The sequence below is a fragment of the Lineus longissimus genome, chromosome 14 (assembly GCF_910592395.1).
Source record: "Lineus longissimus chromosome 14, tnLinLong1.2, whole genome shotgun sequence".
Classification (NCBI taxonomy): Eukaryota; Metazoa; Nemertea; class Pilidiophora; order Heteronemertea; family Lineidae; genus Lineus; species Lineus longissimus.
Genome location: NC_088321.1, coordinates 13,553,644 through 14,646,574, shown reverse-complemented (window position 1 = coordinate 14,646,574; position 1,092,931 = coordinate 13,553,644). Strand labels below are relative to the sequence as shown.

Below are 1,092,931 nucleotides of genomic sequence, written 5' to 3'. Positions count from 1 at the left end.
TTATATGTACAAAATGATTCTTTCAATAAAACGTTTTATATTAGTATATGGAATACAAAACAATCACAATTTTCTAACAGTAACATGAATATATCCTGCAAATTTCAGCTCAGAATTTCAAGTCGTTCATGATATTTTGACTGATTTCCAAACAAGACCCTGATAGACACTGAAGCCACTATGGATATTCCAGCTGGCAGAGGGACAATTACAAGTAAACTTTTGAGATGCCATAAATCCAAAAGTCGTGATCCTATTTGACTAAAACTTACAGGATACATTTGTCTTGACGTCTCATACTTGCATAGCAATTTGGTGGTGATCCGATCATTTTGACTTTTAGGTGATACTAGTATTTGGGCGACGCCCCTTTTTTGTTTAAAATTGCCATAATTTTTGTTCTGATGAAAAATTAAATTTTTTTCTCTCCAGATCCTCATAAGGTACATTAATAAGCATTCACAAACCAAATTTCAAATCATTCGGAGAAAAAAAGTGTTTTTGCGCTTTTTGGATAGCTGAACTATTTTTAGCTCAGCTGACAAAGTCAGCTGAGCTTGTCAAACAAGCTGCTCAGTGGCGTCCGTCTGTCAGTCCGTCCGTCCGTCCGTCCGTCCGTCCGTCCGTTAAACCCATGGTGCACATTTTGTAACCGTAAGACCTAGAGACTTCAATTTTGCATTTCTGGATACTTCTGGTCAAACTCTACTTTCAAAACAAAATTTGTCGCCATTCGACCTACTTCCTGCGAGCGAGAGCGCATGAAGGAAACTGGCCTATATCGGCCTAGGAGCAGCAGAATTAGTCGAAATATGCTTTAATATTAAGATAAAATTCTTGAAAAACTATTTTATTGAGAAAAAGTTCAAAATTTTAACAGGAGAGGGCGCTACCTGCCTTTTAATTATTTCTGCTGATTCAAATTCCCGCCCGATGACGTCAGCCATCAATGAAGTCTCCTATTTGCCAGTTCTCAAAACATGGCAGCTACACAAAAAAGCAGCAGTAGCTCCAGGAATAAATCACTGTTCACTTCAGCTTCGTAATCGATTGTACCCCCACTTTATTGTGTTTTGTGTGGTGTTCCTATTCAATCAACGATGTGAGGCCTTATTATGTTGGTTTTAATTGAGAAGGTGCATTTTAGCGGCCTACGAAATACCGAAGCGGAGACAAAATGGCGGCATGTTGTTTACTCGATCCATGTGCAATAATCTTGGAGCTCAATGACACTCAGCTAGCTCGATGACGATGGTAGTCTGGTAGGCGATATTATCATCAGTTCGTTTCAGTGGTAGTCGTAAGGTCTTTAGGGACTACTTTCAGAAATTAGTTCTTGAAAATTTGGCCACATTTCTGTGAAAACGATATCGGAAGTGCATGCTCTGTTATTCGCGATGACATCGCCGATGTATTTTGAAGTGGAGAATTCCCACAGTATGTGCAGTGAATCGGCATGATTCTGTTCGCCTATTAAGTTTTAGTTCTACGATTCTTTCATGAGTAAAAAGTAGACATTCTAAGCAATACAATAATGTCACTCCCATAAAAATTGATTGGAAATTGAGGGAGCTACGGCACTCTCTTCGGCAACTGACAGCGCTGAAAAAATACATTGCATACTGTACAATACCAAATAGCGTAGGGAATCACCAGAAATGACGTCATCGCTGGTCTAAATAGAAAACTACGGTGGCGCAGTAGAGCACAAGAAAAGGTTTAGCATTAACTTCGTCATGCAAGCTTCAGCAACAAAACGATTTCTCATGAATGATTTACTTGATCATCATCAGCTTGTTTCCCCTGATAGATAAAAAAAATGATTTACAATTTCCACCAAAGTTTTCTATTTTGTGTATAGTCACATGTTATTTAACTGGCAAGGAGCCAAGCAGACAATCAAAACTTACTATTGTTCAATAAAACATAATTTTCTTAACTCTGTCATATTTTTCACTTTCATACTAAACAACGCAGGTTTCCCTTCATGACCCAAGAATAATTCTTTAGACATTTTTAATGACTCGGAATCCATGCACTCTGATTCTCCATAAATGGATGTATGGTTTGACCAATTCTTGCATGACATGTCCACCAAACAAAATGTGAATGCAGTCCGGCAAAGAGGAACAACCAACCATTCACTTCTACTTTTAAAGGCTACATGGTTCCAAGAAAATACATTTATACTACCAAGTAAAAGGTTCATCCTACATTTTCGTTCATATGTAGTCTAGCATTTACTTGTTTTGGTAGCAACTACTGATTTCTAAAAATCCTTTGCTTTCACAAGAACTAAACTATTCCAATTTTTGAAGCATACTAAATACTTCAAAATCTGGAGTAAAAGCTTATGCTAGTTTTTATTCATATGGCCCATCAACAGGTGCATACCATAAACCATGAGAATGTTCCAACAGTGGCATAATTATGTCAACCAAAAACATTGGTACCGTAGTGAACGCAAAAGGATATCAAATACCATGGAGCATGCCATTTTCATGCATAATGAACTAAACACCGGGAAGATATTAATGATATTAACTCAGCTGAGCGCCAGGCCCTTGGGCCTCTTGTTTATTTTATTATTATTTTTTATTTATATTATTATTTTTTGCACTTTTTCGCCGACTTTCTTGAAATAGCCTCAAATTTGGTTTGTAAATGCATATAAATGTACCGTATGAGGATCCGGGAAAAAAATTTGAATTCGATGATCAAAACAAAATCTAGACATTTTTCTCTGAAGGGGGCGTCGCCCGAAATCACCTAAAAGTCAAAATGATCAGATCACTACTAGATTCGCTATGCGAGTATATGATGTCAATACAAATGTATCCTGTAAGTTTCAGTTAAATAGGAACACGACTTTTGGATTAATGGCATCTCAAAAGTTTACTTGTAATTTTCCCTCTGCCAGCTGGAATATCCATAGTGGCTTCAGTGTTGACCTATCAGGGTCTTGTTTGGAAATCAGTCAAAATATCATGAACGACTTGAAATTCTGAGCTGAAATTTGCAGGATATATTCATGTTACTGTTAGAAAATTGTAAACAAAATTTTGTCGAGATCAGATAATTTTGAAATTTAGGTGATGATATTTGGGCAACGCCCCTTTTTAAAAAAAATTGCCATAATTTTTTAACATCAATAAGCATTCACAAACCAAATTTCAAATCATCCCATAAAAAAAGTGTGTTTACACTTTCGACTTGTTGCCTTCAAGGGGTGTGTGTCTTGCTGTCTCTCTGATGTGAGGTTGTGACTTGGAATGTGGATCACTCTCTGTGTGATGGAAACTTTGCCCATCAATTGAAGTTTAAAAGAACATTCCTTCTTCATAGACCTGGAGCACTGAAGCAAATGGAGGAAGAATGTCCTGGTTCTAAGGAGGAGGATGCTGTTTCACTCAATACAGCATTCCTTGACAGACAGTATAGTAGAGACCACCAGCCCAGATGGGGTTAATATCGCCATAAAAGTTAAGTACTCTCCCAAACAATGAAAATTCCATCAAAAAAATATTCCCACGCCAAACGGGGTATAGTAGGGTGGGGTAAGACAGACAGAGATATGTTGTGACCATGTCTTTGTTGACTTAAAGACTTGTTTCTGAGACATCCTGTACTGTCTTGCCCAGCCCTTATATCATTTACCAGGGAAATCTCATTCGAAATAATGATATATGATTGAAATTGTAAACTGACTGCATTATAAATTTCTTTGATGAAGTGGATGATGATTCCAATTGATAGTTTTCAATTGTAAGATACCGTTAGGAAGATAAAGCTGCAAGAAGATCATTGAAAGATGGAAATGCAAACCAAAAGAGGGATACACTTCAGTTTGTATAAATACTAAGAAAGTTTCCATTTCTAGACCTGCTCCATTTCGGCTTCTCGGCCTATTGGCTAAGATTCGGTTTGGAAAGCTTGGTTCAGAAGTCCTGTTCCATCTTGGTTTCTCGGCCTATTGGCTAAGATTCTGTTTGGACATCATGGATTTGTCATCTCAGCTGCTTTCTCGGCCTATTGGCTAAGATTCAGCTGGGATAGAATTCTTCCTGTGGCCCCAAGGTCTGTGGAAGCTGAAAACATTTTATCATCAGCTGCGTATTTCCTGCATAAATAATGTGTTGGAGAGGAAGAATAAAAGTTGTGGAATGGAGCAATTGTACAGGAATTTTTTATTGAAAAATACTATGGATCTCGACAATTTTTTAAAGGTGAAGGGACGCCTCTTGGATATTCCATGTAGCAAAATTAATGAGTTTATCACCAGAATCACACTTGCTAACTTGATATGTCACTTATTGAGGCCTAACTGCATAAGAATGTGTACCTTTTTACTGAAAAACAGTATGGATCTTGACAACTTTTCTAAAATGAAAGGGGCACCTCTTGGATATTCCATGTAGCAAAATTTCATGAGTTTATCACCAGAATCTCACTTTTAATTGCTAACTTGATATGTCACTAATTGAGACCCGACTGCATAAGAATGTGTAACATGATGTACCGCATCCTTTCCACTATAGGAGACATCTGTATCTCATCTATTAAAGGAGATGAAGCTGCAAAAAGATGATGGAAAATTGAGAAATCAACACCAGGGGAATAATGAATTGCTGCGGTTACTTCGTAAAGTTCGCTGCGGTGGGTAAGGGTAAGGGTGGGGTGTCAGCTACTAACGTTCTTAAATGTCTCTGAAATGCTACCAAAAAGGATAATTTTTTGGGTTTTTTGATGATTTTGATAGAATAATAGACTAACATAAGTATAATTTTCTTAAAAAGGAGTGTTTTTTGGGATTCTTAAAAAGAGTGTCGTGGATTCGCCTTGAAACTATGCCAAGGTATCTGATCAGACCGCCAGGGGAAACACACCCACAAAAGACAAAAAGCAAAAGCCTTTGTCTTCTGTACAGATCTGAAAATAGTATACCTCGGCCTTCTCGGCCGTTATAACCGATCAACCTAACACAAAGTGCCACTTTTACTTATTCATTTGGGTTTTTTTCTTTCGCGTGGTTTAGGTTTATCCTCAAGTAGGTTTCTTTTTGCATCTTCATCATCTCAACGATGACACATAATGAAGTTTTATTCAATGGAAACATCTTCTATTTGATAATTTATAGTTCTTATGCAGTCATTTTAATAAAAAATCTGAGATATCCATATCTACAAGAGGCTTTTATTCAATTTGCTGATAAAGAAGAAATCATCATATTATAATGTATTTGATCTTTATAGGATTAAAATATCATATCAAACTGTATGTCAGCAGCAACAGGGATCATCCAAAAAGGAATTCCGATGGCTTCATCAGGAGCAGGAGAATACTACCCAGCGGCAGTCTGCTCATAGTATCCAGTATCTTCTTCTTCCCCATGGTTTTCAAAGCAGCTTCCACATCTTGTCGGCATCTCCGTCGGCTCTAACACGCCATGCTATCAAAAGTTGACAGGAGGAAATAACACCAACAACACAGATGTTAATTCTAATGTTCTTTAATTTATCCTGACAATCTCAATATCACATCATATTGATATATGTGTATCATCAGACAAATAAGAAAATTACAATGAACCATAAAAGATCTGTTTTTTGATAGAGATTTAATTGCTTTTAGTTTCCAAGTTCTAGCCAAAATGGTGGTACCTTATGCCAACTAATGCTGGTATGAACTTAACTCTGCACCATTGCCTTCAGTCAATAATAATAATAATAATAATAATAATAATAATGATAATAATAATCATGAGACTTCTATAGCGCTCAATCCAACTTGTTTCAGTCAGTCGAGCTTTACATTATTACCCCTAGCTATTGGCCTGTGCATTCGTGGTTCAAGCTCAACTCTCTGGGAGTATTACAGGTTCGAGCTGCAGCTATACAGCGCTCAGGACTATAGAGTGCCATCTCTGCCAGCTAGCCCATTTACTCCTGCGTTGAAAGAAGCAAGTAGGGTCAAGTGCCTTGCTCACAGACACAAAGACGAAACAGTGGCAACTCCTCCAAGTTTAGAGGGCGCCCCAAGTGCACAAACAGTTTGTTGATATCGGTGCCCATCTTCTTAGATCAAAATCTTAACCTCTCTATTATCTCGAGATACAACGTTTGCCATAACCGCATGCATATTTACAGACGTTGTAATTATTCTACATATTGCATCCAGGGCGGAGAAATTATCATTATTGTAAGAGGAAACCAGGTGTGAAGCATTTCTTAGTCACAGAACCTAATACTAAGCCAGACAGTTAAAGGCAGTACAAAATAAGTTTCGAATAACTACGAAAATATGTAGTTACCATGGCAACAACATACCATAGCAACCAAATATTGCACCTTGGTTACCAAGGTGCAAGACATCAACATACAACATCTCGGAATCCTTCTACCAATTTGGCTATATCCTTTAATACATTTTCTCGACTTTCTACATTTCTACTTCTTCAAGATCAATCTCCAACACATTTCATTTTTCTAATCAACAACTTATACAATACATCATCTTCATGATCATGATCATTTTAGAAAACAATTTTCGTCAAAGATGGCACAATTTTGCACAAATAGTCCCATTTTCACAGTACTGCAGAAATCCTCTACTGGCCACCAGCAAACCTACAGCTACATGGTGTTGGCTGTCAGTAGGACATTACAGAAAGGCCTTATCGCCTCAAAAATATCGACGTAACAATGGCAGGCGCCTGTGACGTCCATTAAACCATCCTACCATAATGACAGCCAACACCGCCTAGCGGATGCCGATATCATAGCCTTAGCAACATTTCATTTCCATAGCAACAGTCTGTTTCCGTAGCTAAATTTTCCTAACAACAGTTCCTTAGCAACCGTCAGTTTCCATTGTTACTATTTACAGCATGTTACGAATCATGTAGTTAAGAATGCCACCGTTCCTGAAGTATTCCAGTTCCACTTCGGTGTCGAATCGGGCGAGAACTTTGAAGCTCCGTCCATCGTTCACCTAAAAATAAAGAATATTTAGTTCATATAGTTATCATTTTAAGTGTCTGATGAGTCTTCTAAACTTGTGATGTAAGGTTGTTTCAGCCGCAATCTTTTTATCACTCATTGCAGCTATATTGCGCATCAAAGTGACAATTATTGCAAGCCACTGTGATAAAAATTGTCTGCGTGGTTTCGTGCCATGTTCCAAGAAGGGATCCTGAAGACCAATTTGTGAAACACTTAAAAGAGCTTGGTATTGAACAGACATATATTTTTCAGTTATTCCAAGGCCCAGTTGTTCAAAGCAAATTTTGTCACTAACCCCGACGTTAACTTTACTTGGCATCAAGTCTAAGGGCTTAGCTGAAGGAGATAACGCTTTGTTGACGCCAGCGTTAGGGACATAATTTGTTTTGAACAACCGGGCCCTGGCCTTTGATGCTGCCTTATGGCATACATGTGTCGGCAACGTATGACCAGGATGGATTTCGCCACTCGGAAGAATACCAACCTTGACTTCGTATATCTGGGTAGGTTTCAACTCGTCTGGCAGCGTTATCGAGAACTGCTCCTTGCCGGTGAGTCCGTGCGTCTCCGCGGTCTCTCCCTCGAGGTACTGCAGCGGCATAATGCCCATTCCGACCAGGTTGGACCTGTGGATACGTTCGTAGCTCTCCGCGATGACAGCGCGGATATTCTGTAAGAAAGGAAGCAAGGTTTGAAACGTATGATATGATATAGATGCTGTCTCACCCGACAGATACTGCTGTTGCATGAAACTTATCCTAATATCCTGGGTTAACCACAGTCAATGTAAACCCATTACAACAATGACAGCCTATAATTTTTTTACTGAGGAAAGACCGACTAAAATAAGACCAAAAAAATCCTCACTAGCATCCATGGTCCTTTGGCTGCCCAATCTCTCGACGATCCTGAACCATACTCCTTTCCAGCCAATATTATGACCTGTTTTTCTTCACTGCGGTACCGCTCTGCTGCGTCAAAGATGTCCATCTGAAGATGAAAATACACCTTGAGTTACAATCATGCCGAGGCAAGTTACAGAGTTTTGCTTGGGGGTGGATTTTGGGTTTGGTTAGGGTGCCAATGGGTGATAGGAAAGAAGGCTGTCATTTGCTGGTAGAAACTGCACCTGAAGAGTCCCAGTTTTTTACTCTAAACTTATCCCTGGGACTGTTCAATATAAAGTCATGGGAACATGGAAAGGTTTGTCCCTGGAATGCACACAAAAACCAGATTTTTTTAGTTTTCCAAAGATTTTTCCAAAAGAAGTTATAAGTGGTACTTTTCTTTATTGAAAACACCACTGAAATCAACAGAAATACCATATCCAGAGAAGCCCCTTCAAAGTTTTGAATTTTCTTCTTCAAAGTTCGCTCAGCGCTTGGATGGGTTATTCTCCAAAGGGTATTACTCCTCCAAGGTGGGATGAGCCTTTTACGTGCCACTACGCTTTTGTCCAATTGGGTCAATAGGCCTAGTGACTCCGTCTTCAGCAAAACAAATCCTGAAAGATACACGATCTTACCTGTTCTCCAGATGGAATGTGAACAGTCTTGGCACCAGCTTTCCCGATGAATTTGTTAACAAGTCGAATATTCGCAAAGGTTCCTCGCGCCATGACATCATCGTTCCCACGGCGTGAGCCGTACGAGTTGAATTCACGGGGTGTCAAACTGGAAAGGAATACCAGGGATAAACACACTGACCACACTTGTGTCCTTGGCCAATACACTTTACTTTTCCTGGCTAAGAAATGAACTGAGAAAGTGTGCTTTAGACTTCTTCTTCTTCCTCTTCAGAGTTTGCGCCGCATTTGCAAACGGCGCTATTTACCAGGGAGGAATGAGCATTGTCATTTCTAATCGGGTTTACTGACAGAGTAACTCCACACTCAGCCAATGAGAGGAATCCACGTGATCTTCTGTATGGGCACAGGCAACAGAAGGGACTTTTGTTTGAGCACCTCGACAGAGGGATGAAGCAATTTATGGTAAAGTGTCATGCTTATGGACACACAACAGCAGTGATCCTTCTGAGAGTCGAACCCATAAGCTCCTGATTATGAGACCGGCGCGCAATCACTATGCAACTAATCTCTTTCACTCCTTAGACGGAGATCATCTATTTTGAAACTACTGCTCAAACTTACCCTCTATTTGCAAGGTAACGGGCAGCAGGACTGGTACGCGAGATACTGCCAGCGGGGGATATGTGGTCTGTCGTAACCGAGTCGCCAAGATTGAGCAACACGTAGGCATCTTCAACACCTTTACTTCCTGGCACCTCACGAGTCTGAAAAAAAGATTTAAAAGACATTATCGGGTGTCGTGGATCCTGATCTTGCCGTGGTGGACCTTATGTGTGTCGCGGTGACCCTAAGGCACCTATTCCATAGAGCTATACCCTATACTATACTATACGCGAACAATAGTTTCATGGTCATGCACCCTTTGTGAAGCCATTGTTCGCGTATAGTGTAGTATACCGTATACCTCTATGGGGAAGGTGCCTCAGAGCTACGCCTGTGGGAGTCTTGGAGCAGTAGGCCCAACCATGCCAGACAGATTTTAGGCTAGGGTCCAATCCAAAGTTGGATCCGAGCGATGGTGATGACACTTGAAGGAGGTACCCCTCCACAGTTACTAGGCGGCTATGGGCCAACAATTCAATCTGTCGCGACTATGTGGCTGCAACTATGGCAGGTTCATCACGGTCGGTCCCTCACTCATGTGATAGAGGGCGACTCTTCAGCAGTGTAGGCTTCCTCCGGGGTCTCCAGTTTCCTCCTACTCTAACATTACAAATCACACAACTTTGTTTAAAGAGCTAATGTCCTTATTGACACTACCTCGATATATTTTTTTCAGAAATTATACACATTCGCTTACCATTTCCACGAAAAATGGCGGCGATTTGATATAGGTTGACGCAACGTCCCACGGATACAGCAAACTCTCTGGAGCCTCTAGCGCGTTCCAACGCTCATTCCCAAACTGAATCTTTGAATAAACCTCCTTAAACATCGAAGGGATCACAAATTTTCGTTCGACTTCTTGGATTTCTTCCCGCGTTGGCCAGATGTCGCGTAGGAACACTGGTTTGCCATCTTTGTTCGTTCCGATCGGTTCCGTTTCAAAGTCGATGAGGACTGTCCCCGCCAAGGCGTAGGCAATGACGAGAGGCGGAGAGGCAAGGTAGTTGGCTCGTGTCAGGGGATGGATGCGGCCCTCGAAGTTTCGGTTGCCAGAGAGGACACCACATGTGACCAGGTCTCCCTGAAATACGGATAGAATTTACTAAAATAAATAAACTGATTTTTCTTGACCACTCAACTTAAAGCGAGGAGGAACGGACCTCATTCTGCCAATACTGATACAAATATACAAATTTACATCATCTTTACCGTTTCGATTGCCTCTGTGACTGGCTCCGCTAGCGGGCCACTGTTCCCTATACAGGTCATGCATCCGTAACCTACGATGGAGAAACCTAGCTCGTCTAGGTACGGGACGACGCCCGACTCTGTGAGGTAGTACGTGACAACACCACTACCAGGTGATAGACTAGTTTTGACGTAAGGTGGCACGGTTAGTCCGGCTTCGACGGCTTTCTTGGCAACCAGGCCTAAAATGTGAGAAGAATGGATATGAACAGACCTAAAATGTCAGAGGAATGGATCAAGCGCATGGATACCTTACTAAATGTCTAGTACTCTGGTAAAAGTCAAAGGACCATGGTTTTGATTTTATGCAATCTGAAATATTTTAGTATCAAAAACTCATTCCTGTAACAAGATGAAGGAGAAACATTACCTTTCATCGAGAATTGTCAACATGATGGATATTCTTATACAAAATAAACAAGAATATCCCTATTGGAAGAATTTTTTTCTGTGGGTGTGAATTTCCGACATATGGAGTACACTTTCAATCATCCAGGCATTTGTATAATAACACCATGAAGTCAATCGGTTCACTGGATTCGAATTTACTGAGACTGTCTACAGTTTCACAATTGTCCATAATCACTTCTTCAGGACTGTGTTGTTCAGGTACGATCTCGCAACTTTCTGTGAGCAGTTATGGGATTGTAGTCACGGCCCGGTCCAACGTGAGTGACAAATTGAAACGCAAGCCAACATGTCGGTTGAGGGGAGGGGGATCTCATCGTTTGGCAATCACTTGTCTTATCCCTCTCTGAAATGCTATCAGTCTTCTCAGGGGAAATTGCGAGATAAGCAGACGACATCCGCAATCATTCAAACTCCAACCCAAGCAGACAACATGCACTACCAACATTTTCTCCAAAGTTACCCCGATTTTCTCAAAAACCATGCCACGAATATGAAACCTTTTGAACAAAAGATGATCATAATGACAGTCTCAATAAAGTTTGTTCAAATTTTTTCCTGTCCGATCTCCCCGACTGAAACAACAACAACAACAACATACCTGCACCGAGCATCACAGACGGGTTACTTGTATTCGTGCAACTGGTAATGGCCGCAATGACGACGTCACCATGCTTCAACATGAAGTCCTTCCCGTCAAATATCATTGGCACCTTGATTGAACGCTTGTCCTCTGGGATCGCGAATCCCTTGAAGCCGACTCTGGCCTCAAGGCAGCGCTTGAAGTCCTCCTTCATGTCGGTAACAGCCACTTTGTCATGGGGGCGTTTGGGGCCGGAGCAGCATGGCACGACAGTGCTGAGATCGAGCTCAATCACCTGAATGGAAGGAAAAAGGAAATTATTGATGCGGACTCAAAACTTTCCCAAAAATGCCCCGTGATGGAGAGATTTTTTTTAGTCACTGTGATCTGTCCCATGATAGTTGCTTGATTACAGGGGTATTAACAACCATTTTGGAAAGAAAAGGATGTTTTCCCAAACATTTTGGGCTGCGAAAATAAAGAGATTTACAGTATTTATCAAACTCAAGGTCACAAACTTCACCACTTCCCTCACCTCAGAAAATATCGGGTCGTTGCTCTCATTCATATAATCTCGAAACATCTTCGTCGCACGGAGATACGATTCGACAAACGCAATCTTATTTTCGTCACGGCCCGTCTGCCGGAGGTAGAGCATACTGATGTTGTCGACGGGGAAGTACCCAACAGTGGCGCCATACTCTGGACACATGTTGGAAATCGTCGCGCGGTCGGCGATGGAGAGCGTTGCGACACCTGGTCCAAAGAATTCGACGAATTTTCCCACGACGCCGACTTGCCGTAGATGCTGAAAGTAGGATGAAACAGGAGATGTTTGCATTTCTGTTTTAGTATTGAGACAAAAGAAGCAATATACATTTAGTTCCTGTCATGTTCATGGGGAATAAGGTGGCCCAGCAGGAGAACCTTGCTTGGGTGGAATGGTCACTTCACCGTTATTTTGCCTCAAAACTGGGCTGCCATCTCGCTTCGGCCTATATTTTAGCTCGGCCCTTGCAGTGTTTTGTAAGACAACTTAAACCTCCTCAGCTAAGATATGAAATACGACAGGCAGGGGAGGATCGAGGAGCCAGAAAGAGGTGGCCTGCACTGCAATTCACATCAAAATACCGAAATTTCATGGTCAATTTAGTAGTTTTTCATAAAATAGGGCAAGGACGTGCGTCTGATGCGTCCCTCCTTGGATAGGTGCCAGACAGGTAGGAGAAATCCTTCCCTACTGGTACCTAAGTGACCAAAATGGCCAGAAGTGAAAAGGGTTATGACCTCGAATATGTACCTTAGTGATGGTCAAAACAACATCTGTGGAAGTGACAAGAGAGCTGAGAATCCCTGTGATCTTGTAGCCCACGACCTTGGGAAGCACCATCGAGATAGACTGCCCCAGCATCACGGCCTCAGCCTCGATACCACCAACACCTGGAGAACATGGTCAAATCGAAAGTTATTGTTTATTCATTTATTAATCAAGGTTTCAAAGTTAATTAATTTAACACCATTTTGTTGAAGTTATCAAGATGATTCTGAAATCTGAGCAGTCAAGACCGGAAAAACGGTGCTCCGTCAGATGAAAATATCTTCTCCCAGACTACTTTCAATCTGGCAACACAGAATCACAAAGCTGCAAACCCTGAATTAATTCCAGTCCATATTTTGGTCTCACTTGGTTGATTTGCCCGCAAATTTTCACATGCTGCAAGTCCAACAGTAGCCAGGTAATTGGTAAGCTGACCCTCACAAAGCCATTTAATTTTTCACAATTTTTATTTCGCGATGGTTTTCGCAAGCATGACCAGAAGGTCATATTTAGGGGGGTCAAGAGTGTAAAAAGACTGTGGACGTTCCGTAACGGTTGGCAGCTATGCAGTCAAGACGCTTTGCTCACAGATGGACAGCAAATCGACTCACCCCATCCAACCACGCCGAGCCCATTGATCATGGTCGTGTGGCTATCCGTCCCAACCACACTGTCAGGGAACAACAGGTTGTTCTCGCTGAAGACGACCCTCGCAAGATGTTCGAGGTTCACCTGGTGGACGATTCCGGAACCGGGAGGGACGATCAGCATGTTCTTGAAGGCCTTGGCCCCCCACTGAAAAAAAGGGTGGAAAATATTGTAAAAGGCTTTTCTGATTAGGGCCATCAGATGAATATCTCGGGCGGTCATGAAAAAGAAGGAACTTTTTGCAATTTGTATTTTTATTTCCAATTAAAAGTACAGTGGAACCTCCCTTAGCGGACACCTCTCTTAAGGACAACCTCTCTATTAAGGACAACCTCTCTTCTAAGGACACTAGTTTTGGCCCCAAACTGGTTTTTTCCAATCGATTTGACCTCTCTATTCAGGACACCTCTATTAAGGACAGCACTTGTCGTCCCGAGGGTGTCCTTAACTGAGAGGTTCTACAGTACCTTAATGTCTCATCCAACAGATATAACAAGCTCGGTTTTTTTAGCTCATATTGTCGGGGATTAAGACGGGAACTGCCCCTTGCTAGGCACACGCGATAACCTTTCAACCATCGCGGCTCTAAACTGACAATCAGCACTGATAATCTATAAGCTCTTTGTCAGCCTCTGCATAGGACGCCAGTCAGCTTAATTAGTCGAGCTATTTATTGATCGAGTATCACACAGGTACAATACGAATGTACAAGGGGTGAAAATTGTCAACTATCACTGCAACTTCCTAGTGCCTTCTCAATAGAATCGTTGCATTGATCTTGCTCATTAGGAGCCAGCCTGTTAAATATTGCAGTCTGCTAATTGATGTGAGTGTTCGATGGTGACGAAATACTAAGGCGACTTTGTAGCAAAAATCAGTGTTTTTTATAACAGGTTGAGAGTTGAGTGTTAATGAGGACATTATTAGCTCCATAAACAATATTGGACGATATGTAATTCAAAGTAGGAGGAAACTGGAGACCCCGGAGGAAACCTATGCTGTTGAAGAAAGGTCACCCTCTCAACACATGAGGTGATCTAACTTGGAATCGAACCCACCACCACGCACTCATGCAGATTTCCGACATCGCTCCTTCAACAGGGCCACTCTGAGAGCCTGTCAGTTTGTATGAATATGATGGCAAAAGTGGAACTCCGTCCCGGGGGTGCGATTCTTTGGTAAATTTAAACTTTTTACTTTGACAAATGGTTTAGCCCTGCAGTCTTTAAAATTATGAAGCGTTTGTAATCGTTAATCTGGAAACACTACTCCAAAGTTTAAATTTCATAAACCGCGAACTAAAAATCGCCAGAAGCATTTCCGAGTTTACAGTATGACTGCCCAATGAGCACATTGGCCAACTAACCTTAAGGAAGTTGAACCTTTCCTTGTTTCGTTCAAATTCAAGTTCCTGGTTCTTCACAAGGGCGTCAGCTCTGTAAATGAAAAAAATAGCATCATTCGTCGAATAATCCATTGGATGATACTAACTTCACCAAGGCAAATCTATGATCGCCGGTCCACTGCACCTACCATTAGAACTTCAAGGTCCTCGCCTCTCTGTACTAGTGTGTGACACCATTTTGAGAGTCACACAGTGCAGAAGGTTGGGGAACTTCGAAAGCACAATCAAGAAAGTCGGGGCACTTTGATAGCTCTGTTTGTAGAGCAGTGGACCAGCACTCCAAGGATCTGCGGTTCCGATTCCAGTCAAGGCAACTAGATGTCTCATTACTAATTTCCTCCTTTCTTTACATGAGCAGCATAAGCAACCTATATTAAGCTTAATCTAGCCGTGGTTAATACCATACAGTGTTCTCCATTGAATCGACTCCCCAAAGCAATTACATCTGCTGAGACTCTCACCCAATTCAAATCCCTTCTTAAAACACACTTGTTTAATCTTCACTTCAAAAAATAGAGGAGGCAGCGCTTTGAGCAGGGTGACCTGGAAAGGCGCTTTACAAATTTTATATTTATATTTATTTATTTATTGCTTGTGCGACCCAGTTGGCATGGGAATGTCAAGTTGCAGGAGTGAGAAGACCAGTCCATTGCTATTGTTAGTCCAGTCGGCAACAAGACCAACAATAATTAAGAGACGAAAAAACCTAACCAACAGATGTTTTCGTAATTTGGCATCAATTTTAAAGCTGAAAAGCGAAATGATCATTCAAAATAAACCTTTTTTGACCAACAGAGCAAATATTTTTGTCGTTGTACAACAAAATTGGCCTCTGTGAGAAAACTTCATGAATGCCCGGGAGCACTGGGGAAAATACTGCTATATCACACCACATGGATAACCCCAAATTATTCACATGTGACTAACGACCCATTTTGGTGTGATGGGTGATATTTTACAACATGCACTAAGCAGAAAAGAGGGGGAACCACCAAACCTCTACAAGGATGAGAGAGGGAGAGCAAGAGAGGCACAGAGAGATAAGTGCAAGCAGGCAAGGAATTGGTTTGGTGTTGGGAGTGCTATCAGCAAAACAAGCTTATTATGACTTGCCCAAAAGCAGTACACATCCATTTTTAGCAATAAATACCCAAATTTTGATAAAAAGTTGACTTTTCAATTTGAACATCCGCAATACTTGTACCATTTCCAATACAAATTGCCCAGCCCCGAAATGAAAATGATTGTCGAAATAATTTAACAAGAAAAACACATAAAAAGAAGTGAAAGTGCCGAAAGATTTCTGGAATCAATTAGTTAGACGTAGTCTGCATAGTGGACTGCATTTGTTTTGAAATCGTCTACACCCAAAGCTAATATCATAATCAGGTACTAATTAACCCATTACTGTCTTGTTGCATTTTTGATACACCCAGTATTGTAAGCATTTTATTTCAAATTAACTGAATTCGTTAAAAAAGACGCACCCTTGTGTCGGCTTGTGGTGGAATGGGCAAACTTCTTCAAAACTTGGCGGACTCGAGTTGGGACACGAAGAACACGATTTAGACTTGGTGCAGGTTGCGCCACCACCAGGATTTGGCGAGAATTGCAGACGACTGGAAAGACAATTCGAAATCTAGCGTCAGCGATTTTAAAGCAAAGGGTGAGAAGCACTTTGAATTGATTCTAATGCTCACCTGTTTACTACTAGTGAACTTTTTGTGGGATTGACAAACTTTACATGCTGTGCAATTCAGGATTCCACACGTCTCCCGAAATATATAGAGGGTATTCCAGCGGCAAAAAAGGGTTTTTTGAGGGACAATTTTACCTAAAACTCGTCTATCCACACAAATATTTTTAGAAAATATGATCCGTTTCAAGTAAGAGCCACGTCCTATGCTGCCCTACCCCCACCCTACCCTACAGGGGCACAGCGATCTAACGGTTGATCTTGGCTGAAACACCCATGAAACTTAACCCTATGTCTAATGCAAAAAAAAAACGGAAAAAAGTCTCAAGTTTTAGCTACAAATTCATGTCTATTAAAATTTAGGAAGTGACTACTTGGCAAGCCTGGCTTACCAAACAGCGACTTTTTCTTGTCCTGAATGGAGAGCCGAACTCATTAATATTAAAGTAAAGTCTCCAGCTCGCCAAACAGGGTAGATTTTTTACCTGTTTGGCGAGCCCGGCTGGCCGAACAGGGTGGCTTTTTAGTGCTGTTTGGCAAGTGGCTCTCCAAACAGGACAAAAAAAGATGCCTGTTCGGCGAGCGGCTTGCCAAATAGACCCGGCCTAAAATTTAAGGGTATCTGAGGGTTTCTTTATGGAATATCACAGGATTTAAGGATTTAAGGGCAACCTTTTTTGAAGGTTTCTAATGTTTTAAAGGAGGCTAGGAACCCTGGCGGTCGTCAGACATAAAGCTTTCGCAACAACTTCTAAAGGCAGGCGCTTTGCCAAACAACTTTCTAAGCACAAGCAGCACTCTTTATCATGCACTATCAGAGTAGAGGGTAAGTTGGTACGATCTGCTAGATGGTAAGTTGGTACGATCTGCTAGATGGTAAGTTGGGTACGATCTGCTAGATGGTAAGTTGGTACGATCTGCAAGATGGTAAGTAGGGTACGATCTGCTAGATGGTAAGTTGGTACGATCTGCAAGATGGTAAGTAGGGTACGATCTGCTAGATGGTAAGTTGGTACGATCTGCTAGATGGTAAGTTGGTAAGATCTGCATACCCTCAATGAAGATTAGGGTACGGATACATGTAAAATTTGAGCAAAAAAAATTGCTTTTTTTGCATTTTTGACCTAGAAATGTGTTTTAAAACGAGATTATATTTACACACTTGGACGTAGAAATGTAAATAGGTGTCACGCAGAAATCAGTGGCAATTAAAAAATCAGACAGACGTTTTTACTCTGGCACATGAGTGGAATGCATTGAGAGAGAGAGAGGGTTAATTTAGGATCATTTCACTCAAGGTCAATGTGAAGTGACTGTCCCATGTCACATCACCTGAGTAACACACTGACCTTAGAAATGGACTTTGAAATTAATTGAATGAGAACGTCTCACAACACTGTGTAATAACAATACCTAATGTCTTATCATGCTCAAAACTAGAACAAATCATCAAAGTGTGCCAGTTACAGATTTCTAGTATTTGTCAAGGATTATTTATAACCTTTCCGCTTCGAGCTGGGAACACCACAGAGAGGAAAATGTTAGCAAATTAAGTTGTTAATTGATACTTGAAATAACACAGTGAGTTTTGTTGGAATCAGTGGTCTAGTGTTGTCAACTCTAAGTTGCAGATGACACAGTATGAAAAAACAAAACATTCATTTTTCTATGATAAAGGCTTTTAAAAACTCTCGGACAAGATCTCACAGATATTTTTCCGACGCGCACCTAGTTTTAGTCTCTGCTTTTTAACAAATAAATACCAGAGGATTGACAATCCTATGAATTATACGTTGCATTTTCATTAGCAATTTTCAAACATCTGTCAACATGCCACAACACCTGTTGTTTATATCACGCCAGAAGATGATCTAAGCTGGAGAGAACTACCCCTGGACCAATGAACATTCCCAGGTGCATACATCTGTTGTACCTTAAAGGGGTATGCTGTTCGTAATTACTGGTGGTCCAGTAAAATGGAAATGCCGTTTATTATGCAATGCCATAGTGCATTTATAATGCATACCAAGTTTCTGAAACTTATGTCTAGTATTGTGCGTCTGTTTTCACCACGGCATTGTTGAAATTTATTTGCAGGATGAATTTAGACAATTTGAAATTTTCAAATTCAATTACATATTTCAAATGTTTAGTGGATGGAGCAGGCCTTTAATCAGGGATGCCGATGAGATAAGGCAAAAAATAATTTTTATTTTATAATTTTGTCATTTGATCAGCACTCAATCGCACAAAAATACCTCTAAAATGCTCATTTTTGGTCAGATTTTGGAAAATCAAAAATCTACAGAGAGCCGAAACAGAGATATTTTCATTCTAGCCATCAAATTTAGCATTTAGTAAGCGGAAAGTCAAAATAATCCGGTGGATATCTTTGTTTATAAAATGACGTCCTTTGGGCAACTGTATTAAAAAAAATCTGCTTGAAATTCACAGATTTTGGCTTGACATTTCGAAAAAAGATCTCGGCCAGTACATGCAGCTGCAATTTATTTAAACAAAATTTTACCTCCTCGCGACATCGACTTGTACTGAATGGTCTATTACAAGATCGACAGGACAGATTGGGTTTATTTTTTCTGGGTCACCGTTGAGCGATTTGACAGCATCTCGCATGGCAGCAAAATCCACGACGGCAGGGACACCACTGGAAACAAATGAGAAAAGGCATAAAATTACAGACACACTCAGGACTGACAAGTGCCGTCCATAATAGAGAGGCATTCTGATTAGAGAGGTGTCCTGATTAGTGAGGTGTCCTGATTAGTGAGGTGTCCTGATTAGTGAGGTGTCCTGATTAGTGAGGTGTCCTGATTAGTGAGGTGTCCTGATTAGTGAGGTGTCCTGATTAGTGAGGTGTCCTGATTAGTGAGGTCAAATTGATTATTGAATGCAAACAATCGATCTCGGTCCAAAACTAGTCTCCGTGATAGAGATGTTGTCCTTGATAGAGAGGTGTCCTTAATAGAGAGGTGTCCTTAATAGAGAGGGCGTCCCTAATAGAGAGTTGTCTGCTGAGAGAGGTTCCACTATTACATCAAAACCTACGTAAAATCTTGTAGGATGACTCGTGATGGCTTGAAGGGTATCTCAACACTTTTGTCTTGGTTCTCCGTCCAGTTCAATATCTTTTCAACGTCCGTCTTCCTGATGTGAAACTCGTCACAATTACGAACTGCCGACTCCAGCAGAACTCGAATTGAGAAAGGAAGTTTTTCTGAAAAGAACAAGGATGTTTGTGTTTTTCATTTTGACTCAGGAGGACAAGAGGTGACATCTTTAGCAAAGCGGATATAGAAATTGTTACCAAAAAATTGACTACTAGTACTACTATTGAATACTCATTTGGGAGAAATAGTTAAAGGCTCTGTGTTTGTACGTCATGAAGTTTTATGGAAAATGTGGCGTTGTCATATTTTTGACAGAGCATCAGCAGGATGAACATGTCACAAATCTAATGAGGTTTAAAGTTCCTTGCCTGAGGTCACAAGCAAGGCCAACTTACCATAGCGTTCGTCATTGAGGGCGGTCAGGTTGAAGAACTTGAAGTCCTGGCCAGAGATGGCCAGGGACTCCAGGAGACCAGAGTAGGGGTTGCCTGCTGAAAAGAGAAACTAGAAGTTAGACTAGAGCATACAGTGGAGGACAGGGAGAAAAGTTACAATAGCAATTTACATTACCGGCAAGCTCGCATTCAGGTTGACACAATGCAAAGTTCAGATGTACCGTAGAGGGGCTACTTGACCCCAATTACCCAACTCCGCCTTGCCCACACCCTGGCCCCGGGATTCGGCCTCGTGGCCAAAACCAGGATGTGGAGCGTGGGCCAAATGCAACATCACAGTATCCAGACGGATAATAACAACATCAGTGAAAACACCCCAACCCAACACCGAGTGTCAGTGTCCTCGACACAACCCACCACAAGTTCAGTCATGTACATCATGTACATCATGTACATCATGTACATACATGACATAACCATGTACATCTTGTACAGGAACAGTGTAAAATGTACAGCAAGAATAGGGACAATCATAACAGGGTTTCAAAAGCACTTTTAGGGACGACCCAACCAAAATTTTACACTGTCACACAACTCGAGATATAAAGTAATCTTTTGGATGAGTAATTTATTTTCCGAAATATGTCACAATCATCACATTCTACATTTATTGTGGGGAATCTAATATCCAACCTGAAATAGTCGCCATCACGGTCTTTGGACTTGTCACGAGCACTTTGCTTGCCTTGGCCACTTGTAAAGACCATTTTCATTGGTTAAAAAACTTTGTAAATATAGCTAATTCTCTAAGAGACATTAGAAACTTGTGTCATTGATAATAGTAAGTTAGCATATATTACAATAAATAACTCTTTCGAATTCAGTTGATTTTATTGAGGTTTTAATTTATTTTATGTCAATGCAGCAAATATATTTTCTCCGATAAGATTGACCTATTTTTTTAACCAATCAGAAAAGGGGTTACAACCGTAGTAAACAGTGATGGCTTCCTGTGGAAAACTATAAATGGTGACATAATACATGTAATAAACCACAAAATTGAAGGTCAAAATTACATAAATTGATCAAGTGAAGTTAATGAGAACCAGCATGAATAGAAGAGGTAGCTATTGAAACTAATGTCTTGCTCATTTAGTGGTCGAATAGGGTTGAAATTGACAATTATTCTGATTAAATTTGACAATTTCAGAATAGTGAAAGTGTCACTGTCAAGTGATCAGCCTAACACAGTCCCTGACGAAGTGATATTTGAATTGTTTTTAAGTTGTGACCATTTATGATTTTCCTTTTTAGCATAAAACAAATTATGATGACATAGAGATTAGTTTGGAGATCCAGCAAAGACAATTCGCAGAAGGAAACAACAATGTTGAGGATGCAAGATTCACAGGTAGACAAGATGGAATCAAGCAAGAAAATCACGATTATTGAGTTCGAGATGATGGATAAGAGAAAGTTTTTCCCACTGACAGTGCTGAGTGGATTCTCCATCCGTTGCATTCTGTACCCAGTTACGTTGGTAAAGACGCGCCTTCAGATGCAACGAGGGACAGAACTGTACACAGGAACGTTTAACGCGCTGTCGAAAATCCTCAAATCCGAAGGCGCAATGGGTTTATATCGGGGGTTTCTAATCAGCACATTACAAATTGCTCCGCAGGTGTGTTATATTTCGACGTACGAGGGTGTCAGGACCTGTCTCGAAAAATATGGCGGTGTCACGAACACGAAAGTGAAATCAATGATCGGTGGAATGTGTGCGTCAGTTGTCGGACAAACGTTTGTCGTCCCGGTTGATGTCGTATCTCAATACCTCATGGTGCTATCCAAATCTACAGGACATATGCCAGAACATATTCGACGTAGTTTTCCTTTAAGTGTTGACAATATGGCCTACTACTCTCGCTGGGGATTCACGAAGGCGTTATGCAAGGCGCTGTATAAGAGGGACGGTATTGCAGGATTCTATCGAGGGTACCTGGCGTCGCTGGCCGTGTTTGCTCCCAACAGTGCCATGTGGTGGTATTTCTACGACACTTACTGTGGTAAGGCCAGGTCTTTTCAACTTCTTTCAGAAATCGTCATCATATTTTTCAAAAAGCAGGATAAGATTGAAATACGGTACAAATATTTGCAGTATGAAATGTCATCATTGGTGCAAACTAAGGACTGCAGTGGTACGCACTGCATGCACAAATACAAGTGGTGAGAAAACAGTAAATGATGTTAAACTGCACCTTCTAGCGGTTGTCCATCGCAGTTGCTGGCGACTTGAAGAATCAGCTTTCACAATGACCTGCAGTCGATTTCAAACCAACAGACATGAGAGTTTCTATCGCAGGTCACTGCAATTTAACTTGCTTGTTTGCACTGCACTTTAAATGCAAACTAAAGCACCGATTACAAGAAACGTCATTGAATTTCTTTTCTTTCCAGATGTTCTCTCCGGCGTAGCGCCTGTCTGGGTCCCACGACTCGCCCTGCAGTGTATATCCGCGCCACTAGGTGGCATAACAGTTTCTGTGATAACAAACCCATTAGACACTATTAGGACAAGAATACAGGTAAGCTATATGAGATATCCATATCTCAGCTTTCTTGCCAATATTTTGGTGGTTGGTGGTTTTCGAATGAGAAACATCAATGTTGGTTCCATGACTTGAGTATGAATTTTTTCCAATGAGAAACATCAATGTTGGTCCCATGACTTGAGTATGAATGTTACTCTCCAGATGTGTTTGAGGCTGTTCAGTCCCATCTGTAACACACAGGTACCAGTCGAGACAAAGCTCTGGGGACAAAGGGAGGAGGAAGAGATGACAGCCAAGTTTATTAGAGACATAGTGTGGCCTACCCCCTCCAACACTATGAGAAGTGTTTCTATTGTGTCGTTAACCAATACCATTAACCAAAACCTTAACATCATGGACACTGTCGACACCTTCCCTGTCATTTCATAAACGCAGCGTATACTGGAGTTCTGTTCATATACTGGGTGATATGAATAAAGACTAGTAAATGCTTTTACTTCAGTTTTGTACAGAAAGGCCTAGTGTAAATGTACATGGGGTTTTCAGTAAAAGCAATTGCTAGTCTTTATTCATATCGCCCAATGGACCCAGGAATCGAGGTCGGATAAAAAAACAATTTCTTTTGTTTTTCCAGGTTGAGGGAAAAACCTTCTCGAGAACAGTCAGGACTCTGTGGGCTGAGGAGCAAATGGGAATGTTTATGAAAGGACTCTCCGCACGCATGATACAATCTGTAACTTTTTCCTTCTTCATAATACTCGGCTACGAGAGTATAAAGAGGGTGAGCTTGTTAGAGGAGCATAAGGACAAAGTTCGATGGTAGTTGCAGGAGCGAGGAGATTATGATTGAATTCTATTGAAGCACAGCAGTGTATTGGTGGCAGGTGCATGGGTTAAAGAATCACAGTCGTGAGGCCTAAGCCGTTCCAAAAGATTTGAAATTTGTAATTGAATTTGAAAATTTCCAATTGGTGATCGAAGTGTATGTTTGGCAAAAGAGGGTAGAAATAAGTGTACATATTCTGGTTTGGTTAATTTATAATAATCAGGAGCATCAAAAATATAGAAGGTTCGCATATACATTTGTGGTAGCATGATTTAGATCACTGCTATTAGCGGGTATACGATTTGACAGTTCTTGTTGAACTGGTAGCATCTGGATGTGTCCATAGACAGTTGGGAGTTGTGATTTCTGATGCATATTTTAGTACTAAAATGATGTTGATCGAAAGTCTCGGTTATTTTCAATCGACCTCAAGACAGGTCAGAGCCTAGTTGGCAGTTAGTGTGACTGTGATAGATCTCGGGAAAATGTACATGAAGTGGTGATTGATGTACAAAGGCGGTGCTTGTACATTGCATGTACACACAATAATAACTGATTGAATCAATTTGATCGATTAATAAAATAGTTTTAAAATGTTTCTATCCTTGACTTCTTCAGTGTGGGATTACTCATCGGTTTGTTTTGTCTTGCCATTTTGACTGTCCGATTGGCTCAGTGGAAACATCAACACCTGTCATCTCTAAGGTCCCGGATTCAACACTGTCGGAGTAGGCCACACCCAAGAGTGAAGGATCGATATTCAACTTTGCCACCGTTGGGTTAGATTTCCAGATGGAGCTGATCCTGATGTGTTGTAGATTGTGACTCTTGGACAGAGAGGTTGCCTAGAGGTCTCCGATTTCCTCGAGATGTCCTAACGATGCTCTTGTCTCCACTCAATACATTGATGCTGTGACAATCAAATGCAACTGGTCATTGTAAAATCCTTCAGTGCAGCAAAATAATCAAATAACTCGGGAAGGCATCTGTGCTCATTTTAGTTTATTCATTATAAAATCTCACATAACTCCTTGTGCATTATGTGTAGTCATATTCTGCTATGATTGTACATAAGATTTAGCATTCCCAACAAAAATATTTAATTTAGCTAAGGTAAAGGGGTACAATTAAGGCCCCAACAGTGTATAAAACAACTGGCAGCACACTTCAATGCACACAGAGGCTATATATTTGTATCGGGGCTTTAATTGTATCATTTTATCTCAAATACAGGCCAGTTTCTGAGCAAAAAGGTGCCATTCAGAATGAAGAATTCTCACAACATGGGCAGAGGCTGTAAGTGTAATTGTACTGGTGCTATAAGTGTATCATTTTACCTTAAATACAGGCCAGTTTCTGAGCATAGCATACAGGTGCCATTCAGAGTGAAGATCGCTTACAGTACAATAATGGACACAGAGGCGGTAATTCTACTGGTGCCATAATTTTACCATTTTACCGTACATTCAGCCTGGTTTCTGAGCCTACAGGTGCCGTTCAGAGTGAATTTCCCTCACAACATTTGTGGCTTTCAGAATATCCGTTTGAGCTATAATCATACAACGTTGCTTGCTCTTTCTATATCGGACAACATCAACTTGGCACTTGCAACAAAAATAGACCATATCTGTCGAGTCATTTATCAAAAATCTCTTGATTGAAATGTCCAAAGAAAACTGGTTACCACAATAAGCAGAATTTGAAGTACAACTTGTGGGCTAAAAAGCTGATAAATACCTTTAAGCAGGGCCCACAAAGCCCATTGAAAGTGTGAAAGCTGGCCGGAATAGCATAAATACGTCGCAAAATTCAAATCTATTTTCTATCATTGGAAGGGAACTATCTGCTATCTACCTTAGACAATTTAGCTTGGGTATTTGTAAGTTGTGCATATGAGGGACAGTATTTGCCCATCCGTTCAATGGCACCACACATCTATGCTGGCTGGTCAGCTACAAGTGTGTGTGGTGCCTGGGGAAGGCTGGGCAAATACTGCCCCATCACATACACACAGCTCTTAAAATGCACGCAGCATGAACAAAATCGATATTACACCTTCTCAGTGGGTTGGCTAAGTGAAATACAGGTCCATGATATTGGATGAAACAATCACTGTACCAAGGGGCAATGAGTACGATATATTAAACAATATATCTTTTGTATTTTATGCAACTCATTCCAAGGTAGGTGCAGTGGCAAATGTTTCGTAGATACGCCAAGGGAATTATGAGAGTGGTTTCCTGGACGTGTTGTCCACGATGTCAAGTCCAGTATGGTGCGCAGTCGACAGAACCAAGAGGTCCCATCGAAGTCTTCCAGCCTCGGCATGTCCTCAACTCCTCCTTGGCGAACAAACCACGTCAACACCTGGGACATCACGACCACGGGTAATGTCCCAAGGGATAACCGACATCTCTCCATCAAGGTGGAGGCGTCAGGACATTAGGATGCTCCAGTACTAGTAGACACTTGGCCTTATATATCACATTATCCTTAATATAATATAACATCAAATATCTTAATAAATAAATACTGTGAATTTCAACATATATATAATTCCTGAGTATACATCTAAGACAAAAATGCTGTAGTCCAGTTTAGTATGGTATAATTGTAAACCGTAATTTTATGACCACGTCCTCCTGATTATGAGTGCTCTTACCACTACTCCACTGATCTCCGCATCACTTGAAGCAATGGTTGTGCGTGACTAGTTGCAAAAGTTCTGCCAAGATGCCTAGCTCGTGGCTCCTGGTAAGAAGAGTGACACAAATTTTAGTACATTTTCTGAAGCACAACATTTTTAGCCCAACTTTAACCAAAAAGCCACCTATTCAAGAACACAGATTAAAAGCAATTATCATGTCAATCATAAAACTAATATATCAATCAATTAAGCAAATTAATTAACAGTTTGCTAAATGCTCTATCCTCAGATTGGGGGACCAAAATGTCACAATTGTAAATTTGTGAAAATAACCTAACCTACCTCACATTGGGTATCATTTTGGGGAAGTTTTTCACAAGCTGTCTAATGTTACAATTAGTTTTGTTATTGGGTACAATTTTTTTGGCAACCCCCAGTTTGCAAGGTTGAAGCTGTTGGCACGGATGGATTGACAAAAATACTGAAGCACTCCTCTTTACTACGGTAGATATGTTATCGGAAATACTTCTGGCAAAGAAAAATAAGCACAGATAAAGCAAGCCAAGATCTACAACATTCTGCAGTTGCCATGGTTATATCCTTAACTGGTTTTGTGGAATTGGCTCTACTTTCCCATCCAGACCATGTGGGGAGTGATGATCTTTACGTAAATACTAGGTCTACTACCTTTGCGACAAAAGTTTAGAATACTTATGCCCACAACTAAGGCAAGTTTTAGTCATAAATTGCAAACAGAATAGTTTGAAAGCATCGATACTGGTCCAGTAATCCATTTCATGAGAAAAAGCACTTGAATATTTAGCAATTTCACCCAGAAAACCTATCAGTTTCATAATTTTTCACAAATAGCTCATACAAACAATTATCACCTTCAACAAAATAGCTTCATTTACAGGGTGTCTCTAAAAACCTTACAACTTCCATTTATTTTCTTGCAGAAACATAATCAGGTGACTGTCCGCCCATGACCGCATAGGTGAACTCGCACATTTCTATACGCACTAGGCAAACTGGCAAACGCCTTCCGCCTAAAAACATTGAAATTTGTTGAATTGAATACGTGCCGAATACAAATTTCAATAGTGCCGTTGTGTGCACAGATATACAAATACTATACACACCAAGTTTCATCAAATTTGTATGCATGATAACTGTTCTATGGCATTGTGTATAACTGCATTTCTATTTTCCTGGACCACCAGTAATGACGAACGGCGTACCCCTTTAACTGACAATCATAACCAGGCATAACCATGAACAAAATAGTCCTTTTTCTTTTTCAGACATGATCATATAGCGACAAATTAAACCGTGGAGACATCCCGTAGAAAATACTACAATTTTCTTCAACAAAATATCACATTTATTTCAGGCAAAGTTAGATCTAGAGCAGGCAAAAATCATTTTCTTTTTCTAAAAGATGTTTCAAAATCACCGTTGAATACAGACACATGTATACAAATACTATACATACCAAGTTTCAGCAAATTTGCATGCATAATAACTAGACCACGGCATTGTGCATAACTGCATTTCTATTTTCTTGACCCAGGATAAGATACGGTGTAACCCTTTAAGAAAATGATTTCCGCGCTGCACAGAGTCACCTAGTGGTCATATTCAGTAACATTTATCACAGCATTAGAATAGTCCAGAACGATCTTGTCTAACCAAGTAACGCTCTGTGGCATTATCCAATTCTTCTCTTGACCCTCGAAGAATCCAAGATGGCCGCCATGCTTTGTGACGACGAACAGCGATTTGTCATGGGTGTCTGTAAAGAGGAGAAGAGTTTGATTTTTTTAATTATTTTACTAACGAGGAGTTTTTTCTTTCTGAAATCATTCAATTCAGTGACTAAAGGGATGATGCCTCAATGTAGGGCATGCAAGTCCATTGACCCAACTCTGGAGAGCGCTGATGTTTATTTCGAAAACAGGTCTCACCACTGCGCTATGCAGACTTGGGTGATTCTACAATCGGGTAACTATTTACAACACTTGTTCACTTACAGGCATGATTCAGTGGGATGTCAAACACCACATCTGGGACGATGACATCATCGTGTGCGTTCAATATAAGCATCGGGATGTCGATCTGAAAATTGTGAATATTCACATTAGTGAATTAGGCCGAGGATACCGTCAAACGCCAGATTCTAACAGATGTTTTATTTTTCACAGACTTCACAAGCGACCTCCCTTAGCGGACACCTCTCGATTAAGGACATGCATCCGGTCCCAAATTTTTCATTTCCGTTGAAATTAACCTCTGTAATCCGGATACTTCTTAGACAAGGACACCATAGTAAGGCTACTTTTTCTGGCTACTGGATCCGTGCCTGGACCACAAGGTGTCCGCAAAAGAGAAGTCCTCACTAAAAAGATACAGTGGAACCTCCCTTAGCGGACACCTCTCTATTAAGGACAATAGTTTTGGTCCCAAATTGGTTGTTTCCATTAAATTTGACCCCTGTAATCAGGACACCTCTGTATTAAGGACAGCACTTGTCAGTCTCCGAGGGTGTCCTTAATAAAGTGGTCGGCGATCAAGATACTTACTTTAGGTAAATAACTTGCACTGCTTGACCACTTATAATACTCTTCTAAATTGTCGAAACCCGCTCGCCGTCGAGAATAAACTTCGTCGAGGTAATGGAGGGACGTGCTCGCATATATCTTATCGAGGTCAAGGTCATATTTTTTCAAGGCCTTTTCGCTGAAGAGGACATCGGCATGTTGCTTCATGACTCGAATTTGGTTCAAGGTCATCATAAATATATAGAAACGACGTAGGTGTTCCCATTTGAGAAGATACGGCCAAACCCTGGAGGGAAAATTGGAAATTAAAAACGGAACATTTTTCAAAATGCGAAGGAATCCCTAAAATCTTCACTGCTCATTACGTTTTAATTCGTAATTGAATTTGAAAGTTTCAAATTGTGTGAATACGTTTAAAAAAATTGATTTGTAATTTAATTCGAAAGTTTCAAATTCTGTGAATACGCACGGACTATAAATTTCAACAATGCCCATGTATAGCCAGATATATAAATTCTATAGATACCAAGTTTCAGCCAATTTGCATGCATAATAATTGCACGATTGCATTGAGTTAAATTGCATTTCTATTATCCTGTCCCATCAGAAAACACGGTGTACGCCGACTTTAGCAGTTCCAACAGTAGGCCCTATGGACTTGGTCATGTAAGAAAACATTTCATTTTCAGATTAAAGAGACAATAGATGTTAAAATGGTGGCATATGTTAAATTAAATGTTCAGGCAACAGATTTTTTCAAACATCGGTCGACAAAACGATCTAGCCATACAGGTCCAACAGTAGGCCCTATGGACTTGCTCATGTAAGCAAACATTTCATTTCCAGATTAAAGAGACAATAGATGTTAAAATGGTGGCATATGTTAAATTAAATGTTCAGGCAACAGATTTTTTCAAACATCGGTCACCAAAACAATCGAGTCATACAATTTGTTTTAACCACCACCTGTTATTAAAGAGAAAAGGCAGCACGATTGAAAACACTGATGGACCGTAACGTGGGGTGAAGTTGGCCCTGGGGTTGAAATAGCCCCAGGTCTAAAAATGTTATTTGGGTTAAACTATGATACGTTTAGCCCACTTTGTTATCATATAAGATCTTTTTGTAGAGTGAGACAGTTGAAATAGAAGATTTCTCATGCATGGTTCAAGCTGTAGAGTGGAAAAATGTATGTGGGTTAGTTTTACCCCACCTTGGGTTATTGTCACCCCACCTTATGGTACACAATGCACAATGGGTGGGCACATATGATGGCCATTGAAAAAAGACAACAGTCACAGTTACTATAGATAGGAAATCGACACCACAAACAACATTAGCAGTAACTACACTATAAGCCGTGAAATTTTTGAAGTGTTTTATTTTTTTCTCGCAATTTATGGGCATGCTATATTAAATGCAAACTCAGAAACTCAACAAGCTCGGCAACAAATTTCTCCAGCAAACCAAATATTAAGTCAATGAAAATGATTTTTGTTTTGCGAAAATTTTATGCTTTACAGAAGACTACAACAGCAACATAATCAAAAGCGACGTCTGAATTGAGCTGAAGTCGAGACGATGTTGTTTAATCGAAATGCACCTGCAGATCCAAGAAATTTCATTAGTAGCTTAGCCACACATGCTAGTGGTGGGAGTTGGGGGGGAGGGGGGCTACAAAAATGGAAAGGGTAAAGGAAATAGAGTTCGTTGGTTACACACCAGGAGTCAGGGGTCTCATGAATTTTTTGTGAATTGTGAAAATCATCACACCCGTAGCTAGCTTTATGGTTATGGGGGAAAATTTCTTTTTTTGTCTTGCGTCAGTCTCTCACCATATGGCTAAAGGCCTTAAATTTAGCGTACAATTTGGTGACTTTTACTGCGATGACGTCACCAGCACAGCCTCACAACTACAGCTACTCATTCTCGAAAAAAAAATTCTCATAAAATCTGAGAACACTAAACAATAGTATTAGTAACTAATCAGTCAGGGAAAGATCCTCAATCGACCAATCGTAGCCCGATTAAGCTATCACCTGCCAATCAGCCTGCATCAGTCACTACTCTCTACTCTTGTCAACAAGAACAGCTTGGTTGACATGTACTGTGAACGGGAAAGTTTTAACACCTCTTAAGTTCCATGATTTGTGAAAATTTCCAAGAAATTGAAAATTTTCACGATCTTCATTTTGAAAAATTTTGAAAATTTTTTTCCAATCGAAATATCTTTTGTGCGAGTAAAGATTGGCAAATTTAATTGCGATAGAACATGTTTTTTAAAATAAGCACAGAATCAAGCTGCCGTGGAAAGAAACGCCACAAGCTGATTGAGCCAGTATTAAATACAATGAAATCGCTTCCTTGTCTACCACGGGTCGATTGAGGAAACCTTCCCTGACTACTAAACATGCAGCAGACAATGATATAAAATACTGGCCTCTGGTAAAGATATTTAGAACTCATATCCTGACTGTAGATATCTGTGGCTTGGTTTTGGTAAACACAACTGAAGGGAAGTCAAAGACATAATAAACATTGCATATCAACACCGTGGGAAATACCGCATTTCTGTGGGAAATACCGCATTTCCGTGAGAAATACCGCTTTTCCGTCCGGAAATATCGCTTTTCCATGGGAAATATTGATTTTTCCGTGGGAAATATCGCATTTCCATGGGAAATACCGCACTTCTGTGGGAAATATCGCATTTCCGTGGGAAATATCGCATTTCCATGGGAAATATTGCATTTCCGTGGGAAATACCGCATTTCCGTGTGAAACATCGCATTTCCGTGGGAAATATCGCATTTCCGTGGGAAATACCACATTTCCGTGGGAAATATCGCATTTCCGTGGGAAATATCGCATCTCCGTGGGAAATACCGCATTTCCGTGGGAAATATCAAAGTTTCAACAAAAGGTGTGAGCCTTTAAGTGTTGCGTGTGTCCAGGGTGAAGTCAAACCCATCATTTACATTCGTCGTGGCCTAACCGCTGTGCACATAAGGACATTGCAGGGAAAGCAAAGGTTGCAATTTGAATCAAATTAATCTTCACCTTCCAACACCCGAGTGAGAGGAAAATACTTGGTTATGTACAACCTACCTATTCCACGGTGGCCGCAATGCTCTGGAAATCGTTTTTATTATTTGAAACTTTCGAAACTTAATTTTTGAAAATGAGATGCTCTCAGAGGCATTTTGCAAGTCTCTGAGAGACAAAGCCAACCACTGCAGAAACTTCCTTGCAAACATCCTCCCCAACATTCTCCAAGTCAATGCGGAGAATAACGACCTATCTTTTTTCAGCGGACATGGAAAAATAGAGGGCGGACCAGGCTTTGAACCGGCCCAACTTGTATCATTTCATGTGTGTTGAATAGCAGAGTCACAACACCACAAATGTTTAAAAACCGGCCTGGACCAAACACCACAAGGTTTGAAGATAGCTGGACATCGAGATGCAGCCCATATCACATGAGATACATTAAATGAAATCCACGCTCCACCCTGACCTTGAAATGTACACACACTTTGAAGATACAGATGGCGCCACACACAAGAAGAAACCTTCAGCAGCTAGCGCCCCCTATGGGACATCACTAGACCTACCTGTTGACGTCATATCCCTGACATAGCGACATGGCACAAATGAAAAAGTCTTGATTTTTCTTGTCCATGCCAAGATATTTTGTGAGGATGTTTGCACCCATGCTGCAGCCGACACCCACTAGTTTTGAATCTGGATACGTCTCCCGTACATAGTGGACCATCATTTCATACTCTTCTGTTCCACCTGAAAAATTGATTTGTAATTGAGTTACATGTGCAGTGGACACCTCTTTATTATGGACACCTCTCTATTACGGACAACCTCTCTGTTAAGGACACCCTCTCTGTTAAGGACACCCTCTCTATTAAGGACACCCTCTCTATTATTAAGGACACCCTCTCTATTAAGGACACCCTCTCTATTAAGGACACCCCATCTATTATGGACACCCCCTTTATGAACTCTAGCATATGTATTCAAAGTATGTTTAAACTCCCCACCCTCTCTATTAAGGACACTGCCTTTGGTCCCAAATTGGCAGTTTCCATTGAATTCAAACCTCTGTAATCAGGACACCTCTTAATCAAGGAGAGCATGTATCAGTCCCAGGGGTGTCCTTAATTGCGAGGTTGTACTCTAATCTTTTTAGAGACAAGAGGACATGGGAAGTTATGCATGAAGTTGGCCTTCAACAATGGTTTTAATCATCAAGTCCACGATCAGGCTCCTCCACATGGTTTTCTCAAAGTCATGAAAGTGGGGTGTTACCCTTGATATTTGAGCAGTTGTGCTAGTTTACAACAGGTAGGGTAGCCAGAAATTTAAGGTTGGGTGGCCTAATAGACACCCTTTACAAAACACTAGAGCAAGGAAGGGTGGCACTTTTAAGGTAGGGTGGTACGCTGCCAGGGATGAGTGGGCCGCCCTGATAAATGGCCTTGTGGGACACATGTTGATGGCTTACCATAGGTGTATATCCGCGGCGCCGTCAGTGGGACATCTTTCAGCGCCCCCAAGTGGTTGAGGACGGAAACACGGAAGCCGTTATTTTGAGCGTAATCGACCATGGTCCGGATGTACAGGCTTTCACTGCTGTTGGCGATGCCGGGACAGATCAGCATCGTGTAATCGCCTGGAACAAAAACGGAACCACCCTTAGCGGACACCTCTTTATTAAGTACAACCTCTCTATTAAGGACACTAGTTATAGTCCTAAAGTAGTTGTTTCCATTCACTTCGACCTCTCTAATCAGGACACCTCTATATTAAGGACACTAGTTATGGTCCTAAATTAGTTGTTTCCATTCAATTCGACCTCTCTAATCAGGACACCTCTCTATAAAGGACGGCAAAGGTCAGTCCCAAGGGTGTCCTGAATAGAGAGGTTCTACTGTATACCGTTTGACTTTGTCTTGCATTTACAAGGTTTGAAATTAATACCCATGTCGTGGAATCAAGTTCCTCCGTCAAATACGCATGATTTCATTTGAGCAAAATTGACCATGATTTAAATCGCTTGCGATGATAATCGCTCATCTGCAGGGGTCGCCACAGGTGCCTACGACAAGAATTGGTGATCGTAGTGACCGGCAATCAATTCCAACCCAGTGATTACCGATTATTATCACAGGTGGCAGCGATTTTAATCGATCGTTTGCGGGGGGGAGTTTAAGTGCGGGAAAGTACATCACAAATAGTAAAGGGTTAAAGTCTTCCAATCCAAAGGACGTTATAATTAGCAATCATAACAACTATGAGAAATTGGCATATGGCATTTGACAGCTCTCCAAGTTCTCAACAATCGTGGCCTACATTTTAGGCCACTTTTTACACTGCCGCACATCATTAAATCATTATTTATTATTAATTTTTTTCATAAGAGTACATGTAAGTATTTTCATATCTTATATCTAATGTGCACTGATCCGGCAGACAAGACCACAGAAAATCAAAACTTTACCGGATAAGGTTCAAATTCTTCCAAAATCATGGAAAGTGAACCTGGGACAGTCTTTTCCAAAAACAGAAAGTCCCCGATTCTCTTTATTAACATTCCTGGGTGCATTTTTTTAGTGATAAATGTGCAAAAATGCATTGACGAAAAGTTGCATGACCTATGAGGGTGCCAGTGATCTGCAAATCCTACCCAAAGATTCTCAGACTTCGATGAGAAGTTGAGTCCAGGCAAGCTACTCATCTTTCTCACTTGGTGGGGTCTTTAATCTGCCCTGCTATAGACACCAGATACAAGGAACCCCAGTTCTAAGGCTCATTCGAAGGACTGTGAAGAGCAAGGAATTTTAGTTCCTTGGAAGCCACGCCGGTTCATCCAGAAATACAATCCTGGGTTCTCCCCGGGATTAACCCTGAGCCCTGTAACCAACCACACAGCGCTAATCAGCTTATATCACCTCATACATAAATGATATCAAATTATCAATATCAAAATAATGATGCATTACGATCAACAGTGCGATTTCTAGTATGCACAATAACAAGAATTTATTGATTTGAGAACAAGACTGGTAACCTAGTGCACCTGATATTGCTCAAGATTCACCATCATAAGGTCAGTGACAGTGCATTCATGGCATACGCAATACTCTGCATGCTTACTATTTGGACTTTGAATTACAAGTCATTGGCCTTAAATTGCATGTTATCTTAAAGGCCCGAGTTCTCAGCTGAAAATTACCCTCTTTCCCAAAGAAAACATTGATTTTCGAACTTTGCCTGTGATAAATAACAGAAACTTTGGACTTTGATGAACCTATCTTGAAAGTCAAGACAGACAAACCTTTTGAGATATCACTTGACACTCAGTTAAGACAAATATGCCTAGTATTACAAGTATTTGGACTTTGAATATCCAGTCATTGGTCTTACGCATGTAGTCTTTTAAAGGTCATTGCAGTTTGTGTATATTGTTTTCGTCTGTGGCACAAGTAAATAGAAGTGAATATTTCAGTGGTACAATAACCAGACATGCAAACGTCATGGTAATTGGCATTTAGAGTATAATCTATATTTGTGTACAAATATTAAGTGTGTATTCATATAATTGAATAATCTCCAATTCAATTTCATATTTTGAATGAATGGTGTATTCTTTTATCAAAGCAGAACTTAATATGACCCCTGACCCCAAGAAAAGTGGAATGTGCTCGCAGCCACGAAGGTATATGACTGGGGGGGGGGGGGTTGACACGCATGTAATTGTAAAAGCAAATTACACTGGCCGATACAGGACAAATAAATTTCCACAAGATGACATGGCACATACATTGTTAGTACAATTTATAAAGTTAATAACAGGCATATTCGACAAAAAAAGAAAATAAAGTGATAAATTCTATTCTAGAGATACAAAATAAAATTACAGAATGAAAAGTACGTTTAAACAATCGATGTCAATCAGTGTATGAAACAAAAAATATTTAGAATTGAGAAAATCTGAGGAAATTGTGTATCTCACTACTTCTGGATCAGTTCATCCCATTGGCACCATGGAGAGTCAGCACCACATTTCTCGAGGGTATCCCAGAGATCGAGGTAGAATTTCTTAGGGTCATCCCTTTCCCTCATCTTGTTCACCCACAAAAAACGCTGACCTTGTGCATCAAAATCATAATTGAATGGCTTGGATATGACTTCTGTTTGGTTATCCCAGAGGTACGCGTTGACAATTCCGGGCACTCCAACCTCGATTTGAGCACTACCCTCGGGAAATGTGGTGCTGTTTCACCAGGGTGATTGGTCAATGATGAAAAAACGGGTTCCTTTTGAGCAGGCCGATTTATTGGCGATGTTTGTAAGTCTTCCTTCATGTTTACTCTGAGATGAACTGAATGATTTGGTGCATCACAAAACAAAATGTATTTGAAAGTGAATTTCAGAAACCTTAACATCAATGTAAGCAGATTCTGCAAAATAAATTCTGCATCAAATATCGTATATGTGACTCATCACACTAAAATCAGTAGATAGTCGTCAGGCCAAAAGTCCTCTGGGCTGTCCGACTAGCGCAGTTAAACATCAGCAAATGTCACCTCTGAGGTCCCAGGTTTGATTCTCAGTGGGTCCCCAGTATCCTTATGACTATGCAAGATAAAAATAGAGTTTCAGGGTCTCCGGTTTCCTCCTACTTTATATTACAAATCCCCATATTGTGGCTATGTCTAGGTTACCAATTTTCCTAGAAAAATCAGAATTGATTGCACCTCTCAAATACAAAATCTCAGCTCAGATCAAAATCCTGGAATCATCTCGGATTTTTCACATACCACATCGAACCACTCACCTTTTGTAGGATGTTCAGCAAGACATTCATAAACGTCGAAAGTGACGGTGGCGCCATCAGGCATCGGAAGGGCTATCCGATCCCCCTTCGGTAATGGTGGTTGGACTCTCCCGAGTTTGGCATATAGGATGGTTTGGAGGTGTCCACTCTTTCCCCAAAGGAAAGGTGGGTGGTATCTACAAACAATAACAATGAAAATTGTTTGAAAACTAGACATAACGCGATTTGTGTGAATCGCAATGTATGCCCCCGCTGAGTGGGCATATTTTTAATGTTGGGGAGGTTGAAGGAAACGAATTTAAGTGCTTATACTGGTAGTAATCTGCTTACTGTATTTATGCGCATTTTAGCGCACTGCACGCGCTAATTGAGGGTGCAGTTAAATTCAATTATAAGCGCAGTTTAAGCGCAGTGCGCTAATAATTGGACAAAAATGTTCTTGATGTGCGTGTTGATTGGTGGCAGGAGAGGGGTCATTCCACCTGGAATGAACAGCAGTTGTGTGTTTTGCTGCTTAAATGTCTTTCTCTTTGTCTTTCATGTGGCAGTGCGCGGTATTCAGAGTTAACATGCTAGAGTACTAGCGGGGTTAAACATGGAAGCATGCAGCACGGGACTGTGACAGTTTGTTCACGTATTCTTCCAGCATGTTATTAGAAGTCATGCAGCCTCCCTTCGATGCAGTGACGATGACGTCTCCGAAAAAATTAGCACATGCGTTTATAATCAGGCAAAGTGAAGGCTGAAAATATACCCTAAAACAAGCGATTTAGAACATAATGCCCCCAAGAACATAATGCCCCCATCTCAACTTCGTTGAGCGGGGGCATAATTAGCTTGAAAATAACCACTCCCACACAGGAAAATGCTTTTGCTCAATGTTGCTGACGGAGATAATTCTGTCCTAGATAATGCTCTCAACTCAATATTTCTAACTTGAAAATGCTTGGCAACCTATTATCAAATACAAATGTACCATGGTGCCACCAGTAATAAATCAACTGTTCATACTTCACATTGTGATTCGTTTATCGAATAAGCAAAGACGTCCCAAAGGAGTAATTCATGAGTCATCATCCCCCACAAGTTGGCACAACAGCAATGTGGAGAACTACTCTCCAATTCTGATCACGTCCATTCAAAACGAAATTGAAACAGAGGCAACTGATGACTCATTCAGAGGTATCGATCAGTGCAACCAAGTGATGGTGAGGTTGACACTTTCGCCATGCCATGCCCCTTTTCTTGTTGTTGCAAGCTTTTCACCTAGCAGAGAACTATCAAGTCAATTCAATGTCTTTGAGAAACCTGACCTGGTTAGCCGAAGCATCAGAGGGCAGGTCAAAATTGGACGCAACTAGAGTGTTTCCACAGCCAGCCATGTTGCAGGGAGGGTAGAATTGTCATGCCCGACTTAACAGAATCAAATGCTGTAATTGTTAATGTTACAGCCTACAGCATTAGATATCTTTTCTGTCCCTCCAGCAAGCACACAACCGGTGATGATGTCATGTGAAACAGTCTGTAGGGGCCTACTAGGGTAGCTATGACAAGTGTGATAAGTACAATAACCGTACCAGTATTGCGGTGAATGTAACCCGAGTTGTCAGTGACAGTGCTGGAGATCGTTGGCGTTGTCAAAGCAACGTCATATGATCACTGATCTGTCGTCGACTGTCGTCATGAAAGTCATGACAATTGACATTATTCAATCGATCCACAGACTGACAGAGAAATCATTCTGGCCTATTGATGCAAGCTGATCACACCACTGATCTATTTTTAGCAAGGAGCAGCACCATCCATGATCATGATCGATTTGTAGCTTCTCGGTACACAAGCACTCAGCGCCGATAGCAGTTCACCAAATGCATTGCGCAATGCATGAATGGCCAGGCAAAATCAATCAATCAGAGCTTCATCCAAGCAAAACGTCAAAATACTCACGGTTGCGTCAGCAGTGAGCATGCATTGATAATGCGTTGGACAAATTCGGAGTTTTTGTGATACAATTCTGGTTTCGTTTCTTCGCTGGCAAAATGCAGAACCCGGAATAACACGAAACAAAATGCAGCCAAACCACAAACAAGCAGAAAGTCTGCCATGTTTTTTTATTTTCCAATTATTGACAGTCTCGCGCAGTGGAATTTTGCCCCGGCGAAAAATTCCTGGCTGTTTTCCAGGAAGCGAAATTGAATCTGATTGGGGGTTGTGCGAGACTTCATCATCGGCTGATTTTTGTATGGGGTGTCTAAAAAAAGTTGCTTCAGCAAATTGGGTTATTTCTCCAAAAAGTGCCTATCGGCATCAGATCATTTCCACAGACAGGGGGAGAATTCATCTGTTATTGAAACGGGAATAGTTCATTAACTGAGTTATGCTTTGTCATATTTGCCAACTTACGAGATGCTTTTTCATGCTCCGATGACAGTGAAATTCAAGATGTCAATTGTCATTGCCATATATTCATCATCTCTGCCTGGAGCATGACTCAAGAGCACACTGGACAGCAAAACTGGTCCATTGCAGCAAAAATGGCAAAGAAAAAGTTGTTTTGCCGTGATAGTTTTTTTGGGACACCCTTTCCAGACCAATAACAGGAAAATCAAGGTTTTGGCCTAATGCCAAGTGAAGTTTTGAAACACCCAACTTCCTGGCGACCAAATGATAAAAAGATTATGTTAACGAGGCCATATCATGGCGGAAAATTTGAAAGGAGAAATTTTTTTCAACTGACCAACTCGTCTAACACTTTGCCATGAAGTGCCCCGCAAACGGGGGATATTTGCTGCAGCGACAGCATCTTATATCAAACAACGCAACATATAAATATAAATCGTTTATTCTTTGTGTACAAAGTAAAACATGAATAAAACCAATGTGTATAGGCAGGCATACAAGGATTCAATATGATAGCCCTGTTCTGTTCATTATTGGATTCCCTGAACCAGCCCTCATCCGACAAACATTGTATTCTTAATCCATCTAAGTATGAATTCATTCCCAACAATACCTAAAACAATAGTCATCTCTTATACAGAACAGGGCTTTTCATTTTTGAAATCCTGACAAAATACGACACAAACTTGTACAAAATATAAAAACATTCCGGTTATATTTACAAGTAAAACGACCAAGTTGCAAGAGAGCTGGGCATGTCTTTTTCAGAGAAGTATATTTGTCAACTCCCAGCCTCTGTCCCCGTATTGTCAACTTGGCCATCATGCAGTAAGGAAAATGTGGCCAGCTCTGGCAAAGTCGACACTTGTCTTATTTGGAAAAAGTAAAGAATATTTTTTCTTCAGGAAGTTATTATGAACTTCTGAGTTATTTCAAAGCTGCCTTGAGTCCATTTTAATCGAATAAAATATCAGATAAGGTTGTTTCTTATGGTTTTCTTATCGAGGCACTAATCTTAAGATGGGTTTTTCTCAAAATATAAACTCGAACGAATGGTGTGTTCTAAAGTCGATATCTCAATCAATCTCATTTAACAGGTAATTCCGTGCAGAATCAGCTCATGCCAATACTCATGACTTTTTTTTATCCCAGGTGACAGCTTCTGCCAGAGCAGGTCACAGGCCCAAGCAGTCTGAACCTCAAAGGTGTTGCTATTTACCGATTAGTATGTTTAGTCTATGTACAACAGAAATAATTAGGATGATAGGAATATATCACAAGCGTTCTTTGTATCTAAATGCAGTTTAAATATAATGACAGACGATGCACTATGTTTCAAACTTTTAAATGTTGACTTCTGACACGAGGCTGAAACGTCAAAGATTTTACATCGGGCTCAAGATCAACCCCTTCCACAAGTGCATGTTTTCTCATCCGTCTGTTCTTCAAAACTTGGAACACAAGATATCTATTGCAATGAAAAAGGAAAATGCTTGGCACTAGAACTAACTAAGAAGATACATAAGTCTAAAGGGCTGTAGCTAGTGGAAAAAATCAACAGAAAAAGTGATTTTGATTGAAAAATGAGTGTAATTTTGCCCCCCTCCCAGAGAGCCTTGTGCCCCCCAGGACCAAAAAACTGGCTACGCCCCTGGTCTGGCCAATCAGATCATCAACTGGCCCAGCTTAAAAATACTAGAACACAATCCTATTTGAAATCAAAAGAATTTGTCAACACAACAAATAAATCTGCGACTCATAATTAAGAAAGGAAAAAACGTATCATCTGCAAGACTTCAAATATTAAAGCCGCCTGTCCATGATTTGAATAAGTTCCTTAGCAAGATGTTTACAAATTTCCACTTTGCACGCCAGATCGTGAGATTGCATGTTCTTTGTTTGCGATTCCACATTTACAGAATTCGAGAGAGGCGGTTTTCTTTGGTTCCGAATTAGCGGATATTGCCTGTGGAGTTTCTCTATCTAGACCCTGCTAGGTCTTGCCCGCCTGAAAGATAGAAGAGACAAAATAATGAATGAATAAGAAGTTTTATTTTCATCACTTTTTTTACTTTAAGTAGGTTTTTGGCTCACCGTAGGGGAGTCTATACAACACCGCAGTGTCCGTCGTCCGTCGTCGTCCGTCGTCGTCCGTCGTCGTCGTATCCTGTTTCAAAAACAGTGGCACGTTTCTTAACCGCTAAGCCTATGAACTTGTAACTTTGTACACAGGACTCCCTTGGTCAGATGACCTGTGACACTAAATTTCGGTCCGATCTGATTCTTAATTTGGCCACCAGGGGGCCGAATGTAGATATCTAAAAAGTGTGATATCTCGCTTATTAATAACTTGTTTGGAATGAAATTTTTGTGGTAGGTACTCATAGCAAGGGTACATCATATATCATACGGGTTTTTAATTTGACCTACTTTTCAAGGTCACAGAGGTCAAATGGCGTAAATTGGCTGTTTCAGTGCAACTATGGCACGTTTTTCAACCTCCACAGCTATGAACTTGAAACTTAGTACATATAACCCCCTATACCAGATAACCTCTGGTGCTGAATTTCGGTCTGATCTGATTCTCAACTTGGCCACCAGGGGGCCGAATGTGGATACCTAAAAAGTGTGATAATTCGCTTATCAATAACTTGTTTTCAATAAAACTTTCGTGGTGGGTACTAATAGCAAGGATACATCATATATCGTACGGGTTTTTAATTTGACCTACTTTTCAAGGTTGCAGAGGTCAAATGGCATAAATTGGCTGTTTCAGTGTAACTATGGCACGTTTCTCAACCGCCACAGCTATGAACTTGAAACTTGGTACATATAACCCCCTATATCAGATAACGTCTTGTGCTGAATATCGGTCCGATCTGATTCTCAATTTGGCCACCAGGGGGTCGAATGTGGATATCTAAAAAGTGTGATATCTCGCTTGATGACTTGTTTTCGATAAAACTTTTGTGGTAGGTACTCATAGCAAGGATACATCATATATCATATGGGTTTTTAATTTGACCTACTTGTCAAGGTCACAGAGGTCACAACGCAGACACAGATATGGCCGAAATTGCATGTTTCGTGTTTTTCGTGTTGTGGCAATCCAAAGGTCGTGAGTTCAAACCCCGGTCAAGGACGGCCAAAAATATTTTTTTTATTTTATTATTTTTTTTATCTTTTCACTTTTGTCTTTTCTGACTTGTACCTTACATTTTCTTGATTTTTTATTTATTTGGTGCCATATCATTAGGTGGCTATCTTGGAAATCATTTTTTGTCATTTTGTAGCCTATTGTTGTCACTAGAGTGATGAAATTGTTGGTGGATGTGTATACATATCACCCTGGTTTATCATTTGACCTATCAATCAGGGATCACTGAGGTCAAAGTTAAAAATTCACCATTGTCATCAAGTGGCACGTTCTTCACTATTATTTTGACCTAGACTGTACATGCAAGCTTGGTACCGCAAGTCTCGGATTCACCACTTGGCCAGGGCCAGTTCTGAACAGATCACAGATGCATGTGTGAATAAGGAGAGGCCTACATGATCATAGGAAAAAAGGCAGTTGTCTGATTTGTCATACCTTACAGAAATATTAGAACAGCTCATAGATCATTCCAAATTTAGGCCCCACAGGCCAAAGTGGCAGCTGCAAGTACCGCACATCAAATTATGCTTATGATTAACCCACCACAATCGGGTGGGAAACTTGTACCATGTGACCATTACTTCTTGGATTTTATTGAAAATTATTTCAAAGATGCCACTAAATTTGTGCACGAAAGGCGCCCTATAAGTATAGTTGGAGACCATACATAAATATGCTGTACTACTACTATTGTTTCAATTCAGTTAGGAGGAAAGGATTTCTATGTAGGGTCTGCTGTATTTAGGTTCTGCATCACTGAAACTGAAAAAAATACATATTTGAAAAATATCAGAGAATAATTTATTCAGTAAAGGCGCTCCATACATTGACCACTTCCTGTTTCTCATCTTGCAAGAGACTGCACATGTGCTTGATTTCAGGATTTTCAAAGTGTTATTAGTGCATTATTGGTAAGTTAAATGCAACATTTGGGACATGAGGTTTGATTAAAATGTACATTGGACCTACACTCATTGTATTTTCTAGTATTAGTAGGTCTGAGGTGTGTTTTTGGAAGTTTGGTCATGATGCTCGTGCTCAACTACATGCAATACACACAGCATGCATGCAATGATGCATGTCGTCTACACTACATTATTGTATAGGCCTACACATTGTTTGTTTACAAAACATGTACTGGTCGTGCTGGCCACTGTATACTAGTACATTGGGTCAATTGTACACAAAATGTACTGACTGTCCCTGCCATACCAGATTCTGCAGTCAACCCAGTTTGCAAAATTCAGCTGGCCACAACAAACTAGCAGAAAACTAGCATCTGTTCTTTTGTTCATTGTGCCTCTTAAAAGGTTTGTTGTGGATGGCGTGGCAGTGACTTCCTCCGGCTGGTGTGATGTTATCTCTTACAGCTAAGAAAGGTCGATCAAACGTTCTTGACACTTTCTGTCAGGCTGTGGTTGGGCTTATAATAATAGGCTCGATAATAATATGCTAGTACATGTATTTCATTTACTTTTTTAGGTTGTTGCTATTTCTATGAGTCATTGAGTGTATTGCTGATGCAGATCAAGCTTATTTAGGGCTACTGCGGTAAGTCTTACATCACCTGGTGTAATATGACGATGTTGTCGGAATATTGTCTGTGATATCGCCACCTTTATTGGGAATCAACGCCATGACGATATACAGTATACACACAGTGATAACTGAATATTACATTGATTAGTACGACATCGTCTGTGTATATGTATGATGTACATGACATAATAATTTTGTGCCCCGCCATGGCAAAACCAGTCGCATGGTGCACAGAAGATGACGTATGTTGTACATGACAACTGTTTTAGAAAACTTTTTCTCTGTCTCTTTTCAAGATTGACACACTTAAGCAAGGTTGTGTGCTATTGACACCAAAGTGGTGGTGGGGTTGTTGGAGGTTTTGATAATGTAAGTACACTGACATAATTGGATCACCAAGTACGCATACTTTCAAGGCATTATTTTATCAATGTATCTATTAGGAATTGGTGGACACTTCGCGATGGTAGTTCAACCCATGGCTGAACTGAAAGTTTTGTGGTGTGATCTCCTATGGTAGAGGAAATTCCCTATTGATTTTAGGCCCAAACCAAAGTCCCAGATGTCCACCAGGCCACCAACTTGTTTTCTTTTTGACAGACCTGAAACGTATGTGGGTCATGACCTACATGTAGTGAAAGGGAGATTCTCTACTAGTTCCAGACCCTATTCAAAATCAAACATGGCCGCCACATGGCTACTATCTTTGCTTTTCAAAACCACTTTAGTGGACGTCAGGCCTTTGGACTCTGGTGTCCATGGAGCAAGGGCATGCATTGCGATTCGCCTGCTTTCACATTGCAGGTAATTTGATAAACCTTTTGTTCTTTCCCAAAACTTTCTAATTTAACCTGTTTCTCCTTCTTGTTTCAGCTAACGCAGATTTGGCTTGCACTAGCCACGACGACCTTCCACTGCTGACAATTGACCAAGTGTCCTTTGTACGCCTGCCCTCCGAGTGATATTGGCTGTGCCTGCCATATAACTCTGGCATTGGTGTTTATTGCCTCTCACCAAGGCCCTCTCACATTGGTGAGAACATAGTTCAAGTGTCAGCGTACACTTGAACTTAATCGCAGGTGTCAGCGTGCACCTGTGCCTGCCGGGTAACTCTGGCATTGGTAACTGTGCAAGTGTTCATCACACTTGCGTTTGCCTCTAACCAAGGCCCTCTCACATTGGTGAGAACAAAGTTCAAGTGTCAGCGTGTACTTGAACTTAATCGCAGGTGTCAGCGTGCACCTGTGCCTGCCGGGTAACTCTGGCATAATTTTCCATTGATGAATTTTCATCTCGAGAATTCTCATTTGGAAAATTTTGCGTAACGCTGCTGGCGCTTTCTGAAGTTGTCTGCCCTGCTTGAGACAGCGTGCAACTTTCCACAGGTTGCACAGTCCAGGCTCTCTCACGAGAACCCATAGCAGCACAGCAGGCTGCACGCCTGTTATATAAGCATAAGCAAACGAAGAACATAAGCATAAGCAAACAAACAACCAGCAAAGCAAACTATATAATCAGAAACAAAGAAAGCAAGCAAACCAGACCTACGAAGCAAAACCAAGTGAAGCGCTATCAAAGTTATGTGAAGAAGAAAAAGATACTTCTCAAGATTGACCAGCAGAACAGTCCATTAAAGCCTGAAGGAAAAAGGTTGATACTCATTTCCCATCGACTCCATTTTATAGGTGCATCTTGTAGGACCAGCTACTCTTCATCATCGTTCCGACTATTTTACTGTATCCACCGTCATTCTGTACTATGTCTTTGTTATAATATAAGTATATTTTTTCTTCATAAATAAACTCTTACTTGTATATTATAGTAGACTTTGGTTCCTATCTATAGATAGACAGAGACATAGCTACAAAGGAACTGTTCCTGTAATATTGTTCATCACCAAAAGTGCACAGCTAATTGTGACAATTTGGACAACCGGTCAAGACTCAATAAAATTCATCGGAAGGTCGAGTGTAACCCTCTGATTGTTCAGTTCTTCAATATATTTACTACCCGTACTGATAATATATTTCCTACTTCTACCTGCAACAACGTGTTACTCCTGTTGATATTGAACCTAAGATTGTGACGATCATATTGGCCACAGAAAGGGTACGACATTATTGTCGCTGATTATGACTATTGGGGATAGACCGATCAAGAGTGTGAAGTACAATACTTCTGAAAGACAAGTACATATGAACTGAATCAACTTCTTGAAATATTGCACTATCGAATTATTTAGGGAAAAAAAGCGTGTCGCGCTTGTAGTAAGTTGTGTCAATCGTATTGTGTAATTTAATCCGTGGAATAGATAAAAGTAAGCATGATATCTGTTGAACAATACCGTTCAGCTGTGGGCTGTTTCTATAGTAGAGCAACATCCAGCAAACATAAGGACATTGGTCAGTGTGGATGCACCAAAATCTTCATACCACACAGAGATAACTCGAAAGGCTACAGTCTGTCTGAACTGTATAGCTACAACATTAGGTTTGACGAAATTACCAAGAAAAACAATGACCAGGTAGAAAATGTAAGAGCGGCTGCCCATTACTCCTCATTACAAAGCACTTGTGAATACTATTTTTCATGCTGCCTGCTGGAACATCTACTTTTATGTCGTTCATATAACTTCGATAAATTGAAATTAAGTGGTGATGTAGAAAGTAATCCTGGACCAATGGATAATCCACAAATAAGTCGAGTTGTCCAAGGCCATTTCCACCAAGGAGATCACCACTTCTTCTCTACCGACTCAGTTGGTAAGCAATGTGTTGCAAATGCAGTGACCGCACTGATGTATTCACTTGTCATTTCACCTTTGCATTGGGCATCAAATGATTTGAATGACATCTTGATGAATGGCGACATGTTGTATAGGAGTTTCAACAGTATTAGTTACCTTGCAGTTGACGAATTGCCTCCATTAATCAAATGTTTCAATGAACATTTCAAATTGAAACGGCTTGGCTCGACAGTAAATGTGATTTTACATGAAACAACAGTGGAATTGCCAAACTTGTCCCTTCAAACTGCTGTTGATCACATCACAACTTGCACTGGAGCAATCTTGATTATTGGATACGATGCATTTGCAGTGATGTTTCATGAAAATGCTTATTATCTCTTTGACTCTCATAGCAGAGACAAGCATGGTAACCAAGTTCCTGATGGAACATCAGTATTGTTAAGCTTTGGTGATGACTCTCAACTTCAGTGTTATATAAACAAATACGCCAATGATTTGCATCAACTTATTTTTGAAGTGACTTTCTTCAAAGTTAGTATCCTCACACCAAAAGCCTTTCGATTAGCACTGAATAGACAACATGATCCACTCCATTTAAGCTTACCGGTACGCACCAGAAATATCACTGAACCTTCATCAACCACTGTTCCAAAAAAGATTAGAAAAAAAGATGAAAAAATTAACCATTCTGATGATAAGAAAATAACCCAACCAAATATTTTGAAGACACCTGCACATACAGCAATTTCAGAAAATGAATGCATGTCTGAGACAATAGTCTATCCGAATGACAGCACGACTCCCTCCATAAATGCTTCGCATAGTGCCACTTCAACCAAAGAAAGATTATCATCAAATTGTCAGAAACCACTGTTAGATCATCTTGCGACATATTTCATGGATCAGAACGAAAAACATGAAAGGAAGAAAGCGAAAATGAGGGCCTACATACGTCAGAAACGTACTAATCCAGATTATAAAGCCAAGGAAGTCAAAAGTAAGCAACTGGTTCGTGCTGATCCAGATTATAAAGCCAAGGAGGTCAAAAGTAAGCAACAAGTTCGTGCTGATCCAGATTATAAAGCCAAAGAGGTCAAAAGTAAGCGACGAGATCGTGCCGACCCAGACTATCGAATTAGGGAAAATGAAAGAGGAACATCAAGCAAACAGAAACTGCGAGCTGATCCAAACTATAAAGCCAAGGAGGTCAAAAGTAAGCGACGAGATCGTGCTGATCCAGATTATAAAGCCAAGGAGGTCAAAAATAAGCAGCGGGTTCGTGCTGATCCAGACTATAAAATTAGGGAAAATAAAAGAGGAACACCAAGCAAACGGAAACTGCGCACTGATCCAGATTATAAAATCAAAGAATTAAAAAGTAAGCAACATGTTCGGCAAAATCATGAAGTAAAAGTCAAAGAACGAAGAAACAAACAAAAAAGTCGTAGCGATCCAAGAATATATTCCATTGAACAAAATAATGATTTATCGAGAAAAAAGAAATACAGATGTGCTGAGGAATTCCAAGAAATTGAAAGAGAAAGAAAACGATTTAAGCGGTCAAGTGATCGAGAATATAGGCACCAAGAAATGCTATCCAATAGAATGCAGAAAAAGATATCTAGAGCAAACGCCAATTACCAGTCTGTAGAAAAAACATTACGACAAAAAAATGAGTATGGTTCCAACCTTGACAAATGCATAGACAAATTTCATCAAAAAATTAAAATTGGTCCCCTTTATGTTTGCACGTGTTGTCATCAAACGTGGTTTAAAGATTCTGTCATTGATATCAAAAGAGCTAGTGTATCAACGGCACAACAAGATTTGTTGGCACAATGTAAGACTGAATATATATCTGTTGACAACAAAGAATGGATCTGCCGAACTTGCCGAGATTCCGTCAGTAAAGGGAAAATCCCAAAATTGTCAATTGCAAACAATGTTGGCTTCAAAGTAAAAGACAAACCACAAGAACTGGAATTGTACCAGTTGGAAGAAAGACTTATATCATTACGCATTCCGTTCATGCAAATGAGAGAACTTCCAGTTGGTGGTCAGAAGATGGTGAGAGGCAATGTGGTCAATGTCCCAGTAGATGTGTCAAAAACAGTTAGGTCTCTACCTAGAAATTTATCCGATATGGAAACCGTGCCAGTAAAACTCAAAAGGCGAATGCAATACAAAACCAATGAATTTATTGAAAATATCAGACCTACTAAAGTACTTAACGCTCTGAAGTGGTTAAAAGACAATGGTCCTCTTTACAAAGATATCACTATCAATGACCACAACACTTGGAAGGAATCTTTACACCAGCAACACTCTGGAGCCATGTCAGAATTTGTTGACACAGCAGGATCAGAGCCTCGCCCAAGCACTTCACAGTTATTGAAACAGGATGAAGATGGTATTGTCAATTTTGAGATGATCACGGAAAACGGCAAAGATATATTTTTTAGTGCTGACCCAACAGCTTCTTCACCTGTGCCAAGCACGTCCCAACTGAAAAGAAACCGTCAAAATAGTACACCTCATTTTGACATTCACATTGCCTCAAATACAGAGGATAAAACTAATGATAATGACACCGATGATGATAGCGATCATTTCAGTGAAGTCGACGAAACAGAAAAAACATCTGGCAACATGGACACAATGCTCGATGCTCCGGAAGTTGCTGAACCTCAGGAATTCATATTTGCCCCTGGAGAAGGCCAAAGACCACTAAGCATATTTCAAGATAGTAATGCAGAATACCTTTCATTCCCAACAATATTTTGTGGAAATGGTAGATCTGAAAATGACATACCAGTGCACTATAGTGATATCAGCAAATATGAATTGAGATCCGTAGATCGCCGAGTTTCCCAGAATATTCCTAATCTTTTCTTTAAATTGAAGAAAATACAAATCAAACAAATATCTGATAAAGTGAAGTTAGCTGTACGGCATTGCAAAAGCAAAGGAAAAGCTTACACAGCCGAAGATGTGTTAAACAGCAATGTTCGAGATAATATTGTTCGCTTGGATGAGGGCTATTATATATTCAGAACCATACGGAATTCCCCACCCTACCTCGAAAACAAGAAAAAAGAAGTTTTTGCTATGATACGACAACTCGGAATACCAACTCTGTTCATGTCTTTGTCAGCTGCTGATACAAGATGGTCACCACTCCTTAAGACACTCGGCTTGTTGATTGACAAAGTAGAATATACTGATGAACAAATAGAGCAGTTTAACTGGCAAACAAGAAGCCGACTGCTTAGTGCTGATCCTGTAACCTGTGCTAGATATTTCGATCATAGATTTCAGCAATTCATGAAAATTGTTTTGAAAGGACCACATTACCCACTGGGCGGTGAAATTAATGATAGCTTTTATAGGGTGGAATTTCAGAATAGAGGTAGTCCACATGTACATATTGCTCTATGGATAGAAGGTGCACCAAAGTATGGCTCAGCCTCTGAAGAAGAAGTTGTGAACTACATTGATTCTGTAATTAGCGTATCAGCAAATGTCAGTGAATCTGATAAACCATTCCTTGCATTGCAATATCACAAACATTCAAAGACATGCAGAAAAGGTAAGCATCCAGTGTGCAGATTTGGATATCCAATGCCACCAATGAGAAGGACAAGAATTCTGGAACAACTTGATCCAGATATCGATGAAGAACTTCTGAAAAAATACAAGGCAAATTTCACCAGAATTAATGAGACTTTGAATGAAATGGGTGACGGAAAAGATGTCGTCCTCACGTTTGATGAATTTCTTGCACAGTTAGACATGTCAGAAGATGAGTACATCAAAAGCATTCGGTCATCCCTAAAATGTCCAAAAGTATTCCTAAAAAGAGAACCTTCAGAAATCCGTATTAATCCATACATGAAGCACTTACTTGGTGCCTGGCAAGCTAACCATGACATTCAATTCATTCTTGATGGATATGCTGTGGCAGTCTACATCATTGCATACACCTGCAAATCCCAGAAAGGAATGAGTGCTCTTCTTGACACCGCATCCAAAGAAGCAAAGGCAGACAAGATGGAACTCCGACAAGCTGTTCGCCACATGGGAAACAAATTTCTCAATTCTGTTGAAACGGGAGCACAAGAGGCAGCATATCTTGTACTACAAATGCCAATGACGCGCTGTTCACGAGATGTGGTCTTCATAAATACCAATACCCCTGAGGAACGGCCATTTATATTAAAAGACCGAGACAAATTAGAGAAATTGTCACCACAATCAACTGATGTACAGACTCTTGGAAACATCGGCCTCTATGCTAAAAGACCATTTTGTCTTCGAAAATATTGCCTTGCTGATTATGTGGCATGCTTCACCATTACATATCCAAAAACTGAACATGATGATGATCTCTTTCAAGACAATGTAGATGATTACCCTTCTGATGATTCCAGTGAGCTTGATGACCAAATGACTTCAAAACATGTTCACAACATAGATGAGGACCATGATTTTAACGTAGAAAAATCCTACGTCACAAAGAGTGGCATGAAGATAACGAAGAGAAATAAACCTAAGGTCATCAGATATGTCAAATTCAATAAAGACAACGATTCTGAAGCTTATTATAGGGAGAGAATATTACTGTTTCACCCTTGGATGACATCTGAAAAAAACTTGCTGGGGGATTTTGAAACCTATGAACAGCATTACAACTACCTGAAAACAACTACACCTATTGAAGCCAAACGAAGACAGTATGAACAGAACATTGACGAGTTACAAGAGGCTATTGCCCAAGCAGAAGAAGGCGATATCATTGAGCAAGATGAAATTGATCACACTATCCAAAGTAGCGAATGCTTATTCTTTGACCCTGAGCGTGCAAATAATCAGAAGACTTATGACATTGGCCAAGACATTGGTATTTCTGTTCGTCCACCTGGTCAAGAAGTTGAATTGATTGGTAAAAGATTGCCAGATGATCAGTACAAAGATTTGCTTCGAACTTTGAACCATAAACAAAGAGAGTTCTTCACACATATCGTACAAAGATTGAAGACCAGTGATGATCAACTGTGTACTTTCCTAACAGGCGGGGCAGGAGTTGGCAAATCGCAAGTTGTTAAAGCCCTATATCAATTCATGCTAAGACACTTATGTTCCGAAGAAGGTCAGAATCCAGAGGATCTACGAATACAAATAATAGCCCCCAGTGGATATGCAGCATATGTTGTCGAAGGCTCTACAATACACTCAGCATTTAGTATACCATTCAAAAAGAATTTCAAAGCTGACTACATACCCCTGGTACAAGAAAAACGAAATACACTACGAGCTAAATATAGGCACTTAAAAGTCCTTATCATCGACGAGATATCTATGGTTGGCTGTGGTATGTTCTCCTTCATTCACCAGAGACTAACGGACATTTTAGACAACAAGAACCTATTTGGAGGAATACATGTCCTTGCCATTGGTGATATGTATCAACTGCAACCATGTTTTGACAGTTATGTGTTTGAAGATTCAAATGCAACGAATGCCTACTTGGCAGGTAATTTTTGGCAAGAATACTTCTTTGTGTACGAACTTGATCAAATAATGAGGCAACAAGGTGACATGACATTCGCCAACATCCTAAATAGATTAAGAACAGGAAAACAAACCCAAGATGACTTGACTCAATTAAAAAGTCGTATGATTACCCAAAATGATCCAAATTATCCTGAAGATGTACCTCACATATTCTTGCTTAATAGATTAGTCGATGCTCATAACAACAAACTTTTCGATAAAGCAACTATGACAAAAGTAACAATTGATGCTCATGATGTTCTCATAACAAATGTTTCGGAAAAACAAAAACAAAAGATATATGACAGCCTAAAAACAATAGACACGTACAAAGCCTCTGCAAACCTCCAAAGGACACTCAACATTGCTGTTTCCCTCACATATTCAACAACAATTAACTCCGATATAGAAGACGGCATAGTAAATGGCTCATCCTGCATTGTAAAATATATTGAATTTAAAGACATTGTTAAAAATCCGTCCATTATATGGGTTCAATTCGAAGAAACAAAGATTGGACAACAAAGAAGAGCAACCAATCGCTCCCTTTACTCAGACCACATCGACAAATCATGGACACCTATATTTGCTGTCAAACGTCAGTTCTTATGGGGAAAACATCATACCATTATGAGAAGTCAATTTCCCTTGAAACCCAGCAATGCAAGAACTGTCCACTCTGCACAAGGGGGCACATTCAAAAAGCTTGTGGTTAACATGAACACTAACCAAGTACTGCAAACAACACCAACAAATTTAATGAAACATTCACATTATGTTGCTTTAAGTCGAGTCCGATCCATCGATGATCTGTACATCCTTGACCTCAATGAAAGTGCCATTTCGCAATCAGCCAAAGTGATCAAGTACATGAGATTAATGAAGCAGAAAAACAAACTCTCCTTGTGCTACACACCTGTCTACCAGGGAAAAGAACTTGCCATTGTCTTCAATGATGCTACATCAGTGTATGATCATTTTGATGAGATTAAAAAAAATCAAACCATCACAACAGCGTCCGTCATTGCACTTGCAAATTCTCGGTTGAAACAATCTGATCACACTGAAACATATGCCTTACCAAATTTCAGACTTGTACGTAATGATCACCAACCGACAGACAATATCATGAGACCAATGCATGGACTGATGCTATACATAAAAAAAGACATTACTGTCTTGGAAACAACAACCGATCGAACAGACACTTTTGAAACAATCCTCCTGCACTTACAGCCTCCGCAATCTATCTCGTGTAAACAATACTATGTCCTTTTCATAAACGTGTATCCAAATTCCACTTGGTCAAAACTAATCAATAATTTCCATACTTGCCTTTTGCCCTACCAACAATTAGAGAGATTCTTCATCATTGGAAATTTCAATAACATTGACAAGCCAGTACTAGCTAATGATCCAGATTCAGCGAAAGCAAACAAGATAATGGTCAACATGTACCAGAACGACTTGGAAACCATCATGATGCAGAGATATCAATTTGAACAATATATTGGAGAACCAACCACAAAAGGTCTGCCAAAACATTCCAAAAGGGATGAACATCTGTTTACACAATCAGATAATGGTATGTTCACCGCCTATCAATCAAATGAAGAAACAAGCACGAAAAAAAAGAAAAAAGTTTACAAGTGTCCACATGCAGAATTAGATTTAGTGTTCACCAATCAATTGAATACCCAGTACATCCACTCACTGCACATAGCTGACCAGAGTTGGTCAAATCATCAAATAATACAAACTGCCCTGTCTTACCAGCCATCAAATCTACTGAAAATTGTCTACCACAATGCTAGATCTGTCTACGCACACTTTAGTGATTTAAAACCGGATCCAAACATAACCGCTGCATCTATTGTTGCATTAGCAGAAACACGTTTAAAACGATCTGATACCGACAAGAACTATTCTATCACTGATTTCCAGCTTGTGCGCAATGACCAAAATACTGCCAACCCTGTGCAAAGACCACCTCATGGTCTAATGATTTATGTGAAAAATGATATAAGAATAATGGAGAAACGATTTATTACCACCAGTAACTTCGAATCTATATCTCTTTGCATCCATCCAAAAGACTCCAACACAGTCATTCATGTCATTGCAATCTACACAGCACCAACTTGCACATTTCAAAACCTGGTCTATAGACTACAAGAGTGCCTCTCAACATATGAACCAACTGAAAGGTACCTCATCATGGGCGATTTCAACATGAAGTCAATAGCTAATACTGAAAACTACAATGCTAAATTAGAAACCTATATGTTGCAAGGATTTGATTTCACACAGCACATGACAAAAAACACCACAGATTTTGACTCAACGTTAGACCTAGTCTTCACCAACACTGCTTTATCACATGATATTGAACTTGTCGATGTCATTGACAATTATTGGTCTGATCATAAACTAATATATACCACCCTGTCCTATTACTAGCCATTCCATATATATGTATGAGTACGCCTACCAGGGTACCTATCACCTATTCACATATCGCACATAATTAACAGTACTAGATTGCTTTCTACGGTGAGCACAATGGCCCCTGGCCGTTTCATTTTTAATCAGTAACTGGTCTGGCGTTATTTCCCATGCAAACTCTCTGATCGAGACGAATAATGGAGAGGTTAAGATGAAATATCGACTCCGACTCACATTTGAAACAGAATTACAGTCATTTGATAATATTTTCAAATTAACTAAACCGAAATTTTCAAAGTAATGAACGAAATCATTATCCGCAGGAATACTTCAAATCCAGGTCCAGACCCTTGGCGTAAGGCAGAGATAATGAAGTCATACTTCAATTGGGGGACCGCTGCTTCCGCCTCAGAATATGACTTCCATTATTGACAGCAAGTTGGGGACCGCTGCTCCCTCAGAAGATGATTTTCATTATCGGCTGCCTAGGCACACAAGCAGAGCAAGGTCGTGAGCCAACTTACTTCATATAGCCATGGCCCTCAATGGCCACATTGCAACGTTCGTCCGTGTCTGTCCAGTCACCACTGGCCACCTCCGGTTTATCATAGTAGCCCCGCTTTCGCTTGTCACCGGGCGAGATCTGTTTTAAGGTTTCGACATCTTTGAAGACGACCTGCGTACCACCTCCAGCTGTGGGAAGAACGTCACCCTGAAACAGAAAAAAAGTAAAGCTGAGTTTCATGATGGACAATAGTTTTAGCAGGGCGTAGCACCCTGTCTTTTTTTCTGTCATCCGGCCGTTTTTCAAAAGTGGCCAAGACATTTCCAGTTAAGCATTTAACCCTGCCGTTTTCAGAGAGCGCCCTTTTCAGATTTACAACTGAAACACAATACATCGTTTGGTTTCTGTTTGTTTGCTAATAGCCAGGTGTGCCGTCAAAGTACCTATAGTCTCTTGTCGATTACAGAAAATCATAATCGTCTCCGTGAAAAAGTTAAGAATGTCAAAACCTAACAACTTGAACATTTGTTGGAAATTGTCCCAATAGTTAGGAAATGTCCACATGAAAACCTAGGATAATCACCAATCTTTGGAAAGCACGTTCTGGGCCCAGGCGTTCAAACAAGTTTTTTAACTGATGCTGGGGTTGACTTGACGTTGTCTCCTTTAGTAAAGCCAATACTTGACTTGCCAAACTCAGAAATGCAGCGCCACTCGCGGACAAAGATAGAACAACTCGACATTTTTTTCACCGGTTTTCGCTGCGCATGCAAATTCACACAGGTAAACTGGTTATAACTGTGGTACGTCTGTTTCTTAACACGTAATAGTTATCAGATTGCTAAATTATCTTAAATCGTGAGCCTTAAAGAACTTTTTGAACTCTCAAAAACTTACACAAAACAAGTTCAGATTGCCGCCGTTATTAGTTTCCGGATGGCTGGTACGCATTTGCAGCGAAAACCGGTGAAAAAAATGTCGAGTTGTTCTATCTTTGTCCGCGAGTGGCGCTGCATTTCTGAGTTTGGCAAGTCAAGTATAGGACTGTTTAGAACAACTATTAGTCTGCCAAGTAGTTTTTGTCATTATTTTGGCAAAATGAGATAATTTCTTTCATACTCATAATGCTCAAGTCTCTAAAAGGCTAAAAGAATTGCGACCAGCACCACTGTGGAGATGAAAACATGCAAAACCAGGGACCAACCAACGAGGGTATGATAAACAATCTTAGGCCACATCGTAGCTGAGTGTGCGGAGACAGAAATGGAATGATGATGTCATGCATGTCATATTTGTTTCCAAACGGGACAGATGAGGTATGAGATGGCGCACGAACCTGATCTACGCATTCTGGGGCGTGGGTGCTGGTCTGTGAAGAAAGCGTCAGAAAAGAAGAAAGCTTTTCATATAAAGATATTCAACCCAGGGATATGACAGTGCCCAGAACAAAATGACTGAAAACGCGTCCTTTAAAATGCGTAACTTGCAAAATTTGCCTTGAAAAACGTTATTTTTTGTCCGATTTCCAAATTTTAAAGCTCTACGGAGTGCTGAGACATAGATCTTTTCATTTCTGGATTCAAATTTAGTCAATTTTTGGAGGGAAAAAATTAAAATTCTCCCCAAGTCGCAAAAATGTCTCAACCTTGTTGTATAGCAACCTAACTACAGTGGTGATTTTGTCTCTAATCTCAGTTATATGTCTCACTCAAGCCACCTGCACAAGAACGACAAAATGATGGTGAAAACGGAACAGATTTCAGAATGTTTTTGGCTTTCGTCTCCCGCACTTATGACAAATCGCCACAAAACATTGTTTTCCGCTATTTTGCCCGTCATGTGAGCGTAGCTTTAGGGTGTACGTACCTTGATAAGCTTGGTGACAATCTCGTCATTCGAGTCTTGCTCCTGATGCGTCAGGCAGTACTTGTCGGCCTCCATGGTGTCCTTCACATTCAGTTTCGTGACGGATTTCTTCTTCTTCATTTTGGGTTGGAGGACGGTGGAGAGTTCGAGTGTCTCGGCAGGCTTGTGGTCCAGCCATCGGTCGGCACCGGCCGAACGAGATCGGCGGTGGGCACGACGGTTGGAGATGGGAATGGTGCTTGTCTGAAAAATAACAACCAATGACCTATTTTATTCTTTTTACCCTTTTGGTACACGATCGAATAGGGCATCCCCATTGTGTAGTCACATTAAGGGTTGACCATATGGCTAGAAATTGAAATCTTAAAGCAATTAAAACTCTTTCAAAACAAGGTGAATACCAATTTCAAGATGGCAGTCAGTTCTTTTTACCAGGCAACAGACTCCTACCATTGAAATTGGCGTCTACCTCATTTTGAAGGGAGTTCTGATTGCTTTAGGATTTCAAGTTGTAGCCAAGGGGCAGTGCCTATGGTCAACCCTTCAGCCCTTTTCAGGAGGTGAAAAAACAGAACTCTTCCAAAAATCATAAATTCTCATTCCTGAGCCAAGGACTTTTCTTCTGTTCAACTGAGAATTTCGTCCACTTTTCAAAGTAGTAAAACTTACGGAGCCACTGGAAGGTGTCGTCGGGGGTGTCTTCGTCTTTTTCAGCGTGCTAACCGTCGACTTTGCTGAGTAGTACGCTGTACTTGAAGACGAAGTCCCAGCCGTACTAATCGACGTATCAGAATTAGCCGTTTTCATTCTGGTAGTGCGTGGTTTTGGGGCCACTGGTGGTGGGACTTTGATCTTTGTCTCGGAGCTACTTGAACTGGCTTGATCTCCGTTGATGATGTGCCTGACCATTTTCAATTTTCGGTCTTTGTCCCAGATTTGTGCACCGCACTCCAGTTCCATCTTCTGGCGTTCTTGATCCTGTTCAGAGAAAAAATTAGAAAAAATTTACAAGGGAAACGTAGTAAAACCTCGAGCAATAAGTGTTTCCTGTGATCCTGTGACAGGGAAAATCGAGGCCTAATGAGCTGCGAAAACAAGCAATTCAAACCAGAGCTACTTGTGATTATAATCACTGCAATGTTAGAAAAATAATCTCTCATCTGCGGGTAAAACTGGTAATCACAAGGTTCTATATTGACTCGCAGATCGTTGCTTGATAGTGCTGTTATGAGCAGCAATGAGACTGAATAATCTTAGAATTAAAAACAAAAGATCTTTTCCTGAACAATTTACCTTGATGCAGTTGGGCCCTTCTTTTAATTGAATGATTCCATTGCCTAAAAAGTCCTCTTAAAACTTCCCCTTCAAAAAACATAAAAATTTGACAATCTTTTTCAAAATTTGACGGAACCCTCCTCAAAGAAATAAACATACCAGAGCTTTCTCCCACTGGTGATTATTCAACATCAGCTTATTCTCAAAGTCGTGTCGTATCCGGTTCTTATCGGTCCGTTCCTTTTTCACCGCCTGTTCTTTATCCTCGATCTCATGTTTTAGTTCCTTGATGTCATGATCGTACATCGAGACCGTCCGCTGCAAGTCGCGATTCTGATTTTCCAAGCTGCGGATTTTACGCTCGAGTTTGGTCGATTCCGTTTCTTTAGTGCGGACGACCGTTTCTAAATTGCTGAACCTGCAGCGTAGTTCCGAATTCTCATTGTCGATGTCGAGAAGCCTGGTACGGAATAAATCCTCTGAAATTAAACAATACGTTTTGAATATCTCATCCTTTTATTCAGCAGACAATAGGTGATATGAATAAAGACTAGCAAATGCTTTTATCTAAAACTCCATGTACATTTACACCAGGCCTTTCTGTACAAAATTGAAGTAAAAGCATTTGCTAGTCTTTATTCATATCACCCAATGAAATGCAACTTAACAGCGTTGGCCCAGGTTTAACTGTGGCTTCGGAAACAGTTATGACCCAGTGGTTATGTTTTCCATGAGATTGAGACAGTGTTGTCTTCATAAACCCTAGCGTAAACCGTGAACACAAGGAGATAACTGCATATCACAATGTTGCCTCACATTCACAACCTCTCCCGCAAATAAACACGCCAACACAGGGCGATTGAGTGTTGTATGACTTTGTGACGCCTCATCGACTTGAAGGCATCATTCAACGGCAATTCAAAATTGTTTTTGTGGCGGATTTTTCCAACTGATTTCACCGACGATAGATTGAGAAATGGTACCTAGTTGCCGATACGTTATGCTGCTTAAGTGCGGCAAGCCTCCACAAACTTTTAAATTGGCAAAACAAGATGGCAGACACACAAAGCGGAGGGTCTTGATTGAGTTACCAAACCCCTTGCACTCAGAAAGAGGCCAACACATTTCCTCTCTGAATGAGTGACTTGGTATACAAAAGTATTGAGAAAAGATGTTAAACTCACGTTTTCTGAGGAGGTCAGTCATGAAATTCTGGCGGCGGACGTCGCGCTCTTGTAGGTAATGTGTGAGGGTCGTAAGGGTGACGGTATCTGATGGATCATTCAACTAAAATTGAGAACAAGTGTAAAGGAAAATGGGGTGGAATTTGCCCAAAGTGGGGTGAAACCTCTATATTAAGGAAGGACAACCTCTCTATTAAGGACACTAGTTTTGATCCCCAATTGGCTGTTTCCATTCAATTTGACCTCTCAAATCAGGACACCTCTCTATAAGGACAGCATTTGTCAGTCCTGAGGGTGTCCTTAATTAAGAGGTTCTACTGTTATTTCCTTTTTGCTAAGGTTTTTTCGTGCCCGCAAGTTTCAACCCAGTTAGAAAATAGAACACAAAAAGTCACTTAAAACAAACCTCAAACATTGGGAAAGGTGGTCCTATATCGTACAACCGAACTGAAGTCGCGACACTGGGGACCTCCTGCTCGTGCATGTGGTTGAGCTGGTCTTTGTATTGTTGGTTCATCTTTCGACGGCCAGGCGTGTAACCAAGATCGAACCGGACTGTTGATGGACGGGCCACTTGGACTTCTTGGGTTAGTTCGGCGAACCGCATCACTTGCTGCAAAGGAATTATAAAGATGACTTTTTTTGATACATCGAACTTTTTTCATCCGAATTTAGGGGATTCCAGGGTTCTAAAGCACTCGTTTTTCAATTCTTTTTGACATTTTTAGAGTGCCCGTTTTCATGGTAATCCTTACCAATCATGACACTTAATCAAGGTGGTCTGGTTTTCAAAAAATACTTCCTAAGCTGACCAATCCAGCTTGCTCACCTAAAACACGCAAAGTCTTTGCACATTTTGCGGACACTGTATAGAGGGAGTGAGTGTACATAGGAAAAAAGACTGTCAAAGTTCTACAGAGAGAGATGAGGCATACTTTTTTCTGTTCCCGGTCTCAATTAAAACTTTCCGAAGAGGAAAAAGATAAAAATCCAGCAGGCCTATGGTGCAAAACTCTCCCAACTTCAAAAGCTTGACTTTGACTTCGTCTGCGTGAAAAAAGTATACATACCACTGTCTCGTCGTATTCATCCGCCTTTGGATTCACGCACACAATCATTTTAACCTTGCCCTCGCCGTCAAAGTAGTTCTTGAAGAGGTGAGTGAGACGAGAGTCGCGGAATGGCACCATCTTGTTACCACTGTTCTTCTGATTCTCGCGGAGACATTCAATACAAGTTCGCAGCACCATGAGAGTTTGATTGATGTTACCTGATAGAAAAACAAGTTTTAGGATACTGTAAATCGTGCAATTTTTGGCGACGCTAAAATTAGCGAATTTGCCCATTTTTCATTTGGCGTTAGACTGATATTGCGTTTGCTGCCAAAACTTGATGGTTATTTCAATGGAGTTAAAATGTTGGCACTTTTTAAGTTTGCGTTTGATGCTCAGCCAGTGTCACCTGTTTTAAGCTGGCCTAAAAAGCCAACTGTAGTGCGATATACGAGTTCATTCCTTGGCTTCTACAGAAAGATATCTGGACTACACAAAATGATAAATGTAAAGCGCTTTGAGATAGTACTTTGCACAGTTTAAAGCGCTATACAAGACCATGTAAAGCGCTTTGAGATAGTACTTTGCAGTTTAAAGCGCTATACAAGACCTTCCATTTCATTTCAATTTTTTACATGAATGAATCAGTGCACAACAACCTACCAGCTTCCCGGAGCCTCTCCCCATGATTCTTGGTCCTATTCGTGCGCTCACTCCCAGCCAAATCCACCAGGGACAGCTGACTAACGCATATCTTCTCCTTGTCTTGAACCACCTCCTCCCCGATCGGATCCAGCGGGGCCTGGACCAGGCGGATGTTAAAGACACTATGGCTACGACTTGATGAAGCATTCAGCGCGGTGTGTGCCACCTTCCTTCTCTTCTGACCTGGAAATAATTCTTTTCATCAGAGACATGGAACTCTTTAACATTCTAAAACACCTTGGTTGCACTCTTGAATTATGCATGTAGCACTGCTCACAATGTATAAAGCACCGTGCCTCATTTTCGTGGAAGCGGTTATGGTAAGTAGTTACAGGTAAGGCAACAAAAATCTCTTTTGGTTGGTGCAAAATTATGAACCATTCAAAATCACATTGCAGTGTTTAATTTGAGGTATTCTAGAGTAGAAATGGATGCCTCACTGTTGGTATTGGTTTTCTCATCAAACACTACCAGGGTTCGAACATAGCACTGTTCACAGTGTATAAACAACTGTACCAGTACCTATTTTATGACAGTGGTTATGGTTAGCGGTTTCAGTAAGCTAATCATAACTGCTTTTGTTTTGGGCAAAAAAGCCGTCAAAATCACACTTCAGTGTTTCAAATGTGTTAGAATAAACAGTGACATCCCAATATCACTTTTGGTTATCTCACCAAACACTGCAAGGATTCGAGCCGCCATTTTGACCAAACACTGCTAGTGCATGGTGAGGCAACCAATGCCTCAAGTTCGGATTCAATTCCTTAACGGTAAGTCAACCGTACCTTTCGTGAAGACATCAAATGCCTCTTCGGTATTTTTCACCTCGATCTCTACGCCATTGTGGACGTACATGTTGTGGTCCCGGTCCTCTCTCAGCACCTTGGACTGTGGTGGCCTAAAAAGACATTGATTTAGAATTTTTCTTTAATATGCGAGGTGTGGGACCTCTGTCTTTTTAAGCTCTGTTAGACGGCTGGTGAGGTGCATGTTTTTGAGTCAGAGGTGCAGTGATAAGAAAGACAGAGGACCGGGGTCAGAGATGGGAAAGACAGATTAAGGAAGACAATAGACTGGAATGATCTCAGGGTCTAATCTCAGGAATGGGACCTCGGTCTTTTAAATCTCGGTTAGACGACTGGTGAGGTGTGTTTTTGAGTCAGTGCAGTGATAAGAAAGACAGAGGACCAGGGTCAGGGATTGGAAAGACATATTGAAGAAGACAACAGATTGGAATGATCTCAGGGTCTAATCTGAGGATTGGGACCTCTGTCCATTTAAGCTCTGTTAAGAGTGCTGGTGGGGTGCGTTTTTTTGAGTCAGAGGTGCAGTAATAAGAAAGACAGAGGACCAGGGTCAGAGATTGGAAAGACACATTGAAAAAGACAAATAACGGTCTAAAGCTGGCATAGAGAGGTCGTTGTCATTAACGAACAAAAATTAAATTGACCTACTTGTATCCAGTGATAGGATCATATGGTAAGTCTTCTAACAGATCATAGACAAAGTTATTGTAGATTTCGATATACGAGACAAATACGGCGTAGTTAGTGTCCTCGTCCAAACCGCCGATAGCCGATTGCTCCTTGATTCGTGGTGCGTCATCATTTCTGTCATTCCTGAAAACAAACTGCAGAGTTGAAGACAATATTGACTTTAGGTCCGTTTTTTCAACTTTTTGATGATAAGTTAGAAAAGAAATACATGAACATGTACACAATTTCTTGGTTAATGGAGTTACCTTTGTTGCCTTTTCCATGTATCACAGTTCAAAGCACTTTTGGATACTACATAATTATTACCCCGGTCTCCACCAAAATCAATCAGGGGTTTCAAGGAGCAACCGTAAGGCGCTCACTTGAACTCGACCAGTAAGGGAACTAAGCAGTGACTCGGCCGGGAGTCGAACCCACGACCTCCTGATCATGAAGCGCACTCTCTGCCACTGCGCTACTGCTGCCCCAAGTACGAACACCACCACCGAGAATAAAGGCTGATCAATCTGACTAGGATATTTCATGCCAAAACAAAGCTACCGTGCATGCCTTCGAGGGGTGCCAGGGGTTTTCGGCGTCATTAGTTTGGGGAGGATGTCTTTACGCTGTCGGTCAACCATTGCGTCTGCCTCGCATTGGACGTCAAAGGCGTTCTGCCTATCTGGGATGAAAACCTGAAGAAATATTATGAATGATTAGTAGATATTTCATCCAAGCATGTGTTTGTTTTTTCCCTTCTGATGAACCAACCACTAATCACAACCTAAGCATGTGCAGGCTCATTGGTTTGGCATCACCGAGCTCAGGTTGAGCCTAACCATGTAACAGACACTGAAGATAGCAGGGACCTGGATTCTGAACTCAGTGCAGGTCCAGTCAAACCGTCAGGTTGCTAAAAAACTGCATCAGTCACTGCGAGTGGACCAAGAGCCTCATCATTTCTTCCCAATGAGTAGGCATTTAAACATGCATCCTTACATATTTCTTGGCCTGTAATTCCTGAATGCTGTTAAAGATGACATCACAACATCTCGGTAGGATTCCCTGTTCCTGTGGCGTGCCGGTCATTGTGTGTGTTTTACCGGACGATGTAATGCCGTACGTAAAAAGGAGGCCATTCTTCCCATGCAAGAGGTCTTCTACTAGCGGCATGGCCACATGGTCATAGATCGCCTTTTGTGACGTCGTCTCCTCAAATACAAATCTGTATGAATATTGTGACTGAAAAGAAGAATAAAACATGGAAATAAATAACTTTTTATTTGGGATATTTTATTTAGAGTTCGAAAGGGGAGCTAGGCTTCAATCAAGATACACCTGTTATAGACAATATCTCAAGAGACCTATAAAAGTAAAGAATTGAAAACAAGGATGCTGGGCCCAGTTTCATGCCATCTTTCTGGCCAAAGATGGGAATCACCAGGCAAAGAAACCCAATTGGTGCCTAACCGTATTCGGGAAAGAAGCAACCCCTCGCAGGCATATCCAGAAGATTCTACACACCTCCGTATAATTTCCATTTTTGTAAGCCTGAGAATGCTCAGGTGGAGTCAACTGAACTGTGACTGGGCCAACCACAGACACACATTTGTCATAATTGTCGTCAATTGGGCGGATCCGACAAAATACTTCGACTGGATCGGTGTCTTCTTTGTTCTTCTGTGGCGCTCTTCTTTTTCTGAAAAATAGGATTCCTTATTAAATTTAGAACAGTATATAAATGATAAACCAATGACAATTGACATGCACACAGAGAACACTTCGTCTTCAAAAGGCTCAAGCCAGCTTCAGACAATGCAATAAGCAACTGCAACCAGGTGAAACACACAACAGGTCAGCGCCCTGCCCCAAACAAAAAGGTCCATAGAGGTTCTCACACCAGACAGAGGAAGCCACTGAAGTGAAGGCCACAATAAACAAGCAGCAAACAAAAGACCGCATGGTCGCACACTACATGATCTTTTGTTTGCTGCTTGTTTGTTGTGGCCCTCAGTGGCTTCCTCCGCCTGGTGCGAGGGCCTCCTTTGTACTAGGCAGAAGACTAGGCAGAAGACAATTTTCTCTGGTTGAAACGATTTTCTAACATCCCACGTCACAATATTATTGAATGGAAGCCCAAGAAACCACAGTAACCTGCACAACAAGCCAGTTGTCTTTACACAGGCCTGACAAGAGGGTGTCGTTGTGATGTCACACTTCACAGTCACACTCAAGACTGGCCTACATCTATGCAAAGTGCACTGCTGCATTTCCTGTATGAAAGTTCGGCACTTTTATTTACATTTGCACAGCAGACAAAAAAGACCCTCAAATTTTCTGTTGTTATGAACAGTTGATAGCTATAATTTCTGCATCTTTCTTTGTTATGTAGTACAATCGTTAAAATCTGACTTTAAGGTACACGTACTGGTTCCTCATTTTGCTGATATTTTATCACAGAAACATAAAGAAAAGTTGAAGAAATTCGGAGTGCATTCAAAAACGGTGCTTATTTTTGACCAATCAACGGTTAGTGTCGGCCCTCTATTGGGCATACGTTTAACCATTTACCTAACGTGCATTGTGGGTGAATTTGCAAACAATGTGCTATTTTGTCTTGTGTTATACATGATTGCTGTTAATTCTTCTCAAAACATGTCAAATCGGACTTGAAAATCTCAAAACTGTTGCAATAATTGAAATTTCACGTGATATAGAGAGTATTATTGGAACGTCATACTCTCTAAACCAGGTGTTTAAATCAATCAATCAAAACTGAATAAAACTAAAAATTCGTATATTTTGTGTTATTTTATATTTGACTGAATCATATGTATTACACTAGATAACTTTTAAAAAAGCTTTTGATACAAGAAAACGAGGAAGATAAAAACTTTGACCTTGACCTCTGTTTGACCCCAGATGTAAACATGGCGGGTAGAGGGAGAGGAAGAGGTGGCCTCAAAGCAACTTTATTGGGGCAGTCCTCGGCCGGTCAGTTGCGTAAACCTGGCGAAAATACTCCAAAAGTAAAGAAACTTTCACAAGCTTTCGAATAAGACATATTTCATGAGAATCGATCATGTATTCGCTTCTTAAAAACACTTTTTACAACTGATATTTTGAACAGCTGACCATGTTTTGTGTGTGTATTCTGTATAGGTAGGATGTACTGCAGCAATGCACTGAACATAAAAATGTGAAAGGTATAGGCTAAAAAAAGAACTGTTCACATTGCAGTGGAATGAAGTGAAAGTGAGACCTATGGTAACTCACGATGACTATCGTGCGCCATTCCCATTTGACATGTTATGTTTTTTGCTCTTCTATGTAATCGACCCGACTCCATGACTTCATTGTCATCGACTGTGAGTGTGAACATATCAAATGAATGTCAACAGAGTGTTTGGCATACCACAGTTGTTGAATTCCATCCGTATGCGACCATGCAGTTTTTTGTCTGCTACTGGTTTGTTCTTGTGTCTTGTGCGATGATAAATTTTGTTTCCTGCTCTTTTCCGTTGCTCATTGACTTGGATGAATCGGACTAGTTCTGACCTAAGAACGCTTTTTCATCTTACAGATAACTGTTAAAGACACACCTAAAGAACCACCAAAGCGTGATTTAGCCGATGAATTATCTAACAAAATTAAGACTTTGGCCTTGGAACCCAAACCTGCAGATTTAGACGAACTTCAGAGAATAAGTAAAGAATATTCCACTGACCGTAAAAAGATTGAAGAGATAGCCCAGGTGAGTATTGATTATTCACCCAGAGTGAAGAGACCATGATCATGATCCTGCATCCTGCCCCAAAAAGTCCAAGAGTTTTAGAAACCATGGACGGATAAACCACTCAAAAAGATTCAGGGCCGGGGAGGTAATCATTGCTGTTGGAAGTTTATACCAGCCTGCCAGTGTGCTGAGGTAAAAGAAGGATTATATGCACCAATTTTGCAGAAGGGACTGCCTGATAGTGATGCCTGATCAAAGAGTACAAGGGTCTGTCAAGGCCAGTCAAAGCAGCACAAAAGATCATACGTGTTGGCTTTTAAATATTGTTACTTTTCTATAACTGGCTAATACAAGTATTTATAAAATGTATTAAAAAACTCGACTTTTAATATTTCATTCCATTTTAGATTATTTATGACCGCTGTTTAGGGGATGCGGAATTCTCAGTGACAGGAGCAGATCTGTGCCAAAAGTTAACGGAAATCGAGGCTGATCAAGTCAAGTTTAGAAGTTGCATTTTAAAGTTGATTCAAAGGGATTTTAAAGGTTAGTTATGAATGAAAACATACCTGTGTTTCTGACACAATCGATTTGGTTCGAGGGAGACCTGTTGCAAAGTGAATGTGAATGCAGTCCCAGTGATCATAATCTGGTTGTGGTTGCGATTGTGACCAGAGTGACACTCAGAAATGCCCACCTCGCATTGGTGAGAGAATTATTCTGGAGAAAATGTTCTCAAGTGCAAAGCAAATGCTGAAGAAGAAGATATTCTTTAAGAAGTCCATTCTATGATATGATTAACCCATCTTTGCTATTATCTTTCAGAAAAGGAAAACATACAAAAAGAATCGAAGTCGAAGTTTATATGTTTCACGTCGATCTTGTGCCAGTTATTCGGTCATATAAAAATCAACGATGTACCGATGGTGCCGCTAGTTGTACCTGTCTTCGACTGTTTAGATATGCTACTGGAAGGTGGAGGAGATGAGATCGAAAGTTTTAATATGCAGGTGAGAAAAACACGTTTTTTTCGCTTGGTTTTCTCTTAAGTCATGGAAGCAGCTGCTGCAGGATTATGTTGCTTCTGCTTGGTCGGCTGCATCAACTGAGTGGTGTGATAAATGAAATGAAATGTCTGATCAGGTAGACAATGCAGCTATGCCGATCTGCAGCTATAGGCCAGATAAGTACTGCAGCTATAGGCCTGATAAGTACTGCAGCTATAGGTCAGGTAAGTACTGCAGCTATAGGTCAGGTTAGTACTGCAGCTATAGGCCAGGTAAGTACTGCAGCTATAGGTCAGATAAGTACTGCAGCTATAGGCCAGATAAGTACTGCAGCTATAGGTCAGGTAAGTACTGCAGCTATAGGTCAGATAAGTACTGCAGCTATAGGCCAGGTAAGTACTGCAGCTATAGGCCAGGTAAGTACTGCAGCTATAGGTCAGGTAAGTACTGCAGCTATAGGCCAGGTAAGTACTGCAGCTATAGGCCAGACAAGTACTGCAGCTATAGGTCAGGTAAGTACTGCAGCTATAGGCCAGATAAGTACTGCAGCTATAGGTCAGGTAAGTACTGCAGCTATAGGTCAGGTAAGTACTGCAGCTATAGGCCAGACAAGTACTGCAGCTATAGGTCAGGTAAGTACTGCAGCTATAGGCCAGGTAAGTACTGCAGCTATAGGCCAGACAAGTACTGCAGCTATAGGTCAGGTAAGTACTGCAGCTATAGGCCAGGTAAGTACTGCAGCTATAGGCCAGATAAGTACTGCAGCTATAGGTCAGGTAAGTACTGCAGCTGTAGGCCAGGTAAGTACTGTAGCTATAGGACAGGTAAGTACTGCAGCTATAGAGCAGGTAAGTACTGCAGCTATAGGTCAGATAAGAACTGCAGCTATAGGCCAGATAAGTACTGCAGCTATAGGTCAGGTAAGTACTGCAGCTATAGGTCAGATAAGTACTGCAGCTATAGGTCAGGTAAGTACTGCAGCTATAGGTCAGATAAGTACTGCAGCTATAGGTCAGATAAGAACTGCAGCTATAGGCCAGGTAAGTACTGCAGCTATAGGCCAGACAAGTACTGCAGCTATAGGTCAGGTAAGTACTGCAGCTATAGGTCAGGTAAGTACTGCAGCTATAGGCCAGACAAGTACTGCAGCTATAGGTCAGGTAAGTACTGCAGCTATAGGTCAGATAAGAACTGCAGCTATAGGCCAGACAAGTACTGCAACTATAGGTCAGGTAAGTACTGCAGCTATAGGTCAGATAAGAACTGCAGCTATAGGCCAGATAAGTACTGCAGCTATAGGCCAGGTACTGCAACTATAGGCCAGGTAAGTACTGCAACTAATGCATTGCTGACAACAATTGTAAAAAAAGTTTTATCATGATTACTGACCGTCTATTTCAGATTCAAAGTATTGGTATCTTACTTGAGAAGTATAATCCAGCTAGGATGAAGAATACTCTACAGACTCTCAGGACAAAGGTCATTAGTTCAAGGTAGGGAAAAAAAGGCCTACGATTTTGTAAGGGGGCTCATAGCCAAGTGGTTATCAGCTGGGTACCACTCCTTAGGGCCCAGGTTCAATCGCGAGACCACCTATTATTGTATTTTGGGATGTCTTGGCTTTCAAAGAAGTGGAATTCATGGCTCTTCACAACAAGTTCGAGGCTCAATATGAGTTGAATTAATGAGGGTGGTTATGATGGGACCCCGAGTGTCTATGCCAGGGCTAGTAAATCATCCCACATGGGAGGACAGTAGCCTTTAGTGGACTCCATACATAGGTTGTTTGGTTGTTTCGATCAAATCTTCATCCCCCTGCATTTGTTTTTCAGTTCGTCTGCCAGACAGCGATGTTTATTATTGGAGGTGTTAGAACTCCAGGGACGAGGTTGGCGTGATCATGATCCTGAGGTTGCTCGGTTTTACACCGATCTGTTGATGGACTTACAAGCTACTGAAGTGTTAGAGTAGATAACGTGACTGTTCAGCAATTATGAATGAGGTATTGGAAACCTTAAAGATGGCGCTGGTCATCAACACGGTCAAATAAATGTTTGCAGAAATGTGCTGGGTAGACAACACAGAATGACACAAATGCGACAGTTTGAGAAATGTTAAAAGACTGATGGGCTATTTGACCGAGTTGAAAATCAGCGCCATCTTTAGTTTACTTTGGCTGGCAAATTAAGGTAATTTGAGCAAACTCTAGAATGGCAGGAATGAAAGTTGGGTATCTCAAGATCTGTTTCTGCTATGGGGCTGCTGTGAAAAACATGGACTCTGCATTGTAAAAGTTGTTTTGACCATTTCTGTTTTTTAAGAGCTTTTCAAAAACTACCTCTAATCAACTGGGGCCAAATTCATGAAGGGCGTTTAAGGGTTAGACATGTGTAACTTCTCCCTAATCAGTTTCAGGGCCTATTCATATTCTGTGAAGATTTACATGAAGGACCTGAATCTGTCTATTCAGTAGTTAAACGCTGTTTTAAGCTAAACGCCCTTTATGAATTTGGCCCCTGGTGTACAAGGTTGGAAACCGAGATGTTTTTTTACATTTTACTTTGCAATCATGATTTAAGAAAAAATGTACTTGTGTTCATGTGTCAGCAAGGGTCAGAAGGTTTCAGTATTTGAAAATCACAAATTCAATCAACAAATTCATGAAATGATGTTTATAAATTGTGTTCCAATGTAATTGATAACAAAACAGTCAAGAATTTTGGTTGTATAATGTAACATTTCTTACAAGTCGATAAAAATCTTTCAAAAGAGAAAAACGAGCATTTTTGTTGTCTCTTCCTTGATCCCTGGGGCTCCGTGGTACCATGCTCTGAGGCTTCTAGTATGCGAACGGGCATCCCCTATGGACAATTCCTGAGGGTACACAGGATATGCTCTAGATTAGAGGACTTTGAACACCAAGCCCTCATTGTAGCCAGACATTTCGTCAGGAGAGGCTACCCTAAGCCACTTTTAGCGGAGTCGTTGATCAAAGCTGAGAGGCAAGACCGATCTCTTCCATCACCGACCAACCGGACACACAGGCCAACACAGGTACAACCAAATCCAGACTGAACCGTACAGGATCATCAGCAAAAGTCCGAGCCAAACTTAACACTAGCACCAGGCAAATGTGTACTGTCATCATGTGTGCCCTCTCTCTACAAATGAAGCATTCCTTTAGTCGTTCAGGTGTGCCAAATTCTTCACTGCACATGGATTGGGCCTGTCACTGGGACCCCGGCAGGGTGATGCCAGAGTCTGTATGGTCTCCTGAATTGTCTAACCATCATGAACAGTAGGCTGGAAGTCAGTTTAAAGGGCGAATACAGGCAGGAGGAAGGTTGGATTCTGTGATACAACCCTGGTCCTTGTATAGAGGTGTCTGTTTGGCAGAGGTGTCCGCAAGGGGAGGTTCTACTGTACATCCTTACATCTTGAGGATTCCTTGTGCCAAAACATGGTACATATTTGTTAAAAGGAAATAAGATGCCATATTAAATCAGATTTATCTCTATTTATTTTTACTTATAAATAACAATAATCTATGCACACATCTCAAGTCAAATTCATCACTTAGTGAAAGTACTCTCTTAAACTGTATGGTATGTGTACCCCTGTCCCACCCCCACTGGCAGAAATCCTGCCTTCATGAAAAAAAGACAAATAAATTTCTGGAGGTTTTCGAGACGCGTCCTAACTCTGAGCATTCCCACTTGAAAATTTGCATTCTAGCACTTTCCATAGAAATCACCAAATGTCTCAACACAGTGAGAGTCTTAAGTTCATTTTGTCTGTTATTAACGTTCCATAGATGTCCTGACGTAGTTGTATCCCTTGACTGAGTATATCTGGACCGTTTCTGGAGCAGCAAGGAGAGCCGAAAACGTTTTTTGTACCCCTGAAAGTAAACATGGGAGGATTTTAATAAATTGCTGGTCAGACAGAATTCTAGATGAAACTAGGCCTAGTAAACAGTAGAACTTCCTTGCATAGCACCTCTGTAAACAGGACACCTCCACTAAAGCGGATATTCATCAGATCCAGGGGTGTCTAAAGCTAGAGAGGCTACTGTAACTATGTACAGTGGAACCTCCCTTAGCAGGTACCCCTCTATTAAGGACAACCTCTCTATCAAGGACACTAGTTTTGGTCCCAAATTGGTTGTTTCCATTCAATTTGAGCCCTCCAATCAGGACACCTCTCTATTAAGGACAGCACTTGTCAGTCCTGAGGATGTCCTTTATAGAGAGGTTCTACTGTATTTCAACTTACCGAAATTCCAAGATGTGGCAACGGATGTTCGAACATCAGCCCTTTCTTTCAGCTGAAAAGGAAAGTATAAGTTTTAAGAATTTGCAATATTGAATTAATGACTTCTGATTTGAATATTCTACATTTACTTATATAATAATTGCAGATTCACAATGACTTCCAACTAGTTTTCAAAACAATGTTGGATTAATCCTACAGGGTTTGAATTTTTAGCCATTTTTAGCCACTTTTTAGCCATTTCTGTAATTATGATAAGAACCAAAATGAGCACCAAATTTACACTTTGAAAATTCTATTTGAACCTAACCTCTACTCTAATCTTGAAAACAATTGTAACCATAAACCAACAAAATCTGTCAATATCAAACAAAATGGAATCACTCCAATTGTCACACACAGATTCATCAGGGCATTTTAGAAATGAATTAAAATAGCGACAGAAATATATTTGGTTAGTTTTGAAAGAAAAGCAGTTAAGGAATGTTGACGGACAGTTTGAGAGACTTCACAACCAAATGCAGGAGAATAGTTTACAAAAGGGGACCAGCAAAACTAGGGCCGCCACTTTGTGGCCCTTGCCGACTTTCTGGCGGTGAATACCAGGCCTACGTTCTCCTCCTTTGAGAGATGGATACACGCACAACGACAGTGGATCAACATGTTAGTGGTCTGGACTGTCACCAGGGTATTGAATTGTTGTGAGACGGAGATGTGACATGAATTTTGTTAAAGTTTTTGACAACGTTTTGATGAAAACCCAAGCGAAAATCAGTGCCGCGTATTGGGATGCTGATACTCTATTAGGGATCAAAAGAAGATAATTCTCACCATTCCATTCTGAAAATAGCAGAGTGGAGGATTAAATATAGCAAGCCAAGAGCTGAAGCATGAAAAAGCAAAGGGGGTAGAAACTTGTGTAACAAAATAAACAAAAACATAAACAAAATAGATCTAAAATCCAGGACAGGTTCTTGGATTCTCCCTGTAATGGTATTCAAACCGGGAATAAGAACACCTCTTCAGTGCAAATGCATCTCTGATGTTTTGAATGTGGTGCCTTCAAGGCGTTTTCAGCATTCGCATTAGTAATTTTTACTTTACAGTGGAACATCCCTTAGAGGACGCCTCTATGGACATCCTCTCTATAAGGACACTAGTTTTGGTACCAAATTGGGTGTTTCCTTTCAATTTGACCTCTCTAATCAGGACAGCACTTATCAGTCCCGAGGGTGTCTATAGTAGAGAGGTTCTAGTGTACTTCTGTTCTGAAGACCTTGCAGGCCTGCAGGCAATGGTAAACACTGTCAGTTCTGCACCTTTAGGATAAGTTGTGTCACTAATTAGGATAAGTTGGGGTACTGCTTCTTGACAATGAGCATAAAAAAATGCGACTGTTCGCGTCATTTCTGATGTTATCCTTACTTTCTCAAAATATTCTGCTGCCGTGGGAATCACGTTAGTCCGTACTGTCGCAAGTGCTTTGGAGCCTTGATTACTTGAACTCCATACGCCTTCTTCTAAAGTTACGTAAACTGCACCCCCACCAATAGCGCATTTAGTAGCAAATCTGAAAGAAAAGGAAAAACGCTGGAATGGATTTGTTCTTAGTCCTCTTCTTCTTTTCTTCTTATTACAATTACCAGTAAGTGCTTGACCTCATTAACTGAGAACAGCGGCACTGGTGACGAAAATGTTCTGTGCATGCGTCATGAAAACTCAAGGATCAAGAACCAAAAAATAATAAAAGCTTTGTTGAAAAGAGTGTGGATTAAAAAGTACTCCGTCTTTGTACTATGGATAAGTGTCTTGCAGATGTGACAAAGGACATTGGTAGACATTTTTTTAATGATGAATAGAATAGGGGTAACTTAAACTTGTATTTCATAGACTGAACATAAATAGAGCTGCACTGACATGACTGACTGAATGTTTTGAAAGTTATCTGCACTCTTTTGGCCGGCCATCTTGATTTGAGAATTGACTGAATGTTTTGAAAGTTATCTACCCTCTTGATTTGACAAGGATTATGAATAGGCCTAAATCAAATGAATAAATAAATAAATTTCAACCAATAAATTTTGTAAGAATAAATATATAAAATGAACAGACGTCTCACACCTGCTATGCATAGACATAACTAGAAAATGGTACCAGTATAAGGCTATGTTTACTGCATGTTGATATGTCACGTCATGAATGATGAAGTATGGTTGCATCAACGACAACATCAGACATAGTTCATACTCGTTACGAGTCAATCAGTCATACAAACTTGTATAAACCAACCAGTTGAAACTAAACTGACCCAAATCAGTACTCTAGATGGCCGTAAACCATGGTTTTTTACATTCTGTATAAGTTCACTTTTCAATTGCACACAAAATTTATTAATTATAATCATGCGTTTTGGAGAAAATAGGAGATAAATTGATGTAAAATTTCATTACTTGAGAAGTGACGCCATTTTGAAAATTTATTCTGCGCCGCTCTTTGGTGAAAATATGAACTAAACGAAAAGTGAAGACAGAAAGTCCCATTCTCCAAAGCGTCGTCAATGGTGATCATCGTAGCTAAGCCTCACTCGACCTACTGTCTCTGCCACAGTTGGCTCGCCAGTTACCTCTTAACAACAGACTATGTGACAATTTCAGCGGGTGCATGTTAATCGGACATTGGCCCGGCGCCCGGGAGATTGAGAAAGTCCAGCAGACCCTCAAAGGACAAAAAGTCACCTGTCTCACAACGTGTCCCTCATCATAACTGTTAATTTTCACCCTCATGATACCGAACCTCATGCTACAATTTACCTTTTTCCATTACAATTAATATTTTTCAATTCAGGTTATTATTTTTTTTGGGATACAAATTTTCAATACTAATTCGCAAATTACAAAATTGAGCTATGCTGGCTGTGTCCAGACAAATATGGTTTGATAGTACTTTCTAGAACTTGGAATTTATTTGAAAAGACTTGTAATATACTTCATAACTCATGTTTGGACAGAGTACTTTTGCCACACCTACACAGATTTGCAGTTGAATATCAGGTCTCACTGTTGTCTCTGATGGTTGTGACATTCGAGGTCTCTGTGTCTTCTGGTGTGCGAGAAAGCGCTGGTTGTGACTTTTTTCTTCATTATTTCTACACTCCGGACGCAGTGGACCGGCCACGTCAAATTAGGATGAAGCGATGGGCTGCCCAGGGAGTCTACTTTATTTCCTTCATCTGACAGCCAGGCCGAATCAGTCCTGGCTGCTCCACGGCCGTGTTGACAACATGATGAGAGAGGTGAGGAAGTCACAGCCAGGCCGAATCAATCCTGGCTGCTCCACCGTGCTGACAACATGATGAGAGTGATGAGACAGTCACAGCCAGGCTGCATCAATCTTCGCCGCACTGCCTAGTTGTTATTATGGCGAGAGAGATGAGACAGTCACAGTCAGGCCGAATCAGTTCCGGCTGCTCCACCGTGTTGACAATGATTATGGTGAGAGAGATGAGACAGTCACAGCCAGGCCAAATCAGTCTTGGCTGCTCTGCCAAGGTGTAAACATGGTGAGAGAGATAAGGAAGTCACAGCCAGGCCGAATCAATCCTGGCTGCTCCACCGTGTTGACAACATGATGAGCGTGATGAGACAGTCAGAGCTAGGCTGCATCAGTCTTCGCTGCACTGCCTAGTTGTTAATATGGTGAGAGAGATGAGACAGTCACAGCCAGGCCAAATCAGTCCTGGCTGCCCTGCCAAGTTGTCTACATGGTGAGAGAGATGAGGCAGTCTCAGGTATTAATGAATCACTTATATCCCGGACACATGATGTGGTCCGATCTAATTGTGACATTGGCTGATATGAATAAAGTCTATGCTTTTACTTCAATTTGTACAGAAAGGCCCAGTGTAAAAAATGTACATGGAGTTTATTCATATCGTCCATTGTCTCTGCTGGTCATGGAATGTTTGTCTTCTTGTTGTGGCCGTTTTTTGTCTTGGAGGTTGTGACAGTCCTACATGGTCTGGTTGTGCTAGGCCAAAAAGTAGCCTAGATTATCCAGGTAGACAGCCTCCTTATTGTAGGATTGGGCTGAAGCCTACGAAGTAGACATGACAGGACATTCTGTTTCACCATCCTGAGGAAATCAGTGGTTAATGTTCGCTTCTCCGGCCCTGCACTCACAGGTATGTCGAGAGATAAAAATTGTCCACAAGGAGAGCACCATATTCACTCTTTGAGGGTTGAATAAGTGGACTTGTACCATTGAGTGAACTTGTCAGTGCAAGATGCCAGTCTCGGGTGCTCCGGTCATCAGAAAGTGTCAGGCTACTGGTTTCCAAGACAAGCATACCAACCTATGGTGACCGGGCATTTTCGGTGGCTGGACCAATGTTGTGGAACCAGCTACCTACGGAACTGACATAATGGGTGATATGAATAAAGAGTAGTAAATGCTTTTAACTAAAACTCCATGTACATTTACACTTGGCCTTTCTGTACAAAATTGAAGTAAAAGCATTTGCTAGCCTTTATTCATATCACCCCTTGTACTGACCTAACTACGTTCAAGGCCCTCCTGAAGACTCATCTGTTTGGGAGGGTATTTGGTGTCTGATCTTTGATCAGTTTCTCTATTATTGTAAAGCGCTTTTAGCGGAGATCGCATATCTGGATACAGCGCTATATAAATTTCATTATGTATGTATGTATGTATTTGACCTTGGAAATTCAGACACGAGTGCACTTCCATCTCATTCGTCATGAAAGTGAAGGAATGAACAACAATGAAGTATACATGCAAATTGTATTATTTTTCGTTCTTTCCTTCTTAACAATTACTAGAAAATGTTCTCCTTGACAATAACACTGTTAAAAGGGTACAGCGTTTGTAACTGGTGGCTCGGGGAAATGGTGATGCAGTCATACACATGCTCCGTGAAGCTATCATTATGCATGCATATTGGCTGAAGCAATAATTGTTCATGGTACATATATTTGTATATTTGTCTACACAATAGTGATGTTGAAATTCATGTTTGATAAATAGAACTTTTGAATTTTATATGACGCACTCTGAATATATGCGACCAAAGGACCTCATATTTAGTACATATGTAATTGGAAATTCAAATGCAACTGGAAATTCAAATTCAATTGCAAATTTCAACTAACAGCGGAGTCCTTTAACCCGTGTTGTGTCAAGATATTGTCAATGTTCTTATCAATTTTTTGACAAGCATTATCAAAAGTAGCCCATTTCATATTGAGTTTATCTAATTAAAATCCAGTATATACCGCCTAAATGTCAGGACCGGATTTATGTTTTTGTGGTACAATGAAGTACTTCGAGTGCCCCCCATGAATTTACGACTTGATAATTGTAGGTGCAATCATAAAATTGTGACTGTAGTATTTGCAGTCCGCTGGTGGGTTCATTGGCACTGTTTCCGTTGTAATACTTTCAGCTTTGAAACCGGCCTCCTCAAGGTGCTTCATCTGTGTCTCCTGAAAATGGAAGGACTCCGTTAACAGCGCCTCAAATGAATGTAGGTGTCACGAAAAAGTAAGACAAAAGACAGGGTTTTTCTTCTAGAGTGAAGACGGGGTGGGGGACATTTCCCCCCTTAAATTATTGAAGGATAGAATATCCCGCCCCCCTTTAGTTCGAGGACAGAAATTCGTCTTCTGTGATTTTACATGAGTGTAACGCACTTATGTTACTAGGGGTACCCCCCCCCCCCCCCCCCGGATAGGGTTCTGGTCTATCGCAGGTCAAATGAAAAGTATGGTCTTCATACATACTAGGAGTACACTCCCCCCCCCCCCCCCCCTGGGTAGGGTGCTGGTCCATCGCAGGTCAAATGAAATGTATGGTCTTCATACATACTAGGAGTACACTCCCCCCCCCCCCCCATGGGTAGGGTGCTGGTCCATCGCAGGTCAAATGAAATGTATTGTCTTCATACATACTTGCAAGTAGATGTACATGTACATGTATATGGATTGAAGAACATATACTTGATACTTTTGGTACAAGGCATGCTGTCTGTAAATTCTCACCTTAAACATTGTCTCTATGTCCGAATAATCTTTTTTCATGTATTCACCCCATGATGTAAGATTGCAGTAAGTAAGCACACCCCCTGGCTTCAAAAGACGGGACGCGTGATTCTTGATGAAATCAAACTGATGTGTGTGCCATTCATTCTCGCTAAGGGGGTATGTGTCGTATAATATACCTGAAAATAAAAACAAAACGGGAAATTTTAGGAATAACTCAAAGAATTCCATCTCCTGAGCTCTCTGATGCTTTCTCATAGGATTTATTGAAAAGGGAGTCAGGATTTGGTAAAGTGGAACCTCCCTTAGCAGACACCTCTGCTAAACAGAACTGGTGCTCCTTTGGACTGAAGAACTGAAGAGTGTTTTGACTGGAACTGGTGCACCCTTCGACTGAACTTTCAACTTGAACTGGTGGTTTTTTGAACTGAAGAACTGAACGGACTTTCAACTTGAACTGGTGTTCCTTTTGACTGAAGAGGGTTTCAACTTGATTTGGTGCTCTGGACTGAAGAGCTGAAGAGGGTTTGGACTGGAACTGGTGCACCCTTGGACTGAACTTTCAACTTGAACTGGTGGTTTTTTGAACTGACGAACTGAATGGACTTTCAACTTGAACTGGTGTTCCTTTTGATTGAAGGGCATTTAAACTGTAACTAGTACTGGTATTAGAACAGTGGAACCTCCGTCAGTGGACACCTCTATAATTATGACACTATCTCTTTAGGGACAGTGACAACTGACATTGGCACCAAATACATCATTTCTGTACAATTTGACCTATGTAATCAGGACACCCCTATATTACGAACAGCATTTGTCAGTCTGAACTTACCATCAAATGATTCGTCTTTTAAAGTGGGCACAACATCTTCCCAGAGACCCTTCAAGGGTGTGACCTGTAGGTATGCAAATGAGAACATTACATTACATTACATGTACGTTACATTACCTTTTTTTGAATTTCTTCCATGGCAAAACTGCCCATCTTTGCTGTGAGGTTTTGTCCTCACCTTATATGTATATCAATATCTTTATTCATGTACCAATATTATCACATTACAACACCACCAAAAGTGCAGGTAGGCCTAGCAATGCTTTGTGCTGGCTGTTAAGTGACCTTATTTTAGGACTATCTAATAAAATTCCTGGCCATAGATTTGTCATATGCTTAGGCCTATGCCCAAGGTCTGTACATTGGCCTTCAGTGCAAGCTGGGTTCAAAAGTTTGAAAAAGCTGCAAATAAAATCACCATTTACTCATAAAATATTGGTGATTTTTCATCAAAATGCTCTCATAATTAATAGGAAGATTTGTGAACCTGAAAGACTGTTTCATATATTCAATATTTGTTACTGACCCCAAATACATCTTTGATATAAGTTAGCAAGCAACATTCTTTATTTCATTTCATGTTTAAGGTTTCGGACTTGTAAAAATTTCAGAAAAATTCACCCAGGATCTACTTTAGTAGGATACCTTATTTTTTTGTTCTTTGGCCCATTTCTCCAAGCGTGTGAAGACTCCATCGTTACATTCAACAATGACGTGTTCTTCCAGGTCGGATTGCTCTACTTTTGAAGCTGCAATTGCCATGCCAAACCCTAGTTCCAGAACTCGCCCACCTAAAATTTAAAAAGATTGAAATAAATAAGGAAATGGCCAATTTTATTTAGGAAAAAAAACATGGATCATGGAACAACAGAATTTCTTTTCAAAAACCTATAAATCAAAACGATAGATAGAGCCCATCCTTAGGCAATGTTTGGAGGTTGTCACTTTTCTTACCATGCAAGGTCTTATGGCAGAGCAGACGGTTAAATAGCTCTACCTCGTCTGCATCCAAGTTGCAATCCACAGCCAAGCCCTGTAGCATTACACCACCGCCCGACATTCCTGAAGACGAGGGTGCCCAACCCATCAACAGTGACTCCGTGAAAGGTTTCGCTCGACACGCGGTTTTATAAAGTAATCACAACTGAAAACAGGCGATTTTATACACCAGTCATGAATCATAACTCGAACGGGTATAAAGTTAATGAAAAAGTGATTGATGTGACCCATAAAGCAGCCGAAACGCTGTCCATTATTTGAGAAAATTACAGAAATCTGGAGCACCAACCTACCTTTCGACGAGGCGATTTCGGCCAATTTGTGCATGAATGGAGTTTCCCATCTTTCCATGACCGGTTTCCCTAAAATCTGCAAATGTTCATCCGTTTCATCGTAACCTGCCTCAGCATCTTTCCACCCTGGTTTACACACTTCACCACTGTCGAAAATTGGATCCGATTTGGCATCTTTTTCGGCCGATTCATGGGAGTTTTTTTGGGACGATGACATTTTTACGCACGCACACACCGACGATCAAGTCAACAATGAGTTTTCACGCACTTGATATTCATGGTAGGCCTATGTTATAGCGTTACGTCACGACTTCCTCATGAATATTCATTTGAGGTCATTCACCTGTTACCTTTTTATGTGCAATTTGTTGATGGAAACTTCAGTAGAACCTCTCTATTAAGGACACCCTCGGGACTGACAAGTGATTTTCCTTTATAAAAAGGTGTCCTGATTAGAGAGGTCAGATTTAATGAAAACAAGCAATTTGGAACCAAACCTAGTGTCCTTAGCTCAGTTGTCCTTAATACTAATAGAGAGGTGTCCACTAAGAGAGGTTCTACTCCAGAACAACTGCAGGTTGTACATATAGAATAGCACCAGTAGCTGACAGGCCTGGCCAGCCGACATGGGCCCATGCATGACTGCTCTGGGGGACACCTTCTGACAGGCTAGTGAAAGAGCTAAACAACTCGAAATCACATATGAAAAGAGTCAGTCATTAGCCAAAAACTGTCAGGTTGGCGAACCTAAAATATCATCTTGACCTAGTCTCCAGGCAGACATATTTGTGTCAAGGGTTGAACAAAAAATGTAACAAACTGATAACCTTATAATTGATATCTAGACATGTCAGAACCAATAAAACACTGCCAATGTAGTTGTTGATGTCGTACAGATGCTGCATACAAAAATCAGCTCAAAATTCCAACCAAATATTGATGCTAAGTGAAATATCGATATAAATGCTAATTAACCATTTATTCTTCCAAATATCACGAAATAACAACTTGGACATGTTCTCAAAATATCAAGAATTTTTGAAAATGTTTTCTTGATGACATGGAAGACAATGTCAGTCTCAGTACTGAACCATGATTTGGGGTAAAAAAACATCAAAGTCTAAAGTGAAATATCGATTTTAATGCTAATTAACCATTTATTCTTCCAAATATCACGAAATGACAACTTCGACATGTTCTCAAAATATCAACGTTTTAAAATTCTATAAAGGTGCTGACATCTGAGATGCACTAAATGAACTAATCTGATCTGATACTATCTGGGCGTTAAAACCGCCCACGAGCCGTCCCGACCTTCTGGAAATGTTCTGCAGGCTATATTATACCAGCGCTTACGCGCTAACGCCGGTGTGAAAGTAGAAAATATCCCCCTTTAAAAAGGGCCCGGCCCTATTGTACAATCTGACGGATTATGATAACGGTTCTAAAGAGGCACTGACCGTCATTGACCAGCATTCATTCATTCCTTTAACATTTTAAATTTCTTCACCGGTGTAAAGGCCTCTCTAGCTGTAAAGTGTATGAAGTATGGGGAACAACAAAAAAGGGGCTCAAAAAGTAAACGAATCCTTATAGTTCCCAGACTCTCTATCCTCTAAGAAAGATTTCCCTATACTAACACTGATTTCAAGGGTGCCCTAAAGTTGTCCTTTCAAATCCCCACTCAAGCTCACATCTCAATTACAATAATGCCCCACGTGCGATATGAAAATTTACGAGGGGGCGGGACTTGGTGATAAAAGATTTCGCGGCTGGTCTAGTCATCACAACCAACGGTTTTCATCGAAGGAAAGCAGTGCTCTGAGACAGGGACAACTCCACATCTAATCAGCTTTTTTATCCGGTGAGTAACCGCTTTGATATTTCGATGGATGTCTGGTCATCAATTCTCATACGGTAGTCTATTTTGTCTCTGACTTTCTTTTTACTTTTGAGTACCTTTTATCAGGTTTGACCAGGGACAACGTGATCATACGACATCGTTGTATCTCGCTTTCTCTTTTCACTGTTTTTATATACGGTTGTGTTCTTTTGTCTTTCTTTTTGCCCCGGCTTTTTACCAGCAATTGTCGATATGTAAATGAAATCCGATGATATATATGTATAAAGGATAAACATTTTCATTCCGATACCCAGAAAAAACGACTCTGTTCAGCATTATTATATGATTCATGGATTTTATCAAGGTGACCTCTCTCTGTCCTCAGCAACGCACGTGCTCACATATTTCGCCGGCTAATTTGCATAATCAATATCAGTATTTTCAAAGGATTAGCAAGTTCTACGGAATTTTACCGAGGTAAGGTTCTGTAAACGTTTACGGCAAAATCGCATCGAAAATTTTGTACTCGTTGTTATGATTTTAATACCTTTCTAGTCCAGTTTTTCAAAGCAGACGACTGACGTCGCCTTGAATAAATTGGCGGCACGCCAGTTCATTTCCATATTTGGAATTTCTTAACGGTTTTCTGAAAAGGCGCGAATATTGAATTTGTGTCAAGTACATGTATGTGAAATACCTTATGGCGAATCATGTAAAAATAATATATGGTTCTTTGTAAAGAAAACCCGGGAAAACCTCTCTAGATATTTTGGCGGGAATTTATAGCCAATTTTGATTTATGATCGTTGCTGGGAAACGAACACCATGTTCGTGATACGATACACACACACACACATATATATAAAGGGTTATGAGAGCCGCGTTTATCATAAAGGTGTTTATTCAGCCAAAATCGATATTCCCACCGCAGACGAGTAGGAGACGAGTATTTTCCGGTCTGAAATGTACAATATCGAACAACCTCGCCATTCGCCATCAGCGACACATGATAATATTATCGAAGGGGAGTGGTTCCAATCAATCATTCCCAGATGTGATCAACACAATTTTCATTTATTTTTTCATTCATGATTGGATGTGTTTTGACTACGGTAACGATTTTTGATGACCTATCAAGAGATGCGACAATTTCTTAAAGGGACAACATGGGTATGAGATGTACAATTGAAAAATTATCAAACTGCAATAAACAATGCACGGGATGTAACCAATTCGCAAGCCATGTCTAATAAGTAACGAAATCAGCGCCTCTAGTGTCAAGATTGGCACACTATCCTGAGGGAAGCAGGGGTTATAAATGTAGTTCGCTGTATGGCCAGAGAAGCTAGGGAAAGGCCCTGAAGCTCAGGATGGCTCTCGGCTGGCGAGATCGTCTTCGGCGAAAACGTACGTTACTATTCTCAACTTACTTTATAGTCCCTTTAATAAAATGCGTTGTTTACATATCAATATCAATCTCCGTGTGGTAACCTTGGAAACACATGATGACGTCACAAAAGGCCTGACCAAGTTGTTACACGAGGTAGCAGCTGTTCTACCGCACAACTCTATTTTTAGAATCAATTTTATTTCTGGAGTAAACAGGTCTATAAATCATCCTCAGTCTGTTTATAACTAATCCATGTTTTCATATGGTCATTCTTGTCAGTCACGGACTGAACTAGTTCAATACATCTTAAAATGGGCCAAATTCCACTAGTGTTTGTCGCCGCCACGCGTTGCTTATTAGGATTTAGCCTCCATTTTAATGTTACGTTTTCAAATGTTTTTAACTGTCTTAGCGACTGGATGTGGCGAATAGGGTACGTCAACTTAAACATATGATTACAAAACGTCTCCACTTCATTTCACGACCGCCGCATCCTTTGTTTTGACTACACCCTGTATGAAAAATACAACATACTTTTTTGGGTGTTTTTTTATGCAGCCGATCTATTTCAATAGAATGATGAAGTGCTATTGCATGTATCAAACCAGAAAATTAAAACGAAGAAGAGCTGGCTTTCAATCCAGAGTTTTGAGAAGTTGGTTTAATTGCTGAAAGCTACAAGTATCTGAAATCAAGTTGCTACATTGAATACTGATGTCGCCTATTTATAGAATTGCTACTGATTCCATTCGCCTTCGCGCTAATACTATTGCAGCTTTGTAGGTCTACAAGTGCAAATAAATTTGAAAAATCTCTTTGATTCGAGTGGCGCAGTTTCCATGGAAACTAGGCTGCGTAAATGTCGTCTGTCGACAGTTGATATAGATAATAACGCCAGGTTTTACATCAAAGGCATTCATATGCCAGTCTCCAAATACCAGAGCAACCCTCGGATGATCGCCAAAAATCGCTGATGTCAGCATTTTTTATTGTTGGATGAATTTTCACAGCAAAGGCCACATCTTTCGTCAGACATGGGAAAAAAATTACATGTTGATTGTTGACAATTTGCATTGCAGATGCGTGAAAGTGTGTGAATTTGGCAATCACCGTCGCCTTGAACCTCCGTCGCCGACAGGCTAATCACTTCTTGTCCCCATGGAAATCGTCGTAAACAGTTTAATGACATTTACCGTAGTTAAATTAAACATTGGGAACGATGTTGAATGTTGATAATTTGCATTGCAAACACGTGAGAATGTTATTGATTTCGGCAGAACCATAGTCATTGTGAATATTATAAGCTCGTGTGCCTCAGTTATCTATATGCCATTCATAGCAACCCTCTAATCAATTTTTCCCGACGGAGACGCTGGCAAGGAGGCAGCTGATTATTAGTGCCGCCCGGGGGCAGTCTTGGCGGATTGGCTAATAAACAGTATTCTCCTCTTAGTCTCAAGACTAAGCGGTGCAACAGAGGAGAGTGTCACAGGGACAGAGATTTTTTTATGCGCTTTTAATTTCGGGAGGACATGAGTCTCCATAGAAACATGACTGAGAGGGTCACCATTGATAGGGGAGGGCACTTTTTCAGGGGGACATACATGACAAGCCCGTGGGATGGTTCAAAGGCGCTATCTTGACATTGCTCAGCTTCCAGACGACGCGATAAACCGGCCTCGTCCTGCCGCCCGGGATGACGAAATGCACTGCATAGGAGTGTACTCCCAGGCTGCAGAACATTGGAATGGTAACAGGATATTTTTAGTAAGGTAACCTTCGGATACCTTGTCTGAAGGCACACTTGACCTCGGTAAACGTACTCCCTGATATAAATATACAGCACACGACCTTGTCTTAGGTTAGGGCGTCATTCATCTCATGTTTACCTGTATGTTGACATTTTACAGGTAATAAATAAAACCTTATGAAAGAACAATTATACGTTTCTTCAGCCATGTCAGTGTTAGTTATTTGGCTCGTTGAATACTGATAGACTGGCTGTCAGACCTAAAAAAATGTTGGTTTTGACGTAAAAATATCTCTTTGAACGATTGGCGCCGGAAGGCTTGTATGACTGATTGGTGTTAGATTTGTTTGACTCCTATCTTTGCCCGTTATGACAGTCCAGTTTTCGACTGGCGATACCTTTTCAAGATGGTTGCTGCGGCGGCCATTTTGAATTACGAATAGGTCTACAGTGGCTCCTCGTAAAAGCCAGCCGCGAGTTTTGCTCTTGGGGTCGAAACTGCTGGTTGGAAAACGGGGTGCGGAGGCGGCCATTTGAATTAGTGCTATACATTGGCTCTTTATGCGTTGCTGGGATCAGTCTCGGCATTGTAATACTATAGAGGACTTGGTCATGTAGAAAATGGGGAATGGGTTAAATGGACAGAGGTGACCTTCGCCGGCTGAGCCCGCCTGGCTCATACAGTACCAATCCTAGCAGCTCTATCGACTAGACTTCCGTATCGATTCCTGATTACAAGAATCACTCTGATAGTAATTTCCATCCCCAAGAGTCATGACCAGGTTTTTGCGTTACTGACAGGAGCAATCCATCTCAATGATTCACGGTAATGGCTACGGTGAGCAAAGATTTGGAGAGTAATGCCACATTTTGTCGTTTTGTTGGCTAATACGCTAGGTGGCACTACGTAGATCGTCTGCTTTAAAGGCCGCCATGTTAATTTTTCGCACTTCCGGTTTCCAGCAGGGTAACACGCGTATAGTTGCTCTTGGCTTCTTTCCACTGTGATTCTGTGTCAGTTATCGCTTTAATAGCTCATATAAGACGCCCGTTTTCGCGTTGCCGAACGAAAGAACCGCACCTCTTGTCAAATGGACCTAATGACTCATACTAATGACTGTCCAAACAACATTTCGTGACCGGAATTAGCTGGGGACTGATGTTGTCATGGTCATATAGTTCCGCAGCCCGAAGCTGTCCTTGGCGGTACATCCGCCGTGAAGGAAAACATGACTATTTTGTGGTCGCCTGCTATTACCTATTGCCATTGCCGCGAAGGAAACGGGGCAGTTCTGTTGTCAAGTGGCATGCGCAGCCGTCTGCTGGGTGGAAGGTTCAACAATGCTTCTACCCAGTCTAGTCGCACTCTGGACCAGCCTCGTCCCTCGAGACAGTATGAAGACGACGAAATGGACTGCCCCGGGAGTCAAAAAAGCGCAGCGAGCTTTATAAATCCGTCGGAATACAATAGGGTCGGACACTTTTTCCAGGGGGACATTTCTAGTTCTACACCGTTGTATAACACTTCGGATGATTTCGTCTAGAGCGTTTCCCTCATGTTTTATTGGAAACGCTGAATGACAGAGTGATGGCTTTTTCTTTAGTTCCTCCTATGAAATTCATGGGTCTCTCTCTTCGGAGGAACAAACAAGAACTTTACACTAAGATTTTTTATTCAAGTAATTGGAACATGCCTTAATCTGATGTAGGGTCCGACATGTCCTTCTCATAAGCCTATTTACAGGACTGATAGCAAGCCTAGTATTTGACATGTGTCTATTTATAAGTGATTGATATTTTGTTGTCAAAATTAGCTGGTCCTTCAACTTTGCTCACCAGGGCAGTACTTGTTCCAGAGTCAAGAAGTACAAGCGTTGTTTGATATTTGACATTATTTCTGAGTAATTCACCTGATTTACAAGTCATACATCAATCTTTTGTAAATATTTGTGTTATCACTCCGCTCCAGATCTTTCAATTGCCCGCGTGACATGATAGTGCAGGATGATAATCATGGGGAAAAAGACAAAGTTCATCTGCCATGTCTGGGCAACAAGTGAGAGAAGAAAAAAAGAAGTCTGGTTTTCCCAAGTCGTGTGACTTCCTTGTCTGGCCAATCAAAAGCTCCCTGACCTGCTTTATCGAGCCATTCTCCAAGCGTCGTCAATGGTGATCATCGTTGCCAAGTCTCACTCGTCCCACTGTGGACTGACGATTTCAACGGGTGTATGTAAATTGGGGAGGGGGGGGGGGGGGGTTATGGAGCACTTAATTTCATGTACCTGTGCTCACACTTTACTCCCTTGGATGGGGTTGTCGATCTACTCAATCAGGATCAGTGTCTGGTCTAAGATCTATTGCAAACAAAAAACAACGGTACATAATTGATTGGTAATGGAGATGGATCAAACTGCGTGGTCTAGATCTCAATTACCAAGGACAGCAGATCAACCGCACTTACACGTATCCATAGCAACATTGGTTTGATATGCCGAAGACGTCTGACCAAACAACTTCCGTTTCACGATGTTATTTCCGTTGCTTTGTCGTCGTGTTGTTTGTCGACGGTGTGAAAGGCATTTTAGACCCCAGGAGAGAAAGTCCGAGGAATGAATAACAATGGTAAGACCGGTATCTTAAGCCATCCAGGTGCTTCTTGTCAAAGGCAAACACTGTGTTTTTGATCAGTTGGGCGCGCGTATGGATATCCGTACCCATTTACTGGTATGGAAATCCTTCCCCTTCTAGACATTAGGATGAGACCTGATCATGTGACAAGTGAAGCAGCAGATGACATGCTGTTGTTGTCAGGGCCGGAAGCTGACTGTTGACTGACATCCGGGCGTTCAAAACAGCAGCTCTGTGAGAACAGGATACACCAAAGCTGACAGTATAGGACCGCCTCATCACACATTGATACTCGCTGCGTGGAGTATAAACAGATCAAGACCATGATGTGCAAGATCACTTTTTATCCGGCCCATTTTAGATGTCCTGGAATCCCGTATGGAATTCATAAGAAAATGACGAATATATTTAATTAGGATGTTGGTTCGTGTGGCCTAAATTCCTATTTTCCTATTTGTTTAACTCTTTATGTGTCGTATGCATTCTTCCTGGTCCTTTGCAGGATCGTGTGATTTTCATTATAAGATGAAGATTGCTACTTCAAAACCTGGTGTCCACCCGCATTGGGAACTGACAAGTGCTGTCCTTAGAGAGGTGTCCTGAATGAAGAGGTCAAATTGAATGGAAAAATCCAATTTAGGACCAAAACTAGTGACCTTAATAGAGAGGGTGTCCTTAATAGAGAGGTGTCCGCTAAGGGAGGTTCTACTGTACATGCATAGAATCAGTTTGAGGTAATGGCCATAACTAAACTGACCGCAAAAGGCATATTATAAATACAATTTAATATTCTTACATGGCTCTCCTCAAAATAGGCCCTTTGAATTACTTGTACAATATTCATTCACGAAATGAACAGAAGAAAACACGCGGATGCATTTACCAAATATAGCAATAGCAACAACTCCATTCATGTTTGAAGGAGAAATGCGTTGGCGTTCTAAAAATACTTAAAATAAATGCATTTCGCATGACGCAGTTTGGGGAATCCCAAGTACCGTCCGCTGATTGGTCGTGATGTCGATCAAGAATTCCCTGAGCTCCAAACACAACACCAAAATGCCAACTCCGCATGCGCAAGTATTGATCTTTGAGTAGCTTTGCTCACGCTGTGTGGAGACTGTGTCCTTGTCAAGGGCAAAATAACGCTCAAATAGAGTAGGATGGGCACATTTGCGCCAGATAAGATTTTCGCGCCGAACACGAAACACGTGCTCCAAGTTAAAGCAGACGATTCACATATTTTTGGTAGGTTTTGTGCCTTTGTGGTGGATTTATTGTCTCGTTTGGAAGGGATTGTCTTCAGGTGACATTTCAGTCATGATCTTAGGGACTTTTGCTTGATTCTGTGCTTATTTTTGACTCATAGGCCCTACTTTCGATTTCGATGGGATGCGATCCCCGCAGCCCGGGTTGCCGGGTGGCACAGGAATGACAGGCGATTTGGCTTGATTCAGTGGCCTGTGTTTCAGTTGAGGGGAAGTGATGAAACAGGATAGGGGCTAAAAGGTATTATCCTTTTTGTGTGTTTCCCTCCCATTATTGACCATTTTTCCCTTTCTCATTTCAGACGGACATATAAAACCAAACTAACACGATGACGAACAGGGTTGACTCAGTAGGAAATCAAATAGCCAAGATGAAGACTTTCGGATTCGGCCTGAAAGCATTCAGAAAATACTGGGAGGTAAGCCTCATGTTTTCTTTACAGTTTAAGCCCTCCCCCCCCCCCCCCCCCCCCAGCTCTTAGGGCCGGGGGGGGGGGGGGCATAGTTAGCGTGCCCCATTATTCGCCAAAAATTACTAAATCTAATATATTGACCGTGATTTTGGTGACAAATGGTCATTTTGCCCCCCCCCCAGCCACGCTACCCCCTGCCTTATTTGTCTTATTTTCTTAGTTTTGATGCATTCTTACTTGTCTCTTCCAAGATCCAATGTCATGGTGTACTCCACCTATCATCCTCTGCCAAATCCACCAGTCAAGGTCTATCATTTTTATTATTGTTGGTCAAAAAGAGTAACTCCAAAAGTGTACTTGTTGACAGTCTCAGACCCCATGCCCAAACATTAATCACAGAGATTCTTAGCAATCAACCCCAGTTTTGCCACAGGCCTAACACTGCCGGAGACAATACATGCTCCATGCATGTTTCCATCTGCTTACAGTACACTCGTAACACTGGAAAGGTTCAGACTGGTTCAGAGCACTTCAAAGTCTGGAACAAAATTGGCTCGATGTGACACTTTACTGCCATGTGACAGCTGTCTGTGGGCGCGGAGGTGGGCCACGTCAAGAGTAATGGGTGGGTAGGGGGATGGTGGTGGGGGCAACCTTCTTAGTAAAAGCTTACTCTAAAGTAAAAGTCAAGAGTAAGAGCGAATAGTATATAAATGCGTCCTTTAAGTAAATGCCAAGAGTAAAAGCTTGCTCTTAAGTAAAAACCAATAGTAAAAGCTTCTTCCATAGTAAAAGCAAGGAGTAAAAAAGTCCTTGCATGTCCAGTATGGCAGTATCCTGGTAGTTACCTGGGACATAAACCCAGGTCAATAAAGAGGTTACCCACCAATCTGCTGAAGAATATTAAGGACACATTTCTGAGCCTCCTTGTCCTATATCTGACTAATCGGTGGTGCCAAGTTATTGCCATATTTATCAGGAAAGTAATAAATTATCTCAAGGCTGCCTGGAATTTCACGTGATCTGAATATTCTATTTATATCTGGTTTTTATGGCCACCTTTGGCCTAAAAAATTATAAAAGGGGGTCGACTCGCCTTGAGTTAAAAGAAAGTAGGGCCTATGCATATTTTTTTGATAACTGCACAAGGGCATGTGAGCTTCAGCATAGTAATTAGGATTGGGTCACAAAGTAAAGAAGAGCTGGTCAGTCAGCCCAATTTTCTTTTTGCCGATGACCTGCTGAGGTCCATCTTCACCACCAAGGTTTTTGCATCTTATCCAGTTATACCCTACCTTAAAAGGGAGTATATAAGACCGTGAGATACAAGATCATTGAGGTCCTCCACAAGCAAGATAAACCTACCTTCTAATGGAAAGAAAAATGTTACCAATGTGAAAGCAGATGAAATGGGCTTGGCAACTATGTGCAATAGAACCTCTCTATTAAGGACACCCTCAGGACTGACAAATGTTAATAGAGAGGTGTCCTGATTAGAGAGGTCAAATCGAATGAAAACAACCAATTTGGGACCATAACTTGTGTCCTTAATAGAGAGGTTGTCCTTAATAGACAGGTGTCCGCTAAAGGAGGTTCCACTGTATTGAGTTTCTGCTTCACAGTATGGCTCATGCTTCCTGGTTTATTGCCCATTAATTGGTCCATGCTCCACTCGTAAATCAGGGAGTAGGCTGGCACAGGAAAAAAGTTTGTTTGGCAGCAGTAGCCAGTATGAGTCATAAGTAGTTACCAGCGTCTAGGGTGGCCCATGTCTGTGAGGAAAGGGGGACACATCTTGGGAAGGTGAACCTTGGGCAAAGATAGGAGGGGGACTATAGGCAGGATGGTGAATTTTAAACTATTTCGGGGGTCCAACTTCCTAACATTTGGTACTGTTTTGTGGTACAATTACAAAAGTTCCCTATTCGCACTCTTATTTTTCAGGTTTTTAGTCGATTTCTGTATCATAAATCAATGAATCGAATGTTTACATATATCTAAGCTTAACTTCCGCATCTTGAACAAGTTTTCCTGTTTATTTTCCAGTTGGTACCCCTTGGGGTAATCATTGGTACGGCCTGCGTGGGAGTTGCATCCTTTAGCGTGTACGCTGCTGTGTGTAAGAATGATGTTGTGTAAGTATAAAAAAAGCTACCAAAGATTTGCTGTTTGCCTAGCCATCTCTTACTGGAAAGCTCTCGATGAGCACTTTCTGATGGTACCATTTCGAAAGCTATTGACATGACCATTCATTGGAAAGCTCTCGATGAGCACTTTCTGATGGTACCATTCACAAACCTATTGACATGACCATTCATTGGAAAGCTTTTGATGAGCACTTTCTGATGGTACCATTTGTGTCAAGATTTTATTCCAATTTTAGGGTAAAATGATATATTTTCACAAAAATATTCGAAAAAAAGCCCAGTCCTTTTAAGTTCAAATTCATCTTTCAGCATCAACAAGAGGAACGACATCCCACCATGGGAAAGGAGCCACCCTGAAAAGCCATCAAAACTCATTACGATTAACCAGAAATACGAAAAAATCCCAGAATTAGAGAAATTACGAAAAGAAATCGGAAGCTATCGATACTAAACCAAAGAAAACTAACGAAATCCAAACTTTTATTTTTTTGTAATTGTGCGCCATGGATCTGTAGCAGGTGCGAGGCTGCCAGGCCCTGCCCAATTTTGTCGAGTTCCTCAAGTCAACTTCCTAATCTTTCGACCTTGAGTCTCTACTCAAATTTCGCTAAACTCAACCTAATGTGTTGAGTCGGTTCTTTCGTTGGACCGACTCAATTTCGGACCAGCCAAGGTTTCAGTGGACCTGAAATCAATGGAAAAGACAAGAAATCGATCCTTTTGCTCGGTTTGGACAACTCAGCCAAATCTGGGCTTGGATTGGAAGACGAAAGTTGCCTCCAGTGAGTTTTAGTGGAGTGGAGTGGAGAGGAGAACAGTACTGCCATCTGGGGACTTGTGTAGACACTACATGTAGCACTAATCAGCAGGTCCTCGCAAATCTTGGGTACCAAGTACCAAAAGTCAATGTTTGTTTTTCTGAGGATGACAAACCCTTTATGCTACAACAAAAACAGTGAGTTTCTAACAAGGTCTCAAAGAACTTAACGAAAAAATCTGCGTAAAAAACGTTTTTTAAAGAAATGACTTTGCCAAAACGTAAGCTCTATGTGATGCCTCCTAAGCCAAATTCTCATCTGTCAACCAGGGTCATGTGCTGCCACCTAGTGACGTTTCCTATATCGTCAAATGGTGGCAGCACTGGCAAACATCTGTAAATATTCAGCGTCATTATTCTGTACTCAAGAATGTAAAAATTAGAGAACTGTGACCAACTTCGGAATGTTTTATGGTTTTATGCGACACAATTTCACCATAAGAAAGCGACGATTTGGTTTCTCATTTACTCACCAGGGGTAACAAGACAATTGCTCATCACATCGCCAACTATACTATTATGTGACGTTGGGACTACATGTAGTTTTACGTCAGATGAAATACATGTATGCCGCTGTGGGATTCCCCGATTGTCTTGTCCCCCTATTGAGTGATCTGAAACCAATATAACCATATTATTCTTCATCGAGAGTGTAAAATCTGAGAATGAGCCGAACTTTGAAATGTTAGTTGTGTAGTAAATTATAAACCAACAAAAAGTCGTTTTCTGGAATAACATTGACATGTTTGGGTGTCACTAGTCAACTGTTCAACATATCAGTCCTAAAGAACCCTTTAAGCAGATTTCCGTAAAATCCACTTATTTCAAATTTATCAAACAAAACGATTTGTCGACTTTTACATATAAATTTATAACAAATGTTGGTTTTTATCACTAGGTGGTGTACTCAGTCGCTAACAGCTAGCGGTAAAACTCTCTCCAACCGCTTTGTCAGAGGACCCATGCGGTGCATGAGGCTATGCTGTGATGTCATTTGGGACGTTAGTCCATGTCCTTGACATCACCGTCTTGCTCGACGTTGCCAGTAGTCATTGGGACAAGTATTCGGAACTGCCATGCAAGATTCACAATTGATCTCATCTGTAGAAGTTATCCAATTTATAGATTGGTACTATAACTACATGTAGTTCCTAATAAGAATTAGCAAGAACTTTAATAAAGACTTTTCTTTGTCATTTCTTGGTATTAGCAAGAATTCTTGGTTTTAGCCAGTAACCAATCATTTATGATTATAAACTTTACAATTGATTGAAATATTGAAAAATCTGATGAATCTTTTAATTTGTTTTTCTTCTTAATTTTTTTTTTTTTGAAAACTGGTATTTAACAGATCAAGGTCTGTGTTGTAATTAAAAATAGTTTTTTTCTTCAGTAACCACGATTTTTTTGAAACTGCGTGGAAATTAAAAATCAGGATCTGTGTTGTAATTAAATTAACCGATCAAGATAAAAAATACATAGTCCTGGAGATTTAGTTTTGCAATTTCAAGCAGATTATGTAACAATTGGAAATTATTTAAAAATCGGTGACATTCTTTGGGAAAAAACTTGTGGAAACTTGTCAAAATTCTTTCCACAGTTCATTTGTGCCGCATACCTGTAGTTTGCTAGTAATTACTTAGCATACATGTCTAATTTATTTTCAATATAAGTCATATATCATTGTAATAGTAATTTATTCTCAGACATTTCTTACCAATAAAACCCTTAACAAACGGTGAGGGAAGTGATCCTTTTTGACGGGATGTGTCAAAAAAATCTGTATTATTCAAAACGGAACAAAATTGAAAAAAGAGTGGCACATGTACTCTAAAAAAATCAACATGTATATTCCTTCTCAATCAGTGCCATATAGCTTTTGTAATTTTTGACGATTTATTAAGTTTTCTTGTTAAGTCCCTCAAAGGGTCTCTGGTATTTGAATTTTCTGCAACCGTACCTATCTTAGTTGAAGTATTTCGCATAAACCATTGCCAAATACAACTACTTTTGAAAGCAAACCAATACTTCGTAAAAAATCTTCTCATCAATGATGTGATTTTGTTAAATGTTAGTTTAGTAATCGTCCATAGCACAACATTTTGCGGCTGCTGGAAATTTGAATATTTTCCTCTCCAGATATTCCATGCGTTCACCTTCTGGTGTTATCACACGCAGGTATAAATTATTGTTTTTGTTTAAAATAAATTCGGCATTTTGTATAAGAAGGTCTTCGTTTAATTTTTTGTGAGAGATATTCTGTTTCAGTGGCAGGCTGGGTGGTTCAATGCCATCATTTCTTGGGTAAGAATACAGGAAGAAAACGAATAAAATTCATTTTATGTGACTTATTACCTTGAATATGCATATATATACAGATGAGAGAGACTATGTACAAGTTTGAACAGTGTGCACGAGATGGCCTGTAGAGAATTTACAACCTCACGAAAAAAAAATTATGATCACGACAAGGTGTCCCAAGAAATATTTGACAAGCGAGTGCAACTAATAAAATAAAATAAAGCCTGCCTTTCATGTTCTAAATTTTTCACCCGTTCTCTGAATATACTGATTCAGGTCCTACACGGACGGTTCCCGCTCGAATAATTAACAGATATGGCAAAATTCTTTCCTCAAATAAATATTTCAGAAGGGCGTGATGCACTCCTTTTGCCACTAAATTTCACCAGTCATAAAATACTGGGCCAACCTTTTGATACCGGAAATCCATTTCCCTTTACAGTACGGTCAATCGCTTGGGCACTGTTTTACAGAAGAGTCAATATTTTCAAATCCTATGCCGTTTTCTCACAGAAATATGAATCCTAACGATTCTCCATTTCACAACCAATGCAATAAGTAATTGTGATATGTTGAGTTAAATCAATTTTATATTATAAATATTATGAATCTAATATTGCTTTTAGTATGTTAGTTTGACCTATCCCCAGTGCCGCTAAGTCATCTAGTAAAGTGTTTGTTAAAATTTAAAAGGGCCAGGCAGGCAAGGGCTTCAAAACCCTGCTTCAGAAGGAAATGCATAGGCACAGTGCTGCCATCTGTAGTTTGAATGGTCAACCAAAATATATTTGACCATGGCCAGACCCCTCGCACTGCACAGCAGTTTAATGTGAGGGTTTGGGCAACGATAGTAACACCAAATTGACTGTTGACCATATCCTGACAAAATTCTCAGAACCTACCTTATCTAAGGACAAGTTCTGGCCATCCTGAACCTGCATCAAGGCCCAGTTACAGTGACCAGGAGGAACTGAGACAGATGACAGCATTCGTCACCAGAACTGACCTGTAACTGAGACAGATGACAGCATTCTTCATCAGAACTGGCCTGTAACTGAGACAGATGACAGCATTCTTCACCAGAACTGGCCTGTAACTGAGACAGATGACATCATTCATCACCAGAACTGGCCTGTAACTGAGACAGATGACAGCATTCATCACCAGAACTGGCCTGTAACTGAGACAGATGACAGCATTCTTTACCAGAACTGACCTGTAACTGAGACAGATGACAGCATTCATCACCAGAACTGGCCTGTAACTGAGACAGATGACATCATTCATCACCAGAACTGGCCTGTAACTGAGACAGATGACAGCATTCATCACCAGAACTGGCCTGTAACTGAGACAGATGACAGCATTCTTTACCAGAACTGTAACTGAGACAGATGACAGCATTCATCACCAGAACTGGCCTGTAACTGAGACAGATGACAGCATTTGTCACCAGAACTGGCCTGTAACTGAGACAGATGACAGCATTCTTTACCAGAACTGGCCTGTAACTGAGACAGATGACAGCATTCTTCATCAGAACTGGCCTGTAACTGAGACAGATGACAGCATTCTTCACCAGAACTGGCCTGTAACTGAGACAGATGACAGCATTCTTCACCAGAACAGGACTGTCCGAATAAGTTTGAGAATGAGGAGAAGAAAAAGGAAGAATCAGCACAATTCTTTAGAGAAGGTATTCAGGTATGAGAGTGGTTCTGGCAACTCTACTGTGGCCTATAAGAAACATAGGCTCATACTCCCACCCCTTAATACACAAACATACAGACAATGTCACCCAGGCAAAATGCCCGGCAAAACATGGACAAGAAATAGATTGATATTTAACATAAATATGCATTAAATTTGTACAGCTCTGATCACAACATAAAAAAATATCACAAGGAAGGAAGAACCATAAAAAAATTGATTGTGAGAATTACATTTTAAAGGGTAACTCGTGTCAAATTTCACCACATATTGTTTTAGCTGTTTTTGACAAATGACTACGTCACTTTCTCATAAATTGGTAAGGTTTTCGAATCGAAATGCACATTTTCTAGAAATTGATGGTTTAATCCCGCCCGGATGGCTCGCTTCGATGCCGTTTTCGTTGATGACGTCACAATATGAACATTTTCGCGGTCGCGGTGGTTTACATTCAGCGATTTTATAATAAATCTAATCAAAAATGGAAAATTTGAGCTTAACATTTGTGATCAACAATTAAAAACGGACGTATTTCCGCAAAGTTGTAAATCACATCATAGTATCACTTTAAATTGGAGAATGTCTTAAGTTCTATTGAGGCCAAATGTGTGACTTGATTGTAAAATGCATTTCCAAAATTAGAATTACACTTTTCTAGTCTGCTAATTACTTTTGTATGGCACCATGTGGCAGATTTTCCAGATTCTACAATGAAAGCCCAGGCATGTGATGATAAGATCTCAACAGCCCCCCCCCAAATCAACGGACAAACACACCCTTACTGACAACACACACAGACTACTTTGTACTATCATTTCATGAGTGTTGTTGGAAAGGTGGTCTTTTGTCAATTAAAGGGGGAGGGGGGGGGCTACATAGCTCATATTTTCTCGTGCCTGCGAGTTCACGTCGCAAGAATTTCAGAGTTAATTTCAGAATTTTTCAGGTGATAAGGACAAGTTCGTGGTGACAGGACCTAAGGATGATGGTGTCCCATATGGAGCGAAACCACTCTTTTTTGGAACTTCCTGGGACGGACAATGTTGTCCCCATTCGAGAGGTGTCCTGATTACAGATGTCACATTGCATAGAAACCAACCATTTGGGACCGGAATCACTGTTGGGAACTTTTGGCTTCGCGAACATTACCCAGTCTTAAGTTGCGCCCCCAAACACTTCAGGTAATGGAGGCAGTTGATAAAATATTGCGACTGTTTTTGATGCAATTGTGACCTATCAGCTGTAGAAGTGATAAAACTAATCATTCTTTCAAACATATTCCTTTACCGAAAGACTTTTCTCCAAGACTTTTCTCTAAGGAAACTATAACCAGAGGGGTACCTTTCCAAGCTTTCAAAATTAATCAGAGTTTAAGTTTAAATTTGGACTTGAATCATTCCTGTTGAGATACAAGCTTGGAAACCTTTTTCAACAAAATTACATGGTTGCTAGGGACAACACAAGTTCTTGAATCATTCCTGTTAAGATACAAGCTTGGAAACCTTTTTCAACAAAATTACATGGTTGCTAGGGACAACACAAGTTCTTGAATCATTCCTGTTGAGATACAAGCTTGGAAACCTTTTTCAACAAAATTACATGGTTGCTAGGGACAACACAAGTTGCTATAGCAATTTCAACACAAAGATGACGGAACAGAAGTTTGAACAAACAATTTTCCTTCAAGGAAAATTTTCAATCTTAAACAAAATTACCTAACAGTTAAGGACAAGCCATTTTCATGGCTAATACCACTTGCTATGGTAGCAGAAAACAACAAAGACTCATCACCAAGGTGTGAGGCAATTTCCTTAAAGGATAACTTTAATCTTTAACAAAATTTATGTTGTTGCCATAGACAACGCAAGTTGCTTAGGAACCATCTGTTGCCATAGTTACTGCTACGTTGACAAGGTAAACAGCTGAATTCTATCAGGATTAAAATACAGATTTGACGAGTGATACACAAGAGACCAGACATATGGAATGAAAAATTCCTCGGGTGAGTCTTCCTCGACGTATTTGAACTTCAATTCTGGGAATTTCTTCAACCGATCTTTTCGAAATTGGCGTATACCTTGATCGATGACTTCCTTGACTTGGTCGACTGACAGGTTTTTCTCCTGTTGTTCGACTCTGCTTGTGAAGTAGGACAGAACCTGAAAAGTACGAAGATGTGAGATTAAGATGAACAAGTTCCCACAACAGGCCTAAGTATCGGTCCAATCAGACCATCCCTTATTGGTACAGTTATCCCTGGATACCACGAATGGATAAGACAATCTTGACCATCAAGTTATGGATCCACTCCGCCGACCCGGACTCTGTTACACCAATGAGTGGAGGTTACGGATGGAGTACATGATGGTTCAGAACGGGATGAGACAGGAGTTGATGACTCCCAGACGCGAGCAGACGACAACTGGTTGCCATGTTTTTGCAAAAACGACGGAGTTGGTGAGGAAATATTTCAAGAAAACTTCATTGCACTGACAATCCGAACAAAATTTCTTCAATTTGTAACAAATTAATTCATTAACTTTAGCAAACAAAACTGTCTAAAATCCAAGATGGCTACGCTTTGGCTGAATTCTTTTTGTGTCAACCTACCGTATCAATGTTTTGGATGATATCTTGAAACGTTGGATGAGTTCTGAAGTGGTGGAACAGCTCCTTCTTATAGAGGAGAGTATAGACTAGGTTCGGGTTGTGATGTAACGAATGAGACAAACAGGAGTTGATGATTTCAAGAACCATACGGATGACTTCTTCCAAAACGGACAAATCTTGCACCTGGAAAAACAAAGAATGATAATAGTGATTTTCTCACCTCATTCCGGACACTGCATAATGTCTGCCCAGGCACATAAGCACTAGGGGTCAAAGAGGGATATTGATTATTGCCATGAGCTTTTAGCACAAAAAAGTACCTTTAAAATGATATAAGACATTGGCTGATATTTATAAAAGACTAGTAAATGCTTTTACTTTAAACTTCATGTACATTTACACTAGCTATCTGTAGAAAACTGTAGTAAAAGCATTTACTAGTCTTTATAAATATTAGCCATTGGGTGATATGAATAAAGGCTAGCAAATGCTTTTACTTCAATTTTGTACAGAAAGGCCAAGTGTAAATGTACATGGAGTTTTAGATAAAAGCATTTACTACTCTTTATTCATATCACCCATTGTCTGTTGCTAGAGAACTGATTGAGACATAAACTTAAGCACACTTCATTCAACTTTTTACTTTGACGCACGGTTTATATGTCAGATATTTAAGAGTACAAAAATATATACATGTAATAAGAGGATGGCTAACAATGTACAATGAAATTGGCAACTTAGATGAAGATTCTCTTCTCGGTTAAAAAATTTGCGAAATAGAATGACTATATGTCGTCACAGATCAGAAATTTCACCAGTGCTATAGGTACAAAACCACCACGAAAGTTGAAGAAAACCAAGATGCCAATGACCCGACGCCAAAAGTTTACAGGCAAAGAATAAGCATAGGAAGCAAAGACCTTATTGCCAGGGTTCTCCACACTTCACTACGCAAACACAAGGGTACCAGCAAAACTCCGCCGGCAGACTCTGGCTGGCTGCAGAATTGTTGGAACAGAGACACTACAATAGCATTCTAGGACGGACAACCTCAAATTTCCAACACCAATCTTGACGAAATTGTGCCGTTTCCAAAACAAACGTTTGGTCGCCCCGAAATCAGGAAATTTAAATCTACTCTGTCCGTCCAATAAAATCAGCTGAAAAATGAAATATTCCAGGCCCCATACACTTATAGTTAGATGCACCTTTAGACCGACCAGCTTGGGATTTCAACAGCAAATTGCATAGAGGAGAGCATCTTTAACCATGATACATGCTTCAGATCTGTTCCCTAATGAAGAATAGAGAGGAATACTGGCCCAAGTACACCACCCTGACCACAATGCTCTGGGGCTCTGTGGCTTCAGACCTGTTCCCTAATGAAGAATAGAGTGGAATGCACGCCAAAGGACACCACCCTGACCACAAAGTTTTTGGGCTTCAGACCTGCTCCCTAATGAAGATAGAGAGGAATACTGGCCAAAGGACACCACCCTGACCACAAAGCTCTGGGGCTCTGTGGCTTCAGATCTGCTCCCTAATGAAGAATAGAGTGGAATACTGGCCAAAGGACTCCACCCTGACCACAAAGCTCTGGGGCTCTGTGGCTTCAGACCTGCTCCCTAATGAAGATAGTGAGGAATACTGGCCAAAGGACACCACCCTGACCACAAAGCTCTGTGGCATAACTCTCTAGGACACATGACTTCGTTACCGAGAACAGCCCGACTGTCTAGCGTGCTTCTCAAAAATTCCGAACGCAGAAGAAGAACCATAACGTGTTGCAGCATGCGATATCGAGCGACAATTTGAGACACGTGGACATTAATGCTAATCTCAAACGGAATAAAGAATGCATAACATCTCGCCGTATACCTTTCTGATAGCATTTATACTTTACAGAGTTTCATAATGCCTGGAAATCACAATTTGCTGTTGATGACCGTGGCCGGATTCAGGTGCACCTGAGGTAGTATAACAAACTTACAAGATAATCAGGGTCAGACACATAGGTAAAGGCCGACAGGGCAGAGTTCATTTTAACCTGAGTCGAAAGAATGGTAAAAATGTCAAAATACCTCCAACCAAAATAAACAGAACAAAATCTCAAAAATATCCCGGACAAAATCTACCACGTCCATGAATATGATTGCTGAGTCATAAAACAAAATTGGCTATCGTTTACAGAGGGTGGGGACTTTATTATCTTTTTGATATTATTTACACTTTACAAAGTTTCATAATGCCTATTATCAAGTTTGAGTCAATATTTTGTATGACTGCTTGACTTTTCATGTAGTATTTCATTTCCATTTCTCTCACGTTTGAAATTCGTTTTCTTCCCATGACTATCACCAGAAACAAGACTAACTCGAGAAGGAAGAGTGATCAACAGCTCTCCATGAAGCAAATTTACAGAAGTGATGGCAATGAGGAACTGGCGCGATTTATCCGCCGCGTGGCGCTGCAATCGATCATACCAAAACTCTCCATTTCCAATGCATTATCATGTTATTTCTGAGCCCGAAAACGATCGCTTATGTTCGACCGATTTCGGCGACGTTTGCATCTTCCTGTTTTAAATCTATTGAGCTATCAGTTTCTTAAGATAATTTTGCGGAAAATATGCGCGATGCCAGTTATTGGGCACGTTTTCTGTTGTTGAAATCCTGTGCAAAAATGTACGCAATGGTTTCCCGTGATTGACCTCATGCGACGTCAACAGACCAGAAAATGACGTCATGGCATCAGAAGGTACGATCGATTGTGGCGCCGCCACTGGCATTTATCTTAACGCCGGTTCCTCATTGGGGAGTGATCACCCCCCAGTCTAATGAAAGCCTGATCACCCCCCCCCCAGTCTAATGAAAGCCTGAAGGTCTTAAATTCTACCATGACTGGCATGCCTCTAAGAATTTGGATGTAAAAAGTGCAAAAGGATAAGGGAATAAGTACCCAACTGACATACCAGTGAATCATTTTTCATTCCACCCAAATCAGGAATGGTAGATTTAGCCCCGGGATACCTATACCTTCAAATAAAGCTCCAACATTCGAGAACAATAACTTACAAAGTCATCGTACGTATATGACGAAGGGGTTGAATCGTCCGAACATTGCGAGGCCTGATTGGTTTTTACAATTAGTTATAATTAGCATGATTAGTAAATTAACTTGATGAATTGAAGAGTGTTTGTGTTAAGATTCCTGAGATACAGACAGGTAATGGAACCATAACCAGTAACAAGTGGCAGGGCTGTATCTGGAATTTTGGTCATACGGCCGGTGGTGACTGTCAGGTACACCGTGTTGCTGGACACCATGGGGACGGGAACCGATTGTCACAATCTGGTCAGAGTCAAATGGGGCAAACATTAGTCGCTAGGGCTTGGAAAATCTACCCCCCCAATGAACTGAAGCCGCTGGGTGGCTGGAGAGGGGGGGGGGGGGTAATTCGTGAATACAACTCTGCAAGGAACAAGTAGTTTTTACAGAAAGTGTTAAGTATATCATTATTTAGGACAGACTTTGCAACTTACATGTTCATTTTCATTCATGTGTTGGACAAGCTAAAAAATAAGGCCAAAAATATGATATGTTTGTTTTGAATTTCTTTGGTTCGTTTTGTCTCAGAACATTCTCTCAGGCCGCGATCAAACAGAGCACACATTTTCACAAGTAACCTGTCGCTGTTTATTTTTTATGCAAACGAGTCAATCCCAAACAGCGGGCTACCGTGATTCACGATGACACTTTTAAATCACCCTCATGTTGTATTAGGCAGAGTCAGTTAACTAATGACTCATAACTCAGTTAACTCAAGTCTTAACTAACAACTGACAACGTGAATCCTGGCCTAAAGGGTTGAGGAAGGACAGATACTCGGGGACAAGTTCGAATTCTCACACCAAAAATTCGTAAGGATCAATTAAGCAATTTTGAATTTGTAAAAATTTGAAGCAAAAAATTTGAGTTAAAAATCTACACTCCACCTGTTGGTCGATTATGGCATAACCTCCCTATTAAGGACACCTCTCTATTAAGGACACCTGGGCCCAGTCCCATGGGTGTCCGCAATAGAGAGGTTGTACTGTACATGAAACTCAAACCATGCTGAATAAAATTGCACCCGGTGACAAGCTGGGTATCTGGTGTAACACAGTTGGTATAAAAGCGATGGGTTAATTTCAATATAAAACGAAGAAAAAAATGAAATATTCTGGAAAAATACTCCTCAGTTCATAAAACAAGCATACGTACCAAATCTTGATCATAATCCGTCTCTGATCCAGACTCCTGATTCTTGTGGAACTCGGCAGCCGCGTTTCGAATCTGGTCGACAAGACGCGTGTGTTTCTTACAGAGCTGCGCAAATAAACTGAAAAGACAGGAAAAATTTAGCGCAAAGAAACAGATGACATGTGAGTAGAATTGTATTGGGAATTTTGGGAGTTGTTCGGAAAAGATATTTCCATACCAAGCAACTACAGTGAATAAGACATGCCAAAATCCAGCTCCCATGGTGTTCCAGTAGTCAGTTCCAATGGTATTCAGGTAGCCATGGCTTACCAGTAGCCAGTTCTCATGGCATTCCGGTGGGCAGTCCCGATGGCATTCCAGTAGCAATACCCCTTGGCATTCAAGTTGCCACTACCCATGGCATTCCAGTAGCCATACTCCTTGGCATTCAAGTTGCCAGTGCCCATGGCATTCCAGTAGCCATACCCCTTGGCATTCAAGTTGCCACTGCCCATGGTATTCCAGTAGCCATACTCCTTGGCATTCAAGTTGCCACTGCCCATGGCATTCCAGTAGCCATACTCCTTGGCATTCAAGTTGCCATACCCCTTGGCATTCCAGTAGCCAGTTCTCATGGCATTCCGGTGGGCAGTCCCCTTGGCATTCAAGTTGCCAGTGCCCATGGTATTCCAGTAGCCATGGTATTCCAGTAGCCATGGCATTCCAGTAGCCATGGTATTCCAGTAGCCATGGTATTCCAGTAGCCATGGTTTTCCAGTAGCCATGGTATTCCAGTAGCCATGGCATTCCAGTAGTCATGGTATTCCAGTAGCCATGGTATTCCAGTAGCCATGGTATTCCAGTAGCCATGGTATTCCAGTAGCCATGGCATTCCAGTAGCCATGGTATTCCAGTAGCCATGGCATTCCAGTAGCCATGGCATTCCAGTAGCCATGGCATTCCAGTAGCCATGGCATTCCAGTAGCCTTTGCCAGTATTCCAGAAACATAAAACAACAACAAGTACTTACTTCACAATACGCTGTGTTACATATGGATGGAGTTCACTGAACTGGGACGACATATTCGCTAACGCTGCGAGACAATTCGTGTGAAGATATTTATCCCGCATTCTCGTCATGTTGTATTGTATCGTTCGAATCACGACGAGAACTAACAAACCGCCGAGCGTTATTTCTGAGATCTGCCGTTCTTTGAACCACATGACATTTTTCAGCATCTAAAAATAAAATAAAAAGTTTTATTGCATAAGTTAAAGGGTAACTCCAGTCAAATTTCACCATATAATGTTTTAGCTGTTTTTGACAAATGACTACGTCACTTTCTCATAAATCGGTAAGGTTTTCGAATCGAAATGCACATTTTCTAGAAATTGATGGTTTAATCCGGCCCGGACGACTCGCTTCGATGCCGTTTTCGTTGATGACGTCACAACATGCACATTTTCGCGGTCGCGGTGGTTTACACTCAGCGATTTTATAATAAATCTAATCAAAAATGGAAAATTAGAGCTTAACATTTGTGATTAACAATTAAAAAACGGACGTATTTCCGCAAAGTTGTAAATCACATCATAGTATCACTTTAAATAAAGTACACGTACATGTATATTGTATCATTCACCTTCACAGTTCGAAACAACTCGGATGGGATTTGAACCCATGACCTCTTGGTCAGGAATACAGCACTTGAACCACTGCACCACTTCCCACATCTTACCGTTTCATGTATTCCCTTGTTGAACACATCATCCTCGCTGAGTACAAGGATAATGATCAGCGCCATGTAGATATGATGAGAATTCTTCTCCTGCGCGTGATACAGAATCCTTAATATCGGCATCACCTGAAAGATTTAAACAAGTTTAGAGCTTTTTTCTAACTACAGCAGAACCTCTCTGTTAAGGACACCCTCGGGACTGACAAGTGCTGTCCTCAATGAAGAGGTGTCCTGATTACAGAGGTCAAATAGAATGGAAATAATAAACGATAATATATACACACCAACATGTCGCTGTTCGTTCGTGATAATATGAATGATTTCATCGACGTATTTCTATGTAATAATAAATACAAGAGTAACGTGGTCTGGTCATCTTTAAGCGTTTTGCACATGGCCTCGTATAACTTGGGAAAGTCCATCTCGAATGGTGCGTCTGCTGCACGTGGAGTGTCGTCTGCTGGCACTTCTGAAATCGAACAGAAAATCTTAATAACGACGAACGAAAATCTTCACAGAAGCAACGACACCTTTTGGTTTGAAAATGGACGCTTCCATTCACGTCGTGCTTATTACCATTTCTTTCAAAAGTTAAGCTGTAGTTAATGTTTTGAGCTGATTTTGGTCCTAAATTGAACATTTCAATTCAATTTGACCTCTCTTATAATCAATCACACCTGTCTAGTATTTAGGCCTGTATTGTCAGCCCCAGGGGTTTCCTTATCAGAAAGGTTCTGCTGTACATATAAGGCCTTGCAGTTTGCTTTCTGTGAACGGGGAGCCAAAGATTCCATCCAAAGGAGAAATGATAGTAACCTGTGATAAACTCTGTCTCCCATGTCGATTACAGAGTCATTACATGTAGGTCAATTAGTCCAGCTATTGTCAATTGCAACAAATCTCACAGGAGTAAACACAGATGATAAGGAAATGTCTTCCATTTCCCAAACTCACCTTGAGCATTTGTGAAAGAAAACAACGCCTGACGATATGGATTGTGTAAACTCTGCTCGCTCGTGCAGTGATTGGTCAGAATCAATATCAAGAGGAGACTCTGATTGGCTATTAATGTATCTGCGACTTCCTCATGTGGTTCCGTCTTGTTCGCCAGGCCTAAGGTCAAGGCCGTCCAAAGACCAGCTGGAATGTAAAACGAAGACGTTACTATGACTTAAAGGGACAATATAGGCGGCAGCTCGGCACGCAAGATAAAGTTACACAAAGCCGCCAATAGGGGTCTCTCACATCTCACAGTAGGTCGAAATGATTCACGCTTGTACGAGGGAGATATCTAGTGCCAAGTCTGACATGACCCAGGGCCCTTACTGTGCATACTAGTCACCTGAAGATGGCCAAATTAGGCCCTCTCCTCCTGCCTATAGTCCCCCTTTAACATCAGTCACTGACTAAAGTAGAATCATGCCAGTCTACATATTTGAGACAAGTCGCTTACATTACTTGACAAAACCATCATACCTTAGTTGCAGCCAGCACCGTCTAGTGGGATGCTGGTAACATACACTAGACCCTCTCTACTAAGGAACCCTTCGGACTTACCAGTACTGTCCTTAATACAGAGGTGTCCTGATTACAGAGGTCCCTTTCAATGAAAATTACAGGTTTGGGAACACTGTGTTTCATAGAGAGGGTGTCCTTAATAGGTGTCATCTAAGAGAGGTTTTACGGTATTTTACTTACAGGCTACAGCTGCCGTTATACCATAGAGCACGCCACCTCCTGCCTGATTCTTAATTAATTCTTGCGGACATTTCTCCTGTTTTATATAATTCAATAGCAGCGTCTTCATTAGTGCACTAGCATGACTTGAACTGAAAAGAAGATTTCAAAAGAAAATAGCATTTATTGATGATATTTTATAAAAGGGCAGCAGTCCAAGAGCAAATTAGAGAAGGTTTCTTTGCTTTAAAGGTATAGGAATAATGGGGAAACACCCTTTGCTTTAAGGACCATTCAGATTTATTAAGGACATAGACCTTTTCGACAAAGACGAACCAGGGCCTAAACAAAACAAATGCACACACTAAGAACACACTAAGAGACTAAGAACACACTAAGAGACTAAGAACACACTAAGAGACTTAGAACACACTAAGTGACTTAGAACACACTAAGTGACTAAGAACACACTAAGTGACTTAGAACACACTAAGTGACTTAGAACACACTAAGTGACTTAGAACACACTAAGTGACTTAGAACACACTAAGTGACTTAGAACACACTAAGTGACTAAGAACACACTAAGTGACTTAGAACACACTAAGTGACTAAGAATACACTAAGTGACTAAGAACACGTCAGAGGTCTAGGCAAACTTTGGACAATGGCATTATCCACTGTGACGCTTTGTTCCAGGTGAGATGCATGACTGGTCAACACCCAAACAAACTTCTTCGAAAACGTCCAGTGTTACCAAGCTGTCCGCTGCCAAGTCACCTCTACTGTACAGTAATCGTCCCCGGCGATGATCAACCACAACAATGGAAAAATTCAAAATCTGATTGACTAATCACGCTAATCCGATTTAAATCCCAGCTGCACCCTGCGTGCAGTGATTATCTTTTCACTTTTATGACCACAATGGAAATAACATCGCATCCTAATCGACCTCTATTACGTTTTCGATTCGACAAATTGTGACATCGTAACTTTGAGACTTAGACTTGACGAATGCTGTACCTTTTGCCCTTCATAATGTATTGGTAAATATGTAAATGACTAGCCGTCTGCGTTGTGAACATCTGTACGGACAGAAGGACAAGGACCGTGCTGATAGCTTCAAGGTGAAGGGCGTACGTGAAATTTCTGAAAGCGAATAGGAATTTCATTAAAAACAAAAACACTGTGTTTTGAGCAGATTGAATTATCCTTTGCTTATTTGGAAATATGTTATACACCGTTTATTGTTTTTTGGTTCTGGTTGGTGCCCAATCATTTTGAATTGCTGAACTGCAAGAAGAGAGCTCTCATTCTCTTCATTGAGGATTTCTGTCAGATTTTATCAGATGAAGAGCCTGGTGGATACCAATGCTGGCTGCCACTAGTGCCAGGAAATAGGGCCCGGGTTTGATCGCAGGGAGAACCGAGTACTCATTGTACTTACCGAGTACTTATTGTTTTTTTGGTGGTGCCCAACCATTTTGAATTGCTGAACTGCAAGAAGAGAGCTCTCATTCTCTTCATTGAGGATTTCTGTCAGATTTTAACAGGTGACGAGCCTGGTGGTTACCAATGCTGGCTGCCAGGAAATAGGGCCCGGGTTTGATCCCAGGGAGAACCGAGTACTCATTGTACTTACCGAGTACTTATAGTTTTTTTGGTTGTGCCCAACCATTTTGAATTGCTGAACTGCAGGAAGAGAGCTCTCATTCTCTTCATTGAGCATTTCTGTCAGATTTTAACAGGTGACGAGCCTGGTGGTTACCAATGCTGGCTGCCAGGAAATAGGGCCCGGGTTTGATCGCAGGGAGAATCAGGTACTCACGTAATTGGCACATCCACCATCACCTCCATGAGAGAACTCATAAACTCATCAATCAAGTCTGTGTCGGTCTCTAACTCCGCCTCGCCATTTTCCATCTTCGGTTTCGTATCAAACTCCTGCTTTACGACTTCTTCAGACAGATTCTCCAGGAAATATTTACAGATGTTTCGGATGATAAAGAGGGCATTGTATGTTTGCCAGGTGAACATGTTGCTAAAGAGACAAAAAGACAATGTTTTTCGGTTTAAAACTCAAACATTTTTTGTAACGTTTCTGTAAAATCTACGCCGCCTAAAAATAGATTGATCATGACACAAATGAATCTATCAGAAAGTGACCGTCAAGACCTTTTCAATGAAATGGTACACCTTCGAATGGATCGTCATGTTAACATGCTTACTTAATAGTGTACCATTAGAAGTGCTCATCAAGAGGTTTTCAACGAATGGTCATGTTATTGTTAACAGGACAAATGGTACCATCATAAATTGCACATTAAGAAGTTTTCAAAGAATGGTCATTTCAGTAGGTTTACTAATGGTACCATCAGACATTGCTCATCAAGAGCTCTTCAATGAACGGTCATGTCAATACATTTACTAATGGTACCATCAGACATTGCCCATCAAGAGCGCTTCAATGAACAGTCATGTCAATACATTTACTAATGATACCATCAGACATTGCCCATCAAGAGCTCTTCAATGAATGGTCATGTTAATATGTTTACTAATGGTACCATCAGACATTGCTCATCAAGAGCTCTTCAATGAATGGTCATGTCAATACGTTTACTAATGGTTCCATCAGAAAGTGCACATTGGGAGTTTTTCAAACGAACGGTAATGTCAGCAGATATACCAACAGCACTTAGTTTACATAGCAAATGTTTTACAAATGGGGCCGACACCTGGGGCCAAGGATGACCTGCAATAAAAGCATTGAAACCCTGTCCCCATACTCACTCAGAAGTCTGCACCGAGGCTTTCAACTCTGCGGCCCGTCTTAGATACACTCTGACCAGGGCACCAAAGTTTCCTGTCCGACAGTTGTTTATTGCTAACGTTTTACAAATGGATAGAGTAGATTCTTCCAGGAGACGATTATCAGACCTGGAAATGAAAAACAATGCCTATATCGAGCGTCCATTCCGGCTGGTAACATTCGGGGCAAGGGCATTCTCAGTGCATGCCCCTCGAATGTGGAACTCACTAGGCCATGACCTGAGGAAAGAAACTGACTCCATCACCTTCCAAAAAAACCTTGAAAACTTTCCTCTTCCGCGAGCATTTTGGAGTGTGAGCGCTTTTGAACATTGTATTCAGTGGGAAAGGCGCTATACAAAAGATAATTTCATTCATTCATTCATTCACTATCCTGAATGTATCCTTCCAAGGATGTCCCACCAATGTTTTTTTTCTCAGACTGTGATCAAAACGCGTCAGACCTTCCAATATTTATCAAGTTTTTTCAGGACGCTAATTTTGTTTAGTGTGCCAAGTGGGCAACGACGCAATATTTTCAGAAACTTGACAATTTTATTATTTCATATTTAGTTTAAATCATTATGACTGAAATGTTCTCAAGAACAGCAACCCAATCACCAGCAAACTAAATGACCAAAATAACAAGTCGAAATTTGAACTTGATAGATATGAATAAAAAATCCGAATTTACCTTGACCAAGCCATCCCTGTGTTTCTGTAAGAATTATTTGAGCCTTAATGATATTGAATAATGTAATCCTGTTTGCACTTGTAAAGCACCTGTAGAGGAGACTAGCTTTTTTACTCCATGATGTTTATAAATGAGTTTTAGTTATTATTGCTACAAGACACAAAAACATTTTAACTTACACATTATGCTGCTGTTGGAATGTAAACGACAACAGCTGATTCCAGAAAGGATCATTGGCCGATATCGAATCTGTCCCACTCAATCTCTGTAGGTAGACGTTTTCCGTCAACTCGCTTATACTGCTGCTGTTAGCACCCATCTTGTTGTTGTTTCTATAGCAACGATGTCAACATCAGTGCATCAAATGGTTGCAGGACCAGCTGAAAAGATTAAGCTTTCAAGATACTCTTTTGAATAAAATTGGAACATGTTGAAGAAAGGCCTAAGTCTTCTATTACAATACAGATGGTGTGGAAAACTAAATACAGCTGTTTTGTTATCATCCTTCAGGCAAGTGGGGTTTACCATGAATTAAAGTAACTATAGAAAAACTAATTCAAACTTGAAATTTACTTGAAATTATTCATTGCGTCTATCTATGATGAGATTTTGATCATTTTTGACCTCAAATTTGCAAGTCAAGTCTCAAGCATCTGTGATGAAACGTGTGGGTGATATGAATAAAGACTAGCAAATGCTTTTACTCCGGTTTTGTACAGGAAGGTCTAGTGTAAATGTACATGGAAATTTAGATAAAAAAGCATTTGCTAATCTTTATTCATATCACCCAATGTGTGTGTATGTACGAGACAATGCCCAATGGCACCTTGAGGACAGAGCCATTGAGCCACTGGGCGCAGTGGCACAAACAAGTCTAGACAAGTCCTACGCACCGATGGCCTGGTGATGCCAAAAATGGCAGTCCCTCTTTGAGCTTGGGCTTTCCCATGGACTGGATGGATGGGATATAATTTCACTTTTCATGGGAATTATATTGCTGTTTCGATGCCAACAAAACGAAGGGTCAGCAAAATAAGGGGCTGGGGCATTTTCCACACTCCAAAGTTTCCTCAAGCAGCATGACACTACATGGCCCTGTACATTATGTACAGGCAAACATCAAAAACAAATTGGTCGCACCGTTTAGGGTCAATTTGCTCTACATTTACAAAAGATATATACATGAACTATACATTTCTAGATTGCTTATTACTCAAGGATATTATACCAGTGACGTACTTTCGTATATTTCGTTCTATTTTAGAATAATCAAGGATTTTGTCAGAATTTCTTCTGCAAAATTTGAGGAAAAGCTTCCACGTCGGACGCATGCGCAATGAAAATTTCGATTGGGTGGCCAAAATTGTGGAATCCATTGGAGTAATCTCCCGGGCGACGGGCCGAATATCCAATTTACATGCACCCGCTGAAATTGTCGGGGTGTGTTCCAATCTCGCGGGTGCCGGGCCGCGAAATTTTTTTCTGCAGGATACTTCTGCCATAGTGTACATCTGACAGCCAATCAGAATTCAAGGCAAGCACGTGTCTTTGTTGACATCATCTTTCCACATGGCGCAATAATGTCAACAATGCCACGTGTTCTGATAATCTTGGAAAGAACAAGTTAGCAAATGGTTAGAGGAGTATATTAGCTAAAATATATTTATTTGCAGTATCTTAACATGTATTTTCATTGTCGAGTGGACTGTATTTATTGGACTTGTCTGTTAAAGGCACACTGTGCTCGGCAAAATAGCCGAGGTTGAATGTTTATCTGTCAACCGTGTAACTAGTTCTGCTGTATATGCATAGGTGGCGCCACCATTCAATTTATTTTGTTTGCTTGTCAAAATGTGTTTTATACAATGGCCCTTCAACAATGTTCAAACTACCAAAATAGGCCTGATACCTTCAACAGCAGACATCGGATACACTGTCCCTTTAATAATTATCAACATTGGCAACACTGTCAGTGTCACTGCCCCTTAAAATTTCACAAATCGCGAGACATCGGATACACTGTCCCTTTAATAATTATCAACATTGGCAACACTGTCAGTGTCACTGCCCCTTAAAATTTCACAAATCAATGCATGCACTGCAATGTAGCGATCAGATCAGCTGATGCCTCTTTTGTACGCATAATATCATCAATTTTACAATGAATCTGTGCAATTCATTCCTAAACACTACGACACAAACCTTGAGTTGAGCATAATTGGGGTCAGACAATGAACTATTGTCACATTCACAGTTGAAGTGGCACTCGGCATGCGACTCGGTATCGTCCATTGTATTTGCATTATCATGCATAAACAGTGTGACGTCAAAGATCGCGCCAATTGTGATTGGCTGTCAGATGTACACAGTGGCAGAAGTATCCTGCAGAAAAAAATTTCGCGGCCGGGCCAAATGTCCTTTTACATGCACATTTTTACGGTGGCTGGGAAAGGACATCGAAAAAAAAAAATTCCCGGCGGGACGACTTATTAGGTGGGGGGGACGACTTATTATCCGGGGGGACGACTTAGTAAGTCGGGGGGACGACTTAGTAAGTCGGGGGGACGACTTATTAGGTCGGGGGGGGGGGGGGACTTATTAAGTCGGGGGGACGACTTATTAAGTCGGGGGACGACTTATGAAAGCGAGGGCGAGGCCTGGCTGTGACTGTCTCATCTCTCTCACCATGTAGACAACTTGGCAAAGCAGCCAAGACTGATTTGGCCTGGCTGTGACTGTCTCATCTCTCTCGCCATATTAATAACTAGGCAGTGCGGCGAAGACTGATGCAGCCTGGCTGTGACTGTCTCATCACTCTCATCATGTTGTCAACACGGTGGAGCAGCCAAGACTGATTCGGCCTGGCTGTGACTTCCTAATATCTCTCAACATGTTGTCAACACGGTGGAGCAGCCAGGACTGATTTGGCCTGGCTGTGACTGTCTCATCTCTCTCACTGTAATTATTGTCAACTACGTTGTAAACATTATGCTCAAAATTGATTCATGAAAAAGGCAGTAGGGCAATATTATTATTAAGTTGTCAACATGGTGAGAGAGATGAGGAAGTCACAGCCAGGCCGAATCAGTCCTGGCTGCTCCACCGTGTTGACAACATGATGAGAGTGATGAGACAGTCACAGCCAGGCCGCATCAGTCTTCGCCGCACTGCCTAGTTATTAATATGGCGAGAGAGATGAGACAGTCACAGCCAGGCCAAATCAGTCTTGGCTGCTTTGCCAAGTTGTCTACATGGTGAGAGAGATGAGACAGTCACAGCCAGGCCAAATCAGTCTTGGCTGCTCTGCCAAGTTGTCTACATGGTGAGAGAGATGAGGCAATCACAGCCAGGCCTTGCCCTCGCTTTCATAAGTCGTCCCCCCGACTTAATAAGTCGTCCCCCCGACGAAAAAAAATTGCCATGTGTGAATACTACTGGCTATAAATTTCAACAATCATGTTACGTCACGTAGACGTGTTTGAAAATACCACAAAAGCCAAGTTTCCGCGAAGTTATGTCACTTGTTGTCCGAGTTCCTGTTCATCCGACCGTGGACTCAGTATTTGACCAATCAGCTTTATATCGTGAGCATTTTTGTGTATGGGTCAATGAATTTGATTGAAATCACAATTTGAATAGATGAGTGGTTTGGTAACCTCTCTGACGTAACGTACTCAATGCGCGGCGTTGAATTTGGCTGTGCTCCTGGTATGACAGACCGGTTTTGGGAACACAAGCGTTCAGTGGTGTCGACGCCAAGTCGAAGCACTGGTTCAACATTGGTGAGTTCAGCCTGATTTCTCCACAACTTTTTCTCCCCAAATTTTGCCACTATTGTCTGATACAATGTACAATCTTATCTTATCTTATCTTTTCATTTTCATTTCTTGCAGACGCCAGACACGTTGTCCTGTCTAGCACACCCAATGCTGCCCAACTGGTTTATCACAAGATACGACGTGAACACCACCATGGTGAGTTATTTTTCTCTATCGAAACTTCCTTGATCGCAAATACATGTGTTCTTTTGAAACTTCTCATCTCTGCAGCAGTGGCGGATCCAGAAATTTGGGAAAGAAGTGGGGGGGGGGGCGCTGCCCCACCAATGAGAACTCATGATAGAGCCGAAGGTGCAATCCTGAAAATGAGGGGAGGGTTCTTGAGGAGAGGTGCCCTAAAATATCAAAGAGGGATGACTCATGCGACCCCTAAATCCGCCACTGCTGTTCTGAATATTTCCACACTCGGCTCAGCTGACCTTTGAAAGGAGGACACTGTTGGCCCATACCCTATCTTTCTGGCAGCAAGAAAATGAGACGATCGGTCATGTCTGCCATGTTTTATGACGTCACATGCCATGTGTTTGGCGCAATGTGTCACGTGCTCATAACACATGCTATCTCTGAACCAATCAGCCCTTGATACTGTGACATGTGATATGTATGATGAGGACCTTGACCGGATCAGAAAGATAAGGCATACAATCGAAGTAGTTCAGAGACATTAACATGAAGACATGGCAGAAATTACCGATCGTCTCATTATACCTCTGTGCTGCCATGTGTGCAACGATCGAGGATCAATCGGAGATCAGCATCCCAGAGTTTTGATAAATCCTGCCAGTTGTTCCCAGGCTTGTGTTATGGAATGACAATGGTTTAGTGATAGGTCTATACCCCCTCTTGTACTCAGTGGTATTAAACGGACAACTGTGGCGATATGGTGGTTTTTCCTACAAAAATGGCTTCCAGTAGAACCGTGACTTCTCAGTCCAAACAGGAAAATTTAAATACATCATTGAACTGCAATAAACAGTGCACAAAGCTGGGTGTAACCTTAGGCCTGCCTAAATTTCACAGGTCATGTCCAAAACTGCCTCGTACACTGGCGAAAATCGTTATTTGAGATAAGTGGCGGCGCATGGTGACAAGCAGAGGTATTATCCTCCTGGCCAGGGAAATCCCACGCCCAGGTTGTCCCTTTAAAGCTGACATGCATTCATAAAACCCTAACGGCCAAATTAGAAAAGACGGAAAGGATGAAGTGGCGAGGAGGGTTCCGAGTTCGAACCCGCTCGAGGAATATTTTTTATTTTTTTATTTCTCTGTGACCTGTCTCGTCAATGAACTTGTGTTTGTGCAGTCAAATGAGACCTGTCGCTGGGTGTCTTATCATGTTTCAAGTGCAGTTGGTCGTTTTGTGGTCGGGTGTTTGTGTTTTCTATCTTTGTCGTTTGGGTTTTTATGCATGCATGTCAGCTTTAAGTATGTTTTGGCGTGGTCACGAAGATGATAAATGTGAATAATGACACCAATGCATAGGCCCTGCGGTCACGTGGTGGCTTTCAAAGATATCCTTATGCCGCCGTAGGAAGCCGTAAAAGCTGCAGCAAACCAGCAGCAAACAAAAGACTTAGGCTACGTAAAATTTCTTTCGGGAGCAGTTATAATGTGGTCACCATTGAGTTTTACCTATGGCCCCTATACAAGTATAAAGATGGCGTGCGAAGATAAATTTGCCATTTTGTTACCATTTAAATATCTAACTGTATACGCCTGCTTAACCGCCCGCGAATTGTTTTTCCTGAACCTTTCGGGCAGTACAGTGTACATTTGGTTCTCAGCCAGGTTCTCAGCCAATCAGAATCCGATAAATCTGTGTCGTCATCATGAAACTGAGAAGTAAGCTTGTATTGGTTTGTGCTTGTTAATCAAATTTGAAGCATACAGTATTATACTGGAGGAAGACCATACACACGAGGCAGTATCGAAAGACAAGTCTCATTGCAGAGAAACATGTTGTAACTGGAGGAAGACCATTCACATGAGACAAGTCTCATTGTATATTCATACTCAATATGATATCTGAAGGACTATCCCTTGGATCTTGGAGATGGGGTATTGTTATTGTCCTTTCTGTAGGTATGTTGCAGGCAGCAAAAATAACTCAAATATCTAAAATCTAAATAACAAGGGAAAAGAAACGCGTTATAAAAATAAAATAAAAGAATAAAAAAGAAAAAGAAAAATGTTGTCCACGACCGGGTTCGAACTCACGACCTTTGGATCGAACATCGTTTTCTGCCATTTCTGACGACCAACTGCTCTAAAGTTTCTAAGACTTCTGACGTCATGTATTTGTCGAAATCTGATTGGCTGAAAGTCCCTGTACAAATGTACACTATAGTGCCCCAAAGGTTCAGGAAAAAAATTTCGCTACCCGCCCTTTTCAGATAGAGAGTTAGCCCATCTGTCACTTCGATCTATCTACCGTAGCTGTCATGGCCAATACTTTTTCTTTCAGAAGCCCCGATGTCCTTTGAACTTTCAAGAAATGGTTGGGTTTGGTCAAGGGACTGGTATTGGATCTGATATATTATCATTATTGTCACACCTTTTCGCTAAATATGAGGTCTTAAAAATGCTTGGTATTGCTCCTTGTGAGGTGTTACCCAACGTTAATGACGCCTGTCTGTATAAGTGGTACATACTTGACACCTATGGCGAAGGATGAGCCAGTTATTTTCGAGTTTGTACTTTGGGTGCATCTCGTTCCTCGGGTTGCATTGCGCCCGCGACCCCATAGGAGTTCCTGGTCTTGTCTCTTCGCCCCCAACCCCGATAAACTCTGTGTGCCGTGAACGAATGCTCATCAGGTCGACAGTTATTTGACGACGTAAATCCATCCATATTAACTGGCGCTGCGGCTGCGCTCAATAGACTCCGTTGGGGAGTCTGAGCCTGATAGGGTGTACCAGTCCAGCCGGTTATACACGGTTGGTACGCTCTATGATATGGATCTCCAGCCACCTGTCAGCTAGGGGCAGACCCCAGTGTCTCAACCCTGGGTCTCAGAGGCGGTAACTTCTAGTCAGGCAGCGCGCTAGTAGTGTATGGGCTACTTGGGGAAAATTATGAACTTTTGACCTAGTGACCTACTGACCTACTGACCTACTTTGTGTATGAGAAGTTTGAAAGTTGACCTGACCTAGTGACCTAGTTTGGATGACCTAGTGACCTACTGACCTACTGACCTACTTTGTGTATGAGAAGTTTGAAAGTTGACCTAGTGACCTAGTTTGGATATGGTGTAAAATCTCCAGAGTGGGTCATGGCCTAGTAACCTACTTTGGACCTGACCTAGTGACCTAGTTTGGATATGGTGTAAAATCTCCAGAATGGGAAAGTTATGAACTTTTGACCTAGTGACCTGTTGACCTGTTGACCTACTTTCTGTGTGAGAAGTTTTCAAAGTTGACCTGACCTAGTGACCTAGTGACCTAGTTTTGATATGGTGTAAAATCTCCAGAGTGGGTCATGGCCCACTGACCTACTGACATACTTGAGATATCCGAAGTTTAGACGACCTTGACTTGGTAAACCAGTTTGTGGATATTGTGAAAAATAACCAATTTGGGTTATAGCCTAGTGACATGGTGACATAGTAGACCTAACTTGAAGATACTGAAAAGAATAAGAGTGAGTCAGCACATATAATACTAAGGGTGTTGTAAAATATCTAAGAATACCACGTCAAGTTCATGTACAGCATTCCAAAGCAGCTTTGATAAGGAACAACTATAGCATTACAAACATAGATGAAGTATTTATATATTATGCTAACCACAAGGAGGAAGACTTCATATGGCAATTGGCCACTCTGTTCTCTTTGAACAAAAAGCGTTATTACATGGTACACCTATCACCATTCATAAGGAACAACTGTAGCATGACATGCATAGATGAAGTATTTACATATTACACCAACCACAAGAGGGCAGACTTCATACTGCAATTGACCAATCTGTTCTCTTTGAAACATGAAGCGTTATCATAAGGTACCCCAAGCAACAGCTTTGATAAGGAACAACTACAGTATGACAGACATAGATGAACTATTTATATATTACATCAACCTCAAGGAGGAAGACTTCATATTACAATTGGCCACTCTTTTTCCCTTTGGACCAAAAAGCGTTAGTACATGGTATGCCATTCAATATTTTTCTATTTCATGCAACAGAGTCTGCTAAAACAATATTCAGAAAAATATCACATTCAAAGTTACACCAACTCTGTACAGACTAAAGTCAACTGCCTAGAACTTTTCACAAAGCACTCTACTAAAATGCATGTATGACATTATGCAAATGATGATTGGTGCAATTCACCAAATGGTAGTTTGGGTATTATGTATAATTTTTTGTAATTTTTGTCCTAATCAGGTCATAAACGATGGAACAACATAATTGTGATGATCGACCTAAATGCTGCTACCGTTTTATTTAATGACCCTAATTTGACCATAAGTACTGGTAATTATTTTTTTCCCTTTGTTACATACAGATATTTTTCAACAACTTGTGTGATTCTTGTTTAAGATCAGGATTATATTATTGTTTAATCATTCTGTTACTCATAGTCTTTTGAGACGGATGTCTATTGTGTTGTGGCTTTGGTGATATCAGGAGAATCTCATACCCAGAAACTTCACGGATATTAAACTAAGGTAAGAATTTTTGATCTATTATTCCTTATTGTAGGCCTACAATGAGATTTATTTTTGGAGGTATATTTGGCCCTGAAAGGACCGTTTTTCCTGATGCCCCTGGGTGAAAAGTTTATGATGATGGTGTCAAACTTCTATGGTATATGATTGAAGCTTCCTCCAAGTCTAGGAATTCCCTCTCTTCATCAATTGTTCCACATGTACATAAACATGGACATGAATGTGCACACATATGGTTATTCAAAATTAGGTCCTTTTGAACATTTTTCATGAAGCAGTGTGTACATCTCTTTGCTTCACAGTTTGTACACTTGATGTGGTAGTTTTGGAAATGGTGATCTCCCAGCATACAGTCATCACACACACTGCCGTGCATAATTTCCAATCTTGTGCCAAATATAACTACGTTTGGTAGTTGTAGTGCTTTCCGCACACTTGCTTGCAGTTGTTCATATGTAGACATTGTGGTGCACTAATCTCAAATGAACTCTGATAGATGCTGTCCATTCTTTATCTACTATGTGATATTTGTGAGTGAATCTGATTGGATATGAGTGTGTGATTATGAGAGGTCACATGCTAAAGAACAACGACAAACTTGACCTTGAGCAAACTTCATTTGAATTTATCCTCAAAACACACCAAACACATTTTGGTTATCCATTTGGACCGAGATCGTCAACATGGAAGGACCGCTCCCCAAAACTGTGCTTGCCACTCTGAATTTCTGTCTGCATCAGGCATTCTATCCTGAAGGAAAGGATCCTGTTCATGGAGTTTTTGTAGTTGGGGAGAAGCTCTTTGATGAGCTGCTTGAGGGAAATGAAGAAAGAAAAATAATTTCTCATGGAAATGTCATGATAAATGATAATCTCTATGTACTTAATCGTACTATTCCAGCGAGGCAAAAATATGGCCCTTTTACCATGGATGAAATATTCAAGATGGAGAGAACTAATGTGTTCACCGCTCCAGAATGTTTAGAGATACTTGCTAAATACAAATCAATTCATGTGTTATCAAACAGCAATGGCTGGAAGTTGTGTCCAAATGGCGAGATTGTATCAAACATGCATCCTCCTGAATATGTGAGAAGATCATTTCAGTTCACTTTTTCAACATACATCCCAGAATTAAAGAACTGTGAAGGTGTTATAATTGTTCCAAGTACAATTTCACGAGAGCAAGTACAGGATCCGAGAATCACAGTGATAAAAAGGGACACATTTCACATAACAAAAGTAGAAACTGCTCCTGGAAAATGGTTCATTTTGCAAAGCTGCCGTACAGCTTATTATGAAAATGACCCCTGTTTTTATTTAGCATTTAATGACTCAATCTACTGATACCACGATAGGCATTGCATTTGCTCTCAACACATATGAAAAGGTTTGTGTTTTGGTTGTGCGCAATCTGATAATTTTTCGCCAAACTTGCCAAAGTCACAACTCTTTTGGCTCCTGTCATTGAAATGGAGTCGTATTTCTATTTGCTATACAATGAGTCAGAATCATTACCTGTATGCAGCAATGACATGCATTCATTTAGCAACTCTTTCTATGACATGAACTCGTCAAACACAAAACTTCGCAACAAACACTTCTCTATTCCTGTATATTACTTATTTTCAGTTATAATAATGGAAAAGAAGACAATGGAACGGTCATGTGCAGCAGCAGCTGCTGTTAGTAATAAAAAATTGACATATGCCAATGTGGTTGCTGGAAAAAAGCCTCTTCCTATTCTTGGTAAGTTTTTCTTTCTTATTCTTCTTCATGCTTTATTTTTTAATGCTATAACAAAAAAGAACCCAACTTTACGAAGTTAATGTAATTTCATAATAGAGTACTGTCTTTTTTCTTTTCAGACGGACCTGATTCCGAGGAGGAGTTCACTTCTAAACCACATGAATGGGTAAAAGTGGAAAGGAAGAGGCCTAAAGAGGCAAAGAAAGGTGTGTAGTAAATAAATAAATTTGTAAATGTCTTGATATATGCCCCAAAAAAACCATATATATATATATATATATATATATATTTATGCTTAATTTATTGAATGTGTATGATCTAATGATTACACCTTTTTTTTTCTTCACAGGCCATTTGAAGCTCTATCTAAAAAAGAGGTCATTTAAAACTCAACTGTCAACTCCAAGAATGACAACAAAAAAAACGAGTAAGTGTGTTCATAACTGTTCGAGATCCTGATTTGTAATTTTTTTTTCTAATTTTACATTGTCTTAAAATGAAAAAAAAATTATCTTGTTATCTAAATCACAGCAATAACATGATCTACACTATTGATAATAGCAACAACAACAACAACAACTGAGAAGGATGTTTGATATAAACTTTTTTACATTGTCCTGAATTGAAACAAAACTTTTTTTATTTAGAAGTTACAAAAACGCCACCAGAAGAACCAACACCCTCACCACCATCACCATCAAGAACAACAACAACCCCTGGAAATGATGAAGAAAGAAAAGTTGGAAGAATATCCCCGCCACTCCCACCACCTGTAACGCAGTCAACAACAACAACAATGGGCGAAAGAACGTACAGTGATTTTATAGACATTTTAAACGATTGGGTTTTGAAGAGAGCAGGTGTTGGGAAGATGTACCTCCCAAAATATTATGAAGGGAAGGAACGTAAGGAATTTCTTGAGGTAATGATGCCTTATTTAAATCCTACACTCTTTTTTTTACCATCGTCATCTGATGCTGGTTGTCAGGAAAATGTTGTGCAGGAAACGCCTCCTTCACCACCTCATCAATCTGTCATAGTGGTGACTGATCAGCCGCATACGGTACGGGATAGTCCTCATTTAAGGGATCTGCTGCAACGATCCAGCAATATCGATTTGGATCATGAGGAAGAAAAAATACCTCCTTCGCAAATTTATCGTCCCGATGGTAAAGACCTGAATGAGGTGTTTTTTGTTCCTGAATTTCATCAGTGTGTTGCTGGAGATCAGGAGGCGTTGGAACAAGAACATCTGACAACTGAAATGCCTCAACCATCTGATGAGGATGTTGTTCTTGTTCCAGACTCTCCTGATCTAGTGAAACAGATGCCTGTCCGGGAAGATAGCAAAGAAAAAATACCTCCCCTAAACAGAGAATTGGAGGGGGTGCCGTGCACACCAGAGGATCTTGCTTTGCTAGACTTCTCGGACTTGCTATATTATGAAGAAAATAGGAAGTGCCATTCAAAAAGAGACAAATTACCAAACGGATTGCCTATGACAGAAAATTCGTCAGATGGGGACGTCCTGAAATATCTTTCAGGATCGTTTCCAGATAATGAATCAAATGTAACAGGCAACCAATCAGAATCACCACTCTGTACACCAATTGTAAACGTGGATTCTGATTCTCCTCTTCGAGGTCAAATAGTTCATAATCTCTTTGATGAGATTACGAATGGGAAAGTGCAACTTGAGGGGTTGCAATCATCACAACTTGGGCAGGATGTCCAACTCCAGCAGTTTCTGGAGTCGAACATCCTCACCAAGGCTGAGGAGCGTTCATCACTTACAACTAACAAGTTGCAAGAGGTGAATGAACCTCATACCTCTCAAGTTGCATCGACATCCTCCGCTTATATCAGGTCTGATCCTACTAAGCGGAAGCTTGACCTCGATGGGGGGAATTCAAAGAAGCGACAGAGGAGGCAGGACAGGGACCCTGTCTTGAGATCACTTTTGAAAAGTCCCAATGAAAGGAGACCTCCTAATGCAATTGGTGTTCTACCGGGTGGTAATGTTGGAAATGGTGTACCCCATAAAGACAATCCCAACATCCGGGCAATTTTAAGTGGCACACATTCTGTGGTACACCCTTTCCATGATACCAAGATGGCGACGTCTTTTTTAGGGCTTCGTCAAAAGACGACAAAAAAAACGTAGCCAATACTCAGATTGGTGGTCACCAGGTCATCAACCAAAATGGCCCTTCTTCTTTTTCTTCTTCTTCTCCTTCCGATGATGATGATGATGATGATGATGATGATGATGATGATGATGAAAATGTTGACGAGTCGGACAATGAGATACATGGGCAAGCACATAACCATCCTCATGCACAGCCTGTTTTTCAAATTATCTCGCTCAAGGACATTAAAATAAGAAAATATGGCACGATGGGTCAAGATTTGAAAATCAAAGTAACTGGAATGGAGCGAGGTACCTCTTTCAATGATATCTTATTTCACATATCAAATGTTTTCGGAGAACTTTTAAATCGTCTCCTTCAGGATGTGCAGCCCCAAGACAGAGTCCGACTTGTCATATCTGGTCAAGGACTTAGACATATCAGTATTCCATTCATTTCACCAGATCAACTCACAGTCGAAAAGATCATGAGTGAAATCGAGAGAGTTACTCAATCAAATGACTCATGGCTTTTCGAGGGCGAGTTTTTCGTCAATTTCATACACGCCCCTCTTCCCATTGGCGGTTTGTATGCAAGAGGGATTGCCTCTCTTCATCAAAAAGTCCGCGAAAAGTCATGCTTCATCGAAATTCAAAACAAAGATGACGAATTATGTTTAGCCAGAGCCATCATCGTTAGTAAAACTCGTATAGATAACCATCCACAACACCAGTCAATCAGACATCCCAATAGTAAAAAACAAGGTGAAATGGCGGCCGAGCTTCATGAAAATGCGGGTGTTCCAAAATCCAAATGCACCCTCAAAGACGTCGCTAAATTTCAAGCACACCTTTCACCCGATTATCAGCTCGTGGTATATTCTAGTTTATATTTCAACTGCATGTGTTACAGAGGACCCCCTGCACCGCACCGCATAAATCTGTACCACTATGATGAGCATTTTGCTCCAATCATGTCTATGACAGGGTTCTTTGAGAGGTCTTATTATTGTCCGCACTGCGACAAAGGTTACCAAAACGATAAAACCCATGTCTGCGAAGCTACGTGTGCATGTTGTAAAACAGACACCGGTTGTGATATAGTTAAATGGACAAACTGTCCCAAATGTAGACGTCTTTTCAAAAGTCAAGCGTGCTATGAAAGACACCTTGTAAAAAATGATGCCGCTCATTCCGTTTGTGAACTTTTCATAAAATGCTTGAAATGTGATAAATCATATGATAAACGAAACAAACACCAATGTTTTACAACGTATTGCCATATTTGTGGTATGAATAAACCACATGACCACAGATGTTTCATCAAAAAACCAAAGCAGAAGAAGAAGGGTGCAATGAGAGATTTTATGAAATTTGTATTTTACGACTTTGAATCCACCCAAGAAAAAATTCTAGAAAATGGTGAACGAGAGCACATTCCAAACTTGTGTATTGCACATCGTTGCTGCCTCTTTTGTGGAATAGAGGAAAGTGCTAAGAATGATGATGAATTAAAATGTATTTTGTGTGGTGATGAACGAGAAGAGAAAGTATTCCGTGGGGAAAATACTGTCGTAGATTTTTGCGAGTGGCTATTCAACGGTTCAAATATAGGTAAAGTGGCAGTGGCACACAACAACAGGGGTTACGATGCCTTTTTCATTATTCAATACCTTCATAGTGTAGGGATCAAACCAACAGATGTTATTCAAGTTGGCCAGAAAATTCTTTCATTCGAAGCAGCTGGAGTGAAATTTCTCGATTCTCTTAGTTTTCTGAACATGCCTCTTAGCAACTTTCCCAAAACCTTTAATTTCACTGAGATGAAAAAAGGCTACTTTCCACACCATTTCAATACAAAAGCAAATGAAAAATATATCGGAGAAATCCCCGACATTAAATATTTCGACCCCGACAGTATGACCGTGGAAGGGAGAAAAAAGTTTCTTCTGTGGTATAATGGCCAACTTGGAAAACCCTATGATTTACAAGAGGAACTGGAATCCTATTGTCAGAGTGACGTCACCATTTTGAGAAGGTGTTGTGTTCGCTTTGTGGACTCATTCGAATGCTTGCTAAAGGTGAATCCTTTTAAAGAAAGCGTAACTATAGCATCAGCTTGTAGTAGAGTGTTTCGACAAAACTTCATGACCCCCTCTTCGATTGCTGTTCTGCCACCTCATGGTTACACATTTGACAAGCAGTCCAACATTGGAATAAAGTGGTTGGAATGGTTGATGTTCAAAGATAAAGATATCAACATATGTCATGCCGGCAATGGGGGTGAAAAATCCATTGCCAATTACAAAGTGGATGGTTTCGACGAACAGAATAATGTCATTTATGAATTTGATGGTTGTTTCTGGCATGGATGTGAAAAATGCTTTCCGCACAAGGACACTATGAACCCCCGCATTGGTACAACTATGGGAGAACTTCGTGAAACCACAACGTTTCGGCGAAATTTCCTGAAAGGTTGTGGTTTCACAGTCATTACGAAGTGTGAATGCGATTTTAGAGAAGACATTAAAAACGACCCCCAACTTGCTCAATTTACAAAAGACATCATCATCAGCGAGCCCTTGAACCCCAGAGAAGCTTTTTTTGGCGGTCGCACAAATGCTGTCAAACTTCATCACAAATGTACAGAAAACGAAAGTATAAAATATGTAGATTTCACATCTCTTTATCCTTGGGTCAACAAATACCAACACTATCCACTAGATCACCCCAAAGTTTTTAGAGGTGAAAATATTCGGAAAATAGACCCAATGAAATGCGAAGGCCTCATAAAGTGCAAAATATTACCGCCAAAGAAACTCTATTTCCCTGTATTGCCTATGCGTAGAGACAAGAAATTGAAATTCTCTCTTTGTGCCAAATGCGCTCTTGAATCCTCCAAAATATGCAACCATTCTGATGAAGACCGAGCACTTGTGGGTACTTGGGTTATTTTTGAAGTAAAAAAGGCCATTGAAAAAGGCTATAAACTTCTAGAGACTTTTGAAATTTGGCATTTCGAAAAAACAACCAAGTATGATAAGGTTGAGAAGGAGGGGGGTATATTTGCGGGTTACATCAATCATTTCTTGAAGCAAAAGCAGGAGGCAAGCGGGTGGCCAGAATGGTGTCGTACAGAGGAGGATAAAAACAAATACATTGACGATTATGAGAAAAACGAGGGAATCCAATTGGACAGGGGGTTAATTGGTGTTAATCCAGGGCTACGAAGTATCGCTAAAATCTGTTTGAATTCGCTCTGGGGAAAATTTGGGCAGAGATCTAACTTCACAAAGACATTATATACAGATAATCCAGAAGAGTATGTCAAAAAGTTGACTGACGACAGTGTTGAAGTAACTGATGTTCAACTTGTGAACGAAGAGTTTGTTCTGATGAAATTCAGAGAGAAGGATGACTTCATCGAACCATGTCCATACACGAATTGTGTTATTGCTGCATATACCACTGCTCATGCACGCTTAAAACTGTACTCTGAATTAGAGAAGCTGGAGCGACAGGTATTATATTTTGATACGGATAGCATTATATATGTCGTTGATGAAACAAACGAACAACATTACAATCCACCCTTGGGTGACTACCTTGGTGACTTTAAAGATGAATTAGAGGGTAAAACTATAGAAGAATTCATATCCGGCGGTCCCAAAAACTACGGTTACAGAATTAAAGGTAGTGGAGAGACTGTCTGTAAAGTCCGGGGATTTACCTTGAACTATGCAAATAGTCAAAACATAAATTTTGACTCCATGAAGAAACTTGTGGAAGCATTGAACTTTTCGGACAAGATTACGATCACAAATCCTTTCAAAATCAAAAGGCGAAAGGACTTCAAAATTGTAACGGTACAAGAGGAAAAGAAATATGGCTTGGTTTATGACAAACGTTACCTCGTTGATGATTTTTACACCCTCCCATTTGGATATTGATTCTTCACCTCTTTGTTATAATAATAAGATAAATTTTGTTGTACCTATATTCTTGAAAACGACACTGATATCAACCATAGATTGATTTGAATTAAAATTTGCAAGGGCATATATCTGTGATAAAATGTTTATACTGGCATATTTTATGGTGATAAAACAATGTGATATTTATTTCATTCTGTGCATTGAAACTGTAAATATATTGATGATAATAATAATAATAATAATAATAATAATAATAATATGAATATGAATATGAATATGAATATGAATATGAATAATAACATTAACAACTGTAATAATGTTGATATTTTATGAGTTTAATCTTCGTCATTACATCATCAGCATCATCATCATCATCATCATCATCATCATCATCATCATCATCATCATCATCCTGATTGACAAATAGCTTTTTCTTTCTCTAATCGAATCTCAAGAAATTCCATCCCACCTGCTCTCTCAAAGAAAAATTGTATGATATTTAAATATTTTTGCATATAAATGTATATTAATCTGTGTACGCGTATAGATGATGTATATATTTTGTAAATTTTCAATTAATTCATTCAAAGGATTGCTGTTTATGTTTGTGAGTATTGATGTATATGTTTGTAAATATTCGATTAATCAATTGGTTAATTAATTGCAAGGATCACCATTATGATATTTATTAAACTCGGTATAAAATCTCATTTTGTTCTTGTGTCAATCATTGTGTTCTGATGTTTCAACATGGATATTTCAAGCGATGACCTTCTTTTGAAGCATCCATTCACATGTCTTGTGGCTGGTCCAACGATGTGTGGAAAGTCTTTCTTTGTACAAAAACTTATTTCCTATGCAAGAGATATTATCCATCCACCCCCTCAAAGAGTTGTGTGGTGTTATGGAGGCGAATGGCAGGAGTCATTTGCAAATTTTCCAAATGTTGAATTTATCTCTGGACTACAGTTCACAGATAATTCATCAGGTGCACATACCCTACTCATTATAGATGACTTAATGTGTGAAACAGATGAAAAGGTTACCAAAATATTCACAAGGGGTTGTCATCATCAAAATATGAGTGTAGTCTATATAATCCAGAATTTATTTCACCAAGGCAGAGAACAACGCACCATTAGCTTGAACTCGAATTATCTTGTTATCTTTAAAAATCCAAGAGATGTTTCTCAGATAGCACATTTGGCAAAGCAAATTTCTCCCGGCAACACCAAAGCCCTAAATGAGGCATTTAAAGATGCGACAAAGCCTCCTTTTGGTTACTTATTTTTAGATTTTAAACCTTCAACTTCGGAAGATTTACGATTGAGGACTAATATCTTTCCAGATGAAAACCGAATTGTATACTTAAACAAATGAAATACGAATATGACATCAGTTGTTGAATATTCACAGACACAGCCACATCACATAGAAATGGCAAAATATCACATAAAAAATTATGTCCACCAGCTTAAAAAGCTGAAAACTGCTCGAGCTAAAAATAGGAGAAAGATTTTAGAATCAGCTGATAATGGCCTGTTCAAAGCAGTTGGTGAGTCTGCAAAGAACTGTTTAAAAGGCAATGTCGCCCTGAATAAGAAACAGTTCAGCTGTTTGAGGAAACACAGACACTCTATTCGCAAGCTGGCCAACAAGAAAACATCGTTTAAGGAACGTAAAAGAATCATACAGCGAGGTGGATTTCTTGGTGCACTGCTAGGTCCAGTCATAAAAGCCATAGGGAGTATATTCGGTGTTTGATATTCAAAAGCAGACAGACAGTCTTATTCCAAAGATGAGTCAAATAAGGAAAATGTCTCTAATTCCTCATGAAATGGTGGACAAATATTTGTCTCAACAACGATACAAAGAGGACACAAAACCAGTGGCAACCCATGCAATGAGTATTGACAGAGAAATGCAGGAAGTGCTATCGAGGAAGGATATGAATGAGTATGACAAAGCTTTAGCATATTCACAGTTACTTCGAAAGTATTTAGGAGCAATTCACTCAGAAGGCTCAGATTTAACTAAACCTATTCCCACTAGTGTTCGCGCGACAACAGCCACAGCTGCAAACCAACCTGTTGTACAAGAAAGAGAGCCAGAGGCGGTTGTTGCAAGTGGAACCACACCACCTGCAACCTCTCCACTTAATCAGAAAACAATAGTCAACAATATACCGAACTACTCCAAAGCAAAGGCAAAAAAACTAGTCAATGCATTAATGAATGATCCTAAATTCCAGTGGGATGGAAAAGGTGAAATTTCAATAAACGGTGAGCCCATCAAAGGGAGCAATATAAGAACTATTGTTCAGAATGCCTCATCCAACAAGAGGCAGTCCTTTGCACCGGTTGGAATAGAACCTGTCCTGTCCTATTTGAACAAAACAGGTGGCATATCGGCTGATATGGTAACGAATAGGCAATGGAAAAAAGAACTCGGGGTGGGTGAAATGCCAAAATCAGTGAATAAAACGCCCAGGGCAAGAACCAGAAGTCCATTGGCCTTCTGGAATTCGAATTCACCTGTCTCTTCTCCGGGTTTTACCACACCAAGGAGACATGGTAAAAGCAATGACGAGTGGGAAGACTGGTAGTAAGAAATCGAATGAGTTATTGAAAAGAATATATTATGAACCAAATCATAGTGCTAGTTTTGGCGGGATAAATGCTTTAAAGAGAGCAGTTGGTAAGAGGATATCAACTTCTAACATAAAAAAATGGCTCCAGTCTCAAGACACATACACACTTCACAAACCAGTTAGGCACCACTTTATACGAAGACGTATCGTGGTTTCTGATATTGACGAACAATGGGAGGCCGATCTTGTTGATTTATCGAAAATTGTCAGGTATAATAAACCCTTTAAATATCTTCTCACTGTAATTGATACCCTGTCAAAATATGCCTGGGTTGTGGGTCTAAAATCAAAAAAAGGTGACGAACAGGTGACTGCATTTAAAAAGATAATTTCTTCCTCTAAGAGAAAGCCTAAGAATCTGAGAACTGATAAAGGGGGTGAGTTTGTGAACAAAAAATTTCAAGCCTATCTGAAAAAAGAAAATATTCACTTCTTTACCTCGAATAATGAAGTTAAAGCGGCAATAGTTGAACGATTTAATAGGACCCTTAAAAGTAAAATGTGGAAATATTTCACAGAGAGAAATACTCTCTCATACGTGCCTGTTCTCCAAAAACTTGTGCACTCGTATAACAACACATGGCATCGGAGTATTAAGATGAAACCAAGTGAAGTGAACGAAGACAATGCTTCAGATGTTTGGCACACTCTCTACTCAAAAGAAAACCTGTCTCTGAAGAACATCAAATTCAAATTTCAAATTGGTGAAAAAGTGAGAATAAGCAAGGTCAAGATGACATTTGAGAAATCTTATCTACCCAACTGGACCATGGAAATATTCACCGTAAAAAAACAAATAAAAAGTAGGCCCCCTTTGTACGTGATTGAAGACGATGACGGAGACACCATTCAAGGGAGTTTCTATGAAACAGAATTACAGAAAGTACGCATAAGCCCAGATAAAACCTATAAAATAGAAAGAATACTTGCAGAAAGAGGACGTGGTAAGAGAAAGGAATACTTTGTTAAATGGGAGGGTTATCCATCAAAATTCAACAGTTGGGTTAGTCACTCGGACGTTGAACGTCGATGAAGATATCTTGCCTAAAAAAATGTCAATTGAACTTTCCGATGGAAATATAGAAAGAAATACACCTCTGTCTGAAGTAGAAAGAGAAGACGAAGTAGACAAGGGTGAAGATCGACAATCGGTGACTTCACGGCACAAAAACTGGATTATTTTTGGGCATAATGTTCCAAAACCAGAAATAATATTCTTTACTCAAGTTGTGATCATTTATATCGTTGTCATCACAGCTCTTTTTAACATTGCATTTGCAAATGGTGAGAGTAACCTGTGGATATCTCTTCTATGCAGCTGTCTAGGCTATCTGTTACCAAACCCGTCGTTTCCTACTGAAAATAATCATCATCCTCTGCAAAGGAATACCTTTTCCAATTGAAATAACATGGCAGCTTTTACGAATGACCACTTCTATGTTTCATTACCCTGCAATAGTTCGTTAAAGTATTTCCCTGATAATACAATTGGACACTACACTACAAAGCTGAGCACTGCTATACGATTAGATTCAACTGAAAATTGGGAAGTAGGATTAGCCGAGTTTCAATATCCACACACGTGGAGTAATATCAACCTTTCCAACAACAATTTTCGTATTTACATCCCTTCCAGTGACGATCCTGACCCCAAGACTGGAAAAATACCCATGACATGGAAAACATTAACAGTTCCAATCAAATACTATAATGACATCAACAAATTGGTAATGGAAATGAATCTCAAAATTCAAAGTGCACTCACTAGCGTTCAACAAGATACACATTTTTTTCTCAACTATGACAGGGTTGCAAAAAAAGTTAGTTTTGTACTCCCAGAAGGTAGACTGATACTATTACCATCACCACTGTCTCATATGTTAGGGTTTCATCAAGACAATATTGCCCTTAACGAGAACACAACCGCTCCCTATCAAGCAGATATACTCAGACATTTTCATGATATGTACGTGTATAGCGATGTATTACAATATCAACTGGTGGGAGATGTATTGACACCTTTACTCAGAACTGTATGTGCTGAAGGTAAAGAGGATGAGAGTATTCGCAAGTCATATAAAAATATTCATTATTTCTCTGTCAGCAAGTCTACATTTGAGACAATCGAAATAGATATAAGGAGTGACACAGGTGACTCCATACCATTTGAGAAAGGCAGAGTTGATGTTCTACTTCACTTCAGGCGCAAACAAAAAATATGAGAAAGGTTTATATTTGTGACCCTCATTGTTATGATGCACATTACACCCAAAAAGGTAGTGGTGGATTCCCTGTGTTTATGGGTGCCCCTGTACAGCGAGGACATGGCATAGGGGGTTTATTCTCAGGTCTGGCAAAAATGGCCATACCAATGCTTAAATCAGCTGCCAAATCGGCAGGAAAATCTCTCCTTCAGTCAGGTGCACAGTTTGCCGGAGATCTGCTAAAGGGTCGAAACCTAAAACAGGCTGCAAAACAGAGAGCAATTGAAGCTGGGAAGAATATAGGTCGAAATGTACTTTCCTCGGTTCAGGAAATGTCTCAGGGTAATACAAAGGCTTCTAATAAAAAGAGGAAAGCAAAGACTTCTGCATCCAGTCTGAGACAGGCGAAGCGACGGAGAAGATCAACAAAATCGTCGGCAGACATATTTGAATAAGACTGTCAAAATGATCAGTGTTGGATCCTGTGAGTGCACAAAATCCGAACTGGAACTATTTTCCCTCCCACCAACGCTGACTAGCATTGAAAAAGCGCAGCATGTTGAATATCTACCTTTGGGGTCATTAGATGATGATACGCCAATAGAATTTTTCATCTCTAATCGTGGTGATGAGTACATCGATTTGGCTAAAACGTACCTTTATCTGGAGGTGAAAGTCACCAAAAGCGATGGCACTAACTTGGATGAAAATGAAAAGGTTGGACCAGTCAACTATTTTTTTCATTCCTTATTTAGTCAGATTGACCTGTCATTAAATGGTCAATTAGTCACGTCCTCTAACAACACTTACCCATACAGAGCCTACATAGAAACCTTATTATCGTACGGTCTAGAGGCAAAGAGGAGTCAGCTACAATCGGCACTTTGGTTTGCCGATGACCCTGGCAAATTTGAGAAAAACGACCCAGCCGGAGCAGACACTAATGGCGGTTTCAAAACAAGAGCAAAATTTATAGCGAAAAGCAGACAGTTAGACATGTTTGGAAGGTTACACCTTGATTTATGTCATCAGAGTCGTTACTTGCTGAATGGTGTAGATTTGAAATTAAGATTGAATCGTACAAAGAATAATTTCAACCTCATGTCTGATGTAGGCACTGAAGTGACAAAAATAAAGAAAGCTGTTCTTCTTGTTCAACAAGTCAAGCCTAACCCTGCTGTATTAACCGCCCATGCAAAAGCTCTTAATACCAGTAATGCTAAGTACCCCATTAGAAGAGTTGAGGTGAAAACATTCTCAGTTAATGCGGGCACGCAAACTGTGACTCGAGATAACGTATATTTAGGTCAAGTACCAAGGCGAGTAATTGTTTTCATGACAGATAATGCTGCATTGGTGGGTGCAAAGAATAAAAATCCATTCAATCTTAAACACAATAATCTTAATTTCATAAGCGTTGAAGCAAATAGTCGCACATATCCTGCACAACCATTGACACCATCTTTTGGAACAAATAATAGATACATCAGATCATACATGACATTGTTTACAGATACTGGAAAGGTTCACGACGATATTGGCAACGATATTACAAGAGAAAGTTTCAGAAAAGGGTACAGTCTTTGGGTTTTTGACTTGTCACCAGATAAAGAGGATGGTGATCATGTTCATCTAGTAAAAGAGGGAAACCTTCGACTAGATCTGAAATTTGAGGAGGCTTTGACAGAAACTACATCCGTTTATGTCTATGCCGAATTCGATAACGTAATAGAAATTGATCGTGCAAGAAATATCATCAAGGATTTCCAATGAATACTTTAGATTTGATTAAAGTAGCAAAATTACACCCGAAATTGCGAAAATATTTCAAAGGTGTGTATGCCCTAGATCAGATACCTACATTTGTTGATATTTATCCTTCAGCATACATAATTAATACACATCCAATGAGAAAAGAAGGTGAACACTGGTTAGCTATATGGTTCGATGGTAAGTGCAAGGCAACATTCTTTGATTCGTATGGTTTACCGCCAAGAAGTAAACTCATCGTTAAATTTTTAAAGAGAAATACTTCCTGGTGGACATACTCCAGCAAAGTTTTACAATATCCTTTCTCATTGCTTTGCGGTCAATACTGTCTGTACTTCTTGGTGAAAAAATCACTAGGTTACTCTCTAAAGAACATCTTATCCGGATTTCGAAATGATCTTGAAATTAATGATAAAAAGGTTGTAAGGTTTCTAAAGAGAACATTTGCATAATTCTGTTATCAACAACCAATCAAAGCAAAGAAATGCTTATGAAAATTATATAAAATGAATATGTCTGTTGATAGTTGGATATTAGGCACTAGGTCATGGCACAAGCTCAGTTAACTTGGAACGATAAACGCTCAGTTGAAGTGATGATGGAGGAAGAACAACATAATGATGGGAAAAAGAAACAGAAAGCTGAGGCCAGGTCTAAACAGAAGTCCGCAAGTATGGTTTTGTACTTAACACCGAAGATCATCCTCGCAATTTGGAAGGAAAAGGAGCAAATAAGGATTCAGATCGATGATGGTGAAAAAAAGATAAACATACCACCTGAAGTTTGGAGGATTCTTCATTTATCGGCAGAAGCCATAACATTGCTTCTAAGTTTTGTAGAAGGACAAGGTGGAATTGCTGAATATTATGATTCGTATTACAGGACATGTCAACAAGGACAAAACCCTGATCATAAAATCTCCTCAGAACTTAGGAATCAGTTATCGATTGCAACTAGTGTGAAATAGTTTCAAGGTCAAGGACTTATATGAATGAGGTCAATCTTTGTTCTACTGACCTCATTAACAGCAACCAATCACAATTCGTTACCCGAATGACGTCGACCAATCACAATCACTCTTTCATCAGTCACGTGCAATATATAAGGACAAAACGCCATGAGTGCTCACATTCACTTCAAAACCTGCAAGTGCCAGAGAATGGAGAACCAAACTACCAACAAAAACCACAAAAACAACGCTGAAATGGATAAAGTAACGTCCACCCAGACCAAGTCACCTGCGAAGAATGAAACAATCATGGAAACTCCGAAAGTAACCAGGCGAAGAGGGGTACGGTCTACAGTCCTCGATCTCTCAAACGCTCCTAGTGCACCAAAGAAGGCAAGGAAAGCTGCAGCGCGTACTCCGTTCAATGAGAGGGAAAAAGAAATGCTGCCACAATGCTCGAGTCGTGTAGAACAAGAGACTGAATTGCGGATCCGATCCGATGAAAGAGGTGTTACATTCTCCTATGGTACAAAATGGATCCGTCTCAGTAAAACGGGTTTCCTGAATCTGAAGAATCTCGTGGATACCATCGATAAAAGGATCGTCGAAAGTCATGAGGAACGTTGGACTCTGGAGGACCACATATTTGTTCAAACGAGGTTCTTTAACAATAAAATGAATGTTGACATTCGCCGTTTTTTCATCAGCAATGACAACGATCCTGAGAAAGATTCCGAAAAATCGCAAGCAACTCTTTTCAGGCCGACTAAATGTGGTGTGTTCCTGAGCGTCCCTCAATGGAGGGAAATGTCGAGCAAGTTTAAAGAACACACATGTGAGGATTCATTGAAAATAACTCCACTCGGTCGACTCACTATTCAGGTACTAGGGCTGTACCTTTCAAAGATCGGTCAAGGTTTCGTGGATCTTGAGTGTGATGGATGCCTGAATGATTGGCCTAGTCAAACAGATCATGTTTGCTGCATGCAGGAAGACTTTGCTGAATGTCAGAAACAGATTCGAAGGAATCATCTAGACAACCTGAAAAAGAGCACCAGTATTCTTTATTTCACCCTTCGCCTGGCAGAAACCGCACTGGGGTTGGGCATTGAAATAAACCGCACGCCAAGATATCTGTTGAATAGAGCTTTTAACGATTGGACTGATGAACTTATCGCTGAAATTAAGTCGATTGAAAAGGCTGACGATGACGATGATGGTATTGTTGCTGATGAGGAGGAGGAGGAAGGAGAAGAAGACAAAGAGAATGCCATTGTTGCATCGGGAGGATTTAAAACGGACCACATTCAGTAAGACTATATATGGATATGTGCGTATGAAACATTCAAAAAGGTGTACAGTACTGTTTTTTCAACATAAAGGATTGCAGAGTGAAATTTGTTAGCACTTCATACAGACTTGCATGGGATTACTTAGACTATCATGTAAATATTTACCTGTGGACAATGCCTACACAATGCATTTGGAAGACTATTTAGCTCTTGATCATATATGGACTAGTATCGGAATATTATTAATATCACTTTTGTGCATGATAGGAAAAGAGAAGCAAGTTGGAATATACTTTTCCTCTTTTTGGTTTGTATAATATGTTTAAAATATGCATGCTGTGCTATAGTTATTTGTTTTTACTAATGCCATTTTTATTGTTTTATATCATGTACAATGCTTTAACAAAAAATAAAAAACAGTAGCATGGGCTACTTGGGGAAGAATTGTGAACGATTGAACTAGTTGCAACACTGATCTTCAAACTCTACTTTGATGATGTGACCATGACCTCTACATACCCTATTTTGGATATTTTAACGTTACTCCAATATGGGCCATGGTCATAACCCACTTAGGATATTTAACTATATCCAAAGTAGGTTACTAGGCCATGACCCACTCTGGAGATTTTACACCATATCCAAACTAGGTCACTAGGTCAGGTCAACTTTCAAACTTCTCATACACAAAGTAGGTCAGTAGGTCAGTAGGTCACTAGGTCAAAAGTTCATAATTTTCCCCAAGTAGCCCATATACTACTCGCGCTATGTCTGGTTAGGCGACATGGGTTACCAGGGCATCCACAGCCAAAATGGTTTGCACATGGAGGTCATCGCGACCGACTTGTGAGGGGGAAGAAGTGATGTCCATGGCGGTTTCAAATTGATCTGACGACCCCCGCGTCTTTGGACTGGAGGGGTTCATGTGGCCAAATCCTGTCAGCTAAATCCTATCGTTAGCATCGTTCGCGGTACATGGAAACCAAGGGCATGGAACCCTTTTTTGTCTTGGTTTAATTTCTCTGAGGATTTCAATGATGATATATATATTTAGATCCACAGGTATAGTCGGTACATGTGGCGACTCGCCATATGAACATTTTAAAAGTTTTTTTTCGAGCATTGTAAAAAGTTATGAGAATAAATTTCCTCTTTGGACGTGTTTTATTTTTACCAGAATGACAATCAAAAAGTTTGTCACTGGAGAATTCCTCATCCCCACCCCAGCCCTAGAACAATATACAGACTAAATAGTATCTTTGGACTGTACTGGTAATATAGGTCAGTCACGAAAAGTAAAATATATATTGGACTGTACTGGTAATATAGGTCAGTCACGAAGAATAGAATGTACATTGGACTGTACTGGTAATATCGGTCAGTCACGAAAAATGAAATATATATTGGACTGTACTGGTAATATAGGTAGTCACGAAGAATAGAATGATATTGGACTGTACTGGTAATAGAGGTCAGTCAAAAAAATAGAAATATATATTGGACTGTACTGGTAATATAGGTCAGTCACGAAAATATCTGAAAGTCTGTGCCCCATTGTTGACGAATATAATATCGTGAGGACTTTATCAATAGTCACGGTCCCTGGCCCCTCCCACATAAAAATCATTAGCAAGGTCACTGCAGGCAATAGCTTCAGCATTGTTATTGTATAAACATGTCTTAAACATTATAAACGGCCCTATTTGTGGGGTTACATTGGGTTCTTGCTGGGGTAATGATGTCCATGTCCGATTCTGCGTTTTGTGGACTTGTAAATCAGTCCAGCAGTGACATTGCGTTTTGTGGACATGTAAGTCTGTCCCGCAGTACCAAGTTTCACCCCAGCAATAACCAATAAGACCTGCATGTGACCTCAAAGTAAATAGCTATGCAAGTGTGGTCGAGACAAAACGCGATGTATGCATTGGAAGAAGGAAATCTGCGAAGAGTAGCTGGAACTGTCTGTCCAGCTCTCGTTTATGAAACAATGGGCGATTTGAAAGACGTCTCCTGAACAGATCGCACATTGTTCACTGAAGCAGCATTCGAATTGTCTCCAATTTTTTCAGGTGGATTGCTCCATCTCGTGTGGTTTAAATTCGCTGTCCCGTCCCAAAAATCGAGCCAACGCGACCGAGGCCACTTCTGAGAGATAAATATTCAGGATGCCAGATTTGTGGAACACAATTGAGGTAAATGAGATAAAATTCGATAAGCTGGCTACAGTTGATGAAATGAGGCTTCAGGTCCGTCATCATGTGACTGATATTGGGACAACCCGAGGCAGGTTGACCACCATTGCCTGACAATTCAATTTAATTGATTCATCTTATTAGTGCCAATGAGGCTGTCACAGACATAAACATGTGTATAGACATATTACTGATATGCTATAATAAAAAAAACTTCATGGAAAATGATCTAATACTTCAATTTCTTAAATTGTATATTTCAATGTTTCTTGGTATCTAAATCTTCCCTTTCTATTCCAGGCCAGTAGTCAAGAGCCATGATCAGGGAACAGCAGTTACCAACGGAATTGACCCTTTTCTTGTTGTAATTCATGCTGTTGGCTCAGAATGGGTTCACACTCACCTGTTTTCGACCCTGAAAATGAAACATCGAACATAGTTACTCTTTGTTAAAAGTGAGCCTTGCAAAATATGTGCTTATTCCTGCAATCAATAGCACTTCATGTATGTACTCGCTGATCCAGAATATTGCTATTTCTTGTTCCGTTTTCAATGTGGCAATCCATTTACCGTATCTGAGCTATTTCACAGCACAAGAAGTGCAACATTACAACAATGGAGCTATTTCTTGATCACAGCAAAAAATGTGTTTCTACATTGTTTTACACAAATGATGCATTGATGAGCCTTATTGACATATTTGTTTTCAAGAGGAATTGGTTGTAGGTTTTCTTTCTTTTTTCTTAAGGCAGGCCTAATTTAACAGAAGGCCTATATTTTAGGTAGGATCTTATTTATACTAAGGCCCATATCAGTTTTGAGATCAATTTCCTCTTGAAGACAATAAACGTCAATCGAGTCTCTGCACCATTTTGATTGGGCGGTTTTGGGCTAAAATACAGTACAAGAGAATGCTCCATTGGTGTTAACAGAATATGTCATTGTTTTGGTCAGCAATCAGTTCTTACCACCTTGAAAGCGGTCTCGGTTACTGACGACTTGTACATTGTTCAATTGTTATTATGCTATTGTCATTTGCCTTTGCCCCCCCACCCAATTGCACCTTCCTCCCAATTGCACCTTCCTCCCAATTGCACCTTCCTCCCAATTGCACCTTCCTCCCAATTGCACCTTCCTCACCAAAATACCTCACGCCTGCGGACAGGGACGAAATAGCCCAGAGCCTGTACCGTAACTTAATTTGCATCCCGTTTCAATCCAGAATGACATATCATCAGCCTTTGTCTCTTGTCCTTCGGTCTCTCAGCGTGGGGGACACTCTCGAAAAGTGAGATTTATGCACCTTCTTCACCAAAAATACCTCACGCCTGCGAAATAGCCCAGAGTCTGTACCGTAACTTAATTTGCATCCCGTTTCAACCCCGAATGAGATAGCCAACTTGTATGTTAGCAGTTGACGATCGAGAAGAAGAGACAGTTTTTCCAAGCCTTGCGGAGACCAACGTGTGTGTATGACGACAGTTCTGAAGAGCTCTGTCTGGTTCCTATATCTGTATAGTCCTCATGGTATCATGGTAGAGCCGATTTACGAATATCGCGTAACTGAACTTAAGCAGGATTTCATGACACCACAGACCATCTTTCATACATCTTCGCTCGTGAGGGCTTGCGAAATCTGCCTAGATAAAAATTTTTACTAACAAAGTCCCATTTCTCCACCACTCACGGAAAATAACTGGCGCTCAATGTGTGTATCTATGTGTCCCTGGAGTTCGAAGGATGTGACATTACAGAGCGTCCTATTTAGTCTCGTCAAGAGACGCGAATTATTTCAGGACATTCAAACTTGTGTTGTATCCTATCCTTACGATGTATGGTTATCCCTACAAAGGTGCTAAAAGCCCCGTCTCTTTAGTATTGGATGAGGCATCCTGCAGACAGTCCGCTGTACGCTCTTGAAAGACACACTGACACCCCATCTCTGCCCAGAGTAACCCGTGCTTAGAGTAACTGGTAAACCGCAATCGGCACTTGAAGACAAAGCATTTGCTGGTGTTAATTCATATCATCTCCTCAAACACTACTCGAGTACTTCTTGGGTGGTACCTGATACGAGACAACTAACTGAGCTATAACTAACCTGAAGTGCTATTTGATAAGGGCACATGACTAGCTGTGTCCCTTTAGTTCGAAGGATGTGACGCCTCACAGTGTCCAATGCAGCTCCTTGAGAGAAAAAGACACTAATACATTCACAGGACTTTCAAACTGCTGGGAGCGTCCCTACAGAAGTATGGGCAGTGAAGCGGACAACCCTGTTCCTCCAGTGTTGGTCTTGGAGGTAACTGATTTGGCATTACCTGGTATGGGCAACTCGTCTTGCGAGGGTGCAGATCGTGTGTCCCTTGTACTTCGAAGGTTGTGACATACGACAGAGTGTCCAAAATGCCCTGAACTAGCAGCCATGAGGGAGGAGTTTTCAGTTACATTGAGTACTCCAATAACAATAAAGGACTGGTTGTGAGTGATCTCTACCACAACAGCAACATCTGCTTGAGAGCAAAATAATAGCTGCAACTATGATTGTTTTCAGTGCAACTGGAGCTGAGAGCCAATACAACAATACACGAGACCTTGCGATGGAGGCTCTCAAGACGGCGCAGGATACATACACCGAGTCTCTAAAGATCTACACGGACGCCGACTTGTAAGTAAAGAACTTCTGGCTGCGCGAGACTACTGTGATAAAAATGACCATTGCAGAGACTCTGTGACGAAGGCATATTGAACTACATACCTTCCAAGTATCACTTTACATAAATAGGTCGGCAATTCTGAAAGAGGTAGGTTGTGAAAATGTCTCCATGTCAGTCATTTGAGGCAACACTCCTTCTTTTCTGAGACAGTAAGGTTGCGACAGTACCGAACAATTGTGGCCGAGTAAGATTGTTACAATGTCTTCCTCTCTTGTCCTTCGTTTAATAGGGCTGCGTATTTATATATTTATATATCTTTTCGCCTGGTTTTGATGTGATGACTTTAAAAGATATCATGAAACAATCCCTGAGTAGGCCTATGCACCGCACTACCCCGACCCCGCTTGACAACCCCTAGATGCAGATGTTCTTTCTGGATGTGCTATAAACAATGGCGCCGTGACGGCTCCTATCCCATTTTATGGCTTTTCCATCTGCTGCCGAAGGAAAGCCAATACGGCTTCTATCCCATTTTATAGCTTTCGCATCTGCAACGGAAAGGGAAAATGGACCCGCCCAGTAGCCAAGAGTGGACTGAGACAAGACCACTAATGAATATTCATAGGTTGGAGGGTCCAGGCCTATCTATTAGACGAGTGCATGTTTTTTACTCTCAAGTACATATTTGGAGAGGTATTGAAAAAATATTTGTTGTGGCAAGTCTACAGATATAAAGAAATTATTTGATGAAAAAATTAATTTCGAATTTTGCTAATTGGGTAATAGGGGGCGTGTTTTGAGTTTTTTCTGCCAGTTGGCTGAAAAGAGTGGAAATATCAAAGTCTGTCTAATTTGTCGATTAAAAAAAAATTTCCGTGGTCAATCACCATTTTATTTTTCACCATTTACTTGCCCGACTGTCCGGAATAACATAATCTAAATTTCAGATTCACAACACCACGCGTTCTTTGATGCGTCGCGGTCAAACATTGACAATTTAACTGCTAAAAGGCTTAAAAAATCAATTGTGGTCTTGTCTCGACTTCATACCAAGTGTCTTGTCTTCGGCGGTCGATAGTCACGGCCGTCGCGGAAGAAAAGTTGTGTGGTTAGATAGAGAATGTGAAACGACGTGTAAACTGACAAGTATAGTTGTTGTGATTCGGAATAAAAGTTAAATTTTGGGTAAGTTCGGCCTCGTTGATTTTATTAACGATCGCCTAAGCTGTTAGGGAGAACTGATTCGTTGCATAAGGCAAAAGTGTCCATGCATGGATCTATGAATGATGGTGATTAAATATTCATGCATGCATGGATCTCCCTGGAAGTGGAACGTCCATGGGCCATCCATTCGCCATTGATGATGATGATAATGTCATGATGATGATAACAAAAATACAAAAAAGGCTTTCGTTATGACAGCGCATTTTATTATACAGACATTAATAATTCCAGTGGTATCTAGTAGCTAATATGTAAAGTCAAGGACTTAGTGAGCCCCCCTTTAGGTCGGGGGAGCTCCCCCGAACCCCCCTACGAGCATATGTTAAGTGCAAGCTCTAACAACTACAGCTGTTACAATGGGGGGACACCCCCCAAACCCCCCTCCGTCGACATAGGTTTTTACCAGTGCGTTGGGGGGAAGCTCCCCCCAAACCCCCCCGGTGGACAGTCAACTAGCCCTTCTGTGTCATACAGCTGGAGGGGGGGGGGGTGCGATGGGACCATCCATATAGTTCCTTCCGACACATTTTTGTTTTGGTAATGTAATACATTGTGATTGTCCTTATTCACGGGAATCGGGCGTTTCCAGTGATATACGACACTTAAATGGATTGTCCTCCTGCATTCACTTTGGAAACGCATTTTAAAATAGATGTCACGTCCTGTTAATGGGGCACGTCATCATCGCGTACATTTGGGAAAAACTCCCTAACGAGACCGGAGCAGACGGCTGAAAGTAGTTTATTTATTAGCCGCTAGGGTACAGAATGTACGTCGCTCACCCGAAATTTTCACGCAACTATAGCTAAATAGAGCTAGTTCTAGTTTGTGATTCATTTTGATACTTCAGATTTGGGCAGTAGACCAATATAACTTAGTCGTCAGTGTGGTTTTAAGCTGGAAAAACGTATTTATTTTTCTTAAAGTGCCTTTTTTGGACGGGTGTGTGCGATTGTTTTGTTTTTATGTCACGTGACCTCGACCATGTCGACACAAAATTGAAATAAACCACCCTTTTCTGTCATTATTTAGGACGGATATTTCTCTAATAAAAATATCAATATAATTGGCCAATTTCTTAGGCATATGATGTAGCGAATTCCCATGAAGATTTAAATTTAATTTAACTTAATTTCAACCAATGGGATAGCAACCACCACCGGAAGATCGCGGAGAAATCGGTAAACTCAACGGAGTTAATTCAGAAAAATACCAAAAAAAATTGTTTGTAGGATATACAATTGTTACTCTCTTTATTTCTAATCATTCACTATATACTCCCGCACACACGTGTATCTTAAGAGCCCCTCCTAAGAGGGGGGCTTATAACAGAACACTTCTCCAGACTTGTAACCCTGGTAACGGGACACAAACCGACTCTTAAACCTGGGTGGAACCCTCAACTAAGGGACACTTACGACCTTGAAGTCAGGTACGACTCTCTGGGGGTAATGGATTTACTGTCTTGACTGTTGAGTAGTACATCATGTAATGGGTTTACATTGACTGTGGTTAACCCAGGATATTCGGATAGGTTTCATGCAACAACAGTATCTTGTCGGGTGAGACAGCATCTATATCATATCGTACGTTTCAATCCTTGCTTTCTTTCTTACAGAATATTCGCGGAGAGCTACGAACGTATCCACAGGTCCAACCTGGTCGGAATGGGCATTATGCCGCTGCAGTACCTCGAGGGCGACCGTGGAGACGCACGGACTCACCGGCAAGGAGCAGTTCTCGATAACCCTGCCAGACAAGTTGAAACCTACCCAGATATACAGAGTTGAGGTTGGTATTCTTCCGAGTGGCGAAATTAGACTTGATGCCAAGTAAAGTTAACGTCAGGGTTAGTGACAAAATTGGCTTTGAACAACTGGGCCTTGGAATAACTGAAAAATATATGTCTGTTCAATACCAAGTTCTTTTAAGTGTTTCACAAATTGGTCTTCAGGATCCCTTATTTGAACATGGCACGAAACCATGAAGTCAATTTTTATCACAGTGGCTTGCAATAATTGTCACTTTGATGCGCAATATAGCTGCAATGAGTGATAAAAAGATTGTGGCTGAAACAACCTTACATCACAAGTTTAGAAGACTCACCAGACACTTAAATTGATAACTATATGAACTAAATATTCTTTATTTTAGGTGAACGATGGACGGACCTTCAGAGATCTCGTCCGATTCGACACCAAAGTGGAACTGGAATACTTCAGGAACGGTGGCATTCTTAACTACATGATTCGTAACATGCTGTAAATAATTGCCATGGAAACCTACGGTTGCTAAGGAACTGTTTAAGGAAAATTTTGCTATGGAAACAAACTGTTGCTATGGAAATGAAATGTAAGGCTATGATATTGGCATCTGCTAGGCGGTGTTGGCTGTCACTATGGTACGATGGTTTGATGGACGTCACAGGCGCCTGCCATTGTTACGTCGATATTTTTGAGGCGATAAGGCCTCCTTGTAATGTCCTACTGACAGCCAACACCACGTAGCTGTAGTCATAGGTTTGCTGGTGGCCAATAGATTTCTGCAGTACTGTGAAAATGGGAGTATATGGGCACTGATATCAACAAACTGTTTGTGCACTTGGGGCGCCCTCTAAACTCGGGAGGAGTTGCCACTGTTTCGTCTTTGTGTATGTGAGCAAGGCACTTGACCCTACTAACCTCTTAACGCAAGAGTGAATGGGTTAGTTGGCAGAAATTATAATGTAATACTCCCAGAGTGTAGAGCTTGAACCACGAATGCACAGGCCAATAGCTAGGGGTAATAATGTAAAGTTCGAACAACTGAAACAAGTTGGATTGAGCACTATAGAAGTCTCATGATTATTATTACCAGTATCATTATTATTATTATTAACTGAAGGAGATGGTGTAGAGTTACGTTAATACCAGCATTAGTTGGCATAAAGTCCAATGGACACGAGGGTTGGCTATAGGTACCACCATTTTGGCTAGAACTTGAATCTAAAAGCATGATGTGATACTGAGATTGTCAAAATAAATTAAAGAACATCAGAATTAGCATTTGTCCCGTTGATATTTCCTCCTGTCAACTTTTGATAGCATGGCGTGTTAGAGCTGACAGAGATGCCGACAAGATGTGGAAGCTGCTTTGAAAACCATGAGGAAGAAGAAGATACTGGATACTATGAGCAGACTGCTGCTGGGTAGTATTCTCCTGCTCCTGATGAAGCCATCGGAATTCCTTTTTGAATGACCCCTGTTGCTGCTGACATACAGTTTGATATGATATTTAAATCCTATAAAGATCAAATACATTATAATATGATGGTTTCTTCTTTATCAGCAAATTGAATAAAAGCCTCATATAGAAATGGATATCTCAAATTTTTTATTAAAATGACTGCATAAGAACTATTAATGATCAAATAGAAGATGTTTCCATTGAATAAAACTTCATTATGTGTCATCGTTGAGATGATGAAGATGCAAAAAGAAACCACATCGTTGAGAAGCTAAACCACACGAAAGACACAATACCAAATAAATAAGTTGGAGTGGCACCTTGTGTTAGGTTGATCGGTTATAACAGCCGAGAAGGCCGAGGTATACTTGTTCAGATCTGTACAGAAGACTAAGGCTTTTGCTTTTTGTCTTTTGTGGGTGTGTTTCCCCAGGCGGTCTGATAAGATACCTTGGCATAGTTTCAAGGCGAATCCACGACACTCTTTTTAAGAAACCCAAAAAACACTCCTTTTTAAGAAAATTATACTTATGTTAGTCTATTATTCTATCAAAATCATCAAAAAACCCAAAAAATTATCCTTTTTGGTAGCATTTCGGAGGCGTTTTAGAACATTAGTAGCTGACACCCCACCCTTACCCTTACCCACCGCAGCGAACTTTATGAAGTAACCGCAGCAATTCATTATTCCCCTGGTGTTGATTTCTCAATTTTTCATCATCTTTTTGCAGCTTCATCTCCTTTAATAGATGAGATACAGATGTCTCCTATAGTGGAAGGATGCGGTACATCATGTTACACATTCTTATGCAGTCGGATCTCAATTAGTGACATAACAAGTGAGATTCTGGTGATAAACTCATGAAATTTTGCTACATGGACTATCCAAGAGGTGCCCCTTAACTTTTAGAAGTTGTCAAGATCCATACTGTTTATCAGTAAAAAAGGTACTCATTCTTATGCAGTCAGGTCTCAATCATTGACATATCAAGTGAGCAAGTGAGATTCTGCAATGGTGATAAACTCATTAAAATTTGCTACATGGAACATCCAAGAGGTGTCCCTTTAATCCATACTGTTTTTCAATAAAAAATTCCTGTACTGCTCCATTTCCACAACTTATGCTGGAAATACACAGCTGATGATGAAATGTTTTCAGCTTCAACAGACCTTTGGTCCACAGGAAGAATTCTATCCCAGACAAATCTTAGCCAATAGGCCGAGAATGCAGCTGAGATGACAAATCCATGATGTCCCAACAGAATCTTAGCCAATAGGCCGAGAAACCAAGATGGAACAGGACTTCTGAACCAAGCTTTCCAAACTGAATCTTTTTTTTTTTTTTTTTTGCAGCATAAACCCGCAGTGGGTATCTTTTATTTCACGTATCCAAACGGGCATATACAATTATTCATTTACAATTACTGTATACAGGGGTTTTACAAAAGATGTATCTATTTGTTTAAAATTTTTCATTATTTTACTGTGAGCCCGTCCGGTGCCGTCCCGACGCCCGTGCTGAAAGCCCTATTGGCGAGACAGCACTCGGCGTCGCGACGGCCCCGTCGATCCCACAGTACTCCATATGGAATTGGGGGACTACTGCGAAGCCGCCCCCGAACCGTCCCGATGCCCAGACCGACGTCATACTTTGTGTCGCCGACCCCGGCACCGAAACGGCCCGTTGCCGTCCTCACAGTACTCCCCTTACGCTCTCTGTGAACCCAGACTTAGTATTTACAAAACATACATACATATACGCCTTCCAAATAATGTCCATTGAAACTAATTTTCACTTTATAATCTTAACTGTTTACTTTTTTTGTTTTAGCACCAATGGAAGAATTAATTAACATGTGAGCACCAAGTATATACGTGTACGGAATATTCAAAACTATTGGCACCACTTATTGCATTTTGATATTTAACATTTTATTATTTTTGTTGTAGCACCAATAGAAACGGAACATTTAATTATCTGATTAAATCAATGTGGATAAAACGTGCCAGTGTAAATTGAAGGCATACTAACATAAAATAATAACATAATAACATAAAACATAAAGGTTTAAAACATAAATTAATAACATAATTCATAACTCATGTTTAAAACAATGTGCCTATAGTGCTCAATGGCAAGTATATACATATGTGCGCCCAGTGCAAGGGGTCGAGACCATCCATCTGGTCTCATTCTGACCCCTGCTTGGGAACTGGGCTAATCTAAGTCGCCAAAAAATTTTATACTATGTTTTAAAATTCACATTTCTGTGCGTGCGTTCAATTAATACCCTATATACATATATTTACAATATTTACAACTAACTATGCAAGATGTAAAATGCAAAAAGAATGAAGGAAAAAGAAAACAAGAGGGAAAAAAATATATTTTTGAAGGAAATTGAACAGTGGAATATGGCAGGTTCGAACCCGGGACCTCCCGCGTCCGAATCATGCACGTTCCCGACAGGCTAGCAAGCCGATACGCTAACGACGTGAATTTTTAAAATCGTATACCATTCCCACATTGTGGGGAATCCCCTTACAGTCTGTTTTGAACTCTGTTGTCGAATTCGTTTTGCTCATTTCGATTTTTCCCCTGCCAAAGACTGGCTCTCCCTGTCCAAATCGTGTGAATATAAATCCCCAAAACCCCCACTATTTTATCTACCCCTTTGCTATTTGCAAAAACCGGACATGTGATATTTTCCCAGGTTGGCGCTGGCCATCCTTGTATTCTTGACAAATTTGACAACGAGTTCAAAACAGGCTGTATCGTAGCGCAATCATAAAAAGCATGTTTCATGGATTCCGTCTGCATTTTACACCTCGCACAGTTCTTCTGGATATTTGGCAAATATTTAAACAAGGATTTTACAGGTAATGCTCTGTGTACAAATTTATAAAATAGTTCTTTCTCATTATTATATAAAATTTTGTTGTGCCATATGTTTTTCCATATCTTTTTCCAGTTGATATTATACATTTTGGTACACACGGTATGTGGGATTTGAACCCCATTTTTCATAATTTTCTCATATAAAGCAGCAGCTGTGATTTTAACCCATTGTGACCTACCCATACCCAACTTTGCCGCTTTACACTGGTATAAAACCTCTTCCCACACACCGTGTCTACCAATAACTCTGTGCATATAAGTATTTTTGGCAATTTCGGGGCAGTGATGCCGCAGTGTTATGCCCGCTTTGTAAATGCCGTACCCTATCCATGGCTGTGTGACCCCCTCGTCTTGTACGTGGTAGAGTCTTTTTAACCTTTCCATGAACAGGGCCCGACATTTACTGGCTACATGCGGCATCCCTACCCCTCCATCTTCAATTGCCTGCACCATAGTGCTTCTTTTAATCAATTCCATTTTGTTTGACCATAAAAATTTAAACAATAATTTCACAAACCCGGTACAATATTTCATTGGCAATTTCATAATTCTCGCTCCGTACCATAATTTAGAAACGAGGACGGTTTTTATCACCAAAACTTTCCCTATAAAGGACAGGTGTCTATTTTCCCATAACTTTATTGTTTTCCCCACTTTTTCCATGATTTTCTTCCAATATGTCTTCCCACAAGGCCCTGCCTTGTTCCAGGGTATCCCCAAAATGTTTGAAATTTTCACTATATATTTCCTGTACTCTATAGGGATGTTTTGGTGCGAAAAACCGCCTAACAATAATATTTCTGTCTTTGATATATTTATATCAGACCCCGAGGCTTGGCCGAAATCATTGTATATGGAGAATAGAGCTCGTATACAGGGTGCTGCAATCGGGTGCGTGGCATCATCCGCAAAGGCAATGTTTTTAACCTCTTGTTTTACGTTAGGCAGCTTAATGCCCCGCACCCGTTCGTCGGAGCGCACGGCGCAGGCGAGCGGCTCCTGGCAGAGTACAAACAGCAGCGGGGACAGACTGCAGCCCTGTCTAACTGATCTGCCCACCCTGAATGTCCCTGACAGGAATCCATTCACCAGCACCCTACTCTCCGGCGCATCATACAGCACCCTCATCCATCTCATAAAATTTCGGCCAAACCTCATGGTCTCTAAACATTGAAATAGCCATTCATGAGATACTAAATCGAAGGCTTTTCGGAGGTCAACGGCCACCAGTGCACCCCCGGAGTCCGCCGCATGTTCGATGACGGTTTGAATATTGAACAGTTGATCATTGATTGATCTTTTGGGGACTCCGCATGCCTGATCAGGGTGCACTAGGTCGCCCATGACCCCCGACAGTCTCGACTTTAAAACTTTGGTGATAATCTTATAATCTACCGTTAGCAAACTTACAGGTCTATAATTTTTAATATCCCTCGGATCCCCTTTTTTGAACAAAATAGATATCACTGCCGTTTTCATCGTTCCCCCCAGTTTTTCCCGTAAAAATACATTATTTATAGTCTCTACCAAATCGTCCCCCAATAGCTCCCAGTAATACAAATAAAACTCTTTTCCTAACCCATCAATCCCCGGTGATTTTCCCGCCTTCATATTTTTTAATTCCCTCAAAACCTCCCCTGTAGATAACAAACCCTCCAATTTATTTTGTTGTTCCCCAGTTAGTTTCTTATGGATTTTTGATGCGAACCTGTCCCTAGCCACCTTTACCGTATCACCTTTCCTATATAAATTCTCGTAAAACCTTTGTACCTCTTTTAAAATTTCATCTTGTTCTTCTAAAACCTTTCCATTTTCATCCTTTAACTGATCAATAACTGTCTTTGTCCTCACTTCTACCTTGAAAAAATCAGTGGTCGGTGCTTCCCTCTCCTCTATGAATTTTGCCCCCGCCCTCACTTTTGCCCCCTCCAAATCTGCCATTTCCAATTTGCTCAATTCCCCTCTTACTTCCCCCCACCGCCTTGTAATGTCCACCCCTCTGTCCCTCTCCTTCCCCAAAAAGTCCAACTCCCTCTCCAAAGCTAAAATACCTTCCCCTCTCTCCCTGTTCACCCTCTTACCATTCCTTTTGAAGATCCCCTGTAACTTTTGTTTCCCCTTCTCCCACCACTCTATTGGACACCCAAAATTTCCCTTCCTTTTTTGCCAACCCTTCCAAAACTGTGTTACCTCCCTTACTGTCCCCTCTTCCCCTAATAGGCTATTATTAATTTTCCAAAATCCCTTTCCCATTTTCTTCTTCCCTGTACTTTCTACCGCACCCAACACACCGTAATGGTCTGTAAAAACCAGTGGGACATGATCTACCTTACCTACCTTTAAATTCGTATAAATACGGTCAATTCTGGACCTAGTTTGGCCTCTATAAAAAGTGAAACTATCTACCGTGGGATTTAAATCCCTAAATGCATCTTTAATATTTAATAAATCTATAATCTCCTGCCAAAGCTTTTTATACAAGATGTCCCCTGGTAACAAAGTCCCCGTCCCTCTATCGTTCCTTCCCGAAGCAAAATTAAAGTCCCCCCCTAAAATCCACTGTTCCCCCCTAAATTTCCTCACATACTCTTTTAGCTTTTGACAGAAGATTATAGCTTTATCGTGGTTTTTAATTGGATTCTGTGTGGGCATGTATACAGAGAGAACATGCGTGCCGGACCCCAGGCGCACATGGCATATTCTCCCCTCTAACCCCCCTGGAACTACAAACTCCCTTTCTACAGCAGTTCTGGTAATGATGGCCGCGCCTGCGTGGGCCTGGCTACTGCTATAGAAATGAAGTCCGTAGTTCCGATTAATCCATGGTCCCAAATTGTCCGGCACCACATGCACTTCCTGTATACATGCCACATCACACTTTAACCTTACTATTTTATTTAAAACACTCGTCCTTTTTTCATATAACCCGTTCACATTCATTGAGACCACAGTTACCGCCATTAATATACAGATGAAAATAAAGAGAGGATCCATTAAATTAATGTTTGAAGGGTTTTGCAGGCACATTCCGACCCCTCCCTGGCGGGCTACGCCTCGGGCGTGGTGGCACCCCCAAGTTGGGCTTTTTGACCACCGGTGTAGTTTGATCTTTAACAGATCGGTCTTCTGGGCTTTTTTCTACCCTATCATTGCCCCTCTTGGCAGTGCCCTCACGCCGCTCTGCATCCCCGTCGGGAGTAGTCGGCCTGCTACCCGCAAAACCCTTCAAAATTCTTTCCACATTCGTTGGTGAATCTAAATCGATGCTTAGGGGTCTCGATAAGTCCCTTACTTCATTGTCACTGTCTTCTAACACTTCTTTTGCTGTTCTCAACCTATCTTGCACTTCTGTGGGCGTATCCCACACCGACTCTTCCCCTCTCCTCCTATTCTTCACCACTTTCTTCCATTCTCCCGGTTTCACGACATTCGTTTCTCCCGCGCCTCCATTTCCTTCCCCGTCACCCTTCTCCGTCTCGCCATCTTCGACACACACTCCCAACTCCTCAGACCTGCCAGCTACGTTCTCTTCTTTCCCGTCAATCGACTCCTTCTCGTTGTTCACCATGCTTCTCTCTCCTTCCTTTTCCACACTCCTCACCACACTTTTCACCCGTCTCTCTTCCTTCTCACTCTGCTCCTCTCCTACTCCTAACAGTTCTGTACATTCATATCGATAGTGCCCCTTTCTCCTACATCTATAACACGTGGATTCACCCCTTAGCTCATCTTCTTGTCCCCTGTACCATGTTCGGAATCGGTTTCCTTTGATGTATATCACCTTGGGGACCTTTGCCCCCACATTCATTATAGCCGTCACAGTTCCACTTTCAACCGTCCCGTATTCTCTTAACATCTCCCTCTTTACTGCCTTCACCAGTCCGTATTTTTGCAACCCTTCCCTCACCCATTCTACATCACACTCTCCCGGATAGTTATGGATTTTTACATAGCGACTAGTGTGGAATCTCTTAACCTCAAAGTCAATGGCCTTTTCCATCCATAACCCTACCCCGTCTACTTCTAGCACTGCAGGGGCTTCCTCCATTTGGGGGTCCCCCTTCTCGAATCTCACACTAAAGTGCCCTTGGCTTACTTTCATCACTGTTTTTATACTTTCTATGGGGATTCCCCTTTCTACCAATGCCTTCACAATCTTGTACTGTTTAATTTCACCATCGTCCTTATTAGTTCTATAGTCAACCGACCTATCGCTTCTATTAATGACTTCAATAACTTCTGCCTCATAGGCCCCATCTTGATATGCCACGGCGCCGGCATACGTCGACGCCATGACTTAAAACGTTATTTACAGTGTATGTACAGTGTATGTACACCCTAGGCGTTGGCAAGTTAAAATAATTGGTGCAGAAACACAAAGGCTTAAAACTCGGTCCACACAAAGGCTCCAGCCAACTGAATAAAACGAATTGTTCACAAAAGGTCCAACTAAAACGGAATCGGTGCTGTAAAACGTCACATAGTGCTAAACGAAATCAACGAAATCAACGAAATAAATAAACGAATATGGCACGTGCTGCTCCCCGACCTGACTTGGAGTAAACTTGGAGTAAACAGATAAGAACAGATACTACACTTTGATCTTAGCCAATAGGCCGAGAGACCGAAATGGAACTGGTCCAGACAAGGAAACTTTCTTAGTACTTATACAAGCTTAAGTGTGTCTCTCTTTTGGTTTGTGTTTCCATCTTTTAATGATCTTCTTGCAGCTTTATCTTCCCCAAAGTATCTTACAGTTGGAAACTCTCAATTGGAATCATCATCTACGTTACCAAAAAAATTTATAATGCAGTCAGTTTACAATATCAATCATATATCAATATTTCAAATGAGATTTTCCTTGTAAATGATGTAAAGGCCAGGCAAGACAGTACAGGAGTCTTTAAGGCAGTGGTCTCTACTATACTGTCCATTAAGAAATGCTGTATTGAGTGAAAGCATCCCATTCGCTATGCGAGTATCTGATGTCAATACAAATATATCCTGTAAGTTTTAGTCAAATAGGAACACGACTTTTGGATTTATGGCATCTCAAAAGTTTACTTGTAATTTTCCCTCTGCCAACTGGAATATCCATAGTGGCTTCTGGGTCTTTTATCCGCGCTGTCATTGCAGAGAGCCATAAGAGGATACATGTATGTTTTTCGAAAGAGATTTAATTGCTTTTATATTGTAAACTGACTGCATTATAAATTTCTTTGGTGAAGTGGATGATGTTTCTAACTAAGAGTTTTCAATTGTATGATACCGTTAGGAAGATAAAGCTGCAAGAAGATCATTGAAAGATGGAAACGCAAACCAAAAGAGAGATACACTTAAGTTTGTATGAATACTAAGAAAGTTTCCAGTTCTGGACCTGCTCCATTTCGACTTCTCGGCCTATTGGCTAAGATTCGGATTGGAAAGCTTGGTTCAGAAGTCCTGTTCCATCTTGGTTTCTCGGCCTATTGGCTAAGATTCTGTTTGGACATCATGGATTTGTCATCTCAGCTGCATTCTCGGCCTATTGGCTAAGATTCGTCTGGGATAGACCTCTTCCTGTGGACCAAAGGTCTGCTGAAGCTGAAAACATTTCATCATCAGCTGTGTATTTCCAGCATAAGTTGTGGAAATGGAGCAGTACAGGAATTTTTTATTGAAAAACAGTATGGAGTAAAGGGACACCTCTTGGATGTTCCATGTAGCAAATTTTAACGAGTTTATCACCATTGCAGAATCTCACTTGCTTACTTGATATGTCACTGATTGAGACCTGACTGCATAAGAATGAGTACCTTTTTTACTGATAAACAGTATGGATCTTGACAACTTCTAAAAGTTAAGGGGCACCTCTTGAATATTCCATGTAGCAAAATTTCATGAGTTTATCACCAGAATCTCACTTGTTATGTCACTAATTGAGATCCGACTGCATAAGAATGTGTAACATGATGTACCGCATCCTTTCCACTATAGGAGACATCTGTATCCTATCTATTAGAGGAGATGAAGCTGCAAAAAGATGATGGAAAAATGAGAAATCAACACCAGGGGAATAATGAATTGCTGCGGTTACTTCGTAAAGTTCGCTACTAACGTTCTTAAACGTTCTTAAACGTCTCCGAAATGCTACCAAAAAGGATAATTTTTTGGGTTTTTTGATGATTTTTATAGAATAATAGACTAACATAAGTATAATTTTCTTAAAAAGGAGTGTTTTGGGGATTCTTAAAAAGAGTGTCGTGGATTCGCCTTGAAACTATGCCAAGGTATCTTATCAGACCGCCCGGGGAAACACACCCACAAAAGACAAAAAGCAAAAGCCTTAGTCTTCTGTACAGATCTGAACAAGTATACCTCGGCCTTCTCGGCTGTTATAACCGATCAACCTAACACAAGGTGCCACTCTAACTTATTTATTTGGTATTGTGTCTTTCGTGTGGTTTAGCTTCTCAACGATGTGGTTTCTTTTTGCATCTTCATCATCTTAACGATGACACATAATGAAGTTTTATTCAATGGAAACATCTTCTATTTGATCATTAATAGTTCTTATGCAGTCATTTTAATAAAAAACTTGAGCTATTAATTTCTACATGAGGCTTAGAGTTTCAATTGTATGATACTTTGGGGAAGATAAAGCTGCAAGAAGATCATTGAAAGATGGAAGCACCAACCACAAGAGAGATACACTTAAAGTGATACTATGGTGTGATTAACAACTTTGCAGAAATACGTCCGTTATTAATTGTTGATCACAAATGTAAAGCTCAAGTTTTCCATTTTTGATTAGATTTATTATAAAATCGCCGAATGTAAACCACCGCGACCGCGAAAATGTTCATGTTGTGACGTCATCAACGAAAATGGCATCGAAGCGAGCCGTCCGGATGCCTTACCAATGTATGAGAAAGTGACGTAGTCATTTGTCAAAAGCAGCTAAAACATTATATGGTGAAATTTGACACGAGTTACCCTTTAAGCTTGTATAAGAACTAAGAAAGTTTCCATTTCAAGACCTTTTCCATTTCGGTTCTCGGCCTATTGGCTAAGATACGGTTTGGAAAGCTTGGTTCAGAAGTCCTGTTCCATCTTGGTTTCTCGGCCTATTGGCTAAGATTCAGTTTGGATATCATGGATTTGTCATCTCAGCTGTATTCTCGGCCTATTGGCTAAGATTAAGATGGGATAGAATTCTTCCTGTGGCCCCAAGCTCTGTTAAAGCAGAAATCGTTTTATCATCAGCTGCGTATTTCCTGCATAGATAATGTGTTGGATTGGAAGAATAATAGTTGTGGAAGGTAATCAGTTGGGCAGGGATCTCAATTGGCAAGATGTAAACGAAGAAAGCCTCCAGCAGTCTACCGAGTCAAATCAGCTGACGGTAGGAAGGATTCTAGCAAAATAGCAAAAGTCAACAATTTGTTGTTTTTTCTACATGATATCACTTTATTATATATAAAGAACAAAGAATGAATAAAAATATTCCTACTCAACTAATCTTAGCCATCAAAACAGTTGAAATTGTTGCCAAGGCAGCCATTTAGAATTGTCAGAGCAACCATGTTGCTATAGTAACCACGTTCTCATAGCAACCGTGACAGGTAAAGCAGAATAATGATGAAAAGCCATTTTGAGTGAAAGAGTTTTTACTCTGTTGTATATACAGACTCTATGGACCCTCTGAAAAGACAGTGAAGTTCTGCTTGCCCATTATATACAGAAGTGCATAGTGGGCTGGCCAGCCAATAGAAATCAGGTTCAAAAGATCAGACACTTTTCAGATTGAGAAATAGATAAATCAATTTTTCTAGGTATCTTTTCACCCAATATTGCAAGCACTTCAACGACACAAAAAACTCAATATTCAGGTTTAAATTCAAAGCTTTTTCACGAAAAACAAATAGAGTTAAACGAAGCATTTCGACAAATTCTGCTACACAAAGATCCATCAACCATTAAACACAAAAACAAAATTCATCGCCAGAGTTACTGTACTTTAAATGCACAATGCCAGAAATCCCAATAAGGACTCACAAAATGCCCAATTATTTCCATCAAAATCAGGTGAAAAGATGCCTAAATCAAACAAATTGTTATCATTTCTACTTCTCAGAAAGTTCTTCCTCATTTTTACTTTTTGCTGTTCATATTTCAAACTCGTGTTTATAGAATGCAGTATCAAAAAATTTTTATACCTGGTGATCACTTGTAATTTTTAAAGTCAAACTTGGTCTTTTAAGTAGACTGATTTTCCTATACACTATTTCTTGAGAACATCAAGACCACAAACCAAGACTTGTGAACTATTGGCAACCGAAACGAGAATGACATCTATTGCATTCGTGTAAGGGGAATCGCAGAATTTGAATACTAAGATCAGGAAACGCCCCCTAGTGGCAGGACTGAAACTATTTCAGTCATTTTATGTGCCATTAAATGGCGACCAATAGATAATTGGAAAGTTGGAAAAGTAGCCAAAGAGGGCGTTATATCACACTTGCTGAGGTTTTTCTCGTGATTGTGTATGGTCCAATTTATATACACATTAGTGCAACAATGACATCATCATATTCTACTGTTAACATCACCGCATTTTGTCGGTGACATCATCGGTTTATGTATGACACCACAAAATGGCCACCTCAGCCAAAAGGCATTTGAGCAAAACCCAATTGCACACAGAAGAGTCAAGTCCACTCCAACAAAAGTTAGCTGCTGCAGTTTTGGTTAACCCTCTAGGACTCAAGGTTCAGGAACAAAGATGCCCGCTAAAGTGACAAAGTAAACACCCACTGGCATGACCATCCAATGGAGAGGTCTTGATGAATACTTTTTGAGGATTCCAATTTGCCTCATGATTTACCATTCTATTTATGGGTCAACTTTTAAAGAACCCCACAGTCCATAGAGTTTTAATCCAAAATGCTCAAATGATTCAGCTATCTTATGTTGTTACATTTGTTCGTTTATCGGTGGTGGCAAGAGTTTTTGATATGTCGACTACAAAGCATTTCCATAGCAACAGTTAGCCGGTCTCCATAGCAACGATGCATCACCATAGCAATGGTATATCTCCATAGAAATGGAGGAAATAATCAGCACACAATCCTCCAAATTTGTACATCTTGTTACGGAGCCAAAATATACAGAATAGTCAAAGTCAAATCAATGATAAAATGCATCTCTATAGCAACAATGGCATCACCCTGGATATCATTATAAACAAATGGTTGCCATGCAACAACCTACGATAACCTGTTGCTATGGCAACAAATATTATAAATTCATCAAACTTTACAGATTTTGAAGTTAGGAGCAAAAAATCACGCATTATATTTCTGGTTAGCAAAGCACAAATAAGCTACCAAATCCCAACACCCCTATCATGACACAGAATGGACTCTTCTGTACAGAGGATGAAAAGCGTTCACTAATTTCTAAGGGGTGATGGGCACACAAAGGAAAACCGTTGCCATAGAAATGATCACTGATACCAACTTACAATTTTTAGACAAACGTACCCACAATACGAATCATTCAGAAAATTCTCAAAAACTTTAGTTATTTTATATGTAAATGTCAAAAGTCACATATTTTACATAATTTATGCAATTTTTAGTCAATTGTATCTAAAGTACTTTGCATAATTATGCTCAATTTACAAAATGTTGCATAAAGTTATGCAAATATGTCAAAACCTTGCATAAATTATGCAAATGCTATAGAAAAGTGGGGGGTACATACATGGGCACGAATATTCATTACTACAAGATCGAAGAGAGAAAGTTATACTCAAAACAAAATAAATTTTGCACACAAAATAATGAACTGTAGTTGAGACGACGTAAATGCAATACAACTCAAAAAAGTTTACATAACGACCAAGGTGTTGCCACGACGACTATGGTATTATCATGGTAACCATGGTATTTCCATAGCAACCATCTGATTTGACAACAGTTACAATAGGGAAGTACTGGAACCTCCGGATTGACTACCATAACCATGGCAACCAATGAATTACCATAGCAACCATGGCATGACACCACAGCAACCCAATATTGAATAGAAAACATTTATGCTCAATGCATGAAGAGGACATCAAATTGAAAGTCTTGCGTACAAGTCAACAAACTTGGAGCCAAGATGGCAAACAGGATCAGTTTTGCCAAAATATGACATTTTACGCCTAAATTTGGTCGTATGGACTCACATATTATGCAAATTAAATTCACTATTGCCCGATGAATATTCATGAATACGAGAAAAGAACCGGTAGTCATTTTCCACCTCCAGGTTACCGTAGTAACATGGAAACATTCTATATCTGAAATACCCAAATAAAAGACACAGTGATAATTCGTATATATGATTTAAAATTGCAAAACCTTTTTCACAAAACAATGTAATTTGATTTGAAAAATCTGCCAAACCTGTATTAGCTCCACTTATTTGCATAAATTTACATAATATTGTCATGTGATCCCTACAGGGAACTGGATTTTACACAATCTCATTTTTTCGACAAAACCTGGTGCAATCTGATGGAAAAGTTTCCAAACAAATTAAATTTTCAAATTCAAATTCAAATACAAAAGCTCAACATAAATCTCTGAGCTAGTCTATGTAAAATAAACCATTCACTGAGATATTGAAATATCAAATTAAATTCATTTTTCGGCCCACATATCATTTTCTTATAACCATAGCAAATTGACATTACCATAGCAACACACTGTTCACCATAGTAACCGCAGTACTTGCCATAGCAACAACAAAGTTGCCCTTATAAATTATGTTTGTGCCAAAAGTTGGGATTTTATTGAATAAATAAATTGGATGCACTAAATGGATAACAAAGCGTGAATCTTTCAATTCAGTATTTCAATATACAGATGAACCATTACCAATTTTTGTTATAATTTTCAATATTTCAGCCAAATAATGTCTACAATTTTCCATAATTAAGTCAAACTGTGATCCACTGAGAAACCCAAATAATTATATGATAACTAGTTTAATATTTTTCAACAGATACGCAATTCACTATCACCACAAGAGTATTGTAATTTTAAACCAGATGAACCATAATATGCTACTAAGGGGCAGCTGTATGCAGATTTGGGGAAGTCCTATGCTAATTTGGACAAGGGAAATTAGCCACTGAATGAAACAGCAGAGCACAACCATGTTGAAGACATATATCATTAGTGATTCTATAACTGGACTTGGAGTTGCCAAGGATTTTAAACCATTTCACATAAATTATGCTAATCAACCAACTTATTGCGTGCATTATGCAAATTAGCCTACATCTAAAGATATACCTAAAAGCTAAAAGCTACATCACAAATTAAGTACATGGTGCATAACCTCCTTCAATCCAGATTAATATTGAGTATCCTGGATAAAAGATCAACAAATAAACACAAATTTGCATAAATTATGCAAATTTGTTAGACTTGCATAAATTATGCAAATTCTGTGGACACCAGGCTCTAAATAAAGATTATACAAAACTAAATAACACAAACATCTCCATACCCTGTTAAGTCAAAACACAAATGCAAAAAAAAAGAAGAAAGAAAGTAATCGCGGCTAGTTCCTAGGCAATATTTCTACGTTCCATAGCAACGCTCTGACTGTTGCCGTGGTGATTGTCAACCACAGCAACCAGTGTTTACCTTGGTTACCAATGCAAGTTGACATGGTTATGCCAAATCAGCTGCAGGCAGTTAGAAAATATTCAAATTTGTTTCGGTGGGATCAACTGAGACATGCTAAAAAACAGTTTTGATCAGTGAAATTACTCAACAACTCATCCATAAAATTTGATTAACTGAAGTTGTAATAAGTCAATTAGTGCAGTTTCAAGTTGTTTTTTTTACTTTGAAGTGCATCCTACCTACATTAACATCAATTCCTAAGATTGTCACAATTTTGAGATTTTCATACAAACGAGTGCTATCTATTTAAAGCTGAATCTGACTGAAATATGAATATGCAAATGATCTGCATAAATTCTGTTAAATACCCTAAGCTGGGTGACGATAAAGATTGACAAAATCCGATGAGTGATTATTAAAACCTTGATGCGGGTCTTCAACACGAACATGCTCTGCTGTTTCAAAGATTGCGAAATCTGAGGAATGAAACTGGGGTCCAGGGGTCAATGCAGCGGACAAATGCTTCCCTGGTTTCAAACTCTGAATTAATGATTCAGATAATTCCCCCCTTTGCTGGATTTGTCCCCAACACAACCAGGAATCTTAAGCTATTATCATAACATATTCAGGGCATTACATGGGTTGTCTGTCACAGACAACATATAATCATATATACACACACAGAAGCCAATAATCAAAGATTTGCACAAATTATGGAAACAAGTCACAAATTTGCATAAATTATGCAAATTCGTAAAAATTTGAGCATAAATTATGCAAATTAGCTACATTGATTAATCGGCTTCTAATAGAAATGAGAACATTTTATACCAAAGCTCATAAAAAGTTTACACGTTACAAATTCCCTGGCAAAAGACATTGAATGTACATGCATTTAATTCAGGATACAGACACCAGGTGGCATTTGAAAACACATCCAAGGACCTTAGCAATAAAATTCACTGGATCGAGATTCAAAAATCTCAAAACAGACAAATAAATTGAAGCAAAATCGTCTGTGTGCATTTCTATAATGACTATTCCATTTCACGAATTTATAATCAACATTTGATTTCACAAATTAGAGTATATGTGTCCGAGATATTTTTTAAGTTGCCACCTGGTGAACATACTCTGAGCCGAGCACGGATGGATTTTTTTGTTGCATACTGGTTTCACCGACTCAGACCAAATCTTGGAGCATTTCTGCGACCGTGGATAGATGTCACTCTGAACACACGACTGACAACTGTAGTATCAGGACAAGTTCGCAGAGACACTGCATGAACACTTTACGCTAATATGGAAACTGCTGAATCAGTTTCTGGATCATATGGTGAGTTCAGAGTGACACCTGTTGGCCAAATTTTAAGTCAAAATTTGAAAAAAACGTGTCATGGTTTACCACTCTCTCTCGAAGGCATTTCGTGAATCAATCGCAAGAAATGCTCCAGGCGCAAACAGTTCCCATCATGCACTTTGATAGTAACCATAGCAACGGCGATCTGGGTCGGTGTAAAATCTGGCACGAGTATCACACGTAAGAAGAAACGAAAAAATCCGACATTTTCACCGAAAAAATCATCATGATATGTATGTAACAGGAGAATAAGTTAAAGGCAAACTAAATTGAGTTCTCAAGGTCATGTAAAGGTCAAGGTTGGAGAAATGTCAAGGTCATGACTATATTTGAAAGGTTAATTCGGTGCCTTTTTAATAAGTGCATTTTTAGATCTAGGGCTGATTGCATCGACAGTTTAACTCTCGGCGACTTTCTCCGACCTTGACCTCATTTGCATATGACCTTTTACCTCGGGTGAACTACCAATAAATGTCCAAAGCATGTGAGTGTATTGCTTAACAAATTGTGTCTTTTGCGCGAAATCTGCGCAATATCGACAAGTGATACGATAATTTTATATAATATTTGCTGTTACAGAACTAATATGTATACACATTTTCTTTTTTCACTAATTATGATTTGGAATGTTTTTAATTCATGAATAATAATATATGCAAATGAGTGGAGTTTTGAAGTATGTAGCGATGTTGTCATAAAACTGGGCACTCGAGGTCAAACAGGTGTTCTGAGATCAGACCCATTTCTCAAAAGCCAAGGCAGAAAAAGATGGACGTTATTTGCTCGTTTCGCTAATTTATGATTAGTTTTGATGACAAAGATGTAGTCAATAAAACTGGTCAGTAGATAAAGTCAAACACACACATTCATCACATAGGCCTACCCAGTCCCAGTGTGTCGGAGAGTGAACATTTCTTATAGGCCTAGTACCTGCTGCACAAACTGAAAATCATAATTTACAAATTTGCTACACACTTCAAAATCCACCAGCCCAGCCACAAGTGTTCTACATATTCCGTAATTGCAAGCGGACAAAATATTGACTCTGAACCGGACAAACATGCAAGTATGGGTACTACACTTGAGGATCGCATCTAATAATTTGCATATACAATATAACATCATCAGTAATTGCTAAGCGCAAAGTGATGACATCATCAAGCAATGTTGCAATGGCTCAGAAATGACTCTGCACATTTGATGTCATATAATTTTGTTGCAGGATTTGATGACATCTACATGTTTTGATGACATCAGCACACATTTTGATGACATCACGAGGGGAATTAGCATAGTTGTGTATACAAACAAAAGCAAACAACAATGCCATATCTTAAATACGGCCGCAAAGAAAAATCGAAAAGCGCAGCACTTTGGAATGAAGTAGAGTTATAGACATGACAACCTTACACCCCTAGAAGTGCACAATGGACCAATCAATTCTCTTTAAATTGGATCTGTCGATTGTGGATATCAGCCTTTTTAGGGGTGTCAGGTAGTGAGATGCTGAGAGTGCAGGTGCAGATTCAACGGGACCCGACATTTCTTGCTAATTTTGAAAATATTTCATATACTTTTGTGCAGTGGCGCCACCTATGGACGAAATGTGTAACTAAATGTTACATTCAAATTTAAACTATCCACGAAATGTGACACAATTCTCATAAGCAGATTTGAACGCCCATATTTGGGCTGAGTATCATTGTACAGGTCACACAATTTTACCAAAATATGCAAATGAGCCAGATAGAGCAGGAATTATGCTAATTTGCTCATCACTCATTGAAATTAGAACACTGCATATCTGAGTCTTTCAGGACAAAAATCTCAATGACATTATTTCGTTGCCCACGACGATAAAATGTTTACGATATAAAACTGTGCACTTTTTACAACTGAGATTTGAATCTGGACGTTTTCATTTTGCTTATTTACGATTTGATGTGACTTGTGGCAAGTTCTGGCAGTCAAAGGTCAAGGTCATAACCCAAGGTCACAGACGCAAGACCAAAAGTCAAGGTCACTCAAAATCATTCATACACATTTTCATGATATCACAGTTTTTTCCGCTTGCATTGTAATTCCACCTTCTAGACACAACACTACGCAACGTTGCAGTTGGAATGGTACAAGATGAGTCCAGATTTTAGCACAAACCGGACTCGTCTAAATTGTGGAATGGCACAGTTAGACGTGACTTGCATATTGCACGATCGCTTGTGGTGCGTGCCATAGCGATGCAGAAATATTTTGCGTGTACAAAGTCAGAAAAAAACCTATCAAGGTACTAGAATTAAGATTGAGGTGAGAGGTGGTAGTGCTTTGAGAGTAGGCGACCAAACCATGGAAAAAAACCTTCTTCGCAAATTTAATCACGTATAGAAAATAGTGTTGTTAGTGAGAATAGGTGGAGTGAGGGGAGGTTGCCCTTAGTACTCTGTCTGACCACTAGGTGGCTCTTTCAAAAGACTGAATTCAAATTTGCATGTGCTTGGTAACGTCAGGCGAACAAGCTACCCTTACCACTCCAGCAATCAACAAAAGATGGAAAAGTCAGTAGACATTCTATCTGGACTTATTCAATTCCAAACACACAGTGCCACCTAGTGCAATCAAAGAGTACTATCTCGGGCTTAGCATTGAAGTAGATGCTCTATCATTAGTGTGCACACTGACATATATTTAGCTTTCCTGCATGCATCCCAGGCGTCCCTGAATCGGCAACAAATCTCCGCCAAAAAAAATCAATTCGCAAAAAACGAAATTTGATCTCCTTAACGTTTCTTTCGTTAAGTTGACAATTCTCAAAAGGAAAGAAATTTATACCTCTATTTGATCATTCTACTATTCCTCGTAAGCCATTTAAAGCACGTCTTTCGCAAGTAAAAGATAGTCATGGTAAAAAAACTGCAATATTTGTTCGACTGCCCAACCTAGAGGCAAGAACTGGAACGAGTATATCCCAGGGTTGTGGTCGTTGTTCACAATAAACTACTATACACCAATTCCAGGCAAGTCAATTAAGTCTCCATCAAGATAGAACTATATATTTCAATCAATCAATGTCCATAAATAATTATGTCAATGCCACAAATAATTTGTTTGAATTAGAATGTCAAAATTAGCGGAGATTTATCGCTGAGTCACATATCTATATCACTACGCTGAACAATATTTCGACAACTACGCAAAATTACTACGCATGAAAATTTGACGAAAAGAAAACAAACAGGAGACATTCCTATTGGTTACCACGGCAATCTAAAGCAAGATTGAAAGTCAGAAATTCCGACAATTAAATTCATCAAACCTATTGAGACTCTTTTCAAATGTACAAATTTCCGAGATCAATTAGAAGTCATATTCAAAATCAACAATACTTCTCCGAATAATTTTGTTCAAAATTTTCCAAAAACTAGAGTGGCCTCTTTCACCATATCAGATCTATTGCAGAATTGAACTAATCAGATCTGTCCTTACATCAGGTTCAACCAATCAGATTCCATGTTACAAGCACTAAACAATTAGAGTATTCGAAGAGTCGTCTCAATGTGTTCAGCTTACATCCCTCATAATTCGACAATGGACTGACCGATAGCAGAACCAGTTCAATCCATTCTGAATATTAGGGGTGTCAGGTGCAAATATGCTTACAAATTATAACGTGAATATTCATATTCTAGATCACATAAATGCAATATTGTCATATTCAAGACCTCTGCTAATGTTTGAATTAAATTCAAATTGCCAACACTTGCATAAATTATGCAAATAATGCATCATTTTCTGCATAAGTTATGCAAATGACATTCACAAATATGTAGATGAGGTCAGATTTAATTGGACGAAAAGACATCACGATATTAACCCCATGATTCCTGAATCAGGCTGAAAAAAACATTGGATGCGGAAAAGAAAATCTCAAACGCCAGCAAGTTGTGGACAAAAATTCCTCCAATTTAGTTCATGTCTTGAATACCAGGTGGCACCACAGTGTGGACTATAAGAGCAGCCCGTGTTTGTGGCGACTCTTGGCATAACGGTGGCCATTTTGACCTATGTACGTAACCATGGAAACAGTACAACAGAATGGACGAAATTATTTTACTTCCTCAGCCAGAGACACAGTTTCTCAATGAATTTATTATGCAAATGATGCATAATTTATGCTAATGAGTAACAGATATACAACACTTTGCTGACATGAAGCCACGGAACTTGCGGACAACAGAAATTTTCAAATCCATACATTGAAAATTAACCCGTGGTTTGACACAATGATAATACCCCACAATCCCAAGCTTTGAAATTGCGCTCTAACTGCACCCCTCACAAAAATGGACTGCCCTTATATTCAAACAGAGCCAAACATTCATTGAACCAAGGGGTGCATGGTGTGCAACCACCCTCGTCAGAAATGGATAAACCCAACTTCAAATTGAGAATCTTTAAACTGACAGGCCCACTTTCGGAAAACAAGGGGTGCAAGTTTGAAATAATAATCAATAATCTGCACCACATTTGCATAGGGATTTATGCTCAGAGAATCTTACCCAAACACCCCCTGTTTGAAAATGAACTCGCTCAAATTCTAATAGAAAATCTTTACACAGATGAGTCGATTTTCAAACCAAGGGGGTGCAGGTTGTAGTTAATGAGATATGCCTCCAAATTGGACGGAAATAGACCGTTATTTCCAAAAACACATAGTAATCGCACACAGAAAATACAAAACAATATAACGTCGCTGGCCGCCATTTTCTGGCGTGCCAACAATACAAAAACAAAACATTGATATCGTAAAGATTCCCTTGAGACCCGGTCCTCTTAAATCAGCGACGCCCTCTAAACGCCATAATTACAAACACGGCTATAACTACTCTACAATATACAAACAAGTATTCAAATTCAATTTCTAACGGCGAGTCGTCGATTTCCAGAAAAGAATTCATCGCAATTCCGAATAAATTTTACACAAGTTTCAAATCAAACAATTCATAATTTCGTTTACAAATTTTCTTCGAGAAATCGACTTAGTCACCGCTAAAAACGTTATATGGTCGGCTTCATTGATATCATTTTCATGATACGCGATACCTTCAACATAGGAAAAGTAAAACTTCCGAATTTTATCAAAAATTGTGTCGAAATTTCAACACCTGCCAAAAATGTCAAATTCCTTAGAATATTCCGCACAGTTCAGCAAAAAATATTCTGCACAACCAAAGTCAGTTCAGGAAATGTTGATTCGTGTACAATACAAAATGGCGGAGATCCTGTAAATTTTTCCGGATATTTTCGTAAGTTGAAGGTCTCGTTTATTGCTTCTGTCGTCATGGTTACGCCCTAAAATGCCGTCTGAGCCAATGGTGGGGAGTGTCCAGTTCCGTTTTCTTCTTTACGGATTGGCTGCAAGAAGAAGACGGAAAAGTTAGCGAAGTTGAAATGAAGAAATCTTTCATAGCAATGTAGCTTGGACACCCGCGTCCATTCTGTTCGAGTGATGACACCGCCAAATTAAATTACCATATTTAAAAAAAATTACCATATGAGTGATGACACCGCCAAAGGTAGGTTAATATCCGCATGTACCGAAATCGTCTTCTGGGGTACAAGATAAAGATGCTAGAATCATTGACAAGGAGCGTCAACAACCCCATTTCTGAATGTTACCCCAACACCAGACCTGCATTTTTGAATTTCTTTTAGGTATTTATAAGCAAAAGTATGGGATCCCCATCCCGATTATAATCCACATTGCAGATTTCCTAGGTTCGGGGGATGGTGATATATGGATGTTAGGATAGCCAGTGCCGTGCAGTGACATCTTATACAATGTGAGAAGTGCTGCCATCTGTAGTCAAGAAAGACAAATACGCACTAATTACTGACTTCAAATTTTTAAAATTAATTCTAAATATTTTTCTTAAATTCAATTTTTGGTGTTTTCAACAGGAATTTTTCACATGGTATAATTGAACATTTCTCCTTCCAATTTCTACTCCAGATGACACAACGTGCTTCAAATTTTGATAAAAAGCGCCCGGCACTGACTTACTCAAGTGACCTACCTCCCCCATTTTATTTTTTGCATACTCTATCCTCATGCCACCCCGCGACTGGTCTGACGACAACAAAAAACGACCTTGGAGGGCAGACATGGCTTCTGTAGCGCTAACTACATCCTGGAAGAGACAGAAAAATGACGTGAAAAAATTGGAAAATTATGCGCAAGTTGAAGTTCAATCGAAAGCAATTCTGTCAAAATCTTTTAAATTCAATCAACAACGGGAAACATTTCATCAATATCTTGACTTACTGTAAACCCAGAAATATTCACGTGCCTTTTATTACCATTACAAATAATCGCGAAAAATATACAGCCGAGAATTTGAAAATCTAATTGAAGTTACGATTGCGACGTTGTCAAAACGCCAAATTATAGGTAGGCAAAAGTTGCAATTTCACAAAACTCCGAAATAAAATGGCCGTGAAAATTACAGAGTTTACAGTAATCAAAACACTGAGGTCATTTTTGATACTGAATCAGGCAGTTCAGCTTTAAGGCTTTAGATTTAAAGCTGAACAGAGAATGATTTGGCCACACAAATGTGATTACTGCACAAAACTTTACCTAATTCATTTCTGGACAAGTCACCAACTGCACTTTATGAGACACAGTTCAGCTTTAATATAAACAAACTTAAAGCTGAACTGAATCAACTTTTCAACCATTCAAATATTTCCTGCAAGAACCACACTCTTCAGTCCAATACAAAAGGTACAACAAAACTTATCACCACTTGACACAAGTCAAATGTAATAGGACTTCAAAAACCTCAAATCCTACAATATTTCTGAAAAGATGCCTACAATAAAAACCTAAACCTAATTGATCTGAACCTTATAATCAAAATCATCGCTCATTATGAAATTTCGACAGTTGTGGCATGAGTGCTGGGATCGACATTAAGCAGGGGGTGCGGAAAGGTAGTCTGCTGAGTGATAAATAGGTGGCACCAGGGGTTGCACACAATCCAATTTTCTTTGAACGCCGCAGATCTTTACCCAAAATTATTTTTCATTGAATCGACCATTCCCAATAAATAATGAATAAATTTGTTTTGTGAACAGTATCTCGATTGTCCAACAGGGGGCAGTTAGATCAGATTCAATGGAAAAGGTATTAACGGATAAAAATGCCACAACACTTAGAAAATTGGACGGTAGTGAGGTTTGGACACTAAATTGTGGTGTATTCTGCTTGGTGCAGATTCGTGAGGTTAGGAATAAAATGCTGCACCAGTCGTGGTTTTATATGCACCCATCACCCTGCTGAAGCCGATTCCGCAATTTATATACACCACCTACTTTCGGGTCTTGAAAGGAGTAATCACTATATAGATATATTTTCCTTGCCCAACATATCATTTGCTGGTCCTTGGGACATATCTGCCGCAAGGCTTTTGTTTGGCTGATATTATGATTCGAATAAAACTACTGGCCACGGCTAAACACGTCATCACAGGGGAATATTTTATCTGGCGCTATGAGACGAACATTATTCCATCCAGGATTGGAGATAATCTTTCCACAGCGCTAATCGGACGATTCACAGCGACATCTATAGGCAAAACCATCACAATGACGACAGAAAAGGCCGAATCATGCTGATAGAATGAACGTAACGCTGTAGCATGCTGCCCTCTATGAACCATGCACGGAACAAATTTACAAGGGACGTAAATGTTGCCGACACCGAAAGGGCAGTGCATCCCATGCGAACTAACGTCTGCTAACTTGTAGGTCTGAATTTTATGTCTCGGAACAATCCCCGTAAAAACAAGCCGTATCTTCTTTATTTCTTTTGGAATTTTGCCCAATATTTTTTTGCAAGTTTTCCAGATTAATACACCGATATTTCAATCAAACTGTTCCATTCAGCGCCCCCTATATTCAGCATGAATAGCAAGACGTCTGCTTAAATCTGACCACAAAAGTAGTCCTTCTATCTTTAAACTTGCCCGAATTTTGCCGAATTTTTTAGTACATGTTCCCAGATTATATATGCCGATATTTCAATCAAGTTTCCCTCTGAGCGCCCCCTGTCTTCAGCGTAACTTACCGTGAATTCTACAAAGGCTACCGGTGGTCCCCCCTTGTTGTGCATACGAATTCTATTAAAGCCCATAAACCTGGGGAAAAAGAAAAACAAGTCTCAACATAATGAACGGTGCAGCAAGCCGGCTGCCGAGAGTTGTAGTTTGAGGACCAGTCACCAGGCGGCGCTATTTCAAATAGGTAGAGCTATTTTGGTACGTTGCCAAAGGCGGAGAGGCGAGTTGCTATTTTCCTGGTGATGGGACGAAATTTACGCTAACAATGCGGCACACAGCTGTATTCCATTTCGTCCTGATTTCGTCCAGATTTTGTCTTTTTTTATGTTTTCTCAGGTGAACTTGGGACGCCTACTCGATTAGGTCATCAAAGACAGATCACATCCATTTTTTAAACCACAAAAACATCCAACAAGGGAGCAGCGTCACTGGTTCCAATTCTGGTGTATCACCCATCCTTGGGTTGCCTTCCCTTGTATCAGAAATCTGTCGTCTGCTGCTTTCATGGGTTGTGGGTATGTAAACATCACTGAGACAACCTAAAAGCGCTTTCTACCACTCAACGAAACATCTCGAGTCCGGTAGACCGCAAAATCCATTCCAAACATCTCATCCAAACACAGTCTATCACCAGGCAAAACTTCCCCAGACGAAAACCACGAAACATCGTAAATAACGCTTTCTCAACATCCCTGTTTGCTAATTCTCCTCTCACAACATACAGCTGCACCGTCTTCTGAATGTTCGAACATCATTGCAAGACATGTTCTGCCTGATCCTTCTTTGAGACAATTCCCTTGATTGACACCTTGCCTTGCCTTAACACCAGGAGAGTAATGGCTCTTTGGCACTCTCTCCTCAAGCATCTCAAGTAGATCTGTGATTGTACTTTGCTTGGCCCCCTCTGTGATCTTGCCTTGCCTTGAACACCGGGAGAGTAACAATTCTGGCAGGAGCCTTGGTACTCTCCCCTCTAGCATCTCAATGCATGACCTGGCCCATCAGTAGTTGTGTTGTAATCTCCTTCGCAGTAGATCTCTGATGACCCTGCCCATCAGTGACACTGTGATCTTGTGCTTCTTCAACTTTGAGCCAAAACATGATAAGCTGTGAAATGGCTGATCCTCCTTGTTCCTGGTCCCCTGCGGCAAAACGTGATATACTGTGCACTGGCTGTGCCTGATCAGCATTCCTCCAAGTGTGATATGCTGTGCAGCTTGCTGTGCCCCACATTCATGTTAGCGTGAAAACGTCGACCCAATCACCGGTAAATAAAAGCCACATGCTACCACCCAACTTCCACCCTAAGCAAAGTCCAAAACTGCACCTTTGTTAAGCAGATCTAAAATCGCTTGTTTACAAAGCAACAAAAAAAATGCAAATCACTTTGAAGTCTGATTTTCCTCAAAATTTGTAGCATCAGGAAACTTGAGCAGTGGCCCAAGACCCCCAAACTTCTCGGCTGTGTTCTAGTCAAAGATGCCAGAACAACAAAGCGTCAGTTTGTTTTCAACTGGGTCCAATTATGGCCCACTTATCCCACTTCTGATGTGATTTAAAACGCTCTGCCACCGCGTTTACTGCCCCCCCTGGTGGCTAGTTCTCAAACTACAAGTGCGAGTGTATACAAAGACACGGACGAAGGGTTTAAGGCAACTAAAATGATTGTAAAGTTCATTTCATGCGAAGAGGGTCGAAGCAACATGTACAGTCTTGATAACAAGGCGTAACTCCACCTTATTTGTAATAATAGCTGCTCGTTTCACCAGCTCTGTAGTGGTTCCTGATAGACTCAAAAGAGGGCCAACACGATGACCGGTTTTGCCAAACATTTTTGTAATAGTGCACAGCGTTGTAACAGCTCATCACAGAGATAATTGTCAAAGGTGTCAGCGATTTGTAGCGTTTATTTGCGGGGAACTTGATAGCACAGACACACCGCAGCGCCCCATCGATAAATCGTTTGGCAAAACCGATCAACTCGTATCAATCTTCTAAGATGACCAGGAACCAAATACAATATTACAAAATAAAGGTGTCAATTAATGTGTGATCAAGACTGTACATGCAGTCTCGAGCAACTCCACATGAAGTGAATGTATATGATGCATTGTGTACATGCGAGAGAGGATCCTGTGCTGATTACCCCGGGCGCATCCAACCGTGAAAATATTCGACAAAATTTTCTGATTTTTTTCCCAGCAAAAAGTTTAGGCCCAGGATTGATTATGCCATGTTTACAGAAACTCCAGAGCGTTTCAAATCAAGATTTTATCAAATAGAAATAACACTGCTACAGTGCAGTTATTATGCAAGCAAATTTGCTGAAATTTGGCATCTATAGCCTTTGTATATCAGTTTACACAACGGCATTGTTGAAATTATATTCAGTTCATATACACATGATTAGAAATTCTCAAATTCAAGTTTAATTTCAAATTTTTGAATGAACGTGAGCAGGCCTTTAAGGCTTGATCATTCAATCAAGTCATCACTGCGGTACCATATTGGTCAACGATATTTAGACTTGGCTATTTCCTAAGTTTAGGCCCCATACCCACACACATGATTTCCGGTGGTAGCACTGGTGCACAAGGCCTTTATTGGTGGGAAGTTGTGCGTCTTCACGATGCGACAAGCATATTACCATTTTAATCACACTTCCTGGAGGCCCTAGCCTGGTCACAGATACATTCCATCTCAATAGCTTTGCACAACATCCATCTCAAGGAATCATTTCAATCATTTCGAAATCGATGAAATAGCCCATAAAATAGTGTCGAATATTTTGGCGGTTGGACTGTGTCACTGTGCAAAGGGGTGTAGGCTTGGAAAGATATTACAAGTGAGGCCACATTCCACTGTCCTAAATACTTTCGGATAAATTTTTGAAATATCTATGAAATACCATTTAACTTCAACAAAACCAATGGACGTCTAAATATCATATTTGTATATTTTTTCTAGTTGTGTTATTGTCATAAAGGGATGTTGTATGAAATATCGCAAAATGGACGAGCTGAAAAAAACAACAACTTCCTGAAAAAGATGTAGAATGAGATAGACCTGTGGATATTTCCGATTCCAAATGCAACTGTCAACAGGCTCTGTAAATAACCATGCAGACATCATGCCTAAATAATTCCGCTTTAACAGCAATTCGAACAGTTGTGGATTCCATAAATCATCTCGAACTTTTATTCCCAAGAATAAAACAGCAGCTTTATAAAACAGCAGCTTTACAAAACAGCAGCTTTATAAAACAGCAGCTTTATAAAACAGCAGCTTTACAAAACAGCAGCTTTATAAAACAACAGCTTTATAAAACAGCAGCTTTATAAAACAGCAGCTTTATAAAACAGCAGCTTTATAAAACAGCAACGTTTATTTCCAAGAATAAAACAGCAGCTCGGCTTTTGCCACTTGTCCGATTTCAAATATTTTCAGGCCACACCCTTTTGACTATCAACATTTGTACACAGTGGACCATTTTGACACATGGTTGCCTTCTTGTTCAAGACAAACCAAATTTTTTCGTAATACCCTGTATACATAGTAAATACCACAACTGACCAAACTACTGCAAAATGTCAAATTCCCTGAAAAAAAGTGACGTCAAAATAACGAATGACAAAAAAAATCGCACTCACCGATGAAATATCTCCTTCAATTCAGTCTCCGTGCAGTTCTGGCCGAGGTTGGCGATAAATAGCGTTGAGCACGGAGAGTTGCTGGAGGTATTATTGTTTATTGGGCTAGCCATTAGGGGGCTCGATATCTGATGTGGCATGGTGGCGTGGCCTGGGGCCATGTGATGGGCTACGAGGGGCGAATGCATCTGCTGTAAGGAGAATTAAGAGTATGATCAGAACAAATTTCAAGTTTTTCAGTAAAGTTGAGAAAATTTTCAAAAACGTTTCAACAATTTGTTTTCAGTATGACTTTATAAACGACCCTTCTTGAGATGTTTTTTCAAATTTTTATCCGTTTGGCCAGGGAATTTGAAATAATGTGTCATCTGCTAAAAATTATGATCATTTGCATATTGTCTGCAGAGCCAATTGATGGGCCAAGAGGGTGTGGAGAATTGAGAGTTTGATCAGCATACATTCATTTTAATCAATACTGTTTTACTTTTAACAATAAATTCACCAGGGGTGGCCCTGAGGAGGTACATATCATTACACCCACTTAATCAACCAGAAAACTTAACAGGAACCTAATCGTATTCGTGAATATATTTTTGGTGAATTGACAAATATTGCGAAGTGTTGTGAGTTGTGTCGGAGACAGAGCATTTTTCATGCAACTCTCCAGTTTGTGTTAGACAGTATGTTTTTTGTAACATTGTCACTTGGGTGCAACAGTTATGACTGGTATAGACACTGGATTTAAAATAATTTGAATAGGTATAAGGTATTTTTTCATAGGCATGTTGCAAGAAAATGTGTGGCTTGCGAACTACCTGCATGACATTGTTTTTGTTCTTGTGCTGATGCATTTGACCTTCTTAACAAATCCCACCATCATGGTATAAACCAACAAAATTGTAAATAATTTCGAATCTTTCATTGTGTACACTCACACCAAAAGCTAGAGACCATCACACACACACAACAAAAACACTGGCATGACACTTCAAATCACAGGGCTATCTGAGGATATAGGAATATTAGTTAGAGGAGTTAGTGTAAAGTGTCTAAAAGGGTGGATGATTGAATCATCCTGACAGGAAAATTTAGTTTGGATAGAACTATAGAACTAAACTACTTCTGCACACTGCAATCACACACTAACTCAAATAGTTAAGACTAAAATTTACTCAGTGCACAAACAGGAGTCAAGGTGTTTCTAATTGCGAACATTCCCCGATGGCTTTTAAATTAAGTTAACTCCCTTTCTCCAAACCCTAATGCAGCCTCTGATTGCAGTTCACTAATCAAAATTCTGCAGCAACTACAATTTATCATCATCATCGTCATCATCATCGACATCATCATCATCATCATCATCATCATCATCATCATCATCATCATCATCGACATTATCATCATCATCATCATCATCATCATCGACATTATCATCATCATCGACATCATCATCATCATCATCATCATCATCATCATCATCATCATCATCATCATCGACATCATCATCATCATCGACATCACCATCATCATCGACATCATCATCATCATCATCATCATCGACATCATCATCATCATCGACATCATCATCATCATCGACATCATCATCATCATCGACATCATCATCATCATCGACATCATCATCATCATCGACATCATCATCATCATCGACATCATCATCATCATCGACATCACCATCATCATCGACATCATCATCATCATCATCGACATCATCATCATCATCGACATCATCATCATCATCGACATCATCATCATCATCGACATCATCATCATCATCGACATCATCATTATCATCATCATCATTGACATCATCATCATCATCGACATCATCATCATCATCACCATCACAGTGAAAGTTGATTGAAACCCTTTTGGGTCTTCAACTTCACCTAACCCAACATATCAAGGTCCCTAAAGCAAATCCCTTTACCTAAAGCTCCCCGCAAACCAGCAGTATAAATCACTGTGACCTACAGTCATAATCACATCCGACAAAAATTGCTCCTCTGCAGTGTTTATCCCAGGTGCTTGCAATGTGATCACAGCGATATGCGATCATCATCAAATCCAGCAATACCAGTTTTACCAGCAGACGAGAGATTTTTGACGCACAGAGCAGCGATTATAATCATAGGATCCAGCGATATAAATCGCTCATTCGCACAGCATTTTAGCAGCAAACACACAACAAAGTCAATCACCAAGACAGTGCAAGCTACTCTCAGTGCAACCCCTGCCCTATCAAAACCCCATGCAAATATCTTCTGCCCAATTGTGTGCAGGTGTTTGAACTCCACAAGGACTGATTGGACCAAATTAAATATATCATCACAGAATTTGCCAGTGTTTTTTTCCTCATTTTTTCCCAGGTGAAAAGTCATTTAAGAAATTTACAAGTTATGGAGAAGATTTTGGGTGCAGTTTCAGTGACATTGCCAAATTATGGACAAGTTTTTGGTGCAGTTTCAGTGACATTGCCAAACTATGGACAAGTTTTTGGTGCAGTTTCAGTGACATTGCCAAATTATGGACAAGTTTTTGGTGCAGTTTCAGTGACATTGCAAAATTATGGACAAGTTTTTGGTGCAGTTTCAGTGTCATTGCCAACTATGGACAAGTTTTTGGTGCAGTTTCAGTGTCATTGCAAAATTATGGACAAGTTTTTGGTGCAGTTTCAGTGTCATTGCCAACTATGGACAAGTTTTTGGTGCAGTTTCAGTGACATTGCAAAATTTCAGAGACGTTTCTGGTGCAGTTTCGGTGAATTTGCCAAAGGAATATTTTATCGAATCCACCGCCTGATGGTATGGTCCAAGTTCAGCCTGGCAAATGGAGCATGACCCTTTCAATTTAAGATGCACAATCGGCCCATGCAGAGTAGCAAAACCACAGTCATCAGTCATACAGAACATAATATTGGAGGATTTTTGAAAATGTCTGGGTTAACAGCGAATCAAAGAATAACCAAGGCAAAGATGCCAGATCTGTTTGTGTTCGGTATGACTGACCGCCATGGCGGGAATGCTACGGATAGCGGTTTGTGAAGGTGTTACTGAGCCTTTTGGACAGGAAATATCAGCACTTTGAGTAGACTCCCTCCCCCACGACACTAACAACCCAGTACAGCCAATCCACAGAATTAGCTCAAAGAATCAGGTACAAACACTGCAAGACTATCTCTCCACAAGTGAACATAGTTATGTAATATCTTTAAATTCTGTGCTGAAATTTCCCGCCAAAGTGCTGATGAATGGATGGGTTAGCAGCTAAATTAGGTGTTGGAACGGCTACTGCACAAAGTCGCAAAAATCTAATAATAAAAGTGTGAACACAACTGTTCGCTAACCTTGTTAAATGGCATGTGGCCAGTAAATTGGTCCTGTGACAATTAAAAATATATCATTAATGAGCTGATCAATATTCATGAGCTGATTTACACATTCAGTACCACATTAACATAATTTATTACAATGTGAAATTGATCCAGTGCATCTCAAAGTCTCAGGAATAGAAATAAACAGAGCACCATTTCTTTGTCAAAATATTGACCTCTTGATCATTAAACCAATCTGATTAACATATTCATATCTCATTAGCATAAATTCGCATATTTAGTACTCAGAAACAGGACTGTTTCTGGATTCAAAAGTAGACCAACACAATCTATAAGCTAGGACGATAATACTGAAAGGAAAACACTGCATGGATTAAGACAGACGGGAACAAGGTCAAGGTCAAACACTTTTTTTTTTGAGATTTATCTCAGAGATGCACTTGGAACAACAGTTTGAGTGATCTGGGCGATTTATTATTTAAAGTGATACTATGATGTGATTTACAACTTTGCGGTAATACGTCCGTTTTTAATTGTTGATCACAAATGTAAAGCTCAAATTTTCCATTTTTGATTAGATTTATTATAAAATCGCTGAATGTAAACCATCGCGACCGCGAAAATGTTCATGTTGTGACGTCATCAACGAAAAACGGCATCAAAGCGAGCCGTCCGGGCGGGATTAAACCATCAATCTCTAGAAAATGTGCATTTCGATTCGAAAACCTTACCGATTTATGAGAAAGTGACATAGTCATTTGTCAAAAACAGCTAAAACATTACATGGTGAAATTTGACACGAGTTACCCTTTAAAAGGCACATATTCATTCACTTCTTTCTTGTTAGGGGAAAACAAAGACCTGACCTAACCCTGTCTGTCTCAAACCGTACACAACACACAATGTTATTTAACAAGGCCTAAACCATTGAACACTGGGCCAAATAAACCACTCTAAAAATATTGGATTGGAAAAAAATAGTGCAAAATTTGAAACTGTAAAATTCTGTGAAATATAAGTGTTTGAAGTGGGAATTACACAGCAAATGGTGAATTCAGTGAACATAACACTTTTTTTGTGATTTTGATAGTGTTCATTTGTTGACTTTGTGTGACTGATGTTGTGTCTCGTGAAAATATTATTGATTTGTGTGACAAAGTTTTGCACTCGATTTTGAATTTACTTTCCTTGTTGTGACGGTGTTAAATGGTTTGCATGGTGACATATAGGTGGACCGTAAAATTGTCGAGAAATATGACAATCTTGTGACGGTTACTGTTAGCTTTCTGGTGATTTGTTCAGAAGATGGTTTCTGTCCATTCATAACAAGAGGCCCAAGGGCCTAACACTCAGCTTGAAAACAGGATCAGCTGACAATTACTAGTATGCTGCCTGTTGCCATTCATTCATAACAAGAGGCCAACGGACCGGACACTCAGCTTGGAAACAGGAACATAGGTCCTCAGCTGATAACTATTCTGTTTCTTAACATACATTGAAGGGACTGTCGTACTGTAGACTTTATTAATCATTTAGGTTGTGTTCAGTTGGGTGAAGCTAGTGACTCAGAGTGTGGGGGTTTTCAGTTGTGAAAGTGTCTTCCCAAACACAATGGGTGTGTGTTGCCAGTGTTTTTTTCCACATTTTTCCCAGGTGAAAAGTCAGTTCAAAAATTTACAAGTTATGGAGAAGATTTTGGGTACAGTTTTAGTGTCATTGCCAAACTATGGACAAGTTTTTGGTGCAGTTTCAGTGTCAGTGCCGAATTATGGACAAGTTTTTGGTGCAGTTTCAGTGTCATTGCCAAATTATGGACAAGTTTTTGGTGCAGTTTCAGTGACATTGCCAAATTTCAGAGACGTTTCTGGTGCAGTTTCGGTGAATTTACCATATCTGCATCTGTGTGTCATAGTTGTGAATAGGGATGAGCTCTCGGGGTCGCATGGGTCATGTTCAATATTGGGCTCTGAATTGGCGATAGATGGCGCTGCTGCATTGAAAAGGAGGAGTGTTGGTGGAGGTGACATTTTCATACGATTGTTTGTTGTTCGTATGTGCGGGGATTGCCATAGCTTAGGGGGGGCAGTGTATGGGTGGGGTCCGTCCCTCCAGTTTTTGGTAGATTTTTTTCGTGGAAAAGTGTCCCTCTTTTTTATATCTTATTCTGATCTAAAAGTCATTATGTTGATGAACCAACACATGACAAAATAAGTCCAATTTGATCATCATAATAACATTTCATCTCAGTCAAAATATTGATTTCTCAAATTGAAGGTCACACATGCAAAGCCAATTCTCACTAAAAATCAAAATTTCTATAATATTTTTAACGTTACACAATGTGGAAGTTTTGAATTCAATTTCAAAACTACAAACCATACTCATGGTACCTTTTCTCATACCATTTATTCCAGCAGACGATTTTCTTACAAATTCAAATTCTTTCAAATGTTTATCTTCTCAAAGTCATCACGCGAGCATTAACGTCAGCGGTCACTCTAGAACCATTGCCATTTTCAAATTCAATTTCAAAATTTGAATCGCACCAAGTATCAATTTCTCAACATTTCTAGGCTATTTTCTAATCACACTTCTGAGAACACCAAACAAAACGACATAATTTCACTGAAATACCAGCTTTATGGCATTATGGTCCAAATTATCTACTTCTTGATGAAGACAGGTGTCTCAGGAGTAGATTGGAACCAAATTGTTCTAATTTTTTTAAAGATAATATTTCATATCTTTTTACGATTTTTGAAATGGACGGAATTCATCTTCTTGACAAGAAGGAAATAAGTTATAAGTTATTTTTCTTATTTTTTAAATGGTGGAAATTCATCTTCTTGACAAGAAGGAAATAAGTTAAAACAGATTTTTTTCTCGATTTTTCAAATGGTGGGAAACCATGGCGACTGCTGACGCTAACACGCTACAAAAACGTATCGGGGATGGGTACCTGTGCCAGAGGATGCTGCAGAAGTGCTGCGTGATGGTGGAGTGCGGTCGGGCTCGTCAGCTCTGCATAGGCCGCCGCCGCTAGCGGGTGGTGTGACCACGCCTCCGTCCCGGGGAAAAAGGCGGCAGCACCTAGGTCTTCTGAAATGTGAGGAGAGAACACGCCACGGATCAAACGCTAGTCGTTTTACGATCAACGGATATTAGTGTTTCAGCCAATCACAGACACTGTTACAATTCAATTTTGAAAATTGTCTAATCATAGAAAGCTTTACAGTTCCACTTTTGTCTTAATTTGGACAATTTTTCTTAACTTTTAGTGAGCAGTAACCCGTTCCCCAATCTTGAAAGGATTACCCAACTTTTGTGTGGATTTGACTCAACTTTCAGTGGAATTACTGCAGAAGGAGATTTCTCACAGACTTAGACCATTTCATACAAATTAAATGGCAAATTTCTGTGGTAACCATGGAGACTGACTGTTGGTCACTGTATGTTACCATTAGCTACAACATTCCTCAGATCTTTTTAACTAATCAGTGGGCTTTGCATGAATCATTTTGTAACAGTGTCTGCCATTGGCTCAGCATGCAACATGACAATGTCAGAAGTCCAGTGATTGGATGAAGGGAATCACATGACCGTAGTTAGTTACAAAATCTAGCGACAGGTGGCACTATGTATAATCACATGACACAAACAGAATGAAAATGCCTATTTAGTTGCATAATCTGCTGGATAGTGATTGTGGCTTATTAACCCTTTAGAAATTAAAGGCAGAAAAAAATCAAAATCTTCAAACTCACATGACATGGGTACTCATTTTAAAGCTATCGAGACAAGTGTTCCAATGATCCAATAACCAGTAAGTTTGCTTCTAGGAGTGATTTTACAATTTTAGGTTGTTTAAAATATGTCCCAGTTTTTAAAGGGTTAATCTATTAGACATGCTTTGCATTGTTTCAACTCAACACAACTCAACGTGTACATGGTCATTGTGTTCAGAAAAAACCCTGAAAATATTTGTCAGTTATTCAAGTTATCCAAAATAAACATTTTTCAGATTTTTCAGATTTCATGCATCAATTATAGGTCATGCACGCCTTCTCACCTAATTTTGTTCAGTGGTACAACCCAACACAGTCATTAGGTCGACCCATTTTCAGACAAAAGGGGTGTCATAATCAGACATGCTTTAAAAATTCTTGGCACATTTTTAGCTCCATTTACAAAACTTGGCATGCTTGGAATTGCTCTACTTCATTAGTTCACTGCAAGCCTACGGAAAGTAATTAGGGGAATAATTATGAAAAGCTATGCTAAAGCGCTCAACAAACAAGTGATTTAAATCGCTGCAACAAAAATTGTTTGTTTGCCATGGTCATCGCCTACGACAAGAATCGGTGATCGCAGCGACTTGCGATCAATACCAAACACAACAATTACCAGCTTTACCCGCAGACAAGAAATCTTTTGTCTTTTTAGCTAGGAAGACATTTTTCAAAGTCCGTGTGGCCAGTATTGAGGGCAACACTTAACAACACAGAGACATGGTTGCTAAGGATCACATCCGGCAACCTGGTTGCCTGGCAACAGTCATTTACATCAAGCAGGCTGCTAAGCAACCATCTATGTAGCAACTAATACATATATGTATCAACAATCGGGTTATAGGCATGGGAGGAAAGAGATTTTTCATCATACACAAAATGATGTCATTCTTATTGTTAGCTTGGAATCCAAATTCAAATAAAGTTAGAGGAACACCATCCACACAATAAAGGGTTGCCACACAACCACCAACTAACTGGTTGCTAGGCAACTGTAAACAAAACAGGGATGTGGTTGCTTAGCAATCAAACAAAACAGGTCAATAATGATGACACACAATCAAGGTTGCTCGGTTACTTTGTCATTACAAACTGGTTGCTTAGCAACCACGTCAACAAAATATTGGCATTCAAGGAGACCAAATGGGATACAGGTACAGAAAGGAGAGGGAGATGTTTAATGATGAATGAAGAGTTTCATGTAGGCTTGCATTGAACTAAATAAAGAAGAAGCATTTCATAATGTTCACTCTACCCTTGGTCGGCTGAAATCAACATTACATTTTTCACAAGAATCTGCAGACTCGGTCCAAAGCTTTTTTGGTAATAATGACTTTGCCTCAAACGAAAATATCATTGTAAAATTTATATGTTTTACTTTATAATTAACAGAGCAGCAAATCTTCATCGGAAACCAGTATCTGTGCAGCACCAAATTAGGAGGTCAAGGTCAAATGTTTGAACTGTCAAAATATATCAATGATAAAAGTTTGAAGATCCTACAGTGAGAAATTTTTCAAAATAGCGCACATAGGTTTTCATTGCATTTGCTAAGACTAGTGTCATGACTTGCCAACAGGGGGTATATTTAAAGCATCGAGTCCACAGAATTTGCACAAATGTATGAAAGTTTCCCCACCAACATTGGGTAAAATGACCGTTATTAGTTGCATACAGTTAAATGGGTACATGCCTGGTGGGAGGATCCAGTTTTGTTGTTCGTGAGGCATATCTAGAGGTTCGAAAAAGTTGATTAGAATATGAATATGCATGATATGCAAATGATGTTATTATGTATGCAAAGGACTTGCACTGTTGCATAAATTATCTTTCAAAAGTCGGTCTGAGCCATTTGATGCCCTTTGGAATTGGATAAGCAAAATTAAAGGGATTGCATGTTAAAACTTGACATTATCTTGTAATTGATTCTCCAGGGGGAGTACAACAACAACAAGAAGACCATATATCGAACAGCAAAAACATCAAATCTACCAAACTTAAAACAATGGAACTATTTTTACATCGGTAGAGAATCATCAAGGCCGACTTCGATTTCAACCATTTTTTTCAAATCTTGATGCCCGGTGATTGGCGGACATACTCGAGGAAGATGTGCTGCCCCCATTGGGTCCACACCAGAACTACCTTTCAGTCTAGATTGCAATATCAAGCAAAGAAAGTTTCAAATTTGGTAGATTTAGGCAGTGTGACGGCCTCGTGCCTAACGTCTTGCCCTTTGGCACAGTTGCGGACCGCTGGCCTTGGGAGCGAGAGGTCATCGGTTAGAATCTCAGCATGGTCACAACATGTCAGACAAACAAACCACTGCCACTTACTGACGAACCTCTTAATTAAACTCACATGTTCTTTATTTTGAAAGTGAAAATGTGATGTGAAAAAAATCTTTTGAAAAGTTCTTATCGTGAAAAATAACACTGTTCTTTTGAAAAGTGTTTGACATTTTGTGAAGAAGGAAAAAAACGTTTTGTATCAATTTGAAGATTGAAGATTTTTCATCCCTACTGGTAGAAAGAACTAATGTCTCGGAGACTAAAATTATTTTGCAATGACAGGTTGTTGATTTTGAAGAGTTTCGTCATGACCAGACAAACAACACAAGCTGACATACACTCATCAGTTCTGATACTTTTTTAAAGTAATACATCCATGCACTACACCATGCAGATGCAACCTCATACCTATGGATAACTAGAGATAGGTATGAGGTTTCTACATTATCAACAACGGAAACTTCTAAATTTTAACATCAGACAAGCACAACACCAAAACCACAATGGTTATGGTCGTGACTCTACGAAAGACGAGATGCACAACAAATGTTAATCCATGGCCTGCCTCAAAAAAGAGTCAGGCCACAAAACACTAATTTCTATATTAGATCCAAGAAGACATGATGCACAAAATGCATGAATTTAGACCTCTGTCATTGTTCCAAGGGCAAAATTGTCTTTCAATAGTTTGGATTTTCCTATATTTTTATTGGTTGCATAAATTGCTATGGTGGCTATGGATGGGACCTGGTCACTATGGATAGCAACTGGTTGCTAAGTTATGCACCTTGTCGCTATGGGTTTCCAATGGTTACAACTTATCGCTAATGGTAACAGGTGGTTGCTTAGAGACAGCATTGGTTACTATGCAAGTTTTTGGCAATACAAACACCATACTTTCAATGATGTTAAACTTGCGATAGAATCCCCTATATCAACGACAAATGACCCTTTAGAACAAGAACAGATGGTCACATAACATTAGTTAGTATCAAAATGGTCAACCAATATCTGCGGGCATTTTTGAACAAAGTTAAACACCAAAATAATAAGTGATGATTCCAACATATTGGGAGTGAAATAGTACTTGTTCGACATAAAAAGTGATCAGTCAAAAAAATAGTGAAATCTTCGCTCGTGGTTCGGAGGGATTGAAGTGTACGATCTTAAAGGGGTTAAAGCTAAAAAGTGGCATTGGGTAGATGCTATAATGTGGCATGGCCTGGTAGCAGCCTCATGCTCTATAACGTGATCTCAACTTAAGGGTGATGGGTGATTTAGGTGACTAGTGAATTCTGAATACCAGTTCTCATTTTCTACAGACCCAGGTACCAATACGTCTGCTAGTTGAAATCCTACTTCTGTACCATACCGCTAACATCATGAATTCATCAGTGGAAGAAATATTTGTGCAACGAAGTTTGAAATACTGTATGAATAGAATACAATGGAACAAATATTGCCATAGACCAAACTTTGGTAATGAGCCAGAATTCTGTCACTGAAGACAAAATTTTGCGGGAAAAAAATATTATTTTGGCCAAAATTCTAAGTCCCTGGTATGCCTACTCTTTGGATGATGTCAGTGCAACTTCCCTCTGGGTTTAATCTTTATTTCAAGAGTACACGTTTTTAAAAAGATATCGCATCTTTTTTCATCCATCACAATAACAAAATCTTTCAAATAGTGCCAATTTAAAAGAAAATTCAGTGAAAATAATAGTAATTTCTTTCAGAAAATTTTTCAAAATTCTCTACGATCATTTCAAACTTCGATGCAACAAATTTCGGCTAATCATATCAAAGTGTTTATGGCATCGCCATGGTAACTTACGCCCGGTGAGCATGAAGGTCGTGGGATGAGTCGCGGCCGGCTGGGGGGACTGTTGCTTCGGCTTGGTGACCTTCGTATTGGACTTTGCGAATTCTAACCTAAGCGTTTGTGGCAGGTCGGGGTCGAAGCGGACACCCTGGAAAGCAAAAAAAGAATTAAGTTAATGTGGATTATTGTAAACTGAAAAATATTTGTCTGGCTATTTTGGAAAAATTTCAGAAAACATAAGATTTTCAAAAAAATACTTTTTTCTCCTGATCTGGATGAAATAGCATTCCGCGAAGATGACGTCACTGCAGCTGCTGCCCTCTATTTCCCCATCGCTGAATTACCGGCAATGTCGGACAAACATGCGGTTTCGTAATGGATTCAGGCTTTCTAACTAGGGCAGTTAGATTCAATCTGGCACATGTCCGAGTGTTGGAAATACTACATAATTGTTCTGAATATTTCTCTCTCTGACTCTATGGTTATCATTCATGCTAAAAACAATGCAGGGGTCAAAGATAATTGACTTTGAAATAAGCTCAAATGCGTAGAAATAAGTGTCGATGTCCGACTGTCACGTGACTAAAACGTCATCAATATCTTATGCAAATGACCTTGTGAGCTATAAATAGTAACTTCGCGGAATGCTATTAAACCTATGCACAACTTCGTATTAAGAATGAAAATATCTCTTCATTCACCTGCGGAAAAAGTTCGGGGCATACAGTATATTCTTGGCAGCCATCCTCATGAAAATAGCTCGTTCTGACATCTGTTATAGATTTCCGATCGAAAGAATCCCGATAAAATAGGGTGGGACCAAATCGCATGTTGGAACAACCACACCCAATATTGTGTGGGCCTTCACCTCAGGCTACAATATTTTCAGCCATTATAAACTATTTCTTGTTTTTCGAAACTATTTTTGTCTTCATTTTTTTGGATTGAATTCTAATTTTGTTTTGACAAATTGGTGGAGACTTTGACATCACTCAAAAACATTTTTGTTCTTCTTTTCATTTAAAGTTTGGTTCAAATTATCGAAATCAGATGGCAGCATCGCATCAGAACAAAAATCGGCCACTTGGAAATTTATCATCCTTATCATCGTCATGACAGCAAGAAGATAAACATCGATACCAGAGACGAGGTGTTACTAGTTCAGTTCATAACAAATCCACCAGATGGCAGCGTCAATTACCAAGTATCGTAAAATAGAAGAAGACGTTTACTTTTCGGAATCTGATTCACAGGCTTATCTTTCGGCACTTAGATAAAATCTTCCAACTCTGATATCAAAGGCAACGTGTTACAAGTTTAATTCCAAAAATATCCACCAGATGGCAGGGATCAATTTCAAAGTATCGTGAAAATAATCTGGAGAAAATGCTATGTTTCTGAGTTGGGTTTTTAGAAGTGTTCACTTAAAACGTCAAGTTGTAAGCAGATTACGATGACATCGGTAATCAGGTGTAACAAGTTTAGTTATGAATGTAAACACTAGATGTCAGCGCTAGGATTTATCGAATTCTGGATGAGATACCAGAAGAGTTTCTTCAGAAAAATATTCTGGAATAATTTCCAGGGAAATTTAGGAGGTTCGTTTACGTGGTTAAACGAACATGAAAGCTTTAGTCGCCAACTCGTATTCTGAAATTACTGATTTTTGACCATCTTTCCCCCCCCCGGCCCTCTACAGTTTGAATGTTGACTCTCCCATTCACAGCTTCTGAAGATTTTGGCCAAACTAGTTGGACGGCGCTGGAGTGTTGATATAAATGACAATTTTGTCAAGAAGCCCAGAAAGTTAGATTACGGGATCTTGGATCAGACACCCCAAGATTGTTGAAATTTCACATCCTCTGGAGACGCGATAATCTTAGTTGAATAAACTGCCACCAGGCAGCAGCACTTACCTGTAGATCCTGTTTCGCCGACTCAGCAGCGACTCGTGAGCTAAATGTGACAAAACCAACCGGCTGTAACAAAGAGATGAAACAGAAAAATTATTACATCTTTCGTTACATTCGATTATCAATCATTATACATTTTTATGATGAAAATGACAGAATTATGAAATTTTATGAAATTTCATAAAATTCATGAAATAATGATTATTATGATGAGACCAGGATCAACATTTATGCACTCACAAGGTAAAGGAAAATTATTTTTTTTCGAGTTTTTTCGAAGTGAGTTTTTTAATACAAGTTTTAGTCGTTTAAGCTGAAAATAGGATTAAGTAGGCCTACAAAATACAGCATGGATTAAACTTTAAAATTTTCAAATGTTTGTTTTAACTGTTTAGTTGCATATAAAACAACCTTATCTAAATAAACCCATTAGGCCAACTTAACAATTAATATCAATTATTCAAAACTCAATAAATTAAGCAATATCGATTATTATCTATACTTTTATGAGAAAATTCAGGGTCTTCAATAAGAATATGGAGGAACTTGCGTCAACATTTTAAATCACCCAAAAAATCCAATATCCAAGAAATTATTTTTTTAAATACTAAGTTTATTTTGAATCTTTATGCCCTCATCTTTTCTAAATGGTAAAAAAAAAGAATTGGACAAGGTGTTTATTTTCATGATGAATATATCTAAATATGCCCAGCCCTATTTGTTCACAAAAATGTTTAAAGGCACCTCGTTAAAAAAATCTAAATTTGTAACTGAATTTGAAAATTTCAAATTGCGTTAATAACTACTAAATATAAATGTCAACACTGCCATTGTATAGACTGATATACAAATACTATACATACCAAGTTTCAACAGAGTTGCATGCATGTTAACTTCACTAGGGCATTGTGTATAACTGCTTTTCTATTTTCCCAATTTACCAGTATATACAAACGGCAAACCCCCTTTAACATTCATATAATACAAAACTTCTCACATTTGAAAATTGTGAAAAAAATTTTCCAATATGTAAATATCATGCACAGACATGGCAACCGTTGAACCTATTGAAAACGGATATTTTGTCCTAAAAATAAACTCACAATTCGATTTCTATAAATTTTTCTATATTTATTGTTATTTCTATTTTTCATCCCTACTTGTTTATGACATTTATGTGAAAGACAAAGTTAACTGCTTCATTATCAGAATGTTCATATCTATTGTTTCAATTGGTCTGGGAGACATTTTAAATTAGTTCAAATACTTCAGACAGTTATGCGCAAAAGACGCAGTTTGGAACACCTACTAGTATTCACCATTTTTCCATAATTCGACAAAAACTCTCAGTAAAATTAGGATTTGATGCAAAATTTAACCTAAAGACAACAAATTTGATAATTATTTCAGAGATTTTTTGTTAATTTTTAAAGTTGACAACTGATAAAGTAATCTCCATGTTTCTTTAAAAGAGCATTTTTACAATTCTCAATTTAGACACTTACTAACACTCTGATTTAAGACAAAGACGGACATTGTTACCTCATGAAAGTTTACCGAGAAAATATCGCTGAAACTCGAATAGACTACGAAAAGAAATTGAAAATGTTAGTTCCAATTTTCGCAACGCAGCAAAGCATTTTAAGACACAAACTCAGGAATCAGCATTAGTACGAAATAATTCGCGACGAGATTACTGGGTAAAAATATCGGCATTTAATCGTAAATAAAAATGTTGTGCCGTGATTTTTGGTGTCGGGCACATTGTGTCGTGTTTTTACGGCATGCTGGCATTAATGATGATGAAAATTAAACTCGACAAATTTACGAAGCGTTTGCCGCAGTTTCGTTGAAGAATTTCAAACCTTGTATCCAGGGGCGTTTCAGATTAAGCATACATTTGATAACTCATAACGAAAAACCCTGTTCATAACCTGGGAACAAGGTTTATATGAGATGAAATAAAGTCACCTCGTCCCCAGGATTCGCTGTCTACACATCTGAATACATTCCATACACACACTTGTTACCTGGATACAAGGTTCGATAAATCTTAAAACGAAAACTACTGCAGTGCAATATATCGTAACCTCCACCGATTTGGTTTAAACGACAGCGAAACACGTGGAATTTTTGTGTTTTTCAAGAGTGGGTGACTTTTATCGATTTACGCGCACTTTCTCACGGCTTTTTGGAGAAATAGCGACTCATCTGAAAGGGAATGGGTGAAAATGTGAAGTCGGCAGTGACAGTGAAATTCATTTCACGTTTTTGTGAATTGGGGTGAAAAAAGTTTTACGTGATTTACTCGATTTGGGAAGGGGCCAAAAAAGGAGGGATGATACACAGGGAACAGCCATTTCTTTTTTTCAGCAGATTTGCTAAAGTTTATACCTCAGAAGTAGTAAGCATAGTAGCATTGTCAGATATGAGATTCTCCGTTCAAATTCTGATACCAAAGGATGGATGTGCGTCCCATTGCAGCCATCATTTAACAAACTCGTAAAATTGCTGGCACTGACATCTGAAAATGGGAGGCCAAGGGACTACAATTATTCTGTAGATGTCGTTCTGGTGTTCTCACATGACCATCATATTACACTTGCTGAGAGTTTCAAATGACAAGTAAGGCAGCCTGGAGGGGCCCATGAAGTTTTGATGCAAAACATGTTTCAGATTATATTCCATTATAATATGCTCGACGAGAGTTTTATTATAGGTAGATCTCAAACTAGGGTGTGAGGAACTGGATATTTTGAAACAATTGAAATGGGTGGGATATGGGGGTGGCTTCTTCAATCATGTTTTTGGCATTTAACTCAAAATAAAGTCACAAATTATGTCCCATCACAATACTCAAGTCCAGAGCTTTCCATAGACATATCACAAGGTGGGGTTCCAAAAAAACGGAAAATTATCAGAAATTTGAATATTTCCCGCACGACTTTGCATTTTCGCCCATCACCTTGGCAACGGTTCTACTTACACTGGTGCTCTTTCCATTTTTACCAGTCACTTTAAGTAGCGAACCTTCGTATCCCTGAAATTCGAATAAAATTTAACGAGGTGATTTGTGATCGGGTGCGTTTTACGACATTTGGTGGGCATGCGTCCATTAACACGGAGAGCGTGCGGAGTGACCTTCGACCTCTGAGGTGTCCTTACTCACAGCGTTATTTTTGCCAGCTTTCGCCATTACTTTTAGTAACGACGACTCGTAGCCCTGTAAGAGAGAAATTCTAGAGAACGTTAATACACCAACGCTAGCATAGTAGTGAAGCGTGAGGATAATCCGCTTATCTTACCGATTTCGATTTTTTGGTATTTTTGAAAAATCTTTTGAAAAAGCAAAAATTCCATTTTTACGAGATTCATCAGAAATTATAATTTTCATGAAAATCAGTATACATCTATAATTAAATTTTTTTCTTCAAAAAATCTTTTAAAAATTTAAATTTTAAACAAAATTTTCTTTAAAAAAGTGTTTCCAATTTTCATGCAAATAATAATTTTTTTCAAAATTTCTAAAAATACCCTTTCCTAATCGGTAAGAATTCAGGGTGAATTTCTGCCGTGCATGTGATAGCAAAAATCTTAAAAAGTGCCCAATTTTTTGTCCAACTAAGTGTTCTCGAACGTGTGACAAAAAATGTGTTTTTACCCTCCCGTGATAAGAAAACAATCCTAGTGAAAAATTAAGTGTTTTGATGCGAGGACAATTTTGCAAGTCAGAAGAACTGAATTCTTGCAAACAATGTTTTCTCTTGTGAGAATGGAGTGTACCAATTACCCAAGTGGACATAGAATGAGGGTGACCCGATGACATTGTTATGGATATCACCTCCAGTGGAGGAGTTTTTCAAAAGTAATTCTGTCTGACACTTTTGTTTACACTTCAAAGAATAACAGTGAAAAATCTTTTGAAATAAAATCTTCGAAAATAGTGTTTGGTATAGCTTCTGAGGAGTAAATAGATTGCACATTAGAACAAACATCAATGTTTTCACCCCAAAGAGCCTGACAACAGAAAGAAATAGATTTTGCAGAATTTTCACTTTATAATTTTTTTTTATCATTGTTCGGACAGAGCTTGGCACCACCTACCTCGCATAAATCGATTTGATGTTAAGATTCAGTCTTCTTGTACAATATGTGATATTTCTCCAAAATTAGCATTTAAAGCTTGGTGTTGGCAAAATTTTAATGATGACCATTTTTTGAAAAACACCCAGTCGCAAGTTTAAAAGCCGTTTGCAACATGATATTTCGAAGACTTTTTTACCCCCTTGGACATGGGCGGAACCCCTTAAATTTCATTTTCGTGAAGTCAATTGAGTTGCAGATATTGTTACCAAAACCTTTGACAACCTCATTCCAGGGGAATTTAACAGGTTCCAGGTCGAGTAAAAATCAGTACATTATCTTCAGTGTAAATCAGAGACTTGGAACGAGGTTGAAACAAGTGCGTAGCAAAGCAAAAAATGCTGACAACTAAACAACGTGATGTAAAGAGTGGTGTCCGGATATTCGTTTGCTTGAGTGCTGCCACCTATTGTTGCATTTGTGAAGCTCCGGTGGGAACTGGTGGCTGAAAACGTGAGGGTGACTTTCCTGCAAAAAGAAATTGGTGGTCTTAGCGAATGAAAAAGTATGGTGATTTGAAAAGTGACATCTATTGGCAGAGTAAAGAATCGAATGAATTGCAGAAGATTGTCTCGAGAAGCAAAGAATGTATAATTACGTTCACTAATCAATAATCGAAAGTGTAAAATTTGTTTCAAGATCTATGCAGCCAGAAATCAAGCGAAAGGGTTTTTCAAATTTCTTGAAGAAAATGCACAAAATGACAAATTTTGTTCAATCAAATATTTCATTATCGCGAAAAACTTTGCATCTATAAATTTTCATTTATCAATAAGACAACGTTAGGGAAATCAAAACGAACTATTTTTTCCGAAAAAATGTTCACAAAACATTATCATCAAAATGTTCTTTTATGAATAATGTTGGGAGAGGCACGTTGTTTTAAACCTCGACAGAGAATCTTCTGCAAAAATTGAAACAGTTGTCTATGAAGACATAGCAGGATATCCAGGAAATTTTCTGCGATTTTCACATCATGCAGGGGGAGGAGGCACACTGATTGTAACAGCCAGGATTGACTTTAAATAATTCCAAAAATATCCAAAATTACAACAACGATAATTATGTGAAATTCGGATTACTTCGTCACAAAACCGAATTTTTGATAAAAGGGTCCAAGTTATTTTTTGTTAAAATTAGAATTCAAACAATTTAATGTCTCCTCAAAATCTGCCGAGAAAGACCCAGCTCTTGCCCTGCCTCGAGGTTATGACCAATACAACACATACTATGGGGGCAAACAAAAGCCAGAACAGTCCAATCACCAATATCAGTGGGGGACAAACCAATCTCTGGAATACCTAATTAATCAAGTTTTACCACCTATTATTTTCCCCTGACATATCCTTTCAAGACCATCCCAAGATTATTTCATTCCGATAATAAACTTTCGTCTAAATAACCCTCCGCGGCCAAATTAACTCACCAAACGAGATCTCATATGCAAAATAACGTCGCTATTACCGGCAGGGAGGCGTCAGTCATTTTCACCTCCACGGTAGGAGAGCTACAGGTGACACTTCATCAAGGCAGAGGTTTCAACATATTATCTGATTGCAAATGAAAATGCAGAATTCGTTTCGGGCTCGTAATGTTGTTCTTGCTATCATTAACATGAGCAAAAATTGACAAAGTTTTCAAAATCCCCCTCCACATATTTCAAAGAATCTCTCTATCTTTCTATCTTTTTCATTTGATTTGAGCTACAAAGGACTCAAGTGATTGGAGCACACTTTTCATGCCTAAGATGAAAACGGGGTGTTTTCACAAACACGCCTTGTGGCGCCCCCTAACTTACCTTATAGGCCCTAAATAGTAGATATAATTCCCTAGGCTTGGCGTCCATGGGAAGACCACTCACAAACAGTGTTCTGACCTGCAAGAATAAAACAAATTCAAATTCAATTACAAATTTCAAAGCTGTTACGGACGCAGAGCCTTTGAAACACGAATTCCATCCAAAACCGTCCATAGATAACTGTGAAAACCAGTAAACCTGAAATTTCAAACCTGGGTGAAGAAGCAACATAGAGTAAAGTGTCTTGCTCTAGGACATCAAAACGCCGCAAAATCTCATTTTATCAACCAGATCATATTTTCATCAAATTTCCACGGCTGCTCACAACCGATGACCCGCCTGTCATCATGAAGTACCAGAACATGTTACATGTCAATGATTGGCAATGGTACATCATGAAAATATCGATCGATTCTCGAACATCATCCATCGATGACAGCTCAAAGAATGTTCCTGTCTTCAGTGCGGGCGACCATTGATTTTGGGTTGGAAGGCGGAATCCCTCATTACAAATTAATGGTTGCAACGAAAATATGTTCATAGTCGTTGGTAACATTTTCAATTTTCCCCCAGGGGGGTGAGCTATTACTGATATTTACTTAGATTCTATGGATACACGACCTTAACCCTTTAGCGACTGAAGCCGATTAGACATTTGCGCAACTAAGTTTCGTGTACCATGCTTTATATCTAATTATGTCACTGAAGAAGTCCAATCTCGTCTCTTATGATTTCGTTCGAATATCAGCCTTGATCTCGCAAGTACAAAGCAGTTTGTCAAAATCCATGTGAGTGTTTAGGGCTATTTGACCCGCTATTACAGTAAGTCGTGAAAACTGTGCGACCTTTGTTATGATAGACTCTGATAAAAAGATACTGATTCGTGAAAACTAGTCCATAACAAGCTTATAACATGAAAAAGTACAAATGAGGCAAGCTAACGTGATGGAATTCGGGTTTCCGCAAATCAACTGAGTTATATGGGGCCCCTTTAACAAACAGGTATGAAAATATGGGAACAGGCAGAACTGTGTACAGTTCCTTAAAGCATAGATACTTTTAAATAGACCTCCAGACGCGTTACGCCTCATTTATTTTGCATCGCCTAGGCTCATCAGTGGGCTTACGATGTGAATTGTAGGATGGTTTTTGTTCAAGTGACAGGTCTGACGGCGCTGGCTACTGTGCTTGTTGTGGCGACGTTACGTTGGTTGTGACGCATTGCTACACTGTTGATAACTCCGGTGTCACCAAGCTGGCCTCGGGTGTTTTCGGAAGCATTCGTGATGTACACAGTGCCGCCTGTTCCCATACCCCTTTAACAAATAGCTCAATATAAACACCTAGAAGTACACACATCGACCAATTCTGGCACAACACATATAAAATAGACACCTTTGGCCCTCGATGTCAACATGTACCATAACTGAACAGAAAAATAGTCAGATAAACAAAAGCCATGTGAAGTTCATTAACAACTGCGAGTTGATGTTACCATGGTAACCAATGTACGCTAATTCTGTGCAACGAGATCAATATGACTGACCATGCGCTAAGGTAGCATGAGCTAGGTACGCGGAGGGTATCGATAGCCGTTAGCATAACGTACAGTGGCGCCTTGATGCAGGGACGAGGACTCATTCAAATTCGAGACTGCACTTGATGTAGTAGCAACATGGTGTACAATCAAATCTGCAACATCAGTGTCTATAGTAACAGGAGACACTTCAGTTGAACCTCTCTATTAAGGACACCCTCGGGAATGACAAGTGCTGTCCTTAACAGAGAGGTGTCCTGATTAGAGAGGTCAAATTGAATGTAAATAACCAATTTGGGACCAAAACTACTGTCCTTAGTAGAGAGGGTGTCCTTAATAGAGAGGTGCTCGCTAAGGGAGGTTCCACTGTAATTTCGAAAGAGCTAGTTATTGATACCAATTAGCTAGTTGCTATACTATAAAGTGGCGACAGGATCATACGCAGCGAGCGATTCGATATCAAGTTAACGACTAGTTCGTTTCTCGCCGGGACAAATCTCCATGTTGCACCGCAAAAACGAGTGATTAAAATTGCAGATACATGCAATCAAAATATTCTGCTCAATGAAAGGATCTCTGGTCTGCAGGTAAAGCAGGCAATCGCTGGGTTTCATGCTTGCTTGTGGGTCACTGCTGATCTAATTGAAGTTATAGTGTTTGTTGTCAAAATGCCAAAAGTAAACAAAAGTTGCAATTTCACAAAACCGCAAAATAAAATCAAAGCGAATAGAACTGAGTTTCCAGTATCACAAATTCATTCAGTACCATGGGTACAAGTCTGTTGCTTATCATGAGCTTTCAAAAGATTGTCAGAAATTTCAAGACTTTTCGGGCATTTTCACCAAAAGGTTAAAATCGACCGATATTGCACCACAACAAAGGGTGCCACCGAGATCATAATCTAGAAACAATGTGCTGTCCCACGCACCCGATTAAATCTGAACTCTCTGCTAACGTCCTTTGTCTAATCAACTTAATGAATGACCCAATCGCCAGACGCGGAGACGATTTTTGCCGGCGCGTACAAAGAGATTGGAGCCCCTGCTACGATTCGTCGAATAACTATCGGAGATATGGATCTCAGCTGATTCAGCAATGTTGAGCCATGTCAGAAGAATTGTCGATATTATTGGCAGGGACTCTTCTCCTCATTAGGAGGTATGAGGTCATCGTAAGTTGACTGGTGATGGCCTTCCTCAATTAGCAACCACCAAATCAAACTGTTGAAGAAATATTGCTCTGTTTGTGTTTAAGAACATATTTTATTGAAATGTTCTCTTCACAGGGCCAAACTAAGCACAAAAGCAACAGATTTCAACGTATTGAATATTCTGATTGCAAAAAATACAACTATTGACACACTTCAAGATTCAGTAGAAAAAGATCTCACGAAAAATGACTTTTTTTTGTTGATTTTTTGCCGCTGCCAAACACAGATGTTCTTTCAATACAAGGCATTATCTTTTTCTACCACAAAGCTAAAATTAATCAATCTTCCTTCACTTTGTTCATTTCTTGCCGACTTACGCAACGAGATTTTTTGTCAGCAGACAATCTGTTTTGATCTTTTTCTCCAAAACAGGTAAAGCTTAGAAAAAGTGAAGCAGATTTGTTCTAATGAAGGAATGAAACCTTACATCTTCAATACAAGACTTGGAAGTTTAAGGACATCAGGACAATAACTTTTGATTGCCATGAAACTTTTTGAAGAAAATGTCTTCAGACAATGTATATAAACAACTTTCATTCAGATATTTTCAAAAATATTTCCCAAAATTGAAGAAATCACATGTAAATTGGTTGTTATGATGTCTGGTGGCGTGAGATTTGATCTGCAGAGATCATCAGGACATTACCTCCACAAGAATGCGCCCATCAACCTCTGGTTAATTCTCGTCATACCGATCACCGCCATGCCATTACCGAATCAGCTTGACTTCATTATTCACTGCGGAACACCTGTGTTGTCCGGCTTATCGTGCAGATCGTGACGCTGTCGGCCAAATGGGCGAAATAATTGGAAATGAAAAGTGTCGTTGCGGTGAAAGTGATAGTCGTCCAATTGCTTTCATTTATACAGATATGACTTTCGTCTGGTCAGCAACAATCTTTCTGATTGACAACCTATTTCTCCACGCTTACCAATATTCTGAAAATCGTCAAATTTTTACGGGCATTTAATTTTTGCAGATTTCACAAATAACATTGTCTCCAGAAAAGAAATAATCGGAAAAAAAATTAATCGAAAAAACCTGAGAAGTCACCAAAAAAAATTAATCGAATTTTTTGAATTTTTTTTTCAAGAAAATTTCGCACATTGCAAAAATGAAGAGGCACTAACATTTGTCAGTTTGATCAAAACAGATCTGTTCTTTTCTGCATAAAAAGGCCCTGGCCACCTGTAGCATGATGCTTCGATTCATTTCATCCGAACCCCGCCTTTTGTAAGTCGAACAGGTGCTACCGACAGTCGTCAAATACACTTGTATATCCCAGAATGCACTGTCATTAATCGTGTATACGAAACCGCTATCCCATGATGCAGTATGATTGATCGGCGCACCTTGATGATATTGTCGCGTTTGTATTATTGCGCGTCTTGTCAAGAACGATATCTTGTTTGGTTTTGTGTCTTCGAAACTTGTAGTTTGAAATGAAATCTGACAATGGATTATGAACGAAATGAAACTAGATGAAGCTTTATGATTTGCCTCAAGATTTATGAGCGTGCAAAATATCTTCATTTGGGTATCTTGAGACGGACATCACTGTCCTGAATAGAGAGGTGCCCTGATTACAGAGGTAAAATAGCATAATGGCAAATTTGGGAAAAGAGCAATTGTCCTTAATACAGGCGGTGTCCTTAGTAGAAAAGTGTCCACTAATGAAGTTTTGAAAGTTAGCATTATGTGGCGGGAAGACCCCAGAGCCAAAATATTTTCTACAGACCTTTTTTCATCACGGAGAAAGAAACACTGATGGAGTTTCTATGTTCTGTATACATACGCAGTATGTTGTTATGATCATTGATTGGTTTACCGGTATTTTTTTCCCCATCATATTTTCTCCTTATTCGGTGATCACATCAGATCGGAAACATAACGTTGGGTGGAATAGCTGCAACGATCTGAATGTTGAGGAGGCCGTACAGCAAATTCTGTGAAAAAACTTCAAAAATGTTGCTCTCAAGGACTAGAAAGAAATATTTCATTGTACAAGGTCGAAACAAACCGACCTTGATCAGAGGACTAGTCTAAGTGATCCCCTGGTACTTAATCTCCACTGTCAAACTGCAGCGAAAACGTGAATTCAATCCGCACTAACTAACAAATTGATTCTGATTCGCTGACAGCATTTCACGATCAATTTAACGCGAACGAGGTTCCGATTATTCGTGATGGCAGTTCGAGTCGTTCCACGTTTTACGAATGGTGAACAATCTGCGATGATGACAGCTGACATGCGCCAACCGGCCGGGAAATAGCGTCTCAGCGATTCGCGTAATTGTCGGCCATTAGTGTCCAATGGATACACAGAAAATACATTTAACGTAAGAATGGGTCATGAGAAAAAGAGGAATTGACATGTGCCTCGCTGATGGGTCGTTGGAAAAAGTGGAATCGTGCGCCACTTGGGAATTACTTTGTTCATTGAATCAAGAGTCTGAAAGTGACAGCCGGATATGAACTGACAGCCTGATCGGCCGACGAATTCAAACTACAACACAATCATACAGGTCATGGTACACGAAATTATAGTCTAGACGCAACCGTAGAATACTTCTGTCAGGTTGGTGAGATCATGGCCGATGTGAACAATGGTATTACTAGAGTGGAACATAAGAATGAACTGCAGACCTAATCCATGGCGTTCCATTGGATTCCTTGTTTTCGAGATTCCTCAAAATTGTAATGGGCCGCTATCCTCCAGTGAATTTCAACGAACTGAGAAAGCCAATTTCTAAAATGAGAATTTCGCACTTCGACTCTCTGAAGACAGAACCAATTTCTTAACAGGCACCTGTGCTCGGCAAATTGACAATGCAACACCATGAAATTGCTTAAAAAGATTAAAATGCTCTCAGAGACTTTTGTTGTCCTTCCTCTTGGGGACTGGATCCCAGCTGTATGGAGTTCCTGCGCAATTTGTCCAAAGCAGGCCCTAAAACCAGACCTGTTCGAAAGTTCTCAGAGTTTTCTGTCCCTCTTCTCAAGCAACAGCACAGCTGGACGAACTTCCACGCAAGTTCTGCCAGCTCTTTGACCAAGATTGACCAAGCATGGCATCTTGACACACAAGACTGAGAGATCCGTCAAGTGACTTCTTGGAAGTCAACCTGATTGGTGACCTACATCAAAACGACTGTTGTGCAGTTGTATGGCAAACAGCGACTTGGCACTAGTTTATTCCCTACTAGTTTTAAACTAAAGTATGGATGTACACCAATAGAGGCTTCACTAAAATGTCCATCTTGCAGCAACAGGCCAATTTCATCCTAACCTTTTCTTACAAATTTTAGACTGAAGGCATGAATTGGCATAAACTGCTCTACGCAAGTTTTACTTTCACATGATTAGGAAAAAGTCTGGAGGTGGAGCAATGAAATGGTTAAGAGTAAATGGAGTGATTACACCCAGAGAGCCAAGCAGTAGGACTCAAGACAAGAGACATCAGCCAATCTACGATAATCCCACGAACATGTAAAGATAATGACGAGTCCCGACAGAAGAAATTAAGAATACCGTTAGATTTTTTTTCCGCCAAAGATTCATTGTCGTGAGCTTCTATTAGCCGAAGAGGATAGCGCCAAGAATAATAGACATCAGCAGATCTGTGATTATCCATGATAATCATCAACGATAACTAGCAACGACGTTAAGACGACACAAGGAATGAATTCCGCCAGAGTATTTTTTATACGAAGTTTATCGTTGTGCCCAACTTCGGGCGAGGATGATGACCCCCTCGCCAAAGATGATTACCCCCTCGCCAAAGATGATGACCCCCCTCGCCAAAGATGATGACCCCCTCGCCAAAGATGATGACCCCCTCGCCAAAGATGACGACTCCCCTCGCCAAAGATGATGACCCCCTCGCCAAAGGTGATGACCCCCCTCGCCAAAGATAACTTCCCCCTCCCCAAACCCTTGCACTTGAGACATCACTTTCAGAATTTCTTCATTGAATTCAAGGTTTTTATCAAAATGTAAATATCTAATGGTTAATTTCAAAGATTTTTCTGGAATTAGATGGTGGGGGTCAGCATCACCCCTTGGGTACTTGTCAGATAAGTGCAACTATGGTAATTCATCAAAATAACAACACATGCCTATAACGACAACACAAGACCGAAATTCGTCACTATGACCTGCAATCATAATCGCATGAGACAAAAATCTCTTGTTGCAGTGGTCTCTTGTGACAAGGAATTATAACCACAGCAACCTACTATCAATTCCATACCAAGCGAATGCAAGTTTTACCCACAGACAAGCAATCCTCTTATTGCTCATCGCAGCAATAACGCAGGTTGCAATAACAGAAATCACCCGTTGCAACAACAGAAATCACCCGTCTGCGAGGTGCTTTAGACAACGAATACCAAGAGTTTTTTGCGGATAAGTTTTATCGTCATTAGCTACTATCAGCTGAAGAGGATTATCCCGGAGCAACAAGCACTAATTCCATCCTCGGAAGACATCGACGCGCCAACAACTCGGCGAGCTCAGGTGGCGCACGGTAATGAAACGACAAAATCGTCCATTTACTGCGATCTCATCAGCCTAAGCGGCTAATTACTAGCCTAGCATTGCTGCGTGCTATCGCTAATAACCATGGTAACGCACATCTCAAATATCATAATAGTGACATTACAAAGTGTGAACTAGGTCATAGCAGATTTTTTAGGTTTTTCTGACGACATCTCCCTGGAGGTGAGGTAGGTTTTTATCCATGTAGATAAAGAAATGATCAGAAATCATTGACAAAAGTCAAAAGCTCTGACATTATTTGGTCCCCAATTTTAACCAAACTGACCTTTTCCAATCCAAACATCACCAATCAATATCATCGTCATTATGGCGGCTTTCAGTGGTTTATAAAGCGGACCACGGATCTCAATTCCCACTCACACTCAGTGTCAACGTTGACGGACCGATCATTCACAAAGTCATTATCACCTTCTGGTCACTAATACTGTCTCATTATGATGGACAATGTCTGGTAGCTTGCGTTAGGCCGGGGTAGGTTATAGCTGGACCAGAGGCTGTACCTTAACCCTGTGGCAAAACAGTACAGACGAACCTCCCTTAGAAGACACATCTGTTATCAAGTGGTTGTACCCAGAAAAATATGGGGTAAACAGTTTCTATGCAGTTCATTCAGACACGTTATTATCAGCAACTCATTTCATGGGTTACAAACGCCTGCCATACATTGTAGTCATTCATAAGCAATGCAGACAAAAACGGCGCGTTATTTCACGCTGGAAAAATATTTGGTCATTCGTCGTTATAACATAAACTGCACTTGAGGACCTCGTTGAGGTGATTAATAATTTAGCGGTTGCAACTGCAGCGGTGGGCATTCTGGGAAGGACTCAATAGAGACAAGGACTCTTGAATCACGTATCGGTGTAAAAGCGTGTTTGGGCGTCCAGCAATAACTCATTAAATAGCTGGATGAATATTAATGACTGACTCGTCTGTTCAAAACATGCATCTCGAGAACAGTTTGTAGCCAAGTCGTTGGCAAATTTAAGAAAGATAACAAGCCCAAAATGATCGGGGAAATGTTGTCAGTTATTTGCTTTGAATGGTCCATTTTTGGTCATGCCTGTCCGCTTCTGGTTTCTTCCCTTTTCTCGTGAAATATAGTATAATATTGCCACTTTTTTACGATGCACTATTGTATTGTACGCGCCGGTCACCGATCCGAAGGTTGACCGCGCTCAACATTGCTTAACTTCCACTCTGGGGCCAACGCGCCAACCACTGGGCCATAAAGGAATTCCCTCATGGCCGGCGGGTTAAGCCGTGCCATATACCTGGGGGTACTATACAACTATCACCCCCCCCCCCCCCCCACTGATCACAGTTTTCGAATGCTGACATTGAAAGCAATACTGCCCCCATTCTGTCATAGATTCTATGAAGGTAAAGTTTTGCCTGTGTCGGCTTGGCACCATAACTATGACGAACATTTTGCAATTAGAACCTGTCTTTCATATGATCATCTATCTAATCAGGAAAGGTTTTTTCGATAATCTCTCCAAACAGACATTGAAATAAACAGCAACACCCCCCCCCAATTCTGGTCGGTTGGTAACACAAATGCAAACATTTAGCATCAAAATCCACCATTTCATATCGCCACCTATTCAACCTGTTCACCAAGCGCAAAACAAAGTCGTCAAACATTCATCCAACTATTGCTACCACAATATAAAACATTATCGCAGATTTCATCAGTTTCCTGGTTACTCTTGCACGCCCAATGAAAACCATCCATCCATTCATGATCACCTTTATGACCGTTCCGCTCAGATTTTACACCATCAAGCACGAACATGGCGCTACATTCATCCACATCATGTGACTTATGGCGCTGAAAGCCAACGCTGGACACGCTAACCGACCACTGTATGATATTACATTACTGCATCACCACATGCTTAATTTCCTCAGAGCTAATTCTCCGATTTTCTATAGCTAGATTGTCACTCCATCAGATTGGCTTGATAGTCAATCGCAGCTGTTCTCACTGACGGTTGCATATGACCTTGCAAAAGGTCAGTACAAGTTACTGAAGGTCGTTGCATAAGGTCACACTTAAAGGGAACTGAAACCGTCAAGCCAGTTCGTATGACCTCGTTTTCATTTCCCGCGTATCGGGTGATCAGAACGAGGCATGAATGAAACATGGCGCCTAGCTGTCAATCATTGAGTGACGTCACTACTATGGAATTTACAACGAAAACTCATGAATGAAAGATCGCATGACTCACGTGATTCTCACATGATTCTCAATAATAACAAATTGAACTGCGCATGCTCGGGCACTGGGGGCGGAGCTACAAAATCTGAACTCGAATAGGAAGTTGGAAGTTTGACTTTCTCGGGCGGTGAAAGTCGAAAAGTTGAATAAATCGCTCGGCGGTTCCAGTTCCCTTTAAAGCAGACCTCATTTGCGGGGCACTTCATAATCCCAGATATGCCCCTGCATCATTAACACACAAAGGATAATAGAATCCTGTCAGTGATTTGTCATTGGACATTGTTGCATTGACGGTACCGATATTATCCCAATAACCCTGAGAGGAGATCATAGATGATCTCGACCATTATCACCATAATAGCAGACTAGCTATTGAACACTGCTGGGCAGTCAGAGAGTGTCAGAATAGCATGGATTCTGGATAAATGGTTGGATACAGACAGGGGGCTGACACAATGTTTAGCTATAAATACTGTTGACACAATATCTCGATGACAATATTGTGTCTTGCAACTCACCCCATACTCTCTCATACACCCCTCGCCTTGTGTTAGAGCTGCATCCACTAACTTTGATCAAGGGGTCAGGTCCTTATTTGGATCAACCTGTCTGGTCCCATTCAGGCCTGCTGGCTCCGTCAATGGGCATACACCCCCTGCCTTGTGATAGAGCTGCATCCACTAACTTCGATCAAGGGGCAGCTCCTTATTTGGATCCACCTGTCTGGTCTCATTCAGGCCTACTGGCTTGGTCAATGGGCATACACCCCCTGCCTTGTGCTAGAGCTGCATCCACGAGCTTTGATCAAGGGGCAGCTCCTTATTTGCATCCACCTGTCTGGTCCAATTTCAGGCCTACTGGCTCTGTCAATGGGCATAAACCCCCTGCCTTGTGCTAGAGCTCTATCACTGCCAAAGAGAGGACGTGTGCATGGATGTCCGTTTTCTCGTCCCCACCATATGGGCAGCCTAACTCCGATTTCAGTAAAAGACAAACCCTTAAATTCAACAATTCAGAGTCAACACCCTTTGGTTCCTTGCTCTACCACGAAATAACTGAATGTGCAAAAGTGATTGACATACACACTCACCCAAACTGCCACCACCTCTCATAAATCATTTGTGGCAAGGGCATTCTCAGTGCATGCCCCTCGAATGTGGAACGCGCTAGCTCATGACTTGAGGAAAGAAATTGACTCGAACACTTTCAAAAAGAACTTGAAAACTGTCCTATTCCAAGAACATTTTGGAGTGTGATGAGCGCTTTTGAACATTGTATGCACTGTGCCAACAATGGCCGAAAGTTGGAAAGTTTTAGCAGACGCCCCAAAAAGTGAGCAACCAATAACAAAAGCAATTGAATGAGTGATTTTTATCACCAATTCTTTTCGGGTCGGGGCCAATTGAAAAAGCACACTTTATAGTTAGACTATTCAATCATAACATTGGGTATTAATATTGAAAATCTTTCATTATCCTATACTTTTGAAGTGAAGTGAACTCAATGGATAAATGGAAAAAAAAAAGTTAATTTCATTCATTCATTCATAAATCCAGATGTTTTCATAACAATGAAATGTCTGTGGTGCAACCGAATTGGAGCTAATCACTGATGCTATTCAACAAAACTTTCCCATTGTCACATCCCTATCACAAATTCCCGTCACGTCCCTACAATTGAAAGCGAACTCTTGGAACATCGTCGAAACATTGATAGTTCGGTTGAGAGAAACCAAAAGCTATTGATTTTGCTGAAGTCAGGTTTTGCCCGATTTTCAAAAGACTCTAGCGGAATTTCTCAAGTTCTCTGGTGTTAACCAGACCTGCCATCAACCCGATTTTCAAAGATTCTTGCCATCATCCCGATTTTCAAAGATTCTTGCCATCATCCCGATTTTCAAAGATTCTTGCCATCATTCCGATTTTCAAAGATTCTTGCAGATAAGTTCTTTGGTGTCCACTAGACCTGCAATAAATGATTTTGGCAATAGATGCCCTGATTTTATACCCAGGCGATCCCCAGATCTCAATTTCTTGTTGTTCATACTGTGCGTCCTTAAAGGCCAACGCCGTTCATGAAAAATTTGAAATTAATAATTTAATTAAAAAGTTTTCTAATTGTGTAATATGTACTGGACATAAATTTCAACATTGCAGTTGTGTAGACTGATATACAAATACTATGAATACCAAGTTTCAGCAAAGTTGCATGCATGATAACTGCACAACGGCACTGCATAACTGCATTTCTATGTACCTGAGCCACCAGTAGAAACAAACTGCGTGGCCCTTTAAACTAGGATATGACTGTGCGCCCTTCAAACTTCTGGTTTCTGCTCTTTTCTCGTGAAATAGAGTATAATATTGCCACTTTTTTATGATGCACTATCACCCCCATACTGTACATACCAAGTTTCAGCAAATTTGCATGCACGATAACTGCACAACGTCACTGTATAACTGTATTTCTATGTACGTGAGCCACCAGTAGAAACAAACTGCGTGGCCCTTTAAACTAGGATATGACTGTGAGCCTTTCAAACTTCCCCTGCTACGAGGACTTGTGCCCGCAGGTGCACACCAGAACTGCCACAAATGAGTTAGGCGACAGTAGTCCCAGATTTCATACCCAGACATTCCCCAGGGCCTCCTTTCCATGTTGTTGTGTATATTAGTCTGTAATGACTGGATGATAAATGATGTACCACACACAACATTTGACTAATGATCTACCATATCTAGTATTAAGCCGAGTGCTGTAAATTATTTAGCGTGATGAGGAGAGTGACTTGTTAATGAGGGAATGGGTTAACCCAGTGTCAGTCGGTCAAAAGCAATTTCTGCCTCAAAATGCAAATCATTTGAAAGCTCTCGATCTGATCGATCTAATTGTACCATTTGTAAACCTATTGACATGACCATTCATTTGAAAGCTCTTGATCAGATCGATCTAATGGTACCATTTGTAAACCTATTGACATAACCATTCATTGGAAAGCTCTCGATCAGATCGATCTAATAGTACCATTTGTAAACCTATTGACATAACCATTCATTGGAAAGCTCTCGATCAGATCGATCTAATAGTACCATTTGTAAACCTATTGACATAACCATTCATTTCAAAGCTCTCGATCAGATCGATCTAATAGTACCATTTGTAAACCTATTGACATAACCATTCATTGGAAAGCTCTCGATCAGATCGATCTAATAGTACCATTTGTAAACCTATTGACATAACCATTCATTTGAAAGCTCTCGATCAGATCGATCTAATAGTACCATTTGTAAACCTATTGACATAACCATTCATTGGAAAGCTCTCGATCAGATCGATCTAATAGTACCATTTGTAAACCTATTGACATAACCATTCATTGGAAACTCTCAATCAACACTTTCAACTCGTGCACTTTCTGATGGTAACATTAATTGCCTGCTAACCCATGTAACAATCACGGTTGCTTACTTTTATGGTAACATCACAATTTATTTCACAATATTTTCTCAGATTGATATCTGTTCTTAAAGAGTTATCATGACAGGTTTATAAGAGACATAGGCCTTGGACTTAGTACAGCCACAAAGAAAATCGGACCCTGAGAAAAGGAAGGGTTAAAGATCATGAGAGAAACTGGCTCTTCATTGTCGGAAATCAAAGACAGCCGGGGACCGCTAATGGCATCTGGAATTTGTGTAATATTAACGAAGGAGACATTATCGGAACGGGTTGCAGGAAATGCTTGGACGTTCAAAGGTGGTCTCGGGGGTTCCGAGCCAGGACAGATATTTCCACTCCAATATCACTCTTATTTGGTTTCCTTATCATCCCCTGACTTAACCTGGCATGTTGGGGTAAGGCCAGTGTTACTGATGAAATTTGTTTCGAACAACTTGGACCCTGGATTTTCTTCATCTGTTAAGTTTTCTACGGTACCCTTAGGAAAAAGAAGATTCCAACAGTTCAGCAACGTGAGTTATTCTTATCGATCGACCAAACACTGACCGTCACCAGCACTCGATCAGAATAAAACCATCGAGGCTGCTATTCGATGTTGCCACGATGCGGCAGGTGATCCCAGGTCAAGAGGGACAGGTCAGAGAAGAGATCAGTTTATCACAAGGATGTATTGAGGAAATTGGTATACTCTGGCCAATTTCTCTCAGAGCTGTTGCTCTTTCTTTGAACTTAAATTGTATGTGTGCATTGGTTCAGATCAAAACCATCGAGGCAGCCATTGAATTGAGGATGGAGGCAGGAGATCCCTGGTCCAGAGGGAATGGTCTGAGTAGAGATCAGTTCATCACAAGGATGTAGAGAGGAAATTCAGTATACTCCTGGCGCTCTTGCCAATTTCTTATAGAGTTGTTGCTCTTTCTTTGAAGTTGAATTGTATGCGAGACAAGACCACTAATGAATATTCATAGGTTGGAGGGTCCAGGCCTATCTATTAGACGAGTGCATGTTTTTTACTCTCAAGTACATATTTGGAGAGGTATTGACAAAATATTTGTTGTGGCAAGTCTACAGATATAAAGAAATTATTTGATGAAAAAATTTAATTTCGAATTTTGCTAATTGGGTAATAGGGGGCGTGTTTTGAGTTTTTTCTGCCAGTTGGCTGAAAAGAGTGGAAATATCAAAGTCTGTCTAATTTGTCGATTAAAAAAAAATTTCCGTGGTCAATCACCATTTTATTTTTCACCATTTACTTGCCCGACTGTCCGGAATAACATAATCTAAATTTCAGATTCACAACACCACGCGTTCTTTGATGCGTCGCGGTCAAACATTGACAATTTAACTGCTAAAAGGCTTAAAAAATCAATTGTGGTCTTGTCTCTATTTACACTACATTTTGGGTCAATATAGTGAAAAATTTGAATGTGCTCAAATCACTCTAATTCATTTAGAATATTGTATTGCTGATGATTTAAGGTCAAAACAAGCTAAAATAATGAGAAAAAAACTTAATTTGACCCAAATAAGAGTCAACCTAACCCCGGTCTAAGTTCGGTTTCATTTTTACAAGTCTTGTTGTGTTGCCATTCATTTTGTAATTTCTTTGAAACTACTTAGGCCTTGATTCTGAAAGTTGTGCCCTAAGCAGCAAAGATATTCCTAAATCACATCCTAAAGTTTCAGCTGCATAGCTTGCTTATTCTGGCCAGGGCAGGTCTTTGAATTTGGTGCTGTTGGGTGCAAAATCATGACTTTTTGTCGATTTTGTCCTCTTTCGTCGCTTTGGCACAGTTGTACCACTCTTTGAAATGTCTCTCATTTCTCCAAAAATGTCCAGATATGACTTTCCTTTGTTGGAGAGTTGTGGGATGTCATGTACATTAGTTTGAAAAAAATCTCAAAATGTTAACCCCTGAAATGTACCTTCATTGAGACAAGACCACTAATGAATATTCATAGGTTGGAGGGTCCAGGCCTATCTATTAGACGAGTGCATGTTTTTTACTCTCAAGTACATATTTGGAGAGGTATTGACAAAATATTTGTTGTGGCAAGTCTACAGATATAAAGAAATTATTTGATGAAAAAATTAATTTCGAATTTTGCTAATTGGGTAATAGGGGGCGTGTTTTGAGTTTTTTCTGCCAGTTGGCTGAAAAGAGTGGAAATATCAAAGTCTGTCTAATTTGTCGATTAAAAAAAAATTTCCGTGGTCAATCACCATTTTATTTTTCACCATTTACTTGCCCGACTGTCCGGAATAACATAATCTAAATTTCAGATTCACAACACCACGCGTTCTTTGATGCGTCGCGGTCAAACATTGACAATTTAACTGCTAAAAGGCTTAAAAAATCAATTGTGGTCTTGTCTCATGCGTATCAAAACCACCGGGGCAGCCATTGAATTGAGGAAAGGGCCGGTGATCCCACGTCCAGGAAAAAAAACCAAGGTCCTGCCAGGATTGAATCCAGGACCTCTGACATACACGGCATCACCCTACCAACTGAGCTCAAGGGAATTTCCACCTAGCCTGGGCTTGTTGGAATGATGCCACCACAACTCACCCAACCTTATCTATTCTGTCTTCCTCCATACGAACGACCCTAACACCAGGAGAGAAATCAGCATGTGAAGCCAAAAAAAATGGCATTCGCTGCCAACTCTTCAGCCCGACAGAGCCAAACCCTCCACCACTCAAACATAATCCGACAACATCGACAGGATTTGCTTCGCTCCCATCTGCTCTCCTTCTGACGGAGGATAAAACAAACTTAACCACATTAAACTTCCCGATAAATAATCAATCGACGCGAATCTGCAGGAAATAATGGATGTGAGTGACCGCAAATGGGTTCAGATTAGCAGACGGATTTGTCAGACGATAAATTATCACAACAAATTGCTTTTTCTTGCCTGTTTCTTGTTCTGTAGGAAGATGTTTGAAGAAAACATGTTCACTTTTTTCACCTGAGGAGAGTTTCTTCAAATGTTTAAAGATCTGGGGAAAAGGAGAGGCAGATTAGTTTTGATTGACCGCAAATTGTTTCAGATTAGCAGACGGATGGTCAGACGATAAATTTTCACAACAAATTGCTTTTTCTTGCCCGTTTCTTGTTTTGTATGAAGACGTTTGAAGAGAATATGATTGCTTCTATCACCTGAGGAGAGTTTCTTCAAATCTTCCGAGGTTGGAGGCATGGCTGCAGCAATTGTCAGACAATAAATTTTAGGTTTATCAGGTGATGAAATTCATTGAGGTTGTGCATGGAGAAATGACGTTCGAAAGGTAAATCACAGCCTCAGTACAATTATAGCCTCTGTGTGCATTATTGTGCAGTGCCTGCTGTTTTCTACACTGTAGGAGCTATAATTGTACCAGGGCCATAACTGTACCATCCTACCTTTAGTTCCAGTACAAAATAGCATTGACGTATATTATTGTGTATTTCTTTTATAATTCATATCAACTCCGGGACGCCAGCAAAAGCCACACGACTTCCCACAGGCATGAACAAACTTCTCACAAGCGTGAAAAATCATTTCTTTCCATCAAACTCAATTTCATACATCAAAAGGCACTGTAGCCAAACCAGCAGGCGGCCATCTTGTTTATGTTCCTGTCACCGTGGCGACCAGACTGGCAATGAATATTGACCAATCAGACGGATGATTTGCCGTTAGTGTGAGAATGCTTTCCATTTTCACCAGTCACGGTTGAGAGGAGATTCAGAGTGGAGATGAAAATTAAGCAGACAGTCAACCACCCCTGTTCTTGACGGCAGATGATTCATTCCCAGGCACCAGGTTCTACATTTGCACCAAAATGTATCTTTCTGGAAGGAAAATTGATTGAAGATTTGACACTCACAGCGCCATCCCAACTTTGAAACATGCATCAAATATTTAGAAACCATTTAACTGCACAAGCCGTTGCAATAACGCACATTTTTAAACAGCCGAAATTATTCATCGAGCAAATCAGTGCCTGGGAATGAGGTTATGAATGCATTTGTCCTTTAAAACCTGGTTCCCACTGCGCAAATAAAATAAACAGTTCAAAATATCTTGACATATCGTCCTCTTGAAATGAGGTTATTAACCCATTTGTTCTTTAAAACCTGGTGCCCACTGAGCAAATACAGTAACCAATGCACACAGGTATATTCATTCGAATCAACAAGTCCAGAATAAAGACCCTGGGTGTGCGCACTTCCCCCAACAGCCCCAGCATGCATCAATACATCCCATCATGTCCTGGGCGCTATTCTTCACGCATGAGCGCCACCTACAGAGACAAGCAATTTCATCACCATTCATCACGCTATGATCGCTGATTGATAGAAGCTGCCCATTTTCGAAGTGATCACAATTGGCGCGTTCAACACTTATGCATGTTTCATTGAAAGTGAGGACGATTTTGAATAATCTGAACCACAAACTGGTGCTAAGGCCAAGTAAAATTTCAAAAGTGATTCTCGCCCATGCTTATTCTCAAACTCCAGGAGGGGCACTTTTGTTTTTATCTTTTTCAATTGACGTTTGACGTTAGACTTGAAAGATTCCAAGGGAAAATACAGTAGAACCCCTCTATTAATGACACCCTTGGGACTGACAAGTGCTGTCCTTAATAGAGAGGTGTCCTGATAGGAGAGGTCAAATTGAATAGCAACAAACAATTTGGATCCAAAACTGGTGTCCTTAATAGAGAGGTGTCTGCCAAGGGTGGTTCCACCTGCGTCTGTACCATAATCATTTTGAGATGGTCCCTTTAATGGCCTGGCGTACATACTCAATTCACTGTCAATGTGGCCATTAACAGGGCGGTCAGACAAGTGCACTTCCTGCAAACATCCTTTATCAAACAATCTTGATAGGCTGACAAGATATCAATATTTGCACACCGTCTTGGAACCTGAGAACCAGGTTAACCCTCTTTGAAATCCCTTGAAACCCTGTCCCCAGCTTAAAGAAGTCAACAGTTGCATACATCTTGAGAGATGGGAATAAGGTTTAACCTCTTTAAACCTGTCCAAAACCTGGTCCACATACTCAAGAATTCCCGAATACTGATATTCTTAACGAATCATAGGGTCCAGGTTGACCTACTCATTAATCAAATATAACCTCGTCCATGGACACCAATAAATCCACCTAATAGTTTACGTAATTATGAAATTATTCGATTACTTCAATATTTGTTAATGGTCCACAGAACTGTTTATACAACGGCTGAAGATTGTTGATTCGTGATAACGATTTATTTGGGTTTGTCCAGTCTTGATTGACAGCTGATAAGGGGTGGGCGGGGCGTCGCGACCGAGGAATTCCACTTGACGAGAGAAAGATTCCAGGTTCCTGATTGGAAATATAGGTGGAAGCACTCACAACCCTGGACCCCTCGTCTTAAGGAGATAGGGCCATATATACATACTAGAGGCCTTCCTTTAGCCCGTCATCTATATATGTACATGCACGAAGCCTACAAGCCAAGCAGGCCGGCTCAGGACTGCGATTTTATTTGAAGAGCGGAGTTAGAGGGGAAGCATGCAATGGTTAGGATAGCGGCAGAATTAGGCCTACAACCTGTAAAGAGAATGTATCAGAAGAGAACCAAGTTCGGAGTAACCTTATAGGCCCTGATTAGTCAAAGTCGGCGTAGCTAACTAGGGCCACTATACCACTGATCTTCCACCGACAACTCCATTTTAAAACTTAGTTTTCATCCAATATTATACGAAGCGCAAACAGCTGGAAATAATACTTAAGAGATCATCTAAGTTTTTAAAGCAATCGCTCATCGAATAATCTATCTCTCTGAATGAAAACATTCAGTTGCCTCCCACAGCTCAAGACGCCATCCACGTTTTCACCCTCATACCTGTTGTGTATGGATCACACGGTTTTTCCGTTAAAGGAAGTTTTCACGTCACTTATTCATCTCAGGAAAGATTATGACGTCTTTCACATATTTTCACACTTCAATAACTTCTGATCATTTTCAATTCCGTCGGAGAAATTATTCGAGAAAAAGTTAATTCCACCTTTTATGAAATCGTCACGAGTGAAAAATGTTGTGCTTCATCGCAGTAGGAAAGCATGGCCCTCGCAAACCCCTGAATCAAAACTCTTACACTAAAATCACTTTCAATTTTGTCAGAGAATAGAATTTATGCAATTCAGACAAAAATCCATTCTTTTTTGGTAAAACCCCATAATCCTAAAATGTATGCTGTAGCACAACAGGGAACTATGGGTAATCTACGGCCAAATATATTTCCGCATTTTTGGACAAAAACTTTCAATTCATCATTAATAGATTTTTTTTACAAAAACTTCATGATCCCAATATGAATGTTCTAAAAAATATTATCCATGACCAAAACTTCCCATCAAAATTTCTGAAAATCACACCAAAAATCAGGAAAATAAATTAAAATCTAAACCGAATTCTGCCGATTCTTTATCTCACACCCGTACCTAAGAACAACACCCAGGGTGCGAATTAACGATACTATTTCTGGGTTCGGTGATAACCACAAAAGCAGATTGAATCGGAATCTTCAATTTTGACGGAAATGAAAGAGTGTGGTTTGTGAATTATTTAGTGTGTGAGGGGATTTGGAGTAAATAGTTTAATTTTGTTTGGAATTTCAATGGTTTAATGTCAGGATTGACGATTATTTTGGCCATTGGTTGAAATGTGTAACAGCACATGTTTGATAACAACTGAAATGGGTTTCCATCCACTTAAACTCTTGATGAATACTTTCTGATGGTACCATCAGCAAATCAACAGACACAGCCATTCTTCGGAAAGCACTCGATGAGCACTTTATGGTACCATTAGTGAACCTTTTGACATGGCCATTCATTGAAAAGCTGCTGATGAGGAATTTTGGACGGTACCATTAGTACACCTATTGACATGACAATCAATTAGAAAGGTCCTGATGAGCACTTTAATATGGCACCATTAGAAAACCTATTGGCATGACCATTCATTGGAAAGCTCTTGATGAGCACTTTCATATGGCACCATTAGAAAACCTATTGGCATGACCATTCATTGGAAAGCTCTTGATGAACACTTTCATATGGCACCATTAAAAAACCTATTTGCATGACCATTCATTGGAAAGCTATTGATGAATACTTTCTAGTGGTAAGCTTACTATCTATGTCATTATTGTTAATATCTTCAACATATCATACTTCTCAGATGTCAGTTCCAAATGGTCAAAGTATATATACATATGGGTGAATGTTCCACCATTGACATTTGGGATAATGAGTTTTTATGGGTTGGAATAAGGATCAACAGAGTACCTGGCGCAATAATTCCAATAAATTATTCAAGACAATGGACTATATTCTATTCCAAATGCAGAGCGCATTTTGGCAAATTGAGCGCACACTCGCGACTACAGTGGCAATTAGTTTGCAACTGGTTTAACATCAATACATGACCATCACAGATGAATTTTTAAGTAATTAGTAATTTAGTAATTAACCAACTTGAACTTTGAAATACAATGCTGATTTTGAAGCGATCTCAACACAAAATGGCAACTACTAATTTGAACTTGGAAAAAATTACTGATTCGAAGCAATTAGAGCACAAAATGGCAACCCTACATTAACTCGCTTGTGTGCAACAGACTAATCAAATAAACTGAAATAATCAATTACAAATTCCAACATTGATTGATTGATTGAAAACCCACCTCATCTAATTCTCCACCTTTCTCCATCTCTCCAACTTCGCAAACAATTTTCTCCATTTTTGAAAAATTTACGGGACAAAATCACAACTTGGTTTATACGCCACAAGAATCGAACTGAAAATGATCTGCACAGCAAATTCCGACCTGATATGCAATAATCCGACGACAGCAAAAGTTGATCACAATTCGTATAAAGACTGTTTCTCACACTTGCGATTAATGACAATGAACCAGAATTGAATGTCAGATGAACCACACTGGAATTGTCAAAAGATGGGCAGGAATGAAAAAATTCTCTGCCAGTACAAGTTTATCACAAGTTTGCCTCAGGTGAACTACAATGCAATTGTCAAAAAGATATGCAGAACTGAAAAAGTTCTCCACCAGCAGAAGTTTATCACAACTTTTCAACAGTCCGATGTGTACCTCGCACAAATAAGGCACGCTTTACAAATACGGTGTTTGCAATCACGAGTCCCTGTACATCCAGGCCGAGTAGACCCTACTTTCTGTTGTTGATGACGGCTGATGATGTCTTTGTTGTTAATGTTCGTCTCCTGCAGATGTTTTTAGCAACTGTGTCACAATACTGCGCTAATAAGTTTTTCACACCTCCGACTGAGGTGTGGTGTGGTCCTGAGCAGGGGTCTGGGATCAGAGTGACGTATGTGTGTGTGGTCAAGGGTTTGACTCCAATAGTGTGGAACTGTAACTATAGGCCTGATCATAGGCCTACCAAGTATACATACATAATCTGGTGTATAATATAAGTGGACATAACAAGTGACATCAATTAAATTACCTTTGCATTGTTTCAATCTGCCCCTACAATACAGGGCTGCCCAGAAAAATGCCCCACGACAAAAAGGAGCAAAATGGCTGGGTGGACAAGGGTTCAATTCCAACGGTACAGAACTGTAACAATACTAGTATACACCTTTCAAAAATGGGGCGTTTAGTGTCCGAAATAGTGAAGGGGAAACTAGGCCTTATGGTGGAGGGACAAAGGAGATAGTCATGGCTGACCAACACACTTGAATGCCTTTAATGACGGACAAGAGGGAAAAAGTTAGTTCCAACCTACGCCACCAATTTCGGGAAGCATGTATAGTAGTTGGTCTGAACATAGGCCTTAACAGATGAGAATGCTTTTCATAAACTGGACTTTGCAAAGGCACGTAACGTACAGGAAGGTCCAGAAAAAAATGTCCCCACAAAAGGCACATCATAATTTGCCTTTGTTCACAAGACTCTAAAGGCCAGAAATTCTTTGTTAGGGGCATGTGCACTTGAAGGGGTTAACAAAGACCCATATTCTAAGCTCTACATCAGGTGTACTAATTAGAGCTCATTATTTCATGGTCATAAAATATTGAATCTTTGATATTATTTGCAGAGCACAGCCAAGCCTGTCATGGTTATATATAAACAATTTATGCTCGTAAATAAACTATTATGGGGAGTCTATATAATATTATTACATCAGAGTATATTATCATTAATTAATAAATGCATATTTAATCAATGTGTGGACCTTACATATGAATTGTTCTAAATTTGTCTGGTATTTTTCATAATTTGACCACGAGTTCGTCAAACGACCTGACAATAGGGTGGTTTTGAAAATTACACAAATTACAAATTACGAATTGTTATGCGCTTGTCGCGTCACATGTGGAGAAACGGGTGAAAAACGACAAGAAAAAACTTTCTCAAAAGATTTTTCTCGTGGAAAATGACTTTGTAAATCTTATAAAATTCCATTGAACAAACTATCTTTAATGCTGATTCTCATTCACACCTCCGAGACCACAAAGAATACAGACACTTTCCAACACCCCACTCCAAATGCACTCAGCCAAAAAACACTGACAATGCACACTAACATCTCAAGACAAACAACCCATTTCTTTCCCAATTCCCGCAAGAGATCCAAAGCATAATTTCAGAGTCCCGCAGCAGATGTTGCACTTGCCACTATTCGCATTCCGAGCACATTTGCGGGTGTACTTTGCGAGGCATTAATTATCTTCTTCTTTGAAGTATCGTGGATAATGTCAGGGAAAGGCGCCGTTATTGGCAGAGAGGTTGCGGTTTTGGACAAGAAGGATGGCACGGTGACTGATGACCATACGTCGCGTGAGACAATATGCTTTTTTACAACATGGAGTTGGTCATCCTTGTTAGTTTATCGCAGTTGTTGCCCGACTACTTTTTAAGATTTGTTTAGGGTGATGAAATGCATCGTGTGAGAAGACTACAAGTCATGTAAAAAGTTACTTTGTGGGTCATCTATGTGGTCACTGCCTCCATTATCAAAATTTTTTGGGCGGATGAAATGTCTATGTGGTCGTTTAATTTTTTATGTCTTATGGATAAGAACTTGTTTTTAACATGGTCCTATCTTTGAAATAAAGTTGTAAATCGCCAAGCACTTTGCCAAGGACTTACTGATCACTACGGTAACCAAGAATAAACAAACTCAGCTGCCAAGACAAGAAAGATGAATTCATAAGAACATGAGCAAAATAAGGTGTTTTTCTTCTTGCATCGCAGCATGAGCTACCTTAATACTAAGTTCTAAAATCATAGATACGTGCATGAATTACTTTGAACTCAATGCCCCCTACTGACAAGGAGAAGTACTACATGCCTATGTATCCATTACGATCCAAAACCAAAAGACGTGAAAACGATGTCAGAACAATGTTTACTCCGATCAGCGTTTCCGATGCATACAAGATTTCGTTTACCTGGCCATCTCGCACAGCTTGATTCCATGTTTTAGAATCAACCCCAGCGTCAGTCCCCATTTTAGTATTTACAAAAGAAAGCACGCATTATTTGTACCCGATGGGTGGTGCATCTAAAACAATGACCCCCACTGCTCCTATTAAAGTGGAGACGAGGAACAAAATGCTTGAGCAAACTTGAAACCTAGTCCCCATGAGGCATCAAAGGTAACCTCGTACTTAAGTTTTTTCTTACTGTGAAATAATCGTAAGATCAAAACGTCTGAAGTTCTAAGGAGATTTCTAGAGAGAAAATAAGATTTTCAAAGATGGCCACCTAGAGCCAAGAAAGTAGGTGAAATTACCATGATATTTTTGTGTCAATCTTGTCCACTGCTTCAAGGTCGCATCATGCATGTCACAGCAATAAGCTCCGATGGCTGAGGGAGTTTGTTAAGATCATGTGATAACATCAATTCGCTAATAAGTGCATGCGACATCATCATAAAAATGGCGGTCAAAACCAATTGCCTCATCAATCCCGTGTGCTGCCACCTGGTGAGAACAACAGGTAACATAATTTTATGCGATATTTCATCCGATTCTGTCTCCAACTGTCGCTTTTTTCACCGCTGTCCATTTTTCTGTGGACACCAAATACCCATTACCCATCACTCCTTTCACCTTCAATCTCCATCCCAGCACGACCAAAAACTTCCCACATAACCACTCCGGCTATACTTTTGTGTCCACTCTTCGCGTTAATCAACTTAGAAACATGCATAATTTAACATGCGGTTCCCTGCGATCATTCCAACCGAGTTAGACCCAATTTATCGAGCTTACCATACCACCTGAGCGGTGTAATAACACCACATTTGTTCGTCAATAAAAGCTGGTTCTCCTGCCACTAAAATTTTGATGAGCCACGCTCCAAATCTTAAGAAGTTTGTGTGAAGTATGTGCCCAAGCATTTTTTTGTACTTTTGTATAACTATCAAGCTGAGAATGTCCTCATGGATGATAACTAGCACTCTCAAATTCCAGGAAAAACATTTTTAACCCGTTTCAAGTTTTTCTGGGGAATTGAGGACCCTGAAATGAGGCTATTAAGTAAATTTCATGCTCTTGATTAAGTTTTATAGATATTTTCAAGGTAATAATATAATGATATAGAGTTCTCATATAGCGCTTTTCCAGGTTTCCCTTTTCAAAGCTCTTTTGGGATATCATATTATTACCCCGGTCTCTCAATCAGGGGTTTCAAGGAGCAACCAGAAGGCGCTCACTTGAACTCGACCAGTAGGGGAACCAAGCAGCGACTCGGTCGGGAGTCGAACCTACGACCTCCTGATCATGAGGCCGACTCTCTTCCACTGCGCTACCGCTGCCCCTATTAGCCTTTGGGAAACCATATCATTATCCCGGTCTCCACAGAAATCAATCAGGGGTTTCAAGGAGCAACCAGAAGGCGCTCACTTGAAATCGACCAGCAGGGGAACCGAGCAGTGACTCAGTCGGGAGTCGAACCTACGACCTCTCGATGATGAGGCCGACTCTCGTTCCACTACGCTACCACTGCTCCTTGCAGGTAAAAGACGTCATGTCCTCATACCCCTCCCACAAGTGAAACTGATGATGCAAAGAACAAGCTTTGGTTCTACCTCTGCGGGTACTTCAAAATGACCCATAGTCCCACCGTTGATAAAATACAGTAGAACCTCTCTATCAAGGACACCCATGGGACTGACAAGTGCTGTCCTTAATAGACACGTGTCCTGATTAGAGAGGTCAAATTGAATGGAAACAACCAATTTGGGACCAAAACTAGTGTCCTTAATAGAGAGGTTGTCCTTAATAGAGAGGTGTCCACTAAGAGAGGTTCTACTGTATGTATCCTAACGGAGACATAACCATCGCCAAAGAACAGTTAATCCACTTACAAAGGAGACACCAACGTAATAAACTGCAGCACTGGTGACCAGAAGCATGCGGAAAACTGCCAACATATTAAGCGCTACGCTACGAGATGTCATCAGCCGCAATGTCTTATGCCTCGGGGGAGAATACAGTCGGTGGGTTACCTCAAGGTTAGCACAATCTACCACTCTCGGACAAACTCGACGGACAGACGCGAGGAGAAAATGTTTAAAGGGAGAGTACATCCGATTATAATTCATCCATCCAGGGTTTGCAAACTATAAAACCGCCCCTCAAGCTCTTATATGGATTTATATGTTTGTAAGACACTCGCCTCCTCCTCTTGTATTTACCGTCGCCCCGAGCCAAACGCAAATTATCTTCAATAATGAGGCTGCTATTGGAATTACTGTAGAAATGGCACGCTGACATTTTATCAACGCCGGTCATGAATTCCTTTTGAACTGAGATGACGGCTGCTAGAAATCGAGAAGTCATTTGAAATTGTTCGACATCTTGAGGGGGTCAGGGATGAATTTAGAAATCTTGGATGTTGAATTTAGTTGGCAATCTGGCATAAGAAGGGGGAGCAGTTCAGACAGTGTTTTAAAAGCTCACAAACGAGAAATCTCTCTCACTGTAACGTACGACATAACCGTGACAACATGACGATTGACTGCAATTTAACCAATAGGCATGGACATCAATCACTCGTTTTCGGAGCATTTTAAAAAGTAACTGATTTTTAGGGGCGAGGCCCCATCATCATGATCATCCTAGGAACAGGGCCTTTGCCAGCATACAACAGGTACAAAATGCGTTTAAACTCATACTGTCTGTACCACAAATGCATTTTAATTTGCACAACAACTTGTTTTGGCTTTCAAATCATAAACTCAGGCTGCTATATATCTCCTGTATCTTCGTAAACATCAAACACTACTTGAAATTTTCTCCGCTCGCATACCTGGATGTGAAACCCACGAGATCACATACAGCCCACTGATGGTGAAACATGTCTCGATCATCACGAAAACCAGTTGCATCACGTATCACAATCTCTCAATCATCGCGAGACAAAGATGAAATCGTGACCGGAAAATTGCTAACTTTTCATTTTGAAGTTTCTCACGTTTCCTTGGAAACAGAAGGCAATAATAACCAGGTATATGAAGCGACTTGAAGACCACACCCTGGCACAACTACATACTGAGTTCAGTCCAATGAGGCGATCACAGCGCATTAAAGGGACAACATACATATGCCTTATTTTCATACGAAAATTTTTTTTTTACATTTCTGCATCTAAAGGGACAATACCTATGTACAAAGTCTGAAGTCTCTTTTTTAGTTTCCACGTAAAAAAACTTGATAAAACATGGGAAGGGCTGACACTTTCAGATCAAAAGCCAGGGAAGTCACTGTGCCAAAAAGGCTGAGCCCTATTTCTCAGAGTGAGCCCAGGTTTCGGTGTATGAACGGTCAAAGATTCAATCGCTCTCAATATTAGTGCAAATCTCTCCATCGCACATTATAAATAATTCCCATTGTACCACACCCAGAAGAAGGACTAGCAATACAATCAAACACAATAGCAACATGCTACAATGCATCGATTTAGCGGCTAGCGGCTAATCCCGTTCATATTCTGCATATTGTTTTAGACGCGCCCGCTCAAATCCACGATCCGTGGAATTAATCACCAAAGTGGAATGAAATTAATTGACGAATTTTCAATTCAGTCGCGTTGACGAGCGATGAAAGCCAGCATTATGAATTTGCTGAAACCTATTGTTGATCTCGGCGCACGATCGCGATTATTTTATGAGACGGAAAATGGCGCATAAGTCGGAGTTGATTAGTCGAGCGTGTTGGCAACGTGGACTGACATGTTTATACAGGGCAGGCCAAAAAAGCCACAGAAACGTTAATCTCAGAATTCCCTATATTCATTTCACATACCATCTTCAGGACTGGTCAGGGAGTTTTTTAGGTGCTATTATTCGACAATCCTGTGTCGTTTATGAAGAGTAACGGCTGAGTAATGGTCTTTTCAATACAATTTGACCTCTGTAGACAGGACACCTCTCTATTAAGGACAGTGTTTGTCAGTTCCGAGGGTTTCCGCGACGGAAAGGTTCTACTGTATATCAGTTCTTCAATACACATTAACCACATAAATGAAAAGAAAATCTTGAAGCAGTCTTATGTTAGAGTGTTTACGTCCTCTCGATGGTTGGACAGACGGACAGACAGTGCGGTATGGCCGAGGGGTTAAAACAAGATTGCCTTCTCACGACTTATGTGTACAACATTAAAATAATCTTTCGAAAAATCGAGGCCTAATTTAGATACTCGAATGGTAGAGCAGTGGACAGGCAATCCAAAGATCTGTGGTTCGAATCCCAGGCAAGGCAACTTGATTTTTCTGTACAAATTTCCTTCTTATTCGTCATAAAGAGACTGCCAGGCTTGTTGCCCATGTGGAGCCCCGCGCTAACACATGTACACTAAGTGTATAACACCACTCAAGCTAATGGTACATCTGTAGCGAGATGGCCTGATAAAGATATCCGCGGCTACAAACAGCTGACTTGACGGAAACGAGAATCCCCTACTGAAATGTCACAGAGCTTTGAGCAGCTGAGCCGGTTAGCCTAACGATAATGTCTTTGTTGTAATGGTTCCAGAAGACACATACTTCAAAGCGATTTCTCGTTTTGGCTGCGGAAAATGAAGTGTCTTCAATTGGTGATAATTTTGTCCCCTGCCACCCTCATCTTCACCAACCATGAAATTGAGATCTCTCTCTTTCAGATTCTTGCTACCAAACTCCCCCATTGACCATGACTTTTCAACCCAAAATTGTTTTCTCCAACTCGCCAAAAAGTCTCAGGCAACCCCTCCAATTCCCTGCTCATGGTTTAAGCCATACCTCTGACATGCTCTGTGCAAGACTCGTTGTGGATCTTGTCCTGCGCTTACACTGATGTGCGCTATGTTTTATGTTTCTTTTTTTACTTGTGCACGCATTTTGAGGCAGACCTTTGGACAGGATGAAAGACCAGAGAAGGCCTTTAACCTAGTAGAGCTACTCCTGTACACAAGTTCTTCCTCGAAGATCCCCAGTTCCACAGCAAGTAACCATATTACCTGTGGGGTCCCCCTGAGGTGACGCGAAAGTGATAAGACCTAATAACTTCTCACCTGTTGGCTCTTGAGGAGCCCCACAGGATTTGTTAAGGTGATCCATGCTTCCGAGAAGATTGCCTTTTTTTGCGTGACAGACTGTAAACCCATTTATTGACTTGCTGCTTCTCATGGAATTGGAATTATGAGGTTGGTGAGGACAGCAATGCGAGTCTGAATCTGGAGTTGACCAAACAACATGGTTTCTTTTATCCATAACTGGCATCAACTAGATACTGCAATGACAAGTATGATGACATAAGCACATCTCCTTGCATGCCGGACCAAACTTCCAAGCCCATTAGGAGCCTCATCACTTTCCTCTAAAAATTGGGTTACTGGTGTCATCAGATTTTTAGGTCGGAAATATTGTCAAAAATAGCGGAAATTATGCGGGGTTTTCCCAGAGCCTAAACACTGGAGCAATTAATCGAAGCTAATAAGATCGGCGATGAAATTAACGTAGCCATCCCAGCATTCAATTGGATCAAAGTGTGGAGACACGGCACGACAAAGACGGGAGCTCTCCAGGTAATGAAGGTACGAAACTTGATAATAGGGTCAGTCCTCCCGAGACTGGTTGACGCGCCGAAGGATCAGGTCCTAAAACAAAGGCATCAAGAACGGTACAGAGCTTTGTTGGCAGAATTTCTTAAGTGGGAAATGATTGTCGAAACATTGAGTAGGAAAACTGAGAAATATCCTGAACGTTTTAATTTCGCATACTTTGCGACCAGCAGAATGTAAGTAGGGGGAAACCGGAGACCCTGGAGGACACCTACGCTGTCGAAGAGAGTCGCCCTCTCCATTACACGATTGTACCGAATACTGACAGGGAATCGAATCTCGGACCTCTCAGGTGACAGGTTCTGATGTATCCACTGCGCCAATCCAACAGCTCAAAGATGCATTTTTTAAATCCTCCCCAGAAGAATATCAAAACATCGTGTCATTTCATGGAAGCAAATCAGTAAAAGATTTTTGAAGCAGGTGGCCAGCCACGGGGAAGTCAACCTCTATCCCAGGAGTTCTTAATACATTGGGTTCTTTAACATCTCCTGGGAGTACAATAACCTGGGGACTAATTCGAAACTAAATCTCATCTTTTTGTCAACCTCATCCCAGTGGCCCCACATGCATTAGTTTCGTTAAGATGTGATGAATATTAGTGACCTTGGGACAAGTTTGGCAACCTGGCTTGTCATAGTGTCATAAAGGACTGTGTCCCATGAGAATCTGGATGTCACCCCTACTGTTTATACCCTCGGGCTGGGCACTTTTAAAATTTGACGATAATCTGGATTGAGAGGGAGACAGTCCCTAGAGATAATCATTTGAACTGGAGATAAATCTAGCATCACAAAATGCGCCACACGTCACTAAAACTGAAATATTGGATTTTTTGCGAGTGTTGCGACACATCATGTTACAACACCTCTGACGCTGTTTTCCCTGCGCTGACTATGGCAAACAAGCGAATTTGTCACTTGTGATTAAGGACGGTCACTGACAAAAATTGCTAGTTTGCGGGGCACTCTCAGAAGAGCCAAGAGCACCTCTTTCAGTTCTTCCACAGTTTCAAAACTATTGCTACAGATCTGTCACTCCACATGCTCAAGATTACCTCTACCTGAGTTTTACATTTGGAAACACGGCTTGAATTACGCCAAATCACCTCAGTGACTGACAGCTCAATGTGAGCACGATCAGGGGAGTAAAGCGTGTTCTGAAATAGTATGCCAATCTTCTTTGCCAATTTACAAAGATGCAAGTGGAAAGTTGCCTTGGTTCATCGAGAAACAGTGGAAGTTAAGCTAGCTAAGGTTTCAGAAGCGAGGATTGTATTGAAACCGATCACCTCAATGACTGACAGCTCAATCTGGGCCCGATCTGGGAGTACATCACATTCTGAAAGAGTTTGCCAATGTTGCTGATTTATGCAGATGCAAGTGGAAGTTGACTTGGTACTGGACGACCCTGCAGAGAAGAGATCTTTTGTCGCAGATAGCAGCGATTATAATCGCAGTAGCAGCAATATAAATCACGCATTTGAACAGCGCTTGAAGAATATGATTAAGCCATTTAGAAACATGCCAGTTGACTTTAGAGGTAAATTTCAGACTTAGAATTTATCGATTAGAAGTCTGCCAATTGTGCCACCGAATCACGAAGGTGAATCTTTTTTGCTCTATTCTTGAATTCCAAAATCTTTCCTAAAATCAAAAGTGTCGCCTAAGCAACGTCACCAGAAAATAGACTATTTCAATTCACCGAATTACCCGATCACTTTTTGCGACAAGGCTGAACTCAATAAATCGAGAAAATCTCATGAATTCATTTCACTCGTTTCCTCCGGGGAAATTTAACGCACAACGAAAATGCTTTTTTAGAAATCGGTCTGTGTAACTCAATAAAAATTTCTGTTGCAGTCAGTAATGCTGAACAGCTGAGGTAGGTAGAATTGATATGTGATCTACTCTGGCAAAAGGATGCCTGTTTGGGTCACTTTTTTGGCAAAATTCAGGGTCAATTATATCAATTATAGATAATTAGTTATTGGCACATTCTGCAAAAAATAGGAAATCTCTGGTTGCCAAGGTGACGGCCAAACACTTACCTGTAAAGACAAAGTGGAAAAAAACATAAAAACGTATAAAATTTACCACCTTTTATATCCAGCACAAAATGACATATTTGAAAATCTTGGTAATTTTGTAATTTTTGTAATTTTTGTAATTTTTGTAATTTTTGTAATTTTTGTAATTTTTGTAATTTTTGTAATTTTTGTAATTTTTGTAATTTTTGTAATTTTTGTAATTTTTGTAATTTTTGTAATTTTTGTAATTTTTGTAATTTTTGTAATTTTTGTAATTTTTGTAATTTTTGTAATTTTTGTAATTTTTGTAATTTTTGTAATTTTTGTAATTTTTGTAATTTTTGTAATTTTTGTAATTTTTGTAATTTTTGGTAATTTTGGTTGTCGTGGTAAATTATCAACAAATTTCTGAAAAGTAAAACTTGGGTTTGCAACTAAACATAAAATAGGAAAGCAGTAAAGAAACCTGTCCAAGAACACAAGTTCTCGCTAAAAACACATCAAAACCAAAAATGAACGCATCCATAACTTCTCCTGTCCAAAAACACAATCCTTCCACATGACACCGTATAAACAACAACAATAGCAACGACATCGGATCATGTATCAAACTTCCGCCCAAATCTCCCTTCACTTCCTGTCTCCTCCAACTGGAGAGCTCGCATGACGAGTAATTTCCCGTCGTTGCTATTATCAGCGCTGCACATCGCGGATTGTGATCGTGGAGATGACAAACAGGGATGTAAGAAAACACAGGGTATTTTTCGCCAGCATTTTTAACAGCGTGTCATTTGGAAATGAATATCAACAGATATTTTTCATGGGCTTCTGTCTGCCCCGAATTCAAGAACAAGCGGAAACCAAAACCACAAAACCACAAACCTGAGCATCCATGAAACATGGCGATCCCTCCATCATATCAGGCAGCGCCATGCCCGGTGACGGCACCATGCTGGCAGAAGGCGCCACACCTGAAGACGGCGTAGGCCCATATGAGACGGGCGAAGGCGCAATCTCAAACTGACCTTGCAGTGGAACAGACCCGACAGGGTATGACCCAAATTTTGGTACAAATGGGGCGGCATTCTGCGAAAGGTTGACTTGAGGACAGGGATTCGAATGTGCCATTTCACCGATAGATCCACGAACAATGGAAGAAGACTTTTGATTTGATTCAATCTGTTCTGCTCTTTTTGTCTGGAGGAGTTGTAACAGGTGACTGGTGGCAGCTGCGTAAAATGGCAAAAGTCGAATAATCTTCAGGATTTTCATACATACAGAGTTTGGCAAAAGTAAACATCCCCAAATGTATTCCCTAGTATTTCAATGCTATCAGATAAATCGATTGTTTGATGAAGCAGCCAAATGATGGTTTGATTGTTTTGTAAATAACGCGTCCCCACAATGGTGTATTGATTTGGGAACGGTTTGAAATATTGGGAAAAAATACACATTTACCAATTTCAGGTGGCAATTTACTTTTGTGCCAGCCTGTACACTGAAGACACAACTGAATGCATAGTATTTAGTCCTCCACATTTATTATTCATGATTGAATAGTTTTGTTAACAGAGCAGAAAATAGGGTCAAATTTGTATAGAGGACAGGTGGCTGGTCAATTAGATAGGAGGAGTATGTGGACCCTTGGTCATGAAGATGCCACATAATCATTACAATGGGCAGTGGACAAGAAAGGGTTGAAATGATTTCAAATAGGCTAGTATTTCAATCACTCTCATGAAAACCTGTTGCAGTGCTTCAGCTGTTATTCAATTGCCCGTGGTGAAATCCACATTACGCCAGCTGCAGGTCCAACAATATTCGAGATTCACAGCAGACTTTGAGGGCTAGAACTCATTTCTAGGCTTAATTGTCTGCCATTCATTTGAGAGAGAGGATGAGAAAATAGCCACTGAAACCAAACCCAATTCTGAAGTTTTGCCCCAAGGGCCATTTATAAGACACGTCACTGGCACAGACCTTCAAGGAATGAAGCCCAATGGAGTTGTCTCAATAGTATTGGGCCACGATGGCTTAATTACAGGAAAGGAACATTTAAAGGCAATCAATGATGGTGTGATGAAAGTATCGAGAGGGAAACTGTCAATATTTGGATTGTGAGCCAGTTTTGAAAACAGCGGTGGACAGTATTGGTGTTGGTTGATATCAATCATATCATATCGAATGACCTAGGATGACCTTTGTATTCTTTCAGGTCATTTGGAACAGAACGAGTTGAAACTGATGATCAATAACAGCGATTGGATCTCGGGGACGAGGAAAGTGAGATTGAGCTAAGAATACGTACGTCTGCACAAGACAAGGTGTGACCACGAATTGATGAAGTTGTTTGAGCAGGGTCTGTTCACTGCATGTGTTTGTTGAAGAGCTGGCGCCAGTCTGTTATGACGTCTTGTTGGGATGTGACTTGGTTGTGACGTCTTGTTGGGATGTGACTTGGTTGTGATGTCTTGTTTGGATGTGACTTGGTTGTGACGGCTTTTTGGGATGTGACTTGGTTGTGACATCTTGTTGGGATGTGACTTGATTGTGACGTCTTGTTGGGATGTGACTTGGTTGCGACATCTTGTTGGGATGTGACTTGGTTGTGACGTCTTTTTGGGATGTGACTTGGTTGTGACGTCTTTTTGGGATGTGACTTGGTTGTGACGTCTTGTTAGGATGTGACGTCTTGTTGGAATATGACTTGGTTGTGACGTCTTGTAGGGATGTGACTTGGTTGTGATGTCACTAGGATGTGACGTGTCATCCTGCCACTTAGTGGCGCTACGACTATTGAAAGCTAAGTGTACAACCTCAACTTGAAATTGGTCAGCGGGAAGATGACAGTACTCACACAATATCAACATGTGATTTCCCCAGGGCATCTTCTGAACTGAACCTTACGACCAGGTCCCAGAACAGGTCCCGTAAACTGGGTAATGTTCACGACCGTTTCATTTTCAGGATTAGATAAGCAAACGCAAACATTAAACTACACGAAAACATAAACCATCAACTCTTTGGCAGAAGCAATTTATTCAACAGCAAAATGAAAATGATCTCAAATCTCCAACTCTTAGCTTTATAAAAACTCCAGAATTTTCAATTGATTCCATGCTTCTCCATGGTTATGAACCATGCATCAATAGGTGCAGTTTCACAAACACACCACACTTCAAACTTTCAACGTGTGTGTAATTAAAGTCGAACAGCCACCATAAATCTACGAATCAAATGCTGAAATGACTTCCCTTCAACATGGCAATTTCCACGCAATATTTCATTTTGAAAGCCATTAAACTCCACGTAGCTCTCTTCAATAAAAATTAAACAAAGGTAGGAAGGTGCTCCCCGCTCCTGTTATCACCGTTATACATTATATTACGACTCCTAAAGGATCATGGGATAGGTCCACGGGGCGACAGCATATTTCGTGGCAAGGTAAATCAACAGAAAAACTCAGAGAGATTTTGTGGGATTAAAATTTGAAAATTAAGAGGACTGTAGTGGTTTAGTCATTTCGTACTGCATACCCCTCTCTCGCCATTATTAACAGCACTAGGTCTGCTTATGAAGTAATAATTACATAGCCATAAGTAAATCACCCACAAAATGGTGCCTGACAAGCCTAAGATAACTCCAGGTTATTTACAGTGATGCGTGTCAAGGTCCCTTTAGTTTCAGCCAGGAGAGGACTTCTTTATATCAGGGACAAGACGCCTGTATTCCGAGACCCAAATAAGCTCAGCGTAAGTCATTTAACCTGAGGCTATTGCGATGACCAATGTAACTTCAAATCGTATTCGATCAAAGGTTATAAGTGGCCTTGTCACTGGCAATAGTGGCAGAGTTGCCCGCAGGGTTACGTATGTATTTGAGGTTGATCAACCGTTTTATATAGCTGGCGCAGTTACACACTATATTGCACTTGCGGAGCCAAACTAAGGAACCTACCCCGCACTTGGCACACCCGCAATTTCTATATATACAACTTGGCATGTGCTCTGTCCCAATAGCTGCAGAAATCCACAAATCTTACAGTAAATGCCGACTAATTGCTCCAAACGAAGGGTAGGATTACTCAAGCACCTGTTCCACTCAAACGGAACCCTACAACATAAAATATTGTTTTTATTCCATGCAGCTACTATTTCGTCGGGCTGTATAGCATTTTCAATGTCTTAGTGTTGTCTGACAAGCTAATTTTTGTCACACTTTAGCATAGGTATATTCACATTCTCCAAAGCTGACACAATAATTCTCACTGCAAGTATTATCTTCCATGTTGTTTTTGTCAGTGTACATTAAAAATTGCAATCGCACAGTAAGATCGGACTGAATATGGCCGTGACCACAGATTTGTTCTCACTAATGAGGTAAAAATTACAAAATACAGAAGAAACTCTCTATTAAGGACACCCTCGGGACTGACAAGTGCTGTCCTAATAATAGAGAGGTGTCCTGATTAGAGAGGTCAAACTGAATGGAAACAACCAATTTGGGACCAAAACTAGTGTCCTTAATAGAGAGGTTGTCCTTAATAGAGAGGTGTCCGCTAACAGAAGTTCCATTGTAATGTCGTTTAACAAAATTTCAATCAAAATGTTTTAATGTATTCAATAGTTTACAGCAAATTCCCGAACTCCTAGTCATCTACTCCATTTCACCAATATTGTTGCAAAAACGGCGGACAGCAAACACTATATCCGCCTCTCACAAATCCTCGATTTCCCATCCTTGCAGCCACCAATCCCAGATAATCTCCTGATGCAAATCCACTCTTGATGAGTGCCCACATAATATCAATAACTCTCCTCACGTCTTCTCGACTTCACAGAAACGCACTGCCAATAACAGAGGACCACATACGATTCAAAGACAATGGCTGATATTTATAAAAGACTAGTAAATGCTTTTACTTTAAACTTCATGTACATTTACACTAGCTATCTCCGTAGAAAACTGTAGTAAAAGCATTTACTAGTCTTTATAAATATTAGCCAATGATTAACTGGCTTCCTAGGCACAACAAGCTTTATAATTTTGCCAATTAAAAACTATCAATATTGGTAAAGTGCCTTGCCAATGGTGACAGGTGAGGTGAAAGGTGATGAATATCATCAAGTTGACTTTCTGCACTAGTCTGACACCTGACATTAGACCCAACCGGCCCCTCTGTAACAAAATTCCAACAATCCACACAACTCTTGATCCCTCCAGCTACAAACCTCATCTAAGGAGCAAATCCTCATTTGAACCATCTGAAGTTCGACACCTGAATCATTGGACCCAACAGCCCATCAAAACAAAGTCCCAACAATCTACTCTGATCCCTCCAGCTACAAACCTCATCTAAGGAGCAAATCCTCATTTGAACCATCTGAAGTTCGACACCTGAATCATCGGACCCAACAGCCCATCAAAACAAAGTCCCAACAATCTACTCTGATCCCTCCAGCTTCAAACCTCATCTCAGGAGCAAATCCTCATTTGAACCATCTGAAGTTCGAAACCTGAATCATTGGACCCAACAGCCCATCAAAACAAAGTCCCAACAATCTACTCTGATCCCTCCAGCTACAAACCTCATCTAAGGAGCAAATCTACATCTGATGAATTCACAGATAATATCCATAATTCTGCCCTTGTCTTAATGACTTCAGAGAAAGGGGCTCTCAATAACAAAATGACCACAACAGCCCAAATTGCGATCTGATTTCTGCACATGTGCCCAACCGCCCCTCTAAACAAAGTCCCAGCAATCTACCCCACAACTGACCCATCCTGCCGGTGAATTCTCTGATGATGTCAACAATTCCGCTCTAGTCTTCATGACCTCAGCCCCTCTAAAACAAAGTCACAACAATCTACTCAAATCCTGATCCCTCCAGCTACAAAACCCCATCTTAATGAGCAAATCAACATCTGATGAATTCCCCGATAATACTTGCTCTTGTCTTAATGACTTCAGAGGATGGGGCTCTCAATACAAAATGACCACATCAGAACCAACTAAGGTAAGCTTTCTGTTCATGAGCGCAAGTTGGGCACCTGAGCCATAGGACCCAACCATAACAAAATCATATCAATATGCCGTATTCCTCATCCCTTTAGCCAGAAACCCAGGATCAGGAATCAGATCCTTTTGAGATGTCTCAGAAAAACCAGCTGAAAGCTATGATATACGGCCCCTAAAGACCTGTCAATACCACGTCAGGCAGCCATCACAAATCATTCACCATACATTGTGCTATGATGGATGCACTGGTTGTTCACGGCGACAGATCTGTTGCCGTCGGCGACCCGGCGTTGCCCACAGCAATTATACAACATGTTTGTTACGTTGTGATATTCTGGGGGATTCTAAATATTCACAGAGTGAGCCGTCACGCTGTGCCTTTGTAGGTGGGGTATATTTTGTGGAAATGTCATGTAGAGTTATTTTCTCGTTATTTGGCCGTATTTGTCATGTGTTTTTTCAAGCATCTGCAAAAATAGATGCTGGATATCAATAAAAACAGATTCGTTTTCAGTGGTTTATAAATGCACATGCTCAAAAATACAATGCCTGTGATGGTACATAAAATTACAAAGCAGTATCGATTTTTGTCAGAGGATGACAACAAGTTTAACCACAGCTAACTCGTTAGACGTTACTCCAAACTTTCCTCTTAAATGACACATCAATGTGTGACTATTTCTTGAGTGGTGATAAGCATTTCAAGGGCACCAAGGCAATAGGGACAAGGAAACAAAGGCAAAAGGACCGGGCACAAAAGCAATCACTTCCTTCTCCGCCATGAAATTCTAGTCCCGTGCTTTGGTGCCATCACTTCAACCAGCCGCAACAGAAGCAACGCCTTGCCGTTACTCGTATTCTAAAGTGCGTCCCTTCTCCCATCGGAACCCAGCGCAATATTCACTCAATCAAGCTCCCTAATGAAAACATGGCCACACACGCAACCCAAATGACTTCAGAGACTTCATGTAGCCGGCTTTTACCTCCGTAATTGTATAATGGTCGCGATCGGGTAGCATGCTATGTCTGATGTGGTTAGGGACGAATTGAGTAAAAAAATATTTTTCTCGAAAATGCCGCAAATGTTATTTGTCTTTCAAGCTTTCTGAACAGTTTATAAAGCTTTGCAAATGTGGTTTTCGTCGTTGAGACCTGCAATAATTATCACTGCAATGAGCAACAAATGATCTTTTGTCTGCAGGTATAACTATTCATCAGAGGATGCAATAAAATTTGATTTGATTTTATATTTACACAGGTTGTAATAACGACAGATTCTGCCATCACCACAAATGAGATTTTTGTTGCATGCTATTATCATTCCGCAGTTGCCGAGATTGATATGCGACAAGAGGCCCAAGTGCCAGGCGCTTAGCTGAAATTTTGTCAATACCAGACATGGAACCACTAACCAATGGACAATTTTTCCATACCAGACATGGGACCACTAACCAATGGACAAGATTGTGGCCAAACTTTGAGACAGTGCAACATGCCAAGAAGCAACATCATCTGTGGCATTTGGATCATAAGGGTCATTGCACTACATGACTTTCGTCAGCTGAGCTAATAAAACCAGGTCCTGAATCCAAAAATTTGCGGCAAGGTGACAAAGTCACATCACAGAGTGACACAAAACGAAAAGGAAATCGCCAACGACACTCCACATTCGAATCATTTCAAAGCGTGCTTTTCGGCTATCAGCTGCCATCGCAATATGCCTTATGTCATCTGTACGATTTATTTCGCCAGGCAATAATTTTTACAGCGCGTTGATCGACACGAAAGGACGCCAGCCTCGGCTTCTGTCCGCCGATATAAAGCGGCCGATGGATTACAATCAGCGACACGAACCTGAAATTGTCGCTGATGGAAATATACGTCACGGTTTATTATGATCTGGCCACGAGAGTTGGCGGTAACAGTGGACAGGAAATTGATTATCCTGACTTAATTTTTGAGTGGGGACGGCCCGCACGCTTGGACATATTGCCGACAGTCGCAAATTGTTTGAGGAATTGATACCGAACTGGTGGCATTGGTTGTCTCACCGAATACCACGAGGGTGGAGCTGAAATGTGGACCAAAATTGTGATGGTAGATGAGATTTTGGACAAATGTGACCCGTCACAGCAAAACCAGGCGCTTGTCGCTCTGAGCTTGACAGGTTGAGACGGACTATTTATTCATTTATATATTGTCTGCCTGTTGTGAAATATGAGCACATCAATTTCTTCTATTATCTCCTGGCGTCATTTAGGCTCATCTTCTGTGCGACATGCGCCTGGTTTTGCTGAGACGGGTCACAAATGACAGCTCGGGCCGAGCGTTTTTTGGTGAGACAACCAAAACAAACAGTGAGGTATCAAATTGTATTTGACTTTTTGTGAGTTGAATGATAAACCAAGAACAGTAGAACCTCTCTATTAGGGACAACCTCGGGACTGACAAGTGCTGTCTTTGATAGAGAGGTGTCCTGATTCGAGAGGTCAAATTGAAAGGAAACATCCAATTTGGGACCAAAACAAGTGACCTTAATAGAGAGGGTGTCCTTAATAGAGAGGTGTTCGCTAAGAGAGGTTTTACTGTACAGTATTTCATGATCAATCCAATTTAAAACCCAAACATTTATGACAATGCAACATCAGTCAAGCAAAGGTACATTCATTAATCAAATTGTTCCTCAAATTCGTTTCATTATTCAAATCAAATTCAGCAATTTAGTCAATGAAATTGAGCGAGTGAATTACCATAAATGGTTGAATAATGCCGAGATTCATCAATAGTTGGCTGAATGGATGAGAGTATTGCAATGAAACAAGATATTAAAGGGTAACTCGTGTCAAATTTCATCATATAATATTTTAGCTGTTTTTGACAAATGACTACGTCACTTTCTCATAAACCGGTAAGGTTTTCGAATCGAAATGCACATTTTCTAGAAATTGATGGTTTAATCCCGCCCGGATGACTCGCTTCGATGCCGTTTTCGTTGATGACGTCACAACATGAACATTTTCGCGGTCGCGGTGGTTTACATTCAGCGATTTTATAATAAATCTAATCAAAAATGGAAAATTTGAGCTTTACATTTGTGATCAACAATTAAAAACGGACGTATTTCCGCAAAGTTGTAAATCACATCATAGTGTCACTTTAAACTAAATTCTGACTATGAGTGGTGTACGTTTTTAAAATTTTATACCAAACTTCAGCTATTTGTTGTCTCACCAAAACAAACACAGTTTTTGTTTCAAATTCTAAAATGCCTGGATTTAGAATGAACCGCACCATACAGTATAAATGGACTGTGTGCCAACGAAGCCTCATTTTGAATTCAGTGGAACCGCTAGGGTTGGTGCAAAATGTGGAAGCTGCCGAAAAGCAGAAAAGCAAGATGGCTCCAATCTGAAGAAAACTTGTTCATTTGCTGACACATGCTAGGTGGCATCACACATCAAAACAAATATAAATCTCACTTATCGCCATCATTCTATCATCGGGAAATCTAAACCTCGAGTCACTCCAAGTGAAGTGTATGTCAAGTATGTGAAGTGGGTTTGAGTAAACTTGAGGAGTGGATGTGTCATATCTCATATCAATGAAGATATCCTATTAGTGAGCAACAAATGAGCTATCTTTTGTAAAGCTAGGGAATATCTGTGGCATAGTGGTTAGAGCACCGGTCCTCATAATAAGGAGGTCGTGGGTTCGATTCTCAGAAGGGTCACCGCTGTTTCCTCTTGGCGTCCTTGAGCAAGGCACTTGACTCTACGTGCTTCTCTCCAACCAGGAGCAAATGGGTACCTAGCTGGCAGAGTTGGCACACTATGAATGTTAGTCCTGAGCGCTGTATAGCTGCAGCTCGGACCTGTAATACTCCCAGGGAGTCGAGCTTGAATCACGAATGTAAGAGTAAATAGCTAGGGGTAATAATGTGAAGCACCTTGAGCGACTGAAACTTTAGTTGATTATTATTATTCAGCAGCCCATACTAGAAAGAATACAATGATATTTTGAGAAGAGGGGCAATAGGAGACTCAAGGATATCTTAATTTTCAGCGAATGAGATTATTTCATTGCAAATAGTTTAAACTGCCAAACAATTGTGAGCGTTTTATTTCAAGTTCAATTTGCAGAGAAAAAAAAATCGGAAAAATATTTTTTACTGGAAAAACAAGATTTGTAATCTGCTAAAACAAAAATTGGTTCAAATTTCGCAAATTGCGAAAATAAATTGGTTCAAATATTTTCAGCTTAACAGTTCTATATACTTCTTTCTTTGCAAATAGAACAAAGAAATTCAATTTAAGGAATAAGTTTCATCTTGAGATCTTTTTGCAGTGAAAAAACATCTGTAATATATCTATAGCAGATCTACAAAGGTTTTGAAGATGTTCTCGAGTTTTTCTCAATGGGTCGCCACGGCAAAGACTCGGAGATATAAGTGTTATGAAGCGATCTCAAGAGATGGAGATTGGTTGCAGTATTCTTGATTTCAGTAAAGTGGTTGGGATCGAGAAATTATCATCTTATGAGAATATTACATTGATAAATTTGATATTGTAAACCACCAAATATTCGTTTCCCTTAATTTCGGTAGTTGATAAAGTATGGAATTAGTGAAACCTTGGAAACACTGATAAACCTTGGAATATTCAATGTAAACCATGGAATCACTGTGCAAATAGCGCGGGAAATCGGGTGCGTTCCTTCCACGATTTATACCCTCCCAACTGACAGTCTCGTCCCAGCTGACTTTATTGATAGCAATTTGCCAGTTAGTTCAGAAGCCAACATTTTTAATGTGGAGGATGACGTCATCAATTGGCAATGCGCTGTGGTCGTTAAAATATTTTATTTCTCTTCAATGGAAGCAAAAATTAGTTTTTATGATTGTTTTGTATTCCATAGACGATAAAGTATTATGCTCGGTACTAGATGCACGAGATCATAGGACAAACACACACGTGAATAAAAAAACCGCTTAGAACTGGTGACGTCACAAAGATCTCTGCATCCCTCGATGCGTACTGGAAGATGTAAGAAATCGCTCACGGCGAAGGAAATTTTCATCCGCAAATAATAAACATACATGACTAGGCTTCTTTTATTCATCGTTTGTTATAAAATATCAGTCAATCATAGACAATTAAGCCTAGACATAGTCGTCAACCTTATCCATGCATAATGCATGACAGGCCCCCAATTTTCTCTGTATCACCCTGTATGAACAGACCGATCCGTAATTCAAATAGGCCCCGCGTGGTGGTGGCGTATTTATAAGCGGAGCGCTATTGGTTCATATTATGGGTGTGTGGTGGGCGTGTCTTCCCATATTTGGGAGATCAGTACTGTACACTGGAGGCGAGGTACAACTCGGTTGTTCTTAAATATAGACTATTGAATCGGATATGCGACAGATTTCTAAATTACCATAAAATTCCGATCTGATCATGTAAGAATAAGCTCCAAATGTTGATTCGTAACCACGTTAGGTTCGAATGGCATTATTTCATGTTTTTATGCATTTTTAGGACTGATTCCAAGGTTTATCACTGGTTCCAAGGTTTCACTGATTCCAAGCTTTATCAACTACCCTTAATTTCTGTGATTCCCGAGAAAATTTTTTCACATTTTCAGTTTATTTCCTTGTCAGTTAACAAAATTTCCTTTGCTTTTCCGATAAAGACATTTCATTTCAAAATCGCAAAGCTAGGTAATTCGCAAAAATAAAACGCCTCTGAGAATTTGGAAAATTTGGAACTCAACTACAAATTTCAAAGTTCAAAGTTTCAATGTTTCAAAGTTTCAATGTTTCAATGTTTCAAAGTTTCAATGTTTCAAAGTTTCAATGGACAGCGTAGGCCTTTAAAGGGTTAATTCTAACCTCATTTGCTATTTATCGAATTCAAATTAAACAAAAGATCAGTCGTGATATGGAGTGAGACAATAACACGTGTCCAGGCTTTGTGCTGCCTCAAGTCGGCACAAAAACTATCAACATACCCTTCGGCATATTTCAAATAAATTCAAAAATCCATAATTTGCCTCAAAACTTGCAACAGCCTATCCCATACCTATTATCATATAAACTATGTATTGTAGCAGTTTAAACAAAACCTTTGTTATGCGTTTAATGAAGTATAATAAGTTCTAAAGTTATTATATTTTTTCGTGAATTGCTGAGTCATTTATATCGATTCTATCGAGATGAAAATAGTGATTTAGACAAACATGTTGTTGTTAAAACTGATAGTAATGTCAGCAGTTTATAAACTTGCTGGTTACGTGCATAGGCGAGAGAAACAAAGGGATGTTAACCCTTTCAGTGTGGCAGCCATTTTTTGACTGGCACCACCTTCTGCTGACATTAGATACCAATACTGAACAGTCGAGATTACTTTTATCTGAACAGTCAAAACTAGAACAACAGTCCTGCCATCGTACTATTCGGATGAAACATATGATCCCAGAGTGCGTTTGGTTTGAGAGGGTGCAACCAAGAGATGGTTGATTAAAATTTAAGTGGGTCGTGGCGTGCTTGGGCGTGTCAGGGATGTCATGGGGCCATGTTCATGATATGCTACGCACGACATCCACAACGAACGGCTTCAATGAGCTGGCCTCAGCTGCCAGTCTTATCCAATTCAAGACCATCTAAAGAAAGCTACAGAATTCCATACAGGATCCCCAATGGTACGTCAACAATGATATAAACGTCAAATCTACAAATATTATCGAATGCGAAAATGCGTCGACCGTAATAACAATATTGAAAATTGATAGAGCTCCAATTCTGTCCTGGTGTATTTCCCTATCGTGCTGCGTTAGCTACAGTCAGTGTCGTGTTACCATGGTATCTCGTGTAAACACTGTGGAATGGAAATTTCACACCTCCAAGATTGGAGAGTGCTGATATATTGATATGCAATCGGTTGACACCTGTGCTCTCGGATTCGTGGAGTGCTTTTCAGGCATCTTGAATATTTTCTTGGTATCAGGAATTTAATGGAATGCAGCAGTTATGAATAGCATCGACTTTCTGACTTATTTCGGCGAAAAAAGCGCCACGAGGCCAAAACCCAACTGGCACCCACCTGTTGTGGCACTGAAAACACTGAAGAAGCCTTTTTGACAATTCGCCTCTTTCCAAACAGCGCCCCTGGTGGTAGAGTTGCAAAAATTCAGAGTTTGACGACTCCACTGCTTGGAACAAATTTCTCTTTCACTCATTCACTCAGGGGATCCACTTTTTGAAACTTGCCAACTTTTAAACTTCTGTGAACAGCCAAGGAGCTACAGGCAGTACACGAGAAGGGCGGCCTAAAAAAATATCCAAGGATGCAGGCAACACAACTTTACCCATCACCCATGTCTTGTCACGTTACTGCCAGTCATTAAAACCCCATCAAGCGTCCTAATTTGTATGAATGAGGCAAGACCAAACTACCAATGTCACTTCACTATTTGTTCACGTCTCTGTGTATTGATTCTCCGCAGAGATTCGTCAACTTCCTGACAGATTAGTATCGCAAGTGTGACACAGGCGTCAACAATTTATAACAATCTTTGCACGAGAATTAGGGAAATAGGTGCTACGTGTTGATTTTGACAATCGTTAAATAAGCCGGTGTTTGGCTGATTCTGATTGATGGGCGACTCGTCTCGTATGAGGAAATCACCACTTGGCCAGGTTGTGCTGCAGGGGCAGGTTTTCTGGTTCAAATCTCTGCAGAGGCGTTTGCACTTGGGGTCACATCAAAATAATGAGATGGGAGACCGACTGAAGATGGCGTCACTAAGCTGATATAAACTCAATCTGGGACCAACAATTGTGGCACCCAACAAACGCTCACTGACTGTGATTGCAAAGAAGATGACCATCAAGTTCTCTCCACTCGGTTTTGCCCCGATTCACGACAACCATGACATCCTTCAAAATCTTCCCCTCAAGGTCATTTTAAGAAGTCGACCTCACCCCTTTTCGACACTAATCACAGCTTAGAAGATATTTTCAAACCGAAAAATAAATCTCAGACATAAAGACTAAAAATAAGCGCGCAAAGACTGATATGATCCAGGATAATCACTCAGATGTATTTTTAAAACCTCTGCCTCAAGGTTGAAAAAGTGTCGACTCGTCAAATGTGTTACGGTCGCCATAGTAACTGTTACTTAGCCTTGTTATTTCAAATCAGTCAACCCTCGGAAGATCTGTCTGTTTTTCTGATGAGATTGGAAGTCTTTATTATTTCATGACGGGTGTCGAGCAAAAAGTGTTCACAGATTTGTCATTTAACTCTTTTAAAACAGAGGATGACGAAACCTTCGACATCTCTGTGCGGGGGATGCGTTTAGGGGTTTCAACTCTTTGCTTGAGGATTCAACCCACGCCGTGCTCTAAGATGAGGTCTCAAGAACCAAATCAGGATAAAAGCAATCCTAACTTTGCAAACTATTTCACTCAAACGAAGCACAAGTGTCAATTTCATTTGGCAGAACCAGACCTTCAGCTCTCAAAGGGTTAATCTACAGACGATAAACGGTTTCGACACATTCAAAATCTGATTATTTCGATACCGTGTACAAACAACATATTTGTTGTTACACAGATTACACATATTGCTTGGGGCTATTTTTCTATTTTGAGGCCCGATGATGAACTTATTGTGATAAGCAGTTTGTCATTGAGTGGAACACACTTGATAAAGCCTTGATATGTATTGGTAAAGCTTTTTTAATGATCTGTCTGCTGTACTTGCATTTTCGCATGCAACTTTTGTACGATGCTTGTAATTGGTCCACTGTCTCTGACTGCCATCAGGAAGAGACCATCACAACCTACTCTTGCTTATTACGAGGTATTTTGCCCAACCCTGCATGGCAAAAGCAAAACTTCCAATCGCTACTTTATGTCATCATACGGTTTTGCAATTAAAAGTAAAGTAAAGTGACTTGCCAAAGGCCGCAAGCAATGTGTTAGTGTCGAGAAATGAACCCAAGACATTAAGCTAACGATAACACTGCCACTCAAGTACCTGTCAAGCGGGCAATTTGAATCCCCGCAACATACAATCATGATCACTGTTATTCAAGGTTTTGTAAGGTCACAAGGTCAAGGTCAATATTCACTCCTCTAAAGACTGTTTCAATCTCAATCAATTAGTCAACGCGTCACCACGGATATCCAAAACGACAGATTCCGCTACATGCCGTCTGCCGCCATTTACAAGAAGGTGACGAAATTGCCGGCAGTCCTTGATCAAAGGCTGCAGCTATAAAGAGGATTAGGCAAAAAACAAAGCATTAGCATTTAGCAAGTACCGTTTGAAGTATCAGGCATACTCTGTGTAAGACAGCTTGAAGATGTTCCCAATTAACGCAAGTATGGATGCAAATTCTCGCACAGAAAAACGACATAGTAATATTGTTAACCTTTGTGTGCTATTTAACCCTTTGTAGTCGGAACAAAATGCTGAAAATGTGATATTTGACGGTTGCAATTGCTGCGGCTGATGTCTCGCTGCAATGTGCGACAAAAATATCTCTCATCTGCAAGTAAAACAAGTAAAACAAGTAATCGCTGGGTTTGATATCTAACTAAATACAGTGGAACCTCCCTTAGTGGACACCACTCTATTAAGGACAACCTCTCTATTAAGGACAACCTCTCTATTAAGGAGTAACTAGTTTTGGTCCCAAATTGGTAGTTTCTATTCAATTTGACCTCTCAAATCAGGACACCTCTCTATTAAGGACAGCACTTACCAGTCCTGAAGGTGTCCTTAATAGAGAGGTCCTACTGTACTGAAAAGTGATTCTAACAGCATTTTGACCACTTCCATGTTTTGTACCTACCGAAGCAGTCATGGTGGTGACACCAAACCCCGCCGGCAAAAATTAGATGCAGTGAAATAATGCAAAGAAAAAAGGCACTTAATAGCAACCAAGGTGTTTTGCTTCGAGCAATTGACTTTCTCACCTCTTATATTCAATTTATATGCAAGGTCTATTTTCTTCGACACTATGACCTTAAAATCCAATCGAGGTCAATTCAATTCATATATTCCATTGTCAGTTAACTTTATGGGCCGAGCAAAATACGCCCTAAAGACTCGGTTTGAAATTCAAATTCATCGTTTATTTGTTGATGTGTGATCTGTATCAGAAATCAAATAAATTGAATTATGCAAAGAAAACGTGTCAAGCTTTGGAGACTGGTGATCCACTAAAAGAAGGAAAAAATTTGTAGACTTTTTTTGAAGATATTGCAAATAGCTTGGATTCACCAAAATTTAAAATCGTGAAAAAAATTCTGAATGGAAAAAAAATCTAACTCTTAATTGTGAAAACGTCATTTTTAAAGAAATTTTCGAATGCTTAAAATTGTCAAGATTATGCCAATCACTCGTTTCACCTTTCTCAAATTTCTATATTAGAAACTATGGCAAAACTTCACCAAGGGCCTCAATCTGCTGCCACCTAGTGGCAAATTTTGTCAAGACGACCCCCTACACTGATGCCAGGTTATTGGGTACAGCCACCTGATCACATCTTGATCTCCAGAATCCCGATATCGATCGATCGTGTAACCGTTGCTAGGGGTGATGCCGTTTCTATGGCAGTCATCGATATCTCACGATGTAACACATCTCCACGCTATCATAACAGAGATGTAGCATATTGTGTATTGAAGAAATTTCGCTAAATGCGCAATTTGTTCGGATTGGTCCAAATGCCCACCAGAAACTGTTCAATTGGAACTCAGTAAGTAAGTAAATAAATAGTGTACATTGGAACTTCCTTAGCGGACACCTCTCTATTAAGGACACCCTCTCTATCAAGGACAACCTCTATTAAGGACAACCTCTCTATTAAAGACACTAGCTTTAGTTCAAAATTGGTTTGTTTCCATTCAACTTGACCTCTCTCATCAGGACACCTCTCTCTATTAAGGACAGCACTTGTCAGTACCGAAGGTGTCCTTAATAGAGAGGTTCTACTATGGTTTCCAGGGTATTGCGCAAAGTGCATTACTATCCCTGGAGTACAAAACTTGATGATGATATACGGACAAGTAAGTCTTTTAAGATCCCAGCATCAGCCCCCAGTCATCATCAGGCATCCCAGCCCCAGAATGATTAATCCCCGCAGTGTCACATCCTTGTACAGCCGTCAACGCAGCCAATTTATGTAACCATTAAGCCGTTTAGGGGCCAATTGTTTATGTTCGGTGACATATAAAATCTGAATCAGCATTGTTCATGGCAATCTGGCCTACGCTAAGGGATAGTTTTCTCTGAGTGTACAGACCTGAACTGCTGTTGCATCATTCAGGGTAATTTCACACACCAGCGTCTCAGCCAACTTTTTTACAGTTTCACTGCCCGTGAAAATGTACCTTCTCAATTCCTGTTTAAAACTCCAGCACAGACCAGTTAGCTGGATTCTGCCACCTGAACATGTGGACAATAGGTTCCATTCAGAAACTTGTCAATGGGTATTCCATAGTAGGACTCAATGCTTACGATGTACAGGCTACCGTCCACCTACGAATGATTTTTTACTTGCATAGACACTCAGGGAGAAGAGACCACGTCCCTTCTGACAGACCCTCAAATATATTCATATATTGTGTTGTGAAGAGCAAGAACTCAAACTCTTTGAAAGCCAGGCCGGTTCATCCATACAAACAATCCCAGGTCTCCCCGGATCGAACCGGGACCCTATGGTGTGGTAGCCAGAGGTGTTAACCACTATGAGGTTCTTAGTGACTAGCGTCCTTAGTACAGAGGTGTCCCTTTTGGGAGGTTCCACTGCCAGCATGATCAGCTCGAGCATCGAAATAGAGCAACAACTTATATCAAACAAACTGTTAAGAAATTTTGCACGAAAGTGACAAAGCCCAACGAAACCTTTCAAGGACACACAATCAACCAATCATTATCTTCATATCATATTTCCTCGCCTCAGCGACCAGTCACATTGTCGTTAATTGCCATCATCATCGTCATGACGATGCAACGCTTGAATTAATCTGCCATTAGGAAAGGGACACGCCTACTGACTTTGAATAATTCACAAGTGGTAGAATTACCTGAGTTGCACTTCCCTTTGCCATGTACATTGCGGTATTGCATTAACACGTTAAAGGTCTACAACGTTTGTTAGAAATTTGAAATTTGTATTTGAATTTGAAAATGTCCAATTGTGTTAATACAAACTAAATATCAATTTTAGCTCTGCCGTTGTGAAGACAGATATACAGATGCTATCCATACCAAGTTTCAGCTAAGTTGCATGCATGACAACTGCACCATGTCATTTTGTATAACTGCATTTTTAATTTTTATGTGACCATCCGTAATTGCAAATGGTGTGCCACTTTAACACGTTACGGTTTCAGGACACACTTATAGATTAAGATTGCCATTCCAGTTTAGTATTTGCTTATGCTAATTGACCAGTACCTTTTCTTCCAACTTCGAATAATAACGCCAAGCAACATTTGTGTTTCTCTTTTGCGTGGTACATCATAATATTACATAAACACACAAGCTCAGGACACTTTCACAGATTTAGATGGCCAGTTGATAATGGCTGATATATACAAAGACTAGTAAATGCTTTTACTTTAAACTTCATGTACATTTACACTAGCCATCTCTGTAGAAAACTGTAGTAAAAGCATTTACTAGTCTTCATAAATATTAGCCACTGTATTGGTTTTAGGCTTTGCTTATATTTTCTTCTGACTTTGAATAATTACACCAGGCAAAATTTGTATTTCTCTCGGTGAATTACGCCACATAGCCTACTGCACACGCGTGTTATATGACGATACTCGTACAGGTTTAATTCAGATAGCCAGTCAAGCTGATATTGTTTGGTCTTAGAAGATGCTTATACCACACAACAGAAATTTTCGCGAGGTGCTAAAATAAAGATTGCGTGAAAACGGGGTGGTAAACAGTACCTTGACCAGTAGGCCTACACCACCATGTCAATAGGAGTCACACAAATCGTAAGTTAAGCTATTCAAACGAAATCAGCCTTGTCAGGTCTTTAGCAAGAGCTAACAACCACCGCAGATGCATGCCAATCGGAAAATTAGCGAGAATGACAGGATAGCCCTGAAATGACTCCGCTAATCCAACACAGATGCGGCCTGCGGGATGGAAGCTATAGACTATTAGCGTCTTACGACTTTGACCTTGGGGGCTGCCAAGGTCGCTAAGTTCCGCTTTATAACCGCATTTGACGAAAGCGGTTTAAAGTAGAATCCCTAAATTGTTCGGGGATGAACAAATTGCCTTGGGAGACACGCCTGATGGGGAGGACTGCTGCTTAGCACAATCGCATTGGAAGTGCATTTCATACTCAGTTCAAACTCAGACTCAGTTCAGACTTGGACTCAGTTCAGACTCAGACTTATATATCAAAATCAGACTTAGTTCAAACTTAGACTCACTTCAGACTGGGACTAAGTTCAGACTCGGACTTAGTTCCAACTCAGACTTAGTTCAAACTTAAACTCACCTCAGAGTCAGACTCAGTTCAGAGTCAGACTACGTTCAAACTCAGACTCAGTTCAGACTCAGACTTATATATCAAAATCAGACTTAGTTCAAACTTAGACTCACCTCAGAGTCAGACTCACTTCAGAGTCAGACTACGTTCAAACTCAGACTTAGTTCAGACTCAGACTCAGTTCAAACTCAGACTCAGTTCAGACTCAGACTTAGTTCAAAAGTGTCCTTAATAAAGAGGTTCTCCGACCGAAGATGAAAATGTCACTTTTGCTTGGTACATAATCGTAAACGTCAATATCTCGAACAGGCAACTCAGGAGTTAGGCGACCACACCCAAGCGTTATTCCACGCTATCACTATAAACGGCAGAACGTCAGATTTTTTCGAGAAAATCCATCGCCGGCAGCAACGGGTATACAAACGATCCGTTATCAGGATGGCTTGCGGCGATAAAGTATTTGCCGGGCTTCCAATTTCAAACGTCGACCTACGCTGCAACTCTGTGTGAAGTTTTAAAATACAGTATGACTTCTGTTAAGCAAGGTCTAGGGTAAGCCGGTATTGAGCTACCCATGCTTGTTGTGCTGATGAAAATTGAAAGACGGCGTGGTTTAGGAAGTCATGCACAGCCGCTAGCTGATCGAGCTGGAGTTGATCGAGTTGTATCATAATTCGATCACGATTATCGAAACCCTAGTATTATTGTATCAGCGTGTTGTGACATGCCTGTGGGCTGTTTTGGAATGGGTGGTTCTCAAACTGTGCCCCGCCCAAAACAAACGGGGTCTAAACTCAAAGCGGCCTTGGTACAGACGAATGAATCACGATTTGTTCGACATAATTCTTAATTTAGAAGTCATCGCTGAAAATGTTTTAATAGCTAAGGTTAAAAGTGTTAAGTTTTAGCAACCCGCGCATCCTAACCTCATCGCATATGGTCGAAGAACTCATCTTACAACTACCCTTTCATGTCATTTCATTTCCCATTCTGTCGCAGATTCACCAAAGCAAATCGAAATAATCAGCAAAAATTTCACCCTTTTGTATTCGCAACATCTAAACTTCCAATTCTTTTCCAACTGGTATTTCTGCGCTTGTTATCCACGTTCATTAATCAAGATGGCGGCTCCTGATGACGGCGGTAATCCGCGGAATATAACGGATTAGCCGGATGCGTTTAATGCGCAGCGTAATGATTATTTGAGCGTCTCTGACAAATGTTACGTCTCTTGAGTATTTACGCCATATTTATTGGCATCGGAATTTAGCATTTGAGGCAAACGAAGGAAGGAAGACCAGTTAATAACGATAAAGAAATTAAAGCAATCTCCAGTGATGTACTGGTCAGGAGTAATGTCCCTTGTGAACTGATAAACGAACTGACATTATTACTCCGTCAATATGTTTGTTCTTCTACTATTTAAGTAGACAGTTAAGTTTCTGACACTTCGGCAAAATTATTGCAATTTTTGATATTTTTTTTGGCTATTTTTGACTATTTCTTTGGCTATTTTTTTGGCTATTTCTTGGGCTATTTTTTGGGCTATTTCTTTGGCTATTTGTTTTGCTATTTGTTTTGCTATTTGTTTTGCTATTTGTTTTGCTATTTGTTTTGCTATTTGTTTTGCTATTTGTTTTGCTATTTGTTTTGCTATTTGTTTTGCTATTTGTTTGTCTATTTGTTTGGCTATTTGTTTGGCAATTTTTGCAATTTTTGCAATTTTTTCTATTTTTGCTAATTTCATTATCTTTCAACATCTTTTTGTACATATTGCTGTTAAAAAAGAAGATCTTCATCAATGGTTCAAGCTGTAGGGTGGCAAGTACATTATTGTAAGTACTATTTTTGCTATTTTTGCTGTTTTTTTGCTGTTTTTGCTGTTTTTGCTGTTTTTGCTGTTTTTGCTGTTTTTGCTGTTTTTGCTGTTTTTGCTGTTTTTGCTGTAGGGTGGCAAGTACATGGACAATTTTACCAAACTTTGGTTCAGATGTCACCCCATCTTACAGTAGTCCAGCTCCTCAACACTATATTGTACTGTACAAAGACTGCTCCTGCCCAGTCTTTCATCGCAAGAGCACCAGCGAGTTTAATTAACTTCCCGCGCTGGCTCTTGTATCCGAATTGCAAGGTGGCAAAGCTTGTCAATTCCCTCACGGCGAGCAGATGACAGAGGTAGGAAGTCATTTCCGACCGGAATCCTCACAGCAGAAGGCGTTCAGAGGAGCGGTTGCTGGACATCAACAGAGTGCACTGAGGGTAAAGGATGGTCGGGGAGATCATGGGGAGGCGGACAGGTGATAGCAAACAAAATCCCGCTCTAAAACTATTCCGCGCAATACCCATAGTCAGTCGACTGGGTTCAAGAGAACTACCACAGGTTACAAGTATAAAGTTACTCCTGACATCAGTAACTGTAGCAACCTACATGATATGAGCCTGACAGCTCCGATACCCATTTTAATTAGCGGAGCCCGTTTATCCATAAACAGAGCGCGCTAAGCACAATGGCTTGATGAGCTATTACACTAATTGACCGTACCCGTATGACTAATCAATTAAAGGAGGAAAAACGATACGTTTTCATAAGTTACGCTAGTGTCTTGTTCCGGGCCTTTAATTGTGTAGAGGATTTCAGATTTATCCTACAGTAGTACCACATTTTGTTTTATCAACTGCCTTGCAGCTTTTAAGGGCGATAATATATATTTCCTGATCTTTCAGAAACAACCTCAATGTAGCATTGCCTGATTTCATGAGACGAGAAAATTTAACGTCACTGCATACCGGACATTAAAGAGCCACTGTTTCATTCCACCCTGACAACAGCCAACGCAATAAAAAATATACGTTGTCAAATGTCACCTCGTTCTCATTCTGAGACAAGACCACAATTGATTTTTTAAGCCTTTTAGCAGTTAAATTGTCAATGTTTGACTGTGACGCATCAAAGAATGCGTCAACTAGTGAAACTGAAATTCGGATATGATATACGGGTTAGTCTTGCGAGTAACTGGTGCGATTTAAATTGGTGATTGACCACGGAAATTTTTTTTTTTAAATTGACAAGTTTGACACAAGTGGACATTTTTACCCATATCGTCCATTTTCACTCCAAATTTGAACCACCCCCCCCCCCCTATGGTCAGGTTGTCGAAATTCAAAATTATTTTTTTTACCAAACAATTTATTTATATCTGTAGACTTGCCACATCAAATATTTTTTCAATACCTCTCCAAATATGTACTTGAGAGTAAAAAACATGCACTCGTCTAATTGATAGGCCTCGACCCTCCAACCTATGAATATTCATTAGTGGTCTTGTCTCTTCTCGGATGAGAATCTAAACCTCTCAAATAATCAGTACAGCTTTGTTTCCAAGCAATCTTTCAAAACATCAGAAACAATACCTGCACTCCTACATGCACCCAATATGAGGTTGTTCAACTCTTAAACCACCATTACATGCAATTTCTAATCATTCTGTATTTCCTGAACACCGGCGATAAAAATATGGTAAGCTTTTGTCTAACACGCACGCTAATATGGCAAGAGTGTGCTATTTCAGATTATCCCGCACTTACAATATTACCCATAATTCCTAGATATTGCATGCAGCAATGAGCTGACGATGAAGAAAAAAATATCTGAAGCACAGGCAATATTGGATCAAGATACAAACAATAAAAAACTCGGCACAAATTATCTAAGAAGAAAGACAAAATACCACACGTTTGGAAACTTTTATGTCGTTCCGAACTTGATTATTACCCACAATTCCTGATAATGTCCCCAATAAAGAGGAAACACAGCATTGAGTTCAATGCAAAACTTCGTTCAGAAAGCAAAAATAATGCAAATTTCGGGAAACATTATTCTACACTGAATTTATTACCCACAATGCCAAGTAATGCACGCAGTAAAGAGGAAACACAGCATTGAGTCCAATACAAAACTTTCACCAGACGATTACCAATCAAGAAAGCCAAAATATTACAAATGTCTGAAACAATTCGGCACTTTATTCATTATTCGCCAATCGGAGATTGCACGACTTGAACACAATGCCGTGTTTTCAGCTGTCAATGCAGCATCACTCCAACAATCAGCAAGCGGAAGTTGGTATCGCTAAGAGCGACACAATACGCAATTTTTCTGGCGTTTTTGTACGAAATTAGCTGTCACACAATCTATGGAGGGAAAAAGACTTGAGCGCCTTTTACACTTGATTAACTACAGTAACAATAGGCTCCACAGCACAGCTACTGCAAAAACATTTTGCAACGAATTAATACACGCTAGTTCCCTACTGTGAAATAAAATTTCTGTATCTCTATATTTGAGATTTGGTTGATGGAGTAATGGCACTGGTTGGTGGATTAGCCCTCTTCCCTCATGTTGAGAGACTTGCCGCTGCTCACTTCTTGTTGCGGGGTCTTACGCCGCTGCTGGCCAAAGCCCGACTAGGACTGGGCGGAACCCCAAACTCTTGACAATGGCCCCAAAGGTCATTTTCGGTGCACACACACCTCTGCATTTATTAACCAGTTGAGCAGCACTGCTGAAAAAATGTGTCCAGGCGTGGATCGAACTCACGCACTACAACTGATTGTCAATTTGAGCTTATTGTGGGAGGCTATTCACCAACTGTAACAGCTACATCAAATAAGTGGGAGGCAGTTCAATTGATATGATCACTTCATTACAACTTGTTAATCTTTAATTCAAACAGAATCAAAGTAAATTAAATTCACGCAAACGTCAAGTCACGTCCAAATGTCAGTTCACAGGCATGCCTTTAAAAAATTCATCGAATGACAAAGGTGAACTCTTCGTGGCATGGAGGTTGTAAAGTTCCAATTTAAATTGTAACTGTCACATTGACAATACTGCTGACATTTTTTAACCCTTCAAATTCTGTTGTGGCTTATAACGTAGCTTTTAAATTCAAATTTAAAACGCTCAACTTAGGCGTAAATCTTCCCCAGATAATGGTGGCATAATTTCATTTAGTTCTCAATTGAACTATTTACCAATATTGCTATGTGCAACTAAGCCATCAGCATCTCCTAAAGCCCTTTTTACAATACAACCTGTCATCATTTTATACCAACTGAACCAAGTTCGTACTTTTAAAAGCACTGCTCACAAACCAACATACATATTCAGGGTAAAAACAAAGCTCCTCCGAGATGTCGCCAGTTCTTCCTAATTCCCTCTTTTACATAATCCCATCGCCATTTCACCTGCGCACTATTTCCCCCGACGATCGTAACTAAACTTCTGCGCTTTTCTGCCATATGCCATAACCTTTCACATCGCAATTAACGCACTAATTATCGTTAAGAACAGAAGCGTGTGGCTCCGAAGCGAAAATTCATTTTTATTTGTTCCCTGAGGTCTGCTTTGCCAATTTCGACATTGGTAACCATTTCCGTAGTCTCAGCTGGGTAATTTCGGCGCCATGTTCATTTCTGCAAAGAAGTGCGACGGGTCCCAAGATAAGCATATATGCCATGCAGGGTCCCCAATCTTCATTTGAGTAGAATGAGGTTTCTTAACCCTTGCAGGTAGATTTTTCAGAAAAAAGTTCAAAACATGAAATTGAACCCAAACTGAAATCAATAAGGGCGAAAATTCATAGTATGATCATCAACTTTCCTAAGAACAGTCATGTCAATCTTTTTGCTGGAACATGCGACCTCAGACCACTGTTGTCGAAAGTGAAAATTCCATTTTCCTTGATATTTAATCCTGAGTCACCAACAAAGGGTTAATTTACTTATTTCATATGCCAATCAAACCAGCACAACGAGCCGAGATCTCGTTAAGACACATACAATGCGCGACCCCCAGGTATCCCATAATGCCACATGATTTCACTGCAAGACTCAATCACGTTGCACCCTAATCAAGTCTCGATATGAAAGAAGTCGACCCGCTGCAGCAAACTTTCATTCATTCAGTTATGGGCATTCAAATTCTGGGTGCTGTTCCAAGCAACAACCACACCAGTCGGGTGACTGGATGGCCTTAAAGTCCTACAAAAATGACATGGACATTCGGAGGCAAAGGCGGCCGATTCATGGAGGGACGGAACCACGTCATCGAAAGCAGACATCCCGTCCTGTGCAAGGAGTATCTGCAAGAGATTGCTTGTCAATAACATTGACTCCTCATCAACAACAAACTCACTGGTGACAAAACTTTTTTCATTTTTTTCGCAGACGTTCAATAATCTTTTAATCTCATAATTCTGCTATTCTCATCAATAAGATAAAAAGATGACACAACACAAGATGACAGGTAATGCATGATAAAAACTAAACCGATACACTTCCCGTTATTCTTACATTTTTTAAACGACAAAACGACAAAAATCTCCCTAAAGCTTGTGGAAGTCTCAGGTTTCCGCGGCATATTAACCCCTTGATTCCTTAACCACCAATACATAACCATGGACCCTTCTTGTCAGATCTTCGCATTTGAACAAGCGCCCGAGACAAAATGTTTGAGATAGAGCTGTAGTGAGGGCCACCTTCCCCGATTGAATTCCCAGTGAGATTTTATAACGCATAGCAACTCAATACCTTGAGTGGTAATCCGTATTGTATCAATTTCAGCCGTTGATTGAAACGTCAGGATGGACCCTTGTTGATTTCACCGTTGTCTGCCCAAAGAAAGAATAGTGGTGGCAGGGGACCTAAGTAACAGACATACCTTTATTATCCCTTGTGTTGCCATGGTTACAGATGTAATTGATACGAATTCAGAGCTTAGGGATTTTAAGGAGTTTTCGATGTGGTTGGGTTTGTCGATTTCGGGCCCACTGGGTACCATTGAGGGTGAGGTTGACATAACCTGGTAAATGTTTCGATGTTTGTGGGTATTCAGTTGAGGTACTTAGTCACCTGTCAAGTAAATGGTCACAACTTTTTTCATGTAAGGAACGTAACATAACTGGCACTTAAGAGAAACTGCACTGATATGCACCGCAGCAGCCCAACAAAGACAATAACTGCATAATGATCCAGAATCCATCATATGGTCAACATTTATCCATGCAAGACTGATTTATTAGACCGCTGCAGCATTTTACGTCGCAATAAAATTAAATTCATTGTCCAACATTGTATTTATTATGCAGGACAGATGTATCAATAATTCAGGATATGATCGTCACATCTTGTGTTTAAGATTCATAAAACGTACAATGTTACCTTGACGATGACTCCCTGACCTGTTGCCGTGACGATGAGTCACCCACCTTGACAACCAATACAGGTGGACCATTGAGAACTTATTTCAGGTAGTACTTTGAAACAAATATTGAGTTTAGAGCCGAGTGTCAACTAGTTCGATATCAGCTCTAAAAACAATATTGGGTGATTGTAATGAAAGTAGGAGGAAACCAGAGACCCCGGAGGAAACCTACGCTGTTAAAGAGAGTTGCCCTCTATCACATGAGTGTAACGGGACCGACCAAGAATCGAACCCGGGACCTTAGAGGTGACAGGGGCTGAAGTTACCACTACACCACTCCGACAGCCTGATCGCACTTCATTACCAGGGTAAGATATGATGACAGTTTGTTTCGTTTGTTGATCAAAAGAAGAGAAGGATACAGGAATCGTTCCAAAATGTTGATAGCGTTAACCGCTCGCCTGACACTACCCTGTCCCAGAAACACACCAATGACGACACCCGGCCTAAAATAGGGTCTAACATTTTTTTCCATATCAAACCATATGAAACACAATACTCTATTGTCGTTCGAAATTACGTGCAAGGTCACTGATAATAGCGTACAATGTATCATTTTCTGATATTGCGATATATAGATTATATCGTGGCCGCCTTTGTACGATTTTCCCAATAAACTGAACCCAACCCTCAGGGCCAAAAATGATATCTCGTGGAAAACCCTCCTTTAGCTTTTGGAAAAAAGTATGCCGCAAGCGTTGTTACTATCGAACGGCGCATAATCCATAATCGGTGATATAACTGTCGATGTATGATTCAGCCATCTTGGCAAATAGGCGTTGTGGCTTGAAAATTGATGAATTAATTTCACGTTCTGACAAAAAATTTATTTCTGCTGGAGTAGAAATAATGATTCACCGATTTCAGGACCGGATTTGGTGAAAAATTGATTAGCTACTGAAGAGTAAAAAGTTCTGCGAACATTATTGCGATATATGGTTGGCATCAAAACGTACTATGATGCCCGAAGTAAAGTTGCATAGAGTACTGGTCAAAAGTAACATCACTCGCAGCGTGAACTGTTGAATTACAAATGCAGCACCCAAAATGCTTTTAACACGACTGGCACACAAAAAAATGGCTGCAAGACCAAGATACGTTGAACAGACGAACTTTCCTTTTCGAGTTGTCACTGGTATTACCCCCCCCCCCCCCAATATACAAAATGTGTCGCAGGCTTGGTAGAAATGCAGAGGGTTTTATAGAACGAAACATAACTTGATGCTATGTACAACATACATAGCACCACCAATCAACAGTGCAATATACTCTGGTTTAACCGATGTAAGACCAGGTGATACATTTCTACGAAATCGAAACAAAGGCCAAACCAGAATATGACGTTGTGATCATCGGACAACTTGATGTCTAACTTAGTGTCGCGAACCAATTGTCTAACCAAATTGAACATGCTGAATGGCATCTAACGACCATGTATATGATAATAGCTTAGATAGAATATTCAGAACAGGTCTCCTATCGGAGATTCTAGAGTACACAGCACCACTTAACAGAACTAGACATTTTAAAAACTCAACATCGTAATAATCGAATGCCAATACTTCAAGCTATCAGTTCACCGATGACATTTCGAGAACAAAAGGTGATCCACTCATTGGGAATACGGTCTCGGAATGGCTATATTGAAACTGGAAATGGAGCCAAAAAGAACAGTATGGGCATGATGGGTTTGTTTCATGTGGCGTAGTGCTTTTCAGAAAGATCGGGCCAAGGGTAGTTGGCTGACTTATTGCCACTGAACTGTAATAGGCTATGATGTCACTGATGACGTCACAAGGATGCCATGACGTCATCTTGATGTCGTGACGTCGGGTCAACAATCACAGCTGTCAGACAGTCCCTGAATGATCTCTTCATTCAGTTTCGGTCATGCAGGCGCAGTGGACACCAAATTGCCACGTCAACATCATTTGAACTGTAATAGTGCGATCACAATAGTAATATTGAACAGCACAAAATCAGTCTCACGCACAAAAATTGGTCTTTAGCTGCATAATTGAAAACACGAGAAACCTTGATTAAGATCAACAGCAGAGCATCCGCGCTCAAACTAATCCTGTTGTCTTTAAATACGGCCGTCGACCGACTGTATGAAAGTCACATTCTTGCTCAAGATCTGAGATACATTAGCGCGTAATCGTCTTAACCTTGTCCCAAGGGGCCAATGCGTTAGATGAAATGTACATAATTTATATTATAATCCCTGTCCCCAGGGTGATGTTTTGACAGGAATGCGGCATGATTCGCAGTAAAGTGAGGCATTATGGGAAGGCTGCACCTGGGTCTCGAGATCATAAAATTGACGCTATATTTGGCAGGACGCGCTTTCTCGTTAAAGAACTGGGATCTTGCTGGTTCGAGTTGAGAAATGAAGAGATCGAGTCCGGCCTGAATATTCTTGTTAGGACACCGGACACCAGACACGCTGCTGATGCCCTTGGGCACGGCACTTCGCTCACCTCATCGTCACAAATCGTATCTTCGGTTAGAGCCAGGGTAACTAACCACAAAGGCATTTGAAAGTAACAAAACTGCATCGACATCAACCTTCTGTGGCGAGAACCAGGCTTTGGTGCATTTGATACTCAGCACAGAATTGCTACTGTACATGTACAAGGCTATGCACATATTAGCTTAGCTGATAGACTGCGATTATAGTTCATTCATCAGGGATTTGAAGGTCAACACACCTACTCTATCAATTTCAAAAATGTGTTTGAAAGTTGCGAATACCCGCCAACTGCATCACACAGTTCAGTGTGGCAGTCTTGTTTTTTGGCTAAATGACAAATGCTTTTTTAGACGGCACCACAATCTTTCATGTCAAATGATCAGAACGCCCTCTATGTATACCCTAATTGATCATTCCCATTTTCCCACCAACAAGTCACACGACAGACAAAGTTCACGGAGCCCAATGCCTTTCTGACAACATTTCCAAAACTGCTCCAACCAAGCACACACACGTCTCAGAAGACATGCGATCATTACCGACGCCCCCTGTGGTGAATTTTGGATTCGCAAAATCATCTTTGTCTTGTTGTAATCACTAGAAAAAGGCACAGAGGACGTCTTCTTTCAGAGGGATTGCGTTTTTGTACCCATCTCTTGGATGATATTACCTGGTTAAAAATAGCATGACGCCCGGAGTTCATAATAATTACGATCACATGACAATTATGATCGTTATTCTATGAGGTTTTTGTCCACAGAAATCTGTACTGACCTTTGGTTTGTGTCATAGCAAGTCGAGTGGCCGTGATACAGACTGGTTTGCACTCCCTCTGACAGGTGATGAGGCCATTCCAGTTGATATCAACCCCTATGATCATGATGTTTTTCACAAATTTCCTCACTCAATCTATAAGCCAGTCATCACACCCGCTAACCCTAAGTCGTATAAGCCCGCACTAATTTCCACGCCAACCCAAAGTCTGATTAGCCCGTGCTAATTTCCGCACAGACGCTCATATTCCAGGCCGCAATCTGGCAACTAGCACACCATACTATGTCGCAACAATAAAGCCAATATCGAGGAAAAAATCTTACGATTCATAAAAACGACCACCCCGCGAAAGAATTTGCCTGTCCTTATGCACTCACGTGACTCAGGTGATTGCAAGATCTTAGTCTGTCCTATTCATCCGAAGGCTCTGTGATGTCAGTTTTGGATATCAAATGATGAATCTGGCTCCACTTTTTGCAACATTTGGCTGTCCTGCACTCACAAGACCCAGGTGATGGCAAGGTCAGGTACAAAACCTGTCGCTAAAATAAAGCCAGTATTGAGAGCTTTGGTAGATACGCTAGCTAGTGCGGGATTACGATTACCTGGACTTATTGTCCTTGATGTTAAGACCGAGCGGTGACAGAGCACTCGATGGAAAGCTATGGTGACAAAAGAAATATCTACCCCAGTAGTAGACTTCAATCTTGACAGGATTCGGTGACCGCTGCTTCTCATCATGTGGTCCCCGGTTGTGGAATGCCCTACCGGAGCACATCAGGGGGGCGGACGCGCTGCTTGCTTTTAAACGACTCCTAAAATCCTGGCTGTTAGAGGAAGCATTTTTTGGTGGGGAGGTAGCGCCTTGAGCAGGTTTACCTGGAGTTTGGCGCTCTATAAGACATTGTTGATTGATTGATTGATCTTGGAAGAACCATGTGCCGTGTCAACACAAAATCCTCATCCCCACCACGTGGACTAAGATGACCACCATATCATAGCAAAATCCGTCTATGCCTACAAGCACGCCCCTTGGAGTTAATTAAATAGCTTTTTGATGCCTATGCTAAGGATGAGAAGAATTTCACTGGTCATTGCATATGATTTTCATCACCGTACCCGGAAGATGGCCATATTACGGCCGATTCTACCCACCAGCGCCCGAGCGATGATTAACACCAACCATACCTGTAGCGTCTTAATCTCCAATCACTCGGCATTCACTGCGAAGCTACTCTCCTATTCGGGAGGTAATTAATGACGGTCACCTAATCTCGCTAAGAGGGTCTGCAACGTGTGATGTTCGGCGATAAGCTAGTTGGCCGTAGCATTGGTATGACCGGCGCCGACCTTTGCTAATCCCTTTGGAGGTCATGCATCTGGAAAGTTAAGGTTCTGGAGCATACTAGGGCATTTTTCAAAAGTGGTCATCACCTAACTTTTGGCCAATACCAAGCTTTAGATGGTCATTTTGAAGAAAAGTGATATATTTTGAAGAAAAGTGATAATTTTTGAAGAAAAGTGTCTTTGATATCAACAGTTGACTGCTGGTGTTATAAATTAACTCTCAGGGGGTTAGTGAGAAGCACTGGCAGAACTTTCTACAATATGTGGCCATCGAATGGTACAAGAACGTCATTGCCATGAAGTGACAAGCCGCCTTACAGCAATACAGGTGGTGAGAGATTCTAATAAGCTCCAAAGGGGATGTGGCCACCATATGGCCATCTGTGGCACTGGTCCTTGGCTTTGTGATACGCATTCTCCAGAGAGTGGCCACGGAATCAATTCAGTGCCAGGAAGTTTTAGAACTTTTCTGACTATTTATATTGTTGACACCTTTGTATTTGAGAGAGAGAATTGAAGGAGAACCAGAAATGCACCTGTCCTAGCGGCCACCTCTCTAAGCAGGACAACCTCATCATTGGGGACAGTGATTTTGGTCTCAAATGGGTCATTTCTTTACAGCTTTACCGCTGTTAAACGACACCTCCTAACTGGGAACAGCATTTTTCAGTCCCAAGGGTGTCCTTTATGGTGAGGTATCATTATTCCCATGCAATTCAAGGTACAGTAGACCCTCCCCTTAGCAGGCACCTCTCTACCAGGGACACTCTATTGAGGACACTAGTTGTGGTCCAAAATTGGTTGTTTCCATTCAAATTGACCTCTCTAACCAGGACACCTCTCTATTAAGGACAGCACGTCAGTCCCGAGGGTGTCCTTGATAGTGAGGTTCTACTGTATATTTCATTTCGACTTGCCCGCTTCATGGGTAATTTGCTAGTCTCATTCAATGCTCGGAGCATGAAGTTCTGTATAGCTGATACAGCTATGGACAGCAGGTGTACTGAGACCATGTCGGACAAGTTCGAAAATGTCTCAATCTGTCATGAAATTCTCTGACAATTCTCAAATATCGAAAAACACACGAAATGCCGTTCAAAACAGCCTATATGGCTATATGCACAGCAGGTGTACTCAAAGACCATGCACAACCTGTAGGAATATGTCATGGTTGAAAACCTGTCACTCAATTATGACAAATGGCAAATAGGTCAACCATGTCGCGACAATACACAGGAGACAACCGACGAACCGACGAACCAATAGAATTTTTTAATCATTAATAACCACGCTTTGATCAGTAATAACTTGTCTTTCCTACGCGGTTGATATATAGCTATTCGTGTAGACACCGTATATTGCGACAATTCACAAAGGATTATGGGTATAACTGGCCGATAATGAGCTTAATGGGTTGCCTCGAAGACATTCGTCCTTTGATAGCGAGATTTATTGGATTTTCATGAGAATTGAGGAACATGAGTTTTATTGTCATCCTGTAGTACGTTTTGGCTAATCACAATGATAAATCTGTCCCCAACGACCTGCTCTTAAAGCCTATCGGTCCATTATGACTTATATGACACCTATGTTAGCGCTGTGATTTAAACTAGTGTAGCAAAAACCAGGAAAAAAGAGGAAAAGCTCAGAACAAGAGCAGTTTGGCAAATCACCAGTTTTCATAATTTTTGCCGCAATTTGCACAAACAACATGTTTTACGGTGACACCTGGGGGGCAGTTGTACCCGATACCGCTTCTTTCATAGCCCTAATGACCGACTGCAAACTCATTTTCTGACCCCATCAAGACATCCCCAAACTGTATGCAATGCCGACAAGTTCAAGTCGGCAGACAACCAAGGAAGTCAGTTGTGTAATGCCGTCACCAATGCCTAGCATGGATCGAAAACCAAGGCAGCCAATTGTGCGATGCCATCACCAATGCCTAGCATGGATCGAAAACCAAGGCAGCCAGTTGTGCGATGCCATCCCCAATGCCTGACATGGATCAAAAATGAAGGCAGCCAGTTGTGTGATGCCATCACCTATGCCTGACATGGATTGAAAATGAAGGCAGCCAGTTGTGTAATGCCGTCAGAAATGCCAAGATCGAAAACCAAGGCAGCCAGTGGTGTGATGCCAACAGCAACGCCAAACATGGATCAAAAACCAAGGCAACCAGTTGTGTGATGCTGTCACCTATGCCTGACATGGATTGAAAATGAAGGCAGCCAGTTGTGTGATGCCGTCAGAAATGCCTAGATCGAAAACGAAGGAAGCCAGCAGAGTGATGCCAACACCAATGCCTAACATGGATCAAAAACCAAGGCAGCCAGTGGTGTGATGCCATCACCAATGCCTAACATGGATCAAAAACCAAGGCAGCCAGTGGTGTGATGCCGTCAGAAATGTCTAGATCGAAAACCAAGGCAGCCAGTTGTGTGATGCCATCCCCAATGCCTAACATGGATTGAAAATAAAGGCAGCCAGTGGTGTGATGCCGTCAGAAATGCCTAGATCGAAAAACCAAGGCAGCCAGTTGTGTGATGCCATCACCAATGCCTAACATGGATTGAAAATAAAGGCAGCCAGTGGTGTGATGCCGTCAGAAATGCCAAGATCGAAAACCAAGGCAGCCAGTTGTGTGATGCCATCACCAATGCCTAACATGGATTGAAAATAAAGGCAGCCAGTGGTGTGATGCCGTCAGAAATGCCAAGATCGAAAACCAAGGCAGCCAGTTGTGTGATGCCATCACCAATGCCAAACCTAGATCACGCACCCAATAACTGCATCAAGTACTTCATCATATCTCACAAGGCGTTCTTGTTCTTGCTACAAGAATACATGCTCCATCACAAACCTGACCCCCTGGGGTCAATTTCCACACAAGCCGTTCTGTAACTGTAAAAGTTTTTATGCAGATATTCAATAACGTGTTCGGAATCGTACAAATTTAACCTCCCTGTGTGCATTCATGCCATTACAATATCACACCACGGGATACCCACCGTTTCAGATTGGCGGTGACAATTTCGTACCTATAATTATACAATTCTCCCACAATGCATTGCCATGGTGGGTGTAAATATTATGCCCGGTGACGTGGAACCAAATCTGAACTACTTTTTTCCTAAGTTTTTTAGGATATGGTTGTGATGAAATAAGGCTGTTCACGATAGTTTGGAATCGCTTAAAATTACTACACCCTGGGTCCAAGGTGTGAATTCCAAAACAGTATACTAGTCAATAGCTAAATTTCACCGGAATGCTTGCTTTCTCTGCCCCTTTTTCACGCATTGATAAGGTCTTTGGCAGAGAAAAACAAGCGAGTTAGTTTTTTTCTTGCAACAAAAATTTCCTTTGTTTCTGATAAGGAAGAGACTGTTTCAAACTTTAACATTGTGGTATAGTATGGCCAGAATCTGTCACTCATATTTCATTCAAAATATCAAATCTATCCCACCTATCCCATCTAAAACAGTCATTAATTGATCGGTTTGAGTAGGCCTACTGAAGTAGCTATTAGGTTTATTTATGTTCTCATTGTGGTGACACTAATGTCACAACATGTAAACTATCAACACTCATTATCACCGATTAAACACCGGGCCACCATTCAAATCACATTCCAGAGGATAGGTCATCAGCAAATAAAACTTTCACCACGAAGTATAAAAGTTGTTTTTTATCATTCAATCACCTATTATTTCACATTAATTTTCAAATGTTATCTTCAAATACTTATCATGAAGTAGCTGGGATTGCCCAGGTCGGTTGGATCCATTCCTGCCTTTCTGACCTATCACCACCTCATAAAAACGGTTCTGTTTTAGCTACATGAATCATGTTTGCGGGACGCTTTAATAAGAACAGAAAATCTATCCACTACAGAAATACGAATCGTTTTAAAAATTACTTCTTTCGACTTAGAGATGTGATATTGACCCATCAAGATGACACACGTAGAGACACCGTCACAGAGGACATCACAATTGGTACACGACCTCGAACAAAGCGCTTTACAACTAAACAAGAACCAACTCCGCACTGACTAATAATGGACAGATTCTTTTTAGAACGCCATTCAGACTACGATAAACTAAGTATTCACGATTGTTCGACTGATTCCCAGCACATCGAAATCTGCATTGAAACTATTACAATTGTCCCCACTTAAGAATTTTGACACCAGTGCAGACTGGCACATCATGACATGAATGGACGGTACACCTCCCCCACAATGGGGGGCGCTGTACCGAAGTATTTCATATCCGTCAAGCGTTTAACATTTTATTTAGCTTGAGCGGTTATTAGGGACAAATTTCTGTTCAATCGCATAATAATCAGCAACACTGATTTTGAATAGAAATGATAGTTTAGACGCGTCCAGACTGACTTGGTCTAAATTGGACAGTTCGAAAGACATGTTAAGTACTAAGGTCCATAGGTGCTCACTGTGACAACTTCCACAAAAGCAGTATTTTCTGCAAGTTTTGTTGTTAGAGAGATGGCTTACCCTTTTTTCATATCATAGATAACTAAAATTACTCTTTTGAACCTAAATAATGCACAGAGTTAATGCTTTTCGCAAACACATGTACAGCCAATAGGAGAATTGATAACCAGCTGGAAGAGTTATTCATATGTCCAGCTGAAAGTTTTTTTAACTCTGCAAACATGAAGTTCAACAGTTTCTGTTAGTACAATTTCTCCTGCAGGCTAGCGATCGTTTTATCACAGACTGCAGCAACAAATATTGCCTGTTCACGCGAAAATCTGCCTTGCGGAAGATTCAGACATTTCCATCATTAAAAGATCATCGTGCATTTTCCGTCATCAAATAAACGCTACAAAGCAATATACTTGATACATCCTCATCAAATGATACGATACATCTCGCGCGCATCAAAAGCGCTATCAACACTGCAACACCGGCATCATGTTTACCAGCATCATTCTAGTGTTTACATGAACCCGCCGCTAAGTGGATCTTCACCATCGAAGATGCCGCCATTTTAATTGGAGTTAATATCGGATATGACAAATTAAAATCCTTTCAATTAATTTTTTTTGGGCTAATACTGCTATGGTGAAGGTTTCGAGTGGCTTGAGAAGGAAGGGGGGAACTTCAATGGATATCTTCAGTATGGCGCAAAACAAGAGCACTGACACGACGGGAAGAAAGCTGTCGGAAATCTGAATCAGCGGGAAGTGGAGTTTATCTGTTACTGACAGCGTTTGGTGGAAGAGTACGACATCTGTTCAGTATTGAGGCTGTTGTCGCTGAAATTTAGGTGTCGACATTTTTTCCTTGTTATATTTGCTGAGATCACCGATTCTTGTTGCAGGAATCTGCAATGTTCAAGGCAAACGAGTGCTTACCATCGCAAGCGATTTATATCTCCTGTAGCACTGATTTCCATTTGTCCTACCTTAACCTTGACCCAACCAAGGTCACCACAACTTCGACCTTGACCTTTAAAATGAAATAAATAACAAGTCACCGACTTGAGCTCTACTGCATTAACCACTTAATTTTGGAAACAAATGCGATGTATTATCTATCGCCAAGAGAAAATGAGAAAATTTGCCAAATTTCAGCATCACAGAAATTTCATGGTTTAGTTATTGCCTACATTCGATACCCTCCCTGGTCCCCCTTCATGATCTACTGAATATGCCAGCCTTGACCCTAGAGTTGATCCTCTCTTTCCTGCCTTTTTTTGTAAGAATTACTCAAGGATAATCAGTGCATCAAATCGATGGCATGGGCATGGACATCAAAGCATGACCATAATTAGCACAGCTGAAACATCTGCAGATTCAACACAACTAAAGAAACATAGATATGCCTCCTCACGGCAATCATATGATGCATCTGTCAGCCTTGGCCTTCAGCCATCATCATCGCATGTCATCAATGCCATTCGATGGATAAGATGCATCTGTGATACGCCTTTGTGTCCGGAACATTCATCGGAGATCAATGTTATGTTACATAGATCAACATGGCATAGCAATGTCAGCTTGTTTAGCAGATCTCGCTGTTGGTATGCCTCTGGGTCAGAATCAACGATGTGTAGATCGGCCTCAGCCTGGTCATCACCACTACACGTCCCTGATGCCACTGACGGACGATGGTAGAACATGCCATACCCCCCTGAGAGAATCAATCATCAAAGATCAATGCTATTATACATAGATCAACACAGGGTAGAACCTAGCATATAGCAGAGGAGATGTGTACTCAGCACTGGTGGTTTGGGCAGAATCGTTTTCATGCCACGTTTCATTTTGATAAACTTGGACATCAAGACAAGACGCACTGCTGATACTCTCGTCATTTCAAAATCATTCATCGAAGATCAATGTTACGTTACAATAGTTCAACATAACAGCTAGCATAGAATAGCGGTGAAACAGAGATCTTCTGGCTGAGGACTTCAGACTGCTGGTTTGGGTCAGCAGAACTATTGGAACGAGTTTACAATCCCCGATCACACCCCAAAAAAAGGTCATCGGTTGACTAACGAAGCACCACTGTTCAATGGATTTATAGTTGAATGTGATCAAACTAAGTCATTTCCGATCGGGGATTGTAAATTTTAACCGAACTATTTCATCGCTACATGACCCTGTTGCGATTTGGTAGACCTTGACATGAAGACAAGATGCATACCGAAACACTCCTGTTGTCATTTCGGAAACGTTCATCGTAGATCAATGTAACAGCACAAAAGAGGGTTGACAGACACTGTTACCTCTCGTCACATCAACATAGCATAGCATAGCGCTGTGACCTAGCAAAGCAGTGATATCAGTAGATATATGGTAGATGACATTATATTGCTGCTAGCTGTCATGAGACTGATCACAGGTCATCATTGCATGTCCCCCAAATGTTACCTCACCTCAGATCAACACAGCATAGCATAGCGCTATCAGTTAGCATAGCAGTGATATCAGTAGATATTTGGTAGATGACATTATATTGCTGCTAGCTGTCATGAGACTGATCACAGGTCATCATTGCATGTCCCCCAAATGTTACCTCACCTCAGATCAACATAGCATAGCATAGCGCTATCAGTTAGCATAGCAGTGATATCAGCAGATACAGGGGTCCTTGAAACTGCACTGCTGCTTGCCGTCATGAGAATGGTCACAGGTCATCATGTCACCTCGCTGATGACACTGACACACAATGACAGAGATAACATGCAAAACCAATACTCCCTTGTCAAAATCATTCATCCACGATCAATGTAATAGGAGAAAGATCAACATAGCACAGCATAGCTCAGCATAGCGTAGCAGAATCAGCTAACATAGCGTAGTGCTGACGTCTACGATTCTGGTTGCTGTCATGAAATATGGTGGTGTCAGTTAGCAGCAGCATATCAGTGACATTTGCAAATCTGTTTCTTTTGTACAATGTCACATCAATCTTTTTCTTCTTCTGTTAAGATTTTTGAGACGCATGCAAGCTAGTCAGACTGTTTTTGGTAACAGAGTTCCACCACAGGGCTCATCATGAGCCGCAGCGGAACCGTCCCATCGAATGAGGTAGTGGGGGACCACCCCACTGCAGTTCTGAGACTCCTTGTATGGTAGTCTCGTGGCGGCCAAAGCCGCATGGGTATTGATGAACTGATTAATGGACATCAGCGACACCATAACAGTGCTACCTCACCCACATGAAGGATAGGCCCCTCATCAATATTTCTTTCCGCGATGCTGCATGAGACAGATCTAAGGTACTCAATCAACGAGCTTGACCACAACCTGTCACTGCAGCGTCATTAAAGGGGTATGCCGTTTGTTAAAAATTATAAATTTATAATTGAATTAAAAAATTTCCAATTGCGAAAAAACGTACTAAATATCAATTCAGCACTACTGTTGTGTAGACAAACATGCACACACTACCAGTTCCAAGTTTCAACAAATTCGTATGCATAATAACAGCACGACTGTATGACACCATTCCGATTTTCCTGGCTAACCTGTAATAACGAATGGCGTACCACTTTAAGAACTCGTACGATTAACTGATGGTATGAGTGGCACCGAAGCCCATCAGCATCATATCAACGATGAACGATTTCTCAACGACGCGACCAAGATGATGCTTGTCGTCCTTATTTCTTTCAACGTTATCAAACCAAGATTGGTCCGCAGTATCCAACCAATATATCTTGACCGTAACATCAACACGGACGATGAGATTGCCACGTCCTGGTAACATAGGCAGTTTAAACCTCATGATGTTTCAGTTTTCGGTTTCGGGCCATCGGCATTCTGTCAACAAAGCAATTTCTCAACGACACAACCAAGCTGGCCCATGTTGCCGACGTTTTTTCCAGCAGCACTAGGTCATTTTATCTTGACCGCAACATCATCAGGGAGAGTTATATCATCCGGTGCTGGTCAGGTAGCAGAACCTCATGATGTTTTCGTTTTTTGTTTTGGCATTGGCATTCTATCAACGAAGCGCCATTTCTCAACAACATAACCAAGCCGGCAAATATCATCCATATCTTGTAATGATTATGCACCAGAGAGATCAGCAGCAGCAGTACTCAGTCATTTTATCTTGACCAGAACATCATCAGGGACAGTGAGATCATCGGGGGTACTTCAGGTAGCCAGAACCTCATATTTGGTTTGCGTTTTCGCCCATTAGCATTCTATCAACGAAGAGCAATTTCTCAACGACATAACCTAGCTGGTGCATATCATCCATATCAGATCACCAGAAATAATCAATTTGAGCTTGACCGCTGCATGTCATCGGGGTTTGGAAAGATGCGCCATTGGTCAGAGCGGAGACCTTAAACCAACGGCACGATAGTTGTGGTTTTCAATGGTGATTCATGGAATCACTTATACTGGGATTGTCACCAGAACGTAACTGTAATATGGTGAGTGACCCTGCCATACCAAGATAGGGAGAACTAAACCTACCAGGGATATCTTGGACTCAGGTGACTAAATGACACCAATTAGTTTCTGTTTTCTAGATGATGTTTCACAACAGCCAGTCAGGACCGAGAGACTCTCCTGAGCACAGCTGGGACCAAAACTAATACCAATAGTTGCCTTGTGATGAGACAGTCTGCTTGACTGAATCGAGGGTCCCAGGAATGAAACGAACTGAAAATATCGGGGACATATTGGTCTCGGGTGACCAAAGGACATGAAAAGCATTCAGTATTCTAGATGATGCTTCATCACAGCCAGTCACTTCAGGACTGACCAAGGAACTCTCCTGATCCCAGCTGTGGCCAAAACTAATACCAAATGTTGCATTGGGAAGAGAGAGTCTGCTTGACTGAGTGAGGGACCTGCTATGACGAGATAGAGGTGGAATGAATCAAACTTATCCAGGTTATCTTGGGTCTTAGATGGTCAAAAGGCATCAGGATGATTCATCAGTATGAAGATTCTCCTTAATCCGAGAGAGTGGTGGGGGAGGGTGATCCTCTGTTGATATAAGGATTCATAAATCGCAAAGAATGATGGAGTAATCATTTGATGATATCAGAGAAAGTTCTTGAACCAATAAGGATATTCTGAGCTCGATGCTGGATATTGGGTCTCGCTTCGTGAAGGACTGGCAGTGTCAAGATTATGCATTGTCGTCGAAGATTGCGACTGATCGGTGGGGTCAGTGGAATGCCAGTGAAGAGGTCTCAGAACATGTAGAAGAGAGAAAAGGGAGCAAATATCCTTAGGATATCGATCTTTGTCAATATCAGACAAGGCCAGAGACTTATCAGCCAGATAAAATACATTACTTCTGTTGGTGACATACATTACTACTGATGGTAAAATACATCACTTCTGATGGTAAAATACATCACTTCTGATGGTAAAATACATCAGTTCTGATGGTGAAATACATCAGTTCTGATGGTGAAATACATCACTTCTGATGGTGAAATACATCAGTTCTGATGGTGAAATACATCACTTCTGATGGTAAAATACATCACTTCTGATGGTGAAATACATCACTTCTGATGGTGAAATACATCAGTTCTGATGGTGAAATATGTCAATTCTGATGGTAAAAGACATCACTTCTGATGGTGAAATATATCACTTCTGATGGTGAAATACATCAGTTCTGATGGTGAAATACATCAGTTCTGATGGTGAAATACATCACTTCTGATGGTAAAATACATCAGTTCTGATGGTAAAAGACATCACTTCTGATGGTGAAATACATCACTTCTGATGGTAAAATACATCAGTTCTGATGGTGAAATATGTCAATTCTGATGGTAAAAGACATCACTTCTGATGGTGAAATATATCACTTCTGATGGTGAAATACATCACTTCTGATGGTGAAATACATCAGTTCTGATGGTGAAATACATCAATTCTGATGGTAAAATACATCAGTTCTGATGGTGAAATATATCGATTCTGATGGTAAAATACATCACTTCTGATGGTGAAATACAACACTTCTGATGGTAAAAGATGGTGAAATCAGTTCTGATGGTGAAATACATCAGTTCTGATGGTAAAATACATCAGTTCTGATGGTGAAATATATCGATTCTGATGGTAAAAGACATCAGTTTGGTGAAATACATCAGTTATGATGGTAAAATACATCAGTTCTGATGGTGAAATATGTCAATTCTGATGGTAAAAGACATCACTTCTGATGGTGAAATATATCACTTCTGATGGTGAAATACATCAGTTCTGATGGTGAAATATATCACTTCTGATGGTGAAATACATCACTTCTGATGGTGAAATACATCAGTTCTGATGGTGAAATACATCAATTCTGATGGTAAAATACATCAGTTCTGATAGTGAAATATATCGATTCTGATGGTAAAATACATCACTTCTGATGGTGAAATACAACACTTCTGATGGTAAAAGACATCACTTCTGGTGGTGAAATACATCAGTTCTGATGGTGAAATACATCAGTTCTGATGGTGAAATATATCAGTTCTGATGGTAAAAGACATCACTTCTGATGGTGAAATACATCAGTTCTGATGGTGAAATATATCAGTTCTGATGGTAAAAGACATCACTTCTGATGGTAAAATACATCACTTCTGATGGTGAAATACATCAGTTCTGATGGTGAAATATATCAGTTCTGATGGTGAAATACATCAGTTCTGATGGTGAAATACATCAATTCTGATGGTAAAATACATAAGTTCTGAAGGTGAAATGCATCACTTGTAGAAAAAAATCCGCAACGAAATCCCTTATTACACGAGATGTATTTTTGGATGATAAATTCTGGTAATTTGACACAACCAAGGGTTAAAACATTACAAGAAACCCAAGGCAACACCTCAATATAGGCCAAGTCACATGACACTGAGAGGCAGATCCGAGTCGCAAATTAGAAATAGACGTTAATTAGTGCTTGATTTAGATGAGGTACCGGTGCACACGTAATTGTCATCAGATACTGTACAGGTTGGATACAAAATGTGGAACGCAAAGACAAAGACGACAGAATAATCGATGCGTTGATTCAATCAATTGATTGATTTTCGAGTGTATTATTACCGAGCGATACTCGCCATGTAATTAACGGTGCCAACATTGTAGCGTTCGGCGCCACTGGCTTGTAATCTGAGGCGAGGGGTTTGCGGAGTTGGCAGTGCCGGTAGTGTTGATGGCGAGCCGTAATGACTTGAAAGACACATTGGGTGATATGAATAAAGACTAGCAAATGCTTTTACTCCGGTTTTCTACAGGAAGGCCTAGTGTAAATGTACATGGAGATTTAGATAAAAGCATTTCCTAGTCTTTATTCATATCACCCATTACCTGATCACGTCATGTCTACAGATCTGGCTTGCTACTGCTGTGTTCCTGTGTCAAAATCCAGGGTCTAGAGCTGGTTGTGACACGGTATTACTGGTGGCTGATGACTCGCGATGTCAGACAACAAGTTTATGGGTTATCAGGGATGACGGTGAACCGTAATGATTTGAAAGGTACATGACTTGTTGATAGATCTTCCTTGCTTTCAGGTGTTGCTATGTTACAACTCAGGGTCCAGGGTCGGTGATTACACAACACTACTGGGTGCAAGTCACTCGTTATGTCTAGCAACAGGTTTAAGGTTGATGGCAAACCATAATGATTCAGAAGGAACATGACTTGCTTTAAGATCTGGCCTACCATTGCGGTGTTGCCGTGCTCAAACTACCGGCAGTTCAACTGCTGATGACACGGCACTACTGGGAGCCAATGACTCGTAAAACATGACATCATAGCAGTTTCCATTCTGAACCATCAGAGGTACCCCATCCGTAACCTCCACTCATTGGTGTCCAGGTCGGCGGAGCAGACTTGCAGGTCAAAACGGCAGTTTCTGATACCATTGTAGTTCCTTTCTTGGCGATATGGCAGGTCAGAATCAATGAGACATATAAATCTCAAGTTTTTACGGGGCTTTCGCTAACCAGGCGCCCTTTTGTACCGGGTGCTAGGTATTCTTAGCCGTATCATGGCGACATCAACCTGTCTTTAATCCATCACAACCCGACACGGCGAAGAACCATCGAATTTATATCAAATGTGAACGTCAAGACTAATCATTTGGAATCAAGTATCGGGTATCGAAGATCTCGAGCGTGTGTGACGCGTTCTCGTAAAGGCGTAAGACATCTCGGATTCCAACATGTTTTCAAATCATATCGATTGAGAAATTAACTCTTTAATAGATTCAATAGCTGGCAAGATCAGTGCGAGGAAGCTCCTGGTTTGCTGATCAGATTCTTGAGACCCGAGAGTGTCTCCACAACATCAAACCTTTAAAAGGACAACTTGGAATGAGATGTGTTGGTTTTTCACACAAAAATGACTTCCAGCAGGACACGTGACCGTGAAAAATCTTTGAACTTCAATAAACAAAGCACTTAAACTGGGTGCACCAAAGGCCTGCCCGAATTTCACAAGCCATGTCCAAAGTGCCTCACAACGCTAGCGAAAATCATTATCAGAAACCAGCATAACTGTGATGCCACAATTGGCAGGGCATGGTGGCATGCAGGGTGATTAGCCTCCTGGCCAGGTAAATCCTACGCCGAAGTTGTCCCAATCCCTACTTACAGACCTCAGAAAGTCATAAAATTTCATAAGCATCATACCGGACACCTCACAGGATGGTTAAAAGAAAATTTTAAAAGAGCCCGTTTAACCAATGTCCAAGTTCTTTTGGCAAGCCAGCAGTGATACTTGAGATATTGCCTTGGCTTACTGGTCAAGAAGATCAAGGGCTTCGTCTGCCGTTTATACCACAAAAACAACAAAAACAATTGGTAACCGATCACGTGTAACCATGACAACTAAAGATGGCTTCTTTTGCGCATTGTCATCATCTTGTCCCCTGACTTGAGGTATCAAGTCATTTGCTATTGATAAGTGTGTATTAGAAGGTTGTTACGGTTCGTTTCCTGTGATTTCATTTTCGGGGGCTATCTACTCGAGACAACGAAATCAACTTGTAAGAGCATAAGACACACTTTCTCGAAGATGAAATAGAGGACATTCAGAAAATGTTGTCACAGCAAGACACATCACTTCGGTTGTCAAATTTACATCAGGGAATAGGGCACGCTTTGTGGTATGAAAGGCCTATGTGACCCTGATTGCCCAGGGGCATGTAAGTTTGCAAAACCGGGGGTGATGAAGGGCTGATCTTGCATAAAGCAGTCACAGGGGCCCAGGTGCATGTAAGTTTGCAAAACCGGGGGTGATGAAGGGCTGATCTTGCATAAAGCAGTCACAGGGGCCCAGGGGCATGTAAGTTTGCAAAACCGAGGGTGATGAAGGGTTGATCTTGCATAAAGCAATCACAGGGGCCCAGGGGCATGTAAGTTTGCAAAACCAAGGGTGATGAAGGGCTGATCTTGCATAAAGCAGTCACAGGGGGTTACTTGCTCAGTCCAGCTTTAACCAACACCTGTACGTCACAGTACGGGTACAGTACCTCACTTTTTTGACTCTGCAGATTTTTCAATCTTTATCAGACACCGATTCTTATAGGTTTACAAAAGCACACTAGAACATGTTGCACTCTGTCATTTTCACAAAAGATACCCTCATACAAATATCTTCTTCAGATCATTTTGAGCGAAAATAAATAATAGGGAACTAGATGATTTGTTTATCGAGATGATCGATTCTCTCGATATCGATCAAGCCATGAAAATCTCATCAAGACTACAATGATTTACTACCTGGGTGTGTATCTTCCTCACGTTTCTGTGATGAGACATTTATTTGTCAGGTCTCAGATGTATTCGAACATTCGTCATCGCAAAATTCATGTTTATCACCCACCTTCCTATTTGTCATCAGCTGTAATCGTAAGATCGTGTTGGCGATGATTTATTGTGTGAAATATATTGCGACATACAGTGTTACCTCTCTTAGCAGACACCTCTGTAAACAAGCTCCCTCCCTATTGAGGACACTGATTTTGGTCCCAATATGATTTATTTTATACAATTTCACCTCTCTAATCAGGACACCTCTCTATCAAGGACAGCAATTCTCCCTCCCAAGGGTGTCCTGAATAGAGAGGTTCTTCTGTTCCATCATGTCCCAGATTTGTTTGGTAGATAAGAACATTTGTCATCGCGAAACTTATGTTCATTGCCCACGTTACGATTTATCACGGGCGGTGTATTTGTCATTTTAAAACGGTGCGGGTGGTGTGATTATTTTTGTAAAAACGTATTAAGACATACTTTATGTTGTTGGATGTCTCATTACATCATTTCGAAAAATCTCGTATGAGCTTTGAGGGAAATTAGCATGATCAGACGCGGAAGAACACAGTCTCAATTCTTAAAGGGGGACAAGAGGCAGGCGGAGAGGGCCCAATTTGGCCATCTTCAAGTGACTAGTATACACAGTACCATCTACCGGTATACCTGCGACAAGAATCGGTTATCGCAGTGGCCAGCGGCAAAGATCGGCCCCAGTGGTTACCAGTTTTACCCGCAGACAAGAAATATTTTTGTCGCACATTGCAGCGATTATTAACACAGGTCGCAGCGAATCAAATTGATTCAAATTAATCTGGGATTCGACTCAATCTTGCAGCTTCGTTGATTGTGGTATAGATTGAAGGGGTTAACTATAAATCATGAGCCAAATTAAACGGAACTCATTGAATGACTTCAGCCAGCTCTGAAGTTCTATCACACAATACAATATTCTTCAACACAAGCCGCATTGTTTTCAACACAACACACATCGCTTCTTCTGCCATCACAATGGATATTATCTTCTCATCAAGATCCTTGCGATACCACTCGGATATTATTGAGAGGACGTTTCCGTCCAATTCGCCTCATGAGACCAAGGTATCGTCTTTGTGATGGCATTCTTTGTATCGTTATACAGAAGAACCTCTCTATTAAGGACACCCTCTGGACTGACAAGTGCTGTCGTTAATAGAGAGGTGTCCTGATTCGAGAGGTCACATCGAATGGAAACAACCAATTTTGGACCAAAACTAGTGTCCTTAATAGAGAGGTGTCTGCTAAGGGAGGTTCCACTGTACATTTCTCTCATTAGGGACAGGCGGCTGACGTCAATAATATTTCAAAGAAAAGAGCTATTTTGACTGAGAAAGTTGATGAAAATGTTGACAACAACATCTTTCAATGGCCACCCCTTTTCAAAAAGAAAATCAAGGTTTTTTCAATGACGAAAGATGAAATTGAGAGAAAGCCCACATAATTTCCTAAAAGTTGCTGACGAGAAGCTTTCAATCATATTTCATTTGCCTGATTGGGAAATTTTTCTGTCCTGTTTACACCAGAAAGCTCATTAACATTTCATACACAGACAATTAAAACACAAATACTATAGATTGAAACAATGCAGAGGTAATTTAATTGATGTCACATGGCGTGTCCAATCAATCAAATGAGATTATGATTGGCAGGTGGGATGGTCCACTCTCCTTTGGCAGATGGTTCACAATGGCCGCTTTTAAAAGTTGTACGATGTATCAATTAGAATGACGGATCCATAATTTATTACAACACCCCACCGCCATCCTGCATGCAATTCCCTCATATACTAATGGCAATTATTCATGAAGTACCACGACAACATTCTCCATATTTCATGATGTCCCTGGTCCGATGGTTTTAAAAGAGCCATTTGGAGACTTACGGTCACGCCACAACCGAGGTAATCATGAAATTAAAGGATTATTTATTCTGACATACAATCTGCCAACATATGTTTCTCCAAAAGCATCGTGGATGAGGATCCATCAACACGTAAATCTGAAATTGCATGCGATTTAGCAGCGGCTATCAAGGAATTTCTTCCTTAGCATTGCGTTTTTGAATGTTGCGCGACTGTGAGAGCTTCTTCAAACAAGCTGATAATCACCTGTTACCCTGACTATGAGTCTGCACTCCAACGTCAACAGGAAACATTCCGAAAACTAACTGAATCGTGACACGTGAAGTCATACTTGAAGCATGACACGTGAAGTCACACGAGAATCATGAGATGTGAAGTCACACTTAAAGCATGCGACGTGAAGTCACACTTAAAGCATGACACGTGAAGTCACACATGAATCATAACACATGAAGTCACACTTAAAGCATGACACGTGAAGTCACACATGAATCGTAACACGTGAAGTCACACTTAAAGCATGATACGTGAAGTCACACTTAAAGCATGATACGTGAAATCATGGGAAAATCATGACATGTGAAGTCACACATGAATCGTAACACGTGAAGCATGATATAATCTCCCAATGATACTTGATATCCATACTTCTTCTAGCATAAACCCAAAGACCTCGTCGCGAATGAGTTAACATCAAACTATTCGCTATCACGAGAGCGCAAGAAAGCATCATCGCTTGTCAGAAAGATTCACATTGTTACCCGACTTGATACGCTATAATTGACGGCCAAATCAGGTTATCAGATGGAGAAATTCTCCAGCATTAAATCAGGACATGTTTATCTAAATACTGAATTGTCCGATAATGACAGATAAGGACATCCTGTGGGAAGAAGTCTAGTAAGATTGCGATGTTTTTTTATCATTATTATTATTTCCTTCATAATACCGCAAACTCCTTTTTTTCGCAAGCGTGATATTTTTGTGATTTTTGCAACGGCAGGTGCATTCCATAACTTTAAGGGCATGAACATGTTTTAACAAGTGGTAAACACCGCTGGCTCAGAAAAAAGAACTTAGAGAGCATAAATTTCTCACTGCCTTATCTCAAAAGTGCCAACTCATCACTTTATCAAAACATCAATGACAAGTCTACATGTATACTTCATCACAGTGCAAATTTGTTTAATCGGTTATCAGAAAATCTCGGAAAACCCCAGTGCCGTGCGGACAGTCCAATTTTGCTGTTTAGTTATGCCATTGCGCCAATCATAGGACAGATTTTGGACGGTTATGGACACCAATATCCGAATATTGGGAAAATACCTGAAAAAAGATGTCAGCAAAAGCATACCGATCAGTAATACAGGGTGTCGCAAAAAACAGGTGACAAATTTGGACCGCTTTTCTTTGGTCTGTTATCAATTATGCTTCAACCAACCACATACATATCTAATAAATGATATAATACATGTATCAAGATACTTGTCATTTTACTAAATTTTTGCTTCTAGTAATAACGTACTCAAATTTGACAAAACATTTTTTAAACACCCAGTATATACATCACCGATCAAAATTAGCAATAGAAACGTCAACATAAGACTGGGAAAAAATACCAATAAATATCGAGGATCCCCAGTGGAGAAAAAATGTTGAGGATGACAGAAGCTCGATGTTTAGAAGGCTAGACAGGAGGTAATGGTATAGATTTATAGTAAACGGGAGCATAGACACTGACCGGGAATCGAGTAGCCTAGGCTAAGATACTAAACACTCTGACGAGTCACAAGGGCTATTTCGATAACGTCTCGTCTTACCAGTTTTGAGTATTTTTTGTGCTAATTGAAGAATTTGCCAGATTAAACCTATGCAGTGGCACAGGCCAACTCTGGCACAGAAGCAATGGCAGCTCTCAGAAGTGCCAAGTTCAATTCTTTTCACAACTTTATACTGAGCAGTTTTGAGTATTTTTGGTAGTGAATGAAGAATTCGATAGGTTTTCATGGCAGACTCCAGCCTATAACGGCAGGGACAACACTGGCAATACATAAGGGTTCATAGCTCTCAGAAGTGTCATTTCAAAGTTTTCCACTCGGCTCTAACTTTAGCAATACCGTAGCCACTCTCTCTCAGTGAACCAGTACATTTCCTCTTGGACTCTGGTTCCTTCAGACATTCTCCTGGCTCGGCACATTACATGATTTAATAACGTCCATGTCGACGTCATTTTCAATTCAATGCCTTCGCCAGGAAGGAAAGTCCATTACGCCAAAGAAATAACGTCCCCTTAAAATATCGTCTGACGCTAATTTACATAAACCAATATGATTGAACTTGAGAAAAGTTCGTAATCTTCGCATCGCTTGTTTCGCAACCAGGCAACCAATAATATGCTGGTCCGATATTAACAATGCATGCCTGATCAGGTTTGTATACCACATGGACTGGCGCAGACAATGTGCCATAAAAGCATATTTTTATGTAAAGGGGTGCCTTGGTGATGAGGCAATTGTACTAAGTATTTATGAGCGTCGTGACAACAAGAGTAGATTGGAAATGAAAGTGGTCCATTGCAGATTTCCCAATGGTTGCAAAAAGTAACCTGCATGGATTTAAAATTCAACCATGCCACAAATGGTACCACTGAGAGCTGTTTACCAATAGCATCACAAGAAAGAGATCGCTGAGAGCTTTCCAATGAATGGTCATGTCAGTAGGTTTACAAATGATACCACTAGAAAGTGCTAACTGAGAGCTGTTCACAGGTGGTATCATCAAAAAGAGATTGCGGAGAGCTTTCCAATGAATGGTCATGTCAGTAGGTTCACAAATGATACCACTAGAAAGTGCTAACTGAGAGCTGTTCACAGGTGGTATCATCAGAAAGAGATTGCGGAGAGCTTTCCAATGAATGGTCATGTCAGTAGGTTTACAAATGGTACCATCAGAAAGTGCTCATTGGGAGCTTTCCATGAAATGTCTTGTCAAAATGCTCACAACTGGTACCATTAGAAATTCTTTGTCAAGAGCTTCCCAATGTGTGATCACGTCAACAGCTTCACCAATCATACCATTCGAAACTGTTCAACGAGTGCTCATTTCATGACAGACCGGGGTTAAAGTGTAAAGATGGATGATAGCCGAGAAATCGTAGTTGATATCAGACTACAACCCTAAATATAAACAAAGTACATCCTATTAAGAGCAATCACTGGACTAAATTTTTAATATTTCACATTCCCAACCGAACCCACTCAGGCTTGAACGTTCTGCCAAGATGAACACAACTAACGCCCAATCAGTTGAAAGGATACTTGTCTGCAATGAAATAGTGAAACAAGCTCAAACAACCCCCATTACTGCAAAATACACAAGTACAGTCAGATTCTGAAGTACTCGGTGTGTCCTAATGGGCTTTGTCGCGATGAGCGGTGTCCATACTTGAAGGGGATTTCACCTGACCACTGTCTCGGCCAACTTTTCGCATTTTCTCGGGTGGTGAAAATGAACCTTCTCATTTCTTGTTTATAAGTCAGTTGCAGATCGATAAGCCAGACTTGGCCTGATGAACAGGTGGACAATAGGGCCTGCTATAGGGCTCCATCCAGAAAGTCCCGTATGACTTGATGATGCATCAGTTGCTTTGATGCCGACTGAGGCGTGGGAAGGGCATTGTTTTGCTCTTACGAAGTTCTCTTCAAGTCTGTGACACAGGGGAGATAGACTCAAAAAGAGTATAATGTTGTGATTTAAAATGAAATGGTCCAGGGACATTGCAGTGGATATGGGGAGAGCAGTTTCAGGCTAGTTTCATTAGTTTTGATTCAAATGAATAATAGTCTTCTTCTCGGCTCAATGGCACAAAAGAAAATTACCGGTACCACCTAAGTATATCATTTTGGTTATGAAGTTGACTGAATTTCAGGGTTATTGAAGAGTGCACATGTCACATGGAAATTGAAAAAGACCACCAAACACAGTTGTGACATTTTTTGGGTCAACTCTCGCAAGTTTCAATATCATGAAGATATTCATCTGTGGCACAGTCCATGTCCATCCACCTGAACTCACAACGTGTCCATGGTGATGATGTCCTTTATTGATAGCCACTCATTACCATGGCAACGAGGATACTATACCCACCTAGTCGTGTGTCTTTATTAAGACTAATTACGTGCGAGTCATTAATAATGCTAGCTGGGGGTTGTTTCGATTTTATCTCAATATCTCGTTGTTCTGATTAGGACCTGCCCAGTTCAGATCACACGAATTATTTTTCCCCATCTTTTATTGTTCTGGCAATTTGCAAATATTTCTCAGTTTTTCAAATTTATTGTGTTTATTTTTATGCACAGAAAGTATTCTTAAGACGAGTTCTACACACTGAAAACATCAATATAAAAAATGTTGCTTGATTTTATGTTCTTGCCAATATATATATTCAAAGCTGGTTTGATTTTCATCACATCAAAAAGTTTGGGAAAGTGACACCATAGTGAATGTGATCTAACACAAATGCTGCACATGGCAAGGGATGTTTCCTTTGACTAGAACTGCAGTGAATTTAGGGTGAGATTTCCCACATACTTGTGTAATGAGAATACATGCATAACGAGAAAAGTCTTTCTGTGAAAAGGGTTAATAAATCAGCGCAGTCAGCATCTCTTGGTTTCATCAGCCACAGATTCACAGGGTCTAAATATTGACACCCCTCAGGTAAAAGGACACCTCCAAACATACCCTGCAACAATGCGACAACAATGCGACAACAATAGCCCCTTATCTATTGCAATCAGACAATGCATTTCCAACCCTACTCCCTCTTTAGTGTTGCACACAGAATCCATCCACCTCCAGGCAGATTTCGCAAAGGTCCTTTGACCATTGTTATAATTTGAATCCTACCTGGTTTCCAAGGTTACAAATGTGACCTTGTCAAGTATATTTCATTGAAATTAGTTATGATTTTGATTAATACCATTTGCACCTCTTCTTTGGCGAAAATGTTCTATCAAATTCGGCAGATTATGAAATTGGGGATTTGATCAATATTTTGAGATCAAGTCAAGCCATACCCAAACAGAGGGTTAATGTTCTGGTTGTAAGTAACAAACTTCGACACACCGAACACTTTACTTTAGAAAAAAAAATTTTCAACTGAAATGTCAACGCACAATACAGCCAAAGTAGCAATCCACATGAAACCCCAAGGAAAATGAAAAAGTTATCAGACATAAAGTGTCAAGTTTTATTTTGAAATATTAGTTCAAGTGCCTGTTGACTATATTCGACAGGCCTCAACTCTCAAGAATGCTCCCCTTTTGACCTCATCAAGGACCTCCTCGATACGTATATATGATAATCATATTCTGGCTCGGGAAACTCCCAGAAGATATGTTATACAATTCTGGCAGTGTTACGGATGTTCAACCGAACAAACAAGGGAAAATTGTTGAGATAGGCAACATTAGTCGTGGTTAGTTCGGCGAGAATGGTACAGACACAGTGTTGTAGCTCGTCTGAAGGCTTTATGCCTTTGTAAATCCAGGGGTACAGCGAAGAGGGGGTTGTACTCTTATGGGTCCAGTCAGAACTGATGCCAGCCACAATTAAGGAGGAACCTAACTGGATAATCACGAAGATATGTTATACAATTCTGGCAGTGTTACGGATGTTCAACCGAACAAACAAGGGAAAATTGTTGAGATAGGCAACATTAGTCGTGGTTAGTTCGGCGAGAATGGTACAGACACAGTGTTGTAGCTCGTCTGAAGGCTTTATGCCTTTGTAAATCCAGGGGTACAGCGAAGAGGGGGTTGTACTCTTATGGGTCCAGTCAGAACTGATGCCAGCCACAATTAAGGAGGAACCTAACTGGATAATCACGAAAAGTGGCTTGTCAGAAGGCTTTATGCCTTTGTTAACCAGGGGTACAGGGGGGAGGGGGTTGTACTCTTATGGGTCCAGTCAGAACTGATGCCAGCCACAATTAAGGAGGAACCTAACTGGATAATCACGAAAAGTGGCTTTTCTGAAGGTTTTATACCTTTGTTAACCAGGGGTACAGGGGAGAGGGGGTTGTACTCTTATGGGTCCAGTCAGAACTGATGCCAGCCACAATTAAGGAGGAACCTAACTGGATAATAACGAAAAGTGGCTTGTCTGAAGGCTTTATACCTTTGTTAACCAGGGGTACAGGGGAGAGGGGGTTGTACTCTTATGGGTCCAGTCAGAACCGATGCCAGCCTCAATTAAGGAGGAACCTGACTTGATAATCACTGAGTAACCACCACTCAAACACGCATCGCCAAATCAAGCGAGAAACAGAACGCCCGAAAGTGAAAAGCGGTCATCAAATATCACGATTTCTGCTAATAATCAACCAAGGGTACATCGAGTACTTTTATACAATTATTTCGCTGGCGATTTCCCAACCCACCGGGAACTAATAGTCGAGACAATGGTAGACAATGGCCGCCTATTGCTGCGGGTTATAATCCCTAGGGCGTGGTCTCTTGTATCATGTTGTATGGCATCGGTAGAAATGATACGTTTCGGCGTAAGTTGATAGGTTTTTCTAGTGCACGGTTGTGTGGATTTGTACGTGAATGTAAGGTGGATCTGTGGAAATGAAAGGTGAGGTTGTAGAAGAGCGCCACAATAAACAAAGTTACAAACCTATTGACGCCTTAACTGAAATTTAAGACTCCTCGACCAAGTTAGATCTGAATTTCTCAATGTCAAATATTTTTTCCTCCCAACTGTCATTCAAGACTCGTAGACCGATGTAAACCTGAGTTTCTCAATGTCAAATTCTATGTGAAATTTGATTTTCTATTTCGACTTTGATTTCAAACAAATACTTTACACTCAATTTTGAGTACAAACATGTCGACTTCATCATATTATTTGCATTCAAAAGAAAATATAGATGTAACATACATTTTGATTTTATACTTCTCCGATTTTAATTTCAAACCGCTCAATTTCACAAGGTAGTTCAAACAGATTAATTTCAAATACATTTTTTGATTTTTTGATTTCAAGACAAAAAGTAATATGATATGCATTGAATATGGCTAATAAACGGTTTTGTTGCAGTAGTATTGGGTTACGAAAACACTTTAAAGTGTTTGTGTGAATTCATATACAATTATATACAATACCAAACTTTACTGTGTGCAATGCACTCACTGTGCCTCCTCATGACTGCAGTGGTCTGAAGGATAGGCAACCATAACTAATTGGTTTGGTCTAAAATATCATCATATTTTAAATTAACAGTAGCGTTTTGACAACTCTGTAACAGTTAAATGTGTATTTCTACATTTTCCCTTCAGCAGCCACATATTTTCGCGATTTATCTGTATATGCGAAAAGAATTAAACATGAAAAAGTCACACAACATTTTCTGGCTTAAATACAGTCAACCAGAATTCCAGATTGGCTGAGAAAAATATTTTTCTTCAATCACATAATCGGATTTATACCGACTGGAACTATTTCTGAGACGATTCGTATTTTTGCCGACTCAGCATCTTTTTGTCGGCTTGGCATTGTAAGGTTGAAGGAAGAAGAAACTGGAAAGATTAAAATTTCAGTGCCATGGTAAGAATAAGAGGATTACGCTGTTTATTTTCATATTATTATACATGTATTGTAAGGGAATTCTGTTAACCCTTTTAAAGACTTGAACTATTTTGAGCAGAAAACAAGATTGTGTCAATACTAAGCTTTCCACGAATACATTGTGAGAATTTTATTCTTTCAACAATTTTTGGACAGTAGGGTTGGGCAAAGCTACCACCGGCACTGCTCAAAGCTGTGACTGTCACTACTGTATTGCATTCTACATTGATGCAACAGAGATTCGTCAATTCGTCAATTTTGTCGGAGTTTTGAAGTCATTTCGAATCCGCCTAGAGACACACAAGTACCTCATTACTGTGTCTTGACTTGCCGGTTCACATCGCTACAATGCGCACCAATACAAGAGGCGGGCCATGTTTTTTACATTCTTGGCTGCCCAAACTTTTTTAAAGCCAAAAGCCATTGTGCTCACTGTGTAGATATTTGGTGGTTAGGTATTTATCCTGGTTAAGAAACATGCTACATGTAAAGTATAAAGGCGGCGATGACGACGACGACGAACAATGGACGATGATGACGGACGATGGACACTGCGGTATTGTATAGACTCACCTAGATGGTGATTGGACTGAAATTCATGGTCAGAGGTCACCTGACCTAAGGGGTCCTGTGTACAAAGTTTTAAGTTCATAGCCCTAGCGATTAAGAAACGTGCCACTGTTTTTAAAATAGGTTACGACGACAACGACGACGACGGACGACGGACACTGCAGTATTGTGTAGACTCACCTAGACGGTGAGCCAATAAGCACAGATCTAACCAAAATAGGCCCAAACATCTTCGGAAAATCAAAATATAATTTCAAGTTCATAGCTTTAGGGGTTAGGAAACGTGCCATAGTTACACTCAAACGTCTAATTTACACCATTTGACCTCTGTGACCTTGAAAACTAGGTCAAATCAAAAACCCGTATGATATATATTTGATGTATCCTTGCTAGGAGTACCTACCTTAAAAATGTTATCGAAAACGGGTCGCTCGTAAGAGAGATATAAAAAATTTTAGGTTTCCACTTCTGGCCCCCTGGTGGCCAAATTAAGAATCAGATCGGACTGAAATTCATTGTCAGAGGTCGCCTGACCTAAGGGGTCCTGTGTACAAAGTTTTAAGTTCATAGCCCTAGTGATTAAGAAACGTGCCACTGTTTTTGAAATAGGATACGACGACGACGGACACTGCGGTATTGTATAGACTCACCTAGACGGTGAGCCAAAAAGCACAGATCTACCAAAATAGGCCCAAACATCTTCGGAAAATCTAAATGGACACTGTGGTATTGTATAGACTCACCTAGACGGTGAGCCAAAAAGCACAGATCTAACCAAAATAGGTCCAAACATCTTCGGAAAATCTAAATGGACACTGTGGTATTGTATAGACTCACCTAGACGGTGAGCCAAAAAGCACACATCTAACCAAAATAGGCCCAAACATCTTCAGAAAATCTAAATGGACACTGCGGTATTGAAAAGACTCACCTAGACGGTGAGCCAAAAAGCACACATCTAACCAAAATAGGCCCAAACATCTTCGGAAAATCTAAATACAATTTTTAAGATACATACAAGCACAATTTCTTTATACTCTCTCCATTGTTCCCAGGAGCCATACTAGTATTTTGTTGTAAAGACACAAAGCAAGTACTATTGACACAAACCCTAATAAAATCATCTTGTAAGTCTCAAAGAAATTCCTGGAGAGGTAACTTGGCTAATTGTCTAATGCAGTTGACATGCTGACCTAATTCGAAATACTATTCAAATTGACTTAAGGAATATCAAGTTAATATAAGATGTATACATTTCTACTTCAGTTCGGACATTAAAAGCTTGGTTTTTGGTTAACCCATTAGAGACCATGGCTGAATAATGATTCAACCTATCAAATGAACCAAACTTCGCAGACGCACTGCCCCAAAAAGCACCAAAATGAAGCCAATGGGCAGGATATAGGCCTAAAATGACACATTTGAAACAGTTGAAAAACAGACACGCACCAAAAAAACCCAGTTACACGCATCCTGCCTGTTTTACGAGCAGTAACACTTGTAGTAGCATTTGCCTCTTCGCTTCATTGAAAGAACAGGAATTAGCTCTCCAAGCCACGCTCAATTCATTAGCGAGACATCCTGATACAGCTGTTTTTCCCAACCGCCAGGTGAGGAGAGAAATCTTCATCTGGTTGTAACTTTCCGATTCAAAGTGCCGGGGGGGGGGTTTAGTCAGTTGTCTTTGTTCGATATCCAAGAAGTGTTGAGGCCACACAAGGGAGGCACCTTTTCTCTTTGACGTTACAATTTTACAACGATGTTAGTTGATTAGAAGTGCACTGCTTTTCATTACTGCAGTCACAGTAGTCTCTCAGGTAATAGTCTGCATTTCAAACAATCCCAAGTACAACCTACTGAATCATTACAATACAACTTTCACCCACTTACATCTCAGAACTCCTGCCATTGTATGTGCCTGGACGATCGTTGAGGTCTGAAGACAAATGTATTCTCAGGATCCCCAGATTTCGCCTTCGGACATATGGTGGCAGGAGCTTCACAGTCCAAGCATGCAGGCTGTGGAATAGCCTCAGTCCTGATCTGCAGAATGCAGTTAGTGAGCAAATCTTCAGACGGGGTCTTAAAACGCACCTTTTTCTAACTTGTTTTGGACCACATTAGAGCAATTCTAAATTGGATTTTGCGGGTATAAATGTTAATTTTTAAAAATTTTTTTTAACTTCTCTCATGGTAAGGACACTGCTTTTGATCCCTAATTCGTCTTCTCTACAATTCAGCTACATTTGTACTAAATTTCCCTACCTAGTCTTGCAAGCTGACATTCTCGGCACCATCACCAGAACTAAGCCATATCACTTTCAACTTACCTAAAAGCAGAAAAAGAAGAAGAATTTAATTCATTGTAACACAAAATTAGCAAGTTAACATTTCGAACACTTTGAAATAAGAGGATAAGACACAATAAGTTGTAACGAACAACTGGCAAAGGCTTCAAAATGCCCGACAGAGGACAGTAAATTATGGCAAATTTTTTTGAGACACCCAGTATAACCAATTAAAAAGATTATGGCCAAGAGTGAAGACCACGATATAACATGTTGCAACAGTGGTAAGTTGAAACAAGTTGTAAGTAAAGTTGTTGGGAACCTGACCAAAGCTACAAAATGCCTGAGAGAGGACAGTAAATTAAGGCAAGTTTTTTTGATACACCCAGTATATATAACCAATTTCAAATATTTTGGAAAAGAGTATTGACAACAAACACTGGTGAGACAGCTGAACAATGCACACATGTTGGAGACCAAGGGTTAGCAAATTAGGAGCGAAGGGCACAAAGGGACAAAGGGGGCCAATAACAAGCTGTTCGGGGTAACAAGACCCGACATTCGGGTACACGATTGTGTACAAAGTTTGCATACTTGGTTACCTTTGGTCAAAATGGTGCACGTGGACAAGGACTGAATTCAGTGCACATTCCTACAGTATACAGTACACATTATCTGCTCAAGTTACGTTGGTGGTACTAAGGTCACAGATGGACAAAACTTAGTAATTTCACCTCAGTTGGCCCAGGATGATGGATTAGATTTGTAGTACACTATTACAGATGTTTGATCTCAGGTTGGACTGGAAAGAGTTTGGACTTTTTAAGGACAGCACTGGACCCTGAAGTGAAAGGGGCCAAGGGTACAATTTAGGACCATGGATGGGGTCATTCCTTTGATTGAAAGGAGATTGAAATGTTACAGTGATTTGTGTAATGATGGTAATGTTCACCTGGGTTTTTTTTGTAATATTGAAGTGTTTTGAAACTACTTATGGGTGGTTTTTTCAATGTTGATCCTGGGAGATTAGCAAGTGGAGTTTTTTTAATTCATGCAAAGTATTTGTACCAAAATCTAAGTTCAGCCACCTGCCTGCAAAATGTTTACGTGGTTAAGAACTGGTTACAAGGCATACACTAACAATTTGCTTTGCCAAAATAACACATCAAATCATGAAAACTTTCAAATCAACAAATATCACATCATCAAAATTATCATAACATGTAATTCCATTGACTTGATTTGTACAAAGTTTGTTCGTACAACTTTGTCAAATCCCAAAATCAATCGCTAATAATCCATGTTATTTTCATAGCCAACAATCAAATATTAACTTACAGGGCCTATAGTGTACAACATGTGTAACTTAGCCTACGGTGCGAGACTTTTACGGATCTAACAAGGCCTAATACGAGAACAAACGTCTCTGTAAAACGTCTAAACATTAGGCAACCAGGACGGGAAAATAATGTTTCTTTTTGTAGATTAGGGAAATCGAGCGTATAAGTGAATTAAACCCCTCTCGGCTAGGCGGTTTAGGCCTTCTATTGACATGTTAGGGACTGGTTGATTAAGGCATTTAACACGGCGAGAGTCTAGTACTAGTACCATGCTAAACTTTATCAAACATGACTGTAGCCCTATGGGAGTGCGTCAGAATTAAGCGAGGACTTTCTGGAGTCACCTCTTCTTGTTCGGTTCATCCCCATTTCGCCTATTCACCATTTCGCCTAATCACCATCTGTCCAGCAAATGCAGCTACAGATGAAAACAATAGGTAAATGGTGAATAGACAAAATGGGTGTAGGCAAAATGATGAATAGGCGAATTGATGAATAGGCAAAACGATGAATAGGCGAAATGATGAACAGACGAAATGATGAATAGGCGAAATGGTGAATAGACGAAATGGGTGTAAACGAAATGATGAATAGGCGAAATGGTGAATAGACGAATAGGCGAAATGATGAATAGACAAAATGGGTGGCGAAATGGTGAATAGGCGAAATGGGTGTAGGCGAAATGGGGGCACACCTCTTGTTCAGCATTTGCTCTGCACTTAGAGGTGTTATTCTCCAGGCTGAGGGAGTATTCCTCCTCATCCAAGGCGAGATGAGTGTTCTACATGCCACTACAGTTAGGCGCCAATTGAGTTTATTGGCCAAGTGACTCCAAGTCACCTCAACATTGCTGTTGGATACATGCCACATCTTGGACCAGATTCTAAAGGGGGGCAACCAGTCAACGGAACAGCTGCTAATTATTTTTCTTTGTCTTTAATAATTAATCTAATGGAGAAACACAGGCAATGACTCATCAAATGTTATGACAGAGTTTGCGTGTTGACAATCTCATCAACTTGAAGATGGCTGCACGCAGAATAGCCAAGAAGTCAAGGAGGGGGTGAAACAACTGTTGGAAGAGTGGCTAATCACGTTACACCCATTACAATCCCATCTTGGTTATGGATCGTTGCATGGTTGTATCGGACAATCATGCAGCATCTCTACACGTTAAATTGCAGTTGATAATGTTTGGCAACTTGGCAGTGGATGCTGGCGGAATTGTCAAGACGTCGGGATGGGGGTGAACCACCTGTTGGAAAAGCAGCTAATCCCATCTATGTTAATTGTATTCGGGAGTTTCAAAAAATATCCTAATGTTCAACTGATGCTTGATAAAACTTCACTAACTTGGTGATGGACACAAGCAGAAAAGATGTGGGGATTGTTGTAAACTAACTGTTGGAAGACCGGCTACCCCATCACTACGACCAACCAACTTCGACATCAAACCTCATCTGCAGGCTGCAATATGACAATGCTTCACACCTAAATTATCCAAATCCATCTTTAAATCTCTTAATTAGCACCCCCTACGTCACCGAGCTGTAAATTGACGTTGTTCGGCAGAGGAAACACCTGCCGTCATGATGTAATGGGCCACAGGGACCCGCAGGTGGTTGAGCGGAGGATGGGACACTCAGCGCGCTCATAAATTTTGTCTACACGATATTTCTTAGCGTGTGTACTTGTCGAATGTATGATGAGAGTGGTTGGGCAATGCAGATCGGTAGTGATTTCTATGAAGTAGGCCTACTGAACCAAATTTTACGATTGAGACAGACTTTGATTGAGACAGATTTCTGTTGAACTATGAAAGACCTGTTCACTGTCTGACAAAAACAACTAATTATGCTTAATACCGCAGAGGTTTAGACTGCCCCCCTGTTGGGGAAGTCTAGCCTAAACTTCGTGTTAGTTTTGCGTAACAAGGGAGAGAAACATTGGAATATGGGCGCTGACTAGTTACATCAGGATTGACTGTCGGTGGGATGAGCACTTTTACGTGCCGCTAGAGTTGGTGACTATGTCTTCAAGTACAGAGGTAGAGTCCACGCAAGTGATTCCGTCATTGGCCAAAGGTAGAGTCCAAGCAAGCGACTCATGTGTCTGACTTAGTGGGGCCTTTTCTTGCCCTGGCATAGACACCAGATACAAGGAACCTCAGTTCCAAGTCTCATGCCAAGGACTATGAACAGCCGGGAATTGTAGTTCCGGAAAACTTCAGTTCACACAGAGATGTACAAGTGTGTGTTCTCCGCAGGATCAAACAGCCCTACTGTGGCTGAAAGGGTGGATGTCGTCCTGGGTGCCGACAAATGGTACCCAGGTTCTAGATCGACTGGACAATAAGCACCCTGGGTGCCATTACACTAGACAAATAGCACCCAGCTTCTTCTTCTACACTTTTTCCCTAAGATCCGTAAGCCAGGCAAAAAGAAGCTGGGTGCTGTTTGTCTAGTGTAATGGCACCCAGGGTGCTTATTGTCCAGTCGATCTCGAACCTGGGTACCATTTGTCGGCACCCAGGACAACATCCACCCTTTCAGCCCTACTGTGTGGGAGCAGGTAGCGATAACCGCTAGGCTATGAGGCTACAGAAGTCAGTGCAGATCGATATTGAACAATATGGATGTCTTTCTCCAAAAGGATTTGCCTGGAACAATTCTAACTACAATTACGACCAATTTACTTATTTTGACCATGGCTTGTTGGGCCCCCTGGTGGGCTTGTCTAGCCACAGTTGACATGAATCCGTCGAATGTGACACGAACCTAGGATTATTTGAGACTAACATGTGTAACCGAGAGGTCAACCAGAGCGGTCACTTTTGGTCATTTTTTTTCACACAATAATTTCAATGCAGAAAGTCATATGTCTCATATGTGGTGAATTATACAATCCAGTGCAACAGCCATTGAACTTTTGAACGTGAAACACTAGATCAGAATATTTCCACTGTTTTGACAAGTTTTGAATGGACACAAATATCCAAAATATAAAATTTGCCCACATCATTTTAATTTGGTGTACTTACAGCTGCAAATATTTATCACTAAGGCTCATCACGCCCAAGGGTTTTGACCAGGCTATTCTGAATTAACAGCACTGATTGTGAAAATCTATTTTGTTCAGAAAAGGTGCAAAAGAATTTGTGGTTTACAGTAAAATCTGATCATTCGGTAACATCATATACCAATATCGGCAGGCTACAGCCTTCATGAACATTTGTTGACTTTTATCAATAATTTTTCATCAGAGGCTTCGTTGAGTCCTTTAATCTGTTGAATTCCGTAGCGACTGGCAATGTACGAGGAATAACGTTTGACTTTTAAAAGATTACGCCTTCTTGCTGTATGCCATTTCAGTCTGCTGCTCTGGTGAAATGAATCAGAGGATGCAGGGCCTATAGTATGCAGTTAAGAGTCAATGGGAAGAATGTCCACAGGAAAGGATCCCAAGGGGAGGGAAAATGGTCTCTTTTGGTCAAAGCATGAAGGGCTGATATTCACTGCAGGGATTGGGTTGGAAAACCTAAACTCAGTGGGATTTTGGACAGATATGCATGATAAGTAGAAAACGGACGAGTTTTGTTCTTCCGAGATAGCAAGACAGGTACATCTCCCCCACCCCCCATGTGAGGTTTGCCTCTTCAGGTATTTTTCAAAATCTGCTTGTTGTCAAATTACTCTACAAAACTATATAAACACGCCTAATGAAATGATCGGATAGTTCCAGAGGTCAAAATAACCAGCGAAAAGCAAAATACCAGTACAACACATGATCATGCATCCCCACACCGAGCCATGCTGATGGACTATCGACCGCGGGATGCTCCCGGTTGCGTAATAAGTTAGCCATTTGGAGCCCCCTGGGTTTGTTTACGTAACCCCCTTACAACATCACCAACACGATCTTCTACGATTCTTTTGTGAGGATCCCCAGCTTGGGCATGGAGTCACAGATTCCATAATATTCTGTCTGGTTTTTCAAAATCAAATTTGTCAAACAAAATGGCAGAGGGTGTGTTACGTAATCACAGTCTGTTTGGAGATCGTGATAATGATAACACATTCGACTACGGGAGGGCTGTCAAGTTTTTTTATGGCAGCTGTACAAAATGGTTCGGTGGCCAGGGGGACTATTTGAAGGAGTTGTCACCCTTTCCAGATCAGATGTCAGATGATGCCAAGAAACGAGGAAGCCACCAACATTTATCATCGTTTAAAGCCCGCTACACACGAGGGATTTCTCACCAACTTAGTTGGTTTTAAAATTAAGAACAGGTGCACAGGTGACTGGAAGTTGAGAGTCGTTCATCCACTCACACGAAAGACATAATCCCAGCAATATTTAGGTCCTGCACTATATTTAGTCTATAGAGATAAAGAGTCAAAATATGGCCCAACTATGTTGTTGACTGAATCACACGGGGAAATTTCTACCCCACACTCCTTATATAAACAAAAAAATCCTTATATAAACAAAAGATGTCGTCGAGAAATAGAACAAGTCGGTAGTGCAGCCGGCAACTTCAACCAATCGGGCAAAGTATCAGTTACCTGGTCTGGATACCTGTTATGAATTAAAATTCCAACTAAGTTGGTGAGAAGTCCCTCGTGTGTAACGGGCTTAAAGTGCTGCACAACCGAGCAACTGTAGTTGCTGTGACTGACCCATGACATACTGACATGGGTCTATCACTTCACTGCACAACCGAGCAACTGTAGTTGCTTTGACTGACCCGTGACATACTGACATGGGTCTATCACTTCACTGCACAACCGAGCAACTGTAGTTGCTGTGACTGACCCATGACATATTGACATGGGTCTATCACTTCACTGCACAACCGAGCAACTGTAGTTGCTGTGACTGACCCATGACATACTGACATGGGTCTATCACTTCACTGCACAACCGAGCAACTGTAGTTGCTGTGACTGACCCATGACATATTGACATGGGTCTATCACTTCACTGCACAACCGAGCAACTGTAGTTGCTGTGACTGACCCATGACATACTGACATGGGTCTATCACTTCACTGCACAACCAAGCAACTGTAGTTGCTGTGACTGACCCATGACATACTGACATGCGGCTATCACTTCACTTTTAGAAACACTTTGCAAATGAGTAATATATGTCGCTGCGAGATTCGAGTGAGCCATGACAACATGACGATTTAACCAATCAGTGGCCACTTTAAAATCAAAATTGCTATGTTGCTGTGGCCAGGTGAAAGGCAACATTAAATTTTCAGGTAGTGTAACTAATAATATTGTTTGATTGAAAGCGGCCCCCACTGTTCCAGAGGTGGCCACAGGTTGACCTATACCTTAGTTGAATTTCAAAGTCGGCTGGGGACCAGTCACATGGGTGTAATTTCAAACCGAGTCAACATTCTGGAATGTCATTGTTCTACTTTATTCATAATATTGACATTTAACCACTTAACCCCTGGTTATAATCTTGAAAATGCCCTGCTCTTACCAATTGATGCTGTTCAGCAGGGCATCCTAAAATTTCTACCATTTCCTCTTCGAGATGAAAGACAAGTTGTTCAAGGACAACAAATCCAGTAGCAACAACTGGCAAAATAAAACTGGTCAAAAAAGGCTTCCTCCACTGACAGAGATATTAATGCAAATAAATCGCAGAGTTTATCATCACAAGTTCAAGGCAGACAACAATTCTCTTCTCCAATCAACACAGGTCAGCAGGGATCGTAAGATTTCTACCATTTCCTCGTCGAGATCAAAGACAAGTTGTTCAAGGACAACAAATCCAGTAGCAACAACTGGCATAATAAAACTGGTCAAAAAATGCTTCCTCCACTGAGAGAGGTATTAAAACAAATAAACCACGGAGTTTATCATCACAAGTTCAAGGCAGACAACAATTCTCTTCTCCAATCAACACAGGTCAGCAGGGATTCTAAGATTTCTACCATGTATCCTCCTCGAGATGAAAGACTAGTTTTTCAAGGACAGCAAATTCTGCAGCAACAACTGGCAAATAAAAGGGGCCAAAAAACTACTTTCTCCTCCTAAAATTTCTACCATATCCTCCTCGAGATGAAGGACTAGTTTTTCAAGGACAACAAATTCTGCAGCAACAACTGGCAAATAAAAGGGGCCGAAAAACTACGTTCTGCTCTGAGTAGGTTTTCACACAATTTAACCACGCAGTTGTATTATTACCATTTCAAAGCACAGATCACAAACGACTAAAACAATGTAACCAATAATCGCAAAATAATTCCGCTCGTAGTAGCAAATGGTTCCAAACGCCGTAAAAATGACATCAAACGAAACGTTTTGCGGCATTTATAACAACGTCGTCGAATAATTACGAAGCACGACTTTGATGCGGTATTATTTCCAAAGCGGTGATTTTCTGCCAGATACTGCTGAGCTGGATTCCGCATTTTATGTGCAACCACACGTTTTGCACCAATTTGGGATGATATCGTATTTCATGCGTTGCGTAGTTCTTATAACCATCGTTCGGTAATCTGTGTTTATTCGGACAAATGATCCTAGCGGGATTTCCAACAACATCTCTGAGACAGAAAATGTCATGAAGAATTTGTCAACACAGTTTTTTATTGCACTTGGCAGTGGTGGGGTACGATTGTTTGCCGGTAGGCTGCCATGTACAGTAGAACCTCCCTTAGTGGACACCTCTCTATTAGGGACAACCTCTCTATCAAGGACACTAGTTTTGGTCCCAAATTGGTCATTTCCATTCAATTTGACCTCTCTAATCAGGACACCTCTCTATCATGGACAGCACTAGTCAGTCCCAAAGGTGTCCTTTATAGAGAGGTTCTACTATATTTCCAAAGAGCGAGCTACATACGATTCAATATCTTACTCTTAAACCTCACGTCATGTTTTTACGTCCGAGTCAAATAAAGGGGACTTTGCGCCACCAACTTACTTCGGCCTACTTCTTACATTTTCTCCGGCGGTGAAAATGAACCTTCTGATTCCCTGTAAATAAGTTCGGTGCAGATCGGTCAGCCAGACTCGGCCTGATAACTCGTGGACAATAGGGCTCCATTCGGAAACCCGCGTATGACTTGTTGATGCATCACCTGGTTGATATGACTGAGCAGCAGTAAGGGCATTGTATCGCTCGTACGAAGTTCGTTTGAACTCTCGACGAGTGACAACGTGAATCCGATATAACCAACGTGAATCCTATACAACTCCAGCCTTACAAAGATGGTGCTTTTAACTTCGAACAGAACAGAGTTGGTTAAAACGTCCTCTAAGTATACTACAGTCGAACCTCTCTATTAAGGACACCCTCGGGACTGACAAGTGCTGTTCTTAATAGAGAGGTGTCCTGATTAGAGAGGTCAAATTGAATGGAAATAACCAATTTGGGACCAAAACTAGTGTCCTTAATAGAGAGGTTGTCCTTATTAGAGAGGTGTCGGCTAAGAGAGGTTCTACTGTATGTTCTGATGTACAATACCACAACAAACACATTAACTGTTGTATAGTTGTTCGGTTTTCCCCCCAGAGACGGATACCACCTACTATTGAACGTGGCTCGAATACCCGCTACATCATCGCCGATTAGCCTAATAAAATTCTCAATGTGGTAGTCGTTGTCTCTCGGAGATGCCGCTGCGAGAAATTCAATTGGTGTTTTGATTTATCTACGAGGTCAGCCGAGCAAGATTCTGTGCGATCTGTGGAGTGGTGAACTCAACGCAAACAGCTTTGACCAAACTACAGTAGAACCTCTCTATTAAGGACACCCTTTGGACTGACTAGTGCTGTCCATAATAGAGAGGTGTCCCGATTAGAGAGGTCAAATTGAATGGAAATGACCAATTTGGGACCAAAACTAGTGTCCTTGATAGAGAGGTTGTCCCTAATAAAGAGGTGTCCACTAAGGGAGGTTCTACTGTATAAGCCACCCGTCACTATACGTGAAGTAACTGAAAACCATTGACGGATCAAAAAAAGTTTCACAGGGACAGATCCAGTGGTACTGTATATGCATCCGGCTTTTTCAGTTCTGTAGTTGACCAAACTCAATGGTAGAACCTCTCTTAGCGGACACCTCTCTAATAAGGACAACCTTTCTATTAAGGACACTAGTTTTGGTCCCAAATTGGTTATTTCCATTCAATTTGACCTCTCTAATCAGGACACCTCTTTATTAAGGACAGCACTTGTCAGTCCCGAGGGTGTCCTTAATAGAGAGGTTCTACTGAATACCTAGCTACCTATAAATTCCTGAACACCAGAACGACAGACCCAAAAAAGAGTGTCACAGACTGGATAAGGGAGTTTTTTATGACTAAACTATCGCTGCGAATGCCACGAGAAGGCCCTGATACCTGAAATTGACAGCTCCCAAACAGTGTCACAGGGATGAAGTAACCAACAGCGCATCAAGTACAAGGTTCTCCTTCTTACTTACAAGTGTCTTCACCAACTTGCTCCCCAATATCTTTCAGAACTTCTCACCGTTCATACCGTTTCTCGAACTCTGCGCTCTTCATCGGCCGTTCTTCTGTCTATCCCAAAGACCAATGTCATGTCAGTCGGTGGTAGAGCATTTTCAATTGGAGCCCCTCAGCTGTGGAACAAACTTCCTTCAACTGTTAGGAACTGCAGCTCTCTTATCTTTCAAGGGACAACTGAAACATTAGCTTTTTAAAGAGGCCTATCAAGCGCTTTGAGCGGCCAGTTAATGGTTGGATACTGCGCTATATAAGACTCGTACTATTATTATTATATCAAATAACGAAAACTCTGGCCAGAGGTGACTTTTATAATATTGTACAGAGATATTCCCAACAGAGAGGGAGGAAGAAACATGTACCCCCAGTGGACCTCTCAGAAGTTAATTCTGCAAAGTCAATACTTTTAAGAGATGTCCATAGCTCCGAGAGCAATCGGGCAAATGGTTAATAAAATTGCAACACGAGAATCCCAGAGTCCATAATTGGCTCCAAGGGGACAGGGTTGGTAGCCCGAGATGGAGCTTTAGCGATTGGATGGATTTTTCATTTAGGAGAGACAGGTTCTCTTCCGTCCATAGGGACGTTTTTATATGACAAGTTTACTTGGAAAGGTGTGTACATATTTAAACCATGTTATAGTCACTGAAGCGGTCGCAAACGAGGGACATTTATTGCTGTGACCTGCAACATTGATGCTACGGTGGAAATTCTGCCTGAGTAGGCAGCCAAGAGTGAACATGCTCTTACCCCTTGCAGTCAAAATCCAATTTTAATTTTCCATTTGAAAATCTGGCAGGTTTCGTATTCAACCAATATGTCACCACTGCCATGGAGTCAGTGCCCTCAAAAATTGCTTTGTGCCCACTCTGGTCGCCTTTTAGATTTTCCAATGCCAAAGGCCAAACTGGCTCCGATAACTTTCAAATTCGCACGCCAGAAAATTTGCATCTGCGACAGAAAATTTCAGAATTTGTCCAGCATGGAACAAATGAAACCTAATAGAGTGTACATGAAGTGACGCTACGCATGTATTATGCATGAGCTAGGTAAAAATCCATAGCACACACCACGTACACACTACACTGCACACTCATAGCTAATGCTATGTTTGAGCCTACAGTTAAATCATTAGCTATTGTACCCTAGCAGCCTCTAGCTAGTAGTATCACAAAGAATTGAATATCGGCTCGGCTAGTAATAGGTAAAATATCTGGGAAATGAGTTTTAACAATTGTGTAAGTTTGAGGACAGTTTTTGCCCAGATTATGCTGTCATCAAGAAAGTAAGCAAGCTCATACACCTGATCCACTTATCAATTACACCCCACCCAAGCTAGCCATAGGTCCTAGAAGGTATCACCAGCTTATGCATAAATGCTTAATTTTTGGCCAAAGACATTTTGATTGTCTCACCAAAACCGCTCGGGAGGAGCTGAAATGTTAGCCAAAACCTCATAGCATTGAGAGGAAAGGTTGGCTTCATGACAGAAGCACCGACACCTAAATCGATTTATCAATTGCACCCCACCCAAGCTAGCCATAGGTCCTAGAAGGTATCATTAGCTAATGCATAAATGCTTAATTTCTGGCCAAAGACATTTTGATTGTCTCACCAAAACCGCCCGGGTGGAGCTGAAATGTTAGCAAAAACCTCATTGCATTGAGAGGAAAGGTTGGCTTCATGACCGAAGCACCGACACCTAAATCGATTTATCAATTGTACCCCACCCAAGCTAGCCATAGGTCCTAGTAGGTATCATTCGCTAATGCATAAATGCTTAATTTCTGGCCAAAGATATTTTGATTGTCTCACCAAAACCGCCCGGGTGGAGCTGAAATGTTGGCCAAAACCTCATAGCATTGAGAGGAAAGGTTGGCTTCATGACCGAAGCACCGACACCTAAATCGATTTATCAATTGCACCCCACCCAAGCTAGCCATAGGTCCTAGAAGGTATCATCAGCTAATGCATAAATGCTTAATTTTTGGCCACAGACATTTTGATTGTCTCACCAAAACCGCTCGGGAGGAGCTGAAATGTTGGCCAAAACCTCATGGCATTGAGAGGAAAGGTTGGCTTCATGACCGAAGCAAGATTCATGCAAATCCCTGCTTATGGTCAAAGTCATCCGACCACCTTGCCTGTACGCTTATAGTACAGCCACCAGATGAACTCTGTATCCAAGGAAGACGGGTGGACGCTTGGTCCTCAGAGACGCAGGTTGATCGATCCTAGCTTACTCCTGTCCAATGCTTCGCCAACTCGGGCATTAGACAGTGTCAATCTTCTAATCATCTGCAGGAATAGCAGACGTTTAACCCTTAAAGGCTCATATCGTTCATTAAAAATTCGTAATTGAATTTGAAAATGTCCAAATGTGTCAATACAAAATGTATGTACATGTACCAAATATCAACATTGCTGTTGTAGAGACAGATAATCAAACACAATAAATACCATGTTTCAGCAAATTTGCATGAATGATAACTGCCCTACGGCATTGTGTATAACTGCACTTTCTATTTTCCTGTGCCACCAATAAAAACAAACGGTGTGACCCTTTAAGAACAAACTCTCTTACGAAAACTACAGAATACATTACAGCTTCACCATGACATTTCTTCTCTGACAATATTTTTTGCTGTCAGAGGTCGTTGCCAAAAGAGAGTGGAAAGCGACTGCGTTCTCTATTCAAAATACAGTAGAACCTCCCTTAGCGGACACCTCTCTATTAAGGACAACCTCTCTATTAAGGACAACCTCTCTATTAAGGACAACCTCTCCATTAAGGACACTAGTTTTGGCCCAAATTGGTTGTTTCCTTTCACTTTGACCTCTATAATCAGGACACCTCTCTATTAAGGACAGCACTTGTCAGTCCCGAGGGCCTCCATAATAGAGAGTTTCAACTGTAAATTCAAACTGCAGCCAAATATATACGAACGATGCATCCCTTTTAGGACAAACTCCCTCAAGAAAACCACTGAATACGTAACTTTATCACACTGAGCTCGCCAACAACGTTTCTTCTTGGCCAATATTTTCTGCTATCAGTGGTGGTCCCCAAAAGGGTAGAGAATGGATAAAACTCTGTTCTCTCTGCAGCAAAATAGCACATGCAAATTGTCTCCAGCAATTTTTCAACTCCGATCTAAATAATTAAAATGTTTAATTGACGCGAAACGCGACAGCTCAGTCCTTGTATTCCACAGGCAGCGAACGTGTGCCGAGAATACGAAATGAGTAGTGTTTTTGTTTGTATTAAATTACGACACTTAAGTCTGTGGTGGGGACGCACAGACACAGAATGCTAAATGCGGGGAAATGTGAGTCAAGAAAGATCGAAACCGTTTACGGCACTTGACGATAAAAACATAGTTTTAACCGTTTTGAGGGGATGACGTTTTTAAAGGCAGAGTATTGCCAAACGTACTGACTGTCCGGGGAGCATATCAAAAATTCCTAAGACAGAAGAAGAAATGTCTGAATATTGTTAGTTACAGTCGATAATTTTGTAAACTCTCTAATATCCAAAGTCACAATTTTCATCACAACTTTTTTCACATGGCTGGCACAGAATACCGCATTATCACAAATTATGCCTAATCACGCCAGAAAATGTGTACAACGCAATCAATTATTCATGAAAATTGGCTTTGAAATTGAATAAAACAATTAAGGGGAACGGTACGGGCGCTTCATCCATCCCACCGCTTCATTCATTTTTAAAAAAAAGACAAACCTAACTTAAAGCGAACTGGAACCGCCGAGCGATTTATTCAACTTTTCGACTTTCACCGCCCGAGAAAGTCGAGTTCAGATTTGTAGCTCCGCCCCCAGTGCCCGAGCATGCGCAGTTCAATTTGTTATTATTGAGAATCATGTGAGAATCACGTGAGTCATGCGATCTTTCATTCATGAATGTTCGTAGTAAATTCCATAGTAGTGACGTCACTGAATGATTGACAGCTAGGCGCCATGTTTCATTCATGCCTCGTTCTGATCACCCGATACGCGGGAAATGAAAACGAGGTCATACGAACTGGCTTGGCGGTTCCAGTTCGCTTTAACAGACGACACAGCCATTCAGCAAACACGAATCCTTTGTGAATTTTGTGCAATACAAGAGATGTGATGGTAATACTTGATGAACAATTGATTGCAGATACTAAAACTACTTGACTTTATTCTATATCAGCGAATTTTTAATTCAAAATACAGTAGAACCTCTCTATTAAGGACACCCTCGGGACTGACAAGTGCTGTCCTTAATAAAGAGGTGTCCTGATTAGAGAGGTCAAATTGAATGGAAATAACCAATTTGGGACCCAAACTAGTGTCCTTATTAGAGAGGTAAGTAACCAAATCTATTTCGAACAAAAAAATCACCTTCAACCTGTCTCTATCAAACATTGGACAACATTAAACCGTCATCTGCAATAAAAATGTTTTGGTAATTAATAGCCAATTACATTAGTGAACTCTCTAATCACAGTGCGTACAGACGGCATATTATTTACTCTTTTATTATGTAATACGATCGCATAATTGTCATTGAAAGTGCTGCAGTGGCACACACAGCATATGGTGTGTGCTACAGGGTGTCCCAGTGTTAGACCTATCAAATTAGTAGTTTAGGTTGTCAGCCAAGGGTTAAAGTTTATAAAAAGTTTAGTCAAGATTTTCAGTCCCTCTTCGGAAATGACACGGTTTGATTGCATCCCACTATAAATCCATTGAACAATGGCACTTATTACTTGAATTGATGACATTTCTTTGGGGTATGATTGAGATTGTAAACTCATTCCAGAATATTGGCTAATCAGGTGACAGTGATGAATACTGTCGCTAAAATACTGCCGATCACATGCAATTACCTTCACATATGCATAGTTCTGATGCATGGAGTCATGGCACAGATGTTCTATAAATTATATCAAACACTTGACAGATGACAATTCAAACAAATTCTGATTGAATGATTGAAAATAACTGAGAGCACATGTGATACATTCAGGTGCATATGTGAGTTACATCAGATGAGTATTTTGCACACATATGATATTTTAACCATCACAGTAGAACCTCTCTTAGTGGACACCTCTCTAATAAGGACAACAACGTCTCTATTAAGGACACTAGTTTTGGTCCCAAATTGGTTATTTCCATTCAATTTGACCTCTCTAATCAGGACACCTCTCTATTAAGGACAGCTCTTGTCAGTCCCGAGGAGAGGTTCTACTGTACTTTCACTATACAGAGGTTCCTAAATTATCTTGCCTCAACTGCAGTTCCATATTGGCCAGCAATGGAAAATAAATCTACAAGCAAAGGAGCCCGGTGGCACAACATATCTTGGGGTCAGCCTTGTGTGATTGAGTGGTCCCAGGTTCGTTACCAGGCCGGTACCACTTTGCAACACGCAACAGACCAGAAATGTCCTTGTTTGCGCTAGATTGCGGCAACCCTTGGTTCCAAAAGCACAGGCGCGCAGTGGCACAACGTAGGTGGGTCGGCCTTGTGATCGGGAGGTCCCAGGTTCGTTACCAGGCCGGTGCCATTTTGCAACACGCAACAGACCAGAAATGCCCTTGCCTGCGCCAGATTGTGGCTGCCCTTGGTTCTCCAGGAAGTTTTCTGGATAGGCTGGTAAATATGTTTGCGATGTAAAGCACTTTGAGATATCAGAGGGTAGGTGATACAGTGAAAATCGCTATGTTAGAACTCACTACTATACAATCTTGACAGTGCAGTTTTCTCTCTATGTGATGGAAATGATGCTTGAAGAAATTTATTTAACAGACCAACACAACAAACAGTAGAACCTCTCTATTAAGGACACCCATGGGAATGACAAGAGCTGTCTTTAATAGAAGGCGTCCTGATAAGAGAGGTCAAACTGAATGGAAACATCCAATTTTGGACCAAAACAAGTGTCGCTAATAGAGGTTGTCCTTAATAGAGAGGTTGTCCTTAATAGAGAGGTGTCCACTAAGGGAGGTTCCACTGTAATTTCTTTTGAAGACTCCAACAACACAGTTGATGACATTACTTCTGACCAGTATACTTCATTAGTTCTTGGTTCTTTCTGAATTTCAAGAGAATGTGTATTGTATTATATTGAAAGCCTCGAATCAAACCAGTTTATTCACCAACTAACTTAATTACGCTTTATGCGTTGTGCCCACAACTGTAATGGCATAGAAATTTACAAGAACAATGTCTGTTCAGATATTCAAATATACAGTAGAACCTCTCTATTAAGGACACCCTCGAGACTGACAAGTGCTGTCCTTAATAAAGAGGTGTCCTGATTAGAGAGGTCAAATTGAATGGAAATAACCAATTTGGGACCAAAACTAGTGTCCTTATTAGAGAGGTTGTCCATATTAGAGAGGTGTCCGCTAAGAGAGGTTCTACTGAACATGTATTCTCAGCACAAGAAATTATCATTAGTACTACTCAAGCCTTCTTAAAGGCCTATGTTCGTCATAAATTCTGGAATTTGAACTTGTACTGAGGTTTTACGAACTGAATATAGATTTCAACAATCCTGTTTTGTGGACAGATACTTCAGATACCAAGTTTCAGGAACTTTGCATGCATAACTACAGCACGAGATCATTGTGCATGTCACCGCACTTCTATTTTCCAAAGCCCACCGCTAAATACCAACGGTTTACCCCTTTAACCCCTTATGATTTAAAAATTCATGTGGGAGAGCACAACCATACCAAAGTATGGGAATATACGGATAACAGACAAAAACTATTTTTGGCGCACCAAGACACACTGCTATGCTGAGATAAAATTTTCAATACTGATTATTCAACAATACATTCATAATTAGTCCCCTTCTCATTTTAATAATTCAGTTTTAAACCGAAACTCGCAAATACTAGACAGCATATACATGTAGACCACGGACGGTTTAGGACCCCAAGGCTTTAAATCAACAATAGTATTTCAATAATCTTCTTAGAGACCCAGAGAAAGCGGATTATGAACAATATACCAAATGTTAGTCCCCGGAAAATCTTGTTTCTAAACGAGGTATGAATGTATTTCTTGCGGATAAACATAGGCCTAAATTCTACATACATTGTAGTATTTTTTATGTTGTATTCAGAATCTTGTCCTTTTTACTGTGTAACAGTACTGGTACTCGGAAAAACTTGAGTTGGAGCACTTTTTGTCTCACAGCGCTGCAGTCAAATTCTCATCCTGCCACTGACAAAAAGTCAACAATACCTGTAGAATATCAAGTGCTACATGCAACAATGCATGTTATATTTGGCCAGTACAGTTCAGAACCGCAACAGCACGTGTTGGACCAGCCAACCACTGAAGCACCAGAGGGCCACAACTTCCTCCTTTGCGCTCTGCCCCTTGTGAAGAACTCCATCCCAAAGGAGGCCGGGGACAATAGCAACGCAGGAAGTGCCAAATTATCTTCAACTAAACACAACTGAAAACAGGTATTTCTGACAGCGATATTTCTTCAAAAGAAATATTTGTTGTGGAGGACCAGGAATATCACATTCTGGGAGACAAGGTACCACAAACTATGCCGAGTATTTTGATATTATCACCAGCAGTTTTTAATGATTCAACTGCTTCTTTTGTGATGAATTTGGTAGAACATGTGGAGGCGGAGGTCAGAGAGAGCCCTGAAGGGAATGGAAGGACAATAGAAAATACCGAATTCACAGCTATTGCTAAACATCACATGGAATTGCATCAAGGAATAGGCCACTTTTCATGTTGTCACACATTGAAATTATGGGTCGCTTTTTGCCTACCCAGTGCTTGGGCATTTCCAAATGCTCAACACCAATGGACATTTTATCGGTAAAACCCAAAAGTGCCTTTCAAATTCAGAAAGACACCAATTTCAACAGACAGCTAATACTACGGTCAATTTCCTAATCAATGCCAAGGCTAATTATCCTATTAGCAACTTCTAGACTTTGACTTCCAACTGATTATAACTATGGGCATGCCTCTGGATGTATACAGTAGAGCCTCTCTATTAAGGACACCCTCGAGACTGACAAGTGCTGTCCTTAATAAAGAGGTGTGCTGATTAGAGAGGTCGAATTGAATGGAACAACCAATTTGGGACAAAACATAGTGTCCTTAATTGAGAGGTTGTTCTTAATATAGAGGTGTCCGCTAAGGGAGGTTCCACCGTACTTGCAAATGACAGGAAAGGTTATATGCAAAGTATACTGTTCTAAAAAGGTTACCCACTTTTATTAGGACTTACAGTGGAACCCCCCCTAAGCGGACACCTCTCTATTAAGGACAACCTCTCAATTGAAGACAACCTCTCAATTAAGGACACTAGTTTTGGTCCCAAATTGTGTGTATCCATTCAATTTGACCTCTCTAATCAGGAAACCTCTCTATTAAGGACAGCACTGCAGTCCCAAGGGTGTCCTTAATAGAGAGGTTCTACTGTACTTGCAAATGACAGGAAAGGTATATGCATAGTATACTGGTCTAAAAAGGTTACTCGCTTTTATCAGGACTTACATTACAGTCCGCATTTTTCCCTGCTTAAGATTTGATGGCGTTTCTTGTTTGTGAAAAGAGGACTATGGTCAGCCTCCAAACTTTTACAAAGCTGACTCCTTCTTCGTTCACCACAAGGTCCGTATTTTTCCCCACTAGCGAAAATGGTCACTTCAATTTGATAGCATCTACAGTACCTTCACAAGGCCATTATTACAAGCTATGAAATCTTAGTGCATCCCATATTAACTAAAAGCTGCCTTCAGCACCAGTTGTGAAGGTAAACTAAGATCTCGAACCACCTGTCCCAGTTAGTCAGTTGTCAACCCTGTACAAGATGTACACAATATACACACATAGAAGCCAGTAACTAAACCAATATAACCTGGCCTCCTGTAGCCCAAGACTAAATATAAGAAGTCTGACATGTTCCACTTGAAAATATCATTCTTGGTCTAAAATATTAAGTTTAAGGACTTTATACTCTGAGAAGGACACAGGAATGAAGTGGACCATTTTTGCGTTCATTCCATTACATTACACCTTGCAGGTAAGCTAAAGAAAAGCACATGGCGCGTCGCCTTGATTGCAAAGTGTCACCGGTTCAAAGAGCGTTTTATCCAAAACTACAAAACCCACAACAATTTTGAAAATATCTATTGAAAATTCAGATTATAACGATTTAGAAGCTGGTACCGTTTTGTTCGTAACCCAAACCAATTTCGCGTACGAAGACACCGAATTTGGCATACCCCGTCACAAAATCGAATAACCGACAACTACATGTACCAACTAACCGGATACATTGTATAGCGTTACTGTATGTATACACACACAAGAACTCGCGCTATGTGTATTGAAACTAGTAAGCAGCAAATGCAAAAAATGACACAAAAAGTGGATTTTTTAAAATGTTAGTTACCTCTTCTTCCGAAACTGCATTTACAGAATCCATGCTTTGGGAGAGAGTCATCGCCGCTTCCGTATTAAGCCCAGATTGGACCTGGTTATTGAGGGTCGTCATCTTCAAAATTCTAGATTGTCAAATCCCACGTGGTCAAAAATCCTTACTCCTGAAAGGACTGTACGCAGTCCTTGGGTATAATATCAAAAAGTCCTTGGAAAAGTATATAGCTAAATAAATGATCCTCGAAATTAACTAGTAAATTTTGCTCCTAGCCGCATGTGTGAACGCGCTGAGTGCGAAATGCAGAATGTGCGAGACTCCACTGTATTTCTCACTACAGTGGTCGCCTTTTGTTATTCTAACATTGCGACTGTGACGTCACATAGAAGAGGGACTCTTGTCATGCGTGACACTTCGCGACCCCTGACCTCAAGCTATTGTTGTGCTAATTTGAATAATAGTGTTATAGAGTGTTCCAAAATATATTGATGAATTGTGTAGTGAAGACTGAGGAATGGTATACCTGTGGTGAAATGGCTTCCGTTGTCATAGGCAACCAGAGTTTGATAGATTGCTTGTCATTGCGTGGAAAAACATTTCAACACCAGTATGAGTTTGTTTAATTACTTTCTCTCGAGAATAGAAAAGTTCACTTAATTATTGCATCCGTTTTTAAATACAACATTTAACTGATAATCATATTCCCAAAATTCAAGTCAAGTTTGTTTGGAACGAACAGAGTTGCCACATCTTTAATGATCAAGGCATCTTGACCACCAACGTTTTTGCATCTTATCAAGATTATACTCCCAGGGCAGTCCATTGCGTCATCCTAATAGGATCTCCTTATGGTGAGGGACGAAGCCGGTCCACTGCGTCCGGAGTGTAATCAAGATACCCAAGCTGGGTTTAAGGGAGACCACGAGGTTCAGGATGCGTCAAGGGGTAACATTCAAGAATTGATATGTTTTTTTTCAATGAGCCATTTCAACATATCAATTTTGAAGAAAAACATCATAATATCTTCATTTTTCTCCAGAAGAAACTTGGAATAAGTGAACGAACGGAGCGAGCGTTTCCTTTTTCTAAACAGATTATAAGCCGTTTAATTTTTTTGTCCTCACGCATTTGTTATTGATTTTTGCCTCTCAATCCAAGAGCAATTTTTTAATATCTTCGCAGCGCCGTCTAGAAGTTGCGAGTTGAACTAAGGACTGAGCCCCGGGAATGAAGTGAAGCGCGCTCAGCCCGGACAACACTCCGGACACAGTGGTAACGGAAATTTGCCGCGCCCGACAGCAGAACTATTGAGTAAGGTGTTCTGCACCCTTGCGAACATTAAAGTACTGGTCAGAATTAACGTCCCGCTTCAAAAGCTGCCACTCTTGATTATCAGTGTCATTACGGAGTATATAAACATGTTTATATAATCATAAGTCCGCGATGTCATCAATCAACAATGTTGAGAATATACATCGTAATTTTGGGCCTCTACGTTTTTTTACTAGTCCTCCGAACTTTTTCAGTTTGGCCTGACCTTAGCTGTCATTGACAAGTTATAAGGTTAATCACAATCATGCGCGTTCTCGCTGGATACAAACTTTGATTTCGGAAACTCTAATTCCAAAATCATTGGAAAATCTTATCCAAAATCAAAACCTATGTACATGTACATGTATTTCCTTTCCTATATGCGAATACATACACTGTATACTGGAATAATATCAATTCAAGAATTAATTTAATTGGCATTACATGACGCGTCAATCAAGTTGACAAGGCAGATGTCACGCAAAGAGAGAACACATTTTCTTTCACCAAATGAAACATTTTCTTCGGAGATAAAAGCACCTTTGATGCTCGAATTCTTTGTTGAAAATGTTGGGTTCTGCGTGCAAAAGTCGAAGTATTGAGAGATATTTGCAAAGATATCGGGTTATTCGGTGCGGGCACGGGTCATTTGAAAGAGCCATACACCTGGCCTGTCTTTACTTGACTATGACATGCGAATGACCATCCAATCGGCACTATCGACCAAGCTTATGGTGAAAGACCTTCCTCGGGCGACAAGACGAGGCCGGTGTAACAGTAACAAATGCCCCCCTGGAAAAAGTGACCGGCCCTATTGTATTCTGCAATATGGTTCTATAGAGACCCTGACCGTCAATAGCTCAGAGATTGAAGCGCATAATAATATCCTGTGTTTCTTCCCGGGCATTCTATCCTAGGACATTTTAAACTTCTACACCGATCCACTGCGTCCGGAATGTATCCAGGGCAGGCGTTCCCCGATAAGATTCTCGGCAATCTTAGGAATTGATGCACGTCCTGCGCAATTCCGTGCCATCTGTCATGCCATCAGGGTACTAAAATCAATTATTAATTGGTGTTCGTGTTTCGTTCAACATTTTTATTCTTTCTTTTATTTGGTGAAATGTTCAAAGCTCCGATCTGCGCCTGGCCAACATGTTAACCAGATTGCAAATCCACATTTTATGACCACCCAGCTAATTAAATTAGTGGACCACAGTGTTGCACGCGAGGTCATACATAATTAACTGTAAGCGAATTATCTCAGGTGATGGACGCTGACTTCTGATGGAAAGGATGAAATATTAAGGGAGACGATGGCCGGAGTCCGAAAAGTAAGACAATTACCGCAGATTGTTGCATGAACTTGGATAATTACCATCAGCTCGGCGCCATGACTGCAAACCTTGTATGTGAACTTGAACGCGAATAAAGATAGGTCACTGTGGGAGAACGAACTGCAGTAGAACCTCTCTATTGAGGCCACCCTCGGGACTGACAAGTGCTGTCCTCAATATTGAGAGGTGTCCTGATTAGAGAGGTCAAATTGAATGGAAATAACCAATTTGGGACCAAACCTAGTGTCCTTAATTGAGAGGCTGTCCTTAATAGAGAGATGTCCGCTAAGGGAGGTTCCACTGTACATGTATTTAGGGGGACGCAATGGCGGGGTGTCGAATGTTCTTTAGGATCGGACTCTTCTCATGCTGTACCTTTCATTCCCGGATAAGCGATAATTTAGGGAGGTTTGTTTGTGCAAGGGGAGGGTCATACAAGTGACCTTGATGGTCGGAATGAGTGTGATGAAGATCCTGTAAAGTTTATTCTCTCGTCTTCCAAGCATGACTCATTCCAGGAGTACACAACCACGGTTGTCGAGGATCAGCTAGAATGACCTGGTTTATTTTTTAACGACAACAACGCATTTCCAATGCCTTCCATTATGACGTCATACTCCACAAAACGGTGGATTCTGGAACTACTGGCATCATCAGCTGGGACGAGATTGGCACAGTGATTCCACGGTTTAGTACTGACTATTCCCAGGTTTATCACTGGTTCCAAGGTTTCACTGTTTCCAAGCTTTATCACCTACCCTGATTCTCTTGTCTTCCAAGCGTAACTTTTGAGTACAAAATGATAAAACTTCGGGTTCATCACAATATTGTCAATTTATTCATTCTTAGAAGAATAAAACAAACTAAGACATCCTACCACACCCAATTTAAAATGTAATCTTCCATTTCTTTTGCTTTTACATGGTAGTGGATTGTACCACTGTGAACCAGAGGGGTGGTATCAGGTTTAAGACAAAACAACTTTTGACAGTAAAAGGGACAACACGGGCATATAAATAATCATATAATTACGCAATACAGAAGCCACTGGGATGGTCTCTAGACACTGTCTTGCTATCATCGTTCCTGAATTATGATTGTCCAGCCCACAAGGCCGTAACCTATGATCTCCCTTTAAATAATTCAACTTAAATTCCATTTGATTTTTCACACTGGAAATTAAATATAACAATTTTGACGAATACACTTTGTAATAACAAGACCAGCATGAAATTTCTAATTCAGTAGAACCTCCTTAGTGGACACCTCTCTATTAAGGACACTTGTTTTGGTCCCAAATTGGTTGTTTCCATTCAATTTGACCTCTCTAATCAGGACACCTCTCTATCAAGGACAGCGCTTGTCAGTCCCGAGGGTGTCCTTAATAGAGAGGTTTTACTGTATATCATCCCAATACATCCTTTTCATGTAAAAATCATTTGATAACAAGCTTACCGACATAAAACTTCATTTATGAATACAGAAAATGGGCAACTTGAATAAACCCCCCCCCCCCCCCCCCCGTTGCTTGAAATCCTGGACTACATAGTTATTTTGCCCCTAATACCTCACAGTTAAAATGAAAGGGTCAGGGGCCATTGTGCTCACCAACTAGATATTTGTTGGTTAGGAATTCATCCTGGTTAAGACACATTCTACATGTGATGTATAGTATATAGGTCAAACCAAAGTCGGTATGACATGTGATGTATTGTTGCTTGGAGTACCTTTTTAGCTTTGGATCCTCACGATAAAAGACGCCAGACGATGGCTAGAGAGAAGTAGGGCCTATTCTTCTAAGGAATGATGAATACTGCCTTTAATTCACTGCTGCTGCTATGTGAAGAGAATGTAAAATACATCAATAAACTAACTCACCTATTTGTTAGCATAATCAGCCTCTCAGAGTGGTATCAAGAATTTTGCTAAATAATCCAAAATTTGAGTGCTAAATGATCCAAATTTGAGGAGGCCCTGAAGACACTCATTTTTACACACACTTCAGCCCAGTGCAATGCATGGACTGACCCCCAAAACTGTTGGGAGCTAATTGCTCAATTAAGTGTCAGAGTCAAGTGGCCCAAGCTCCCCACTCAATTTCATACACATTATATAATCAGGGTCTTTCAATTTATATTGAAAGACTGCTATAATCCGGTGCAATGAATGGACTAAGCCCCTAAACAGTTGGAGTTAATTGATCAATTAAGTGTCATGACACCAAAGCTCCCTACTTCATACATAGTAATATTGTCAATCATACAGGCAATTGTTAGTTATCAGAAACCACCACAGGCACATACCAAATGCTTTGGTATATAGCATAGATATCAGGATACCCATCAGAAAAGTGCCATAGTTACACTCAAACGGCCAATTTACGCCACTTGACCTTTGTGACCTTGAAAATTAGGTGAAATCAAAAACCCACATGATATGTGATGTATCCTTGCTAGGAGAACCTACCACAGAAGATCTTGCTTAGGGGTACACACACACAAGTATGAACCTTCTAGGTCAAGTGGAAGAAACGTACCACTCTTTTCTCAAAAGACGGTTGACACGGTATCGTATAAGCTCCCCTGAACGGTGAGCTAAAAATTCAGGCCGAGCCAATTACACGGTATTGTTTTCAAACAAAGCTTGCTCACACCCTGGCCTAAATTCTTTTGGTTCTACTGTCTTATTTAAGAATGAAACATGAAACAACTTCGTAGGGTCATTAGGCCTAAAACCAACAAGGGCAAATAAATAATGTTTCCCTTCTTCTCATTGATACTTTTTCGACCTGGAAACGTAATCAAATATGGGCAAATTCAATAACTTTCAGCATCACAATTTTCAGTATTCAACCAGATACTGGTAAATTTTGCCAATTAAAGTGATACTATGATGTGATTTACAACTTTGCAGAAATACGTCCGTTTTTAATTGTTGATCACAAATGTAAAGCTCAAATTTTCCATTTTTGATTAGATTTATTATAAAATCGCTAAATGTAAACCACCGCGACCGCGAAAAATGTTCATGTTGTGACGTCATCAACGAAAACGGCATCGAAGCGAGCCGTCCGGGCGGGATTAAACCATAAATTTCTAGAAAATGTGCATTTCGATTCGAAAACCTTACCGATTTATTAGAAAGTGACGTAGTCATTTGTCAAAAACAGCTAAAACATTATATGGTGAAATTTGACACGAATTACCCTTTAAATATAATTTCTTGACAAGACAATAATAGGATAGACAGGGGAAGTTACAGAATAAGGAGGAGGGGATATTCAAGTCACCCGAAAAACTCAAACTTGTACCCAACACCATAGCAACTATGAAAAGTACGTCACGGACGACCAATAAAATAATCCTCCAGCCGAGTAGTTTGAAAATAGTTTCGACGCAGAAATCAGAAAAGATAAAGGAAATACCAGTAAGACTTTAGTTTCTTCATGGTGAACTTCTTGTTGAAATATCCAAGTTGACAGAACGCTGTTTCAAGGGACAGCTCAAAAATACGAAATTTGACAACAGCACATTTTTGATTTTGAAATTATCTCGCAACATATCAGCAAAACTTGCTATCTATTTTGATAAAATATGAATCAATGAAAAGCTGAATTCAATTTGACGACATGCATTTGACTTTTACTCAGAGAGAAAGGTAGGCCTATATTTACATCATATATTTTATAGGCTTTCTAATTCTTGAAAGACAGGTACCGCAATTGACTTGCCCTGTAAGCACATTTAAAGGACTAGTGGCATTATGAAAAAGAAATTGTCCCAAAAGTTCATAAATGTTAAAACCTAATGACATGACCATTTACTGAAAAACTCTTGATCAGCTCTTTCTGATCATACCAATTCTGTTACGACAGAATCTTTTTTCACAAACATGACATAACCTTTTCAGACAGCAGACGAAGTCCTTTTCTGCGCTTTTAGCATTGATTGCACAAGACCAGGAATTCAGGAAGTAGAAAAATATAATTCACACATGGAATGTTTTCACATGGAACAAGAATACAACATCTAGTGCTTAAAGGGGCTATAGTGTCACTAAAGGGACTATTTTGTCATGATTAAAGGGATTATAGTGTCGCTTGACATCTGTTGTGTAACAATTATACTTGGCCATGCTGGAGCCATCTGCACAGCCTTAAGAAGCAACAATTATAATAGTTTACTTTGTACCAGCAGAGGAACCGCAGAGAGCCACAACAAACCAGCATGAACAAAAGATTGCACAGTTGCATACCACATATTAGTCGTACTTCCACCTATCAAATCCCAGTGTCTTTTGCGCTTACACCTATGAATTGCCGTGTCTAAATAGACCCGTGTGTCAAATCCCCGTGTCTATTAGCCCCATCGAGCTCGATGGGGCTAATCGGGGGCTAATTTAGACCCCTGTTCCACACGGGTTTTTTGATAGGTGGAATCTGAATAGACACGGCAATTGCAAGTTCCAAGATCCGGCGACAGATGGCGCGGTGTAGTTGCCTCGGTATTGCGCATGCAAAATTCCCCTCCAACGGGAAAGAAACACAGGAGAGCTCCCTACCTACAGCGCACCTGTCGCCGGGGCTATTAACCATTATCTAACACCATTGATAGGTGCAAGTGCGCCCCAGGTTTTTTGACACACGGCGAAGACACGGGTCTTGAAAAAACACGGGGTTTTATGATAGGTGGAACTACGACTATTATTTTGTCCATTGTGCATACATTTTGGTTTTGACTCTGAACACCCACTTCTGACAAGTACAATGTCAACTGTAATGTAAACTCGGAAATATTCGCAACCATTTTTTATTGTTTCGTGAAATTGCAAACTTTGTGGACCTTTGATTTAGCATTTTGACAACCGTAATTTTAGTTACGTTTTCATTTTCTCGGCCATATTTTCGCGATAATGCGCAAAAGCAAAAAATGTGAAAAATAAAGAGCACGCGAATAGTGCTGAATTTACAGTATAGCATGCACAGAGACAGTATAGCAGTGAAGTAACATTTACATAATTTTAATAGACAACGTCAAAGACTAGCTCATACATTGTGTTTGATTGCCGTCAACAAATCAACGGAACAACGCAATTCCTCAAACTCTACTGTGACTTATAATGGTTTACGTATCAAATGAAAACTTCCTAGTTGAGACATTATGCTATTCCCAGTCACACTGACATTTACTTTTCACTCATCTGTATTATTTATTTTGATTTTTGAATTTCTTACATCATGCATCTTTAATTATAAATGGATACTTTAACCAAGACTCCTCCTGGTGGCGTTACGACGAACTAACAAACAAAATATCTCGGAGCTAAAAATTGCCGACTATGCAAAAAGTTCAAAATTGAAACTAGTTGTATTTTCCACAGCTTGTTTACCATTAAAGCCCTAATGTGGCAAACGGCTCGAGCTTTCTCACCGTTTAGAAATGCTACACAGATTTACAAAAAAACTCTGGTGTAGAAGAATGTTTTTGCCAACTTTTCGGCAAAATGAAACAAGCATTTTCTATTTGGACCGGGTGGTCCGAGCCCAGGCCTTTCAATTACATGGAGACCTCTACACCCTGTATTTTTTTAGCCTATTTTGGGAACATGTTTTTTTTTTGCTTTTTAGCTTAATTTGGGGACATTTCGTCGTGCCAATTTGCCTGAACATCGACGTCCTTATTGACTGACATTGTCACATGTACCTGAAAACTCATAATTTTAGGATGAAAAGTATCAAATTAGGCCATTTAGGATGAGATTTGGTCATTTAAGGTGTCAAAAACCCTTCAGGGTGTCAAATTACCCCTTAAAAAAAAGGGCCTAATCTGGGGACATGCCAAATTTCCTACACCGTATAGCGGTGTGAAAATGATGTAATTGAAAGGCCTGTCCGAGCCAAATTATTACAAGCAACAGAAAACACAACCAGTCCCCTGATTGACTAAGATGGTAAAACAAAAATAAACGCACAATTTCTTATATTTTTAAACCAATTATTCACTAATAGAACTTTTTCGCTGCCGCTTCCTTATTGCCTCTGAAAATAGAAGAGCGATATGGTTAGAAAGGTTATTTAAAATGTTCATTGTGTTGAACCACAATCTTGGCCACCGCAATTTGAAATACCAACAAAATTGACAATCGGTCAAAGATCAAATTGCTTCATAAGAGGAAAACTGTGAAGTAGCGGATCCAAAATGGCGGCCTGTGCTGGCATAAACATAACGATGAGGTTACCCGATTGCACAGGAGTTTAGTTCCAGCCATGATGCATAACATAACATAACATAACATAATAACATAACAGATTTGCAAGTGCTGCCACCTGGCATTAGATCCACCAACTGGTACAGTGTCCAAAAACCCCAGTTATGTCAACATTCGCACTTCTTTTTGGATATGGCACCGGTAACCGAACCAAGCAAGTTATGCCATGGCAGGTATGGACCAAAAAATCTTGTCCCTACTTACTAATAAACTCAATATCCTATGAAAAAAACTGCTTAAGCCACGATTAAAATCATCGAAAAACGTTGTCCCAATGTTGTTAGTCGTCCGACACTTTTCGGGAATAAGACTAAGGGTACCAGGTTGTACCTCTTTATTAACCAATAAAACCTCGTGCCTACTTACTTATAAACTAAATATCCTATAAATAAAAGAGTTTGAGCAGCGATAATAACTAGGAAGAACGTAGTCCCGATACAATTGGTCGTCGGACACTCTTGCGGGATAGCACCCTGAAGAAAATGAAACACTTTTTAAGTTTGCGAAAAGATGCACCATGATTTTGCACAATATTGAGATAAAATTTAAAACTCGGCCCGATTCCATCGAGCAGAACTACTTACAGAGCAGAGTCTGTCACGTGAATCTTCAAACTACTTGTTCACGTGTTCACCTTTCACGTGTTGGATCTTTTACTTGCCCTGGCAATGACACTCAGGTACACAGGATCACAGCATTTAGTCTCCTCCGACAGACACTCGAATATTCACATGTTGTAGTGTGAAAAGCCAGGAATATATTTTATTCAACCGCTGTGTTTTCTCTGTGAAATCCCCCAAAATTGTGTCTCTGCCGTTTTCTCGTAAACTGGACTATAGGCCATGGCCACAGCCAGAGCCACAGGCCCCTGAATCAAGGGGTAAGGGGTTAAAACAAGGTAAAATATCTATGAAGGGTTAAGGTGGAAGGAGAATGAATTAAAGAGGTTGAATAGCGCCTCCAGAAGCAAGCAACAGCGCCACCCGTAGCAGAAATAAGAACTGCTTAGTGACGTCATGGTTTCCATATACGGCATCTCATTTGCATATTTTTACAACCTTATTTACTACGAGTTATAAATATGCCAGTAGCACGTGGATCATGCCGGGCGGCGCTGTCAGGTGTTTCCACTATGGGTTACATAATCGGCTACAAAGAGGCCAGTGTTCTAGTAAATGAAGTTAGCAATGATAGCGAAAGAATGTTAGTGTATGTTACGCAGTCAATAGCGATAGTAGTGAGTTGGAGAGAGGAGAAAATGGAAAATGGAGAGAATAGTAGTATGGATTTCGAGTCCCAAGAAGAAACTTAGCAAAGTTTTCATCAAACTGATAATCATATTCCTTCCTTCTCTGTCTCCAACAATTAAAAGTTGCTGCCGTCAACCTGATGCTTTTATCCGCGAGCGAATCGACGAGACGAAGCATTTTTCAAGCATCCGAATGGTACCTTACAGATCCGCAAGGGGCGCGTTACCGAAAATGTTGCAAAAATCAATAACGTGATCGTAAAGATTGTCATATTTTTCAAAATGAGAGTATGTAAATGATACGCAGACGGTAAACCAATGAAAGGCCAGTATCCATTGAACCTTACAAGTGATTTGGGGGCCTTGAAACTCCTTATATTTATCAATGAAACCTTATTCCCGCCTAAGGTTTTGACCGGGCCGTCCAAAACTCCCCATTTTTTGGCGGGCCATTCCCTTTAATAGAGGTAAGAAACTTCAGAATTGTTATTACTTCACAAGTTTGCCCCTGTACATACATGTACTACACAATGTACAACAGGAAAACTTGTGACGAGGAAGTTTCCAGCCATTTGTTTTCTTTGAAACTGCTGTGAACTTCTTGCTCCCTCTGCCCCTTTACAACCCCTTGATCACCCCCGATTTAGTGGCCTGTGCAAGAGCACAATGAGAGCAAAGCAGAAGTTTAGCTTCTTACCCCAGGTGGTTTATTCAATATTTTGGCGACGTCTGCTTTGACATTGTTAAGGCTATCGCGTAACTCGTGGCTAAGAAGGGACATATCCATACCAGCGCCACCCCCGCCGCTGACAACTTTGGACTGAACAGCCTCTACTGTGTTCCTGAAATGAAGAGAGAATGGCGTATTGGCCAAATGAATCTACTAGGAGTATTAAACCTCGGGCCTCGACTGCTTGCCAGACGACTTCTCCACGTCAAAAGCTGGCTGACCACTATTTTTTTTACATGTGGACCATTACCAGGAGTATTAACCCTCGGACCACGACTGCCTGCCTGATGACATCTCCACGTCAAAAGCTTGCTGACCACTATTTTATTTACATGTGGACCGTTAGCATTATAACAGGCCTGGAACCCCAGGCCTGTTCATATCATTATGTCATATCGCAATTTTTTTTAATTTTGCTGTCTGAAAGCCACGTTTCAAAGCAATGTGTTGTGTCTAACTTATACTTCTATCACAAACAAATCTAATTTACAGACATTTCTTATCCATTTGCCTGAAGAAGCATCAACTAGAGACAACAAGGTTTCTCAGGCCAAGCCAAATTAAAACTCTAACAAAGACCCAAATGTCACAGATTTGAGTCACGTCGGAGTCACATTTCATTAACTATGATTGTGTATACCATGATAAAGTAGTCCCTACTTACTTTATTCCACTGATCTGCGAATGCGTATCCCGTATGTTACGCAACACCTCATCGACCTCGTGGCGTTTGATGGTATCCACGGCAACACCGCCTCCGCCTCCACCACCACCACCTCCGCCTCCCGATACTGATCCAAGCTGAGATAGGGTGCGCTCCTGCTGCCCGATGATCATATCAAGTTTGCGATTAAGGTCCTTCAAGGTCATGTGCATGACATTTTGACCTTGGTATATATTTTTGAGTTCTCGTTCTTTTTGGTCTTCGAACTGAAATTGGAAGAAAAGTCATCATTTTACGAATCACATGCGTATCAAAATGTTTTTATTCTTTCTAAAATCGTTACTTTTGCATGAAATTCCTGACATTTTGATGATTTAAGAAAGAAATATTGTTGTGAATATAACACATCGTCTGCTGGAGTTTCCATTCATTATTATTGTAAAATATGTTACATTTCTTCAAAATGATTTCAGTTGAAGTCATAATAATAGTATATGTATTATCAATAATAATCTTTTATAGCGCCTTTCACTGTATAATCTACTGTCTCAAAGCGCTTTACAATCGCAAACATTATTACCCAGCCTATCCAGAAAGCTTTTTTGGAGAACCAAGGGCAGCCATAATCTAGCACAAACAAGGAGATTTCAGGCCAGTCGAGAGAACTTTACTAAGTGGCACCGGCCGAGTATTGAATCCGGGATCCCAATCACAAGGCCGACGCCCAACCTTTGAGCCACCAGAGCTCTCCAAGTAACAGCGCTTTGAATTGCTCGTTTGCATAATCAGATTAGACATACCCATTTGTCGTCCTCGTCATAATCAGACTCCTTCTTTTTGTCGGGATGTTCCTTACGATATCTAGAAGAAAAAAACATCAATGTGAGATATTTTGCGAGCGACTGTGACACCTTGCACAACTTACCGCAACCACTACCCCGGACAACGTCATTATTTAATTCAGACTTTGGCAAGTACTGCCAGTAGCTTATCAGATGCAGTAAACATCTCCATATAACTGCAGATGTATGGGTGATAGGTCAGTTGCATACTGCATCTAACAAACTGCTGGTACTACTCTTAAACATTTTTAAAACACCGTTATTCAGACTTACTCCTCTTTGGCTTTCTGTAGCTTTTCCCAATAATCGTCAAATTCTTTTTCAAGTTTCTTTTTTTCGTCTTCCGTCACTTTGCTTCCCGAGGGCTGCTCGGTATCTGGGGGCACCGTCAGACTGTGGGTCAGGACAGAAATGACATCGTGATCATCTAAAAATAAAATGAAATCAGAATAGTCAATTTAAAGGAAAAGCAGGCTGATTCAATTTGTCATTAAAGGACTAGCAGGCTAATGGACTCTGTCACTTGCGGGCTGCAGCAGTGACAGAGAAACAAGCACTCTTTGGTAAGTTTGACATTGTCTGCCCAGAAACACAGTTCTTTAATAGTCATACAAGAGGCCCCCGGGCCTGCACTCAGCTGACACTGGTCATAGTTTTGCAATTTTTATCTAACAAGATATGTAAGCCTTACCAGCGAGTCCACCCGTAGCAGCACTGACACCAAAGAAACCGTCTTTTGGAAGCTCAACATTGTCCGCTCTCATACAGAGCTCATAGTCTTCATCGCTTGCCGACATACCAGCGTGGAAGTAGATCTGAAGAAAAGTTTATAAAAGATTAGGGAAAATGTTGATTTTCAGGTTATGACTTTTGATTTTGACAATCTTGGCTAATTCTTCTCTAAAGCCCCCCCCCCCCCCCCCCCGCAGAGTAGCAATTCAAATCACAGCTGCAATGCGTGACAAAAGGATCTCTTCTCTGCAGCTAAAACGGGTAAATGTTGAGTTTGATATTGACTCGCACGTCTGCCTGCGATGAGCACCGCAAAAAAGCGATTATCGTTTTATGTGATTTAAATTGCAGGTCGCACTGGTTTGTGGATATATAAACCAACAACAACAGCAAAGCGACAAACCAACATGCGTCATGTTGTCCATCTGGGATGAATCTCGAATTATTTTCTAAGTTACCTGCAGCACATTCTGGTAATACTCGATCTTGGCTTTGACTGGGAACGGTTTGTTTCTAAAATCTCGCAAACAACCTCCAAGTTGTTGATGAGAGCCATCACTGGAATGGAGGAAGCGAAGTAAACCTATTCACTACTTTTTTCATTCAAACAAAATTACGACCCAAGATCCACAATACAGCCGAAGACAACTTTATTTTCACCGTCGTTATTGTCCGCCAAATTATATTTTCAGATTTTACTTCCATACACAAGTTCAAAATGTTAACTCCACATCTAAAATTTGCATTGGCCTTGTAAAAATCTAGAAAATATCCAACTGTGATGGCTCGATCATTTAAAAATGCTTTGAGTTTGAGAACAGGACAGCTGATAAATGACATGTATAATCTTGACCAATATGTAACTTCTACATCGTTCAAACTACATGCACATTTTACCACTAACAGTAATCCAGGCTGCATTTCATACATGGTATAGGCCCTACTGAAGATGACGTGTACTGAATAGATAATTTTCTAATTATCATTGTATTATTATTATTTATATTCACAGAGATCAAAATGACTGGTCGAATTGAATACAAAATAGCCAGCAGCTGAGCATGTTAAATATACATTCGCTTTGTGATAAGGAAGTTTTAAACAGACACCAATGAGAAACCTGCAGAACTAAAAATCCAGATGTCAGCACCAGTACTAAAAGGTACACTTCCAGTGCATTTTCCATTAAACTTAAGTTTTGTTTATTTTCTACCTAAAACTCATCAAAATAGTATCAAGATCCAATAAAACAACATTTTCGGTGCTATTTCCTCATGCAGAGTAGTTAAGGGATGAAATTTTCAGCAAACGTTGACCCGGGAAATGGCTTTCTCATTTCAGCCACGGTCCACTTGCCTGCAGGGCCCCCTATTGGCAGGTTTTGTTGTGCAGGTTCCTCATTGTAGGGCAAAAGGAGAGGTTCTAGGCACTACAAGAACCTGTCAAAAAAGTTTACATTTCAACAACAACTTACCTGTTATGGTCATATTTCTTTGTGCCATCGTTGTTCATCAACAACAACTTACCTGTTATGGTCGTATTTCTTTGTGCCATCGTTGTTCATCAACAACAACTTACCTGTTATGGTCGTATTTCTTTGTGCCGTCGTTGTTCATCGCCATGATGTAAGGGTTGTTATGTTGTGCGTCATTATCGAAAGAGTCGAAAAAAACAGCCAAGCCTTTCCATTGGTCAATGTTGCCGAAGACGGGACCGTCCTTTCCTCGTTCGTCTGTGTACCAGAAAGCCTGAAAAATTTTTTTCCCGGTTTTAGACAGATTTCCAATCAGATTTAATCTGAGAGACCCAGAAACCCTTATTGACGTCATTTTAAGTACAGTAGAACCTCTCTATTAAAGACACCCTCAGGACTGACAAGTACTGTCCTTGATAGAGAGGTGTCCTGATTAGAGAGGTCAAATTGAATGGAAATAACCAATTTGGGACCAAAACTAGTGTCCTTATTAGAGAGGTTGTCCTTATTAGAGAGGTGTCCGCTAAGAGAGGTTCTACTGTATATCTTCTGCATCAACATGTTTTGAAATAAACAATGTCATGATTTCATCAACTGCAACAGATGGTGACAATATCTCAATCAAAAACATAATCAAAACACAATTTCTATGATTTCCTGCAACCAAAACAGATGATTGATAAACAAATTGTCACAAATATCATAATAGTTTTCATTTCGATGTAACATTATCCCTAAACAATCTAACATGGTCAATAAATGCAACAGCTGTCAAGCTGAGTAGCCTCTTACATGAATTGAACACACCCAATCTGTCGCACCTGCAGCCAAGATTGAGAAAACTAAACAGAACTCTGCCCCATTTGCCGGGATTTCATTTCCACAGACCTTAACAAGCACAATGATAATATTCAATTCAATGATGAATCTACCCAGCCTTCATTTACGTTAATTCAAGGGAGAGTGTCCCGTTACTACAACAGCTAATGGAAGCCAATTTAATCAGTGAATACCGAATAGCATACTGGTGGAATATTCAAATCAGGTGTTTGATCATATGAATATTCGACGAGGAATATACTAGAAATAGGCAGATTAAGGCATACACAAGTATTCAATACAAGGGAGGGCGTCCAATAATTTCAAAAGCCAATAAAATCCCATTCAGTAAATGATAATCAATAATTACTGGTGACAGCTTGTGGAGTTGTAAATCAAGTGGTTTTTCTGACTGGTCCTCTGCAAATTCACCTGGAGAATTAAGACTGCTCGGATTCCCCAGACGAATTTGCGGGGACGAATATTCCGGGGACGGATTTTCCTGAGCCGTCCCAGCCCTAGCAAAACTATGTCTGGCCCAGCGGTTACTTGGTAATTTCAATTACCCGCTGGTTACCAAATTACCGAATCACAAATAATCACTGGGGCTGAACGCAATTTTCCTGTGGCACTACTGCAGTGGAGAAAGATTGTGGAAACCGGAGACCTTTGCTGTCAAGGGGAGATGCCTTCTCTCTCACATCGATGTATGACGACTGACCAGAAGTCTAACTCGAGACGTCAGAGACAGAGGGGACAGGTGTAGATGTTTCCACATCCGCACTCGGACAACCCTGGGCAACTGGATTTTAAAAATACGTACCAGACCATCAGCACCGATACGCCCTCTGCCAGTCACGCGGAACTTCAGCTCGACTTCCCAAAAGTTATTCGTATTTTTAATTTTATTCCACACAGCACCTTTTTTACTCCTCAACGAGGGCGTAACTCTGATTGACTCATCACTAGCAATCGCATCTGAAAAGAAAAGAACATTATTTTGAGGCTCATCTTTGCTATTTCGTATCTTGAATTCATTGTGTCCTTGGGCAAGACACCTGACTCTGATTGACTCATCGCTGGCAATCGCGTCTGAAAAGAAAATTGGAGGCTCATCTTTGCTATTTTGTGTCTTGACTTCATTGTGTCCTTGGACAAGACACCTGACTCTGATTGACTCATCGCTTGCAATCGCGTCTGAAAATAAAATAAAATTTGAGGCTCATCTTTGCTATTTTGTGTCTTGAATTCATTGTGTCCTTGGACAAGACACCGGACTCTACTAAATGTACTAGCTTTACTTCACTAGTAACTGTCTACCACAGGTACACGGTAATAGGTTGAAGGCTTCATTGCCCCTAATGTTCACTGTGCAAAGCACAATTGAGCAGAACCTAAAGCTAACAAAATATTTGGAAAGGTCGATATTTCTTTTTGCACATAAAGGGCATATCTGAACTAGGCCTATTCTTTCCAGGGAAAATATTTTGAATTGTATTCAGATCACTAATCAAACACCCTCAATCATACATTTTAAATGTGGTATCTTATGTGTCTACAAAATGACCCAACCATGATAGCAATGTCAGCATTCACATGCCACTTGTGCAGTAAGTTTATCGTGAACACCTTCACAAAAAAAAACATATTTGTCTACTACTTTTTACTTGCACAATTTTTAATTCATGACTACTGGAGTGCTAGGGACCAGTGATAACTGAACTTCTACTCCAACTAGATTTCCTTGTAGAATGTTAGATTCAAATTGGTTCAAAATCTTGAAATGTTTCATGTGACTGTCACTGGGTACAACAGATCACTAAACATCTGTGCCCACAGGTCTGTTCAAAGCAGATGTGAATCTGCAAATCAATACTCACTGTTAGTGTTATAAGTAGGACAGATGAAGCAATGAAACTGTTGTATTCCACTTGGTGGCTAACTTAGTGGATTGCCCTTGCGCTAAACTTTAGAATCCCCGATCGGAAATGACGTAGTTTGATCGCATTCAACTATAAATCCATTGAACAGTGGTGCTTGGTTAGTCAACCGATGACCTTTTTTTGGGGTGTGATCGGGGATTCTAAATTCGTTCCTGCCCTTGTCACCAAATGACTGATTGAGGTGTCTGTAGGCTACTCGAGCTTCATCAGCTAGCTCTTGATAGACGAATTTGAAGAAGTTTGTTTTGGCACTGACCAGTCATGCGTTTCACCTTGAACAAAGGATCGCCGTGTCTGTAGACATTGTCCGAAGTCGGCTTAGGCCTTCCGACGTGTTCTGAGTGTGTGCATTTGATTTGTTTTGGCGCTGATTCGGCTTCTTCGAAAAGGCCTAGGCTATTGAGACAAGTTGAGTTGGGGAGAGAAATGTGCTCTTTTGAAGATGGATAGATACAAACAACTGTCTATCAAACAATATAAAGTCAAAGATACTACCTAGGCCTACCATGTACCAACAACGTGGAAACTGATACAATACACCTTTAATTAGGCTATAAACAGTTAGGATCCACATGCAATGTATTATTGTATACATATACACCATACATGTACAACATGCACAGGCAGCATATGGAACCGAACTCCATGAAAACCACTCACGTCCAGTGTGTTCCCAAAAGGGTACCGTCCCATCCTTCGACACTAAGTGAGGTCCTTTAAAACTGTGCTTATATTCGAATTTTCTATGCGGCAACTTGTAAGGATTTGCAGAAATCGTGAAAAATATAGCGAGCACTGCAAGTGCTAAATTCGCATGGTCCGCCATGTTGAATTGATCTCGCCTCCAGGCAATGAAGACCTACCACGAAAAAAATGTACATTCGATACTGTGTATTTTTTAAAATTTTTTCTCACTCTTCCTGGAGGCAAGGTTAGGACACGTCTTCCTGTTTCCACTAAATGGGGCTATTAAAGGGACAGTACAGCTGTACGTTCAATGGGGCATTTGAAATTTAAGATACTGTGGAGTTAATTCAATTGGAAATTGAAGAAATTTCTATAGGTTGTTAAGCATATAACTAGAAGATTTGTTCGTTCATTTTTCTCTGAATAGAAAGCTTTTGTCTTTGTGTTTATCAAGTGTGAGCAAGTAGCTATCTGGCTCATCTCAATTGGTTACTTTCCAAAGCGGGAAATTCAAATACACATTTTGCGCAAAGTGCATTTACACTGTACATGCCGATCTAATCATTTTCACCTTTATTTCATGCTGAGTGCCGTTTTCCACCGGCTATTAGACCCTGTCTTTACTACAGGTAACTGAGTTAGCTTATTACCCACAGGCTAAATTGAGCCCTTGTCCCACCCCATGCCAACTGCCGATACCCAGGCTTAACTGAATTAGCTCTCATCGTTATCCCAGGATAAATGACTTTCCCCAAGCTAAACTGAATTAGCTCTCATCGTTGCCCCAGGCCAGGCTAAATGATTTAGCTATTACCCCAGGCTAAACAAAATAGCTCTTACCCAAGGCCAACTGACTTTGCTTTAACCCCAAGCTAACTGAGTTAGTCTGTACCCCAGGCTAACTGACCTGTGTGCAGGGCCAGGGCAGGAGCATCCGGAGATCAGGTGTTTCTTTTACTCCTGTGTTGTTTCGAGAGGCGAAGTATACCGAAAACAACTGGTGCTAGGATGGGGCTGGCAGTATCTAAAATGTGGGTATGTGGGTATGTGGTATGTGGTATGTGGTTTTAGATACTGCCGGATGGGGCTACACTCTGGAAGGACCAAATTAGGATGACGCAATTGGCTGCCCAGGGAGTCTAGAGCGATCATTGAACCCCCGAATTTCTCAAGCTGCCGTTAGCCATCTCTAAATCATGTTTACTATTGACCAATCAACCCCTTCAAGTGCTAATATTCGATTGTCCGAGATCTAAGATAGATAGATATGAGTTCAAACTAATTACTTTATGGATTGACGATATACAGAGGTCTCGTGTCCCCGTGTTCAATCAAATTACATGTACAAGTACATGTATGTACATGCATAAGGAAGTTGTCTCAACTCTGTCAGATGATTGTCAGATGTCACTTTTAATTATGGAGTAGGGATTTTCGATTTATAAAAATTTCTGTTACCTCTTTACAATATTTTCAAGCCGGAATCTGGCACTGTTTTGATACCCAGCTGGAGGAGTCAGGTGTCAACCGCGGATAACCAGTTGGAGTAGTAACCCACGTCCTTCGCCGAAACCTTCTACGAGCTAATGTATCTCGGATTACCGATAGCCAGCTGGAGGAGTAGGCTCAGATTATCAGTTCTCCTTACCCTTTCCCGTTGTTTATCAGAGTTAACTTTTGTGTCAGAGGGTACCGAAGCACCATGACGGAGGGCGCGCCTGGTGACAGCCCATACCTTACAAAGACGCCCTCTGGCGGGGAAACGACATACTTACTAGTGTCGCCCCCTGGTGGCACACTGAAGAAAGATTATTACGTCATACCAGAAAAGGTAAGTTGTCTCTAAATTACTGACCTAGTTTCGTTTCAATTCAAAGGTCTACTGGTGCCGTTGTCAACCCCAGCTGTCAACCCTAGGCACGTTGACAGGTCGCTAGAGACCCCCCCCCCCCCGACCACTGCTCTTTCTTGCCGCCATGATTAGTTGGAAATGAAAAAAACAATAAAGTGACCATTAGCCTAAATTAACTAGGGACATAAATACTAAAATTCGTGAATTGTATGTTTGCATATACATGTTATCTAGTCATAAATGAAGAATATACATGTTATCTAGTCATAAATGAAGCAAAATAATATATCGCCTTTTTCTACACTGAATGATCACCGACCTTATCTTATCATTGCGTCAGTGTCAAAAAATGTCTGCGAAAATTTAAAGGTGCAGTATCGTGGTAAAAACGAAACACGTGCGAACACGAACTAAAAAAACTATTGAGATGATAAGACACTGTACCTTTAATACTAATATCGCGTCGTATCTTATCATGATTTCGTCAATTCACAAAATTGTTCATACAAAGTTTATATTCAAATACGTATTTTATGCATTTTATCAGATCAAGTTCAATTCTGACGTCTTAGGGTTGTACAGATAACAGGATAACATGACTCGATGACTAGGGACCTTGAGAAAGACACTTTACTTTGACAAGCCGGTAATTTTACAGAATCATGTTATCCCATCTGCGTTATATCTATGCTAGCAAACAGTACGATGACTTATACTTTCCTTAAGGAAGCTATAGGCAGGGGCTAGGTAGGTTAGATTAAGTTTCACGAATCATCGATAGGGGTCTCTCCTTTCTCACAGAACCGAAACTGTTTGCGATTGCATGAGGGACACAATGGTTTTTCGCCGATACGAAAGCGCGGTTTCTGAGCGCCGCCACGCGGAATGCGTTAAAACTATAGCTCAAGACTAGTGCGCTCCGTCATTATTGACAGACGACTGTGTCATTTGCGGTGGTTTCAGAAATTTGGGGGGGGGGGGCAGTTATTTTTATTCGGAGGAGGCCTTGAGGCGGAAAACTTTGAATTTGACTTTGCCCAATACCAGTAGATATTAACAAGTCAACCGGGAACCAGAATGACGCGCAAAAACATCCGCACGCAGGTCATTTTTGCTCGGATAAATACCAGGTTGCGCTACACAGCAGCCACGTAAATTAGGTCTCGGCAAACAGAGTACGTAAGCCGACTGAGCTGCATCATCGAATATCAAAGTCAGTCGTATGCTCCTCCTCTCGAACACGTTACTGAGTTCGGTCATTAGTGCCGAGTGTTGCACTGAAGTTCATCGTGATTGAGCTGTTGCTTTGAAATACATTTCAGGTACAAAGGAGGTTAGCAATCTCAAATAATGGCAATACCTCACCCACCTGTATTCCACAATAGACTTGTCTTACTAGAAGTGTCCCCATATTTGCATATGCAAATGAACAAGACTATCGCGTCCTTTAGGTATATATCTGATATCACTCGCGAGATATAGGTGACTTATTCACCTCAAACACAAACATAGCAAACATTCCATCAGAGGTGGACGAAAAATCTTTGTTGTGAGAAACGAGGATAACAGGATTTTTTAGACTCACGGTTTTGACTAGTTATCGCAAACTTCATCGGACGGGCTTCCTTTTCCCGTATTTCCAATTGCTTACGGACCTCTTTTTTGTCGGATATTGTGAAAAGTAAAACAAGTTGCGACTTGAATTGTGACTGGTGGAACGGCGTCCTATAATAGACGTTTTAATTACTAACAATTAGTTTCTCTAATTAGAGTTTCTACACTCGTATGAAAACCCACTCGTGTGACTGCAGGAAAATATTCTCGTCGGATTCTCAGACTTTTCAATTTCACATAACACCAATGTGCGACATCACCGCGTGACTGAATAGCCAAGGAAATTCCCGCCAAACAATAAACTTTTGTTTCAGCAACAAGGAAGTCTTCGCAACTCTCTGAAACCCGTCGATTTCGTTGACTGCAAAACAACTCTGATATTTCAATCTCGAGGGGAATATCTTTTGTTCAATTCAGACAGCCATTTTGGGCGAGCACAACAATTCTTATCTACATGTGGTTGATTCACACGGCAAACAGTGTTTGTATCAAACATTACTTGTGTGTTACGTCATCAGATATCGCGGTTTACGTAACATAAATTCGGGTAAATTCTGACCACTCCCAACACATTTATATTGACCTATTGGATTTTTTGTTTGGAATTTTCGAATAGAGATAGATAGTTGTAACTCAACTGTGACGTTCCTTTCTTGTGACTATTTTAACACCCAGAACGTTAACCCAATAACATGGCGACAGAAAACGGTGGAATATCCTACTCAAGTAATCAGGTGAGAAGAGGCAAGACTTGGCATGACTAGGCAGATTTGGCATGACGCCATTTTGATTTGTGTTGTTGTTGTTGTTGTTGTTGTTGTTGTTGTTGTTGTTGTTGACGCAATAACTTTGACGTTGACGTGTTTTTCAATAAATTTAAAGTTCCATTGCATGGAACACTTTAAAGAAGCTTTCCCTGACATGTTATCCTTGTACTGGCAAAGAATTAAAATCTGTACTTTCTACCCGACAATAAGTTTGAGTGCGTTCCGAACACAAACTTTAATTTTAACCAGACCATCTACTCTATTCCTCTACAGGTGGCGCTCGATGGTATCAGCGGAAGTGACGTAGGGAAAGAGAGCCCATCATGCGGCAGACGATTTTTGCGCGGGCTGAAGAAAAATCTCCTCCTTTTATTGATGATTCTGGGAATTGCTGCTGGTATCGGCATGGGTGCTGGAATTCGTATGGTGGATCCCCCGTTCACGGAAAAGCAAGTGATGTACTTCCGGTTCCCTGGAGACATTCTCATGCGCATGCTCAAGATGTTGATACTTCCGTTGATCGTCTCCACCCTGATTGCAGGGTTAGCCAGTTTGGATGCGCGTGCTTCCGGAAGGATGGGACTAAGAGCTGTGATCTATTACTTCTCCACAACAATAATTGCAGTGGCAAGTACCCCCTTTCAGAGAAATATTGTATATATTGTTGTCCCCTTTAAGAAAACTGCCGGAGTTGTTGAGTTCGATATCAAGAGAACTATTTGAGGTGTTACATATGTAGTTGTTGTCCCCTTTACGAGAGCTGCTTGATTTGGTGATTCCCCTTTAAGAGAATTGGAGGGCGTGCGCCGGCAATTACTTTGAAGACAACTGTGGGATTGTGATGTCTCCTTAAAAGCATTGCACTTAATTATTGACAGTCGTGCAATCATGAAATATTACGAAAGGAAGCTAACCCGTCTGTCATTCGCGACCCGATATTTTGCTGCCGCTGGGCATCCGATGCGCGTGCTGATTTGGAATTCGAAACTGAGACTACGTGAGCAAGGTTATCCATCCTATCCAGCGGCCATACCTGTTTATCTAGGGTTTGGTCGAAATGAACATGGTATGTAAAGCCAGAAGAGGTGGCAGCGACACCACCGTACGTTCATTGCCCTTGTACGATAGTTATATATATTTACATGGTCAACTGTTCGACCAAGATGGCAGCCACTGTGGCCGTTCTAATTTTCGCACACTCTCTTCTACCTTTCAGATAATAGGCATGATTCTGGTATCTGTGATTCAACCAGGTGCTCAGTCTACAGTTACGGTGACTGGTGGTGAGGCGAAAGTTGTGGACACCGCGGATGCTTTCCTTGATCTCATTAGGTGAGTGAGCGGATACAGTTTAACACTGTATTCATACGCCACGCAAGCGGGTTGACAGAATATATTTATGAAAAAGTAAATTTCTCATTACGTGCCAACATATCAGACCAAAAGAAACCAAGCTATTTGTATCAGTAACATGCAGGGGAGGGGCGTGTGCATGAAACTGGAACGTTTGGATGCTGCTAATACTGAAGTTGAAACACATGCGTCATGTGACATACACAATGTATCATTTTAAAGTTCCCAATATTTAAACCGTGATGCAAGGGCGAAAATCTGGGCCATGAATCCTGTATGATAACGATGATTTCTTTCTGTCAGGAACTGTTTCCCCGACAATATAGTGGTGGCGACCTTCAAGCAGTCCACCACGGCGCAAGTACCGAGGGTGGTCCAGCGGAATGTCACGATAAACCCTGAAGGAAACAGTACGGCAGCGCCGTATAACACCACCATTGACGTCACAGGTAAGTCGTAAAGGGGTGATGTCCCAAAAAGATTATTGTACACACGAGCCAGTTAAACAACAGGGAAGTACTACTTGTAAATAAGACTTGCTACTGTTTTCCAAGAATTACGCAATGTCCTTTTCGATTGTTAAGAATTATTATAACAAACACCATGGCTAGACAAATGAACGCTGCCGCCCTTTTGAGAATGGGCGCTTTTGCCACCACATGAAACAGCCGCTTTAAAGTTGAACTGTCACCAAATGACGGGCCTCCAATAATGACGTCATCTAACCACGTGGCCTCACTTTCAGAGTATGACGCAGTGCCGGGCATGGGTGACGGCATGAACGTGTTGGGTCTTGTAGTCTTCTCTATTGCGTTGGGTCTCGTGATCAGCAAGATGGGGAAACAAGGAGAAATCCTGACACAGTTTTTCGAGGCGTTGGGTGAGGCGACGATGAGACTGGTAGCTGTAGTGATTTGGTAAGATTTTATATTGCAGTTCCTTCTTCATTTTGAAATGACGATCTCAACCATTGCCGCCACCTTTTCCACATACATCCCCTTCCTCTTACTCTGCCGACACGTAGGAATCATTTGCTTATCGGCAAGTATCATTCTCCAAGCAGATTGAAGGATATTCTCTCTGACAACAGAGATACCAAAACCAAACAGTCAATGAGCGGTCGGAAACACACGGACATGAAATTACTAGATATATTGTTTGACATAATTGATTAGATTATCGTTGGCAGATGTACATAGCTCTGCTTCACCGATATAGTTTTTCTGTTCGTCCAATGTGATGCACTGAATTCTGCATCATCGGAGTTGTGATTGGGAAGGAGCCAATCAAACTGGTTGGGTATAATTTTTATGAACCTGAAGGATTCTGGGAATCCCGGTTTGGTGACTTCCTTCTTTTTGAGGGATTTCACATCAGTATTCCTATGTTCCACATCTTTCATTTTTCAATTGACCCCAATTCCAAATTCCCACAATTCTCCAATGACGCCATTCTTCTTTCCAGGTATTCCCCCGTCGGTATCATGTTCCTCGTCGCCGCGGAAATCATCAAAATGCCGGATCCTGCTGAAGTTCTCCGACAACTTGGCCTTTATATGGCCACAGTCCTCGCCGGGCTCGCCATCCACAGCATAATAGTCCTGCCTCTTATATATTTCGTCTGCGTGAGGAAGAACCCGTTCAAATATATTGCTGGCGTTGTACAGGCCATGATCACTGCGTTTGGTACATCTTCAAGGTGAGCTGCGGCAGACGACAATTTCGACCAATCAGAATTGGCGAAGTTCTGCATCATCGGTACTGTCCTTAGAAATGAGCCAATCGAAAGCATATTTTGGTGAGACTAGCTTCCCGTTATCATATCCAATCAGAGATGCTTACATAGGGATTTGATTTTGATGCCAAGCAGATGGTTGGCGATGTTGGATGAAATGATCAATTTGTTTATCTAAAAAAAGCTTTGACTTCACAAAATTTCGCGTTCTCATTTTCAGTTCCGCTACCCTTCCAGTCACGTACCACTGCCTCGAAGACAAAAATGGCGTAGACCGCCGTGTGACAAGGTTTGTCCTCCCCGTAGGAGCAACAATCAACATGGACGGTACTGCTCTCTATGAAGCGGTCGCGGCAGTTTTCATCGCTCAGTTGAATAATGTTCCCTTGGACGTCGGGAAAATTATCACCATCAGGTAAAGATATTTTCGTATTCATTCAACAAATCGAAAGGCAAACCTTAGTTTCAATTATTCGTTTTGGTCAATTGAATTCGCTCACGAATCACGCTAAACGTCACAATGATATTCCAGTTCGGCCTCCTCCTTCTCCAAACAAGTTCCCGTTCTCTTACTCATTCTCCAAAGCAGACGTAATGTTCAAGCTTGACCGCCTCACCACCCTTCTATCATTGTGCCGGAGTATGTGTCTTTTTCTTCTCCGGCAGAGTTTCAGTTCGTTTTCGCATCGCCTCATTAGAGACGTTTAGCTTTTGATCCGGGAACGAGAACGAAAATTAGGTGATTTTTTTGTCTTGGTGACGTCGACAAGTCAAGTAGGTGCGACGACTTTCTAACCTAACCTCAGGGTGACTACGGGAAATACCCTTAGTTTTATTGATCACACGAATTATTCATCTTCCAGTGTCACAGCGACCGTCGCCTCTATCGGGGCTGCAGGTGTCCCCCAGGCCGGACTCGTGACCATGCTCATCGTCCTCACGGCTGTCGGACTCCCCACTGAAGACGTCACGAAAATACTCGCAGTTGATTGGCTGTTGTAAGTATATGTACATGTATAACTATTTTGGCGATCTCCCAATGAAAAAACTCATTTCCAGGGGCAGTCCATTAAGTCATCCTCTATGCATACTGTCTCATGTTAGGCCGAGGGTGATGGACGAGGCAAGGTTCAGCAGTGTAACGAAACTATGTCTACGGTGAGGTTTCTTTGCTCATTCTCCAAGAACACTATACTATTCAGGCCTTCTGGGAGTAGATATTTTAATGCTTTTGCGAGTCACATTTACATCCAGCTTGACCCGTCCACAGTAACTTGGATGGCTCGCCGTCCTCATTAAAGATTCCCCGGTCACTCCAATCATTACATTCCGACATTTTGTTTAGGGACCGATTCCGCACGACGATCAACGTCATGGGAGACGCCATCGGCGCAGGAGTGGTCGAACACCTCTCAAGGCGGGAACTGAAGAAGCTGGACAGACTGGACGCCGCAACAGATGCTGAGAAACAAGATGAAGAAGAGCACACGACAAAACAGAATGGCGGATTTGAAAACAAGGCATTCACGTCAAACGAAACGACAACGTTTTGAAAGTTCCGAAATATAAAAACCTTTGAAAATTTCCGATTTTGGGGGATCAGATCTTAGGATGTTTCGGGGACTTCCGAAAAATTTCCGGACCGTCCAGAAAACGTCATTGCTTCGCTTTAAGAATGTGAGAACAATGCAAAGTGTAAAATATTTGTAAATATTATTAGGAATCGTGGTCTTGGGTGGAAACACTTTGAAAATTATAATTGGTTGTGGTGGCGGTTCTACTGTAGTGTAAGCTGTCATCGGTAGAGTAGGTTAGACGCGAGACGTCGTGAATTTGAAACCTCTCTAGTTTTGGTGGCAAGGTCAATGAACGGTTTAGAAATATATAGCCAACTACCTCATTAAAAGATCCAGCGTCTGTGTTATTCGTTTTCTTCAGTCAACACAGCCATTCTTTGGGCCAGGGTCCCGAACAAGCCTTGCGGCGACAGGGCCCACAATGTGTCTTTATCATGGGAAAGCAACACGTTTTGCGTCAATACGGTACACAATTCTTCTGAGATTGAATCGGCATAGCAATCAGGGACATGGGGACAGGGTCCAGGCATGCTAGGGCCGGGAACCACCACGGCACCAGACTATCCTATAAGCATTGCGAAAAATCCTCACGCAACCATTCACAAACTTCCTCCACTTCGTTCAACTTGATTTTTTAATCTATATTTTAGTGCGCACGATTGTGAAATTCATTTATCATGCTTAAAGGAAATAGCAGTGTTATCACTAGGGTCCAGAATGGTGAAGAAACAAGCCTTGTGGTGTCGGGGTTCACAAGGTTACTGCATCATGGTAAGGGGACAAGCTTTAAGATAACATGCAGCTAGAAGGGTACTCAATGGATCCACCATGGTCCATCACAGAAGCTCTGACAGAGATCTGCTGTAAAACGTCGTTTGTGATTATCACCATAGATTCCAACACTGGCCCATCAATGGTTTTATGATGGAAACCTTTAGCTGTGTACGGTCATAAAAACAACAACAACAACCAATCTATATTGAATATAAAGTTATTTTATTGTCTGGTTAATATAATGTACAAATACACCGCTAATTTTACCGACATCCACAGGATGCATTTTTGTGTAGGATATAAACTGTCTTCTGATTCGCTGGAGTTCCCCCAAGGTCAAATGTCGTACCAGGTCAATTTTCTCACTTGTACCAGGGATGAGGATCTTGTCTCCTGGCATGCTGGTCTTTTGAGCCGACAGAATGGCCTGAAATATATTTTTTAAATGAACATAAATGTTGTGGGCCAGTTTTCAAATGTCAAACAAGGCATGTGAAGTTACCAGTATCAATTTAAACAAGAGGTCGATGGGCCCGTCACTCAGCTGATAACATAAATGTATTTGCCTCAACAGACACGAAAAACTGACATGAACTGGTGTCTGGTTCATGCTGCCATCGAAACTAAGATCAGGGAAGGATGTCAACTGTGTGTTGAAAGAACAACTAGGTCAAATAATTCAAAAAAAAGTCATAGCAGGTCTTCCTTACAGTAACTGTCTCCTGAGTTAACTTGTCCAGCTCGTACAGAAAATTTGTTGAAGACAATGGTTGCTGGAAATAAAAAGTTGATTTAGATTCAATGGATTCAAGAAGAAAAGTAAACAAGAGGCCTGTGGACCAGTCACTCAGCTGATATATTTGAAGAAGTGCTGACTGATGGTGCATCTTTGGAGACAAAGCTCTGGGGATCAACGGAAGGGACAAGAGATGACAGCCAGGTTTATTAGAGACATAGGACTGGTTCTGTAGTACAGCCATAAAGAAAGCTGAATGTGATGTGATTACTGAATCAGGGTTGTCCACTGCATCACAAACTGCAACATGTATGGAAATCCATACCTAAGTATGGGAAGACATACTTTGAAGGGATGATACAGTATTTCCATAGGATGAAATATATCTGGTATGGTATGGAAATCTATCCCCTTCCAGACTGGTTACTGAAGCAAAAATACTTACAGATTGTGTTGACTGATTAGGAGGTGGAGCTTTCCGCCGAAACAATGCATCACAAATCTGTTGGCATGGCAACTCATCATCTTGTTGAACTGTAAACAATGGAGAATCCCATCGGTTTCTTGAGTCTGGGGGCTCGTAACGCATTACCAACTCCTTGAACCTTAAGAAAAAGTAACATACAATTAATTTAAGCACAATCTTAATCGATTAAGATTTAAAGGTAAAAGTTTGCCAGTTCAAAATTTGAAATTGATTTCAATGTTTTCAAATCATTTAGATACACATTGAGGATTAAACGTTGATGTGAAGACTGATATAGAAAGATGCCAATTTTCATCAAACTGGCATGTATACTTACACACTTTCTGCATATTTATCTGCATCTGGGCGAGAGTTATTCCATTCATTTGCCGTGTCAACGTTGATATCACAGAAGATAACACAGCTGGGAGTTTGGGCTGACTTTGTTACACAGAATAACTCATATCTATAGCCTGGAAGTAGGATATTTTTTCTTTAAATTCCCACAAAGATAAATGGGTATACTGAGGGCAGTTATTATATTATTATAGTACAAAATTTCCCTACTAGGAGGCAGAACACACTCCTTCAGCCCTGACACCTAGGAGGTAATTTATGAACTAAAATAGTTGGGTCTATCAATTCATGTTTCTGTGCGGCAAGCACTTCTACTCATACTCTGGCCCAAAGACGAAGTGCCCTACACTACATTCAAAAATGACTTGAATTTTTTAAATGCCTACTATATTCTCGATACAGTGGTTATATAAAAACAACAGGGTTATATAAAAACAAAAAAAAGATGGAAATATAAGAAAAAGATAAGCGCCCAACGTGGGGCTCGAACCCACGACCCTGGGATTAAGAGTCCCATGCTCTACCGACTGAGCTAGCCGGGCAGCTGTTGCATGCAATGTTTCCAGACGTGATTTGAAATCTTTCATTGACATTTACCTTTGATGTAATTTAGCGAATCAAGAATGACAACATCTTCTTTTGATATTTTCCTGAAAAGAACAAAGGATTAATAAGCTCGCGTTAATCAGTTAATTATCCATCAATCATAATTGACTGACAGGGAAAATAACAGGAACCAAATTCACGACGCGATCATAGCGTACCTTTGTACTGCCGCTTTTAGACCACTTCTAACATCTTTTTCCTTCCGAGATTCTGAAATATCAGGAATAGAACGTTAGTCAACAACCTTGAGCCCACATCATTGAAATCGGAACCTAAAATCGAGGGATATTTATTGCGCATGTGGCAGATAAAAATCGAAATCGGAAAATTTGACCGGAAATATTCTCAATCACTGTTTGTGTTTTTACCTGCATAAACGTCGTTTTTGTTGCATCCTACACTTTCATCGTTGATCAAATGAACTGTCCGCTCCGTCTGATCAGTCAGATACTTTTTGAGTTGTTCTGTTCGTGTGGTTTTGCCGCTGCAAGGCAATCCAGTGATCACGACGAACGGCATTTTGCCGAGAAATTTCAGCTGGGGATTTTCTCCAGGGTTTTTAATTTTTCGAAAATTTCCTAGAAATGAGACCCCTTGGGAAAATGAAGAAACATCACCTCCGAATCATACTATTTCTTTTGGAAAATTTGTCAGTTCAAGACTTATGATGCACTTTACAAGTTACAACTCTTCATATTTCAGTGTTGGAATGATTTGCACAATATGTCATTAGTTCTTGCCACTTCCATACGACGCCTCAACTCCATTTGCTTTCGTGTCTCCAACCACTTGCCAATAATTTGGCGGGAATTTAAGAAAATGGACAAGGAAACTAACACGGAAAAGATCTTGGAGCCTGCCGGAAAGAAAGCAAAAATTATGCCTTCCGAAACATCACTCAATTCCTCAAATACGGAGAATGGTCACAGTAAACATAATGATCGTGTCCTGATGTTCCACAAACTGTCTGAGTTTGCTACAACCCCATCAAGAGGATCAGATCATGCAGTTGGGTTTGATTTGTACAGGTCTGTGTGGCTTCACTGTACATTATACATGCGCAGGCCTACGGGGTACCCCAGAAGTAATGAATCTGCTGAAAAAGTGAAAAGGTGTTGACAAGGCCATGATGTTATATGTTCATTGTTGTTGTACGAGGTGACGGTAAAGTAGTTCTCAATGAAATTGATGACAATTCTTTTGAGGTTGAATCGGCATTGCAAACGGGGACATTGCCTGGGACAGGGTGGGGTCCAGGGTAATCGCGCTATCGTTCACAAACTTCCTCCACTTCAACTTGATTTTCTAATCTATATTTCAGTGCGCATGATTGTGAAATTCCTGCTCAAGGCAAGGCTATTGTTGCCACAGATATCCAGATAATGTTGCCCGAGGGCTGTTATGGGAGAGTAGGTAAGTGTTCAAGATCAGGTAATTACCTGTGAAGATCAGATAATTACCTGTGAAGATCAGTTAATTACCTGTGAAGATCAGGTAATAACCCGCTTACAAGTAATTTCCCTTGAACTGAAGATGGTTACTAGGCCTACCTGTGACTGAATTGTATGAGACTAAGAGTGAGACCTTTCCTGGCAGACACCTCTGCTTGCATTGCAGAGCAACCTCTCTGAGATTGAGAACTAGTAAAAAGGATGTTGGTTCCAAATTGGTAATTTGCATCAGGATACCTCTCTAAAGTCTACAGACAGCAGTCACAATTGGTGTCTCTGCAAAACTTTGAATTTCTTGTGTTTCTTCAAAGACTCTTTCTCTTCACAGCGCCCCGGTCTGGCTTAGCTGCCAAGAGTCACATTGACGTCGGCGCTGGAGTGATTGACCGCGATTATCGAGGACCAGTTGGGGTCGTCCTTTTCAACCATGCACAGCAAATATTCACAGGTGAGCAGTATAAGAGGTGGCCTTGTGATGTATTCATTAGCCCAGTTCACACCAAACTCAGGAAGGACTAGATAGAGGTGATGTTATTCTTGATATGACATCAAGAACTGGTAAGTTTCATCCGTGACCCCAAGCCATCAAGGGTGAAGTGAGGATGAAGTCATCGCACTGGAGAAACAACAAGGTTGCTTGGGCTGACCCTTGTCGTCACAAAATGTGACCATGTTCACAAATTTCCGTTACAATCTTTCTTCATTCATTTTCAGTGAAACGAGGTGATCGGGTTGCACAGTTGATATGCGAAAAGGCTTTCATTCCCGAGATAGTCGAGTCTACAGATGTTTTGCCGGGAACGAAGCGGGGAGAGGCCGGATTTGGCTCAACCGGGGGACACAAGTCTGTCGAAAAAGATGCCACAGTGGAAATTAAAAAAGATGTTGGAGCATCTGGTGATTGTAAACAAACGGAAGTGAAAGCTGACTGACATAGCTTGAACTGATACGTATGCTGCACAACATGATCAGTGCAACAGCCATACATGTACAAAGAACATCGCCATACTTGCATTTGTTATCAAAATGGAGGAAAAAATAGCTTTCATTCCATGTCATATCCATGTACTTGGACATACACATTGTGTGTTCTCATAATAGGGAGGTTCCGCACCGCCTACGATTACGAATACGATTACGATTACGATTTCGGAAAACGTAATCGTAATCGTAATCGCGTCGAGAAGCAGCTAAATTCAGTTCCGCAAAAATACTCTTGATGTCATTCAAGAAACCCACGGCTCACGAACAGAGCGAATTTGCATTCCAATTTCATTGCAGTCATGACGGTCTAAAACAGCTTTGGCCATGAAATTTGCAGGTCCTACGTCTGGAGTGCATAGTCAAAATATATTGTTTGTGAAAAACGTGACCCAGGATACTTTGGAAGTGCATGAAATTGACGTTCTCGATGATCGTTTATCACTTACGAAGATTAGCCGCCATCGTCGTAGAAACGAACCGAATATGCCGCAGACGATTTCAGGGCTGATGACGTTGCTGCAAAAATTAATGACGTCATACACAAATCGTAATCGTAATCGTAGGCGGTGCAGAACCTCCCTAATCATGTGTCTTAAATACCCAATGCGTTCCTTTCTTTCGTGAAATTATAAGACATCAAGTCAGTTGTCCCACTTTGTGCTAGCATCTTTCCCTGTTGACAAAATATACCTTATTTTCCTATGTATGACTCTGTTCATTTATTGCTCGAGTTTTTATCAATGCTTTGTCTTGTTAGTGAAGTATTAATTCACTGCAAGCTGTCATGGAAAGACAAGAACATACCTACAACTTAGACTTGCATGTAAAACTAGCTGATGGTTCATATTTTAGCAGTTGTGCCGTTATCCAAGTTCACTCAATTTCAGGGTGGGCAACCTCCGAGTTGTGAAGTTGCCCTACCAGCAACTAGATAGTACACCTTTGGAGGACTACTGGGTTGTGAAGGACAACTAGCTCAACTTGGTTGGTTGTGGGATTGGCAACTTGACCTATAGAATTGGCCGACTGTAGGATGTCCCAATTTTAATCCAAAAAGTTGCCTTCAAGAGAAGTGCCACTCTCCCTTACATCTGGTCAGCTTGGCTGTCGGAGAACGGGATGGACAAGATTTGGGGACACATTTTCAAATGAATCTGTCCTTGCATTTCGTCAGTTTGTCTTGGCATAAAAGAAGAGATGAGATTTGGGGACACATTTTGAGACAAATCTATGTCCTTGCATTTGGTCATTTTCGTTGGCATAAAGAGACAAGATTTGGGGAAACATTTTCAAACAAATCTATCCTTGCATTTCCAGTTTGCTCCAATACTTCAGATTACAAAACGCTGGATCAAAACAAATCACACGAGAAAGTATACCGTGTACATAAAATGGACATTTATTCTCTTTCAACACCCTGAAAATCACATTAAAATGTGCATCAAATGTTTTGTGCAAGAAAACACGATAACATTTCCTTTAGAAGCTAATGGCAGTGCGTGGATATGATAGTCAACCCTTAAAGAGTTCATATTTGTAAGGGACCAAGTCTCAAAAGGGGACAAGTCTCAAAACAGGGTATCCCACAAGAATAATGGGCTCCTATTCCTTTGTTTTGATTCCATGTAAATCTTCGAGTGCAGGATCCAAAAAACTATTCTGGGCCCCACTTCATGCTTGTGCTGGTTATCGTCGAGTGACAGGGTGTCCCAGAAAACAATGCTGGTAACCCATTCTTCAATGTGCTGGTTATTAGCTTAAACTTTCCTTACCGTACCTGAGGCCAGGATCCATGGGGACAATTCTATTCTACAATGACGTTTATATAATGAGGCTTTTTATTGTTATTCCTGGACTGGCATGAGCAATTGATGGGGCTCCAAAGGCAACGTCTTTCCCAGTTTCAAAGACAGTTTTAAATTCATTTATGAGGTTTATGTTTAGCAGCCAAGGGTCAATCATTTACAGTCGGACAAACTGAGGAATACGACCCAGCATTCTTTTCACTCAATTCAGGACAGTGAAATGCAATGGAGACGATAGTGTCCACTTCCGAGGCAAAGCATTGTTGATCAACTTAATTATTATGCTCAATTGTTCCTCTGCTCTGGTGAGATTTCATAAAAGTTGTTCACAATTTGTTCAAAAGTCCTGTGTCTGGATATTTCTCCTTCACGAGTGCCTGAACGGCTTTGAAGTCTGAATGGTCCTTGTCTCCAAGAAGTTGGAATAGGATTGATTCGCTCGTTGTGACAGTTGCACCAATGTGGCGTAATCTCTGAAAGGGATCAAGCAAACGGAAGTCAGTAAGTGGGTGTAGCAACATGTATATGAAACACAGAGAATATCTTATAGGGAGACTACAAGCAGGTGCCAGTTAGGACATGATGTCTCATCACGATGAAAGGTAGTGGGGTTTCATCCTTTACAGCAGGTAGGAAAAGGCACCGTCTTCACACCCGTACAGTGCAGTCCTACAAGAGCACTGCACCTATACCTATTTTGTTCCCCAGTCTCAGTCTGCACGAAGCTATCCCAAGTGAGCGGGTCTAATATTTACAATAACAGTAGAACCTCTCCACTGAGGACACACTTGAGACTGTCAATGTTTAATAGGAAAGTATCCTGATTACAGAGGTCAAATTGCATAGAAAAAGGCAATTTTGGACCAAATTCACTGACCCTAATAGAAATGGTGTCCTGTAAACAGAGATGTCCACTAAGGTAGGTTGCACTGTATACAGGTTTATGTATCAACACCACTGATTGATTCCTGGGACAAGCGGTGGTTAAATGTTGACTTACTTCTAATGCATACAGTCTGTCGTGTTGAAATCTTGACGAGACGGCGTCAGCGATGATGTATACCTGGATACCACGCTTCAGGAGGTCAATGGCTGTTTGTTGGATGCAAACGTGTGTCTGAAATACAAATGTGCATGATCAACTTGAAAATGATTTCATTATAGCCTAATGGTTATGACTTTGTCCTTAAAGAACAATTTAGGGCAATGGAAAATGATAGTTCAATGTCACAGAATCTCTCTCTCCATACAACACGGTCTTTACAAGGATGCTCCGTTGACTTATGAGTTTCTGTGAAAGCTGCGGAATGTTGAACTCTGCGCTTGAGCAAAACGATTTCCACTTGCGAGATCCTGGCTACGCTTTGCCTATGCTACATTAATGGTAGTACAAACCTCTATTCCAAACAGCACCACGTGCTTGACGTTGCCTCCACATAATGTTCCCAACCTTTCCTCCACTGCTGGGATCAGCATACTAAACTTCGTCTTGGGGTACACTCCCACTGCATTACTTGTGTCGAGCTCCGAAACTGTATTACCGAGTGCTTTTGGATACTGAAACAGAGAACCAAATGAAATAGGTCCATCAGCTTGGTTTGATATACAGTGGAACCTTCCATAGCGAACACCTCTCTATTAAGGACACTAGTCCTGGTCCCAATTGGTTGTTTCCCTTCAACTTGACCTCTCTAATCAGGACACCTCCCTACTAAGGACAGCATTTATCAGTCCTGAGGGTGTCCTTAATCGAGAGCAGCAAACAAACGACCGCATGGTCGCACTCCACATATTCTGATTGTGCCTATATTCACAATTCAGGTTGGTTTTGGCTAGCAGTGACTTCCACCACCTGGTGTGAAAGTGACTGTGGAATCCAGACCCGCCCTCAATACATGAACTTGACGCGGTAACCAAAACCCACCTGTTCTGTAACCACAAGAGGAATGTTCAGTATATTTGATGTTGAGACCTGCAAGTAGATTGTAGAAGTGGAATGATGAAAGCATTTAAGAAGTTATATAGGACAGGACAGATGGGATTGAAAAACCTCTTCGTTTACTTTGTCTTTAGGGTGAACGAGGCCTTTGTAGTTCATGTTCTGCCTTGGCCTAGGCCTCTATTCAATACAGCTAGCTACATGTATAATGCATGTTATGTACATACTCAATGCACGAATGTCTGAAAAACCTAAAAAACGCAAAAACATATGGTTATTTACCAGTCTACTACATATCTGGACAATGCCTTCAAAATATTCTATACTCGGTCTGAATCTTTCTTGCATGTCACACATGAAAAAGACGGTTTTATTCGTCTCAATATCACCGAAATTTTTAATCATGGGGACTGCCATTTTGTCCAAAGTTGGTGTCACATGATTAAAATTCAAGATGGCAGCGCCCAGTTCCAAAGAAAATTTTTTGCCCTCTCGAGAAAATTGCATTTATACGAGCTGTTACTGGTAAATATTGCATAAACATTGACTCACAGTAAAGCTAATGATGATCCTCACATTATGCACATCAATGTTTTTAAAGAATATATCCCAAAGATTGCCAAAAATTGCATTTTATTTTCGTCAAAATAATGTACAGGGAAATACACAGAGAAATGTACAAGGAAGTAAAAGTTGACAGCTGGTTACCATCTGTGACATATGTCACAAAATTTAAACCATAGGCATAAAAAGCAACTTCTCGTGTCATAATCCATATCGTAATCTGTGTCAGAAGTGTCACGTCTGTTCGTATGTTGTGATTTTGCTGTCTTGTGTTTGTAAACGGCTTGGTCCATGTAAACAACAGAGGTCTTTACGCTGCCTACTAAGTGAGAGATTCAGGGAAAAGAATACTGATCCAGTTGTGATTATATACAGGGTAGTTGTCAAGAAACTCACAAAAATGCCGTTATTAATAGTGCTGGTTGTTTAGAGGAACAAAGAAATTATCGCGAAACTTATTTCATTGACCTATTTTGTTTTCTTTTAAGCGAAGAGAATATCTGGCTACTGTGTGATCACATCAGGAAGACTCATCCAGAGGAGTTGTGTAACTGCTATGCAGTGTTTGTTTCAAATGACGAAAAAAAGGTACAGTCTAGAATAGAATCCACATGCTTGGCTGATCTTGGGCAAGTCACTTTATGTTGATGGCTTCTTCTCATATGACATAAAACAGATTCCTTGCATGTGGTCATGATCAAATGTTGCAGCGATTAACATTGCTTGTTTGCCAGGCACTTTAGTTTAAACCTATGCCTCCTCTAAGTTCTTATCTGATATTTCAGATTCCGATCTGGAGACAGCAGGCCTGTCTCGAGCCAGAGAACCCAATCGTATGGGACTACCATGTGATATTCGTGCGCTGCAGAGATTGCGGGAGCGAACTTTATGATTTAGATACGCAACTACCATTTCCTTGTGAACTCAATAAATATGTTGAAGAGGCGCTGTGTTATGATGATAAACTGGAGGCAAAATATCGAAGGTATGTCTCCTTTATATGTTTCCCTTCAATGCCTGCACCCTGTTGTTTACATCTGTGGTTGTTTCCGTGAAAGTGACTCACATCGCTGCTATGCTGGCACTGAATTATTGATTGTCAAATTGCTATAAAATTTGTTTTTGTTAAAAGACTTTTTATTTTGCAGGTCATTTAGAGTTATACCTGCTGTGCTCTACCTTGAAAAGTTTGCCTCTGACCGGTCGCACATGCTCGACGACGACGGAATATTCCGCACTGACCCACCGACCTATCCCTGCATCACTACACCTGGTGAGTGTTTTTAGGCTGGTTCCTGGCCGATTGCTTTCTTTCATCGCCACAGTTATTTGACCTGGGTGGTCGATTTTGATGTGAGTTCTCCCCTGTTTGACATCATCAAATTAGTCCCCAACCTCTGTGTTTGAAGCTTCATCTTTACCGCACAACTGAAAATTTGCTCAGCAATGTAAATTTGTTTTTTTCAGAAATACAGAACAATCTCGAAGACTTCATAAATATGGACCCTGCAGTTGGCTATGGAGAGATCGTGACGTTACGCAAATTCGTATCAAAATTTAACTCAGCAAAGACGAAAAATAGATAATCTTGGATATCATAACTTTTAGGACCAATTCGGATGATTTGCGGCTTGCTGTATTGTTACGCGAACTTTATGACTATGTGAGCAGTACCGGAACAGATTGGGAATACATAACGTGGAATAATACGTGAACTAAAATATATCTTATCTACCGGAGACAATGTTTCGTCAGGAACCTTACAGCTAGCTGCAAATTGTGGTAAACTCATTAATATAAGGTTTCCCTTAGTCCAAAGACAGCAGTTTTAGATTTACTTGTGTTTTTATTATTTATTTCATTTGAGGAATTGACACCAAACTCGAAGCACTACCACCAAACACTGCAAGGCTGTAGCTAAAATGTTGGCAAAATGAACCGACAGCCAAGGTTCTATGTACTTTGGCAGGTAGCACCATAACATGAGGCCACCCTTCCCTTGCCAGATCCAGGTTGCCAGCATACATGCCCAGATTGGTTGAGTGACCCCTCGGCTGGAAGCAATGGCAATTTCAATGCAGTGTACTCTTCTATTTGGCTTGTTATGTGTCATATGTTTCCTTGTTATTTACGTCAACCCTATTGAAGACTTCTTTGTAGTCGGTGCTATATTAGGGCTGAAACTAAAATGTCAGAAGAATGTTTTTGGTGCATGTTTTTGTCAAGTAGTGAAATGTCAAATGTGATATTGTGTTTTTCTTCTTGAAAAGTATGATATTGTTGTGTTTGATGATGTAAAAGATGCGACGAATGTTCACCATTAGGGATGAAGTGTTGTGCTTCTGATCAAGGTGATATATCGACTTTTACAGTATCAAATGAAATTAGGGTAATTAATTGAATAATTGAAGCTTGTTTTGTAGTAAATGTCAGCCTCTAATAAATTATATAGGCAGTATATTGTGGTCTTCTTTGTTTGATACTTGTTGGGCATCCTGAGGAAATCAGGAGTTGATAGAGAGACATAAAACCGAGGTTCCTTTTGTCTGGTGTCTACACCAGGCCAAATAAAGGGTGGCCCAACCAAATGAAAAACATGCAGCCTGCATGGACTCTGGATCTGGGAAAAGACAAGAGTCGCAAGGCCAGTAAGCCCAATGGTGCCTAACTGTAGTGGCACGTGAAAGGAGATGATGCCCAGGGCAAAAATCGATTTTCAAAACGGAAGAAACAAAATAAAATAAAATGAACGTTTCTGTAGAACAACCCACAAAGTCTACATGATTATTATCAATGGCCAAGTACTCATGTGCTCTGCTATAGTGACCACCTACCCTGTTATATTAACTAGGTAAGTCCACATGCTCGAGCTCGAAGTACAGTGATTCCCTTCTACAGAGATATATCAACATGTACATGAAATGCTTATAAAAATATAAGTACAGCTCAATAATATTCTGTCTCAAACTTTCCAAAATTGCATACGTAGTCAGTCTTGAATTGTCCTTTTCAACTTTATCACATTACGGGTATATACTCCACGGCTAAAACTACATCCTTTTCATCGTAACTCTTTACTTTCCTGTCCCAAGATGCATTAGTTTCCTTGCCAAGTCTGGGCCGGCCCAGCGTCCGCTGCAAAAGAGAAGGTCAAGGTCAATACTCAAGGTTAATTACCAGGTGGCGTACATCAGTCACATCACGCCAGTTTTCAACATTGTGTGACTCCGTCATGGCCGCAAAATTCCTCTCTTCAGTTTTACAAACAGAATTTCTTCATCATTGGATTTTAACCCTTTCTTCAGTAGACACAGTTATGAAATCTTCACAAATCAGTTAATGATAAGTAAAGTAAATTTTTCAAATTCAACTGCAAATTTCCATTTTCAACCCTTACTTCAAAAGCATCTTCCAATAGACTTCAGGCATCACATCCTTCTTCAAGTGATACATAGTTGTCCGCTCCACGCCTTGGTCGATCGGGAACGTTTCAAGGGGTTGGCCGTCGAAATCAAATTCTGCTAGGATGCAGGTGGACCGGCTTGTGATCAGGGGACAGGAAGTGTAGCCATTGTACTGAAAAATTCGAGACAATGCTTATTTCTTATTCTTGGAGGTTCCTAATTCGCTCATAGTGAATTTGTAGACAAAAGGGCACTCTGGCCCTTTTTTCAAACATCAAGCTCAAGAATACAAAATTATGTCTCAAAAGCTATTATGACTAAACAGATGTTAGTCAGAAAGTCAGAAAAGAAATGGCGAAAAAGTCACTGATGTGTCCTCCAGGGTTCTTGTTTTTGCTTGCGACAAATATTTCACGATATTTTGCAAAACTTACATTGCCAGTGGGCTTCTGTCCATTCATCACTGCTTTGAAGCTATTGGCAAGAATTGCATTCTGGGAAGCTGAAAGTATCAATATAGTTGTCAAGAGTAGGAAGTAGGAACCACAAATAGACAGACAGCGTTGCAAAGAAGGACAGTGTAGCTTATCAAGTACATTTTCATCGGCACCAACGAGCAGGCCATTACAATAATCCTTCACTTACCTATGGCCGCTGCAGTTTTAGCTGTCGGGATATCTGTACAGTCTCCGAGCCCGAAAACATTTGGGTACTTGGTGTGTTGCATGTTTAATTTGTTGACGGTAACGAATCCAGCTTCGTTCACCAGAGGGCTCTGCTGTAGCACGTCTGGTGTCGACATTGGTGGAGTCACGTGTATCATTTCGTACTGGATCAAATGAAGGATAAAATGCAATACAGAATGCAATACAGACTGAACCTGTTTATATTGAGCAAAATTTTGAATTCTATTCAACAAGGATGGCACAGTGCCTAGAGCATAAGACAGAAATATTTTTATGTTGAATTTTTTCTGAAATCGTTTGGCCAAAATGGAACTTTGTCCAGCATTTAGTTAAACTTTGTCCAGCATTTAGTTAAACTTCGTCAAGCATTTAGTTAAACTTTGTTGAGCGTTTAGTTGAAAAGCAATCGACAAAAATAGGCTAAATGAAATGAACACATCTTACCGGGTATGTCACTTTCTCTTTTGACTCGGAATCCAACTTCTCGAAAACCGCCTCCTTCTTGTCGGCTCGAATTTCAACCAAGTTTTGTTTCAGATTGATGTCGATTCCACGTTTTTCAACCACCTTCCATAATGCGTCGGCGTATTTCTTGACGCCGAATAAAACACCTAATGGCGAGTTGAACATTATTTTCGATTTGTCTCGCTTTCCACTCTGAAAAGAATTGGCAAAACTGAGTTGAAAGATTTCCAGATTATCTTCCATCACATATACATGCTTCCCGAAATTGGTGGCTTGCATTGGAACTTACTTTTTCCCCCTTGTCCGTCATTAAAGGCATTCAAGTGTGTTGGTCAACCATGACTATCTCCTTTGTCCCTCCACCATAAGGCCTAGTTTCCCCTTATGACATCACTATTTCGGACACTCAGCACCCCATTTCTGGAAAGGTGTATATCTGTTGACTCATCTGCCAAATTTTGATAATGATGTTGTGGCTTGGATAGCCAAGGCCAACCGAGCATTGGTACGCTGAAGCCAATCTAGCAGTCAAGGATACTCAGTACCAGAGCCACAGTACAATCGAACATGAACGTACTGCTCATCTATGGAAGGAGAATATTGGAGGGAGACCAGCTGCCTGACTCAACGCCTCGACACCTTTAGGAACAAATTAAAGAATCTGCAGGAACTTTTGGCCCAACAGGATCAGTATTGGTAGACCTACTCCAACAGGGTGCACACCAATCGTCAATATGGTTCAAAGACGACGCTGGAATTAGCTGGGACATGTGTGCTGAATGCCAGGCTCACTCCGAAGGGCAGCACTCCAATGGATAGCCAAAGGGAAAAAGACACCATGGCCGTCGAAAAGAGACCTGGGGTAATACGGGAAGGAGATGAAACAGCTTAGTCTGACCTGGGGAAACATCCACAGGCTGCTGACCGAACAGGGTGGAGACTGATGACTGAAGCTTCATGCGCCCTCCAGGCACAAAGAGGACTCAGCAATTGAGTAAGTATGACGATGAATGACATTAAAGGGAACTGGAACCGCCGAGCGATTTATTCAACTTTTCGACTTTCACCGCCCGAGAAAGTCAAACTTCCAACTTCCTATTCGAGTTCAGATTTGTAGCTCCGCCCCCAGTGCTCGAGCATGCGCAGTTCAATTTGTTATTATTGAGAATCATGTGAGAATCACGTGAGTCATGCGATCTTTCATTCATGAGTTTTCGTAGTAAATTCCATATTAGTGACGTCACTCAATGATTGACAGCTAGGCGCCATGTTTCATTCATGCCTCGTTCTGATCACCCGATACGCGGGAAATGAAAATGAGGTCATACGAACTGGCTTGGCGGTTCCAGTTCCCTTTAAAGGAAGTACATCCTCTGGCTCAAGTCTCGTCAAATCTCACAGACCCTCTAACGTCTAGGGAGATTTAGGGGCAGCTAAGGCTTCATGACTTGTTTACCTACCGTTCTCAAATACTCCTCTGTCAAGTACATAATCTTCTGTGGTGCTCCAGCGCATTTTATCGGTGTGTTCGGGAATGTAAAGATGGCGTTGCCTTCTTTAAATGACCTCATGGCATTATACGTCTTATTTACGTACATCGGCGAATAATTTGAGGCGACCATCGGGTCTGATGCAAGCGCCTCCTCAAGTCCTTTGATTTTATTGTAGTTTAACTGCAGGCCTACAGAAACCACAAGATAGTCATAATTTATCTGAAAAGATAAACAGGTTTTGGTAAAGGGCATCAGAGGCAAATATGCAGGTGAAAATCAAAAGGACGAATTGTCTTTGGGTGGAATGTACCCAAGAGGTGATTCAAATGGTGAATCAGTTTCACCCTGGACACCGTGGACATGCCATCTCTCCGTGGAGATAACGATCTGATTTGCGTGGAAAACCTACAAAGCAGAGGAAAAGTTGATACAGTGGAACCTCTCTTAGCGGACACCTCTCTAAGAACAACCCCTCTATCAGGGACACTAGGTTTGGTCCCAAATTGGTTGTTTCCATCCAACTTGACCTCTCTAATCAGGACACCTCCTGTCAGTCCCGAGGATGTCCTTACTAGAGAGGTTTTACTGTACCTTATGTCCATCTTGTGTTGTCACAGTATTATTTTCAGGATCAAATGCCGTCACTTTGTCTTTCACCCAATCGCAATTGGAGGGCAGCACTTCACTCATTGGGTGTTGAGTATTTTCAAGCTTCTTGATGCCACTGCCAACCAGCGTGAACATTGGCTGATAATAATGGTACTGCAAAAAAGAATGTTCGTTAAAAGTATTTTCTGTAAGTGGTGGTGACTTTGTCCACTGGGGGAGGGGGGCACTGACACTTTTGAACATCTTCGGGCAAAATCAAAGTCCACTCAAGGGGGGTAAAAGGCTCTTGGGGGATATGACACTTTTTGAACATTTTCTGGCAAAATCAATGTCCACTCAAGGGGGATATGACACTTTTTGAACATTTTCTGGCAAAATCAATGTCCACTCAAGGGGGATATGACACTTTTTGAACATTTTCTGGCAAAATCAATGTCCACTCAAGGGGGGTATGACACTTTTTAAACATTTTCTGGCAAAATCAAAGTCCACTCAAGGGAGATATGACACTTTTTGAACATTTTCTGGCAAAATCAATGTCCACTCAAGGGGGATATGACACTTTTTGAACATTTTCTGGCAAAATCAATGTCCACTCAAGGGGGATATGACACTTTTTGAACATTTTCGGGCCAAATCAATGTCTACTCAAGGGGGATATGACACTTTTTGAACATTTTCTGGCCAAATCAATGTTCACTCAAGGGGGATATGACACTTTTTGAACATTTTCTGGCAAAATCAATGTTCACTCAAGGGGGATATGACACTTTTTGAACATTTTCTGGCCAAATCAATGTTCACTCAAGGGGGATATGACACTTTTTGAACATTTTCTGGCAAAATCAATGTTCACTCAAGGGGGATATGACACTTTTTGAACATTTTCTGGCCAAATCAATGTCCACTCAAGGGGGATATGACACTTTTTGAACATTTTCTGGCCAAATCAATGTCCACTCAAGGGGGATATGACACTTTTTGAACATTTTCTGGCCAAATCAATGTCCACTCAAGGGGGATATGACACTTTTTGAACATTTTCTGGCAAAATCAATGTCCACTCAAAAGGGGTAAAAGGCTCTTGGGGTGGGGGGGGGGGGTTGGGGGGGATATGACACTTTTTGAACATTTTCTGGCAAAATCAATGTCCACTCGAGGGGGATATGACACTTTTTGAACATTTTCTGGCCAAATCAATGTCCACTCAAGGGGGATATGACACTTTTTGAACATTTTCTGGCCAAATCAATGTCCACTCAAGGGGGATATGACACTTTTTGAACATTTTCTGGCAAGAGGGGCTAGTTATACCCTCTCTTGATCAACCCTACCTAGGAGGACAGTAAGTGCTGTACTTGTTCTGCCTCATTAGGGGGTGGCTTTTTATACCAAAAAGTGAGGTGAACAATGAGAGTGAAACCAGTTATGTGTTGTGAGATCTCTGCCATTGTTGGGACATCATAATCACTGTGTTAGCTGATAGGCCCCAAGTTAATTGAGTTGTGCACGATCTATGCGGTTAAAATCCCGGACAAGGAAAATATCACTATCTATGTTCAGAATGACACAATTATAGATTACATTGTTGACAAAAACGGTAAGAGATTATAGCCAATGTAATATATTTACCGAACTATGACCAGGAACCAAGACTAGACACATTCTGACTAATGTTGAGGTATTATTAAAGAATTAAAGGAGTACGCCGTTCGTAGTTATTTGTGTCTAGTTCAATAGAAATCCACTAATACACAATGCCGTAGTGCAGTTATTATGAATACAAATTTCTTGAACCTTGGTATTTATAGAATTTTTATATAGGTCATGTAGGTCTACACAATGGCAAAGCTGAAATTTATAATTTGTGTGTATTTATAATGCAATTGAAAGTATTCTAATTCAATTACAAATTCAAATTTTTAAATGAATGGCGTAGGCCTTTAAAGACGCACATCGTTTTTTTTCAAATTGTGTAAATTTGCACAATACAAACTACCATAAACATCAAGTTCCAGCAAATTTGTGTAGGCATAACAGCACAATGTTTTTCCTAACCATTGCCAATCTGGGACACATCCCCCCCAATACAATAATGAAAATGATGTGAGTATTGCCTAGTGCATTCCACTGTATTATCTACTGTCTAAAAGCGCTTTACAATCGCAAACATCATTACCCAGCTCAGCGTGGTAACCTTTCTGGAGAACCAAGGGCAATCACAATCTGGCAGACACAAGACCATTTCAGGCCAGGATGTGCCATATGGTCACAGGGTCCATGCAGCATGGGCACGTTACTCTCTCATGCATCAAAACATGCTGGAATATGCCTCAGGAGGGTAAAAAGTTTTTGTAATTTTCTATCCCCCCCGGGATGGTGTGTGTCCCCCTCCCCCCCCCACAATTTGGGCACACACACCATCCGGGATGGGGGGGGGGACATTACTTTTCATTTGATATCTGCATGAAAAAGACGTCTTGTCTGGAGGGGCAGTGGCTCTCTGGGCGCATGCACCTCCACAATGTATGCCACCAGCCCACTGACCAAGAACTTGTTCGGGGCATTCTCCACAGATAGAGACGACAGGGGCAGGATCAGAGACATAGGCCTATGTCAAAAAGAGGTACAGCGCTCTGCAAACGAGCGACTTCTATCCCTCCGATCATGGAGGTATTGATCAGCGACAAGCTACTTTGTAAAGTGGCAAAAACACTAAGCACAGCAGACCACGCGGGGGGAGGGCCTTTGATACTTACATCAGCTGGTTCAATCACAGCCACATTTCCCTTTCCAACTTGTCTACACAATCTCGCTGCTGTGGAGCATCCCCCTGCTCCCCCTCCTACCACCACCACCTTGTACCCCTTCTGGGGACTCCCAACGGGGGTATGTGCCCCTCGAAACTGGCCAATTTGACATCCCAAGGGCCTGAGGACACCGAATTTGAGGAGACAATTTGACAACATCTCTACGTCGCGTCCGTTCTATTTTTAGAATGGCACATGTTTTGCAGCTGCTGCCTGAGCGACACCACACGGGGTCTAATGGTATTAGGCTAGGTGTTTTCAGTGCTGCCCTCTGTACTAACTTGGTGTTACTAAACGTCTGATGAGGACAGATTACCATCAGCGGCAGGATCTAGGGTTCATTGCGCACGCGTATGTTATGAACGGACGTCTGTACGGATGGGGGATCATCTCATACAGCATACTTGATAACATAGTCAATAGTATTATGTTTAAAAAAACACTTTTTCTTAAATCTTTTTAATAAATCTTATTTATCTTTGGGATGAACCCTATCTAATAGATAAAAGACTTCACCTTGACAACTTCTTTATTTCTTTGCACCAACCTTCTAATAGATCCTATATCATCCATACATGTTAGTCATGTTTATTTTTAATAATTCTTATTCATCTTTGGATTGAACCCTATCTTATCGATGCTGGAGCATCCGTAAGGCAGTTCCCCTGATAATTTCTTTTTATTTCTTTGCCCCAACCATCTAAAATATCCTCTATCATCCATTTTCTTAATCATGTATATTTTTAATAAATCTTATTTATCTTTGTCGTGAACCCTATCTAATAGATGCTGGAGCATCCATAAGAATTCACCTTGACAATTTCTTTATTTCTTTGCGCCATATGGCCCGGAAGAGATTTTTTTTCTGAACCTTTGGGACACTACAGTGTACATTTGTACAGGGACTTTCAGCCAATCAGATTTCGACAAATAAATGTCTTAGAAACTTAGAGCGCTCGTCATAAATAGTAGAATACGATGTTCGATCTAAAGGTCGCGAGTTCGAATCCGGTTGTGGACAACATTTTTTCTTTCTATTAAATAGAAAGAAAAAAAAGAAAAAATGAAATTTAAATTTTTATAATGCGTTTCTTTACCCTTGTTATTTAGATTTTAGATATTTGAGTTATGCTACCTGCAACATACCTACAGAACGGACAATAACAATAGCCCATCTCCAAGATCCAAGGGATAGTCCTTCAGATATCATATTGAGTATGAATATACAATGAGACTTGTCTCATGTGAATGGTCTTCCTCCAGTATAAATACGTTTCTCTGCAATGAGACTTGTCTTTCGATACTGCCTCATGTGTGTGGTCTCCCTCCAGTATATTTTGATACTGTATGCTGAGAACAGCGTTATTTAAAGCATCATTTTACAGAAATATCATATCACTTCTAAGTTTCATGATGACGCACCGATGACGACACAGATTTATCGGATTCTGATTCAGGAAAAAAGTTCGCGGCCCGGGAAACGAACCAAGGAAATTCTCCCTCGTTGGACTTGGACAAACCTCACCCCGCGGCTTGCACGTATGTTCGTGTATGAGGCCCAACAGACGGTGGTGACTTGGTCCCAAACTCATAGAAGATGGCCTCATAAATAACGAAGCATCCTCTGTATATGCAAACTAAGATCACGATGTAAATAGTATTTGGAACAGGACAAGCCTAGTCATATCCATGGAAACCGCGTGCGTCTGAAGAACTATATTTTTGGGGGAGGACCAAACGGACCTCGTACCCACTGGCTAGTGAGACCAAAGACAAATTCGGCCTTCTTCATAAGGACGTATGCAAAAGGCCATTTTGACAATAATGCCTATGATTGTATGAGCAATGTGTTCGGGGACACCATCGAAACAGAAATTGAACAAGACATGTTGATGTATTTTGTACAGACATGTCTAGTTCATTTTCTGTTTTATAGGTGGCTCTCCTCATATTTTAAGAAGTGCACGACTGCTCATTCTACTTGTCCTCCAAGTATGTGGGGGGGGGGGGGTGGTTTGAACAAAAACGATGAAAGACGGTTTTACTATATATATAATAGGATTTAATCAAGATTTATTCTATTTTTATGTAAGTGCCTGCGTGTGCAGAATAAAATTATACATCATACAATTATGGGCCTGTGTTACTAGGCAACTGTTTCTATAGCAACCTATCAACCAATCAAAAAGTGGTACTGGTAGTGAAGCCAAATGTATGTACAATGTGCACCACTTGAAATATCTGAATCATGATCTTTAAAACCATGCATTTTAAATCGTATCCATGTAATCTGAAGAGAAAATCGAGGGGGGTTAAACGAGGAAAATAGATGTGGTTGAAATAGGACTTTTTAAGACTCACCAAATCATCTGCAACAAATTAAGGACTGCTTTTGAAAGAGAAACTGTATATAACAGGATTGGTCGTCATGGTATTGACTGGTCACCGTGGCAACAGACACCAAATGATTGATCACCATGGTAATATCCAGTCACTATGGCAACATCTGGTTGCTATGGTAATAGGGCTGGTTGCCATGGTTACATTCACAATGGTCGCCACGTTATTAAATGATCACAACACAATACAACATGATATTCACAGTAAAGATTTACCATCGATTAAGACGATTTACTTCATTTGTCAAATCGTATAGTTCCACAACAAAATATTTCAGTCTATAAGGGTGCGTAGTTACCATGTGTATCACGCGGGGGCGTTGAAAACCATCTGCCAATTAAAAATAGTTTTGCTCGTTTATAAAAATAGAGTTCTCTTATCAAAATGTCTTACAAAAAGTTACTATTATTACCAATAAAGTACCATCGAGAAAACAACCCGAACACCCCTTGAATACATAATGAGACATACCCATTTACCTTACATGATATAGGGAGCAGTTCATTTGCGTACCATGTAGAGGGGTGTTAGGGTCATCGAATGTATATCCCAACACACTATAGTATATAGTAACCACCAAAGAATGAAAAAATGACATCATCACTGTCACCATGACGACCACTCCATTTCCATAGAAACAGTTGCTAGGGAAAAACAGTTTGCTCTCAGAGAAGTTCTGACACTTGTGAAAGTTGGATTAAGTTTAAAGGTATCCGTCAAAAGTCTGACCATTATTTTGCCGATTGAAGCAAAAATCTGGAGACAAAATTCCATGCTGATTGAATAACTCTCTCACATGCCAGAAGAGCTAAATGTGGCGGTATTATAACTGGTCATGGTGACTGCAACTCCTAGTGGCCGAATGCACAAAATGCACTCCAAACCAGATTAATATTATCTCACAAACACATCCCATACAAGACGTGAAACCAGGACAAAAACAGCCGTATAATTCATTCAGTTCCTCACCCGGCCACGAGGAGGTGCTTATTGCCACTTTGACCCAAAAATTGTAAAAGCAGGAAAGCCAGGCCTAACTAAGCTAAACGCTTTCAACCTAATCACTAGGTATATAAATATGCTATCTTTAGTGAGAAAAGGTTAGGTAATAATGAAATGACCTAGGTTCTAGGTTATAATATGCTCTGAGATTACACGTCTATATTACAAGCGTCGTTATTCAAAAACGTGACTTTATATCAAATGTATATCTTTCTGAATACTACATCAAAAAGGAACCATAGCGAAAACAAAACAGTCGATAGGGGCGGCCCCTATTGTTGTAATAAGTCATGTAAAAAACTCCCATAGAAAGTAATTAGATCTATAAAGATTTGTTCGCGTGAAATTTCAACAAACGTAAATATGGTAACACAGGTAACCATAGCAACCATGGTAACTGGAATTGAGTTACCATGACAACTAGAGTAACTACGGTAACACAGGGATAACACATCATTGAACCACAACTTTTAGTCATGGTGTTTTATGTAAACTCTGTATAAACGGTTAACCCTTTATCCTTGAACACGGCCAAGGTCGAATTCTGTGACCTTGACCTTTATGTGCTGCTACGACCTGTGCATAATAATAACAAATGTTTGAGCTTTTGTCAGTTTAGTTACCATGACAATAGATGCACAAATGTTCACAATACCACCATGGAATCTATACATAGTACAATACATGCCCTTGAATTTATCCAAGTGAAGGTAATTTGTTACCTTGACAAGTGAATAGGTCATGAACACAGTGTATGTCATAGACATAACTATGAAAGGCTGACGACCTTTTGGAGGTCACCTTTAACTTGTTCTCCTTTGTATCATGAAGGTCATTACCATGACCTTGACCTTAGAAGGTTGCAATATATTGGACTGTGCATCTCCATGGCAGCAGGATACAACAGTTAAACACCTAGATTATTAATGCTCGAGACCGAAAAATGTAAATTTTTGTTTTGTGGACCGATTCTTTTAGAATGATCTGAACCCTTGGAGGACTTGGTGTAACCATGGTAACTATCACATGATATATTGGCTCATATTAAAAATTCATCAAAACCTTAAAACAATGGATATTGATTCGGGCTACTTTTCCCCAAGCTTTCAAATGGAGACATCAGATTTGAGTTGGGTAACTGTACATGAGTGGAAAATATCGTTTAAAAAAATCCTCCGGGCAAAACTTTGCATGATCATTTCTAAAAAGAATGGCCGTGATTTGAGGAACATTGATACCATACATTGAAAAACTCATTACACTTTAAAGATATTAAAGAATCAAATAAAGAAGATACACAATCAACCCAGAAATACCTGTGGTGGCCACTTTGAATGTCAAATACATTCTCTGCAAAATTTTCAGGTAGGAAATAATTTTCGACAAGTGCTACTCAAATAGAACAGTCTCTACTACTTTTCTCAATCTTCGTAATTTTTTTTATAATGGTTGCCACAGGTATTCAAGGGTTAATTTGAATGTCATTCAATCACTTTTCCATAAGTTTTCCTGAGGTATTGAAATTGTTGATAATCACAAACTCATATAGGATAGAAACAGCCCTGTTGCTAGGGTAAACATGGAAGTGTCACCATAGCAACAGTGCATATCGACCATGGCACAAATCAGAGCATCCATGGTAACCATTCTTTTGAAATAAATGTGAAGATTTATACAATCTATTGACAAAACAACAGCCATGGAAATTATTTTAATCATTTGGTTAGGTTATTACTATTTTGTTAATTGATTTGTTAATTAATCAAGTAGCTAATTTTTACTTTACCTAATAATCAAAGTCGTTTTAACTTACACTTGTGGCATTGAACTTTCTCCCATTGAACACGGCCTGTCAATTAATTGATAACCTTAATAATCTAATTGAATCCAATTAAATTAATTGTATAACACAATTCCCATGATGTAGGCTTCAAAAAAATAAACATGACAATTATTGAACTAAACTCGCCCCAATTTTAATTTCAGAGTGACCCAACTGTTGAGCTGATGATATAAACGACACTGTTGCTAGGCAACGGTCTTGACACGAAGTGTCACGATACCAACCATGGTACACAATAGGGCCGTTTAGACGACGCGAAAAAATCCGGATGCGTCCCGAATCCGGATTAATTTTTCGTCGTGTAAACGCAAAAAGATCCGGATCAATGTGGTTGCATCCGGACTAAAAAGGTACCATCGCCTTGGGTGGTTTTAATCCGGATTCATCCAGATTCGATCCGAATGCGGTCTTTTCGCCTGTCGTCTAAACGGCCCTATTATGGCTTTCTTCAGTTCAAGTCAATTTGACGTTGATTTAGACTTCAGTTGCTCATAGTGTTCTCTATCAAATGCACTGCGACTCACTCCCAAATTAAAATGAACTAGACTCTAGATCATATCAGAAACTACTAAAAATTTCATCATAAAACTATCATTTATTCATGTCTATTTTTTATTTCTATTTTCTTTCTTTGGTAAGAGTTATCTACAGAGTTACATATTGCCCTAGTGGTAAATAGAATTCAACTATAAAAGGACTGATTGCGGAGTTTCTGAGAGAAAAAATTGTTGCCTGGCAACTATGTCCATGGCAACTGTTGCTACCCCCAGTCCTTTGCAATAGTGTAGCGTGCAGAATAAGAGAGGATACATGTCAATGTAATAAATAAGAGAAAAGAGAATAAATACACCTCTAAAGCCAGGAAAATTTTAAGAACACTTTAAATGTTGAAATTTCTCACATTTTCGCATTTCCCAAAAGTTTCCGAACTCAAAAAGATGAAATGAATGACTTGGTCACCAAATGTACATAGTTTTTAAATAAATAAGTTATAACTAGAATATAATGCAGCTATATAATTTACAGTGTATTGTACAGTGCATGCTGTGTATTTCAATATCAGTTGTGCCTTTTAAAAGCAGATTTTGACATTTGAAAAAGTCAGAAATCATCATATTTGCTATGAATCCCAACTATGACCAAAAATGATGCAAATATTTTATCTACTTCACACTTATGGAAACAGTAATTTAATAAGAAAATGTTCCCCATTTAATTTTTTCCTCTGCAAAGATTTTCTCACGTTTTCTGAAACACACAGTATGAACCATAGTAAACATCGTATCATAAAATACAGTGTTCTCAAAAGCATTTTAACTACCTTCTAAAATTTGAGAGATATATATCAAAGAAAAAATATTGCACTTGTTGTTTTTGAGAATTCAACAGGAAACCATGGTAACGGTTACCATGGTTTTGCGGCAGTACTTTCAACTTACATATTCTAGCACTAAAACACTCTTACTCAATCTTTTTCATTTAAATCATTGTCACAATTGATGTTCCAAGAGTTTGTTTGATTCATAACACTTGAAAAATTTTGAAAATTTGATTTTGGGCAAAAATTGTTTTTCGAATGGCAGCTAACACTGTTTGATTAAACTACTAGAGTAAAGAGATCTACAAACAAAACAACTGTGTAAAATTCTAATTCTCTAAATCGTTGCTAGATAAATTATGCTATTGCACATAGGAACTGAACACAATTCGGTAAAGAATTACCAATCTGCAAAAACTGCACTTCGGTAAGGGAATGCCATTGTGCAGGTACCCTTTTATGGCATCAAAAAACCTAAAGATAAATGCATTTTCTCTCAATAGATGTCACCACAGGCTTAAACAGTGACACTTGACTGATTTACTCTTCAAGTACTGCAGACAACTAATTAGGGCTCTTAAACTGCTCTGACTCTATCATAGTCCAGTCAATTTATGAACAAATGGCTCAATATTTGTGGTAGGGTTGTGTGTTCCAAACCAAATGTCTACAAAGTCAGACTTCAGGAAAGTCCAAAGTGTTGTTCTCACTTTTGGGCAAAATTGACTGGACTATGGTTTACAAATTTTAAAAGAAAATTTCCGCTCAGAAAGTCTAAAGTCCTTGAAGAGTAAACATCACTAGTCACTGCTTGATCGGGCTATGATCGGTCGATTGGGGATCTTTTCCAGACTGATCACCAGTTTCATTTGTGAGACCAAGTAAACCATAAATGCAATTAGTTCCCCAAATAAAGCAGTGAAAGGAATTCGTAATATTCATGTGCTACACTCATGATACGACAAAAAACATAAATAAACAAAAGACAAAAGAGAAACATGTTGAACCTCTCCACCCCCACTACCACAAATAGATTACTCTAATGCATTTACTAGAATAGTCCATGCAGGAAAGTGGGGGTGAACAGGTTGAGATACACGAGGTAAAGCTGTAGATGACCAAGGGTTAACTAAGTGAGGAAGTTCACGAAGAACTTGTTTAGAAGGTTCATTCTTTCTAAGTTCAAGAAAGTTTTTTCTGATCTTAGAAAGTTTATTGAGGTCTTCAGGAGAAGTTCAGTGTAACCTTTTAAGGAGGGTATCTTCATATTCTGAAAGTCCACAAATTCGCCTCAATTATCAGAAACTTTTTGAAGTGATTTCTGTATAAGTTTGCCGAGTTTATACAAGTTCAGAAGGTTTTCAGAGTTTCCTTAACACCCTACGGTCTGAATACATGACTGCATTGAAGGAGGGATCATAACAGTAAATCATAACTATGGATAACATGTCATTAGAATGTACAATTGCAAGGTCAAAGGTCAAGGTCAGCTGTCAAAGGTCATCCTAAAAATAGCATCCCATATTTGATTTCTAAGCGTATCTTATAGACACATAAAGTCCATTTAACACCAAGCTGCCTGGGTAAAACAGCTGAATATATGACAGAAATAGCCCTGTCGCTAAGGTAAAGTTTCAATTTGAAATGTCACCATAGCAACAGTAACCATGGTAATCATAAATGTACAGTGTCCCCAGCATGCCTAGCATGAAATGAACTCAATCTAACACTGATACAATATAGATTAGATTGTCTTCGTAATCTTGGGAAATTTTCAAAAATATCCCGTTTATTTGAAAAACATCAACTTCGACAACACTGAACTCGCAACGTCAACACAACAAACCTTGATCCTTGACCTTTATTATTTGAGTAAGTGACCTTGACCTAATGTCATAGGTTGTAAGTTGACCTTGACCTCATGTCAAAGGTCAAGGTCGCGCTGTGCTCAATTTTATCAATGTACAAAAAAGTGAAGCCAGTTATATATTGTTTTTTATAGTTAAAACTACTAAATCTCACCTTCAAACGTAATTAGTTATAAAGGGCTAGAAAATAGCCAATGATATGTATTTTAAGTACTAATATATGCAAATATATGCAGATTTATGCAACTATATGCAAATATAATGCAAATATATGCAAATTCATGCATGTAATAAAGATAACTAGATAAATGCGATTAATCGTAAACAATGTCATGGTAGTGTCGTAATATACCATATCAGGAAACATTCGAAGCAATGAAAATGGCATCTCAGTTGGCCCCAACCCCCCCTCTCTCTGGACACTCCCTTGACCCACCCAAGGCCTGTCAAAGGCCTTGTTTTTTAAGAGTATGTCTTCTGATGTCTTTTCGCCGTGGTTTATGCGAGTTTACCACCCCCTTGTCATCCCAGTTGACTATTCCGTCTCAAAGACAATAACTAACGATAGATGGATCCATTAGAACAAAACGGGTGTCACATAAATTCTTAAAGTGCAGCGCATGTGCTGATTATAGATAGGTTATATAGTAATTTAGTATATAATTATAATTTAGTATTTTTATATTTCTTTCATGCTGCAAGGAAAGCAAATGCTTGCGCCTGCAATGTACCTTTCTGCCTGTGAAGTGGAATGTGTTCTAAATCTCCAATGAATAAAAATAAATATAAATAAATAATAGAGTGATTTCATACGAAATCACAACTTATTTGTGATATGATGCAATATGGAATGCAAACGTATGGAATGTTAAGATAAACATAAATCTAATCACATAAAACAAAGCTGTTTATAGATATGTTAAACTTCCCTTACTACTGGTTATGACTGGCTATATATCTGATCATCAGTAGCATGTGGAATGGCTTAGTTATATACAGTTATTTCTTCAGTTTGACATAATTTGGAATGAAACGATTGAAAGTGAAACTCACATCATAATAAGACTCATATCATGATAAAACTCGCATCATAATAAAACTCGCATCATTTTGGAAAACGCTGGGTAACAAACCAGTGTACACAAGCAGATTCCAAAATTCCATGGGCGCAAAAAGACATACAGAAAGACATACCCGAATCATACCCCAACATTTTTGACGGCCACCGTGTCCGAGTTCCGTTATTCCACCCAGCATTTGACAAGTCATAAACACTCTCAACTTAGAGAATGTATTATATGCTCGTAGCTGGAGTTTTGTAAATTTACACCCTTCAAATATCTGGCTGAGTCAATGGCAAGTTTAAGAAAGCGAGACATTTACCACTAAAACTTGAAAACCGTCACCATTTGTTGTAATACATCCAGTGTCATATTTTTTTTCTCAAAATTGTACGTTTTTCACCCATTGGATTGAAGGCTTAGATTATTATAGCACAAAATTTTGCGATGTAATAATCAGGTACAAAAGCATTCGATTTTTCAGTCCAGAGTTGCTTCATCAGCATTAGAGACAAACCCAGCATTATCTCAAGTATCTTCATCACTAACTCTCCTTTACAATAAGCATAAGGATTTAACACCAAGGTTACTTCTAATGCCATTTGAGCAACCTGGCCGAGGAATGTACAAAGCATACCGTCCTGTAGATGACCTTTAACCAATTTTGTTCCTTTTTCTAATGAAATTTTAGATACTTTTTGGAAAAACTTTCATCTGACACTGTATGTTTTAACCCTTTTAATTCCAAGTATTCAGTTTTTCTAACAAACAATCGATACTCATGAAACTTATATAGCACTTAATCCAACCAGTTTCAGTCACTCACTTTGAATGTTTGTAGAGTTAGGCAGACGATTTTTCTGAGGAAAAGCTTGGAACTGAAAGGGTTAATCGAAAAAAATTAAAATTGACAGCTTTTGACCAGAGGTCCTGTCCAGTCAAATTTCCAGCAAAACACAGAAGTCCACTGCAGCATAACCTTGCCAGAACACACATGTTTACATTTTGATATGTACAGCATATTTAGCCAACTAACACTGCAATGGACAGTTCACAAGGACATCTACCCAAATCATTCAAAACAATCAATTAAAATCATTCAATATAAAATAGACTGTTAGAAGTACAAAAAATAAACATGATAGGTCACTATGGTAATCCTGGTATCCAAGAAACAGTTGTCATAACAACTGGTTGCTAACATGATTATTTCTTGTACTTTTGATTGACAGTTTATTATGACTAGATTTTTAACATGTCAACATGGCACCATTGTCTTGTCAGCCGTGTCCCCAAGAGCCACTTGCAGTACATCAAGTAATGACAGTATGCATTAAAATGGCTCCTGGGAACAAGGCTGTGTTTGTGGAATGCTTTGATTAACATTCAAGAACACCCTGAATTAAAATGGACTATTCCGAGTACAGTTAGTTATACAAAGCCATGCAAAGCATGTTGGGTGAACCATGTCCAGCCAAGGGGTGTCAGCTACTGGTTCCGCCAACACAACAGGTACCATAAAAGTAATGATTACCAGACCTGCCCGTCTAAAAAATATATTCCATCAAAAATTTTAAACATGTTTTGTTTAAAATTTGGGTGGAAAATATGTCATGTGCTTTGTCAACAACCTTGAAAATTGGACCTCAGTTACCACGGCAAACAAAGTTTTAACAAATTCGGAAATATGTTTTGATTTGTCTCACAAGAGGTGTGGAACTTTTCTTCAAGGACATTAACATGACGAGCAGGTCGACAGCTGGACACAGTGCCCCCTTTTAGCGACATTCCACAACATTAACCCAACCACATAGCATTCCTAAAACTTGCCATCGACTCGACCAAAGGACAATATTAAATCTTACCACCCCTGTCTTCAGAATGAACCAATCTATCTCAAGGGCTACAAGTTGGGACAGATGGTTCCATTTCAAGATCAGGGGGTGACAGGTAATGTACTGTCCAGTACAACATGCACAATGACGTGCTTCATTGAATGAATTAGCATAAATTATCAATAATTATATCTTTTCTACCTACACATAAGCAACCTTTATAAGTGAATATAAGAGATCTTTCTATATGATATTATAACTTTGGCGATATATGATTCAAATATATTATATAGAGTATACAGAATGGATAATCATCCATAATAGTTACAACATTGAAGCTACAGTAGTCTACACATAGTTTAAGCTATTACGACATCGATATAAGTATACAGGGGGTCCTCAGGGTGAAAAGTGCCAAATTTACAAAATAAAAACATCTGATATTTTGATATCATAACCATTTAGCCCATAAAGGGGTGAGAGGACATCGACGAAGCTCCAGAAGGACAACACCCTAATAAATATTTAAAATTTCAACAATGCCATCAAAAGTTTATGATACGCACCAAATATTGAAATTCAATAGAAAATTTAAGTTTGATTATGTCACTTTTAGTTTTCTTATTTTTTATTTTTGGTTGCTAAGCAACAGTTGCCCTTGTTAACTGTGTTGTCCTTGACAACAGTAGTCACCCTCAACCCTTAATAGGTTAACACTGATGCACAACAGTGGTTCTTGTGTTACATTTACATCTCTGGTGGTCGGTTGAAAATCACTAAAATCTTGTGACAAAGTATTTTCACTGTTTCGTTCATTTTTCGTGTTACCAGAAATAAACCAACAGTGAAATGACATTGACCTTGTCGTCATGACAACAGTTATTCAATTCACAACAAACAAAGGTGTTGTTGGGTAACTAGTGTGCACCTCACGAACTCTGCTCAGACCAAATGAACTGGCCAATTGTAAACACATATAACACTCACACAAAAACCAGTTGCCATAGTATCGGTTACTATGGTAACTATGATGAGCAAGGCTTGATACATTGAAATCCAAAGTACTTTTAAACAAGGTTTTCTCCATACAATCATTAAATCAGCACCAAAGTTTATCTTCGAAAATATGTGAACATCATCGACCACATCTGACAAACATCCATGGACCAAGAGTAATTTTGGAATTTTCGAAGTTTAGAAAATTGAAATTGAAGACATTCAGGATTCATCTGAATAGTACAACATGACATTCATTTTGAAGCTCTAAAGTTCATTTTTTTGCAAGATTGGTATGTTTCAAATTGCAGTTTAATTTTTTTAAACAACTCAGTCCTTTATTAAAGGGCAAATTACCAATAATTCATTGGTTATAATGCCATTTCTACTACACAAACCACAAAAAAGTACAACAAGTCTTCTATAGACTGTGATTCAAATTCAAATTTCATATCTCAAATTGTTGTCTATCGCTAAATCATCGTACGGTTACAGTGAAGACAATACCGTTACCAACGGTTACCAACAAAACAAAGTTCACGTTGCATATTGGTGGTAAAAAAACATGAAGTGCACCACTTTTGAAAGGCTTGTATCCATAGTAACAAGAACTGATTAAAATACTTGTACTTGGTGCGCTAAGGCCAACTGATGCATCTTAAGTACAAGTGCACTTAAAATCAGTACAACTGCACCTCAAGTTCCAATGCACCAATGCAGGACATCAAGTGCCTAGTACTTGTCATGTTATTGCACCTAGTAAGCTAGACTCACCAGTTGAAATGGGACCTCAAGGCACCCAGTACTTCGAGCACCGAGTATCACCGTTTTTCTTATAAAACCTTGCCCCAGGCCAATCTGAACACTCCAACCCATAAGCTCTGTGTATTTTGTATTATAAAACCTTGTTCCCAGGTCCGCACGTGTTTACATCAATGCAAATGTACATCCATCAATAATAGTTTCCCAGCGAAATCAAAACCATCCAACTCACGAAATAAGGCACTTTTCACCAAAACCGAGGACAACATGTCACCTAACTACTCAATTATTCATTTATTATTCTCTAAACTAAGCAAGTAATATTTCTTCGATTAATGATAAAAATCATGATTTTATACTTTTTTTTGTGAAGCTTTAATAAATATGTGCAAGTCATTGCAATATTTCTATGTACACGTCATGCATTGTCTACTGTTGCCGTTTGCAACCGAAAGGTTGCTATGCGACGGTCATCACCGTGGCAACAAGTAGTACTCATAATGCATTGTATGTATGTATAATCCAATGCATTATGAGTACACAGTGCATTTCTATTTATAGCACATCATCCATACGTAATGTAATGTTTTACATACATTGTATTACCTATAGATAACCGAGGAATGATCATTCTACAATTTATCAACAAATTTTTCAATTTAAAATATTCGATAGCATAATAAACAAGTCGTCACTTTCTAAAAATAGCATTGTGACTCGGTGGGCAAAAGATGCGTGCGAAAAAAGTTGCTAAATACATCCTTAAAATTCTAGCATAATCTATTAATTAGTTAATATTGTTCAATTAAGACTAATTACCTAATTACATCAATTAGTTCTGACACTAATTGATGATTTGATATGTATGCTACTTCAGGATGTGATTACCTCCACTCGTAACTAGGCAACCAGAAAACAACAATCATAGTTGACATGGCAACCAAAAGGTTGCCAGGCAACACACCATCACCACGGCAACCATAACTCAAAATGGCTCTCTCGTCTGTGCTTCTCGTTATCAAACGAACAATTTTACGACTGTTATCTTCTGAGGTCTATCTTGTTTGATTCCGTGACGTAGCAACCAGTGTGGTTGACATAGCAACCAGAGGTTGTCGTAGCAACCGTTTTGGTCATTTTGACTCTTGCACCGTTTTCTTTAGATTTCCAGCCCTGAAAATAGACAAACATGACATATATGGCATTTGTCTGTTAATGTAAGGATAACAATTCGTTAAATTTTTGATGGAACAAGGACATTGGTCTTCAGCACCCGAGCAAAAAGACTGAAATGGAAATTTAGTTAATGGTTATATCCTAGCTATTTCAAAATTCACCAACTCTTTCTTTGTTTTTGTGGCCATATTTAGTTCTCTTTTCAGACTTATATATAACTATTTCAAATAATTCCATAATTTTTCTGATTTATTTGTACATTTTTATTCTGCATGATATCCTACTGTTTTGACAATAGTTTTAAATCTCATGTACGTGTGGCATATCATTAAGATATTCTTTTTTTCTTTTACTTTTATTTTGACACAGTCTAAAGAGATACATGAAACACGTGGAAACAAATGACAGAGTGGACCATTAAGAAGGACCCCCTTCACCAAACAAATGGCCGGGACCCTTAAACCCTGATGTTTCTTCATAGAAATGGACCAATTTCATTGCCAATTTCTACTTCACAGTCATGCTTGGTCAATCGAGCATGATATCTCGATTTCTTTCGGCAAATATCATATTTTGTAGTCGCATTTCATTTCATTAGAAAAACATCTTCCATTTCATTTTTCAATCATTAAACTTCACAACAGAAAGCACCCCCTATACACAAATCTCTGTCCATCCACTACTATCCTAATTCAAAACACCGTGCCTGGCTTGACGATAAACACCAATTGAATACGACTATACATCGACCATGATGATTTACATATCCGACCAAAGGTCATGACCCTTGACAAACCAATCACGACAGAGTAGAGGAGAAAGACTGAGGTTACCATGGTGACGAAAAGACCAGGATGTAAAACATGAAGAGAGAGAAAATACACAGAACATTCTGACCGTAACATGTACATTGGATATCTAGATCGACAGTAAAAATACGACTTGACTTGAGCAGAAAATCATTTTGCAGAGGAAAAACATCTTCCAGGAAAAAAGCAAAATACATACGGAGGTGACACCCTTTTATACTTATTCCCTAACACAGAGGTTTTTTAAAGTTGAAGCGTCTGTTTTTAACGATCAACTCAGAATTAAACCTGAACCATCACTTTTTGTATATCGACATTGTATTAAAGCTGAACTACTTTCACACCAAAACTGGTTAAAGTGGCTAACACGTTTTCTATTCAAATTCCCCATGATCTCAGTTTAGACACATTATGTTGTATTTGTAGGAAAAATCTTACACCCAGGTAGATATATCGGCCAGCTAAGTGATTAGCCCAGTAGTACACACATGAGCAGAACTTATATTTTTTTGTAGAAAATATGTTACACCCAGGTAGATATATAGGCCAGCTAAGTGATTTCCCCAGTAGCACACACATAAGCAGAACTTATATTTTTTTGTAGAAAATATGTTACACCCAGGTAGATATATAGGCCAGCTAAGTGATTAGCCCAGTAGCACACACATAAGCAGAACTTATATTTTTTTGTAGAAAATATGTTACACCCAGATAGATATATAGGCCAGCTAAGTGATTAGCCCAGTAGCACACACATAAGCAGAACTTATATTTTTTTGTAGATAATATGTTACACCCAGGTAGATATATAGGCCAGCTAAGTGATTTTCCCAGGAGCACACACATAAGCAGAACTTATATTTTTTTGTAGAAAATATGTTACACCCAGGTAGATATATAGGCCAGCTAAGTGATTTCCCCAGTAGCACACACATAGGCAGAACTTATATTTTTTTGTAGGAAATATGTTACACCCAGGTAGATATATAGGCCAGCTAAGTGATTTGCCCAGGAGCACACACATAAGCAGAACTTATATTTTTTTGTAGGAAATATGTTACGCCCAGGTAGATATATAGGCCAGCTAAGTGATTTGCCCAGGAGCACACACACAAGCAGAACTTATTCAGGTACAAGGGAAAGAGAGACATAACACTGAAGATGACACAGATTAAGGTGGGACAAGTTTAGTTTTGATAACACACAATATTGTTGCTAGGACACCAAAATATTCCCCAGCCAAACATTGAAAAAAAATTGCGAAAAAAACAAGAAAAAAGACCTTGTGCCAAAATTAAAGAATTCGTAATTTTGAATATGAAATTGAAACACTATTCAAGCTGACAGGAAACACCTCCAACATTGTTGACATTGTTGCCATGACGACACTATATAACAACACTTCCATCGATCTACAACTTACGCCATCTGGTGACTGCCACCATTTTGGAGAATGGTTGTCATGGCAACCAAGTTGAGCAAAATGCGCTCGTCATGTTCATATCACCGTCGATTTTTGGAAGACTGGAGTTTCCGCAGGAAGTGGAGGAAGAAAAATGAATTCTGGGTAAAGGATCGGAATTTTTAGAATTATACAGAAGAGGAGGGTGTTGAACTTTGGGGTTTAGGAATTTTTTAGAATTGAAAGAAATTGAAATTAATTTGTTTAAATCAAATAACGGAAGTCTGAGGAACTGGCATGCATAAGTTTGACCTTGCCCTTGATTATTGACCTTGACCTTCACTTCTTGCCCAAAAATCATTGACCTTGAATTTTGATTTACTTTACCCATCCAATCAGACCTATGTACCAGGACTAAAATCTTGCATTGACCGGCAATGTACCTTGACAAAATCAAAGTGTTCAAGAGAATTTCACGTTCCATATGGTCCAGTAGATTCAAAGAATTTTCCTTTCCATATAATCTGGTGAATTTAGAAAAAAAATTAAATGTCCACATCGTCGAGGAAATTTAGGGAATTTCACTTTCAACATAATCCAGTCAAATTAGTTTAATTTCCACTAGTATTCAACTCTTTAATTCCTTTTACAGGTTTGCCAAGCTCCCATGACCACATGTCATTTGAACTGACCAGCCAGACAAGTTTGAAGCCATCATCCTGAGCGTAAATGTGAACACAACCATGAATGATTGCATTTAAGACCTTTTTATTCCATATCCAGAAATATTTTTAACTTCTCTTTATTTCTGTGACCAATTAAACTAATTTCTGCTAATGCAGTTATTTATTGGCGTTATTTATCTGCACTAATACAAGCAAATATTTTCTGATAGTTGCCAGGCAACTATCGTTGCCAGGCAAATATTGTCAGAGAACTGTGGTTGCCGGGCAACTGTTATCAGGGAACCACTGTTGCTAGGCAACTGCTTAGTTAGTCAGGATCAACAAGGACAAGACTGGGACATACAGACAGAAAAAATAAAATGAACTAAAAATAAACATTTTGCGCAAACAAATCAATTGCGGAAAAAGAGCATCTGATTAGTTTGTCAAACGGAAATAAATCAAAATTTCAAAATGGCCAGGTTTTGTTAAAATTGACTCAAAATGAATTTAACCGAAAAGAACTATGATTTAAAGCTGTTCTCGACATTTGACCTTCAAAATGTAATAAATCTGAGGAACTACTGGCAGCCGTTTTTGATTAACACAAATAGATGTCACAAAGAGAAAACCGACTTTTTCTCGTGTGGGCATACTCTTCAGATATTGTCGTCGACGATGCCGCTTAAAGTTTACACATTTCTGGATTCACCACGGGGATGATGAGATTGTAACCTGTTTTTAACATTGCATTTCTTTTCTCTTCAAAGAATAAGAAATTACAAAGTAAATTGTAAAGTAAGGTGGAATCATTTTAGGTATGGTACAATCATAGCCTCTGTGTGCATCATTGCACTGCAAATTGTTTCCTTCAATGTAATAGCTATAACTGTACCATAATTGTACAACCTTACCCTACATATTACTAAAGTTATCCCAAAACATCTCATGCCCCTCCCCTGTCCACTACAAATGATCTTAAAAATTTCAAATTTTCTGCCCTGAAGTTTCTACAAAATGAACTCGACTCACCAATTTGTGATTTTAATAGGGCCTGTTGGCGTCCTTGGGTCTCTTTAACTGGACTTTCAAGCGCTTCATCCCGATCTGGAATCCGTTCATTGCCTGGATGGCCGCCTGAGCACTTGTAGGGTTGTCAAAACTCACAAAGCCTGCAAAGGAACATGATACACAGATTAGCAAACAAGGATTAGTTTAGACAGCTTGTAACTTCTTTGTATGCCTTTTGTGTTAGATCATGGGTGGATCCAGTCCAGTCAAATGAGGGGACCTGCATTGCATTTCTCATCAAAATTCTTGGCGGGTTCCAGAATTTTGTGGTCAATTTCAAAGAGTTTTCATGAAAGAGCAAGGCATGCGTCTGGTGCCCCCCCCTTGAGCTGAGCCTGTATATGTCTGCCTCTTAACCAGTACACAGCCCTTTGAGAAGCTTAAAGGACCAATGGCATTATTATCAAGCTGTCGGCTGCCTAGTCACCTTCCGCTCTACAGCTGTTACAGACAAAATGGAAAAATTCTAAACCTAACTGAAAGGATGCCTACAAATTTGATGGACATCGAAAAGGAGGTCCCAGGGTCTAAGAATTTCACTTACCGAAACATTTGCTTTGGTTCGTTGCGCGGTCGACGTAGACCTTTGCGCTGATCACATTCCCGAACGGCAGGAACATCTGAGCAAGTTCTGAATCGCCGAATTCTTGAGGCAGATGATAAATGAACAGATTGCAGCCTTCAGGTCCTGGAAAGGTAAAGGTAAAGGTTAAGTTGAGATCAAGGTCATTGGGAAGGTTAACATTCAAGGTCAAATAGCTACTGGTTTTATTGAACTAATCTTTGAATTGAGTTTTATGTTGAGTTAAGTTAATTTGAAGGCCTTGTTTATGATTAAGGTCATGGTTGAATGGAATCGAATGACCTCGTTCTTTTTTCTTCTCGAACTTTGATGGGATTTTTTGTAAACTTCCAAAGAATTGAAACAGGAGATTCTGGGTCATTGTGGGAAAAACTATACTAGACATTGTAGGAAAAACTACAATTCTTGCAGACGATCAGATGACGACACAGGTTTTAAAACCTCGATCCGAGGTGAGTTTTTCCTCTCTTATGCGGGGCTAATGGCAGATCTGCTTTTGTTCATTTCGCAATGAAGTATAAAGTGGACATTAAGGAGGCTCCTATAAGGCAAAGTTATAGTACAATTATAGCCCCCAGTACAATTATAACCTTTCTATGCATCGATGCGTGATGCCAACTGTTTTCTAAACTGTAGGAAATATAATTGAACTGTGGCTTTAATTGCACCACTTTACCTTACACATAACTACATATATTATTGTATCGTGTTGAGGCAAGCTTTTTTCTGTAGTTCAAATCATCGAAACTCACAACACAAAACTAGGACCACCACAAAATCATCGACAGACAAAATAATAAAATTAACCCATTTCCAAATTCGCTGCTTTAATTTCAAGGTTTGAAAGTTCATTATTGTATGAAGAATACAGTGACTGTAAAACACACAATTTTTGCGCCCGGTGAAAATTTCAGAAAAAAAGGACATTTTGATCATTTTTTTGGTGGATTACGAAATTTTGTTCCATTTTTCAAATGAAAACAAAAATTCAGCAATTTTTATTCTGGAAATTGAGATTATTTCCGAAATCCACTAAGATAAAATACTCGCAAAAATTTGGCGTTTTACAGGACTAATATGTTTTTATGCTACAGTTGGATTTCCAACTTTCTTTCTTTTTATTGTCAGTCATCATTATTTGCTCAAGTAAGGTCTGAAGACTGCTACAACCTCGACTGATTCTATGGGGATTCCAATTCAATTCAAAGGGCTTCGCCACTGTTGTAACTTTTCATCACTCTGCTTGTTGACTATTTCATCCAAAATGGACGCATTTTGACCAAGTGCTATTAGAGTATTAGAAGAAAGATTCTGTGATCCGAAAGACAAGTAAAGCAGACGACACTGAACAAACTATAACAATAACAACAAGCGAAGCTTAGGACAATAACAACAAGCGAAGCATCATCACAACACAGAACAATGCTATGCGAACATTGAGAAAACCGGTATAAAATTTATAGATTTCTTCAAACACGTGATTGATTATTATCAATACTGGTTCCCCCCTGTAATTTAGACATCCGATGCTAGGTGTAAGTTTTGATATTATATCTCTTTTGTCCCTCCTTACTGCTGTTCACCAAATGAGGGTTCCCAACTTTGATTGATACGGTCCCCACAGTTAAGGTTACTGAATTTAGTGCCTTAAACCTATGCCCCCCCCCCTAGCTAGGCCTCCGGCATGACATTATTCCCTTTTCAAATATGTTACCCTATTTAGTCTTAAATTATGAGCTGAAATTAGCCTGTCCCTGAGCTGAGTCCCAGAATGAAGGTGTCCCAGAATGGTGTATACCAGAATGGATGTATGGCAGAACTAAGTATCCAAGAATGGAAGTATCCCAGAACTGAGTATCCCAGAATTAAGTGTTCCAGCATGGAGGTATCGCAGATTAAGTATCCCAGAATGGAGGTATCCCACAACTGAGTATCCCAGATTGGATGTATCGCAAAACTAAGTATCCAAGAATGGAAGTATCCCAGAACTGAATATCCGAGATTGGAGATATCCCAGAATTAAGTGTTCCAGAATGGAGGTATCACAAACTGAGTATCCCAGAATGGTGGTATCCTAGAACTGAGTGTCCCAGAATGAAGTTCACCCTATATGAGTGTCCCACAATGGCCCAGAATTGAATATCCCAAAACTGCTGACCCCTAATTGAGCGTTTGAGCGGACATAACAACATTTTATTCTAGAAATAACTCTTTTTCATTGTTTATACCTTGTATGGTGTTACCCCCCTGTGAGAGAGACTCCTGGGGCAAGCAATAGTAATTAACACCGTCATGACCTGAAAAAGATGAATTAAGCTATAGACCATGTCAAATGTCAGTTAGTGCCTTGGTCGAGGTCGGATCCAAAATATGCTTTTTTGGACTAATTGGAAAATCAAAAAGCTATAAAAAGTCGTAGAATTGAGTTTCTCTCATCGACTGCTTCAAAATGAGTACCCATGATATGGAGGTCCGAGGATCTCTACAAATTGATTTCCACTTGAGTGCTTTGACCGAGGACTTATCCAAAATGTGTCCTATCTGGCAACTGGTGATTCAAAACTCTAATATTGAGGCAATTTGGAACTTTCCTCATCAAGAGATTTCAAAAGGCTACCCACAATATGGGTAACGGTAAAATTTTAACAAAATGTTCACTTAAGATTTAGCAAATTTGGCACATTTGAATTTCTGCACATTTTGCAAGATTTTGATTTCGATTCCTGGAATAATTTTGATAACTGACATGGAGAAAATGGTACATTATTATAGACTGGACGACATTTAGCATTTAAGTATACAGAGAAATGCATTATGAACATTGCAATATCAGTAAAAATCAGTCAATAAAAAAAAGAGTCAAAACGTCTCCTATATTACATAAATTATCGCTTTCATCAAGAATTACATATTACTGGAATTTCCACATTTTCAACTGAAATAAAGCTTGTGCCTTGACTGGGATAATTTGGAGCTCGGAATCAGAATTAGAATTGGCCACTGAAATACGCTATTCTAATCTACGTGATATGACAAGCTGTCGTTATCATAATTATTCAGAAATCGTAAAAAAACTAGGAAAAAAACTGTCGAAATTTGACATGATCTATACAAGACTTGTAACACTAACAAACCTTGTCCCTAAGGGATAGAATCCCCTGGGAACGAGGTTGACTGACAAACAAATTAAACAACCAATGTTCATGAAATCACCAATCTAAAATAATTAAAGGTGAACTGTCTTTAATCAGTATAAGCTTAAAGCTGAACTGCATGTCAACAACACCTCATTTCAAATTTTGCATTTGCATATAAACCATTCCATAGTGAACGCAATACCAGGTTTATTACATTGCCAACCACCAGGGGCATGATATTTCTTCCAAACTTTATCTCCATAATGAATTTCTTCATTCTTTCATTCTTTCATTTTTTTTTTTTTTTTCTTCTTCATTTTATCAAAGTTGATATTTTTTCAATTATTGCAACATCTGACCAGTTTAAGGCAAAAAATCTATGATGATACTAGTAGCGCCACCAGGCATGTTTTAATGTAACTAACCATTGCGTTTCATGAACTATGGTTCATCGCAACGGGGCATGAAAACCTCAAGACTCGCACATGGACACAAGGAAAGGTCAAGGCCATCAATTGTGATATGAGGGTGGTGCTTAACATGCAAATACAAAAGAAGTGACAACTAGGAAAAAGTCAAGGTCACAATTAAAAGGTCAAGGTCACAATCAAAAGGTCACGGTGAGGACTATTCTATTACTTTCAAAGGCCAATATATTATAGAACATTAAAACTCATCAAGGACTGAGGATAATCAGTTGAAAAGTGCGCAAAAAATCTGTGAAATTTTTATCTAATCATTTTCTCTTTCAAAAAAATTAAAAGAGTAGGAAGATAGAAAGTTCAATCAAATACCATCACATTGTTATCAATTCAAAACCCCATTTTCCAGATAAAAAAATTTTTTGAAAATGTTTCTGTTGACTCCAGTCCTCTCTGAGTGAATTAGTTACACGGAAACCCATACAAAACCATTCTGATGCAAAGAAACCGTTAAAACATGCTAACACAAAGGAACAGGGGGAGGAGTCCCCTCGAGGACTGATTTGCCACTACGGTTGACATAGCGACCATCATGGTTGTCATAGCAACCACTGTGGTTGATATGGCAACCAATGGTTGTGATGGCAACCATTGCTGTTGACATGGTTTTCGAGTCTTCAAGGGTAAGATCATAAACACACCATCACAACAAGGGACAGAGATTCAGTACAGGAATTTGCAGTTGAGTGTGTTTCCAAAAGCAATTGTAGCGCCAAAATCCTAAATGAAACGTTGAACTCTTTATTGAAAATCACTTCTTTTAAATAATTTACAAAAAGTACTTCAATCTCTGCCCGTTCTAAAAATATAAGTAAATAATACTAATTCAACAGAACATATGTTGCTATGGTTTTGCATGGGTCATACACAAAACAATGTTTCGTCCTGAGTAACGGGCTAGACTTCACGTACAACTCTAATAAGCATAACCAATCCAAACATAGGCCATAGCTGCGTATCAAAGCTGACTAAATCCAAACTCAGTTTTACAGACGCTGGATTTGTTGTAGCCATATTTGCTTTATCAGCTAATGATAGGCATGGAGATAGATGGCATGGGCGGCCATTTTGTCTATAGGCGACATGCATATGTAGTTAGCAACACTGGACAGCATGCACATGGCCATGAGCAGCAAATGATCACGTGACGTGGCGTAAACTCTATGCACTGTTACGTCATCATTTTGTCTGGTATAATCACGTGTTTCCTGTCTAACATAGCAGTACTGCATGTCATGGTCGGACAGCTAGATACACGCAGATGCAGATGGAGGAAAAGGGTAAACCTATCACAAATAGCAGCCCATCCCGATCGAGAGCCCTGGAACCGACATTAGTTTTAGCGAGTCCAGTCTAGCCCGCACCAAAGGTAACGGAAGAACCTCAAACTCCCGCACTGCTCCAGACTTACCGATAAGTGGCTTTCCTTCCTTCTGTATCGCCGGGATCATCGCGGCGTGTTGAGCAAGATGCTGAAAGTTTCCCGCGTACGCTGCTGGATAGCCTGCTGAAAGGAAAACGCGGGAATTAGATGTTGGGATATGCGGCGTCGATAAACGAAGTACACAATGTACAACGAATGTTTAACAGCTATTGCAGCATGCAGGATGAGGTGCTCTGAGGCTCGGTTCACATAGAGCTGTGTCACAAATCCTATGTAAACCTCGGTTTACATGGAGTTGAACTGCAGTTTACGTAGTGGTGTGTTGCAAATCCTATGTAAACCTATGTTTACATAGAGTTGAACCGCATTTTACGTAGTGGTGTGTCGCAAATCCTATATAAACCTCGCCTCCGCGGTGGCAGATATACGAAGGAGATGACACGCAGTGTTAAAAGAACTTTTTTTTACAGACAAGACCCTTTTTACAAAGCTGCCTTTTCTCTGAGTTATCATAAACAGCCAAAACACAAGTTCTTACCCTCCTGAAAAACAATTAATAAATATTCCCGCTGAAATTTTGCAAAGGATTTTTCAGCATCTTAATTTTACAGAACCCATTGGAATTTAGATTTCATTTTTCAGAATTCTGTTCAAAATGATTTTTGTCTAGATTCAATGGGAATATTGAACAGGCTCATTTTCAAAACCACTCAACAGTGTTGCTACATGTATTTTAAAACATTCTTATCTCTGATAAAATTCTCAAGTGCCAGTGGTAAAATACGATTCTGCAATTAAAAGTGCTCACATCTGCAATCATTCCTGAAGCACCAAATAGTGTCTGCAGGAAACCTTTTAAATGACTATGTTGCAATCTGGTTGCCAAATCACCGAGGGATTTAAATACACCCCTCTTTTTGCACAGCTCGAAGCAAGGAATTCTGTCTGATGTGATACTATCATCAAGCAATATTTCGCTAGGCCAAGGGAATAGCATGCTCTATCAGGCAGGAAATTGGGAAATTGGGATGTGTTTTTACTAATTGGGTTGCTTAGCAACCATATTCGGTTGCTAGGAAACTGTCATTGTTACCAGGTAACAACTGAGTAGGTTAAACTCTGTCAAAATACGTATATTAGGTACAGCATGCAGGTGTTTATGTCACCTCAAACTTTTTTCATCAATGAAGTGTTTACCACATATGCTACTTGGTTACCATAGCAACAAAAGATGCTAGGTAACCATGGAAACTAGGTAAAAGCTATATAAGCGGGGCGTCGGGATGCATGGAAGCCTTCTACAATCCGATCCGTCATAACCCTACAAGGACTGGCAGCAAATGAATACGTTTGGACGTCAAGATAATCAGAATTTTTAAAGAACTCCAAAAGTCTCAAATTGTCAGAGTCACTATTAACTTGTTTTGTATAGCAACTGCCCTCATCCAAGTTTGCATAGTCTAGTAACACGCGTTGTATAATCTTCTCTCCCCTTGGCAGATAAGCTTTTTTTTACAAGTTTCTCTCAGATGTGTATATCACGCTCTTTTTTTACGCAGTCCAGCAGTAAAGTGTCTTGCTGAAGGACTCGGAGTTACTGGCAGTTGCATTAAAAAAAATCTTCGCCCACACTCAGCTATTAGTTTTTAAACTGCTATTAACTCCTGGCGCCACCTATGCTGCAGTCCTTTAAGAGTTATTTATAAGAAAAGCGGGATTACCGAAGTTTGCTATCCAGGCCTTTCCTTCTAGGTCTTGGGAGAACTCTGTAGGAAGAGACAATGTTAATAGTAAGACAGAGGCAAGGGGCGTAAGAGTCAAAATATCTGACGAAAAATATTTCCAAAAATGTTCCGAATCAGAAAAATGATGGTACGACGATGTTTTTGACCACCACGGGATGCAAAACGAATACCAATGTCTGGGGCTTTGTTCGAATTTTAGAAAATCATGTTACGTAGGAATATGTTGTCGTAGTTCAGAAAACCATTCAGTCATTTGGGGGAGGCAGTACATAATTGATACTACAGGAAGACACTTGAAGAGGGTAGAAGATTTGGGGGATTGGGCCGGTGGCTCTCAGTTGTGGTCTCGATGAAATCTGGCGAAAGGCACAAAACATCATCATCGCAAGGAACTTTAAGTGCCATGGACAGCTCCAAATGGCATATCATCCACTATGAAATGTGGGAGGAGATAGGTAACCATGTTGGCTATTCTGCTTGTTGATGTCAACGGGGAAGATGTGTGTATGTCGTATGCGGTGTGTGTGTATATAGTTCTTGTAATGGCTGGTTCCACAATTCTTGACCCACCCCTGAAAACATGATTTCAAACAACGTTTGTCACTAAATGCGAATAAAATCCACCCCATCCCTGAAATTTATAGTCGTAATTTGAATTTGAAAATGAGCCTGTCAATTTTTAAAAAGGATAAAAAAACTAACAAAGACAAAACGACTTAACGAAACAACAGAACACCGAACATTAAACTAACGAGAAGAAGTGGTTACTAAAATGTTTGGGGGAAGACTGTACATTTACAAGACTTAACACACACAAAAGACAATGCGTGGCAAAATTACATAGTCACATTTTTTTTCTCGAATGAGGGGGTTTTTGGCAAAAGACGGCAGCCAAAACTTCAAAATTTGATGATGTTTTTTTTAAAGTTCTGTTCAGACATCTTGGAAACCAAAGACACCAAGTTTTTAGCAAATTCAAATCAGTCTATTTTAACTAAAATCATGGCTTCACGTCTTGGTTAGCTCATGAAGGGTTTTGGCGAAGAAAAATCATTTTCCAGAAACATGGTGAAAGCCTAATAGAAAGTGAACATGTATAATATCAAATTAAATTTCATGCAGTAAAATAGGATAAAATAAGAAGGGCTAAACAGCTAAAGTGGCTCAGACTTAATTTGGCTCTGATTAATTCAAAAGTGGCTCAGAATAATTTGGTGCTGTTTAATTCAAAAGTGGCTAAGACTTAATTTGGCTCTGATTAATTCAAAAGTGGCTCAGACTTAATTTGGCTCTGATTAATTCAAAAGTGGCTCTGGTTGATTTTAAAGCAGCTCAATCAAAATTTGGAAGTGAACAATTCTGATTTAATCAATTTTAAAGCGGCTCAGTCTAAATTTGGCTTTGGATAATTCTAAATTGGCTCAGTATAAATATGGCTCTGATTATTTTTGAAGTGGCTCAGTCTAAAGTTTACTCTGATAAACTCTAAAGTGGCCAAGTCTAAATTTGGCTAATGTTAAAGTAACTAAATTAAAACTCGGATGTAATCAATTTCAAAGCTGCTCAGTTGAATATGGTATAATTTCAAAAGTGACCCGGTCCAAATTTAGCTAAGATTGATTTTAAAGTGGCTCAGATGCTAAATTCACCTCAGATTGATTTTTTCAGTGGCCCAGTCTAAATTTGGCTCTGGTTGATGCAACAGTGACTCAGTCAAAATTCGTATCTGAATTGATTTTAAAGTGGCTCTCTAAATTTGGCTCTCATTAACTTTAAAGTGGCTCAGTTGAAATTTGGCTCTGATTAATTATTTCAAATTGGTTTAGTCGAAATTTGGCTAACACTTATGATATAAAGCAGCTCAGTCGGCATTGCCCCCTTCCAGTTTTCAGCATAAGCCAATTTTATTCATAGCATTATATCACATTTCTATTCTGATGTATTGACTTTAATTTTTCACGTTAGCAGACCCCATAGCGATTTTGATAAGTGTTGGTGAAAGCGACTTGCATTTTGAGAAAACTGACAAGAAATCGACATACCTATCCCAGAGTACTGCTGCATCCCCTGATAAGCCTGCTGTAAGGGATCGCCATTTATCGCCTGCGGGTATTGTGGGATACCGTTGGCGTATATCTCCGCGCCGGTTTGCCCGTTTGCTTGTGGTACGACAACGCTGGGAACGGTTGGCGACAACATGTTAGGTGGCGCTCCGTTTATGGCTGTCGTGCCTGTGGCTGAAACGGAATCATAGATAAGATAAGAAAGGAGAAAATCTGATCAAAAATCATGTCATACAAATCAAATGAGCGGCATAAAGGGTTAAATTGGAACTATAGAGAGAGAGTCTGCTTCAGAACCCCCCCCCCCCCGCCCGTCAGATACGTCAGGGGAACGCGTGCGCTGAAAACTAGGGTGACACTGACAGGAGAGGTCGGGGCACTGCTGAGAGCCTTTTTGACAGAAAACAACATTTAATGCACCCTCCTGGTCCCTTTAAAACTGCAGTTTAAAGAAACCAGGCTGATCTCTGCTTCCAAACCAGCATTTTTTGTTATGATGCCAAATTTTATTAAATAATTTATTTATACAGTCCACTAGAGCAGTGAATTATTAAAAAGAAAAAAAATTTAAACCAATTTAATTGAACGCACCTGTGGTAGGCGTGAGTGAAGACGTCGACATACCGTTAGGCGCCACCTGGTGTATATTCTGAACCTGCGACGCAGCGAGCGCAGCCATCGGGTTGATGTACCCGGCGCCCGATTGTGCGGCGGAGGCAGCCATCAATGTCATCTGTTGCTGAACCTGTTGAGATGGAGTTGGAGACTGGAATGTAATAGACACTGGTTGTAGACATTTAGACATGTAGATACATTTAGAAAGAGAGAAATGGGTATTAGTGTAGCACGACCCTTATATGACGGAGAAACCTAATAGAAATGTTAGAAATTCCCAACACTTTGTCAAAAATGTCAGAAATCTAACAAAATAACACTAGAAATAGATTGGTCATTGAAAGGTACCCCAAAATGATCCCCTATGTTGGGGGGGGGGGGGTACACATTTTCTAGGACCGCCAAAATCCAAATTTAGGGTGTCGATTTCAAAGTCTTTTAGATACCTCCATCACATAAGGGTCCAAAATATGAAGCTAACTACGGAAATATTCACCTGCCTTCTGTTTCGTGTTTTTTTTGTATTTACAGATAGTCGTGAAAATAATTGTCCACAAGAACGAAAATCTAATTGTGATAATTTCTGTTATAGGGTTATCAAAACGATAAACTGATGGTTATGTCAAAATTGCTATTTCATAACACTGAGGCAGCCGCAAATATTTCCGGGATCAGAGTGTATAACAGCGAGGGTTCGAAGTAGGGTAAAGGCATGCAGGGGGTGCTTGAAAGGGACAATGGTATTGAGGAAGGAAAAAAGAACCACAACTAACTTCAAAATTAGGACATATCGCCACGTTGTCAGGACAATGTGTATTATCGCCAAATATTTCATTGGAAATAACATCTTGATATAAATGGCAATATATGCACTACGTGGCGATAATATGTCTTCTGATGTTAGAATCTGAAAATGAAATTGTTAAAATGGGCCTTCCAGGTTAGTATGATTAAAAGCCAAGTGTCACTGTTAAAGGCCTGGCTCCACATCAACGTTTTCCAATGCAATTGCCTCCACGGCAAAATAACGCTCGGCTCCAGCGTGTAATTTGTGATACATTGAACATTCAAAAGGAGGCATGTCTCGCGATAATTCCATGCTGGCACCAACGAACTTTACAGAGCTCCTGTGCAAATGGCGCTAAAATGGACAAAAACCGTTTCGAGAAATTTCTAGAACATTCTGTACATTAGACAACTGCCCTCTATACATGACCCCGCAAACTCCATTAGTGCTTGCTTTTCATTATCTCGAAACACTCCTCCTTTAAGCCACTAAATATACTACTCCTTTAACATTAACCCTTTCAGTGAGGCATAAAACATATTCATTTTTCGCTGTAGGTCTTGTCATAAGGGGCCGGCACCTCAATGTTTGTGCTATATTCCCTTACACATACTGGCTATACTCCCTTGTACAGAATATACCCCTTTTATGTACAGGATATATTCCCTTATACATAGGCCTACTGGCTATATTCCCATATACTTAAAGTCTATACTTCCTTATATGTATAAGGTATATTATCTTGCATGTACAGGCTATATTCCCATACACATACAGGCTGTATATATTCTCTTATACTTCAGAATAAGGGCATTTCACATTGAGGCCCTTTTTGTACGATTTTCCAAATTTTAAGTCTCAAACTCACATCTTTGAAACTGAATCACAGTCACCTGGTGACATCTTTGACCTCACTAATTTGAACAAGAATTTCAAATCAATGAAACAAATCCTTATCCACGAGAATTTTGAAACCGTAATGCAACCTGTGCATGAAGGGAAAATAACGACGTCAGAGGCCTCCGTTCCCGACTAGGAATACAACTTTATTTCACTCTCATGCACAGTTCAAATTCAAATGTTTGCATATTCTTTAACAAGGTAAACATTAATCATCAATGTGAAACTGAAAGCGTTCTTGCACTTAGTTGATTAGAAGATGTCACCAGATCAACGTAATTGAGTCGCCAAGGTGAGTCAGGGTTGTAAAGTTCATCTCAACCTCACTACTGAATGACTATGAATGACAGCTTCCAGAGTGCAGTTCCATCAATTTGTGATAGATGACACCACTGGTAAAATGTTCATAACGATTTTAGGCTTAGCATTACGAACACCGATTCATTTCACCAGCTCACTATATTGATTCACACAACCACAACTAGGGGGCAGTAATGAATATGCAGAATGACTCACGACGGAACTGTCAAGCGGCTTTAGTTCGTCATTTTACTGGCAGGGGGCAGAATGTCATGAATTTCCATTGGCAGATTTTGAGATTACATAATTTATCATTTCTAAATAAATATTATATTTTAGGAATAGCTTTTTATTGCTGGACTCTTTTTTTTATTTGTAAAGGTCTCACTCATGTACCAGAAAAGGCATCGTCAAAACTATGCAATCTCAAAATTTGGCCGTTTTTTTCTTGAAAAGAAAAATAACTTACTTGCAAATTGTCCCTCGGAACTGCAGAGCACTGAAAGGGTTAATCAGGGAACGTGTCAATTTAGTACAAACAAATATTAAGGGGGGGGGGGCGTTATTTTCTCTAGAAAGTGGTCAAATCGAAAAAATAATGGCACCATGAGAAAGCTCAGTACGATGGGATTCAAATTAATTGTTACGATAAAGCCTGTCGACTCCTGTGAGAAAAAAGTAAACTATGAAATGAATTTATTCGGAACCCCAAAACATTTGTATCTAATCTGGGATACCTTTTCACAAGGCTTTTTACTGGTACCATTCTTTTTCAGATTGAGACCATGTGCAGGAAACCCTTATTTGACGATTACTAAAGTTTCTATACTGCAAGCACACCGGACTTCACACAAAGGGACTGCTTAGAAGTCTTACACCAATACATTTAGAGTAAGAAATTCTAAACATGCATCAAAAGCAACAAGTGCATGAGGTTTTACTTAAGCAGAGATAAAATTCACAAAGGACAGTTTAATAGTCACTTAGAAAATTCACTGAGGTCACTTTGAACACCACAGAAATTAAGCTTGTTTGTGTAAAAATGTTATTTTTCTCAAATGCATGAAGGATGAAAATTGAAATGTACATGAAAACATGGATGAACTACTCAACTTGAAATGTACATGTAAACATGGATGAACTACTCAACTTGAAATGTACATGGAAACATGGATGGACTACTCAACTTGAAATGATTTGCAATGCATTGCATTTGCGGAAGTAAAATTAATCAAAAGTGTTATATCCTCACAGGTGAGTTGAAATCGCAGCGATTACCGCATGTCTTATCCTCAAAAAAGGTATCTTTTTGATGCAAATAGCAGTGACAACAGTCGCGGGCCGCAGCGATTAATATATTTTGTTTGCGTGGCGCTTCAGGAGTAGATTGCATAGCTCATAATCTAAAGTTTGGTATCAAGATCGAATGATTTATGTACGGCAACTGTTGACATCATGACTAATAGTCTTACGACATATCTCAACAAATCTAATCATTTCTCGATCAATCCTGCAGCCGGCCACTGACTGACCAATGACCGGACTACTTTCCTGCCCCGAGTCACCAACCGGATGATATACCCTATGACTCACAGCACACCATTCCATCCATCATTGATGCATTAAAGAGGTACGCAATTCGTATTCATTTTATCTACTGGTGGCTCAGGAAAATAGAAATACAGATGGGAAGTGCAGATATTGTATGCAAATTTGCGGGAACTTGGTTTTTGTAATATTTGTATGTCTATCCGCCACGCTACAGCATCGTTGAAATTTACATTCAGCGCGTATTTACTCAATCAGAAATTTTCAAATTCGATTTCAATTTTCAAATTTTAGAACGAGGGGAGTAGGCCTATAACAGCCAAATCAGAAATTTTCAAACTCGATTTCAATTTTCAAATTTTAGAACAAGGGGAGTAGACCTTTAACAGCCAAATCATGCACATAAATGACGCTGCTTTTGCATACAAAGTTCCGGCCAGCCATTGCCGTATATCAACAACCATCCGCCAAAGATTAACGGCCAGGAAATGCATAATGGCTGCCATAAAAATGTCGGTAGGACGACGGGTTAGTTGTAGTTGCAACCTCGTCCAAGGCATGGTAACTCGAAAGATCAATCCGATCTTCACCAAACCAAGGGATGTAAATACATGTTCTATGTCTACATTTTGTCCACTTCCATAAGGTGCACAATCATATACATACAAATGCGATGATCAAACAGCCCCTAGGGCGAGGTTGAATGGTCGTCGGATATTGCCGGCAATGAAACCATAGACAAAGCTGCAGTAATAGTCTTAGAGCAATGCAAAGATTTGTGATACGACGGCCTGGGACGACCGCAGATGTTATTGCCCAGACGCAAGTTGAGATTTTGTTCTTGTTAGGTTGGGAAAAGACGTGTCTCAGATTGAAATCGAGATTAATAGAAATCTAATGCAAAATGTCCAGTTTCCAGACGTCTGCTAAGTACATGTATTTCAAATTCTACTCTCCAATCTGAGGAGGAGAGAAATGAGGATTATGGTCATATTCCTATTCCTACATTGCATGTCGCAGCGAGAGAAATCACTTATTTGCAAAGCGCTTGTCTCAGTAACATATGGGAGTAATTTTTTCCTGAAGAAACAAATGATAAATATTTCTATAAAAGCAATACTTAACACATAACTTTTTGGCAGAAAAGGAATAATATAATCGGATACTTCTAAACGTTTACATTGCCGTTCAATATGCTAATTACGTTGTTTCAGAAGATATCATTGTTCCTTCTTTATGCAGATTAGCCGCCATCCTGAGATGGTTTATTCAACGAACAAGGTTTATATGACAATGTTATCTGGGGCAGAAATCCCGCAGACCAGTACGACATCTTGGCCTTGTTTTTACTGAATACAGATATATGGAAATAGCTGTCTTATCGCAACATCAACGATCTCCGCAGAGATGTGTTGCATTATGGGAGATTCTGAAGACTTTGTTTAGCATTGTGCGTAACAATGCCCGACAAATTGACATTTGTAATCTGGTTACTGATTGGTTGTTGAGTCGACTGCGATTTGATTGGTTTTTAAATAGATTAGGATTAATTCTTCGGGTTTCAGCCTAAACTGATCAGGAAATGCTAGTTAGGACATCTTTTAAAAAACTTTCAATTCTTTTCTCATCGGTGATCAGAAAAAGTTTCAAGTCGAACAAAAAATTCTGCTGAATTGAAAGAAAATTTCTTTATCTGTGTTGACAGTACGATCGCAATTGCAAAAAGATTCCAACCTGTGTCTCCACTTTTTATGTCAGGAGTGGCAACTGCTTCATTGAGAAATACGGGGGATGCATTCTTGAAATGTGTGGGAGCTCAATGGCTAACTAATCACGCTGAAGAGGATGACCCCTTGATTGCTCGGAACCCCTGTTTTCCTATTACAACACTATTTGTCCCTAGCTGACGCATGCCACCAATTTAATGTCCTCATTTTTGAGACAGCTGTTTTCATAGTCTCCAAAGGGTTAATAATTAATATCGCAGGACATTGTGCGTCAAAACTCAAGATAAGACCCACATCTCCCAGCAGCGCCTTCCCGTGACCCCTCAAGGTCGCAAGATCAGTATTATCAGCGTCATTATTCCGGCATTCGTTTTCTTTCAAGAGATAAGTTCCTATCTCGAGGAGTGCGGGTCGTTGGGGAAATCATCCAGTTGGCGTTTTGTCGCAGTCTTTTATGAGCGCGCAGCCTCTTTTGAAAGTTTTGTAGCGAATAATTGATGGTTTGGACCATTTTGAAGAATAGCTATAGTGTTTTGGCGAGATAGACAGTGACAAAGAAATCTAAGGAGCGCTAGCTGGCTTTGCAAGAAAATTGCAAAAAGTCGTTTCGTCCTAACTTATCTAAATGTCGATAAGGCACTGTGTGCGATAGCTTGGCAACGTCCTTAATCATTCGGCTTGGTAAGTTTCTTGCTAGGATTCTGTCATCTTGAAGTTTTGGCACTATCACGAAGAAATTATAATGAAACGTAGTGCTAGCACAGAAGTTTCTACATAGCTAAACATCATTTTGCTAGTTTCAGGAGAAACTTTTTGGCTGAACAGAGAAAAAATGTGATAAGGTCCCATATTCAGGTCAACAAAAACACCCCTTCTCATCCCAAACAGCACGGGACACATGTTTTCGGTTTGTAGCTCTTTTATTTACTAAATACGTGCCTGCACAACGAACGAGTTATGGACCCCAGTCTTTCTCATTGGTCTCGTTTACCCGAGGGTTAAATCAATTTGTCTGACTATAATTTATAATTGACAGATTACGTCCAACATCGTCTAATAAAAAGACAAAATTGCATATTGACACACAGCTGTTGGAAGATAACGCAAACTCTGCATGGACTATCGCAGGATGAATACTATTACACTTGCAGATGCTTTTCTTTTGTCTCGGCTTCTGTCGATTTCAATAAAGGTTCTTAGCATCATTTGCCTGCACGCATCTGTACGAAAAGGACATAGGGCCAGGTGCATCTGTAGAGTAGGACATATGATAAGGCTAGGTAAAAGTAAAAAATTAGATTCTTGTCCGAACTGTTTTCTTGAAATTAGTGCAGAGGGGTGAGATTTTTATTTTTCTATTGATGGCAGACATCAAGAGTATCTTTTGGGTGGGCGGGGACAAGAATCGATCTTTCAAATTTACCTGGCCTAACCAGGGTGAATCTCGCTGAAACAGTGTCTTTTGTGATTGTTTTAGATCTACACGGGATGACGACCTCAGGGAGATTCACTTATCAAGCGCAGCACGACAAGGCTGACAATTTACATAAGATTCTGACTCAATTAGAATTGTACTTGAGATCGGGCCGCTTTTAAAATCTATCATTTTTCTGGCGGGAGTGATGTCAATGTCAGGAACAGATACTGTTCAAATGCTCTTTTGTCGCGAGATAAAAGGGTGGTACTGGCGTTGTGTCTGGCGTATCGCCAGAACGTGAACCTTCATTCCGATTGAAGAATTTTAAGAAATTTCGAGGCTGGTTTAAAGTTCCATTAGGATGTCTTCAAGGACACTATAATGCTGGTTGCCGGTGACACGGAAGAAACATCTTGAAATGCATGTCACCAAAATGAAATGCGCTTGAAGAAATGTGATGTGTGTGTTCATTGAACTTAACGGTGGCTTTTTTCAGGCAGATTTGCAGACTGATTGAGTTCCCCTAATGACCAAATGGGCCTGATGTATGATACCGGGGCCGTTCGAATTCCCCACTTATAAGCGCTTGGTGAAAAATTCTCATTAAAGTCAGTGAAAAGTTGACCTCACGGCCTAAAGGGTTAACTGAGAATCCTCAATCCTGAAATGTGATTACTCTCCATCGCTTTAAACCTGCTTTGTGAGGTAAATTGATAACGGTTCGATCGATCTTAGCGGCTTAATGGCATCGATTGGAGCGAAATGTGAGAAATGCGCCTCGTTAAGATTACTCCTTAATCTCGGATTAGCAGGAGGCGGTAGGATTGCCACACCCTAGATTTGATATCCAGCAGTGGACAGACATACCCTGCTTTAAAGACAGGAACAGTTCAATGGTTACGACCTTTATTTTTTTAGGGTGGACAAGTGCATATTTTGATGCATTTGGTTTGATATTCAGCTGTGGATTGGAGACGGAAAGATTGCTGACAGGCCCTTCACAGACATACCCAGCTATACAGCCACAAAGAATAGTCCGATGGTTAATTTCCAGTCTGTGTGAAGATCACTCCTAAAACTAATTTCCTTGTATGCCATCCTTTAGGGGTCAGCTTGCAAGTCGGTTGGCTTTAGATCCAACGCGGGTCTCATCAGCTTATAACATATAGAATGACCATAAATCTGCCTAGCTTCTCAAGTTCCTAGGGCGGGTGGAGCTGTGCTTCTCATAATCTAAGATTATGCAGCACAGCAATCATTGAGCCACTGGCTGTTGCCGGAGCCAGCAGTTTATGAAAGGCAGTAGTCTATCACCCAAACATTCTCATGAATCATGAATCAGCACCACAGTCACCTGAAGTTCTAACAAATAGCCAGATTTCGGATTCCGCAGGTTACGCATGCATATAAATAAGCGTTGTCTATCAAACGGAACATCATGAATGACATGGAAAGACCATGCGCATAGTATCAACCGTTTCTTGACTATTAAGAAACGATCTTAGATCGGCGAATCTAGAGTACTTAAGCAAGCAGTGGCAGTACCTTTCCTAGTTCTATTTTTGTTGCCCATCAGATTCCTCGATGAATGCAAATTTATAGTACCTTTCAATACCCGTTTTGTAACTATCGACCGACTTTCCGAGTCCACCTGTTCATGCTTTTGCCACCCACAGATAAGCCATAGACCGAGGCAGCTATATTTCTCTTTTTATCAATAACTGCTTATCTCCTACTGATGCAGGTTATGGCGTGATTATGCCACACCCTGGCTAGGAATAGGCGATACATTGGACAGCATCATCATCACATATTATTCGGATTGTTGGCTGAGATTGGTCAACTGAACAGTTGCATTGGTCAACTTTGGTCACATGACCAATGGGTTTTGGGGTAAGTGGGTGGCTAATAGCTAATCAAATAATGTTTTAGTTCTTTTAAAAAGAAAGGAACAATTATCACAGAACCGCAACAATATGGGTGCAGGCGCATAATGTAACAGCCTCATTTCTAGACCATCTATTAAGACAAAAATAACTAATTACTTTATAATAAGCTTAGAAAGTTCCATGGTGTGTTTAATAAGATTGTATTGATCTGGCGAAATATGATTTATCATACCATTGATTTCTTTACAGTTATAAAGAGAAGAAAGAAATGCATCAAATATAGCTTTAACCCATTATGCCGAAGGGACATTTTCTGTAAAGCCAAAATAATATTTCTGTTGATTGACATTGCATAATTGTCACAACCTCTGGTATCGTATGGCGGCAATCGAGACATCTGGATCAACGAATGACGCCATGCCTCACGCCAACTCATCACTTGACCATATTAAAGCATTCCTATTTCCTGCTAGGCGACTGGTGAGTAATTGGTTATGCCTCAAGAATATCAACGAAAGGCTTGACACTGGACGGGAGAGGCTTGGTACACTCGCCACTCAATGATGTGGCATGATGGTATACGAGGTAGTAATCGACATATCTTGAATATCGGTGCTTGGCTGAGTTTTTCAGGTGTAGGGGCTGGACTTGCCTTATGGCAGCACTTTATTAGACGCAGTATTCATCTCCCTACACCTGCTGATTTGCCTTGAGCAGCACTGCCTACTTAATCAGATATTCTATTCATAAACCCCCCTCAGCTGATATCTGACATTTCATCCAAGCCCATGACTAATTCCACCCCAAGTAATCAAACCCAGCCAAGCACCATGTTGGCTAAACCAATCTTAAAGCCAATGATCTTTAGGCTTCTGCTTCATAACATCAGAGCTGCTATGACCTACCATGCCCATGTTCACCACTGCCCCACCCCAATCACCACCAATAGCCATCAGTCCAGCATCAACCTGGCCAACACAGTCTTTTCCATCAAATTTTACCATTTGGTAGGATGCGGTAGCAGTAGGTTGTACTGTGGCCTTCGGGAAGACAAACGTAGCAACACTTCTTGCCTTTGAAAGAATAGCTTCCTCTTCCCAAAGGCAAAGCTGCAGCAACCTTTTTGTCCAAGCCCATGACTAACCCACCCAAAACAACCTCAGCAGCCAGTTCCAACCCAGCATCAGCTTGGCTAACACGATCTCTTCAATCAAGTTTGACCTTTTACAGATCAGGGAACAAGAGGTTGCACTGTGGCCCTTGTGATGACGAAAGTATCAAGTTTCCTTGCCTTTGAAACACTAGCTTCCTATCCCAAAATGCAAAGCGGCAAAACATTTTTTGTCCTCCCATGACTAACCCTACCTAATCATCACAAACAGCCAGTTCTAGGCGAGCGCCGAGTTGGCTTAATCTCTATTATCTTAAGGCTTAATGCCAGCTTCATAGCGTCAGGGGTGCAATGACCGTCCATGCCCTTGTCCACCCCAATCACCATCAACAGCCATTTTCAACTTGGCGACACTGCAATCTTTTTCCATCAAATTTACCTCTTAGTAAGGTCCGGTAGTAATTGGTTGCACTGTGGCCATGCATGGGGATGACAATTGTAGCAGCTCTTCTTGCCTTTGAAAGACTAGCTGCTAAGCTGCCGCAACCTTTCTGTCCTTGCCAATGACTAACCGCACCCAATCATTACCAACAGCCATTTCAAGCCCAGCATCAACTCGGCCAACACAGAAATTTTTTCCGTCAAATATTAACTTTTAGCCGGCACCAGGAAACCCATTACTCTGGTTATATTTGCGTTTCCTTTGGTTACCGTGGAAATGGAGTCTCGACGATTTGACGAGTGCTCGGGTGACTTACAGATGACTGTGGTGGGCCATACATTGATTTGGTTTGCCAGATCAAACGGGGTGGAAAGTCGACTTGGGTCCATGGGATGTCTTGAGTTAAAGGTGAATTGCCTTTGATAGACGGGAATGAATAAAGCTGATGTACTTCAAAGTGCCAACCACAGAGGCGAGGATGTCTCATTGTGGTTAGGGCCCTGCTGCTTGCCTTTAAAATGAGCAACCTGATCTGAAGCTTGTAGAATAATTGCACCCACCCCATTCACCAAAGAGTAGTTGTCAACCTTCTCTGAAGGCTGCATGTTAATATACTGTTCACTTGCAGCGGTTTTTTCCTTGTTCCGTGTGAACATTTAGCTTCTTGGACGTTTCAATTGGTTATACCAGGAACATGCTGCAGAGACAATGGAAACATCGCCTCGAGCCCACAAGTTCAGGAGGAAACACAGCCTTAAAGGGAATTAAGTGGGGCCTCTCCTGCACAGACCAAGGCCCACTTGGAGACCATAGCAAGAATGTCACCCAACGAAACGTGAAGGCTCTGGATTCAGGTTGAGAGAACTGCCCTGGACAGGAGGAAGAGTGGGGAAATTGTATGCGACCTGTCTTCGACTGGGAGTAACAGGGTTGAGGTCAAAGTAAGTCTACCCCACATACCGAGGTACCAATCCTTCCACAAATCTTTCGTAGATGTTAAGTTTGCTTGACATTGAAGCAGACAGATGACCGATGCTCTAGGCTTCGTCCTTACAGAAAAACATGTTGCAACGACCTCACTAGACTCCTTCCCTAACTCTCCTGGGTGGTCAAACAAGGCGGCGCGGATCCAAGGTTGACACAACAAAAGCCCCCCCCCCAAAAAAAAAATTCATGAAAATCTTTGAATTCGACCATGAAATGTTGGAACACATCAGAAATTTGAATGAGACATGCAGTGCACGCCCCCTCTTTCTCCGGCTCCTTGATCGGCCACTGAATAACACGACCACGACATATTTTTCCTCCCATCTTCGTGACAAAGCATTGCCAACCCACACACTGCCACATCATGTTTTATAGCCCAGAAATGGCTATTTTATGGCCGATGACGGCATGTCTTCTGGAAATGACCAGCAGAGTCTTAATATATTTCTTGGCTCAGGATCAGAGCAAGCAGTGGGTAGAGATTGTGTACAGAGGATTCCGAACAGAATCACTTAAACCCTGACATCTTGCTGAGAAATTGCTTTTTCAATACCCATTGATGACATATCTAGAGAAATGGCCCAGAGAAATGGCTAGACAAGTCATGTTTGGCTTGGCTGAAAAACAGAGCAAGCAGGGGCTGGAACAGAGTAGAGATTGAACATGTTAAAGGCACTGACTAGAATAGAGTAGAACGTGAAAGGAGACGGTTTGATTCGGATAGTCAGATGAAAACACCAAGTTGCATAGTCACACTTGGACTGTCCAATGTAGCAAAGGTTTTAGATTTAAGCGTGAAAGGAAACGGCCTGGATGGTGTTTACACAACAAACTAGAGCAAAACCCCAATTTGGATATCGAGTTTACAAAAATGCCGCAACCAGGATACCGAGTTGGCAAACGAAACTGGAACAAAAACCCAATTTGGATAGAACAACACATTAACTATTTTCTTCCGATACACCACGATGAGAACAGTTACATCCAATATCGTCCCATCTTGGATGCTGTTATACAGATAGCCAACATGGCCCCGGTAATTCAATATCTGGAATCGATGGACTGGTAATAATGTTGATTTTTGTTATGACTGAGCCTGGGACAATGGCAGAAGTTGTTTAGGTTTGGGTTTGTACCAAGACTGTTTCTACTTGTGCAACTTCTACACAGAGAGATCAGTGGCAGAAAGTAAGGCTCATAACTACGGGCTCAAGAGTTTGACTTTTGGCACAACTCTATGCAGAGACATCGGTGACAGAGTTGTTAGAAAGCGAGGCTCATAACTAGGGGCTCAAGAGTTTGACTTTTGGCGCAACTTCTTTGCATATACATTGGTGGCAGAGTTGTTAGAGAGCGAGGCTCATAACTACGGGCTCAGGAGTTTGACTTTTGGCACAACTCTTTGCAGAGACATTGGTGACAGAGTTGTTAGAAAGCGAGGCTCATAACTAGGGGCTCAAGAGTTTGACTTTTGGCACAACTCTTTGCAGAGACATTGGTGGCAGAGTTGTTAGAAAGCGAGGCTCATAACTAGGGGCTCAAGAGTTTGACTTTTGGCACAACTCTATGCAGAGACATCGGTGACAGAGTTGTTAGAAAGCGAGGCTCATAGCTACGGGCTCAAGAGTTTGACTTTTGGCACAACTCTATGCAGAGACATCGGTGACAGAGTTGTTAGAAAGCGAGGCTCATAACTTGGGGCTCAAGAGTTTGACTTTTGGCACAACTCTTTGCAGAGACATTGGTGGCTAAGTTGTAAGAGTGGTATAGTTACTTCTGAATCAAACACGACACAGTGCCCTCACTGTGCATATTAGTCACCTGAAGACAATCAATTTAACCCCCTGCTCCTGCCTAAAGTCCCCCTTTAAGTAAACAATTAATCTACATGGCCTACAATTGCTTCATGGGCCCTCAAACATATCGAGTTACCACTAAAACCAGACCCGTGGTGTCGGGAATAATCACTTGTCCACCGAATAATCTTGTGTTCACCATCTTAGTATGAGAGGCGGGCCGAACAGACAAACATTATTAGCGCGTCGTTATCCGGCAATATCAGGTTACCGAGGCCATGTTCGCAATCTTAATCTCGTACGGGACATTGTTCGGTTTTGTCTTAGCACAACAGATCTGCCTCTCTGGTAAACTTGGGCAGAAAAGAACACAAGAATCTGCACAACAACCAAGACATATGTTGTTATTATTCAACCATATTTAGTCACAGAGGCCATGTTCGCAATCTTAATCTTGTGCTGGACATTGTAAGGTTTCGTCTTTTAAACACAACAGTTCAGACTCTCTGTTAAACTCAGGCCGAAAAGGTCGGAAGCATCTCAACCGAACCTACATGTATGTTGTGATCATTCACCCAAATCGAGTTACAAACGGCATGTTCCCAATCTTATCCTCGGGAGGGAAATTTGTCTTTTAACTGAGTAGCTCTTCTACTACAATACTGACACCAACTCGATGCTCTTAAAGGATTTTGCTGTTCGATAAAATTTGAAATTCGTGATTGAATTTGAAAATTTCCAACTACGTAAATACGTACTCAATATAAATTTTAACAGAGCTGTTGTGTAGACAGATATACAAATACTGTAAGTGCCAAGTTTCATCAAATTTGTCTGCATAATAACTACACTACGGCTATGTGTACAACTGCATTTCTATTTTCCTGATCCACCAAAAAAAAGGGCACGTTTCCTACACAAATGATGCAGAAAAATGTAACCGATGACTTCATCTTGATCGTGATTTATTCCACTCCAACGGGAAGATATAAATCACAGAACCTTTTTCCAAGTTGAACGACTTCCTATGTCAGGTCCCAAGAGAGATTCAAAATTTATCAAAGACACGAAAGAGATACGCTGGAGCAGCCATCTTGGGACGGGAACGATTGGCCGATGGAAGACGATCATGGCCTGTGATTCATTCTGGTAATCTACGCCATTAGTTCAATTGCCTGTGTCATAGTGTCGTGATCTGGGTGAGATTAGTGTTGACTTTCATTTTTTTGGTGTTTTTTAGTCGGAGATTCAGACAGGTTCGAATGTGCAGTGTAAACAAATCGATTGAGCTCTTCTGATATTACTATGAATCAGACACAGTCATAATAAGTAGGAGGATGGTCGTTTTTGGACGCCGTTGTAGTAGTAGAAAACATCCCCCTGGAAAAAGTGTCCGGTTCAATTGTATTCCGAGGGATTATGGTATATGGTTCTGTAAAGGCCTCAGTAATTAAAAGCTTGTTATAGAATTTATGTCAAGCAATGGATTGCATCAAAATTTGTCCAAAACACTCAGGAATAGCCACAGGCATATCAAATAATGTGGCAACAGGACATGATATTGCTGGCAAGCTGAAGGTCACTTTACAAAGAAAAGAAGAGGCCCAAGGGCCTGGCGCTCAGCTGAGCTAAAAACGAGCCAATAAAGGTCACATGAAGTTATGTACGAGCCTTCTCCATGAGCTCAAAATAGCATTTTTTTTAAATTAAGAAATGCCAATAGCTCTTACGTAATTTTTCCCTCCAAATGAACCGGACGTCCAAACCCTCATCACAGAGCTAATTACCTCTTAATTGATACAGAAATCGTTCCTAACGAGGATCAGTTAATTACTCCTTAATTAAAGTCATCCGAGACGCTGCTATTCGCAATAGTGCTCACCCGATTGAGCGGCCACATTGATTCGCCGCACAATACTGTATAGAATTCTTACTTATTGGTCCAATGGAGCGGGGGATTGAAATGGCGCATCGACTCGGCTTCTGGGATAGGCGTATAGATGGGAATGGTATTCGATAATATAGTAAGAAATGGGATGCGTCTAGATATGGGATCTTCGAGAATCCACTTGACTATGATATTATGCTGAGAGGCGGCCTTTTGTAGGGTGTATTATACCCAAAGTATCAAGTATAACAGACATCTCACCAACCATTTTGTGGAAGAATTTCCTTTATGGAATTGTGGTCAGTACGATCCACCCCATCACCAAAGTTAATGGTCAAGAGGCTAGCGTATCTACATGTACCGTCACCAAAGTTAAGCAATGCCGAGAGCGGTTAGCGGTTAATCAGTGGATATCCGTGGATGTATGATCAGAAAAATGTAACACAGCACTCCCGACAATAAGAATAGGGAACTTGAATACATGTACACATTTTATAACACCTGAGGGCAAAATCAAGTAACTTTTTCAAATTTTGCAATATGTAACACCAACGGGGAGAACTTTTGAAATTGACTGTTGAGTACTTCATCCTATCTTTACATATAAAATTTCAAGAACTGTCGCAAAATAATTTGATGCTAAGAAAGCTAGTGAGATCATCTTCATGATCAAAGAAACTGTTGGTTTTGATTGACACCTAATTAGATTTCTTGACAAGAAAAGACTACGAGACCTCTTCATTTTCAAACCAAAGGCAACAGCAGTGTTAAATTCATCAGAGACTTTCAGAATATCGTCCTGTTTTCTGCAAATTCGCAGAAAATCTTCCTTAAAGGGGGATAGGCACGAACTAGGCGGTCAAATTGGTCATCTTCAGGTGACCAATAGGCACCGTTAGGGGACTGGGCCAGGTTTGATTCATCATTAAACTTATTTCTTATACAGGTGTCATTGTAATTTCAGATGGGCGAGACCCATATTAGCGACTTTGTGTAACTCAATCGGACCAACCTGGCTCCTGCCTATAGACACCCTGCAATAATCCGATATGTGAGAACCTGCAAGAAGTGGACAACCAAATATTCTTCAGCTTCAAAAAGTTTTGCGACAGGCCCCGACACCAATTTGTAATTTAGAATGAGCTTTGACTAACCTGGGCATACGCGCCGTACGCGTTTAGCTGAGACAACGCGAACGGGTTGAGGAAACCGAGTGGGCCCGCCATTTGTTGTATTCTTCTGAGCTGACGTTCTTTTTCTGTATCGGCGAATTTCACGACTAAACTAGAAGAGGCTCCCTGAAATTATAAAACAGTCTCATGAGATTGATAGCAAAATGGGTTTGTAGTAATTTTAAAGAAATGAAATAAAATTGAATTAAAGGAAATAAACTCCATGTTAAGTTTTATAACAGTTTCTTAAGTCGGATTGACCTGAAATAAGAATAGTCCCATTAGATTGATAGCCTAATAATTAAGAACCTATTCAACAATTAAAACCATTGTCAGCCCGGGAGATAAAGTTTCTGAAAGAATGAAATTCTAATATATTACAAATTTTTTACTCTCAATTAATCAATATTGTGGAAAAGAAAACGTTCAAAATTGCTATAAATGACTTATCTGTTATTGATTGAAACATTGGAAAAAGAATGACTCCATTTGGAACGAAACGACGTTTGAAGCACGCCAGACAGTCATAAAACTCAGGATCACCAGATACACTAGTTTCACTGATATAAGACCGGTCTGAATTATGGTCATTTGATGCCATTTTACATATTTCGTTTGGATTGACAATGGGTTGGCTACGCCATGTTGACGTCATGTTCCCGTTCGGCCATGGTTTCAATTTTATACTTATCAATCAACGGGTCTTACAGCAGTGAAACGAGAGTATATATATATCATAATATAGTCGCCATAATTACTAATTCAAATGTTGCGTTTATATACCAACATGTTGCGCGTATAATGGATGAGTATTGCATCCCCGTGGGATGCAACCAACCATCATATACGCAAATTCGTAATGGATCGTCAAACAATCGTGATTAATAAATATATCATTTCTGGTGTTTTCGACGAATTGTGGGTTGACATGTTTATCGTGGATATTACTGCGGGGAGCATGGGACAGACAAGTTACGATTTTATCAACATAATAGTGTCAGCGATCAATTTGAATAGTAGCAAAATTTGATGACTCAGGAGGGCCTTTCTTTCTGTGAAAATTATTTTTTTTTGGTTTTAATTCAAAATTCGTCAATCTATCTGGTTTGATGTGATGATGGAAATATACCTTGTACAAATAAAGACGTTGAGATAGGGGAGACAACTATTGCAACTGCATGAAACTTAATCTCGCCCACAAGGTTCCGGACTAAAGCCTCCCTTTAAGATTTTTCAAATCTATTTCATTAGAAAGCTCTCTATTTCATTCGAAAGCTCTCAATGGGTCATTTCTGATGGGACCATTTGTGAACCTATTGACATGACCATTCATTGGAAAGCTATCAACGTACACTTTCTTGTGGTACCATTTGTAAACCTATTGACATGACCATTCATTGGAAAGCTATCAATGCACACTTTCTAATGGTACCATCCTATTGACAGGACCATTCATTGGAAAGCTATCAACGAGCACTTTCTTATGGTACCATTTGCAAACCTATTGACATGACCATTCATTGGAAAGCTATCAATGCACACTTTCTAATTGTACCATCCTATTGACAGGACCATTCATTGGAAAGCTATCAACGAGCACTTTCTTATGGTACCATTTGTATACCTATTGACATGACCATTCATTGGAAAGCTATCAATGCACACTTTCTAATGGTACCATCCTATTGACAGGACCATTCATTGGAAAGCTATCAACGAGCACTTTCTTATAGTACCATTTGTAAACCTATTGACATGACCATTCATTGGAAAGCTATCAACGCACACTTTCTTATGGTACCATTTGTAAACCTATTGACATGACCATTCATTGGAAGGTTTTCAATCAGCACTTCCTAATGGTAACATTTATATTCACGATTGATATTTAACTAACAACAACTTTCAGACACTATCTAAAAATAGTCCCGATACGTTAAGTCCTGGCTACTGAAGGTAAACACAAACACATCTAATTGCAAAGGCACTAATGGGTGACTGTAAACCTTGTCAAATGAATTAATTATTTGCGAGGATGTTGGCTCCATGGTTATCAATCACAGGGTATTGTTTAAAATCCTTTGAATTGGACCGGATTGGTTGTGGACAGTTCCAGTTCCCCGGCGCCACATCCTGGTCAGTGTCATTTGGCACATTTTATGATTTAACAGGTTTTATTGTCTACGGGACTACAAGTGCTGTCCTTAATAGAGAGGTGTCCTGATTAGAGAGGTCAAATTGAATTTTTTCGTGAAATGGATTCTAGCCATCTCAAACTGCCCACTGAATGGTAGTTTGCTCCCCCAATGCAAACCGTGATCACAGCTTTATTCAAAGGATTCAAAAACAATGACTGTAATCACAATCACCTGGGGATGTCTCGCTCAATGAAATATTGATGCCAGTATGTAACTGAGATGGAACGAGCTATTGTATCCCATAATTATCATGGCTGGCGTGAGTGAGTGAAAAAACATGTCTAATGGACATAACCGATGACTCATGGATACCACAAAGAGGTGTTTTATATTACTGGGTACTGGATTAAATATCTAGAAACTTCTTGCTAAACTAACAAATGTGTTGAATCTGACAGTCAATATACAGTTTCAGGGCCTACAGGTGTGTCTACACATAAAGTATGTAGGCCCTGAACTATACTTTTTAATCAGTGAACAGTGGTTCATTGAATATACTGGTTCAGGGCCTGTATGCAAAGCTTCACTCGTTGACATTAGAACCTGAATCAGTATTTTCACAGTGACATCGTCTATGACAATGACATCTGTCATGTCTGTGTCCAAATCAACACGTTATTGTTCTTGATCACTCACAATTTTTTGCAACATGAATAAATGATCAGGTGTAGTACAGAGTCAGACGGGGTGACAATTCATTAAACCCTATTGTTGTCTTTTTCCCATTGTTGGAGTGTCTCTTTGTCCATCTGGGTAACAAAGATATTCTCTGGGTGTGACACTCAACTGAAAATAAGCTTAATTGCTGTGGCAGTGCGCCTGTTACGGAAAGATAAGCTGTTTCAAACCCAGCTAAAGACCAGCCCAACAGGAGGAACTTTTAAGGTTGACCATATTTCCACTTGAACTTGAGATCCAAAAGCTATTCTTCAAAATGAATTGAACGCCCATTTAAAACCTGGGCGGCTGTTCTCTGAAAAAACAAAGAACTGACGCCTTAAAATTGGCATTCACTGCGTTTTGAATGACTTCTAATTGTTTTGGTTTCAAGTTCTGGCCCCTAAAAGTGCCCCAGAAACAAGTTACTTTTGACTTCAGCGACCAGCACTATTTATTGCTGCACTGAGCAATGCAAGTAATCCGGCCTTCACTTCTGAGAATAATTCACAACCTGAGAATGATCGTAAAAAATATTTCATAAACCTGTTTACCGTTTGACTAGATGTGGCTGCTGCAGATGTTGTTGTTGTCGTTGTTGTCGATGTGCTGGTAACCGTTGTGGACATTTCTACATTGGACCAGGATGAGGAGGTCACTGAGCACAGGTAAAGGTCAAGGCCAAATTCAATGTCAAGGTCACTCCAAGGTCAAACTTGTAAAATCCAAGAAATATTGACCAAGATTCAAAAATTTTGAAACTTGTTGGAACGTTGCTTCAGTTCTGTGATATTCCAAGTCTTTGCAGGATTTCGAATCCAAATTTTGAATTTACACACAGATTTGGGTCAGCTTCTAAAAGGTTGCTCCTTATCTCCTCAGATTTGATTTGATTTGTATCCTTGCCTGCGCAACGACCTCAAAATTGTTATCTCCGTATTCAATTCAGGATAAATCGCAAACAAAAGTGTCACGTTTTACTCCGCAGCTGTCGCCAAGAGTGTCGCAAATGGAACAAAATACGTTTTTGTCGAACGTTGTAACAAATCGTATCACAATGCAGCAGTCAATATCCAATACACGAAATATCAACAGATGCACTCTGGGTAAAAAATATCCGCTAACAAAATTGTGCAATTGAACGAGGGAACGGAACGGTTTCAACGAATATATAAAAGTTACGAAATTGCAAATTTTTATCACAGTTTTTTCGAATCCACAGTAATACTATGTGCGACACCTATTTTATGAAATGCTGTAGAAAAAGAAGTATTGAAATCGGAATTCGGAATTTGGAATAGGCCCATCTTTTCATGATGCACGCAAAGACTCTAAACCAGACTGGACAAGACTCCTTTGGATTGACAGAAGTTGGAAGAAAATTTCCATATTTTTCACCCGGTAACACATGTGCAGGAATATGAATACAATGAAACCTTTCATGCGCATGTGTAACAGGATACAAAAGCTGATTCGAAGTCCTGAAAGGAGTATCCACAACTCCTGGGGTCAGTGTATGAAGGAGTGAACCTCGAAGAAGTCGATAACAGTTTAAAAAAATCATTGACGTACTCAGCCCCGTCACCAAAGACAAGCAACGCTCTCGGCTGAAATCGGTGAACGGGTACCCCGAGACACCTTTCGAAGACAAGGCCTTCATAACAGAATAGTCGTGAAGTGGAGAAAACGTAGCAACCTGGGTACTTAATTAGTCATTTTTCATGAAATAGAACTGAAGGTCGAAATTCTAAACAACAGGAACTGCCCCCTGACACACGGTGGAGCCAACATGCACAAATGAATTTAGAAATACAAAATAATAGAGAAGATCGTTATCTAGTCCTACATATCACCAATAGCAAAGGTAGATAACTGAGGAACCACAAGATGTATGAATGAATGGATTGTACCTTAAAGTGATGAAACACTCCAATCTAACACGGCACTGCTGACTGCACAGAATTGAAGTCAGACTCCGATAGTATAATTGAGTCCGATGAAACATCTACATGGAACTCCATCAGTCGAAGACAGACGCATGTATCTCTAGCAGACAAGAACTTGAATAGCCTTTCGACTTATACAATGCAACAAGACACAGAATCACATGTAGCACGCCCCACGCCCTAGAAGCTATTGTCACAGATTGAAAATAATGAGAGGATGGGAATGATTGGAATCGTTGAAGAATTCAACAGAACACCTATACGACAATTCAGAAGTCCAGCAAAATGAGCGCATGTGCATGACAACTTGGTCGAAAGTACCTTTTGCTTTCTACCTTACACCAGGAACACATCATCACATGTATTTCACCTCTATCCGTAAAACCATTGTTAAACATTGAAAATAATGAATCAATCAACAAGATTGGAATCCTTGAAGAATTCAATTAAACACCTAGATTAAGAACTCCAGCAAAATGAGATGCATGTCAAACCTGGACGAAAATAACATTTTGCCTCCTACCACACAACAAGAACACACCATCACATGTATCCCAAGTCACTCCGTAGTAGACAGTGTTACGGATCCACAATCACAATTCGATTAAACCAATACTAATCCACGAACCAATCGTTATACTCCGTGTATAATCACCGTATCTCCGTGGCGATGACTGACCAGCAGCACAGGACGAACAGACGACGCTCGGCGTGTTTCTCGTTTTATATAGCGAGCGCACGGTGATTATTACGCGGATGACGACTGCTCGTTAAGATCCTGGAGTTCGTTATGACGTTTGTGGATTAATTACTAATACGAATGTAATTAGATTTTTAGAGAAATGAGCCGGGGTTGTCTGTGCGTCCTAGGAGGCTAGCGTCGGATGAATGATCGGGCGGGATGTTGAAAAGTTTAAGTCTGGTCTCAACACCTCAGTAACTGAGTTAGTCAGACTTGAGTATGATATACTCGACCGGTTAACTAGCTCTCAGAGAAATAAACAAGCTGTCGTTTATGTAGTGTCCCAATATTGGGTGGATGGCTGGGAAAGTTGAATGTAACACAGCCTAAATCTGGTGTCAACAACCCAAAATTGATTCTGCCAGATGTGCAAGCTAACCACTCCGCTAACGCGTGATATAAATCACTGCGACCTGCAATTGTGATCACGAGTTAGTAGTGGTCATTATAGTCACTGGTTTTACAAACAGAAAATAATTTTTTTGTCGGCCAGAGCAGTGACTATAATCGTACGCTGCAGCAAGTCGCTCATTCGCGGAAAGCTCGCGACAACACGGTATATTGTTAATGTTATGTTGAAGCGGGAAATTGTCAAGACAATACTAATGGCCTTTGCCAAAACATCGACAGAATTTTCTGCAAAGGCCGAGACCTTAATCATGTCAGTCAAGATGCTACAACATGATGAATGCCCAACCAACTAGATCACATTCATTAGTTTGTCATAGTTTATCCTATTGAAACTCATGTAATAAGACATCACTTTTATTGCAAAAACCATTAGATTCACGGTAGAAAAGTGGCCTTTGCCCCAAAAGACCTAAAGTGGATCTGAGCTCTCCAAATGTAACAACTGTTACCAATGTGCAGCATCGCCAACCATGAAATTTGTTAATTCTTTTACCTTTCTCTACAACGCATGTAAGAACGCCACGACGAAACCAATGTTATCAACAAAACGTAAGATTTATGCAGACTTGCAGCTTCGTTGACCGTGAAATTATCTAATTCATCCGCCTTTGTCAGCCATAACTCTGACAGAATTGGCCAAACATCTGTTGTGAACTGCATGAGGTATTGTTCCAGAAGGTTACGAACTATCGCAACCTATTGCCATGGCCATTTATAGAAAGGTTCTTCACAAGCACTTTCTGATGTTACCATTTGTAAACCTATCGACATGACCATTCACTGGAAATCTCTCGATGAGCCCTTTCTGATGGTATCATTTGTAAACCTATCGACATGACCATTCACTGGAAAGCTCTCGATGAGCCCTTTCTGATGGTATCATCTGTAAACCTATCGACATGACCATTCACTGGAAAGCTCTCGATGAGCCCTTTCTGAAAGTATCATTTGTAAACCTATCGACATGACCATTCACTGGAAAGCTCTCGATGAGCCCTTTCTGATGGTATCATCTGTAAACCTATCGACATGACAATTCACTGGAAAGCTCTCGATGAGCCCTTTCTGAAAGTATCATTTGTAAACCTATCGACATGACCATTCACTGGAAAGCTCTCGATGAGCCCTTTCTGATGGTACCATTTGTAAACCTATCAACATGACCATTCACTGGAAAGCTCTCAATGAGAAATTTCTAATGGTGCAATCTGTGTTAAAATGAAACTAGCCCGTCAAGGGACATAGGAAAGTTCCGAAAGGTTCCGAAAAGTTATGAATAGAGATGTGAATGACCAAAATGTACTGACATGACTATTCATTGGAAATCTCTTGATACGCACTTTCTAAAGGTACCACTTTTGTCACAGTAGAATCTGGCAAGTATTCTGTGGAAAGGAGATTTCGCGAAGATAGCGACAAGAAACATGAAACCATACCCCAGCTTCACTGAGAGCAGAGACAGATGTATAATGTCACAGGGTTTACAATAACGCATATCTTCTGTGGGACATATTACACGCCCGACTAAACCGCATTCGTCAGAATGTCCCATTATGTTAATACAAGATTTGTGAATTGCGCAATGAAGCGATGAAAGATTTGATTTATTTGGGCGATGGAGACAACATCATGCAATGACGCAGAGACTTAATGTTGCATTTGGGATTGAACAACGATTTAGCAGCATGCTGCACAGAGTTTTTTTTGTAGGCTAATATATTTCATTCATTCTACGGGCCAGACATACGCAAACTTGCACTTGGTCTTCGACAGAATTAATCCGTGCACCACATTCAATAAGTAAAACCCTGCAATTCTAAAACCCACACTCCTGCAGCCGTGTTACAGAAAAGTGCCACAAAACGACTCAAAAAGTGGATTTTTCATTAGGTGGAGCAACACAACAGCCCAACAAATCCAGTTTTACTTAACAGGCAAAGTGTCCATCCAAAGGATAGATGTAGAGAATCCCCGTCATAGATCCATGGATGGAGCACATCTACGTACCAACCATGGCGCCATCATTGATCTATGGATGAAATCCATTATAATTTTTTTACGGGCCATCAAAGGATTTATGTTAGAATTAGTGAACTAGACTTATTTTCCAGAATTCTGTAGACTGTTACTAAAATAAGTTTGTATTTACTGCATACATTCATTTTTATGGGACCGACCGGCAGTGAGCCTATGATGAAACTCCCATCCATGGAACGTTTTGGGCCATCAGTGGATCTACTATGGGCCATCATAGAATCGATGATGGGATCTAAGTGTAAAACATGGTTTGTGATAATCTTCATAGATCCATCCATTGGCCCATCAATGATCCATGCATGTACACTTGTTTGATTCTTTCTGTGTTTGATTCTTTCATCAGGACATCCAAGTGGACACTCAGTTGAACTCTACAACCCCTGCAAGTGTTGTGTGATTTCAGACAAGTAAAGTATTCAAACTTGTATCTATTCATGTAATGCAGATGTGCAAACGGAAGGCGGCCCATTGTCGCGGATTGTAAATTTGTAGTCTTATTAGACCGCGTTCATATTAAGGATACTGTCTGCCGAGATTCAAATATTACATTTTCAATGTTGAAATTGTTTGATTAGCCATATTAATTACTCCAGCTGAACAGGTGTCGCATATTCATTGCAACTTGGCAGGCAGGACAAAATTTGACATCTAATCATCTAAATGTCATCTAATCATCTAACGGATGTTGTGATTGTGAAAAGAATGCTGTACATTTGAACGAACTGAAAGGTCCAGTGCTTGTGCTTAACTCCATCCTGATATAAAATGACAGATAAAGTAAGGTGGTACAATTCAGGTTTTATTTGAACTGCAGTGAATGAAGTAGTTGAGGGGTTCTTTTGTCACATCCGCTCTTCAATACCTTCAGTGTCTTTGCTCCAACTGTGTTTAAGCAGGACAGCGCAAAACTGCTCTTTCAATACATTTAGTTTGATACCATTAACGCGACTGCCTTCCTCTAACGGTGTTCAAAATAGCCTCAGCATGCATTCACATGCGCAGGCAGTTGTTTTCTACACTAAAGTGGCTATAATTGTACAACACTGCCTTATATTGGGTAAATGGAGCGGTGAAATTTTTGCAAGAATTTTAGGAGTTTTGCAAACTCACTGGCACAAACGTATCAAATGTAATGCATTAACAATTAAATCGGACTGGCATCGAGTGTACATTTAGTGAGGTAAAATAAGATATAGATAAAAGATTGAGAGAAAAACCCTTATTATTTTCTTGTTTCACTCAGAAACAGTTCGATGACTGCTCTATTCATTAATCAGTGAGATATTCAAAAGATCTCGCGATAACAAAGAATATGCAAGTCTAATTATGCCGCGTCGTACTATCGTATTTTACTGCTGATTCTCACGATGTTTAATTCATCAAATGCAGATGATGGGATATATCACGCCAGCATCAGGCGTCATTCTGCGTCATATCCTCATGTGAGAGACACCACACCTTAAGAATCGGCTCCCCGCATTATCTTTTGCTCAGGTTCTTTTTCAGTCCACCACAGTGTAGTACAGTTCCATGAGATATGATACGTCTCTTCATGGAGGCATTCAAAGCCACAACTCCCGAACTCTGGAGTCATGACCCATCCAGGTAGCCTCTAGTACACAATACCATAATGCAAGGCATGTGTACTATGAGAACCTCCCGCTGCGGTGTAAAAGCAGCAAATGATATGGTGACCAGTTTACCTCAACTTTTTTGCCGCAGCTAAAGTCTCTATAACATCTATGAAATTTTGAACTCGCTCTTAAACGTAAGTCCGGTAGCACCGGTGTGACTGAGACCACAATTGGTGCCCACCTGTAGTGGCACCTCACAAATGCTCACAGGAGCAGAGTATGAAACATAAGTCTCAGCAGCTTTTCCGATCTCATCAGAGCCAGAACTGATCTCGCCAGCCCCCTCCTGAGCAGTCACACAAAGAAACAGATGGCTAAGTTGCAAATTTGATTTGTAGATGTCTCCCAGTATGAATTAACTCTTTGAGAGCTAATTACACAAACATTTGGTCGTGGTTATTACAGATTGGCCATATTGAATTCTCTACTCAGAGGCAGAAGTCACATGACATCCCGCAGCTGCAATCAGGCCTTCACACTGTTTTTGGCCACCTGACCAATATGGTATAGTGGAACAATTATAGCCCAGATATAAATATAGTGTCGTGGACACTGACATGTACACGACTATATTTGTATCTTTAGTTTCGTGTACACTGTATTGTCCTGTAGAGTGTAGTGCACACATTAATGCACACTGAGGCTATAATTATACCAGGGCTATATTTCAACCACCTTACTTTACTTGATACTATACACCTTTCCAGAAATGGGGCGGTCAGTGTCCGAAATAGTGATGTCATAAGGGGAAACTAAGCCTTATGGTGGAGGGACAAAGGAGATAGTCATGGTTGACGAACAAACTTGAATGCCTTTAATGACGGACAGGGGGGAAAAGTTAGTTCCAATGCAAGCCACCAATTTCGGGAAGCATGTATAGGAGGCATCTTTTTCACTTAAACCTGCTTCATTGATTGTCAACGATATGGACAATTGCCAGGAAGCTGAACCAGACAGCAGAAAGAAAATATTATTGGTAAAATCGTATTATCATTATGTATGAAAGATTAGGTCACAGAGTTGAAGGGGGGCCAATCTGTCTCTGTCATGTCATTCAGGGCATCATGCAGGGGGAGATTCGGTCTTGGTTCACCAGTTTTTCTTGCCAATGAACCTCCCATCCACCTCCAGGAAGACAATCACTTCACCTGCCGCAGCATTGGACAGTGGAACCTCCCTTCGCCGACATCTCTCTCAGCAGGATACCCCCTCAGAGTTGAAGGGGGCCAATAAGACTCCTTGATGTCATTCAGGGCAAATGATACCCCTAAACTGCAGCAGTTTAGGTCCCAAATGGGTATTTTCTATACAATTTCATTTGTAATCAAGACACCTCTCTATAAGGGACATCATGTGTCATTCCATAGAGTGTCTTTATTCGATAGTTGAACTAATACTAGTGCTATTTCTTTGGTGAATTTAGACGACTTGCTAACTGAGACAATTGCTTTTTTTTCCCAGCCACTTACGCTTTCATTGAAGAGCTTCAATGACAAAAGTGTTGAAATATCGGCTAGTGATGATTGTATTTCAGAACTGTCCTAATTACTTCTATAATTAACAAGATAATACTTCTAGGTATAAGAGTTGCAATGAAATTGCTCATGAACCATAATCAAACAGAACTGCAATCAGCCATGAACTCAATTACTAACCACCACCAGAGCACTGCCAAGAAGCCATAAATCTTTCAGTCCATGTCACGATGTCATCGCCTCCACACTTCCCCGGTCCTTTCAAAATCTCTGACTCTGAAGCGCTAGACAAACACGCTAAACCTAAACTGTAATCCAGCGATAGCACAATCCCGAGTCCCGAGCTCCTAGTACACAACTATACACGGTCCATTAGCCGTCCCATGGAGACTAGCGTACATTGACGTTCGTTTGCTGTTGCCATTGCAGCCGTGTTCTCGGTCAGTGGAAAGTCCCGAGCGTGATGTCGGAGTAGTATGATATGTGGACTCCTGGAGACGGTTTGTCGTTTTTCTGATATGTGACGTTTGACTGCACCATGCGGTATAGATCAGGAAGACTCATAAGTCCCCAGTAGCTGTGATCAGAGCAGCAGAGAATGGTGTCAGTGGATAGTCCCTGGCGTCATGTCAGAGTATGTGGACTCGGGAGATAGTTTGTCGTTTTTCTGAAATGTGACTTTGGGCTGCAGTGTTCTATCATATAGGTACTGTTCCTAGCTACATAATGCGACTAACTAGGAATGGACTTGTCGCGGCATTTGTAAAGCATAGGCATATGCAGGTAACAAACGAAGAATTGAAGGAACGGCTCTACGACAGGGCTTGGGGCTCCGTCCAACAGTGTTTGTAGGCCCAGTGTGACGAATCAAAGACCAGGGGGACACGGACACATCAACCCCAAGAAGCTGTAACCAGTGCAGCTGTGAGCCTGGTTGGAAGACAGTCCCTGGTGATCTGTCGGAGGAGTATTCTATGTGGATTTTGGAGACAGTTCGTTGTACTTATGAGATTGGAAAGATTCCAATGTAGCATAGATCAGGAAGACACACCAGTCCCCTGTAGCTATAACCAGAGCAGCCGTGATCTTGGTCAGAGGACAGTCCCTGGTGACTTGCCAGTAGAGTAAGAAATATAGACTTTGGAGACAGTTTGCTGTTCTTATGACATGGAAAAGTTCCAATCGTGCAGCGTAGATAAGGAAGACACATCAGTCATTGGTAGCTATAACCAGGGCAGATGGTGTCTGAGGATAGGTCATGGCGGTCTGTCACAGGATTATTATATACTGTATATAGACTCTTGGGACAGTTTGCTTTTTTCTACTACATAGAAAACTTAGGAAGACACACTGCAGGGCCGAGGGTATGGAGAGATGTCAGCAGGGGGCGAATGCCCTCCAAAGGTCACCAAAGACATTATTTCAATGCAGATTTTGGCCAACTTTCAGACTGCCTACCAAGACCAGGGACCACCAAATAACACACCACCACCACTACCAACACCACCACCTCCAAAAGAGATTGTTTTTCAAAAGCAGACCCGCAACAAAAAGAGAAAACTGCAAGCAACACTTGTTCGAATGAATCCTGCAAAATATCACAAAATATGGAGTGGATTTCGATGAAATGGACACCATCCAATGGCAGACATGTAACATACAAGAGCTATCAGGGTTATTGACCGAGTGTTACATTGAAATGACAGAGCATATGGCTATCTTAATTAAATCATGACTAATTTAAAACGTGGAGACAAAACTGTCAACTTCAAAGTAGAAACTAGAATCCAACATCTGGAGAAGTTTGTGGATGAAAGATGGTGGACAGTACTTTATATTTGAATGCGGGAGGATTACAAGAATGACCATCTACACTAAATTGACTAATTCGAAATTGGAAATGAAACAGATGATTCGAAATAGAATCCAATGTTGCAATGATCCCAACTTGAAACACGTCGACACAACTCCAAGCACAAGAAGAAATGGGTGACGCTAATAAGTATCCCGGCTGGCTATAACAAGTATCCTGTACCAGTCTCGGAACCAAATCCAACTCCACTAGAATGATGAAATGTATCACAAATGGACGATAGTTTCCTGCTAACGAACAAACACACTATCTACCCGCCCAGACTTCTGTAGTTACCACGGCGATAGAGCTTTGAAATCACGTCGTAAACTTCGTACCCCGAGACTCAGTCGACGGCTATCCAATAAATACGCACAAATCGACGATGTTAGCGTTGCACTCCAACGTTGTATTGATAGCGCCTGATTGGTTGACGATGGGACGGGTTGCGCTAAAATGAGGCTTGGGCTGTGTTGAGGCAGTTTAATGCGGTAAGACATGGTTAGGAATATATATTTTGCAGCGAAGGAGTTTTTGTTGATGTAGAAGATGGATGAAATCCAGCACCGCTTTTCTGAATAGAGAATTTGAACTGGTTTATGCCAGTTGGCAAGTTACATTGTCACTGATATGCAAAAAGGTGTTGGCAAGAGTTGCTAAATTGAAAAATATTCACAGGTGGTTCAATGGGATTTTCTAACCATCGGAGAGCACACAGAATTTATCCCCCAGAAGCTGTGGGTGCAGGTGCGGATCCAGGAAGCCGAAAAGGAAGGCTGGCCTTCACGAAGAGAAGGTGTCCGGGTGACTTTGAGAGTAAACTTATCAGAATTCATGGCCAATTTCGGAGTTTTTTTCTTCAATTTGGAGAGCATCCGCCCATCTGCACCTCCTCCAGTATCTACCCCAGGCTTGGTTGATATTGAAACCTCGAGAGGTATTTGTGGCCCATCTATCCGACAACTAGTAGTAAATTCATGGATCTACCCCAGGCTTGGTCAATATTGAGACCAGGAAGGGGACCGGCCAACTGGTCCACCAACTACTGGTAAAATAAGGAGCTTACATCTCATTGACTCCCCCAGATCTCGCAATCCGTCAGCTGGTGTGGGTAATGAGAAAACAACGACTCTGACCAGGTACCTCGGTACCTGGACTTGCAAATGCAATGAGCTCGGCGAAATTGGAAGGAAAGATGGGATCTGTGACGGACCATTTGAGAATGGTAGAACAACAGCAGGTCAGTATAAACTGCGAAAGGGGAGAGCCACACGACCAAAGCAACAATGTATATCACTTCTGCATCTACTTTGCGCAAATTATGGCACAGAGATTGCGTCTTCAGTTGTACTGAAGTTTAAGTATAGAATTTTCATTGCAATTTTAGCGTCCTAAAGTACATGGCTGGTAGGCTTTGAATTTGTTTCCATTTCATGCGCCACAATAGGAATCCAAGCAATTGATGCATAGAGTCATAACTATGGCATTCCGTACGCAAGTTTCTGAACGAAACCGTATTGTAATCTGCACCATTTTTAAACAGGAAATGAGAAGGTACATTTCTCGGCGGTGAAAATGTAAACTATGGCTAATATGCTGACCGTGCAAAATCCCCTTAAGACATGGCGCCACGCACGTTAGCAAAATAGCTTTTTTTGTTCAACCGAGCTTCTCATATGGTATTATGAAGATGTTCGGATCGAAACGACTTGGGGAAAATCGTCGATTGATCATAGATTCAAACAGTTTAATTCCGGAGTAATTAACGCGAGGATTAGCGCGCAGTAATTAAAGATTTGCAGAAATCGGGGGATTGGGTGGTACTGCCTCACGCTGATACCGTGATTGAATTGAATGGTCATGTGACCATGCTGCGGTCGTACACTTAAATACGTTCCTTAAAAATTTGAAAATTGTAATTGAATTTGAAAATTTCCCATTGCTTATACACGTACTGAATATCAATGCTGTTGTGTAGACACATATACACATACTATACATACCAAGTTTCAGCAAATTTGCATGCATAACAATTGCATATGGCATTGTATATAACAAGTGACCACATATAACAATTTATGAGAGTAACCAGGCCTTTTACGCAGGCTCCGCTGTGTAGACAGATCTGTATATTTTCCGGCTGCGAAAATTTATGATTACAATTTTATTGGTTGGACTGCTTGTTTTTGGCTGAGTGGCCAGTCGGCTGTCATCGTCTAACATGTTTAAGAGATAAAATATCGCCCCATCAAAACTTTTCAGGAAAAAAAGTCTAGAAAAAACAGAAAAAACATTATTTGCAGAAATCAGAATTTTGGGAATATATTTTACAAAGTGATTTTGTCTGCAACTCAAGTTTTGAGGGTTCAAATCAGTAGCAGGTTACTTCAGTGGTCTTAACCCCCGTGCAGGGTCTTTTTACCAGGCATTGCACAAAGGGTACTAATACAAGAATCCTGGGCGTTAACCCAGTTCTGCTGACTTTAGCCCTTCATCAACGCTATCAACTGATCTCTTATGCGTTTATCTCGGCCACTCACGATAATTGTCCAATGATCAGGAGTTAGGCCCCGTAAGATTGGCCGCCAGATCTCTGGTGCCGTGCAAAGCTTGGTGGTCAACATATTTCTAATGTGATCTCGCGACATTGATAGATTGGTCTCAGAAGATTGATATGAACCACTCATAGTAAGTCGGAAAATAAGGCCTTGAACATATTTCGAAGCATGTAGTTCTTTTTTTGCTCATTTTGTAACGCTAGCCATATTGTGCATATTTTCAAAATTTCGAGGGACCTTTGTTCTAAAAGACGAAAAGGGTTAATATTCCGTCACATTCTGAACAAAGAGCATCGTTAATTGGTGTAACGATCTCCTCAAGACGGCTTAATTATTAGTTCAATCACACCGAGTGAATTAGTACACTATTGTTTACATAGTTACCATGGCGATGGTTACCATGACGACGGCACAAATAGTGGCTGAGCGTCGTAATGTGAGATGGAAGAGTTGGGTGTGGTCAGATTGACGTGAGGAGAGAGTATTGAGCAGATTTGTCGTAAACCATTTGGACATATTCAAACCGAGCACTTTTTTAATCACAATGTTTTTAGATGAATACAGGTATTGCCATCTGTGAAGGAGGTGAGTACCACAAAGGTTTGGGAGCAATCAGTCATCGCTGCCTTGTGAAAGAAAATCAAGCTAGTTTGATGATTATTGCAGGCTGCGGCGATAAACGATTCTAATTGCAGCGACCCGCTATACCCAGCAGTCTGGTAGTTTTGTCAGCAGTGCAGAGCTGCGCATGTATGACAACCCATCACCTCTGTGATTCCCCGTGGATTCCAACTGGATTACCATTGGATTACCACAGGATTGCCACTGGTTATAAATTCCCCCATTTGGTCACTCCATGAAATTTCTGTCTAAATTCCCCTGCGGTTGTCTTGATAACACCACCCATGATATATCACACCCTGATAAAATATTCTAATTTTGTATCCGACGATTATATTTGCAAGGAGACGGCATAATTATTACGTCGGACCAAATTAGCGCGAAGATTCATCATCGCGATTATAAATATTCCGTCTTGTTGGTGTTGGCGGGTGGATGAGACATAGTCGCGTTACCGCGGCGATGGGGAACATCATGGGCTGCTTAAACCCCCAGGGATTTTTAATTTGTGGTTTTTGTTACAATTTTTTTCATAATCTCAGAATGAACCACAAGTCACTGCGTGCCCAGAAATGCTCTCGTTAGGGTAAAGCTCCCTCTTAATCTACAAACCCTGCTGAAATTGGCCGCAAATGTAGCCGTTAGTACCCGCTATTACGATAAGCACCGCAATCAACCAAATAAACTCAGGACTCCGCCATCATACTCCGAAACAGGCCACAAAGTCCACAACAACGATTCTGAAGATTTTTTACTCATCTGAGTTCATTTAGCAGGAGATTTTGGGCATCATCCATCACCCTGGCGATATGGTTATTGACATTTGGGATGAGTGCAAGAGTCCCTCCTATCACTAACAAATCCCTCGAGATTTATTGCGAAAATTGCGGGGATTTTCTCGGTTTTAGTTTTGATCAATGATCGATATTCAATGTCATTGGTTGCGGTGATTGATGCCAGAGGTCGAAGGTCAACGTCATCTTGACAGCTGACATCTTGTGTGAGTTTTTAGAACAAAGCAGAGACAAAATAAGAGACTTTTGCGAAGTTTTTGTAAATCACGCATTTTAGCGACCGCAGTGGGACCTATTCAAGGTATGCTTGGCCAATGGGATTATTCAATTCAAAAGTCAAGGGTCATAGAAATGCGGATAGATCTTTCTGAGGTTAGATACAATACAAGAACTTTTCCTTCAGATCCGATTATGTCTGAAGGTCAGGTCAAGGTCATTTCAATGTCCTGAAGTGGCATGCTCAACTACTTAGGACTTCTTGACTTCATTACCAGATACTTTAAATGTGGTAACGTGCCGACTTTCCCCGTTAAAAACAGATCGAGAAGCCGCCAAGACAATTACGTCGATGTCTCCTGTCATCAACAGCCATCATTGAAGATTAAAGCGGTTTGGAATTGTTCTCAATTTGGTTGAAACTTTCAAGGTCATAAATTCCACGATGGAGAATAAAGACCCCGAATCTCCGGCATTACTTGCATGTCGAAAATGAAAATAATATAACGTCAAAATACTTTGAAGTACATGTAATACGTTTTGGGTGAAATCCAAAAACTTACAAACTTTCAATCTTGGCTCTCACAAGAACAATGACCCAACTATGTCAGATAGATACATTTGATGCTAAGATTGCATTCTTTAAGTTTCTATTCAATACACTTTTAAAATACGTTACATTTTTTAAAAATCAACATTTACAAGCTAGTAGCCTAGTTGTTGGCCAAATTCTGATGAAAATTTTTGAAAACTACCATCCTACAGATAAATGTTTATGTCTCGCTTATCATGAAGCGCTCGTGACTCAATAAGCCCTAGGACACTCTTCTATCATCAGTTGCGATACAACAGAGGTCAACCCAGAGGTCAGGTGACCATAGCAACCGAAACCGAGAGATAATGCCTCACGCCAAACATCACGCTTGTTGACACTTGGCGTAATCGAATATTTGCAGATTTCTAGCGATCCCGGACCACGCGAAATGGACGCTGTATGTTTACGCGGCGATATTCATGAAATGCATGATGGGATACTGTAGATCTTTACTGGGGTTTGTTTACCGAGTTGGTGGCCACATTTGCGAGTGTAATTGTTGTTTGCAGATGCTGACATGTCGTGTCACTTTGCTGCATGTAATTTGTCAGATATCTGACCGCGTTTTTTTCAGTATCTGTGTTGTCGGGTCGTTACGCAAAATGGCGGGGAGTGTCGATGGTTTTAGCGAGTCAGGATATTTTGCACCAGAAATCTTGCTAAACCTATTCTCATTTCACAAAAAATTACTTTGATATTTTGTAATTTCACGCAGAAATATTTTGACAAATGCTATATTTCATCAGAAACTTCAAAGCCCAAAGCAAAATCTAGAAAAATAGTCACTTTGTCAGAATCGGACAAAGCATGGCCAATAACGAGCCATCTGAAGCAAAACACTGACGAATTCTCCAAGGCATTTTAAGGTTTTTACCCTATGATCTTGCTGGCAGGCACGCAGCATCTGCCAGTGCAGCATCATGCACACCACTTGCCAAGCAGACATCCAAAAGAAATGTCTCACATCTTGGCAAGGCTAAACCATTGGGACACTACATAGACAATAGCAATGTCCACCACTAGATTGCAACTGTCAAAAGTGACTTATGACCCCATTCGGCCAGGACAGATACAATGTCATATTGCAAGGGAAAAAAGATGTGTCCAACATCGCAATAGAAGCGTAGGATTAGTTGGCCCACCGGGACGGGACCGGCAATTTAGTGACTTTGTTGCAGTTTTATAAAAGAGACGTTTAGATATGAAGATTATTAGTACGATTAGTGGGACTCCTGTCACTTCCGAGTCTTGTGCCACATCGCTGTCTTTATTCGTTCTTAGACATTTCCAAGCCTGTGGGGTCCTTGACCATAGATATTAGGATGAACAAGACATGAGTCTGTGCAGAGAAGATTTCCCCAGTCAGATATCAGACAGTGGTGGGTTTGAAATGCCTACTTTGTAACAGTATTTTGTACAGTAGAACCTCTCTATTGAGGACACCTTTGGGGCTGACAAATCCTGTCCTTGATAGGGATGTGTCCTGATTACTGAGGTCAAATTGTAAAGCATTGGTTAACTTGGGACTAAAATGACTTCTCCTTATAGAGGTATCCGCTATGGGAGGTTTTGATGTATCTTGGAGTCAGATTTAATATAGCAACAAGGGAGGATGGGGGGGGGGGGTGGGTAGGATGGGGGTATCCCCAAAAAACAAACAAAGAAATGCATTAAAGCTGCATCCCTATACAATGCGAAAAGGATACAGCTAATAAATTACATGTAAATCAAAGTGAGAAAGGTCAGAATAAAAATAACGATATCAAAGCAAGATTTCAAAAGTCTCTGAAAAAAAGAAGTTTCTGAAGGATTATTTCATGTTGGACTCCTCATTTTAAAGCTGCTTTTATAACGACAATGATGATCTTGTACTTCTTACAAAACTAAATCAGTACAACAAGCAGAACTATAGTCCCGTTCAGGTGATTTTGTCCTGGCTCGTTGCCAAAATTGTGACTTAAGATGCATGCTGAACTCTGAAGGTCATTAAGTGACCTTTAAAGGCTAAAATGCCGCATGACTTACTATAATGAAGAAGATTATGAAGTCGAAAAACACAATTGACCTTGACCTTTGAAGTTGACCTTCCTGTGAACCATATCTGCTTGACCTTGACATCATCAATTGACAAAGGACTGACATACTGACCTTGACTTTTGAATGTGACCTTTCTGTGAAAATATCTCTACTTGACCTTGACCTTTCTCAATGACCTTGAGTTTCAATCTGACCTTGGCATGCAAAATAATGCAGCGGTCATTGATTTGGAGGTTTTCTCTGTCAACTTGGTAAACGTCGACTTTTCAAATATATAGCTACAAGAATTTCAAACAAAGGTATCTTCCATCACAAATTTGGCACTTTGCCAAGGACAAGTCACACTGAACTAGACTTTATATACAATATTTGGGAATGGACGTACAACTCTGCAACAACTTAAAACTCTTTACGACATCCTGACTAAATGATTCCAAAACCATTTTATCGAAATACAATGTATACCCATAACTCGTTACTAGGGTCAATGAGTGCACAAACAACATTAAACTAAGCATGTACTAGACGTTTTCAAAATCGCGTGAATTTTTTCAGGGATGAATTTTTGAAAAAAAATTAAAAAATTTAATTGTGATTTTTTTACGGGAAAATTGTGATTTCAAATTAATTTCGAATCGAGTGTAATGCAAATGGACTAAAAATACACAACACGTAATTTGAGGACAGACTATATTTTGAACAAAAACCACCCAAAAGCGCAAGATTTTTAAGCCACTGGAACCCGACAACATGGGTATTCATTTTGAAGCTTTTTAAACAAGCTTTCCAATGGAACCAATATTTTTCAAATTCGTTCAAATTTTTCAATTTCAAATTTTGATATTTTTCGAAACGAACAACATTAAGATTTGTTAATAGACTTACGACTAATGGAATCAAAGAATCAGGATGTCCATTCTTAAATTAGAAAGAAGAAACAGTATAATTTTCAATTAGAGACCCGCCTCGGATACGAAATATTCAGTAAGGCAGTAGGTCATCAACAATTTGTGAAACTCACAAATTTGAGACTTGTTTTGATTCATGTTTTTTTGTCAGATCGATCAAGTAAAGAAGTTTAAACTAACACAAAATTCAACTTTGAAATAAAAAAATTCTAAAACCACTAAAGTTGCCAAGACACACATCTTATCGCACTCTAAAGAGAAAACACTTTCATTGGAATATCTGAAATTTCATGAAAACACTTTGCACAAAATATTTAAAAAAACATATGAATTGTTCCTCATACTAATGCCCCTCGTGCAAAAAGAGATGGAGAAAACAAAACTTCAGCTGTAAATCTTTTTAAAACTTTCTGAAAGATTTCGCTCAAACTCTTCTGTTGTGACCATTCATTAAAGAGAGCATGACGAACTCATTCTGATGGCAACATATTTGTCACGATAATATCTTATAGGAGGCACTTCTTAATCCTTATAATTCTAATCTAGATGTTCAAATTTGTGTCATAAATGTATCTCGACTTACGGGCATGGTCTGACTCCCATGAAGTGCGTTGATTGCTGCCTGCGCTTCGTTGTGTGAACTAAACTTTACAAATGCACAGCCTGGAAAGAAATTGAATTTGAATTTGATTAGAAAGTGGCAAAAGTGACATCTGGTGGCAAAAATAAAACAAGTTAGTGTCAAAACTTGTTTTAAACAACCAGGTCAAGATTTTCGTCTTCTTCACGGGGCCCAGTTGTTCAAAACACATTTTGTCACTAACCCTGGAGTAAAGGTGAACAGACTTAACATGTGGAGATAACGCCAGGTTAAGTTGTTTTAACAGGTAAAGTTCTCGGTCTTTTTCACTCACGAACCACAACAGTTCGGCAACAGGCCACATGTGGGGCAAGGGAAGCACAACCGCGATAAACTTGTGCTCCATGTGAGGAATTCTGCCGAGCTCTCCTCTTCTTAACATTGCTGGTGTCTCCAGCCAAACCAACTACAACTTGGGTTTCCAAGGATCGAAAACAGTTCAAACAATATTGCCTGGATGAAATATGATGGTCCAGCCGTCAGTTCACCAACTAGGCAAACATGAGCTGTGGCCGCATCTAGCGGGCCGTGTGAGGCTGGTTATAGGTCAGTCAAGGAGATGTAATATTGACCCTCAGAACCAGTATTAATGTTATTGGGAATGTGAAAGAGGTCTTGTGACACTTTTGTCGGGTTATTAACGAGTTATTGGTCAACGTCAGCTTCAGTCTCGGGTTTAATCCGGCACGCCCTAAGTCCATCGATAGAGAGGCAGACTAGGACGGCATTTCAACATTTTCAAAGCGACTACGAGGATCATAGCACAGTAAGAGATGCAAGAGTCCAGATGATCGTAGAGGGAGGGGGAAATGGACGATTTCAGCCAATCACAGACGAGATGTTGATCATGTGATTCACTAGCTGGATCGAGTGGCCAATCATTTGCTCGGCAATGCTAGCATTTGTTTCATAGTCTGGGCGTCCAACCCAAACAGAAGGAAACTCTGTGTTTGGTGATGTTTGCAAACAAATGTTTAGAGAACTTCGCCAGTGTAGACCAGGGTTTTGACAACTATGCAAAACTTGATGAATGTTTGCACCAAAAGCCCCCAACTATAACATAACATAAACAATCACTTCTAAAAAACACACTTTTCAACAGTTGTCGAATGATTACATCAAATGGATACCATAATTATCTCAGCGCTGGCCATATGATACGAGACTCGTTTAATTTTCGGCAAACAACGCGGGTTAATTAACAAATAAATCATTGGTAGATTATGACAGGCTTCGGCCACCGACAATTACTAATCCCGTCCCATCCAGGGTTATGGTTACCATGGCGATATATCTTGATCTAGTAACGAGTGTAATCACTAACGATAATTAGACTGTCGTAATTGCGAGCATAGGCTCAGCGAGAATGAGACAAAACGTGATCGCATCGTTAGGAGAGATGATGTATTTTTGTGAATAGACAAACACAATCTTTAGAATTCAAGCTGTCTCCTGAGTTGGCCATAGTCCATGCGGAGATTATAAGATGTCCCCAATAAAAATAAGATGATTGGTTTGTTTGGCCCATAGGGCTACTAGGCAGTTTGAACAAGTAAACGCCGATAGGGGATATCATTATGTGGGTGAAGCATTATTACATACAGGTTGTAACAAAAAAAACCTCTCTACTTTGAACAGTTGCAAATTTTGGCCCAGATAGCGCGAAAGATATTGATGATATTGAAGATAGCATGAGTCAGCGCAGAGACTATTGTATAGGATGTCCCAAAAAAGTTCCAATGGTTTGTTTGCTTGGACGAACAGGCAGACCGAGCGAGCAAGCGCTGATAGGAAATCATATTGTTGGTGCAGCATCGTCATATACAGGTTGTAACAAAAAAAAATTAAGAATTGGAACAGTTGCAAACTCTGGCACAGATAGCATGAGATATTTTAGGTTCGGGGGGGGGGGTAGCATTAGAAACCCATGACATGATTTTGAGGTCAGGGAGATAGTCTATTTCGAACATTAGGAAAGACTAAAGAGACTGTGGACGTCATCATTGCCATATTGGACGGCAAAACAATGTCTTAACATCAGCAACATCACCTCGACTGTCTCATCAGCATAATAACATTTGCCTCATTAACATAATATGCAAATGACCTACCTTTACTGTTTCCGTTCTGGTCTCGTAATATTGTGCACTCTTCAATCGTACCAAAAGGATCGAAAAGACGTCTTACATCATCTTCAGTTTGTTGTTTATTGAGCATGCCAACAAAAAGCTTCCTGTCCTCTGGAAGTAGAAAATTGAGGGAAACATAAGTTTGTGTTAAATGTAGGGCAGTTAAGGGCAGTTAAAAAAAAAAAAAAAAAAAAAAAGGGCGAGGCCGGGATTCTCCGCATTTAGTGACGGTGTTGTTGACTCGCTGAGGACACTCCTCTTTGACCCGAACTTTGGCAATAGGTATGGCCGGGAGATGGAAATGGTCAAGCACCTTACGCGATTTTAACTTGTTAATAATGACTGTGTGATACTGTGATATTATATACTTATATGTTTTGTACTTGTAAATTTTATTCTCCCATATGGGAGGTTAATAAATAAATAATAAAAAATAATAATACAATAAGGGTATATTTTCATAAAGATGCTAAATGTAGGGCGGTGCGTGTATATGCACATTTGCCAAAAAGCTTCAAGTCCTCGGCAAGAAGAAATCAGAGAGAAAATATCAGCTGTTTTTGATCAGTGATTGCAGGTAACAACGATTTTGGGGGAATACATGGTGTTTTGGGGCTTAATCTGCTGATTCACACCAGGTTGCCAAATTTCTGGTTTTTGACTTATGAGTAATACCGCTGAGGGTAAAACAAACATTTATGGCTAAAAGTCTAAATAATTTCTAAATAAATCCATTATAAAAATTCAATAAAACAACCAGAAGTATATTAATTCGAGACGCATTTTGTATATTTATTATATTTCGATCAATTAGGCACAACTCATGGGAGATAATGGGATGAATTCACTTGATTCAATTATAGTTGTCCACATGTAATGCTGGTTAACACATCGATGGCCAAACAAAACATTCAGAAAATTTTAAAAGTCTATTCTAAATGTTTCTCAATCTTTGAAACAATGTTATCAATACCGAGCTTGTCAAAACGTACCATGAAATGACTTTTTATATCTTGGCATACACAGTATTCTCAGTTTTCTCTCCAAAATTCAAAGCAAACTTTTTTAGAACAAAACACAACACTTTTAGAAAATTTATTAATAATATCTAAAATATATTCTGAAGGTTGCTAAATCTTTGAAACAATGGTACCAATACCGAGCTTGAAAAAAGTGACCATAAAATGACTTTTATATCTTGGCATACACAGTGTTCTCTCTAATATTAGAATGGTCATCATCAACATAATCATTGGAGGTGTTCATTTTGTGTTCATCAAGCAATTTTAGTGGCTGCAGCCTGCCTCACAGCCATGAAAACATACTGTACTGCGGCCGCCAATTAGTTGAATTGCAATCAATCTTAATTGTCATGGCTATGTCACTGGTTGAAGTGACTAGAATCACTGGTTTGCACGGTGCTTGAATGATATCACTACATAAAGCACACGGGTATTCATTTTGAAGGTCCCAACACAAACTTTCAAGTGCCATCAACATTTCAGAAATGACTTAATCTTTTTTCGAGATATCTGATTTTTTCACATTTAGCCTTCGTACTAAACCCATTAACTGCGCTTAACCCATTAACATGGGTATTCATTTTGAAGCTCCCGACACAAGCTTTCCAATGTTTTAGAAGTTGCTCCATCAGCTTCTTAGAAATTTCCATTTTACATTTTGTCGTCCTAAAGGGTTAATCTGGTTCATTCCTTGAACTAATATCCTGTTCTCATCATGGAAGTCAGATTTGTTTGAGCAAGCTTGTCTTACCTCATTTCCGCCATTTATAGAGTGGAGACATAAGTCTTGGCAGAACCTTAAAGCTGAACTGACAATTGTATGAGTCCTTCAGCAAGACACTTAACCCTAGAGTTGCTTTTCTAAACCCCAGGTGAATGAATTGGTATAATTTGAAGGCTCCCTTTGAAGGCTGTTTTAGCAGCTCCCTGGTTCCCCTAAAAGGCCAATGCTGTTTGTTAAAAAAATTGGTAATTGAATCTGAAAATGTCCAATTGCGTAGATATATACAAAATGTTAATTTCAACATTGCCGTTGTGCAGACAGATAAACAAATACTATAAATACCAAGTTTCATCAAATTCATATGCAAAATAATTGTACTACGCCATTATGTATATCTGCATTTTCTTTTATCCCATCTCCTCTCTCCTAACCCAGCCAAAGTCTATTTTCGCCTCCGTCACACCATGCACAACACCTGCCAATACACTCCGTGCATTGATTATCAATTATCAATCACATACCTGGTTGACCCGTTGCCGGGCTCTGACAGCCTTCATAATACAACTTCCTCTGCTTTGAAAACTAGCTGTCCGATTTGCATATTAATAGATGTTTAGCCAATAAGCCGCTTTTTTAACGAACTGATTGATTATTGGGAAATATGATGTCTATATATGATGGTAAAGTGTCATCTTTTTAGAAATGACACAACGATTTTGCTAACATCTCAGAAGATTTTTCTCTTTGTATACTATCTCTGCATGAACACAAAATGATTTTTCCTAAGAATTCGGTCGTTTGACTAACATTAATTGATATTTGATAATTACCTCATTCAGGAGTTATAAGCGACTAATTAAAGTGCGTTTGAATCAATAGAAACGTCAGAAATCTTAGGGACCCTGAACCGTTTGGCCAATAAAGAACTACTGATCTTCATTCAAAGCAGCCTAGATAGCATTCCGCGAAGATGGGGTCACTGCAGCTGCTGCCCTCTATTTCCCCATCGCTGAATTACTGGCAATGTCGGACAAACATGCGGTTTCGTAATGGATTCAGGCTTTCTAACTGGGGCAGTTAGATTCAATCTGGCACATGTCCGAGTGTTGGAAATACTACATAATTGTTCTGAATATTTCTCTCTATGACTCCATGGTATCATGCATGCTAAAAACAATGCAGGGTCAAAGAAAATTGACTTTGAAATAAGCTCAAATGCGTAGAAATAAGTGTCGATGTCCGACTGTCATGTGACTAAAACGTCATCAACATCTTATGCAAATGACCTTGTGAGCTATAAATAGTAACTTCGCGGAATGCTATCAGGACATTCTGTGTGAGTAACCCTTTTCTGTAAGTGACGTAAACAGCACGTCGTGCCACATGCCCCATCAGGTGCGGACGACGTGCATAGCACGTCATACCCTGATACTATTTTAATCTATCAGCACTGGGCTGGAGCAAACCTCGGGAAAGATTAATTAGGATCCAAATACCATATGATGGGGGCACTTTTGAATATCAGCTGTGGTCATGGATAGATGTCACCATTGTTCAGCAGGGTTTCCACTGCTCAGCAAGGTTTCTGGCTAGTTTCACCAGTTTTGATTCCATTGAATAATATTATTCTTCTCGGCTCAATGGCACAAAAGAAAATTACCGGTACCCTTTAAGTATAGCATTTTGGTTATAAAGTTGACTGAATTTCAGGGTTATTGAAGAGTGTACATGTCACATGGAAATTGGTTGACATCTGTTCAACAGTTTAGGAGTAATAGGACTTCGTTGGATTTCCAAGATGGCGGCCTGGCGGCCATATTTGTCATGGGATTTGACTTAAAATTATTGATATTGATAAGAGTACATAGATACATAATCACATTACGTTTGGTTGCAATCCGATCATTAGTTTCGGAGTAATAGGACTTTGTTTAATTTTCAAAATGGCTAAAAAGAGCGCCTCAAACTAGAGTTCAGACAACATCATCAGTTATGAAAACTTAAATTGCGGCTTCATGAACCAATAATAACATTATATCACTTCACGATCCTCAAGTGGCGTAAGCATGGTAATACTCTCCCCTCCACGTCTAGAAGATCTGCGCAATCACGCGATTAGCTCCATGAATCTTCGACGGTTCATTTGCATATGATGACTCAGGATAGTTCAATGATAAATCTTTGGTAACGGCCGTCCTGACGTTTTGCCCCGGGGTGAAGAATGTACGAATGATTAGTCGTTTCTAATGTAAAGAAGAAGATACTTTTAACCCTTTGGGTACACATGAATTTAAAATTTCAGCAACAACTTTATTGGACCAATAGTTGAGATATCACACAAGAAAGCCCAGACGGGTGTGGTTTGTACATGTAGCTTTCTTTTTAGAAAAAATTCACAGCCCACCAGTGAGGTAACATCCCAAGAATGGGCTTATACACTGGAACCTCCCTTGGCGGACACCTCTGCTGGCAGGACACCATCTCTACTAAGGACACTGACTTTGGTCCGAAATCGGTAAAATCCACCCGATTTCCCCTTTCTAATCAATAAACCTTTCTATCGAAGACAGCATTTGACGAGAGGTTCTACGTCTATTTCACAAAAAATGGCACTCTGATTTTTGGTGATTTTTCACAGAAAATGAAATATTTAACAAGATGTTATATTTCATCGGAAACTGTGAACACCAAAGTATTTAAAAATAGTTACTTTACCAGAATAAGACAAAGCATGACCGAGAAAGAGCCCAGTGAGCTGAAATACGGACAAATTTTCCCGGCCATTTTGGGGGCGCGTTTTCCGTGCATTGCCATTTTTTCATGAAAAGGACTAAAGGATACATGGACCGGTAACCAGCAATGATAGGTTTTTCTCATTGAGGAAATTGAGGTCATTAAAACTACGACATATTTCCGCTGAAAATAAAGGTCAAGGCCATTCAGATTCATTTGATTAGGGATTTTCGTGATGTGTCCTCATCCCCGCGCTACTTTGCGTCCGTTCGTCATCAAAGCGGGCCAGCAAATATTACATTACGAGCGATGCGATTCGTTAACATGATGTGACAGACGCAGCACTACGCGGATAGGACATTAACATCGTAATTAACTCATCACTATCACTTGTCTAGACCCGGAAATGAAAATTGTATAATATTTATATCATTTTATAACCAGCCTCGATCTCCTTGCGCCGATTTGAACCATCCTACGGCAGAGCCCGCCTAGAACGCCAGGTATCAGTGTGTACTTGAAGTTGTATTGTTTAGGGATCATGTCCATCAATCTCATCCCCAAGTAGACCAACCAACGTTTAGATTGCCTAACTATGCACATATTTTCCTGTAGGAACGAGGTAATTATGATAAGATCTCAGTAGAACCACTTAAAAAAACAAAAGTCGAGCTGCAGAAAATCGTTCACTTTTTAACCACATTTGTTTCCCCACACAATTTTTCTTTTTCTCATCCTTATAAATTCAACATGTAAGGTAAAGTGGTACAATCATAGCCTCAGTGTTCATCACTATAAGGTAAAGTGGTACATTCATAGCCTCAGTGTGCATCACTATGTACTGACAGATATATTCATATAAATACTTTATATGCTACAATTGTACTGTAGCTACCTACTCATATCATAATTGATTATTCATCTCCTAGGACTCACAAACCATATGAAAAACATAACATATAACAAAGCAAATCATATCCTCTAATGGAAAAAAAATTAAAATAATATCTAAACATTATGAATCTTTTAAACAAAACTGTAAAAGTTCATGTTTATATAATAAATCGTTTGAAAATCCACTGTTGTGTTGTTTTTCAGTTATTAGTCATAATCCTCCAGAGGACTACATAACAATCAACACTACCCAAGTTAAAAAGTTATGATTTCTCCTGTTACAATATTACACTTGTTTCAATTATTCATGGACCTTTTTTCAGTACAGTCAGCGTATGAATATGTAATGAGATGAGGCTGTGCAACTGAGAGGGTGAACTCCAACCGCTAAAGTGATATCGACCTGGCCTTTAGGTTGTGACTTCGTCCCTCAAAACGATGCACAAACGAGATTTAAATCACAGCTACCTGTGATTATAATTGCTGCTCTGTGCGACAAGAAGAAATCTCTCGTCTGCAGGTAAAACTAGAAATTGAATGGTTTGATATAGAGTCGCTGGTCCATGTGACCTGCAATGGCCACCGCAAACAAGCAATTGTCGTTGCATGCGATTTAAAGTGGAGGTCGTAGCTATTTAAATAGCCTGTAAGCTATGTGCAGGTAAAACAGGTAATGGTAGCGTTTGATATCGATTGCAGGTCGCTTCGATCACAGATTCTTCAGGTGCCTGTGATGAGCACCTCAAACGAGGGGTTATTGTCGTATGTGATTAAAATCGCAGGTCGGAGCGATTTGAGCAGCATTTTCAGGCGCTTTAGGCTTCAAGCTTCATTTTTACATATTTAGTGCGACTGGTGATTGCACAGTTGACATATAAATGTCACACAGTGCATGCAATTGAAATGTCGCACAATTGACATAGAAATGTCAAGTTGGTGGAGTGAGTGACGGTGACGGCAATTCTACTGCGGCTGAGAAGTCAAGATTAAAGGAACAGTAGCATAACATATGGTCTCACAATGGGCTCCAATCAAAACAATTTCCCTTTCATCTTACTAAATCAGCAGAAACAATCTAAATTGTAGGGTCAATATTTTCGCCCGTAAACTAATATAATTATAGTAATTCAGCTGGTCTTTCTCAGGGGCTTGTGGTATTCGACTCGATGACTCGACGACGCGATGGCTCGATGACGCGATCGTTGCTATGGATTTTGCTAAAATACGGAATCCCATGATCCTGGTCTCCGGGCTACCGCTGCAACAGCAGAGGTTTTAGCTCGGCCTTTCCCATACCCAGCTACGGTATGTGGAAGGATGTGCCCCTCCCCCCCCCCCCCCCAGCCATGGCCACTGAAGATTGGTCCCCGCGATTGATTTTGATATTTAAAGGACTCGCGGAAGTTTCATAGCATGCAAAATGACCGGAGATTTAATTGACAAACAAGCTTCTAGTGGCCAATGTCAGATGTCATGTGGTAGTCTGTCAACAATCGGAATTTCGCATATGTGCAGTTTTTTAGACTCAGTCACTCAGTCCCTCTTCCGTCCCTTGACATCTGCCCCCCCCCCCATACATCAGCCCCTCTACATGCTTTCCGAAATTGGTGGCTTGCATTGGAACTAGCCTAACTTTTTCCCCCTTGTCCGTCATTAAAGGCATTCAAGTGTGTTGGTCAACCATGACTATCTCCTTTGTCCCTCCACCACAGGCCTCGTTTCCCCTTATGACATCACTATTTCGGACACTCAGCGCCCCATTTCTGGAAAGGTGTATAGGACATTTAATATTGCCGTGCTGAACGGATATCCAGAGCCAACCTTGTCTCCAGGAACTCGCGTGTCATTTTAACATTGGAATTTCTGCTCGTAAAGAACCTGGGTAGGAGGTTGATCTGAACCAGCTATATTTAGGTGTATTTAGCTGTATTGACGGTAAAGATACCAGTGGCTTGCATAGCAACATGGCGCATGGTTTTATCAAAAATGCGAACTTGTAGGAAACGAAAAATGGTCGGATTAGATACGGTGAAAACAGCTGGAAAGGGGTTGGTAATGATCGGTTCTTTTTTATTTTCCTCCACTTATGATTCTATGTATAAATTACAGTCCAAGCAGTGATATTCTTTAAAAAGATTCCAACTTGATCGCGTCATCGAGTCATCGCGTCGTCGAGTCATCGAGTCGAATACCACAAGCCTTTCTCAGGTGTGCAGGAGCATATGGTGTAGGTATCGTCAAATATTTATCAATTACATGTGTATATTGATGCTTTTTCATTTTGCAATGAAGTCACACTAATATACAGTACTGAACCCTTCTATTAAGGACATCTTGGAGACTGACAAATGCTGTCCTTGATGGGGAGGTGTTCTGATAACAGAGGTAAAAATGTCTACAGATCAAGGGAGATTCCATCGTAAGTGTAGCCAAAAGGGGCAAATGCCAAAATTGATGAGTTGAAGTTCAATATCCAATTCTTTTTTTAATTTCTCGATGGAACCCTGAAAATCTGTCCATTTGGAATTTAAAAACAAATTTTCACGATAATTTAGGGCCGCACAAAGAAAGGAGGTGACAGTATTTTATGCAGACCCATTAAAACCCCCTCCCTCCGACGGTAATTGCCCCAATCTTTGGTCACAATAAAGTGACAGATGTCCCACCTAAAACATCCAAGGGTTAATTTATGACAGCGTCACACTTGATGGGTTAAACCTCCGGGGGCCAATAGACATATACAATGTATCCCCATACAAAAAACTCCGAACACAATGGCAGATTTTCGCCGGACCCCAGCGCAGTGTATTCGTACAATGGGCGTGTGTTCTGTGCGTGTATCAAGACAGAGGCTGCGTGGGATGCATGTAGTATGAAATATCATATTACATGTGGATAAAATGCGCCAGTACATTTACTATTTATGAGTTCCAAGAAATAGGAACTATGTGTTTAGAGTCGGATGTGTTTGCACTCTTGTCCTCATAGCTTCTGAAGTAAAGGGTTCGCCTATTGGTCGAGTGAGCGCCTTCTGCTTGCTCCTTGAAACCCCTGATTGATTTCTGTAGAGACTGGGGTAATAATATGATATCCCAAAAGCGCTTTGAACAGGGAAACCTGTAAAAGTGCTATATGAGAACTTAATATTATCATTATTATTATTATTAAGGTCTCCATTACTCTGTTCTGTCAAGTCGTTTTTTCCCAGGACAATGGTCTCTGCATCGTCAGCAAAATACACACAGATTTGACGCCTCGTTAAACCTAGCTCATTAATTATAATGGGCAAACATTTTCATTTGATATTATTCTAAACAATGGAAATATATGGAATATTATTTGTTTTGTGGCTACAATTGTGACAATGGCCCAGTGCAGCATTAACTAAATACACAGACTTAATGCATCATTAAATTTGCTTCATAAATTTTTTACTTATTTAAGTTGATCTGAGAGGCACGGGCGATATTATTTAAAACAATTAGCCAGCAATAGCATTAATTTGGCTGAAAGTCTTTCACATTTTGCAGTGCATCGAAATCAGTCACGCTTACAAAAAGAAGTATCGTTTATTCTAGTGTCACCCCTAATGAAAGGGCCAGCAAGCTTTGGCCTATCTCAATGCCAGGCGCCGGCGAGAAGGCAGTATGTACCCTATATTTAACAAGCTACGGTCTAACAAATGGGTTGCATCGGAAAGAGGTTACCAGTGATCCTTGAACCTTAGACCTTCCGTTCAAGAAGCAGACACCTAATCAGGAGGCCATTGAGATCTTGTGCGATGAATATATGTTGTGCCGAATCAAACACAACACAGTCTCCACACCCTCCCGAAAATGACATGTTGACCCCCTTACCACCTGCCTAAAGTACCCCTTAAACAATCTTCAAAGCATCTCTAAATGGACATATGCATTGTCCAAAACAAATGTAACATTGATATCAGTCGCTTCCATGATTGTGACAGCACAGGCTCTCATTACTTTGTCTAGTGGGAGAGACAAAGGTCTCCAACATCAAACGTCAAATACACATTGAGGACCTTATGCTACGTATCAATTTGATAGGATATGGGAGTTGTTTTGCTTTTATCTTAAACAGAAAACGTTTCGAAACAGCACTTTAGTCTTACTAAGTTGGATGAACTGGTAGTTCTCTTAACTGTGTGTCCCTGGGAAATGTGACACATGGGATCTTTGTCTCTCACCACCGACAATGACAGGACATGTCACCAAGAGTTCAACAAATAGCACAGGACAAAGAACAATCCCTGCATAATTTCAGACACCAGATATTTCCCAGATGCACCTTTATAAGTAATATCTTCCCAGCAGAAGGAAGATGGACAATCAAGTTAGTTTCACAACTGTGTTTTTTAAGGGTTGTCGATAGACACCATATTGGCCAGAACTTGAAATCCTTAAGCAAAAGAACTCTTTAAAATGTGAATGCCAATTCAAAACCTGGGAGGCTATTCTGTGGAAAACAAAGATTGAATGAATGAATGAATGAATGAAATTATCTTTTGTATAGCGCCTTTCCCACTGAATACAATGTTCAAAAGCGCTCACACTCCAAAATGCTCGCGGAAGAGGAAAGTTTTCAAGTTTTTTTTGAAGGTGATGGAGTCAGTTTCTTTCTTCAGGTCATGGAGTCAGTTTCTTTCTTCAGGTCATGGCCTAGTGAGTTCCACATTCGAGGGGCATGCACTGAGAATGCCCTTGCCCCGAATGTTACCAGCAGAATGGACGCTCGATAAGAAGATGCTGTGCCTCAGAACGGATTACATACCCACCCTTGAAATTGGCATTAATTATGTTTTGAAATACTTTTTATTGCTTTGGGATTTCAAGTTCAAGTTGAAATGGAAGCGCCTATAGTCAACTCTTGAGTAGTTTGTTCGCACATTTCTCTTGCGTTGAAGATATAATTTGATATCTTGAGGAACTGGTTTGCTCTTAATTAGTTTGTTCGCACATTTCTCTTGCGTTGAAGATATAATTTGATGTCTTGAGGAACTGGTTTGCACTGTCGCAAGCTGTCAATACTAATTATGAAATAATGATTATGAATTATAATGATTAGCAGTTGTCACAACATACATACATCATGTATTAGAGAGACACTGTAGCATAATCACATTGTAACATGATACAATGCAGTGTACGAAACTGATTCATGTATCAGAATATCAGATTAAGAAGAAGATGTGTGAACCAAAATTGATACAGCGCCAAAATAAACCTTGACGATGAAGAAATAATGGCCAATAAAATCAATTAACTATCTTTATCACAGCCTCCTTATCAGAAATCACGGATTTATGTTAATGAGGATAACAATGTCAATGTGTATAAATAAAGACATGTCATTGTTCGAAAATGAAATTGACAATATGATTCATAATGTTGGCATCACAAAAAAGGACTTTAACAACCCCAAACCCCATAAAAAATCTATAAACTGACTCACCTTGAAGATGCATGATGTATAGTTACTAAGTATAGCCTGATCAATAACAAAAGAAAACGAATAACTTCAACTTCAACAGTAGGGTTAAAATCCCTGATTGCACCTTGGTAGAATTTCGGAGAAAAACGATGATAAAATCCAAAACGACGAAAAAACGAGACGACACGACACTAACTTGATCGAAGGAGCACCAAACGAATTTTGACACTAAAATGAAGTTTCAGTGCCTGATATACCCCATGCCCATATTTGGAAGTTGTCATCTATTGTTCCCGCCACGTGCCCTTTGTTTGGCCGCATTTGCAGCTTCATTCAGATGCATTAGAGTGTGTTATGTTTTGTGTCAGGTTTACTTGGCTAAAACACATGTGTACTTGCATCCATTAGATGTATAAATACATAGGGGACACTGTCCAACTCAAATTGGATTCTATTTGTAAAAGTGTTAAGGCGATTTTCACGCTTACCAAACTTTTTTACATGTATATTAGCGTACATTTACCTGTTTGATATGCGGTCAATTAGCACTGGAACCAAATCTGGTCCTTTCATTGAAAACCATTACAGTTGCACCCATTGAATCCAACCTAACCTAAACAAACAAGTGCACACACAATACATGCTTTAATGAAATTGCATACGCGCTACTCAACTCAACCCAGCATGAAACCAAAATAATCTTTTGTCTCCTTTTCTCCTGTGGACCAGCTGTCCTCTTTTCAGTCTCTGTTCACACCTTTCGTTCTTTGTCCAACAACAAGGAAATCTCTTGGCACTTCGGGACCGAGGGAAGTCACGAAGACTAGATCAGCTGCCCAAGGATGGCCTTGTCCCAGAAGCAATCTCTTTACAGTTTATCAGACCTTTATCTGTTCTTGTGATAGATGTTTTTAAACAAATGTTATTTTTTGTTCAGATTTTGGACGTTTTTGAAAGCAAACCTTTGAACTTCAATCTATTTCAATCAAACAATGTTGACAATGGCTGAGAAGGGATTTATGCGTATAGCGAAGACTTGAAATAAATTATATGCAAACATTAATTCTGACTAAATTTGACTAAAATCAGAATTTTGATAAGTTTTTTACAACGAAATGTGAATCACTGCTTATTTGCAGTTTAGCAGTCATCGAAATAGTTGATTTACATACAAAGGAAAAATTAATAAACATTTTATGGGTATATTGACACGGATTTTATCAAATCAGTTGTCATGTCAAATGCCTAAAATTGCCATAAAAGTAGTTAATATTTTAATTCTAATGGCAGAGAAAAGTAGTCAGTATTTTCATTCAAATGGCTAGTAAAAGTAATTTGTATTTTGCTTCAAATGGCTGAGAAAAGTAGTCAGTATTTTCATTCAAATGGCCGGGAAAAGTTGTCAGTATTTTGCTTCAAATGACTGGGAAAAGTAGTCAGTATTTCACTTCAAATGGCTCGTTTTTGGTCATGCTTTATCTGATTCTGGCAAAGCAAGGATTTTTGGATAGCTGCAGACATTTTTTTTGAGAAATAACCAAAATTAAGTACCTTTTTTGCGTGAAATAGACTATAGGTCACTTCCAAGAGCCATGTTCAAAATTAAACTGCGATTGAAAGATACTGCAATTTCCAGCAAATCTCGGAAATTTATCAAAATGTCATTTATCCAGTTCGGTCACCAAAGATATCAGCTGTCATTCCGCAGCTGTAAACTAGAGATTTTCATCATGATTATTTAATTGGCTGGTGAAATCAGAGAGTTGATCTTAATTGATGGTTATGAATCATACATTGGTTGTTATTACTGTGCAGTTGTCAGTTTACGAATATCATGAATATGAAATATTTTGTAAAATGAAAATCTTGGCCCTAAGCGAGATAAATTCAAGGGATATTGGTTGTGTATATATTACAGTAATGTTCAACAGAAACATTAACTCAATTCGGTAAACATTATTTAACCTACTGCATACGGAGCAAAATCACATCCTTACATAGCCATTATTCAATTTTCCCGCACTTTCAAAATGAAAATGCAACTTGATTTTGATTGTGTTTACAGTACTGGTCAAAACTAACATAATTGTGTATGAAATCTGAGACAATCTAAAGTGATCGATGAGAATTATAAATGGTTATTTGAGTTGTCACTGTATGATAAATATCAAATATTGAATATGCAAATGCAATCTGGAATTAATCTGGTTTTGTGTTTATAATGCTGGTCAAAACTAACATCATCACAACTGAGTTTGACACGATCTTAACTGATTGATTTGTATTCATAATCAGTGATCAGTTTACTGTCAATTGACAATTTCGCTGTTTAGAGTCAAAATCACTTTGAAAGAGAATTTGACAGCAATAAAGATCGCAAAGCTTATCACAATGACAGAGTTCACTAAATACAATTGCCCAGTTCATTCAGTCGCTGGCTCTGCAAATGTCAGGGCAAGACAAGACCAAAAGCAGCAACTCTACCCAGACTGGACAGCAACAAGAGAAAAGTTCGAGTATTACCTATCGTTTCATACCAGAATCATTCATTTATGTCAAAAAATAAATGTTTCACACATTTTTGACCATTCTGGTGTCTCTTCTTCCAGGATCGCGAGGAGGGGATTACACTCGTGCCAGGGACCGCAGGGTTCAAAGGGTTAAACAGCTGCAGTAGGACACTGGCGAGCATCAAGAATAAAACTCCAAGAGAGACGACAATGCACTACAAACACAATACATGCATATATCAAGATATCACTCGTGTGCCCACACTTCTGAAACGTGTATCAAAATGTCAAAATCTAAATTCAATTGTCAGAATTCTTCTGACCGAGTTTGATTATAGCGGACAATAGGGTCCCACCTTGGGCGCAGGTGAGGAACGAGACCAACTTCATCCCTGGACGCATCCTGAGCTTAAAATAAACGCCAAGACATTTCAGAGGTGCCGTGTACCACGTATCAAAATTTTTCGGATGTTCAATACAATGAATGATTTTCAATGCAACGATCGGACCTCGTTTTACCTAAATGCACGATTCTAAATTCAATTCAGGATTTGTCCTGTTTTGAAAGTTCTGACAATAGGTTTGAAAGCACAGGAGAGAAGACTGGATGACTGTATCATCTTTACTGGATGTCTCGAAAATGGTCCTATGCTTTAAATGAATGAGCCGGAAAATACCTGAAGGGATACGATTCATGTATCATGGTGAGGAGCCTCAGAGCCTTGTGGTTGCATCGCTGGCTACCTCGTAGTAGGGCCCGGGTTCGATACCGGGGAAACCCAGGATTGTATTTCTGGATGAACGAGTGTGTGGTTTTCAAGGAACTAAAATCAATCCCTGGCTCTTCACAACACGTACAAAGTATGAATGTAAGAGATTCTGTCGGATGAGAATGAAAGCTGTGGTCCCTTGAACCGGAGTGTCTATGCCAGGGCCAGTAAAAGATTCCACATCGGTGGCCGACAGCCAGTGGACTTCATACATCAGGCAAAAATCCAATAGGGTTATGATGCTCATAATGATATGATATGATATAATGATGACGAGGATGGAATTATCAGCTCTGTATGATGAAACAAGCAACTTCCAAAATTCCTACATCTTTATTGTTACCATTATCTGACCTCATTTGGCGAAGCAGAGCTTCTGGGGACAAAAGAGTTCCGACAGGCCAGGTGCGATTATCACGGCTTGGACTCCTCTTCAAACCCATTAACAAGAGAACTGTTATGATTTTATGCATTCCTGCAGATGGTACTGTTTGAAGGACGCTTAGAACTAACATGAATTAAACTATTTTAACGTTTGATATGGGGACTCCTTTGTGGTGGGGTGAGGGGGACATCGGCACTTAACTTGAAAGAAACGAGGGCTTGACTTGAGGCAATACATCAAATCTGGCAAAATCTTATGCCCAGTTTCCTGTGTAAATGTTTAGATTTATCAAGCGATTTATTTTAGCCTGCATGAGCACTTATTCAACATGAAACAAATTAAGGCTATAATGCGTTTTGAGAAAATAGATTTCCAGTGGTCTTTGCATCCAATGCAAGAGTGTTATTTCCTTTTCCTTTTCCGGAGATGACCATAAATTGAGGACATACTTAAAAAGCTGACATATATAAATTCCCGAGTAGCTAGGCCTTGCATTTTACGTGTACCCTGCAGTGTCTGCAGAGAATGCCTCCTTTCCGAGTTGTGCACTGCGGTAATGGGTATATTCAGTAGAGATCCGAATGCACATCACGAACATTCCCAAGTGCTCAGCTTCGGCCTTACTCGATAACATATATTTGACCTGTCCGCTTTAACCTGCCAATTTGCTGTACGTGACCACTGTCGAATGATACCTTTCAACGCATTCCGACCAAGGTTGCCGCTGAATGACATAGGATACGGCCAGGGGCATGACCACCAGTTGGCAGGAAGCGGATGAATGAATGGGGGAGGGTCCTGCCTTGTGTTCTACAAAACCAGACAATCAGGCGTTTGAAGTTTGGTCTGCCGAGATACCACAGCGCCCTCCCTGTCAAGGTATCCACTGCTCGAGGTTTTACGCTGCCACTATCCAATCATTCCTTACAAATGTCACCAGACTAACGTTGTCCCCTCGCTGTCTTAGGACCGTGAGCACGACCGCCAGTTGGCAGCAAAATTACAAAAGGCCGGAGGATTTTGCCTCAGGTCCTGTGAGACTGCAGAATGCACGTTTGAAGTTGTTTGCAGTGAGGATACAACCATTTCCTCCACGTAAAGGTGTCCATAGTTTTACCTTAATACTGCCTGATGATACCATCAAACGACCTCTGTTCGTCACCCCCCGATGACATCTGGCCATGAGCATGTTCGCCAGTTGGCAGGAAACGGCCCGGCAGATCAATGGGCGGAGGTCTGTCTTATGTTCCGAGCCCAGATGATCTCGGCGTTTGAAGTCGCAGGCTGTGGGGATGGCTGAATCAGTACCCGTGTGTGTGGCCAGGGAGGCTCACATTCAATAATCCTGATTATGGAAGCCATATATGATAGGGAAGAACTGGACCCAAAATGAGGGAACTGCCCAGGAGAGTGGAAAAATCTTGTCATCAACCTATGCTCCAAATTGAGTAACAGGGTTTAAGTAAGTTAGGTAAGAAGCCATATAATGAGGAACATATTTTCCTTTGAGCTGGATTGATTACTTAAGGCCACAACTGTCATGACTATAGGCCTGCCTCTCCTCGTAATCACGTCTTGGACCATTCTTTAGTTAGATTACTTAAGGCAATAACTGTATGCCCGCCTCGCTAACAGTCAGTTTTTATACCATTTCAGATAGATTACTTGAGACCATAACTGTAGGCCGCCTCACCACGCAATCACTTCTTGGATAATGTTTCAGCTAGATTACTTCAGGCCACAACTGTAAGCCCGCCGCTCAAATCACTGGTATCAGAACCCAATTTGCCAACAACATCATCAACAATCTAAACCACCACCTCTGCCTGTTGAAAAATATCCCTGTCCGCTAATTCCATCCATTACGGGCGATTTATCCCGATCGCATGTTAACAACCAATCAGAATCAAATCGGGATTACCCATAATTCATGAATAACGCATGAACCAATCACATTTGAATCTCACCGAGGTTTGCGGGGCGATCGAGATAAAATCTGCACATCGGCGGAGTCAAAATGGCATTTTCTTATGCTGGTAGGCTCCAAGTTACATGTAGATATTGCAATTAGCTTTTTTGAGGCTGTGTGTCCGTGATTTGGGTAAAGGACTTAATTGGTTACCATTTGAATATCGCAGACACTGAAAGTGATTGAGATAAAATCTGCATTTGGGTCCAGAAAAAGCCAGCCCCCCCTCCGATGCCTTTGAAACATTAACAATTTATTGTCATGCAGTCTACATTTGTATCAATCTTTTTTATAACTTGGTTTTGAAAAAGAATGTTTCAATATTGCTGGAACCCTAGCATCATTAAGGGTCTAAAATGGCCACGGATTCCTCCCCAAACCCGGACAGGTGCCCAACAGCTGTCCCCACCAAGAAGTCACAGCCAACCCCAGGATGTCAACAATATGTTTGTTTGTCCTTTTGTCCCCTGATGACCCAAGCTGTGAAGTGCGCCAAGGGTTTTCTGGCCAGAGGGGGTCAAAAGGTGTTTTTTACTGTTGTCCTGAATACAAAAGAAGTGTGCCAGTGGCATATGCTCTGGTCGAGCCTCAGGCCAGGGGGTCACACTTCTGACCACAGAGGCAGCAAGAAAGATTTGATCCCCATTGTTCGGTTTGAACAAAAGAAGTGTGCCAGTGGTCATCTCTCAAAACTTTTACTTTTCAGGTGACGATTGTTATTTTTCCCCTTTGCTGTTAAAAATACCCCCTGCATCTAAAAGTGTGTCCAGTTCAGCTATTCAAGTCGTTATGTCAATCAGTATAATTTGTTTATGTTTCTTTGTTGTGAATATAATGGAAGTGTTGCCTGGGGTCATTCTTTGATCAACCAGACAAAACCACTCTTGTGGGAAATTTGCCAGAGGTCAATTCTATATCATCACCCAGGAGATCAGTTCCCCAACTGACCAAGGCCACTTATAAGACCTTGTGTATTCAAGGAAGGCATTTCAACTTACTGAAGTTGCAGCAACTCAAATCGCTTGTTTGCGGGGAACTTAAGCGACCAACTCTTAAGTTTATTTCAGACGTACACAAACACAAATTGCGACTGTTCACTATGGAATTATGGCATAATCTGAACCAAATAATTTTCACACAAGTGTTGCTCTTTTGAGGTACTTAGATAAGATGAGATAAGATAAACTGTATTTTCATCGGTATGAGATACATATAAAAACGTGAGCTATGGATGGCTCTCTAGTTAACCGATATCTAACATAAAATATAGAAGAACAATAAATAATAATACATACAGGTTATCACATATATTCATTAAAGGGTAAGACAATGTAGATATATGGTACTAGAATACTACTATATTTTAAAAATGAGATTTAAAAAGAGCACATGGCACATTTATCTCACGTCCCCTGCACTATTTTCAATACAATGTTACAATCTTGAAACAAATTCTCCTACTCTGGATCCGCCCAAATTTATCCAAGACAAAGTCGGCCTCCTGTCAGGCCTTCTGTTCAGTCACCCATACCCACATTAACCCACTGTTAACTTGACTACTTACCGCCCATTTGCACCCATTATCTATCCAAGCAGCCATTGTCCCGTTGTTTATTATGTATATACATTGTTGTCATTTGCTTAAACAAGATTATGTGTTAACAAGTTGAGGTTTGTTAACCAGTTATGCAACTTGTTAGTGTAATATTGCGTGCTTGTGGGTAGGTTATTGTTTATATTTATTGGGTACGCTGCTGACACGCTCCGGGTGATTTTCTAACATAAAGTGGAACCTCCCATAGCAGACACCTCTCTAACAAGGATAGCCTCTCTATTAAGGGCACTAGTTTTGGTCCTAAGTCGGTTATTTCCATTAAATTTGACCTCTCCAATCAGGAAACCTCTCCATTAAGGACACTACTTGCAAGTCCCAAGGGTGTCCTTAATAGAGAGGTTCTACTGTATTGTCTGACTAACTGGGTTTGGTAAGCGTTAACACGGGAGGGCACACTTATTGCAGCAGTTTGATGGTGGAACGTCGACCTTGTGATCAGGAGGTCCCGGTGTAACATCTGTGGTTGTTTCCCATGTGTGAGTGTTTCCAAACAATAGGCAGCTAGAGAGACCATGACTTTTCAATAGGGGGAAACACAGAAAAACTTGTCAATCTATCTTTTAGCGTTCCCAAACAATGAGGGGAAACACTCAAAAATAGAAACACTCAAAAACATTACACCGGGTTCGATACCTGGCCTGTGCCACTTCGTAACTCTCAACTCTGAACTAGTCTGAAATATCATTGTGTGCGCTAGATTGTGGCCGCCCTTGCTCCTCCAGAAATGTTTCTAGATACTTGCTTAGATGGATAGGGAAATATTACTCATAACACAACCAGACGGAAATTCTGGGGTGTTCTATAACAAACATATACTAGTCAAAACTAATCACACTTCCGGGAATATATAGGCAAGTTCCACGGTCTCTTCCGTCATGCAATATCATATTTTGGCGAGAAAGTTGATGTTCAATAATGGGGAGATCGTCTGATAAACATCAGACATTAAGTGGTGATATCTTCTTTGAGACGGTTCTTGATAATTTTGTAACTCCAGGGGCCCTGTTGTTCATCAAGAATTAAGAAAGACTAGTCTTTATTTGTTCTTGATATTGCAAAAGTATCAATGTCAGACGACATATTATCGCCACGTCTTCAAAAAGTTATGCGTATAATCGCCACTTTTTGTATTGGGAATTAACGTCAGGATGTAAATAGTGATAATATGCACGATGTGACGATATTATATCGACTATCGTCTGACTTTATTAGTCGAAAAACTACTTTAAAAATATGCAAATTTGATGTTTCAAAATCAAGGATATCCTAAATGTACTTTTGTCTGTACTGTTAAAGGCATACGCCGTTCGTTAAAAAATTGAAATTTGTTATTGAATTTGAAAATTTGTACTTCCATATGTACTGAATATAAATGTCAACATTGCCGTTGTGTAGACTGACATACAAATACTATACATACCAACTTTCAGCGAAGTTGCATGCTTAATAACTGCACTACGGCATTGTGTATAACTGCTTTTCCATTTTCCGGACCAACGATTGAATACGAACGGCGTAATCCCTTAACGACACAGTCAAGAAGGCATGGTTTTGTTCTCGTCTGACGCTAGACGTGCCACGCTATCATGACAAGCGTTAATTCATCATAAACCCAGCTTGCATTATTCATTTGGTGAAGCCGTCGGCCGTTTCCCGCGAATAACACATGAAACTTAACATTATCTTTATAACTGTATTCCCCTCACATAGCGGATGCAATATATATGGGTTTTGTATTGGTCAGGGTACTGGATTAAGACACTGAAATATTGAGGCTATAGGGTGTCACAGGAGAGGAAGATTCCAAAATTTGTATTGAAATTGTGGTCATAGTCAAAGTATTGTATACATGTGTATACTGTTTCAGGGCCTAAACATGTACACACTGCTTAATAAATGGTATACAGGTCCAGAACGAGTATTTTCAATAAAGTGGATTATAGGATTTACCTGAAATTTGCTCATATGTCATGCTGAATCCCGGATGGGATGTGTTTCCTTAGCGATGATGATGATGTTGATGATGATGATGACGTAGACGAGGGTGATGATGATGATGATGATGATGAATCCACAAACTGGCACTAATATCTCATCTCCAGCCCTGGCCAGCCACACACGCACCTTACCCCGACAAAATTCGAATTATTACTAAACGATCACAGTTGTATTTTGAATAAAACCTGATCAGGACATTGTTTAGAGTTTGTGATCAGGTGTTGGGCGTAGAATGGCGGCCATTGATTAAGTTGATGCTGGTACGGAGGTGTTGCCGTACAAAGGGCGCGGTAACTTTGTAGTTCATGAGTTATTATGATATCACATCGAGGTGCGATGGTATAAAAGCTTATAATAGACTAGAGTAACTTCATTTAACATCCGTAAGATAATATCAAGTTTCACGGTAGTTGGTAAAAGCTGGAGGCAGATTTTGGATTATGGACCCGGGGTTTTGAATCATTGGATTGCGCCCCCTATTGGGATGTTGATACCCTACTGCAAAGGGAACACAAAGTCCATATGACCAGCTCTACCTAAGGCCAATCCTTTGATCTGTCATCCTTTGTACCACAAGTGTAGAGAATCCCTACTCCAACCATTGAGCGACTCCCAGCAAGGAACTGCTGGTTGTTAGAGACGGAACATATTCAGCCAAGTCTTGGCATGGCCTTTTTGCTTCAGACTACTACAGATGACGATGACGAAGACAAGGGTGATGATGATGATAATGAATCCACAAACTGGCACTAATATCTCATCTCCAGCCCTGGCCAGCCACACACGCACCTTACCCCGACAAAATTCGAATTATTACTAAACGATCCGACTACTCAGTCTACATGTAGTCCTATAAGTAGGCCAAGACCACTCAAACGACTGCCCTACCAATCCCCTACCAATTCCACAGAGAAGTTCTACACAAAGTCCTACCTACCATGGCTACAATCAAGGCTCTACCCTAAGCATCCTCTTTGATCAGCCATTCTGTGTAACACAAACCTGAGAACCTAGACTAGAACCATCTAAATGACCCGCAGTAAGATGCTTACGGTCTTCAGAGGCTGTTTGAGACTTAGCAGGCAAAGTTTTGCTCCGGACTTGAATAGCTGCTTCAGACTACAAGTAGGCCAACTACCTTACTCATCCCCGTACCAATTCCGTACGGAACATTTCAACAGTCCACACAAAGTTGCGTCTACGCTGGCTACAAACACGGCTCTACCCCAGGCAACTCCTATGATCAGCCAGCCTTTGTACCACAAACCTGACAACCTCGACTCGAACCATATGAACGACTCTCAGCACGATACCACTGGTCTCCTGTTTGAGCCGCACCAACCCCCGAGGGTACCCTGCCTCTACGCAGTCGTCCCAGAGATCTAACGATACTGAGATGCTGGTCATATTTCTATACACCTAGCACCATATATTTTGTGAAATATTCTCAAATTTATTTCACTGGCAAGCAATAAGGCAAAGCAAACTTAATAATTTCAAGTAAAATTTCCATAATTAGGGCAAGCCAAACATTTCTTTTTCCTCAAAGAACATAAAACTTTTGTGCTGTGAATAGGCAGATCAGCAGCATATAAACTTTTACAGCTCTGCTAACAGTTAAGTTATCGAGGGTGTTTTATTTTTGTAGATTTTGCAAATAACCTTGATCCACAAAAACAAAAGGGTGTTTTATTTTCGTAGATTTTGCAAATAACCTTGATCCACAAAAACAAAAATTTTGAAAAAAATTGATTCCTTCACTGAAACAACATGGTTGGAATTACACATGATTAGAAAAAGAACAAAATTTCGTATTCTACAAAAAAAAAGTTATGAAAGTGTTTTTTTTACAAAAGCGAAGAAGCACAAACATTTGGCAGTTTATATGTGAGATGAAACACTGGTTTCTTTTTGCTTGCCCTTGCAGCTTCAGGGTGACATGACAACGTGTTATAGTTACACTACAAACTCCGCCAATAATTAGCAAACTATTATCGTCGATAATTATACCATTGTGTCGCCGTGGTAACAAGATATGGCTGCCTTATATTTTACCGGACAATTATGCAAGAAGAGCAACCACATGAGTTTTTTTGATTGGGTGACGGTCTTTGATGGCTGTGTTTTTTGAGAGCACACTTGGTGGAAGGTACAGTAACATCTTATTTTCTGAATTCTCCATCTGAATAATAACCTCTGCGGGGGGGGGGGGGGGTGGCCTCTTATGCCCTGGTAGGCAGAAATGCGGTCAGAAATGCAAAGATTATAGCGCTGGTTGAGCAGCTCATCTGGGGTCTACTGAAAGGTTTCAGGACAGACCGGGGTTAAACTGAAAGTCGGATGATTATCTATATCGTAGTTGATATCACACTATAAACCCTAAACTTTAACTTTAACTTTAGGCAGCACTCTAGGAGAAGGCAAACTCTGATATAAAACCTGGGCAGTAAATGTCTGTACAAGTCCACTGAAATCGGCAGGGTCAGCCCTTTTAGCGTGGCTAAAAATCGGGACCCTGCGCACATATGACAAAGTGGTTAACATTTCTGCTAAAAAGGGGGAATGGTCTTTTTCAGGAGGTTGGAAGTGCCCTGAAATGACTTTCAGGATTCGGGAGAGAGGAAAACTTTGGCGGGAAAATCAGGATGGATGTCCAGTGAGGGAAATGGGATGTGCAAAATATGACATACGACATATGGGATTGGAGTTTTCCTTTTAACAACCGCGATCACGTAAAAACTTCCGTAATACGTATGTAATGAGTAGAGTATTTGACTCAACCTATAATACTTATAAGGACTTTAACCACTTTTGCGACACCCCACCACAAACAGACAACAATGACGCACAGTAATGTACTCCCAATGCATTGTAATGCATTGGCAAAATGCATTGTAGACAATGTCATGAGTGCGGAGTAGGCATTTGGTCACGTCATCAAAATAATGGAACATGGATGGAATTCACTTGAGTACAAGGTTGAAATAAGCTTGGCCGAGGTTGAAAACAGCAATTATCTTTCGATTGTCACAAAGAGTCCAAAATTGACACTGCAGTCCCACGCAAGGCATTGCCTCCACCCCTGGGACCAAGGTTGAACACGGGTCAAATAAACAACCAAGAATCGAATTCGATGATTGATGAATGTATCTAATGAGCGAGACATAATCAGATATCAACCCATTGTTTCCACAGTGATAACTAACGTTACCATGGCAACGTCTATTGTTTTCGAGGAGCTCACTGGTCATTTCCATTATTAAGCCTGCAAAAGATCATTTGGACAATATTATGAAAACTTATCGGATTTAGACACGGAATTGGGTTGATTGATCCAAAATTGACGTGTTGCTATAAAATGCTGAATGGAGAAAAGAGCAACACTTTTATGTTCTTTTAAACCCTTTGCTACAAGTGACGTGTATAGCACGTCGTGTACATAGCCGGATGACGTGCGGGTGACGTGCCCAGAACGTCATGCCTACAATTTTGATTCAATAGCAATTGATCACAGCCTCCCTAAACATGCCAAACCACTCAGGATCATTAGTTTATTCAATAGTCTAAATGATGACACAATGGAATAGTCTACACCGTTCAGGTTAAAGTCAGCTCGACTGTTCAGTATTGGTATCCATTCTCAGCACAAGATGGCGCCGGCCAAATAATGGCTACTGCAGCAAAAGGGTTCTTTGCACGTTAAAAGAGCAAGTCATTGGCTATTTTTACCAGATGAACACTACGTTACTTCGCTGGAAGTTCTAGAGTGGAAGAGGCAAAACCACAGTTATTCAAACATTGTTGAATACCTTTTCTACATTCGTTGACAGGCCAGTTCGGCAAGTTGGGATGCCTTAGTATTCTGACTCAAGCCATGTCAAACCATCCAACACAAAACGGCCTTCACCCCAAACAATTTCTCAGTCTAGAGCCGAACTAATCTGGAACGAACCGCCTGCCATCTGCCTCTATCATAGCGGCTCTCCGACTATCGCCAACGCTTGACGCTTTAAGCCACGTTTAAATTACTATTTTATATCGGGCCGCATTGGAAGCAACAACAATAAAGACGGCGCAATATCGGCCGTGGGTTCGTAAGACGAGTTTAATTGAGGTCACGTAACTTATTAATCCAGTGGGTTTGGAATGGAATGGTGGAATGTCCGTGAATTGGAAAATAAAAGAACAACGAAAAGCGCCCAAACTCGGGATGAATACTCCTTTGCCTGGTTTCTTGATGGGAAGATTTGGCTGTTTTTGTAGCATAAAATGCGAACCACGTAAAGTGTGGTGATGAGGTATTTTAGACTTCTTAGTACATCTCTTTCACTCATCTTTTTTGCCAATCTTCAAAAGACTGAATGAAGCACCGAATAAACCCATTGCCCATATTCTATCACGCTACAAGTACTTTTTTGTCTGCAATTTCCCTTTTAGAATATGGCCTTTGGGATTTAAGAATTGCCCCAGCAAAATGTGGCATTTCAGGTAATCTTTTCGACGCATCTTTTTTGCCAATATCATCGCCAAAAGGTTGAATACTGCTACAAACAAAGCCGCAGTCCATATATCATGTTGCTACTAATTAGAAGAATGCTGTAGCATTAATTATGAATCGCTCGTTATCTCTCTATAGTTGGTGATAAGAAACCATATATGCACAACTGTGGCAGCTTCTGTGGAGGTTGTACGTTTTTCTGACCAGGAAATTGCGCAGTACCACAGCCACTATTATGGGATGTCTTCTGTATACATTATTAAAGCGAACTTTGTATGAGTAATACTATGCCCTTAACGCACATCAGTCGGTATCAAAGCAATTGATGCATTATCAAGTCATACGCGGGTTTCTGAATGGAACCCTATTGCAGGCCCTATTGTCCACATGATCATGAGGCCGACCTAGCTTACTAATTTGCGCCGGACTTATAAACGGGAAATGAGAAGGTTCATTTTCACCACCAGAGAAAATGTAAAAAGTAGGCCGAAACGTTGGTCGTATGAAATCCCCTTCAAGTGCTGTGTAAACAAGCAGCAGCAACCTAATATTGCAATTGCTGCTATGTGCGACAAAAATATCTCTTGTCTGCAGGTAATATTGGTAATCGCTGTGTTTGATATTAATCACTATCACTTTTTTTTGTCGCAGACTGCCGCAAACAAGCATTTTTTGTTGCATAAGATTATGTTCACAGGTTGCTCAATAGGTGAAAACACACAGTTTGCATTATGAGTATACCAGGTCAAATCCTGGGACCCCTGTTTTGGTGAGTCAAACCATTGAAAGCATTCAAAATCCTGACATAAGGGGCCCTTTAACGAGATATCATCAAATTCTCTCATCATCAGATACCCTGCTTAATGACTGAGAAAGATCGCAGCGGAGATGAACTTCACGGAATGCAATTTGAATTTGCATCGCTTGGTTGCTCAATGCATGCCGTTTGGCAGTAATTAAGGTTATAATGGCTCAACGAGCTTTTGCAGACAAGCCTGAGATCAATTCGCCTTAAAAATGCTCAAGATGAAAAATTCAGCTATTTTTTTTCAACAGCATTTTCTTGTTGAAACATCACAATAATCCCATTTCCTATTTCTGTGCTATATATCATGTTTGGATCCAGAATATTCTGTACACGATGGCCACTGGTATTGAAGATGGTGGCAGTGCCAAAAGTGGGAGGGTTGTAAAACACTATTACACTACAATGCATGTAAACTGGCTGTTCCAGAGGAGGGAGGGAGGGTTCCAAACACGGTCCTCGAATGAGAGTGCAAGATATCAGGCTAAGAATTTAGATGATTTTGGAAAAACAGGGAAGACATGACGGATATGAGTAGACAGACTGATCTGTTTATATCTGCAAATGCAAGGCTCTTCCAAGACGTCCCAGAGTTGAACGAATCTATACCCAACATCAGGTCAGGCATAAACGTGCAAAAGAGCAATATTCACAAACCAACTCCAAGGAAATAGGAAATTGGATACAAACAGGATTAGAACAAAACAAAGCCACACCCATTGCAAGCAGAGACACCTATCACCAAAGCGAAGCACTAACTTACAGAATTCGTCTGGTTTCGATCCGCAATATAATTATTGACAAAAGCCAGAATCCATCATAACGTTATGTTTACTGCCTGCAATTCATCATCTAGAAATAATAGATCGAACTTTTCTCTTAAATCACCCGATCGACGCGATAACCCAGCCGGTTGCTACGGAAACCTGGACCCCATCGCCGAGGAATCAATGTGACTCATTCAGATGCTTTATTGGCGAGATTCGTTAATCCGATATTGCGGCGGGGGTGGATGAAGCTGGACCAGTTCCATCTCTGAGGGGCAAGTAGAACTAGATGCTGGTCAGTTGTGTAACATCTAAGGCGTTGAACGTCACAGTCTAAGGGGGAACTCCCATCATATTTCTCTTATAAGATTCGGCTTATGAGATGCTCTTTTCTTCTATCTCTAATTTGATGCCAGGCGCCAGGCGAGGAGACATATTTTACCCTATACTTAACTAGCTGGTGGTTAACCAACCGGCGGCATCAGAACGAGCCACCCGTGGACCATCAAACCTTCAACCTTTCATTTCCAAGATGAACCCCTAAACCACTTTGGCCATCCGGAACAATTTTATTTGGACAACCATCAGAACGCAAAGCCATGGGGACAGGGTTGCCTTATGAACATCTGCGAAATACGGTTCTAAGCGATGACAAGGGCCCATAGACTTGAAATAGATTTTTTACCAAAAAATCTGAATATCCACAACTCAATATGTCTGGTACTCATAGGGAACGTAACGAAACAAGGTTTTCAATGGTAGCATTGACAATCATGTTGACTTAACTCCTTGGAAGATAATTCAATTTTGTGAAAGCATCACAAAATATTTTGCGCATGATTTTCACACCTACCTTCTTAGTCGAAGATGAAAATTTAATATGAAAAGAAAGAATGGGGAGAAGGACGTTAAATTACAATTTCAAAACATATTTGACTAGCTTGGTGGGTGCCACAAAAACGCTGAAAAATCCTTAACAAACTGAGCCACTGGAGAAAGGTAGGGGTATTTTGAAGGAATGGCTCTTCCAGAGGTGGGAGGCAGGGTTCCAAACTACAAAACCAATGACCATGGATCAGGTTGTTGGCCCCGATCTATTTTTCGAAAGTTTTTTTCTTCATTTCCATGAAAAATCTATAGGGGTGCATATTTGCGTAGGCTGAAAAATCCCAAAGGAGTTTTCAAAAGCTCAAAAACCTATAAAAGAACATTCACAACACTTTAAAAGTTCATAGATGCCAAAGTCAGAAGTCCAAATACAATCTTCACAATCGTCATTGAATTGAATTGAACTAATTCACAATCTGATGGACGATATCTGACCTCTGATAATCAGTTTGGGCGATGCTGGCTCCAGGAACAAATCTCATTGTCTCGTCTTAATCCAATAAATCATGGCAATGTTTCTGTAATTAATCGGCAACCTGAGCTTGGTTCGTGTGGAGAATAAAAGATGGAGACACTAGAATCTCTCTTCTGTTGTAATTGGTCTGTAATTAAATCTCATGGTTGATTCTATAGTCCATTTCATTAGCAGTAGTCGGAGGTTAGTGTAGTCAACTCTTGGATACTCATAACCCATAACCGGAGCAGTGACGGTGTAATGGCTTGGGTCCTCACATCCTGCAGAAATTGAAATATTCCTCGACCAGGTTTCATCAGGCCATTGAAATTGAGACTGATAATGCCGCAATACCCATCACCATCAAAGACTGTTCTGATTTTTCAAATCACATTGTATAGATAAGAGGTCATTCGTACAAGTCGAGAATAAGAATCATTTGTGACAACTTATACATTTTATCCGCATTTCATGAGAGCAATGCATCAAATTTTATGTCAAATTCTCTATTATTTGAGTCATTAGTCGACGATAAAGTCATTTTAATTCAAATTGATGTGTTGCTTGGCGAAACTACAACGAAATCAGAAACTGCTTTTGAAATTTTTTAGAGTTGAGGATTTTTAAAGTTTTGATTTAATGTCCAACGCAATCAATGAATTGTAAATTTTGTAATAATTTTATGAATGCAATTAATTTCCCACGATAAATTGATTTCTTTAAAATGTAATGGCGACATTTACAACTTACTCTTTTACATGTTTAAGAAGAAGGGTTCTTGCGTAAAACATTGCGAAAACAAGTTTCAACAATAGTAGGACATCATTTCAAGCCGGTTCTTGTGGGGTAAGCGCAACATGCTTTTCGACATCCCGACAACCACTCCCTTCAACTGAGACTCAGAGCGATACACATTCACATTATTCGGTTTACACGTTCACATGATGCAGTTTACACTTTCTGGCGATTCAGTTTACACTTTAACAGGATTCAGTTTACACTTTAACGTCATTCAGTTTACACTTTCACATGACGTAGTCTACACTATCACATGATTCAGTTTACACTTTAACAGGATTCAGTTTACACTTTAACGTCATTCAGTTTACACTTTCACATGATGTAGTCTACACTATCATATGATTCAGCTTACACTTTAACAGGATTCAGTTTACACTTTAACAGGATGAGAACCAAAGGAGCTCAAAATAAGTTGCCTTCAACCCACGACTTGACGTCAGAAGTGTCTAATATCCAAAGTTTATCACTCCTATATATCATTATATATCGTCTTGAACCCATAAACTGTCAAGGTGAGTCACTTTCCCAAAGAATTACAGCCCCCTTGGTCGCCGAAGGTGTTGCGCACGACCCATAACCAACAATCCTGACAAAATAAATCCAAGCTCCATCCCTGGGGTCCCATAATCATGAACCGCTACCGTTATTACCCATAATACCCCTCTCCCGACGCATCGCCAATGAAGGTGTTTGCACAGGCGAACATTTACGACAAATTGCACTGGTTGTCATGGCAACAGCTTCCTAATTGGTTTAGGTGACTTTGCGCAGTGTCTAGATTCAAGTGTTCTTGATGTCGGTCCTTGAAAAGGCGGTAAAAACACAGCCGGGCGGAAAACAATCGTTCGGGCGAGATCGCTAGCGGAAAAACAAAATCTTGTTAGACGAGTTACTTGTTGCTATTGATATTAATTTGACTTGCTGACGAAACTGGATAAAAAGTGTGATATTTATTGCGTATGCTGCTACGTCTTGGACAGACGATGTAGCAAACGACATGGCATTTTGTATGCGACCAAATGTTAGTATTACACAGGTTCAGATCCCACAAGAAGGCTGCAGACAGGTGTTTTTATCAGAGCGATGTAAGACATTTATCATGGGATATTACTATGAGACAAAAAATTGCGTATCTGCATAGATCATCGCAGGTGTCTGTTAGAAGAATTTGTCATCACTGAGACATGCAATAGATATCAAACTTGTTTGATTTTGTTTGAGCCGCAGTGATCTAGTGGCTTGAACTCTCAGATTGCGATCAAGAGGTCGCTGGTTTGAACTCCACAGCCAGCGTGACACACAAGGCAGGTCTCCTAGTGGAACTTGGCATACTCAACCCAGAAGTGTAAAATAGGTACCGGTCAGAAATACTAAGGTTGTATAGCGCTGATAGAGCAGCTAATCTGAGTTCCACTGAAAGGTTTCAGGATTGACTGGGGTTACAGTGTAAAGTCGGATGACAACCTCTACCGTCGTTGAAATCAGACTATAAACTAATATATTTAACTCATGTGTTACACACCCTACTCACATTGACAGCAGCACCACAGAATGCTAAGAATCTAACATTTCTTTTACTAATGTCTGAACCAAAATCCAATAACAGGATGGGAAACCGCGGAAAGAAGCACATGCAGTCTCTTTTTTCTACGTAACCACCTTCAATTCGAGGTATTCGGCCGAGTTTTTAAGATGGATGACCCGCCGCGCCAATGTGGAAATTAGCTCTGATGAGGGAAGGAAGAATGGCGCGGAAATGGAATTATGGGATACGTGGCAATTTGCGGCCCAAACGTGGTCTACATTCCATTTAGGTGATTAGGGTTGCGGGACGGTGATAATATGAGACGAAGGTTCGTTACCTTATTCTAGGTGAAATAGATTTGGCTGAGTCTGGTTAGTTATTACTTGGCACGTGGTGGGCATGAAATTTATTTCTTCTCCATTGTGAACAGAGAGGAACCCCAAACTGCCCCTAATACAAGATTTCTCATGCACCATTAGGCAAAACAAGGCTGGGACAGCATCACATCAGCCAACTGTTGAGAAGAAGTTGATGTCAATGATTCATGTCAACATGGGTATCAAATTAAAGGTCTATGCGAGTACTTCAACATGGCACAGTTTTTGGCCCCTGACTTTCCCCAGGTCCCCAAGGAGTAAATAGGGCGAACGTGGTACCATTTACCCCCTCCCACGAACTTCATGGTCACCACAGGTGGGCAAAACAAATGGTTACATGGCCTTGTCACTGAACTCGAGAGACACCAACGGACAGTCCTCTAAATGCATTCGAAGTTCAGCTATTCAGCAACATCAGTCATCGTCCAAGCCGGGAGTCCAAACTCGAAGCTATGGTCAATGAGATGTTATAACTTATCCAGGACACCATCTGGTCCCAGCTATTTCCCAAGATGGCCATTACCATTTCTAAGCGATAACGTCCAGATATTAGCCCGCTCAAGTGTGAGTGTTGTGTATTGCCACTGGGATATGAGAGACAGATGGAATTGACTGATTACTAGTATGTCGCTTTGTCCTGACTTGTGGAAGAGAGGTAACCAGGAGCTGGTCATGCGGAGGAAGTGAAACTGGCTCGGCCACACCCTAAGAAAGACTAGGGACAACATGACCAGGCATGCACTTAGGTGGAATCCGCAAAGGCATGCACTTAGGTGGAATCCGCAAGGCAGACGGCGTCCAGGCTGGCCAAGGACTTCATGGCGATGATAAACAAAACACGAGGCTAGGATGATAGAGACGAATTGGAGAACAGCCGAGGACAGGAGGAAGTGGGAATATCTTGTTGGCGACCTATGCTCTACTTGGAGTAACAGGGTTTAAGTCATGTAAGTCAAGGCGCTTTGTCCAGGAGCAAGCTAACGAAGAGAAGATGAACAAAATACTCTTAACTAAATTATGTTTTCAAATATGGTATACATTGATTAACAGTGATAGTCAGGACTGGCGGTAGCAGATTTGAATCCAGCTTGATGCTTTCCCCTCTTCCTCCTCCTCATTATAAAGACCTTTTAACCCTATTGTATTTTTGCTGGAGGTATGGAGGCCATTAAGGCTATTGTCCATCTATGTGGGATCTTTTACTTGCCCTAGGATAGACACTCAGATACAAGGGACCTCATATTTCAGTCTCATCTGACAGACTCTTGAATATTCCTTCCCCTTGTCATTTTTCAAATCTTTCCTTCAGCTATGGTGGATAACATTGCTCTCCCCAGCTACCGGCAGACATAGCCCCATGCCCACAGCACACTTCAACCCACTTGTGCTAATGTTCTCCTGTTAGTCAAGTTATTGCATTTCACACTTAGTCATATAGTCGATAAAGCCGGACGATATTGAAAGCATTAGCTGCTTTTCTTGGGCAACGACAACTCAGGAAGTTGGCCAGTCGATGTGCCATTTTAACAGCTTGTTGTTACATGTCATCCGGTTTTTTCTAGGCAATGATGTAGCAGGAACTGGAATGACATGGTGACATTTTCACAGTTAGTCCCCAATGTCATCATTAGACATTTCTTCATGCAAGTTCAAATGAGATTGTTCTTCCTGGCAACTAAACGCAAGAAGTACAGTGATTAAGCAAATATTAACAGCTGTATGTGCCACAGACTTACTTATGCAATTGTTAAAAAAAGTTGAAGAGATGGCCATTATTGCATGGTATGGCTTTTACTTCTGCTCGAAGTTCTGGCTGATAACCTCCTTGTCAGTGTAGAAACCCTCACCCCCACCCCAGGAAGAGCCAAAGATATTCCATCCTCATCAAAAAGCCGTTCCCTTCTGTCAACATCCCCACTTCACTCTGAACAACTCAATAATCTCGCACCAATCTGTTCCTCAAACACTCCACCCCGACAACGCATACAACTGTAGTTCATTTGTATGCAATGTCTGCAACACTCAGATGAAACGCGGCCGCAGAAGGTGTATCATTCACAATACAGACAAGTAATGGTCTGTCGATTGCAGCTAGAAAGCAAATATAAAACAGATATGGTAATTTCTTTCAAGATGGTGTATTACTTAGAATGAAACACTCATTTGTATGCGCTGGGTGTTACAATCGGTGATGAACAAGGTGTATGGCATTGTTTATGGTGGACATTAACTGACTCTTTATCATGGCTATATGGAGAAAAAACGAAATGTATGGTAATTTCTTTTCTCTAACACGTCTAAGTAACAGCGGGCTTGAAGTCATTTTAAGAGTGTGCCCTGGCCCCACTTGGCTCATTCTCATCGTTTCAACTGTCATCTACTGCTGCAGTATTGGTTGATGAAGATTACTTCTAATTAACTATACTGCTGGTATTGAATTGCACAGAATTTGTCATCCTGGTGAAGTAGGGTGCAAAACTCTACAAAAAACTTGACAAGACTTCCAATATTTTCTTCCTTTTGTGCCCTGCACACAAATGCACTTCGTTCCACTCATAAACCTCTCAGACATGTCTATTCTGACCTTAGCATGATTGTTGATTTCTTTATATTCATATCCACTCTAAGAATTTTTCAACCTTTTCTTCCAAACAATGCCAATACGTTTCGTGCAACTCTCACCCTCTCAAACGCGTTGCTCTTGAACCGAAGCATTACTATGAATCATTATAGAATGATATACTCTCATTACTAATGCATCGAGTCCTACTTAAAGCGCTAGTTAGCAAGGCCAGAATGGGAATAGGAGAACGAAAGTAGGAGGAAGAAGTATGGTACTGAACACCGGGCAGTTCTCATGGTGCAATATACAGTGGAGAAAAAGATGAAAGAAATATGTCTTAGATCGGCTTCAATGAGTGTTCTGTGATATAGGTGTCATCCGACTTCATACTTTAACCCGGTCTATCCTGAAACCTTTCAGACAAACTCAGATGTGCTGCTCAAGAATCAATACCTAATTCATTTTATGTGACAGGCCGTCAGAACTGATTGGGCCGCTGTCATAAACATGCCATGTTTCCGGTGAATTTGCTCAAGTATTCCTGTGGAATAATGGAAGTAGCCTGAGCTATGCTGTGAGCACTTGATTCGGTCGCAGACCCATTACCTTCGGTCGTTATGTGAACCATCAATTTGTGGTCTACCCGACCTATCTAAGATTTGACCATAGGCACCACCATTTTGTCTAGAACTTGAAATCCTCAAGCAACTAGAACTCTTCCAAAACGTAGTGAATGCCAATTTCAAGGGCGGGAATCTGTTGTATGTTTTCCAGTGAACAGCCTCCAGGGTTTTAAATGGGCATCCACTTCATTTTGAAGGAGTTCTGATTTTAAGTTCTAGCCAAAATGAAGGTGCAAATGGTCAACCCGTAAAGCACTATTCTTTTGGTAGAGTTATGTCTTGAACACACAAGTGGCTTCGATCTCCATGAGCCAATTGTGTCCTGCTCCGAACGCCTGAAATCAGTCTCCACTTTGCATTGAAGGGGACCAGGTCCATCAATCTCATCCCCAAGTAGAACTTCTAACATTTAGGTTGCCTCACTTATGCACTTAACTTAACCTAGTAACGAGTTGGTAGGATCTCCGTAGAACCACTTTACCAACCAAACAGGAGACTGAGACTGGATGATCATGGTGGCCTCTGAACCAGGGACCAGCCAGGTCAGGGCTAAATTAAACAAAAGTAAAGTAACTAGTGTCTCGTAAAGCACCAATTCCAAGTGTCCTGCTCACAGGCGCTTTCACAAAAGTACTCTTTAAAGAGCAGGGTCTTCAGCCCTCTCTTGAAACTGGCCACAGAACCACTCTCACGCACTGAAGAGTCAAGCGAGTTCCACATCAGTAGGCCGAGGACTAGTTACCATCCTAATTGACAGAATACCATCCATCTGCCCCTCCCCTGTCAAGGTCAAGATTACCAACCTTCAACTCTCAAGGTCTAGATTTGGACATTTTTCACTTACCTGCAGATGTGAAGGTCAATCATGAAGGTCACATGAAAAGAAAGTAAGAGGAGAATACATTAGACACAATGTCTTAAGTGGCGTCAATACTACTATGTTCCACTTCACAGAAAAAGGCATTCTGATTTTTGTTGATTTTGTTCCAAAAATGAAACACAGAAAGAGGAGAACTTTAGACACGATGAATGAAGTTGTAACAATACTACAACACTCCATTTCACCAAAAATGGGTCTCAGTCAGGCCAGTCTTTCTAATCAAAACTCCTTATACAACTAATGACAAAATGGATTATAAACTTGGCCACATTTTCCCTAAAAAAGCAATGAATTCTAAAAGAAGATAATATCAAATTATTTCTAGTTACACAAAGCTACAGAATATTTATAATCATCATGTAATGTTCTAAACTTGACTTCATATGTCCAGAAGACCTTGAAATACAATAATCAATACATGTACCATAATCAGTTCCAGTGAATACGATCTCTCTATAAAATCAACCATCGAGCATTCCCAATATTCTAAAATTAACTTGATTTGTTTCTGCATAACACTGACCGTGCCCCAAGGTCATATCACTCCGACATCTTTATACGCAAGATGACAGATCCACTGTCTCTTGGGACGACTTGACGGCGTATCTGATCAGGCTAAATGAGCGATGTTTTTCATGTTTTATGCATTGGATCGAGCGTTTAGCAATATCGGAGGGGCTGTCAAGTGTGTCGATGTCTGTAGCTCATGGAGTAGAACAGGTTATGTTTGTAAAAGATGACCTACGATATAACTGTATAGCCGCTGAAAGTTCTACAGTCGACTCGACTGGGTATCTGACCTGCTAAAAGGAGGGATGGTTTTCATGTTTTATGCATTGGATCGAGCGTTTCACAATATCGGAGAGGCTGTCAAGTGTGTCGATGTCTGTAGCTCACAGAGTATATCCAGTTAAAGGGACAATATAGGCAGCAGCTAGCCAGCCGAGTTAAAGTTACACAAAGTCGCCAATAGGGTTCTCTCACATCTCACAGCATATCGAAATGATCAACGCTTGTACGAGGAATATATTTAGTGCTGAATCTGACATGACCAGGGCCCTTACTGTGTATATTAGTCACCTGAAGATGGCCAAATTAGCCCCTCTGCTCATGCCTATAGTCCCCCTGTAATGTATGAAGAAGACGACATTACATTTGACGACTGATGTTTCCAGCATCGATTTGACCTTATCAGCCTCAATGAGGAATGGTTAACATGGTGTTTGCATGGGATCGGGCATTAAGCAATATCACAGCGGTTGTCAAGTGCGTCGGTGTCAGTAGTGCGTCGGTGTCAGTAATGTAGATCAGGTCAAAATCGTATTTCTTCTGGCTCATGTACCAAATCTCGGATCAAACGATGTGAGCCTCTTATCAGAGCGAGTGTTTAGCTATCGTGGAGTGATTGTCAAGTGGCAGGGTCTGAAGCTGACACGGCTAAGGATGATTAAATGAAGCTGTGTTTGCCGCTGCTTTGGCTTAGCTTATGTTCTATTGTAAATGACAGCTTATTTGTCAACATGGAAAAAGGTCAACAGTTGACTACGCCATTCGTTAACAATTTGAAATTTGTGATTGAATTTGAGGAACGAGTTTACAATCCCCGATCACACCCCAAAAAAAGGTCATCGGTTGACTAACCAAGCACCACTGTTCAATGGATTTATAGTTGAATGCGATCAAACTACGTCATTTCCGATCGGGGATTCTAAAGTTTAGCCGAATTTGAAACTTTCCCTTTGGGGGTAATATGCAGTGATCATCCACAATCAAATACAAATGGCATACCCCCTTAAACTATCAATTCACCTTTGTCAGCAAAATGTCACCTCTGCTAGCGCGGAAATTATCATAGAGGTCTGAGCCATATTTGGATTTTCTATTGACCTCTTTGACCTTTTATCGGGTATTCAAAATCACTGCCACCCCTGAAATATCACTTTGGCATATTCATAACCTTACTGATGCAATTTAATTTAATGCAAATTTTAATCAGAAATTATCAGAAACATCCTTACCATCTGAACTATCAAATAAGTGTTGGGACCTATGTTTGGCACAAAAATGACCTCTGCGACCTTCAATGGGAGGCCTCGACCTTGAGATCCACCTGGCCCAAGCTATATCATTGTCGTCTTTGATGATAAATGTTATTAACAGTGAAACACAATTGTATTATTTGACTATGATAACACAATGATAGCTTGGCTGTGATCCCCTTGTTACATTGTTACACTGTTTAAATAATGGTTCGGTTTGGGACAGCTGAGATTTAAAATCAGTGGAACCGGCTTTGGACTTCACCCGGTTGTGGGCGCATAAAACTTCCTATCATCAGCGGTCAACCACTGGATATAACAACTCCACCACGAGTGTTCCAAATTTGGCTCAGCGATTATTCCACGGGATCGGCTGTGCCAACTGCCCCATCAAAGTTCAAGCAGAGGGCGCGTGCATAAGAATTCCTTCCTCCATTGATGGAGAGTGTGTACGTCATTTTTGTAAAGTTCAAAGAGGTCATACGCGTGCCGGATTCCTTGCCAGATTTGTCTGTGACGGTTGGAGCCCTGCAGGGTAGTTATTGAACAATGGCACAGGTTTCTGGCTGCGGTCCTTTTGGGGTACGGCATTGTGAGTTTAGCAAGGGCAGATGAGGTCTGTTTATTTGATACGGGTAGTTACGTTTGAAATATTGAAGTTGCAAAAGCTGCATTTAGGAAGTGCGTTGACACAGAGGAAGAGCATCCAAATTGTGATATCAGACGGTTGCGACTTCGAAATCATGTTTTGGATACGTTTGAACCATTGAACTATAGAAACTACTACTATTTATTTGGACCCTTGAAATAAAGATTATGAATATGATGAAGTGTATCAATTAGATACGGTGGTCATGTCTGATGCCGATAAAGCCTTACTACATTAAAGAGGCAAATAAGTTTTTAAATACTTTTGAACAATTGAAGCCATAGAAACTACATTATTTCTATTTCGATCTTACAGAAGTGAAAGAAAGCTGATACACTATTTGATACAGAAGGCAAATCATAGATACCACTGCTGCCATCTAAAACAGATGGGGTAACTAAGATAAGACAGTTTAGAATACAAATTGATCCTTTAAATGTTTCTTTGATACATAATAACCTCATTGTGTGCGAATCTCCGTGGAAACCCCTCCCAACAATGCCAGAGATACTCGACAAACCTTTTTAATCAATTGTTGATGTTCAAGCTAACTTGGGCTCAGTTCGTGTACATGTTGTAGTGTGTGATGTACACTAGTTCGGGCCAAAGTTAATTGGATTAACCGCAGCCCGCTCTCGACTCTATTTGTGTACATGGTGTAGTCCATCATGTACACGATTTCTAGTTCAATTCAAGTTGTATTCAACGAGCATAGCCCAAAGATAACACGTGCCATGACAAAACAAAGCAAGTGTCAACACAATGCTTACAACAATGACAATCTGGAACAACAATAGTCTACAACAATGACTATTTCTTTGGAACAATACGGAGCAGGTTTCACCTAAACCGTAAGCGCATCTGGTGTACTTTGTAGACTGATGAATATAACAAGAGTGTCGCATTAAGTGTACGCAGGCCAAAAAAGTTACCCAGACGACCCCAACTGCTTCAAATGCACCAATCATCAGTCGGCATTTTGACCCTCAATGTATTGACATTGTTAATAACGCGCGTCCAGTATGGGCGGAGGCAACGGACGCAATACCACTGGCAGTTTGATCATCTGTCGATATCAAATTTCGTATTGTTGGGCATTTTTTGATTCAAGATACCACATGGGTGCAATGTGGGTGTTTACAAAAGTAACCAAGGTTGCTGCCTCTGGAAATTCTCCTAATTATGACTCTACATGAAGTAGTACAATGTCTGTTTATTCATTCAAATAATAAATTTGAAAGGCTTGAATCGGGTACAATTATAGTAACATTACAAATCTTTGCAATGCAAATGATCATAAAAATTAGGTACCGTTAAACGGGGTGAAATTGGCGCAAATTGGGGTGAAATTATTGACCCATACATTTTCAGGCCTACAACTTGAAGCATAGATGGAAGATGTAAATCCTCTATCGATTTAAACTGAATCACTGTACAAATAGATATTAAAAGATAACTTGGTATCATATTTTAGCCCAAATACGATTTTTAGAGTTGGGGGGCCGGCAATTTAACCCCACAGGGCCAATTTAATAACCCCACTCTACAGCACCTTCGGCATGAATTATTGGGGGCAACATTAGAATGCACATTAGAATGTCCTGATCAACCTCAAAAGTTTTCTGAAATTATGGAGGGGGATTGGCCCCTTGGATCATGTCTGGCAACCAAGATTCTCAACTCTAAGATAAAGACAAATAATTGATGGGACTGCCTCTATCGATGGAGAACCTAGACATCTTTCCCCTAATGATCTATCTTCTAGGTAGACGGACACGACATCATATGATGCTCTCAGCTGTGCGGGGAGATAAAGTGATATATGAGTGATGGTTTATTTCTGTGAGGGAGATATTGCAATGGATGACTTCCATAGTCATGCAAATCAAGATAAGAACAGCAATTGGGACATTGCTCAAGCCTCGGGAAGATCAATGAGTGGATGCATTGATCTTCATCTTGTAGATAGAGGGATTGCATGGGTGAGTACGGTTTCCAGCAGATCATGGAACTTCTCTTCAAGCTCAGGACAGGCCATAGGAATGAATCTAGCAATTCCTAAGGTGCACACAATGTACCAGTTCCAACACTTAAGAACTGCCCACTCGAGGACCCCGAGAAACTGGTCACAGGGCCGAAGAGTGCATCAGTGGAGACAAAGCCCTGGGCATCAAGAGAGGAACAAAAGATGACAGCCAGTTTATAAGAGACATACATGCTTGCATGTTTCTGTAGTACAGCCATAGAAGTGAAGCAAACGCTAACAAGACAAAGGTGTTGACGAATGTCTTGGTTCTGGGACTATGGCCGACTTCTTGATTTTCGTACAGCACAGATTTGGCTCCAAGAGAATCGACTCGAACTTTAATGCAAATCCGCCATTGCTGACATCATTGGTGCCACAAACTTTATCTTTATGTAAATTTTCTAATAGCGTCAAGACTGTGCCAAAATCTCCCAGCCAATCTACTACAGGACAGGACAGAAAAACTGTCGTTCCACAATGATACCATCAGATACTGTACAACTTCTCTAATCGACTTCAGCAACCTACATGAAATACATTCCTTTCCAATCTTCGTCCTTTCTGCTTCAAGTGACAGAACTTGTCATTCTAACAGGATCAGCGAGATGGATTTTGTTTATCTCTCGGAGCACCACTGCAGTGGCAATAGATCGCTGGTTTGACCCCTGTAGGAGGTCGGATGGAAGAACTGAAAGGGTGTAAATTTCCGCTTGATTTGCCTGTCTTTATGGAGGCTAAGACTGAGAGGTTTTGGACCATGGCTTACCCTTTAATTCTGTGCATATCTAGTCACGGAATCACTACAGTTTCATATCATCAATATGACGGAGCAGTTCAGAGGGAAACGTTTAAGAAAGGAAGAGAGGCTTTAACAATCTGCATCAATTGCCTCCTTGTCTCCTATAGACAGAGATAAATTGTATTTTTATCCAATAGCTTAGACACGAAGTTGGCCAATGAGATTATTTTTGACTGGAAAAGAGGAACGCCAGTAGTATTCGTAGGTCAGGAAAATAGAAATGCAGTATACACAATGCTGTAGTGCAGTTATCATGCATGCAACTTCGCTGAAACTTGGCATTCATATAATTTTTATATCTGTCTTCATAAAGGTAATGTTAAAATCAAGATTACCATGAAACAATCATCGCCATGGTTACAACAAAAATAGCCTGAAACTATAACTTACATGTCAAGACACAAGTTTCTTTCCCTGAACATCACATAATTATTTTGTCTTGGACGAGTTGAAGAAGAATTGTTTCCCAATTAAGATGGCCGCTATCTTGTTGAAACCATAGCAATCATAAAGATGGCCGACAATCACAATTTGGGAAGCATGTCATGTAGGAAATGATGGAGGACTTTCCAGTAAAATGCTTCTTAAAGATGACATGGCTGATAATGAAATGGTTTATTGTCTGTGGTGGAGATTGTCTACGATTGATGGGTCTATTTCATGAAGATGGGAGCTGGACTGATAAAACTGTCTAGCACAGAAGTGCATCATTTGGAAAGAGAGATTACAGAAAGCAAATGAAATTGGAGGTGACGAAATCACCTTGACCTTTTTTGAATTTGTAGACTGTGGAGATGGGCGCATGGCTAATAAGGATGTTCCACAGAGAAGTGCAATGTTCGGAGAAAGGGATACTAAAGGCTGTGATCAGTGGATTGATGATGTAATAGGAGGCAATAAGTCACCTTGGCCTTTATTAAACTTGCACTTGAGGAGTTGGGTGCTTGCCGTGTATTTCATTGAGATGAACGTTTGACTGATAAAACAGCCCTGCACAGATTGGCATTGTTAGGAAAGAGAGAGAGAGAGCCAGCGACTATCGGTATGATCAATGGATTAATGAGGAAGCAAAATAGAATTGGATAAAATTGATTCATCTTGACCTTTGATGAGCTTGAACTTTCTTGAACTCGTATTTCATTGAGATGGGTGCTTGGTTGCATGGAAACGCATCTTTAGAAAGAGTGATGATCAAATGACTGATGAAGAGTAAGAACATGCACATGAAATCCAAAGCAAAGCATTAAGGCAATTTGACCTTGAACCTGATGAGAAAGCAGAATGGAATAGGAAACAATAAAGTCACCTTGACCTTTAATGACCTTGACCTTCATTGAACTTGTATGTCATCGAGATGTGTGACTTGGGTTGATTAAAATGTCCAACATGGAAACGAATTGTTTGGAAAGAGCAATGTCAGTGGACTTTGAAGAGCCTCATAGCTGCTTCATTCTTCAAACCATCTCTTGTTTCCTTGGGATGGGAGGAAGGGCAGCAGTATTTACTGTTGATCTACACTCTGAAGAAGCAAATATTTGCAGATGTTAAGGGTCCTTGTAATAGAAGTTTGCAATCAAGGTGAAGACGGTGTCTGGATATTCCATCAGACAATCTTAGAGATTCATTGCACGCTTAGCTATCTCGCCCGGTAAACACCTCCTAATGAAAGGAAATGGCGATGTTGTGACTTGCATCTTATTAGGAAGATTGGTCCTACTTTGAGGTATTACAGCGAGACGGACGAATTCTTCTTCTTCTTCTTCTTCTTCAGCGTTCGCCTCGCACTCGGATGTGTTATTCTCCAGGGAGTATTTCTCCTCCAAGTCGGGAAGAGCCTTTTTACGTGCCACTACGGTTGGTGCCAGATGGGTTTATTGGCCTAGAGATTCCATCTTCAGCAAGAGGCAGAGTCCAAGGCAAGCCACTCATGTTCCTACCGATGGGTATTTTGCTTGCCCTACATATACACCAGACACAAAGAACCTCGGTTTAAAGTCTTTTTCAAAGGACTGTGAAGAGCCAGGAATTTTCTTGCTTTGGCAGCCATGCCGATTAATCCAGAATGACAATCCAGGGTTCTCCCCGGGATCGATCATGGCCCATATAGCGAAGAAGCCAGCACGGTCAACCACGTTAACCACTAGGCTATGAGGCTCCTACACCCCAGACACAATAGACTGCATGGGAGTCTATAAGGCTCCATGAAAAATGAATATTTATCATAAAAAACTTCCATCAAAGGGTGCTCTTAAAGCTTTTGTAAGGAATCATATCTCTGCATATGTTTGAAAACTGATCCCAATCCCAAACTCAGGCAACTGAATCTACAAGTGTGGACAAGTTCGAATATGTCAAAAGCCGAGTGCAATTCAAACCAGCCTGAAGCCAAAAGTCAGTCATGTCCTTGGAACAATGTCAGAACCACCCAGGTGCTCATCCTTGCATTTTAACCTCACAAAGACCACGAATACTAAACTCACAAATCAGCAATGTATATTCCATTACATGCTGAATGTACTTCCTAATACGAGACCCCCAACGTGGGAAAACCTTTTTAAACGTAAACCGATCGATTCCCATTTCCTAACTCTTTCAACGGATTAATGACATTTCTTATAAGTGGTTGCAGTGATTTTATTATTGATATTATCATACTACTGTGCGCTCTGTGGCACTGATTCGTTCTACTTTGGTTGCAAGCTTTAAATCTTTTTTTCCTTCAGCTTTTGCTCTGTGTAGCCCATGCTTCCATTTGGCATGGCGTTTTCCAAATCCTGCAGATTGAGTTCAAATAAAGCAGTAAAATACCAAAACACATTTTCACTTTTCGCCAATCTTTTGAACCTCATGGTCTTATTCTCCCTTTAAACAAAGCCAGGGTATTTAAATATTGAGAAGATGCAAAAAAGTCGTTGGTCAAGATGATCTTTCCATGAATCGCTAAATTACAAACGTACTACCTACAGGGTGTCACATAATTTTCATCAGTGAGATGACACATATGATTAACCAACATGTCTAGTCGAAAGCAAAATTACCATATTTACAACCAAATCTTACTTGAATATCAAGATTGAAATGCACATCAGGTTGTAAAAGGTAATTATGGCAATGAATTTGTGAAAATTCGTAAAGATTCCTGTCACAGTTCTCAATAAGGCACACTTTCCCTCTCTCATAAACCAGTCAACCTCGTTATAGAAATTTAAATTTGTTCAAATTACAACTAGAGTTGACAAGACAGTGGATTCTCTACATCCCAAGCACACATATTTTGGTCCTCATAAACATGATAAAGTTGGAAAAGGCTTGACGAAGATCTTTGCTCAGGGCTGACTGTGTACCGACTGTTTCAACATTAATTTATTAAACATTCAAGACAAGAATGTTTTAATGGTTTTGTGAAGATTTGTCGCCAAAAGATGTTGATACAGCTTTAGCTCTTGAAGGTTGAGTGTCAGGTGAGTAAAATATGATTGGGCCATACCTTGGCGAGGAATATTAGTCTCAGTGCAAACCCGGGGTAAGTGAGTGACTAGATTGTTTTCATTGGAGGGAGAGACATGGGTAAGACTTGGGGTGCTTATTTAACATTATTCAAGACGTTTTCGTAAGTTGTTGTTGATACAGCTACAGCCCTTGAAGGCGAGTGTCAGCTGAATAAAATCTGAGTGGGCAGTACCTCGGCGAAGGATCTTATTTAGTCTCAGTGAAACCCTGGGTAAGTGAGTGACCAGATTGTTTTCATTGGATGGAGAGACATGGGTTAAACTTTGGGTTTTTCAAAGCAGAAGTTGTTCATTGGAAATTTCTCAAGCTTGTTGATGCAGCTTTATCGTTTGAAGGCGAGTGCCAGGGGAATTATCTGACGGCTGGGCAATGGCGTCCAATACAACAATCACAGTGCCATGCCAGCTTGGGGAGTGACCAGATTGCTGTCATTGGATTAAAAGGCATGGATTATACCTAGGGTTCTTCAAATCAAAACTTACTCTTTTGAAATTACTCAAGATGTTTTTGAAAATGGCTGTTGATGCAGCTTAACCTCTTGAAGGCGATTGTCAGGTGGGCGATACCAATGTCGTCCAATGCCATTCAGTCTCAGTGCCACCCTTGCTAGCTGAGCAAGCAGATTTCTTTCTTTCTACAAAACAGCAATGCTGAAATCTATTTTCTGTTTGTATTTATGCGATAGGAAATTTTCAAATTCAAACAAAAATTTTAGATATTCAACAAATGGCCTAGGCCTTTTAATATGTTAAACAACAGGCACGTGCCAGTTTGCTAAACGATATTGATAACAAAACAAATGTATGTTGTGGTAGCTTTAGGGCAATGAAAAGCTAAAGGGAACACATTTCAAAATTGTCAAAAAGCTTTTTTTAATTGTGCAGTTGCTTGGCGGACGACCTATATTTAAATCCAATATTGAATATTTGGTTTTGAAATACAGTGCTCCAGGCAGTGGAAAAACAATCAATGGCGTTTTTGATTAATTTTTTTCTCTTGCATGGCACGTGAGGCAGCTTTAAACCCATTGGTTACTCAAGTCTTTGTCTTGTGGCAAGTAAAGCATATCTATTGTTCTGGCCCCAAAGGATATCAATAATTTATTGGATATTTTTTTAAAATACACAAAGGATAAATATCTTTAAAGTGCTTTTTATACTGCATCTAACCATCGAACTCTGACAGAAAAGAATAAAGAGGCTCGGAAGGGATTTAAACCCCTGACCTCTCGGTATGAAATCCTTCCCTCTTACCAGTATGCCATCTAGGTTTCAGACAAACACATGTTGCCCATCCCTGGAGACTTTTTTCCCAGGCAGAGACGTAAGGTAGTTTAGGTCATCGCCCCACCTTAGCAAATCAGACAGGTCACTGCCGCGTCACCCCTAGCAACCGACACAAACTTGACATCTGACTAATGAAGAGGCAATTATGATGTATGAAGTATGACAGTACTGTAACCAAAAAAATCCTGTCGTTTTATTAGTTGCCATTCATGCAAGAAACCCAAGGGTTACGAAATTTCCTTTTGTTTTCCTTGGCAATTTGCAATTCTGTAATTTGATTAATTCAACTTGATTATTAATTTCTGTAACATCCTGAAACAACACTGGTGCTCATCTTCTGTTTTGGATCCAAAACCGCACGACACCAACGATTTTGATTGAAATAAAAGCTGTTATGACAGGTGGGTCAGTATTCAAACAACGATGATATGAGTGTATATTTGATAAGAGAAACGATGGCCACCAAAAATGAAATTTGATGAGAAGTGACACTTAATAACATTTGTAATTGTTTCGATTAAAGATTGGGTCGCAAACCATACGACATCAACAGTTTTTGTCAAATTTAAAACTTTTATGACAAGTGAACTGGTACTTGAACAAAGATGATAAGGGTGTAATAAGTCTACCATAAAATGGGGCGTGGGGTTTCACCATATATCATGTATATTGTAAGTGTTCTATTTCAACTAAAGCATCGTACAAAAAGTATGTTAAAAGATAACTAAGTGAGAATAAATTGTCATAGTCTGGCCCACATTTTGGGCGGTGAGCCACTTGGGCCCTTAAGCATAAAACACGAAAAAGAAATGACTGCAAACAGGTTCTTGACGATAATTGAAAACCAATAACATTTGTATTGATTTTGAATCCCGTACGAGTCCTAAACCAAATGCCACCATAATTTTTCAGATTCGGTGAACATTTAAGTGTACAAACAACAACAAGGATAAAGACATACCAACATCCAACATTTGTATATTATCCACTCTGCGCGAATAAAACGTCCGAGAACTGACTCAATCCCGGCACATGACAAACTGTGACTTCGCTATTACGACTGGCACTATAGTGATACAATGTAGCCGTGTAGCGCTAGCGGATGCTGGCCCATTGTATGAATCACTCGGTTTCGATCGGTTATGTGTGTGTACGGTCGGATGACTGTTATTGTGCTATTAATCAGAATGTGAAAGAATATCTGCTCGAAATGAATCAGTCCTAGTAAACACAGAAGTGATTTTGTATAATTAGTGGATGCAGTTGTATGAGTGCTGCAGACAATATCGTTTTACTATTGTCCGGATCACGCAGCTTCTAAAACTACAGTAGAACCTCTCTTATGTGGTGTCATTTGGCACATTTTATGATTTAACAGGTTTTATTGTCTACAGGACCTATTATTACTGTAGAACCTCTCTATTAAGGTCACCCTAGTGAGTGAGAAGTGCTGTCCTTCATAGAGAGGTGTCCTGATAAGAGAGGTCAAATTGAATGGAAACACCCAATTTGGTATCAAAAGTAGTGTCATTGGTAGAGCGTTGTCCTGTGTCCGCTGAAGGAGGTTCTGCTGTAAAACGATTCTGCCAAACGAATCCCAAAATAATTGATCAGTTGGTTATAAAAAAGTTTCAATGCAATCAGAGAGTTATTGGGTTGCATGAGTCCTGGAGACAATGACGTAAATGGTCTAGTTATTTCACTATTGTTTTCGGCATGCTAGTATAAAAAGAGATAATGAACGCTCGTCTCGAATGAATTGGTCCAAAATGAATCCGGATCAGCAAAAAATAATCAGATTTTTTACAATATTGAAATGAGTTGTGTAAAATTTCAGGGCGTCATGGTAAATTGTTTGCTATGGGTCTGGGTATTGTTAGGTATTTATTTGAAAATAAGGATATTTGCTGATTGGTCCAAAACAACAGCTGTCAGATTAACTAACTGTTCACAAGCTCGGACAGCCCTGCATAATCATTCACCTTACCTATCTCATGGGTCCTCCTCTCCCCAGTCTGAAACCCAAGGGGCCTCACGAAGGATGCTAAATCAGGCCACTGACATCAGAACTGTAGCACTTTGGAACCAAGTTCAATTCGTAGTTTGCTGATGTTGCTTCCCCATTTTACAGATATGACACTGAATATTTCAATAAAATGGTTGACTCTTATAGACAGCAGCATTATTTTGGCTAGAAATTGAAATTCTAAAAACAATTTGAACTCTTTCAAAAATAAGTGAACGCCCATTTAAAACATGGGAGGCTGTTCTCTGCAAAACAAAGACGCACACACCCTTGAATTTGCCATTTACTCCGTTTTGAAGAGTTCTGAGTAGTAGTGATTTAGGATTTCGAGCTCAGGCCGAAATTGTGGTGCCTGTGGTCAACCCACAACCTTGTCTAGACTAAGACCTCGCTTGCACCCGGTTGTGACGTTGCCAATGAAAATTGATCCACGTCGCCGGTGAAAGTGGATTAAACAGCTCTGACGCATCATACACACTCAACAGGTTTATACAACGAGATGACTCAACTGTCGAGGTTCATTGTTCATCACAAGCTTCCTAATCAATGCAAATCCGGTTGGCTTTAAGCAAGTACAGTAGAACCTCTCTTAAAGGATACTGGGACTGACAAATGCTGTTCTTGATTGAGAGGTGACCTGATTACAGAGGCCAATTTCAATGGAAATGACCAGCATGGGACCAAATGCAATGACCTCAAGAAAGAAGGTGTCCTTGATAGAGAGGTGTCCGCTGAGGGAGGTTCTACTGTATTTGAGGATGGCAATGCCCAAATGATGACTGATCTGTCCTTAAAATTATAGGGTATTCTGGCCAACAATAAAACTAAAACGTCTCCAAAATCTGAAGAATTCCACATGAAAAACACTTTTTTCAGTCAACCATACCATGGCATAATCGATACAATGACTGATCTGTCCTAAGAATTCTAGAGCATTCTGGCCAACAGTTAAACTTCTATGGCGAAAAAACGCAACAAAATTCCCAATGCATTTTCTGTTAAATTCCAAATTTTTATGCCATTTTCTCAAAATTGCCAAATTGCAAAAACGGATACATCTTGTTTTGTGATGAATCTCATCATTTGTTACTTACATGCAGCGTGTTTTGAATAATCAGTACCAGTAACAGTATTGGCAGCTCAGTATCGCTGGCGTCGTAACCCTATTTGATTTTTGTCAGGTAAGTCCACTAGAGGCTACTGTCCACCAGTGTGGGATCTTTAACTTGCCCTGGCATGGACACTCGGGTACAGGAGACCATGGCTTCAAGTTTCAGTCAATAGAACCTCATTAGTTTATCTCACGTTGAGCCTCAAACTTGTTGTGAAGAGCAAGGAATTTTAGTTCCGTGAAAGCCACGCCGGTTCATCCAGCAATACGATCCTGGGTTCTCCCCGGGATCGAAATCGTGCAATAGGACTTAGAGCAAAGTCCATTAGTCAACATTTTGGGAAACAGTTTGCTAATAACTTACTATTACTACTAGACGTGAATCTCACTTACATTCCCAAAGGAGGGATACATCACTGGGTTGTGACTGTCTTATATACACATTGCCTTCGGTTGCACTTTTATCCACGATGTCTTTGACTGTGCTTGTAGGGGATGAGCATCTCCTAGGACAGTTAATCAGTCTACCGAAGAACCAATTTCGAAATTAAAACCAAATCATAGTGATGGGTTTTCAGGTTCGGTGGTTTAAACTGTACATTGACTAAAGCCCCAACCATAACTATGAGAATCCCTACGGCAGAGAATTGCAGAGTTTGCGACCAAATCTATTTAGAAATTGAACTTGCAATATTATTGATGGGTTACCGGAAGGCTATCAGAGCTGGTTCTATTAAAGTCAATTTAAGTAATATCTTTTCCTAGATATATCCGATCGGGCAAGCTAAAAGTTTGGCATTAAAATACGGTAACGTTTTTACAAGTAGACTTTTCTCACAGAACTTCCAGTGTCCAAGAGTGAAACGACCACCAAAGTAGAAAAATATAAATCAGCAAAGGGAACCACCCAAAGAGCTTTTTCATAACCTCAAAAACCATTAGTATAGGTTTTTTTCTTCAATTTACCAAAAGAACTTCATATTTGTGTTGGCCAAATCCATTAAAAATTCTTCAAAAGCTCAAAAACCATTAGTATAGGTTTTTTTCTTCAATTTACCAAAAGAACTTAATATTTGTGTTGGCCAAATCCATTAAAAGTTCTTCAAAAGCTCAAAAACCATTAGTATTAGGTTTTTTTCTTCCCTTTACCAAAAGAACTTAATATTTGTGTTGGCCAAATCCATTAAAAGTTCTTCAAAAGCTCAAAAACCTTTAGTATTAGGTTTTTTTCTTCAATTTACCAAAAGAACTTTATATTTGTGTTGGCCAAATCCATTAAAAGTTCTTCAAAAGCTCAAAAATCTGTATTTCTAAGAGTGCGCTGTCTATCAAAAGTGAAAATTTTGAATGGCTTTGAACAAGCAGGTGCATATTATCTCCTATTTCTTCAAGAACCAGTCTCATGTCGGTGACACTAGAGTAACTCATGGCAACAGTGCTACAAGCACATGTTCTTCCTACCATGACATGTCGCCTTCTCTGAATAAGACATGTAAATTAGCCCAAGTAAATATAACGAAAATGTTCCGAAACCACTCAGAAGTTTTGAAGTGGCTGTTTGCTGGTTAAATATATGCACGGCATGTAGTTGTGTTTGCACTGCATACTTTGTACATTTCAAGTTACACTATTGCAAATTCATCCAGTGCACAGTGACGGTTAGAAAAGTAAAATGTTAGATGGTATTATTCAAGCTAAGTGAGATCCCCAAAGTCATGGGAAGATGATGTTTTGGACTGCATACTTTGTAGAGGTTAACATGAGCACATGAAGATTGACCATCTCCATTATCAGTTCTTTTACACACCTCATCTTCTTCAAACATTTTGTAACACCTCCGCCGATATCAAGACCAGGCAGCCTCGCTGGGAACATTTTAGCTTCCCCATCGCTTCTTGACCCATCTCAAATCATACAGCCATGCTGGAAGCATTTTATTTTCCCTATCTCTTCTTGACACATATAGACAAGGCCAAGGTCGAATGAAGACCGACCTTCACCTAGATTAATTCTACACACCTAATCTTATTCAAACATCTTGTGACATGTCGACCCATCTCGAAACAACGCAGCCACACTGAGAACATTTTAGCTTCCCCATCGCTTCTTGACCCATCTCAAATCATACAGCCATGCTGGAAGCATTTTAATTTCCCTATCTCTTCTTGACACATATAGACAAGGCCAAGGTCGAATGAAGACCGACCTTCACCTAAATTAATTCTACACACCTAATCTTCTTCAAACATCTTGTGACATGTCGACCTATCTCAAGACAACGCAGCCACACTGAGAACATTTAAACTTTCCCATCGCTTCTTGACCCATCTCGTCAACATGCAGCCTCGCTGGAAACCATTTTAATTTCCCCATCACTTCTTGTCACATAGAGACAAGGCCAAGGTCGCATGAAGACCGACCTTCACCTCGATCAATTCTGCAGCCACTTCTTGACTTGTTTGTATAGGAAATGGATCAATTCGGCGATCAATCATCGGAAGGCAATGCGGCGTATTCTGAGCACATTCGGCCACATTCGGGTTGCCTGAATATTCGACCTGCGTTCATGACCTCGGCCTCCATGGACCTGTACAGGTTTTTGTGGGGACGGCCACCGAAACATAATCCGACACCAAATATTTATGATCAACCTGATACAGTATTGAAAGTAGAGCATCAAAATAATGCTATGAATGTGAAGATTGACTCACTTGACAGGGGCAATCTTATCTTGACGTGGTTAGGCCAGCGGATTTTGAGATAGAAATCAGTGGATACAACAGACTGACTACTTTATTCGAGATGTTTTCAAACGAAAACAAGATATTTTGGTTCTTAGAAAATGTCATTTAAAATCCTCTTTTAATTGGTTTTTGAACTTCAGACTGGATTAAAACATGTCAGATGTCTCCATGCATGATACAACAATGCTGATAAGATGCTGCCAAACAAATTAAAACCAAATTTCAGAGCTCTGTACCTCGAATCTGATATGACTAAGAGGCTGCAGCCAGACCATTTTCAAATTTTAAGCGTTCATCTTTATCAACTGCATATTAGATGCAAGTCGTAACACAAATAAAGACAGCACGTCATGTACATGGCCCCACGTCATGCCCGACTAAAACTTTAATTCACCAGCTCTTGGTATCTCTAAACATGCTAAATGCACTTCGAGAACATCAGGAACATCCTAGTAATAAATATGGTTACAATTTTGACAGTTGAGATTAAAATTAGCCGAACTGTTCAATATTGGTACCAACTGTCAGCAAAGATGGCCACAGCTGAAAAATGGCCGCTGCAATGAAAGGGTTAATACAGGAAAGGAAGTGAAAGGACAACAAATGGGTTATCATCTAAATCTTAAGAGGTAAACTTTTATTTGTTGTAACATACCGTGTTATCAAATGTTATCAAAGGAATGACAAACCCAGCGCTACGATCCTTAAATTTTCAACAGCATCGACTATTCTGCACAAAACCACTGCAGACTATGACACACATTCATCACTCCTATCAGATTATCGTCCCCAACTCTGTGCGATACTGTACTATCTCGGTCCCATGAGACTTGAGAACATCCAAGTTCAGCATGTTAAACTTATCACCGAGCGCCCATGACTTTGCGTCAAATTTGTGGAAATATCTTTGATTTTGGGCAGCGACCATAAAATCGATAGGCAATGCACAGAGCCCCTTATGCGCTCTTCGGCACTGAAGAGGCTAAAGAAAGTAGGTAGAACCCCAAACCACTGAACAAAATATTCAAGCTTTTCAGCACAAATCGCTTGCATTTCTTCTAAGTCATCATCGCGATATAATAGCAGGGTTAAATTATCTCAAATCCCATCTCTTCACCCGTGACACCAGATTCATCCATCCGCCCGTGACACTTAATCAATCTTTGTGAATGATCGTTTAGGACGCTGCGTTGGTTCTAGTTCGGTGCTTAGACACCAGCTGGAGTGGTGCTCGATACCGGTGTCGGTACACTCTCGAGTCGTTGGCTATGTCAGGTACTGAGCAGTGGATAGTCTCTGGACAGACTCAGCGCTCAGCATCTAAGAGCAAAAATCAATAGAATGAAATTAGGTTTTTGCATCCTTTGCTGTAGTGTCATTGCATTAGGAGGCATGTGTTTAAAACAAAATGAGGTTTTGTCATCCTTTGCTATGCTATGGCAAGCAACATTCTCTCACCAAAACATAAGTCGCTTGCAATGGACTTCCTTTTCTCAGCCAAAGGCCCGTGGCATAATGGTCAGTGTGATGACTCTGCTTAAGGGTTGACCATAGGCACTAGAACTTGAATTCCTGAAGCAATTAGAACTCTTTGAAAACAAAGTGAATGCCAATTTCAAAAGTGGGAGTCTGTTCTTTGTGTTCCAGAGAACAGCTCTCGGTTTTAAATAGGCTTTCACTTAATTTTGAAGGAGTTCTTATTGCTTTAGGATTTAAATTTCTCGCCAAAATGGTGGTGCCTGTGTAGGAAGGCGAAACGGATTAAAGTTCTCGCCAAAATCGTGGTGTTTTTTTTCTTATGTGTAGGAAGGCGAAACGGAATCATCCCGTAGTAGGAGTACAATTGCAATATCGACACCACTGCGCATGCAAACATTTCAACAATCTGATCATGAGCATTGAAAATTGAAAATTGAAGTTGACAAGCTAAATCCAATACTTCTCACACCAAGGGAAATAAAATCTGCAATTCCACATAGTTTATCCTGAGAATTTCGATCTTAATGCAAACACAGACACATTTACAGCAAAAACCTATTTTCGATGGTGATGGGGAGAAATTCAACCTAAACCTAGAAAATGATTCTTAAATACTTCGGAATCTCCAATTTTTTTTTCAGAGAAAAATCCATTGGCCACGTTCCGACTCCACACGATCTTAACAACTCAACCAAGACCCTCCTGGGTTATGATAAATACTCTATTCAAATAGAAGGCATCTTAAAACTGAAATTGAACACCACCCGATGCGTGTCACATGCACACCAAGGTGATATTTAAAAGAAATGATTTCTCAATCAAGTTTATATTTCTGACAATGTGTACATGCATGATATCCAGAAAAACCTTTCAATAATACTCTACTGGTTATAAGTGAGACCTTAATGCATGGAACATGTGTCACGCAGAAAAGATTTTTACATGTTGACTGGATAATGGACATTTTGTGTTATGTCAGACACGCTGCAATTAGTAATTAAACAAGGAATATCTCAGAGTTAGTCTAATGGGTTGGAGAAAGTAGCAAACATGTGTTCGACACGACAGGCTGAGCAAATTACATGCTATTACACCATGGGTGCCCTCATGCTCAACCATTCGGTGCCCAAGGATGCAGATCACGTCTAACAACCCAACTGTTCGGTGTCACACGGCGTAGATCTACGTCTATCACGCCAAACCGTTTGGTGTCACGAAGTAGATCTACGTCTATCACGCCTAACCGTTTGGTGCCACGACGTAGATCTACGTCTATCACGCCCAACCGTTTGGTGCCACGACGTAGATCTACGTCTATCATGGCCAACCGTTTGGTGTCACGACGTAGATCTACGTCTATCATGGCCAACCGTTTAGTGCCACGACGTAGATCTACGTCTATCACGCCCAACCGTTTGGTGCCACGACGTAGATCTACGTCTATCATGCCCAAACGTTTGGTGCCACGACGTAGATCAAAGTCAGAGAAGTTTTTGAAGAGAGTATCAATCGAAACTCACCGATAATTATCGTGCAGACCATATTATTTTATTAGCCACTTTTGGTGCATCCGTTTTGCATAGGCCTATTACACCTCAGGCATTTGTCTACAAATTCACATGTAGGTGCCCTAAAAACCAGCTAAATAGCGTCCAGGCAGTATATAGAGAACACATAAAGTCTTTGTTTCAATTGAAAGGTGGTTGCGTGGGAAGCCTAATGAAGAAATACTTGATATCAATCATTGAAATTCTTTGTTTCTGGCAAATACAGGCAGAATGGCACTTCACCAGAGACAATCACTAAGCACTCACATTTCCCCTGACCCTGGGATTGTCACAACAACTTCACCCAGAAAGGAAGCCTAAATAACTAAAAAAAAACACCAAATATCCTTGTTCCACTTTCGAACACATGGTCATTCCCATCCCAGCCTAATTATCCAAAGAACGTTTCTCATCACAATCGACATGAGACAAGTTGCGGAAAAACACTCAGAAAATGCTGCCTTTGATGTGAAAAAAACACAAAGTATGTCAGCTGGGGGAATTTTATACGTTTTTGTAGTTAGATACCATAAATGTATTTACCATAAAGTAGCTTATCCTGTGAGGTCTAAAATAGGATCTTTCCCATGTTAAATGAAATGGCCAGGGCCATTGTGCTCACCTCATGTGGAGGAAAGATGGATAAAGAGCATGGTATTGTGTCATGTAGTGTTAGGTTTGATGTAGGTCCGAGCAATTACAATTTCCCCAAAATGGCCAATTTACAGTACATTCGACCTCTGTGACCTTGAAAAGTAGGTCAAATCAAAGAAGACCCGGGTGACACATTGAATGGTTGTTAGAATTAGATGTACCTATGATATAAAATTGGTGCCAATCAGGCAAGTCATTACTAGGAATAATGGCATTTTCAAGAATTTAGGATTTGGCCCCCTCCCTGGAGGCCAAACGGCAAATCAGATTGCACCAAACTTCGGTACCTGAGATCACCTGACCAAGGGGTACATGTGTAATTAATTTGTGATCAATAGTCATTGTAGTTAAGAAACGTGCCATAGTTACCGCCTGACGGCGAATTTACACCATTTGACCTCTGTGACCTTGACAAGAAGGTCAAATTAAAAACCTGTGTGACATATACTGTATGGTGGTTAGATGTACCCATGTTATCAAATTGGTGGCAATCGGGCAAGAAGTTAAGGAATAATCACATTTTTAAGGTTTTTGGATTTTGCCCCCTGGTGGTCAAGTGGTGAATCATATTGGACCAAACTTCGGTCCCTGAGATCACCTGACTAAGGGGTAAATGTGTACCAAATTTGGTATCAATAGTCATTGCAGTTTAGAAACGTGCCATCGTTACATCCCAACGGCCAATTTACACCATTTGACCTCTGTGACCTTGAAAAGGAGGTCAAATCAAAAACCCGGAGGATATATGATGCACCTTTGCTAGAAGTACCTACCATATTTTTTTCAAAATTTCCCGACTACTATTAAGGGAGATATTGCATATTTTCACTTTTAACGTTTGGCCCCCTGGTGGCCAAACCATGAAACGAATCGGACCGAAACATGGTCTCCAAGGTGTCATTACATAAGGGTACATGTGTCCCAAGTTTCAACTCAATAGCTCTAACAGTTACGAAACGTGCCCTGCTAACGGACGACGGACGACGACGGACGACGACGACGACGACGACGACGACGACGACGACGACGACGACGACGACGGACGACGGACGCCACGGTATGGGATAAGCTCACCTCTGCTAAGAGGCGAGCTAAAAATGATTGATTTGGACATTTCTGCAATCGAGACATTGGTACTCAGTCACCCGTGACCACAGACCAGCAATGTTAGAGTTAAAAGAAAGCTTAATTGTAGCTCCTACTTTCTACTCTTTGCTTTAGTTTTTTCATGAACTGTATACTTTTGGAATTATGGCAATGTTTTGGCCGGTTTCGTTTTTTAAGGTTCGCCCTGTATATCTGATATGTAAGGTATTATACCATTCGGCTTGGTGCGAGGTTGACGCTGTTTTCCTTGTTGGCTACTCACAGTCCAAATTGAGTGAGGACAGCGATAGTTTAGAGGATCATTCCACGTAACCTCGCCCATGTTGATCAGGGCAAAACGAACACGAACGCAAATAAATTATCGTTGATAAACATGCTAAAGGGGTCAAAGGACATTTCTTTCAGGAAACAGGCGACGATTTTCCCACGCAAATTGCCTGGAAGAGCCCTCATCCACCTCAACCAACCAGAAGAGAAAAAAAACTCATAAAAACCCTCCATCCTTTGATGTTTGCCCCAAGTCTCTAGGCAATGGAAAAAAGTCCCTCACGCCTCTTTACACCAAAAAACAGATTCGCCTCAGTAATTTGTAGTGGGTCTCCTTTTTTTCTGATGTTTTTTTTGCTGATCTGAAACGTAGAGGAGTTTAAAGAATGGCCGTTACGTTAAAATGAAGAGAACACAACGCCGCAAAGTTTGGCCACTCCACCAAGTCAGGTGTGTGGCGAAGTGCTTACCTGTTTCTGACGAAATTACGGTATTTTAGAATGAAATAAATGTTTTTACATACCTGTTTCAATTGTTGAGGAGAGGAGAGTTTCATGAAAAGAGAAGAAGAGGAAAATACATTAGGTAATTGTAAAGAAAATTATTCCGAAAGTAAAAAGATGACATATCACCACTGTTTAGTGGAAAGTTTCTGCATTTTTTAATTTTTGTAACTTGCGTTATGGTGTCATCCAGGTTGTCGATTTTTAGTGCCTGTCTTCCTCTTCTGACATGTCTGACGAAGAAAATGGCGGATTCTGAGGAATTTTTGATGCACACATGAATGAATAACCTCTGACGTCGCACGGCATTTGTCGCCACGTCATCAGAGCAAACAGAACAGAAGTTCGAAGATTTGAGACCCGCTGGTAGCCTCCCTCTAGGCTATAAACTGCATTCTTGCCAGGTGCCTGGCATTAGAGATGGGAGTTTGGAAGTAAAGAGTGTCTCATGAGCCAAAGCTGGCTGGCCCTTTCATTAGGAGTGACACAATAATAAACGAACTTTATTTTTATATCTGACATTATAACATGTGTAAACCATACATCGCAAACGAAACAAATTCCAACCAGTCACAGACTACAAATGTGACTCGCTCTACCAAAACTAGGCGCTTGTCGCATCTGAACTCGACAGGTTGATACAGATTTGTTGTTCATTTCCCTATTGTAGACCTTTTGTGAAATCTATTACAAACTGATTTGGTCACATTTCACAAAAGGTCTACAATAGGGAAATGAACAACAAGTCCGTATCAACTTGTCAAGTTCAGATGCGACAAACGCCTAGTTTTGGTAGAGCGGGTCACAAATGTGTACATCAAAGTTTGCAGCAGATAAAATATCTTGTTGTGTCCTTATGACTATGACTCAGTTGATGCAAGTGTAACCAAAACCTCATCGCTATACGGACTACATCATTCCAATTCCATAACATATGTAGACTTTCCCATCCTTGTTGGTCATCGAGTTCAGACAGTTGTGCCGAATCAATAAGAATTACCCTGCAAGAAATCCTTGAAGCAAAAAATGCCAAAAAAATATTCGGCTGATCATATTGGTCGTCGCGATGGGAATATGGAATTATATTGGATGCTGGCGGGATTATCAGCGATGATAAATATCTATGATATTTGTTTTCAATAACATGGATTCAAATAACTTGTTGTTGGCTGTACAATGTCTGATTTTTTTTCATCATCATCATCGGTGTCGGTATGGAGTAACCTGCCCCTCTTCTCCAGAATAATTCAATCAATATTCTCAATTGTTGGACCCCTATCATCGCATTTAATCAAACTGACATTTGAAACTTTTTCTTTTTCTTTCAAAGGGATTTTAGAATGACACCAAAAAGTTCAGAAGTAAAAACTCGAAATGACTTTCTCCCAACAAACGACTCAAACAATGCCAATTGCCCAGAGACAGCAATCCGTAATTGTCATCAAAATCTTGAAGGTCCTTTGATCAGTTTTTTTCTTTGTTACCTAATATTACTTCTTCAACTGCTCTTTACCTTTTAACAGCAAATTGGGCTGTAATTGGAAACGAAAATGCGGCCAAATTTGACATCAAGAGACAAAGGATGCCTACTTGAGTCACTGTGCTCCTTCTCCATGCGTATGATCAGACCTCTATTCATCGAGGATGCTGTTCCGTCCCTGCTTGAATTAGTTGCCATTGCCAAATGGGGTCAACTGGGCCACTTCATTATTATAAGGCTTTTAGTGCCTCTCCTCATGCGAAGGTTTGCTACTTTGTTTAAATAACACATAAAACTTATTGGTTGCCAATACTCTGTCAACCAATTAGGCAGCCCACAAAGGATGGACACTCTTAATGAGCTGAAAATAGAAGTCTAGTCTTGATGATCTAAAAGAGAAGTCATGACTCAACACTTCAAAAGTGTGGCAGTGGCATCCCTTTATGGGCAATGAAAGATATATGAAAATATTGCAGACACTTTTGGAAGAATTGACTAACCCAAACATCAAAACCCCCACAGCGTCCTTCAATCGACTTATAATTCTTGTCATAAAACAGAACAAAGGGCGATCCCGGCGTGTACATTCCACCGCGATAAAGTAAGACGGAAGGATGAGTCAGCGTTTTAGAATGACCCATCGTCCTTTGTCTCCGCAAATAAGGTTTCGCCCCAGCATCTCGAGATCAATAAATACGTCGTTTAGCGCTATTTTATGATCTCGGTTGCACATGGATTTCCCGCAAGCATCGTCACGTCCGATAGTGATCGCAGACCGATGTGGCATTGGCGAATTTTATGTTACTCGAGGGTACTTTTTTTAACACAAAGAGATTTGGAGGAGAAATAAATGGATATCAAATGCGTAACGCCGAGATTTTGCATTCTGTCTTTGTGTTTTTGCAACTGATAGACGCACTGTCATCGATGCTATTGCAGGCCTAAAGTGTTGACCACATATTTTACGTCACACAAGGGTAATATTTTAAGAGGAAGGAGCTTTCGAAGAGAAATAAATGAATATCAAATGCGTAACGCCGAGATTTTGCAATCTGTCTATGTGTTATTGCAACTATAGAAGCATTGTCATCGATGCTATTGCAGGCTGAAAATGTTGACCACATATTTAACGTCACACAAGGGGAATCTTTAAGATGAAAGAGATTATGAGGAGAACAAAATGAATATCAGAGGTGGAACGCCGAGATTTTGCGTATTGTCCGTGTGCTATTTCAACTGGTAACATCATTGTCATCCATGCTATTTCAGACTAAAAGTGTTGGCCATATTATTTTATGTTACTCAAGGGCAATATTTTAAGAAACGAAGAAATTTGGCAGAGAAATCACGCACCACCAGCAATACTAAACTTATTGGCTCATTTTGACAGCTGTGACAATACTAGATGCCATTGCACACCCTTTAACGTCCCGGTTGGTGTTTTATACCAACCCTTGTCACATATAATGACATACCATTAGATAGATTGTGTTTTGTTACATGCCCGCTTCGTTCATTCATTTTACCTCCAAGAGGAACATGAAACAATGACCATGGCATAATCAATGCTCCCTCACAATCCCAGCACCGTATGTCACCCCTTGACCTTCAAATCCGGCTCGCCTCAGGCGGACACGCAATATCACCCAACCTCACCGCGTCTCTTCACCCTGATCATGGTGGCTGCCCCTTTCTCCTATATTGCGGATGTAATTATTGGCAATAAGCGTGTCATTGGAGTATTGTACTAATTGGTGCCTTGGAGGTTCTGGGTCCACTGTCACTTCAAAGAAGAGCTTAAAGGGGTATGCCGTTCGTAATTACTAGTGCTCAACGAATAAGATATGCAATTATCACAATTCCGTAATGCAGTTGATGTGCATGCGAATTTGATGAAACTTGGTATTTATAGTATTTGTATATCTGTCTACACATTAACGGGATTGCTGAAATTTTTATCTATAGTGCGTATTTAATTACAAATTTCAATTTTTTAACGGATCTCGTAAAGCTTTTAAATGTGTAGCACTTGAAGCACTTTTCCGGAGACAAATTCATCACCTTCAAACTCAAAAGAAAGCTTGGACCATCGGACCCTGTTGCTCACAATTTCAAGTGCTTAAACTCTATCAAAGCCCCACTTATCAGTGTCACTGCTAAGATTTTTAGCTTCAACAGATAGCAAACAACTTCCTTTAGCTCATTTAAAAATTTAATGGCTAAGCTTAGAAGGGTTTCCATGTTAGCAATGAGGAGTTGGCCATTCTCTTGCTTCTGATAATCAATGTCCATTTCTAATAGCTTCTAAGTTTGAGTACCTGACAATCCATCTCCGCCACAGGACTGGAGTTATAGTTTTAGGCAGGTTAAACGCCGAAGAAGAAGAATCACGTTCCATTGCCATCAGCCTCAGGTCTGCGAAGAACAGCTCAACCACTAAGCGCACCATCTCATCCCGACCCGCCATCATTGTATCGACAATCTATCACGGAGCTGCCAATCCACGGAGGCCATTTAAAGTGGCAGCCTTCCTATGGCCGCACGTCACTTTGGAGTATTTGCTGACTACTTGGTAGACATTCATGTCAAACCTTCAACGTTCTTGACTTAGTTCATTATGTTCAGAAGGATTATAGTTTGTAGTTTGTCTGAAATACCATTCTCGTGCACTACACGCCTTGAAAGTGCGCCGGTTATGCTAAGTTTGAACATGACATTAGGGTCTGCCTAATGCGCTGGTCAAGTACTTTTGAATAATTGACAACATCCATGTCGAACCTGCAGTAGTTGTTGACATAGTTCATTACTTTGAGAAGGCTTAGACGGATTGCAGTTTGTCTGAGATACCAATCTCTCAATTATATGGTTTACCTGCCTAAATGGCAGGCCAGGGACATCCATGTCGAAACTGTAGCAGTTGTTGACACCCCTCTAGTCTAATATTTGCCCTGTTTCTTGCGGAGAGTGGTGCTAGAAAGGTTGTCTGGCTAATCTGTCCTTCTAGCCTGCTGCCATGAAGCATCTAAAAGTATTACTGATATTGTTAAGTTTGGGAAGCTCATTGCGCTGACTTTTACCTCATCCAGCACAAAATCATGTCAAGGGCAATATACACCTCTGCAATCACAAATGCTATTTACCTAGCAGTAATATACATAATAGACCAATATTTATCCAATTTCTTGCAAGCGGTGCTTGAAGGTTTGTCTGGCTAATGCGTCCCTTTAAACTTCTACCAAGAAAACTTTCTGAAAGTAATGCAGCCCCAGGGTTAGCACAGAATAAATTGCAACAAAAGGTTTCTTGGTACCATTTTGTTCGTGGCAGGTCATGTTCTGCAACATATCCAAATTCACTGATTTTCGTGCCAGGGGAAGGACCTAATTTGCATCAATTCAAAATGGGCAAATTACTGATATTTGGAAGATCAATGGCATATGGCTTTAACCTCATTCGGCACCAGTTCTATGTCAAGGGCAATGATGCCAGCACAAACAAGACGGCTATTGGTTTTCCAGTATTATGCCATTACACTCGATCCAGACCAATATTTGCCCAGCTTCCTGTAAACAGAACTTCAATGTTTGCCTGGCTAATGTAATGTTCTCTCCTTCGATATTGCTAGGAAACTCAATGATATTATCAGCAGCAAATCTATTTAAGGTATTTTAGAGGGACAACAGAGTACTCTTAGCAGACAAGTTGTCGCCAGTTTTTATCACGGAATATACCGACAAATTTTCATTTCTTGTATTTCTTTGGAAGCTCTTATGCTGTCCAAAGGAGAAAATCTATGCAAAATGCTAATTTTTTTGTACTCTGATCACATACCACAGGCTAGAGGCAACTTTTTGCATATCATTCTGTATCTGTAATTCGATCTACATTTTAATATTTAATGCTAACGATAAGACGGCCGTGATTTGAGTATTAAACATCTTGGATTCCTCATATTTCGGTTCGATTTGCATAATTCACTGCGCCGGTATTGGGAAGAGTTGCTCCCAAAGGAAGTTGATGGTTTTGGGTGTGAATATTTATGGGGGAAACGAAATCTGGTTTCGTAGAAAATACGATTACGTATCCAAATGCCAAAAAGGGAGGTAGGGTTTCCCGTAGAGGGTACATTTTATACGCTGCCTCAAAGAAGTTGAGCAAAAATGTCTTTCTGCATATGGAACAAGAAATGTCTTAACAAGATGATGTATATCCATTCAGACAAAGACATTAGAATTCTAGTCAATCTTTGTGATGAAAATAACTAAAAAACCAAGCATATATATATGTAGGTTACAAAAGATGATTCTTTTTGAAAAATGTCTTTTGGTGTTTCTAACACGGTTCCTACCCCATTTCGACCAACATTAGCTTCCCCACTACCTCGGCTACGAGACTCCCGGGATGCATAAATGAGTTCTACCTGGCAATCAATAAGGCTTCGTGGTAACGGTCCAAGTCCCATCTTTAGAATATTCCAGGAGATAACGTTGGCATACTTTGTTACAGTCATGGATTAGTTAAGAAGGACATTGGTTTAGTATGGTTAAGTAGGACATTTGTTGGGCGCTGGCACAGTTCCTACCCCTGATCCGCAAACAATTCTTCCTTCTACCCGAGCTACGAGACCCTTAGGATGCATAAGATAATTCTACCTGGCCAATCCACAAGGCTGTGTGGAAACAATCCAATTCCCATATTATGAATGTTTCAGAAGATAGCGTTGACAGACTTTGTTGTACATGTTATAGTCTTGGTTAAGTAGAGTTTCCGTGGAGCTCTGGAAGTGGTCTTTCTAACACACTTCCTACCCCAGTTCAACCAGCATTAGTTTCCCCACTACCTACCCGAGCTACGAGGCCCTCGGGATGCATAAGATAGTTCTACCTGGCCAATCAATAAGGTTTCGTGGGAGTGGCATAGATGTCTGATCTCACCTCATCACGAGATAGAAACGCAGACTGTGTGACCGTCGCGTGGTAGAGTGAGACATTGGTTGTTTGGGTGTTGCGAGGTTAGAGCACATGGTCAGAATCTATGAGAAAAAGTGCTTAGGTGGCTCATTAACATGGCTTTGTTGTAGTGGTAACTGTTTGATTCTGAATCTCGTCAGGCTTTCATGAGATTGAAAGGTAGACTGTGTCGTAGTTGTGGTAGAGAAGGACATCGGTCGGTTGGGTGCAGACTGCGTGAAAGTCATGGTTAGGAAGACTTTTATTGGGGCTCTGGAAGTGGTCTGTCTTAAAGTGTTTCCTACCCATTTCCGCCAGCATTAGCTTCCCAGCTACCCGAGCTACAAGACCCTTGGGATGCATGCGATAGTTCTACCTGGTCAATCAATGGCTTCGTGGCAGTGGTATGAATGTCTGATCACACCTTATCAAATTTTCATGAGATAGAAAAGCGGATTGTGTTATAGTCGTGATAGAGAAGGCCGCCGATGAGTTGGGAGTTGTGAGGTTTGAGAAATTCTGTTAGCGCATCGAGACAAAGCGCCAAGCTGGCTTATCAAAAGTGCTTTGTCGGAGTTGCAACTGTTTGATTCTCAATCTCATCAAGCTTTCATGACACAGAAAGACGGATTGTTGTGAGATTGTGGCCGAGAATGACACAGATGAGTCGGGTGTTGTGATGTGAGCTTACATGATCAAATTCGGTGAGATATTGCTACCTGGGCATAATCAACATGGCGTTGTGGGAGCGTCTGATTCTCATCTCAAGAAGCTTTTATGATCGAGATAGAAGGGGAATTGTGTGATATAGTCGTGGCAAAGAAGGACATCGATGAGTTTGGTGTCGAGGTTTAACCCATGGTGAGCTTAAATATTGCTACCTGGGAAATCCACATTGCTTCGTGGGGAGTGGTATAGATGTCTGATCGTATCTCATCTAGCTTTCATGAGATAAAAAGGTGGACTATGCGATAATCGTGGCCAAGAAGGACATCGATCACTTTGGGGTTGAGGTTGAGCCTATGGTAAGCTTAGACTAAGAGCAGCGTATTAACATGGCTTTGTTCTGGATGTCTGACATCAGCTCATAAAGGTTGATGAGAAAGAAACACAGGTTTTGTGACAGTCGAGACAAAGATGGACACCGGTTAGTTTGGTGCTGAGGTCGAGCCAATGGTAAGCTTAGATAAAGCCCCAACCTGACATGAAGTAGGTTTCATAGGTATTTTATTAGGCCAATTTAATACAGATAATTAACTCCATGGGCAAGAAAAAGTGACAAGTAACGTCCAGGGACGCAGCAAAGTCAACAGTTTAATAGATCGCTAATGGCTATGCCCCTCGTATGCTCTCCATCTTTGGAGTGAGGCATAAAAATATGTCATACAACATTATTAGTTGCCCTAACAACCTCTTCACACTGTGTCTAGCATTGGAACACATATTGCGAAACATATTAGGAGAAATCAATTATTCTGTTTTTAGGCTCATAAAGAACTCAAATAAGTGTGATTTTACCATCTTCTTGAGAACAAGAGGTGTAATTTGAAAGCAATAAAATGGTTTTGTAATGATGCGTTGCCTCGCAGGTGGAAACTTAAATACCTGATCTGAAGTGCATCATCAAACACCGCTAACAGACCTTTGCTTTAGAAAATATCATAGGAAAACTAGACAAAAAACCTCTTCATTACCCAATGTGATTGGATACTGTAATAGACATATCGTCATATCCAGAAATGTTGCATCATAAACCTTGCATATAGATGTCAAATTAATGTGACTTTATCATCATCTTGAGAACAAGAGGTGGTTACTACGATGCAATAAATTGGTTTTATAATGAGGCTTTGTCTCGCAGGTGTCAACATCATTGCTTGAACAGAACTTTTTTACATATCGAGTAGAAATAGCATGATAGCAGGATATGGGATCGGGCCCTTTTTGTAATGGGATTTCGGAACATTACCCCTAACCCTTTATTAATATGATGCTCAGAAGTTGCATTGAAACATAATTCCTTCTGTTACTGAGCAATCATGTAATACCCAAACAAGAAATGACTGGATTGCGCAGCCTTGTTTACAGTGATGATGTGCTAGCGATAAGAGACATTATCACCTCTTAGAGGAGATGCAGAAGGTGCAATATGACTATTATGAAGTACATTGTAAGGCATAGGCATGAGATGATGGCTGTTTTTGAGAATACATGTACAAGAGTTTGCGGTTCAGACTAGTCTTTATTATCACATTCTGAATGCCTGAATGTACTGGTTGAACAAGGAGTGCCAGCTCTGTGGTTGATTTAGGGAGAGGGAGGGGAGGAAGTCCACAGTCCACGTTCCACTTGGCCACCTATGAGTGGAATGATGAACTAAAATAACTGGCCTCAGAGTGACCTGTGTGCAAAGATGGTGATTATTGCATAATTATGATAATGCATTCTGCACGCTATGCACAGGAAATGCACAAAACTCGTTCAAGCATTTAATGGAACAATAAGTTTGTGTCCCCATCATGCTATATGATTTTCCATATTACGATCAATGGTCTTATCGTACTTTATTCTCACATGTTACAAGTTTAGGTCCAGTGGGCATAAATTAAGGGGTTGACTGGAGAACCTATTGAAATGGAACATCAACTTCAATGTGACACAAATATAATTCAATGCTGAAGACCACAACACGCAATTATGATGTAGTGACAGAATGACAGAATTGAGAAGCTTGCAACAGCAGCAACAGCATTTTTAACCCCTTTCGCTGCGGAAATCATTTTTCGGCCTGCGCAACCCAGTCCATGCGCAGCAATGCATACCAATGCTGTACAGCAGAACTCTATTCATTGATGACATCATTCCATTCCTACCTGCATTGGCCGCCATTGCCACCAAATTGCCTCGATTTTAGGCCATTTACACGTATCATCATGAGACTTTTAGGGCCAAGTTTGTGACATGGCTCAAATAAGACATTAAAACATTTTGGTTGAACCTGCTTTATTTCAAACATAATTTATTTATTGTCCTTCCATCCCCAAAGTGAACATGAATCAATAAACGATCCTTTTTTCAGTCCGATAACACTGCACGATCGCAATGTATAATGCATATAGATGTCAAATTAACGTGACTTATACATGCTTCCCGAAATTGGTGGTTTGCATTGGAACTAACTTTTTCCCCCTTGTCCGTCATTAAAGGCATTCAAGTGTGTTGGTCAACCATGACTATCTCCTTTGTCCCTCCACCATAAGGCCTAGTTTCCCGTTATGACATCACTATTTCGGACACTCAGCGCCCCATTTCTGGAAAGGTGTATACGACATGGACGCTAAAATGCCTGCAGAGAGAAATATGCTTGAACGTCATGTCTGCTTTGGAGATTGGGGTCATAGATGCTGCATGCCAGTAACACACCAATAATCCCATGTCCAGGAAGGAGCCCATTGAATCATCAGCAGATGGTAACAGAATAGGGCGCAATAGAGAAATGTAGCATTCCCATTATCATGTCCACAATTAATTACAATTCCATTAAATCTCGTCTGCTCAAGTTGATTTTGCCCTCAAGGACGCTAATGCACTTACAGTTCCTGTTTCAATGAAACACACTTTATAGTTCAGTTGAGGTAATTGTTTTTATGGCGAAATGATAGTGAATTTGACAAAGTGTATCACGGAGACAAATATTACAGATACAGCTATTGGATTTTGGTTTGAAAACGATATTGATTGTATCAACATCTACTTGAGCCCTGAATCAGCATAGTTAAGAGACAAGCCAGTGCCTCCAGTGCTTATCTCTTGACTTTGCTGATTCAGGGCATTTATGTATTTGCTTTTATTGACACCATACCCTCTTTGACACCAATCGGCAGAAAATTGACAATACTGGTTCGGGGCCTGTATACTTCAAGTGAACACCTCTGTACAGGCCCTGAACCATTCATTCCATATATATATCCCTGATTTACTTGCTGTTAACCAATGGGTACCTGATGATGACTGAAAGTCTCATGACACTCGTCATCTAACATTGGATAGTACATAAATTGACAATACTCGCTCAGGGCCTGTGTACTCTCGATTGAACACCTGTGTACAGGCCCTGAACCATTCATTCAATATGTATCGCTAATTTAATTGCCTTTAATCAATGGAAACCTGATGACTGAAAATGTCATGACAATCAATGAATATAAAATCGTTTCAACTAAGCTGTCACAAGGTGACAAAAGATTAGTACAGAACAGAAGAAAACTCGCAATTAAAAAGGCTTAAGATCTATTTTTAGAAAATTCCCAACAAAGACGATTTGACATGGAAGTGAAGCTGAGTGATGATTGGTTTTTAATTGCATTTTCTGCTTTCTGTACATTGTGTATCACGCACCTTGAAAAGATTTAAAGGAATTGTAAGTCCTTAGCCAAAATGTGACTCGCTCTACCAAAACTAGGCACTTGTCGCATCTGAACTCGACAGGTTGATACGGACTTGTTGTTCATTTCCCTATTGTAGACCTTTTGTGAAATCTATTACAAACTGATTTGGTCACATTTCACAAAAGGTCTACAATAGGGAAATGAACAACAAGTCCGTATCAACCTGTCAATTTCAGATACGACAAGCGCCTAGTTTTGATAGAGCGGGTCACAAATGTGTACATCAAAGTTTGCAGCAGAATGACAAGTTTTTTTATGCGGTATAGTAGCAGAGGTAATACTGGAGTTCCAATTTCAAAGTTATTTTTGTATATCACAATATCTTTGCAAGAGCACCAATTTGAGTTTTGCTTAACTGGATGCAGTGCTCTCATAATGTAAGAATTACAAACTAGCAAAATGGGGAAATGCCAAAATGACTCACGGAAATGCCAAAATGAAAAATGACTTGATGAAATGCCAAAATGCATTCTTGAAGAAATGCCAAAATGCCTTGGGGAAATGCCAAAATACCTTGGTGAATTGCCAAAATGCCATAAGAAAATGCCAAAAATGTCTAGGGGAAATGTCGGAATGCCAAAATGACTTTAAGAAATGCCAAAATGAAACATTCTATCGTAATCAAGCCAAAGATTGGAGACTGGTAGTTTACATCTGCTCACAACATCACCCATGTCACCTGCATTCAAAATGAATCTACCTGTCACTTTCACCAACACCATTTCATTAGAGTAATCACCGTTTATCATGCGACATATGTCCTATCAAGAATTATTCCAATATCGCGAATAAGTCGTCCTGCGTGATTAGTTTCTGGCGCGACATGTCAGAGAGAGGCTGTGGGGTCAAGATAAGACGAGGCCAGAGAGTTTGATACGATCAACGTCCATTCATCGCGCTGACATCTGGAGTGATGTCTGAACAAAGCGAGTTTGATTAATTTCGTGAATTATTACTGTAATCATTAGTGGTTCCAAGTGGCAGAGTTTATCATGGAATGATTCGTCCGTAACTCGCGACATGTGTGTTATCATGAAATCGTAGATCCAAACAGGCCCAATCGGGTATTTGGCTGCACCCAGAGCAAAGTCTGGCAAAGACTTGCAAGGGAAGGGTTACCTATCTGGAACCCCCTTTCAAAAGAGTATACATCCCAACTCTGGATTTATACTAGTTCTGCTGAATCCCTATGCAATATCAGAATTCTGTCAACATTGGGGTGTCAATTCTGAATCCCAACATTGATATTCAGCCTGTCCTCTCAAAGAATTCACCTGGCAATGTTGAGTCTGTCAGAAACAGGACTTGTTTGCGTGGTGCTTTAGCCGAAAGCGGGTACCTTCAATCTGTAGATGAGCCGTGTACTGTGACTGCTCACATTCCCTTCCTCTGATATCTTTTGTACCCAGTCCAATCCCCTCCATGCTTAAGCTGTTCTACCAACGAACTCTACGATTTAATCGACATTATTTGTCAATTCTAGGACATTTACCCCAGACATTTTCTCCTACCACTGTCCAGTGGGATGGGAGAATGTGCTACAGGGTCAAGTTTAGGAGGAGATGGGCTGGGGGGGGGGGGGGGGGCTAATATCCAGGTGATGAACTTGTCCTCATACCTTAGCTGCACTGGGTCACATCAAACCAGTGTGATTGCACATTTTCACTTTCATCCAAATCCTTTTGTACCCAATCCATTACCCACCTTGCATATGCCGCTGCGCCAATGCAAACAACTGCAAAGATTCATTGGAAGCAAACTCCAAGTCCTCTGTTCCACCTTTGAACGCGATATATTACCCTCCATGCATATGCCGCTGCGCCAATGCTAACAAACGCTCCGATTTAATCCCACCAATCGCATTAGTCCCCCACCTAGTCCATCATAAGCCGCGGCCACATGGGACTCGGAGCTCAGCTGCACGACTGGTGCTCTGAAATATTGATATGGTTACTGTGATGGGCCTGACAGTCAGATTGGGCGCGTGTACGATGGGTTCGGTTAATTTGGTGAAAGCATTCACGTACTGGCATAGTCGGATTGTTTCAGTCTATGGTCTTGTACGATGTGTTTGGTTAATTTGGTGATGCATTCACGTACCGGGGTGGTCAGAGGATTCGGGACTTGGTCTAGCTGAGCATTGGACGTCCGTAAGATACATTATGTGAGGTTGGTGGACACTTCCAGCAATCTGCAGAAACGGTCAAAAGATCTGGTGCTATGAGTTGATGTTCGTAGATCGAGGAGCATGTTTTCGCAGAGTGACCAAATTCGTTATCTAGCAAAGGGACATGGTCCTGCGATTTGATAATAATCTCCTCGATTTGGTCTTTGTTTGGGAAAAAAACCCATAGTGGTTAACTACAAGTACCAGGACTGGTAGTCGACTCGATTCTACCGATCTTGATGGCCTGAGTTGCTACATCTCACTCAAATTCAAAGCCCGGTACCCCCTGGGACAGACTGGTGGCTTTCTGGTGCCCCTTGGATCAGCTTACTGCCCCAACAGACTGTTTATATCAGTTGAAAAACCCTCCAAGGTCTTTCCTTAACAGCCTTCACTACTAATCCAGACTTTCCAACAACCCCTGAGACGCCCCTTCATCTCTTTATCCCCACTCCTCCACAGAGCCCCATCGCAGAAAATTGAATATTATTGAACGCCCGTGTCAAAGATTATTCGATTTCACTCGACAAATCTCGCAATTGAGTCGGCAGAATTACACAGGGTTGTACGGCTTCGAACGCACAAACGTCTATGCATCACGGAATTGTGTTTCGCATGAAACGAACGAACGGAAGACTTTCCAGCAAAATTGATTGGAAGCAATTGCAGCGTTCTTTCGCGACGTGTAATAATATAGATTGGACGTTCGCGCTACAACACCGACACCCAATTTACATATTCGTCTCATCAATCTTACCCATGATGCCGTGCAGTGAATGCGGGGTCAGGGATGTTAGGCTGTGCTGGTTGGAGGCTTATGGGATTGATCGTTGTGGATTTTGTGAGCACTTGAGATCAGGAAAAGACCAGCTCTGAGTAAACAAGAAAAGCGACTAGACGTCACAACAAATACAGCCATCACGAAATCGAGAAATCATTTCAGACTATCGCATTATAGACTTTTAGCCTTTACTATTTCACAGAGTGTATCTGCATCACCTCTTTAGGCCTAAAATCATTCAATACAAACTTAGCTCCTAAACTGTTCTATTGTGTTAAAAGCGTGAGCTTGCAGCACACTGGACCCCAACTCCGACGTTCGATCGACCGGAAGTCTATATTTGATTGGGTTGTTCCGTCCCTGCAGGATTAGGCCGCCATTGCCCCTAGAGCGGCCTGGGCTGGGCCATTTCATTTTCATACAACTTTAAGGCCCCCTAGTCACCCGAAAGTCTGTGACATGGTTAAAATGTAACATTGAAAGATTTAAGTTGACCTAATTTTATGTAAAACGACACACATTTTTGTATTTTATCCCCAAAGTGAGTGCGAATCTGTAGTCGCAGCCATTTTCAGTCTGATTACACTACGCAATCGCAATGTCTGCCTTGGAGAATGGAGTTAATGTTGTCAGAATGTCTTGGAGCTGTTTGCCAAGCATTTAACACTCGACTAGCCATCGCTAAAGTCAATCAATCTGCTGTATCCAGGAAACATTGCGTATTAATTGCGTTGACGGCAAGCGTGATTCTTGGCGACTTCGTATAAAAACATGATTCGATGCAATAGCCTGTTTCTAATGAGGCTGATAATAGTGATTGTGGGTGTTAAATGAGGGTATAACAGTGACCGCTATTGTCTGTTTCTGCTTGGAGTGTGTTTTTGGTCTTTTGTCAATGAAACCAGCTCAGTGCCATCATCACCATCATCATCATCATACTGTCTCGCAGCGATGGGGCCACTGGAGCGACCCTGAGCTATCAACGATGTGGCTCCATACAGTTCTATCATCAGCAAGGTGGATCAGGTCTCTGGTGGCGGTGGCATAGCGGCCGCTAAGCTTAACGGAGTGAATTTGGCGGCCTGCTAAGATAACGGTGGTTTAGCGGCCGCCAAACCAGATAGCAGAGCTTTGAACAACCTGGCCCTGGTGTCCTTGCCCGGCATACTTCTAAAGTTACCCGCCTCCACACACAAGACTACTCCACAGAGTTTTTCTTAAAACACATCAACACCATACCTGGTACCATTCGTTACCATGACAACGCAACTCTACGACTTCTGAGGACCTGGTTTCGTATAAAATGCAAATTCTGATAAATGAGACTGGCTCGCCATGAATGAGCGAGTCCGGAAGATTGATCCGCGCGAGAGGGAACGCCGCTTTTAACAAGGTTGCGTGGAGAAAGATGTGACAGAACAGATTTAATTAAACGCAATTTTGATAATGTTGATTGGGTCACGTTTTGCATTTCAGGAAAAAAGTTTTTGATTCCGAGATTTGACAAACAGCTTATCAAGAGAATGCACAGAAAAACGTTTACTTTCTACTTTAGACGTGTCAGATTAAAGGTGAAGTTCATTATTGTACAAAAAACCTTTACTTTCTACTTTAGACGTGTTACATTAAAGATGTAGTTCATTATTGTACAAAAAACCCTTTGTTTTCTACTAAAGACACGTTAAATCAAAAGTGTAGTTCATTATTGTACAATGTTTTCATATGTCACCCTGATAGTCATTAGGAATAAACATACCCATAGTGCAGTTATCATCATCATTATCATCATCATTTCCGGCGTCTTAACCCTATTAGATGTTTGCAAGATGTATGGTGTGGATCCATTGTCAACCCATTGGGGATTTTTTACTTGCCCAGCCATTGACACTCGGGTACAAGTGACGACGGCTTTTGGTCTCATCCGACAGACCCTCGAATATATCCATACAGTACTTACTATCATTAAAGTTCGCATTTCTGGTGTTAGTTGACCAAAAACTGCCTTTTAAGATGAAATTTAGAACAACTCCGTCATAATTGGTACCATTAGAGAACTGCAGTAACTGTCCATCTGATCACAAAGAAGAAATAGGACCCTGGTATTTAATTTCCTTTGACCTCTGTTTGAGCAGAACTGTGCAACTTTAAACAAAAATCTCAGTGCGTTCGACTTAAATTTTATCTGCAGTTTGTTGCTCTAAAATTTCTAAAACCAGTTTCAATCTTCCACATCAAAATTACAATTAATTAATTCCGATTTCACGACCCTATTTATCATCCTCGTTAAATATGTCACGTTTGTTTAATTGAAGGTGCTCCCTTGGCGCACATCAATCGCAGGATCGAGAGAATTTACGACACATCGTTAAGAAACTTAGTAACCCTTTCTCTGCTGATATCATTTTTGGCCGGCGTGATCTTGTGCTGACAGTGAATACCAATAATGAACAGAAGAGCTTACTTTTATCTGAACGGTAGAAACTATTAAAAAGTGTCACCATCGATACTATTTATCCTTGAGCGTGTTTGGCATGTTTAGAGGGACCAAGTGCTGGTAAATTCAGATTTTAGAAAGTTATGACGTGCTACGCACGTCACAGGCACGTCATGGGGCCATGCATAAGACGTGCTGTACATGTCATCCGCTATGAAAGGAATAAACCGAGGGATGGCATCTTTGTTTTTGGCTGAAGTATAAAATGTGAAATATCTAAAGAGGAAGAAGAAAAAGAAGAAGATGCAGGACGTACGTTTTATGCCCAAAAGGGTTATTTGATCTCATCTAATTAATTAATGGACTCTTTATCTTTTCCTTATTGTCTCAGTGCCATCTTCATAACAAGGTGCAAATGGTTACCACGGTAACAAGAGAAATGCTTAATGTGCCGTGTATGCGTCCGTTTAGGTGAACTTCCTTTATGTCTAGCGTGTGGACGTAATGGTTTGAAATAATGAGAATTTATGGACCCTAGTCTGACAATGTCAGGCATTGGACTAATGCACTAAATTAGCCAACAACACGCTAATGTAGCATTGTTACTGCTAACAAGGATTGATGTCCATGGAAAAAGTTTGAGGAAGGGCAAAAGTCACAGAATGTTGAAATAATGGTACCATGAGAAAGCTTCTTGAAAGGAACCACAAAATCACTGCCAATGTCATGGAATTAGAAGAATTTAGTGATAATAATGGTACCAACTGAAAATTGGTACCACGAGAAAGCATGATGAAAGGTACCATAAACTGACTTCCGATGTCATGGGGTTTGGATGATTTTCAAACCTTATTCTGCTGAAAATTGTTCTACAGATGCTGTCACTTGTTTCCAATATGTTCAGCGTCTTGATGTAATGGTTTGAAATAATTAGAATTTATGGACCCTAGTCTGACAATGTCAGGCATTGGACTAATGCACTAAATTAGCAAATGCATTGTTTACTGGTGACAAGGATTTATGTCGATGGAGAAAAAGTTTTGAGGAAATGCAAAAGTCACAGACTCTGGAAAATGACGGTACCATGAGAAAGCTTCTTGATAGGTTCCACAAAAGTCACAGACTCTGGAAAATGACGGTACCATGAGAAAGCTTCTTGAAAGGTTCCACAAAAGTCACAGACTCTAGAAAATGACGGTACCATGAGAAAGCTTGTTGAAAGGTCCCACAAAATCACTCCAAATACTATGGCGTTATACTCGATTTCGTAAAAAAAATGGTACCATGATTTTTTGCAAAAAATGGAGTCCCATCTGAAACCTCAAAGTCCAAGTATCAAAAACACTTACTATGCCAGAATCGGACAAAGCATGACGAGGAACTAGCCATTTGAAGCAAATAACTGACAAATGTTCCAACCTTTTTGGGCTAGTTTTACGAGCAGAGCCCAATTTTTCATGTAATTGACTTTAAAACCTATTTGTTTATGTGGACATGACGGTTAGAAATAATGAGAATTGATGACAATGTCAGGCACTAGACTTATGCAAAAAATTAGACAACAACATGAACATAGCGCTAATTAGCATTCTTACTGCTAACAAGAACTGATGTCAACGGGGAAAACTATTATGGGGTTAGGTTGATTTTGAAACCTTTACCCTGTATGTCTCCGTGGACATAATGTTCAGAAATAATGACAATTTACAGACCCTAGTCAGACAATGTCAGGTACCGGACTTATCCACGAGATTAGTCAACAATGCGCTAATAGGCATTGTCGCTGCTAATAGCGATTGATGTTGATAGGAAAGAGGTTTAGAAGACCATGGGTCTTAGCTTTCTTTGTGTGTAAGGGCGAAGCTAGCTTTTTGGTCTTTGGTTCGTGTGGGGGGGGGGGGGGCAAAGGAACCTTTTTGAACCTTTTCTCCACCAGCTTCGCCAATGGTGAGGGCTACCAATGTCACCAGTACCGCAAGAGTTAAATCATTTTAGCGGTGAGTGCATATTGACCGCCGTGGGATCGATGTGACCTCATCCCACAAAGCGGGTTTACTCGTCAAGAGTAGGAGACGGAAACTGATTTAATGGATTAACCCTTTAGATCAATGTCTTACAGTGAAGTAGGTTTGCTAGACGAGACACATCACTCAGACATTTAGATTGCAACAGGCTTTAAGGGCTGACCGTAGGTCCTAAAGCAATTCAAACTATTCCCAGAAGAAGTGAAGGCCACTAGGGGAAATAAAAAGACACTAGCTAGTTCTGATCCCAAATTGGCCTCCCTAATCAAGGCACCTCTCTATTAAGGACAGCACTTGTCAGTCTCGAGGGTGTCCTTAATATAGAGGTTCTACAGTATCATCTTCATGTGGCTCATTTCTGAAACCAGGCCCAATAATTTCCTTTACAACACTCCACAACACACATCACATGCTCCAAGCACCTCAAGAAAAAACGCCATGGCAACCAAGATCGTTACACTCGACAACCTGTCATTTCTTGAGATGTTTGACGAGAACATTGATTTTACGTTCAGATCAGCATGCGTAGGATATGCATTGCCACGGTTACGGCACTCGGCCATTGTTTGATTTTAATATGAAAGAGTTTAATCTTCGAGGCCAAGATGCTCATTAAAGATGGAAGTTTGTAACATTTGAACAGTCATATTCTGATTTTTCTTCTTCTTCTTCTTCAGCGTTCGCTCTGCACTTGGAGGGGTCATTCTCCTTGGAGTAATCCTCCTCCAAGACGGGATGAGCGTATCCTGCGTGCCACTACGGTTAGGCGCCAATTGGATTTATTGGCCTAGTGGTCCGACTTTGGCGAGAGAGATAGAGTCCACGCAAGCTACTCATGTTTCTCACTTGGTGGGGTCTTAGCTTGCCCTGGCATAGACACCAGGTACAAGGAACCTCGGTTTTGAGTCTCATTCGAAGGACTGTGAAGAGCCAGGAATTTTAGTTCCTTGAAAGCCACGCCGGTTCATCCAGACATACGATCATGGGTTCTCCCCGGGATCGAACCCGGGCCCTTTTGCGTGGTGGCCAGCAGTGTAAACCACTAGGCCATGAGGCTCCGCGTATTCTGATTTTAAAGGGGCACGTTGTTCATATTTACTGGTGGTTAAGGAAAATAGAATGCAATGATACACAATGCCTTGTTGATATATTCGGGTGCCGCAATGGATATATGCAGGTTATTTCACCTTAAACGGCTCAGGTGGCACTATCATTTTGTCCAAAACTTCTACTCAGTGCCACAGCTTTGGCCTTTTTTTAGCTCCACCTTCGCTGTGTTTCGTGAGACAACCAATATCCTGTTCGGTACTAATTTCTTAATAAAGGCCACTGCACATAAGTCCTGGGATGACCTCAGCAAAAATGTACCAACACATAGACACAATGCGATTATAATTAGCTTGAAGAATTAGCTTGAAGAAGGCCGAAAGATATCCCCCAGGTACTGCAAATACATGAAATATCTCAAAACGAAGATGACACTATAAATGAAATAAATCCTACCGTCACATATGTCCATCTGATTTACGCAAGGGTTAGGCTGAATTCCAAACATACTGAATACTGTAAATCCCTTTCAAAAAACTTATATTAACTAAATATTCCTGTCAAAGCTTAGTAAACTCTGGAAAATAAACCCTTTTCAAAAGTTTGCGAATCCTGACGCTGGTCCCAGTCCCTCCTTTTCTAACCCTTCCTGAGTGATAAGTGAGCAAAGCCAACCGCTGTCACTATTGAAAGTTGTCAAAGGAAGCAACACCATCGCAGGTGACCCGTTATGCCACAGGCGGAGCATTTAACACCTGCAGCCGAATGTCATGGTAACCATAACATGATTTTCCCCAACGTGATCAAACGTACTTTTTGAATCAGTCAGCAAGGGTCCCCCCCATTGGAGTAAGTGTTTCTAAAACCCTTGGAATGATAACGTAAGTCATTGGGAAAGGCTGAGTGTGAGCAATGCCTAAGCAGATGACCTGTCATATTACGGGCGAAACATTCAACACTTCGAGACGGATACTGGGCCCATTTGTTCAAAAAGTCACTAAGGCTGGCAATAACTTTACTCAGCCTTAAGTCCAAGGGCTAAACTGAAGGAGATAACGCCAAATAACGCCCGCGTTGGCAACTCTGTTTTGAACAACTTGGCTCTGGTGTTAACTGAAATAAAGTTAACACCAAGTTCAGTGACTAGTTTTAAACAGCCGGTGTAACAGTAACAAATGCCCCCCCCCCCCTGGAAAAAGTGTCCGGCCCTATTGTATTCTGCGATATGGTTCTATAGAGACCCTGACCGTCAATAGCTCAGAGATTGAAGCGCATAATAGAATCCTTTGTGTCCCGGGCATTCTATCCTAGGACATTTTATACTTCTACACAGGCGCTGTTTTCACTTGTTACGGACTGACTTTGGTCAACTCATCCCCATCCTGATAGAATGATGACACTCAATACTACATACACCTGAAGAATTAACAACTTCTTCCTTTTCTTATACTTAGTTGTTTTCAATCAAGTGTACATATCTGTAAGCGTTACTGTTAGAACCAAACAAAAGTAATACCATACTGTACAAAATTCTAACTATTGCTACCATAGCGGGCAAATGCTAGCTCAGTTATCGATAGCCTCAACATGCTAAACCTCCCCGAACTGATAGCTAGTGACTTTACCAAGTCACACCAGCATTATTGTTAGAACCAATCAAAGGTTATACAATGTATCCCGCTATACCGAACACAAATATTATGGATTAATAATGTAAAGGGAAACAATGTTGACGGTCTATTGTTACCAGCCATAACATTTAATTACTTAACACTTTCACTCCTATGTACCACGAAAATGGCAAATCGCAGTCAATATCGAACTTGGTATTCTGCCATATGGCATTTGCGAAGAGCTACCTGTAACACTTTCACTTCTGTGTACGACTGGCTTATTACAGTCAATATCAAACGTGGGTATCTTGCCATATGGCATTTTCGAAGGGATACCTGTAACATTTTCATTCCAATCTACAAAGAAAATGAAAAATTGCAGTCAATACCACACCTTGGTATTCTTCCATTTGGCATTTTCAAAGGGATATCTGTAATACTTTCACTCCTGGACAACGAAAATGACACAAATTACAGTCAACAGCAAACCTGGGTGTTTCGCCAGCATAAGGACAACCGTAAAATTGGCACAATATCATACCATTTTGGTCTTACTAACTTTTTTGGCGGAAGAATGCTGAGATTTCCGTAGTTGAGTCGAAATAGCATAGTGGTCAATCAAATTAGCTTGGATCGATGCACAGTGAGTTGCGTACTTTTTTGATTATTTTTTTCACAACAAATTAGATGAAAAGATGATGGCTGCAAAGGCAATCACATCTCGCGAGTGAAATTGGCCTACAATGTATAGTTGATGAGATATAACACCCACAGAACACACTACGGATGTACAACACCTTGTGATAAAATACACAAGAAAACACCATTAGTGAGCCAAAACACCATGAGTGAATAAAAGACAATGAACACCATTAGTGAGCCAAAACACTAAACACTATTAGTGAGCCAAACACACCGACAAGTAAAACAGTGAGACGGACACAACCAAGCCAAGTAAAGGGGCTTTATGAGACATGATGATATTATAATCGAAGGACAAGGTGCCCATTTGTTGGGTCGAGGTACAATGTATGAGAGGTTCTGTGTTCACCCTTCTTGGTGAAAAGGGTCCCCCAGAGATGTGCCTAAAGAGTGTGTATTTCCCCTCTATACGATGCAGTGTCTCTATGATGTTACTGATGAGGCAGAGTCTATAATTGAGACAATCATCTGATGTTCCAGTCAGTGATGCACAGCAGTGTATTCCATTTTGAGATAGCATGGGGCCTTAGTATGAAGGCATCAAGCAGGCAGGAACCTTTAGGGCCGCAGTAGGCAAGCGCTGTGCATTGGGCCCCCGTAGACAAGAACTGTGCATAGAACTTCAGCAGGCAGGCAAAATACAAGGGGCTTCAGCAGGCAGGCACTGTGCATGGGGCCTCGGTAGGCAGGCACTTCGCATGGGGCCTCAGTAGGCAGGGCAAATACATGGCGCCTCAGCAGGCAGGCATTGTAGGCAGGCATTGTGCGTGGGGCCTCAGTATAGGATATCAGTAGGCAAGTAGAATACATGGGGCCTCAAAAGGCAGGCACTCGGCTTGGGAACTCAAAAGACAGGCACAATGCGTGGGGACACTTGCGGCACTAACATCTTCCCAGTTCAAGGCGTATGTCCAAGGAGTGAAAGAGACAATGCGGTGCCCAAAATCACGGCAGGACGCCCAACCAGGGGGCCTCAGGACAGTGACAAGCCCACAGTAAACAACAAGCCTAAGAGGACAACCAGACCCACGCAACATATATTTCACAACGAGCTGAGTTTTAGAGTTTGTGATGATTTTCATTGGTGGCCGTGGTGCGGGTCGGGGTGGGTCATTTCAAATTTCTAAGGACACTTCACGAAAGGTGTCAGAAATATCAACAAATGTTTACAAGGTTGAGGACTGGCGTAAAATTTGTTTTCTTACCAAAATCAAACAATCGAACCCCCTCTCCCCATTCCCCAGGAACTTTATATCTAAATGTACCTCGTACTAGTCCCAAAATAGGCAACATTAAGTTTTTTTTTGTTATGGGGGGGGGGGGGGGGGTCATGAGTTCAACCTGAGTTGAACTCAAAAATGTACTAAATGACACACAAAACGTGCTTAACATAAGCTCAGCTTGACGTGAACTATAGGCACGAACAATACATCGGCTACAACAGCATCGTTACCGGCGTTGTAGTCCGTGGGTCGTGGCGAATAATCCATGGAGATCCAATCAGAATATCCATATCCGGATAATCCAGAGATTAAGAGATTAAGCCTAATCCTAAGCAGAAATCGACAGTGTTGACTTCGGTATCCAAGATATTTGAACGCGCATCCGAGATTTTCGAACACAATATGACTATTACTCCACTGATCACAGCACCAGAATGTTCCGAAAATTAGCACAATAGGACGGACTCGGTTTTGAAATCAGACAATAGAGGAAACACTCCAAATCTCATCTCGCATCAGCTCTAAACAATATCAGGTGCATGACACGCGACCAACTTTGAAAATTTGAACGGTAAATACCGATGTTGATATTATTGTCTTGTAAGGGAATGAAACCGTTTGAAATATTTTGATTTTGATCTGATTAGAATTTTGTGAATCTGATACTAGATTACATCTCTAACTGTCAGAACGCAAAATGTACACCAGTAACTTTAGTAGCTGTCAAAATTTTGACAAATTGGATGAAAATTGGATGTGAAATATTAAGTTGAGAGAATGTTGAATTGGAGGCTAGAAATCGGTTGGTTTAATGCATTGATCCGACCTGTCAACAGTGTCATCAATGGACTTTTAACACCAGCACAAGATTAATGAAAACGGCAATAATTCCGGACGAATTTCAATTTCAAATTCAAAATTACAAACCTCCACAAGCATCCCTATGCACCATTTCTATAGCTTGAATGTGTTCAGTAGCCAGCGTGCAATCGTCACGGAAACCGTTTAAGGAATATTGGCAAGTCTGACGAATCGTACTATCACACTCACACAGACTCTGTCCAGGGCGACAATGCTGACAACGTGAGCGAGTCAACGAGTCTCGCTACTATTGCACGATGCAAGGTGATTCAATCAATAAGTCTCGCACAACCAAGGTATCTTAGAGAAACCAGACTCTAAGGCTACATCAATAATGCTGTACGTCAACGTATTCGGTCCTAGTCTTGATCAATACGGCTATAATGACTCAATGAGGTGTTCGGTAATTGGATTTAGTATTTCACAACGCGGTGGTCACAAGGTCAAAATGTTCCTTTGTCTTCAGACAGCAAATTTAAAGAGAGATGCCTCCTTTGTCTTGTCAGAGGGGAGATATCACTCTCTGTTTCTTTGTCTAAGATGCTCTAAGATATCTCCCCCATTATTAACCCTTCTACAGCGATTTCCATGATTTCACAAATTTCTACAGAACTGTTGGGAAGGGATATTTTCATATACTTTATTACGAAAATGCAAAATTTTATAGATTGTGTGCAAAATATGACATATCTGTATAACAGGTGCCACATTTCTATTTACCAGTAATTCATTTATAGGGTCTAAAACCAACAACAAACGTTCAGCAACAGCAGCAAACATTTACTTGACTAGCAACTGTAGCCGAAACACATTCTAAATCCGTGAGTAGGTTTTAGATGTTAGCAACCTGCAGACAATACAAGCAAATCTAAATCTCAGTCAGAGCAAAATATATCGTGTCAAATATGAGCTTGGTGTAATAAACTGTATCAAACACTGAGTTATAAACTATACTTCGCAAAAGATGTAGACGGAGCAAAAACATATTCTCTGTCGGCGAATTTGATGCAGAATCAATCCTTGTGCGATAGTGGTGTTGAGATTGCTCGACTAGCACTAGCGATAGTTTCTGTACGTGTATGCATTTGCTAGCGCTGATTTCCATGCTAGGATAAAGTGCTATAGTGCTAACAAAGACTGCATGGACCACTAGCAAAATCAATAGGGGAAATGGGTTCAGGCTACAGTGAGGTAATGCAATTAGCCATTAGACATATTAGACAACGAAGTCGATTTACAGAAAATGTGTTTTTGATGTTAGAATGTAACGGATCTTTGAACTATTGGTACCATTAGAAAGTCCATTTCAACACCTACGAAATGAGTATCCATGTTGTGGGGTTCCGATAGACGGAACAAAATAAGTTGAGTTGGGTATCAGTATGTTTTTTGAACATGCTGGAGAAAAAAGTTCACCAAAACCACAATTTCTTTGGCACAGAATGGTAATGCTAAAACAGAGTCTGTAATGGCTCGTAGCCCATGGAAATTAGCAATAGCAGAAAAACAAACGAAACGCTTTATGTTTAATTTATGAAATATTAATTCTGGGCCTTCACCGACTACGTGTTTCGACTTGACATCCCCATATTATTTCCCTCCACTCTCATTAACATTGATTACGTGAGGGCAACCTCACCATGCCGCAAAAATCCAACCCGGTAAACACACTTAGTTTACAAACCTTAGAAATAAAACGTAGTCTGTGCAGCCATTGAGTACGTGTTGAGAATTGGTAAAACCAAAAACTGAAGTTATCGTTCTCCCATTTCCCTCATTAGCATTGATCCCGGATGTGAAAGCAAACTTGGCAATCCCATCATCAAGATTAATACCGTTAACCCACGAGCGATTGTTATCAAAAAGTTCAGGAATTGGGGAGTGTCGGTCAATAAAGAGATTGCCTTGTGAGCCAAAGTTCCCGGGGACAAACACTGGCTGGATCTGGGTGTTTTCTCTGCTACAAAATTGATAAAACTAGAACAGAACTTGTCATAATTTGATGGCACAGAAAAGTCGGTTTTTCATGAGGGCCAAACAATGATATACTGCCTCACATTCAATTCAAAAGTAAACATGAACCTCCGATAATGAGTGTATCTTCCATTCTTAAACAATTTGCTCTAACTTTCAAATAACTTCCTCATTTTCGGCTATTCAGAACTTGAACAATGGCAACACTTTCTGAGGCGCTTTCTAAATGTAATTAAGGAAGCTGGCAAAATGAAGGGCTTGAAGGGGTATGCCGTTTGTATTTACTGGCGGGTCAGGAAAAAAGAAATGTTGTTATATACAATGCTGTAGTGCAGTTATCGTGCATGAAGCTTTGCTAAAACTTGGGTTAAGGTTATTTTTCTCTTTTGGGACCAAACGGCCCAGATTGACTAGCATATGCTCCAAAGATTTCAGAATCAGATAAGCTAGAGTGCGTAGGCCTGTCTGCCATCTAGAGATCTTAGATTTTAGAAGCTATTGTAGAGGGTAAGACCATGTAATGAACGAGAGTTTCAACTGCCAACCTAGTGACCAGATTGACTGGCATATGTTCCAAAGATATCATAAACAGATAGAGAGTAAAAGCTAGTAGGCCTATCTATTATGCAGGTATCTTGGATTTTATATACTCAAGGTGTGGACCATATAATGAATGAGAACTTCAACTTCATTAGGCTAACCTTAACAACAATGGCCATTAACTAATGCTAACCTAGTGACCAGATTGACTGGCATATGCTCCAAAAATTTCAGAAAAAGATATGCAATGGTTGAACATGTGTCTCTGATCTCTGGTGATGGGAAGGTAGATGTACAGGATTAGCAACTGCCCGACTCCAAGTATAAGGTGATTCTCTTTTACATTCTTCATCATCAAATACAAATAGAAGGTTTTTCCAGAAATTCGTAGTTCTGCATCAAATCGCAAGCGCTCTCCCACTACAAATTTTACTTTCTCATCCTTGATTCACAGTGGTGACGTAGCTAACTACTCGAAGTGAACATTCAAACGCGATTCGTACTCGGAGTTTGTTGGCTGCTTATCCTGTTTAATGCTTTCAAGAAAGGAAAACAAGGAATCCGAGAGGCATACTTTACGTCAATTTCCACAAAGTCATGGTCAACTGCAATGAATTTTCTAAAATAGTGAGGGCACCCGTTGTGTCGACAGGGATAAAATTACATAAACCCAAAGGTCTAGCAAATTTCCACGCACTATAGCATTGTGTATAACTTCATTTCCATTCTCCTGACCCACCAGTGAATACGAACGGCGTACCCCTTTAAGGCTGTGTTATGTCTATTGCCTGACTATCATCACTGCACCTCTTTTGTCTGCGGCCATATTGTCACCATAATGGCGGTTTACGACCACAGGTTAATGGTCTGTCGTGCGAGCTACCCTTCTCATGTGGTTATGACCCCAGTATCTTAATCTGGTAAACAAGACATGTGAGTTAGTGCTTCTGTCATCATTCCATCCCTAATGAATGTGGACAACATTATATCACCTACATTATCTGGCAATATTGTCAAGATTAGAGATAGTCACGACCATAGGTACACTCAAATAAAGGTCTTGGACCTTTGGAAAATCGTTTAGGGTTTTTCGACCAATACAAATAAGCGCACGGAAAAGGTTTTTCAAGGATTTAGAAAACCATTTGAGGTTTTCAAAAGCTCAGAAATCTTTATGGGTGTTTATTGATCTTTCAAACCACTAGGGGCGCGTAATTTTTAAGAGTGTTTATTTTTGTGTCACCCCTCTTTACATCCGTATCACTAATGCCAGGCACCTGACGAGAAGTTGTTGTTGTTTATTTTTTCAACTAGCTGGTGGCCAACCAATCAGCCGCATGGGAACAGGATACTGCAGGCCTCGAACCTGCAACCCTCCCCCCCAAAAATCGCTGATCTCTTGCGAATGGTGGGAGATCGCAACTCTTGCACCATCCCACAAAACTAGCACTGACTAGTACCGACTCGGCAATGATAGCATCTTCTTCAACACCACGTCTCAGCACCAGACAAAGAGTCATCATTCCAAACACGAGATTATCTATTAACAAACATGACAAGACGAAATCACAACCTATCTGATGTTCCCGACAGAATAATGATGACGTACGACTCCGGCATGCTAAGGGTCGCTGTCAGCAGGCTGTTGTTATGCGGACACCACGCTACATTATTACGGCGGGGCAAGATGTCGGCCGTGCCGGTGTAAGGGTCGCTGTTGGAACCTGTTATTATGGCAGGGAGGTGCGATGTCCTTTGTCTGAAGGTGGTAGTTTCGAAGCTGGTGCTGATGGGCAATTTCAGCGGGCTCAGGTGTGATACCAGTCATTAGGACGGACAAATGGCTAATTTGCCTCAAAGAGTGATGGTGGGTCATTACTATTATGCCAGGGGTCCTGATTTGAAATTTAACTTCGGCGTGACCACCAGGGTCCAGTTGTTCAAAATAAGTCATTACGTTCACAGTTACCACCGTACTCCTAAAATTAAGGGTTTTTGAACTTTTCAAAAAGTGTTCGGGATTTTTCAGTAAACAAAAATCGTCAGAGGTTTTTCAGGGAAATGCAACTCAGCAACTCTTAAAAGTCACAGGTTGCGTCAGCTAGGACAAAATCAGAGACCTGCATGCCGCCTCGATATTAATCAAGTCTCACATCACGTCATCGCCAAGCAGCCATAGAAATCGCAAAGCCTTAGAACTGCCCAGCCGAGATGTGAGGCAGAATTTCTAATCGCAGCTTTAATGTTTCAGTCGCATGATAAGGCGACGCGGCAAGGCTCAAGGAGCCATCTTAGGAGGGAGAATCTTGAATGTAGGCAACGGCAGCTTAAAGGGGTGCATCATTGGTGTTCACTGTATTTACTGGTGGATCAGGAAATGAAATGGCCAGGGCCATTGTGCTCACCTCATGTGGAGGAAAGATGGATAAAGAGCATGGTATTGTGTCATGTAGTGTTAGGTTTGATGTAGGTCCAAGCAATTACAATTTCCCCAAAATGGCCAATTTACATAACATTCGACCTCTGTGACCTTGAAAAGTAGGTCAAATCAAAGAAGACCCGGGTGACACATTGAATGGTTGTTAGAATTAGATGTACCTATGATATAAAATTGGTGCCAATCGGGCAAGTCATTACTAGGAATAATGGCATTTTGAAGAATTTAGGATTTGGCCCCCTCCCTGGAGGCCAAACGGCAAATCAGATCGCACCAAACTTCGGTACCTGAGATCACCTGACCAAGGGGTACATGTGTACTTAATTTGTGATCAATAGTCATTGCAGTTAAGAAACGTGCCATAGTTACGGCCTGACGGCGAATTTACGCCATTTGATCTCTGTGACCTTGACAAGAAGGTCAAATTAAAAACATGTGTCACATATACTGTATGGTGGTTAGATGTACCCATGATATCAAATTGGTGGCAATCGGGCAAGAAGTTAAGGAATAATCACATTTTTAAGGTTTTTGGATTTTGCCCCCTGGTGGTCAAGTGGTGAATCATATTGGACCAAACTTCGGTCCCTGAGATCACCTGACTAAGGGGTAAATGTGTACCAAATTTGGTATCAATAGTCATTGCAGTTTAGAAACGTGCCATCGTTACATCCTAACGGCCAATTTACAACATTTGACCTCTGTGACCTTGAAAAGGAGGTCAAATCAAAAACCCGGAGGATATATGATGCACCTTTGCTAGAAGTACCTACCATATTTTTTTCAAAATTTCCCGACTACTATTAAGGGAGATATTGCATATTTTCACTTTTAACGTTTGGCCCCCTGGTGGCCAAACCATGAAACGAATCGGACCGAAACTTGGTCTCCAAGGTGTCATTACATAAGGGTACATGTGTACCAAGTTTCAACTCAATAGCTCTAACAGTTACGAAACGTGCCCTGCTAACGGACGACGGACGACGACGACGACGACGACGACGACGACGACGACGACGGACGACGGACGCCACGGTATGGGATAAGCTCACCTCTGCTAAGAGGTGAGCTAAAAAGCAATACACATGCAATAGTACAGCTATTATGCAAACAGAATTCTGAAAGTTGGGATTTAAATAGCATTTATATATCTGTCTACTTACTTACTTGCTTAAGCCTCTTCGGAGCCATATTGGCGCATAAGGTAGCCACTCGAGCTCGCCATCTCCCCCTATCCTAGGCTGTCTGTCCACACACCAGCGTTATCGAAATTTATATTCAGTACGATTTTACGCAATTCGAAATTTTCGAATTCAATTGCAAATTTTTAATTGAACAGCTTACACCTTCTTCACTAATACTATGATGAAAAGCCTCAAAGCAGGAACAGACCTGCTTTAAAGGCCTACGCCATTCGTGAAAGAATTTTGATTTGTAATTGAATTTGAAAATATACATCTGCGTAAATACGTACCAGATATAAATTCAGCATTGCCGTTGTGTAGACTGATATACAAATACCATAAATACCAAGTTTCAGCAAATTTGCACGTACGATAACTGCACTACGGCATTTTGTATTACTGAATATTCCTGGACCACCAGTAATTACGAACGGCGTACCCCTTTAATAATTCAGACAGCATATATTTTAGTCTCGATGAGCATGAAAGCATCCCTTGATTATTTCAAACATGCCCAAATCTCGGGACTTCTATAACCCGTCCAGAAAAAGTTCCGAATATATAGTGATTTTACAGTGCTTCTTTTTATCTTGGTAGCCATAAAAGGGAATTGGACGGCTAAAAGAATTCACACAAGATTTATATTTCTCGCTTTTTCTGTCTCTGAAAGCCATAAACGTGAAACAGAACGACCATAAGAATAACAAATAGCCAATACTTTCAGCATTCTATTGAAAGTTTGGCTATTCGCGTTTCGCTACTTTACGTGCTGAGGTAAAAAGAATTGCCAATCCTGCGAAAAAATGCCTCATTGGTGGTCTTGTCTCATACATTCATGTTATTGGTCTCGGCACCTAGTCGTTTTTTTCCGCGAGTCAAATTTTCTCGGACGGCTATAAGCCGTGGTATCAGCATCTAAGAGAATGCTTTATTAGGTGCGGCTGGGCCAATCGCATTTTTAGTTGCGCGTGATCAGTTTTCTATCTCAAGATATAGAATAAATATTTTGCCTATTCATCTCAAGCCCCTTAGTCTTAAAACACTAAAGTTTCTGCATCCGCTGCAAAACTCGGGATTTTTTTAGTTGGGAACTTGCCAGCATTGCAGACTGTTTACCATTTGCAACAGTCAAAACTGGCCACAAAGTAGGTCTGGCAGTAGGCATTTACTGGACTCCCTTTCAACGACCCAGCATATCACTTCAATCAATGGTGTCTGGTTCAACAGTCTTTTTTTTACAAAGAGTTTATTCGGTTTATATTGTAAATGTATTTTACAGTTAAAAGCCGAAGGCTTAAACTACTGCAAAATATAAATATACACAAATAGTTACATAAGTTTATAAAGATACGAATAGTTACATAAGTTTTTTAAAGATAATTTGAAGAGATATACAAAATATATAATTGAAAAACATGTGAAGTTGACATGTAGTAAATTTCGTAAAAATGAGAAAAAAAGGATATATAGTTTGGAAAGTGCAGGGGGACGGGGGTGCAAGAATTAGGAATGATCATACGAGTTTGGGCTTTGCGGAAACGGAGAAGAGTCTTTCCAACACAGCAAGGCAGTACTGGTGTATGCGTTCAGTCATCAAGGCATTCAGTTGCGAGATCGGACATGAACAACCTCAGTCCGGAAGAAGCCATTTTGGACTATGGTGAAACTGTTGACAATCTCAAATAATAGTGAGTCCAGATAATAGATTGAACGCCATAGTGTTATTTTGAAGCATGGGAGCTTAACAACATTTTGTCATCTTTCCTACTATCTATCATTCAAAGGGTTTTTAAAAGATTTATATTCAAGGAACATGACGAGACAGCGCTTCAGCAGTTTTGTTACTGAGGAGCGCGTTATATATCAAAGACTTCATTATTATTACTAAGCACAAAGTTCCGCATAAGCATTCCAGTCGTATTACTGAATTTCTAATGATAGAAATTACCATCTTCCCCAACCATATAAAGTAATCAAACAGATTCAATAAGTAATGATGGGAGAGAGTAAAATCTATCTATCCTTCTGCATCCGAGGAATCCTGTGTCGGCAACTAAAACTCTAAATTTGGAACAGCGTATATCGTCCTCTCTCCCTACCTGTTACGACCACTGAGAGACTAATGTGTCAGACACAGATGGGTGGGCAGAATGTAGGTTATACCAGATAGAGACCCCAAACTTGACAATGTATGGGTTCCCGAACCTGAACAACTAGGAAAGAAATCACTTCTTCTACATCCGAGGAATCCTGTGTCTGCAAATAAAACTCTAAATTTTGAACAGTGTATATCGTCCTCTCTCTACCTGTCACGACCACCGAGGGACTAATGTGTCAGACGCGGCGATGGTGTGCAGAATTGAAATTAGACAATCCCGTCTGAGAAATATTCATGAGGCTCTTCTGCGGGAAGGCAGCGTGTGTCTGTCACCATCATGGTTTAGGTGGTGGTTAATCCGAGCTGCGAAAGTCACTACAGTGTGATGAGAATTCCGTTACAGATTCTATACCAGTAATCTAAGGTCCCATAACGGTGCATGTAAACATCAAGTACAAATGGACCAGAGTAACGTTTTTCAGAATTCTGGAACACAAGACTAGTTCATCGATTCCAATATAATTTTTCATGGCCTGTCAAAAATTCCATAACAGATATTGTCAGAGAATCAATGATGAGCCCAATGGAATTTTGTGATTTCATCAATGATATTATGATGGAGATTCCCCATGGTAGAATCATTGATGGCCCATGGTAGAATCATTGATTCCCCATGGTAGAATCATTGATGGCCAATGGTAGATCCATTGATGGCCAATGGTAGATCCATTGATGGCCAATGGTAGCTAGATCCATTGATTCCCCATGGTAGAATCATTGATGGTCAATGGTAGATCCATTGATGGCCAATGGTAGATCCATTGAATCCCCATGGTAGAATCATTGATGGCCCATGGTAGAATCATTGACGGCCCATGGTAGAATCTATAATGGTTAATTTCCGCCATAGATTATATGGCGGTAAGTTTTGCCGGCCTCTCAATCCTGATTACAGAGAGCACGCACTGTCAATTTGTCTGACGGTCTGGGGGGGGGGGGGGGGGTTTTATTAGTATACATGTACATTGGTAGAGTGAAAACTTAAAGTGACACTGCCCCTTGTGGATTTCTGCGTTCAATCAACCTGGCCACACACAACATGTGTCCTCGGATGTCATAAACGATGTCACTATGACATAAATCATTCAATGATCAAATCCTTAGAGATTTTTATGATAGGCCATTCTGCTCATCTTGGCATCAATGATTGTGAGCAGAGTTGAACAGATGACCTTGCAGGCCCGCGAGATGTTCCATTCAACCTGTCAACCACCAACATAACACAGTCAATTTTATGATAATTTGTTTACTCATCTTGGCATATGCGAACTGAATCAACTATCGATCGCATCAAATATTAAATCCACCTGACTTGGAATTTGATTTTGAGCAGGGTCAGGCAGCTGATCTTGCGGCCCCCGAGATATTCCACTCAACCACTAACAAAAAACTAACTACTGCCTGAATTAAAGGCCTTTGTAATTTGTGATTGAATTTGAAAATTTCCAAATGCGTTGATACAAACTAAATTTAAATTTCAACAATGCTTTTGTAGAGTCAGATGTACAAATACAATAAAGACCAAGTTTCGGCAAATTTGTATGCATGATAACTGCACTACGGCATCCAGGACCATTAGTTAATTACGAACGGCGTATCTCTTTAAAGATTAAACACACCTGACTTGGAATTTGATTTGAGGCCTAATTCGTAGGCAAGGCAGAATTGGTGTATTTCCTTCGGGAAGATATCCAAGGTTAGGTAAATTTTAAGGGGTATGAAATATAAATGAAGGTTGAATCTCGAGGGTTCTTTTGCAACAGAAAATCCTTGCGATTTTATGATTTATAGAGCTGGTTTACCCATTTAAACATTTTGGATCGTACAGTACTATCGTTGGCATTAAAGATTAAATACACCTGGTTTGGAATTCGATTTGAGGCTTAATTCGTTGCAAGGCAGAACTGGTGTATGTCCTTTGGGAAAGAGGTCAAGGTTAGGACGATGCAAACACGTATTTTGTCAATCCGTCAGGGACAGATCATCATTTCACAAGGGTCTCTCATCTTCCTCTTCTTTGGTTTCTAAAGTTTTTGAGAGAGATACACCTAGCGGCGAAGTAAATTCAAAGCTATCCTCAAAGATCTTAAAGGGAAACAGACAGGAGCCAGGTCAGTCACATAAGGTTACAAGAAGTTACCCATAGGTGTCTCTCTTATCTCACAGTACATTCAAAACTATTCCCACTTGTATGAGGAATATATAATTGGCTGGATCCAGTGCAATCTACAACCACACTAACTTTGCATATCAAATACGCAAGACCATTAACTTGGCCCCCAGCTCATGCATATAGTCCCCCTTTAAAGAATAAATGATAATGGCAAAGCCAGAACAGAACACTGACCATAATATGCACAGTCATGGACTATGTGGATAACGATCATTCTGGACATGCCCTGATATAACATTGTCATATCATTCATTATTAACAGCCTTGGATAATGCGAGGGACAGGTATCTTAAAGGTGTATGCTGTTTGTAAGTAATTACTGGCGTCCAGGAAAATAGAAATGCAGTTATACACAATGCTGTAGTGCAATTATCATGCATAGAAATTTGCTGAAAGTTTAAGTATTTGTATGTCTGTCTACACTATGGCAATGCTGAAAATTATATACAATACACATTTACACAATTGGAAATTTTCAAATTCAAATACAAATTTCATATTTTTAACGAACGGTGTTGACCTTTAATTACGCACTGTTCCATTACGTCCATAATTGACTAGAATGGCTTTTACTAATGCAAGGGTCATGGCATGGACTAGCATAACGTTTTTAGTGGCTGGAGACGTCTTAGTATTGGAGTCGTGTGCTAAATTGTCATTCGATTTATTATTCATTATCATAGAAAATACATTAGAGCAGGTACCTCAATCGACCTTTGATCCACTCTTAGCAAACCCATCCTGAGGAGATCGGGGGTCAATGTTCACTTCTTCAGCCCTGCACACAAACCACGGAGACATTACCCCTCATTGGCTGAAATTCTAGCGCAAACGCAGTTGTGCCCAATCAGAGCGTCACTTGCATTTGAGTCTAAATCAACGCTGTCACAATAATATGCAAACTCGGATGTTACGTATATCTTGCCGACGGAAAAGAAACCACTTTCTTCGCTGAGGTGCGCACTACAATCTCGACCGTAAGATTTCCGAGTGCCATTTCTGTTCATGCAACTTATTAGAAGTACGGTACTGCAGCCGAGGATGACATTTTAGTATCAGATGCTGACAGAAAAGAGATGTACGTCAGTACTTCATCAAATGAGGGCGTGTCTCAGGGGTTTGTGTGCAGGGCTGGAGAAGCGAACATTAACCCCTGATGTAGTAAAACTGACTGTATTCAACATAACAGGGCTAATTATTTTTCTTCTTCTGCGTTTGCAATTTTTCCCGATGCACAGTAGCTGGACAGTTAGTCCGTTTTCAGGTAACAAAGTCTACTGTCCTAGAGAGTTTCCCCACAGAGCCCCAGAGCTTTGTGGTCAGGGTGGTGTCCTTTGGCCAGTCCTCCTCTCTATTATTCATTAGGAAGCAGGTCTGAAGCCACAGACCCCCAGAGCTTTGTGGTCAGGGTTGAATCCTTTGGCCAGTAATCTTACAGGGCGCATACGTTCGAAAGAGCATCGAATAAAAAACATTCCAATTCCAATTTCCAATTTCACACCAGGTACAGCGAACTGCGACAACCTAAAGTGTTCAGTCAACAACCGAACCTCATCGCTTTTCAATTAGAATCTTTATTTGTACATCTGACACGCGGCATCGCCAAATACGCCTGTCTAAAAGGACTCGTACCTGCTTCATTGTTTGAACTAATCCTGCCTCTATGTTTATTTTCCCAATCTTCTGATTGGGTTTTCGGTTCAACAAATAAAACGAATGGAATTCTGCAACTCTTGTTGGCGAGGGTTGTGTACTTTTGTGACAGGTTTTCATGGTTGAAGGACAAATTTGATGGGAATAGGTTTTTTTTTCAAGACAAACATTCATCTTTCAGCAGGAAAATTCCAGAGGGGCAAAAAGTTGCAACTGGATCCAATATTTATGATGGGGCTGCTCTTGCAAAGGGACGTCGGGGCAGAAAGGCGCATGTACCCCCTTTCCCCTGACAGAGAAAAATTGGTATAAGGCCAGGTAACGAATAAATAGTTAGAACAGCATCCCTCTAATCATAGTATTTGTCTTTCTCTCTACACGATGGCAGAGTTGAAATTCATACTCAGTACGTCAATAATTAGTTCATGTTTTGACAATATAGCAAGAAAACTAAATTTTTGTTTAAATTTTTTGGGGGATATTTCGAAATTATGGGGAAACTACATTTAACTGGGATTTATGCTGCGTTAATCAAGAGCTTCCCTCTCTATAATCAATCTCCAACTGGGCAATGACGGGCAGCCAATAAATCTTCTGTAAAGTAAAGGGTCATTGCTAAGGACCTACACCAACCTAGATAGTGATGGGTTAATCGCGAGCTTCTGTCTCTAATCAATCTCCACCTGAGTGACGACGGCTGGCAGACAAATCCTGATTATTCTCCATAACTAATCCGCTCAATCAATTATCGGACAATCAGCTAGTGATTAGAGATCAATAAACATTGTATAGGTCGCAAATACAGATTGCAATTGATCAGGTCTCTAGGTGGATGAGACGGGAGGATGAAATCGATCAGCCACGATTTTCAGGGCTGTGGTTTAAACATAAAAGAGATGCCTTTTTCACCAAAAGAGGCTGGAGGGGGGTAGAGCAGGCTGCAAATGAACAGTTTTTTTGTGCAAAACACCATGTGCGCCATATGTAACATGAGTCAGTTGGATGAAATCGATCCGCCACGATTTTTCTGGACTGTTGTATTGTCAGTAAAAGGATGTCTTTTTTTTAACCGAAAGAGGCTGGAAGAGGGGTGGCGTATTCAAATATTTGAAAGAGAAATGTTTACATACCTGTATTGTTTTCAAGTTGATAGAAGCCATCATATGAAAAGAAAGACAAGACATTCACATTAGGCTTAAAATGATAACTCACTGGGCAAGGGTGCTGATTGATATGATAAAAGGCGCCGAGATACATCCGACGTGAATGACGCTCTTTTCCTCGCAGCTCATGCTGGAAGACGGAAGAATTGCGTAATTTAAACTGCGACCATTTTACTGGCGACCATTTCAATTTTTTGCGTTCCCCGGACAACTTCAATTTGCAAAAAGAAACCCGCAAAAAGTAATTTTCATATTTTTATTTTCATCTCATAGAATACCTCACCTAGGGGAACATACACACTAAATGCCAGATCAAAAGTTATTCAGTTAAGAAACATGCAATAGATACTGAGCCAAACAGTCAATTTACGACTTTTGATCTCTGTGACCTTGAATAGTAGGCTAAATACAAAACTCATGCAACTTGTACAATACGTAATGTATGCGTGCTTGAAGGACATACCATAAAGGCTTGTTAGCAAACAAATCATCCCTCATACATAAAAGCGAGATAATAAACATTTTGGCCCCCTAGTGGCCGAGTCAAGAATCACATCTGACAAAACATTGGTTTACAGACCTAGGGTGTCATGCATACAATGTTTTAAACCAATATCGTTTAGAAAAGTGCCACAGTTGCGCTCATGACGGCCAGTTTACTCCATTTATTCTCTTTCTTTTGACCTCGTGGTTTTGGTAAGACAACCAATACCTTCAGTACTGTATCAATTCCATAAACATCAGTGACCTTGAAAAGTACATGTACATTATATCTAAAACCTGTACAATATGTAATTCATCGACATGACATAAGCATGCCTGCCAGCTAGTAAAGCATGTTAGCCGCTAGTGAATCACGCCTCATTAACTCTATTCACAAACAAATCTCATCAGGGTATTAATTCTCATTAAAAGCACTGAATCACTAATCGGCTTTGTCAACGCAAGGGCAGAGAGATTCAAAGAGCGACAAAAATAGGCCAGGGCTTTGATTTAAGGAATTAACACCAAGTTGATAGTCTTTGGTTGCCTAATCAAGGCCGCTCGGGCAGACTGAAAATGGAGTCGAAAACCTGAGGCGCGAGCTGAGGGATTCGGTCATCATTTGAGGTCTAGAACGGTCTTGAGAAGACATACAAAGGACATACAGCGAGGTATTAATTTTATTCTAAAAGCGGTCTTGGCGAAGATCTGCCATCAAGTTAGATTACAGTGGGACCTTCCTTAGCAGACACCTCTCTACAAAGGACACCATTTCTATTAATGACACTGGTTTAGTCCCAAATGTGTCATTTGCACTCAATTTGACCTCTGTAGTCAGGACACCTCTCAAATAGAACAGCATTAGTCAGTCCCAATAGAGAGGTTCTACCATAAAGCGATCCTTGGTAGCGACATAAAGGACCATTTCGTCCCATTCTCCCCCTCAATGATGACTAGGTCAGACCAAGACTAATCGCCACAAGCAAAAAAGGTGGAGGGAAGACAGGACACCAGTGCTGCCCCCATGCAAGAGTCTTTTCAACTGAGTGAAGAAGTGCTCCCAAAACTGAATAGAGGCAGAGTCGTTATTAGTTTTTATTGAAAGCATTTCTCTAATCGGCTTTCCCACAACCAAGCTACTGGCGAAAGGTCACACCATTGGTTTTGGCTTATGGTTAAGCTGGGGCAACGCGAAGCCATCCTGAGCTTCTTGGCCTTTCACTCAGGACTCTATACCAAGTATGACCTGAGTAAACCAACTAGCGTTCAGCGAGATCGCCGGCTGTTCTCTAAAGTCTCAGCACACCGGCCCCATTAGGAGACAGATATATACCAAGTTTTGTCTCAACAACCATTTCAAATAAATACAAACCTCTTTCGAGTTACTAATGAAGTTTTGTTTCCATTCCTTGCCTAAAACATGCATTTAAACTGTTGTTCTGTGGTGTTTAGCAATGATCTGATCACGAGGGGGGGGGGGGGGTAAACATTTCTTACAGGATCTTAAAAGTGACACAGTGTTTGAACCTAAGCCAAAGAGAAACCCTAAATGACTTAAATAGCTCATTTGCGAGGCGCTTAATTAAACTTCAAAGCAAATTAAAGCAGAGTAGTAAATACAACCAATGCCTTTTTGGACTACCCTGTATGTCAAAATCTACCCGACACCCTCTTTCCCTGCCGTACGCCACGACCTGTCATAAGACAGCAGGTGTACACACACAATGAAGGGACACGTGACACCGGATCACGCTAATTACACTTTGTGGAAACTGAACCCTTAGGGGACAACATGAGAAATCTGCCTCAGGCGTTATCGACCCAGCGCAGGTGATTTGCCCGAAACCGTCTGCACTTTTTCAATAATTGTGTTTTTTCGACGGCTTTGATATATAGCGTATTCTGGATAATTAGAGATAGTATGTTAACGATAGACTATCTGTAGGAGCCAGGCAGGTCAGATTAATTGACACAAAGTCTCCGATAGGGGTCTCTTTTGCCTCACAAGTACATCAAAACTGAGGAATATACATGTACATGTTGCCGTATCAAATGCCCCTAACCCAAGCCCCTAAAAACTCTGCATTATCAGTTGTCATGGTCAGCATAGAAATACAATTTTTATCATAACTATTACCATTCTATCGGCTTCATGGGCCGTTTTTGGATCTTTGTCATGTACTTTAGTCCGCATCCGGCCACAATTTAACCCAAGTGTATGGGTTCTTTAGTCTGCCGTGGCATAGGCACTCAGGTGCAGAAAAAAGCAATTCATGAAAAACATTGAAATTTAAGAAAACGCCAGGATTTTCGTGAGAAATGCAGTCTTTTTCTTGCTCCTGGAACTGCCCCTGATTCTGGGTGCTTCCCAGAATCGAACCCAGTCCCTTTTGCATGGGAGCCAGCAGTGGTTTAAACCACTAGGCTATGAGGCTCCGCATGACGCAATATTTAGTCAGAAGACAAAATCATTGAACTTCCCATAACACGTTCACAACCCAGAGCCCGTCCCTCTCGTCTCTGTCAATCCACTCATACTAATACCCTGCCATTTCCATCCTCAAAGCTATCTCAAGAATCTCTCTAATAATTCCACTAATGTGCTTGAATTATGCCGCATCTTAATCAAAGACTTCAAACAAGGGAATAAGAATGTCATAACCAATACATCCTGGACACACGCAGTCTGGGAAGATACTCAACTCTGCCCTGGAGAATCGTTCCCCAGCTTGCCGAGAATTCGGCAGGTGTTCCAACTTGCCGAGCTGGCCTGTCCTGGGAAAGGAGAAAGATTTTCAATAAAGTGTTGGAAAAACTGTGTAGTAAGAGTCTTTAAATGAAAACAATTTGTGCTCATGCAACACACAGAGGAAAATGCACGGCTGGTTTGTCCAGTGGAGAGCAAACAAAGCGCAAAGTATGAATGGACAGATTTTGCCTGTGTTCTACAAATGAAGCCGATGGTTAATTTACCACAGAATTTAATGCATATGATACTCAATTGTAGTAGCTGCCAGATTGACACTGGTCATTTTGGTAAATTTACCATGAGTGCCCATTTTGGTTGTTTTTCTTGTCATGCACACATTTTCCCAGTCCTCTTCCTCAGTAAGTTCGAAAGCGTGCGTGAAAACACAACATTCAGATGAAATTCTCGGTCAGCTGGGGGACTGATTCTCCAGATGAATTAATAAGGGAATTTCACTAAATTGCCAGGCGTAAAAAAGTGCAATTTTCTCAGATAGCGTCTTGCTTGGTCTAATTTTAAAAGATAATGCTATTTGATTCTGCTTTCATGTTCCATTAGGAGTCGTCTTATTTGCGCAGCAATGAAATTAATTTCAGCACCGTCTTGCGAATTATTATGAGATATTACGTCTGAGTAAATGCCTTAAAAGTGTTTCATTTTGCTTGAAAATTGCTATTTGCCGTTAAAGGAGGTATAAGAAAGGGAGCACCTCAAATAGGCTGAAAGCTAAAAAGACATCTCCTTCACATCGACGGTCACTGAACTTGTTTCAAGAAGCCTGTCTTGTGAATAATGATCAGATATTTAGTTTGAGTAAATGCCATGAAAATGTTTTATTTTGCTTGACGAGTGCTTTTTGCTATTAAAAGGAGGTATCATTATAGGAGCACTTCAGAATAGGTTGAAAGTTAAAGAGACATATCTTGTTCTTCATTCATCGGTCACTGAACTTGTTTAAAGTTGACAGTTCTACCACTGCCATAAGTGAGGCGAGTTTTTGTTGTTTTTTGTTGTTTTTGTTTTTGTTTTTTGTTGTTTTTTTTACTATTGTGACAAGTTCTGACTGACTTGGTTCGGTCTCAAATCATTATAATAGCGATAATGGCAGTGATATCAGGTGAACGAGGCGCCAGATGTTGGTCACTGCCAGTGAGGCGAGTTTTTGTTGTTTTTTGTTGTTTTTGTTTTTGTTTTTTGTTGTTTTTTTTTACTATTGTGACAAGTTCTGACTGACTTGGTTCGGTCTCAAATCATTATAATAGCGATAATGGCAGTGATATCAGGTGAACGAGGCGCCAGATGTTGGTCACTGCCAGCAAAACCACCATGACACCAGCGTCCTTTTAAGAATGGGACACTATTGTCCACATGTTCAGTGGCAAATCTTCATAAGTGCTCTTTTCAAATTTGAATTAAATTTTAATCTTTTGAACAAACAGTGTACTGTACTTTAAATTATCAACAAATGCAATGCAACTATTGGCCCTCTGAGGGCAATGCTACTAATTTTGTTGTGCCTTTATCATGTTGATTGAGAAATTTTATACTCCTTTTAACATCATAAAAACAGGCAACTTCTGTATGAATAGTAAACAACCACATGACACACCACATTGAGGATGAACACCATATCTTTAATGACCGACAAATTAGGTGCAACGTTCGCACTTCCGATAAACTGGCGACAAATTACTCGATCGCGTTTCACATCAACAGTCATCTTTTTAAGCGGATGTGATGAGGAGTACGTGCATTAGCGCTGAAGCGGTTTATGTTTGCACGGTTTTTAGTCAGACGCTTTTTTTCCGCAGTTAATTTGAAGTGACAACACACTATAGTATATCTTGCCAGAAACAACATTCTTGATAACTTATTGATATGGTTCTGGTAGAAGCTTTGTGAATGTGAGTGCATTAGGTGTGCCAAAAGACAAAGCTATCGAAGAAAGGTTGAAATATATAATTATCAAATATTTACATGCAATACAAAAGTTTCATTTTGTAAACTCTTAACAATTGTCTGACTTTGTTTTTTATAGCGGCTTTCAGTTTCTGAACAGAATCCCGCCAAATTTTACACGACCAAAATTCCCCTCGTTTTTGGTGGTGCTTTGAACGCTGAGCTTCAACTATTGGTGTTCGCCCTATCGTACTCTTTCTGGCCGGGTAACTGAAAAGCGTGACCTTTTCAAGATTTTGGAAGAAACGCACTGCATAATGTCGCAGAGAAAAAGGTTTAGACCTGCCATATATAAATGATTGGAATGATGTCTGATGTCTGATGTAAACTATTTTCAAATGTTTTGCCGAACAAAAAAACAACAAATTAATCAAATCAAAACAAACTCATGAATCATTAATGAGCTCATTTAGAATTCATTATTCACGTTATTTGCAAGTTTCAAGTTGGTGAGTTGGCCTCTTGAAAATATTGTGGGTTACTTAGTTTATTTTCAAACACAGACTAAGCGAAGGGAAAAAAATATGAATTGACTTGGAAATAAGCAATATTTTTTGTCTGGATGAGACAGCACTACTGTGACTGTCAGATTGGAATCAAACCAGGGGCATAGCTAGAAAAGGGGGCCAGGATACACAAACAAGTATGTTTCTGACTATGATTTTGGGCGAATTTTCTTTATTTCCCCAACCCCGCAACCAAAAAGCTAGCTACGGGCCTTCAGACTTTCCTAAAGTTGAAGTTAATAAGTTTTCAAGAATTCCATCTTAGTGACTTGATGCATTAATTGCTTTAACTTGACTGAGGCACAGAAAGTGGAAGAGCATCGTATTGCTTTTGCGAAAGTCATTTTTATTGCCACCCCCTCACCCGGCAAAGGTCTTCCGTCTCTTCCAAACTTCTCACCAGTGACCTTACTCTAAATTCGCCGATGTCAGATCCATTCTTAAATATCAAATTGCAGCTTGATGTTATGCACAAGGTCGTTTGATGACACGCAACATGTTCCACCTGGGTTGACACGGATTGATGACTTGGCCAATTTGCCATTGGTTTCTTTTTCGCAGTACTTTACCAACGTCGTAGATCGGTGAGACTGGATAAGGTAGCTTTGAAACTTCACATGCACAACATAAAAGCATTCCTCTTTCCCTTGGTTGACCTTGCATCCAATCTCATTTTTACGAGATGTCTCCTTCTAACGAAGTCAACGGTGGTTATTCGAGATCAGTCTCCCATGAGCAGACAAAACAAATATCGCTACCCTGGTAAAAACACAATAAGGTTCTCTCATCCGTAATTCGATTTCCCGCCATCTTGCGCGGCTGTGATGAGATTAATGATTGGTATACATTGGGGATGTCTGTGGGGAGGGCAGCCCGCATAGAGTGACTGGGAACGCAATTAGATTTCAATATGGTGCCAGTGAAAGCATTTGAAGAGGCTTGAGTTGTCCTTGTGCTACAGGGTGGCCCAGAAAACTTTCCCCTTGCGCGATAGAATTCTATTGCGTATCCATTGTGTGAGGGAAACGTTTTCTGGGCCACCCTGTAGTTTTTTTACTATGGCGAGTGCTTAGTAGTCGCTCTGTCTTCTTCTTTTTCTTTGTGGTCGACTGGTCAAACATTCATATTGTTGGGTCTTCTAGAACTTGGCAGTGTGATGCAACACCTGTCTCTGGTCCCCATAGCTTTTCTTTGAGAGATGTGGACTCCGGCCAGGCCTTCCCTTGGTTGGTAATCATCAAGAGGACATTCCTCCAGGTTGTGTTCCGGCATCTACTTAGATAAACCACATTTACGGACGGCAGAGTCACACAGGCCCAGTTTTCTTAGAACTTTTTTTAGGCGGCAGTGTCCAGTTCTGAGACAGAAGATGGCAACTTGTTGTACTCTCTCCAGTTTGTTGATGTTGTCTGACTTGGAGTTGCAGCCACCATTTCTTGCTTCCCACTGGGTGTGAAATTTTCTTTTCAGTGTCACTTTGTCTTCATAGTGTCCCTTCAGAGGGGATTTTCTTAAGTAATCTTCCTTAACAATAGCCTAGGGGCATTTCCAATAGTAATCCAGTGTATGAAACAGATCGAATAAAGCACGTAAAATCATAAATTTATCTACCTTGACAATAACTACTGTACAGCAATATACAACCAAATTAAATACAGTTTTGATAATAAATTAATTCATTTGTATAAAATTGAAATGGAATATCACGTCCTTATCGCATCGTTCAATGACCATAAATAAAGAGAAATGCGGCAAATAAAAGTAATGGCTCAGCAGAGCGAAAATGAAACATTACACTCAATAAAATAAGAAACACTATTGTTGGCAACATAATGCATAAATAAGTACACTGTGCAGTCATAATGTTTGAAATAAGATATTTTCATTGATTAATGTACTTTGGGCAGAATCGCTGAATAATAATTTTTTCTGTTGTTGTTGATTTTTCTACTTTGATAATAGTCTGTAGTGACACCTGGTAGATTTATTGGAAACTATTCTAGTATCCTTGTTGTATGCTGAATTTGAGGTGTTACAATTCCGCAGTACTGCATTTAAGGTTGACTTTAGGCACCCCAATTTGGCTCAAGCTTGGAATCCCAGGGCAATTAGAATTCCTTCTAAATAATCTGAATGACCATTTAGAACCTGTGAGGCTTTTTTCAGGAAAACAAAGAACAGACTCCCACCTTGAAATTGACATTCACTTTATTTTGAAAGTTAGAGTTCTAATTGCTTTATGACTTCAAGTCCTAGCCAAAAGGTGGCACGATCAACATTAAACTTCACAAAGACAGTTTAGTCCCTTTATCACAGAGCAACAAAGGATTCAACAACGGTATAGCCATTTCAAAGATTATATTCTGATCCAAGTATTGAACATATTGAATGTCTTTTGTGCAGTTATAAGGGCCACACCCAAGTGTGTTTCTATGTTCAATACGGATGAATCTGTGTCAAAGCGAAGACATCGACTTTAGAACAAATCAAAGCAAAAAATTGACTTTGAAATGGAAACTGATGAAGCCTCACCAATTTAATACCTTAAAGGCCTAAGCCGTTTGTTAAAAATTTGAAATTTGTTATTGAATTTGAAAAGTATCCACTGTGTTAATACGCACTAAATATAAATATCAGCATTGTGCTCTTGTGTTATATACAGATACTATAAATACCAAGTTTCAGCAAATTTGTAAGCATAATAACTGCACTACAGCATCATGTATAACTGCATTTCTATTTACCGGGACCACCAGTTATTACGATCAACGTGCCATTTTGAATAGGTTACCTAAGCGTTCATCGTACGACATTTTAGGCTGATGGCCCCAACATGTAAAAACGTACCCGGCTAACATTCGACACGTGATTATAAAATGTCGCTAAGCTAAAACATGAATCATAACTGTCCATGCCCATATTCCTCAGGTGCTATCGGCAGAATCAGCTGATGAATAATTCGTCGCATCAAAGTGACGTCTTTTTCTTCCTCCATTTAGTCGGATTAGCGGCAGGTGGGCCGTCAATTTACGCTGGAGTAAGTACCGCTAATGCAGTCATGTTAACCCATTCAGTGTCATGGAGAGGACCCCTACTTTTGACACCGAAGGGGGGGGGGGTTGATATCAAAGTATTTTGGTTGCTCACCGGGGCAAGGGCGAAAAGCTTAAGGGCACACATGCACCCGTAGTTCCATATTTTGACCACATACCCGTGCTCCCATCGTCCCGAGGACGCTATTTACAAAGAGTATGATACTTTTACAACAACACAATGAAGTTAAATCTGTCCACCGGATTGAAATTTACTTGAGATATTGGATCCGCGCCTGAAGACCGATGGCACTGTCCTCATGGCCGGGTCCCCTGGGTTCAATAAGCGACCATGTATTTTCAGGGAAGGCAATTCACGTCTCTCGTAGATCGCTTCCCGTATCCTTCCCTGAAAGAAGACCCGCTGTCTGCAGGTGAGAGTAGACAGCTAATCAATTCAAATTCTACATTATCAGCAACCTTCAGCATTCCACGACATCTTGTGAAATGAATGAATTCAAATTCAACACATGATTCAACATAAACTAAAAGTAATTTCTTGAATAAACTAATTAAAGTAACTCATTGAGGGAATGATAGGTTTTCTACAATCTTAAGACCGATAATACGTGCAGAATGACAAGTATGGTAGATTTTGTAGACTTTTTGTAATGGTTTTATTACCAAAAGAAATTAATTGAGTATAATTGCATACCCCTATTGAGAGAGCATAATAAGTACATGTATTGCAATTGATTCCTGGAGATAAGACCATTTCTTGAATAAATCTACCAACTACACGTAGGACATCCTCTACCTAAATTCCTAATCTTGTCTCTTTCAGGCTTGTGAATTTTTACATTTTTGAGAGTTATTCAAAATCGAAAGTTTATGCTTTTTTTTGTGCTACCTAGTATAAATTCTCATTACCAGTCTAGCACTCTCCACCTCACTAATGAGCCGTAATAAAGCTAATTCATACTTTTTGTTCAATTTGAATTGCAGAAATGACATGAATTTCCAATGCAATTTAGTTCAATACAGACACATTTACTATTTACTTTAGGCATCTTCATTAATCAACTCCAACTTCATTTAAAGTTGCCCAATTCTGTATTTCATTAGATGCTCCATTAGAATACTTCCCAATTGAAGCATTTTCTTTCTGTTTAATCCAAGCAGAGACCGGTCTTATGCAAAGTGGCACAATCCTTAATTTCGTAGTCGTTAGTCTACAGTAATCAAGGGAATTGAATGCATTGAATTAACCCCTCGATATTACAGTCAGTGAAGTCATTTCATTCAGCGCTCGCTTGATTGAATTGACATTATTAGCTCAGTCAGGGAAGCCAGACACCTCCCCCGGTCGGTACCTCCTTTTGCGACGATAGTTGGAGGACATTTTAGAAATATCGTTTACAAAGACTCGTAAAACACTTAAGTTGATAAAGTCTATAACGTGATATATATTACCCTATAACGTGATAAAACTGTCTATAACAAAATAAGTTTTACCACTTAGGTTCTGCCTACGGTCACCTTGGTGATGAGGTTACCTTGGAAACGATACACAGCAACACTAACATCTATAATAGAAACTGCCACCTTAACCTGAACTATCTCAATTTCTTTAACAGGAGGAATTCACGAAAAGTGTCCAATGCAATTAACCTCACGCGCAGGATTGTGTCTCACCTAGATACCAGGTTGCCGTGGCAATACCTGGCAGCATCTCCGCGGTGACTAACCGACAACAGTGATTAATTCCGCCGGGAAGTAAACCGCCTCGCCTCGCTCGATCCGTCACCGTGACAACCTGAAGTTGACAGATCCTGATGAAAACAAATTAGGATTCGTGTAACCATGGTAACAGCCCCTTGAAAGATTTAGTGGATTGTCGCCGGAAGATCTACCCACTCAATCCAGTTGCTTTTTAAACAGGCTTTGTTTCTATTACATTCCTTGATTTCAGAACAATCGCTATCACCCTCGAGAATCAATTTCCTTACCCGTCGTAAGTCACGCAGGCCTGCAAAGTTTCAACAAACTGTTTATATCTATTAACCTGAGTAACAAAGAATACGATGAACACATGCCTTTCAAGTATTGGACCTTAACCGAGCTTCGATCTTCTTGCGCCGATTCTAACCACCCTACGGAGTGGCCCGCCTCAACGCCTACAATTATTGACTACTTCAGTGTGTGCTGTTCTTGTTCAGAGGTGGGTTGTTCAAAACAATTTGTGTCACTGTCTAAATGGCTTAACTAAAAGAGATAACGCTAAGTTAAGTCAATGCCAGCGTAAATTTCTCTTGTTTTTGTCAAATCTGCAGATACGTTTTGTGGTGTTTTTACTCTCCAGATTCAGAGTCTTTTGAAAAAATTCCATCTGGGCCCGGTTGTTGAAAACAAGTTTTGTCAGTAACGCTGGCGTTAACTTAACATGGCGTTAAGTCTAAGGGCTTAACTGAAGGAGATAACCCCAAGTTGAGAAAATGCCAGCGTTAGTGACAAAATTTGCTATGAACAGCCAGGCCCTGAAGACTACGTCCATCAATTTTGACCCAAGGAGAATCTCTCAAGTTTATATTCCCTCATTTATACACTCATCTCTTCCAAAGGAACATGGTAACTCTGGAAACATCTCAGCAGAACCACTTTACAAGGCAAACAAAAGACTGACACTGGCTGATATCCTGTTAACCTCTGAACCAGGGATGGGCCACCTTGACCCGCCCTCAATGTGTTGACATGATCAGCTTCCAGAGGCCAAGTCATAGCTGTCCCTTACTTCCAGACAAGTACCATATTTTGTCATCGATCATATCACCGCCAATACAGTCAAAACTTTTTCTATTTCCTTTAACTTCACTCATGGGAAGGTGATATTGCAATATCGGCAAGTGCGGGTCATTAATTTTAATCCCCCAATAAGTATTCAGACTTTTCAATTATCGAGTCGAAGTAGAGGAAGTCGGTCATTGGTTTCAAGTATGGACACGCAACTTAATCTTAGTGTTTGAAGTTTCTTCAAGAGGATTCAAAGTGAACTGAATGCCCATTTCAAGGGTGGGAGTATGTTCTTTGTTTTCCAGAGAACAGCCTCCAAGGTTTTGAATAGACATTCATCTCATTTTGGAGTCATTCTAATTCCTTTAGCATTTCACGTTCCAGCCAAAATGATGGTGCGTATGGACAACCCTAAACAACATGGATGCTGTACTGGCAGAGGGAATATGCCTGAATATTATGTCTGCTTGGAGAATGGAGGATATCAAGATAAGCGTACTCTTTGTAATGACAGCAACAAAAATATTAAACAATCCGTAAATGACCATGAAAACCAGCTCGTATCATAAAACTTACACTGTCATTGTACCAGCCCCACGTTACCGCTATCCAATTTGTGGTGTTAGCATTAACGAGGCCACCAGGGAGCGCGTCTCCTACTTATTTGAATTCAAAATTGATCTGATTTATTCAGCGCCCCCTGGGGACAGAGAGGAAATCAACGCTGTCGTTAATCAGTGCATAGACGAAGGAATACAAGGTCGGTATAATGCGGGATATTGCGTTGGCAGTCGGGCAGACTTAGTGCTTATTCGGTGATAGGGTTGATAATGTTGGCGTAGATCATGCTGGAAAAGGCACATTAACTGTGCAAGTTCAACCGCAAAGGGTAAAGTTGCAGATATCACAGGAACCTTTTTTACAGGTACAAGGTAGTTTTTTTAGAGAATACTACGGGTACACTTCCCGTTGCCTGAAATGGTACAGACATATTTTTCGTAAAGAAGTAATTTAAAGTTTGCTTAATATAGTGTTATCTCTTCTGAAAGGGTCACCGCGACTTGGCACTCTTCATTTATAAAATCTTCTCAATAAGAGAAGGCAGTAGTGTGTACCTTACATTTATCTAGCTGGCAAATAACCAACAACTGCATATGAAAGAGCTTAGCAACAGGGCTCGAATCTTCGACCTTGAGTTCACGACACTTAACCACGTGGCTGTGGGGATTTGTCGCATGGAACCAACGAGACAACCAAGAGCACTCCTTGAGTGGAAGCCAGATCTAGAACGTGGAAGGAGAAGACAAGGTAGGAGATTGGAGGAGCACTTTCTTCAACCTGAACAGGTAGGGACATGTCTGTCCTTGGAACCATCACAACGACCAAGAGCAATCCTAGAATGGAGGCCACTTGATAATCAGTCGCTTTCTTAATCTCTCAACACATTCAGAAAACAACAGCTACTAAAAGAAGGAACCAGCGTCCTGTAACTAAAATCGTATTACCTCTGCTTTTTGGAACTCATTTTCTCTATTGATGAAGCGACGTTGACATCATATTGTCATGCCATATCCAGGCACTAGCATTGTGGCATGATAATCACTGACTGTCGATCACTTTCTACAAACTTGTTTTCTTTCGAAAGGGCAGTTATTAGGAGAAGGAGCAACACACAATCATGTGACTTAATAATGCATCTTCATCTTGGCCTTTTGGAATCAACTTTGCTTGTTGATGAAGCGACAATGACATCAGGTTGCCATGCCGTACCCGCATGATAATCAGTGGCTTTGTTTTTTTCTCTACACTTATTTAGAAACGGCAGCTATTAAGAGAAGGAGCAAATGCGTGACTAAATGAATCTTGACCTTAAGTTTCAGGAGGCAATGTTTCCTATGATAGTGGGAAAGTGTCAGTGGATTGTCATGCCATGATCAGCACACACGAAAAGTTGCATGATAATCAGTGGCTTTCTCACGTTTACCCTTATCAAGAAAGAGCGACTATTTAGAGAACCAATGGATCTAACGATGCTGATGACACATGTACATGTCAGGGACTTGATTGTCACGCAATGCTGTCTATGTTGAAATTGGTACATCGTGGGCAAAAGCCGTGATGATAGTGAGTTTCCACATTGCTCACAAATTTCGATTTATAAAGTCAATTTCCTTTTTGGGATCCAGGATGGGTTGAAATTCATTGCAATTTGGGGAAAAATCCCTTTTTTAGCTGAATCTGGACGAGAAGTAGATTACGTTGGGAGTTGTCAATAAATCGTTAATTTTTTCAACGAGATACAAGATAAGGTCTTTTTATTTACGAAATGTTGGGACGGGTACTATACCCCCTTCCTTCCTCTATACATCCCAGGTGGCATCATCAACAAGTCCATATACTGTCATGATATTTCCATTATAGCCTCAACTTCGAGCCACAACACACACTTTAGCTTTGAAGACAGTCAGTTAAATAATTGCGCCCAAGGTGAATATATATTGAACGATTTCCAAACAAAATAACTCGTTTCAATGCATTTTTAGCACACAGAAAGTTTAAAGCAACTCTAAAAGTTGAGAACTCCATTACATGTCGACAAACAAACATTTTGTGTGCCATCAAGTCCCTTTTCAATCTACGAATCGCTTCAATCTCCAGCCGCAACGAAAATTTCAGCTTTGAAGTCAAACGGTAACACAACCACGCCCTAGGCGCTGCCAGTGTCAATTTAATGTGCCACGACTCCATTTTTGAAGGTGTCGATTTCAAAGGACGTGTTTCAGTGTTTCGGAATCGCTTCAAGGGAATTGTGAGTTAACATTCGTGATTAGTTATTGATCTAAAGTCATACCCCAGGCATTATATTTGTTACATCACTGTGGCATGTAATTTGGTGGATGAAATGATTCTGCACTACTCGCTGAAATAAAAGTTATTTTCGTTGCAGTTTCTGCAGTACAACCTTCTACTTCTTCTTCAGCATTCGCTCTGCACTTGGAGGTGATTTCTCCAGGGGGTGTTCCTCCTCCAAGACAGGATGAGTATTTCTTTGTGCCAATTGGGTCTATTGGCCCTTAATATGTTATTCAACACAAAAAATCAAAGGAGAAAGACCGATCGATCACAATGTCAATAGAAACGTATACGTTTTTTAGGACATGAATGATTGACGATTTCTCGATGATGGAAAATAACTCGATTGGCTCCTTAAGCAATTCACCATGCATTCCTGTCAGTGTCCTGAAGTTGTTTTATATAAAAAATTATCGCCTGTTGCAAATAAAATCGTCCTCTTACCTCTGAAACTTTCAAGTTGTTCCTAGTTTGTATCGACTATGTTCCATCAACAAACAAACACGGTTAAAAGGAAAAAAATAACAAATTTGTAGTTTCAGTGCATCTTTCGGTAAAATATCTGTTTTTCCAGTTGCAGTAATCAGGCATAGAAAGAAGTCTGATTTCCCTGTTTTATCTTGAAAAAAATATCACCTGTAGCAAATCAAATTGTCCTCTTGCATCGATAACTGCGGAGTTGTTCCTATTTTTTATCCACTATGTTCCATTAACCAACAGGGTTAAAGGAGAAAAAAGTATAAATTTGTAGTTTGCTGTAAAATATCAGTTTTTCAGGTTCAGTAATTGGAAACGGTCAATGACAAAGAACACATTGTGCTCAGAGTGATCCATCACTCAATCGATTCTGATTCTGCAATTGCCTGGGAACGGTTTTAACATTTTTACGCAGCCCCTCATCTTGGTCGATCATGCAAAACAATTTTCACATAACTTATTATATTAAGGCTGATGATTTGAACAAGATAGGCCAGGGATCACTATAGCCATAATATTTTTTTTATCACACCAATGTGAGAAGTAATGTCATGTCCATAGCACCTTATAATGGCCAATGAAAGTTATCAGCCGAAAGTTATTATGATTGGTCCAGTGAATTCGCTCCTGATCGGAGTGTTAAACGAACCAGTTTAGTCGCGAGGAAGATGACGGGACATAACCAGCACATAAAGATAAATTGCATTTCTTTCGGTTCAGAGGTCAGTGGTGCACGACAATAAAGATGGGAGATTAACTAAACAGAAAAATCTATCAGCTGTGAGAATACCCCAAAGGTGGGAAATTTACTAAACAGAAAAGTCTATATCAGCTGTGAGAATACCACTGGCAACTACAGGAGGGTCAGGCGCTACAAACAAACCCCCTTTGGAAAAAGTTTTTAATTTTGAAGGGGTCTAGCTAGCTTTTTCATCTTAGGGGTACAAAAGGGTCGCTGGTGGTAGGGGCTAAATGACACTTTTTGATTTTTTCAGCCAATAGCATGGTAAAATCGTTTTTGTGCATTCTAGGGGGAAGGGGCATCTCCCCTCCCCTTCGCCCCCTCCCGCCTGCTGCCCCAACCCCCCACTTGTTACGTCCCTGTAGTTGCCCCTGCATTTTCAAAAAGCAACTCCTTCCCTTTAGAAATCCTGGCGTCGCCCATATTATATCATCACGTGTTAAAGAATATACTTATAACTTCATCTCAAGTCAAGTTAAATTGATTATGCCAATAATTTTAATACATGAGGATATTGAATATATCCATGGATTCAAATTACGAATTACCTGAAGCATAGATTATCAAATAAAATAGGTGAGCATGTTCCTTGAAGCATACGACATTAGGCTAACGCTAAAGACATTGAAGTCATATCGCGATGTGATTTATAGAGCCTGCGGTTGAATTGCTTCAGTGCCTTTTCGACTGTATCTTCTTTCTTCCTCTGCGTTCTCAAACTTAGATGGACAGTCCCCTTCTGGCAATGAAGCTGTTGTCTGTCTAAATTCGTCCTGGTCACCATAAGGCTGGTCATTGATGCAGGTTCAGGATGGCCACAATTCCTACCTGACAAGCCACATTTTTTGCTGCGGTTACCACACTTCCCAATGACCGCTAAAATGAAAGTTAGTTCTGCAACCACCTTCTAGGGACATACCCACTGCCGGTCACCAAACATTCCCATCATCAGTAATTGGACATGTAGTCCCCAATGCTACAAGGTTGATTTGACAAGCCAGGAGCTCAAGATCAGCATGTCCTACCCAATTATGACTGACAACATGGCCATTTCTGATGAAAAGTCCTGACAACATGCCTTTTGGTAATCAAGTTATTCAGCAAAAATAAGGAATTGTTGATGGTTTAGCTACTGGACCTGGTTGTTCGAAACGAGTTTTGTCTGCACTAACACTGGCGTTAACTTGGCGTTATCTACTTCAGTTAAGATATCAGTGTTGAAGCCAAGTTAAGGTTAACGCCATTGTACGGATAAAACTTGCTTCAACCAACCCGGCCCTGGTCTCATTCTTGCATGTGGTGATGTCAGGCTGAAGCACCAGGTCAATGGCCATCGTTGCTTACATTATCAAAGCAATAAAGATATTGGTAACTTTGTCATGCGTGGTTGAAGTAACCGAACTGATTTCTTGGGATGATAGAGGAGGCAGCTCATGCATGGCAATCCAGCCTGGGCAATGACCACAATGATACCTGGATGGTGACCACATATGATGAGTGGAGTCAAGATTTCGGCTGACGACATTCGGGCGAAAGGCATTTTTGACACTAGCCCACGAATGTGGAATGCTCTGTCAATAAGCATAAGAACTGCCAATGATATCGACAGTTTCAAGACGTTACTCAGTACATTCCTCTTTAAACGACCCTTTGTTTGGTGATGTGGCTTTTTGAGCAAGCGCTTTTGAATATTGATAAATTTTCAGTGGAAAGGGCACTAAATCAAGTGGTGTCATTAGTATCATTAATAATGATGATCACTCCCGATGTCAATACTTTTATAGGTGATCATGACAATATTGACATGCGTAATTTTGAGGCAACAGGACTGACCTATCACTTGGATAGACATCAGAAGGGGGAGAGAAGTCCTTGAATGATGTTGACACAAGAAAGCCATACTTTCAAATGTCAAAACCTTCACCAACACACTTAAAACCTTAGGGAAGCATAGAAGAAGTATGGAAGCCATAAATCTACAGCTAAGTACATGGATGGATTAGATCTATATTCCGATATATCAATGTGAAACCCTTCACCTTTCCAAAAGTATCATTCGCATTGCCATTCAGATACCCTAAAAGCTTCAAAGTAACCCTTACAACTGCTACTTATCAAGCTCTACTTTTAGAAATACCCCTAGGAAACAGTCTGAAGTTAAAATGTTGGCGTGACCTATAACGGAGAGCAAATACCAGCACCATAACCATGGGTGATATGAATAAAGACTAGCAAATGCTTTTACCTAAATCTCCATGTACATTTACACTAGGCCTTCCTGTACAAAACCGGAGTAAAAGCATTTGCTAGTCTTTATTCATATCACCCAATGTTAGAATCAAGCCTAAATCTACAGCTAAGGGTTAGCCAAAGGCATCACCCTTTTGGCTAGAACTTGAAATCCTAAAGCAATTAGAACTCCTTTAACATGTTCAAATTGAAGTGAATGCCCATTTGAAATAAGGGAGGCTGTTCTCTTAAAAGAACAGACTCCCACCCTTGAAATTGACATTTACTTTGTTTTGAAAGAGTTGTTATGACTTTTGTATTTCACGTTCTAGTCAAAATGGTGCCTATGGCCAACCCTTAAACTAATGAATTCAACTCCAAACGATTTCCATTCTCGTCACCATGACCATTCGATGGGGAAGCAATATTAGTGTCAAGCAGAAATCTATGGTTAAAAGAAAGCACTCAACTCTAAGCAAACTCTATTTTCAGGCCATTGTCATTCCTTATTGGGACACCAAGAATGTAAATTTCAAACCTAAATCTATGGTTAAAAGAAAGCATTCAACTCCAAGCAAACTCCATTCTAAAGCCGTTACCATTTGCCGGGAAAACTATGTTAGTGTCCAGCCACTACCATTCCTTGGAAAACTATGTTAGTGTCAAGCCGAAATCTATGGTTAAAAGAAAGCATCTCCAAGTAAACTCCTTTCTCAAGCCATTGCCTTTCCTTGGAAAGCAATGTTACACTCTTAGAAATATAGGTTTTTTAGCTTTTGAAAAACATATTTTGACCTACACAAACATATGCACCGTGTAAAGGTTTTTCAGTGAGAGGAAACTCCCTCAGAGGTTTTTCACAACCTCAAAAAACATTTGCCTAAAACCCTCTACGGGGTGCATATCTATGTTGGGCGAAAAAACCTTTCAAGGTGTTTAAGAGGCTCAAAAACCGTTATTTCTAAGAGCATTCTCAAGCCACTACCATTCCTTGGAAAGCAACGCTGATGTCAAGCCAAATTCTATGGTTAAAAGAAAGCATTCACCTCTAAGTAAACTCCATTACCAAACCAATACCATTCCTTGGGAAGCAAAGCCCTCAACCAAAAACTAAGAAACATACCTGACAAATTTATAAATCTCCTGAAACTAAAAGAAGATGAGTTTAAAGATAGGCTACAGTGGCACCTCCCTAAGAGGACATCTTTGTTAGGACACACCCTCTCTCTAAAGGACAGCGATTTTAGTCCCAAATGGGCTGTTGTTATACAAGTCAACCTCTATAATCAGGTCACCTCCCTATCATTGCAGGGCAAGAAAAGTCTGTTTTTAACTCAAGCCAATAAAATGAGACATATTTCATTATAACGAGGGACGTGATAGTCCTCAGAGGAAAAAAATAACTTGGAAATGTCGTCCTCAGAATTGTCCTCACTTGCAAAAATATGCCTCTAAAATGCTTATTTTAAGTTCGAAAATTAATAATCAGAAAGAGAGCCGAGGCATGTTTTTTTTCCGTTTCTTTGCGATAATAAACCCTTTATAGGAGAACGAGAAACAGGGACGGGAAATCATTCAACAATTTTAAATGTCACATTCCTGCAAAAGTTTTTAAACACAAACTTATTACTCTCAAGGACCTTCTTGACCAATTTCCCTGTTTTGTTCCAAACGTTCATTAGTGTGCAGCAGACGACAGATTGCTCAAAAGTGGTCAGATAATCCAATTTCCACCAATCACAACGCAGTATTTATCAACTGCCTCATTCGCTCATTTCTGTCTTTCTGTTCCTGACGTTCATCACTCTAATAAGTAGGGTTCTAAATTGGTCAAAAGCCAAGGGTAAATAATTGAATTTTCCACCAATCAGAGTGCAGTATTTATTCACTCCCTTGTTAGATCAAAAGCAGTCGTATAACCTAATCCAATTTTCCACCAATCAGAACAAGGGATTTATTAACTGCCTTATGTGTCTATATTTACTAACTCCTTTAACTTTCATCCGGTCACCTTGACGATTGGTGTGTTTACATTCAGGTGAAGCCACGACAACTGATCCTATTGCCACGGCGACCAATCTGATTGTCACGACGACGCTGTAGCATGACTTGATTGGATCAAGGGGAACAAACCAACTTTGATTAGAACATACTGAGGTGTTTGTTGACCCTCGGGGTTGCTTGTAAGTTCTGGACACGGAATGATGTGACCATATCATGTCGGAAACATTAGGTGTAAACCCAAGGTGGGGAAGGGATCACCTGCTCAACCTCAAACTATTTTTGGCCTGAAATGGGATCTGAAAGGAACTGGATGAAATATTTTGTTCCCATCCTCCCTCCTATAAAAGGGTGTGCCTTGTTGCAGTGTGTGTGCACATTGTCATACATCCCGTGTTCCAATTTACTCAGGTAAATGGGGCCATTTTGAGTTGAAAACTTGCATGTTAAACTCCTGAGACACTGAATAACTCTTGCATCTTTTCAAAAGTGGTGTATTTTTATTTAGGTGTGACAAGTTAAAGTAGTTTCTTTCCTCGATAACAGCATTCCTACTGCAACGTTGGTGTGTTAAAGGGGAAAGAAGGCTAGGTAAGGCTGGGTTTTTTCATAAAAAATTACTTCTAGCAGAACCATTACATATTACACAGTACACAAGATAGAGGTTCAAAGTTTAGTTTACACTTCTTGACATAGGATTGGATGGGTACAGCACTAGCCCTCTTAAAATCGTAAGTGAGTGGCCGGGCATACCCCATATTGAATTTGCTTGATCTTGGATACCGGTACCTGCCAAATGGTTTTGAATAATTAGCCCCAGAGAACACTTCTCCGACTCTGACATCTTAGAGACTTCCGTCCTTGATCACATCAAAAGTCATTAAAAACACTGCTAAAAGCACCTTCTCAAGCCGCTATGCTTTTAGTACTGATTAAAAATGTAACATTTGAAGTTAAGGGATAGGATTCCTTAGCTCAAATAAATTATTCAGGAGATGTCGGGTTTGGTTTGAATTATTAATGTTCGTCTGACGGTTGAAAAGTTATAGGTGAGTTTTTGGCTGCTGGAAGAATACACAGACAGACCAATACGGTAGCCAGAGTTTTGCAACACAAACATCATTACGAAGTGAATGGCAGTTTGAAGGGGTGGAGGGCTGTTCTTTGTTTTCCAGAGAACAGTCTCACCGCTTTTAAATGGGCATTAACTTCATTTTGAGGAGTTCTAATTGTATCATGATTTAAAGTTCTAGCCAAAATGGTCAACGCTGCATATTATAGTCCAGTTAAACACCTTAAACATGGCGATGACCATGGTTCACTGATTATGTTACTTATCTTTAGGTGAGTTTTTCTCAAGAGAAAACTTGAATTATGTGTTCCTTCTCAAGCGACTGACAAGTGTGATATATCACTTTGAAAATAACTTTGTGCGCAATCAGCCTTTACCAATAACTCAATATCTGCCTTCGCGGCCAACTGCCCACATTTGCCAGAACGGGCCACATCTTGAGTGACAATTTCACCTATTTCACCTATTTCCTCTCACTAACCTCAGTCAGGTGAAACCTTTGACTGCATTTCCAGCGACATTCCATTCATTTTCCAATCCACCAAACACCACAACCAATCTCCATCCGCAGACAAAACCTTAAAAATATCACCAAACCGCAAGTCATCTAAAAAAGACGTAACAACGTTAATTACGAGACCCACTCAGGCAAAATGAAACCTCCCTTTGGTGTTGTACTGTTTGGTGCAGTCGATGCTCCCCTCTTCTTTTCCAGTTTTTTCCGAGATGCACTTTCCCGCGATCTGCAGACTTGGACCTGATGACATTACAGCCGCTTTTAGGACATTGCGCCTTGACATTTAAAGGCTTTAAGGCTTATGCTGTTAGTTAAAAATGTTGAAATTCGTAACTGAATTAGAAAATTTACAATAGGGTAACTATGTACTAAACGTTTACGAACTAAACATTTTCTGAAATGTTCTTAAAGGGACAACTTTTGGGTGGTAGTTACCTGGCCAAGAGGATAATGACTCTGCTTGCCACCATGCGCCGCAACCAGTAGTATCACACAGATGCTGAATTCTAATAATGGTTTTGGACGGTGTTGCGAGGCAGTTTTGGACACATCAAGTGATTATCAAGACAAATTTACTACATTCCAACTTCACATGTTTTTCAATTATATATTTTATATATCTCTTCAAATTATCTTTAAAAAACTTATGTCACTATTCGTATCTTTATAAACTTATGTAACTATTTGTATATATTTATATTTTGCAGTAGTTTAAGCCTTCGGCTTTTAACTGTAAAATACATGTACAATATAAACCGAATAAACTTTTTGTAAAAAAATAATAATATTAAGACAGGCCTATGGTTATTGCCCGTTCTAGTGCATTGTTAATTGCAGTTCAATGACTTTTCAATTATCCGGTTTGGAGAAGTCATCCTGTAACAGCATCGCCCTTTGACAAGCTCTATTTGAATCTTCCATCACGAGCTCTAACTACAGAACATATCAGATACTTTGTCGATATCGTCTATAAAACAATTGCTGATCCTCACATGTAACTCACAATTGAATCGCTCAAGAACCCGATTGCAATATTGAGTGATTGAATCTGCGCTGAATGTAAAACACGGATTACGCCGATAAATTTCTCGTCACACGAGATTGAAATAATCGGCTTAATAATAATCGGATCGGAGGAGGAGAAAATATATGGCGGGGAAATCGGGACAAGGAACGAATGGTGATTGTCATGTGAGATGGTGTAGAATGGTGGAGGGGGGGGGGATAGGGTAGAAAATAGTGGGAGGACTAAATTAACCCGTTGATTCACCTAGAAGTGATAAAATCTAACCAAATCGATTTTGCATAATCGATTTTTCGGGAGCTCTCCTGTGAATCGGACATTTTAATCGGTTTGGCGACAGAGGACGTGATGGTATCAATCCCTAGAGGGGTTCGCTGTTCGTAATTATTGGTGGTCCAGGAAAAGAGAAAAGCACTATACCCAATACAGTGCCGTTATTCATACGAATTTGCTGAAACTTGGTATCGTGTATTTGTCTACACAATGGAAATGTATATTTAGAACGTATTTACGCAATTAGAAAGTTTCAAATTCAATTACAAATTAAAATGTTTTAACGAAAAGTGTTGCCCATTAAGGCAAAGACGACAAAGAAATTGCTCAGCGTTCGAGATGCGGAATTAATCAAATTAGGTAGAGATATTAATGCAACTTCACCGCTTTTATGACTTCTTCGACGCATGCATGATCCCTGTCATAAAATCCATTTTGGCCCCTGGTATTATGATGGCGTTAGTGCCTGCTGGTCGCTGGAGACAAGGTTCAGTTCACCGAGTTAATGTACTCTTATCAGGAATAGATTTATAAGTGAAAGTAATGTCAATGATGATGAGGAGGGGGGGGGGGGGGCTGCGAAGAGTAGGAAGATCAATGGTGTTAAAAGTACAAACATACCGCACTAAGTGCAATTGACACTACTTAACGGGGCAGCGGTAGCGCAGTGGAAGAGAGTCGGCCTCATGATCAGGAGGTCGTGGGTTCGACTCCCGGCCGAGTCACTGCTTAGTTCCCTACTGGTCGAGTTCAGGTGAGCGCCTTGTGGTTGCTCCTTGAAACCCCTGATTGATTTCTGTGGAGACCGGGGTAATAATATGATATCCCAAAGCGCTTTGAGCGAGAACTATAGTGTCACGGAATTGCGCTATATAAAAGAATCATTATTATTATTTATATTATATATATACTTTGCCCCAGGACTAAAGCGCCACCGAAGTGATTTGAAATGCCGCGAACTGTGATTTATATCGCTTTTTTGCGGTAGTAATCGCAGGCCGCAGCGACTTTGGCTGTAGACTTTATTGATACATGGAGTTTTATAAGGAGCCACTGCAACAAGATGACAATGACCCTCCTCGCATGCTGGTGGCCAAGGGGTAAAAAAGGGCCTGAGCACTGGAGCAACGCCACAGCAACCCGGCCCCCCACAGCTATACCGACGACGCACAAGTTCCACAAAGTAACTTAGCTAATTGCATTCAAGCTAACCATTCCGGTAGCTCGCAATGAATCTCAGCGGTGCCCCGCAACATACGCAAAATTCACCGCCATACCCTTGTAATTAGCGACAATGAGTACATGTCGTTGCTTATTTGCGCGTTCTTAGACTGGTTCTCAGGCCCACTTTGAAGTCGATGGAACGTTCCCCAAGGAACAGAATCCATCAGCACACTTCCTGTTGACTGCCCGCGGTGGGAGACGCCAACGTCTTATGTCGAAATTGTCGTAAAAGCAGGTTTTGCGACAAAAATGCCCGAGAGTGGTAGTTTCACGTGAAATGGATATAAATTGCAGAGGAAAATAACATTTTTGACATTTCGGTGGTAAAATACCCCGAAGCTTTTCTGTAACGATTGGGTAGTGTGAACCCTTTTAAACATGAGGGTATTTTCATCTTGAATCCTTCTCAAAGTTAAGTCTTCACTACTTTCTGGGGAAATGCAACAGGTGGAGATAATACCAAAAGAGCGAGATGGACTTTTTGGATTTCCCTCCCGTACGTAGCGCCAAACACATCACATGCCCAATGTGCCGTTACACAATTTGCATATTTATTTTTTTTAAATGAAGAGACATTAATCTGTTTTGTTATGGAGCAATTAACAGTTTCCTTTTAATTTTGTATAAATGTGATCACTTGATTATACATGGTAATCATCCAACCCAAACCGCAAACACAAAAATTCCTTGGACTCAAGTAATTTTGGAGCTAACTCTTTATAGACGAACCTTGCATTCCTGCCAGTCAATTTTTTGCATTCGATTTTCTTGTACGAGTCGTTATTCACAAACATTGACTCGGATGATCACGATTCCACTTCGTATCATCATCATCGTGGACACATGATCTGAATCAATCAATCAGATTCAAGGATCAGTTTCCACGGCAACGACAGGTATTTGCCACATCTTATGTTTGTCATGATCGCTGGCCTGTACGGCTTGTCTCGAGTTACCATGGTAACACTCAAGATAAACAACAGAGGATATGATAGGTATAGAGTTTAGTGTCCATGAAGAAAGCAATTTTTCTCGCATCGTATTCAATGACCTTGAAGAATTGACAAGGTCAGACATATATTTACCTCCCCATAACCCAAAAGAATATTGGAGGAAATGAGAATAAAATATTAAGTCTTTCAGCAGCGGATCGAGGATTATGAGAAGGGTGGGGGGGGGGGGGGGCTGAGCTTAGGGCACAGCTTGTCCACTATAGACCACCGTATTTAAGCCCTCCTCTCACTAGAAAACCTCTTCTTTTCAGGTTGGCAGAAAATGGGGTGGGTGAGGGGGGGGGGTCGGTCCCCCTTGGATACGCCCCAGTCTGAAAATTTTCGGCATATCCCTCTATGCAAATAAGTGACACTAAGAAATGAGTTGTCAATAATCTTTTTTGTAAATGGTCATCTGTATAGTTTTTCTACACGTTAGGTTGGACTATTTAAGCTTATTTGGTTATGGCTGTCTGCAGTCTTTCATCCACCAAGGTTTAGCAATGGCCAGACATATACATCATCCAAATAAATATATGGTCATTAGTGGTCAGGTGTTTGTGTCACCCTACTGATCATAAATACGACCGGAGTGCCCATTTAACGGCGATGCTTTATCCAGCCTTAGCTGGGTCTAATTGATGGATTCTGGAGTAACCAAATTTATCACCTGAAAGGGACCCAGACAGAGTATCTACCAAATTAGTTTATCGTCCTACAAGGTATATCAATATGCCTAAATGTCTTTGTGTGGATTATCATGTGATAGTATTGTGGAAATGAGACAGGAATGAAAGCATGAACGATGATGGGAAGGTCTTTTTGATAAACTCAGGAGTAACTGGATTTGGTGACCCAGACCAAGTAATTTTACCAAATGAGTTTATCATCCTGCAAGGTACATATGCCTCAATGTCCATTTTTGCTTTTTGTGGAGAATTGAATAATAGAACCATGAAAATGTAAAGGGAATGAAAGCATGAAAGATGGGGAGGGCATTTTCGATAAACACAGAAGTTACTGGATTTCGCGAGGACTGTTGTCTGACAGAAAATATTTCTGGATGACAACCATAGTATCAAGAATATATAACACTGAAATGTCCAACATGCACCGTGCAGACTTACCAGCACCTATTTAGTGCACATTTCTGAACATAGGGGACTCTCATCATCAACCTCTTTTTATGATTTTGAAATAAAACTGGTAGACTGCCGCATGAGAGATGAACAACTTTCATAATACACATTCTGGGGGTGATTTTCATAAATTCGCTGAGAAAAATGACAGGCAGAACTGAGCGACGAAATGCGGAGGGTAAAAAATGATACCTACCTGCCCTACTTTCACTGTCTGCCGGCTTCACTTGCATTGGACGGTTCATCTGGAAATAGAATATAAGAGAAGTTTAGATACTGTTAACTCTTTTAGCTGCCCCACCCATTTTTCAGCAAGCGCCATCTTGTCCTAACAGAGATACCTGTACTAACCAGTAGCGCTTACAGGCAAAAGTATTCAAAAGTTTGGTCCCCATGCTATGGTGTAGAGATGACACTAATGTTCCCCCAAGTGCATTTGGCATGTTTAGAGAGGCATTTAGGACATTAAAGCTGAACTGCATGCACAAAACCAGAGCGCCCCATGCGGCAATAGTAAGAAATTCAAACGACGGAAAGGCCCTTCTGAATACGTGCTGAAACATGATAGACATCCAATGCTTCGATGCGCTTGATTTCACAAACCAGCAAACCGTGGGACGATGCGGACCTTCGCAGAGAATTCTGGAAGGAAAAAAATGAAAAAGGTCCTCTCATCGGGACTCGAACTCAACATATCTGGTTTTATTTGCCAACACTCTTATCCTCAAGGCCACTGGGCTGCTTGAAATTCCTTGTCGTTTTATACGCCTTAATAGAATGTGCAAACATTTGTGTGTAATCTTTGTTCAACATCTTTGAGCGGCTTCCAGTGGGCAACTGCAGGAAGAAAGTCATTTTTTCTTTGCTGTGCGTGATTATGTGTGAGAAGTCTACGTTTTCTCTTAGCAATGTTCACCTTTGTCTTGGTATCTTCTTCTATAACATCCACTTGAGAAAATTTCTGCTTCATCTCTCAAAAAAAAGAAGCATAATCGCCATTCATATAAGATATATTTGCTGGCAGCAATACAAGAAAGCCCCTAGCTCAGACGGTTGGAGCGTTCGTATTCTGAGCCCGAGTTCCCGGGTTCGAATCCCTGGAGAAGACTTCAATTTTTTTTCTCTTCCATAATTCTCCGAGACTGTCCGCATCGTCCTGTGGTTGTGAAATCAAGCGCATCGACGCATTGGAGGTCTATCATATTTCAGGCCGTATTTTTGAAGGACCTTTCGATCGTTTGCATTTCTTACTATTGCCGCATGGGACGCTCTGGTTTTGTGCATGCAGTTCAGCTTTACTTAGCCTTTCTTACATAATGTAGGGCCTACAGTGCTTCAGAGCATGTTGTTACGTGGATAAAAGCACTATAAAATATGGTATAGTAGTGTTATTATTAGCTACAAACAATATTGGGCGATTGTAATGTAATGTAGGGGATAACTGGAGAACCCAGAGGAAATCTAAGCTGTCAGATATATAGTCGCCTTCTCTATCACATGAGCATGTGCCCGAAGTGGGACCGCACACATAACCGCAGAGGCAGCAGGTACTGATGTCAATTTCGATCATCAGTCTTATCGCTGTGCCACTCAGACATCCCGCTTTATCGCAAGTCGTATCGCTGACTGATTCTTGTCGCAGGCTCCCAGCAACCAACCAACAAACAAAAACATATCATCCAGTTGCCTAGGGAACGAAAGAATAAATACATCATCGACGGATCGCAGAAAATCGGGATTCACCAAAAAACAGGATAATTGATAAATTCTCTCCAGGGTGCATGGCAGGAATCCTCGTTGCACAAAAACAGTGCTTTTTTTACGGCTCATAGCAGGATCGGCATGTGCTATTTTTTGTTCTATCTGTGCTTCTTAGTAGGCCTCAAACGAGATATTTCTATCACTATATTAATTATTGCTACTTTGAGTGACAAAAAGATTGCTTGTCTGCAAATAAACGACAATGTCGGTTTGATATGTATCACAGGTCGCAGCATTGACCCACTCTTGTTGCAGAGATATGTTACCAATGATCAGGTTAATGAGCTACTTTTCCTGGAGAGAAACCGGAGAAACTCATCCTTAATCAGAAAGTCACAACCTGTAAACAAGACATCACTCACAACCTCTTAATAAAGGTCTTCGTACCCGATACCGGCTATTATAGCATCGCACAAACCAGAATTCGGCCGACATGCCATCAAAATGATCAAAGTATCAGCTATTTTGCTACTTTTCTGATGAAAAATCTGAGAAATTCATCTTGAATCAGAAAGTCACAGATTGTAAACAATAAGCTAAACACCCAAACTCTCAATGTTATCAGCTAATTGATTCTACCTTCTTGATGAGAAACTTGAGTAATTTATCATAAATCTGGAAGTCACGATTTGTCAACAATGAGATGAGATGGTGACAGGATATTACTTTGGTGAAATGGACAAGTACAGATAGACTCTGACGTAACTCATAACATAACCCAACACTTCATTTGTCACGTGACGGAGAGGATTTTTTTATACGAGCGTTGCTGTCAGGTCTTGAACAAAAGTAGTTGAGACTGACAATTGATGTCATTAATACATGCTTCCCGAAATTGGTGGCTTGCATTGGAACTAACTTTTTCCCCCTTGTCCGTCATTGAAGGCATTCAAGTGTGTTGGTCAACCATGACTATCTCCTTTGTCCCTCCACCAAAAGGCCTAGTTTCCCCTTATGACGTCACTATTTCGGACACTCAGCGCCCCATTTCTGGGAAGGTGTATAGGAGGTGGCCAGAGTTTGGACTGTATAGAAACAACCAATTTGGGACCAAAATCACTATCCTTGATAAAGAAGGTGTCATGCGAGCAGAGGTGCCCCATAAGGGAGGTTCCACTGAACATGCTAGCATGCTATCTCAAAAGCATCATTTTCAAGCTAGCATTAAGATCCAAGGACAAGTCCCCCAAAACAGTAGTATCCTACTACTATCCTCCTAAATTGATTGACCAAACCATGACAATGGAATGACAGTTCTATAGCATGTGCAAACACCACCATCATCAACCGATGCTAATGTCTAATGCATTGCCATATGAATAACGAATACACGCTAGCATGCTACCATCCTAGCATAAATTACATTGAAATCAAAGAAACCCTCCCAGAAAGGTATAACAACAATCCGTAAAAGACTATCTTGTCTAAACCATGTGCTAAAGACACTGCTAACATTAACACATGCTAATGTCGTATACAGTGCCACATGAATAGCCATATCAATGCTGGCATGCTATCACATTAGCATAAATGTCAGGCTAGCATTAGCATTCGGGTCCAAGGTCAAGCCTTTTCATATAGGGTATGAAAAGATCCCAAGGACTATCTCGCTTGACTGACAGACCAGACCATGTGCTAAAGCTACTGCTAACACCAACACATGCTAATGTACACCACAACCATATACATGCTATATATGTAGCATGCTATCCTGTTAGCATAATTTCCCAGTATCGAGCTACATGAATCACGGACACTACAAATGAGTCAAATGATTGATTTTTTGTCGCGGTCCCCATCTCAGCAAAAAAAAACGTCCGCAAATTTCGTAACCTTACCTTTCCTACGATTTTCGGTGATTCCTATACAACAGCAATGACAACACGCAATGAGCAAATACATTTATGAGGGTCAAGGTCACATGAGCCTCAGTTTGGTTTGACGATATTAGCGAGTATCTGGCAGTGAGGCTGCAGTGAGTTGGTATGAAGTGTAAACCGGTGTTGAGAAGATGGTAGCTCTGAATAAAAATATCGATGTGCCGAAGCAATGTTGATGATGTGGTACTGGCGCGTGAGATCAATACTCAGTTTTAAAGGTCCACTATGCAGTTGTTCGACATAGTGACCCATTATCAATAACAATGAAGAGGTTCACATGCTTGTTTTATACTTGTGCAGTCAATTCTTCTTCTTAAGCGTTCGCTCTACACTTGGAAGGGTTATCCCCTCGGGAGTTTTCCTCCTCCAAGGCGGGATGAGCGTTTTAACATGCCACTACATTTTGGTCCAAATTGGGTTTATTGTGGTCTATTATCACCGACCTTGGCCAGTTGTCCAGCCAACGTTTTTTTGTGAACATAGGACTATTAACTCATGGTATGGAGCTATTCTCTAATTCTACAAGACATATAATGATTTACCAAAGTTTAGAGTTGGCCCCATAGATTGCAAATGAGATGTAGACCAAATTGATAAGAGTGTTGACATTTCTTCGAAGAGGTGGACTGACACTAGGCAATATTCAGACAATGTTATTTAAATTTATATTTTAAAGTTTGACAATATAACACTGGAACACTGTACCTCTCTTGGATAATATTTTATGAACGTTCAAGCCCCCCCCCCCCCCCATTTAAGGATATGGAAATAATAGTTGTTGTCTTAAAGTGGGAATTTGAAGTTTCTGACGATTATGGGCATGACCCCCGGCCACAAGGTTCGTCGTCGCTGGCCGTCAAAGCTACTAATATGATTAGTGTTACAACACCAACATCGTTAGCACCTCACACCATGCTAGTCATTAGCGGCAACCTATCACAATACATCAGAACCAATTAGCATCAAACGCCGCGATAAGTCAGGACTAAGCTGCCATAGCGTGAACATGTGTTTGATTTTTATCGGCGATGTAATCAATCTGGATTAATAGCGGATTAATCCCGGATTATTGATCGTTAGCTTTGTAGCAGTTGTCTTATGTAGCACGATGAAGCGTCATGTATTTTCATGTTCGGTACCTTCGGATGGACGATACTCTTATTTCATCGATCATGCGACTGCTTCATTAGTTACGAAATAACGACACCAATAGCAAGCTGGAACATGACGTCATGCAGTCAAATGAATTAGTATCGCCAACCTATTCTCTAGCCTCACAACACCTCAACTTATCAGGAAGGCTAAAAACCAATATTGTTGGGCACACATCACTTCTACAAGATGGTGTACTGCAATTCATATCTTAGGTCATGGGTCGGAGTATTAGTAATAATAGAGGTAACCCAGTGTCTATAACCAAATTTAACGTTTTCAATGTGATTATACGACCGTGTGGATAATATCATCCATTTCTTGTAGATTCAGAAACGAGTCGTAGATTTGGCAGTTTAGTACTTCAAGCGGCATTGGGGACGAGAGTAGCCGCTTTACTTGGCATTTCATGTTGTTCAGATTTCATTGAATGAAGATTTTTCAATTATTTTCATTTTTTTGGCAGATTATAAATAATCTGTTTAGATTTTTCGAATTAAAAAATATTTTTTTCGCTATATATACATATTTTTTTGTTGATCTAGGTATTTCTGATATTTGCAAAAATTAACACTTGGAGAAAATGTGGGTGTTTATTTTTTTAAAGTTGCTTAAAGGAGGCAACAAATAGCTGCATTGTGATTGCACTGTATATACAACCAGCAGTGGATAAGAGGCAGTACAACAATGTATACATCTTCCTATATCTGCTGCCATGTATCCTTATGGGCAGCAAGATTAGAGCATTAATAAATCTGTCTCTGTATGGCCAGCTCCAGATAAAGACAGGTGTTCTTGAGGCGGCAGGTACAGTAGATGGATACTGCTTCTAATCTACTGCTGGTACAACCAAAGGCTGACAATCGGCCAACTTCCGCTAAATTTGCCTAATTACGACACCATGCGAGCGGTTTCTCTCACCTTTATATTGTAAGGTAATACATGACCGTAACCATGGTGACGGCATAATCAAACCTGAAGATTGGCACGATTCACTTCCGCAAGTAATCATTAAGTGTGTTCATGATTGACACGCATCTCCTTTAACCATTTCCAGGCAACAAATATTTCTGGAAAATGAGTCGTTTAGAAAGAATAGAAAATCGTTGTGTTGAATTTAGTTAAAGTGTTCGTTGAGACCTTAGCTTTGCAAGGAACGGTCATGTCAATAGGTTTACAAATTGTACCATGAACCATTTTCCACCAAAAGCTTTCCAAAGAATGATAAAGTCAACAGGTTTAAATATGGTACCCTAAAAAAGTGTCGACCAAAAGCTTTTTTTAAAGAATGGTCATGTCAATAGGTTTAAAAATGGTACCATCACGAAGTGCTCACCAAGAGAATAAGAAATAATGGTCATGTCAATGGCATTACAAATGGTACCATCAGAAAGTGACATCACAAATCAAGTTTGTCGCACTATCATGCCGAAACTGGACCTGTTTTTTGGCACGAAAGACTGATGTCGTGCGCGAGTGTGATGAAATCATGGTAAAATAAGTCGAAATAGGAAAAGCAGGGTGTGCCCAATGTTTCGTAACTCACATAGGGCTGTTAATTGCAAAGAGGACACGAGACCTCCACTGTTACAAATAAAGGGTCACTACCATTTGTAAATACATTATTGACATCAACACAATCATGCAACTCAAAGTTACTTGTCAAATGCACAATACAAGATTCACCTTCAGACAATAACCACAACCTTATCCAATGTCAACCTTTTCTCCCCGGCGACCCCACGCCTTATTGCCGCGGCAACCAATACACCATTGTTATTCCATAAGCAGATATTACTAATCCAGGATTAGGATCAATACGCTTGGATTTAATTGGTCCGTCCGTGTTGTCAACAATCGGATGAGAGTCGATCTTGTTTGTCTCGTATCAATCGAAGCGGGAATTATTGACAACTTGCTGCGAGTTGATGAGATTCTTTGGATGCAAGTGGACAGTTTCTGAGCTTGATTATTGTGACTCTTTAAAGGAGAACTCCATTCGTAGTTACTAGTGGCCCAGGCAAATAGGAATGCAGTTATACACAATTCCGTAGTACAGTTATTAAGGGAAATTTGGTATCTATAGTATTTATAAATCTGTCTACCAATGCAGAAATTTATATTAAGTACATTTTAATGCATTTGGAAATTTCAAAGTCCACTACAAATTTAAAATCTTTAAGGAATGGCTGAGGCCTTTAAAGACCCCTTTAGTGTGAATGCAATCGGTACATATCTGAGGTGCTTGGTATCAGAGATACATGTACGCTGGTTTGCTTTTTAGTGGTGACCCAAAAGTAAGCGTTCATGTGTAAATTTAACCTTGACCCCTCAATTTTCAAACATAACTGCGCTGTCATCATCCATCGTAAAAACTGATATCATCATTTAATAATATTTCTAGGAAGACACCAATCTTTTTAATAAGACGATGGATGAAAAAGAGCCACCACCATTCTCTCGGCGACAGCCAATTCATCAGCATTTGTTGACATTCTTGATTCTCCCTAATCTGACCGCAGCAGGCCATGTTTGTTTTGTCAAAACTGCTGACTCATCATAATTGATTATCGATCGTTCGATAACTTTCTGTTTATTCAATTTTGATTTTCTTGACGAAAGAAGAACTAAAATAAAGAGTGGATTATGGCGCAAGTTGTTATTTTAGCATCTTAAAGAATCCATCCTGATCGAGATACAGGCCATTCGGACCAGGGGGAGTAATCGGTATATTCAGTTGAAGATCCAAATGCACATCACAAAATTTCCTTGGTGCTCGGCTTCGGCCTTACTCGGGAATGCATATTTGACCCGTCAACTTTAAGGACAAAATTGGGACTGACTAATGGATTAACAGAATTGGTCAAGTCAGGACCAAAATCAGTGTCCCCGATAGAGAGAATGTCCTGCTAACAAAAGTGTCCGCTAAGGGAAGTTCCATTGACTTCTTAACAGAAGGAATCTAGCAAGCAGAAAGCCACCTATAAATCATCGAGTTCTATACGTCAGCCCAAGTTGAACAGTAGCACAATTTAATTGCAGTCATATGGCATCTGCGATAATACAATGTAGGTTGTAACCGTGACAACGATTCAAGATCGCAACATCAATCGAAAAGTTGATGACAATTTAATTTTCAGAGCTCATTAGATTTGGGCGGAAATCGAGGCAGACTTTGTTCAAATGAGATATGTCCTTAAAGACGTTATCGGTTTTTAAATGACATTACTGGCAGACAAGTTTAAGATAAAAGAAGGGCAGAAGAGGGCCTTGGGGAGAAGTAGGGGGGGGGGGAAGATATGGAACGCATCTCTCCCTCAAGTTTAAAGTTGATAACACACCTTATCGAAAGATAATCAACTTTGTATGAAAAGAATTAGAAGGTGCTCTTTATTTGCTGACAAAAGGCTTTAGTGGTCGCTGAACACTTCTAGACATAGTTAAATTACTCAGGAAAATCATAAAATAATATTTTAAAGAAGACTTTTATCTCACTTTTCCCTTTTCTCCCTCTCCCGAGATGGAGATGATGATGATGATGATGATGACGACGACGACGGCTACTCACGAGATCTCCAATCCTGAAGACAATCTTGAGTTGAGTCTCGAGCGCGAAATGTTGACCAAATGTAAAATTAGCGCCAAGGCGTGAGCATTGTTAAATTCCACCTTCAATGTTGTCATTTATTACCACATTCATACCATCATTAAACTATCCAGTTTTTGTTAACTTTTTCTTCTTGTTTTACTCTTTCTATTGCGTCTTCCGAAACCAGATATACTTCGCTTGCCGTCAAATTCAATTTTGTAGTATAATGGGTTCCGCGAATTGCATGAATTCATAGCATGTCTAGAATTAGTAAATTGCAAGAAGAGATGAAATTATATATCTCGTGCTACAGGGCTGAATGGCAGCAAGGGTGATGGATAATGTTGCCATCAACTGGATCAGGTTACGACGGGTATTCGAAAAAGGTGGATCACTGGACTGCTGGACTAACTGGGTCTCATTTTACTGTTTGTTTATTTCAATCATGAAAAACATGGATAAACAGTAAAATGAGACACTGTTTTTTAAAATTTATCTTAAAACTTTGTTTATCAGATTTATCTTGTCTACCAATCATAGTATCACATGTCATGAACAGCACATGACATGCGTTGTGAGATTGTGGCAATTTTAACATGGGGAAGTTGAAATCCCTCGGGGGCATGAATCAAATGTCATATCACTGCTCTAATAATGACTTAATATGCAGCTAAATCTGTAATGTCCTTCATGTGATGACTCATTCATGTATTTCGACCATGACCGTGAGCAGAAGGTCAAGGTCAAATTGCCTTGTCATCTTCAGGTGACATCTGGGCTGGATGTATCATCACAGGGTTTTTTACCTTGATGTTACCGATTATGTTACACATGGTGAAACAGGGGCTTAGAGCGTATAGCCAGAGCACTTTTGACAAAGTCAAGGTCACTGCTTAGTGTCGCATGATGCAACTATGTGGAAAATTTGGTTAAGCAGGAAGGAAAGACAGACTTGTATGCTGAGAAATTTGATATCAAATCTCGAAAAAGGGCTCCAATAAAACTGTAAACCAACAATTTTTGCGAGAATGTTCTTGTTGGAAAACTGAAACGAATTTCTTAATCTGTCAAAATAAAACCGAGACTTGGGGCAAAGTTTTCGTGATTTACAGTAGCAGAAACTGATGATTCACGAGACCCAAACATCACCATGTAGAATGAGAGGACATCAACTTAATGGCGTACCAATTTGAAATTCGGTATCAGAAAGATGTCTACAATTAATTCTGTTACACATAACTGATGAAATAAACAATAGAGGACAACACGTTATCAAAGAAAATCAGAGAACGACATAAAGATTTCGCCACCGCTACATCTTAACTTACAACAATAGGTATCATCTTCGAGAGATATCCGCTGAATCCGCGCTATAAATAGATCCTTTCGTGTAGGATATCCCGTGAACGTCGACCAATTTGCAAATAATCAATTTGGGTTATCTTCCTTGAAAGTTCGATGGGAATTGTTTTGAGATTGTCAAGGTAACCACTGTGAAATATAGGAATTTATCGTGATCCCGTGTGTTTGCGAATTACTTGATTTTTGTAACACGTGTCGAGACCAGCTCGAGATATAAATACCAAATGACTATGTGTTTTCTTATAAAGACTGATTGAAAAGTGTCGTGTAATTCACCGTGAAGGGTAAACTACAGCCGAAAGAAAAACTACAATCCAAATTAGTGGTAGCAAGGATGAAGAAATTAACAGCCAAGTGGTAATTCAAAGCCCACAATAGGTAAACTACAGTCCAATCCACAGCCCAAAAACGATAAACTACAGCCCAGATTTGTGATAGCAATTTGCAGACGTTACGACACTCGCACGAACAACGACTGAAGTTTAAAAGTGACCACACCTTTTGTATCTCCAGTGATTAGAGTGTTCAGCGTAGATTATCTGCGATGTCATTGGTGTGTACATCGGCACAATTTATTGCTGTGCACACGTGCGTGATGTGATACGCCATCGTCGGTTCTCCTTAGGCGATTGGCGATAAATCAATACATGATTGCTACCTGCTTATATGATACATTTCGACTTTATCGATGGTGTAGTGTTACAGCGTTTGCTTAATGTATGGGGTTCAACCCTACCTCCCTGTTTTATATGATGGTCTGATTGCCAAGTACAATGTGTAGGATTCAATATTTTATATATGATACATATGGATTATACCTTAGAGCTCTCTCTTGTGTAGTGCTTCAGCACTTGCTAAAGCTTTGGGGTTCACCTCGCTACTGTTTTACACCATCGATGTAGAGTCTCAGAATGCTTAGTTGTGTAGCGTTTCAGTACTTGCTTGGAGTATGGGGATCAAACAAATGCAACTGTTTCATGCAATACATGCCGAGCCGGAGAGCTTTTTGTGGTGTTGTGTATCAGGGCTTGCTGGGGGTATGGGGTTCAACCCTCGCTGCTGTGGGTGGTAAGGTTTGGAGATGCTGAGAGTTTTCCAATCAACTTCAAGCTTATATCAAATCAAAAGGCAACACAACACATCATTCAATATTTGAAATATGGCCACTGCTTAAAATTATAACTTTCCAATTGTATTCTATTATGTTTGCAAATCAACTTTGCTTTATTCTTGAAGTAAGCCTGGATACATTTTAGATGAATATGGCCATCTAATAATCATTTTTGTTATTTCAAAACCACTTTTGATCTCAAGAATATCGATATCAATGGCTGAAATGAGGCAATTGCTTGAAGTTAGAATTTTCCTATTTTATCCTATCATGTTTGTTTTCCTATTATGTTCGTTTCATTCCTAACTAAGGCTTTTTCCTTTTAGATAAATATGGCAAACTATTAATTAGTAATTGATTATTGATGACATTTTGAAATCACTTTTGATGTCAACAACATTGTCGAGATCAAATGCTGAAATGACCAAAAGTGTTACAAACAAATACGTCTAGGCAAAAGGCAGAAGAAACTTACTCCGATAAATGAACACAAACCAATAATTTGTAACAATAGCATGATTTAAACGAGTCGTTTTGTTAATCGATCTTTCAAAATCACGATTGATAGTGATATCAATAGGATAAAATGGCCAACAAAGGTGAGATCAGTTAAAGGCACAGCTCTTTCATTCAATATTTGAACAAATTATATTTGAGAATTGTCGAGTTTCAAAAATTTAAATTGAAAAAACACTTTCGTTTAAAAACTACAACTACAACTACAACTACAATCAAAAGGATGAAATGGCCAACAAAGGTGAGATCAGTTAAAGGCACAGCTCTCTCATTCAATATTTGAACAAATTATATTTGAGAATTGTCGAGTTTCAAAAATTCAAATTGAAAAAACACTTTCGTTTAAAAACTACAATGAATAACTAAGCAACATCTGTTCAACTGGAATCTTTGGACATGGTGTCTGGTATAGGTATTGGGGGGATGCTAAATAACAGAACAGACATCAGTGTTTAACCCAATAAAGTCTGACATCAGAAGTAGTTTTTGTATTGGTTAGAAATAAATATTTGACCAAAAACTTACAAACTTTTCAACATATTTAGCACAAGAGCAATCCACCACCTCTCTTAGATGAATAATATTGTAAATATATGTTCAGACAAAAAGGCAGAATGGATTCCCTCGATAAAACAAGAACTATCAATTTGTAATAATAGAAACTACTGGATTTTTTTCCTCTGATATGAAAGTCAATGTTTTTATGACTTCTATATTTGTCCAACTTCAAATTGATTTCAGTTTATAGTGTCTGTTTTCTGTAGCTTTTTGTTGTTGGTTCAATAAAGTGTACACGTTGCATGCTTAAACTTTGAAGTATAAACAAGATGGCATTATACAGAGTGTGTCAATAAAAAGGATATCATTTTAAAATTCTAGTTTTTGGAACACGCAGTAAATTTTGCAATGGCTTTCAATGACGTTACCCTCAGGGCAGCTGCAGCTATAAGGAATCAATCATCTGTGATCATTTTCAGATGAACAGGCGTTTTCGGAAATGGTGCATTTTGGCTACAAGTTGAAAGTTGAAAATTCAACAGACACCCATTTCTCCTTTTTTCAAATGCCTCTGAAAGAACACCATGATGCTGCCTGGTACGGAATCTGACAACTGTATAGTATTAGAGCTATGGCAAACGCTACAACACCAAAATATCAAAGATTGACAACACAGTAGTCTTTAAATCCTGATCACAGCTCATTGTGAAATGAACCCTTATTTGCACAGAAAACCAAGTTTTCATAATCTTTTAGCCTGAGGTCATCAGTTCCTCTTGTCAGATAGAATATAGATGTTTGAGATTTACATTTATTTGATGTACAATCGAGTCATTCTGCTTGGTTCAGATATCTGACGACCGTAGATGAGGTTGATGCGATAACGCCGATAAAATCAAAGATTGCTAAGTAATCCATGGATGTGATTGGTGGCCACACCCTAGCGTTGCGTCTTTATTGATGATACCCGACTCTTTATCATACATGTTATAGGCAGCGTTAAATATGATGTATGTGGTTTATCAACTAGGATCGTAGTGTGTGAGATTTTGCAACAACAATTAACCGTGCACCTATGATTCGCGATGTCACTTTTCACCCTCACGTTGTGTTTACAAGCCGAGGTCAGTCAACTCGTGACAAAACTGAAACATGACACGTGACAATGTGAATCCTGTATAACTCCGGCCTTTGAGTTTTTTTCAGCAAGATGAATATCTCCGAAGGTTTTTGCAAAGTAATGAGGAACTCAAAAGTATGAAACACGCTGAAAGACAGATATTGGTCAGTACCATAGTGGACAGAGGTTTTTCTGGATGAGTACATACAGGAAACACGGAGATACCGTCACAGAAATCTATCTGGCACTTGGAAGATTTTTCTAAAGATGTCATAGCGGTTCTGTCAGAAACACTGCTGATTGGAGGGAAATGAGAAAACGTCGACCGTAGAATCCTATTACGGCCACAAAGGAAGGATTTTGATGGCTCTGACAGTTTTTGTCAAGACGTCGAACCAAAACTGGATGTGATTTATGGTGTATTCTGGTGAGTTTCTGCGGAAATTCTGATTCAGAAGTGCCTTTTTGGTCCCATTGCCTGGAATCTGGCTTTGCCATGATGCACCTGCCTGTGTGTGTTTCCAGAGCAGGGTCTTCAGCCCTGTCTTGAAACTGGCCACAGAACCCATGATTAACAGACACAGCCCTCAACACAAAATTTAACACAACGACTTTCACAGACGTCCCTGAAGTAACTTTTCACCAAATAACATTACAAGATATGAAATTCTTTCCTCAAGCCTAACAAATACCTAATTGGATTGATTACTGTCAATCATATCAAACTCTAACCTGCTGAAGCGGCAAAATATATTTTGTAATTGAATTTGCGTTTGTTATGTAGAGTATGGGAGATTGCTTAGGGCGATTACAATAAAGCTAGTGGTACCACCTAGGGTAAACCGACAAAAGTCTTTGGGATTTTTTGGCGGAATTTGTGAAAAGCTGAGTCATGAAAACAAAATTGCGCAAAGATATTTTTGGGTTGGAAAAAAAACAAAAAATGCCTTTTCTGTGGTACACCCAGTATTATTGCCAATTAAGGGCAAAAAGAGGTGAACAAGCACGTTAAAATGGTACACGTGTAACAGAGGAAAAACATCAAGGTCCAACCGGGGATTGAACCCGGGACCTCTCGCTTATAAGGCCATCACTCTACCGACTGAGCTAAAGGGAATTTCCCTTTTCACAAATGCCACCACAACATATGGGGGCTCAATCATTCCTACTAGCCCAGGCTGAGAGAAATTCCCTTTAGCTCAGTCGGTAGAGTGATGGCCTTATAAGCGAGAGGTCCCGGGTTCAATCCCGGTTGGACCTTGATGTTTTTCCTCTGTTACACACGAGTCAGCCTGAACCTCCCAATCCAGCACTTAAAAACAATTTCCGAATAATTTTACTTTACATTAGAATATCAAGCATATGAACAAATATCAGAAATAACAACCTAACTGTATTCCATCATTTTGGAAATGAATATTTGACACAAAAATATTTCTAATTGTGCATACTCTCAACCATGATAATCTAGCTTCTAACTCAATAGTAGTTTCGAGTCCATTCCTTCCTATCTAAATGTTATCTCGGTCGTATATATGATCGAATTCTTTTTCGCCAGGCGAACATTCTCAGGGCCGACCCGATAGGGAGAAAATTACATGTCTGGTCATATTGACCCGTTCTCCAAAGAAAATATGACACTCATTTTTTTCTCTCGGCCAGTATTAGCGTGAAGCCATCTCTGAAAGGGTAACTTATTCCAAAATTGGTAAGTACCAATTTAAGGTTCGTCAACTGCTAATGACCAAACTCACTCTTCATCAGACATTGTGATTCCGCAGTGTGATCGGACTGAAAATGGCTGCGGCTACATATTTGTACTTTCTCTGGGAATGAAATTACAAAAACATAGGTCGTTTAAAATAAAACAGTTTCAAGCAAACCATTTTTAAATGCCTAACTTTAGCCATGTCACAAACTTGCTTGTGTGTGGAGGGGGTACAGGGTTTTCATTGACCGCTGCATGAGAAGGGAGGGCTGGTCAAGGTTCCAGACAGCTGCATGATAAGGGACAAGACCACAACGTCAGCCTAACATGCATAGACAATGACCCTTGAAATGACCTGACCTGCTCCAAATGATGACAAGGTTTCCGATGAGCTATTTCATGGTCCAGCATCAGGACATTCATCACCACCCAGCTGAAGTCAGACTTTGCAATATTTAACGCCACAATGACCATTTATCATTTAGTTAACTCTTTAGTATACAGCTTCATCTTAAGAAGTGTGTAATTCACTCAAAGATGATAACAACACACAAAAGCCACAAGCTGACAAAAAGCATTTTATAGAAGCGTGTCAAAAGTCAAATGGCGGCTTTAGGGTCCCCCCTTTTGTTGCCGATGTACGATTCTTCAGTACGGCTAGCCACAGGAAACATTAGAACGACTAGTAATTTTAGCCCTTGGATGCCAGGAAAACACATTTGGAAAGTCCCTATTTTTTTCTGAGGGAGGTTCTCATTTCCTACACCTCCAACTTCAAGCAGATACTGCAAGTCTTTGTTGAAATTACAAAACTGAACAAAAACAGTTCTCCTATGAGGCCAGTACAGGCTCTTTTAGAGGGGCTGCACCCCATTTCCCATTTTCTGCATGTACCAGTATCAGCCGCAACTGTTTCCCAAAATAATGGCTCACCTCGGCTCAGAGATTGTGATAAAGTCCTCCGGCCCAATCAAGAATCATTTCAAATCTTCCTGGGATCCTATGAAACCATATCAAACAAGCTGCGCCAGATGGCCAAATAACAATCGTACATAAAAACCTGCCCCTTTTTGATTTGTCGCCAAATACGTATTGCTTAGTGACCTGAAAATTTCTATCAACACAGTCAAGCCTAACTCGAGCATATTGATAGCCAGGCTAATACAGCCACAAGATTGGTGATCCAAGACGGCGCAATTATACGGGCCAATGACTCCATGAGTGATCTCGATATGGCTAATATTATAGATAATATCATAAACTAATATAAGGACTGTCATGTAGAGACAGCGGTGGCTTGGCAGAAAGTGCTCATCTGGAGCTCTCCAGTGAATGGTAATATCACTAGACCTATCGACATGACCATTTATTAGAAAGCTCTCGGTCAGCCCTTTCTGATGAAAACATTAGTAAACATATTGGCATCACCATTCACTGGAAAGCTCTCGATTAGCTCTTTCTGATGGTACCATTTGTAAACATATTGGCTTCACCATTCACTGGAAAGATCTCGATTAGCTCTTTCTGATGGTACCATTTGTAAACATATTGGCTTCACCATTCACTGGAAAGCTCTCGATTAGCTCTTTCTGATGGTACCATTTGTAAACATATTGGCTTCACCATTCACTGGAAAGCTCTCGATTAGCTCTTTCTGATGGTACCATTTGTAAACATATTGGCTTCACCATTCACTGGAAAGCTCTCGATTAGCTCTTTCTGATGGTACCATTTGTAAACCTTCTGACATGACCGTTCACTGAAGCTCTCGGTGAGCACTTTCTGGTTTTACCATAGGTAAATTATTGATCTGACCTGCAAGACAGCAAGGGATGATGACTGAGGGATGGGATGTTTATAAATGTGAATATTTATTGATGGGAATATCAGTGTATAGCCATAAGATTGGTGATCCAAGACGGGCTAATTAACTGCATCAGTAGCTCGATGAGAGACTACAACATGGGAAGTACCATTACTAATATACATGTATCGACGTGCTGCTTGGTATTAAAAAATTACCAAAACCTATTAACATGACCATTCATTAGAAAGTCCTTGATGAGCACTTTTAATGACACAGCCTTGGAAACTTCTTACTTTCTAATGCTTCCATGTGTAAACCTTTGAAATGGCCATTCATTGGAAAGTTCATGGTGAGCACTTTCTGATGGAGCCACTTTGGTGGGAAAAGTACTATGAGGGAAAGTCAGTCGCCTGCCAGAGACTGCCAACATACATTGGGAGTTTGTGCGATCTAAAACCCTTAAATTTTAAAATGTTCTATCACATTTAATTTGTCTGGTCTAGAAGTTATAGTAAAATCCCATGACTGGTAATTATTGGTACGGTCTGCCACCATATAAGAGGAGCTTGCGCAAGCTAAAGCCCATAAAACTGAAAATACTCTATCTCAACTTTGACTTGCCTAGAAGTTTAAGTTAACGTCCATTACAAATTGGTATAGCCTAATTCCTGTCAGAGAGGAAAAAAGAGGAGTCAGCTCCTGCAAAACTGATTAGAGATCACTCTTAATAGGAACCTAACAACCCCAGCCTAGGGACCTTACATAAGGGTCGACAATTTAGAGGCATGTGTATGGAAATGTCCTAGGTACCAGGTTGATCTAACGCTAAAGGGAACAGCAAAATTGTGCGCATCATTACGGGTATAGACGTGACAACAAAGAAGTTGATTACATCCCCTCGCACGCACTGACAGCACTCGGTAAATGGATGTAATTTAGGGTTGCCATGGTAACACATCATCAAGGTAGAGGCGAGTGGCCATCTTCAAGGTTCCACTCTCCAATGCTGGATAAGAGGTGGAGATTTCAACACTGGACAGTATTTTTATTAAGCTTAATCCTTGTTTTCAGAATGCCAGGATAGACCTCTTTCGGCCACCGTCAGTCTGACATTTGTCAAAATTTGCATGAAAAATACCTTGTTTGGTGACCCTTTGGGGAAATATCCCTCTCTACTAGCTGCGGCTCTGATATCCCCCACTCACCATGCTTCATGCTTAACACTATTTTATCAGTTGAGGACTTGTGTGGGTTTCAACAACTCTCGAATATGAAGATGATGATGATGTTGATGATAATCTTGTGTTACTGTACCCATATCTCAGGGATATGTTATAGAAACACTGTATCGGAATCTTCAAAATCTTCCTATCTGGCCAAACACAAGCGCTTCCATCTAGAAACAGGTCACTGAACTGAACTTCATCCAACGAACGAGGTGAGCATATTTCACAGTATGGCCATCTATACTGGTAAATCGACACGCCCATCCCGTCACTCCTATTTCAATGGGCTATCTATGCTAGTTGCATCAAGGTCCATAGAAATCAGTCACACACATGTGGTGTAATTTTGACCTAAGTCCCTCAACAGCAAAAAGCTCATTACTGGACAAGTTCATATTTACAGAATAATGAATCAATCGACTGACCCCCAGTAACTTTAAAGGTTTGTACCTTGCAAAAAAGTATGAAACTAGCAGAACAGTTACCCAGCTCGAGCAGTCAAGTTGAGAAGTATACAGTGTCTCCATCTGATGATCATATCTGATTTCGCTGAAGCTGGAGAAGGAAATCAGTTCTACCCACAGTTAAGAGATGACAGCACATGATCTCAAAGCTAACTTTACTCCCTGCAAAGTCCTCAATCCTCCCAACTTCCTTAGGAATGTTCTTTTTCAATCCAGACGACATCATTTTTCAGTCAAGTGATTTTTATACCGATGATCAAAGACGAGGATGAAATGAAGGAACGTGACAAGTTGTAAGGGACAGGCAGGCTCTTATCAATTAGTGAGAATGACCGGCAAACTATCAACTACACGGAGACAGTCAATTCTGAAAAGAATTTCTGAAAACTTGCTGGATTGAAGACATTATTGAAGAAACAAACCTATGTTCTTGCACTATGGACAAGAAAGTTATTAGCTCTGTACACGTAATTGGGTAATTGTAATCATCCAAGAAGGCGGCAACCGGAGACCCCGGAGATTTTCCCTCTCTATCACATGAGTGTGCTGGGACCAACCGGGAATCGTACCCGGGACCTCAGAGGTTCCATGACATACAGAATTGCCCCAGCACATGGTACAGCTCTAAACAACACTGAAGTGTCTTCATCTAAAAAAATCATCCGAAGTCAGGTCTCCCAAGTCAGTCTCCAACCATCACAAAACCCATATCCTCCACACTCCTGATACACTTGTTACAAAAATAACAGCTCACTACAAAGATGAAGTGAGCGTGCTGCACTGAATAGAGAGACTTTCCTTCAATGGCGACTCCAGAGGATATCGTCTCTGTGTGACTAATTACTTCACCTTGATATCTTCGCTCATTCAGGATGGGGGGTTGGGGGGGGGGGAGGGGGGGGGGGTTGATTCAAGAATATCCTAACCAACAACTTACGAATCAATGAATAGATCTTGTGGTTTTGTCAATAAGCTTTTGTACTGAAAGCTTGTCTTGGGTCTTCAGACCAAAAAGTTGTTGACCTTAATTAAGAAGTGTTTTTTATTATCTTAATGTCACTTACTATGATACACATTCTTTTTTTAAAGTCAGGCCTATCTAACACTTTCGACTGATAAAAAGGTTTAAGTTTTAACCCAACAACCTAAGCACTAGGGCGATCAGATTTCAAATTGGATTTTAGCTCTGAAATCATCAAAAGTACGCCTCGTGGTAAAACAAGCTTTTGGATCTACATGTAGTAGTATGAAGCACAGGCGTAATAGTAAAACAAATAATGGTTAAAATGAGGGCTTAACCTAACTTCATCCAGGGCGATTGTATCATAAACATCGTCCTTTACCGTGATTATTATAACCAGATTGTACAAAACCAGCTTTCCCATCAAAGAGTAACTTTTCTTAGATTTTGCTAAAATATTACTTTTCTTCAGAAGTCGTATTTTTTAAGCTCACTTAAAGAGAAGCCTCTGAAGTGCTAAGGAGCATTTTTCTTGACCTCAGCAGCATCCCGTATCCCGGCATCAAAAACTATCCCTGCAACTTTGATTCACCTAATTTGCATATTCAAATGAGGTAGACTTCAATGCCAACTCCACCAGGTGAGTGCTGTAGCCGTCGTCATGACAACGGGAGACAAAACTGGTACATCTCCCGTGTTCTACACAATTTCGTCAAACCACCTGCATCTGACGTCTAGTGATGTTTGGTTGGCATAGTAACCTGGGATTAGGGTGACACGCTAGATGCCGATGGGAGAAAGATCGGGATACCGTCCGCCATCGCTGATGTTATGTATTTTGGAACAAGATTGAAAACTGAACAGATAATATTTTTGGTTGGATGATTTCGTTAGGATGTATGAGTAACGCTGTGAGAAAATTTAATATGTTTTGAATTTGATTTTAGTAAGGTAATGTGGTACAGGTATATTGCTCGTATAATAATAGCATTTTTATTCAATAACCGAACTCCTCATGAACCCTCATTGTTCTAATTTCATAAGTTTACTTTACCTTACAATTGTACAATGGCTAAACTTGTACCACTTTACCTTACTTGCCAAATGCGAAGTTACTGTAACTATATTAGTATTTTTTATCAGTTCCCCATGCGACCAAGTTGTTTTGGTGGTGACCATCCCCCTCATGAAAGAGGAAGCCAAATAACTTAAACATCTCCTCTTAAATGGAGAAGCCATACAGGTTGCAAAGAAAACATCGACATCAGCATCTTTCGTAAGTGCGGTCAACAGCAAGGCTAATACTGTAAAACCGGCACATTTTTTTTATCTGAAAATTTCCAATTGCGTAAATGCGTAATAAATATGAACTGCAGTATTGTCATCGTGTTGACAGATATACAAATACGATAAATGCCAAGTTTCAGCAAATTTGCCCGCATGTGTAACTGCACTATTACGTCATTGTGTAAAACTGCAATATCTATTTCCCTGGACCATCAGTAATTACGAACGGTGTACCCCTTTAAGTAATTGTCTAAGGATTAAGGATAAGAAGCTTCAGGCTGGTATCTGAATACTATCATTGATCAGCACACCTGGACAATTAGTTCCACTCCCTAAACCATGGTGGCAGCACTGGCAAATTACTCCACTGAAACGGAGATGAAATTGTTCTTTATCAACCGTCTGAATACAATTCGATGCGGTTTATGTAAAGATCAAAAGGAACAAAATAATGTGGAGCTGCATTAACCTTTTTAGGACCGAGCTTATTTTAAGATGTTTTCAGAAAATGCACTATTTACATGTAAGGTAAAAACAGGGTACAATAGCCCCACTACAATTAAAGCTTCTATAGGGTTGAAGAGAGTTGGCAGATCACATCAAGGCTGACTGAGGAAATAATTGTAGCAAGTTACTTTACTACAAAATCACTCGAAAGAAGAATTGTTCCATAAGAGAATACTGGTTGAGATGTTAACGCTGAGTTTCACCAGGATTCGGAAAAATTCTTAACCACTTTTGCTACCGAACGTTTTTAGATGTTACTGATAATAATTGGAAAAACTAAAGAAGTTTTGTAATCCGGCAAAATAAGAATGAAAGCTCTCAGGTTTACAGCATGCATTCAGATAACCAGACAACAGAGTGTTGGATGAAGGCTTGATAGAAAGTATGTTAGCTTATGGCATCGTGCTAACACGACACTACATGTAAATAACATAACAACATCGCATTCTCAACGTGATGATATGAGCTGACATGCTCGCTAACAACTGGGCCCAGAGAGGTGGAGGGATCTGATACCCCTGTGAAAGAAGATCCTACCCGTTGTGATAAAGTAAAAGGCAACGGAAGACAACAAAGCTGATACCCTTGTGAGGACAATACCACTGCAGGAAATTCCATCAAAACATCCGTACATACTATCAAACTTGATACTGTTATGATATTGGTATAACACGGTTGACTGAGAAACAGGATAACAGCGAAATGAAGAGTTGCTTTTGAGGATGCTCAGGTGGAGGTGGACGTATCTTTTGGTTCTCCCGAGTAAAATGATGCTGTGATACACTTGAACGTATGATTGGATGGGGACAGAGGGGGCCGGGCGAAAGATGAGACCATTGTTAAGGGATACCGCAGGTGGAACGCCTTTATAATTGGCAAAGAAAGCTTGGTGAGTTAAAGGAGTCGGTCTAGTTGATTCCCGAATGACGTCAGGAACGCCGTAGCGTCAAACTGGCAGGTGAAAGGTGGGGTGGGGTTTGGGGCCTATTTCAAATTTTCCTTCTTATCCCTCCCCTGTGAGGCATCATAACCTGAAGAATCCGAGCCCTTGCACACCAGCATGGAGATTTTGCCACCAAAGTCAAGTGTTGTTTCAATGACCTTATCTTGCCAAACTCCGTCTTCTACCTATCCCTGCCCTGGCGAGGTAGCTTGCCATGAGGCATCCAAGCTCTGTATACACCAGCATCAAGACTTCTGCCACCGCAGTCAAGAGTTGTTTAAATGACCTTCTCCTTTGTAAAACGCCACATCCTTCCTACCAGGCAGCATGACCTGCCATATCCAAGTTCTGGCACACCGGCATAGACCTTCTACCTCCAGAGTCAAGAGTTATTTTCATGACCTTCTCTCTTCCCAAACTCCCTCTCTTCTTATCTCTCCCCTGCAAGGCAACGTGCCCTGCCATATCCAAGCAGTACCCAAGCTCTGGCACACCAGCACGGAGACTTCTGTCACCAGAGTTAAGTGTTGTTTTAATGATCTTCGCCACGCTGGCAGCATTCCATTGCAAACTACACCGTGCTAATCAGCCACGATCTGCTACTCAATGCATAGCTGTGACATTCCTCATCATTTCTGGTGATGTTCCATCTTGTTCAATGAGTTGGGCATTAACATGACAGAAACACATCCTCTACTCTGTGCATAACTCTTCAACATGCATTACTTCTTGATCATTCTACCCCTGTCTTCATTATCTACCATAATCTATCAGTCAGTGTGATAGATTGTCCCGACCGCGCCAGGGTCAATAATGGTAGTTCATTACCACCAGCACCTTACAGCAATAAGGGAACTAATGACCTTGCACAAGACATGTGTAACACAGACCTTAAAGGTGATTCTTACAAATATACAAGCAGGACCACGTCACCAGCTGCAGCACGCAAATATTGGAATGTGATGGGTCATCATCAACCATCATCTTTACACCAATGCGCCTTTCTCTATCAGCTACTATGATCTATCAGTCAGTCTGATTGATTGTCCCGACTGCTCCGTGGTCAGTCATGGCAGATCATTACCACTAGCACCTTATAGCAATAACGAAACAAATGCCCTAGCGCAGGACATGTGTAACACATTCATTGCATGAGCATGTGATCACTCGCTGCATTATATCTGCCATTATGGTTTGACCAATTGGCACCACCATTTTCGCAAGACTTTGTGATCTTACAGTAATTAGAACTCATTCAAAAAGATGTGAATGCTCTCTTTAAACATTGGAGGCTGCTCGCGGTAAAACAACGAACAGACTCCCACCCTTGAAATGGGCATTAATTTCGTTCTGAAGGAGTTTTCGTTCTTTAGGATTTCAAGTATCGACCAAAATGGAGGCACCTATGGTCAAACCTGAAACCATTATTCATCAGGTAGTGTAATCGATTGTCACACCACCAGTTCTGGGTCAATGACAGCAGTTCATTATCTCTAGCACCTCACAGCAATAAGGTAACAAATGCCTTGTGTAACACATTCATTGCATCGGTATGTGATCACTCATCACATTGTATCCGCTATTGAACCATATATCATCATCCAATCTGATGGATTGTCGAATATAAACAGGCAAGGTACAGTGTTGGCTGTTCATTATCCTTGACACCCATTAGGAAACCAATGTCCTTCAGCAGGACATGGTAACAATACACTGCAGCAATTTTGAATAGTCTGAATCATGCTAAAACGCAGCACCTTTTAGCATTCACTCCATCGGAATGTGATGCTTCATCACCTATCATCTCTTTACCATGAGGCGCCTGTCTCACTCAGCTAATCATAGTCCATCAGCTTGAGTAATGAATTGCCTCATAACTGAACCAGGGTCAATCAAGGCTGTTCATTACTGGCACCTTAGAGCAATGACGATACTGTGAAGTGTGGTAAAAAAGGCACCACCGGTCGTTGTGAGTCTTGGCCACCATCTGAAGGAGTCGCCAGAAATTGGTCCTTTCCCTCCAGTTTCTGCCGGTATCAAACTCCTCAAAGGAGTATTCCGTGCTGCTTTGGATGGTGGTTGATTGGCATGGTCAGTATCACACATCATCTACCCCGCGAGTGTTCATCACTTGACATGTTTGTCATGCCTCAATCCATAATTGACAAAGACTTGCTCCAAACAATCACTTCACTCTGGTACACATTTTGTAAGGTAAGGTGGTACAACTAATGCCACGGTACAATTATACCCTCTATTGATATTTGCTCTCAGTTGTTTACAACAATGAAGATGCTGTAGTCGTACCAATTTACCGTTGTGGTTTCGGACAAGACTACTCATAACTGTTAAGCATCACCAACAGCAAAAAAGTTCTCACAAAAAAACGGAGTCATCCTCTCCAACTTCCCACATAAACAAAGCCACAGCATAGCTTTACGTAACACTCCATGCATCATTTTGCTACTCCTGAGTACATCGGAGTGTGTTTGCTCATTAGTACTCATCATCTCGTCCCACCTGCCTCTCAAACAATCCTGATTTGCTGCAATAATTTGTCTTGCAGCGATAGCCTCACTACGTGATTGGGGGCTCATTATACATCTAACGGCTTGTAACGTTCTGGCGCTATGCCCCAGTAGAGGAAATGCAAAGCAGAGGTTGTTCCGAATTTTCAGTGTGAATCACTATTGCATCATCAGTTCAATCTGTATTGTAGGCTGATTTCCCTTTTTTAGATTGCCATGCAGTATCCAAGGCCGGTCAAGAAACTGACTCTGCCATCTTTGATCATTATTTGCATCATTATTGCACTTTCTTAAGGGCAATTGCTGGCAAAATCGTCCAGCAATCGACAGGTATAACACATTCTCCAACTCTCCGTATGTGCTTCGTTTTTAACTCCATATCAATGTCGGCCTGTCTTCATCGCATAATAATCATCTATCAGTGGCATAATGGATGTATCATATCATTGTCAATCACTACGGTTCATTATGGCACTTTCCTGAGAGCCATTGCTGGCAAATGGCCCAGTGCTTGACAGTTCCACTCTTGGTAGTGCTGCCTTCTTATCTCTGCATCAATGTCTTCCTCTCTTCATCGAATTATCATCTATAAGGCGCATGACAGACTGATGTAGCCATGGCATAGTCAATCACCACAGTTCATCATGGCATTTTCCAAAGAGCAAATGCTTGCAAAATGGTCCAGTTCCTGATTGTCGTAACACATTCTCCCACTCCTGGTATGTGCTGCCTTCTTATCGCCATATCAATGTTGGTCTGTCTTCATTACATAATCTCCTATCAAATACATAACTGATTGTCATGTAGATCATCGCAGTTCATTATCTCTGGCATCTCACAGCAAGTGTTAGAGAAATGACAGTGTGCATGGCTGATAAAACAAAAACAAACCAGTACGAATGCACCAGATTGCTAGCTCAATCTCTGCAGTGGTATGAGATGGTTTATCATGTCTATATCAATGTTGGCCTGTCTCTATCAGATAATCTCCTACCAGGGACATAATAGATTGCCATGTAGTCATGGCAGAGCCAATCGCCCAGTTCATTACTGACTTTCTCCAGAGCAACTGCTGATGAAATGGCAAACTGCATGTCAGAAAGAACAAGTTCTTTCATTCTTGGGCATGTACCATCACTTGCTCTATATCAATGATGGCCTGTCTTCATCAGGTAATCTTCTATCAGGGTCATAATAGATTGCCATGTAGTCAATCACCACAGTTCATTATTGACTTTCTACAGAGCAACTGATAGCGAAATAGTCTATGGCAGGCATGACAGGTATAGCACATTTTCCAAACTTGGTATGTGCTGCCTTTTATCTCTATATCACTGTTGGCCTGTCTCATCAGATAATCATAAGTCAGCAGCTCCATAGATTGTCATGCAGTCATGGCACAGTCAATCACAATACGTGTAGTTCATTATCACTGGCATCTTACAGCTAGGGAAGCAACAATACAGATTTGGGAAAGAAAAATTCATCATTCCCGAGACTCATGACACCTGGCGAAGCAAAGCATCATCAGAACTCATCAGAGCATCAGCACTTCAACAATTTAGGAGATCGGTGGCTTAGTACTTAAAGCGCCGGGCTAATAATCAGAAAGCCATGTGTTCAAGTCTCGGAAGACTGATTTGTATTTTTATCCTAGAGCTAGGCACTTGACCCTACTTGCTTCCCTCCATACAGGAATAAATGGGTGCCTGCTGGCAGAGGTGGCAAAATATAAATGTTAGTCACGACTGCAGAAGAGCTGCCGCTTGGACCTGAAATACTCCCAATAAACACTAGTACTGTGCAGAGAATTTTTCCACTTTCCCTTTCCCCTCTATCTCTATACAAGCGCCCTCTTTTGCCAAAGCAGGCCATGTATGGTATATCTCACAACAGGTTACCCATCATGAACTACTGAGTCACCTCAGTACGCCCCACGTCCCTAAATACCCATTTTGAAAGATACCTGCTAAGCTTCAGGTAGCCTTTCAAAAGATTTAATTTAAGCCGTTGCCATGGCAACCGGGAATTAATGTTCAATTTCATTTTCAATAAGATCATATTGTGAGATGCGTCTTCCGAGGACAACGACAACAACGACGTCAATCTGATCGGATGAATATGGATAGTGAAGTGTATTGACAGTGTATCATTTGGGTCTCTAAAATATCACCCATTTTGGGAGAAGGGCTCGAATGAAGTTGCAGGAGGGTTGCCTATTCTGTTAAATATCAGTGATTGAGGAGGAAATAAGGCAACCTTTAATCGTCAGTCTCAGTGCCAAAGCTCTGTCAATATCTAACAGAAGGCGTGGAAGATTGAGACACGAACTATCAAAACTGGCCTCCGGATGACGATTAGTCGCTTGGCAAAAAACATCAAAGGTAACCAGAAACATCAAAGACACAAAACGTCATGTTATTATGTCATAACATAACGTTTTAGTGCAAATGTTCATGAATATACTTACCTGCTTATGCAATGAGTAAATATGAAAAGAAAAAAGCACAGAGAAATTCGTTAGCATTATATAGAAACGAATAATATAGTGAGATGACACCGAGATCTTCATCTCCGAGGAAGTAAAATGTTGGGGTCTTCACGACACAACATATGAATTTCGAGGGTCTGTCGGATGAGACTAAAAGCCACAGTACCTGAGTGTCCATGCCAGGGCAAGTAAAAGATCCCACATAGGTTGTCAGTAGCCTATAGTGGACTACATACCGCCGGTAAAGATCAAATAGGCTTATGCAGGTTTTGATGATGATGATGATTAAGTCGTCAAGGCTTCAGACAGCCCAACGTCATCAGGATCCTAGCATCATATTTAACAGAAGAAGTCAAAGAAAAGTTGTCAAGATCATAATTTTTTCCACATTTTTAAACAAACCCCATTCCTTATTACTTTTACTCCAGTTGAAAAATGGGAAACCCGCGTGTGAGCAATTTATCTGATTAAAAACGGTGGCGTACAATCTATGATAGTGCCATTTGACAACAATATAATGGAAATATTAAACAAAATATGAAAAACATGGATGATTTAAGTAATATGACGGAATTGGCAATAATTGCTTACACTGTCATAGCAGCAATTATTGTCGATGAAAAATTTCATGTGATACATGTATGTTGTTATCATGAAACGGGGGAAATAATGCTTTTCCCTCTGTTTTTTTACATCGTTCTGCATGCCCTGCTACTGGTTTGAAAAAAGTGTTTTTACATTTGTTAATGATGTTCGCTTAAAGGCCTCTTCCCATTGTTGAAAAATAGGAAAACTGAACACGATTTTTTTAAATTTCTGATGGCATAATTGCATATGACTAATCACCTGTTTGCAGTGGTCATTCAGACAAGAACGGATGATTGCAGCAACATATGAGAGATCTTTTTGTACCACATTGCAAAGATTATAATCGCGGGCCCCGGTGTGGCGGGGATAGTAGTCCTAGGGCTGATAGTCCGTGTAACAATAGCCCGCATTGCTAAATGTTTTGGTTAGGGTTAGCGGTACAATAGATCATGCTGCTTAATTGGTCAAATACAATGCTACCGGACTATGACTCCAGGGGGACTATATCCGCTGTCACACCGGCAACAAAAACTACTTGTCAGCGCATTGCTTAAGCAAGTGCGAGGAAGAAGCTGAAAGTTCAACAGGACAATTTCAAGACGTCATCTTTGCCGTCATCATGGAACATCTCCGTAGCATTTCCTTACATGAGAGGATACAACAGTAAAAATCGAACCTGACAAAACTCATAACCTCTGCTACGAAGAGTGTCAACTGGACCTTTGAGTTTCAATCCATTAGTGCAGAACAGTGACGCGGCATATTTACTAGAACATACACCTTAAGCTATTTCAGGAATGTCTTTGTCAAGCTGTGTTGGCCTCAAAACTTTGCAATTAACGCAACACGAAACGTTCCACCAAAACAGGAAGTTACTGTCAGCTAGTCCCGCATGCCACTCACGTCATGTGACACCTTAAAATCCAAAATGGCCGCTGACAGAGCAACCGATGTTTGTAATGAATAACGTGATGGTTTGAAAGACTCAGATCAAGTGACGATGAAAGAACATGAAGTTTCATTGAAGGGGTTCTTGTTACGCTAAAAGGCATTAAGGTTGTATAGTTCAACTTGAGAAAGCTTTCGCGATGATTTTAAGATTTTAATGACATCTTGAGAGATACGGCGGATGTCTTAGTGATGCTGGAGAGATATCCATAGCGATGATTATAAGGCTGTTTCTGACACTTCAAAGGGCGAAAGTTGTCCGGAGGAGTTTGGAGTTGTTTTGATTTTGGAGGCTTTGAAATAACTCTTGGGGGATAATGTACCGGTACAGCTCTTTAAAAAAATTAAACCCTTTCCCTGTGGCTTGCAAGCATCATTAGCCCAACCTAATCTCTCTCTTTATGGGGAACATAAGTGGAAACATAAGCGGCTGTCACCTCGGAGGTCAGGGGATTGATTTCCGGTTAGTACCGGTGTAACATCTGTGGTTGTTCCCCATGTTTCAGTGTTTCCAAACAATAGGCAGCTAGAGAGACCATGACTTTTCAATAGGGGGGATACACAGAAAAACTCGTCAATCTATTTTTGAGCGTTCCCAAACAATGAGGGGAAACACTCAAAAACAGAAACACTCAAAAACATTACACGGTACAGGCCAGCTTTTTATTGGTGCCAATTTCTTGTCATTTATAAGTTGTTGTGTTTTTTTTGGGGGGGGGGGGGACGGGGACTATCCTATAACATCTGTAACATAGGTATTTATTCAATCAGTACTCAAACCAGCTTTGTATTGATGCCAACTGCATTGGTGCCAACGCATGCTATTCCATATAATTCCTCTATATTTTTGGGGAAAATACCATTTTTACACACTAACAGAAATATTAATTTTTTTGCAAGGGTTAACACAAACCATTAAGATTATTGAGAGCATCACTCATACGAGCTTGGCCCTGGGCGAAAGATGGATTTTTGACATAAATCCACTCGGTTTCCATGGCGATGGCCGAATATCACTAACCAAAATGAAAAGTTTCAATATTTCTGAATATTTGGCAAAGAGGTTGGAACAATCGTGATCGTATTGGACACGTCTTAACCAGGTGAAATAATGGTGAATGCGCTATTGGCATAGTATTCCGCCGGTCACAATGACGGTATTATCTTGATCGAGTCGGGCAGTTTCCTCGTGGATTCATTAGTTAAAAGGCAAGAAGTGTTTAGCTGGGATAACATTTTTCTGATTAGCATTTGAAGACAGCATCAAATTGATATGACGGACCATACTTGACTAGCCTTTTTTAATTTTCAAATTTTGAATTTGACTAAATATTGCATTTGCTGCCGACCTTCATGATCTTGCATTTGCTGCAATTTCACATCAGGCTCTTCGAATGAGTGCATTAGAATACATCTAAGTGCATTGCTCAAGGTCCAAGCTAATCTATGCCGACAAGAGGATTGCAAAGCACCAAATATGCCCCATAAAAAATCAACAAAGAACGTCATAGACACACTCTTTTGTAAACTCTCGAACCTTAAAAGACTTTGAGAAATATATTTTTGGAACACGATAAGAAAATCCAGAAATCCAGAAACATCAGGATGAGCTATAACTAAGATGACCTCCCCTTCACATACCCTCTGAAGTGTTTTCGTAAGGCCACTGCATGGATTCCAAACTGCTTTATAAATGATAAAATAACCGATCCACTGACTTAGGACATGGCGCATGGCACGATATTGACAGGAAGCCGTCATAATCGATAAGGCACGTCACTGGCCTTGTCGCACCAACGCCTCCGTACAAAACAACACAAACTCTAATTCCTCGCAGACTCTCTATCTCTCCAATAGAGATTATCATAGCACCATCCGGCCAGAAACACCATATTTTCTTTACCTTTTTTCCGCGGACAAAAGACACAACTCGTTGCCGGAGGTGTGATATTGAGAGGCCATATTGACGATTGTAAAGACTGCAGGCTTTCTGCTGGCGGATGGTCTCATCCATTTGGTTGAGTGGTTCTTTTGTGAAGGGTTCGGGCAGGTCGAGTCACGTCGGATGCTGGGTTATGGTAGCAGTTGACCCCAAATTGACATCGGCCGGAGAATCGGAGTTCTGTGCAGCGAAAGTTTAATTGAGTCGGGCGCTTCATTTCATTTCTCTGATGCTGCAAAAGCAGCTAGGCCATCGCGCAGCTATAAATACCAGCTGATTTCACATCGACAGCAAATATAGGACCACAGAGACCCATCGCGGTCTTTGCTTTTCTTTTGATTTGTGACCTGTATTGTAAATGGCCATTTTTGCCAATCTTTTTAGGATTCACATTTTATGAAACAAATAAAACTTGTAAACATTTGTAAAGCTAATACCAACATGACCATTCCTTAGAAAGGTCTCTATGAGCATTTTGTGATGATACCATTGTAAACCTAGTGACAGTACCACTTATTGATAAGGTCTCAACAGGCATTCTCTGATGGTACCATCTCTAACCTATCGACATGACCATTCTTTAAAATTCTCCCGACAAGCACATTCTGATGGTACCATTTGTAAACCAACTGACATGACCATTCTTTGGTAAGCTACTGATGACAACTACTATCTGTTAGCCTATTGACATGACCATTCTTTGAAATGCCCTGAATGAGCAGGTACCATTTGTAAACCTACTATGACCATTCTTTTGTAAGCTATCGATGGGTACTTTCTAATGGTACAAACTATCTTGTGATTTAGTTTGTTCAGGGCAAGTCTAAAATTTTCTGAAATTTTCTCAAATTATTTACAGTACTAAAAGGGTTAAGTCTGTTTCTGCTCTTAATGATACAATATCCATCTGCTCTCCAGGCCCTGTAATGATATCTCCGGCAGAACACGGCAGTCGGCGACATCACGCTAGTCATAGAGTGTTACTTCACACCTCCGATCCCTGGAGAGTCCGGCGTTGTAAAGGAGATAGTTCCAGCTAAGTAAGGATAATGACAGAACTATCAGTTTCAAACTGAGCCCATCTTTTCTTCTTTTATTGTGTTACTGAGAGTCACATGCTCTTTCCACGTACTGGAGAAATACGACTATGACAAAGATTGAAGGGCTACGCTGTTCGTTAAAATATTCAACTTTGGAATTGAATTTGAGAATATCCAGTTGCATAAGACGAACTGAATATAACTTTCAACACTGCCGATATGTAGACAGATATACAAATACTATACTTAGTTTCAGGCAAGTTGCTTGCATGATAACTGCACTACGGCATTGTGTATAACTGCATTTCTATTTTCCTGGACCAGTATTGATTACAAACGGTGTACCTCTTTAATGGTTGACCAAAGGCACCACCACGTTGGATAGAATTTGAAATCTTAAAAGCAATTAGAACTACTTTAAAATGAATTTTGAGGGTGAGAGTCTGGAAAACAAAGAACTAACGCCCACCTTTCAAATTGGCATTCCCTCTGTTTTGAAATAGTTCTTAATGGCGGTTATACTTTAAGTTCTAGCCAAAATTATGGTGCCTATGGTCAAAACTTTACCATCAGAAATTCTACCATGGGTTTTTTCCATGATTCTCTGATGGAGATATAATGTTTTAAGCCCGCTGCTTGCTAATAAGCATAAAATCAAATTACTGTAAGGTATTCTGAGGACACTGCCCCCTCGTCAACCTCAAAAACCACGGTGACCAAAACCACAAGGTGATGAATCACGTTACCATGGCAACGTGTGTTTAATCTCATTCCTGCGGCGATCATTATTACATCATATGCTCCGGGAATCAAAGACAGAGATGTCGCTGGTTACCGACGGTTAGGCATGGAATTTCACGAGAAAATTAGCGTCAATTGGCGTCGTTACATTCCGCTAGCGGAACCTTGAGGCAGCCATTGAAATATTCTCACTAAAGAATACGAGTCTCGCATAAGAGTGCTAAACGATGTCAAGCTTTTGAAATTGAGATGGTGTAATTACCGTGACGACCGTTGACCAATGAAAATATACTCTTCTTCCCTGGAGGAGAATATGTTTACTTCTTGAGAGTAAGGTTGCAAGGAGGATCAATTTGACCTCGTGTTTCCCGCAAGTCGCCACAGATACTGTATCTCAAACTGATTTATCGCATATGCCTGCAGACAAGCAATTTTGTAACATGCAATTAAAAATCGTATGTCCTTATGTGTAGTGTGCTTTATAACCAGGATTGAAATTTTTTGGTACCTTTTGACAATCTTTCTATTGATTCAGTTTGGAATGAACAATTCATCTTTGGAAATTGCCTAAACTTGTCACTGGCCAATAGAATGGGTGGATTTGCAGTTTCTGTTGTCCATAATGCTGAAAAACTATGTTACAGAAGGTGTTTAATTGATCCCCTGGTATTGATAGGTGCAGTCAAACTCACAACTCACATCACCAAATACCAATGAAATATTCCACTTACGGAATGTGTGTAATTCAAGGACTGTGCCATCATTGGTATCGACAGAACTGTCATCGTTGCGGAGACGGAATTGCTCGATATCAATAATCTTGACATAAGATGATGACGCTAAGTGCTTGAAAATCTACGCTAATTCCATTCCGTGAGGAGAGGTGAAAATATTACAGATCGTGCTTTTCATAGGCGAATACAGGTTTCAGTAAAATGCTGAGGTCACATTGGCGCGTTTAAACCATATTGCTACTGACTTACTGAGTCCTCTTCAGGCCTTGAGGTCACATGAGGCTTCAGTCGTCAGTTTTCACCCGGTTCGATTGGCAGCCTGTCTATGGATGTTCCCCAGACCAGACCAAGCTGCTTGGTCTCCTTCTCTACCGAACGGCGCCAGGTCTAAACTAAATTTAATGCGTGTTAAAGGTTTAATGCGTATACGTATCGGGGTGCTACATATATATAATTGTTTATTGTCACATTATGACCATAGCCAGCCTTTCACAGACCTATGAGACAATAGTTCCAGTAGGCTGTAAGGCCAGGATATGGGATTCATAAGATCTCACAAGAGAAATTATATATCGTAGTTGATATCAGACGATAACTCTAAAACATTAATTGTAACTTTATGTCAATAAAAAATAGTACTTGACAATTTGTCAATGTTTTTCAGACAGGTTTCTTTCTCGTCAATAAAACGATCTATATGAATGAAAGGGTTACCTTAAAGTCGCCAATGCTAACAGGCGAGTAATTGGCTAACATCTCAACATCTAGCGTAACCAGCTGTGTCTAGTTTTGCAGCGTTAGAACCGAGCCCTTTAGCCCACTCTAAGGCCTCCTACATGCAAATGACCGACAGCGCATCAAAGTTGCACATCTGTCACAGAGATACATTTAGAGAGTTTCAATGCAAAATGCAATAGGTGCCAAATCCAACATTTTGTACTCAACCACACTGTGGCGATACCCGTATAATGGACTGATCTGTCCCCCGACTTTCAGAATCTCGACCACAGTTTCACCTGCGACTTACAGCACAAGTGGCGTGTTACGGTAAATGCCAGACTGGAATATCTTTAGAGTAGTCACTAGTGACTAACTGAACTCGACATTAATTGCTGCCTATCCAAAGAACCTTCATCCTTAGTTATTGCCCCCTGGCTAGGAAAACCTGATATCTTGGTATAACTGAGGTCAGGTGGCAATCGATTCCATTTGCATACCACATTCAACACTCTCAACCACAACCCGACCGTCCTGAATATGATACAGCAGCTCTCACATTCAAGGTTAACTGGATGAATGTCACAGTCATTCAAGATCTGTAGAAATTAGTATTATTCAATATACATGTAGCAGCAATATATCGTCAGTTGTTTATCAGATGCATATTCTCATATTCTTCATATATACGCCTACGCCTTTTGTTAAATATTTGAAATTTGTAATTGAATTTGAAACTCTGTAAATACGTACTGAATATACAAATGATATTGATACCGAGTTTCAGCAAATTTGCATGCATGACAAATACACAACAGCTTTGTGTATAACAGCAATTATATTTTCCTGGACCACCAGTAATTACGAACGACGTACCCCTTAAGACAGTTCAACATTCCACTATAGCTAGAGGCCTGTCAGCCAGGCATGTTTTGCTTAAACAGAGTAGGTTTATCTTGGCACTAGCCAACAAGGGTACATCAGCTAAGTACCAGACACATTGCGCACTAACCTATCCCTTCTGCTTGATTGCTGACCAGCGCCAGGTCTCCAAGATGTCCGGACCGGACAAATCCATTTGGCAATTAGAAAAAGTTTTGATGTGGAAGAAAAAGTTACCAAGTCTTTGAAGGGATTATTATACAGAATAATATCTCTGGGCGAAAGGACATCCCATTGTCGACCATCTTTAAAAGAGTTTGCAGACTAGACGGTGTAATGAATAAGACTTCTTCTTTCTCCAAAGCGGAAAGTATAATGGTAATTTTGAATACAAGAGTTCGTTGACGGTATATGTTTATAACTGCGGAGTATTAGGACAGATTTACATGTACAGTAGAACCTCTCTATTGGACACACTTGGGATTGCAGTTACTGTCCTTAATTCAGAGGTGTCCTGATTAGAGAGGTCAAATTGAATGGCAACAAACAATTATGAACCAAAGCTAGTGTCCTTAATAGAGAGAGACAGGTTGTCCTTGTAAGAGAGTTGTCTGCCCAGGGAGGTTCCACTGTACATAATTTCTTCTTTTCTGACAGAAACAGACAGACTGTATATTTTTATATTTCCTAATACCAAAGGTTAAGGTCCGCTATCTTAGCTGGGTATCAAATCAATCTATTATGTTATGCAATTATTGGTAAAGCAAAAATACTCTTCGCCATCTTTAGAGTTCAGACAACAAAACAAACTGTATATTAGACAGCTATTCATACCTTTTTCTTTTTTCAGAATAGACGGGTATGTCAAATGTTTGCAACATAATTTTCTTCATCTCGATATGAGGATTTTGAGTGTGAAATATTTTGTTTGTGAGGTACTTAACAGTGGCCTGTTAAAGGTTTAAAGGTCAACCCCCCTTTTTTGAAGAAATAAATTGAAAATAGAACTTGAACATTTCTAATTGCGTAACAGTGCCTTTGTGTAGGCAGATATACAAATACTGTAAATACTAAGTTTCAGCAAATTTGCATGCATGGTAACTGCACTAGGGCATTGTCTATTTCATTCACCTGAGCCAGCGGTTTATACAATATCATAACATGACTTTTCCATCTTAGCCAGGAAAACTGCCATCATTATCATATTTCCTGCCATTTACCATTGCGCCGAGTTCGTCATTTCCACGGAATCATCTGCCCCGGCATTCCCGCGAAACACACCTAGTTGTACCTAAACAGTAATTGGGGCCAAAGTCGCAACAATAAGATCGCTAATTTCATGTATTAGAAATTTATACTGGCAATTATTTGCCATGATACGAACGCAGATCGGCCACGATTTCATCTAACTTTGATTGGATGGCGCATTACTGTCTTGCGTTTCCTTAGTACTGGTGAATCGGAGAAACGACAGGAACGCCCTGGGCTACGTCGAGGTAAAATTACGTCTTTTTGATTTAATGATGGTACAGGCATGTCGTATTGCGTTTTTTCTACAATACTGGATAGACACAGATACAACTGTGGTTTTTCATGAAAAAAAAACTATGTGGAAAGTTCCCCGAGGGAAGAAAACAGACAAGGTCATAGCCTCTCAGCTGTTTCTGAGGTGTCAAAACCAATGGAGAAGGTCGATTCAGGTATTTTTGATTTTCCGGAACAATGGAACGACATGGGTTTCATAAATTGGCATGATTTCCGAGGAGGGGGTATGATTTATTACTGAAAGAAGTTTCGTAATCCACCGAAATGAAAATTGTGAAAAAATTTATTTGTTTCAGATATTTTTACCAATTACAAAAATGAAATGGCGGTTAAAGTACATTTTATGTGTCAACTGAGCCAACTCAACAGATACATAGGTACACTGCAATTCATATGCAGAGAAGCGACAGGAACATGCCTGAGACAAGAGCTGAATTCCATCTCATGATAGCCAGCCATTATTACTTTCCTATTACGGTTCTAAGACAGTTGTTGACAAAGACACGACAAGAAGACTGAAGTCCATTTTCACGAGAAAATTGCACTGCATGCAAAAAGAAGACAACCATGGCTTGGAAAGTTTGTGAGTTTTTTTGCTTCAAATGGACATACCTTGCTCAGCTGCGTACTTGCTTACTACGAATCCATAACATTACTCAACTTCATGTTCGAACTACTCGATTGCTGACCAATACTAATTGAAAAAAAACACATTCTCAGCAGCACATTATGCCAATGTTGTGGTAAAATAATCAATATTCTAATGGATCCTTATTGTAACTACCCAATAACGAGCTTAGAAGTAAGGAACACAATTTTAGGCTTTTGTCGATTTCAGCGCAATTACCAATGAATTTGGAGAGCAGCATCCCCAAAACTTTTAAGTCCATTACATTTTAACATCCATAATGCACCATTACAGTGCCTTATGCATTCTGGACCAAATTGACAATTGAACCTAAAAGCTTCCTAAATGCTCTAACTAATTTTACAAAGGATTGTGTTTTTTCAGAAAGTATCTTTGATGCGCAGATCTATAGTCTATTTCACAAGAAAATGGCACCCTAATGTCCGAAGTAAATGTAGATGCTGTGGCAAGAAAGGAAAGTCAAGGTCACCTGAGGTCACCAGGAACCAGGTGTAAAATGTTGCCTTTTGTATTCTCAAGTTCTGGAGCATAATCTGTATTGAACACATGCCAACTTTGAAGCGCCCACTAGAAATAAGTTAAAGTCCACTTCAAAATGCATGAAACCCCTGCACGTCAACCTCGGCACTTCACATGGACACCAAAAAGACACCATGACAACAAAGGGAGGTTAAGGTCACCTGAGGTCACAAGGAATTCGGGGTCAAATATAGCCTTTGAAATTTTAACTTCTGGTGCATCTGTATTGAACACATGTCAACTTTGAAACCGCCAACAAGCAATAAGTTTAAGAAGACCAATGGTTCACTAAAAAAAAAACACCAAGTCAACATCAGCCTCACGTCAAATGGACATCAAACAAAATACGCCATGACAACAAAGGAAGTCAAGGTCACCTCAGGTCACATGGCACAAGGGGTCAAATATAGTCTTTGATGCCCTAATGAGGTAATTAGCTGTGAGTGCTAATTGAATGCACTACTGATAACATGACCAGTTGAGCGGAAAATTGTCGCGGATGCTGGTCTTCTCTTAAAGCTGAACTGCCCTCTTTTATGAGCTGTATGAAATGAAAGGAAATGTTAGCTTTTGGGATTTGTATTGTGCAAGTGCTTTCTTAAAGCGCTTTTAATTGATCCCAAAGGTATTGTAGCCAACCTGAACTTATAAAAATAGTAATAGCTGTTGGTCTTCTCTAAAGCTGAACTGACTGTTATATTTCCCAAAAGACCATAAGTGTATTTGCCTATTTTAAAGCTGAACTGACAAACATGACAAAAACGAAAAAAACCAGATGTGTCCATTTCGCTAATACGAAACCACCATTTTAAGAGAGCAGCATAAATGTGGAACTGCTGTATGGCACACTGTAGGAAATAATTCGCATCACCTTATTCCTGCAGATCGTTTGATTTTCTATATATAAATGATGAAGCTGATATCGTGATGATATTTGCGCATTCTCAACCCAGGTCACAAAAATAAGAAATAATGTGCCAATAAAGATTTTTGCAGTACATCGAGCTGAAGTTAGTCACCTGTACCAAGGACACCAAGAGCTTAACCGGAGAAAAACAATGGATATAGCGAAAACACCAGAAAAATGTGCCATTTTGCTAATACGAGACGACCAGTTAATCAGTAAAGTAGCCAATGTAATAAAAGAAACAGCAAAAATGATCATAGAATAATACGATGTAACACAATATGTTTAATATCTGATAATACAGTGCTATTTCAGCGCGATGTTCTCCTGTTCTGGCATTGTTAACAGTGATGTCCGAGCGGGAAAAAATCGGAGGATTATACGGCGTAGGATGCATTAGTTGATCATGATACTGAGAGCAGGATTAGGTGAAAAATTTAGGATTGACACTTTACAGACCAGGGCTGAGCAAATCATGATAGATTGAAATCTTGATACAAGAAACAAATGCTGCCACCTCATCGAGAGCTTTCGAATGAATGGTCATGTCAATAGGTTTCCAAATGATGTGAATAGAAAGTGCCCATCAAGAGCTTTCGAAGTAATGGTCATGTCAATAGGTTTCCAAATGATGTGAATAGAAAGTGCTCATCAAGAGCTTTCGAAGAATGGTCATGTCAATATGTTTCCAAAGGATGCGAATAGAAAGTGCTCATCGAGAGCTTTCGAACGAATGGTCATGTCAATAGGTTTACAAATGATGCTATTAGAAAGTGCTCATCGAGAGCTTTCGAATGAATGGTCAGGTCAATAGGTTTACAAATGATGCTATTAGAAAGTGCTCATCGAGAGCTTTCGAATGAATGGTCATGTCAATAGGTTTACAAATGATGCTATTAGAAAGTGCTCATCGCAGGCTTCCCATCGAATTGTCATGTCATGTCAATAGGTGTACGCACGGTACTATTAGAAAGTGATCATCAATAGCTTTACAATGAATGGTCACGTTTGTCAAAATCATTAGACAATTTCTAAATAAACACATTTGGTAACATTTACTGATTGTGAAAAAAGCGGGCAAAGCACCTCCTTCCAGGAAATCAAAAACATGCTGAGTGAACAGAGAATAAAATCAGAGCGCAGCACTGCAGAAGCCGATATTGAACAACTGCAATGCGAAAAGAAGCCGGTCACCAGCCCTAAGCAGTTCCTTTAATGACACTGAAGAATGAGTAAGGTGACTTTCAGACAATGAGACACAAAGACGTTCTCTATTTAGCTCCCCCTTGGCAAGTCGTTATGCGTTTAAATAGGGACTGAGTTTCAAGGTTGCACGGTGGGACGCTCTAGCGCTACAGAGGCAGGAGTTTGATCGCAGATTGTATGATGGAAGATGACCATCAAAGAATCTGTGATGGTGAATCTAGATTATATGATGGAGAATTATGACGGAGAGAATTTCCATCATAGAATCTATTATGATAGATCATGATAGATTCTATGATGGCCTGAATGGAACATTGAAATCGTATCTACCATGGGCCCATAATAGAATTTAAAATTGGCTCTGTTACAGAATTTATGATGGGCCATCACAGAAAATATTTGGTTGGCCATAAAACACGTTTACTACTCATAGAAGGTCCTGGGGACATTGAGCTCACATGCGGGAAACAAAAGATTAGAGGGAATGAATGAACGGTCCTCACTATCATGGCTTAAACCCTGTTACTCCAAGTGGAGCATTGGTCGCCAACAAGATTTTTCCACTTCCTCCCCTAACTGTCATAGTCAGTATCAATAGCTGTGGGCTCGGTTTCGGCCTACATTTTAGCTTCACCCTCGTGAAGTTTGTTGAGACAACCTATGCCTCATAGTCGGTATCAATCGCTGTGGGCTCGGTGTTGGCCTACATTTCAGCTTTACCCTGTGAAGTTTGTAGAGACAACCTATGCCTCCAGTTTGCTACAATTCCTTAAATCACAACCACTCCCACCACAACGAGGCACAGTACATTATACAGTGTAAACAGCGCCACATTGAACCAAGGTGTTTATTATTGGCAACAAGAAAACTGCTCTGTTAACCACACAAAATCGCCGGAACAAAACCTGACATTCAATGCATCCCAAGACATTGTTTTGCACCTTTCACACACCATCGTGGAATAAACGTCATTATCCATTTAATCGAATGTGAAGGTTTCAATCTGCGGCAAATTAGAATCGAAATGTCTCTTTCCGCCACAACTGCCACGATCATTTGGATGAAGAAATTTTGAAAAGAATTGTTCCATTTAAATTCTAATTCAGTGTGTGTTTTTTGTTGGGAGTCTGTAGACTGGATGCAGGTGAATTTAAAGGCCGACCTCATCTTTATTTGTCCTTTTTGTTGTACATGGCAGTTATACATGAAACGTTGCTGCAACTTGGCCGAGTGTTTGTATATGTATATCAGTACTCGCAATCGCATTGTTGAGATTTATATTTTATTTGTATTTTCTCAATTAGAACTTTCCAAATTTAAGCACGCTTTCAAATTAACAAATGGAGAAGGCCTTAAGATACATTAGTGAGTCTGCATTTAGTACACAACTGGAACTTTTCAAATTAAAAGTTCAATTTTCAAATGAATAGAGAAGGTCCATGAGGTCTTTGATAATGTAAAATGCTGAGTGCCTGTTATAACTGTCACTTTCCATTGATCAATTTGACACTTAATATAGTAAAAAATAATTTCATTTCTGTGGCTGGTGCTCAAACAATTGCCTTTACATTAGTTCAACCACTTCTCAAAAGGAATTATTTCTTTCCGAAGTAGTGAGTCGAGGTCAATGTCATAATATGAACCATTTGCCACCAACTGCGACTGTGGTTGAACAAGGCCTTGTGTCACCGAATACCAACTGCAACCGCTGTCGTTTGGGGAAATGACTGGACGACAGTGCTTAATGTTTGTTGCTAATTTTAGCAGATGGTGTAGTAGCGCATGAAGGTATCTATCGATAGAAATGTGGTTCTAGTACATATTGTTCTCATTTTTGAGGAGAAAATTTCGTTTTGAAGACACATAATATCATATTCTTCTACCTCAAGAGGCAGACTATGATCTTTGATATGACCCCTCATCCAAGATGGCCGCCATAACAAAGCTGAATCCATCCTTTAATGCATAGAAACCACGGCTACAGGGGGATTACAGACCCAGCTTTGATCATCCCAACGGAGATGGAGACAACACAAAACAACTCTTCTCAATACATCGTTTGATGCTGCGCACCTTTTGTCCGAAACCCATATCATGATTTTTCCACATTCGTCTAAGTATATCAGAGAGGGTACCGCATTGTTTGACGAAATCTATAGGGCTTTTTGACTCTGGTGCTTAATGCCAGAGGTAGCTCTGCTTCTCCCTGGTTCTGGTATATACAGTGGAACCTTCCTTAGTAGATGCCTCTCTCTATTAAGGACTTCTAGTTTTGGTCCCAAAGTGGTTGTTTTCCTTCAATTTGACCTCTATCATCAGGACACCTCTCTATTAAAAGGACAGCAAACTTCGATTTTATATCTCATTCAAAGGATTGCAAAGAGCCAAGAATTTAGTTCTTGAATTCCTTTTCAAAACTGCCCATGAACTGCCCACATTGTCCTTGACAACGACCCTCGCTCTGCTGAACGTGACAACACCTATGATACATGTTGTCTCATGAAATATTTCAATGTTCCTCTATCTATATCAGCGCTTTGTTTTTAGTGAAATCTCCAGTGCGCTGTGACTTCAGTGTTTAATACCAAAGGTGATGCAGCCATTGTGAGAATCGACTCCAGCAACTGGGAGCGGAGCTAAGCCCTTTTCTCTCACAGGAAAGCCAATAATTTTCCGTTGTCGAAGTACATCACAGAATACATGGCTTTGTTTGACAAACTTTGCGGGTCTTTTGGACTTTGTGAACATTGTGTTTAATGCCAGGGGTGACGGCGCAAGGAGAATGGGAAACGACAAGAGAGAAATTTGGATAGAACGAAAGTTTTCTACAAATGAACAATTTCAATCGCTGTGTACTGCGATAATGATCACATTACACAAACATCGTCACAAAAATCAGTAATCACAGGGACCTGCTGTTGATATCAAACTGGGCGGTTTTACCCACAGATGAGAGGTATTTCTGTCGCAAATAGCAATGTATAAACGCAGCTTGCAGCAACTTATACAGCTTGTTTACGCAGTGTTTCAGGATGATATTCATTCTTTTTTGAACAAAATGAATTCCGTTGCAGAGAGTAGAATTTCTTAAAATAATCTGTTCTAGAAAAGGTAATATTGTTTGGTTTAAGGAATTGAACCTGACGAGTCATATATTGTCACAATTATCTGTAAACGAAAATAAAATTCACACGAACATCTCCAGGTTTACAGTAATCTGAACACCAAAAAAATGAAATTAGTCTGGCCTTAGCAGCACAGGGTGATCAAACGCTAATCCCTTGTTATCACAGCATCAGCAATCAAGTTAATGACTCATTAACTGATTAATCGGGCTGATGTTAATTGATTCATATCGTTAGACGAGGACTAATTAATTGGTGGAGATTTGTCACAAACCTGATAACAGGACATGAAAGTGAAAAAGTATATGCAGAGCTCAGTCAGTGGATGACTGGACTCGGACAGGACACTCTCTAAAGCAGAGGTTGTGACACTCTTGTCAGGTTTGATATTAACAGTTGTAACCGCTCCTGTACAGAAGATGGCTCTGCCATATTTAAATCCTATCTCTATGTACTCATACTACTTCCGAAACAAACCAAGTACGTTTTCATCGAAAATAAAAATTTGGTCTAAAAGGCTTTTGTGCTTATGTATCATTATGTAACACCGAAATTATCATATAACACTGGGATTTTGAATGAACCGCAGTGTACAGTGTACATGCACTATGCCTACAAAGCCTCGTTCTGAATTCAGCGGTTGTGGTAGGTAACCAAACCGCTTAGGTTGGTGCAAAATATGGAAATGAAGTTGTTTAATGGGATTTACTGAATGAGATAACATCTTGTTTAAGGATACTTAACCTAAACATCAGGAATAACAGAACATGTGTGCTTTTAAATAACATATTCGTCATCAATTCCTTAAACAAATGTTAAACCTCAACATCACGTGTGACTCTACATAACATATGTGATTTAAAACATGCTCCCTCAAGCAGACACATGTCCCGCCCCTTAAATCTCAGACAACACATTCTTCATCCTCCCACTGCAATTAATCATCATTTGTATACGAACGTCGCCTGTCTGACAACTGCGACAAATATAGCGCCATATTGTATCGATCATGCGCCAATAAACAGCCAGTGTTATAAACGTATAATTATTACGCCTCAGCAGCCTTGGCGTGGGTCTGCATTGTTAATGCGGATGTAATTGAATGATCATTAACTACATAAAAAATATCACAACAATGTGGTAATAAATGGTTTGGATTGTTAAAGGGGTATGCTGTTTATTTTGATGGTGGTCCTGAAAATAGTAACCCGGTTATACACAGTGCCGCAGTGCAGTTAATATGTATGCGAATTTGTTGAAATTTGGAATTTGTAGTATTTTTCTATCTGTTTACACATGGCATTGTTGAATTCATATTCAGTACGTATTTATACAATTGGAATGTTCTTAAATTCAATTACAAATTTTCAAATTCTCAACGAACGATAAAGGCCTTTAATGTAAACGTAGATGTAATTGAATGATCATTAACGGCATAAAAAATATCACACCAATGTGCAGTGGTATTACATGTGATTGGTTCGGATTGTTGCGGGAATATTATTGATGAGGGCGTGTTTGAGGAGAGGGGATGGTCCTTTTAAGGAAGCTGAAGCGGCTGACAAACACCATTGGGTTGTATTTTTTCGTTTTGTTAAAAGGTCTTCTTTCCATTTTTCATCCATGAACGTTTATCAGGCGCGGATTCGAATTAGATTCAAACCCTGGCGAATCTTATATCGTTTTTTTTAAAAGCTTTCTTTCTACTTTCATCCATGAACGTTTATCAGGCGCGTATCCAAGGGGTTGCACCAGAGGCACGCCCCCTAATTGATATAGAATCTTTGAAATTGACCATGAAATTTTGGAACACACCTGTAGTGCAGCAATTTTGATGAGAAATGCAGTGCACGCTGACAAACACCACAAACAACATTCAGACACAAAGGTTTTGCATCTCATTAAGACCCTTCGTTTAAAGGTAGTATAAGAGGATTAATGTTATAAAAAATAACACCACTAGATTTGTTTTTAAATTGAGCATATTCAAGGAACATTCCCTACAACCATGTCTTTAGCTTTGGTTCCATATAAAGGGAACAGCATATTTTGAAAGTGCATTTTAGTTACCTTTATTTTGTATCTGCACTTCTGGCTAAAAGGAACACTGATTAACAATACACATAGCTGGGCCACCAGACACACTAATGGTATGGGATCACCACAATCAGCAACCATTTAGGTGAATGGAGGAAACGTCCTTGGGCATTATTGAGCAACAAAGCCGACTAGTCTGGCTCACTAATGGAAGCATTTATTGAAAATTGGCATTTCGCATACTGGTACGTTATGTATTGACTTTAAAGACAGGAAAATGTGGTTTACCTTTTAGTTATATTTCAAATTCAGTCGTAAACAAGGAAATTTTAGCGATCGTTTTAATTGTGCAAGTTTTGGCGATCAGCATTGTTATCATCTCATCTCAGTCCACCTAGTATATCTCTGCAATCATACCAAGAGCTACTAACTGATGGTATACCTCTCTCGATGCAGCAGAGCCATCTGCCTACCAGGTCTCTAGTTCATCTACTCTTTTTGCTCAAAGAAGTATAATCTTCAACAAACCCCCATTGTCAACCCTATCTCAGTCCCCTCATCTCCGTCTACGGCAGTATAACTCCACTATCGCAGCACGAGCTACTAATTGATTTTTATCTATGACGCTCATCAAAGCGATCGCGATGACAACAAAATGGCGGACTTCCTGGATTTACGTGCGTCCATTAGGGTTTGGATCGAGAGAAAATGGGGATCTTCTTCAAGCTAATGGGGAAGCGATAGGCTTTTTCCTGTTCAGTGATATGAGACCGTAGACTGAAAATACTGTGTCGACGCTATTAAACCGTGTATGTTACATGTAAAATGAGCTATATGTAGAGGGCTCCTTCAACCAGCGCAATTGCGTTGACACATTAAATTGACGTCTTAGAGAGGATGATGACAGACAGGGAAGCGACAATCCATATCCAACACAAACTTTCAGTATGTATGTTGGCGTTAGAAAATGCTAGATGTCTCCTACGCGTCTCCTTAGAAATGGGCATTTCCCAGTGGAACCTCCCTTAGTGGACACCTCTCTTTCAAAGACAACCTCTCTATTAAGAACACTACTTTTGGTCCAAAACTGGTGGTCTCCATTCAATTTTACCTCTCTAATCATGACACCTCTTTATAAAGGGTAGCACTTGTCAGTCCCGAGGGTGACCTCAATGGAGATGTTCTACTGTACAAGGCATTGTACACTCCCCGGCTTATCCTGCTCACCTAATGAGGCCTCCCTCCAGCCTCTTTTAGTCAATTTCCTGCTGCATTGGTACCAGCTGCAAGTCTCGACTCATCGGCGACAGCGGTAATGTCGGGAAGGGTTGACACCTGCCGGCGTTCAGAAATCGCAATCAATGTACGTGTACATGGATCATGCTACACAATTTAGATTTAGTTCGTAAAATTTCGAGATTTATTTTAAGTGGGTTTCGATTACTGTGAAGAATTCTTTAAGATGGTTGGATTTCAATCTTTTTTACATGGTAGTGTCAAATTGTGTTTCTTTTCAACAATAATTCCATCTCTATTTTTCTTTAGCCCCCATTTCTGAAGCAATATTGTGAAAAAAGGAAGTAGAACCTCCATAAGCGGACACCAGTCCTCTCAATTAGGGACAGCCTCTCTCTTAAATACCCTAGTTTTGGACCCAAATTAGATGTTTCCATTCAATATGACCTCTCTAGTCAGGACACCTCTCTATCAAGGATAGCACTTATCAGTCCCGAGGATGTCCTTAATAGAGAGGTTCCACTGTATTCGAAATTACAAATACAACTATAACACTTGCAGGCTCAAGTTAAAGTTTGCTGAGCTCCGAATGGCTTATCAGGCCGGAGCTTTTATTTCCTACCATTTTGTGGTAACACCATTCAGCAAGATCAGATTCACTGTAATCTAGAAGCAATTTGCCACATATTTCGTCCAATAATCGAAGTGAAATGAAGCTAAAAAATATCAGCAACTATATCACATACCACTCAACAAAAATGCACCCTTGCACAAAAACCATCAGCATGGAAGGCTGGAGTTACGCCATTTCTTTTTGATATCGGCAGCTGAGAGATCATTGGCCGCGGAGAAAAAAAATGCTGAGATCAGCGGAATGACTGACACGCTATTACGCTAATCTGTGATGCATACCAATCAAAACTCACCACCAGGGATAGTACGATTCGTAGGTACGATCTGAATTAACAAACTCATAAGGAATCGTATTGTAATTTCTGATCTGGAATAGCATCAGATAATTATTTTCACAGACTGATCACAATCCAAGAACGGTCCATCTATTTGCATTTGTTTTAGCCAATGATTTGTTGTCACACAGATTGCAGAGTATCCAAGGTCAACTTGTAATAACCACGTTGGCCAATGTTCGTCTGAAACCCACCGTACGGTTCTGATCCCCAATACTAGGACCAAGGTCGGCAAACCAGCACATCAAAAATGTCTGCTTGCGGATCGATAACAATCCGAAGAGTGTCCCGCTACTTTCATTGGTTGATGATTTGCCGTCATGGCCTGGCGCGCAAGATCGACTTGTCATAAACACGTCGGCATACTTTGATTGATCGATTCAGTTCATGACGATTGGTCCAAAAATATGTACGTCTCACACTTTGGCGAATTGATAGTCTATCTTTTGTCAATTACAGTCATTGACTGGTTGTTGGGTAAGTCAGGGTGCCCCGTGACAGGGCCCATGCTTTCTTGCTCCCCACTCGGTGGGAAGTTACATTGTAGTGCTGTTATTCTAGGCAGGGAGTGTCCTCCTCTAAGGTGGGATGAAGATTTTTGTGCCACAGCAGTTAGACATCAATTCAGTTTGTTGCCGGCTTGTTACCCAATACTCAATTTTGCGAATAACATCCATATGCAAAAACAAAAAACATTGTTTTATTTGAAAAATGGAAATAAACTTCATAATCCATTTAAACAACAAAAATTGTGGAAATCATGCCGTTCAAACGACATTTTCATGAAAAATAAAAAAGGAACAAATATTTTGCAGTTGACAGTATTCAATATCCATCGAAATCATATCACAATATATGCCAACCATGCCTTTATGCGGCTTCATTGAAACTCACCAAGCAGAAATGTTTGATATCTGCCAATCGGTGAAATTTGAAAGGTGCAGTGAACCGTGAGACGTTTGGTATTGATCGAAATCTAGAGGTTGTGAAATATTTAGATACAGTAGAAATTTTCGTAACGTTAAAATTTGGCGAATTTGTTCATTTTCACTTGGCGATAGACTAAATATTGTGTTTAAGGTTCACACTGACTGCTGAATTTAGCCCTAGTTAAAGTTAAAAATTCAAAGTCGGCTGGACTATTGCACGAGCCACGAACGGCTCATCAAGCCGGAACTTATCCCTGAGGCACTAGGGCACTAGGAGTGTTACTCCCCATGGATAACATGCTCGTCTATCGCAGGTTAACTTCCCAGAGAAGCCTGTTACCCATTTAGTCCAGAGCGGAGAGAAGCAAGTAGGGTACGTGTCTTGCCCAAAGACTCACAAATGAAACATTTCTGCAGATCCTGCACAACCTCACTGCCTCTGATCCCCTGCTTTATCCCAAAGGGCAGAAATATTTTCAGAAAATAGATACCAAGAAAGGGCAGTAATTTTAATGGTTCATAGACCTGAATGCATTTGCTAATATTCATCAATTGATATTTGAACATTTCTGCAACAGTGAGTTCAGGGTGAACCCATACAATATCAACATATCAACGTCCACATTGAAATGGATGTAAGTATGATTTTGATGAATTTTATATCTGGTGGGCGAAAACAGTAAAATTTCTTTCTGATATAAGTTGCGTCAGCTCTGGCAAAAGAGGCTACACTATATATTCTGTTTCACGAAAGAACGGCACTGCACGCAAAAAAGCCTTAAATGACTGGAATTAGTTGTCAGTATTTCACTTCAAATCGTCCATTCTTGGTCATGCTTTGTCCAATTCTAGCAAAGTACGTGTTTTAGATACTTTCAACTTTGAATTTAATGAAATATAGCATAACTACTGGGGCATTTTCTGGATGAAATCACCCGGAAAGTCTTACCTCCATTTTCCTTCGTGAAATGGACTATCCCAAACAGACCTAAAAATCACGAAAATCTGAGTACTTGTTTTCCGTATATATGGACTAGGACTGAGCAGAGGTTAGACCAAACAAAGCCAAAAATCTGAGTCCTTTTTTTGGTGACGTGGACAATAAATAAAACAGAACTGAGCTTTAATATAAGACATACATGTAACAACCACTGCATTTAAATTTCTATCAACATCTTGCAATATTTTCATCGCATCTCTAAGAGAACATCATTTCCTGTCTTCACAGACAAATGCTACAAGACAAAAGAAAGATATTGCTTTCACTCTTCCTGACCTTGAGGTCGCGACATCTGACTGATGTATGAGTCACACTATATGATTGTAAGACTGTAAGCAGCTTTCGTGGACAGGTGTTTCATCAGGCCGTATCACATTTGGAGGAGACTTCTATGAAGATAAAGTGCGAGGGCTCTCAGTAGTTTAACCCTTATGAGGGGGCACGGGGGTATTTGGGATGAAATATACTGTATATAACTTGCCAAATCACAAAAATAACTGGCAGAAGGCTTGCACAATAGTACTCCGAATCGAATACCCGTTTTATAATATTCAGCCCTTTCTATCAATCTCGACAAATCATTACCCTTATTTGCCCTTGCCGGTTTAGTCCTGTCGAACCCCCATGGACACTGTTTCATGGGGGTCGATGTTTTCAAGATGACCCTTTGATGAGACTATAGAACAATGGAAGTATAGGGCTTACCCTATTCACACACGTGTACAAGTAAGCTCAGTTACATTTTCGTTGTTTTTTGAAAAAAAAGCTTTAAAACTTAATTCTTTTCAGATTACAGCAAATGAAAACAATTATTGTATTGCCTTTGATGAGACTATAGAACAATGGAAGTTTAGGGCTTACCCTATTCACACACGTGTACAAGTAATCTCAGTTACATTTTCGTTGTTTTTTGAAAAAAAGCTTTAAAACACAAATTCTTTTCAGATTACAGCAAATGAAAACAATTATTGTATTGCCTTTGATGAGACTATAGAACAATGGAAGTTTAGGGCTTACCCTATTCACACACGTGTACAAGTAATCTCAGTTACATTTTCGTTGTTTTTTGAAAAAAAAGCTTTAAAACACAAATTCTTTTCAGATTACAGCAAATGAAAACAATTATTGTATTGCCCTGAAAGATGTGTCCTTGAAGTACGCTATACGCTAACGACATATTGAAAATCGTCCACCCACTCCACTAATCAGCTGACTCAGCAAGAAATCTGACAAGGTGACATTGAGCAAGGTCAGAGAGGTCGCTGAAGACAGGTGCGAACGAGAGGTGACAGTACCTTTGTTACCGACGTGAGCAATGACTCAAAGGATGATCTCTCGTGGGGGGAATGACTCAAGTTTATTCTTACATGTCAAAGTGACGTTTTCGCTACACCAGACTATGTTTTATATGTGATAACAGCTTCTGCCTGGATCTGAAGATGCGAGAGTCACCCTGGAAAAGCAATTCCCCAATCTGGCAGTCACTCTAATTTGCTGAGCTGGCCTGTACTGGGAAAGTAGGAAGAGTTTCAATTATGTTGGAAAAATTGTGTTGTTGGAGTCTTCCAATGAAACCAACATGTGATCAATGCTGCTGCCATGATCTGAGAATGCCAGAGAGTCACCCTCGAGAATCGATTCCCCAGTTTGCTGAGAATTCGATAGGCATTCCAGCGTGTCTAGAGTAAGCCATGTGATAAGTACAACACCTCTAGGGCCTCCACTAACGCAATACTATGTGGCATGGTCAGAATAAAGCATTTTTCTTTTTTAGCAAAACTCCTCTGCTTAAAAAGAGGTATTCATTAGAGTTATCCACTTGAGCCAGTTCAACACTCCCGAGTCTCAGTACAATTATGAAAAAGTATCATGTAAAATGTACTGTAACATAGGCAACATGGAAGCCATAATGGCAGAGAGAATATTGCTAAATATCATGTCTGCTTGGAGAGTGTTAGTCATATGATGCCTGTTTTCTCCATACAAAGATTGAATCCATACGGATGCGACAGGTGCTTCCCATTCTGCGACAATTAGCGCTAGACACCCACGGGATATCAACAAACGTTTTTTTTTGGATGATCCATGATATGAGGCCATGTCTATGCAAGTATCAATTCGTATCTTGTACCCCCCCCCCCTCCTCAAGGGTACGACACCTTATCACCCTATAATGACATCTTAAGGCTCAAGCATCACCCTTTTTTCACCAATGCTACTTTTTCTTTCGTCAAGACATCACCATCAACAATATATCAGTTGTCACCATCATATAAAGTAACCGGACTAATTTTACTGGGTAAGGCTGTATGTTCGACAAGACATCGACACATTAGCATCCTTATTCTTTCGTGCTTCGCCAAATTTTCACTAAAGGAAATATAAACACTACTCAAGCATCGGCAAAGATTAGTGGTGATAGCTTAACAACCCTTGAGGAGGGGGGTACAAGAAACGAATTGATACTTGCACTAGTGTAAGGTTAACTGAGGACGCTGGGGAACTCATCTTCAGATGGGCAATTGTGCTGGGCTCATCCCAATACAGGCCAATATGGATGGAAACTCTCCCACATTGATGCTGCCAATACAGATATTTCTTTTTTTTGACAATAATAACACGAAGAAAGTTGTCCAAACAGTCTAAACTTAAACAATATCAGTTCATTCATTTATTTATTTGTATCATTCATGAATAATGTCAATAATCAAATGAACTATAACGCAATAGGGCAATTGCAGTAGAATGATGTTGCAGTAGGATGTGTATTTACATGTTTTTGGTCTGAATATTACTTTGGAAAGGTGTTACATATCCTGGGAGATTCGGGGATATGCCGCATGCTCCAAAAGTACATCACCTAAGGTGCTACCAGTATTGCTGTGCAAAACAGTACACGGAGGTGAAATTATTTGCAATATTCCTCAGACGACTCAGAAAAAAATTATACCAAATTGACTGCCAGTCACAAAACTCTTAACTGCGATCACGCATCGGATTTATCTAAATCTCATTCTCAGATTTAACAATTCATTTCATTGGTTTAATAAGCATGTCTCCGTATACCGTAATTGAAAACGACATCATTAAAATTGAATTTTAATCCGTCGTTGACGTAGTGGGGCGTGCATGCTTCATTACGGAGGTAAGACACGCATAGTTTGAGTAGTGAATTTGTATTTGATAGTCCACGACAGGAAAATGGAGGCTGTTACTGTCCAGAAACATCCAAGCGAACAACTAGACTTAATCATATTCCACAAAAATGAAAGGAACTTGAGTTACTTGTACTTAACGGATTGATACCAAACTGGAGGCATTGGTTGCACTGCAATTTTATAGCGAAAATACCGATCAACCCGAGCAGTATTTGCTGAGACAGCCAATTCCAAAAGTTAGGTATCAACTTCCTTCTAAAACAACTCATATCAAACAATGAAAAGTGATTTTGGGAACTCTGCGGGTTCCTTCTCCTTCTTCTTTAACCCTTCATGGAAATTTTACAGTCTTTACAGTTACTGTTACAGTACTTAGTTCTATTTCTACTAATTGAGAAAGACACCAGACGAAATCATGACGTTCTTCTGCAAAACATCAGGGCTGTCATTGCATTTGATAGCACTACAAAGACGACAATAACATCAAAGTGATTTAAAATGTGATTTTAATGATCCTGCTTTCAAACGCTAGCTTAAGTCGACTCCACTTCTTAAATCTCCGCGACGGAACACTGTCGGATTAACGACTGTCAGTTGTCTGTACATGGTTGGATTCAGTATTGAATTTTCATGTCTCGTTTTAATGATGTTGTCATCAAATAGTCGCTTTGGTCGTTAGAATTGTAGAAATCGTAGAAACAGATTGATCAAAGATGGAGTCAAATTCTATGTATGGATCCTCCTATCATTAAAGAGATCCAGCCGTAGCACAAGTCTTTATTTCGACTAGCTGAACGGGTAAAAATAACTAAATTGGTGATTATTTCTTATGCATTTTATTGGCTACATAACCAACTACTTGAGGGAAACTCGAAACTGCTAACCTTTATCAATGGAACAGATTTACAGATACTATAAATACCAAATTTCAGCAAATTTGCATGTATGATAACTTCACTACAGAATTGTACATAACAGTATTTCTATTTTCCTCGGCCACCAGGAATTACGAACGGTGTACCCCTTTAATGATGTTGTCACTAAATATTCGCTTTGGTTATTAGTATCGCAGAAATCGAAGACAAATTGATCAAAGGTGGAGTGGAATTATATGTATGACTCCTCTTTTCATTAAACATGTAATTAAAGCCGTAAGTTGAAATTTCAGTTTGACCGCGAGTCTCACGTCAACTACAGGGTTTGAACTGCGGACCTGTTAACTGCTCGCCACGAGTCTGAGCCACTAGTCCACAGAAGCTTCTGTAGAGGGTTCAAATCGCCGACCTCGTCACCGCAGGCCAAACTTCGGAGCCACTAGTCATACCGGCTCCTGTTGTTGAAAAGGGCCAAAACGCCCAGGTCTGTAAACCAGAAAGCTGATCAGTGTGTACCGCCATTTCAAACCCTGCAACTATCAGATTTCCACAGCACATCGAAAGAACCTGACCAGCTAGCCATTGTCATACAGCTACAAATGATTCACTCCACCTTTATTAGCCGTGATATCCCCCGAGTTCTATCGGTGTGGCCACTTCCGCTGGCTATATGAGACAGCTTTGATGCCCAGTCACCTATTCAAGTGGACATGTTATCAGCTGCGCCAGTTTCCTTATGTGACGCCTTGTGACGTAGGGGTGGTCACAAATTACTTGCAATGTTCTAGAGTTTTCTGAAGTTCGTCAGTCCAAACAAGCTTCTTTGGTTGGCTGACTTGGGTTTTTCGGCCCAGTTGTGTGACCCATATAGGGGTGGTTACAAACATGACAAAATTCTCGAGTTTTTCCGAGGTTTATATCAGTCCAAACAAGCAGTGGTGATCGCATTTACATTATTGACAACATTGTTCAGTTTAGTTCATTTACATGTATTGTCGGTTACATTGTGTAGTTCCCTGAAATCCATACAGAGTCTCTCAGTTCTATCGGTGTAGCTACGTCGGTAGGCTATAATTATGAACAAACAGCGCTGCTTCACTGGCTGCATGGGAAAAAAATAAATAATATTTTTATCATTTTCCCCCAAAGAAGTTTTTATTTCGATTTTGACTTCAAAAACCATACATTTCTAGTTACAACATGAAAAGGCCATCCATCAAAGATCTCAGGTATACTCCAGACAAACAGATCAATGGTCTAATCTTCCCTGGGCATGTAATCGTATCGATTATTATGTCCACGATATTAGCGCCAGGTGATCACAGAGCCAATCAGAAGAAAGGCTATTGACGTGAATTGCCATCATATCAAGGGGCGACGCAACCACAAATACAATATCATATTGACCATGGCATGGGACGTATGTTAGGTGTGGTCCTTTTAAAACTGCAGTCTTCTTCTTCTTTTTCTGCATTCGTAGTTTTTGAGATACACACAAGACAGTCAGTCCGCTTTCAGTAATGAAATCGGTTGTTCTACATTAGACACCACCATAGAGCCTCAGAGCTTCGTGACCACGAGTGATCTTTTCTGCTGCAATGATGATTGCTGACACCAAGAATCTCTCGTTTTGTATTGGTAATCACTCGCTTGGGGAGTGCCCAACATAGAATTGGTAGACTTTGTATTTTAGCTCACTTTGGAGGCAAACTGATATCGCACACTGCCAAATGTGGGCGTTTCATTTCGTGAATAACCAAGATTCCTGAAACTAAAATTGCCACATATTGTCTTACTGGAAAACTCCAAAGGAATGGCTTAAAATAAGCCAAAATGATAATTCAGAAAAGGTAATTTTAGAAGATTTATTTTAGAGAATTACTCAAATGAATACATGTATGTGTGAACATTTCAGGCTTGTACATAGTATAGGCTATCTAATACATCATAGTGCATTCAGTAGAAACAATAATGCTACATATTACATGATAAATGAGAATGCAATATCAATGCCTGCCTGCCTTTTGAAGCAATCAACCAATATAGCCACAAACGTCATAAGAGTGACGAAACTATCCGCAAAGGGCTACAGACATGCATGAAATGTCACAGCCACCCACCCGTAAAACGCTGACTCAACAACTTTGTCTCTGTAATCGCCGTCAAGGAAGTTTTGTCGGCGTTGATTGGTTTGATATCGACCGAGCGGATGATCACCTTGTCGTTAATACGCAATTACATGAGATGGAAATATCACGGCATTGATTGGTCTGTAGTGTGCGTTGACCATTTTTGCGGTTATCATCGATCACTATCACAGACCGAAGAGACTGGAGACTTGGGCGTTAATGAGAAGGGTGTTAAGTTGGCTGGGGTCTCTGCATTGGCCGATTTACAGATGGAATATTCATTGGACATTAATGGGGTTGATCACCTTGTCACGGTCCTTCCGGAACCTAGGCACCCGATGCACGAAAAAGCAACATTTCTCATGCCCAAGTTGTCCCTTTAATAACATATCATCAGTATTACCAACGTGGTAACCCAATTGGAAATTTTCCCGGAGGTCGCTGGGGAGTCCACTATAGGCTATTGTCCACCTATGTGGGATCGTTTACTCCCCCTGGCATAGACACTCGGATACAAGGGGTGATGGCTTTTCCTTTGACCGGATAGACCCACATTGATTTATCTCATATTGAGCCTAAAAGTTGTTTTGTAGAGCCAGGAATTTTAGTTCCCTGAAAGCCTTGCTGGTTCATACAGAAATGCAATCCTCGTTTCTCTCCAGGCTGTGTTGCGTGGTAGCCAGCGGTCTAACCGGAAGGCTTTGATGCTCCTCCTAATCCGTCGGTCTCCACTTCCCAATACATACACCAAGTTCATAGATCACCTGGATTGTACCTTTTTGCTTGCAGTGAACGAGACCACGGACGCTAACGTGACGAGTCTGTGCGTCACTAATCATCTTCGGAATGACAGCCATCAATCAATCAATTAGTAATCGCCGACGGCGCTTGATTAAGTGCGATGAAAAAACCTCATGATCCTTGAACTGCCCATACTGAATGATATGTGGTACATCATGAAAGGGTTGATTGGCTATGTAGTACCTCGTGATGATTTATTCACGAGTATGTTTAGTTGTCTATACGGTTCGTAGAGCGCCATGTGTTTTGGTCCGACAGTTCTATCAGTGATCAGAATTTTCATAGCAGAGGCGCCAAGCTTGTGAAATAAATATGTAGGGAATCATGGAGAGATGAACGAAATGAGTTACGAAATCATGGCGTTAAAAGTTTTGAGAGCGTGACAATTTTTTTACAGAGGTATATAGCATTTCAAAGTTGCCAATTAGTAATGATGCTCATTGAGGACTTGGAAACGAGGAGGGTCTTGGGCCCTCCCACACTTTTAAAAAAATGTCAGTGTCAAATAAGTGTTTTCTGTGAATCTGAGTGTTAAAATAAGCAGTCGTTCTTTTCTTGTTGCTTGGGAAGAAGCGCCCTGAACAGCTGTAGCGTTATCCAATAAAGCAGATGCGTAGCTTATGTGCCTCTCTTAGAAGCCTTAAAAATTAGCAGACCCACGGGCCCCCCATACTCCCCCCCACATATCCCTGCCTCCTGTCTGATACGCCGCCTATGTAGATCAGCGTTCTCGTCAAAACCAGTCCAACAGACAAGACATTAATGCTGAGTAGGCCCAAGGTCCCCCCTCCCTCCCATCCATACCGTACCACACCCCCCCCCCCCCCGTCTGCTACACCGCACATCCACATAAAGACCGTCAATCAGGAGCATCATCTGACGTCGAAATCACTCCCATAATGCACCAATAACTGAGCCGGAAATGAGGCTGATTGTACAGGATTATTTTGTCCATAATTGAATGAGAGTTTTCTATTTCCTCTGTAGAGATGAGTGCCTTATTTTGTCAATGATGAGTAAGGTTGTACTTTCCATGCTTTTTCTGACTCGAAGAAAAGTTAGCCCTTATACATTGAAGGGGTACGCCATTCATATTTACTGGCGGGTCAGGAAAATCGGAATGCAGTTATAAACAATGCTGCAGTGCAGTTTAATGCATGCAACTTTGCTGAATCATGGTATTAAGTGTTTATACATCTGTCCTCTCAACGGCAATGTTGAAATTTCGGTAGATATTTACGCAGTTGGATATTTTAAAATGCAATTACAAATTTCAATTTTTTGGAAAATGGTGTAGGCCAATAGGCAACTTGGCCTGGCCGACCCCAAGGATTCAAGCCTCACATCATCCCGAAAGGAAAACTTGATGTGATAGACAGGGTATCCGGTTGATGATGGATATGAGCGCGGAGCTGGGTTAGCTCACCGTCTGCACGGGTTAGCATGCTATGCTAACTATAAAATGGAAGCTGGAGTAATGACGTTCACACTTGGTCGGGTAATGGATGAATTGCTTTCGGGGAAAGATGTAATTTCCCCAAATAAAGTTGCATTTAACCCCATTTTAATTTGTTTTGATGCAATAAAGTTTGGCGACACACATAAACGCTGACCAGCCTTAGCTAGACTGTGTGCAGGCTAGCACTCTACGCGAACTTGAGTATTTGAGTTTATACTCGGATGAGCCTGAGGACAAACTGCTTCGGGGAATAAGTTTCTTTCCAAAAAAAGTTACATTTAACCCTCGTGCTATCCAACTTAGAGGTAGAGTTATGGAGATTGAACTTGCAAATTGCTTCGGGTAAAAATGTTTTTTCACTACGCACGGATTCACAACTTATGACAACCGTTTCTCTAACACAACATTTCATGTGGGGTCTCTAGGTGTACTGAATTGACTGTAGTGAATTGACTTTGTGTTTGCAAAACGATATAGATTTTATTTTTTGCAAGATTGTTAAACAAACCTTCGTAAGATAATTTCGTTTGGTTTCCTCCCCTGGTGACGCATATATTACTTGGGGGAGCGCTGACTAATTTCATATGAATCCTTTGCAATAACGCAAATAAGGACGGTGTATGCATGCATGATATAAACCACACGGGTACATGCACCAACTCAATACAATCAAATTACAATCAATTTCGAATTATATTGCAACATTTTCTGAGCATCGCCCCGAACCTGCACAAAAGGTAGAGATAAACGGAGGCAATATCAATAAAATCGTGCTATTGTTCAAAATGAACTGAACCGGTATCTCAATATCAGCTCGTAATAAAAAGGTTTTATAAAGTGTGCAGGGAATCTTACGGGAGCTTGATGCGATTGACAGGGTTAACAGACATATGTTCGGAGGATAATTTAGTCAACGGGTTCAAGGTCAAAGGAATTTTGCATAGATTATCGCAATGGGTTTTTTTAAATGTGAATCATTTTTATTGACACACTCTGTATAAGATATATGGCCTTTCTGCACTCCATCTCCAGGTGGTATCACACCCTAAAGCTAATTTTGTCACAATATGAATGGGCACGTTTCTGTCGTTTTGGAGATTACTGTCCAATTAGTATGTTTACTGAGAACGATATTTCTACCTGGGCGGTTGAGTTACTCTATACTCACCAAAATAAGACCGGTTGATTCTTCACTACGAAATCGTAAGAAAGGCCAAGTTGGTGTCATAAAACAACTTTGTGTCGCAAGCCACGCTGAATGGCATCGAACAACCTTGTTCATATCATCGGGCCCCAACCATGTATATTCAGAACCGGTCTTAGATTGGTGAAACATGAGTATACAGTCTTTGAAATGAAGGTTTTCACCCCCCTTCACACAAAGTTTCAAGGCCATATCAACCTGCTGCAGTTTATTAAACTGATCCCCTACTCTAACTGTTGCAATATTATCAACTGCATTTTGTGTACAATAATAAATCCTAGACACCAGGGTAGCACACTCCCCATCCAATCTAACTGCAAACACGACATCACAACAGTATATGTTGTATCCAAATCAGAAACATCACCCGACAGCAACCAGATTGGCTAAAATGGTTCAATTTACGCCCAGGAAATGGCGAAAAGGGTTGAAATGTTCGACCCAATCTTTGCTATTAGCGGGTCATCTTGCAAATGGCTGCCACATTTTTATCATCGCAACGTTCTGCAGACTTATAGCAATGCTTTTTCGGTCGCTATCAAGATTAGCCCGACATAATAGCAGGATGAAATAAGCTGGGCTGATTGTTCCATTTTCTTATGGCAGTGGTTTCATCCTAAGTTTTTATAACAGGGAAAAGAATGACCTCGATGCAGCTCACATTTTCCTCCCGATAAAAGACAATGGCAAGGTGACTATAACAAGACATGGCAGTCATTGGTTGGTTATTAAAACTTGGTCTTTTAGGATGATATTGATATAAACTCGGCATCATCCATTCAAATCGAATGTCATTGCATTATTTCTCTACTAAGGATTCATGCTAAATTAAAGTTCTCACAAATGCGTTGTTTTAAAAACTTTCACTCAATCCAAAGAACTTAAGCACCAGCGATCTCTGATGGAATAATGTTCTACTAATTCAGTCAAATAGCATCTAATCTTAGGATGCCTTTTAATTAGTCATGAGTTCAAGACACATTAGTTTAATTCTTCAAACAGGGGAGTAATGGGATGGTAGCAAAACGAGGAATGCATTAAAGGAGTTCGCCAACTGTAACAAGGAAACTCGAAATATAGTTGTACTGTGATGATGCCGTAGTACGGTTATTATGGATGCAACGTTGCTGAAACTTGGTTAGTATAGCAGCTGTTTTTATGTCTACACATTGCTTAAATTTATAATCTATTATATTTACGCAATTGGTAATTTTCAAATTCAATTACACATTTCAATAAATATTTCAAAATGAACAGCGCAGGCCTTTAATAATTGCTGTTAGCCAATCAAAGTTCAAAACGAAGGATTGTGTTCGAATATGACACTCTATGGCATTAAAGGCAAGATTTGGGCCCTTTTGAGATGAAAAGTGGTGTTTTTGCTCTGCCCACCACTGTCAAAGATTTTTGACAAATCCTTTGACCTTTCACCTTGACACCCCTTTGAGAATTAAGTTCTTATCCACAAGCCAAACAACAAAATGCCTTGATGAGGTCACCAACTGGACATGTACATACACGCCCAGCCTGACATCATAAGCTCACCGCTGCTAATACCTTGCCGGTAGCGAGAACGGCCATTACACACCTGAGCGAATATTTCGTTCATTTCTTTGATCTTTGCGGAGATCGATACAGAAACAGATGAAATTGGCGGAGCTTCTGGTTACCAGGATAAACTGCAGACCAGAGCGGGTTGCCGGGTAATCTGCAGACCATATGCTCCTGGCAGGTGAGGAATTCGACAAAACACATTTGTTGTAAATCATTCTGGCGGATGGAGAAATGCCGATAGTTGTTTTTTTTATTGTTTAAGATTTAGGGACAAGAATATATGATATTAGAGCATTTTTGCCAAGCTGTTGGCTTCCCACTCAGCCTCAGCTCTTCACGAAATATCCAAAATCGGACTGAATTTTCATGCTATTTCAGCCTTGACGCAGTGATCATCTCTGTGTGATGAGAGATCGATGCACTGTCAACACACTGTGCAGAGGCCAGGAATGGCATCATGACGTCATTGAGTCGTTCTCGATAACCCCGTTAAGACAACATGCAATGATGTCAGCTTCGTGCTACAGGGTGACGTAAAGTTTGACTTCGGCGCATGCATTTTATACAAGATTGTGTCAGTATATTACACTTTGTAGGGCGCAATTACCGCTTAAACTTTGTGCATCATGCTTCTAAGAAAACATGCCAATGCATCAATTTTTCTCGACACTGACTCATTATAAACATCATCATATCAATTAATCTGCGGCAAATTCTCATAATTATTATTTGATAATGACATTGGCTACGTACGTGTGTTTGCATTAGTTGTCTGCTCGGCGAGTCAATGTTACATTTAATTAAACCACAAAATACCTGATCATTGTGAGAGAAAATTAATTAACACTGCGAACATGAGTTGGGATGTTTTTTCAACTCTAATTATCGTTGTCTGTATACTGACGATTCAAAAAATGTTTTAAGAAGTTTTGTGACATCTTGTCTTATTCCTTTAACTTCACGTCTGTACATTCTTTGGGAAAGGAATACTTTGGGAAAAGTGCATTGTAAAAAATGTGTCGATAGCAGATGTCAATCTTTGAGGTAAGTAAAACATGCTTATCGAAATAAAACAACATGATTGTGAGTTGAAAGTTGAGCGAGTGTCCATAAAAGCGTTAGACATTTTCAAACCTGAGGATAGGTAACGTTCTTTAAAAAGTTATCTTTCTTTCGACATGATAAGACTTTCTATTTTCCTCAAAGATCAACTCTTGCTATTGGCAAATTGTCTACAATGTACATTACCGATGTATTACAATGCATTTTTGCACAAGAACCAGTGAAGTGTTGCATGGATGACGGAAGTTTGGAATTGCTTTGAATGGTCAAAAAATGCCTTACAGCTGCCATGTGATATTTTGACCTGAAAGGGTTAAATGTTCCACAGGAAGTCGAACTGAAACCATTCCTTATCTGTTCCACTTAGGAAGAAAGCTTGAACGTTATAGAGGTTTCACCATACCCTCGACCGACTCAAAATGTCAGATTTAAAGACGCTAAATGAATTTAAACATAAAATGACAAACTGACATCGCGTCCAACCGATATCAAAGCGCCGCAATCTCGTTTCATAACTGCCGCTTCATTTTGTCAAGAAGCACCTGAAATCCTGTTCGGTTTCCATGGTGATGATACGACACAATAAGCCATTGTTTTCAAAGAAAAATACTGCATGTACACAATATACGCATCATACTTTCATCACTTTGTACTTAGCCTTTGATCTTTAACGGTGCATTTTTTCCGTTATTTTCCTCTGCGGATTATATCCGACGAGGAACGAAGCCGGGTTCCTATAAAATGTGGAAGCATTGTTAGCGTCGCTTTTCTTCTGGCCTGTAGATAGATTGAATAAGGCAACGTTCCCCTTCTTAACTTTTTAGGGGAACTTGAAACTGCTGTGCGACGGTGCGCTTGAAACTGCATCAAATGTCTCTAGTTCTCAAAGGAGCGTATTATAATTTTTTTACAAAATATCGTCTTTTGGGGAAAAAAATGTTGCGAGTTTTTGTAAAAGCTTTTGACGACGAGTAGATGAGATGGAGTACATTGTATCATTTTATTAGGAGAGGGCAAACAAGATGTAATGTCATCTTTAAAATACAAACAAACTTTAATCAATCGATGCAAAGATTCTTGAAATTACTTGACATTTTAAAAACGTTAATATTGACTGAAGATGAGCTTCATTTCCTTCTTCTATGTACTCCATTTACTTTGCCTCAGTGATGTTACAGGCTATTTTAGTATTTTTATTCGAAAAGCTATTAGACATTGAGTTTTGTTCTCGAAATCATTTCACATAGATAAACATATTATGGAAGATGCGATCCATTTCCTTTTTCTATGTATACACCATCAGATTTGCCTTTAAAGAGGTACGCCGTTCGTACTGGTGGTCCATGAAAATAGAAATGCAGTTATACACAAGGTTGTAGTAGATGGAAATTGGACGAAACTATGTATTTAGAGTATTTTTGTATGTGTCTACACAACGGCATTGTCAACATATATATTGGGTCTGTATTTACACAGTTTGAAATTTTCAAATTCGATTAAAAATTTCAAATTTAGAACGAACGGCGTAGGCCTTTAACTTGGCAAAGGCAAATATAATCCAAAACACAATCTCATCCAAAACACAACTCTTCTCTTCAATCAGTTTTAACTCAAAGAAATATAACATTTCTTTTGCCGACTGTAATGTTCTCTCAAAGAAGTATCGTCTTTAGAAAGCTTCTTTGAGTCAAACAAACAGAAGATGACGCCAACTAACATTGTCTTTGAAAACATATCGAGTGTACGTCTGCAAGCTATTTGACAGAAAACTTGTAGAATTAAAAACATCAATCGGCGGTTATTATTATTATTATTATTATTATTATTATAATCGGCGGTTTGGCGAATCTGATGATTTTATTAGAATTAGAATCTGTACTGAATTTGATTTGAAATTGTGTTGAAAGTGACAGAAGCTAAATAGGTTGATACCGGTACTTAAAGGCCGACGCTGTTCGTTTAAAAAATTTAAATTTGTAATTGAATTTGAAAATGGCCAATTGCGTATTGTACGTTTGAGATATAAATGTCAGCGTCCCCGTTGTGAAGACAGATATAGAGATATGACAGATAACAAGTTTCAGCAAATTCGCTTGCATATTGACTGCACTACGGCGTTGTGTATAACTGCATTTTGTATTTTCCAAGAAATTACCAACCCCTTTAGCTTGTTTTTGGAGGCACTGGTCGCCATCCTCCCTGTCCCCAACTGACCAGAACTCAAAAACACAATCCTCTCCGCCCGTACAGGACAATCATGAAAGGTGATATCTAGGGGACCAGGTTTATGACATACCGATGTCAGAAATAGTTAATCTGCTCAAACAACCTGATACGCCATCCCTTAAACCCTAGGGGACCAGGTTGATGCACGGTATTTATATCTGACGCATAAGCAATCAGACACCATGGAACGAAGTTTGCTCAAAATACCTTAGAAACTCTGTCCAGCTAATTTTCAATGAGATGAGACACCACTGGGACGAGGTTGAACCTTTTTAACCCGATATGCTGCTACAATATCAGATTGCGACGTTCTCTGATTCTCAGGCAAGGCAGAGCAGGGATCAGATATCATCTGCTTAAGACTCTGTATCAGACTAGGGTAGAGTTCGCTATGGAATGGCAGGGTCCCCCCCCGAGCCGCATGCATCATGGTAAGAAGCTAATGTAGACTTCTACACAGATGCATAACAACCTTGTTACAGCTAACACCGACCGCCATTTTGAATCTGCAACTGCTGAGATTCGTTAGGTAGATCACAGATTCCTAGGACACCCTCGGGACTGATAAGTGCTGTCTTTGATACAGAGGTGTCCTGATTGAATGGAAACACTAAATTCGGGACCAAAAACATGCCCTTTGCCCTTAATAGAGAGGGTGGCCTTGATAGACAGGTGACCGCAAAGGGAGGTTCCACTGTAGTTTAGAACAACATGTAATCAAATGTGGCATATTGCTGATGCTCTGCAGACCGGGGGGGGGGGGGGGGGGGGGGTAATTGTATCCCTTTAATGTAGATCGACATGGTTCGGCCTTCAAGTTATCAAGTTAAATACACTGTACACTAAGCAATAGGTTGAATCTGGCCCTTCTACGAGTCTTGGTACCCTTAGGGTATTTATCCTCCCGTGCTATCCTGAGAGTTGATATGAGCGTTCAATACAAACAGCTGATTGGCCGAGATGGTATTATCTAAATGGTGGAATATGATGTGTAAGCGGAGTCAATATGCCGTACATCTGATGGGTGGTCTCTAAATGATTCTGGTGGTTGCAATTTGCAAGAATGACTAGTATTTTCAAAGAAGCCGCATTTCAAGGCGACCTATTACTGACTTCTAATAATAAATCCGGTCCACTTTCAACTCGAACTGCTTAACCCTTTAACAACTCTAACCAAATGACTGCAGTGAAAATTCTTGAAATGGCTTGAAATCTAGATATAACATTTTTGAGAAGGTCCCTTAATATCAGCGATAAATTACAAGCTATAATGACAGCGATTAGTTCGGATACTGGTTGACCATTTTTTAACTTTGATAAAATTACTCTTGCGGAAACCACTAAAATGGCACATCAGAAGCAAAATCATGCCACAACACATGATAACATTCTTGAGAAGGTCCCCTCGCATGCCACGTACCAGTAGTCGCCAAAACAAACCACAATGACAACAATTACATCGAATTGACTCAAGAGTAAAACCCTGAAATTGTCCCCCACAAGCAAAAACCTTGCAAAACCCACAACAATCTTTTCCCCCAAATCCGATAACTAACAAGCCACAATGCCGGCAAAGATTGCATCCTGATTAATCCTTAACAACATTGGTCAAATGACGCACGCGAAAACTCCCGAAATGGTCCCCCCAGCAAAAACCTGGCCACCATCGATATTATTCGTGAGAAATTTCCCCGATATACAATAACTTACAAGAAACAATGGCAATGATAACTCGTCCAATAGATATTAGCTGATTGTTTCTTAACAACATTGACCAAATGACTAAAGCGAAAACTCCTGAAATGGTCCCCAAAGTCAAAACCTTGTAAAAGCAACAATGATCTTGTTCTTGAGAAAGGCCCCTAATACCACATGTCATCTTCCAATCATGAAAATGGGACGCAGAAAAAACAAACAGCCGTTGAATATGAAAACAACAAAAGACGACAACCAGAGATAGGCGGCCATTCTTTTCTGATTCCAAAAAGAGGCTCCGAAGTAATCACGAGATGCGACAACAGGTGATTTGAAAAAAAATCACAAAAATTAGAAGACCTCGAAGCAGAAAATATGGTTTCTGTGTTAAGCGCAGTGTTATAATTTCATTTGTGGGTTTAAGATTTGGTCATGCTCAGCAAACTCTGTTCTGAAGTATATGTAGTTTATAGGTTACGAACACCTTGGCTATCTGCAGTGTCGGTAAACTCTAGAACAGTGAAATAAATTATAAACAGCTGTCTACACAAATATAGATAGCTGTCGTTAGCAAACTGGAGATAGCTGTCTTAGCAAACCCGAGACAGCTTTCTTTAGCAAACTGGGGATAGCCGTCTTAGCAAACTCTAGATAGCTGTTCTGAAAAACTCTTAAACAACTCAAGATAGCTGTCTTAGCGAACTTTAGATAGCTGTTTTAGAAAAATCTAGATCACTATCTCAGGAAACTTTAGATAGCAGTCTTAGCAAACTCTATATAACTGTCTTCAGCAGACTCAAGATAGCCGGATTCAGCAAATTTGTCGCTGTCTTAGCAAACTATAGAGAGCTGTAATATAGTAGAAAGTACATGAGTATCTGGCATTTTATTCCAACAAATAGATCTATAAGCCCCTTGATATTTTTTAACAGACTTCGTATGATGATCAACTGAAATAACTGTTCATATCTTGTGCATGGAAAGTACACTGTAGATATCAGCGCCAATCCATAATATGTTTAAGCTGAGATAGACCAAACAGATTGTACCTAGTATTTCAAACAGATTTCCTTTCCAAATGTCACAATTCAAAGCATCTTCCTCTTTCATCTTTGCTAACAGTACTCTAAATATACTATGTGTCATAATATCAAACAGGCGAATCCATAACTTTCAATCTATGAAAAAGATTAGCCTGTTTTGAAAATATCACTTCGGTTTTGTCAGATTTTATCTCTAATTAAGCGTGCTTGTCTTTTGTGTATTCAGTTCTTTGATATCTTCTTGTGCTTTTGACAGGACAATGCAACATTCGAAAATTTGACTTGATTCAAAAGAGAATGACTCGAACTTTATACAAATCTGCCCTTGATGACATCACTGGCACTTCTTTGAATTCTATTCTAAAAACTTCTTCAAAAGTCAATTCAAACGTTAAAATCAGCTACAAATATTCTTCATCAAAGCACTGAGCTAAATCAGTTAGATAATATAGAGAATAGACTGCACAAATATCGAAATGTAAGATAATTTTCGGGTGAACTATTTAGGATGATTCACTCCGCTCCCTGGGCCATCTCGCCGCAGACGTCATGTGTTGGTAGTCCAGTCCATTAGAAGCTGCACCCCACGCTAAGAGGTGGAATGTACTTTTTGAACCAAAATAACATGTTTCTGTGAAAAGATAAACATTTTTCATTAAAATAAGTTTCTTCGCCACATCGAACCGCGCATTAGAAATTTTATAACCAAGAAGATGTCAACAATAACTAGCAAACAGCCTGCCCTGTTTGATCTTTCGTTAATGGATTTCTATTTATACAAACTCGTTGCATTTCAATAATATGAGAAGATGATGAAGATATCTCTCTATTCTGAGACTGCAAAGCAGCCTCAAATCCTGGTGGTTAACACAGCTGCCCCCATAGAATAAGGCCTGGGTTCGATCCCGAGGGAACTCCGGATTGCATTCTTGATAAACCTCAAGGAACTGAATGTGATGGACCTTAAGGAACTAAAATTCTCGATTCTTCACACAGTCCTACGAAAGAGACTTAAAACCTTGATTCCTTATATCTGGTTTTATGCCAGAAATACCAAAAGACCTCACCAAGTGAGAAAGAAGAGTAGCTTGAGATGGACTTACTAAGTAAAAAAACATCGTGTCTGAATAAGTCAATTTGGATTTTTTCTCTTGATTTCCCAGAGAACAACCCCCGCAGCAGAGCTACTCATCTACCAGGCCTCCAGTTTTGTCACCTCGGATGTGACTTTAGAACAGTTATTCTTGCTAGTTTTCAGGCATTACTCAATTCTTGTCAGAAAGGTACGGTACAAGAGTTCAAACTTATTCAATATCATCTGGGTGACAAGAGCAACCTCAGAGTCGAAAACAAAGTTAGAATCCTCCCCATACATGTACCTCCGTAGCCACACCAGAGCCTTCATATATCCACCGGGCTTCTAGTTTCGCCCCTCGGTGACTTTGAGTAATGGTAGTTAACAAAAATTAAAGCTTTTTGGTTTATAATCTGATATCAACTACGATATAGGTTATCAGCCTACTTCACACTTTATTCATATTAGCAGCAGTGCCGGTATTAGTCATTCTTCCAGGCGACATTCACTTTCGGTCGGCAACGAAGGTACATTAGTTTAAAGTTACTCAGTATCAGTTTAAAGTGTCAGGGGGACAAAAGACGCCTCAGACATTTTGTCAGAAATCAGAAAAAGAAAGTAAAAATCCTCTCACATATCCCAACAGCCACAGCAAACTGAGTCAAGCTTGTGTCCGCCAGGCCTTTGTCACAAATAATACTGCTCAGGTGTCCAAATCTAAGGAACATTGGTTTAAAGTTTCGTATGATGTGTCAATAGGACAAAAGAAGTGGAAGCCTCAAACAGACTTAACATTGGTATAAGAAACAATAATGCGTTGGGGAAACGGAATTCCTTACACTAGTATCTTAATAATGATCTCCCAATTAAAAACTGCCAAATCTGACTCCTTGATAGAGCGATGTTCCCATCGCCATGGTAACAAGTGTACATCCTTTGTGATCGTATTTGTTAAAATAACAATTGGATGTATTTGTCCTCCCATCGTCATGGCGATGTGACTTGTCCTCTGTCGTCAACGGCGATGAAACATGAGAATGTTGAAGAGTCTCCAACGTTTTGTTACCAAACTCGCCCCCAGTTGAAAAAGAAACTAATCCCTCATATATTGCATATCTCAAGAATATTATTTTTCCAACCTGCGCCAAGGTTTGAAAGTGACATTATTCCAAGAGCGAAGTAACGCGATATTTTGCAACAAAGTGCCCATCTTGACTCTCTGTGAAGAAATGCATCTAATGTTCGCTGAGCTGTTAGATTTTATTTGTTCAGAAAGCTTGGATATATTGTTACAAAGTAGCCAGGTATTGTCTCCTGTTATTAACCCTTGGGGGTGTTAATCTTACAGAGCCAAGGACTTGTCACAACTCAAAGCAATCGAAATATGCTACATGTATCATGTTTTCTGTCTGTAATGTTGGTACTTTTGACTGTAGGAAGCTGATATAGTTTATTACCTTATCATGCAGCTTTTATGTTTAGATGCGACCAGGGGTTGATAAGTGTATCAGAAGTGTGGGGAGCACAAGTGATGACCCCTAAGAAAAGAGGTTGAGCAAAAGCTTATGCGTTCATTTTACATTTAACTGCCCGAGATAATGTGCATCTCATTGTTTGTTGAAAAGAACATAAAATACTGATCTTTCAAGAGTTACTGTATGAGACAGGATGAGAAATTCAATTTTTTTGTCATCAAACCGGTTGTTGAATCAAAGTATCATACAACATATGCGCAAACAGCAACCAAAAGGTCCCTCACCAAGACTATTTCAACCAAGAGCTAAAAAGAAGACATGGAATGATTAGACTAACGGAAAAAACTTAGCAATCATTCAGGGATGATAACATCTCTTTTGACAAAGGTTCACAAGAAACGAGATGTCGAAAAAATCGTGAAGTTCTATACAAAGCTGGAGTTTCGTCGAACGCAACATCCTCTGCATCTGACAGTTTCTGATCCGTTTGCACTGTCGATACTTTGATGTTTTACCATAATGTTGACAAAGGCACCACCAACGAAGAAACAAAATTCAAGTGGAAATACTGAGTCTATCAAGTCTTTTCCGATTAGATTCAATCACGCGGTAGTCAAAAGAGAAGTCAGAGAAGTGTCAGAGTTGGGAATCGTCTAGGCATGCCAAGGTTCCATTGAACAAGTAGCATGAGAAAGAGGATGTTTAAGAATCATAAAGTTCTCTACGAAAGAGGAATTTGTGTTTATCTGAGCATCCAGTCTGCAGCTGACAGTCTCCTATGAGTGTGCTTTGTCACTGCTTTGAACTTTGTAACCAAAAACGGACTGACTGTCTTGGGTTGATCTCAGAATTCCATACGCAAAGGAAGAAATGCTTTGAAGTTTTGAGCATCAAAGGGACACTCGACATACAGAAAAACACAATGGAGACAAACTTTTTGATTGTCTCATTATATCCTCCCTTTTGTTCATGGGATTACAACAAACTGTCAGTGTAGGATATCCCATCAACACTATAGGGTGTAGCTAAAAATGTAGGCAAAATCATCTTCACCTTAAGAAACGACTGTAGCCCTGTAGCCCGAAGCTGCGCCACAACCATGCCAAAATCAAAACTCTCACTGTTATAACAAATCATCACATTAAATCAGCGAGGCTTTAGAAAAATGTGTTAAACTGTCGGATCACAAAATGATACTGCTGTTCTTGACAGCGATGTCCTCCCATCATCGGAAGTAGCAGTTTTAACTCTATCCCCACTATTTGGTAGGCCGTCCAAAGGCTGCAACACAATTGCACCTAAATCAAAACTATCACTGCTATACTAAATCATCACATTAAATCAGCGAGGCTTTAGAAAAATGTGTTAAACTGACGGATCACTAAATGATAGTGCTGATCTTGACACTGATGGAGATTATAAATCCCAGAGGGACTGTAGTGGCTCATAACGGATTAAGTAGCTTATGATAGTGGATCGCTGGACTATTTATTTATTACCCTCGGGACGTGCTGTCGTACTAGATGTGAGTTGTTGGGGAATTTGCAGTGCTAATACAATGTTCAGCGTCCCAAAAATATTTCTTATCACCAAACATTTGAGGTTGAATTTTACTGATTTTTTTTTGGGGGGGGGTAATATTGATATAATAGTAGATTGATTGACTATTTATTTACCCTATACATGCTCTTGGTGTTATACAGGATGTATTTGAGGGTAATTTTCAACACTTATACAGTGTTCTTCAGTCGAAAAATAGATTTATTGTCACCAACCAGTTTTTGGGGAAGGGGGAGATCTATTGATATGATAGAGGATCATTGGACTACTGGCGAACGCATATACTTACCTGTTAGTGGTTACATCAAGACAAGGAGGATATGAAAAGAAAGAGAGGAAAGCCATTAATATTGCATTTAAGATAAGCAGTAGCATCAAAAGGAAACTCGGGATGCAAAATATATTACTGCTGATAGCCTGAAAGAAGACTGCAACGGGTAGCCCCTGGATGTATCTAAAAAACTTGTTTTTCATGCAAGTTTATGATGAAAAGTGGTGTTCTGCCTCCCGCCTCACCCCTCCAAATTGTTGCCCCTCCCCGGCAGGACAAAATAATGCTTGCTGCCCTGAAACCCATTGCTACTACATACATTACATACATACATAATAAAATTTGTGTGGGGCGTCTTTCTACCGAACAAATCGTGCTCAAGGCGCTGCCCCCTCAAAGTGCCTCGCGTACAGCCAGGTCTTTAACTGACATTTGAATTTAAGGACATCTGAAGCATCCTGAATATGAGATGGGAGTTGATTCCAAAGAGATGGAGCGCAGGCAGAGAAAGCCCTGTCGCCAAACGAGGTCCTAGTTCGTTTTGGCAGCAACTTGACAGAGGATACTGACGACCTCCTGTGCCACTGTCATCTCTGTTGCCCCAATGTCACATCTGGTGTTCTGAAGACATTATTACAAGCCTAATAATGTCATGATTTGTGGTAATAATTCTCAACGGTGCATAAGGCACCACTATTTTTGCTGGAACTTGTAATCCTGAAGCAACTGTAGAACTTCTTCAAAATGAAGTGAAGGCCCATTTAAAACCTAAGAGGCTATTTTCTGGAAAACAAAGAACAGACTCCAAACCCTGAAATTGGCATTCGCTTCATTATGATGAAGCTCTGATTGTTTTAGGATTTCAAGCAGTAGCCAAAATTGTGGTACCAAATGGGTAACCCTTAACGCAACTAATCACTGATCTGACTGACACCAGAGCCACGTTGTGTCATCAGGATATAACATATACTGCCTCGATACAAAGACAGCATACCAAATGGTGTTAACTTTACTTGGCGTTAGCTTACTCTGTTAAGCCCTTAAACTTAACCCGAACATAAGTTATCATCAACGTTAGTGACAAAACTTGTTTTTAAACAACCGGACTTTGGTCCATAAGTGCTGTCCACCAGAAAATCACGATCCAACCTGCTACTGCGACGACTGTTGCCCTGATGTCGCATCTGGCATTTTGTGCCACCATTACAACCACAATGGTGCTATAATTCGTGGCAATAACTCTCAACGCAACCGGGCGGTTAAGTGCCACTTCGTATCAACAGCGCCATTCAAATGGTTTAACCATAAGGCTAGCATTACGGCAAATCTATCATTATTAGTGGCAGTTAAGATTTATGAATTGTTCTTGATTCTTAGATAAGAGTAGAATGAGAGCTCAAGTGCCAGGTTGATTTAAATTGAATTCCAGTTCAGGTTTGGTGTTGTTCTTGTTTTATCTGCACTACAAAGCAGGGGCGTAGCTAGCCTTGGTCTGGGGTGGGGGTGGGGGGGGGGGGATAACACTTCCTGAAATCTTTCGCCCAAAATCGCAGTAAAAACACATTCCTTGGTGACTCTATCCGAATAGAGGACGAGAATTACGAAATTACTGAGTGAAAACCATAGTTTCTGCATCAATTTTGATTTACAGTTAGGTCAGATGTATTTCTTGTATCATTTACACTAATTGGTAAGGTGGATTTTTTGGGGTGGAATTGCCCCAGCTTATCCGATCAACTTGGTGCTCATCCACCTCAAAGAGTTTTGAGAATAAAAAGTACGGACTGAAAACCATCAAAGTATAAGGCATCAAATTGCAGCATTAGTCAGCAAGTACATTAACGTGATGCAAAGCCCCCCCCCCCCCCCCCCACACACACAGACTGTAATAGCGTCCATGAAAACAACTGAACTAGGGGAAAAAACCGGGAACATCAAATTCTGGTAAAGACATTATAAGTCAGAACCATGGCAGCTGAATCATCCCCGGCACTGTCACGGAATCTTTGCGATGCGCAGAGGCCCCCGGGTCACTCACCGTCAGACAGAGGGAGGAAGCAAAACACGTGGAGTGGAAATACGAGGATTTTAGCAGTGCAGAACGCATCTCCCTTGATGCCCATGTTTTTTTAATGCAAAAAGTATTCGGTCTGATTCACACCGTCGGCAGCTTTGGCTCGGTTCAGCACAGTGCCGAATGCAAAACGAGCATCTCATTCGATGCCCTCGTGTTGTTTATGCAAACATTTTGGTCTGATTTTCACCGTTGGGGTGTTGACTAGGTTAAGCACGGTGTCAAATGCAGAATGACTCTCCCTCGATGCCAAAGAGTTGTTTATACAAACATTTTGGTCTGATTCTCACCATTGGGGGTGTTGACTCGGTTAAGCACGGTGCCAAATGCAGAATGAGTCTCCCTCGATGCCAAAGTGTTGTTTATGCAAACATTTTGGTCTGATTCTCACCATTGGGGGTGTTGACTCGATTAAGCACGGTGCCAAATGTAGAATGAGTCTCCCTCGATGCCAAAGTGTTGTTTATGCAAACATTTTGGTCTGATTCTCACCATTGGGGGTGTTGACTCGGTTAAGCACGGTGCCAAATGCAGAATTAGGCTCCTTCGATGCCAAAGTGTTTCTTATGCAAAAAGGTTTCGATCTGATTCTCACCATTGGGGGTGTTGACTCGGTTAAGCACGGTGCCAAATGCAGAATGAGTCTCCCTCGATGCCAAAGTGTTGTTTATGCAAACATTTTGGTCTGATTCTCACCATTGGGGGTGTTGACTCGGTTAAGCACGGTGCCAAATGTAGAATGAGTCTCCCTCGATGCCAAAGTGTTGTTTATGCAAACATTTTGGTCTGATTCTCACCATTGGGGGTGTTGACTCGGTTAAGCACGGTGCCAAATGCAGAATTAGGCTCCTTCGATGCCAAAGTGTTTCTTATGCAAAAAGGTTTCGGTCTGATTCTCACCATTGGGGGTGTTGACTCGGTTAAGCACGGTGCCAAATGCAGAATGAGTCTCCCTCGATGCCAAAGTGTTGTTTATGCAAACATTTTGGTCCGATTCTCACCATTGGGGGTGTTGACTCGGTTAAGCACGGTGCCAAATGCAGAATGAGTCTCCCTCGATGTCAAAGAGTTGTTTATGCAAACATTTTGGTCTGATTCTCACCATTGGGGGTGTTGACTCGGTTATGCACGGTGCCAAATTCAGAATTAGGCTCCTTCGATGCCAAAGTGTTTCTTATGCAAAAAGGTTTCGGTCTGATTCTAACCATCTGCAGTTGAGCCTCAGTCAAGTACAGTACCATATGCAGAGAAATCTCTCTCGATGCCCGATATGCAAAAGGGTTCCTCTCTGATTCTCACTGTCGGCAATGCTGCCTCGGGTTCAGCGTAGTGCCCACCAGCCTGGCAAAGAAGTTTAGAACTGTAAACCAAGAAACTAGCAGCCTAGATGATACATTCGCCTTCCAAAATTTCTTTAGTTTTTCCAACCAAAAAATTGCTGACGTTTTTTTCCAGAGTCGGTGTTTTTCTCCGTGAAAATAAAAAGCCCATGGAAAATTGACAAGTTACAGTTCAATCCATGTTCCATCTCCATGACCTGTTTCCGCATTCCCGATGCTCCGCTCCAAATTCAATCACTCGATTGGAAATAACATGCTGAATCGAATCTGCATAACTCGGTTGAAATTGGCGCATTTACTTTTCCAATTTCGGTGAGTAATTTCATTTTATCAGACGCTGTCCGGTATACGTGATGCAGTGATTCTGAATCACTGAGTTTTAGTCACGCGAGGTCAACGCACTCGGGAATAAAGTTGTGTCGGGATTGCATGTACAGGAATTCGACGATATATTTTTTTTCAATAGAAAGTTGTTTTCTCCAAGGGTTACTTTGCTCTGGTCATGTGGCCAAACCACCTCAGCTTCTTTTTTAGTCACAGTCAGCAGGCTGTCATGGCGTCCAATGTGCTGGATAACCAGCTCTCTGACATTGATGTTAGTGTCGAGAAGCTACGCAACATACGAAAGTTTTTGCCGCCAACAGGCTGGTGTCAAACCTGAACCGCCCGGTCATGAGGCAATTACACAATGCATTAAACTGAATTTGAAACTTTCAAATTGCATAGAAATATACCGAATAGAAATTTCAACAAGGGCGTTGTGAAGACAGACATGCGAATACCATGAATATCAAGTTTCAGATGTTCACATAATAACTGCACTAAGGCATTGTTTATAACAGCATGTTTACTATCCTCGACCACCCGAAACTACGAACGCCGAACCCCTTTAACGAAGAGGCCAATCCAACAAAATGAGCATCTTCCATCTCAAACCTTCGTGCACTTACTTGCCTTGACAACATTTCAAACGTTAGTGCATGGCCACACCACTGTCCTTTGATAATTTGAAACGCTGACATTACTTTGTGGAGTAACATTTCAAAGTCAAGAGTTAGGCTAATTCTTGCCCTTTGGAACTCTCCAGGCTTAATCTGCATGGCCTTTGACATACTGATATCACCAGCCGGTTCTTGCTTGTGTCACGAACGTGTCAAGTTCGGGAAGGGGTTTTCAGACATAGGAAGTATCCCCAAACTTCAGTCTTGTCATATGCGAACAATGTATGCCCAACCTGGGTGTCTAACTTGTTTTGCTTTATGATTAGATGACTAATATTTTGCTCAGTCTTGTTACATTGAGGATGGGTGTTAAGCTTATTTTTATGAGTAATATTTCAAAGGCTAGAGTTAGGCTAATTTTTGCCCTTTGGTACTATCCGGAGTTAATCTGTCTGGTCTTTGACACACTGATATCACCAGACCAGCGCTATATCATAGACGTGTCAAGTTTGGGAAAGGGTTTAAGGAATTGATACCGAACTGGAGGAGTTGGCTGTCTCTGTGTTCTATCCTGCATATTTTGTTTCTGACCAGTGTTTTATCCAGTATCTCGTGTTTATGGCCAGTGTTTTATCAAGCAATTTTTGTTTATGGTCAGTGTTTTATCTGGCCAGTGTTTTATCCAGCAATTTTTGTTTATGGTTAGTGTTTTATCTGGCCAGTGTTTTATCGAACATCTCTTGTCTACAGCCAGTGTTTTATCGAACATCTCTCTTGTCTACAGCCAGTGTTTCATCCAGCATCTCTTGTTTATGGTCAGTGTTTTATCTGGCCAGTGTTTTATCGAACATCTCTTGTCTACAGCCAGTGTTTTATCCAACATGTTCTGCTTATGGTCAGTATTTTATCCAGCAGATCTTGTCTATAGCCAGTGTTTTATCCAACATCTCTTGTTTATGGCAAATGTTTTCTCCAGATAGCTCCCACGACAAGAGCATTATTGAGACACAATCATTGCCCACTCATCAAATACTCGTGGTCTGTCTGTTTATGGCCATAAAATCACTAAGGGACGGTGAGTAGGACAGTTTTTTTCATGCTTATCTATTGGTTAGTGGGTAGACAGCATAGCATTTACTGCTCAGTTTTTCATGGCAGCAAAGCTTTATTTGCCAAGTTTCTGAAACAGCTACAAATGTAGTCCTAACTTTGAGTTATGATGGCTTCGCTCTAAACTCTAGAATCCCTCACTAGAGGTTAATATCCAGTGTTTTTATCCAGCATCTCTTGTTTATTGCCAATGTTTTCTCCAGATAGCTCCTACGACATGAGCAGTAATTGAGATCAACCAATGCCCACTCATTAAATACTCGTGGTCTGTCTGTTTATCCACTCCTAGACATTAAGATGGCCATAAAATCACTCGAGGTTCTGACAATTCTTGATCGTTAATGCTCTATTGGTTAGGCTGAAGACAAGTGCTTCTCTTCATATGATATCATCTTACAACTCCTTCATTTAGTACACGCAAAAAGGCAGGGCATTAGTAAATGTCCTTACTGTTGTGGGGTATGAGGTGAACTTTTTTTTTATTTGTCGTAACATGTCAACATCAACAAGATGAGACGCTCATGAAAGAATTTATAACAGTACAAGGACATAAACATCGCCTATCTCCACTAAGATCGCTGCAACCCCCCTCCCCTCCCCCTACTGATGTAGTTCATATGTAGCTATTGGCCATCTTTAACCAACACACGAACAATAATACTTTTTGATCCATTGCTCCTCTATCCCTAAATGTGTTTTTGACACCCTTGACCCTGAGATCACCAGCCCCTGATCCTTCCTCCTATATGACTCCGAGACTCTTAGGACTTCCAGATATCAGTAAACCTATTTGCCACCATAGACAAGGTCATCGAGAGTATCTACTTATTTTAGATCCCCTGCCCCTTCTTCCTTCGATGTAATTCTGAAACCCTTGCTCCTTAGACCCCAACCTCTCCTTCCTTCTATACCAGTACACTCTAAGACTCTTAGGACTTCCAGAAATCAGTTAACCTATTTGCCACCTTAAACCAGGACATCAACAGTACCAAGCATTCATTATACACAAAATGTCAAAAGATCACACATCTCCGATTCAGTCCCAAAGCGGAAAAATCAGCTAATTCCCGCCATATGTAACATTACTCGCCATCGCCGGCCCGCCATTCAGGTGCGTTTGCCATGTTTTTCCGTCCGTGCTTGGAGCGATCCTCTCTGGATAACTCGAGAAGCCTAATCCGGCAGCTTCCCTTTATCCTCGAGCAGAAAGTTTTTGTCGGAAATAACGAAAACTGATGATGTATTACACATGATACCTCTGTCTGCTTTGCACATCAGCTCATTTTTTATAATGAGCATAAAAGTTTAAAAAGTCATGCAAAGTAGATACTTTGAGCGTTCTCAGGGTTATTTACAAGGGATAATTTTCTCTGAATGATGCACAGTTATCAAGATATACTACTTGGAACTGCACACAGAATTCAATATCGGGTGTTTACCATGAAGCATCACCAATAAACTGATAACGTTAAAGAATGACAATTATATTAAATATATGCCCTTTTCACTAGAAATAACAATATAACATTGAAATCCGAGAAGACTATGTTGTTTGTTGTTGTTGTTGTTGTCGTTGTCGTTGTCGTTGTCGTGGTCGTGGTCGTGGTCGTCGTTAGCGTCATCATTAGCTTTAACATGTTTATATACCTTTACTTTCATGACCGTGATATAAAATTCCTAATCTGATGTAGCTTCTCATTTTCTGTTACGATAGCGGAATAGAATTACTCTATAACGCATGATTTGACGAAAGTGGAACGGAACAACTACATCAATAAATAGAGTTCTGATCCTATGCAAGAGTGATGGGATGCTGCTAATATAAAATGAATGTAACAGTAATTAGGTGAAGGCATTGTGGAGGAACCCTACACAAGGAAGAACAGATGATTCGCAATTTGCCCTTCATACATCGGCTCATGTACATCGTGAGGTCCTCTTAACTTCTTAGCTGCTTCCCAAGACCCATATGCTGGCTAAACATAAAGAGGTGGGCCCTTTGTGCTATTCATCTCTGCAACTGTATTCATTGAAGTCCAAATCTGCTCTATAGGGAATCCAGACAAGTGCCATCTCATTCTACGTCCATCAGTCTAAGTGTCTTGTAATCAAATCATAGCAAAAGAAGAAGAAACATGGATATGCTACCAATACAAAAGGGAGCTACTTGTAATATGATGTCGATGTCCAAGGGAAGTGGGGAGGGATGGTATTGTTGTCATGGTTATTAAGGGGTCGTCCATTAACATCAATGTGTTTCACAATCCTAACTACATTGGGATTGAGTTTGACCTGTTTGGATCCCACACCTCGAGTCCTAACATTAGAGCTTTTGTCCTTTAATATTTCTAAGGAGTCCAAGTCTGATATCCCAGTGTCACTGACCATAACGACCACTGATTCCAACCTCCATCACCATACCAGTTCACCTGACATCACCGAAGCCCCACCCAGTATGCCCAGTGAAACAAGTCACCAAATCCAACCCAGCTCCAACCCACGACATTCCATCAACCAATAATGAGAGAGAGGATTTTCTGATTGCAGAACAGGATTCGCGGACAAAACACACTCCTTGCTCGTGTTCGGATATTGATTTTGTTCCCACCTGATGTCCTGGTATCTCAAGACATCTCAAGACATCGGCAAGCTGCTTTTCTCTGCTAACCCTTTTAGGTGCAGGGGTCTTGGGAGTTGCATGCCAAACTTGACGCTCACCGCTGGTAAGCTGGCATTCTATGCAACACGAATTGATGGTGCTACGACGATAAAGTATTTGCCAAAACTTCTGTATTTGCTTTGAGAGTGCGCCAGAGGGGAGGGGGGGGGGGGTACCGACAATTTACATTGCATCATAAACCCTTGGTGCTTTGCCATATCTTTAACAAACAAAACATCTGTTCTCATTGCTGAGTTCTTGCATCGTCTTCTGTTTTCTGTTTTCTTGTACACTGGAGTTGGCAGTGTGGCCTCTCCAACTAAATACCAGAAGTCAAGCACTCTCCTTTGCATTAAATCCTTTGGGGACTCAGAACAGGTAGTATGTCCTGTATCTGTATATCCTGCACAAGGGAATCTGTTACGGGCAGCAACCTATTGGAAGACAAGGCTGGGGACGTGAATCACGATATAGCACATCACTGGGTCATGTTCCTTTATTGACTTTTGGTCCTCGGATCAGGTGACATTGCCTGCTAAGAAAAGAACATCTTGCTTCATGGTGCTGAAACGTTCCTCTGTTACAACACGGAATTGTTATAGTTGTCCGCCTAGATTTCGAAGAGACAAAAAAGAAAAGCATCTGATCTTCCATTATCCAGTAGCATCGTCAATCTACTTTCCCATGGTAAATCCTTTTAGCTTAAGGGCTCTGGGGGTTTCAAGGACTACTATTATGCTGGAAGCTAACAAGGTCAGAGAAACATAATTCACCAACAAATTACTTCTCAATCTTCTTTTTTGGTATGTTGTCCGAATAAAATAAATACACTTATTGGCCGAGTCAACCTCCTTCATAAAAATGTTCAGTAATTATATCGAAATAATAAATTCTACTGTGTGTGATATGTCCGTAGCTTTCTCCATCTTAGCATCCTGTAGCCCTGCAAATGGTGCTCATAAAGGAATTGTATAGGCCAGATCTCGTAAACGCACATCTTCGAGAAAAAGTTCCCTACTCAAGTTTCTTTATCGGATATATCTGTGCTCGCTCTTCCTATATCTGGTTTCATCATTAATCCACCATTCCTGGTGGACTAAGGCATATTTTTTTCCGTACGCAGCTCTAGGTTTCTGGTGACAAGGAACATGCTTTAACCAATACCTGGCTTCTTGTGACAAGTGCTGACCTGGTGACAAGGGACCAAGCCAACAGGAACAACTGGTGACATTTCATTTGAATTCTGTTCGTGACAATAGAGATCAGCAGCCATGCGACTCCCGACTGCGAGGTGACTCCCTTTTTGCGTTCTACATCATCAACTGCACCGGGGTTTTCCACAAGTTCACTCATTATTACTCGTTAAGCACATTATAATACTGCATCTACTTGTAGTCATCACCCCTCCCCCACTACACATATCTCTTTTCTCACCTTAGATTAGGGTATTTCCTCATTGTTTCTGAATCAATAGCATATCTGCTAAACACTAATGGCCACTGGGGTACTTGTGATTTCAAGAACAGCAAGTCTTTAGACAGAATTATCCTGATATGGGCCAGCAGGTTCCAAAGAAAGGGACCAAGCGCAGAAAAACTTCTTAATTCGTTAAGATCTCCCTCCTACATGGTCTTCCAGTGATATTCTTCGAACAACACCAGATTCTTGCTAAGCTCTGTATGATATTCAGATTCAGAGACGAAGCTTATTCTGCTCCTACATTGACGTATCGATCTTCCACCTGGCTTCTGGCAGTACGAATATCTTATTACAAGAAGATAGGCTCATGAAATGTCTTCTTATTCATTCCCAATGGTCTAGCATCAAGTAACATCAGTTGCTTGCTTGTACGGAAAGGAAACGGGGCATCTTGCTACTGTATAGTCTGTTCCATGTCCTGATTTTCACCCTTAAACGTCCAAAGAGTTATGCTTACCAGAAGATTGGCTGGCATGAGGAAGGCTACCCCTGTTTAGAACTAAGCCACAGTACTGGTGTGGTCACTTGTTCTGGTCGCCTTGTAGTAGGAGATGTTGCCTGGTGTGTAATGTGCTCTGTATTTCTTCCTTGAATCTATTGCTTCCATCTGGCTTCCAACCGTACCTGTATCTGTTTACAGGAGACAAACTCACGAAAGGTTTAAATGTTCATTTCAATGCTATGAAATTAAATGACATTGGTTGCTTTACTGCTTGAAATCTCCACTTGTTCTTGTGAAATCACTACATGGCTAGATATCCTCCCAAATGGCAGAACATCTTACATCGTGATGCTCCAAGCTGATAAACAATATCACCTTTGCAAGTACACCAGTCCCTCCACTATTTACTTTATGCCCACTCATCATTGCCATGGCCTCTTTAAGCCACATAAGTCATCCAAATCCACATTTCTACGCCAACCATCTCGACCTGATCATTTGGTATTAACATCACAAAATGACAGACAATCGCGCTCCAATCCGTTCGATCGATCCACGATATTTGTCATAGTTGCGTTTGGCATTTGTGTAGATCCCGAAAGCTGGGTAATGATTGGATGATTGATTTTAGGGTCGGCAGGTCGTGTTGATATTATAGTCGTCCTGATCGAGTGGGGAGTTTGAAGTATGCTGGTGACAGTCACCCTTTGATGCATGGGTCATATCATCGCATGATTTAGCTGAAAATGTGGTTGGTGCAGTCAAAGCAGTATAGGGCACTTTGTAGTGATATGCCACTTGATATACAAACTAGGCCTGGTGTTTTTAAGCACAAAATGTACATTATCTCTAACCATTTGCAAATGGTTATGTTAAGTAGCCCTAAAGATATTATCTCTTTCAGTTAATCCCATCAGAAATTTTCAAGATAAGACATGATGACTCCGATAAAGCTAAGCGTGGTTTTGAACAACCCAGCCTGGGCCCGGTTGCTCAAAAGCACCAAAGTCATGTTTTCCCAAACGGTTACATCAAAGCATCCCTAAATATGCTATCTCCTTCAGTTAATTCCATTAACATTTTGTGTGTTCAGACTTAAGGACTCCGGTAAAGCTAAACGTGTTTAAAAGAAAAAAAATCCAGCCCTGGTGTAATGTTGATTGTGATGACCACGTTAAATAGTAGTTGAGCACACATTGTGCGTGCAGAAACGATCGCTCCAAAGAGACAGTGATAAATCCAAGTCAACATGACCAAGCTCAGGTCATGTTAAGAAACGATGAAACAAATACAGAACATATCAAGTTGTCCAGATTCGGATTCAAATCAGAGATCTTTGGATTGGCGGTGTCTACTGCTCTTCCCGTTGAGCTAGCTAGGTTCCGTGTTTTTCTGAACTGTGTAACTTTTTTGAGTGCCCACAGAGATTTTAGCAGAAGATCATAGTAGCTCCAAAGTTAGTTACACTACCGTCTTCAGCGCACTGCATCACTTGAGAATGTAAAAACAATCACACACTGATGAAATTAAGCTTAATCTATTTTCCAATTATTGAAAGAGAAGAAAAAACATCATTCTCAGTTGATAGGTTTTTAATAAGATTACCAGGCTCCCAAAGGAATTTGTATACTAATACCTTGGTCACAAGACATGCATCATTTAGAATGTAACTGCCAGAGCTTATTCACCAAAATATTTGAACCATGATGATTATGAGACCTTGTACTTTGGAACACATCAGAAGTTTTAATGAGAAATGCAGTGCACACCCCCTGTCCTTCCGGGTCCTGGAACCGCTCCTGACTACTGGATATCAATTACTAAACCAAAAACAAAAACAAACAAAACGTAAGAATCAAAGAGCAACGGTTGGAGCAATTGCTCAACTGACTATAGTTAAAAAATATCAAATTTGCATTTAATGATGTCAAAAACAGGTTGTTGATGTGATTACTGTGATTATCGACATGTAAACCAATATCTGTACATAGACACAGGAAACATTTAGGAATGTAAGAACCAGAAACATTGTTAAGCTTTTTTCCAATTATTATTTCCCAGGTATATGGCTTGTAAATACTTAATGAGGGCAAAAAACCCCAAGAGAATGCGGTTTTCATATGATTACCGATCCTGAGGGAATTCGTATATATACCCAATTCGTTGAGCTAAACTCAAATGCAGTGTCTAAGAATATAATAGAGCCACAAATACTCTGATCTGAAACCTTTTTTACCTCCAAAAATGTAATATTACCAACTGAGGCCACAAAAACTAGTAGTAATAGCTTTTTAATATGATTACGGAGCCCGAGGGAATACTGTACACCAATACCTTGAACTTAATAAAGCGACAGCAAAGAGGAACAAGAAGATAATATCTCGCATGCAATATATATGCAAATGGGTTGCTCGTAATGAGGTTTGATGATGTCATGGCTCGCGGCGACAACTTTGGATCGTCGGTTGGCAAATTGAAACAAGCTGATGAGATGTTGGCTGATATCTGTCGATTACGGCGTCTGATGATCGTGTAGACATCTGGCTTTGTTGGACTTGCGGAAAAGAGGGATATTTAGAAAGAGATTATTTGCATCAAAATGTCTAAGGGGCAATGGTAAGATGTGTGGCTTTTTCATATATTTGAACAATCCTTCATTTGAGACAGGACTCAAAGTCATTTTCCTACTTCAGTTCAAGTTGTAGCTATTGTATTGTCATGTAACACTGGTATAAGGTAAAATGTGTTTGTTTTGATTGTCTACCTTACTAAAGGGCCAGCCAGAGTTGTCTTCACTTCCAAACTACCTCACAATGCCACGTACCATGAATCAGAAGGAATTACCAACAGGTCTTGAACCTTTGACCTCCAAGGCACACGGCAGCCGCTTAAACCACTCGACTATCACCATTAGGATCAATTAAGACAAATGGTAATGCGTTACGAAGCAAGCAGGCCAATAGATAATCCTACATATACAATACTATAATATTTCTTTCTGTAGTTTATGGCAAAAGATCAGGAACTCATTACTGTATCAACTACAATTTTGTACTACCCTGTATAATGCAAAATCCTAACGTGTTCAATCATAACTAAGCTGGATTTGATATACTGTCTTTACCAAAGGCATCACGTTTTTCATCAATCCATTAATGTGGCAGTGCCAGTAAGCCTTTTTTCATTAGTGTATTAATCTGACGGGACCAGTACCTTTCCTGCCAATCATTCGAAGGGACAATCCACTGTTCGTTTAACTGATCATTCATGACATGGGAATGTGCATTGTTCAGTGATGAAAAATAATCTCACACAGCCTTGACTCTGTGGATAGGAAATGCACTCGTAACTATGTATACTATTCTTAAGACCATCCTATCCACAAATATGCCTCCTTGCCAGCTTATCGATTCCTTTCCAACTATTCCCCATCAGTCTCCCAGCTGTAATGGTATCTCGCTCCCAGGTGTTTTTTGGCCTCCCTGTTTCTTTTCCCTTGTGGATTCCAAGTCAAGGCTTGTTTTCATGCTTGAGATGGGCACCCTTAGACTGTTGCCAATCCACCTCCATTACTGCACCGATCTACCAACTACCACTGACTGGTCCCCCGCAGCCCAATCAACACTCTGATACACTCTGTTCATTTCCACATCACAGGTGGTTAATAGGCTCTGCGTCATCAACTCCTGATGTAAACAAATCGACATGGCACACAATTGCAATCCGAGCTTTGTAAGGATTTTTCCAGGTGTAAACAACTTGAAGTTAACAAATTGACAGAGCTACAAATTTGGAAAGGTAAAACAATTTGTATGTGTCCAGATTTAGTTTTCTACAGTCAAAACAGAATCGTAGTGCTATGTCATTACATTGCTTGCCTTGTTGAAGATTTCCACCAATCATTTCTATACATTACAGCACTGATCTACCAATAATCACTGACTGGTCCCCCGCAGCCCAATCAACCCACCGATCGGCTCCGTTCACTCCACATCACAGGTGGTTAAAAGGCTCTGCGTCATCAACTCTTCTGATGTAAACAAATCGACCCGGCGTAGAAATCTGGTAGTAGAGGTGTTGTGATGATAACCATCAGTGTATTGGGAGATCAAGGCCATGACCATTGATGAGTGTTACATCTTTGTGGCAATATGAGGATTATCAAATTGTAACCAAAACTGCAAATGTCTAAGGAGTAGTCAGTATTTCTTGGGCAGAGTAACTTTTCATCCACTTTATCCAGTACTGCTCACAGATAATCATTTAAGGGTTGGTCACAGGCACCATAATTCTGACAAGTACTTGAAATCCTAAATAAATTAGAACTCTTTCAAAACGAAGTGAATACCAATTTCAAGGTTGGGAGTCTGTTCTTTGTTTCTCCACAGATCAGCCTCCCAGGTTTTATTGGTATTCACTTCATTGTGAAGGTGTTCTATATTGCTTTAGGATTTCAAGTTCTAGCAAAAATGATGGTGCCTATGGTCAACTTTTAATGGACCACGACTGCTAGCCTTGAAGTGAAAATTCCTCCTGCAACAGACTGCAAGTTAATTCTCTGATGGGAAGGGTGAACTGATTCCATGTCCACAGTGCTTGTCTTAATGCATATATTCCTCATGCAACCAACTGCAAGTTATTGTTTTTGTGATCCTGTGAGGGAAATATTAAACTCTAAATGATTCCGAGTCCATGGTGCTAGTCTTGAAGCTATCAATCCTCCTGCAACCGACTTGTTCGACAGGAGGGAGGGTAAAACTTTAAATGATTCCGAGTTCACACAGCTTAGATTCCTCCTGCGACCAACAGCAAGTTAATCCTGGGATAAGAAGTGTTAAAATTCAAAATGATTCTGTGTCCACATCGCTGCTAGCTGGTCTTGATGATTATACTCCTCCTACAACCAAATGCAAGTTAATCCTCTGACAAGGAGGTCTAAAGTCTAAATGAATCCGTGTCCGCATAGCTAGTTTTGAAGCTAACATTCTTCCTAAAACCAACTGCAAGTTATGGTTTCCGATGAGGTGGATTAAACTCTTAATGATTCCGAGTTTACACAGCAAGTCTTGAAGCTTGAATTCCCCCTGCAACCAACTGCAGATTAATCCTCTGATGGAGGGGGTTAACCTTTAAATGATTGTGAGTCCACACATTCAGTCTTGAAGCTTATTTCCTTCTTGCCACCAACCTCGTGTTAATCAATATCATTATGATTCCATAACACCGCATTAATTGTCAGCTGTTTGTCTCCCCATTTTCGACGATGATTGATCCGACCAAGGAATGGCGGGTCGTCCGGAATCCGCTGTGTTCTCGAGCGATAGTTGGTGTCAGTTCAAATACAGGCAATTTTAACCCCTAGTTTTGGTTGGCATGCTCGTGGAATTCTTACTACATTATGCTGAGATGGTTGTTTTTCGTCATCTGTGCTTCTTGAGGCTACTTCCAAGGAATCTCCCTCGGATGTGGTTGATTACAAGAACAGAGGCAGACTTTCTTTGACGAGCGAAGATATGAAGCTGCACAAGTCCACAACCTCTCTTTTACCATTCCATCACAACATACTTCACATGCATCTCCAGCATCTTGAGAAATCTATTACCCGGTACCAATATTATCATCGACCCATTCCTGAGAACCTTACCACTTGTTATTGACACATGGTTCAATAAGCATTGAAGTGTTGTGTGCAGACACTTGACCATTGCTCTTGTGGTTAGGGTTACAGGAAGTACACAATGCGATATATAACATGAGTTGTAATTGGCTTATAGGACAAAATATAACTTCTTTTATAATATATCGACCAATGGATACCCATGTTTCAACGGTGTTGTATTCACACTTGACCATTGCTTTTGTGGTTAGGTTTACAGAAAGTACACAAACTGATATGAAACAGTATTTGTAATTGATCTATCCGACAAAATACGACTTCTTAGCACAAATGTGGCCAATGGATAACCATGTCTCAATTGTGAGGGATGCACACACTTCACTTATGCCCTTTTCGCTAGAGCTACAGGATGATATGTAACGGGACTTGTAATTGGCCAATAAGACAAACTATAGCCTCTTTATTGAACGATTTTACTAGTGCTTCCTTACGTATCAGTGTTGGATACATACAGTTGATCATTGTTCTCCTGGCTAAAGTAAAAGCACTAAGAGGAGGCAACATAATGTTAGCTTCGTGGTAACATGTGAAATGGGCCTTGTAATTGGTCTACCACAAAATAGCCGGTTTCTTTGCTGACCATTTGACCAATGTCTGCTCATGTTTCAATTTGTGTTGCATGGACTGTTTCAGAATGATCGACCAATAGGCCTATCCAATGTTTAGGTCCCAAGTAATACCAATTCTACCTTACATTATGCTTGTCGTTGTGTAGACCAACTCGTCTTATTTAACAAGATACACAGGCAGCTAGTGTACATTTCTGATAGTATCATGACTGCCTCTTAAGCTTCCCTGATATGACCATTTTACACCAGTAAACTCCCTACAATTATTCCAAAGCGATAATCCACCCTCGCAGGATAGACTTCCTGTGCAGCACTGGCGTTCATTGTCACTGTGTTAACCTAATTGGTCATGTGACCCAATCAGAAGTGATCTCGATGGGTATTAACCACTCGTCACGGCGATGATTTAATTGTAGGACCTCCAGGTGCTGGTGGTGTGGTATGTGTACAAGAATTGAACGGGCGGTAATGATGATTTCTGCAATTCTGTACGGACTATAACAAACTCAATCAAGACACAGTGCGAGATGAAAGGAAAATCCCTACAGGTTGAAAATATCGGCTGGCTAATAAAAGCTCTATGCTAAACGCAAAGAAATCTGAACATGTCGATTGTAGTGCAACTTGAGTACAAAGAACAATCCTTTCTATTGATGGAAAAGTTGTGAAGAAACGAAACACAACCAGTGAAGGCCATTAGCGGTATCAAATGCTATCAACAGACTGTTTAAATTGTGAATGAACCATTTCTCAAGTATTTGCATATTTCATTGGGAAAGAGTTAATCGTGGTGAAAATGATCATTGATCGCTCCCTAAGGCAACGACAAATACAGCTGGGTCTTACCGCTAGCTCAAATCCAATACGCATAGCAAACTGATATGCTAAGGCCGGCTACCTTGGATTGAGCGGGCTAGTCGCAGAATATCCCTTGTACTGTAAACCAACGATTATTTGCGACCATTTTTTTCATTACTTTTATTTGCCATACCTGACACCTAGGGAGGAATATCCCAAGAACTCACCAGAGAATTGTGCTTTTGACCGTAATTTTGGCCCACAAATTTTAAAAAGTGTCACTTTGCCCCGCAAAGAGCCTTTTGTCCCCCTCCAGACAAAAAAAGTTACCTATGCCCCAGTTCCCCTCAACATAACTTGTTTTTTAATGCGTAAAACCTGTACATCGACCTCAAGATACAATTTGTATTCATGAATTTACTGATGAAAAATTAAGTAGGTCCCGAGGCATCAATTGTTTGGTCGAGAATAACATATTCTTGGGACGATAATGGGAGCCTAAGCATCAGGACTGCCTCAACCAGTTTATGTTAACCGGTATTTTCTGTAAAGACCCTTGACATTTCGTCAAAATCAGGAGAGTTCGAAATGAATTTTAGACCATTCAATATTTCATAATTCTCTTGATGGATAAGGAAGCATTGTATTGTCGCCACAAAGTTCATCAGCAAAAGCGCTCCACCGTCTTTCAAAATTAAGGTGGCGCCGCATTTCCTACGAGATTTTTGCCTATTGCAGATAATCAATTACCTTGTGATGGAGAAAGCAGGTGTTTCTGGCAGGACAAACTAAGTGATGTGAGAAGTACAAACTAACCAATCAATCAAAAAATCTTAAAGGTCTATGCTGTTTGTTAAATATTTGAAATTTGAAATTTGCTGTTTCTTCAATATTTCAAATTTTAAATTGAAAAAATTCCGAATGCGTAAAAACGTTCTAAATATAAATGACGATTTTAACAGGACCGTTACGTAGACATATATGCAAATACTATAATATGCAAGCTTGTCAGCAAATTCCCATGCATGATGACTGCACTACGGCAATGTGTGTAACAGTTTTCTACTTCCTGAGCCATACGAACGGTATACCCCTTAATAGGCCACAGCCCTATGAACCGTTCATTCTCCACGAGGACTTTTAACACGAAACCGAATTCACATGGTGACACATTTTCACAGCACAGGTGCTATGTAATTTTGGAGATTGACAAAATCTCATTACGTGAGGAGAAAGTGTATTGATCAAAGTGTTTGTAGACAATGGGTGGAGGGCATCAGAGATGTAAGGGACCTGGGCAGGGAGTAGCAAGGGAAAGGGATGACCGAACTATTGTTACAGATTTACTTCACCACATCATTCCAAGGTGAGAAAATAACGGTCACCACATACAGAACATGTGCTATGTAGTTTGGAAGATCGACAAAGTCTCATTATAAGAGGAGCGATTGTATCGACTAATGGGTTTGTAGACAGTGGATAAAGGGAATCAGTGTAAGGTAAGCAGATACGGAGCTGCCAAGGAAAGGGCTGACCACTGCAGTGTTACATATTTACTTTACCAAATCATTCTGAGATGAGGAAATAATCTACACGTGACCACAGAACAGGTGCTACGTAATTTGGTAGAATGACAAAATTGCATTACGAGAGGAGCGATTGTATCGATCAGTGTGTTTGTAGACAATGTATGAAGGCATCAGAAATGTATGGTAGCTGGTCAGAGAGCAGCCAATGACGGGGATGGAATCACCTCATCTTTTTGTAATACGTTTCCAACACTGTATATTTCTGCCTGGTGTACAACTAATGTATTTCTCCGACACTCAAAAAGTCATTAAATTGTCATTTTGAAACCTGGCATGCCCGAGTCAATGTTGAGATTAAACCACATGCTACCTCTCTGGTTCCGAGTAATCATCTGGCAGTACATTTCAACATTCCTAGTTTCTCTCGGCACTACTGAGGTATTCCCCGACGCGCGAGACGCCTTTAGATTATAGTGAGATGCCGACCACATCCAACATCACTCTGGTCTGGAGTAATCTACCTGCAGTACACTTTAACAATAGATGCTTCTCGCGGCACAACTAAGGTATTCCCCGACGCTCGCGACATCATTAAACTTTCACGATTATAAGATGCAGGGATGGGTCGACGATGCTGTAGAAGTGCAGCTGTTCCGGAGACAGGCAAGACTACTCCATCTGGGCCGGGTGGAAAGGCACAACTGAGCAATCAGGTTGAGGCCAAAGCAAGAATGCAATTTTTGGCAATCAACAATGCAGATGTGGTATAGGCTTTTTAGTTATTCTTACCTGCATCATTTTGGACTCTGCAGTGCAAACTACTGGTCAGATGTCTTTGAAGTTTGATCTTCCACGATGAAGTAGAATTTCGGTAGTGTTGGTGTAACAACATCATTACCTCTGACATTGGTTGGAGCCATGGGCCTTGATAGAATCGGCTCGGTTCATTTCAAATTCCTATTTCAGACTCTCAGTTCCGAATTTAACTCCCATGAAAATGTTTGTATGATCATGAACAAACAATCATTATATTAGCTTCAAAATGAAATGTGTGCTACTGATGGACGACAACGACGGACGACTGACACCAAGATATCGTTTCAGCTTCCCGCAGATGAGCTTAAAGTATTGTCACTTAAGACAAAAATTTGTGCGTGTGTAGGGACAAGAATGTGTAAGTGACTACTTCTTCAAATTTCAGTTGCAGCAATAAACGTTCTTCACCAACACTAACATCTTTAAAAAACAAATGTTTATGCCTTTCAAACAAATCCCAGACACTACGATGCTAAAACACCATTAAATTTTCATGGACGACTCGGCAGAGAATGTTCCCAGATTACCAGAGCAGATGGAATTACAGTTCAGCTGGAAAGATGAGACTGTATGGTTTCGTGTTTAGCAATATTCATGCATTCACCAATAAATCAAATGCACATTCATTGGAGAGCTCCCTATGAGCACGTTATCATGGTAGCATTTGTAAACCTATTGTCACCCCAATTATTGAAAGATCTCGATGAGCAATTTTCAGTGGTAGCATGTGTGACCCTACTTACAGACCATGCTTTCGAAAGCTCTCAATGAGCACTTTTTGGTGGTAGCATTGCAAACCTATTCATTGGTATCAAGCTCTCGGTGAGCTAAACCTATTGACAAGACCATTCGTTGGAAGGCTCTCGATGAGCACTTTCTAATGGTACAATTGGCAAATCTATTGTCACCCCCATGCTTTTGATGAGTTATTTTTCAGGGTACAATTTGTAGACCTATTGTCATCCTCATTCGAGGGAAAGCTCTCGATGAGCAATTTTTCATGGTATGAATTGAAAACCCATTAAAATGACCATTCGTTGGAATGCTCTTGATGAGCAATTTTTCGTGGTATGACTTGAAAACCCATTAAAATGAACATTCGTTGGAAAGCTCTTGATAAGCAATTTTTCATGGTATGACTTGAAAACCCATTAAAATGACCATTCGTTGGAAAGCTCTCAATGAGCAATTTTTCACGGTATGACTTGAAAACCCATTGAAATGACTATTCGTTGGAAAACTCTCGATGAGCAATTTTTCATGGTATGACTTGAAAACCCATTGAAATGACCATTCGTTGGAAAGCTCTCGATGAGCAATTTGTCATGGTATGACTTGAAAACTCATTAAAATGACCATTCGTTGGAAAGCTCTCGATGAGCATTTCCTAATGGTACAATTGGTTAAACATATTGACAATTGCCATTCATTGGAAAGCTCTTGATGAGAACTTTCTGATCAGTCCCCACTTGTGTTATAATTCAAGGAAATATTTACAAATTAGCCACAGCCCTTAAAGGGTTCATGACTAGATATCGAACAGCCTAATGATGCAGCTTCATCTCTCTAATTAGTTTACAAAGCTAATTAGGTGACGATTATTGCCTTCAAGCGCTAATTACGATTTCTTGTTGGAATCTGATTGGTGCCTTGAGCGAGGGTTTTGATTGGATGTTTTAGGACTTCAAAGTATTTTGCGAATAGAATTCTTAGTAGGTCACTGATGTTATCATGCTTTTTCAGTATGTTTGTATATAAACATATGAGATTAAGATTATCAACTTCCTAAGTTTGAAAAAAGAACATCACTTTGCTCGCCGTGCTTGACAGATGTTGTCATACGGTTATTATATTAAGGAAAAGATATCGCTGCGAAACGACTCTATTTAGAATAGGCAAAACTCTGCATTAAAACCAAAACGTTCTCCCTATTATAAGAATCTTTGGTCACCCTATCCATTCGAGATAACGGACCAGCAATCAGGGACTTATTGAGAATGCGCGACCACAGGGATTTTGCTATTCTACAAAGAGTAGAGGTAGAACAGTTGATAAATGTATTATGCACAGAGTGACTCGTTTTTTAACTGTAATTATACAATAATCATGTTCTTGTTATAAAGCCTGTGACTTCACACATGCACATGTCCATGCACGCTATTAACCCATTGTTTATTGTACTTCGTACGAAACAAATAAATAAATGAATAAATAGTTCTTACAGTAGGCTAAACTATTTTTCACCAGTCTGTATAATTGTCACCTCATTCCAAAAATTACTTACCTATTGACATCGGGATAATTTAATATGAAAAGAGAAAGAAAAGAAAATACTGTTGATACCGCTGCAAGGATTTGCCAAAGAATAATTGTTGTTTTATAATGGGTGATAACTGAAAAAGTGGCGTCTATCAAAAAAATACCAGTCTGTTTTCTGATTCGAAATATCATACAGGAGGTAATGATGTTTTGGCCAGAAAAAAACAAAATCGCATGTCAAGCTGTTTTCCACAGTGTCGGATCAAAGACAAAATTATTTCTTTCCTGCGAGATATCGCTCATGCACAAGTTTTAGTTGTTGTATTCGCAGTTAATCTGGCAAATGAAAGGGGTGACGTGTGATTACATAATACCCTGTTACCCCCGCTGCCTGCCTGAACTGCAAATGAATCACCACGATTAGTTATGGAGAGCGAAATCACGTACGAATAAAATACCTTTTTCTTTGATCAGAGACCGTGGTATCCGGAGGCTAAGACAGCCACTAGCCCCGGTAGCAGAACTATCCGGCTACAAGAGATTCCGTTATGTAATGCACCTTCGGTTTTCAAGGACTTTATGTGACATTCCACGTCGTGGCATTCGGCGATGGCATTTAGCAGTCAGATCACGATAGCCGACAACTATCCACCAATCAGCATTGATGGGAACCATCGATGACTTCGTATCACCCATCGATTAATTCTCTGCGATCCACTTTAACAATTCATCGCATGTCGTTGACGATCTGACGACAAATTGATGAACAAGACAGTTTTGTGTTGGCGATGATTGGTTATTCTGAACAAACTTGTGAACCTTTCATTACAATCCATCGGGAATATTTTCGTAACAAACTGAGGTATGCTAGGACTATATATTTATTCTATCGTTGTTAACTTCTATGATAGCACCTTGTTCTTTCTGATGATTGGTTATTCTGAACAACTTGTGAACCTTTCATCCAAAGCCATCGGGAATATCTTTATTATGTTTGAACAAACTGAGGTATACTTGGAATGTGTACACTGACTATACTATTTCATTGTCATTGACTATATATTATTATAGTGCATTGTACTTTGTGAGGGGTTTCCCCAAGGGCTTTGGGGAAATACCTTTATGAACCATTGTTTACAAAGCATCATTTATAGTGCTTAAATCTACCAGGAAGTGCTTTACAACAACTGACATGTGTACAAAATTACTCAGGTGCTCTGTGGTATCCATGACCTGCTCATTCAGCCCTCGATTAAAGTGGTGGAAAACATTGACGTTAGGGTTTAAACGATATCTTACGGCGAGGTTCCCAATGAGCATACACCATGATGACCATTGAAAATGGGGCCATGTTACTACATGACTTGATATTATCATGAGCCCCCCCCCCCACCCCCTTCCAACCCCAGTCCCTCATGTGAGCGTTCAATATAAGAACAAGGTTTCGACTATATTCAAGGGCTGAAACTCGGCTACGCCCTCTGTTTTGCAGTTAAATACCTGTTTTGACCACCGAGACCAAACCCTGCAATAACTTCAACACTGCCACTACTGTTCTAACAATACAACCGATCATGACAGATCGCATGGATCCCAAAACGTTTTTCTTAGTGCTCTTTTATGAATTCATTTCTATCGTTGCAGATGCATCAAAATTCCACCGAATCAATTCTCGAAGAAATATCTGCACTGCTAATACAACTACTGTTCTGACAATAGAAGATTACTGAACAAATGACAGATCGCATGGATCCCAAAACATTTTTCTCGGTAATTTTTTAAGAATTCATTTCTATCGTTGCAAATGCATCAAAAGCCCACCTTGTCAACTCTAGAGGAAATTTCCACACTACCATATGACTACCAACACAACTGCTGTTTTGACAATAGAACAAAATGACATATCGCATGGATCAAAAATGAATTTTCTCAGTCACTTTTGACTTATTTTTTCTGTCGTTCCAGAGGCATCGAAAGCCCACCATATCAACTATTGATGAGAAATGTGACACTGCCTACCACTGCTGTGACCTTGGACCGTAATGAACGGATGACGTCATTGATTTCGCAGCACGCGGCTGGTATTGTTATGCGGGAGATTAGATGCGAATTCTAAATTAAGAATCGATAGTTCCATCTTGAGGTGGTGTACTGTCTAATGGGTTAGTAACCCTCGCAGGTTTGGACGGGTCTATTGAAATAAAAGGGTTTTTGCTTCAGTCCTTTGCTGTTTTTTTTCTTCTTCAAAACGTCAACCGAATGTCATGCTACCAGAGTTTAAGTTTAACATCTTTAATCAGATCCAATTTACAAAACTCACGTATACTACCAAAAAGCCAGGCCTCTTAATATCATCATTTGGGACACACCCTACTTTTCTTACCTTCGCTTATCTATGATTTCACATTCATTCTGTCAAAAATCAGTCTTTTTTGGCTTAATCATGATAGAATTCTCCAGTAACGATAAGTTAATTTGTAAACGATGTGATTTGAAAACAGACATACCCTCACCTTTTCGTAAAGCAGCTGAAACTTATTCGTAGAATCAACCAAATCCTAAATCAAAGTTCACTTTCATGATAATCAAACAGATAAGGGAAAACTTGAAAGTGAAGATAGTTTAAAGGACGAAAGAAACAAGAGAGATGAAAACAAGACGTTCCAAAAAAACTTCTTGCTTTTTGCGCCGTAATAAACTGATCACAAAAAGTAAATCTCCATCAATTTCAAAGCATTAAAATCAGCAAAAAGTATTACAGATATTCAAGCTTTGTGCGTTTTAAGCTGAGCCATTAACGGACCTTTTGAACTTTAAAATCCTGTTAAATGGCTTACAAATGGTTTGATCTCTAGGTTGGTAATATGTTCTATATCTCTCTATGTTAAAAGGACAAGATAAGACTTTTAGCTTTCCTTAGAGGTCCCCCTTTAAAACCGGGATTATAATGTCACCATTAATCGACTGGCTTTTCCAATAGTTGTAATATAGTTCAAACATTACACTCGTTACAGAAAGGTTTGGCTGATAGATTTTTTTGTGCCAGACCCTCCATCCTAACCCATGAAATGTTGTCTTTACTAGTTTAATATTGCATATATTTTGCAATGATTATTCACAAAATCTGCCAAAGATTAGCGGTATTCAGTGATATCTGCAATATGACTCTAATGTAATGGAATATGACTGTAAAGTAATGAAATATGTCTGTAATGTAATGCAATATGTCTGTAATGTAATGCATCTCGGGTTATATGTTCACAGTCTCTTTGCCGAATTGCAATACGTCTGTAATGTATCTCGTCACTTTTTTTACAGAAGCCATACGTGATCACAAACTGACAGGAATACAAACTAATCTAACGTTTTCTGCCAGCAGAAAAGCTACAATTAGTCGGTTCTAGTGACATAAAACGTGATGGTTTCTTTGCAGTATGATATTGTGAATAAAGGCTTGGCTTTCATGTGGCACTGGCATTTAAACATTGTCAGTGATGGAGTCTGCAGGCTTCTAACATATTGACAATATCAGGATCTATGTACCATCATTGTAAATATGTTTACGAATCAGTAGTTAAAGATGTAGCCATCCGCAGACTAATCTATCACTGAGTTTCCCTTAATGTCATTTACAGCTGTTTAGGAGCGTATTTGACCATTTGAACCTCCAGAAAACAATTCAGGACAGTAAAAAAACACAATCAAATTTTGACTACTGTAATTTGGGCGCACACGCCGTCGGTCTCTAATGTGACTGAGAGGTCTACATGTTGAAAGACATTGAATAAGGATGTACCTGCATATTCAGAAATAGTCTTAAGTTAGTGAAACTAGAGTAACTGAATAGGCAAAGCCCTTTACGCCACGTTATCAAGACTTTGCATGAGGTGCAACGAAGGTCTTACCGCAAACTTCGTACAAGCAATGCAATGCCGTTACTGAGCCTCAGCCGGCATCAAAGCAATCTATTGTACGTCAATCTCATCTCTCGCTTGACAAAAGTTGTTCTCTTGAGGGAATGACATTCAAATGACAGCCTGTCTCTGACCTGCTAAGTAGGTACTGCTGAATCTTTAAAAGAGCTGTCCTGCTTTTTTTCGAGGCTGAGTAAGCATCCGGCTCCATTGAATCCAAATAAGACAGAAAGTTTGTCATTGGTTAAATAAACCCTACGGGAAACTCTTTTACTGCCATTCCCCTCAAGCAAACAAAGTTAACAATAGAAAAAACATATCACAGGGAATCTGGTATTTGAAGAACTAGAAGCAGAGGCTTTGCGATTTTTCTCTCCTTCCTGGAGGCAAAGCATGCGTACTGAGTAAATATTCTGGTCTTCAGAAGACATAGAACTGCACCACTGTTTAAACTAAAGAGACATGATTTCGAACCCCTTCTGCCCCTTAGGCCTGATGACAATCATAAGTACATTTAGCAGGTAAATTTAGAAATCAAGAACAGATGGACTGTGGTCTTTTTATGTTTTTTTTGTCCGGTGGCGAGCCTGTACGTTTGCACCAAGTAGATATCCCATGGAGATTTAAAAGCCATTGTAACGTGGTACTGTTTAAAGAGAATTGAGACAGACCTCCTGCTCTTAAATTTTCTTTCCTGAGGAACCACATGGATGGGTCTATGGAGACACTCACTCATAGATCCATGGATGGACACTTTTACCTGTGTAGTAATCCAAAATTCAAATGAATTCATTACTTCAACCGACAAAATCACTCCAAGACTTAAATAACTTGATTTGTCTTAAATGATAATTTTTTGGGAATCAACCACATGTCATTACACGCTAATTTACTGTCACAACCACCATTACAACCCGACAGAAATTCATCCGAAAATCCAGCGATTATATGACGTCATAAAAAACGAATCAGGGGACAAAAAATATCCGACAAACCACTTTACGCTTGTGTATCGATTTGGGTAAAGATACACGACGAAAACACAGAGCACGACATCATCGGGATGTATCGTCATGCGTTAGGACCAGCTGCTTTCTTAGCAATCAACCCCCATGATGCACCAGTACAGACACTGTTGTCGTCTATACAAATATTTTCAAACGGTCTCATGTCGATCTCGAAACAAGTGTTATTTCCCATGGTGCATCTTTATTTGAACGACGTATGTTCTCCAGTACGAGGCATGCTTGGGGACTTTCTAAAACTATAGTTGTAACAAGGGGTCCTCAGGGTGCATTGCGATTACGCTGTGGCATTTTGTAAACCTAAAGAGTACATGGGTTCCCAAAACACTTTCCAGAGTCAATTCTTTAAATACGTAGAATTTCCCATGATGCATTGCTAATCACTCAACGCATGTAGCAGACAGTACCGTCTCACAACAAGAGAGACGGTAATTAAGCTTGAAATGGAAGTTTTTCATTCGCCAAGCTGAAAATAAACTGAATTTGAGAGTAAACCCATTATAGAGGAACAGTCTTAAGAATTCTGGAAAATGAGATTAGTTCATTATTATTTGATGGCCGTCAAAAATTGATATATGAAATTCCATCAAATTCTAAGTGGTCATTGTTGGTATCACAGGCAAAAGTCACTACCCATGGATTTATTAAAAGGTTGATATTACCCATGCCCACAACATCTTACGCAGAACAATTAGGCTATTTGTTGGGGTAGGCTGTGGTAAAGAGACCACTTCATTTGATCAATGTTCAAAAGCGCTGAATAAAGCCATGAAAAGATTATGGCACAGGTATTTTGCATGCATCATATATTTGGGAAAACGTCTTTTGAATAGGAACCACTTAAGCTGTTTTTTGAATGTCTCTTATGATTCAGGAGTTCGAAGATCTTGCGGCAGGGAGTGCCATAGTTTTGGTGCAGCGTTTCTGAAATGTTATTAGATGTTACCAAGTCCCTTGGAAGAGCTCAACAGTCAAGAACCTCTTTAAATGTGTAAACAAAAACGTTCATCAAGTATCACTTCTTCGACATCAGAAATCATGTCTCCTGATGCCACGTCCCGCTACCTGATCCAGTCTCAGACAGTGATTTCATCATCATGTCGCAGATAATCTCATCGCAAATCTCTAAATCACTACGGATTAGTGTTAATCCCTCGATCTTTTAGCTGGCTTTGTGGAGCTTTACAAGAGTCAACACATGATGTTAACTGCAGAGTTTGCCAAATCAATATTTTCATTATTTGAAATGACAAAGACATTACTGGCACCAAAGACCCGAGTATTTGTCTTACTTGGGCGGGGGGGGGGGGGGGGGGGGGGGGGGGGGCTGAAAGGCCATGACACAAAATGTTGCTGTCTTGGAAGGGTATCGATTTTTTGAAAGAAATACTGACCACAACTATTTTTGCATGAACTGCCCTAAAAGGCTGTATAATATTGACTTGTTATCCTTCTCCTCTCCATCTATTTTATTCGGTTTCATCTCAACATCCTTTCCTGTTGCCCCCCCCCCCCCCCCGCTATTCTCACCAGTACCCGATATTCGAAGGTTACGGAAATGAAAAGCAACATATTGTTATCTCTACAAAATAGAGACAACCAATCAGAATAAAAAAAAATATGTCGCTAACATCCAATTTGGGTCTGTTAAGATCTTTTACAGTTCCACCTGCGCCAAAATTACCCATGATTCACCAGGAACGCGTTATTAATTTTTCATCGCGAAGACACCACTTTTTCACCGGGATCAAAATCTCGCGTGCATGGAACATACGCCGGTAAGAACGTCGTCGTTAAATGCTTGGGTCGGATCGATATGGAGCGCTGGGTAATCCTATCCCCGATACACAAGGGGGATTATGGGTAAGCCGGCAGGTGAAAATGGAGATTAACCCCATGGAGCATGGGGTGACCTCTTTTGTTGAGGAATGAACTGAGGCTTAGCTGTGAAAGGCCACAGCACAAGATAAGTTGTAAAATGACGTCATTATTGTCATATCAACCTAAAATCCAAAGAAACTCATTTAATGTCTTTTCTTCATTCTTTCAAGGACACAGCTAGTGAAAAGGTTGTGCATCTTACGACTCGCAAGCCTACTTTAACTTTGAGAGTTGTTTTTGTTGATGGAAATCTCAGACACATGATAAATCATGCGTTACGAATGTCAACTTGCAAAGACCAATATCATTCACCGCCTCAGGTCAATACAACTTGACGATATGGTCACCGTCATTATTGAATGGCGGAACTTTGATGTACTAGACACTAGAAGACCAATGCAATTGGCTTTGAAGCAGTAAGAGGGGGAACCAGGGTATCTTAATCCTTCGCAGTGTAATATTTTACTTTGCTCCGCGTTGATGGATGAAATAAGGAGCATTTATCATCGAATCTAAAAAGTGGTGGTGAATTACTCAGTCAAGCGGAAAATACTTCCAGATAGCCTTCCAACAAGTCCATCAAGCATGTCAAGTGATCGTGAGCATTTTCCACTTTTTACAATTTCTTTGCTCTACACTTTGCCACATAATCAGTCCACAAAAAATCATGGAAACTCAGTATTGACTGATACAGGTCAGTAAACTTCAGCGGTGTCTGCGGGACGCATTTAGCTGTAATCAGGGTACCTCCCTCATGACCTTGACAGTTTTTCTATTTCAGGCAGTAATATACGTCTACAAAAAATAATGGAAACACTGTTGGGACAGAGGGGTGGGCTCAGTGAAATGTGACTGTGTCTGCAAGGTGCCCTCAGCCGGCAAACATCACTAAAGCATCATCAAAGGCCTTACACTTCCCAGACTTTGAGGCCCTGGTTAAGGAGCGGCTTATGAGTCTTTTTTTCTTACTGTTTACAGCATGTTGAGGAAGCAGTTTTTCCATTTTGTGCAATAAGTCTACAAAAAGTTATGGAAAGACTGTCCTTGGGCAAGAGAAGGCAAGGTCAGTCAAGTGCACCCTGAACTTTTGGCCAACACTTGACACAAATGTACGAGCTTTGTAACATAACGTCTGCGAGGTGAGGAGCACACGACTGATGACTCTGCTGGTTTTCAAGGATGGTGACAGCATCATCAACTGTTTTTTTTTAATCGAAAGGCCATACATTTCTCTGACTTTGAGGCCTTGGTTAAGAAGCGGCTTATGAGCCATTCCTTTTTTACCAGAGGCTTGTTGGTTTACCGCAAACTGAGGTTTTAGCATTTCTTCTGTTTCGTGTAATAAGTCTACGAAAAGTTAGGGAAACACTGTCGTTGGGCCTGGTTGTTCAAAACAAATGTTGTCACTAACGCTGGCGTTAACTTGTTTTGAACAACTGGTCCCAGATCGGATTTTTTCAAAAGACTCTGAATCTGAAGAGTAAAAACACCACAAAACGTATCTGCAGATTTGACAAAAACAAGAGAAATTCACTAATTTGCCAAAATAGAAATCGAGAAAATTTGAAAACTTTTCGGGATTTGAGGCTTTTCGCAAAATTCATGAAATCAACCAGGTTTTAAGTTTTATGGTCTACAGTATTGGTGACATAGTCATATCTCAGACAAACGGCTGTCCGTTAAGTGTTACTTTTGATGTTCCTCATCCAACATCAAGTCTCCACCACCCCGAGGGGGAAACCTCTCTGTCCTTCTCACGTGGCATCGCTGGGCTCAGTAGCTATCACCATGGCAACGGGTGGAAACAGTACAAAAGGGAAAGTCGAGGGAACGTTTGTGAGGCTGGTGGAGGTATAGTGGTGAGAGACGTGTAGTGGATGCAGGGAGAAAGATTTCACGAGTGTGGAGTACTCGGGCAAAAGACATTTTGGGCATCTGGGCCGTAATTAGATGGAAGGGGGGGGGGCGAGGGGGCCTCCTAAGAGATGTCCAAAAACCTGTTTTTCACGCAAATTTGGTGTTCAATGCTGCACCCCCCCCCCCCCCCGACTAAAAAGCTGAAAACGACCCTGTTCACTTCCAAGCTTCTTTATTTTCACCACATTTTACGTAAAGGACCATTCCAAATGATGTTTTTGAAGGTGCCATACTGATCTACCCTATATTACTCTTGCATCAGATTAGTCCACTATCAGTGTTAGACATTCCGCACGCACCTCTGCACACGCCAATCAAGTGAACATTTTAGATGTGATGAACCCAGCCTGGATGACACATTAGTGTGACTATCTGAGTGGGACCCGCACTTGCTTTGACAGTCAGCCAGTACATTTTAATGCAGTTTTGGTTTTAAAAACGCTGCATATAAACTTCAACCTTGTATTGTTAGGTACCAAATGTTTGCCCCTCCTTTGTTACATCGTATTCCGTGCATTCTCTTGATTCGACGAGGCAACTAAAATAGGCAAACAATGACAATTGTAATAATCATTGGAAATGGCCTTGTAAACACGCTTACAAAGAACAAAAGCTCATCCCAGTGACAATTTTTTGCCTCATTTGCATTGGCCTTCGCCTGTCCTCGAAAGGCCACATGTTATTTTTTAATTTCTTGGTTTACCGACTTGTTTACACAGGATTTTGGAAATTGAAATTTATAAGATAATCAGAAACTGGTGCGCAGGGCAATTGATACCGACAGTCTCAACAGTTTCAACATGTCTGACAAGCGCTTCTTCATTGTAGAGACTTGAGAAGTTAATCATTGCGAACGATAAGACATCCTGCAGTATCTGCAGGCAAAATCGCTTGTTCAGCAACATTAAAATCAAAGAAATCAACTTGGTTGGCTACACTAAGTTTTTCAAAGGTAATATCGTTATGTTTTCGCTTGGTCTTTCTTTCGTTACAGTGATGGATAAACCATTCTTATATCGGTGAAACTAGAGTATATATAGGAAACAGCCATTCCCAGTCACATCATTTCTATATAAACGTGTGCGTGATGACTGGTACTCTGTGATAACAAACACCTTTTGACACGGCGAGTGTGCGTGCATATGATCATTATTGTAGCTATGAATACGTGATAGGGTACTAACACTTTTAAATCACACAGAGAAGAAAATCATAAACGCTGTCCTTTAAAGGGGTACACTGTTTGTAATTACTGGTGGTCCAGGAAAACAAAATGCAGTTAGACACAATGCCGTAGTGAAGTTATTATGCATACTTATTTGCTGAAACCTGGCATTATAGTATTTTTATTTGTCTACACAACAGCAATGCTGAAATTTGTATGTGACATGTATTCAGGCAATTGGAAATTTTCAAGTTCAGTAACTAAGTTGTTGGCAGGGGTTAAGCCAGCGATCTTTAAAAGTGACCATTAGATATCAAAGTTTTGAAAAAAATCCTTTGATTTAGACCCATTTAAGTCTATAAAGTGAGGGCAAAGCGTCTCTTTATCTAAGTTTTGGAACCATAACTACCAAGAGTCTGAAAAGGGAGGTTGACTTGGTGCCTTTTTCTCCAGAACGTTCTGACTTTTTCGCCCGTTTCTCCATTATTGCCACAAGCGGCTACTTTTGCCAGAGCAGTTCACATCACCTGACATCCAGTTTCCATGGATACCTAGGCTTTTCTTCATCTAGACAAATATCAGAGGTTAGTTGCTTTGGAAACAAAGGCCCTTTGCCACAATATCTAAAACGCGCATCTGTCCTGAGGACAATGAGATCATCTCAGAGACGTTATTTGTCCTATTGTCAAATATCAGCAAAGGTGTTTCAGAGACATCACCGACCATTTCTTCAGAACATACGTCATTTCACGAGAAAAAATGCCTTCTTATTTTTGGTGAGTTCGAACAGAAAATAAGCCATTTTAACATAATGTTACACTCTTTCTAAAATATCTAAAACTACTTAATTTGCCGGAATGTGACAAGCATATAACGGAGAATGGGCCACTTGAAGTGAAATACTGACAGCTTTTCCCAGCCATAAAGGCCTGCGCTGTTCGTTAAGAAATTGTAATTTAATTTGAAAGTTTCAAATTGGCCAAAGTATGTACAAAATATAAATGTCTGCATCGTCTTTGTGCTGACAGATATACACATAATGTAGATATCAAGTTTCAGCAACTTTGTATGCATAATAACTGCACTATAACATTTTGTATGACTGCATTTCTATTTTCCCGGACCACAAGTAATTATGGTGTATCCCTTCAATCTGAATCACCACCAAAGTTTAATTCAAGGATCTGCTCAAGTTGAACATGTTGAAAGGGTTAACATTTTCGTCATCAGTCATAGCTACCGCCGTTCGCAAACCATATCCTTGGGCTATCACAATGCACCACAGCCTCTTTTGTCATGATATACCCAACCCGCTATTGTTTCCGATATTTAGGCCCTACCAGCAACATCATGCCATTGTTGAAACAAGTGCGTCACCATGGTGGCGCAAACTCATTTTGATCTTCTGTATAGGCTTAGTATAATTGCCGCTGGGATGAAAGGTTGTCATGGTAACGAAGCTTAGGCTTAGCTAACAAAGGATCCCGCTGGGCCCGAGGGCTCGGTTATAAATTATGCAGAACTCTATTTGAGAATATGGATCCACCTCCTATTTCTACAGCAACAGCCATATATAGCGCTATACACTGTAGGCCTTAGATTCAATACGTCACATATGAAGAGGGTGATGTACGCTTTATCCAATATTTTCAATATGATGTATGATCCATCCTTTAACTTTCAGGGCATTATGCCAACAGTAAAACTTATATGATGACGAACATTTTTAAATGAATTCCAAACGATGACGCCATCTTTCTTGACCCGGACAATGGGTGATATGAATAAAGACTAGCAAATGCTTTTATCTAAAACTCCATGTACATTTACACTAGGCCTTTCTGTACAAAATGGAAGTGAAAGCATTTGCTAGTCTTTATTCATATCGCCCAATGCGTGCACATGGGTTGGGCGTTGCAGATATGCTAACTGTAGATTTTAAATTTCTCTGTGCCTGTTTTTTTTTTTTTTTAGTCCAATATTGATTGATTTTTATCATTATATGTATCAATTTTTAGAGGACCCCCTATTATGGGTCTATGATCCCTCTGCGTGTTCCTATTGAGTGCCATCATTGTGTTCCTTCGTTTGTTTGTATTTTTATTGTTTATGTTCTGTACTCTTGTATAATTGGTGCTCAATAAACTCATGTTAAATTAATATTAAATTAAATTGAAAATTGTACATCTCGTTTTGTGATGAAACTCTATTTCCAACGATCTAAGACCACGAGCAATTAGAACTCTTTCAAAACGAAGTGAATGCCAATTCCAAGGTTGGAGTCTGTTCTTTGTTTTCCAGTGAACAGCCTCCAAGGTTTTAACTCAAGGACATCTCACCGTGCACATTGAAAATACAGCGAGGAGTCATATACCGGCTTCAAACCAAAGGGTTAAATCATAGGAGCCAATATCAGACTTTGCAAAGATTTACGATCATCTGGGTCCATGATTGAAATAACCTGTCAATTATCACACATTTAACACAAAGTCTTATGAACTCCTAACGCATTATTGAGTATATCAAGGAATGATGCAATTATGGGTCTTGACAGTGATTGATGTGTCCGATGGGACTTTCAAATCTCACTACGTTCAATTTCTAATCGAGTGCAGTAAACCACGGCGTATTTTAGCCACCATGAAGTATCGTTGAGCAATTGGTGTCAGGCCGAGCTAACTGTACCATCATTCATGGACAGGGATAATTTGATATGTCCCTCAATTGATCGTGTACTTTCAAAGTTCTCTCACTGAGTCCATTTTTAACTTGTGTGTGAACATGGAATAATTGGTGTCCGATCGAGTAGGCAGGGGTTGTACAAAATATACACTTGAATGTAGAGAAGGGTTCTGATCACTTTCTGATATAATTGTAAAAAACTGTCCTTGGTTCACCGTCCGTGACTTTGGAAGAATTTGAATGAACCTTTCGTGTTGAAATTTTGGTTTTGGGGGGGGGGGGTTGTCTACCGGATCAATGCACTCAGGGTACAGGTGATAAAATGCGTCCCTTCGTTTTTGATCTCATACCTTCCTGTTTTACTACACGTAAAAAGGTTGACCATAGGCACCAGGATTTTGAGCAGAACTTGAAATCCTAAAGCAATTAGAATTCCTTCAAAATGAAGTGAATGAGTATGATCTTCGTTTTACACAGAACAGCCCTCATTTATTTCATTTTGAAGGAATTCTAATTGTCTAAGGACGTTAAGTTCTAGTGAAAATGGTGTTGCCTACTGCCAACCCTTAAGTTTAGTAAGCTAGAATATACAGTTATTGGCATAAACACTGGATGTGAGAGTTGGCTGACGGAACCATCACTCATGGTAGCCCTTCAGAGAGTGTGAAGAATGCCTTCATTTACCACTAACATGCATTCCCTTTGGTCTTACTTGACATCTTGTTAGGAAGACGGTGGCCCTGCACAGGCCATCCCATCCGTTACTGTACAAAAAACTTCCCTTATAACACAGTTTTTGGTACAAGAATGCTCCAAGTCCTTGGGAGTGCATCCATGAAAAGCGCCACGACCATTCTCCCCCAAACACTCAACAACTTATGCTCCAAAATGTCCAAAGCGGCATAATCTCATATCCGTGCATTACACCTCATGATATCGACGCCGCCCGTCACCAACGCGTAACAACCAACATTGATCGGCGCGGATCCCTTGACCCCAAAATCTCAATATGGAGTAATAAGATTGTTGTAGCATTGCGAGTGTTTGTACAGGCACCCATCATGTAGGCTTTAACCCTTCAAGAAGTAGTAGGCCTATGTGATAATTTTGAAACACCTATATTTTTTCTCAAAATTCATTGACCATGACATGAATGGTACCATTAGAAAGAGCTCATCAAGAGCTTTCAAATAAATGGTCATATCAATGTTCAAGAGCTCTCTAAAGAATGGATATGTCAATTAACAGTACCATTAGAAAGAGCTATCCAATGAATGCTTATGTCAATAGGTTTGGATTGTTGCCAACTCTTTGGGGCAATCTATCGTTCTCGAGTATGATATTTCAGGGATTTTACCCCAACAGGTCTAATCCCGACCCTGCATGCAGAAATTGTTAGCGTGTGTCAAAGCCCAGAGCTACTTTTCCTCACTGACTATCCCTCACACGGTGACATTCAGATCTGGGTCAGTCACATGATAAGACTTTTGGCCCGCTGGCATAGTTGTCCAGAGATGAAAAAAGGCAAGAGCTACCTTCCACCACTTCCCCCAACATCCCGAGAATTAGATCAGGGTCAGTCCCGGAGTGAGACCTTGGGCCCGCTGGCACAGTAGTCCTGAGGTGAACCGACCAATACATGCAGTCTCCTCAAAGACGCAAATCAGATTTTCTCCAGGAAAACCACTCGATGTGTGTTTGAAGATGTCACTACATTGGCATGTTGAGGCGAAGATCTATGGGGAATTTAATTACCATTGACTGAAACCGCTAACATGCAAATGTACGGACTGCCAAGAGATGGAAGGAGATGTGTAAAGAGGGCCGCCATCTCCAAGACCAAGTTCGATAAAAACCGACTAGAGATGCTTCCATTTGTAGTGCAGTAGAATTTCTCTATTTTATAAGGACTCCCTTGGGACGAACAAGTGCTGTCATTGTGCAGGTTATAGAGAGGTGTCCTGATTACCGAGGTAAAATTGAATGGAAACAACCAATTTGCGATCAAAAGTAGTGCCCTTGATTGAGAGCATGTCCTTAATAGGGAGGTGTCCGCTAAAAGAGGTCCGCTGTAAGTGTTTTGAGGATGCGAAAGTGACACAAATCTTAGAATCAAATTACTAAAAAGAAAACGCCATTATGCAAATGTATGGACTCTTAAGTGATGAACTGTTGTGCCAAGAAGGCAAAAACCTCGACGGTTCATCCAGACATACGATCCTGGGTTCTCCCCGGGATCGAACCCGGGCCCTATTGCGTGGTGGCCAGCAGTGTAAACCACTATGCCATGAGGCTCCTTACTTTGGCATATGTTTGACAGCACTTTGATAGTGTGGCATCGCCTCGACTAATTTTAGACAAAGAAATGAGTTAACCTGAGAATTTAAAAGAGAAACACTTGAAAGGCGAAATGTGACTGGGTTTGTACTAGATGCATGGTCACATGTTTGAAAATTTGATCAAATAAAAAAATGTTCACTCACCCCAGGCAGTGTCTTCTGTTCATGTAATGCTTGTTGAGCCTTTATTGCTGAATCACGGAGACAATATGTCAAAAACGCACATCCTGGAACAAAAGAAAAAGAGACAGGGTTTGGATATGTCAAGGGCAGTTTTCCATTTCAACAGACTAAAATCGGATAAGGCAAGGTTAAGATGCAGAAAACGTATAATCGCAATGAAGAGGATCTAGTGTCTGGAACTCTGCTGGCTAGTGGAACGTAGATGTGAAGTTTCATGGAGTATTTGGAAAGATATCAGTGAGGACAAAAAATACATCACTGGTCCACATTTACATGTCTCACTCTCATAAATAAATGTTTTTTTCAGCTTATGAAAAAGTATCGTTTTTCGGTCAACCGAAAAATGCACCTCGTAGAGGTTTTTTACAATGATTGGGTTTTTATTTTACCAAAAAAAATCTATGGGGTGCATATTTGTGTTGGTCGAAAAAAACCTATATTGAATATATGTTTATTCGTACACTTAAGGTACAGTTAGTGCAGGGATACATTACAAAGACTAGTGCATCACAATGTTCTTAAATGTACAAATAAATATCACGTCCTTACAACTTTACGCTCCTTAATGGTTTTTCAGAAGTTCAAACCCCTTTCTTTCTAAGTGTGTACTTGGTTAATTTGTTTTCTGTTTTTTTTAATTTTCGAATAACAGCCTTGTTCATTGAAGTGCTAAATATATATTTCAGTATAGAATCAATCTAAGCGTTATTTAATTCAGAAATCTTCATTACAGTAAATATTTATCAAATAATGGTTAAGACGTTATCGGATACGAGCTATAAATGTCAGATTATTAGTTTCATCAATACCACGAGACTAACGCATCCAATTATATTATAGTAGTGTCTGCACTCTGATTGGTCGAGATTTTGAGCTGGAATTAGGCATGTAGTCATTTAGGGAAGACCTTTAAGTCCGACGTGACCAAGGGATGAGGTGAAACAGAAAAATATGCCGACAATAACAATATGGCCGGCAGGTGTGGTTTTTCTGAGATCTGCAGAATGAAGATAAATCTCGAAACAGTTAAAAAAATGCGCATCAGCACGTTCCTGATCTTTCAATGTTCACTCCGTACTTGGAGGCATTAGTGTCCAGGGTGTATTCCTCCTCCAAGGCTGGATGCGTATTTATACTGTTAGGCACCAACCATGTTTTATTGACTTCGGCGAGAAGTTGAGTCCACGCAAATTGCTCATGTTTCTCACTTAGTGGGATCCTTTGCTTGCCCTGGTATAGACACCAGACACAAGGAACCTCGGTTTTAGAAGGATGGTGAAGAGCCAGGATTTGTTTGTGGATCCCCTTGATTCTCCAGAAACGTTTCTTGATATGCTGGATAGGCTAGGTAATCATGTTTGTGAGTAAAAAGCGGTTCGAGAAAGTAGATAATACAGTGAAAAACGCTATATTATAACTCATTTTAATATCATTATTATCATGATAATGGGCTGATGGCATTCCGCTAGGTGGCGCTGGCTGTCACTAGGGTATGATGGCTTTGTCAAGTGTGGGAAAAGACTTGTCTCAACAGTTAACGAGGTATGAATCAAATCGAGCTACTTTTACTGGACTGGTTTTCTTGGGCCAATTTAGCTCCAAGACCATGCATACCCTTTCACTCCCAACCTAGGTTGTGAGCTTCGCTAAATTCAATGTAGCTATTCTGACTATGAAGTACCATACGCTTGAAGCTGAAACGATTGCATGAAGTACCACGCTAGTATACACCGCAGTGACTTTAACATGCTGCAGTTTTGTCAAGTTCATCCGTCAATATTGACAAATATTGCGAGTGCACAGAGTGGTCTCGCATTATTCAACCTCGCAGCCAGTGTCAGTTTGAACGAATGAAATCTATGCACGAATGATTACTGTCGAATGGTAATTTAGCCCTCCTACAATGAGATTGGTTCAGACCTTGATAATAAGTAGAATAAATAGTTTGAAAATAAATTTTTCATGCACACAATAGGGAAGAAAACCCATTAGAACGAGTTTGATGAGCAGGTCAACACTCTCACACTCTTTTAAGAGTTTTAGAATTGAGCGACAAACTCTTAAGGCCTACGGTACCCCATTTGTTAAAAAAAAATTGAAATTGAAAAAAGTTGAGGGGCTTCTAGGCATTTAATGGTTAAATACCTCAAATGACTTTCTACCATCATTTTCAGGGAGGCATGTGTGTCCCTGTGTCCTATGTCTTCAGCTCCTGCCTGAAGGGATCCCATTTATGAATCAATGAATAATTTGTGCTAAAGGAACCGCTGATGAAATTCCTAGTGTATTTCTCGCTCTGTATATTCAACATCTTATTGCATACCGAATAAGAAGTCGGAGCTTGCATAAAGTGATGGTTATTTGCTAAATATTATATTAGGTGCACAGATATCTTACAACACTCGAAATTGGTCAGGGAACAAGTCAAGGACATTGTCTGGTATTGTATCGATAGTCTCGGCACGAAGTAATGTGGTGATTCAAAATATTTTGAGGAGTTTTTACATGTTATATGTATTCTGATTTACAGCATCGTTTTTTTCCCAATCCCCGACAGAATTTTATCCGAGTTACCGTCTCAAGTATACTATTGATGCTAGCAGTATTTTAAAACTGTAACCACATTCGCAACGCCCAGGCTCGGGTAAAGTTAACATTCGAATGTCTTGACATAACCACACACGTTCAGTCCTTCCGTCGAATGTTTGCTCTTATCCTGAGGCTGATATGGAGTACGTCAGGATAGTTATCCAGGAATCGGGATAGGTAAGGACTGTTTCTAATTGAGCAAAGACATGCCAGGGACGAATTCTTTCTACATCTGATTGCTTCCACACAGCATTTCATCCAGAATTAGTGTCCAGTCCTCAAGTTAAATGTTTACTCTCATCTTGAAGTTGCTCTTATCTTGAGGCTGATATGGAGTACGTCAGGATAGTTATCCAGGAATCGGGATAGGTACGGACTGTTTCTAATTGAGCAAAGGCATGCCGGGGACGAATTCTTTCTACATCTGAATGCTTCCACACAGCATTTCATCCAGAATCAGTGTCCAGTCCTCAAGTTAAATGTTTACTCTCATCTTGAAGTTGCTCTTATCTTGAGGCTGATATGGAGTACGTCAGGATAGTTATCCAGGAATCGGGATAGGTACGGACTGTTTCTAATTGAGCAAAGACATGCCGGGGACGAATTCTTTCTACATCTGATTGCTTCCACACAGCATTTCATCCAGAATCAGTGTCCAGTCCTCAAGTTAAATGTTTACTCTCATCTTGAAGTTGACATTGAATATTTCAGAAGTTTTCTTCAGGACTCGGGAAAGGATTGGTACCGACAGTTACCACATGAAAGCTTCCCGGGCACAGGTGCTCTTCCAATCTAAGTGCTTCCACACATTACACTTCGAGTTAACATCCAGTTCTAGAGTCAAATGTTTGCTCTTATCCTGAAGTTGACATGGAGTATGACAGAATTTTTCTTGAGGAATTAGAACAGGTTTCGAATGTTCTTCACGAGTCGGAATAGACTGACTCCCATTCAAACCAATCATTGCTTTAAGATAGCTTTTAGTGCTTTCTAGCTGAAAAGTGTTATCAGGGCCAAGCGCCCTGCCTTTTCTCTATGTTTTCTATTTTCCCTCCCTTTTTCACAAGTGGATGATGTAATTTCATCTAGAGCTGAGTGCTGTGCCCTGCCTATTTTAGATAGCGCCCCTTTCTGCCCTGCATTTTCAGACTTCTAGTTGAAACACAAGCTTTTCTAGTAGTATTTAAATGGTCAGGAAATCAGATTACAGCTGATGTAAACATCACATTCAGTATCATAACTGCATACACGATACATTCGACAAAACAATTTATTCATTATTAAACTATGCTGAACTAAAAATCAACATTTTGTATGGCATTCTGTGCTCATGAGGGTACACATAGTTTTTCAGACTTTTTGATTCCTAAAACAACCATTCAGATTTCAATGCACACATGACAGCCTGTCCTTGCATCCAATCACAAAATATGTTATATAATAGGTGATATTACAGAACATGGTACCCCCATGTCAGTTCACGTTATGCTTGAAGCATTGAGCGATATATGATAAACCATGAGTTTCACTGCAGGACAACAAAACAATCATGCGTATACTTATGTATATATGACCAGTCTGACCAGAGAGCACAAGCATTTGGTAAACTGTCATAAGGCAACTGCCCAGTCGTTTTCAGGGACATGTCCACTGGTGGCCATTGGTGACACTATAGCGCAATAGCCATGTATGCCAATTGACAAATTGGCCTCATTTCTGCATTGCTGGTGATTCGATCATGACGTATATTGTATTATTGGTCAGACCACAGAACGCCGTACCCCCAGTTCATGTTATTGCTTGAAGCATCGAGCGATACGTGATACACGGGAACTGTCACCGCAGCACGATATGATTACCCGCTGTCTGGGAGATTTAATAATGAGAGAAGATTTCATTACTGTCCCAGTAGCAGAAGCAAGGACGATAAGCAGTGTCAGAAATTTCATCAATTTTTGTACGGCATGGCTGTACACTGCTATGTCCACAGAGACCGAACATCAGATTTGGAAGATGACGTGAGTCAAGTTCAATATCGCCGAGAGAGAGAGAGAGAGAGAGTCGGTAGGACAAGCACCATCAGATAGTCATACTTTTTTTTGGTTGGGGAAAGGGTGACTTCACTAACATACGAGCTGAAATTAACAGCAATCACTTGTATGGGTTGACCAAGATGCACCGCCAATTTGGCTAGAACTTGAACTCCTAAAGGTATTAGAACTCTTTCAAAACAAAGCGAATGTCCATCTAAATCATAGGAGGCTGTTCTCTGCAAAATAAGAAACAGACTCCCACCCTTGAAATTGATGTAAGGGCAGTTACAGTCATCACTTGAACCATGACAACATCTTCTAGACATTAGACACGTCTCCGGCACTTTTTTTGGTTACAGACTGTAGACAAATTGCGCAAGTTCACTGACAGTCATCGCTACCAGATCACATCAAGATGCACCATTACCATCGGCAGATGATGTACCAGCATTGCTAAGGATTCAATCAGCGCGATTTCATTATCAGTAGCGAGCCAGCAGCAGCAGCAGCATCAGCAGCCGTATCCGCAATAATTGAAGCAGTGATTCAAGGTGATATGGAAACAGACAGTCCCCAGTCATTGAAGCACTCGGTTTCATTTCAAGGTCACTGCGGGTGTGAAATTGGGTGACTCTAGTCTATACCATAGCGAGTAAAGCAGAGATGGCTTGAGAGGACATCAATTCTCTCAAAGCTCGTCATATTATACACCCTTTCAGCATACCACGCACCGATTAAACGGGGCACCAGATTTTCACGCATATGCATTGCGAAAATCCTCACGCAACCATTCGATGCGTTGTCTTCTTAAAGTTCCTGCGCTTCGTTCGACGCTGGTCAATTGGCGCCATTTTGCATCGCCATGGAATTTTCCAACACAATGACGGAGCCTGTGGTCAACGCTTAATACAGACAGATCAACTGGCAGTATGTAGCGGCTAAAATACACATTGACCAAAAGAGAAGGACAAAGTCATTCTAAAATTAATACAAAGCATATCTGATGAGGCAGGGTACAAGTCATACTCCTACAGAAAAAGGACCACTTTCGATGATATCAACACCTCACTGCAACAAAAATTGCATTGTTTCTTTTGACTTGACCGAACCGTTCTCTTGGGCTTATAGAAGATCCTCTGAATATGATGTCATTTATATTGATTACACGAAGCACTATTAAAGGAAACCATTATAGGCTCGGCAGGTGCATCTTGTAAATTCTCCAAGACATGACAATAAGGTTTTTTGGAGGTTTTTTTTCACAATGCCATAATCGCCTTACAGTACAATCTACTCTAAAACGAGAGGTTCTAGGCAAAATAGTTAATATTATTTCCTCACTCAAAACCGGAAGATATATCCCAGGTTATAAAGAGGAGTCCGCTTGAAGCGGTTCCAGTGTAATTGAGATCTGCAAATGCTAATGATATTCTGAGACGCTCTCTCCATAATCTGATTTTCAGTAACCTCGAACTCTGCATTACACTTTTTTGCTCAAACTAGAACAGCATAACTTTACTTCTCCTCCATCAAGAACACACAAATCCCAGCTCTATATTGGGTGAAACCGATGACGCATCCCCGCTATAATTAAACCAATTAAAATTGTCATCATCCTAGCAAAAATTTAATCCCAAGCTGTGCAACACGAGTATGTTGGGTGCAAATCTCGTTATAATTTTAGTTTCAGTGGATGATGTGGTGCAGTAGGAAGGATATGTCAGCTTAAGCGCCGCATGGAGGAACAAGCGACTTAAATCGCAGCTACCTGCGAATATAATCGCAGCGATGTGTGAGGAAAGGAGCTTGTCTACAAGAACAGGAAATCCTGATTGTGGGTTGGATATTAACTCAACTTGCATTATTATCAAAAACCACTAAGGGTTGAATTTTGACTAGAACTTGAAATCATAAAGCAATTACAACTTCTTCAAAATAAGGCGAATACCGATTTCAAACCTGGGAGGCGGTTCTTTGGAAAACAAACCTTGAAATAGGCAGTCACTTTGTTTTGAAGGAGTTCTAATTGCTTTGAGGTTTTCAAGATCTAGCCAAAATGGCGTTGCCTTTTGTCAACGCATAAATTTCAGTTGTAAGTTACTCAGTCTCAAATGTAATAAGCAACTTCACCAACTTTTAGGTTAAGGAACATCAGCATGCAGCAGCATCAATGTCACTAAACCAGTTTTTTTACAAACTTTTCATCATTTTAATCTTAAATGCGGTGCCATGGTGAAATTCAAGAGGTCCAATCCGATTTATAATCATATCATTTCTAACTCCAGGCAAAGAAGAATTGATCCCTGATCAGCGCTCAGGTGTAATCCCGTAAGAAACAGCTGTCATCGTGACCTTGGCTCAATAATTGTCGACAAGACCCTCTTCACTCAGAACGAGGCGACAAGGAGTTGAAGGACCCCTATCTCAGAACGAGGGGATTGAATTTTCCCTTTGACACAATTGGGGACACCAAGGTATTTTTGAATAATTTACCATATATGCAATCAATTGAACTAACAACCTCTTACTTTAAAAAAAATCAGAACTGCCAGGTTTCAAAGCTCAGGGCAAAACAACTGAAAAAAACCCACATTCCTCCTAATGATAATCAATCCCCCAGTACATCAATGAAGAAGAGCCATTTTGCCAACAGACAAATTCATCATCATATCAATGAAGAGCCAATTTGCCATTGTCTCCACGGCTACCGATCTATATTGTCATACATTATAAAACACGGAGACAAAGGATGACTATTTACAGATTAAAAGGAAATAAAACAAGCGATGTGAGATCTTTCAACAACAGAACGACATATTGATTGATAGGTCGATATATCATGTATATTGAGCGGTTGATTTAGGCCTAGACCGAAGAAGATGCCTATGACTATGAGCTAATCAATGAATCAGCACATAGCATACATTAGTTCTTATCAGGCAAAAGTTTCTGTCATAGAATCTTTGACGGAGATTAAGCATCATAGATTCTACCATGGGCCATCAGTGATTCTACCATGGGATATCAATGATTCTACCATGGGCCATCAATGATTCTACCATGGGCCCCAATGATTCTACCAAGGGCCCCAAATATTCTACCATGGGGCATAAATGATTCTACCAAGGGCCCCAAATATTCTACCATGGGCCATCAATGATTCTACCAAGGGCCCCAATGATTCTATCAAGGGCCCCAATGATTCTATCAAGGGCCCCAATGATTCTACCATGGGCCATCAATGATTCTACCATGGGCCATCAATGATTCTACCATGGGCCATCAATGATTCTACCAAGGGCCCCAAAGATTCTACCATGGACCATAAATGATTCTACCATGGGCCATCAATGATTCTACCATGGGCCATCAATGATTCAACCATGGGCCATCAATGATTCTACCATGGGCCATCAATGATTCTACCAAGGGCCCCAAAGATTCTACCATGGGCCATAAATGATTCTACCAAGGGCCCCAAAGATTCTACCATGGGCCATCAATGATTCTACCATGGGCCATCAATGATTCTACGATGGATAACCTCCATCATAGATTCATTGATGGCAGCACATGGTGAAATCTACCACGGGCCATCAGTGATTCGTTGATGAAGAATCCTCATCATGGAAAATGCATCATATAACAAAAAGTTAAAAGCGTGAATATTTCTACTCCTATATATTTGCACCATTAAATTTCGGCAGCGAATGCAATATGTATTATATATTTCGTCTATCGTCAAGTGATAATTAGCAAATTCACCAAATTTAAGCGCCACGAAGTTTACAGTATATGGCAGGTAAAAAAGGGCATTTTTATCTATCACTTGGCCTGCTATCTAAGTTAAATAATATTTCAATCAGTCGTTTTCTCTGCACGAACAAAATATCTCCCAGACAGGCTGTAATCAATTGTTACGCATATTTTAAGTACCTTGATGTTGTCTGTTCAAAGGGAACAACGCCCCAAGCGATGTCTGTGACATCATTGAACAATTATGACTAAAGATACCATAAACGTTCGAGGCACTCTCTTTGAATTTCATGTTTATTCACCACTCGAACACAGTCGATAGATCCCCAATTTATATACTGCACCATACACCATTGGCACTCGGTAAAACACCTTTAGGTTTTACATCCTTTTCCCAAAATCCAATATCAAACGTATTTTTCCAAAGAACTTCCTCAAAAGAGATTGGGCATGACCTTTCTTGTGGCCCTTCGGGCCTTCAAAATTGAGATGATTGCCCATTAGTTTCAGAGGGAGACCTTGCATCGTAAATGTCCCATACTTACACACTTCACTTCAAATTTAAAGGTATCACACTTTGGGCCTATAAACCCCCATGAAAGCTTTTTTCGGGGGGGGGAGGGGTTATGTGATCATGATATGCCTGATTTATTTTAACAGTGAGATGAGAGGCAAAATAATGTATTGCATAAACAAGAATATTGGGCCATGAAAAACGGATTAAAAATTCTGGCCTCTGAAACTTGAATATAAACATGTTCGATTGGATTCCAGATAATGATCACATAATTAGACCTCATATAAAAGTGTCAAGAACTCCTACAAATTATTTTCTGCGATATTTTTGGACTGATTGAGGCTACTTTGAGGTAGAGAAGGTTTCGTTTAGCGTAAAGGAAACGTTCGAATCAACCCCTGACCTATGATTAAAGAATGTGCAGTCAAATGTCTCACTCGCGTGCTAAAGCATATGAAACTGGGAGTAATTTGGCGACTACAACTCTGAGAAGGTGCGACAGATTGATGGCTCAACTAGTCGGGGAAAATCTTTTAAAGAGCCCACGCAACCTTTATTTCAAGCATACGCGAGACTTTGCAGCCTATGCCTGGAGTCGTGAAGAAACCAGTTTTGGTTTCTGTGGGATTTAAAGGGTTGTTAATTATTTCGACCCGCTGAATTCATCACCGAATATCACTTCTCAAAAACTGCAGCAATGGTAGAAATCATTTTGAGATATTTCTGCATTTTTCATTTGCAACACCAGCCTCTTGGTAGAAATATCCATCAATGGTTATGACCACGCACCAATGCAATATGCTTCGAAATCGCATCTTAACATCTGTTCCGAAAATGTGTGGTTATGCTGTGGCTTCCTACACCCAGGACTGGCCTCATCAGTATATAATTATTGTCCCTGTTACTTCACTTCGAAAACTTGACCTTAGTGGCCAAACTTTAGTATATGCACATTTTTCTGATTTTCAGGACCCCTTTACTCCCTGTACGCAAAAATGGTAAAATGTACAAGCAAACATACAGTGTGTGCACTAACGGCCCAAATTCTTGCCCCCCCCCCCCCCCCTCCCCTTAAATGAGGCAGCTTGGTCTGACCTGGGGAACCATCCACTGAAAGGCTGCCAACCGACCAGGGTGGAGACCGAGGATTGAAGCCTTGCCCACTGGGCAGAAAGAGGATTAAGTTAGTGAGCCTCAACCTCAGATGTAATTTGTACATACTCTTATCAGTATCATCCCTTAGGAAAGGTTACGAGTGACTGTACCCTGAAAACAGACCGATATGATATTTACGATTGGCCTGGTTAGGCCGATGTTCGTTTGAGGATCTAAAGGGTCGATAAAAGATAATAATTCTTCCGACCCACTGAACTCCGACACCGACTCTCACTTTTCAAAACTGCTGCAATGTTGGAAATTATCGTGAGATATTTTTGTCTCTTTTGATGATATGAGATCTTTGATATCGAAAACAGCAGTTTTTGCAACGTCAGCCTGGGGGAGAAAATAACTATGAATGGTTATGACCACGATGAGATCAATGCATTGGAGATGTTCAAAGCGGTGAATGCTTTTGAAAATGTTTTGAAAGTGTATGGCGTGATTGTTAGTATGAGGCGCCAGTCGTCCAAGACCAGTCACCAACCCAGTTTAATAGGTACGCCATTCATGACCACTGGTGGTCGAGGAAAAGAGAAATGCACGTATACACAATGCCCTTTGTAATTATGCATAAGAATTAGCTAAAACTCGGTATTCATGGTATATTTCGTTGGCAGAGGTCATTGCAGGGTTCTGCAACATGACTCAGTGGTTACTGCGACTTCCCACCTGCAATCAAAATCAAAATGTGCCAAATACCAGTTTAAACTGCAGACAAGTGATCCTTTTATCACTCATTGCAGCAATATTTGTCGCAGGTTGCAGCGATTGAAATCACTCTTTGCGGGCTCTTTAGCTTGATCATTATACAATGTAGAAGACTTCAAGTACAGTTGGATCATAGGAAGCTTCGAGCTTGCTAACCAGCTACAATCAATCTCCTTGCTTCTGATCAATCTTTCATGTGGACACGGTGTGTTGGTCTTCGATGGGGAAAACAACAGCCACCTTATGATGGAGGATGCAGGGTTTGAGGTATAGTTCTATACAAGATGCTGAAGAGCAGATCATGTCTATTAACCCCTCTGGTGTAGTTGCATTTCCAGTTTCCTAAACCTTTGCTGCTGATGTCTTAGAAATGGTCATAACAGGGAAACATGCAGCGAGGACATGACTTGCTGGTAAGGTTTGGTGTGGAACTGAGCTAGACAAAGGAGCCAAGTGCACTTCCGTCCACAAGAAGACTCGACATAGCCTGACGGAGCATGTCAAAGTACACTGGCACAGGATAACCGAAGGCTACGAGCTACTTACACGACACAATCAATCTCTTTCATCCTGATCAATCTTTCATGGGGACATGGTCTGTTGGTCTTGGAAGGGAAACATGACAGCCACCATCTGGTAGACGATGGAGGGTAAATGGGTATGTTTGAAGGTTGAGGTGAGCTGCAGTTGAGGTGTGGGTTGCTTTTCCAAGCAGGTTTGCAGGTATAGGACGATGAATACTACTTCTGATTAACTGCTGCTATGGTATATTGAACAGGGTTGGGAGTTGGGCGCTGGACCCAGTTTTGGGTCTATCATGGAAAACGTATTGAATGTTGTTCTTGATATTGGCTAAAACATCTTGAGTACCCTCAGAGTACCCTACGCACAGTATATGATGGAATGTTGTGAGCTATCAAAGAGTCATCACAATTCAAGCAGTTCCTCATCAGAATATACTCTCTCATTGATAGTATTCTGAACTACATAATAGATAGCGAGACGTATATCAACACCATATCACACAATTTGTCGCAATTCTTCGACAACAGTGAATGACACTTGCTTCCTCTTGGAATTGTGAATCATGAGCCCGTCCTCGCGTCCACGGTCATGTAATTACATCGTTGGAATTCAAAGCGTTCTGACGGCTACCTATCGCTCGGCGGTCATATCTAGTGTCTGCAGTTAGAGATAAATGCTGTAACTGAATGGATCAGAAGTTCTAAATCTCTGCAATCTGGACCCAGTTTTAGGTATGTAATTGAGAACCAAGCCTTTCTCATTAAATCATTGAATATATGATGTAGTTGGCCACGAGGTAACCACAATGCGGTAGATAGCATGTCGTTCCTCGATGATCTGGGCTGCACTTAGCTATGACGCCAATGGAAAGTTACCGAGACCAGAATAACTAGTATTGACCAGCAAAGGGTTGACGCTTCGTTTAGCTACAAATGCTAGTGTTACTTTGAAGGTAAAACTCAGCCTCTCTGCGCTGGACTGGAAGTCTATATTTGATAACGCTCCGCTGAAAAACCTCTATGGGGTGTCGGCAAAAAATATACAGAGGTTTTATTTCTTTATCTTATCACAGAACTAAGCTCACTTCCTATGGAACCAGCTCCCCCCTGAAATCTGTGGCTATTCCGTGGAGCTTTTTGAGGAGTAGCGCCTTGAACACGTTTTTTCACGGTGGTAAGGCGCTCTATATAAATTTTACATTACATTTCATTACACTGCAGGATGATCAGCAGCGGTCATCACATCAACTGAACACTACCATTGCAGTTTCAGTGGTAATTGTGCGATTTAAATGTCACATTGTAATAATATAGACACAATATATCGGAGCAAGGTGTCCGGATTTCAGACGTAGAACTTCTGGTCCATTCAGTTACATTTATCTCTAACCGCAGACACTAGAGATGACCGCAGAGTGATAAGTAGCCGTCAGAACGCATTGAATTCCAACGATGTAATTACATGACCGTGGACGCGAGGACGGGCTCATGATTCACAACTCCAAGAAGAAGCAAGTGTCATTCACTGTTGTCGAAGAGATGCGACAAATTGTGTGATACGGTGTTGGTATACGTCTCTCTGTCTGTTATGTAGTTCAGAATACTGTCAATTAGACAGTATATTCTGATGAGGAACTGCTTGAATTGTGATGACTCTTTGATAGCTCACAACATTCCATCACATTCGTACAGAGGGCACAACTCCATATTTGTTTAGCAGATATCAAGAAAAAATAGTTATATTCAAAATGTTCAATTTGGATAGACAACGATTTGCCTTACGGTTATGATGTCAGTTTCTGCACTGGTTCTTACTTCAACTTGTAGTAATCAATGATGCAGTATTATATAAGTGAGACTAAAGTATGTCATGAGGAGTTTGTACACTGAACATCCCGGTACTTAAAAATCATACCGGACCCCTTCAAAATGGGACCAGGCACCCCCTTCCCACCATCAAGTACATGTAGGCGCACCCGGTCCACCTGTTCATATGATATTTCGACGTGACATTCACCATCACTTCGTGTACATTTCACAGTAGCACTGTGAGCACACTGAGCAAAATACTCAATAATCTTCAACTAAAAGTTTCATGATGGGGACAGATTTATTATTAATGGGTCTAACTAATTCAGAACTAATGATAAGTACTTGGCTATGCTGTAAAGTATGTTAGTGTATTTCATGTTCCGTCGACTGCGAACTTTATTCGAGTTGTATAGATCCATACATTGTACTTGGGGACAACATTTACATAAATTTGGCCACTCTTTGGTGATTATCTTGTCTTTCCGATGGTCCCCTCGATGAAGTTTACCAAAAGCGTATGTGATTCTGCTACCATCATGTTATGACTTCATTTTGAATGCATACATGTGAGCTCACAAAATGTACGGTCAACTGTTGTTACATCAAATTAACGCAACTCTGCCGTTGGAAAATTTCACTGCCTTCGGCTCATATGAGGGCCCATAAAGTTAAATAATTGTTAAGTGATCCTAACTGGAGTATTTTCGCATGAACAAACAAAATATCATGGCATACTTCCCGAAAGACCGACACCGTTTAAAAATTTGAAATTGTAATTGAATTTCCTAATTTCCAATCGCCAAAATACGTACTAAAAATATATTTCTGCATTGTTGTTGTATAGACAGATACACAAATACTTTAAATACCAAGTTTCAGCAAATCATAAGCATAATAACTGCACTACTGCATTGTGTATATTTATCCGATATCTTCCCTGACCACCAATAACAGCATACCTCTTTAATACGGAAGTAGTCTCTATTAGCCATTTCAAGCCTGCTACTCCACCTCACCATGCACGCATCGCAGGGTCGTCACGACAGATTGATGTGCGCTACTCTATGATATGATGCACCTCCTTTGCTAACACGCTACCGTTGACAACGGCGGATTAGCTGCCATATTGATTTATGAGCCAAACATATGCTGCGTCTTTCTCGCAATTGAAGAAAGATTGACTAATGAATAGGCCTCGGGGGACATGAAGAGGGAAATTAAAGGGGACAGAGGGAGATGACTGGGGTGTTGGGTGAAGGGGGAATTGAGGGCTAGATTTGTATATGTTTTAGCAAGTATATCCATACCTGGTTTTAGTCCAGAGCAGTGACGAGAAACATTGGAGACAAAACTTAAGATTTTGGCCTCCACCAGAAAGAAATTGAAGGAGAATGAGGGAAATTGCTGAGGTATTTGGTGAAGGGGGAATTGACAGGCTAGAGAGGTCTAGCGTTTTGTCTAAAGGAGCGAGGTGGAACAGATGAAGGCTGACTGATGAATAGGTCTTGGCGGGTGCAGGAGAAAAATTGAACGGGAATGAGGGAGATGGAAGGGGTGTTGGGTGAAGGGGGAATTGAGGGTATAGAGGATAGGTTTTAGTCTAGCGGGGCAAGGTGAATCAGGGGAATACAGACTTATAAATAAGCCATGCGTCTCACATCTTGCGCCAAAATAAATAAAAAAATCAGTGTTCTCTTGAATGAGTGATTGTTAAAAAAAAATCCAAAACATTATCACGCAAAAGACAGCCTTTGTTAAATCGTGAACACAACAGAACAAGATATAAAACGATTTGAAGCAATTGCCGAGAGACAAGTAGAAATCCCATAATGCCAAAGTAAGATGACATGATCATTTATCATGTTTATGGACGGGAATCGGGAGATAGCTGCTGGAGACCGGAGAGTGTTGGCCGAGGAGATATGTGCCAAGAGGACGAATGATGCAATCACAACTTATTCAAAGGGGAACGCTCTTAGCCCACATGTATTTACTGTTGGTCCAACTAAACCTACTTCCTACTTCTAATGCCAGGCGACGCCAAAAGTCAGTCATAATGCATGAACGTAGACTTTTATTTTTGAGTTCTGTCAAAAAGCAATTAATTTTAGTGCCCTGAATTTTTCACTGTTTTCTCAGTTGGGTGATAATCCTTGATTTTGCAAATTTCGTGAAAAAATGCTAAAAACTCAAACGACACATCAAAACCCTGTTTGTGAAAACACCAATTTATTTTTCAAATTCTGTGTGTGAAAAGGCAACTTCAGTAACAATTTCTTTTTCACGGCAATCACATTTACCTTAAAAACGTCAAATAGAGTACAAAAATAAATGGCATCTGAACAGTTTCGGATTTACAGTACAGGTACATGGAAACTAAATTGTTCATCCTGTGAAATTAGCGGGCCAATCTAGGTGTAGATACATTTCAAGACCATTTTTCCTGCAATTGACAACCACCGTGCCAATTCCTGAATCATCTGTGGACACAATCTGAACACATTGGCCGAGTCTGCTGCCGTTTCTTACACCAATTACTCGCTGTTGAACAATCCCACAATTCCCTCTGTCCTCATTACCTGGTGCAGTCTATCCACGCGGGACGATTGATGTTCTGGTGAACAAAGTAAGGCGCCGACTTTGATGAGATTCGCACTCGATCATTTTGGGTTTTAACCCTTTTTGGGAAAACTCCAAGAAATACATTATTTCTGCAATGGAGGAATATCTTAGTCTGAGTGGCTCAGTGGAAACATCAACGCCTGTCACCTCTGAGGTCCTGGGTTCAGTTCCCGGTACACTCATCTGATAGAGATGGCAACTCTTTTTGACAGCCTAAGTTTCCTTCAGGGCCTCCGGTTTCCTCCTACTTTACATTACAAACATCTCAATACAGTTTATATATCTAAAAATGACCTAGCTGACAATCAGCTCTCAGCTAAATATTTTTTATCGAAATGAAAACAATTGGGACAGTGGTCTGTATGGAACCAATGTGTCTACCGAGAGCAAACAATCTCCCGAATGTAGCTAATAATATCCTAGCTCATCCTCAGTTCTCACCTGAATATTTCCTATCTATCAGTAAACAAGTGGTAACCAGTCTGATGGAACCAGCAGGACTACCAAGAGCAATCCTGGAGTGAATCCACAGCAGGCTGGTGGAAGGAGAAGGGGAGAAAAACTCTCATGAGACAGGAGGATGCCGTTGCGAGGGGAATTGAGGGTAATGCCTGCTCCCATTTCAAACTAACCGGTTTGGTCCGCTTTGGTCGTATGGAACCAGCAGGACTACCAAGAGCAATCCTGGAGTGAATCCACAGCAGGCTGGTGGAAGGAGAAGGGGAGAAAAACTCTCATGAGACAGGAGGAGTCTGTTGCGATGGACTTTGAGGGTAATGTCTGCTCCCATTTCAAACTAACCGGTTTGGTCCGCTTTGGTCGTATGGAACCAGCCGGACTACCAAGAGCAATCCTGGAGTGAATCCACAGCAAGTTGGTGGAAGGAGAAGGGGAGGAAAACTCTCATGAGACAGGAGGAGTCTATTGCGAGGGTCTTTGAGGGTAATACTTGCTCCCATTTCAAACTAACCTCAGTCCGGATTGGTCGTGAGGAACCGGTAAGACTACCAAGAGCAATCCTAAAGTGGAAGCCCAAACGTTGGCGGAAGGACAAGGAGAGGAAGACACCTCGAAGAGAACGACATTGAGTTGAGGGTAATGGTATTAATGATAATATCCATGCCATCCAAACTGACCCAGTGTAAACCGCTTGAGATTCATATAGTTATCACTGGAGGCAACATACATGTATACTCTTAGAAATAACTGTTTTTGAGCTTTGGGTAAAGGTATTTCGACCAACACAAATATATATGCAATGAAAAACCCCTAATGTTTTTTGAGATGAAACCTCCATTGGCATTGAAAGAAGTTTCCGAGAAGGAACAAAGTCTTTTATGGACAGCCGAAAAAAAGTTGCAGTACGATATTTTGTTCATGGCCCATGGGTATCAGAAGCAAAACTTAAAGGGGGACTGCAGGCAGGGGCTACTGGATCAAATAGGTGGTCTTTATGCGGCTAATATGCACAGTCAGGGGAGTGAGTCATGGTCAATTTAGCGATGAATACATTCCTGTTGAAAGCATGACCAGTTTCGTTCTCTTGTGAGATAGGAGAGACCCTATTGATGATTGTGTGTAAATTTATCTTGCCAACCTGCCTGCTGCATATACACTCCCTTTAAGATTGGAATATACAGGCCTAACAGAAATACAAGAGGTCAAAGATAATTGTGTAGAAACGAAACCGGCAATAATGTCAGTGTTATATATATATGTGTGTGTAGCAATTGTTGCCGATACTATCCTGACACAGTGATAAATTTGGAGGGAAACAATGTCGTCCCACGTGCAGTACACACACGGAGCGCCGCCAAACGTGCGCCGCAAAAACCAAATCTGTCACCAACCGAACTTTGACCCGACCATGTAAACCGTTAACGCCATGGAAACGAAACACGTGGCACATTGAAAAAACATGAAATAGGCGCTAACTAACCTTTATGCATCCCTGTGAAGCGATCCTTGAGTACAGTGAGCTCGTATATCTGACCAAATTCCTCGAAAATCGGACGCAGATCCTTCTCCTCCAAATTCCGGGGAATCTGCCCAACGAACAATTTGATCGCGTCGTGATCCTTCATCGGTATCCCTCCCATACTTTGCTGTAGTCCGGCGTTCATCTGGGCGTTCATGCCTCCCAGCATCCCCGGGTGCTCGTGAACGCCAAGACCCCCGTTCACCATATTTAATTGAGACACTGTAGCCATTTTTCGCACCAAGTTTAGTCCACCAACTAGTATCCACCAACAACGTGCTGTCAGAAATGATGGGAACCGCGTGGTGCGTATTGATGTATGCTCGTCCCTAGCTGTAAGCAGACGCTGAATCTCATAGGCGTTCGGTCTGAACTCGAGTCAATATCGATTAAAATACCTCGTGTCCAAGGTTTAATGCCGCATATGCATTCCGTATTGATCTACTGTAAAGTTTTCTGGTGACGCGGTTAAGCTTAAGCGGAAAGATTAACTCGAACGCGCCAGAGGCTAAATTCATACCTCGTGCCTCGAATAGCCGCATAAATAATGATGCATCAACATGATCAATATGAAGATACAATGTATCATTCGCTCATTATTTATTCAGGATTTTGTATCTTTGAAGCGGATTTTTGCACGACACGTATTAATCTATAGGTTAGTTACCTTAAACGTGTTTTAAGTCTATTGGTTAGCTGTCCTGGGAAAATAGTTTTTGTTCTCATGAATAAGCATTTCTATACACTCAAGACGCAGTGGACCGGTCTCGTCCTGTTGCTCAGAAAGGGCATAATAATATCCAATTACGATGACGCAATTGAGTGCCCCGGGAGTCTACATTTCTCGGGCAATACATATTCAATGTTTTATTGAAGGTAACAATATTCGCACTTAGCCTGAGGTCCAATTCAAAGATAGAAATAAATAAATCTAAATTTCTTTCATCAGAACATTTACAGAGTCGGAAAAGACTTATGTCGCCGTGACGGTCATAGGCTGCTTCGGTCAAGGTCTACTTCACAATAAAATTTCGTTGCCCAAAAACTGTATATAATATTGAATTTAGGTCCAAATACTTTTAAATGTCAGAGTGCACATCAACTTTAAATCGATGTGTTCACAAACATGATGATACTTCGCGTTCATGTGGATATTGATAAACTATATTTAAACAGACAGGCCTTTTGGAATAGGCGTATGAATAGGCCTTTTCACAGATAGACCCATTGCGAGATGCGCATTAGGCATCTTAAAGAGTAAATGTAGTGGCAAGAAACCGTTCTTAAATATGTGATTGACAAAGGCGTAGCTAGAGAAGGGGAGATAGACTTGGTGCATTGGCAGCAAAGCACAAACAAACCACCAGATGAGGTCTACTTCTCAAAGTACTGCTTTTGACAGCAGGCCATGGCCTATCAGATTCTTATTCCCAAATGCCAGAATGCATTTTGCCCGTGTTTATTTTTAGAAAGTTCCTGGGGGGAAGGTCCCAGACAACTTTTAATACAAAGGATTAATTCCCTAAATTTGCAGTGTCAGTTTACAATTTGCTCCAAGTTGTTCCAATTTCAAGAAATTACGAGCAGTAGCCTAAGATAGGCCAACAAAAGAAGCAGGCTTTTCTATCACCGCAGTTCCCTGAGCCTCTTGGTATAAAAATTTGCCCACACATTGTTAATTAATCGTCTTGGTATTATCTTGTAGGGTCTCATGTTATGGGTCTCAGGCCGGGGCCTCAACCATGCTGAAAGAAACCAGCAGACTGGGTGGGGTAGGAGGACCAGACGCAAAAGAGAATCCGAAAAAAATGCTTTCTGTCATTCTCCCGTTGGCACTGACCATGATGAGACTTAAATCAGGCAATAATAATAAAATTATTAAAATATTCCTACTTCGACATATCACGATTGCCACGCCATCTCTAAGGAAATTGAGGAACTGAAAGCCTTTCGCGAAACGAGGGCACTTCTTTCAGTTATGTGGCTAACCTGGAGATGGCGTGTCGAACGAAAATCAATATTTTGGCGATCATATTTTTAATTCACAGGGTGCACCGGGTGCACCGGGTGCTTTAGTTTACATTATTTTACAAAGCTGCTTCACGGAACTGTACGTGTCCTTCATCATGCAGAGTTCCATTTGGCCGACATCATTCTGATATCCTTCACGAAAATGTCAGTTTGATATCCACAATATTGCAAAATTACCTCCCACATGCAAAATGAATGAAAAGATGACGTCGAATGGTCAAAACGAAACAACAAAAATAGTGCCAAGGGCACTGTGCCCGCTTGGCAGTAGGAAGTCGGGGGGGGGATGTTTTGAAATTCGATAAAATCAAAAACTTGTATTTAATATATGATGTACCTTTAGCAGCTGCACCTGCAGTAGAAATATGGGCATCTTAGCTCAAAGGATATGGGAGCTAGCCCAGTTTTAAGTTTTTCAGAAAAACACACCTAGTGGGCAAACTAAGAATTACAACGCACCCAAAATCTAATTTACCCTAGATTTTAGGGTCATATACATACATATACACACATGAAAAATGAGAAGGATCCGTCAAAAACTGAAGACGCTAGAGCGCGGACAAGGGCACCAATAAACAATCGGTAATTTTCCGCCATTTGACCTGTTTTTCGCTTAAAACAAGGCCAGATCGAAAACCCGTATTAAACATGATGTATCCTCAACAGATGTACCTGTGATTAAAAATGGAGCACCCTAGCTCAAAGCATGAGTAACAAACAGCCATTTTTAGTTTTTTCCAAAGAGGAATCGAATTACACTCAAATCGAACTTGGCCTAGATTTTGGGCCTATATATGCACATATGGAAGTTAAAAATGATCCGTAAAAAATGAAGACAGAAAAGCGCTGACAAGGCAAAAAGTTTACGGACGGACGGACGCACGACAGACCAAGACTAACCACCCCGAGCACAGCATAAGCCTTATTGGTCTATGACCAAGCAGGCTAAGAACTTCTTGCGAAATGTTGGTTATTGTAGTATTATTTTCCCTTACAGGTAAATGTTCTCTCAATGAACAATCTGAAATGGATCTATCAGGCCATTTCGTATTCTGGAATTAACATCACCAACCCCGGTTCATGAAGTGAAACGGAACAATAAACGATTATTGCGGAAACAGCTTGCAAAATATTGGTGATTAAATGGAAATCTCTAATTTCCTTTTATTTTGACGACCAATCTGAGAGACGCTATCAGTCCTTTTCTTCTGCTGTTACCTAATTAACTCAGTCGATCATTTTAACAGTCCTGGTATATTTGTGATGCAAATGAAAACAATAATAAAGAATTTGTCGCCGACGTATTGGTGCTTTCTCCACATAAACTATAATCTCGGCGATTCACGCTCTGCCTACAGGTATTGCATGCGAACTCGCACAGTGCCGAAATAAAAAACTCAGACACTGAAATTGCCGCCATCTTGGATATCGGCATCCTGAGATTCAGGTGTTAGATAATCCTACGTCATATATACTGTACTGTGTGTGTCACCAGTTCAGACAGTAAATCTTATTCAGGCCACTTCTTATTTAGTGCCACTTTCTCTCATGAAACGTTTTAATTTATCAATAAATAGCAAAATATGATATTTATGAATAAAACCTGACACTTTCTGGTGGGTTTCAAGGTGATTTTATGGAGAACTATAAATGCAGCGGAGGGCAGCAATCATTTTCGCGGGCTTCGTGGTGATGGAATAGCCTCTTTGCAAATCGAAAAATGCTTTCCTTTTCTATATCTGCCGTACTATTTTTCAAGATGGTGGCAACTTACTAGTACCAGAGGCGTCGTAGGGAACAAAATCAGCGCCTCTAGTGTCACGATTGGGCCAGGCGAACACGCCTTATCACAGAAATGGGTCTGAGACTAGCACTGGCATTGATACCCGCTATATGCCAAAGAGCATTTATCATGCATAGGACTTTGCTGAAACTTTGGGAATGCATTGTATTTGTAACACTTTCTTCACAACGGCGTTGTTGAAATGTACATGCAGTACGTATTTGAAACTTCTATAACTAATTCTATAACTAATTACTCATATAATAGACGGCGTAGTCAACGCATGAACCAAGAAAGCTCTGTCCCAACGCGGGTCTTTCGAAATGGGCGGTGGCTTTGATGTTAAAACCTTACATTTCCTGGTTGCCTGACTCTGTATTTGAAATACTCCGGTATAATATACAACGAAGACTCGAAATTGCGATAATCAAACCTTTTCGTCTTATGATAACTCGTAAAGCGATTGTTATCTTTTTAATTATTTCGCTCCTTTACTATAAGATATCTGGAAATGTCTCAACCAGCCATTTCCCCTCAAAACAGTTTACCTTTGACGCCACCTACGCCATATTTTTAGGCTTAAAGTTATTCGAAATATTACTAGAAAAAACGGGTAAGTAAACTTCTTCTTCACTTCTTCTGCTAATGCTTGAGGTCCGCCCGTCACGTGACCAATACTTGCAGCACACGTTTACAATTTATTAGTAAAAACAAATCATGTGGTAGTTGCTATTGTACAAACTGTGAACCAACCACTAATTAGTTGTTCCAACTAAAAAAAGTAGTGAAAACTACCATTAAAATGCTTAATTACTATATTGATAGTTAAAACAACTACTTTCACAGTCGTTGCAATGGCAACTACCAGAGCAGTAAAAACTGACGATTAAATAGTTATTTTTATTATTTAATTTTGAGAGTGGAGTTGTCTGGAATTCTGAGAAGATAGCTAGCATTAGCCCCGTAGCAAAAGTATGTACGCGTAGTGCAGTACGGTGCTTGTATCAATAAGCAATCGTTACAAATGGCGAGACGTGGAGATCTTGATGTCAGGGCTGGTCCGAGGCCAGCCTCCTTGCGCAGGGCCGGAAGTCTATATTCAATGACGTGGTTTCGTCCCTGCTAGAATTGGCCGCCATTGCACCCGAGTGGCATAGGCTATAGGCCATTGCATGTTTATACAACTTTATGGCCCTCCAGTCACCCGAAATTTGTGACATGGTTGAATTGATACATTAAACGATTTTAGTTTTCAAAATCGTATTTCAAACTACACGCACTCTTGTGTAATTCCATCCCCAAAGTTAGTACGAATCTTCAGTGGTCGCGGCCATTTTCCGTCTGATAAATACGACGCAATTGCAAAGTATAATGTACAGTGACGCCGCATCATTCGCCTGTGTACCGAGACCATACATGATAAAGATGACGATGACGATGACGATGATGATAACGATGACATTCTTTGAATAGTGTTCTGTCTCTTTATTCGCAGTTTCATCATGCTCGCCAAGGTGTTTGGCCTTCAGCTCTTCCTCATCTTCGCGACGTCATCCTTGGCACAGAATGCGCCATGTCAGTGCGGGACAATATGTAACAATGAGTTCACGACAAAATGCGACCGCGAAGACGAGATACCCAATGTTCTGATTAACTGGCAATGCTCCTTCGCCGACACGCCTTGCACTTGCGCAGATGATTACGCTCGAATGGGCGGCTATGCCAGTTATTTTTGCAGGTGAGTGTCGCAACCACATCCAAGAAAAGAACGGTCCGAACCTCAGGAGAAAACCCACTGGTGATCCCATGAGCTCCAAAGCCAACATGAAAATGGCTATTGGTGTACTCTTTGGCGCCAAAAAACTATATGAAAACTGCAATTGATGAGCTAATTGGCGCCGAAAACTACATGGAAACCGCCATTAATGAGCCCTTGGTGCCAAAGACTACATGCTTCGTTGAATTTGAAAACCCACTGATTTCATTCTTTATCAAGTCACTGAGTTGTACCTTCATAATATATTGAGAAAACGTGTAGTATACAATTTAATTCGAGGAGAATTATTTTTAGCCAATTTGCTCTTCCATCTGTGCGACCTCATCACAATTTTCATCTGGTGACGACACAGACTGTTTTCTTGATATGGCGATGTCGAATTGAATTGTAATTTGTACTTGTCCGGTAAATCGCCATTGAGGAATCAGGTCCGGCCGTCATGCGACTGATATTTGGAGAGACCTGAGGCACTCCGACTGCGATTACTTGTTTAACAGAGTTGTACACATGTGCATCTCCTTGCACACGCATAGTGATACGTCAAATAGATCCTAAAAAGGTTCTGCTAAAATGATTGTGCCATTTTAATGCAGGTATTTGAATCAACAACACTTTATTTGTGAAGACAGAAACACAACTCTTTAGAACAATATGATACGATGGGTCATGGTGTAGTCAAGGGGCAAGAGAATGCGACCCCTTTTTCTGGAAAAAATCTTTGAATTAAACCGTAAATATCCCTAGTGCTGAACATCTTTAAGCGTTTTTCTCACAGGATCGTCTTTGCTAAAACGCCGCTAATGGTTCTAAAACCCAAAATTGCTGTGATAATATATCAGTTAAAAAAATATATTTTGATAATTTCGAAAATGCGTTTACTTTCAGCTGTAGTGATAGAGCGAATGATGGAGCCAATCACGGCGGTACTCATCCGTACTGCATGAAAGAGATCTAATGAACACTTGGTGAGAAAGCCGTCAGTAAACTTGGGATAATGTGGTGGTCAACAGCAATGAGAACCCTGGCACGTCATTACGTTTTTGCCTTTTTTGGCAGAGAAACTGAGATGTCACATCCCGTAGCCGCTAATTTATAGCACCCTAATCGGGCATTAGACCTCCTCTACCAGCTAGGCTAGCCCCAAAATCATTATATTGTAATTCCATCCAAACTTGGTAGTATTAGATGTCAGTATCATACAATTGTCTTCTTTTTAACAATGCGGCATTTACGACAAAGGTCAGTCCGGGGCTCACCTTTTAGAGAAAGACCGTGACGACTCGTGAGGTTTCCTCAAGAATGCTACCAATGGTCAAGACATACACTCCACCTTTCAGATCATGCACATGATGACGTCACGACCACAACCAAAACCGACCACGACAACGAATCAGAAAAAGTTGGCCTATTTGGTTCAAACACTGCACCTTATATATGTTCGTCATGCCAACGGTATACATTTGTGAAGATATAATCAAAAGTCGACTTAACATGCGTGAGTTTGCCCAGAGCAACTGATTTATCTGTACCATGTTCTAAGTAATCTGAACGGAATAAAACCCAGTAGACCCACCATTGGTGATGTTCGTTCTTTTTTTCTGCACATCAGCACCATCCTGGATAGAGCACACCATCAATTATATGGCCTGTGATATCGTTTGACAGCTCTGATTGGTGAGGGACAGCATCCTTTCTTAGGTCTTGCATTCGCCGCTTGAGGTCGTCTACTATATCCGGTTTTAGAGTGGCCAGATCATACCGCTCCTCGGGATCTTTAACGACATCGAACAACATTGTGTCAGCAAGTTGATAGTCACATCTGTGATTTCTTCTATGAGGATATGAATTTCCGAACCAGCAGTTAGGATCAGAAGAATGATCTCTGGTCCATTGCTCCTGGTATATTCCGCAAACTGGCGGCCCAACCATCAGTTTGAACCGCCCGTAGCGGTACACGTATGTCCCGTCTATCTCATCGAAAACATAAACGATGTCTTTTCGTGTTGTTCCATTTCTGTTCTCCACGAGGCCATCCCATTGATTCAGTCCGTCCATTGTAAATCGCGCTGTCGGTTGTGAATTCATCTGAGAGTCCACCGCCCCAAGAATTGTGGGCACCCAATCAACTGCGTGAAAAAGCCCGTTAAATTCCCGTCCAGGATATTTCACCATTGGGCTGTTTATGAACGTCACCGCTCTTGTGCCGCCCTCCCACTGGGTGAATTTTCCGCCACGCAGCGGGGCATTGTTTCCCCATGTTTGTACAGCACCACCATTGTCACTCGTAAAAACTAACAGAGTATTTTTCATCATACCAGACGTTTCCAGAGCATTTACTACCCTACCGACAGCCATATCTAATGCCAGAAGCATTCGGCTGACTGTCGCTCTCCTGTCGAAGCCCGGCTGGTCCTTAATAAGCGTTGACATGTACCGTGTCGGGGGTGGGTTAAGTGGACCGTGAATGGATGTAAATGCCAGGTAGATAAAAAGAGGATCAGCCCGTGTTGCAGAATGACCCCGAATCAAGTCAACTGCAATATCAGCGAATGTATCGGTTGAATACACGTTTTCATGGTTATAGTCCGGTGTAGTATCATTCCAATAATCGTGCACACCACTACACAGATGTGTGTAGTAATTCCCCGAAGACAGTAAGTAACCGAAATGGGAATCGAAACCACGTTTCGTCGGAGTGTATTTCCAGTTACAATTCCCAAGGTGCCATTTGCCTACAGCGCGAGTGACGTATCCTCGCGATTTCAGCTCTTCAGCCAATGTTGGGATGCTGAGAGGGATGAACTTTGCCTGCTTCATGCCGATTGTCCGGTGCTGCAGACCCATCTTGTGTGGGTAATATCCCGTCAGAAAGGCCGCACGCGACGGAGAACACGTAGACGCAACATATGATTGGTTCAAAATAACGCCTTCTCTTGCAAGTCTGTCCAAATTCGGCGTGAGTAAATATTTATTTCGAAAACCGACATCACTCCAACCTAAATCATCAGCAACAATGAAAATCACATTCATTGGGCCTGGTGGGTCATTGCCAAGAAGAAATCTCCGCGCGTGCGCAAACAAGGTGCTTGAGACCGCCCGCTTTGTTTGCATACTGTAAACAGTACGTCCGCCATGCCTGATCGCTCCTCCAACCGTGAAGAAAAAAACGACTATGGAAATAGACACAATGATGTTGACCCATCGTCTGCGGTGACATATGCTCCTCATTTTCTGCCGCACTCTCCCGTAAATCTCCGCCAGCGCTAATCGACTCCACGCCTGCCACCCTTCTTCCTCGGGACAGGCCCTAGAATCATTTCGAGGTAGTGCCAGGAAGGCGTTGTCGCTCATCGGTTCAAAATTAGCCATTGGGTTAACCACTTCGTGCTTTTTATTCGTCTTCTTTGTCCTTCTTTCTATCGTTCTTTTGTTTACTTACACGCAGCCTGAAAGAAAACAGAGAAATATTTCCTAAATTCCTGCACATAATAAATTAGCGATTGCCTTTTTCGATAGATCAGGCGCTATGACAAGATACTACTAAACAAGCATTCCCATTCAAGTTGTCTATAGACAACCTGCAAAAATAAATGTCGGCCATTTTGAAAAGGCCTTTTCACATGCAACGTTTCTTTACCATGGCATACAAGTAACACTAGACAATAAGCTTATTCAAGCAATATATATTTGAATTTGTCCACGTCTTCCAATGTTATTATATTTTGAATGCTTTTGGTGATGATTTGGTTCAAAACATGACTTTTATGTCGTGGTAAACTTACGCTGCCTATGAACTACGTTTTCAAAATGGCCGAAATTTATTTTCATAAAACCGTCTATTGAAGGGAAGAGATACTGGGCGAATTTTTACAAGTCTGAAACCCAATTCATGAAGTAAAATGAAAACTGCTGTTTGCTAACTTATATCAAGTATCAATTTGGGGTCAGTAAACAATGTTGAAGGTATGAGACAGTCTTTCTGGTTCACAAATCTTCCTAACTATGAGAAACAAAGGATTTTGTTTGGTGCAAGGAATAAGCTAACCTGTTGTTTTTCCTCTGCCAAAAACCTTGTCAAAGCGTGAATAAGGGTCACTGCTAGGGCAAGCAAGCATTTTGAAGAACAAACCACCTATAGTTTATGAGTAAATGGTGATTTTATTTACAGTTTTTTTCAATTTCTTCCATGACAAAACTGCCCGTCCTCACGGTGGATAACGGTAGCGGTTTAGCGACTAAATGTACGGTTCAACGAACTACCGCTTGTGCACTCTAGCAGATTACGTCAGTATATGAAATAAAATATGTAAGATATGAATAATTTTTTGCGATGTAGCGGCCTGGGCTCGTGCCAGATACAATTTACTATCCTTCAGCTCATAACGCGATGGTTTTTGTCGTTAATAAGGCTATTTAATTACAATTTCCAACAAGTTTAGTATGGTACATGTAATGGCTGTCTGGTCAACGGTAGGCTGTCGGTAGGGTACCGAAAACGAGGCTGCTTCAAAATGTTGGCTCGAAAAATTTCGCACGTTTAAATCCACAAAACCACACCTGAGGGCTTGATTTCCTCGGCAAACCAATGTCGAAGTGATGAATAAGTAACCCAAGATCTATGAAATCCACCATTCTTCCCGTTAATTGTACGTATTGTGTGTTTTTTCTGGGATGAATTGGAGTCGTTGAAGAGCCGCAACTCAAACGAGCGAAACGTAAACAAAGATGGCGTCACTGTGGAACACGTTTTTGGGAAGCAGCCCTGCTGCTCGTGGTAAATCGCCCAGTGTTGACTGTACAAATGACAATTCACCCTCTGAAGTTGTTAGTATGAACATTGATATGGACTTAAATGTCTCCGCTCATACATACGTTGATAATGCCCACTCAGTCTCAAGGGCAGACGCCCGGCCGTCGCATGCTGTTGATGAGGAGGCGGATCTGTCTAGGGCTAGGCCTCCGCACCAGGTCCAGGTCCAGCTGAGGAAAAGCCCAACGGCCTTGATGATGATGTCAAGGACACTATCGACCAAATCGAGAGTGTGAAAAAGGCGGAGATGATTGCTGATGAACCCGGTATAGCCAGGTCGTACATGGAGGTTGATGTTGATGGTGCTTGTGCAAAGAATGGTGACGACGATGCAAGAGGAGGCTGCGGTATGTTCTGGGGCCCTGCTCACCCTTGGAATGCTGCCACCGTTCTCCCAACTACCGATTTGCAGAAAGCGACAAACCAGCGTGCTGAACTGTTTGCTGCTATTGTTGCCCTTAAACACGCTCTTACATTCCCTATCATTAGACAATTAAAGATACATTCCGATTCTGAGTATCTCAAGAATGGTATGACGAAGCTCATGTCGAACTGGAAAGCGAAGGGTTGGAAAGGGAGCCGGAAAACTCCAATCGCGAACCCAGACCTCTGGATGTCACTTGATTCACTGGTGTCTAAAGATATCAAGGTTCTCTGGGCATGGAAAAAAGGTCACGCAGGAGATTCTGGAAACGAGGGAGCTGATCGTCTTGCTCGCTGTGCAACTGCAGTCAACTTCAATAAGGACAATGATGCTCAGTCGAACGTTGATTCTGTTACCAGTAGTTCCTCTCTTGGTAATCTTGGTGCTCACGTCACTTCCTGTACCCTTACTACTACTAGTGTTAGCACAGATTCATGTAGATCGTGTGGTCGTAACGATATTTCCAATCCGATGATTCGCTGCGCTGAATGTAAACAGTGGACCCATTACTCGTGCTCTGAACTACCTCGATATATGCTCTTCTCTCTGCAGTCATCGCGCCGACAATTCATATGCTTGTCCTGTTCAAAAATGCCGCCTGAATTTGGTGTTGAGTTTATCACCAAGCATATTTCATCAGTCCAAACTGCTGAATGTCAGACAGACACCATCACCAATTCACTCAACCCGAACCTTTCGGGGATCCGCGACATATTTAAAGACGAGCTACACAAACTAGAATCTGCCATTGTGGCCTCGCTAGACAAACTCTGTACCTCTGCTTCAGGTGGTAATGTTGACAATACATGTACTAGCGTCCATGTCAAAACTTTGGAGACAGCCTGCTCAAATTGCCCCATTGTTTCGAAAAAATGCGACCAGTTACAATGTGAACTAGAAAAATGCAAAGCAGAAGTTTCAAATGCTAAGAAAAAGCTGGCAGAATCCAATTTCCATTCTGAAATGGAATTAGCAAAAGCAAAGGAATCGATCTCCGTCAAACTCAAAGCTGTGCAAAATACCAATGCTAATCTTATGGATACGCATAGACATCTGCAGATGGAGGTGACCACCTTAGGCGAACGAGTCGCAGAAAAAGACAAGCTGATTGATGCTCAAAATCAGAACATTGCGCAAAGTTCCGCTGAGCTTGCCGTCGCCAAAGCCGAGATCTTCTCATTCAAACAACACAACCAGAGAGCTGACGAATCCTTACAGCAGTTGGATATGTTGCAGACCCAGTTGAAAACTGTCCAAGATGACACTTCTGAACTGCTTGCCTGCTGGGGCGATTATGGTAGCCCCAGGGTGATCGAAACCCTTCAAGACCAGTTGAAAAGTTCTCAAGACGCTAATTCGCAGCTACTGACCAGCCTGAGGGAGAAGGACAAACTGATTGAATCTCTAAGTGTGTCAATAAACGAGATAAAATCAAGCGCAGTTTCTCACCCTCCAACCCCTGCAAAGAAAAAAACTGTCCTGTTACTTGGCTCTTCTCAAACGAAGAGTATCAACCCGGATTGGATATCGAAGGACTTTCTAACAAAAAAGCCCGAACCCGCTTACACCATTGAGGATGCCACTCGTATCCTAAATGAAACCGAATCTGCACCAGACGCTCTGTTATTACACGTAATCACAAATGATGTGAAAAAGAAATCCGGTAGCGATGTGGCAAATGATGTGAAAACTTTTGTTAACGCAGTCCGCACAAAATTTCCCCCCGCCAAAGTCATCATTTCACTGGCTCCCCCTCGTTCAGACAACTCAACCCATGAGTTACGAGGACAGGTGACAAATGCAATTCTAGCTGAACATTACGAAACGGATACAAATGTCATCACGAGTTGCAATAAGAACCTGGGTGATTCAGAAGGCCCAATTGAGCATTTCTACGCCAGTGATCATCTTCACCTCTCTGAGGAGGGCACCAAAGTGTTGGTGTCCAACATGAAAAAATCGATCATGAAAGCACTCAATATTCGGTCTGCACCTCCGTCCTCCCCCAAGCAAACTGAGCAATCGAAGGGCAAGAGCAAGTCAGCCGAAAAATTTCTAGGCTCTCCAAAACGGCAGGAGAAACGGGAAAAGCGTAGGAAATCTGTGGTGGCAATGGTCAAGCTTGACCAAAACAAGAACACGAATGGTTCAAATAGCAGGAACTATCCCAATGAAAATGCGAACAATTCTAGTGGTAAGAACTATGCTTATGACAATCCATACTATCCCACCACAAGTGCCAATCATTACCGCTATAATAGTGACAGTGACAATAACAATCGTTCCCAATCGCAGTATAGCCAGTATGCCAATCAATCTGTCAGTTTCAAGCAAAACAGGAACCGTGATCACATGTACAACTACGGTTGCAATGGTAACTGGTAGTGCAGTATGACTCGCTTTTACCTGATACTACATGTATTTGGTGGTAGACTTCAGTATATCTAAACCAAGTAGTGGGTTTTGTATGCAAGCTACTCGATTGATGCATTTTATTAATACTTGGTATTACTTTTATGTACACATTTATTAGTAGTTTTATCAAATTTTTACCCTGTCAATTTGTAGTATACAGGCCTCCTCTCCTGACTTAGCTGATAGCATAGTTGTAGAACTATACATCAATCAACCCCACAGAGTTCATAAACTACATGTATGTAGCAGTTCAACTATCAAGGCCTTACTGTTGATGTCACCTTGGTGCCCTGTATACTACCATGTTCATGTACTTAAAATATTTTTAGGCATGTGTTTATTTGTATTTCATAACTCGGGTATCATATTATATATGTGAGTGTTTTTATTCAAGCCCTCGGGCGGTGTGTTTAGAAAAACAACAGCACAAAATTGGTGCTCAAGCCCTCAGGCGGTGTGGTTTTCTTTTAAAAAATTTTAATTGGTATTTTAAGTAGTGCTTCTTGTGTTTATATTCGGATACTTTGAAATACATGTAACTTATGGTTTTAAACCAGAAATCGATCTCTAAAGTCTCTACTAAACGGGGTCTTTCCATTGGATGCTGGAATGTCAATGGCCTACAATCTAAGAATTATGATAAATTGAAGGACCCCTCATTCTTAAAAACCTTTACTAGCGTTGACATCTGTGGTCTTCTCGAGACTCACACAAACTCTGAATCAGCTGTTGACTTGCCTGGCTATATTCACCAGCATGTCTTTAGGAAAAGGGCTGCAAAAGCCACCAGAGATCATGGTGGAATAATTGTTTATGTTAGGAATGGATGTCAAAACGGTGTCACCTTTTTGAAAAACACGAATCCAAACTTTCAATGGGTCCTCCTTGACAAAAGGTTTTTCAATTTGGGAGAGGACACTTTTGTCTGCTTCATTCATAACCCTCCTGCATCAACTTCATACTCACTTGGGTTAAATTACGATATATTACAGCTCATTCAAAACGATTGCTGTAGTTTTTCCAAAAGAGGACACATTCTGTTGAAAGGTGATATCAATGCACGAACAAATATTGAACTTGATTTTATATTGGATGATGATCTGGCTCATGTCCCAGTTGATGATCTAAATTATGTGGCTGACAATGCTGATTTACCAAAACGGTGGTCAGAGGACTTACACAAGTCCTGTAGTAGGGGTAAACTTCTATTGGACTTCTGTATTTCCTCGCAACTTAGGATTCTTAATGGCCGAACTCTTGGAGACTATCAGGGTAAATTCACCTATCATGGCCCCTTGGGCAGTAGTGTTATTGATTATGCCATTTGTTCTGAGGAGTTGCTGCAGTCTGTTCTATATTTTTCAGTAATGGACTTTTCAAGTGTCAATTCTGATCATTGTATGATTGTTTCAAGAATCGTTGCTAACTGGTCAGTGGAGCTCCCTGTAGACTCTGTGAAAACTTATAAATCTGCAAAACCCGGGTTCAAGTTTAGTAATGCTTGTATTGCAAATTACGCATCGCATTTCAATCACCCCTTAATAAAAGACAAAATTCAAAACTTTTTGAGCTCTGATCAGAGTTCTGATTGCTCTGCTGACCAGGTGGAGTCCCTCGCTTCGCAAACTAGTGATATCTTGATAAAAACAGCCGACCTGTGTTTGAAAAGGAAAGGGTCTTCATCTGGTAAAAAGCAAGGTAAATCTTGGTACAATGCTTCTTTAATGGTGCAGAGGGAACGTATTGACGAGCTAAGCTCCGCGTTTGCCCTCTCTCCAAAAAACCATAGGTTGCGCTGCTTATTGTTTAAATCTATGAGAGACTACAAAACAGCTATCAAAAAACAAAAACGGTCTCACTACAATAAACTTATGTCGCAACTTGATAACCTATTTGAAAATAACCCTTCTCAGTATTGGGGTCTTCTTAATAAACTGAAGGGCGAAAGTGAGAATGGCGGGGAAGGCAAAAATAAAATGTCAAAAATTCCTCTAAATGAATGGGAAGATTATCTCCGTAAATTGAATGAAGTACCAGCTGACCTTATTAATCTAAATAAGTCCTTAGCTGACAAACTATCACTTCTCAAGTCGAATCCTGATACTGGAAGTGATATTCTGGACAAGGAAATCGGCACTGATGAAATTCTGTCCTGCCTAAAGTCTCTCAAAAACAATAAAGCTCACGGTCTGGACTGTATCTCCAACGAAATGCTAAAGCATAGCGCGACAAACATGTTACCTTGCTATCAGAAAATCTTTAACTTAGTTTTCTCTAGCTCTCACTACCCAAAACAATGGGGTGAAGGATATATTACTGCAATTCATAAGAGTGGAAGTGTAGTAGACCCCTCTAATTTTAGAGGGATTACTGTTATGAATACCTTAGGAAAAATGTATAACACCATATTAAATAATAGGCTAACAGAATTCTTGTCTGTAAATAGAATTATAAACCCAGCTCAAATTGGCTTCTCCAAGAAGTCGCGTACTTCTGACCATATGTTTGTGTTAAAAACCCTGATTGAGAAGTATACTAATTCTAACAAGGGTAAACTATACACCTGTTTCGTCGATTTTAAACAAGCTTTTGACTCTGTTCTCCATCCGGCACTTTTCTTAAAACTAAAGTAAAGTGGGGTAAATGGTAAATTTTATGATAGCATAAAATCAATGTATAAAAAAGTCAATCTGTGTGCCAAATCCTCAAACAAGTTATCTAACTCTTTCCCTTCTGCTATAGGGGTACACCAAGGAGATGTCCTTAGTCCAAATCTTTTTAAGATTTTCATAAATGACCTAGAAAGTCTACTTGATGACTCTAGTGATCCTGTCTCCTTAAAAGATCTCAAGCTGCACTGCCTTATGTATGCTGACGATATTGTTATACTCTCAGAAACTGCCAGCGGTCTCCAAAAAGCTTTGAATGGCTTGAATAATTTCTGCTCCTCTTGGGGTATGACTATAAATGTTAAGAAGACAAAAGTTCTCATATTTAATAAGGCAGGAAGAATTGATAAATCTGTCTTCATGATTGGTCAACACCAGCTGGAAAATGTTGGTAAATACAAATATCTTGGTATTACTTTTCAAGCCTCCGGCGTTTTTGCTGAGGCAAAGCGTGATCTTCATAACAAAGCCCTTAAAGCTTTTTTTAAATTAAGGCGTATCTTTAGCTCTCAGCTTCCAAATGTCTCAACCTTACTCCATATATTTGACCACACTATACAGCCAATACTTTTATATGGCAGTGATATTTGGGGATGTTTTAACCCTATGTCCTCAAAAGTTAAAAGAGAGAGAGAATTTAAGATTGATAAGGGATTCGAAAATCTCCCCTGTGAGAACCTTCACATGAAGTTCTGTAAATATGTACTGGGTGTTAACACAAATGCCACAAATCTGGCCGTGTATGGCGAGTTGGGCAGACATCCACTGTATTTAATGATAGCCAAATCTATGTTCTCTTTCTGGCTAAGGCTTGAATCCTTGTCTCTCAACACAGTGGATGGGGAAATTAGTTCGAAGTCTATTTTAACCAGTGCCTTACAAGTTAGTAAGGATCTAGACAACAAAGGAAAACAGTCTTGGTTTTCTTGTATAAAATTTATTTGTGGTTGTCTGAATCTGGATGCAAACAATGCTGAAAGTGTTTCAACCTCCAGTCTTGTTCATAAATTAGGTGAAGAATTTTACAGAAAGTGGAAGCTAGAAATTTGGGATGATTCTCGGAATCCAAATGCTAAAAACAAATTACGCACTTATAGGTCCTTCAAAACGCAACTCTGCTGTGAGAAATATCTGACTTCAATTTCAAGTTTTTCTTTAAGAAGATCCCTTTGTTGTTTCCGCATTAGCTGTCACGATCTAGCCATTGAAAGAGGTAGATACAAAAAACTTAAAGTTGAAGAGAGGGTGTGTTCTTGTGATGGGACTTCAATAGAAGACGAGGTTCACTTTCTAACTGCCTGCCCAAAATATGATGCTTCAAGGAACGATTTTTTCTCAGTTATCAATGAGAACAACATCAACTTTTCAGGTCTCTCACCAGGAAATAAGTTTATCTGGCTTCTTTCAAATGAGGACCCTGGAATTTGTCAGAAGCTATCATCATTTTTACAGAAATGCTTTTCTGATCGCATAAAATAAGGACCTCCTCTCTCCCACCTACTAGTATCTACTCCAGGTTTGACCCCGGTAGTAGACTTTATATTGTTACTTTTGTCATGTATCCTTTGTATGTCTTATGTACTTTCAATCAAAATCATTGTATTTCTATTGTACCATGTGTACCTTTGCCCTCCGGGCCTTTTGATTAATAAACTAATTTGAATTAATTTGAATTTGTCACATTCCCTTCGAAGCTACGGAGTCAACCTCTGGGTGTGTGTTCCGTGGTATTTCATTCGAAATTCTGCACTTTTCTTAGCAAAACGGAAGTTTGCTGAACCGTCCTTATTGGTCGCTAAACCGCTACGGTTATCCACCGTGGTCTTTGCTGTGAGGTTTTGTGACCACCTTTCACTACCAAAAATGCTGGTAGGCCTCATTAGCTGTACAAGTGTCATAAAGCTTTGCAAACCATCGATGAACATGTCGACTTATCGACGATGAATATCAGTCCTAAAGTCTCCTCCTTTCACCGCCGATAACTCCCGCCAGGTAATCTGTCGGACGCACCATCATAAACGGGTGGCCAATTAAATTGCTTGACACAAAGTAATTAAATGACGGCCTGAATTGATAGTGCCAACCTCAGGATGAGGTTACCCTTCTTTTATACAAAATGCACTGTGCAATTGGGTCAGGTCAGCATCCCTGGAACCGTTACTCATTGAATACCTGGTCTTCAATTATGATGGCTTTTAGTGCGTCTCTCGTGTGCGACAACCACGAGTGAGTGTAAGGTCAGTGTTGTCGCGAAGGGAGTGCAGGTAGACTAACGATAAAAGCGAGGATTAGCACCATTCCAACTCCCATTCCGACTGAGACTCGGAGAGCGAATAGCAGCAACCAATGGACAACCGCGATTTAAATGATTTGATTGATGGTTTCCAAAAAACAATCAGCGTCTTTAATCTACTTTGCTCTTATGTCATGAATATTGAGGTCTTATTCCTATTCGTAAGAAATCGGCACGAATAGGAATACGACCTCGATATTTGCTCTTTATGCGCACAATCGATTTAAGACGCCAAATCCTTCCTCGCATTATGACAGTGTTTCATCAATGGCTAGCTTCCATCAAATCATTTAAATCACAAGTATCCGTAAGTAGCTACGATTCGCTCTCGGAGTTTCAGTCGGAGTTGGAATCGGACTTGTGCTTATCCTTGGTAATGTAATAGCACTTCTGATGGCCGATCACTGTTTCTTGCTATGCTGGCTGTAAAGTCACCATACTTTAGAATTATCTAATAAAATTCCTGGAAGGCCATAGATTTGTCATATGCTTAGCATACAAATCTGTAGGCCTATGCCCATGTCTGCAGATTTAGAGGTGGGTTCAAAACTGGTTCCTTTCAAAACATCATGATAAAGCCCATTGGAAAAGTTTGAAAGAGCTGCAAATAAAATCACAATTTTCTCATAAACTATAGGTGATTTTTTTCTTTAAAATGCTAGCTTGCCCTTCCTGTAGCAATGACCCTTATTCACGCATTGATGAGTTTTTGGCAAATCAGCAGGTTTGCTTATTCCTTGCACCACAAAAAGTCATTTGTTTCTTATTATTAGGATGATTTGTGAACTTGAAAGACTGTTTCAATTATTCAATATTTGTTACTGACCCCAAATATATCTTTGATATCAGTAAGCAAGCAACATTCTTTATTTTATGTTTTAGGTTGACATTCAGCGATCCCTGGAACGAATGTTCTGTGCACATAGTTGTTGAGTATTAGTGATACCAGCAGTGTATCACTGCTGGTGACAGTAGATATTCCGAAATTACTCTTTGGAACAAAACTGTACTGCTTAATGACCTAACGTATGCAAAACGAATGAAGGTCGAAATTCGACTTACCTTCTACTTAATCAAATGCCTTTCAATGTTAGTCGTATCAAAATAAATTATGTTTTGTCCAGTGTCACCCAGGCAGAGTTCTGAACTCTCTGTAGAGTCCGCCGCAGCACAGTCAAGTCACCAAAGTTCGAATGTCGAATTCTAACAAGCTGTTGACTTGATAAAAAAGGCCTTGCTATGCGACATGCATCAAAGTAAATTGTGTTTTGTCCACTGCCATTAATCCCATTGTAAGTTCTAGGCCTATCCCTTGCAATTCAGACTGCATTATGCATGCCATGAAACTGGAACATGTACAGCCAACCATATACTGTAAAATATGTGATAAGCGAACGGCCCACAAAACTGTTCGAGAGGAAATCATTGCGTATACATGTTCAGGTCCTTTGAAATAGGCCTAGACGCAAGGGCCCAACGCGCCGCGTAGCGGCAAAAAAGCGAAGCTGGCGAAACATTTATAACGGGTCACCGTCACTTATTATTGGACTTATAGCGCATTTACGGGGTTGCAACTATTTTGCTTTATAGTGTCACCAGGAAAGAAAAGCATGCGACCTAACGCCGATCTATTTGTATAAAGTGATAATTGGAAGGTATATAGTAGGAAATATCAATAAAATAATCATTCCATGTCGTCTTTTGAGGGCATTTTTGATTGTAAAAAATATATGTGTACGTCACCGTAGTCTCTGCAATGATAATTTTATCAGAGCAGTCTCGCGCAAGTAGAAGTTCTTTACCTATTAGTTCTTCACTTATTAGTCTCAACGTCTGGCGCAAAGCCAGACGTTTTCCATTACAATTTCACTACGATGTTTGACAAGAAGGAGCAGTGCGCGAGATATGCTAATGAGCAGACTTCCCTCGCTTGAGTTTCTGAAGAATGTTCCATATCGCGCTAAGCTCATCACTGCTGATTATGACAGGCGTTCAACGGTAGGTATCTGCTCCCCAACTTCCACCCTAATACGGTACAATAAGTTACCATTTGATGGGAATGGGACAATGCCCTCACTGTGTATGGAGTCATAGGGATAAGAAGACATTATTCATTAGTGTTGGTACAAGTGATTTTGCCCAAAAAGCATGCGCATTCAAAAAACAAAATGCAAGGTATCACGTACATGACCATGACGACGTGCAGAAAGTGCACTGGCCAGTGCATACCCGATGGCTATGTACTAGTAAACATGGTAAACATGAACAACATCATTATTCATCGGCAGTTCATTTTACTCCGAGCTTCTCCTGAAACATATAGCCATGATGATTAGGCCTACCATGTACCATGACCAATAACAGCACTAGTAGATCATGTAGGCCTAGATGTCAACAAGTTCACATGAACCGTATAATCCCGCATGGCGCATGTGGGGCATGCGTCTAAACCAAAGCCCCAAAATCACTTGTTTTGGTCTATTTCACTTGTGTTTCCCCCGTCTCCCAGTCCATAATACATTTACAGTTTACAATCCCCGATCATGGCCCAACAAAAGGTCATCGGTTGACTAAAGGAACACAACTGTTCAATGGATTTATAGTTGAATGCGATCAAACTACGTCTTTTCAATCGTGGATTGTAAATTTAACCCCATGGGCCTAGGGAAGGCCCTATAACAATACTTTCGACACAGTTATTATCTCCGCTGCCTCCACCATGTTACACACAGTGCTCACTGCTGATTCTAAAATGCGCCACCTAGTCAAAACAGGACATATGTTCTTCTAGGAATAGATCTCTTTCCAATATTTCGTCATTCCACTATCGTCATCACCTCATCATACTTTCATTGACATTACAGGCACACATCCACAGAGCACTCTTCAAATCATCTACACAGTGGTTATCCAACTAGGATTATAAAGGTAATTTCTTAGCCCCGCACAGTGGGTTTCAGTCTTGATAAAGGGGCACTATTGCTAGCAGCTAGGTAGGCAAGATAAAGTTAGCCGAAGTAGCCGATAGGGGTCTCTCACCCCATGGGCCTAGGGAAGCACAACTATTCAAGCTTGTACAAGGAATACATGCAGCGCTGACTCTAACAAGACCCAATGGGAATGTCGCACAGTCATCTGTCAAAAACAAGACCTATGTTGTAGTATGATCTCTTGCCAATATTTAATAACTAGCATTGTACCCGTGGCGCAGGCAGGTTCAAATGGGCTATACCTTGAATAGATTGAATTGCAATGAAAATATAATGCAATATCAAAGGAGCAATATCGAAGAGACAAATTAAACCAACCATTTGTCCACAGACTCGGACCCTGTGGCGTGCTGTATGCGTGCATATAAAAGTAAATCAATTGGTCCGAATGAGATGATGAGGCAATGTGAATATACCTCGTTCCTTAGTCAGCAATATGCCCCTTTTTATACGGAGATGAAGGAGAACCCAGATAGGCCTTCACATGTCGGCCTCCAAATGGCTCGGACCAATTGCACTATCACTACTAAAACTTTAAAATGCGTGCTCCTCCTACATGTAGCAATGTCTCGGGCAAGGCACTTAGTCGACAGGCAAGCTAGAAGTTCAGCACCGTGAGCAGCTCCTTGATAAGGCCATGCCAAGTTCAGAGTGCCTCTTCAGATACATCAAGTTTTGAAAGCTGTGGTGAGCACATAAACATACCATTGTAACCTTAATTTGAAAATCCCTTCATAATCAAGGGCTAGCTCTGGCTAATACAGTACCAATATACAATAGACCATCAATTTGACCCCAGCTCCTTACTGCGGGAAAACCCAAGTCCAGCAACCAAAAGAATCAAAATACATTTTTGTTTACATTTGAACTGCACACATGCGTTTGTTTACAATTTCTTTCCCGCTAAATCTCGAAGATCAGGTGACATACAATCGTGGATTGAAAATAACATTAACCTTGGTTCAGCAGGTCAACACGTGTACAGGCTGTTCCAATCATCCCCCTACAGCCAGCCGTGCAACAGGTAGTGTTAGTCACCCCACAGGGAGTGCAGGTGATTCATTAATCCCCTGCATAACTGAACAGCAATGGCTTGGCTCCGTGAGTGATAAGGAGAATTGACCGTGTCCGATTAAAAATCCCTCATTACTGCTCCGCTGAAGTAAATTTCCGAAAATAAACATGACGTTGCATCAGGATAACATATCACCTGCAAACGTGCAAAATTTCGAGACGAAACACGACCCCCAAATGGCACTTTAGCGAGCCGCCTTATAGTATTATGATATAGATTGCACTATCGTCATCACCTCATCATACTTCATTGACATTACAGGCACACATTGACATAGACCACTGTTGCAATCAACGACACAGTCGCTATCCAAGTAGCATTATAGAGGTAATTATCATTATCATACCTCATTAGCATGTGAACCAATCGCGTCGCGTCCTTTGCGATCACGGCAAAGCCTCATGGAATAATGTCTTTCATCGTTGAATAATTTTTCATATTCCATGCCTACAACTTCAATTTCTTCATATTCCATGGCTAGAAGTTCAATACTAATATAATATCCAAGATAAAGTACAAGAAGTAGTCAATAGGGGTCTCTCACCTCTCACTGTATGTCCACACTATTCACGCTTGTACGAGGAATACATTCAATGCTGAATCTAACAACACCCAGTGCCCTTACTCTGTATATTAGTCACTGGAAGATGGCCCATTTCACTCCTTGCTTCTACTTCACCTATAGTCTCATTGCAAACGCCTCAGTTCTATGATATCACATTCACTTTCAGCTGTCATGCAACGCAACAACTGTGCTATCTGCCATCGCACATCAACGAAGAAGTGCAGCCGCCCATATTCCACCTCACGTCTGTCCGACCAGCTGCAATCCTCGAGGACGCCCCACTGTACCACGATTTCACTACGATGTTTGACAAGAAGGAGCAGTGCGCGAGATAGGCTAATGAGCAGACTTCCCTCGCTTGAGTTTCGGAAGAATGTTCCATATCGCGCTAAGCTGACCACTGCTGACCATGACAGGCGTGCATTGGACTGGTACAGGTTGGAACTGAACATTGAATATGCTGGTGGTGACGCTTTCTGATGAGAAATTGGTCGTGACTGATGCAGTATCCTTGGACTTGTCCACAGCATCGTTCAATCATTGCTCTCTGAGCTGCCTTGATTCTGTACTTACCCAAATACTAAGACCAAATGCCTGTTGACTGTGCTTTAAGAGAGACTGGCGCCATGCCTAGAGATATGACTGACCCCTTTTGGCAAATTTGTATGACTTTATCTTGCCTACCTAGCTGCTGCCTATAGTCTCCCTTTAACTGCGGAACACTTGAAAGTCGATAAAATGCCATGTTCCACCTTTTAATGTGTTCAGACCGCCATTTTCAAAATAATCAAGTCAGGACACTGCCTTCTAGTCTCATAATAAATTTTGCTTTCCTCAATAATAACATTTCTTCTTCTTCAATGCTTTCATCATTCCAAACTTCTCCTCCTCTCACTTTTACAGGGGTACAGTGATGGCAATCAAAACCCAAATACTAAGACCAAATGCCTGTTGACTGTGCTTTAAGAGAGACTGGCGCCATGCCTAGTCTCTCTTAAAGCACAGTCAACAGACACCAACCCCCTCAGACTCAGAAACCACAAACGCCCAACCCTTCCTGCTACCTTAATACTTCTGGATGACGCTGATGACAAGTGTCGTTTTCATGTGGTTATAGCCTAGGTGTTATTGGTGGTAGACTTCTACCCCGTTCGTGCAAAAGTACTTGGGCTCATTCAGTTGAATTGGATGAAAAGAAAGACAAACAGGATGTGATGATTAATACTGGGTTTAAGTCAATTCTTCCTCCAAATCTACAAATTCTAGACCATTGTCTTCGATTTCAATGTTATCAAAATCAATAATGTCTTGATCAACGTGATCTGGCATTGGCTCATCTCCTTGAAGCAGTCCGCACGCACGCCAGGCCGTATGGATTGCCTCTTCCGTTGTAGGGCCCCAGGAGTCGCTGATAATGCGCAAAAGCGTATCCCTAGTAATTGGCTCACAACGACCATGTTCATCATTACTTTGGATCTTCCAGGCCTTGCACATTTTACGCATGTTAATTTTGAAGGAACGGATGACAGTTTTATCAAATGGCTGGACCAAAGAAGTACATCTTCCTGGAACCAACTGGATAAAACCAGGCGCATCTTCAATGTGATGCTGAACCTGGGCATTTCTATGGGCTGGGAACATGTCCCATATCAACAAAAATGGAAAGGCATCACCTACAAAAGGGAGAAGACTGTCATTAACCTACGATAGTAGTGTCTGCCAGTTTGCCCAACCCGTTTCAGACCCGGTTACTCGGACATTGTCGGGTGCATTTTCCCTCAAATCCTGGATTACTTCCCCGTCAGCCCTCAGTCCTCTGAGTATCACACTCGCAGGAATCTTTCTCCCATCCCTTGGAATCCCTAAAGTTACTGTACATCCTAGTTTCGGATTCCCTCGGGACGTGCGAAGATCAATTTGTTTTGCCCCCTTTTCATTGTATTGTATCGCATCGCATCGCATCGCATCGCATCGTTTTGTATTGTATTGTGGCGCCATGTCAAAAAGAGCAAACGTTTCATTCATGTTTATCACAAGTTCAATCCCATTTTCATCAACCGTCTGGGTAACATTTTGCTGAAAATTGGCCACAAGTTCATCCGCGTTTTCGGGAATAGCCGTAACATTTTTACATTGTTTCCTAAAACTAATACCGTTCCTAGAGAGAAAACCAGTTAGCCACCCTCTGGACGCCCTGAAGTTTGTTAATTGTGGCCGATGCTGCCGGTATTCCTGTTGCTGCTGTTCGGGGAGCACTGCCCACCACGTTCGGAAAGACTGTTCAGCTTTAATCATCATGTCGTCACCCGAGACAGGTACCCCATGTTGTCGCCTTGTTGCCATCCATTCACGAACTGACCTGTCAACCTCTGGCCATAAGGCTGAAAAAAATGTGGACTTTAGAAAAGAACAATTTCAAATTTAAAGTTCCAGGTTCTCATGGACATCAAATTTGAGAAGAAAATGACATGGAAGATGGCGTTAATTTTCTGTTAAAAGTACAATACAGCACTCACCAATGCCCCTTCGTCTTTGTGTGCGCCTGTTGACCTGCCTGCTCGTAGTTTCGCGATGTCTCTCTCGGAGGTCATCCTCTTCGCGGAGCCATCGGCGCATAGTCCCGGAGGGGATGTTATACTCCCTGGCAAACTGGGGCGATGAAATCCCATGAGGCTGCCTGATGTCTTCGTTTTCATAGACATCGAGCAGACGGATTTTCTCCGCCAGTGAATACGATCGGTGACGCCGAGCAGGAGGTTGTAAGGCATCGACATTTTCATCAACATTATTGATGTCGCCATTATCCATTGGATGAACGAAATCAGAAAACATTATCAAAATGCCAAAAAAGACAGTGCACATCATTTTGGTTTCTTGCTGACGCTTGCGATTGACAATCTTAAATGCACGAGGAGGCCAGCGTTAAATCGGTTATTCAATATCATCTAAATTCAAAGTGATATCAGACATGGATTTTGTGGTACATGTACATGCTCAATAAATCGTGTAATTAGCGTCATCTAGGCCTATTTCAAAGGACCTGCACATGTATACGCAATGATTTCCTCTCGACCAGTTGTGTGGGCCGTTCGCTTATCGCATATTTTACAGTAAATGGAATACAAATTCCTCCTTTAAGATTAGGATTATTGTATTAGATCTATGGAGGGTTTACCATAATACCACCATTTTGGCTAGAACTTGTTTCAAAACAGGATGAATACCAATTTCAAGGGTGGGAATCAGTTCTTTGTTTACCAGGGAACAGACTCCCACCATTGAAATTGGCGTTTACTTCATTTTGAAGGCGTTCTAATTGCTTTAGGATTTCAAGTTGTATCCAAAATGGCGGTGCCTATGGTCAACCCTTAACGTGAGACAAGACCACTAATGAATATTCATAGGTTGGAGGGTCGAGGCCTATCAATTAGACGAGTGCATGTTTTTAACTCTCAAGTACATATTTGGAGAGGTATTGAAAAAATATTTGTTGTGGCAAGTCTACAGATATAAAGAAATTATTTGATGAAAAAATATATTTGGAATTTTGCTAATTTGGTAATAGGGGGCGTGTTTTGAGATTTTTCTGCCAGTTGGCTGAAAAGAGTGGAAATATCAATGTCTGTCTAATTTGTCGATTATCAAAAAATTTCCGTGGTCAACTACCAGTTTATTTTTCACCATTTACTTGCCCGACTATCCGGAATATCATATCAAAATTTCAGATTTACAACCCCACGCAGTATTTGATGCGTCGCGGTCAAACATTGACAATTTAATTGCTAAAAGGCTTAAAAAATAAATTGTGGTCTTGTCTTACGTCAGCAGCTCAGAGATTAAATTGCGTCATAGAATCATTTGTTTCTCGGACAGCCCAACAGGCTGTGTATAGGATGACGTCATCTCGTTTGTTCATTTGTTCACATGCGCAGTAATGCATGATTTACACATTGTATCCTCGTCAATGTCGGTGCCATTTTGGTAACGATTCCTAGTGATACTTGCACCGTGTACGAGCGTACGTTTGGCTTATTCCGGGAGGAAATGAAGCGCAGTCCTCTCATTGGGAGATTGGTATCTTCGTACTTAGACACTGAAAAGGAACATTCCATACACAGAATACACCTCATATGAGGTATAGCACCCTTGAGAATCAGTCCCCAAGATTGTCGAGAATCAATCTGCCCTTCCAACACACCGAGCGAATTTCCCTCATAGTACCGCTCGGGCCCTTGCTTCGCAGGAAAAAACACCCAAAATGTGCGCCAATTGCTTAATGTTCCAAAATAAACTGTGTCAATCTCGGTAGTGACTCCTCAATGGACCAATAAGCTACGAATGCAGGATTGCGTGATTGTATTTCGCCCGAATCGTAGGTCGGTCGGCATTCGTCATTTCTGTCCACGCCCCAGACCATTGAAAAAGGTTCCGAACGGCTGTTTATCGAGCATGTGTGAGACCTCGAAAAAGGCCAGGAATTCCAGCCGAACACAATTTAGCCCACTGCGCAGACGGAGGGCCCCGCCCTGTAATATATTTACTATGTAACACCCGTGCGTGGAGAGGTTTTTCAGGATATAGCTGTTTGGCCGGACTTTCACCAGCACTATTTTTAGTGATGACCAGCCAATTGCCAGGTGTATCCATTTTCGAATCGGCCAATCACTGTGCCTATGCTTACTTATGACGCCAGGCGTCATCTCGAACTAGTTAATGTGATAAAGTTGTTTACTTTCGGCCGAGCGAGTGAAAGGCCACCATTCGAGGTCAAATCCCGTCCCTCTTGCAGTGGGATAGGTCAGTCCGGTTCGCCAATATCCATGGTCACCCATCTGTTGTATCCCAAAAAGCTGTCCTTTTTTAGTCTCATATGAGGCTGTTTCCATCTATTATAACACATGGTATGGATTTGTGGCGTAATTATATGATCGTACCGTATGAATGGTATATGTTTCGACACTTTCCAGGCAGCCAGTTGTGCGCTTCTGGCCCTAAAACCCAAAAATATCAAGTTCAATGCTGCTACATTACTATATTATATTATGATCACAAAATATACCTCACATAACTACAAATTCTATATATAAACATATAAACCCCTGCTGTATCATACGATACGAATCTATGCACTATACATGTATATCTGGTCCCCATCTGTCAGTGTTACTTGGTTTTATTTCTCGCTGCGAGACGGCGCCCTGCTCGATTCTCCGGGAGCGTGGTAAATGAAGTGTGCTTTTCACTTTCTCCATAGATGGATTGCAATCAACGCCTTGAGGTGTCTTACAATGCAGCATGCTTGTCCACAGAGTGGCGCTGTGATTGGTCTCATACAATCCATTGTGTCTTTTTTTGGATAATAGGTAAACGGCATCAGAATAAAGCAGGGCACTATGTATTTCTTGTTTAATATCTCTCACGTTAACCAATCATGAGCAGACCTGGGGAGGATTCCTCGTCACTTTGTCCCGTTGGAATCAGGTGTCAAATTCTGCAACTCCAAAGAAGTCATCTCAAGAAATGAACAAATAACATGGTGTTATTACAGAAGTATTCTATGACACGTTTAGTGGTATCTGCGATGGTGATACGTTTACTATCCTAACATGCTACGACACGTCACTTTGTTATTGAGACAGATAAGCAACCACGTGATTTTCTCGGCGTTTCACTGCAATCACGTCATTTCCATGGCGTGTACACGGCAATCACGTAAGTTCCTGGCGTGTCCACAACAAACACGTAGTTCCCATGGCGTTTCTATTGCAAAATTATGAATTTTAACGTAAGAGTATTTCCGCCAGTTTCCAATGTTATGTCCAAACGACTACTGCCATTCTATGTTCCGATTGCAATCACACGAAATTTCCCTAGTTGTCTGCGAGCAACCACGCGGTGTCCAGGGCGGTGCTTGGACGACAATGTTTCGAACTGAGCGTGTTGAATTGGCTAAGTGCACCCCTAGGGGGCCCTGCAGACGTTGGTGAAAGAACCTGTGCAAACCATCCCATCGCTGCAACAATCCGTGTCATTATTGCAGAGATACCCGTGGGGGGCGCAGCACTGTTTTTGTTTCAGGTTACAGAATTTTGTTAGGCACTTCTTGTTTTCGTCACAGTAAGTTCCGAGCGATTCGAGATTCCGCTGGCGGACCCTTTCAATCCATGTGTGGTCATCCTTTAAGGCTCTTTTGGCCATTTCTGCAAAAAATTGTTGAGACGAGTTACAGAAAGAGCATAACAACAAGTCTTCACTGATGCTTTGGAGTTACTGGGCATGTCTTTACGACGTATACCCATTTCCCAGGAGGACTCCCCAGAAATGGACTGCTGTGATAGGTCCATTTCTTAACGCTCCCTCAGTAAAGCAGGATAGGATTGGGTGTATCTGATTGGACGACACGACGGGAGCCAGGCTGCATTGGAGATTTTCAGAGTGATTTGGTAAGCTTCATCCGAGTAATACCAGTAGCCGTTGGAAGTTTGGTACACGTGTCGAATGTATGTGCCCCTCCTTCCTCTCATTTGTATCATAAAACTCTCAAACATTCCCTCACCCTGCGAGGATTCTAGCTACCGACACAGTAATATATATCTTATTCTAGTCAGGCTTATAGTCTTCGAGTCGGAAGAAAATGAGTTTTTGGCCAGCTGCCATCTTCTGGCCAGTAAACCTGTTTTGAATTCATATTCGCAGTAGTGTGCGATTTAGGATTTAACGGGTTAATATACAGTTAATTGGTCATTAAGGGCCTTAACGAAAGAACTTTAGATGTTTTTTGACTAGTATATACATGTATTCGATATTTTCACTTGGCCCGAACATTTTTTAACCGTGCATATATCTAGAAATCATTGACTACACTGGACCATCTGCAAGCTGAATGCTGGGCACAACAAAAATTACCATCTTCACCCAATGTACCGAATTCCTCTTCATCGTCCTCTTCCGCGCGTGCGCAGTTACACCAAATGGATAACATAACCATGACAGCCAGAGTAAACATCAGCAGCTTCGTGCTCGACGCCATTATCAAATCATTTGGAAGTACGGATTAGAAACTGAAAATAAAGAAGTGAAGACGTGTTGATTCTGTCATGAAACTGGATGACGTTTAGAAAATACCGAACACGCCTAAGGCTGCTAACTAAATAATTTTGAATTCTCAGCAAGGGCGTAAAGCCAACATTTTCGTCTTGGCGGGCGGGGGGGGGGGGTCAAAATTACCCCTTTTAAAACTTTTCAGGCCAAAATCACGGTCAAAAACACATGTTTTCGGTTATACTACCCCCTGACCCCCCCCCCCCGCTAGTTGCGCTCCTGCTCAGACCGATGTAACGGTCCTAGGATAGAATGTTCGGGGAAATTGGTTCTATTTTGCTATTATGAACCTCTGATCTCTGAGGTATTGAGTTTGACGACCTCTAGAACCCAAACCATAATCCGTCAGAATACAATATCACCGGACACTTTCTCCAGGGGGACATTGTCTACTTCTACACCGGCCACCTTCGGCCTGCCAAATCCAAGATCACCATAGCATTGCTGGTTTGTCATTAAGCATGAAGTTCGAACACAGCTTAATATAGAGACAACTCAACTCACCTGACTGCAGAATAACATTCTTAATACGGGTAGTTCAAATAGGCGACCGAAGATACCATCAATAATAATTTCCGGAATATTGATTTAAGTGTCATCAATGCTTGCAATGTGTTCTAGCTACTCTGAGTACAAATGTGCGTACATGACTTTAGCATAGCTGTCTTCAATTATCTAATGTACACGGCCGGTGCAGAAGGTTGAAATGTCCTAGGATAGAATGTCCGGGGACTGTCCAAATGATTCTAGATATGCTTTAATGTTTAACATGTCTAAGCTAAGCTACCTTAGACATGTCAGAGTAACCAGCTTCAAGCATGTTAAGCTACCTACTCTAAGAAGCTGCTGAGGGCCATGGCCCGCGATTTTTGATAAAACCAAACATGGTAGAGTCTAATCAACTGACCACTTGCATCTTCAGGTAGGCACATAGGAACATGCTATTCGAAAACGTATCATGGCCCTGGGATCTCGGCGGGAAAGATAGGAAGCAATTCAATTGACGATGATTGATAGGCCGACATTCCTGAGATTTGAAATTTTCTTTACACACAGTGCATAGCAGAGAGCTTTCAAAACAAAAGTATATGTACTATCAAATCGTTGAACTGTCAATTGTAAATGGATACGCACATTAGGAGCGAGTGGGCTTTGCACTGACAATATACCGTGTACCGTGTTTGAACAAGGCCTAAATTATTTTGATTACGAGGTAAGGGGCAAAACAACATAATGTTCCTGCGCGAACTTTCTTAAAATGTCTCGATTTCAATTTTAAAATGTCGAATTTAGAACAAATGAACTTGTACAAGGATGAACAGTGATACACACTGCGAGCTAGTACGAACACACATAGGACTCGCTGAACTTAAGTGCCGACGATCAATTTAGAAAACCATCCACCATTTTGGACAGAGTTATTGATTGTGATATTGCTTTCGGCTGATTTTACGAGTGTTTGCTTGTAGGTTGGTCAAAAATTGGAAACTTGCAAAATGTCCATAGTTGTTGCATCATAGGACCGTTTACACGGTACCAAATCGATCTAGATAGATCCGGATTAGTCTAGACTGCCCTGCCGTGTAAATACGCACCAATGTGATCTGGCCTGGATTGGTCCAGATCGATGTACATCCTCATGTCATTACGAGACTTATGTCATTCATGACGTCGTGAGCGAAGTGATCTGATCCTGTCTGTTCTGATCTGGCCTTGTTTGGTCCGGATCGATGTACATCCTCATGTCATTACGAGACTTACGTCATTCATGACGTCGTGAGCGAAGTGATCTGATCCTGTCTGTTCTGATCTGGCCTTGTTTGGTCCGGATCGATGTACATCCTCATGTCATTACGAGACTTACGTCATTGATGACGTCGTGAGCGATGGGATCTGATCCTGTCTGTTCTGATCCGGTCTGGTCTGGTTTGGTTTGGGTGCCGTGTAAACGGCGTAAATTAACAAGATGGCCACATACATGACATTGCCTATTTCTAGCTCCGTACGTATTGAACATGGATGAGGATTTTGGAGACTAATAGGATTTATGGGTCAAGGAATCCTTCAAACCAGTTAGGAGTTTATGCATATTTGCCCATTTATAGTAACAAAGAAGTTACTGGCCGTTAATCAGCTGATATTACTTGGAGCTGACAACAGAGGTCAGACAGTTATTATTATAAATTGGCGCTACTTTGGGTAGAGAACTGATTAATTCCTTTAGTGGTCTGTTAAGGTGTAGCGCTGTAGCAAACGACGCATCAACATGCCCACAGCTTCGAGGTGAACATGATGAAAGAGCAGTCAAGGGTCGTGGAGTAGATGAAGTTTCAGGTAGCAGCATATAAGTGCGCGTAGGCGGGTGTCGCTTTTGTGCAAGACTGATATTTGCAATGTCATGTTGCACTTCACAACTTTTTCTCAGTATATTAATACGTAGTCTGTTTTAATATTTAATTCCATTCGTGTCACATCCGCAGTATTGATCCGACCCATTCCCCAATTCTATGCTCTACTTTAGTAATTGCAAGTAACGCACTGAATATATTAACTCTAAGGACAATTAAGACAGCGATATATCATGTTAGGAGCGCAATCATATAATTGGGTTGCGAGTGAGCAGTGTAATCTGCTCGAAATATGTTTTTCTAATAGCATCTTCCACCCGGGGCTAGGGGAATGCGAGTAAATTACTGGATCGAATAAATGAAGTCGCCTTGAACAGAAAGAATGCCGATCTACTTAGTCAATGATGATGTACCACAAAAAGCAGGTTTGACCGCCCCTGAGGTTACCTTTGGAAACCTAACTGTCAATGTTGACAACATTCATGCCAGTTTCAATGCGTTGGCATGATGGAATACTGCATCAAAGCCATGTTCATTATCAGCGAGCTACATGTTAGCTATGTAAATGCACATGAACAAACTTTAAATTACCGCTGCCATATCTTGATTTCATGACCAAGAACAGCCAGTTAGCGATCCAGCGATTGATATTGAGTTGCCATGGAAACGCCAGTGATTGAAGATAATATGGTCACCACAGGGAGCAGCATGGCTCAAACCATGTCGCGAAAATTAGGAGCAAAGAATAGGAACATGAGGCAGGGATAGACGAGAGTTAGCGTTTTAGCGTTATTCACGTATCGCTAATCCGACGACCAGGCCAGACCAGATGGGGCGGGGGGGGGGGGGGGGGGGAGTCCTAGAACCGAGTGAGCACGTGTAAATCAGCCTAAGTCTGTTAGCAAGTTTGCTTATGCTAATTTCAGAATGATAAAACGTTTCTTGACACCCCAACATAATCTCAATCACTAATGATAAATCCCTCATTTTGCCATCTATGCATTTAGAAACCCTAACAACGACAAACACATGCTAAATAAACACTCCACCAGAGTCTCAATCCATTACAAAGATAAAAGCCCCCAATCTTCAATCGACATATCCTAAAACCCTAAACTAAACGAATTAATTATCCATCCCAAACAGCCCTTCAGCCTGAAGATCGCAATCCTTATCTACCAACTGACCAAATCATCGCGGCCTATCCTGCACTCGCGATATTTCAGTAACCATGGCAATAAGGGCAATTCTATTTCTTTGAAAACTCTCCCATCTAAGGCATTAGTATCAAGAAGAACATAGCTTACCTGTGTTTTTCGTATAACTGTCACATCATGTGGCTAGATCCTTCGGTGATGTAAAATTCTTCAAACCGTTTGAATCCGCAACATCGTAGACTATATCGGTAGAGTGATTACTGCGATCTCGACTCTATCATCACGTTAGGAATAGGCGTACACTTCGCATTGCCACTGTCTGGAGCTTCGATCGTTCGATTAATCGAAATAACACAAACCTCATCCCTAGGTGCAGTAGTCTGGGGATGAGGACGTCATCAAGTATTGAAAGATGAGCTCGAATGCATAAACGGATCATACATTCAATCATGGCAACCTGAACCAAGGCTCACGAGGTGCCATCTAAAGGGTAAATTGTGATCTACACTGGCAAGACTAATTGTACCGTTCCAAGTTTCAACGACGTCACCATATTATGGTGACGTTGAAACTTGGAATTGCTATATTATAGCAATTCCCAGGGGCGAAAAGAAGCCGGAAGAAGAGGTGGCGTCCGCGGGAGAGGGGGGGGGGGGGGGGGAGCACAGCATCGGCACGTGACGAACTAGGGGAATCCCGGCGGGGAATCCCAAGTTTCCTTTCTTCAGCAGATTAAAAGATGCTAAGATCACCAAATTGTGCCACCAATTTGACCAGATATTTCTCGAAGGTCAGTGTGGATATAATATATTCTCAAAATTTACGATAAGGATACCACCAGGTAAGGCATACTTCACTTCCATAGTTCCATCAGACCGGTGTTAGTGTACAGATTAAGACACTACACGTTACATGCATAGCTTCACTATAGCAGCACTATGGGCGGTTATTACCGCAAATAAAGACAAACCAAAGCAAAGACACTTGTGTAGCATATCAAGGACACGTAGATTGATACTCCTGGGTGGTTATTACCGCAAATAAAGACAAACCAAAGCAAAGACACTTGTGTAGCATATCAAGGACACGTAGATTGATACTCCTGGGCGGTTATTACCGCAAATAAAGACAAACCAAAGCAAAGACACTTGTGTAGCATATCAAGGACACGTAGAATGATACTCCTATGTGTGCCACATCAAAGACATCTGGACCATACATCACGTCAAAGATAACGATGCGAAGTCAACAGGCGGCGCCACCGTCTTGGGAATCGACATCTTCAGGTTTTTGTTGATTTAAGCGACCAGCGGGAAAATGCACGTGTTGTTTTATGTCACTATTGCAACTGTCGTATTTTGACATCCCCTTTCTTTTCAACATAATCAAACAAACATACTAGTATATCACAACCATGGATAGAGATAAGTTAGAAAACTGTGTTAACCTCCTTCAACAAGTTGTTGGAATAATGGGGAGAGAGGTGGCGAATAACATTAACAACAACGTCAACAGGCATGATAATGCCAACATTGTAAATGTCATTGACACTGCTGCTGACCAGGCTCGTGCAACTGACACTGTGGCAGCTATGACAGGTGCTGTGAACTCCATGACGGGGAGTCTCGATGCTGCTGCCCGACCTCCGCTTGCTGCTAGGCCTAGGCCTAGGGTTCCAACGGCTGCTGCTGGCAGTTCTACCCAGACTACCGGCACGACGACGAGGCCTACAACAGCTGGTCTAGGAGCTGGGATAGGTAAGAGAGGCTTTGAATATAGGCCTGGGGCCCCGTGGTCTCATGGCATATAGGGGACCTAGGTCTACCTACAGTTTACCTATAGCTATTGCCAGGCCTAGGGTCAGTATAGTACAGTACAATAACGCACTCTGTCTCAAAATAGATGGCCGTATAATAATGCCAAGACTTGGACAGAAATCATATGTCAGTCACCACAGGGCAAATCACGGAGACGTATTGCCCCAGAAGTAGACAGGCCGGCCTAGGTCTATATAACCTAGGCATTTTCATCCATCACTAAAATAGGCTAGGCCTAGGTCTGCTATGACCTACCATATTACCATACAGGGGCTATTGCCAAGGCCTAAAATGTGATAGTGAGGATGCAGTAGAATGTTCTTATCAGCCACAAATTGATTTCCTCTAAGATGATAGTCATATTACCAGCAGTATAGCATGTTAGTATGCATGCCTTTTAACCCACAATTCAATATTTGTTTAAAAGAAAGTTAATTTCCACTTTCAGGATCCTACGCCAGTGTAATGGCAGAACACAGAAATCTGTTTCGCCCCTATCAGAGGCCTTCATCTCGAAGAAATGTACGTATTGGCTTTCTCTTCAAAACATTCATGTCTTCTAATGTAGGGCCTAGTCCTGTGGGAATGTTCATGCCACATATATTACATATATCCAATGAAATCCTTCTTACAATTTCTATCAAACAGCAGTAAATAAGGCCGATGACAAAATACTGACTGAAGAAACAAATTATGATTTAACTGGTACAAGCTTTTCAATGTTTTTTTCCGTTGTTGACACTCTAGGTAAATGCCCAGTCTTCTGCAGCAGCAAGAGGGAGCAGGCAGTTCAGCAAGGGGTCAGGTTTGTAGGCAGTCTTCTTCAGAATTTGTCTGCTTGAAGTTTTCAGCCAGGCTTCTCATTTATACCACATGATGTGAATGTAAAACTAGATGGCAGGATGATTCAATTAGAACAGTGACACCTTCTCCTACTATAAATGATACATTTCTAGATCTCACCTCTTGTTAATAGTAATACATGTACATGAACACAATGTCGAGGGCTTTTTAAGTTTCTTAAGATTCACTAAGACATGAAGGTGCAAGCCCTTTTTCAAATTATATGTACTTTTTTGTCTCTTTCAGAGAGGTATTATACGGTGACACGCACTTTTGTGTGTTTGTCATCACCAGACAATGAAGCAGTGCCTTCTTCTTCCACCAAATCCCGCTTATATGACATGGGTTTGGGGGAGAAGAAGATTGCATTCCATACTACGGATGATGTTGCAGATGTTAAGAGGAAGATCTTTAGGTTTGTCAAGCTAATATAATGATCATAATAGCACAAGTCTTTTACAAGAGTGCTATCCATGGATTAAAGTCTCATGAAAATGTCAATAGTCTCTGCCTAACGGATGTGAACCCGCAAATGGTTACTCAACCTTGTGCCACACACAGCAAAGCTGTGGTCCCCAAAACCACTCTTCGCCCTTTTCACAAGTTCTGGAAAACTGTAGGATCTACTTGTATTGGTGGGAGGAAGGGGCGGGGGGGGGGGGACTTCTGAAATTAGAACCTGATATTGTCATTATTTCTAAATGAAGAATTATTGGGAGCTACATGTAATCTTTAGGCAGAATTTAAATAATTAGGGCTGAAGCAGTGAAATGGTGTTATAATTTTTTTAATGCTGACAATTTCTTCTTTCCAGTGTATTTCCCCTCCTAGAAAGTGGCGGTGGTTTTGAAGTGTTGAAACCCCGTGAAGGAAGTAGGACCATATTAGAAGTCATTCATACTGGTTCATTCTCCATTCAAAAAATGACGGCCATGGCAGCGAGTACCAATAGCCGGTTGTACCTGCGACCAATGCAGGAGGAGATTAGTTTTCTCCACGAGGCCGAGCAACATGAAGAAGACCAGGAAATCTGTCGAACATGTGGCGTATTGGTCAATGTTACTGCCATACGTGACCACATGATTTCATGCACGGTGAGAATCAAATCTCTTGGTGTTGGGACTCTTGACTTTTAGGCTGCATTTAAAGAATCATTTGTGAACAATCATTTGTGAACAATTGAAGATTCCCTCAGTAGGTTACATAATAATGAACTCAATTATTAGCGTTATTATCAACTCAAAGCTCTTTTATAATTTTACTTGGTGGAAGCTAGCTTGCTGACTGTTTCTTGTCTTATTTGCTTAAAAACATTCTGATAATAGGTGTATTGGAGATTATTACACTATTTTACTATTTATTTAGGACTTTGATGACATGAACACTGACCCCACCCCACCATTGAATACCCCCGAGGAGACTGAGATTGAAAGTGTGCCTGATGTACCCGAAGAATGGTCAGTGAAGACCATCATAGATGGCATGTAAGTGAACAATAAATAATTCAGCAAAATGTATGACAATTAAACGTGGGTGGGGGGGGGGGGGGATGATAGCAGTGTGTAGGGGTAAAGAAATTTCTTCATTCCTACATAATCATTGACTTTTTATACTTCAGTGAAGCTTCAGAAAATAAGGAAACTATCCTTGAAATGTTCAGGGACAAGTTTATTGTTGGTAGACCCCTCGATGTTGATGAGGACAGGACAATGGCCATGGACGGAGAGGTGTTGGACATTTTTGTCTCGAGGAATGATGTCATGAAGTCGGCCTACGATGAGTTGATGGATTCCAAGATTAATCGTCGCCTACCAATGAAAGTAAACTTCATATCTGAGTTAGCTGCAGATCTCGGAGGTCCACGGCGGGAATTTTTGACCCTTCTCCTCCAGGGCATCAAGCTCGTAATCTTTGGTTCAGGGGAGAGCCTGGTTATTAACGAGCTGTTCTTAGAACAAAGCAAATACAAATTCGCTGGAATTGCAGCAGGTGAGAGTCATCGATCTTCCATCATTTCACTGCAGTCTTTGCCCATCAAACAGTATATAGTACCAGGCTAGCTAAATAGTGCTATACCTCTGTAACCATGGGCTTGATCATCACAAAATCTTCATCATAGATACATTTAATGATGATACATGACATATCACTAAGTGTTTTTTGATTTGACCTGCTTGTCAAGGTAACATAGGTCAAATAGCATAAATCGGCTTATGTTTTGACTGACATCTTGGTTGAATTTGACCTTATATTGACCAGTTATACTCCCTTTGCATGCCACTATTGGCATTAATTGGTTAGATAGTACTGGAAGATAGCTAGCCATTTCCGATCTATCTTTTCTAATAACCTGTCTTTGGGAGATGTGAGTACAATGACACTGCCCAACCGTCGACCAAATATACAGTATTTTCATTTCTTTTCTTCAGCTCTTTCACTTCTGCAGGGTGGGCCACCTCCTGCATTCTTCTCAGATGAAGAAATAGAGAAAATGAAGGGAATCGGAGAAATTGGCCCAGAACTACAGCAGTTCTTGGAAGGCTTTGACCTATATGGTCTGAAGCAGGTATGTATATGGTGAATAATTCTGAAGTTTCTTACCATTAGTACTGTACCCAATGCAAGGCAGGGCTCCAGCTAGGCCTGTTTACGGAGCCAATGGCTACAAAACATTGGCTGCGATAAATATGGCATTGGCTAAAAATTTCTCAGTTTTTTATCTGCCTCATAAAAGTATTACTATTGTCAAAAACATCCAAACTGGCTACAGTTCTTTAACCGTCAAGTCGGAGCCCTGCAGGAGTAACATGAAAACTGGAAAATTGGCACCTGGAAAGTTTGTACCCAAACAATTGGTACCTAGGTCATACTCAGTATTAAATACCGGGTATTATATTTATGAAGAATCATTTCTAGGACGTTTTATCATGAATTTTTGTCTTCTTGATTAGTGAAGTTTCCTGAATTGCATTGAGCCAGGTGATTGCTGTACAGTGCATGTCATCTTTGTCTTTGCAGTTGATGGATGCAAAGCCTGTTGTGGCAAATTTCCTCAGCACCAAAGTTTCTCCACCAAAACTGAAAGTGGCCACATTCATTGATATATTTCGTCCAATATATTCGGAGGAAGGGACGAACATGAAAACAAGAGAAGTAGCAACATTTGCTACCTTTGTAAAATACTTGAGGGATGTGGCGGGTTAGTGTCCACAATATTTCTTCTAATATTTTGTTTTTAAATTGACAATCATTCCATGTCTTTGAATGTTGAAATAACGTAAGTTTGTTTAACAGAGGTTGTCACCTTTTAAACACTATGTGCCATGTGCCACCTACGATATCTGACCTGGGAGTATTGATTCCTGCGAACAAAATGGACGTTACTCAATCATGGAGAAGAGTGTTTAAATGAAAGAGAAGAGGAAATGGAAATCATTATAAAGCTTTGATCTTTACTTTCAGCTGGAGAAAGAAGGCCAATCACGTTAGAGAGAATTCTTCAGTACACAACGGGTTGCCCACAGATGCCTGTGTTTGGATTTGCTCCAACACCATCGATTGTGTTTGTCAATTCTAATTCAATGCTGTGCACATCTTCAACATGTGCAAATATCCTCAAGCTGCCAATTCCAAGGGCCACTGACCTAACTGTCAGGAATTATGAAGACATGGCTCAGCTCTTTGACTTGAGCTTTGTGTCTGACACTTTTATTCAAGATTAACTACCAGGGTTTAGTGATGTGGACAAAATATCTTGAAAAAAATATCATAATTTCAAAAATACCATGAAGAACCTGTAACTATTCAATGACTAGACTACATCCCAAAATTATCTGTCGCAAAAGTTTTGGCCTCTGCTGTCAAAACTACTAGGCCAATTTCATTGAAGTTTGAATTTTATTCACCTATAAAACCTGGCCAATTATGATGCTGAGTTTCAGCAGCGTAGATAAAGTATTCACAGATCTGTCTCAGTAACTTTCAGTAAAAATTCCCACTCCGTTGAGCCAGTTTGTATGCATTGAATGTACACAAAATTGCTGCCGGGATGGGAATTTTTACTGAAAGTTACTTGGCCAAGTAGTTTTGACAGCAGAAGCCGAAACGTTTGCGACAGATAATTTTGGGATGTAGTATAATCCTAAGAGCTCCTGTTGTGAAACAGTACTGTAAATAAGCTTTTTGGCCACCTGTTTTAGTTTTGAGTCCTCAAATAATTATCAATTCAATAATTCAACATGTTCAGTTAGATACCTTACTTTGCAGAGCTACTGCTGCCTAGGGATCACTTTATCCATGCAAAGTAAGGTTTCTTTCTTTCTTTAATATGAGAGTACTTAGTTGGTGGACTCAAAATTTAAACTTGTATTTCTGACCTGATGACTTCAGTCAGTCATCTGGCCAAGAAACTTTTTTCCAGGTCTGTATATGATAGCCTTTATACCATTGAAATTCCAACCAAATTTCGAAATTGTGATATTTTTGACATCACTGAATTTCTGTATACATCATCTTATTCATTTACGGGTAGTAGAGTTCAAATTTTATCAGTACCGGTAGACTTGTTAGTGAAGTGGTGACTGTTGCACCGGTAGTACTTCTGTTCTGTCTACCGGTACTTGGCTTTTATATATTTTTGATAAAAGTATTGTTGTTCATGTGTTCAAATTATATATTCATTGTCGGGCTGATAGTCAAGTTCGAATTTCATATGTAGTCTATTTTCTCAATTTTATTTGTGTGTACATGTAAGCTCACCTCAGAGGAGGCGAGTATATCTTATACCGAAGCATCTGTCATCGTCATAATAGTCTGTTAGCAGGGCACGTTTCGTAGCCTACTGGTACTGTGGACCTGAAAATTGGTACATTAACACTTGGGATACCAAATTTAGGTCCGGTATAAAACTAAGAGCAGAAAAAGTGCTACAGAACAACATCACCAAGCTTTATCATCAGTTACATCTAATAATGATACATGACATATCACACAGTTATGTTTTTGATTTGATCAACTTTTCAAGGTCACAGTTTCTCTTTAATATGAGAGGTGAGCACAATGGCCCTGGCCATTTCGTTTTAGGTTATAACTTTAGAGGGAACTTTAGAAAGTGTAAAGTAGATGCTTTTCCACCAATGTATAGGATTAGAAGGGAAAAAAACTCAAACAATGACAAAACTGAAACATAGATATCAGAGACATAAGCCTATCTGGAATATCTTTAAAATGTGTATCATCAGGAGTAGATAAGTACTCCTTGTATCATGTACGTGTCTGCAAAACAATGTTCACTCTCCAGTGGATAAGTGATGTGTAACATGCATCTTTAAATGATGGTATGTGTCAATACCACATGAATCATGCGGATCCAGAGGATCAAACAGTTCCTGAAGTCCCGTCCTCTCTTCGTCAGAAAGTGGCAAATCCACCGCATCAACATGAACTGCATTTGATACGTCATCCTCAGGCTCAGTTGGAATAGGTGCATTCATATCCAATCCATAGTGGGGGATAGATTCCTGTAAGGAAAAAGCACAGTACATCAATGTATGACATCATCAAAAATAGATAAGCTCGCTCGCCTTATCTATTTTTGACTACATATAATAGATATTTATCTATTTTTGATAGGCACTTTACAAGTATCTATTAATTTGATCAAGGAATAGCATCAATACTAATTTTTCATTGCAACTTACCTGATCAAGGGTTTCAAAGTACTCCTTTGCAATGTGGTACCGATCACCACGAATATTTGTGAGGCCTCTGATGAACAGTTGCCTGGGTGTTCGGTTCTCTGCAGTCCTTATCTTGTGGTTATTCCAAACATCTTGAAACCTTTCTAATGTTCGATTTATTCTAGGCAGAAACACAAAGTGCAGGCAAAACATGTCAATTCTATTGTCAGGACAAAGCAAACCAAGGTCCTCCAAATGATGAAATAGGTTGTAGAACAATGAAACCACCGTTGCATACACATCCCTCCACAATCTTTCTATCCTGCTGTTATGGACACTTCTGCCAGAAATGAAAGATCCACGATTAGGGCCTCTCAGTGGGTGGGAAAGCATGCAGAAGGCAACATCCCGATTTTCAACACCCTTGTCTGCTCGTACTCGGGATGGTAATCCCCACCTTTCCACTGCCTCTTCAAAGACTTTGAGAACACTTGCAGATTTGTTGTCAGTGTGGCATCTCAAATACACGATTAGGCGACTGTACCCATCAATGCCTCCATGAATGACAAACTTCCATCTGAAATAAGAAAAGGAATGACTGGGGTATGTTTATTTCTTATAAGGTACTCATCTTCTGTATTACATGTACCAGTACATTATCTTTAATATCTTACCGAATGAGCTTGTGATGTCCATCTATATGCCACAAAGACAGCGGTGCTTTGACACTGTATTTTCTCCTTCGAATGTTGCGTATTCTACGTACAGTACCACCATTGGGATCTACCCTCCACATCGATGCACGCAGACGGTATTGCTGCACTCGAATGCCTTGCCTTCGAAGGTCCCCTTCAACGGTTCGGTAACCTGATGTAACATAAATAAATAAACATTTTAATACTCTATAATCTTACTGCACCTTCTTCTTTTAAATCATTTCATTACTTCATTGTTACATGTACATGTAACAGGATAACTATGGCCAAATTACTATTGAATAGATTTGTCTACACACGTCCTAGTGAGCGTAGCCAGTTGAGCAGGAAATAGAATACATGTAGGTCCTAAATAGCCTATGATGAATGCAATTTCAAGGGGAAGCATGAAAGTTACCTGCATTTGGAAAGAGTGACAACACTGAAAAAACCTTTGTATCAAGAAGGTCATCATCTATGTCTGTGTACTGGGACCGAACGGAAAGGCCATATTCATTCATTCGATATTCAATTGTGCGCTTTGATGTGTTTAGCATTGTTGCTACATCCCCAACTTTGAAGCCCTCATCTGGAAGTGAAAAATAGAAAACTGTATGCTGCATTCATGTAGGATTTTTTATTATAAAATAGTAATTATTTCTGTAGGCCTACTTGTATATAAGATAATACGCGTTTGGGACTCTTAAAACATAGATACCGCACCAATACTGTTTGCTGGTAGGTCAAGACACCTACAATTGTAATAGTACCAGACTGTGACTGTCCCATCGCATACTCTAAAGGTTGATTCTAGCACCTCCATGGTGCTAGGGCTACAAGTCAAGTCTGGGAACGTCTCACTAGATCGAAGGTTCATTAGGCTGAAGGTTCACTAGACCGAAGGTTCAATAAGGTTCACTAGTCAAGTCCAAATGTTCGTAGCGAAGCTAGAAATAAATGAAATAGCTTTTTTTCTTTCTTGAACGACCTGTAAGGGTTAGGGTTAGGGTTAAGGTTAGAGTTAGGCTTAGCCTTGAAACGTATTGGTATTGAATCGTATCAGACTAGTGAACATTCGGACTAGTGGACCTCCAGACTAGTGAACCCTAACCAACCTTCGGACTAGGCTAGTGAACAGTTCTCACAAGTAGGGCCTAATCATGCCAATGTTTGGTTTCGAACATTAGGTGCCTAACACAAACAGGGCTTGAATGACAGACTGGAATGACAGACGACTTACTCAAAAGATACTCTATCTGTTCCCGTGGAAGGTCAAACCGCGGTCTTCCACGCCCACGGTTGTTGCAAGGCAGAACACCAGGACCATTCTTCTCCAATTCACCATTAATTTCTTGTTGATTATCAACCACAGCCCGAATTTCCTGCAGCGCACTAGCTAGAAGGGTTGATATCCTTTCTACCGACTCATCACCGATACAAATATCTATGCTGTCACGTAATAGGCTTTCTAGTTGAAAAACCACCGATTCTTCAACAGCACAGTCCTGTTCTAGAGACATCCTGACCTCACCTAGGGCTCTAGCAACGCGATCGCCCAGAAATAATGCTACCTCCTCCATCCCAAATCTATATGACTAGGCCTAAAGCCCAGTTATATCATCACTATCAGATTCCAAAATAGCCTTATTATGCCCTATTCGCTTTTACAATTTATAAACAAATTCATCAGGTTCATTTCTATTTTCATGTAAAACACGTTGCTTACAACAATGAAAATAAGTGCGTTGTTTTGTCGTTGAAGATAAACTTTATTGATCTAACAGCAATTACAGTGGCGCCGCCTGTTGACTTCGCATCGTTATCTTTGACGTGATGTATGGTCCAGATGTCTTTGATGTGGCACACATAGGAGTATCATTCTACGTGTCCTTGATATGCTACACAAGTGTCTTTGCTTTGGTTTGTCTTTATTTGCGGTAATAACCGCCCAGGAGTATCAATCTACGTGTCCTTGATATGCTACACAAGTGTCTTTGCTTTGGTTTGTCTTTATTTGCGGTAATAACCACCCAGGAGTATCAATCTACGTGTCCTTGATATGCTACACAAGTGTCTTTGCTTTGGTTTGTCTTTATTTGCGGTAATAACCGCCCATACAGCACCTAAGAGGAAACATAAGTGACTTGGCCGTTAGAATCGACTGGTGGTGCATTTCAAAAGTGAATTATTCTGGGGCGAAATCGAGCAGCATGGCCATCTACGCCTTTGATGCAAAATGGTGCAAAATCATTCAAAACTTGGCACACTGTATTGTTTTTGAGTAAAAGGCAAAGCTTTTGTTTAGGGCTATACATTCTAAAGTGGATGATTGTGGGTTGCAAAAGAGCATTATGAAGGTACACCCAGGCATAAACTTACCTAATTTCGCACACAGCCGCAGGTAAAGGAATATTGAATTTTAACACAAGGCGGCCATTTAGTTTCTGACAAAAGTATTTTTCAGACTTAAAAGGCAATATAATATAAAGGCAAATTCCAATATTTTATTACAAAAACTTGTCCTGGTCCAGTCATATAATTTTTAGGTCGACAAACATGATAAAACTATGGCTGGTTTCTATGGCTGCTGTGCAAAAACGTACAGAACTATCTCGCCGACTATTGACCTAAATTCGCATTCCATAACCTACGAGTACTGCTGTTGTTGGGCACATGGAAGGGTGGCATATGATGTATAAGGCGGACACAGACTGCACACTGTTCAAAGTTCTAGGTCACCAAGTATTGAAGGCAGATGTGGCCAAGTTGGTCAAGTATCTAAACAGTGCACAGACTAACATCTAACTCTCTATTTTAATTGAATCCATGCATCTGCGGTGTGCTACCCAAGAATAAAATCCCCTTGACCTTGATGGTTCTGGAGGGAAAATACAAAGATGGCTACTGTTGATATGCTGACAGTGCTTGTCCAGAGGAAGAGGAGTGCAATTTTGATTTTATTTAGGGATTTGATATGCTTGTTCTTGTATTCTTTTGACGTGACATCCAATATCCCTGGTCGATCCTGTACCAGCTTTATGAATTTGAAGGTTTCCGCCGTCAATATGTTACAAGTATCTGCCAGAGCTCTTCTTCTATTCAGGATACAGGATACTACTGACCAAATGCCCACTACACAGATCTCCAGCATCTTCAGACACAGGAATGCAATCTGGTGTCACTCAAAACACCAGATTGCATTCCTGTGTCCGACTGAAGATGCTTTGTAGTGGGCATTTGGTCAGTAGTATCCTGTATACTGAATAGAAGAAGTGTCAAACAGATGCATGATAAAGATATAAAACAATAAATGGCACAGTCACGGGCGCCCAGTGTTCCTGTGATCTGTGATCAGGTGACAGCACGACTGATCATGGCACCATTTCACCTCACTTCAAACAGGATTTGTGTATTTATGCAGGTTTCTCGCATGAATCTATTATGTCCGGCATCGGACCTTCCTCGGCGTCACTAAGGCAATGAAAACCCTCTTTTTGATTTGTTTTTTGTTTTATGAATGGATCGTATTCTGGCAAAATTCAAGGAAAAAAAACGTATCGCGAGACCCGGTCCACCATTTTGAAAAAATAGAACGCGCAATGATATTGCGCGCATACGTTTTCAACCTTAGATACGTCCCATTATATGACCATTGTTCCCATTGTTGAGAGGTAACTGGAGAGCCAACTGTGGCAGAGACAGTATAGATCGAGTAAGACTTGGCAACGATGATCCCGATGATCAGATGGGCGAAATGTATAGAAAGACACTAATCTATCATAACCCAGGAGGGTCTTGGTTGAGTTAGTCAAACACTCTCTGCACGCATGAATAGGGTTTGGTATTGTAATTTGTGACACCAAGGTATTTTAGAATCAGTGGCACTGATGAGCGATGTTTTGGTTTTCAGTTTGAAATTGTCAATTTCTACACGTGTATGAGTACAAGACTCATCGGCTGCAGAGACCACAAACGAGATGGAGACCGAAACGAAAGGTAGGTTGATCTAGTAGTGACAGTGTTAACAGTAATGTTGCCTAGCCAGGTTTCGAGATCCTCTTGGCAAAAGCTGGCCAATCTATACAATACAGTTGACCATACGCATTGAACATATTGAAAGTAAGGGGTAAAACCTTGATGGAATCAATCTACAAGGTTACTTTAAGTGCAAGAACAACATAACCCGGAATTTCAAATGTCGAGTTTGGAATGAGCCTTCTGGGCGTTCGTAACATTGGCGAACACGCATGAATCAGCCACAGAGAGTCATAGTTGGTCCTGTGATGATTTCAGCGTGATTTCAAATCATTTCCTCGGATTGAAGCGTAAAGTTGTAGCAAATTGTTAGAACCCTTTCACCAAAGTGATTTCATTTATATTCAGATGTGTGACTTGGCATGCAAATATTTGGGACGCATTCCACGAACTATTGAAAATGAGCATGAGGTCGGCTGGCTTCAGCCACAAGTAAACCAATGCCTTTTAACAGTGACAGAAATTCATTTTCTTTTGCACTGCTTGTATTTCAGCCAAAATAACACAGCTACACAACATGCTGGGATTAGCTCTCCGCACACAAGTAACATCCGATGAGCTAAAGCAGCTACTGCAATATTTCCATGGGTGCGGGGTTGGAAGACGAGAGCAAGAGAATATAGTGGACTTCTTGACCCTCTGGCAAAAACTCGAGACGTAAGTTTGATGTTAACATATAGCTCGACGATGTCAAATATTTGTGGTGTTGCTGCTACTTGTATTTCTTTTCCTTGGAAGTTTTGCTGATGGTGTGGTGCAGCTGTTAGTATCTGCGCGACCCGGGAAAACTCGTTCCGTGCATATACAGTAAGGAGAAGGAAAAACTCCTAATTTCCTTCGGAAGGTATTTGCGTGGCTAGTGATGGTACAGGTGTGGTGGTGGTGGTGGTGGTGGTGGTGGTGTCTTGTGGATTTAGTAAATGTGGTGGCATGAATCAACCTCCTTGCGTATGACAAGAACTATCTATATCGACGTCGCTCCATTCCTGCTTGAAATGGCCGCCGTGGTTAAACACCACACCTCCGAAACTACAAGACTTTGTGGGTTTTTTAATTCCAAAAATTGAAAAAAGGCTGTCATATTGCATTTCAAGTATTTGTCTGTTTTGGTAGCGTATAGAAAATTGCTGTATGATCATATTTGTTTGTGCAGACGATGGTTTGAAGCGCGGTGAGTTTGGCCCTTGAACAGTTTTAATTGTAGGCTCTTTCACCAGTCTCCTCCATTCACTCATTACGGAGACTGGCACTTGACGGCATTACACTCGTCATGAACTAGATTAGGGGCCGTCGGCTTAAGGTGTCCCGTTAGGTGTTTCTCACTAAGATGGGTAACCTCAAGCCAAGGAATACCAGAGCGTTTGGTATTGACAGTGCATCCACTGTACGCACTATGGCTCGCCTCGGGTTAATCAACGAGGCCTCCTCGACCCTCCGCTGCGCGGCGGATAGAGTCGAGGTTACCAGGACTACCACTGGTCCTGCCACATTCAAGGTTTTGAAGTCTCTTTGACAGTTGAGACATTGACAACAAGTTCAAAAGCACATGCAGTCAACAGTGCCGCCTTTTTGAAATACGAGGAACTGAAATATGATGATGTTTTGAAGATAGACTCTTTCATCAGTCTCTTCCATTCACTCATTACGGAGACTAGCACTTGAAGGCATTTCACTCGTCATGAACTAGATCTTGGGGCGTTGGCTCATAATGGAAATGAATAATCACTTTAGTAATATCAAACAGGGTTATATTACAGAAGACTCGGACATCTTTAGTGAATTGCCACAATTACGGCATTTTGTTCCGAGTATTCTTGCCGCCTACTTGTGTACATTATACTGTACATTCAATACACGTATGCCCTATCGAGATGCCCTATCGAGAACATTTAATACACGTATGCCCTATCAAGAACGTATATTTCATCAACTGGACAGGCTACAGAGGCAACAACCTCAGCGTGATGAAGATTGGTGACAGGAGCTGGCGCGACAGTACTGGTGACTGCGACCACATTCTTGTCAGGGCATGGCTAGAGGAGGAAGGCTTCACGACCATCATTGCCACAGACGGCTCCGTGAGGGGCAACACCACTGCTTGGAATGGATCTGTCTGGAGGGACAATAAGCTACACTTCGAGTGGTCCACTGCCAGGGAGGGACGTTCCAGCAGCTATCGATCGGAGTGTGAGGCATTCGGTGATGCGCTCGTATGGCTGAAGCGCAACTCTACTCCTGGTGAGAAGGTTGCGATCTTCACCGACTCCCTGAGCCTGGTCAGCCGCGTGGAAAAGGGCCAGGTACAAGTCGAATGGAAGGACTGCCTGGACACCATCTCTGCTGCGATTACGGTAACCTACATCCCAGGTCACGCTGGAATCAAGTATAACGAGAGGGCCGACAAGCTCGCAGGGATGGCAGAAACCTTCGGCGAACTAACGCGGACACCGGCGGACGTCATCGCCACCGTCGAATCGCTCCTCATTGAGGAAGAGATAGCTGAAGCCACCACCTACTGGTCGACAGAGCGACTCGTCGAGAGAGGAGGGACGTATGGAGACGGACGGAGGAGACACGAAAGAGGACGGGACAAGTGGTTATTTAACCAACGTGAGCTAGGCATCCTAACCGCAGGAACTTTGAGAGGCATCATAGAGGGAGGAGGGCCCGAGCAGCAGCCAGCGCCGTTTATTCCTCTGTTAGCGGAAACAGAAACAGAAACAGAAACAATACACGTGCAATGGAATCCTATACTGGCAGGATAATATGCTTGAGTGTTATCGTTGCTTTGGAGAATGGGCATGAATGGTGTACGTTGCTTTTGTGGTACTGGTGCTGGTGGACCATGATGATAAAAAATAGAGGTTGCAAATCCGCTACGGGTGTTTATTAGTCTTCACGAGTCAAGTGTTTGATAAAACCGTGAGCCTATAATAACAAAACTTTTAGATGGAATTATTTCTATTCCAGAAAAAAGATCATTGAACAGCGCAAATATAGTATACTCGAAGATGCTTTCAGAGGAATCAAGGCACCTGCACACATAAGCGTTATCAAAGAGTTTGAAGAAAAAATGAAAAGTGAAGGTAAGATTGTATGTCACGTTTTGCTGTCAATTCTAAAACACCTGGATTTAGAATGAACCTCACTAATGCATTATGCGCCAACGAAGCCTCGTTTTGAATTCAGCAGTTTTTGTGAGCTGACCATAACCGCTTGGGTTAGTGCAAATTGTGGAAGTAGTCAAAAATCATGTTAAACCACATAATTCGTTTTTTGATTTTTCAAATGTTTTAGAATAGAACTTGGTACCTGATGATCACTGTCGGTATTGGTTGTCTCACCAGAACCGTTCGGGCGGGGCTAAAATGTTGGGCTTGCATTTCATTATTTTATGGAACAACATAAAAGATCTGGAAGTGTCGTAGACAAAAGCATGAAATATGCAAGACCTTAATCTTGATGTGAATATACAGATAAACGCGCATCAACCGTAGATTTATTCGGGTCACCAGTTGCAATAACAAGTTCATTAAATTTGTTTAAAAATGTGTCAATCACGCAGGGACAAAACATTTTTCAGACGGCCTGTACAATGATTGGGTTATCGATAACAAGACCGTAGAAAGCGTAGAAGAGCTAAAAGATTTGATAAGGAAGTATGAGCCGTTACTGCAAATCCGTCGCGGAGTCGTACTCAACAATGCAGTTTTTTGTCGTATCACAAATGATGGTAAGATAGATGTTCACATGAACCACTGTTAATTATTTATTTATTTAAAGTTAATATAAAGTCTGTGATCATGCCTACCAAGTTTCTCGAGGTGTAATTATGAACTCAGATGTATCAAAGTATGCGAATATATGCCAAAATCACCAGAATCTTTCAACAGATCGTTTAAAAAGAGTTGGCGACAGTAATTGAAATATATTTGAAGTTTTCTGTCAGCAATGAATGTTTTTTGTTTTTGCGGTGTTTGAAGTGACAGGAGGAAACACTTTTATAAACCGAATCCAGTCTCTATCTGACGCTGGTTGGCTCCCTGTTGTACATAATCAACCAACTTTGACTCAGACGCAAAATAATCAATGTAATAATGAAACGATAACGATGAAATAACTAAATAAACCCTAAACTTATCTTTGAGTGCAGGTGGACAAATGCAGCTGCGAAACGGCACAGCAAAGCTCCAAGTTCCTCTGAATGCAATGGTAGCAAATGCAGATGTCGTGTTTTGGATCTTCCGTGTACCAGCGGAAAAAAAAAGACATCTACGAATAACAAATCCTCGTTCCTTACGCATCGTGCAATGCTCCCTTCCGTTCCAATTTGGCCCGCCAGGGCTTGTCTTTAGGAACCAAGTAATTCTCACACTCAAGGACCTTAGTTTGGCAAGGTCTGTTTCACCCGAACCCATGTTGATCTGCAGAAAGAAAGACGGGGGGAAAAAGTGGACGAAATTGGGATCCTGTTTCTGTGATGTAAGAAATCAGACTGCCACTGCTCAGGTCAAGAAGTTCTCTAGCTACGTGCTCGGGCGACCAGCGACAGATCACACACATCTCTTGAATGTGCACGTGCTGGTAGAGTTCAGAGTTGCAGTAGACGAAGACGATAGTGCCTTCTATATATATTTTCTGATGAATGACTACAGTTACGTCTCGGTAAGTTGAACCGCATGCGACCGATTGAATTCCAAAGAACATACTGATTACATAAGATGGTGCCCTAATTGGCGTGCTCTCTTCCCTTTCCAGGAGTTTGTTCAGAAACAGCAAATATGCGTTATCATAGAGGCGTGTCTGTACCTGGACCCACAGAATGATGTGAATGTCAGCGTGATATATGCCAATGGATGTAAACATAATACTGAGGTATTTATGGAACATTTGTGGGGTGTGGGAGGGGGGGGGGGGAGTCTGCCAATAAGGAACCGCCACACTATCTTTGATTTACAAATGCCAGGACAGCAACACCGCATGCCATGGTCTTTAAGTTAACGCTGACATCTACACCGGTAATAATTCATCGTAGCTAGTATAGAATAATCCATACTTGATTGTAGGACGTACGAGATGACGCATTGCAAGGTCTTGCAGAATTTCCTGTTCAGATTCCCTTACCAAGCTCTATCGTGCACGGTGATATCGAGGCACTGACTCTGATGCAAGATGGTAACATTCTGCTTCGTCTTCCTATTGGAACAACTAAAGAAAGGCCAGGCGCATCGGATACTCGAACTGTAAGTTGCATACCGTAAGATTAAGATTCACAGAAATAAAATGCATGTGAAACGATTTTACCAGGCATTACGAACACTAGCATATACCCATGGAGCGGGCAAAGTTGAAATGTAATATACATTAGTTAAATGGGCACGATGATTGAGCTACATTAAATTTCTAACGTTACTGAAGTTTTATTAAAGGTTAAACACGAAATTAACTGCATTTAGGGACTTATTGCTGCTATCTACATGCAACCCCTAATAGATTGATTGGAGTACGCTATTTTGCACAATGCATTGAGACCAGTGACAGCAGGTCCTGTTCCAAATAAGGCCCTCACATATTAGGCATATCACCTACCCACTCCCGTACCCAATGCCACTGTCGGACCAAAGCCAGGCGCATGGAGAGATGCAGAACGCAATTCAAACTGACAACATCAGTCAGTAAAGAATAAATCAAAGAGCAAGCGCTGGCCACTGTACATATTTTGTCCATCCTGGCATAACTGTTTATTGATACCCTGACTGCATGTTCCGGTAGGCCACTCTGCAGAATTTGCCTTATCACTCAGGTCAGTGTTTCTCGAATGGAACTAAAATAGAACAGGCTAATCATTAATCTCCCTGCTAATACCCTGCACCATGGACCAGGTTGTATAGCACTACATACGTGCTGGAAGCTAATACTGATGTGGCAGGGAGAATATGCGTGAAGTTTGTGTATGCTTTTGAGAATGAGCGGAGCTCTCCAGTCGACGTGCTCTCTGAAAAGTTGTTATTTATTCTAAAACCACGAAGATATTCGACGTATGACACCCTCAGTGACACTCCTACGTATGATCCAGACCTACGAAGCCAAAGGTTGCAAGAATTCGATGTATTTCCAAGGCCCAATTTTGAAACAAAAATTACCTCCTAAACAGCGGCCACAACGCGCATTATAGTATACTAGCATATACCCATGGAGCGGGCAAAGTTGAAATGTAATATACATTAGTTAAATGGGCACGATGATTGAGCTACATTAAATTTCTAACGTTACTGAAGTTTTATTAAAGGTTAAACACGAAATTAACTGCATTTAGGGACTTATTGCTGCTATCTACATGCAACCCCCAATAGATTGATTGGAGTACGCTATTTTGCACAATGCATTGAGACCAGTGATAGCAGGTCCTGTTCCAAATAAGACCCTCACATATTAGGCATATCACCTACCCACTCCCGTACCCAATGCCACTGTCGGACCAAAGCCAGGCGCATGGAGAGATGCAGAACGCAATTCAAACTGACAACATCAGTCAGTAAAGAATAAAACAAAGAGCAAGCGCTGGGCACTGTACATATTTTGTCCATACTGGCATAACTGTTTATTGATACCCTGACTGCATGTTCCGGTAGGCCACTCTGCAGAATTTGCCTTATCACTCAGGTCAGTGTTTCTCGAATAGAACTAAAATAGAACAGGCTAATCATTAATCTCCCTGCTAATACCCTGCACCATGGACCAGGTTGTATAGCACTACATACGTGCTGGAAGCTAATACTGATGTGGCAGGGAGAATATGCGTGAAGTTTGTGTATGCTTTTGAGAATGAGCGGAGCTCTCCAGTCGACGTGCTCTCTGAAAAGTTGTTATTTATTTCAAAACCACCTAGATATTCGACGTATGACACCCTCAGTGACACTCTTACTTATGATCCACACCTACGAAACCAAAAGTTGCAAGAATTCGACGCATTTTCGAGGCCCAATTTTGAAACAAAAATCGCCTCCTATTTAGCGGCCACAACGCGCATTATAGTATAGATAGATGTTTGGGGTTCTACTGCAAGCACTTTGACAAGCGGCGATCCTCTGAACTAATGCTTACTTTACCACATTTACATGCAGATTCAATTACTTTCGTCGCGCAGATATACTCTTTTCAAAAATTTATTTCAATACCTTTTTGGCTAATGGTCGGTGAATCAGAGATAGGCCCATTACCAATTGTAAACCGAGGCTTTTTACGGCATTAATTTGTCAATACCAATTTAATGGAATGCATTTTTAGAAAAAAACGGATCGTTAGCACCTGCACGCACCATGCCTCAGTGTGATAGTACAAACCTGAATGCGATATGTCGCATCGTGAAGTGTGTAGGATTGCTCAAAACTCAAATAATGACCTCTTATTAAAAACTAATTAATTAAGTCTATTCAAATAGGTACAAATTTATATTTTTAAAGCTAATGGGAAGATAAAAGTTGGAAATAAAACGTACACTTAAATAAATAGATACCCTTTTGTGAGTAATATGCTATAGATATTTTTGTTGGAAGCGCACACTTGTAAACCCTAGCCTGATATCGAGATTTTTTACAGAAGATTTAAATTAGAATAATCTCAAAATCAATGTCATATCAAGAATTATATTCTGACAGTAAACAATTAAGATGTCGACATCGAGGGTATTAGTGAGCTCGACCCTCCTTCAATATTGTTCCTGATAACCTATTGTTTGTTTTGTGCTCTCTTGTGTTCGTACGTAGTTATCCTATGAGGGAGGCTTCGGTGTTTCCGAGAAATATCTAAAAACAAAACATATAAATGCGACTTCTCAATTTTCGATTTCGAAATTTATATGTCATTCTGAATTTATAAAATTACGAAGCCATGTGGCCATGAGCTTCTCCCGAATCCATTTATTTAGGGCAATTTGTGAGCAGACTTATGCATCATGAAATCTCTGACAAATTAAAACGCCATACCTTTCTTTCCGCAGGACTCCCTACGAACAGACATGACAGAGAAAATAACCGAATCAAAGGATTTGGCAACGGACCTCCAGTCACGGAGCCAACATTCTGAGGAGGCAATGGTATGCGAGGATACGGACGTGGACTATGGATTGGGAAAAGGAAGGGCTGAAACAGAATGTGCTGCTGTTTCCGACTGTGCTGATAAGAGTGTCTATAAGGCCTCAAAATCGGGTAAAGAAATGAGTAAGTTCTATTTTCTTTGTCGGCAAAGCTCTAATTTTTGTAGGTTGATTGAAAGATGCGTTTTGCTTTGGCGCTAAAGAGGTTAACGGGGACTACAACGAAAAATAAGATAACCAGTATAGTCAGTTTTCCGTCACATAATACAAAACACGGGAAAGTGTATTGGCCCGGAAACCCATGTCATCCACAAGATTAAATGCGAAAATCAATTTCCTTAGCAATACCTTTCAATTTCAGCCATGTGCGCACTGCATAAAAGGCTAGCGCTAGATCTCGAAATGCAGCTGTCATCAGAGGACATTAAGAGATTGAAGCATCAATTCATAAAGTTTGGAATTACTTCAGAAAGTGATATGGATAGCGTTTCTGATGACATCTTAGATCTTTTGCCCCTGTTAGAACGGTAAGTAACCACATGAAGTGTTATGTGAAGTCAATGTAGGTAGCAGTGTGACGTGATTAGAATCAACGCCCCGAGTATTGTTGTATGGGCAAACTAAGGTTGTCCAAAAAGTAGTTTAAGGGCATGTGCTCTCTAGCTATTAATCCCAGAACACCCATGGAACAACATTAGGGAAGAACGAATGTGAGAATTTGCCTGAGATGCGCTAGTGATTATCTCTAGCTACCGTATGGTGATTGTCAATATTGAGCTCTGGAGATAACTGTGTGGCGGGAAAACCAGTTTCACTTCAAAATGTCCGATTGCAGGGAAAAGATCATTGAGATTGGCAATTACAGTAAATTAAAAGACGCTCTGAGAGCGATTGGTGAAACGGATTGCGTTCATGCCATAGAAGACTTTGAAAGATGTGTGAAACATGAAGGTAAAGGTAAGCATATCTTCAACGCCTTATATGCTGCCGATCTCGCTTATTTGCTTGTTCTATTGAACTTTAAAATCGTATCATATAAAGACCAGTCTAATTGCACTGAGTCAGACTCGCTGCACTCTATTCATGTCAGGAAATCAGAGGAATTCGAGAGGAAACAAAGCCAATCATAATCGGCTTCAAAAGGAAATATCATTGTCCTTTTGTGCATGCTGTGCGTCCAAAAACCACTCGGCAGAGTTCTTTAAAAAAAATTTCTTTTAGTCAAATTTTTGGACCCCAGAGGATGTTCAACTTTCAGTAACCATGGTTACGAAATTAAGATTTTGTGTGAATTCGTGTACATCAGAGTCTTTTAATATTTGAAAGACTCTTTGTACATTAACGCAGTACATTGATTTTGGCATTTTCTCCTCTGTACTGCTTTTATTTCCCAATGGATTTTGATGAAATCTTCGGGTTATTGTTTTTCCATGTATACTGTCAGATATGCTCAATTCGATTTTAGAATATTTATTTGAAAAATTAGCCCTCGTCAAGACCAACATGGTGAAAGGGTTCCAATGAAGAAATATTTATTTGACTTGATTAGCAAATCACTTACCTGAACATTGATTTCCAAATTTAGATTGAAGAAAAACCTAAATTTGAAGAAATCGTCCCAGTATTTTTTGTACAGCAGCCAAAGCCGAACGGGCAGTGATGTTAACTAATGAAAAAAAACTAATTAGGCAGAAACACATAGAAAAATTCTATAACTGCTGCATCTGTCTACTGCTGCCATTAAGTATTTCGTTAAACAGTAAAATCCCGTGAAATTCAGTTTCTTTCTCACAATGCTTACATTTCAGTCATCATACCACCCCATAAAAAGCTGGCGTCAGCTCTGGAATTGCACTTGACGTCACAGGCCGTTAAGAGATTGAAGCGTTACTTCATAAAACGCCGAATTACTTCACAAAGTGATATGGATAGCGTTCCTGATGACATCTTAGCTCTTTTGCCCCTGTTAGAACGGTAAGTAACCGCATGAAGTTTTATGTGAAGTCAATGTAGGTAGCAGTGTGACGTGATTAGAATCAACGCACCAAGTATTGTTGTATGGGCAAACGAAGGTTGTCCAAAAAGTAGTTTAAGGGCATGTGCTCTCTAGCTATTAATCCCAGAACACCCATGGAACATAAGGGAAGAGCGAATGTGAGAATTTGCCTGAGATGCGGTAGAGATTATATCTAGCTAGCGTATGGTGATTGTCAATGTTGAGCTGTGGAGATAAATGAGTGGCGGGAAAACCAATTTCACTTCAAAATGTCCGATTGCAGGGAAAAGATCATTGAGCTTGGCAATTACAGTAAATTAAAAGACGCTCTGAGAGCGATTGGTGAAACGGATTGCGTCATTGCCATAGAGGACTTTGAAAGATGTGTGAAACATGAAGGTAAAGGTAAGCATAAGTTCAACACCTTATATGCTGCCGATCTCGCTTATTTGCTTCTTCTATTGAACTTTATAATCGTATCATATAAAGACCAGTATAATTGCACTGAGTCAGACTCGCTGCACTCTATTCATGTCAGGAAATCAGAGGAATACGAGAGGAAACAAAGCCAATTATCATCGGCTTCAAAACGAAATATCATTGTCCTTTTGTGCATGCTGTGCGTACAAAAACCACTGGGCCGATTTCTTCAAAGTTTTTTTTTTAGTCAAATTTTCGGACCCGAGGATGTTCAACTTTCAGTAACCATGGTTACGAAATAAAGATTTTGTGTGAATTCGTGTACATCAGAGTCTTTCAATATTTGAAACACTCTGTGTACATTAACGCAGTACATTGATTTTGGCATTTTCTCCTCTGTACTGCTTTTATTTCCCAATGGATATTGATGAAATCTTCGGGTTATTGTTTTTCAATGTATACCGTCAGATATGCTAAATTCGATTTCATTTGAAAAAAATTAGCTCTCGTCCAGACCAACATGGTGAAAGGGCTCCAATGAAGAAATATTTCTTTGACTTGATTAGCAAATCACTTACCTGAACAGTGTGCTGATTTCCAAAATTAGATTTAAGAAAAACTTAAATTTGAAGAAATCGGCCCAGTATTTTTTGTACAGCAGCCAAAGCCGAACGGGCAGTGATGTTAACTAAGGAAAAAAAACTAATTAGGCAGAAACATCTAGAACAATTCTATAACTGCTGCGTCTGTCAACTGCTGCCATTAAGTATTTCGTTGAACAGTAAAATCCCGTCAAATTCAGTTTCTTTTTCACAATGCTTACATTTCAGTCATCATACCACCCCATAAAAAGCTGGCATCAGTTCTGGAAATGCACTTGACTTCACAGGATGTTAAGAGATTGAAGCATTACTTCATACATATTCAAATTACTTCAGAAAGTGATATGGAGTGCGTTTCTGATGACATCTTAGATCTTTTGCCCCTGTTAGAAAGGTAAGTAACCACATGAAGTTTTATGTGAAGTCAATGCATGTAGTAGTGTGACGTGTTTAGAATCAACGCCCCAAGTATTGTTGTATGGGCAAACGAAGGTTGTCCAAAAAGTAGTTTAAGAGCAAGTGCTCTCTAGCTATTAATCCCAGAACACCATGGAACATAAGGGAAGAACGAATGTGAGAATCGGCCTGAGATGCGGTAGTGATTATCTCTAGCGACCGTATGGTGATTGTCAATATTTAGCTGTGGAGATAACTGTGTGGCGGGAAAACCAGTTTCACTTCAAAATGTCCGATTGCAGGAAAAAGATCATTGAGCTTGGCAATTACAGTATATTAAAAGACGCTCTGAGAGCGATTGGTGAAATGGATTGTGTCCATGCCATAGAGGACTTTGAGGAAGGAATGAAATACAAAGGTAAGAGGGATTTTTAAGGCCGTTTTTGATGTAGTTTATCTGCTACATCTACTGAACTTTTATATAATATGCAACACGGTACGCGTCTGTTGTGATTCCCACAGTGGGAGGAGCAAAGTGAACAGTCAGTTGTTAGTCAACTTATTTAACTTATTCCGTCAATATGAATACCCTTTATATTCTGTTTTACCTTTTTTTAAGAGAAAATCTCCTTAATTTGAGCGCAACTTTTAATTTGATTGGAAACTCCAATGCAGATGCTGTCAGCCCTCTGTGAGGATCTTTGCCCCCTTAAAGAGAAGTGTCCATGCAACAGGAAAATTCCCCTTAAAAGTCAATAGGCCGATGAAACTCCTTTGAGGAGCTGTATACAAAGACTGCCCCCCACCCCCCACCCAAATGAAGGTTTTGACAGCAATTGCAGGTCCACCCCCCCCCCTTTGTTCCGCCGCCTCATCACACATATATCACATGCAATGTGCTGAACAACTAAGAAGACCTCATCCATCTACTCATTATCTACTTGCAGAACATGGAGAGGACACACCGACAGCTGGTCCATCGAAATCATACGTTAGGGCCAGTGATGAGAGGAAAGTGCCTCAAAGTGCTGAATCAAAAGCACAATAATGTTACTGAACTGAAAATGCGCTCTGTCATGTCTGTTGCGCCAATAACAAATACAGTAGATGACCACAATGAACTGAGGAATAGCTTTGGAAGAAACAGACTCATAAGTTTTTTCTACTTGGACCCGCTTGAAAAATGAGGAAATCGAAAAGAATGACATAGAAATGAAAGCAAATCCTAATCGATTTAAGGTGAAACTATAGTGACTCGAGCTCCATTTGCCAACGTATGGAAGACTACATGTAGAAGTGAACTCTTTCAATCACCAAATATTAGACAAGATATTTTTTGGAGGCCATGCAGACAAAGGTGACAATATCCCCCTAGTTATACTTTTTTTTACAATTTTGTGGATTTTGGATGGGTTCTGATGCTTGTTTGATTGGAAAAATGGAGTCTCTATAGTTTTAGCTTCAAGACGAATGCTGAATGTTGTTAAATCCGAGCCTATCTATCGAAGTGTTAAGTCTGCCAGTGCAACCACTGTTTTGTTGTTCTCTCTGACGGTTTGCATGGTTTGGGAAAGTTTTTCGTCGTGCACTGATCTTCCAAATAATGTCAAAGCATGGCTTGTTCCGCTGGTCTAATTAAGGCTCATGATCGAGGGGATCGAATCATTGGTAAATGGGCCTTTTCCAAAAGTGCCCATCACCCAAATAAAGCCAACAGCAAGCTTTCAAACATGTTAAATGCTAATTTTGATGAAATTGCACATTTTACACATTCATTCACAGAAAGTTAAAGTATAGTATAGTATATATTTTATTCAAGTGTCATCTGTTTCACGATACAGCCAGCCTTATTTAGGCGTATAAGCTTACATAGTAGTTTACGGACCAAAATTTATTTTAAATTTGCTTCTACCTACAATATATTATATATTTCTTATCGCAAGCGCTTTGATACCATAGTTCGCAACGTATTTCATTACGTCTGGATTACTCAGCATAGCATAACGTTTATTTTACTATAGTTGAAATCATTTCGTACATTTTTGTACGTTGTGTACAATATGCGGGGCAGTGGCACAGGAAATGCACCTCATCTTCTACTTTATCATTATCACATTTTGAACACGTCCTTTGCTCTACCGGAAATCCGCGGTATCGTCCAAGTTCCAAGTTGATTGGGAAAGTTCCATTGCGCAGTTTAACTAAAGTTGACCGTTCAGCACTGAGTTAAGACATTGGGGTATGTTCTATTGTATAATGTAGTATTCCTTTGATCAGTAGCTATACTAGACACAATTTTCTAATATTTCAGTTGAACAGAATTTCACTGCATGTAGATTTAATTCACTGAAGTGTAAAATAAAAGTGGCAGCCGGGAATCAACTCTGAAGGGTTCCTGGTGTTTCATACCATTTCCGAGTTAATGACATTATTACAATTCCTTCAAGATGATAATCTTCATGAAGTGAATACCCGTTTGAAACGGTAGACGGTAATAAAGGCACTGGAAAAAAAGGCACTGGAAAAAAAGGTACGGAAAAAAAGGCACTAGGTAAAAAAGGCACTGGAAAAAAAGGCACTGGAAAAAAGGCACCAGGAAAAAAGGCACTGGGTAAAAAAGGCACTGGAAAAAAAGGCACTGGAAAAAAAGGCACCAGGAAATCACTATACTAGGTAAAAAAGGTACTGGAAAAAAAGGCACCAGGAAAGCTCTAGGTAAAAAATTCACCTAGGCCCAAAATTCATATGGGGTGCCCCCCGTGCATTTCTATATGTGTATGTGTTTTTTTGTTAGTTTTTTTCTCTAGGTAAAAACCTGCAAACCTGCCCCAACTCGTTTTAGTTCACATGGGTGAGCTCCGGGGGTGATTTCATGTCATCATGTCTCAGCGTCGTCGCATAAGAGTGTCAAAAAGTATTGTATCTTGTAGAAATAGATTATTGGTGAGGGAACCCTGAATCTAATTTGATTAAACTACTCGACCAAATCAAATGATCTTTGTATCATTTTTTATAAGGATTCCCTGCCTATCCAAGCTAGTTTTTCTGGTCGGAGGGTACTGAAAATAGGCTATTCCGTTTTTTTTCTGGTGCCATTTTTCCTGGTGCCTTTTTTTCCAGTGCCTTTTTTACCCAGTGCCTTTTTTTCCCGGTGCCTTTTTTTCCAGTGCCTTTTTTCCAGTGATTTTTTTCCTAGTGCCTTTTTTTCCTAGTGCCTTTTTTTCCAGTGCCTTTTTTTCCAGTGCCTTTTTTACCTAGTGCCTTTTTTTCCATACCTTTTTTTCCAGTGCCTTTTTTTCCAGTGCCTTTATTACCTACATTCGTTTGAAACATGGGAGGCTGTTCTCTGGAAAACGAAGAGCAGACTCCAACTCTCGAGATGGACATCACTTTGTTTTGAAAGAGTTCTAATTGCTGTTGGATGATCAACCCATGAATCATACCATTATCAACTTTAATTGGTTCCTGGCATTTTACATCATTTCCGTTTTATATCATATTATTAACTTTGATTGGTCCCAGGCGTTTTACGTCATTTCCTTCCTTATCTTGTCAATTTTGATTAGTCCATAGTGTTTTACATCATTTCCGTTATTATCTTAAACACTTTAATGGCTTCCTGGTGTTGTTTCTTCGGATATGTTCCAGTGGTTATTAAATAAGCATCGTCAGTTATCGTAAAGACAAAAGCATCTTCAATTTTGGTAAGACTAGGGCAATCCTTGGATATATAGTCGGAGCAGTTAGGAATTGAAATTGAATTGAATACATAGTAGTATTCATTTCTTCTGTTCGCTGTTTTTTTCATCATAGAAAACGCAACGATTCTATTCAAAAACTTGTCAAACCTCGCAAAAAACGCTGTAAACAATTTCGAGCTAAGCAGAACCTTTCCTTTAATGATGTACTTGTTCTCCTCGAGCTGAAATCGGTACAGCCAAACCCCCTTACCTGTCATCCCATTTTGTAACAAATAAAACAATTTGTGTTCATTTGAGTTCACAATAATCAGATTACCATGGGAAATGTCACTTTTAAACGTCAATATTTGTTTGCCTCTTGATACAAGAGCCGAGCCATTTACACATCTCAATCCATACAAATATACATCGATTGTTTGAGGTTCTCGAGATGATTTTCGACTGAGTCGATTAGTATAGTATACGACTATAACATACTCTCTCCCACAAAAGTCCTCCACATTGTTATTTCTTCTTCTATGCTGACCGTACTTCGTAAAATTGCGGCCCTGCTGTCTCATTTCGATACGGCCACCCCGCTTACCATGATATTGAACACGGCCACGCGGTTTCAACGAACGGCCGCTCCGAGCTGCAAAGCCGCTACTTTTCTCAAGCATATACAGATCTTCTGCATTATATCCAGCTCTACACGGCCTTCCTTCCAGGCAGAAACGACCTAGATTTGCTACGAATTTCCCATCTGAATTATAAACTTTCCAGCTGCCATCTGAATACATAACCAATATATCCCCATCAACTTTAACACAAGTGGCATAGGAATTTCTTATAAGAATACATTTCGATATTTCATAATGCGTATATAGGCCCTTTTCAACTTGATTATATCTAATCATTTGCACGTATGGCTTCATGTCATAAGACACTAGGAATGATCCAGTGTCACTGAAACGGTACACCTTGCCAGAAGCCTTCTTTCGTTTGCCCCTTCGCCAGGGTTCAATGTTTGGCAGAGTAAAATCAAAACTTAGAGATCCAGCTGTAACAGAAATAAGCATTTAGCGGGTCTTCGTATAAATATCTATGCGTTATTTCACTTTGAAGGAATCAATATATCGCTTTCTGTTCGTGAGCCTTAAAAATAGCGATGGGATAGTTTGGCTATCCTCCAAATAGCTATCCTAAAAAACAGCTCCACATGCACGGGCATTGAACAAGGCAAAGTACTCTGCAGCCGGGACGCGAAATTTTTTTCTGCAGGATACTTCTGCCATAGTGTACATCTGACAGCCAATCAGAATTCAAGGCAAGCACGTGTCTTTGTTGACATCATCTTTCCACATGGCGCAATAATGTCAACAATGCCACGTGTTCTGATAATCTTGGAAAGAACAAGTTAGCAAATGGTTAGAGGAGTATATTAGCTAAAATATATTTATTTGCAGTATCTTAACATGTATTTTCATTGTCGAGTGGACTGTATTTATTGGACTTGTCTGTTAAAGGCGCACTGTGCTCGGCAAAATAGCCGAGGTTGAATGTTTATCTGTCAACCGTGTAACTAGTTCTGCTGTATATGCATAGGTGGCGCCACCATTCAATTTATTTTGTTTGCTTGTCAAAATGTGTTTTATACAATGGCCCTTCAACAATGTTCAAACTACCAAAATCAACAGCAGACATCGGATACACTGTCCCTTTAATAATTATCAACATTGGCAACACTGTCAGTGTCACTGCCCCTTAAAATTTCACAAATCGCGAGACATCGGATACACTGTCCCTTTAATAATTATCAACATTGGCAACACTGTCAGTGTCACTGCCCCTTAAAATTTCACAAATCAATGCATGCACTGCAATGTAGCGATCAGATCAGCTGATGCCTCTTTTGTACGCATAATATCATCAATTTTACAATGAATCTGTGCAATTCATTCCTAAACACTACGACACAAACCTTGAGTTGAGCATAATTGGGGTCAGACAATGAACTATTGTCACATTCACAGTTGAAGTGGCACTCGGCATGCGACTCGGTATCGTCCATTGTATTTGCATTATCATGCATAAATAAACAGTGTGACGTCAAAGATCGCGCCAATTGTGATTGGCTGTCAGATGTACACTGTGGCAGAAGTATCCTGCAGAAAAAAATTTCGCAGCCGGGACATCCGTTTGTGCAGAAGCCTACATTTTATTGTGGCTGGAATGTCAGCCGTGTTTCGAGGGCGCGAGCTGACGTATTGATTTTGTCATCTTAGTTTCGTAAGCTTTGTATGATACTAGCAAAGGCCATCAGGCTATAATTAAGAGAATGAACATGACCAAGTAAGGAGCGAATCATGATCAGACAACCACTGAAAAAAGCCATCATCCCCTACTTACTCCTACTTACTTTTGAGGTTCTGAAATGAAAAATCACTGGAGGTGATAAGAGAAAAGTGTTTCTTAAAGAGATCCAGTCGTGGCACTAAATTGGTAATTACCTCGTACGCAGATCATTGACTGGAGTCAGTAATGTTATGCATCGTTATACAATGTTAACCAGATGCCCAGCTAACATAATCAACTACATTAGGGGAACTAGAAACTGCTAAGATTTATCAATGGAAGCTTATTCCCGCCTTAGATTTTAACCGGGCCGTTCAAAACTCCCCATTTTAAAAAGCGTTTCGGGATAGATTTACTTCAATACCGGTGAAATAATTTCAATTTACATGTTCAAAAGACTACATGTAACCCGCCCCATGTTCGCCATTGACTGGGTTCGAATTCGAATTCAATTTTAGTGGCAACGAAATAATACACGGCATGTGACAAGCCTAACATTGTTCTAGTTGACGACCTACACGAGGAATAGAAATCCGACTGGAAAAGATGTAGCAGTTTCAACGTATCCCCTGGAAAAGGTGTCCCATTGTCAGGTGACGGCTTAAAGTATGGCTTCATAGAGACCCAAGACATCCAATACCTCATATATCAAAAGTGAATGAGTGAACCATATCAGGGACAATACATCCTAGGACAGAATCTCGCACTACACCTGTGTCAAAAGTTCAATGTTGCAGTAAACATTTTGGCATCATTAAAATAGTTTTTACCTTTTTTCATAAATTAAAAAAAAGATTTTACCTTTAATGGAATAAGAACTAAAACCATACCTTTTTCTCATCATAATCATGATATGGATATTTGTAAGAACCTTCAGTTATTGTCCCACAACCACTGTGGTGGGAAGATCAATGGGAAGGAGGATTTCCATTGGCCTCAAAGAACCACACTTCGATACATCACCATACAACGCCATACACCAGGGAATGACTATTTTTCAGGGGACATCCTAAACTGCTACACCGGCCATACCGTTTTAGTCATTAGCCTACAAGCTCTTGGGAAGTCTGTCCTTTGAGTCTCTTTACAAGATGCATACGAAACTGTCCGATGAAGCCTACATCTCAGAGAGAAACAGTAAATAAAGCCCTGAGAATTCCACAACGACGACAGTAATGCACATGCTAGAAGGGACCGACGGAAGGTGGCGACACCATAACGTATTTCCCGATACTCAGTTGCAAGCGTTCGCCGCTCATAGAAGACGTTTATTTCATCAAGGATGAACTCACAGGGAAGATTCCCATGAGCTTCATCAATGGATACTGTTTTATTTTGGCAAATCAACATTTTAGGTTTGCAATTTCAGAATAGACAAAGGTCTTTGTTCCATTTTACCAACTAAATAACTTGATTGAAAATTGTTAGTAGCATAAGCAGGCGAAGGTGTACCACATTGACCATTGTAATGTAAGTTTGTAAGTTTTGTAATAAAATAGTATCGAGGATATATGATCAGTGCAGCCTAAAACAAATTTCAAGTGGCGTTCTCTTCTCATCTGTGGATCGGATGTCCCTGCATTTTATTCTCCTCTTGCAAATGACACCTGCGTCGATAGATGGAAGCACTTGTTTCCCAGTAACACATGCGTCTATGGATGGAAGCAAGGGTTTCCCGGTAATGTGAAGCGCTTCCCTGTCGTAGCTATTCAAGCTATGCCAGGTTTTGAGATTAGGGTTCGGAACCACTAAGAGCAAGACGAAGAAGGGACACAACATCATTTTTGCAACATCACTTAAAGGCCAATGCCGTCTATTAAAAAAACTGAAATTATTATAATTTTAAAATTTCCAACCACGTAAATACGTACTAAGCAGACATTTCAGCATGCCGTTGTGTAGACATATATATGCAAAATACTATAAATACCAAATTTCAGTTTTTGATCGGAAGCCAATTGTGGGCCCTATTGTTCACATGTTCATCAGGGCGGATCAGGATAGTTGATTTGCGCCGGACGTATAAACAGGAAATGAGAATGTGCATCTTCACTGCCCGAGAACGTGTAGAAAGCGCTGGGCGTGCGAACTGGCTATCTGTTCGTGATCCTTAAAAATAGCGCTGGGATAGTCTGGCTATCCTCCAAGCAGCTATCCTAAAAAAACAGTTCCACACGCACAGGCATCAAACGTAGCAAAATACACTACAGCCGGGACATCCGTCTGCGCAGAAGACTAAATTTCATCAAGGCTGGAATGTCGGCCGTGATTTGAGGGCGCGAGCTGACGTATTAATTGCGACCCCATTTCGATCGTCGGCCTCTGCGGACTAGACAGGCCACTCCATGGGACAGTTCGAATTGGCGCATCAAGATCTAAGCTACATGTTATAATGTTAGCAACCTGACGACAGCCGCTGACAAAATCACCGCATTCACATCCGGGTATCTGCGTCAATGGGTCATCTTAATTTAACTCCGTCCAAGTATAAGTTTCGTCAGCTCCGTGTGGTACAAGTAAAGGCAGATATATCGAGAATTAACATGGCCATGTGAGGAGAAAACCATGACGACCATGCCAAGGACCCCAAGACAAATTCAGTCACTAACTTAAGAGTAATCTCTTTCACTCAAACTAAAGGCTAAGAAGGATTTAACCCCAAGTTAGGAACTAAATTGTCTACAGACCTTCATCTGTAAGCGGGGTGGTCCACAAGATCATGAGGTGACATCCTAAGAAAATGTTTTGAATGAGATGTTGCTTTTCTTCGTTTGTGATTCTAACCACAGAAAGCAGCACCTCCGTTGCAGGGCGATCTTAACGGAAAAGGGACGATCAAGAATATTATCATGATCAGTCGTGCTGTCACCTGATCACGCCTTCACGGATCACAGCAACACTGCGCCGATCACTGTTGAAATATCAATTTCAGCATTGCCGTTGTGTAGACAGACAAATACTAAAAATACCAAGTTTCAACAATTTGCATGCTTAATAACTGCACTACGGCATTGTCGATTGTTAATTACTGCGTCATTTCCTGGATCACCAATAATTACGACCGGTGTACCCCCTTAAATCGCTGATCTACGTCGGACTGGCTCAGCTTTTTACATGCACAGGCGGACAAAAATGGAAGCCACAATCTATCCACTATGAAAAATGAATAATGTGTTTGGTATAAGTTGGAAAGCCTTAAAACTAAGGGGAAATACTTTTTTAGACAGTGCTCTCAGAAAGTGAAGATACGAGGTTGATCTTCCATCCTCCATTGAGATATCTTTCCTGAAATCCGTTTGCACAGAACCTCGAGAGATCTCGCACAAAAGCTGCATTGCATGCCTGTCGTAATTTTGCAGATTGCAGTAGTGTGGCTGGAAATGCTAAAGCATGTGCATGTGCTACAACTGCTTTTCAAACCAGTTGTGTATTCCTATCGCGATGGCCAACACAGCAGTCAAGCGGCTCTTTAACGGAAGGTCGAAGGCCCCGAGCACCGAAGTTTGCTCTTTTCGATGCGGCTGGTTGGTTGGAGGCCAGGGTACAAACTGCCTTCTCTCCAGGCGCCTGGTGAAACAGATAGAAGCCTGGAATTAGAAGAGGTTCTCATTGGGCAAACCTGGCTAATCCTGCCATCAAAGGTTACACTATAGACAGACTTCACTTTTTAAACTTGGAATTAGAAGATGTTCTCAATGGCCAAACCTGGCTAACCCTGCCATCAAAGGTGACACTATAGACAGACTTCACTTTTTAAACTTACATGTTTATCTCCAACTATGAAGTTTCCATTTTCTCTATCCCCAGTATGACAATAAAACACCCGACAAAAGAATGATGAAAGCATAACAAATGTTTTCTCTATAGTGCCTCGGGCTCACAATTAAAAAGGCCAAGCAGCGGGAAATTGATATAAATTGTCACTACTGTATTGTCAAAATATATCTACTTGATTTGATTATCGGAGATTGATATGAATGAAGAATGATCTTGTATATTTCATTTGATTTGCAAATGGTTGATTTTTTTACATCTCAATTTGGGTTTAGTGTTGGCTACGCTTTGAAGCTGACAAATTTTCTTCAGAAAATGCCAAGTGGGTAAGAAAATAAAATAACGCAGTTATAAGGTATAATCCATTGATTAGTTCCACACACCTCCGCTGGGGGATGTTTGGACCTAATTAATCGTCCTAGCGGATGGATTGAGAACTACAGTTATATATGTATTTTATTCTTGGTCCTTAACCTATACATAATGAAAGTAAGTGGTATCATGGTCATACATAAGGCAGAACAAGCAATTTACATTGTAATTGATATCAAGAACGGACGACATTCATTGTGGCCGTATTATTCACCTCTTGCTAGATCAACTGTAGATTGCCTATAGGTGGCACTGCCACTACTTGAAACTGATTAAGGAATAGGAACTGCGCCCCTTTTGTAACAGTACCTACCAAATGGCGCTGCACGTAAGCCGATCACTGTCACTGAATGCTGTAATCCTCCGTCCTATACGAAGTGTTTCTTTTGATAAAGTGGCACACGTATAGCCCCATTAAGCCCCTAAAACAACTGACAGTAACATGATTGGTGAACACAGATCGAGACTATATGGCCCTTTAATTTACCACCTCATACCTTATTCCGTGTTTTATCACATCCTGCTGAAAGAACTTTCGAATGACTTGGTCAAGAGGCAAGTATTACTTGTATTCTATAATCCGACCATCAATCTTCGAAAAACACCTTTTGGGCAGTGCAATTAATGCACGCTGAAACTGGTTTTCATTCAAAACCTTTTTTTTGCAATCCAATATATCAGTTCATGTTTATTTACATCCACTACAATTTCAATAATCTAAATACTAAAACCCTCTGCCTTCATAACGTCATAGCACTGGTCGAGGAGTTTTTCCTGAAATACTTCTCGCTATTCTTTCCACTGTTGTAGGTTTTGAGTTTTCGCCCAATTCGGCACGTACGGAAAAGAGCAATACGGAATCCCTTGCGAAAATTTGCCGACAACAACGCATACAAAATTGGATTGATGCAACTGTTCGCATAGGCGAACACCTGAGCAAAGACTTGTAGAAACAACCACTGAATGCTGACGGGCCTGTTTTCTAGAAATTCTATAATGAATAAGATCTCTGCCGGCAGCCAACATAGCATAAAAGTTAAAACTACCGTGATCACCATTCGCGCCGCCCGCCATTTTGATGTAGTACTGCGCAACGACCCCGCCCCTAGTTCACCTGCTTTCATTAACGTCCTGAGTATAAGTCCGTATAAAACGAAGATAAGGGTCAAGGGGACGAGGTACCCAATAACGAAAAATACGGCCAGGATATTCCTTTCATCGTTCGTGCAGACGTTTGAGATACATACGAGCCTTTCGTCACCGTAGCCGTGGTAAAGCTCAACATGGAAGATACCTAGGACGGGGACGTTCGCACCGAAAATAACAAGCGCGGTTACTGCTAAGACTATGTACGCGTTTCTATTGGTCCTAAAGTTAATGGATGCCAACGGGCACGAGATTGCGAGATACCGGATGATGGACATCCATACAAGGATATAAATGCTTATATAAGCCAATGCGAAAGTTAGAAACTGCACAATTTTACACATGGCGTCACCTAGTGGCCAATTTAAAGTGAAGTATGGAATTGTCCGCATAGAAATACACGTGATTAAAAAGCACAAATCAGCGAGTGCCAGACCCGTTATGAGAATATTTGTCACATTGCGCATGCTCTTATTTGAGGCCACGACATAAATAACGAGGCTATTTCCCACAATTCCTATGATAATTATGATACCAAAAAATGGCGGCACAATATAGGCGGCCAGATGTTCGAATTTGAAAATTGTTGCCAAGGTGACGTTGTCAAGGACTGTCCTTGTAAACTTTCCGAGGCAGGTCTCGTTTTCGAAATCCATTATTTCTTATGTTGCCTTTTCACTAAATCCTGATGAAATTATTTATAGTATTCCTGCACTAAGGCATCGAATTTCCAACTAGACATTTAATTCGATTCCTTCGTTACATTCCCTTGTAAGCTTATTTCACTCCAGTTGCAAAGTCTTGATGACTCAATGATGCTAAATATATTATTGGAAAGCACTTCGAATCTAATCGGCTTCTTGTAGTTTTACTATCCAAACCATGCAATCAACTACAATATACTACATATCACTACATTCTTTTGAAAACGTATCCTAACCAACGTATGGGTACTCTTCTCCACGTATGCGTATCCTAATCTACGTATACGTACTCTAGTCGACGTATTCGTATCCTAACCCACGTACGTATACTACAATCCACGCATGAGTATCCTAATCCACATATACATATCCTAATCTACGTATACTGAGTAGACTAATTCACGTACTACGCGTATCCTAATTCACGCATTTGTCTTCCATTTAATTGAATATTCTCTTTAGTAAGATAGCTATGTCTTATCACCTACCTAGATTCCAATTCAGATGAAAATATTTCCAAATCGTAAAATTTTAAGCTTGAATGCTTGAATGATGCACAAGTAAAACCTCTTTCTCTCTGTAATCTGTGGACGTCGTGATGTACTTGTTTCGGAAGTCTTTGTCACACCGTATCTGATGTTGTCTCTGTTTCTATCTTCAAGGTGGGGCTAGCTCTGTTTGCTTTCAAAATGGCGTTATCAAGTAACTGCCCATTCTTTTCTCATATCTGTAAATATAACATGGAAACTTGTTTTAGCTGAAAGTGGCCTCAGCCATAAACTGTAAAGGCCACTCTCATTCGATCAGTACTGAGATGGGAGTTCACTACACAGTCGAAAGAGAAAATATTTTTGAGATTTTCAAAAATCTTAAAAGGATTTTCGGCCAACGCAAACATGCACCCTGTGATGTTTAACGACAAAATGAAAAACACTTATGGTTAAAGCATATTTCCTACGACAAGAACAATGCCCTTCCACTCGCCTCAGTAGATATAAAAGACAAAGCATCACACGTAAGTTACAGAATGGAACCCTATTGCAGACCCTATTGTCCACATGTTCAACAGGCCTAATCTAGCTAGCTGTTCTGAGCCAGACTTATGAATAGAAATGAGACGGTTCATTTTCGATCACCGCCCGAGAAAATGTAAAAAGTAGGCTGAATCGTTGGTGTGCGAAATTTCCCTTTGAGATTCCCCTTTTGCTAAAAAACCTCCAGGGGCTGCATATCTGTACTTGCCAAAAAAACATTAAAAAAGTTTTTTTTTAAAGCTTAGAAAGCTTCTTATATTAATGTACCCACTGGGCAGAAAGGAGTTGCAATCAACTCAGTCGACCACTTTAGTGTAAACGTCAAAACCCCTCATCATTTTAAACATCTATGACGGAAATGAACCACTCTGACCGGCACCTCCGGATTGAACAGCGCAACTCCCCCACGTTGCGTCCAACGATCCAGTCCTTCAAGAACTTGTGATTAAGGACAGAAATGGGAGTAACTTAAGTGGTACACAATGCAACCAGCTGCCCACCGGCCACAGCAGCTGCAATCAATGACTAGTGGCCTTCAAGTTCATGCACAAATGAACGTTTACAATAATTTGTAGTGGCGAGTTAGATGGACCATTTCACGACCCTAGAATATTCAGAGCGTATGGATTATTCACGATGAAATGATTCTGTCGTGGGAATTAGTCCATGTAAGATAAGACTGATGAGATGGACATGATTGATAAAATTATAATCGCTGCACAATGGTGCCGTTGTGATTGTCCACTTGTTGCAAACCTTCGGTCATTTTTCTGCGACTTGATATAGATAAGTGTAAAACTTCACCACCCAGTTAAGTTAATAAATTATATTTTCAGTTCAAGTACATTGCATAGCAAACATCCATATGGGCCTTTTTAAAACTCGTGCAAGGTAAAATGTTATGTGTACAGCAGTAAACTAGCGTCCGCTAGCTAAGCCAGCTGGACAGGCAAGATGTCACGATACGAATTATCAACATTATCACTTTAGGAGATAAATGAGTAAGATATAGTGCAGAAAAAAACTCTATAAATTCTCTCCATGTTAAAGTTCTATGACGGATCTGACCACTGGAACCTTTGGATGGAACAGCGCAACTCCCCTACTTTATGTGCACCGTCGTTAAGGCCAGCCACTGCATTTACCATATTTTTCAGAACAGTTTGTAACTTAGTTTTGCCCACTAGCAATATATCATGAGGGTTTTTTATTGTCATGGTTTATGACCAGAAATAAATAGAACTTGCATTGACATTTGATGCTCACAAGTGTAATACACGGATATAAATAACCAAGAACACAACAACATCCATAGTGAACCAACTGTGTGCCGTAGCGAAGGCCAGCCTACCTGTGTGTTTTTTCTTTCCGAAAACTTTGTTTTGTGGCTAAGCCAACTAAGCAAGGAATATGCTATGGGTTTTTTATCATAATTTTCATGAATGAAAGATTAGACGTGTTGGAAAATGACCAGAATAAATCACTAATGCATTGATATTATGATGCAGATTACAAGCCAAGGGCAATTCATGGCGATAAATCAATGCACGGAAAGAAAATAAAACTATCCAGAGTGTTACCAATGTGTGCCGTAGCTAAGGCAAGCCTCTTCAATTATCTGACTTTTCACAACATCTGTATTGTAGCTAAGTCTACCAACAAGCAATATGTCACAGTGTCTTTTTTATTTTCATCATTACTATACTATGATGATAATAAATCACCGTTACGTTGATATTTGATGCTTATGATGAATACACTACAAAGAGATAGATTCCATTATAAATATTAAATGAAATGGCCAGGGCCATTGTGCTCACCTCATGTGGTGGAAAGATGGATAAAGAGCATTGTATTGTGTCATGTAGTGTTAGGTTTGATGTAGGTCCAAGCAATTACAATTTCCCCAAAATGGCCAATTTACAGTACATTCGACCTCTGTGACCTTGAAAAGTAGGTCAAATCAAAGAAGACCCGGGTGACACATTGAATGGTTGTTAGAATTAGATGTACCTATGATATAAAATTGGTGCCAATCGGGCAAGTCATTACTAGGAATAATGGCATTTTGAAGAATTTAGGATTTGGCCCCCTCCCTGGAGGCCAAACGGCAAATCAGATCGCACCAAACTTCGGTACCTGAGATCACCTGACCAAGGGGTACATGTGTACTTAATTTGTGATCAATAGTCATTGCAGTTAAGAAACGTGCCATAGTTACGGCCTGACGGCGAATTTACGCCATTTGACCTCTGTGACCTTGACAAGAAGGTCAAATTAAAAACCTGTGTGACATATACTGTATGGTGGTTAGATGTACCCATGATATCAAATTGGTGGCAATCGGGCAAGAAGTTAAGGAATAATCACATTTTTAAGGTTTTTGGATTTTGCCCCCTGGTGGTCAAGTGGTGAATCATATTGGACCAAACTTCAGTCCCTGAATTTGGTATCAATAGTCATTGCAGTTTAGAAACGTGCCATCGTTACATCCTAACGGCCAATTTACACCATTTGACCTCTGTGACCTTGAAAAGGAGGTCAAATCAAAAACCCGGAGGATATATGATGCACCTTTGCTAGAAGTACCTACCATATTTTTTTCAAAATTTCCCGACTACTATTAAGGGAGATATTGCATATTTTCACTTTTAATGTTTGGCCCCCTGGTGGCCAAACCATGAAACGAATCGGACCGAAACTTGGTCTCCAAGGTGTCATTACATAAGGGTACATGTGTACCAAGTTTCAACTCAATAGCTCTAACAGTTACGAAACGTGCCCTGCTAACGGACGACGGACGACGACGACGACGACGACGACGACGACGGACGACGGACGCCACGGTATGGGATAAGCTCACCTCTGCTAAGAGGTGAGCTAAAAATAGTGCACCTTTGCTTCTCAACATACTTCATTTACCTGGTTTGTAAAAGATCATATATTGCCACACAGCCAGGTGGACAGGTGAAATGTCATGAGCTCTACGGCCAAGGCTACGAATCTCCTTTCCAGTATTTATGATCATTTAATGTTTATGACAAGGTCAACGAACGGAAGCAAGGTGCATTAATCTAAATACTATCCACAGTGGATCAAATGCAATGCTGAATCTAAGGCCAGCCACTTCATTTTAGATTCATCTATGTTTTAAATGTGCAGGTTTAAGTAAACATGTATATTTCTCTTTGGGTATCTTAATTGACCATTCGGCGCTCTCTTTTGAGCACCTATTTCATATACTCTGACTATGTTTTATTGTGTTATTATTGTTTGGTGCTCAAAAAAACTTTGAAATTAAAATTAAAATTAACCTGTCTTTTCAGAGAACCATTAACGAGGGACTTTATTGCCAAATGGTTGTAGTAAAGTTATAAGTATTAAGTATTAAGTATTAAAGTCAGTGGTCCAAAACAAGACAGAACATTTTGTCTTGTGGATGAAATAGTCGTGAGCTTGACATTGGCCAAAAATCTATTGTATACTAACTGCCGTCTACCGGTAATACATTTTCTCACCAGACACGCCATATATCACGAGGCATTTTTTATTGTTATCTTTATCACTGGCCCGAAGAAACCACTCTTGCACCGATAGACTTAAATGCATGACAAGGGTAACACAATGGAGACATATTGCACAGATTTCACAGATTGATTAGCTTATGGCGGCTACTTCGCCTTTTTTTACTAAAAGGAATCGTTATGCAGAAGTATTAAGTCAGAGCAAATTGTTCATAAAAGAACTTATATCGTATAAACGAATTGCCGTTGATTCAGATGGGACCAATGAACTCCAGATATTATGTAAATGGTGACCGCAGCAGTGCACTAATGATGAAATAGAATATAAGCAGCGGAGATATCAGGTTTGCCCGATATTCATAACAAGTAAGTTCTCCGTGCAGGGATCATATTTGTGCGGATTGATACATTGGCGACGTGCTGCGCGGCGGTGGTTAGGCACATCATGGCGTCATTGAGTTGCTCTCGATAACTCCGCAGCTATGCGGACACTGGTAATGGCAATAGCGTCGTTAAGGGGAAAACAGGGAAAAGATTGATAACCACTTTTAAAAAAGTACTTATAAGACAGGAAAAAAACAATCATATAGAAGGGATAATCCACCTACTCCTTTAAGTCTACTCTTAATGATTCATTTTGACCGACTTACCATATCAACCCCTTTTTCGTCATTGGCATGCGCTCATAACTCCCATGTGTACAGATTAGCCATCACAATAGTTCTAACAACACAAATACCGGTCCCAGCAACCAATAAATATGACCGGAAATTGATTTCACCGAATGAATTGAAATGTAATTGGTATCCTCTGTACGAATCCAGGCTGCGGTATCACGATACATTTGGCAAACATGGTACACGAGATACTGTATAGTGTGACAATTTGAACGTGATACCAGAATGGCGCCATTAGTTTTCCCACCAATGCAAACACGTACCGCGAAGGTAGAGCGATAATGTAGGCTAAAACCGAAGCGCCTTGACGGGGTTTTGTACACACTTCCACTCTCTCTACCAACCACTGCGTCGAGCGTTGAATGGGATTACAATGCTTGGAGGCAATTTAACTGTCATCAAAGTTAGCTTTTCTTCAGACAATCTTACGTCTCGTAGGGTAAGTCATCAAGGATCTTATCAGCGTTGATTTGCATCTCGCTTCAAAGCGTTGTGACCTTAATTGATACTAGAGAAATAACGCTAAGCAAAGTTAAGTCTTGTTAATTTTTCCTTTGTGTTCAATAGCGCTGATATAAACTTCCTCTGGCGTTATCCTGTTATAGTTAAAGCCATTTCGACAAAACGTTATGGTAAGTTCGGTTAACACCATCATAAGTGACACAACTAGGTTTGAACAACTGAGTCCTGAAGGTAAAATGACAATTGACATCAAAGACGCATTTCTGCCTGAAGTAGAAAATTTCGCCAGGAGAAGAAGTTTAAAGAGACATATTACTGCACGCAGAAACGATTTACAATGGCAGCAACCAACAGTAATTTGTGAGTCGAAAGTGTTTTGAGGCAAGATATGGCTTCAATTGATTTTTGCCTCTGTGTTCTCGGGCAACAGGTTGATTAAGAAAATGGGTGCAGATGTAACTTTGCAGCCAGACACATTTTTTGATCAAACTATCATCTCCTTTGAAGAACAAGTCATCCAAATTTGCGTCTGTTCCTTGCGTAAAGAAAAATGTACAAGGACCAGAAAATACTATTTCACGGTAGAAACTGTTCCACTAATAGCAACTGAGACAGCAGAGACCTTTGAATAGAAAGCACCACTGCGCGCCAACAACCCAGAAATGGTTCACAATAGCAGCAATCAACAGCAAATTGTGTGTTCAAAGTGTGTTGAGGAAAGGCTTCAATCGATTGTTCGCGTGTGGCCTTTGGGCAACAGGTTGATTAAGAACCAAGAAAGAACGCTACTATGACGAAAATCTACAGGGAGTTCTTTATACTATATATGACGTCTTAGTTTGTGTCTTTTTCGACCATACAAAATACGAAATCTTCAGTTCTTTTGTTTAATTCTTTCATTTTTGTTTCAAATGATAGACATTAAGCAGAGTAGCCATGCAGTCTAACACCATGATTAGCTGTTAGACAAAGGTCTTTCTAGCTATGAATCCCTATACGATTAGTGAGCAATAAGGTAGGACTATTGTAATAAGCTGATTAAATCTACCTTATCATTATGATGAAAGTAGGCCAGAAATGCAATAAAAATAACAAATTTAGTATAATCAATATGACAGATAAAATGTATTTCAATATAAATCATTTTCAACCCTCTCTACTTCGATGCGAACCAAAAGTCTTCAGAGCATGACAGTAATTCTGTCACACCCTTTAACGATTTAATAATTGGCTTGAAAAGTGATAGATCTAGATCTTTAATTAAAATGTCAAGTCTATTGCTACCGTCTGTATATCAATCAAAATTAGAAAATGAGCGATGCAGTATTATTGCTTGAAGTTGATGTGTACAGTAAACATGGTAAACTGCAAAATTTTCGTTCACCCTCCAGCTAATGATAATTTTATTTGTTAACTCATCTATACTATAATGCGCGTTGTGGCCGCTATTGAGGAGGTAATTTTTGTTTCAAAATTGGGCCTTGGAAATGCGTCGAATTCTTGCAACCTTTGGCTTCGATGGTCTGGATCATACGTAAGAGTGTCACTGAGGGTGTCATACGTCGAATATCTTCGTGGTTTTAGAATAAATAACAACTTTTCAGAGAGCACGTCGACTGGAGAGCTCCGCTCATTCTCAAAAGCATACACAAACTTCACGCATATTCTCCCTGCCACATCAGTATTAGCTTCCAGCACGTATGTAGTGCTATACAACCTGGTCCATGGTGCAGGGTATTAGCAGGGAGATTAATGATTAGCCTGTTCTATTTTAGTTCTATTCGAGAAACACTGACCTGAGTGATAAGGCAAATTCTGCAGAGTGGCCTACCGGAACATGCAGTCAGGGTATCAATAAACAGTTATGCCAGGATGGACAAAATATGTACAGTGGCCAGCGCTTGCTCTTTGTTTTATTCGTTACTGACTGATGTTGTCAGTTTGAATTGCGTTCTGCATCACTCCATGCGCCTGGCTTTGGTCCGACAGTGGCATTGGGTACGGGAGTGGGTAGGTGATATGCCTAATATGTGAGGGCCTTATTTGGAACAGGACCTGCTGTCACTGGTCTCAATGCATTGTGCAAAATAGCGTACTCCAATCAATCTATTGGGGGTTGCATGTAGATAGCAGCAATAAGTCCCTAAATGCAGTTAATTTCGTGTTTAACCTTTAATAAAACTTCAGTAACGTTAGAAATTTAATGTAGCTCAATCATCGTGCCCATTTAACTAATGCATATTACATTTCAACTTTGCCCGCTCCATGGGTATATGCTAGTATGATCAATGGCAACGAGCACACAAAGCTTGAGGGGGGACATTTTTGGAAATCCCTGTTCTGCAATCGAGGTGCCATTAAACATGTAAAAAAACACCATTAGTTGTACAAAAAAAACGACCTAAAAACCACCAGTGTTCACATGAAGCCTAGCTTGCCAAATACATGTACAAGGATATTTGCTTACTGCACATACAGTTAAATTAGAATGTCGATCTGGCCAACCTCTTCAAAGCCAAAGTCAAAAGTTGGTCAATTGGTCCACCAGCCACCAGTCGTTAAAGGACATGATGGGCGATGTTACTTGGCCATAAGTGTTTCCCTGCCTTATCGTACAGACTATTAATTATTGAATATGGTAAAAGCGCTCTGAGGCGAGATATTAGTGGGCTATAAGACTGTCAAGCATTACATGTCATCGGGGAGACGACCATGATATACTTCAGGTTTCTCACTATGTTATCACTGCCAGGATCAGCCTCGTCAAAGGTCATTGTGCCTTCGCGGTGGATTACTCAAACTTTCTATAATTAACGTAATGATATGAACATGTAAAACCAGCCAAATACCTCTTTGCGTGTCGCAGATTGTTTAATCTAGTTTAGCCCCTATATGTGATTCATTTACCTGGTGTCCACCCTTTAACCTGTACGTCAGCCATCATGTATAATTACTGTAAGGTTTTTCTTCTCTGTACTTAAAAGTGGAGAATAAATTGAATTGAATTGGATTGAATTGGAATAAATTCTCACAATACCATAATCACAGTACCGTAGAACCTCTCCACTAAAGGGGTACGCCATTCGTAATTAATGGTGGTCGAGGAAAATGCTAATTCAGTTCTTATGCTTACGAAGTTGCTTAAACTTGGTACACGTATTCATAGTATCTGTCTACACGACGGCATTGTTGAAATCTATATTCAGTTGGTATTTACCAAAATGAAAGTTTCAAATTCGATTACGAATTACAAATATTCATCGAACGGCGTAGGCCTTTAAGGACATCCTCGCGGCTGAAAACTGCTGTCCTTATAGAGATATGTCCTGATTACAGAGGTCAAATTGTGGAGAAACAACCTACTGGGGACCAAAACCGCTGTCCCGACGCGACTAGAGGGTGACCTGGTAACACAGGTGACAGCTAAGGGTGACACAGAACGGGTCGAGACTTAAATCATTTATCCAACACCAGACGTATTCAAACTTTTGTTTATAATTGCAATCTACAGCAATTACGCCACTGTAATTACATCACTTTGACAAAATTTACTTCTTTATTGACAAGTTTCAACGAGTTTTAATTGAATAGCAAGGCGACCAATTAAGTTTTTAACTGTGAATTAGGCAATTTGTAAATTACTTTCAATCTTAGTTTGTAGAGTATCTGGTTAAAAATTATTTGGCAAAAGGAAGTAAGGAATATGTGGTGCTTAGGTATGTAAGGTATGAGGCTAATGGAAAGGCATTAGTACAGTCAAGTTCAATGCTACACACCGACTTATTTGCCATTTCAGCCATTAATGTATTGATACAAGACCTGGATAACATAAGATTCTATCACTCACTGCAACACATGTCCACAAAAATGGCACTTGGCTACGATTTTGCTTAAACTTTTTCAATCTAAGTTGTCACTAATTACTAGAAGCTTCAATCATGGCAGAAGTTAAAGTTATTTAAGTGTGAAGATTAATTCCCCAATGTTGTGCAACTTTGTTAAGTTTCAACATGTTCAATGAATAAATGAATAGTAAATCGCCTCGCGAATGTTTTAATTACCAATAGTGACTCTGACCTTCGGTGTAATTGTTGTTGAAGATGGACGTCGCTGTTCCAACAACTATATCATGCCACTAACACATAAACTGAGCGCCTGCATGTGCTGCCATTAAAACAGCTCACGCATAGTGGAGTTTCATTTCTACGGAAAATGGTTCACAAAATATACATGACATAGAAGCAATATAGAATATTTCAATGAATCGAAAAAAAATACGACAGATTCACAAAACGAATTCGAAAATGTTTGAGAAGGAAATGGATCAAAGCCGTTATTTCATATTTCCTATTGCCATAAATCGATCGTTGATACGCTCTCTAATCACCATTAGTACGCAAGCGAATGAAACCACTTTGCAGTTTCATGTGTAGCTGTTAAAGAAGGAAAAATGCACACGGTTAAAAAAACAAAGGTTGCAATCTCCCATGCTCGGATCAAGGAACCAATGGCTGATGAGAATAAAGTCTAGCAAATGCTTTTACTTCAATTTTGTACAGAAAGGCCTAGTGTAAATGAACAAGGAGTTTTATATAAAAGCATTTGCTGGTCTTTATTTATATCACCCAATGTTCTGAATGAATACCTTTCTGGGGTTTTGCTATAATTCCGTTACCGAAGATTTGTGATACCCCTATTTGTGATATTTGTGATGAAATATTCCAGGACGATCGAGTCCACAATATTCTATTTGGTGGTCAGGTGGCACCAAAATGCCTTCAGATCATATTTGAATGATTGTACTGACATTCGTACTACCTCTCCCTACGATGGATCAAGCATGGGAGATGAAATTACACGCACTGCCAACATCTAAGAGATTACACTGGGGATCAAAATCTTAGTGATTTTTATCTCTTCGCGAATCAAGCTTATTAATTTGCAAATCCACTAAACTAATCAAACGCCGGCGAAAATTTAATGATTTACAGCCGAGTACTGTGTAAGCGGCATCACCTTTACAGTTCACAAAATGGAATATCAAGATAATTTTGTGAGTGGAGTAACAACTATTTAGTGAATGCAATTGTAGTCTCGTCCCTTTTTCAAAAGATTGCCTGAGAAAACGGCAGTAGTTTTTATTTTCTACCAGCTCGGTACGGAAAAAGTGAATGCACACCAAGTACTTTAAGAAACAAGATGTCGCTGAAGTAAATTATGAGACAAGCTCCCTAACATGAGGGTTTAAACGAACAACGCCAGTTTCGTTACACGAATTTCTCTCTAGATTTTTCAATTGATGAGCGCAACAAGGGTTGAAAGGCTCGTAAGAATTTTATCACAACTTCTTAGTCACGATCCCGTTCAGATAAGAAGTAATGGAAAATGACAATTAAAGTAACAAGTTGCACAATCAAAATCTACATCAAGATGTTTGAGGCATCTAATCTTCCAGTAGCATAAAACGCAATACACCATGCCCCACTGATCTGACAGTAACGACGACGCACAGAAATTACAACCCATCAATTTTCCAAACGAGCTTACATGTTCAACTCCGAGCATTTATATGCATCGTCGTTTTCCGTCACTAACCATAGATCAGTCATGACCCGATCCGTGCTGTCAAGATTCCAATGGCAACACGTTGTTTTCGTTGCTCATGACTCGTTGACATGCTTTATAACTTCCTGCGTTTTTATGTTCAACTATCTGCATTTATGCTTCTTATGCTTGGTTGTTCCCCGTCTCTAACCATCTTAAGCCATAATTTTGTGGTTTCCTTTGGCGGTCCAAAGATCTTCGATCCGATTAGTTAACTCTGTCAAGATTCCAAAGGCAACATGTTGTTTTATTTCCGTTGCAAACGACTCTCGTTGACATGATTGAGAATTTTCTACGCTTTGATGAATTGAATTTTACTTTATTGATGTTCCTATGTGAAGCGGATTTGAGTATAATGTTTCTCTGGTTTTGAACAACTATTTCCGTGGTGATGATTTACAATTGATCATACAATCATAAATCCGCGCACTCATGGAAAACATTTGAATTCCATTGTTTAAGATGATTTACGAGAAACATTTCAGATCAACAACCAAATACCCTCACCCCCACCCTAAACCCACCTACCTACCAAACCACCCATTCAAAGGTTTTATCTCTAAATGATGGACTGTTTTCGAAACCGTTTTGGCATTGAACTAATTTATTTTCCATTTGTTGCAACTACCTCGAGGAAAAGGAAATGTTCATGAGTCTCATGACAATATTTAGAGAATTTTCCGCCTTATTCCCTGAATGATGATTTTCGAGAGAAATTGGTTATCACAGACCTATAAACCGCCCCCCATGAGGAAGATACCATCGCTATAAATAATTGGTTGTTTTCAAACCATTTCGGCATTTAATAGTTTTTTTTCTCACTTGTTCGTGCTACAATTGCCTTGTCAAAAATGCTGTTTTAAGGAATGTTTTAGAGAGCATTTATGTGGTTGAGGGCGTTTCAAGGGCCAACATCTCGCTACGTGTCCCCTACACAATGTTTACAACGTTTTATCTATTAAGAGAATCTTTGTTTTACAGTTTAAGTAAAATGGTTTCAGAAAACTCAAACTAAAAAACCTGTAAGAATATTTGCTGGCAAACACGCACAGCAAACATTTGGCGAATTCATGTCGCATTGAAACGGCGCTAAATCCTGTAACTCACTACAGCAATGATTGGCATTGGATGTCTTGATCTGTTTGCAGAATCTTGACATGGACACCTCGGTCCCACCAGAAGTGAGACCAGCCGAGTTGCTAACACTTGGCTGGATAAATAATGTATTGTAATTGACACATAGAGTGGTGTTCAAAGCGATAGTTACCGAGATACATCTAGGAATCTTCGGAGTTGAAACGACCAAGGTTTAAATCCGTTTGGGGACTGTGCTAAAGATACGTGCGTGAGCTGGGACCATAAGATCAGAGGTAAATGACTATAGGACTGTGTATCTTTTTTTTGGGGGGGGGGGTTCTTTTAAATATTCATTTCCAGATAACCGAACGTTTTTTCTTATGGCATTGTGTCGTCAAAGACCTAGACGACTCATGGCGCACATTTTGGATGTTTTTTGCATGTATAAATATCATACACGATGAACTTCCATTTGGGTATAAAATTTCAAACATCTATTGAATAAAAGGTGATTGAATACAAAATGGATATGGGATTTCACGGATGGACAGCACCGTTTGTTAAAATTTTGAAATTTGTAATTTGTAATTGAATTCAAAGAGTTCCAGTTGCGCAAATACGTATTGAATATTGATCATAACATTGCCGTTGTTTATAATATATAAATACGCAATATACCTAATTCAATGTTGCATACACATCAACCGCACTACGGCCATGTGTATAAGTGCATTTCTATTTTCCTGACCAACCACGGCATACCCGTTTTCATACACCAATAACTGCATGATGGATCCAGCCGACACGAATGCTGTGAAATAAACAAAATCAAGCTGCACCATGCCTTTTAGAATACGTACATGCCATACCAAAAAAGGCGATAAATAAAATTGGGCGCACTACATTCACGCCGATCTACGCGTATTGTCCATGGGGAGACTTTAAGATTGATGTCTACCGCCAGCAAGTCGGCATGTACTATATTACACCTCGGCACTAGACTAATAAATAATTTGAAATTGGATATTTTGGAGTACTCGGCACAACATTAGCACGCATTATAAAGTCAGTCCAGGAGATTCCTTCCTGAATTATGAATGTCCAGTGCTGTCCATACTTTATTTTTCAGCTTTTTGCTCCCGGTAGAACATTAGAATGTCTGTTATTTATAAGTTAAATAACTTTTAATGCTTAACGCAGGGGCCTTTCAAGTTTGTATTTTTTTAATGATATATTGGCCTTATTCGAAATGTTTGACTGATAACAAGATATTTGTTGTTTGATGCACGCAGAACTGACAAAATCAAATATTGATAATAAATCTCGATAAAAGTATACATGATTAATGAGCCTAACAATCTCATAGGTGGTAGTATCTTGAAATCATGTGAATGTTCGAAATCAAATGAAATCCTATGTTTTTTTAGACACTCTGATGTTTTCCGGTGTGCAAGGGATAGTAGTCCTAGGGCTGATAGTCCGTGTAACAATAGCCCGCATTGCTAAATGTTTTGGTTAGGGTTAGCGGTACAATAGATCATGCTGCTTAATTGATCAAATACAATGCTACCGGACTATGACTCCAGGGGGACTATATCCGCTGTCACACTGGTCCAATCAGGAAATAATAATTCCTACCAAATTAACTGGAATTAACTTGTAGTATCTGTCAAAATGATGTAATTTTTGGCAAGAGTGACGTCATGATTTGCGGTTCAAATTCCGATTTTTAACCCGAAGATCCGGTAACTCAATCAATGGCACTGAATTAAACATGAACCAGCCATAGTCTCCTTTGGGCGACGGTTTGCGCCAACCTTTTTGGAAGTCATACATTTGATGAATAATATAAAATAAAGACATGATATTTGGCAAAAACAAGAAAACAAAGGGGCATCGGAATCTGCTTTAGGTTTCCTTTGGGTACATCAACGCTCATATAATATGCAAGTGTGCATCATTTACTGATAAAAACATATACCATAATACGTTGTTATAACAGTATTCGCAGTTATGTGGCACTTTCGGTGTAAATTATTCAAAATGTCCGCAAAGATTGCGATACGGCGACAAGCAAAAAATTTCGATGGCCTTTCTAAAACACTGGCTGCGACAGAATTTAAGTTATATTACCAACGTTTAATTGGTAGAGACTCTGGGGCCAGGTGTATGACATGGTTTCCACCTCAATGAGTGATGGATTTTTCTATCTCGGCAAGTAATATCCAGTCAGGCACGGATCCCCCCAAGGCGAGTTGTAAGCCAATTAAGCTATTGCCCAGGGTTTCAATTATTTCAGTCTCTACTCGGCTTTTATGGTACCGCACAACTGACGGGTATGAGGTATATGGAAAAAGAAAACTCCGAGATTCTTGTGTGCGAGGTCAAACCAGATTCTGACGAGCCTTTTGCTCTTATTGTGTGCTATAATCCACCGGATAATGTCGATGAGCAGATGGCGTTCCTGGGGGACCTCAGGGACGTTCTCAAAAGTTGTGAAGGAGAATTCAGCAATATTTGTCTCTCAGGCGACCTAAACATTCCGAGCATCAATTGGGACACTGTGTCTAGTGTCAATGGCTCTCATGTGTCTGGGGAGTTTTGTAATATCGTGAACGATTTCTCGTTAACACAGCTCGTCCTCAACCCTACTCATAAGCATGGAAACATACTCGACTTAATCCTGACAAATCAACCAGAGCGATTCAGTGACACGGAAACATGGCCAGGAATGTACGATTCTGATCATTTTCCCGTAGTGTCGAATTTCCGTACTAGAATGCCCCGTCGTGTTGGAATTTCGCGCGTTGTTTATGACTTTACGCGTGCGGACTACACAGGTCTAAGGTCATTCCTTTGTGACGAGCTTGGTCCCAACTCTGATTTCTGTTTGCAAAATGGCCAGGACGGCATTGACAATTTGTGGTCAGAGTGGCTAGGTGTGTATAACACTGGATTAGACCGCTTTATTCCGCGGAAAACTATTCGTGACAAAAGCTATCCGCCATGGATTGACCGCGAAGTGAGACGCATGTCAACAAAAGTGAATGCTGCCCGCAGCTGCGCAAAAAACAGGAACAGTGACTCTTGTTGGAGGAAATACCGGCGCCTGCGCAATGAACTCAGAAATTTGACCCGTGACAAATACAAAGCGAATGTAAACAATCTTGGATCAGAAGTGCGTAGAAACCCAAAACGTTTTTGGAACTTCTATCACGCAAAAACCAAATCAAACTCTGTACCAGAGACAGCGAAGCTGGGCAATGAGTCTTTTGTGACTCCTCTGCGCAAGGCAAAAGCCTTCAATGGTTATTTTTATTCCAATTTTTCTCATCACAACGACTTGAGAAAACCTGATGTTACCATGTATGATAATTATAACCTTGATTCTGTTAACTTTACAGCAGTTGAGGTGAAATCGGTATTAAACAGGCTGGACAAGACTAAGGCCTGTGGGCCTGATAGGGTCTCTAATCGTGTTCTGAGGGAGTGTGCCTCTACACTGTGTTCTTCACTCGCATTTTTATTCAACGTTTCAATGCAGACAGGTGTTTTACCAAACGATTGGAAAATCGCTAACGTTGTGCCAGTGTACAAGAAGGGAGACAAGCATTTGATTTCAAATTATACATACATACATACAAATAGCATTTATATAGCGCAAAATCCAATTAGAAAAATTGCTCAGCTGCGCTTAACAAAAACACTGTTCAAATAGTTTGGTTTTTAATCTTCTTTTGAACTCGCTGACGGTGGAGCTGTTGCGGGTGTTAGTGTCCAGCGAGTTCCATAATTTGCTGGCATAAACTGTAAAGCTTCTGCCCGTGTCTCTCCTATCTGTGGTTTCTAAAGTAATGGAACGTTGCATTTATAACAGTATCTATCCAGTCTTAAGTCTGTCAGTCTATAAAGGCCAGCATGGCTTCTGTAACAGGCGGTCAACGGCCACTCAGCTTGTTCAGTTCCAGCATAGACTGGGCCAGGTCTTAGATAGTGGGGGTCAAACTGATGTTATATATTTGGATTTTGCTAAAGCTTTCGATTCCGTTCCCCATTGCCTCTTATTACATAAGATTCGTTCCTTTGGAATCTGTGGACGTCTTCTGAGTTGGTTAACGTCGTATCTTACAAATAGGAAGCAGAGAGTTGTGATTAATGGCTCGGAGTCATCACTTTTAGATGTACTGTCTGGTGTGCCGCAAGGGTCAATTTTAGGCCCTCTTTTATTCTTATTGTACGTAAATGATATTGCTGAGGTCGTTAGTGACGGTACTGCCATGGATCTTTTTGCTGATGATTCCAAAATGTGTAGGGAGATAGAGTCTGTAACCGACTGTCTGCTACTTCAGACCGACCTTGATAAATTGTACGCTTGGAGTAAACGGTGGGGCATGACATTTAGCCCAAGCAAATGCATGGTCATGAGTGTTACTAGGAAGTTAAATCCGACACACTTCTTTTACAATATCAATGGTTTTGCATTGTGTCGGGTTGATAAATTCAAGGATCTTGGTATTGTCTTTTCTTCGGACCTGTCATGGTCATCTCATGTCAATGGTATTGCAGGCGGTGCAGGTAGAATGTGGGGTATGATCAGGCGTGTATGCGGGCGTACTGCAGACGTTAATTTGAATATCATGTTGTATAAATCACTTGTGCGTAGTCGCCTTGAATATGGTACGGTGGTATTCGACACACATGTGCGACGTGATCTTGAAACTTTAGAGCGTGTCCAGCGGAGGGTGACTCGTCACATTTTAGGCCCTGATATGCCATATGTGGAGCGTCTGCGAGCGTTGTCTCTGCTGCCCCTGTCGTACTGTCGGGAAATCAAGGATCTAGTTTTTATGCACGATTCTTATTATAATGTCCTGGATTTTAATGCACGTTTTTATATAACCCCGGCTGTAAGGGGCGACGGTTTACGACTGGCGCAGCCGAGATTCCACTCGGAGACGTTCGGTGCCTCATACGTGGGTGAGGACACCGAAGCTGTGGAACAGCCTCCCGGTCCAATTAAATAATTTGAAAAAAATGCATTTTAAATCGTCCCTTAATGTTTATTATTTTGACAGGTTGGATCGTTTGGATGTCGACGACATGTGCACTTTCGTCACTTTCTGCCGTTGTGCAAACTGTCGGCCCACTTAGTGCGCATGTCGCCGGCACCCCGACGACACAACCCATATTATCTGGTGCCATATAATAGGTCTCGACCTACATGGTTACCAGTGTAATGCATGTACGTTTTATTTTGTTCATAATCCAATGTCTTGTCATGTTATATCAAATATTGTACATGTATTTTACACGAATAAATAAATAAAAAAAAAAAAAAATATGGCTTTGGTATAACCGTGCCGGTGAAGATGTAGAAAATGTCCCACTGGAAAAAGTGTCCGGTTCAATTGTGTTCTAAGGGATCGGTGTTTATAGTTCTGTAGGTGCCATGACTATCACTAGCCCAGAGAGTAAAGCGCATGATAGAATATATTTTTACCCAGAACATTCTATCCTAGTACATTTCAAACTACAACATCGGCACGTGGCCAGATATAAAAATATACAGCATTTCGCATGCGCGAACCTCGCTAACTCCGACCGATGTTGACAACAATAATACTAACGAGTTCTTATCTAGCGCTTTTCTATGTCTCACTGTTCAAAACGCTTCTTGGATACCATATTATTACCCGGATGTTCACAAGAATTTACACCAATTGATAAAGCAAACGCGAAAATCACGGTCATTAGGAATAACGTGCGCAGGTGTTGGCTCTTTTGCGCAAGACTATTATCTATTAGGAATGACAACTCAAATACCGAAAATGCATCACGTTTGAAAAATTAAAATGTGGCAATCAAATACAACATGAATTATGAACCACTGTCATTCCATTAAAGCAGTTAAACAAAGGATTCAAAACCAAATTCTCCATGGCCTGATTGTTTGGCTGCATTGCCGTTTGGAGAATGTTGGTTTGTGAATTATTAAGGCCGATCGGCAGTGTGCAGGCCATTCAGTCAAACAAACACAAAATATTGAAAAGTACTCTATGGTTTCTTTGGCAACCCCGCAAATGACAGACTAAAGGAAAACAAAACTTCCATCAGATTTTATACCATTCTTCAAGAACCAATGATGTATACTAAACATTCTCCTAGACATCAATTATGCTAACGGTACTGTTACGTCAAATACAAAGCCAACACAAAGGGCGAACCTTTGTTCTCATCCATAAAGTACTGTGAATGATAGGCTGGGAATCAATGAAGAAATTACACTCATTTCAATATGAATGTAAAAGTTCTCGTCGGGCCGATAAGTCTCATTTAGCTCAGCAATACATGAATGTCTGACCCATTTTTGAACAGCATACATACTTGTCACGCAACATAGTCATACAACCACTTGTATGATAGTACTGTCTTGTAGTTACATGCACTGCATTAATTATATATGTTATACTAAAAATGTACATGGCTTGCAGAGTGTTGTTGTACGATGGGGAATTCCAAGTGGCGATATTGCCATACATGTATATGTAAAAGATTCCATGATGTGATCAAGACACATTGCTTAACACGGAAGCACCGACCGAGTAGACCCCTACTGGATATCACTTGCAAAGGTCTGTCAGGACTATTACGCCGTGCTGGTTCATCAGTGTTTTTGAAGTGCACTCTGTGTTGGATTTAGATACAAAATGTGAATTTTTACTCATCTCAACATAGCGAATCACTTTGTGATCAGCGTGGATGGGGCCTAACACCGAGACCTGCAGGAGCCATGACAATCATGGTTTACCTTGTTTCGCTGGCCGCATGATTGTTGTTTCTTAAACCAGCCCCGACAGCAGATGACGATATCATCCAAAAGCGCACCAAGCGGATAAGTCAAGCGGATACGTCACTCCAGCTGAGTGGACCTTTCAAAGCAAGGCTGATGGACATTGCCGCAGAGATCAATGCTAACAAAATCACTATGAAGGGAGACTCCCTTCTGCATATGTTGGTCAGGGACTACGGTGCTCATGCTGTCAAGGCTGCAGACCCCGCAGGAAACCTCATGATACAAAGTTCAGAAGACTAGGGCCTCAACTGGAGCCGATATTCTCAAGTGCCGGGGTCTTATAGCTTTTTTAGTAGGTTTTTAAAACGTCACGCAAATATTGAAATATAGCCGGTTGCCCCCTCCCTAGAATGATGTTTAAGATGTAGGATACCTCTTCTGGAATATCGTCTAACCTCTATGCTTAAAATTGTGTCGACAGGCGCACAGATGTGTTATTGTATTTATGTCAATAGTATTCATCAGCATGTGTGACGAAGTGTATTCAATTTTGGAACTTGCTAATAGGAGCCTTCCGTTGAACTACGACGTGTCTTCTGAGTCGTGAGAAGCAGTCCGGATTCGAAACTTCTACTAATGTCCACGACTGCACAAATAGTTACAAGCACTGGCGATATAAGGAAATATGATCAGAGAAATACACCCATTAAAACGAGGTAGATGTCACTAAATTGCAAGTAAGGGAATTCAGAACTGGGTGGTACTAACATAGCCTGTGGGGAGGTAAGCGGCCGAAATATGAAAAATTAAAATCCAATTTCATTTTACAATTTCTACGTATTTGGAAATAATAAACTTTTATTAAAACAATTAGAATTTTCACAGTTCATTTCGGTTCCCTGCATTCTGGGTATCATCAGCAGCAGTTAGCCTGTAGTCATTTGTATCTAGAATGATTGCGTTACTGACAAATGGGTAACTGGAGCTTAAATATGCATAGACTTCAAATAAGATCGATTCCCATGAGCATACCATGATTCAATATGGAAATTAGGCCAAACCTGAATTACAGACTAGATTCAACTTGTCACACGGAAACGAAAGACATGAAAAACACCTTTGTTTCCTGTCATCATTTGATTCAAAAAGACGAATATAATTGGAGCATAAATATTCCTACTTCACTAACAAGGACGCGCTTGGAAATATTAAAGTTAGTTGACAGGCCAATTATACCCCGTTTGATAGCTATGTTCGAGTCGAAGATATTCAAATTGTGTTCATCATTCTGGGGTCTTGAGATGGTAATTTGAAAAACTTCGTTGAAATAGCGAATCAAGCAGTTCATTTTCATGTTCGTTTCACCACCTTGTGCTTTATTATAATCGCTTTATTACAAATCATTCAAAAGATGACGAACTGGACAAAAACTGCCCACTGACATTGCAATATTCCAACGATTTCCTAAATGAAAAACTAAAGAAGAAACACCACCTAGCAATAAATAGTTCCAACAATTTCCTCCAACGTAGATAATGATGGAGCCATTTTTGCAACGCAATGCCGAGAGAACAGTTCACTGAATTCCAGCTTCCTTGGTCGAAATATTTAGCGACGATCCAGTGCACGTATTAAAAAGAAAACATTTCAAAACATTTTAAAAATCCAACTAAAGAACCTACTTCATTCTTTGAACTTGTTTCAGAGTTCAACTGAAAACAATGAGGTGAAGAAATTGTCCAACTTTTAACGGCCACGACTGAAAATCTGTAAATATCACAAGGATGTTCCCCGACGACACCCATTACTTCCGCATGCTTTCGCTTTTGCTTAGAAACCGACGTTTTTCATTCGTCATTGCTGTGAAACGAGTGCGTACATCTTCGGAAGTCCTTCTAAACAGCAAAAGCCATTACGTTTCCTTGTTAAATAATGAATTGAAACACATGTCTTTCTACAGGCCATTCAGAATTCGAGAAAATGTCATTAGCGACATTAACGGGTATATATCAGAGACGTAGGAATCAGACGAAGAAGTGACCTTTTCGAGAAGGCAGACTGTTGAGCGGATGTTATTATGTTTTCTTTGGCAAATATATACCTTCATGTTCCAAGACACCATCAACATGAGAGAGTTGGCAAACAATTACTAATAGGCATTTCAAATACAGACTAAGAGAGAAAGCAATCGAGTTTCTTGTAATGGTTGGGGTTTTCTAAACTTTTTTCAAAGACCACCATCAAAAGGACTAGACAGTAAAAGGTGCCAGGACACACAACCAGACAGCGACATGGATTTCTTTTGTGAAGTTCGTGAGCTCTGAACAAGATGTGACATTTTGATTATGCACTGTTGAGCGGATGTCCTTTTTTGTCATTTGGCAATGATTCATCTTCATGTTCCAAGACACAATCTAATCGAAATGAAAGAGTTGGCAACGATAACCAATTGGCATTTCAATTACAGAATACGGAAAGCAAACTAGTTTCTTCATGATGGCGATCATCAGGGCTTTTTCCAAGACCACCGTCAAAAGAGTAAAGGGTGATATACAGGAACGCAACCAGACAGAAGCAATGACTATTGTGATTTGGTGAGCGATATCAGCTTTGTTCACAGGCTGCATATACGCGGCCCGGCCGTGTAATCTTAGCTTTTAATGTCACTTGCGGATGTGAGAAAATGCCATTTTGTTTCATGTCACAAGCAGCCCGGTATGAAAACAATAACCTGGAAAGTGCAAAGTTGGAAACAAGGACCACTGGTAAGAGTCATTGTCAAAATTGTTGTCCCCACTGGCATTACGCGTTGAGAGAGATGCTGATGAAGACAATGACTAATACTTCGCCCTTTCGAGAAAGCCTTTCAGACTTGGGCCCGGTTGTTCGAAACAAGTTTGGTCCCTAATGCTCGCGTTAACTTACTTGGCGTTAAGTTCAAGGCTTAACTGAAGGAGATAAAATGCTATGATAAGTTAACGCCAAGGTTAGGCTCTGTCTGAAATTCTAACCAGAAAATGTATAAGATGAGACATGAGAGTATTTGTAACAGTTGTCAACATTTGATCACACTACAGATGCTCAAGAAATAAAGACAATGCATTATACTTCGCCCTTTCGAGAAAGTTTTCGACGAGTCTAAAAGCATTAGCCTTATAAGAAAAAGCCAAAAACTATGCCTAATGGAGTATTCGTTATCAACAACTGTCTACATTGTCTCAGTTTGATACATTTATCACAAGTTTAGGTACTTGACGATGAGGACAATACCTTATACCTTGCCCTTTCGAAAAAGTTTTCGACGAGTCTAAAAAGCATTGGCCTTTCAGGAAAAAGCCTAGGATAAGGCATAATGGATGCGACCACAGGTATCACATGCTCAGTGAGTCCATGATGAAGGGAACGTCTAACAATTCGCCCTTTCAGGAAGCCAATTGCCGCATAATGTAAACACATCAGTATTGATCAACATCAACTGAATTGTTGCATCGCAGCTTTGCAGCCGATACGATAACCACTAAGATTAAGCCTTGTCGGCCTCATCAGGCGAACGGGTATTATATATGGAGCTGCTTGCCAATTCTTAAAGTTGGCCGTTTCAAGTTGGACTAGAACTAGCCTGAAGAAATAAAATGTGAGAGGGTATAACTGTCGACAGTGTCGTGTTGCCAGTATATAACCATGCGAAAGCCAGATCCAAAAACCAATGACAACGAATCGTCATCTTGTTATGGCTCCGTCACAGGTCGCAACAACAAAAATCAGTCATTTGCGTCATGCATTAAAAATAAGGCATTACGTTATCAGGTTTCATGGACATAAACGGCGTATTCCCATTTAATAGTGTCATGGTATCGAGACAAGAATTCCAAACGCTAAAGCAACGAGCAATACTAATGAGATCGTATTTTAAATTCGTTTCCTGTCATCTTCGGGAATTAATGATGCTTCGTAGACACTAGAACAATGGTTATTCATCACAGCTAGTTTTGTTGGCATCTATCTTTGTTCTATTTCTGACACATTTTTCGTACAAAATTCAGATAAGAGCATAGACAGGCGTTTTATACCAAGCATATTCATTTTATAAAAGCAAGTTTGCTTGCTTAATGTGATGTTAAATGTAATTTGTCTGTAATCTCATTGGGAAGGTTTAACATTTTCTAGATTTGAACAGCGCCTTCAAAAAACATCTTAAAACTCACCCTTTTTATTGAACACTTCGAAACCAGCACCTAAATGTTTTAATCTCTATGAATGTTTTAATCTCTATGTACAATTTCTCTTTTACTATCTGTTGTTTTTTAAATTGTACAGTGCTTTGCAAATGATTTTCATTCAAAAGCACTTTTAATATAATAAATTATTGTTATTATTATTATTATTATTATTATTATTATAACAGCACTGAAGTGACCGTCCTGTAAAAGCAGACTCGTTTTTGGAATGTCTTTTAGAATCCCTTCATCTGCGCTCCTCATTTGAAGTAAACAAAACTGAATACGTTGCGGCTGCACTCCAGGATGAATGACCCAGATTTAACACAGCATCCTAAACCATGGTTTGTATTTATAGGAACTTCCCTAATCCGTTTTCGGACAAATTTATGACAAAAGTTTTAGTTAATTTGTCTGTGCAAAATGACTCCAAACAACTTGTGTCTACATAACTGAACCAGCAAAACCCAAATTCGACACTCAAGGTAGCCGCATAAGCCGCAAATTTGTATCTAAAACATAGCCACATGAAATCCAGAACCTCGCTGATCGTTTTTCAGACAAATTTACGACAAAAGGTTCAGTAAATGTCAGTACAAAATGACTCCAAACAACTTGTGTCTCCCTGATCGAACCAGCAAAAAGCCACATAAGCCGCAAACAAGCTGAAAGTCGTTTTGAAAAATTTATGGTCCAAAGATGTTTATCATTGGCAGTGCAAATACAAATTAAATTGTCCATAATCTCGTCTGCGAATCTCATTGCACCCTAGGGAACGGCCATTACTTACGATTTATGAATATTAAATCTACGATACACAGTTTATTTGAATTTCAATTGCATAAAAAGTCACCCTTCTTCAAAGTAACGCTGGTGGGACATTGTGTTTTTTGTACAACAGTGATCGGCGTTGCTGAGAAAAAAGCCATTCCGGAAAATTGATATAACTATGGTAAAATCCAGTGGACCCTGGATATAAATTTGATATCAAAAATAATTAAATCAAGTAATAACAAGCCACTTCAAAAAAAGCATTATTACTCGAAGAAATATGAACTAAATTTATTCGCTTTGGAGTTTAAGCACCGATTTTGTTTTTAGCAGTATATCTTCTGTTCAAATCATTTAGTGGTCTTGTCTTAATGTAAAGACTGTGAACATGTTTTTCACCCGAACACGAGGAAGATGGCCTGGTACACCAAGGTCTATATTATCTAATTTTCACCAATCTATGACCGAATCTGAAAACCACAAAGAAACTGGCGAAATTATGCACAAAGTATGGTCGTTCGACTCAACCCAAAATGTACAATTCGGATTGACAGTGGGTTAATTTGGGGACACAAAGTCGTCCGGTGGCAATGCTATCTGGCTCAGGCTGAGCATTTTTGAAGATTTTTAAGTAATTCATAACGGGATTTTAGATCAGTAAAACTAGAATACTAATATATGAGTGTATTGGCTACGCATGCACAGTTCAATGCATGGGCATCAAGCACTTTTCACTTCACAAACATTTCAACAATATTAAACTCATTTGAAATTCAGATCTTTTCCTTCATTTACCTACCATGTCTTCAGAGACCACTAGTTTCAAAATAAATGGGTTAACATTACTTATTGCAGCTCCATGACGTGGGATGCTCTGCTGGATATTGCATCAACGATGAGACCATTAACAATTTGAAATTAGAAATTGTGAAATTGAAAATTTCTACTGGGTTCTAAATACGTACTAAACATAGATTTCAGCACTGCCATTGTGTAGAAAGATATACAAATACTCTCAGTACCAAGTTTCAGCAAATTCTTTTGCATAATAACTGCGCTAGGCATGGTGTATAACTGCATTCAAGTTCTATCTTCTTGGCCCACCAGCAATTACGATCAGCATACCCCATTAAGTTATATATTCAGAGAATCATTTGCGTCCAAACTAGTAATAAATGCTTGCATATTATAATTGCGAAACGACAGACGTCCGACTCCTTTGGTTAGATAATTGTCTCAATGCTAAAAAAAAACATGAAAGACAGTGTACTTCTTCTAACATCAAACGAAATCAGGATATATAATACAAGTTGAGGTACGTATACCCGAGTACAAATTTTACTGGCTGCGATATATGATGGACGCAAAACTTCCATTTGCCTTCCATACTCACAATTTCGCATCAACTCATTTGAAATTCAATCCGCTTCATCCGTTTGCCTAACATTTAAAGACGAGAGACCATTAAAGTTATATATTTGAGGAATAATTTCCTTTGAAACGGAATGGCATTAAGATAATATTGATTAAAGAAGTGTTACTCCCTTGGGTAGATACTCAGTAATGGTCCTGAATTCGTAAACAAGGCCGACATATCCCATGAGATGTTTCAATTCAACAGTATTAAGACGCCTTGCATCAAGTTCCCCGTTTCCATCAATCAGATTAATGATTTCTCTTGGCGCATTGAGAGCCCATTTAAAAATCATATATATTAGGGTTCACCATGTTTACAGATACAGCGGCATTAGCCCGCGACAAAGATTATGTACAGGGGTTAGCCTAGTACATCTTCAACGTCTAGGAATCGCCGTAAAGCAAATAAGAAGCGATACAACGCCTTCCCACGCCTTAGTCGGTATCTAAGCAATTAAAGCATTATCATCAAGTCATACGCGCGTTTCTGAATGTAACCCTATTGCGGGCCCTGACCTGTTGTCCATTGGTTCATCAGGGCGATTCTAGCAAACTGATCTGCGGCGAACTTCGAAACAGGAATCGTGATTGGGAGGACAGGCGGTAGAAATGTAAAATAATTTAAATTTATCTCTCGTAGAGGGTACGACTTGAGAGTTTTTCCTGGCTTCTTATATGACTATGAATTGTACTTCACACTGACGTCTGAGTGAGTACTGAGAACACATGAATCGTTAGCAGCCTTTCTTTATAGCTTGTATCATTGGTATTTGCCACACAGCGCGAGTGACTGGCAATTCAAATAAACAATCTCCTAGAAAGATACAAAATGGTTCCTACTTGCACTCCGTGCACTGTGAAAAACAATTCTGGAGTGGAAAATGTGGGTTTTTGTTCGTCTACGTTTTCAAGAAATGCTATCACTAGGCTTAACTCCTGCAGTGCAAGAGCATTTCAGAAAGCAGGGCTTCTATCAATAATGATAGGGAAGTTTTGACACGGTCAAACAGCGAAGCCCATTAGACTAAACGCCAAAGTTAGTCAACTCAAAGTCAGAGACTTACTCCTTCTGAACAACTGGCATCAGCTACACTATCCCAGGCCACAGCTACTGCATGGTAATTGAAAATGCCTCACCACGCCGCACAAAATGTTACAAACAACGTATTTGTCATTGAACATGTTGAATGATCTGTCATGTCCTGACATCTTCCATCTTGGACATATCTATCACTCCTATCTATGACACTGCCACATCACACTACCATAGGAAGCGGACCAAACCTGATGATATCGCAACTGTTCAACGATGATGATATCACAACTGTTCAACGAATTCAGAGAGAACTCGATTCGATCACGAATATATCCGTGATTCGATCGATAGATAAACTTGCCTCACAATACCACTCGGGCCAGATTCACAAATTGTTTCCGATTTAGGAGGCTGAAACCAAAATGTCAATGTCGACCCGTACTTTCATTAAGCAGGGGCGAATTCTTCTAAGAACTTAGTCTCTAACCTGACATTACCTTAACTTGGCGTTTGAATGACCATATGCACCACTTAAAACCCTTAGAAATCCTTCAAAACGAAGGGAGTGCCTATTTCGAGGGGAGGGGATCTAGGTCTGGTCTCTGGAAAGCAAGAACCGACTCCCATCCTTGAAATTGGCATTCACTTCGCTTGAAAGAGTTTTAATTGCTTTAGGATTTAAAGTTCTAGCAAAAATGGTGTCGCCTATATGGTGAACAATTAAGTCTAATGTGCTTAGCTGAAGGAGATACAGCAGATGAAGTTAGCGCTAACTTAGCGACATAATTGGTTTTGAACATCCACACCCAGATGAGATATGGAGGGAACGTACCAAAAGAGCCAGGTTGAGGAAGAAACGACCTGGTATAGTTCCTGTGAAAGAAACAGATTCTGTAACGAACACTGCATTTGCGTTGTATCGTGTGCAGCAAGTTATCTTCTCGACTTTGGTCAAGTATGTTCAGATAACAACAGTATAAGCTGGGTCTTATCGACCCCCAGCTTGCAATGCCACTCAATCAGCTTTACCGGGCAGGAAAAACTTCCAAGATACATAACCTAAACGGATACTTCCAATGGTCATAAGGGAAGATAACACCGACCACCATGAAACACGTTTCGCGGGGGTCATCAGGCCTAAGCCAGCAATGGCAAATGATGTTAATTAGAGCACGTGCCAGAGATAAAGATGACCTGGCAATATCGATCATGCTGGTTTCCTATCAACGGAACAGATGGTGGACATCGCATCTGCACATGTTGAACAATTGCAGTTTAGCAATAAAGTGATATGAGCGGATATAATCGGATATGATCGACACGCTTCGTTCGTTTCCAATCAATCACAATGACACCTTGACAATTATCAAACTCGGGTTAAGTTAAAGCGACAACATAGGCATGGGATATGTTGGTGTTCGGGCAAAACTGTCTTCCAGCATGACCGCGACTTCTCCACACAATCACTGATCTGTGACAAACACCGCACTAGAATGGGGTGCAACTATTGGCCTGCATAAAATTACAAGTAACATGTCATATCCGAAACTGCCTCGCAACTGGCAAAAATTATTTGTTGAAGTCAGCATTAATGAGACACTACAAGTGGCGGCGTATGGTGGCAGGCAGGGGTATTATCTTCCTGGCCAGACAAATTCCACGCCCGAGTTGCCCCTTTAAAGCACAATCCATCAACACCAGTTAGTTACGGAATGAAAAAAACAGACAACAATGTCATGTATCTGTGCCAAGTACGACAACAATTTACAAAGAAAAAATTCCTGGTGTACCATATTTACGTTTTTCAATTGACGCTCCATCCATATTTACAAAGGACAACTGAACTGGACGCTGATTTTGCATTCATAGCACGAACATTTATTCATATCACGGACATCACGCGATATAGAGCCGAAATAAAAATCTACGTTCAATCTTGGAAATTCTGCATCCTGGACCAATCTGATAAGTTCCGTTCACATCAATGAATAATATCGGCAGCTGCAGCACCGATAAAATCTTGCTCATTACAATTATTTTGCAAATTAAAACTGTGCGTGATATGCAGATAACCTTGCTGCACCACAATGCCCTTGAATGACAAGCCTTCCTTGAGCCCAAGTCAGTGACTATCAAAACTGTGGCATATTTCATGGGCGTCCATCTATCATGTTTAAATGACATTTAAACAAATTGATAGAAAAAATTAACAGATCCATCTGTTATTTACACAAAGTCTGTTCCGTTTGTGTAATAATTTCCAGGGAACATATTTACATTATATGAAGATGAGCTCAGCATCGAGTTTTAAGACAAATATTGGTAAAATATCCAGTCATGATGAACAAATGGACCATAAACAACATGACCATATGTCGTAAAAAATTTCCTGATCAACTGCGTTTTATTCAAGACAACAATACGACCAGTTCTATGTTTTCTTCAGCCATTAATACGATTTTAAACCATGTGATGATGAGGCAGTAACATCAGCTGTTAAAAAAAAATCAAAGTTACACACCAGCCCGCCAGCTCAGGCACGTCTCTCCTGGAATTTACTAAAGAGCGATTTTTTTTGTTTATTGCTTTCCTGCAGAGGTTCCTTTAACATCTTATGATAGGGCAACTTGAAATCACCCCCCCCCCCCCCTGATTGGTTCAATACTGATCACTATGCCGATGAAGCGGTATTGAGTACTTTTCATTGGAGAAAAATAACTTAATTTCTCCACCTGAAAAGACACGGCTTATGCAGGATTGGTCAATAAGATAGCAAATCCCTTCAAGTGCTATATTCGGTACGGAACATTCTGATCAGAAAGGACATCTACATCTGCTATTTGGTATGCAACTCTCTATCAGAAAAACTTCATCCACTTCTGTTGAGGCGGGAGTAAATTTCCACACAATCGGAAACTCGACACTAGAACTAACGTACCTTGGGGCTTCTCAACATCGCTATGACATCTTGCTGGCTCCCAGGGACAACGAACGAGAGCATAGTGTGAAAGAAACAGTACGTGGAAGTTAACTTTTGTGTAAAAGAAAAGACATGCGTTTAAAAGATGCTTCTTATTTGCTGTCGACTAGAATTTTAGTTGTTAAGTTTTTACCAACGCCAACATTGCCAAATTATCAGCTAGAACGGTCTCCTGAGTATGCAGTCAGACTCTTGAGTATTCGCCAACAATGAAGCCTTGCAATAATTGGGATTTCTTCGTGTCGACACCGTGTACTTATCCACTAGCCCCAAGGGATCAAACTAGCTGGTGGTGTTAAAGAAAAAAGTTTAATTTCATTTCGGTGTCCTTTGTCTAATACTTAATAATGCTCTGTACGTGATGACGTATTCACTGGCCCCAATGGACAAAACTCACGTATGGTGTCAAAAACAAGTTGACGCTTATTTCGGTGATGTTTGCCTAAGATAGATTATTGATGGTAGTTCCCATGTGCAAATACTACAAATTTTGTCTATCAAACTGGCGTCGACCAATTGCTGTGAACTAAGTTGTAACCTGTTGGAGCACAAGTTAATAGGCCTACTAATTGCGTTCTTCATTCAATGTTTGCGGCATTAAATGAACAAACTATGTAATTAAGGTTCCGTGAATTTAAATTGAAGATGATTGCGCCAGAAGACCATGAAGGTGACCACTTTTTAAAACAAAAATTGAGTTAGTGACATATCTTCGACAACAGCTTTCTCAATGGTCTGGTTTGAGTGAAATTAAGGTTAAAGGCCTAATATTTCTGTTAAAATTCGAAATTTGTCATTGAATTTAAAACGCCGATTACTATTTTTGTTCCCAAATGTGGAGAAAAGCGCCAGCTGCTTGGCAGTGTCTCAAAAGCTCATCAACCTGTGATCATCGTTCTCCAGACATAAGCGAGGCTCGGAATCTAAATGATGCAATAACCCAGCCAATAGGTTGTATTTGGTAATTCCTAGCCATGTAAAAAATTACTTTCTTGCCAATAAAGGAGATTGATGATGTTGTGTATTATCACGAACAAAAATGTTGTTATTGTTAGGGTTTTGATGTAGACCACCGGGTAGTATTTCTGGACATTCCCTACGACAATAAACGACTTGGACGAAAAGGTCATAGGACCAAATGGGGTGAAATTGGGGCCTGGAGGGGGACCTTCCTACCAAAATCTCATTTGGGTCAGACTATGACAACTTTAGCCTACTGAGTTATTTTTTAACATATTGTTGTTAAATGATTCGGTTGATATAGAAGATTTACAATATCTGGTTCAAAGCTGTAAGGTGGGAAATATGGAACACTTTCACCTAACTTTCGGTCAATGCCACCCCGTCTTACAAGTCATGTAGACGTCAGTCTCACAACACACCATCAAGCAACTTCTTTCAGATAAACAGGCAAGGCAAAAAGGTCGTTCAAAAGAGACCTGGCGCCATACAGCAGTAGGTTTGGATTTGGGACTTGCGTGGAATGATGCTGATAGAGTTTTATGCTTTTAGTAATGAATCTCAAATCAATAATCAACGGTAAGTTACAATCTATGGAATAAAATGGGTTGAGTTTTTAAGGTTTTTCTGTCAACGCAATATGCACCGCTGGAGGTTTTTAAGCAACGTGATAAACCCAATAGAGGTTGTTTCAGAGTGTGAAAAAAACATGATCTCATATTTTCGTCGAACTACCAAAGAGAAATATCTGAACAAAAATTATCTTCTTTTCTTACCCAATCTAGTCTAGAGTGACAGTGATGAATCTATTGGCAGTGTGAAATTGACAGCCTGACGTCAGCTCCTCTCAACATAGCCATAAGATGTCAACATCAATATGAATATCTCCCGGACAAACTGGCGCTTACTACTATTCCGGCAACAGTTGTCGTATCCATACGTTTCTAACAGTCCTTAACAAAGAATACCGCAAACTCCTCAGACGGACGATTAATTTTCCAATCGTTTCACCTGGCAAAACATATGAACCGGTCACACAGCGCCCAATTACCAAAGAGTTGCCTAGCGCCGTAATGAATTGAGGTAAACTCAATCCACAAAACTACTTGTTTAAAAGTTCTCAACAATCTTTTCAACGAATTCCTTGAAAATGGATGGACAATTTGCTTTCCATGCAAACCAGACCGGCAGCTAAAGAGAATGAAAACAACTCTAACACGGCCAAAGCACCATCGAGTTATAAAGCGCCATGCTTAGATTCAAGAAAATACGACTCCACCAAACAGTTTTCTCAACAAGTTCTAATCTCTCCAGTGAAATCCTTGAACAGGGACACACAATTTATTTTCCACGCATCCCACCAAGCAGCTCAACAGAACTGAAACTGGTCTCACAGCGTCCAATCACCATCGAGAAATCAATAGTCACACATGGCTTAAAGCTGAATTGAACAAACAGTTGTACCCACGCACTGTCAAAAACCTGTTATATCCGTTGAAATCGTACGACCAACTCACCAACCATTTCACCCGACAGCTCAGCTGGCAATGAAGCCTGTCAAAGTGCATATCCATGCGCCGCACTAAGTTTTAAGGTAAACTGAATCCACAAGACAGATGATTTTGTGTTTTTAGATGCTCCTTCGCTGTTGATCAGTATCCACACGTTTGCCAGAGGATGCATTCCGTGGATTGCTCATTTCCATGCACCCAACCCGGCGACGAGCGGCGCTGCAGCCGATGTCCAATCACCCTGACTCAGGAAGCGAGAATTCTATTCCTTTGAAAGCTGAACTAAATGTGGTACCTACGTGTTAGCAAAGTTGCAACTACGGTAAAATTTTAGAATAATTTTAGGTGAGAAATACAACAGTAAACAAAATCAATTTTGGACAAAGTGAAGTCAGTATTACTAACGTCCAATAGCTAAACTAAAGTTCGTCGCAGCTGAATTTGAATAACAAAAGCACGCTGGCAGAGCCCTTCTGCTCAATCGGCATGCGAGACAAAACGCTAGCGTTAGCTAAACTAAGCATCATGTCCTTCAGTAGTAGGGCTACGCCAACGTTACTATGAATGCCGATTGAAAAAAAACAGGAGCAAGGTATTTTGTTGAATTCCAAGAAAACTCCACCAACAAGTGAACTTCGAGTACTAAATGCTTTCTTGACCCATCAAAGTCTGTACCAGCATTGAAATCCGCCAGCCCACACACTTTTTTATGTATTCAACTTGGCTGTAATGAAACCAGTCTAAATCCTACTCTTAGTTAACAAGAAATGCTTCTATGAATTCCCGGCACCGCTTAATTTCACTGCGTCCTGGTCGTCGACTGAACCGCAATATGAAACCCCAGCCAGACTGGAACGAAATCAGCGCTCTGACTTGCATCTCTAAACAGTCCTGCTGATCAGGGCAGTTGGTTGCAAGGCTTCCTCGGTGAGATAGCATTGTATCGAGTCTCACAGCAGGATCCACTCGTTGCAGAGTGATACATCGGAGAATGCCTATGTTTCAGATATTTTATGGTGATACAAAGTGTCTATGAAATTCTGATATTTTTTCATTAGACCAAATTGTTAGTGTCTATATAGCTCCGGCTTGGGTTTCTCCAGTAGTGAGTTGGTTTGGCTTTCCACTGCAGTAAGTTGGTTTGGGCTTCCCCGGCCGGCAGTAATTTGGTTTGGGCGACCCTGCAGGAGAGTCTTATAGTGCCTGTGGTTACTTGGTGTGGTAACTATGTTTGGGATTCTCCCTCAGTAACTCGGTTTGGGCTTCCCCTGCAGTAACTTAGTTTGTCCTTCCCTTAGTAACTTGGTTGGGCTTCCCCTGTGGTAACTTGGTCTGTGCTTCACCAAACCGCACTCGCTTGACTGATCTATTTGGTAGAATAACAAATAGAGTCGTCCAACGTTTCTTGACTGATTAATTGGCCATAGCCATTGGGACGGTGCTATCCTTGTGTTTAATTGAATGCTTAACCCCAAACGTTTGCACTGGAGGGGACGACCACACTACTATTATACCCAGATGGCCACGCTGAAGCCATGCAGAATACAGAATAACAACCCAAATTTGCCAGAGTTTAATTGCCGAGATACCAGGGCTGTGATCATTATCGCTGCATCTTTACAATGCTAAATGGTCTTCGAGCTAACGAAGTTAATATCGTGCGGTTTCTTATGAGGCAATTGTGGCCGTCGGTTGCTCTATAAGGGTAAGCCGTGACTTGGAATAGTTACTCTGTATTTAAGAAACCATTCCCATGAATTGAGAGTTCAGGCTCAGCTGCAGAAGCCACTAAATCCACTTCAGGTCTTTTGACCTGGGCATTTTCTGCTGTAACTTTATGGTTTTTGCACAGAAGTGACGCCGTATCACACGTATATCTAATGGATTTTGCCGGTGCGCACGCCATAACATTAGTTTGCCCCTGAACCAACAGTTAAACGAATTCAGGCCTTGCCCAATACACGGTCTATTGTCTTTAAACAAAGCCCACTCGCCCATGACCTAAATTTTTATTGTTCTACTACCTTATCAAAGGGTTATCAGGGCAAATCTCGAAACATGGACTCTCACGAAGCAGCTTTCGTGGGGGTCGATGGGTCTAAATCGGCAAGAGTAAATAGACGTAATGATTTCGTGGAGCATAAAAACCCTTTCGGTTTTTTCAATAAAACAAATTGGTATTCGCGGTTTATATTTCCGTAAAAAACGTTATTCGATCCTCGGTAGTTTGGTGGTTGGAAAAGACTATTAGAGGCCATGGCCACCTGCAACCGTTTCCCAGCAGCCATTGGCCCAATTTGTCTTTTTTTTCGATACAGACTTCTGCCGGTGTCACTGAGGCATCGAAGGCAGCCCACAGGGAACGGAACATATACAAGCTCGGCCAAGACGGTGGACTGGACCAGTAAGCTATATATGGCTTAGACAAGTTGCCAATACCATGAGTATAGCATAGGGCAATCCACAGGCAGTCAGCTCAAATAAACACCACCAGACCAAATCAGTGGTAACGCAGCGGGTATTGATTCCCGTCTTTGTTGCCAAGCCTCGCAAACAACAACCGTGTTTGGCCGAGTCGCCTAATCAAAGATATCAAGGAACAACCATAATCCTGTCAAGGGTTGAAGGCAAACACCGAGGAAGGGTTGCTTTTGAGTGATAACATCTCGTTGCTGAGTGATTACTAGAAACAACAGCATCCTGCAGCAAAGCAACTTTTACTGTAACTAGTGATGAAGGTGTCCTTTCCTTTTTTGCGCACAGCAATCTGTAGCCGTGTTTGGTCAATTCTATTGAAGTTGGTTGTTGTGCTACATTTGCCTCTCATCAAAAGGTCGAAAACCAATACGACGGAAAAAAACTCCAGGATCAAAATATAACATGAGTGTTCTATCATTCATGACAGCCAATGTGTAATTTGAGGCTGGTGTGCACTCCTACATTTTATTTTCTACGATAGTGAGCAGTCTGCAGTGTTTTCCTGGTCATACCCATATGACAGGCTTCGATAGTCATATGATCGTTGCGACAAATGCTCCCTTAGGTTGGTTGTAGCACATCCCATCACAAGTCCAATACCCCATAATTATTCTACCGCTATGTCAAAGGAACCTGCCTAGCATTTTTATGCACGACGCCTTGCAATCAAATTCTCTCTGTCTCAAGATGGTGCCAAATTTAGTGTGCATCTCATCATTTAACCTGCCAATCATTGCCATCCGTTCTTCTGCCTATCAGAACCCTGTTCTTTCATCTGACAATACTTAAGAGGGCTTGGATATTTCAACATAAACCAAAATGCTGACGGTTCAATTTCAATGCTAAAATTTCTCCTAAGAACACGTGAGAAGTGAATATTATTTCATAACCCGGTAGGGTCTTTGTTGAGTTACCAAGACCTTCTGCATTCAGAACGCGGCTGATAGATTTTCTCTATGAATCGATCGTTGGAGATACAAATACCGAGGTACTGTAGAATATGACCCTTTGATGCCTTTCACTCATACATGATTAATCTCTCGTCCAGAGATGCAAAAGGAGAATACAGTGGAACCCCGGTCGGCGACCACCTCAGTAACGCGACCACCCCGCGAACACGACCAAAATTCTCCGGTCCCGAATGGTTTTCTCTCGAATTCCCATTAACTGGCCCTCGCTAACACGACCACCCCGGTACCCAAACCGCGACCACCAGCTTGGTCGGTCCCAAACTGCAAATTAACCCCGCTAACGCGACCATGAGGCCTAATTGCCGTAATCAACCATGACCGCATCGTATCAATTGGCACCTTCTCGCAAATCCGTGTTGATAGTTAGCACCTCGAACACAATGACCATGGGAATCCATATGAAAATAAATGATGTGTGAGTGAGTTTGATCAAATGTAAGCGCAAATAAAATGAAGAATAAACTTTCTTTTCGACTCACGGTTTGTTTTCATCATTTAGTATTAAATGATGTCAAGAGGCATGCGCACGTAGTTTTTAGGACAAATAAATTATGTTGATTAGTAAGAGTACCAATACTCAAAGTAAAGAATGCTTACTACGTCGTAATATTGATAAAATACGTTTTTAAAAAGATGATTTAATCAGTACCAGTTCAAATTGGCTGAAGTTAAAGCAGGAAGACATCAGGAAGAATTCTCAACATCTTCTCACATCACCTCTCTCAATGTTAGCGGGAATATTAGCTTGACATCAAGAAGGGCAGCTGCCGATGGTGTGAATAACATGCTTGCTCTAATTAGCATGCTCAAGTTTTAATGTAATGTTTGGTCTAATTAGCTCTCGTCAGTTTATTTACTCATTTACATAAGTTGTAAATTAAACGCAAAACACTCAAGAAAATGATTTTTTATTCGTAATATACACACAAAATTATCGAATCACCCGGTGGCGTAGTCATTAATGCATGTCAATGTACACACAGCATATCTGCCAGGATGTTTTGGCGGGAAAACCTACTTATCATTCTTAAATTCACTAACACGACCACCCCGGTAACACGACCACTTCGGCTTAGTCCCTTGGGTGGTCGTGTTACCGGGGTTCCACTGTACGTCATTATTTCTTACGAGATTTGACAAAATTAGACAAATGACAACTGGGAGACAAGTCTGTCTGGCTTCATCTTAAAGGGGTACACCCTTTGTAATTACTGGCGGTCCAGGAAAATAGAAATGCCGTGTCAGTTATGTTTCTGAATTCGCTGAAATTTGGCATTTGCAGTATTTGTTTATTGGTCTACACAACGGCATGGTTAAGACACCAGAAATATTTAATAACCGCATCCACATTGCGATAAATCAATTAAGTTCTTTTTTCTGTGATATCTCTGCAACAAATCAAGAAGAATATTTTGTTTCTCCGTTTAAAGGGGGCGGTATTACCCCGTTCCCTTTGATTGGTTAAGTCTAGCTCGGCTTTATGCCATAGACAGATAATTATCCTATCTGCAAGTCGGGAGATCACGTCCCAAGTCACATTTGGCATAAGAAGTAGTAATTGCAGTGGAGCCGATGGCGACATAAAGTCTACCAGGGGATTCAGTTATCTGATGGCGGGTGGTTAAAGTAAATGTTCAGGATGGCCTTAAGCTGGCTGAAGGTTCACACCTTCGAAATAACGCTAGAAAGAGAGGTCAATTCTAACAGGCGATCGTGTTTGGAAAAGCTGGCTGTACAGAAACCTAAATAAACGCTTCTCGAAAGGGGGCTTTACCCAACTTTGCCCAACACCAAGTTTTCAATTGCTAATTTTAGAGAAATGTAACATATTTTACAATAAAATACATGTAATGAATAGAAACTTAAAGTATACATTCGTAACATAAATTCATCTATTGCTCTTGTGAGAATACTGCTTTGACGGAGGGACATTTCGTGAAAAATTCTAATTTCCTTTAACTGATCACTTTAAAGATATCTTAGTCGTGATTTCCTGTGCCCCATCCTTCGCGAGGGATAGGGCATATTGGAGACACACGCCCCAAGGTCCGTGTCCGCTCGGGATACAATTACACACTCTCTGAGCATTTGCACTATGTCCACTAGCATTACATGGTAAATACAGGTCGTTAGCTATGTAAATGGATTGACTACCTTGGTCGTATCACTGATAAAGTGATAATGGTGTGGTCATTGTGGGGTCAGTCGGAAATGAACTGGCTCATGTAAAACCTTACAAGACAGCCTAATGGATTGCTGAAGGAAAGGCGGGAAAACAAACATGTTCAGCTCATGACTGTGTGAATGACTATTCTTCAGTCTATTCTATACTTGGAGGCGGCCATTGAGACGCCCTTCGGACAAGGGGAGGGTGGGCGGGTGGGGGGAGTCCATCGGATGGTTCTTATATTTTTCGCTTGCTGGGGTCAATGCTTGCCCTGTCATAGACACCAGATAAAGGAACCTTGGTTTTACGTCTCATTTTCAAGGAATGTGAAGAACCCAAAGTTTTACCTCCTTGAAAGCCAGACTGGTCCACCCAGATCGAACCAGGGTCCAATTGTACGAAGCCAAGCAATGTTAACCACTAGGATAGCTCAATGATGGCATAAAGAAGTGTTACAATGTATTGTCAATATCATATTTTGGTACAATTCTTCTCCTTAACAGAATATTCAAAATGCTAGGACGTCTTGACTATCATAACCCGAGCGCTGTTTGACAGGTACCCCCTGAAGCACTCAATAAAGCTAACGATGAGAAAAATATCCTTGCAAACTACATGTATTGTAATTCTAGTAGAATCCGATAAGTTTTTCTCCATTTGTTTTCCGATCCATGGACATTCCTTTAGAAAAAGATGAAAGAAATAGAGAAAGATTTACACAGGCTGGTTTTCAGGTCAGAGTATAAAATTCGCTTTGTAAGGCTGGCTAGATGATTGATCATTCTTATTGGTCTGCAAAGGGCATATTTTGTGGTTAGGTTCAGAGATCCGCATTAGCATTCTGAAAAGCCAAACCCAAAAGGTAAAAGGTTGTCATTCATCTTTGTAAACCCAGTGTCTTATTCGTGATCCGAGTGGCAAGAGAGGAATCAAGAAGAGGAAGAATTGGTAACATGACTATGGACATTGAGAATTAAAGCCAAATGGCGCACGGACAGAAATGTAGCCAACCAAGATATGACTTGGAGAAAAAAAACACTGTCAAAACACTATGTGTTGTTCATGACTTTTCAGTACAGGACAGCAGCAAAATACAAGCATTTGACTTTGGAGCTCTGAGCGCTGGGCCTTGTGTTTAGTGAACAAGAGTGATATGTCGAATATTGATGTTGGTTGTGATATCCCTCTTAGGCTTGACTAGCTTGAGAAGAATCAAGAACGCATATATTAACAATGGAAATGACCTTGCAAACGAAGGATAGCTTTGGAACGTTTGTTCAATCTGCTTTTGTTTGGTGCTAGAAACGCTGCAAAGATCAACAGAAGATGGTAGGTGTGGTGAGGTGAAATTGATACAAAGTCTCATCAGAAGCCTCCGGCCGCTGCGAAGATAACCGATGTCTATTCCGTGATATGCCGATCTTGGCTTGAGGGTAATCAAGAAGAATGTTAACGCGGAATTATCTTCATAACAAAAGCAGGCTTTGGTAAGCCTGTTCCACGCGGCAGGGCGGGCTGCAAAGAAGGAACAGAAGAGCAGAAGTGTGGAAAATCGATATTGATAAAACCAAATAGAGCTGAGAGATTTGCTACTAGCATGACAAAGGATTGTGAAGCCATCTTGAAAACAAACACCATGAGTGACATTTCAGTCAAAGCTTATTTGTTACAATTCTGCTGGAGAGGAACAATAGCAAAAAGGAAGGTAACACGCTTTGATCAGGAGCACGCGCTTGGGAAACGCCGATGTTTTTCATCATCACTGAATAGTAAAGGCCATTCTTTAGAAATAATGTTCGCAATAATATATAGATATGATAATCAGCTAATTGATCATAGAAAGCGATATCAGCATACAATGTACGTGCGATTGTGCCCTCAGCCGAGAAAATTTCGCGAAGCTAATTCTTCTGAATCTGATATCATTTTCAATTATTGGCTATAGACTCATGCTGCCAAAAGTTAATGGTAAGTGCAGTTCAGCTAAAATATTGCGCGCTTTTTTTCGAAAAGCTAATAGTTGGCGAATCTGATATCATTTTCTATTGGCGACAGACTCAATGTTCTGACATAAGTTAATGGTAAGTGCAGTACAGTTGAAATAATGCGCGCTTTTTAAGTACGCCTTTGGCTGTAGTCGCAAAATAGCCAACATTTAAACGCTCGCGAAAATATCATCGTGCAACGTCCGTGGACATAAGGCCCCAACGGCCACAACGGCCACAATATGTTAGCTGAACTCAAAGTAATTCGTAAAAATGCGTGGTCAATAAAAGAGAGCACCATTTTCACCTTAAGAATGGCTCGTTGCATTTGTTGGGCCAAAGAAGTGACGTGAATGTGCACGCTTGCACATCAGTGGTAACCACTATAAAAACTACTATCATCACGAAGACTGCATCTAAAGCGATAATTGGGCCATAATCTCTACTCATCGGGGTTTTTCTGGCACGGCCATCTGAAGAAATTGCCATGTCCATTTAATTTTATGGCGCCAAGGAATTTGGTAGAAAGAAGAAATTCTTTTTTCGCTTTTACAGCTTGGGAATAACAATATCACTTGAAAGCAACTATGGCTTCTCTTCTACACGACCTTAATGTGGAACTGCGTGGTCCAGGGCCAATTATGGTGCTTTTAATGTGCTCCTTGTAATGCCAGAGGCCTCTGGCTGATAGTATTGAGCAGTGACCTTATAAAAAAGGAATCGCCTTTACCATTAATAATGACGTCACTGTTTTTGCCAATATTGGCTAAAAAGCTCAGAGCCAAAACGATCTGTTTTGAAAAAGTAGCAGAAACGGCATTAACAAATAGGTTGTTTATGCTCTGAAATGGTTATTCGTCCTCTTAGCCAAACCACATGATAATATGGCTAATTGCTTTCACTAAACAAATAAGTTGAACGTTAATTTTGCTACGCCGCGTAACCAAAGCGATATTCTGCCAATAACGTTTTTGCCCATAGATGTATAGGTCGTTTTGACTCCCAGTCATTCATGATTAAAATCGCCCCATCTAGATGGTTACAAAGATAAACCAGCTGCATCCATCATGCCGAAAAATCAGCTCAATTCATACACTTTGATGCATCACTTCCAAAAGACCTATCTAGCACATCCTGGCTGGTTCTTTTAGCTCTTCCCCGTCGTATATGATCTTTGGAAACAACAGAGCACAGTTGATGTGAAAAGTTATAGAAAGCAAAAACACAGAATGCGATAAGAAATACTCGTTTGTATGCCTTAGCCTAACCAATTAATCAACAAAATCAAAAAAGTAAGAACGGGGAAATACAAGCTACCCACTTTTACTAATGCAGTCAGCTGAATTCTTCTTCTTTTTTAATCAGTGCCCAAACATGTCCATTCTCATGAACGCCAAAAGCGCAAGGCAGATGACGAAAGGAAGAGACATTACATCAACAATACGTTATATTTCAACCCTTGCCCATCAATATTATGTTAACATTACGTTATATTTGCCCTTGGCGATCAACATTACACTTACATTACGTTACATTTGCCCTTGGCGATCAACATTACACTAACATTACGTTATATATTTGCCCTTGGCGATCAACATTACACTTACATTACGCTATTTTTGCCCTTGGCGATCAACATTACACTTACATTACGTTATATTTGTCCTTGGCGATCAACATTACACTTACATTACGTTATATTTGTCCTTGGCGGTTTAGAAGTTTTAATATAGAAATGCTTAAACTCATCATGACGGAAACTGGAAAGTACGGTCGGTGTAGAAGTTTGAAATGTCCTACGATATAATGTCCGGGGAACAATGGATTTCTACTTCTACATACATCGGGCAACAGTTTCACAACTCCAAAACGGACCTATGGGAAAGTAGGCAAAATGGGAAAATATCATTGGAATATACGGATTCTATCAAAACCTACCTGAATCCCCCAGCACTTATTCCTGCCATGTCGACTCTCCGTCGGAATTACAAAGCGATTCGTGATCTAATTTGTCTTTTCTATGACCAGGAATATTGCTATGGGCAAAAAGTCGGCCATTGGGCGAGTTGGACAGAGATAAAATGACCCAGTGCATAACCCCTATTAGTGTCATCTGCAATTAACCTTTTGGATGAGTGCGCAGTGTCAATATTAGTTAGGCGGCAAACTTCTTAACCAGAAGGCGATTCATACAGGGTGTTGCAAAGTGGCTTCATAGTTTCGAAGTTTGATATTCTCATTCAAAATGATTTTTTTGAATGTATTTTTGCATAAAAAACCAAGAAGCGCTATGATTTATTATGGATGTCATTATAGTCATTGCTTACAAGGTAGGTTACCCTGAAAAAGGCGGCGGAAAAGGGGAGGCAAGTAGATTTTCATCATCATTTCAGGTGAGAATTGAAAGTATGGCAATAATGTTTGTTTCTCATCTGATTTGTAGGAATCCTCACCCACACAGTAAATTCGAAGTAGTGTCCCCATGGTCACTTTCCAATTGATAAACAATAGCAACTTTATATTTAGTAATGCAACAGTTTCATGGCATAGTTTGCCCAATTTTGCAATTGGACAGGTTTAACATGAAGTGCTTACTGCTGGACAATTCAGTCTTTGAGAAATGCCATGTCTTTTTGATTGAGCGGGTGAATGGCTGGATCTACTTGAAAGAGGATTTAACCAAAGAAAATCCTATCGCTACCAAGATTCCATTTCAGGGAAATGCGTCGAGAAGCACTGCTTTCTGCTGACGACTTTATTTAATCTTCAAACCCCCAAGATTATTTTTTAACACCCGGTATTTCAATGGCGCGCCTGCGAGGCCTTGGCTGATGGTTATGAGAACTTGGCGAAGCCGACAGTTGGAGTGGCGCGACAGGATCCGGAAGAGCTCATTCCTTTGAGGCATCAACGGTCCCAGATCGCCTAAAGCCTTCATAAGGGGGACCACCTCCCAGATCAAGGGACACAGGATATCGTATTCGATGTCATTTGAAGGCTGGACTAGGAGACTAGGCGTTCTCTGGGCGCCTCTGACCGAATTTACAGGAGTAGGCTGGGGGGGGGTCGCTTTGTCGAAACTTGGAATTAACAAGATTGACGGAAGAGGTCAGCAAAAAAATATAGGTCTCAGGATATTGAATTTGATAGCATGTCACTTGAAGGCATATGGCATTCTCTGGCTGAAGGCATTCTCTGAGCGCCTCAGACCGCAAATAGAGGCGTCGGGGGGGGGGGGGGTACATACGGCGATGTTGGAAGCCAGAAAAAAAGCTGTGATCCTGTCGCTGTTGGTCCTGGGCGTCAGAGCGCTTCCCAAGCCATAGTTACAAGGGCAGAAGTCGATCACCTACGCCAATGAACTTTCCGATTTATCGGAAGGAATAGTCTTTCTGACGCACAACACCCATAAATCGACATGGCAATGAACTAATCATGTATATGGAAAAAACATTGGACACGATTATTATGAGCTGCTTTTCGCAGGCCATCATTGCGCCAGGACGGTCGGTTACCAACGTTTTATAGGAAGCGGGAAGCAATAAACTTTGCGACCCGGGTTGGCTCAGTCTGTGAGACTGGGTTCCTGTCCAACGTGGAACATCCCAGGTCAATGCGGCGACGGTGATGGCAGCCAACCTTCCGCCGGACAGAAATCGGAAGGAAATGAGCTCGGCGACTGGTCAAGGTATTTGACTCTGGCAAGTCTGTGAAATTGAGTTCCTATGTCTTGTTTCACCGATGGGAAATCGCATGCCATGATGTCTGATCAATTCCGAGTATCTCTACCCTCATCAGCACTATCCATCTAAAGCCAATATGGGAGGCACAAATAAATCAGGAGTGTTTAAGACATTGCCCCCATGGAAAGGTCGAAGGTTTGAGATGCAGACGAACTGCGAATATTTATACGGCTGTACATGTAGCGGCCACGAGTCAAGGAAATTACCTCACCGTCCATTTATCATTGGCATATACGGTTCATCGAACTCTGGCTTCTCATAAATGTTATCCGACTGAGGTAATTACGGATTACTTGGACAGGTCCTCATCAGCATAATATCTACTTTGGTCCATGATAGATGACTGAGTATTGGCAACATCGCTTAGAGTTCAGTTCGGTGACAGAGATAAAATTGGAGAAACTGTCCCATTGCTTTAGCACATCGACACCAGATACATCGTATGCAAAAAAGCGACCGGGTTCACTGCTATATTTAGGGTACAGGGCGTTGTAGTCTAAAACAGATCTTGTCACCTTCGCTGGCGGTAACTTAACTTGGTGTTAACTCCATTAGATTTAGGTTGACACAATCGTTAGTGACAAACTTTGATTCGGACAACATGGCTCATGATCACCCATTCATTCTACCGATTTAGGTTGACACAATCGTTAGTGACAAACTTTGATTCGGACAACAGGGCTCATGATCACCCATTCATTCTACCGATTTAGGTTGACACAATCGTTAGTGACAAACTTTGATTCGGACAACAGGGCTCATGATCGCCCATTCATTCTACCGATTTAGGTTGACACAATCGTTAGTGACAAACTTTGATTCGGACAACAGGGCTCATGATCACCCATTCATTCTACCGATTTAGGTTGACACAATCGTTAGTGACAAACTTTGATTCGGACAACAGGGCTCATGATCGCCCATTCATTCCACCGATTTTGTCTGAAGCATCGTCTCTCGTCTCAAGACTGAAGTTTTTTAGTCAGCCTCTTTGAAATGGCAAAAGAACTGACCAGAGGCAACCCTGAACATGAGAAGATTTCAGCATGGTGTGGTAATTCATTCTATACTCACAAAGATGCTGCTCCTGCGGCTGATTGCGGGTTGTCTGAGGGTAAATCTTGTGCTTGTGACATCCTCGAAGATAGCAGAAGTGTAGTCACATTCAGTGCATACTAACATCATGTTAACCTGTAGTGTGAAAGAGTAAAGTTATCATCCCAGAAATGTCAGTATCGGTGATTTTCTCGCACGATAATCTTTTTCTAGGCATAAAACGAATCTCGGGGAATATAAAACGGTACTAATCGCGTGTGCATACTGCATTTTGTTACATTCTTCGATACATTTTCGACAGTATTAGTGTCGTATGGAGTCATTGGGAAGAAATAAAGCAAAATGAGAGAGTTCCCAAATTTGCAGTCGGTTGGGCCATAAGCTGCAAACTGTTGCAATAATCATCTCATTCAAGACAAGAAGCAACCATGCCGAACTGGACAATGTACATGTACAGGCAACCAACTATACCCTACACTCTGCCTCCTCAGTGAGTGCTCTGGGTAGCCAAAGTGTAACTGATATCCAAAGTGACCCAGTTGCTGGCAGATTATAGCCTCGGTTTAGTATACCTGGTTAGCATAAACTTGGCCGCCCACTGACATAGATTCATGCATAATATGTCCTAGTTTACCTATATTAGGAATGTAAACAATAATAGTGCCATGCATGGAAAGTGGAGTTTGTCCATCTGAAATGTGCATTGAATTCACTATTGCAGTACAATAAATAAAATCACCCTCTCAACATCCCTAATCCATTGAATCAAGAATATCCAAATATCCAAACAATTATTTCATTCCATATTCCTTTTTTGGTCGAAAAATATAAATCAAAGTAAGGGTCACTGAATGAATATAGGCCTACAAAGGTGAAACATTGATAATCCAAAAGAAGTAAGAATATAATCCACCAAAGGAACAACAAAATAAGTTTAACCTGTTCAGAAGAACTGGAACCAGGAAAGATGTAACAAAATTGACAATGCAGGAAGCACTTGATCTTCACCACCACGTGTTTCATCATGGTTACTGTGGTCAATATGCTAATGAGCGGCTGATAATGAGCTGGACAAGCAACATAAAAAATGTGATAGCCACTTCGTTGATGACCAGAAAGGGTGTAAATTGTACTCATTCACTACAGTAAGACATGGTCAACACCATGGAATTGACCTTCTGCACTTGAAGTATCAGAAACAAAATCTATCCCTATTACAAGATCAAAGGAATATGCCGCCTTGCAAACAAGCAGCCTGCTGAGTTTGAGAGATTATTGCAGACAAGTGTATAAACAAATTAACCCAAATGTGTGTAATTAATCAAGCAGAAAGGTCCCTGTACCAGGCTGTATCATGATACCATACACAAGTTGACCACCAAGAATGTTATTGACAGTTTAGTTGAGGGGGAGGGGGCTGTGCTGGGTGGACTCCAGCCATTCATAAGCCTCATACATCAAGGGGTGTGCATATTCATTGAGAAAAGTGGTTGAATTCCAAAGCCAAGATGTCAATCAAAGGTCTCCCATCAATGGTCTCTTGTTTTAGACATAGAAACTTTTTCTATCCCAATTAGAAGTTGGGGGTGGGGTGTGTGTTGGACAGTACTCACAATGAAATGCATTTTATGCTCTCAAAAGTGCTTAAATGGAATACATGTTGCATTAGGATTGTAGTGTGGTATGTATCTAACAATATTAAGCATGTTTATTGAGGTAAAAAAAGATTTGGGCTGTGTCAGAGTCATTTCAAATAATGACCCCAGCTATCAAAGCACTATCTGAGATCATAGTGCATTGAAACTGGAATGCACTAGATAGTACACAAACTAGGTCAATCCAGAACGAGGCTGACTTTGGCCTATTTTGTATAAGTTTTGACCCAGGTTGTACACTGCCTATATCATCAAATATAATACTTCATGCAGCACTTTATGCATGTCAAGCACTTTATGCAGCACGTTTAGGCAAGTGCTTCTCGTCACAAAGGCCTACTCTGGACTACAACCTAAAGGACACAGTACAGGTCACAATCTCCACAACCTAGGGAGATATTAGTGCATATACATGTAGGTACCCTGAATTAGCCATTGGCCTAACATAGATACGACTTGATATACCAATTTATGGCAACCTCATCAATATCAACCTACTAAAAAGGATTGATGTTCTAAAACAGATTGATGTTCTTAAGTTACTATCGAGAAAAACCTACCAGCAAATCCTCATCTGGTTTTATCCAGCGAAAGATATTCTCTGTTGAAGCTGTCGATATGCTTCCGAAAGTTCGGTGTTTTTCTCCTAACGAAAGTGATAACATAGCTGTCGGGCACTAATCCCATTAGTTTTTGTCGCGCAAAAATCATCTGGCCAATTAGTGTAACTATTAGGTTGTCGTATTTTATCATCTGTTGTACCTATGCTGTATTAGTTTATAAAAAAATCATCATAGCACTTTCATTTTGTATTTCAGCCCTTTATAAATGTTTACTGAGTAGTATGATAATAAAAATCATGTAAAATTGTGTTGCCGTTTATTTTATAAAGAGCAATGAACGATTAGATAGATTTGTTATTGAGCATTCCGGGACCTGATTGTTGGAAACAATGAAAAAAGGCTAGGGGCAATTGTGCTCACCGTATAGATATTTGGTGGTTAGGAATTCATACCGATGCATGTATAGTATACACATGTAACTCTTCACGCGTGACGCCTGACGCCTCATCATTCACTCCTCACTTTTCATTCCCCATTTTCCCAATGTTACACAGGTTTTACGTTTTACTCCTTCATTTGTCACTTGGCATTTCACGGGTGCGGCCATGGACTCCTCAGAGAACTAAATGCTTGCTATGTTGCTGTTTTTGAACAACGGACGAAAACGGAAGCGGAGGCAAACTTTCTTTGTTGTCGTCCATCCTGACCCTGAAAAATTCAAATAAATTACTTAAGACTATGTGCTTTGTATTCATCTTGTTTATCACCTCATTTCAATGGAAGTACTATCGGATTAATACGGCAAATGGTTATATGTGCCTAAATAATTCGAGAAAACTTTCACAAGACAAAAATACTCACAGCAGTTGGAGGAAATCTTACCTTAAAAGTCAAAATACGTCCTGCCTCTGGTCCGGTTCACTTCACAAAGAATGAACATGTCCATTCTTTGATTCACGCATAAACCTGATGACCTCTTGGGTTCACCAATGATCGACCCGTGAATAATGAGGCGTGAGGAGTGAAAAGTGAACGTCTATGTAACGTCTGCCCAATAAACGAGATATTGAACTTTTACCTTTTCAGTTTTGGCCCCCTGGTGGCCAAGTCGAGAATCATATTGGACCGAAATTCGGTGTCAGAAGTTATCTGACCTAGAGGGTCCTGAGTACCAAGTTTCAAGTTGTTAGCTTTAGTTGTTAAGAAACATGCCATTGTTACACTCAAACGGCCATAGCCAATTGACCTCTGTAACCCTGAAAAGTAGGTCAAATCAAAAACCCGTAGAATATTTGATGTATCTTTGCTCGGAGTACCTACCATCAAAATATCATCGAAAACAAGTCACTAATAAGCGAGATATTGCAGTTTTTCTTTTTTGTTCAATCATATGGGACCGAAATTCGGTGTCAGATGTTATATGGCGTATGGAGTTATATGTACCAAATTTCAAATTCATGGCTTTAGCCATAGTTACACTCAAACGCCCAATTTACGCCATTTGACCTTTGTGACCTTGAAAACTAGGTCAAATCAAAAATCCGTATGACATGTGATGTATCCTTGCCTACCGAAAATGAGTCACTTATGAGAGAGATATCACACTTTTTAGGTTTCGACTTTTGGCCCCCTAGTGGCCAAGTTGAGAATCATATTGGACCGAAATTCGGTGTCAGAAGTTATCTGACCTAAAGGGCCCTGAGTACCAAATTTCAAGTTGTTAGCTTTAGCGGTTAAGAAACATGCCATTGTTACTCTCAAACGGCGATAGCCAATTGACCTCTTTAACCTTAAAAAGTAGGTCAAATCAAAACCCGTAGGATATTTGATGTTTCTTTGCTCGGAGTACCTACCATCAAAATATCATCGAAAACAAGTCACTAATAAGCGAGATATTGCAGTTTTTCTTTTTTTGTTCAATCATATGGGACCGAAATTCGGTGTCAGGTGTTATGGCGTAGGGAGTTGTGCACCAAATGTGTACCAAATTTCAAATTCATGGCTTTAGCCATAGTTACACTCAAACGGCCAATTTACGCCATTTGACCTTTGCGACCTTGAAAATTAGGTCAAATCAAAAACCCGAATGACATGTGATGTATCCTTGCTTACCGAAAACGAGTCACTTATGAGAGAGATATCACACTTTTTAGGTTTCGACTTTTGGCCCCCCGAGGGCCAAGTAAAAAATCGGACTGTAATTCAGTGACAGAGGTCACCTGACGCAGGGGTTTTGGTTTTCTTGAAACAAGATACAGACGACGGACTACGACTGACACTACGGTATTGTATAGACTCCCCTACGGCGAGCCAAAAAGTCAAGTAACTTTAAATAACTGGCGTTAACTTCAACTTGGCGTTAACACTCTCAATTAGGCCCAGTAAAATATTAACATTATGTTTCTAGATAATTGATCTTTATTGAAGGACAAAGCAATTTCTTACTTTGAAGTTTCAGATCTTAATGCCTTAAAGTGGATTAAAAGAAAGTTTGACAGGGGAAACATTTTAAAATGGCAAAGAAATCGTATTTTTATCACTTTTATTTGGAAGACTCCAGATACCCACATTAGCCTTTAATATTTGCTTAAAATAAATGTTTGCCAATCTTAAATTTCACAAATTTTCCCTTTTTCATTTTGGGGTTATGATTTAATTTTTTTGAAAGTTTCTCTTTGAAGTCTAATATCAATTGTGTGATGGGTTGTATCATTATTCCCCCTTTGGTGTCAAAATGTCACAGTTTTAACTGTGACATTGCTTAAAAGATAATGTTTGCCGTCTTAAAGTTGAAGAATTTCACTCTTTTTCATTTTTGGGTTATGATTTGATTTCTTTAAAGTTTTTTTCTTTGAAGTCTAATATCACTTGTGATGGGATGTACACGTATCATTTTCCTCGTTTGGTGTCAATTTATTAGTTAATGCTTTAAATGGACAACTTGGGCATGAGATATGTTGGTTTTCCATTCAAAAATGGCTTCCAGCAGGACCGTAACGTCACAAAACAGGATCATTGAAAAATCGTTGAACTGCAATAAACAATGCACTAGATCGGAATGTAACCATAGGCCAGCCTGAAATTCACAAGCCATGTCCGAAACTGCCTCGAAACACTGGCAAAAATCATTATAAGAGATCAGCATTAGCGTGATACTACGAGTGGCGGCGCATGGTGTCAAGTAGTGGTATTATCCTTCTGGCTAGGTAAATCCCGCGCCCAAGTTGTCCCTTTAAATGATTGATATTTTCGTGAGTGTAATGTTCGCACTTGCCTCCTGTCCTCAGGCGCAAAGATTCGCGGGAAAAAGCGGCCGTATGCGGAATACAAGGCAACATGAATAGACGAACAAATTGTTAGTTTTGCCTGAAATAAATAAGTGCGAGGGGTTACGTGCTACATCATCACGGTGGGTAAAGGTATAGGTTTACCTTTGTATTACAATAGAAACAAGGCCCTCCCAAAACAGTGCTGGAGGGGTACACTCGGATTAAAATAAAAATTGCGGGCCTTAACGCCCCTCAAAATGAACTAATCTGTTGTCTGTTTCTTCCTCTTGCCGGTACGCATGTTTTTTTTTCTTTTGCAAACCGATACCTTTACCCACCGTGATCATAATATGCATATAAAATCATTTTAATCGTCTCCAACAAGAGGCGGGAAACCAGGGATCACTGTGCTCATCGAAACTGACTGCGGTCAACGGATGACAATGACGACGACCACGGTTGCAGACACTGTGCTACCGCGGGAAACCAGGGACCACTGTGCTCACCGAAACTAACTTCGGTCAACGGACGACAATGACGACGACCACGGTTGCGGACACTGTGCTACCGCGGGAAACCAGGGACCACTGTGCTCACCGAAACTGGCTTCGGTCGACGGACGACAATGACGACGACCACGGTTGCGGACACTTGCAGTCACACCCTATCAGTGAACCAAAAAGTGACAAATATCAATTTCCATGGTTACAAAATGGTTATGTGCAGCAAATCAATATCTGTTCTTTCCAATTTGTTTATCTTTCTAGAGAGGACAACGTTGCTGAAGCGTTCTATTTTGATCCCCCCCCCCGCCCACCTCCTTATATGAAAACAGTTCACTTCTTATATCGTACAAGTCGGAAAGAACAGACCCTCAGGGTGTTACTTATTGTTAGCAAATGAAGGTCCAAATGACACGGTAACAAAAGTACTAACATTTTACCAATCTCACGTAAAGATCCTTTTCAGTAGGGAGTGGGGTTCCAAATTAAATATGAGTTAGAACTATTTCGACAATCAAAAAATAATTCAATCACTAATTTACATGCAGTTGTAATTAGTATTGAATGATTTTTGATAATATTCGAAATCGCTCCATTTTGCAGTTTTCATTACAACACCACAAATACAATACCAGCAAGTAAGATTGGTAAATGGAAGTATTTTTACGCCTACGTGGTATTAAATTGCCATGTCATTTTGTGAGATTAAAATCACTGTGCCTGGTTCTTGTCTTAAGAAGGCGCCTGAAATCCGTCCTCTTTTAAACAATCGTAGTACTTGATGCTGAATGTCGTTCTTCTGACACGAGTAGTCCATGCTACTAGCTGAAGTCCGTCCTTTTTTTCACATTGTCGTAGTCCCTGCTACTGAATTCCGACTTTTTTAACACATTGCATTATTGTAGTCCATTCTACTTGTTGAATTCCGCCCTTTTTTACAGGTGTAGTCGTTGCTACCTAATTCCATCCACTTTGACACATGTAGTCCAAGCTACTGAATTCGATCCATTTGTTTAAACACATTAGTAGTGCATGCCACTAGCTGAATTCGTTCCTCCATTTTTTACACAATATTCCGTGCTACTGAATGCCATTCGATTCGTTCACATTCTTAGTCCACACTAATGATTTCCATCCATTTTAACACACTTTATTTTGTAGTACATGCTATTGATTTCCATCAATTTTTACAAATTCGTAGTCCTTGCTACTGAATTCCATCCATTTTTACGCATTTTGTAGTCCTTTCCACCGACTTCCTTCCATCGTAAGCCCCATTCGAAGTCCTTGCAACAACTTATATATCAGTTCCATGACCTAATCGAAAGAGACAGAAGAAATACGAGTTGCAACAGATGTTTTGTGAGGTTTTTTTAAACGAGTTATTATCATTTTTTATCATTATTGGCTTAATCACTTTATTTCAGAATATATCTTTGCAGGGGCCTTATGCACGTTCAGTAATTGGTGGTTACTAATAGCCTCAGCATTTGATACTACAAATTACATTAAAAAACTGCTAACTTGGTTAACAGAACGTTTTCGATCAAATATTTGTTCGAGTTCAAAGCCAAAAATAAAACACACAAGAAGTGACTGATCACGAGTTTTAAAACGCCTCCGCCCACCCTTACGTCCTTCTCGATGAAACCGTCTTATCTTTTGTGACTTCGATGTATTTTGAGATGTCTCCTTATCCCATTTTCTTGTAGAGCTCCTCTCACGATGAGGACGGAAGAACACAGCCAGCGCGTGTATGAAAAAATGTTACATGACAAATACTATGGAATGTTTCACACCAGCCGGGATTAATTGGTGGTGCTATTCATTGGAGGGGATAAAAATAAATTTGAAATCTGTGTACAAGTTTCCTATAAGATGTTGGTGTAGGGCATTATGGCTTGAAATAATGGCGCACTTGTTATGCAAGTATGAATAAGTACATATGTATGTTTGGAAAAGCGCATCAAACGTTAACCAGGAATGACCAACCACAAGAGATTAATTTTGACAGGAATTTGCCTCAGGAACAAAAATCTTGTTGTTATCGTCGTTCACAGTTAACTCATCTTAACTTTTTTGGTAAGAGCTGTAGGAAACGTAGCCACCGTTGGCAGTATTGGCTGTTTAAAGTGTTTAAAAGATCGTCTATTAAATATGGCTGGCACGAGTCCATGGCATGACCGAACCCAAGAAAGATGAATAGGCGCGGAGGGTTCAAGAAAACTAGTTTACGTCTAACAGATGACAGACGCGGGACCAAATCATTCGGATGACCATACCCGGTAGAAGAACACGATTGAACATTCCTTGGGGAAAAGAATTGCAAGTCTTAGGCTGGAGCTAAGTGTTAGCTAGGTTCCGCAATCCTTAAGAATGTAGTGTGCGGAGCACAAAATTATGTGGCATCAAATCATCTAATAACTCACTGATGAGACACTCGTAAATAATACGTTATACTTTATGTGTACCAGGAGGAATTGGAATTGAGAATTCGTCATTCGTATACAAGTTCGTGAGGCTTGCGAAATTTACCTATTCCCCAGCCCCATTGGGTGGAAGTCTCGTGGAAACTCCGCTGCTTCGTTTTCTTAAGTTATGAAGACTGCATCTGTGCAGTGGGATTGGGGAATCTGGTTGGTCAAAACAATAGCAAGTCTCTAAAAAAGCTAATCTGTCAAATATGTCTGGTAAAAATTCCTCCATGACATGAACAAACCACAGAAAGATGAATGAATCTGCAGGGCATGAAAACTAGGTCACACATTCCCAACTAAAAACGGATGACCATTAAGGGGATATACAAGGACTGAATATGGTCTTTATAGCCTAGCGAAAACACCAATAGCGCTGAAGCGAAGCAGTGCCACTTTATCAGCATTTTAAAAGAGGAAGAGTGTGTTTCTTTCCGGACGCAAGGACAGACGAAAAATAGGCCGGGTATGTCGGGACAGCCATCATCGCGGGATTCGGGAATATTCGGGAGGTCCAGAAGACCGCGTTGAGATTGGCCGAAGTTGCCAGACGGGTAGGGGATGATGCCTTTTTTACAATGGAGTTAGGATAGTCCCTCTCCCTCTCCCTCTCCCGATTTAACTGCATTATTGATTCGATTCAAAAGTCTTGATCAGAACCGGTAATAAGGCATGGGTTGCTAATTTCTCGTCCGAAACGGACTCGAAAAAGCGCTGCTTCTTGTGAAAGTGATCCCATCAACGGAAATCGTGAAGCACTGACAGCTCTTTCAATTACTTGAACTAAATCTTAGAGCACACTACAGACGTACCGGTAACTCGCTAAAGCTAGTGGTAGACGACAAATAATGCAAATGACGAAAATAGATTTCGATTTAGAAAGAGGAATTTAAAGACCTCTGCTGCATCATCTCACAAACATTTATCTCTGTGTGCTTCTAGCTTCCAATACATGGAAGGCTTTACTGACAACAAAAAACAAATTTCATTATTCAGCTCACTCTGAAGTTTTAAACCAATTGTTAGATCACTCTCTCTCTGACAATAATTGCACTAGACTCGAACAGTCACGCACGCTCTAATGGTAGGAAAGTGATCAGCACTTTTTTCTCAGCCGTACTAACGATATCTTTACTGCGCTGGGTATGTCGTGGCTTTAGAGTTATGCTGATTTTTAAAACAAATACATCAAGGTTTGGACAAGGCTGAGTCTCCTGGCAGCCATTACACATTGACAAAAACCCTGCATGCAATACCTTTTTTTCTCAACCCCACTAACGATTTCACCGAGCTGAGTACAACATGCCATTAGACTAAAGCTAATTAAAAAAGATAGATCAAGTTTTGGACAAGGCTGACAGTGGTAGCCTACTGCTAGTATACAGTGTCAGCAACCCAGCAATACCTAAACTGTACAGTGGCCATAATTCGCAAACTACGAACACCAAATTCTCTCTTTTCTACATCGCGTTTATTGTTATGCATGTCACGGGCCATCGGCAGGCGATGCTATCACGTCGTTGGTGGATAACAACGACTAATGTGTGATTGTTTCGTTCATGATCTCCCGTTTGGGATTTGTCTGTTTTCGTTGGCTTCCCTTGGCGCTATTACTCCGATGTAATGTATTCACCACGCCATTACTACACACACTAATGTTCGAACTTAATTTTACAGTGCCCATTGGTAGTATGTAAATGTTGAAACGAGCCAAATGAAACAAGCCAAACTAAACGAGCCAAATAAACGTTTTAAACCTGAACTTAAAGATCAAGTTTACATTTAATATTCATTGCAGGATTTGGTCAAGTATGTTTATGGCATAGAACATCATATTATTCATAGTTCATTCAATTTGGTTCATTTTAAGTTTTGCAAGGTGCACCATGGGACGTTTCATTCAGTCGTTTATTTTTGCATCGTTTTGTTTGGCTTGTTTCATTTGGCTCGTTTCAATATTTACATCCTACCGTGCGCATTACGTGTATTTAACCTTGGCGCAGTTGAGGCCTCTCAACCCCTCTCTAAAATCAGTTTGGGTGAAGATTCGGGCGAGTCCATATTGTGTCTCGTAACCATGCAGAAAGTTTTACCAGATCAAGCCGACTAAGCAACTTAGGCACATTTTCTTCCAGAGTCCGGTTGTTCAAAAGAAGAAATACATTTTTAAAGATAACTTAACGTTAAAATTCCTGACTTGGCGTTAAGATAACGTCAAGTTTTATTTTGAGTTGTTCAAACAATATTAGCCTTACATTGGCGTTATCTTTAACGTTAGATTTAACTTACCTAAAACCCTAAGTTAAATCTAACGTTATCTTTAACTTGATTACCTATACCTACCATGGCAACTAACATCAGTGAACCAAGATGCAATATTTGCTAACATTAGCGTTAGTTTACCCTAACGTTGTTTTGAACAACCCAAATTTAACGCCAAGTTAGCTAACGCCAAGTTAAGGAATTTAACGTTGATATTTAACTTAACATCAATGAAATTTAACTTCTTTTGAACAACCGGGCCCTGGTCATCAAAATGTCTCTTGAAGACTTTGTCCGCCAGTTGGTCTCCCCCTCTACATATCAGAGTTCGACTACCTCAAGAATGTGTCCTCCTCAAGTAGACTTCACCTTTGCTTACATCTATCGCATAGAATGCAGGTCAATTTTATGCAACGTCCTGATATCAGCCCGATCTCTTATAACTGCATGGTTTTCTCGGAGTCTTTCTGGTCTATTGAATCATGATTCCAGGCCGAGATTTGCAATGGGGTGATGCACATTTGATGTAATGGCCAAGATATCTCACCAAATTGACCAATTTCAGCAGGGCTTTGACTGAGCGTATACAATACAACAGCGTTCTCAAGGGGAATGGCTCGTCACTAGGTCCTCGGTAGTATCAAAGTAGAATCAAAATTGCCAAGATATCTGACCAAATCTAGCCAATTTCAGCAGGGCTTTGACTGAGCGTATTTCAAAGATAGATATAAAGGCCTGTTGTGAGAGGCTCGGGTAATCAGTGGCAATGAATGAATAAACAGCAAGCCTCCACGGCTACGTTGATTAGAAAGCTTGTCTCTCGGGTTATAAAGCAATCTCAAGGTAAAGATAATGTCATTAAATCTACCCTGGCAGACATTGGGCGAGGATAGAGGCATTCAGCTAAATGTCACGGGTGATGACGGTAATTAACCCTGCCTGATGGGGCTGTACTTCTCTGAAGGAAACCAACCAAGGAACGTACTAGTATGATGATCGACCCGTCGAAATTATCATATCAGTATCAATCTTTCCGATATAAGGGAGGTTGAGAACAGCAACTTAACCATCATTATACGTACTATACCAAGTAGCCATGCCGATCCACCGTCGTTGTACGTATATCCATCCTTCACCGCCGATAACTCCCCCCTGATCGGTCGTCAGAAGGCCTGATACTTTATCGGTAGTCTCCCTGCATTCCCTTCCATCCCACACGTCCTCTGTCCCGACAACACTAACATTACACTTACTCGTGGTTGTCGCACGAGACACGCGCCAAAAGCCATCATAATTGAAGACCAGGTGTTCAATGAGTAACGGTTCCAGGGATGCTGACCTGACCCAAATGCACAGTGCATGTTGTATAGAAGAAGGGTAACCTGATCCGGAGGTTGGCACTATCAATTCAGGCCGTCATTCAATTACTTTGTGTCGAGCAATTTGATTGGCCACCCGTTTATGATGGTGCGTCCGACAGATTACCTGGCGGGAGTTATCGGCGGTGAAAGGAGGAGAGACTTTAGGACTGATATTCACCGCCGATAAGTCGGCATGCCAAGAAGCGTGCGTATTTCTAATCGTATACGTATAAGGATCCGTGAAAAGTCCCCGATCTCAACCTCCCTATTGATGAGAGCTTTAGAACGAATGACCGTGGGCATTTTTCAATGAAGTCAATATGGATGGACGGATGGCACACAGCACGGCTCTTAAAAATTAAGAATTAGTAACATGTTTTGAGCTTTTGAAAAACATCTCAGGGTTTTTCAACCAACACAATGCATTCCCTACAGGTGTTTCAGCTCAATCTTGGGGGTTCTTCACTTCCACGAAAAAACTTTAGAGTTGGCATTGGCCAAATAAATGACCTCAAGAAGCACACTAGAAAATGTCCCCTGGAAAAAGTGTCCGGTCCTGTTGATATAGTATGGTTCTATAGAGGCCATGACTGCCAATAGCTCAGAGATCAAAGCAAATAAGAATCCTTTGTTGCCCGGATATCCTATCCTAGACATTTCAACCTTCTACACCGGCCACCTAAAACCTACAGTACCCTGCGGGTCCCTTTGAATGTCCCTTTAAGTGATGGTTCTCGCCAATAAAATGAGATGATGGTAATTCCCAAGACAAATATCACGGCTATTGTAGCTACATGTAGAACTGAGCAAATACGCGTGATGAATGAAAAACGCCATCAACAGCGCTGTTATTGTTTGTAAACAAACACGGATGCCTACAATGAAGATTAATTTGGTACTTTATGGATCAATGCAAATACATTGCGATAGCCAGTGTACCACACACTACTCTCCATTGCTATGAGTCGCAAACAACAGCTCCTTCGCTTCGTTTGTTGGGAAAAAATCCTGATATGATGGACACAGATGTTCCAAATGCTTCGCCCCAATCAAAACCACGCCCTGCCTGACACACTTAATTAGGTAAATCGTACTTATTGTGAACATTCTGGAAAAATATCTGACAACTCCATCCCAGGACAGCGGCAAGGCATGGTTACCTCCAACGACCTCCCCTCGTCCACTCTACGAATCAACATCGAGTCCAAGCCCCCACATGAAACTAAACCAATAGAATTGACATGGAGCACTACTTAACGGAAAAAAATCAGCATCTGATCCGGACAATCAAGCCGGCAAACTACTGTTAACCCCCCCCCCCCCCCCCCCCGCCTTAACATTGTGTACAACAGAATCAAAGCAGTCAAAACACGTCTCAATTCATCCGTGGTGTTAGCTTTACTAGCCTTTGCATTCAAGCTGCGCCCCACGGTGTACACCACTGGACCATCTGGGCGACAGGAAACATATTGTTATTCTGTCCCTCATCCGCAAATCTTTGGGCTATTCGTTTAGGCCATTTGCTACCGCCATGGGAGGCCTTTGAGGTGTATGATTGATGTTGTGATTGTCGGGGTAAGCATGGAAGGTCAAAATGGCGCGAATACGCCGTTAAAGGGCCAGCTATCTACGTGCACTAATATTTGGGATGTTAACCATGAGCGGTAAGTGTGTGGAACGAGGCAAGGGGACACAACGACCCAGCTACGACAGGTCTGGCCGAGTGGATGAGCGGTTATAATTGACACCACGAGACTCCAAGCTGTACAAGAGGGAAAAATCTATAAATCTCAGAGTGGGAAGACACGTGACAGACTACACATTCTTGGATGTTTCGCCAAAGCATAACATCAAGCGGAAGAGCTTACAATGCATAGGCTATCACATCAATTTACACACTGCCCAAAGCTGCGGGCTCAAACGATCGTTTTCATAGGTGTTTTTTCTCGACCATACGCCTGTGTTCCATAAACCATTTCGCCATTGACCAATGATGTCACCAACTGATTCTGACGATCCCTAATGCGCATAAACGAACCCAAACCAGCTAATATCTTCTGAGGTCATCTGCTATGAAGGTAACCAATAATGTCAAGGTTAATAGAGCTATTCTAAATTAATTGCCGCCGCGGCATGAGAGGGCGACGACTTCGTCATAATGTTGGCAGTGATTTGACCCCGACATCGGTCTCTGGGTACGCTGTACATCGAGCCGTTGTGTCCTCCGAAAACATTTCTCCGACATTCTCCGACCTTCCCTGACTTTGTGCAAAGGGTCGGATTTCCATTAAACCTGTGAAAATAACTTGGTCTTCCCAAAGTAAGCCTCAAACTAGTGTCGAGGGACAACTTGGTCGTGGGATTTAGGATAACACTCCTGCTAAACAAAGTCCGCCGCCACCAGTATCATGCTGATCTGTGATATTGATTTTCGCCAGTGTTACGAGGCAGCTTTGGGCATGCCTCGGGAATTTTAGGCAGGATTTTGTTTACACCCAGCACTGTTTGCAGTTCAATGATTTATCAATATTATCTTGTTTAGAGAAGTCACAGTCTTGCTGGAAACAATTTTTGAATGAAAAACAAATTCATGCCCAAGTTGTCCCTTTAATACGAAGTCGATGATTGATCACATCCAATGCTATTGACAGAGTCACATCGCAAAAGCAATTTCTGTTTCAGCAAACAATGATAATTACGAAGCACCTCTTGTTTTATAGCCAATTGCATGCGATGTTGCTCACTTCATTCGGATTTCTTTGATGTGTCCCTGCGTGCTCCGGATATCCGGTTGGTTTTTCTTTCTATGTCCGCTATCGATGTTGTGTCGGCAATATTATCAACCTATTATTAATCACACCAGGACCCTGGTGCGATTTATTTGAGACAAAAGATGAAATGTCCTATGCATTAAAAATAAGATCGGCGAATAAAAAGAGGTGGTGGCTGGAATGCGTTCATTGGTCTCAGTAAATGAACGCAATGGCGCGATCTAATTTTGCGAAGGTACGTCATCTAGCCGCAGACTCCTCTGCAGCCCGTTTCGTAATCATGATCGTCTGTAAAAATCGTCCTTCCTCTCTGGCGGCGGCAAGGCGATGCCGATCCACTGCTTTCGGAGTGTATCTAGCTGCTGCCCCGCTTATTTGTCGCAATGTTGGGGTTTATGTTGGCGAATCAGTCATGGCAGTACATCGTTCCTTTTAGATGAATTAGATGGATGGATGAATGGTGGAGTATAAGATGGAGTAGGCCTCATACGCAAGATGTCCAGGAAGGACTCACACAGGGTCTCATCACTGAGGTCTCATCTGGGGACGGGGTTTATTGAAGGAGGGAGAGGGGTCCAGTCCCCTCCATCGCATTGAGCAAAACATGTTGGATGACTTATGGAGATTACCATCAAGGGGAGTCCAGGGGGTCCAGTCCCTCCATCCCACAGAGTAAAACACGTGGAAGGCCTTATGAGGGTTTCAATCGGGGGAGGGGGGGGGGGGGGTTCCTATACATGCTACTTGGTAAAACGTGCCAGAAAGTCTTATGGAGGGTCTTACGGAGGGGAGGGCTCTCTCATGGTAACAGTCGTGTAAGTTCATTAGACTTTGCACTTTACCTGCATGGAATCGGGGAGGGCTCATATACGAGGGTAGGCCCTAGGCATGTACCCCCCTACAAGACTACTAGAGTACAGCCTGTAACAGACATAATACCGAGACATAATGCCACTTCCAACACGAAGGTCGGTGCTGGAGTGACATGCGTGCTTCGTCTATATCTCCGCACCGAAGACTGCCGAGGATGTGACAATTATTTTGACACATTCCACTTCTGCCGGGAATCGCATTGCTGAAATTTCGTGCCATCAAAATATTAGAAGTACCAAAATAAAAATAAAATTTATTGGCGATTTTATCAAATAAATGTCAATCGTCGGTGCCCAGAAGCTCTATAAGTACGTGGTCGATTGGTTACTTGTTACAGATGTTTATAGGAATATGTAACTGCTAAACTGGATCCAATCGATTGCGAAATGATAGAGATAATTGATAAGATGCTAGCCATTTTCCTAAAGAGTACGTGTGCAAAATGTACAGTGAAGTCATGTACATCGATTTACACTTACAGACAAGATTTTCAGGATGTCCACAGTTTTGATGGTACTGTTCCAGGTGTCATGTGCATGTGATGGAGCTCTTACATCATCATGTCGAACAACAAAATAATACCAGTTTGTTCAAATGACAACCTTCGGCAATGTTATAAGCCACTGTCAAACTCGCTGTCTGCGACCCTTTGTTCCAGGTGACAAGCATGACTCAATTGACAGGACAGTGGTCAGCACCCAAACAAACTTATTCGAAATTGTCCAAACTGGCCCTCGTACTACTGATATGCTGAATACACCAGTTTTGACCATACCCTTGTTTACAAACAGAGGCTCATCTTCAACGCAAGAACATGATAAAGTCTGGACCTCTTTACTTATATTTGATGGAGAATGTACGGTAGGCCTCTGTGCACAATATTTTAGATAATGACAACTAATTCATATTCGATATTCTTAGTTTCAGGGCAGGCATGAGTGTCCTTGGCCATGAATCCTTTGAAGAATGAAAATGATTTCGTGCCACTCCATTGTGAGTAATATCTAGGCTAGTAGCAGTTGCCATGGAAGTGGAAAAATTTGCAGCCCTCACAGGACTATCGAAATCAGGTATGCAAGCATAGGAAGATTTGTGAGGTGTCGAAGCATTTTCGTTTGCTGGTACGAACATCTGTTATTCGTAGAACATGTAAAGGATAGTTGTCATGTTCAAAGTTAAAGATGTAATCAAACAGACATAGACAAGTTCATACCAGAATGAACTTGTAGATCCCCAAACACGTAGTCCGCAAAGTCCAGTCAAAATCACAGTCCCTTCTTGTGTGGAGCATTGTTAACAGTTGCAAACAGTTTTTAGTCTGACAAGCTTTGCCTGAAAGAAGTTAAAATCCCCTCAAAAATTCTCTTAGAGTACCATATCCACACCTTTGGATAATATTCTTCTTGAGAAAGTTAATTTATTTCATTTCATTTCAGGTCAACAAGGTCCAGAAACACGAAGTGATGTGATTGTGAATGAAGACAAGATGTCAGCAGTGGGCACAGAAGGTGCTTGTAAATCGAACTCCAAGGCTGCTGGAAATGATACCTCAGAAAGTTTCGGAGATAACGCTGATGTGAGGAAAGGGACAGAATGTCATGAAGATAGAAGGCGCTCTCATCAAAATGAAACATTGGAAACCGCTGAGTCTGAACAATCTTCATCTGACTCTGAATCTATGGTTGATGAACTGTCACCAAAACCAACCCCATCAGTCGTAGATGTGCATGAACAAAATAGTTGCTCTGATAGTGATTTTAGTGAGGCGAGTCGTAATCCGGAGAACAGTGATTCTGAGCAAGTAGGCTGGTGTGCAAACCCTAAGGATCGACTAAGCCCTGGTGTCGATAACCTGAATTTAGCTACCTTGACTGACGAGGACAATACACAGGTAAGTGAGGACAATATACAGGCGCGTGACGACAGTACACAGGCACATGAAGATGGTACACAGACAGGCAAGGACGAGCATTCAGAGGATAGACAGGGGAAGAAATGCCAAACTGTTTCCATTTCCCCGAATAAATCTATGAGTTGTCGAAAATGTGAAGAAAAATTTTCAAAACCTTCTCTGTTAGATTTGCATTATAAAGATGTTCATGGTATGGATGCACCGTACCAGTGCTGGAGGTGTTCTTTCCAGACAGCAGAGTATCTCGCCATGGAGCGTCATATGGATGCATGCACTGAGCCACTTCACTGCGTGGAGTGTGGAGACATGTTTGATAACGCACAGATGCTTTTAGAGCATAAGATTGAGGAGCATTCGAAAGATCCGATTCTGAAGATCAAGATTCCAAAAGTGAAGTTATTGGATGGGAGACGGAAGAGGGTCAGAGGACAGCGCTCCAGTTCGAGGCTGGAGAATGCTACAGCAAAGCGGGTGACGTACCTAGAGGAAGATATTGAAGAGGAGGAAGAGGGCGAAGAGCATGAGATTGTTCCACCACTAAAGCTCAGGACACCAAAGGTTCAGAAAACAAGGTCTAAAAAGAGAAGGGGGAAAACAAAATCGGTACCGGATCTAGCTGAGCCGAAACACGAAGATAGTACTTCTGGAACTCTTTACCTGTGTCCGCGGACCGACACAGATTGTTCTTTTCAGACAATGAATATGAATAACTTGATGAGTCATTTACGTTGCCACGAGGACGGGACAGTTTATGCGTGTCCGTACAAAGATGGGGGGTGTACGTATCAAACCGAAAAACGAGGAAACCTGCGATCGCATTTGAAGACGCACTTACGCGTTGATGAAGACCGTTATAAATGTGAGGCAGAGTCTTGTGACTTTAAATGCAATAAGAACTACTTGTTAGTCCGCCATAAAAAAAGTGTTCATGGATTCCAAGAAAAACGTGACTTCGAGTGTGAAATTTGCAATAAGAAATTCACACGAAATCAGCGATTGCAAATGCATCTCCGCATTCATGCAAATGAATCGCCCTACATTTGCGACCAATGTGGAAAAACATTTGCCTCAAAACAGTGGTTGAACGTCCATTTGAAAATCCACCACGGGACGGAAAAATACATTTGCGAGACATGCTCGAAATCATTCCCTGCGAAAACTTACTTGGCCAAGCATCGCAAAACACATGAAGAGGCGAAAAAGTTTTTGTGTGACGTTTGCCCCAAGGCTTTCAAGCGTTCAGATCATCTTCAGTGCCATAAAAGAATGCACACAGGTGAAAAACCTTTCCTGTGCAACCAGTGCGGAAAGACATTCAAGCAAATTTGCGGACTTCAAGCGCACAAAAAAGTCCACTCAGGCGAGAAACCATATGTTTGCACTGTGTGTGCAAAGGCCTTCACGTATAATAGTAGTTTGAGGGGTGGGTTGTGTAACTTTTGTCGTTCGGCTGGGGCAAAGGCCAAAGCGGACATCTTAAATGACGCAACTATTGCGACTGTGACAAAGTTTTCTGAGTCCAGGCATTCGAAAGGTGACACAAGGTTTGTAAACGTGCCAATATTTGCTGAAGCTGGCCATTTGAAGGATGAGGATGTGTTTACAACTGCTCCAAAGTTTACTACACCAAATGTTTTGAAAGGTGATGCTAATTTTTCAAATTCTCAGAGGTTTGGTGCCAGACAGGAGACTACAAAAGGTGGCACTATGATTGAAACTGCTCCTAAATTTAGGAGACCAACCTTTATGAGAGCTGACAAGTGTGCTGATCAAGATGATTTCAGAAATGAACCTACATTTACAACCGGTCAAAAGTTTGCCAATCAGGGGACATCAAAAGGTGGTACCACATTTCTAACAGCTCCCAAGTTTGAAAACACAATGAACTTTGATTATTTACCTGGCGCAACTGTGAAAAATTTAGCAGCACCACCCAAGTATGACACTGGTCCAAATTTCCCACACCCCAACTATCAAATGGGACCTAATCCAATGCAGTTGGCAGCTGCTGCCGCTGCTAACTTCATGCCACCGAACATGCAATATCAATGAGAAAACGGTGAGAAAGATGGTGCTACGAACTGAGATGCTAAATGAAGAGGGAGGAAGAATGGTCTCTTTGGATGTCGGGATGTACCAAATATGGCCTGGATTTTTGGTATAGACATCATTCGTTTAGCAGGATTTGAGAATTGCCAATTTAACCTCTTGAATCCCAGTGACCAACCAGTCGGTCATTTTGAAATAAAGTTTTTTCCCAATGGCTGACAGGTCGGTGTCGGTGATATTTTATTCCCTTGATCTGCAACGCTATTTTATTGCTTGTTTTAGCGTGTTTGATGTACAGTAGGGTCAGTTAGAGCATGCCTGGGTAGATGGCGCCTCGGTACCGGACTTTGGCGGTTGTATGCAGACGCTATACATCGTGAAAGTCAGACCCAATTTCGCAACCACGTGACCACCCTGGGATCCCGGGATTTTCAAGTTTTGGGATTAAAGAGGTTTAAAAATGTCGAGTTTGCCTATTTTGATTCAACGCTATCATTAGAACATTTTGACAGGACACTGAAAACCAATCATTGGAGATCACTGCTAGTTTAATTCGATGCTTGCTAAAAATAGCAGGTTATTGTGGTTGATGTAATCAATGATTTTTATTTACATATATGTATGTATCTATGTTTTCTAAATAAACTTTGAAAAGAGTGTGCCAGCCATCAAGGGAGAATACAGGGAGGATTCGGTGAGCCAGATTTATGAATTTTAGGAATATGCCAGTAGGCATCTCCACTACAAAGGTCACCTTGATGGAGACCATCAATTTGACCTGCTTTCAGCTCCCGCCTCTAGGCTCCATTTGACCTGAATATTTTAGTGTTTACTAGCGTTTTTAAAAGGAAAATCTTTACAAAAATGTGTAGGTTTGCCAAAGGGCTACGCAGAAGGTTTCCTTTGTACATGTACAACATTGCAGAAACATGGATTATATATAGGCGAGCATAAATGAAGTAGTGCAGCTGTCAATGTGAACCTTGTACTCCCTCCCTCAGGCAATCGCCACCTAGTTTTAACCTTGAAGTTTGCTCCAGGGTCAGGATTTGACACTTATTCACTTGGGACTTTAGATGAAATCATCAGGGTTTCACAACATATTCTTTATATCATTTTCCAATAGTTCTAAATGATTAATGGAGGGGGGGGGGTATACATTCAGGGTATCCATTGACTGCTGCAAAACATTTGGTGAAATTCATGTAATGATTTATCTGTATTTATCTGTAAATATAGTCAAGGACGAAGCTTGATGAAGTTATACATAATTGGTAGTCGGTCTTCGATTTTAAGAGTACTGTAAAACCAGTCGTGAGCAGGCAGGACTTGGCTTTTGAAATGGTCATGATTCCATTGAAAGGCTGGTAGTGCTACCTTAAAAATTGTGACGAATCCCGCCTCAACCGTGTATCATACTCATAGAGTAGGAGAGATTTAGTTGGATGTGAATTCCAAGTGCAGTAAATTGTCACAACCTTGATCCTATGCCAAAAGAAAGACATTGTCATATCCAACTTCTCATCGATACAATGGCATTTGAATCAGCTACTTTAGACTAGCTCAGACTTGTTCCTCATCAAGTTTGGGTTCTCTGTTTTATGGAGTTTCAGGGGCCAATCAATCAAATTCGGTTGGATACTGGATATGTTGGTAAAAGATCTGTGACCTTGCCACACGTGGGAAAATTTTGTCCCAGCAACAGATGTATCTGTGATGTTACAGAGGATTAGGATACGAATCTCAAAAACGACAAAGAAAGGATGCATTTGGTTGCTGTTCTTAATTTTAGGTTGTGAAATTGTCTTTGCTACTACTAACACCTGAACCATTTTTAGCTTGCGATAGCTTTTGATCACAGACCCTCAGGACATTACAACCGGAGCAGAACGTGGCTAGCATGTAGCCAACCGCCGAGCTATGTCGTAGGGCATATTTGGACCATTTCACTTCATCTTAGATCCCCCCCCCCCCCCCCCACTATGAACGAAATTTAAGTTGTCATGCTCAAAATGAGTTCCTGTTCTACAATATAGCCCTTCAGCTGATTAACTCCAAGGAAACTCTTTCAAAACTGGTTCCTGTGTGCCTTGAAAAGTGCCAGGATACTGAAAGAAAAAACTTACTGTTGCAATGGTCAGCCCAGTAGTTTTCTCTGGCTGTCTGTAGACGACACTCTCCGCTCAACCTTTTGGTGCAGCTGTCTTTTGCTCCAATCAACTCTGCTAGTGTGGTGCTGAAAAATTTGATGTCCGCGTGGTAAGGAATTTGTCCTTCGGTACAGAAGGAGTGGGAAAGTCTGGTGATGCTTATTTGACTAGGGCACACTGGCATAAACCAGCCAGGTTCATGTTCAAGACAATGGGTGATAAGAATAAAGACTAGCAAATGCTTTTATCTAAAACTCCATGTACAATTACACTAGGCCTTTCTGTACAAAATTGAAGTAAAAGCATTTGCTAGTCTTTATTCATATCACCCATTGACTTATCTGCTGGTTGTGATCTGCCCGAGAAGTATAGGATTTCAAGGGCAAAGACACAAAGCATTTTGTAGCCTCTTTGACTCAGGGGGGGGGCATTTCAATGTACACTCCAAAGGCAGTGGACCAGTCCTGTCCTGTCGCCTGGTACTATAGTGGAAAGACGACCAGGGTGACGAAATGGACTGCAAAGGAGTCCAATTTCAATGCTGTCCTTCATTGACGGGTGTCTTGATTGTTCAATGCAGAAATTACAAACTTGGGACCAAAATTTCTGTCCTAGGACAGATTGTGCACTTGAGTGGTTCCAACGTGTTCCCATGTTTGATGTGGCCTTGCTTCACTTCTGCCACTGATGTGCCCACGACTGAGCGGCACCTAGTTCAAGAACATCAATTTGACGTCAAATATGTCATCTCTTGCTGTGAAGACTTCGTCTGCACGTTCTCTTTGTCCCATTTCAAAATGCCCGGAGGGAGTTCAAGACAATACTAGAGATAAGTTATGATTGTGATATTGGTGTGGGCTATACAAAACCAGCATGCATAACTTGGAATTAGTGCAGTGTCTCAAGAAAATGCCTGGCCAACAAGATTACAGAGTTCCACAAAAACTTTTAGAATTCAAACTTTTTATGAGCTGGACTGTATATCAAAGCAGCGTCATCTCAACAGGAACTCAGTGACGCCAAGAATTGATAAAGACTTGTCTTTATTGATTTTTGGTAACGCACATAAGAGCCAGCCAGGCACTTCAGAGGTTGCACAATCTTTCCTGCTCCTACTCTTGACTTCAACCTTGGAAGTGAATTACAAGTTGTATTCTGACAACTTTGGTTCAACTGAACTGACATGAGTTTTCACATTGATGTGTACCTGCCCAATAATACTGGGTAGACACAATTCAGCTAGTTTTGGTGCATCTGTTTCACATAGTCTTATTACTTGTAATAAAAGCCTTGTTTTGTAAAGGCGCCATTTAACTGCCTCAACAGCGTCGACACAGCATTTAAAATTTTTGGACCTGTGCAAAGGCAGATATAATGGCCTACGACATGGATAACAACTTCAGGCCACCTGCTTATGCACAGGTCCAATTTAGAATTTGAAGTACTATTGTGAAGATCCAGGTGGAATATCAACATGAAAACGTTTGTCAATCTAATCAAACCGAAAAAATATATACCACTTATAACTGTAATTCAACCTTGAAATGATGTTGGTTTTGGAGTCAGTAGGGTGCTGAACCTCTCTATATTCTCAAGACCCTGCTCATAACAGTGAACTTCATACTCATGCAAGAACGAAGCAACAATGGGTGTCAGGCAAAAGGGATTAGAAAATTAGAAGTACACAACTTCAATTTTCTGCATGCAAGAGGAAAGGAAAAGCAAAATAATATGAAATAAAAGCATTTATTATCATTTGCCATTAACTTGGGAGTTTCCCTTTCAACTCATATCTTGAGGAAGGGAAACAAGGTGATCGTTACATAAAACATATACATGTACTGTACATGTACTGTACATGAACTGTCTTAGTGTTGTCAACGAATAGAAAGCAATACACAGTACTTACAAACAATTTCGCTGGATTTTTTGTTCGAAATATGAACACTTTCCCCTTAAACAAAAGCACGCAATGTTAGAAACATACATGTGGCTAGTGCCAGAAAATTCACATCTCATGGACTGTTCACCACTTTGCTACAAGACGTAATAGCCTTATTGCCGAATGACCCTAATCGCATTAAACTGTGAGTGAACTGAAAAAATTTACGGCGATCACTCAGTGAGTGATTAGGTCGGACCATAAAGACTGCAAAATTAAAACCTGCATGAATATTTTCTTGGTTACAGTATTCGTAAATGTAAATCATCAATCGAGGCTGAACATTGCATTAGGTAGTGATAAAATGAATCAATCTCCGCCTGGATGACGGCAGATCGCTTCTCATCAGATGTCACAACATTTTTAGGTTGGACACCCGAAGCTGCCACTAGTTTCTCTGGCTTGGGCTGGCCATCCGTGGCAGAAGCCGATTCCAAATTTCCGACTGACTGGAAGACTGTCTCACTTTTTTCCTCCGGGCTTGCTTCACTTTAGACATTCCAGCATTTTCAGGCTGGACATCTGAAGTTGAAGCTGCATTCAATTTCTCTGGCTCGCACTCTGAAGACTGCCTCGCTTTCTCTCATTCTTCTTCCCCGCAGTCTCACTGCCCCCTTTGCGCCTTTCACTCTGCGGCACATATTTATCCCAGACGCCCATCTCTTCCAACTCCTTATTCAGAACCAAATGCCGTTTTTCAACTTTTCGGTAACATTTGCCTTACAAATATACCAACGCAGGCATTTCCTACTCCTGTACATGAACCCCTCTTCGAGTAAACCCCCACTTGTAATGCACCACCTATCATTACATGTGTTCTCCAACTCCTGCTTCGAGAACCCACAACAGAACACGTACTCAGTCGTAAATTGTTTCAAGACCTCATCTAAGACAACCAAATCAACGCCCTCGCTTCTATTTGCATGGCGATCTAAAAATGTGCCCTCCATACCTTCAAGCCACAACTATACTGTCCCAGCATTACTGTCATACACAACTTTGCGAGAGTAGCAGGGCCACCATTTTCAAAAGATAGATCCGATTTGTATCGTGTTATCTCGATTACGCAGAATTCGTTCGAGCGCCCCCAAACCAGCTGGCGAGTCTGTAAATAGCGGTATTTGGCCCTGATGTGTGATTCAACTGACTTGCATCTGAGGCAGATCTCGAGCCTGGGTTCATTCCGCATTGCCACTAAAGCTGGGTTAGTCGAAAGTGCCTGCAATGATAAAAAAGGAAGAAAATCATCAAACGTGAAAAATAAGAATATATATAGGATCATGAACTGTGGTAAGATTAGGCCATCACTGCATCTAGACACACGTCAGTCTGATGTTTACACTACCGTCTGACATATTGACATACACTAGCAGATGACAATAGATAAGGCCTAACAGTTTGCTTTTTTAACAGCTATGAAGTCATGGTGTTCAAATATTAATTTGTTTTCAAATTAGAAACATCTCTTCCACCAGTAACAGACTAGGCTACAGAGCTATAGAGAGCTTCTCTTTTTAGCTGCTCTCCAAAAAGAAGGCCTATGCCCCCACTCCCCACGAACAAAAATTGTTCATGGGCTTGCTTGAAGAAAACCAATGTTTTGTTCACTGAAACCTCCAATCCAGATATTTCGTTCAGGCCAGAAATTAGATTGAAAGTAGGCCTACACTTCGAAGAAATGTGTAAGCCTGCAGCTGATAAAAGGATACTAAAAAGACACTAACTGAAGCATCTTCTCCTACCTTTGAGAGATTGCATCATTCGACAGCAGGCACCTTGCCAAGTCGTCTTCCACCTTTATTTAAAGTCATCTATGAGGGTCATCTGCACCGTGGTTGCTGTTAGTGGGTGGCTCTCTCTTTATTTTTGATCTGCTGGTTCCGCCCTCCATAGCTTGGTCTTCGAAGTCCATACACTGGTCACTTTCTGCAATGACATCAGGCTCCATCTTCAGCAGGACTGCCTCCATCTTTACAATGGTAGGCCTAATCAATGGGTGTCGTTATCTGGTTTACTGGCTGCAGTTTTCTAAAATACAAAGAGTAAATATTCAAGCATTCAGTTCATCAACAGTCCTATATGCCACTTTCCTTAAGCAGAAATCATGATGGACTTCCTGTCAGGTGACAGGATTTTTGACCAATTGAAACCCCTGTATGTGATCATGGTCGTGCTCTCTATCTGAGCCGAACAAGCATGATAGCTCTCTTCTGATTAGTCAATACCTGCAAGTCTAGTGTCAGAAAGTCCCGGACCTTCTCATGAATATACCGTATTTATGCGTATTTAGGCGCATGTGCATACAAACGAAAACTGCTTGTTTTCACCCGTGTTTTACCTGGTCAAATTTGCCGTTCTCAAGCGCATGCGCCTATAAATTTTGTTGGGTCAATTCTATACTATACTCGTTCCTATACTGCGTGGTGCGCATGTGACTGCATATGTAGTGTCCCAGAAGTGTGGGATTCTTGTATGGCCGATGCAACAATGCTTTACCTCGCACTGTGCAGTCCCCGCCAGGTTGTGACAGCAGATATTAGATTAAATATTTAAAACCAGCATTCGTGTACTTTGAAAAAACAAACAACATAGGATGTGTATGTTACAAATGATGTTGACGTGGCAATTTGGTGTCCAATGCGCCTGGATTTGTATGTTACCTTCGCTTTTTTTCTCATTGTTAAGCGCATGCGCTAATATTCGGGAGATAAGCGCACCCTGAATATAAGCGCAGTGTGCCTAAATATGCCTGAATACGGTGGTACTCTTCCCTTCTTATAGTAGGGTCTACTCATTCTTTCCTGGTTGCGCTTATCCCATTCTGTGATTCACTGGTTTATAATCCCGCCAAGTCTCTAGTATTAGGCTTCGGCCTTCAGGGGCCTGTGCATGTGCTCTATGGCTGTGCTTAGACTAATCATGTCCTCTTACCAATACAAAACTACCTTGATTATATTAGGTACAGAATGTGAACTAAAATTATTCGGATCAACGAATGACGAGCACGTGCTCGCCATTCAATTCTCCCCACAGAGTCGCGTTTCCTGTCAAATCTGTCGGTATTGACAGATTCATTTGGGCTTATAATCATCAAATAACATTTATTTAGATTCCAAATCAGAAAACTATCTTTTAAACCTACCGAACTTGCATATTTATTGCACAAAACGTGCCTAAACTCTTTTAAAAGCGGCAAATAATTTCGTGGCGCGTTACGCGACTGTAGTATTTATTTTATTTGACGTATACTCTAGGTGATTTCTTCCTGATAAACCGTTACTGGTGCCGAGGTATGTCGATGTGCCGAGATAGCAGTCATCAGTCAGAGCTACCCCTTCATAATATTTAAAGAGCAAACTCTAGTGAACTCACACAACTGTTTGACATGGGAGAGCCCCCCCCCCCGTCCTTCTGACATATTTAGCCAGTACATGGGGGATGAGTCCCCCAAACCCCCTCCCCCATTCTCTGAAAGTGACAGGTTTTAGCCATTACATTGGGGGAAGGCCCCCTAACCTCCCCCATTGGACTCTAAAAATAGAATTCCTTGGAGACGCTGAACCATAAGGCCCCATAAAGAAATAGTCCCCGCCCGCATACTAATGCTGACTTTATTATAGCCTACCTTTTAACAGTTTAAGGCACTCTGGCAAACTTCCATCTCATCAACGCGGTATGTTGGATCAAACACACACACAGGGTCTCCTAATTATCATGATCATTATACATTAATATGTAAAGTCAAGAACTTAGTGAGCCCCCCTTTAGGTCGGGGGAGCTCCCCCGAACCCCCCTACGAGCATATGTTAAGTGCAAGCTCTAACAACTACAGCTGTTACAATGGGGGGACACCCCCCAAACCCCCCTCCGTCGACATAGGTTTTTACCAGTGCGTTGGGGGGAAGCTCCCCCCAAACCCCCCCGGTGGACAGTCAACTAGCCCTTCTGTGTCATACTGCTGGAGGGGGGGGGGGTGCGATGGGACCATCCATATAGTTCCTTCCGACACATTTTTGTTTTGGTAATGTAATACATTGTGATTGACCTTATTCACGGGAATCGGGCGTTTCCAGTGATATACGACACAAATGGGTTGTCCTCATGCATTCACTTTCGAAACGCATTTTAAAATAGATGTTACGTCCTGTTAATGGGGCACGTCATCATCGCGTACATTTGGGAAAAACTCCCTAACGAGACCGGAGCAGACGGCTGAAAGTAGTTTAATTATTGGCCGCTAGGGTACAGAATGTACGTCGCTCACCCGAATTTTTCACGCAACTATAGCTAAATAGAGCTAGTTCTAGTTTGTGATTCAATTTGATACTTCAGATTTGGGCAGTAGACCAATATAACTTAGTCGTCAGTGTGGTTTTAAGCTGGAAAAACGTATTTGTTTTTCTTAAAGTGCCTTTTTTGGACGGGTGTGTGCGATTGTTTTGTTTTTATGTCACGTGACCTCGATCATGTCGACACAAAATTGAAATAAACCACCCTTTTCTGTCATTATTTAGGACGGATATTTCTCTAATAAAAATATTAATATAATTGGCCAATTTCTTAGGCATATGATGTAGCGAATTCCCATGAAGATTTAAATTGATTTAAATTAATTTCAACAAATGGGATAGCAACCACCACCGGAAGATCGCGGAGAAATCGGTAAACTCAACGGAGTTAATTCAGAAATATACCAAAAAAAATTGTTTGTAGGATATACAATAGTTACTCTCTTTATTTCTCATCAAATCAGTATATACTCCCACACACACGTGTATCTTAAGAGCCCCTCCTAAAGGGGGGCTTAATAACATGTCGCCTTCTTTTCGGTGAAACCGAGACTGAATTATTCACATTGTGTTCAACTGTGTTCAATTCGCAGTAAATTCATTAGTTGCCAATGTAGGCCTATGCCTTAGAGGGGGCAGAATGGTACTGTTTAGACAAGAAGCCTCTCCAACAGCCTCAAAGAATATTGGATCGAACGTCACTGTCTTGAAGTAATAATGAAAGGTTTAAATGTTTTAAATACTGAAGCTTGTCAAGTGCATGTGGTGTAGGCCTATACTAGTGCATGTATATGGTCTATGTTTTGGTGATATTCTAAAACTTAATAACTTTCGACAAGCAATACTTGTACTTTTGACAAGCAATACCTCTAGTGAAGTATCAATTATTCCATTCAGAATTGTAAACAAAGGCACGTGTGAAAGATACCCATATAAGGACAGTGATGTCACTCGAAATCTGATTGGTTAAGAATGTACACAATGCTTTGCTGAAAAGGTGGGAGGCCCGAGGATGTCGACGGTCTGGTCGAATTTATAATGCAATAATCTTGAAAGTACATTGGTCTCAATGTTTATTTCGCCGTTTCCATGACAAAGCCCTACCGTGAAACCTGAAACCACTCGTCAGCAACACAAGTCATTTCAATTTTCCGTAAAAAAGCGCATGCGCACTAACTCAAACGCGCGCGCTACCCTCAGGTCTCGTTAGAGAGTTTTTCCCGAATGTACGCGATGATGACGCGCCCCATTAACAGGACGTAACATCCATTTTAAAACGCGTTTCCAAAGTGATTGCATGAGGACAACCCATTTGTGTCGTATATCACTGGAAACGCCCAATTCCCCTGATTCTGCAGGATGTTAAATTGGGCATTTTATTTCTTTCAATAAATCATATGCGTCGCATTTGCTCCTAGCTCCAGGGCTTCGCACCCATACGTAATTAACGTATTTGGTACGCATTGTGATGTCTGAATACGCAAGTACGTAATTGTAAGAATTTGTACGCATTTCATTTCATTAATTAAGTACGCAAATATTTTTCAAAATACGCATTGATGTTTGTTAAAATTGTACGTTATTTCATGTGCTTTGTACGTTTTCTTTAACAACCCCCAACGATTTCAAACCCCGCCCCGGTCCGCCGCCCCCGGTCCAACGAAAGCTTCCCGATTCCCGCCTGCCAGTTCCCGCCCTAGAAGAAGTTAGTAGTGGCGCCTATCAGCAGACAATCGAACCAATCCAGTCTCGCTCGCTGTACTCGAAAGGCTGTGTATGTGTGCGGTGTATCTGGAGGTTTGGTTTGCTTGAGGCGTTGCTTGAGATCTTAAAATGCAATGCATTCCGATTTTGACAGCGGAATGTGTATGGAATCTGGAATGTGGCAATCTTTCCTAGGGTACTATATGTTTTGATAAAAGTGATTAAGATGCTGCTGTATGATTATTTTAGGCATGGTTTGCCTGTGATTAAATTTTTTCTAGTCTTGTGTAGCAGTTCTACTGTTCCTTTTGACCAAAAGCTACCGGTAGTGTAGAAAATTTGATCCAACACTCATCCATTGTGGAGCAATTCAAGACATTTAGGCAGCATAATTGCTATGCAATACCTCTTATTTCAAGCCTTGGTGATTATTTTATTTCTTCCAACATTAAATTAAATTTAATGATTGGCTGCTGCTGGAACATTTTGAAAAGGCCACTCAGTGATTTTTTTTACTTTTATGTATACCTCAAAGCACTTAAACGTGCCTGTAAGATTTGAATTTTGTGTATGTGTGTGTCTGAAAAGTGAAAGTTGCAGTCAAAGCGCCAAGTGTGCATCCATTTAATGAAAGGTATTAGGTTGTATAGCTGTGTCGACAAATCAGCAATGTTTTGGTGTGAAAAACCATTCAAAAAGTGGGTTTCGTTCGCTCATTGTATTTTCTGTGTTCAATATTGCATTAAAATAATTGAAAATAGAGGTGTTTTTATGGATACTCATTTATTGCAAATAATACTCATTTCTTTCATTCAAAATATCAAAAATACTCAATTAAGAGGAAAAATACTCAATTCTGGGGGTCACAATACACACAAAAAAAATCTGGGGTGAGCAGCCCTGTAGCTCTGTTCACCATCCCAAATGGCAATATTGCCAATTCGACCGGACAATCACGGAAAATCCCAAATATTATACATTTCTTCCTAAATAATTCTTACAGTGACCATTCTCCCATGAAAGACAGTTGCTTACTCTACACAAAAATCAAAGAAAAATCGAGGGTCAACCATTGAACTTTTGAGATATGTTGAATTTTGCACAAATCAGCGAAAAACGCACCAACTGACACTGGACGGCATTTCAACACGGGGCCGACGCACATCCCAAGTTCATTGTACACATACGTCGGCAACAACAGTAAAATGCGCAGTTTCTTGTTAGCCTCCTATTGAGTAGCGCTCTAGGTTTCAGAAACTCCAAAAACATGTCATTGCCAAAACAACTGCTAAAACAACACTGGTATACTGTGAGGACCAAGAAATCAATGATTTTTTAGGAACTACGGTTAGGGCTTGGCCGCACATGAATACAAAAAAAAATCCCTAATGAGACCTCAAAGTATTCACGCTTGTTAGACAAATCCTACACTTGGGTCTTGGGATCATTATGCTTATCTCCGGGCGCAAGTACCTATTCTTCTTCTGCTGTGTTTAGTTTCCTCCCTACATTCTTCCCACCTATTTTCTATACTGCGTCAGCGTCTATCGGGTCAACTGCCATGATGGCATCATCCTAACTACCCCCCCCCCCCCCCACCACCATCTACTCTCCATCATTGACATTGTGTGCTAGCCAACTGCTTCTTCGGTCAACTGCCATGATGGCATCATCCTAACTATACCCCCCCCCCCCCCTCTCCCCACCACCATCTACTCTCCATCATTGACATTGTGTGCTAGCCAACTGCTTCTTCGGTCAACTGCCATGATGGCATCATCCTAACTATACCCCCCCCCCCCCCCCCCCTCTCCCCACCACCATCTACTCTCCATCATTGACATTGTGTGCTAGCCAACTGCTTCTTCGGTCAACTGCCATGATGGCAGCATCCTAACTATATACCCTTTTAACTGTTGGATCCGGTGAATAGCCTACCAGAATATAAGACAGGAAGTCCAACACGTGATTTCTACTTGAGGAAAGTGGCGAATGAGGACGTTTCTCTGTAATAGTGTGAACGGACAGGCTGGGATTATGTAAGGCGATGTATCAGTGCTTGGAGAAGCAAAAAACCAGAACAAGAATATGCTGCATACGCTTTATTAGAATACCCGCGCCTACTCACGCCGAATCGGTAGATGTCGTCCTGGGTATACATAAACATTACCCAGGACCAACCTGGGTAATCCTAAAAGTTACCCAGGATCGTCCTGGGTACCTTTTAGGACACTAAACATTGCCCAGTTTGAAATTCGGACACTTTTTCCAGGGGGACATTTTCTACTTCTACACCTGTCCTCCAGGATCGTGTGAAATGTGCTCACGACCTTCTAGGACGGCTGCCTCATGCTTTCATCTCTTCAGCCAGCCTCTGCAGCGATACGTAGGTCTCCTTGGCCGTGGCCAGGATCTGGTCCGCAGGGAGAATGAATCCGTATCTTCCAGTATCCCTGAGTTCGTAAGTGTACGCGTATTTGATGCCGACAAACTTGGCCCAGTCGGCAGAGGTGCCTGCAGCATCGTCTGTGAAATAGAGGCAGGGAATTAGAAAGGGTAAACGCGAGGCAGGTAAAACTATTAGCCAGACAGAAGAGATAGCGTCCAGCGTCCAGAGTCCAAAATCTGAGTCCAGTTTTTACCAACTACTTCAGAAGGGAGCTGTTTTTTTTCGATTGGCCGGGACTCTCTGTAACACCGTTTCATACTCACAAAGAAGGGCGGGGGTGGCTCCCACTCGGTAGACGGTCCCGAACATCGATCCAAGCTCATCACGGGCGGCTTTAGCTGCACGTTCCTACAGAGAATATAAACTTCAGTAAAAGAAGAGTTGGTTACAAAATCATCTTAACCCTCAATGTACTCATACTGCTCAGGTTCCACACAACACGTGGATGCTACGGAGGCAATACCGCTGGGAGTTCAGTATGTAACAAAATGTGCTTTGACGCCTTTTCAATTCAGATCGCGGAGCATTGCTACCAATCTAGTGACAGCCGGTGAGACAATGACCACGTGTGCCACAAACTTGGCCGGACACATTTTCAGGAGAACAGATGTTGTCCTTTTTTTCTTATACATTCACTCCGCTTTCTGTAGCCAGGGCCAATCCACCTCCAAAGGTGGGATGAGCGTTCCAACGTGCCACGTACTTCGGCGAGGAGTTAAAAGGTCAGGGTTCAATGGCCGAGTGACTTCGTCTTCGGCTAGATGTAGAACTTATACTGGCCATCGCGAGCTACTCCTGTTTCTCACTCGGTGGGGGTCTTTTGCTTACCCTGTCATGGGCACCAGGTACACGTAACCACAGTTGCACGTCTCATTCGAAATACGAAGCAACGTAATAAAAAATATCCTAGGTCGTAAAGACAAAATAATACCGATGAATCAACAGTGACCCCAACCTTCCAAGCGTCTAACCCACGACCACCTGGTTACGAGCCCAGGTGGTCGACCAACTGGCACCCTAACCACTATGCAATTGATCTTCTTTTTCTCAGTCAGTCCTATGGGTGTTCCTCATGGCGACTATCTGTGTCACCACCACAGAGTCGGGGGTGTCTGATGATATACTTACCAGTTCATTGTAGTCTGCAGGGATGGCTGGTGCCACACCATATGGCAGCAGGATCAACTGCGAGTACGAATGGATGGATACGTAGGCCCTCAGGCTTGGTTTCACACTATTGATGAAATCCCTCATGGCCGTAGTCTCGGCCTCTGAGAAGGCCTTCGTTCCGGCATAGGTGTAGGAGCAGGGGTTGCTGCTGGCACCGGCCACTGAAAGGTGAAGACTTGCAGGATGATTTCAAGTACGGGATTGGACTGATTTCTTTTCAAAGAAAATCATTGCTGCTAATGACAATCAATCACTCAGAACTCATTACGTGGGTCTTTGGGGCAAAAGTCACAAGTGAAAACTGAAATTATGGGGCCTTCACGGTCAGGCGATATCTTTACTTAGAGAGTAGAACAAAGTATATCGAGGACAAGTTATTCAATGCGAAACTGTGGTGTAACCTAGCGGTCACCTCTGTAACTCAGCAAGCCATCCTCGTCACTAATAAGGTAACTGGATCTTGCTTCACCTGTAAAGAGTTTCTTGACTCTTCCCATTGTACCAACCCAATGTTGTTAAAACGTGTATTGATCTGCATGCTTGGCAATGATTGAATTTTTAGTCTTTTACATCAATTCTGGATTGGCGTTAGTTCCGCCCAACGTAAGAGCCTCTGGAGTAAGGTGATCCGGGCCCGGAACATGCATATCAAAGAAACGCAATGCATTGTGCAGTATAAAAGCATACCCATCCATTGGTAGTCCCAGTTCCTGTTCGGGTCAGTCCCCATGCATGAGCTTCCGGAGTTCGGTGACCTCGTCTTGCGCCACATGCGGTCATCATCCCACGTGAATTCGTACCCGTCAGGGTTGGCTGAGGGAAGGAAGTACCAATCGTACTGGTTGAGGACAGCTGTGGCCCTGGTGTATCCTCGGGAAAAGTCGTCAATCATCTGAATTCAATTAAATAGTTCAACTCTTAACGGAAAGACGCGCGACAGCCCTAAACTTACAGAAGCCTGGCGCCCCTTCGTTCAGCGTGGCGCCCCATTAATGTGCTGCACGAGTAGTTGGAAAGCCCTGCCAACGAGCGAAACCGGCTCAGATCAAAAGGTGAGGTCAAAATATGAAGACCGTTAATTAAACTTGAACTTGATGCCGGTACCTGGACATTTCTCGTCGAAATCTTACCCCCTTGTTTATTAGAATGAGCTTTATTCCTTTTTCTTCCTGACAACATAAATTTCCGAATATATGCTGGCATTTTCCGATACACTTACCCTGTATATCGTGTAAACGCATGTAGCTGGTGAGATCCATTCCCGGGCGTGAATGCCACAGTCGATCCAGATTCCTGGCTTGGTGGAATTGCCATTTGAGTTGGCGCCAATCTTGATGATTTTCATATCACGACTCTCGTGGGATTGGCCAATGGTTTGGACATTGCAGCTGAGGCCTGGTGGGCACTTGGTCGCGATATCCTCCATCCACATGTTAATCTGAAAACATTACGGCAAATTTGCGACCATTACGGCAAATCTGTCCTAGGGAAACTTTCAGCAATAAATTTCCGATGTCCATCTTACTGAGTACTGCTTATAATCTTCATTACATTGATAATCAGGGGGAACTTGTAGCAATCTTACGTAATCTATACCTTTGGTCTTGGAGTGAGAGACCTTGTTACCTGCTGTGATGGTACTGCCAAGGTGACATTATATCCCTGTGTCAAACCTCATGCTGAAAACTGAGCCCAGAAACATTTTCCTCACGGAATAAGTGGAAATGTGTAGGATCTCGGCTGGTAATAATAGTTTTAACTCTGTAGCGCAAATTTGCCGTAGTGAAGATAGATACGGAAATTTATCATGCAAAACGTTCTTATTGTTTAAATAACCACGGAAAGGAAATTACTACTCTCACGGCAAATGGAAAAACACTTAAATTCAGAAAAATAGTCCGAAATATCAGTTGCTCCACAATAGCTATATAAAAGGGATTTGATATATGAGGTGGGTAGATGATTTTTGCGACTTTCGTTGTGAGGAAGAACTCCAAAACAAGAAATATGAGGCAGATACACCCGACTCCTTACATCAGCAATTCTGTGGTACTTGTTGAATTTCAAACTGCTTCCGGCGCGTAACCTTCCTTGGTTATTCTCGTTGCGCTCCTTAGCGATGGCCCTGCAAAATCAAAATCAAATGCTATACATGTAAGTATAAAAAATCATCACATTGCAAAAAAATGCAGCACACTGGCCGCCAGTTCCGACGTCCAGGAGGAGTTTGCACGACTATCGCCGCATGATAGTTGGCGGCAGCTGAGAGGATCTCAGTGAGAGCACACTACCTGCGTAGACATTGCGCAGTTGACTTCATCAGTAATTGCACACTGTGGATTTTTCTGGTGTTTAGGCATTATCGGCAGAAAAGTCCTGGACACCGGACGGCCAATGTGCTGCAAGCTTTATGTCTATTTTAGTGAATATCGAGGTCGACGGTTGAGCAGTCAAATACCTACTTCCCAAGGTCGTCGATGACGACTTCCAACTTCATCCCCGTTGCGACCAAAGCCTTCGTTACATCACTCAAGGACTTCGGCTCGACTTGTAAGTCGCACTTTGCGTGAAGATCTTTGGGTGCATTCCAAAATACAGCCTGGAATCAAAATGAAGCAATCAGACAAATGATATACAAACAACTTAGGCGCAGCCTGGATTTCATGTGAGGGGGCCATAAATGGTCAATTTTGAAAATGAAAACAAAATTGCTCAATGGATTTTCCTGGTCAATTTCCAAAATTTTCCTTCAAAGAGTGTCGTTCAGACCACCCCTTCCCATGGCATAGCGCGCCTATGAACAAGGATTCATTAAGCTGATCGTGATGCCAAGAAGAGGATAGGTCTCCACTGGAAATGGCCCGAGTGCGAATAATCACCGGACATTTTATCGGCTAGATCCGAACACTGCATCCCACCTACTGGATTGCTTTCGTAAATACTCAAATGCATTTAGGCTTTAAACAGCCGTTTTTCGTATTTTCTTCTTTTACCTCAACTACTCACCCCAATTCTTCCGACAGAATACCAAGTCTGCAAGAACTGCAGCTGGTTTTGGTTCGTTGGCGTGAGACGGAAAATCTTGTAACTTAAAATAAAAATAAAGTTTCATTTCTTTTGTAGCACTCACTGTGGAGTCGTCTCAAAGAGCTTTACATTGGTGGCATTCCCCAGCCTAACAAACCTTTTTCTAAAAAGCAATTGGAACTCAGCCCAGGACTGGTCTCTATTGTGCTGTTGTTTTGTGTTGCGCGGCTGATACGCGTTTCTACCCCTCTTTTATAGGCTAACCAGGACGACCGAAATTAAAATCTTCGGACACGGTCAAAAAATGATTTACTTACCCGTCATAGCTAACTGGTTGATGTTTCGAGGGCTTGGCCAGGGCCGTCCCAACTAGAACCAACAGGACTGCAACTCCGAACCTCATTCTCAGCGGTCACGATGTAAAATACATCCATAGAAATGTGGTGTGAAAGTTATCATCTGGCCTAACGTGCCTAACCTTGACGTTATGCAATTGTGATCACGAATTAAAAGGGAAGTTATGAGATTTAAATCTTATCAGATAATATGGGCTCATGTCATGGAGGTGTGATTAAAAAGTATATGATTGAGCGTGTATCCCCTCCACTTTTAGTCAGCTGCTGCACTTGATATGGTACTAAATTCATAAACACACAAGGGACAGTGTACTGGTATATTTTGTGCGATTCGCAAATATTTCTGATAAAAACGAAATTTTTACGATTTTTATTTTGGTGGACTACGAAATTTCTTTCAATATTTTTTTGAATAAAGATTTACGGAAAAGTTAATATATTTTCGAGAGTGGTGGCTTTACGCAATTCGCGAAAATAAACACACGTGAGTTTTGCGATATGCTGATTACGCACTGATACCAATCTGTTAAAAATCCAGACAAGGCCTTCCGATTAGAAACAACACGGCATTTCCGCCGATAGTATCTTGAAGGAATTTCGCGATGATGCAGCTGATCGTCGTTTTGTTCTTCGCCTTCCTGGGATGTGCCCTCGCCGGGGGCCCGAACGTTGGGAAGCGCACTTATGGCGGGTACATTTTCCGAAATTGGAATTTAACTCATATTTGCCGAATTTAACTCGAGAAGGCTCCATTGACGAGTGTGTATTAAGAATACAGTAGAACCTCCCTTCGTTGGCGGACACATCCGTTAGCAGGACACCTCTCTAATAAGGACACTCATTAGACTCTGGATTGGTTATTTCTACATTTGACTTCTGTAATTAGGACACCTTTCCATAGTGGGCAAAATTTCTCAGTCCCAAGGGTGTCCTGTATAGAGAGCTCTAACTATTGTTCGCCCTCCCAGACACACCAAAGATCAATTACTGTAAATTGTACGTATGTTAGAGCGTATATTGGGACTAGCAACCATCACCCTAGCATTTTTTATTACCCTCATTACTTCAGACCTATTCGTAATCTTACTCTCCTTGGTGTTTCAGTTACCAAGTCTTTCGACTGAAGCCAGGAAACCAGAAAGGATTAGATCTTCTTGTGGATTGGTTCAAGAATGAAAGAGATGGGGTAAGCTTTCGTTAGTCAGCTTTTCGTTGCAGATACTTGATTGTCTTATAATACGTATATGATGGCGTCTATATCAATGAGAGTTTTTGAAAAGTTCGAACATTTCTTTTCCCAATTATTACTTTTTCAAAAAGGTCACCTTGAGTAAATTCTGGGGCCTGAACTATGATAACCTTTTCGACCCAGACACACCAGAGCCCACTCAGAACACGTCAGAAGGCCCTGAGTCTTTCTTGAAAGATCCTGGAATTCTTCGGGCAATGCCATAAGCCACCGTGGCCATTTGTTTCAGGTGAAACGGAAAAACTTGTCAGCGCTAAAACAATCTTCTTCGAAATCATTCATTAGATTAAGAAGAAATCTACCCAGTATTTTTTTTCTGGACACTCAGTCAATCATTCTTTTGCGGCGACCGATATGAGTTATACAGAACACGCGTAAATCTCTTGAAGTAATGATCTTAATTGGTATGGAAAATCTAACCATGATACCATATAACCGATTGTTTTCTGTTTCAGATAGATTTTTGGAGACCACCAAAAAGTCTTGAGGATTCAGTTGATATTCAGGTTGAGCCGGATTTCCTTGATACGGTCAAGAAGGAACTTGCTTCTGCCAATATCAAGGTGAAACTGCTGTTCGGCGATCTCGGAAAGTAAGTATTTCTAGACACTTAAGGATATAGTATGCTGGGCTATTGCCCGAAACCTGAACGGCTGACCAGGCTAGCGCTTATTCAGATTCCGTCGCATTAGGCATGTTAGGCGACTATTAGGAGTATCATTCCCCGTGATAGGATACTGGGCCATCGCAGGTTAACTTCCAAGGCGAGCCCGCACCCATTTTGTACTCCTGGGTGGAGGAATGCAAGGCTAGGTTAGCTGTCTTCCTCAAGGACACGGACATAAACAGCAGTGATTCTTCCTTGAGTCAAACCCACGATCTCTTGAATAACCCTGCGTGCTAACTCTGCCCACTTTCATCGCCGATTATTAAATTTACCATGAAATTTGTCAAATGTTTGTCGAACCTGTCTCTTATATAATCAGACACACCATCCTGCCTACTTCGCACGGGTATTTTTGTAGTGTGATAATGTCAAAAGACCATATTATATTGCTTTAAGGCAACGAGATAACCCTGTCTGTAATCGCTAATTAATCCTAATTTCGATCGATGACCTTCAATGTAGCCTACTGTTGAAATGTAAAACATAGGCCTATGCCTTGGCACGCGCTTCCATTTTGAATCGATACACAGCTTTTGATTTTCTAATTTTGAGATCCCCTTTTGTTGCAGAACAATCGAAAAAGAGCGCCAAGAGAATTCTAAGCAATGGAAGTCAGGTCTCAGCACGTTTAAATATCAGGCATATCATCGTCTCACCGAGGTGAATATGTCCACATCAACACTGGTAAAATCAAGACAAAACAGGCAGGAGGAATGCTGTGGCACTTTCTGATACTTATGTCTTGATAAAAGGAGAGAAAATGGGTGATATGAATAAAGACTAGCAAATGCTTTCATCTATTGAAGTAAAAGCATTTGCTAGACTTTATTCATATCAGCCATTATCCAACAGAGACTTAACTCAGCTCATCAATCGTGCTGATAAAACTCACGTTGCTGCATGGACATATGTATATATAAGTTATATATTTCTTCCTTCCTTTCTTAGTCTTTCGTTCTTCTTCTTTCACTTTTGTTTTTCTTCTTTTCCTCCTTCTGAAAGTTGAATATTAATAGATGTGCAATTGGGACCAATTTATAACTTCTATCTTCTTAGATTCAAACATGGTTGGACGACATCGCGGCAACGTGCCCTTCCAATCTGAACTGCGACGTCACAAGCATCGGCAAGACGTATGAACAGAGAGAAATGAAGATGATCAGAATCGGTGAAGTTGGACTCTCGAATAAACCAGCAATCTGGATCGACTGCGGTATTCACGCCAGGGAATGGATTTCTCCAGCTACGTGCGTTTATACCATCTATAGGGTAAGCTTCTCGAGATAAGAAATATCAGTGACTTTATCATAGAAAATGAACCAATCGAATTTTGGCGTGTAAGAAAAGCTCGAAATTTAAGATCGGCGAAGAATGGATATATCCACGCCAAGATTGGGTTCCAAATGCACACTTCACTTCATATGCTGAGAAATATCTCCTCAAGGCTTATAGCCCAACTGTACGACTTTATTGCATGTCATTCTTTTTGGACTGAAATTCTGGCGCTTGAATACATAATAGAACTTCAAGTGAGAATTGGTTAACTTCCCATGTTTTTTTTTGTTTTTCAAAAATATCATTTGGATATTTTCCAATGTTTTCAGTTTATCACGGACTTCACTCGCGGGTACTCCCGCGTGACGTCACTTCTCCGCAAGTTCGACTTTTATATCATGCCAAATGCTAACCCGGATGGTTATGAATATTCATGGAATATGAACCGGATGTGGCGTAAAACGGTAACCCCACAATACGACTTGGGCTCACCATGCATTGGAGTTGACCCGAATAGGAACTGGGATTATCAGTGGATGGGTAGGTTTTACAGTGTGTGATGCACTATTGCACTTCATTATTCATTGTTCTGGGCATTAGATAAGATGTATCGCAATGCGACATAAAACAGGTGTTCTACATGTAACTTAAGCTTATCGTAGAGCAAATGTGATTTAAAGATTCCGTCTGGAGTGAATGCCGTAATGTAAATCAATATTGAATCTCTGGAAACACACATTAAACGAGACAAACCTCCGTGATACGAGAATGCAAAAGGTTTCTCTTACGGTTACGGCGGCATGACTTCCTTTTACAAGTCTTCCCCAGGCCAGGACCCGGTTTCAGAAAGAAAGTGCGTTTTGATGACTTAAGTCTAAGAATTTCCTAAGTTTTTGCTTAAGTTGATTTACAAAGAATCTCAAGTCACTGGAAAACTGTACATGATTAGCTAGGCACTAACGCAAACCTCTAAACTCATTTTTTAGCGGCAGGAGCGAGCAGCAACCCGTGCTCGGATGGCTACGGCGGCAGGTCCGCCTTCTCAGAAGTCGAGACCCAGGCGATGTCTAACTTCGTATACGCAAACCGCGCGACTATCAAAGCATTCATCTCCCTGCACTCGTATGGACAGATGTTCCTGACGCCGTGGGGTGTAGGGTCTGCATTGCCAGCAGATTATACGGAACTGGTAAGAATGCATTTGCTTTTGACATTTTGAGATAGTTGGTTATGATAGTTTGAGATATGGGGAGCAACCAAACACATTTTGAGATCGATAACATTATAGTTGGTTAAGATAGTTAGATTTACGGGGCCCTCAAAAAACTTTATTTCTAGGAGTGTACCAAAGACGTCTCCAAATTCATCCCTCAGAAAATATTGCCCTTAGAAACAAAGAGGCGATTTCATTAAGATAAACTGTTCTTTATCATAGGTATTAGAAATTCCAGTTGTACTGTCCAAAAATGAATACAGTCTGTTAATTTTCCGTATTATCATAATCAATGTACACGTTATTTATTGTTTTGCAGTATCGTGTCGCTAGTGCTGCAGCTACCGAACTGAAAGCGATGTACGGCACAACCTATCGCATTGGCTCCATCACTACCCTGCTATGTAAGAGTTGGGTTCATTTGCCCCTGGCGATTTAGGCCTATCGACTCTATGAATGCTGTTTCCTGGGGGTCGATGTTATCAAGATTTGCCCTGATAAGCCTTTGATAAAACAGTAAAACAATGGGAATTTAGATCAAGATGTGAGCGGGGCTTTGTTTAAAGACAATAAACGTGTATTGGGGCAAGGCCTGAATTCTTTCCACTGCGAGGCAAGGGGCAAAATAATGCAATGATTCGGATGTGAAGGTATAATTTACGCGCCTTCCCCTATCAAGCAATCAAAAATAGCTTGCTTTTAATGCGGAACTTTGACCATCCAAAACATCACAAAGTCTGAATGTCCAAGGAAAAAAATAAGAATCGAATTGCAGTAGGAGCAGTGCAGAAAAACCTAAAAAAAACCCATCAAAGTTTTTCAAAACCTTAAGGACTTCCATTTCTCAGAGTGTTTATTTAAAATCTTTGGTTTCAGATGATGCAGCGGGCGGCTCAATCGACTGGACAAAGGCAGTAGCTGGTATCAAGTACTCCATGGCCTACGAGCTGAGAGACACGGGCACTTACGGCTTCATGCTACCCGCGAGTCAGATACTTTCCACAGCTAAGGAGACGTACGCTTCCCTGCAACGGTTGGCAGAAGAGATCCAAGTTTAGTTTCAGGCTACTATACCCTCAGTAAATATTCTTCTTGTTGAAAAAATCATCTTAATTAAAGTGGTTTTAAATCTCTATTGTTTTATCAATTGTTTAATCGGGTGGCCAATTAACTTTTCCAAACTGTTTGCTCCTTTCAGAATTTTTTAAAATTTTTGACTTGCTGATTTCATTTGCGGCAACATGGTTTCACGTGACGTCATCATCTGCCTTGTTTTAGGGACAAACAAATGAAAGAAAGTCCAAATGACCATGACAGCATTTGATTCAGTAACTGATAAGTCAGGCACGGGAAATCATTGTTCTGCCCTCCAATATGGCTGACCGTGAAAACACTCTATTCTACAAAGGACAACAGTTTCTTTCACATCCTTGCAGCCGGGCACATATAAAACGCATACTTACGACCAATTCCTGTTCCGACGTCCAATCGTTCTGCTTTGTCCCGCCGGCGTAGATGTAAATAATGTTACTTCCTAGTTGTTTTTGAGATGTAGAGCGCACACTACGTATGTTGACATTATGCTGCACTGAACGAACACGTGCATGTGTGCACGAGCAGCTCTGCATACATGTTACAATAACAAGGAATTTGCACCCCTTGGTATTGCGTCATGTACATGTATTCCACAGTGCTTGGCATTCAGTCGCAGGATTACAATTACGCGTGCCTTGTGAAGGGTCATCGTAATTGTCTTGAGAAAGAGGGGAAATAGATAGGACAGTCAACTCTAGAAGAGGTGAAATTGACAACACCTCATTATCAGCTGTACTTGGCGCAATTTTGTTCCTGAAGCCGCCTCCAGGTTTTCTTCTGCAAACTGGAAGAAGAAGGAGAAAAATAAGAAGAAGAAGGAGGATTTTTCAGAAAGGTTACCGTACTGAGTAAACAGCAAGCCGTTCTTAGGAACGAAATCAGGAAAGAAAAACAAGACATCAAATTTCATTTAGACTTCACTTTATTCACATCCCCTCTTCTTCTTATCACAGAGTTACGGTGCTACCAAAGTTAACTGGACATTTGCTTTTCAAACTACGAGTAAATAACACAATAGAGAGGTTTAGCAACGCAACGATATACGTGTCCAATTTCCACATGATTCGATAATGTGTCATTCGATGTGGTCAAAACTTGGCTCCACTCGCTCTCAGTGAAAGTGGTCAAATGGCCCCATTCAATTCCTTTTATTTTTTTTCATTTTGGGATGGGGCTTCCAAGATTAGATGTATGGTAGTCACAAACTTTAAGTGCCATCTGATACGGAATAATTTATCAATTTGACGTCGTCGCCCTTATCATTCATTTTAAAAACGTACACGCACATCGGGCTTTTGCTAAATCTCTCTATTTATTTGGTGCATGAAAGAGTAATTCAGGTATCAACGAGTGTTCTAAGTAGATTACTTTGCGAACATGTATCAGAAAAACAAGGAATACGCATCAATATTAATTTGGTTGAATTATTGGCGACCGTCGTCTTAGTGTACTTCCTTTGCCTGGTATGATAATGGTTTTAGGATAACCCATCGCCGGTTCCGATTAAGATAGGCCTTTCATAGTCCGTAACGCTTTAGCACGATCTTTTTCTGGAACTTTTTGAAGTATCACTGCGCTTGTGAAAAGGCGCGCTAGTTAAATCACTGTGTGAGGATTGAAGGCAGCCTGCGTCACAGCACCAAGTATCTAAACACGAGAGGGACGACATGGGGCCACTTCGGGATGCGATGCATGGGGGTCACGATGGGGATGCACTAAGCACTTGGTACTCGTGGAAGCGTTTCGATCCACGAAACACGAACGACGTAATTTGCACCAACTCGAATTCACTTCTCTTCTAAATTTGAGATGGAATGATGATCGAGTCTTGCATTGTATCTATACGCATTGCATTGGAAGATATCGGAGAAGTAGGGCTTTGTTTGCATGCAGAAAGAAAACATTTTAGACAAGATACATTTTTGCGTACCAGGACCCGGCTATCCAACACTGGTAAGTCACTAATTTGGCGTTAACTTTATAAACTTGAATGAAGGAGATAACGCCAAGTTAAAGATAACGCCGAGTTATTGACTGTACATATTTTGAATAACCAGGGCCAGCCACGCAAGATAAAGTTAGCTCTACTTGTGTACATAACTCAGGCCAATCTCCTTGTCTCGCCGTTGGTAACGGTTGCTCAGTGATACAGCGTACATTTGGCCTCTTCCGGTTGGTCACTTCCGGGCAGCAAATGGAACCTTGTCCTCTCATTGGGAGATTGGAATCAGGCCACATCAAATTAGTAGTTGGCAATCAATCAAGTTTTTTTGTAAAGGCTGATTTTACTTTAAACTGCAAGAAGTGAATTAGAATTTCGGAGCAGCATTAAATATAGCTAAATGTCGGTCTAAATAAATTGCTAACATGTCGGTTATGGTGGGTTGCCCAATTTGTTGATGTGACCTTCAGAGTTAGAATAATGACATGTTATTCGAGAAATTAATCCGCCAAATTATAACGGTCACGAAAATTTTGCGACTAACAGTATCCTGTAATAAAAATATGGTTGACAATTGTATTTGGCAGTACACTATTGATCGTAAAATCTGCAATTTGCTGACGATTGTAATCCATTGACACCAGTTTAGTTTGTCTCATAGCGACATCATACGGTAATCCCTGGAACTGTGTGACAGGAAATGTCTTGCAATGAAAACATGGCTGACTGTTTAAGTGACAATATTATACTCCTTTTACCAGGAAAGGTACACTTCGTAATCCACATTATTTCAGCTTGTTCCAAAGCGACATCTAACGGTAATATCGGAAACTTCTGACTAACCTGTAAAGCGACACCTAACGTTAATCCAGAAAACTTTGGACGTAACTTGTAAGAGCTTGAACATTGCACACAGACCGAGATAAAAATATTTCCAAAATACACACTATTTACATTTCGTTCCCTTCGTTCCACGTTTTCACGTAAATTGTAATCCACGGGTCTACTCAACTGATTTCCGGTCCCGTCACCATCGTAGTCATGTGACTTCCGGTACCGGGTCACGTGACACAAAGATGGTGGCATCACATTGATCTGAAAAATAAGATAAAGGGATATTAGTCCAAATCATATAATTCCGTCCTACCAAAAACAAGTTACAGGTTCGTTCGTGAATTTTGCACGTGTCTCACTTGTTACAAGAAATTCACAGACTGGGAAGCAGCAGCTAACATTCCAATGCGATAAAAAATCCTATGTATAGTGCGTAAACAATGAAGTTATTACAAAGGTTTATCAAAGGAATCTGGCTTTTATTTGTGAACGTAACACCAATGATCAACATGACGCTTTCCAATCTTTTTCACCAGAAACCTTTCATCATCTTGAAGCCCCGGCTATTCTTTTCGTATTATTGACTGGTGGACTGTCAAGGGTTAAAATTCACGCAGTTCTGATGATTTACCATCCTAGAAATGAGCATTTCAATTCGAGAATCTCAACCTTTGATGATTCAAGATGCCTCTGATAGACAATACCGCTTTTCGATAGTTCCATCACGAACGACTATTATTAAAAATATAAGTCGAGCTTATTTATTTTTGCTAGTATGTATGGACATGGATATAGACGTTCGTGGTTCCATCGACTTATTCAAGATGGCGTTTAGGTGAATTAGCAAAATAATTGTTCGGATATTACAAGTCATCCTAATCGCAAATGACCAAATTTAAGATACGTTGCTAATTTAAGATACGATACCTAGCTTCAATTGTAATTGTCATATGACAATTGAAGCTGGGCAATATTTCGATTGAGAAAGAAGTACCTTTGGCGTAAAAAAATACGTTAATCACAAACCCTTCGAAACAATAGCAGTTGGTAGGCAACTCTGCTTAGACCGATATATTGATCAGTTTGGGCCGTTCACTGCAGCTTTATTGATGGGCATGGCCTTCCGCAAAGCCTCCAACAAGTCCACGTGAAGTCTATCCCACTGTTCGTTATCATGAGGTCAAACAATGAGGTAGGCGCTCACGTTGGCGTTTCGAGGCATTTGCGAAAACTCCCTAATGAATCAGCATGAGATCAGCTGACACTTCAGATCTTCGTGTTTCGTACTTTGCCATAGAAGTACGTACGGATTGCGTAACCTGCCTAATGCAATAAAACGCTTACCAGTGACACATGGCCTTGCATCCAAGGAAATTCAGCGTTTTTCGCTGCAGACATCTCACAATGCATTCCCGCACACCTCGCTTCTGTGGTAGCTGAATCGAACTGTCCGGTGGTCGAGGGCCGTCCATATTTTTGTTTAATTGTAGTAACTGGTTTATTCGTTGGAGTCGGTTTTTCATGAGGTTGAATGCATTATGCTCGTATGGATCTGCAAAGACAAGAAACTTGGAGAGATAAGCGCTATTGCACAAATATGCATTCACATTTTCGACACTTTTGCAGCCGAGGAAGTGGTAGAGTGTCGCCAATAGAACTCTCACTTAATGGTCGGGGGGGGGGTGATTCAACTTTGAGCCGAAAGTTTGCTCCCATGATTTCAGGTCAACTATGATTACCATGATACACCTACTACAGAACTTCCAAGGAAGAAGAAGAAACAGAATCATAAACAGAAATTGAAGAAGGAAAAGGAGAGGGAAGAGAAGAGAAGAACAAGAGGAGGAAAACGAAGACGTGCAGTTTGATATTGGAAATCTCGCAAAAAGACCTTGATACTTAAAGCTAAAAATCTGACACTCGCCGTGAGACAGATCTTGCACGCTGCACGCTACACGCTGCATGTAAAACGACAAATCAGAGCTTGACTGTGCCATAATTACAAGACATTGCTGCACAAAACGATCCACCCTCAAGCCATGTTCATAGGCTGAGTGAATTGCTCACTCAATTGTCTACGAATTATTCCAGGAGAAATTGCTATTATTATGTCTCAATGTATTTTCTTATAAAAGGATGAGTGTCAATGATAACCGGAACGCATTTACAAGGTAACTCATGTAAATACAGTTGATGATTGGCGTTTTCTTATCTAGGATGTTGAGTGACACATGCTCAGGTGTTTAACCTGGTGCACCTTCCAGACTTGGCCATGTTCATCCTCTTCAAGTCTTCAGTGGCCTGATCCCCATAGCTCTGTCTTGATTGATGCACTGCTCGGCCATGTGGCCCAACTCTTGGCGTCCCAGCGTTGGCAGTTCTGGAGCACATGCTCCTATGGCTAAGTTATTTTTTAAAAAACCTAGTTTCATGGAAGAAAACCTGGTTTTCTTCAATAAAACATAGTTTTCTTCAAGAAAACCATGTTTTCTTGTTAAAAAACTTAGTTTCATTGAAAAAAACTAGGTTTTCTTGAAGAAAACTATGTTTTTTAAGAAGAAAACCAGGTTTTCTTCAATAAAACTAGGTTTTCTTAATTATTGGACGAACGGCTTGCCATATGCTCCGATGACTGATCTGGAGCGTGCATTTGCAACTTTCACAAGCTGGTGATGAGTGTGTAGTAGGACGTGACAATATTATCTTATGGGATTGATCGCTTGGTCAATGATAATATTGACTGGCAAGGTATACAACTAGTGATTGGTATGTTCTTTCCCAGAAAAAAAATATGTACATATGTAGGTGGTGCTGACGTCACTTTGATCTGCAAATAGGGAAATCAAAGGAAAAAACCTCGGGGGAAAATGCAACATGACATGTATGATAATTGCCATTTTTTTACACAAATCATCAATAATTTACAACAACTAGTCAAATCTTTTTCTGAAAATTTTCCCTTTGGTAGGACATGCACAGACGACACAGATATTTGATTTGATAAGTTTGCATCAATTCTGGTCCCTAGTGTTACATTTCATTGCACTGCACAGTGTAATGATCTAACGATATCAAACACTTGGAACGATATTGAATCCTGACAATTTACGTCTGCACTCAGATGTGGTCGTGTGTAAAATGGAAAATTGCACGCCATAAAAAACGGCCATTCGAAACTCACTTGCAACACGACGATTGATATCTGAAAATGAGTTTTCAAGCATATTATTTGTTCATTAAAGCGTATTTTCCCATTTGGCGACAGGAAGTACACAGTAGTACCAGGAGTGTATAAAAAGTGGCAGGCACGCGATAAAGACATTGAGATACCGATACGAGATTGCCTTGTCCTGTTCGGTGTGTCTGGTCCGGAAAAGAAGGCTCCAAATTTGAAGAATGCGTTTATATTGCCATTTTATTAGCTTCTCAAGGTTGCGGCGTTAATAATTCTATTTGTTTTTGTTCCTGTAACTTAATTGTGAATTGGCAGGTTTCATGGGTTTCGAAAACCTAACGAATAGCTACGGACGACTAAGTACGAAGAAGTCAAACGTAGGTTATCAGAGACTTATTTAAAAGTTTTCCTGATTCCGCGTAATAGTCAGTAATAATCGGCAGAATTTCCCATATAGCGGAAACTTCTCTATTAAGGACAGTAGTTTTGGTCCCAAATTGTTAGTTTCCATTCAATTTTACCTCTATAATCTGGAAACCTCTCTATTAAGGACGGCACTTGTCAGTTCTAGGTTGTCCTAAATAGAGAGGTTTTATTGTATAAGTCTTTTATGAGTACATGTAAATATATAAGTGTGGCAAGAAAAGGATAAAACTGTTTGCCGCTTTTCGTGTACTTGAGGCTATTAGCTATGAAAGGAGACAATCTGTTCAAGTAGACGGCGCTGCCAAAACAGACCTAGGTACAGGCAGATGACTGCTGCCTCTAATCTACTGCTGTTGCCAGGAATGGTTTGATCAAGTTCAGATGAAGACAAATGCCCTTTCCTAAGATGTTGCAGCCGCAATAAGAGCAACACTATCCGAGTAGGAAAAAAATCCGGCTCGCTGTTTGTTATGTGGGATTGAAGGGTAAATTTTTGTATTGTGCATCTTTTTTTATCTTAGCTTCATGTTTTGCCAAAAAGAATTGGCAGTTACATTTGTGATAACATTTTCCGATGGCTTAGAATGATATTAACCGACAGGGAATGATCGCAAATGGGGAGTTTCCGTAAAGCCCCCGAAACGCCAACGCGAACGCCTATTCCATTGTTTGAGCTCCTGATGACAATGACAGCCTCCGAGTTCGCTTTTCGGGGAATTTTTAAAACAACGCTTGAAGCGCCAACTTTACGCGACCGCCTGCCTCATCTTTTGATCTCCTGATCTGGATGTCGAAAAGGGTTATGGACGTTCAGGTATCCGGGATCGAAGCTTTGTGCGAAGACATGTGATATCGGAGCAAATTACGGAACTTTGATATATCAAAGACATAAGAAACCGCGTCATCGCTAAAATGGTTAATACGATAATTTGCTGGCGTAACAAATATACATTTGATGACAACGTGTACGTAGGTTGATTATTAATGACATTAATTAGTGTTCTACGAAACAGGGTAATTACATGAGGCAGCATCAGACAGTGTCCCTAGGGGTTCTCGAGATCAATCATGAGCTGGGACCTTCTCGGAACATGCGCCCTCGTCGGCTTTTAAGAGGGGTACACCGATCGTAATTACAGGTGGTCCAGGAAAATAGAAATGCACCTATACACAATGCGGTAATGCAGCTATTACGAGCAGGAATTTGCTGGAACTTGGTTTTTGTAATACATAAATTTGTATATCTTTCTACAAAACGCCACTGCTGAAATTTATATTTATATCTGATACGTATTTACGCAATTGGAAAATTTCAAATTCAATTACAAATTACAAATTTTCAACGAACGGCGCAGGCCTTTAACCCAGTAAGAACTGGGCAAGGCGTTATTTTGAAAACGTTTTGACACAAAAAACAAATGGCCAGGAGTACATTTTACTCAGTGTGCATTGAACTGAGAGACACAATTACACCCCAGTTTATCTACGCATCAACTATATCATACTTAAGCCTTTTCCATTTTTATTTAACTATATTCGGACTCAGGACATCAAACACAACACTGAAAATTTCACCCCGAGGACCTGACAGCAATTCCAAGAAATTACTAATATATTAATGGCGCTATAATTGGCAATGCATTAAACGATGCATTGTGCACATATAATGTAGCCTCGGGGTTGGAGACTGATGGCATGAAAAAGGAAAAATATGCGAATATCAGAATGAAACCATTACGTTGAGCGAGCATCGTAAAGGCCCATACGCTGTTTGTGATATTGCATTTGTGGCTCATGAAAAGGGGAAACAAAATTTCTGTTCGTATGCATGCTAATTCAATGAAACTTGCCCTAAATGTATTTCTATACCAGTTTATGGCTAATACAATGAAACTTGCCATAAAAGTATTTCTATACCGGTTTATGGCTAATACAATGAAACTTGCCATAAAAGTATTTCTAATACCAGTTTATGGCATTGTTAAAGTTATATTCAGTGGATATGAGTTTGAAATAGAAAACATTTTTAGTTATTGAACAAACTAAGTGGGGCCTTTAAAGTGGTACGCCGATCGTTTCTAATCGTAGGTCAAGAAAATAGAAATGCAGTTATACACAATGCCGTCGAGCATTTATCATGCATGCAACTTCGCTGAAACTTGGTATGGATAGCATATGTATATCTTTCTGCACAACGGCAGTGTTGAAGTTAATATTAAAATCGTATCAATACGCAATTGGACATCTCAATTGAATTACAAATTTCAAATTTTTCACGGATGGTGTAGGCCTTTAAGATTACGAAGCTAAATGTAACAACTAAGGGGAGTGTTTAATCATATTCTGTAACTGATCATCAATTATTTAATCATAACATTGATACCGAAATAGCATAATTTTGACATTTATAGGATTTTAAATGTACACTTACAATTAAGTTCTGCAAACATCATAAATGTTTTCAAATGCGATATAATCATCAATTTTATTGTAACCTTGGTTATAAATTAATGCAACGATATATTGCACCCACATGAGGTCTGTTTTATTTTCCAGTCAATCAACTATTTCTATCGCCTCATGTTTAATGAACTGAAAGCCATTTCCAACCCAGATCTGGCTTGTTTAGAATACACCGATGTAAAACTTACAGGCGAATTAAAGGAACCACCGTTGTTATTTCTTGAGCGTGGTTGTTCTTATTTTCCTCTAGAAGTAAATCGCGTGACGCATTTTGGATACGACGCAAAGGCATTGCTAGGGTTTCAGGGACGGCCGGGTTGTTCACAGCTTGGTAAGTTTAGTGACCGAAAAGTTTAAAAGACCGCTACTTGTCATGACGAACCCATTAAGTTCCGCTAAAACTTGGTGGAGCCCTTGAGGCTGCGATGGAATAGCGGCAGCTATGCCTTATGGACTACTTAGTACTGTAAACAGTGCTAGAGGGGGAGGGGGGGGGGGGGGCTGACTCCAACCACTGAGACCTGTGTCGTCGAAGTATTGGAGTAATCAAGAACATTACTACGCAACGCTGCTGTCCCTCGTGACTTGGTAGCGGACAACTTGGGAATTATACCCTAACCTGATTACTCCGTTAGTCCTTTAATTAAGCAACGATTCGATATGATCAAAAGTTTTATTCATGCGTACTCCGATATGTCATGAGGAGAAATTGTTTAATGAATAATATCGGCAACTCTATTGAGTAGTATTAAATTCATAGTTTTAAATAGCGTGTTGTTATTGATGAATGATATTTCAATCTAAAATACGCTGATCCAGCATTGTATAGCAGTCTGTAAAAGCAACTGGCATCGATTGTAATATCTATAAAATGTAAGTAAAGTAACTTTTGTTTCTTATAGTGTCACCCTTATGAACTGGCCAGTCAGCTTTGGCTTTTGTGAAACTTTTACTTCCGAACTACCATCACTAAGAAATGCCAGGAGCTTGGCGAGAATGCAGTTTGTACCCTTAAGATTTAAAGGAAAGGAACTTAGGATATTCACATTCATATATTCAATGTTTGGCTGTGAAAATATACCATACTAGTAGTTTTTACTTCTCTTTTAAAGATAGGCCTAATTGACCAATGTTTTAATGGGAAGACATAACAAATTATCCTTATCACTGCTGGGTTCAACGTAAAGAGATTCCGGGTTGTCTAATTATAATGTCCATTTGTCCCAAAGTGGTCTTTTGAGGACAAAGTAACAACTATCAATGCTGGATTTAACGTGGTTTAGTTATAATTTCCATTTGTACAAAAGTTGTGTTTTGAGAACTAAGTAACAACTATCAATGCTGGATTTAACGTGGTTTGGTTATAATTTCCATTTGTACAAAAGTTGTCTTATGAGGACAAAGTAACAACTATCAATGCTGAATTTAACGTGGTTTGGTTATAATTTCCATTTGTACAAAAGTTGTCTTTTGAGGACAAAGTCACAACTATCAATGCTGGATTTAACGTGGTTTAGTTATAATTTCCATTTGTACAAAAGTTGTCTTTTGAAGACAAAGTAACAACTATCAATGCTGGATTTAACGTGGTTTGGTTATAATTTCCATTTGTACAAAAGTTGTCTTTTGAGGACAAAGTAACAACTATCAATGCTGGATTTAACGTGGTTTGGTTATAATTTCCATTTGTACAAAAGTTGTCTTTTGAGGACAAAGTCACAACTATCAATGCTGGATTTAACGTGGTTTGGTTATAATTTCCATTCCTACAAAAATAACAACTATCAATACTGGATTTCACGGTAAGAGATTCAGTGGTATTTAAGAAAAATCATTTCAGTCCCGAATCGGCCATTTGAAGACATCATCATAATCAGAACAAATGCAAGGATAAGTTAACTTCCATACTCTCCAGACCTGAGGAAGGACACATCATGTACCAAACAATTACGGACAATATGGCGCCAAACTGAGGGAACATGACTTTCCTGCATTGCCTCAAACTAATATCGACATATATCAATGGTTCCGACGACCTAATTGCACGATGTCCGCCAGATGGACATGTTTGCTAAACGTAATTACCGATTCTCACGCAAGGCCGTCTGTTTACGGAGACATTAGAAGGATAAGTGACTTGTAACTGGTTCTTCGAAATACCTTGAGAGCGTTATAATCTAAAACAATAGAGGCGCCAAATCATCCATGAAAAGACAGATCAGAATAGATACGTGATTGTATAGGTGTGGAAAAAACTTCAAAAAGTTTATTTGCCCCGACCAGTTTAGGACTAATGATCCCCATGGAAGCTGTTTCGTGGGGGTCGATGTTATCAAGACTTGCCATGATAACCCTTGGATAAGTCAGTCGAACAAAGCGACCTCAGGCCTAGGTGTGAGTGGGTTTTGTTTAAAGACACTAGACCATGTATTGGGCTAGGCCTGACGAATTTAACTACGAGGTAAGGGGAAACACGTCATGATTCACTTTGCAGATAACAGCTTTTGGCATTCATTGATGTGACCTTGGCTAACGAATGGTCTACTGAGGCACGATACACAATTTTTTTAAAAGTTGCCTGGCCGTGATCTCTTGCTCGCGCACATGTGCAAGAAAGATATCGCGTTATTTTTGGCCATGGCCGGTGTAAAAGTAAAAAGTGTCCCCCTAGAAAAAGTGTCCGGGCCTATTGTATTCTGACAGATTATGGCATATGGTTCTATAGAGGCAATGACCGTCAATAGCTCAGCGCATAATAGAATCCTTTGTTCCCGGACATTTTATCCTAGGACATTTTAAACTTCTACACCGGCATGAACGCAAATTGTCTGACGAAGAGAATGCGATAGATGCCATTTGATGTCAGACACTGAAAAACACTTAACGAGTCTTCTATGATAATAGCATTAAGTTTACCACCTTCGACAGTATGAACAAAAAGACTCGTTATAGGAAACTTTAAATCAAATTTTCGCATTAATCGAATTCTCCACCACGGCGAAGGATGCATTTGATTACTGTGTGCCACTGAAACAGACTGTGACTATGTCAACGCCATCAACCGTCAGATAATCACCAAAGACAACAGTCAGCTAAATCTCCACTTCTGTTCCTGAAACAAATCAGCCCTGTTTTTGAAACACACTGTATAAAGCATCACCTTCGTATACAATTTACTGCTAGAAATAATCACTCATTCTTTTACTGAACTCTGTTTGCTGGGCGTCTGCTATTTTTCCGAAAAAAGGAAAAGGCGAACGATCTGTTTTGTAAAAAATCTTAGTCACAACTGACTTTTATCACTAAAATCCAACATCTATAAGCTGTACACGATTACATAAACAATTACAAACACACCAAGCATGTAAGCACCTTATATATATATAGGTCTAATATATAGAGTATATGTCTAACTCATTGTAAAGCTTAAAAGGGACATTTATGATTCCCAAATACATTCAATCAAATCGCGTCTGCCTTCACCCATTAAAACCTCTTCACAATCATTATCAGCCCAGACATCCGTCAGCTAAATCTTCATTTCAGTATTAAAAATAAATCAACCCTGTTTTTGAAACATACTGTATAAAAATCACCATCTCCAATACGATTTCAATTGGAAAAAGTCACTCATTCAATCAAACAGCCTCTGCCTTTATCCATTAAAACCTCTTCACGATAATCAGCGGAGGCTGCCGTCAGCTTAATCTCCATTTCAGCACTCGAAACCAAAGAGCGCGACGATCGAAGTTAGAACCACACCATCGGCATGTGAGAATCATATGGGTTTTGAGCTGAGCAAAAAGTCCGGAAGCATTATTGTTTAAAAAAGCCAATTTAAGATGACAAAATTACGATGTGGAGTGATTTTCCACTTGAAATGAGAGGCAATCAGACGTACATGGAATGACTCGGCGGAAATGACGACATACTTGAAATACTGCTGATCGGAAGAGATCGGCAAAATGACGCCATCTTTTGGAGTTGGATCTGACTGACAGACATGATCGATGAGCAGCGGGACAGAAGTGCTTGGGGACCGAGCAATAATCTCGCCCTTTCCATGTCGAAAATTCCGAAATTCCGATATGATGCTTACTTAAAAATCGCAACTAAGATTCGTACACGACTCTTATAAAGATTTTACAGGTACATGTACATGTACATGCACTTGTACACGAGTACATGTACTGGTACATGTAACCAAATATTAAAAAATATTGAGAGAAAAAAATTTTGATTAAAATGTTATCACGTTTTTTCGACAATATGAAAAAAGAAATGCTTGCTCACTGACAACACCTGGGGTGACCATTTTGCACCAAAGGTCTAAGCCCCCCCCCCCCTCCCGCCCTAAAATCAGTCATCCGACGAGAAAAGTAGAATGGGTAGTCAGGTGTTCGGAAATGAGCCACTTCTCGGGCATGTGGCAAGATCTAATGCATCAATTCATTTTGTAATCATGTTGAGTTTTTCCTGAAACCGTCATAAACTCGATGAACCAGGCAGCAGTCGCAGCGTAATTTTATTGAGAGTGCCGAGAACGCTGGTTTAAGTAATTGATACCAAACTGGAGGTAACGGTTGTACCAAACACCGCGAGGATGGATAACTAGGCATTGCATTTATTCACCCTTGACGATTTAGGCCTATCGATCCCAATGAAGGCTGTTTCGTGGGGGTCGATGTTATCAAGATTTGTCCTAAAGCCCGCAGCACACTAGCCGCCAACTTCTGCGTTCACAGGCGTTTTTTGCCGCAAGAGTCCTGAACGCCTAAAAAAAAATCCCTATTCTGCTACGAAAGGCGTCGGCGAACGCGACTCGACGCGACTTATATCTAACATGTTTGATTTTTGACGCGTGTCGCCGCGTTTGAACGCAAGAAGAAGCCAGGTGTGCTACGGATGGCCGCCTGACTTGGCGTCGGGGGCGAGGGTATGGCAAATCAGCTTGCGTCTTGATGTCACCTGACTTCAAAATGGCAGCCTAAAGTGCCGGAAAAGACGCTAATGGACGCCGATTCTGGGCAGGTGTGCTCTGACCGAGATCCACTGGTGCGAACGGGCGTTGTTCAAAGACAATATACTGCGTATTGGCCTAGGCCTCAATTCTTTCCACTGCGAGATGAGGGGCAAAATGTCGTAATGAGCCAAAAGGAAGGCCAAACCGCGGCGGAAGGTCGTGGCCGAAATGACTTCTGAAACATTATTCAGAAACGAAGATGTCACACCCAAAATAAGATTAGTTGTAAAAAGATCTATGACTTCTGATGAAGTAACCAATCTTATGCAAGAATTATAAAACATATTTTAAAGGCCGAGATCAGTCGTTAGAAATTAGAAATTTTTGATTGAATTAGAAAATTTCAAAATGCGTTAATACGTACCGAATATAAATGTTAGCATTGCCATTGTGTAGACAGATATACAAATACAATGTACTATACAAACCAAATTTCAGCATTTTGGTCTGTATAATAGCATCACTTTACAGCATTGTGTATAACTGCATTTCGAATTTCCTGGACTACGAGTAATTGCTTACTGCTTACACCTTCATGAAATCTGTGCATTCTGTACGACTGAATCTGAAAATGTTTTGATGAGTCTATTTCAGCAACACCTTCTTACTCGAGAGTAAACCAAATGGGAATAGGAGAGCTAAATTAAGTGATCCACGTATTGGCTTTTAATGAACTCCCTGTCAGATCAATGACATGTGATAAATTGTGCAGATTACATCTCCGGGGAAACCGCACTCAGCATTTAACGATTAGGTTGACTGTCGAGGTGTCATCAATTACTTATCGTGGTTCAATTACGGGAAAACGTCCCTCCTGTCGAAGGTTACGTCCTTGCTTTTCTTAAAGATCAGTGAAAGGAGCAGCAATTGGAATAAGGCTTTTTACGAGGCAAAAAGAGCTAAAATTAGAGGTCAAGCAGTGTTTATTTATGAATATAATGAAAAGTATGAAAGGCGCAAACTTGCTTGGTTAACATTACCTTTACCCTTTCTTATGCAATATCTTTCTTTAACCATCCTAACTGCCTCAAAACAGAAATGACGATAATGTACTGACTGCACAGGACTCTTTCACATACTATAATCGGTTAATATCCTCTCTCTGAATGTTTACAGGTATGAGGCAGTTTAAGGAATTGATATCAAACTAGGCGTACTTGATTCAGAGAAAGACATTGCCATCCCAGCTTTTTATCAACGATATATGCACCAGTAACTGCCCACACATATTAAATCTAAAGGAATATTTTTCCTCAAATAAAGGCTCAACCACTCGGCCCTAAAACATATGGGGCAAGCTTCCGTTGTCTAAAGTTAAATCTTGCTTACCGGTCTTACTTGACGACGCGACGTATCTTTTCCTCTGTATTGTTAAGCAGGAAACACGTGACATTCGATCATGTGACCTTCATGTGACAAGCGCGTGACTTAAGCTGTTTATTTTCAGTAAAAATGCTAATAACAGTGGAAGAATTTTTAATTCAACAAAATCATGTTTGTCTGGTGATGTTCTTAATTATGGCACAGGTGTCTAATAGGTGACAAGGGACTGACAACAGTTCTAAAAGAGCACAAACCCATATCGAATTAGCCTTTTAAGTAAGGGCTCGACTCTAAATGAATGGTTAATTTGGATAATGGGGGCTCGCTATATAATTGCTATTTCGGAATTCCAAATCTTTACTTACGGGATTGAAGGACGAATGTCTAAAACATATCATCGATAACCTGCGTAGAAGTTTGATAGAATGTCTCTTTGCTAGGCAATACCTTTGAGCTTTGAGGTTATTGCTTTGAAATCTATGCAATACACAACTTGTACCTTGCTTGCAAATATCCTTTTCAATACTTAAAATAAATTTCAATACTTGTTGTTTTTCGAGACAAAAAAGACATTTCCTATGAAAACTAGAAGAGATATGATTTGTTACAAATGCCACTAGTACTGATTCACCTAATTGGGCTGCATCACTGACACTTTCTGTTGTGAAAAGGGTAGCAAATCCTGGCCAAGCCGGTTTTCTTCTTTTTTGGGGTAAGTGTAGAAGTTTAAAATGTCCAAAGACAGATTGTCTGGAGAACAAAGGATTCTATCATGCCCTTTTATCTCTGAGCTTTTGGTGGTCATGGCGTTTCATGGAGAACCACATACCATAAGGCCAGACACTTATGTCGACTTATGCCGACCTTGTCGGATAAATGACATTTATTTATCCGACAATGTCGCCTGAACCTAAATGGTTAAGCGATGTATCACTTATTCGCGTGTCGCGTCTGACAACCAAGATGATGTACAGGAAGTCTTCCACAGCTTGTCAAGGCTGACAGGAAACAGATAATACTATTTTGAGGAGTGAGCAAGACTGATCGACTCCCGTCAAAGAACTAAGTGGTGAAATCAATTGAAGTCAGCGGTGCTACGAGTGCGGCAAGTAAAATGACACGTGCTACTGGAAGTGAGCGATATTGCTTAGGAAGCTGGCGGGACAAAAGGACTCGTGACCTACATTCAAAGATTCCAAGTCAATCTCTCCTCCATTGTCTTCCTTTTGGTATGGAAAGGTTGTTTTAGCCCCAAAGTGATTGTTTCCTTTCAATTTGTGACCTCTTTAATCAGGACACCTCTCCAATGATTAAGCACAGCATTTGTTAGTTTCGAGGGTGTCCTTAATAGAGAGGTGCAACTTTATTGCTGATGCTCACCTCACAACAAAGTCATGGTACAATCATACGTTTCCTACGGCACCAGTTAATTTGGTTCATATCATTTTCCGTGTGTTAACCACTTCATTATTGCCGCTCCGGGGTTACATGAATATTCTCAAGATACTTGATATAAACGTATGGCTGTTGTAAGGCGAGAGGCAATTTGTGCGGACATTTGGCCCGGGGGTTGGAATTAAGTGGTATTCTCTGATAACGTCCTCTTATTGACTCGATGAGCTATGGACGTCAAAATTTCAAACCCAAAAACGAAAATGTATCAGGCCATTTTAATTTCTGCTCTGGATCAGTGCACGAAACACACCCTTTCTTTATCACGTTTTAGTTTTACTGTTTTTTTGTTGGTTTTTTTGTTGTTTTTTTTTCTGTTTTACTGCAGACCTCTTTTGATTAATTTTCATGTACAAAAGACCCCACACCCGATGACATTTAAAACTGCACTATCCCCACAAGTGTTACATCTCTAGTTATTATTTCCATATTTCAGTGTTTCAATGCAATAGACTGAAACAATGGTATTTCGATAAAAAAAAGCTTTTGTCAATCTATCTTTCAGCGTGGCCAAAAAAATAAGGGGAAACACTGAGAAACGGAAACACTCAAAACACGTTACACCGCAAACCTTAATCTTAAATGATGGTTTATGAAAGGAGCCATGACCAGTGTTTAGGCCTTGTCGGCAACACACCTATTCAACAATAAGAACTGACAACGTAGGCGTAGCAAACATGAGACGTATTCAAGGGAAGACTCTACAAATTGGATAACCTGCGGTAAATGTCTTTACAATTGTTTAAAAGTTGTTGAGCAACTTGCTGAGTAACTTTATGTCCATAAGCCAACATTTAAGACGCTTTAGATTCCAATACTAACATGACTGACGGATTACAGTGCTTTTCATTAGCTAATGGTTGCATGGTTGTCTTGAAATGATTTTGAAAATGTTAGATTGTGTAGAGACGCATAAGAATATAATTTTATCAATACCGTTGTGTTGACTGATATAGTATAAGTGTTCAGTTCCTGCAAATTTGCGTGCATAATAACCGCACAATGGCAATGTCTATCATAAATTTTCTCTTTCCATTAGCCACAAGACAATATAATGAACACGATTTAGCGGCGAAGGCCTTTCGCTTTTTGTTACTTAAAAACTTATGTAGCTTTTCATACTACAGGAAATCTTACCACAGGTAAGGTAAGGGAACGCGTTGAAGCTAATGGATTCCTTTGAATTGAGAACCAGTCATGGCCTACTTCCATGAATCTGGTGTTGCCTTCTGAAAAACCCAGAAAGAAATTAAAGATAGGTAGAAGAAGAAACTTGATACCGCTCATCGCAGCGATGACTGCGCAAGCAGCAGCGGCAAAAATTGTTCGTTTGCGGAGCGCGTTAATTAAAGGAAAAATTATTACAGAAAGATTACAGAATGTGTGACATGCCAATCAAGTAATCAGCTCCGATGACGTTTACTCAATGGTGTAGCGTCAAAAACCTAGATGTAACAATTACTTGAAGTCTTACTTACATTTTCGTTTATTTACAGAAATAAATGCATTTTCTAAACACTATACTTTGGCGGTGTCGTATCGACTAAAATGTTCCATTTGCAACAAACAATGTGAAATTGTGGACATAATGCAACTGCCCTTAACAGTATATGCAGCGGATATTACAGTAATGTTATTACATGTATATGACAGGACGCATCTTTCGCAACATCCTTTGGCCAATATTGGCGGTGTTGCGGCGACTTTGTGATGCACAATTGAATTCCGGTGTACATTTACTGAAGATCAAATCAGCGGGTGATAGGTCAACATGGTTATGAAATTAGCTAGTTTTTGTGACATCCGTTAGTATTTGCAACATTAGGTTGTGATGCCATTCGAATGATACAAAGAGGTGATCAGGTCACGAAATAATGAAATACATGGAGCATGATGATGAATTGTATCGCAGTTTTTTTCTACAACAAAGTGAGGAAAAATTCTAAGTACACTTTAAGGAAATGATACCGAACGAGATCCACAACGCATGAATTGCAGTTACCCCTAAAGTTACCATCTAGAAACCACGTATGAAGTCGAATTTCAGTGCAAAGCCGTTTCCGTCCCAGTACCTATTGTTAAGCAGACTTAAAAACGCGGCAGAGTCAGGAAGTTCTGAAGTCTCTCCAGGCTTTGCCAGGGCCGGAGACGTATCGTGGAAGTTTCGTTCTCCAACCATTTTTACAGAGGATTCTGAAAGCATGCAGGCCTAGTCTTAATGTTGGCTCTCTTCTCATCCCACTTGAACATTTTGCACTTAAGGTTGTGTACAGCACGCATGCAACGTTTTCACAAACATATTTTTCCGAATATGTCGCATTGGCCGTGTAACATTGCTTGTCATAACATGAATATATACTGCCACTTTATGCACATGTTGACACAACGCAGCCATGGCACTTTTTTCCGCAACATCTTTTTGACAGTGTAGCGGCGACTTTGTCATCCGCAGTCGAAATCTGCTCGCCTATTGACTGAGGAAATGGAGGTAAAATGCCAACGTGTCAACAAATACCAAGACTTTTTCTGATGCCGTCTCAATTTTTGCAACATTAGTATCAACGCCTCGGGCAGTGTCGCGGAAAAAATACCGAGTCATAAATGTAAGATGTTTTCGCTTAATGCATTCACAAGCAAAAACACCGAAAGTATCTCGTTTCGTTTTGTTAGAAAGCCTGGGCTGGCTGATCTTTTCTGCAACGCTTTTATAACTTAAGGCGATATGCAATCGAATTCGTTGACAAATAAATTGTATAAACAAGGGCGATATTGTTTGTCCAAAAACTGCAGCAGCAATTGACTTTAATAACTAAGACAAGTCTTTGGGATGAAAGGCAACAGTGTTTTAACATGACAGATTCGGCAGATCGTCGCTTTGTTCTCCTCGGTGGAGAACAATGGATGAATCTCTGAAGATCTAAAGACACTCAATTCGATCGTCAGATCCTACGCACGAAAGTCTCGCACCCATGCACACCAAGCCAAACCAATCAATAAAAATGCACCAAGTCGCGGAGCTGGATTCGTCAATAAAAGCAGACAAAACAAGAAGAAGAGATAAAATCGCCAGATGAAATGTTGCAGAAAAACTAAATGGTTCACTTAGGGGTAGAAATAAAGCCAGATCTTGCATGAGAACATCGCGATATCAACCCGAAACCTACCCTAAAGGATAGAATCACCCAGTCGAAACAACAACTGGAAGTTCTAGATTGCTGTGGTGTCTGATGTTGTTCAAAGATTTCAAAACCACTCGATCCCTGCATTGATTTGCCGTGCTACAAGACAATGGGTATGTATACTAGTAAATGCTTCTACTTTAGCTTAGTACAGGTAGCTATAAGCCAAGTGTAGAATAGTGCACATGATTTTTTTTAGTAAAAGCATCTGCAAGTCAATTTCCATATCACCCAGGCAGCAAGGCCAAGTGTGAATGCTCATCAATTATGTAGTAAAAGCATCTGCAAGTCAGTTTTCATATCACCCTGGCGGCAAGGCTAAGTGTAAATGCACATGAAAGTTTTAGAAAAAGCATCTGCAAGTCAGTTTTCATATCACCCAGGCAGCAATGCCAAGCGTGAATGCTCATCAATTTTGTAGTAAAAGCATCTGCAAGTCAGTTTTCATATCACCCAGGCAGCAAGGCCAAGTGTAAATGCACATCAATTTTGTAGTAAAAGCATCTGCAAGTCAGTTTTCATATTACCCAGGCAGCAAGGCTAAGTGTAAATGCACATGAAAGTTTTAGAAAAAGCATCTGCAAGTCAGTTTTCATATCACCCAGGCAAATGAACCTTTCAGGGCATTGGTAACACTGTTATTTTTGTCAAAAGCAGCCCACGGATGTGTCAAATATACAGTGAATATAAGCATATATTCGCTTTTAGGAGAAAAAGGGTCCCCTGTGTGTCACACTATTTGCTTTTAAATGGCATATCATCTTTCCACGTTACTTCAGGTCTAAGGTTACACAGGGCAGAGCTGATACGTAATATGGCACAAGAGAAATCTCTTGGGTGAGGTTGGCACTCTCGCGCGTTTGAAATACCTATTTGTAAGACGATCGTTGCATATATGGTCCATTTAAACTGCCTAATGTGAAATTGAAGTGCATAATTCGACGTTTTAATATCTATTTTGGCACAGGTGACATGGGTGGGGAGGTTTCGGAAGACTAAAAGTGCCATTTTTCAGAAAACTAAAAGTTTTTTTGACCTGGTCCGAATCTTCCAACCGACGCGATTAAAGTCAACATTTAAACAATAATTTGTTTTGATGACAAGAGCCTGACGTTTGAGTACACGTTTCAGGCACGTCCTTGCCAAGCAAAGAATCATACCGGTCCACAGAGGTATGTTATTGCAGAAAGGCAGCAGAAGGGCAACGTCTTAAAATCATTAGCACTATAGTGGCTGATAACTAGCGATGATGACAGACCACGATTTTTTGACCTGGTCCGAATCTTCCAACCGACGCGATTAAAGTCAACATTTAAACAATAATTTGTTTTGATGACAAGAGCCTGACGTTTGAGTACACGTTTCAGGCACGTCCTTGCCAAGCAAAGAATCATACCGGTCCACAGAGGTATGTTATTGCAGAAAGGCAGCAGAAGGGCAACGTCTTAAAATCATTAGCACTATAGTGGCTGATAACTAGCGATGATGACAGACCACGATGGGCGACAGGCCATACCAGAGAGTCCACCAAGTTAAACACATTGCCTGTTTTTTTCATCCAATAGGAAGTGAAATATGGCAAACTAAAAGGCTTGTCTAACCGATCTTAACGAGATGACGACAATATATACAACTAAAAGCCGTCGAAAAGGGCCTAAAAGCACGATACTGATGTTGTAGTTAGTAGCCGATGATATTCCGGTAATCAGCTCCCTATGCAATGTAATCGATTGACAGAAATACACTTCATCAATGCCCCTATTCAGCCAATCACATTCAATGAGACATGAACGGAAATGATCAGCCAATAGAATTGATCAAATTATCTCGATAAAGGAGACAATGATCGTTCTGATTGGTTAATCAGAGACGGCGATGGCCTCAAGATGGCCGCCGAGCATCCTGGCATATGTTGAATTTTCTTCAGAAGGAGAGTATTATGGCGAGACCTGAATGAAGTGAGATAGAGTAATGTAGTTGGGATTTACCTATGGAATGTTTGAACTTTTAGTAAACCAAAGGATTTAATAAGTCGCTATAGAGATATCAAGCACTGTGTCCTAAGCTAGTTGAAGCTTGCAGCACGCCGGCGACAACTCCGGCGTCCAGAGGAGTTCGATTTCATTTTTTTTGGACGCCATAGTTGGCGGCCACTACGAAGCATAAGAGTGGCTGCACCTGACTGCAACTGTCAATATCCGTCTTCCCCTGACGTACTCCTCAGTATTTCGTATCTCAAACTTGCATGATAGCACGAACTGATAAAGACTTATAATGTGGAAGCAGTCCCGTGGCATGTTATCTGACACTGTAGGTACCAAATGACAGGGAGCATTGCAAGGATGAGTACAGCTCCTAAGGACCATCGATCCTTGAGCCTGATTGTTGCTTGAATTTCGTCACAATTCGATATTCGTCAGCGTTTATGACTCGCATACATTTCCTTTTGAACTTTTGGCTTTAATATATCCTTTAATATCAATCATCATTAATCTTTAGGAGTTTAGAGATAAATGAAGTATGATATTGTTCTCTTTATTTGGTTTCATGAAAATTATTATCTGCGCTTAGAAAACCATGGGTGTGGCCTTTTTAGGATACAAGTTTTTTTTGCAAATCTGAAATTCCAAATTCGTGGAGACATGCTTTGTTTTCTTGATAACTGAAAAACACAAATTTAACAATATCCTGCAGTTAATTGTGTTTCCCTGCCCATCCAATAGCTGGAGGTAAAGGTAAGAATGATGTTGAAAAATATCCCATTGATGTCATGGCGTGTTTGTTGGATTCCTACATTGTGTACTAAGATAAAAGAAGGGATCCATTAGCCAGATGCAGAAACAGAACAAATACGAAAACAAAAATAAAAATAAAATAGGAAAGAATTAGTTTCCATTTAGCTTAACAGTAACTTTGTTCCGATACGAAACAAGGTATAGTGGTGGAACCGGCCTGTTAAAAATGTGCATGCGCAATGCGCAGGACTATCCTTTTCAATTCAAAAATGTCACCAGAGGAACTCTTATTATAATGAATTTATCAATTACTGAGAAGGGCTATAGTTTTGGGATAGGCAAAATACTGAGAGGGAAATGAGACTGGAAATGCGTTAGGAGAATAATACGGATGGTCGAGGGGCGGAGAGCAAACTCGACCGTGAACAACGCCATTTGTTGGGAAATGTCACCATGCCACCAACACCCGGGGCGAGAATAATTTTCTGAGAATTCGAGAACATGATCGAGACAAATGAATAACAGTATGGTACATTTATAAAGCGCCTTTTGTAATGAATGCTTCCTCTTGGCTTATTTCTTGTAAGTCTACTGAAAGAACTAGAGGCGAAAGACATTATAACATATCACATCATGGACAATGCCTAATTGTGGATTGCTTCCGGAGTTTGGCTCGGGAATGCCAGAAGTTTTACTTTTACTTCATGATTTCTATATCTGACCACGTAAAACGAGACAAAGGGTTACATGAAAGATGAGAGAAAGCTATCTTGGCGAGTCAAAAGAAATGTGCATTACCTGAAGAAATATATAGAAAAACACCATTTATGTTATATTTATTTAACTCTTGTATCTAAATGTCGTGGTATCTCTCGCTTTGTATTGTTTGGAAACACTGAAATATGGGGAACACCCACAAGTATTACAGGGCAACGAAGACAATTTAAGTCGGTGGAACCGAACTAGAACTGAGGCATTTCTTCCGGTGCCAGCAAAATGTCACACATTTCACGAGACGGACTTTTGTTCCACCCCGGCTTTTTCTTTCTGGTATTTTGTTGAGGAAATCGCACGATAACTGAATATCATAGGGAACTTTTAGCAGGACCAAAAAAAGGAGCTTGCTTTGTCAGCCCAAAGTATTGTATACAGGACGCACCCATTAAAGGCTCGATGGTAGACGTCCACAAAAAAGTGTCGCGTCAGGCAATTTTGTAAGAAAAACCAAAAAGGGTATTCCCTAATCCGTATTCCGTTTATCGCATTTTTCTTGGTGCGGGAATTTTTTGGGCCAGCCGTACGGGCCAGAGGTCGTACTTTACCTCATTCCGATATAAGACTTTTAAAATCCTAATAGACCCCCTGCTTGTCGCAATATCGAAATTGGACTTAAAATGCAGACAGATAGTTCCAACATCGATCTTAAAAATATTATCTAGTTCCGATATGGCGTTAATGAAACTTCAAAGGGGAAGGCCTTTCGTATAGAAATTCAGTAATAGACAATGCTGTGGAGCAGTTAATATGCATACGAATTTGGTGAAACTTGTTATTTAGAGTATTTGTATATCTGTCTACACAAAGGCTATGGTGAAATTTATATCTGGTACATTTGATATGAAAATGTCAAATGCATTTGTAAATTAAAAAAAAATTAACGAACGGCGTAGGTCTTTATGAATGCAGTCCTCTCATACAGATCCTGCAAATGCAACGCCACGTCTTAATTATTGCACATCCGTCTGCGGCATCGATCGAAGATCATGATTAAAAACTTAATAAGAGACGAAGAAGAAGAACATGAACATGAAGAACGAAATATTGGAGAAGACGAAGACGACGAAGAGAAAGAAGAAGAAGGAGAAGAGAGAAGAGAGAGAAAAGAGAATATTAACATATCAGTATATAATACTATTTAGACTGTCTTGTGCAGTCAATACATTATCGTCATTTCCGTTTTGGGTTAGTCTGGAAGGTTAAAGTGAGAAAGAAACAAAGAAAGAAACAAAGAAAGAAAGAAAGTTGCTCATCTAGTCGAGATAACACTAATTCATGATTTCGTAATTACTACCCATGATCAACACCACAATCTCCGATCAGAGAGACGGGATAGGTCATGATGCTGCCTGCGTAAGTGGTTGGTGTCAATAAAATTAGATTAAGATGGACATGTTTGCACTACATCGTTAACCCTGGTGACATGACACCAATATCATTATTCATGTTATTAGACAGCCGCTACTGAGAGCGGAATTGGGATGATACGAGTAACCTTTTCGGCTGAGGGCGTGGAGACAAGGAAATAATTAAGAAAGTGGACCATCAGAAATTTAATTCCTAAAAATGATATTATGGTTGGGAACAATTAGAACTTGATTGGACCAGGTGTAACTCTGAGGCAGAATTAAAAGGGGCTACGCATAATGATTGACTGGGTCGCGCCCATCCGGATATGAGCCGAAACGGATTGAAACTATCCAATATCGATGGACCAACACGGATATTTCGCTTACCTTCGTGTTAGTTTCTTCAAAACACTTTAAACGTCACTCAATGCCCTTTTCATGATTTATTTATATCATATTCCATTGATAACTTTACCCATCCTTTGAGCCATATCGCAATATATATGGCCATAGGCAGCTGTTATAGTACCCTAATATAGGTCAATGTGAGTATCGGTGTCCGATCATGCATGTTTGGGTTTCCTAACACTGTAAGAAAGGTGTTTATTCTTCTGAGAAACCATTTAAGCTTTTTCGGCAAACAAAAATATGTAAAGGTTTTTTTGTGAAATGAAGCACCCAAAATGGTTTTTGAGATTTTGAAAAAAACATCTGAGGGTTTTTCAGTTTGCTCTAAAACCTCTAAGGAGTGGTGCATATTTTGTTGGCCGAAAAACCAATACAGTTTTTCTGAAGCTGAAGAAAATTTAAATCTAAGAGTGTTGACCCTTTCATCAGTTTTAAAATAGTTTCTGATGATCACAAACAAGCAAACATAACTTATTTGTGGTGCATTGCTCAGAAAGATTACAGATCAGATTAGTCACAACTCACAACACCCACATTAGCACGATCCATATTGGAGACATTCCATTCGTACCGGTGTGCAAGGGATAGTAGTCCTAGGGCTGATCAAATACAATGCTACCGGACTATGACTCCAGGGGGACTATATCCGCTGTCACACCGGCGCATATCTCGACGAGTGCGATACATGTTAGGAGACAGAATACATTTTCCGTTAAACTTTATGCTTTCGTGAAGAACGTAAATAAAATACAATCATGAATTAGTATAGTGTTTTTTCAGGTAGATCTGGTCAAAAATACTTGGCTGACTCTTGTCTCCGTAATAGTGTGATCACAAATAGTAATGTTACACTGCCTTGGGCAACCGGTGTCATAGTTGACACTGTAAAAGACCATTGGTTAGGCCTAGCATAAAGATAATCTAGCCTAGTGTCATACGACTATCTCTTGGTCAATGTGATCTGGTCACATATTCTTGAGTTCAACTAATACCTTTGGTCAGAACGATATAAAAACACTATAAAAAGCTTCATTAAGCCTTCGTTCACAGAGTCACCCATCCATCTTTCACCCACGCACATTTTATTCAATTATACGCATAAAGTTCAAGACAAATTCAATTAACGGCTTTTACTTACAGGAAAATTTATTAAAAAAAAATTAACAGACAAATTGGTGGAAATCGACAAAACTTTTGATCCTTCTTAATAATATCCGTAGCGTAATGGAATTTTAACAGGTTTGCATGATAATCATGATGATGACGTAAAACTAGATCTTAATTTCCGGGTACAACCTTCGACATCTTTAGCACAAAAACATTATTAAGATCAGCATCTTTGCAGAAAAAAATCTTCTCCTCCACCTTATGATGTCTTTGATGGTGTCGACAGTGCTACTAATTTCCGGGGAAGTCTACATCTTGAGAATCTTTGCCCCACTCTACTTGGAGTTATTTGCATGGTCCCCATACTATTATTTCACTGACGTTGCCAGTCTTAGGAATGTTACGATGTGACGTATGCAGGTTTTGTTGTCGTAGATATTTAGGAGTGTGTTCTTTTTTAGGCGATTTCAAGGAAATCTTGACTGCCAAGGTTTTTGCATCTCATCAAGACATACCCCGGCTACGTTTGATGGGAGTACAACACTATGAGGCTAAGGATGTGTCAGAGATGACGTCAACACTTCCTTTATTTCAGGCATCGTCAACTTTACATACATTCCTTCGCATGTATGTTATTAAGTTGGGCTTAACTGAAGGATATGCAGTGCCAGCACCAAAACTTGTGGTGAAAAAAATTGTTGACAATGATATATTCGTGGTAATAACATTTTATTTAGTTTCGTTTATGTATACAAGTAGTACACATACGATCTTTATAAGATTAGCTAATGCCATAACTAAGAATATTAATATTATAACGAATGAACATAAACTTGAAGATCTTAACTATTAGAACTTGTGAGAATTTGATCTGGAATTTCGACCTGGAAGAGTGCAATCAAAAGCGTCTCGTTTTAGCCTCTGTCGATGACTCATCCTCCGTTTTCGTCCAAGCCAACTAGCAATGAGCCGAACCGCCCAGATGTCCAAATAGATTTTCTTTAAACTAGCAGTAAGAGCAACGAAGACGTGAGGTGGATTTCTATCTGCCTCAAATGTTTGACTTCCGAGCAGAAATCAATTTCTATTCCTGGTCTCGAGGTTAATTTCTTTTGCATCTTTGCCAAAATTCGGCAGGGAATTGGTTGATCATGCCTTGACATGGGCACGTGAAGATCAAACGCCAGCCCTTTGACAAAACTCGATCATCGCTTATTTGATGAGTGTTGTCAGTTGGCCTTGCGTTTTGATCGTCATGCCCCTGTGGTTTGCTAAGGCAGATTAAACGTTCGGATTAGATCGAGCGCGAATTTTCCATTTTTTCATCCATGGTTAATCATATTCAAGGCGAAAATTCTCAGCAAGAGACCGAACGTGATTTGGTTGACGGTAAAGCGCAAAATTTTCGCGTCGTTTGCCATTTGCGAACATTTCTAAAAATCACTTTACACTTTATTTTTGTGGAATACGAAATTCTCCGGTTTTTCCTATCAAAAAACGTTTTTCTCCAATTTTTTCGCAATTCTAGATTATTCTCGAAATCCGCAAAAATAAAGGTCCGAGAAAATTTAGCCATTTACGGTATAGTTTCTTCATATCAGCTCCCCCCTCCCACCACCACCACTTAAAAAGCTTTTATAAGGGTCGATAGTTTTAAACCGGGAAGGGTAGATACACGTCATGTATATTTCAATATTCCATATAGATATCTTTTTAACTTTTTAAGTACATTGGAATCTGCCTTAGCAGACACTTCTCTTTTTAAGGACTACCGCTCCATCAAGGACACTTATTTTGATCCAAAATTAGTTGTTTCCATTCAATTTGACCTCTTTAATCAGGACAAAACTTTTCAGTCCAGAGGGTGTCCTTAATAGAGAGGTTATACTGTAAGTCAGTATCAGGTAATGGGCCAAGCAGTCCATCGGCAGTCGTGTCATATCCAGACGAGCCATGCGACATGAGGGACAGAACTCGCGTTAATGGGATCATGAAAATGCAATTAATTTACCCATCGACTCCGTTAAACAATTATCCCGAGTCCGTTAAACAATTATCCTTGGCGTCAAAGGTTCGGGTGATTTGGGGTTTTGTGCTGAAGGTAGGTTAGTGCAGGGATTTAATACCAGTCGAAACGTCATCAAGTCAACACGTCCCCGAGTCAGAGAACTTGCAGATTTTTGCAGATTTGAGAAGATTGAAACAGTACAACTGCGTACCCTGTAGTATTCCATGATGACAAACCCAGTGCACAAATCACCAAATTATCATGCAGCGATCGGGAAATCCAATACACCATTTGTATACAGATGTATACAGCGTTATGGCTGACTATTTGAGTGCTTGGCGTTAAAAATATGAAATAGGTACGAACTCCTTTAACAATCACACCCGTAACATAACAACACTCACTCGTGACTTTAAGCAGCCATTACCTCAACGAATTTCCAATCAAATTGTCGAGAAAAGTCGCACACGGGCTTTTACTGACAGTTAATTGAAGTAAGAGATTTCTTTCAGGCTAATAAGCTTAATTAATGATGCGTGTAAAGGGGAATCTTTCTAGTGACGGCGAACCGAAAGAAAACTTCAAAGGAGATTTTAAACGGATTTTATTTGCGAGGAGAAAGACGATGAATTTTGTCTTGTTGCTGACACCTCCCTATCACGCCATGGAGGCGGGGCGTAGAGAGAGGTGGTTACATTAGCTTATGTTTAAATGTGAAATACGATTTAACGACACCGTTTATATTCACTGGTGGGCCAGGAAAATAGAAATGCAGTTATACACAATGCCATAGTGCAATCACTGTGCCGACATATTCGACCCACCACAGCAAAATGAGTCGCATGTCGCTTCGAGCTTGACAGGTTGAGACGGACTGGTTGCTCATTTCACTATTGTCTGCCTTTTGTGAAATGTGAGTGTATCAATTTGTTCTATCATGTCCTGGTGTCATTTTAGGCTCATCTTCTGTGCGACATGCGACCCATTTTGCTGTACGTGGTGGGTCACAAATTTGCTGCAACCAGTTTTTTATAGTAGTTGTATGTCTGTCTACATAGTGGCATTGTCGAAATCTATATTCAGTAGGCCTATGTAAATACACTTTTCAAATTCAACTACAAGTTTAAAATGTTGTAACGAACGAAGGCCTTTAACTGATCAAATTGTGGTGTACATGGGAAATCTAACCTAAAATGTAGTTGCTGTGTTGGCAAAAGGATAGATGTGAAACAAAATATTTTTTCGGGCGACCTGAATTGGGGCGGGCAGGCGTTGTCGAGGAAAGAGTTTTTTTACTTTTACCTGGCCTGATCTCTTACTTTTTTCTTGTCTTGTTAATCATATTTCAAGGGCATTTCTCCTGACTCTTGACGGTTTTCCTTAGTGTAAGCAAGAGGCGAGAGACGCCACCCGATACTACAATCTACATTGCACGACACGAGCCAGGCCCTGGACAAAGTTGATATTGATATATGTCGCTCGATGTTCTTTGTCTACACGAGGTATCTCCTTAGCAATGCTAAACGCTTTGAAGAAACGATCCTAGTATCTACGTAACCCAGAACCTTCCCAACTAAATACCGTTATTTTTTGTTCTCTCACATCAACTGTTTATTGGCGTTCGCACACTCCTGGCCGGGATGAGTGTGGTGTTTGTTTTAATGCCATGTTATACAGCGCTCAATGCAATAAGTTAATAAGCCACTCATAAAAAATGATTTGCCCTTTGCCAGTGTGCTGCAGAGGAGACGTACAGCCTGAGGAAATCAGGGATTACAGCTCACTTCTCCGGCCCTGCACACTCAGGGGTGTGTGCAGGGCCGGAGAAGGGCACATGAGTCCCTGATTTTCTCAGGATGCGAGATGATACTACTGGAAGTTCTATCACAGTATCATCTTTCGCAAAAGCAGGAACAAAAATGGCAAAGTTATCTCCTAACGCCTGGATAACTAGGCATCTGATCTTTTATATAGATATATATATATCAACGGTTTGAAACACTACTAACATTAGAGTATTTATCCTCAGAGTATTTCTGACAAACATCAATAAAGAATGTCACGAAATGTCTATATTCGTCCCTGGAACATATATTGTTCGTGAGGGTAAATAAGGCGTATCATATGGTTCTAAGGTAAAGACAACACCTCGATGTTGCGTTTGTTTGTCTAAGCATTCTGAGGACGTATGCATCACCAATAAAAAAGACATGCCTGCATGCATATTTGGTACGAATGGGCATATGACTCTTAGAACAACTGATTTTAGCAGAATGATACGGGTTTTTTCATGAGCTGTTGCTTAGGCCGTTTTCGCAAGTCTTGCGAAGAACTATGAACGACTTATTAAAATGCATGTAATCGTGTATCGAATATTTGTTGCGGAAAACTTCCGTAATTGCTTGTGTGTACAACTAAGTACAAGATGGTTTATAATTACTAGTGTCAGTTGCGTGATATGTTTTCAGTGTGGCCTTAAACACATTTTGGTGTGGCATTTGCCTCGAAAATGGCTGAGAGATATCTGATACGGGTATCACTACCTTAGAGATCAAAAATAAGTTCTTCGTAACAACTTCGAGACAAGATCGAGTATCTTTTGTAGCGCTTATAGTACTTTGTAGCATATGTGATTTGTTCATATGGTTATGCCAATTCCGGAAGGACAGCTACCCTACCAAGGAAGCACTCTAGACATTTCAGGAAACTATTTCGTATAGATGATTCCCTGGGGAATCAACCAGTAGAGAAAGGACCCCCGCTCTTAATACTAAGGCCGTGAGTCCAACTCTCGATAGACTATGATAGAAACAACAAACTTGTTCATTTTCCTAGAGCAAGTCATGTTAGTACAATGGAAGCCGGCGGGAAGAGGTTGAGACTATTGTACAAACTTTCCGGGATATGCGAGATTTTTTCGTCCATATTCCGGTGGGACAGCGGATATAGTCCCCCTGGAGTCACAGTCCGGTAGCATTGTATTTGATCAATTAAGCAGCATGATCTATTGTACCGCTAACCCTAACCAAAACATTTAGCAATGCGGGCTATTGTTACACGGACTATCAGCCCTAGGACTACTATCCCTTGCACACCGGCATTTTGCAGATCGAAATTTTCCGGAAACAAACTACATGACAGTCCGCCAGGAGTCATTCTCTTACCTTATATTTGGAGAGCTTGTGACAAAATGGAAGTGCAGAGCCTATTCGACCAGCAATCTTTCGTTCTAAGTACATGTACGCACAACTTGTTCCAAAGTAAGACTGGTATTTGCTAGGTGTTATACTGTTGGGGACAGCAAACTTCACGACGTTATCAGCCAGAAGTCATTTCTTACCTCTCACTTCCAGGCACGAGAAATGGCATGCTCAACTTTTCCAGCATTTTCTGGTATTTGTTTAGCCTTATACATCGTTGGAGATAACAAACTTCCTGACTTTATCAGCCAGTAGACACTTTATCTTTCTAAGCACATGTGACAAAATGACAGGTACATTTTCACTTTGATTCGCGAACCTTTTTTTCTGAGCATACAGAACTTCTTCTAAGCTACTGGGATTTGGTGGATCTTATTGTTAGAATCTTACATTGTTGTGGACATCGAACGAACTGACACAAACAGCCATAAGTCATTTCTTACAAAGAAGTTTTACATACAAGATATGGCAGAATCGCAAACAAACAAATATTAATGATGATGGGGAAATGTCCCATTGCCCAAAGAAATATAGGCCTACACAATAAAGGTTGGAGAGAAAGAGTCTGACTTCTTATCGACTATATATAAATGTCAAGCTTGCAACCATTTGAAGGAAAGGTGCGCCTTACAAGGCTTACCAATGGCGTTTACACTTTAAAAAGTTGTTGGTGCAGAAGCAGAAAATGCCCCCTGGAAAAAGTGTCCGGCTCTATTATATGCTGACGGATTATGGCATTTGGTTCTTTATAGAGACCATGACCGTCAATTTCGTACGAGCATTCCAATGCCCTTTCCGCACCTCAGCCGGTATCAGAGAAATTGATCAAACCATATTCCGCGTGTTGATCAGGCCAAATCCAGCTAACTTTTTAAACAGGAAATGCGAAGGAACATTTTCACTGCCCGAGAAAATGTAAGATGGCTAATGAAGTCGTTGATCGTACGAAATCCCCTTAAAGAACTTAATAGAAGTGCAATGTTGTGTTACCAGTATATTTTATATAGCGTGAACTGTTTTGTCATCATTTCACTTGCCTTTGATAGGAAGAGTTGGTTAAACAGGATGTGAAAAGATATACCAGTATATTTTATATAGCATGAACAGTTCTGTCATTTTTGATCATCATTTCACTTACCTTTAATAGGAATAGTTGGTTAAACAGGATATGAAAAGAAGAAAAAGAGAGATGGTATGGTTAGCATGATTAGTAAAATATGTGTTTTTTTAATATCTAATTCTATGACGACTATAAGGCTTGGGGCCGGGGTGTTTAGAAAATGAGGAAGGAGCAAGTACGTTAGGAGTATTGGCTTATATTGTGTAGTCTGAGTCACAGTCAGAGTTTGGTATGAAACCAGTTCTGGTGCTATCTCACCAAAACAGCACGCCTTCACTGCCCTCAGAAATCGAAATTCTGTAACGGAATGGAGAGGCGTATGACATATTAAAGCATGATGGAATATATTCTCTGATTTCTCCTGGCGTTGTTCTGATTCCAGGGGTCTGTATGCCATAGGTAAGTTATGAGATCGACCGGTAGGTGTCATCCCAATCTACTAGCGTTGTGCGTCGGTATCCCTCCTCCACCGCCGACCAGCTCCAGTCCCTAAGAAGAAGGATTGACGCACACCGCCGGGAAGTCATGGCAGGTGTAGATGCAGCCTAACTTAAGTAAAATTCTTCGTTGACTGCGTCATAGTTATAAATGTTTCACCATCACATTGGATATATCGGACATAATATTATGCATATAATGATTACTCTTCTTACTACCCGTCCGCCAGTTGAATAGTACACCCCTGTATCATACATCGTTCTTACGAAGAAAACACGAGCTAACTACCCTTGACAGAAGCCTGAAGCTTCTATTATCTGCAACCCGGCGAATGGAAAAGAAGTCAATACAAGGAAAACTCTTGGCTGCACAGTAGCGGAGAAACAGTTGCCTCAGGACGGCAAACAGCGCTGTTATTTATTTGTTTTTTAACGATGTTTTTGTTTGCGTATGACTTGCACATTTGCTTCTCATCATGGGCTCTTGTCGCGTCAAGAAAGTTGGCATCAATCTCTCGTAGCGGGATCGCGCACATGTGATCCGTCACAGCAAAACCAGGCGCATGTCGCTCTGAGCTAATTGATGAAAACCTGGTATCGGCCATGATACTCTTGGCTCTCTCACCGTCTGATACCAATTCAATTTCCATCCTGTTCCTTATGTTCTCACAAGTCTTTCCGTAGAAAGCATTATTCATTAAGTTAAAGTAATCTTTCTCAAAATCAGTCTTAGAGTCCATCCTCCTTTTAGTGTTAAAGTCAATATTCTTAGTGATTTTGCTCCAACTATTGCCGAAATATTATGTCCTAGGTTCCTACCAGCGCCTTTCCCTATTACTGTTTTGATTTTAACAACAATCTGAAGCATAAGTTCTTCCAAACAAACTTTAAAGTGTTTTGTTGACTTGATTAAGAAATCTGCACTGAAATTCCCTTTGTGCACGATGCATGTATATCTGTCTGTGTATAAGTACGCATATTTCATATACATGTGGCCCACTTAAAACAGCCAAGTACTGACAAACTATTCTAAACCTCGAGGACATCGCGCTGCCCTGTGATGTCAGGCGGACTGTATGTCCCTAAAAGCCTCCTCTGTGAAGTCCGCATGCTGCCTCTGGTCATACTTTGTTTTAGGAGGAGCACTCAGTTCTAGTTATATTTCAAGACGTCTGATCACTGTCATGGACAGTGGGAAGGCCGGGGGACTGTATCATGGTCTCGCTCAAGGGCATGTCAAGGTCTTGTGTGCCGAAACTCTCACGCGGCAAGCACTACCAGCACTGCTGTGCTTCGTTAAGGGGTTGGGTGGTATGAGGTGGAGGTTGTTGGTCCCGCCAAAAGGGTCACTCTGACTGTTTGTCTCGCACCTCATTAATCCCATTGAAAATAGGCCTTTGATCTTTATTGCCCTATTTTGGGAAGCCCTGGTATTTTTCACAGTTTTTTTAAAACTACGACTTTTCAGGAAAAGGTCGGACAATGTCGGACCTTTGTCGGATAAATCAGGAAAAAGTTAGTGAAATTGTTAAAAAGTCGGTAAAAGCCTCCTACTGATCTCTGCTTTCGTCCCTTCTTCAGCGTAACAATACACTGTCAATTGTTTTTAAACGAAGCCCGCTCGCACCAAGGCCCAATTTTCTGTTATTCAACTGTCTTATCACAGGGTTTACTTGCAAGGCCAGTAAACTCAATGATGTAGTAGGCCTACATTAAAGCTCAATCTCAACACTTTGTCGATCTCATGAAGAGTTACAAAACCCGCATATTTTCTCTTACAGGTTAATTTTAAAGCACTGGCGATAATCGAAAACAAGCAAATCGAAACCATCTAATACTTTGATGCAGCCAAAAACGCCACGATAGTCCACATCGTTACATGGCCCAAGGCAAACATCACCTTTTTGATATCACAAGCAATTAGACATCGGGATATGTTATAGATGAACCTTTCCGAATGTATCAATATACCTCATATTCACCACATCTCCACCTAACAATGCCTAATGTTGTTTTGATTACATAGTTTTGATGTCTAGTTCAAGTTACAGCTCTATAAAATCAATGTAGGATACAGGCATGGTGAGAAGAAAAGAAAAACAATAAAATTACAACATATTACATGTATTATCAATGCGATCGAGAATATATTGAATCAGTATTTTTCTTTGAGAAGAAAATGGATACTCATGGTATGATTGGACCCGCCCTAGTACACACAATATCCGTTCTAACCTCAGACGAATGGACAACGTGTCCTTTAAATTTCTTAAAGGAGTAGCACACTAATTGTTTATGCCTACTGGTTTACGGTGTAGAAGTTTGAAATATCCCAGTATTGAATTTTTGGGAAGAAAGGATTATATCATATCTGAGGTTAATAAAAGTCATGGTGTCTACAGAGCCATATACCAAACTCAGTCGTACAATTAGGAACATACATTTTTCCAGGGGACCAGTTCCACTTCTACAACGGCCCCCGAAGTGGCTTCTCTAGTCCTCACCACACCTCAATCAATATATAGGACCCTTCATCAATCTTCTCTCTTATTACACCTATAATTACTGATATGTGATAGACTAATTTTTGCTACACACAGAACATCAAATCATATTATTCAGAATGCAACTACCGTCATTCATCAATTCTCTCTATTTCCTATTCACTTGGAACAGATCTATAAATGACCTGTTATGACGTCATGCGGGATGTTTGCGTAATTTTAGAAAGGGTTGGATATTGTCTACTAATTGATTATTGTCTCAGCTGTTCCCTTTGTAAATATCTTTCATCGGCAAAGGGCAGGGAGTGCCTAGATTAAGGGAAAGCGTTGTTACCCATTCTCCCAAATGGCTAAAAATGCATTGCCAACTGCAACAAACAATGCACGAGAACGGCTTGTGACCGTAAGCCTGCCTGTCGAAATTCAAACGCCATGTCCAAAACTGCCTTACAACCCTAAACATCATTACTATTGGCAAGCATAAGTGTGATATACAAGTTGCGGAGCGTGGTGGCAAGCAAGGGTATTATCCTCCTGGGCAGGTACATCCCACGCCCAAGTTGTTCCTTAAAGGCACTGCGCCCGCTTTGATAACAAAATCTTCCATAGAAATTTCGCGCCATGACGGAATGTCGTAACGACGAAAGCACCTGCCACACATGTACACGTGTAAATAGTGCCGGTGTAATGTTTTTGAGTGTTTCTGTTTTTGAGTGTTTCCCCTCATTGTTTGGGAACGCTCAAAAATAGATTGACAAGTTTTTCTGTGTATCCCCCCAATTGAAAAGTCGTGGTCTCTCTAGCTGCCTATTGTTTGGAAACACTGACACATGGGGAACAACCACAGATGTTACACCGGTGTACTGTGAGCGAGCAGAGACACCAACTGCTGATGTTCAATGACTTGATTTTGCCCACCTGGCTTCTGTCCATAGTATCCAATTTAAAGGCTATATCTCATGGCACATCCTGACATGTAATTTCTAAATATTCAAATGTGCTGTTCCAGATGGTAACATTTACGTTTTTGGTAAATATATACACCTTTCCAGGTCCCTGATCAAAGCATCCCCCAGCGATGATAGGGTTCCCACACTAAAAGGTTAATCCTCCCGGTTAACCCCAAAACAACCGTGATCGACCTCATACTATCCCAGATGAGCAATAATAGTCCAAATCGCATTTCTATAAATAATTGATGACACTGTGATTTAGCAAGTCATGAATCTGTCATGCCTGCATATTATATACACACATTGTCATAAACTGCGACTGAGCTAAGAATTTTGAGTAGATTTTGATATCCTGATCTCAAGTCATTGACTGAAGTTGATCATGAGTGCCACGGTCGAGCCTGTGGACGTCGACGATATGTCCAATAACAAAAGTTCAATCATCTTCGTAGGCGGTCCTGTACCCAGGTAGTACGCCAGACACATGCCGATATTCGAATGTTGTGCGTATCCTTCCTTCAAAGGAGGATAGCTTAAGACTGATGTTCACCGCCATAAATCAGGATGATCAAACATAAACGGACGGTTTTGCTTCTGGAGATTTCGATTTTTTTCAGCAGGCTTTAGAGGTCATATGCGATGGATGATATCCCTTGTTCCTTAACCGGCGAAGACCAATGAACGTCAATGTGAACGTGGTCGTAAATTACGGGCAAAGCATTCTCTAAATTTCTTTCGTCCTCTTTTTTTCGAGTTTTCTTCACAATACCATTACGTTATTTTGCCCATTAAACATAGCAATGCTTTCCTGCGTTTTAGCCGAAATGTCGGAGTTATTGGGAATGGTTCCATCAAATAGAAAATAACTTGGCTCATGATAGAAAAATGTCAATATGTACGGATATGTACAATTATATTTTTTCTCAAACAACTAAAAGCTTCATTGCCATTGGTCGTTTCGACCGAAAAAAAACCCAAAAGATAACTTGACAAAAATTTTCGATTACGGGCTTGACTGGCGTTGGAAGGTTAACTTCGTTAACGGATTCTATATTTTTGTGTTTAGTTGGTCTTTGGTTCGCGCACAAACGTTTCCTAAACGGAATAGGCCAAATGAACGCTGGTAATTTATGCTAGATCACTTAACAACCGTTACCAATGGCACGAGGCTAGGAGATTGAAATTGGGCTCGAGCAATTTTGGTCGATGTACAGACTAGTAAACCCAAACAGGGCCTAAAGGGTAACATCAAAGTTACTACTAGCCTTACATCATCGTAAAAAAAAATATTGGATTTTATCAGACTGTTAGCCGGATGTTACAGACGCCGAAGGAAATATGACCGGAAATCGATACCGGTTAAAAGGTCAGCCAGATATCACGAGTCGTCGATAGTATCCACGAGAATGAGTATAATGTAGTAGCCGCTGTAACAGGACGCAAAATTACTTCTCGTGGAGTTATTATTGTCATTAGTGTGTGCATCATATTGCGATCCAAACCATACACAAATTGCCAATGATACATCGCACAATTACACCTTTCTTCCGAACTGCGTTTTTCATTCCGAAGACATGACTAATTATTATCGGCTAACTCTCTTCCTCTCGCTGTTAAAATAACGCGATTACAGATCGACGGCTGTCTTTTACAGGCTACCTTTTTGCATGGCATCAAAGCGGTTAATTATCATCGGCTGGCTTTTTTCATTTTCTCCGCCGTGAATTGCTGTGGCGGATTAAGGTGCAAATTGATAATTCTCTGCCTCGCATAATAAACTGCTATAGGCTCTCTGTTAACCAGGACCCAGAGATATTTGCTGTGCAGATAGAAAATTTTGTTTCGTGTTGAACTGAGTGTACGGCAGCATTTGTTGAAGGTACAAGCATGGTGTAGGCTATGGTCACGCCCCTGTGATCAACTTCTAAGTCACTTCGAGTTAAATCGGCAAAACTACACACTCATAACTTTTTCTATCCGAAACGTACCAAGGAAGGAACACGTTCATGGCCAACCATATCTAACATATCTATCCACGCCTGCCTAGCCATGAATTTTTCGATATACGTTACTAGTGATGACTCCAAGATTTGGAGATATAAAAAATGTGCTTTTTTCAATGCTTTTCACCAACATTGACAAGATATAGGGCTATACTTCTGCAAAGTTTGATGAAAATCCCAACAACGAAATCGTTTTTAATATCACGACGAAAATGTATGTACAATATGTACACGGACCCTATAGCAGATTTAATTGTGTACTGAGCACTGTGGTGTGTCGAGGCAAAACGTCACGTAGAAATAATTAGCTGTCTCGTAATTTCATAATCTGAATTTGATCCAAGTATCTTTGTATTTAGCTCGACTGATGTAAATGTGGGGGAAATTTGATGTAGATAGTTCATATTGCGGTTTATTTAAAATCAGTATTTGAGACTGATATGTGCGTATTTCCAGTGACGCCAAGTAAACATTTCAGTGCATCAGATATATAGTCCGGGAGCACGGAAATACGGTGATTTTGAGTGCGGGAAAACTACGCTTAAAATCATTGTATATCCTGCAGGTTTTTGAGCTGCTGATGAAATGTTTGGAACACAGCATGACCTAGAAACGGCAAGCCACTCTCCGTCACAGGACTGAGATTATAGTTCAGAAAGGTTGAACGCAGAAGAAGAAAAAGAAGAAACTGGTGAAAAATCTTTTAGAGTTTTTCAGCCAACACAAATATCTGCTTGATCCTCTATCGCAGAGTGAGAAATGACAAACATCTAAAGGTGTTTGAGTTTGTGAATATAACCTCGAAGAGCTGGTAATCAAGTGATTTACTAGCTGGATCAAATGGCCAATCAATTGCTCGGCAATGTTAGCTTTGTTTTTATGTGGACGTTCAGCCAAACCAGAAGCAAACTCTGTGAGTGTTGATGTGTGCAAACATATTTTAAAGAAGTTTGCTATAAGTGCAGACCAGGCTAATAATCGGGAGGGTGTAGCAGATCTATACTGCCACAACTACAGGGGCAACAGAGCAGCATCGCTGACATATTTTGCAATTATTTTGCTCAGCAGCTCTTTGGTTCAATTGGCTGCTTTTCTTTGGTTCGTTTTCCTTGCGGGTGAACATCGCTTGTTAAGCAGTAATCAGGCAGAAGGCGTCATAAGATTGGCGGCGCGTGTATTCATCCGTGAGCACTAGGTATTTTCATATCTGAAATTTCTTTGGATGGCTTTGAGATTTTTTAATGAAGGCTCACCGACTTGGTCTCATGGCTGCTGACTTCATCATGTCAATAGACTGGTTTTGCACACCTAACGAAGGGGCAACTAACGACGAAGTACAAAGTATAATGCATTCACTCGAAGATTTGTTTTTAAGTTCCCCGATTCGTCTTAAACCTATGTATGTTATGATTAACGAGTTTCGTGCAAATGAATTGCAAAAAACAGTCTGGCGTCTTACATACGGTAGTATTTGTTACAAAAGATTTCATTATAATATCACTAGTCACTTTCTTTCTTCTGGTAGGACCTCTTTCACACAGTGGAGTGTCTTTGTTGTACTAGACAGCTAGAGCGACCATTTATTCGTCAATAGAGGAACAGAGAAAAACGTGTTAAAGGACTCAAAATCCATTAGTATTTAGTACAACAGTAATCCCATTGCCATGCTATCAACACCATTAAAACCATAATCTTCAGACAGTCGATTTGGAAATCCATCTGTGACTAATCACATATCCCCAATGTGCATCCAAGTTATATTCACCTCGGAGTGAAGAGTACGCTCGTACAAACCGATCAAATCATAAAGTTGCAACGGTTACCAAGATTGAGGCCTGGAGATTGTGCAGAAGGCGGATAGGAAATGGTCAGCGTGGTTTCAAGATAATATTCAAGCTAATTTTGGTACCAATGCACATTTCAAGAGTAGTTTTAGTCGCTTAATTGTTCGTGCACTTCCGACTGTTTTTGACCCAAAATAACATAGATTTTTGAAGAGGAAAACTAATTGCCATCTGAGGAATTCGGAAAGATTTTCGCAATCTGATGCCCACCGGAAGTAGATCTGGCTGCACTCATACCAGAACCGGAAGTAACAAGCGACTACCAGATATCTAAATAACTTGATGAAAAAATTAACAATATTGCCAAAGGTATTCAAAAATTCGAGACGAGAGCATGTGAGCACGAATCTGGCTCACTACTGGCTCTTTAAACAACATTTTAGGCAGGATTTTGCAGGAGGAAACCAGGGCTACCAGGGAAATGCGATAGTAGAGAGTCGTTATCTGACTAAAATGTGCATTACCGGTGTAATATCTGTCGGTCAGTGTTTCTAATACTTCAGTGTTCCCTATAGTCCCCTATTTTTAATAGGTGTAACGTTTTTGAGTGTTCAATTCGTCTAATAGTGTTCCCCTCATCGTTTGGGAACGCTGAAAGATAGATTAGCCCGCTTTTCTTTGTTTTCTCTTATTGAAAAGTCATGGTCTCTCTAGCTGGGAAACAACCAAAGATGTTGCACCAGACTAACAACTATTCGAGGATTAGTGTGTTACAGGCGAAACCCTGACAAAAAGAATTACTACGCCAGGACCTCAGAGGTGACGGGAGCTGATGTTTTAACTGTGCGCGATTCCGACAGCCCGAAAGAAATACATTTGAAGAAGCGCGAGGATTAAATGAATTGGAACGGTCTAAGCATCTGACGTTCTTTTTATCTGCGATTATGACTAACTGGAATACGGTTTTAATTCAATGCCATTAAAGTCTCTTTAGCGAGAGCTGCTGATGCGCGATAGAGTCGAATGCTCTTCAAACATACTAAATCAGGAAAAAAAAGTGTAATTTTCTCCTTCGAATTCTTGAAGCTTTTCCCGACTGTGTCAATAGCGTCTTCGAACTCATCATCTGTAAGTGAATGCCTTGGTGCGAGTGGGGTTTTTTAAAGGCAATAGACAGTGTATTGGTTTGGCCGGAATTCTTCATGATAGCCACATTAAAACGAAAGAAGAAAAACAATCGGTTCCGATATGAAAGCGTGTTTCGTTTTGTCAGAAGAATCCAGGATTGGTTGGCAATGGCAAGCCTCATCATATCCTAATATGCTATGAGAAAATTTATTAACCCTTTAACCGGTGAATTTATTTGGCTGATCACAGATCAAAATTATAATGTGCAGAATATTGGCTGTAACTCAATAAATTGAAGTATTAACTGTGTATAACTTTCCCTTTTTTATAAAGGTCTTTGTACAGGCTATCAGTAGCTAGAATTTGTTTTCAATTTTCTGAAGGTCAAAAATAGGCTGTGACCTTGACCTTGACCTTTTTGAAATGAAATAGTGAGGCAATGATCACACAACAACGACAAGCAAAAATGACAGGAAGAAGAAGAGGAGAGCCGAAAATGACAAGTATTTATAGTTGAAAGCACAACAAACAGCCTCGAAGTGTTGGTTTTAGCACCATAGCCCATTATGTGTTATGTGAAAAGGAAACAAGTTAATCTTTTGGAAGGCAAAACACGGAGGTACCATACACAAAGACTAGTTAATGTATTAAGGAGTTATTACAAAGCTAAGAAAGTAAAAAAGCATAAAACTTACTAAGCATTTTAAGAAAAGAAAAAAGTGTTTTGTGATATCATATTGGCCAATATATTTTTTTAGTTGTTGCTCTCGGCGAATTCTGATTAGTTTGCTAACGGCCAAGGACCTTTTTATAAAAAAACCGACAAGAAACACAGAATGACAGCAGTTAAGGTTTAAGGCCGTACACCAACCGGGTAAACTAAAGTAGCATGCAGCAATAATTTCTGCACCAGTCTATTCTCTCTTAGATGAAATGACATTTATTTTGTCATCACCAAGAGGTATTTGCGGCCTATTCGGCGCTAATGCCCGAACCACCTATGAGTAAAATGAAATATGGTACCGTAGGGATGGAGAAAGAAAGTGGATTGGATGCCGGAAATGGTAAACAGTGGCACAAGATAACTTAAAAGAAATAGAGAGTTTTTTGTCTTTTAGTTGGTCTGCCTGAATGAGGCAAAATGGCACTATTTTAGGCTTGCGCTGATCGAGGAAGGCCTCGGGCGATTATATTGACTGCTAGGACAGCATCCGGATTCATGAGAGAGTTTTTGCTGTCACGATAGAAAAAATGACTTACACGAACTTTTAAGACTTACTAATGTTATCAATCTACACAATGGGCACACATAACAAGCACAAACCAACAAACACGCAAAAATAACACAACAAAAGGGCGTGGAAAACCGGAAATATTAGTATGCCCTTTTTTCGTGGTGTGAAGATGGATCAAAATGACAAAGGAAATGATGAGATGATGTATCACATCGGGGAGAATCATAGCACTGTAACAAAAGATGAAAGAAACTGCCTATGTGTCAGAAACTGGCTGGAAATCTGGGATGTACACGTACCCATAGGGCATTTTTGGCACAACCAAGACCCATCACCGTCTTTTCGGCAGGCACTTATGAATTAACTTATGGTGTCACAGTAATAAAGAGGCAGGGGAACTGGAAATAGCAAGCGGAGGCCCTAAAGAAAACTAATCTTATTCTTATATTATATGATAGCTGCATGGTCTGCTCGGACCACAAAGAAAGCTCGTTTGTTCTTGCTTTATTGCGAAGAATCACGAAAAGTGTTACAGTGACAAAAGAAAACTGCCTAGATGAGAGCAAGTGGGAAGAATTCGGATGTAAATTTTTTGGGATTGTCTAGTGATGTTTACATCACGCATACTGGCGAGATGCGATCTGGTTTAGAAACTATTTGCCAGCGGCGGTTATTGACATTATCATTGTGCTTCAACTTTTCGTAACGAATTCAAACTTTATAAGTTGATATTAGTATTACAATGTACCATTGTGATGACATTTCAGATTAATGCGTTTACCCTTTCTTACGGAAACATCACACCAAGTAGAACAAAAGAGTCTATACTCTGAATATCAACAGTTTTCAATCTTTTAACAACATGTTCATATTGGTTTGTCTGGTCTACAGATGGCATTTCAGACATGAATATCATAGTTTACAGTCCGCACTTCGACAGGAGATCTTGAAACCATGAAAAAAATATACCAGAAATAAAATTGTCAATATTCGCATCAAATAGCTCGCTCTTGGTCATGCTTTGTCCGATTCCTGAAAAGTAAGTATTGTTAGATACTTTGAACTTTGAGGTTTTAGATGACAGTTTGTTTAATGTTTAAATGTTTCATTTTCTGCTCGAAATCACAGCACCAAAAATCATAGTGCCATTTTTTCGCGGAATGGAGAATAATTCTTTCTTTCGGTTTTTAAATGACATTTGGTTCCACCAAGTCGTCATTGCTGCCCATTTGGCGCGAATGCCCCTAGCTACTGATGAATAAGATGTAAATATAGTAGCAATGTGGAAAGAAGAAGCAAAAGTTTTAGAAATGGCAAACGGTGGTACAAAATAACTGAAAGACACTTCGAGTTTCTGTCTCATTTGGTCTACTCCAATCATTAGCCAAAACAAATGTCTTCCCAAAAATATTCGTGTCAGAATGGTTCATTTCTGGTATTAGTTTTGGAATTGTCTTTGTACCAGTGAAATAAAATATTCTGAGCATTTAAACAACAAGAAAGGTGTTAGTTTCCTTGTTTGTGATCAAGAGTAAACTATTAGAAAACTAATTACAGCCTGTTTCTTCCAGCAACAGGCCGGGGATGAAACATTTTCAAGTATAAAATCCATGGTGAGGGTTGACCTACATATCGGAAACGACCGAGGAAAACCGTATTACTGTTTCAAATAGTCCTTTTGTTTCTCTCCAATCTGACAAATCTAGTTCCTCTCGTTGGAACTAATTTATCTCGTTCTATGAAAGTGCCAATTTATCATACTTTCCATCCTATCTACTTAATAAGAAAATATTTGACAGCAATTTGATAATTGGCTGTCTAAGATGTAGTAGGTATACATGATAATTAACTTCCTTATCTTATAGTGGCCTACCTTTTGTAGTCTAGTCTCTTTCCCTAATTTCATTATCGCATAAATCAGTCAATGGCCTCTTTATGGTAGGAGAGCATCTCGGGGATATATACTTCGACCGAATTGTAGACAAAGCAATCCAACCTTCGATGGTCATCATGACTGAATAACATATATGAATTTTCTAGATTTGAGCATGAGTGCAGACCAATCAAGGCTAAATGAAACTACACATATTTATGACACATTGCAAATATAAAGAAGACAGATCAAATTTTCCAAAGACTGAATAACATAAATGAATTTGAAGATTTCAACATGTGTGTAGTTGCTTGGAAAACTTATTTCTCTCTTAGGTTCATATTGATGGGGTAAGCAGTTCAACCCCATCAATCGATAAATTGTTAGATGAACCTGAAGATATACTAAATCTTGCAGTTGTAAAAAGGAGAAGGACACAAATAAAAAACATAAAAGAAATACTTGAAAATCTACAGAGAGACTATATAAATTCTGCAGAAGAAGTCGAAGATGTTATAACAGAAATAAAAAGTGAAGCTAATAGTTTAGCTTATTCGGTTTTTATAAAATTGGCAAACTTTCAAATCGACATATTTTCAATACTCCATTTTTGGTTCTTCGCGTATTACCTAAACACATTTCACAACACCCCGTCCAGTATCTGTTTCAAAACTAATTTGTATTCGAGACGCCGCTTCCTGCGTGGCATTCTCCTATATCCAATTGGATGAGCCACACAGTCACAGCCACTGCGAATGGTCTTATTGAATTAATAATATGATAACAACAGAAAATCACATATGTGTGCATGGCCAATAAGTTAACACTACCCCTCTGATATTACTATAATCTCATTCACAAGAAAGTGGGTAGCGAATGGTACATCATTTGAGGTAAGGGTTGACCATAATGGCAAGTCAGTTCTTTGTTTTTCAGAAAACAGACCCTTTAAATTGGCATTGGCTTCCTTTTGAAGGAGTTCTAATTTTGTATTTTAAGTTATCGCCAAAATTGTGGTGCTTTTAGCCAACCCTTAAATGGCTCGCTTTGCTTTGTCCAATTGAGGCAAATAATGTATTTTTAGATACTTCTAGACTTCGAAGATTCAGATGATAAAATAACATTTTCTTCATGCGCCTGATTTGCCCTAATCCTTTGATAAGACAGTAGAACAAAGGGAATGTAGGTCTAGGAGCGAGCAGGCCTTGTTTAAAGACAATAGACAGTGTATTACTGAACCAAAGGGCCAAAAATGTGATGGTCAAAATTCTTAGAGGTTGCATCGAGGGAGCTCTAATATTGGTGTTGGACCTTAATACCAGTAGAAGGCCTTTTACGACTTTTTAACGGTTTCTCTAACTTTTTCATTATTTATCCAACAAAATTCCGACATTTTTTTCCCAGAAAGGTCGGATTTCAATTCTCGAAATTTACTAGAAATCCGACCTTTCAGGGAAAAGTCGGAAAATGTCGGATTTTGTCGGATAAATCAGGAAAAGTAAGAGAAACCGCTAAGAAGTCGGAAAAAGTCTCCAGCTAGTGTAGATGGCGCTTGTTTCCTTATTATTTGCCATATTTTCTTCTTTACTCCACCACTGAGAGTTGTCCGTCTGTTGCAATATGATCGGATGAGTGGGCATTGTTAATAAGACAGAGCAAATTGACCAGATATCATCATCTGGCACCCCGAACAGAAGGATAATAACATAATGTGCCACTGACACAATCATCTTCTAGGTTTACCTGATTAACCCTGCGCAAGGAAATGCTAACCCGGCCATAAGGACTCCAGGCCTTTCTCGAAATCTCCTAATCACAGCTACATTAGGAATGCTGACCGATAAGGACTTAAGGCCTTGCTTGAAATCATCCCATCATCACACCTTCATTGGGGAATGTTGACCCATAAAGACTCAAGGCCTTGCTTGAAATCTCCTCATCACACCTACATTGGGCGATGTTGACCACTAATTCAGAACTCCAGGCCTTGCTCGAAATCATGCGCTTTGGGTTAAAGGAATTCAGCCCAATACACGATCTATTTTCATCCTATTCTTTTGCCAGTAAGAAGTTCCAGAAATTGTCGACAAGTCTGATTATTCTTTTTGTAGCTATAGGCGTGGACGTCGAATCTTCTACGTTAAGTACTCGTGAAGAATGGAATCGGGTAGGAATATAAAACACTAAATTTAATATAAAACATAACTACTAAAAGAAGTTGGGTATTTCCATTGGACATCGCTTAGATATTACACATGGTGGCCAAAGCGATATTTAGAAAATTCATCGAGACAAACCTTCAAGCAGTCTGGTCGATTCATCATAGTTTTGCCATCGTAGCAAAGAAAATATCAACTAATTGCACCGTTTAATTGTTTTATCCTAATTGATGCATCAATTTAATGACAGCATGACGTCATTAGCATTACTAAAATACCGTGACTAAATCTGACAGTTTGTCATTTATGATGAAAAATTGATCTAAATTTAGCTGCTTAGATTTGGTATGTGCACTGAGATATCTACCAAAATGCACTGCCCAGTTTAGTTAGTTATTCCATAACTACAGGGTGTCCAAGAAAACATGCAACACTTGGGATGTTTTTCAATATTACCATCACGTCATTTTGCACCTCACTCCGAGGTTCAAAGAATTCAGGCCTTGCCCAAAACACGTTATATTCTTCAAACAAAGGCTGCCCGCGATTTCAAGAAAGCGTCAAAAACATGAAGACGTAGCAAGAGGGCTTAAAACTATCTCACGTTTAGGATCACGCTTTGATGAGATGACCGATAGCCCTAGCGGTCAATAGGAGAACTAACACACTTTATCGGAGTGCTTGAGTGGTCATGAAACAAACCGATATATCTAACATCCCAAGCAAATTTTTGTTATGTTATATTATTTTCATTATGTGTACTACTTAACCTAAAGCTTATGAAACTGTACTCCAACAGCTTATGGCCATACCAGGGATTTTTGTCCACTTTCCTAAAATGTAATATTCGGTATTTTCCAGAGACGTTTTTACTCAATGTCATTGCCTTGCTATATACATAATCCCAGTACTAATGCATAACATAACAACAATCCTTGGATGTGTCCTTTGAAATGCAATATGTACACAGATTACCAGGCCACTTTGCCCGCTTAGAAAATATAAAATAGATACTACAAACAAAAAGACGGTATTTGCAACAAAGGAAGCATCAATGGGTGTGTCAGAATGGCATTGTTGTCTCTATTGAAAAGTGACCTCGGGAAGAAACAATAATGCGTATAGTGCCTAGATGTCGAGCGAGCTGCTATCACGTCACAAAAAGAAGCGAAGTTCGTACGAGGAATGCGATGCCCCTCCGCGCCTCACAGTTGGTATATCAAAGCGATAGCTGCATCGTCAGGTCATACGTAAGCCTCTGAATGGAACCATATTGCGGGCCTTTTCGCCCACATGTTCTTACACCGAATCTAACTAATCTGCGCCAAACTTCTACACAAGAAAATAATGAGAAGGTACATTTTTTCGCGCGTTGAAAATGGAAAAAAGTAGGCAAAATGCCCTAATACGATTTTTCTTGAAAATATTCCCGATTTGTCATACGGTAAATACGATGATTTATGAGTGTTGCGTGTTAAGTAAATAAGCATAGTCCTAGATCAGATGATAAGACAGACCTTCGTAGTTCGTACTACGTCATCGTTCGGATTGCAAAACCTGCCTAATGCCTCTAGATCTGTTTTTGATTGAGAACTCGAGTCTTGACCTTTACTCTACCTTCCCACGAAAGCGTACTGCACAAACGAGAAAAAGTACAGAACATATCTCGACATCGGACACGGTTGACATTCAAAAGTACAGTTCTAATAACTGGATAAACTGACACGCGTATATTTGATAGCATAAAGAGGTAGGATTTCGCGTCAAAATGTGAAGGTAAAAAGTGAAAAACGTCAAAGAGAGATTCGAAAGCGATGAATCTTTTTGTGTATTCTCGTGTGAACTTTGTTGAAGTTGTGATATAAGAATACATTGAGAAAAAATACCTGACGTCTCCACCATATATCCTGATTAAACAGTATTTTTACCCCCTCCCCCATATTGTCCCCGGAAAAAGTTGCCGCCCCATTTATATCTTGAAGGATTAGGCTTCGGTTCCAAAGAGACCCATTACAGTCATTGCATGATAGATTCCTTTATCCAAAGACGCCCTATACTAGGACATCTAAAACGGTTACAACTCTCCGTAAAAGGTCAAAAAATAATTTATTATTTTTTTTTAGTGCAATTTGTCGTCGTCGTCGTCGTCGTCGTCGTTGTTGTTGTAAATATAACTAGTTGTTTTGTAATCATCTAGCGAGGAGGAAATAAAGAAATATATATATATATTTGTTTTATCGTCTAAGATTTTGTTTTGTAAATCGACCGGCGAGGTTTCGATGACCACGATGTATCGATCAGGAGAAAACCAATCCACATGGAAATGATGAATAATTCATTGTGACTAACAGATTAATGACTTATGGACAGTTCAAAATGATCTCATTGCAAATTGCCTGGTAAGGTGCATGTATGAGTCACAGCCGAAAGTGACCCCCAGCCCCTCACCAAAGTTACAAATTGTCAGCATAACCCATTGGAGTAGACATAAGCATTCGTCAGAAATCTCTCTTACAGCGCTTGTTGATGGTAGCGCGCTCTTGCAAACCTATTTTCATGACTGGACGTTGGAAAGTATTTTATCAGCACAGTCTGTTTAACTATTGACACGACATTAAACCCTTTGAGGTCCGGACACTAATTATCCCCGTCATTGAGGCCACTTTAGAGTTTTTTTCATAGGTTTTAGAAAGACTTCAAGTACACTATTATGCTTGTTAAATTCCACACTTTCCGAAGTTCCAAAAGGAATCCCAATCCCCGTACATATACTCATAATTATGTTTTATCGTCTGGTTGTTGCATATATATCGATCAATGTGTATCGAATAGTACTAAAACAACTGCTACATGAAAAAGTCAACGTGACTATTTGATCGATCAGAGAGAATAAAGTTAATGTGGGATGTATCGACATTCCATGGTTAGTGTATCACAGTTCTTAGTACATGCAAGTTAACGCAAAATACGAGGTATCAAAGAGCTTTGTCTATTGATGACTAAATGTAAAGCGAAAACTTTTCAACCTTTTAAAACAGACTGCTTTGATGTACGGGAATGTTCAGTACATGTATATTTCCATGGCCATAGCGATATTTGCATTGATGTAATCGGCGATATGAAAAAAGACTAGTAAATGCTTTTACTTAAAGCTTGATGTCCATTTACACTAAGCCATTCTGTACCAAACTAAGGTAAAAGCAAATACTTGTCTATTATATCAACCAATGGAAACTGAACTTGCTGACGTACCGCAACTGCTGATCAATACCTTAAAGGCCTACATCGGTCGTTAAATATTTGAAATTTGTAATTGTATTTCAAAATTTCAAAATGTGCAAATACGAACTGAATATAAACTTCAATAATGCCGTTATGTAGACAGATATACATATACTATAAACACCAAGTCGTAAGCATAATTACTAGTGCATTTCTATTTTCCTGGACAAGCGGTAATTACGAACGGCGTACTCCTTTATAAAGTCTTACACTGTACACTTTCACAACCCAACACCTAACGACAACATTTGCAGCTTTTCAACACTTTTTGCACATGAGGATTATCTTATCTTTAGTAACAGCCTTCTCTGCATTTGACACGGACTGTGTCAGCTTAATTTCTGAGAAAAAAATGTGGTGCGACGCAAACATAAATGGAGTGTGAGATTAAACCATCGATACAGAAATATCAGAGGCGTACATCAAGCAAATGTATTTACATGGAATGTTAGGTCGTCCTCAAGAACACACCGAACAGTGAATTGCAGCGTTCAGTGTGCATCGCAATTGACTGACATAGGTTAGAGACTAATGCAACACTAAAAGACGCTTTTGCAGTATTCTTTGGGTACATATCAAACGAAAGGTGATCCTTCCAGAAATTCAAAAGGGTACGCCGTTCGAATTAAACCGTCCGTCAGGAGGGAAAAAATGCAGTCACAGAATGCCGTAGTGCAGTTATCATGCATGCACCATTACTGAAACTTGTCTATAGTATTTGTATATCTACCTACACAACGGCAATGCTGAAATTTATATTAAGTACGAACATGCGCTTTTTTGGAATTTTCAAGTTCGATTACAAATGTCAAATGTTTAACCAATGGCGTAGGCCTTAAGGTTAAGAGCACTTATCAATTTCATTTGGCAAAATAACAATGAATAACGGTCATTTTTGCCACGACAGTGTACATGTACCTTAAGAAGCAAGGAGGAGCTCCAGTGAAATGCACGTCACCATGTTATACATATCCCTCGCCGCCATTCAAGAAGTATCTTATTATTGCAAGGTTTCTTTACCCATCAGGTTCCCGTCAACTCATCAGCCATTAGCGGGATTGTATATCCTGTACAAATCGATCCGCTGTCCCATCAGAGTCGGCGCCCACTGGCCCATAACAATAAACACAACCTAATAACACGGGGCAACCAGGATTCCGCACGTCCGAGTCCGTGCTCTGTCATCTCGCTGCATCATTTGAACCCCGAGACCCGAAGGATGTATGGGGCAATCAGACATTAACATGAGCTAAATCAGATAATCTCCGGCTTCAGTCTCACGGGACGTTTTTACGTTTACGTTGAATTCATTGTTAAAAACACACCTCCGCTCAAACCGCTGACTGTCAAAGGGACAACTTGGGTGTAGGATTTAGCGAGCCAGGAGGATAATACCCCTGCTTGCCATCATGTGGCACCACTTGTAGTATCATACTTATGCTGATTACTGTTAATGATTTTCGCCAATGTTGCGAGGCAGTTTTTGACATGGCTTGCGAATTCTAGGCAAGCCTAGACTACAGCCCGTTCTAGTGGATTGTTTATTGCAGTTAGAAGAGTTTCCAATTATCCTGTTTGGAGAAGTTGCGGTGCTGCTGGAAGCCGGGTTTGTATGGAAAACCAACATGTATTTTGCTTTGAAAATTTCGCAACAACTGCAAACTGTGGAGGTTTCCCACTACCGTAGAATCAGACTTTGTTTTAAACTACAGTTCTGGTATCTCGTTTTGCTTCTACCATTACGATAGGCCTAAACCCCAATCAACGTTATAAGACCTTATTCAAGTGAACGGCGAGTATGTATACTTCATCTATACGTCATCTAAATTCCTTCCTATTTATTCATACTTTCGACCAGTTGAAGCATCACATATTCATAATCAAGTAGTCATTTAAGATCAAAGGCACAAGTAAACGCCGCAGGCTGGGTGTGGCCAAGACATGAGAAAACACAGGAGGTATCCTTTGATAGCATCTGAGGGAGGCCACCTAGGGGCATCGCGCCTTTATATCATTATGTATAGGACTGTGCTGTCTGTCTAGATAGGAGAGTACAGGACGTCAGTACGCGATTTCTTAATTCATAGAAATATTTTCACTTAATATGTAAATTACCACTAATTAGTTTGGAAAGTGGTATTTGTGACAACCTCTCTAGTCGACCTCAGGCACTTTAACTTTTAATCTGGCTACTACCCATCGGCCAGCAATCTTCGTAAAGACGAGCAGTTGTCCCGATCCATTCCGGATATAAAACACACGAAGGTGAACGAATGGTCTCTTATTGGTTTCAATTGTTGTGTCGCTCAAAAAATAAACCGCCCCAAGGAGAAAAAATTTTTTTGCCCCGTCGCCATACTCGTTAATATAAACGCCTTGGGACCATACTGGATTTACCTGAAATCCAAGATGGCTGCCGAAATGGTTGCGAATTGACTCCAACAAATATATCAGAATCCTGATTGTATCATATGTGCATCCCCAATTCTGACAGAACCTCATTCCCATCAAAATCAATTAACTTACACATATAAATCGGATAAAATTTCACCCAACAAATTCGGTATTAATGATTTATTGGTAACGCCCCTGATTTTAACGATTTAGACGTCAATAAATGGTATTTCAGCGGCAAGGCTCCATTAACCTGAGTCGATATATGACAAAACATCTTCAGATCTTTCGAGGTTTACAAACATAACACTATTGAAATACAATACCAGTGAACAGTATTTGAGACTGTATCCTCGGAAATTCCATTAATCAGGTTTTTAAGCCTTAGATATGATGTAGAGCACTAAGAGTATTTCTCGAAAGCTCTTTTCCTAAACATTCCCATACAACCTTGTCGAAATACAATACCATTGAAGAGTATCGACCCAAAACCTTAAAAATTTGCACTCACTTTAGTTGAAGCCTGAGGCGTGAAGCCTAGCATATTTTAAATTGGCAAAATATGAACAAAATATATATAAGAATTTTGACATATCGAATATAAATCTTAAGTGGTGACAGGGTTTGTACAAATGTTGATAAGGGCAATACATACAATGCTGGTAAATGGAGGGAGCTGGTGTAGTAGAAAATATCGCCCTGAAAAAAGTGTTCGACCCTATTGTTTTCTGACGTATTATGGTATTTGGTTCTATGCGTGCCACGATAGTATGTAGCTTAGCTGAGCGCATAATATAATCATTGCTCCCGGACATTCCTTCATAGGACAATTCAAACTTTTACACCTGATCTCAAAGAAAATATACTTTAAATCAGTATTCGCGCCAAATTTTGAAGAAAAAAAATCACATTTTCACGATTTTACTTCAGCTGATAGCCTTATCTATTTCAGTTTTCTTTCTGAAGAAAAAATGTCTCCTCGCGATTTTAGTTTCATGAAACGATAATAGGGGGTTTTGCAAATCCCCCGAAACGCCAACGTGAACCCCTATCATTGTTCAACCTCATGATAACGATGTCGAGCAATGAGATAGGCGTTCATATCCTCGCCATCTCATGAATACAATGTGGTCTGAGCAGAATCGAAACCACTACCACAGTCCATAAGCTACCGACGCCGAAATCAACTTCAAAATTGATCTTTTCAATTGGGTTTTTGTGATCGTGCTGAGGGTGTTCGAATGAAGATAACAAATGTCTTATGGAATACCATATCCATTTAGGTGTTCGATATATGTGATCATGATACTTTCACTTTAATCCTATTATGGCTGTATATGATGCTTTTACTGCTTCAATAGGTTCAGACGGTAAAGACATTTGGAGATTTGGCATTGTTATAAATCAAACCACATCTGACTGGGTTCTTTAACAAATTGAAACTTGCAAAACCATTCATTTAACTGACGTGTCTTCTGGGCGGTTGGATCTTGAACAAAATCCAGGCTAAGATTGGATCAACGCCATTTCAACATATCTAGTTAATAGAGACATAACTTAAAGTAAGATATGTTGGGTTCATATTGATATCAACTACATGTACATAACGCTGTAGGTTATCCTCCGACATTACACTTAACCAGCTTTATCTTGAAACCTTTCTCGTTTATATATTAACCCTAAACACCCATCTTGACACCCATCTTGACCCATCAAGTATTACCATTCTCAAATCGATCTGCTCTTCAAGTGAGAGCAAGAGGTGGATGTGACCGGAGACATTGACCAAGTAGTCCAAAGCCCGATATGATTACAGTGTAAAAACGTTTAAGCTCTGGATGACGATTATCACGAATCACAGCAGCAACACCAGGTATTTCTTTGTCAGAGTCAGTTTTACGTGAACTAGCACATATGAAGCTGTCCTTCCCAAAGTAACCACAAGACATGGCATATAAATCTTGGTATTGATCCTTACCCATTGACACCAATAGTATAGTACGATGGGTGTCATCAAAAATACAACCCAGTCAGTTGCATCGACATCTTGTCGTTCAGCTTGTCTGAGTTATTATCTGATCCAACTTTTTACACACGTACATTCTTGGCGTTATGCTTGTATGGTGATCGAAGCAGTATTGCATATGCTAGATACACATTCTTATAGCTATTATTATGGTTATTGGTCTGAGTAGTGCAGAACTGCCTACCATTGAGTCCAGCAATGTGGAAAATCCTTGGTAAAAAAGTGTAAATCAGCAATGGAAAGTGTAATTCCTGGATTTTCTGATGATTTTGGCACAATTTTTAAGAAATTTAAGTGTAAAATGGCCCTAACAAAGTTTAAACAAGCCTGTCAATGTGTAAAATTTACCCCAAATGTGTAAGGGTAGGCAGACCTTGTCGTGTCGAAATGTGATATTCTGGTCGTTCTCATTTATTAGTAATCATTAGTTTATAATTCTAAAACATCTAGATTCATAATGAACGACAATTCACAGTGTAAATGCACTATACGCTTTAATACTGTGCCTCGTTGTTTGAAAAATATAAGTTTATATGTAAAAAACCAATATTCTTTCCTCATTAAATAATTTTTTTCCATAAACCTATATTTTATGATAAAAATACTGGTTTTTCAACACAAAACCAGTATTTTATCACCTAAAATGTAAGTTTTCGCATCGAAATGGCCACTTATTCCATAAAACCTGGTTTATTAGGAGAAAATATAGGTTGTTTAAAAAAATGTATATTTCTTTCAAATAAACTTAGTTTCTCAGCCATAAAACCAAATTTTATTGAAGAAATATAGGTTGTTTGAATAACTGGACACTCCGCTTGCCATACCCATGCCGTTTGTCCAGTTATTACAAAAACCTATATTTTTACAATAAAACTAGGGTTTTTACCCTTACAATTTTTCTAAAAAAGTTTCTCCACCATCAATAATAATTGTCCAGTTATTGCTAAAAACCACTATTTTTTCATAAAAACCAAGTTTATTACCGATGGGTGAAAAACTTATATTTTGGGGCATAACGCCTGGTTTCTTTCCGAAACTTCACTTTTATGGATATAAACCTAGTTTATTAGGAAAGAATATAAGTTTTATCAAAACAATCTGGTTTATTAGAGAAAATATAGGTTGTTTAAAAAAATGTATATTTCTTTCAAACAAACTTAGTTTATCAGCCATAAAACCAAGTTTTATTGAAGAATATAGGTTGTTTGAATAACTGGACACTCCGCTTGCCATAGGCGTAGGGTTTCAAAGTAATTGACGTGGGCGCTGAATTAGTCACAAACCATCAAAAAAGGTTCACCTCCCATGGCTAGCTTGAGCATCAAATTAGACAGCGACCTAAAAAAGCATCGGGGGCGACCCGGACTAACAGCTAAAAATCGATTTCTGTCATGTCTGTCGCATCTAACTACTTTTATTCAGTGTAATGGTACCAATGAAACCACTCTAAACGTCACATTTGGAGTCATAGAAAAATGGCATAACTATAGCATAACTATCAATTAACCGACCATGCATACATCCGTCCATGGCTTATTTGGCTGACATCCGATGCTAATTTGTGCCGTGGGATTTTACCATAATGAGTAAAGCATACATCGAACAGCAAATAGGCTATTAAAACGACTGCGACATTGACGTGTATGTTGTACGTCGACTATTCTGAATTGATCTGTTTATCAAAATGAGTGTAACATGAGGGCCACTTTGAAAAAGAGGAAAAAGAGGAGAGAACGGACTGGGCTGAAGTCATTTGAGAGGTTATCTTAGCGTATTCATTGTCAAACATGTATTACAATGCCAGCAGATATGCTGTAGTGTCCTACTTTTGAAATTTTCCAAATTACTATTTGTCTCAATAATTGGTCTGCAACAGGAAGATGATTCCCAATATTTGTTATGATCAGGAAATCACGGATATCAGATGCAGACCGATCCCTTGTCTATCGGCTGGGTCACAACCACGTCTGCTTTAACGGAGTTGTTCAGTCTTAACGTGAAAAGTTTAATGGGTTTAACTGAAAGAACGTCCTTAAGGATAATTAACATAAGCGTTATAGAGATAACGTGACTTTTGTGATTTTGAACAACCGGGCCCTGGTCTAACAGGAGATTCCGTTGACATGAAAGCAGGTCTGTGGACTGTTCGTTATACTGCGCCTATTTTCTGTCCTGGCGTTCATGAACACTGGTGAAAGAAGGTTCACGTTGATGCCATTGATTTAACACTGAAAGATTACTACAATATAATATCAACCAGCCTTGACAATATGCCAAGTGTTATCAACAAAGGCTAATAGTATGCTGTGCGACCTTAACGCATTTGATAATTGACTCTCTTCAGGGTTGACCATAGGTACCGCCATTTTGGCAGGGACTAGAAATCAGAAACCAAATCAGAAATCCTTCAAAATGAAGAGAATGCCGTTTTCAAGGGTGGGAGGCTGTTCTCTGGAAAACAAAGAGCTGACTCCACCCTTGAAATTGGCATTCACTTCGTTTTGAAGGATTTCTAATTGCTTTAGGATTTCAAGTTCTAGCCAAAATGGTTGTGGCTGGGCACTTGAATGTTAAGAAGGATCCCGATGACTTTATTTATTGTAAGAAACGGGCCTTTGTTCACCTTTCGTGATTTTGGAAGAATTTGAATTAACCTTTCGTGTTGAATTTAGGTTTGCTGTGTTTTTGTCTACCGGATCAATGCACTTAATAGGGTATGATAAAACCCGTGTTGCAATCAGAGAGCATGAGGTTACATCACATTGATACTAATGAGCCCACAACCTATGAATAGTTCCTTTGATGTTGGCCACGCTTGAAAATATGATAAATGTCATAGATTAGTCAATGGGATGAATGGAAGCGTGATCAATAAAAGCCACTAGGGATTAGAAAAATAAATGCCCATGGATGATTAAGTTACAAAGGCCACGTGCCATTCCATAGTATGGATAGCTCTTTCCATATAGTATGGATTGCCTCTCCATGACTGTTATATAAAAGCATATTGGTGTGCTTTTGTGGCTACGTTCTGAACAGCTTTATGCATGACTGTCTTAATTAATTAACCCCATACTGTAACCTGTTTTATTATTTCACTTCTGATTATTCTATAACAGAAGAAGTATCCATTTCTACTAATGGTTCAATTAGTGTACTTTGGAAATATCCATCCCTGGTGATTTCAGTAAATCAATCAATATACTTTTTTTAAAGATTGTTAACCGCCATGTTGCTTTAAATTGAGGCGTGGGCAGGGCATTTTATATGTTCTATGGCTTGTACAAAATTCGCTTTAATGTGTCCATGTCAACATGGTCATTGTCAATAGTTCTAGGTGTTCCCGAGTTAAAACCAATAAAGCCAATGTATCGGCAAAGCTAATCTATTGTATCTCGTTTGGACATTGCACAATCATGCATTTTGAATTGACCAGCATTGCACAATCATGCATTTTGAATTGATCAGCGCCCCCTCAGTCCAACATCATGATTAAATCAAAGACTAAAGGAAAATCTTTGATTAACCCTTTGAAACTGATTATCTCACCACGCAATCAATAATTCTTTTGATGGAAGTTATCATGATTGCACATGAATTCATTTTGATTGACTGACGCCCCCGCAGTCAACCAACATCATGATAAACTATTAAAGGACCATTTGCATTATTAAGGGTATTATTTATCAAGCTGATGGCTTCCCTGTCACCTTCAACGATATTTCGATTTTTTTCCCCCGAGTGAGCCCTCCGTGTAGCGATCCTTTCTGTGCGGATCGATCCACTGACTCTGAAAATAGCTTACTAGAAGAACAGGAGGATAACAAACATATTTTAAGACAAAATTATGTGATAACTCATTTAGCTTAAAGACACCTGATGCCTAGTAAAACAATTATTGACTTAAAACACTAAAATAAAGTCATTGAACTCTCTACAGAATCTCTAAAACACCTTTTACGACTTATCCTATTATACAAGGTTGTAATCTGCTCTCACTCTAAGAGCCTTATTTCTAACTACACTTGGCATAAGTTTCGAATCCCATTAATTTCAAAAGATATTGTTTTTGATCTTGACTGACTTGTCTAAGTGTCAAGAACTTTCAGAAAAAAAATATTACAATTTTATACTCTGAATGTTGTTAATATCTAGAATTAACAGGAACATCAAGTAACAGAACCATCAGTTATTACAATTGATATCTTATAACGGACTACCGTGTGGCTTCGGACAATGCATGGTCTCTTCTGTCCTAACCCAGGTTGAGAAAATTCTGTTTCGAATAGATGTATCGTGAATTATTCTTGACTGTACCATTTTTACAATATTCTTGTACAAAGATTCTTTAGATATTTTAAAGAAGATGCATGTTCATGAAACGCAGCTGAACACATTCATCTTATTGAGATTTAATTATAATCATGAGTAGGCCCTAGGCCTCATTTTGGTTTGTATCTACCCCTTAACGATATACTGTTCAGTTTATATAATTGCAGAAGTCATCTGGGAAACCTGCTCCCCGCACAACCCGATCAGGTGCTTTCTCGGAGCTGGTGGTTCCTAGAACCAAGACTTCTTTTGGGGATCGTAGTTTCAAGTGTTATGGACCGCGTCTATGGAATACTCTTCCATGCCACATTCGGGACACTGTGGACACTGAAAAATTCAAGGGAGCGATAAAGACCTGGCTGTTTGTGCGAGCTTTTGGAGAGGGAGCGCTGTGAGCAAGGACTCTGTCCATGGAATAGCGCCATAAAAGAGACTATTATTATTATTATTATTATTATCTCTCATCAGTATACTGGTATAAGACCTACTGGAAATGCGATTCGTGAATTAGAAAAAATACCGGCGGATTATGAAGTTTCTTGAAGTTATTCCAATCACAAAAATATTCAGATTATCATTTTCTTTCGCGAAATCTGGAAAATAAAACGCTATCTAAAATCGAGCGCTGATAACAGAACGCTCATCTTTTTTAAAAGGTGGTGGGGGACCCGATCTTTAAGTTGATGCCTTAAACGAAATCCATAGAATAGTCGTTGTTTTTGTTGTTGTTGTTGTTGCTAAATATATAACGAACGCCCCCATACTGTGAGGTATAAAACCACTCCTCCAGACCTATCCGCATATATCTTGATTCACTCCCCCATGACTAACAATGCCTCAGAAAACAGATCGTTTTGTTTGTGGATCCAATTGCAACCTTTTGGGGCCTCATCGAATTGGCGGAACGGAACGGTATGAACGGAATATGACGGAACATTATGAAATCATACTTAAAACAGTCAGAAACTTTTTTTCCACTTCAAACATGTCAAATGGGGGGGGGGGGGAGAGACAATGAAATGGTTTTGGTGGATAGGGCAGCAGAGATATTATATCTATGTCTCGTGTCGGCCAGGCCACTCCCTCGAGTTGAATAAACCTTTGGCGTTCACGTTCCATCTGATTCCGTTCTTTCCGTTCATTCCGTCAATTCAATGAGGCCCCTTTTGGGTGAGCATTGAATTACCAAGCCCACAACAGATCAAGGAAGAAAGATTGTAGTCGACACCCAGGGGTCTTTATATGATGCTCAATACTCTGAGAACGAATCGATGGCTTATGATACAATGTACCTTCACTATGCACTTGAAATGTCAATTGTACTATGACCACCCACCTGGCACGTTTGTGATATAAATGTGTCAAAGAAGGCGTCTACTGCAAATGGAGGAAAGGGGAGAAGGAAGAAAAAGTATCATTTTTAAAAAGTTGTTTTCTTCTGGAAAACGGTCACATAAGTCCTATGAACTTTCTATGTTTCTTCTCTTGGGGTTATCATAGTCGAGTATAACATCGGACAAGGTCGTTATGTTATCTATAAACAGTTTTCTTATTGCGAAACTAATATTTACGCCTTTAGGTGAGTTTTTGTTCTAAAAGAAATACGTGACAAATGATCTGTTTATATCTTAGTCAGTTATCAATACAAGTGTCTAACATGATTTGGTCGTGTTTGACTGATCAACATCTGAAAGGGGCCGTCGCAGAGGTAATAACTACAGTTGAAAGTGAGATCTTTTTTTAAAGTCTTTTCAAATTTTTTTTTTCTATGAATGATATTGGGACCGTTACCGAATAAGCATAGTGAAAACAAAACGCCTTTGAGTTACATTTGTAGGACATGGTTTTCTTGAAAATATTTGAGTTTGAAAAGTTTTATATCATTTTACCTTTTTTGAAATTCACGAAAAAATAGAACTTTACTTCAGATAATCGCAACCACCTCAAATAGTGTAAAACACTATCAAAATGTATCAAAAGTGTTCTTAAAATGTTTTGAAACAAAATTGTGAATATTTAAGGAGATATTGCAGAATTTGTTAGTGTTAATGTTTTCTTTTGACCGTGACTGTACTTTTTAGCACATCATTTTAACATCTTAATTATGGATCGTATAAGACTCTAATCGAGATTTTCGAACTTGGTATGGGAAGTGCCCAGTTAACATTTTGCTCCTATTTCACTTCCAAGAAATAGTTGGGTTTACAGCTGTGACCTGATGTAAAACGAATGATTATATTTTTATAAGTTCGACCTATCTACACAGGGATGCAGGTTTTCTGCTCTTAAAATAATATGTAAATAATAAATCACACTTCAAGATTGGTTCAAATCGTGAAAAATGTACATTACGGCTAATCTTCGCTAGAGAAACTTTCAGCAATAATAAAACATCACTGGCTTTTGTTCATATTCCGTGTTATCTTGATAACTTGGGGAGGCCTGTTCTAGTAATCTTACGTAGGTCTGATCTACCTTTGGTCTGGGATTGTGAGACCTTGCTGTCTGCTGTGCTGGCCCTACCAAGATGTTGTTATCTACCTGAATCAACATACCACATGGTGACAAGTGGTAGAGTGAGCCGAGAATTATTTCATCACAGAATAAGAGGAAATATGTAGGATCTGAGGAGGGAATTTTTCAGTCACTAGCGCAGATTTGCCGTAATGTAAAAAGAAATTAATTTGAAATTTCATACCTTCCTGGATGAAGGCTTTTGCAATAACCATTACACGTAGCATTGTTTGTCATAATTGATCCGCAATATTGTTCATAACACGAAAGAAACTAGTCAAATATTTTCCGAATGTTGTGATAAATTATTAACAGATTATTGATGAAGATGTCGATAGCATAATTTAACAATTAATGGGAAAAATGTTGAAAACGTTCGTTTGGAGATGGAAGTCACTAGTTTTTACCACTTCGCAAAACATGGTGACTGAAGCGAACTCAGTGTTCCAGTCGAAAAAAAACCCAAATAAATGCGAAGGACTTCGGTTCCTTACGAAGGAAAGAATTCGAATACTTCGGAAGAAACATAATTCGAAGTCACAATCAATTTTGTAAATTCATCAAAACTAATGGTGGACTTTTGCTTCAAGCATTTTTCTTATTACTTTAAGTGAGAAAGCTGGCCAAAAACTGTCACTTTTTAACATCATCATGTATTCACTCTGAAAATAAAACGCTGTAATTAATTATTTTTTTTCTTATTACTTTAAGTGAGAAAGCTGGCCAAAAACTGTCACTTTTTAACATCATCATGTATTCACTCTGAAAACAAAACGCTGCAATTAATTATTTAAAATTCTATCGAAATTCAAAATTGAAAATGACGAGATCTTATTTTCGATTCAAAGAACCATTGGATTGGATTACTTACATTGAAGAACAAACCACTTTAAGGATATATTGTCTTATACAGGGGACGTGTTTACAAAAACATAGCACAGCTACAAGGATTGCCATCTTATACACCTTACCAGAAATGGGGCGCTGAGTGACCGAAATAGTGATGTCATAAGGGGAAACTAGGCATTATGGTGGAGGGACAAAGGAGATAGTCATGGTTTACCAATTACTTGAATGCCTTTTATGACGGACAAGGGGAAAAAGTTAGTTCCAATGCAAGCCACCAATTTCGGGAAGCATGTATACTAAATTATGAGTTTTCGCAAATCCCCGAAACGCCAACGCGAACGCATATCGCATTGTTCAACCTCATTAACCCCTCTTCAACATAGGCCTTTGGTCGTTAATGCCCTATTTTACGTAGCCCTGGTATTTTTTACAGGTTTTCAGGAAAAAGTTTGGCAATGTCGTCGGATAAATCAGGGAAAAGTCGGACAACGTCGGACCTTTGTCGGATAAATCAGGAAAAAGTAAGAGAAACTGCTAAGAAGTCGGAAAAGCTTCCTACCAGTGGAATATGATATGAAAACAGTTTGATTTGGGATTTTATCGAAAAGCAGTGGTGCAGAGTGTAAGAGATTTCTTTGTCTTCCAGCATTATCGATGTTCCTGATGCAACAATCTCTGAGATTAACAACATCGAATTTCTAGAATCTTCCATTATTTCAAAATAGTATTACTATCTAAAATGCCAAATTCCGATACAAATAATGCCATTCCTCAATATTGATCTCATGTACTGGGTGTCTTATGAAATAAATCACTCTTTCGATCTTTAAAAGCACTCTTTCGCATTAACAAAACCGAACGAATTATTATTTATTCAGGATGCAATGTCTAATCCATTCCCATGTATCCAGCTATGGGTTAAACACCAGAAGAAATCTGGTAAGATATCAGTAAGTCACAAACTGATTTAGGTAGAACTGATAGAAGAAAGTAAGAAATGTTTTATTGGACACTCAGTACATGTAAATCATCAAGGCGAAATCATTAAGTGTGGGGTATATGATAAGATTCTGTCTTCCCGAAAAATCTATAGAATACGTAATGATGTGATTATGAAGAAATATCACTATCCTACATCTTCAAACAAATGCTCTTTATCTCGTGTTTGCATCTAAAAATGTTGTATTGTAATAACTCGAGTGTTTCCACACAATACTGAATAATAGTTCAATTAATGATAGAAGACGTGGTTAAAAGGCTAATGCGATCAATAATGGGGATGGTGATTAGGGCAGAGACACGTATTCATTAACGACCGGAAGTCACATAGAGCTTATTAAAATATCAAGTAACGGTAAATACATGGTTGGGATGGATCAAAATGGAATGAATTCTTAATCTGTGGTTGATTCTAAATCTACAGAGTCAGGCCATCACAGAAATATGCTTTTTGATAATATATTTAAGAAAATGTGGTCTCTTGTACTTTGACAGGGCCATATCAATGCGCCAGTGACGTTTTGATCGATATGGTGTACGGAAATCTCTTTTTCTCAGGCAATCGGTATAGGAATGTTTTTAAACTTTATTATGCTATTGGCAAAGGGTTCTTCTTGACACATATAAAATTTTGTGCAGATTGATTGGTCCAATGTGTACTTTTTTTACCAAAACTTATGCACAACAATGTACATGTAATGTACACAGGTTTTAATAGAGGTCTCTGGCCTAAATATATGGCTGGGATGGATCAAAATGGAATGAATTCTTAATCTGTGGTTGATTTTAGATCTAAATCAGAGTCAGGCCATCACAGAATTATGCTTTTAGACAATATATTTAAGAAAATGTGGTCTCACTGGTCAGTTTAGATCTCGTGTTTTGACAGGGTCATATCAATGCGCGAGTGACGACTTGATGGATATGCTGTATGCAAAGAAGTCATTTTTCTCAGGCATTTTGTATCGGAATGTTGTAAAATTTTATCAAGATATTGTTAAAGGGTTCTTCTCAACACATATACAATTTTGTGAGGATTGATTGACCCTAGGGGTACTTTTGTACCAAAATCTATGAACAGTAATGTACTCTGGCCATTAGACTTAAACCTTATCCCTCGAAGTGGAGCCTTGGGTCGTCAAAAAAACGATATCATATAGGTTTGATTTAGACAACTTCAATAACACTTGTATTGTCTCGTGATACACTAGCTGGATAGAATATTTAGCAAGTTAGCAATGAAGTTCAATGTGATGCTTTTAGTTGAACCCCACGCCTATTTTAATGTCCTCAAGCTAAATGATAGTTGTGAAAGAAGAGTTGCTGGCGTTTATCTACGAAGATACCACATGTGCGTTGCTTATTTACATATTTTCTATCTCCGAATTAAAAGGTTTTGGAAGCAAGTTTGCAGCGAATCGCCAAAAGGTCGGTATTTGCAGAAAAGGCAATCTTATATTCAAGATCCGGCTCCAAGTTCGTGTAAATCTTTTTCAATTCAAGACAGCATCTCGGAAAACAATTTAAATAAAAGGACGATAGGACCTTACGGCTATTATTCAAGCACGCATTTGGCAATATAGGAAAATATATGACTCTGCCCACAGTCGAGAAGATTTAGTCACTCATGTTATGTGGGGAGCTGAAATATTGCCTTATTTGGCCGTTTTCGCAAGGAACTATACTGCCCGTGGCGGCATAGATATTTTGGCTAACAATTGAATCCTTCAGGACCTCGAGCCTGTTATCTCACTTTGGCATTAGCTGACATTTCCAAATAATGAAGCATGATGCTAAGACTGGAGGTATTGGTTGTCTCACCAAAACCGTGAGGGTGAAGCTAAAATGTCTGCTGAGGTTTTGACCAACATTTCAGCTCTATCCAAGCGGTTTTGGTAAGGCAATCAATACCAATGGCGAGATATCAATTTCTATTTTAAAATATCTCAAATTAAACAACAAAAAGTGTTTTTTTAATGCTTTTTGATAGCTACCACATTTTGAACCAACCCAAGAGGTTATGGTTGCCCGGCCATAACAGTTGAATTCAAAACGAGGCTTCGTTTGCGTATAGTGCATTTACACTGCAAAGTTCGTTCTAAATCCAGGTATTTTAGAATAGGCAGCAACCATCGGTCCTGGAATAGAAATTAACATTAAAGCCTCAAGAAAAGTTAAAATTGAGGTTTATAGTCAACTGCGGCAGAGATGTCATGAATTCACATTTAGTCCCCGGCCTATGCTGAATCCTTTCAGTAGGTTGACTATTTCCACCCCAAACGGGAAGACAAAAGCTGAAGTTAACTGTCTCTGTGCCAATCAGCTTCAGCCATTCTTGGTTAACAACAACAACTGTTGACCATTTCCACCCAAACCGGGAAGACAACCTTAGTTTACTGTCTCTGTGCCAACCAGCTTCAGCCATTCTTGGTTAACAACAACAACTGTTGACCATTTCCACCAAAACCGGGAAGACAACCTAAGTTTACTGTCTCTGTGCCAACCAGCTTCAGCCATTCTGTCTTGACCATGCAACAATTAGCAGCACTTATTGAATTCTCTTAGTTATCGGCAGCCTATAAAGCAGCATGATTGACTATTATTATGTTTACAAACGAGCCATTCATGAGTCGACAAGGCATTGATTAGCGGAGGTGGTCACTAGAAATAATTATACAGTACGTGGTGTATTTAAGAAAGCTCAGTGTATGGAACAGAAGACGTTACAGTGTTCTGGTTAACAGCTGAATTACTAATGTGATTTCATCCCTGGTTGGAGATCGATCACGTTGAAATGCTTATGCATCATGTCTACACTCCCTTACGATATCCAATGCTCCCCATCAAATGCCTGTACACCCTAGGCCGGAGTTACATGCACCAAGTACTTGTATAGGATTCACGTTGTCACTTCTCGTGTTTCACTTGTCATGAGTTAGAGAATACGATGTGAGGGTGAAATGTGACATCGTGAATCGTAAGTAGCTCGCTCTTTGGAATGACTTGTTCGTTCTTCAAGTCACGCATGAAAAGTGAATTAACAGTGACACGTAACATGTGAAAACGTTAACTCTATTAATCGCGGCCTCAGGCTGACGTTACATAGGCCTCATTCGTTCACTTCCCACATGTCACGTTCCAGCTTTACTTAACGTTCCTCGGTGAATGCACGGCCTTGTGGCATGCATTCAGTGAGGAACGAACGCATTAAGGGGAAGTGACATGTGGGAAGTGAACGAATGAGGCCTATGTAACGTCAGCCTCAGAGGCGGGTTTTTTCAAGCCTGCATCAGACATTTCTGGTGTAGGTATTTATCCTTTATAGAGTATTGGCAGTATTAGATGATCGATGACAAATTACACCGCATGGGATTTCACAAAAGGTAGACAAATGTTCCCCAAGCAAACTGTAAGCATGGTTTGATTCTCGGTTGCCAATGAGCTCCGGCAAAAGTCTCAATTGTTTTATCAGCACTCACACTGGTGAAAAGTCTGAACATTCAAAAGGCCTCAGAGACCTAGACGCAAGGGCCCAAAGCGCCGCGTAGCGGCAAAAAAGCGAAGCTGGCGAAACATTTATAACGGGTCACCGTCACTTATTATTGGACTTATAGCGCATTTACGGGGTTGCAACTATTTTGCTTTATAGTGTCACCAGGAAAGAAAAGCATGCGACCTAACGCCGATCTATTTGTATAAAGTGATAATTGGAAGGTATATAGTAGGAAATATCAATAAAATAATCATTGCATGTCGTCTTTTGAGGGCATTTTTAATCGTAAAAAATATATGTGTACGTCACCGGAGTCTCTGCAATGATAATTTTATCACAGCAGTCTCGCGCAAGTAGAAGTTCTTTACCTATTAGTTCTTCACTTATTAGTCTCAACGTCTGGCGCAAAGCCAGACGTTTTCCATTACGATTTCACTACGATGTTTGACCAGAAGGAGCAGTGCGCGAGATATGCTAATGAGCAGACCTCCATCGCTTGAGTTTCGGAAGAATGTTCCATATCGCGCTAAGCTGACCATGACAGGCGTGCATTGGACTGGTACAGGTTGGAACTGAAAATTGAATATGCTGGTGGTGACGCTTTCTGATGAGAAGTTGGTCGTGACTGATGCAGTATCCTTGGACTTGTCCACAGCATCGTTCAATCATTGCTCTCTGAGCTGCCTTGATTCTGTACTTACCCAAATACTGACACCAAATGCCTGTTGACTGTGCTTTAAGAGAGACTGGCGCCATGCCTAGTCTCTCTTAAAGCACAGTCAACAGACACCAAGCCCCTCAGACTCAGAAACCACAAACGCCCAACCCTTCCTGCTACCTTAATACTTCTGGATTAAGCATTTAGTGAGAGAAAATTAAGTCTGAAACCCGCCCAAAAATAGTAACTTGGCATCCCTGCCAGATTTAGCTAAGGCGGTTTATCACTGCACTCGTCGATGCGAGGCAAATTTAAAATTCCCAAGAGGTGTCTTATCACCCATATCATTCATACACACTTCACAGAGTCTCGGCAGCATTGATGCAGAATGAATTGCACAGAAAGGAATAGATAGACCACTACGAAAATATTGGCTGAGAATAGGTGCGTCACAAAACGATACATTTTTGCCATTTTTAGAAAAAGACTTGGAAGTTGTTTTTTATGGGTTGGAAGTTACGTGTATCTTTTTTATTGTTAACTAGAATGCTCCAAAACTTTGAAGAGAACAAAGATTTGGACAATGCCAAGATACATCTGTATCTAACGCACTCTTTTACTGTATATAGAGCATATATAGGGTTTTTTTATGAACGAAACTCTTCAAATTATACGCACGGGATTTTCGTCACGCCGCTTTGGCTGGGTGAAATTACAGTCTATCCATTTACAAATGACGATGCAAACATACGTTTTAGGTGAAGATGTGAGACATAAATCTTTGATATAGCAACTTACCTGTGATACCCAAAGAGTGGCCACATGTGAGAAAGCATGAAAAATAATAATGAAAAATGTTGAACAATTTAAGTTTTATTTTGGTAATTACATGTAATTTATTGAATTCTATCCTTATTTGAAAACAAGATAAATACGTGAAATATAGACTAAGATACAGTGAAACTTTAAAAACGTCAACCAGAAAACAAACAAAAAATCTGAAATGGAGAAAAATATTTCGAAAATATTTATCACTTTCACAATTTTTGGATTCCATTATACTGTTTATGTATGTATAGTGAACCCGACCTGAAATGAAAATAATGGAAAAAAAGTGTGCACAATATTTATAACTGGTCCCCATTGAAAATTTACGAATTTTGTCTTTTCAATGACTACATGTACTTCTTTCATCCATTTCGTGTAACAGGTGTCTAAAAACTACCTTCACTCGACACCTGCGACCATAGGCCTACACCCATGAATAATCATCGCATGGCGCTTCTGTGTCCGATAATCTTCAAACTGTTATCGATACTTTGACCAGTGTATCACCGGATTCCCCGAAAAAAACCCTACCTACGATAGGGTAATGTTGCAATGACGTTAACTCTATCATGGAAATCCCCGCCCACGATTGGTTCATGTTACAATAGCGAGGATTAGCACAATTCCGACTCCCACTCCGACTGAAACTCCTATGGATACTTGTGATTTAAATTATTTGATGGACGCTAGCCATTGTTGAAACACTGTCATAATGTGAGGAAGAATTTGGTGTCTTAAATCGATTGCGCGCATAAACCGCAAATATCGAAGTCGTATTCCTATTCGTGCCGATTTCTTACGGATAGGAATACGACTTCAATATTCATGATATGAGAGTAAAATAGTTTAAAGATGCTGATTCTTTTTCCCACGATGGTTTTCCAGGAGTGGAAACCATCCATCAAATCATTTAAATCACAGTTGTCCGTTGGTTGCAACTATTCACTCTCGGAGTGGGAGTGGGAGTCGGAATGGTGCTAATCCTCGCTAATGGTGTCACGGGCACATGGAGTCCCCGCCATCCCCTTGAATAATCCAAAATATCGGAAATGCTACTCGTCCTGTGTTTACTCCTGTAATAGTATGAGTGTAGGTGGGGCGCACGCTCAAGTAACCCGAGAAACCCCTTTCAAAATACTGTTCGGATGCTTTTCTAGGCAATTTCTCAAGTATTGAACGGTTTTGTATATGTCCTTCCAAAAGGTTATTATTTGAGTCATTCGATTCCCTCCTACTCTTCGCAGCTACTTTGCAACGAATTCCCATATCAGACCAACTTGTATCACAGCTTTATTTTATTTCTGAAACCACCACTGCAACCGGATGTAACATGCCCTTTTAGCTTCTTTTGCATACTGCAGCGAATATATAAGACTCATAATTGAAGATGTATTCCTCTTGTTTCAGCAAACGCCTTGCTAATTGTAGGATGCATATAAGGTGGGTCTCTGTCACATAATAAATCGTCAATGGACAAACAAACTAACAAGTTTCATAAATATAATCAAGATTTTTTGTTTTGCTAGTAAATTCTCGTCGAAAGTAGCAAGACTACGGAATTCTAGATCCGAGTTTGATAGCTAGTTACATTGATTGACATATCGGGTTGTATATGGTCAAACTCACGAAAACATTTTGATGAATACCGATCAAAATCTACAACAATGCGAAAGCTGAACTTAGGAATAGCTCGGAGAACTAATGTCTCTATTTCAGGTCGCATTTGTGAAGTCTCACACTAAGTAAAGCGTAAGCCATCGATAAGACGCGATGAGCTAAAGCGCTGAAGACATCCAAACAATAGAATATAACCGGCTTCAGAGCGAGAACGCTGGTGTACGCGTTGTGCACTGGGATTAACTTTTCAACCATGTCCGATGCGAGGCTCCATGATCAGCGGAACGAATTTGATCAAAGTACCTCGATCACGGCTCGAAAAAGTTATACAATTCCCTAATCGCTGCACCGCGGTCTCCCCCGACCCTAGCCACGATATTTCGGCTTAAATTTCCACGGCTTCATATCGACATGCCAAAGATATATGTTCCCTCTTCTATAAGTTAATATCCTTTGAGGGGACTGAAAGTAAGTGTATTGTTCTTGTCTGGCTTCGGGCGAAGCTACTTTTGGCGCTAGGGATAATCTTATTGGGGAAGCATGCAGTTCCAATAAAACGGGATCATTTGTGTTAAGATCTAAGCGGAGCAGCCTTGGCTGCTCGACCAAGGCAGCGGATGGGGACTCGTAAGCACTCTAAGAAATATGTTTTTTTTGCACTTAAGCAATGTTTAGAAAAACCAAGGAAATGAGTCGATGAGGCGCCAAAGTGATTATTGATTTGACATCAGAGAGATTATTGCAAAACTGTTGGGAAATTAAAAATCAGGCGAATTGATGCCGATTCATCAACATCAATTAGTATAATTGGTCATCGAGTTGTTTGTCTGATGGCTTAGATAAGCGGCGAGTTGGATATTTTGCTTTAACAGACACAATGCGCCGAACAGAATTCCCTCTTTGAAACTCGGTTGAGAGTAATCGTACACCCTGAAAGCTCAAGCAACGTCGGAGACTGCACTCTTGATTAGAAATAAAAGTTTTGATCTTTTGAAAAATCTTTGATGGTTTTTCGGCAAAAACAAATATAAAATTGCACTCCATAGAGGTTTTCCAGCAAAGAGAAGGACCATTATACGTGTTACAGGTTTTTCAATCTCAAAAACCACCTGGGTTTTTTCTTTTTCTAAAAAAAACATCTGCGGGGTGCATATTTGTGTTGCGCCGAAAAAGCTTCAAATGTTTTTCAGAAGCTCATAAACCTTTATTGCTAAGAGTGTGGCTATCGAGTAGTTTAAAGAGCGGGACGAGACACAATACCGAGAGCACTTTCAATATCACATTATTTTACGTCGAACAACATTCAAAAAATTTACTACGATAGTGGCTAGCTATAGGCTTCTTGCAGAAATCCTGATGCGGCGATGGAGAACTCTAACCAACACAGCCCTGAACAATTCTCGAACACCTCAATCGGGAAATCACTGGTGCATGAAAAGGAAATTACCATCACACGACTGAGACCTCATCTCTAACAAATCAGGTGGATGAAATCAGGAGTCGATTTTTTAGATGGATGAACGACATGGACACAGTACCGATAATATCGACAGTGCCATATAGTATAGAAGCTCTACTAGATATAATTGTTATTGACGAGTGAGGACTTGAGGGAAGAGGTTCAATAGGTCAGAGTAAGATCCATGCAACGTATAATGTGTCATGCAGGAAATTCATGTAGTAGGAGGCTTTTTTCGACCTCTCAACGGTTTCTCTTACTTTTTCCTGATTTATCCGACAAAAATCCGACATTTTCCGACTTTCCCCGAAAGGTCGGATTTCTAGGAAACCTGTGAAAATTAATCGGGCTTCCCAAAATAGGCATTAAAGATCATAGGCCTGTGTTGAATGGGGTTAATGAGGTGACCTAATTGAGTCAGCTAATTAGTATTCACACTTAGGGTCACTCTGAGTGTTTGGCTCAAACCTCAGTAACCCTATTCAACATAGATCTTTGATTGCCCGATTTTGGAATGCCCTGGTATTTTTCATAGGTTTTAAAAATTCCGACCTTTCAGGGAAAAGTCAGACAATGTCGAACTTTTGTCGGATAAATCTGGAAAAAAAGAGAAACCGTTAAGAAGTCGGAAAAAGCCTCTTACTAGTGAGGGTCATCACCGTTTTTATTATCGTTACACTTGAAAAAGTATAATTCGTCAGACAGTGTTGACTTCTTATTTCAGAAGGTTATGCCGTGGCCAAAGTTTAGTGTCTCATATCTTGCTCTTGTATCTTGTAGAATTTCAAAAAGAAAATGTTGACTTGTATATTGTTTTCCAGTAGATCTGGCCAAAAATACTTGGCTGGCCTCTTGTCACTAAACTGTAATAGTGTGATCGCAAGTACATGTTAGTGATGTTACACAGTCCTGAGCACCGGTGTTATTGTTGACGAGCTTTAGATGACACCGTGAAAGAGCATTGGTTAAGCGTACCCTAAGGATAGTTTAGTGTTGTCCAGCTCCACTATCTTTCAGCACCACTATCTTTCAGCAAATGTGATTTGATTATCACAGTCCTGAGTTCAATCAAGTACCTTAGGCCAGAACCAGGCCAAGTGCCTGGATGATAAATGACGAATATACTGCATTGCAATAGTAAAGATATTTAAGCTGATGTGCTAGGTCAATGGTTCACCACATCGAAAATATATTGAAAAATAAATCTTCAGCATCCAGAACTCGCGAACATTACCAATATCGGTTCAGTGCGCCTAACACATAAAAACAAAAATTGGAACTGTAAACACAACGCATATTTATTGCTTTTACGATCATTTCCCTATTACTACCAATCCACAGTCAATAAAAAATATTGATTCAATTATGTCGACCAAACGATCATATTTGCCTTACTCGGGGTCGTATAAATTGGTCTGCAGTGCACCGGAAGTGGTCCAACTTGTGATGGTCGATTGCTCTTTTGTTCGCAGTCGGTAGTTGCAATTCGCTATAGAAACGGGATGTTGAAATCGTTTATGATGAATGACTGCGCGTTTGTCTATGTTTTCAATTTTGTTTTCATGAGATGACTTAATTTGGTGTCACCCATGGTAACATCGAAAATAAATTAATAGTCATCCTCCCGCTGCAAGCCATTGAATCGTTCCTAAAATACACTCAATCAAATATAATACACGTAACGCTCATTTGTCCTAGTCGGTTTAAGCCAATCGACACCCATGAAGGCGGACTCGTGAGGGCGATGTTGCCAAGGTTTTTCCGGTGAATGTTTGAAATTTCCTAAAGATAGAATGTCCCGGGAACAAAGGATTCTATTTGATCAAACTTTAACCTCTGACCGTTTGACGGTCATGGCCTATTAGGTAGAACCATATTTACCGTCAGAATACAATAGGGTCGGACACTTTTTCCAGGAGGACATTTTCTACTTCGACATCGGAAAAGGCCAAAAGAAAGACCCAGAAAAAAGCAATTTTTACCGATTCTTTACAGCACTTGCATGAAGATGACAAAATCGTGAAAAAGGTAGGCGTATGTTGCCTGTGTTAAAAACAATGACGGAAAAAAAAGAGATAAGCATGTCCCCAAGCTTTTTTACAGATCATATTTTGCAGGGGTTTGAGCTGTCACCTAAAGATACTCGTTGAGCATTCCCACGCATGAAACTTACACCTGTAGTGTCGCGTTGACATCAACCGAGAGGAGCGTAAACCAATAAGGCATTCGTGATTTTTATCATTTCGATCTTGCTATTTGATCGGGAGCTTAAATGTGGATTAAAGGGACAACTTGAAGGTGGGCTTTATCTGACCAGGAGGATACTACCCCTGCTTGCCATGTAACGCCACTCTTAGTATTACACCAATGCTGATCTCTATCAAAATAATGATTTTCGCCAGTGTTTCGTGGCAGTTTTGGACATGGCTTGTGAATTTCAGGCAGGCCTATGGATACACCAAGTTCTTGTGCATTGTTTATTGCAGTTCAAAGATTTTTCAATAATTCTGTTTGGTGAGGTTGCGGTCCTGCTGGAAGCCATTTTTGAATTTAAAACAATTAAGGTTGATTTATAAACTCAAGCTAGAGAATGCATTGAATCCATGAAAACTTTATAAAAAAGTTTCTCTGAGCCCCATCTATAAAGGTTTTCCTTTACAAATTTTACATAGAAGTAGAAAAAATCCTAATCTATATACTATATGATTAATGACGCCTCATCCATAGAATCTTTAAAATTCTAATATAGAGTTTTAACTCTAATGTTATTTTCTTTATAGTTTTGCTGACGGAATTGTGAGTTAATGCTATTTTCTCTATAGTTATTTCGCGGAATTGTTTGCCTGTTTTTATGTATCCAACGATAAAGTTAGCTTTGAAAATAATTTGGTAGCCAGAAAAACGGGGTAGTCACTTTTTTAACACCCCGTAAAAATGCTAGCGCACCCTAGAATGATGTACCCATCTCATGATTTCCTGATATCTTCCAAACTATTATCAGCACCCATCCCAGTTTTTTTTCAAAGATATTAATGGTAGTTGTGATATCCTAAGCCGAGTTTTTAATTTCCTGCTCGGTTAGTGGTTATTAGTCCTGCCGAGAGAGAGCGAGAGATGCCCGAGCTGTGCCAATCCCTGGGAAATGAGTCACTCCCGGTATTTCTACTCAGGTAAAAACCTTTTGCAGAAAATCTACAAAAAGGCTATCTAGACTTTTTAAAGGAAATATCCCACATCTCCAGAAGGGGGAAAACAAGTATTAATATACTATAGAGAGGTGGATTTTTTACAGATTCAATACAGAGTCTATATAGATTCTATAGCTTTTTGCGAATCAAATCATTTCCGAAATGTTTAAAAAAAAATTCATATAGAATTTATGAAAATTCTAAACATGTATAGAATCATTGGAAATTCAATATAGAAATTTCGATGATTTTGTGTGGAATTTTTTTTCAGAGATTTTTATTGGGGAATTTCATATAGATTTTTTAACGGTGCCGGTGTATCAGAGGTACTAAAACACAAAAGGTTAGGACAATATTTGATATAACATCTACAAAAGAAAATCACACCACGCATTTTCAACAGATTCGTCTAGACTAAAAGTAAATAAACAGTCCCTAAATACAGCTATCATCAATCATAAATCCGATATCAGTTTTTATTTTTTATATGTTACCCTTAAAATCAGGGGTGTAATCTGCCTGCGGTTAAATTATTCAGTATTGACGGGTGTGTCTGTGATATGAAAAGGATCACAGCTCATTGATCAATCGATTTCAAACCTGGAAGCCAGGTGAGATTATTATGTTTTTAATTCGTGACATCATCTGGGAGCAGAGTAATAATTGTCAAGTACTGACTTCACATGAATTAAAAATTCTCGCAAAAATTTATCTTGAACCAGATATATTTTTGACATTAATAACCAGAAAATCATTTCAACTACTCTTAGATAGAACGATTTAGTTCACGAGCAGCCTCCTAGGTGACAGGACTGATGAAAACCGGTTCGGCCACCTGGGAGTAAAATGATGAACTAAGTGCTCTTAGCTTGGATATTCCTCGATTTAGGTCAGCATATCCGGATTACGTGCAACTTTTTGTGTGGGAATTTCATAAGTGTGATGTAATTCAGACACCTAATTCATCATAATGATAGCATACTATTTAAAAGAAATGAATCCTTTATCCTAACCATTCCAAAATTGACAAATTTAGATCCTTGGGCAAAATTAATGCATTACAAGTAAATTCGAACTACTTGTGTAGGGCAAGACGTTTTCGGCACGCGATTTTCAGACCAACGGCAAAGCATGATCGGAGAATTATACTTTGAAGCTGAACTGCATGCACAAAACCAGAGCTTCCCATGCGGCAATAGTAAGAAATTCAAACGATCGAAAAGTCCTTCTGAATACGGCCTGAAACATGATAGACCTCCAATGCTTCGATGCGCTTGATTTCACAAACCAGCAAGCCACAGGACAATGCGGACAGTCTCGGAGAATTAAGGAAGAGAAAAAAAATCTAAATCTCCAGGGAATCGAACCCGGGAACTCGGGCTCTGAATACGAACGCTCTAACCGTCTGAGCTAGGGGGGATTTCTTGTGAACTGTTGTCAGCAAATATATCTTATATGAATGGCGATTATGCTTTATTTTTGAGAGATGAACCAGAAATTTTCTCAAGTACATGTAATAGAAGAAGATATCAAGACAAAGGCGAACATTGCTAAAAGAAAACGTAGACTCTGCATACATAATCACGCACAGCAAATAAAAAAAATGACTTTCTTCCTGCAGTTGCCCACTGGAAGCCGCTCAAAGATCTTGAACAGAGATTACACACAAATGTTTGAACATTCTATAAAGGAGTATAAAACGACAAGCATTTCAAGCAGCCCAGTGGCCTTGATGATAAGAGTGTTGGCAAATAAAACCAGAGGTCTCGAGTTCGAGTCCCGATGAGAGGATCTTTTCATTTTTTTCCTTCCAGAATTCTCTGCGAAGGTCCGCATCGTCCCACGGCTTGTTGGTTTGTGAAATCAAGCACATCGAAGCATTTGAGGTCTATCATGTTTCAGGCCGTATTCATTCGGTCGTTTGAATTTCTTACTATTGCCGCATGGGGTGCTCTGGTTTTGTGCATGCATTTCAGCTTTAATCATGGTATCGATAGATCAACATTTAAAACTCCTACTTAGAAGAACAACTATAAATTGACCTACAAATACATTTTTGTAAATATCCTGGACGTACTAACCACTTATGTTTCGATTACATTTTTATTGACACACGCTGTATGGGCTGTCTGTTGAAAGGAGCAATTGAAAAAAAATTCCTTGAAGCATATTAACAGTAGGGTAAACGCAAGCCTAAAAAAACAGGCAAATTTTCCAGGGCCCAGAATTAACCTAAAAATGTGTTGGGTTTGAATCTCTGATAAATGATTCAAGCAGGGGTTAGCCATGAGGTTAGCCATAAACCCTTTGACAGTGATGACCTTTTTTGGAAATTTGTCAGGGATGTAGCGATTGAGATACTTTTTTCATTTACCACTATATTATTCCACCTTGGTCTGTGTTTCATTGATATGTTTGATAACCAACTGGAAATGCGCTCAACAGTTACTACTCGTGAACGTTAACTGAATCGGCCAAAGTATACAAATCGATCGGTCACATCCGAAAGGGCGCGTTGCCGCAAGTCAACGAGTCATGAATTGGTTGCATTGACCTCACTCGGGTATTCAGTCAATGCTGTGGATGTTCGGCAGATGATTCCTTAACCTGTTAGCGACGTTCTTGGTGACATGTTTTTACCCACTCTTAGGATCTGTCCCATATCCATTTTCGGACAACCCAATTAACGGCTGCGTTTGCAACTGATTAGGTTAATCATTTTGTTTGATTTATGTTCGCACGCATTGTTTCCTAAAGAAAGTTCATATTGTCATGTTTTCCACCCAAACCCCAGAAATACGAGTTTTTTCGACTAGTAATTTGAACTGTCAAAGAATTTATTGGAGCCAACGATTAGCCCCATGTCGTCGGCATTGCCAGGCGGTTCAAGAGAAACGCCACGGTCCCATCATCTTGGAGAGAGGTGGGGAGCCTGCATATGAACGTTCTTGATACATTCTAAAAGATGATTTCACGGATTTCGTAAGCTGGTCGCTTCGTTCCAAATATCGCCCAAACTATTGTCGTTTTCGCCATATCTGTCCCGAATCCATTTTCGGACAATCGATTTCACATCTATCCCAAGCCCCACAATTATGTCTGGTCTATATAATAGTTTACCTTAAACAAGACTATCAATATCATAGGCAGTGAGTCACTTCGCTTGAATGTTGCCCAAGTCATTGGCGATTGTAACACGCGATCTGGTCAGTTCCGCCCCACAATCATCACCAGCTGTAATTGTCTGCACGCCGTCAACCGTCTCCGGAAAATGGAAGACACACCAAACAGTACTGGATGTCCTCATGATACCTGAAGGGGTCAGTCCCCCTCCCCCTGTTATGGGCTGCATATTTGTGCCCAAACGCTCATGATCAGACAAACAAGGACCGCAAGCTCGGTAAATCAATGCTGAGTTAGGCTGTCAGCATGTCGACAGAGTTGTGATGTTTAGCCTCGCAGCCAGGATGCAATAAGGCCGGTGTTGCAGTCGAAAATGCCTCCTCTGTAAGAAGTGTCAGACTCTGTTGTATTCTGAAGGATTATGGTATATGGTCGAAACAGAGACAAATCATTTGTTCCCGGACAATCTATCCAAGGACACTTCAAACCTTTACAGGGGCACGAAAGTCTAGCTGGTGAAATAGTCGTGCCATAGTTCAACAATAATTCAAGGACTTAAGGATAGCTGTTTTATATCCAGATTACTACAATGGGCTCTTTTGTACCCTGTCACGCCGACTGATACAATGCATATTAGCAATAAAGCCTTCATTATAACTGACAGGCTGTTGACTTCCCAGATATAAATCACTTAAACAATAACCAATTACCCCTTGTTAAAGTCACCGACCATCACGTCAAAATAATAGGCGTTAATCGGGTGGAAAGCCCCTCCGACTTGATAATTGATTCAGCAATCAATTCCTCACAGGAGCTGCCATATTTGATTTCACCATCGGGGTAGATCAATTATTCTGTACAGCACAGAGAAGTGATGAAGTGCACGTTGTTTTGCAAGGTTAGGTTGAATCACTTTGTCACATACGATTTCACACATGGATTGCTTGATTATTTTGCGCATCAGTTGTTTGTTCTTTGATAACATGCAGATATGTCTTGGCATGGTTGTGACGACGCAGATTTGGGTCCATATATAACCGTTTATGGACTTCAGCTCTAAAAATGTGAAAGTCATTACGTTTTTTTGCACGTGCTCTCGAAGGTAAAACAAATCTGACCGAGCCCAATACACCGTCTGTTGTCTTTAAAAATGGTAACTCGGGTCAAATTTCACCATATAATGTTTGAGCTGTTTTTGACAAATGACTACGGCACTTTCTCATAAATCGGTAAGGTTTTTCGAATCGAAATGCACATTTTCTAGAAATTGATGGTTTAATCCCGCCCGGACGGCTCGCTTCGATGCTGTTGTCGTTGATGACGTCACAACATGAACATTTTCGCGGTCACGGTGGTTTACATTCAGCGATTTTATAATAAATCTAATCAAAAATGGAAAATTTGAGCTTTACATTTGTGATCAACAAATTAAATACGGACGTATTTCCGCAAAGTTGTAAATCACATCATAGTAACACTTTAACGAAGCCGCTTGACCCAGACCTCAATTCCCCATTGTTCTACTGTCTTATCAAAGGCTTATCAGGGCATATTTTGATAACATCGACCCCCATGAAACAGCTTTCATTCGGGTCGATTCACCTAAACTGGCAAGGGCAGGTCGACGTAATGAACCCTTCATGGACGTGGGCTCTGAAAATGTGATGTTGCGTGATGGACGAACATCTGCCCTCAGGAAGGCACTGTAAAACGGCGAAACACATGACAGTCGTAGTGGACATGATTAAAAATCCAATGAACCAAGTGTTTTTTTTTCAAATCCCCCTTGACGACTTGAAGTTTTGTGTCCAGTATATAAAGTTTCGTGAAAGGTAGGTACAGGTCAGGTAGTGATTTTCACGTCACGTTTTTTCCTGCCCCAGGTACTCTAACAGGGACCAACAATCCTTAAAAATAAGATATACGCAATATATTACAAGACCACTCATTTATGAAGACATAGGGATACATAGACATGCATGATTTATTCATCTGTGAAAATGGCTTGCCTATGTCTCCAGAATAGAGGGTTTAGATCCACCGTGAAATTCCGTATGTTAAAATGTACAGAGAAATTTCGTGCAATGACGGAATGTCGTAATGTCGAAAGCTTGTGTGACGTAGCCAACAGACACCATTATGTTGACAAACCTGAATCGGTCGGTTTGCGATGACTCATGCAGGCAGCTTTCTTGTTCATAAAACGTTAATGCATTGCATGAAGTACTATGGGAACCACTGCATGTGGTTCTTAAGCATCAAATGGCAAGAATATCATCTGTTTATCTCCACTATTTATATGGAAAGGTGGGTCTTTAAGATGCCCATCGTACATTGCCGACGGAGACCTTCAGCGTTAAAGTTGGTTTCAAGAAAAATAAATTGAAAAAACATAACTAAGTATCAAGTTGTTTTTCATCAAATTTATTTGGCCAAATGAGGATTTATTGGACAAATATTTTTCCTAACTTTTGCACGGGGCCTGAATCCTCGGATGGATTTAGTATTGGCCGTTCTTTTGTTGAGTATCTTGGATTTACCTTGAAAACATGGCCTTCGTTATCAAAAGCCCATTCAAAGTTCTCAAGCGGCTACAACTTTACTCGCAATAATCTCACCAAATCTTACGAGACCGGAACTAACCTAGACGACATTGACCAATGAAAGACCAATTTGCTCTGAACGTGTTCAATTGAACATCAGCCAATTTGGAAATGCGTTTTACCATGGACGGCACTTTTTGGTGTATACTCGGACATATGAAAAATACTATGATGTTTGGAGAATTTTTCTTTCTGGCTGTCACGGAACTATGTAACTTAGTTAATCATCTAGTTTATAAGAACTAGATGATTAACCACACTACATAGTTTGTGTGTCTTCCTCATTCAAGCAGTTTTTTTTATAAATGCAAGAGACTTTACGGATCTAACGTGAACATGTATGCTGAACAGTGTTGAGAAATTGCAACGAGGTGTGAGCCAAACACTCAGAGTGACCCTAAGTTTGGATACTAAATTAGGTCACTTCATCATTAACCCCATTCAACACAGGCCTTTGATCTTTAATACCCTATTTTGGGAAGCCCTAGTATTTTCACAGGTTTCTAGAAATCCGACCTTTCGGGGAAAAGTCGGACAATGTCGGACTTTGTCGGATAAATCAGGAAAAGTTAGAGAAACCGTTTAGAAGTCGCTAAAAGCCTCCAACTAGTAAGAGGTATAGCTACACATTCAGTGCCGATGGTCCCAGCACGTCCGATGCATCAAAATACGATTGTCACCAATAGGGAAATGTATTGGTAAATATTGGTTGTTTGACCACAGAATAAACCCACCAAACCTTCATCTCAAGGTCTTAGACACAGTATGTTACAAAAGTATGTATAAGAAAATCCGGTTTCATATCCAAAACAAGACGCTTTGTGCAGAGGTCGGCTTTTTTACTTCCGTAAAAACTCCGATATTTCCGATAATTTGCCCCGCCCGGCACCGCCTTCATGATTTACATGTTTTAACTACGTCAAAAGTAAAAGATAGAGGCAGATTTGTGGCAATACAATCGGCATAAATTCTACTGCTGGAGGTAAAGGTCTTTCGAAAAATGATTTTCTTCTGACCTCAAGTACCTCTGTGCAAATATTCCACATCGTGGTACCGATTGTATATCGAAACACCTCTTTTTTGGCAGTATAAAATCTTGTAAGGTTTGCCGATATTTTTTTCAAACTATATCACTAGCTGTCAAGGAGGTTTAAGGCAATATTGAGTTGCGAGCTTTTGTGGACTTGAACATAACACTAGGTTAGACAAAAATCTAGAATTTAAAGAAGACACCGAAATAAACCCAGTTTAAATTATGTGTTTTTCAAGAATCGTCCAAACAATAGAAAAAACACTAAAAATATTTGGAACTAAAATTACTTTCATAAATGCTACCCCTTTCTTAAAAACGCCAGAACTGACTTGTGCTAGTTAGTTGTGATCAGGTGGGCGGGGGGAGGGGGCGCTATACCCATTCTATCATCATCACTTAATAAATGAAGAGGCAGATTACGTGTACCCTGGGGTCGAACCCAGGACCACCGAGGTGATCAATAGCGCTGATGTTAACTTAAGATTGAGCTCATTCACCGTGCTCGATCACCAGACAGTTTTGATCCAAAGTTCCAAAGAAGATACCCAGAGGTTGCCATCCAATATCTGATGAGTAGGAACATGCGCAAAGTAGCCTCTGCTTTCATCTCAAATTGACAAATTAACCAAAGCAAAAAACATACGAACACGGTAGAGAAAGACCCGAGGCTCTGTTTTTTAGACAAGACAATACAGTGTTAGTGCTTGTTGATCGAGCGTCAAGGTTTCTACTTCGTCGAACATCTTTATATGATTGGGTCTTAGGTTCCGTTCATGCAATTTGATCGCATCATCAATTTCGCATACAATCTACATCCGAAATATTTTCCTAAATCATCCCGAAAGAAACTATAGGCTAATTTTTCACCCTTATGCAAACGCAGATAAAATTTTCAATTATCAAAAGCGTCTAATTTAATACTTTAAAAATAAAACAATGCCTTCTTGCTTTTAAAACTAGATCACGCATGTCTACGTCATTGAGTCATATCAGTTTGTGGGTGAAATTGACAATTCTGATTATATTTTAGACTTGGTTAATTTGATCAGTTTTCTTACCTTCGTTGGAGTATACAGCAGTGTCGTCATAGTATTGTCCAGATATCAAAGTCGCAATCGCCGTCACCAAAATACACAATAAACAAAAAGTCTTCATTTTTTATCCTAAGAAATCCTACCGACTAATTAAACTTAAGTATTTCCCTTTTAGTACGGTATGTATTTCCCTATGCGAGTGGTACTTCCTTAAGGTAAAATCCGAAAATGTTTCTATCCCCTTAAGAGGCAACCCGAAGAGACAAGTGTCTCAAGTCTCGATATCGCTTAAAAAATCCTTTGAGATTTGTATTATTGAAGAATATTAACAACAAAAAATATCTTGTGTCTCCGAAATAAATCCCAAATTGTAGTTTGAAGTTCAACTTCAACGCCTTCCTTCGTATTCTTCTCTAAAAAAACACACAGAAATGAAAAAAAATCTTTCTCAATTCGACTAGGATCTGTATCCGAAAAAAAACTATTTAAAAACTTTGATTTGAACTACAGTGGCAACTTTTAATCCTTTCGTAAATTATCGAATTTTCCCTTTATGATTCGATCGTCTCCCCGCCTATCCAGTTGCGCAGATGATCTGGTTATATATGCTCGCCAAAGGCCTCGCTGACATGACACATCATAAACTCACAAACACAATTCCCGCAGTCACTTAATAAATTCGTGTTGATTTCCCTTTCTGTTGCCTAGTTCCGTCTCGCGCCTACACAATGCTATTCCGGCGAATTTCCCTTTTGCACAATGTGAACAATTTCCAGAGTGGGCGTGGCCTACAGCTAGGTGGTGCCAATCACGAGATGGGTGAATGGGCTAAATCAAAACATTTCCAAAGCGATGAGTTAGTGGACAAAAATAAATACAAAACTGGAGAGTTAACAAGATAATGTCACAATTTCAAGTTTTCATAACTTGATATTATTTCCATAACAGATAATCCACTAAAATTACAAAACCATAGATGGAGAAAACTGTATATTTTCGACAGCATTTCTCCTAGTTTTTGTATCCTGACTTATCCATTCATGCTTATGTCGTTTTTAAGTGTTTCTGAACTTTTAAAACAAGATAGCTCTCCTTTGGGTTGATTTGGTTGTTTTGCGAGTTGTATTCACCTGAAAAACGAACTTATATCATGAAGTCCGCTTGAGATTTGAACGATCCACTGCAAAATTCGCAAATAACAACGCGTTTTTGTTCGTTTCTACGCAACAAATCTTTGCTTGACTGCGGCACACTTCCGTTGCAGCCCCGGGCTAAAAGTGCAGGACATCACGTGATCTGTGTCGACCCATTCTGTATCCTATTTAGTGCCAAAACGCTGCCTGTGTTGAATATAACTCCCTCAGAGATTGCATGTCAATGAAACGGAATGGCGTAAGTTGTTTCTTGGTTTGGCGCTATATTGCATAGAGCAATCGATATAATTTACTGATCTGCCGCACCGTGTCAGCATAGTCTTGATGTGCAGAGTAAAATGCAAGATCAGACGCGCATTTAAAGTGATCTGCTTTTAAAGTGGTCTGCTCAACGTGAACGATCACTCACAATCGCTTTAAGGCAAAGGAACACCACAATGAAGTGGTGTCTAAGAGTGATATACGTGGCGGCACATGGCGGCTATCTTTGACATCATTCTCAGTCAGTGTAGTGTATATGATACAAAACGAAATATTCGTTGGATATTTCACTCTAGCGATATTATCGAAAGCTGATGATAACTGGTCAACAACCACGAACTTTTCGCCCAAAAGGCTTTTAAATGGACAACTTGGGCATGAGATATGTTGGTTTTTCATATAGAAATTGTTCCAGCAGTACCGTGACTTCTCCAAATAGGCCGAACAATTAGAAATTAAACTGCAATAAACAATGCTGCAATAGAACGGGATGTAACCATAGGCCAGCCTGAATTTAAATGCCATTCCAAAAATTGCCTCGCAACACTGACAATTTGTTTATAGATCAGCATCAGTATGATACTACAAGTAGTGACGCATAGTGGCAAGCAGGGGTCTTATCCTCCTGGTTAGGTAAATTCCACGTCCAAGTTGTCCCTTAAAAATCCTCCTCAGTCACAAAGGTGCAGCAGTCCCCAATTTTTTTTTTGTTGGCATCCTCGCCGTGCCAGTTGGCAATCATTCCCGATCCTCATTTTAGGTTGCTCCGGTAAGGAGAGCCGTCTGACTTTGCGTGGAAATTGCCAATTGGAAACCAAATTGCGACTGGAGCAGATGTTTTTTCTATGTTGGAAACAAATGCGTTTATTTGCCCTGAACGTCACAGGCCTATTGACCACCCTGAGAGATGTTCTGTGAGGGTCGGTGTTATCAAGATTAGCCCTGATGACCCTTTGATAAGACTGTAGAACAATGGGAATTTAGAGCAAGTTGCGAGCGGGCTTTGATTAAAGAAAACATGCAGTGGAACCTCCCTTAGCGGATACCTCTCTTTAAGGACATTCTCTCTATCAAGGACATAGGTTTGGTCCCAAATTGCTTTTTTCTAATCAATTTGACCTCTCTAATCGGACACCTTTCTATTCAGGACAGCACTTGTCCCGTAGGTTCCACTGTACAATGTATAGGGCAAGACTTGGATCATTTTAATTGCGAGGTAATGCGCAAAAAAGGTATTGATTGCCATTTTTGAGTCTGACGGAAAATGCCTTTGGGCATTAGATGGAGAAATGATGGCAGCAAGTTTACTGGAACACCGAAATTTGATCGATCGCCTGGGCCATAGCTTAAATATTAATCCAGTTAACAGCATCACTGATAAATATTCCGACGCAATTATAGCTCGAACCATGAATAGGGGCGGCAAATACCGACCATGATTACATGAAAATTCTGTGCAAATTTTTAATTAGATTTTGAGTAATGATGGCTATTCTAATTAGCACCCGATTGACATTTTCTTTAATCATTTTTTCATCAAAGGTAAAGGAGATTGAAACAGGTTTAATCTTCTGTTGCTATTGAATTCGCTCAGATGAATAATAGAGAGGTTTAGATAACTTTACGTGTACTCTTACACCATATACTGTATCATTTGCATGTCTATTACCGATTTACAAAAACTGCTTTTGAGGGGAAAATTTTTGTTTCTGCAGCCATCGTAGATGTCACCATGGTAACTAACCCCCGCTTTCCGGTGTCCACCTATACCCATAATGCATCCGTTGACAGGTGCGGGTGATGATTTCCGGCTGTCCATTAAAAAACCGGAAGTCCATTATAAGTGCTTTTATCAATATTTACCACTCATCCTTGGCCTGCCTTTGCGTGACAGTTGTACAGTGCGTCCCAGAAAAAAACGTGTTCGAATTTTCATGAATGGTCAGTTCAACTGCTTATTGGTGATAATGATATCCTTAACCTCTCAATCAGCATCGATTACTTCTATGGATGCATGCAACTTCCATCTTTTTGAAATGCCATTCCCCCCCCCCCCCCCCATTAGGCCTAAAATTATTTGATACAGAACGAACTTGGGCCAAATTTGCTGGCCAACCGGACAATGACATTGGAGCTGTATCATGTCGCTCTTGCCTGACAAATCATCAAAGGACGGTACTAAATTCTCCTCAAATCTTTATTTTTCAGTGAAGTTCAAATTCTGGTATAAACATATATTTGTAGTTAAAAGAATCGCAACAGATAGGCGTTACTCAGAATTTAAGGGAGACAGACATTATTCAGAATATCGGAATAGTTGGGGTTTTTTTCGTACCTTTTTCTTGAGACGTTGTGGCTGTGGTGGTATTTTGTGATGTCACTTCCGCAAGTTCTGCAGTGGACAACTGAAACGAAATATATAGGTTAATAATTAGTACAAATTCAGACAAAATATGTATCGTTTAACATGTACAAGGAATAAAAATGAAACTAGAATATTCATCTGCACATGGGGTTCCCGACCAACTCGGCACCTGATCAAAAGACTGACTCTCGAATATATCAGGGTGCTTTCGATGACGTTCGATTAGCGTCACGACGATGATTAGAGATCATCCAATCGGTAATTACAGAAAATGATACGAATTATATATACGAACAAACATATGACACAAATTAGTATGAGACAAAGACATTCATTTATAAACAAACTTAGCAACCCCTGGTGCATTGGAAACTTCTGTGAGTAGCAAAATAAGCTGCTCAAAGGACGATACCCCAATCTCCCGATAAATAGGACCAGGTGCCATTTGCTGCCTCTTACCAGAAGAGACAAACAGGGGAGGCCAAATTTTCGCTTAGTATACGGTGCTAGTATTACTACGCAACCGTTACCAATGGCGAAGATAGGAGATTGAATATAAAACAGGTGGTGATTTTCGGCTATGTCTCGGATTTTCCGTCATAATTTACTGATAATAAGCGTTCTGAACTCAAGGCAGAAAGTTCCAATATCCAGACGCAGATAGAAGCTCTGGTGGAAAGGAAGGACACAGTTGACAGTCAACTGAGAACTTCCCTTTCGAAACAAGAAAAAAATGACTAGGGGTTAAAAGCTGATCGTTAGGTTTGGGCAAATGGTAAGGGCTTTACCGAAAGGAAATATTTCCTACAAAGCAACCAAATTAATTAGACATCGTTTATTTAAAACGCAATATTGTATTGATGCTGACCTTGTGTTTGGCTGAGACAATTAGGTATTTCGGCAAAAGAAGGAAAATTAGCTGTATAGCTATGTAATGCTTTCGAAAATAACGACGGAAAATCAACTAATTAGATTAATCATGTAATTTTAAGGAAAATAGTCTATTTTAGGCGGATCGAAATATCGGCAAGACTGTAACTCTTTTCTTGACTGTTCAATGAATATTAAAATAATCAGCTTTCCGCACATCAGGAGAACCTATCTAAAGGACACCCTCAGGGACTGATAAGTGCTGTCCATACTGGAGTGTTGTCCCGATTAGAGAGGTCAAATTGAATAGAGACAACCAATTCGGGACCGAAACTCTTTTCCTTAATAGAGAGGCTATCCTGATAAGAGAGGTGTTTGCTGAGGGGAAAGGGGTCCACTCTGTGTACTCTACTTACGCCTCATTCGCTTCATGAACATAAAAAACTGATCCGAAACACCCGGAGATGCTCTAGAGGCCCCAGGGGTATCAATTACAGGCTAGATTGGTGTTTAAGGCTGTTAACCTGTAGTCATATTCATATTTAATGATATGTGTACTTTTCCGTTGAATTTTAGTATTCAAATATTTCATTAGGTTTCCCAGTGTAATAGAACGTTTCGATTTTCGATTTTGATACGCTTCTAGACCGACCCTAAGATTCCCCAACGTGCGTGACATGCATGTTTCTACGAAAGTACATTCTGTGGGTTGTGTATTAAATTGGTGAACAGTTTTAAACCTAGGCTGGTGTACCTCTTTGAATCGAAATACACATCTGACTCGGTTGTCTAATACGTCCTTTCGCAATTCACTTTAATGAACATTTTCAAACCTTGCTTGTAGTAGTAGAACATTGTCGAACAGTTTTAAACCCAGGCGTATGAATTTCTCTGGGTCGAAGTAGTGATGGTACAGACATTTTGTGATTAACAACCTAAATAAACGTCTTCTGGCATGTCCGGTTTTCTTTTTTTCATTCTTCCTTAGAGTTCGCTCTGCACTTGGAGGGGTTATCCTCCAAGGCGTATTCCTCCTCCAAGGATGCAAGGCGAGATGATCGCTTTATGGTCAACTACGGCTAGGCGCCAATATGGTTTATTAGCCTAGTTGCTCCGACTTTGGCCAGAGATGCGGTCATACCCCGAGTACACGTAAGATCGTTGCGTATAACACGAGTATTATGACCCTCTCGGCGCTCCGTAGCAAAATACATTCATACATCAATACAGAATGTGATGAACAAAATAACATCATTTTCCACCTCACTTTCTTTTCATACAAACTTTTGATTATTTTGCGGTATCGCAGTGAATATCTATTAGAAATGGATTGGGTGATATTCCTGTGCGAGGCAGGGGAACGATTTCATCATTTATTTTGTTATCTTGAACAGTAATTGGATGTGGCCAGGCGTGAAATAGTATCAGGGCCTTTTAGCCACTATTCATAAGCTTGCATTGCTGGACCATTGGGTGGTTCCAATTGTATCCTCCCCCGGTCGCGTTTTCCGAGACGGTTCGTGTACTCCCAGCGAGGCAGTGTGACGTTTTTGAGTGTTTTCATTTCTTAGTGCTTCCCTTCATTGTTGAGAAACGCTCTGAAAGATAGATTGACACGTTTTTCCATGTTTGCCTCCAATGAAAGGCCATTGTCTCTCTAATGACCTTTGTATGGAACACTAAACTATGGTGAAACACCACAGACGGACGTTAACCCGATCCTGACAGTGACGTGGCCACGATTGGGTGGTGGACTAGCTGGGAGTTCTCCTCTATTCGCAGACGGACGGGGCTGTATAAAAGTTTGTGACTTAGCTGACTTTGATAAAACAAATTGTCGCCAGCTTCTTGTAAGTGCCTCTAGAGGGGGTGAGGCAATGTTTTTTGTTTTTCATGGTTTTTCTTGCGATGCTTTCGTTGTCGTCATTAAAAGTAGACCATATTCCACGGCGGCCGATTATGGCCGAATACACATTTGGAATAAAACCGAAGACACTAATATATACACCACTGATGCAAAATCGATGGAGATATTACGAGCATTTTTGGGGATCACCGTATAGCTGAACTATTCTGAATATGGCTGACACTTTTATCGGCCAATTAGCCATTTAGGTCCCTGCTGAAAGGATGTAATAAATAATGGTGAAGAATAGAATACAGCGCGGGCCGTACATTGACTATTCCTACATCTGACATGTACATTATTACATGATTCGATAGCCAAGGGCGTATGTGTAGCTAGTGGGGAGGGGGGGGGGGGGGGGGGTATAGCCAGAGGGGCAGTCTATTCTTCACCACATTGCCACCAAGGTGTTTCAGAATAGAAAATAAGGTGTTCTAACGGAAGATATCCTCATCTGTGGACATTTTTGGTGCATTGATAGTACGTATTTCATTCACTCTGCAGTCATGACATTCAAGCTCGATAGTGAACCGTTCGACCGGCTGCGTACAAAACTGGGACTGATGGTCGAAACGAAGCGTGACTAGACCTAACCTGGTATATCCACAAAATAAATTGACTGTCAAACTTAATAAATTGAAACACTGAGAATTCATTCCGCGCATTCTGACCAATTTGGAAGTCTCCCGTTTTTAGAGGGAGTGGATTAGATCTAATTTGAAACTCTCCTATTTGAGGAGGGGTAATGAGAACTGATCGATTCGTAATGGCGTGCAGCATAAAGGTTGGCATATGTTAACTGGGGGACGGAAATAAAGTGCATGGCAGATTTTTAGATAACATCGACACCATGCTTTGGTCATTCAACATGTTCAAAGGTCCATCGATTTCACAAAAGATTGAGATGAGGTCTATACCCAGTGGTTTTTTTTATTCCGGAAACCATCCACCGAAGCTCACGACAGCATCAATGACCAAGCTTTCGAAGATGGCACAGTGAATACATCAGCGCCAGTCACCTCTGAGGTCCGGGGATCTTCGATAGCGTTTGTCTCTTTGGGTTTCCTCCCACTTGCATTACAATAGCCCAGTATTGTTTATTCAAAACTAATAAAGTCCTAGTTGGCGCTCAGCTCTCAACTCGATAATTTGATAACTGAACTTGAATATGACCATGCGAACGAAAGATATTTCAGGACTAACTTATTATGCATGGCAAGACAAGACAGAGCTGGAAAATTTGAAATCCACTTTTGTTAAGTCTTCACTTACATGCGCAGAATTTTTTATAAAAACTCATTATAGAATATTTTCCAAACCAAACTCTCTGCCTTGGCCGTAGTCTCCCGTTTATTGAATAAGTTTGCTGAGAAAATTAACGGAAGAATTAAGAGAAACACAATTTTTGTAAATACACTCTCGAGGACAGATAGCTCTCTGTTATTTCCCAAAGCACAGGGTGGCATCTGTGGTGTGCAAATATTCCAGTTAATCAAGGCATCAATGCAGTTATAATTGCATTTTGATTATTATGGCTCGAAATAAACTTCGATGCAAGTGGTTAAGTTTGGTTTAAAAAAATACGATATCATCTACAAAATGATAAAAATCATGCCGGTGGTTTTAAAAATAAATTAAGCTCATACAGAGCTTGTTGAATTGGCTGATTTAGTGCCTACATCATGGTTTACTCTTTCAAATAATGCCGATTTGATAATTTGGGCAAGCTTTATCAAACATTTTGCAAATTACAGTTTTATGAATGAGGCAATATTGCGGTTTTAATCAAATTTGAAATGTTTTGGCTAGAAATATAGATAGCATTGGAAGACTTTGGGACACAATAAATATTGAATTATCAAATTATAGCATCCATACTTGGGATTTACGAAATATACATGTACTCATCCTTTCAAACGCTTGTTCGATCGCAAGATTTACAGCCTGTATCATGCAGTTTTAGCAAATAAATAATACAGTGTAATCAGCAATACCCACTTTCTCTATGCAATGTTCTCAAACATAGTACTTAAAACCTTTATACATCGAAACATTTTGATGTTTTATCAGTGTTACGGCATTTATACAATAGGCAAGTTTCGCAACCCTTACGAAAGCTACGAACGACGAAGTACGAAGTATAAAATCGTACTTGTTCAGAATGACGATGGTTGGAAATACTTTATTAAGGTTGATAAGAAGAGCTTAACTGAGCCTGGAATTGTAAGACTCAACGACAGCATAAGAACTTATGTTTACTGTATTTTAGGAGCACAGGCTGAAGCAAGGACAGCGATAATTGGTAGTTTTGGAACTGAATCGGACGCACAGAAATAATTCTTAAAACTCTTACAAGATTCGATTGACCAACACGTGGATATCCCAACTTCAATTGCTAGGTACCAGAAAGCACTGTCTAAGATTGGTAAGATCGAGAATTACAATAACAACATCCGATGCAGTTAGAAATGATTTGAAAGAAAAGTACAATGAATATGATGCTGAAGCTGCAATAAATGAAAAATTGAACATTCTAAAATCTCCTGAATTCCCAAAGGGCAGCAAATTTAAGTTTACACCCGGAATCTGTCTAAACTTGTTTTTACTTTATCAGAAAATAATCATGAGGAAATTAGAGAGGCTCCAGTGTTGAATCGGGTAGGCTTAAAACAAATTGAGAATGATCTCTTCATGCTTGGTAAGGATAAAAATGGAGAACTAGTTTGGGTTAAAATAACGGAGAGGAATGGTCGTCTTCTAGCTAGATGATCAATTAAAGGATCTACTGGAGGTAAATATGTATTAGAGAAATTAGATGACATGAATACTTATTCCCAAGATGTAGGATTAAGTAGTCATGTCATTGGAAATTCGTGATGGGAGAAGACCCCGGGTTCTTTTGACAAAACAATACAGGAGTAGCTAATCTAACAGGTTTTCTGGCTGAACAAATGATCATCCTTTTGGCTATTGTTGTTAGCTCCATAATCTACGGTTTAATTGAAGGTGTTGAAACTATCAAATTATCTAAAATTGAATGACATGAATAAATTGAAATTGCTGATAGGAGAAAAGAACGAGAAGCTGAAACTTAATAGAAAGAAAACAGAGAAAAGATGCAGCTACTTTCCTCAATAGACCAAGTGGTAGAGGTAATAAAACAGAAGTAGAACCACAAGATCAACATCAGATGCATGAGATTGTTCATGAATTACGATCACCTTCACCAACAAGAACCCGAATCAGCGGGCCAACCAAACAAACAACAAGTTTCATACACCAAATTGAAGATGTAATTAACAGTGATGATGATGAAAGCAGTTCAAGCCAACTAATCAATAAGTTGATAGATGCAACGGATGAAGAATTAAAATCATTAGGTTCCACAGTTAAGCCTTGAGAGAATTAAGAAGATTAAAAAAGGCGGGAGATGATTTAGCAGCAGTAAAGATGGGAAAAGACATGAAAATACAAGAGCTTGGAAATCAACTTGAGGACTTAACAAGAGACTATGTAAACTCTGTAGAAGAAGATAGGGAAGAATACCTGGTATTAAAAGAAGACATTGACAAAACGAAAGACGAACTTAATATGGAAAGAAGAAAAGTATTTGAGTTGGACAGAGAAACGGAAAGTAGCACAAGCAGAATGAAACGTTTAGTTACAGATGTCTTGAAGAAACCAGACTCAGTGATACCTCTAAAAGATAGCAGCAAGTTACTCTTCAAAATGGAAGGTTTAACAATTGGTGCCAAAGTAACTGCAGCAATTATGTTATTTACCACTCTAGGCCTCAGTATCAGTTATGCTTTGTCTAAAACTGTACCTAAACCAAGCCCAACACCAGGACCAGGACCAGGACCTAAACCTGATCCTAAACCTTCAATACCAGAGTTAAAGAAGGACTAAAGAAGTTCGCTGAATGGTTAAAAGAAATGGCTAAGAAATCGGCTGCAGCTTTACCAGGAATAATCGGTTCTTTCGTTTCATTCCTTTTGAAAACAGTAGGTTCTGTTGCTGGTTTTCTGGCCGAACAAATGATCATCCTTTTGGCTATTGTTGTTAGCTCCATAATCTACGGTTTAATTGAAGGTGTTAAAACCATCAAATTATCTAAAACCAAAGGAAATAAATCTAGATAGATTCAGACTTCAGAGCTCGATTTTCTAAGTAAATAAATAGAATGGCTACAGGAGGATTATCAATATTGAAAGAAAGCATAATATTCCACTTGGTTTGAAGGCTGATAGACAACATCACATTATCACTCATAACCCCGCTTCTGCTAATCCCAAAGAAACATTGTATGTTAGAATACCGGCATTGAGAGAGAATACATTCTTTGTCCCTAGATCTCTTTATCTGTCGGCTGATGTCACCATTTCCGGAGATTCCAAAAACAGTGTGGTTGACAACCTCGCCGTAGAAACTTGATCTCCAAGATGGTGGTCAAATGGGAACAAAACAGATATTTGATCTCAATGAATACAGTTATTATTTAACATTTAAAATGTATGGTTAACAGAGGAGGAAGGAGAAGACAGGGTGTTTCAAGGTCTTCAAACAGACGTCCTCAGGAAGTTAAGATCTGGTGTAGCTGAAACTAATGTCACTGGTGAAACTAGTGATGAAAAGACACTTAAGAGAGTGTTCGGTACTAAATACAAGATACCATTAGATTTTGAACTATTCTACAACCATGCTCCATTTTACAAGTTTCCGATTCAAGAGGACATTATCATTGAAATTGCATTAGCACCCAAGGAGGAAATCATTGTAACCTACACCACTGCAAACATGAACTACAAACTTGAAAACTTCTGTTTTAAATATAACACAGTGACTCACAAAATGATTGTCAGTCAACTGAGTAACAAGTACAATTCTTTCCGTAGAAAGTATTATTCATTAATTTAAAGTAATCTTTCTCAAAATCAGTCTTAGAGTCCATCCTCCTTTCAGTGTTAAAGTCAATATTCTTACTGGTTTGCTCCAAATATTGCAGAAATATTATGTTCTAGGTTCCTACCAGCGCCTTTCCCTATTACTTGTAACCAGAGTCTTTCAAATAAAATGTAACCATGATTTACGAGTGTCCTCTCTCGGAAATGAATTAGCACATGTCTTGATGATGCAACAGACCATCGTAGAGTTCGACGTTCATATTTCGTAGGGGGTAGCGAAACCTGCCTAATGACGTCTCAGCCACCACCAGTTATGCTCACTCTATACGAAAATTGACAGAACGTTAGTATAAGTAATTGTTTAAGTAGGAGTGTCTCGTCGAATGTCACGGTGTATCGCGTAGGCGACATAATAGATCCGATCCGCTACGCTGTCCATCGAGCATATGTGCGGCGTCGAAAAGGCCAGGAATTCCAGCCGACCACCCGAATATCATGGGTTTTGTGGTGAGACCACGGGTATACTAGGCTGAGAAAACACGATGCCGTAAGAGACGATAACATTCCCCTTAATCCTTGAAGCGTTAGGCACATGTCTTTACTAACGCCTTGAGTAAAGCTCATAGAATATTCACCAATGTTTTTTTTCGATGTCATTGTCATGGTCTCGGATTCAGCACTTACCGTTCAAGAAACGAGGGAGGGCTTTTTTCCGAGGAGGAATATCAAAATAACTGGACTCACCTCGGGTAGTCTGTTCGTCCTCCTGTTCATGTATAGAGGGACGAGGCTGATACCACTTTTCTATAACTTAGTTTGAAATAAACTAACATTGGCAAGAGGAGTAAGGTTTTTCGATACCACGTGACGAACTTAGTCTTAAATTCATTAGGCTATAATCAACGAAATCCTATTGTCACTGTGGGTCTCGGGGGCATCGAGTCATCTCGTATTCATGAGAGTATTTCTTTCTCAAAATTGTTCCCCCAAGAGGCAAGGATCGAGTTTGACCAGAAGATTGGTGCCAATATATCATGGCCCTTGGGACATGGCTGGTGTCGACGGCGAGAACGACGATTTCCTGGGCAAATTCATGAGTTTCCTCCACATCTGATCAGTGCTGAGTATGACCATCGACCAGGGTATGCAACCGTGCCGCGTGCGCGTCAATGCCAGAAAAAAAATTTGCGAAAGGTTAAGATTGTCAAAATATATTGACGTGTGTATTCTTTGGAAAGCGCCTCGTCAGCAATATCTGATGGTACCATTCATCGTTAATCATAAATGTTTTGTATTGTTCTCAATCTGCTGTAACATGCTTTTGTATGTATTTATGTCAGCATTGTCCCAGGTCATTACGCATCCGCCAATTCTTGACGCAAGGTTGGATTGTAGCTACGTTTACAAACCGCGAATTTGAAGGTCCAAGCGTTGACTGGAGCGATCGACCACCTTGATATCACGAGATCTCGCAGGGAGGCGCGTGGTTTTACCAGGCTGTATTTATGTGGCCTATTTCGTTCTTTGAATTTCCCCCTACCCTCGCCGAGTTATTTCAATGCTGATAAAAAGCTCCTGACTAAGGCTTTCATCCAAGCAAAATAATCGCAAACTAAAAAAAGAACAATTGCTATCAATTTCGCCTGTTTTTCTGTAAGCCACGTGGTGTTATCGTCTTATAACGTTTTTCTACCAGTGCAAGGACAAATCGGATTGCGCATAAAAGGAGACTTCGACGAAACGATGAATCGTATAAAAGATGGAATAAAAGGAACGAAATTACGTCATACATGTAGTTAGTTCTTATTGGTCTCATTCGATTTTCGAAAGTGACTAAGTGATGAAATTGAAGAACGTTTGATGCAGACAGACACGTTACTTAGAGTCTTGTTATTTGCAACAATAAAGGCTATAAACGCAAAATTCCACTTTTGAAGTTGGTTGATAATAACAGATAATAATCCCTTAGTCGACAACTCTCTTTTAAGAACACCCTCTGTATTAAAGACACTAGTTTTGGTCCCAAATCGGTCGTTTCCATTCAATTTTACCTCTCTAATCAGGACACCTCTCTATTAAGGACAGCACTTGCCAGTCCCGAGGGTTCTGTTGTGAATTAATGTGTATTGCCATGCATCACTAAAAGTTGCTAACATTTGGATACACTGTCAACTCTGTTTGCATTAATGTGTCTACTGCAAGTTATGTGTGCCCTGATGTGTACTGCGAGTTCTGTGTGCATTCAACACTGCCACCTCTGCGTGCATAGATGTGTACGATCAGCTATTTCTACACGGCAGGGTTATAATTGTACCTTGGCTATAATGGTACCAGTATGAGATGTTCTCATGTAAGTTTCGTGAGCTTTCCCTAAAATGACTTTAGGCAAGGTTTGCTTGTAATGTTGAGCAAACATTGTGACCGAAATGACACAAAAATTGCTTACCATAGCGACTGGGCTATGAATGTGGATAAGCACCGCCAAAGCAAATTCACAGACACTCGACAGAGAATTGAATGCCCCAGGGTTACTACAAGTAATACTGTGTTTCCATGACACCTCTTTTTATCGAGCCTTTTCAACAAGTTTACCACCAAGCTTTAGCTTTGCTAAAGACCCCTCCCCCTCCGTCTTTATTCCAATATTCTACAGGAGAATTTCGTAGGCTGTGAAAATGTATCGAACTGCTTTTCATGTTTTTAGGCCTTTTGATCACAAATATTTTCTGGCGATTTTATACAGATTACGAAGAAACTGAATAAAATGTTATATCTCATCGGCTGAAACTTCAAGGCCCGATGGATCTAAAAATACTCACTTTGACAGAAACGGACAATACAACTGAAATGCAGTTATACAAAATACCTTAATGCAGTCATCATGCATGGCATTAATTTGGTAATTACGCCCAGTTTAGCCAACGCTGGCGTTTTTCTCTAACGCCGATTGGACAAGCATCACTGTGGATCCAATAGAATGCTGGAATAAGCTGCCGAGTTGCCATGAAACCATTTTTCATGTGAGAGCAAAGGTCTAGTAAACTGATGATGACCAACACGATCGAAAGTATAATCGCATTCTCGAAATCGCATACTGTTTTAAGGCCAACGCCGTTCGTTAAAAATTCAGAATTTGGATTTGGATTTTAAAGCGAAATATAAATTTCAATCTTGCCGTTGTGTAGACGTGCTACATGAATACCAAGTTAAAAAAAAGTTCGTATTCACAATAACTGCACTATTGCATTGTGTATTAGTGGATTTCTATTCAACTGGACCACAAGTAATTACGAACGGCGTACCCCTTATTAAACCTTGTATGTCATACTTGCAAAATGGGGTCGTTTTTTGTTTATGAAATATTACAGATTGATTTTGTTTAGTAAGTGTACACCTACCTTGAAAAGTAAGGATACCGAAACTATAATCCACACCGCATTGGTCATAATGTATCTTTCGTTTTACGAAAATATCCCAGAATCTCTATCCATCCAAGTCGAGACGAAATAATCCAGTTCAATGGAATTATCTGGCAGATGCTTATTTTCAAATGAATTCACAACTTTTGGCTGTCCGAATCGAAAAAATCCACTGTGTCCCGTTATCGATCTAGCTCATGAATATTCAAATTACCACGAGGTGGCGAGGTTTTGCGGGATTTCGCGCGATCGAATTTAAAAGGTCAAAATTAACTGACCTCGCGCATGTCTTCGTGAAAATGTTTCCAGTGGTAACTGAAGTTTGAGTTGATGTTATGTTGCTGCGGGCGCGAGACTGGAGTCACCACTTGTAGGAAGTACCTCGGAAATATATTGACTGTAAATGTCTCTTGGAGTTTACTGATAAAAATCAATACTTGAGCCTTCTTGTTCACTGCGTGTTGAAAGCATTTACTGCCTATCAATAAAAATGATGAATATAGGGCTCCCATCGTGTAGTCTATTACTGTGCAACCGCGCCCTGAATTATTGTGATTACAATGGCCTGTTATCACTGTCTATCCAAACTTGCCTCGGCATTGTCCGAGGTGTAAATCAGTCATCCGTGACAATACCTCTTATCCTTCTTCTCCAAATACAGCTATCTTGCTTCAAAAGGGTATAAACTGTTGACAGTGTCGACTCGGCTGCGAATAATAGAAAAAGAATGTGTGGACAAGCAAAAGTATAGAAGAGATTGGTTAGAACTTGAAATCCTAAACCAATTACATGTAGAACTTTAAAATGAAGTGAATTGTCCGTTTACAAAATGGGAGTCGCTGCTCTCTGGAAACATAGAACAGACTCCTACCCCTGAAATTGGCATTTAACATTGTTTTTAAAGAGTTCTAATTGCTTCATTAAGATTTCAAGTTCTAGCCAAATTTGTGGTGCCTATGGTGAAGCCTTACCTCTATACCCGGAGTAAAAGTTGGTTCATACGCCATGAACTTCATTAGTGCCACTAACATAGTTGGGAGGAAGCTTTCCGCACGCTATGAACTTCATCAGTACAACAAAGTTTGCACTAGATTAGAAAATTTGGCACAACGAACAGAGTTGAATGAAAAAACTTCGTGTGTTCCCATATATGCTCAAATCTATCTTGCCAGACAAGCACCCTGTTGCGTGGTACATTTATCGTTTTTATTGTCTATATATCAGTTTTATTGTCATGTAATAGAGAACACCTACTAAGTGAATAAAGAAAAATCATGCTGGCAGTCTAAACTATCCGAAACTAATATATAATACATACGCAACGAATACTCTTTGATGTACAACATACGATGCAAAATACTTGAAGAAGTGTCCGTGCCAATTGAAATCATCGATTATTCAATATGATGGATCTATTTCAATACCACTGCACCCACAGGTACTGTGAGAGTAATAGCCCCCAGAAGAATTAGGCCCCCTGTTCTTTGATCGATGCCAATAATAGATAGGTCTTCAACCACGATCTTACAATAGGATAGGGCCACAAAGTATTATGTAGTCTGCGATTAGGGCATTCTCTGTTCTCGGACCAGTGTCAGTCTAACATTTCACTATTCCAGTGTAACATCTGTAGCTGTTCCCGATATTCCAGTGTTTCCATCAAGGGACAGCTACAGAGACCAATGCTTTTCAATCGGCGAAACACAGAAGAAGTAAAATATGAAAGTTAGGTCAGCCGATATAGTATATCTTCGAACCCCACCCCACCCCCTCCCTCCGTTCTCCGATAGCTTACCCCATAGCAGCCCAGAAGGAATGACAGTGATTTACGTGGTTCATTAGTCTCCGAATTGAAACCACTCCGCCGGAACTACATGTATATCGTGACTGATGCTTTAGAGAGACAATTTAGACGATGAACTATTTGCAATTTATCATAGCAGCTGCTATCTGTATCATCACGACCATGCCAGAATTATTTTAACCGACAGTTAGGTGCTTTTGGCCAAATTGTACTTTATTTCAAACAGAAACTGGCCTAAACCGAACTCGTCACAACGAGGCAGTTAATAGTGCGCCAACGATTTCTGATAAACGGCACCAGAATATCACGCCGGGGGTCAAGCAGAAAGTAATTTGCAATCATATCTTTCTCACCTCCGCCTGGAGGACAGTTCAATTAGCCAGATGATTGACAGCCGTCAAGACAATTAACCACGTGACATATATGTAACGTGACAGATTGAGTCAATTTGCGTAAATTTGACGCCAGTAGGCGCTGGAGGTGAAGTGTAGGTGGCGGTGACGTGTGAAAGGAAAGATGATCCCTGGGTAAAAAGTCTGCGAAAAATGAGATAATTCTATTATTGTGCAAAGTGCAAGGATTTTATATGATTGGTCTTCCTTGATCCGAAATCAAACTATAGACGAGAGAGTTACGCTTTTTGTGGAGGACACATGCTACTGTTACACCGCTCGGTGTAAAAGTGAATCCTGTCCGAGGATAACTTCCGCTGAATAAAACACCATCTACGATCCTGGCCATGCATCATTGCTGAAACTGGAAGGCCGGTCTAGGTTTTCACGGGCAAGAAAGCAGGTCTACATACTTTCGTACTTGGTGCGATTGGAGTTGGTTCCCACCAGCCCAATAGAGGCGCCAATCCGTTGCACATCTTGTAGTGGATGGGCCAGGCCGGTGTAACATCTGTGGTTGTTCCCCATGTGTCAGTGTTTCCAAACAATAGGCAGCTAGAGAGACCACGACTTTTCAATAGGGGGGATACACAGAAAAACTTGTCAATCTATTTTTGAGCGTTCCCAAACAATGAGGGGAAACACTCAAAAACAGAAACACTCAAAAACATTACACCGGTCTAGGTTCCCACGGGCGAGAATGAAGCAGAGCTAAATGCTTTCGTACACAATGCGAGGTTCACAGGCTCGAGAAAGTGGGGCTAGATCCAAAAGCCAGATGTTTTCGTAGCCGACGCGACAGGAGTTGGTTCTCAGGCTCGAGCACAGGTGCGCCCAATCAAACTTTAGGCTACTGATGTCACGAAATGTTGTAGTTGGTGCGTGACAGAACAACCAAACCATTGACTGGCACGTCACAATCGTCACAGCCTGACAGATGTTATCAAATGTGCGTCGTAGTCGTCTGTAGTACGTCGTCGGAGACCTGTCTCATGTTCTAACTGACATATTCTAGAGTGTTGTTGTCGATAAAACACTTTTACATTACTTGGTCGTTCGTAGATGATTGCGAAACCTGTTTGTATTGGGTCATGATGACCGTTGTTGTGACAGGAGAAAAGATATTGAGAAGAGACCAATTCGTCTGTCACGCGCATACTATGCATGCATTGCATTGCCGCTTTAGCGCCACAAGACTGAAGACAACCTGATTATATAATTCAGCAATGATAGGGAGGTTTCAAAGGAGATGTTTTTACGGGTGTGCTTACGAGGAAGCGAGCAAGTGTGAATTTATAGTAGGAGACAATCCCTTCCAAGAGGTCCCAATTGGAAAATAATGAGGTCAGCTGTACGATTCTTTCGGTTCTATTTGGACTCAACACGATCGTTAGTTTCATGTCGATATTCATAAGCATTTTGAAAAGGTTACCATCCAAATTTGTGCTATTTTCAATCAACTTAATTAAGTTGTGCAAAATTACCCTATCAGGTGACAGCATGAATTCACCTCGGAGATGGATGGCCTTGTTTTGGTCGTCTGCTTTGATGAAAAATTGATTAAATTTATAAAAGCCATGCGTGACCACAAACATTTTCGTCACCATTTCTTTATGATCACCATGGTTACGTATGTCACGAGGCGTATTCGATGAAGTTGGCATGTGTAACCAAATTACGAGCAATTTGAAAATAGTTAATGAAAAAGCAAATCGTAACAAAGTTCTCTATCTTGAGGACACCCCGTCACCAGGTTCCACTATCCAGAGCGCAGTTTTTGACTGGGTCCTCCGACAAGACAAGAGTAATGTTTATGACAGGGTCCTCTGTCTAGAGGGCAGCTTGTGACAGGGTCATCTACCTGGAGGGCAGCTTCTGACAGGGTCCTCTAACTGGAGGGCAGCTTCTGACATGGTCCTCTATCTGGAGGGCAGCTTGTGGCAGGGTCCCCTATCTGGAGGGCAGCTTGTGACAGGGTCATCTACCTGGAGGGCAGCTTCTGACAGGGTCATCTACCTGGATCGAGGGCAGCTTCTGACAGGGTCGTCTTTCTGGAGGGCAGCTTGTGGCAGGATCCCCGATCTGGAGGGCAGCTTGTGACAGGGTCATCTACCTGGAGGGCAGCTTCTGACAGGGTCATCTACCTGGATCGAGGGCAGCTTCTGACAGGGTTCTCTATCTGGAGGGCAGCTTGTGGCAGGGTCCCCTATCTGGAGGGCAGCTTGTGGCATGGTCCTCTATCATGAGGGCAGCTTGTGGCAGTGTCGTCTATCTGGAGGGCAGCTTGCTACAAGGTCCTCTACCTGGAGGACAGGTTGTGATAGGGTCCTCTGAAGGACAGGTTGTGATAAGGGCCTCTACCTGAAGGACAGGTTGTGACAGGGTCATCTACATGGAGGGCAGCTTCTGACAGGGTCCTCTATCTGGAGGACAGGTTGTGATAGGTTCCTCTGTCTGAAGGACAGGTTGTGACAAGGTCCTCTTCCTGGAGGACAGGTTGTAATAGAGTCCTCTATCTGGAGGACAGGTTGTGACAGGGTCCTCTATCTTGAGGGCAACTACCGTTGTACTGGCCAAAACGGTCCTACCCCGGCAGTCTTACCTGCTCTAACAATCGGCACGACATAGTGACGTGTGTAATTTGGCCCCAACCCCTAACTCCCAACCTAGCAGTGCTGCACTCGCCATTACATTGGGCAAGACTCTACGAGTTCGATATTCAGCCAATGTCCTCACTGCGGCATCTTGTCCGTTACAAAAGACAAGATTCACACAGCGTAAAACTGAAGAATACAGACAGCTCTGACATAAACAAAGTCATCGACACCTTGTTATTATCTATAAAATATCAGCTTGTATTTTCTAACAAAATTATACATGTTTTATCATACTATTTCTGAAGCACTAACATACTATTATAACTAAATACCATGCACAACAAAGGGGCATTCGAAGGGAAGAAAAGGTTTAGTCTCTCTCTGCATATGCACCCCCCCCCCCCCCACCCCGAGACTTAATTTGGTTACACATTACCAGATGTACCCAAGACTATTCTTGAAAATTGAGGGATGCTGAGAGAGGGCTTGCTTTGGTGCAAAATTGATGACATAACTGATATGTTTTCAACTGATCTTAATAATGGATGAAGCTTTTGTTAGAAAAAGGCCCATCAAATAGGCAAATATTTGTACCCCCCTGATGAATAGTTTGGTCTCTTTTAGTTTCAAAATACTTTTGCTAAAGTCCCCAAGTCCCGCTTCCTCTTGAGTGGATTTTTTGGCCAAAAAAACTAGACTAGGGCCCCAGCGGTTATCTTAGAATTAAAATAACTAGTTGGCCGGGTCAGTGGGAAACAGTTCCAAGTATTATCAAAAGATGCTAAACGCACCAGAGGCTTATTAATGGATAAAACTGAGCATTGTTTTCCAAAGAAAGATGCCCTAGATATATAGGGCACAAATGTAGAACTGTACAATATATTTGTGGAGAACTAATTAGCTTATTAACACTGCCACCTGCGCGACCTTATCACAATCACTAAATGATAGTGACCTGGACTGATATTTCAAAAATGAATATTGCAACGACGATATATCCTTGCGCTCAAGCCTCCAGAATCTTAAAGACCCTCTAACGTTTAGACTGACCAGATAAATTCAAATCTTACATAACGCAAAAGAAAAGCACAGGAAGGAAGCAGGTGGTCTCTATCAGCTACGTCCAGTAGCGTTCGACGTTACGAGATTCCATCATGGCGCAAAATTCCTCTGGACTTGGGACAAACGTGACGTAGCTGAAAATCACCACCTGGGAAGAAAATTCACTTTTCCACCATGTAGAGTTTCTCAAGTTTTCAGCGCTTTCCGTTGTACTTCAGTGATTTCTTCGCGCTCTTTCATGACGTCTAATAAAGGCTGTTGATTCATGAAAAATTCCTTCATGTGGCCGCAAGTTTCGTTAAGACATCCTGGACACCGGAGGTCGTTCTGTCGAGACCGTGACTGGTTCGTCACGAGATGTTCTTTCACGATGTCAGCAAGTGCCTGAAATGATAGAGGCACTAGATTCAAAACCAGCTAGGAGAGTGGTGTGTTTAAATGCACAACCAGCCAGGCGAAGCTCTTCGGCAAACTGATCAAAGCCTGATCATGCTATCGCCTGCTCATGGCTTATGTCAATTATTGTAAACCGTCAAACAAATCTTGATTTACGTACCTTAACAAAGGTTGGGTTGTCGTTCAGTGACGCAGCTCTGCGGATGCACTTTACTCCAGCCTGAACAAGAAAGACAATAATAAAATCTCGCACAAATACATGTAGTTTTGCCTCTTGTCATCTTGAGTAAAAAAAAAGCAGTACCTTTTTTTTCTTTTTGTACTTCTCATTTATTTGGTGACTCAAGTGGTCAAGAGGATGAACTACTAACTGTATATAGAAACAGGGAAGTCGGTTCAAGGAAATTTGTTTGGGTTGGCTGTAGTGCATATAAAGATGTAAAACAACTGATCTGTTTTCACAAAATGCCATTTCACGAGAAAATAGCACATGCATGGTAAATAGTCTAGCTGGGAAAATTTATCAGTATTGCTAGTAACTGTATAATTAATAAAGGCCTGATATCATCTCGGGCTCATCTATGAACTCCACTTGTTCTAACAGTAATTGGTTTAAAGCGATGAGATTGAGAATTTTAGCAAGCCAGGATATGATGATAATGAAAATATTACATGTATTAAGTTCTTTATAGTGCTTTTCCATGTTTCCCTCTTTGGGAAACCATATCATTATCCCGGTCTCCACAGAAATCAATTGGGGGTTCAAGGAGCAACTGAACTCACTTGAACTCGACCAGTAGGGGAACAAAGCAGTGACTCGGTCGGGAGTCGAACCCACGACCTCCTGATCATGAGGCCGACTCTCTTCCACAGCACTACTGCTGCCCACATGACATATGAATGATTGGCACTGGCTGAAATTAAGCAAAGCTCCCATCCCCTTGAAAATGCTTCGCTGTCAAACTGACAAACAATACAGTGCTTACGCAATGGGTATGCCAATTTCGATCACTGATCGAAAAGCAGAACCTTATACTTGCTGGCCTTGCACTCATTGTTTATCACCAAATGTTCAAAGTCCACGATATAAGCGAAATATAAAACAAGTTTAAGTGACGCCAGGTGTACTTTCATGTGCTGCGTCACTGATATAGGTTGTGTGTCCAAAATAAATGCATGGCAATGGAAGGCAAAAGCTTGAGACATTGGCCTTGTTTGAATGAATTTATACAAATGAGTTTTGAGAAAATCTGACATAAATTTCATATTTTTTTAATAGATACTGTGAATCAATGAGACATTCTGGTGCTAATGCAACCAATACCTCAGTGCATTACAATGTTAAGTCTTATGGGTTTAAAGTGAATTTCGTACGATCAATAGAATGGCCAACGTGCACCTCAGTCGGTTTCAAAGCAATAATGCATCATCATCGAGTTTTTGGAAGGAAGCTTTTTGCGGGCCCTATTGTTCACATGTTCATCTGGGCGAGTCCGGATAATTGATTTGGCCGGACTGATGAAAGGGAAATGAGAATGCGAATGAGATTGTGCATTTTCACCGCTCGAGAAAATGCAGAAAGTAGGCCAAAACGCTGGTTGTGTGAAATCCCCATGAGTGCATGCGACAGTCCCCTGGAAGATTAATTTGGCAAAATGTCGCTGGCCATTCCAAACGTTTGTTTGATTTTTATTTCCAATGAAAAATGTTAAACAAATATTTTGGGATGACGAAGAAGCATACTACAGCCAATCATTTGAGCTTAAATGACAAGATGCATGAGGTGCCTTCTTTAAATACATGGGGAGCCACCTATGAAACAGACCAGGAACTACCATCACAGTTGCAGACGTAACTAGTTCCATTCCTGTTTCATAGGTGACTTGGCCAGTATTTTAAGGAGGGCATATTTTCTCATTGTATCTTGTTCTTTAAGTTCATATTTCTAAGCAAATGCTGCAAAATATGAACTTACTTCTTTATAAATCTATGAACAGAAACAAAATTAATAGGATTTAGCAGAGTATTTTGGAAAGATATGCATGATGTGAACTAACTTTTATTGTTGTTGTAATCTGCACAATCAATGCAGCAAGAAACAATTAAAAGATTGTTTGTCTGCGAGTAACGCTGGTTATTGCTCATCCCTGTATAAGTAACTTATATCAGAGGTCGTAAAGATGACCCCCACAAACAAAATTTTTGTCAAATGTGATAATTACCACTCTGGCTGGTAAGGCATTTTATTAGATTTATTGGCCTAGTGACTCGGAGGGTTATATTGCTTGCCATGGAGTGGCACCAGGTACATGGAACCTTGATTTTGTTACACTTGAAGAAAAGAATTTTGTAATCAGTTTTGTGTGCCACAGCGGTTAGGCACCAATTGGATTTATAGGCCTTGTGAATCTGGAGTCTTTGCTTGCCCTGGAATGGAAACTTCTGTATTCAAACAGTGTCGCATAGTGGCTAAAAAAATACATTACCTCTTGCGCAAGTTCCATGCCGTACTCAAGATCTAATTCATGTAGCGTCTCGATATGATCGCTAGTAAATGCAATGGGAACCAGTAGTATATTCTTCCTACCGTTCTTCGCTAGGCCCTTGATTGCCTCATCGGTCTGAATTCCTAGCCATGGCAGGGGCCCAACCTGGGAAAAAGATGGGAAAAGTTTGAGCAGGTCCTACACTCGGTCTCAAGGCTTGCAGTCATTGTCAATGAGGGTCTGGTGCAAACCTTACTGTTAGCCTAATGACTTTCATAGTTAGGGTTGTTGTCTTTGGCCAGTATTCTCTTTCATGTTACCTTCGACTGCCAGACGAGCCTGTATGGATGCGAATGCCCGATGTAGTCCATCACCCTTGAGACGGTCGCTGCAACTTCTGCTGGATAGGGGTCGCCTCTGTTGACGACTTTCATCGGGAGCGAGTGTGCGGAGAACAAAATGACAACATCGTCCCGATCTTCCTCTGGGAACTTTCCGATCTCCGCAAGGATGTTTTCAGCAAAGGCCTAGAACAAAACGAAGTGGAGAGTGAGTTTCTTCATCTTCTTCTTCTGCATAGAGCCCCAGAGTTTCATGTTTAGAGTTGTTCCATCTGGCCAGTATTCCTTTTTGTTTCTCACGGTCACATCGGGCCAAATAGTTTTACGTGCTATTAAAAGATGACAAATAATGTTTCTGCCCAAAAAAATTGGAAATAGGTCAAACATTTCAGAAAAATATTTATCAATGAAATACAACAGTGGAAGAACAAACATACTGAAGTAAAAAGCTGTCCACTCCTTTAATGCACAATCAGCTATTTTGTACAATGTAGCGGTTAATAAAAACTTAACTGGGGCTATAATTTTACCACTACCTTACTACTACAGTACAACCTCTCTATCAAGGAGACCCTCGGGACTTACTAGTGCTGTCCTTAATAGAGAGGTGTCCTGAATAGAGAGGTCAAATTGAATTGAATGGAGACAAACCGATTTGGAACTTAACCTAGTGTCCTTAATTGAGAGGTTGTCCTTTATAGAGAGGTGTCTGTCAAGGGAGGTTCCACTGTACCAGCAGAAGCCCTTGACCCATATAACTGTTAGGCCTCTGTACTTTATCAGGTGATTCCACCCCAGTTCACTTTCATTGACCCAGATATCGAGCTTATCAAGATTGCTCAAAACTGGTCTAGACAAAGTAGGAAATTGGGGTTACTGTACAGAATTATAATGTCTTTGAAATGTCGATGAAATAATGATTTGAAGGTTCTTGTCAGCCAGTTGGTAGCACTGGGTGAGGTTTTTCCTTTTTCTCTTAGCGGACACCTTTCAATTAAGGACAACCTCTCTATTAAGGACACTAGTTTTGGTCCCAAATTGGCTGTTTCCATTCAATATGACCTCTCTTATCAGGACACCTCTTTATTTAAAACAGCACTTGACAATCCCGGCGGTGTCCTTAACAGAGAGGTTCTACTGTATTTTTAGATACCGTGTACCTGGACTTTCAAATTGCAGATGAATGTAACATTGCGTTTGAATGTTGTATTCGGTGTACCCCCATTTCGCCTACACCCATTTCGCCTATTCACCATTTCGCCTCTACCCATTTCGCCTATACCCATTTCGCCTATTCACCATTTCGCCTGTACCCATTTCGCCTACACCCATTTCGCCTATTCACCATTTCGCCTATCCACCATTTCGCCTATACACCATTTCGCCTATACCCATTTCACCTATTCACCATTTTGCCTATCCACCATTTCGCCTATACACCATTTCGCCTATACCCATTTCGCCTATTCGCCCATTTCGCCTATTCACCATTTTGCCTATTCATCTTTTCGCCTACACAAAATCTTCAAAAATTAGAGTGTAATTTCCTCATGATTTAGACTATGGGACTTAGTTTTAGGTTCAAATGCAAAATATAATTTTTTTTACCTGAACCATGCCAGGGTGCGTCGGCCACCTGTCAATTACACTCCAAATCATATCGGTCGACTCCTTGCGTTTTTTATAATGGCGGAAAATGGCGTTGAGGCTACTTCCTGTTGTCGAACAGCTGTATTGTGGGTATTGAGTAAACGCAACTGCTCTCTTGATGCCATCCCTGGAAAGAGAGCACAGGCAGTATGATTTTGGGGACAAACAAATTTAATTCTTCCATTCATACAAGATAAGTTGCGACTTATTCATGTCCTTATCAAAAAGATTTCTTTCCTATCTTTATTGTTTTAGATAGAATATTTTTTACCATTTCAGAAGCTTGAGCAAGATAGTTTGACTAAGTCATGTAAGTGACATGTAAGAGAGAAAAGCAGCCCTAGTACAACTCCATGGCTGCTCAGACAGTAGCGACAACTAGGATAACGGAAACAACGCCACACAATGCAGTGGACTTTCCTTGCACTGTGTCATGACGTCATGAGCGCCAGGCTATCGTAGCATAGATAATGGGACGTAGATAGCGCCAAAGTCAAGTGGCCTTACCTTTCCATTTCTTCCAACGCCTCCTCCGTCAACGGGTGAACGTAACGAAACCCGACATAAAACTTATGCGGCGCCGTCTCGGGGCTGATCTGATCGAGGAGCTTAACCATCCCTGCGCCTTGGCGCTCAGTCCACATCTTGATGGGGGAACCACCACCTATCTTACGATACTGCTCGATTATTTTCGGCGTGCGCCGCTTGGCGATAAATTTTGATAATTGGCTGAAGAGGAAAGAGAGACTTGATCATGACAACACTTAACAGGGGCAATGAACAGGCCTTGTCACTACCCCGGGAAAGTTTGCTGGGTTTTCTCAGAGACGGATACAAATATTGCATACTTCCTATCCCTAAATGCAACGCAAGGGCTGTCATACATTTTTTGCAGCATAATCTACATCAGAGACCTTTAGGAGCAGGCGAAGTCGAGGAGAGGTTGCAACGCCCTAAACAGAAATAGACGAAAACTGCAGCGATACGCATTCTGCCAGTCTCACCTTTGAGCCGGAAGAGGTATGATATCCTTGTCTGAGAACAACCGCAACAGAAAATCATGGACGTGTTCTAGTTTCTCTGGGCCACCCATGTTCAGCATAACGATCCCAGTTCGAGGTTTCCTGAAAGAAATTTGAAAATTTACATAAAACTAAAAACAAGAATTCACATGATTTACAGAAAAAAATCGATATTAATTTGGTGAAACGTGAGCCAAATCAAATAAAAAATAACAGCCAGACAAATGGCCAATTACTTTTTTTATAACAATTATTGTTGATTTGATAGACACCTTTTCAACAACATTATGTTTGACCTGGAATGCCTGACATGAATTCCCGAACACAGTGCCCAACTCCAGCATGTTTACAATGTAATTTGTCTCCCAAGCCCAGTCAAGGTGCCTTTCAATAGGACTTTGTATTGTAAAGCTTCATGCAGGCCACAGGGTGCCCTTGTATAAACAGCTGTACATGTCTATGTGTACTCAGACCAGATCAAAAATTATAAGTAAACACCATTTCATGAGAAAATGGTACTTGGATTTTTTATGATTGCACACAGAAAATGCAGCTTTGTAAACTAAAATGGTAATATTCCACTTTCATTTTCATGAAAAACTAGGATCTGGCCAGCTTTTCTCTAAATTGAATGTCACTCAACACTAGTAGTAGACTTTTGTTTTCACTGCCTCATTTAGCTTTGACTTACTTGTCAGACTGATCTGAATACGACTGACAACAAGCAGTGGACGTCTGGAAGCAGCGAAGCGATGTATTATTCACTCCGACGCTGGAGAAGAGGTGTCGAAGTCGATGGGCCATCGCTGCAAAGAAAAATCACGAGAAACTGCTCATTCAAAATCGAAGGATATTGATAGAATATCTGTGCAATATTTCAAAATTTGCCACGAGTCAACATTATTACAAAATCTATCACAGATTGTCTTCAAATCCTGACCTGGCACCTTCCTATTCTGTAATGCATGTATTCATCATGTATTCGGTATCATCAGCCGCAGAAAAAAATTGTGAATTTCAAGGAGGCCTATGGTTACATTCAAAACTAGTGCATTGTTTATTGCAGTTCAATGATTTTTCACTTATAAATCCTGTTTAGAAAAGTCACGGTCCGGCTAGAAACCATTTTTGTATGAGAAACAAACAAAAATACCCAAGTTGTTCCTTTAAGGTCAGGTGGCCCTCTCTATACTATAGAAACAATTTACAAAAATCTACAGCAAAGGTAGGATGGCTCTTCCAAGGTGGGGTGGTAAACTGCCAAGGTACATGTAGGGTGGACCGCCCTGACAAAATGACCTTGTGATGAACACTCGTGTTCACCGACCGACCGACTGAAAAAACATTTCCGACCAAGTGTTCACTGACTGACTGACTGAATTCAAAAACATTTCCACCAATAACATTGATAAAAGGCAGCTAAGGTCAATAAATTGGTTACAAAACAAGCCATCGTTGGGAAGTTCAGTAGGCAAAAGGTCAATTGTTAGTAGTATTAGTAACCTCTCACCTGACCTGGTTATGGACTGCCTCCCACTTTGACCAAAATATTTATTAAAAAATGTATCTCTCGAGAATACATGAAGGTACACAGAATCGAATGGACAGACAGAGCAACAGCCTCTTTTCGTGAAAATATCTCTGTACTAAAAAAACTATGAATGAACTGATGATTGAGAGCAGAAATAATAACGTGATATTGAGGCCATCCTTAGCAAATTGTTTGCTTGATGTAACATCAACTCAGCTTCAAACACTCCAGGTTATGTAGGTAGGGACACTCTTTTTTTATAACAAACAGAACTGCAAAACAACAACATTTCAACAATGTTTAAAGGCCTACGCCATTTTGGTAAAAATTTTCAATCAGTTTCAAATTGCGTAAATGAAATATTAGGCCATGGGACGAGTGGCAAAAATGTGTCTAGAAAAAGGATTCCGTTTGACAAATTAGCGGGCAAATTGAAAACAGTCGTTTTTGGGTAATATGGGGATGCTGATTTCAAAAATCTATTTTTCTCCCGCGTAAAGTTGCACATTAAGTCAGAAATGAGACCCTTAATAGGGCCTAATGGTTCCAAAGTAGGGGTCAAAAAGTTGATGTCATCGAAACATGTCAACATGGGTAACAAAATGAAGGTCTACGGGTGTACTTTAACATTGCATAGTTTTTGGCCCCCTTAACGAACCGTGGGACCCCCAGGGAGGGTCAAAAAGGGCAAAAGTGGTAACTTTGACCCTGTCCCACGATCTTCACAGGGACTATAAATGGATAAAATATGTTTTATTTGACAGTAATCGTATAGACCTTCAAAATGATTGATACCCATGACAACACTCTCGGGGTAAGGGTTGCCAAGATAGTAATTTTGACCCCTTTTTAGGCTCCAAATTTAAGATCTCGAAAACCTTTTGCCCAAGGGTGTCGTCATGGGTATCTATGAAAAGGTCTATGTGAGTACTGTCGAATAAAACAGTTTTTATCCACATGCGGTGCCCATGAAGCTCATTGGAGGCGGTCAAAGTTACCACTTTTGCCCTTTTTGACCCTCCCTGGGGGGTCCCACGATTCGTTAAGGGGGCCAAAAACTATGCAATGTTAAAGTACACCTGTAGACCTTCATTTTGTTACCCATGTTGACATGTTTCGATGACATCAACTTTTTGACCCCTACTTTGGGACCATTAGGCCCTATTAAGGGTCTCATTTCTGACTTAATGTGCAACTTTACGCGGGAGAAAAATTGATTTTTGAAATCAGCACCCCCATATTACCCAAAAACGACTGTTAATTTGTCAAACGGAACTTCACATTTTTCATACTCGTCCCATAGCCTATATGTACTAAATGCAAATTTCAACAATGGTGTCATTGTCACAGTACAGTACTTAAACATAGATATAAAGTGTCATTTAATTCATATAAATGCATAATAACTGCACCACAGCATTGATCCTGGACCACCGGTGTACACCTTACCCCTAAGAAATGAAGAAAAAAACAAACAAAAAAGAAGATAACAATTTCAATTAAAAAAGTGTGTTCAGAATCTGATTCCAACAATTTTTCAAGGATCCTCTTCATGCCAATGACGAGGTGACATGGTACAAGTAGGGTTACAACCATACATCAAAATATTCAAACAAGTACGCCCTGATATGCCATCCAGTCTGTATGGTTGGCCAACAATGTTTTTTCCGGCACTGAAGGGCACCTTCACCATGCAGCCTAATTTTAATGCACTCAAAAACAAGTGCATTGCTGTACTGGTGCAGAATCTGTGTCAATGTTATTCAGCCATTATTGAATAATGGCATGAAAAAACTTCATTTAAATCTATTCATGCCAGCAATGGTATGATTATGATAAAACTGTTTATTAACCGAGTTGACCACAATTCATAAACAATAATCAAATTCAAATAGTTTATATAAACAGAGAAAAAAATGGACGTTTTACATCAACTGGTGAATCACAGAGTTCCGAGACTTTAGTACCAAAAATTGATTTGCATTGGTATATCTTTTTGCCACGCTCAACAAGGGTGAGGTTTAATACACAGAAAGCTAGTTCTACCAAAATATAAAGCCTGCGATCACCCCATTTCGACTGGATGTAAGTAGCGAAGACATACAGCACCAACTTCACACCAAGCACCTAGCATGATGGTCTCTGATGGTTATGTAAAATGACAAGACCTCCCTCAAAATAGAGTGCAGTGACGATATCGTGACATTGATTTGAACGAGCTGATTGAAAAAAACAATCATGACGTATATTCGTGCGTGCGGGCGCCATAATCTATTTAAAATATTTTTTTGTATAATATTATTTTTTTACTGTGCGTTTGCATAATAGCATTTCTCAGATATTTTCTGGACAGACCAAACGTTTTGGCATCCCAAAAACAAAAATCTGACAAAATCGGTAGGATTCTCATGCCTGCAACTCACCTACGTCGGTAAATTTTTTTGCAAGCCTGTTAGTGTTTGCACAGACCTTGTGAACAAAACATTTTTTTGAGACGCACTGTATCAGTGTATGTATATTGTGCACATTGTGACGTGCAATGATTGACCTTGGTGAACAAAACTCGATATTACTTTTGATCGCCATCGAGTTCCACACTCAAATTTAGCATGCAAATAGTATTCAATACGACAAATACAATACGTAGCTGACACTTTCGAAATATGTTTTAGTAATTGCCGAAAACTTACGTAGAATCATGCCAACTCGAAAAGTATTGCCGGCGACGGCCATCTTGAAAGTTTACGTAAAAACTCCCACAATGCCCAGCGCGTCAAAACAAAAGACAAACGCCTTAGCAGCGGAACCACGCCTACCACGCCTAGCAACTGAATGGTGGGAAAAAGCAAGGATGAACGTGAAAATTGACTCGAAAATCATTATATTCGCCTCGGTTTGGTTTCTTTGTCTTAAATTCTGGGGTAAGTTCATCCTTCATTAAATGTGTATATAGCAGTATCGAATTCTAGGCGGTTTACGTGACCCAACATTGTTTTATTTGAAAAAGCGCGCAACTTAAATTTGCCGTTTTATTAATTTTGCAGGAGGGGTGTCACCAAAGAGCATAAACATAGAGTTTCATCACGTTGAACACTTTTCTTCTGATGGTAAGTACCGGTGTGACAGCGGATATAGTCCCCCTGGAGTCATAGTCCGGTAGCATTGTATTTGATCAAATAAGCAGCATGATCTATTGTACCGCTAACCCTAACCAAAACATTTAGCAATGCGGGCTATTGTTACACGGACTATCAGCCCTAGGACTTCTATCCCTTGCACACCTGAATATAGGAATTAGGAGATCAAGATTGAAGAATTACGCATCGATCATGCTCAGGTTTAACTGCCGATTGTGAGTTATGATTCCGGGCTATACGATGCATCTTTAGACTCCCATGCGTCATCCTAATTATATCTCTTTTTGAGGGACGAGGCCGGTCCACTGCGTCCGGAGTGTAGGCCTACGATATTTCTTGCATCTTGCTTTCTACCTCCCCCTGCTAGCTACGCCGTTGGTAATGAAAGCCATCTTACTTTAATCCCCTGGCAGATGACTTTCTCGACTCAGCACCCAGCAGACTGAAGCGAGCGGCCGACTCGGATTGGCTGGTGCATGACAACGTCAGAGAGAAACGTAATGCTAAGAAGAAAGCTGAAAAAGCGACTACAAGTCCGAAACCACCGGCAAATTCTGACGAAGCAAGGGCACAGGAACTGAAGGCAAGTTTTCAAGAAATAATACGTTCTCAAACGAGTTCCTTCCTGTCGGCATTGGACAGTTACAGTCAACCTCTCTACTTTGCCAAACCCCTACTCTACAACTCTCACCTCTCTACTATCACTTGCCGAACCACCATACTACATAGAACTTCCTCCTCTTTGCTATAACTCACTGGCTCTCCACTATCACCTGCCAAACATATCATCTTTACTATAACTTCCTCCTCTTTACCACAACTTCCTAAACCTCTCAACTTTCACTTCCCAAACCTCTTTACTATAACTTCCTCCTCTTCAGCATAACTTCCTAAACCTCAAAACATTCACTTGCCAAACCTCATTTCTTCAGCATAACTTTCTAAACCTCTCTACTATCATTTCCAGGCCCAAGCAGAGAAACTGAAAGCAGAGGAAGCAGTTGACAAAAACAAAACTATGATGATGGGAATAGTCTTTACTATAACTTCCTCTTCTTCAGCATAACTTCCTAAACCTCAAAACATTCACTTGCCAAACCTCATTTCTTCAGCATAACTTTCTAAACCTCTCTACTATCATTTTCAGGCCCAAACAGAGAAACTGAAAGCAGAGGAAGCAGTTGACAGAAACAAAACTGTGATGATGGGAGTACTCTTTGGCATCGCCATCTTAAAAGTGGTTATTACTGTCATCGTCTGCGTCAAATGTTACCAAAAATGCTGCAGCGTTGCAGCGAAAGTTGGTGACCCTAGAAAAGTGAAAAAAAGACTTTTGAACAGAACGGTTGCGTACGTACCGGGTGTCCGAGTCGCCGATGACGGAAAGGTGGAGTGTTATCAGCCGACGGGTGAAGAGATGCAGGCGGTGGCCGACGGCATTGGCGAGGTGACAGGCGGGAAATATGGTAAAGGAAAGTTAGGCGGGAGGGCGGGCCGTGTGCTGGAAGGTGGAGCTGCAGTGATGGGTGGTGGAGGTGGAGCTGCAATGATGGGTGTTGGAGCTGGAATGATGCGTGGTCGTGGAAGCCGCAGAGGCAGAGGCGGATTTCAAGGAAGAGGCGGATTTCAAGGAAGAGGAATGGGAATGAGAGGCAATGAAATGGGAAACATGAACTATTAAAGACCAAAAAATAAAACGTCCATCAACAAACAATCCAAAATCTTTTCTGAAATCGTAATGCTCTTCTTTCACCCCTAAATACAACGGTCACAAAACATTAGGTGGGTGTCTATTTCAGTGACATCCATTGAAAAGCCATATTGCATTCAATTTTAACACTTAGTATGTTTTCCTGTGTCACTGAATAAGGCCTTGTCCTCTAAAAGGGTTAACAAAATAAAACCAACTCAATTTTTCTATAGAAAATAGTGATAATTTAATTTTCACACTTATTACTTACAATGTTTGGTTGAAAAATCTCATCGAAACCACAGAGTAGAAGAAGACATGTTCTTGATCTACACTGCTGTTAACCCTTTAGATCCTGGGATATTTTTATGCGTTTCCCCATATTTCCTTGGATATTTCAGCAATTTTTCTACCAAAAAGACCCCCCAAAGCACCCTAGTACAAGTCAGCCACTAAATTTCTACATTACTTCATCAATATATCCCTTACCAGCCGAAAAAACGGCCTCAAGTTTCATTGCTTGAATATAGATGGCGATGGTGTCGCTCGAGACTAGGTACATTTTGGCGGGCGGCGAGGGGCCGGTCAGGGATATATCGATGAAAGTCAGTGGCCGGATAATGCCGGCTGGGATCTAAAGGGTTAAATTACAATTTGACGATATTTAGGCCGTGGGGGATTTCCTTTATGAGATAGTGGTTGACGCGTTTCCCCAGGGCTTGAAGTAAAGCAGCATCGAACGCGGTTGTGAATTGGATAGGTGACCTGCGCGTATAAAACACTGGCGATCCTTGGTTGTCCAATCATTACAGCTCAGGTAGATCGAAGATGAAGACGTCAAATTGAAGCACAAACAAAGAAGTTTGGAGTTTTTCTTGAAATGAACTGTTATTCTGTGATCACTTGATGAAACTCCAACACTGTGATGTTTCATTGGTGTTTAACCATTTTTTTTCCATCTTGGGACACCCATTCACTAGCCAATCGGTGATTGCCAAACTTTGTAAACTGTACGCACCATTCTTTTTGACACGCTCTGTACATTGATATCCAATATTCAGAAAACAATATCAAATTTGAAGTCAAATTCAAATTTGAATCACATAGAATCACATAGGACTGTACAAAATTTATCAACCTTTACTCTATCTGAGCCAATTTTACATATGGGGGCATTCAAATAATTTCAAACCCACCTTTACAACTGTTCAAAATTAGTAGATGCCCCCTGACTTAAAGAAATTTTCATAAATTGCAAAAAATGAAACGACATGGAAATTTTTCAGTTTGCAGTATGTGGAACTAAAGTCAAATCTGTTCATCTCGTAAACAAAACATCAGCCTCAGAACTACACTGTTACAATCACTCTACTGACTAACACACCTGTTCAATGAAAATAAACTTCCCCACTTCATGCAAAATATCATAGCTGGGCAAGTTCATTTCAGCAGAGTGGGGGGGGGGGGGGGGTTTGCAGATAACAGAAAACATACGCGGTTTTTGATAATACAACTATCGGTAAATACACTATACTCCACTATAGTCCATTCGTAAATCAATTGATATCTCCAAATCGTTTGGGGCTCAGGAGGCCGAACTACTTACTAGTCGGATTTCATTGTACCGTATTTGATGGTGTATAAGTCGCACCTTTTTACATTGAAAAATTCTGCCGAAGTGGGGGGTGCGACCTATATACGGAAGTGCGACTTATACACCAAAGGCCCGTGAACGGCGAAATGACGCAACCCAAAAATTTGGATTTTATTGATCCTTGCCTCAGGGCCCAACAGGATTCTAGGAATTCAGTATTCTCTGGTCAGTAATTTTCTTCAGCGAAGTCCAATGGTCATTTTGAGGGTCATAACATTTACGAATGGACTACAGTGGCTTTTACTTTTGGATACATTACTCTAGATTTACTGATCTAAGATACCTTCATTGAAGAGCAAGTGAATATCAACTGGATATCACTATGGAGACTCATCTATCCAGGTAGATTGATAGTTTGACAGTTTATAACCTGATAACTCTGAGTTATCAGGGAGTTATCAGGTTATTAACTGCCCAACTATCAACTGGATAACTTGCCACCAAGCTGAAACGAATTCGGCAAACGGAAATCTCTTTTACTAACTTACTGGCCTTGAAAAGCCAGATCAAAGTATATGACGCCGCCCCAGATACCAAATAGATTTACAGTGATACACTTCCTTTCAACAAAGCGCTACATATTTTGGTGTCAAAAAGTCGAGGATGCACCTGGGCCGGGTTGTTGAAAACAGGTTTTGTCAGTAACGCTGGCGTTAACCTAACTTGACGTTAAGTCTAAGGGCTTAACTGAAGGAGATAACGCCAAGTTATTTAACGCCAGCGTTAGTGACAAAATTTGTTTTGAAGAACTGGGCCCAGGTCAGGAAACATATTTTCGCTGGCCATTTCCAGCAGCTTTGGGATCTTTATGGATTGACATGAGTTTAAAGCCACTGCCCTTTGTGGTATCTCAGCTATCTAAAAGTCATTCGTTGAATTCAGCAACTTCATCTAGTAATGAATGCGCTAATATCAGTTCGGGAAAATCCGTAATACGAAACGTTTCGATGATATGAAACATTGGGGTCAAAGTTTTAGAATTCCCTAACATACGGGACCGTCAGGTTTCAGATTTTCGAAACTTAACGGAGCTCGGAACGAAAATTAAAATGAAATACGCATGCAAAAATTACAAATAAACCGCTTAGAAAAGCAATTCAATGATAGCAAATGAGTAAAAAACCGTAATGATTAAGTTTTTGACAAATTGACCACAATCCAAGCTAAAAACATCTGAAAATCAAGATTTAAAAAAAATCCGCCATCAAAACAATTCCTCCCCGGTAAAACGGAAGATCGTATGTGCTGCCACCTAAAACAAGAACACACTACTAACATTGAGGTTTCGTAGTTTGGAAACATTTCGGAGATACGAAACCTGAATGTTTTGGAGATCCGAAACGTTCCCTTAAAACGGATTTTCCCGAACTGATATGATTTTCTGGATTCCACATAAAAGATGTACCAATATATCAAAAAATATATTCACACGAAAAGCAAAACACTCAACAAACATTCGCAAACTTCCCTAAAATACACAAATAGAATGACCCACTTTGTCTTAAATAAATGGATTGGGTCATTCCATTTGTACAGTGGGGAATATGACTATTTATGACTATTTATGACTGACTTAAAGATTGATGATAATGTTTGTCATGTTTTCTCGCGAGGAGCGCACTAAAGCAAAACCTGGTTGTAAAATTTCGCTATCTCAACAAAGCAGTCTCAGCACTATCCTTTCACTTGGTCAACAACCCAACATGCTCAGAAATATCCAACACCATTGAGAACCTTTGGACTAATAAATTATCCCCCTTAACGTCTGATTGCCTTCACCACCAGCACATAATAACGAAACCAGGCAAAATGCTCATGGTCAGCAGTAGAAAATTCAAATCTCCATAAGTGCTGAGTCATCAAAATCGAAAACTTCCTCCCCATCACCAGATATCCATATTCGCCCAGGAGAGAAGTTTCCCAACTTGACGAGGTAGGCCTCCGCACAGAGATGGGAAACTGAGGGAAGAAGGAAGTCCCCCCTATCATGGTGGAAATAAGTTCCACTCATGGCATGATCTACAAAAAAAAACTGTCTTCACCTGTTATATACCTGTCACCTTATAAGAGGTCTGGCCAACTCGGTAATATGGAACGCCAATCTGTTCCTCGACAAATTGAGAAACTGAAACTCCGGGTCGATATCGCCCTGAATTATGAAACTAAGTACCAGTACCAGCATGCCCAATGAGTATTTAAACTATCACGTCCATGACCGATCATATCCTTTCCAATTCGCTGGTGGAGACAGATAGATACGTTTACCATTCCTCATAAAACTAACTACGCCTCGGTAACCCATCCGAGGCACTCCAGACTGAAAGAAATGGAAGGAGAAATCAGCACATTTTCACACAGTTTCGTAGTTTTTGCTGAAATGTTACATCACAAGTGCAGGGATGTGAAGCTGTGCACAGCAAAAAACCTGAATAATGCTCCATGCGGAAAGGTTGCCCTAAGAACTGCCCTTACCTGTAAAACTATGCCTATGAAATGTTTATTTTTGATTCAATTTTGAAAGTTCACCACCGAGCCGAGGCATAGATCTCTCGACGTACTGCATGACAGGAGAGACCCCTATTGGCACCTTTGTGTAACTTTATCTTGCCTACCTGGCTCCTGCCCGTAGTCTCTTGGCCGACTGTTTCCAAATCTGCCACAGACAACCTACCTTTAAATCGTCCATAATCCCAAGTTTTTTCGCCATGTTTTTGAACTCGGCTTTAGTTGTGTATTCTAATCGGATAGACACTGATCCACTTGGTATTTGATTCAGAATGACTTGCGTTAAACTGAGCAATGGACTGCTGTACACTTTTTTGGCGAAGAGCTCATCGAAGTTCTCCTGGAAGTGGAGTTAGGAAAGGTGTTGTAAACAATGCAGAATCTCACTAACTCCACAGAGTGTACATCATATTTGGAACAATTTCAAATTTTTTTGAAAGTGTGGTATTTTTGGCCGATTTTCACCATTTTTTACCGAAAAAGGTGTGGCAGACCCAACCCCACCCTTTCAGGTAAAAAAATATTCAATTTGGATGCCCCAGGCCAGAGAAACAATTTAAAACACGTTACAGTTGCTGGGGACATCTGGTGTCGTCTGGAGTAACTAAAATACCTTAAAACTTTAGGTTGTACATGTACGAGAGTTAAATAAAAATAATAATAATAAAACGATATTTGTATAGTTAATAGAAATTTGTAACTTTACCTTTTTTAAGAATGATAAATCTAACTTCGTGAAAGGCACATGGCGTGTGTTCAACTTGATGAACTTCAGATGTTTCTCAAAATACTGTCCCCTGAAATGCCAAGAAGAGAAGTTGTTTAACAGGAATGACCCAAAATGTGTTCTAGAACCTCTCTATCAAAGGACACGCTCTGGACTGAGAAGTGATGTCCTTAATAGAGAGGTGTCCTGACTAGGAAGATCAAATTGAATGGAAACAACCAATTTGGGACCAAAAGAAGTGCTGTCCTGAATAGAGAGGTGTCCGCTAAGGGAGAGGTTCCACTGCAGTTGGAAGGCATGAAAGAGAGAGAGAACAGGACTTAGGCAACCTGACGTGAGGGAAAATAGATACATGTACTTACTTGCTAACCCCTATTTTTCCAAAGGTACTTGTTCTACTAATCTCCGGTCGTATACAAGCTCGCTCTTGTCTCTGGTCGGGATGTCTCATCCAGTCATCCCAAAAACTGAAATGAAGATACGAGAATCATGAGGAAACCAGCCCTGTAAAAATTATCTCCTAACCATCCCCCACCAACTAATGGAAAATGCCTTAGATGCCGGGGGGGGGGGGGGGGGGGGATGGATATTTGATGAGGGGAGAGTTTCTGAGGAATAGTTTATTGACTTTAGCTCTCAGCTTATCTGAGCCAGGTAACCTCCTGCTGAGTTGCCGGACCAAAGGCTGAGGTCAACATATGTTGTTACATAACCGATCTTGCTATCACATCCTGGTTGCTTTGTAGTCGACCGAATTACTTCTAATTTTGCCTCATAACAGTAAATTAGTCATGATCACATGATGATCCTGGCCCGAGTGTTATCACTGGTTACGCTGGCCATTAGGTAGATAAGGTAAATATGCCGATCATCACTGTGTGTAGTATCAGCGGGGTGCTTGAAGTTGGAGGGCGACTAAATATTTTACAGGGCTGGTTTCCTCATGATTGAGATCAAAGTTATAACAACAATCTCTATTGAAATCATGATAGATCAGTATCAGATCAAAGTTATAACAACAATCTCTATTGAAACCATGATAGATCAGCATCAGATCAAAGTTATAACAACAATTTCTATTGAAACCATGATAGATCAGTACCCAATCAGTATCAGATCAGAGTTATAACAACAATCTCTATTGAAACCATTATGGATCGGTATCAGATCAAAGTTATAACAACAATCTCTATTGAAACCATGATAGATCGGTATCAGATCAAAGTTATAACAACAATCTCTATTGAAACCATGATAGATCAGTACCCAATCAGTATCAGATCAAAGTTGTAACAATTATCTCTATTGAAACCATGATAGATCAGTATCAGATCAAAGTTATAACAACAATCTCTATTGAAATCATGATAGATCAGTATCAGATCAAAGTTATAACAACAATCTCTATTGAAACCATGATAGATCAGCATCAGATCAAAGTTATAACAACAATTTCTATTGAAACCATGATAGATCAGTACCCAATCAGTATCAGATCAGAGTTATAACAACAATCTCTATTGAAACCATTATGGATCGGTATCAGATCAAAGTTATAACAACAATCTCTATTGAAACCATGATAGATCGGTATCAGATCAAAGTTATAACAACAATCTCTATTGAAACCATGATAGATCAGTACCCAATCAGTATCAGATCAAAGTTGTAACAATTATCTCTATTGAAACCATGATAGATCAGTATCAGATCAAAGTTTTAACAACAATCTCTATTGAAACCATGATATCAGCATCAGATCAAAGTTATAACAACAATCTCTATTGAGACCATGATAGATCAGATCAGATCAAAGTTATAACAACAATCTCTATTGAAACCACGATAAATCAGTATCATATCAAAGTTATAACAACAATCTCTATTGAAACCATGATAGATCAGTATCAGATCAAAGTTATAACAACAATCTCTATTGACACCATGATAGATCGGTATCAGATCAAAGTTATAACAACAATCTCTATTGAAACCACAATAGATCAGTATCAGATCAAAGTTATAACAACAATCTCTATTGAAACCATGATAGATCAGTATCAGATCAAAGTTATAATAACAATCTCTATTGAAACCAAGATAGCTCAGTACCCAATCAGTATCAGATCAAAGTTATAACAACAATCACTATTGAAACCATGATCGATCAGTACTTAATCATGTTACAGATGGTAGCACAGAGGATGGATGAGACAATTGGAAGTTTTCGCAAATATTTACGACCAGGGTTCACAAAGATCTATGCAAAGTCGTGAACTAATGGGTATGGGCACCTTGTCTTTTGGGTACCTACAGGTATGGGATTAACTAAATTCGGTTCAAAAGGTTGAACTTGACGAAGGGGTTTAATGGAAACCAACACTGGGAGGGGCCACAACTGTCACAGTAGTGATCAATACTCGTAATCATTCAAGTTCTCTTACGTTTTTGGCCACTTTTTCTCCAACTCCAACCAAAGGCGTTTCTCCACCATCCACCCTAACCCAGGGAAGAAGTCTGTCCGGTACAGCAGCTCTGAAAGATTAAGATCAACGTCAAACAGCATCCTCCCCCTGTAACACTAGTAAGGTCAAGGTGACTTTATGGTACCAACACGGCATATTAATACGGCATATAAACCAACATATCCACTTCCCAATTGGTCACAGCCACGCCTACATGAACTGGATTTCAAAACAACTTCACATGGCTTGCTGTAGTAATCTTCAAGGGACACTGCATAATCTTCAACGCAAAATATTTCATAGTTTTCGAATGAGACACAAACATGCAACAGTTGCCAAGATCATTTGACTGGTTACGCATTGTGTATTGCTATGCTCTACGAGTGAAAAATATCCCGTACATAAACTGCTTTATTGTGCAAGGTGTGATGAAAAGGTTTACGAATCGGGGTAGTGGAATTAAAAAATTGGGGGGCTAGGATGCACAACATCGGGTCATCGTGAAAGTATCGGAGGTGTCCCTCAAAATTAAGGAAAACGCTGTTGATCCATGCTAGGGTATACTGATTATAGTATGTACTCTACCTGCTTCATCTGATACCATGTTGGCTTTGCCATTATCGTTCCAGGCAGACACGCACCATAACGTCGAGTCGTAGTGAAGGATGGGAAACGTCGCACCAAAGTATTCAAAGAAATCAGGAGATATATCTAAGTCATCTGCAAAGATAACAAAAATCAGTAATGGAGGCTCAGTTTTGTTATTCCATCGAATCAGAGAATGAAAGGGAAGACTCATGGCCTTCTGGTTAACAGGCTGGCATCTACGCAATGTGGCCCAAGTATGAGGTACATGTAATAGCCTAGAGGCTTGGCATTGCTGGCTGCCATGTTAAAGGGCCTAGTTTCGATCCCAGGGAGGACCTGGGACAGTATTTCTGGATGAACCGGCGTGGCTTTCAAGGAACTGGCTTGACACAATCCTTTGAATGACACAAAACTGAGGTTCCCGTACCAGGTAACATGGCAGAGCAAGAAGAACAAACACGAGTAGCCTGTGTGGATTACCTATGGCCGAAAGCTGGTGATCGACTGGTTAAGATGCCAAACGAGGACCTCGATCATAAATACTGCAGAACGAAGGGTTCAATCCAAAACTCAACACTACCAAGTCAGGAAAATAGATGACACCACATACCTTCAACAATAATCACAGTAGAATGGTTTAACGAATGGAAAACTTGATTCAACGCCCACTTATAATGGCGGGCGATCTTGTAGTAACCCATGAACTTCCTCTGATTGTATGGCAGTTGGATGTTGCTTAGGTCAGGATGCTGCAAATAGGAGCACAGCAATGAGATGTTATCAGAAAAACTTAACGTGTATACTACGACTTTCTAAATCATCCCATGATCACCTGTAACCCTTTTGTTCACCATTCCAATGTCCAGACTTAACCTTTTCTAGATGGCAAACTGAACCAATGAAACCCGCCATTTCTCAAGACCATTTATAGGTGATAGCAGAACAATTTAACTCTCTTTAAACATCTCGGTGATCTTCTCGTGGCGCCCCCTACCTGAATATGAGTGAGCTGATGTCCATATGATTGGATGACGGCAGCAGTTTCCCCGTGGCCACAGTCCTGTGACACGACGATTGGGAAGCGCTCGGGTGATGGTCTATATCTGAAATCATTAAACAAAGGTCATGGTCATGCACAGTTCAATCCAAGGTCATGAAGGACAAGATCAAGGTCATTCACAGTTCAATCCAAGGTCATGAAACACAAGGTCATGGCTATACAAAGCTGAATTCAAGGTCATGAAAGATAAGGTCAAGGTCATGCAGAATTAAATTCAAGGTCCATGAAGAACAAGGTAAAGGTCATGCACAGTTCAATCCAAGGTCATGAAAGACAAGGTCAAGGTCATACACAGTTCAATCAAAGGTCATGAAACACAAGGTCATGGCTATACAAAGCTGAATTCAAGGTCATGAAAGACAAGGTCAAGGTCATATACAGTTTATTCCAAGGACACAAAGGACAAGATCATACACAGTTTATTCCAAGGTCATGAAGGACAAAGGTCGACCCAAGGTCATATACAGGTCAAAGGCTATAAATTTGTGTATGAAATCATTTATATTTATCAGCAGAACTTTGACAAGCAATTTGTCTTTCTAATACTGTGCAATGTTGGCTGATTACCCAAAGTGACTCAGATATTGATACTTTGATGCAACGTCATATATCTTGGTATCACTGGCCGTCTCTAATGTTGCTCTTCTTGATCATGATGTACATATAGCGAGCCCCTCATATTAAGTCATCATATCTTGCTATCATCGCAATCCATATTCGCAATCAGAATTCAACGCACACCAAGCCCTTTATTGCAACGGGGGAAATCGAAATATCGCAGCATAACCTTGATAACGACTGCTGAGCTAACACTCCGGTCGTTAGCGATGTCAAAATTGCCAATTACTGCGTTAAGAAATCCCGATTCTGGAATGATATACTTTGTGTGTGGATTAATGCATTTGTTATTGCTTAATGCTGTGAAAATTTTGTGGCGTAGTTTAAACGTATGATCTGGAGTTAATTTTCACTGACCCTACATCCCCAAGAAACTCGGCATATTCAACAAGTTCAACTAATCTTATTGGTGACAAATAATCCCTGTTTATTGGTAGCCATATGCCAGCTGCAGGCTTCTCCGCACCAGCATCTTAAAGGGACAACATGGGCATGGGATTTATCTAGACAGGAGGATAGTGACCCTGCTTGCCACCAGGTGCCACCACTTGTAGTAGCTCACTAATTCTGATCTCCAACACTAATTTTCGCAAGGGTTGTGAGGCAATTTTGGTCATGGCTTTTGAAACGCAGGCCTATGGATACACCCAATTCTACTGTGCACTGTTCATTGTAGTTTTTACAGTGGCTTATTTTCTATTATCCTGTTTGGAGATGTCACAGTCCAGTCGGAAGCCTTTTTTGTAAGAAAAATCAACATATCTCCTGCCCATATTGTCCCTTTAAGCTTCTTCCCCACAGTGCGCACATTCATTCCATATTTTATCTGTAATACGGTATCACATCGCGATATTTATCTGATTTCCAGTATCACATTGCAATATTAATTACTTTCTGAACAGCACCCCCAGGGTAACCGGAGATACATCTCGTATGATTAGTTTTAACCCTTTAACGACAAACTTTATTCGATTCAACTCTCGCACAATCAGATCCAGGCCACGTTTACATTGCATTCTACCAAGAACTAATAAAGTCTAGTCTTCAAGAATTCTTGATTCCACATATCTGTGGATTGCGTCTTTTTGTGAACGGGCCAGTGAAAGAGATTTAAGCAACAACAATTTTCTCTTGTTAACAAGCAAACATCTAAGATTATTTACCTATTAAGTGTTTAAACCTAATTATCTAATCAATTCGATATACTTACTTTGATAATTAACTGAGTCATACTACGCTTCACGGTCACACGGCTATAGGAAAAAACAAGCACACCCAATGTGTAAAATTTATTACCAAAGTCATCTTTACCTAATTAATTACTTAATTAATTACCTAATTAATTACCTAATTAATTACTTAATTACCCAATTACCTAATTACTTAATTACCTAATTAATTACTTACTTAATTAACTGATCGAGATTACGCTTCACCGTCACCCGGTTACAGGCAAACACGAGTACAGCTATCACAGCCTTGTTGATATCGATGACGGCTGGTCGGTACACGGTCGAGGCAGGAGGGGGCGCACCCTCTGTCACCTTGCCTTGAGCGGGGTCAGATATCGTACTGGCCTTCAGCGTCTGGCCGACTTCACGGACAGGTTTTTTGGTGTCTTCATTTTGAGCTAGAAATCGAAAGTGACAGATTAAAGAATGACCAAACTGACATGTTCAAAGGCTTTACGGGTCTAGAGGGCCTTCTTGTGCACTTCAGCACCCAAGTGACAGCCATACTGTTTTATAATAGCCTTATACTAGTCCAATTGTCAATGTTGTGAAGCTTTTTTACAATCTAGTCATTTTGCAAGCTCGTTACTTTTTCACTCAATAATTGAAAGCAATTAATACAACATTTCATGATACTGTGGGCAGAATTACAATACCAGCATTTTCTCCATTTCAGACTACTGTACAATGAAACTCACAAAGTTTTTGTGGGCATTTTATTCTTCACTGATTTTGCGAATAATTGAGAATCATGAATAACGAGAATAGACAAACAAAAAATTGTGCAAAAGTGCTGATAGGCGAAACAAAACATAACAATGATAAAAGTGCAAAAGAAAAAGATGACCCAATTATCAAACAATTTTGATTTTTCAAAGCAGTAGGCGGCTGGAGATATTATTTTTCGGGATTTTCACGTCAGTATCACAAAACGTGTAGTAAATAGGCATCGAAAATTGTTGAAAAGGACTACTGCAACATTTCATGAACTGCAATTTTTGCAAGCATTTTGTTTCTGAGGTTTTCATAAATAATTTCAATTTGCAAAAACAAAAAATTGCGACGTTTTAAAATTCTAATTCAAAAGCAAAACAAAATTGGTAATTTACTAAATCAAAATTGCGATATCTTTTTAAAAATAATTTTTGTAATATTTTGCAGTTTACGCAAGAGTCCCCATCAAAATTAACATCCTTCAATTTGCCAGGCGCTTCTCAGCACGTTATGCACACGAAACGTAGAGAGATTAAAGCATATCATTGGCACGCAACTCATGCATACATTGCACGTTGCTGACGCGAAGCAGCAAGGATGTCAATTGTGACAGGGACTGTACATGTTGAAGATGCATTTTCAATCACTTGTCTTCTAGTACTTACAGCTTTGCGCATGCTTTTGCACTAATGCTTCCTTATATTTTTTAAAACTTCCCAACAGTTTCTCATTAAATTTCACCTGGTTTTCGAGTTGCGATTGTAGGCCGCCCAAGCGTTCGACGAGATTAGCTTGCTGGGTAGAAAGCAGAAAATAACGCATGCGTGAGTTTAACAGAACAAGCGAACAGAAATTGTGAGGGGGTGGGGACAATGTGATATCGAGGAGATACAAAATGTATGCAAGGACTCTTGTGCTAAACTGATTCTGCTAGCTCTCTAAAAATGTCAGTCTTTTTTGAAACATGCTGTACATCCTCTCTTGGAATCAAGTGTGAGCTATTTTCTGTGATATCAAGGAAATTTGCGAAGACTTCTGTACTAAACTGATCCTGCTAGCTCTCTAAAAATATCAGTCTTTTTTGAAACACGCTGTACATGTACATGTATATTTCTTGTTACCAATCAAATTAGTGTAAATCTCCTCATTTTATCTATACAGCAATCTTAGGGAGCAATTTGAATCATCACAAGACTAAGAGTCAATGCCACGTTTCCATCAGGAGGGTGGGGGGTGGGGGGTTGCTAAACTGTACACCTGCAAAACAATGAAAAACGATAAAAATCAGCAAAGGAGAAGAAGGGGGGTTGACCGGAATGGTTTAAAACCCAATCTTGCAGCATTTTATGTTTAACAAGATGTAATACATGTACATATACATTTTTATTTGAATTCAACATCAGTTTTTAAAACAGGTGCCTCATGTTTATCACGCTAAAGTCACATGATACTCTTGTGTACTCTAATAATTGATATGGGTCTATATATATATAGCCTCATGATGAAAACAGCTCCTAGTTATAGACCAATCGTATGTTTCAAATTCTATCAGAAATTAGATGCCTGTACACTTGAACATCGATCGATAATACATGTAGTAATTTTCACTGCATTTTCGAAGTACGTTTTTACCTTATTGGGAATAATGCATGGGGGGTATGGATATTTTAACATAAGCTGAACTGTTTTTTTAAGCTGGGAATTGAGTTTTAAATTATACATCAGAAATATTTTGACTAAAGCGTAATATTCAAGAAAGGAATGTTTAAATGCAGCCAAATGACCACCCTATATTCTAACAAAGAATCTTCCGATCAGAACTCATGTTTAAAACAAAATAAACTAGCCTATTTAAAATGCAAACAGAACAAGATGCAAGAAATCTATCCAGCAAATAAAGCTATACAAGGTGTACCAAAATGAATGCAACAATCTTTTAAAACTGGAGACCATACAAAGTATTAAATCTGTTCAGCAAATAAAAAACTTGTAGCAAGTTAATCCAACGAAAGCTAGATTCGGATTCATCTTGCGGTCAACAGTCGATTTTAAAACAATATATGCAGCATTTTTATTGACACACCCTGTGCAATGCAACAAAAAGTAAAGAAAGTACAAGTTTAATTCTCAGGATGCTCTAACACTGCGGTGCAGAAGGCAGGCTTTGCTCGAGACTTTCGAACCAAACAGAAAAGTGTGCATTCACAGCTGTGACGCCATGCTACATTTTGTGTCGGATCTACTCTTGGAGCTTGGAAGTTCTGACAGAATAAGTCATAGACTTAGGTACCTCTTAAAGTGCAGGCCTGACAAGCAATTTTTATTGCGGCAATGTGCAATGATCAACCCTTCGAGACTGACGTACAGTATAGTTACACATTCAAGAGCGTGAACTCCACCTGAAGTGACCATCTCCGATTTTTAGCAACACTTATCTTGAAAACCAAACCCAGCCAACTCCCAAGCTCCATGCAGATCCAACGTCACCCAACCGACTTACAAGACTTCAATACATCGAGAAAATTCTTTTGCACCAATTCTTTCTCTTTTTCCAACTGTAATAGAATGTTTTCGTGGACCTGGACCTGGCGTTGTATCTGTCGTTGTAGCAACAACAACTTTTTCTTGAGCGAGGGGTCACCATAGACTCCCTGCATAAAAAAATCAGTTAACAATTTAACTTGAAACTGCAATATATTCACAGTGAAGGGAAGGAGAGGTGATTCGGAAACAACCTGCTTGAAAAAAACGACATGGTTTACAGTCCTAATCACAATTGACATCCCTTAATTCGCATCATTGGCTTGTAGGTCGTGCGTAAGTCACATGTAATACACGCGAAACAAAGAAAAAAGCGTGTCACTCACGCGTCATTGGCATGCAACTCGCACATAACGTGCAGGAAGGATGTCAATTATGACTTGGACTGTAGTTCAACATGTAGTCAAACACGTTAACACATCCTTAATCCTTTGACACAACTAGGAACTTTGGTTTAGTCTTCTAATCACAATCTCTCCAAGGACTTGTCTCTAATTTCAACATGGTAAATCTTTCCATCGTGTTTATAGTGTCAAATGATGCAAGATATGCTACATGAAGGACTGGCTATCAGCAAGAATTAATAAAGACTGGTCTTTACTAATTCTTCTTACAAGGGAACAAGAAGGCAAGGGCATCAGTCTGCCAGTAAGGTGATGATAAGTCATCTGTGCACTGCGCATAATATACACAAACAACAGGATGTCAATTGTGATTGGAACTGTAGTAGGGTCAATATCATAGGATCTCGCAATAATAGGAGTTGGGGGCAGCAAAAAGGTAAGAGCAGCAATGATTTATAAGTCGTAAAGTAGTGAAGGGAGACCCTAAACCTGGACAAAAGAATTGAAACATGAAGTCTTAAAATTTCAGGATTTAAAACTCTTTCAGCCCGTAACTCGTTTCGCGTGGTTTGATTTCAAAGCGAGTCGATTCGAGGCGAATTTCAGAAAATCAGACTTTCAAAATCGGCAGACGATAGCACAGATTGCATATGTTGCTGGAGTCACTACATGTGGCATCATGTGACAGTGCGGGAAATTTGAATTTGAAAAACTGTGAGTATACGGTCTGCGGCTGTGAAATCAAACAGGGCGGACCGTGTATATACGGCTTGCGGGCTGAAAGAGTAAGTTATTTTACCAAGATAGAACAGAATTCTTTGATGGACGTTTTTCTGGAAAATAATTTTGAGACCATTTCGATAGAGGTTTTAAATGGAAATATTAAGGGGATTTTTCTTCATAAGATGACAGTTAATTAGGGTCACTATTAAATGGAGATGAGGAATGTAGAGTCACACGGCATTCGAGGATAATTTATGAGACACCAAAACATGGTGGAAAAGTTCATAATTCGGGTACAGAGTAAGCATCCCGCAATAAGCAGTTTAGATTGCGGCAACCTGCAATTCAAATCGCCTGCGACAATAATCGCTTGTTTGCGGCGGTCGCAGCGACATGCATGTCAATATCGAACCCAGCGATTGCCTGCTTTTAGTACCCACACACAAGAGATCAGTTTGTCACACAGGTGGCTGCTATTTAAAGCACTCATTTGCGCGGTGCCATATAACATTCTCGGGTGGGGGGGGGGGGGGGGTTAGGATAGGACAGATTGAAATAATCAGGATTGTTATGGAAATGGAACATCCCAACCTTGTTTTTTAGCACCTGTGACGTAATCAAAAATGATAATAAAACTTAGTAAGTTATTGATAAATATGCTTGATAGTAAAGGTCAAATACATGTATCTGTCATTCCGACAGAACTTTCTCAAATACTCTCATTTCTCCAATCTAAGACCTCTCCAAAGTATTACAAAATCTGAACAAACGCCAAGCCAATTGTCTGCAGATAACACACGAGCATGCATGCATGTTACATGCATTATGACTAACTATTGGCTTCGCCTAGAAATAGCAAATAGATAGACCAACAGTAAATATTCTGTAGGATTGTCAGTCAATACGAGAGTGAAAGCCACTTTTAATACGGTAAATAAATGAAGGGCATGGACCATATAGTCAACACCATAAGTCCCATAACCCACCCCTCAGCTCCCGGCTTATGACATTAACATAGGCCTATGAAAGTAACTATCACCCACTTTATATGGACCGATGATAATTCATCCACTAAGTACAGTAGAACCTCCCTCACTGGACACCTCTCTCTTAAGGACAACCTCTCTATTAAGGACAACCTTTCTATGAAGGACACTAGTTTTGGTCCCAAATTGGTTGTTTCCATTCAATTTGACCTCTCTAATCAGGGCGCCTCTCTATTAAGCACATCATTTGTCAGTCCCGAGGGTGTCCTTAATAGAGAGGTTCTACTGTACTGACAGTATAGTGAGCGGACAGAGTACTTCCTTAACTCTTTCACTGCCAGATATTTTTTCGATAAATACCCCTAGTTTGCCAGGAATTGCTGTATTTTGACCATTTTTGTGAAATAAAAATGAAATAGAAATAAAGAAGATATACCAATGAAACATGTCTTATTTTCTTTGTCTATGCTTCCTCTTCATGAAACAATTCAATAATACTTTCTTTCTGAGTGGTATACATTGAAACATTCATCTGGACAAAGGGTAACTTTGCACTTTACACAAAAGTAGCGAGAATCGCGCCTTTTTCCCTTTTTTTGACATACTCTACATTTCTTCTGCTTATGCTTCTTTCCCTCCCCAGCAGGGAACATAGCCTTCTTGTGGACTTTAAACCCACCAATGAGCCTACCTTGGGGGTCATGAATGGGTGCTCTACGGGGTGGTTGGGGTGCTGGAGGGGGGTTCTCATCATCTGAGCTGGACGGCATTTCCTCATCAGTTTTGCATAATTCTTTGATTATTGATAGCTGAAAGTCCAGTAATGACAACTTGTCATTTGGGTTATTGTCATTGTAAATGACATGGGCATTGTGTAAGGACAGTTCTAACAAATATAATACAAGTTTCTTGGTCCACTTGATTGTTTTTCTCACAGAGGGGTAGTACGAAAGCATCTGGTCAATGCGGTCAACCCCATTCATATTCTCATTATAATCTATGACACACACAGGTTTGTTCACATTGGTACGAGCGCCACCCCTTCCCCTGATCTGAATTTCTCTCATTGCATTGTCATGCTTTGTACTTATAACTCTCACAGTTCGATTGTCCTGCCAAGCCATTATAAGGCAACGTCCATTGTCTCTGGCAATAGTATCTCCTTTCTGAAGAGCGTGTCCACGAGTCCCAGCTTCACGAATCTCCAGTGGCTCTCCACGGTTTTTCCTCAGTGTACCAACAACATAGGTGTTCCTATCAAGTAATGTTTCACTCAGAGCAACTGAATTATAAAAGTTATCCATATAGAGTGAGAAGAAGTGTCCCAGTAGTCTGCCACAAAGAGCCATTACTATCTCCCGAAGTGTGTTTCGAGTTCCATCATAGATCTGCAAGTTCCAGCAGTACGCTGTATGAGAGACTGCAAGGATGTAACTCTTTATACCGTACTTGATTGGTTTCATAGGGTTATAAACCCTGAATGCTAGCCTCCCTTTCCAACGGAGCATACCTTCGTCTATGGATATGTGCTCATTCGGAGTGTAATAAGCACGAAACTTAGGAAGTAATGCGTCCAGGACAGGCCTTATTTTATAAAGCTTGTCTGCGTTGTCAGCAGGCATCGCTGCATTATCGTTGAAATGCAGGAACTTCATCAACAGCTGAAACCTGTTTCTAGACATAGTGTTATTGAAGAATGGGGTGGCGAGCACTTCATCAGTAGACCAGAACATAGATAACTCAGGCTTTTTCGTGATACCAGTCAGCATGAGCAACCCGAGTAGTTTTTTCAACTCATCCATAGTCATAGCATCCCACTTTCGAACTCGTGAATGAGGGGAGGGAATAGCATTCAGACCAGTGAAGTATTGATCTGCATACCTGTTTGTTTCATTTACGATACCTTCCAAGACATCGTCATCAAAAAACAGGCGGAAATGATCGAGTGGGTTATTCCCTAGGTTGCGTGCAGGCCCTCTAGGCCCAGGGTTCCCGTCACAGGGCTGCACCACTGGCTGACGTCCAGCAGGCCCAAATGGATTAGGGGGAAGAACTTGTGGTCTCCCTCTGCCTCTCCTGGCTCTTGCAGGTCCTCCACGATTCTGTTGGCCCCGGGCATGATTTGGTTGACCTCTACCTCGATTTTGTTGACCTTGGGCCCCTCTCCCCCTTCCTTGGTTCCCTCGTCGACCTCTACCTCGTCTACGTCCCCTGCCCTGTCCCCTAGGAGTAGCAACTGGTGCTAGAGGCCCACCATCACTATCTGAATCACCTGAGGCATTCCCTGCATCACTCCCGGAAGTGTCCATGCGGGCTGGACTATGGCCATGGCGTGCCCTTATTCTAGCACCACGGCGTACAGCCCCACGACCCCTAGCTGCATTAGTAGTAGTACTAGGCCCTGGTAAAGGTTCATTATCAACAGTGCTACCATCGTCACTATGTATATCTATATCTAAATCAGGCCTATTACTGCCGAGAGCATCGCCACTTTCACTGTCACTTTGATACACAGGCACATAGTCATTGTCTCTACCATTATCGTTATCAGAGTCAACATCTGGGCCACCAAAATCGCCATCAACAGACTCAACAGCTCTCTCACCTGTATCAAGGCCTTCCTCAACATCACAATCATATTCAGTGTCTGAATCATCGCCAAAAGGATCGCTTTCCGAACCAGAATCAGCGCAAATCTCAGCGACTTCTTCCACAGTGAAAGTTTTCCCTCTCCTGCCCGCCATTTTTGGCCAATGACGTCGCCTCGTAATGCTTACGCACACTTTCGATCGTCTGCTTGATGCCACATGAGTCATACATTGATTCTATGAGCTCAAATCGCCACGCCATCTGCTATAAGACCTTGAACTAAAAAAACGTTGATCGACGTCCTTTGGCAGTCAAGTGATTTATAGCAAAAACGTCGAACGACGTCCTTTGGCAGTCAAAGAGTTAAAATGAGCATACTTACGTCCTGTTGCGTATGTGAACTGATTAGGTAATAATTTAAGTACGTCCATATTGAGAATATAATCGACAGCAGCACAATTACAAAACGTCGCTTCATGGCAGGCACAACGTCATGACATCTGCAATACGAGAAAAAAATCATGTTGCAAGACCAAAAATGCTAGAAAATCAGGGCATGTAAAGCATACTTCCGTGCCAAAACGTTTAAAGTTGGTGTATGTAAACTTATGACACTCTGTAATATGCACTGTTATCAAAAACCGTTGTCAATAAAAACAATGAAATTAATTAATTAATTCATGGATTGAAGTGTATGTTAATAATGAGCACTTTCTGATGGTTGCATGGATACCGTGTGTAAACCTACTGACATTGGTCATTCGTATGAAAGATTTAAATGAGCAATTTTCTGATGATCTTATTTATTAGTAAATCTATTGACATGACCATTCATCAGAAAGCTCTCGATGAACACTTTCTAATGGAACCATGTGAACAGTGAACTTCATCTGAGAGGTCCAAAGAGCAATTTCTAATAGCACTATTTGTTAACCTACTGACTTGACCATTCATCAGAAAGCTCTCGATGAACACTTTCTAATGGAACCATGTGGAAAGCTCTCAACGAATACTCTCTGATGGTACCATTTGTAAACCTACTGACTTGACCATTCATCAGAAAGCTCTCGATGAACACTTTCTAATGGAACCATGTGGAAAGCTCTCAACGAATACTTTCTGATGGTACGATTTGTGAAACTACTGACTTGACCATTCATCTCAAAGCTCTCAACAATTAACACTTTCTGATGGTACCATAAGTGAACTTTATGGAAATGACCATTCATCAGAAAGCTCTCAATGAGCATTTCCTCATGGCACCCATTATGTCATGATAGTGTCAGGGAGTAACTCTCCAATTTAGGAAATTAGATTCAAATGGCCCCTCACAGAGAAGTTCATATCATACTTACGTGACTTCCCCTATCAAGTACTTCTACCCTCAATATGGCCCTAATGACACCCTTTGTCATAACATCTGAAATGATAGATAAGAGAGGACATCAGCACCAGCATAATCCATATAATGTCAGCATCTCTTTTGCTCTGACAAAGTCAGGAGCCACACAAACTGTTCGTTGATAAAATAAGATTTGAGCAGGAAAGTCCCAACACGCTCACATCCATAAAGATCGTCTGCATCAATTTTTTGCAGAATCATCACATAAACGGTTGGATTATTCTTTCCCCCACAGTCTTCCTCCTGATTCTGAACTTCACCATACATACATGTAGGCTAGCAATTATTTATGGTTAACCTTGGTCCCATGATACTGTCATTCGTCCAAAATTCAGAAAGACGCAGTCATGAAAAAACTGAAAATCTCTCAGTTCAGTCCATCTTTTTATCTGTTGAGTTCGGGCATCTTTTATCATGTGTATGTTCATCAATCTATCGCCACACGTGGAGCAGCTTAGAATTTTTCTGACAGGCCTTTCTGCTTCTTAAAGCTTCTCATGGGGAAAACAATTTATCAAACACCTGAGTAGCTTGCTCAGGAGTCAAACGAGTTCTCTATGGCTCGGTTAGGGATTGGTCCAGCTGCAACTGATAGTTCATATGGAATTCAAAATGAATGTTGAATTGTCTGCAAACAACGGAATTTCCTTCCAATGTAAGGTACAACGGGAGACGGTGGGTCCCTCGCACTCAGTCTGAACAAGGCACCCAAGAGAATCAAAATCTGGAACTCCAGTCCAGTTGTTACGTGCCAAAATCATGTTCTGAGTCATGGCGTATTCCTGATTCCAAGTCCCGCGATCGTGTGTCCAGGAAAACATCGCTCCCTTGCTGCTAAAGACACGATAAAGTTCTGATTCAACTTATGCATTCTGATCTGGGGAATCTTGGGGACCATGATCGTTGAAGTTTCACATTAAAGGTACCGTACGATAGGCTACAAAAAGCGAAAAGCTTTTGATGTTCATGCTTGCTTTACGATATTTTGCGTTGTCATGCTGCCTAAGCAGAGATATGGTGTTTGAAATCAGTCCATACAGGCCCAGTAGCTCTAGATTTGAATGTACGCGTCAGTTAGATACTACCATATATGATATTGTGGCATGCCGTGGAAGTGCCGTTTTTGCGAGGAAACCGTCAAGGGACTCGGAATTCAGGAATACCAGATGACTCGGAACCTTGACTTGTCACACAATGCCATGAGTTCAGTATTTTGATTCTCCAGGGTGAAGAGAGAACTTGCACTTGTAAGTAACAGGAATTGGTGTGAAAAGGAGTACTTCTGTACCCCATAGGTCCATGACCGCCTCATGTTGAGTCATGTTTGTTGTTGTCGGTGAACAGTGAATTTATTATGCCTATTCATCAACTGTGGCAGGTGAGTAATTCTCGAACTGTTCAGAAAATACCCAGGCAGCTGATATATCCATCTTGACCTCAATGTATTGACATTGCTCAGCTTCCAACTACAGGCGTCAATACCTTGACGAAGAATACTCCATGCATTTGTATGCGATCTATTTCAAACTGAGTTGACCGGCTATTAGACCAAAACAATTTTATTTGTTCCATTACGAATTTTTGTTTTCCGAAGAAAAATAACCTTCAAATGTATTTCTAAGCTTTACTTAGAAAGATGAAACTGGCTGTTTGAAGATTAGATCATTGCATCCGAGACCAAAGGCTAAACTCTTTCCTCCACCTGGGCTGTCAATTGCTATTCAGTTCAAATAACTTCACAAGTCTGCCATGTTTTTTTGGAAACCATCTGTTTTGTTGCCGATTTTGAAATGAATGTCTATTTTTTATATTCAGACTGGGGAAAGGTAAATCGCTCCGTGCATTCAGGATGGTCTGTAGATAGATAAAAGTGGAGAGTGAAGTTTCAAAAGGAGAGTCGAGCTTAAAACGTTGCTTCCAGGGAACAGGTCTGTTTAAGAGTCATGACATGAGAGATTCAGGCAGTCTGACTTGTTGACCCCCCTGGATCTGGCTGGAATTTTTAGTGATGGTTGACTATTACCCCCAGGTTGATAAAAAGAAGTCAGCTGGGTGGTGCCCAAGTAGGCCCGGAGGTCAATTTTCATGTTACTCTCAGTCTCAGTCCAAATTTCAGAATACTAACGAGTGCCCCAAACGTTTCCTTTCAGTTCCTTGTTGCCTGGAGTATCTAGATAAGATACTAATGTTGAAATGGATCGTTTGTTTGATTCCGATTCAGATGTACCCTATCTAATAGGAAATTTCATCTTCTTTCATATGAACAGGACTTGTACTGATACATTATTTGGAAGTTCAGCTGTGTCATTTTGTGAAAAACTGGGCCCACCGCAAAAAATGTGATTTCCAGGTAAAATTACATTAGGGCCTAGGGGAATAGGCACTTGCGCTGGCAGTGGCTCTAGGTGTTATAGGGTTAAAATGGGTACCCCAACAATTCAAATGTCCAACCTGCATTAACTGGCATGAAGAGGAACAAAAACTTAATTGTCAAATATCTCTAAAACTTCTACAGCAACCACCATTGCTCATCCGGGCATTTGAAAGCTTAAGTTTCATAGATTCAGAATAGGCGGCGCTCTGAAGGAGATCGGAGGCTAAGCGCGCGTAATTTGGATATGGGTGTTTGGGCATCATCGGGCGCCTCAGTCACATCGGCGGTGGGGGTCATCGGGTGCCTCCATGTGTTATAGGGTTAAAGTTAGGAGAAACAGGGGCTATAAGTTGGCTCTTTCATAGATCTCTTGCCCACCAAAACTTGGTTGCAAAGAACATTTCCTTGCAAAGGATGATGCATGGTTTCCTTGCCATGATATGCTCTATTGATTACAGTTGCGGCCACGTTTTGAAGTCAGATTCATCATGATGATAGATGTGAGGTTGGTAGCCCCGGCACGATCGCGGATATTTATCAACAGTTCCACCTGAACATTTGGCGTTGCTATCACCCCTGTGATCTGTAGAGTCAGACCGCTGCATATGTCGAGATAAAACGTTTTCCAAGTTGGAAACCAAGATGCATCTTTGCCATGCCAAGGGGAAACAGTTACCTCTTCAATTCAAGTGAATTTTGCACAGCCAGCATTTTCAGCCTACTTTTTCATTCTTACCGCCCACAAAAATGTACCATTGATATAACCATATCATTTCCTGTTTTTAATACTCCAGCACAGATCATGCAATTATCCAGATTGGCCTGCTGAACACATGTGGACAACAGGCGTCCATTCAGAAACTTAATGGGAATTTCATAGTAAAGACTCGATGCATCAACTGCTTTGCTACCAACAGAGGCGTGAGAAATGGAGGGGGCATTGCATATTTCTCGGGCAGAAGTTACCTGCTTAGCAGGTGGTGTGTGTCCGCTTCATCACACAAGCATTACGTTATGTGGGCATCACCTCTGTAGACTACTGCACAGGAGGAGATAAAATGTTTTCGGAGTTGATGAGTCTGGATCTGTATAATAAAAGCCATTCCGATGCAAAGAACCTGTTTCCCAAAAAACTATTTAGCAGATTCACCTCGCTGTTTTGAGTTCAGCGTGTTCGGTTTATCACCAAGTGATCTATAAAGCCAGACCACTGGTGGGCGAGATAAATATTTCCACTTTTGATGAAAATGCCTGGGGTTCGTGTGCTGCATGTTGTGTGCAGCCACTTCACAACTTTATCACCAATCGTTCAGACAAAACTGCGGGTCCAGGTGCCAACCTCCCAGGTGGCGCTTCATAAACACATTCTTGACTGATAGATAAACACCGAGATATCAGCAGCACTGGATCTTCCATGTAGCTGGTTGATAACTTTTTGAGTCAATTGACTTCGAAAGAGGTTGGATGCCGTGCAGGGATTGACTTCAGCCTACCACTGGTGTGCCTAATCAAAATTTACTGCCTGGATTTTTTTGTGAGGACACCAAGAAGATGGGATGGAGCATATCACATACATGTAACAGGAGCCTCTTCTGAAAAAAATCGTTTACACAAGCCAAGCTAGAGGATTTTCTCCACAGCTTGGTCGATAATGTTTTGAGTGGTAAAGATGCGGGAGTACATTTTACAGGTTATCGAACGTATTTATCAGGAATGAAGGCCTACAGCAGGTGAGGACTGTGATGTGTCACAACTGTTTTCTACATTAACATAGGTATCATACCGGTTTTTTATGTCACACCTTCCTCTCTACTTTTTCTTCCGTAGAGATATCTTTCTAGGTGGTTGAAAAACCCTTTCTTCTGGAGACATAGGGGTAGCAGAACACCACTTTTAGTCCCAAATCTGCATGGACCCAATTGGTCAACATAATAAGACCACAACTTACCACCTCCTTGAATATCTCCAGCGAACCAGGAGAACTTCACTCCAAAACCATCTCCAGGTAGGCCAACCTTTGAAGTCAAGTCCCAATGAACTATGCCATACTTCACACTTGAGACTAATATGACTAAACACACCGACTGACGAGTTCAAATTTAGACTACCCAAAGGTGAAGTGTTAAACTTGTAACTTTTTCTGGGGTGATCTATGGAAATATGGGAAGTATTTTGACGTAGGAAGATGCTCATGGTGGGAAACTATTGCAGGGCGATGGCAGGAAAGAACTTTAGACTTTAGACTACTTGTTTCCTTAGTAGTAGCCTGTAGGGTGATCTGTGGCATTGTTGGGAAGATGCTTGCAGAAGGACACTATTCCAGGGTGATGCCAGGAATGAACTGAAGACTATGAGTTTCATCTACTAATGATGGTTGGGTCTACAGATGGAAAGATGCTCGCATTGGGACACTCTTCCAGGGTGATGCCAGGAATGAACTGAAGACTATGAGTTTCGTCTACTAACGATGGTTGGGTCTACAGATGGAAAGATGGTTGCATTAGGACACTCTTCCAGGGTGATGCCAGGAATGAACTGAAGACTAGGAGTTTCGTAGACTACGGAGATCCAGGGGAATCAGTGGCAAAGTGGTTAGAGCGCCGGGCATGACTAGGAGGTCGTAGGTTCGATACTCAGACGGATCAACACTGCTTCTTCTCTGTGTCCTTGGGCAAGGAACAACCCTACTTGCTTCTCTCCACCCAGGAGTAAATGGGTGGAGAGTTAACCTGTGATAGACCAGCATCCTATCCAGAGGGAGTAATACTCCTAGTCGCTTAATGCTACGGAAACTGGGATAAGCTCCGGCAGGATGAGCTGTTTACGGCTTTGGCTATAGCCCAGCCGACTTTGTTTTTAACTAGGGAGATCTGTGGTAGAGTTGGAGATAACAATGGTTGGGTAGAGCGGTCACACAGCTGAAGAGCCTTCAACTTGTGATCTGAAGACCGTAGCTTCAAGATTTACCAGTGCCCCTTGACATACTCTCAACTGGATTGTAATTGCTAAGTCATGCAAGTGTAGCGCAGTGTGTGCACTTCTTGGTTTTTACAGAAAGGTTTCTGGATAATAGGCAGGGGGAGAAATGTATCAATGTAAACACTTTGAAACAGTGCACTTGTACACTATATGAATGCGCTTAGACTTTGGAGATGACCACTTTTGACATGTTTGAAAAATGCTCTGTATTTCTACTCGATCACTTTAAAATGCAATGGAAACCACTAGAACCAGCTGTCATACACTGAACATTGAAAAAAGACTCACCTTTTTGCTGGCACAGTCAGTCGTCATTTAAGGGGATAAAATCTCTCTGGAGTTTCTTTTCTGTCAGTTTACCTGAAAAATACAAACAGACAGCGTCTATTATAGATTTGAAAAAGGAATAAGAAATATTCAAAATGGATTTCTTCTTCCGACAGCTTGATCACCAGAGGTGGATCCAAGACTCAGAGCAAGAGACCAACGAGCCTCGCCTTTTAAGAATTTCATGCTCAAATTCGAAGCTATTTTGAAATTTGACTGACCCTTCAATTGGATCCATGGCTGCTTGATTGAGATGCTAAAGCAAGGCCACCAAAGAGGCCAAATGGAGCACTTTGACCTCTGTCCTCATGTTGAAGAAAACCTAGACTCATTTCTGAGAAGACAGTGCAGTGGGGGCAGGATGTAGTCACTTACTGCAAAACCAGTGACAGTGTCCCATATAGTCTCAAATACTGGTCCATAAACTTGTCGCAAAACAACATGAGTGTACATGTATGTCTCCTAATAAAAGCTTCATGAATAATGAATTTAGTGATGTTGAAATTTAGACTTTAAGTTGGTCTTTTATTGGAAAGTGATTACCATTTTCTCGAGTTTGAATGTATGAATTGCTGATTCGGGACGATTATCATTTCAAAAGCAGCTCCGTTTTATTTCACATATACTCGACATGCATTCTTAAAGGCTGTGAATAAATCTGCAGACAAGTTATTGTCATTTCATAAATGTCCTTTATTCAAGTAACTCCCTCGTCAAACATGGAGATATAGCTGTCTGGCTAATATCAACAGGTGACACCAGCATGACAATGAAGAAATCCAGACTTTCTCTGATAGATAGTAAAGGTATGTTGAGAAACTAACGGCATCACTATGGTTGGCAGCTGATCAAAGAAGCAATTATACTTCTTCCCTTGGCCTGACTACACATTACTTCAGAATTGTAAATGGGATGAATTGAGATTGGTTCGTCCATGAATTATATCGACTCTGTCTGTACTCAAGAGGAACAAGTCTACTCGACAAAATTGAAATTACGAATGCCGCCATTGAAATAATGGAGAAATTAATTATTCAAGACTTGTCACATGCTATAAAGCAGTAGTTTGTTTGTTCCTGTCGGATTGGGACGTACACTACTCATTAGTTTGGAAATTTGTAAACATTGCAGCATACAAAGACAGAGCGACTAACAGGGAGGCAAATAACAAGTATGATTTGACTTCACAATCTCTCTAATAAGGACACTATTTTTGGTCCCAAATTGGTTGTTTCCATTCAATTTGACCTCTCTAACCAGGACACCTCTCTATTAAGGACAGCACTTCTCAGTTCCGAGGGCATCCTTAACAGAGAGGTTCTACTGTAAATGCTTTGTAATCAAACACGAATACAACGAATTTGTCTATTGTCTATTGTAGTGAGCGTACAGAAACTTAAATCTGAACCATACTGTGACTTGTATTCCCAGATCGTAGTAGGAAGAGGGAAAAGTCTCAGATTCTTGATCAAGATGATCAAGATGAATCTACTACATAGGTCATGAAGAAGATGACAAAAATAGTTATTGGTATGTCAAAATGGACTGGAAATAGGAGTTCCTGATGTATATATGGTAAAACAGTGCACAAATGGCGTCCATGTATAAATTTACGCAAAAGCAAGAAATAGATGAACCAATATTTGATTAAAACCAATCCAGACAAGGTCTACCCCAGAGGAAGAAATCAATTACCGCAGCTGCCCTTTTGGGAAATGTAGCCTAATTACATTCATCCTTGCCACAGGGTGCGTTCTCTATCTTTAATCCTGCCTCATCAGCCCTACCTCAATTTGTTGACATTACCATATTGAGAGGTTCATTGGCGGTGTCAGTACGAAACTATTTGGCATTTGGCGTTATTGATATGAGACCTTTTTACTGCCTCCAGCTGAGCTCAGGAGTAGCTGAAAAGCCCCCTAGGCCCTACACATACAAGAAATCGATATACTTTCAAAATACCAGATTCTGCGCTTTTGACAAATGTTTTATACGATATGAAATTACAATACACTAAATACCTGTCTCGGCGAGAATTGAAGTGAATGCGATTTTCAAGGGTTGGAAGTTCAGTTTTCCAGAACAAAGCCTCACACCCAAAAAACAAGCATACTGCTGGAAACTAATTTGAAAATAATGAAAATGCCCCAGTTGCCCCTTAAAAATAGATCAGTAACAAACAAACATAGCAACGCTTTCTTCACTGGCAAAACTACATGCTCAAGAAAACCCCAGCGAGTAACCCACCTAACCCCAGCCACAAGTAACCCCTCTAACCCCAGCAACAAGTAACCCATCTAACCCCAGCAACAAGTGACAATGCAAAGGCATTGTGTTGTTATTGCCTTCATCGATTTTCATGCCATCCTCCGCAAACACTCTGAGACAATCAAGCGTAAAAGACGATCGTGTCTCGCACGGAATGATACAAATTGAATTTGTACCAGCTCGGTGGAATTAGGGGTGGATTATCGTCAAGCGACTCTGGTACACGTTCTCATGTTTTTGATGACAATCTTCCTGACAGAGTGACAACTGACGTTATCCTTTTCAAGTTTTTGCCACACGCAGTGAAAGCAAAGCTACTAAAACTCTCTACTGCCATTGGCTGGCTCCAGACCATGCCAGGATTTCGAATCAATCATCACAAGCTGTTGCACCACCAAGACATTGTAACTCAAGCACCAGCTGTGACTGCTGCAACAACCAAAATGAGACCTTTTGCATTTTACCATACTTCTTTGGCTACATTGCATTTAACAATTGATCTGGATATTTGCCAGATAACTGCTGCGCCAGAGTTCAATATTGGAAAGGTCTGGCAATTGCTTTATCATACAATTCAATCTGATCACTTATCCGTCGATGAGTGATTTGATTTTGAAGCAAGCTGTTGCAAGACACGTTGGCTCTTTTCATTGAAAATTATTACTGTTTTTATGCCACGATAAATCTGGAAATCATGGAGAGAGTGAGGTCTGAAGTTTTTCCGGAGGGGAATGATCCCCCAGTCAACCTCTTCTCGTAACTCGTGAGACCAGGGTTCACCCCCCATCCATTGTGAAATCTTGGATCCCAAGCGAGATTTATGGATTAGAAGAGCTGAAAGAACTAAAGAAAACAAAACAAAAGCACACAGAACAACACTGGGCTTATTCATAAGAAATTTGCGAAAATTCCTAAAGAGATTAAATTCACAATATTTATTTGGTGGTATTCATTTTCAAAATTTCTTTCCTTTTTTCAATGAAAAACTAAAACTACTTTTTGTGATTTTAATTTTCATGATATTATTTACGAAAAATCCACGAAGGAAACACCAATGAAAATTTTGCGGATTACAGTAAATCAACTCTGTTATGCCGACAATTACCATTTGTTGTATTTTTTTGTTCAGACTTCATCATTTATTCTCCACTCGTACCCCAACATCGGCAATAAAATTATCATCAACTTTTTTACAAGATTTACCGCCCCGAATGTCAGCGCCAGGCAAACGATATCGAATGCAATTGCCATAAATTGCGAATGAGCAGTTGCAAATGTCGCAGAGCGAGCATAATACCGGGTACTCTCATTGATTTTAGTTTCTGGGAATTTTTTTTTTTACTGCATTTCACACTGCTTATGTTTTCAATCATCTTGGCACATTGTGGTGCGTTGTGCCGTGGTGCTACTCTGTAAGATTTGTACATATGTAGAGCAGACCACCAGCCATTTTAGACTGGTGTGTTGTGGTGCTAATCTAGTTCAGACTCTGTGGGGCCAGCCAAGCCATTGTTGCATGGTTAGATGTGTTGCCAGTAGTCTCTTGTTAGACACTCTACATACGTGGGGCCACCTAGCAATTGTTGCCAGGTGAGCTGTGCCTGTGGTGGTAGACTGTTTGACTCTGTAGGGCCAACCAAGCCATTGTTGCCTGGTGAGTTGTGGTACTAACTAGTCTTCAAGACTCTGTTGTGGTGCTACAGCTAGTCTGTTAGGGCTGAACAAGCCATTGTTGTCTGGTGCGTTTTGTGGTGCTAGTCTGCATGGCTCTGTTGTCGTGCTTATCTGTTAGGGCCTACCAAGACATTGTTGCCCAGGCGTGGTGCTACATGTAGTCTGCAAGACTCTGTTGTGGTGCTAGTCTGTGGGCTGAACAAGACATTGTTGTCTGGTGCGTTTTGTGGTGCTAGTCCGCAAGACTCTGGTTGTGGTGCTTGTCTGTTTGGGGGTGAATAAGCCATTGTTGCCCTGGCGGTGAGTTGTGGAGCTAGTCTGCAAGACTCTGTTGTGGTGCTTGTCTGTTTGGGGGTGAATAAACCATTGTTGCCCTGGCGGTGAGTTGTGGAGCTAGTCTGCAAGACTCTGCTGTGGTGCTTGTCTGTTAAGGCCGACCAAGCTGGACTAGAGCCGTTTATTCGTTTTTTTGGTCAGGGGGCCACCCCTTAATGGCAAGGCAGGCCACCAGACCATTAAGGCTAGTGGAAAACCCCCACACTGTGGGTTCAAGACTCGGGTCGCTCTTTCTCGATACTAAGTCATGGGAAAATGCAACCTGCATGGCACCTGGCAGCCAGCTCTGAAATCATCTGTGAACGATTGACCACAGACCATTCATTCTCAAGGTGACCTTCACAATGACCGACACACACTCACCAGTTTCGTTTTTTTTTTTTTGGTTCGTGTTTTTTCCTTTCCGGCGGCGGTAAAAATGTACCGTACCTACTTCTTATTTCCTGTTCAAAAGTCTGGCGCTGATCACTTTCTCTGAGAATGACCATAGATTCTGATTGCGCACTTTTTTCCGGCTGTTATAAAACGCGGATTCCGCGGAAATCCTCGGAAAAATCACAAAGCCGCCAGTAAATACGCGCATAATACATGTAATATTCAATGATAATTATATTATACAAATAACAACATAAATCATAAATCGGAGGCAAGAACTACCAGTTATCTGCACATTTCATCGGTCAGATTTTAATCCTTTGGAGCGCCATTCATGCCATTCCGATCGACTGTTCCCTCTTTTTTTCTTGGTGTTGATTAACTTGCATGTTATCTTCGACACCACCGTGGTTCCTTCCCTAACGGAACACATTGCGAGGCTGCTTTCAAATGTGATTGATGCCCGGATTGATGTACGTTACGGTATATGCCTCCTTCAAATATAAGTCGATGACGAACTGAATTCTGAATTTTTTTAGGACAATCTCCTTGCAGCTCGAACCTAACCAACCATATGCGACTGCACATTGGAGTCTATTTTAAGAAATCACAAAAACTTACTTCGCGGCCCGTCTAGCGTATAAGTTTATTTCAAACTACAAGGTGCTTGTGATTTACGGCGCATACAGCGTACCATATAACGGGGATTCCCAAAGACCTTGTCACCAGGAGTACTTCATGCGCACAACAATGCACACTACTAATATGAAAACTCTCACCTGCGGTTCGGGTAGCCACCCTGTAGACAAGTTAGATTTTTCCGCAGATTTCCGCGGAATCCGCGTTTTATAACAGCCGCTTTTTTCTTACCGCTAAAACCTGTCTGAAGGGGGCATGGATTTCATCAGACATCAGACGAGACTGGTCACACTCACCGGCTGACAGGGGTTTGAAATATCGAGAGGCGGGCGGCAGAGTATTGAAAATTACTGGTTATGTCACTCTCAGTATAACACTGTCCATGAATACATACAACCTACACAGGAATGCAATGTGTACGTACATACTGAATAATCCATAGGGGTTGAGAGAACTGTTACTGTAGTGTTGTGCATAGGGCATTTTGATTTTGTACACGTTGTCACACACACATTAACACACGCAAAAAATGCACGGCGGCTTCGGAAAACCTTCGACACGTCGACAAAAACCAGAATTACACCAATCAAGAGCTACACATCACTGCAAAAATAGCTGATAACAAAATTACCTTAAAATCGACACAAATGAATGCTATAACCGGTATCCTCAGGCAAGGGATTCTTGTTAAAAATTCGATTTTATTTTGATTTAGAAAAAATTACGACTCAAGACGGCCATGTTTGACAATCTCACGGGGCTAAATCACATTCAGCAACGACAGTTTGGTTTAACAGATTTGCAAAGGTGGCGCTTTCTATTAGCAATTACCCGTGCGAGCAAGTTGATATGGAGGTTCTTCACGTGAAGTCACGACCTGACGTTACGTTTTGACGGCCACCAGTCCTGCATTTCCTTTACATCGGCCAATTATTATAATTATGGCGCAAAACAATGGCAACGTCATCATGTGACGTCAGTGAAATAACCACGTGTCCTGTTCTGATGGATACGAAATAACACATTCACTCAATTAGGAAATCCCGTGTGATTGACAGGTGCTTGCGAGATGTGGGTTGATCACAGGCGAGAGAGCTACTGAAAGAGGGGCATTGAGGCTCGTTTGAAATATCGAGAGGCGGAGTAGAAGTGGTGCCAAGATGTTGCATCATTGGAAGAATGATATGGGGAAGCTAACGTAACGACACCATCGCATCCGAAAAAAAATCATGTGTGCACTAACACTAACTTACTAACAGTCAATGGAACACGTGGGGGAATCTGTGGCAGGCAGGCAATCCCACCCTCGAGTAACACGGCCAGTTGCATGCTCCTCCCCTCGCACATGTCAATGTTCGAGGCCGAGTTCAAGGCCATGGAACCGCAGGGTGTGCAGAGCTGGAGAAGCGAACATTAACCCCTGATCTCATCATGATTAGGATGGCTTAGCTCCGTGTAACCTCATTATAGTGACTTCCTTATGGAAAGATACGAAACCTTGGAAATCAACCGCTGAGTCCTGGGCATGGTGACGTCCCATCGTAGGTTCAGCTCTGAATGTATGTAGGCCTAGTTATCACTTCTATTTTGACACAGAAGTTGTTAGAATCTCCATGGAAAATCTTACATTTGGAAGCGGAATACCCAACCCATATTTGCATTTGCCTGTGACCAAATGTTTACACATTGCTATGGTTCGAATGACGTCACAACATGGACGTTGCCAATATCGCCTAAATTTTCAACCAGAGGCCGAAAATCTTGCTGAGATAATTCATTTTTAGAAAGATCGAAAGAGGTACATTTGTGATTAAGGGCACAGTTTTGAAGTTTGATATATGGGGATCATTTGTGTTGTGTTTATTCGGTCTTTCAGGACTTGATTTTGACGTTTGCAGTGGATGTAGGTTTGTTTGTGTTACGGTGTCATGTGTTTCGTAGTGTACACAGCACAGTGTACACAATGGAATTAAAGCTGACCTGTCTATTTTACTGGCCCCTCTGTCTGGAGGGTTTGTATCTGCCAGATACAAAAAATATCTGCTGGGAAAATTGCAAGATTGGTCCAGTGCAATGTACAAGATGTACGAATGCACAAGGAAGTGTGAGATAATTTATCCATTATGGCTGGTCCACAGCTTTGTTACTAAACAAGGACATCACGATCTGAACATGGGCTTAAGCCATGACTTCTTCTGTGTCCAAGATACTGTATTAAAGCTGAACTGTCCCTTTCAGAGAACTGACTCACAATGGGTTGTGCAGCGAGTTCGGATCAACCGAGTTACTCCCAGAGAACCGGACAGGGTTACCCGGTACAGCAAACAAAACCGGTCGGAACAGTTCAACCAAATGCACAGGCATTGGCGTACCAAGAACAACAACTCGCACAACAACGACAACAGCAATTACAACAACAGCAGTATCAACAACAATTACAACAACAGTCACAACAACAGTCGGTACAACAACAGCAAATACAGGTGAGACATATTTTGTTTTTCAAAATCTTTATTCATGCTCGTTGAAAGGGAGTGCAATAAATCGCTGACCTCAATATCATAATTTTGGCAACACTTCTGGTCTTATTTGAGGAAAATAAATACCGGCAGGGCAGGGTTTCCGCTAGGATTAAATTTGAGGGGAGCAATTTTTTTTTCTCTAAAATTTGTTTTTCTTAAAAAGGGTATATGACCCCTCCTGAGACGTTTTTTGGCCCTAAAACCGCTACAATTGGCTCCCAAATGCTCTTATTTTACATATCAAATCATGAAAATTACTCATTTGACAGTAAAACAAACTTTAGTGCTCAAAATTAAGGGGGGGATCCCCCCTTGAAATATTTTTGGGGGGATGAATCCCCCATCCCCCTCTGGCGGAAACCCTGACCGGTACAGTTACACCACAATAGAGCCTTCCGGCAATTGGTTCAAAATTTGAAATTTGTCATTGAATTTGAAAATTTCCAATTGCGTATTGCCGTTGTGTATACAGATAACTATAACTTTAAGCGAGGTAGCTTGTGCATGATAAGTCTACATTACGGCAGGTGGATCTGCATTTCCATTTTCCTGACCGAAGGTTTAAAAAGATGAAAGGCATACCCTTCATTAATTTTTGCCTTGATGCACTCCCTTTTTTAGTTTTCTTTGATTGATTAGTATAGTTCTCTGATTTTCTGGTCTAAGTGTCACTTAGCATTCTTATTTCCTGCATAAAATTTTGTCATTTGTTAATGTTACAGTTTTGATATCCTAGTTGTAGAACTTCTTTAAAGGCGTACGCGCTGGTTAAAAACTTTGAATTTGTAATTGAATTCAAAAATGTCAAATTGCGAAAATGCATACTAAATATAAATTTCAACATTGCTGTTGTGTAGACTGATATACAAATACTATGAATACCAAGATTAAACAAATTTACATTGAAAATAACTGCACTACAGCATTGTGTATTAGTGGATTTCTATTTAACTGGACCGCATGTAATTACGAATGGCGTACCCCTTTAAGCAAGTAGAACTTCTTTGAAGTGAAGTGAAATCAAGTTTCGGGAGTGGGAGTCTGTTCTCTGGAAAAAGAAGAAGAGACTCACTTCTTTTTGAAAGGGTTCTAATTGCTTTTTGAATAGGATTTCAAGTTCTAGCCAAAATAAAGTGCCTATGGTCAATGACTCAGCGTTTTAGTTGGGATTCACTTGCTGTTTTGGATTGCTTTGTAAAGAGAAAAAAATGACCAGTCAGCTTGTGTGACGAAGTAACCATATACTGCCAGGTTGTGAACTACCCACTGATTACTCAGCTATTACACTGCCTGGCCAATTTTGTGCAAATATTATCACTGTTACCATAAAACAACATGACAAAACTATTATATATGTGTGCAGTGGCCGCTTTACTGTGGGTCAGCAGTAAATATCAACATGGTACATGTATACAACAAGGCTGACCATGTAGTCGGCCTGTTTATTGATTTTCTGTATTGAATACTTCATGGTGCACTGTGGCTGGGTGTATCAATCTCTTAACCAATTCTGAATCTTGAAGTCAAGCCCCAACTATGCTTCATGGTCTTTGACAGACTGTATATATTATTCAATTATGTAATAAGGTGACACTTGTCTTCATCACTACAGTATATCATAAGGTCCGCAAAAAGTCAATCCAAACTTGATGAAATTGTGCCTTCAAGGGGGGGGGGGTTTGTTATGGGATGGGATGCACAGACACCTCCCATTGGAAGGAGACCAAGAAGAACCCTTACAAAACCTTTTTTGATAAGTTCAAAATTGACAACTTTTGGCCGATCTTTTTCGTTTCTTCAATCTTCATGTTCTTCTATTTTCTTAAAATTTACCAGTTTTGGTTGTTTGCATCAGGTAATTTATGTTCAACCCGCCACAGAAAATATAGGAATGATTGTAAGTTTGCTTAATTTGTGCATGCTGCATCCATAAAACACTACAAGTCATAAAAAACCACCATATTGTCGAAGGCAGTACCTGAGACAGTGGAAGAAAATATGAAAACGTTTTTCAAATTGGAAATTTTTACTTTCTGTCACTTCACTTGAGTTTGTTGAGTTTCTGTTCTTTTTTGACACACCCTGTACTCACTGTCACTGTCACATTTTACTTTTAGGCACCTCCACAGCCTCAAAAGGACCAATCTTCACCTTATCGACCTGTAAGTTTCATTCTATCACTTTTTAATTTGATTTTGTTGATTTTATTATTGTAAATGTAATAGCATTCCGCGAAGTTACTATTTATAGCTCACAAGGTCATTTGCATAAGATATTGATGACATTTTAGTCACGTGACAGTCGGACATCGACACTTATTTCTACGCATTTGAGCTTATTTCAAAGTCAATTATCTTTGACCCTGCATTGTTTTTAGCATGAATGATACCATAGAGTCAGAGAGAGAAATATTCAGAACAATTATGTAGTATTTCCAACACTCGGACATGTGCCAGATTGAATCTAACTGCCCTAGTTAGAAAGCCTGAATCCATTACGTCATTTTCCAAACACAGTACCCCTTATGTTTGAGACATTTATATATTTGTACTGAAGGTTTTATTTATTAGTCCGGTGATTGATACGATATACATGATATATGGAATTCGTCATTTTCCGAACACAGAACCCCTACGACCACACCCTCGACCCAGGGGACCTCGCGCTCTCACCTCGCGAGACGCGACCTCGTAGTCCAATGTACGCGGCCCTCGCCGTTCATGTCCCAAACAAGGCCCGCTCTCGTCTTGGGTCACATGCGAGTCTTTCGAGATCCACGAGCCCTCACTCAAGTCACCTCAGCCTCCAAGATGCCGTCAATCATTATCACTTGAATAAAGACGAGGTACAAAGAGTTTGATGTGATTTTTTTAAAGGCTTTGAAATTTGGGAGTTTTATTTTGTTTGACATTCTCTTTGTTTTTGATAATTGTATGAATCTTGATATTTTTCATGGTGAAATGGAAAATACCCTCAATGTATTTAGACCAGCTGTAAAGTTGTAAAGTGTTTAGCAAGCAATTCACGAAACAAATACAGCGTGGAATCTCCCCTTTCTAAGTACATGTAGATGCAGGGACCAGGGTAGACTAGAGTCTTCTCTATGCAACATGAGTACAGGAAATTAATGTTAATGAATCGTAGCTACGGGGACGATTGCCTGCAAACAGATTTAGATTAAATTTAAGAAGTTAATTATTTTGGTATCGTTTTAAATTACTAGTACGGTATGTAAAAATGCCCCCTGTTATGAAGATATTATGAAAATCTCGAAATCAAACTTTGCCTTTTCGGATCTTGTTCATACGCTTTTGATGTCTAGAATTCTATATCGACACCCTGTTAACCAAGAAAGAAAAGACCTGTGGCCTTAGTGTGTTTACCATTGTCACCACAGTTTCTATTTTGTTAGATTGTTTGCTGTTCGAATGAAGAGTTTGCGTATTTGAAAATAATTTTTTCAATTTGTGACATTTCTGTTCCACCAGGTCCAGGCCGTACGCCCGATAGTACAGTTTCATTTTTCGGCAAAATCCGACCTGCGAATACCAAGTGGTGTAAGTGCAGTCAGTAGTGTTTGCCACTGCCAGTAGGTGGCAGGTTGCTGCATTAACAATTCGCTGAGGTTGGCTATCGTAGGGGGTTCATTCAATGCGTGGAATGACCTTTTCAGTTGCTGTGCAAGTTTTGCTTTTATTACCCATATTGTCAAAGATAAAGCCTTCAATTTGAAAACAATATCAATTCATTTGGATGGAGTTTCGTAAATTATTTGCAGACCTTGGGATTTGGTTGAGGGTGCTTTTCACTCAGGAAAGGGCGTTGGACCTTTCTAATGAAACATTGGGGGCACCGTCCCCTAGATATATGTTCTGAGTTAGGGCAAAGATACGAATACAAATTAAGAGGCTTTATCTTAGACAGATTTTATCAAAATATTTTGTCAAATTCCAACAATGCATCAATTATAATTCTCGCTAGATTCAAGCAGTGAGACCAGTTGTAGAGTTTAGGTTCTCCGCAGTGGCCGATTTGCGGCGGCCTAGCAACGTAAGTTGGTAGTGTTTTAAGAGGCGAATAGATGGCACCGCCAAATTAAAGGTGCGTTCCGCGCCCTATTCTGCAACGCTTTGCTGATTGTAACATTTGCTAGGTTTCTTCTATAGTTTTGATAAAGTGTAGACTGTAGTCTGCTTCCATATTTTGCCATAACCAAAGCGGTGAGTTGCCTAACCATAACGGCTGTTCAAATTCAAAATGAGGCTCCGTAGGCGCATAGGGCATTATACACAGCTGATTATAAATCAAGGTGTTTTCGAATAGGTAAGCAAGTCCGAGGCTTGATTGATGACCGATGTCCCTCGAGCTTCCCATGGCAATGTTATAATGATTCAGTCTCTTCTTGTTGCCCTTATGATCACAATTCACTCCAAACTACACGCATCATCATTTTCACCCCAGAGCGACGATGATCACCAAGATTTGAAAAAGGGCAACGATTCTGCCATCAAAAAGGAGTCAGACACCGACTCTTCGGCATTAATCACCAGCCAGCATCCCGCCGCTCCACAGACACCGCAAGAGGGCAGTGAACCCAAGAACGAGGTACATTCACTGTGGAGTGCATTTCGTAGATTATTTTTGTACCAACTCCTGTCTAGTCCTGATTTCATCTGTCAAATCTGGTATGGTGTTCTTTTTTAGAACTGATAGAATTTTACCAAAGTGACCCTGTTCCCAGCCCCCTCGATCCTCCAAAAGTTCCGTGAAAATGTTAAAGTGAACTTATTCTGGTTGTGATGTTTCCCTCAAAAGACCTGTTTGGGACAAATGGAAATAATAATCAAACACTTCGCAAATTCTTTCCAAGCAAGTTTGATAAATTTTTACAGTCCGCAAAAATGCACCTTTGTGGAATATGGGGGGATATCTTTTGCAAAGCATTCTGTTAAGTCCAGACATTGTCGATCTTTACATGTACTTTTGTTTACTGGAGACAGAGACCGAGTTCACAAAAACTTACTTGAATGCGACCTTTTTTGGCCTCTGGCCGTCTGTTTTCACTGTGGTGTACACTGTCACCATTAGTGGCTGTTAATCTACATCTACATGTAATCTCGGATTATGTTGTGTGCCAGATTTACTGTTATGACTGCAAGCCTTTCAAGCCAAAAAACAACTTAAAGAGGGCCTATATTGACAGGAGCTAGGGGGCCAAATTTGTGGTCTTCAAGTGACTGATGCAGTTGAGGCACCGGCTCATATTTGTCTAGCGAAAAACACATTCCTGTTCAAGAGTGAACAGTTTCAATATAATGTCAGATAGGTGAGACCCCTACTGGCATTTTGTGTTCTAACTTCTTGCGTATATGGCTTCTGCCTATAGACTGCCTTTAAAAAGCTTATATTAATGCAGCTGACTGAGTTAGATAGTTTGTGCTTGGTATCGTAGATTATCTTTTAACAAAGCTATTAGGTTAGGTATAGCAGGGTATGTAGTTAGTATGAAAGTAAGGTAGAATGGGGTAATTGTAGCCCCGGTTCGATTGTAGCCCCTGCGTACGATATTGATTGATATCCCCATGCATCAAACAATGCAGGGGCTATTACAAATAAACCGGGGCTACAGTTACTCCATTCTACCCTAACTTCACCTCAACATTCAACAGCCCCCCCCCCCCCCCATCTATCTCCGCAAGGAGGGACTCATTCTCCACACAGACATTGATGTGATACATTTATATCTTTGCCTGTGTTGGCGTCTATTGATCATGTATTGCACACACACAAATGTATGCAGCAAGATTGCTCCAAACAAAATGCTCCATATGTCATGTAACCCTGTTTAACATCTATAAGATCATTATTTATTCTCATCTTGAGTCTAGATTATCAAATTATTTGCCACTCTGACATGATACTGCACTCATATCATCATCATTTCTTAATCTAGCAACAAAATGGTAAAATCGTCAGCCAAACAACCACATCAACAACGACGACCACCGAAATCGCCATTGTCGTAACTCAACCTGAAATTAAAGATGGCGCCACTAGACAAAACCTCGAGGCATGTTGTATTTTTACGGAGTGAAAATTGTGGATTTATTTTTCAATTTTTCAGTTTTGTGATAATGTGGTATTTTTTCATTCAGTTTCATTAGCATTTTCAGGATTGGAGAAATGTACACTTCTTGACTTGATTGTTTTGATTGTGACTTTCAGTGTTACTATTTCAGAGTGTTCTGTTGTTATCTCTCAGTTTCATCTTAAACTTACAATCTTTAAGAACTTACTGTCTCTAATTCGTGAGGCTGAAATTTTTCATTATCACTTGGCGATATACTACCATGGTCGTATCTGAAATTAAAAAGGGTGTTATGAAATTCATCACTAGTACATGTACCGGGATACATAAATAATGTGTTAAAACAGAATAAATTCAGTGGAACCTCTATTAGGGACACCCTTGGGACTGGCAGTGAAGGTTTCCTGACTGTAGAGGTAAAAACATAAATAAATTTCTGACTTAGGACAAAAGTCATTGTCTGTCACATGGAGGGTGTCCTACTTAGAGAGGTATCCGCTAAGGTAGGTTTTGCTGTAATATCTGTGACATGCAGTCATCATCATTTGACATCGAAAATCATAACAAAAATGATGTTGATGATCATCACATTTGCTGATTACTCGTGACTTGATACTCGGTGCTTGCTTAATGATATTGATATATCAATGTTTCATGTTACTAAGTGCGTAGTTAAGGGCGGTCGTTTTCACCACTAGCCTTCTACAGTCATTGGTAACACAACTATTTTGAGTTTGGTCGATAAATAATCTGTAGCATGAAGGTAATTAGTCATGTGATCAGGTATAATTAAGATATCAGTCCCTATATATCATATTGATGATAATCGCTGCATCACGAAAACTCGAAAGTGTATGTATCATCACAGTAAACATGATTTTGACGAAGCAGTTTGGGCCCTTTATGATACAGTCAGTCTCGACATATGCAATAAATGTGCCTATAATTGATAACATCCTTGCTCTTTACCCTCAAGGCTATTTTGCTGAAGCAAAAACTATTTACTCCTCATGGGTGTATATAGCTAGTGATAGGGGTGGGGGCAAATGCTCCCCCCCCCCCAGACAGCCTTCTTTTGCCCCCAAGACCAACACGCTAGCTACACCCCTGTTCCTGATTGTCAGAACATTTTTTGGGTGCTTTTTAACTCTTAGATAGCATTTTTCGCAAAACGCTCTGTCTGAGTCAGGCAAAATACCAGGTAAGTATTTTTAGATACTTTAGACTTCAAAGTTTCAGGTGAAAGCACATGATATTTCGTTCAACTGCTGTATTTTTTGTAGGAAATCAGAGTGTCTTTTTTCCTGAAAAGGACTATAGGTCCTTCATGTTCTTATTGCCATATCCCTACTAATTCTGTGTATTTGATTTTAACCCTTTTACAGCCGGAAAAAGATCCCAATAACAAAGAGCAGGTTGGTCAAGAAAATGCAAAATCACTGTCCTTATTTTGCTCCTGATACCTAATCCTCACACCTATTGCAACAATTTTGCAGCAGATTTTCAAGATGAATAACTACTGAAAAGTTGTTGCAAATTGTCATGTGTTTTTTACAATTACAAATACGATCACCTTTCCTCCTCTTAAAGAATGTATGTAATCTTGTGACCTAAATCTGTTAACAACACCCAAATATTTTGTGTTCACTGTCGGTTGTAGTTATCAGCACAATCCCTGATGAATTCCCGCTGATTTTCACAAGGCTATTTGTCAAAAAGTATGTCATGGACAGTCAAAAAGTATGTCATCATGGTCAAAAAGTATGATGGTCAAAAAGTATTTCATGGACAGTCAAAAAGTATGTCATCATGGTCAAAAAGTATGATGGTCAAAAAGTTGGTCAAAAAGTCTGTCATGGTGGTCAAAAAGTTCGTCATGACAGTCAAAAGGTATGTCATGATGGTCCTAATAACATCAAACCTTAGACAAAATTGATGTCATTCCTGGAACATTGTAACCTTGACAGACAGCGCCAAGTAGCAGCGGCCGTTGCTTTGCTGGTAAAAATACCATATTCATACTCTCCTTCTGTTTTCCATTCCTTCCATCACCTTCAAATTTTCTTCGTGGTGGTTGTGTGACACACATTCATATCTGCACATAAACCCTTTATTTGTCTTCACCACTTCTTGTACTTGTTTAATTTTAAAAAAAACACATTCTGTTATCTCTAAATTTGTTTTTAGCTGACATTACTGACAACACTGTACTGTAATGGAAAACTGTGTGTTGTTTCGATCTTCCTGCAGGTTAAAAAATGTCGATTGAGCAACTGAGTTAACAAACTGGGGAAAAAAATTCTCGTTTGTTGGCACAGTGTTCAAGATGAATTAATAATTGGACAGATTGCTCTTAAAGCGTATTTCCTATGACAAATACAGTGCCCTTCCCTCACCTCAGTAGGTATCAAAGCATCATCAAGTCATGCAAGTTTCTGAATGGAACCCTATTGTGGCCCTATTGTCCACAAGTTCATGCCAGCAGGCCTAATCTAGCTAACTGGCCTGCGCCAGACTTATGAATAGGAAATGAGACAGTTCATTTTCACCGCCCGGGAAAATGTAAAAAGTACACTGAATCTTTGTAGTGCGAAATCCACATTAACATTGATTTCATTCTCACAACCTAAAATTGTCCTTTCCATAGAAAGCATTCTTCTCTAACTTAAAATAAACAGCAAACATACCTTCTTGAATGATTATAGTTACGTTTTCTTTCGTAGGTGGCGCAAGTCGAAATCACGAAAGAAATTCTTCAACGCTATGTGGAACTAGAGAAGAAGACTCACGAGTTAGAAGACCAGAATATCGTCAAAAGTCTGAAGATGAAGACCGAACAATTGAATGAAATCAAACTCAACGTGGAGATGTATGAGAAACAGTATGCACAATGTGTGGAACAGACGTAAGACGCATTGCTAAGAAAGTTAATTCATTGGCGTAGCTAGCTGGGGGGGGGGGGGGGGCAAATGGTCTTCTGTGTTGGAAATTTTATAGATTCACACTTAATGCATCTCAAAAAGTCAGTAAAATTGAGAAAATATGACTTTTTATTAAAGAAATATCACCCCAGGTCAGTTGCCTGCCAGTTCACTGGTATCCTGAAGCCCAGGGCCACCTGTCGCAGTTGGGTTAGACTAGGCACCCAGGTAGCTAATCGTCGAGGGCGGATGAGCACTTTCAGGGCCAACAGCCAATTATATAGTTACCCCCTAGCATTACCTAGGGGATCTAGTCACTCAATCCTCAAATATGTGGGGAGACTGGCCTCCTCAGCCCTGGTAGACAACCAGTCTAGGAGAGAAAGCTCCGAAATCACACCGAGTAGTCTGGGCGCACCAGCCGTAAATGGCAACCAGACTACATGTGGGGGACAGAAACTCCAAGATAATACCTAACAAGAAGATGAAGCGCACACAAACAACAACCAACCAAATGCATTCATGCAAAGGATGCGATTAGGCCCGATGCGTTCAAATCATAAGCCCGGGAAAACACTTGATGGTTACCGGTATATCATTATATTTTGCTAAAGATCATAATATATTGAGGTTTGAAATAACTTTCAGTGTAAAAGAACTCCAGGATGTCTATAGAAGTCTTGCAGACATCCAAGAATTCAACAGGTATCTTATGGTTGCAAGGAGTGGTTGAATTTTGAATTCAAGATGTTTAATTCCATTCAGTTTCTCATAAGAGTTGACTGTTAGGTCCCGCCGTTATGACTAGAACTTGAAATACTATAGCAATTAAAACTCCTTCAAAATAAGTAAATACCCATTTAAAACCTGGGAGACTGTTCATTGGAAAACGAAAAACAGAACCCCCGGCCACCCTTGAAATTGGCATTCACTTCTTTTTGAATGTGTTCTAATTGCTTTGGGATTTTAAGTTCTAGTCAAAATGGTGGTGCCTATGGTCAACCCTAAAGCCAGGTGATCTCAGAACTATTGACTTGAGTGAAAGAGTTCATGATGATTTTCCGATTATTTTTTGATTGAATTTTATTGTTTTTTGGTGTGGTTGTCCTTTTCTTGTCATTTCCCTTCTGGGCCTTCCTGCTCTTGCAAGAGAGTAAAATATGGCAACTAGTCGTTATTCAATAAAGTAGATAGCAGCACTGGGCTGTCCACAATATATACAGAGTGTTAAAAATACCATATGCAGTTCAACACGTGGCTCAACAACAAATTCTTGCCGAGTGTTTTATCAAGAGTGTCTGCAAACAAGGGAGTTTTGTTGCTGCAATCTGCAAAATTATCGAACCTGCTATGAGTTGTTTTACCTGCAGATGTCGCCGCTTAAACATTTTTGTTTTTGGGAGGACTTCAATTCCAGTTGCATATTTTCACTGAAAACATTTCAGCAGAAACGGTTATATCATGAAGATGAATATAAAATTTTAACAAAATGATTTACGATTTTTCAGCAAAAAGGAAAAAGATGATGTCGACAAGATGCAAGAGCCATCAGTGAAAGATTTCTTCAACGACCAAGCGGCATTTGATACCCAGCTCTCGAAGGAACAGGAAGAGTATTTAGAGGCGCTAAATAAACAAGAGGTGACAGAGAAAGCGCTCGACGGCGCCAAGAAACAGCATGAGAAGGTCGCGGCAGAAGTGGCAGGGTTAAAGGTAGAAGCGGAAGAATTGTATGCGATATATAAGGAACAAGATGAATTATTAGGTGAGGAGTACGATCTTTAATTTTCACAAACAATCTGAGGATAGAAATCGAGAATATGTTCACTTTATTTTGTTTAATACAATTCATTGTGGCAAATCTGCGTTGATAAAACTTCAGCAATAAATTTCGGATCTCATGTCCTTTATAATCCTGATTACCTTGATAGCTGGGCTGGGAGCAGCCTGCTGTAGTAATCTTATGTAATCTGCCTTTGGTCTGGGAGTGAGAGACCTAGCTACCTGCTGTGCTGGCACTGCCGAATTGATATTATCTACCTGAGTCAACAGACCACATGCTGACAAGTGGTGGAGTGAGCCAAGAATTATTACATCACAGAATAAGTGGAAATGTGTAGGGTATGATGTGGTAATAAATTTTAGCTCTATAGCGCAGATTTGCGGCAATGCAGCTCAATCTTCTCCTCATAAAGGCTGAATGCATGTACAGGTGGTGATATTATCTCCTCCTCTTCCAGCAAAACTCTTCGGAGGTAAATACGGCAGTGACCTAGAATACAAACTTGAGACGGAGCTCGATATGCTACTAGATCGGAAACAGCGTATAGGTGTCGCCAAGTACAAGTGGCAGAATGGTCGCGTATTACTCAATCATGCGTGTAACCAGTTGGCGTTTGCATCGAAACGGTGGCAGGATCTTCCTAAAGTTCAAGCGAAGTGAGTAGTTTGCTTCGAACTCAGGGTCTGTTGGGACTGTTTAAAAGTATAGGTTGTTCATTGTAGTGTCACCCCTACTGAAAGGGCCAACCAGAATTGATTTATTAGACACTGTTTACTTCCAAACTCCTGTCTTTAATGCCAGGTGCCTGGCATGAAGGCAGTTTAGACCCCGTGTTTAACTAGTTGGCAGCTAACCAACTGGTCATATCAGATTGAGCTGCGGAATGAGATGCGGAATGAACTATGTATCTCTAGAAGATGCCGCGGTCTTCTTCTGTGTTCAGGCTGCCATAACTATAACTTCAGCCCTGTGGCGGAGATGAAGTGGCTTGTGGTTGCGAAGTCATGCTGTGTTGCCTACAGTTTTCCCTCGACATTGGTGTCTGGGGGCCGATGCCATCGGTCAACCGAAAGAGTTAACCTAATCCACTTTCGGGGATACTTATAAATCTTCCACAGTCCCTTTACTCACAAACGATGATTTATCTCTTTTCAGCAATACTCAAATGAAATACCAAGTTGCCACGGAAACCAGAAACAACCTCATAGCGGCTAGTCAGAACATCACGTCCGCCCAGCAGTATCTCAACACGATCCAGTTCCCATATTGCAAACCGGAAGAGATTGCCACATTAGATAAAGCGGCGCAGAATATTTATACAGATATGCAGACACCAGAAAGGCAGGCTCATGCACTGCAGTGTTACAGTACGACGCATAGAAGAAGTGCTGCACTGATACAGTGGTTTGATTATGTAAGTGAAACTGACATGTGTTAAGGAATTTACCAACCAAAGTGCCTCGTCATGAAGGTTGCAGTCAAAAAGAGGCACATTGATTGCATTGTGCATTTTTCGACAGTTGGCAACGAAAAGGTTCGAGAAGTAACTGGACTTTTTCATTTCCAGGTCATATCAAGTACAATCGTAAAGGATATGCACTCAGCCACAGTCGATGTCAACAAGAAAGAGAAACAACTTCGAGACGAGAGGCTGAGATTGATCAAGGCGAAGGTTTCGGAGCATCTTGATGAAGATGTGGATGCACTTTTCCAGAGCAATGGTGAGTGTCTTCTTCTTTTATATCTGTTGGACTTTGGCTGTAATGATTATATTAGTGAAGCCATGGTTGAGAATCTGTATCTTGAGTTCTGCGCATTACGAGTCCAGGTTTATAACATCTGGGTTACCTTGGTGCCATATCCCTGGATTACATAGCTCTCCTTGTATCAAAGACTCAGTAGCTATTTTCTTTTCGCATCAGATATTGGGCTGGGGATCCCCACACGCTTCTCAGTTTCCACACCATGTTTTTTTCTCTTCTGCATTGTCAATTTTCAGAAGAATACGAAGACCCGGTAGAGGCGGCAGACCGCGAAGTTGCCATGATGTTTGAAGCGGACGACGTGAGCGACAGTGGTGATCTCCCAGGAGGCGACCCAGCCATGCCTGAAGGCCTAGAGGCACCTGGAGCAGGCATGAAAGCACCTACACCAATGCCGCTCGATCAGTTGGCACCTGCACCAGGTACCACAGACCTCTTTGGTAAGTCTGAAAGGGGTACGCCGTTTGTAATTACTGGTGGTCCAGGAAATAGAAGAGTATTTGTACACAATGGTGTAGTGCAGAACTGCGTTCTCAAATGAATTTTTTTTCAGTTCTTCTACTCTTGACACTGTCACATCCCTGGTTGTAGAGGAAACTCCTCAATGATCTCGTTGGTTGAGGTGTGCAGTTTATAAGCAAGCTTGTCATCTATCTATCATCTATTTTCAGGAAATATCGACGAACTGAAGAAACAGCACGAGCAAGAGATTGAAGAATTCAACCGAGCGCAAGAAATGAACAAGGTCCGAATGGATCAGGGTCTCCAGGAGAAACTCATGGCCAGACGCAGTCGTAGAGCTCGACAGACAGCTCAGCCACCAGCTGTCTAGGAAGCTAGGATTAGCCTTAGATTAGTTCTTTTGCTGCTGAAGTAATTTTAAAGGGCACCGCACCCGGCCTGGGCGGTAGCGAAATAGTTAAGTTAGCAGGCATCAGCTCTCTTAGAAACAGGGGTCACATGAACATTATCACAAATCTGTACTAGAGAGCTGAAATTTATTACCTCCGCAGATCCTACACATTTCCACTTGTTCTCAGATGAAATAATTCTGGGTTCATTCTACCACTTGTCAGCATGTGGTCTGTTGTTTAAGGTATGTAATAAAATATTGGCAAGTGTTGAGGCTTTTCTGTTTCATAATTCCGTCCTTTAATCTTTTTTTGTTGTTGAGATTTCTTCCATGACAAGTGTTAAGGCTTCTCGGTTTCATAATTCCGTCTATCAATCTTTTTTTGTTGGTGAGATTTCTTCCATGACAAATGATGAGGCTTCTTTCTATCATAATTCCATCTATCAATCTTTTTTTGTTGGTGAGATTTCTTCCATTACAAATGATGAGGCTTCTTTCTATCATAATTCCGTCTATCAATCTTTTTTTGTTGGTGAGATTTCTTCCATTACAAATGATGAGGCTTCTTTCTATCATAATTCCGTCTATCAATCTTTTTTTGTTGGTGAGATTTCTTCCATTACAAATGATGAGGCTTCTTTCTATCATAATTCCATCTATCAATCTTTTTTTGTTGGTGAGATTTCTTCCATGACAAATGATGAGGCTTCTTTCTTTCATAGTTCTATCTATCAATCTTTTTTTGTTGGTGAGATTTCTTCCATGACAAATGATGAGGCTTCTTTCTTTCATAATTCCGTCTATCAATCTTTTTTGTTAGTGAGATTTCTTCCATGACAAATGATGACGTTTCTTTCTTTCATAATTCCGTCTATCAATCTTTTTTTTGGTGCGATTTCTTCCATGACAAATGATGAGGCTTCTTTGTTTCATAATTCCGTCTATCAATCTTTTTATGTTGGTGCGATTTCTTCCATGACAAGTGATGAGGCTCATTTGTTTAATAATTCCGTCTATCAATCTTTTTTTTGTTGGTGAGATTTCTTCCATGGCAAGTGTTTACATGTAGGTTTCTTAATTTTATATCTACAATTAAATCTGTTTAAAAATATGTACATGTACTGTTGAGATAATATTTTAGTATTTTTGTGTCCTTTGCCGACACTTTAGTCTATATATAATCCGATATTGTGTGCAACGTGGTGTATATAATTTTGTGAATACAATGTATTGTAGAAACCTCTTGTCTTGCATGTCTTAGACTTTCTCTCAAAAGTTTTCGTTGTGCTGTGACAAGTGCTGCCATCTATGTACCTCTTACTACCAGTAATAAAAACCAGTGTGCATTCTTCATATTGTAGATCAGAACTACAGTTTCTTGTACAAACTTTTGTATGGAAAACCAATGAAACAAGTTACAATTTTTACTTTCAGGACCTAACGAGATTTTTGTATTATACTGTGTGCATTATTTGTGTTATAGAAGTACAGTTTAAGTTGTACATACTTCCCTTTAATATGAAAACCAATTAAGACAATCTACACGTATTTTCACTTTCAGGACCTGGCTATATTTTTGTATTGTTTGCATTAACGAGTTGAGATTAAGAGTCCAATATTTTTCTACTATGACAAACGTATGATATCCGTCCTATGCAAAACAGTGATTAGTTTGTAAGTCTATCTAATATAAAAAAGCGTTTTAAAGGGACGACTTGGGTGTGAGATATGTTGGTTTTGGTCACAAAATGGCTTCCAGCTGGGCCTTGTCTTCTCCAAATGGGATCATTGAAAAATCATTAACCTTAATTGAATAGTGCTCTAGTCTAGAACAGGATGTAGCTGGAGATCTGCCTGAAATGCTCTTGAAAAGCCAACTCTAAACCCATCTCGTATCACTGGCAAAATCATTTTCAGAGGTCAGCATAATTACCGTATGGTGGCAAACGGGCATTATCCTGCTGGCCAGACAGATCACGGACCCCCAAGTTGTCCCTTTAAAATGTATAATAAATCTGATAAACCTGTTCGTAAATACATGTACATTGTACATGTAATCGTAGTTGTGTCTTGTAAAAGAAATCATGTTGGTGATGGTGTAAATTGAGGACGATTTTCAACATGGAGAATCAATTTCCAAGCTTGTTGAGAAACAGGCAGGCCTTCCAACCAGTCGAGCTGGCCTGTCTTGGGAAAGGAGATGGTATTTCAATAATGTTGGAAAAGCTGTGCCTAATGTTCTTTTTTAATCTTGATACTTTAAGTACTGTCCCTTTTCTTGTATCTTTGTATGTACAGTGTTATTTAACAATCATACACATATATGAACTTATGCCTTTGGTTACTGACATAACTCTTGAGTAAGCACCATATCTCGCGCCTTGTCAAAGCGCATGACCAGTGCAACCTGAAAACAAACGCTCTCATACTCTGGCGCAGTGATACTACCGTGGAACTTCCCTTAGCAGACACCTCTCTAATGAGGACACCCTCTCTATCAAGGACACTAGTTTTGGTCTTTGAATTTAATGTCCGTTGCTCTCCTAATTAAAACCGAATGTTTCGATTTATTATCTTCACTGTGCATCACATTGCCAAGCTACTGTATATTCTGACATTAATTGCAGTCCATTGAGTGGTTTGTCCCCTTGTGCTCTAATTGCAAAGAATAAAGTTTGATGTGTAGTTTTTACTACAACTAAAAAGATGTATGCTGTCTATGTAGCATGTAGCGTACGAAGGCAACCTGCATATATCAATGTTGGCAAATAGTAATAGGGAAAGGCGTTGGTAGGAATCTAGGAAATAACATTTCGGCAATATTTGGAGCAAAACCACTAAGAATGGCTAAATGATAGACCCTAAAACCATCCAAACGCGTGATCAGTTTCAAACAGTCAAAGTGGTTGGTGCCCTACATTGACTTTAATACTAAAAGGAGGATGGACTCTGAGACTGATTTTGAGAAAGATTACTTTAAATTAATGAATAATGCTTTCTACGGAAAGACTTGTGAAAACATAAGGAACAGGATGGAAATTTAATTGGTATCTAGATTACCTAGGTTCCTACCAACGCCTTTCCCTATTACTGCAAATTAACATGACCCCCACCAGAATTGCCATATGGTATTATAAAAAAAGTAATTTAAAATTCGCATATAAATGGCATCAAATTATTTGAAATAGTTAATCAAAATCAAAATGGAATATGTAATACGTAGGCTTCACGACCAAGTGTTCACACACATGAATCCACTTTTTGGACAATGATGGCATAACCTCCCTAATAAGGACACCTTATTGTCTGATCGGAGACACAGACGTCTGTGTATGTTCAGTGTTATTAAACAATCATATATAAATATGAACTTAGGCGTTTGGTTATTAACATCTCTCTTGGGTAAGCACCAGATCTCGCGCCTTGTCGAAGCGCATGATCAGTGCAACATGAAAACGAACGCTCTCATACTCTGGCGCAATGATACTACCGTGGAACTTCCCTTAGCAGACACCTCTCTAATGAGGACACCCTCTCTATCAAAGACACTAGCTTTGGTCCAAACTTGGTTGTATCCATTAAGTTTAACATCTGTGCTAAGGAAGGACACCTCTCTTTTCTTTAAAGACAGCACTTGTAAGTCCAAAGGGTGTCTTTAATCGAGAGGTTTTTTCACTGAGCGTTGTGAGGTGGTCATATTGTGTCTGCTTTGGAGAATGTAACCCTCTTAAAATGCATTAGAGTCTGATCGGAGACACCGGATCGCCACAGACGTTGCCATGAGGAATACTGTTGTGGTGTCACAAAAGGGCAACAAGGAAAATTATGCAAAAGAAGGGTCTTTGACCCCCCATTCTCGACTGACAACCGAAAAAGGAGAAAAAAACTGTAGTGTGGTGAGGCGGTCATAATCATGTCTACTTTGGAGATTGGAACTCTCAAATAAGAAAACTGCAGAGTCTGAAAGAGTCTGATTGGAGTCACCGGATCGGCACAGACGTTAACCTGAGGAATAACGTTGTGGCGTCACAAAAAGCAAGAAGGAAAATGACGCCAAAGGGGAATGGTCTTTCAACTGTCAGAATACAGGCATGTGAAAATAAGAGCTTAATGCCCCCTCCCCAAACTGACAGACTCTCTGGTACACTTTCAGTGCATAATGATTCAGTTCAAATGAACTTTTTGGGGTAGTTTTTAGCTCAGCTGACAAAGTCAGCGGAGCTAGTCAAATAGCTATTCGATTGGTGTCCGTCCTTCCATCCATCCAGCCATCTGTAGACAAAGTTGGGCATTTTGTAATCATACAACCGAGGCACTTCAAATCTAGTCTTGCTTATAAACACTGCAGAAAATGTTGCTTACGGAAAAAAATTTGGGCGATTCGACTCAAATTCAGCTCCCCAGGGGGCAAAATGCGTAAATGAAAAAACAATTTTTTGACGCTCTATTCCAGCAGATAAAAGCTTGAAATAAAGTTGAAAAGGTCTTCATGATACAGAAGTTTTGATATAAAATAGATTAGTGTCGATTTATATCACCAGTTGGCGGTAGTGAGCAAAACTGTTGTTTGACCCCGGATGACCCCGCTTTAAATTTCCCGCCGAGGTTACCTGGAGAACTATCATCAAGAAAATGGCGGCGACCTTTTTATTTCTACCGGAGCGATGATTTGTAAGTGACAAATTTTCTTATTTAAGCCTTTATGGTAATGTATTTTGGTACGAAACTTCACACGTTTATAGAAAAGATCAACGAGAATGTGTTCAAATGCCCTCATAACGATGAGTTCAACGGAATTTGGTCAAAACAACCTTCGAATGGAGTCAACTTTCTTTGCGAAATTGAAGCGACGACTTCATCATTATTTATCGTAATTTATGCAGATCTGAGTCAAGCTGATGGGTGATGTTCTGATTTGTGTTCAAACTATTGGAAACTTCGGAAATTAGTTCTATTAATTCTACTATTCTGCAGGAGTATATTATAGCCATTGATGTTGACAGCTAAAAGCACGAAAACTTTGTTGTTGATCGTCGGGGCGGATTGATATGTGGTTGTGCGTCCAAGGCGATTAGGTCATTCAGTTAGTTTGAGAAAGATCATGATCATAAAGATGCGTGTTGTGTTATCATAACCGGAAAATAAGTTGAAGTTATTATTAGTACTACGATTCTTACATGAGTAAAAAGTAGACGTTTTAAGCAACACAATAATGTTACTCCCGTAAAAAAACTGTCAATTCTCCTTACCACAGAAGCCAAGCCATTGCTGATAGTGTTAAGTTATGCAGGGGCTTAATCAATTACCTGCACTCCCTGTGGGGTGAATAACATCACCTTTTGAACAGCTGGCTGTAGGGGGATGATTGGAACAGCCGGTATACCTGCTGACCTGCTGAACCCAGGTTAATGTTATTTTCAATCCACGATTGCAGGTCACCTGATTTTCGAGATTTCGCGGGAAATGAAATTGTAAACAAACGCATGTGTGCAGTTCAAATGTAAACAAAAATTTATTTTTGGTACTTTTGGTTGCTGGACTTGGGTTTTCCCGCAGTTAGGAGCTGGTGTCAAATTGGTGGTCAATTGTTTATGGGTGCTGTTTTAGTCAGAGGTAGCCCTTGATTATGAAGGGATTTTCAAATTAAGGTGACCATGGTCTTTTTATGTGCTCACCACAGCTTTAAATACTTGATGTATTTGAAGAGGCGTGCGGAACCTGACATGGCCTTACCAAGGAGCTCCTCACGGTGCTGAACTTCTAGCTTGCCTGTCGACTAAGTGCCTTTTTGGCCGAGACATTGCTACATGTAGGAGGAGCACGCATTTTAAATTTATAGTAGTGATAGTACAGTTGGTTCGAGCCATTTGGAAGCCGACATGTGAAGGCCTATCTGGGTTCTCCTTCTTCTCCGTATAAAAAGGGGCATAAGGAACAAGGCATATTGACATTGCCTCATCATCTCTATCGGACCAATTGATATACTTTTATATGCACGCATACATCACGCCATTTCAGGGTCCGAGTCTGTGGACAATTGGTTTGATTAATTTGTCTCTTCGATATTGCTCCTTTATTGCATTAGATTTTCATCGCAATTCAATCTATTCAAGATGTAGCCAATTTGAACCTGCTGCGCCAAGGATAGATCGACTCACTAGGGATACGCAGTAGAGCACAATGTCATGACCCTTTGTATTGTAAATTCCAACCACCTGCAGGACAGGTCAATTTCTCTCAATAAAATTAATTTTGTTGACTCCTGTAATCTTTACCTTATTAAAAAAAAGACAGTGGTGTTAGTCCCAAACTGGTCATTTCTATTTATTTTGACCTCTGTTAAATCAGGATACCTCTCAATTAATTACAGACAGCATTTTGTATCCTTGTGCTGTACAACCCAGCCTGGACATACCACAGTTGTCCATGGAGAAGTCTCATCCTCTCTGACACTTCTTTTCTGTAAAGCTACCGATACAACATACTGAACTAGGGATATATTCCGTTGCCTCCTGTAATATTTACATACAATGGCTGATTAGTTCAATCATATTTCATCCAGCTGGCAGCTCTGCATTGGAAATTTTAGGGGTATAAGGTGTTCTCTTGACCTTCAAACAGTAGTATAAAGCCGATATTTACTACTTTACACCCTCAGTCCTATGTTATTAGGTCATCCAGCTGAGCGCCAGGCCCTTGGGCCTCTTGTTTTGTTTTGTTTCCCATATCTTGTCTATTGCATCTGTGCACATGAGGTATCATGCTAGAGCCCAGGCCCGAGTATTAAAACAATAGAATAAAGTATTGTGAAAGTGAGTAACCTGACACCGTATTATGCTGGAGCCCAGGCCCGAGTATTAAAACAATAGAATAAAGTATTGTAAAAGTGAGTAACCTAACACCGTTACAGATGTGCCTGCAATGATATCAAAAGATACTCAGCAACTAATTCTATTGAACATGACCACATCTGTGACTTGTCAGTTAAAGTTTCACCACATCTGTCACTTGTCAGTTAAAGTTAATAATTCTCTATTCTTCACTGTGATGTGATGAGTTGGATTTTATTTTTTTCCTGTTTATGTTGTTAAGCTGTCATTTGTGGGACCGTCTGTCATAGGATAGTCAAAAATTGGTCAATTGACCAAGTTAGGTGACCAACTTTGCAATCAACTTGGCCTGCAAGATTCGTCAGTTTGTGAGCTCAGGTGGCCGTGAGCTAGTTTGCAGGTTCTGCTACAAAATTGATGCGGGGTTATTTTAGACATGGCTTATATGTACATATTTCAAGTATTGAAGGCAGCGGTGAGTCGGCCTCGTGGGTTCGACTCCTGTGGGTTCGACTACGTCGTCATCTGTGTGGGTGACTCATTGACCTAAGTCCAAGCCATTTCGGCCCCGGGTCAGATGGCCAACCTTGTATTAGGTCAAGTAGTAGAATCCAATGAACAGCTGACCAACCGAATTTTCAGTTGACCAATTTTCAAGTAAAAAACGATATTGGTTCTTGTCCAACGTAAATTGGTCAAATTGACCAACTTCTTTTAACATTAAATGCCACGTCATCGCAGACATACCAGTATATAACCGAGCCCTACCCTATACCGGCATACGCTGTTAAGGAGGGAAGAAGTAACTGTCTAGCTGGTGAGTAAAATTTCTACTGGATCCACTCACCAATAAGATCCCAAGCCCGACATTACCCGAGTTCTACTACCGCCTCGATGGGTAGAGCCTAAGCAAATAGGCCTTTCGCAGCCATAAAAGGGGTGGGATATCTTGTCTTCGTTTCATCCAATTGGTGTTTAATTGTAACATGAAAGTTCCGCTGTAGAGTCAGGACTATTCATGACGATTACGTTGTTAACCCTTGAACAGATATCCCACCCCTTTTCTGGCTGCGAAAGGCCTACTGTTTTGTCCGGCTGTTTAGACTCTACCCGCCTCGGTGGTACAAATCGGGTATTGTCCGGCTTAGGATCTTATTGTTGAGTGGATTCAGTATATCTTAGTCTATCTAAACTTGCAGGGTCGTGTTTGATCAGATGGGGGGGCTTGGCAGAAAAGAGAATCGGTAAGAAAATCTATGACAAGTTTCGTTTGGACTTACATCACAGGTGATCTCGTTTGTACGACCTCTCCTCTCCTGCACTATTAAGTTGGGGCGCTGACCAGTCATGCGTTTCACCTGGAAGAAAGGGTGACAGTGGATGACATTGTCCGAAGCCTTCTGACGTGTTCCGAGTGAGCACATTATGTGTTGTTTGGGCTCTGATTCGTCTTTGTCGACAAGGCCTATTTCAAACGGACCTCGCATAACCCAGCGGGGGGGGGGGCATTTTCTTGATTTTTTATATCGCCGATATCTTCTTTCAGAAAGCTTTTTGCATCATTCCAACACGTGTATTGCCCGAAACTATCGCCACAATGAAGTGTGTTCTATTTCTCACTGTATTGATCGTCGTCATCTGTGTGGGTGAGTCATCTTTCTATTCCCCAATTTAAGGCAAGGGTTTTTCTTCTAACAGCGGTACACAATGCTGTTCGAAAAGATCACTGATGTACACAAAACTGATATAACTTGTTTGAAGGAATTCAGTAACCTATCTTCTAGTGTGGTAAAATTAAAAACCTGTAATAAAATAATATTCCCAACAAGTTTGATTTATCTGTTGAAGACTTTTGATAAAGAGGAAAATAATTACAAAGCGTTGATATGTTTGTGATTATTTTCTTTTTAACTTTGAGTCTTAAACAAAATAAATATTTTGATGTGGTCGGGAACATGTGTTTCCATAGGTCAAGTAAAGTAAGGTTATTGCTTTCTTCCAAATAAGAGAGTGTTGTAATTGTATACTACATAAGTGAAATTTTAGAACAGCGGTTGTATACCTCTGTTTGTAAACAATACCTTGCCTTTTATGGAATGCTCTTAGGTACAGTGCTTCATTAAGTAGAGATTTATGAGGAGAAAAAGATGTCATCTGAACTAATGATCTGAACACACTGAAAAATTCGCTTAAAATCGAATTGTTTTATTTAATCTGACTGTTATCAGCGATAAATTGATATTGGCGACATGTCAGCTGAATCTGCGGATAATATGTCTATGGTACATGTGATATGACGTCGACAACTGCTGAAGACGTAATTTCCAAGCATTTAACGGTATCCGCTCTCGAGAACGGAGACACCTACTCTAAAAAACAAAAACTTCCGCCTCTCTTGGCGTCTCACACAAAAAGAGTGAGTCATAGTTCGCCGCATATTGTCACTCGTAATGTCCTCAACCGCATCATCAGATTCGTATTCATTTCTTCCAGCTGCGTCCCATAAATGCCCCGCTACATTCCAGCAGGAGGAGAACAAGTACGTTTTGCGGTTGACGTGCTACAAGATATCGTGTGACCCAGTGACCGGCAACTTTGGCGCAGTAAAGTAAGTGGGGACATCTCTGATAGATTGAAGCAATAGCATTTTTGTTTCGCTGTAGGCCCCCTTCTTCCCCCCCCCCTCCCATCTCCCAAAAAGGACTAAAATTGTATTGAGCGCCTGTATCAGCTCAGAAAGGGACAGGCCATGAAATGTACAGCGCTTGGCCCCACGCAGCAGATGCGAGGTTGAAAAAAGCAACAAGCAAGAAAAAAGTATTTGATACATTTCCTATCATTGTATTGACAATATCAAAGCCCAAAGGTTACAAAAAGTATTTGGACTGAAAACGACCACCCCCCCCCCCCCCACATTTGAATTGTTCGGGCTCTGATTCGTCTTTGTCGAAAAGGCCTATGATAATATCAGTATACATAGTAGCGTTGCCATCCTTTTTACCCCGTGAGGACAAACTGTTTCCATTACTATTCCAGCTGTCCACCCGCTGTCGCACCTACTTTGAGTCCGTGTAAGATGGCTGCCCTGAAAGCGGAGGGTTGTCACGAGGGCTGGGTAGCAGACAACACGGAAGTGTACTCATATTGCTGCCCAGTGTACAAGAACAAAATCTGCAAAGGCGATCCTGGGTTTGATGCGTCCAAGGTCCCAATAGTCGCGTCAACAATCGTTCCCTGCTAGTGCCGCGATAAGCACCAAACTCTGGGCTCGCCATTCTCGTGTTTATCTAATTCCCGAGGCAGACTACGTATTGTAATTTGTTCGGCTTGTTCCTTCTTCAGTGGAACACGATGGAGTAAAAACAACTAATGAGGTAGTTACTATTGCACTTACTGTGAAATTAGTAACACCTAAAAAAGTTGTAAAAACTGCCATTAAAATGGTAAGAATTCCTATTTTGATAATTAAAACAATTAATTTCACAGCCGGTGCAATAACAACTACAGATTAGTAAAGAATTACAATTTATTTTTACCATTTGATTTATGAGTGTATTCTTGCAAATCAACATGGTCCGATTATCTTGTGTTCCTCTTAAGCACAACCAACCGGAATGACTTACAGTGCATAGTATGACACAGGAATTACCACATGAGTCGTCGGTCCAGGATGTTGGTTTCCAATTTCTTGTATTGATGGTGAGACAAGTAATAAATAAATGAAACCAAACCAATAATACTGAAGTTACTTTTTGAGACGGACTTTTTGGTTTTTGGTAGAAATTCACTGATCAATGTTTTGCCCACAGCTGTTCGGCGAAATGAATCCATGGCATACGCCTGGGGCTTAACAGATTGAGAACCTTCATATTGACCAACCGGGCCGAATCTCGAACGATCTGCACGGCATATCTTGGCTTTGAGTCCAAAGATTAGACCGGCCTGGCGTGTCCCACTAGGGGACGGGCATTGGTCTTCCGGGCTTCCGTCTGCGCAGTAGACCAAATTGAATTACGGCTGGAATGTCCGCCGTGTTTCGAGGGCGCGAGCTAACGTAAAGGTCGGCTCATTTTGTAAGCCTCGGCGAACTACGAAAACGCTTTTTGGAAAGTTATCTGTGGTAACTCACAGAGACAAAGTTGACCCATCTGCTTGATGTAAACACCAGATATGCGTAAGCTGTCAATTTGCTTCGTTTTGTCAACTAATATACGTTCTGGAAAAAATCCATTTTATTTCACCTAGACTGAATTCATTATTGGAGAGAAAAAACTGGAATATGCTTCACCAAAGAACTTTATTTTCGAAAGTGCATCGGTTTTAATCAAAGATGACGTCATCGTATTAAACGTCACGTGTACACCACCCAATCACCTCTATGGGTAAGGGTTCAAGGAGACCTCTCCGCTCCAGCTGATCCGAAGGTCATTGACGGCGCTGAGGTCAAGGTCAGGATTCAAAACCTTGTCGAAAACGATCAGCCATTTTGTGAATGGTGTCGTCTGCACGTGGTATACCTCCTCTGTTGGGTTGATCGGTTGCAGAAGGCGTTTGTCATCTAAAAAAAGAGATTATGATGCAGAATGTTGGCGTTTTAGGACCTAGCTCGCGCTGTCACCTCGTAGAGTAACTCGAATTTTGCAGCCATTTCATCGATTTGGCTCAGCACAAACCCACAGGGTAGGCCTACATGTATACTCACAGTTTTCTTGGTTATATATGTACTTCAGGTGGACTGGCGCGCCAAGGAAAATGTGTTCCTCAAACAGAAAGTAGTCGCGACATTCTCCCACGTTGAACACTTCCATTGTGACTTCCTCATTGGTCGTGGTAGTGTTGTTTTCCGCGCCTTTCACCCGAGCTCCTACAAAAAGGAACAAGCAGCTTATTTAAACTTAAAACCTGGTTGCGATACTATTCGCCTCTCCCAAATATCAATTTTAGGTTATAAAGATGTCGTTACTCGTCTTGCAATGGAGCTGATTCTGTGTCTATTTTGAGAGAGGGAGGCACCACCGGCTTGTCACAGAATCAGTGCCATCATTCAGACGAAAGTAGCGCTCCTCGAACTAAAGGCCCTAAAATGGGGTCTGAGCATTTACATTTACCGTCTCCGTCCTGCCTTGATAAGAATTTGCGGACTAACCAGTCGTCCTGGGGTGTGGGGTTGGGGTTACTAGAAGCGTAACACTTTTGACTTGGCTCACCGACAAGTAGCTCATACCCTTTTACCCTAACTGATCCCGTCCACCCTGATTTGTTAAGCCTTGTCTTCAACTAGGGTCAAACCCCTTAATATCAATGGCACCTTCCACAAGTACCTCATACCCTTAGGATCTTACCTCCCAATCTGACACTGATCTCGTTCACCCTGATTCGCCTTGCTTTGTTGAATGTCTTCAACCAGGGGTCAAACTTCTTGATATCAATGGCGGTGACACCATACTTCTTCAGGTATGATAGGGGGCAGTCTACTACGCTTAGCTCACCACTGGAGCAATTGAAGTCGGGCTGAAATATGGAATACGAGTATGAGAGATGTCGTTGGATATCCTGTTTTGGGGGAAAAGAGTACATTGATTCGTCACATTCCTCAGGCTAAGTGACCTTAGTAAAGGAAGTTGTTCGATTATGGAGCTGTACAGGTAGTACTCCTGTAGAGATATAATACGTGAATGCATTTATTGAGTTGGGAAAATTGCATTTTGACCACTAAGACTTTGAGGTGTGAGTCCGGTAGTAAGAAGAAATACCGGAATGGTCACTCAATCACTTTGTGCTCGAAAAAATTATTGGAAAAACACGGAAAATCGGAAATTTTGTGTATGAAACGTACCTTATCTATGATTGCATAATCCTGCCAGTACTTCACTGGGAAGAAACTCCCTGTGTCCAATGTCCTAGCCATAATTGTACTCTGAGTCAGCTTGTACTTTAAAGAGTAAAGGGTGTCCTTCCGTTCCTCAGGGTATACCGCCCAGGGCTCACTGAATGTGGAGAAGTGGTGAATGCCGATGTAGGCGTACAGGGCCCTGATGTCCGCCGCCGTGAGCTAAAGAAGAAGAGGTAATCTTTGTGGCTATTTTGAAGAAAAAAAAGAAACGCGTTTGTTCAACTCTGAATATGTTAATCAATACGCAAATTGTATTACCAGAATGACCTCATCACAACCTTTAAAACGATTAGTCATGTCATTATTCTTTAACTATTTTGATTTTTATAGGGTGAAATATTTTCTCAGTTGCTAATAGCTGCGGCCATTAGTCTTTCCATGAGCGCTTTCGCTGACGTAGAAGTGTGAAATCGCAACTTCTCTTATAAACATAAATCTTCGCCTCGAGAATGAACCTTTGAAATTTCACTCACGAATTGCTCCAGTGCTTGTGTTCCCTGGATCAAATTATTAATCGTCATATTTTCCTTCATCTCGATCTCAGAGTCCGCAAATATCTTTTTCAATTCGTAGGCCTTCGCCAAGAAGTCCCTGAGCTGATCCACCGAATTCTTGTAATTTGTATTCCGAAAAGTCTCCTCGCGGTACAGAGTCGGCCATAACCTCCTGTCGTACTCTCGCGGCGCTTCCGTAGGCCCATCGGTCGCTTCATCGCCCGACCCGTAATAATACCCATAGCCGTTGTCGGTATCAGCACTTCGGAGGTCCTCGTATTCGAACTCGGGGGAGTTCGAGTCTTCCCGGCGGTTGTGTGCGTAAACAAGACGTTTCCTGCGTTCTCCATTTCCTTCTAACTTCCTGAGTTCGTCCATCTCCGCCTTCTCGGCTTCCGTCAGTTCATTACGGGTCGCCTGGAAGACTTTTTCAGAGCTTGTAAATGCCCCATAGGCGGCGTTGAAGTCATTTTCCGTGTCCTCGATGACAGCATCGCAGTATGACGTCATATTTCTGTTTATACCCATCGCCATGTCGATGGTGAGGCCCCCAAATCTCGAATACCTTGCGAGAGTTTGATAATCTGTTTGATATCCAGACGACGCTCCAATCAATAGTTTACATTTTTCCAAATATTTAGGAACGGATATTTCCGGTAGGAGGCGCGGGTCTTGTGTGTCCCATTCTCTGCCAATGTCATCGGTGTAGTCCCATGCAACAGATGGCCCTGAAGTGGAAAAAGTTGTGGAAGCGACCAACAGAGTCGGAGTCTATAGAGCGTCTCGCTAACGAGAGATACCCGCTGGGTCGAGTGCAGTTTTCAGTGGAAGTTGGTCTCAAGTGTCCCAAATTAACGTCGCTTTGTATTTTGCTATAAAAATCAACCATTGAAAACGAATAGGCCTAAAACAGGTTTCGCCCAACCCTGCTCAGGGTCTAAGTGTGGACATTAACCGCTATGTGCTTTCAGCTTCACTGCTGACACGTTCTCGCGGACATTAACCGCTGTGTGCTTCTAGCTTCACTGCGGACACGATATCGTGGACATTAACCGCTGTGTGCTTCCAGCTTCACTGCTGACATGTTCTCACGGACATTAACCACTGTGTGCTTCTAGCTTCACTGCGGACACGATCTCGCGGACGTTAACCGCTGTGTGCTTCCATCTTTACTGCTAGCACGACTTCGCGGACATTTACCGCTGTGCGCCTCCAGCTTTACTGGTGACACGACCTCGCGGACACTTACCGCTTTGCTTGGAATACGATTTCGCATACATTTAACTCTATGTACTTCCAGCTTTACTTGGGATTCCATCTCGCGGACACTTCATCCAGCTTTACTGGTGACACGATCTCGCGGACATACATCTGCGTGCTTCCAGCTTTACTTACCGAAAGCGATCCCGATAGAGGCCCCAAAAATAATCCACAGCATCCTTGTAGCTGCACTTTCCCGCTAGCGTACTTGCCTAGAGCAATGTGCTGTACCTAGTTCTAAACCAGACTATTCAGCGAAGTCTGGATACGATGGGTCATTTCCCATGATATTGTCAACAGAGATAGCTGCCCCTGATAAAGATGACCAAATTCAACGTGCGGAATCAGCTGTGATCTTTCCGAGTGTATCCCACCTCTCCGAGTCGAGGCCAACCACCTCCTCGAGTGAACCCAGTCTCAGACTGAAGATCCCCTCGAAACAAGGCTCTTGTTTGGACCGTTCATCTAACTTACACTTCCTCATTGCGACTAGGCTATGCCAGGACACCCAAAGGAACCATGTGTAGGCGTTCAAACGATGTTGTATCTCGGGCTTCAGTGTCTGACCTAAAACAGTTGGGATCTATAATTTGTTCCCGTTCGCGTTACTGTTTTAGTTCAAACGCTGAAGCGTGGGCATCGGTTTTGACGCTTGAGCATGGCGCATTGGGTGGTCGGGCTTAGCTTCGTCACAATGGGTAAGTAAGAAGCCATAAGTTGCTCGTGCGGTCAACACAATGGTTTTGGATACGGTTTGAATCTGGGATATTCGGAGGGGTGGCTGGCCTCGACTCGGGCAGGTGGAAGAGACTCGGAGAGACTGCAGCATATTCCTCATGGTAGAATTATGAAAAAACGTTGATAGGTTGCATGGCACGAATAAAAATACGGGCTATCTTGGGTAAATACGGTTCAAATCAAACAAACGTGACTCCCTGATTCAAGATATTACGTCATGTACATGTATGCCATTGTGGTTTTAGGTATGGTTACTAGTAAACGAAATGTAAGGAATAAGCATGGAATCAAATATTTGTAAACAACAACTGCAAGAACAACGACAATGACATCATTATCAGCTGAGTTTTTCAATAAATCAGAGAGTGACAGTTACTCACCCCGTTATACCCATTACATGTGCATGTACATGTACGTTATGTTCCTTCTTAGCCCTAACCCAATACCCGGTCTATTCTCTTGAGAAGAGGCCCGCTCGCACCATGGCCTAAATTCCAATTATTATATAGTTCAATCAAAGGGTTATCAGGGGAAATTTTGATGACATCGACCCCCACGAAACATCTTCATGGGGACGGCGAAAGCAAATTAACGGTATGTTAGAAAGGGTAATTACAGTCTTTTCAACAAGTTGGCCAGCAACTAACGGTGCACTACTTAAAGGGAGAACTTGGGCGTGGTAGTTACCTGGCCAGGAGGATAATACCCCTTCTAGCCACCATGCGCCGCCACCAGTAGTATCACACAAATGCTGAGTTCGTATAATGATTTTGGACGTTTTTGCGAGGCAGTTTTGGACATGGCGTGTGAATTTCATGCAGGCTTATATGGTTACATCCCGTTATCGTGCTTTGTTTATTGCAGTTCAATGACTTTTCAATTATCCTGTTTGGATAAGTCACGGTCCTGCCGGAAGCCATTTTTATATAATAAAATCAACATATCTCATACCCAAGTTGTCCCTTCAACAATGTTTAATGCAAGTTCCACAATCTCCTTTAAATACTTAGTATCAACAAGTTTTCATATATCGCTGTCTCGGAATGTACAGCGACGAAGGCAACGAAACGTGTCAGGCAAATCTTGCGCAAAAAGACAATGCGAAATCGACAATGTGTAGGCGACCGCGTCCCTGGTTACAGGGAGAACTCTAATTTAGCAACATAACTTTTCAAATGTGAAATCAATCGATACGAAAGGCTTGTCATGCTTGTTAGTGGCAGTTTGTATACATTATTGAACAAATCGCTCTTGGTGTGTATAATTCCGTATACCGTGTTGCAACAATCAAATACCAGCATTGGAACTTGCCCTCAACTGGAGGATGTGTTGCACCGTTTCAGCAGCGGATCTGGACGCATATGATATGACGTCATCACGTTATCCTCTCTCGCGGGACTACGGTTTTGCATTATGTAATGTATTTTCCAGGGATTTGCGGCATTTTCGCGACTCTCTACCAACGTTCAAAATTTTACGACATTTCAACAGGTAGAGCGTGATCCGTTGCTTGGCATTTGTGAGGTAAGATGTCATCACTTTTTGCTTTTCAGCTTTAAAGCGTATTTCCTTCGACAGATAGACAACCTGCGTAAATAAAGTTCGGCCATTTTGAAAAGACCCTTTTCACAGGCAACGTATGTTTACCATGGAAGAGAAGTATGAATGTACAAGCTTATTTAGACAATTTACTTGAAGCTGTCCCTGTCTTCCAATGTTAATGACCATTTGGAAAAGAATTTTATTTTCGCAAGCTGTCTGTAAAATGCCCTCTCCTCGCCTCGGTAGGTATCATAGCATCATCAAGCTGTCGCACCAACTAATAGTTAATTGTATTTACGACGCAATACCCACGAACGAATGCCTAACGCGTTACGTGGCGTAAAACGCAGATTTGTAGCTAGGCCTTATGGAATCACGTGGCTAAGCCTTTATATTTTCATTCAATTCATTACAAACAGACCAAAACGATCATGAAAATCTATTTATTGTTGCCGAATATCGAATCTAGGTCACGGTAGGCCTACACTAAGCTTTGGAGATAAACATTTAGCTGTCCTTAGCGACACCGCATTGACTAAGTCCATATGAAGATTTCAATAGGCTTTTGGCTATATCGAATTTATCAATATAGAGTATAGGCTTATGGGTGTTTTCGATGTTTCCTACCGATAGGTTTTGGTTAACCTCCTCTAAACTCAATTTATGATTACTTTCTCCACGGGGTACCGGATACTACATTATCTGGATTAAACTTGACATTCTGAAATGGAGCCCTCCATATCATGATATTACAGCACTATAACTTTCGGATAAACAAATCAAAAGACGAGTGAATTTAAGGTAAGACATCAATTGGAAAGCAATTTGGCATATCGTTCCAATAGGGAGGTTACGATATCCGAACGTAAACGTAATTCCAACTACATGTATTAAGAAGGTGTCATCATATATTGACATGGGCCATTGGTCATGTGGGTGTTTAAAGTTTCGTACAGACACTGTGCCCTTGTCATATAGTAGAAAAGTATGTGACTTTTTTTCTTCAATACTACACTTGGCTATGACAGAGCACCACACTACCAACGTTAAAGTAAGGTAACCTGGAACCTCGCTTAGCGGACAACTCTTTATTAAGGACACAAATTTTGTTCCCAAGTTGGTTGTTTCTATTCTATTTCACCATTTTAAGAGTGTTGTGCTACCAATGGCCGACTTTGTTCCCTTCGTCCGTGGTCGTTGGGTTCGATCAGCGGTCATGATCCGGCCACTCCATCCTTCACATATAAAATAGGCTCACGAGAATCTGCTCAATGTGAATGTGAAGCTGTAGACCAAATCCTAGCTCATGTGCTTCAAACCTGCTCCCTTAAAGGAAGAATAGAGCGAAATACTGGCAAAAGAACACCACCCTGACCAAAAAACTGGGGCTCTGCGGTGGAACTCTCTAAGACGGCCGACTTCGTCGTTAGCGGAAACCGACTGACCATCTGGCGTGCATCTTATAAATTCCGAACGCAGAAGAGGAAAAAGACGTAGAAGGCCACCTCCAAGTTTGATACAGATGGCAGTTATTCATCAAAATACATCTTGTCTAACTGATTCTCATCTCTAAACCTGGGGGCTTCGGCTTGGGTGGACTTGTGTTGGATTGGGCAGGAGCGGGTATTTTACCAACCACCCACTCAACATGATCAGTGATCGATCTCTACAAACACCATGTCGTTTTATCAAATGACAAAACTATATACTTCGCTATTTTGAGAAATTAAAAAGAAAGAACCATGCATGATATCACATCGGATATATTTATATAACAGCACTCTATCACTGCCATGTATGGCCTTATAAGATAAGATATGAGAAAGTTGTCTGAATTTGGGCTAACTTATGAATTGATTAGATTCGATGAATTGAAAGCCTTATCATTCATCAATGAAATAGTTCCATACGAGGCTTTTTCAGATTGAAGTACTGTAAAATCTCTCGATTGAGGACACCCTCGGGACTGACAAATGCTGTCCTGATGCATTGATGTGGGGGGTCCTTATTAGAGAGGTCAAATTAAATGGAAATCACCAATTTTGGACCAAATGCAGTGTCCTTGATACAGAAGATGTTTTTTATAGAGAGGTATCTGCTGAAGGAAGTTCTACTGTATACAAGGCTTTTTCAAACTGATGTGTTCACGAACTTCTGGGTCGCTGTGCGAAAACTACTGAACCGATTTCTTCAAAGTTTGTATTTCTTAAGTCTGATTTTAGGACTAAAGAGGATTTTCACATCTACTCAAAATCACCAAATGGCTCTAACAATGAGAAAAAAACAACTTAATTTTCTAGCCTCTAACCATGAAATTGTGTTTGGTCCTAAAATTAGATGTAAAGGCCTACGCCGTGCGTTAAAAAATAAAAATTAGTTATTGAATTTGAACATTTCCAATTGCGCAAATACGTACTAACTATGAATGTTGTCATAGCCGTTGTGTAGACAGATATACAAATGCCATACACGCCAAGCTTCAGCAAATTTATACATAATAACTTCTGTACGGTATTTTTGTGTATAAGTAGACTATTACTGCATTTCAATTTTCCTGGATCACCATTATCTCCGAATGGTGTACCCATTTAAGAAAAATTTAATTCTAAAGAAATCGGTCCAATAGTTTTCGCCCAACGGACAAAATATATTTAGGTGGACATTTACTCCTGAAAAACACTGACCTTGCAGACATGGTTAACTCCAAGATGTTATACCCCTCAAGTTCAGGTTAATTTTTTTAATAGGTATGGTACTAGTAATAGCATACACTGTATAGACACACGAGGGTTGCTAAATATAGCTTACCGAAAATGGTACACAGTTTGTTTGATTGCGATAGTCAATGTTTTGACAGAAACTAGAATCATGCAACAAAAGTGTTCTGAGTTTTGCCGTCCTAAAATTAAATAACAGTTTAAATTTACATGTAGAACTGTACTTTACTTTTAGTGCATTGTCGAGAAATAAAATAAGAAACAATAAAAAGCAACATTCAGCGGCAAACAAAAAAGAATAATTTCCTCATCTCTCCAGGTGGCGTCATAGCACTGACGGAAACTACCGAAGATGTGCTTCGGGGATTATACGAAGAAGCGGAACGACCGCATGGAGAAGGGCCTGGATGCTGTCTACGGAAAAGATGATAATCCCATACGAAAACTGAAGAAGAAACTCCGATGCATTCAGGTAGGGGATGAAAGACAATTTCTTTCAAAATGTATTTAATTACTATCGGTCTCCCCATGAACGTACTGCCTTGACTAAGATTGCGCTGCTGGTTTTCCTGTCATTATGAGTATGGAAGCCCTTGCAGCTTCCTACATGGATGCTTTAAACTATGATTGCTGTGGTTAGCACAGAAAGAATTAAAATCCCTGGGTACCCCCTGGCAATATTGAAACGATTTAAAAATCTGAAACACCGAAGACGACATTTCCCAGCATTTCACCTGCAAATTATGGCTAGAACCTGTCCCGGATTTTATCTTTATTTATATCGTCGTCATCATCATCATCATCATCATCATCATCTTCATCATCATCATCATCATCATCATCATCTTTGTCATCATTAGCATCATTATTTATAAGAATCCTTACTGTTTATTATCATAATTATCATTGCAGACCTGTGGTATTGTCTGGCTCTTCCTGGCTATCATCCTGATTGCTATAGGTGGAGCCCTCCTCTACTTCCACGTCGGTTATCTGAAGATCACTGGCGACTGGCGCATGTAAGTATCCAATTTTCATATTCTCGAAACAAAGCGTGTTTCTTGACTCATTCAAATTTCTTCCTTCTTCTCTTCAAAGTTTCCGACTTTCCTCAACACGATTTTACATTTTTCCTTACACCTTCTTGGCCTATTCTGGAATCGAGGCTGTTCCACTCGGCGGCCTACTGCGCCACTATTCAGGTTTCCTGACGAATAACAATTCCTTTTTTTCTCTTCAACGTTTCCGACTTTTTTCGATACGGTTCCGTAATTTTCTTTACAGTGACCTATTCTGGAATAGCCGCCATCACACTCGGATGCCTCTTATCATAGGCTTCATCAGTCATCTTTCTTGACACGTAATACTTTATTCAACAAGATTATGCACTTTTCCTTACAGCTGTTTCACCTATTCTGAAATAATGGCGCTTTCCCTTGGACATATTAGAAGTCCATCGCTCTTCATACGCACCATCAATCATGTTTTTCAACACATTACAATTCCCTTTTATTTCTAATAACGTTTTCCGACTTTTTCAACACGATTCTGCATTTTTCTTTACAGCCATGTGGCCCTGGAATAGCCACCATCTCATTCGGAGGCCTGTTACTTATCATAGGCGCCGACATTCAGGTTTCCTGACTTATTACAATTACTTATTCGGTTCACAATTGTGATCCTTATTTTTGCCTCTAAATTTTTTTCTTCGCCGATTTTCTCCTTGAAATCTATTACTGCAGGTCTTATTATTTTTCATAGCCTTGCTAATTTTGTATGCAGTTTTGTCTCCCGTCAGATTTATTTGGTATGAATCGCTAGTTTTTTTGAGAAAAGGTGTTTTTGTGGTCATTTGTTCGTTTATTTCGTGGATATTTTGGGTGATGTCCGTTCACTCGATAACTGCTTTTAAAATCAAATAAAAGGTTTTTAATGTGTTTAATATGAATTAATATTACTATTTGTCGAGTGGGATTGTCGTTGGAGGTTGACTGTTGAACAGTTTTGCGTGAATGACGAAGATATGTCCACATTGCTGAGAGTACATTCACTTCATGATTTAGAACTTTTCCCTTGGAGAATGCTGAATCGTAAAATAGAAGGTGATTGACAAACCTGGTGTTTCTCGCCAAAATTCATGTGTGCACGTTTTATATGTTTATAGAAATAACATGATTCTGCATTTTTCTTTACAGCTACGTGGCCTATTCTGCAATAGCCGCTATCGCATTGGGAGGCCTATTACTCATCATAGGCATCATCGTTCTCATCTGTTTTTGTCACTTGGTAAAAAAACAACAGAGAAAGGTATGCATAATACATGTACTAGGTGTCACAAAAAATATTATATATTTTTACTTTGAATAACTCCTATAATGTCCATCACATATTTCACCCCTGAGAATCGATTCTCCAGATTGCCGAGAACCAAAAGAAAAGAAAAGTTATTCAATGCCTATTCATATACACTTTTGATAACATGTATATTGTGATTTGTTAAATAGAGCATATTAGGCTTGAGTCAAGAGGGGAACTCTTTATGGCTATAGAGACCAGAGACCAAATCTATGGACACTGTTGTTATTTATTACCAGGAAATGCCTCCAATGATACATTGCATTTCTCTTCAGCTCTCCGGACAGCCAAAGAAACAGAAGAAAGGGGCATCCCTGGATAAACAGTATCCAGTGGGTTCATATCCTACACAGAAAGACTTCGGCGGGTATGTACACTGTATACACACGATGTACATAAATGAGTGATTGGTCTAAGGCAAGGAGGAAACCCACAAGACTACAGGTCGAATACACTAGTACGAGGCTTTTTCCGACTTCTTAACGGCAATTGGCGGTCATTGCCTCTACCATAATCCGTCAGATAGATTAGGACCAGACACCTTTTCCGAGGGGATTTTTTTCACTTCCGCACTGGCTCCATTCTGACCTTTACAATGATTGTTTTTCAGAAAGGACCAGTCTAAGTCCCCGGGACATCTTCCACCAATTGACCCGGATGAAATGAAGAAAGGGAAAGATGGTAAAAAGAAGAAAAAGAAGAAGAAGAAGCAGGTGGACCCAGAACAGGGGTGAGTGTAACCAAGTATAGATTTAATCCATACTTGGTGTAACTCATATCATCACATCATCATTATGTCCCCTGGCCTTATGGTCGAGGGACAACCAACGCGACAGGGGTAATAGTCAATCTTCTGCGGCTTCTCTTCAGCAGCCCGTGTAGGTTGGGTCGTACTCAGACCAGTCCACTCCTTAGTATCACTAAGCTACCATCATTTCGGTCTGCCTCGTTTCCCTGAGCCTTTGACCGAACCCTGGAGAATGGTGATAGTTGCAGGGGTTATCGGGGCCCATGTAATTACCGCAGCCCATATTCTGTCCGCGAGCCTCCCAACTGACCAAAGCTCATCCTGCTCCTCGATATCCTTTCAGCTACCAAGTTAATGCCGATACTGAAGCAATGATCAGGCCAGATCACCACGGCGGGGTCCACTCTGGTAGAATGGATCTGCTAAATGAAGGAATCGAAGAGGCCATTGAGCCAGAACGAAGCCATGTCGCCCATTCCGTTCCAGGAGGTTCTGGAATTTATGAAGAGCCGGACGTCGTTGTGCAAACACACAGAGGCGAAGTGCACGCTGAACCATGTGGTCTTGAAACGGATGTGGCTGCAGATGGAATGTCTTATGCTCAGAAGGAGGCTGCTGCGCACGCAGCAAGGCAACGACATGTAGAGTTTCAAGCAAAACAGCGGGAACATGATGCTTACAAAAGGCAAAATGCTTTGGAGCAGGAATGGCAAGACTATGAGACGGGGAAAGATGGCCGTTATTCTAATCAGGGTCGTCCTATCATTCCACCTCTAAAGAGTGCCAGAGGACCAGAGCTTTCGAACGGTTACGCTGGCACACAGGATCTTGTAGAGGACCAAGTGTACGCTGAAGTGGACCGTGGGGTGCATGCGGCGGCGCCTGGGATGGAAAGTGTAGCCACAGCGAGCAAGCAAAGGAGATCGCCACCCCATTACGGGAAGCATTCAAGGGTAAGTCCTGCACCGGACCAACCAATGGCCATGCATGTCGGCCCGACCAAATCCACGCATCATACGAGTCAAGACGTCCAAGGGGCTGATATCCCTACCCAACCGATCATTCAGCACCAGCCGCAGTACCTACCTTTTGGATTCCAGCCGATGATGCAAGGACAGATGCCTGGACAGCCCGAGACGCCTTATAAACTCTTCATGGTGGCACCCGCTAATACTGGCCAACCTATGATGATGCCTTACCCCTACTACATGCAGCCGATGCCTCAAGCAATGCCAATGGTACAGCCTATGATGGCACCGATGTATGATCCACTCTTCATGCAACGGCAGGGCATGACTGTACAGCCACCAACCTACCAACAGATGCAACCTGCAACTCAACAAACCCACTCCACATTCGGCCGCTTAGAGTCTGACGAAGCCGTTGTTCCCTCAGTGCAGGATACAGTGCATTCAGCACCTACTATCCAGTTGCACTCAGCGCCACCTCCTGCCGACTGTAAGAAACAGACTGATAAACAATACAAAGAATTGGATGAAGATGCTCTGCACGCCCTTGAAGAGTTTCAACGCATCCACGACTCTGCCGACAAAAAACAAGGTCGGATGTCGTCTGCAAGCTCAGTAAGTGAAGAGGCTCTCGAAGAGACGAAAGAAAATGTTGTGGAGTCTGCAATCGACATGGATGAAATGTTGCAAAAATTAGAAGAAATGGACAAGCCAGAACCTCAGAAGCAGACTACTATTGATATGTCGGAATTCGAAAAATTAGTTGCATCGAGTCAGAGTCAAGATGAAAGCGTTGCTCCGGGTGTGCTTGGAGACTCGTCAGATGTGGAAGAGGTGATAGGAGAGACCCGCGAAGTTCAGATAGAGAGTGCGATTGACATCGACGACATGTTGCAGAAGTTGGATGAGTTGGATGCACAGAAGGGTCACAAGGTTGATTACGAAGTCGGATCTGGGGATGAGAAGAAGAAAGATAAGAAGAATAAGAAGGTTTCTGATGAAGAAGACGAAGATGGTTATTCTGAAGGTGGCAATAAGAAGAAAAAGAAGAAGAAGTCCAAAAAAGAAGATGAAGATTCTGGGGATGAAAAAGCAAAGAAGAAAAAGAAGAAAAAGAAGAAGAAGGAGAAAGGCTCTGAAGACGAAGGTGAATTTGAATCGGAAGATGAAAGTGACAGCACTAAGAAGAAGAAATCTAAAAAGGACAAAGATGGAAAGAAGAAAAAGAAGGATAGGAAAGGACATCAAGAGGAGGTCATTGCGGCGGCGACTGTCGGCGTTGTAGAAAGTGGAGTTGATATGGATGCTTTCTTGGGCTCTGATAAGAATTCGGGAGTGTCGGGGGAAGAGCATTTGGGTATTCATCTCCATGGAAAGCCAGATGCCTCTGAGAGAGCTATGGTAGCAAAATTAGAACTCCTGGAAAAACGGGTCCATTTTGTTGAAGAGTCAGTGCATGTTGACAGTGACGAGGAAGTGATCACGAAGTCTCAGGGTCAAAAAGTAGAATATGCACCAGCGCCATCTTACGACAATGAGGAGGATTACATTGCCATGGACACTGTCCAGAGGACTCAGAGTGCACCTGTAGAACACCCACCGCCCTCTTTTGTGAATTCGTGGAACGAACCCGCCAAGCAAGATTTCACCAGTGATGATGATGATATCGTCATGCCAGTTACGACAAGACGGAGAATAAAGCCAGTAGTAACACCTCGTGTGAAGTTTCAGAAAAATGTGGAAGTGGAAGCCCCTGTGATGCCAGAGCAAAGTGCAATGATCGAGACGACACCTAGCGGACATGGTGAGCTTGAACTAGACGACGTAGATGGATTCGAGGAGGAGGAAGTTATTACAGTGCAAAGAACATCTCAGGTTGAATCCGCTCCGAAAGTTTTTGCGATGACAGAGCCCTCTGCAGGTGTACCTGAAATTAAAGTTACGGAGTCAGAAAGTTTTGACGATCAAGATGTGATAACAGCAGAACAAACAGAAGCAATAGAGTCTTCGCCAGTAAGTGAGGAGATCACGCAAAACATCATCAAAGAGACTGAAGCGGCACCTATGGTTTTTCAGGCGAACTATGAACATGACAAGCGTGACCTTGATCTTCATACAGAGGTCAAACAAGAATCCCAAATGGTTGACGATGGAGACGAACTCGTCGTCATGGAAACAGCTTCTGCCATCGAGGCGGTTCCTTTTGTACTTGATGAGAAGAAGGGAAAGAAGAAGTCTGAGAAAGACAAGGATAAAAATGAGAAAAAGAAGAAGAAGAAGAAGAAATCCAAAAGGGAGGAGGTAGATGAATACTCTGAAGACGAAAAATCGAAAAAGAAGAAGGAAGACGAGGAAGACTTAGACTCAGAAGATGACAAGAAGAGGAAATCTGCATTGAGTCGTCATACAAATGTAAGCCAAGAATCCAGAATGGTGGAAGGCGAAGATGAGCTTGTTGCCATGGAGGTATCGGCAATTGAGGCAGCACCTGTTGCTTTGGAAGCTGAACTAAATCGTGAGGATGAGAAGGGGAAGAAGAACAAAAAGACGAAGAAGGAGAAGAAAAAGAAGAAGAACAAAAAGAAGAAAGGAGACGAAGATGAGGATGAGGGGTAAGTTGATCTTTTGACCTCTCCATAGCACTTCCTTTCAAAAAGGGAGACACCTATCTCGTGGGCTCCACACTATTCTGCAGACTTTGACGTCTCGAAGCTGAAAAAACAAATGCTGCCAAGTCACCCTGTCAAATCAGCTACAACTCCGAATATATCCTCCATCCTTCCGAGTCAAGGGCAACAACCTCTCCGAGCATATCGAGTCTCAGACTGTAGGCCACTCTACACATGACTCTTGTATGAATTGTTGATCCATCTCATTCATTTTTCTCACTGTGATGAGGCTATGAAACGCTGAAACCGAAAGCTTGAATACGGCTTCTTGGGTGTCCCGGTGTAGAAGTTTAAAATGTCCTAGGATAAAATGTCCGGGAACAAAGGATTCTATTATGCGCTGAGCTATTGACGGTCATTGCCTATATAGAACCATATGCCATAATCTGTCAGAATACAATAGGCCCAGACACTTTTTCTAGGGGGGACACTTTTTACTTTTACACCGGCATAGCCACGTCCAGTGAAGAAGCTGTAAGTTGGATATGTGGTCCATACAAAGGTCCCGTTCAATGTTGTCTCTAGGTTGAGGCAGGATTTGCTAGGAGAGGTTGTTGGCCGTAACTCGGAGAGGTGGGACTAAGATGAAGAGCAGATTAAAAGAATGAAAGTTCATGTAGAAGCGAGGGTCCTATGGATAATCGTTTAGCAGTTGATGAAGGTTTTTCTCATTATGGCAATGAACTTCTTCTGTGTTGAAAGTATTTAGTGCCAGATGCAGCCAGTTTGGCTCCGAAGGTTGTGCTCAATGAACGATGCTGACCAAATGCAAAGCCAACTCTTGTATTAGACCACCCACATCAAACTTCTACATCTGACTTCTACCCTGACAAGGCTACCCTACGTTTTTTATCTTCTCTGACTCAATGATGGACGCACTTTGCTTTTCATACTTAGCATGGCAGCATTATACTTCAATTTCAGATTTGGTATGTTGTCACCAATTAATGCGAGATCCGCCCCTCGTCAAGTAGATGGCAGCACCAGTCCAGAACCTATCGAAAGATCTCCAGTTGATGCAAAGATGGAAGAAAGTGCAATAGATGAAGTCGTTACCATAGAAACAGCTGGTGTTGTCGAAGCGACCCCTGGCGTTCTTGATTCACAACTAGAAATAGAAACCTCGGAACAGTCCGAGAATCTACGGAACGAATTGCAAACCAACAGGGAAGACGTTATGCAGGTCGAGTCCTCCCCTGTGGAGGACCGTTTCTTGGGTATGGCTGACCCAGAACTTGCATCGAGGGAAGAGCTCAATACACACGGGAGAGTAGAAGCAGGCAAAGTGGCAATTGTACAGAAGCATGGAATTTGGGACACTGCTGCCGATGATGACATTGTCACTGTGGCGCCCTCAATAGGTTCACCAAAGAAGCTAGAAGAGAAACCAAGTGACCTTGGAATAGCTGCCAGTGACGACTTTGAAACTGTTACTGGAGAAGAGGTGCTCCAGGCTCAAGAAGCTCCTTTGGCCGAGAGTGGAGCCTCCGTAAGTGTGATACAGGCAAATGCTCAAGTGCATGAAACCAGCCCTATTTCAGACCTGCTGCCCTCTGCTAGCGTCGTGACGAATCAGGAACCAGAACCAGAGATCAAAATGGCTACCAGTGCTACCTTGGAAAGTGGTTATGTGGATGACGTGATGGATTTTCGTGAGGAACCGAAGGTGGAATCGTCTCTACCAGTTGCCAAAAGATCAGTTGGAATTCTAGACCTGAAATCTGCTGCGAAGGATGAAGAAATCCGAGGTAAGAAGGACGTACCCGAGACAACATCTACTGGCGTGGTGGATGAGGTACTACAGATCGAGACGGTACCACAAGTTGAAAACTCTGTCGATATCTTAGATTTAAAACGAGATGAGATTGGTGGGACATCTACTGTAGTAAAAGAAAAGGAAGCCAACAAAGACGTGGGAGAAGACGTATTAACTGTAGAAAGTGTTCCACAAGTTCACAGATCTGTTAATATGTTTGATGAAGGTATCAGGACGCCACCTATTGGACGAAATGCCACAAAAGACGAGGTAGAAGACGTATTGACTGTAGAAAGTGTTCCACAAGTTCACAGATCTGTTGATATGTTTGATGAAGATATCGGAAAGCCACCTTTCGAAGGAAATGCGAAAAAGCCGATGAGGACAACAAGGCTGGATAAAAAAGTCGACATACTCATTGTTGGTGACAATGAAAAAAAGGATCTCATTTTGTCAAATACCTCGAAGATTCCAGAGAATGAAAAGATTGAGGTTGTTCCTGATGTAGTTCCAGTGACTGCCGAGGTGGGGACGAGAGATGGCGCTTTTGTCGCTGGCGTTACCAGGCCAAATGTTGACACAGATTTGGCGAACGGAAGCCCCAGTGCTACTGACTCCGACCGTACCATCAAAATGAGGAGTGACCATGTTGATTTTTCGACCAGGAAAGAGGAATCCATCTTACTCAAAGATAGACAAAGATCATCACCAGAAGGAATCGGTAAACCTGACTTTGCACCTCCTGGGGAAAATTTGGATAACGACTCTTTGGATGACTTCTTCGGGAACAGCGACATCACCCATCTACTTGGTGGCGATGAATCAGAAGAGAAAGGCAATGAGAATACTCCCACTAATCCGTTAATCCCTCCTTCACGATTCGATGCAACAAGAACGCAACACAAAGAGGTCAACGGTGATGCAAACAACAACATGGCGGCCCGACATACAGTGTCGCCTCCACATGATGATCAGCAGAACGACTCACTGAATAATTTCATGGCAAGAGATAGACAAGCATCGAAGAGGGACTCGCTAGATGATGGTGGATTCTGGGCAAAGCACGACGAAAGACCGTCACGCCGGCTCGGTAGGCGAAACAGACCTGTCGACACATTGGAACATCCGCATAATGACGAAAACGGGATCGAAGCGCCATCTGTTGAGAAAGCAAAACACGATTCGGTAGATGACCTCGAACCACTGGCGGTCCCTAACGGCAATGAAGAGAAGGACTCCGTCGATGGTGCCATCATGTGGGAAGGTGACAAACTAGATCTGCTCCAAACAATGAAACAGCCGAAGGATTCCGATTTCAATACGACCGCTTTCGTGTCAAGAGACGGAACTGACGGTGTTACCACCGTAACGCCATTCAAAATGGAGTCCGACAGCGAGGAAGATATTTTGTCGCCGATGATACGTAAGAATAAGAAGACTCATTAGTGTAACGTGAAAAATATCAATGGGGTTTCGAACTAAACGAAAAAACGTCTTTATGGATACTTGACGTAACAGTTAGGAATGTTAAGGACAACGGGCATCCTATATTTTTGAACGACTTGGACCTTGTAGAGCATGCTCAGTCGGATGCAACATTGTGCAGAGGGGATATTGCACCCTCCACCACCCGCAAACTGTCTGACCTCATTGATCCGAGCTCGTAGAGGGAGGATTTTCTTCGACCGTTTGCTATGTGATTAACGAACATTCTTTATTCCCAAACGTATGGTGGGCTACTTTCAGATTATGGAGACCCTCATTCCTTTCGCCTAATGTACTTTCGCAAATGAATTTACACTCCAGAAGGAATGATTATTAAAAAATGAAAGGAAAGAATTGAGAGGCATATTTCGAAATACCCATGAAAAGGTAACATTGTGAGCTTTTCCCCTGTATTATCATAGGGAGCAAGCTGTTTCGTCACTAAAATTAAGTGCATTAGTGAAGCTATTAAAAAACTTTTAGACAATTTCAATGAATTATGATTCCTCGAAAGTATAGGGAGTGGAATTCTGTGTTTTCTACCATTCCGTTGTTGATGTTGATAATGATAAACTGTGATATATTTTTTTTATTGTTATACCTGTATAGAATAAGATGAAAGCCTTTAAAAAGGACGCGCCTGCCATTTTGCTTCTCTACAGTTCTCTTATCAGAGAAGTCTCCCTTGATCATGATGCATTAGAAAATAGAGCTGCACCAGTGGTGTAATAGGTCCAGACCTCATAGATCTGTTTTGATTCATACAAATTTCGTTGTCTATTACTTTTTATACTGCAAATATCTTCCCCTTTCTGGGGCGCACTAATTGCCATAGCTATCAGCAGTGCCACATAAATAGTTCCTGTAAATGAACCTTCGATTTGTAAATAATTCGTTGTAAATACCCCATCATATTCTGTCAACTGTAGTTTCTGTAGCCGCCGTAAGAGGTGAATAATAGCAAAAACATATTTAAGGGGTTCATCCAATCTTGACCTACTTAATAGGTTTTGATACAACAGCTACATAGCTTGGTCTTATTGACGTGGCCACTGAATATGGGGCCTAGGGTGGGGTCTTCCCTAGTTACCAACATGTCTGAAAGTGCGAAACGCTTGCTCTTTGCCCGATACCCTGTCAAAAATGAACGACTTATCAATATTTCATAATGAAAATCTAAAAAGTTTAGAGTGCACTATATTTAGGACCCCCCCCCCCCCCCACCCCGCCTGCCAGGATATGTAAGACAGACATGCCTATTTGATTTTATGCATCTATATCATAATACTATAAGGCGGCTCGCTAAAGTGCCATTTGGGGGTCGTGTTTCGTCTCGAAATTTTGCACGTTTGCAGGTGATATGTTATCCTGATGCAACGTCATGTTTATTTTCGGAAATTTACTTCAGCGGAGCAGTAATGAGGGATTTTTAATCGGACACGGTCAATTCTCCTTATCACTCACGGAAGCCAAGCCATTGCTGTTCAGTTATGCAGGGGATTAATGAATCACCTGCACTCCCTGTGGGGTGACTAACACTACCTGTTGAACGGCTGGCTGTAGGGGGATGATTGGAACAGCCTGTACACGTGTTGACCTGCTGAACCAAGGTTAATGTTATTTTCAATCCACGATTGTAGGTCACCTGATCTTCGAGATTTCGCGGGAAAGAAATTGTAAACAAACGCATGTGTGCAGTTCAAATGTAAACAAAAATGTATTTTGATACTTTTGGTTGCTGGACTTGGGTTTTCCCGCAGTAAGGAGCTGGGGTCAAATTGATGGTCTATCGTATATTGGTACTGTATTAGCCAGAGCTAGCCCTTGATTATGAAGGGATTTTCAAATTAATGTTCAATGGTATGTTTATGTGCTCACCACACAGCTTTCAAAACTTGATGTATCTGAAGAGGCACTCTGAACTTGGCATGGCCTTATCAAGGAGCTGCTTACTTTGCTGAACTTCTAGCTTGCCTGTCGACTAAGTGCCTTGCCCGAGATCATGCTACATGTAGGAGGAGCACGCATTTTAAAGTTTTAGTAGTGATAGTGCAATTGGTCCGAGCCATTTGGAGGCCGACATGTGAAGGCCTATCTGGGTTCTCCTTCATCTCCGTATAAAAAGGGGCATATTGCTGACTAAGGAACGAGGTATATTCACATTGCCTCATCATCTCATTCGGACCAATTGATTTACTTTTATATGCACGCATACAGCACGCCACAGGGTCCGAGTCTGTGGACAAATGGTTGGTTTAATTTGTCTCTTCGATATTGCTCCTTTGATATTGCATTATATTTTCATTGCAATTCAATCTATTCAAGGTATAGCCCATTTGAACCTGCCTGCGCCACGGGTACAATGCTAGTACATGTATATTTTCATACACTAATTAATTTTGTAAATAAAATTTAGTATTGCTTGTGCAAATACATTGTACTTAATTCTTCTTCTTTTTATTTTTGGCACAAGTCGGTGTGACGTTTTGGTTGTTCCACATATTCTGGTGTTTCCATACAACTGTCAGCTTGGAAGACAGTGAATGGGGGAAAGAGAAAACGTGTCAATCTGTCTTTCAGCGTTCATAAACCTCAAGGGGAAACACTAAAAAACCGAAACACTGAAAAAATGTTGCACCGAAATTTTCGCAACCCTGGATATTCTGGAGAAAGAGCTTCCGCAACACTGGGGAAACACCGAAAAGCGTACAAAACTCTTTTTTATCAGCGTTCCTAGGAGGAAACACTCAGAAACGGAAACACTGAAAAAAAGTTGCACCGAAATTTGCACAATACCCTGGACATTCTGGAGAAAGAGCTTCCGCAACACTGAGTTGTCCATGGCAAGTGTATTTGCCATTTTCAAGAAAAAACAGCAAATAGCCTGACATTTTACGGATTTAGTTGAAAATAGAAGAGAGCCCGGTTGTTCAAAACAAGGCTTTTTGCGACATCATAACGGTTTCTCTAAATTTCCCTGATTTATCCGACTTTTCCCTGAAAGGAAATAGTTAGAGAAACCGTTAAGAAGTCGGAAAAAGCCTCCGACTCCTGTTAGACTCCCAGGGCAGCCCATTGCGTCATCCTAATTTAGTCCCCTTTTGTGAGGAACGAGGCCGGTCTACTGCGTTCGGAGTGTAACTAGTGTGAAATATACACTCCCAACAGTCCTCTCGGCGTTTTCTCGAAGTCAAAATGATGTCGCCCTTTTACTGGTCTGCTAAAAGTTGCACACCCTACATGCCAGTCAGGTACAACTGGCAAATTGGGGGATATCTGCCTGCTAATCACCCCGAGATAATTACAAAACTGGGTTTGGCATACATAGGTCAGAATGAGGTCAACTTTCATACAAATTACAGTGCTGTAATGGATATATATAATTTCATCTAGTGTCTAATCAAGTATTCATTAAATTAAATTATATAGGCCATTCGATTTGTATACTGTATATAGGCCTTTTGGTCGTTGGCGGGAGTAAACACGGTGTAAACACACGGGCCTCAGCTGACGCGGCGGAGAACCCGACCACATACTTGATTATACCACTGTGCTGGTGGGGTAACTATTTGGTTCATTACGTTTTTGCCCCTTACATCGCAGATAATAGAATTCGTGTCCAGCCCAATTCTTTGAACAAAGCCCGTTCGTACCTAGGCCTATACACTTTCATTGCACTACGGGTTATCCGGGCAAATCTTGATGAAATCGACCCCCACAAGACAGCTTTCATGAGGGGTCAAAGGGAAATACAATGTAGATTAATGCTACATTTTCGATTCCATAGCCATCTAAGAAGCAAAAGTTCGCCACAGGTATGCAGAATTCATTGAAATTTGACTAATATTTGAAGATCATGCCCGTCGTCCTATGGGCAAAAAACTAAGGAGTTGCAATATGTTGGCTATTATCTTTCTTTACGTGAGACGTTACAAGTGACACCGTATGTCAACCCAGCTTAAGGAAACAGTCCCATTGCGTTGGTTTGCCCCATACCGCGCAGCAGAATTCTCAGTCCTAGGCCAGTACATGTGTGTTACCTTTAAACAAAGCCCGTTCGCATCGGGCCAAACTTCCAATTGTTTTACTGTCTTGTCAAAGGTTTATCAGAGCGAATCTTGATTACATCGACTCGACCCCATGAAACAGCCTTCATGGAGGTCGAAAGCCCTAAACCAGCCAAGGCAAGAAACGTAATGTTTTTTTTATAGATTACAACCAGCTAATCATGTCGGAGAAAGAAGAGAAAATCCAAGTAGAGAACTTTAGAAAGAATCAAGGGATCGTCAAGTTCTTTATACCAATTGGAATCACCACTAGCCTGGCTTTCATCTATTTCGGTTTCCATTATCTACCGATAGAGGTCCCGCAAGGTAAGTGTGTTCTTAATTTTCCCATTCAAAATCACCAGCTTCGTCTACAAACCTAAAGTGCTAGTCTCCTGCGAATGCACAAGAACTAGATTTATTCATAACCCCAGAAAAGATTTCGGGGGGAGGGGGCATTTTCTACTTCTACACCCGTAAAAAAATGTATTCCGGTCTTTCGTAAAACTGCGCCTGTGAATGAGGCTTCCATGACAACCCCACCGGTGAATAAGGTTTCCGTGAACACCTCACCTGTGAAGGGGGACTTTGATCTTTGACCTTGACCTTTTCATTTCAGGTGACCTTGACTTCACTGCAAAGCTGACCTTCACATTGAAGTGGCAAATTCTTAATCTAGTGCCACTGGTGGTTGGGATAATTCTCGTGGCGCATTGGCGCTTTACCACCCAAGCCATCAACCCCCTCCTCGGAAAGGAAAACGACTTCATGAAAATCAACATCCGATTCCTCCAAAATACTCTCGAACAGTTTTGCATAGCATCTGCAGTTCAGCTATACCTGTCAGCATGGTTACAGTCACGTGATCTCAAGGTCATTCCGTTGCTTTGCATAGAATTTCTGCTTGCGCGGATCTGTTTTCTGATTGGCTATCACATCGGGCCTGCATATCGCTCGTTTGGATTCGCAGCCACGTTAATCCCAAACATGATTTCGTGTTTCTACTGTTTGTACTGCTTCTGTTTTAAATCAAAAATATGATTTGTTTTGGGAAGAACGATTCCAAAATTTACCAATAGATGACGCAAGCATGACGCATAGTGGTTGTGTTTTTGGACATACAGTGGAACCTCCTTTATAGGGAACCTCTCTATTAAGGACACCCTCTCCATTTACGGCACTTGTTTTGGTGCCAAGTTGGTTGTCCTCATTCATTCTGACCTCTTTAATCAGGGCCCCTCCCTATTAAGGATAGCATTTGTCAGTCCCAAGGGTGTACCTAATAGAGAGGTTCTACTGTAATTTGAAGAAAACATGTAGAGAAATGTATACACCACATACATTTCTAGCCAATACTCCATGATGATATAAGTTTAGCACACCGATTTACAGAAGTTGGAACAAATATTGTGTATTTTACATGAACCTTGAAATTTCGTTCAATACATAGATAGGCCAACATTATGTTAAAAGCTTTTTAGGTCAACAGTGTCAATAAATTCAAAGCGATGTTTTCGGCCCCGTACACATATATGAAATATTCAAATCTTTTTCTTCTGCGTTCTCTATGTTAAATAAAAGGCCTACGCCGTTAGTTTATAATTTGAAATGTGTAACTAAATTTGAAAATTTGAAATTGCGTAAATACATACAAAGTATAAATTTCAGCTATGTCGTTGTGTAGAAAGATATAGAAATACTTTAAATACCAAGTTTCAGCAAATTCGTATGCATAATAACTGCACTGCGGCACTGTGTATAACTGGATTACGATTTTCCTGGACCGCCAGTAATTGGCGAAGGGCATTCTCATTTAACAAACAAGAGGTCCATGCCCTTGATTCCTATGACAGTACATTCTTTCACCTACGTTCAAGAGGCCTGGATCAAGAAGACCAGGGGCAGTCCAGGAACAAGATATTGTCGTTAGAGGACCATCATATGCAACAGGTGAGCATACTTATCTAAAAGTCTACCACGTTGGTTTATAATTTGAAATTTGTTACTTGTAATTGAATTTGAAAATTTCCAATTGCGAGAATACATAATTTCGTCATATTTGTTGTGTAAACAGTATAACAAATGCTTTGAATACAACGTTTCGACAAATTCGCATGAATAAATATAAACTGCACTCAGGCATTGTGTATCACTGCATTTTTATACACCGTACTTATTTTCTTTACCCGCCAGTAATCACGGACGGTGTAACCCTTGTGACATCACTATGTTATTTACATGGAGAGCTATGCACTCTTAAAGCAGTGGCGTCGCACTGTTATTTTTACGTGTCGTAAAAGGCCTGATTAGACTATTAAGCGGGAAGCGTTCCCCGCGTTCCACAGGCATTGTGGTCAGTTGCAATTGCCGAGCCAATGGTAATAACGCTTGTTTTTTGGGTTTTTTTGAATTAAAAATAAAAATGCTTGTGTTTCTTCCAGAATTGTTGAAGACATATTTATCCCAAGATGCCGGAAAAGGAACAGAAGATGCTGGAGGAAAGCTATGTGAAGATGAAGAAGCACGTTAAGGTTGCTGTACCCTTTGCGCTGGCACTCAGCCTAGCTTTCGTCTGTTTCGGTTCCATGTATCTACCGATAGAGGTCCCACAAGGTGGGTACATGCATTTTAGATAATTCTTTGCCGATTCATAAAAAAGGCGAAACATAATGTTGGAGATGAGGTACATGTTGTACGTTATGTCAACCATACATGCAGTTTGTTTGACAGTGTCAAACATTGTACATATAGTGATTTTTCACCGGCTTCAGGCAATTGGGTAATGATGTAGGCTGCTTTGGCCGTAGGCCTACCGATAAGGCTATATCGCCTTTAGGTTTGCCGCTGTTCAGATATTTTCGAAAGCACTATTTGTGATTACTTTCAGTGGTTTCGTCCAATCAAAAAATCCCAATTCTTGATCACGGGTTGCTCAGGGCCAATAAGCTAATCAGAAGGCTCTATTCCCGACCGGTGATTTTCCATTCGGAATGCGGCGAATAGACACTACCCATCAAAAAATATCTTATTCTCGTCAATAGCTAGGAAAATTACACTTTGGACACGTGCACTTGTGACCTTCAGCTCTCCATTCCAGGTGACGACCTTGCTGCCAAGCTGACCTTCACCTTGAAGTGGCAAATCCTTAATGTAGTACCAATGATAATCGGGGTACTGGTGGTGGCGCTGGGGAGGGACAAACCCGGCATGATCAACCCACTTCTCGGACTAGAGGACGTGAGACTGAAAATCAACAAGCAGTTCCTGCAGAACACCCTGGAGCAGTTCTCCATAGCAACGGCCATCCAGCTCTGCCTCACAGCATGGTTGGAATCACATTATCTCAAGGTCATTCCAGTGCTTTGCATGCTGTTTTTGTTTGGGCGGATCTGTTTTTTGATTTGCTATCACATTGGGCAGGAATATCGAAGTTTTGGTTTTGTAACAACATGGTTTCCAACACTTTTTTCAAGTTTCTACTGCTTGTATTGTCTGTTCTCTAAATCTAAAGTTTGAAAAACACGGGATGGGAAGAGTTTTTCATAAAGCATGTTGTGCCTTCCTAATCAGCGGCAAAGTCGCCTGACTATATATACCATTTGTCTGCCGCTGCTGAAAAACCTCACTCAATTATCTTATTCTAACTTTGATATTTAAAAAAACATGTGGAAATTTACTTTCTGGTAGGACTCTACGCTCACATTATAGCGTTTCATATAGTTCCAAGCGATAGACGTATTTGGTGTTCCAATAGATCTGATGGAGAAGTAGAAAATATCCCTGGAAATAAGTGTCCGGCTCCAATGTACTCAGACGGATTTTAGTGTATAGTTCTTTCGAGGCCATGGCATTCTATCATTGGATATTGATTCTATTGATACTCAAGACCTACGCACTGGCGGTTGTAAATCGGAGACTACCCGTGACCAGGCAATAGAACTAAACCAGGTCTAGTAGAAAACATAATTCGTTTTATTTTGTCCTGAATTTGGACTTGCAGTGTAGTGTTAGCCTTAAGTATGTAGAAAAGCATCTGCAAGAAACCTAGAAAGGTTAGATGTACAAGTATCTATAAATGCTGAACAGATCGATGGCCTAACACTGTGAATTAGTCTGTTTTTGTTTGGACTTACTATTTTTATTGAATCAGTGGCAGGTCTTGGAAGATGAAAAAAGGTTGAGCAATTATAAAATGTACCATAGGGGCGAAGCTGGGGGGGGGGGGGAAATGCTGCCCCCAGATGTCACAAAAATTGTTCTTTTGACCATGATTTTGATCAAAAATACTGGCTATATAAATGAACACAATAAACTATACTATAGATTGTCAAAATGCAGTTAAAATTGGAGAGAGGCCATGACCTTTATTTGTCACAAGGACACGGCACGTTTGTCCCATGACAGACAGGGGGATTTTGCCAACATTTACAATAAGATCCACCACCACAATCCGCTCCCACATTTGGTAATGTCGTTTGTTGAAGCGGCGCGTGCGTACTCGTTGGCTTTGTTGTCCGTGTTGTAGGGGGCGTTGTTGTTTGTACTGTAAGAGGTGTCATTGTTTCTGCTGTAGGGGGCGCAGTATTTCGCACAACAGGCCAATCAGGATGTCCGCCGCTGGAGTATATTCCTCTGAAGAAGTGGATTGTTGGTTCAACATCAGCCATGCCGAAGTTGGCAAAGTTGTCGAATATTTCAAACATTGCAGATTCCGTTTTTTCACCCCATTGACATGGCTGTGGATAAAATGTGGAGACGCACAGGACACCGTCGTTCTGAAAAAACACACTGGCGAGTCAGATTCACAAAACATAATCTGGGCATGACAGGCTTTGTGAGCAAAATATCAACAGCTCCGAGAGACGTCACAAAAGTAGGTTGTCGAGAGAGTAATTTGTTGTGAAAATATGTATGTACTACGACTTTCTTATCATCATATAATGGGCTTACAAATACGAATCTAATTTCAGTAGTGCCGTTGATTTACGATTATGATATACGCAAACACATGATACATGCCGATACAAGCCATGATTTGTCTCGCAGGCTTTTAAAATAACTCACTGCGGCCATGTTTAAAATGTGTGATTGACAGATGATGGGGGATTCTTAACTTAGCTTACTTTTTCTGTGTAAAAGGATGCAAACATTTTCTTTCCTGTTCTCCGCGCATGCGCTAATCCAGCTTTCCTCACCCTGTCCGCAATCTCGGGAAATCTCGTGTAACCAACCTAGAAAATGAATGAAATTTAATCGTGTTAAACAGAAGATGATTTTGAAATATTTGCACCAAGTGTTGTATGTGTCAAATGGTTGGGTAATTTAGGCCAGTGTTGCAGGAGTGCTAGAATGTTTCGAAATAAGGTTGGGGCGCTTTAGGCATGTTTATGATTGCTGACATACGACTCCAGTCCAAGCCAGCATCTTTGCAAGCGCAACACTACTTTCCAAAACGAACGCACTTCCAGTTACAAAAAAGCTTTTAAATCCAATTGTTGTATTTTTTTAATAACAGGGCTAGGTACTAGGTAATAAATAATAATGAATGATAAATTTATTGCAACTGCTTAACTGTCAATTAAAAATCCAATTACCTGCGCATCCACGTGATCAAAGATGTCAATCATATGCTCAGAAACCTTCTGCGTGACTCCGTTCCAACTGACCAATCGGTCTGCCTTATTATCACGCGTCAGCCCCCAATGCCAGCCAATCGAGTAGTGCGTCCACAGTCTGCCCGAGACTTGCTTTTGAGCCTCGGTTTGGATTTCTTGGAGTTTGTCCAAGTATGACGTCTGCTCTGCGTCTGAACCACTCTTGTTGAATGCTTCATTGTTGACTGCAACGCCATCGAACCGTTCGTTTGCATTTCCTTAAATAAAAAGAAGTTGTAATTACACGACAGGTTCTGCAAACCTTACGAAGAACTACGCACAACGAACGACAAAGGACAACATATGTTAATGTATATATGAAGATTCTTCTTGAAAATTATCCTAATTTCTCCAACAACTTGGTTAAAAGATGATTTACGAGTGTCGCGTAAATGACTTAACACAGGACCTACACCACGGATCCGTATTGCAGATCCGTGACGCCACTAATGACCTTCGGCCTTCGTACTAACTACGAAACCTGGCGAATTTTCGTGACCCTTCCGTAGATTTACTTCATTGTTTCATTTTCATGTACGTTTTGGTCAAGATGTCTGAGAAACTGCGCCCTCCTTTGAATACCATGAGGGCGCCACCTTCTATATAGAAAATGTACATTCGTGTGCAGGCAATGTCCACGTGTTAGCTGGCGTTCCTTCTTGAGTTCTTCAGTCTAGTTTACAGTATGACCTACCTGCACATTGGTCATTGTACCAAACCACATACTTGATATACGTCCTCTCGGAGACGATCTCATCACTTGCCGCGAATAGAGCATAGATCTTTAAAGCGGGAACAGTTAAATGACCTTCGAGGAGCATGGCCTTGACCTCCGTGACCCCCGTGTCAGAGCAGTCGTCATTTTGAAAAGCAGGTTTCAGCCGCGAGAAAATATCAGAAATAAAAATGGTGGATATTTCCCTTCCGGGCCGGTTGCACGTATCCCACAACCACTTCCGTTTCTGCGCTGTGTTCCAAGTGTGCGTGAAGCACTTTCGGTCTTTCTGGTCGAATTTCTGAAAAGCTGTGATGTCACAGCCGGGGACAGTCGAGTCAAATCCCCAGGTCCAGACGTACATTCCATAGTGCTTCCTCGATTCAGCCATATTCACGAGTATGCACGCAGCGACGAGGCAAAACAATAGGCAATTCATCTTGAGGGAAAACCAGGTCATGCGATTCAGTGGTGAACAACGGGCTCTGATAGCCACTGGCAAGCCTGCATATCAGCAGATCGTTTTATAACAGGCAGTTTCGTGCCGGATGTCCAATTCCCAGAAGCTTTTATTTGTATAAGCGCCCCGGATGGTAGAAGCGTTAACAAGATTTCCAGATTTTGTGTCTGGTAACGCATGCTATGGACGAAAAACTCATGCGTAATGTAATTTCTTTGACGATTTTGTTTTTATCATGTTTTTCATAGATTTATGATGCATTTCTTTATAAATTGTTCATGCAAATATTTGGCTGCGTAGATATCCCAAGCGCTCAAGGTTTACCATAATAGGCATCACCATTTTGGCTGGAACTTGAAATCCTGAAGCTATTTATACATGTTGAAATCTTTCAAAAAGTCTATGCCAATTTCAACTGTAGGAGTCAGTTCTTTGTTTCCTTGAAATTAGAATCCCACCCTTGAAATTGGCATTCACTTCGTTTAGAAAGAAAGAGTTCTAATTGCTTTAGGATTTTAAGGTCTAGCCAAAATGGTGGTGGCCAACCCTTAATCATGTTAAAGCTGAACTGCAGCCACAAAACCAGAGCGTCCCATGCGGCAATAGTAAGAAATTCAAACGATCGAAAGGTCCTTCTGAATACGGCCTGAAACATGATAGTCCTCCAATGCTTCGATGCGCTTCATTTCACAAACCAACAAGCCGTGGGACAATGCGGACCTTCGCAGAGAATTCTGGAAGGAAAAAAATAAAAAGGTCCTCTCAAAGGGACTCGAACTCGAGACCTTTGGTTTTACTTGCCAACACTCTTATCATCAAGGCCACTGGGCTGCCTGAAATGCCTGTCGTTTTATACGCCTTTATAGAATGTGCAAACAGTTGTGTGTAATCTTTGTTCAACATCTTTGGGCGGCTTCCAGTGGGCAACTGCAGGAAGAAAGTCATTTTTTTCTTTGCTGTGCTGATTATGTATGCGGAGTCTACGTTTTCTCTTAGCAATGTTCACCTTTGTCTTGGTGTCTTCTTCTATTACATGTACTTGAGAAAATGAAGAATAAAGTATAATCGCCATTCATATAAGATATATTTGCTGGCAGCAGTTCACAACGAAGCCGCCCTAGCTCATACGGTTACAGCGTTCGTATTCTGAGCCCGAGTTCCCGTGTTCGAATCCCTGGAGAAGAATTTGAGTTTTTTTCTCTTCCATAATTCTCCGAGCCTGTCCGCGTCGTCCTGTGGCTTGCTGGTTTGTGAAATCAAGCGCATCGAAGCATTGGGTGTCTAACATATTTCAGGCCGTATTCAGAAGGACCTTTCGATCGTTTGAGTTTCTTACTCTTGCCGCATGGGACGCTCTGGTTTTGTGCATGCAGGCCAGGCCTATGACTCCCATGCCAGTTACTGAGCATTGGCCGCTGGAAGGGAGGTTACGGTGAAATAAGCATTCTTATGTACACTCGGGGAATATCTGGCACCCCTGGTTAGTATCACGAGTTTTTCCATTCTGAACTAGCAAATATGTGATCCCCATGCATAGAGGAGAAACTGATTCAACAGGTCAAAGCGTTTTTCCTGAAATAAACACGGCATGATATGCCAGGAGGTACGAAATCGATTCGAGTGCTTTAGGCATGACCATTGAGGCCCTAGTATCTATTGTCATCACGAGCCAATTCTTTGATTCGACCATTTCAATCGACATTACACACAAGCTCTTGACAAGTTGGGAGGTATATTAAATGTAATATTTGTTGGTATGATAGAATTATGCCATCGGCCTGTGAACGAGATCCTTTCTTGATGCGGCCTGGCGCCAGGGACATGCGGGTCCAGGTCAATACCAAAGCTGTATATTTCATTTTGGTCCTACCTATAATTGAGCTTTTTGGTAACTTTGATTGTCGTAGTGAAACAGGCGTATTATTCTCGAACTGATGAACCAAGACGTGGTGACCGTCCATTATTTTTCAAAACAACAATTGCGTATTAATTTTCTTTGGTGAATTTTGCCGTTTGTGGATCATTTTAGTTGGCCATAACAATCAACATTACCCACAAGCTCGCCTCCATGTGGAAGCACTATCAAATGTACAGTACTTGGTATTGACCCATACTGTTGCTGCTCTGGATATACTCTAGTCTCGGCTTTTTATGGTGGGTTTGCAATATGCAGGCCATTCCCCTTCACAAACTACGTAGAGCATGGTTACCCACCGCTTTTGTGATGAAACGGCCAATCAGATGGCGGAGCAATTCCGAAGTGTGCTATGGTCGATTTCGCGGTTATGCTAAACACTCAGGCAGTTTGTTGAATCGCTCCTATGAAAGAGATCTGACCTATGAGCAGTTCCGAAGTTCCAGTGTCAATGGTATTTCCAAAATTGGGTCCGGGGTGGTTTTTTGAATTGTTTGTTGTCAACATTTTGAGCAATGCCTGTGCCTGTGGTGCCGTGAGTCACCAGGTTATCGAAAATGGATTCGAGGCAGCTTTACGCCAAGGCCAGGTCGAGGCTGGACCACTTTCACAACTTGACGAAGAACATGCAGATGGAATTGAGTTCATGGCCATGCTAGATGATGAAGTGGATCAGGCCTATAGTGCTCTGCAGGATGCGAGAGAACACGGACTGTGCCTTTGTACTGTCTGTGTCAACATTAGTTGTCCACCATAAATCACCTTCGTGGCACTTATTTACCCAACAAATCTCTAAAAACTTCCCCATAATAATCTATGATTTTTAAACCTGCATTCAGTGGTATTTCAACAGAACGACCATGTTTTGCTGCAATGAAATGCAGAAAAATACTACTGAATGCAGGTTTCCCAAATCTGAATTTGATTTTGTGGAAGTTTTTAGATAAGAATTTGATGGGTAAATAAGCGCCATGAAGCCGATTTATGGTGGGTAACTAATTTTGACCCAGACAGAAGCCTGAATATCTAAGCAGATCCATGACGTCGACTTATGTCATGACGTCAGTCACATTGGCAAGAGGAAAAACCATTGTTGTTTTCGGCCGTTATACAACATCGTCGCTGCATGTGCTTACTGTGTACATTACCGAGTGACGTACTGCACATCTTAGCAATCTATGGGTAATAAGGTTCACGTTGGTTCACGTTGGCTTTTGTCCTTAGCGACGTTTGACGTGTTTAGAAAAAAATGGCCTGTGTTGAAACGTGTAAACAGGTTCCCCAATCATCCCCCTGGATCTATCTATCTATCTCATTTCTTGTTTACCTCGATGCGAAAAGTTCAATTCTGAATTGAGACTGTAGTCATTTCCTATGTTTAGAGAAAAATGCACCAAACGTTGCAATTTTAAGGAAAATTTAGACACCCAGGCAGTTTATGGTTCATACTCAGAATGTAAAATTCGCGCATTTCTTTTGCGACACCCTGCATTATAGCATTACTTTTATTTATCGTAATAGCAGTGTGAAGTAAAACTTTCAATATTACAAACTGTATCAATTTCGGTCATACATTGAACATTAAAAGATTGGATGTAATGAACCATAACTTTCCGTGTGGCTCAATCAATTTCACAAGGACCGCGTCCCATGCTGGCAGTCACACGATTCAAATGTGAATGACAGACGTTCAGCCATTCATATGGTGGAGGCGGTCTTCCATTACAAATCACCACTGTGTAGGCGGTAGGCCGTGGAGATAATGGACCCACCATAAAAAGCCGAGACTAGAGTATCAGCAAAAAAATTCTGTCTTGTACTGTTGGACTGCACGTCCATGTTTGAGCGAGTATGATAATAATTCTACGTAAATGCGCCGTTGCCATTTCAGCGTCAACATTTATCTCGATATCTTAAGATTGTTCTGAAGAAGTCCTTTCTTTTAGTCCATCCCCACATAGAGGATTACGATGTTTTAATACACATGCCAATATCGTTGTTCCTGGCCAACGCCACGTTTAGTGGTTGACCATATGCTCCACCATTTTGGATAGAACCTGAAATCTAAACACTTTCAAAAGGAAGCAAATGCCAATTTCAAGGGTGGGAGTCAGTTCTTTGTTTTCTAGAGAACAGACCCCACCCCTTAAAGTAGCGTTTACATAGTTTTGAAGGAGTTCTAATTGCAAGTCGGTGGCATATTTGGTCTGAAGAAACAGTCATAATCATACAGAAAAGTAGGAGGCACCATCGGTGAGAACGCAAAGTCACAAACGGAGGGCCAAGTCGATGCGGTCTTCGGTCTTATGACAAAGTCACAACCACAACGACAAGGTGCCTACATCTTCGGTATGGGGACAAAGTCACAACCACAAAGACAAGGTGACTGCATCTTCGGTCTGAGGACAGAGTCACAAACATAAAGACTAGTCGGCAAAACAAACTTGGTGCGTATGGATAAAAAAAAGTCACGGTAGACGCTACATCACTCACTCACAGTATCGAAATGCAATATCATTTATTGGAACTTGCCAGAATATCTTCAGTTTCGTGGTAAATTTCGGAGTAAATCGACATTTTGGTTTTCGACGTGGTTTCGGCCGCGTAGGTAAGCTCGCTCCGTATGGTCTCTAGCGTCACATCACGTGGTCTCGAACCATGGCATTGACCAATCAGGCGCTACTCCTGGTAAATGTTGTAATGAACATGATTTGGTAACCGACCGATTCGGTTAAAAAGAGAAATTTGAATAGTGTCGTAATCTCATTTCATGACACTATTCAAATTTGTTTATCCTCGCAGTTCGTCTTTAGGTCAGCTTTTACCCTGCCATTAAATAGAAGGGAACAGCTGTGCGTAATAGGGCCTACATCCGCAAACGACCGGAGTTCAGTTTCGACAACGTGCTGTGATGAGTGTCACTATTTTGTGGTCAACATGTCAGTTTCAATGCACTGACCAACGATTGGAATCTTGGGGCCTGATAAAGGATTTCTGTGAAAGCGATAGAAGTCCCCGCTTTTTGATAGTCCTACCCTATTGTTCAGGGAGACCAGTGGCATAGTGGTCATCGAGGGAAACCGTGGTTATGAATAGGGAGTTTTCACAAATTCCCCGAAACGCCAAAAGTGAATGCCAATCTCATGGTTCGAGCTCCTCATCATGATGTCGAACAATGGAACATGTGTTTGCGTTTGCGTTTCGGGGATTGAAGAAAACTCACTATCAGCAGATTTCACAACACTACGGACAACAAAGTACCAACGACAAAGGTATGTCGTGTCATCAAGCCATGTGCTAATTCATTTACGCGACACTCGTAAATCATCTTCTGTACTAATTTGTACGATGAAGCGGGGAAACTTTCGAAAAAACTCGTCAACTAAGTACATTTACATACTTCGTACTTCGTTGTTCGCAGCTCTTCGTAAGGGTTTCGCATCCCTTACAAAGAGCTAAAGATGACGAAGTATGACGGGCGAAGTATGTTTCAAGGATTTAAAAAAACCGTTGGCTTATACAACTAATTATCAAGGACGATTCACGAGTGTCAAATATTGAACAGGACTTGGCGGCACGACAAACCTTCGTAGTTGGTACTTCGTCGTTCGGACGGGTTTCAAAGCCTATCCCTCGAGATAACAATCAACGAGGAAAATTGAAAAACATTAAAGAAAAAAGCACATTTTAGACGAAATCAATCTTTATTTCTCAAGTTTCATCAAAGGCTAGGACGAAGTGAGTTGTCCCCAGCCAAGGCAGCAGCATTTTAGCGAAACCGAACCACTGGTATTATGGTGGCTAAAAAATCAAACGGTTTTATGTCACTCGTTAATATTTCGTAGAATTTTCTGAAAATGTCAAAAATAGCACCCCATGGAGAAAATTTGAAGAAAAAAAAAAGGTTTTTCATGGCATGTCTAAAAGGTATAAGGAAGTCAACATGAGCTAAAGCTTTGAGGCTAACTTGTTACCCAGTATCATGGCGCGACCTCTAACGGATTATGCGGAGGCTTCGCGTAGTGTTCATTGCTTTATTACGATGTTTTCCACCTTGTTTGGGGCTATCTGTGATCCGAAGAAGGCGATGAATCTGCCAGTTTCTTGGCGCGAACTCTAACAGATTATGCGGAGACTTTGCCTAGTGTCTCCTAGTTTATAGCTAAGATCTTGATCATGTTTAGAAGCTGTGGGCCTGAAAAGGCGCTGAATATGCCAACGCTCCTTGGCTGAGGTCAACTCGGAATGAAATGCAAAACCACGGATGTATAGTCAAAGGGATGCGGTCCTCGGTGACCACGCGTTCAAAACTCGCGCTTTAGAATTCTCATGATCAATTATATTAGTACTAGTTCGTCTCACAGATGGCAGCACGACGAAATGAAACTCGGTCATGCATGCAATTTCGGGATGGCCAATGTGGACATCACATGATCTTAACGAAGCCACTAGGCTAATCAGCGCTTGATGATGCGACATATGACATGCATGATGAGACCTTTACCGTCCTAGGAGGGCACGAAATAGAATAAGCATCTTGTAATTTACATTAAACCATGGCAGACAATACCATAGTCACACTCGCCATCTGCCATCTTTAAGACGATCGGGTACTAATCTTTCGATCAATGAGTCTGATTTTTACAAATAAGAACTAAACTCGCCGGCAATGTTCGACCAAGTTTAGTATCCCCTTGAAAATAAGTCCATATTAAAATCTAGCTAGTTTGTGCGACCATATTCTGATGTTTCCATCATGCCCCGCTAGGGGCGCAGCATGTCGGCTCACTCTTCCCGCCGAAAATAACATACCAACGCTATGTGTGTTAATCAAATATTAGATTGTTTTTGCTGCACTAAGTTAAAAGTAGAGGGGTTCAGAAACGACTATGTCTACGTACAGGGCACAATCTTCGAAGCGTACATGTATATCTTAGTAATAATAAATTATAATCAGTTCACTGAAGGCATTGCGTTGAAATGAATATTGAAAAATAATCGCGGTAATTCAAACGAGTTTCCCAACATCTCGAACTCATACCGCTACTAATGCACACAAATGGCGCCATTGCACTACAATGAAGAGAACAGTTTGGTCGCGAAAAGGGTCGAAATTAGAACAAATCACTGAGGTATTATAATGACGCAATTTTATCGGAATATTTGTCTTGTAGTTAACAAAATGCTTTTTTGAAATGTTTGTGTCTTCTTTTTGTGTGAAAAAGTAAGGAAATATCGTACAATTATAGCAATTGCAGTGTAGAGCAGCTGGTAGTACGCATCAATGCACACGGATGATATAATTGTAACACCTTACTTTGCAACAAAGCAAACATTTTTAGCGGAAATTTAGTTAAAAACTATGCGAGTGTTCACATTTTTTTCCGAAAGGAAGTTCCTCTGTTATCTGCCAGGTGAAACACAAACTTAATCTCAAAGAAAGCCGCTATGGGGCGACAGAACAATGTTACTACGTTGATTAATAATCCTTTAAATAATCCAAAAATATACACTTCCACTTCTCTGCAATATGTCTTGGGTAATTCCCGAGTAAGACACTAGGTGGTGTCATCGGATCATAGCCTTTTTCGGCTTGATCGGCTGAAAGATAGAAATATATTCAAAAATTATGTAACAATAAACAAGATGAACTAAAGTTTCTGTCAGAATTAAAATATGCAATATTGCACGTTAGGTTATACATTTGTAGCCTTAGCTATTAAAAAGTCCATATACGTAGTGTACATTATTGTTGTACATCCGTCACTACTAGCACATCAAGGACATAATAGTACTAGCACTACCTTACCTTACATTTTGTCAAGACAACCTCGTGGATATATATCTTCAATTTCAAAATTTGCACGATGCATAATTCAATACAATATAATTACCAAATGATTTATCTTTGTACTTAATTAGTGTAGCCTTAATTTACCCGCCTAATAAGCTAGTCCTAAACGTCTAAGAAAATGTGTCCATTGATTGATATTCTCGAATTTCTTACCAGATTGCTGACGAAACGAGCGGATCGGTTAGGCCCGCAATCCAGGCACAGTGCACTGTACATTTTGTCAGTGCAGTGCACATTTGTCAGTGCAGTGTACATTTTGTCAGCATTTAAGACGAAAAAAAGGCACGCTCACTGGTAAAAAAAATTCGACTTGACATGGTGGGCACGGCTGGTCTGTTCATTTCGTCTTGCCATTTTCTGGTCAGATCAGGTATCAATCAATATTGTTTGTTTCAGTAACACCTGACGACACCTATTGACACTTACAGACACTGTGCATGCATTATACTGTTACCTTCGCACGACCGTGACCATTCGAACTCCACACCACTGATGAAGCAGTCAAAAACTGTCCTATGGAGAAAGTGGCCGTCCCTATTGTATATGGTGACAGATTGAGCTACATGTTTTTTAAAGAGACAATTACCGAATAGATCATGGCCGTAATTAGGTCAAGGTCGTCGGAGTAGATTTCCACAGGTGCCACTTGGTATAAAAGCAAAATAGCATGCTCATGAAAAAAGGCATTACAAAGGAAAATGTCGGAATGAAAATATGATGCTAACAGGGGATAGAAGACGATGATGCAACATGTAGGAGTTTGAAGAAACAACAACATGCACTTAAAAGTGCTTCCGAGCTGAAGTTTAGAGAATGAGGTCAAGGTCAATGAGACAGGATTTTACAGACATAGGTCAAGTTCGTTCACAGAGGTCACCAAGGGCGATCACAGAGAAGGTGTGGAAGAAGATTCGAAAAGGTACCGATTTCATCTTTGCTTTATTGTATTTTTCCTGAAATCAATTTAGAAATGTTAAAAGAAAACGAATTACAATGAAATTATTATTTATGTGAGATGATATTGAGGTCCACAATACGCTTTCTGCAAAGTTCTATTGTCATGTCATGTGTGAATTGAAAGAGGCGAAAAGGCTAGGCCATTTAATGTTCGATGGTTGCATCTAGAGTGTAGCCTATCCTTTGAATTTAAGGTAGTGTAATTTTTACTTAATTTAAAAATATTATAATGGAATGCCATGCGAGTCAGAGAGCCACCTACTCACTCCTACATGGCACACAAATTATTTTACAGTAGATGTCTTATAAGTCCTATGCAGTGAAATACTCCAGGCTCACCGATCTAAAACCGGTTCATTAAATCGAGGCATGGCCACCCACAGAATGATATTATTGAACAGGCGACGCTCCCTTCATACTGATTGGCTCACATTTGTTAGTCTTCAAGTTGTGGTAGGTTGATTGACAGTGGTTGGGTTTGGCAATGAACTAATAACTTGTGACCTAACCGCTAATACTATCAATACAGTGGTTATATGGTATGGTTAACCAGTTTTCCTATCTATTAGCATAGGTCTATTGATAACGAATCTTCAATAAAAGAAATCGCATTGTTACTATAGTGAAATCCTTAAGGGCCTGCCCAGCTGGGCCTGTATTCACAAAGAAACTTAAGTACAAAACCAGACTTAAGTCAGTCATGTGACATGGTTTCAACCAATGAAATCCTTGGATTGTAAACTTAAGTTTTAATTTGGACTTAAATGTCTTTGTGAATACGGGCCCATAACTATGAAATTGATGCAAAGGCGAAAGGTATAACCTTGCTAATTGGTGTCGCCCACCCTTTGTCCGTCCCGATTGAACAATGTTGAATGGTATCCAACGACAATGCGAAATAGCTTGCATATCCAAAAACGGTGTTCGACCATTGAGTCTCGAGTGTATCCTTTTGAATTTTATGCAGTGTAATATCCATTAAGTATTTCCAGCAAACTTCATAAACATTTCTTTGAATAGGATTTTCACTTTGATATTTCGGAGTGTAAATCAACCACGAGATCTCATAAAATCCCTTTTAACAGTATGTGATCATCAGATTGATTCCTCGCACGTTGCGCTGGATCAAGGTTTCAGATCGACGTACCCGATAGCATAAAGAAATCTAATATTCAGTGCTATGATTTAATTATAGTTGATGGAATCATTACATTGTGTCATGATACACGTTTCTCATGTGAATTCTAACCAGCAGAAACAGCAACCTCGTCTAACAGGTCTAACATACATCAATCAGTGTGGTGTACAACACGCGCCGAGTAGGTGCCAAGCGACACAAGGGGACGAGGCTGTTTGAAATTTGCAACTTTGATTTTTTTACAAGGCAAGCAAACTTAAATTAAATTATTTCAAAGATGCAAAACTCAAAAAGACCTCGGTATCATTACAGAACTTGTTAAGAAATGCCTCGAATGGTATTAGAATTTACTCTTCTCGTAACGGCATCGCTGTTTACATGTATTTTGAGGGAAATGCATATTTGATGCTACATGGTCTCGTTGCGGATACTAATATCTGGAACTACGAGACCAACCCGTTGAGCGCACCAAAGATTGGGGACCAGTCTAGTTGTTTACAGTGAGCTATCGCGTGACATTGCGAGATCTCCTGAGACACTGCGAGATACTGCATGACTTACCAAATCTAGCTGGCATTTGCCATTCGGCCTCCTTGATGTGCGACGGGCTGAAAAGACGAACGAATGGTTAAATGTAAATGACACTTATGACGTCACAACCGGAAGCAGTTCACACGCTAATGACGTATGTTTCTGTGCCATTGGTTTCCATAATAGACATTTTTATCATATAGTTAGCATGGCCTAGTTTTGCCCTTTCACAAAAATCGACGTAGCTCACGTATTATAGCACATATGGCAATGAGAGAGGTATTCTTTTATTGGTATTCATCTTGTCTTTATGAGAAACCCTTGCAGATGGCTGGGGGGTCAATTGCAATTGAGCACCGTCATAAAAGACCCTTTGCTACGAATGTAGAACAATGGGGTTTTTTACTTGGTGCCAGCGGGCTTTGTCTAAAGACGATATACCGTGCGTTGGGCTAGGCCTGAAAGCTTTTAATTACGTGGTAAAAGGGGCAAAATAACGTTCGGTCATGTTCATAATACATGGACAGTACATATAGTTTTTCCATCATCATTTCGTTGAAATATAATATCATATCAGAGATAAAAGGTATGAGCGATATTTTTCACTCATAGCGAAATCTACTGAAATATGTCATTAAATGTGTACCTCCCTAATTCACGCGACAACATTTGAACCGCTATATGATAACACGTCTATGTTCATGTACAAGTCCATTTTCTGAACCTCTCCATTATTTCTAGGTGTTTATACTCACGGTGCGGCCGCTACTAGCTCAACACACTCGCGGAGGCACTTCATGTATTGCTCGGGGCCTTTCTCTTGTTCCATTGAGCATAATACATGTGCACATAGGTAGTTTGAACCGGGTTTTCCTAATGAACGTGATCGCACTCCTGAAACTAGAAAATGAAGATGATGTTAGAAATTGAGATTCTCAACGAAACAACTTCACCCTCGGGTGTTGATAAAACAAAATCCTACTCCTGCAAGAGGAAATGGGGACTCAAAATTTGAGACAACATATCTTTTCACTGCATCATCCCGTGGTTATTTTAGACGCTCAGGTTGTACAGTGGTGTCACGAAATAGAAACCAACCATTGCAGAGAGTACGTACTTGGATATTGTATCTGTGTGGAGAGTGCTGGCCGTCTCCTCTTTCCTAGTTTAATCATAACTGCAAAGCATTTCGGGATAATTCCTAGTACTTTCCTCGCAGCTGAATAAGGTGGACGATCTCCCGGAAACATTGGTCGGTATATAACACGGGTCCAATCGCGGGTTAACCGGCTTACCGACGGATTGCACTGCTTGCGCTAATTATCATGGAGATGATGCCAATAGCCAACAGTGTCAAAGGTTACATCCATGACCTCATCTTCTTGTGGTTTCAACGGCAACATTAGGACTCCAACACGGCCGCAAAGTCCTCTGTACATTTTTACATATATTGGCCATGTACCCCTGTAGATCGGTTCAATTAGGACGGGGCTTGAAAACGAAACAATCGATGACCTCTTTATCTTTTTGTTTCAACAACAAGGTTAAGACTCCATCACGGCCTCCCAGGTTCTCTGTACATTTTTACATATATTCACAATGGTGACCCAGTAAATTGGTTCAAATAGGAGAGTGCCTGTTAGAAAAAAGATAGCCACTTGCCTATAGCTTATTGTAGCCGGGGCTCTTGCACTGCCTTTGTGATATCATTTTCACAAAGATGTTTTCGTGAAGCGAAAGTGGTCATCAGATACATTGCACTGCAAACGGGGAGAGCGTTAACCAAACCTGACCCTCGCGTACTTAGGTCGCCTGCGGCAAAACTCTGAAAGCACTTTAATTGCAATTTCCACATAATTGGCCTCTTTAAAAGCTGGGCAAGATACCGCAAAGAGGACACCGGCAATTTGATTCCAGTTCCCTGAAAGGACCGGACCTGCCTAGACGCGTTGAGTGACTCGGCTATTCAAAACTACCAATCAGTTTTTTCCTAGGTTAAAAGCTTCAAGTCAATTGCGGTAATTTCAACTTTCGTATAGTATAGAATAATATAGGGAGGGTGCATTTGATTTCTGTAATCTTATTCTAAAAGGAGTTTTAGGGTATCTAGCTCGTGGCAGAATTTCTTCATTTATTTTGATCGCAGAGGACCGCAGTGAATTATTGTCGTTTTTCACATGACAGAAGATAGTCCAATCAGCAATGGCATTCTGATTCACGTCTTTGAAAAAATCATGTTCGCAATTATCTTTTGTGTTATCTTGAATCTCTGCTGAATGAATTAATTCAACCAATCAATCAAATCATCGATTAATCAAGCTATCAATCAGTCAGCAAATAAAATGTGTATGCGGATGAATACGTCAATCATTTTTCATTGCGGGAAAATGAGATGCTATGGGCAGCAAATCAAAGATTTGTGTGGATGGATAGAACATATTCTTTGTTCTGTGGAAAGGCCCAGATGTCACTGTATGTTCGGTCAACCATGGTCAAAGCTCGTTTCGTGCGATGGTCTAGGAATAGGGAAATTGTCAGTGGGTAGAATGCGATGTTTAGACTAACAGTCTAACTTTCAGTCACATCTTTTGAATAATCTTCGTTACACATCCATGTGTTTGCATTATATAAGAATTGGGCGAGTGTCAGTCAAAGCCTATTTCGCTCCATACCCCAATTTATAAGAAAGTGGCACTCGGATTTTGAGTGATTTCAAACCGAAAAAGCAACATTTGAACAAAATGTTAGATTTCATCTAAACCTTTGAAGGCCAAATTATCTAACATGCCTAACATTATACCCACTTCACCAAACTCAAATAATACATCACCAAGAACGGGACATTTCAAGCAAATCATTGTCAACTTTCCCCAGACATTTTAGGTGTTTCTGTGCACTGCCATATTCTCGTGAAATAGAATATAGGCTACATCTTGGCGGATTATGCTTTCTAGATCTGTTGACAGAACAATTACAAACTCGCACTCACGCCGGCAATGGAGATTGGTTTTGTTTGTGCTGATGACACACACGAGAACAAATGGATGGTCGAATTCTTTGTAAATTGGCCAGGAGATCCAACGGTGCAGACACAACTGATGGATTGCGGAATAAAAAGCGGCCATTTCCCTCCGAGGGGAAATACCCAGAATGATTAGCGCGTATAGAGAGAACACGGAGAAGCTGTCATAGGAGATTGAAGTGTGAAAACATCTGTTTGATCTTGAATACACTGCAGCTATGCACTGAGTTATCGGATATTTCATGCGCTCTCTGCGCGACAGGCTTCTGAATTGATGGCGCTAATGAGTCCTTTGCAACACCTTCGAAGGTGAAAACGATCTTTTGCAACATTCTCGATGACGTGAGTTTCCGATGCTGTGTATAAAATAACGCAGCGGATTGCAGATGACATATGCCGGCGATCCGGAAGGTTCTCTCTGATCCTTCCGTTTCAACCTCCATCTTGATAAAATTACTCTCCTCAATTTCATTCTTATTCTCCATCGGAGATTTGCCGGATAGGTTTATGCCTCGGTGAAGTTGGAGGCAATCTTTCAAATTCTAGAAACTCAGGAAAAAAACGACGTCTCGTGTTTGTCACAACAATGCAATCCTATTGAATAACCAGGTACGAGTCAGTGCCACTTAGCGGTGGCCGTACGTAGCTTTGCAGGTCCAGTTTGCTCAGTTTTCAGTTCTCTCTGTTTAGTGGCAAACTATTCGCAGATTCAAGGTGAACAAAGCCGAGTCTTTTCAATGGAGATTGTATAATTATTGCCATGCATTTGACCATTATGCCGTTATGCACTATCTGTCTTATTTTCCGAGTCACTTGACCTCGAAAAGCGGACGCGTTAAAGTCTTAAGTAGAAAAAAAAGATGATAATAAGCTATCAGAATTCTTAAACTGACACACAGCTAAAACAAAATTTTCTAATCAAAACGATAGAAAAGTGCGTTAAATTACCTCACGTTTCAAAGAGTGATGCGTACCGCCGTGACATGATCAACGTAATTTCATCACTTCGAGATCACGTTTCGATTAGACGATAGTATTTCAAAGAAAACCGGAAACTGAATTTCCTTGCTGCGCTCGTCATAGCAGCAGAAGGACGTTGATGCTTCAGAGAATTAAGCTCCCGAAAAGGTAAATAAATAAACAGTTCTCCTAGTAGGTCAGTGAGTTCACTAGCTTAAGGGCCAAGAAGACCGTAGGATATCCTGAGTTCTTTCCATTAAGACAGCTTCCAACAGAACCGTCACTTACCCAGCTCTGAGTGCCAGAAATTTCTTTCCATTAAACCAGTCGTCGAATAATAACAAACCGCTTTTTCATATTCACCATTTAACAAAGATTCCTCGATATTCAAGACGTGTGCTTTTTCAGATCCTAAACCTTGGTGCCAGGAATAACCAACCGTTGAGTTAAGGTTGCAAACAGCCTCAGGTCCGAGCTCAGCAACCTGACGCTAATTGACACTGATTAGGCAAAGGTATCACTTGTCAGTCAACAGAGAAAGGCAATGACAGACATCAATCATGCGATCACGTGAACTGCGACATGCTCGATCAATTACGTGGCTAATTAGCCGCAAGGGAAAAGCCTTTGATCCGAGGATGCTGTTTACATAGAGACTATTCACTGTCACGTATTTGATTTTGAACCGATGTCCATTGCTGTGGCAAACTGCTAATACAAGAGACGAGTTCGGGTGCTTCAGTCAGAATACATGGCCAACTTCCTGACAACATACCTATGACCTGCTTTTTACAAAGGGCAATGTTGCATTATATGTGTGTCAACTGGCATCGTTTTACAATGAGTCGACCGTAATCGACATCCATTCATTCATTTTTACTAACAGCAACAACAATAAAAACACACAACGACAGCAAAAACAGCAGCAGCAGCAGCAGAGGTGGCGACAGCAACAGAAACTTCCAACGATAACAAATCACTGGGGTAGTAATCGTTCAAATTAGGCCAAAACTCCGATAAAAAAAAATTGACATCACATCTAGTCACGTCAGAACACTGCAATACCCTAATGACTTTAGCGCCACCCAGCGGCACGTTTCTGGTACCCTACAAATCTGCTCACGGAACTGAAGAATAATCTTTTTTTTAACTGGTGTGTTGCCTCAAACACCTGCTGCATTTGACTCAGTCATGATATAGATTGTCATTTCCCCGATGCGAATTGCTGATGCAGGTGCCCCAATTTGCCATCTTTCGCCACCACAAGTCGCCCTACGTCGATATTTTTACTTGACCTACTTTTTTCTATTCTTCCACTTTTACCACTCAAGCTGTACGCAAATCAGTATGTAAATGTCAACAACCTGATATCGGAGTGGAGGCGCCGTTTACGAACAAACTAGAGGGTGATTATAGAACATGGCATAAAAAGCGAAACGAAAACACCCTACCTTACCCTCGCAGCTATTTCTTCAACTCGCGATTTTATACATACCTGAAACGAAATGAAACAAAAGGAAATACTAGACATGGGTGTGCATTTTCCTACTTTTATCCCAATGGTCAGATACAAGGGCCGCTCATTAATTCAGGAAAAATGTGAAAACCTGAGTCGACGTTTTCATTTTACCTTTTGTCTAGTTATGGGTAAGCCACGGCCGTACAGCATACATCTGTGGTGAAGCCAACGCCTCGAGGTATTTTTTCATAGCGAAGTGATGACAAGCCCCTAAAAGGTTTTAGAGCTGTAAAAAACTTCGATTGGTTTTCCATTTCCCTGAAAAACCTATACGAAGAGCATTTGTGTCGGCTGAAAAACGTTTAAAAGGTTTTCCAGGAGGTCAACAACCCTTATTTTTGAAAATGAAAGTTTCCTGTACGAAACTGTCTGTGTTTAAATGATGAGAGCTACACAAAGAAAAGATGGTCGTCAATACGAAACCCCTGTCCACTCATTGGTCAACTGTCCACTCAATGGTCAAGTTCGCGCCGATCTCATTTGTCATTTTGGTCTTATATCAAGGCAACAACTCCCTTTCTGACATAGTCACCAGGAGAGCTCGAGGGAAAAAGGGCGTCCCCTTTGAATTAAATATTCTATAGCATTGGTAAAATTAGGCTAAGCTGATGGGGCCGAACGTCTTATATCACCCTCTGAACACGAAGCCACTTTTTCAGCTGGTTCCAAAACTGACCAAAGATCACGCGGCGATATCTTATACGATGTTTGAAATTCCCATATCTTCATCGCCCTTTTCTCCAGGGTCGATCATGAATATCGATCCACTGTATGCCTACATCTGTACATTAAGGATATTTATAACATTCTTTCTTCCCGAGAAAGCTAATTTTCTTTGAGTTATAAGATGCTTATATTATGGTTCGAGGCAGATGACTTTGGCTCGTGGTCAATGTGGGCACGGACGTTCTCTGTTTACATTCCTCGTTCGAATTACCCTCGCTCCAAAGATTAAGCATTAGCCTACTGCTAAACGAAGATCTTTCGTTACTTCATAGAAATAAATGTTTTTCCTCACTTCTTAGAAATAATTTTTTTAAAAGAAATAAATGTTTTTCATTACTTTTTAGAAATAAAGTTTTTTCATTACTCTTTAGAAATAAAGGTTTTTCATCACTTCTTCGAAATAAAATTTTTCATTACTTTTTAGAAATTAGGGTTTTTCATCACTTCTTAGAAATAAACTTTTTCAGAACTTTTCAGAAATAACGGTTTTTCATAACTTTTTAGAAATAAAGGTTTTTCATAACTTTTTAGAAGTAAAGGTTTTTCATTACTTTTTAGAAATAAAGGTTTTTCAATACTTTTTAGAAATAAAGGTTTATCATTTTTTGAAAAACTTCTTATGATATTTCGGTCAACACATATATTCACCCCGTAGAGGTTTTGCAGGATCTGAAAAATCCTCCGAGGTTTCTAGTTCGCTAGGTAGCAGGGATAACTACAGTCATTTGCAAGCCTCGCGTGGACAGCAGTTCACAGGCAAAAGGGTCCAATGCACAAACAGGCGATTTACCTACACGTATTGATATCCTTTCATCTGTTGATTCATCACGTCCGTAACATTATCTTTCCGCCAATAATATAGCAGAGGCGGTAACCCCTGTCTTTGTGCAGTTTTCTTTGAAATTCTGCAAGACATATTCATATATATTGTTAATCGATAATTTTAGCACTTCTACGACGTTGACTAAAGAATCCTTTACAAAACTCCTTTTATTGCGAATGGTGTAAAGGATTTGTCCGATAATAGTTTTCGTCCGACAACTGGATGACCTACTTTAGTGAGACAATGAACTACGAGAATGAAAGGCAAATCCTCTGTGGGGAAAGCAAAACACATTTCGCATTGCAGGGGCTGCCCCTTCTATTTTAGCCCCAGCTACGGCCGTTGGAGGAAAAATTAGACATGATAGAGCGATGGCGAAATCAGAACCGGGAATAGGAATTGATTTCATGAATTACTAGTATGAAAGGGTCAATATTAAACCTGTACCCCCCCCCCCCTTACACGCACACACAGCTGGACTACTTTTGTCATTTTCTTTAGAAAGAGGAAAGCCAGGATTAGTTCGTCATGTTAATTCAGACAATATTCGACACTAATTCACCCAGGGCTTGAAATCGACGTCGGGCGGGGGGGGACGTCATTTAACAAAGCCCACTCACATCTCGGCCTTTTTTCTTTTGCTCTTCAATCTTATCAAAGGGTTTCAGGGCAAATTTTGATATCATCGACCCCCACGTTTTCAAGGCGGCCGATAGGCCGAGACCGGCAGAGACAAATAAGCCTAATAGGAGAGGGCACGGTTCACATTAACCGTTGCAGTCGAGTTCAATTTTGGCGTGAAATACCCTATGCTGGTGTCTACTGAGGCTTTCTTTGAAAACAGAGCAAAAGTCAGAGAGCCCAAAATACTTATTCTTAGACAGTATGCGCGTAGCATATAGATCGGGAGCTTCGTCACGCCAGTCACTTTGTTGTTGGTGCATGTAGAGCCCAAATTGGATAAAATTGCGCCATTTTCGCTGTTTGGTCTTGTGTGGGTGAGATGGTGTGATCATTCGAATGCAGAAAAGATAATTGCACAATAAACAAATTGCGAGATATGGAATTTCATTATTGGTGAGATATGTAATTTCGTTATGGTCGTGGTCGTGGAGCGTTTGTCTTGTGACACTAATTGCCCTGCGGTGATACCTGCGAGGTTTGTCATCATAATTGGGAGAACTCCCGACAGAATCTTGAGAACATGGCGTGATTAATACTTGGACACTCCATTATATATAGCTGTAGGTAAGGAAGCGTTTTTATTCGAGAAAGAATATTTCATCTCAACTCATGGTAGCTTTTGAGTGAGAGAGTAATTTTTGGAGTAAGAGAATAATTTCAATGAAAAAGAGAGAAAATAGGGTAACTTTCGGGTGACTGATTTGAGTAAGAGAGGGTGGGGGTGGGGGGGGGGGGGAGAAGGTAACTGAGTGACAAAGTAACTTTTACCTGAGAAAATTTATCATCATTCAAACAAGAGAGTAACTTTACTTGAGTAAGAAAGGAGTGGGTAGCTTAATTTGAGGAAAAAGAAATAATTTCACATGTCGCGTCAATTAATCATATTTGAGTAACTCTACTTAAACTTTATTTTAACTTTATTTGCAAATGACTTGGTAACGTTTAGGCCATTTTTGAATATTTTGATATTCTCCAAAGTTATTAACGACTGGTACAGAAACAATGAGTTTATTCCAAGGTACAAGTTAAAGTTGGCTATTTGCTCATAATTCGTTTCAAAGGAACAAGAAGGCCGTAAGAGACATTTTGGGCAAAACATTTCAAGCAAAAGATTCTGACAGCAGTTACATATCCGGCGTGATTCAGCGTGAAATCGTGAGTGTGGCCATGTGGTGGCAGAGATATAAAGATCAAACAATCTCCACAAAAGAAGAACAAAAACGACCATCACCCCTGCAGAATGCGCTCTTTTTGTTCTTTTTTCGTAAAGAAAAACGTACACAAAAGTTGCAATTAGTTTTTGTATTTGATTCAGTACGACATGAGAGTACGAAACTAAGGCGCAAGCCACCTGTTCGAATGACACAACTCATTCAGCCAACATGGCCAATGGACACTCTTAAATCGTCACATGATGCCAAGAACATCAAAGCATGCCCTCTGGCGGATATCCGTATAATCAAACACGCTGTTTGTATACTGCGTGCAGAATGGCGCTTTTTGGTGAATCTTCCTCCGAGCGTTTTAAAAAAACTTGGACAAGATATGGCGGCATTTTTCTCTCTTTTGATTGGCTAACACGCTCGGTTAATTTGGTAAAAAAACGAACGGGTAAGTTCAAAGAGATTGTCAGTTGTCTGCCTCGAGGCTTGGTCGGATTTGTGTGGTCCGAGTTTGTCCAAGGTAATCATGCTGCATTTATGAATTGGAGAAAATATCGCACAAGTAGATTTGATTATTTGCTTTTCTTTTCCATTGATGCACTGAGCGAGTTCTTTTTTTGGAGTGATGTTCAAGTGCGCTGACTCATATATTCATGCACTCTACAGCCTTTTGATGAATCAATAGAACTAGCTAGGTTTGTGCATAATTTTTGGTTTGTTACTCTCGGAGTCGCGTCTTCGACAAGCAAACTCTTGACGTGTGAAGACAATAAACCAATGCGACGACATGGCTATATTCACTGCGAGATTGTGACTATAATGCTGGCGAACTGACCTGATTGTCAACACAGGCCGCCATTTTTGATCCACTACTCCATGTTTCGCATAAAGATATCAGAAAGAGAGCGATCGATCAGCCAAATGACACAACCGGAACACTTTTATACACTCAAACTAAAAAAAACCTCTAATCAATCACAGTACTCTCTGTGCAGGTTCAATGCATGTTTTCTGTAGGTTTCGTGGTGACTTCGGTCGCCAATTGGCCTGCTGATTCTGATATCCTCTCGCGCCTGTGACACATCTGGGACCTCGTGATGTGGTGGAGATCTGTGTTGGCAGAGAGAAAGTCTTTCAGCCTATTTGGAGAATGGAACTGCGCATGCCTGCACTTGTCGATGGCTACCAATAGCATACGTTTGAGAGTACGTGCTGCTCCTTTCCCAACATAGCTATAGTATCCTCACTCACCAAGCCTCGCCATTGGTTGCTTAGTGATGCTACGGAGCAAATGCTAGCTATCCTTTCATTTGGAGATTGAGCTAACCCCTGTCCACAATAGGGTCAACAGACATGCGCACTTAATGTCTGAATCAGTAAATTCCATTGTGCAACCGCGCTTCCTACTTATATCCTGCAACCTTATGCCATTCTTTAGCTTTTTTATGCAAAACGTAAGTAGTATACATAACCGTCGATTCAGAGAGAGGTAAGGTTTCAAAGGGAGATGACGCCGTCTCGGCGTGGAAATAACGTTGTCTGGGCCGAGCGACGGCGGTGCTGACGGCGGGGAGTTGACCTCGGGCACCGTAGTCTGGGAGCCATCGGCCCGCATCTGCTCCGCGCTGCGTGCCAGTTATGGAGTGCGGCGAACGTGTTCGAATGCGGGCTTGGCGATTGCTCCCCGAATCTGGTGATTAAAAAGCAATTCGCCGTTCATTACTCCGAGTGGAAGACCATGCGTTTGTACCGTTCTTCGCCGAATACGAATACTTCTCTTCTTGGTAAAGAAGAACGTGTTTTCCTTCGGCCCAGGCCGCCTATACGCGCGGTGTCTACCGAGACGAGCACTCGCTCGCCCTTGCTTTTGGTACTTTGGCCTTTTGCCGGCGTTGTTGGTGGAGTCGATGTGTGTTTTACGGGCAGTGTGCTTGGCGTTGCCGTTTTTTACTCTGCCACGGCAGCAAAACGGGTTTTCTATCTTGCGCTCCGTTTCGGGCCCCGCTCTCTACTAGTCCCAGGACCAAGTGTCTTGACAAAGTGCCCGTGCACAAGTTCTGCACATCGATGGTCCGAGTTTCGTTGGCCGCCGGCTGGTAATGGCGCATCTCTACCCTGGTCTCCGGATACTTGGTGTTGGCCGTCATCAACCTGCCCGTGCGCCCCGGCTATTACCGGCGACATTTTTTTAACGTTGGCGTTGAACATCACCTTTTCTAGCACGATTGTGTAGTCGGTGGTGCCCTCAAATTCGAAGGCACGCTGGTATTTGCTCAACTTGAATGGATTGACCATCCCTTTGTTACTCGCTGTTCCGTCGCTGACGGTTGCGCCGGTTGTTTCCAGATCCATCTGGTCTTTGTAGTCGCTGCCCAGACGCAGCTGGTGCTCCTTGACATCTTTGGTGTAGTTTAATATGGCTTCCATCGTGGCACAATATGGATACCGGGTGGTACTCGAACCGATCACCTTGCCACCCACTTGCACCTCCAACTGTTTGAAGAAACTGGCGATCGGGTAGTTGACCGGGTAAACCCGTGCCACGTCTCCGCTAGTCGTTTTCAACTTCACGTCATCGGCTCTTTTGATTTTGGCCTTCACATACAGGCTCGACTCTCTCAGAACCAAGTACCCGCCACTTCCGGTGGTGATGGCGAATTCAACCACGTCGCTCGAACTGACCGCGGTGGTGGGCGCCATCGGTTGGAATCGGCCTTTTTCTATGATTGTGTGGGTTTCTTCTCGAACAATTCCAACTCGCCCATCGTACAAATGCACGAGTCTATGATGGACATGGCTGGTGGTGTTGGCGGCTGCCCCTCGTTCTATTCACACGTCGAAAAATCCCTTCTGTCATTTATTGCCCTGCTGCTCGCTCCTGCCGGTGTTTGCACGACGTCTTTTGCGCTTGTTGGTGGCGGGAGTGCCTTTGACGGGGGTAACGAGCATCAAAGGGCCTATATCTCGTTTTCGCCAGGCGCTCTGGTCGCTGAGCGCTTTGGCCGCCTCGCCGACGGCCCTGCGGCCGATCATCGCCCTCGATCTCGCCGTTGCTTTTCACATCTTGCCCGGCTCGAGGTAGCTTGTAGAATGATAACCTCTGCCATCGCCGCCGCGTGCCTTTTCTCGTAGGCGCTCGTGCGTTAGCCTGTTCTTCGATAATCGTCGTGGCACTTCGACTGGCTATGACCGTACAGATTCGAGCAGTCTACTGGGGCTATGTACTTGCATCTCTAGCGTGGGCAAAATTTGAAGGCGAACTCTAGTCCGTTTGAGCATGGAGTGGAAACCATTGTGGGGCAGAGTAATGAGCTTGGCCGGGTCCATTTGAAAGTGGCGATAGACCAACTGGCGAAATCGTTCGAAACAGCCGGCCAAGAGCAGGGTCTCTGATAGTTGCGTTGAGTGCGACACTTGAACTGCCGCCAGACCCAGTGGGCATGGGCGTAATCTTCATCACTTATCAGGTGTTCTTGTAGTGAATCGTAGAAATCCTCTCTGGAGGGCAGTCGTGGCAGTGCCAATTTCTCTTCCGCATCCAAAAAGTCGTAACAAAACACGCCATTCCTGGTCAGCAGTCGGTAACGTTCTGGGCTTCGGCTGGCATACTCCGAGAGAAGGGGAAAGGCTATGCACTGCTCTCTAGGGGCTGCCACCCCGCTGCCCATGGTGCTGCCTTTCTCGTTCATGTACTCGGCGATGGCGGCCAGGCAGGCCTTCATAAACTTGAACGAGTCCAAAAAGACAAATTCGTGATAGATGGTCAAGTAGTGTTCGGTGTAACGCAGCAAAATTTTGGGTGTCCTTCGTTGGGCGGCCCGGCTCCTTCCCACAAGTTCTTTGATTAAGAGGTGGCTATCAAAGTGCACCGAGCCATGGGCGAGCACTGGCAATTGGAACTGCTTCTCGCTTCCCCTGGTCAATTACAGCAATTGCATAGTTTCCACCGATACTTCCCCGATAAATGCGAGTGGCCCCGGTGGGGAGGGGGGCACTTTTCCTCCATCAAATTCCACACCGCACATCGAGTTTGTGCGTGGACCGGCCAATCTTCTACCATCATTACCTTGGGTCGGTTGTGAATGTCGAGAATCACTCGGCATTGCGTCTCCTGCATCTCTAGCCAATCGACAAATCGCGCCACGCAATCTCGACCCAGGTGATGAAACAGCCCCGAATTGAACTCTGCCGTGTCTTGGCAAATGCGGATGGCCACCACGGCGATGGGCTGGTGTTTTCACCTGCCCAGCACTTCCTCAGTTCGGATAGTTTCGAAATCATGATAGAGAACGGAGCCATGGTTATTTTGTCAAACTAACAAAAATTCGATAGTCTGCTCGCGGCGGGCATGCACTTGATATACAGCTGCGGCTCGCGACTGCAACAACTCCGCCAGTGCGACTCTAGTCGCACCTGTGACGTGTGTAGAATCAAACAGGAGTGGCAGACAAACTTCTTCTGCTGCCTCCCAACCTGGCCGTCCAACAATCGACTCAAATTAGAGATGAGAAAGTAGTGTCGTCTCACCTGTAAAAAGGAGGAAAAGGAGGAAATGGCCGCCACCACCTTCTCCGAGAATGAAAGGGAGAGGGTATTCGCAAAAGCGGCCATCATTCCGTGGTCATTCTACAAGCTACATCGAGCCGAGCAAGATGTGAAAAGCAACGGCGAGGTCGAGGGCAGCCAAAGGCCCGATGATCGGGGGGGGGGGGGGGGGAGGCGGTGACTGACGACGACTGCACGCATTGGCCATGAAACGATGGGCCGACCAAGAAACGGGCAGCGTTGAGCAACCCGGCCTAGCACAAAGCCAAGACAGTAGGAGGCGGCGCCAAACAAATTTGATCGAATGGTAGACTGGTCTGGTGGGAAGGGCGCACCCGTTTTTGAGGAGAATTGCCAGAGACTACATGGATCGTCACTCAAACCGTGTACACTGGCATGATGACTCCTACGAAATAATGCTGGACGGAGAACGACTGGGGGACACGATCATCATCCGAGCACTGCATTTCCTGTTGGCGCCTGAAGAAGTCAATTACATACGACCAAAAGAAAGTAGAGAATTGCACAAAAAAACTACATTGTAATCGAAATTGGCTTACCGGGCGCGTGGTTGGCGCCCCGAAAGGCTGGCGTGCCAGAACGAGTGCGGAGAACGGCAGAGGCAAACGGCAGGTGCTCGGGGCGGAGCTACGGACGGACCGGTGAAACGAGGGGGCCGACTGGAACACCCGTTACGGGCAAGTGTGGCAGCACGAGGGCAAAAAGCAGTGGCAAGCGGAAAACCGTAGCACAATGGTTGAAAGCATTGGAGGAGCGAAAGAAAACCAACCACAACCGGCCTCTTTTGCATCACCGCGTGCAGAGCCTCCGAACGGGCAAAAAACCGGCGAGAAGCATGGAGCGGCCGCTGCCAGAACACCGACAACGGAACCGACGATCGTGTCGAGTCCCCCCGCTGGCTAGCTGTCATCTCTGGCCTTGCGAAGGCAAGCGATAACTCGGCCACAAGCCCGAGGAGTTGTGGCCCGAACCCGCGCTGCCCACACCACCTAGCCTGCTGAAGAACCCTGCGCTAGAATGATCGCCGTCAATAATGCCACTTCTGTGGGACGAGGACAAGGGTAACGGTGCCGAGAGCGGCAGTAAGCAGCGGAAAAGCACCAGGAACGAAATAAGGTGAGATCCGTACAGCGCCAATTAGTGGTCCCACAAACAGGCGCATTGCGATAGGCGAACAGGCGCATTGCGATAAAGAAGGCAATAAAGCGAGAACCATGAAGGAGTCGGCTAGCTGCGTGACCCGACGAAGAGTTTTTCAAAGCGCATTACGGATGCCTGCACGACCGTTGACAGCAACAGGGAAGGGGGAGTGTTGAAGGGTACGCCGTACCAGACCGGATACGGACCGTTCTTCGCCGGAGATAGAACCCTACCATCAAGGACACAGGTTCTTCGGATCGATATTCAGAGGTATCTCGCGCGTCCTACCGAAAGTGCTGATATTAACAGTGGTACCCGCAATCAAGAGGACTGCGAAATCAGCCAGAAGAGAACTCTTGAAACAATAAGGGTTGGCCGTTGCCCAGGACGTGGCAACGGGCGGGGAATGGCGGGGCTGAAAGATGTGGGCCGCAGGGCCTTTGGCGAGGCGGCCAAAGCGCTCAGCGACCAGAGCGCCTGGCCAAAACGAGATACAGGCCCTGTGACGCCCGTCAAAGGCACTCCCGCCACCAACAGGCGCAAAAGACGTCGTTTATACACCTGCAGTCAGTTCGAGCGACGTGGTTGAATTCGCCATCACCACCGGAAGCGGCGAGTACTTGGATCTGAGAGAGTCGAGCCTTTACGTGAAGGCCAAAATCAAAAGAGCGGATGACGTGGAGTTAAAAGTGGCCAGCGGAGACGTGACACAGGTCTACCCGGTCAACTACCCGATCGCTAGCTTCTTCAAACAAAAGTGAAGGTGCAAGTGGGCGGCGAGGTGATCGGTTCAAGTACCACCCTGTACCCATATCGCGCCATGATGGAAGCCATATTAAACTACACCAAAGATGCCAAGGAGCACCAGCTGCATCTGGGCGGCGACTACAAAGACCAGACCGATCTGGAAACAACTGGCGCAACCGTCAGCGACGGGACAGAGAGTAACAAAGGGGCGGTCAATCGATTCAAGTTGGGCAAATACCAGCTCGCCTTCGAATTGGAGGGCACCATCCACAACGAAATGTTCCAACAGAACAAACTGCTGCTGAGCCAGGTGCCAGTGTGCATCGAACTGACAAAAAACTCGGCAAAATTCTGTCTAATGTCGGAGAGCACGACCACCGGCTACACAGTCGTGCTAGAAAAGGTGATGTTTAACGCGAGCGTTAAGAAAGGGTCGCCGGTGATAGCCGGGGCGCATGAAGACCGGTTCATGACAGCCAACGCCAAATATCCGGTGACCAGGGTAGAGATGCGCCATTACCAGCCGGCGGCCAACGGAACTCGGACCATCGAGGAGCAGAGCTTGTGCACGGGCACCTTGCCAAGCGCTTGGTCTTGGGACTAGTAGAGAGCGGGGTCCGAAACGGAGCGCAAGATAAAACCCCGTTTAATTTTAAGCACTTCGACGTCAGCAGTGTGAAATTAAGCGTGGGCGGGAGATGAATACCCTACGGCGAACTGAAATTGGACTACGCCAACAGGAACGTGGAGGATACCTACATGGCAGTGATGCGCGGAAACAAGTTGCGGTCGGGGCAGCAGAGCAACGGAGTCACCGTGTCGGAATACATAAATGGATACAGCCTGTCCGTGTTCAACTTGGAGCCAGACGATGTAGGAACGAACGCATTTCAACTGGTCAAATCGGGCACCGTGAGCGTGAGCATCACGATCAGCGTCGACCTGCCAACCACCCCCAGCTTGATCGCCATGTTCGAATCCTGACGAAATCAACATGCAGGTTTTTTTTTCCATACATATATCTGCTCGAATTTATATCCTGGGAAATCTCATATTCAATTTCAAATTTCAGATTTTTTAACGATCGAACATGTACGGTCCTTGATGATGTACATGTACTACCTCCATGAGAAAGGTACTTCGATCTATATCACAGACCATGAGCCCATGCCTCGGGATGTGTACCCAATCATTTAGACCAGACGCCAATGACATCTTAGTAATGGCGGATCATATACCGCCGTGAGGTTGCTACGACTATATTAAATCCAACAAGTCTACCCGCGGCCAATGATGGATTTGTTTCAGACAAATACATGTATGGCCCGATTATAAAGGAGCTCAGACATTCTTTTTCATTGCGGGTTCCGATGATCTCGGCTTCTGATAAAGTTCGGTTGATCAATGGAGAGTCAGAGGTCTAGCTGCAACAATGCCCCCTGGCCAGAGGACTCCCCGGAAAGTAAGGAAACTCATTCTGTTTGTACTGATATTTCATTATGCTAACAAAGCCTACCGTCAAGGTTGATTGGACGACATGAATACATTTCGATATTTTACCCATTACAATGTACTTCGCAGGCCGAGTCGGTGAAATACACGGTATTTTGTCTTAATACAAAGCCTGCTCGCACCAACCCCTGAATTCCGATTGTCTAAGTGTCTTATCAAAGTGTCATCAGGGCAAATATTGATAAATTGACTCCCACGAAACAGCTGACATGTGGAAATAAACGTAATGAGCCTGTTGGCCAAAAGCAACCATAAAAAAACCAGGCACATTCCCGCATTTTGTATGTTTTCCCTGGGATATATTGTTTCAGTGAAGTTCTAGGTTTTCGGACGGTCATACATCGTGTTTGTTGAAGTGTCAATGCCAGCACTCAGTGCAGATGGGTTCAATCTCCAGGCATCGCGACTGGTAACGTTGCCAAGTGATTAACTGCCCCAGTTTAAGTAAACGACTACTTTTTGTTACGGAGCAATACCTTGACCTCTCTTACTGGCATTGGTGATTGGTATGCGGTTTGATTCTTGTTCGGTTGGGCCGCACCAGATTACTGCGCGCTGTCCATCCAGAGGCACAACGCACGAATACACTGACGTGCAGTGGGCGTAAAACTTTTCGCCATTCTCTCGGTATGATAAAAAATCCCAATCTTTAAGACATTGCCACTGATATATCAGCTGTCGATTCCAAACACTCTGGGTCCTCATTTCATAAATATTCATGAGATATGCAAATTTCTACAACCCCAGGAACCGCACGGCAAAAAGACATTCGCACGACACCTGTCTTTTTGCAACACCGTAGAGGTTTTTAGCTCATTTATATATGTAGAGGTTTTGCAGCATAAAAGTTACGCATTGAGACCCTGCGTCTTCTTTTCATTGAGGCTGTTTATCACCTGTCAATTTGCCGTACGGTGAAGGTTGTTTCATGAATATTTTAATGAGGTGGCACGTTATGCAAATATGTACAGGAAACGTATGGCATCAAAACGATAAATCCTCATCACTTTACACTTTGTCCCGAAGAGTTGTTGTATTGTTTTCGTTTTCGAGAACTCGTTTTGAAAACCTTGAGCCGTGGCTTAGCTTATTATTATTCATGATGCTCCTGGAAGCAATTAATAGGGTGTTTTCGCAAAGCCACGCGAAACGCCAACATGAACGACGCCTATCCCATTGTTTGATCTCTGATCACGATGTCGAACAATAGGACAGACTTTCGTGTTGGTGTTTCGGGGATTTGGGAAAAATAACTAATATCAGGCTATAAATCACCGGACAAACTAAGCAAAATAATTCTATACGTTTTAATTTAAAAGGACCACGGAGTTAAATTAGGGTTTGATATCCTTAATTGATAGTCCCACCAATTTTTCAATAGAACTAAATTTACATTCACACCGACACACATGCAAGATTTCATTAAAACTCATAAGGAATGTGCAAAAGACGAAAAAAAACTGTTCGATCAGAGCCGAATTTACAGAATGCTTCGTTCAATCCTTGTGCATCATTAACTTCTTTAATTACATAGCGATGGCAGCAAATAGAACCAGAAATTGATGCGAACAATAATATCCGTTTTCGAACACCTTCAATAATTCATTTCGAAGATGATCATGATACACCGTTGAGTCTAATAAATTGGATTCTTGTCTTGAATGATTAATGTTTGCTTCACACACAATAGCATTTCACTGGATAGTCAAATGGAAAGTACGCTTTTTGACAATTTGAAGGAAAAAAGGCCGGAACACAGAGATGCTATAGAGATATTCATGGAAATCATTCTCACACAAGCCAATTTATATTGGGACGACCATGGGTGCCTTTATGCATACATGCACCATCGCGTGCAGCGAATTGGAGAAGCAATGAGGAGAACATTGACAAATATATTTTCTCTCGCATGGTGGAGTTTTGATGCGGCTTTGCCAGGATTGCAATTTAGAGTGGCCTTCGGTCGGCCAGAGAGATATGTGGCGAGAAATGGAGACTTTGCCCATACTCCGCTGCCATAGCATAACAAATGATCGAAATGTCGTGAGTTTGACGGTTCAAAGGAAGTAATTACCTTCGTACGTACGGTTCAATTGAAGTAATTACTGAAAATCTGTCGGTCAACTATCTGAAGGACGAGTTCACTAACAATTGAATCTTTCGGGAACAACAACACGTTTATGTAAGTTTTCTCTCATCATAATGGTCTGAAATTGGATTGTTGATCCAGCAATCTTCCCATCTTAGAAAAGTACAAAGATTCAACATCAAAGTTAAAATGAGGGTCAATTTTGAGAATTATTTTGTTTTCTTTCCCTGAGAGTGTAAATTGAAGGCTATTTTGCAAAATATTCCGCAATTTTTTTTCAATTAAGTAGCGGACGGCAAGGGCAATAACAACTATCGTGGACAAATCTTGCGAGGTTTTCACTGTACCTCCAAGGTGTTTCAAGGATTTCTAGGTAATTAGGCAACCGGAACCAGAACAGAGGTTCACAAGGGACATGATTAAAACTGTGGCTATATGATAACACATAATTAGCTTACACAAGTCTCCTGCGTCAATCAGCCTAGCTTCAGCTATTGGACGTCTGCACCAGTTCGAGACATGGTTGTACATCATAAGACCGGACATGGGCCTAACCTGGGAGGAGGGGGGATTGCACCGGGTGCACGTGCAAAGGCCTCAGTGTAGGGTTAATTGTTTAGTGCATAGCGCCGGCGCTTTTAGTGCATACATTGACGCGCTGGGATGCTTCCGTGATGGCCTGCCTTTCAGAATAATTTCAGTTGTATCTCCAAGGTGTTTCCAGGACCATTGGTTAATCAGACAACCGGCAACCACAAAATGCTTTCACGAGAGACATGATAAAGGCTGTGGGATAACATAATAATTAGCTTATACAATACCATAGCGTCTATCAGTCTCGCCGAAGCTATACGAATGCCTTCCAGTGCCAATGCACATGACCCCCCCCCCCAAAAAAAAAGGGGAAAAAAGAGGTTCGCTTCTGTAAGTACATAAATCTCTTTTTTAACAACCCAGAAGTTCATCGACTCTTAATCCCAGATGCCAGGAAAATGCATATTCTGGTCACTAATTTCGAATTGGGGAACGGCTACAACACCCCCTAAAATATGTTTCTTCATCAAGTTTCAAGTTAGTATTTAAGGGGTTATGGGTTACACCTTCTCTAGTATGCTACACGTAGTTTATCACACGAGCTGACATTTTAGAAACATTACACATATTTTGGAAACAAATATTAAATGGCTTAAAGGCCATATATCAAGGTTTTTTGCCATTTTCTGCTGTAAGACGATTTCAAAAGTGTACCTAACACTTTATACAATACAGAAAACCAAATGCAATTAGCTCCATCCATTTTGAAGATATAGCCAATTATGTGTTTGACAACTTGATTACCTAATCAGGCTAGCAACTGGCTTGTTAGAGCCAGGCGGCGGGTTCAGCAAAAGTTGTGATGTAGATCAGGTTATCTGTACATGTCATGCAATCATAAAAGCAGGAGGGCCTTAATTAATTATGCACACCTGGAAGTAATGTGTTTCATTCACTATGGTGTATTGTGTGGCTCCGAATTGTGTCAAGGATAGCACAAAGAACAATCGAATGACGGATGGGACCCATTTTCATGAATTTCCAAAGCCAGTTGAACGAGAGAGGAGGAAGCTGTGGATTCGGAAGTGCAAACGCTTGGAGTGTTGGAAGCCTGGGCCTTCGGCCAAACTTTGCAGTGATCACTTTATCGATACGGATTATCACATGAAGCCGGATATCTGCATCCAACTGAATATTAAATGCCACTTGTTAAAAACAGCTGTTCCAACCATGTCAATTGCATTTAATGCCCGAGGCTGCTGAGGTCGGTTGTTATACATAATGTGTAGGCCCTATTGGGGCCTGTGATACCGCATAGTGTCTTCTTGTGTTCCAGCCATAGCAAGGTGACAGCGACACAGGTCAGTGTCAGTGACAGCCACTGTCAATGACAGATTATTGTCATCTGACATCTAGGCCTATCTAACGTTGCACGGCATTATATCGTCACGTCAAGATGATTGTGCATAATACCGTCACTTTTCAATAGTAGTTCAGTGTCATGACATAACTAGCGATACAACACTGACGAGGCGAAACAATATTGTGCAACATTAGTCTGTTCAAAAATCATACATGTTATGCATCTGCAACCGTCTATCAATGTCTTCTTTGCTATATCGGCAGGTCTGCCATGCAAATTGATTAACCACAAATTCTAATCACTTTCGTCCGAATGATCACTCTAATTATGATCTAGTGATATTAATGGCTCGAACATGTACGGCTCAACGTTTAAATATCCTTCTGTATCGACCAAAACATCCTCAAATTCACTGCTCTCACTCTCTGAATTGTATGCGGAAGCCATCTTGCTTTGTTCTGACTGACCTGATCTACGTCATCAAAAAATCCCTAGCGGCCACATGTGGAACTGATCTAAAGTTGTGTGTGGTGGGAAATTCAAATAGTTTAAAATTGAAAATTGAAATAACTAAATAATGACTTTATTATTAGAATTTTTTTAATGTCTGGGATCTTATTTTTTTAACCCTCAACATATTTCATTAGTATCAAGCATGTTTTCAAACCTTGATATATGGCCTTTAAGTTTTCTTCTGACACAATACACCTAAGGGTATCTTTACTAAATAGAGCAGTACCTTTTTAAAACAATAGCCAATCGCCAAGCTGATGATATTTACTACGACCTGCTGGTTCAATTAAGAGTGTGTTGATCATGACTGGTTTCCTTTTACGCATCACATATCTTATCAACTTGATCTCCAGTCTGAATTTCGACTAATACAATCCACAGAAAACACACACGCCGTGATAAAGGATTAAGAAGAACCGCGCTCAAATTTCAACATAAGTTGAAGATTTAAATCTCACCGACCCGTTCATTATAAAATGCAAACTCGAACGGAACGATGTATCAGCTAACATGTCGATAATGGCATTAAAGTAGGACTTGCAGCGGAACAGAGTGGACTAGTAAAAACCAACCTTGAGGTGGAGTTTTACAGAACGAAATAGGACATAAAAAATCAGAATGATTTAAAATCGTTTCTATCGACTGTTTTGAAACTGCGTTTTTAATTCAACTCCTGTAGCGCGGGATAATGCGACCATTAAAACCAACGGTGTCAAGAATTAAAACCAGTTTTGCAACAGCGCTGTTGGAAGCGAGAGCAGATAATCAATATTGCAAAATGTTTTTGTTTCCGCGAAGACATAACCAGGTCAGGTAATACGTTTCGTTGTCACATGTAACGCGTGAACGGAAGGATACCCCAAACGTCATAGAAATAAGGGTTTTTCGGCCAAGAATCGTATGCACTCTGCAAAGGTTTTTCAACTCAATGAAAAAGTTTTTCAGTATTTTTACTTTTTTCACCTTAATTTTTTTTAAATTAATAGTATTTCATTTGACCGAAAAACTTCCACGGGATGCACATTTGTTTTGGTAGCAAAAGCATAAAAGATCTTCAAAACCTCGTGATGTTTTACTGCCAGGAGTTTAAATAAGGTTTTTGTTTTGCATTAAAACTCAGAAAATATTATGGTATTTTGATGATCAGAGATGATTTCCTATCAAAAAGCCATTTTATCACTCTCATTGAAGGATCTATTTGATATATCACTCCACCATTGTAACCAGGTTCACCAGTACGTGCAGGTGTAAAAGTCTTTAGAGTGATTTAGCCAAACGATCGCAATTATGTGTGTGCACGAAATGTATTTGAATGAATCAATAATTAAAGGGGACGCACGACCAGCGATTCAACCTACTTTTACCTTTTCTCGGGCGATGACAATGAACTTCCTCATCTCTTGTTTTAAAGTTCGGCAAAGATCAGTTAGCCAGATAGATTTGGCTGGCCAGATGAACATGTGGAGAATAGGGCCAGCAATAGAGTTCCATTCAGAAACTCGTATGACTTGATGATGCATCCATTGCTTTGTTACCGACTAAGGCCAAGAAGGGCGCATTATCGCTCGTGCGAAATTCGCTTTAATTCTACATTCTTGCTTACGATGCGCAACCACTGTTATTCTACATCTTGCCTACGATAGAGTAAAATTGTCTGCCGCATCCCTCAATCACAATAATTGATACGCCTGAAGTGTTTCGTGTATTTTAATTTACCATCACTATTTACGTTCCCGGCTTTGACACGACATTGGCGGTAACAACTCATTTAATTGTATCCGCTCGGATTGTGGAAAGAAAACACCCAACGATAGTCTTGCAGCGAATTAGTTTACCCGCAAACAACAATAATCGATCAGTGTCGTATTGCGTTGCAATAACTCACTGCTATTTCCTTCATCTTCTTCATTGATGATGATTCGGGTTTTTCAAATTATCATTATTGTGGGTCACAGGTTCTGTTTAATTACTGGTAGTGACAAGTATGCATTATAGGGGTTTGAGCAGGAGGTATATTGTACCTATATCACCATAATCAAGAATGTATTGGAACTTCAAATATATACCTAAAAAAAACTTGTTTTCTTAAAGGGCGGGTAAACCGTACCTGAACTCTCATAATATTAATTCGCTGTAAAGACATCGCTAAAACGAAAAAAGTGATCCCTTTATTTAGCTTTATAAACTCCTACATATGAAGGAGGTGCTGTAGTATTGCTACCAAATTCTTAGTCTTTATTAATTCTTGATATTCTTGCCTAACGGACACTGTCTGCCCATGTAGTGCTAAAACGCAAAAAAAATCTATCTTCCCACCAAGAAATCATGCATACTTCAACAGGATATGGGAAAAAGCAATGTTTAACACTGATATAAATTCAGCGCAGGGTGGACAGCAGCGGCAAAATGCCACAGTCGATGACAATGTCTTTCTCTTGAATACTTCATGAGATATCAATCTGGGCTAAAAAAAAACGTCACTTTCTTGTTATCGTCACTGAAGGAATTCTGAAGGACGGTTTTACTGTTAATGGATCCCGTTATCGAGAATTGATAAAAAGTAAGAATTAGAACTTCAGGAATGCCAATAGGGTATAAAAAGCATTAATTCGCAAGGTTTTTAATGGCATGTATTCTAGAGAAAAGTTTATAGACTCTTATCATCATCATCGTCGTCATTATCACCACCATCATCATCTTGGTCTTCGTCGCCGCCGCCGCCGCCACCAATCCACCACCATCACCACCACCACCACCACCACCATCATCATCATCATCAAAAAAGGCATCGTGGCCCAGGATTGGGCCTTTGCCGTGGATTAGAAATGGAAATAATGGATATACAATGGAACTTCCCTTAGTGGACACCTCTCTACCAAGGAGGGGGGGGGGGGGGCAACGATTTGGTCCTAAGATGGACATTTCCGTTGAATTTGACATCTGTAAACCGGTCACATGTCAATTAAGGACAGCATTCGTCCGAAGGGTGTGCTTAATATAGAGAGATACTGTTGTACTGTTATTTACGCCACAAATATGGTAAAGATCTTCTGTCAGAACATACTGTTGATACTCTAAACCACCAAATTTTCGCCTCTTCATTTTTTCGAATCGCAAAAATGTCTGAAAAAATGGCATTACGTTGATTTGCCAATTACTGCGCAGTTAAAACTGTGGAGTTCCTTTTTTCATTGTTTCTCATGTAAGGACAGTTTTGTGTTCCCAACATAAGACATATGTCAGGACATTTTCCAAAAAACTCGAACCCACATAGATGGCATTTATAACCTCATGGTCTGTACCACATCTTGATGGGATGCAAAAACCTTGGGGGTGAAGGTGCATAGATGGCCATGGTACCTCTTGAAATTGATATTTCGAGAAAAAAATTAAAAGCAAATAAAAATTCAAATTGCGTACATGCGACAAGAGAGTGTTCCTTCAATTATTATCGACCGTAGCATAAAGTAGTATAGCTTTTTTTCTCGATCCGGCTGTCACGAATATATTGACAAGAAGTTACCGGAGAGTGAGGTACTTAATTTGTTAGCTGCCAATTTCAACCTCGCACGCTCTCTTTATCCAACGACTATCACGCAGCTCATGGTGATTTAACGACCATAGCCGTGTACCAAAGCTCAGATCGAAGGTCCCGATCACTTTCAGGAAAACAGTAGCAATCGATAGACACTTTCTGTACGGACATAAATACTTCTCGAGTCTAGTCGAACCTTGAGAAGGGTTGTCTACTGCGCTCTTGTGGTTTAAATCCGATGGTGCTTTCGTGGTGTATACGCCGGAAAGGCGCCGTAAAAACATGTGATCTGTTGAGATATGCTAGTGAAATCAGGGTCAGAAAGAAATGTGTTTATATTCAAGAATGAAAAATGTAGGTCCCTTAACCTTCATGTTGAGAAATTGAATAAAGTAACGTTCACAAGATTTTTTTCACACATTTTCAACACACAGTGCGGTCTTGATAAACTAACAGGAGGACAACTTTTAACTCGTTAGTCGATAATAGTTCGAAATGAGAAGACGCAACGTCGATTCTTATCACGGTCAGGTAAAAACTACAGCGCTAACAAGGTGCATATTAGTACACTCTTAACAAGATTAGCGATGTGTTTTAAGAAAAAAAGACCTTGTTTTGCTGGAAAAACGATCTTGTGTCACTGGAGAAAAAAAATTCTTAAAATGTGGAATTGATAGTGTGACACGAGGTAGTCCGTTTTCGGGTAGGGTCGGAAGGTTAGTACGTCGATCATTGTGAAGTGGGTGCCCCCTCCTCCTACGACGGGTTTCGATCGGGGGGGGGGGGGGGGGGGGGGGGTAGGCAATTTATCACTTCAATCAATGATTTTAATATTAACAACCCTCTAAAGCAAACTTTCCGTGCTATTAACTTTTAAACGGATTGCTTTGAACAACTAACTAATGGTTAGTTTTTATTTATTTCACAGTTGATTCAATAGCAACTGCCTAATTAGTTTGTTTTACAAATAAATTTTAATTCAAGAGTGTTAGTTAATTATAAAATTGTCTGGTTATGCTCATTTCGGGACGGTGTTCCGTTCCAGTTTATCATAGAGGGCATAGATAGCAGTTACAAATAAAGTGGTCAGGTTAAGGTTAGGACACCGGGCACTGAACCGTATGCTAGGATAACCAGAACATGCCACTGTATCATTTGCCTCTACTCTCCTTCAAATTGCCTTGTACCAGTCATTGCGTGTATAGCGACATGTCGTGCGATTGCCGCTATATCAGGTGATATTTTGAAGGAGTGGTGTCAAATTAAATCAATTTGTAAGTACAATGAAGTGGGTGTACAGGTTAATGGAAGGCTGGTTTGTCCGCGAACTTACTCTGGATTTATGGCAAAGTCCTGATGACAAGATTGAACCTACAAAACGAGGCATTTCCAAGTTTATTCTGTGTACCGCCTAATTTTCGAGTCGAATCTTGAATATATTTTTTTGACTGAAGCAGAAAGACTGAAAGAACTTTGCAATCCACCAAAAAAGTCGCGAAGAGACGAAAGTTTCTTGCGGTTAGATTGTTCGATACAATACGTGTTAAATTGTGATGCTATTTATGCGATAAAACTTGATAAGTGTGGCACTGTCTTACTCAGTATATGAGTAGTAAGGGACAAAATAACGTAGAAATATCATTTTAAACAAAACATTCTAGTATATCAAAAGAGGCATTGAAGAGTGGGATATGTTTTTTCATGACAGGTATCTAACGTATCCATTCCGTTGCGCGTCAAAAAGTTTATTTAATACCTGGCAGATATAGAAAAAAACAATGGATAGGTAAATACCCGGATGTTTGCTGTCGTCTGTCAAGCCGGCTGTCACGCCTCCGCTCATTCACAACAACAATTCGCATGACATCCCGCAGCTAATCCAATTATCCTGCCTTATTGGCTGAAAGCTTTATTAAATTACCATATATTCGCCATCTTGTCGAAGCTGAGAACCAAAACGAGGACGATTCTAGAAATTTATTTACATCTTGTTAAACATTGTTATTTTTCGCGACAGGAATTGAAATTTCCGGAGACGGATCAAACTTCGTTTCTTGATTGCTTATTTTACGGCCGACAGACACTGATGGGGAAAGGAAATTCGGCAAAGCTAGAAATTTAAATTATACGTGTTCAAGCCACTTTATAACAAACGTTTTTAAAGTTTCGAGTTGGTAGTCTGATATAGACTATTGTATTGGTTATCATTCGACTATAATGGAACTAGAGTCACCCAAGGCGTACTCCAGGTGTACATGATAACTGTACACAATAATGTTTTATTTCTACGTACATGAGCCACATGAAAATGTAATGAGCATGAACATCGTATTAGGCCGTTAAGATGAGGTTGGTTCAATACCTGGCACTGACACTGGCCCAAGGATGCATCCAAACATGGTATGCAGCCCACTGAAATTCATATGCAATCAGACTGCTTATAGGTTTGTAGCCTAGCCTACGATGTATGCCTTGACCTACTGCATACTGTAGCCTATGCGTATGATAGAGTATAACATAAGTGTAACAGAGACTAGCACTGCATGAGGCTGTATTATGTTTTCATTTATAAGTTGTTTTTTAAACTTTGACTTGATTTAACTTAATGTTGACCATCAGATTTACTTACTGAAAAAATATTTATGTCCCTGAAACACTGTATTTGCATTTTCTGGCAAAATACATGTCAGTGCCATAGTGCAAGTGTCAGAGCCAGGTATTGAACCTACCCTTCAAGATGGGTTCATGTAATCATACACACGGCATCCTTTAACTAGGTCATAAAACAGACGAGGATGTATAATCCTAAATAATTCAAGTTAATCTGCCTGATAATGAAGTTTGCACATTAGGCCACTTTTTAGTTTAAACTAAAACGCATTAAAGGTAATTGATAGGTCTAAAACTAATATTATTGTGAAAACTTTAGAGAAAGTGGCAAACAGGTTTTGTAGTCGTTGCTATGCAATAACAATATAATCGTCCAGCAGACATCGAAAAAATAGAGATGATCACTATTTAAGCGGATTTATAGCATTATTGAGGCCTATTAGGCTGTAGATATCATACATTGTATCCATAATAACTTTAGATTTAATTTGACACGTTTTAGAAACCTTTGTGAATAACCGTTGGTCTCCGATTTTTGTGGGAACATTATAATTACGTGATGTGATTCCCTATTTCATAATGGTAAGAGCATTTAAACTTTGCCACCGAAATGTTATCACGAACAACAAATTTTTGGATTTTGCCCACACCCTAAAAAACGTAATATTTCATATTGTAGCACATGTTGCAGCCCATAAGTATAAATACTGTTTTAGTTAATTTACTTAAGATTTAAGACTTCGCCATTATAATGGACCATTTGCAGCTGGTAGATACATAATACAACTGACATTAATGAGGCGGGTTGATATAAAATAGAACGTTTAACAGTGTTTTGCAGTCTATCCGAGGCACCATACGAGATAACGACATACTTAAGAGAACTAGAGGACGTAATGGTCAGCATACCGGAGATGGTGGCGAAACAGCTGCAGTCCCAATATATATTAAGTCTCAACCCACTGTCCAATGACGCGAAATAAGATTCGTTGTTACAGAGACCAGTGCACTGAATTACAAATGTACTATTATAGTGTACAATACCTACACCGTGGACTACCAATACGAAAACATCGTCTAGAATAAGGCCCCCGTGCCCGTGTGGCTAATACGCCAACTCGTGGGGCCTAACGGTATCAAGCTAAATTAAGAGAACTGTGTGTGGATCATCCCGGTCTTCGAGGATGGCAACCACCCGGGCCTAAATTACTTAGAACCATGAAGAAGTGTGTCAAGTTTGCGGCGCCGAGTTACCGGCTCATTCTAAAGTTTCATATTTTACACGCAGCCGTTAATGAAATTCAAAATGATCGTCGGAAAGAATAGTGTGGCTTGAAACCCAAAACATCACCGAAGGTGCTGTGTTTGAAGAAGAAGTTAATAATTCAGTGTCAAATTATACACGACCATTGTCAAAATGTTCGCGGTAGAATTGAAATATTAAACAAGGATGCAGCAAAACCTTTAGCAGACGACAATCTTTAATTCGTTACTTCAAAACTGACACTACCCTTGAAAGATTTCATTTATTTTGTTCAAAAAGGCGTATTTAACCTTTCACGAATTTCCGCGCCGCCGGTTCGCGTTTTCGAAACAACCACAACTTCCGCTTAATTAATTTCCGCCTTAAATCTAATTGTGAACTTTCTGTTTAAGGGCGTTTTTGTTCTCGACACTGGTTGCCTTTAGCTTGTTTGTAACTTTGGTGCCATGTGTTCTCTTGGCGGGGGGGGGGGGGGGGGGGGGGATAAACCGGGACCTATTTTGCTAGAGAATATGCCAAGTAGTGACCAGTCAAACATGTTTACATAATCATACCTTGAGGTCAACACATAACCTAGCGTTGAAGCGCCCTACCACGGAACGCTGCGGAAGAGATCCACTGTTCTGGCACCCGGCCTGTTTACCGCACAAGGTCTTCCTATTCTCCTGATTGATGTCAGCATACAGCAGCGCTCATTTTAAAAACGGGTTCTATCCGGCCATGTATATTGCATATTGCTTAGAGAGTTGGGCGCCAGGTCTCCCCATCCTCCAGAGTGAAGTCATGCAACAGCGCTAAAAGAGGGCTCCAACAGGCAATGCATATTGCTGAGAGAATTCGGTCCCTGGGATTTCCCCTGCTGTAGGCGAATGCATATTGGAGAGTCGGGCGCTTGGGGATTACCGTGCAAGGTTCAAGATTTTCTTAACGGTGCAAGGTCTCCCCATCCGACAGACTTAAGTCAGCATGCTACACAAAGTGGGCTCCACCCGGCAATGCATATATTGCTGGGAGAATTTGGCCCCTGGAGTTTCCCTGCATTCCCCGTGAGACCAGGCCTCCCATCCCCTCTGATTGATGCTAATTCCTTCGTCAAACACAGCTGAATCATCATAAGGCTAAAGCACCGCAAACTTTGCCTCAAATGGAATTAGCTAGTGGGCTTAAAGCTATCGTTGGTACATGGATCAGAAATCCTCAAAGGAAAGTTCTCAGGGTTGACGTGCGTTAAATATCATTCTACAAGTTTTGGCTCATAAGCAAGTAGACGTTTCACAACAAATATGAAGTGTTTGATTCAAAAACAGGAGGGAAACAGTTTCTTTAAGCATTTCTTTGGTTTCTTTAGACAATTGCAAATTAACTACCTTCAGACGGAAATTTCGAAAAATATAAGGATAAGGAATATCAGATATGGAATTAGATAGTGGCTTTAAAGTATCGTTATAACTTGTAGACCCAAAATCCTCAAAGAAAATGGTCCCTTGGTTAATTGTAAAGATGCTCCATCACAAATCAGCCATTTGACATGTTGGAAAGGATGGTTCCAAAACTGTGTATACGCTATTTAGCCGGTTTTAGTGCGACTGTTTCACAATGGCATATTGCACGTACATTTGTTTGGGGAATGTATATCTTTATAGTACATTTGAATACAGATAAGTACGTTATATGCAGAATATATTATACATCTTATACAGACTGTTGGAATAGAAAGGTGCAATTTCGTGCATGTGCAGATTCCAGGTGCTTAAATCATGATTTTGTTCCAATCGTACGGGCTTAGGCTTATTGAATGGTCTTTTTATATAGTCTATTGTTTAAACAATATTTGTCCATTTTTGGTAATGTTCATTAGGGGCTGTGTATTTCTTTTCTACATTGGCCTTGTATTCGATGATATAATTTTTTTTTAAAGTTTAAGTCCTCTTCCTTATCTTGGATGCGTATATTTATCCCTTTATTATTATTATCATTATCAGGCGCCCCTCTACCGGGTTGAATAGCGTCCATACAGTTTTTATCACGAGAGAAAATTAAAGTCGAATTGTACATTTTCGGACATTTTCCTATCTCAAGATAACTCGAGACCGCAGGGTTAATCCATTAGAATGCAATTGACAGGAGACAAAGCCATTATCCCCTGACTGAGATTACACTCAAAGATTAAAACCGGATTTAAGACCCTTTTTAATTTCTTAGAGGTTAATCCTTCTCGGAGTTGATAGAAACCTCTAACCTTAGACAAGAGCCAAGATTTAAAACTAAATTGAAAAACTTTTTTACACCTGTCTTTTGATTTGAGGTCGATTAATTCTAGAAATGTGATCGTTTATGTAGTTATTTTGTCAAATGACTTCATTCAGTGAACAAAACTCTTGTTGAGTTATATAGAGTCATTCTCAATCTCGTAAACTCGCTCAGCATACTCCAGTATCACACTCTTTGAAATGGAGGATTTTCCGCCATTTAGAAACATTTAGTGATAGCCAACAAAATGCACCCTGTAGAGATTTTTCAGCGAAATTAAAAACATTAACAATAGTACTTGCACCAACTGACAGAATTATTCTCCCTCAGAAACAGATAATTCGATGTTGGAGTACAGAATAGTATTTCTGAAAATGATAGGACCAAATTATCGTCATCACTGCCAAAATTGACATGACTGCGAAGGCATTCAACTCCGATGAACGAGCTGGGTGTATGGGAAACCTTTTGTTTCAAAGGAGTTTTGTACTCTTTGAAATGTTAATCGTATGACAGGTTTTGGTTGTGGTTATCTAATATTTATAAAGCACCTTCTCAAAGACGGATCAAGGCGCTACCCTACCAAAGTGGTCCTGATCGAGCAACAAGTGCCTAGTCGAAGTTGTATTCTTAAGAATATCGCCTTTCTCTAAATTATACACTAGAAGAAGGCTTTTTCCGATTTCTTAACGGTTTTTCAAATTTTTCCTGATTTATCCGACAAAAGTCCGACATTCTTCGACTTTTTCCGAAAAGGTTGGATTTCTAGAAAACGACTGAAAAATACCAGGGCTTTCCAAAATAGGGCATTAAAGATAAATAACGGGTTAGTTAACCACTGAACTCAAAGTCTGCCCAACGGAGAAGTATGGAACTAATCGAAAAGCCCGACTGAAGTTCTTAAACTTATTTTCTTGGGAATAATTAAGAAGCCCACTGCTCCCTGTGTGTTAACATCGTTCCCGCCGTGCACCGCGCGAGTTGTAAAAATAACTTGGCACTACACAGGGGCACCCAGAAAAGTTGCCGTATAACGCAATATGGCGTGATAAGATGGTGGCAAATAACGGTAAAGTGCAGGCCGCTTTGCACGCCGGGTACCGACTGGTCTGGGTTTTTTTCATCAGTTACTCTTCACGTCCTATCATTAGTATCATTCAACGCAATTTAAAAGCATTCATGGCCGTTCGAAAAACATAACAGCGGGGTAAAAACTAATTGAAAATCGTTGGCGTAAAATTCATAAAGTCGCTTAGAAAACTTGGCTATTTGTCATGTTCCTAATGTCTAATTTGCATACGATAACTACCTTAATTTGCATAATGACATTATAACTTAACTACCATGCCGTTTGATTAATGCCTTTGCTCTGAGATGTTGCAAGTTTTATTCTTAATTTTGAAAATCAGTCAATTGCGATGCATATGGCCCATCATCAGAACTCATTTCAAATACGCACCTTAGCTTTTTGTTAAAGGCATACACCGTTTGTTAAAAAGTGGAAAATTTGTAATTGAATTTGAAAGTTTCCAATTGCGTAAATTCGCACTGAATATAAATTGCAGCACTGCCGTTATGGAGACAGATATACAAATACAATAAATACCAAGTTTCAGCAAATTTGTTTGCATAAACTGGACTTTGTCATTTTGTATATGCATTTTCGTTTTCCTGAACAGTCTGCCTCTTTAAATAACATTGCCAGAGAGTTATATGTTTGTGAACTCGGCCTTGGAGTTAATTGAAGAGGAACAAAAGGCAGGATCGAGCTGGGGGTCCAATTGATAGTCTTCACGTGACTTAGATGGACTGTTCGGAAAATAGATTTGACAAAGTGATAAAATTATTCCTACAGTTTAGAAATTCTATGGGATTATAGAGACACCTGTCGGCGACTACGCATAACTAATAATTTGGCCTCCCTCGCTCCTGCTTGTAATTTCACGTTAAGGTTTTAATTCAAAATGGCAGGCAGTAAATATTCGATGATTTATGATTTCAAGTTGTATTTCGACTCCTGTTCTATTTATCGAAATAACTCCTATAAAACATAACCCCTTTTAGACCTACTTCTTCCCCAACCAGTAGAGGTACTACGGCATTGTGTATAACTGCATTTCAGTTTTCCTGGACCATAGAAATTAAAAATCACTTACTCCGTTCAAGAATATTGTTCTAAGAAACCTATGTAAACAAGAGACGGGGAATAATTACATTTTGTTAGGACTAGGCAGGGATCGACAAATTAACAACCAGCTACATGTGCCGATAAGCGCACGTAACTTCAATTCGTGCCGACAGCAAGAAGTAAGTCAATTAAGAAAAGTAATTAGCTGGAAAGAGAAACACGAATCTTTAGGAAAAAAAACCAAAATTGATTGACTTAAGCAACTGAGAGTTCTTCACGGCAGATTTAAGCAAAAATCATTGCTGACTCGACACCATTAAGTGATAGAAAAGTGTATTTAATATTCATTCGAATCGTGTTGAGAAGTAAACTAAAGAATCCAATTCGATCTCTGACAGAACAACGCACCATTTTGGAGAAAAACCCCCATAAACAACACAATTTCCACCCAAGTCGCAAAACTGATTGACAACTGCGACTTCGTTAAGGAGCCAATCAAGCTGTAAAACAATGCGCACTTTTGCCTCGCTTCCGAAATGCACATTTTTGCCTTGCTTTCGAAATAAGATCGTGCGCACTGCAGACGAGAGTATAAAACTTGGCGCAGATCAAATCAAAGAACTCCATGCCGCGACGCATATTGATTTAATCAGTCACCGGTTTCGTCGCAACACTACCGGCAAATTACAAGTTTTTGCCAACTGACACTTTTCTTCACGGCTTTAAGATATTTTTTTGGCCCCTGGTATATCCTAGCATTGGATCAGATATAGGGTTTCCATCCTTTCAATTTGAGTTTCCTTTCGTAGCTTTTTTCAGCTTTGAGATATATAGGCAGCGGGAAGCCCTTATATGGAGATAGGCCTGAACAGATTGAGATTTTATCGTCAAAAATCGCAGTGGGAACGTAAAATCGCACCGCGAGATTCCCACAGGTCATTACGCTTGTTTGCCCTAGCAAGCTCAGGCCTATTGACGCCAATGAAAGCTGTTTCGTGGGGGTCGATGTTATCAGGACTCGCCCTAATGACTCTTTGATAATACAGTGGTACAACGGGAAGTTAGACCGAGGTGCGAGCGGGCTTTGTTAAAGGAGAACAGACCGCGCATTGGATTTCTTTCATCCGCAAGATACATGTAAGGGGTAAAAAAACGTCTGCGGCTGGAATGTTTTCGGTGTAGGTTATTGGCCCGGCAAAAGCAACTGACCACTGAGCTTGTGGACGCGGTAAACCGACGCGTTTTCCCACCGTAGTGGAATCAGACTTTTAAAGTTTCTGTTCGTTTCCCAACCGTACTATATTTTTTCCAATTGTGTTGCCAACTATTTTCAGTCGCGGTAATTTCTTCGCAAGACTGTTGGCTGCAAATTAGACCTTGTCAGCGCAATTGATTCAATCTTGATTGTGTGGTAAAAATCTGATTCAGAAATCAAACAAAACAAAACACCTTGTGTTTTGGCAAAAGAAACGATAATGAAATCTTTAGATTCTTTGTAAGAGTACATGTAATGCCGAAGCTTATGTTGCACAGAATTCTCAAATTTAACCAAAAAGCACTGAAGATATTATAAGCACACTTTCCAGTATTAGGCACAGACTAGAGTAAAATATGAATGAAAATATGAATAGTTTTTTGCACTCGCATCCTTACTTTTACAAATAATCTCTTTAATTTCTTTCTCAGTGCAGAGAGAGCCGAAATCAACTTACATATCACAACAATCAATGATAGAAGGGGATCAAAGAGAATTTTTGATTTATAACTCATACCTGAAAGGAACAATCAGAAATAGGTATTAAGAAAAAGACACAACATTATCATAAATCTATCAGGAAAACACATTGTTTTCAATACAGTCATGTATTATGTTGCTAACTGGACGAAACCATTTTTCGCGATATTTGATAAACCTTTGTGGACCAATTCCACATGGGCCGTGGCTGCGCGCTCTTAAGGTTATGGTGTACTAAAAAAAGAAGCAAAGTTTCTTTTTTGTTGCCGCCGCCGATCAGGTGCCTTTGTTTCCGCTGTTGTCGCAGTTTCCATTTGTAACACTGTGATTCTCACTCCCCGCACGGCCGTGGATATAGAACCCTCGACATCCTCAGTTAATAGGAACACGGTGCTGCCACTGAGCTCCCGAAATTATCATCAGCAGAAGTATTTTTGCGCAAATGAACAATGGTAGTCACACTCACCGATAACTGGATCCTGACGTAAACGATATATGATATATGACTCATGACTCACAAAGAGAAACACCATCAAAGAAGACCAATGAAGAAACCCATGTAAAGATAGGGAGTTTTGAACGGCCCGGTCAAAATCCATAGGCGGGATAAACTTTTACAGCTTAACACAAGGCTCCGAGATCGGAACGATCTCTTCAAACCTCTGACTGTTCTGTAATGAGGATTTTGAACTTGGCGTGCTGGGAAAGTAGGCCGAGATGTCTAAGGAGTTCGACCTCATGATTTCAGACTTCCAGGCGTTGATCCAAGAACGAGAAGGAGGTGGCACCTTGTCGAAGGATATCGCATTGCCTGCAGTCAGAAATGATATTAAACAGCGTGTTATCAATGTCTGGTATGCTAAGAGATAATATTACAAAACGAGCAAAATTGACTTGGTGACACCAACAAGAAAAAGTATCACCTCGTTCACGTTCTCGGATCTGAATCTGAACCTCTCTATTATGACATGTTTCACCCTCCACTGGTTTAAAAAGTGATGTTAGAGACTCTGGACCTCAGTGGAGGAGATTAACGCCAAATATAATTGTAGGATCAGCTTAATCGTTGATAAGTTTGTACAAAGGTCACTCGGGTTTCCTCAGTTCATCAACTGTTTACAATTTGGGACGGAGAAATAATGCACCCAACGCACTCTGTAGTTTAAGTAGATTAGAACAAGTTAGTAAACTCGATCAAGGAGTAAAAGTTTTTTATGAAAATTATAAGCGCGTCCTTATTTTCATACGCTATTTTCATTTTGAAAACTTATAACACCCCATGTGTGAACACTTTATCCTTCCGGAGTCGTCTTAATCCCCCCCCCCCCTCAAAAAAAGTGGGGAAAACTATTTTACTCTTTTAGTGAGATGTCCTTAGATACACAAGGCAATTAAAATATTTTGCAAAATCTGGGACCAAGGCCTACTTTTCGTCACTGCACCGATATCGTAAATGTCTGATGATGACATTCTCAGCCCACCTTGGCGTAAAAAAGGTAACCTTTATTTCCGTCTGCCCTACGGCCAATGTCTATCACTTAAAACCTGTCTTCCCGGCCCCATTATTGGTTTTGTGGGTTGAAGAAAAAGTGGCGACCGGCGATCACCTGACGTGCGATCCGGTTTCTCAGGTCGTGAGAAGGATATCGTACATGATATCAGATTTAATCGCTTGTAACATGAGGAATCTTGTGAAGGCTCTGCGTGGGCCTAAGTGGCCTACATTTTGTACGACTGCTGTAGGGCATCTAGTAGCCTTGCCTGCAAGAAAGTATTCACCGTTGGCAGCTAAAATACCAATTATTCCTCTTAAGAGACAGTTTTCAGTCGGGAACTTCATCCATTAGGATTGATACATGATGTTTTTGCCAAACCTTTTTAGGGGATTACCTATAAAGTTCCCAACACATTTCCCCCCGAAAACACCGGTTTTTTTCAGAAGTACGAAAGAGTAACACGTTCAATAATTATAAACGGCACACGCTTGCAATCTCCGCCTAAAACTGTACATGCCCATACGCTCTCCTTGGCCCACCGGGATTTTTATATTGTATGTTTTCTACTTTGGACAGACCTACCAAAAATCCGAAATATTGGTGGGCTGAGGAGAGGGCGTGGTCACCGTACTAGTCTACGCACTATTGTTCAGATTGAATACAATGATATAAAAGTGGTAAATAATACGAGAAGCGAACTTATTTTGAGAAAGGGCGACATGTGATGTAATATTGCGCAATCAGTTCCCGGTAATTGACGTATGAAATAACACAATTCCTTTTTACGATAAAAATTCCACATTCGACATTTGCCAGCCGTCGCTTCGAAATGAAAAGGCCACTGATTGAGGTAGTAACGTTACCAACTAATAACATACCGTATTATCTCCACCCCCTCTTAATACGCGTCTAGACAATGCTCTTAATATATAATTCTTATACGTTAACATGGCTTAAGGTCGCCGCTAACGACCAGGACTTCTGCTGAGTAATACAAAATTTGACCTTCTTCTGTGAAAGCTGTATCATTGTTTAAAAGGGATAAGTTTTTGAAATATCATTAGTTCTAAATTTCACACGAGGCTATTATTAAGGAGGAGCAGTCTTCTATTAGGGAACCGAAGAGTTATAAGTAACTTCGATAAATTTTAGCCTGTCGAAGTTTTCTTCCAATATCATCTGTCAAATGGCGATGAAGGCTTTGAGTTTTACGACTCCGCTTCCATCTAAAGGCATCTCAACCAATTCATACTGGGTTAAAAGCTTGTAATTGAGCCAGTCCGAGACTTCACCAATCCCTCCCCCACGTCTAGACGATGCTTTTTAAGTCTATTTTTACGCTAAGGTCGCCAACCACGTCTTACTCAAATGACCAAGAAACTACTTCGGCGATACGCTGACTCATTCCGTGACCCTTACTATGCGAAAGCGAAGATGGTCAACAGATATGGCGCTATTGAGGAGCCAATTACGTGCTCACCCTATTACATCACCACCCTCCAGCAGGTCAAGACGATTCTTTTAGTGTGTATCATCATGTTAAAGGTACAACTAGACTGTGGGATTGAAGAGACCAGGAGACTGAATGGAATGCATATTCGCCGCCATGCGCCTAAAGTAGCATCAGACTGATGCTGATCTCCATACTGATTTTCGCAAGCGTTGTGAGGTGGTTTTGGACATGGCTATAGAATAGGCCAACGGTTACTTCTTGTTTTGGTGAAGTGTCCATTTTGTCTTACTGGGAGCTTTTAGTGCATAAAAAAAATACATCTCATGCCCAAGTTTCCCCCTAAGATAACCGGCAAGCCTATCGATTTCACGTCCACAGAGCCGACGTACACATAATCTATTGTTTATTTTCGGCGGGCCAGAACCAGTAGAATAATTTTAACCACTTCGTACACTTATACTTTGACAATACATCGAGCCGGTAAGTTTAGACAATGCGCGGCAACCCCATAATTGGACAAATCTGCGCTGATACAAGATGTTTTCACTTACGCCCTAGGCCGGAAACAAAGAATAGGTGGATTCACGTTGTAAGACCTTGTTTGCTAGAGGACGGGATGAAACCATTTTTATGCGTAACAGTCCACAGGATGGTATTTCTCACAACGTCGAGGATAATAGAGCAATATCTGAGCGGGGTAGTAATGCAATAGGTCAATTACCGGTACTACACCAGTTCTTCCCCTATGAGTCTAGACGAAGCTTTTAAAATAGTTTTTCGTTAAGGTCACCGACCTCATCTTTTTCGATGACCAATGAGACACCAACATCCTGCTGAGTCACGTGACTTATTGCCAAAATGGAGGAGGGTCTTATAGGTTTCTAGTTTTTTATAGTGTGTATAGAATTATGTTGTGTTGTCTACTTTCTTCGCAATATTTCCAAACTTCGCAATGGCATCGTAGTATATGGCTATTACGCTGCGGTTTCAAAGTTCATGGATCCTATAACGGGCCGCTAACTATGTCGCCCTCCAATATAACTGTAACACATTACTGGCACTGAACTCTTTATTTTTTAGCAGCACGCAAAAAATTCTTAAGTTCCAAATTTTAAATCAACTTAAAGATTATTACTTTCGCCGATTATTTTGGCAGATTTCTTTCGGTTTTTCCAATATTTCTTATAGTTTTATTTTCGCAGTTATTCTAGTTATCACAGGAAATAACTAGAATTGTCAGTTGAGTCTGCAGGCATACTCTGAAGTCTCCGCCACGGCGTTCTGAATGCGCATGTGCAGTCAGTGCGAACATCGTCTTGGTTCCCTCGGCTGTTCCTAGGAGGCGTGCTATTCCTGCCCTCTAGGAACAGCCGAGGGAACCAAGACGTGCGAGTAACGTTCCGAGTGCTCATTGCCGCAAAAACAATCTACGAAACTACAATGTATTCCGTGCTCAAAGTGCTCGAATAACGACGTACTGCCGACGTGGACTTGGAATAATAAATGAACTCGCCGTACGTAAGAGCAGAATATTTTATCAATGTGCGGTTTTCTCGAAACTTCGTGTCAAATCTTGACAAAATTGCGACAATTGAAATCCACCCACAAGCACTACAACGTGTACACACGCATAGGCACATCGGCGCCCTAGGCCGAGGTTGATTTTGCCGAGAAAGTTTCCTAGCTAACCCAAGAGTCTCCTCTCACGGCCACTACGTGCCGTGGCGGAGACTAAAAACGCCCGCCAAAATCTTTGCCATTCAAAGTATGTTTTCTAATGTCAGGCCTACCACGTGATGGGTTATAAAGTGCTCAAGGCCATTTTCAAATCCCTACACTCTTAAAGTTCTCCAATATTATAACATGACACCCACTCATCAAAGCCGATACAGCTTGTGGTTAAGATATTTCCCATATAATTCCTTAGTGCTTATGTCTGTTTATAGAATATTTGCGTCAAAGTATTTGTTTTCTGGTCAATTTTTGCGATGTTTTCAGGACAAGGTAGACCGGCCAAAGTCGCTCTCTCATAGGTAGCGGAGAAGCCTGTGCCACGCCCATCCGGGTACCACGCCCATCCAGGTGCTGCGCCCATCCAGATATACGCCAATATGGATGAAAACTCTCCCGTATGGAACGTGCCCACACGGACCTTTCCCGTGTTGCCATTTTATAGGTGTTCAAAACAGTTTAAACGTCATTAGTATCCATTCATTTAATATTTCGTCTGATCAAATTACATGTATATGGACTTGGCAGATTCGCCGCTCTCTCCCCTAAATATATATGAAAATTATTTCATCTGAGAAATGGAGGTGTGTCACGACAGATCCAAGGTCCCTGTTTGAGTTTTTGAGACGACAGACGCCATGGTATCGTATACGCTCCCAAGAGGTGAGCTAAAAACTAATGGAAATCGATCATTGCAATAGAGTTCTGATCATATTACTTGCCGATTTGTTTCGAAAAAAGGCAATTTGATCACGAGGGATAGAAATGGATCCTCGTGCGCCGATAGCCGAGCTGTCGCCGAAGGGGGTTAGGAACGATTGAAAATTTGAAATTGTAGTTATGATAACGATTTCCGGCTTTGAATGTCATCTGTTCGCCCCTCCTGGCAGTGTAATATAAATTAGTGATTTCAGAAGGTAATACCACTGACAGTTGATCTATAACACATTAACAACACAAAACGGGTTCTCGTAAAAACAATTATTTTACCCAGTGACACAAAAAATCACCTCCTTTTGATTTCCAATTTTGGCTTGATTTACCTGAGATCACTACATGTATGTGTTTCATATCATTTACACGTACTGTAATATTTATCGCGCAATAAGCCTACTCGACACTTCTGCCCCGGAGCAGGTTCAAGAGGCGCACTGTCCGTATTTAATCTCGGGCCAGGTTAGAAATGCAGTTATACACAATACCGGAGAGCAATTATTCTGAAACTTGGTAAACACCATTAAAATGTATAGGTTAAAATAACACTCTCATCGTTTTTTTTTAACTATTCTGTTATATCGAGAACAAAATTTCAAACTTTTTTTGGTTATTTTTTAATCCGTTTTTACATGTACATGTAATTAGAACAGCTTATTAATGGTTAGTTTCATTACTATTTTTACTAATTTCACAGTTTGTGAAATAGGAACTATCGGATTAGTTCTTTTTACTAATAAATTTTGAGTATATGGTACTTGTACATCTGTCAGCACGACGCTGATGTTAAAATTTATATCTAGTATGCGTATTTACGTACATGTAATTCGAAATTTTCAAAATCAATTACTAATTTTAAACCCAGTTAATCATACCATAATAATAATGCATCCATTATAGTTCTGTGGGTGGTGTATCTCATGTAGGCCTTGGTTGAATAGGCATTAAATAAAGGGACTCCAGTAAACTTCTATCATCCAATATCCTCAGAGCATCCAAAAAAATCATAGGTGAATCTACACTGTATTCTGAGAGTTTTATTGATGACCGAAAGGACACTCAGTTAAACCTGCTTAGGAGCAGACATGTTGAAATTTGTATCGGGGGGGGGGGGGGGTCATTACCAATCTCCCAATGAGAGGATTGCTAGCATTAGCTCCGTAGCTAGTATCACTAAGCAGACGTTACCAACAGCGAGGCTTGGAGATTGAGTCATCACATCCACTGATTCTAATACTCCCAACGGATGAGGGTTTCATTAAATTCGGAAACCTGGACAGGCAACCGGATAACCAGGATATTTATGAATACCGCTCTATGAATACCAGATCGTATTAATCGTTGCCGCGTAATTTGTAAATCTGGGCACATTATCTATCTCGTCCCTAGGGTGGACTTAGTGACATCCCACGAATTGTGTAGCAAAGAATAAAATGTGAATCTATCTTCGTTCCGTCCCCAGAGGAGAGGTGTCGGTTATATAAATACCCGTTACATGTAGCTCCAATAATGGCCGTGTCGTATCATTGGTAAGACGTGTCGGGGTTTTATAAACAATTGGCAGTCTGTCCTGATTTAAACGCTAAACAGCTTTGGGAAATAATGTTAGGGGATATGATTTACGTTGAATACTGCTAATTTTAAATCTAACTCTGTCGGACCTTCGACCAACGCCAACTCATAGACTCCCGGCCCATGCTCAATATTCCCTTAAGAGTGACCAGCTTTACTGTCCAAAACCCACGCGGTCTTTTTTATAGCTGGAGGAACACGTTTCTTGTTCTACACGTCAGTGTTGCATGTGACGTTTATGCGTTTTCTTGTCACCCTGCCATGTTGAAACGACTGTGTGATAGACTCATATAGCGACTTCACCTTGTTTACAGGCCGATGACAGACTGGCACACTGCACCAGCGTTTTAATTTCAACGTATTACACCGAATGCGATTGCGACATGGGGCAGTGCCCTGCTGACGTATTACCCCCGAACAAAGAAAAAAATCGCGCTCGTTTTGCAACTCAAAGCGAAAATCGCGTTCAGTATATAAAGCCTATCCTACGTGGCAACAGCTAGACACTGCCTTGATTGTCGAAAAGACGGCCGCTAAGTTTCAATTCCTGAATATTCAGTCACCTGAATGATTTGGCGTGCCTTGTAATTGAGCAGGAAATATGTATATTTTTCTAAAACGAGACCTGTGATGATGATTGCCTATATTCCACGCGACCCATGCCATATAAAAGCACCGTTCTTTCATTCCCTGAGCAGCCGCAAGGCATTGTATAAAAAGAAACCCACTACACACGGCCTTGCCATTTTTTAACTGGATGCTAGAGAATTCTTAAGTACATGTATCTTGTTCTTTAAGTCAAAGTTTTCTTTGAAAGTTTTGTTGCAAAATGCATTTACCCAAAGCTCAATGTTATGTAGCCGAAGGCTAAATAAATTATTGCAACAACGGTTGCAGCTTTATATAAGACTGAAGAACAATCGACTTTCAGTGTTCACGAGACGGATATATTGACGTAGTAATATTTTCAAAGGTGGCCGCCTTGAATCCAGAAAGTAGGTTAAATTGCGATGGTTTTGATAAGCCAAGTCATGTAGTCTCTGAGATCCGTATACCTAGTTAGAAGTTTCTAGATTCTGGTGAGAAAATATGCATTGCGCACCGCATGTACTTTCAGTCACTTGTATATTCCTACTGATAAAGCACGTTGTTTTGTTGCCACTGAGTTCAACTTCAGTAATGCTTTGCCTCTCGTTACCTACTTAATTTCCTAATTTCATATTGCGCAGAGGGTGCTTCTAAACCTCTTAGTTCCCATTCTTGCAAATTCATTGAAAAAAAATTAATTCCTTCAGCGAACGTCAACTTAAACTTTCCAAATTGTCATTGAAGACGATCCCGATTTCAACGCATCCGGAAAATTCCGAACCCAACACCAGCGCCCTCGGCAATCTCCGTGAACAAAAAAAAAATCGAGAACTAAGACAAAGGAGCCTCTTCTACCCACGTTAATCGCTGGTAATAGCATTATTTCATTTTCGAGTGTCATCTAAAAATAACTCAACAAAAAACAGCCAATTCGCTCCGAGCGCCTGGCGAATTGGCTAATCTTGTAAAGAAGACCGTCTGTGATCTGATGCCATTTTTGAGGTATGATATTCCATTGAGCAGGGTGCAACGCAATTATCTTCTGCGCGGGGAAAAAACGTTACCCGATTGTTGCATCGATTAGAGATCGTCGGCATTAGATAGATGCTTTACTTTATGTCGTTGTGGTCGTCGGTAATACCGACGGTGCCTCACATGTCGGCCGGTGGCGAGTAACTAACACTTCCGACTGGTTAGAGTCTGCGTGAGAAGATATATTCAAAAGTTAACAGTTATATTTGAAAGTATGATACAATTATATATACACTTTTAAGACTGTTAACTTTCTAATTTTGATTTGATTTGATAACTGCTATGAATTTTATCATTCTGACTGTTATAAATGTAATTACAAAGGAGATGGACATGATGGCCACACCCATAGATTCAATATGTGCGACATTTCTGCCTCAATTATGGCGTAATTTTCTTGGACAAACGGAACCTATCCGTTTATTCGAAGCAATCAATTCGACAAATTCATCGATTGTATCGTATGGCCGTCAGTTCGAATCTAATTTGTTCGCTTGAATTCTAGCAATGTCATTAGTTTTAAATTGACATGATTGAAATGCCAACATTATCTTGTTGCGGAGAATTAAGACTTTCAGAGATTTCTAGCCACCCATTGAAGAAATTGACGAATTGGTTTTTAGCCACCGATTCGAATCTTAGTTGATGCATCTGAATTCAACGGTTTATCGTTGACGAGTTAATCGGGTTAACTGATCGAAGGATAGCCATTTCGTCGACGTTTTGTCGAAGTTGCGAACTGCTGCATTTTCTGTGTGAAATTATCAAAAACCGAAGTGTTATATTCTTGCAACATAGGCGTAGTATCGATTACAACGAGGTATCAAAAGTGAACATCGAACTGATAATTTCAAACTGCGTTATCTCAAAAGGGCAAATCCTGTTCCAAACGTTCACGATTCGCTACGCCACTTCGACAAATCCGCGGGTAATCGACGGTTTGCAGGCAAGCGAAGCCAAATACATCCCAAATTTGACTCACAAGACGATTGGCAATTTGGCCCCGGCCAATCAAGTGTATATACGCATTTAATGTATTAGGTAATTAGGACAGTTGCGTGACCATACATATAAAGCATCTCCGATTCGGCGCCAGCTATAGGCCACCGCGAAATATAGCTTTGACAGCATTTAACCCCGTCACTCGTTCCTTCTAAATCATGATAATAGCTGCGGATCGTTTTAACCAAAATCACTCGCACATAGGCACCCTATACTGGCGTGTTATGTGATTATCCCAAGTCATCATCTCCCATTTTGTAATATCACATTGATATGCTACATATACCTACGTTCTGGCGAAAACAGGGGCCGCTAAATCACAATAGAACCTTGGAACCGACAGGGAATCGAACCCCACGACCTCAAGAGGTGAGAGGCGCTGATGTTTCCATTGACCACGCTGACAACCCTTTCTATAATAACGTTACCCTCATTCTCAAATCTACCCGAAACGATATTATAACAGGGGGCGTGGTAGGCTATTAAAGTAATGACTCACACTTTGACTACATAACGCGATCATCGCACTTCAGATGTATTCGGTTGAAAATGCCAGAAGGACCAAGAATGTAATGAGAATTCGACCCTGGTCTTCCTTCAATCCTTGCCTGGTAATGAAAGACTACCTGATCAAATTACAAAATACAGGTCTGTAGTCCTAATTTCATCAATCTGTTAACCCGCGCCATGTCAGATGTCATTATTACCTCCAGGGCAGGAGAATATAAGAGTTTCCATCCTTGATGATGTACGCTACAACCCCACAACACGTTTATTTTGTCCTTGTCGGGTTAGGCCTATCGACAACCTCAAAAGCTGTTTCGTGTGGTCGATGTTTTCAAAATTTGCCCTGAAAAGCCTTTGAAAATTTACATTTAGGCCCAAGTGTGACGGGCTATGTTTAGAGACAATAGATTGTGTTGGGCTAGGCCTGATTCGTTTTAGCTGCGAGGTTCGGGGCAAAAAAAACGTAATGTCACACCTGACAGTTCATAAAATCCCCGGAGCTCAAGCAAAAGAAAGCATCGGAAACGGCTCTGACACCCCTTTTATATTGACCTAACAGCATCCAAGCTCATTTTTATACATGCAATCCCATTTACACGTCATCCCAGCACCGTCCATGGAACAGCGATATTTGATCACAAAATCGACCAAAATGCCTATGCCGACAAAACGACGTCACCAAAATGACGTAATGGAGTGGATAAAAGCATGTCAAGAGAGTCACCTTCCCGGGGATGTATACTCCCCACGGGTTCTCTGGCCATTCCGTGGTAACTCGGCCTGCACTGACCAGCTGTGATGATCTACGATAGCTGTACGGACGACTCATTTCCTCGGACAACTTTTCCTATTTGCACACCGAGCAGGTGGTATTATGATACTTAACGCAGTTGACCACATTTCTCATGACCAATCGCTGGAAAGCGCTCGACTTGCACTTTCTGATAGTCCCACTTCCAAACCTATTTGACATATTAATTCGTTGAAGCGCTCGGCTTACTTTCTGATGGTACCACTTGTCAACCTACTGTCATGGACATACGTTGGAAAGCGCTCGATAATCACTTTCTAATCATACACTTATTTTCACGATCGCTTTTATTTTGAGCACACCGCACATTCTCATAGAATTTATTCAACATTACCCAAGCTTTCAGCGGCCATGGAAGGGTTATACATGAGACAACACCTGTTGCTAATCAAAGTGTATTTGATCAGACAACAGATCTACCGCGATCCCGCCGTGGACAATCAATCTGGAGGAGCTCTGAGGGATAAAGGAGACAAAATACGTTATAATACGAGTGCACAGGCCACATAATCAGGGATTGAAACATTGTCAAAGATCGGTTTAGGTAGAAAAGAGGGAGCATTAACTCGCGATCAGGATACAGAGTGTATTGATGAAAACACCGAAATGCAGAACGACTCCACTTCACAAGTTCGCCCTCTGCACATTGTGTATAGTGCATTTATGCCGAAGGGCGAACTTGTGAAGTGATAAACAAATCTGTAATTTCTTACTTTTCGGTCCTCTGTGGATTCATTCTTTTGCTATGTTAAAATTTCTTGGACATTTTACAATGTTAAACCTTACTTGAGACCTGTTGACATTAATTCAATTGCCTATGGACAGAGAAAAGCCAATATTGGTTTGAATTGTCAAAAGCATTCGTCATAACCATTCGTTGGAAAGCTCAACATCAGCACTTACTGATGGTACAACTATTTTATCGATACATTTTCCCAATTAAGGGTTAAAGCAAAGCCAACCTACCTGTTGCTCATCAAAGTGTATTTATTCAGACAGCAGACTGCCATGTTCGTATTGACAAACCAATCTCAAGGAGCACTGAGAGCACAAGGAGGAAAAATGATCACCGGATCGAGATGACCAGGATTTCCGGCCATCTCCGCACAGCGCCATTTGTAACCGTTGCTAGGCATCATCACGTGGGCAGTAAGGAGCAAATTGATTGGCGTGTTGATTTTCTATCCCTATTGCATTATCATTATCATAGCGTGCAGACAAACTACAATCTTTATGTGGCGAATTCATGACCAGTACGATTAGAATTTGAAAGCATTTTTGAATTCTACTTTCTACAACATTATTTGGTTTCAAAATATCATAACGCAAAATGTCAATAACGATTGTACGCTAGATTGTCAATTTATTATCTGTCTTCAGAGAAATATCTTCGGGTTGAACTTCACAATCAATAAATACCACGTACTGCGGGCAATCCAGCTTGACCATTTCAGCTGCGTTTGAGTTGCAACAGCGTGTGATGAGTAGGCGTACTTTTTCTGATTACCAACAAACCACCAGGAGGAGACTCTGCAATATGGGCCGGGTCCCGCTATCGAAATATCTCGTTAAAGAAGCAGCTAATAAAAGAAATAGCACAGCTTCATCGCATCGAAGCCGCCAGCATGAATCACACTCCAAAAATAGCAATGGTGAAAACCCCTTTGCCGAGCCTTATCTCATTTTTCAATTCATCCAGTTATCGACACTAATATCAGCGAAGTTTTGATTGGAAGCGGGCAAAAAAGCAGGCGTCATTTGTTTCATCAGTCTGGCCTGCCTCCAATCGGTTTGCCCAGGCGAGTTATTTTCCCCATCTTCCCAGTCACCCCCGTGAAACTGCATTAATCTTTGATCAACTGGTGAGATACGGGGACAAGAAAGTTGAGGAAAAATGTTTGTGTTTTTCAATACGTTTATTTGCCTTGCCGTTTAGGAATATCGACCACCTTGGAAGATGTTTCGTAGGGGTCGCTGCCAGCAAGATTTGCCCTGTGACCCTTTGAAAAGATTGTAGAAAAATTGTTATTTAGGCATAGATGCGAGCGGGTTTGTTTAAAGACAACAGGCCGAGTATCGGGCCAGGCCTGAATTGTTTTTTAACGCCATTTGACCAAGCACAACGTACATTCTAAAGTTTAACATTATGACAATGTATGAATGAGAAAAAAAAACACAGTGATATAGATGGCGCCATTAAAATGTATACTTACTGGTTTTGAGAGCTTTTCAATCCGTCATGAGGTTTCACCATTTTTTGGCATTTTTCAAATACTCTAGTTTCTCACTCCGAACGTCCAGCCAGATCTTTTTACATAATGCACATTTCTAGGCCCGTAATGGGATAATTTTTAGGCCTTCTATAATCCTCTAGTATTTGAATGTGAATAGCAAGAGTTGTAGGCGCAAAATGAATCGGGTTTAAATGCTGGGTGTCTTACACCTATTTAGGCCTAAAGATACTTACTCCCGTCGTGGGCCTACCCAAATGCCCACATAGATTGGCTTAATACTACCGTGGACGTTAGGCGTGCGAAACTAGAATGTATTCTTATTTGGAATTTCTGATACAAATTGATGTCCTTCTTTCAACAGAATTTTCTTATGAAGGACCTACCTGTAAAATATAAGAGAAAAAATGTTTAGCAATAGTTTTAAAGCACGAATTGACACATTCTGGCAGACAACGTTACGAGATCGCAGTCTTTAGCGAGACGGCATACGAATAACAATCAAGACTGCATCAATAGTCAATAAAGACTAGTCTTTATCAAGATTTGCTCTTATTAGGGTCTAGGGACCAAACTTATAGATCGTTACCACCAGACCGTGTCCTAGAACGCTGGTAGGTGGTGTCGGCATATGCGCAGTCGGCTGAGCGGAAAGGGCGAATTTTTCTATCGTGGTTATTCCAGTTAAAAACTTCAGGTCTTGAATTTTACCGAATTGTCCGATTTTCATAAAACTGCCACATGAGTTTATCAGATACCTATACTTTGTACCAATGGCACAATTTTCTCAAAATTTTGGCTACTTTTTGAGTTATGAAAAATGTACAAAAACTCACTCTAGTTTTGGCAGATCTAAACTTCACGAGACCTTGTATGCAGATTGAGGATTTCAACTTGAAACTTGATGCCCGGATGTTAACAGAGGTGCACACATTACTGTATTTTCTGCCAAACAACATACATAGCAGTCACCCGGTGGATTTGATGAAAAGGAGACGGACACGATTGGAAAAAAATCAACATCGCTGTTTCTTTTACTGCAATAAGTGCTTGACGGTCACGCCAGCAGGTCAATTAAGTCAGATTCTCGAACACGCCGCTCAATCAGGCTATCAATCGTTTTGTAAATTGCTTGCACAGAAACAATTGATGGTAGACACATCTCGGAAAGTCATCCCCAGCGGTAAATCTGTACTTTTTTATGCGGCAGTCTTGTACGAATGATGCTGCGCGCCAACAATTGTAGCAAGGGGGACATGTCTTTATCAAACACTGTGGTTTTAGAGATGATGTCCAAGAAAACTGAGGTGCAAACTGCGATGGTATCTTTATGTTGTCCCCCTGTTAAAAGGAGACAGGCATGAGTCACGTCAGACAGATTTAGTTTAAGGAATTGATACCGAACTGGAGGTACTGCCGGGTTGTCTCACCGAAACCGCGATGGTGGAGCTAAAATGTAGACAAAAACCGAGGCAGAGCTGAGCTTTTGGCCAACATTTCAACTCCACCCGAGCGGTTTTGGTGTGACAATCGATACCGACAGTGAGGTACATTTTGAATCAATTTCTAATCTAAAATATCTCAAACTAAATAACGAAAAATGTGGTTTTAGATGTTTTTTGACAGCTTCCACATTTTGCACCAAACCAAGCGTTTATAGTTGCCTAACCATTACCACTGAATTCAAAACAAAGCTTCGTTTGCGCTTAGTGCATTTAAACTTAAAGTGCGGTTCGTTCTAAATCCAGGTACACTTTTGTATTTTGTATTTTAGAATTTAGAACATCACGAATGATGTTGCTTTCAGGGAAAAGTCGGACAAAGCGGGACTTTTGTCGGATAAATCAGGAAAAAGTTAGAGAAACCGTTAAGAACTAGTGATCGCCAAGGTTACTCCTGAATGAAAGATGCTTTTATCAAACATGAACAACAGAACTTGGATAGCATAGGATTGCAATGCATTCAGGGAGAATGGAAATTAATCAAAGCTAAGAAAATAACGCATCTCGACCACCACAGTTTTTACATTTCCTCGGTATATTAAGAATGAGCTGATATAAATAACCAGTTAGTCAGGATGCATACATTTTTGTAATTTTATCCTCAAAGCGAGAACGAATCTGCGGTCGCGGCCATTTTCAGTCTGATGACGCTACATGCACGCAATCGCAATATATAATGTAGAGCGATGTCACGACATGGAAGCTTATACTGGCAGAGAAAATACGTTATGCTAGAATGTTATGTCTGCTTTCGAGAATGCTTTGAAGCCAGATTAGGAGAGATCAGGGAAGTATTTAATCAAAAGATATTGCTTTAATCTTCGAATCACAGAAACCCACAAGTAGTTCTTCCGCGACGTTGATCAAAACTGAAGAAAAAAACCGCTGATAAAATTTCCGGCTCGACTTAAAGGAAACATGAAGAGAAATGGAAAGTGTCAAACGTCCCGGTAAAAAAAGCTGATATGACATGCCAGATGGGGTTCATCAGCTACGTCACATCAGCTTTCGACATTCCATCATGGCGCGAAATTTCTCTCTACATTTTTACAAACGGGTTTTCTTTTTCACGTTGGATTCAAACCCTTTCTTCTGGTGAAATAGGCATGAATTATTCACAGATGAATATGTGATACATAAACTAAATGATTGGTGAAAAATCTTCTATGTTCTTGTAAAACATTGCGTACATTTAAAGAATTGTAGCCGAAAATCACCACCACCTGAGGACATGCTTCCATTTAGAAGTTTAACCTGTGAGTCACATTTCTGCTCTCAGCTACGGTAGGCCAGTTAATAAAATTTCCCTCAGCATCATGCAACAGTCAATTTGAGCCTTGTACCCCCTGATCAGGCCATCGACACCAAGTCGGTTTTTTTTCTGGTGATGGATTCGATATCAATTCACTCTGAACTGCTGGAAGATGTTATGGTATAGAAAAATAATGTAAATCACACCGTTGTTCTTTTAAGGGTTGCGATAACATAGCTTGACAAGATCCGATATGAAATCGATATGAAGGATATAATTTCATGCTCCCGTGGGTAAACCTCGTTTTGCGAAAATTAAAATCGGCTATGAAATCCTTTAAAGGGTGCGCTGTTCATGGTGGTCCAGGAAAATAGAAATGCCGTTATACACAATCCCATAGTGCAGTTATTATGCATGCGAATTTGCTAAAACTTGGCATCTGTAGTATATGTATATCTGTTCACACAATGGCAATGCTGAAATTCATATTTAGTACGTGTTATAGCAATTGAAAATTTTCAAACTTATTTACAAATTTCAAATTTATTTACAAATTTCGTGGTTTTTTTACGTACGGCGTAGGCCTTTAAGGACTGCTACTTTTTGAGGGAATCTAGTTTCTAAGAATGTGTACACAATTTTCACTAAACTTTTAACTCGAAATAAACAAAAATTTAGGGAACATGGATGATATTACGTTTGTCAAAAACAACATCTTAGGAAAATATACATGATGACACGTCAAAAAAACTGACTGCCTCACAAAAAGAGTGGTGGAAAGCGGTAATTTGGTAAATTTGGCTGATGCGGTTATGGTCACCAGTGTCTTTTGAGTCCGCTTTCCCCCAACCTCGCCAAATACCCCAACTGGGACATGTCGTAGTTTCTCCCCAACGACTGTCACTCAAGTGGCCCGAGGTCTTACAGATTTTCCGTCATTATGACGTATGCCCTAGTAAAAATCGCCGCTTATTGGTAAGTTGAATACTATTATGGATTTGAAATCTGCAGGTGTAGGCCAACATGAAAGTAAAACTGGCGGCACCAAAAGTACACTCATGGTCAAAAGTAAATGGACACTAGTTTTTCTTGAATTTCTCAAAAACTAGGCTAAGCAGAAACATTCACCTAACACCGATTGTAGCAAATGATCTTGGCTATTGAATAATGCTAAAATTTTAAAAATCTGTTTAGTTTTGCCTTTGATAGGAGAAATTTGGTAAATGTCTCTTTTTCACTACTTCTTTATTAGCAGGAATTCACCAATAAAAATTACATCCTCATGTTCGACTCATGAAGGCCTTTCATAATATATCCAGTTTTTGAAATAATTCAAACTAGAAATGTGGTTTTTGGCCACTTTTACGGTAATGATTTTTACCCCACTGGATACACCTTTGACATAGTCCCATTAAACCATCGTCAACTCCAAATGAAGTGAAGTGGTTGTGAATGAATGCCAATTGTCTTGTATTGTGATCTGTCTGTTTCACAATGACTAGGCACAGGCCCAACGATTATGGTCAGGTCTATTACCAATTGCGTTACATGGTTGTCATTTTAGTTAACTGGTCAGATTACTAATCTGGGAATCCCAACACAATTATTCAAGTGACATGAAGTGGCCTAGATGTTGATTCAAATTTAAAATGAACACAAAAAGGTAAATGACCACAAGTCACTTCTTAAAAGCATTCAAATTGATCAACAACCCACCACAATAATAATTGAATAGGCCTGTCAATATTCAAATTTAGATAATAATGTCCACCTTTTGTAAAAGGTCTGTTGACCACCCTGCCATGAAAAACACAATGCCCACTCATTCACTCAAAAGGTCTGTTCAATAGAAAAGAAGGGACCATGTCGTAGATGTGTCAAGCATGATCCAAATCATTACCGTAAAAGTGGCCAAAAACCACATTTCTAGTTTGAATTATTTCAAAAACTGGATATATTATGAAAGGCCTTCATGAGTCGAACAAGAGGATGTAATTTTTATTGGTGAATTCCTGCTAATAAAGAAGTAGTGAAAAAGAGACATTTACCAAATTTCTCCTATCAAAGGCAAAACTAAACAGATTTTTAAAATTTTAGCATTATTCAATAGCCAAGATCATTTGCTACAATCGGTGTTAGGTGAATGTTTCTGCTTAGCCTAGTTTTTGAGAAATTCAAGAAAAACTGGTGTCCATTTACTTTTGACCATGAGTGTACATCGAGCCCTTTCCTTTCATCTCAAAAGTTTGATTTTTTTTAAATTGGCGTTTTTCTCATGTTCTCGTCTTGTAATAGACGCATTAAAGGAACCCAAGTCTTGAATTTGAATAAGTAAGTTTATTCCTTCTTAAAGTACTCCTAGCAATTTTTTCGATTTCCTTTAGATACGAAAAGAGGATTGGATTTGAGTCGAATGACACGTCTCGGCGATGCCTGAAGAGCAAGTGACAAGGTGCTACAAATTTTACTAGAGCGCTGAGGCAGATGTGATTAAGTTACAGGCTCTGGCAATGAATGATCTTCTTCTGGGAACCAGGATCACCCGGCCAAGCCGATATCCAGGGGCGTGGCTAGGTCTTTGTACAGAAAATGCGGGGAAGGCAATATGACACTTTTTGAAACTTTTCGGCCAGAATCACGGTCAAAACACATTTTTTGGTGACTTCTTATAATATATACATCTAATGAAACTATTTGTTCCTTTCCTTCTTTTCAGTCGAACACCAAAACTAGATCTACCGCGGGCATTTTTCCGATTGATTTCCAAACGTACTCCGGATATCAATTAAGAGTAGATGTGTATCAATCCGCTGCGGGATAGTGACTGATCGAGTGCATGCCGGGTGTAGGAATCAAGTATTTAGACAACTGCGGCGTGATTGGCCTTAAGGCACCTAAATTGTATATTACCCTAGCTAATGTAGTTTCAGGTAATTCACTAATTACCATTATACAGCCTACACGTAGCTAAGTACCGCATGCTTTCCTAACCCATTCAAAATCTTCAGGGGAATCATTTTAGTTCTATTACATACTGTTTAAGGAGATGGCAAATGCACGCCCTTCAACTCAATTGTATCATATTTAGCGAGAAGAAGGAAATCAACGGTATGCCACTTAGGAATATGAATGTCTGACAAATCGATGTTAATCACCCTCATTTAAAAAAAAACTGTTCGTAGAAATAAGGCAACAGCCCTTCGATCGCCTGGTATGCTCATTGCGTATGCGCAATGCCATTGGCGTGTTTTGAAAGAGGCACGATATTGTTCGATGGAAGTGGTTATGCATGTTTAATGCGCGGTGTCTTCATGTAACTTTATGTATCGACCAATCAAAGCCGTGGATTCTACGAAAATAACATGCATATTAGATGTATTGTGATTGGTCAATACAGACACTGCTGAAACGCCCCACGTAAATTGAGAAAAAGGTTCAAACCTTCACCAACCGCAGAAGGCATCATATCTCCTTACTATTTACTCGAACGTGACTTCTCCAACCGGAAGCCATATCCGTTTACTCATGTGTCACCAGAAACTAACCGCCTTTACTTCCCTAGTATTTTCATCACCGTGATCCACCATGAATGAAGAGTTCCAATCTTGTACCAAAATTACGGTATTCATCAACAAAATGACTGGCTTTTGTCACCGGAATCGGGTATTTGGGAGTAGTTTCTCTCCATCAGGCCCACACATGTTGAAAAGAGGATAATTCTGGGTTAATCAGATGTTTGTTTGACGAGAGTAGATCATTTGCGATGTCATTACCCTCAATTTGGTGCAGACGACTGTGGTTAGTGGTGGAAGCGGCAAAATTACGGGGATTTTTGCCGGAGTAGAATAACAAACAAGACAAAGTAGATAAATCGTGGTGAGGAATGAACCATTACCTCCAGTTCGGTATCAATTCCTTTAGCATTAGTAACGCAGTCCTTGAGATTCAAATAATTCGAGATCCGGAGGTGGATGAAACATTCAGTAAATTTGCAAACAGCTCGTCACTGACTGTCTAAGATAATCAAAATCACTATAATTGGAAGGGAACTTGTTATTGTCAGCAATGATTGACAATACGTATGAAAAAAGGATTCGCAAACGCCGTCGTTAGTCTTGACGAAGTTAATGAAATAGTTTTTGCAATCTTTCCGCTCTAAAAATAATACGCCGTAAAGACGGCAGTTGCATGTAAAGGGATAAGCAGAGCGTGTGATACATTGGTTTTTCGTGCGGAGGTTAGCAGTAAAACTTGAGTGAGATGATAGTTTTCGTTATAATTTATATCCCAGGTGGCAGCACTGAATGAGGCAAATCTGGCCACCTGGGAGGCCGTTGTTGAACTGAGATAACTGTAAAATAATATCGTGAAAAAAGTTAGCATATCTGATTAATGTGCATCCTGGCACCAGTTGTTTTCAATATACACAGTCACTCGAAATACGACGTAGGGATAAAAAAGCCGGATCTCAGGATGGCTTACGTGCAACTAATTGAGGAACTTTTTTATTATGTGAAGTGATCTCGTTATCATGATAAATCATCTTCTTCCTATCATCTGCACTCTGCCCCCAAAAATTCAATTAAGTTCAATTAAGTTCTGGCGTCGGAAATGCACAGGTTTCTCTAGAACCATAATATCGATTACCGGACAGAGTACACTTTCTCACTTACCTGACCCACTTGGTTCAAGTAGACAGTTGAACTTTAAAAAATCCGGTTATATGCAACTATTTTAAACTTTCCAATTTTTTAAACAACACTTTGTATATATATTTGTTTATTCCTCCTTAGATAAGAAGACAAAATTTACAATGAATAGCATAAACGCTTAGAAATGAAAGGTAAATGAAATGACATTATGTACAAAGTGTTACATTTACTAGTTAGGGTCGTATACTATGTAGCTAGTTAGTATACCATTCAGCATTCTGCATCAATTTTCAGCATATGAATGTTATCGCTGTAGTCAAGATGATCAACTTGTTTCCCAAGAAGGGTTTCTATTCTAAAACAAGTCGATTTTAATACCGAATAATGTGGTTTTAATGTTATTGCTACTTTGGAGAATAACCAAACACAGCGAGGGTGGAGCTTAATTGGAGGCCGAAACCGAGGCGGCTGCAGAAGCTTTATGACAGCAAGCTAATTCAACCTTTTAACGAAGATTTTAGAAAGAGCGTCAACCCGTACTTTAATACAAAGGTACTTCAGGGCAGAGTGTGGGCAGAGGAAAATCGGAAACTTGTGAGCTTTATCTTTTCCCCTGGTCTGATGAATGGAAAAAGATTTTTAGAAACTATTAAAGAGTTCTAAAATACCAAACTGATATTTCTGAGCGCTAAAGTACAGGCTTATTTTTTTCATTCCGGAATAACAGGCGAATTAGAATAGTAACATAAAAAATCGGTTCACACGTCGTTCACAAAGGACACGACACTAGGGAGGCATTTTCCGACTTCTCAACGGTTTCTCTAACTTTTTCCTGATTTATCCGACAAAAGTCCGACTTTTCCCTGAAAGGTCGGATTCTTTAAAAACCTTTGAAAAATACCAGGGCTTCCCAAAATAGGGCACTAAACATCAATGGCGTCTGTTGAATGGGGTAAATGAGGTGTGAGCCGAACACTCAGAGTGAATACTAATTAGCTCAATCAATTACGTCACCTCATTAACCCGGTATGAAAAAAGGCCCGCTGGTAACCTCTTTCCGATGCGGTCGGTTGGTTAGCTGCCAGCTATTTAGAAATAGGGTACCAACTGCCTTCTCGCCATGCGCCTAGCATTAGATATAGGAGTTCGGAAGTAAAGAGTGTCTCATAATGTACGCCGAAGCTGGCTGGCCCTTTCATTCTGGATGACACTACGATAAACAAACTTATATTACTCGTTCAATACTCGTTTAATTTTTCAGATTTCGCATAAAAAGCTACATTCGCAAATATGATAATCGAGAAAAAAATTTTTTGTTTGAAGAACCAAAAGAAATTTTGTAATCCGCCAAAATAACATTTTTAGCGAATTACAAAATATGGCCGCTTATACAGTATCCATATTTGATGGTTTAATGGCAATAAGTGTCGTCAGAGATAATATCATTTGATCTCATTTGAATATGGGCCAATAATCGAGTCAAAATCTAGAGTGCCATTGCCAATAACGGAAGGAAACGGAAAAAAACTCTTACGGAAGTACAAAACATTACGTTACCGATGTTGGTTAAAGTAGGCACGTACATCACATATCACTAGCAAAAACCTCATGAATAATGTAAAAAAATAGCTAATGTTTTCCATTTTGTGATCAATAATATAGGGCTGGTGTCATGTTCACAAAGCGACGGGTTTGTTTAAAAAAAACAACAACACGTTTATGGATATGGGGTATAAACAAATACATGAACCACAAATAGAATTCAATTTTTTTCTTCTGAAACCATGCATTCGCAGGCTAGTTGAAAGAGTGCGTGCGACATTGACCGCACATAAAAAAGAATTCTTTTGCCGAGTACTTCTTGCTATTGCTTAGTGAGCGTACTACACGATCGCCGCAAATTGGCGTAACTTAATTAAAGGTACAAGAAGCCCATCGGCAGGTATGTAAATACCACGCCCAGTTGCAGGGGCGTAGCTATAACAAGCACCTCGAATTACCACCGCAAACAGAAGATGTTTGCAGCATCGATCATGATCGCTAGTCGCTGATCCCCCAAACACTAACACGTACGCCTATCTCATTGTTCGCGCTCCTGAGCACGATGTCGAACAATCGGACAGGCGTTCCCGTTCGGGCGTTTCGGGGGATTAGCGAGAACTCACTTTCGTCGCTATCTTGCAGGTCCCCATAGTTACGATTATTTTCATTCATCCGATTCATATCCCGACACAATATTCTGAAGGTTTCTCCTCCAAACACGACGAAACCAATAATTAAACCTTTCACGAAGCGCACGGAGTAACCTGAGGTCGAGGTTGAATCCGTCAATTTTTGAAATCAATTAAGGACAACAACAACAACTTCAAGTAGACTCGTTGACACCGACTTCGAATTGCTAATTGGTCAAATCTGTTTAGTGAAAACACTTTGAATATATATCACGGAGATCTTAAAAGCATTTGCCTCTGAACACAAGATATATTTCCCCCTAAAGTTATTTAAAGAGAAACCCATAAACACCAATTAAACGTAAAAGCTTTTAAGAACCTGTTAGTTGAGGGTAGTGCGTGACCTATGTATGTACGAGACTCTTGGTTATATCCCCAGGGTCGTATATTCTAGTTTCTCAACACCTAGCACCGGCCACTGGTTATTAGGGATTCTGATTTATTAGTAGAAAGGGATTGATTACGTTATTGCTTTTCTTTTCTCGCTAAAAGAATTCAGACATAGCCCTACACACAGTCAAGAGCCCTTTCGCAGCTAGGCCTAAATTCCCATTGTTCTACTTAAAAGAGTTATCAGGGCGACTCTCATAACATCGACCCCATGAATAACAACTTCATGATTGCACAAACTGCAATGTTTGATATATAGATGTATCGTTTGTTTTCGTTGTTGGGCAACACGCCAAAAAGACCGGGATAAAACGAAGAGATGCAAAGACACGATGCACTTAAAAGCAGAACATGCGTCGGCATAAACTTTTCTAAACAGTGTTAACGACCTCTCTCTTTTCGCTTAAATTACTGCCTAATTAAACGACAATTGCCCCTTAAATCAGTTACTTTAATGTCGTTCTGACTTCGGTGTCTTTGAGTTAATTGCGCAATCAAAATGCATGAACGGTACACAAAACATTGGTAAACAGGTATTAAGGATGCTTTGATGTCTGTGCGCGGCGCGCGTGGAATTGGTGCAAGCAGGTTTATGTGAGGGACAATAAACAACCCCACAATATCCCAATGAGAGGACTGCGACTCATTTGCCTTCCGAACCGGAAGATACCAAATGTTAGTACCACTTACATTAACTTAGCATAGAACCGTTACAAATGGCGAGGTGAGGAGATTGTGTTCTTGTATGATGTGTTGTGGAATAGACGACTGGCGATAATATTGTCGTCCCTCATTTGTGGTTGTCGTCGCCTCTGCCAACGACAAGAATCGATCGGTCATCGCTGCGACCACGGATGAATATCAAGTCCAGCGGTGACTGGTCCCAGTGTAGGTTTCAACCGAATGCGATTTGGCTTGAATCGCACTGCGCATGCCACATTGCAAAGCAAAGATTTTGTTGGTTACGTTTGGAAAAAACAAATCAGGCCTGAATTTGGATTCAGGCGCCTTTTTTACGAAGTTAACTGCGAGAAAAGTCATAGAGAGAATTCGACCGCAAACCACCGTACGCTTGACAAAATTAAAAATCTCCCGACATCGTTATTTTTAACTGCGTAACGTGAGTGACGAATCGGTATCGCGTAAACCGAGGGGTACCGATTCCGACTCCGCCGTTAGATCAAAGAATTCAACAATCATCGAACGATGAGCGTAATTCATCCACATCAACCGATACATTAACTCAAAGACTGATAACCTTAAATGAAACGAGTTGGCTAAATTAGGTAAATAAACGGTAATTTAAGGGAGAAAATTGGATGTCAGATTTCAGTGGATGATTAAAGTAGTCTACTCGGGTTTCAATCACGCAGCGTCTGCACCTGTTCAAAGTTCCACCCTTCACGACCTATAGGGTCACCCCAATCATTCACATGAATTTACTGTTGGGCCAACTATATCTACATTGTATTTCCTATTTCTAACTCCAGGCGACGGCATTAGTCAGTCATAATGCATGCCACATGCATTCTTGCAACATGCATGCATGCATATGCTCGCGCGTTATCTTATTCGCAAATGGGGTGTGTATCAATGTTCGCGATCACTGCATGCTAATTTAGGGTCTGATGTGCATAATTTGACATATACTACAAGCCAGGTATTGCTTCATCATCGCAAATCTGCCAAAAACGGCAAGGCCACGGCAGCGGCGTGTGTCTTTTTCATGCGAACGACCACCAGACAACACAATCGACCAAGGCTTTAATGAATTCAAACAACAAATTTAAATGTCGTTCATACAATGTACTAAGGCCGTTTTTGCGTCGGATAGAACATTTAGAAATCATCAATCTATTCCAGGGCGAAGATCGTGCCACGACAGAACCCCGTAGCGGATACCACAAATAAAATCGTTTAGAATTAAGCCCGCGGTAGTGGATGCCTTAGTGCCACCCGTGGTGCCTGAACGTATCAGGTTGGACATGGGGAGGAGAGGCTGATCGGCTGACGGTTGCCAGATCAGACTACGATCGGTCAGTCAAGGATCTTTGCCTGATGCTTCAAGACCCCGACCGAGGGTCAAGTGTATTACATTTGTGATTAAATTCTCAGAATATCTTCCTCAATGGCAACCGTGCTATTGGCAAATATCTCTGCGGGAGGCGGGGATTGGTTCAGCGTGCTTCTTAGCAACTTGTACTCAGTTGGAATTTGCGTCAAATCGCTACCCGCGGAAGATAGTAACTCGGACTAGTATTCGCCGAGGCTTATTGGTTTTGGTGTCGCAAACAGAACCGAAGGGTAGGGGTAAAGTTAGGAACCAAAGTGCGCACCGATCCCAATGGCTGCGTGGCCAACGGAATGTCGAGGGTGCGAGTCCCGTTGGTTGCTCTTTCCGATGCGGCCGGTTGATTACCCGCCAGCAAGATAAATATATAGAGTACAAAGTGGCTCCTCGCCAGGGGCCTGGCATTAGATATAGGATCCTGGAAGTGAAGAGTGTCTCATAAGCCAAAATCTAGCTTTCCCTGGCATAGGTGACAATATTACAGCTATGATAAACAAACAAAACCGAATGGTAGGCGTAAAATTTGGAAACAGATAGTGCGCAATTCGTCCACTGCGAGTTCGCAATCAATGTTTTAACCGAAAAGAGCCCGACAACAGAAAGTAGCTTCTGTGAGGGACGGAGCGGTGATCAAGTTCGCCGAAAACTTTTTAAAAATACATGTATTTAATCTTTAATCATAGTTCTTACAAGGGCGATACAAAGATACCTTTAACCATGGTTCTAACGAGGTCAATGCACCATCTCCTCAGATAAAAAGATTTGGAGTTGAGAATGAATATATGTTATCATTGAAGAATACGTTTCAAAATTAGTATTCAAAAGGTTGTTGGTCAAATTTCAGTGTTCATAAATTTTCTTCAGTCTGTGCCAGCAGTGAACTATAAAAGTTAGTAAATAAATAACGCACAGTTAATGTTTACAGCGACTTAATTTGTCATTGTGACCTGCGAGTAAATGACAGTATGACACTTAAAATAAGTTTTTAAAAATCGCCTTACCTGTTAATAAAACAAGAATCGCACTGAATGTCAACAGCCTCATTTTCCTAAATGTTGGATAGGTCACGATAAACGACGGTACGTCCTGATAGCGTGAATATCCTTCTTGATGGCTTCGGAGCACGCGGGCAAATGATTGAGAAATTGTTTGAGAACTTGTTTCAGGTGGATCCCAGATAGGGTTCGGTCAGTTGGACGATAGAGGCGCCACTGACAAGGCGTAGTACAATGACAGCATGTTTGGAGTGTTTATTGATTTGCCGTTGTCGAGGGTCGCGGTGGATCGAGCAGTTTTGTCAAATGACGAGGTGTTCTTCAGATATCGATTAGTTATTGCACAAAGGGGGCTCCACCAGCTGTGCATTAAGCCATGCAGGCTTCAGCGGAGAAGGGAATCGGCTTCAATAGTGTTTTTTTGATCAAAGAGGAAACTCCAGAAAATAGATTTATCTCCTTTAATGGTGTGCTGCCATTGTCGCTGTTGGTATGGCAGCTCCTTGATCGTAAATCAAAATAATAAAGCGATTTCCCTGGAGTGATTCGTTCACTGACCGCAAAAACGCTGGAAACTTCGATTGCTTTTCCGGTCGAACACTGCCAGGGAAAATCTTTCAGCGAAAGGTTCAATTGCTTATAACTCTTGATATGAAACCAAATGTGGATTTGCAGCCCGACCAGGAGAATTAAACAATGTTGATGGATTTTCTTCTGTGTGGATATGTTCATGTCTATATTTTGGCAAGTGAGCTTTCTCAACAAACACTTTGTCACAGTCTTGACAAATAAATGGTCTTTCTCCTGTGTGAATACGAAGCATTGCTGGCGACCAGGCTCAGAATAATTCTTCTCGGAGTCTCTCCCTTGCAGAGATTGGCCTCGGACAGGTCGGCAGTTCCTGCAGCTTTCTGAAAGTAACGCATTTTGATTCTTGCCACGGGGTATTTTCCATAAGCCGTTAGAAGCTTTTCCTCGTTTGCTACTCCGACAAAGGATGCAATTTCATTGTGGCTTGCGTAGAGGATCGCTTTCTCCAATTTCATCGTGTGATCTGTAGTTGTTAACGCAGACATCAGGTTGAATTTAGGGTTTCCCATGGTTAATTTGACTGTAAGGGGTACTTTGCTGAGGAGAAGTTTTCCTTGCTCGAACATCTCGTTATGGATGCAGCCTTGGAGTTCAAAACTTCGACTGAACTTGACCATCTTGAAGCGAGCTATGGCTCCATTGTTAGTTGCTGAGCTGTCCCTGATCGTATCCCCGGTTGTCTCCATATTTGCCAGGTCCTTAAAGTATCCGCCCGCTCGAAATTGATGGGTTTTAGCATCTTCTCCATGACTGAGTAATGATTCCAGGTATGATCGATAAGCGTACATGCTGCTGGTGGTTCCAATTTGTTTCCCGGCAAGAGACACTTCGACCTGTTTGAACATGGAAGCGATTAGGTAGTTTATCTGATAGCATTGCGCATTTTGTTCAAGAGTGGTTCCATCGGCTTGCATTTTTCTCAGGGTGCTGCCGTCTTGTTTAACGATCTTCGCTTTGATGTAAAGCGTTGTTTCTCGTAAGTCAATGTAATGTTTTTCATTGTTCTGCTTGTTGAACTCAATGACATCTTTGTTGTCAATTGAGGTTGTCGGCTGTACTTCGACGAGACGACCGCTCAAAATTGCAGTTTGTGTTGGTTTGGTTTCGAACAGTTCTAATTCTGCCTTCGTATAGGCACACGAGTCTGCATCAATATGAGACATGTTGCTACAGTAGACTCAGCGGAGACGGGTTCAATGAGCGACAATTATCCACCGAAGAATCCCTCGGATCGTCCTTTAATTTGTTTAGTTCGTCTTCGACTATTCGGGCTTTCCAGCGTACGTTTGGTCCCTCGACCTGTACCTGTCCGGTGTGTTGTTATCGTATCCACAACGTCTTTTCCTACTTCTTTTACTCCCTCTAAGACCCGTTCTTTGAACGCAGATTTTACATTTTTTCCTCCGATGGCATCTGAAAGGATTGCTGCTCCTTGTTTCAACAGAACCTTTCATGCTTTTGCTGCTGTTCGTTTTGCTAGGGGTAAGACGGTGCGTTTCAATACAGGAACGATCCCTCTGAACATTTTGCTTAGAGTGTCTCCAATTCCATATCCTTGTTGATACGGTATGCCGCGGAAAACCGGGAAACCTCCTGTCTGATCTTCGTTATCCTCCTCGTCATTCGCGGCTGGACACCCGCAGTAGTGGGCGATGTAATCTTCCTCACGGGGGGGGGGGGGGGGTAGACGACACGCTCTGCGCATGCAACCCTCAAGATGCATTTTGTGTGCGTGCGTGCGTTTGTTTATGCCCGTAAATCTTCCAGGCTAATACATGTATGATTAGTACTTGAAAATATGTTTTACCACAAGACAAGTCTTAAGGATAAGGTAGTCTTATTGAGTCCATTGCTTCGTATTGAAAGGAATCCACGCTTCTTCGAATCTTGCGCTTCGATATTCGTGGAATTCGGGGGGAGGGGAGAACCCCTTTTTCGCAGAGATATGTCCACCGACTCGGGCATACTGGAGTTCCACCAGTCTCTGGACCCGGTGGAATCGGGCGTTAGGAATATGCTGTTCTGTTGTTGTCTCCTTTTCCACGAATATTCGATGAGCCGTTTCGGCGCCTGGGAGCCAGGGACTATCACTTTTTTTAACGCTAACGTTTGGCATCGAACCGGGTCGCAGCTGGCTTTCATCTTCCTCTTCCAGCTCGAATAAGGGTGTAGACGTAGCTTTTGGCGTTCGGATCGTGACCAGGGGACTTGTCTCTGGCTGTTTTTTTCTTCTCCAATTTCTTGGTTTTGTCCTGTGTCGATATTGGTAATTGTGCTCTTGATAATTCTGCTGCTCTGCTGCATCGACTATGTTTAACCATCCACGCGGCACGCCAATGTCCAATAGTTTCGCGGCCAGGCTGAAGGCTCCCGGAGGAGCATGATATTTGAGGTCCTCGGGAGCTAAAAGGAAATGAAGACTTTGCAATATTATAAGATGTTCAAATTGGGTACGAGATTTCCTTCAATTAGTATTTCATAGGTGTTGTCCTTCCAATCGATTCCATTAGGAAAATGTTGTATGTAATCGCATAAAATTCTATTAACGAAAAAAGGATGTCGAATCCCAATGATTGTAAATTTACTCAGCAAATCTTCAAGCCGTTGCTCGTGTCCAGTTCTTTTTCGCGCGATATCCTTGATTTTTCCAGTTTGTTTTTGCTCCCAGCGTTTTCTCTTTAGTGTTTGTAGCTTCACATCATCGGGCATAGGCATTTCGCTGGCATTGTCATCTTTGCTCTCTGGTAGGAGACTCTTCTTCCTTTCTTCGTTTTCTGTGCGTGTTCCTGCAAGACAGTTATTGCGGTATGAGGAATGATGATGCTTTCGCTGAAATTTGCAGTTGATGACATTTAAACTTGTTTTATTTCTTGCCGATTAACCCTCCTACGAGGTCACCTATTGCTCCAACAGCTAGCGGTATGAGTACTCCTAGAAATCCTCCCGATAGTGCGAGTAGTTTTTTCCTGGTCTGAAGACTGGTTCGGGGGTTTTTAGTTGTCTTACCAGTGGACTGTGTCTTTGAAGCTTTTGTACTTTGTTCGCCAGTATCGGTACGTTACACCTGTGAACGTTCTCAATACACTATAAAACCGCGTCAATCTGTCCTTTGTTCGGCAAGTCGAGATGTTTTGCCCTCGTCGATCTATTTCCAGTTCTGCCGAGCAAAGATAGAAAATCAAGTTGTTGTTTTACTTTTATATCTCCAGGATGACGAGTCCGAGATCTTTTGCGCTTCCTGGATTGGAGTGCAACGCTGACGCCCGGTCGTCTATTATCAGCTATGTTTGGCATTGGCCATTGCCGAACATGAACCGATGCTCGCTCTACTTTGAGAAATCTGCTGCTTTGCTGCTTCTAAAAATATTTGTCTCTTCTTGTGTCTTCCTTTGAGGAACGGAGTTTACCTTCCTTACTCTCACTTGTTTACATGGGAGTTTTTGATTTACCGTCGAAAAACTCTTTGGGCCGGTGGTGTTTACGGTCGGTAATTCGTATCTGCATCATGGTGCGTTTTGACTCCTGTGAATCTGACAAGGGTTGAGAAACCGTTCGTGACTGATTCTTGACGGGAACATTTCCTCGACTCTGGCTATGTTCCTGTCTGGATGTGTTGTTTTGCCATTTGGCCCGGTCGAGTTTACGGTTGATTATTCGTATCTGCAGCATGGTGCGTTTTGACTGCTGCGAGTCTGACAAGGGTTGAGAAACCATGCGCGACTGATTCTGGACGGGAACATTTGCTCGACTCTGGCTATGTTCCTGTCTGGATGTGTTGTGATGGCTCCTAGGCCCGGTCGAGTTTACGTTCGGTTATTCATATCTGCAGCAGATTCGAGTCCTACTGTGTACGTGGCTGACAGAAACATTTCGCTAGAAGCTTTATAGTAGTCATGAGATTGGCATTATACGAGTGTCTGGACAACACGAGGAGGCTTGATGTGTCTGTGTGTGTGGTGCGTTTTGAATGCTGTGAATAAGACACGCGTTGAGAAACCATTCGCGACTAATTTCAGACGGGAACATTTGCTCGACAGTTGTTTTTAACCAAAGAAGCATGTCCGTTAATAGGCAGACAACTTAGGAAGATGTTAGCCTCTGTAGCAAAAAACAATGAAGACTTTAAATATCACGTAGAGGTTCAGGTTATATTCAGTAAATTGGTTCTGGTTGCTCGTCCGGGGATCTGAAGGTAACATGGCCAGGTAATTCGAAGAGCACAGTGCAGAACCGTGGTTCAAGACTAAAAATTACGGTATATACCCAGGACAAGGAGGAATCGAGAATTTAATGGAGGAACAGTTAAAGGAAATAGCAGGGAAAAAGTGGATACTTTCCACTACGAAGGGTCGGGTTGGAGCTTTGTGTGTGTTCAAAGCTTACGTCTCTATCTATCGGCTTTCAGTCCTTTTCGAGGAGGAGGATCCGCTAATAAGGACTAGAACTGGCACAACTACTGGAGGACACGATAATTCATGTAGGCCTACTTACTTTCAAGTTCTGCTACAACAGCATCAATTCTCTCATCATCAACTAAACATTGCGAGAAAACAAAGAGACTTTCAAAACAATTAAGCTGTGATTGACCAGCCTGAAGTTACAGGTAGCCACTTCCCTCTTTTACTTAGTCCTGGATGAGGTAGTGGCCTCAAATCTCTGTACCATCCAGTCTCCAATGATCCATTACTTCATTTCCCAGCTAGTTTTCTAGGAGATGAACTACT

General features: G+C 40.6%; 37 protein-coding genes, 4 long non-coding RNA genes and 2 other non-coding genes across 84 annotated transcripts; 18 read left to right on the top strand and 25 right to left on the bottom strand.

Moving 5' to 3' along the window:
- Positions 1-5,493: 5,493 nt before the first annotated feature.
- LOC135498578 (cytoplasmic aconitate hydratase-like) lies at positions 5,494-20,752 on the bottom strand. Of its 2 annotated transcripts, XM_064788873.1 has the most exons (17): positions 20,718-20,752; positions 20,025-20,120; positions 19,568-19,736; positions 19,029-19,166; positions 16,293-16,424; positions 14,767-14,836; positions 13,364-13,547; positions 12,735-12,874; positions 11,970-12,242; positions 11,453-11,729; positions 10,405-10,625; positions 9,890-10,276; positions 9,151-9,293; positions 8,527-8,674; positions 7,869-7,991; positions 7,486-7,671; positions 5,494-6,990 (listed from the first exon to the last, which is right to left on the bottom strand). In XM_064788873.1, exons 1-17 carry the CDS (start codon positions 20,731-20,733, stop codon positions 6,880-6,882), a joined length of 2,814 nt encoding a protein of 937 aa, XP_064644943.1. In that variant the 5' UTR covers positions 20,734-20,752; the 3' UTR covers positions 5,494-6,879. The 2 variants fall into 2 exon arrangements, with proteins under 2 accessions (XP_064644943.1, XP_064644944.1); XM_064788874.1 differs by lacking the exon at positions 16,293-16,424.
- A 272-nt stretch (positions 20,753-21,024) lies between these two features.
- Positions 21,025-24,000, top strand: LOC135498579 (solute carrier family 25 member 44-like). Of its 2 annotated transcripts, none has more exons than XM_064788875.1 (4): positions 21,025-21,147; positions 21,339-22,090; positions 22,482-22,609; positions 23,211-24,000. In XM_064788875.1, exons 2-4 carry the CDS (start codon positions 21,412-21,414, stop codon positions 23,397-23,399), a joined length of 996 nt encoding a protein of 331 aa, XP_064644945.1. In that variant the 5' UTR covers positions 21,025-21,147; positions 21,339-21,411; the 3' UTR covers positions 23,400-24,000. The 2 variants fall into 2 exon arrangements, with proteins under 2 accessions (XP_064644945.1, XP_064644946.1); XM_064788876.1 differs by having other exon boundaries at positions 21,037-21,067.
- A 389-nt stretch (positions 24,001-24,389) lies between these two features.
- Positions 24,390-38,543, bottom strand: LOC135498787 (monoacylglycerol lipase ABHD2-like). The gene is made up of 8 exons (XM_064789235.1): positions 38,413-38,543; positions 36,466-36,641; positions 33,130-33,297; positions 32,225-32,408; positions 31,051-31,119; positions 28,632-28,896; positions 28,083-28,167; positions 24,390-27,844 (listed from the first exon to the last, which is right to left on the bottom strand). Exons 2-8 carry the CDS (start codon positions 36,527-36,529, stop codon positions 27,678-27,680), a joined length of 1,002 nt encoding a protein of 333 aa, XP_064645305.1. The 5' UTR covers positions 36,530-36,641; positions 38,413-38,543; the 3' UTR covers positions 24,390-27,677.
- A 774-nt stretch (positions 38,544-39,317) lies between these two features.
- On the bottom strand, positions 39,318-64,926 carry LOC135498744 (kinesin-like protein KIF23). 2 transcript variants are annotated; one of them, XM_064789138.1, is made up of 15 exons: positions 64,799-64,926; positions 63,895-64,069; positions 63,370-63,612; positions 62,932-63,065; positions 62,350-62,514; positions 61,681-61,820; positions 60,854-61,078; positions 60,209-60,408; positions 59,545-59,751; positions 59,139-59,241; positions 58,114-58,433; positions 57,349-57,657; positions 56,680-56,922; positions 54,833-55,020; positions 39,318-40,873 (listed from the first exon to the last, which is right to left on the bottom strand). In XM_064789138.1, exons 1-15 carry the CDS (start codon positions 64,807-64,809, stop codon positions 40,849-40,851), a joined length of 2,688 nt encoding a protein of 895 aa, XP_064645208.1. In that variant the 5' UTR covers positions 64,810-64,926; the 3' UTR covers positions 39,318-40,848. The 2 variants fall into 2 exon arrangements, with proteins under 2 accessions (XP_064645208.1, XP_064645209.1); XM_064789139.1 differs by having other exon boundaries at positions 61,681-61,793.
- On the top strand, positions 41,346-46,055 carry LOC135499055 (uncharacterized). Its single transcript, XR_010449213.1, has 4 exons — positions 41,346-42,933; positions 43,505-43,573; positions 43,858-43,930; positions 44,435-46,055. It is a non-coding gene; the product is annotated as an uncharacterized LOC135499055 (long non-coding RNA).
- Positions 64,927-65,276: 350 nt separating the features above from the next.
- Positions 65,277-69,884, top strand: LOC135498799 (MIF4G domain-containing protein B-like). The gene is made up of 6 exons (XM_064789252.1): positions 65,277-65,399; positions 65,954-66,124; positions 66,514-66,652; positions 66,932-67,116; positions 68,515-68,606; positions 68,946-69,884. The coding sequence occupies exons 1-6, from the start codon at positions 65,301-65,303 to the stop codon at positions 69,082-69,084; spliced, it is 825 nt and encodes a 274-aa protein (XP_064645322.1). The 5' UTR covers positions 65,277-65,300; the 3' UTR covers positions 69,085-69,884.
- A 731-nt stretch (positions 69,885-70,615) lies between these two features.
- Positions 70,616-73,853, bottom strand: LOC135498902 (MICOS complex subunit MIC13-like). The gene is made up of 4 exons (XM_064789420.1): positions 73,836-73,853; positions 72,811-72,955; positions 71,389-71,440; positions 70,616-71,014 (listed from the first exon to the last, which is right to left on the bottom strand). The coding sequence occupies exons 1-4, from the start codon at positions 73,850-73,852 to the stop codon at positions 70,914-70,916; spliced, it is 315 nt and encodes a 104-aa protein (XP_064645490.1). The 5' UTR covers position 73,853; the 3' UTR covers positions 70,616-70,913.
- A 2,320-nt stretch (positions 73,854-76,173) lies between these two features.
- On the bottom strand, positions 76,174-79,828 carry LOC135498738 (guanidinoacetate N-methyltransferase A-like). The gene is made up of 5 exons (XM_064789130.1): positions 79,569-79,828; positions 78,922-79,067; positions 78,277-78,340; positions 77,442-77,620; positions 76,174-76,886 (listed from the first exon to the last, which is right to left on the bottom strand). The coding sequence occupies exons 1-5, from the start codon at positions 79,783-79,785 to the stop codon at positions 76,746-76,748; spliced, it is 747 nt and encodes a 248-aa protein (XP_064645200.1). The 5' UTR covers positions 79,786-79,828; the 3' UTR covers positions 76,174-76,745.
- Positions 79,829-81,343: 1,515 nt separating this feature from the next.
- Positions 81,344-92,532, top strand: LOC135498543 (normal mucosa of esophagus-specific gene 1 protein-like). Of its 2 annotated transcripts, none has more exons than XM_064788807.1 (4): positions 81,344-81,432; positions 88,750-88,866; positions 90,907-90,995; positions 91,317-92,532. In XM_064788807.1, exons 2-4 carry the CDS (start codon positions 88,777-88,779, stop codon positions 91,456-91,458), a joined length of 321 nt encoding a protein of 106 aa, XP_064644877.1. In that variant the 5' UTR covers positions 81,344-81,432; positions 88,750-88,776; the 3' UTR covers positions 91,459-92,532. The 2 variants fall into 2 exon arrangements, with proteins under 2 accessions (XP_064644877.1, XP_064644876.1); XM_064788806.1 differs by lacking the exon at positions 81,344-81,432 and adding an exon at positions 88,328-88,427.
- Positions 92,533-93,594: 1,062 nt separating this feature from the next.
- LOC135498542 (dymeclin-like) lies at positions 93,595-110,938 on the bottom strand. Of its 2 annotated transcripts, XM_064788804.1 has the most exons (15): positions 110,848-110,938; positions 109,788-109,988; positions 109,609-109,632; positions 108,897-109,043; positions 107,932-108,144; positions 107,127-107,252; positions 106,125-106,255; positions 105,381-105,566; positions 104,711-104,895; positions 104,427-104,552; positions 103,718-103,926; positions 102,709-102,826; positions 101,520-101,573; positions 98,446-98,628; positions 93,595-97,994 (listed from the first exon to the last, which is right to left on the bottom strand). In XM_064788804.1, the coding sequence occupies exons 2-15, from the start codon at positions 109,925-109,927 to the stop codon at positions 97,737-97,739; spliced, it is 2,100 nt and encodes a 699-aa protein (XP_064644874.1). In that variant the 5' UTR covers positions 109,928-109,988; positions 110,848-110,938; the 3' UTR covers positions 93,595-97,736. The 2 variants fall into 2 exon arrangements, with proteins under 2 accessions (XP_064644874.1, XP_064644875.1); XM_064788805.1 differs by lacking the exon at positions 101,520-101,573.
- Positions 110,939-116,517: 5,579 nt separating this feature from the next.
- LOC135498718 (uncharacterized) lies at positions 116,518-122,028 on the top strand. Its single transcript, XM_064789100.1, has 5 exons — positions 116,518-118,116; positions 119,748-119,864; positions 119,984-120,070; positions 120,214-120,291; positions 120,512-122,028. Exons 2-5 carry the CDS (start codon positions 119,756-119,758, stop codon positions 122,026-122,028), a joined length of 1,791 nt encoding a protein of 596 aa, XP_064645170.1. The 5' UTR covers positions 116,518-118,116; positions 119,748-119,755.
- A 2,735-nt stretch (positions 122,029-124,763) lies between these two features.
- LOC135498717 (uncharacterized) lies at positions 124,764-125,942 on the top strand. Its single transcript, XM_064789099.1, has one exon. The coding sequence runs from the start codon at positions 124,764-124,766 to the stop codon at positions 125,940-125,942; it is 1,179 nt and encodes a 392-aa protein (XP_064645169.1).
- Positions 125,943-131,246: 5,304 nt separating this feature from the next.
- LOC135498716 (uncharacterized protein F54H12.2-like) lies at positions 131,247-132,554 on the top strand. Its single transcript, XM_064789098.1, has one exon. It carries the CDS (start codon positions 131,247-131,249, stop codon positions 132,552-132,554), a length of 1,308 nt encoding a protein of 435 aa, XP_064645168.1.
- A 9,383-nt stretch (positions 132,555-141,937) lies between these two features.
- LOC135498938 (uncharacterized) lies at positions 141,938-143,917 on the top strand. Its single transcript, XR_010449183.1, has 3 exons — positions 141,938-142,297; positions 142,484-142,656; positions 143,020-143,917. It is a non-coding gene; the product is annotated as an uncharacterized LOC135498938 (long non-coding RNA).
- A 7,510-nt stretch (positions 143,918-151,427) lies between these two features.
- LOC135499261 (U2 spliceosomal RNA) lies at positions 151,428-151,618 on the bottom strand. The gene has a single exon (XR_010449278.1). It is a non-coding gene; the product is annotated as a U2 spliceosomal RNA (small nuclear RNA).
- A 2,624-nt stretch (positions 151,619-154,242) lies between these two features.
- LOC135499015 (protein couch potato-like) lies at positions 154,243-299,719 on the bottom strand. 6 transcript variants are annotated; one of them, XM_064789620.1, is made up of 12 exons: positions 299,428-299,719; positions 190,893-190,970; positions 188,121-188,174; positions 184,955-185,017; positions 183,051-183,186; positions 180,619-180,657; positions 178,097-178,236; positions 175,150-175,182; positions 171,786-171,976; positions 168,144-168,213; positions 166,090-166,203; positions 154,243-165,427 (listed from the first exon to the last, which is right to left on the bottom strand). In XM_064789620.1, exons 1-12 carry the CDS (start codon positions 299,527-299,529, stop codon positions 165,365-165,367), a joined length of 1,083 nt encoding a protein of 360 aa, XP_064645690.1. In that variant the 5' UTR covers positions 299,530-299,719; the 3' UTR covers positions 154,243-165,364. The 6 variants fall into 6 exon arrangements, with proteins under 6 accessions (XP_064645690.1, XP_064645695.1, XP_064645689.1 ...); XM_064789625.1 differs by lacking the exon at positions 188,121-188,174 and adding an exon at positions 187,938-187,991 and having other exon boundaries at positions 166,077-166,203; XM_064789619.1 differs by lacking the exon at positions 188,121-188,174 and adding an exon at positions 187,938-187,991.
- Positions 299,720-303,574: 3,855 nt separating this feature from the next.
- Positions 303,575-317,606, bottom strand: LOC135498715 (protein ERGIC-53-like). Its single transcript, XM_064789097.1, has 11 exons — positions 317,441-317,606; positions 315,661-315,815; positions 314,123-314,292; positions 313,003-313,102; positions 312,504-312,627; positions 312,086-312,239; positions 311,771-311,831; positions 310,971-311,236; positions 310,274-310,418; positions 308,694-308,800; positions 303,575-308,097 (listed from the first exon to the last, which is right to left on the bottom strand). The coding sequence occupies exons 1-11, from the start codon at positions 317,604-317,606 to the stop codon at positions 308,061-308,063; spliced, it is 1,485 nt and encodes a 494-aa protein (XP_064645167.1). The 3' UTR covers positions 303,575-308,060.
- Positions 317,607-318,768: 1,162 nt separating this feature from the next.
- Positions 318,769-326,912, top strand: LOC135498627 (excitatory amino acid transporter 3-like). 2 transcript variants are annotated; one of them, XM_064788994.1, is made up of 9 exons: positions 318,769-319,298; positions 321,974-322,327; positions 322,917-323,032; positions 323,357-323,502; positions 323,799-323,970; positions 324,518-324,751; positions 325,008-325,202; positions 325,651-325,785; positions 326,133-326,912. In XM_064788994.1, exons 1-9 carry the CDS (start codon positions 319,170-319,172, stop codon positions 326,338-326,340), a joined length of 1,689 nt encoding a protein of 562 aa, XP_064645064.1. In that variant the 5' UTR covers positions 318,769-319,169; the 3' UTR covers positions 326,341-326,912. The 2 variants fall into 2 exon arrangements, with proteins under 2 accessions (XP_064645064.1, XP_064645065.1); XM_064788995.1 differs by lacking the exon at positions 318,769-319,298 and adding an exon at positions 320,819-321,667 and having other exon boundaries at positions 326,133-326,911.
- A 427-nt stretch (positions 326,913-327,339) lies between these two features.
- Positions 327,340-329,823, bottom strand: LOC135499016 (protein KTI12 homolog). The gene is made up of 7 exons (XM_064789627.1): positions 329,672-329,823; positions 329,462-329,513; positions 329,295-329,347; positions 328,678-328,813; positions 328,320-328,479; positions 327,849-327,911; positions 327,340-327,565 (listed from the first exon to the last, which is right to left on the bottom strand). The coding sequence occupies exons 1-7, from the start codon at positions 329,820-329,822 to the stop codon at positions 327,356-327,358; spliced, it is 825 nt and encodes a 274-aa protein (XP_064645697.1). The 5' UTR covers position 329,823; the 3' UTR covers positions 327,340-327,355.
- On the bottom strand, positions 329,167-329,239 carry Trnak-cuu (transfer RNA lysine (anticodon CUU)). Its single transcript has one exon. It is a non-coding gene; the product is annotated as a tRNA-Lys (tRNA).
- On the top strand, positions 329,428-332,440 carry LOC135499017 (deoxyuridine 5'-triphosphate nucleotidohydrolase-like). 3 transcript variants are annotated; one of them, XM_064789630.1, is made up of 5 exons: positions 329,428-329,465; positions 330,006-330,331; positions 330,625-330,716; positions 331,083-331,202; positions 331,469-332,440. In XM_064789630.1, exons 2-5 carry the CDS (start codon positions 330,027-330,029, stop codon positions 331,684-331,686), a joined length of 735 nt encoding a protein of 244 aa, XP_064645700.1. In that variant the 5' UTR covers positions 329,428-329,465; positions 330,006-330,026; the 3' UTR covers positions 331,687-332,440. The 3 variants fall into 3 exon arrangements, with proteins under 3 accessions (XP_064645700.1, XP_064645699.1, XP_064645698.1); XM_064789629.1 differs by having other exon boundaries at positions 329,439-329,534; XM_064789628.1 differs by having other exon boundaries at positions 329,439-329,657.
- A 681-nt stretch (positions 332,441-333,121) lies between these two features.
- LOC135498642 (isochorismatase domain-containing protein 1-like) lies at positions 333,122-335,968 on the bottom strand. The gene is made up of 5 exons (XM_064789021.1): positions 335,765-335,968; positions 335,468-335,515; positions 334,939-335,100; positions 334,544-334,660; positions 333,122-334,016 (listed from the first exon to the last, which is right to left on the bottom strand). The coding sequence occupies exons 1-5, from the start codon at positions 335,897-335,899 to the stop codon at positions 333,870-333,872; spliced, it is 609 nt and encodes a 202-aa protein (XP_064645091.1). The 5' UTR covers positions 335,900-335,968; the 3' UTR covers positions 333,122-333,869.
- LOC135498643 (protein N-terminal glutamine amidohydrolase-like) lies at positions 335,938-337,778 on the top strand. The gene is made up of 5 exons (XM_064789022.1): positions 335,938-336,007; positions 336,535-336,633; positions 336,830-337,031; positions 337,195-337,319; positions 337,514-337,778. The coding sequence occupies exons 2-5, from the start codon at positions 336,603-336,605 to the stop codon at positions 337,630-337,632; spliced, it is 477 nt and encodes a 158-aa protein (XP_064645092.1). The 5' UTR covers positions 335,938-336,007; positions 336,535-336,602; the 3' UTR covers positions 337,633-337,778.
- Positions 337,779-337,864: 86 nt separating this feature from the next.
- Positions 337,865-345,683, bottom strand: LOC135498641 (sulfide:quinone oxidoreductase, mitochondrial-like). The gene is made up of 8 exons (XM_064789020.1): positions 345,463-345,683; positions 342,686-342,856; positions 342,062-342,313; positions 340,581-340,793; positions 340,096-340,279; positions 339,885-339,952; positions 339,444-339,622; positions 337,865-339,181 (listed from the first exon to the last, which is right to left on the bottom strand). The coding sequence occupies exons 1-8, from the start codon at positions 345,670-345,672 to the stop codon at positions 339,121-339,123; spliced, it is 1,338 nt and encodes a 445-aa protein (XP_064645090.1). The 5' UTR covers positions 345,673-345,683; the 3' UTR covers positions 337,865-339,120.
- A 5,572-nt stretch (positions 345,684-351,255) lies between these two features.
- LOC135498625 (CUGBP Elav-like family member 3-A) lies at positions 351,256-657,197 on the bottom strand. Of its 12 annotated transcripts, XR_010449116.1 has the most exons (18): positions 656,888-657,197; positions 639,188-639,270; positions 532,413-532,461; positions 413,127-413,255; positions 410,959-411,038; positions 410,353-410,385; positions 389,677-389,820; positions 376,187-376,216; positions 373,707-373,881; positions 373,095-373,289; positions 371,029-371,073; positions 369,335-369,430; positions 366,533-366,601; positions 365,112-365,129; positions 364,266-364,409; positions 363,683-363,822; positions 362,007-362,107; positions 351,256-359,771 (listed from the first exon to the last, which is right to left on the bottom strand). XR_010449116.1 is itself a non-coding variant. In XM_064788983.1 (17 exons), exons 1-16 carry the CDS (start codon positions 657,156-657,158, stop codon positions 363,695-363,697), a joined length of 1,689 nt encoding a protein of 562 aa, XP_064645053.1. In that variant the 5' UTR covers positions 657,159-657,197; the 3' UTR covers positions 351,256-359,771; positions 363,683-363,694. The 12 variants fall into 12 exon arrangements, 11 of the variants coding, with proteins under 11 accessions (XP_064645053.1, XP_064645054.1, XP_064645055.1 ...); XM_064788983.1 differs by lacking the exon at positions 362,007-362,107; XM_064788984.1 differs by lacking the exon at positions 362,007-362,107 and having other exon boundaries at positions 369,335-369,427.
- A 6,199-nt stretch (positions 657,198-663,396) lies between these two features.
- On the bottom strand, positions 663,397-665,886 carry LOC135498714 (arylsulfatase B-like). The gene has a single exon (XM_064789095.1). The coding sequence runs from the start codon at positions 665,884-665,886 to the stop codon at positions 664,123-664,125; it is 1,764 nt and encodes a 587-aa protein (XP_064645165.1). The 3' UTR covers positions 663,397-664,122.
- Positions 665,887-684,777: 18,891 nt separating this feature from the next.
- On the bottom strand, positions 684,778-690,749 carry LOC135499077 (uncharacterized). Its single transcript, XR_010449218.1, has 3 exons — positions 690,515-690,749; positions 686,665-686,819; positions 684,778-685,958 (listed from the first exon to the last, which is right to left on the bottom strand). It is a non-coding gene; the product is annotated as an uncharacterized LOC135499077 (long non-coding RNA).
- A 323-nt stretch (positions 690,750-691,072) lies between these two features.
- Positions 691,073-718,435, top strand: LOC135499004 (uncharacterized). 2 transcript variants are annotated; one of them, XM_064789600.1, is made up of 16 exons: positions 691,073-691,205; positions 703,308-703,393; positions 703,927-704,089; positions 706,403-706,518; positions 707,016-707,165; positions 707,586-708,097; positions 708,191-708,307; positions 708,499-708,675; positions 711,432-711,651; positions 711,889-712,054; positions 712,363-712,484; positions 713,336-713,501; positions 713,807-713,928; positions 714,774-714,939; positions 715,244-715,359; positions 715,889-718,435. In XM_064789600.1, exons 2-16 carry the CDS (start codon positions 703,375-703,377, stop codon positions 715,987-715,989), a joined length of 2,433 nt encoding a protein of 810 aa, XP_064645670.1. In that variant the 5' UTR covers positions 691,073-691,205; positions 703,308-703,374; the 3' UTR covers positions 715,990-718,435. The 2 variants fall into 2 exon arrangements, with proteins under 2 accessions (XP_064645670.1, XP_064645671.1); XM_064789601.1 differs by lacking the exon at positions 707,016-707,165.
- Positions 718,436-725,146: 6,711 nt separating this feature from the next.
- LOC135499030 (allatostatin-A receptor-like) lies at positions 725,147-759,221 on the bottom strand. Of its 3 annotated transcripts, none has more exons than XM_064789655.1 (2): positions 758,300-759,221; positions 725,147-727,729 (listed from the first exon to the last, which is right to left on the bottom strand). In XM_064789655.1, exon 2 carries the CDS (start codon positions 726,922-726,924, stop codon positions 725,863-725,865), a length of 1,062 nt encoding a protein of 353 aa, XP_064645725.1. In that variant the 5' UTR covers positions 726,925-727,729; positions 758,300-759,221; the 3' UTR covers positions 725,147-725,862. The 3 variants fall into 3 exon arrangements, with proteins under 3 accessions (XP_064645725.1, XP_064645724.1, XP_064645726.1); XM_064789654.1 differs by having other exon boundaries at positions 725,147-727,699; XM_064789656.1 differs by having other exon boundaries at positions 725,147-727,687.
- A 28,173-nt stretch (positions 759,222-787,394) lies between these two features.
- Positions 787,395-792,397, top strand: LOC135499080 (zinc finger protein 667-like). Of its 2 annotated transcripts, XM_064789717.1 has the most exons (3): positions 787,395-787,473; positions 788,087-788,235; positions 788,602-792,397. In XM_064789717.1, the coding sequence occupies exons 2-3, from the start codon at positions 788,190-788,192 to the stop codon at positions 791,127-791,129; spliced, it is 2,574 nt and encodes an 857-aa protein (XP_064645787.1). In that variant the 5' UTR covers positions 787,395-787,473; positions 788,087-788,189; the 3' UTR covers positions 791,130-792,397. The 2 variants fall into 2 exon arrangements, with proteins under 2 accessions (XP_064645787.1, XP_064645788.1); XM_064789718.1 differs by lacking the exon at positions 787,395-787,473 and having other exon boundaries at positions 788,105-788,286.
- Positions 792,398-795,008: 2,611 nt separating this feature from the next.
- LOC135498953 (uncharacterized) lies at positions 795,009-798,430 on the bottom strand. 2 transcript variants are annotated; one of them, XR_010449187.1, is made up of 3 exons: positions 798,361-798,430; positions 796,943-797,246; positions 795,009-796,437 (listed from the first exon to the last, which is right to left on the bottom strand). It is a non-coding gene; the product is annotated as an uncharacterized LOC135498953 (long non-coding RNA). The 2 variants fall into 2 exon arrangements; XR_010449188.1 differs by having other exon boundaries at positions 796,961-797,246.
- Positions 798,431-803,318: 4,888 nt separating this feature from the next.
- LOC135498713 (carboxypeptidase B-like) lies at positions 803,319-806,262 on the bottom strand. The gene is made up of 5 exons (XM_064789094.1): positions 806,050-806,262; positions 805,518-805,722; positions 804,789-804,991; positions 803,924-804,008; positions 803,319-803,737 (listed from the first exon to the last, which is right to left on the bottom strand). The coding sequence occupies exons 1-5, from the start codon at positions 806,260-806,262 to the stop codon at positions 803,559-803,561; spliced, it is 885 nt and encodes a 294-aa protein (XP_064645164.1). The 3' UTR covers positions 803,319-803,558.
- Positions 806,263-808,815: 2,553 nt separating this feature from the next.
- LOC135498712 (carboxypeptidase B-like) lies at positions 808,816-813,680 on the top strand. The gene is made up of 9 exons (XM_064789093.1): positions 808,816-808,904; positions 809,318-809,399; positions 809,918-810,054; positions 810,699-810,789; positions 811,186-811,398; positions 811,734-811,944; positions 812,391-812,593; positions 812,937-813,021; positions 813,494-813,680. Exons 1-9 carry the CDS (start codon positions 808,816-808,818, stop codon positions 813,673-813,675), a joined length of 1,293 nt encoding a protein of 430 aa, XP_064645163.1. The 3' UTR covers positions 813,676-813,680.
- Positions 813,681-814,616: 936 nt separating this feature from the next.
- LOC135499063 (uncharacterized) lies at positions 814,617-910,942 on the bottom strand. 2 transcript variants are annotated; one of them, XM_064789702.1, is made up of 4 exons: positions 910,600-910,942; positions 899,492-899,561; positions 817,833-818,040; positions 814,617-816,749 (listed from the first exon to the last, which is right to left on the bottom strand). In XM_064789702.1, coding segments are annotated over exons 1-4 (327 nt in total). In that variant the 5' UTR covers positions 910,648-910,942; the 3' UTR covers positions 814,617-816,748. The 2 variants fall into 2 exon arrangements, 1 of the variants encoding a protein (XP_064645772.1); XR_010449215.1 differs by lacking the exons at positions 899,492-899,561; positions 910,600-910,942 and adding an exon at positions 895,766-897,137.
- Positions 910,943-915,644: 4,702 nt separating this feature from the next.
- LOC135499034 (ferrochelatase, mitochondrial-like) lies at positions 915,645-928,710 on the bottom strand. Of its 2 annotated transcripts, none has more exons than XM_064789666.1 (9): positions 927,436-928,710; positions 923,062-923,176; positions 922,353-922,472; positions 921,856-922,077; positions 921,307-921,475; positions 919,678-919,884; positions 919,358-919,522; positions 917,032-917,091; positions 915,645-916,859 (listed from the first exon to the last, which is right to left on the bottom strand). In XM_064789666.1, the coding sequence occupies exons 2-9, from the start codon at positions 923,172-923,174 to the stop codon at positions 916,662-916,664; spliced, it is 1,254 nt and encodes a 417-aa protein (XP_064645736.1). In that variant the 5' UTR covers positions 923,175-923,176; positions 927,436-928,710; the 3' UTR covers positions 915,645-916,661. The 2 variants fall into 2 exon arrangements, with proteins under 2 accessions (XP_064645736.1, XP_064645735.1); XM_064789665.1 differs by lacking the exon at positions 927,436-928,710 and adding an exon at positions 926,592-927,427.
- Positions 928,711-928,950: 240 nt separating this feature from the next.
- On the bottom strand, positions 928,951-960,597 carry LOC135499033 (alpha-1,3-mannosyl-glycoprotein 2-beta-N-acetylglucosaminyltransferase-like). 3 transcript variants are annotated; one of them, XM_064789662.1, is made up of 14 exons: positions 960,480-960,597; positions 954,518-954,589; positions 948,830-948,894; positions 947,857-947,974; positions 942,792-942,942; positions 939,753-939,975; positions 937,662-937,770; positions 937,278-937,416; positions 936,665-936,799; positions 936,059-936,149; positions 933,977-934,081; positions 933,594-933,684; positions 933,054-933,227; positions 928,951-932,699 (listed from the first exon to the last, which is right to left on the bottom strand). In XM_064789662.1, the coding sequence occupies exons 4-14, from the start codon at positions 947,950-947,952 to the stop codon at positions 932,586-932,588; spliced, it is 1,428 nt and encodes a 475-aa protein (XP_064645732.1). In that variant the 5' UTR covers positions 947,953-947,974; positions 948,830-948,894; positions 954,518-954,589; positions 960,480-960,597; the 3' UTR covers positions 928,951-932,585. The 3 variants fall into 3 exon arrangements, with proteins under 3 accessions (XP_064645732.1, XP_064645733.1, XP_064645734.1); XM_064789663.1 differs by lacking the exon at positions 942,792-942,942 and adding an exon at positions 940,957-941,086; XM_064789664.1 differs by lacking the exon at positions 942,792-942,942.
- A 730-nt stretch (positions 960,598-961,327) lies between these two features.
- LOC135499251 (putative mediator of RNA polymerase II transcription subunit 26) lies at positions 961,328-979,128 on the top strand. Of its 9 annotated transcripts, none has more exons than XM_064789923.1 (12): positions 961,328-961,389; positions 962,087-962,331; positions 964,488-964,532; positions 966,352-966,420; positions 969,844-969,873; positions 971,182-971,363; positions 972,888-973,144; positions 973,620-973,818; positions 974,318-974,576; positions 974,730-974,883; positions 975,162-975,365; positions 975,597-979,128. In XM_064789923.1, the coding sequence occupies exons 2-12, from the start codon at positions 962,101-962,103 to the stop codon at positions 975,755-975,757; spliced, it is 1,791 nt and encodes a 596-aa protein (XP_064645993.1). In that variant the 5' UTR covers positions 961,328-961,389; positions 962,087-962,100; the 3' UTR covers positions 975,758-979,128. The 9 variants fall into 9 exon arrangements, with proteins under 9 accessions (XP_064645993.1, XP_064645990.1, XP_064645996.1 ...); XM_064789920.1 differs by lacking the exon at positions 961,328-961,389 and adding an exon at positions 961,551-961,646; XM_064789921.1 differs by lacking the exon at positions 961,328-961,389 and adding an exon at positions 961,643-961,755.
- Positions 979,129-982,848: 3,720 nt separating this feature from the next.
- LOC135499254 (uncharacterized) lies at positions 982,849-986,378 on the top strand. Its single transcript, XM_064789930.1, has 4 exons — positions 982,849-983,425; positions 984,155-984,254; positions 985,102-985,216; positions 985,645-986,378. Exons 2-4 carry the CDS (start codon positions 984,206-984,208, stop codon positions 985,847-985,849), a joined length of 369 nt encoding a protein of 122 aa, XP_064646000.1. The 5' UTR covers positions 982,849-983,425; positions 984,155-984,205; the 3' UTR covers positions 985,850-986,378.
- Positions 986,379-986,886: 508 nt separating this feature from the next.
- LOC135499253 (uncharacterized) lies at positions 986,887-990,533 on the bottom strand. Its single transcript, XM_064789929.1, has 6 exons — positions 990,391-990,533; positions 988,975-989,723; positions 988,445-988,660; positions 987,951-988,119; positions 987,311-987,472; positions 986,887-987,166 (listed from the first exon to the last, which is right to left on the bottom strand). Exons 1-6 carry the CDS (start codon positions 990,431-990,433, stop codon positions 986,985-986,987), a joined length of 1,521 nt encoding a protein of 506 aa, XP_064645999.1. The 5' UTR covers positions 990,434-990,533; the 3' UTR covers positions 986,887-986,984.
- Positions 990,534-993,103: 2,570 nt separating this feature from the next.
- On the top strand, positions 993,104-1,007,612 carry LOC135498565 (uncharacterized). The gene is made up of 8 exons (XM_064788861.1): positions 993,104-993,336; positions 995,572-995,724; positions 996,165-996,271; positions 997,448-997,559; positions 997,883-997,974; positions 998,218-998,337; positions 998,699-1,001,935; positions 1,002,917-1,007,612. The coding sequence occupies exons 2-8, from the start codon at positions 995,605-995,607 to the stop codon at positions 1,005,192-1,005,194; spliced, it is 6,066 nt and encodes a 2,021-aa protein (XP_064644931.1). The 5' UTR covers positions 993,104-993,336; positions 995,572-995,604; the 3' UTR covers positions 1,005,195-1,007,612.
- A 2,704-nt stretch (positions 1,007,613-1,010,316) lies between these two features.
- On the top strand, positions 1,010,317-1,013,607 carry LOC135498858 (transmembrane protein 79-like). Its single transcript, XM_064789355.1, has 3 exons — positions 1,010,317-1,011,229; positions 1,011,721-1,011,892; positions 1,012,377-1,013,607. Exons 2-3 carry the CDS (start codon positions 1,011,748-1,011,750, stop codon positions 1,012,793-1,012,795), a joined length of 564 nt encoding a protein of 187 aa, XP_064645425.1. The 5' UTR covers positions 1,010,317-1,011,229; positions 1,011,721-1,011,747; the 3' UTR covers positions 1,012,796-1,013,607.
- Positions 1,013,608-1,013,643: 36 nt separating this feature from the next.
- On the bottom strand, positions 1,013,644-1,016,130 carry LOC135498856 (uncharacterized). Its single transcript, XM_064789354.1, has 4 exons — positions 1,015,628-1,016,130; positions 1,014,874-1,015,151; positions 1,014,403-1,014,510; positions 1,013,644-1,014,054 (listed from the first exon to the last, which is right to left on the bottom strand). The coding sequence occupies exons 1-4, from the start codon at positions 1,016,106-1,016,108 to the stop codon at positions 1,013,644-1,013,646; spliced, it is 1,278 nt and encodes a 425-aa protein (XP_064645424.1). The 5' UTR covers positions 1,016,109-1,016,130.
- Positions 1,016,131-1,088,389: 72,259 nt separating this feature from the next.
- Positions 1,088,390-1,089,370, bottom strand: LOC135498710 (uncharacterized protein F54H12.2-like). Its single transcript, XM_064789092.1, has one exon. The coding sequence runs from the start codon at positions 1,089,368-1,089,370 to the stop codon at positions 1,088,390-1,088,392; it is 981 nt and encodes a 326-aa protein (XP_064645162.1).
- Between the last annotated feature and the right edge of the window lie 3,561 nt (positions 1,089,371-1,092,931).

Coding starts and splice junctions, on each gene's coding strand:
- LOC135498578 (XM_064788873.1), bottom strand. Junction 19,167..19,567: donor GTCATCCTACAAGATTTTAC/GTAGGTTTTGAT, acceptor ATTTGTTTCCAG/TGGTGTCCCTGCCGTCGTGG. Junction 13,548..14,766: donor AAAGGTTCAACTTCCTTAAG/GTTAGTTGGCCA, acceptor CCTTTTTTTCAG/TGGGGGGCCAAGGCCTTCAA.
- LOC135498579 (XM_064788875.1), top strand. CDS start 21,412: ATGTTGAGGATGCAAGATTCACAGGTAGACAAGATGGAATCAAGCAAG. Junction 22,091..22,481: donor TTTCTACGACACTTACTGTG/GTAAGGCCAGGT, acceptor TTTTCTTTCCAG/ATGTTCTCTCCGGCGTAGCG. Junction 22,610..23,210: donor CTATTAGGACAAGAATACAG/GTAAGCTATATG, acceptor TTGTTTTTCCAG/GTTGAGGGAAAAACCTTCTC.
- LOC135498787 (XM_064789235.1), bottom strand. CDS start 36,529: ATGCCTGATGGCGCCACCGTCACTTTCGACGTTTATGAATGTCTTGCT. Junction 33,298..36,465: donor TGCTGAACATCCTACAAAAG/GTGAGTGGTTCG, acceptor TTTTTGTTCCAG/GCGATTACACGATGCTGATC. Junction 27,845..28,082: donor CATCCCACTGAATCATGCCT/GTAAGTGAACAA, acceptor TCCTCTTTACAG/ACACCCATGACAAATCGCTG.
- LOC135498744 (XM_064789138.1), bottom strand. Junction 61,821..62,349: donor GATCCTATCACTGGATACAA/GTAGGTCAATTT, acceptor CGCATATTAAAG/AAAAATTCTAAATCAATGTC. Junction 59,752..60,208: donor ATGAATACGACGAGACAGTG/GTATGTATACTT, acceptor ATTCCTTTGCAG/CAAGTGATGCGGTTCGCCGA.
- LOC135498799 (XM_064789252.1), top strand. CDS start 65,301: ATGGCGGGTAGAGGGAGAGGAAGAGGTGGCCTCAAAGCAACTTTATTG. Junction 66,125..66,513: donor AGATTGAAGAGATAGCCCAG/GTGAGTATTGAT, acceptor ATTCCATTTTAG/ATTATTTATGACCGCTGTTT. Junction 67,117..68,514: donor TCGAAAGTTTTAATATGCAG/GTGAGAAAAACA, acceptor CGTCTATTTCAG/ATTCAAAGTATTGGTATCTT.
- LOC135498902 (XM_064789420.1), bottom strand. Junction 71,441..72,810: donor CAGCAGAATATTTTGAGAAA/GTAAGGATAACA, acceptor TTTCCTTTTCAG/CTGAAAGAAAGGGCTGATGT. Junction 71,015..71,388: donor TGCCACATCTTGGAATTTCG/GTAAGTTGAAAT, acceptor GTTTACTTTCAG/GGGTACAAAAAACGTTTTCG.
- LOC135498738 (XM_064789130.1), bottom strand. CDS start 79,785: ATGTCATCGTCCCAAAAAAACTCCCATGAATCGGCCGAAAAAGATGCC. Junction 77,621..78,276: donor AAAAGACGAATCATTTGATG/GTAAGTTCAGAC, acceptor TTTTATTTTCAG/GTATATTATACGACACATAC. Junction 76,887..77,441: donor ACATAGAGACAATGTTTAAG/GTGAGAATTTAC, acceptor TTCCATTTTCAG/GAGACACAGATGAAGCACCT.
- LOC135498543 (XM_064788807.1), top strand. CDS start 88,777: ATGACGAACAGGGTTGACTCAGTAGGAAATCAAATAGCCAAGATGAAG. Junction 88,867..90,906: donor CATTCAGAAAATACTGGGAG/GTAAGCCTCATG, acceptor TTTATTTTCCAG/TTGGTACCCCTTGGGGTAAT. Junction 90,996..91,316: donor GTGTGTAAGAATGATGTTGT/GTAAGTATAAAA, acceptor TTCATCTTTCAG/CATCAACAAGAGGAACGACA.
- LOC135498542 (XM_064788804.1), bottom strand. CDS start 109,927: ATGGGTGCTAACAGCAGCAGTATAAGCGAGTTGACGGAAAACGTCTAC. Junction 101,574..102,708: donor CGGATTATGATCAAGATTTG/GTACGTATGCTT, acceptor AAAACCAATCAG/GCCTCGCAATGTTCGGACGA. Junction 98,629..101,519: donor CATATACGTACGATGACTTT/GTAAGTTATTGT, acceptor TTGTTTTTCCAG/GTGCAAGATTTGTCCGTTTT.
- LOC135498718 (XM_064789100.1), top strand. CDS start 119,756: ATGGAAAAGAAGACAATGGAACGGTCATGTGCAGCAGCAGCTGCTGTT. Junction 119,865..119,983: donor AAAGCCTCTTCCTATTCTTG/GTAAGTTTTTCT, acceptor TTTTCTTTTCAG/ACGGACCTGATTCCGAGGAG. Junction 120,292..120,511: donor AATGACAACAAAAAAAACGA/GTAAGTGTGTTC, acceptor TTTTTTATTTAG/AAGTTACAAAAACGCCACCA.
- LOC135498717 (XM_064789099.1), top strand. CDS start 124,764: ATGAAATGCGAAGGCCTCATAAAGTGCAAAATATTACCGCCAAAGAAA.
- LOC135498716 (XM_064789098.1), top strand. CDS start 131,247: ATGATCAGTGTTGGATCCTGTGAGTGCACAAAATCCGAACTGGAACTA.
- LOC135499015 (XM_064789620.1), bottom strand. CDS start 299,529: ATGACGACCCTCAATAACCAGGTCCAATCTGGGCTTAATACGGAAGCG. Junction 175,183..178,096: donor TGCAGCATCCTCTGGCACAG/GTACCCATCCCC, acceptor TAATTGTCACAG/GACCAATTTACTGGCCACAT. Junction 166,204..168,143: donor TAGCCTTTGTAGAATTCACG/GTAAGTTACGCT, acceptor TGTCTCTTCCAG/GATGTAGTTAGCGCTACAGA.
- LOC135498715 (XM_064789097.1), bottom strand. CDS start 317,606: ATGGCGGACCATGCGAATTTAGCACTTGCAGTGCTCGCTATATTTTTC. Junction 312,628..313,002: donor ATTACCAGAATGTGCTGCAG/GTAACTTAGAAA, acceptor ACTTTTCTTCAG/ATCTACTTCCACGCTGGTAT. Junction 310,419..310,970: donor TCGCAGATCAGTGGAATAAA/GTAAGTAGGGAC, acceptor TCTTCATTTCAG/GAACACAGTAGAGGCTGTTC.
- LOC135498627 (XM_064788994.1), top strand. CDS start 319,170: ATGACGGAGGGCGCGCCTGGTGACAGCCCATACCTTACAAAGACGCCC. Junction 322,328..322,916: donor CCACAACAATAATTGCAGTG/GCAAGTACCCCC, acceptor TCTACCTTTCAG/ATAATAGGCATGATTCTGGT. Junction 323,503..323,798: donor CACCACCATTGACGTCACAG/GTAAGTCGTAAA, acceptor CCTCACTTTCAG/AGTATGACGCAGTGCCGGGC.
- LOC135499016 (XM_064789627.1), bottom strand. CDS start 329,822: ATGCCGTTCGTCGTGATCACTGGATTGCCTTGCAGCGGCAAAACCACA. Junction 329,348..329,461: donor CTAAAAGCGGCAGTACAAAG/GTACGCTATGAT, acceptor TGTTCTTTTCAG/GAAAATATCAAAAGAAGATG. Junction 328,480..328,677: donor GATAAATATGCAGAAAGTGT/GTAAGTATACAT, acceptor CTTTTTCTTAAG/GTTCAAGGAGTTGGTAATGC.
- LOC135499017 (XM_064789630.1), top strand. CDS start 330,027: ATGTCATTAGTTCTTGCCACTTCCATACGACGCCTCAACTCCATTTGC. Junction 330,717..331,082: donor GGGCTGTTATGGGAGAGTAG/GTAAGTGTTCAA, acceptor TTCTCTTCACAG/CGCCCCGGTCTGGCTTAGCT. Junction 331,203..331,468: donor TGCACAGCAAATATTCACAG/GTGAGCAGTATA, acceptor ATTCATTTTCAG/TGAAACGAGGTGATCGGGTT.
- LOC135498642 (XM_064789021.1), bottom strand. CDS start 335,899: ATGGCAGTCCCCATGATTAAAAATTTCGGTGATATTGAGACGAATAAA. Junction 335,516..335,764: donor TCCAGATATGTAGTAGACTG/GTAAATAACCAT, acceptor ATCTACTTGCAG/GTCTCAACATCAAATATACT. Junction 334,661..334,938: donor TGGTGCTGTTTGGAATAGAG/GTTTGTACTACC, acceptor TTTGTATTTCAG/ACACACGTTTGCATCCAACA.
- LOC135498643 (XM_064789022.1), top strand. CDS start 336,603: ATGCAGTGTTTGTTTCAAATGACGAAAAAAA. Junction 336,634..336,829: donor GTTTCAAATGACGAAAAAAA/GGTACAGTCTAG, acceptor ATCTGATATTTC/AGATTCCGATCTGGAGACAG. Junction 337,032..337,194: donor CTGGAGGCAAAATATCGAAG/GTATGTCTCCTT, acceptor TTTATTTTGCAG/GTCATTTAGAGTTATACCTG.
- LOC135498641 (XM_064789020.1), bottom strand. CDS start 345,672: ATGTTGTCAAATTGTCTCCTCAAATTCGGTGTCCTCAGGCCCTTGGGA. Junction 342,857..345,462: donor CTGTGATTGAACCAGCTGAT/GTAAGTATCAAA, acceptor TCTTTTTTGCAG/TACCATTATTATCAGCCAAT. Junction 339,623..339,884: donor GACAGAAGCCCACTGGCAAT/GTAAGTTTTGCA, acceptor CGAATTTTTCAG/TACAATGGCTACACTTCCTG.
- LOC135498625 (XM_064788983.1), bottom strand. CDS start 657,158: ATGGCTACAGTGTCTCAATTAAATATGGTGAACGGGGGTCTTGGCGTT. Junction 410,386..410,958: donor ATGGGAGTCAGACCATGCCC/GTAAGTCGAGAT, acceptor TTCTAATTTAAG/AATGGACATCCTGATTCTTT. Junction 369,431..371,028: donor GGCCTGGATAGCAAACTTCG/GTAATCCCGCTT, acceptor TTTTCCTTTCAG/CAGGCTATCCAGCAGCGTAC.
- LOC135498714 (XM_064789095.1), bottom strand. CDS start 665,886: ATGGCTAATTTTGAACCGATGAGCGACAACGCCTTCCTGGCACTACCT.
- LOC135499004 (XM_064789600.1), top strand. Junction 711,652..711,888: donor AAAATCGGGTAAAGAAATGA/GTAAGTTCTATT, acceptor TTTCAATTTCAG/CCATGTGCGCACTGCATAAA. Junction 712,055..712,362: donor CTTTTGCCCCTGTTAGAACG/GTAAGTAACCAC, acceptor GTCCGATTGCAG/GGAAAAGATCATTGAGATTG.
- LOC135499030 (XM_064789655.1), bottom strand. CDS start 726,924: ATGGATTTCGAAAACGAGACCTGCCTCGGAAAGTTTACAAGGACAGTC.
- LOC135499080 (XM_064789717.1), top strand. CDS start 788,190: ATGGAAGTGGAAAAATTTGCAGCCCTCACAGGACTATCGAAATCAG. Junction 788,236..788,601: donor CACAGGACTATCGAAATCAG/GTATGCAAGCAT, acceptor ATTTCATTTCAG/GTCAACAAGGTCCAGAAACA.
- LOC135498713 (XM_064789094.1), bottom strand. CDS start 806,262: ATGTGGATGGAGGATATCGCGACCAAGTGCCCACCAGGCCTCAGCTGC. Junction 804,009..804,788: donor CTGCAGACTACAATGAACTG/GTAAGTATATCA, acceptor TATTCTCTGTAG/GAACGTGCAGCTAAAGCCGC. Junction 803,738..803,923: donor AGCCACCCCCGCCCTTCTTT/GTGAGTATGAAA, acceptor TCTATTTCACAG/ACGATGCTGCAGGCACCTCT.
- LOC135498712 (XM_064789093.1), top strand. CDS start 808,816: ATGATGCAGCTGATCGTCGTTTTGTTCTTCGCCTTCCTGGGATGTGCC. Junction 810,055..810,698: donor CTGTTCGGCGATCTCGGAAA/GTAAGTATTTCT, acceptor CTTTTGTTGCAG/AACAATCGAAAAAGAGCGCC. Junction 810,790..811,185: donor CATATCATCGTCTCACCGAG/GTGAATATGTCC, acceptor CTATCTTCTTAG/ATTCAAACATGGTTGGACGA.
- LOC135499063 (XM_064789702.1), bottom strand. CDS start 910,647: ATGACCAATGCGGTGTGGATTATAGTTTCGGTATCCTTACTTTTCAAG. Junction 899,562..910,599: donor CGGTATCCTTACTTTTCAAG/GTAGGTGTACAC, acceptor ATTTCGTTTCAG/TTGTCCACTGCAGAACTTGC. Junction 818,041..899,491: donor CACAACGTCTCAAGAAAAAG/GTACGAAAAAAA, acceptor TTGTCTTTGCAG/ATCCATACGAGCATAATGCA.
- LOC135499034 (XM_064789665.1), bottom strand. CDS start 926,634: ATGGCCGTCGCCGGCAATACTTTTCGAGTTGGCATGATTCTAC. Junction 921,476..921,855: donor GCGTTGGAAGAAATGGAAAG/GTAAGGCCACTT, acceptor CTCTCTTTCCAG/GGATGGCATCAAGAGAGCAG. Junction 916,860..917,031: donor ACAACCCAACCTTTGTTAAG/GTACGTAAATCA, acceptor CTATCATTTCAG/GCACTTGCTGACATCGTGAA.
- LOC135499033 (XM_064789662.1), bottom strand. CDS start 947,952: ATGAAGCGACGTTTTGTAATTGTGCTGCTGTCGATTATATTCTCAATA. Junction 936,150..936,664: donor CATGGTATCAGATGAAGCAG/GTAGAGTACATA, acceptor TTAATCTTTCAG/AGCTGCTGTACCGGACAGAC. Junction 932,700..933,053: donor GGATTATGGACGATTTAAAG/GTAGGTTGTCTG, acceptor CATTTCTTTCAG/TCTGGAGTGCCTCGGATGGG.
- LOC135499251 (XM_064789923.1), top strand. CDS start 962,101: ATGGGTTGTGCAGCGAGTTCGGATCAACCGAGTTACTCCCAGAGAACC. Junction 964,533..966,351: donor AATCTTCACCTTATCGACCT/GTAAGTTTCATT, acceptor AATTCTCGCTAG/ATTCAAGCAGTGAGACCAGT. Junction 974,884..975,161: donor TGCACTTTTCCAGAGCAATG/GTGAGTGTCTTC, acceptor GTCAATTTTCAG/AAGAATACGAAGACCCGGTA.
- LOC135499254 (XM_064789930.1), top strand. CDS start 984,206: ATGAAGTGTGTTCTATTTCTCACTGTATTGATCGTCGTCATCTGTGTG. Junction 984,255..985,101: donor GATCGTCGTCATCTGTGTGG/GTGAGTCATCTT, acceptor CATTTCTTCCAG/CTGCGTCCCATAAATGCCCC. Junction 985,217..985,644: donor GGCAACTTTGGCGCAGTAAA/GTAAGTGGGGAC, acceptor TTACTATTCCAG/CTGTCCACCCGCTGTCGCAC.
- LOC135499253 (XM_064789929.1), bottom strand. CDS start 990,433: ATGCTGTGGATTATTTTTGGGGCCTCTATCGGGATCGCTTTCG. Junction 989,724..990,390: donor CTCTATCGGGATCGCTTTCG/GTAAGTAAAGCT, acceptor TTTCCACTTCAG/GGCCATCTGTTGCATGGGAC. Junction 987,167..987,310: donor CATATATAACCAAGAAAACT/GTGAGTATACAT, acceptor CTCTTTTTTTAG/ATGACAAACGCCTTCTGCAA.
- LOC135498565 (XM_064788861.1), top strand. CDS start 995,605: ATGTGCTTCGGGGATTATACGAAGAAGCGGAACGACCGCATGGAGAAG. Junction 995,725..996,164: donor AGAAACTCCGATGCATTCAG/GTAGGGGATGAA, acceptor TTATCATTGCAG/ACCTGTGGTATTGTCTGGCT. Junction 997,560..997,882: donor TAAAAAAACAACAGAGAAAG/GTATGCATAATA, acceptor ATTTCTCTTCAG/CTCTCCGGACAGCCAAAGAA.
- LOC135498858 (XM_064789355.1), top strand. CDS start 1,011,748: ATGCCGGAAAAGGAACAGAAGATGCTGGAGGAAAGCTATGTGAAGATG. Junction 1,011,893..1,012,376: donor ACCGATAGAGGTCCCACAAG/GTGGGTACATGC, acceptor TCTCCATTCCAG/GTGACGACCTTGCTGCCAAG.
- LOC135498856 (XM_064789354.1), bottom strand. CDS start 1,016,108: ATGACCTGGTTTTCCCTCAAGATGAATTGCCTATTGTTTTGCCTCGTC. Junction 1,014,511..1,014,873: donor TTGATCACGTGGATGCGCAG/GTAATTGGATTT, acceptor TTCATTTTCTAG/GTTGGTTACACGAGATTTCC. Junction 1,014,055..1,014,402: donor CATCCTTTTACACAGAAAAA/GTAAGCTAAGTT, acceptor GTGTTTTTTCAG/AACGACGGTGTCCTGTGCGT.
- LOC135498710 (XM_064789092.1), bottom strand. CDS start 1,089,370: ATGTCTCATATTGATGCAGACTCGTGTGCCTATACGAAGGCAGAATTA.